The 1153433-nt window shown below is 36.4% G+C and overlaps 3 protein-coding genes, 1 non-coding gene and 3 pseudogenes across 55 annotated transcripts; 4 read left to right on the top strand and 3 right to left on the bottom strand.

The window, feature by feature from the left end:
• Positions 1–46654: 46654 nt before the first annotated feature.
• On the top strand, positions 46655–61607 carry OGFRL1 (opioid growth factor receptor like 1). Of its 2 annotated transcripts, none has more exons than XM_039467975.2 (7): positions 46655–47021; positions 51310–51396; positions 51545–51626; positions 54261–54339; positions 54430–54496; positions 54610–54755; positions 59444–61607. In XM_039467975.2, the coding sequence occupies exons 1-7, from the start codon at positions 46797–46799 to the stop codon at positions 60102–60104; spliced, it is 1347 nt and encodes a 448-aa protein (XP_039323909.1). In that variant the 5' UTR covers positions 46655–46796; the 3' UTR covers positions 60105–61607. The 2 variants fall into 2 exon arrangements, with proteins under 2 accessions (XP_039323909.1, XP_039323910.1); XM_039467976.2 differs by having other exon boundaries at positions 46656–47021; positions 51548–51626.
• Positions 61608–145176: 83569 nt separating this feature from the next.
• LOC120363252 (putative uncharacterized protein encoded by LINC00472) lies at positions 145177–180262 on the bottom strand. Of its 2 annotated transcripts, XM_074398105.1 has the most exons (3): positions 179493–180262; positions 178676–178738; positions 175937–176019 (listed from the first exon to the last, which is right to left on the bottom strand). In XM_074398105.1, exons 1-2 carry the CDS (start codon positions 179838–179840, stop codon positions 178676–178678), a joined length of 411 nt encoding a protein of 136 aa, XP_074254206.1. In that variant the 5' UTR covers positions 179841–180262; the 3' UTR covers positions 175937–176019. The 2 variants fall into 2 exon arrangements, with proteins under 2 accessions (XP_074254205.1, XP_074254206.1); XM_074398104.1 differs by lacking the exon at positions 178676–178738 and having other exon boundaries at positions 145177–176019.
• A 43518-nt stretch (positions 180263–223780) lies between these two features.
• LOC101045346 (keratin, type I cytoskeletal 19-like) lies at positions 223781–331678 on the top strand (annotated as a pseudogene).
• Positions 331679–409064: 77386 nt separating this feature from the next.
• LOC120363366 (U4 spliceosomal RNA) lies at positions 409065–409205 on the bottom strand. The gene has a single exon (XR_005578928.1). It is a non-coding gene; the product is annotated as a U4 spliceosomal RNA (small nuclear RNA).
• A 221272-nt stretch (positions 409206–630477) lies between these two features.
• On the top strand, positions 630478–1152133 carry RIMS1 (regulating synaptic membrane exocytosis 1). Of its 50 annotated transcripts, none has more exons than XM_074398057.1 (35): positions 631062–631621; positions 724591–724671; positions 848533–848746; positions 851591–851602; positions 912908–913248; positions 917132–917997; positions 972640–972707; positions 974406–974516; positions 976596–976695; positions 981186–981309; positions 984683–984729; positions 986769–986881; positions 989182–989312; positions 989738–989909; positions 990027–990180; positions 991558–991629; positions 996349–996505; positions 997214–997339; positions 998939–999001; positions 1002849–1002926; positions 1003260–1003373; positions 1003830–1003919; positions 1011536–1011619; positions 1020975–1021046; positions 1027568–1027750; positions 1028791–1028903; positions 1032782–1032811; positions 1044188–1044300; positions 1050399–1050565; positions 1075625–1075833; positions 1139662–1139800; positions 1142641–1142753; positions 1147658–1147759; positions 1148356–1148495; positions 1149817–1152133. In XM_074398057.1, exons 1-35 carry the CDS (start codon positions 631452–631454, stop codon positions 1150030–1150032), a joined length of 5085 nt encoding a protein of 1694 aa, XP_074254158.1. In that variant the 5' UTR covers positions 631062–631451; the 3' UTR covers positions 1150033–1152133. The 50 variants fall into 50 exon arrangements, with proteins under 50 accessions (XP_074254177.1, XP_074254175.1, XP_074254179.1 ...); XM_074398056.1 differs by having other exon boundaries at positions 631067–631621; positions 848536–848746; positions 1075598–1075833; XM_074398055.1 differs by having other exon boundaries at positions 631067–631621; positions 996352–996505; positions 1075598–1075833.
• On the top strand, positions 965309–968896 carry LOC141584326 (protein KRI1 homolog; annotated as a pseudogene).
• On the bottom strand, positions 1053671–1054494 carry LOC104651113 (forkhead box protein H1 pseudogene; annotated as a pseudogene).
• Positions 1152134–1153433: the final 1300 nt, after the last annotated feature.

Genomic DNA, 1153433 nt, shown 5'->3' with positions numbered 1-1153433 from the left:
GAAATATATTTATGTTGTTGGGAACCAATGTTTTCACTGCAAGAGACAGGAGTTACTAACATGAAATGGGAGAGGGTATTGGATTTGAATTGTAGCTATCAGTGTGAACTTCAGACATATCTGTATTTCTAAATATGTTCCCCACTAAAAAATTAAAAATAAAAAATCAGAGCTCCTTCAGAAATGGCCGATTCCAGGAAAGGATCAGGAAAATACAAGGTAAGGCTTGGACATCTTTTGCCAGAAGCATGGAGACATGTCAAAACATTCAAGAGCTGTCTGAATGGAATACCACTTGCCATGTTTGGGATAATTTTAACATCAAAAATAATACAGGTAATAGATTACAACTTAGTAAAAAGCACTGAGTCCAAAAATGATACTCATTTAAAAAGCAGATGGATATGAAAAGTAGTTCTTCACGAAAGAACGCCAGTTAATATAAAAATAGAATTAGAAATTCCCCTTTTTCAAACACCAATATAATCATTTATTCAGGCAAAATTCTCAATGGATTGTAAAACCATTGAGTGAGAAATTGTTGGAGTTTAAGATATTCATACAATCCCCTCAAAGTATTATCCCACAGATGACATTAATTTAAAAGTGTAAAGGATTCCTTTACAATGTTGACATCTTGCAGACACCACCATAACTGAGAGATCAGTGTTAGCATTATCAATAATGGGACAAACTGACATTCTGTAACTGTGAATGAGAAGCAGTGGGAAGTATACTTATGTAGTATTCTTGCCAAAAATGGTGAACATGAATGTAATCGTATGAAATAGTCCAATTGAAATTTGGGGCACCAAATAAGACAACTGGCCTGAATTGGTTAAAAAGAAAAGTTGATATCAAGAAAGGCAAAACAAATAGCTAGAGGGATATGTTTTAAGAGATGAAGGAAACATGAACCTTACTGCAAGGAGTGACTCTATTTGATCCCAGAAAAATAAAACAGGAATAGGAGACATTAAAATAACCAAAGACATTTGAATACAGATTTTCATTTGATGGCATTAGGGCAGTCAGGGTGAACTTCCTTTTGTGTAATAATCTCATGGTATTGTGGTTAAAAAGATGTCATGGTTAGGAAGAAAAATCTCTCGTTTTCAGGTGCCACACACTAAAATACCCAGTGCAGAGTACTATGATGTCTGCAGCTATTTTCAAATGGTTCTGTAGGGAAAACAAAAAAAACCCAGAAAGTACAAGGGAAACAAAAAGACAGGTAAAATGCGAACAACTGGTGAATCTATGTGGAGGGTATATATTTACTGCACATGCTTTAAACATTTTTGTTGGTTTGACTTCCTAAAAATAAGGAGTTGAGGAAAAGCAAACCATATGGCAAAAATAATTTTGAGGTTTCTACTCTATTGAGCATCTTAAGATGATTGTACATCATTTACATTCAAGTAGTTTATGGCAATTTTTCCTTAGATTACTATCAGATTGATCAAATTACAGGAGTATAACTGTTTATAACCACATCAATAACCTCTTCAAGTTTAAACATGTGATTCTAACTAAGGAGGGAAAACAGTGTGGCAGAATTTCCCTAAAATCACAGTGGCTTTGTGCCATGTTTCCTAAAAGGTTTAACATTGTCAAGAAGAATGTGGAAAAGAATTTTTAAAAAGAGACGACTTAGTTTGGAAAAATATTTTGAGTGGATTAAGCTTTTTTCAGTGTGCCTTAAAACAAAATACCTGTATTTCAAGACTTCTTTCTTGTAAAGCAGTCATCGATTTAAGTATCTATGTCTTGTTGACTCACGTTATTTTTTATCCATTAGGTGAATTAAAGATGACCAGGTTAGTAGTTTGCACTTCAGAAAATCATGAGCCGCTCCATGGCAATTTATGGTCTCTAGATTGCTTGGGCCCCCAGCCTTAGTTTTCTTTTCTTTTTTTAAACAGAATCTTGCTCTGTCACCCAGGCTGGAGTGCAGTGGTGTAACCTCGGCTCACTGAACCCTCCGCCTCCCGGGTTCAAGTGATTCTCCTGCCTCAGCCTCTGAATAGCTGGGACTGGAGGTGTGTGCTACCATACCTAGCTAATTTTTGTATTTTTAGTAAAGATGGTGCTTCACCATGTTGGCCAGGCTGGTCTCAAACTCCTGAACTCAAGTGATCCGCCAACCGCAGCCTCCCAAAGTGCTGGGATTACAGGTGTGAGCCACTGCGTCCGGCCACCTAGACTCATTTCTTTAGAAGTTTTCTAAATGTGCTCATTACTTCTCCAAATGGCAAATACGTGATCTGCAGTATCAAAACCTATCTAAATCTATGTAATTTCTGACCAGAGACAAACTTATGTGTGGGGAAGAGAAGTGAGTCATCTTTTTGTAATTAGTGACCACCAGCCTGGCCAGTAAAACCACCAGGACACATATTAACCCTTCAAAATGTTTCCCTATGTTGATCTTCCAAGAATCAATTTTGATTACCTTCCTTATGAGAAACTAGACAAAATGCAAAGCTTCATTACCTTGGAGCAATTATTTTTACTCTTAAAGCTCAGAGCTTCCATTTTGTGAATAATATATAGTCCCAAAGCATGGTGGGCGACGAGAAGGACGTTTTCAATTCTCTCATTTAATTTTGTCCAGTATTTTGCCTAACTCCAAATTAGAATGTCCATCCAGGCTAGCAGAGCTGTATGGTCACCAAGGGGACTCGGGTTTTCTGAAGTCTCAAGTTTGTTTTCATAACCAACTTCAAGAAAAATAATTCAAAAATTATAAAAAGAAAGTCAGGTACAAACATAAATGTTTATTTAGAATGAGAAATTACAACTAAGTATAACTTTTATAAGCTAACAAATACCACAAATAGAATCCTGAAAAACCATATATATTTATATATGTATATATACATATGTATATGTGTGCATATGTACTCTATAAATATATAATACATATAATATGTAATTAATATGTTTCTGTAATTACTCAACTCCCTAATTCTTCCTGTTTTGTCTGTAATCAACTTTTCATGAGACATCAATTTCTGTAATATTTTCTATAAAGACAGTAGTGAGGTAATTCAGTTTTTCCTCAAGCATGTCTGATTGAAATTTATAGAATGCAATTACTTAGAAACTTTCTGCTTTTATAACTTGTTCTGGGTAATGTCCTGAAATTTTATAAGTTATTGCCAAATTTGGAAAACTGTCTAACAGGTTTTTTTCATATACAAATTATAAGATTTCAGGCCATTATTAGCACATTTATTTTTGTGGGACAGAACTTTTGTTTTTACTGAGAATCAGTGAAAGCCAAACTCTCACAATTTTAGCTGTCTGATTATTGGAAGACTAAATTATGTTTCCAGATATTTCAAGCCTCATTTCTCATTTCTCTGACTGTTCACATGTTCTCAAAATAGGAATTGTAGGCACCTTCGTGTAATATGGAAGACGAACAGTCATAGGAGATGGTAGGAGTTTTTCTGGAAGCAAACTATTCAGTGTCTAGCAATCTAACTGTACATGAAGTTGGCTGTGAACCACGTAAGTGTATTACACTGGACCCAGCTCTTCTCCACAGCTGCTCTGGGACCTTCTGCCAAGAGGAGGAGTATGATGCAGGAGAAGTCCTGGTAGAAGATAACAGTTTTAGCCAATTGCAATAAGAGTATCTTACTTCAGCAAATTTTACAAAAACATATGAACATGTGAACACTTTACGAGGAATTAATCTTCATCAGTTTCAGAGTAAACCCATTTCTGGCCATGATTACAATAGGAGAGCTGTCCTTGTCCAAGTCTTTAGTATTCGCAGAGGTGCCAAAAATACAGGGATCATATTTTATGGCCCTCTCCATTCATCCATGCCATGAACATCTGTGTAAAAGGAAGCTATATTTTTACTCTTCTGTTGCTGCATCTTCATTTGTTTGCCCACATAGATAGGTAGGAATGAATAAAATTAGCAAGCTTTATGGGATGCAATGGTAGTCTATATATAGCCTAATCCAACATTGTGAAATTTTTAATTATATGATCACTGGGATGTCTCATAACTGTACAGAAAAATATTTCAAATAACATTTTCAAATGTAACAAGTTTAATATCCAACTAAATATTGTGTTAGGTGAAAGGAATGAATTAGGACCTGAAAGGAAAGTGGGAAGGCTATATGAACATCCACAAAGGCAAAAAGATATTAGCATAACATTACAAAATCCAACAGGAATATTTGGGAAAAAAAAAAAAAAAGGTAAATACCGCTTTGCATTTTCCCTTCTCCTGGGGAAGAAATTATTTATGTAGAGAAGAAAATATGATGGGATATTTCCTTTTTGAAGGTGGTGGCAGGTGGCTGCCTGTTGGAGTGTGAAAAACAAGTACAATCATTTGGATGCAATTCTAAAAATATTAATCAAATGACAAAATACAAGCAGGGAATAATTTTCCCTACCTCTTGGGATTTTTTTTTTTTTTTTGGTGGAGAAACTTAGGAACCTACTGGAATAATGGAAGGTGATAAACTATGTTTCTAAGAAATAATAATTACCAACATAAAAAGAGATGAATTATTTGATAACATAGACTGTAAAAAGATGAGTATCTTTCAAAACATTCAATACAGGTTTCTCCTTTAGCAGTTACTGTGTTTTTAAAATTTTTTACACATTTTCAGAAGCTCACTGCATGCAATATTACAATATATATTTATATTCTAGCCCAAAAGAAATTGACAAGGACTAATTTTTTAATTGATATTAGTTGAGCCTGCTGCCCCTTTTTGATTTTTTATGCAGAGGGTTGTGTGTGTGTGTAAATGTGTGTGTATCTGAGCTTTCATACCAATAGATTGAGAATCTAGAAGTTTATGTTTTATTTCTACCTTTGTCACCAACTAGTTATTTAAGAAAATCCCTTAAATTAAGACTTAGTTTTGTCATCTGTATAGTGGGGCATACAGCATCTAAGATTCCTTTACATTCGAACATTCTATGAGTCTATGTATGTCTGATTGAATACTAGTATTTCTGGGCCGGGCGCGGTGGCTCACGCCTGTAATCCCAGCACTTTGGGAGGCCTAGGTGGGTGGATCATGAGGTAAAGAGATCGAGACCATCCTGGTCAACATGGTGAAACCCCGTCTCTACTAAAAATACAAAAATTAGCTGGGCATGGTGGCGTGTGCCTGTAATCCCAGCTACTCGGGAGGCTGAGGCAGGAGAATTGCCTGAACCCAGAAGGCGGAGGTTGCGGTGAGCCGAGATCGCTCATTGCACTCCAGCCTGGGTAACAAGAGTGAAACTCCGTCTCAAAAAAAAAAAACAAAAAAAAAACCTAGTATTTCTTTTTTCAGGAAATTGATAAAACAGAATGTAGGTTGTTGAAAATATGATTAAGATTGCTGATCCCATAACTAAAGTAAGTAGGTAATGAGTATTAATGGCCCTAAGATTACTTGAGGCTTCCACCTAATGCTGTCATCTCTCTATCAGCCATAATTTTTTACCTTTTTTCTCTCCTTAGTCTCAGCAGATGATCTTCTCTCCTACTACATCCAGAAAATAGAAGCCAACAGACTCCATCATGTCTCACCACTGAGGCTACAAAAGATGTCTGCACCTGCAACCCTTTCCCCCTTTTCTTCTTCTCTTTTGCTATGATGTATAAAGTGTCCGTTATCTGATAAAGAGCCAAATCATTCTGCTTGGGGTTGTAGCCCCTTCCCTCTTTCCCCAAGGACTTTAATGCTTCTTGAAATAGCCTCCTCCTTCAGCCTCGCTGAAAACACACCCTGCTGCACTTTTACCTACCAAATTATCCCTGCTCTCTCTTCTTAGTTTCCAGGGATCCCTCTCTGTCTCAGATCTGTCATTGCTAGAGGCCATCTGTGCTTAGTCCACGGTCCTCGTCTGCCTTTTCTCATGCCTCATTTCTAGGTGCTCTCATATATTCTCACAGCTTTATATCCTTTCTATTTGCTGACAAATGCCAAACATATATGTTCAGCATGACTGCATAGACAACTGCATATATGCAAATGACTACATGACTATTGCGTGTATATGTCTCAAATACTCAAATTTAGGCTATATAAAACCAAATTCTCAATCCTGTTTTTTAGCTAATTTCAACTTGGAAATAAAACATTCAATTCTCTTTCTATGGCCTCCGTGCTCATGATAGCTCAGGGTAAGCAACTACGGTCTTGATTTCTCTTGTGCCTAACACCAACATTCAAGCCTAGAGTACTGATTTTTTCTCCATCCAATTATGTCATGAACCTGGCCACTTCTCTTCATTTCAAATGCAAGCTGCCAGGCCCAGACCACTATGCTTTCTCACATGGGCTTTTGTAATAGTTTTATGGCCTCCCTGCTTCACTTATATTTATTTATATCCCCTCGCCCTCCCAGCATTCAGAATATACAATAATGATGCTGTTATTAGAAAAGTGATACAAAGACAATAATTATTCAGGGAATACAGGAAATAAGAACAATGTAAAAATTCTCCTGAAACCCCACCACTTGGAAATGTGAGCTAAATATTGTTGTAAAAATCTCTTTATACATTTCTTAGATAGGTAGATAGATGGCAGACATTGTATATAAAAAGAGATACTATTTTACTCATAGCCATTCCTTTAAAATGTGTGTGTATATAGGTGTGTATACATTCAAATATAGTTCTAACATTTACAGTTTTGTCAAAATAAGGAGGAAAATTGTATAAAGAATAGCATAAAAGGGCTTGCTATAAAAAGCAACAGTCACCACATCTCATCCCTTCCTGAATCTGTCATTTTAAACCCTTGATAACTTTTATTTTACATTTTAAAAATTCTAAGTTGATTAGTCACGATCGTTTGGATTATCTACTTTAAACATTGTCTACCGACTTCCTGCCATGGTAAATGAGGTTTTAGCTGACTTATACTTCCTTGACTTCCCTTCTCTTCCTCTTACTACCTTTTTTTTTTTTTTCTTTTTTAGATGGAGTCTCACACTATTGCCCAGGTTGTAGTGCAGTGGCACGATCTCAGCTCACTGCAATCTCCGCCTCCTGGGTTCAAGCAATTCTCCTGCCTCAGTCTCCCAAGTAGCTGAGACTCCAGACATTCGCCACCACATAATTGGAAATTAACAAATTATGTTTAATTTGTTAACTTCCAATAAAAACATTTAAGTTTATAACATACAAAGCTGTGAATTATAAATTAATTATAACTATAATTTAGAAAATATCTGAAATTATCTAGTGCTTTTTTCCCCCCACTCAGAAACCCAAGAACCTAAATAGGATTAAATTATAGATTGATAATCTGTTTTCCAGGAACTTGTTTGTGTTGCTAAGTTATTTGGATATAATATTCTAAATTTCCAGTACCCCTCATTACAGTGAATTTATTTCTCTATTGTTTTATGGCATCTATTGTTGCTAATGAGAAACCCACTTGACTTATTGTTTAATTACTATTTCTTGTTGGTAATCTGTTTTTTCTCCTTGTAGCTGGTAAGAATATTTCCTAATTCTTGATGTATTCCAGTTTTCCTTTGCTAAGTCTGGGTATGAGTATATTTTTGTAGATCCTTCTTGGTTCTTATGTCCTCCAATAGAAAATGAACTATATTTTTATTCAATTTTGGAAAGCTCACAGCTCTTTGCTCTCCAAATATTACTTTCTTGTGATTCTCTCTACTCATTCCTTTCTTGAAGTAAAATAGACAGTCCTATTTGTCTTCAGACTATCCTATATATATTTTAGGTGACCATAAAAAAATTATCAAATTATATTTATATGATATTTATATAACCAGAGCTCCACCTAGTCTGTTTTCAAACCTGGCTCCAGTCTGCTAATATCCATGGAGCACCTTTAATTCTTCTTCTCCGATTTTCAGGGAAGATGCATTTAGGAGTTAAAAGAAGTGCCACTAATAATTACATCAGGATAACAGATGTAAATTGGAACTCTCCCAGGCATACTAGGGTGTATGATCTCTCTGCTTAGCAGTTTTTCATATTTTATTCTCTATGCTGTCTTCTGGGTGAATCCCTCAGTAATATTTTACAATTTATTTTTCTTTTGTTGTTTCTGTTCCAAAGTTTTCCTTATCTTTGAATTTTTTATTTCAATGAATAAATTTCCAAGATGTCTAATCATTCTGTTTTTTAATTTACTTGGCTTGTTTCCCATCTGCCTGCTTTCCACATTTGTTTTTTAAAAAAATTCCATAGTTGTTGCCATTTTTCCCCTTAAGCATTCAAAGCATATATATTCTTAAGTTTTGGCTAGATCAGTTTAATAAAATTTCACCTGGAATAAAATTATATTTCAGTTGTTACTTTTTGGCAGGATTACTTTCACAGCGTTAGAATTCTCCTACTTCAAAATGTTTTGCAGCATCATTTTGAATGAAATTGCCCCCCTTCTTTCTGTATGTTAATATTTCTCTTTCTAGTGGTTTTGCTTTTCCTTCTACCAAATTCCTGAACCCTACACCTCCAAACCCAGTGCTGTATGACACTGCAGAACACCTGACCTTGGTCGCAGCAAGCATATGACATCAGGCCCCAGGCCAAGTGCATTTAGCACTCTTCCTCAAGTGCAGTGTGTGTTAGGCTTCTTGTTTCTGAAGTTATCTGCAAAGCCATAGCTCCAGGGAATGGCTGGCTGCAGACTTTTAACCTCCTTTCCCCAGAAGGAGCCCAATCTAGCTCTGTTTTCCACCTGTCTCCAGTATGCTAATTTCCATGGCACACCTTCAATTCTCCTTCCCCGATTCTCAGCTGTCACTGGCTACTTTAGGGCGAGAGCCCAGGATGGCTGCAGCCTCAGCTATGCTCAGTTCTGCATTTCTTTTCTATTTCTGGTGCACAGGAATGCTTAATAGGCTTCAGACTCAGACATGTGTTTCTAGTGTTTTCTATTTTTACATGCCTTTTGCTGTGTTGTGTTAATATATTAAAGCACGAACTAACTGCTCTAACTTAACCAGAGTGCATCAAGAGTAAATTGTATTTATCATAAACAAAAACAAGTGATTGTAAAATACGGATTACGAAATTTGGAAGCCACCAACAGATTTTCCTTGTACATGTCTCTAAATTACTTTTGTAAATGTGTAATACTGGTAGCACTAATGGAAAGAACAGAACGCTTTGTCCATAGGATCATTTAAAATTTGTGTGAATCTGCAATTATTTCTATTGTCTAAATTACATTGTATGAAAATCTTCTATGAGCTGAAGCAGTTTTTGGTGCTAGGACATTTTGACTGGCTACTTTGGAATTAAACATTTTACCTAGTTAAAAGACAAAATATTAAAATTTCCAAGTACAAATAATTACGTAATATGAAAAGGAAATAATTGAAGAGAAAGAAAGAAAATGAAAGGAAGGAAGGAAATGAAGAAACAAAGGAAGGAAGGAAAAGAAAGAAGGTAAGACAGGCATATTCATTCCAGTGCTTTGAATAGTGCATGGCCCTTAGAAAATATCTGAGAAAAAAAATGAATGGATAAATACCTGAGCCTCACTCCATTTCTGGTTAGCACCTTTGTTGTGGAGGAAATGGGGCAGGAAGCATTGTTGTGAATGGATGGGGTGAGGAAAGCATCAGGGCTCACAGATAGTCTAATGGATCAGGTGTTAAGTGTGAAAATTGAAGTGAAGGATAGAGTTAGCATAACTGTCAGGGCGTTTGTTATTTTATAACCTGGTTGTAAAAACAGTGAGTTTTAAATTTTGACATTTATGTGGTCATAAGTTTTCTGAGCGCAGACATGACTAAATGTCACCCTTCCTATTTGGAACCTATTACTGAGCTATACTGACCACTCAGAGCTGGGAAGAGACAGGCCACTAGTATGAGGTTATACATGAACGTCCTGCAAATTGTGAAGTTGACACATTTTGAGTAAAGAAATACACAAGTTACCCTCCTTGTGCAGTCCTGGACTGTGGATCCTAAAGAGAAGGTCCATTCAAGGCTGTCTTGGAATAGGCGGTTAAGTGTTCCCAGAACACATAGCTTTAGCAATGCTTACTCCATCCACATTTCTAGAGAAACAATCTCTAAAGAAAGGGAGTAAGGTTAGGAATTAAGTCATCAGCCAAATGGAATGACTCTGGTTGCAAACGATATTGTGCAAAGAACCGAGGCCAAGAGCAAACCCATCAGAATTAAAGACTTTGTATGGGAAAGACAGAGAGGGAAGTTCCATTACAGCTCCTAATATCTGTTGGCTTTATTGCTTTCATATTAGTATTAAAATGATTCATATTTGCTTCTTTAATTTCTAGCCACTAAAAAAGATTTGCCAGTGAAATACTTTATTCTTCTTTGTGATTTATGTTTCTCAACAGAAAGCAAATTTACATTTGTTTAACCCTTTCTGCATGATATTTTTCCGACTTTGTCTCATTTTATCCTCATATTAATATTTTGATACATTTAATTTCCTTTTAAATATAAAGGAACTATAGAGCTGAGGTAAACAATTTGGCCAGGCTGTCAGTTTTAAGCGAGAGAGCTGGGACTCAAACTCAAGGAGGCCGTATAGCATAATGGGTAAGGACTGTTGACCCTAGCACCCACCCAGTTTATTCAGTTAATTCTGTGATTTTTGTCAAGTTGCTTAACCTACTTCAGTTCAGCAGTGCCTCAGTTAACTCAGTTTTAAATTGGGAATAATAATCATTCCTCCTCTGAAGATCATTGTAAGTAAAACATTTACCACGTTGTTTGACACACAGACATTTTCATTTGTTTTCAATGGAAATATAAATTTGTGTCCCCTCTTTAGAATGGGAAAACAAAACCTAAAAGGAGATGCAAAACCTAAAATGTGCATCTCCTTTGATTTAGCAATTCCAATTTAGAAGTTTTTCCTCCGGGGGATTAAGATGGCGGATATGAGGCAAGATTAGCTTGCAGCTCCCACGCAACACGGGAGACTCACATCGTCAACTTTTGCACCAAGAAGTACCACAGGAACATACCAGGAAAGCCAAGAGACTCCACAGGCCCTTCCAAGGAACTGGATCACCCCTGCAGGCTTCTTGAGATGCCGAAAAACTGTGCATCGGCTTCCTTTCCCAATGGGGAGGCCCATGATGTAGGGCAGGTTCTCAGCCCTGGTCACCAGCTGCATGGAAATAAGCTCGGCACTGTCGTAGGGGGCACAGTGGGAGTGAGATCAGCCGTTAGGACTGCGGGTTGTGAGGGAGCGGGGTGAGGCTTTTGGCTGCTGGTTTTCCCCCACTTCCCTGGTGGCCTATATATGCTCTTCCCTTATCTCCCTCGCAGGGTGTGCAACATGAGTGTGGCTCAGTGTCCCTCTGCCTAAAGCCCTAGGGGAAGCATGCAGACAGGCCGGTCATGGGGAGCGATGTTGGGCTCCCACCCCGGGGCAGCATCTAGGGTTGAGTGTTTCCAGCTCGGGAAGCCCAGGGGACGCGTGCTACAGTGCGCTCTTTCAGCTTTGCTGTCTGCGGCGGCTTGTGTTGGTCAGCTCAGTCATCGCAAGGACAGAGGGATTTCTGTATCCGCAGTTCTTGCCCTAGTGTCCCGGGAGAATCGGATCACATGTGGGCTTGGGGATGGGTGCAAAGTTTTACTCAGTGGTGGAGGCTGCCCCAGCCAGGTGGATGGGGAGCCAGGAGGAGGATGGATTGCGAAGGTGGTCTTCCCCCGGAGTTGGGCCACCCAGTGGGCAGACTCTCCTCCCACCACCCCTGACTGAATTCCGCATCGTCCCGCCATCGATGGCCTGCCTGTGTCTGCTGGTGTCTGTGGGTGTGCTCTTCTGCTCCTCTTGATGTCCTGCCATTTTTGTCTGTGCCTGCTACGGTCTCTCAGGTTTTTATGGGCACAGGATAGGGGAGGGCCGGTGGCAGGCCAAAAGGCAACTTTATGGGAACGGAAACAGAAATGCTTGTCCTCATTTAGGTCCATGGCACAGGCCCCGGGGAGCCCTCGTCAGGGACCTGGCCTTTCTCTGCTTAGCACCTCCCTGCCTCTTGCCTCCCTATCAATATGAATCAATGTCCTTGGATCAAGTCAGACTACAGGAAGACTACACATTTAGACAGTGACTTTTTTGTCACGCTTTTGTAGATGTTTCTTTTTTTCATTGTTATCCATGAATTTTTATCTTAGGTTGCTTTCAAAATTGGCCATGCAAATTTATCTATTTGCTGTGAATAGAGGTTATGATTTATTAAATTGTATTTCTTCAATGTCACACAGAAGCTGTTTCTTACTAGGAAAATTTATTCTGACAAATATTTAGTGGGTACCCTAATTTCAGGTAATGATATTTCATGAGTATTTTATGATTTATGAAGTTTCCCTCTTCATCAGGGCAAGGAGAAAGTTCTAGGGTATCTGCTCAAACAGTCACTCTGTTGATGCTTATGGTTGGCATATGCTGGCCCTGCCTCTTTTGACTGTTTTTTTAATCTTATAATAAAGCTCTTTTTCAATAATTCACCTCAAATAATTTTTGATAAGGTATGATACAAATACATTAAATTATGAAAATAAATTATATTTTTCCTATTTGTGTTATTTTTTCATTTCTTTAGGTCTCTGCAGCTAAGGTTTGAGTCCATGACATTTTTGGGTTTTGGCTCATTATGATTGCCATCTGGTCGCTCTCTGCCCTTAATCTTTTCCCTATTTTCTCCTATTCCCTCCCACCAAAATGCTGTCACCAAACACGTTTCTTTCCCACTAATCTATGTCGCTGCCACCTCCTGTATCATGCACTATTCCAGAAGACCTTGCGCTAAGCCATAAGCAGTTTCTTGTTGAGCTTGTGCCTCCTTTGCTGTCTCTTCCTTTCCTGCTTATACCATCTTCCTGGCTTCATCTTCTCTTTTTTTACTTTACAATACCTCTAATGCTCCTGTAACACTAACTACCACCAATATAAAAAAAAATCTCAGTAATTTGTTTACCCTTTAATAATCCTTGAAATGCTTTCACTTATAAAAATTCTTGCAAGGCTGGGAGCAGTGGCTCAGGCCTGTAATACCAGCACTTTGGGAGGCTGAGGTGGGTCGACCACGAGGTCAAGAGATAGAGACCATCCTGGCCAACATGGTGAAATGCTATCTCTACTAAAAGTACAAAAATTAGCTGGGTGTGGTGGTGCGTGCCTGTAGTCCCAGTTACTCGGGAGTCTGAGGCAGGAGAATTGCTTGAACCTGGGAGGTGGAGGTTACAGAAAGCCAAGATTGCGCCACTGAATTCCAGCCTGGCAACAGAGCGAGACTGTCTCAAATTAAAAAAAAAAAAAAAAAAAAAAAATTTAAGTCGTAGCAATTGTATTCATCTATCACTACCCAGAGCTTTTGAATATATAAATTTTAATTAGTGTATTTTATTAATTGTATTAGTGAGTAGTTCTACAGAACTGTAATTAGACGTAGTCCCTTAATCCCTTTTTCCTCAACCAAAAATATGATTTTATATATGTGTACTTTCTCCAAAGTCCTTTCAGAATGACAATGTAATAAATTCAACAGAAGACAAAAATCAGGATGGCAAGAGGCAGCTAGAAAACTGGAAAAACAGCATCAACTTGGCAACTGATCACCTATTTTTTTGTTGAATAGAGGATGATAAGTAAAGAATCCAGTCTGAGAAGAACTAAGTCTGGATCTTTGACATTACATTCCCTCAAATGTGCAGGTATCAAAATGAATTACAATTGGGACTAGCATTCCAAATTTATTACTCAGCACAGAACATAGCAGTTATTAAACTGAAGAATAAAACTAATGGAGATATCATAAGAAAATAAAGTGGCATATTATAAAATTAAAAGACCCTGTTTTTCATATAAATTGTTTAGCTGAAGCTGTTTAAGAGTGTGAAAGAAAACTGAAAAGTCTCTTTACCTTAGAAATGTTTGTATTCACTGACATGCTTCAACTGGGTAATAAATCAGCTTGGGAACCTTTTACATAAAGAGATGTCACTATAAATTAGCTTTTACATTTTATCTTAAGTAGTATCATCATAAAATATTCAATCAAGACACTAAAACTGTCAAAGTAGGTGGGTAATTTGAGACCCTGTGTTTAAAAACAAAAAACTAATTCTTTCATGTTGGTTTTTTTAACTTGTATATAAATTTTGATCTGCGAATTTACCAGAACTGTCATGGTAACTAATCAATTGATAATTTGTTCATAAATTATAACTATCACAAATGTTAGGAATCATGAATGCTAAGTAAGTACTTTGCTTAGAAACTAACAAGAATTTTAAAAAAACAGCACACCAAAACATTTTGCCCCATTTTGTTCTGCCACAAAAGGAAAATATACTTACTATGCAGTTTTTTTTTTGTTTTGTTTTTCTTAGGTTATCTTTCCTTCTATTTCTTAATTGTAAAACAAATTTTAACAATTACAATGATGATAACATATTAGATTTCACATCCAAGATTGAATGATCTTTTCCCATCTTAGGCAAGGAAACCAGGAAACACATGGAGAAGCTGATGTCTACACAGGTCACTGGGCATCACTTTTGTTATGGCTTCTCGCACTTCAGCAGACAGCAAGAGCTCATCTTCTTGGCCGTTTCCCAAGAACACCATCTTGCTCATTTCTTCCTTGCAGAGGTAGCATTTTCTCATTTTCAGTGGCTCTTTGACTCACAGGCTGTTCCACTTAACTGTTGCCCACGTCAGGATGTTTTCTGCCCTGGTGACTGGTTTAGCTATGCATGTCTGACTTTGACTTCTGACTTTACTGTTCTCTCTGCCTCCATCCAACCATTAAGGTCCTCAGAGCTACTTTCTGCCACCTCCCCCAACCCCTCGAGCCCATTTGAACAAGGCCAGCTCTGACTAGCCTCACACCAAGAGAGGGAGAGTACAGCCCAGGAGCAATAAAGCCCAGATGATAATTCAAATCAAAGCACTTTTAGAAAATGTCATTCCAATGTTTTTGAAAATGACAACTATCACAAATTCTTGACTATTATCAGCCATTACTAGGCTGGCGACCTTGATCAAAAAACCACAATTATGAAAGCATTATCTGTGAATTTCTCTTACTTTTTAAAACTGAAGTAATAAATTCCCCAGGTATAGACTTCAAACATCTGTTGACTTAATCAGAAAGGAAATGCTTCAAGGATGAATTCTTTTCCTACTCTGTTGTCTTTTCAACAGATGATACATCTGAAACAATAGGCTGGGAGCAGGTATATGATGGTCTGAGTCTTAGCTTGCATTTGGCAAAACTCTCACTACCAAGTGAAGCCATTAGAGATGTTGTCAGTGAGATTGATGATGTTATGCATTTTGAAATTGTCCTTGACAAATTATATAAAATGCACAATTCTTCTCCAAAGACATATCATGAATTCTAGCAAAATGTAGCACATAATACACCCTTTCTCAGGGTTGACTATTTTATTAGCTCAATGAGGCACACCCAGATTGAGTTAAAACAGGTCTCTGAAATAATTCTACTACAATTTGTCATTGTAAACAGTTCAGAGCCCAGTGAGAAGAGAAGCTTGAATGAGCCGAGACGGGGCTATTTCAACAACATCAAGAACTTCTCCTATTGTTAGATTCCTCCTTCCATATTGGATGGGGGCCTGGTGTGTTGGAGGGGGTGGGTCTTGCAGAGACAAACCCCAAAGATGTGAGAAGACCATGGATAATAAACCTGAATCCAGTGTGCCAAATGCGTTGCCCTGAGCTTCTTAAACTAAATGCATTTGCCCTGTGCAGAGGAAGAAACATCTGCTTAGCTGAACTGGGGCAAGTTCGTCACCCCTAATAATTGATGATTTAAAATATTATCTTACATTAGAACGGAGGTATTATGAGACACAACTTAAAATTCACATAGATTTTTTAAAAGAAGAATATGAATGTAAAGAAATCTACATTTGCATTGATTAGCCACCCCTCCAGCTATGGGTATACATTTACCTGCCTCAGACTCAAAGATACTCTTATGGACATGCTTATTTTGGATCAGAAAGTGGGTATCTAAGGATGGAGTCAGAATGGACAGGCACAAGTACCACTTTAGGAAGCTTGAAGCAACTCCAGAGACCAAGGCTGAAATCCACACAAGACTGAATAAACATGCTAGGTCCCTTTGTCATTCCCTCCCTACTTCTTTGCTTTTCATAGAACTAAAGCACAGAATCATTCAGTTTCAAGATTCAGAGAGACTTTTTTTTGGACATCAAGTCTAATCTTATTATATAAAAAATTCACGAGCATCTTAAGTGGTTTTCAAGTGTCTTTTGGCATACTTTAAATGACAGGAAACTTAACACTTTGTAAGTCAGCTCTTTCTACCTTTCAAGAATGTGAATTGTTTAGGAAATGAAAGCTTGGTATGAGCACTGGTTTCTGAAGTCAAATTGTAAGAAGGAAAGTTGGCCATAGGAATTCACTTATCCTGACTTCTTATTCAGTGCTCTTTTCATGAACCTGTAGTAGATATTCTAGATTCTGAAGTGGTCTAAAGAAAACTGGCTTGGCAGAACTCTGGAAGGGAAGTCCTAATTCAAGCCAGGGGGAAAATAGCAAATTACATCACAGGAAGTTATGAAATCTAATTCAGTGGAGAAATATGCAGAGCTATTGACCACCTCCTAAGACTGGGACAGGAAATTCTTACTCCACTTTTGGGTTGCAGGGCTTGTTTACTGAAGAGTATTTTCCTCCTTTGTTATTTCCCTTTGGACTAGTTTTTGCAGATGACCCAAACATACTCCATTGCCTTGGCCTGGGGGAAATAAAAAGCTATTGTCCTATTCAACAAAGGCACAAAAATACCCCATAATGATTCTAGAGAGTCAGCTACATGTCTCTTTCAACATAATCCTAGGGTATTATTTCAAAGTGATAAAGACATTTCACTTTTAATTAAGCAATTGTTCTCCCTTGTCAAGTGTGGAACTTATGTAAAGATTTCATTGGTACTTTATACATTTTTTTTTTCCACAGTATCTACCACTTTAGTATATCAGCACCACTCCCATTTAATGCCATATTAACTGAAAATCTTTAAAAAGGATATAGTGTATATGAAAGCCAACCTTATTTGGGATCCACAGCTTGACACTGCCATTCAGTTCCTGCTCATCAGCCCCTAAAGTGAAGGTTTATAGTGGATGTGCTCCATTTCAACAAAGAGCATTAAGTGCTCAGTCAAAACCCTTCTTATTAGGGAGAACTAGAAGGAAAACAATCCTGCTCATGCAATAGCAGAAGAAAGAAACACTAGTGATCTACACCTTATTTTTAAAACATGGCTGGACAACTGAGGATAAAGAGAACTGTGAGAAATGGCAGCAGCATTCTAAAGAATAAGCAAGGTCAAAATACAGAAAAACTGACCTGAGAAACTAGAAATAATCTGAATCATAAACTGTTCAAAGTTTACATATAGTAAGTTCAATTGTTACAACAGCCTTATGAGGTAGATACTGTATTACTTCATTTTACAGATGAAGAAACTAAGGCACAGCTCTCTCCTGCCCTCATGCTCAGCAACCCCAGGCTGAGCCTCATGGTGCAGGAAACCATTTGTAGGGTCTGGAGTTCCCCCACCTCCTCCTAGCAAACCCTGGGTCATCTTGGCTTGAGTGGTTCCGGAGGCTCCATCAAGAAAGATGGCTGCCCTCCCGACTGTCTTGACACAGAATGTTAGTTGTTTTTATCCTTCAGGTAGAATTTAACCTTTTCAGTTTTAAACTGGAACCAGAGAACTATTCAAATTAAAAAAGCAAAGTTCTTAAATGCAGCAGTAAAAATTAAAAATCAAGTTATTAACATAGAGTCATCTCTACAGCAACAAAACTTCAGAATTTGGCAGTGTGCTGAAAGAATTGGAAAATAAATTTATTATAAGCAGGAACATAGAGCAAAAACCCATTAACAGTTGCTCAAAATATATAACAATGTAAAGCAACGTTAGCATCAGTTAAAAGATGTGACACCTACACCTGATTTTGTTGCAACGCTCGGAGAAATAAATGTAAGCAATTAAAAATGAAGTCAACACTTTCAAGAGCAGAGGTTGATTATATGAAAAGCTTAATAAAGACAAGAAAACAGCTGATAATTAGTTGAATATTGTATCAAGAAAAATTGACATGGGTTTTGGGTCACTGGAAACACGGAGAACTTGCAGACGAGTATTAAGCAAAGTTCCTGTAGACAGACTACAACAAAGTAGTCTTCTAGGAGAAATGGTAGATTTTGAAAAATTTCTTCAATAAACGGGAGGATGTCAAGGGTGTTGGATTATTGTGATCACTAGAACTTTGTAAAAATGAGAAGCAAACAGAAAAAGAAAACACATATAGGGGAAGTTTTGCAACACCATCCTGGAAGAACACAGGATAAAGTGCAACTGCATAAAAAATACATTACAAAATTTCTGACTCTAGAAGAAAGGAAAAATTTCTAAAATTGGAAAACTAAAAAACAGCAAAAAAGAACACGTTCAAGTTAAAGGGAAATGTGAGAAATAAGCCAATGCTTCTTTATAACAAGAATGGAATCACAAGCAAAAAGAAAAGCAAAAAAACAAATTGGTGATTGAAACTTAGAAAAAAAACAGCAAAGTGTCAAAAATGCTCATATTTAAAGGAAGCTAAAAGACGAGAAAGAGAAAGTGGCAGAAAGACCATCAGTGTCAATGTAAACTAAAATTACTACCTCAAAGTAATACCCAGCAGGTAAAAACAGGAAGAATTTTTGAGGCTTGAAAAAAGGATAAAGGAAAAAGGAAAAGGCAGAAAAGGTGAAACATTAGAAAAATTAAATGAAAAAAAAAAGAAAGGTAATCTGCTGATGAAATTTTCAGTTTCAAGAAAGATTTATATAAAAACAATTGAAAATTAGATGGAAAGGCAAAGGCAAGTGAAAAGGCGGAATAACAAAAAGACTGTCACAATTAAAGGACTGAAAACAGTGTCAGTATGAAATCCCTGTAGGTTTTCTAAGTTTACCAAGGATCGGGAAGAATTAGACCAAAAATATTCCACCAAGTTCTGGGCTACTTCTCCATGCCCCACACAGGAAGGCCTATTTCCACCTGGAGACCAGTAAAGATATGAGATAATGAAATTGGTATTTATGTGATGAGAATGTTAATATATTCAATTATTCTGGCAGATACAGCGACTAATTATGTTCTTTAAATATCACTAACCTACTCAAATTGATTATTAATTGTGTTATAATGTGAATTGACAGTTCCATGCTGGCATTGTCATCAGTATTTCCTGTTTACGTTGAAGAGGTATTAAAGTATGTGTTGGTTTATTACTAATATCAACGTTATTTAAATAAGTTTATGTTAGATATATTAGTTCATTTAAATGCTCAGAACATTTTGAAAGTATTTGTTTTTTGTCATGGTATAGCAAAACAAATTGAGTGACAATGTTTAAACCATAGAGTGACAATTTTTCAACCAAAAATTTTACAAATTTTAGAAAGTAGAGGTAAGACAGCTTGAGAAATAAAAACGTAAAGGGTTTTTTTTTTTTTTTTTTTTTAGTTATAAATCAGTATCTAAGTTTAACAAATGGGTAGTTTTAAATTTTTGTGTAATAGGTATTTTATATCTGAGACAAAAACAAGAAGAAACTGTGGGAGAGAAAAATACCTTTTCCTTCTACTCATCTTAGGTTTATTGGTTGGACCTCTATAACAGAAGACAGGTTAACAAGAGAAGAGCATATACATTTATTTTATGTAAGTTTTATGTAACACAGGAGCCTTCATTAGGAAATGAAGATCTGAAGAAAGGGTTCAAATATGAAATGCGAGTGGCTTTTACAGTAGGTTTGAAGAGTGGACAGTCACGCAGAAATACCGTAAGGCAGAGGACGAGGTAAGTGTAGTAAACTGGTGGAAACTTGGCAAGGCCTGTTCGTTCAGATTCCACTGTGTCCGTTCATCTTTGAAGACAGGATGTTACTCTCCTCCACATATAGGGACGGCACCTCCCACATGAGGGTTTTAGGACCTGTTTCAGGAGAAGGTCAGAAAATTCCTTCCATGTCAGAGACCCCTTTCTGCTGCTCCTGCTGTTTTCTCAATCATTATGCCAAGATGTCATCTTTTGGAGTACTGTGTCCTGAACTCCATCAAAACTAACACACAAACAAGTTCCCCAAGGTCATAAAGCCACAGCAGAGCTGAGACTCAAATTCAGGCTGTCTGGCTTTAGAGTCTATCCTCTTAATCACCATGCAGGCTGCCTCCTAATAGAAGGAAACTTTTAAAATCTAACTAATGTTTTCATGGATATTTGAGAAAGTATCATGACCTAAAATCAAAAATAGGATGCTCAAGAAAGGAAAAAGCAGCGACCAAGAAAAAGCTCTTAGAGGTTAAAAATGGGAATGAGCAAAATAAAACAATTGAAGTACCCAAAGACGATTTTCCCAGATCTGCCAAAATAGTAGTTGCATGGGATTCATTATGAACCACCCCAGATCTGCAGTGACTGAATCTAGCAGTGACAGCTGCTGTTCCCATGGTGATGAAGTCAGGTCACTGCTTCTGCTGCTGCTGCTGCTGAAAGGGGCCTGCTGTGGCAGCTGCCTTTGGTCCCTCATGTCACCCAAGGACACGACCTGACAGCATCTTGCCTCCTGCCCCTGCAGGATCTTTTGCCTTCTACTGTGGGGATTCGTTGTCACTGAAGACTCTCTTGATACCAATAACTATGCAACCTGCAAGAATGTAGCAATTATTCCATGGTGCAATCTTTGCCCAGAAGGAGATGGGACTGGGCAAATCACACTTCTTGTCAGAAGAACTGTGGGGAAGCATATCTTTAAACTTCCTTTCTGAAACAGTCCTGTGGGACCCAGCAATCGGCTTTTCACGAAGCTGTGGCCTCAGTATTTTTCTCCCTCATTCATTCCCTCACTCTGATTTTCTCTCATTCCTTCTTGTCATTAAACTTCAATAATAAAATTTTATCTCAAGTGTGCTTGCTGGGACACCTAGCCTAAGACAATAGTCTTCAGATGAGAAAGGCCCACCAGGTACCTGGAAAATGAACTACAAGACCATTCCTAGACAAAGCAGTATGAAGTTTCAAAGCACTAAGAAAAGATAAGAGCTTCAACTTTGGAAAATAATATATCAATGACAAAGGAACAAGAATCAGTCTGGAATCAGCAACCATGAAGGCTAGAATACAGGGGAGCAGTACCTTCAAAGTTTATAATCAGTTAAACTCACAGCCAAGATGAAAGCAAAACAGAACAAAAATTCAGACATGTGAAGCATCAGATCATTTTTCCCACACATATTCTTTTTTAATAAATTAACTGAGTGTACTCCAGGAAAACAAGGACATATTCAAGAAAAAGAAAGATTTAGGAGATAGGGATTTAAACCTGAAAGGGAAAGAAAGGGAATTTCCTGGATGACCGATATACAGAGGACTAAAGACAAAGCCTGTCAGATTGGCCAGGAGAATGGAGGGTTGGGGAGAAAGGGAGTTCAGGAATATCATGATGCAGAGTCTGAAAACTATCAGGGCAAATGATGCAAGAACTAGAGAAAGGCAATTAGAGATTTTGGACAAAAACATCTAAGAAAGTCTCTACTTACAAATGATGAAATAATAATGGTGCATAACTTTAAATAATTGGGGAGTATAAGAAAAGGTAATCCATTTGATCTTGATGCATGGAATCATCCAGCAGTGGCTTAGGGGTTATGAAATTGGATAAGGAAGTGTATTATTTGACTCAACCATAGTGCTTACAGCATAATATAAATACTGCTTACATTTAATAGCAATAATGATGCTGTTTGTTGGTCTTTTAGCATGAATTTCTACACTAAGCAAAACAGATTTGATTATAGAAGGGTAAAAATAACTGCAAAGCCCAAGTTACAGTGTCAGGTTCAAATCAGCCTAGTTGTGCCAACTGGGGTGGGGCCTGGGAGCCTGTTCACAATGACTCAATGACCAATTAAATGCTTTTGAATTCACAGTTTATGGTAGGACTTTAACACATCAACAATCATGTAAATATGTTAGACACACACAGGCAGTCATGAGAGAGACAGGAATGAACCATGATGAGTAGGTGTGGAGACCAGCATGCTGATAGATGAACCAGGCAGTCCAGATTTCCCTGGACAGGCAACCAACAGGGATAGGGGTGGCATTGGGGGTGGGGTGACTTGCTTCTCTTGTGGCAGAACTTCCAGGGGCCACTGTGAATGGAAAGCAACCCTCAGAATTCTCATGGGCAGAGCTTCTGTAGGTGTGTCAGCCGTGGTCAGTTTCTTTGCTGTTTTTATGTCCACCCCTCCACTCCCGCAAGAGTGTCTGTGGTCATTACCTCAGCCACTTTTTGGCTTCACTTTCTTGTAGGGTCTCCAGGTACCTGGCCACAGCAGGTGCTATCTTATCACCTCAGTCCACCATACCTATGCTTATCACTTTGAGGGGTTAGCAATTTCACAAGTGAGCTGAGTCACCTGTCATAAGTGACTCCATTTTGAGACATTTAGGATCACAAAATACTATGTATTCCAAGTGTAGTTGACTTAAGAAAGGAGATGGAAGGGGAAGGAAGACAAGACTGTTCACTGTTTACTTTCTGCGAGTAAAGACACATGATGAAGGGTTAAATACTTTTGAAAGTTGATAGGAAAAAAACCCAGAGATTTAATTTTTATTTTTAAAATTTACAAGGATAACTGACAGAAAAATGATATGAATTATAAATGCTAGAAGGGGAAGTGAGAAAGAGGGGGATGAATACTGTTTCATGAGCTATTCTCCCACCTTTCGTATCAGGAAGTCAGCAGACATTGTCTAAATGTGAAACATCTGGAAATTGAAGCATAAACATACTACCTGGAGTTACAAAGATCAGAAATAAGGATAGCAATGGTCAAAAGAGGGCACTTCCCGTGTGTGGGGCTATGTACGAGTAAGGAAGAGGGCACAGAATTTTCATAAACTTTAATATTTTGCTTTGTTATGTGACCATGTTTCATTTTTATAGACATAAATACAAACATTTAAAAAGCTATCAGCATATATTGATAGATGGCAAATTAAGCCACAAGAATGGATTGAAATCTTTTGAGACAGAGTGTGGTGAAAAGTGAAGAGGGATACCTAGGATACCCTCTCTCAAGGCATTTCAAAATTGAAAGGAAGATGAGGCAGTAAAGACATGGCAAACGCACTAAAAGCAAGGTTAGGGAAAATCAGTAAACTGTGACAAGGAAACCAGAAGAGGATGTCCTCAGCTATCTTCAAGGCTGCAGTAGGGAGGAAGAGGTTGAAGACCAGAGGAATGAGAGGGCAGACTCCCGACACCAGAGGTGTTCCCCGCAGAGGACACAGCAGCATCTGCAGCAGACAGGAGTGGCAGTGCTGTAGTTACAGTTAGATGCGCGGCCCCCAGGAATTTAGAAGTTCCTGCCTGAAAGCTTCTAGTTTCTTTTAAGGAAGAAGCCTATGTCTGCAGAAAGAGAACAAATACATGAACTAGGACTTTGTTGTGTAATATTTTTGCAGTACTCAGCAGCGCAGAGGCAAGCAGGCAGAGAGCTGGATTCATCCAAGATTGGGTTTTTGCCAGTGGGTGCAAAAGGTGAATCGGTATTTCTAGGAGCACAAGAAGGGGAAGGCAGAGGTAGGCCAATTAGCAAAAGGCTAATTCTTCAAGAGCTAATTCCATATATAGTGAAAATAATTTCCATTATGTAATAAACTTTAAAAAAAAAATGCAAAGCAGCCAAGAGGATTGTGTAGTAGAGTTCAGACAACAAGCACAACATAGATAATGTTTATATTCAAGATTTATTAACCTAAGCAGACTAGAGGAGAACCCCAAATGCCCCCTGCTAAAGTTGAGGCAATGGAGAGTTCCATAATGTAGAGATGATTTCCTAACCAAACTCAGTCATAGCAGACAGTAGAGAAGCATCCTAGAGAGATCGGCCCAGACCCATTTCACACTGGCGAAAGCACCTCATGTTTAGATGCCACTGAGGACAAGAAACATGTGATCACAAACTGCTATGAAACGGTTTCATGGTGATGGGAAGGATGCATGAGCATGTGGATTATTCTGGAAAAGGGCTTAAGATCCCTGGAGTCAACCAGCTGGAATATGTGCCTCCCTGGCCTCAGCTCTGCTCGGTGGTTCAGGTTTCTCCTACAGGCATCAGTGGAACTTTGATGCTAGTGCTGGCCAGGGAGAGAACCCTGCCAGGCGATGGCCAAATGTGGTCCAAAGTCACTACCATTTTGCAATGATTCCAAGAGCTGCTTCTGACTTAGGTCCCTTAAGAAGGTCTGGCAGTCAGTAGTCTGTGGCATGAAAAGAAAGAGCTACCCATGCTGGGTGTATTGGGGGATACAGGGCCCTTCTGAAGGAGGTTGTGATGTGTAGTGGCCATATACCATACTACTCCGAACACCCCATAAAATAGACTTGATGGAAATCCATTTACTGTTGGAGACCAGGTCTGTCCTCTTGTCTGTTTGGTGCTGTTGCCTGCAAGCACAAGAACAGTATTTAATGACACACTGACACATGCTTTTTGTGCTAGAAGCTGAGAGAGAGAAAGTGGGGACTCTGAGTGACTTGGGCTGACAGAATCCCAGTGGACAGCGTGCGACAGCTTCAACTTTGCTTCTCAGCTACTACGATAATTGCTTCATTCTGTACTCTGTCCTTGCTCTTTTGCAATCCCAACAAATGGTTCATTTGCTTGTTTCTTTGTTGATTTGAACATTTGTTTAGGATTTGTATATGCCACACACTGTGCTAGATACCAGAGAGGATAATTTTAATAAAGACAAGGGCCTTAGTCATGAAGGCTCAGGGTCTACTCATTTTTCTAAACCTCTGAAGCATTTTATCTGCATCTCCCTTGAGATTTTTATCTCTTCACATTGACCTATAGTTATTTACTTACATATCATCTTTTGTCTTAGGCTTTTGGCCATAATTTGCAAAATGGCTGTGATGAAAGCATTTGATATGTAGATGTGTTTTTTTCTTCTCCCTCAGAACTTAAAAAAACTAGAATTAGTTACCACTTTTAACATTTAGAAGTCTTTAGATAAAAATGATTTCTGGCTTTTCTTAAAATATTAGAAGATCTGCAACATAGGATGCAGATTCCCATATTTGGAGCTAAGTAGAGGTTGACTCTTTCAAACTGAGCATGGACGGTCCAGCATACCCCAGTCCCCATCTAATGGCTTTACCCCATCGTGATGCTTTTTTTTTTTCCTTTGGAAATATCGAGACTGGTTAAATAAATGACTGTAGATTAAGTGTGAATTAATAAGGAATTAGACTACTCCAAGTGGTGACTGGGAATAAATGAGAAGGGAGGGACACAGAGACAGTATAAAGCAAGAATTTTCAAGATACAGTGATGAATCAGGCACAGCTCGACTGGAATAGTAGCTATGACCCTAAGAGGTCAGAGGAGTGATGGTGTTGATAGCAGGCATGGTTGGCAGTGAGTCAGATGTCCTTTACCAGATGGTGCATACATCCCCAGCTGCCTTTAGAGTTAATTGATAATGGCCCCCTTCATGGCACCCTCTGGGGAGATAGCCATCCGCAATCAATAATTAATGGATGTGGAAGTATCAGAGGCAATCCTTCTTGCCTCAAGGTGGGATCAATTCAGTGGTACGATTTAAGCTCCAGAGCTGTCCATGGGATCAGGCTGAAGCTGGACTCCAGCTGGGACCACAGCCTAATTTAGCTCCTTCCCCTGCCCTATCCTGCTTACCCTTCCTCCTTTCATCCGAGAGCACAATCTCAGTAAATCACACACACCAGAGTCTCAATAAATCAAGCACTTCTTGGGAATGCAGACTTAGTGTTTATAACAGAATGAGGTGGTTTAAAACTTGGGAAATATAGCTAAGGTTAGGAAGAGGCAATCTGGGAACTCATCCCTGTAGGATGACTTTTATAATCATGATTTTATCTCTTCCTTGACAGCACAGGGCCTGGCATACACAAAATGTGTGGCAAATTTTATTTCATTTGTCAAACAAATTTGATTTGGAGTCCACTGAGTTTGAGGAAACATGACATCCAGTATGAGACATGGAACAGGGGCATGGGAAAGTGGTTATGGCTGGAAATTTAGATCTTTTAAAGAGAAGGAAGCAATTGAAGAAAGAGGCAGTAATTAGTGTCAAGTGCAAATAAAATCTTTATTCTTTTCAATGTAAAGGCAGCCAACATTTGTCTTTACCTCAATTAGGTACATAACTCCAATTGCTCTAAATCAGTGAGTTACGATCCTTTAGTAATGTTTAGACAAAATTCCAATTAATGAGTTTTGCTCACTGCTAGTCAGTAGGTCTAGTGGAAAAGAAGATTAACATTAGATTGGTAAAGTATTTATGGATTCTGTTTGCATTCCGTATTTCTATTGCCAAATGATTGAGTAAGCCACTTGAAAATCTCTTAAAACAATGAAATGCGCAGAATATATAAAATAATCAAGTATTCACTGTACTTAGGAGATTTACATTTTTCACTGAATTACATTAAAAAATAGAAATTAAAAAGTCACAAGCATTCAGGTGTCCCAAATGTCAATAATTTATGTTTTCAAATACAAGGCTTCCATTATCCCCGGAAAGCTGGCTTTGAATGTTTCAAACCTCGGTTGTCTAATTTCATCCCATAAACTGTAATTATATCTCTTTATAACATGCTAAATAATTCCTCCTACTATTAGATGTTTATACCTTTCAAATATTTATAGACTGTCATCATTCCTTAGTCATCTCTTCACAAAGTTGTACATATTTTATTCATATATTTTTTCATAAATCAATTTCCTCAATACTAAACTGCTTTTCTTATTTCTCCATTCAATTTGTCTCCATCTTTTGATATAGTGCTAATCAAAGCAAATGATATTTCAGGCACAATTTATCCTAAGGTTGTTTGAGAGCATTAAAATTTTCTCATTGGGGATAAAATTCCTGATTTACATGTAGCTCAGAAGAGTGCTGACTTTATCAGTATTTTTTCATTTAACTTTGAAAATACATAACTAATTTCCCATGTAATGGTATTCAAAAATATCTATGCCATTACTGATTCCTCACTGATCATGGATTATGTAGGAATTAAATGAGTGCAGAATATATTTCTGTAATTTGTTTCTTATATGCAATATTGACACTCATTTCCAGCTTCTTTATATCTATAAACAATATTCTTATTTTTCCCAGTGTCCATCCAAATTAGTAATATCTGGAAACTTAAGTATTTTCACTCTAGATTGTTCAGAGATATTAGATTCCAAAATGGTTCAAGGTAAAAACTTCATTTTTACTTTTTCTACATAATTTCTTTCTCACAACTTTTCAGTTGACTAGGCTATGTTATTATGACAGTTTATTAGGGCAATTCCTTTTGCTTACGTCTTGAGCATCCCACTGATTTCATTCATTCATATATATATATATATATATATATACACACACACACACATGCACACACCTTAAGTGTAACATATCATATGTATATATACCTTAAGTGTAACAGTTATTGTATAAAATATAAAATGCTCAAGGTTTTCTTCAACCTTATTCCTCAACAGCTATATCCTGTATTTATATATTGCAAGTTTAACACTATCTTCACATCCCTTCTTAATGTAAAAGCCTCCTATGGGTCTCTAACACCATCAAGGATAGTAACAGGTCTGGGCTCTGAAGGTCCCACTTAATCTGACTCCACTACATCTTTCTGGTCCTCCACTATTTTCACTCCACCCCATGAGCTCTCTGCTCAACTACATGCACCATCTGGGAAGTTTTTGAAGAATCCCATAGAATTAATTGCTCCTTCCTCCCAGTTCTCATTGCCTTAATTTGTAACCTCTAGGATAGCTCTTGTTTTGCTGATTTACTCTTTGTACATATTGCCTGTCTCCCACATATCATTACATGAACTTTTTTCCTCTGCCCAGTGCCTTCCAAGAGTAATATTTAATAAATAACTGCTGAATAGTGGCAACTCAAGATTTTACTTAGGATTTGGGGTGACAGTCCAGTTGAAAGCTGGCAGACCTGTCCTGAACCTGCATGGGCAGAGAAAACGCACTGCCTTTACTCAGGGTGCTTATTGGAGGGTGGTTTTGGGTGGATTGAGAGAGATCTTAAGAGGAACTGCCCTTTTGTGCATGATTTGGCTGTTCTTAACCTGACTGTCCTCAACTTCTTTCCTCACTGGGTTGTTTCCAGCACCAGAGTCACCTCATGAATGATGGAAATTAGAATCTTGGGCTCTTGTTTTCTTCACGATATTGGTTCCCATTATTATTTCTTTTTGCTCTGGGTCTTTCTCTTGCTCTTACTCCTACTGACATCAGAAGAGAGGACATTTTTCTATTCTCATGCAATCAGTTTAAGAGACAGTGTCACCTTTTCCCATCTTGGTCCCATAATCAACCAATGTTCAGTCCGAAAATAACAGAAGCCACTCTAGGTATTTCAGACAGAAGGGATTTCATACAAGAAACTGGTTTCCAAAGTGCTGGAAGGCCTGAAGGAGCAAAAGGCCAAAGGTGTGCAACAGGACTACAGGACTGCAGGAAGTCGCTACCAGCCTTGGCTTAGCTGGAGAAGCACAGGGGCAGGGGAGACCTGGTTGGGGGCGGCTCCCAGCAGACAAGGCTGAAGGCCTGAAAGCACGTTGCTACCAACTCGATTGCCACTGTGCTGCAGCTGCCAAAAGCCACGGAGGGTGCAGCCTGCCGACTTTACTGGACTTTACTGCTGCTTTTCTGCTCCTGGAACTGTGGACAGTGCTGGAACCACAGAAGGCTACTATTGCTGTCAGAAGCAGTTATTACAAATAAACAAAAAATATTTTATTTTCTTTCATCTTTCCAATCTCCTGTGAGTGCCTGTATTTAGAAGAACCTATTCAAAAATTATTTGGCTGAGAAATTTGGGAAATTTAATTTTCTGTTAAAAAAGGGAAGGGAAGGGAAGGAAACAAATCTGGCAAATAAGCATCACACACCCTTACCCCACAAAATATTTGACATAATTCCAGTCCTCTACTTTCTTCTCCAATAACAAAATCATCATACCAAGTTAAGTTTCCATATCAGTACACCTTAACATTTATAACCTGGTAAAAGTTATTTAGCATGTTCAAACTTTCCAAGTGTTTCTTTAGATAAGCATGATCTACAATGCATTCTATAGAATATATCCTAACAAAATGGTTCAAGGTGAAATGAGTTTGGGAAACTCTGTACTTTATACCCAACTCTTGGAATTTCACACTTCATATCAGCACAGTAAAGGCTCTGAGAAATCCATTAGTTTCAAATCACATTTGACATTGTTTGACTTTGCAGTCTGTATTCCTTAGTGAAAAAAACGGACTGATACTGTATCAGTCACATTCAGTATTCAAACATTGGGCTACTCAGTAGAAAGCTGTTCCTGGACCCTAATGAGATGTGTACAGAAACTGAGTAGTAGTATTTGTAACATTTATAGCAATTTAATAAGACTAACTTTATGTCTGTCAAATCTAAAAAGAACACATTCTTTAATTTTTTTTTCCTGATAGTTGATTTTTTTTTAAACATATAATTCTGATAGATTAGGGGACAAAGTTTTGATCCTTCTCCAGAGTTTGAGAAACTCTGTTATAGTAGAAGTAAAATATGGTTGCAAAAGCCCTAAAGGAGGGAAGAGACCACCAAATTTCGGAACCGACTGTAGGCTCGTGACTGGGAGCATAGCTGTGTGCAGAGTTGAGGACAAAAACAAAGGGACTGGATTTTATTCTGCACAATGAGGAGTCAGTGAAGAATTTTCAAAAATTTAAACTGACACGTGATATAATATAGATGTTAAAAACAATCATTCTAATTGCTTTATGAAAAATGAGTTGAAATAAAGTATGTAAGACAATTGGTAGTTCAGAAGCCTTCAGAAGTTCGGTGAGAGGATTCTGGCTATGACAGTGGTGGGCTAACTGAAGGAGAATTGGAAGAGAGCTGGCACATGCCTCCCTTGTGGGTTGGAGGCAAATGAGGAGAGGGAAACGGCAAGGGGATCAGGAAGATGCCCAAGTTTCCCAGAGGAGAAGTGAAGGCTGGATATACACCTTCAGAGATGATCAGCATTTAGTTTTCATAGCCATGGGGATTAAGTAATATTGAAGATACAGTAAAAGGGAAAAAGTTGAGGGCTCAGGACTGAACCCTGAAGAGTACCTTTGGGCCTTCTACAGTCCTAAGGAGGAGGCTAGCTTGAAGGATAACCAATTACCACAACGACATTTTTTTTTTCTTTTTTTTTATTGCATTTTAGGTTTTGGGGTACATGTGATGAACATGCAAGATTGTTGCATAGGTACACACATGGCAGTGTGCTTTGCTGCCTTCCGTCCCCTCACCTGTATCTGTCATTTCTCCCCATGCTATCTCTTCCCACCTCCCCACCCCCCCGCCCCAACAGACCCCAGTGTGTAGTGCTCCCCTCCCTGTGTCCATGTGTTCTCATTGTTCAACACCCGCCTATGAGCGAGAATATACGGTGTTTGATTTTCTGCTCTTGTGTCAGTTTGCTGAGAATGATGGTTTCCAGGTTCATCCATGTCCCTATAAAGGACGTGAACTCATCGTTTTTGATGGCTGCATAATATTCCATGGTGTATATGTACCACATTTTCCCTATCCAGTCTATCATCGTTGGGCATTTGGGTTGGTTCCAGGTCTTTGCTATTGTAAACAGTGCTGCAATGAACATTCGTGTGCACGTGTCCTTGTAGAATGATTTATAATCCTTTGGATATATAACGACATGTTAAAGTTCCTGCATGTTCAGTTTTGTGTCTAGATATCTCTAACATCAAATCCCATTCAGTACATTTACTGAGTGTCTATACAGTTTAAGAGACTGAGGAAGATGTTGTAAAAGAAAATCCAAACAAGCAAACTTTAAGAGTTCGGTATCTGGATACGTACAAAAATCTAAGATATGTACAAAAGTGCAAGTCAAATCTGACAGATGCTATGAGAGAATTATAAAGCAAAATGGGAATCTACAGAAGTGAAAATGGAAGATTTCATGGAGAAGGTTAGCATTGAGCTGGTCTTGAAAGAGGTATCTGAATTTTAATAAGATCACATGTATATATACACGTATGTGTATGTGTGTATAAATACATATATTTTTCCCCATGCAGCATACATGTACATTTACATCTATTATCTACATTAGTCATTGTATATATGAGTTCATAGTTCCAATCCAATTCTAGTTCAACAGCAGTTAGTCTTTCTCTAACATACAACTGGCTTCCACAGTTTAAAAGAAATTTGTTTTTTTATATAATGTTAGTATATATAAGTTTCAGAACTGCTAACTCATACCCCGGTGGGAAACACATTAACTAGCATATAGCAACTAAGTACAATAGTTTTTTTTTTTTTAGTTTTAATAGAATTCAATCAAAATACTGACTTCCAAAAGTTACTTGTATTAGTTCTGTTCTCTACCTGTGTCAGTGTGGTAATGTCATTCATAGGTTAGACTAATAACATTTGATAGTTTGTATTCCATTTTGGCATTCCTCCACATCTTAGTATTTTTTATTTAGTTTATATCGAGTAAAATCCACTCATTGTGGTGTATAATTCCTCAGGTTTTGACAAATGCTTAGGGCCACATATCCACCTCTATAGTCATGACAAAGCCGTTCTCTCACCAAGACTTCCCTAGTGCTGCTCCTTTGTTGACAACCACTACCGCCACCTGCAATCTTTGGCAACCACTTATCTGTGCTCTGTCTCAATTCTGGTCTTTTCCAGGAAGGTATATACATGGAATAATACAGGTCTGTCTACTTTTATTTGGCAAAATATATTTGAGATTAATCAGTGTGGTTGCAAGCATCAATAGTTCATTTATTTTTACTGCAGAGTAGCATTTCATTGTGTGACTGTATCATGCTTTACTTATCTGTTCAGTGGTTGAAAGACATCTGGGCCAGAGTTTGGGGTTATTATGAACAAGGCTGTGATAAACACTCATGTACAGGGTTTTGTGTGAATAAGTTTTCAATTCTCTTGGGTGAACATGCAGGAGGCTTTGAATTTTCTTCCTCTTTGTGTTTCAGTTTGGGTAATTGCTGTGGACCGATGTTCAAAGTTCACCAATTCATCGTTACATCTTCTGATGTGCCCATCAAAGGCATTTTTCACTTCTGTTACTGTGATTTTCACTTTTCGCATTTCAGTTTGATTGATCCTTATAGTTTCCATCTCTCCTGACATCACCCATCTGATCTTGCATGCTGTACTCCTCTTTCCTTACAGCTTTATCATATTACTCAGTTATTTTCAATTTTCTGTGAGATAGTTCCAACATCCGTCATATCTGGGGTTTGGTTCTGTTGACTGCTTTGACAGTGTGGTGTTCTTTTTTATCATCTTTTTGTATGACTTGTAATTTTTTGCTGAAAGCCAGACACCTTGTTAAGGACAGCAGAGATGAGGAAAACGGATTTTATACCTGAAAATGCATACACCTGTCTGTCCTTCTGCTAGGATTCTAGAGTGAGAGTCTGAGTTAGGAGTAGGGCTCAGTTTGATTCTCTTCCTCCACTGCAGTGGTTACCCTTAGGGCACTAGGAGCATCAAATTCCTTTGGTGACACTTTGTGGTTCAGTTGGGGGCTGGTTTGCCTGTAGTTTTTTTCAACTCTGCTCCGCCCTAAGTTTTAGATCTTCCCTTTGCATTGTACCTCAGAAACGGTCTGTGCCCACACTCTTAGGCCTCTTCCAGCAAGATCCCACTGCGACTTGCTACTCCACTTGTGAGCATGTTGAGGGGGAGGAAGAACACTCTGTCCTATTAAGCCCTGTCTCAGGCAGCACTGTGTATGGGGGTGTGGTGTTCTCAGTACTCCTCTCCCTCCCTGTAGTTCAGGGCCTTGTAGATATTGTAGTGCAGGCATCCCCAGACTTTTTACACAGGGGGCAGTTCACTGTCCCTCAGACCGTTGGAGGGCCGCCACATACCGTGCTCCTCTCACTGACCACCAATGAAAGAGGTGCCCCTTCCTGAAGTGCGGCGGGGGGCTGGATAAATGGCCTCAGGGGGCCACATGCGGCCAGCGTGCCATAGTTTGGGGATGCCTGTTCTAGTGCCTCACCCCAGGGTGGGGTGACCAACTCCTCCCAGTTTCTCAGGGACTTTTCTAGTTTTAGCTTTCAAAGTCCCATGTTAGTCCTGGATAAACTGAAACTAGTAGTAGAGAGTTTTTTTTTTATTGTACTTTAGGTTTTGGGGTGCATGTGCAGATCATGCAGGATTGTTGCATAGGTACACACATGGCAGTGTGGTTTGCTGCCTCCATCCCCCTGTCATCTATATTTGTCATTTTTTACCACATTATCCCTCCCCGAACTCCCTGTTCCTCAGCTGCAATGGGTTTTCTCCAGCGTCCTAAGGGTGACAGTGCTGGCTGTCACCTCCTCCCCTTAGGTGAAAGCTTTTGTCCACAATAAAAGAGAAGGGCCTGGCAAGGGGGATATTGCTCCTTTCAGCAGAGGCTATTTTGCTTTCTCACTGTGCTTCTGGTAGGGATCCTAGAGAAGAGCTTGCAGGAAAGTGCAAACTCTCCTGTACCCAAAACTCCCAGGGGCTCCACATTCTCCTGCCAGCCCACATGCAGCCTCTACCAATTCATTAACTATGCTGGCTGGGTTCTTTCTACCCGTGTCTTGCTGTGTCTGCCCTAAATACCACTGTATACCTATGAAAATAGCAAAAAATAACCTGAAATAACAAAACCAACTGACAATATCAAGTGCTAACAATGATGAAGAGCAAGTACAATTGTCATATGTTGCTAGTGGGAATCCAAAGTGGTACAGAAATTCTGGAGTGGTTTGGTGGGTTCTTTATTTTTGATATTTATTTATTCATTTGTTTAAAGACAGGGTCTTGTTGTAGTGTCCAGACTGGAGTGCAATGATGCAATCATAGCTCACTACAGCCTCAAACTCCCGAGATCCTCCCGCCTTAGCCTCCTGAGTAGCTGAGATTATAGGAGTGAGCTGCTGTGCCTGGCAGATTCTTAAAGTTAAACATACACTTACCATATTACCCAGCAATCCCATTTAGCCTAGATAAATAGAAATGTATTTCACAGATGAAAACCTAGATACAAATAATTACAGCAACTTCATTCACGGTCACCAAGATTTGAAAACTATCTCAATGTCAATAGGTGAATAAATAAGCAAGATATAGTCCATACAGCAGACTACTGCTCAGAAATAAAAAGGAACTAATTATCCATACACTGATAACATGAACGAATCTGAAGGCAGTATACTGATTGAAAGAAGCCAGTCATAAAACTTTACATACCGAAAGACTCCATGTAAATGACACGCTAGAAAAGGTAAAGCTATTGGGAAAACAGATCAGTGACTTACAGGGGTTAGGAGTCAGAGAAGTGATGACTAAAAAGAAACAGTATTGGGGTAATTTTAGTGATGCTAGAACTGTTCTGTTTCCTGATTGTATCAGTGGTTCCATGAAATCTACACATGTGCTAAGATACACAGAATTGTATGGCAGTAACTTATTTTTACGGTATTTTAATTTCAAAAATTTTCGAACAGGGTTTAAAACAAAAAACTTGAGTGGCAAAAAATTCCTATTTAGATTACTTAGAATGTTTTGCTATTAAAAACAACCATTAAACTAATGTTAATGAATGTATTTAATAAAAATTATAGGGTTAAAAATATTAGTTATCTTTTTAACTGAGGTTTTCTTTGAAAATATATTGATATTAAGATAAGGGGTTCAAGGTCAATATAATTCAACATTTTTTGAGTATCTACAGAAATTTAACAAATGGTATTTGTAATATTTATGAGTTAAAGATAATTATGAGACAGAAATAACCATTAGATAGTACTAGGTAATAAAACAGATACTAATTACCATAGTGGTTATAATAGCTATTAACTAGTAGAGCAAGTTTAAGTATAATGACCATCAAATAGTTTAAAATTTTCTGTTAATCATTCAACGAAGACATGCAAAGAGAATCTGAATCTACCTGGTTACATGCCATTATGTAGAAATGACAGAGCTAGCAGAGGAATTCCTATGGACCCGCTTATCCAAGTTTTTCTAACACAGAAATCTACAGAGTTGAAAATAACATCAACTTACAAGACATGCTTGAGCCTGACACTGTTAAAATATTGGGACTTTCAGTAAGAATTCAACATGTACTTTGTATCTGTAATATACCTTACTCTCTGTAAGCATCCAATATTTATTAAATTAATATACAAGAAATCTAAGTAAACAACACAAATCCAATTTGTGAAGAAAAGACGGCCAAATGTGCAAAGAGATAAAATTTCAATATGGTGGCTCACATTCTAAATGCAAAAGGAACTTCCACAATATTCCTGGATTGCATGCAAAAGAGAAATGGCAATGATACTTTAGGGTAGTTCACTGAAATTACAACCAAACCTGACTGCTCCTATCTAAACATCTGACTAATACAGGCCACTTATGAGTATATTCATCAACCTATGGCAGCTATGAGTTGCATATACAGTAGTGTGTGTGTCTGCATGTGTATTGTGTGTGTGCAGTTGAATCTTTTTATTAAACACATTTAAAAAGTTTGACTCAGATGTACAGAGTTTGAAAGAACCTCACTTCATCGTTGTGTATGATAATCCACAGACTTCAAGTTTCACTTTCCTTGAACCCATCAGAAAACTGAGGTTGCAGGACAACCCACTGGCCCAAAATCTGAGGAACAAGAAGTATCTGTAGGGCGAGAACACAGCTTGCTGACCTGGGACAGACACAGTCACACACTGGTAGAAAGAACCTAGCCAGAATAGTTAATGAATTGGTAGAGGCTGCATGTGGGCTGGTAGGAGAATGTGGAGGCCCTGGCAATTTCCGTACAGGAGAGTTTACACCCTCCTTCAAGCTCTTCTCCAGGAGCTCCACTAGGACCACAATGAGAAAGCCTAACAGCAGTCTCTGCTGAAAGAAGCAAGAACCCCATCCCCCTCAACCAGGACCTTCTCCTTTATCTCTCCTGTGAAACAAAAGCTTTCACCTAAGAGAAGGAAGGTAGCCAACGCTGCCACCCTTAGGACACTGGGGAAAACCCATTGCAGCTGAGGAATAGAAAACACTCTCTATTCCTAGTCTGTCTGTCCAGGACTGACGTGAGACTTTCAGAGCTACAACTGGAAAAGTCTCTGACTGGGTGCAGCATTAGAATATCTACAGGGCCCAAAACCACAGCTGAGGAAGGGAGAGGAGTACTGACAAGACCACACCCTTGTTAAGATGGGAACTTGGGTTTGCCTGTCTGTCTTTATCCCTCATTCAAGTTTATGAAGGCCTGTTCTCAGTAGGCCGCTCTTCTCATGGGCATCTAGTGTTAGGCACAGAGTTCAAAGGGGTGAAAACATTCACACAATTTTTGAAAAGTCACACATTTAGTTTTTATCAAAATTTAAAACTTTGGCTCTGCTAATGATACCATTGTGAGAATGAAAAGACATGTTAGAGGTTGGGTGAAAATATGAGCAAATTATGTATTCCCCCCAAAAATGACTTGTATATAAAGAACTCTTAACATTGAATAAGGAAACAATGCGATTTTCAAAATGAGCAAAAGATTAGAAGCAACATTTTTAACCTAGGGAAACAAAGCTGGACAAATAGATAAGCATATGAAAAGATGTCCATATTATTAGCCATTTATGGAAATACCAATTGTAATTAGTCACACTCATAATTAGACAAATGAACAAACAATAAGAATTTAAGAAGTACCTAAAATACATCGCTTCTTATAAAAGGTTCTGAGAAAGCAAGTTGCAATTGTGCCGATTTTTTTTTTTTTTTTTTTTTTTTTTTTTTTGAGATGGAGTTTTGCTCTTACTACCCAGGTTGGAGTGGAATGGTGCGATCTTGGCTCACTGCAACATCCACCTCCCAAAGTCAAGTTATTCTCAGGCGTCAGCCTCCCAAGTAGCTGGGACGACAGGTGTGTGCCACTATGCTCAGTTAATTTTTGTTTTTTTTAGTAAAGATGGGGTTTCACCATGTTGGCCGGGCAGGTTTCAAACTCCTGACCACAAGTGATCCACCTGTCTCGGCCTCCCAAAATGCTGGGATACAGGTGTGAGCCACTGCACCTGGCCTGCAATTTGCTAATTTTTATTAAAGGTAATAGTTGAGGTAACAATGGGGTGTCTTTAAGAACTGGGAAATATGGTTTTCCTCTGATAACTAAGTTTTGATTCAGCATTAAATGGATTCAGGTTAAAAAGAGCAGTTACCACAGCAAGAGTGACTGCAAGGCTTCCAAGGCAGCCTGTGCCCTGATTACGATATTCACATACGAGAAGACTGAAAATCGGACTGCTAGTCATCAAAAATCAAAATACTTAGAGGTGGTTGATAAGCAATCATGATACCCAAGCCCCCAGTGCTCCTACTCTCCCAGACACCCTGGAACTCCCCACAATCCAGCAGTTGTCAGAGCAGGGAGCCTCCAAGCTGGCACTCTGCTTGACTGGAGCCCATGGCATACGGGTTGTTATACATTTAGAATATTCTCCCTGAATCATCCACTCAAGATTTAATCACTGATGGATCCTCAGAAAAGGCAGCATCCAAAAGACACAATGTGCCCAACAGAACATTTCCTGGGGTTGAGGATATGCTGTTATGCCCCCCATCATACACAAAAGGAGGCTGCAGACTTTGGGACCTTAACATCTTTTAACATTCAAATCCCATAGCATCCCCTGTTTTGATGTCCAGCTCACCAAGCTGGGTGGGCAGACACTGGCATGGACTAGGCTTACCAGTTACAGTTGTCATTGTGAATAAAGATTGACATTCTGATTTTACAGGCTAGTCTCTTGAGAGTTCACCCCAAGAGCAGGTTAGTATGAGTGAGCATCCTCAAGCCAGAAGGCTGCCTCTCCACTGTGCTCAATTCCCCATGGAGAATGCCACACAGTAAGAGGTGGGAGGAGCCACCCAGTCTCTCCAATATCCCCTTCTCTGCTTATACAGGCTTATCCCTGGCAACTTCTACCATCATCAGTGGTTACTGAACATTCGTTTTCTACATTAATACATCATGTCATTGTCTTTAAGCAGCGATGAAACTTTTAACAGTTGTTTTAACCTTCTCCGAAGTTCATTTTAACATAAAGAAGCAATCCCTAACCTGCAGGGCTGGGATTAGGGTGAAATGAGTAAGATGGTTAGGGTGCAAAATTTAAGGAGACATTCACTCTCAGGGTCCTGCCAGTGTCCCGAGCATATTTTAGGTCAGCTTTGTTGTGCCACCTGTATCTACAGCTCCAATGAAGAAGGGAAGTCACTGGTGATGACATCAGCTGAGCTTATGGAAGGTGAGAAGGAGAACCAAGTTCTTGACTTTTCTCTTTTTGTCACTAACATTCTTGAAAAAATATGTTCTACACCAGCAGCCTCTTCCTCCTTTCTATTCACATTTTTATCTATTTTCACCATTTTATAGAAATTACTCTAAGACCACAATATGCAAAATTTGTTGGTCTTATTTTAGCTTTTCTCTATATAGTATCTCCTCAGCTTTTGACACTGACAGTGGGAAAAGTTTTGTGTCTCATTCACCATGTTTTCATCAGCATCTATCACAGAACACAACAATTAGCTCCTGGAAAGCACTAAGTAAATTTTTATTGAAAAAATAACTTCTTATATTGACAAAAGAAAGAAAATCATTCCCCTTTTGTTGTGTTCTCACAGCATTTTGTTCATGGGATCTTGTCCGTCATTCATATTTACTCATCTGTGTTCCAGAGGGATTGAGAGCAACTGTGTCTCATAGTTCTTTGTATCCCAGCCTAGCAAAGGGCCTGACATATAATAGGTGTTCAGTGAAAGTTTGTGGAAAAAAATTGATGACTAATGACACAATGACGATGTTCTAGTTACTCCAGTGACTTGTGATGAATCATTTCAAAATATAGTGGCTGATATCGTTTGGCTGTGGCCCCACCCAAATTTCATCTTGAATTATAGCTCCCATAATTCCCATGTATTGTGAATCGTGGGGTGGTTTCCCCATACTGTTCTCATGGTAGTAAGTCTCACAAGATCTGATGATTTTATAAGGGGTTTTCCCTTTGGCTTGGCTCTCATTCTCTCTTGTCTGCTGCCATGTAAGATGTGCCTTTTATGACCGTGAGGCCTCCCCAGCCACATGGAACTGGGAGTCCATTAAACCTCTTATTAAATAACCAGTCTCTGGTATGTCTTTCTCAGCAGCATTAAAACCAACTAATATAGTGGGTTAAAACAATAATAGTTTGTTTCCTCTCACTTTTTCTGTTGGTCAGGAATCTAGGAAAAGCTAGGCTGGATAGCTCTCACTGCTTAAGTGACAGAGGGGAGGGGCCATTGATGTGGTTGCAGTCAGATATCAGAGCTGCAGGAATCTGAAGGCTTGACTGGTGCTGGATGATCCCCTTTCCAAAGTGGTTTACTCACACTGCTGGCAAGTTAGTGCTGTCTGTTGGTGAGAAAGCTCTGTTCCGCCCCTTGTGGGCCTCTCTACAGGCCTGCTCTCAAGTGTCCTCATGACATGGCAACCAGCTTCCCCCAGAGTAAGCAATCCCAAGGTGAAAGCTGTGATGCCTTTTATGACTTAGACTCAGAAGTCACATGCCTTTTTATATCCCCCACATTTTACTGGTCACACGGAACCCACATTCAGTGGGGGAGGTGATTGAGTATCAGAAAGTGAGGATAATTAGGGCTGACTTGGAAACTGGGTACAATAGATGATCGACTATGAAAGAAAAATTTCAAATTAAGGCAAAGCTATTCTCCAGGCACACTTCTAAAGGTAATTATAAGCTATGAAGACTGGAAGAAATAGTTGTTGCATGACTGGATGGCTCTTACCTTTGAAGATATGGGTATCCGGATTAATTGTATTTCTCTCTGCCACCTATAGCAATACCTCAGTTCTCTCCTGAAGTTGCTGACAGTCTATGGAATTAGTCTTTACCCATCCCCCAAATAGCACACCCATCTCATAGAACACCAGACCAGAGTCTGGGGTTGGTTTAGGCTTAAGCAGCCTGGACTTTTCTTTGGGTATGAACATGATTTTATTCCTCTGGTGCATTGAGGCTGCAGCTTGTTTTAGGACAAAGTGCCAAATGCGTTTATCTGTTTCCCCTGCAGCGTGTCCCAAGGCTCAGTGACAGCAGGACTTCTGGTTCTGATGTATCCTCATAGAATCATCTGCACTCAGAGAAGCCTGAAGGAAACCCATCCCTGCCAATTGCCCCTGGGGTCCTTTTACAAGATAAAGAGAAGGCAGAAACTCCAAGGAATGCTGGAGGAAACCCATGAGAATCACATATTCCTTGGCTACAGATTTAACGACAAGTGCCTTCTGAGCCGGGGAGCATCCAGTGTGTTTACTCATCCATTTATTCCATTCCTTGTAATGCTTCAGAAGAGAAATTTCAAGGATCAAGAATGAAAAATAAAATAGAAATACATACTCAATGTAATAATTGGGAAGAAAGATTGTGGAATACGTGTCTATTTTTATTCATGGAAAACAAGCAATTTTGGAGGGTAGGGGCAAATTTTTTGAAGTTAAATATTCCTATATCTGTGTTTATACTTTTTTAAAATCAAAATATGGTCTAAATTCTGAATTATCCAAATAAGAACTCTAAACATTTCTGAATGTGTCATTTTTTTAAATTCAAATATGGCTCTATTTTTAGTCTACAGACTGAATTTATGTAAATGATGATTTACCAAATTCTTATATTAATTTTAACTTAGCTCCACTGACACCTTATCATGCACAAATTCAACACTCAAATTCTATGGACCTTTGCTTTATTAACAACCTTAGTGCAATTAGTAAAAAGTCTTTAAGCTATGAAAACACTCAGAATCATTTATGAGTCTAGAGTTGGCCTTTGAATTGTAAACTATTTCTTAGGAATAAATTAGTTCTGTAAAAATGTTAAACACTTTTAGCAAACCATATTGCATGGATTCTAGAATGTACAATTTTTCAAATTTAAGTATCTTTGAAGTAAGATGCATCTGAGAATGATTCTTAGGTTCCATGAAATGCAGTATGTTATTGCTTTGGTGTATTAGCCAATGCTCCAGTGGCCTGGAAAAGGCTGTGAAGGCACCCGATATATATATCGCTAGGTCGGTCATCTACTTCCTGTTACTTTACCAAGAAATAAAAACAAAGAACTACAAGAGAAAATACAAACAGCGTTGCTTTTGATGAAAGAGGCTGAAGATTGGTTTTTGAAAAACGAACCAGTATCCAAAAACCTGAAAGTAAATGCTCTGACCTGGTATGTCCGTTACACACCTTGCATACCTGCTCCTGGCCACTCTGGCGTTAGGGGCCAATCTCGTTCTCGCCTGGGGCCTTTGTCCATGCCAATTCCTTGGCCAAGAATGTTCTTTTCTCTGCTCTTTGTCAGGCTAATTTCTTTCCTGTCCTTCATGTTTTTTCCCTTTTATGTCACCTCCCCAGAAAAACTCCCTGACTTCCAGAGTAAAGCCAAAACCCCATGATCTCACTTTGCCTTCATTGTACTTACAATTTCTAATTATGTTATTTTTGAATTTGCTAAATTGCTGTCTTCCTTAATATATTCTAAACCCCCTAGGTCAGGAGCTCTCCCTAGGGCAAGGTGACTTTCTATAATGGATGCTGATGAACTAAATTAAGTGATAATAAAAATGAATGAACAAATAAACACCCCCAGCAGTACACATACATCATATTCTGCTACTTTGATAAATTTGATGTAGAAGATTTGAAAGACCACACGGGTTCAGCAGAGTCCTGGCAGCAGTTTACATGCCAATGAGGGAATTTAATTCATTTGCTACCAATATTTGATAGTAAAATATTTGACATTTTATATCTACAATAAAAAAAATGCACCTCTACTTTAGGAGGCTGGAGGTGGGTGCATCACCTGAGGTCAGGAGTTCGAGACCAGCCTCACCATCACTACTAAAAGCACAAAAATTAGCTAGACATGGTGGTGCATGCCTGTAGTCCCAGCTACTCGGGAGGCTAAGGCAGGAGAATCGCTTGAACCCAGGAGGCAGAAGTTGCAGTGAGCTGAGATAGAGCCATTACACTCCATCGAGAGGCTAGTTTTAAGAAAAAAAAAAAAAAAAAAAAAAAAAAGGCAGAACTCTTTGCTACTACAAGCTTAGTTTAGTTCAAATTAGATGTGTATTTACTTCTGTATCTCATTTAAAACAACCTTGAAATCTTTGGTTATGGTACACAGGAATTGCTTTCGTTGGGTAATTTCTCTGAGAAGGAATTTTAAGGAAGAGGTAATGGAAAGCAGAGATATTTTTGCAATAAGCCTTATAAAGAAAAAATGCAGAAAAACATTGGATTGCACAATTGCATTGTCCAAAAAGGAAGAAAGGTTTTTTTTGTTTTTTTAAGAGGGATTTTGTTGATGTTAGTAATGGGCGGGGATACAGGAGAAGTTAACTCAGAATCATACAAAAAGTATAGAACATTTGCAGAAAGGAAGGAGGAAAAAAACAATATATAACATATTATAAACTCCGACCTTGAGAAAGGAAGATCCTGGGAAATTTCCAGCAGGTCTTGTCTGGTCAGAAACTACGTGAGTTTGCACATGCCGCATCCTGCATGAAGACGTTGAGTTAAGGTGGTAGGAGGAAACTCCAGTCCAGGCCCTGCTCACTGAGCCCTGGAGGAAGGGTATCTTATTCTCAAGAACACCAAGTTCCTGTGGGTTCTAGTAGAGGCCCTTGGCTACAGTCAACGGAAAAGAATATTACAGCATGTTATTACTAATTTCAGATGTTTCTTTAGAGAACCATCTTCATTGTTTTTAAGATAATACTATTTTTTTACTCCATAGATTTCAGGTTCTTGGGAGGTACTGAGGAGTTAACTTCCAAGGTTGGAGAAAGTGCCCCTTGATCTGCCCTTTCCGTTTATTTGAAAGACTCTCAAATTATGTAATAAAACTTTGTTCATGTTCCTAAAACAGAATGGTCTATAAAAGACAATCAAGATAAGCCAGATACATTTGGGTTTCATCCAAAAATGTTTAGTTTCTGAAACACCAGTTCCTTTGTAAGTGGCCTCACCCTTAAAGGATCTCATAACAAAGCAGAAAAAGTTACTTTGAAGTGTGGCTGTAGTATTTGCTTAATTTAGAGCAGATTCTACTTATAGGGAATCAGAAACTGTATTATATTCCATTGTGATAGTTTCTCCTTGTTTCATACATGTTTATATTACTGTTGAATTATATGTTCTTTAAAGATATATTGGATGAATAATCATTACAGCTAAAATATATTGATAAATTAATAGATGCCTGGCACTGAGCTAAGTGATGGGATTTTTTTTTATATGAAGCAAAGATATACTTTATTATTGATGCAGGAATGTTAAACACTGTGAAAGGTAGGGATAATAAAGTTTAGGTACTTGAGGAGGATAATTTCCGTGTATAGAACCTTGGGATGACAGGCCTTCAGAATTAACTTTTTCAAATAATACACAGATTAGGCACAATGTGGTTATGCTTAGTGCTTTAAACTTTTGAAATTCATTAATTATATAAGGTTGGTGTTATAATTCATGTAAAAGTATGTTCTTTAGAAAATATATTGCACGATCTGGCATATCATTTATGGTCCTGATAAATGATAAAAACTGATACCTTTTATACCACTTTTGAAAAAGTAAGGATTTAATTGCAGTAGTTACTTATATGTTTATATGCACAAACACAGATAGGGTTACACAAATACTTCTCACCATTTCATCATCTACTGATGTCTATCACAAACTACTGCAAAATTTAGTGCCCTACAGCAACAATCATTTTATTGCATTTCACTCTTCTGTGGGTCCGAAATCTGAGCAGGGCTTTGCTGGGTAGTCTCTTTATTCCATGTAGGGTCGATGGAGGTCACTGAAAGATAATCAGCTGGTAGATGGGTTTGTCTGGAGGATTCAGTAAAAAACCAGTGGAATCCAACAGGGGATACTAGAAGGCGGGGCGCAGCTGGCATCATGACCAGAGGATGACCAGAGGCCACATACAAGTGGCCTTTCTAGTATGGCAATTTCAAGCTAGCTGAACTTTTGACATGGGAGCACAGGGCTCCAGAGAAAACATTCCAAGAAGCCCCAGTGGAAAATACAAGTTTCCTTATGGCTTAACTTAGAAAATCCTAGAATATCACTTCTTTCATATTCTATAGTTAAGCAAGTCACTGAGGCCAGCTCCTTCAAGAGTAAGGAACAAGACTACTCAAAGGGAAGACAGCGAAGAACACATGGCCAACTTTAATCTACATACACCTAGACCAACTGATGAAGTATCTGGAACACAACAACTATCCATAGACTCTCTATATCAACAATCAAGGAACGCTTAAGTCTGGATAGACAATGTCTACTTCTGCAACATGTTCTGGTCTTCTGCCCATGGATAATCAATCAAATCTCCAGCTTTGAGCAGTGGATTCCTGTGGTACATGGCTGCCCCACATCTTCTACTAAGCCATTATGACCAAATTTTTTTTTTTTTTTTTTTTTAAAAAGAGTCTCACTCTATCACCCAGGCTGGAGTGCAGTGGCCCGATCTCACTCACCGCAACCTCTACCTCCCAGGTTCAAACCATTCTCACGCCTGAGCCTCTCGAGTAGCTGGGATTCCAGGCACCTGACACTAAACCAGGCTAATTTTTGTTTTTTGTGGAGATGGAGTTTCGCCATGTTGGCTAGGCTGGTCTTGAACTCCTGACCTTAGGTGATCTGCCTGCCTCAGCCTCCCGAAGTGTTGGGATTACAGGCATGAGCCACTGCACCCAGCCAAAAAAGTTTTTGTGCGTCCTGTGTCTATTTTAGTTTCGGAACTTTTCCCAGTCATAGGATCACAGAAGGTCAGAGCTAGAAGGGACCCCAGAAATAGTCCGATTTCATTTTACAGATGAGGAAGTTTAGGTTCATGTGACCTAAAGTCAGAAACTGATGAGTGACAGAGCCACAGCCTAGATCTCCTGTTGCAATGCGCGAAGAGTTTAGGTAATCCTGATTTATCCATGGAATAGGCAGCCTATTTACCCGATTCTTCTCTTAGAGACAGTCCATCTACCATGATTTGCCCTCCTGCTTCATCATGAAGCATTTAAAAAACTATTCATTCCAAGTTCAACAGCTTAATCAAGTATTTAACTCATTTTTTCTCAGTCCATATTTAACAAATGTTTACTGAGCATCCACGAAGTTGACACCACCGTCCCTAGCACCAGCCTCTGCAGCTGAACAAATATAGACACTTTCAGATGGGGGCTGCCTGCAAAGATGCTTTCCTTCTAGTTATAAAGTCAGAAGACACATTTCAGAATAGTCACTTTACTCTAGGTCACATATTTGATTAAGCTACTTTAAGAACCTCTCTAGGCTGGGCACAGTGTCTCACACCTATAATCCCAGCTACTCTGGAGGCTGAGGCAGAAGAATCCCTTGAAACCAGGAGGCGGAGGTTGCAGCAAGACGAGATCATCCGTCTCAGCACTCCAGCTTGGGCAACAGGGAAAGACTCCGTTTCCAAAAAAAAAAAAAAAAAAAAAAGTACTTCTGTAACACAGTTTCCTATCCTTCTTTGTTTGCAGAACAGACCAAAAGGCCAAGTCTTCTCCCCTTAGAAACAACCCATCTGTTCAAGGATTCTGAGATTTTTACCTACCAGAGCATCAGTTTGGAATGGGTGTAAGACTATCCACAAGTCAGTGTGATGGTACAGTTGTTACTGTTCCTTGTTTCACCAGACGTTTGCTCATTAGATGAGGTGACTGATAGCTCTGACTTTCTAGACCTCAAGGACTCTAGGTGGCTGCCCTAAGTACAGTCGTGGCAGCTGAGCTTTCCTGTTTACATGGTGCCCGGGCACCAATAGCTTTTGTCTTCTGCGGCAGCTAATGTGTCTTTCTCGTGGGGAAGGGGGAAGGGGGGAGGGGGAAGGGGGGAGGGGGGAGGGGGGAGGGGGGAGGGGGGAGGGGGGAGGGGGGAGGGGGGAGGGGGGAAGGGGGAGGGGGGAAGGGGGAGGGGGACAGGACCCACCTCTGACGGTGACACCTCCTCGACATCACGTCCACGCTGGTTCTCAGCTCCCGGAACTGGGCGGGATCCCTCTTCCCGCTCAGCTGGGAGATGCCCCAGGCGGGCATTCCCAGCTCTGGGCGGCCAGGGTAGCAGCCCACCCCCACCCACTCCGGGGAGCCACAGGGGCCGCAGGAAGGCAGGTGTTCCGGGGAGAAACGTGGAAGTGAGGGGGCACCCAGGGCCGGCGGCGCTTGGTTGGGCGCCGCAGTCGGCTCCCGCCCGTGGGGAGGAGAAGGAGGCGAATGGGCGGGTTCAAGCGCGCGCGGCGGCGGGTCCCGGGGCCGCCGGCTCCTCCCCGCGAGGGTGCCTGTCCGCCGCTCGCCGCGCTGAGGCAGTGCGGGGCGGGCGCGCCTAGGCTGCCGCCCAGCGCCCTCGCCGCGGCCATGCCCGGGCCCTAGCGCGCCTGCCGCAGCCCGCGCCCCGCAGCCCCGCAGCCCCGCGCCCGCCGCCGCCTCTTCAATGGGCAACCTGCTGGGTGGGGTCAGCTTCCGCGAGCCCACCACCGTGGAGGACTGCGACTCCACCTGGCAGACCGACTCGGAGCCCGAGCCTGAGGACCCGGGGCCGGGCGGCGGCAGCGAGGGGCCGGGGCAGGAGCCCGCGCAGCCCCCGGAGCCAGCCAGCAGGCGGCCCAGCGCCAGCCCCGCGCCGGACCAGGACGCCGAGGCGGCGAGCTCCGAGCAGGTACGCGGCCCAGCGGTGGCCTCGGGTCGGATCGGGTCGGGTCGGGTCGGGTCGGGTCAGGTCGCCCCACACAGGGCACCCTCGCACGCGGAGGACAGGGGCACCCGGCGGCTGCTCGCCTCTGAGACCCAGCCCCTCCGCGCCGCGCCTGACCCGCCTGGCGGAGGAGCGCGGGGGCCTGCCGGAGCCACCCACTGTCGGCCTGGGGCCTGGCCGGGGGCACGGCCGGGAAGTCCCTCAGGGCAGAACCCAACTTGAATGGGTGTTTTCTTTGCCTCTGCAGCGCAGCTGGGTTATGCGAAGGTGGGGTGGGAGGAACCTGTCTAAAAATAGAGGATTGTGACAACCCCTCTAGTGAATGTTATTGGGAGAAAAAAAAATTACTCAGAGTAAGATGGGGCTGCAAGAGCAGGCAGCCGGCGCTCTCCCTACAGTGGGGGCTAAGCCGTCGGAAGTGCAGAGGGCCCCAGTCTGAGGTTCGTACGTTGCTGTTCTGCCCAACTCAGGCCTTTCAGTCTAGGATTCAGAGCACTCTTCATGAATCTTATTTCACCAGAAGACTTGTTGATCCAACTGTGCTTTAAGCATTTGACTAATACAGCTTGGAGAGGTTAGTCAAACGATAAATAACCCCCGTAACCTCTGATGGACTGAAAATAATCAGCGACTTTTAAAAGGAGGAAATACATAGCCGACCCTCAGAGGAAGCGTGTACATCCTTGAGGTGGTTCAGGTTTGCCGCTCCGCGTTAGGCCCTTTTCTTTATCAGCTATGGGCAATCGAGATTGAGAAAACGGAATCCAAAGTCCAATGTGACCACAAGGTTTTGGGGGAATCATTACCTCAATATTACAGCTAATGCTGCATCAACCATCTTGATGAACAACTCTGTTTATGATTTGCTCCTTACCTAAATGAAGTTTTAGTGCAGGCTCTGTGCTAAACATGCTATTTAAATGAACTACAATTTGGGGGTGGGAGTTTGCTGTGTGATCCCCATTTTAGAGAAAACTGAGGCTTAGAGAGAAAAGAAAACTTGCCCATCATTGAGGGAGAGGATGATGCAAACCTAAGTCTATCACTAATATCAGAGCCTTGCACTTGTAGAATTGTGAGGTTCCATCTGCCCCTGTGTCTGGTTTGCTGCTGTTGTTTTGCATTGCTAATTCAATCTTATTAAATTATTAGATGCTGCATTCTCATGTTTTGCCTTCCATTTGTCTCCCAGTTAAGTAACCTCCTACAGAAATTTGGGATATCAAAAAACACTAAGATTCAATCCTACTAACCAGGTCCATCTACAGTATATAAAACTTTTTAATAATGTTTCAGTCAGTTAATTGCAACTCCAGTAACTAGTACACTACATCTGCCCTCCCTTTTCCCTTTTAATGATTAATTTGTTAGTATCAACATCTGACTTCCAAAAAAATCTGCTTTTCAATTTTGCCTTTTGACTTTCAACCCCATTTGTTGTCTTTTCCTTAGAGTCAATCTACTTGCAGGTAATACTGGAGCTACTTTTAGAGTGTATCCCAGACTGACTCCTTCACACTGCTTCCATTGCATCATCCTAGTCCCTCTGTGTATTGGACAAATGATGGTGACATTAACAAATACAGAGAAGTCTAGGGTGAATGTAGCTTTAGAGATTAAGTCGAAGATTCTCTTGAGTTTAGTATCCTATTAGACATCCAAGTGGAGTTGGATAGTTAATTATTTGTTGGGTAGTTACATTACATCTATGAAAGGAGACTTAGTCCAGGAACAGAGTCCTCAGTCTCTGAGATCAATGGTATTTAAAGTCATGGGAAGATAAGGGGTTATCAAGGAGTGATGAGGAATGAGGGCCCTGGGAACCCCTCCATTTAAAGGGTATGGAGAGGAGGAGGAGCCAATAAAAAGGAAGCTGACAAGGGGGCGGGGGTGGGGGGGGGCAATGAGACAGGAAATAAACTAAGAAAGTCTAGCATCCTGTAAGCCAAATACTAACAGTGTTTCAGGAAGGAAGGATGCTTTAATTGGCCCAGTGCTGTTGGGAGGTCACCCGAGGTGAACATTAAGAAATGCTTTGGCAAGATGGAGATTTATTGAAGTTCCCAAGAACTATTTTGTTGGAGTGCTGAGGACAAAACCCTGATTGAAGTGGGTCACGGGAAAATGGGGAAATAAGAGGAGACAAAGTCTGGGCAATTTTTTGGTGGTTATCTGTAAGAAGGAGCAGATATATGGATCTGTAATTGAGGACAGACTTGTGTCAAGGAAGGTTTTGTATGTTTAAGATTAGAAATACTACAGCATGTGTAAGATCCAGAAGAGAGGGAAATTTTGATGATCCAGGGAACAGGAACAATATGTTGTTGAACAACAGAATCCTTATTTGAGCAGGTGAAAGAGGTCCGGGTAGAGAGTCCAGAGGGAATAGGGGTTTTAAGAGCAGGAACAGATGCTGGCAAGACACAGTCATTCTTATGATAATCCTGAGAAATAGGTGGGGCATGAGTCATTGTCTTTATTTCACAGATGATAAAACTAAGATTCAGCTAAATGATTTGCTTAAGGCCTCACAAATAGTAAGTAGCAGAGTTAAGATTCCTCGTCTTCTGACTCCAAGTCTTGGGCTACTGCTGCTCCACCAAGGTTCCCATACATCCTTGGTTTTAAGTGTGACTGACATCGATTCAGACCTGTACTTGGAACCCAGAGCCTGGGATTCTTGTTCTTCCACTGTCGCTGGACTCTGGGTGGTGCTCAACTTCTCTAAGCCCCGGTACCTTGTTTCTAAGATGGAAACACTTAACTGTCAGTCAGGTGTGTTTGAATCAAATTAAATAACATACAAGTAAGTGCTTTGTAAATGGAGAGTGCTTTCTATACAAATGTAGGATGATGATTCATATGGTTGTAGCTGAGGCTAAATAGATTCAGAAACTTGCTAGGCAGAGCTATTTTGAAACGTGTGGCAAGGACCAGAAATCAAGCTTTTCCTTGCTTATGTAACATGGCAGTAACTAATGTTAAGCATCAGAAGATTTGGTGTTGAAGTAACTCCGTACTTGTAGTAATAGTGAGAATCACCCACTTCAAAACTGTGTGAAAATTACTTAGAGGATGGCAGTCTGTCAACACAGATAGAGGACAGGGGTTGAGGAGAAAAGAATTTGGGGCCAAGCTTTTAATGACTCTTAAAGGTCTAAAGTTTTTCTTTTTAGTCATTGTTGTCAGCACTTTCTCATACATCGTAATAGTACATATAGGGAATGCAAATCGATTCTATTAACCTGCATCTTACACTTTAAAAATCATTTCATGGTGATAGAAATTTTGCTAGGCTGGGTGTGGTGGCTCACGCCTGTAATCCCAGCACTTTGGGAGGCCAAGGCGGGTGGATCACGAGGTCGAGAGATCGAGACCATCCTGGTCAACATGGTGAAACCCCATCTCTACTAAAAACACTAAAAATTAGCTGGGCATGGTGCTTAGTGCCTGTAGTCCCAGGTACTCGGGAGGCTGAGGCAGGAGAATTGCTTCAATCCAGGAGGCGGAAGTTGCAGTGAGCCGAGATCACGCCATTGCACTCTAGCCTGGGTAACAAGAGCTAAACTCAGTCTCAAAAAAAAAAAAATTTAAATAGTACGAGTAAACTACCACGTAAGTTATTTCAACTGGACATCATTCCATTTGAGCATTTTATTGCTTGGTGTGTATATATTTTAAATGTTTATATCACATGATTATTCATGCCTTTGTGTATTTGTCATGGTGTTATAAAGGATGGGGTTTAGAAAGCTAGTTTTGAAATCCTTTCTTTTCATAAATATTACTTGACTTTCAAGTACAGCTAAATGTTGCAAATGTAATGACAATTTTCTTTGTAGTACTGATTTAGTATCTTAACACATTCTTAGTATTTTGTAAAATGTTCTAAAATTAAGTTTTATCATAGAATTGCTTGCACAATCATTTGGTAAATGTCTTGAATTCCTTTTAGAGTTCTCTTTCTGATGGATATTGATCCACAACATTGGCCTCTATAGGTTGTCGGTTAATAATAAAGTGGTTTATTCAGTAATATATCTTAGGACAAATGTTGGTTCAAATAAGCAAAATAGGATGCTATTACTAGTAAGCGTTATTAAAGGAACACTTATAATATTTTCATCAATTTGGACAGATTGACCATTTTCAGGCTTTCTTTATGGATCTTCATTATTTTGTTTGTTCTAGAAATTTCTTCCTCAAATTGTCTTGCATCAACATGTAAATGGAGTTTCACTTTTTATTTCAGGGTGATGATTCCACTGAAGCAACGGCCAAACCAAAGAGAAGTTTTTATGCTGCGAGGGATTTGTACAAGTACCGACACCAGTACCCAGTAAGAGTATAGAATATTATTTTCTAAAATGTAAACTATTTTCCTTCTGTTTTTAAGTGTATGGTGCCACTGAGTAAACATGCATGAAGGGTCCTTATACCTTTACTATATTTCTATGTTCTGGAGATTGATTTGTTTTTTTCTTTAGCAGAACTTCAAAGATATCCGATATCAGAATGATTTGAGCAATCTTCGTTTTTATAAGAATAAAATTCCATTCAAGCCAGATGGTGAGTAACATATACTTGATAAATTGCAATAATCACATACTTGGTTTATTTTGTGGTTTATTTCATTGATTGGATTTACTTTGCTCTGCAGTCTAATATGTCCCCCATGTACTAGGTCATAGGTCTGTGAGCATGCACTTGGTAAATTCTGGAAGAGCTACGGATTAATCATACCTTCCCACCACCTGTTTACATTGCCATTATCTGAAAGACAGTAGGGACAATCTTTGTCAAAGGAAAAGAGGAGATATATAGAACCATAGAATTTTAGGTTATTAAGGAACATTGGAGAAGATCAAATTTAGCTTTCTCATCTCAAAAATTAGGTCAGAAGGACTTAAATCTTAGGTGACTGACTTGCTTGTCACTCAATTGCAGGTTCCAAAGTCCACTGTTCTTTCCATTGTGCCATAGCTGAAAATTGAGACTGTGATTGTAAAGTGCTGTTTGTATTTAGAATTATCTTTCCTGTCGGTTTTCAGATTCAGGTTATCCGTCATCTGTAGCAATCCCTGTTTGAAGTTCCAATATTATGGGAAAGGAATGGCAGATACAGTAGATCTCCGTCCAACTCTGCCAAATACACTTGTTTCCTTCCCAAACTGTGATTGCCCTCATAAGATCTTTTCCAAACCCATAGCGAGAAGATGCAGCTGCTATGATAATAGACCACAACATCACATATTTCACTGAGGCATCATGCTGTGGTTCATGGTCGTCATCCTAATTTTATCCAGGTCACTCCCGCAAAGCTGGCTTCTCTCCCAAGAGCTTTCTTCTGTGAAGTGGTCAGACTACCCTGGCTTCTGCTATTTGCTCTCAGTGGAAACTGAGCCAGTTTCATAGCAATGTGAGTCATGAAATGAAGGTGATAGATTGCAAGGCCTTTAAGTGGCAGGACCTTGCATTCTTTGGTCAACCAACTCGAGGCAAGAGGTCTAAAGCCTGGATGGAGTTTGGGCAGAGGGAGTCCCAGTAATGTGTACTGACAGACCTACCAGTTGGGAGTTAATATTTGAGAACATTGCTGGTATGACCAGATCTATTTGTCTTCGACTTTCTGGTGTCTCAAAAGTCTGCTGTGATTTGGAGGGAAACCTCTGGATAATATTGTACAGTTGTATTTACTAATGATAGAAATGTGCCGCTTTATTTACCAATGGAAAAGTATCGATTAAATTACTCATTTTCTTAGGACTTGGGGTAGGAAAATCTCTGGAAGAAATGCAATGATTGTTGATTTGAGTCTGATGTAAACTGCATACAATTTACTGAAAAGAATACCTTTAATTATTAGAAAATGTTGAACATAAAACTAATATTTAACTATTTTTGTATCTACTAGGGAATTTATTTTTAAGCTAATATTTTTGGTAATCTTTATTACAGAGTTTGTTTTGAAATATTTTATGATTGGTGGGGGTCAGAAGTTTTAAAGTCACATAGAATGTTATTCTAGTTTATAAATTATATCGACTCACTTTCCTCCCTAGTACGTACACACACACACACACACTACTTGCAGTAATCATCTTGCAATGGTATATTTTACTTATCAGGCAAGAGAAGTGGTAGTTGGGAAGGAAAACAAATAGAAAATTAGAGGAAAATGGTTTCAACCTGCCAATAAAGCCAACAATATGATTCAAAACAACTTTTTACCAAATCTTTTCAGAGTGGGCCTCTACTGTAAACTGGTGATCTCTGGAGGAAACAAGAATGAGACGAGTTATGTTTGGAGAAATATTATATTGCTGTGTTTTTTCTATAAGATTGACTAAATGGCTAGTCAATTGTAAAGACCTTGACAGACTTAGGACCTAGGAGGATTTTGTTTTTGAGAGTTCTTGTAGGGGAAGAATGGATGGGGTGAAAGGGCTTACCTCTTAGAACCAGAAAAACCTATGTTCTACTCCAAGATTTACTTTAATAGTGTGTGACTTTGAACAAATTGCCCAGTTTCTTCGTTATTAACATTAGGATCATAACACTGGGAGCCTTCTGTGAAGACTAAGCTTGATAATGTACACGCTGTGTAATATGGGCACAGCACATAGTAAGCACTTACAACTTTTTCTATACTTTTCTCCCTTTCCTTCTCCTTTGTTTTCTCCTCATTTCCTTTCTTCCCCTTCTACTCCTGTCTTTCTTTTCCCCTAGGATACATTTCATTTGGATCCAAACTAGCCTTTAAAGAGCTATATAACTCCTAGGCAGGGATTGGCAGACTTTTTCTATATAGGGGCAAATAGTAAATATGTTAGGCTTTGGGGGACATTGGGTCTATATTGCAACTATGCATCTCTGCTATTGGCCACAGACAGGACTTAATTGTGAACGGCTATATTTCAATACAACTATTTACAAAACAGCTAGCAGGCCACAGTTTGCCGACTCCCGTTTTTGAGTACATTGCCCAACAGAGCCTTCTGCAATTTGAAGTGCCTTTTTAAAATTAGATTTATTATATAACTGAGTATATGGGTGTAGGGTATTCATCTTTTAAAAGCCTTTTTCTTGTTTAAATTTAATAGTAGCACACAAGTTTTAATATAAAACTCAAGTGATTCGAATTTTAAAATGTCTTCACAATGTTTTAAATGTCTGGTTTATTTTTAAATATTTACCATTTAGGTGTTTACATTGAAGAAGTTCTAAATAAATGGAAAGGAGATTATGAAAAACTGGAGCACAACCACACTTACATTCAATGGTCAGTTACATATTATCTATCTTGAACCATGTCCTATTGAATCATTTGTTTTCCAGACATTAATAGAAAAAAAATTTTTTTTTAAAATAGGCTTTTCCCCCTGAGAGAACAAGGATTGAACTTTTATGCTAAAGAACTAACTACATATGAAATTGAGGTAATGCAAGTTCATTTCATTTTATACAAGGTGGCCAAATACTGATGTTTTACTGTCCTTGTAGCTACTGCATCATTTCAGCTGACTTTTTTTTCCCCCATTTTTTACATTAGGAATTCAAAAAAACAAAAGAAGCAATTAGAAGATTCCTTCTGGCTTATAAAATGATGCTAGAATTTTTTGGAATAAAACTGACAGATAAAATTGGAAATGTTGCTCGGGCTGTTAACTGGCAGGAAAGATTTCAGCATCTGAATGAGTAAGTAAAGCCCCTGTGATAAATCAGGGGGCCAGCACAATTGTTTTCCCTTGGTCAGACTTTTCTATGAAACGTAGGAACATCTAGCACCTGAGATGGGCCCAGGAATTTGGATTCAAAAGCTAGTCTGAAATGCATTACATTCCTGTACGCTATTCTAGAAAACAAAACAAAACACAGCAAAAAGGAGCAAAATTCTAGGTAGAAACACAGCTATTCAGCTTCAGATCTGTTTCTCCCCGAAATCTTGCTACTGCCCACAGCCAAATATTGCCTCTCTCTCTTATGCCACATTTTTATAGTTTATTGTTATTGCTTGTGTACAATTTTGTGTATCCCTTCTTGTAGGCTATAAGCTTTTTGGGGCACAACCTGTTTCTAAGCATAATGCTTTCTTAAGTTCGTGAATTAAGCCCATGATGTGTGAAAATCATTTTACAAGAATGAGATGGGCCAGTACTTTTTCCTAAAACAAAGTTACACTTGTCTTTTCACCGTTAGATTAAAAACTCATTTTTGGTTAAACTTTTCTTAAGTTTTGCAATTTGTTACCAGTTTATTTGGAATTCTTTTGCTGTATACATTTGCTTGGATGTTTATAACTTTTATTATTACTCATAACCAAAGTTTATTTGTCTTAATATTTTCTTCATGTGCAAACTGTCCATTTTCATTTTAATTATATTTAAATTTTAACTAATTACAGTTACATTTAAACTAATTATAGTTTAATTATTTATCAGTGCTGCCCTATGTAGCCACCAGCTTTAACGTACTTTTAAGCGTATTATATAATTAGCTAAACTGAGAAAGTACTGAGAACAAAAAAATTATAACCTAAGCAATTTTTCTTTGGCCACAACAATCTGAGTTTTGTGCATCAGTTAACTAATTTTTCTGTGTTTTTATAGATTGCTTTGGTAAAATGGGTATGAATATTAATGTTAAGCTTTTTTATTACTTATAATCAATGCTATTAAAATGGTAGTTTGTACTAATACACTAAACATATGGGCATAAAGTTTATATTCCTGACTAGAAGACCCATTAACTCATAACTCAAGTTAAATTTGACTTATGCTTTAAGTGTCCTATTTATATGAAGTATATATACCTCTACCCAAGCAATGCAGGTAGCTCTAGGCAGTTTCTAAGCACTTATGTAACACTGTGAAAGAACTGTATGCGGGCAGCTTGTTGACATGAAAGACAGCAAAAGGAAAAGTAAATCTTTTGAAAGGATTTGATAGTTAAGTACATGAAAGATAAGGTACTATCATTTTAGAGACTCACCTCAAGCTTGTTATTTTTGATTGGAATAGGAATCTTGCATAGTAAATTTTTGTGGCATGAATAAGTGATCAACAAAATATGGTCTTCAGCTTGAATCTGAGTTTTTTTGTCATATCATCTGATTTATAGGTGGAAAGTTTTTTTTTGTTTTGAGACGGAATCTCTCTCTGTCTTCTAGGCTGGAGTGCAGTAGTGCAATCTTGGCTCACTGTAACCTCCGCCTCCCGGGTTTAAGCAATTCTCCTGCCTCAGCCCCCTCAGTAACCAGGATTACAGGTGCCCGCCACTACGCCTGGCTAATTTTTGTATTTTTAGTAGAGACGGGGCTTTACCATGTTAGTCAGTGTGGTCTCAAACTCTTGACCGCAGGCGATCCGCCTGCCTCAGCCTCCCAAAGTGCTGGGATTACAGGCATGAGCCACTGCACTGCCACAGTCTCTTTTTAAGACTGTAATTAAACAGTTTCCAGGCTTGAGGCAGGGGAGAGTGTCTGAACTAACAGTCACTTCTTACTCCTCTGCCCCATCCTTTCTCTCTACCACCTATGCCAGGCGTCCCCAAACTTTTTACATAGGGGGCCAGTTCACTGTCCCTCAGACCGTTGGAGGGCTGCCACATACTGTGCTCCTCTCACTGACCACCAATGAAAGAGGTGCCCCCTTCCTGAAGTACGGCAGGGGCCCGGATAAATGGCCTCAGGGTGCCGCATGCCACCCGCGGGCCGGGCCGTAGTTTGGGGACGCCCGACCTATACCCTTTTTCCTTTATGTATTGCATAGGCTTTTCCAGCTGTGAATTAACTGTCTTAGAATCTGCCAGAAAACCCATTTCTTCTCTAGTTTCATTGCAAAAAAAAAAAAAAAAAAGACTAGATTTGAACAAATGATAGAATAGACGTTTTCATAGAATCCTCTATTTTCTTCAGTTTAGTCCTTTTCTGACTTATTCTCAAATATCGTAACTTATTTGTATTTTAATGTGTATAGCATCTTGAGTAGTTTAGAGTAGTTAGGGAACTCAGTATATTATAGTAGCTAAGCAGAGGAAAAGTATTGAATTAAAGTGAAGTAACATTGACTGAAAAGTGACCTTGACTAAAGAAGGCAAAATAGTTTCAAACATGAGAATACAAATATATGGACCACCACTAAGATGTGTTTTCAATTTTGTTTGTAATCAACTTGCATTACTGAGCCATATTTAAACCCTGGGATGCCCTCTAACTTATTTTCTGTTTCCTGGTTCTCACCTTGTATGTCTTTCTTTACCTACCTACCTAGTCTTCCTGCAATTTCAACACTATTTGCTGCTCTTAACCTGTCTGGAAACCCAGCTTCTTTCTTTGGCCTATTATACAACCCTAAGATGGTTTATACACTGTAAGGGTTTCAGCCACTCTTCTCTGTACCCTTTAGTCTTCTTCTATACCATTTGTGACATTACAAATCACACTGCCACACCCAGTTGCTTGATTTTATAGTTTTGTTCCAGGATCCTCATCATTTTTTAACCCAAGTTTGTCCTTTTATACTGTTGTGTAAATATTTTTAATTGGAGAATACATAGATAGAGTAAATAGGTACAGAAACTAACTTGAGCATTCATCTAGGATTGGCTATATGAAACTGAGCTGGTTGCAGATATAGTAAATTTTGTTTAGTCATAGAGTTTTTAAAAAATTAAAAATCTAGCTTTCTATACATCTTTTTCTGATAGACATATGAAGCAGATATTGCCCAAGGGTTTTGTCACTAGGTTTTTAGAGTATGCAAACTCCATAGAAATGTTAACAAGTAAGTTGCTCCTGCTGTTAGTGACAGATTGTCTTAATTTTACCCAAATTTACATTGTCTCAAGTGTTACTTCCTATTTAAAAATACAGATGTATAAAACTGAGACATGTGCGCTATAATTTTACCCTCTGGGCTTCAGAGTTGAATGTTAAGACAATAATTTAGTAAACATCAGAAGATGGAAGATGATGAACTGTTGGGCTTAGCTTTTCCAGTGTTTGGTTAGGGTGAATCATTAAGGTTTTTGTTTTGTCCAAAGAAACTTTCTCATCGAAATGTAGGACCACAGAACCTTACCCTCTCGTCCCTTAATTCATCACCGTCTTCCTTCCTCCTTCAAGTAATTTGCTAATTATTACTAAGTAAAATCTTTAAGCATTTTTGGAAGCTAGGACAGATATCTAATGTTTGTAGAAAGTTCCGTGTCTGAGGTATGAAGTGGGCTTTAGGAAGTTAAGTGATGGTTATGGTTATGTGGCAATACTGGGTAAATACCTGGGCTGTTGAGAACACCTATGATTAATACATGTAGCTCATTATTCTTTTAGAATTTGTCCAGGCATGTGTAATAAAGATGGAGCTGAGTGAAGTTGGAAAGTTATATCATGAATTGTGACAAAATAGATTTGGAAAATATTCATCCAGTAATGGCATTAGTTTTGAAATAGAGAGGAAAGATGTTAGTGTAATCTGAAGAAAAATGTACCCTTGGAATCAAGGCCATTAGAAATAAGATTTAAAATTATCAGATAGGGAAAGAGGAGGAGAGAATGACCAGGGTTTGAAGAAAATTGGGTTAAGTTGGGATACGTACAAATACGGTGGTCCTTAATACCCTATCTTTAAGTAACACTAATAGTTTTAAAAAGTATCTAGTACTTACTAGGTTCTAGATACTCAGCATATGTATCATCTCATTTGATTCTTGTAACAGTCCAGTAAGTTGCGGGTCATTTTCCCCATCTTACCAATGAGGATACTGAGATTTAGAGAAACATAGTTTCACTTAGCTGCCAAGTTACAGAGCCAGGGTATGAATTCAGGTTAGACTCCGAAGCCCATGTTCTTAACTATGCTCTGCTAAATGTGTCAGTTTTGTATCCTTCATCAGAACCGTTTTAGCAAAGTAGAGCGTTTCCTGTTGCTGTCCTTGTCAGTGGCTTATGTGGTGGATTTTGCTGGTCAGCTGTTAGCTAATGTGTTTATGTTTAGCAATGGTTACCTGTGATGAGTACAGTACATTGATGTTGGTACAAATAAATGCTGTGTTAGATCATTCATCTTCAGTGTATTTTCAGTAATCAACAATTCAACAGTGGTAATAAGTTTAAACCTAAGTATTTTTCTAATATGAAGAACAATAGGCAAGGGAAGTTTATTTTACACATTTGACTTTCACATAGATTGACATTACATTGTGGCATAAGGCTTTAATATCTACTGGCTTGTTCTTAATGAGATCTAATATGGCTTTAAAAAGTCATTACATGGCGTATTTCCATAGCTTATATTTCCATAAAAAATATTTTCCCACTAGTTTTCGTTCTCCTGCTTTCCTACACTGGATATCCCCCACTCATTTTATTCCATCTTCTCTTCCAGGTCCCAGCACAACTACTTAAGAATCACTCGTATTCTTAAAAGCCTTGGTGAGCTTGGATATGAAAGTTTTAAATCTCCTCTTGTAAAATTTATTCTTCATGAAGCTCTTGTGGAAAATACTATTCCCAATATTAAGCAGAGTGCTCTAGAGTATTTTGTTTATACAATTAGAGACAGAAGAGAAAGGAGAAAGCTCCTGCGGTTTGCCCAGAAACACTACACGCCTTCAGAGAACTTTATCTGGGGACCTCCTAGAAAAGAACAGTTAGAGGGAAGCAAAGCCCAGAAAATGTCTTCCCCTCTTGCCTCCAGTCATAACAGTCAAACTTCTATGCACAAAAAAGCCAAGGACTCCAAAAGTTCCTCCTCAGCTGTTCATTTAAATAGCAAAACAGCTGAAGAAAAAAAAGTGGCACCAAAAGAGCCTGTGGAACAGACAGACAGGACCAGCCCGGAGCCCAGCAATGAAGCTGCCAAGCCAAGTAATACAGAGGACAGTAATGCAGGGAGTGTGAATTCTCAACCTGAAAAAACAGTTATGAATCCCACAGAAAAAAAGGAGAGTGCATCTCCTGAAAATAACGAAGAAGGTGAAAACCATAACCAAGACGGTGAAAGTCCTGGAAATACAAATTGCCATGAGGTGGTACTAGTACAGTGAATCAGAAAACCCATAAGCCAGTTTAGGTTAGAGAGGAAAATAACGACTGTATCGTTTATCCTAAAGAACAGACAAGGTCACATTTCAAATTTTAGCCATCTGTGATTTCTGTCATAAGCATTTTATTGTTGCGTTTTCATTTTGGATGACAGCGAATTGAATATCTAGTAAGGAGATAAAAGACAAGACCCAATATATTCTGTAATGCATTTAGGATGTAAATTTTCAAGTTCTGTGTATACTAGTTACTTTGAAAACTATTTTCAGAATATCTAGAAATTGCCATGTAGTATTTTGTATACAAAATATATTCTTTTGAGAGCCTACGTGAAAGAAAACCAGGAGGATAATTTCATTGGATTGCCACAGCTTTACCCAATTTATGGCTTTTTTTTTTTTTTTTTTTGGAGACAAAGTCTTGCTCTGTCACCTAGGCTGGAGTGCAGTGCTGCTATCTCAGGCCATTGTAACCTCCACCTCCCGGGTTCGAGCGATTTTCCTCCCTCAGCCTCCTGAGTAGCTGGGACTACAGACGCATACCACCATGCCTGGCTAATTTTTATATTTTTAGTAGAGACGGGGTTTCACAGTGTTGGTCAGTCTGGTCTCCAACTTATGACATGTGATCCACCTGACTTGGCCTCCCAAAGTGCTAGGATTACAGGTGTGAGCCACTGTGCCTGGCCAATTATTACTGTTATTACTTTTAACGAAGAGTTTGATCTTTGCAAATGTATTCAGAAACTAACTTGGATTCTTTGATTCCAGCACCTCAATGTGTTTATTTTTAGATTCTGATAAGTGAAACAGATGGCCTTGTGGAGCTCTGACCTCCCTAGCTCATCTGTCAGTCCCGCTGTCCTCACCTCCTTGCCTCTTACCATGCTTACCCTTGAGCTGCAATCTTTGTCAGCTAGCATTTGTGTTTCTAGTGTAATTGGCTGTACCCTATCAGAGGTCCAGCATCTGTGGATTCAACCAACTGCAGAATGAAGATATTTGGGGGAAAAATTGATGTTTACATCTCTACTGCATATGTAGAAATGTAACCCTTTTTTTTGGTCACTATTCCCTGAACAATGCAGTATATTGTCTTTTTTTGTCATTATTCCACAAACAATGCAGTATAACAACTATTGACATTATACTAGGTATTTTATAATTAATCTAGAAATGATTTAATTTAAGGGACTTGAGCATTCCTAGATTTTGGTAACTTCAGAGAGTCCTGGAACCAACCCCCACATAGATATGAAGGGACAACTGTATACATTAGGATGATCTATATGGAAATCTACATGGAACAGAGTATGACTTCTAATTGTATGACTTCAAGATTTTGCTTTAGTAAAATTGTTTTCAGTATAAACTGCTTAACAAATTTTGATTGAAAAGTTCCAGGAAAAAATCTTAACTCTTTGGCTGTTCCATATACATTTGTTGGTTGATTCTGAATGTAAATGACTGAAGAATTAAAAAACAAGAAATTATTCATTTCTAAAAGGCACGCTTCTTGCACTGTGAACAAGACAGTCCCTTAAACCATGAATATGTCAGTGTTCTATGGATTATGAAATTAGTAATGTTGCTTAGTCCTAATGTGCATTTTTTTTAAAAGAAGTATAGTTTTGTGCATCTCCAAGTTCTCAAACTTCAAATTGAGAACAAATTTCAAAGTCCATATATGCAGCTCTAGTAAGCACTTAATATGTTACATAGCACTGGCTAAGAAACATTTTGTTTTCTCTATTACTATTACAAATCAAAAAACACTGTGATAAGAACTTCAAAGCATACATACAAATATAGTTAAAGCAATGCATAGATGAAAGATTTCTACTTTATTTCATTTAGAAAGGAATTAACTGTTTTCAGCTTTTAAGAAAAGTTCTATTTAATTCCCTAGAGAATTTGTAACATGTCCAACTTTCATATCACTTATCATTTTCTGTTGCTTCTATTGAGCCACGTTTTCTGCAGTGGATTTCTTAATAATCACACTTATAGCATGTCTCTAGAAATATGGTTTGACTGTTTTGAAGTTTACATGGAACATACCAGTTGCTTAATTTTTATATAAAAAATATGATTTATATGAATCTCAGTAGCACTTTCGTTGTATATCATATTCCAATTACTATGGAACACTTTCTCATTTTTACTCCCATAATATGCCAGTTTTTGCTTTCTGGTGTTTTGTGAGTATTAGGGTTTGGCAAGCTGCATTTTCATTTCAGTTTGCATTTTACATGCAAGAAAAACATGGACCCTCTTATATGGTGCTTGTTATAGCAGTGCCTCCATAGAGCTCAGTAAATAGTTTTACAAGGTTTAGAGGATGAGAGAAGACTGTCAAATTAGCCAAATTGTAGAAACACAAATAATTTAATTCCAAGTTAACTTAGCAATTTTGTATCCAGGATAAAGTGTTCAAACCACTTTCTAAATTAATACTAAAAGATTGTGACCAGATATTACAATATTAATAAAGTTAGCAGATACTAAAACCAATGAATGTAATCCGAGTGACTTAGAAATTGTAGTATGTTAGAGCCCTTATGACAAGAAATGTTTCATTTAGCAATTTAACTTTTCGAATATTATTCCTACTTAGGATTTTGATTAGACCGTTAAATGAGAATATTTAAGTCTCAAGGGGAAAACTTCCTGGCATCCATCTTAAATAGTGGCGTTTTCCCACTATGGTGTTTTTAAATGCATATTCATAGGTAACAGTGTGTTCCTTATATTTCATCTGTAAATAATTTAATCATTCAATGGAGAACAAGGATATCATTCCTTTTGCAGATAAAAATTGAGTGTCTAGAAATATTTTCTATTAATGCTTTGTATATTAGTTTTAAAAATAAGATATACATGTATTTCTGTGTGTCTTATATATGAAACAGTTCTCTGGGTTTGACTATGTTTTGTATTTTTAAAAACTATCGTGCTTGCAGAAATTTAAAGAGGCTCTTACAAAAAATGCAGTGAAGCATGACCAAATAGCTAGAAGTATTACTGAATCTTTACAAATATATAGTCTTGATTGTCGTACTATGGAGTGCAAGGATACTAAATACTGGCTATTGATAAAATATGAACTTGTATTTCATGGCAAATAGATGTTATATCGCTTGATTAGTCTAGAACATTTCTAATATTTTGTGCTTTCGTATATCAAAGGAGATTATGTGAAACTATTTTGAGATACTGTAAAATGACACGTAGTTATAAGATATATTTCTGTAAAGAGTTTATAACATATAACATGAATATACCACTATACATTTTCATACTCAATCTCACAAATTCAAAATAATGATAAGCATATTTTCACATTAAATCAAGTCTAGTTGTCAGCTCAAAAATTATGTTGTATAGTTTTGAGTTTAGGTTTTGGGACTACTTTTTTCCAGCTTCAGTGAGTAAATAAGATCTACAACTCAGGAGTTACTAGGGAAGTTCAAGTATTTTTTTGCCAAGTATTAAAAATATAAACATGAAAATGCCATGATGCCTGTCAGTCATTGTTTCCTATTTTGTCAGATAAAATTACCCTGCTTCTAGCTTTTATACTTTAATCTGAGTGAAAGTATGATCTGGTGAAAAGGAAAAACAGCAGTGTTACATTCAAGTTACTCTTTGAAAAATCACAGTAGTAAATGAACCTCAACATTGAGTGGTCAAAAATTGTTTAACTAATGGGGGGGATAGTATTTTGTTAATTATTTTAATATTAAATTTTTAAGTTATGGAGTTATGGTTGAGTATTCATCCCTACTGGGTAATGAAACTTTTTAAACGATAATTGAGACTCTTCTAAAGCTTTATTTTCTAATGTAAGATACTAAGGATATTCTTGATCTTGCTTGATTGTAACTGGATCTACAGGTTTTTAATGTCTGTTTAGGGTGAGTGGTGATCCTCTGTTGTAGGAATGTTTTTGAAGAATTCTTATTTTGTTTTCCACTTAGGAAATTGCCCTCTCTCATTTGGGGTTTATGTGTTAAACATAAGGTAGGTTGTATTTAGACATGCTAGAATCATTAGAAGTAGGTGAAGTTGTAGAGAAAAATGGCCTGGGTCAATGTAGGATCTAGAAAATTAGGAGTGTACATTTGTTGTTTTTTTAAATTATGTACTGTTTATTACTGGAACAGATTTGTGTGGGTAATCTCTAGGGTAACAGTGAGTACTACCCTGCTCCTTCTGCATTCTAGTTATCCAACCCACCCAGCAGACTGTGTTCAGAGACAATGTTTTTAGAAATCCCTATTACTGAAATAATATAGCTATAAATATGAATGTCTGGAGGTATCCAGATGTGCCTTACCAAATAAATGATTTTCATTCAGCATTTTTCATTTTTACTCCATTATAAAATTTCATCATTGGGAACTTTCCAAACCATGAGTATCAGTTCTTTTGATGGAATTTGGAGACATTGCTATTTGGGACAATAGCATCAGTTCATAAAGAAGTGTATTCACCATGTTACATTTATTTATGCTTTTTGTAGTTTAGTTACATACTATAAATTTTCCTTTTAAACATTCCTTAGTTACTGCAAGTAATATTTGTTTTGCTGCTTCTCAGATGTAGATGAAGAAATTGAATTATAAAGAAATTATTAAAAGTTTAATTCCAGCAGACAGTTGGAGAAGTCAAGCTAATCTGAAGAACTTATGTTGTCATCACATTACAATCATTTTAAAAGCATTATTCTTGCATTTTTCCTAGGTTAGAGTGTTGTCTTTTTCCTATTCTGTTGTGAAGTTTGTTTCAATTATTTGAGGGAAATAACTTTAGTGTGTTTATTTTCCTGAATTAAAGTTTTCACATAGAAAATACAATTAGATGTTTTGTGTTGTGACACAAACTCTGGCTGGAAGTAGAGTTCAGAGAGGGAGAAGGGACAGGAATCACTGTGGGCGTCTCAGGAAAGTGGCACCAGTGCTGGGCTCCACCCTTCTCCCTTGGCATGATGGGTCCTCAGATCCTCCTCTGGATAATGAGGGTGAAAAGGTCTAACTTCTGGGGAGGAAGAACCATCTTGGACTCCATACACAATTTTGATGGGTATCAGTTCTCATAATATCTGCTGTAATTTCTTTTGTAGTTATTTAGAAACTTGTAAGCAATTGGGTACTAGTAAATTATAGTCATATCTTAATAATGATCTCAGGAAACATTGAAATATGAGTTTTCTCTTCACCCCTATTTCTTTACAAAAGAGAAGTTGTTCATTTGTAGCTGTGTATTAATATAAAAATTTATAAAATGATTAAGAGAAAAAGCAGTAATGATCACTTACTATGCTAAAATACCTTTTCTAAAAATAACCTCTAGGGTTTTTCATAGTTTTACTTTTTAAGTTATAGTTTGTGTAACAATTTACATTAACTAGAGAAGTTAGCTATATAATAAGCTTTAGTACTAAGACATTTGCGTTCTGCCCTCATTAGTCAAATGAACATTTTTTTCCAGTGCTAACCGATTTTGTTTCATGTGAAGAAAAAGAAAACACAAATGAAATAAGTCTAGAAAAAGCAACAGGAAACTCACCACAGAAATAAAGACGTAACCCTTGATAGTTTGTGTAAGTGCCAGAATTATTGGAAGCAGGTAACGAATGATTTTAAAAAGCTTTGTTGTGGAGCAGGCTTTAAGAATCAGCTCTGTCTTTGTGCCAAGGAGATCAGCTTTTGGTGTGCAAACAGATTCCATTAATACGCTCATGTGAGCCATGAATTCCACTTAATCTGCGTTGAAGCCTTCCTTCGAGTAGACTGATGGTAGTTGATTACTTGATTACATCTAAGTTTAATTTCTTTGCCTGTGTGTACCAACAGTTGGTAGTTTTACTAATACGTTAAATTGATGGACTGGCTGCAGATAAGAGAAAGACTCAGTGATAGGCAGTTTGTGAGAGAAGTAACTCTTCCAGTGTCAAGAGTTGACAGCATATTAATGGTGTGGCATTATAACTGTGAGAAACAAATGAGAGCAAAAGGTTACGTTCTTTGACAAGCATTTTCTTCCTGTTTTCATAAAGGGTTTCAAATTGTTTCCTAAGCAAGGTAATCTTTCTTTAGTATTATCTAAGAAGAGAGACAGCAGACTGTCACTTGGAAGCTATTGTGTCCCTTGTATTTTAAATATTTCAGGGAAATGGCTAAATTGTTAAAACCTGTGATTTACTCATAACCTAAGCCTATTCTCCAGTGGCCACTGGGCCGTCTCTGTGCTCTGTATTCAATTGCAGTATGAATTACAGAATGCTGTGCATGTTTGTTAGTACCAATACCATGTGTATGTGGTAGAAGTTGTAACCAGTTTCTGGATCTGTATGGTACTATAAAATACTTATTTTATAATTCTGTAACCGTATGGCAGTGTTATGCCAAAAATGTAATAAAGAACAGTTTGTTGCTTACTGCTGTATTTTAAAATATTATTTCTAAAATAGAGTTCCTTTTGAGTAATTATTTTTATTAACTATTGCCAAATATATCCTGTAAAACTAATAAAAGTCACTACATCTTAGGTAACATTTTAGCATTGTGCTAGAGTACATTATGGTGATTTTGCACGATTAAAATATTTTCAAAGAACCAGAAAAAAGTGACTTTTCCTGTCATTATACATGTATTTTTTATGATTAACATAAGACTAACATTTTATTTTATCCTCAAAAATAAATATTGTGAAGGGTAACTCATATGAAGTTGTTTTTATTGTGCAGTTTCACAGAACAGATCACGTATGTAAATACTTGGATATTTGTTATATCTTGTGTAATCCAATTTTAGAAGTATTTTTCTTACAGATAAATGAGTATGAATAGCTAATGAAGATGAAAGATGTTTTTCACTTAAGTGGGCTAATATTTTAGTAGTCAAGTTTAAGAAAAAATGCAATTCCAAGATGTAAGTGAGGAAGTTGCTTTAAGAATCACAGGACAATGTAGACAAAAGTGAGGAAAAGTAACGTTTGAGCTTGACTGCATTCTTTGTAAGCAAGAAAAGAGGTTGCAAGGACGAAGAATAAGTTGTAATAAGAGTGAAGTCAGATTGTGCGTAACTGAGAAACTGATAGCAAATAAGCCTCAGTGGTGTTTAAGCATGATTTTAACTTCAGTCTTTTGTATGAATGGTTTAGTTAAGAGGGAAGTGCAAACATGCAGTCATTTTCATAAAATAATAGATACATTCTGGTAACAAAAAATAGGATTTTCTTTTCCCGACAGATTGAATGTCTGAAGAAACCATAAATTCCGAAGAAAATGAAGAGTCTTAGGATAGTAATAAATGCAGGACTGAGCCTGCTCTTCTGCAAGAGTTTAATTTCAATATGGGAGAGATTTTGGGGAAAGATTCCTAACATTTCCTTATTTTAATCCTAAAGTGGATGCAAAACAGACAAGCTGGTATTTCAGGCATGTGGGAAATCCCAGCCTGGATTAAAATGACAGGCAGTTTAGGCTTTGGTAATGGTGATTGGATGAACTTTCAGACTAACATGGGGAACAAAGGATTATCCTGCCCTTGGGATTATCCCCATGAATATGTAGGATTATTTGAAAGATTATTTTAAAATAGGATACTAAAGAGACAGATTAGAGAGTCAGCATGGATTCGACTTGACTATTCAGGAAAACTGAATTTATTAATTTTGCTACAGTAGTTAGCATTCTATTTTTATAACTATTGCATATTCAACACTAGTATACAAATATTTTCTTCTCAAATGGTATACATTTGTTATTGAAATGGCTAGTTTTATCTACTCTCAGCTTTGAAAAGAAAGATGTTAGAAGAATGAATAAACAAAGGATAATGGTTGACAAGGTGAACCAAATGAGGTCTGACAACTCACTTTAGAACACTGAGGTGGTCTGACATCTTTAAAGGAATGATTTAACTGTTGTGAGGAAGAGAAGTTCAAGAAAAAGCCCTGAAGGGGAAAAAAAGATAAGGGCAGAGAGACATTTTGTTTAATGGGTAAAGAGCAGGCTTTGAAGCCAGATGGGCTTTGGTACAAGTAGCATCATCATCTATCATTGGCTGTGTGGTCTTGGGCAAGTAGTGTGAATTCTCCGGGTGTCTGGTCTCTTGTTGGCAATACCTGCTTTCTGGGTTTCTTGGAAGGATTGCAGAGTGTAGGTGAAATGCCAGGAACATATTCCAGACACTGGTTAATAGTAGCTGCTGGGGTTCTAGGAAACAGAAGTAAGATGCTTAGTTGTTACAACAGGACTTTGTAGCATTTATTTTAGTGAAAAATCAGCCTCATCTAATGGAAGTTAACCAGGTTTATAGGTTGAAACAAATACTGTTAAAACTATATTAAAATAAAAGTAAAACTTATTTTAAAAGCTAGCAGGTATGGAATTAATGATTGTATATTAGACACACTGATATTGACAGGACAGAACATTTTCCTCACTGAATGTAACGAATATACAAAACAGCCCTTTGTTACTTCCTTTTTTGAAATGCTTTCTTCTCTTCCAAGAAAAGAGCTGGAGTGCGAGACGACAGAGGTCAAGTCTGTCAGATGACCTTAGTTTATTTTAGTACACTATCAGTTTCTTACTGAAAGGTGGAAATTTTAATTTCTAATCTTCCAAATAGATACGTACTTTATATCTTAGTAGGAGGCCAACTAAAAGTTAACACTATTTAGAAATGGGTATGTAATTAATTCTATGAACATGGTGGCCTAATTGCTATTCTTTTCTTACAACTGGAGTTAGAAGAATGAACAATTTTGTACTAAAACATTCTTCTTTCAAAATTCAAAATTATAGATATTTTCATACTGTGACATTAAAATGGGGCCACTGAAAGTCTTGGGTCATTGTTTCGTACAGCTGTTGATCCCCTCAAAGTACCACCCCTATATTATATAGAAGATGAAATATAGTCTCACTAATAGAAATTGGACATTTTAATTTTTATTAAATAAAAATCTAGGCTGGGTGCAGTGGCTCACCCCTGTAATCCCAGCACTTTGGGAGGCTGAGGCAGGTAGATCACCTGAGATCAGGAATTTCAGACTAGCCTGGTCAACATGGGGAGACTAGGTCTCTACTTAAAATACAAAAGTTAGCTGGGTGTGGTGGCATGCACCTGTAATCCCAGCTACTCAAGAGGTTGAGGCAGGAGAATCGATTGAGCCTGGGAGGTGGAGGTTGCAGTGAGTCGAGACTGTGCCATTGCATGCCAGCCTGGGTGACAAGAGTGAGACTCCCTTGTCAAAAAAAAAAAAAAAAAAAAAATCTAGCATTCAACTAAATTTCTCCAGAAATGAGAAGGGAAGTTATAGACATGTATAGTTGGTAGTGTGAGTCCTAATTTTGCAGATAATGAAGGTGAGGGATGGACAGGTGTCAAGACTCTCCTCCTCTAAAAGCTGCAGATACAAGAATTTGAGGGAACCAAAGCTATGTGGCTCTTTTCAGTGGATTTGTAATATATGGTTCTTTTTAAGTCTTTTTAAGCCTCTTAATAGAAAGCATTCAAGAGCATCAGACCTGTGCTGCAGTACTAATCTAAGACCAGAGTCCTCTTCATGAAAGAGGCTTTCTCACCACTTAAATGTGTTGGCCACCTGGCCAGCACTTATGTTTGGTAGGTTCTGAAGTAGGTCCAAACACTTCCATTTGGGAAACAAACCACTGGGTCTCTGAATAATGGTCTTTGAATATAATCATCTGACAGCATGTTTGACTGTACATAGTAGCTCTTCCAGATTGCATCCCTGGGATAATGTGGAGTCTGCTGTACTGCTATAACCCTGACATTTCTAATCTCATTGAATGACACTGCCCGATCCCAAACTGGAAACCAGGGAACTATTCCTGGCTTTTCATTCATCAACACATGTAATTTGATAACAAATTCTGTTGATGCTATTCCTTGAATTTGTCTCCAATTCCCACTTGATCATTACCTCCAGTGCCTTCACTAATCTTTATTGCAAGAAACTCCCGATTCTTCCCTCTGCCACCAGAAAACATATAGCCTTCACAAAATGCCATGGTGTATCTTTGTATCTTGGGTGCCTAACAGGGCCCATAATAAGCACTTAACAGTCATTGAATTAAAGAAGGTTCAGTAGTAGTATCTTGAAACAGATGTACAGCTGCTAATAAATATACAAGCAGATGTATATATGGGCAGCTACTCATGACCTCTTTTCGTGGTAAGGTTTCTTCAAGACAAATGCCTTCCAAAGTGAATTATTTGTATGATAGAAAGGTTTCATAAGTAATGTTTTATTTTACAAACCCAGATCATAGTTCCTTCCTGGTTTCTCGAGTCACTTAGCAACAAGGCTGATTAGTTTTTAAACCAATTTAAAAGCAGGTTCAAATTCAAGGTTAAAAGAAAGGAAGGGAAGTACATAGTTCCACATTTCCTGCTTGGCTTGCAATTTTAAATAAGATGAATTAATTTTACAATCATATTTAGTAGATCAACGAAGTACCTGCTTCAGTTCCTGGCTGAGAGATGCCTAGAAATAAGTGTGAGCACCAAACGGAAGTCTCTGTGTAAGAAAACCATCTGGAGCATTTGACAAAATAAAGACAATTCCCTTGGCAGTTCACAGCACAGCCAATTTCCTCAGTTTTAACAATTTAGGCAGAAATTCTGATTGACAGCAAAGGCTACTCTTTCAAGGTATGCTTTTCCCTTTAATGTTTAATTTTCAGGTTGTATTCTTTGATTTCAGCTTTCCTTTTTCTCTGAATGTTGACAGCCAAATTGAAACTAAAAGCTCACTTATTTTAAGGCTTCCTTAAATAGAAACCCTAGGGATTTTCTAGTCCATGGAAGTAAATGATCACTTAAGTTCCTTTAACCTTCTTGAGCTTGAGTGTTTTGTAGGCTTCGAAAACACTCGAACCTAAAAGATTTTGTGAAAGGGGTGGTTCCTTATTTTTCCTTTTAGCTTATGGCGATGAATTCAAATTATAAAAACTGTAATGAGGTCACAAAATCATTCACATCAAACTCGGGTCAAGAAATGTAGTGCTTGTTCTTATTATCTGATCTTCATGAGCCCGGCCCTGCTGATGGTTAAGGGAATCTTCCATTTGCCAGTAGAAACTACTATCACTTCATGTTTCTATTTCTCCTTTTAAACATCCAGATTATTCAAAATTCAAATCAGGGCCAGTATAACAGCGTCTTTGGAATGACTATTTCTTTTGGTAAATTACTAGTCATTTGAATTTTCACACCTCTTTTTCCTGCCCAAGATGGCTTCTTGGGGGCATTGAGGTTTCATCTGTGGCAATAGAGACCAGGTAAAAAGATACGTAAGGTGTCCTCTGGATGCTCTCGAATTGCAGCCGTGGAGTGGCTGGACTAGGCTGCTCCTCGGGACTGGTAACTGCCAAGGTTCAAGTGGTCTCATCTGGCTGTCCGAGTTTAAACCTACTGGTGCCTGTGGTGGAGCCAATAGCCCAACAGCCTTCAGTCTTGAAGCTGTTACTAACAGTAGCCACACCATTTAGACTCCAAGCTTCTGTAAAGTCATGGCCAATGTGGGAGGCATCTGTATGATGTAGAGATTTGGCCCTGCAATTTGAATTTTATCTTTGAGATTTGGCCATGTGTCTTTAATAAAGTTAAGTGATCCTATGAGCATCAGTTTCTTTGTAAAGTAGAAATACCTGGCAGAGGCCTGGAGGTTATAATATTGCAATGTTTATTCCTGACATAGACTAGATAATATGACTATTGTTAATATTTATTGAATATTTGTGGTTTGAGTGTTCTTTTAAAGCCCAAAATCAAAAAGGAGAGTAAGGAGGGGAAAAAAGAAAAGAAAGAAAGAAAAGACGGAGCCAGATCTCTATTTAGTATTTTAGATTGCTCTTTGACTTATTTGGAGTTTATTTCTGATTAACACTGGATCCTTTATCTAATTTGATTCTTAAGACTACAAATAGAGGAAACATTGTATAAATTAATGTTATTGTATTCATAATTATGTAGGAATCTTGGGTAATCTACTTTTAAAATTAAGAATAATCTATAAAATACCCATCAGGGGATCTGATAAGTGATATCATATTTAATGGCTCAGAAATTTAGTTTCCTCTTTATCATCAGTATTTCTGGTGGAAAGCAAAAACATCAGTTAAGTAGATTTCCCAAAAGTGTTCAAGAGAATTTTGTACATATAGGAAAAACTTTGCTGATAAAACATTGTTCTCTACACTTAGATTTTAGGCCTCCCATAAGCACTCTGTAATTGCACAAATGCAAATTCAAATTAACATATGAAAATTATGCTAAAAAATCCAGCCCTAGAAAAAATTTTCATAGTGTCTTTTAGCGTGATAAATCTGATAATTTTTAAGTGGTAACTAAATGTAGATTTGTAGACTGGGTAATCCATGAAAGAGCTGCTTTCAACTTCAAAGATCTAAGTACCTTGATAAGTAGTTTCATAGTTGACACCAGGGAGACTTGATCATTTATAGTCTCCTTTGTATGTTTATCTACTGACGTGCTTCCAAGTTGGGGTTCAGTGAGGTTTCATCTAGAGATTTCTTCTAGTAGGTCAGGAATTATCTTCTAATTGGAGATACATGTATCCCTAATTATATATATTAGATATATCATTCCAATTGAGAAGTACCCCTCCTCCATTACAAACCTTCGTCCACTACCAATTTGAAAAAAATTGCTCTTCTGGTAATTAAACTAGTACAACTGAGAAATGAGGGAGATTACTTTATTCTATATTATTATATGTAGAGATTATTCTACAATAGTTAACTCCTAAGACAGGCTGTCTGAAATACTTTGGGATAAATTTAACAGAATACATACAAGATCTGTACATTGAGAACTACAAAGATTTTTAGGAGAAATTTCAGAAGTCAAATAAAAAGATATCATTCTTGAACTAGAAAACTCATGTTGTTAAGAAATCAGTTTCCCTCAAATTGATCTTTAGATTCAATGCAAGACCTCCCAGAGGACTTCTTTGTAGAAGCCCTGATTCTAATATATGGATATGTAAAAAACCTACAATTATCAAAATAGTCCTTTAAAAAAAAATTTGGAGGATTTCCATTTTTTGATTGCAAGCTTTACTTCAAAGCTACATAATCAAGACAGTGTGGTCTTGGTATAAAGACGGATCAGTGGAATTCAGTAAATAAAGAGTTCAGAAATGTACGAACATCTGACAAAGGTGCCAACGTAATTCAGTAAGGATAGTACTTTGAACAGTTAATGTTGGAATACCTGGATATTCAAATGGGAAAGAAATGAGCCTCGATCCTACTCACACTGTACACTCAAAGTAGATAATAGACCTAAAGTAAAAGCAGAACATATAAAGCTTCCAGGAGAAAACAATTTGTTCAAGATTTTGCAAATAGAACATAACTAGAACCATAAAAATTGATGAATTAGACTATCACAATTAAACCTTAATTTTTAATTAAGTTACAACCCTACTCATTACAACTACCGTTCTTCCAAACACATCACTAAGAAAATAAAGGACTGGAAAGAATCTGCTACACACACACACAGAGATGTGTGCACACATGTATATGGATTTACATCCAACATAACATATGTAAAGAACTCACAACTCAAAAATAAGACCAATGACAAGTTTTAAAAGGGAGTGATCACGAAAATACATGTACAGTGGCCAAGAAGGACATAAACATTACTACAAACCTGGTAGAATGGCTGTAATTTAAAAACTGACAAAAACAAATGTTGGAAAGGATTTGGAGCAACTGGAACTCTCATATGCTGCTCCTGGGAATGTAAACTACTATAACTACTTTGGAACAGTTTGTCAGTTTCTTATAAAAGACTACATACTTCCATATGACTCAGATTTAGATCATATGGAAGTATATATGAAAACTTATGTCCAAGAGGAATGAACCCTAGGTCCACAGCAAGACAGGTACACTAATGTTCAGAGCTTTATTCACAATTGCTTCAAACTGAAAACACCCCTAATATACATTTACAGGTGAACCATTTGTGGAATATTCATGCAATTTACCAGTAAAAAAACTACTTATGTAAGTAAGAGCATTGATAAACCTCAAAAACCTTCTAAGCAAAAGAAGCCAGATACAAAATACCTGTTGTGTGATTGCATTTATGTGAAGGTTACAGAACAAACAAAACAAATCTATAGTGACAGACATCATGTCAACAGTTGCCTAAGAAGGGGTGGAGTTTGACTGCAGTGTTAAAGAATGTGGTGGGCCCTAGGGAAATGAGGGAAGGCTGACAGCACCATTCTATAGCTTAATCATGGTGATTATTATATGGGTGTATGTCATTGAACTATACACTTAAAATAGTACATTTTATTCTATGCAAAATATAGTTCAATGAAATTAAAAAAAAAAGAAAACAGCAGCCTGTCTTCCTACTTAAAATTTTTGAAAGTAGTACTGGAATTGAGCCAGCGCTAAATCACCACCGAGACAAAGACTAGGCCAAATGACAGGGTCTTTATTGCCGCCAGCCACATAGGACTCAAATCTCTTTAACCCATATCCCCAGAAGGGGGCTGTTAAAACCTTTTATGCCTGTAAACCACTTCCTGTGTGGGGGTGAGGGTGAGGGGCTTTGGACATTCCAAGGGCCAGTGGACTTTGGACATTGTGATTGTTACTTAAGCGGTTTACAGAAGTCAAGATAAGCATTAGTTTATACATTGTCTGGGTAGGGTGGAAGTTATAGACCTTAGTTACTTATTACAAGTCATAGGGGCCAAAATTAAAAGTTTACGTGGGTTTGGACTGCTTGGCTGTCACATTAGGGTTACAGAGAGCAGTTTTAACAGAAAGCCGAGGTATGGTTGAGGTATGCAGTTTATGGGGCAACTACCATGTCACATTCCCCCCTTTGTTTTATTTAGGGGAATTAAATTGATTCCTTTAACAGGTTAGTATTAAGGGCCTATATTGAGACTTTAATATTATTTTATGGAATTTACTTTAATGAACCTGAGCAGTTGATTTAGGGGGCAGGGGACGAATATGAGTTCTAGTGGAAGTAGGGTCAGAGGTCCCACCAGGCCTGTAAGGAGGGAAGTGAGCCCAGGGACCAGGAAAACATTTTTTGATACTAACTTTCTGAAGCGTTTTGAAGTTGTTTTCTGGTTTTGAGATTTTTGTTAGGCCAGGAAGAGGCTTTCTCAGATGAGGCCCGATCTATTAGCATAGAAGCAACATTGTTTATTAAGGGCAGCACATAACCCTCCTTGTTTTAAGAACAAATTTAGTTCTTGCCCGTTTTGGAGGACCATTTTAGCCAAAGACTTAACCTGATCAGTGAGACGGGAAATGGAGTTTTTCAAGTGGCTTAACTAGGTATTTATGTGCTGAGAGTTTAATTGCCGTGGAGCCAGCAATACCTGATTTAACTAGTAGAGGGATGACAATAAGGACTTGCTTTCACCATGGAGTCATGATGGGGCCAGGAGGTTAAGTTCCTGTTGGCCATTATAAATGTCGACTCTGGAGAGGATGTGTACTGGGGTGCAGAGTACGGGAGCAGAGCTGAACTGGCATGTGGAAACGCAGTTGGTGAGGCCAAAAGTGCAGGCTAACCAAGTGGTATCTGGGGCCCGATAGTAAAGGTTTTTTACCATTAAAAGTTTACGTTCTGGGAGACATTACAATAGTGATTATAAGGGAGAACTTGCTAGAGTGTAATTTGGGGAGTGGTAACAGTGCCTGGACCCTTCTATGTTTCCCAGGGTTAAATGGAGTGTGGATTGGGAGCATGAAGAAATGGACAGGTTGGCAGGTAATTGGGAGGCTAACCTGGCATAAAACGGTGGTTGAGGGTTTGGACAGAGTTAACAGTCTTTCCCTAAATCTGGGTGAGATTTGTTGAGGTGAGCCGAGGACAACCAGGTTAGCAGGGTTGTGTCCTTTTTGAGCCGAGTTGGGGTTGTAGGGGAAGGTTGAGGCGGGTATTGGTTGTCTGGATGAAGGGGCTTTGTGTTTTTAGGGGGCTTCTTGTTTATGACCTCGGCAATCGGTTTTTTGTTTTGTTTTTGTTTTTTGAGACAGAGTGTTGCTCTTGTTACCCAGGCTGGAGTGCAATGGCGCAATCTCGGCTCACCGCAACCTCCGCCTCCTGGGTACAGGCAATTCTCCTGCCTCAGCCTCCTGAGTAGCTGGGATTACAGGCATGCACCACCATGCCCAGCTAATTTTTTGTATTTTTAGTAGAGATGGGGTTTCACCACATTGACCAGGATGGTCTCGATCTCTCGACCTCGTGATCCACCCGCCTCAGCCTCCCAAAGTGCTGGGATTACAGGCTTGAGCCACCGGGCCCGGCCTGGCAATCGGTCTTATAAGGCGGTTGGGTCTGGGCGGGGTATACGCTGGATGGTAAAGATGTTTTCCATGTCTCACCTATGCATATATGCCCTGAGATCCCAGCTTCGCCACGTTGTCCATTTACCATCTGGCGTAGTTAGAGTTATCTTGACGGGGTTACAAGACCCAGTGTAGCATGGGGATGGGGGAGAAGTCTCCGTTAAAAGATGGAGTTTGTTTTTGGTGTACCCCGATATAGTGGAGATAGTTTTTTTTTTGAGGCGGAGTTTCACTCTTGTTACCCAGGATGGAGTACAGTGACGCCGTCTTGGCTCACCGCAACTTCCGCCTCCTGGGTTCAGGCAATTCTCCTGCATAGCTGAGATTACAGGCACGTGCCACCATGCCCAGCTAATTTTTTGTATTTTTAGTAGAGACAGGGTTTCACCATGTTGACCAGAATGGTTTCGATCTCTTGACCTCACGATCCACCCCCGCCTCGGCCTCCCAAAGTGCTGGGATTACAGGCATGAGCCACCGTGCCCGGCTTAGTGGAGATAGTTTTACAACCCCAATGGGGGTAAAAGAACTTAACTTTTCAGTCTTTTTTTTTGTGGGGTGGATCCTGGGCACAGATATAAACCTAAGTTTGAAGTTGTTGCTCTGCCCTTGCACTGCTACACTCGACTATATTTTTTGTCCTAAGATTTATGTTTGGGGTCAGGAATGGGCCCAGGAGGACACAGAGTTCTAGGGGAAAGGTAATGGGGGTTTTCAGAATGTACTCCAGAGTCAGGTTAACTAGGGTGCATCTCTTCCTGGTTAAGGAACTAACATCCTCCAGTGGAGCCCTCATTGAGGACTCATTGATAGTAGGTAGGTTCTAAGGGGGGGTTGCTATAGGGATGTATAGCACAGATTAGGGTGGGAAGGGTGGTGACTGGGAGGAGCACACAAGTCTCAGCTTTAGTGAATCTGGAGATGAGTGTTTGACGCTCCTTTGTCTTTCTGGTGGGGCAGTCTTGATGCGGGTGTGATGAATCCAGGCTGTTAAGTCTGCCCACCTTGAGTGCGGGAAGTGTGGTCAGGATGACATGTAGGGTCCCTTCTAACAGGGGATGAGGTTGGAGGTGGCAAATCTTTTACAAGGACAGTCTTCAGGATGGGAGGGGCATGTCGGCTGGTCTGCAAGATTCAATGGGGTGGGATGGGTGTCAATGAGCTGATGTATCTGGGATTGAACAGACTGGAGGGCCTGTAAGGACTTAAGGAGTGTATAGTTATGGACTTTAGCATGCACAATATCCGGGGGTCTTGGGAATAAGGGAGGTGGCCCTCTGTACATGATTTTGAAAGAGAAGCCTTGCTGATAGGGTGTGCATTAGATGAGCAGGAGGACAAAAGGAAGCAGGCTGACCCAGTTTTCACCGGTCTCTAGGATAAACTTTGTCATGGTTTCTTTTAGGGTCCGGTTTATTCGTTTGACTTGTCCTGAAGTTTGGGAATGACAGGCACAGTGTAATTTCCAGGCTATACCCAGGGCATTGGCTAGGCCCTGAGAAATTTGTGCAGTTAAAGGCGGGCCCATTGTCCGACTTCAGCATTAGAGGGAGGCCGAACTGAGGAACAAGGCCCTGTAGTTTTGTGACCACCAAAGCGGTCTTGGACTTAGGTTCTCTGGATGGGTCAAGGCCTTCTCCACTATCTTTCAACACCAGGAGGTATTATAGCCATTTGCTGGGGTTTTATTTTAGTCAAGTTTACTTCCCAGTGCTTCCCAGGGCTAATCCGAGTCTCACTCCTACCTGGCTAACCTGTTCCCTCCCGGATTTACTCGGGCACATACCTTACACAGTAGTAATTTTCCTGATAAGTTCGTGTAAGTGGGGAATGTAGTATTTGGCTTTTAGCAGCTCCGTTTGGTCTGTCCTAAGTGAGTGGCCTGGTGTGTGTCTTTATCTAGGGCCCGTTCTAGAGCCTCGGGGACCACAAGCCTTTGGGTTTGTCAGTATTTACCATCCTGTGGAGTCCTGCATGGCACCCTGTTCTTTTGCAATGTTCTTCTCACTTGAGTACATGGGAGTAGGGGCAGAACTGGGGCGGGCACGGTTACAAGGAGGGTCAGTGTTTTTACTGGTCCCGTGGCTGCCTGCCCGGCCTGTAATTCAGCAGCCCCGTTTCCTCTTGCCTCTGGTGAATGCCCCTTTCAGTGTCCTTTGCAATGGACTAGTGCTACAGTCTTAGGCTTCCATATGACCTCCAGCAGGGCCAGAATTTTTATTAAATAGCTTTTTGAGCTAAGTAGTCCCCTTTCCTTACATATTGCTTTATGTACATGAGCTGTAGCGAAGGCATAACGGCTGTTAGTATGGTGACCCCAGTCTTTCCCTTTGCCCAGTTTAAGGCTTTTATTAGGGCTAGAACTTCAGCCTTTTGGGCTGAAGTCCCATAAGGAAGGGCCTGAGCCCACATGACCCGCTCTAGGGTGACTACAGTTGCCCCCCAATACCTCACCCGATTGACTATAGAACTGCTGCCATCTGTATACAGTACCTTTTCCAGGTTCCGTACGGGAACGTCAGTGAGGTCCGGTTGAGCAGTTTGGATGACATTTATTTTTTGTTGACAGTTATGTATGGGTTCTTCTGGCTTACTATTAGGTAGCAGTGTGGCTAGATTTAGGACTGTAGTTTTCAGGAACTTGATGCAGGGCTGGTCCAAGAGTAGAGCCTGGTACTGTACTGTGCAGGCATTAGACATCCACTTTCCTGGAGCCCCGCCGAGTAGTGATTTTACTGCATGGGGTGCTACTAGGTTTAATTCCTGACCCAAAGTTACTTTGTCTGCTTCCTTTACCAAAAGGGCTGTTGCTGCCACAGACTGAAGGCAGGCTGGCCACCCAGAGGCTACAGGATTAAGTTTTTTTTTGATAGGTGGGCAACTGGCCTGGACCATGGTCCTAATGTCTGGGTGAGCACCCCCTTCACGATACCTTGTTTTTTTTTTATGTACAAACAACTGGAAGGGTTTAGAAATGTCTGGCAAGGCCAGGGCTGGGGCCGAGATCAGAGCGGCTTTCAGTTTATTAAAAGCCTGTTGTCTTACTACTGTCTAAATTAGGGGTCGATTCCCTCCTGTGCAGGCATACAGAGGCTTGGCTATTTTGGTAAAACCTGATATCCATAGCCTACAGTACTTGACCGCCCCAAGGAACTCCCCAACTTGGCGTTTTGTGGTAGGGGTGGGTGTCTGTAGTACTGCTTGGACTTGGCTGGGCGCCAGCACCCAGTTGCTTTTTTCTATGATATAGCCCAGGTAAGTAACCTTTTGTTGAGAGATTTGGGCTTTTTTGGCCAAGACTTGATATTGCAGAGTTTGTAGGTTAACGTTAACAACTGGGTGGCTTCCTTGCAGGCCTCTTGGGTTTTTGAGACAATAAGTAAGTCATCTACATATTGGATTAGAGTACACTTAGGCAACTTTGCCTTGAAGGTGGCAAGATTCTGGCTAAGTGCTTTATTAAATAGGGTGGGAGAATTTTTGAATCGCTGAGGCAGCCAGGTCCATGTGAGTTGCTCCAAGACCCCAGTGTCCAGGTTAGTCCACTTGAGGGTGAATATGGGTTTGCCGATTGGGGCCAGTGGAATGTAAAAGAATGCATTCTTGAGGTCCCAGACGGTATAGTAATGGTGGTTTGGGTGCAGGAAGCTTAGGAAGGTATATAGATTTAGGACTGTGGGGTGGACAGTTTTTATTTACTTCCCTTAAGTCCTGTACTAGCTGGTAATCCTTTGCGCCAGGTTTTAGAACCGGGAGCAGAGGAGTGTTCTAGGGCAACTTATAGGTGGTGAAAATTCCTCCTTCCAGGAGTCTTGTTATATGGGGAGCGATTCCCCGTCTGGCTTCTTGACTTATTGGGGTATTGCTGTACCTGGACAGGAGCTACCATTGCCAACAGCTGGACCACAACCTGGATACGGTGTTCCGCTAGACCTGCGGGATTGGTTTCAGGCCACATTCCGGGTACACTCTCCTGGAATTCGTGGAGGTGGTCTGATGTTGATGACCAATTTGTTTCCGGTGATAAACCTTTCTGCAAGAGATACTTGTTTGACAGAGCACAAGTGAGGAGGATTAGCTGAGGTGCTTTTGATACGGAGGGCAAAGGAAGGATAGACAGGCAGGCCCAATTTTTGCAGAAAGATGGTCGCTAAAAGTTTGTGAAGGAGGTCCTGCCCTAATAGCGAGTAAGGGCATTCTGGCAGAACTAAGAAGGAATGGGTAACAGTGCTGTTTCCCAAGTTAACAACTTGATTCGTGGTTCATGAACTTGTTGTGGTCTTTCCTGTGGCCCCCTGGATGACTTTTTCTACTGGATAGTGGTTCCAGAGGCTGAGTAAGAACTGAGTAGGTTGCCCGGCTGTCCACTAAAAAACTGATAGGTTTGCCCCTAATTTTTAAAGTAACCCTGGGCTCCTGGGGGCTTAACAAATGAAAGCCCTGGCCCCATTAATCCAGCCCTTCTGTGGTTTTTCTTGAGGGATTATTCATCTGTCTCTGTCTGGGCACTTTTTTCCAATGTTCTATTTTTTTTGCAATATGCACATTGGTTTTTTTTCTAATGGAGGCTGGGGACCCCAGGGACCGTTTTGCAATGCCCTCTGCCCTCGTGGAATGACTCTTTCTTGAAGGGCTATTACTGCCTTAGTAACTTTTTTGTCTTGTATGTCTCCAGAAGTATCCCTGTTATTAAAAACCTTCTTGTATGGCTCCAGAAGTATCCCCGTTATTTTTTTATTTTTATTTTTTTTTTTGAGACGGAGTTTCGCTCTCGTTACCCAGGCTGGAGTGCAATGGCGCAATCTCGGCTCATCGCAACCTCCGCCTCCTGGGTTCAGGCAATTCTCCTGTCTCAGCCTCCTGAGTAGCTGGGATTACAGGCACGCACCACCATGCCCAGCTAGTTTTTTGTATTTTTAGTAGAGACGGGGTTTCACTAGGTTGACCAGGATGGTCTCGATCTCTCGACCTCGTGATCCACCCGCCTCGGCCTCCCAAAGTGCTGGGATTACAGGCTGAGCCACTGCGCCCGGCCGTATCCCCGTTATTAAAAACCTTCTGGCAATATCTAACAATTGGGTCAAATTCATTCATTTCCTTTTTTCCCCCCATCTAGTTTTTGTAAATTTTTCCCGATATCTGGGGCTGACTGGGAGACAAAGCCTAAGTTAATGGCGTGTTGATTTTCCAGGGCTTCAGGGTTTATATGAGTATAGGTACCGTATGCCTCTTGTAGGCATTCCAGGAAAGCAGCTGGCGACTCCTGCAGACTCCGAGTTACTGTTCCTACCTTGGAGAGGTTGATGGGCTTCCTTGCCACCCCCTTAACCCCTGCTAAAAAATACCAGTAACAAGAGCCTGGTGACCCTGTGAGGTGTTGGGGTCCCATTGGGGTCAGGTAAAGAGGAAAAACCTCTTCAATTTGGTTCTTGTTCTCTTCTACTGTTCCTCTCCCTGGACCTATGATGGCTTTCAGGGCTTCCTGTCTAATTCTACCTCTTTCCTCTGTGGTGAACAGAATCAGTAATAATTGTTGGCAGTTGTCGTAAGTGGGGCAATGAGTCTGGAGTACAGATTCCAAGAGCCCTGTTAAAGCCTGCAGCTTCTTAGAGAACGGGGGATGTTAAGCCTTCTAGTTATGTAAGTCACTTGACGAGAAGGGGATGTGAACAAAGAACGAGCGACCCCGATTGTCTTCCCCTGTAGGGGGTGCCTCTCGGAGAGGAAATACCACTGGTGGGTGTGGAGCCCTGCTGCAGGTGTGCAGGGGGGACAAGGGTTCCTTACTGGTACTGTCTGGGGGAGGATGCTGAGGCCCCGATTTGGGGGGCCTTGAGTATGGTGGAGGCAATTCTTGATTTTCTGCCGGGGAAGGGAGTACAGCTGGCGCCGAAGGTGCTTTCTTGGTGCTTGCCGGCATAACTTGTAACCCAGCCTGCTTTATGCAGCGTTTAAGCCAAGAGGGGGGCTACTGAACTAAACCTAGCCACTGGTCAATGTATGGAAACTGATTTGGGTACCCAGGGGAACCTGTCACCTCATTCCATACAGCCTGGGTTACCTTGGGATCATTATGTCCTGGTGTCTGGCCACCCCACCCCAAACGATGGCCACTCCAATGCACAGAGTGCAGAGTTTTCTCGGGGTTAGTTTTACCCGATTTTGGTCTGAAAATCTAGCCTTGAAATTGGTCGTTATGTACTGGAGGGGGGTGCAGGGCTGGGAACCACACGATTCCATCTGGTTTCTTTTTTTAACCTTCCAGTTGTTACCCGGATCTGTTTGCTTTTATAGTACTTCCAATTTTGGAAAGTGTTGTACTCGTGCCTTGCCTTTCCAGCACCGGTTTAAGTATGCCTCTGCAGCAAGGTCTCGTAAGGAGGGGGCAACAAGCTTGACAGGCTTATCCCTGGCGTGGGGCAAGGAGACGGGCGGAAGCAGCCAGGGGTGTGGGTCGACGTCACCCGCGTGAGACCACAGCGGTGAATGGTAGGAGATAAAAACCGCTTTGGTAGGACTTTCCCTTAGACGTGCCCTTCAGTCCAAGGGCTTAGGGAAAGTTGGAAAAGGACAAAACGAACAAACGGGCCAGCAAATTAACCACGTATGAATTTTGGATCCACCAGGGCTTAAAGAGAGCACAGAACATTTGCCAATCAGTTTGTATTGTACCGTGGCAACCCACCCCAACCGTCAGGATGGTGCCAGAATGCTGAATTGGGGTGTGTACCGGAACAACTTCCGTAGCAACACCGAATCTCTTTTTGGCAAAAGGGGCAATTACTTTTTCTCCATCCTAGGCAGGCAAAGAGGCTTGGCAATTCCTTTCCTAGCGCCTGGCTCCCAAGGATGAGGAAAAACTACATCCAAGCCACCCAGGGCAGAATTTCCTTTCAGACCTTAGAAGAGGGGCTGTGCAGGAAGAGAGGGGCTGGGCAACTGCTGAGTTTGATAGTTCCCAGGAAGGAGTCATGCTGGGGAACTGCTGAGATGGAAAACAACGGAAAACTGAATTGCCCAAGCCTCCAGTGATGTCACACGGTAGACTTGCCTAGCCACAGACTAACGACTGTGTTCCATCTCTTGACCTGGGCTCCTGACAGACCAGGCCCCCAATTTTCAGAGCTTACCCTGAGAAATTTCGAATGAATGTCGGCCGGGTAGTTGCCCGTCCTCCACAGGGCTGGAATTCTGGGGCCCTGGAACATCTCAGGGGGTGCCTCCCCTGGAGGTCCCTGAGGTGGGAATGGCTGCTCGGGTGAGACTTTAGGGATTTTCTGAGTGATGACGGAAAATCTCCCTGGGACCTCCAAATGTTGGAATAGATCAAGCATGAAATCACCACTGAGACAAAGACTAGGCTAAATTACAGGGTCTATTGCCGTCAGCCACGGAGGACTAGCCTCTAACCCGTGGCCCCAAAAGGAGGTTGTCAAGACCTTTTATGCCCGTTAACTACCTCCTGTGCAGGGGTGAGGGTGAGGGGCTTTAGACATTCCGAGGGCCAGTGGACTTTTTTTGGACATTGATTTGATTTGTTACTTAACTGGTTCACAGAAGTTAAGATAAACGTTAGTTTACACACTGGGTAGTAGTGTAAATTACAGACCTTAGTTACTTACTACAAGTCATAGGGCCAAGATGGCATGGGTTTGGACTGCTTGCCTGTCACATTAGGGTTACAGAGCAGTTTTAACAGAAAACCGAGGTGTGGTTGAGGTATGCAGTTTATAGGGCAACTACCATGTCATAGTAGCACCTAGAAGGTCCATCTAACTTGGCGTAAGTGGAAAAACGTGGAGAGAATAACTTCTTATCTATGACAATATCTTCTTAACAGGAGTTTGCTCCTACATCCTTCCCAGGGTTTCATTTTTACAGCCTTTCATAGCTTACAAAATAGTCAAAAATCCTCAAATTTCTACTTATTTTTATGTCATTAATTAAGTATTTTATCTGTCATCTTAAGTGTTATATTTTCTGCTTGATCATTTGATTATGGCATCTCTAAAATAAGCAATTGGATCATGTTCACAGGGAAATTCCTTCAGTTTCTCCCTTACTGATAATCTCCTCCACATCTTTGTTATCATTGCTTTCTAATAATGGAAAGTAGTTTTCCTACCCCTAAATTCATTCATCACATGATTGTCACCATGTGACTAATCCTTCTAAAGCTATTCTTTAATCAAATCATCCCCCCTTCTCAGAAACCTTTAGTCACTTGGCTTAGTAACAAACCTAAGATTCTTTAGTTTTCCAGGGCTGGTTCCATTCTATCTTTTCTAACTTCCCACTGTTCCCCTGTGAATGATACAAGTTGTAGCTGTATTTGGCCACTACTTTATTCCTCTCCTACCGCCACCTTTTCCTTCCTCTTTGCATTCCAGGTCTTACCCACATTCAGTTTGCATGCCCCTCCTCCACATCACTCACAACAGGTGTGATTCCAGCCATCCACTGAAGCATTTTTTCTTTCCCTTCCAGTGACTGCTGCATTCCATTATAAACTCTTAAAGGGCTGGGCTTAGTTTGTCATCTTTGTTTCTCCCCCAGAGAGGCCTCAACACAATTTGAGTGAATTCACAGGATGAATCATGCAAGCCCATGTGGTTGAGAAGCAGAAGAGTGAGGAACAGAATTTGACTCCTCAATTCTATTACTTTTTACATCACGGCTGTTGCAAAAAAATATCCCATAGGGCTTTGAATTGCCTCTAGGAGAAAGATGGCGAGGACATGGTGCTCCAGACATTTAAAACTGAATCAAAGGAGGAAGGAAGCAGTCAAACTTGCTGCAGGGAATCATCTTAGCAGAAAGATCAGCTTAGATGTCTTCGTACTTCTAATCTCATATGGTGGTAGAGCAAACGGACTGTAAAGTTCCCTATGGAAATTGTTACTATTCATTAGATCTTTTTACATACACTTTCTTTCTAGAAGGATCCCGACTGGAGACTTACAGTCTATTTTGTGCATGGTCAATTCTTTGTAAAAATATTCAAAGTTTGAACCCGCTTACAAAATAGAATTTTGTACAGCACTTTTTTTGAAGGCATTAGCTTCCAAATGCATTTAGCATGGCATTTTCACCAGGCCACCCTTTAGCACCACGATGTTTGAGAAGAGCTGGATAATGATCTTGACCAGCTTGCTTATGACGCTGCATGTTCCAATAAAACACAATCTGTCTTTGGGTTGGCTTGGCCATTTCTATAGCTCTTATACTTGTCTCCTCCTTGTGCCATATTATACCTCAATGTTGTGACAGGCAATACTAGAAAGTATCGTCTTGGTTGCAGCAAAAGTACATTTCTGGTGTGGACACAAAATGTGGCCACTTGACTATGACATGACACGCAGGTGGATATATGTACTTTTATTAATGTCAGTTGAAGCAGATGGACAAAACACACCATGTGGTGGAGGCTACTGACTGCCCTTCCTTTTGTTTCATTGTAAAGATGTAGCTGAACATACAGCTGTTCAGACAGACTCACTTCCCAGCCTTCTTACAATTACATGAACACTTCTAACTATGCTGTTGAGGTAGAGTGTGAGGGGATGTGGTATGTGCCGCTTCTGTGCTTGGGCCTTATAATACTGGCTGGGTGCTCTTTTCACAAGCTGGAATTTAAATCTGCTTCCAACTCTGCTCAGCATGTTTTAGAGCATGAGAGGGCAAATATTTCCTTCACATAAAAGGGCCTAGTATTTTCAGCTTTGTGACCATTCATTCTCTACCCTGTGATGTGAAAGCAGCCAAAGATGATATGTTAACAAGTGGGCATGGCTGTATTCCAGTAAAATGTTAACGTGCAAACCCAAGTGGCAGGCTGGATTTGGTCTATGACCTGTAGTGTTCTAGTCCCTGGCTTGTGAAGAAAATGGGTAACCTACGTGGCTGCAAGGAACAGAGCTGCCCCAGACCAGACCACTCTCCTCCAGATAGTTTATGAGAGGGGGAAACTTTCTTTTAAGCCACAGTACTTTGGGGCCTCTTTGTACAGCAGTTTGGCTTTTCCCCTACTCAGTACACAAGAGCGAGCACTGTGACCTTTTTAAGACTCAGCTTCACATTTGAGAGCAGGAAGCTTTAGTCCAGAGCTCCCGCCATATGAGATCGACTCTTCACTGGGTCTTCTATTTTCCCAGAAGGCTCGAAGTTATTCCATCCATTTTAGTTAAGGAAGGTAGATTAGTTTTGTCAGTAGTCATCTGTCTATCTGGATTGTCTTACCCTTTCTTGAAACTGATGGAGGTATTTCCGGGGTCTATTTGAAGACCCCCTGAGCTGCCTGGGGAAGCATAGTGTGCAGATATAACATGTGAAGGAGGTAAAGTTTTTCTTTGGGGATTTTTTTGTTCCTCCATCTGAATTCCTTTTATCCTTCCTCAGATATCTCTCCTATGGCTTAGTCTTAGAGTATTTTTTCTTAGCTATAAAGTTGTAACTCATAAAACTGTCATTTTTGTTTTGCTTTCTATTAAGTTATATGACCTTTACAGAAAATTTGGAAAATACAAAAAAACTGAAAAGTTACACATGGTACAACTCACAACCACAATCAAAGGAAACAATTTTAGTGCAATTTCTATACAGTTTTGGCTTATACTGGGACATCATTTTAGAAAAAAAAAAAAACTTTGAAATTCAAAGGGATAAGATTCCTTAAAGCTAATGGAATTGGTGAATGATTAGCCGTTTCTGCCCGAATGTTAGGGAGGGTTTGATGTAAGAGGTAATATTCCAGTTTGATCTCAGAGTAAAAAGTACTTTGAAGCAGAAAGTAAGGAAAAAATCATCCCACAGTTAAAGAAAAACATGGAGGCATTAAAGTGTACATTTATATGAAGTATTTAACAGCCGACTATGGTCTCGAGTATCAAAACCTGGTGCTCCAATTTTCTTGTTTAAGCATTGGGAACAGTCTTGTCTTTTATCATTCTAGAAAATGAACTATGTGAAGATAAGCCACATTCAAGTGCTTTGAACTTTTGAGAAAAGGAACCTAAAGATCTACTGTATAATATCATGTTTTTTTATTCTTATTTTATTCACTAACAAGATAAAATGCGTCTATTCCTTTCTGTGAAAAGTTTACAAGAAAAAGGCATCATGTGTTTTAATATTCGTTTTATCTGAACTTAGTCATAAGCGATTCAAGAATCATTCTTGAGGTTAAATGATATTCATTTAATTATTTTTGAATGTTTGACTGCTATTCATTCCTCAATACTTATACAATTTTCAATTTCAATCATTACTTTGGCTGCCTCAAAAGCTATAGTATTTAAGTACTCGTTTTCTAAGTGTCATTAAAACTAATCACTACTGTGTATTCAAAAAACAAACATTTCAGTTGCAGACACTTACAAATAGTTCAGAGTAAATATGATAGCAGTAATGTTTGGTATTTCTGCTTTTCGGGTAAAAGAAAATCTAAGCAGTGCCACAAGGAAAAAAAAAACACTCAAAAGTAATCTAAGTACCAAAATGAGTACTTGGAAATGTCAGACCCATGCCCATTATAATCTTAAATTCCTCCTGTTTTATATGAGCACCATAACCTCTTGTTAGGAACTATGTCAATAAAATTGTACAGGATCATATTCAAAATTAAGATTGTATTCTAATGTTTACATGGATGAAATAAGCTATGTACGTAGACCTAAACAGGAGTAATTGTCATTTTGCATGTTAAATTTTATAGTTTCACTAAACCAAAAATGGTTTAAAAGGAACTGCAATTCAGGTAGGACAGGTGTAGCAAATCAAGTCTACAAGAGCCATCCCAGTTCTTATTGCCTGCAAATCAAATTACAGACCCTTACTCCCACTCACCAGGCTGCCAAAATACCAAATTTCAGTTACTTTTAAGATCCCCGATTCTCCCAGAATTGTATCAATATCCAGAAAGTTGAATAGTATGGGATCAAGACCAAGGTCTCTATTTGCTTTATCATTGTGGTCCCAGCTGACACTTTGCAGTTTAACTTCAACATCAGTGGTTGCTTAGTTTCGTGGCTCTCTGCTACACAGTAAGGGAGGTAGGGGGTTTTGCTAAGGCTGAAATTGCCAACACTTGGGGTATCTCCTCCCTAGGTGCACCAGAGGCTTCCCTCTCATGTCTTACTGTATTTTTGTAGAGACACAGTGGTGCATTTTGTTCCCTGCACACAAGGCTAGATCGAGGGGAGGAGGCCTAGAGGCAGCCAGCACCCTGGTGACCAGGCCCTGTGCCTTGGCATGAGCCGATTCGTTTTCCTCTGGACGAAAGTACCATCTGCTGCTCATCAAGCTGTATGCCTGCTGGGCTGCATCTGCCTAGAGGGGGCGCCTTTACAGTTGGTGCAAAGTCTTTTGACGTGGCTAGCACCGCCTTCCAGGTCCTGCTACTTGCACAGTCCTCAGAGCTCATGTTTCCTCCCACCGCATGAGACAGAAATCGCTTCTCTAAGCCTTTCTGCTTTTCAAAGGCACTCTTCTCCCATCTTCCAGGACTCCCTCAAAATCCCATTTGAGGATTTACTGTTTTCGCCCAGAGTGAAAAAGTCCTTTGGGTCCGGGTTGTTTTGTTCTCTGCCTGGCCAGGATACCCACGGAAAGGATTTACCAGCGGAGACAAGTAAAGCTGAGTGCAAGCACACTGCAGTTTCCAAAACCCCTGCTGCACAAGCGCTAACGGGATGAAGAAACCGGCGGATTTCTGCAGTGTTGAGAATGTTTTGTTTTCTTATCTGGGTAATGGTTACATTGCTGTGTTGAGTTTGTGAAAATACAGCATAACAGTTTAGTTACTATGTGTGCACTTCTTGGTATATGATGTTTCAATAAAAAGTAAAACAAAATTTTTGCTACACTTCACATTTTAGTTTTCAGAAGGCCATAATTCTCTAAAAAATGAGACTAGAATTGATTAATCATTGCATACTCAAGTCCCGATACAAAAAAAAAATTAGCTAAGGAACTTGAGAAATGAAGTTACTTTTCCTTGAAGATAGTAACATCTCAGATTAACATTTGTTTCTCCCACAGTAGTGCAAATATTAAAAACAGACAATGAGATCTTGTTTTAAGTGACAAGTATATCCTGGCATACAGTGGCACATAAGTGGCACTATCTTTAATTTTACAAGCTCTAACTATGTTGTCTAAGCAGGGAGGCACATATTTATCAAGGCAACCTGTCTGGCAGAGCGATTGCCGTTTCCCCACCTGTACCAGAGGGCTGGACTGGATGGTATTCTTTTGTGTCTTGGGCCCCCAGGCGTGGTTTGTTGAAATGACTTTGCTTTTAAGGAAAACAGTTGAGCAGCTGATGTTGGCTAACAATATTGAGTGTTTGCCTTGTGCCAGGCACTGTACTAAGAGCTGACTTGAGGGAGAGAAGCCAGTTCAAATTACTAGAATCTAATGGTCTGGAAGGAGGCCTTGGACATGTCGATATTGTATATGAATGCAAATCTGGAGGATTTAAGGGGGATGATCCTGTTGAAGGGGTTTTTGAATTTTCTTTGGTTTCCAATCTTTGAAGTAGGAAGTATTGTATTTTAAAGATAATTCACAAAAGGTTAAGTGAATTGCTCAGTGTCACACAGCTAATAAGACGTAGCCAGGATGTGATCCCAGCTAGACTCCAGTCTAAGACATCAGCAGTTAAACTGTGCTGATTAATGGTTTTGTATGTCACCCGAGTCCAAACAGCACAGAGTAAGATAAGGATGGAGGAGCCACAGTGCAAATGCAGAAGTCTGAATGTTGGAGATTAAGCCAGATAGCAAATGACACCTAGATCAGGGAGTCTTGGCAATCTCTGGTAAGTGTTTTTACCGGAAAGTTTCAAAGTTCCAAATATAATTAAAGTTTATTTAAAAGTCTAAATCAGTATCTTACAAACCGAAAAGGATTCCATCCTAATCTTGATATATTTTAAATGATCATTTTAAATTATTCTATTTTACTTGAAGAGTTTTAAATCAGTATTCTGAGGTAATTTTCAGTTGCCATAGAATTCTTTTGTTTTTTAGTAATATGAAAGTATTCTTTCCTCCGTCAACCAACATTTAAAATACATTTCTTTCGTATTAGTGGAATTTTATGTGCCTGCTAAGTACCATGTGGAAATAATCAAGTCCCATTATGAACCCAAAGCCAATTCAGAACCAATTTCAAAGCAGTTTACCCACTTAGTATAAGCAGCTGTGCACTTGTAAATTTACAGTTTAATGTTTTAAATCCCTTTAATTTTGAGCTTACTTCTTTGATATAATTACTTTGGCAGGATCTAGACCATGCTGGGGTTTGTATCACAGGGACTCACTGCTCACTACACCAGGTGGCCAGTTATCTATGTCTGTAAGGAAGACTTAGTGTCTCCCGGAATTTAACTAGCTTGCTTTCTTTGCTTCTAGGACTTCCACAAATTCCTGCAGATCGCCTTTGCTCGATTTGAGGCATTTCAGTTACTTGGAGAGTGAACACAGGTTCTCCACTCGCGTTATTCTTTTTCAGGGCGTCGGCCAGAAGTATCTGGTTCCTTGGCTATGTGTGTTGAGCCTGGGCCTTATAGCCATCTCCAACTCCCTCTTTCTTCCCCAGTTCCCGACTCCAAGGATCAGGTCAAGGGAATGCAAATCCCTGGCAAAGACACTGATGAAGGCAAATCGGAAAGCCTCTCTAAGGTATTCAGGAGTGAACCCAGGAAAGGTCTGTAGTCTGAGAAGTGGACTATTTTCTCCAAGAACAGATGGTAAAGATTTAAATGCAAGGCCTCAGAGCAGATCAACTCTGACTCCCTCTTGAGAAAAGGGCTCAATCATTTTGCCTTTTTGGAGCAACTAACTTGCCCACCTGACAGCGAGGAAATGCTTGCCGCCCTTATTCTTAATTCTGTGTTTAGAATTAAGACGCATGACTTAGAAACATTTCCCGGTCGAAGAAAAAGTAGTTTGTTACTTTGTTTAGGTGGTTCAGTCTGCCCGTGAAAGCAGAATTTAAAAAAAGGACCTGAATGCTGACGAGAGTCATGTCAAGACCGGAAAGAGGAGCATTCTAAGCACAAGAAAAGGGAGGCATGAAGATCCTGAAGGAGGAATGACTCCATCTGTTTGGAGAATAAAGGGAAGGAAAGCATTTGTGCTAGAGGTCAGTACCATGAGCTGGGGATGAGGACTAGAGGGGTAGAGAAGAGAGGCAAGCAAGAACAAGGTCACGAGAGCTTGGGGAAAATGGTAATTCGCTCCACTTAGTCTCAGTGCAGTGGAAAGCCTTTGGAGGTTCCTTCGGAAGCTTTAAGCAGGGAGTGACGTGCTGCAATTCATGCTATAAGAGATCACTTTTCTGCGGTGTGGAAACGGATTACGTAAGAAGAGGGGAACAGTTAGAAGTTACTTGTTTATCTCAGGAAATGAAGGTAGCTTTGATGTTAGCATTGGAGGCACAAGAGGAGAATGGATGCAGGATGCATTTTGAAGGGAAAATTGATAGAAATTTGTGATGATTAGATGTAGGTGATAAGAGAAAGCTATGGAAAGAACAAAATCAAGGATGAGCGAGTAGTAGTCATGTTTACTGAGATGAGAAAGACTCCATTTCCCACAGCAGTCCTTTAAGTTGCGTTCTGTTATCCCACGTAGCCCATGCTATTCCTGTATCCGTTTTATCCTGTGTTTATATATCTGATGTATCTCTTGTTCCTGTATCTACTATAATGCAGAAAGGAAAACAAAATCTTAGAACTGTAGAAGAACTTGCCCAAAGAAAATTAGAATGCAGAGAGCAGAGATTTGAGCCTGTTTTGTACCGAGACCAGCTCGGCTGTAGAAGCCCCCACCCAGGCAACGCTGAAAGCATTAAGAAGCAGACCCCCAGATAGAACAGCAAAGTGGGGTTATCCATTTTGATAGACGGCCTTCTAAGCAAATAGCCTCACGGGGTGGAGAGCCTTCCGAGTTGAAGGCTGCAGGCAGCTTCTGACCCACGTATTTATTCTCTCTGAACAGGTGATTATTATTAACAAACAGGTGTTCAGTGTTTTCTCACAGAACAAAAATAAACTAGGTAGGCAGCTGGTGCCTGCTTACCACTGATCACAGACAAACTAAAAAGTGTTCTCCACGAGGGAGCCACGGGGGCAGGGTCACGTATCCCGTGCTTAAAGAATTGTTTTAACTGGTGTATGATACACATATACTATTTTGCTACTTTAGAATGCCCCAAGTAGTTTTCTACTTGTGGGGGAAGGGAGTGCGGCTAGGTTTTCCTTGCCACTGTTCTTAGCAAGTAATATTTTATCATACACTCAGCATTTGTCAACAGTTCTGCCTGAGTCCGAGGTCTGTCATAATCGCCACTTTAAGGTTATCTTTTGCTTACCAGCCAACAACTACCATTGTGAACCTTTCTATTTCATTTCAGCCATAAAATATATTTTATATTTTAAAACATCTGTGACATATAACTGCCCTAGCTTTCTCGTCAGCTATTATATGGGTATTATATTCACAGTATTATCTTCCATGCAAACTATCATCCTGCAAATGTTTCTTTTCAAGGGAACAAGACTATGAGCATCAACGTATGGGAAAGAAACTGGTAAATGGCCTAAGAATGTTTCTGTAAGGGAGTAAAAGAAAAAATATTTGTTTCTTTGATTCAGTATTTCTCTAAAGGTTTCATCTGAGAATCTATATATGAAATATCTATGCTTTTAACATAAAGCATCTTGTTGCATATTATTATATTTATTAGTAACTATTTTTAAGAGCGTCTAGTTTTATTCTTTAAAGTTACCTTCAAGCCTTTAATACTTTTAAAAAAAATATTTCCGGATCACAGTGTTGAGTAGCTAAGCTTACCTATTTCTCAGTATCGAGTTCAGTTCACCTGCTTCTCAGTATCAAGTTCGGTTCACCTGTTTCTCAGTATCGAGCTAGGCGTGACAGTGCATACTGTGCCTCATTGCTTTATCCTGACTCCCTTGGTTTCAAGTAAACGATGCCCAATTCAACTCGTTCAAATGATGATAATAACATTATTAATATTATCTGGGATTGGGTTACTGGAAAGTAGAAATTGAAGTGAACAGGGATTTTCAAATCTGAGTTTTATATGACCGGTGCAAAACTAGGGGAGCCAGAATGAGGGAGAAGGGAGATTACTCAAAGACGAATGGGAAATCAGTGGGATGGGAAGCATTCACCTTGGCTCCCTCTTCTTGGGAGTTGTGTCCAGAATGGCCAGTCATTCAGCTGGTCTACCAGGAATTTCTCCAGACAGGCCATAGGGAGAAACTATACCTTGCAGAAGTACAGGGATGCAAGAAGGAGAGTAACATATCTGCCTGAGTCCCTCTCATCCCTTTCCCATTCATCAGAGTTTGCTCCATGGGGGGTTCAACTTCCTGTCACTTCCAGCTTGCATCACAAGGCAACTTCAGTGGCTGCTCAGCGTGTTTTTCCCAGCTACCTAGGTTGGCCAAGGGTGAGGGCCCTGCATTCCCAGAAATGTGGACTGTCTAGGAGGTGAGAGGTAGAGATATTTGAAGAGATGCATGACATTTGATAGATTGGGATGGCATTGGGCTGAGCACTGTGCTTGGATTATCTTATTGAAACCTCATTAAAACCCTATGAGGTACCTATTACTAGCCTCAATTTACAGATAGGAAAATTTACATAAGTGGTAGAATGAGATTTTCACATAGGCTGTTGGACCCTAGAGCTCACAACTTCATCGCTATATGTTCCTTATGAAAAGCTATGGAAGAGTACAAAGGGGATTATTAAGTGAATGAAAATCCAGGAAAATACACAGTAGGCTCTCCTGAGAAAAAGGGTTTGGAATTAAACTGCCACTGGGAGCCAGGCCGTCTAGAAGTTGCAGGGTCTTATCCTTCTGCTTCTTTGTATGATTCTTGGCCTTTTCCTTACCCTACACTTCAGCCTCCTCTGGGCCTTCCTACCTTTGACTACTGCACAATGATAACCTTCCCGCACCTTCTTTGCCTTCTCTGACCCAGATTCTCCTCATCATCTCCTCTCAGACTCTACCTTTGTGTTACACTGTGTGTCCTGGTTTTCCATTTCCACATTTCTCAGGGAAGCATTGGCCCAACAGAGCAGTTAGGGTGTGTTGGTTGCAAACAATAGAAAATAAGTGTATTATATTCTATTACAAGTGAATTCATTAAAAACTCAGATTACCAGAACCTGTTTGGAATTTATGGGACTTAAGAATTTCCAGTAAGTCTTAGGAGCAAGATCTGATGGATGCCCAACTATGTTACCAGCCCTGGAATGGTCTTTTTCCTTTCTGCTTTGGCATAACGTGGCCTTTAGTTCAAGCCCTGAAAAAGTGGGTGTGATTCGCCAAGTATGAATGATGTACCTGCCCTTGGCTATGCCAGGTAATAACAGAGAAGTCAGTTAAAATTAGTTGAAGAAATTAGTTGAAATTAGTGAATCTAGTGATGCCTGGATTCACTTTCCCAACAGGATTGCACATAATAGGGGACTAACTACCTAGAAGGCTATAGGATACTAGAAGGAAGTGGGTGATAAATGTTGTGTAGACAAAATATGGAAACTGTGTTCCATGCCCTTTCATCTTTTAGCTTACCACAGCACATGACTCATCATTTGCTGACGAGACTATAAGTGGGATGTTCTATAAAGTTGTGGCCAGCCTTAATGCATTTCAAAGTAAAATAGAAATGATCTTCCAATTATATGCTATTCTGAATTATTTATGATACCACTTCCTTCTGTCTGCACATCCTCCATCTGATCATGGAAAATGATTATCAGATAAAACTTTGGCATCATGTTTCTTTATTTACAAATACTTCTTGAGCATTGGTCTTTTATTTACTACTGTGGCAGCTGTTATGGGAGATAGAGGAACACTGGATAAGATGTGATTATTGTATTCGGGTGCTTGGAACAGAATATAGGAAACATAACACAAAATAGTGTGGATAAAAGAATATAAAACTACATAATTAAAGACAAAAATTTCATCTATGTGTGTAGTGGAGGTTGAGAGTATAACTTATGTTAATGTATAAGGAGCTAGGAGAAATGTGTAATTTAAACCTTGAAAGAATACATTTAATCTGGGAAAAATAAATTTGTGGTGTGGTAGCTAGTAGATCTATGTCTCGACTATGTTAGCCTAAAGTACAATTTTTGCTATTCACTTGCTCCAAAAGGCAGGATAGAGGTTTATCTAGAGTCTATGTCTCTTCTTTAGTGTGCTGCTTATGAAGATTTTGTCCCAGGGTCATTCTCCTTGGCCATCATCCTTCTATGTAGCCTTGCAGGAAGGTGTTACAGTTCTGCTATTTCTAAATGTCACAGGCCCGGCCCACCTGTCTACTGTCATCTTTCTGCTATGAATGTCATGAAATGCCTCTGGGAGCATAAATAACTTTATTACTAAGCTGTAAAGTAGAGGAAGTTATTAATATTGTATGAATTGCATTCCATTCAATTTTTACTTCTAATGGGGTGAGATCTCACTGTATTCTGGAAAGTTTATCCTTAAAACTGCTGAGTACTATGCATTGAATAAACTAAATTAGGAAGCCCCATTGCTGCTGGAAATTTGGATTGCCAGCTTGTTGTTCTAAGTTCAGATTTACTTCTAAGATCATTTTCTTTAGGAATTCAATTGATTAAGGCAGCCTAACTCTCAACACTAACTATAAGAAATTAGATTTTATTGTGAAGTATAAACAGACCTGCAATTGATAAGACTGAGCATCATCAAGAGGCTTGTGGACTGCTTCGCTGTGGGAAGTAATTGACACTGAAAGCTTTTGGAAACTGAGGTATAGAGCATTGGGCCCAAATCACTGATGTTTTATTTTATTTGAGGGATTTGAATAGGATGTTAGTTGGCATGTTCTAATACCATGCGATGAAACCCAAGTTTGAGCAAAGTATTAACCTCCTCTACAACAAGCAAAAGTTAGACAAGATTTTAAAATTACCACCAGATCTTTGAGGAACAGAGGAAGAAAGGGTTCTAGAGATATCACAAACAGAGCTTCATTTGAGGTGGGTTTATTTTTCTTGAGCCACTAATAATCAAGCGTTAAGTTTTCTCCTTCTCCAAATTTAAAGATTGGGAGTCCATCCTACCCTTTATTATGAGTTGATTAAAAAACAAAGGTCCCTATAAAACTCAAGATACTAGGTTCTAGTTCTGGATTTTCTACTAGCTCCCATGATTCTCAGCCTTTATGTGTCCAGTGACAAGAAACATGACTCGTAATCTCAATTTGCATAATCTCTCAGGAACTTCCCAGGGAATGTGTAATTTCTGGCTCACAAGCAGGGAATAGGCTGATTCATTCTTCTGCTCGAGAATGAATCTCGGAATGCAAATGAGCATGTTACAGAAATAATCAATGTGATCTAATTTCTAGAAAAAAGTAATAATTTTCCAACATTACTTTTTTATTATTAGTAACAAACTACTTGTGACATAATTTCAAGCCATGGTGACCTACCACGTATCTGAACACTTGACTGCGATCAGCTGCATTTGCAGTCTGGCTGGTCATGAATGAACCAGTTAATTTCTCTGTGCCTCACACTCCTTATGTGTAGGCACATTCCAGTTCTGAATTTCTACAAGTACTGTCATACAGCAGGAACCAAGCCATGTGGGGCTATTCTCTGTGTGTTTATCTCATGAGGACTTAAGAAATTGCCTTGCTTGTTAAGTCTTACAGCTCCTTTAACACCAATTTCTGAATTTGACAATGGCACAGGAATATGATTTGGAGTATGTAGTTATTTTCACTGACATTTAACTAAAGGTTTATGGCTACTCCCTTGAAAATATTCACATGTTCTTCAAGGCCCATGTTGGCTCAGTCAACTATTAATGCATAATGAATGCAATAATATTATGTTATAAATATTAGTGTGATGTAAATACAAAATTTATATTTGAAATTCATTCCAGCCCTGGAGCACTAGCTTGTAAATTCTGGGAGAATCCAGACTGTCTGATTTGTTCACTGTTCTATCCTCAGAGCCTAGCAGAGAAGAGATATCCAGTAATATTACATCTAGTAATATTTTTGAGTCAATTAAAAGATTCCTTAGTAATAGCAATTCCTTAATATATAAGGTAGAAGTTTTAAAATTATTATTACTCAGACTTTTTTTGTTTACACAAGAAACAAATACAGCTTTAAAGAACTTAAATAAAAAGGAAAGGATACTGTTTGTGTGATCAATTCTAGAACGAACGGTATGTGCCTGGTCTAGGGAGCAACTCTTAGGGGCCAAAATCAGCAGGCTTTCTGTCTCCATCTCTCACACCTCATTTACCCCAGTGTCCTCCACAAGGTGACTCATAGCCACAGGCAGCATGTCAGTCACATTTCAGTTTTCCCACCAGATAGGGGTTACTTCCTTTTTCTAGTTTCAGTTTGATTCTGTTATTTTTACCCACTCCTAGCAGCAAAGGTTAGGGGTCAGGACAAAGTTCAGTAGAAGGTCTTTTATCAAGGATTTGTTAGTTCATGTTTAAACATGGGTTAACGAAGGTTAAAAAGGATAATTCTTAAACATTTTTATTATACCTTTAACTATTTTGCCAATCTTTTGATGTAAAGCCAGGGCCTTTTTTTTTTTAATTGTTAGTCTGACACTGTTGTTTGGAGCTCCAACTTGTTCTTCTTGATAAAAACTGACCCATTCATGCATCATATTTTTCAACTGTGAATTCTTTAAAATGGAGCAAAGATTTAATGATACTTGCAATATATCTGAGTGAAGAATACATCTGGATGTTTAAAAATTTCCCTTCAATTGTGTATAATGGTATTTCCCATAATTAATTTGTCAGGATATTTTTGTTTGTTTGTTTTGTGATTTCCTTTATCAAGTTTCCCCTAAGCTTTCAGAATACATTTCACAGAAATAAAACTTTCATTTCTGCTGTGCTCATTTTATGTTTGTTTAATATTTAATGAAATTACTTGCTTACAATAACTAGTAAAACTGCTATAAAGATGTAAGAACAAATGCAATGACTTGATTACTACGCAACTCAAAAGGGACAATTGAAGTATGCAGACATTCTGAGAGATGCTGCCTAGCCACAGTGCTCATTGTATACTGGATACCTGCTGGTCTTTTTAGCAGGTGAATGAAAAGTATCAGTTGCTCTCGTGATTCACGTTTAACAAAGGTAACACTGAGCCTTCACAGTGTATGGGAGGGACAGAGAGGCACACAAACAAACACATAATGCATAACGAGGTGTTTTGCAATAAAGATATGCACTATGAGAGCAAAGTAATTCTGTCCAAGGATAGAATGTAAGTTGGAGCTGCTTCTTTAAGAACAGCAAAGAACAGAAAGGAAACGGCACATACCAAAAACAAGAATGTGTAAAAGAATATTACAGAGATTGTCAGAGAGCCAAATCAAGAATGAACTCCCCTTCACAATTGCTACCAAAAGAACAAAATACATAGGAATACAGCTAACAAGGAAAGTGAAGGACCTCTTCAGGGAGAACTACAAACCACTGCTCAGGGAAATCATAGATGACACATACAAATGGAAAAACATTCCATGCTCATGGACAGAAAGACTCCATATCGTGAAAATGGTCATACTGCCCAAAGTAATGTATAGAGTCAATGCTATTCCCATTAAACTACCATTGACATTCTTGACAGAATTAGAAAAAAACTATTTTTAAATTCATATGGAACCATAAAATAGCCTGAATATTCAGGAGAATCCTAAGCAAAAAGAACACAGCTGTAGGCATCACAATACTCAACTCCAAACCATACTGCAAGACTACACAACCAAACCAGCATGGTACTGGTACAAAAACAGACATATAGACCAATAGAACAGAACAGAGAACTTAGAAATGAGACCAGACACCTACAGCCATCAGATCTTTGACAAAGTTGACAAAAACAAACAATGGGGAAAGGATTCCCTATTTAAAAAATGGTGTTGGGAAAACTGGCTAGCCATACGCAGAAAATTGAAACTGGACCCTTTCCTTTCATCTTAGACAAAAATTAAGTCAAGATGGATTAGAGACTTAAATGTAAAACCCCAAACTATAAAAACCCTAAAAGAAAATCTAGGCAATCCCATTCAGGACATAAGCACAGGCAAAGATTTCATGACAAAAATGCCGAAAGCAATTGCAACAAAAGCCAAAGTTAACAAATGGGATCTAATTAAACTAAAGAGCTTCTAATTAAACAAAATAAACTATCATCAGAGTGAACTGACAACCTATAGAATGGGAGAAAATGTTTGCAATCTATCTATCTGACAAAGGGCTAATATCCAAAATCTACAAGGAATTTAAACAAATTCAAAAGAAAAAAACAACCCCATTAAAAAATTCACAAAGCACATAAACAGACAATTCTCAAAAGAAAACATTCATGTGGCCAAAAAAGATATGAAAAAAAGCTCAACATCACTGATCATTAGAGAAATGTAAATCAGAACCACAATGAGATATCATCTAGTGCCAGTGAGAATGGCAATTATTAAAAAGTCAAGAAACAACAAATGCTGGTGAAGCTGCAGAGAAACAGGAATGCTTGACACTGCTGGTGGGAATGTAAATCAGTTCAACCATTGTGAAGATAGTGTGGTGATTCCTCAAAGATCTAGAGGCAGAAATATCATTTGACCCAGCAATCTCACTAGTGGGTGTATATCCAAGGAAATATAAATCATTCTATTATAAAGATACATGCATGTGTATGTTCACTGCAGTACTATTCACAATACCAAAGACATGGAATCAACCCAACTATTCATCACTGATAGACTGCATAAAGAATATGTGGTACATATACACCATGGAATACTAGGCAGCCATAAAAAGGAATGAGATCATGTCCTGTGCAGGGACACGGATGGAGCTGGAAGCTGTTATCCTTAGCAAACCCACACAGGAACAGAAAACCAAACACTGCATGTTCTCACTGATAAATGAGTGCTGAACAATGAGAACAATGGACCCAAGGTGGGGAACAACATGGTATCCAGGCAGTATGGGTCACCAATGGTGCATGTTTAAGACTGTGTGATGAATAGCTGAATGATGACATATCCCATCAATGTATTTATTTGGCTCTTTATATATCATTTGGAGATAATGCCAAAAGCATACCTTTGAAGTGGTAATAAATGCTAAACCATTTCAAAATGGCTGTTTGCCACACACACCTCCCTGCTCATGTACACATGAAGCAGATTACTGCAAACTGAATGTGGGAAGCAATAGATAGTAGGGTAGATTTTAAAGAGCTACCAGAACTAAGCAAAAATGGGAGATGAGACAAATCATGAAGATCCTTGCAGCTATGCTCAGAAATTTGAAATAAGAGCAACAGAGATCTCAAGAGTTCCCTTCTCTGAAAAAAAGATAGTGACAATGACAAGCCAATACTTGCATTTTCCCATTCTTTATGTCACTTTCTTATAAGACTGTGATCTCCTAAAAATATTGAGTGGACTCAGAACTAAATGCCAAATCATCGTGTACCCAACAAACAAGATGACAAAAACATTGAAAAATAGCCTTAGTTGAATAACTTGGGATGTGGAATGATCTGGCTTAAAGATGGAATTTTGGCTTATGTTGCATATGAAAAATGTTCAAGAAAATGCTCAGCACAGGAGGTTTGCACAAATTCTGATGTAGATAAAGAATCTTAGGATCCCACAGGTTCTGCTGTTCTTCTACAAGCTTCCACCATCATCATTCACTCTGACATAAGCTACAAGGGATTTGGCTGGCGATGTCTCTCCCTCTTCTGCTGCCATATCTTTACCCTAGCAGGTATGGCTCCTGGTGATAGATGTCATAAACATGCACAGACAGCAAGAACATAAAAAGGTTGTGATGTCTGAAAGAAAAAAATAGGGAGAGTGATGCTAGCTGTCAACGAATGTGATGATCAAGCCTATTTTCTTATACTTGTTAATAACTTCAGACTTTTTAAAGAAAAAGGGAGTATGCATTTGGAAACATTATCAGGAAGAATAACCTTTAATTGAAGATAGTGTATCTGACAGTAAGTCATGGATGAATTTTTAAGAGGAAGGAATACTACTATAATGAGCTCTATAAACTGGAAAAAATCATGAGGTAGTTGACAGGTTTTCAAGCATTAAAACTTTCCTTTTAGCCTTGAGTCATAGAGTTTGATTCTTTCGGGCTTGATCAGGCACTGACAGGGCTAACATGTTAATTCTCACCACAGTTGACTGAATAGATTAAGAAAGATTTAAAATATATCTGACATTTCTAGAAGTCATGCAAATATAAAATGGTTTGAAATTTTGATTTTTACTTATCTTGACTAATTTTATTTTTTGCATGGAATTGAAAGATCTTATTTAAATAAAATGATGGAATTTTACAATTCAATTGTTGATGAGTAATATAATAGAATTTTTTAAAGCCAATTCAAAATAGTAGATAGGGTAGAGGTAGTGAAATGCAAACATTGAACTCTGAGGTCTTTGCAATAATGATTAGACTCAGACACTTGCAAGGGCCCTGAAATGGTAATTTGCTGGGCTTTGTTTAAGAGACGCAGTTGTGAACTGCAGTTTGAGTGACCGTTCCCATTATGACTTCTGTTTTGACCTTAGAGTTTCTAGCTCTGCCCAGTTCTTAAAGAAAGAATGCATCTACTCTGTTTATTAGACTCATGAATGAATCCAAAGCAGCATAAATGGCAACTCCGTATCATGGTATAGAAGTTTCTCCATCACAGAAGGACTCAGTGGCTCACACCTGTAATCCCAGCAATTTTGAAGGCTGAGGCAGGTAGATTACTTGAGGCCAGGAATTCGAGACCAGCATGGGCAACATGGAGAAACCCTGTTTCTACCAAAAAATAAAAAGTGTCTTCTTCATTTCTGCCTTTTCTAAGTTATTGTTTTCATTAAGATAATTCAACTGTAATTGTATTATGAGTTGCTACTGCCATTCACCCACATTGGTTTTACATATATTAATCTATTTTTAGGTGAAAGTGGAAGTTCACCAAGGGCAGCATTTTTTATTATGACTCACAATAAGAAATGTATGTCAACTTAATATATTTAAATTTATAATATCAATACATATTAATAAAAATTATCTAAGACTTTTATATATAAAATATATAAATATCTATATAATATTTACATATAAATTACATAATTATGAAATGAAAGTCTCACAAAACAAGCCTTATTCTTGCCACTAGTGATGCCCACTGACAGGACCCCATAGGGTGTGCAGCACTCCCAAATCAGTGTGTCAACACTATTCTGGCAGCCCCATCTCATACAATTCCACAAAAGAAATATTGTGCCAGTAAGCAAGAGTAACTCCCTTACCAGGCCACCTCTTGGAACAGGGTTCAGCCCCAGAGCCCCAGGATGACCCCAAAGGCATGAGTTTCAACTCTTTGGGGGCATCTGGTTGACACTAGCTGAGAGTGAAGGGTTGCAGAATAGAGCAGTCCAAAAAGGAGGAGTAAGAAATGGGAACTGTGGGAGTCCCTGACCAGCACTGCTGGCCCCAGCTAGTCCTACACACTGTGAGGAAGCCACGGCACTCAGTGGTGGGAAGAGATGCTGAGAGTTCTGCCCTCTATTTTACTCTATGCTATTATATTTCACAATTTTAAAATGTCTTGTGACCCTCTAGATAGACAATTTCCAATCATTGCATGCCTTTCAGTCTTTCCATTCAGTGTCCTGGGAGAGAGAATTTGGTCAACCAAGTTTGAATAGTGTCTATGTCTGCACTAATCAGCAGTGGACAAGGGGAAAGGAGAGTGGGATATTGTGGCCATTTTCCATCCCAAAGCTTCTGGATGAAAGGGATGAATTTCAGCGGTGGGTATCCTGGAGGCCAAGCAGCCACCCTAGATGGCATTTACTAGAGAGACAAATAACCTGAGGATTTTGGACCCCAGGCCTAACTTGCTCAAGGGCTCTAGTTCAAAGGATGCTGACAAGTAAGTAGTATATGATTTATGGGAGGAGAACCCAAGAAATAAAAGGATGAGTAATTTACTCAGAGTCACATGGGGAAGAGACAAGGCTAGATCCAGGTCTCTCATTCCCAGTCCATGACACCTTGTTACTTATTCAATGCAATGGACCCAGAAATCTATTGGCATTAAAACTGCTTCAAAAACAAAACCCCCCACACATAATCCTAGTTAGTATGATGCTCTTCAAAAAGCTGTCACTGCTGCATATCTTACGTAGTATGATGTGTGTCACTGCTGCGTATCTTATGTAGTATGACGTGTGTCACTGCTGCATATCTTACGTAGTGTGATAAGTATGTCACTGCTGCATATCTTACGTAGTATGATGTATGTCACTGCTGCATCTCTTACGTAGTGTGGTAAGTGTGTCACTGCTGCATATCTTATGTAGTGTGATAAGTGTGTCACTGCTGCATATCTTACGTAGTGATAAGTGTGTCACTGCTGCATATCTTACGTAGTGTGATAAGTGTGTCACTGCTGCATATCTTACGTAGTATGACGTGTGTCACTGCTTTGTATGTTATGTAGCGCTACAAGGGCTTGTTTGATCATTTGCTCTGGTACTCATATAGGTCCAGCAGTCTGTAATTTCCTGTGACACTTCTTTTTCCTTTTTATTAGATTGGAAACGAATTTCCCTTCTTTCATCTTCAGAGGTTTTTTTAATGTCCTTTATAATTCCTCAAAATGATTGAATAGTGGATCTGTAGTGACAGCAGTAAAGCAATTTGTGATCCTTCAAAAAGATGCAGTGCAAGTAAAAATTATTACTCTGTGTTAACAAAGTAACATATGACACCTAATATATATTACTCTGATCCTCGTGTCCATAACTGACTTTTCCAGAATTATGACTATGAAAGTATATCTTTAAAATGTGAAACAGACATTGGTCAAACTGGAAAGAAATATTTGTATACTTTTTTTTTTAAGAGTCAATGGGGTTATAGCCATAGGCATTTGTGGAAGCATTAACTGCTTCTGGGTGAGAACATTTGTGGCCCCAAGTTAAGCTTTCTATTTTTCTTTCTGTCTCTTGCAGAGCCCTGGTAAAAAGACTTTTTTTGTTTTGTTTGTTTGTTTGTTTTGAGATGGAATCTCACTCTGTTGCCTAGGCTAGAGTGCAGTTGTGCTATGCTGTCTCACCACAACCTCTGCCTCCCAGGTTCAAGCGATTCTTCTGCCTCAGCCTCCTGAGTAGGTGGGACTACAGGTGTGTGCCACCATACATGGCTAATTTTTTTGTATTTTTAGTAGAGACGGGGTTGGCTAGGCTGGTCTTAAATTCCTGACCTCATGATCTGTCTGCCTTGGCCTACCAAAGTGTTGGGATTACAGGCATGAGCCATCATGCCCAGCAGAGATTTTTTAGTAAACAGATAAAAACCCAAGACAAGAGCCCTCACTTGATACGAATTTATTATGACCACCTTACACTTGCTGACTACCCCATGATATCTCCGCAATGAAGAGTAACGCTTTTAAAGTATCTGTGGTGCACGTGTTCTTACTCATAGGCGGGTGATGAAGAATGAGAACACATGGACACAGGAAGGGGAGCATCACATACTGGGGTCCGTTGCGGGGGGCAAAGGGAGGGACAATGAGGGGGTTGGGATGCCGGGGAGGGATAACATGGGGAGATATGCCAGATGTAGATGAAGGGGGGATGGAGGCAGCAAACCACCTTGCCATGTGTGTACCTATGCAACAATCCTGCATGATCTGCACATGTACCCCAGAATCTAAAGTACAATACAAATAAAAAAGTATCCATGGTGTGTGGTGTGTGTGTGTGTGCGTGTGTGTGTTTCAGAACAGATGTTTTAGTTCAGAACTTAGGTGACTGCTCCTTTTAGAAAATGAAGGTGCCAGTAGAAACTGAAATACAAGGAACTCAGCTAGTGGTCAGAAAGGAACTTAGCTGGACGTAGCGACTGTTTTGTCAGAAGTTAGTATCTGGTTGTCACTGTCATTCAGAAATCTCTGGTTTTTGCTTCAAAAGTCTGAACACAGTTTTATTTTAACTCTCCTCTCACATTTATTCCTATCACTTGTTTTCCATAGAAAGGGTTTCAAATGATTCCATATTTTCTAAACCTTAACTGGATTTAGTTCTCCCCTTGGTGACTGAAAAGACAGCAACCTATGCACAATGCAACTGTTACCCTTCTCCCACTCAACAAAAATCTCTTCCCTTAGTTTTTGAAGAATGAACTTGAGCTGCTTCCTAAAATTATCACTCGCTACTAGGAACTAAGTCATTGAGAGTACTGAGCAAGAATTTTTTATCAAGGTAAGGACCAAATAAACTCAAAAAAACTTCCCAGGATGAAAGGGAGCGAGTTCTCTATTTGTCCTTAAGTCATTCTCTGCTCATGAAGCTAAACTGCCTTCCAAGGAATTTGCTGTCCCTTTGAAGGCCTCACTTATTTTAACCTAACAGTGGACTATAGGGCCGTTCTATTGTTCTGCTAGTTCTCTCTGCAACTTTCCTTTTCACATTGAAATTGAGGACAGAACAAGATAACCTACACAGGCAGGAATTCGGAGTGCTTAGCTGACTGGTAGTAACAGAATACAGATGTCTGTGGGTGTCCAGACAAATTATTGGTCCCAACTCACCAAAAATATTCCACTACCTCCAGGAGTAAAGCTATTACTTTCTGAGAAGAGTTTCCTGTAGGGAACAAGCCATGAGGGGTTGGTTTTTCACTGAAAAATATCAGATGGTTCCCCAGGGTGGGGCACGAATGTCTCCCTTAGGAAGCTATTACCTCCAGGATGAGTTATCAACAAACCATTCTCTGTATTTGGTCTAATTAAACGATATACATTTTTGGGGGTTGGGTATAAAACAGAGATGCTGACATGCCAGTGTTTATGCTGCTGACACAAATGTTCTGAGTAGAGCTAATATAAGCGGTGCTGACACAAACCTTCTCCTTGAGAACAGCTGCTAGAGGTGTTTTGCTTTTCCACTATCTTCCAGTGGATTAACTTTAAGCATTGTCTGGGCTAAGAGTTGAAGCATCTTCTACTGAGATTTAATTCCCTAATATAAAAAATTAACCTACTGATTTCTCAATTATTTACTTCTTTCATGTTAATGACTATTTAAATTAAAGCATGTGTTATTTTAAAATTCAGTATTAGATGAAGAATGCAATACTAATTATTTTTATACTAGAGGCTTAGTTTGCAGAGCTCCAAAGATGACAAAAGTTCATTTAGTTTGGAGTGGAAAACGGAGGCATGACTATTATTGCATATAAGTTATGTAACAGATTTCATGTTAATGTGACTTGTGAAATACCTAGTTAACTGACAATTAACTGCCACTGCTGATAATTTTGCAGATTAATCGATGAAAGGTATAAGTGTTCCTCAAGGAGAATTGCACACATATTCAATACACATGTATTTAAAGGGTTTGGGACATTCTAAAGTCATCTCTGAACCAGATCAAGAACCTCCTTCATTGATTCTTTTATGTGATCAAAGATGCATTTGCCTCCTACATTTGGTGATACATTATCCCCAGGAAGTCTTTTAGAAAATGACATCTTCACCCACAGTGTCTTTCTTTAGTAATGATAATCAAAGATTTTGTGAATTAGTAGGATTTACTGGCTGTTGAGTGCATATCAGTTCAAATCCTCCAAGAAGCTGATGCCAAAACAGGATTAGATACACAGGAAATAGATGGGAGGAAACTCCCGTGAAGGATAAAGGAGGAAGTAGCAGGAAGTGGCAGGTGAGCCTTCAGACCTGAAAGCCTTAGAAGTCCCACATCAGTCAAGATGGCCTGATGGCCTGCCTGGGGCAACCGCACCTGCTCTGTCTCTACCTGGAGAAGCCTGGAAGAAACATGGCCTGGGCCTGAGTGCCATGGTGAACTCAAAGGAGCAGCAGTTGGAGCTGTCAGTCAACTGCGCTTCCCATGCAGGGTCTCTTAAAAGGAGGTGCAAGGAGTGGTTTCCATGGCTACCAGAGGGGAAAAGAGGGTCCTTGTAGGTGCAAAAGTACAAGTTACTCTCTTCTTTTCTATTCCCACTCACATTTTGACAGCTACTCCTCTTTGGCCGTTATGGCTTGGCCAGCCAAAGTGTCACACAGGGACAGGTAATATGGTATCTTATGCCTTCGTTTTTTTTCTCTCAGTACAATATACACAGGCATCGTAATTGCTCCATAAGGGGATGTGGTGGAGGTTGAATAAAGCAGCTTTATAACACAAACTTTACCTTTTGCCCTGGGCCAATGAACAACAACATCATCACCAACACAATAAGATATTAATATTTAAGGGTGAAGACCATGATACTCATCAAAATCATATAGAAGCCATGCTAATATCAAGAGTCTCTTCCAGCTTGTGGTCTCAGTAGGATTAAGTCCTAAGAACGATGTCCAGTTTTCATCTCACTCCTGTTCCACCCAAGACCAAGAGGGCTACGGGACCTTTCTCTCATGTCCACTCCATGGGGCAAGAACAAGCAAAAGACAATGGAGGACTCTTTTCCCTGAACAGTGGAACAGGAGGTGGGCTACTCTCCTCTGGGTTGTGTTCCCCGGGGAAGTGAGATGCAGGAGAAATGCGCTGGTGGGGGAGAACAAAGAGGTCTGAGAGAGTAAAGGGGCAGGGACAGGGCAGGGCCCTCAAGAGAGCTACCCTGTGGTAGTAAAGTGAAATGCTCCCAGGATTTGAGTGGTTTTAGATAATTTATTCACACATGTAACAAATAATTATGCGGCAGTTGGTACATACCAGATAGAGTTCCGGGTGCTTGGGACATGTATCATTGAACAAAACAACATTTTTGCCTTCTCATAGCTTATGTTCTAGCAGGGAGATGCTAACATGTAAATAAGTGATAAAATACATAAGCAAATTATGTCTAAATAAATACGTAAACTGCAGCTTAAAATTGATTTTCAGCAGGAGTCACCTCATGTGCAATTACTAGAAGCAGAAGTCTCTTTCTCAGATTTCTTGTCACTTTTAAACTGCTTTCACCTGGGATTCCTGTTTCTTCTCCTGGGAAAGAAACATTTCCTTTGGAGAAATCTATCTAGTATAGTTTTTAAAAAGTCACTGACAGAGTGAGATGTATTATTTAATATCTTTGATCTCGGAAAAGCCTGTTTTTTAACTGGATTTTAATAAACTTCCCAAAACTGGTTCAGAACATGTATTTCAAATATAATTGGCTAAAACCAAATTAAAACACACAGGTCTTCAATCTGAAATTCAGTAGACTATACCTACCTGGAGATGGGCATGGTGCTGGATAAAGAGTCACGAGCCTCACTGATTATGATCTAAAATCCAGACCTCCTCGGTAATAAATAGGGGATGAGGCAATAAAAAGTACTCAACTGCGAGAAAGGCAGACATTTCAATTCTCCTTTTGCTACATTAAACAATACAGCCTGCAATCTAGAGTGCCAGGAGGAGAAAGCCAAGTAAGAAATAATGACTTCGAGTGTGTAGGGCTCACAATTAAACCCTAACCCCAGCCCTACAGCAGCTGAGCATACGCAATTCCAACTGGATTTGATGGTAGTGCCTCCTCTGCCCACCCCACCCACTCTTCTCAGGAATTCTTTAAGGTCTTCTGGGTTTATCTTATTAGGATGAAACCCTCCAAATTAGTTGATTCATAATGAGATTTAAATGATATACTTTAAAAGAAAGGATAAATAAATCACTGAACTACTTCTCCACCCCCAACCTTAGGCTTACACAGAGATTGTATTTTTAATGTCTTAAATTAAAAAGCAAAAATTATCTTAGTAGCTGTGGACAGCTGAAACTTCAATGTAATTTGATTAAGCCAACATTCAATTAGAAGACAATGTAGGTCACAACTAGAAATGATTTACAGGATGTACAGCAAGATCCCTCTGCCCTGTTATGACTAATATTGTGAAGAGCAGGCTGCACTCACTCTCCTCACCCCCTCTCCCCACTGGCTTTATCTCCATTCTGCCGCCACTGTTCTAGTGAAGCTGCCCTCTCCGACCTTACAGTGGCAATGTAACCATCAATCCTTCTCTAGCTCAGACTCAACATTCTTCACTTTTGGTCTCATTTCTTGGTTCCCATGGCACTGCCTTTTCTTGGATTACTTAATCTGGTCTCTTGTCAGATTCCTTTCACTTCCTTCTCTTCTCTTCCTCATGTCTTAGAGACAAAACCCCAAATACAGTTATTTGCTGTAATCCCTGAACTTAAAGTTTCAGTTCTAAATACACAGCTATCTTCTAAAATCTACAAATTAATGTCCACCTTCATGTCAAGTTCAAAAGTCTGAAACAGAAATTAATTTCCTTTCCCTTTTCCTTCTCTTCCTATGTTTACAGTATCTTCTATGTTCTCTCAGAAAACTTGGTCAGAATCATCTTCAAGTTGCTCTTCTCTCTCAGTTCCTATATTTAATTACCCATCCAATCTGCTATTCTATTTTAATAATTGTGAATTTCTATTCCCAGTCCCACCTTCCATATCTAGGCCCATATGAGACTTTCTGTCTGGATCATTACAAGGGCCTTTTGACTGGAATTCCTCTCTTTTTTTTTAAGAAATCCTGTTCTATTTCATATTACGTGCCAGTGTTGTGCTAGGAGCTTGGGGTATGAAAGGAATTAGACTACCTTTCTTTGAAGAGCTCACAGTCAGTGGGAAAGACGGATGTGAATAATGTTCACCTCCGTATTCCGTGCTGAGCATTGTACACATAAATACAGTCCTAGGTGGTCCAGAGAGTGGGTAGTTAATTCTGCCTGCAGGAGGTGGACAGGGAGTCAACAAGAGCTTATGCAGAGAAAGTGACTTTGGGGTTGGGTTTAGGGATGGATAGTATTTAAGCAGAGGGAGAGTCGTGGGGAAGGAACTTCTGTTTCAAGAGGACATTACTTCCCACAGACATCAGGGAGTATGGTGTGTTTCATAGTCTGGTGACCACTGAACACAGACCGTGAGGTAGGTACTGGGTGGACGTGAGGCCAGAAAGCAGATTGAGCCAGATCATGAAGTGCTTCCAATAAGGGATGCGGGTTTTGTTCTACAGATATTTTAGAACCATGAGTTTCACTTCCCACATCTAACGAAACATTAAGTTCTGGGTGGACTCAACAAACTAATACTCTATACTATTTTCTATTCTCTCCAATTCCATTGATCTTGTCTTATTTCTGGCTCTATTTTTGGAGGATCCTAGTTAAATTTCCCTTCACAAGAATGAGGACATCTCTGTATCTCATCCTCACCATTTAATTAATGATATTTTCCCTCTCTTATAGAAAATAAATGTAACTTGGTAATGTAAGGCAGTATCAGGATCTGTCTACAAATTTTCTAGAAGGCAATGTATACATAAAGTTATACATCTTGCATTTAATTTTCACTAAATTCCTGTGATAGAACTCCGTATCTAGAAACTTTGCTTGCTCATTTTAATTTGGCTACTAGGGAATGGAAAGGTATTTCCATATGGGTCCATGGCACTGAATACAGGTGTTCAGCAACAGAACACCTGCCGCTGAACTTGGATGTAGATGGTGAGCAAAGCCCTCCATATCTTCCTATTCAGGAGGAGTTGCCACATGTCCTCAGGGGCTCCCTGGCTGCTTTAGCTATTGATGTACCCCATGTAGACAAAAGGGTACAAAAGTAAGTTTGCTAATATCTAACTGTTGCCTTGAGTAGAAAACAAAAAAAATTACAGAACAAACCTTTAGCTAATTTCAAAATATCCCTTAGTGTTTGAAAACTTTGTCTTATTATTTACTATACAGAATCAAAGTAGGTCTATCTCAGAAAAGGGAACATCCTTAATGTTGGAGAGCCTTTAAAATAGGCTCTTACTGTGTCTAACCGAGATTATTGTGCTTATCAACTGATGGTGTCCCCATCTCCTCTCTTTCTCCTCCAGTTACTTTACATTCTTTCTGATTTTGCTGTCCAAAATGCATACTGGCCACCTTTATGTTTAAACACTCTAGTTTACTTCCTCTTGTTTCATAAAGTCCAAAATTGCTAGATATGGCCTACCTCCCTCTCCACCCGCAAATCACCTATCTTTACCTAACAACGGCACATGAAATTTCTAGAAATATCCCCCCAAATATATGGGAACTGTATAATTTGTGCCTCTATCAAATATTCACTTTTCTCTCTCTTTATTTTTTTCATAAAACAGGGCCTCACCCTCTTGCCCAGGCTGGTCTGGAACTCCTCTTTATACAGTGTTTGTGGAGCCCATGGATTGATTTCTGAAGGTCCTCGAACATCCTGAAATGAATACTTATTTTGAGTAAGATATACATTATAGCATTTTTTAGGAGGATAAGCTCCATATCTTTTGTAAGATTTTCCAGTAAGTCTTTAAAAGGTTAAGAAACACCATAAATCTGTTGAGAGCTAAGACACAGATGACCAAATTTGACAGAACAATATACCAAGTAAGAATAAAGGACAGTGTTGCAGAGTCTGATTATCAAGCATGGAATCTCATTTATAAAATGTGAAAACTAAGGCCCAGGGAATTTTAATGATTTGCCTGAGTTCATTTACAAACTAAACTACACAACTTAGATTTAATTGTGCAATGTCTTTTCTGTTGTTTGCTTTTTCGTGTTTTTATTGTTTTATTCAATTAGAATAGAGTGGAAGATACTTAAAAGCAGCAACTATGCCTTGAAATAATAATTATGATGGTGATGACGATGAAAGAGATGATTTTAGAGGAAATTATTAATAAGAAACATGTCTAAGACCAAGAAATACACAATTCCGTAGTGCTTATTCTTACATATTTAGAGTACTCAATTTACCTGGTAAAAATCCTGGATAATGAGAATTTACTGATTTAAATAAAGTGCATCCAATAAGTCAGGCAATTTCCAGATAACAATGTGATTTTTTTAAAAAGTGAAATACTCTTGAAATGTTGGATCTACTAATTTGCAGATCTGAAAACGTTTTTCATATGGTACCCCATTGATTTATAAATTGCTTAAAGAAAGAAGATGAAATTTATCTAAAATATATTTTGTTAGGCTGTGGGAAGCAGAAGAATCTGCTTTACATTTTTGTTAAACCTTCACTAGGTAGTTCAGATCTCATTGTCGAGTTTACTGATTTTATAAAAGGTTTTAGAAATGGTATTATGTTGTCAGAGAACTAAAGTGCCCTCTACTGTTTCTTCTCTGTCGTTACAACCAGTTTTCTGTTAAGATACTTGATTTAATAGAAAAGTTGTCAGCATATATTCGTTTCTGATAAAGATTCTCAGTATATATATAAAAAAATCACTGAATAAGCATTTTGAAGCATTTACATGTTTTATAAATTGACCAGCAAATAAAATCCTACATATTTGCTTTAAAACCGTCAGATCTTTGAGACTTGTTTAAAAAAAGAAAAAAAAAATCTACATATTTGCCTTAATCATATTTTTGTCACTTTTACCTTAAAAATTCAAATTCCACTTTATAAAACACATTTCTACTTTTTGGCATTGGTTTCAATTCATTTTTCACAGCGTAAATTTTGTTTACTATTTTGACAGTAGCTTTTTTTAAGAAGATGGCCAAAACAGATGTATTTTCAATTTAAATATTCAGAAGCATAAGGAAATTAAGAAGGGTCAATTACTATTTTCTGAATGTAATTAATGAAATTTATAACTGAGAAAAAAATCCTCTTGTTAAGGTGTCATGTTATTAACTTAAAAACAGAATCATCTTATGAATTTATATATTTACTTGTTGTAAACTTCAATTTTGACTAATAATTATGCATGTCACTTCCCTTCACTAAAGTATTCCAAGTTAGCTCTGAGTTAGGTCATTTCAACCACCATTACTTACAGCATCATTAAAAAATAAATAAATGTTGTTTCCCAGTCTTAAAATTTCAGCTATCTACATGCTTAGAGGCCTAGGATCTGTAGAGAACACTCTTTTACAGGTTCATAAGTCTAATTAGTTCAGAAATGTTTCTCCCTTTCTCAATCTCTTTTTCATAGGACTTTTCCATCATTGCCAAGGTTTTAAAAATTTCCTAGCTTTTGGTAGCTACTCAGTTCTTGCACAAAGACACAAATCTTGGCTGCTGGCCTTTTGGCGTCTGCTAATTTTTTTTAGACCTCAATTGAACTTTCAGTCTGTTCATTGGAACTTCAGAGGATGACAATGGAAACAGCTCCTATTTGTCTTTTCACCCTTCACTTTTAATCCTTTCCATAAGCCACTTGAAAGTACAGTACTAGGTAGTTTAAGGATAGAGAGGGAGAAGAAAATTTATTTTCCATTCATAATCCTTTCAGTCTCCCATTTTCTTTTCATCCAAAGAAAAGCAAATTAAGCAACTAAACATTAAAACTGGTGATATTCTAGCTCACGTAACTAAGATTGACCTTGGGTGAGCTTCAATCTTATAATGCAGTCATTTGAGCCTCTTCTGTTATGCCAGAATTAATCTATAGAAGTAGCCATGAACGTTCATACAAAAAAGGGGGAAATGGCTTAACAGTGTGAAGCAAAAGCAAGAAGTGCATGCTAGAAAGTTGGGAGCTCACACTTAAAAAAACTACAGAACTCAAAATTTGCCATAACGTGCAGGTCCTTTGTGGGCCTGTAAATCAGGCAGTTAACACCTTATCTGAACCCTGGGAAGAATAATTTTCAGTTGCTTTTCCTTGCCCTCACTAACTCTTCTACAAGGGAAGAAGCATACCCTGCCTGCTTGGTGACTGCTCAGACACTGCTTCCCAAGTCGAACACGTCTGGATCAGAGCTCAGACCTGTCTCCGCATAGGTATAAAGGCCATCGGCCTTGGATGGCAGCAATTCTGGGTGATTGGGTAACTCTCCTTCAAATAGGTTGCCCCAGGGATTGGGACACATGATTGTGGCTGCTAATTTAAACTATAATCTTCACTCAAATCCTATTGGTAGTAAAAATGTTATGTTCATTTCTGGAAGATGTTAGAGGGCCAGTTTATTATAGTGCCATTTGTCTCTGGTGTATTTTTCCCTATGCTCTGAGGGCAGATGCATTGTCAGCTACTGAGTTTGTGGGGCCAATAAGCTTCAGCAAATTCACACTGTAAATCCTCTTGACCAATGAGTTTTTATCCATGCTATACTGAGTGTATTCTGCAACGTAAGCTATTTAATTTGCTGTTGCTTCTGTTTCTGACATTTATTTTGTGTTCTAGAAAAACTTCCAGATCTATAATGTCTGACAAGACCATACGGGAGTAGAAATGTGGATCCAATTACAAATAAGGGAAGCTTACTTACTATGATGGCTATTAAGATCCGAGTTTTACATTGCCTTTAAAGAAGTGTTTGCAGGAACACAGGATAAAGATAAATGACAATTTGGGATTGGTGGAAGTTCTTTAATATCCTGAGGATTACTATAAACTTCATGGAAGCCCAGGAAGACTGGCTGACAATTGTATCAATAGTAAGTGGAAGAAACTATGGCTGGCTTCCTAGGATTTGAAGGGAAGAGGGACATATATGTTGGATGCCACAGGTAGCCCGTTTCCTCAGGAGCAAGCTACCCTGTCTGAGCCTTGGAATCAGATATTTCTCCTAGAAGCCCTGGCTCCTTTTCGTTGAGAACCATGTTAGGGTGTTAGGTTTGCTCACGGCTACTCTGGTCTTTGCTACTTGGCTTTCTCAGTAAAGAGAGTTAGGAAGGCTATGTATATATAAACACACATACACACATGCATAGACATGCACACCAATAAACAGACATGGGTAAATATACATATGCATGTATCTGTGCACATAAATATACATATATTTTAGAAATCATGAGTTCAAGTCAAAACTTCAGTTCCAATACACTCCCAAAGTGTACTTTCTTGCCTTCCAGCATTCCATTTTTGTACATCCCTTCTTCCACAGCGAGAACTTCTAACCACATCAACCTATTTACACATTTGTACAACTCTGGTATACCTGAAGTAGGTTTGGAATTGCTTTGCCAATGCCATTACAATAACAAATCTTGCAGTTCCTCTTCCCCTCCTACCCCAAGAATAAAGGGATATAGTTAGATACTGTGTTTTTAAGTTACTTTAGTTGTTCTTTCCTTCTTCCTTTACTTTCCTTTAGTATGGCTGTGCTGTTCATTTGAAATGTAATTAGGTTAATGTATTTTAGTTTGCTTTCAGTTTTGGCACTTCCTTCTTACTCATATTGATTTTATTTTTGGAATATGTAGAATATTAACATGCTTTCAAAAGTCAAACTGTACAAAAAAGGTATAATCAGAGATGTGTCACTTCTTTCTGTATTCCTTCTATCCAGTTTCCCCAAACCCTTAAAGGCAACTAACTTGCTTTCTGATTTGTGCTTATTATATAAATAATAATCATTTATATGAATCTAAAAAATGTCCCTTCTTTTATACACAAAGTTAGCATAATATATATATGGACATTTTGCTTTTTTCCCCCTAATTAAGTCTCCCAGAAATCATTCCATAACAGTAAATAGTGTTCCTCCTTATTCTGTCTTATAGCTGCATAGTACTCCATTTTCTGTATGTACCATAGTTTATTCAACCAATATTCTATGCTTGACAATTAAAGACAGTACTCTATGAATAACTTAATACATATGTGTTTTCATACTATTTCAGATTATTAAAGATATGCATTTGAAATAAATTCATAGAGGGATTTCTGTGTTGAGATTTGGGTATATGTAGTTGCTTAGAGACAGCTAAATTCTCCTCCAGAGGAGTTCTACCTATCCGTCAGCAATGTATGGCATTACCTGTTTCTCCACTGTCTTTTCAACAGAATATGTTCTCAAGCTTTTGAATTTTTGCCAACTCTTTGGGTGAAAAAAGGGAATTTCAATGTAGTTTTAATTTGCATTTTTATGTGATGAAAATTAGACATATTTTCATGTGACCAAGGACTATTTTTAAATATTTTTGTTTCTTTTAATAGGATTTTTATGGGTCATTTTCTAAAGGATTTCTAAAGGTCTTTTTTCCTTTTTTTTTCTTTTTTTGTGAAAGTTCTCAAATGAAGTGTGTTAACCCTTTATCTGACATATGTTCTGACTATTTTCTCAGTTTGTCAACTGTCTTTGACTTAAGTGATATTTTTCAGGACATGCAAAATTTTTATTAGGTAGTCAAATTTATCAGTCTTTTATTGTGTATGGGACTTTAGTGATACTTAGAAAGCCTTTCCTTATACACTGGTTTCAGAGGAATTCACTTATGGGGTATTTTCTTCTTTTCAGTACTTGTATAGTTTTACTTTTTATATTTAGATCTCTGATCCATTTGGCATTTATTCTTGGATGTGATCAAAGAAAGGGATCTATTTTTATCTTTTTCCAAACAGCTATCCACTAGTCCCCACACTGTGAAGTAAACAGAGCATTTTTGTTCCAGTGATTTGAGATACCACTTTTGTCATAAATTAAATTTTTATATGTAGCTGGATCTACTTCTGGATGTTTTATTTTATTCCATGTATCTGACAGTGTTTTCTTGTGCCAGTACTTACCATTTAATGAAAGAGCTTTGTAACACATTTTTATACCTGGGAGTAGTTCTGCTTGCCCCCACTACCTCTTCCCAGAGGTCTTCTATTTAGTAGCTTCCTTGCTATTCTTTTGTTTATTTTTCCTATTTTCATATTTAATAAAACTTTTTAATCAGTATGAAGATGACTTTCATTATATCATCATTAATAAATCATACTAAGCCTAAATTGTGAGAACCACATTTATAAACATGGGTTGATAGCCATTTTATTCCTCACTCTGAAATGTAATTTATTTAATCTCTATACAAGTTGCATATAGAAGAAAATTATTTCAGTTTAGTGCAGCCTTGAAATAACGTTTATTTTATTATGTTATTCCTAATATTTCTCTATGCTTAATCTTCATCTTTCACCAACATCACCATTCCCTCACCTACCACCAAGGAAGAAACATGCCACTTGCATGTTCTGATAGCCTCTGCTTCACAGACATAATATCTGTAGTTGAAAACAAGGTTTCATCTAATCACTCTTTGTAAAAATGGAACCCTCAAACGTATCTTTTTATGGACCTAATAATAACTTAATATAATTGTAGTCTACTGCTTCTGCCTTGGTATTGTGTCTACACTAAAGTGTCCCTACAGAAGGCCAGAGAAGATTGACCCAACCCTGATTCCATCATGGTAATCATGCTAGTTTAAATTAGGGCAAGCAAAACTAAGGCCAATTTGACCTACATCAAATCAATGATTCAAAAAATCCTAACTGATAACTGCCAGTGGCCTAGGAAGGTCCATAAGGTTTTAACACTCCAGATCCTAAGTTATGTTTATCATAAGAAATTGTACATATTCATTTGTTTCTGGCCTAAAATTAGCATATCAAAATTTATCTTTTCTATAAGGTCTCACCAAACATTGACCCTTTTTTCCATTAATTCTGGGAAAAAGTTTTATAATCTCAACGATGGCCAGCTAGAATAGTGGATCAATAGAATTGTATACTTCACTGACATAGTCCAAAGCTTTAAAAAATGCAGCTCAAAAGGTGTATCACACCAATTTAGATTCTCAATTTTACATGGCTGTGAAGTAAATGGACTGTTTCATGAAGGCTTAACTTTTCAGTCAGCAAAGATTGCTCTCCATGTTAGAGAACTTTTATTTTAGAAACTTTTGTGATTATTCTTCATGCTGAAACTTTTTTATTAGACTTTAAGTTCTGGCATACATGTGCAGAACATGCAGGTTTGTTATATAGGTATACATATGCCATGGTGGTTAGCTGCACCCATCAAACTGTCATCTACATTAGGTATTTCTCCTAATGCTATCCCTCCCCTAGCCACCCACCCCACGACAGGCCCTGGTATGTGATGTTCCCCTCCCTATGTCCATGTGGTCTCATTATTCAACTCCCACTTACGAGTGAGAACATATGGTATTTGGTTTTTTTTGTTTCTATGTTAGTTTGCTGAGAATGATGGCTTCCAGCTTCATCCATGTCCCTGCAAAGGACATGAACTCATCCTTTTTTATAGCTGCATAGTATTCCATGGTGTGTATGTCCCACATTTTCTTTATCCAGTCTATCATTGATGGGCCTTTGAGTTAGTTCCAAGTCTTTGCTAGCATGAATAGTGTTGCAATAAACATACGTATACATGTGTCTTTATAGTAGAATCATTTATCACCCTTTGGGTGTGTACCCAGTAGTGATATGCTGGGTCAAACAGTATTTTTGGTTCTGGAGCCTTGAGGAATTACCACATTGTCTTCCACAATGGTTGAACTAATTTGCACTCCCACCAACAGTGTAAAAGCATTCCTATTTCTCCACATCCTCTCCAGCATCTGTTGTTTCCTGACTTTTTAAGGGTCACCATTCTAACTAAAGTGAGATGGTATCTCATTGTGGTTTTGATTTGCAATTTCTCTAATTACCAGTGATGATGAGCTTTTTTTCATAGGTTTGTTGGCCACATAAATGTCTTCTTTTAGAAGTATCTGTTCATAACCTTTGCCCACTTTTTGATGGGGCTGTTTTTTTCTTGTAAATTTAAGTTCCTTGTAGATTCTGGATATTAACCCTTTATCAGATGGATAGATTGCAAAAATTTTCTTCCATTCTGTAGGTTGCCTGTTCACTCTAATGATAGTTTCTTTTGCTGTGCAGAAGCTCTTTAGTTTAATTAGATCTCATTTGTCTAATTTGGCTTTTGTTGCTATTGCTGTTGGTGTTTTAGTCATGAAGTCTATATCCATCATGCCTGTGTCCTGAATGGTATTGCCTAGGTTTTCTTCTAGGGTTTTTATGGTTTTAGGTCTTATGTTTAAGTCTTTAATCCATCTTGAGTTAATTTTTGTATGGTATAAAGAAGGGGTCAAGTTTCAGTTTTCTGCATATGGCTTGCCAGTTTTCCCAACACCATTTATTAAATAGAGAGTCCTTTTCCCATTGTTTGTTTTTGTCAGGTTTGTCAAAGCCCAGATGGTTGTCAATGTGTTGGTGTTATTTCTGAGGCCTCTGTTCTGTTCCATTGTTCTGTATGTCTGTTTTGGTGCCAGTACCATGCTGTTTTGGTTACTGTAGCCTTGTAGTACAGTTTGAAGTGAGGTAGCATGATGCCTCTAGCTTTGTTCTTTTTGCTTAGGATTGTCTTGGCTATACAGCTCTTTTTTTGGTTCCATATGAAATTTAAAGTAGTTTTTTCTAATTCTGTGAAGAAAGTCAATAGTAGCTTGATGGGGATAGCATTGAATCTATATATTACTTTGGGCAGTATGGCCATTTTCATGATACTAATTCTGCATATCCATGAGGATGGAATGTTCTTCCATTTGTTTGTGTTCTCTCTTATTTCCCTGAGCAGTGGTTTGTAGTTCTCCTTGAAGAGGTCCTTCACATACTTTGTAAGTTGTATTCCTAGGTAATTTATTCTCTTTGTAGCAATTGCAAATGGGAGTTTACTCATGATTTGGCTCTCTGTTTGTCTATTATCGATGTATAAGAATGCTTCTGATTTTTACACATTGATTTTGTATCCTGAGACTTTGCTCAACATGCTTATCAGCTTAAGGAGATTTTGGGTAGAGACGGTAAGATTTTCTAAATATACAGTCATGTCATCTGCAAACAGAGACAATTTGACTTCCTCCCTTCCTATCTGAATACACTTTCTTTCTTTCTCTTGCCTGATTGCCCTGGCCAGAACTTCTAATACTATGTTGAATAGGAGTGATGAGAGAGGGCATCCTTGTCTAGTGTGAGTTTTCAAAGGGAATGCTTCCAGCTTTTGCCTATTAGATATGATATTGGCTGTGGGTTTGTTATAAATAGCTCTTAATAATTTAAGATATGTTCCATCAATACCTAGTTTATTGAGAGTTTTAGCATGAAGGGGTGTTGAATTTTATCAATGACCTTTTCTGCATCTATTGAGATAATCATGTTTTTGTCATTGGTTCTATTTATGTGATGGATTATGTTTGTTGATTTGTGTATGTTGAACCAGCCTTGCATCCCAGGGATGAAGCCAACTTGATCGTGGCAGATAAGCTTTTTGATGTGCTGTTGGATTCAGTTTGCCAGTATTTTATTGAGAATTTTGCATCAATGTTCATCAGGGATACTGGACTGAAATTTCCTTTTTTGGTTGTGTCTCTGCCAGGTTTTCATATTGGGATGATGCTGGTCTCATAAAATGAGTTAGGAAGGAGTCCATCTTTTTCTATTGCTTGGAATAGTTTCAAAAGGAATGGTACCAGCTCTTTTTGCACCTCTGGTAGAATGTGGCTGTGAATCTGTCTGATCCTGGGCTTTTTTTGGTTGGCAGGCTATTAATTACTGCCTCCATTTCAGAACTAGTTATTGGTGTATTCAGGGATTTGACTTCTTCCTAGTTTAGTCTTGGGAGGGTGTATGTGTCCAGGAATTTATCCATTTCTTCTAGATTTTCTAGTGTATCTGCATAGAGGTGTTTACCATTCTCTGATGGTAGTTTGCATTTCTGTGGGATCAATGGTGATATCCCCTTTAACATTTTTTTATTTTGTCTATTTGATTCTTCTCTCTTTTCTTCTTTATTCATCTGGCTAGTGGTCTATTTACTTTGCTAATCTTTTGAAAGAACTAGCTCCTGGATTTATTGATTTTCTGAAGGGATGTTTGTGTCTCTAACTCCTTCAGTTCTGCTCTGATCTTAGTTATTTCTTGTCTTTGGCTAGCTTTTGAATTTGTTTCTTCTTGGTTCTGTAGTTCTTTTAATTTTAATGTTAGGCTGTCAATTTTAGATATTTCCTGCTTTCTCTTGTGGGCATTTAGTGCTATGAATTTCCCTCTAAACACTGCTTTAGCTGTGTCCCAGAGTTCTGGTATGCTGGGTCTTTGTTCTCATTGGTTTCAAAGAACTTCTGCTTTAATTTTGGTTATTTACCCAGTACTCATTCGGGAGTAGGTTGTTCAGTTTCCATGCAGTTGTGCAGTTTTGAGTCAGTTTCTAAATCATAAGTTCTAATTTGATGGCACTTTGCTCTGAGAGACTGTTATGATTCCGATTCTTTTGCATTTGCTGAGTAGTGTTTTGCTTCCAATTATGTGGTCAATTTTAGAATAAGTACAATGTGGTGCTGAGAAGAATGTATATTCTGTGGACCTTGGGTGGAGAGTTCTGTAGATGTCTACTAGGTCTACTTGGTCCAGAGCTGAGTTCAAGTCTTAAATATCCTTGTTAATTTTCTGTGTTGTTGATCTGTCTAACATTGACAGTGGGGTGTTAAAATCTCCACTATTATTGTATGGGAGTCTAAGTCTCTTTGTAGTTCTCTAAGAACTTGTTTTATGAATGTGGGTGCTCCTGTATTGGGTGCACATATATTTTGGATAGTTAGCTCTTCTTGTTACATTGATCCCTTTACCATTATGTAATGTCCTTTCTTTTTTGATCTTTGTTGGTTTAAAGTCTGTTTTATCAGAGACTAGAATTGCAACACCCTTTTTTTTTTTTTTTTTTTTTTTTGCTTTTTGCATTCCGTTTGCTTGGTAAATAGTCCTCCATCCATTTATTTTGAGCCTATGTGTGTCTTTGCATGTGAGATGGGTCTCCTGAATATAGCAGATTGGTTTTAACTCTTTATCCAATTTACCAATTGGGGTACTTAGCCCATTTGCATTTAAGATTAATATTGTTATGTGTGAATTTGATCCTGTCATTATGACACTAGCTGGTTATTTTGCCCATTAGTTGATGCAGTTTCTTCATCATGTTGATGGTCTTTACAATTTGGTATGTTTTTGCAGTGGCTGGTGCCGGTTTTTCTTTTCCATATTCAGTGCTTCCTTCAGGAGCTCTTGTAAGGCAGTCCTGGTGCCGGTTTTTCCTTTCCATATTCAGTGCTTCCTTCAGGAGTTCTTGTAAGGCAGGCCTGGTGGTGACAAAATCTCTCAGCTTTTGCTTGTCCATAAAGGATTTTATTTCTCCTTCACTTATGAAGCTTAGTTTGGCTGGATATGAAATTCTGGATTGAATTTTCTTTCTTTCTTTTTTTTTTTTTTTTTTTTTTTAAGATGGGGTCTTGCTTTGTTGCCAGGCTGGAGTGCAGTGGTGTGATCTCAGCTCACTGCAACCTCTGCCTCCTGGGTTCAGGTGATTTTCCTGCCTCAGCCACCTGAGTAGCTGGGATTACAGGTGCACTCTACCATGTCCAGCTAATTTTTGTATTTTTAGTAGAGACGAGGTTTCACCATGTTGGTCAGGCTGGTCCCAAACTCCTGACCTTGTGTCTGCCTGCCTCAGCCTCCCAAAGTGCTGGGATTACAAGCATGAGCCAGTGTGCCTGGCCTGAAAATCATTTAAGAATGTTGAATATTGGCCCCCACTCTCTTCTGGTTTATGTGGTTTCTGCAGAGAGATCCACTGTTAGTCTGATGGGCTTCCCTTTGGGGACCTTTCTCTCTGTCTGTCCTTAACATTTTCTCCTTCATTTCAACCTTGGTGAAATCCGATGATTATGTGTCTTGGGGTTGCCCTTCTCAAGGAATATCTTTGTGGTGTTCTCTGTATTTCCTGAATTTGAATGTTGGCCTGTCTTGCTAGATTGGGGAAGTTCTCCTGGATAATATTTTAAAGTGTTTTCCAACTTGGTTCCATTCTCCCTGTCACTTCAGGTACACCAATCAAACCTAGGTTTGGCCTTTCCACATAGTCCCATATTTCCTGAATGCTTTGTTCATTCCTTTTTGTCTTCTTTTTCTGTAATCTTGTCTTCATGCTTTATTTCATTAATTTGATTTCTGATATTCTTTCCTCTGCTTGATCTACTCTGCTATTGATACTTGTGTGTGGTTCACAAAGTTTTTGTGCTGTGTTTTTCAGCTCCATCAGGTCATTTATGTTCTTTTCTAAACTGTTTTTCTAGTTAGCAATTCCTCTAACCATTTTTCAAGGTTCTCAGCTTCCTTGCATTAACTCAGAACATGCTCCTTTAGCTCAGAGGACTTTGTTATTACCCACCTTCTGAAGCCTACTTCTGTCAATTCATCAAACTCATTCTCCCTCCAGTTTTGTTCCCTTGCTGGTGAGGAGTTGTGATAATTTGGAGGAGAAGAGGCATTGTCGTTTTTGGAATTTTCAGCCTTTTTGTGCTGATTTTTCCTCATCTTCGTGGATTTATCTACCTTTGGTCTTTGATATTGGTAACCTTCAGAAAGGGTTTTTGTGTGGATGTTCTTTTTGTTGAAGTTGATGTTATTCTTTTCTGTTTGTTATTTTCCTTTTAACAGTCAGGCCCCTCTGCTGCAGGTCTGCTGGAGTTTTCCAGGGAGTCTACTTCAGACTCTGTTTGCCTGGGTATCACCAGCAGAGGCTGCAGAACAACAAAGATTGCTGCCTATTCCTTCCTCTGGAAGCTTCATCCCAGAGGGACACCCACCAGACACCAGCCAGAGCTCTCCTACCCCCACCAAGCTTCAGCATCCCCAGTCAACTTTGGACTGCTATGCTGGCAGCAAGAATTTCAAGCCAGTGGATCTTAGCTTGCTGGCTCCATGGGGGAGGGTGGGGGGAAATGCTGAGCTAGACTATTTGGCTCCCTGGCTTCAGCCCCCTTTCCAGAATAGTGAATGGTTCTGTTTCTCCGGCATTCCAGGCACCACTGGAATATTAAAAAAAATTAAAAAACTCCTGTAGCTAGCTTGGTGTCTGTCCAAACAGCTGCCTAGTTTCGTGCTTGAAACCCAGGGCCCTGGTGGTGTAGGCACTTGAGGGAATCTCCTGGTCTGTGGGTTGCAAAGATGGTGGGAAAAACGTAGTATCTGGGCCGGAATGCACCATTCCTCGTGGCAGCCCCTCATGGCTTACTATGGCTGGGGTAGTGAGTTCCCTGACCCCTTGCACTTCCTGGGTGAGGCAACACCCCACCCTGCTTCTGCTCACCCTCCATGGGCTGTACCCTCTGTCTAACCAGTCTCAATGAGATGAGCCAGGTACCTTAGTTGGAAATACAGAAATCGTCCGCCTTCTGCATTGATCTCACTGGGAGCTACAGACTGGAGCTGTTCCTATTCAGCCATCTTGCCCAGGTCCAGTGCTGAAACTTTTAAGCATCTTATTAGTTATTTCAATGTATTCTTTTATGAATTCGCATTTGATATATTTTTCCATTTTTCTACTAAAGTCTATCTTAATAATGTATGCCTCAGATATTATGACAATGAATCCTCCCTGTGTCTTACATGTTTACAGACATTTTCCCAAATTAAGTGCTTTCATATTTTGTTTGGCATATTTAGATAGATAAGGTTTTGATTGCCTTTATTTATATTAGTCCATTTTCTTGTGGATTTTAAAATATTGCTCTAATGCTTGGAATGTTCTCTTCCATCTTCAGATGATACAAACATTCAATTATTTGGCCTTTAGAAATTTTTTTTTTTATTGCATTTTACTCTTTAATCTAGCTACAATTTAATTTGCAAAAATATAAAGATCTAACATTTTCCCCCAGTAGTTAACTATCTTAGTACTATTTATCAAGTAATTTATTCTTTATTTATTGGAGTATAACTACCTTTATCATATACATGATTTTATTTGTAGGCTCTCTTTTCCATTTCACTAATGTGTTTGTCTATACCTGAGACAATACTGTTTCATTCTAATTATTGTAACTTTGAAGAACTGTTCAATATCTGGGTATGGCATGTCTCCTTCAATATAATTTTGTCAAAACCTTTTTGACGCTTTCATCTATTATTTTTCACCAATTTCTTTAAAAATAAATTAACTTTGGTGTGATATGGTTTGGCTGTGTCCCCACCCAAATCTCACCTTGAATTGTAGCTCCTATAATTCCTATGTGCTTTGGGAGGGATCTGTTAGGAAATAATTGAATCATGGAGGCAATTTCCCCTATACTGTTCTTGTGGTAGTGATTAAGTCTCATGAGATATGATGGCTTTATAAGAGGTTTTCCCTTTCACTTGGCTCTCATTCCCTCTTGCCTGCCACCATGTAAAATGTGACTTTCACCTTCTGCCATGATTGTGAGGCATTTCCAGCCACGTGGAACTGTGAGTTCATTAAACCTCTTTTCCCTTATAAATTATCAGTCTCAGATATGTCTTTATTATTAGTAGGAGAACAAACCAATACACAATGTGATTTAATCAATTATTTGTCCAGAGCATATCACATGTATTCATTTCACATTTGTGTTTGTGGTCTCAGCAGAGTTTGTAGTTTTCTTCATGTTGGTCTTTATGTAGCAGTTGTATGTTCCTGTAGGTCAGAGGTTCAGTTTTCTGCTCTGGTTTCACAAGGTTGAAATCAAGGTGTCATCAGGATTGCAGCATTTTCTGTCTCTTAACAATGCTTAATTCTCAGGACCTGTATAGTTTCATTTGTTCTCCTTGTGGATCTTAATATTTGGGGAATGTGAGGAGATTTGGAATCGGGCTACCGTTATTGTTCTTTAAGTTAATTTTTCTAACAGCTTTATAAGTTACTATCACTCCTCAGTCCATTAAATAAGAGAAAACTGGGGCCCAAAGAAGTTAAATATTACTCAAGAATGAGGTAAGTGGGACACCTGTGATTTGCTGGCACACATTTAATAAAGTTTCAGGGTTGAAGAAACTGTAACATTTCCATTGCTCAGTGGCCACTGAAATTCCTGCTTGAGTGTCTCCAGTAATAAGAGACTCATTGCCTCCAAATGAGCCTGCTTCATTTTTGGATTCTCTAAATATGGCTAAAAATTATGTTGTGTTGAATTCTGCTTCTACATATCTTCAACTGTGGTCCAAGTTATGCACTTCGGGGTTGCAGCAAACAAAGTTTAAATCTAAGCCTCTATCCTTGCTCTAGTCCATTACTGGAAGACAGTAATACACCATGGTTTTCAATAACACACTTTTTTTTTTTTTTTTTTTTTTAAGAAATAAAGTTTTTGCCATGTTGTCCAGGCTGAAATGCAGTGGTCATTCATATGCATGATCATAGCACACTGCAGCCTCAAATCCTTGCCTCAAGTTTCCTAAGTAGCTGCAATTGGCTCAATCACACATTTTTGAGGGCCCTTCATCAAATGGCCACATTGTTTTAGACATGCCGTGGTAACGAACACAGTACTTGGAAAATGACAACATAAAATAAAGTAGGCAATTTGTTGTCCTACTTTGGAAATTATATCCTGTGTATGCACATTTTGGGGTGTGTTTATCTATGATCGCATACGGGTTATTAATTTTTTGGAACATCATGTCACTCCGTGGGCCACTTAGGTAGTGGTTAGGAAAATTCCTAAGTCTTTTTCCACATATGATGATTTGCTACAGCTACTGTGCTGTAGCAAATGTTGTAAAATGTAACAACTGGGTGAAAGGCACATAGGATCTCTCCAAACAATTTTTGCAACTTCTCATAAATCTATAATTATTTCCAAATATTTCCCCATGAAGTCTTTGTGCAATTAGCCGTCTGACACCAAGAACTGGACTTTCATATTTATACCAATTCAATTTCATCGTATCCAACTCTGCCCATTCTTTCAGGCTGCTGAGATTTCACTTGGACCTTGATTCATCTACTGTAACACTGTTTCTTTTAAAAAAATAAATCATAACTCCAATAATGTTGTTAATAAAAATTAAAATGTGGACAGGATTGAAAGCAGAGTCCTGTTGCCTGGCACTCAAATCCTCCCCCTAAATTGATGATTCTTAAAGCAATACTTTTAAAGCTATATGACAAGCTATTGGTAGAATATAACCCATTTTTTTTAGCCATTTAACATTTATTAATGGACACCTACCTGAAATGTAGCCAATCATTTGAGGATCTTATAAAACTTAGGATTTTTATTTCAGATAAATGGGTCAAATAATCTTCTCTTTCAATATACTGTCTTCATTCATTCCCTGCCTTTCCACCGCCTACCCTAGTCCATTTCTCAAAGAATAAAATCCACATAGGTACCTTTTAATAGATTCCATTGCTTCATCCGAGTATCACCAGTGTACATAATGTCACATGCTTTCTATTAGCACTTTCTCAGCATGTGTTGGCATTTTAATTTTACCTTAGTGTTTTTTTCTCTTCTCCTCAGACAGGAAAACAATCCATTTGCCGGTTGGCTGCCTGTATGTTCCTAATAATAGACTGACCTAATCACAAGTATATTCACTAAACATGGGGAACTTATCATCTACAGTGGGGCATAAAAAGATTATTTCTAATTAAGATAGCAATGAGAATATTTCATAGGAATTTATCTCCTGTAAAATTCTTACATAGTAATATACATCCACATAAGCTCAATATAGTGAAAGACCACATTATTCTAAATGGAAAATCAAGATTTTTTTTAAATGAAAGCCTGTCATATTTAGAAATATATCAAATCCCTGCTCCCAAAAACAAACAGAAGAACAGCAAAAAACCTGAAGGCTTACTGTAATTAAGTAGACATTAGACCAAACACAGGCCCTACTGGAAGAGCTATACTTTACAAAGGAGTATAAGTTTCACCTGAGCTTTATTTGCTAGTTGTTATTACCAACAGAAAATGCTGATGCTCTTCAAGTCACCAAGAAAAGCTTCATCTTCTAAGATACAAAAATGTTTAATATGTCTTCAGATTATAGAAAAAATAATATAGGAAAACTAATCTGTATGCTCATTTGTATATTAATTGCTGTGATGGTTATAAGAATCTGTGCATGTAATAACATAGTGTAGAACTACACACACACACACACACACACACACACACACACACACACATACACACACGGTACCAATGTCAGTTTCTTGGTCTTGCTCAAAGAATAAAATCCACATACTGTGCTGTAACTGGGGGAAACTGGATGAAAGGTACATAGGATCTCTCCAAACAATTTTTGCAACTTCTTATAAATCTATAATTATTTCCAAATTAACATAAAAACATCCCAAACCTACAAAATCTATTCACTGTATAGTTCATCCCACAAAAGTTAGCTCTGTTATTTAACCAAATATTTGCCAAGATTAAACATAACTTTATTGCCTTTAGTCATTTCTAGAATGAGGCAGGACTATAAACAAACAAACCAGTTTAGAAGAATTACTGAATGTTAAGAATTTTGTATTTCTTACAAAGTTAAAGTAACCAGTCAATTTTCAGCAAGTAAAAGAAAGAACAGACCCCCAACTCTAAAAAACTAGGTCTGCTAGTTAAGGAGTTAAAGCTTTCTTTTTGCTTTTTTCCATATTACATGAACACGTACTGCACCACAGGTCATTCCATACTCAAATAATGCAAAAGGCAAGGTTCTCAGAGTCTTCTATTCATTTATTTTCAAGAAGATACTTCTCAGGGAAGAATTAGAGTTGCATGTGGTTCTCTGTTGTTCACTGTGATCATAGTCAATGCCATACAGCTAAACTGTTGAGCATACTCAGCTGGCAGATTGGGAAATCCTCACAATTCTAAATTTAAACATATGAACCTGGATAATTTGGTGTTGTGTACATAAAGGAATTATATATATGCATATATATATATATGAAACTCACCCAAAAATCTCATAGTTTTTTTTTTAAATAAACATAGAAATTGACCTATCTGGTTTTAAAACTTGAAACTTATATTTGGTTTATTAGAGTTCCTTCCTCAGGAAACCACCTTCAGACATCTCAAAAGAAAAAAAAAGTATTAAAAGAACCGAAACTCACCAGATCACCACATCCAGACAATGAGATGCCAGACCCTTCATTCATCATGATGGCTTCCTTACCCCTCCTGTCTAGTTTCTGTTTTCTTAAATATTGTTAAATTTCTTCCCTGCTGTGTAAACCCCTAGTTGGTCAGGGAGATGGATTTGGGATTGAGCTCCCATCTCCTTGCTGCAGGACCAGATTAAAGCCTTCTTCCTTGGCTTACTCATCGTCTCAGTCACTGGCTTTCTGTGTAGCAAGGAGCAGCAGGACCTAGACTGAACACCTGGTGTTTCGGTAGCATATACATATATACATACTTACATACACACATACATACATACATACATACATACATACATACATACAGATGGTGGAATTACTTTACAGAGCCAGAGTGTCTGAGTGACAACCTATAAATGGGTGAAGTCTTATAGCAGCTCTCACTGTGAATAAGCATAGTGAGGAATATTAGTAACACTTAGGACATTTTAGCATTTTTTAGCCAACATTATTGACAGTCTATTGCTAGAACTTGAGTCTTGTAATTAAGCAAGCCATGAAAATTTCTCATGATCCTGCAGATCATCATATTAAGCTCCAGACCAAACATGGAGGCCACAGAATGACAAAGATTTTTCTTCTACATTTTCTTAATCTTAATCTTAGACTAACCATAGACATCTGATTGAATTTTTAAGCACTTTCATTACTATCATAAAATTAAAAGGCAAGCAAAAGAACGAAATTTGGGTTCCTACAGGTCATGTGATACCAAGAGAGTGGAAATAAATGAAAAAAAAAAAAAAAACCATGGATTGTTGAGTCAGAGAGCCCTGAATTCCAGATAAATACCTGGCACCAATAAGCTTAAGAGTGTGTGAGAGTTATTTAGGCAAATTAAGTTACAGAAGATTATGTCGTGGTTACAAACACTCTTCTTCCTCCAACCCTGCCTTCAATCTCAGGAGTTTATCAATTAACCTGTGTGTCCAACACCAGTAAGCACAGTTGTGTTATCCAATCTAGTCATTCAAAGATCAAGGTGACAAAGACTCTGTCTTGAAAAATCTTTCAACAATGCAGGAGGAAGGGTACACAAACTCTTAATATTTCCCTGGCTCTTCTATTCACATTTCATTGATGAAAACAAGTCTCACAGCCACATCTAACTTCAGAAGATATAGAGAAGTACAATTGATAAAGGCAAGAGAGAGCCAAATGCCTAGGCAAATAGGGAAAGGTCCCCAGAGAGTCTCTGACCCATCCCACAAGTCTTTAGAGTAGATCCTTTGTGTAGATAGGGGAACCAGCACAGGGGTCTTGTATGAGCATGCCCCACAACCACTGGGGGAAATGGGGTGGAGCCACCAGGAATTCATGCCTCATGAGGGGAAGAAGCTGGGCCTCTTCATCTTGTATGTGGTAGCCTGGTATTCAATTTTTGTGAGGTGCTACATACAGGACCCCTCTCTTTGTTGACAGCTTTCTTTTCACTTAATAAATTCCATCCTTGGCTGAGTGAGGTGGCTCACGCCTGTAATCCCAGCACTCTGGAGGCCAAGGCAGGTGGATCACAAGGTCAGGCATTTGAGATCAGCCTGGCCAACATAGTGAAACCTCATCTCTACTAAAAGTACAAAAAATTAGCTGGGTGTGGTGGCAGATACTTGTAGTCCCAATTATTTGGGAGGATGAGGCAGGAGAATCACTTGAACCTGGGAGGTAAAGGTTGCCGTGAGCCAAGATCACGCACTGCACTCCAGCCTGGGCAACAGTGCAGGACTCTGTCTCAAAAAAAAAAAAAAATTCCATCCTCCTCAGTCTTCCATGTGTCCGTTTGCCTAATTTTTCCTGGTTGTGAGACAAAAACTGAATTTAGCTAAACTAAGGAGCAAAAAATCCTGCATTACAATCTTCTCATGTGCCAGAGGAGAACAGGAAGATTCATAAACAACTCCAGTTACTGCCACATTTTCTTAAATCTTTCAACTTTAGTTTCCTTCCCAGGAAAATTAGGAAGATGATACCTAAATTAGAGGATGCTTATACTTATCACTTCACAGTCATAATCAGACCCCCTGTGCCACACTGCCTAGGTTGAAATCCCTAGTTTTAAAGCTTGTTAGCATAACCTTGGGCAGTTTTCTTAATCTCTCTCATCTCAGATTTTTCTCATCTGAAAAATAATGTCCATGCTTATTACTGAACTGTGAGGATAAAGTCAGTTAATGTAAGCAAAATGTTTAGAATAGTGTCAAGCACATAGTAAGGACACTTAAGTATTTTCTCTTGGCCCCTGGCATGGCTTTGGAATGTACAGTATCCTCCATGATTATTGGTTATCATGATTATTAGCAGTATAATAGAAGCCTGGGGTGCTGCTGCCCAGCATTGACTTACTGAATACCTGTGAAAAGAAAGTCAGTAAAAAAAATCAGATTCCATCAAATGAGCTGGAGTAGATTATGTAGAATTTTCAAAGGTTCACTGAAGTATAAGTTTAGCAATAAGCTGTACAACAGCGGTAGTCCCCACAAAACTAGAAGCTTCCTGAGGTGGGAGGATCTACTTGCTTGCCACTGATGTCCAAGGCTAAGACTGAGCTGAGTATTTGTGGAGTGGGATGGGTTGGAATGGCCCAGCATAACTGCAGTGATTGCACTGTAAATAACAATGTCTAATCAGATAGGAAGTCAGGCAGAGACTGGCTTCTTCATCACACTCATATAACTGGGCTAGCTACAACACTAAAAGTATTTTTAAATTCAAAAGTGGTTTTTAAAAACATGGATTTTTATTTATTTTTTTACCTTGGAGTATTTGATAGTTTTTGGTGCTATTATAAAAGTAGTATCTTTAAAATTTTTTCATTTTCGTTAGTTGCTAATATATATACAACTGATTTTTATATATTAACAATCTAGTTTTCCAGTGGTAAAGTTAACGAAAATAACACCTAAAAAAACCCCTGCTAGGCCGGGCGCGGTGGCTCAAGCCTGTAATCCCAGCACTTTGGGAGGCTGAGGCGGGTGGATCACGAGGTCAAGAGATCAAGACCATCCTGGTCAACATGGTGAAACCCCGTCTCTACTAAAAATACAAAAAATTAGCTGGGCGTGGTGGCGTGTGCCTGTAATCCCAGCTACTCAGGAGGCTGAGGCAGGAGAATTGCCTGAACCCAGGAGGCGGAGGTTGCGGTGAGCCGAGATCGCACCATTGCACACTCCAGCCTGGGTAACAAGAGCGAAACTCTGCCTCAAAAAAAAAAAAAAAAAAAAAAACCCTGCTTTCTGCAACTTTAAAATGAAGAGAACAGAATTATATTTAAGTTTATAGAAATCTAAGCCAGAGTAGTTTACAGAAATATATCCTCACTAGATATGAAAATATAATTTAAATAAATAGAGACCAGGAGACTATAAATTCATAAATGAATAAAGCACATATGACACCTTGATTTCTACTGCATTTTTTTTTTTAAAGACAGGGTTTCACCATGTTGGTCAGGCTGGTCTTGAACTCCTGACCTCAGGTGATTCACCCGCCTTGGCTTCCAAAGTGCTTGGATTACAGGCATAAGCCACCACGCCTGACCATCTACTGCATTTTTAACGACACCATTAGGCTTACAATGCTTATCAATTAAAGCTTTAAAGCTTATGTATTTTTTAAAAACATAAATGGATATTTACATTTAAAAGTAGTCTGTTCTTTTAAAGTCTTTATAGTGTTTGTTTGCTTAGTAACAAATATACAAACATAACATAAAGATAAATCATCCTTACCAGCGTTTAGAGAGTTACAAACTGAATAGTTAGGTTCAAATTAATAAAGTTTACTTGTATCATATACAATAATTTTAATATACATAACATATGCTACATATATAAACATACAAACATGTAACTTTTTATATAACTCCTTAGCAATATTATCTCAGCAAATATGAAGAATTTCAGAAGTTCACGGAAAATACACATTGTAGAAAAATCATATATGGATTTCAATTTTTGTGTTTTGCATCAAACTAAACTTGTACTAACTTGTAACATGTCTGAACAGGATCTACTTTGAGGCACAAAAAAGGATAACAAATCAGTTTGTAAAAAGCCCTTATCAGAGCAATGTGAATTCTGTTAAAATTGAAGTAAGAACATCAAATTTATGGGGAAGCTTGGGTGGGAGAATGGGGAAATCACTGCTGCTTTACAAAATGTTTGTGGGGACAATGCCCTAAAGAAATCAGCGAAATCAGCAGTTTACAAATGAATAATTTATTTTAAGAAAAGATGAGATGATGCTGAAGATGAAGTTCACTACAGAAGACAAATCACATCAATTTGCAAGGAAAAAAATAATCTTGTTTATGCCCTAATTGAAGAGTACTGAAAAAAAAAATAATCTTGTTTGTGCCCTAACTGAAGAGTACTAATGATTAACAGCACAAACCATAGCCAACACCACAGACATTCCAACTGGTTCAGCTTAGACAGTTCTGACTGCAAAATTAAAGTTGAGCAAACTTTCCACTCGATAAGTGCCAAAATCATTGTGCTCAGATGAGCTGCAGACAAGAGCAGAGCTTTCAATGGAAATTTTAAACAAGTGAGATCAAGGTCTTAAAGTTTTTCTTTGAAGGATTGTGATAGGAGATGAAACATAGCTTTACTGGTATGATCCTGAAGACAAAGCACAGTCAAAGCAATGGCTACCAAGAAGGGGAAGTGGTCCAGTCAAAGCAAAAGCAAACCAGTCAAGAGCTAAGGTCATGGCAACAGTGTTTTTTTTGGGATGCTCAAGTCTTTTGGCTTGCTAACTTTCTGAAAGGCCAAATAATGATAACATCTACTTATATTGTGAGACTGTTTGGAGAAAGCCAGCCAAAGCTTTAGCAGAAAAATGTCCAGGGAAGCTAGAGAGTCCCTCTCCACTATGACAATGCTTCTGCTCATTCTTCTCATCAAACAAGGGCAATTTTGCAAGAGTTTCAATGGAACTTCACTAAGGCATCCACTTTACTGTCCTAATTTCGCTCATTTGGACTTTTGTTTCCTAATCTTAAAAAAATCTGTCAGAGAACCCATTTTTCTTCAGTTAATAATGTAAAAAAGATAGCACTGATGTGGTGAAATTCCCAAGACCCTGTCCTTTAGGGATAGAACAAATGTCTGGTATCATTGCTTACAAAAGTGTCTTGATCTTAATGGAGCTTATGCTGAGAAATAAGGTTTATAGTTTTTAATTTTATCTTTTAATTCAATTTTCCATGAATATTTTGAAGTCCCCTCACATTTATATAATAATGACCTCTCAAGTATGCTCAGTAATTAATCCTACTTACCCATGTCACAAAACAGGCTAGTTAACACGAACATATCTAGAAGAGTAATACTAAACAAAAAACAAAATTATATAGCTTTATATCAAAGTTTTTCATAGCCAATAAAATAAATGTTCTGAAATATTTAAATACATTTGGTTTTGAAAGACAAGGCAATAAAAAGATTGAATAAAATTAGATATTTTACATACATACATAAAGAAGATATTTATATTCTGACACATTATATATTTACTTGTAAGTTCCATGAAAGAAAGGACTTTGCTTCCATTCTCTGCTATATTGTGCCTAGAAGTTCACATAGTAGATGCTCAAAAAATAATTATTGAATAATGAAATGAATTTCAGCACATATTTCAGTAAGCTTTGAAACACCTGTATTCATGACTAAAAAAAGTTAACATAAATTTAGATCTGGAATATTTGAATGTCCCCTCTTTTAATTTAGGCAGAATAATGAAATGCTATGGCAAAGCATATGCTTCATTCTCTTCTGCTTAGAGTTGCCTTTCACCTTAATCATGTTATCTGCCTCTCCTAGCAGAAAGCAAAATTTCAAACGTCTACAACAATTATTTCTTTGAGGAGACTGTTGAGCATTGTCTCAAAGAGAGTTTTTTAAGCCTGTAGGCAAAATCTAAAAAGGTTAATGACTCAATCAAGCTGGAGTTGCTCAGCAAGCTCATCAACAGTATCTACCACTGCTTCAAGGGCAGCTTGTTCAAGTACTTCCCTGAAATCACATGCTAAAGTCATTGTATTTATATACGTTTTAAAAATAAACTCATATGAAACAATTGCTCCTATTGTATTAGACTCTACACTCAGTGAGGAGGTAAAATTAAAAGCTCCTCTAATACTTCTAAAGTAGTAGAGTCTCTAAATGACTGGTATGTGCTTATATGCCAAGACTATAGTAATTTTGTTCAGATTTGTTTAATATTTAAGGTAAGCATGAAGTTATTTAACTTCTTAAGGACTTGTTACATAATAATATGTAACAAGTTATTTGATATTAACTTTTAACTTTTTCATATTAACTTTTAATAAAACAGCTATGGACTCAAATTTTGGGTAAGTTAAATTCTAGATTAGATGTTTGATCTAGACCTTTGATTTAAACAATTTACATGAAAGAGTTTTTCTGGTTAAGGCTGAACTTATGAGTTAGTTCTGTAGATTTTTCTTAAAATTATCTTCTTATATTCCATTCCCTACCTCTATATTTTCCTACCTCTCCTGTCCCCTAACAATAATCCTATATTTTCCTGAAATGTGTAACTATATTCTAGCTTTAAAGAGCAGACCTTACTCACATGGTTTATCATTACCTCTCTTAAAGCATGGGGCTCCAAAGCGTCTTTGATCCCTGATAAAATACAAGTCCCAAGACACCAGAATTTTTTTTTGCTTTAAGAAAAGGATACTTGAGTGTAGAATCTATCAGGTTAAAGGAGAAATGTTTAACTTAACATATAGGTAATGTTGTGTTGATTTTACAGATCAGGCTACAGCAACCCACAAAATACAGCCTTATACAAGTTATCAGAACTTTCATCACTTGTGTATCTGGTAATCTTCTTTTTCTTTTAAACTGGGTGAAATGGTTCAAAGATAACTGATGTTATAGACTATCTTACATTCCTTCGAGTGACTTAGTCAATTCACCTTTTTTCCTTTTACAGCTGACCTCAGAAACAAACATGGGACAGAATCAATTCTAAGACATATAGAAATATTCAAAATCCATTTCTCTTAGTTGATTTCCAAGGCAGAGAGAGTAAACAGCCTTCTCCCAGCTTTCTTACTTTCCACAGCTGAGAGTGTAGGATGTTTACAGTATCTGTCGCTCAGTACTCTCTAGGGTTGGGTTGGCGGTCAGCAGCACAAGCCTCAGGAAACCCAGCACCATTTCAAGATACCATAATATGTCACAGGAAAAGATCAGAAAAGTATACCTGGGACTAAATTATGGCTCTTTTAGGAGTAGGGCTGGAAGGGTGGGTGGGGAGGCCATAGGACACTTACTTTGTGCTGCCTGCTCAGTTCTTGTTTTCTTCCTGTTTTGCACATCCTAGGATATTCCTAAGGTCTCTAGCTTTGGGCTTGCACACTCGTGGATTTGGTTAATTTTGAATTTTCAATATTCTGTGCTTTCCCAAAATGGTCTCAAAACATTTACCAACCCCCTTCCTTAAACAGTACATATTCCCTTTCTGACTATGAGGAGACATGAAATGTAGTTTCTCACTCTCTGAGCTATACAACTTTGTTTCAGCTCACTCCTGCACAGAACTGAGAATAATGGCTAAACTGTGCCCAGCTAAAGAGAATACCATCCAACAGTTTAATTACCAAAAGTTAGTTCCCTTAATGATGGGTTCTATAGTAATAAATTCAATCAAATGAGCAAAAAGTAAGTATGTTAGGATACAACTTATATGCATAAAGTGGTATATTGCAAATTGCTAATATAATGCTAAAATTAAAAAAAAAAAACATATTTGGAAGGAAGTAAACCTGCAATAGAGGCATACAGAAGAACGGAGTCAGCTCCTTCCTATTTTTCTAAGAATGACTTATTCAAATAGTTCTTGGACTTCATTTGCTAAACTAGTCTAAGTACACAAAATACTTGGGTGAAGAAGAAAGTCATCATTACTATATACTACAGAACAACCTGACATGATAAGAGACCACATTGTAAACCAAAGTGGCATATAATTCCAAACTTACGGGACATTATTCATTTCATTCATTCACTCATTCAACAAACATCTGGGAGTGCCTGACATATATCAGCAAATGTTTTAAATTCTGGGTGATGAGAAATGAAGACTATCATCCCTACCTTTGAGAAAGACACAGCCTAATTTGCAAGATAGGCACATACACCATTATTGTAAGTGTTATGATGGGTCAAAAGACACTTCTGAGTTGGCTGATAGCCTGGCTGAATCTTGAAGACTGACTACAATTAGCGAGGTGAAGATGGTGCTAATGGGGATTTGGAAGGGATGGGTGGTGAAGAAGACATTGTAGCTTAAAGTGTACCAGAAAGAACAGTTACCCGATGGAGAAAGAAAAGCAAAGGCAATGTATGCTGAGACCTTTAAGAATTCAGCAGAAGTGCAGCCAAAGATGCACAGGGGTGAAGGGTAAGGGGAGAGGCACAAAGGAAAGACGGGGGTCCCTATGTGCCAGGGTAAAGGGTTTGGGCATTATCTCCAAACGATGGGTACAATTGAAAGATAGTAAGCAGGCAAGTGGGATGATCGTGTCTTACAGAATTTACTCTAGTTTTAAGGTGGCAGTAAGGAAAATAGGAAAAGAATCACTGCAGTAGTGTAAGGGAGAACATACAAGAGCCTTAATTAGGGAAGAGCCAGTAAGAACACAGAGAAAATGAATACCAGAAATTATAAAGACAAGAAGGACAGCACAATTCAGTGTGAGTAGTTGAGGGCAGAGGCACTGTGGAGATGGAGAAGTCATGGGTAATTCATAAGCCTGGCTTGGGTGACAAAGTCTGTCATGCAGGAGGGAAAGAATAGGAAGAGAAGTCGTGAAGGAAAGAGTCCTGAGAATAATAACTTGAATAGGCTGGGCTGCAAAGTTTATGACCCCATGCTTAGTGAATACTGAATTCTGTCATCACTGAACAGATTAAAACATTTTGAAGAACTAAATCAAACCTCTTCTTTATTCTGTTTCCACACTTCCGCTTCCGCTTCTACCTAGTAAATGCCCATACAGTCTCCAAATCCCAACTCAAGTATTTATTCTCTCTTGTGAAACCTCTCTGGTCATCATCAACCCTAACACCCATACCCCTCCCCCAACCTGGGGAGAAATTATTCATTTTTCCTTTTACCACTATTATACTGTGCCTAGGTCACATAATTTCATATGCCTAGATCACAGAACTAATACTTTATTATAATTATTGACAATTATTTGTTTATCTATCTATCTGTCTACTAGGGAAGAAACATCATGTTTCATTTAACTTCATTTCATTAGAAGAAATTCACAACAGGTATCCAGGATTTGTTTGGTACTAAAGGAGGTTCTCAGTGAAGATCTGATGAATAAATGAATGAATGATGCCATCTATCAATGCCATCTACTACCTGACAATCTGATAACAATGTTAAGATGATTATTCAGGTTTTAAAAACCTCTAAATAAAAAATATTTACCAGTTTCTAAAACTTTGTTTTTATTCCCCAAAAATTCAAGGTGAGGTTGTTTCACTCTTCTAAGGAACTCACAGCTAAGAAGAGAAAGCAATGTCTCCTTAAATGACAGCATTAACTCCCAGAAAGTTAACCTTTTATGAAGGCGGACTGATCTTTAAATTTTATTTTCATGATGGATTCCAAGTGAAAAAAAAACCAGGATACACAGTAAATGCAGAGAAGAAATCCATGTAAACAGTTTAAAAATAGACAAGAATGAAAGAAAATGGCCATAAAAGTTAGGTACCAATACTGAAAAATCATGTAAGAATTTAAAATTTTCTACATGGAAAGAACCATACCTTATTAAATAGTCACTAAAATAATTTTAGCTACATAAAATGATGATTTTAACTACTTAAAGTCTAGTCTGAAAAGTTCCTTTTGTAACATGAAATCTACTCTTTGGCTTCAGTAGGGCTTCTGATGTAATAGGCATTTTAGTCACACAAAACCAATCTCCAATAAACTAGCATTTGGTCATTTTTAGTTCTGAATGGAAACACATTCATTTCATATGTAGATTATATTTTATCAAATTTGTCACATTCTACATCAAAAAAAAGTCATTTAACCATTGATTGAAAAAATGTTCGGCAGTAGTAAATATCACCTTTCAAGACTCCAATTCCCAATTTTCATTTTTTAAATTAAAATGTAGCAACTTTACAGTATGTAAAGTTTTTAATTTAAAACTTACATTTTAAAAAGTAAAATGTAGCAGCTTTACAGCCATAAATGATTCACTGTTCCCAGATTTGAAGTTTAATGTATTTTGTGTACAAGGATTTTTTGCAGCTCAGCCCTGCCCAGTCATGGGCTTTACTAATTCTTAACGTCAGACTTCAGTTCTCCTACAATGGTGGATTTTAGAGATGGAAGGAAAATTCCCCATGAGGGTGCTTCTTTGCATCTTATTCTATCGGCATTATCTCCACAAGCTACTTTTTCACCTGCTCCTTTCCTTTGCCCAGTCTAACATTTGCCATTTCATCTTCCATTTAGCTTTCATCTTGCCCAGTATATGGGATGAACATTTAACAGGAAATTATCATCCCCTCGTTGAAAGCAAGATCCTCCCATATGTAACAAACATGCCCTTAAGGACTATATGGAAATTTCCAAGGAAAAACTATAAAAGAATCATAACGAAAATTTAACAGTACATACTGTATTTTAAGTCTCCTTCACTTACAGTAACTAAAGGTTCTTACACTCATTTGTTTTTATTTACCCTGGATCCTAAAGGAAAATTACAGCATAGAATAACTCATCACAGTTAAAATATATGGAAAATCAACAGTAATGTGATGTTACTGTAGATAAAAGAACAAAATATGTTCATAAAATTTATGGAGATTTAGTCAACTCAAAAATTCCATGGTTTTATGAAAATATCCTTTGCTCTGAGAAAGTCTACTTCCTCTTTAATTAACCTTCTCATGTTCATCCCAGAGAAAGCTCTCTCCACTCTGATCCAAAAGTATGATACTTTGAATCTGTGCTTGATGAGGTTCTGTCTCAAGTTATCACTCTAGCTTACATTAACCTGTTTACATTTAAAATTTAGTAAATTCTATAGTGGAGGGAATAGCTGGAATTTCATGTTCTCTTTCTATAGAATGCTGTGGGCAGAATCAAAAAAAAAGTTAGGAGACCAGTCAGTCTGATATAACCTATTCCATCATGGTTTCCTTAAAAATTACTTGGGCTTTTGATTCCTGTATATTTTTTTTTCTTTTTTGCACTTCCTATTTCATTACATTGTTGTGGCCAGAAGAAAAAAAGACAACCTTGTTCTGATGAATTCATATATATGAAAAATATATATATATATATATATATATATACTGCTTATATTAGTTTTAAGTGTGCAAATTTCAAAAAAACATTATGAAATGTTAATTTTAACAATATGAGTATACATTTGGATTTCCAATTAAAGTCATTTTTTAAAAAATAAGATTTTCTTATAGACAATTTTTGGAGTCCTCTCCCAAATACATGAGCAAGACTACAAGCTACAGAATATTCTGATACTTTGGGTTACAATAAATAATTGTGGGTCTTATGTTTAAAAGTTAGCTAATATTAGTTTGCAGCGATGGTGATGGGATTTGTGACACTGTGACAAAAGAGAAGATACTCTATCCAGTGTCACTGAATTGAAATATTAATTTAAAAACTTAATCTGCATATGCTAATAATTGCTTTTTAATTTAATCTGGAAAATAGCAGTTCTGCCAATATTTTAGTTAAATCTTGAATATTTACTACAGGCATATTGGAATAACTTTGGAAACAACTGTCACTGCTACAGAATATCAGATTATTATAATAATACTTGGTATGAGTTCTAATTTCAATGAGGACTTATTGTTTCAATGAAGAAGTTTTACCAGTATAAAAGCTACTTTGACCAAATACTATCTATTATGTATCAAACACACAAGTAAGCAATCACCCATCTCTATATTTAACACAGTATATGTGCATGTGTGTGTGACAGGGAGGGGTATCTGGAAAGCTACCCAACAGAACGATAGTGTGAGTTATCACTGGAGAAAAGTGGAGTGGCTGGAACTGGAACCTGGGTATCAAAGAACATTTCAACCTTATTGGCAATTTTAATACTTTAAAAAGAGAATGTACTCATGCAACATGTATACCAATTTGAAGATTACATCTGGTTATTTAAATTTAAATTCTCTCTTGATCCAAATTAGAGATAGGGTTCACTTGAAATTCTGGCTTCCCTAGATATTTAATCGAGTTGATTAACTTTGTGACGTTGAATACTTTTAGAATCCTCTCTGAGCCTCAGCTTTTATAAAATGATAAAACATTATGGTATCTTACAGGGTATACAAGGTACATTCTCCGTAAGTATATATCCTCAGACGTACTTTATACCACCAGTCCCCAGGCTTTTTGGCAGCAGGGACCAGTTTCAAGGAAAACAATATCTTTCATGGATGGGAAGGGGATGGTTGGGGGCATGGTTTCAGGATGAAACTGCCACCTCAGATCATCAAGCATTAGTTAGATTCTCTTAAGGAGGGGGGGAACCTAGATTCCTCATATGCACAGTTTACAAAAGGGCTGGCACTCCTATGAGAATGTAATGCTGCCACTGATCTGACAGGAGGGAGAGTTCAGGTTGTAATGTTCACCTGCCACCACTCACCTTCTGCTGTACAGTCCAGTTTCTAACAGGCCCTGGCCATGGCCCGGGGGTTGGGGACTCCTGCTTTATCTCATACTGTTGGTATGAAAATTTCCAGTTTTACCATGTAACAATGTCTTTCTTCTTCCAGCCTAACTTAATTTTTTCCATATTTAGTGCATAGAACTTTTTCTCAAGCCAAAGGTGGAAATGTAAGGGACACTGGCTGCTTTCTCCATCAGGGCTTATGGCCCAAGTCTTTCTGTTACAGAAAGTGATGTGGAGCCAGGATGGGAGAGGCCTCTTATCACCCTAGTTGATAAAATGATTCCTTACAAAAAATGTTGTAGAAAAGACAGTAACAAATTTAAAAAGAATTTTTTTAAACCTCAAACAGTACCAGTAGGTGTCACTATACCCCAAAGCACTGCTGGTAATTTTTCTACACAATTGAAAAGAAATGCAAAAGTCCACATTGTAAATAAATGAGTACTGTTTTACAAGGCTTTCCATGCCAGTAACTTACTTCGGCATACAGTTACTAAACTGCATATTCCAAATAGATAAGAAAAGGCATAAGCCTTATTTTTTAAAAAAAATCGTATGAATAGTAATTAATGAATGCTAAAGGATATATAATGCAGTAAGTAGATATTTATGGGTCAGGGACTTCATATTTTCAGTTTGGCCTTTTGGTGGGAAAACCTGAAGGTCCATATGATTATGGTGATATGTCATTTGACTGAAACAGATTCACTCAGGGAGCAAGTGAGTGAGTCCAGCTGACTGCCTGACACTTTACTTGTTCTACACTCCATATTGGGCTCACCTCTTAAAGAAATAAAAAATAACAATTGAAAATTTTCAAAACTAATACAATTACAATAATGAATTATAATATTAATTTTAGAGGAAATTGATTTTAATAATTACCCAGATATTTTTAAATCCTTTTCCCACTATTCTTAATTTCTTGAAGACAAACTCATAGCACTGCATTTTGTGTTTTAAAAAGTATGAATGTAACGTATATGGCAAAAATAGCACCAAAGGATGGAGGAGAGGTAAGCAGAACTTTAGTGTTGCAAGATTTATATATGTAAAACCAAAGTTAATTCATAATTTTAATTGCAATAAATAAGCACATTATAGTCCCTATTGTAACCATTTTAAGAAGAACGCTAAGAAATGCAGCTTTAAAAAGACAACAGAATTAAAATGATAAAACAAACAATGTTTAACACAAAAGAAATCAGGAAAGGAAGGTATGAGGAACGAGCAATACAGGAGACAAACAGAAAACAAACAGTAAAGTGGCAGACCTAAATTCAACTGCATCACTAATTACAGTAAATTTAAGTGGACTAAACACTCTAATGAAAAAGCTTGTTGGGGCAAGCTATATATAAAACCTAAACACAACTATATGCTATCCATAAGAGGTACACCATTAAACCTCAATGGCTTAAGCTTTAATCTAATCAGCTTATTTTCCATTATGATAGTTTGCTTCTCATTAAGTGGAGTCTCCTACAATTATCCATTGTCAACTGGTGAAACAGCAAATGTCTCTATCTTGGTCATTGTTTTGCCTTACAGGTTTGTAGGGTCATAATCAGCAATAATCATGTTTACCACATTATATTACCAACTGCACACTCCTCCATGTGGGTAAGCATTACATGTACTTTGTGATAATGATGACATGCTTTTATCACTTAGATTTGCTTCAGGAAACACAACTGGTACAACATGTTTACATCTGTAATGCCATCAATCACTGTTAAAATTATAAATATTTTATATTCTTCAAATAGTTAGAAAATGTACTAATTCAAACATATAGAATATTATAAATTCTCCAAATAGTTAGAAAATGTACTAATTCAAATGCAAAGATAGTTCTTCCATTGGATTACCTGAATAAACATGTGCTAAAACAGTTCTGGATTAATGATTAATCAGGCTTTCATAATATTAATAGCTAACATTTTTCAGTGCTATCCATGTTCCAAGCACTGTGCAAAGTGCTAATTATCATAATGCTGTAAATAACCCCATGCAGAAGAAGAAGCTGACACTTAAACTTGCTAAGATTCACCCAAGAGTTAGATCTAAACACGGACTTACTTTTTCCAGCATCTATGTAAACATGCACAACCTAGACAGAGAAAGTATAAATGTAAGGAAGTACATTTTGGTTCTAAAAGCTTGATATTACTATTGATTTTTTAAAGTACATAAGGCTCAGATGTATCTGAAAATTTTATATCCTCTTACAACTTCATGGGCAACTACACAGACTTTCAAGTTAATTCTCTGGGGATAACGCAATATCTTTATCAATCCTTGCCTATCAACGTTTCAATATGCAAAAATGAATCAAGAATCTGCTTCCCTTCCAAAGCTATGAGATATGTCTCCAAAGAAAAAATTCAAATAAAATATAGAGACAACTACTTTTTGTAATGAAAAATTCAAGTCGATGAACTTTTTTTTTTTTTTTTTTTTTTTGAGACAGAGTTTCACTCTTGTTACCCAGGCTGGAGTGCAATGGCGCGATCTCGGCTCACCGCAACCTCCGCTTCCTGGGTTCAGGCAATTCTCCTGCCTCAGCCTCCTGAGTAGCTGGGATCACAGGCACGCACTACCATGCCCAGCTAATTTTTTTGTATTTTTAGTAGAGACGGGGTTTCACTATGTTGACCAGGATGGTCTCGATCTCTTGACCTCGTGATCCACCCGCCTCGGCCTCCCAAAATGCTGGGATTACGGGCTTGAGCCACTGCGCCCAGCCTGATGAACTTTTTGAGTTAGTATTTTGCAACTACTACATTAGCAACATTTAATATGTAATATATACAGTGTAGGCATGACTGCAGTAAATAGAATTTTATTAGCTTCACTGCTTTTGACTTGGTGATATTGTTTAAGGTAATTTATCATCAGGAAATAAAGTGATAACACCCCAAAACGCTATACGGGAATGCTGGTCATCAAAATGAAAACAATTTTAACAGTAATTTGATACAATGTGATATGTGAATGTAATACAGTCATTTAAGTGATTCATATGATGTCTATGTATAGTTTAAGTTTTTTTTTTTTTTTTTTTTAAAGCACATACTACTACTTTTAGCACACCCACATGATTACATCTGCACAAAAATGGACAGGTACTGGAAGGTAATAGGCAAAATCTAAAATATTTGGCTTTGAATAGTAAGACGATAAATAATTTTTGTGGGGGACTTTTTGTGATGGTTTGCTCAATGTCTCAATAATTTTTTAAGACAAAAAAGAGGAGAGCACCTAGACTCACAATGATGAGATTTAGATAAATGAGGTAATGCTCTTTTTAGGTAGGTCAAACAAAAGATGTTGGCTTGCCACACAATAACTGACTTTGCTTTTAAAATAGGAGCAAGAATGTCAAAGTTTCTCAGGTAGCTGATTATATTCAGGGAAACATGAATAAAGGACTCCTTATATTCTAATACAACTTCTGAAAATGATTTCTGTTCAGCAGCACTAAGGGTGGTTTCCTTGTGTAGTTTTTGTTGTTGTAGTTTTTGTTTTTGTTTTTGTTTTTGTTTTGGCTATTGTATACTAATATGACAGGATGTTTTGATGAAAACCAGGACCCAGTAGAATTAAGAAAGAAAAATGTGCTGATATTTTTACAAATTAATATTAAGATATTTTGGTAGTTTGTTTCAATACTTAATCTTTAAGTCTTTCTAATTATGTTTATCCACACAGATTAGATTTATCACAGACCTTTATTTCTTCCATTACATTAAAATTGAAATTTTGCTTCCATTGAATAAAATAAACTTATGATGAAAAGTCTTATGAAAGAACATGCCTTTTGTTACCTTTGCAAAATCAAGACTTCTAATCCAGTCTAGTCTATCTCCTCCCAAGCAAAAAAATATTTGAGAAAAAGCTGACACCCTATTACTTGAAAATTCACGGAAGAATTATACATTTACTTTTCAACCAGTCTGAAAGCTGAGGAGTTTGCAAGGAAAGCAAGAAAAAGTTTAAAATGTCTAAATAAAAGCCTGACTGGTTCCAAATGTAGTTGCTTAATCACCAGGGCCCAAGCGTGCAGTAAGAGACATCTGTGGGGCTGAAAGCAGCAGAACTTACAAACTTCAGAGGTGTTTCCCCACCATCTCTTCTGTCTCCCTAGAGGGATAACAATAAAGCAACACTAGCTAAATCTTGAGGAGTGAGTAGTCGCTTAAGAATTGGGTAAAAAAAATGAAAAGTAAAATCAAATTAGCTATTTCTTTATCTTACTCAGTGGATATTTGGAGTTTGAGGAGAGAAACTGGAGTGCCTGATTGATATGCAACTTTCGGTTAACTACAGGCTTAATTTATACTTGATATTCTGGCCTTATTCGTTCTGATAAGTTGACACATTCCAATAGGGTTGCTTGTGATAAAGTTTAACACATTCCCCTTTATGCTCATTAGGCTTTCTCTACAAAGACATATCAATAAATATTTATATTATTTTATCTTTCTGTTTTGAGACAGTTTATAAGGTCATATGGATGGGGTCAGGAGATCTGAGTTTGAATCTTGGCTCCACTTACTACTTGTGTAACCTTGAGCAGGCTATGAATTTTAGTATACTCAACTTTAAAACAGAGATGGTGGTGATAATAGCAACTCTGTCATTAAGATAAACTTCAAGTTTCTTAACTGACAAAATGTAATAGGTTCTTTTTTGTGTAAAAGATTTTCAGGGTTTACAACGTACCAGCACTGCTTTCAGCTACAGAGACTCAGCAGTGAGTCCCTGACACCCTGGCATTCAAGTAGTCAACTGCGGCAAGAGGAACAGCAGCAGGCAAAATGGTCAGTTTGAAGGAGAGCTATTTTAGATGGAGGTGGTGGTCAGGTAAGGCCTTTCTTACTAAAGTGGTTTTTGACCAGGAAGCTAGATGAAACCGGGGGGCGGAGTGAGTCATATGTGTATATCTGGCATCATATATCTGCCTAATTTTATTTAGGCAAGTTTCCACATATAAGTGTGACATACATTTGTACAGGAAGCTTCTATACAGAGAAACAGGAGTTTGAAAGAAGCCTGGGGATTAAAGAGACCAGCAGGAAATTATATAAAGAAAAAGAAAGAATGTGTCAGTGGAGAAAAGGAAACTTTTTTCCTCACATGTAGTGTCTGCGTTTGAGCACAAACACTGTGGTCTACAGGATCCCTAGAGAGTGGAAAGGAAGCTGAGTACCTAGAAGCAGGCTCCTGCAGGGAGCAAGTTCCAAGGGATGATTAAATATTCCTCTCTCCCAGTCTTTCCTAGTGGGGCAACTCAACTTTAGACACAGGGATAAACTGCACTGGAAAATGGGAAAAGGAACCCAGTTAGGGTTAAGTAGGGTCTTGGGCTGATGATCTTGTTTCTTCACCCACAGTCCTTTTAGATCTGTGCATAGGATATGATTAACTTAGAAATCAGAATAATAGTCAGCCCAGGTGTAGTACGCACCTAAATAAAGGACTTTCCGAAAATCATTAATTTCTCCCTCTGTATAATAAACAGTGGGAGATAGGTGTTGCATAAGCAATTCTTTGAAAACTCTCTAAAAGATTAAACTTAGGCAATGTAGAAAAAAGCAAAAAGAAAAAAACTGACTCATAGTTCACCTGGGCTTCCTCTTCCCTTGGTGGCAAAACAGTAAAAATTCTTATATGGCAGTTCTAAGTTCAAAGACATTTACTTCAGATGACAGTGCCATTTTTATAGCATGTTAACCAGTTATGTGAAAGACGCTCTTGCTAGTATGTGCTTGAATTACTGGCCTGAAAAGTCTATTAGTACTAAATGTTTTAGGAAACAAGATGCTCCAAACTTTAGTTTCTTAGGGATTATTTGTTACATAGTTCAACCAATTTCCCAATCCATCTAGACCTCAACATTGAATTTGATTTTACAATCTCAGAAACTTGAAAAGCTTCTACTTCTGCACATGCTATTTCCCAGCTCTGGTCTGTCTACTACCTACAATTAGCTGCTTTACATTCTTACCCCACCCTTCAGCCTCTTTGAGAGCCAGGCAATAATGGATATTTCTGGGGCAACATCTAACTAGTTCACAACTAACTATATCCTAATCTCTCAGCATAGGGTCTGGTTCAGAGTAACAATTTAATAAATATTTATTAAATGAATAAACAAATGTCTGAAATCCTCTGTCTTGGATCGGCAATTATCTTTTATCTTTTCTGAGAAGGACCTTGGAGAGAAGGTGGGCAGGTATTTATTCAACTGAGTGTTAATTTTTATTTCCTCCTCTTTTTATCTGATTACTAGATGGCAGACAGAGGAAACGTATTAGGCAAAGTCTATATGACTAAGTCTCTCAAGATGACTATGTGGGGAAATTTAGTCTGAATCTGAATACAGTTAGGGAGATATCACAACTGCTGAACAAATGTGCTCTAAAGGAACTGATGGGCCGGGCATGGTAGCTCATGCTTATCATCCCAGCACTTTGGGAGACCGAGGCAGGTGGATCACAAGGTCAGGAGTTTGAAACCAGTCTGGCCAGCATGGTGAAAGCTCATCTCTACTAAAAATTTACTAAAAATTAGCCAGGCTTGGTGGCACGTGTGTGTAATCCCAGCTACTTGGGAGGGTGAGGCAAGAGAATTGCCTGAACCCAGGAGATGGAGGTTGCAGTGAGCTGAGATCACGCCAGTGCACTCCAGCCTGGGTGACAGAGTGAGACTCCATCTCAACAACAACAACAACAACAACAACAACAACAACAACAACAACAACAAAAGGGAACTGCTGATCTACTGATGATCTACACATTCAACCTGGAGGAGAGTGTTGAGAATTAACCTTTACAGCTCTGTCCTTGTTTGGACATTTTCTATGCAACATTTTAATTTTTATTAACATCTTAAACTAGAGGAAAATAAGGTTTTCCAAATTTGACAATAAAGATGGTAGTAATTATTTTGTAAGAGTGAATCAAGAACCCCAAAAAACCTAAGACAGATTAGGACAATAAGCTAAAACTCACTTAATTAGGCAACATTTCTAAGAATTTTCCTACGGAGGGAAAGGTGACAGTGGCAGCTCTTGTGAAGCCTTAGGGATAAATGTGAATACTTACTTCAATTCAGGTAATAGGCCAAAAAAGCACCAATCGGGGCAAAACAGAAATTCATGTGAAAAAGAAAGTTCTGACACTAAGCCCAACCAGAGTAACACTGATGTCTGCCCAAAAAAAAAGGAAGAAAATTTAAAAAAAAAAAGCTAATGTGGTTTTAGCCAACATTAAGAGAATTGTACTGTCTTTAGAAATCAATCAAGTATTTATGGAACTTCCACTGGCACTGTTCTAGGCACCAATAGAAAAGTGAGAGGTAGAGAAATACCAGGCATAATCCTTGCTTTTAAGATACTATTTAGTCATAGGAAGATTAGCAAGTACAAAACAATGTAATAAAAGACAGGATTTGACAGCCTCAACTATCAAGGCAATGAGCCTTCAGAATTCCCAAAGCTCAAGCCTACCCCCACCCCCACCCCCAAAAAATGAAAACAAAAACCAGAGGGTTCATTGTACCTCACAGGTGTAGTCCATTAACTGATGTTTGGAACCATGGCCCTATGTCATCAAGAATCTGCTATAAATAAGGTCCATTACTCTCTTTAGAGAAGTAATAGCAATACAGTTTAGAAATCGTCTTTTTGGTTTGGTTAGTTGTTTTAGCTTTAAATGAAATATAATTCATGTATCTGGAAAATTTAATTGTGGGGATTAGCTCATTCCTGAATGGGGTCAAATAAATCAGGCACTACTGTACATAGTTAAGCACTGAGGTGTACAGGCCAATCTGTAACACCTAAGAAGGAAATGAGCATAATAGGCAAGAGAGATGAGATCCATAACAAACTACAGAGCCAAGCCAGATCTGTGGGCTTTGAGTACTCTGAAGTCATGGCACAACAAAGACTTTGGAGTGCTGATGGGAGGATGTAGTGGGGACAGCAGAGGAGGGAAGAGCTGCTGCTGCTGCTTCTAGATAAGGTGGATGAATAATTTGTATACTTTACCAATATACCAGCATCATGTTATTCTTTACAGCTATGGTATGCTACATAACCAACAATGGCACATTTCCATTTCAGACGGGGTCTCCAGTGCACAATATTTTCCCTTATATACACCTATGTTTGAACTTTTAATGCTAGAAAAAAATCATGCCACCAAGTCGAAGCATGCCACCCCAAATTTGTGGCCTTTAATCTCAGTTGGCCTTCAGTGAAGCACAGTCTCTTCCATAGCCAGCATATTTTTATTTTTATTAAATGCTTGCATCAGCTTTTCCAAACCTCCACTTCTTCCCTATTTTCATCCCCTTCAGGTGTGACCTAACCTCACTTCCTACTTCATGAAGTATGTTCTGACCTCTGTATTACTGCTTCCCAGATCAAATCTATTCCAACGTCCACCCATCCTTTCTTCTTTATAGGAAAGACACCTCTCCTTCTGTTGCAGGCTAATTTCTTGATCTTCACAACTGCTGATAGTGTGGTCTTCTCTTTACATTTCCAGCATCACTTTCCTCTTCCTCCTCCTCTAGAGGCTCCCTCGAGCAACCCTCCTTTATGCCTCTTTGCAGCATTTTTTTCTGCCCACCTTTAGATGTCCCATTCTCCCATGGTCACAGATTCTGTCCGTGGTTGTCTTCTCACACTGACTTGGGCAGCATGTTCCACCAGGAGCTCTTCTTGAGCAGGCTCCACTCTCCTCACTTCCACCCTCTGCACATGCTCTTTAGCTTTCTGGGTTGTCTGCTCCATTGATACATTTGCCCAGGATCTGCTATGTTCCAATATGTTCAGATCTTTCTTTTTGAACTGATTTTCACATTAAGCTCAAAAGGCCTTCTCTACCCACCACTTCTAAAACTCTCAACAGCACCTCTACCACAGGTTCTCTCATGCAATCACTGCCTCCATTTTTATCTTCTTTTCATTTGTCAACTCCTTGAAATAAGAGGCTGCATTGTTATTTGCCATATATTTATGCAGGTAAGGGTTCAAAAAACATCAAGTGAATGGATTTTCTATATGTAAAATATGATGTCAGTAATGTATGACTCAGAAGATATCCAAACATTGGCTGTGTGACCAATTGGTGGGACTGCTATCTGATAAGGATGTGGACCAAGTAATTTAATGGTTCTACCAAGAGAAAGAGGTTATGTTATGATGATCCTATATCAAGTAAATCTCCTTAAAGTTAGTTTTGAAAACTAGAAATTAATATAGTCTAAAGTATGTAAGTACACTGGTAGTATTGTTTTTTTCCTTCCTATGTTTCCTAGCACTCAAACACTTTAAACACAGAGAAGTAACTTTTGCTCTGTGTTATGGTGGCCTGGGTCACTGGCTAATGAAGACCTAGACCATTCTTTTATTCTAGACCTATAAACCTATTAGTTATTGGAGAAAAGGGATTTACCTATGTTCCTCAGATGCCCTCTAATTTTCTGCAGAAACTGCTAACCAACCATTTGACACTATCTGGGTGTACTAGACTTAGGGAAATTTGTGTTATCAGCAGCTTCACTGGAGACATCATGTGGCTGGAGGCAAGGGATGATGATAGGAACATCTTTTCCCCTACTTCGTATAATTTTTATTTTCAAGATAAAACTACTTACATTTAAAGCTTTTTAAAATACCAGGCCTTACAGTGCATGTATGAAAGAAAATAACTTGAACTTCACAGTTTCTGGCATGGCTGGAGACATTAAAAGAGCAATGCTTGTTGACTAAAATCACAGTTTTCAACATTCCTGAGACTTACTTCCTCACTAATTCCCTATAAGCAAAACATTTAAGCGTGGTATGACATTAAGAGACCACGTTTTTTTCTTCTGAGGACTACCTTTCATGGAAATGATAAAATGAAAACCAATTGTTTCACAAGGTCCAATAAAACGGTCAAATCCTCCCAACAAATTCACAGACACCATTACCCTTAAACATCCTCCACTTATCAGAGGAAGAAAAAGAAAACTTCCTTAGATCCATTCAAATAGAAAAAGTCTTTACTACATTGAATTTTATAAAATCCCATTGTTAAATACTTCCTCTCAAACTCCTGCCAAATGGGAGGATTACTGCTCAAACAGACAAGGAATATATAACTCCTCCCACTGCCCTGATGAACATCAGGGTTATACTTTGGCACACATACAGATCTATTTTCTACAAAGGATGCAGCTTTTCAGAGACGTGAAGGATCTGGAATGAGAACACCAGCCCTCATCAAGCCACTTCCTCTATTGGAAGGGAGTTTCCCAAATAAGTCCTCTGAAGGAAATACTGAAATGAAGTCACCCATGTTTTGTAAAGTAACAGTAGCTTGATGATGTGATTGTCTGAGAAGTGACACAAGGTACAGCAGTTAGAACAAAAGTTCACTAGGACTTTTAATAAAGCAATTTTTCGATAAATATTTACACAGATGTACACACAGTTATTTGTTCTGCTTCAATGGGACTCATCCAAGTGCTAGTTTTAAAATATAAACAGTGGGAAACTGCTGTAGTAATGACTAGGAAAATGCTGCAATTATTTGCAAGAGTTGAAAACTGTTTCTTTAATAAAAAGTAGGAGGCTGTGTAGGAGAAAAAGGAGTGAAATTCTCTAGCAAGTGAGGCCAGCTGGAATTTAATAATTCACTTTGGCAATCATATTTGTTTAGTCAGCAGGCCAATGTTCCTACTGTGCTGCACAATGCCAGGGACAGTCTTCATCTTAAATGCCCACTGTTAAGAGAGCAAATGTTTCTAGCCAAGCTACATAAATACTATTATTGCAGCAGTCCTTGAATACATACCATTTATTACATATCTCTGAGAAGATCTGTGCAGCACAGAAAAGACTCTTGTTAGTTCAGAGATTAATTTGTCTGCGATGGCATCAGGGTATTTGAAAATGTGTTATTAAGCAATATTTCAGCAGTGGTCTATGTGTCAGCAGATAGTTATGCTCTAGTTATAGAATATAAGATAGTCTCCAAATGATATTTTTAACCATCTCCTTAGTAATATAAACAGACACAAAGACATGGAAACTTCTCATTGTTTTCTCTTTTTATTGCAGTGTTTTAGTCTTCAAGGATATTTTTCTCATCACTGTTCATCGAAATTAATTTCTTCTTCAAAGGTCAGATATAAAAGCGAAGAGATTGTAAGAGCCTATATATATTGCTATAGTTTTAAAGGCAGATAGATGTAACTGATAATTAGAATAACATAATTAGATTAACGTAACATCTACTGTGCAAACAGCTCAAATTTATAAGTAAAAAACTAGCCATCTATGGAAGGTCCATATGGAAATCAGGGATGTAAAGAAATAGAAAGTATATGAAACTGAATTTGTATCTGTACACATCTACTCACACAGATACCTGTTTCCTGTACTTATTCCCTAAATTTAGATCTATACACATCTACTCATATAAATACCTATATCATACAGACACCGGTTTCCTGTGCTTATTCTCTGATTCCCTTGTTTAGACCCTTTAAATAATTTAATTGGTTAAATTAACATTTTTTTTATGTTTAGACCCTTTAATATAATTTAATTGGTTAAATTAACACTTCACCAGGATTTGCCTTTTAGTAATTATGTATGGTATCCCCAAAGCCACAGACCTCTTTTTTTAATTGGCACATATTCAAATAATGCCTAGCAACTATTTTTTTTTTTCCTTTCGTTAATACATGGCAGAAATGTCTGTGGAAAAATCTAAACCTTCTTTCAATGGAGGAGGAGAGAGAATTAGGTATTTGGAGAGAGGGGCATTCTGTGCATAACAAAGCACAGAGTTCCATAACTCCTAGGCAATGAGACTTGTGCAGTTAGTTCCAATCAGGAGTTACTTCCTTTCCACCAAAAAGTGCCTTGATACACTCCCACCCACCACCACTGAAAGGGGCAGATCCCACAGAGCACAGCCCAGGAGAGGTCAGCTTCTTGCACACCAGATACCCAGAGTGCAGCCTGGTGGCACCAGAATGAGGAGGGATTTCTTGGTGGCACATGGGGAGCTGACATTTTTTAGAGTGCACTAGAAGAAAACAATCAACTCAGGGAAATAGTTTTAAAAGATTAAATGTTCAAGTCTGAATTTAGAGCAATAGATTGAGATTTTAAAATCTTCAAACTTATATTACAAGAGCTGACCAGGAAGCTCCAAGAATGACAGATGTGGAACAAAGAAATATCATGAAGGAAGGCAAAAGCCAAATCTCACTCAATGCCCTCAGCCTCAACTGTCTATGAGTTTGGTGAAGTTCTCTACTTGGAAGACAAAAAAGTTATGCTGTTTATAACTTGATAAAAAATAATTTTGTTTTAAAAAAACCTTTTTAGAAAATTAGGAATAGTTCCTATCTAGCATTCCTCATAATACTTGCTGAAGAGGACAGCTGTGATATAGAAAAAGAACATCCCTTTATGGCTACCTTTGTCAAAATAGCTTCTCACTCTGCAGGCCCAGTCTGACCCAAACCTCAGAATCTCCTGGACTAAGAACAACTCAGGCCATTGTGATTTAGAAGTATCTCAGTACTAGTGAAGACACCAGGAAGGCCAGGAGACAATGGCAGCATTAGAAGGCCCTAGTTGAACAGAATATATAATTTCATTTAACAGCTGCTGAAGCTCATTACGCTGGCATGAATGATTCTTTACAACCACAAAAAGAAAGAAAAACAGACAGCAGCCTATTTACAGATGCAGTGAGAGCTGTCCCTTGCTTTCCAGCTTTCAAGGGAAGCAAAACATGTCTGCATAATAACTTTAACCTATAATTCAACGCTATTTAAAAGTGTAGCTTGCCATAAGCTTACAGAGATATTTTTATACAACATTTTCAAAATCTCCACAGTCTCCCAGCAGTTTCTGACTGAATTGCTTCCAGGCTTGCTGTTACCTGCTGAGGGGCCTATCAGGCAGCAATCTAGCCAGCACAGGCAATCTCTGTGGCACATAACCTCCCTACACTCAAACATTTCTCTCCAAACATACTTTGTACTTCTTCCTGTTTTCAACCTGAGGAAAGTACAGCTTAAATGCCTTCCACAACTTTGCTAGCTTAGCGTTCTTTCTTTTGTGATCTTCAGCACCTTTTTCTTTACTTTACCTTCTCTACCACTTACTGAGTAACCCTGAGCAAGTCACTTAGCTTTTCTATACCTTAGTTACCTCGCATGTAAGTTACAAAAGCACCTACCTCACAGAGCTATTGTGAGGATTAAATTATGACTAACACAAGTAAAGCACCTAGAATAGTTCCTGGCACGTAACACACACTCATAAAATGCCATTCAGAATTTCATTATTACTAGCACTACTTAGGATGTCATGCACCATTACTACTGATTTCACACATACATCCTTTATTCCACCTGAAGAAAAACTGCTTAAAGGTAAGTATTGGCATCCAGAGGGAGTAAGGTGCATATTAGTACCCTTCCTTGCCCTCCTCCCTCCTCCTACCCATTCCCAACTCTTCACCCACATCCCAAACACACACACTGAGGAGTACTGCTATGATGGGTCAGGTTTACAGACTTTTTTTTTGGCCAGTGAGCTGAGCTATAGGTTCAAGGACACGTAGATGTGGTCATTATGCCATATGCACAGACTTCACGGGGACGTTCCTCCTCCCAAAAGTAAGCAGGGAAGTATGTTCTGGAAGAGGTCCCAACTTTTACTTCTCTTCCATCTTCTCTTCTTCTTCAACATATGCCATAAAAAGAACTGCCCAATATAGGGCTTTAGTTTACGGGAGCATGAAATAAATAATTCCAGTGTGGCTCATTAGCATTCTATCATGGGATTGGAGCAGACATCCTATTTAGTAATAAGATGTTATTCTGTTTTCTTTTCCTCTCCTTAGCATGTATTTTCTGTGGAACCTTTTCAGAGAGGTGTAGCTGATTTTAGGTAATGCTGGGGCTGTGTTCCACATACCATCATATTTGCACTCTTATGTGCACCACAGGGATATTTGCACCACAGGAATCAACGTTTTTTCAACTTTGCATCTTTCAGCACCTAACATTTACCATTCTTTATACAAACAGGCATTCAATATTTATTGAAGTAAGCAGTTGTTTACCTTTTTATTTAATTAATTATTTATTTATTTTTGAGAGACAGTCTCACTCTCTTGCCCAGGCTGGAGACCTTTTTATTTTTTAAATGTTACTAACATTTTGGTAGGGTGAGTCACACTGATAGAGGTCCTATTATTTAATTAAACTAAATTAAAAATTTAAAGACTATTTCATAATACCAAATACTAGTCTAATGCCTACTAGTAAGTTTCAAACCTGTCACTACGACTGACAAGCCCTTACATACCTGGCCTTTGCTTACCTCTGACTCTGTTTCTCTGATTTTGCACCAGAATACTTCATAATTTTTACTTGATCTGATACTTCTTGTCATTTGCCCTTGCTGTTCCCTCTGCCTGGAATGTTTCTCCCCCAAAATTGCACTGGTGGGCTCCTCCTCATGACTTCTGCCTCAGGACAAAGAAGGAGCCGATAGCATGAAGACAAGGCAATGAGGGAATTCCTCCCCTAAGAAAATAACAAGTAGATTGAGACCTAAAGTATGAATGTACATATGTGTGTATGTGTATGCATGGGTGTATGTGTTTGGGGGCAGAGGTGCATATAGTAAGAGCATTCAATCTATGCAGAGGGAAGAGATGAGGCAAAGCTTTTGAGACATGAAGGAAGAGAACAAGGTCTGAACAACTGAAAGTCAGTGGTCAGTGTGGCTGGAACTTAGAAAGCTGAGAGACAACAGTACATGGGGCATTAATCAGATCACAAAGACCTCTTTAGAAGAAGCTCTACAAGAGGGTAGCACTTACACACTTTAGCCCTAAAGTAATATCTTAAACTAAGATACAGATGAATCATTATTCATAAGAAAAAAAATAGTCCTGCTTTCATTGGTATTCTCTTATTTTTGTCTAATAATTAACAGTGCTAGAAAATCAATAGTGCTAGAAAAGTGTTAGTCATCCTAGGACTTAAAATTTCCTTCAGCAAAAGTGAGCTACCACATCCTAAAATTCAGGGGACGGGACTGCTCTTACAAGCCACTTCAAGCTTGTTTTCTAACTCTAAACATAACCCTAACTTCTCTAGCACTAGTCTTACTGTTGTCTCAAGCGGTAAACTGAATGAAAGTAGTTTTAATTAGCTATTAGCATATCACACATATTCAATAAGAATTACATGTATACCAACAACCTGAATAGATTCTATTGCATACAAAAGAACAGAGAAATTACTTTTCAGTAAATTGCATTTTGATGAACTGAATTTTGCTGTTTAAGTAGTCTTAAAATTTTAGAATTTCTAATAACTCATGATGACTTATTTTTTATCACACAGAGATTTTAGGTCAAACTATAAGAAATCAATAAAATCAAACCAGAAACTAAAGTATAGAAAGGTTAGATAATTATTTCAACGAACATTATTGTTTTTATGTGGATTTTATTAACAGTAGGTGGATTTCCTAATTTCTTACTCAGTATCTGACTATCTAAATTTATTTTAAGCCAAATATAGATTCACTGGGGTACAAGAGTAGGATGAGAATTGGAGAAAGACAACAGAAAGACAACTATAGTTGTCATTTGCCACTGAAAGCACATAAAAAAGAACAAATGTTTGAAAATTAACTTTTCTAGATGGGGATTCCATAAAGATTGTAATTCTAAAGATAATTTCAATCTAACATGATTAAAGAGTAATGAATTTAGCAAAATCACTTATTTGATAGGCACTTAGATCTATTATGCACGAAACATGAACACTCAAAGTTGAATGTTTGAATTTGCAAATTTTACCAGTTCTCGGATTCATTTCTGCATGGCTATGCTCAGTGCAAATAAATCTTCACTTAACTAGGGCAACAATGTTTTTATTGCACTAACATCACACATCTTAAGAATAAATATATTTCTAGTGACTATAGGAATTATGACTGCAAAGGCTACTCTTTTATGGCATTGAGATATTTATTTATATATGTAACTACATGCATTTCTTTAGCTTTTACATAAATTTTCCTTCATTGACAGGTTATTGGTATAAGCATTTGATCTTTTCAACAGTTTACTAAAAAAATACCAAATTCCAAAATTCAGAAATGGTAGTCAGGTTTACAAGGAAACACACTAATAACAACCTGATGATATATTATCATATTGTATAATATTTTGTAATTTCTAATATACTTTCCAATAAATTATTTTGCATCCTGAAATCTCATGTTTTCATTTTTGAAATGAGAGCTGTGGAAAAATTCTCATATTACTAAGAGTTGTGAAGGCACCCGATGGAGCTCCTTCATTAATTTCTCTAACCATTCAGGGCACTGAAGTCTGTGGGGACAGTAAGTTCACATTTAGTGTTTGTGCTAAATGAATCCCCAACCTACTTTGTTTTAATTTGCATCAAAAGCTTCTACCCTGAAAGTACTGCATTATTAAGGTTATATAATAATGAAGTATACAAATTAGAAAAGGCAGATTTAGCATCACTTGCTTGGCAACATTAACTTGCCCACCACATTCACATTGAGATTTTAGAAGAGTACATTAGCAAGAAATACTTCTCTGTGCATTACAATAGAAGTCTATTAAAGACTATTTGATTCATTTACTATTATTTATAATAATAAACACATTCAGAGGATACTTTTTTGTATTTTATTTGTGGGTTTTTTGCCATTAGGAGGTGTAAAAATGAGGAGGAAAAAATAATAAAAACCCTCAATCTCAAATGATTTAACAGCTTAGTTCTGTATTACGTTTGCTGGTGCACACAAACAACTATAGTAAACATTAGCAAATATATCTTCCATATCTATACAGAATACTTTTTCTGATATAGAACCACATGAAGAAAGTCTTCTATATTATTTTAGTGAGACTGTTAAGATAGTTCATTAAGAACCACCTTTAAAATTTCAGTAAGGCATTTCCAAAATTAAACAATTAACTTCCTGTTACTCTTCTGATACAGAAAAAACTTTGGATTACTGTTATTAAGCTACCAAAAATTGATACCAGTCAGGAAAGACTGTTTTCCCCTTGAATGGTAATATTTAACTGAAAGTTTAGTGAAAGAAAACAGAGCAATTCTGACAGGAATCTGGATAGAAAGGGGTTTCTCAGCTCTAGGTACTAATTCTGATGCGGTACTGCATTCAAACGCATTTCCCTTGACCCCACAGTCCTCAGGTCTAGTTTTAGTTATTTTTTAGTAAAGGAAAGCCTTCATACATGTGTAATATTTATAGATAGCATCATTGTAAAATGGAGTACAAGTTCAAATCAGAGTTCAAGGTCAGGAAAAATAAGTATCACTTAAATGAATCACCACTGACACTTTTAGAAGCTTTTAACATCCTTCAGAAATCTCCCTTTCAAGCATGTGCCAATTTTAATTTTGGCAAATCATGAATAAAAACTAAATGTATAATAGTTTTGATGATTACTTAGTGTGGTGCTATTTTTTAAACATTACTAACTTTACAGCAACACTCACATTACATTTAACTAACACACATTTCGACAGTTTTATTTTCAGTAAATGACCTAATACAGTCCATTTTGAGAATTTTATGCTTTAGTTTACAGATATTTTATTATGCTGATGTATGAAATTTTAAAAATTGAGGAAAAAAAACCACGAGAGCAATTAGAAAGGGTTTCTAATTTATGTTAAATATGAGTTTATCTTACCTAAGCATATGCATGGTAACTTTGTCCATAGTGGTAGAAATAGAATACTGTAAACTCCAGAAGTTGTTTTTTTGTAAAATAAAAAACTGCATCCAGATCTTATTTCAATTATAAATAACACAAAGTTGATGTTATTTTATTTATCTTTTTATATTTATTTTGAGACAGTGGTCTCACTCTGTCGTCTAGGCTGGAGACCATCTCAGCTCATCAAAACCTCTGCCTCCCAAGTTCAAGCAATTCTCGAGCCTCAGCCATCCAAGTAGCTGGGATTACAGGCACCTACCACCACGCCCAGCTAATTTTTGTATTTTTAGTGGAGACAGGGTTTTACCATGTTGGCCAGGTTGGTCTCGAACTCCTGACTTCTAGTGATCCACCCGCCTCCCAAAATGCTGAGATTACAGTGGTGAGCCACTGCACCTGGACTCTTGACCTTATTTTAAAATAGTATTTTACATATTACTGTGGAAATGTGGGGCACAAAACATAACAAATACTAGGTATTAATTTCAAAACTACCCAGAATGGCTTATGGAGGTTTGTATTTGTTGATTTAAAAATATTTTTAAATGTTGTAATTTTTACAAATTAAAAAGTTCCCATAACTAATTATTTACATGAAGAAAATGACCAGATACAAGTGGAAAATGGAAAATTTAGAGGGCAGTAAGGTAACAGAGAGATATAAAAACAGGAAGAGAAACTAAAGAAAGTAAAGATCAAAGATTTAGGAAAAGTTTAACCATTTCTCCAAACCTATAGTCACATAGTCATTTACCCAGGAAATACAGTTGGGTGCTCCCAAAAAAACAGCTGAGTTATTTGCTCTAGGTGTTTTCAGTTTACCAATTAAAACAGGCCACATTCTCAGTTCCAGACCCAGGGCCTGGAAAAGGCCCCCCTTTCAGTGGCATTTGATGACCCTCCCATGGCCCAGCAGGACTAATTGAATTTTTCACTTGATAGCTTTATGTATGAGGGAAATTTAAAGACATTTCTAACACATACTTCTCTTCATCTCAGGTATTAGAATAAATGCCTAATATTTCAAATAGTGGTATGATCATACTGTTTTAGTATCACTTCTTTATTATCATCACCAATGGATATTAAACAGGGAAAAGAAAGTCTAACTTTTACATCAATGAAAACATTATACCTTACAAAATACTGTGTTGAGGACAAAAGATGTCACTTTCATACCTTTTTAAAGTGTCTAATTACTATTTAAATGTACACTTAATATTTCTATCTCTATTATAAATGTAAATAATTCTATTTACACAAATGTATACAAAATAAATGTATACAAATGTATACATCTATATAAATGTATCAAATTTATGTAGAAATGTATACATTTGTATAAATGTATCAAAGAGATAGCAAAGTATTCAGTTTTAGTAAACAAGATATTTCTATTTAAGTCCATAATATTAAACAAATCTGCCGTAAGAAAAATATGCATTTACAAAAAAGGCAAATTAGAAATTATGTCCTTGACAGAAATCCACTACAGGATTCTGAACCTTAAAAATGTCTTCATGTATTTAGGATAGAATTTGATGCATTTATTATTTTTAAAGGATATGAGTTATATAAAGCTAAAAGTCCAACCAAATGGAAATGGTATCCACAAATTCCTAAAATACTATTCTAATCATCTGAAACAATAAGTTTTTCAAATAAGAGTCAGTTGAATCAATAGTTGTTTATTTTAGATACTTTATTAAGTTGATATTAAGTTGAGAGCTGCTACTTTATTAAATACTAAGCCTATAAGGAAGTAAAAGGGGTTTAATCCAAGTAATATGAAAGTGAACTAACTCTTCCCCTTACTTTCTTTTTCCCCCAAATAATTTTGATTTCATTAATGGATTTTGTGTGTGTGTGTGTGTGTGTGTGTGTGTGTGTGTGTGTGTGTGAATGGCTCTAAAAACCACCTATTTTGAAACTGCGGAAAGGGAAGGACAAAACAAATCACTTCATAAATTTGTGAAATACTGCCCTACTACACTTTTAAAAAATAATGAAAATACTATAACATTTCCTCACTTCTCTCACGAATACCTTATTTTTGATATTGCAAATTCTATACATACACAGATGTATAGAACTCAATGCCCTGCTGAAGCCTCTAAAAATGTACAGAGACTGGTTTTAAAGTAATTTAATTTATACCATCTTAATTCAAGCTTTGTAAAAATATATCTAAGAGATAGCAAGGTATTTAGTTTTAATAAACAAGATAGTGCTCCTAAAGCAGTCCCCTGAAGTCCGAGGCAGTAGGCAGCTGCAAACATCCGACTGAAAGCCCATCTATGGCTTCACAGCTTCCAGTCGAGGATGTTTACAGTCGCTCACTGTCAACAGCAATATACCTTCTTTAGCTTTCTGTGCGGTTAACCTGAAGAAGTAATCCCAGCTACTGTTTATAAGATGTGCAGAAAACAATTCTCTAAATTACTGAAGGTTCATCCAAACAGCAATACTCTAGAAAATGTTTCAAATTCAAAACCAACAAGAAGGCTCATGGATGTCTATTATTCATCAACCAAGTTTCTAATTTCTATAAAAATGTTGTGATATTCCAAGACAACACACGTAAATGGTTTCGTCCCTTATTGTTAGCCACAAGAAGTAAATAGGCAAGTGGCCAGGTTACTTAATATGACTTCAACATGCAAAAGTGACCAAACACAGAAACTAAATTATCTTAACAGCATAAAGTGTACATTTAATATTAAACACTGCAGTTAAGTGAACTTAGACTACCAGTGAAAATATAAAAGGTCTACTTGGAAAGTTATAAACTCTGACAAAAAAAGAAAAAAAAGAAAAAAAAAAAAAAAAAGACTTACGTGCTGCTTTCATAGATCTCTTTTGCTCAAAAGTCTGCTCCCAGAGAGGACTTGTACAGTCAGCTGATTTTTGAAGGAGTAAGCAACAATCAGGAGAAAAACAGAAAAGAATAACGAGGTATAACACAGGCGTATATCAGTTTGTAGATCAAAGTTTCCCACTGGAAAAACACAGAACCTATCACTCACAACAGTGACGCACATTAACTCCAAATTTGAATGTTTTGAATTCCACTCCCATTCTCTTATGAAAATAAATGAGGAAAACTGAAGGTTAAGCTCTATCAGTCACTACTTTCCTGAAGTAATTCAAAACCATTCTGAGTCTAGTGAAAGATTAAGTTGATACAGAAAAGTGGGTGTGCCTTTCCCTGAGATTTGTTTTTAGATGAAGTTACCATAAGGTTCTTAAATTGCATAAGTCTTAGTAGTTGTGAACTAAACCTGAAACAAAAATAAAATCCACACAAAAAGCATCATGTTTACTGAAACTAACAAATATGAAGAACTCCATAAATTACTTTTTCAAAGCAAAGGTAACTCTATTCCATTAAGGTTAAAAAAGTTAATCTTTGAGTCAGCAGGTGAAAACAAGCTGAATTATGTTGTGGCCCTTTTCTTTATTAACTAAAGACTTTGAACTATTAAAACTTCCTAGGGAACCAGTTTTCTCAATGGGTCAAGTCACATAGGGGAACAAAGCAAACTTTATCAGTGCTGTGCAATTCCACATTCCAGAAATTCTTAGTACTTGGCATTCATATACCACTGCTGACTAGAGCTTGGGTCAATCCACCACTCAGCTGTGGCTACCAACCTTGTGAACTTCTCACCAAGATACCCACTTCTTTTAAGTTAGCCACAACTAGACAGGCAGAGTACTCTTTAATTAAAATAGATAAATACCAAGGCTTACACCCTGGGGAGACATTGTATATCAGTAACTTTTTACAAAAAGAAAATATTTTACTACCATAAATTTTTCTCAAAGTGACAGGTCCCCTACTTGCCTTGGAATCTTATCACTTTCAAATAACTGTAAAGTTAACAGGTAAAACAGTGACAAGTAAATACTAAGCAAACAACCTCAAATAACGAATAATTCCCTGAGGAGACAACAAACTTTAACCTAACTTTAAAACAGCCTTTGCTCAGAACTTCATGAATAAACACCAAAAGTTCTCCAAACAAAATAATTAAAGACCATAAGATCTTAGTTTTAAGAGTTCATAAATAAAAAGGCATTTTATTGTCTAAATGTATATGGGCTCCTCTTTTAGCAAGATAGGAGCTAAGTGAAATCTATGTGACAGCTAAAGCAGATTTGTTCCAATAGGATGCCAAACAATTTTGCCAGTTTAACTGAGACTCAGCATTACTTAAACTATCTGCTCATTTCTTTGGTTACTGAGCAACATAGGTCCCACTTGGATTGGCAATTCTCCTAGTGAGAAGGTGGCAATAGAATGACCAGGATAGCTTTCTCTAATGCCACATACCTGGACTGCCTCTGCCATAGCCATAGGGCAATTCTTATGCAGTTTATGGGGAGGCTGCTGGGTATGTGAATTTTGCAAAAGCTATCAAACGATTTTGCTACACCTTCAGGACAGAGAACCACTGATCTAGAAGTACTGAGCTAAATAAGTTCGTTTAAGACTAAAAATATCTCGCCATGACCTGAGAAATGTGACCAGTAAATCCATTTAAAAATTGTGAATTAAAAACAGATAACGGCAGAATAAGAACTAATTGTGTTCAATACATCAGACCCTGATTTGTCTTATACAACCGTAGGTATGCTTATAAAAAACAATGTACCTACTTTAAAACCATAAGGCCACTCTTTAGTCCTGTTAGACAAGGTCTCTAAAGCCTTCCCACCTTAAATCGCAAATCTGGATGTCTTGTACCCTGGACAGGCTTTATTATCTTCCTCACGTCCATTTTAAGTGCTTTAAGGATTAATTCTTTCTGGTGGAGCGTCTAGGAGCAGCCCAGATAAAGTGTAAAAAATTGCTTTAGCTACCCTGAACCATTCAATCTTGAACCCTTCTCAACTGATTTTATTATCATTTTTATATTTATAAACCTTTATAATATTTTCCCTAAGATATGCATAACTAAAAATAAAATATAGCCATCCAAGCTGTCCCCCTCTATTTATATAACCAATTATCTGGATTTTAGGATATTGGAATTCTTAAACTGAATAGCCCATACTTGAATGGTAAGATTTTTGGCACTTATCAGCAAGTGGCAGAGGTTACCACTTCTCACTCACTCTCAATCTAATCCTATTTAATCTACCTGATCTATCTAATCTATCCATCTATCCATCCATCCTGGGACTCTCCTTTGGCCATGGAAATGCAAAAGTTCATGTAAGTGACCCTGACACCTAGAGAAAAATGCTTCTCTCTCCTCTCCAACCCTTTTCCTCTCATGTCCATCTAACTTTCTCACCCTCTATCCTTGGAGTGTTTGCAGTGGAACTCTAAGAATGAATATGTTCCATGTCAGCACTGGACCCAGGGCCCAGGCTCTACATCCTTCCATCCTCCATCTCTTTGGGGGCTCTTAGTGTCCAGGGTAGCTGCAATAATCATTTTGGCATTCATCTTCTGTCCTCTTCCTTTGGAAAAACACACATAAGGACAAAAAAATCCAAGTGGTCTTTGATTTCTTTCCTAGAAAGCATACATAGAACTGATCTGAAATTGAAGTGACCTAAATGTACAAACAAAATTCTGCCCTTTAAAATTAATCTTTACCTTCTTTGATTCATACTTTTTAACATAGCCCACTCTTTTTAGTCTAATTCAAGGATTTCTAATTCATTATATTTCCTGCTAATGATAATGATAAACCTTCCCTTGAATTTCTTTATAATTAATACAAATACAGACTTACTTACTCCTTGCCTCATGAAAGTGGACGAAGGCTGTAGGAATTTACTGGGAGTGATTTCCTATGGATTGTGCAAATGTGAAAGATTGTTAAGGAATTCAAATTCTAGGAAGCAAAGTATTATCTTGGATAGTATAGAGCTTACAGTTATAAGGAATAAAATCTCTAGAAATGAAGATAGTTTAAATGTTTGCTGATAAAATGCTAATGAAAAATAAATTTAGAATTAAGCAAAAGTGTATGTACTCAAGTTTAAAGCCTTAATTTTAATACAACCTCAACTAGGTATTTGTTCTATGATAAACAATGTCTATACATGATCTCATTTCATCCCTGCCACAGCAAGATATGGCATGTATAATCGTTACCATCACAGATAAGGACAACAGGCTTCGAGAGCTGAAATAACATCCATTACTCACTTTTTTTTAATTGTAAGCTTTTCTAAATCATTTGTGGAGAACTGGAGGGTGTGGGTTTCAATAAATATGAAATAGTTAATCATAGTTCAATGAAAATTGTATTTTCTTTTTAAATTGGGCATAAAAAGTTAATAAATGAAAAATTTCTGAGAATAGAAACAAATATTGAGATCCTTTGGTGATGAAATAATTCATTCAGTGACTTATTCATTCATCCTACATATACTGACTTGCCAAACTCTCCTCTAAGGTAATATTGATTTACTATCTATGCCAGGGTTCCCCTGAAAGGAGTTATCAAAGCTTGTCAAATAGCTTTTATAGTTGTGGCTACCCTACTTTGTTCCTTCTGCACTGGAACGCCCATCTGGCTGGAGCCTCTCCTTCCTACTTTGGCTGGCATTCTTGCAAGGGAGGGGGATTCCAGAGGGTCAGGGCATCCCAGCCCCCAGGCTAATAGGGGACTTTCCACACCACTCCCATCCTGCTCCCTCCCTTCCTTCAGGCAAGTCACTGTCAGCAGTTCCCTGGCACCTCCCTCAGACCACCTGCTGGCTCAGTTCATTCCTCCCCAAGGGCGACTGCTCCAGGAGACTCCTCTCAGGAAGGGCAACCCTAGCCAAGAAACGCCCTTCTATTAAATAGGTCTTATTTCTAAAGGGACATTAGGTAGATTTAAGATGAATTTCACTGTAATAATTACATGGGTAAATTTAGAATTCAAATAGCTTTTTTAAAAAATCAAAGCTGTAAGATTAAATTATCTACACAATAAAAACTGAACACAATTCAGTGTAAAGAGAAATTATTTCAGAGGAACATAATTCTATAATAGAAACTGCATTCTAAAATATACATATTTTGTTTATAAATTTCACTATTAAAATTTCACCATTTCTAATTTAGGTCAACTGTATATAGTTGATATTTCCATCAATATTTTAAGAACTTAAGTGATTTTGGTGACCTTAAAGAAACAATAGGAAGTAATCTGGTACTCATTCATTATTTTATATTTTAGAAAGCATTTCTAAAGCCAAGGTTACTTTAGAGTCTTTTATTAATCATTTTGTGTAAAACAACAATAATCACCACAAAAAAGTTAGATTTCTGACATAGTTGGAAACTAACCCATTCTGAAACTATATAATCATTAGAACAAGTTTACAAAGCTATGCAATGACAAAAAACACGAGATATACCACCAAGGTAAAGAAAAGCCAAGAAAGAAACTGATATAATCACTACCATGTTAAAAATTCATGAATTTTTTCTCTCTACTGTTCTGTATTTTACAAATTTTGTTTAATGTGAACACTTTAATACAAATTGCTTTAGAAACAACTGACCCATTTCAGACATAAGAAATAATGTATTTCAGATCTCAAGAGTAATGTAGACAGTACCAAGATAGTTCTTATGAACAGTTCTCTATCTAGGTAATTGTTGGAAGGAGAGAAGACTCCATACACCTCTTCCCTGAAGGCTATGAGTCTGTCTCAATCACAGTTATATCTACTGGAACACCCCATAATGTGCCTTGTATACAGCAGATGTTCAGTATATACTGGCTAATTTTTAAGATGTTGATGAGAAGATTTTATTTATTTATTTATTTATTTTTTGAGACAGTCTCTGTTGCCAGGATGGAGTGCAGTGGTTCGGGTCACTGCAGTCTCCACCTCCTGGGTTCAAGTGATTCTCCTGCCTCAGCCTCCAGAGTAGCTGGGATTACAGGTGCACACCACCACACCCACCTATTTCGTGTGTGTGTGTGCGTGTGTGTGTGTATATGTGTGTATTTTTAGTAGAAATGGGGTTTCATCATCTTGGCCAGGATGGTCTCAATCTCTTGCCCTCATGATCCACCTGCCTCAGCCTCCCAAAGTGCTGGGATAACAGGCATGCCCACCGCACATGGCTGATGAAAAGATTCTTAAACACACTTTACTTATATATTTATCCAGTATCCTTCTTTTGAAAAACATAAAATCTCACAGCTCTTTAAAAAGTACTGTTTTCCCATTTAAAAAGTGATGGAATTAAGACAACAGTTAATAACTGGTACAGGTTAGAGCCCTAACATGAAGACGTGGTTCCTCACCCATCCTGTGGTCTATGAGAACTGTCCAGAGACCAGCCGATGTTTTTGCCAAGGCGGGAAGATGCATAGCCTCAGACCATTTTGATAGTGACCAGCACAGACAGGTCTCTTAGGCTTGCAGCCTGTTTTCTTTCTGAATGGAAACCAGGATACCCACACCTCACAGACCTCTTCTGAGAAGTGACTGAGGTAATGCACAAGAAAGTATCACACACATATTCGTGATTTTTCCTTATTATGACTCTGATTATGAACACGTTAGTGCTAATTAAACAGAACAGTGTTTACTAATGGAAACAAACTATTAAAATGTTATTTGGGCTTTTAAACTAGCTAAATGATCTCATTTCACCTCACTAGACATCTATTTCCTCAACTGTAATAAGACGCTTAATCAGATTCCCTCTATAATCCTTTCAGCTATAAAATTCTATGACTTAAATTCCTTCATTGGTTGAATTTATGATGTAGAGTGAAAACTGGAGAGAGGGAGGGATGAAGAATATTTTTTTAAGTTAAACATACATGAATCATGAAAACAGGCTTCCCTTACCTAGTGTGATTTTTCCTAATACAAAGAACCACCAATTACCCTGAATTCATTCAACATCACTTCCCACACCCACACATTTTTTAAAATAGCAGGACTACAAAATAGTTTCAGAGTACAGTTACAGACACAGTAGTCAGTAACTGGCTTATGAAGCTTTCCATAGAAGAGCTTTTCTCCAATATTGTTTGGCATGGGAATTGGTTTGCAAGCAGCAAAATAAAAGAGATTCATATACCTTTACCTATGGCAAACAGTGACACAGCATACAGAAAACAGGGTTATGAAATTCCTTACAGCGGGGTGCAGTGGCTCACACCTATAATTCCGGCACTTTAGGAGGCTGAGGAAAGACTGCTTGAGCTCAGAAGTCAGACCCCATCTCTACAGAAATAAAAATAACACTAGCCTGGCATGGTGGCACATGCCTGTAGCCCCAGTTACTCAGGAGGCTGAGGCAGGAGGATCACTTGAACCTGGAAGGTTGAGGCTGCAAAGAGCTCTGTTCATGCCACTGAACTGCGGCTTGAGCAACAGAGATACCCTGGCTCAAAAAAATCTTAAGAGTCCAAGCTTTAAATCAGGTTATCAGATCTTCATGTCACTGCACAAGAGAATGGGCAGCTGATACGGTTTGGCTATGTCCCTACTCAAATCACACCTTGAATTGTAATAATCAACACATGTCAACAGTGGGGCCAGGTAGAGATAACTGAATCACAGGGCAGTTTCCCCCATACTGTTCTCATGGTAGTGAGTAAGTCTCATGAGATCTGATGGTTTTATAAGTAGGAGTTCCCTTGCACAAACTTCTTGCCTGCCACCATGTAGGATGTCCCTTGCTCTTCCGCCATGCTTGTGAGGCCTCTTAAGCCATATGGTACTGTGACTCAATTAATCCTCTTTCCTTTATAAATTGCCCAATAGTGCATATGTCTTTATTAGCAGCATGAGAACAAATATAGCAACTTAACTTGAAACAGCTCTCTGTATCTCAAAAAAAATCAAAGACACTTTTAGTAGATTTTTACTGCAAGTTAATGTTTGATTTAAACTGTTGTAGGCTAATGGAACCTCAGTGGCTCACGTAAAGGTTTTCTAGACTTTCAACAAAATAACTGCAAACTTCTAAAATAAAAATCATACTTCTATTCAAAGAATAGTTATTAAAAAACTCATGTTATGATTGCATTCTACTGTATTCACCTAATTAATACATAGTCACAGCAGGTTTGTGCTAAATTTGAACCGCTAGGGATAACTGATGATGAAAATACAGTATGACTGGCCCTAATTTTATTTGTAGAGTTAAGTGTTAAGAGTAGAGTTTTTTAAAAAAGCTCAGGTCAACCAAACAGGGCAGCCACAGAAGCAACAGCAATGAGCCACCAACTCCTGTTTTGCTTCTCTTGTCTCTAGGGATAAAGAGTCTTGAGAAAGCTTGGGATAGTTTCCATTTGCTTCTAGGCCCAGGTTCCCTTTCTCCCTAACTCTAGAAAACCTTGGTGTGTCAGCAATCTAGGATAAACATATGGGGAGAATGGTGTAAAAAATTAAAATTTCCATGATTATAGGAAAGCAAGAACAAGTGGGGAAAATTGATAAATGAAAAAAAATAAGAAAAAAACTCCTCTTCCTGCTCTCTATCCCCACATGTTTTACTGGTCATTCCTCACATGTTTGAACAGCAGTTATTGCCATACATTGATCAAGAAAAACATCTTTAGTTTACTTTTTTCACAGATAGAAACCTAACCAAACCTGCTAAGATCATATTTTTCTATATGACAAATGCACAACTGTTTAAATAAATTTCTTCAAATCTAGATTTTTACCATCTAGATTAGCTCAATTTTTTTTTTTTTTTTTAGATAGACTCTCACTCTGGACCAGGCTAGAGTGCAGTGGCACAATCTTGGCTCACTGCAACCTCTGCCTCTTGGGTTCAAGCAATTCTCGTGCCTCAACCTCCTGAGTAGCTGTGACTATAGGTGTACGCCACTACAGCCAGTTGTTTAAACTTAGTGTTTTTCATAAAAGCTAATGAATAATCTACCTTTTCTACAGAAAGCAGGATAAAAAGAGAGCTGAAGGTTTACAAATAAGATTGACCATATTCTTTGAATTTTCTGGAAGAGATACAATTTCAATTATTTTGTCCCAATGTAATAACAGAACAGTAGGAAATAGTTTCAGACTGTGATCCAAGAAAACTCATTATAGATGATTTGAGAAGTATCAAAAAAATCCTAAATTCCCAAAAGAATTCTTATTCTGACTTTAGTTTTACATTCTACGGAACAATGCCACACTTCCACTTTACCTAAATTATCTATTAAGAAAAGAGAACTTACATGCAAATGTACTTTATATTAACTTCAAAAAAATGTAATTGATGAAACAAATTACTCTAGAGTTTCTGAAACATTAATTTTTAAAAATCACCACATTGGTTAGGATTCTAAGGTATGCAAGTCTTAGTTATATTCTTATTTTTTCCTTCTTTCTAATGCTACGGTTAAAATTGCCTCTGGTATTTTCTAAATGTGCTCAGAAGTCATAGGGCTCTGACAGTTTTTTAACTAATAAACATAGCAATAGAGTACCTGCAGTTCTGCTAACAATATTGTTTATATTATAAGTCCAATCCACAAAGGCTATAGAGAAAAATATCCAGTATAAACAAACATTACTTAGATACCAGTGGCATCTTAAAACAGCACACCCAAGTCTCAAAATGCAAAAGGGAGAAATTTTCCACTCCCACGATGCCAGGCACAACTCTCTGGTAAAGCACATGTCAGGTAAAAGACAGTGACATTGCCTCTGTTACTGTGAAGCTGGGGAGGAGGTGTGGGTGTGAAGCAAATCAGTAATTCTCTCTCTTCATTTTTCACTTTTTCCCCTCAATATGTCTCTTCTTTTCAACAATGTCTCTCCTTTTTCCATATTTCTTACTTTTAGCTGCTCTCCCATCTTCTTTCATCCCCGATTCCAACAACAAGATAGCTTTGTCTTTTAATTCTGTTGTTTAACATCAATCTCTAAATTTTATACAACATACATTCATAAACACTACTGGATAATATTTTCAAAAGAATATACAAAGGACAAAGTCGGGGATGAAGTGGGATGGGGTTAAAGCAAAGAAAAAAATTATCCACTGTTACTTGCAATGCCTAACCTTCTAGCTGAGAGAGAAGTTAAACACTCCAAAAAAGCAGCAGTCAGCAAAGAAATGCTAGGAAAATGTAAGACATAAAGGTTCATGTAGCCCTATGAGAATCACATGAGCTAGTATAGCCACCTCACCAGGCTGAACAGGCAGCTGAAACCTGAGGAGACCTCCTCTTTCTAAGTTTGCCCTTTACTTCTAGAGCCCAGAGGCTTAAAATTGAGGAATGAGGACATGTTGCTCTTTAAGACTAGGCCCAGCTGAGTCCCTGATCTTTTCCAAGAAGACACATCTTCCCAAACTCTTGCACATACGCACATACTTCTGTTGCTTCATAGCATTAATAAATTTTCCACTCTGCCTACACTTATCACTCTCCCCTTCTTAAGGCCTTACCATTAAATAAAATTTTGTATCTTTTCTCAATTGCAAAATGAAGATAATTATAATTATGGAGTTAAGAGGATTAAATGTTCTAGTATTTATAAACTGTTTAAGACATGAAACATGTATCAGTGTTTGGGACATTAAAGTATTTGTTCAAATAAAATAGAAATAAAGCAAACCATCTGTGAATACATATATCCAAATCCAAACAACAAGTTTTTCACAATGGCAAAACAGACTTCAAATAGAAAAGAACACCGAATGTATTGAATTTGTCACTGTATCATCAATGCTACAGAATTACTAAGGACTGAGAAAGATTTCCTAAGAAACCAGGCTTTATCTTAAACTTCCATGCTTAGTCAACCTTGGTCCTGAAACACTAATTATTAAGGAAGAAATACATTTATTTATTTTCTGAAACCACATTTTATAAAGTGCAAGTATGAGAGTCTACCCTTAGTATGGAACATCCTGTATCTGACTATTCAGCATTGCAGTCATTTGCATTCTTTAGGTATTATTTATATAATATTATTTAAGACATTTCACTGTATATTCTAAAAAAAGAGTTTGAAGTGAAATGTTTAAGAGAAACAAGCTTACTTTCATTTCAAGTCAGGACTACAATAAAATGAGAAGAACGGCTAAGATGAAAACAGAAAAATAAAAAAGGGACAATACTGAAAGAGATGATGATGATAAGAATATAATGCCAGCTTCGTGACAAAAATCTACCATGCTTATAATGTGTGACTAAGTAAATGATAAATGGCATCAAAATTTATCACAAACAGAGATCAGAGTGATCTTGAATATGGACCTACCTATCTGGGAAGTATAAAATTACCTCATGAAAGTGAAAACTCTTCTTTAAACTTCAATTTCCCTATTTTAAAACTGATTTTAAAGTACAAATGTTCTAAAAATATGTTTGGAGTCTCAAGATAAATTACCAAAAGTTAACAATTGTGTGTGTGTGTGTGTGTGTGTGTATGTGTGTGTGTTTCTTCTATTAGAATTTAGCAACAAGTTTAACTATTTTTTTCCTGGTCATTGAAATATAAACTGAAAAAATTTTCAATTGAAATGTCAACTTAAATAAACCTGTAAGACAGCTAACCATATTAAAAATTACTTCCCAAAGACTGATTTCACAAATTTAAGACCTAGAAAATTTTAAACATGTAAATACCTGTTCTCTCAGTTACAGTAATAAAATGTTAAGATTTTTAAAATATATTTGACTTTTTAAAAATATTGTATTTACAACAAAATTCTATTCATAGCAATTCAAGGAATATACTTAGAGTTTTTATGAAAAATAGATAATTAAATCCTTATTTAATAGGAAGTATCTGCACTGATATTTTTAATCCACACAAATGGAATTTAAAAATTTGCAAAAGTTTCTTTTAAAGATGTACAGTTTTGAAGTGTTAAGCTTTTCTAAATTTTAGCATTGTAATTTAAAAAGTTCTAACTTCTGCAGGAAGGAGAGTACACTTCATTTAGCCAAGAAATTTCCATTACTTCTAGATTAAGAAGCCACACCCCATACAACTACTGACAGGAAAACATTTTAATTCAAACCTCTAACACTACCCAGCCTGAAGCAAAGTTAAAAAAAAAAAAAAAGAACACAAAAATACAAGCACAGCTCACATTTTCAAAGAAAGGAAACTCTCACTAAATAAGTAGCAATTATGCTGAAGAATTTATATGCTAAAGCACGAATGAATATAAAAACACCAGAGCAGTCAACCATAGCTTTAGCACTTTGAGTATGATTAACAGAATGAACTTTCAAAGGTCAATTAAATGTCAACACACTTTAAAGAGATATTCTTAAGTCTGGTCAATGTGTAATAGCACCTCTTAATTCAGGGGTATCCTTCTGAGTTTAAGCATAATGTGCATAAGATAAATGTACATATATATGCAGAATTATAACACGTCTCCATCCAGATTACTACAGAAACTCATATAGCATCTACTCTAGAGTTTTGACTATGTTAATATTCCCCAAATTATGAAATGATTAAAAGAAAACATAAATATATTCTTATATAGCACTATCCATGAAGATGAAATGTTTATGACTAAGGTATATTAAGAAGTTGATCCTATTTATTCAACAATACAAAATCATTCCCAAGGATAATGTTATATTGTCCACAATACATATTACCCAGATACATAACTCATCCCCTACTAATGTTCTCTGAATTATTGTGGTTAAAGAGTTTGAAGAAAAGAAATATGGCATTTAAAAATTGCCAAGTTTAGCATCAGAAATTTCTGTGATAGTACAAAACAAGTCCTAAAGGCACTGAGTGCCCATCACTGACATTTCCATCCAAGAACTCAGTAAGATCTTCAATCCCATCCCACGTGAACTAGGCCAAATTGTCCAAGAACCTCACAATGAGTAGAAACCACCAAGATTATCTGGCCCAATCCTTTCCACTTAACTGATCAGTAAATATAGATCCAGAGAGGTAAAGCAACCTGGTTTGGCTCACACAGCTCCTTAACAGATGTCTTAAAGCTCAGTCCAGTGCTTTCTTCTCTACACAAAATCCATCATATACTTTTTTTTTTTTTTTCCATTAGGACTTTAAGACCAAGATATAATTGACCAAAAAAGGGTGGCTACCATCAGAATTCAGAGAAAGCTGGGAAGAAGCTAATGATCTGGGAAGGCTCCAAGGAGAAGCTAGAAATTGAGGAATGAGTAGAATCTAGGTGGTTTGAGAGGAGACATCATTAATGAGGGAAATATGGGCTAATGCATAGTGGTGAGCCTGCCATGTTCCTGGACTATGGAGACAATGTTTACAGGAAAATCAGGTTTTTAAGGCTACCTTATAAGGCAGGCAGAAAAGGTCAACCTGATGAGGGAACAAACAGAAAGTGATTAGGGGACTTTTATTTTAGAAACCTGATGTGATAAACTCAGAGAATAGTCTAGCAAAAGTTGTGAAAGAATAGAGATGGGAAGACAGAAAGACTTGAGTTGCTTCATAGGGGTCGGTTTAATAATATTAACACCTTATAGGGCTTTTGTGAGGAACAAGTGAACTGATAGGAGAGAAAGAACTCGACAAGAATAAATGCCCTAGAAAGTAAAGTTATATTAAAAGTCTGTGGGTAGGAGCCTCTCTGACCAGATCTCTGTGTTTTGATGACATACACTTCTCTATAAAAGCAAATTTGGAGATGAACTGTGGATCTATTCCTATAAGATCATACAATCTCTTTGCTTTAATATTTCTAAAAGCTAGTTCCCAAGGGGGAGAGACAGCTGCCATCCTTAAGCCCCTCCAAGGCAATAGATCAGTAATGCTAAAATTCAAAACTAGGATTCTGTCTTTGAGGCAGACCCATAATCAGTGTTTCTCAAAGTGAGTCAAGAAAGTATATAATTAAGTGCTAAAGGAGGAGAGTAGAAGAGACAGCACCTGGGCCAAGGAGGTACATGATGAAAGTTATTAGCTGGCACCGTAGCACTGCAGTCCACATCCTTTCCTACCTTTTCCCTCTGCTCAACAACTACTTAGCAATGTGACCTTCCATTGTGTCCACAGCTACTTATCTTCTCCTGTGTTGTCTTCCTCTCTTTTCCTTCTTCTACAGCAACTCTCCAGGGCTACAAAGAAAATTTGAAAAAGTTACTATAATAAATTAAAAGCTACATATATTGAATATATACTGTGTGATTTATTAGCTGATGAGTTTTAGTTTATAATCTTACATAATTTACAAAACAACTCCTACGCGGTAGTACTATTATCTTCATTTTTCAAGTAAGGAAACTGAAACTTAGAGAGTCAAGGATGTAGACTGAAGCCACCCAAGCAGTAAATGGCAAAAGTAGGATTGCAATCATGACTGGTTGACTCCTCAATCTATGTTTTGAACCTCTCTTCTAAACAATCGCGGTTCCCCCTGTCCCCTTTTAACTGATAAGCTTGAAAATCCTCACTTATATATATACTGGGCATTTATAGATAGAGATTAGGAGCTGTTATATGAATTTGTAGATTAAGTTTTGACAACCGAGAACAGAGGTGCCTGGGCTTAGCCACACTTGCTTTCCAAGTTATCTGCTTTAGGACTAAAATTTTTTAAATGTGAGGCTTAAAGGATGTTGAGGGGACGGCCCTCCATCCAGCATTCTTGTCTGTTCTCTCTCAGGTCATCTGTCCCTTAGGGTCCATTCCCAACCATTTGCTTGGAAACTTTATCTCCCTAGTTGAAGAGAAGGCTGGGACTGCCACACCCACAAATCACCAACAAGCTAGGGAGGATGGTGGAAGTATCCCACTAGTAGGCGAGATCTGTGAACCCGGGTCTCTTGAGCCTTGTGTCTCAAAGCAGCTTTAACTCTGCTCATAGGTGGTACATTCTATGTTGATTTATCTGCAAAGGTGGTTTCAAGAGGGGTTTCCTGGCCACAGGGCCCAACTAAGAGGTAAGGCCAACGTGTCTAGTGCTAGAGGGGAAATGATCAGAGCAGTGAGCATCTGGGGGCCTTTTTAACGTTGCTAGAAGAAAGCCACATGGGCATTACAACTGTGGCAAGAAAACTCTAACACTAATTCTTAAAATTTAGTGTGATTAACTGTCACTTTTGAAGGAGCTCATTAACTCATTTATGCTGGAGGTTGGTTGCAAAATTTTTTGTGAAAAATTGGACCTTGGTGATGACCTTGAGCAGCAGCATATAATTAACTCCCACAAGCTTAGCATTCCAATAATGGAACACTAGGTATAAATGGGTCTTACGAGTAGAAATTACAGGTTCTGTTTACAGACATTCCGATTATGTAAATGTGGGATGTGTCCAGGAGTTTGAAGTTTTCTAAGTACTACAGGTGATTCTGATACAGGTGATCTAAGGACTACACTCTCAGATACACTGCTGTGATCTCTTACAAGGCTGCCAAGCCAGCAAATCTGCACAGAGAAGAACCCATACTACAAAAGCAGTTTGTTCAAATATCAATGCTAGGTCTAGGTTGCGTGGTTACTTTGAAATAACTTTGGAAAGCCACTAGGCTTTCCAAAAGTTGCCAGGTTTACAAATGTTGAAGGGTGCATTAGTATTTTCCTGATGTCACCAAATAGACCCTCAGAAGAATAATGGCATTTCTCACTGCAGTCCACATTCCACGTTAGACCTCTTCTACACAAAGTGATTGTCTAGATTGAAGACCTTCTTGGCAAGATGCTACTTCCAGTGCTTAATTTACATTTGGTGAAAACAGTGACGATAATTTTCCTCACTGCGGATTTAGTTGATTTCAAAAGGTACACTTTCCTTCATGTAACTAAACTGAATGGTTTATTTCAAGCTATTCTAAAAATGAATTTAAAAACATCAGACAGAATTAAGCTGAGATATTATGGTTACGATTAGGCCATTTAATTAGACATCCAATCACAATGCAAACAGCTACTGATTAAGAAATATACCTTTTCAAAGGTTCGTATTCTTCAAACAAAACTAGGTCATAAAATGTATTACGTAAAATCAATACTGCTATCTTTCTATTAGGAATCCTATTACTTGTCTTTGTCTTTTTCCAAATATGTAGACCTGTTTAAAGTATAAACATTCAGGCTAGATACTGGAACTAAGCTCTTTTTCTGCCAGTTCTTTCTTTGATACCTGCTTTCTATTACAGCATGATCACCATTCTCTTTCATGATGGACAAGATGGACCTTAGTTATTCTTATCTGAGTTATTTTCTTCAGCAAATATTTGTTGAGTATCTGGATTTATGCACTTACTTTTGTAAAGAACTTTTATTGCTATAAGCTCCATGAAGAGAAAATGTCCAGTGGAGCACATGACATCTAGAATTCACTCTCATGAAATGGTGAGAACACTGAAGGACTTTGTCATTTACAGAACAAAATAATTTCTCCTGTATACACTACTAAGTATACATGCAGTATTTAAGAGAATTTTGTTATGAAAAATGTCTGATTTTCCCTACGTTTAGAGAAAAAATGCAGGTTATCATAACCAAAAGTTAACACACCATTTGTCTTGCAATACAACCTGTGATGACAGTGTTTCAGTACCACTGCCAGACTAAACCTTTAACATTAATTATTTATCAAAATTATACATGCCACTAACACATCTCAACAAAGAAGATTATGTAAGTAGCTGCCTTGGCGTAATACTGAACACAGTAGCTATTTTCAATCCTTCATTAAAATTAGATCAAGATGTACTTGCATTATGTGTTGCTGTTCCTGTAAGGAAGATTTACATTAGTTTAAGACTTACTTAGGATATAAGTGACATTTTCGTTTTCTTCTTTGTCAGAAGAGTCCCCTCCTCCAGTGCCCACTGTCCCAACCAAAAAAAGTTTTCAGTAGAAAGAATACAGAAAACAAAAACACAAACACCTGCCTTGTTCACTCTCTCTTATGCATAATAAATGCTTTGTTCTCCCCTGGGGGCACCTGCCACTTCGTCCTCAGGTTTGGCTCTCTGTCCCCTCCCTGGCCCCTACGATTCCAAATGGTGCAGCAAAATACAACAATCCTAAGGTTCGTAAAATAAGCAATGGGTAATTTATTTTTCAGTGAAAGAAAGCCTTTAAATGTTTTAAAATGTTTTAAAACATCGGACTTAAAAGTTACTTCTGAGTAGGCTGAAAGGTGACTCCGGACGCATATAAACATATCCTGGCCTTCTCTTAATAACTTGCGCACCGTGTTGAGGCCCTAGGAAAATCTCAAAAACGGAGATGCAGTCTACAAACTGGACGACACCATAGAGCATGTTGCTGCAGCCCCACAGATTACCCACGAGGAAATCTAAGTGGTTAAGTCACTTGTCCAAGGTCAAGCTGGGCCAGTCGCTTCTAACCTTTCCATCTCCCACCCAGCCTCGCACCGGCCCTCGACAGCGCAGGCCCCCGAACGGTTCCCACGGATACGGTTCGGAAGTCAGTGGCATGTCAGTGCCCTTCAAGCTACCGCACTCTTATTTGTTCTCCTGGCCAGCTCCAAAAAGTATTAAAGACACTCTCCACGCCTTCTTCCCAAGCCCAGGTGCCCTAAACCGCTTGAGCCCACCGCGCCGAAAGCCGACTCACCCGCAGCCCGAGGTGCGGGAGCCCTCGGACGGACTCCGGCCCTCCCCGCAGTCCCCGCCGGCCGCGCTGCGGCCTCGACTGACGACGAGTCGAGAAAGTCACCCGCGGTGACCGCGGACCCGAGGGGCGGGCCGCGTCGCGCCGCCCCGCGGAGGCGCCGCAAACTTTTCCCGGCTCGCAAGTTGCCGGGCTCCGCGGCCGCGGACCGACTTCCTTCGCTGGCCGCCGAAGCGAGGGGGCGCCCCTATCCCGGGAGGGGGCTGGGCAAGCCGGGAGACGGTCAAGTTGGGGTCGGGGAGGCGCGGGCGCCCTGCACTCTGGGGCGCGCGGGGCCGAGCCCGGCCGCATTGTCTGCGCCGCCTCGGACCAAGCCCGGGCGGCGGTGGCACAGGCAGCCGAGGCGAGGAGCTGCAGTCCCGAATTTGCCGCCCCCTTTTGCCGCCGCCGCCCACCGCGTTCTTTGTGTGTCTCTCGCCGCCCTCCGGCAGCTACGCCGCTCGCCTGACAGCTGATGGGCTCACCGCGCCGGGTCCCGCGTCCTCTCGGCCGCCGCCGGCGGAGCCCGGCCCGGCCGAAGGAGGAGGGGAAAAGAGGAGCGTTGACAGATACTGCCTCGGAGCCGCCACCGCCGGGGGAAAAGCGTGGACTGCCTCTGTGAGACGCGGCTGGTCGGCCACCGGCCCCAGCCTCGCGTTCGCCTTAAAGACCCCATTGGCTAGGACACCGTCCCTCCGCAGCAGCCCGCGCAGCTCCGATCCCGCGCCCGGCTCCTGGCTCCGCGGACTAGCGCGCCCGGTCAAGAATCCAGGGGAACCCACTCCGCCCCCTTCTCCAGCGCCCTCCAATAATGTCGGCGTACAGAGGGCAGTTCTGTCCAATCAGGCGTCGGAAAGGCCAACCAGTCCCCAGGAGTGTAGCCAATAGAAGGCGACTCCGGCAACACACCCGCCCTGATCCGCTGGGAACAAAACGCCCGGAGCCCTGTGGTGGGACCGATCCTGGCGCCCAGATCAAGTCAAGTCCGGCCGCAGCTGTGTCACAAAGTGAGTCTCTGAAGACAGGTCCGATGCTTAAATAACTGTTATTCTAAATCTAAAGAGTTGAAGATGGGAACTGTGGACGCACTACATCTTTGCCCTCAGGTTAAAACGCCTTTTCTGGCCAAAGTTTGTGTATGAAAGAAAGCCGGACAAAAACGTTGTAGCGCTGTTTAAGTGAAGGCCTTTCCTTTTAGAACACTGCTTTACAATGCCTAATCAGCTCAGGTTGATGCATTTAGATCCCGAGGGTTTGTGTTCCTAAGTTTGCCGGAATGTCAGGAATCTGAAACAGGCTAGTTTCTATCCTGCTTCAAAACACAGACTGTCACTGACACTACCATGTTGTTGTTGTTTTTTTCCCATGAATGAAAATATTAGAGTTCTATATGTAAATCATCTTTATTGTGAACTTTATTTCTGTCATAAAGTCAAACAGACTGTCTTCAGTGGAGGCGGGATGAAATACCGGAAAAGAATATAGATACAGATAACATATATGTAGGGTATCTCTATCCATCTGCCACCCATCTATCAGGAAAGAACTGAGTAAAGCACTGGCTATAAACGACTGTAGTTTTTGATCACAGGACCTTGCAAATAATAGGCCCACTAGTTATTTATTTGATTTGAATAGGATGGCTCATTTGTTATTGTTCATATGAAGTTTATAAACTTCACAGTTGTTTAGTGAAAGTGGACTACACCATGACAAGAACAGTATTTGGCAACACGTATTTGCATATCTTAAAATAAAATTACACTTAATTTGTACTACAAATAGTTATGTCAGTTTATTTCTTCAGGTAATAAACTGTGCACTTAAAAATTTTGTACACATGTGGCATGTTCCTTTTTTATAAATTATTTTGATGACCAAATTGATTTTTTAAAGGATGATCTCTGCAATGAAATGAAAGGAGGGAAAGAGAGAGATCTCAAACAAGAAAAAAATGGCTATATTACCTCCTTGCTTTTATGATTGAAACTCACCACGTCTTACCACATGAGAACATGACCCCTGAAATGAAGTTTTGTCAACAGATCCAGATTCTGGATTGACCTTGAGCAAATCTCTTAATGAATAACTCTGTTGTAAGATAACAATATGCCTGGCTCTACCTCCCTCCTTGGAGTGCTGTGAGATCCAACCAAGATAGTGTTTGTCAAGCACTTTACTTTCTGTAAGATACTGTGCCAAATGCCAAACAGTCTTAAATGTGTTATTCTCTGCTTATTAATAGAACATTAATATTTCCTCAACCGCACATTTTTTCGATCTGAAATATATTTTTGAGCACATCAGTTTTCTCTCAAAATAGATCTGAATGAAACTCCTGACTGCTCATTCTAGATCAAAGCAGTACTTTTAGGGTTTATTTCTTTCTCTTTTTTAATGGAGATGATGTTAGAACAGAATAATACTGAGGAAAGAATTCTGGATGGAAAATGTTCAAAAAATTGTATTCACTACTGATTACTCCTGGTATATTTCTCAAAAACAAGATAGATCATAATGTCCAATTTAATACTCTGTTCATAATGTTTAAAAATTTATGCAAGTTTCAATGTATATTGAAAGTAAAGTAAAGTAAATTAATTTATCCTATGTCTGCTAATACAGTTTTAGATGGAAGTAGTAAATGACTAGGTCAAAGTTATACCCATAAATCAAGTACTGAATTTAAAATTTTGGAGGTGAATTTATTAAACATTCACTTATGGCTTTTGTACTTAGTTGTGAAAGAGGAAAATAAATGGGTATTTTTAGATGCCATGTGTCATAATTTGTTTACTTTTCCCAAAATATACAGCTAGTACAGAAGTTTAATTATTACTTCAAACAAATGTACATATGGTGACACTAGCATGTAAGATTTGCTGAATTTAGTGGAACCAGCAGTTGTAATTTTCACCTAATTTACTACATATTTCATTTTGTGAGTGAAAATTGTGGAACAATTTATTAATATTAATTCAATATACATGACTTAGTAAGCATATTCAAGTCAAAACCAGTGTTTGTTAATTTCCTGATAATCAACAAGTCCACACCCATTTATTACATGGAAATGAATACAGTGATTGTCTGGGTAATATTTGTGATTCCACTGTGGTGACATTTCATTCACTAAGTGATGTTTTCAGTTTTTCATTAGTGATTTCCTCATCGGTTGTCTAAAATGGAATGAAAGAACTGAAGCTATTTTAGAGAGCTGTCAGTTTTAGCACATTTTTAAATGTTTACTAGGGAAACTGACTTTGGGGTTAGTTTTAGCATTTGTAAAGATAATTTTTAAAAATATATAGACATCTTTTATAAGTTCCTTCACATGATGTGTAGTAATACAACTAACAACAACATTATTTTCTCTGTATCTTTACATTTAATTTGCTATAATCTTTTTTTTTTTTTTGAGACAGAGTCTCGCTTTGTCGCCAGGTGCCAGGCTAGAGTGCAGTGGCGCGATCTCGGCTCACTGCAACCTCCGGCTTCCAGATTCAAGCGATTCTCCTGCCTCAGCCTCCTGGGTAGCTGGGACTACAGGTGTATCATCTTAAGATTGCTTCATCAGTGAGTATAACAAATAACTGGATTTATATCTTCTCTATTCTGAGAGTTGAAATGCTTCTGAATTTCTTGTCCTGGACAAATCAGAGTTCCACGTGACTTAACAAATAACAGTCTAATTCATTCATCTGAAAATTATGTTATTAGGAATAATGAAATAATATCTATATAGACAGAGTAGAAAAATTATTAACTCTATTTTTCTTCCTATTTCTTGGGAAGGAAATATTTTTAAATGTGCTAAATTTTCTTTCTATTTTATGGATGAGAAAAAAATGTCTTTGTGAACCACAACAGCAGATCCCTTTACTCTCCTTTTACAAACATATTTTGTTGATTTCTTGAACTCAACCATGTAGTTTCCTTATTGTGTGATGTATTTATGGCAGGAAACTTTTATATGCATATGGAATAACAGAAAATTTCGGAAAACATTGGTGAGAGGCACGCTAGACTCCCTTCTCCATTTTATCTTGGGTCACAGTCCCTCAGGAAAATTTTAGAATTAAGTGTTAGGAAAAATTTTATTTTTTCTGAAATGAAATCTTTGTAGCTTTTCTTTCTTAGTTCAAATACCAGGAAGCTTAATTTAGTCACATAGGACCTGCTTTACTGTAATTTTTTTTCTTTTTTAATTTTAATTTTTTGTAAGTACATAATAATTGTATGTATTTATGAGATACATGAGATCTTTTGATGAAGGGATACTTGTGTTATAATCACATCAGAGTAAATGGAGCGTCTATCACCTCAAGCGTTTATCCTTTCTTTTGTGTTACAATCCAGTTATACTCTTTAAATTATTTTAAAATGTACAATAAGTTATTGTTAACTATAGTCTCCCTATTGTGCTATCAAATACTAGATCCACTCTAATTTTTTAATAAACACAATCTTTAACTTGTCATGGTTTATTACTATTCATCTTCACATTATTGGCTTATATATTTGTATGTATGCATTTTATTTAAGGTCTGTAAAATACTTTCTGAAATGAGATGAAATATAAATAAATAAAATATTCCTTGCCTTACATAAATTTTTGAATATGAAGAGTTGAATGTAAACAGAACATGTAGTGAGGACGATATGAAGGATATTGATGATATTTCCTTCACAGATGAATAGTATTCTAATTCACCAGGTATAATATCTCTAAACCTGTTCCAGAGAGGCAAGAAGAAAAGTAGATGTCCTAGAATAGGAGGTTTTATTACATTTATTTTATTTTATTTTATTTATTTTTTTTTTTTTAGACAGGGTCTCATTGTGTTGCCCAGGTGAGAGTACAGTGACATGATCATATCTCACTGCAACCTCAAACTCCTGGGATCAAGTGAATCTTCTGCCTCAGCCTCCCTACAAGTTGGGACTACAAATGCACTCAACAATGTCCTTCTAATTTTAATTTCATTTGTAGAGATGGGAGTCTTCCTATGTTGTCCAGGCTGGTCTTGAACTCCTGGCCTCAAATGATCCTCCCACCTTGGTCTCCCAAAGTGCCAGGATTACAAGTGTGGGCCACCATGTTTGGCCTTAAGTTTATTTTTCAAAGTTAAACTTATTTTTAAAAGACATCTCCTCAGGGACATATCATCTTAGCACTGTTGCAGAAATTCATCTTATTCATTTTTTTTTTGTTTCATAAGCTAGATTTGAATTAACTAGAACCTGTAGGCTAAAAATATCATTTTAAAACAAAATGGTTTATGCAAAATAGATGGTAGTATCCCTCTTTCAAGTCAGAAGGTCAGCATGTAGGAGACCCTCAGTGGAGTTAGGAAGATTTCAGTCATAAGGGATAGAAAACTCAACCTGGCTTAAATATAAAAGCAAAAGTATATTAGTGTTTATAATTAAAACTCTACCACCTTGATAAAGTAAAAGTAAAGGTACAGCTAGCTGACAAACATGGGCGATGAAAGAAGGGGGCCAAAGAAGAAGGCCAAGTAGGGGCATCATGCCATGTAGAGAGATGCCAAAAAACTGTATTGGACAAAATATGGTTTTATCCAACTTTATTAGATAACATTTATTGGACAAGAAACAAAAATGTAAGCAGCACTTCTGCATTACAACCAACAAATCTGAAAATGGTAATATAAGTATCAAAATTGCAGAGGTGTTGAAAGAAGGACTAATATAAGACCTCATTTTACATAGGTCATTTTATATAGCTGAGGCCCAGGTAGATAAATAAATAATAAATAACAAATATAGAAGTATACTAGTTATTTCATTATTTAAAATTCATGTTTTATTCAAAGAAAAAGTTTATGGTATCGTTTTCTACAGGCAGAAACTAAAAGCAGAAACAGTTAAAAGGGTTTTCCTTTGGTGGAGGGGTTGTTGTAATTATGTATGAGGAGGGTTGATGTCTTGTGTTTTTGTTTTTGTTTTTTAACCAACTGTGAAGGTGGTTTTGATGAAAATTGTCAATATTACAGAAAAAAAAGTCTTCGCAGAATGTATTTAAAAATAAACATAGAGTATTCATATATATTGGGAAATCACAATTGTATTTAGTGTAGGATAAAATGAAATTTAGGACCCAAGCAAGAATATATATATGGTTTTTAAAAAGCAAATATAATGCATATATAGTGAAATTATTCTGTGCTCTTCACAAAAAATTCATAATACAGTACCGTGTCTTATTTTTGTGCTCGGGAACAACTGTGCCTCCTCTGGACCCCAGAAATTATGGGGCAGATTGAGTATGGGAGAGTGCTTATTAAATGCCTGTTTGTTTTTTGATGAAGTAATTGTATCATTTGAAACTGTTTGACTCAGCACACAGGAAAACTCAATAGAAAATGTGCTCAATTGTGAGCTTCATAGTTTGAGGAATGAATGAAAATTACGGAGAAGATTCCATGGAAAGTTACAAAAGGAATTAGAAATCTGGAACACAGCCGATTTGGAAGAATAAACATTTTTGAGCTTTTGCAGCTCCAAATTTTCAGATGTAATTCATTGTTAATTTTCTGTGCAAGTAAAGGAGGGTAGTGAGCCCACTGTGAAATGCTCCATGGGAGTCTATTAAAATGTTTCATCTTGGATAAGAGGCAAATCAACCCACAAGACTGGCATACTACATTGTGACAATTCATAGGCAAGGAAAAATATCATTACCAGAAGCCATGGAGGAAGAAAAGGGGTGCGTGTGTGTGTGTGTGTGTGTGTGTGTGTGTGTGTGTGTGAGAAAGAGAGAGAGAGAGAGAGAGAGCAAGAAAGAGAAAGAGACCAGCCTGAATAAATATTACAATCACTGACAGTTGTTAATAAACAAAATGGACCTAAAAGGCAAGTCCAGAATAATTTAAGAAGCATGATAAAACCGAAAATCTACTGTCAGAGTGTAATGCTTAATCCTAATTTGGAGATTATATTGTGGAAACTACCTGAACTCAAACCAAAGCATCTTCATGTAGATGGCATCTTTCCAAGGTTTTCTAAAAATAAATACAGCAATAATAAACATTTATTTTTCATTAATGCTTTTTCACTTGGAAAGCACCTTCATATACATAATGTCATTTGATCCTCATAACTTTTCCTCAAGAAAATGAGGCGGCAGCTTAGCATAGTATTTCAATTCAAAGACACATTTCTATTCTGCTACATAAATGGGACTCAACCAAGCCATTAGATGCTCTGGGCCTTTAAATAAGGATGATAACAATTATGGATGTTGAATCTATCTCTAACTGCATGTTCTCAGGGTGGACGCAGCTAATTTCTGTGAACATGCTGTGCAGACCCTTATGTGAGTCGCCAATGTTCTTATAAGCATGGGTTCTATTCCCATTTTATAGATAATGAAAAGGAGATGCAGAGATCAAGAGATAACTAACCCAGTTAGATAAGATGGGTCCATGGCCCCAGATCCCCTGGTCTAATTACTCCCAATGCTCATTCCACTACTTTGATCCGAACTTTAAACTGTGATCAGTAAATACAAAAGTAGAATTGTCTGGTAGTTTCCTCAATTTCTTTTTTGGATTGAAGAGTTAGAGTAGTTGATTACCAGGGTCCTTTTAGGTGTAAATCCTACAATAGTCAAAAACTTGCTTCCCCAACTTGCGCTGGAGTCTCTGTTGCCCTACAGGGGATGAAGATAACCAAATGGTGGTTAGAGTTCTATGTAGAAAACAGAGAAATTTTCCTGGCTCCTGAGGGAAAAGATGAGGTAGAGAACCAGGAAGATGATGTGAGATTGGGAACTAGAAAGAATGAAATATTTCATAAAGATTCCCTGAATGTGAGGATAGAAGAGACATAGAGAGAGAACTTCTAAGGTATAAGTGCAAATTTTCAAAAGTAAAATCTTCTAAACAGATAAATGGCCTTGTCTGTGGTTTTTGTAGTGGGGAGGTATAGGTGGCTGTTTGGTTTTGTTTCAAAGGATTCAAGTAGAGTAAAGGAAAATATGAGGTGAATATGAAAATGTAAGCCTCTCCCTTACTTCCTCTAGAATAAAGAAAAAAATATTCTTCTCAGAAAAATTATTAGGTGTTTGGATCTATATCTGGATGACATATAGAACAGAATGAAAGCAAAGAGCAAAAAAACCACACAACTTCATTATATTTAAGCCTGTGAGTTAGAGAAACAGAAAGACAAATTCCAATTTGTTGAGATTACTGCTGAAAAGCAGAATGATGTATAAAGAACCCAACATCATGTGCTTACTGCTATAAAAGCTAGTTGTTTGATAAAGTATATCTATCATTGCAGATTTTGCCCTTAATGCATTTTCCCACAAACATTATGTTTAATTCATATAGTGGTATAGTAATTAATTCATTTATAGGTGTAATAAATTATGATCTGTTAAGATTATATCCCATATATTTATATAAGTAGAATAAAATCTTGAAAGATCAAGACCTAAACATTAATCTATGTACTTTTCTGTATTTTTTGAAATATTTCCAATAATTTGTTATAATTAAAATCTTTTTAAAAGCTCTTGAAAACATATATAATTAATAAACTCTCACTCCTCCATTGCTACCTTAATTATTATATAGTTTATAAATAAGAAACAAGTGAATGCATTATATGAATTATATTATTTTATATTTAAAATCTCTCTAGTTGAACTTCTGAATGAAAAGTTTGACTATTCATTATGATAAAATAAATTATTTTCATGCCAAGTGAAAACAAGGACTTAATGTAAAGAGACAAAATGAAATTTTAGTGTAACATGTCTAACATCTAAATTATAGTTTTTTTTGGTCAGCTGTTTATCTTTCTTTGAAGGATATGTAAAATCTTAGTTATTAGTTTATTCTAGGCAGAATATTGAAGGACTAGTAAATAATATAATAGCAAGTAGTCCCAACTTTTGAAGACAGAAATTTTCCCTTTTGAGAACTTTAGAGTAAGTAAAGAAGATAAGTGATATACATATGGCACTCTCTGAGTGGTATAATTTAGAACAAAATTCTCAACCAGAAAGATTTTGCCCCAGAGAACATTCAGTAATGTCTGGAGGACATTTATGGTTGCCACCTTCCCCTGAAGGAAGGAGGATACTGCTGGCATCTGGTGGGTAGAGGCCAGAGATGTTGTTGTACATCCTGCAATGTTCAGGACAGCCCTGCAGTGCAAAGAATTATCTACTCTAAAATATCAATAGAACACAAGTGGAAAAACCTTGCTTTAAATGCTTATTTATTTATGGAGAAATGAAATAGTACCAGCAACTTCAAAACTTTTTTTAAAAAGCAACAAGTCTTATTTATATGATTTCTTGGAAAAGCAATGGAAAATATAAATTTTAGTTCTCTTTCCTCAAAGTAGAACTATTTCTAGTATATGTTTTGTAAATAAGATAATATTAGAAATTAAAAGTGGTTCACAGTGTTTGAGAAAACAAAATTGGAACAGTAAAACTCAGACAATGTATGTGCTTCTTCGAGTTAGCTAAGACTGGCTTTAAAAAAAAATTCCTCAAAAGAATATTTTAGCTAGTTATTTGAAACTGTTGGGAATGTGAATCCAATGATCTGCCAAGAGCATATATTAATAGTGACTGCTATTCTCCCAAGAAATAAATGAAAACACAAAATGCACTTATTACAATGTTTTCTGTGCCCTTCAGAATCTCGAGTTATTAGAAAGGCAGTTCTGGGACACGATGCACATACACAGGGCAAAGTCCTTCTTCCCACCATCCCAGTGTGAAACTTTTGATCTCCTAGGAAAATTCTGGGGTAGGAAAACAACTGAAAGGTAGGCAGTGGTTTGTATTGTTTTAACCCCAAAACCCTGAAACATTTTTCAGGGCATTTTAAAATACGTTTTCTGTTGGTTAGTGTATGAATTTCAATGAAGGTCATTACATCTTTTTTTTTCCTCCCTAGAAAGGGCATTAATGTGATTGCTTATAAATAAGAATGAAGACTGTTAACTAATGTACACCCATGTGTTTATGTTACTCCTTTATTATTCTTTCTCTCAAAAAATAGAGTAAGTTTTCATGAAGGTGAAAAATCATAACATGATTGTATTTTGTTTTAGTTTTTAATTAAACATGCTTAAGGAGCCACTAAATTGTCTTTGGCAGGTTAGATGAAGACATACTGGGGACCAAGTCACTTTTTACTGTCAGAGGCTTTTTTTTTTTTCTTTTTTAGTATATGGTAGAGTTGATTCTATGTGGTTAATCAGAAAGGCATAAATCTCCTTCTAATACTTAAATATGTTTTAGTTGGTACAGGGATCAGGAGGGAAAGAGGATTACAGGTTACTTTGTAAATGTTATATACTTGTTTATAATTGTATAGTTATTTTGTTAATAATAATTTCCATCTAGTCATAAAAGTGGTATCTGTTCACTACTTAAAATTTTGAAAATTCAGGAAAATATACAAAAAAAATCTACAGACACTGCTATTCACAGCCCAGGTCAACTTCATTCTAATCCTTCCATAAAACAGGGCTAACTATAAGGTTGATTCTACCTCCTGGCTCTACCATATTGTGATTTACACATTCCATCAAACTTCTTCCAAATCAAGGTTTATAATGGCTGCAGCATGTGTTTTAAATGGCTTCACCAAACTCAGTTCTATAAGTGGTTCTGGTTTTTTTTCTCTTCTGTAGCACCTAGAGATTTAGAATGCTCACAAGCCAATGAGTTCTGATGCAAACATTGATAATAAAGGCTATGGTTTATGCAAATTTTCCTCTTTGGGCATTTGCCATTGCTCTGTCCCTTTCCTTCATACTCACAAAATGCACTGTAATGTGAGTAAGAGTAACATTACAGAGATAACCTTGACTCTACCCCAATTTATTAAATAATGTTCAAAGTTTGGTACTTTTACTATCAGTGACAAATTTTTTGTGACACACCTCACAATTGACTTTATTATTATGTGACACCTCAGATGACTAATACTAAATTCAACTAAATGCGGTTGTCATGCAACAATGAATGTCCCTGCCATCAAATATTCTCTAACTATTTCCTTCTGATAACTGGCTAAAAGTAGAGCTATTAAATTAAAGGACATTAATTCTTGATATAGATTCCTAAACTTGCCTTCTAGAAAAATTGTTCCAATTTTTAACCTCACATTCAATAATAGTGAGCGTTGGAATTAAGTTTCATTAATTTGGTAATAAAAAATGTAGTCTTTAAAACAAAGTTATTTGAAATTGAGTAATTTAATCTTTCTCCTCATGTTTAGTTTTCTTTTTTCTTTACCTTTCCCTCCTTCCTCCCTTCTTATGTTTCTCCCTCATTCTCTCCCTCCATCGCTCCTTCCCCCTCTTTCTTCTTCTATGAAATAGCTATTCATATTCTTTGTCAATTTTTCTAATTAGGTTTTAAATTTTACATGAGCTCTTTATATATTAGTTATATTAAACTTTTTCTCATAAATCTGTGTCAATTATTTTCCTAAGTGGTATGCTTTTATTATTTTTTTTCCTCATGACAGAGATTTTATTTCCGTTTTCGATCATCTTTCTTGTTGTAGGGAAAATTCTAATTATAATCTCCATAGTAAAATGTATACTATTGGGAGGGCATTTATTTTAATGCCTTTATAATTACAAACCACTTTCCCATCCTGAGACTTGATAAGTACCCACATTTTTTTTCTAGGAGTGAATGTGTGTACTCTGCTGCAGTGGCATGATCATGGCTCACTGCAGCCTTGATCTCTCCTGTGTTCAAGGGATCCTCTCACCTCAGCCTCTAGAGTAGCTAGGACTACAGGCACATGCCGCCTAACCTGGCTAATGTTTTGTATTTTTTGTAGATACAGGTTCTCTATGTAGCCCAGTATGGTCTAGAACTCCAGGGCTCAACCATCTTCCTGCCTTGGTCTCCCAAAGTGCTGGGAATACAGACATGAGCCACCATGCCCAGCCTCAATTTTCAACACATACAGTATTTGCCTTTGAACACACTCCATAAAGTTTGTTAAATAATAGTCCTATTTTCATTAATTTTAAAGCAAGTTTGTCATTTTGCCTTGGATTTTTCTCTCCCATATAGCTATTTAGGAAGGTATTTGGTAATTTACGTGTTAGAATTTTTGATTGCTTAAACTTTAAAAAATATATAGTTTGATTGCATTATGGTCAGAGAATGCAGCTCCCTATAATTTCTAATTTGGGAACTTTTAAGCGTTTTCTTTGTGGCAGTATTTGCTAAATTTTTATTAAAAAAATTATATTATCCTGAAAATGATATACATATATATTTTTTAGTTCTTAGAATAGACATTAGTATATCTGTAGATTCATCCTTACAGGTTATAAATTTTAACCAAATATCTGTTTATCCATGGCTAAGAGAGATGTGTCCGTGTCACCCATAAGAAGGTACTTTCCTTTTACATTTCTAACATCCCTAATTTGTGTATGTTAATATTATACTAATTAGCTTATAAAGTTTAATAACTATTATATTTTCCTTGTGAAACATATTTGTATGAATATGTAATGACCCTCTTGGTTACCATTAATATCTTTTTGTCTCTGCGTCTTTTCTGAAATTAGTATTTCCTGTTTTCTTTTTTGAATGTCTGGTGTAAATTTGCCCATTCTTTTATTTTTAACTTGTGCATATCATTTTGTTTTAGAGTGTTTTTAAAAAGCCACTCTAAAACATTTTTTAACTATCATATATTTCATTGTTTTTAAACTGGAACTGAAGTATTTTAAATTATTCACAGTTATTATTATAATTAAAATATTTACTCATTTTTCTTTTCTCTGGGCTTGTGATTTTTCTCGTGTTTTGTTAGTTATATTGCATACGGCTTATAAGCATTATACTTTATAGTGTTTTAGAAGATAATCATTGGTTTCTAAGTTGTATTAAAAATTACCTTTGCGTTTTTCAAAATTGTGCTTTAAGTTGTATTTTCTAATGATTAGGATTGTGAAAAAAGAAAAAAAAAAGATTTTGGTTCCTTTCAGACAAAATGAGGAAGTTAGCTATTTCCTTCTCTGCTTTGTTTTTCTTCACTTCTGTGTTTCTCTTAATCTACAGTTTTAGACCCAGCTACTTGCCATTAAATTAATTTTAACTTTCTAGGTTTCCCTTCTGTTTCATAACTCTATTAGCAATAGTTATTGAGATTTACCTTTCTGTTTACTAGTTTTGATGACTTCCTCTGCTTGAGGTCTTCATTAGGATTCATCTCTTGGTTCACAGAAATACATCTTTAACATTGTCAAAAACTATACTTGGATAGTTTATTTTCCAAGCTCTCACAAATCCAGGAATATCATTTCTCTTTCCTTCGTAACTGAGGGTCAAATTCTCTAAAAACACAATTCTTCAAACTTTTACTCTCACAATTTTTCCCCTAAAACATGTTGCTGTGTTGTTTTCTATAATTTTGTTTGAGGAGAATAAAGTGTTATAAATAGCATGTGTTTCAATTTTATTAGAAATTATTAATTTTTTTCTTTCCTAAATGCATAAAATAAGTTTTTTTTTAAATAATTAACTTCAAGAGAAGAAGGAGGATCATGGCAGACATGAGGCAAGACTAGATTGCAGCTCTTACTCGGATGGAGAGAGCAGCATGTGGAGTCTCACATCATGAACTTTTGCTCCAGAACAACTGCAGGAATAAATCAAGAAAGCCTAAGAGAATCCACAGACCTTCTGAAGGAAGCAGATTGCTCCTGAGGAACCCAGGAGACATCCCAAATACTGTCCTGGTATCCACAGCTGAGAGACCCACAGATGGTTCACAACACAGGACTCTGTGCAGACAACCCCCAGTACCAGCCCGGAGCCTGGTAGACCTGCTGGGTGGCTAGATCCAGAAGAGAGATAACAATCACTACAGCTCAGCTCTCAGGAAGCCACATCTAAAGGAAAAAGGGGAAAGCACTACATCAAGGGAACAGCCCTTGGGACAAAAGAATCTGAAAAACAGCCTTGCGCCCTAGACCTTCCCTCTGACAGAGGTTACCCAAATGAGAAGAAACCAGAAAACCAACTCTGGTAATATGATAAACAAGGTTCCTTAACACCTCCCAAAATTACACTAGCTCACCAGCAATGGATCCAAACCAAGAAGAAATTCCTGATTTACCTGAAAAAGAATTCAGAAAGTCAGTTATTAAGCTAATCAAGGAGGCACTAAAGAAAGGCGAAGCCAGATTTAAGAAAAATTTAAAAATGATACAAGAAATGAGGAGAGAAATTTTCAATAAAATAGCATAAATAAAAAACAATCAAAACTTGGGGAACAATGGACACACTGAAGTGCAAAATGCTCTGGAAAGTCTCAGCAATAGAATAGAACAAGCAGAAGAAAGAACTTCAGAGCTCAAAGACAAGGTTTTCAAAATAACCCAATCCAACAAAGACAAAGAAAAAAGATTAAGAAAATATGAACAAACCCTCCAATAAGTCTGGGATATATTAAATAACCAAACCTAAGAATAATTGGCATTCCTAAGGAAGAAGAGAAATCTAAAAGTCTGGAAAATCTATTTGGGGGAATAATCGAAGAAAACTTCTCTGGCCTTGCTAGAGACCTAGACATCCAAATACAAGCTCAAACAACACCTGGGAAATTCATCGTGAGAAGATCATCACCTAGGCACATCGTTATCAGGTTATCTAAAGTTGAGATGAAGGAAAGAATCTTAAGAGCCGTAAGGCAAAAGCACCAAGTAACCTGTAAAGGAAAGTCTGTCAGATTAACAGCAGATTTCTCAGCAGAAACCTTACAAGCTAGCAGGGATTGGTGCTCTATCTTCAGCCTCCTTAAACAAAACAATTATCAGCTAAGAATTGTATATCCAGTGAAACTGAAGTCATTACACAAAGAAGATACTTTTACATGCATGTTTATAGCAGCACAATTCACGGTTGCAAAACTGTGGAACCAACCCAAATACCCATCAATCCATGAGTGAATAAACTGTGTTATATATACATGATGGAATACTAACTCAACCATGAAAAAGAATGATGGCATTCACAGCAACCTGGTTGAGACTGGAGAGTATTATTATTATTATTATTATTATTTGAGATGGAGTCTTGCTCTGTCACCCAGGCTGGAGTACAGGGGTGCAATCTCAACTCACTGCAACCTCCACTCCCTGGGTCAAGCAGTTCTCCTGCCTCAGCCTCCCGAGTAGCTGGGATTACAGGTGCACGCCACCACACTCAGCTATTTTTTTTTCTTTTTTGTATTTTTAGTAGAGATGGGGTTTCACCATGTTGGCCAGACTGGTCTAGAACTCCTGACCTCCGGTAATCCACCCACTTGGACTCTCAAAGTGCTGGGATTACAGGCATGAGGCACCACCCTCGGCCTGGAGAGTATTATTCTAAGTGAAGTGACTCAGAAATGGAAAACCAAACATCCTATGTTCTTACTCGTAAGTGGGAGCTAAGCTATGAGGATTCAAGGGCATAAGAATGACACAATAAACTTTGGAGAATCAGGGGGAAAGGGTGAGAAGGGAGCAAGGGATAAAAGACTACACATTGGGTACAGTGTGTACTGCTAGGGTGATGTGTGCACCAAAATTTCACAAATCACCAGTAAAGAACTTACTTATATAATGAAACATTATCTATTCCAATAACCTATGGAAATAAAAATTTTTTTAATTAACTTCATTTTTTTATCAGAACATAACTCAATGTAGTTGTATTTATTTCCCATTGATTTCTGCCCTTAATATGATGAACATTTTTTTTATCTTACTTCTCAAGTCCTTTAATGGTGTTATTCATGTAAAGTTTTGTGGACTTTTTTTCCATCTGTGACATTTTTCATTATCAAATCTATTCAAATTGCTTGTGTTTCTTTTTCTTGAGATTATCTGTAACTCTTAGATTAAGCTTTGGTTCTTCATCTTCCATGACTACCATCTTCTTTCTGAGGATTTCGATGTTTCATTTTACTCTGCTTTCTGGGGAAACTACTCAGGCGTGTCCTTAAAATTCCTGATTTGATTTTCCATAGTGCAAATTCTAGGACATATTGCTTTTGTTGTGAATTTAATTCAACTATTGAATATTTTAACTGTTCAAAAAAGTGCTTATTTATCTACTAGTTTACTGGTGAACACTGGGGTCATTATGAGACTTTTGCTATTATAAATTGCTATACTGTAAACACATATGTATAACTCCTGGTGCACTTAAACAAAAGTATCTTTAGGGGTTCTCGTCTATGAGTGGAATTTTTGAGTTTTACAAGTACGTTTTTAATGTATTCATAGATCTTTTTTTAAATCACTCATGTTGCTTTTACTCTTATCTCACTTTCATTTCTTTATTCTTTTTATAAATTTCTGCCCCTATTTCATAGAGAAAACACTTTCTTCCAGCCTATAAAAGATGATGAACATCTTCTAAAGTAGTTAAAGCAACTTTAACAGGTGTGTTTTTAATATAGGAGTTGAGAATTGTGTTCCTTTTTGCTTTTCTTTTCGGTTGTACCATTTCAGTTGATTGTGGGTTTTGATTCTTCTGTTTCTATTCATATTTACATAACCATATTTTTAATGTTGTATGTCAGCACATCTTTGCACCACCATTTTTCCATTGGGAGAACTGTTAGACTAATATGCCAGCTCTTAGCCCAATTAATACCATATGTTCTAATTGACAATTCTACTGCTTATGATGAAGTCTTCTTCCTAATCTTCAATTCCTGACTTTCTGTCCAGCTGGAAAGTACTAGTACACATAAAACTGAAATTCCCAGCATATTCCTCTTTCTGTCCAGTTGTTTGATATTCCTGGAGGTTGCTCTCAAATCCTGGCATAGGTTTGGCTGACAGTCTTCGTTTCCTTTCATTGTATTTTCATCTTTTTCTTTATCTTTAAACAAATTTAGGTGAGAAGTTGGGAAAAGCTTCACAGGCACTGCTATTTGGGTTTTTCTTTAAAACCAGACACTTTGTATATCTCAAAAGGATCTTTTCAAGCCAGAGAAACTTGCTTGTTGACTTGATACCATGAATTCTGGAGGGCCCTTTGGAATTTTGTATCCATATTACTCAATTATATAATCAATGATGAAAATGAATAATTCAAAGACTTGATAATCACTCATATACTAGTGGGTTTTTTTGTTGTTGTTGTTTTGTTTTTTCCAGCTTGGTGCTTCCTGCTGACCTACTTCCTTATAAAATAACACAACAATCAGCTGGTCATGCAGATCTTATTGAAACTAACAAAGACTGCCATCTGTCGTTGTGCATGATATGTTCTTCAGTATCAATCTTAGATTGCTTTGTGGTACACAATAATTTTCCAAAGCATTTCACAGTTTTATTTTAATCTCTTTCAATATCTTAGGGTCACTGTAAAGAAAACTTAAATCATTTCAATCTTAAAGATGATCAGCATAAGGCAGAAAGCAAGGGCATTGTGTTATAATCAAACAGAAAGCCACTCCAAAAATTAACAGTGTAATCCAAGTCACATGATTTCTAGCTGATGCTTTCCTCCCTTTCTTAGCATCTGAGCACCATTCCCTTTTAAAACCAGTATTTATGACCATTTGTAAAGTGCATCTCCAACCAGTGCAGCTGCCTCTTAGATGTCTGCTCTCTCTGCAAAGCATACCTTTGCAAGTGTTCCTTGAAGAGTAGTCAGGGCAAAGAGTTACATGTTCAGCCAACCATAACACCCTCACATTTATTATTTTAAGAATAATCAATATTCTTGATTAAACATTTTTATTTGATAAGCAACCAGGTATTTTAATGATATTTTAGATATCTTTTTTATGATTAGAGAAGTATTACTTGTTTTCATGTGGAGTAGGCTAGCCTGTCCAAAAAAATAGAAGGAGAGCTTAATGGAGACCTGTCATCTTAGAAAAAAAAATGTGCAAAAATATTTGACTTTCTAATAGGTTTCTAAAAGTTTTGGGTTTTTTTTTTTTTTTTGTAATTTATACTTGGGAGAGATACATGTATCTTTAGTAGTTTGTAGTATATAGATAGACTTTATAAACAGAAGAGTATTCCTTCCTATTAAGAAATAGAAAGAGATCTAGACAAATATGGGAATAACTTTAGCCAACTTATCCTTGGTAGATGAAACAGTTCTTAGTTCGTATGAGAGAAATTAACAGACACTTTCTCCAAAGAATAAATACAGTAATACTGAAACAACAAGCAACTCACATTTTTTTGTGTGCTTACTACATGTCAGGTTCTTTTCTACATCAATTGTAACTCATTTAATCCTCAGTACTTCAAATGAGGTAGTTAATATTAACTTCATTTTACAGAAGAGAAAAATGACGATAAGGAACCTTTCCAAGATCTCATAGCAAGTGTCTTGTGGAACCAGAAATCACACACAGGCAGTCTAACATCAGTGCCTACACAATACCCATCATGCCATCCTCCCTGCAAACAGTGATCCAAGAGATTTTTCAATCCTATGTTTGTAAGCAAGCTGATAACTTTAGCCAACTTATCTTTGGTAAATGAAACAGTGCTCAGTTCGTATGAGAGAAATTAACAGACATTTTCTCAAATGAAAAAATGCAATAAAAAGCAATAGTGCTAAAGAGGTCATGCTTATGGAGATTAATCCGAAAGATGTGTCTCTTTGACACATCTTTCCACATTCTTCCATTTGTTTCACTCCACTGGGATTTGCCCAGTACCCAGTGTAACCTTTGCTTCTTTGGCTTACTCAGCAGGCTTCAAAATGGGAAACATTATGAAAAGAAGCACAAGTGTCAGAGCAGCCAGCTGGCAGAGGGAAATTCCAGTCATATTGTGCGTCCCCTTGTGAGCTTTTTGTTTCAGTTGTGCCTTGGCACACACAAGTTGAAATCTCAGCTGGCTATCTGCTTCTTGGAGGATGACAACTATACAATATTTGAAATGTCTAAACACAGTTAACCAGATCTGATCTTTATCTAATCAAGCTCTAGTGATTAAAAAAATTATATGCCAATATGTGGGTCATAGGTTGCTGAGAAATAGTTACAAGAGAATAGAAAAGAGCAATCTCTTTATTCTGTGGCTTTGGGTTGCCAGTAGGTTAAAGGCTGAGAAACAAGCCCCAAACGTAGATCTATTGTATCATAACCATTCTCAGAACTGCTCTGTGGCTCTGCAGGGCCTAGAGTGTAAAGCCAAGGCATGTCACTTGGCATTTGAATGTTCGATGGTTTGCCGACAGCCTCTATCTAGTGTCATCCCCTGCACATGCTGGGCTGGTATGCAGAGGCTACTCACAGCTACAGCTCTGCTGTTGGCTGCACATACATGATGCCTTATTAGTCAATGCTTATGCCTTGATAGATGTTAAAACTTTTTAATCTCACTGCTTCTTTACATATGCTTCATATACCATACTTTTTAAGTGAAATCCTACTCATTTCTTCTCTTAGACGTTATGCTTTTTAAGATCATTTGTTATTGTTCATTCCGTTTTACATCTATCACAATGCTTAGTGCTTTCTAGGCCTTAGTAAGTTATAAACAAAGTTGCAATATGAATAAAAGCATCATAAATGCCACTCCTTTTTTTCTGAGACACTGTCTTGCTATGTTGTCCAGGCTGGTCGACTCCTAGGCTCAAGCAATCCTTTCCCCTCAGCTTCCTGTATAGTTGACACTACAGGTACACACCACCACACTGGCTCTGCTTCTTGTCTTTCCTTGAGAAGGGAAAACAGCTGTGGGTATCTGTAGGGGAAGAAGTGGCAGGGGAGAGCAAGGATGGGAATGTTAGCTTGAGAAGGAAGCATGTGTATGTCTCCCAGTCCTACTGGCACAATAATTTTCCAAAGCTGTGGAAGCGCAATGGAAACCGTGAAATGGTTCTGTTTCTTAGCGGGTAGGGAGAAGAGAGATCCTCCTCTGAAACTCAGATAGTTTTTGTGGAAGGAGAAAAAATTAGGCCAGTGTGCAGGATCCAAGAAAAGAAAATATGAGGAGCTCACCAATGAGAAACATGCAGGAGTTTCACAGATAAGGAGGATAACATGGGCACTAGAGCTCTAAACCCCATTGCAAGCTAACATCTTGTCTGCCCAAGGGTTGTAAAATGAAGATAACTGGCATTTATTAAATATTTACTAGTATCATCTGAAAATAATTTTAAACGTCAATCTCAGACTTTAATACCAGGCCACTTGGATTCAAATTCTGGTTCTGCTACTCACTGGCTGTGCTATCAACCTCATAGGACAGTAAAGAGAATTATGAAAGAAATACAGATTTATAGAATGCTGAGATTACAGGCTACTATGTGGCACATAACATGTATAGGCACGTGTTAAATTGAAAATGTGAATACATCATTTCCCAAGTATCCCTGTTTTATATAGTAGTTTTGTGTAGTTCATCATAATTTTATAGCAACTTCAAAACTGATGGTAATAAAAGCTGACCATCTGTATACCCTATAACCCAGCAACTCCTCTTTTAGGTATATACCCAACAGAAATGTGTATGTACAAACACCAAATGCAGGTACTAGAATGTTCATAGCAGTACTCACATAACAGCCCCAAACTGGGAATTATTCAAATGCCCCTAACAATAAAATGAGAGAACAAATTGTTGTATATTCACACTACAGCATACCCTATAGCAATTAAAACAAAAGATCTACCGCTACTTGTGACAATGTGGATGAATCTCACAAACATGGACAGTGTAAAAAAACGCTAGCTAGACACACAAAATAGTATATACTGTATGATTCCATTTGTATAAAATATAAACATGAGCAAAACTAATCTCTACTGTTAGAAATAATGGAGGCTATTGGGGGCTGGTAACCTTTTGCTTTTTGATCTGGGTGTTGGTTACACAGGGGCACTCATTCTGTGAAAATTCATTGAGCTATTATATGTTTTTAATATTTAATATGTGTACTTTTAGTATGAATGTTACACTTCCATAAAAAGTTTTAGAAAGTGATGTGACAGTGAAAGCAAAATAGAACCTATTATAATCAAGAATTACTAAATAATAATAAATATATCAATGAGGAAGGTGATCAGAAAGATAATCCATAAACCTTTGGAGTATGAATATGGAGACCTGTTAGAGCTGAGAACCAACCAAAGAAGGATTTGAACTGAAGAGCTTAGCAAAGAACATTCTTCCAGAGAGCCTATTTGAGAGGTACTCCCACATTGAGCTGCCTCACAGGAGCAAGACATCAACTGGGAAGACATCCCCAGGGACCACAAAGTTCTCCCTGATCAACAGAGAGGACATTCCTTGAGACCTGGTAGATGTAACAGAACATCAGTTTGAATAGATCATTAAAACTGTCCAACAAAGAAAGTATATTAGGCCATTCTTTCATTGATATAAAGAAATACCTGAGACTGAGTAATTTATATTTTTAAAAAAGAGGTTTAATTGGCTCACAGTTCTGGTGGCTCTACAGGAAGCATCTGCCTCCAGGGAGGCCTCAGGAAACTTACAGTCATAGTGGAAGGCAAAGCAGGAGCTTACACAACATGCGGTGAAAGTAGGAGGTTGGGTGGAGAGGTATCACACACTTTTAAGTGACCAGATCACATGTGAATTCAGAGTGAGAGCTCAGTTATCACCAAGGGGATGGCCCAAGCCATTTACGATGGGTCCACCCCCAAGATCCATACATCTCCCACAGAGCTCACTTCCAACACTGGGGATTACATTTCAACATGAGATTTGGATGGGCAAATATCCAAACTATATCAGAAAGCATCAAAGCAATACAGACAATCTAATCACAAGGAAAAATGTGTTGTACCATGGAGTTTTGTATCAGAAAACAAAAATCAGAACTCCCTTGAAGAACTTTGTGGAATTATGACCAAAAATGCTTCTGCTCCATAAGAGCTGGTGAACATGATTCTATTCACCAACTTAGACTGTGAATTGTGTGTGCATGTATATGTGTGTGGTGCATATCATAGGAATGAACAAACATATATAGATAAAACATTGCCCTGAAATGTCTTCCTAAGAGATGTCGTTACAAAAGACAATATTTGAGGTAGGCTCCATATACCATTGATATAGTCTGTTCCGTAGTTAGGGACATGACAGATTGAGTAGGATTGTCTGAGAGCCTAAACCACCTCCATATCTTTCCATCATTCAAACATATATGCATTTATCAAACTGAAATGTGAACATATTATTCTCCACCATTGTATTATTGGAACTAATGAACTATAAATTCTAAGTTAGAAATGATGAAATTCCAACAAATATTTTGGAACTGCTTTTATTACCAATAAAGACATTAGCAAGATGCTAGTTTAGCCATTTGGAGAGAGTTAGTGTCATGTTATTACTATGTTAGTATTCCACATATTCATCAGAATGTTTTAGCCCCATTATTTTAATCTTTATAGCTTTAAAGAATAAAAGGAATTTATGTCATAAGAAAGCCCACCAACTAAGACTTCAGTACTTCAATCCTGTCTGTATAGCAGCAACCACTGGTTAATAGGGAACTGACAGAAGCAAGGCTTTTGGCTGCTGCATTATATTAAAACTTACAGGTGAGTTTTATTTCTTTCTTTTGTGGCCATCTAAAATTTATATAACTTTTACTGCTTTTGAATATTTTAATTTTACTTAAGTTCGGGGGGGTTGATCATGACATTGGAGAAGGTGTTATACAACATTCTTCCACTTCATTCCATTATCCCCATTCAACTTTTTCTCACCAATCTCCCAGCGCTCATAGTTAAATCTCTTCTTTCTGTAACTGCCTTCTCTGACTGTTCCTGCTGCCTTAAAGGCCTTTTAGCATAGCAATTCCTATGTCCAGTCAATAGCAATGCTATCTTCTCAAACTTACTGTTGTCTTTAACAGATAAATACAGCTAAGGAGTTATTATTTATTGTCACAAAAGCAAGTAAACAAGTTTCATGTGAGAGCATTATTTGTCTTAAAATAAGTTAATATAGTTTCTTTTCTAAAAATATCATCGCTATTAATACAAATAACACAGATGCCCAGAAAATACTGAGTAGGTTGTGAGTTATGTCTGTAACTGTACAACTTATTAACATGTTCAAGATAGTATGTGCCCATGAAGAGTGACTTCAAGGATTCCAAAGTGTTATGTGATTAGATAAACAGGTGAAATGGGCAGTTTGCTGGTTTTGTATAGACGAAGCATACCATTCCTCATGGAGGAACTTGTAATTCAGAACAGGCTTCAGTGGAGGAAGGCAGGTGGGTGATGCAAGCCTGTGGCAATGGAAGAGCCCTGGCTTTTAAGCTAGTTGTCCAGTGATCAAATATAGTCAGTCAGTAATTAAAATCTGGATGGCTCTTTATTTTTTTTTTAACAGGGTCTTGCTCTGTCACCCAGGCTGGAGTGCAGTGATGTGATCTCCACTCACTGCAACCTCTGCCTCCTGGCCTCAAATGATTCTCACGCCTCAGCCTCCTGAGTAGCTAGGACTGCAGGTGTCCACCACCATGTCCAGCTAATTTTTTTGTTGTTGTTGTAGAAACAGGGTTTCATTATGTTGCCCAGGCTGGTGTTGAACTCCAGAGCTCAGGTGATCCGCCATTGGCCTCACCAAAATGCTGGGATTATAGGCAGGAGCCACTGTGCCAAGCCAAAATCTGGTTGGCTCTTGATAATTATTTCTTATTGAATGGATGGATACATTGAATAAATAAAAGAAGTGGGTTTATCTAATACAAAAGCTTTGATCTGTTGATGAAGACCTTACATTATGTGTGGATCTTAGGTTAAGTCTTCAGAAAGTTAAGTTCAGAACCTATATTTTGCCGTATTCTAGATTTTTTTAAAAATGGAGTTTCACTCTTTTCACCCAGGCTGGAGTGCAATGGCACAATCTTGGCTCACTGAAACCTCTGACTCCTGGGTTCAAGTGATTCTCCTGCCTCAGCCTCTCTAGTAGCTGGGATTACAGGCACCTGCTACCACGCCCAGCTAATTTTTGTATTTTTAGTAGAGATGGAGTTTTACCATGTTGTCCAAGCTGGTCTCAAACTCCTAACCTCAGGTGATATACCCACCTCAACCTCCCAATGTTCTGGGATTGCAGGAGTGAGCCACTGTGCCCAGCCAAGATTTTCAGTCAAGAATATGCTTAATATTTCAAGAGACTCAGAAGATCTTTGTGAAGTGCGTATATACAAATAATGTCCAAGTAAAAATTCATATGAACAGCATTTAAACCAATTGTATTGCTTCAATAAAGTTTAATTATGATGAACATAAACTTTAAGTATAATGTGAACAAAATAGTTAATCGGTTTTTAATAAATTTTCTTTCAAGAGGTTAGATATCTAATTGTAGACAAATTTCATTTCTTTCAGATACTAGCATTTCCAAAAAAACTTAAATGACCTGTAACAATATTGAAAATTTGACAGCTTATTATTAGCTTACCCCCCTCAGTAGAGAAGATGATTATTTATTATGTGCCATATACTTGACACACTTAAGCAATCCTTACTTCTTATAATTACTCTCTGATAAGTATTATAATTTCTGTTTTACAGATAAGAAATCAAATTCACTGAGTAACTTGTCAAGGATATAATACCTAAGTGGAAAAAACAGGATTAGACCTAGGTCCACCTGCCTCCAAAACCTACTTAGTTTCTATTGTACAAAGCTGTCTCTAGAGACAGTCAGATGAATGTCAGATGAATGAAGACACACACATAATGCACACACACACACACACACACACACACACACACACAAACAGAGCAAATTTCCTTACCTTTATCCTAATCCAAAACTTGTATTGGCAGCAAAAGCATACAGGTGCTATAATTAGGTAGGCAACAAAATAAAAGCTAGAGAAAGCATATTCTGAATATGGGAGAACATGGTTTATTCTTGTAATCGCTTAACTGAATGTAGTCATTACCTTTTTTTTTTTTTTTTGAGTCGGAGTTTCGTTCTTGTTGCCCAAGCTGGAGTGCAACGTTGCGATCTTGGCTCACTGCAACCTCCGCCTCCCAGGTTCCAGCAATTCTCCTGCCTCAGCCTGACTCAGATTCTAATCAAAGAACAGTGGAAGTTTAGAAACAGTGTTGATTTTTTTTTTCACTTACCTTTTCCTTTGTCAATGTCATGGGGTACTAGGAATCACTTCACTCTGAAGGATTCCCTTGTCTTCATGACCCAGTTTCTCTGGCACTATGTTTATTCTTATGATGACTGTTGTGGTAGGGAGGACTTGACTAGATCCCTTTTGCACTTTTATTGTCAATGGAATTTAATAGAACAACTTCTTTCAGGCTCTTCAAACACTAACTCTCCATTTCAAACTGCTTCCAAGTATGTCAGTACTAAATAGAAGTTTCTAGGGAAAGCAATAAGCCATATGTTGCTTTTCCCTTCAGCTTTTTTCAACCATATGGTACTAGAAATGGGAATGTAACAGTGCTATTAATTTAAACTCCCCATGTTTCCAGCACTACTGTTCCCAGTTAATTTAAAGAAATCCTTAATATTGGCCTGGGAAAACTGTCTTTGCCAAATAATTAAGGGGCAAAATGAGGAAAGAAAGTGTAGCAGAAAGGTGAACTCAAGCAGGCCTGAGACTAAGAACACCACTCTAAACCCAGAGTTCACAGAACACGTACTGAAGTATTTCAAGAGTTCTCTGTTTGCACTTAATTCTAGCTTGGAACAGTGCCCACAGGTTTCACTGATACCCTACTAACTGTTTTTAACAAAAGGGCTGAGTCTGAAGCATTATCCTTCATTTGAATTACACATACTGAATAATTCAGAAGCTACAGAAGTAATTTGAGGTAAGTATAAAAATGTTTTTACTTATAGTTTTATAAAAACCATAAACATGTTTTCAAAAGAATGACAATGTATAGTCAACATAAATTCCGTAGGGTACTAGGTTTTCTAAAAGTATTTATAAAATAAAAATTTGTTCCGTTTAGAAATTAGAAAAAACTTAAGAAATTAGTCACATAGAGATGCAATCTCCACTCTTCAAACATAACTGTTGATTTATATTTTTAAAAGATGTAAAATAATATAAATTAATTTCACATAAACTAAAAAGTATAATTCAGGGCCTTTGCAAATTTTATATTCATGTCTGTTCTTTGCTTTCCATTTGGTTCAGGGTATATTTGGACACCGAGATGGTTTGGTTTTATGTCCCCATCCAAATCTCACATGGAATTGTAATCCCCATGTGTTGAATATAGAGTCTGGTGGGAGGTGATTGGATCATGGGGTGGTTTCTGATGGTTTAGCATCACCCACCTAGTGCTGTCACATGATAGAGTTCTCACCAGAGATCTGGTGTTTAAACATGTGTAGCACTTCCCCCTTTCTCTCTCTCTCTCTCTCTCTCTCTCTCTCTCTCTCTCTCTCTCTCTCTCCCCTGCCATCTTGTGAGAAGGTGCTTGCTTCCCCTTTGCTTTCCCCAAGTGTAAATTTCCTGAGGCCTCCTGTTAAGCCAGAGGAACTGTGAGTCAATTAAACTTCTTTCCTTCATAGATTACCTAGTCTCAGGTAGTTCTTTGTAGCAGTCTGAGAATGGACTAATACAGACACAAATATGGTTTTCATTTTTAATTTTAATATAGTCATGTTTATCAATCTTTTTCTTTAGGAGTTTTGGCTTATTAAATCCCATTTAAGAAATTCTCCCCTACTTTAAACTCATAAACATGCTTAAACATTTTTTTCTTCTAAAAGTTTTAGTTTTCATTTGTAGATATTTTAACAGGCCCAAAATTAATTTTCCTATATAATAGGAGTTTATATCTGATTCCCCCTCACCTACACGAGAAAAACCAATTGTTGCTGCAACATTTATTGGATAATTCATAATTCCCAACTAATTTGTAATGACACTTGTGTTACACAACATTATTTGAGATATGTCAGTTTCTAGCAAAACTGTGTTAAACTCCTACACCATGATTGTGATTTGCACTTTCTCCTTATTATTCTTTATGGTCTAATTGTCTTTGATAATTCTTCCTATCAGTTATGGTGTGATCAGAAAATCAAGAAGACTTTGAGTAATGTTGAGGAAAGGATTTATTATAGGGGTTGGACCATAAGCAACTGTGGACTCTGGCTAAACCTTCTGTGCTGCTTCTTGTCTGGAGCTGCACCTGAAGGCAGCATGGCTGACAGGAAGGAAAATGGACATGAAATGGGGAGAGCAAGAATAAATTAGAAGCTGTGGGAAGACGATAAAAACTCAGAGGACACTCAGGTAACTGTGTCTGTCTCACTGCCTTCAGGCCTCCACATTTGATAATATAAATCACCTGCAGAGGAAACTGAAGCCCTTTGCCTCATTGCTGCACATGCTGGTACAGAAGTCACAGAAGCTTGGGAAGAGATCCAGCAAGAGTCAGAGTTGCTCTGGGACCAGCTGCTGCCCCAGGTGCTGTAACAGCTGAGCTGAAGAGCACAAATATGGTTATTACTTAACTCCTGCCTTCCAAATTTCATGCAAATTTCTATTGAGGCCAGCCCTAATCTGGAAGCATACAGGGATGGGAATTCTGGAAAGCCTAGTTTCAGCTTAGCTAACATGACAGTGCAAAGCCAACACAGGTTCCCTCACTATTGGGTTTCTTTCCTTATTCTTTTAAATGCTTTTAGCTTTTAACTATTTGGTTTGATATTAATATTCTTATACTACTTTCTTTTGTTTAGGTTTTGCTTGATAGAAGTTTCTCATCCCTTTATTTAATTTTCTATTTGTAGTAGACATGAATATCCGTGGCTCGTATCTCCTGCTCAGGGAGCATAATCAACTAGGTGTCCAAGTTGCTGTTCTTCTGGGTCTGCCTCAGTTCCTGCTGAGGTCACACTTCCCACAGGTTACTCAAGCAGCAACTGAACATAACAGGAGAACTAATGCAGGTCCATTTCTGGAACATATGGGACTCCACAACCAAGTGACTTTGACTTAAGGACTCCTGATTAGAGTGTCAAAAATGCCTTGGAACTGCACCATGGTCTAAAACTCTTCACTTTCAATCCTACCTTCTCTCTCCCTTTCACAGGGGTCAGACCTGCATGACAGGTTGCAGGCTTCTTTCCCCTCTTTCCCCCTTTTACTTTACAAACATTTCTCTAATACATTTCTTACATTTCTAATTTTGTCTCGGTGTCTGCTTCTGGGATCTAATGCACTGTGTATCTGTCACTTGTAAAGCATGTTTTAAGAGGTCTATGATTAATTTTATTTTAATCTGACAAATTTTTCTTTTAATGGATGAGTTTAATCCACTTACCTATTTGTGATTTATGGTATGTTTTGTTTTACCATTACATTGTTTTCTGTTTGCCAGCCTACTTCTTTACCTTTAGTTTTCTCCTTTCATGTTTCAATTTGACTGCTTAAATCCTAACAAGAAAAGTATGGGATACTAAAATAACAAAGCTTGAACTATCAATGGCTTCAATTCAAAGTTATTTCTCACCCATTTGCATGATCATTGTACATTGACTTATTTAGTCTTTCAGAAACCCAAACTGATGAAGGTTCCATCTCAACACACTTCCCTAAGAAAGGCAAATAAAAAAGAATGTACCAAATACCCACTGGCTCTTCAAGCTTCCATCTAGAAGTGACACAGGGCACTTCCATCCCCATTGACTAAAACTACTTACTGGGCCACTAAGTTAAAGTATTATAGTTATGTAAATATTTAAATTCAAATGGGCAAAGCTATCGTGTGTCCAAGTAAAAAAGGATATTTGTGTATAGTCCTAGTGACTACCTTTATTCCCCTCTGTTGGGTTCGAAGCAATACAATGTATCCTTATTCTTCTAATGGTTGTTCATAAATAGATTTTAAACCTATCTACTTAACGATACAGTTGGCCTCCATATCTGTGGGTTCTGCATCTGTGGATTCATCCAAGCATGAATTGAAAATATTTGAAAAAAATACATCTGTACTGAACATGTGCAGAGTTTTCCTTGTTATTCTCCAAAACAATACAGTATAACAACTATTTACATAGCACTTACATTGTACGGGATATTACAAGTTATCTAGAGATGATTTAAAGTATACAGTAGGATGCTCATAGGTTATATGTAAATACTACACCATTTTATATCAGAGACTTGAGCATCTATGGGTTTTGGTGTCCACAGGAAATACTGGCACTAATCCCTCACAAATACCATAGGACAATTGTATTTCTTTCTTTCTTTCTTTTTTAACAAAACCTAAATATGTAATATTTTAATCTTGTACCTACATTCAAGAAAACATTAATGGGCTTTAACTATCTCTCTCTCTTTCTTTCTTTGCTTAAAATAAATAATTTATCAGTTGTCTTCTTGACTGTGTTTTTATATTCATGAGCATATTTTAAATTTCAAGATTCTAATTTTTTATATCTCCAGTTCCTATTACATTTTTTCTGCCTAATTTTGTTTCATAATTTAATGATTCCTTACATTAGGGGTCTGCAAACTGTGGCCCATGGTCCATATCTGGCTCACTGCTAATTTCTATAAGTAAATGTTTACTGAAATACACACAGGCTTATTTATTTATGTTCACATAAATGAATGTTCACTTAAATGAATAAGCATGTGTGTATTTCAATAGTGTTCACAACTTACTACGGTTCAACTTACAATTTTTTTGCTTTATAATAGTGCTTTCAGCTATGTATAATTTATTAATAGTAAGTACCTGTGTAACTCTTCATTTTTCACTTTCAGTACAATGTTCAATAAACCACATGAGATATTTAACACTTTATTATAACATAGGCTTTGTGTCAGATAATTTTGCCCAACTGTAGGCTAATGTTTAAGTGTTCTGAGTATGGATAGAATATGTTTATGAATATAATTATGTTTATGATAGAATAAGCTAAGCTATCATGTTTAGCAGGGTAGGTGTATTAAATCCATTTTTGACTTAAGCTGTTTTCAACATATGATGTATTCATCAAGACATAACAACATTGTAGACTGAGGAGCATCTTTATTGTCTATGGCTGCTTTCTTGCTATAACAGCTCAGCTGAGTAGTAAAAAAATGACACTGTGGGCAGCAAGGACAAAAAGTATTTACCGCCTAGCACTTTACAAAAAAAAGTTTGCACTCCCCTGCTTTAAATGAGTTATGGACTTCCATTTTAAAGTTTTGATCACTTTAAACATACTTCAAAACAACTCTTTTTCAGACTGTTCTACAACATTAATTTCATCTGGAGAGCTGTCTTCCTAGAATTGCATTTCCTTGTGGGTTTTAGAACTTTGAAATACGGTCTCATTTTGAGAAGTGTTTTGTTTGTTAAGTATTATTTTCTTTTTCTCTCTCCTAGTGTCTTTCCTCCCTTCTGTCTGTTTTGTAGTTATCACCACTGGGTCTCAGCACTGGAGTATAGAGATTGGTCTTACAATGCGAAGGTTTGATGAGGTTTTCCTTCTTGATGACTATGGGATTCTTGTGAATCCAGTCATCAAACCAGGAGAGTTGTTTGTATGGGCAGGAGATTCTTTCCTCCTTCAGCCTCTCTATATTCACAGCTTGCTGTAACACTTAGCCACTGTTAATAATCAGTAGTATGTTTTGAGCTGTTTCAGAGAAGAGGGCAGACTCACCATAGCCACTAACTTCAATTGATACCTGGTTCAAATCTCTAGTACCATTCAGAAGCAAGTGCCTTCTTAGTGTTGCCTGCTTCTAAACTAGGACCCTACCAGATCTGTAACTTACCCCAGTTCATCCATTTTTATTTCTGCAGTTTCTAAGTCAAAGAATTGTTTTTCATATTTTTTAATATTGGATTTAGTGTTTGGCTTTCTTTTAAAAAAAATTTCAACATGTTATTGGCACACATTTGGAGCAGAGGGATGCATCAAAGCATGAACTGATTGCACTACCTTGACTGAAGATCTTCATTACATAGTTTATGTGATCATACAATGGTATCTGTTTATAATATCTATTTACTGGGTAATTAAAATCATAATATGAGTTTAAATGAAGTTACTTGAGTGACTGATGGCAAAGTAAATTCAGAGTTACTTTTCACAGGGATACATCACGTTTTGCAAACTGTAGAATTTAAGTAGAAGTATTAAAGAAAATCAAATCTTTAAGCAGATAGAACTATTTTTATAAAAGGTAATATAAAATTGATTTCAATAGAAAATCTTAGTTCCGCATCTGAGAAGACAAAAGAAAAACAAAATCAGTTAATAGAGTTGTAAGTTTTGTCAAGGCAAAGAGGCAAAAATAATTACACAGACAGAGGGTAAGGTATGATCTAAACAATTCGATATTCATGAATTGTTTTTCATTTCATCCAAAGTCATTCATTTTAGACCTCTAGTGGTTAATGTTCAGCTGTTAGTTTATTGCTTAATGGTTTAAAGGACAAAAGGAGTAAGACCTCATTTTTTGAGACTGAATTTTATTTTCTGATACAATCTTCTTTGTTCCTATTTTTGATTTCTGGATTAACCTGGAGAGTCATTGTTGAAGAACCACTGGTGGAAGGAGGCTGAGTCCCTCCATCAGTGCCTCACTAGAAACATCCATATTGGACAATTACATAAATGGGAAATAAACTGGTGTATTGCCACTAAGGTCTGGTGGTTTATTGTTACCGTAACTAGTGTTGCCTTAATTAATTCAATGCTAGAAGATACGTTTCCGTCCTGAACCTGTTCTCTTAGCAGATTTTTAAAAAATATTTTCAGCTTAAAGACATGGTTTTTCTATATAGCTGTAATTTTTGTATGTCAGAGGAAATCAGAAAAAATTTACCTTATATTTATAAGTTATTTCCACATAATCAACTAGTAAGTTTTTTAAACTGAAATTAAGCTTCATTTAAGTCATGAAATCCTAATTTTATTTTCCATTAAAGCAAAATAAAGATGTATTTTGTTAGATGACTCTTTGTCATCTGTTTCTATTCAATGGTTGCTTACTTAATTACTTGATCTTAGTTTCAAAACGGAAATGATATTTGAATGAAATCTATCCAAATTTGAAAGTTATCATTGGGATGAATATGTTGTGTAGTCAACCAAGAACAGGGTTTGCCTAGTGAAGCTTGAGAAAGATTATTTTAGAACTAATACAATAAAGGAGTTTCAATACATCTGAACAATTTGTACTACACTCTCTTGAAACTGCTTCTCTGTTTCTTCAAATAGATATTTATCGAGCAATTTCCATGTATAAACTACCATGCTGGGCCCCGTAGGCAAAGAAAAAGAAATATGATTCACTGTCTCATAGTCTCTGCTCACAGCCTCCAGGGTGTTAAATTGTGGAGAGAAGGGATACTCAAATATGTTACATGCGATAGTGAATGATAAATGTCAAGAGTGCTAGAGCAGTAAGTAATGCAGAAAAATAATCCAGAGACGGGATACAAAACCTGCAGCTGAGGTAATTAGAGGTTTATCTTGAAAAAAGGGATGACTTAGTGTATTTGTAACAGGTTAAAGAGCATACTCAAACTCTATGAAACAGGGTGAGATGGTTTGTGGCAAAGTGTCTTTAGACCCCTTGATTCCAATCATGAGGTTGAGGCATTCTTACGGAATTTTGCAGAGACATGATTCTGACATTGGATGACAAATCCATTATCCATAAAAAATAGAGATGTAGGGTTCCTACTACATATTGAACCTGAAATAAAATTATTTTGCACATTATAGTGAAGATAATAATACATTTAGATTCAGAATAAGAAATTTTATGGTAAGGTTTTGACTTCATAGGATAAACTGAGATAGTCACTTAATGTCTCTGAACCCCAGTTTTTTATGTAAACTGGGGATAAATATTTCTACCTTTTTTTTTTTTGAGATGGAGTCTCCCTCTGTTGCCAGACTGGAGTGCAGTGGCATGATCTTGGCTCACTGCAGCCTCCACCTCCCGGGTTCAAGTGATTCTCCTGCCTCAGCCTCCTGATATTTTTACCCCTTTTATGTGAATAGTAGTTATGAAAAGCAAATAAGAAATGTGTAAGAAAATGTTTTGTAGACTGTCAAATGCCATGAAAATGTAAAGGGGTAAAGGATGTGTGGTGAATTAAAGAGGAACACAAATTTCTGACACTTAACTCATTAAAAGGTAGAGTCTTTACCCTGTCCCTTGACTTGAGAAAGAGGGGCCTGTGACTGTTTGGAGTAATGGAACACAGTAGAAATGATGCTGTGGCAGCTTATTCAGTCATGCTTTAAGAGATTAGCAGGTTCTATGTGCTGTATTATAGGAATTTGTGCTCTTAAAACTGAGCAACTATGCTGTCAGGAAGCCCAAGAATTTCATATGAGAGAAACTGAAGAGGTCCCAAACCAATTATCTCAGCTAAGTCCCAGCCAACAGCTATCACCAACTTGCCACTTATGTGACTGAACAGTGAATTATTAAGCCCTAGTTAAGCTACTTCAGCTTACATTCTGTGGAAAACAAATGTACTTCTCCTGTCATGCCCTGTGTAAATTGCAGATGTATCAGTAAAATAAATAACTGTTGCTGTTTTAAACTGTTAAGTTTTGGGGTAGTTTGACACTCAGAAATGAGTTACTAGAACATGATGTTTAGTAAATGAATTCCTATATTATTTCAGAATGTACTATAACTCGCCATACATATTTTATTTGCTTCTACTATAATTTTTATGATATAGTTTGAGGTGTCTTCACAAGAAATATGTTCCAGAGGGAGGAAAAGACTCTAGCTAGTTCAGGCTTCCTATGAGCATCTCCCTCATTTAACTGTTACAATAGATCCAATAATACTTAAATTCTTTTATAGAAGAGTAGGATGAGATATAAAGCTTGTGATAAGGTCTAGTAGAAAAAAATAACAACAGAGAGGCTGGAGAAAAGTCATGACCTCTTCATCAGTATACTATTCTTCTTCTGAAAATAGCTCATTGTTTGCTACAGATACTTTGTAGAAATTGAGCATCTGAACATGAAACATCAGACAGCCATGTGACCTGAGATGTGTAATGTATTTTTCACTGGATATTGTCTGATGTATCAAAAAAAATTTTTTTCACCATTTCTTTAGGTGAATTTCTGCTAAAGCCAAATTCTCTCAAGTCGTATCTGTCTTAAAATATCTCTATTTTACCTTAATTTTGAAAGAATGATTTTATGGGGTACAGAATTCTAAATTGATAGTGTAATTCTTTTCAGCATCTTAAAGATGTCATGCCATTGTCAGTTAACTTCCATTGTTTCTGTTGAGAAGTCTGTCATATTCTTGTTTTTCTTTTTGTTCTAAATGTAGTTGTGTGTGTGTGTGTGTGTGTGTGTGGTGTGCATGTGCATATGCATATGTGTAGTGGCTACTTTTAAGATTTTCTTTTTATCTTTGGTTTCTTGAGGATTGACTTTGTATTTACACTGTTCAAGCTTCACTACATATTTGGTTTTGGGTCTGTGGGTTGATAACTTCAATCAATTTTGGACGCTTCTTGGCCAATGTCTCTTCAAATATTTTTTAGACTCCATTTTATATGTGTTCTACTTTTAGAAATCCAATACACATATGCTGGCCATTTGATACAGTGCTACAAACTGGGAGTTGGCTGCTTTTCTCAGTTTCTAAACTTTTTTTTCCTTTTAGTTTAGGTAATTCCAATTCATTTGTCTCAAAATTCACTTATCCTTTCTTTTGCTTTTTCTAGTCTGCTATATAACGAATCAAGTAAATTCTTCACTTATGCTATTGGGTTTTCAAATCCTAGAATTTTTCTTCATTTTTATGTTTCCAGTGCTCTACTAAAATGAAATTTGGCACCTGTTTCTACATGTGAACCATGTTTTCCATTAATTTTTCTTTAAAATATTTAACATATTTATATTTGATTTTTTATTTGCTAATTCTAATATTGTGGTCATATTTGGGTTTACAATTGATTATGTATTGGATTGATTATGGGTCATATTACTCTGCTTGTTTTTATATCACACATTTTTTTATGCCAGAAATTGTGTGTTAAAAGTACCATATATATTATTTACTCAAGGAAAAGAAATGTCTGTTCATGTGATTGGCTGTAAGTGATTAAGCTAAAGCAATCTGATGTATAATTGAGCTGGGTCTGAGGTTTATCATAGCTTTTGTTAGATCTGTTAATTCACCATATGTTTCAAATGTTTTATAGGCAGCATTGTAACTAGTTTATCTGGGCTCTGTACAGTTCTGGAAATGTCTTTATGTTTTACATCCCAGTGCCTATATTACCCAGTTTGGGGGTTCCTGTGGTGGTCTTTTGTCTCTTTAGCCCTGCTTCTGATTTTCTAAGCCTCACAAAATCTATTCACACTTTGGTGCTTTGCCCTTAGGTTTTGACATGCTACTGTCTTGCAATCAAGTAAGGCTCTGGATGACTTGTGGCTGACATTTCTCAGTTCAACTGTTGTGCCTCCAGCTTTTTGTTTCTGTGTAGTTGATCCACTTTACAGGAATTATCTTTCTACCTTCTTTCTCCATTACCAGGCATTGTAGAAGCACTGTTGTTCATTCATTAAGGGCCTGAGGTGCAGGAAGCTCTCTCTGCCCTCTTGCTCTGCTCCTACTCTTCTGCAAGCTACTGCATGTGTTCAGTGAAGGCCCTGTGAAATGAGATTGGCAAGTGGGTGTGGAAGTTCACTCTCACAGAACTCCTTGGAATCTCATACATCATGCCAGCCACACATAGCTATGAAACCTTTATTAAAATTTTGGCTAGATTCTCCTTACCTCTGTCTACAGTGGGTTTGCTATTTCTCCTTACATGCCCACAGATTTTGGGTTCTTCTCTCATAGAAAGGGCTTTTCTATTTCTGGAATTTAATTTATTAAGATTTGTTTTTATCTTTAGCAATCTAATGGAAAAGCAAAAGTAAAACCATAACTTTATAACTTCTCTGGTTTTTTTTCTTTGTTAGAGTGAGAACAATGGTCTCTTGACTTTATACATCCTAACCAGAAGCTCTCATATCTTTATAATACCTTTCCTTTGTCCATTAGTTTTTCAGAGTTATTTTTGACGTTTGCAAACAATGACTACTGATATTATTCATCACGTATTAATAAACAAAGATGTGTAACTTAATCACATAAATTGAATTATGAAAATTTTTAATTTCATGAAACATTCAAATAATTATTTTAGGCAATTACTGTAACTAAACAATATGAATATGACTGGATGCCTCTTCCAGATCTTAAATCTTTTGATTCAAGTAAAATCTATTACTTTTGCTCTGTTCTGAAGCAAATTTTTCAAAAATTACTACTGAAACACCCTTCTTCATAAATACATGCAAATAGTCTTTTTACATAGCTTCATACTTAGCAACTACTTAATTTATTATGTATTAGTATGTATTATATATAATATTTTATATACACATAAATATTTATGCCTTTAGTCTTTTTTTTTTTTTTTTTTTTTTTTGGCTCTCTTCTAGAACTTCTACCATTTCCTAAACTCTGACTATAAGAAGATCAAAATAAGGCATTATGTTTAAGGGAGGGAGTGCATGCAAGAGAGAGCAGGCATAATAAATTTAATCATTTTGTTTTCTTTTGTAAAATTGCTACTATTTCTTCCAAGGATCAATGAATATTCCACAGAAGAATGCCATTACTTTAAGTTACCATGTATTGCTCTTGTGTATAGATGCTTAATCCTCTATTGTGTTGATCATTCTTGTTGATAAGATTTGCTGCTCTTACATTAAAAGAAAACATGTAAGTGTTATCCAAATACTTATGATCTATAGAGTAATTTCACTGATTGAAAGTGGCTTATTTGCGGCTGTAACAGAAAAATTAACTGAACAAACATTTGTTCTGGTGCCTTTATGCAAGAAATACCAATTATTCTGGATTCGGAGTTAGTCATAAAATAGTACTACACAGTGTGTAGAAGAGTCACATACATGTGCATAAACAAACACATATGTTCTGTTGGATAGTACAAACATGGCTGGACATCTTAGTTGTAATAATGTGACTCCAAATTTTTCTAACACAAAAGTGGAATGGATTGGTTAGTGCTGGTCATGCTGAGATCAATAGATCTATCTTATTTTCTTCATATGTGAAATCTTATTCAATCATAGGTAAAATGGCTATACAAAATAACACAAGAGCTCTAATAAAGTCTATGCCATTCATTTCTTTTTGGTATGAGCTGCTTTATATTCTGATTATGTCGCTGCTATAAAATGAACAAAGAGCAACATGAAATTTGATAAAGACAAGAAAACTTTTATTAAACTTTTACAACAGTGAGATAAATTATTCATGCAATTGCATGAATAATGGTATCCATGCTGATTAAATCAGCTAAGAGGAAGCAAAATATTCACGTGCATGGCATGAGTTCCATTTTCAAACAGTTCTGAAATGAAAATGCAATATAAAACAACACAGTAGTTGGTCCCCAAAAATGGAAAGAAAAAAATGTGGAGTACAGTATTAATTCAAAAGAGGGGAAAAGTTTAAAGCACTTGCACTTCTGAAATCCACTAGCCAGAAGGAATGTTCAAAGGCAGAAAAAATAATCCACAACTTCAAAGGAATTTAATGAAAGAGAAATAGCAAAGATGATGGGGGTGCAAGAGGGACAGACCTAGGGCTTAGAGGAGAGAGAGAATGAGTATTTATCCAATGAACCATTCATAGCCTATTCTATCTGAGACTTGAATAAAATAGGATTCTCTCCAAATTAAGCTGTTGGGCACATGCCAGCATTTTGGGATGATCTGAGAAAGGAGCTGCTGTTGGTAACAAATGAGGTGTCTTCTACATCTCCCCTGCCACATGTTTTGAAATTTGTGACTATCACTTGTCCTTTCATCAAAATGTTAGCAAAAGGAAAGTGTCAGAGTTCATACTTCTCTTTCCACATCACTGAGCACATGAAATGGAGGAGAAAACCCTTGCCACCCACAGAATTCCAAAGAGCTGAGTGCATGCTGCAGAACACACTGGAAAAGTAGGAGGAGAGGAAAAATAGCTCACAAATGAACCCAGTGGAGAAGCAGGGAGGGAAAAGAGGCATGAGGGGAAAGAGACTGACCAAAATGGTAAAATTCCTTACCAGTGATGATGCACAAATCCACCCTCATAAGGCAGGGTGCTTTTCACTACTGAGTGATCTATCTGATTAGAGTGATTGGCATATACATGTAGGGATGACTGGAGACCCCTAGCGTCTACGGGACTCCCTGCCAACCTTCAGCCTTACTTCCTGCTCGCGGCCCTGTCCATTCTGATTGGCTGGTTCAGCTGTCCTGATTGGTCAGTGCCACTGCCCTGCTATCTGTTCCTTAGAATAACTATCACCTCTGTTTTTAGTCCAAGTTGCAGAGAGCCCTAAAGCATTCTCTCACCACTGAGGTACCTCTCCAGTTTCTCCCTGTGGTCCTCCTGTGTTGCCATGTCCTCCTCCCTCCTCATTTGCCTTCTCTTCTGACTAGATGTTCGATTTCCTGGAGGCATCTGCCAGTCTCTGGGGCCTCTTAGGCCTCAAGGGTAAAGACAGAAAGGTAACCCAAGAACATGCAGTTGAGCTCTGTTTCTCCTTAGGAGAGACATAGCGTAATGTATACTTATTTTAGTCTTACCTTAACTTTCTTTTGAAAAAAGCCATCTGTTGTCACCCAAGTGCTTCTCATTTCTCTGGTTTCCAAGGCTCCCCCTTTCTTTTGATAATAACAGCCGAGTTCCCAACCTGCCTGACTGTAGAAATTCTAAGGCTGTTCCCAACATTTCTGGGCATACCTAGTGAGTGTATAAATGCTGCATAAAGCTTCTCTGGCTTCCACTTGTTACCTGTTACCAGGGAATGCCACTCTAAGGCCACACCCCACCAATTATCTCATTAGTCTTTTTCAGGCTGCAGCCACTATGCCTTTATTTCCCAAACACAGAGATATCGTATTTGAAAAAGTAAATGAAGACTTGTAAGATATGATAGGAGATTTATAATACAGAAGGGAACACCATTTTTTAAAAGTTCATGTAAGTTTAAGGGGTGCAAGTGAGGTTTTGCTACCTTAATATATTGTGTGGTGGTGAAGTCAAGGACTTTAGTGTATCCACCACTAGAATAATGTACATTGTACCTATTAAGTAATTTCTCATCACCCACTCCCCTTTCACCCTCCCCACCCTTCCTAGTTTCCCAAGCCTATCATTCCACATTCTATGTCCAATGTACACAGTATTTAGCTCCACTTAGAAGTGAGAACATGTAGTATTTGGCTTTCTGTTTCTGAATTGGGAAAAAAAGTTTAACCTATCACTGTCAGAGTCTATATTATTTTTCAAAGGACCCCTTTGGTCTCTCCTTGTCCCTGACAGCTGCCACAGTGTGGTGCCCAACTGTGGTCCAAAGTTTCTTTCTTAGCTCCTCTCCTCCTAGAACATAGAGCCTCAACCCCCTATATTTGGGCTTATAAGAGGAAACATTATTGGATATTATAATGGTCCTAGAAGTGTTATTCTATTCTTCTAAAGGCAACCATTGCTTGAAAAACAAAACTGGAATACAGAATGTATAAATTCCATTCAAAAGTATGGCATTTGAATGTTTCACCAGTCAGAACTTTCTCAAGGACTAATGGCTAAGTAAATTCATTATCATACATACGCATGACTTTAAAAGGTCCAGCAGAATGGTTTCTCTCACACAAAGCAAGAGTCTGCACTAAAGACAAATTTTAGCTCAACCCTTAGAGCCTCAGAAAGTTGGGAAATCTTTAGATCTAGTTTTGAGGACACCACCTTTTATATGTAATGGATTTTTAAGTGATGGTACTGCTGAAGAGAAGATGAGAATACCTCAATTAAATAAAGAACTTATAACATAATGCTGAAACAGAATTATTTAGAGGCTAATGATCCCATTTCTTTTTTTTTTTTTTGAGATGGAGTCTCACTTTGTTACCCAGGCTGGAGTGCAGTTGCACGATCTCAGCTCACTGCAACCTCCTCCTCCCAGGTTCAAGTGATTTCCTGCCTCCGCCTCCTGAATAACTGGGATTAGAGGCACATGCCACCATACCTGGCTGATTTTTGTATTTTTAGTAGTTATGGGGTTTTGCCATGTTGGTTAGGCTAATCTTGAACTCCTGACCTCAAGTGATCTGCTCACCTCAGCCTCCCAAAGTGCTGGGCTTATAGACATGAACCACTGTGCCTGGCCCTATTTCTTCTTACACACCAAATTCTGCTGCCACTAGTGGTGACTCTTTTATGTAATGGTGCTCCCTCTAAGAAAGAAGAATGACACCTTCTCAAATTATGGAGCTGAACCAGACTTTCCTTCTGTCATGTTACCATGTTGGATATAGTGAGAGTGATGCATTAAACAATTAATATTTCTTCAATTCTACATATGCCAGGCATTGTTCTGGGAGTTCAGGATAAAAAGATAATGAAAGTGTGGTCACTATCTTTAAATTGCTTCCAGTCCAATAGGAAAAACAAACTTAGAGGTGCATAGTATCAGAAGTGAAAATGTATATGGGGTATAATGAGTACATTGTCAGTTCTGGGAGGGATGAGAAGAATAGAGGAAGACAGTTCTTTATCAAGTAGGTCATGTTTGAGTCCTGATAGTAGGTGGTGCTTTCTAGGCAGACAATGTTAAGGGTGCATTTTCAGATGTGTCTGCGGTGATGTGTGTGACAAAGCATGCATGTGAACTCTTGAATAATTTTATCAGACAACCTTCAGCTTTCTCCTTTTACTGGGACTCTCCCACTGTAACTTGCTGTTTCTAACATAATATAACATGATAGGATTTGGAGAAGATACCTTGTTAAAACCAAACAGAATCAGCTTTAGGGTTCAGAATCACACATTTCTGCAGCAGGTGAAGGGATTCCTACAATTTTCCCATCCCATATCCAACTCTTCATTGTATTATACATGCTACTTTCTCTAAATGCTAATGATAAGACCATCAAATCCATGACCAAGATGGGAGAAAATGAAGATTGGTTAATTATGTCAGTAATAGATCTATGTTTACTCAGGAAAGCCATGATTGAACTAAATTATGAGACCTGTCTCTCACACTGCACAATATAGAATCAAGTTACTGATTTCAGAATTTATAACATGTACTGTTTTTCCATGTAAACTTATTCATAGAAGGGAAAATTTTTGAGATGCTGTCCCAGTATAAATTTATAAATGCTCCACAGCTTGAAATATACTTCTACTATGTAAATCAAATTTATGAAAGATATGGTATAATTATTATGCATTGCATGCCTATATCAAAACATCTCATGTACCTCATAAGTGTATACAACTACTATGTACTTATAAAAATAAAAATTAAAAAATTATGAATAATAAAAGCTAGGTGAAATGTGTCTAATATATTAAAGTTCAAATGTCCCTTGTCCTATGGTAGAGGCCTGTAGAAAATTCTAGTATTTGGAGGGCTGTATCCTTCCCTGTGTGTAAGTGTGCTAGTTTCTATTATCCTTGTGATATTTTAATGAGAGACCCAGCTCTCATCAGTAAAGAAATGGGTTTTGACTCACACCTAATCTATGTATAAACTGAATTTTCTTAATGTCCATCTCTCAGCAGTAAGTACATTTTTAGGTAGAAATACATTTGCATCTAATTGTGATTAAGGTAAAAAGTTGTAGAAAGCAGTGAAGAAAAAGGCTTCTCACTTTACAATTAACCAGTAACAATATATTGAGTAGCCTTTATATGCTCAGTACTTTGCTAGGCTCTTTGAGAGATGAAAGAGAAAAATTGGTCAAATAATAGGCTACTTTTTTATCCACATCCCTGTTCTGAGTTCCCATATCTTTCAGTAAAAATCAAATGCTAGGGGACCCTGCGCAAGTTGTGCTCTAACCCCTGTGTCTCAGTGTGACCCCATTTCTTCTGCTTTTCCTCTAGCTTAGGGCATTTTAGCCATACTGAACCCCTTGCTTTCCTTGAACATGAGAACATTCTTCTGCTGCAGAGGGCCATGATGCTGGTCTCTCCATCTCCAAGCTCTTTCCCCTGATATCCTCATGGCTTACCTCTTTGGGTCCTATCTCAAATGTCATCTTAGTAAAGGCTCCCGCACACAGTATTTTAAAATTTCACCCCACCCCCATTATTCTGCACTTCTTTCTTCATCCCTTGCTTCAAATTTCTTCATTGCCCTTATTGCTATCTTTCATCCTAAGTATTTTTTCTCTTTTGTTTATTGACTCTCCCTAAAACAAAGGACAAAAATCTTTTAATATTTGTTCCTATTGCTGCATGCCCAGAGCCTAGAACAGTATCTGGTACATTGTAGGAGCTCAACAAATTGTTAATTCAATGGATAAACTTAGTTGCTGCTCTTAAGAAGTATGGTACAAGACCTAAAATTGAGGCTCAATATTATGTGCTGCCTTGACCTCTGGTAAAATTGAAAGGATCTCAAATAGTCTAAGCAGTTTCCCTCCCGACTCTTGCTCCTGTGGATATTGTCCCCCTCATCAAACAACTCACCTTATCAGTCTGGATGCATTTCCTGCTTATTCTTGACTACTGGGTTCCAGTTGTGGAATTCTTCAACAAAACCACTCACATACTCTCATGGGAGCCAGGGGCACCTCATCCTCTTGATACTACAAAGCCTGCCTCCCACAGTCCTTGTCATTCACTCTGTTCCTGAGCACAGGCTCCATGTGGCCCTGTGTGGCATGGTGTCCCTCTCCCCTAGTCTGTGAGTATATGTGACTAATACACTGCTGTTGATCTCACTTGTTCAGTGTGAAGTATTAGGTGTCTGGCCATTCCCACAACACTATAGAGAAATCCTTTCCTCACCAATGGAGTGAGTAGGGGGCAATTTTAAAATGAGGAATTGCAACATAGTGAATGAGGCAACATATATGCAAAAATCAATAATATAATTAGGAATGTCCAAGCAAGTGGTAAATTATGTGATACTAACTAAAAGTACCATGTAAGTTCAGAAATGTTTTTATACATAAATAATTTTAGTTTAATGAACCCAATATTTAATGAAAAAAGTTTAAAGACTTTGAAATGGGAATAAAAAAGATTAGCAAGTGTTCTATTTAGTGCGTTCTTCTGGGTTGGCTCTGCCTTCCACTGTCTTTGGACTACTTTACAACTCAGAAAGTTGTAGAAAACTGGTAAAAATGCGTATTACTCTTGTCCACAGAAATAAAAACTAATTGTATCTGCTAAAATGCAATCAACTATTGACCTATGAACAGACCCACTTTGCATCTGTTTGTTATTTCACTTCAAAGTTTCTTACTGCATATATATATGTGTGTATGTGTGTGTGTGTGTGTGTGTGTGTGTGTGTGTGTGTACATTATATATATATTTCCTTGGGATTCTTCATTGAACCAGTTGTAACATTTTCCTCATTAATTGATGAGTGAAATAAAGTCTGTGACGCATGTTCATTTTATATTTTTATGAGTCATTATTTTTCCTTTAAGCAATCATCCTTTACAATGCCATTTCTACTAAAACATGAAAAATAATGTATACTGTTCTATCCTTATTCTTGTGATTAGCCAGAGAACACTTAACATTTTGAACAATATGGTAAATTATAAGGAAATTAAACATGGGATATTATGATTATTTCTACCTGAAAGCAAACATCTGGATGAAACATGAAAATTTCAGGCAGCCAAAATTCAGATGGCTAGATCTGAGCAGATGAAACATCTGGATTTTGTGAATTGATAAATTTCCATCCAGCTTTTCTATTTTGGCTTCATTTAGACATAGCTTTTATCCTGACCCCAAACTTTTTCTTGTCATTATGCAAACAGCATTCTCTGTTGTGTAGAAAGAATTTGTATTTATTTTATTTTCTACCTTTCTTCATGCCTCCACGTGGCATACAAGATAATAGGCTCTATTTTTACTTATTACTTAAAACTATTGTTTGAAGCCATCAGTAAGGACAAAAGAAAAAAAAATAAAGACTAGTTTGTATTTCATTTATTTTATGTAATTGTGTGGGTTCCCCTTACATGAGAACTATTTCTGCTACATATTCCTCTATACATATACAAACAAAAAATGTATTTCGTATTTAGTGTCACATTCTTGCAAAAAGAAAAGTAAGGAAAAAACCTGAAAAACATTGAAGACATGACATGCTTTAAAAAAATACCTGGATACATCACACAAACTTAAGACCATGACTACGGAGGAAGGTAATGACCCAAAAGTGCACCTGGACCTGAAAGTACGATGGTGCATTCATTTTAGTTCCTTGAGTATTGATTCTAAGTAGTCAAAGCCAAACTGTAAAATCTATAACTTTCATTTTTATTTTCTATTACAGATTTACCACTTGGCAACACTTACAACAACAGGAAAAAACAAGAACAACCAGAGAGTGCAAGAAGAACTAGCGCAGTGAGTTGTCCCAGTTTATATTCAGTTCCAGTTTATATTCAGTTTTGTCAATTTGACCTTCACAGGTCTGTAATTACGGTAATCACAGACTACTGAACATGCTAACAATCAAAGCATCCCAATTTGAACAGTTCAACAATAGCCTTTTTAATAGGGGTGAAATCGTGCCAGAAAGACTGGAAGGCTGCTTCAGCCTTTTCTGAAGACGCTGGATAATGGGGAACAGGTATCAAACAACTCACCTCTTAAAAATATGCTGCACAGAGAGATTGACTCCAGCTCTTACTGTTAGAACCACTACATGGCTACAAAGAGGATTGCCTTCATCCCTTTGTAGCTCCAATTCTTCCTAATGTTGCCCAATGATGTGGACAAAGTATTATTTCCTTTTAAGACCTTCACTTTGAACACCCAACAGTGCCTATCACGTTTTTAAAGGTCAAAAAAAAAAAATTAGCAAAGTAGGTAAGAATGAGTTCGGCCAATACACATTTCTGATATTAGGAACTTTTTCTCCCTGAGTTAGAAGGAGAACCTCACTAATTTGCTAGCTTCTTAACCTCGTGCTTGCCCTCTCTCTCTCTCTCTCTTTTTAAATTTCTTCTAGTTGCTGCAGATTTACTCGGAATTATCTACAATATCTTTCTCAGTACTCTCTGGACAAAAATAGACATTTATAAATCTCTGGCTAAGATTAGGAGAATAATCTTTCGTTATGAAACAGTGTTGTGGTTCATGTTATTGTTGTTTTATATTTGTTAACTGGTTCTTATATGAATTACAATCTATATATCAGCACTTGTAACAATCTTAGAATGTCTGGGCTCAAAAGAAATTAGAAACCATCTAGCTTATACCTGTAATTATTTTTTTCCTTTTTTCCCAAGGACATTTTTAAACAAATTAAATTAGTGTATAAAAACAGGTAAAAGCAAAGCTTCTCTGAGCCCAGATGTCTAGATTCTCATCTGCTAAGATTCTGTTTTATCAATGGCCCCTACCTTGTGACAGGCATAACAGAACTCCAAACTCCATGGAACCTAGCTCTAAAGTCTATGATTTCATCAAGGTTTCAATGGTTGGAGAGATAAAGTGACTTAGTCAAGGTCACTCCTAACTTCTGGATTCACATTTCTCTGACCTGCTGAGTCAACCAGAAATGAGCACCAAAACTATTTTAGCTAGCACTTACTTATTTCTCTGTAACATTTTTCCACCAGCTTACCCTGGCTATTCTACTCCCAATCAAGTACTTTCTCAATGACTTTGACTATAGTGGCAGCAGAACTAATCAAATCAATACTGTGGGGTAGCGCCCACCTTCCAGAACCAGCTTTGGTTAGAAAAGGGAGCGGATGATCATAGGATTTATGGCACTAAAAATGAGAACCATTTTTCACTGAGGGTAAGCAGTGGACACACACCGTGGGATGCGTGTCTTGGTTCAGAAATAACCTCCTGAAAGCCCGACCTCTCTCACTGCCAGAGTGCAGTGTGTGGGGGACAAATGAGAATGTTGCAAAATTTATATCTCCACTGTCTTTGTCTGAAGATATGGAAAATTACGCTGCTTGCCTGGGCAGCTCAGATTGTCTTTGTTAAACAATCTCAAAAGCACCGTAGAATGTGGTTAGATAGTGAACTCACTGGAGATCCTTATACTATTATTAAGATTCACCTCTTACTCACTATCAAGGAAGATAACGATTGGGGCCACTTGAATATGAAGGCTCTATGTTGGAGTACTTCTGAGTCCAGAAGAGCCATTAAACTAGGAGCAGGTTAGTGTAAATTGTCACAACAAAGTCAATGTCACAACAAAGAGACGGGTAGTGGAAAGAAGAACTAATGTTCACTGAGCAGCTACTATGCAACATTCACCCTTCTAATATATTTCCTCTACTAGTTCTGCAATTCCCCAAGTACTTGTGATCCTGAGTTAAGGCTTTAAAAATCACAATTAAACTATCAAAGTACATTACTGCATCCAGCCCAGCTTAGTTAAATGGCACCAATCTTCACCCAGTTGCTGAAGCCAAAAATCTTAGAGTTATCCTTGATTCACTCATCCATTAATGTAATTTATCATTAAGATGTGTCAAATTCACCTTAAAACATTCTATATCTGCCTTCTTGTTTCTGTCATTGTGACCTCTCACCTGGGTTGCTATGGTACCCTTTCTACATAGTCCATTTGCTTTACATACTTTATGAATACTTATAATAACCCAATATGAGAGCCACAATTACAGCCCTGTGAAACACAAATGTCAGGAGCATAGAGGATCAGGATCACAGACATACAGCTAGCTGGGTGCTCAGTCTGTCTGGCAGCACTCACTGCAGAGTCACTTCATACACTTCATAGAATTTTGAAAGAAGTTAAGTAATGTTAGTTATTTTGAAATTCATGATTCGCAGACTATAAAGAGAAATAGAGTTCATAAGACAGCCTTGACTATGTTCCTCAAAACACTACAATTTAATCAAAGGCAAAAAAAAAAATTACCACTTTAAGGTCCCAGCTTGCTAATATATTGTTAAATAAATTACAACCTTTGAGGACTAAGCCAAATGTGCAATTTGTAAGCCAAATGTATCACTTTTTTTCTACGATGAGTGGGTCAAAATACATTGGTAGTTAGAACAAATGAAAACTTTAGTATTTCTAAAATACAACTGAGTGAATTTCCCCCAAATTAAGTTACATTATTTATTTTGAGCAAGTAAAAACTTTAGCTATCAAACAAACTTTTTCTATTAGTAGCTAATTCCATTAGTAGCTAATGTTTCCAAAGGAAGGAAAAAGTTATGAATATTGTATGAAATGTTTTGCTCTGACATTCTGACATTCTGAAGTCCTTATGCTAATATATTGTTAAACAAATTACCACCTTTGAGGACTAAGCCAAATGTGCAATTTGTAAGCCAAATGTAGTGCTTATTTTTCCAGGATGAGTGGCTCAAAATACGTTGGTAATTAGAACAAATGAAAACTTTAGTGTTTTTAAAATACAACTGAGTGAATTTCCCCCAAATTAAGTTATATTATTTATTTTGAGTACGTAAAAACTTTAGCTATCAAACGAACTTTTTCTATATGCATCTAGTAGCTAATGTTTCCAAAGGAAGGAAAAAGTTATGAATATTGTATGAAATGTTTTGCTCGGACACTCTGATATTCTGAAGTCCTTATACTAATCACTACTTGGTACTGCTCTATTTATATCTGTTGTCTCACAGTGGTAGAAAAGTGGCCTATAGGAATGAAGAAAACTGATGTACAAAGCGAGGAAAGAAATTTTAAATACAAAGCAATTTCACTAATAAAATGCTCAAGCAGTCTAGAGTAATTTGGGTACTTGGTGAATCATTGCTTAGCAATTCATGAACACTGTGGGTGCTTGGAATTCAATTCCATTGTCCTCTATCTGAATTGCTTTGAAAAAGGTCACATGAGAAGGAAAGGAAGTTTTGACTTTCACATGCCTGTTATTGCTAAGGAAACCACTTCCTCAGTATTCACATATTCAGCATGTCTCTAGTTTTGGCTTCCATACAAATTACATCTTGGTATTGCATTAAGAAACAAACAAGGGTGGAGAATATTTTAAAAACTCAACTCAACTATGACATGTTCACAGAACAAAAAGAGGAGCCCTTTCAGACGCCCTTTCTTTTCTGAAGTTCTCTAGGTATGCCTGGATGGAGCCTCTAAGACCTAACAGGATGTCTGAGATTAGAGGGAAGTGGCCTGTGATCTGTCAGTAAACAAATAAAAAGCTAATACAGCTTTGTTGTATTTTCTGATTGGCATGGCTCTGAACTATCTCCTACTTGTAGTTGCAGACGAAGAAACAGGAGACGAATTACCATGTTCTAGGACTTTGTGTTCCTTTCCAATTCCAACTGCAGTAAGAAATAAAAATGGTTAGGCTTCCAGTGTGTAGATTATATAACGTGTCTCCTCTCTTTTATGGTTTCATCTTGTTTTGTTTTTTGGCTTTTAAAGAGAAAAATGAATAAAATGAAGGGATATTTTAGAATGATTGAGTCCATCAATGGGTCTTATTGCAAGTACAGCTGAACTCTGAAGGGGCTCTTTTGGTTCAAGAATATCTTTACTATTTGATGGTTTTGTTGCTTTTATTTATAGTTCTATTTTTGACCCAAATAGAAAGATCTTGTGTAAGCTACCTCTTTATCCATTGTATAAATGCAACTATTTTCAATTCTTCCTGCTGCTAAGAATAATAATGAGAACCCAGAAGATCACAATTCTGACATATCTGGGATCTATCAGCCTGAATAGTCTGGTTCTCTCTCCCAGCATTAGGATTTATGGCTCATCTTCTGCCTTTTTGTTTTCAAACTTGTTCATGAATCATAGGTTCAGAACAAAACTGCACTGTTCTTAAGAGCAATCTGCAAGCAACTATTCTATAGTGAACGTGTAACAGAAGAGTGCTCATTTGATACTACATTGTGGCAACTATGAAAGAGGCAACTCTTAGTTATAATAAAGCTAGAAGGCATAGGACTAGCTGAATATATGGGAAATTTTATACTAACAGAGTTAATATCAAGTGAACACCTAAAACATTTAAAATGCATTGCCTTGAAAATCATTGTTACTTTTTATTTTTAGTATACAAGAAAGGAACATATTTATAGATTCATAGAGGCAACACAGAAATAAACTTAAGTTATTAACTCATTGATGATCATCGATGCATACTCCCCAGAAGTTGCCCCAAAATACTCTATTTCTGGGCTGAGTTTATGAAAAAATTGTGACCGCTATTGTGCATCTTGGTTTCAATAAGGATTGGGATGATGATGATTATGATGATGATGATATTTCTGTAATAATAATAGTAAAATGGCTAATGTATATTGAGAATTCACTAAGAACTAGTTATTGGGGTAAGCATTTTACATATATCATCTCATTTAATCCTCACCACAACCTTGTGAGATTAGTACTATTATCCCTAATCTTCATATGAAGAACTGAGGCTCAGAGACGTTAAGTAAATGTTTAAGTTCACTCATCTAGTAAGCAACAATTTGAAAACTGGTGGTCTCTCCCCAGAGTTTGACTTCTTAATCGTTGGGTGTCTGTAAAGGGAAGGCTTTTCACATAGACTAATTTGAGATGCCAAAAGGTTAAAGGAAGGAAAGGACCCAGGCAGCTCAGCTCCACAGGAAGGCTCAGAACCACCCCTTCCTGTTTCAGCAAGTGCATGTGTATTGCTTGTGTGTGATTCTTTTGAACTTAAAGAGGCATATACCACAGTCCTTTGGATAGGGAAGGGGTTATCCTCAGCATCATTCATCCAAGAAACGGGAGGCCTTGTGTAAGGGAAAGAGGGAGCATTTGAACACCAGACTAGATGAAAGGAGAGGTCTTGGCCTGAGTGTTTGGACAGTGAATGTGCTAAGATAACCCGGACTTCCAACACCCTGCTATCTCCACCTCCTGGGGAGTGATAAGGAATTTAAAAGATATCTGCAGTGGACAGAAAGTTAAGGGCAAGTTATGTCTTGGTAAACTAAAAAAATTGAGTTTCATGGTATGTCTTACATCTGTTTCATATTTAAATGTTTATGCTGTGTCAAAGACATGCTCAAAGATACCAAAGGAAGAGTCATGTTTGGATCAAGTATTAAAGGAAAATCAGGATTTCACCTTTCTTCTTGCTCCTTGGGCCAAAGAGAAGATTTTGCCAAGTAGAGGGGTGAATCTAGTAGGAAAAGGTCATGTCACCTCATGCCATTGAGGAGATCCAGCTTTCCTTGCCAAATTGAGAAAAATTAGTTTTTCTTTCTTTTTTTTTTTTTTTTTTAAGGAAGGAAGCCTTCTCGCCTTCTCGCCGCAGCATTTTAAAACTATTTCTGCAATCTCCTAAATATTCATGTTCCTGCATTAAGACATTAAAGGCCACAATTAAATGCAAATGTTATCAAAACACCTTAGTTGACATTTAGCCCAGCTTAGTTAAATGGCATCGATCTCCACCCAGTAGCTAAAGCCAAAGTCTTAGAGTTATTCTTGATTCTCTCATATTTTCTTGCAATTTGTCATTACGAGGTGTCAAATCCACCTTAAAACATCCCTAACCTGCCCTCTTTTCTCCATCATCCCAACTTCTTACCTGGGCTGCTGCAGTTTCTTTTTCCTGGGTCCATTTCCTTCCACACTTGCCCCATCTTAATTCATTGTCCACACTTCAGTTAGGGTGAACTTTTTACAACTTAATGAAATCATGTCCCTCTGGTGCTCAAAATCCTCTAGTGGCTTCCCATTTAGAATAAATCCCAAACTCCTTACCCTAACTTGTAAAGCCTTCTATGATCTGGACCTGACTGTTCTTTGAAAGGCTTCTATTACTTGCCCTTTCAACTACCATACTCTACTATGGACTATGGACTATTCTTGAAATGTGCCAAGCTCATTCCTGTGGTAGCACACTCTGCACAAGTTGTTTTTCCTACCTAGATTTTCTTTCTCCTTGCCTTCACATGGCTTTTCTCTTTTTGCTCAGATTTTACTTTTACTGTTAGGTCTTCAGAGAAGACCCCTTCAGCCTCCCCACTAAAGTGGCTGACTCACATCATCATCTGTTCCTCCTGCTAAAAGTGGCTTTATGAGAGTGGGGGCTACATCTGTCTTGTTCATGCTAGTATACTTGAGGCTGAGAAATGTGCTGCCACATTGGAGGATTTCTCTGAGTGCCAGTGAAAGGAGAAACACACACTTGTTATTAGCCATTATGATTCAGATCAATTCACATTACAGCCAATGAGGAATAGAACAGGGAAGTTTTTTATTGGTCATGAGGAGGATGGAGACGATAATCAAATTGCATTTGTTTCACAATTAACATAGGTAGACTTAAAAATGACAATAAAGATATTGATATTCAGGATTCTAAAGCTATTGTTTCCACTCCAGCAGTGGCTACTACATAGTCTAAGTTATAGGTGCTAATCTACTCTCTACATGTACCGCTCAGGATTGGCTAGAATAGCATGGTGGCAATAAGTAACCCCCAAACTTCTCAGGGACTTAAACCGTTGATTGAAGTTTATTTCTTGCTAATGACGTATATTCATTACTTCTTCGTATCGTGGACCCTCAGTGACTCAATCAGATGGAGGAGCTACTATCCTGAACTTGTATGTGGCTGTGCCAAAAGGAAGGGAAGAGAGTGTGCAGTAAATATCACCCATCTTGCCTCTGCTCACTTACTTTTTTTTTTTTTTTTTTTTTTTTTGAGAAGGAGTTTCGCCCTTGTTACCCAGGCTGGAGTGCAATGGCGCGATCTCGGCTCACCGCAACCTCCGCCTCCTGGGCTCAGGCAATTCTCCTGCCTCAGCCTCCCGAGTAGCTGGGACTACAGGCATGTGCCACCATGCCCAGCTAATTTTTATTTTTGTATTTTTAGTAGAGACAGGGTTTCACCATGTTGACCAGGGATGGTCTCGATCTCTTGACCTCGTGATCCACCCGCCTCGGCCTCCCAAAGTGCTGGGATTACAGGCTTGAGCCACAGAGCCCGGCCGCCTCTGCTCACATTTTATTTGACAGAGCAAGTCATGTCACCAGGTAAATTTGGTTGGGTGGGGAAATGCAGAACAGCACTAATGACTACCACTCGACATCTGTCTGACTAACAAAGTTTTCTTTTCTTCCTTCACAGTATGTACATTTACTGCCTCCCAGAGGCAGAACACACTAAAGTACTGCTCAGTCACAGCACCATGCAGGTCCAGTGTGGTTCCTTATGACCCAGAGAACTACAAACTATAACACAAGTTACCTATCTCTTATACACCTAATATGCAATGACAAAAGCAAGAGCATGATAACTTCACAGACACTCCCATTCAGAAAGGGAAGGAAAGGGAACTGCAAAGAAATCACTGATCCATAGAAACTAGAAGAACCTGCCGGGCAGAAGGGATGGTCCCCAGGTGATAGGAAATATTGCTTGATTAGGCTTCAAGTCTTCAACTCAGGAGAGATGAGCAGCTTTCCTACATTTGGCCTACAGAAGACTGGGGCCTCCAGGATCATTTTAAGTCTCACACAGTCACTTTGTCAGTCCAGGCTTCTTTCTTTTTTGCCAGTATGTCTTTTTAAAATATTGAATAAGTTTCTGTGTTGGTTATTCTGTTTGCCCCATTCAAAATATTCCCTTCTCTGTCTTATTCTGTGTCCCAGGAGCTGACCTCTATGGACTGCAGTATCCAGACTTCCTTCTACTCTGGATTTTTGTTAATTGGGCAAGTGGAAGGCAAAGGTAGGAAATTGGAGGGCAAGATTTAAGAGAGAGAGAGGTTCCAGTATTTATCCCTATCCTGACACTCCCTCAACCTTGTCCCAATCCTGGCAGTGGCTGCCTTGCTCAGCTGTTCTCAGCTCCCATCTAAGATCTTTCTTCCATGGCTCTAGACCTCACCATATTCCTGCCACACAGTACTGTCCCTTTATCCTTTAGGCCTAGGGGTGGCAAAGGTTTCCAGTGGTTGCTGCTTCCTGAGTACCTCCTCATTCCTAATTGGTAACTTACCTCTCGTATACTTCTGTAGACTGCCTCTTTATTACATTTCCTTCAGTTACATAATTTGTGTATGCCATCTACTTCCTGCCAAACTGACAAATGCAGCTTCATTTCTATTTGATTCAAACAGCTAGATGTGTCAATAGCCACCCAAAGGTCTTTTCTTGACATATTTCTTAGATGTACTATATTCCTATTCTTCTTTGCTCCTATGCTTCGCTCCCCCTCTTGACTTACTTTTGAAACCTTTGATGTCTGTGATAACTGGTCCAACTGAAAGCATTTATTGGTTTTGTGAAAGCATTTAATTTTTGCAGATGCTTGCCTTCTTACTGTGTCCTTACATGGTCTTTCCTCTGTGTATGTATTTCTAGTGTATCAGGGTTCTCCAGAGAAACAGAACCCATAGGAAATCTGTCTATCTATCTATCTATCTGTCTGTCTATCTATCTACCTATCTATCTATCTGTCTGTCTATCTATCTATCTATCTATCTATCTATCTATCTATCTATCTGCCTATCTAACTATGTATTTATCAATCATGCAGAACTGGCTCACATGATTATGAAGACTGAGAAGTCCACAATCTGCCATCTACAAGCTAAAGACCCAAATAAGTGGGTGATACAATTCAATCTGAGTCCAAAGGCCTGAGAACCTGGGGGGCCAATGATGCAAATCCCAGTCCTAGTGCAGAAGATAAGATAAGATATCTCAGCTCAAGCAGAGAGTCAGGAAAAATGGGGTGAATTTCCCTTTCTTCTGCTTTTTGTTGTATTCAGGTCCACAACACATAGAATGACATCCAGCCACATTGAGAGGGCAATCAACTTTGCTGACTTCACTGATTCCAGTGTTAACCTCATTGAGAAAATACTCTCCCAGACACACTCAGAAATAATGTTCAATACGGTCACCCAGTGGGCCACTCAAATTGGTACACAGAATAGCTCTCATACCCAGTGATTCTCTCTCCTTTGAGAACTAGATTGTATTAGGGCCCCACCCTAATGCCTTCTTTTAACTTAATCACTTTAAAAAAATTTTTTAAAGTACTTTTATTATTTTTATATTAAAACATAACATAGCTGGGTGCCTGTGCATCTCACTGGGGGCTAGCATTTTATTGCCATCTTCTTCCACAGGTTCCAAGTCCACTCACCTCAACTCCTGTCTTCAGTGGCAGTATTGCTACTATTACACTTCAGGTCACTTTCTGCAGCCACCACTGTAGCCCAAGGTAAAGATAAAAATGTACCTGAGATTCGCAGCCTCTGAATATGTAGGACCACAATTCCTATTCACATATGTACACTGAATGTAAAGAAAACAAAACAAAATAACAACGGCAACAAAAACTGTACCAACATAGCTTGTGGAAGGAGTTGTATCTACCCCACCGAAGCAGGCTGAACTCTACTCAGGATTTCGAAGGAAATTATCTTTTGTTAATGCTTTGAAAATGTCTTCTCTGTCATTTCCTCTGATTTTTCTTTATAAACTCTTATTTTCTTAGGATACCAAATCTCCTAGATTAAGCCTCTAATTATCTTAGCTTTCCTCCCTGATTATCCATTTCTTTTTTTTTTTTAATTTCTTTATTGTTACTTTTTCCTGGGCGCTTTGACTTCATCTTCCTGACTGATGAGTACTCTTAATTTCCACTATAATTTTTAATATCTAAGTGCTTTTTGATCTGACTAGACTGTTTTCATTAATTCACATTCTTATTTTATGTCACCAAAGATATTAAATAGCAATACTCTACAGCATTTTTTCCATTCCTTGCATTGCCTCTGTTAACTCTTAGTGTCTTTTTATTATTATCTTTTGGGGCAGGGGTTGGTTTATACCTGTACCTTTCATGTTGGAGGCTTTCCTTAAATATCTGGCCATTTTCTCCTATTTAAAAACAAAGAATTCCTGATTGGAAGCCCCACTATATTCGTGGCCCCACTATATTAGTTCATTTTGTGCTGTTACAACAAGATGCCACCAACTAATTTAGAGAGAACAGAAATGTATTCTCTCACAGTTTACGTGGCAGGGAAGTCCAAGATCAAGGTAGTGGCATCAGATGTGGGCCTTCGTACTGTGTCCTTACATGACAAAAGGCAGAAAGACAGGAGGGAACCAGCTCTCTCTGTCAAGGCCCTTTATCAGAGCACTAACCCAATTCAAGAGGCAGGAGCCCTTGCAGGCTAATCATCTCTTAAAGGTTCACCTCTTAACACTATCACATTGGTAACACCTGGATTTTGGAGGGGACACATACATTCAAACCATAGCAGTAGGGCTTGACAACTAGTGAATCTCATTGTAGAGCATTGAGCAGGCATCCAGCTCTTTTTTCTTTTTCTTTTTTTAATTCTTTAAGTTCTGGAATACAGGTGCAGAACATGCAGGTTTGTTACATAGGCATACATATGACATGGTGGTTTGCTGTACCTATCAATCTGTCATCTACATTAGGTATTTCTCCTAATGCTATCCCTCCCCTATCCCCCCAGCCCCTGCTACCCCTCTCCTACTCCCCTACCCCTGATAGGCCCAGGTATGTGATATTCCACTCCCTGTGTCTGTGTGTTCTCATTGTTCAAAACCCACTGATTAGTGAGAACATGTGGTGTTTTGTTTTCTGTTCCTGTGTTAGCTCACTGAGAATGATGGTTTCCAGCCTCATCCATGTCCCTGCAAAGGACATGAATTCATCAATTTTATGGCTGCATAGTATTCCATGGTGTAACGCCATATTTCAGATAGGGTTACATTCTGAGATGCTATAGATTGGAACTTCAGCATGTGAATCTTGAGGGATATAAGACTCATCCCATAACATTCTTGATATGACCCTTGTCCCAAGGCAGAATTCCAGCTGACCTTTGTCTCAAAGCCTCTAGTTTTATTTTTTAACTGTTGAAGAGATAAAATTGCCTTCTCCAATCCTGCAAGTTCCCAAATTCCTCGGCACTTCCTTTTTTTTTTTTTTTTTTTTTTTTTTCCTGAGACAGAATCTTGCTCTGTTGCCCAGGTTGTAGTGCAATGGTGTAACCTTGGCTCACCGCAACCTCCATCTCCCGGGTTTAAGCAGTTCTAGTGCCTCAGCCTCTGGAGTAGCTGGGACTACAGGCACGTGCCACCATGCTCGGCTTATTTTTCATATTTTAGTAGAGATGTGGGGGTTTCACTATGTTGCCCAGGATGGTCTCAAACTCCTGAGCTCAAGTGATCCACCCACCTCAGCCTCCCAAAGTGCTAGGATTACAGGTGTGAGTCGCCATGCCTGGTCCCTATTTTTTTTTTTTTAATTGATGTTTGCAACCTCGATGATTGTTTCTGAAATCATCTCTTTTTGAGGTGCCTGTCAAATACAGTCATGTATCATTTAATGACAGGGATATGTTCAGAGAAGTGCACTGTTTGATCATTTTGTTGTTGTGTGAACATTAAAGAATGTACTTACACAAACCCAGATGGTAGAGCCTAGTATACACCTAGGCTATAAGGTGTAGGCTATTACTCCTAGGCTATAAGCCTGGACAGCATGTTAGCGTACTGAACACTGTAGGCAATTGTAATACAGTGATAGGTATTTATGTATCTAAACATATCTTAATATAGAAAAGGCACAGTAAAGATACATTATAATTGTATAGGACAACTGTTGTATATGTGATCTATTGTTGACTGCAACATCATTGTGCACATTATGCAGTGCATGACTGTACAGCCAATTATAATCACTGCATATCACTAACACTGTTTACCTATCTTATTCTCTAGAGCTACACTTTCTATCTTATGTGTTATCATAGGCAACAGTTTTACCAACTGTTTTGCTACTGCATTACAACGTTCACTATCATTCTTGCCTCCAGTAGTAGTTTGCTTGCTGTCTACTGCCCGGCTGTTAGCTTCTACCATGTATTTTAGCTTATTTTCTGTGGTAGCACTCATGTGTAAGTACTTATTTCTGCATCATTCAAGATAGATATTTTGCTGCCATAAAAATACACATTCTTTTCTTGCTTTGTTACTTGTCTTTCAGGTCTAAAATGGGTCTCTGCTAGTCACTCAGGGACCCAGACTGATGGAGAAGCACATTCCTGAACATGCTCAGGTACCATGCCAGAGGGATAAGAGAGCCACTGCATCTTAAAACCTCGCCTCAGATATGACACATGTCACTTTTTAAAATAGTTTGATGAAAGTGGGTCACTTGGGTCACTTGGGTGCTTTTCATTTAAAAGGGACAGGAAACTACAGTCTTACCATATGCTTGAGGAGAAAACCCAAAATTTTTGGTGAACAGCACTAATGATTACTTCACAGCCTCAACAGTCAATACTTGGTATTTAGTTCTGGAAATTTAGAAAAAAATAAACATTTATCTGTGGCATAAATCACCGGTCCATGACAGTATTTTTGTTTTATAGACTGTGGACCACTGTTTCTCCCCTCACACACTAAAAAACAACATCCAGTTCCCTAAGGCCACAGAATTACATATTCAGCTCTATGGGTGTCAACTGCCTATGTCAGTTAGTAATTTCCATATATTTTCTTTTTTACCACTAAAGAAGTCCAAAAAGCGATTTGAAAGAGTCAGGTGAAACTCTCTTATGCTTTATTGTCCTTGTGATATATATTATATGTATCGTATTCCTTTCCAAATGCATTTTAAACTGAAGTCATATTTCAATTTGTCATATCCATAAAGCAAGAAAGATAGTATTTATTGTCATGCACTGCCAAGCAGACTGGTAGATGTCACTAACAAATGGTAAAAAAATTCTTCTGTGCCTCATTATTTATATAAAGACTCTATTTTTTTGGTTATCATTTTTGAAAAAGAACATAAACTTAACTAAAAATGACCAAAAAAATGCAGTGGCCATCAAACTCAATTGCAGTGTGTCTTTAGGGAGCTAGTGAATAAGTGGTTAATCACAATACCTCATATTCTGAAAAGGCCTCATCACCAGGGTACCAATTACAGTAGTTTCCAATCTAAAATAGATGTGTCTGTAACAGGAATCACTAACAATGGGTTAAAAATAGAACCAGGTACAAAACCTACAGTGGAAGAGTATGCATAAAATTAGATTGTTTTGATTAGGTACATCCTTTTCTCAGAACCTTCTCTAGGAATAAATTATTTTGCTAAAAGTCTTTTCTCTATTATTCCATACTTGTCTCTGACTCCAAGTGATTTTTCTAAAATATGAATCTGATCTTGTCATTTCTCTACTTAAAATTAGTGTGTACAGAACTAGGTTGCCCTCAGGAAAGAGTCCTGACTCCTTAACTCCTCAAAGTTTAACATCTTAACCTCTCTAGATGAACCTATTAATGTCTGCTCTGGACTGAATGTTTGTGTCCCCCTACAAATTTATATCCTAACTCCCAAGATGATACTAGTAGGAGGTTAGGCTTTTGGAAGGTGATAAGGTCATAAGGACAGGGCCTCATGAATGGGACTCGTGCCCTTATAAAGCAGGCCCCAGAGAGCTTGTTTGGTCCTCTACCATTTGAAGACACAGTGAGAAGGCGCCATCTGTGAACCAGAAAGTGGGCCTTCCCCAGACATTAACTCTGTCAGCTTCTTGTTCTTGGGCTTCCCAGCCTTCAGAACTGTGAGAAATATATTTCTGTTCCTTTATAGGTTAGCCAGTTTATGGTACTTTGTAACTCAGCAGTCTCAACAGACTATGACAATATTCTGTTCATACACTGGTGTCCCAGCCATTGGGCCAATTGCTATGTTTCAGCACTGTTAAATTAGGTTTAGCCTAAAGCTGCCTCCTTACATATTTGAAGTTGGGCTGAAAGCTTTCTCTGAGCATCATGAACTATACCTAAAAGGAGTTGTGTACAGACTGTAGTCTATGCCTGTACCAGTCACCGAGTTCACTGAAGGTGGCCAACTGTTATAATTGTGTTCGGATAAGGCAAAAGTCCAGCTGTAACCAATCCAGCTGTCTCTGTATCTCACTTAACTTTTCTGTATGTCACTTTCCTTTTTCCGTCCATAACTCTTCTTCCACCATGCGGCTGTGCTGGAGTCTCTGAGCCCACTCTGGCTTGACAGGCTGCCTGACTTGCGAATCGTTCTTTGCTCAGTTAAATTCTTTTAAATTTAATTCAGCTACAGCTTTTCTTTTAACAGCTGCATCCTTAATGCTTGCTAGTCTCTTGAAGCTCTACTTAAATGTTCCCTCTGCTCAAAAGTCCCCTTTGTTTTTGATTCTTCTAGGCCCCATCATCACCTCTAAGCATTTATTATTCATCATTGAGATGCGTAATTTACATGTTTCTTCAGTTTTCTAGATTTGGGGGAACTTGGGGACAGCAATTTTGTCTTATAAAATAAATCCGTGTGTATTTATAACCCATCCCATTTTTAAAAAGGCTTTAAGGAGAACAGTCTTACTTACTTCTCTTGTTTTTTTATATCCTAAGAGAAATACTCATTTTTTTCCTCATGTAACTTATTAGGCTATGGTATGAAATCAGATTACAGTAAAACAAACTTTTCACAGAGAGACTTTGGTTATTTTATTTTATTTTTATAGTTTATAAAGGTTTGCAAAGGTATTCTACTAAGGTGGCATGTTGTTACGGTCAAGTCCCTGGAGAAAGAAATGTTTGTGTCTCGGCGTATAGGTTAGCAGTATCTTTCCAAATGAATATTAGTGTTAACCATCCCGTGAAAATACTCTTTCTAAAAACATGACTTGTAGAGTTGTATTCTGTCAAAATGTGTCTTAATATATGCAATGCCCACGAGGCCCCTTGGTTGGGGCCATTGTATGATTCTCTCTCATATGCACAATGAAGATGAAGTTGGGGAGGTGTACCAGTATACTATACGTATTTTAAGTTGGGCCTAAAGCTTTCTCTGTACATTATGAACTATAACCTAAATGGAGTTGTATACAGACTATGGTTGACAATATCCCCATGTTAGCTATATATCTATACAGATATTTGTATACAGCTAACATGGGGATATTGTCACTGTATTTTATTCACAGTTAGTGGAACATGACTGATTGTCAGTGCCATTCTGAATCCCTTTCCTCATTCCCTCCCCCTGCTGCTTACATCCTTCCCTGATTTACAGGTTCCTATTTGCTTTTCTAATGTCTTTTTTATAGTTCTCAATCAATTTAATAAAAAAATTGATCTGACAAAAATTTTGAAAAGCAGCCTTACCAGGGCCTTCCCTTGCCTTGTTCTTCTGCATTTGCAACATGGTCAGTCATTCTCTGAGTGCTTTTTTTTTCTTTCCCATATTTTCCCTGAGCGCTGGTTAGGGCAAGCTCTGACTGCCCTCGCCTTCCTGACTGCTGACTTACAGGTTTACTCCATCCATGGAGTACAGAACTCTCTGGATTCAAGTGGCCCCCTGCCTTACTGGTACTTCTGATTTCAGCATGTTTCTGGTCCTACCACCACCAGACACCCCTAATCCCTTCTGCATCTTTTCGGAGATCCTTGTTTTGATGTACTGATTTATTGTGCAATCCTGGGTAATTTATTTAACCTATCTGTTTCTTAGTTTTCCTGTTTTACAAAGATGAACCTTGATAAGGTTGACTTCTGCCTTCACACAGCTTGTGAGGATCAAGTAAGATAAAGTTTGTGAAAACATTTTGTTGAATGCAAAGTGCTAAACTAATGTAAGATATTATTTTCACTGCAACACTGTTTTCATTGAAACATAATTCCTGGATACCATTGTCTTTATACAGAGCTATATGGTTTTAAAAATATTGATTTTTAGTTGGATAAACTAGGATATATGTAAGAAGGAAAATAATGGTAACTATTGTTATTGACCATACCATTTGCCAAGTACTCTGCTAGGTGTTTTCTGTCTTGTCTATTTTAATCTTTTCATCTACTCTGCAAGGTAGGTTTTACAGAGACTCAGAGACATAAAGTATCTTATCCAAGTATATATGTGTTTGTATGTCAAAGAATAAGGGAATATGTTCACTTGTGTTTTAGTGCAGAGCTGTGATGTTCAACACATGCCTTCCTTGAGATACTGATATATTCCAAATAGGTTTTGCATTTTTTTCTGGTCATATCATAAATATGTTTCCACCCTATGTACTCCCTGCTCCATGACAATCATGGTGTAGTGGGAAGCCTTCTAGGATGGTAACCAACAATCTCCACCTCCTGATAATAAGATTGTGTAGTCTCCTCCCCTTGAGTGTGGGCTGGACTTGGTACTTGCTTTTAACGAATAGAATATAACAAAGGTCATGGGATATCACTTCTGAAATTAGTTTACCGGAGACTGTGACTTCTGTCTTGCTGGCATTCTCTTGCTCTCTCTTGCTTCCTCAGTTTGAGGAAACTAACTGCCATATTCTGAATTGCCCTATGTAAAAGCTCATATGGCAGAGAACTGGTGGCTGCCAAGGACCTGAATCCCACCAGCAACAGGTGAATGATCTTGGAATCAGATCTGACTCCAGCTGAACCTTGAGATGACTGTAGATACAGCTGACACCTTGATTTTATCCTGTAAGAGACCATGAGCTAGATAGAGGACCCAGCTAAGCCATGCCTGTATTCCTGAACAACAAAATTGTGAGATAGTAAATGTTGTTTTATTCAGCTACTACATTTCAGGGTCATTTGATACACAATACACATAGTATGTACTGAGAAGCATTATTTATAAGACTCTGGTGTGCAAATTACTGATGAATGAAGAAATTATCTGTGACATGTCCAATTTTATCGTCTAATAAGCAATATCTAATAAAGCTGAAATTGGTACTCATGTCATTCTGAGTCTATGGCATTACTTACTATACCATGTTGCTGTGCAAGGGCCTTTAGTGGAGGATGAGGGTGGCAAGGCTGCTGTTTTTATGCTCAGGTGTAAACAAGTACAAATATTATATCTGAAGATAGATTGGTAGCAAAGACTTTATAGTCCGAGTGTCTTAGAGAACTTCTCAAATAATAACTTATTATGAATTAAGTTACTTAATTAAGCTAATTAAGTTAGCTGTTGCTCTGCTTGGATATATTGGTACTATGACTGAAAACAGAGATTAAATTTTTTTCTGAAAAAAGTCAGATAGTAAATATTTTAGGCATTGCAAGCTACCTATGACCTGTGTTGCATATTCTTATTTGTATTTTTAATAAGACTTAATTTTTTTTTTATTTTACTTTAGGTTCTGGGGTACATGTGCAAGTCATGCAGGATTGCTGCATAGGTGCATACTATATCTGGCATTTCTCCCCATGTTATCCCTCCCCACCCTTCCCACCAGCTGCTGTCCCTCCCCCAGCCCCGCACAACTGCCCCTAGTGTGTTCTGCTCCTCTTCCTGAGTCCACGTGTTCTCATTGTTCAGCACCTGCCTATGAGTGAGAATATGCGGTGTTTGGTTTTCTGTTCTTGTGTCAGTTTGCTTAGAATGATGGTTTCCAGATTCATCCAAGGCCCTACAAAGGACACAAACTCATCGTTTTTTATGGCTATGTAGTATTCCACGGTGTATATGTGCCACATTTTCTTTGTCCAGTCTATCATTGATGAGCATTTGGGTTGGTTCCAGGTCTTCGCTATTGTACACAGGGCTGCAATGAACATATGTGTGCATGTGTCTTTATAGTAGAACAATTTATAGTTCTTTGGGTATATACCCAGTAATGGGATTGCTGGGTCAAATGGAATTTCTATTTCTAGATCTTTGAGAAATCGCCACACTGTCTTCTTAGCTAAGAGGTCTTATAAAAACAGCCTATAAGTCATATTTGGCACAGGCTGTAGTTTACCACCCCTGCCTAAATGTAAGGTAACCCTCAAAGACCATGGATTAATTTAAGTATAGCTCTTTATAGGATTCCTGGAGGGAATTAAGCCCTATTGTCTTAAGGCATCTATTGCATGTAATAAATTAACTTACCTCCTGTGAATCTCAGATGGTATTTGCTATATAAATACTTGAAAGATGTGTAAATAATCACTCAAAATATTTTTGTGCTTTGTGGTTCAGATGACAAGCTCTGGTTAGGAAAAGCTAGTGGCACACATACTCATACAATTATTTATTCAACAATCATTAAATAAGCAGAAACTATATGCTCAGTGTCATATTATGTGCTGTGAAATTACCTCAGAAACATTACCATCACACTGAGTGAACTGCAGGAAATTACGAAAATAACTTAATTTCTGTAGTCATGCTCTAGCAGAAACAGTGTGATGATCCTAATAACTATTTCTCTTTCACTTATGTAATGTCCTTGCAACAGGATAAGAGCATTTTTTTTTTCTCAACAAGGCTGTGATCTGTGCAGACCTATGGATAGTTGTCTGAGAAATAATAAGATCCCCTAGCAATATATGTCTTTAAGTAGACCAAGATTAGACCCAGTCTTTACCCTGTCACTATGTGACTTCCAGCAATTGCTTAACTTCTCAAAGATACCATCTCATCACAAAATGGAGAAAAGAATAATACTTATTTCAATGGATTGTTGTATGAATTTAAATGAGACAAAACATGTAAAACCCTTTGGAGTAATGCTTCACAAGTAGAAGAAGCTCTACAGAAGTACAGGCATACTTTGTTTCCTTGTGCTTTCCTTTCTTGGGCTTCACAGATACTGTGTTTTTTACAAATTGGAGATTTGTGGCACCTTTTTGTTGTTCAAGTCTATTGACACCATTTTTCCAACAGCTTTTGCTCACTACATGTCTCTGTGTCACATTTTGTTACCTATTGCAATATTTTAATAATATTGAAAAATTTGAAATTATTTATATGAAATAATTTTAAATAAATTAATAATAATCAAACAATAATTTTGATTAAATTATTTGAGTAAAAATTATTTCATAAAAATGAAAAATATTTTTCATTATTATTATATCTGTTATAGTGATCTGTGATCGGTGATCTTTGATATTCCTATTGTAATAGTTTTAGGGCACCACGAACTGCCGTAATTGGTTAACATAATTTATCAATGTTGTATGTGTTCTGACTCCACTAACTGGCCATTTCCCCATGTCTCTCCCTTTCCTCAGGCCTCCCTGTTCCCTGAGACACAACAGTACTGGCCAATTAGTTACTAAACAATGGCTTGTAAGTGTTTAAGGGAAAGGAAAAGTTGTACATCTCTTACTTTGAATAAAAAGCTAGAAATGATTAAGCTCAGCGAGGAAGGCATGTCGAAAGCTAAGACAGGCCAAAAGCTAGGCACCTTGCTTATGTTCACAGTTAGCCAGGTTGTGAACAAAAAGGAAAAGTTTTTGAAGGAAATTAAACATGTTACTCCAGTGAAAACATGAATGCTAAGAAAGAAAACAATCTTATTGCTGAGATGGAGAAAGTTTGAGTGGTCTGGATAGAAGATTGAACCAGCCTGAACATTCTGTTAAGCCAAAGCTCCACCTAGATCAGTGTTCCAACTCTTCAGTTCTGTGACGGCTGAGGGAGATGAGGAAGCTGCAGAAGAAAACTTTAAAGCTAACAGACATTGGTTCATGAGGTTTGGGAAAAGAAACCATCTTTATAACATAAAAGGGTAGAGCAAAGCAACAAGTGCTGATGTAGAAACTATAGCAAGTTATTCAGAAGATCTAGCTAATTTATGAATTTGGCTACACTAAGTAACAGATTTTCAAAGAAGACAAAACAGCCCTCTATTGGAAGATGCCATCTAGGACTTTCATTAGTAGACAAAATAAGTCAATGCCTGGTTTCAAAGATTCACAAAGGATAGGCTGACTCCCTTGTTAGGGGCTAATGCAACTTGGTGACTTTAAGTTGATGCCAATGCTCATTTGTGATTTCAAAAATCTGAGAGCCCTTAAGAATTATGCTGGCCGGGCGCGGTGGCTCGAGCTTGTAATCCCAGCACTTTGGGAGGCCGAGGCGGGTGGATAACGAGGTCGAGAGATTGAGACCATCCTGGTCAACATGGTGAAACCCCGTCTCTACTAAAAATACAAAAAATCAGCTGGTCATGGTGGCGCGTGCCTGTAATCCCAGCTACTCAGGAGGCTGAGGCAGGAGAATTGCCTGAACCCAGGAGGCGGAGGTTGCGGTGAGCCGAGATCGCGCCATTGCACTCCAGCCTGGCTAACAAGAGCGAAACTCCTTCTCAAAAAAAAAAAAAAAAAAAAAAAAAAAAAAAAAAAAAAAAAAAAAAAGAATTATGCTAAATCGGCCGGGCACAGAGGCTCACGCCTGTAATCCCAGCACTTTGGGAGGCCAACGCGGGCAGATCATGAGGTTAAGAGATCCTGGCCAACATGTTGAAACCCCATGTCTACTAAAAATACAAAAATTAGCTGGGCATGGTGGCATGCACCTATAGTCCCAGCTACTCTGGAGGCTGAGGCAGGAGAATTGCTTGAACCCACGAGGTGGAGGTTGCAGCTAGCCGAGATCGTGCCACTGCACTCCAGCCTAGCAACAGAGTGAGACCCTGTCTCAAAAAAAATAAATAAATAAAAAGAAGAATTATGCTAAATCTATTCTGCCTGTGCTTTATAAGTAGAACAACAAAGAGTGGATGAAAGAAATGTTTTTACAGAATAATTTACTAAACATCTTAATCCACCGTTGAGACACATTGCTCAGAAACAAAGATTCCTTTAAAAACATTACTACTCATTGACAATGCACCTAGTCACCTAAGACCTCTGATGGAGACGTACAAGGAGTTGAATATTATTTTCATGCCTGCTAACACAACGTCCTTTCTGCAGCACATGGGTCAAGTAGTAATTTTGATTTTCAAGTCTTAATGTTTAAGAAATGCACTTCATAAGACTATAGCTGCCATAGATAGTGATTTCTCAATGGATCTGTGTAAAGTAAATTGAAAACCTCTGGAAAGGATTTGTCATTCTAGATGTCAGCAAGACCATTCGTAATTTAAGGGAGGAGGTCAAAATATCAACATTAACAGGAGGTTGGAAGAAATTGGTTTCAACCTTCTTGGATATTTTTTAGGGTTCAAGACTTCAATGCAGGAAGTAGCTGTAGATGTGGTGGAAATAGCAAGAGAACTGATTATAAGTACAGCTTGAAAATTGGACTTTTCCTTCAATCTCATGATAAAACTTGAATGGATAAGGAGTTGCTTCTTATAGATGAGCAAAGAAAGTGGTTTCTTTCTATTCTTGGTGAAGATGCCATGAACACTGTTGAAATGACAACAAGAAATTTAGAATATTACATAAACTTAGTTGATAAAAGCAGTGGCAGTATTTGAGAGGACTGACTCCAGTTTTGAAAGAAGTCCTACTGTGGGTAAAATGTTATCAAACAGCATCACACACTACAGATAAATCTTTCATGAAAGGGAAATTTAATCAGTGTGACCCATTTCAAAGTTGTCTTATTTTTAAAAATTGCTATAGCCATCCTAAGTTTTAGCAACCACCACACTGATCAGCAGTGATCAACGTGGAGGAGCAATTCTCCACCAGCAAAAGATTAGGCCCCATTCAATGCTCAGATGATCAGTAGACTTTTTTAGAAATAAAGAATAAATATTTATTTTTTAGAATAAATATTCTAAAATTAAGGTATGTACTTTTTTAGACATAATGCTATTGTACACTTAATAGCTTGCAGTATAGTATAGACATAACTTTTAAATGCACTGGGAAACCAAAAAAAAAAAAAAAAAAAACAAAAACGGTATGGCTCCTTTTATTGTGATGTTTACTTCATTGCAGTGGTCTGAGACTGAACCCAAAATATCTTCCAGTTATGCCTTGTAACTATTAACTATTATTATTTTCAGGCTCACTTCCATGATATGAGGGGCATCAGATACATGCTCTTATTTTTTCTAGAGTCAATTCAATACCACAGCCAATAATTCTGTATGAGATGTATTAATAGAAAGGAAAAATCTATAGTTTTCTCTAATTGATTGGTTTTCTCAGAAAACTGGGCCCAGATATGGGGGGGGTAAAAAATACCTAACAATCTCACATCTTGAAAACATTTTGATTTAAATGAGTAGTTGATTTTTTTCCTCAATATAATAAATTGGCTGCAAAAGAATGGGGAAAGAGGGTGGGGGAGGCATCAGACTTCTGATTTTACCTTTTTTTGGGGGCGGGGGTGGTCTTTTTAGAGCTTCTCTCTTCCAGAAAAAAAGTGTTTTCTTTTTTAGATTCTGAAATAAGAATAACAGGACCAAGTCTTAGTCAATTCTTATACTGTGCCAGACTCTGAACATTTCATACTCAAACAGTCCTATGAAATAGGAAAGATTTTATCCTTCACAATTTTATAAATATGAAACTTGATGCACAGATTCCCTATGTGACTTATGCAAGGTGACCTGGCCTGTGTATCAGTAGCCGAAGTTTGAATCCAGGTAGGTTTACTTCAGAGCCCAGCTCTTAATTCCAGTACTCTACCACTGTTATATAATAGAAAAATTTTCTGAGTTCAGACGCAATTTTAAATTTCCTTGTAGTCACACTTAAAAAAGGAAAAAGAAACAGGTGCAATTAATTTTAATAATATATTTTATATAACCAACTATGTCTAAAATATGACCATTTCAAAATGTAATCAATATAAACATTTTAACAAGGTATTTTGTATTTTTTCATACTTCATTTATAAATCCACTGCGTACTAAATGCTTCTGTAGATCTCAATTTGGACTTGCCACATTGAAATGCTTCATAGCCACGTGTGGCTGGTGGCTGCACCAAGGAAAGCACAGCTTCACCACCTGTGCAGCTAAAGTCACTTGACTTTCTATTTATATCGTCTATGTTTACATAATCTTTATTCTTTTTGTTTTGGTATCTTCAAGAATGTAGAGACCAAGAGTATTAAAATTGAAAGTATCTTTGGTGGTGTGGGGGGAAGGACGAAAACCAGAAGCAATATTGCTATTGTCTAGGGGTTTCTAATAATGCCTGCGGAAACTGATGTTCTTAAGTGCCTTTTCTCAGATTCCTGAAATCGTTTGAGTTCCACTGCACACCCATTTAAGAAGATAAGGTTCATTTACCATATTTCCCCGTTGGCCAAGCAGAAATCTAAAAATAAACTCTTAGTTCTTAGGTTTGGCCTGACTCTTTATATAAATATCCGTTTGCGGTTGTTTTAGAAAAAAAATTTTTTTATCCCCTAAGTCTTTTCGTTGTGACAACTTTAGGAAATTGATTTCTCTCCTGAACACTTCCTTCCTCTAAACTACACAGAGTTTGGGGTGTGGGGGAAGGAAGCAACAATCACATTTTATTTTGTTTTTTGTGTTTCCCACAAAAGAATGAAAGAGACAACCCCCACTTCACAAAATTTTTCTTCTGTTTCCCTTTCCACTACCAAATTTTAAATGATGATCAGTGTGTGAAAAATTGGTTCCTTAATATAAAGCTTAACTCTAAACTTTGTAGAGCTTTGATCTAAGAAAGAGCATCTTATCACCAAGTTTGGAAGTGCCCTGTGGGAAACTGCCATGCCACATTTTCTCCTATCTGTATGTCTGCCAATGTTTCCCCAACACTTGATGCACAGCAGACAATAGTGAGTGCTTGTTGAAGTAAATTTATTTTAATTAATTGGAGGAAATTCAATACAAATTTTGGATTCACTATTTTTAAAGAAGTTTGTTATTTCCAAATATATTGATGGAAACAGGAGAAATATTTGGATGAGAAAGGAGTGATTTGTGAGGAAGAAATGACCTAAAGATGAGTTAGAAACTACTGGAACTTACAAGGCTCATGAGCTTCTAAGGGTTCCTCCTTGAACCTATCTTTTATTTTTATTTTTATTTTTTTGAGACAGAGTTTCGCTCTTGTTACCCAGGCTGGAGTACAATGGCGCGATCTCGGCTCACCGCAACCTCCGCCTTCTGTGTTCAAGCAATTCTCCTGCCTCAGCTTCCCGAGTAGCTGGGACTACAGGCATGCACCACCATGCCCAGCTAATTTTTGTGTTTTTAGTAGAGACGGGGTTTTACCTTGTTGACCAGGATGGTCTCCATCTCTTGACCTCGTGATCTACCTGCCTCAGCCTCCCAAAGTGCTGGGATTACAGGTTTGAGCCACTGTGCCCGGCCTCTTGAACCTATCTTTATTTATTATTATTATTATTTTTGAGATGGAGAATCTTGCTCCATCACCAGGCTGAAGTGCAGTGGTGCAATCTCGGCTCCTTGCAACGTCTACCTCCTGCATCAAGCAATTCTCCTGCCTCAGTCTCCCGAGTAGCTGGGGCTACAGGCATGCACCACCGATGCCCAGCTAATTTATTTATTTATTTTTTATTTTTTAGTAGAGACAGGGTTTCACCATGTTGATCAGGATGGTCTGGATCACTTGACCTCCTAATCCACCCACCTCAGCCTTCCAAAGTGCTGGGATAACAGGCATGAGCCACCACGCCCAGCCCCTTGAACCTATCTTTTTCTTTCTTTCTTTCTTTCTTTCTTTGAGACAGAATTTTGCTCTTGTTGCCCAGGCTGGAGTACAGTGGCACTATCTCCACTCACTGCAACCTCCACTTCCCAGGTTCAAGCAATTCTCCTGCCTCAGCCTCCGGAGTAGCTGGGATTACAGGCACCTGCCACCACACCCGGCTAATTTTGTATTTTTAGTAGAGACGGGGTTTCTCCAAGTTGGTCAGGCTGGTCTTGAACCCCTGACCTCAGGTGATCCGTCCGCCTCGGCCTCCCAAAGTGCTGGGATTAGAGGCATGAGCCACCCCGCCTGGCCCTGAACCTATCTTTAAATGAAATTTTAATATAAACAAAATGTAAAAATTAAAAATAAAATATATTTTAAAATACTTGTACAATTTTGGTCAAGAGAGATGTTAAGGTAGGTAGGAAACTTAGCAAGAAAACATGGTTGTATTTAACTGGATTAGAGTGAAGGAAGATATATATGTATACATATATACATACATAATTGTGCATTGCTTAACAATGGGGATACATTTTGAGAAATGCATCATGAGATGATTTCACCACTGTGTGAACATCATAGAGTGCTTACACAAACTTAGATGGTATAGCCTACTACATGCCTATATGGCATAGACTATTGCTCCTAGGCTTTAAATCTTTACAGCTTGTGTCTTTACTGAATACTGTATGCAATTGAAACACAGTGGTAAGTTGTGTATAAGTAGATGTATCTCAATATAGAAAAGGTAGTGCAAAAATACAGTATTATAATCTTATAGGATCAATAATCTTATGGGAACACCATTGTATAAGAGGTCCATCATTAACTGAAATGTCATTATGCAGTAATGACTGTGTGTGTGTGTATATATATATATATATATACACAAAACAGTGGATTGGGAAAAATATATGCAATCAGAATGCCATCAGAAGACATAAAAGTGACATGCCTAATATACAAATGGTTACCAAAAGAAGTTGTAAATAAATAAAGAAAATAGGCTGTAAACAGTTTCTTTTTCACTAATGAATCAAGGAAATGCAAAATATATAAAAATTAGTTGGAATATTTCACACATCAGGTAAGCAAAAATTTAAAGAAGAAAAGGTAACACTGTTCAACATTAGTGAAGTAGACCCTTTAACTAGCTGCTGGGAGTGCACATTGCTCAAAACATTTTAGAAATTACACTGGCAATGGCTATTACAATTTAAAACATCATACACTTTTATTTAGCAATCCCAATTTGGGAATTACCAGTACATAAACACATGCCTATTAAAGGGCTTCTTACTTTTAAAGTAAAACTCTGTAATAAACAGGTGATTTTTCACGTGGCAAAAACCTGAAAACAAGTTGAATGTTCATTAAAAGGGGAATAGTAGAATAAATTATAATATGGTCATTATGTATCTATTAAAAATAATGAGATATTTATGCATTATCTAGGATAGTTAGTTCTGAGTGGCAGGACTCTGAGATTCTCCTGGCTTTCCCCAAATTACAATCTAGGGAAAAAAGAGTGGGGCTTCCTCTTCCTGTCTCAAAAGCCCTGCCCACCGAGCCTTATCCTTCCCATCCATACACAGACATTTTTTCTGTCAGTATCCAGTGGCCATGATTGGGACATTAAATCTGTGCTTCAGGCCCAGTGTGGTGGCCCACACTTGTATTCCCAGCAGGTGGAATGTGGAAAGCTGAGGCAGGAGGATCACTTGAGCCCAGGAGCTGGAGACTGCAGTGAGCTATGATCATACCACTGTACTCCAGACTCTGTCTCTAAAACAAAACAACCAGCAACCTGAGCTTCAGCAGCATCAGTTGTGGGAAATGAAGTCTTCCTATGGCATCTTCCCAGTGAGAGGTAACTTTTGCTGTGTGGTTTGAGGGACAAATCAACAGGGTAACAAGGAAGAGCCATCTCATACTGGTTTGAGAGGCCCCACTGTGCCCTTATCCAAAAGGAAGATCTAAGTACACACTTGGCTCAGCTTCTCCTCATTCCAATTATCTTCTTGTTTCAGTCAGGCTGAGTGCCTGACATTGATTAGGTTCCCCAAATCTATGGCTTTTTCCTTTCATCTCATGCTTTTTAAAAGTATTACAAAACTATATTTTTTAAAATAACTGTAATGTTAATTTAATGTAAGATTCTAATTTGGTAATATAGTTATTTTTTAAGGTAGTAGAAATACAAAATGACATCTTAATTTGAAAAACTGGTGGGAGGCTCTATAAGTCATATGGTCTTATTTGGTTAGAATGCTCAAAGAGAGAATTTGTACCTGAAAACTTAAAGTGTGATTTTTAAAAAAGCCAAAAAAGGATTTTAAATAAATATAGTAGACTTTATAGAGATTTCCATGGACTGATAGCTACCAATAACATTAGCACTAGCTATTTTTGCTCAAAACATTTTATTAAAGTATCTTTCATATCTGTGTATAAGTTATATAAAACCATAATTACTATTAAGGTAATATCTTCTTATATATCTCTTAGCATTTAAAGTGATATTAACCAGTTGGGTAATTTCCTTTAGGTAATAAACTTAACTTCAAAGAACATTTGTGGCTTCAAATAAGAGTCTTCCTTTTAAGACATTGATTTGTCACTGTTCCAAAGTAAGTGATGTTGACTTTGAAGGCAATTCCAAAAGAGGAGTTTCCAAAAATGTCTGAACAATGATAACATCAATCAAATTAACCCACAGTCTCTTAAGATGACTACTCAAACTGAAACAACATTCATTTAAATGCAAAATTCTGGCATGTTTATTGAAAATTAGTAACAATATATAATCATACTCGAGAAAGAGAGCAATAGAAAATAATTGAAAGTGACTGGGCCTGGTGGCTCGCACCTTTAATTCTAGTGTTTTGGGAGACTGAGGTGGGAGGACAAATTGAGCCTAAGAGTTCAAGGTTGCAGGGAGCTATGATGGCACCACTGCACTCTGCCTGAGTGAGAGAATGACACCCTGTCTCCAAAACAAATAAACAATGAGACAACAAACAAAAGAAAGAAAGAAGGCAGTTGAAGCAATTCAGGAGTGGAAAAGCTTCCTCCCTGTTGAGGCATCAAAAATTTTAATGGTTCTCTGCCTAAAATCTCAATTTTTCTGGACTTATTCTAAAATACTAGGGACTACGCTTCTTTTTTCATTTATTTCTATGCTTACATTTTCAGGCCAGCAGCTAAATTCTTTTATTCATTTATTTTTACATCATTTCAAATAGAGTGATTTAGGCAAAAATCCTCTACTCCTTAAGTTGCTCTTTTCTTGAGAGTCCATAATTATAGTTTCAAGGCAGATAATATTTTTCAATAAATATTAAAATGAGTATTTTTTTCAGGTTTCTACACAGGGCTGCTGTGTCCTACAACTCCAGGGGTAAACTTGCCATACTCTTTTCAGATGACCCGGCGCACATCACTCACTCCCAGTACACACAAACGGTATTCCCTGGGCCTGTGGGATGCAGTAGCTTTGCCATACCTAATGTTACTTGTTCTGCTATATGTTTAAATCTTTAAAGCCTGAGATCCAAAGGGGAGCTTGCATAACCATAATTATAGTTATTATATGGTTCTAAATACTTTGTCCACAATACTTCAAAAGTGATGTGTGTGCCCAATGAGATTATGTTAAATAAATTTTATTTTATTTTTACAGAAGAGCATGCTGTTTGTAAACTATTAAGCTAGAAGAAGATGTCACTTATTTTCAAAAAGATATATCAAGGAGGTCAAACATGGAGCACAGATGTCAATCATAGGGTCAGGCAACTTCTCATTTACTGTTTCATGAAAACACACATGGTGTTTAGAGGGTTTCTGTCCAAGTAAAGACATTTGATTAACTAATCCTATCCCAGAAACAGTGTTCAGAAGTCTTCATTCTGATTCTTGACCGTCCCCAGCTTCTCTTACAGTTCACTTGGCCTAGATGAATACTCATCCAACGGCCATGGGAAGAGGAACAAAGCGAATTTCAGGACAAGGCTGCTAATAGTCTCAATAGGTTCCCTCCATGTCTCTTGCCTGCTGGAGTAGCCCAGGAGACTCTATGCTCCAGACTGTGTTGCTCTGAGATGGAGGAAGGCTTGTGATGTGAGCTGATCTAGAATGTAACCTTTGTTTGGTTACTCTACTGAGATTTGAGGGTCGATTTAAGACCATTATAGGCCGACTAGTCTTAAAATAAAAAAAGATATGGTATTTGTAGATAAGGTATTAGATCAAATTATTACAAAAAGTTTGATCCTGCAAAACGTGATCTACGTCACCGGTTAATTATTTCTCTGTCTTTAGAGATTGTTTTGTACTGTGTTTCACTTCAGAGATTTATTAAATAATCTATGGACTGAGTATATAACTGCAAAATATACTGTACATTCTGCCATTTTCAAAGAATTGTGGTATAATAAAATATGCAGCATTTTAAATTATATGGAAAAGAATTCACTTTACCATATACCTTAGATTCTAAGTCACACCTGATTCCACATCTTAACCCTCTAACATTCAGATACATCATACACACAATAGCATCTTAGATTTGATGAAATATTTTATTTTGTAGCACTTGGAAGCATATTTAGATCCTCTATAACCTTCCATTTATCATTATTTAAATAGATGATCATTAATACTTATTAATAGAGTGTCAGGCCATGGTATTTTTAAAGTTGCAATAGCCACTGTAAAGCTGTTTCTTATACCTGTTCTGAATGTTCCATCCTAACTAATTCTCCATTTTTTAGAGTTCCAATCCTATTACAGGTTCTTCCATTTTTACCCTTGCTTTTCACATGAGGCTTTGCCCTCTGCATTGCTTTTCCAGTTACAACTTTTGTATCTTAACCACATTCGTCTTAAAATGTGGTCCCATAGAAGATTCAGTCTCCTCTTCTTGCTCACTTCGGGCCTTGGACCCAGGAAGCCATAGTCCTTTGTGCTCAGTGAGGCTTCGTATTGCTAAGTCTTCTGCTATGTTTATTCAGACCCCATAGTTCTTCAACATTAAAAACCTCAGTGCAGTTGGGGAGAAGGTACTAACAGCAATAGACTGCAAAAAAACATCATTGCCTTCTTTGCCAAAGTTAGGGTTAATGGTTAAACATCATAACACCCTGGAAGTTCCACAAATACTTGAATATTCAAGCAATTTGCACGATTATTGGCCTCTTCAGAGGACCCAGAATCCCCAAGTAAACAGAGTCTGAAGAATCTTGTTCATAGGTTTATCATTTAACAAATAAGCCCTTTAAACTTACCACAAGAGTTTTATACACTCAGCCCTGAAGCCACTAGTTGAAACTCTGAGATCCTATAGGAAATTATTACTTCACATGATATTTTTCCCCTAGAGAACCCGAATTAATTCAATAATTATTTTGAAAATACCATAGTAATAATTTTTTCCTTAGTGAAAATAAACTGAAATCGGACCCAAAAAATCCTAAATGTTTATTAACAAAAGAATAATTAAGTATGTTATTTTTAAACTTTGTAATCAAATGAAACTATTAAAACAAAAAGTAGAAAGCCAATGTTGATACATGAAAGATTACCATGAAATAATGGTAAAAGAAAGCAGAGCACAGAGTTTTCTCTACTTTAAGGTCAAAATCATAGTCACAGTTCCAGAGTAAGGACTTTAGCTGTGTAGCTGCTTTGAATTCAGCTGAATCAAAAATATTCTCTATTTTTTTTTAGATGGACTAACTGGGTAATGAGTGCTGTTGGGGATTCGATTTCCATGACAACTTAAGAGCTCTTCCAGAGGAGCAATAGTTGAACGTATTAGATTTTGTGGCTGGTCCCTATCATTGAGACTCAAAAGAAATATGGGCTAGGGAGGATGGAGAGGGCACAAGGGCCCCACGTGTTGCTATTGGGAAGTTCACCAGATAAACCAGAGAGAGCACCATGATTCATAAGCTTGGTGCAGAGACACTGATAGAGGTTTGGGTGAGGGGTGAAGACAGGCAGCAAGCGTGGGGCCATTTTGATTGCAATATTTAGCAAATGCCAGTTGGATTTTCTTCAAACTCAATCTCTTTCCATGGCCTTTTTTCCCCATTCCCAAGTGCTTGTGCCAAGTTTAAAGTGAAGCTGAAAACAGAAAAGAAGTCACATAAACAAGCTGAACAATGTGTGTGTGTGTGCGTGTGTGTGTATGTAATACAAAGAAGATAAGAACTTTCTGTCCTGTATTCTACAAAGAAGTTTAAATAATGTTAAGAGCAGAGCCATTTTTCTATTCAGAGCACCAATGGCTGGTATAGAAGTGAGGCCAGAGTCATCTCTATTACAAAGACTCAAGCTGTGGTCAGAACAGATGCAACTGGACAGAAGAGAGGAATGGCACTGCCATTTGAAAGCACATGGTTCCTGAATAATGGGAGAATACCTATTTGGCCACTGCGTTTTTAAAGTGCATATTTACTACATGTGGTCTAGGGAAACACAAATTATATAACTAAATAAAGATACACATAACAGAAGATGCTAATTAGGACTGTTCTTAACATCCTGGAACCTGTGAGAGTACTTTGAAGTTGTAGACTACATACTTTAGTTGTTAAAACTTGAGCTTTAGAACAAGACTGCCTGGGTTTGAGTTCTGGTTGCCCCACTTTCTGATATAACCTTTAGCACATTCCATAAACTTCTTTGTGCTTCAGTTTCTTCATCCTTAAAATGTGGTTGTTGTGAAAATTAGATAAGCTAATACATACAACATTTTAAGAATGATTTCTGGCATGCAAAGTTTAGCTGTGAGGTGGTAATAATAATTGTGATGATGACAATGACTAGGGCTCAAAGATGATGAAATAAAGTCCAGTTCATGAACTGTATTTCAAAGAAAATATTAATAATTGGCTCTAGGCATCTCTATAACTCATTTAGAAATCTGGTCCTGAAAGCTCCAGTGACTACCTCAAAACTCTTTGCCTTCTCTCACAGATGTATTATGTATATTATTTGAGGTACTTCTGGGTACTGTTAACAGAATGTAGAACAGGCTTAACACAATAGCAGTTTATTTTTTGCTCACATGAAATTCATGTGTGTGTTATTGGTCAGCCATGACTTTTCCCTATGGAGTCAATTAGAAGCCAGATTTTCTTGCATTCTGTATCTTGACCATGCCCCAGGAGTTAGAGTCCTCTTCATCCAACTGCAAAAGAGAGCAGCACAAAGTTACCAGCTTCTTAAAGGCTTGGGCCTGGGGCAGGTACGTCAACTTCATTTGTTTTTCACTGGTAAGATAGGTCACATGGTCCTACCTACATGCCACCGGGGGCTGGGAAACAGTCTCTGAATGGGCCATGGTCTCTTAGAGACATATATCTATATACAACATGAAAGAGGAGCATGCATTTTCATAGGCATCTAGCTCTCCCTTCAACAAAAGCAAACAGGGAGAGAGATTTGAAGAGAAATTATGAATTGCAAGAAGGAGACAACAGACATCTCATTCTTGACTAAGTGTTTTAATGAACTGCAGAACTGGTAGAGCCAACCAACACATCCCTTGAGGCAGAAGGTGAGGGAGATCTCAGGAGATCTTGATGCTTGTTCCCTGCAGTTAGGGGTCTGGATGTATACATGAAGACTGGTGCTTATTTCTCACCTGTTCGTTTCATAAGGCAGAAGTCTCACTGGAGTAGCTGAATCAGTGGAGTATGTGACAACCCTGGTATAAGATACATGGGAGGAACATGGAAGGAACATGGCTACCTCATGGACTAACTCCTAGTCCATCAAGGGGCCCACACAAGGACCCTAGGAGCTGCCATGACTCAAGACCCTGTCTCAAAGAAACAACAACAACAACAAAAGATGCATAACATTCAGAAAAAGAGGCAGCAGAAGACATGGATAATATGAGCTGTTCAGGTGAGGTCACACACCTGAACAGCTGACCACAAGGAGAGGTCACAGCCAAGCTAAAGAGTGCCCCTAAAAGATTGCACATAACAACAATTACACGGAGAATCTCACAATGGTAGAGACTTCGAGGAGAAGGTTAGAGGGTCATTTTCCCCTATCATTGGGCAGCTAGCTATGTATTACCCCTGCCATTTCTTCTATTTCTTCTTCCCATGCAACAGTTCACTGGAAGAGGAATGGGATGCGTAAAAGAATGGACCATGCCTCTTAAGAACTACACACCTCCCCGGATTGAAGATTAAGCCTGAGCTGTGGGAAAGAAGAAATAATGACAGTAGAATTTGAAATGTGAAGAGTTGAATGAGGCTGTTCTAATCTCTAAAAGGGACCAGAAAGCTACAACATTTTCCAGAGATACCGCTAGAGGATTTAAAAAGTCCCCAGATTATGGTTGAGTACAGTGATGGGAACAAAACAAAAATCAGATCCCCCCACTCCGCCCCAGCCAGCATATAAAGTATGTCCATATAAAGACAAAACTGTTGGATAAACAGTTTTCCTAAATGCATAAGTGTAAAAGCCAGCACGCAGACTAAAAGACACCGTTCTCCCTCTACTGTTTGTTTGAATTGATCAACTCCTATGGACTCCATTGACTTTTATCTGCCACCATGGTTTAACATAGAGAGGAAAGATCTGTGTATCTGTTAAGCTTTGTAACATATCAGAGACCACGTGATACTACTGTAGGGCATTTGTAACTGAGTACATCAAAGTGCAGGTGGTGGGAGGAAGAAACTATATTTCTTTCTCCATATGGCATTGAGAGCTTTGGTGTTGGTAGGATTGACAGAGACCTGTTCTTTGGAGCAGCAGAGACCAGGGAGAATCTTGGGAATTTTAATATTTAAGAGGGATGTTTTAGGAACCAGGAACTCCATGAGCAAGTGAGGCCTTAAAGCTAATGAAGTTCAGTTCAACGATTTAAATGTTTACATTTATATCTATAAACTGGTGAGACATGAGGATATATGGAGTTCAAGGACGAATAATTAAGAGGAATATTTATTCATCATTCATTTTTATCAAAATATGTATTGAATATCTACTATGTGCCATACACAATGTTAGATGTTGGACATACAATCAAGGGTAAAAAATTAATGCTCAACTGGATTAAATTTATGAAGACAAATGCAGAAAGCTTTGAACTGTCTGAGGGCGGAAGAGGATGGTTCAAGGAAGTGACACAAATGCTCAGTGTGTCAGGGTGATGGGAAACTGTGTTTTTATGTTTAGAAATTCCTTTAATGTTTTAATGCTCTTTCATAATAAATCATAATCATAAAAGAAATGAAAATCTTGGCACAGTGAACCAAATGGAAACTGCTTCAAAAGGACTTCACATTTCTCCTTATAGTTTAAGTAAATTAAAAATCATTTAACTCCCTGATGAAAGGTCTTCATCACCTAATTTCTACTTCTGCTTAATCCAAAGTATCTTCCATTTGTTCATTTCCCCTTTCTTTTATTTCATTTCATGTTGGGTCCTGCCATATCCGGTTTATTTTCCCCCTTGAAACAAATCACCTTAAATATTTCTTCTTAGTCTATGTTGTAATTTCAAAATCTTAAGTAGTTTCAGAGGAAGAATATTAAACAAAGTTGTGAAACTGTCACCCTTTCTTATTATATCCCGAAAAATTAAGAAAAAGATGACTGCTGCGGCTTTTAAGGAATAAATAAAATTAGTTGAGAAACTCAATAGGCAGGAGTGCTTTGAAAGCAAATAATGAGTCTCTCATGATTCTCAGGTAAAGCCTGAGAAAGTAGATTTAAATGCCCAGGTGTGCTATAGAAGAAGCTGAAAAGACACTGACACAAGCATTCAAAGTGAATTAGAGCATCCTCAATTCACACCTATTTTTTAAACCCATGTGCGCACACACACAGACACATGCACACGACTTCCACAGAACATTTCTTCCTACTAGCCTGTAGACTGAATATAGGCTAAAAAGGTAGAACTATTAATAAATTTAGAACTTAATATTAACTGAAACTATTAATAAATTTAGACCTTAGTATTAACTGAAACATGAGTGATACAAAATTTTCCTCCTGAAAATTATAGTTTTCTGTTCATTTCAATATAATAGCAATGAGCAGTACATCTCAATGCTGTATATGTGATTCTCCTAGCTTTTTACATAGATACCAATCATTGCAGGAATATTAAAAATATTAAAGTAAAATACTAATATTCTCATGGACTCACTTAGGTGCTTGAATTGAGACAGCCCTCAAAATTTTTCATAATCCCAGATGCTTCTATCTGACTCAGGTCAGAGTCCCTGAAAGTGGCTGTCAAGAAAGAAATGGGACTTTTGGCCAGTGTGGTGGCTCATGCCTGTAATCCCAGCACTTGGGCAGGTTGAGGTGGCCAGAACACTTGAGGCCAAGAGTTTGAGAACAGCCTGTCTCTACTAAACATGGATAAACCCTGTCTCTACTAAAAATACAAAAAGTAGCCAAGTGTGTTGGTGGGTGACTATAATCCCAGCTACTTGGGAGGCTGAGGCATAAGAATTGCTTGAACCCAGGATGTGGAGGTTGCGGTGATCCGATATCACCGCACTGCACTCCAGTCTGGGCGACATTTGAGATTGTCTCAAAAATAAAAATAAAGAAATAAGACTTCTGAATGTGATTTCAAAGCATAGGAAAAAGTGTGGTGTAAAAAATAAAAAGAAATCCAGATAAGGAAGAAACACTAGGAAGTTCATTTCTTCCATGTTGACTGGATAGAATAACAGTAATTGTAGATACTGCATTTGCTGGTTACAAAACAACTATTTTGCTGTCTACACAAAGTAGCTTTTTCTTCTGAATTGTATGCTAGGAAAGAGATCTCTGCTTAGGAAACCTATCTGAAAATATAAGATGTATTTCAGTAGGGAGAGAACCAAATAAAATATGAAAAAATCTTTCATGAAAGTCAATAAAATACTTAGGAATGTGCAAAAAAAAGGACTTACATGAATGCTTAATGCAGGGTTCAAAATATAGAAAAACAATTTTACCTCTCTTTTCACTTAATATGGTATCAAGAGCATTTTTCTTAAGTCTCAACCTTAACTATATACCTTCTTAAAATGTGTATTTCTTCAAACCCAGTATATAGCTGCAAGTGTGGGCCAGGTTTGGGGGATGTAAAGATGTATAGAAATTTTTCTGTTAACTGGTTTGTTGGACACTGTTGGATACTGTAAGATATTGTTACACAGTATAAGATAGATTGACAGATGAAAACTCAAAATATTAGGAAAGTTGAAGTTTGTTCTTTGTGAGAGAAAAACATTCTAAGTGACCCTCAGAGACTTATCCACTCTATTTATAATGCTGGAACCTAGTGAGCCTCCCCAGCTTGCAGTGTAGGGGAACACTGGTTTGCCAGATAGGATTTCAGGATGAAGGAGCAGAGGGTCTCTTTCTTCCAAAAATGATAGCGAGTAAAACTGAGCTCAGCATGCCCAATTTACCCTTAAATTCCCAGTGTGATAGATTACTCTGCTCCCCAAGGGAAAGGGAGTAACGGAACAGAAAGAGAGCAGAAATGTTTAGGGAAAATCCCTCCTCCTAGAAACAAGAACAGCTGAGAAAATGTGTTTCTCTCTAGTGGAAATGAGTCTATAATCCCTTTGGATTTTTTCATTCAACACTCTTGGTGGCTTCAGCACATGGTTCAAGGTGGCTTTGAAAGATTAAGCATCAAAAATTTAAGAAGCATAATGCAGCATAATTGGTAGCACTGTTTTGTATTGCTTTGAATCTTAATGTTTTCTTTTGGGTCCTATGCCCAGAGCTTTGTTAATATGCTTGAATGTTTTAAGCTTATTATAAGTAGCCACAACTGGTAAGAATCTGACAAATAAGCCGCTAAGATCCACATACTTGACTTCAGATGGTCTAGTTCCACAAACAAATCAATGACACTTTGTCTTGCTTTACAGATGTTTGTTCAATATATCAGTTACATCGTTGTTCAGAATTTATGCTAAACACAGATGAAAGATATATTTCTGAGTTCTTAGAAGTATGAGAAATGTGTTCTTCATATAAGATACAAACGATAACATTTCTGTAGACATTTACTTTTCTGTTACTATGTGTAATGTATACCATGTATATATTCTGCATATAAAATACAAGCTTCTAAATGTATTGTCCACTATGAGGACCAAGTGGGTTGTGATTGCCAAAGTTGAATTTGTTTTAGTAAGAAAAACGATTAGTGAAAGATCTCAAAGTTAAACTGTCACTATGCCAAATTTTTAAAAATGTTTTTGGCAAAACCTACAAATCTTAGTTTTCAAAATGATATTGAAGAAACAAACATGCCTGAAGTACAAATGGGATAGGTATTATTGCCTCAATTCTTCCTGACTTCTGATAAACAAGTTTTAAAACAAAAGCAGATAATTTTAAATGACATTTTATGGGCTAGGAGTCTTAACAAGAGTCTTTTGCATTTAGTGATTTGGTGGCATTTGAAGATTTCTTACAATTTTAGGGGGGAAATTGTTCTTGGCGGAGGTCCATGAGTACATGTGGGGACTGAGAGAGGCTGATCAGAATTCTAAAATAAGTCTGTGTTTATAATACTCACAAATCACAGCTGACTTGTAGTTGGGGCTGTTACCCTTCATTTCTAGAAAGGCGCAAGGGTGCCCTCTGGGGCCCTGGTGAAAGTTTTTCTCACACTTTCTTGAATTACGTAGGCCCTCAAATCAGAAACCTCAGAGGCATTGGCAATGTTTTAGCCAGCTGAAGTGGAGCCTGTGAAGTGATAGCAACAGGATGATCAAGTGAAGTCAGGATTGCCGGTAATTGCCAATCCCACATCCAGTTGTCCACTACCCGTTTCTAACAATGTGTGGCATTGTCATGGTGGTCTGCCCATTCCTCAGTCAGAATGCCAAACAGCTGCTTTAATGACAGGTTGACTACTGTTGTGACTCTTTTGGCAATAATAATAATGTTCTTTGCAAAACCACACAGTACCATTTCTGAAAGTCCCTTCAACTTATATCATTTGTTCCATTAGCCATGGAGACTATAGAATCTGAGGATTAGAAGGACATTACAGATGGTCTAATTTAACCTATTTGTTCTCTTAAAGAGGAAATGGAAGCTGAGGACTAAAGTGACACAATTTTATAACCACGAGATTTGAATCTGGGATTTGTTATTCTGAATCCAAGTTGAATGAAGTATCCATTATACAATGTTTATAACAAATGTGGGAACAGGACAGGATAGATATTATTCCCATTTTATAGATGAAGCTATTGAAGATCATGGAGCTTAAGTGACTTATACATGGGCACATGACCAAGTCAGGACAAAGCTAAGAAGGAATTCAGTTCCTTTGACTCCAAGTTAGTATTTTTTTAAAAAAGCAATATGGCAGCTGGATTCCCCAAGAACAAATGATCCAAGAGAAAGCAAGGCAGAAACCACAATGTGCTTTATTATCTAGCCTTGGAAGTAACACACAGTTGTTCCAGCACTGTCCTATCGATTATACAGGTCATCCCTATTCAGTGTGAGAAGGGACTAGACCAGGGTATGAATATATGAATATATGTAACATATATATATATATATATATATATATATATAAATAGAGAGAGAGAGAGAGAGAGAGAGAGAGAGAGAGAGAGGAAAAAAATTACTGGAGGGCACTTAGGATGCTGGCTTACACACCCATATGCATCAACACAAACTCAGATACTGAGACACATATCTTTCACTAACTAGTCAACTATTAATCATTTACTGAGCATCAGATACTTTCCTGGTCAGTAGGGATATTTTTAAACAGGACAGAGTCATGATTTCCATGGTGTGTAAGCCAGCATCCAAAGTGCCCCCCAATAATTTTTGCCTTTCTCTCTCTCTCTCTCTCTCTATATATATATATCACTATATGATATATATGTATACACACACACACACACACACACACACATATATATATATATATATATATATATATATATATATATATATATAGTCCCTTCTTACACTGAATAGGGATGACCTGTGTAATTGATAGGACAGTAGTACTGGAACAACCGTGTGTTACTTCCAAGGCTAGATAATAAAGCACATTGTGGCTTCTGCCGTGCTTTCTCTTAGATCACTTGCTCTGAGGGAATCCAGCTGCCATATCATAACACTCTAGCAGCCCTGTGGAGAAGTCCATGTGGCCGGGAATTGAGACCTCTGTGTGGTCAACAGCATAAACCTGCCTACCATGTGTGTCAACCATCTTAAAATCTGATTTTCTAGCCCCAGCAAGTCAGATGACTGCAGCCCTGGCTGACATCTATTGGGAACCTCATATGAAACTCTGAGGCAAAACAATCCAACTAAGCCAAATTCTTAAGTCACAAAATATATGTGAGGTAATAAATGTTTGTGGTTGTTTCAAGCTACGTGTGTTTTAGATAATCATGCAGTGATTGGTAACTAATATCAAGGAAGTAATAAACACATAAATTAATACATAAAAGAATTCCAAATGTCAATAAGTGTTATGAAGAAGATAAAGTAGGGTAATATGATAGAGGAATGGGAAAAGAGCTGCTTTGCTAGGGTGGGAACCTCTCTGAGGAAGTAATACTTCAGACCAGACTGAGCATAAAGAAGCAATCATGGCTGGGCACTGTGGCTCACACCTGTAATCCTTGCACCTTGGGAGACTGAGGAGGGAAAATTGCTTGAGGCCAGAAGTTCAAGACCTCAAGACCAAGTTGGCCAACATGGCAAGATCCTGTCTTTTAAAAGAAAAAATCAATCATGAAAAGATCTGAAGGAAAAGAAACCCAAAAAGAAGCAGGAGTAGGGACAAAGTCCCTGAGTTAGGAAAATTGGCATGTTTGAAGCACAGAAAGCAAACCAATTTGGCTGGAAGATGGTGAATTAGGAAGAAAGTTGAGCAAGGTAAAATCAGAGATATAGGCAGGGGCAACTCACAAAAAGCCATGCAGGTAATGGGAAGCCATTGGAGGACGTGTGGCTAGAGGAGACACATGATTTGATTTAAACTTTGGAAAGATCTTTCTGGCTGTGTGTAGGCACTGGATAGTCAGAGGGTGGGAATGCACACAGAAAGAGAAATTAGAGGCTGTTGTAGCTGTTCTGAATAGCAATCGTTGCCAATTGAACTAGCGTGGCAGCAATGAAGTGGTAAGAACTGGTTGGACTTGGGATATATTTTGAAGATAGGGCTGACAGGACTTGCTAATGGAATGGGTATGGGGTGTGAGGGAAAGGGAAATTAAGGACAACTCAGCTGTGAGCCCTGTGGTGGAGAAACTACTGTTGACTTTAGGTTTTTGATGTGAAAAGAAAGGTAATAACTGGACCTATCTTTGTCATATGACATACTTTATGGGCTATTTCTTTAAAAAGCATTCAGCATTCAGTAGCTTCAAGTGAGTTTACTGCTCATGACCTCACTTAAGTTTATTAGAATTGTTTTGCTTGGGAAAGGAAGCAAATAGTGGGAGATAACTGGCTGTGTGAGGTTTTAAGAGAAAAGGGGTGTGAAATGAACTCTTTCCTCTTAAAATTTTGTGTCTTATGGAGACTTTTAAGATTTTTTGAGTCCCAGTTATAATTACTGCTTCATGAAAATAACACTAAAAAGTAGCGTATTTCTCAATTGCTAATTCTTTCTGCATAGAAAATATGGTACTGATAAATATGAAAATCAAAAGGCAGTTTTCACTGTAATACAATCAAGCCTTGTGAAAAACCTTAGGAATTCAGTATCTAGTTTTAACGCCAGCATGTATTTTTAACAATAACACATCATGATTTGAAAATGATAAGGCACACAACTATGGGTACTGTTTATGTTTGGAAAACTAATAGCAAGTTCTCTTATATTTTATCCTATGAGGGAAAAGACCAGGATAGGTCACTGTGGCCATATTATATTACAGTCCCATGAGTATCAGCTGTTCTCTTACTCATTCACACACACAGATCCTAGCTACTTAATATACAGTTAAGCACATTCTCTAAAACAAAATTAAAATTCATTCAAATGCTGAACAGATGTGAATAAAAAGAAGAGGGTAGTCTAGAAATATTTCTGTTGCTATCAGCAATTATTTTGTTCCATGAATGGCACTGGCTATTGGTGTAGAATGTGAATAAACCTGGTTTGGTTACTGTGGGAGTTGGAACAATAGCAAGTTTCTCATTTTCAGTCCATGAGATTGTTTATTGAAAGTTCATTATGCTTTTCAAGCTATATTTTAAATGAAGCATCAAATTAAAATAAAAAATATTTTAGATAGATATGAAAACTATTTTGTTCTACATGTTCACATGGTTATGGTCATATACAAAAATGCTACAAAAGCTGATTTTTAGAATACATGCTTTGAAATATACCTAAACCTAAAAATGACTATAGCAATAAAAATTATTGCTATCTTTATTAATATAAAAACATCCCTTTGAACCACATTCAGTCAGACACAAATAATTAGAAATTGGGTTGTACTTGTAAGGTACTGTTTCATTTAAATACTATTATTAGTTTGCTGGAAAATTAGAAAACACAAATGTACTACAGCAAATCAATTATATATACCAGTGATTTTTAAAATTCAGGATAATATGAAGAAATCTGATAGGTGGAAATGAACTTCCTAAGTACAAAATTCTTATTCATAGGGACATTATTTTATAAAAAGTCCATCCAAATAAAATGTCAACCAACTCATGGTTAAGACCAACTTGATGATCAAAGAAGAAGGAAGTGAATACTACACTTGAAATTAAAACATGATTCTAATAGAAAAATTGGAATCAGAAAGGCTGACATCTCATATTAATTATAAATGACACTGGGCTATGTATACATCTAACTTACATGGAAATAAAACCTTGTGCAATATAGCTATGTTAGTCAGGGTCCCCAGGGAAACAGAACCAATAGAATGTGTATACATATATATAGAGAGAGTGATTTATTTTAAGGAATTGGCTCAATGTGATTGTGTAGGCTGATGAATTCAAAATCTACAGGATAGGCCAGCAGTCTAGACACCCAGGAAAAAAGTTGATGTTGCAGTTTGAGGCTGAAGGCAGCCTTTTTGTAGAATTTCCTCTTCCTTAGGAGAGTTCCTTTTTTTTCTTAAGACTTTTCATGATTGAATGAGGCTCACTCACATTATGGAGCGTAATCTGCTTTACTCAAAGCTTACTGATTTAAATGTTAATCTTGTGTAAAAAATGCTTCCACAGCAAAATCCAGATGTGTTTGACCAGGCGTCTGGGTACTATGGCCTAGCCAAGTTGACACATAAGATTAACCATTACAAGAGTATGGTAAATCAGTTCTCTCACACATTGTTGGTGAATGTACTAACTCTTCAATAATTCTGGAAAATAATTTGAACAATGTAACAGGTTTCAATATATTTACAGTTTTTTTAAACAAAAAAGTTACATTTCTATTCTATGGAAGTAAACCTAAATGCATACACAAAGATCATAAATCATAAAGAAAAAGATTAATCAGTGCAGTATATTAAAATTAAAAATCTGTATGACATTAGCTATCATACACAGGTTAAAAGTAAGTAATCAGGCTGGGCACGGTGGCTGACGCCTGTAATCCCAGCACTTTGGGAGGTTGAGGTGGGTGGATCACCTAAGGTCAGGAGTTCAAGACCAGGCTGACAAATATGGTGACACCCCATCTCTACTAAATACAAAAATTAACCAGGTGTGGTGGTGTGTGCCTATAGTCCCAGCTACTTGGGAGGCTGAGGCAGGAGAATTGCTTGAACCTGGGAAGCAAAGGTTGCAGTGAGCCAAGATCACGCCACTGCACTCCAGCCTGGGTAACAAGAGTGAAACTACGTCTCAAAAAAAAAAAAAAAGAAGTAATCAAACAGCAAAGATATGTGGGACACATACAGCAGACAAAAGATCAGTAACCAAAGAACATGGAGAGCTCTTACACTCCTACAAGCAATGAGAAAATGAAATCCAGGCCGGGCGCGGTGGCTCAAGGCTGTAATCCCAGCACTTTCGGAGGCCGAGGTGGGTGGATCACGAGGTCAAGAGATCGAGACCATCCTGGTCAACATGGTGAAACCCCGTCTCTACTAAAAATACAAAAATTAGCTGGGCACGGTGGCGCGTGCCTGTAATCCCAGCTACTCAGGAGGCTGAGGCAGGAGAATTGCCTGAACCCAGGAGGCAGAGGTTGCGGTGAGCCGAGATCGCTCCATTGCACTCCAGCCTGGGTAGCAAGAGTGAAACTCTGTCTCGAAAAAAAAAAAAAAAAAAGAGAGAAAATGAAATCCAATGGAAAACTAGCAAAGGTTAAAGGGCAATTCTTGAAAGAGAACACCTGAATGACTAAAAATCAGTCGAGAGACTGCTCAGCCTAAATTGTAATTAGAAAAATGCAAATTAAGACAACAGTCAATTTTCAAACTCTCAGAAAGACCAAAAGTAAAAGTTTAACAATGCCAGCTATTGGTAAAAATATAAATTGGTATAACCACATTGGAGAATAGTTTACCAATACCTAGGACAACTGAAAATGTGTATACCTTAAAATTCTCCTCCTAAATCTATACAATGTAGGGAAATTTTGGCACATAAACATAGGTATGCAGAAAGAATATTTATTATTCATAGTATTATTTATAAATGCAGAAAAGAGGAAATAATTTGTATATGCATCAGCAGAAAAATATATCTTGATGTAGTTAGCAAACAGACTATGGCAATTTAAATAAACTAGATTCATATTTATCAGCATGGTTTTATCATGAAAATATGTTAAGTGCAAAAAAGCAAGTTAAAAAATTACATATATCATATGATTTCCCTCATTACAGCTTTAAACACATTTAGTTCACAAAGTCAAATAACAGTTTAAGAAATTATAATGCTATATTATAGCATACTATGCTATACTATACATGAATAGGTAGTAAGATTTCTTAAAAGAGAGCAAAATATCCACTAACATTAAAATATTGTTTATCTCTACAAAGATTGTGAGTGCAATGGGAGCTAGAAGGTACAAAAGGGCTCTAACTGAATATGTAATGTTTTATTTTTTTGAACAAAAACAAGTTAAGCAAATACGGCCAAGTAATATGTTAAGAATGTACCACACCAACAGTGAACCCTAAGGCAAACTTTGGGTTCTAGGTGATAACAATGCATAATTCTAAGTTCATGGATGTTTAAATACGTACCGCTTGGTGCTGAATGTTGATAGTAAAGGAGGCATGTGCAGGGATAGAAGGCACATGTGAACTCTACTTTCTGTTCAGTTGTGCTATGAACCTTGAACTGCTCTAAAAGTAGTTTACTAATTTAAAATATGTTAGGTGACGTTTATACTTAAAAAATTATTTGGACATAAATATTTGAAAAATTTAATAATATTGTTAGTTTTAGGTCACTTTAAAATTTTATTTCTGGTGCATGCATAATTGCTATGTTAAATATAAATATAAATAAACTCGAACATTTACTTCACAAAAAGCTAAGGTTAATATTTCTTGAGGTGAGGTCATTTTAGATAATATACATATTAATTATATATATATGTAAATATATGTATATATATAAGTGTGTGTATACACAGTGATACAACACTTAATGGCGGGCAGTTCTGAGAAATACATCATTAGAAGATTTTGTCTTTGTGTGCATATCACAGAATGTACTTACACAAACTTAGATGGCATAGTCTACTATACACCTAGGCTCTGTGGAATAGCCTATTGCTCCTAAGCTCCAAACCTGGATAGCATGTTACTATACTGAATATTGTAGGCAATTGTAACACAATGGTAAGTCTTTGTGTATCTAAACATTTTTAAAAATAGAAAACATACAGTAAACTTACAGAGTAAAGATAAATAATGGTACCTCTATTTAAGGCATTTAATAGGAATGAAGCTCTCAGGATGGAAATTGCTCTGGGTGAGTTAGTGAGTGAGTGGTGAGTGAATGTGAAGGCTGAGGATGTTACTGTAGACTATATAAACACTATACACTTAGACTGCACTAAATTTATAAAAACATTTTTTTCTTCTTCAATAATAAATTAACTTTAGTTTACTGTAGCTTTTTACTTTATAAACTTTCTTTTAACTATTTCTTTTAACTATTAAGCTCTCTTGTAAAAACTTAGCTTAAAACACAAACACATTGTACTGCTATACAAAAATGTTTCCTTTCGTTATATCCGTTTTCTGTAAGTTTTTGTTATTTAAATTTTATTACTTTTTTAAAACTAAACTTTTTTATTAAAAACTAAGGCACGAACACACATTAGTGTAGTCCTACACAGAATCAAGACTGTGAATATCACTGTCTTTCACCTCCACATCTTGTCCCACTTGAAGGTCTTCAAGGCAATAACACACATGAAGCTGTCATCTCCTATGATAGCAATGTCTTTTTCTGGGATCCTTCCTGAAGGACCTGCCTGAGGTTGCTTTACAGTTAATCATCTTTTTTTGTTTGTTTTGTTTTAGACACAGTCTTGCTCTGTCACCCAAGCTGGAGTGCAGTGGCACGATCTCTGCTCACTGCAACCCCTGACTCTTGGGTTCAATCGATTCTCCTGCCTCTGCCTCCCGAGTAGCTGGGACTACAGATGCACGCCACCATGCCTGGCTAATTTTTGTATTTTTAATAGAGACGGGGTTTCACTATTTTAGTCAACCTGGTCTCGAACTCCTGACCTTAGGTGATCCACCCCACTCAGCCTCCCAAAGTGCTGGTATTACAGGCATGAACCACCATGCCCAGCCACAGTTAACCTTTATAAAAAAATAAATAGGAGTATTCTCTAAAACAAAGATTAAAAGCATAGCATAGTAAGTACATAAACCAGTAACATAGTCATTTATTATCAAATATGGTGTATTGCACATAATCGTATGTGCTATAATTTTATATGACCGGTGGTGCAATAGGTTTGTTCACTCCTTTATCACCAAACACACATGGGTAATGGGTTATGCCATGATGTTATGACATCTCTAGGTAATAGGAATTTTTCAGCTTCATTATAATTTCATGGGACTGCTGCTGTAGATGTGGTCCCTTGTTGACCAAACATTGTCACGAGGTATGCGATATATATACACACACACATACACACACACACAAACATATTTTGCCTTTCAGTAACATAATTTTCATTTTGCAACTTAAAATATGAATGTTTAAGCTTTTTAGGTCAAATATGAGTGGTATACATATCAAGTATTTGCTTTATCATCTTTGTAAGGAAAAGCATTATTCCTTCAACTCTTTTAGTTGACTTTTTCACTCTACAGCTTTCTTAGGATTCTGCAGTTTATTCCCAAAATTCAGTCACTGTTTCTTGTTGCCAGCTAAATAGGATCCTCAAGATAATGGCAAAATTACATGTAATTGCTAGAAAAAAATAGATATCCTTATTATTCATAACAGAAAAATTACTTAGCTTTTCAATAGAAAGATTTCAATATATTCCAGCTCCACAGTTCTATAGCTGCAGCGTTTTTAAAAATCCTAATGCCTAGGCACAACTCATATCAGTTAAATCAATCTCAAATTAGGTTCCAATGTTAGTATTTTCTAAACTTCCTAGGTATATAACCAAAATCTTTCAATAATATGTAATTCAGAACTGTAAGTTTTCTTCTTCTCTCTTGAAGATAGATATATACAATTAGATTCCTATAGCAGCTATGATAGTGCCTAAAATCAGTATGGTCTTCACAGTTTTGAACATTATGAACTGTATAAATCTTTGAATTGATAATGGGTCAGGAGCATGACCCATTACCTTGTTAGATTTATCTTATCAATACTGCTTTACTTTTGTATGCTTTTTGTTGCTAATGGCAACAGCATCTAAAATTTCAAGGTTTGGCCAAAAATAATATCACAAAAATAGCTTATAGGTTATTTTGAAAAAACTTACAAATACTTACCTAGAGGGGCTTTTAAGAATGATTAGTTCTTAGGTAAAACTGAAAATCTGCAATTAAGAAACCTCATTTATTTGAATATCTGGATGATATTTATAACATTCTTTTGAAATTTTTTATCATTTCCTGGAAGTTGGGCTTGTGTTTATCATTGATTTATGTTTTTGTTTCATGTATGAAACAATAAAACCAGAAATGGGTGATGATTAAGACACTTCAAAAGGCAAACTATCTCTGGTTCACAATGTATTTCATGAAAGCTTAGTTACTACTGCTGGACATTGCAATTCAGTTTCAAGAACTGCTTGAGAGACAGAATCTTATTCAGAATTTCTGACATATGGTTATAAAGTGTTATGTCCCTCAATACGTACACAGGTGTCATGATACGCACTGAAGTATAAAATCTCATTTATGGTATAATGATATACTTTATATACAGCCTCTCTTATCATTTGAGAAACTGATCTTATAACTAAATCACCACCAACTTAAAGGTCTTGCAAGGTGGATCAGACATACACTGTGGTGGAATATGCAATTACTGATAGAACATAATTTCAGCAATAAGAGAAAACTATTGTTTCTTCATTCATGTATTCACCTGTTTACTAAAATAAAATTGAGCACCTATTTCATACTCTATTTTGTATTACAAATTATTTATTTTGCAACATTATTGTCCCTTAGAAAAAAGGGATTGAATGAAATGGAATGGAATTCATTCTACTTCGTTTCAATGAAATAGAAATTTGACATTGACTAGTGCAAATCTTTGTAATATTTCCTTGCCTGTTGGCATGAATTTGCTTCACAGATTTATTAGCTACTACAGAGGGAAAGGAAGTTCAGGATTCTGTGAGGGGAAAGCGAAGGGTTCCTCCACAACTTTATTTCACTTATTTAAAGATTATTTTTTCTTTTGTGAAAACACTTTTCCTCTTTTAATATATCCCATAGTCATGTTATAATTTTTTTGCTTCTGTTTGCTGTCAACCTTATGAAAGAAGTGCTCTACTATGCTGTTTTCATATCCTCATTAACAATTCACTTTCAAAAATTAATTACTGATTTTGTAAAGATGATAAATGGCTATTATAGAAAGAAATATAAGCAATATTGAAAACTTAGAAAAATAATCTTACCCCTAATTGTCTACCTCCTCAAAATCACAACCATAAACATTTAAGGAATATTACTTACGAAATCTCTCTATGCATAAGTCAATAGAGAGATAAATTTTAAAATGAGAAAAATAGGATTATATTATTTATGCTCTTTTCAAATTCAAGATATTCAATATTTATTTTTCTTATCAACTCAATAAGTGAAACATTTCATATACAACAAACTCCATCCATGTAGGTGCACAGCTCCATGAGTTTTGACAGTTACACCCACCCATGAAACTACCATCACAATAAATATATAGCAACCTTGTATCAATCCCAAAAGATTTCTCACTCCCCATTCCATCTTCCTCTCTGCTCCCAGTCCTAGGCAACAACTTATGTGCTTTTTGTCAATATAGATCAATTTACATTTTATATAAATGGAATCATAGAGACTATACTGCTCTTTGTCTTTCATAGAGAGGTTTTCCAAATATAATGTTGCATAAATGTCAGTTAGATCAATGTGGTAGTGTTTTCTCGTTCTTCTATGTTTCCAATGAATTTTTAGTCTCAATTTTCTATCAATTGTTTAGACAAGAGTGTAAAATTCTCCTCTTAAAATTGTGGAAATATTTATTCCACTAATTCTATTAATTTTTGCTTCATGTGTTTTGAGACTCTGTCATTAGACACATAGCCATGTATTATTTTTATGTCCTACTGATTAATGGAATCTTTTTTATTATAAAATGTTTCTTTTTATATTTAGTAGCACTCTTCATCATGAAGTCTATTTTTCAATTTTTTTTTCTGGTATTATTTCTCTTTAGCCTGATGAATTTCCTTCAGTATTTCCCATATTGGAGATCTGGAGGCAATAAGTTCCCTTAGAGTTTTTATTCATTTTACAATCTGAAAATATCTTTAGTTCACCTTCATTCTTGCTGGATTTAGAGTTCATTTTATTTCAGCACATTAAGAACATTGTTTTATTGTTTTCTTGTCTTTATGGTTTCTGCTGAGAAACTTTATAAGAGTTTTAGCCATTTTTTCTGATCATTCAAGTTTGATTGTCTAGTCATTGCTGACTCTGTTTCTTTTAAAATCTATTACCACTTGTTTCACAAATACAAATTCTTGTTTCTTTTCTTTGTCAACTGACTCCTGATGATAATGATCCATTTTACTGTGTGAATTGTAACTTCTATCATAGATTGTATGAGAAACCTTAGAGAGTGATTAGTGTTTGCTTCTGCAGGGGACTAATGGATTTTCACTGGTTCCAGATTGTTTTTAGACTAATTTCTCAGAAAGGAGTTTCTGTACCATACAGGTTGCTTTAATTCTAACTACACACATGTGTGGCACAGGCCTGATTTTCTTATTTCTCACAGAATATTCGTATTTCTCTGCACATGGGTATTTTCTACCCATGGACCTGGTGTTATGACAAGGTTTCCAGAGTCTGATAGCTGCTGATTTTCTCATACCTGTTTTGCCTATAGGGTGACCCTTCCTGATTCTAAGCTGTATATCAGGAGCTCAGTGAGCTTCCTAGGGCAAGTGTTAGCATCCATCCTGGTTCTTCTGTTAAGCCTTCAGATTTAACTCCCTATTACCACTCTGACTTTTAGTTCAGCTCAGCTACGGATTTAATTTTGTGGTTATTGTATATTTCTTAGTGGTAAAAATGGAAGAGGAGTATTTCACTTGGCATCTTACTCTGCCTGTTGACTAGAAGCCCCTTGTCTATCTTTCTCTCACTTGTAGTCAATTAACGAAACCTGACTTTTATTCCTCTCTTGTAGCCTTTCCTGTATCTTGTGTTTCTTTTTATTTTTACTCTGGTTCTCCAGCCCCAGTCTAGACTCTTTTCCCATCACACTGAATTAGTGAATTCATTTTCTAATTTCGTTTTCTATTGCCATTGTATCTCTACTGAAATCTCTTTCAGATACTGCTATCATAACACTTGTCATAAAAATTGACTTATCATGTGACTTCTCTCTACACATGTCTTTAATGGCCTTTCAGTGCCAAGCTGAAACTCTGTTTCCAGCATAACATGACTGAAACCTCTCTTTCTCACCGTATCTTTTATTATTCTCAGCACACTCTGGGTTTCAGGTGAAGTTTCTCTATTCATTTAGTCCCTTGGACTGTTTGGTCATGCAACTTCCTCACTACCACTTTACTTCTTTTCATATTATATCCCAAATGTGGAAAAATGTAAAGTTCCTTTCCCCAATCAACATACTTTTCCAAATAATACTGACAAATTGAAGGCTCTATCCTTCCAGGAGTTCTTTTCTGAGATTCTCCCATGGGTTCATGTAAATTCTACTAGTTGCCTCTGAAAATCTTTCAGTACTTTCTCTCTATCTGGAAGCTCCTTGATAGTTGGAAGGGAGGTAAGAAACTTCATTGTACGAGGAAACATTGACTGGTAACTTTTATTTTCATAGTTACAAAGTGTCTTGCACATAAGTATTTTTAGATCTAGAAAGTGAGATGGTGAACTTTGATATAAGAAAAAGGGCATAAAAAGGAACAAGAAGTACAATAGTAATTGTCACTGAAATCCGGAAGAAACTTGAGACAATGTCTTAAGAATAAAAGTGGCTGAAAACCCCGGGCACTTTATTTTCACCTACTTGATTAGCCATTGTGCTTGGGGCAAGCCTCAGAAGCTGCATGAAGACATTGTCACCTAAAATGAAACACAACAACACAAGCACCAAACACATGGCTCAATTCTTATGGAACTTATTCACTGTCTCCTCAAGTAGCCCCTTGATCCCTGTATATCCAAAGAGACACCTCATACAGGAGAGCTCTGGCTGAAATCTGGCGGGCACCTTTCTGGGTCAAAGCTACCAGAGGAAGGAACAGGTAGCAATCCTTGCTGTTCTGCAGCCCCCAAGGGTGATCCCCAGGCAAGCAGGGTCTAGAGTGGACCTCCAGCAGTCCTGCAGCAGAGGGGCCTGACTGTTAGAAGGAAAACTAAAAAACAGAAAAAAATAGCTTCAATATCAACAGAAAGGATGTCCACTCAGAGACCCCATCCTAAAGTCACCAACTTCAAAGACCAAAGGTAGATAAATCCACAAAGATGGGAAGAAACCAGTGCAAAAAGGCTGAAATCACCAAAAACCAGAATGCCTCTTCTCCTTCAAGGGATCACAACGCCTCACCAGGACGGGAACAAAACTGGGTGGAGAAGGAGTTTGATGAACTGACAGAGGCAGGCTTCAGAAGATGGATAATAACAAACTTCACCAAGCTGAAGGAGCATGTTCTAACCCAATGCAAAGAAACTAAGAACCTTGAAAAAAGGTTAGACAAAATGCTAACTAAAATAACCAGCTTAGAGAGTATATAAACGACTTGGTGGAGCTGAAAAACACAGCATGAGAACTTTGCGAAGCATACACAAGTTTTAATAGCCAAATTGATCAAGCAGAAGAAAGGATATCAGAGATTGAAGATCAATTCAAGGAAGTAAAATGAGAAAGAAAGATTAGAGAAAAAAGAGGGAAAAGAAATGAACAAAGCCTCCAAGAAATACAGGAATATGTGAAAAGACCTAATCTACATTTGATCCATGTATCTGAATGTGACGGGGAGAATGAAACCAAGGTAGAAAACACTCTTCAGAATATTATCCAGAACTTTCCCAACCTACTAAGGCAGGTCAACATTCAAATCCAGGAAATACAGAGACCTCCACAAAGACATTCCTCAAGAAGAGCAACCCCAAGGCACATAATTGTCAGATTCACTAAGGCACATAATCGTCAGATTCACCAGGGTTGAAATGAAGGAAAAAATCCTAAGACCACCCAGAGAAAAAGGTCAGGTTACCCACAAAGGGAAGCCTATCAGACTCACAGCAGATCTCTTGCCAGAAACCCTAAAAGCCAGAAGAGAGTGGGGGCCAATATTAAACATCCATAAAGAAAAGAACTTTCAACCCAGAATTTCATATCCAGCCAAACTAAGCTTCATAAGTGAAGGAGAAATAAAATTCTTTACAGATAAGCAATTGCTGAGAGATTTCATCACCACCAGGCCTGCCTTACAAGAAGCTCCTGAAAGAAGCACTAAACATGCATGTGGAGGCCCTAGAACAGAATTTCTACAGGTTGACCCAGAAGAGCTTCGAAACCACTGAACTACAAGCTGTTTAATTCCTGATCTTTTCTGTGTATGACCTACCTATTAATTAGAGTCATTTACCTAAAAAAATATACTTGAGTGCTTCATAAACACTTTTTCACAAGAGAAAGATTGAACTACCAATCTTGGTTATCATGGGTAGTTAATAAATGAAAGCTGGTCCTGTGATAAACTTTGTGGTATTTTTGAAAAACTTCTATATATGAAATGTAACAATTAACGTCTTCTTTAAACTTTGAAACGATCAAATTTTAGGTATTGGATCTTAAAAATGTTTATCTCTTCTGTTAAATTATTATATTTCCTCATGTTGACCAATCATTATATATTGTAGGTTATTTTTTGCCTTGCCTGGAAAAATTTATATAAGATGTTCTTATCTTTTTTTCAGGTACAATTATCTTAATATCTTTTTAATTGGCTAATGTTGCTTTATCCTGATGATTTTCATGACATATATTTTATTGTGAAAACTTCAAATGTTTTAGCAATAGAAAACATGTAGATTAAAATTAACATGATCTAAATAATAATGTGTAACTAACTGTAGAACAACCATACCTCAATTTTGTTAGAAATTAATATTTTTAACTATTTACAATACATTTCAACTTTCAGCAGTTGAAAATACTGCTAACATTTTCCTTTTACAACTTTTTGGGAGAAAACAGTATTTATTCAGTAGCATGTCTTTAGGAATTCCAGGAATCTTAATGTCATTAGTGAAAGTGGCAATACCTAATCAGTCATTAAAGCGATCTTTAGATCACAGAAAAAAAAAAAATAGAAATAAGTTAGATTTATTCTGTTCATCTCTGAGTGATAAGCAGTTACTTTATTTTAGAATACTTGTAAAACAGGTTTTCATTTTGTAATGTTTAATATTTATGTTAAGAAAGAATGTCAGCTTTTTGGACTAAGTGCCAATTAACAACACCAAAAATATGTTGTTTTATTATTACATCATTAAAAACTGTAGTTCTTATAATTGACAACTCACTGTGAACTATAGCACATTGTAACACAGATAAGTAGTATTCCACAATAATTTTATAAGAATCTGTCTTTTGATAGATTTATTCAAAATGATGCATTTAAAAGTTTATATTATGTAACAAATAACATTAATCCAAGATTGTAATGTAAATACTACTGTAAGTGCATTTCCCTCTTGAAAAGCATCCATAGAGATAAAGAATTATAGAGTTTTAAAAAAGACTGGCATTGAATTCTGAATTTTAAGTACAAAAGAACAAATAAAGTTATGATAAATAGAAATAGGCACAGAGAAGATAATTTCAACACCTAAAAACAGATTAGACCATAAAAACTAACATTAGTTAATGGATTGTAACTAAGCAATATTTTGCTTTAAAGGGAAGGCAGGGGAGAAGAGTTAACCTTTGTGTTTGTTTAAATGTATATTTGGCACATTTCCAAAAAGATTTTGGATGGGAGAAAATAGCTACAAAGAAGCCTATGTTTAAATATCACAGTTGTGACATAAACTGACAAACACCAGGCCCTTTAGCCTGTCACTCTCCTAGCTGAAGAAAACAAAGCAGGGACCTGAGTGAAGAGTGGCATGTCCGTCAGAACGCACAATTTTCTGGCTCTTGTCATTATGTCATACATTGTGTTTCTCTTAAAATATGCTATTTATTTTATACAAACCTCTCACAGATCTGTGTCATGTGACAAGCAGCCTAGAAAATAAAAAAATAAAAACAAAGACAGCGGTGAAATTTAAAAATATAACCCTTAATCAATCATGTTAGGTTACACAAGACATGTCATTGTGGGCAGCATGCTAATGCCACTGTTAGGGAGACAAGGGGAGGAGAAAACGACTTAAATGACTACACTTTTACATTTTTGATCTGTCTGACATCAACGCTATATTTTTGTATACTTCTATCTCAATATCTCTACCAACATCAGTTGGTGAAGGTAATGAGAAACAATAGGTCACAGATTGCAAAAAAAAAAAAAAAACTGCAGCATAAAACAATATGTTTGGCCATTTTGCCCCGTGTTTATTCCATATATTTTAGGAATGATTGCCTGACCCAGTATAGTACAGCTTTGTTACTGAATACCAAGGGGTAGAACTGTCGGCTCTGGTAATGACATCAGTTCTTAGATTTGGCAATTTGAATGCTCATTCTCTAACATAGAGTACTGTATACAAAGTAAGCACATCACACATACCTGACCAAAATTCACTCCTGGACTTACACCTCGGAAACGATGAATTACTTAGGTTTATGATCTAATGGCCTTAGCTATTCAAATCACAATAATTGCAGCAAGGACTCTATTCACCACAACTGACAGAAGAAAACTCAAACTGACTTAGGGCATTTATTGTCTTATGTTTCTGAAAACTTTAGATATCTGCAGCCAGAGGCCACATCCAAGTCACCAAATGATGTCATCTCAAATCCCTTTTTAAATCTTTTGGTTCTATTTTTCTGTTTCCCTCTTTATCACACTGGTTCCTCCCATGCACTGGCAAAAATAGTGACTAGCAGATCCAGACTCACTTCCTAGCAACTTGGCAACCCCAGCCAAAAGAGACCTTTTCTATCCAAAAATTCCAGCAAAATGTATCAGATCACATTCATTAGACAGATTTGTTTTATTTGTCCATCTTGAACTAATCATCGTGGTCAAGGGATGAAAGAGCTGATTAGTTGGGCCTGTGTCACATTCCTACCATCTCAGTATCTTAGAGGCGTTGGAGGGGCTGGAGAAGGACGAATGTTTGGACTAGGTCAAACCCACACAGACAACAAGTTAGAGAGTGGGAGAGCCTGGTTTGCCAATGGAAAATGACTACCACGAGAATCTAACCTTACTATCCCTAGTGTGCCTCATCCTCTTTATTTTCAAGATGTCTTTGGAGAGTTTTCCTTAAAAGATCCATGTTTGATTAGTTAAATAAGAACTCCCAAAATGTTCCAGAGCTTCATTGTACAAATAACTGATTTACAAATTTCTGTAAATTGCACATACACAAATCAGTATTGTTTGCATGAAATCCCATCAATTAAGGATTAGTCTCTACTGCTCATATATTTTACATCCTTGTGAAGAAAACTTAGCAAGCCACACAGCTGCATGTAACCAGACCAAGTGTTCTAGTGAATGAATGCAATCTAGTTATTGTTCCTTTCACATACATAATAGATTCCTAGCCGGGCGCGGTGGCTCACGCCTGTAATCCCAGCACTTTGGGAGGCCGAGGCGGGTGGATCACAAGGTCAAGAGATCGAGACCATCCTGGTCAACATGGTGAAACCCCGTCTCTACTAAAAATACAGAAAATTAGCTGGGCATGGTGGCGCGTGCCTGTAATCCCAGCTACTCAGAAGGCTGAGGCAGGAGAATTGCCTGAACCCAGGAGGCGGAGGTTGCCGTGAGCCGAGATCGCGCCATTGCACTCCAGCCTGGGTAACAAGAGCGAAACTCCGTCTCAAAAAAAAAAAAAAAAAAAAAAAGATTCCTTTACTCATCTTAGCCAAGTGAAAAATAAGAGGCTGTGTTAGTCTGGATCCAATCAGGAGAGAGCAACCACGCAGTCGGTTGAATAGCAAAAGTTTAAAATAAAGAATTATTAACTAGAAAGGGGATTAGAATACAAGGGGCTGGGCAATAAGAATTGGAAAGAATTTGAAAGAATATATGAATAACAGTGTAAGGAGAGACACAGCCCTTGGGTTGAGAGAGCTCAGGTTGGAGCGTGGGCTAGATCCAGACTTAGTTGGGAAGGATCAGTTCCCTGGCTCGCTGGCTCACAGAGGAGTTGCTGTGGTGCCCTGTGTGCAGACCTTGTTGGCAGTTCAACCTGGAGAGAGCCAAGAAAGCTGTTCATGGAGAGCTAGTTCACAGGAGGAGCTCCATAACAGACCACATGAAGGGACAGTGGGCAAGGAAGCTGAGTGTGCTAAGATGCCCTTCAGGAACTGCACACAGGAGATGGCGCACATGCCACAGGAGTTGGAAGTGCTCTCTGCAAAATCACTGCGTGGGAGGGGAGGGTTGCTGGAAAGAGCTTCTGGCTGCTGAGTGCTGCTGACTACTGCAGACTGCAGAAACTGGACACTAGCAGTGCTGTGAGTACCAGAGGCACCCAGTGCTGGAACCTGCTGAGTGAAAAAAAATTATATACATATAAAATATGTATATTATATATATATATGTTTTATTATATGTATTATATATAGGCATCGAATTCCAGACAATTTTAATTTTATATAGTAGTTTTCTTAACAACCCATGGGAAGTTATTTATACTTTAAATTTAGAGAATTGAGTCTCAGAAGGTTTTAATAATCTTTACCAAATATTCACCTCACCTTATCGTAGGGCTAATTATTAGTATATATTAAATTTGGGGACATAAAAACAATGGTTCTTGAATTTCCAAAAATGTTATTTTCAAGTATAATATACAAGCATATTTTAAGTACACAACTTGATGAATTTTCAAAAATTGAGCCCGCTTGTGTGACTAGTACACAATTTCATAAATGATGAAGGTGTTAGAAAATCTTTTGAGAATCCAAAGAAAGTTGAAGCCTCTTGTTCTAGAATAGGCCCTAACACAAAAATTTAGCTTGAGGCCGGCTCAGTGGCTCACACCTGTAATCCAGCACTTTGGAAGGCTGACGCGGGTGGACCACGAAGTGAGGAGATAGAGACTAGCCTGGCCAACATGGTGAAACCCTGTCTCTACTAAAAATACAAAAATTAGCCGGGCGTGGTGATGCATGCCTGTAGTCCCAACTTCTCAGGAGGCTGAGGTAGGAAAATTGCTTAAACCCGAGAGGCAGAGGTTGCGGTGAGCCAAGATTGTGCCACTGCACACCAGCCTGGGCGACAGAGCCAGACTCCTCAAAAAAAAGGGGGAAAAAAAGTTTAGGTTGAAATTTCAAAGTTTTCACAGAAGAGCAGGAAAGAATGCCTCTGTGTATTTAGTGATAAACACAAAGCAGATTTTCCCTAAGCGGATACAACAGCCTAACTCATTTTTTTTGTTTTCTTAGTTCAAAGAGCAGGAACAAATGATAATACAGTACTAACCCCCATGGATTTTTGGAATCACTAAATAATTTATGTTGAGTTTTACATTTTAACTTGTAATACATATTAAATAATAAATTGGTAGTAATTATATTACCTTAATTAAAAAGTAATGGATTTTATTGCTGTTTTTCATAAAAATATATTAATATATTTTTAGATGAATACACATTTTTCTCAGAAGGTAGTTGAGAAATTATCTTCATTTTCCTAAACTGGATTTTTGCCTCTTTTTCAATTACAACTTTAAAAATTTATTAATCTTATACACTTTGGAAGAAATTAATTGCAGGTACAAACTAACAGTCTATTGATTAAATATATAAGAATTTAGAACTATATTTTCAATTCAAGAAAGCATAGTGTGTTAATCATAAACACACATTATTGACTGGGAATTATTATTTTGGCCACCAGATGGAGCCAGTATTGTTTCAGAAATGCAATGAATCCTGGTATTTTTCACATTTTCTCACTTTAACTTAATCTAAAAGTTTTAAATTTGCTTCTAAATTTAGTCAGGAATTCCAGAACTACTATTATTAATAAAATATATTATTATTAAAAGCTATGTAAATTATTTTCTATAAATAGACACCTAAATTTCCTATGTGTAAAATGAAGGGATTGTTTTTGGTACCTATTAGGTCTCTTCCTAATTTAGAATTCTCTACTACATGCTGAGAATATTTTCATAGTACCATTGAAATTCCTTTGCTACCTTGATGGCATTCTTTGATATTTTATTATTCACAATCATGAAAGTCATTACTGATATTATAAATGAGAACTTAAAGCATACATTAGTTAATAAGATGGTGAGAAACAGATGGAATAAAAAAGATTCTTAATGGTATTTATTATGAAAGTCCATTGAATGTCTAAACAAAGTTCAAAATGTAGAGCCACTCGGTTCAAGAGAATGTAAATTTTTGTCTGTGGCCCCAGCCTGAGGCCTCTGCAAGTTCTGAATAACCTAATGTCAAGTCTCATCAGAAAGATCTAGGGAGGTAACATTGAAATGTTAAAGTTATTTGCAAAAATTGGAATGTTTAAACATTATCCTGTGTTAAAATTGGATTACTAAAAATTTGGTACTCATGATAACTTATATATTGAATAAAACACATATTCATATATACATAAATGCATTTCTCGCTCTAATGTTGGTTTCTGCTATTCCTTTGTTTTCTTTCCCCACGTTTGGTGCATAATAAATACCTATCTTCCAAGAAGTTGATTTATATATGTATATTCTTAATATTCAACCTCACTCTTTTTGTCATGTACTCTAGTGAAACCATCGCTGATGACAAATTTAAACATAAAGTTATTGGTGAAAGGGAAAATTTGAGCTGAGAGAAGAAATACGCTCACAGTAACAGAAAAGAGTTAATACAAAATTAGGCCATGGCAGCAGTTTAGGAAGATTGTGTACATGTTGGTGGCCAGGTGGTGACAGAGCTCAGCAACCTTTCAAAGCCAGTAACTCAGGGGAGTGGAATTCACACAATTAGTCTAAGCATGTAGTGTGAGAAAGGATTTGACAATATGTAAAAGGCAAGAACAGGAGGCTGTAATTGATTTCACCGATAAGAGGCCAGAAGGGATGTTGTAGGTGAACAACAAGAGAAGTTGAGCATTTGATGTTACATAAACTTAATGGGCATAGTTCAGAAATGGCATTTTGTGTCTAGGTTACTGTCAATTACAATATAAAAATATGGAATGGTTGCTGTTGCTAGGATTGTAGCTAAGTAGAATTGTGCTATGATTAGGCTAATGGAATATAAAATCTGTTTTGGGCGCTCTTCTCTAAATGTGAAATTAGGGGGTGTGAGAAAGGATGAAAAGGAACAAGGAAGTCAAGCTAATGGCTAAGAATATAGACTCAGAGGTGATATTGTGAGTTCTAATACCTGTGCTGCCACTCTCAAGCTGGGTGAATTCAGCTTTCTGCATTTATGTTTTCTTATCTGGAAATAAAGAATAAAAGTGATATTATTGTAAGCAGTTGTTAAGATTAATTGAAACCATATGAAATGAAACAGTAGTCCTCAATGTGTGATACATGCTTAGTAACTTATGACAATAGTAGTGAATAGTATTACTATCTCCAGGCTATTTTTTCCGGGAGATACATGCATGGCACTGAACAACAAAGAACACCTCAGAGGAGGCAGTTTATTCTACTTACTTACTGGAGGAAATGGCAAATGGCCAAGATTTGCCAAAGGACTAAGTGCCTCTTATTATGGCAGGAAAAAGAATTCCATTCAGGTAATGAAGTCCCCTGGGGAAATACTAAGAGGAGAAGCGTTACTACCATCCAGGATATACATTTTCTTTTTTATTTTTATTTTTTTTTTGAGACGGAGTTTCGCTCTTGTTACCCAGGCTGGAGTGCAATGGCACGATCTCGGCTCACCGCAACCTCCGCCTCCTGGGTTCAGGCAATTCTCCTGCCTCAGCCTCCTGAGTAGCTGGGATTATAGGCACGCACCACCATGCCCAGCTAATTTTTTGAATTTTTAGTAGAGACGGGGTTTCACCATGTTGACCAGGATGGTCTTGATCTCTTGACCTCGTGATCCACCCGCCTCGGCCTCCCAAAGTGCTGGGATTACAGGCTTGAGCCACCGCGCCCGGCCTACATTTTCTAAGTGGCTTGTCTGTGGGTCCACTTTCCTGTTTAGTAGCGGAGATCCTTCAGAAATGCTGCTCAAGGACTGGGAAGAGTGGACAAGAGTCCCATCTACTGTGTCTCTCTAAATCTTTATGGCTTGGGAAAGTGTGTAATTCTTAACAGAGAATTTCACAGATAAGGAAATTTTACTTACAGAGGAAAAATAAAGATGCAAATATAATTATGTACCAAAAATATAGTTCTGCTAAAAGTAGAATTTCTGAAAATTCTTGATTTGACATGAGGACATTTGATTGCTCAGAAGGTAGAAGAAGCAATGAAAAGATTGGAAACTTCAGAGTTTGAACAGATAATATGTTATGGATAGCAAACAAGTGAATAGTAAAGAATGGGTTAGGGAGGAGTTCTGGCACTTGTGGTACCCCAATTATTCTAGTCATGAAGGAGAAAATGTGAGCCTGATTCGTATGGAAGCTCCATAACTGCAGTGAGATACAAGCTAATGGAAAATTACTTATCAAGGGTTTATAAATATGGGGTATGTCCATTGGTTTGAAGTCTTAGTCTTTAAAAAACCTAGAGAGCAACAATTTATTGTGTCATATTGGAAAAACCAAACTTATGAACTTTAAAAGGAATATCCTCTCCAGCTCCGTATGAAAAGTGGCCAAGAGGGGCAGTGGTATATTTGCCTACCACTGACATGAGAATCCACATAGCCATGTGCACAGATTTGGTCTCTTAAACTTGTCTTCACAGAGAAATGCCAGCGTTACTAGGGAAGTAGCTGATTCCGTATCTTAGGCAATGGAAAATTCTAAATAAGCAAAGACAATCTTACTGTTGCTGGAAAGCAAGAAATCTTTTCAAAGATATTTGGGATAGTGTTAAAAAATTAAAGGGCAGCTTAGTGAAGCTCCTTTTGACCAATTTGTGACAATCCAATTTAAATTAATGGAAATAAGTATTTTTAAATTCTTGAAAATTTAAGAAATGTTGGGTGGATGCAGTGGCTCACAACTGTAAGTCCAGCACTTTGGGATTCTGAGGCAGGCAGATTTCCTGAGCTCAGGAGTTCGTGACCAGCCTAGGCAACATAGTGAAACCCTGTCTCTACTAAAATACAAAAAAATTAACTCGGTGTGGCGGTGTGCACATGTACTCCACACCACTGCACTCTAGCCTAGGCAACAGAGCCAGACTCGTCTAAAAAAAAAAAAAGGAAAGAAAATTTAAGAACTATCAATATAAAGGGCACAATAATTACTAAAGATAAAAAAATTAATGTTTATTTTTATTTTAAGTTCTGGAGTACACGTGCAGTATGTGCATGTTTGTTACATAGGTAAACATATGCCATGGTGGTTTGCTGCACATATCAGCCTATCACCTAGGTATTAAGCCCAGTATGCATTAGGTATTTTTCCTAATGCTATCCTACCCTGTCCCCATGCCACCCCCGACAGGTCCCAGTGTGTGTGTTCCCCTTACTGTGACCATGTGATCTCATTGTTCAGTTCTCACTTATAAGTGAGAAGAAAGAAAACTCTAATGATATTTGTTGTATTGTCTTTAATTAGTAGGTAATATTTATATATGAATATCTTTATTATTAAATTTATATGTATAAAGTATAGATACGCATTTCTTTTATTCTGTGTAATTAGGAAGTGAGTGAGTCAAATAGACATAAGAAATGTAGTGACTGGACCAAGAACTTTCGGTATTAGTGGGTACATTGAACAACTGGATACAACAGGTTCCCACACATTTCAGAATGTTTGGTTCAAGCAATAGCCAAGTAGACAAAAATCAACACTACGGGTAGTAAGATTGTAAATTAACTAACAAAAGCTATAGGAATAAACAACTAAGCAAGCCCTATGCCTTATTTTCTATGAGAGGAAACCTCAATGGTGCCTCTAATATGCTATAACAAAACACATGCGAGTTTCTGATAATGTTAGTAGTCCAGGTCTATACAAAATGATGGGATCAGTTATAAAACACTGGCCATGCAAGATTGAAGAAGAAATACAGAAGAGAACGAGAGATGCTAGGTTGCAAAAATCCTAGGTGGAAAAATTAAGTTAAAAAGTCTTAGTGACTGGGTGCAGAGGCGCCTATAATCCCAGCACTTTGGGAGGCCAAAGCAGATGGATCATGAGGTCAAGAGTTTGAGAACATCCTGGCCAACATGGTGGAACCCTGTCTCTACTAAAAATACAAAAATTCGGTCGGCATGGTAGTGTGCACCTGTAGTTCCAGCTACTCAGGAGGCTGTGGCAGGAGAATCACTTGAAACCAGGAGGCAGAGGTTGCAGTGAGGCAAAATCATGCCATTGCACTCCAGCCTGGGCAACAGAGCAAGACTCTGTCTTTAAATAAAAAAAAAGTCTGATTGAGCTAAAATATAAAGTTTAACTATAAAAAGCAAAACAAACAACACAGAGAGATAACTAGGTAACTAGTAGCTTACGTGTGACTCATTTTGGGAGAGGTAGGTAGATTTTTTGCCCAGCCAAAAAGCAATTAGTTGGTTACCCAAATCCTGGAACCTCAACAAATCTGAGATGTTAACTGGAGAAGGAGGAAGCACGTTCAGTTTCAAAAACATGCTACAATAAAAGAAGGTATAAAAACAAAAATGAGAAAAATATAAAATAATGAAGAAATATTGAGAAAAAGTAAACTCAGTCTAAGTTTTTACAAAAATAGGTGTAGGTGTAGCAATAAATTTTTTACTCATTGGATTTATACACATTTTGTCTCTTGGTTTTGGAGTTTAAACATATTCAAAAGAATTAGTCATAGTAGATTTATAATTATTATTTAAATCATTGAAGAGATTTTAATTAAGTAAGGCTTTAATCAATGTTTAACTGTTTAAAGAAATTTAATTTTCATAGTTTTGGAAACGAGATATGAGTTCAATGAATTGGACATCAAATAAAATAAAAGTGATGGTAAGTGTTTCTTTCAAATAACAAAAAGCCCTTCCAGATATTAACTAACCTAGTCATTAAGTTAAATTAATAAAATCTTTAATTTAAATTGATAACTTGATTCCAACACTGCAGAAATAGGACTACCAGAAGCCAAGTAGTGGGCGCTATCAGTAGTAACTGACCTGGTATTCACAGTGGGGTGAAAGAGTGGGTCAGATTGGGGGTGGAACAAGGAGTGGGACCACAGGTAGAGGAGCCTTGCCCAGTGTTGTACTTTTTGCCATTATTGGCAGGAATTGGTGAGAAGTGGTTTGGGAGGGTGGCTTCCTTTTCATAAAAAAAATTATTTCAAGAATGATTTAGGGAGGATTTCTTCTTTCTCTATCTTTTGGAATAGTTTTAGTAGGATTTCTAAAAATAAAGATATAAAAGCCAACAATCATGAAAAAAAAATGCTCAAAGCCACTAATCATCAGGGAAATTCAAATTAAAACCATAATAAGATACTAGGTTGGTGCAAAAGTAATTGTCTTTTTTGCCATTACTTTTTTTTTTAAATTGCATTTTAGGTTTTGGGGTACATGTGAAGAACATGCAAGATTGCTGCATAAGTACACACATGGCAGTGTGGTTTGCTGCCTTCCTTCCCCTCACCTGTATCTGTCATTTCTTCCCGTGCTATCTCTTCATTGCTTTTAATGCAAAACCACAATTACTTTTGCACCTCTAATACCACCTTGCTTTTGCAAAAATGGCCGTAATTAAAAAGTCAAAAAACAGTAAATATTGGCATTGATGTGGTGATGTGGTGAAAAGGAAGCACTTCTACACTGCTGGTAGGAATGTAAATTAGTATAACCACTATAGAAAATAGTATGGAGATTCCTTAAAGAACTGAAAGTAGAACTACCATTTGATCCTGCAATCCCATTACTGGGTATCTATCAAAAAGAAAAGAAGTCATTATATTAATATAAAACAGATACATGTGCACACATATTTATAATAGCACAATTCACAATTGCAAAAATGCGGAACCAGCCTCAGTGCCAATGGACCACCAATGAGTGGATAAATAAAATGTGGCATATATACACCATGAAATGCTACTTAGCCATAAATAGGAACAAAACAATGTCTTTTGCAGCAACCTGGAAGGACCTGGAGGCCTTTGTTCTAGGTGAAGTAACTCAGGAATAGAAAATCAAATATTGTATGTACTCACTTAAAAGTGGGAGCTAAGCTTTAGGATGCCGAAGCATAAGAATGATGTAATGGACTTTGGGGACTCAGTGGGGAAGGTTGAAAGGGGGTGGGGGACAAAATACTAAATTTTGGGTACAGTGTACACTGCTTGAGTGAAGAAAGTGCACTAAAATCTCAGAAATCACCACTAAAGAAATTATCTATGTAACAAAAACCCACCTTTCCCAAAAACCACTGAAATAAATAAATCATTTTAAGCTCTTCCTGAAGATGGGTAACAATAAGGTGAGGCTTGCTGCCTTTTCATGTGTTGGTTCTCATTTATCTGAATGTGAAATGTGGTTCTTATGGGGCTAGAATATGTGTAGGTTGGACAGGGGTGAGAGGTAAAGAGGCAAATGCCAGTTCAGACACCATGCTATTATACAAGGACAGATATGAGTGACAGCATTTTAAGGCATATTCTCGAAGCTGCCCTGTATTCTGCATGAGCAGCTTTTCAATTCAGATTCTAAATTTAATGCTTGATCTGTCATCCCGACAAACAGCATCGTTACTCACTTTTCTGCCTTGGATTGCAAAGATCTTCAGCAGTTTGAATTGAGTAACAAGGAGTTTCTGTTTTTTTACTATTTGCTTCTCAGAACTAGTTTCAAGAATGTCAGTAGTTACTGGAAACTACTAGATGAAATTTTATTAAAACTATTTTCTTTACTGTGAGACTTTCTTTGGGTGAGGATTCACTTTTAATGTAGCCACTTGTAAGCCTGAGGGTCTGCAGAGCATATTTTGGAAATTGCAGCTACTTCTGGTTTTCTTCCCATTCCCAGTGCTCTGAAGTCTGACTGGGGGCAAAGAGTAGATCAGTAAACAAAGAGTAATAAACAAGCAAAAAAGAGCTAAAGGTAAACATGATCTATCACTTGCATGATAGTGAATAACAGACAAAGCAAAACAAAGCAACCTCCTCTCCTCTCTACTAGATAGGCAAACAAATGGAAACAACAAAAACATGGTCTAAGGTAGCAGAGAAACCTGACTTCACAAGTGCCTTTATTGCTTATGAACCATATGCAGGCACTGGGGACTAGACTCTGCCTGCCCAACTAAACTGATAGTCCCTTGAAGTGTTGTGTTGAGGGCTCAATGAGATTACACAATGTAAAATGTCGAATATAGTGCCTGTTACATGGTAGATGTTCAAGAAATGGTAGCTGTTCTTGTAAGTTTAATATAATCACATTACATTAAAATTTTTTTGATAAAATAAATGCCTTTGAAAAAATTTCTTCAAATTTTTACACTACAGACTACAACCAGTGTCTCTAAATCTAGTTGACTGAAATTAAAGTAAAGTAATGCTGTTGATAAATTTCCCAAAATTTCTAGGTAAGTCTCAATTTTAGATGTGTACTGTAATTTGATTAAAGAAAAACTCCTAATAGATTCTGGATATGTTTAAGAGAGACTGACTGTCTACTAAAAGGGTTCTTGAAGTGGTCAAATTTGGGGGAAAACTCTGCAGTACAGATATAGGCTCCACCAGCTCAGAATCTTCCAACTACTAGGAACTGACCGATCTCTCAGGGTTGTACTGAGAGTATGGGAGCTCAGAAAGACTCAACTACAGAACTGGACTAACTGCATTTACAATAAAAACAATAACTGCTGAGTGGACTAGGTTCCTAGATTCTTGTGTTTTCTGGCTGACATAGCCTTCCTCTGAAGTCAAGAGAGAGGCTAAATCATATTCTGAAGTTGGCTTGATGAGTGAGTCACAAAAGGGAAGTGGTTTATAATAACAACTGGTTTAGTGTCTACCATGTGCCAGATGCTCTGCAAACAGTATCTCATTTAATAGCTTCCTAAACATTCTGTGCATTTGGTACTGTTTGAGCCCCATTTTACCATGGAGAAAACTGAGAGATAAAGTAAACTACCAATGAAGACAGGGCTAGTAATGCCTGGAACCTTTCAGGCCAAAAGCCTTGGAGTTATTCTTGACAGCTGTCTCTTACACTCCACATCCAATCTTTCAATAAACAATATTTTCTCTCCTTCTGAAATGCATCCAGAATATGACTTCCTACTACTTTCAGTACTATCAGACTATGACTTCCACCACTTTCATTACTACCACCCCAGACCCTGCCACTGTCATCTCATACTCAAATTACTGCAGGCATTCTTACAATGGCCAACAGTAACCTCTTATTTTGATTGTATCTCTTGCTACCTTTCTATGTCTTCACTCAACTCCTGTCATCCTGGCCTTGAAATTTGTGCCAGCAATGTTCCTATGTTTGAGGCAGTTGCTGTAGCCATTCCCTGCATGGAGTATTCTCCCTCAGATAACCACTTGCAGACTCGCCATCTTCAGATCCTTTCTCAAATATCACTTTTCAGCAAAAACTCCTTGATCATTCAGATTAATTATATGTTGTTTCTTGTTTTCATTTTTGTAGTATTTTGTTTCTGAAATACTATAAAACTTACCTGTTATGATCAATGCTTATTGTCATCTGTTGCATAGAGTAGGGGCTCTCTGTTTTGTGCACTGATACACCCTAACTGTCTAGAAAAGGTATTTAGCACACAGTAGGTGCTAAGAAAATATTTGTATGGTGGATGAAAGACTTATCTGATTATGAAGCCCATAATCCTTCTGCTGTATGGCCTTCATCTCAATAATACAGGAATCAACCTGTCAGATACTCTGTTCAAAGACTCTCTTATCCAGAGACTTCTTAGATGAATAATAACAAAATTTTCATTTCTCATCTTGCTTCCGTAGCAGATCAGTACCTTTCTGACAAAATTTTTACTTATATAAAGAAAAACATTTTAATATATAATAGCCAATCCTGGCATACCTGAAGCTAGTATCTTTAAGGTAATTTTGTATATCTATGTTTCCTGTTGAGAATCATCTCAGGTTCTAGTTTCTGAGCAGGGGCGTATTATATAACACCCTGAAACTGCCAGTTACACTGCTGATGTCCTAGTACCCATAAGTCATTGAAATGTACCAAATTCACAATGTTGTATTCAAAGTAAAGTTTGCCAACACCTAGGAAGACCATTAATTTTTCCTTTTTTTTTTTTTTTTTTTAGGAAGACCATTAATTTTTCCTTTTTTTTTTTTTTTTTTTTGGTCAAAACCTTTTGTCCAGGTTTTATTTTGGTTTGTTACATTTAGTTATTATGCACATTGGGGAGAGCTTTTTTTTTCAGGGTCAGTTATTTTATTTGCATATTTTGAACAGATGAGAAAACAACTGGTGCTCAAAGCCTTCACGCAACAAGAAAGTGGTTGTCTACTTTGGTCAGCTGGTGGCTCATTTAAGTGAAGAAGCAGGAACAAGGGAAGAGGGAGCACCTCCTTTCCTTGTACCCCCATCTTAATAAACTAAAGGTCTCATTCTTCTTTGCTTTGGGATGCTACAAAGTAAAACCCATTCAGAACTTTACTAATCTCAACATAACTAGCACAAGTTGTTCAATTATCTTTTCATTTTTCCTTGTTGGCTTTGAGAAGAAAAGAGGAAAATGTCAAGGGGAGCAGTTGAGAAACTGAAAATATCTAGGCAGTTTCAGCAGACACCTGCTGCTTCTTTTTCTCTGCCATGCATACCGTTTTTTGGACATAGGCAGGAAAATGTCAATCATGTTCCTCTCCCACATAAGGGATAGAAAACATGAGCTGGCTAGTCAGAATTCTCTCTTCTGCTGGACATAGAGATTGGCACAGTCTTGAGTACACAATCCAAGTAAAGACAACATTCACTTGGCAGACTAATAGGGAGGGATATTGTGTAAAGAGGAGTGTGGCTTTCTCTCTGGAATACTAACTAGCATTATAGCTATAAGGAGAATCTAAAATTGAAAGTATAGGTGGACATCTTCTCTGACATGTGGAAGAGACCTGCCTAAGAATTAAGGTACCATTAAGAAAAGTAAAACTAAGAGGGCAGGGGGACAGAAAATGATATTTCAATTCCTAGCTCTGGCTGTGGTAAAACAAAACAACACAACAACAAATTAGCTTCTTTTTGTGGACTTCCCAATTAATTACATGAGCCAAATACATCCCCCTTAACCTCCCCCACCATCCCACTGTTTTACAAAACTGGTTTGATTTGGGATTTCTTTCTCTTGCAACTGAAAAGTCCTGAAATAAAACAAGGTTCCACAGTAGAATTACCTCAATGTCCTGCATCTCATTCAATCACATATAGAAATCATGTATAAAATAATGACCTGATGTTCTGAAATAATAATAAAAAAATCAATTACGTTTTAGTTTCTTCTTTTGCCCCTTCTCTTCTTCCCTCTTCTCTCTTTCCTTCCCATTTTTCCTACTCTGTCAGCCCGTCTTTATTCCGAAAGGTTTGAAATTGGCTGCATCTACTACACAAAAGAGAAGAAAAGTGGGTATTATGAGCAGATATTTAGTGTCAATTGTTATAACAGCATATTTTCTGATTATTCTTCAGTTATCAAGAAATTAAGTAAAGCAGTATTCCTATTCCTCAAATGCCATGTTACCTGGTTAACAAATTTTCCTAGCAAGTAAAGAGTAATTCCATCATTCCATAAGGTATTTTGTTTGTTTGTTTTATTTTGTGCTTTGCCACTTACTAGTTGTGTTTCCTGTTTAAATTATTTAACTTTCTGAAACTTGGTTTTCTTATTTGTAAATGAGATGAAATCTGCCTGGAATGCCCCCAAAGTGTAATAATGTAAGACAATAGATACTGGTCTGGAGTAGGTGCTCAATAAATGGCAGTCATTTTTATACTATCACTGTTACATTACTTTTGCCCACTATTTTTAGAATCAGGAAGGAGAATGACATAAGGTGTTCTTACTTAGTCTTTAAGAATAGCTAAGGAAAATAGGACATTGCTAAGTAAGCAAGAAAATTTGCATTCCTACTTCATGCTTACACTTGCAACAATGTAAAAAAGCTAAAAAATTAAGTTTCTTTTATGGTAACCTCCAAATTTTCTATCCCTGTACCAATGATTTCCTGTCTCTTGTTTTAAAGATTTGATTTGAAAGATAAAACCGGTGAGGTGTATCTGCAGCAGTGACAGAGTCCTAAGGGAAAGAATGTTCTTTACTCTCATGCAGATTCAGCATGCCTTTTCTATAACAGAGCAAACCAAGCTTTACTGGGTTAGCTGCACATTTGACTGTAGATATTGTCCCTTAAGCTAGATTTTTACCAACCACTATAATGGCATCTATTTCTGTTGCATCATTTCCATTCAGCAAATATACATATTTTCAATGGCCTAAAACTCTAAGTATGCAAAACATGCAGCTAGGAAGGGTGAAAAATGCTGAAAGAAGATTGAGAAGGAAACATGGCATGACTTTGTTTTATTGGTTTTTGTTAGGCAAAGCTCTTTTGGATTTTTTTTTTTTCTCTTCTTCCAGTGACTGATTAAATGTTCATGCCTATAGCAATGAGGACCCTTAAAATTAACTGAATATCTTAAGGGACAGAGTTTTTCATAACTATGCAATATGTCTTGAATTAATGTTTTATTTTTCTCATAATAGATATCAACGCAAAAATAATGTCTTACATTTGCACAGTGTTGCTCAGAGATTTATAAAGTACCTACATGCGCTTTCTCTTGTTTTATCCTTCTACTAAAATAGTAATTGAGGTAGTTTGCCTGCATCTCTCTCTCTGCTTTAAAACTGTAAAATTTGAGGTTTATCGTGTGTAAATACTTGGCCAAAGGTCACAAAGTGTGTAAGTGACATATTTGGTACAGATTGCTGGGCCTAAGTGCAGCACCTTTTTTGCTATAGTATCTTTCAAGGGTTTGTTTGTTTGTTTGTTGTTTTGTTCCTTTACCTATTTTATCTGTTTTAAAACACTAAACTTGAATATAGTCTTTGTGCTAGTAAAGTCTTATTTTTCAGAAGAATTCAGAATTCCTTTGTTTCCATTTGAGTGAAGAAGTCCGTTTACTTTCCTACCAAATCAGTATCCTGTAAGATACTGGTTTCCCTCATCATCTTTTAATAAGCAGAAAGTGGTTATTTGGGAAGTATCAATAGCGGGCTTACAGCACACTTACTCCACTCCCTTGCCTACTAAAATCCTCATTTAGTTGTACATAGTGATGGCATAAGACTATGCAGCAAATTCAGCACCTTCTTGGGGCATGTGTTTTAGAGTAGCTGTGCATGAACAGGAAAATCTCATGAAAGTTTTCCTCTTCTAAATTACTGAAGATTGATAAAGTGAGAGAGAGGGAGAGAAGTTCCATGTATGTATTATCTCTTTATCCATGTTTTCATTTTTTCTTCTTTAGTTGGGTAATGATAAAAACTGGATGATGATATAGTATGCTGAACTAGATAGAATGTCTGGGAATATTTGCCTGGACTAAGGATGCTGAATTGAGCATAAGAGAAGTGCTAACATTTCTCAAAACCCAGGTTCTATGCAATACTCCACTCTACGAACCTTGTTCCCTTCCTTATTCCCCCACTGTTTTTTTTCAATAATGGACCTTCCTTTTATTTAACATCCAAATGGTTTCTCTCTCTCTCGAGCAACAGCATACCATTAGCTGTTACTCAAGAGTAAATTCAGCCTTCTTTTCCCTCAGACCTAATGGTCCGAGGAGTCTACACACTCATCTGGAACAAGTACTTGATATTCTACTACATCTCAGCTCAACTGAGTGTTCTTGCTCTGGCTCTGTTATTGTTAACAAGGTTCCTGAGAAAGTCACAAGTATCAAAAAGCAAATGAAAATGCAAGAATAGCATGAGACTGAGTGAGATGATTAAAGTTTTGTACAATTGAAATTTCAGAAATGGAGAAGAGAGAGGATGCGGCAGAAGGAACATCTATGGACATAACTATGTTAAATTCTCCAAAGGTTGACAATTCCGGAAGCACTACCAAATTTAAGCAAATTCATGTTGTATTAAAATGGCCAAAAATCAAAGACAACACTAAGGAAAATAAAGCATTAAGGAACCACTGGTAAGAAACAGAGTTGACCTCTGTAATGAACATTCCCCGACCTCAGAGTTGTGGGCCTTGACATGTGCCTGGCAGGAGTGCATAATAGTTATAAATCGGTGACTGCTATGATGTCTCTTTTGCTCTCTCTTTGGAATGTGAGTGTCTGGTTGAAGTTATCTTTTCCCCATCTCACCAATATATTTTGGATTTGTGGCATGAAAATAACTACTTAGTTCACAGATCCATGGCTTAAGAAGAGCTTCAAAATGCTGTTCTTGAGAAATTTCACCCAAGAAGCCTCATTTGCATCAGGACCTCATGCTGATTTCCATAGCCTGGACTTTAAGCCTTATGCAGTGATGGGATGAGATTTTGGGGTTCTTCAGAGGTGATTAGTAAATATTGTATGTGGAAGAAATGTGAATCCATGGGGCCAATAGAAGGACTAAGATAGATTTTTACAATAATGCTCCCAGTGAATCAAACCTCCCAGTATCCAGGTGACATAAAAAGTAGCCTTAGTTCGCTATGGCTACCATAACAATATATTGTAATATAGATGACTTAAACAACATCAATTTATTTTCTTACAGTTCTGGAGGCTGGAAATCTGAGACCAGAAAGATATAGCTGGTCTTCATCTTCTGGTGAAGGCTTGCTTTCTGGCTTGCAGATAGCTACTTAACTCTCTCTGTCCTCACATGGTAGAGAGATAAACAGAGAGAGTACACTCTCTGGCATCTCTTCTTGTAAGGATGCCCATTCCATCATGAGGGCACTGCTCTCATGGCCTTATCTGACCCTAACTAACCCCCAAAGGCTTTATCTCCAAATACCATCATGTTAGGGATTAGGACTTCAACATATTAATTTGTGGGAAGCCGCACTCAGTCCAGAGCAGTGGGGAAAGGACAAAAAACAAGGAACCAATGTAACAAATAGAAAATAGTTATAAAGACAATAGACATTAATCATTTTATGTCAATAATCACTTTAAATGTTAGTGGTCTAAACCTATCAACTAAAAGACAAAGATTGTTAGAGTTGATTAAAAAAATAAAACAAGACCCAAGTAAATGTTGTTGGCAAGGAATCTCTGTTAAATATAAAACGCAGATAAGTTAAAAGTAATGGGATGGAGGAATAAATACAATGCTGTTACTCATCGAAAGAAACCTGAAAGAACCACATTAATATCACACAAAGTGTATTTTAGAACGAGAAAGGTTATTAGAGATATGGAGGAGCATTACGTAATGATACAAGAGTCTGTTCTCTAAGAAGATACTGAAATACCCTAGCTTCGCTGTGATGAATACATTTTAAACAGTCCTGCTGACTCCATTTTACCCACCCTGAGCTATGTAGGACATTCTGTTCCGAGAACTTTATAGTCTGAGAAACCTGGTATCTTTGTAACCAATTTTCTGAGAAACAGGGCCCACTGGCCCATACATCCTGTACCTGCAACTGTGTAACTGCCTACCCCAAATCCTGAGTGAAAAACAACTTCAAATAGAATTTTGTTGTTAGGCACCACCCTCTTCCCCTAACCTGCTCCTTCTGCTTCTGTATAATCTGCTTACCACCTCCTGACCCTAAACTGATATAAAAATGTTGACTGCCCTTTGTTCTGGGCCAAGAGGTTTGAGTTCTGGCTGACTCTTGGACACAAGCCATTAAAGTGAACTCAGCAAACTCAGAGCTTGGCACTTCTGTTTAAACTCAGTGGAGTATAACAATTTAACAACACTAAACTTTCATGAACCTGTGAACAGACTGACAAAAAACATGAGGCAAAACTAATAAAACTGAAACGAGAAAGAAAATGTTCCACCATTATAGTTAGCAATAGAGCTCTACAAGTACACATATACTAACAAAGTGATTTTCAGTTGGGAGAGGAACTATGTATCTGGAGATAAAGATAGGAGAGTGACTTACTTTTTATTTTATGTCCTTTTTTTACCTTTTCACTTCTGTATCCTTTACATCTACTGTGTATTAACAATGAATACATAAAAAAAAGGAAAAAAGTCTTTGGAATAAGACTTGAATCTAACAATTCTGCTACATAATTCTGCTCCAAAATTGCTGTGATGATTGAGGTATGTGTGTATATCAAGTGGTGGTGACAGTGCCAGACCCTTGATGAGCTCTTGATAATTACTACTTTTATCTTAGGTATGATTCACATAAAACTTAACTGGCTGTTCAGCAGCAAAGGTCTCTGTTATTTATTTTTTAGGGCCCCAGGTTCTCTAAATTGTATTGTGTATGTTAATTATGTAACTTCCTGCCACTCAAGTTGGATGATTCATATGCACAGTACTCAGGAATTTATTCTTGTGTCACCAACTGACATCACTACATTAGACAACCAGAGGACACATTATTTGTGTCATCTTAATTGTGTCATTTTAATTGACACATAATAATTACACATATTTATGGGGCACAATGTGATGTTTCAATACATGTATAAATTATGTAAATGATCAAATTAGGGTAATTAGCATATCCATCATTTCAAACATTTCCCATTTTTTTCATGGTGAGAACATTGAAAATCCTCTTTTCTGGCTATTTCAATATACTCAATATATTATTAAACTATAGTAACCCTACTGTGCAATACAACATCAGGACTTACTCTTCTTGTCTAATTGTAACTTTGCATTCGTTGGCCAATCTGTCTCGATCCTCTCCTCTCCAGTCTCTGATAACTGCTGTTTTACTCTCTATTTGTATGAGATCAACTTTTCAGGTTCCATAAATGAGTGAGATTATCTATTACTTGTCTTTCTGTGTGTGTGTCATTTCACTTAATGCAAAGTCCTCCAGGTTTATCAATGTTGTCACAAATGTCAACATTTCATTCTTTCTGAAGATTGAATGGTATTCCATATATATTTCATTTTCTTTATCTTCTCATCTCTTACTTGACATTTAGGTTGATTCTATGTCTTGGCTGTTGTGAATAGTGCCACAGTAACCATGAAAGTGCAGATATATTTTCAATCTACTGATTTTATATCTGTTGGTTAAATATCCAGCAGTGGGATTGCTGGATAATGTGGTAGTTCCATTTTTTGTTTTTTGAGGAACCATCATACTGTTTTCCATAATGGTTATACTAATTCAGTTTCTCACCAACAGTGTGCAAGAGTCCCCTGTTCTCCATATCCTTGCTAACACTTGTTTTCTTTTGTATTCTTGATAATATTCTAACTGGAGTGAGGTGATATATCATTGTGGCCTTGATTTACATTTCCCTTATAGTTAGTGATGTTGAACATATTTTCATATACCTATGGACCATTGATTTCTATGTCTTTTTTTGAGAAATGTCTACTAAGCTCTTTTGCCCATTTTAAAATCACGTTATTTGTTTTTTGGTTATTCAGCTGTTTGGGTTCTTTATATAGTCTGGAAGTTAATCCCTTTTCAGATTTGTAGTTTGCAAATATTTTCTCTGAAGAGGTTGTCTCTTCACTCTGTAAATTATTTTCTTTGAAGAGCAGAAACATTTTAGTTTGTCTATTTTTGTTTCTGTCAACCATGCTTTTTAGGTCTTATCCAAAAAACTCTTTCCTGGTCCAGTGTTATACAATGATTTCTCTAATTTTTTTTTTTTCTAGTAGTTTCATAGTTTCACAACTTACTTTTAGGTCTTCTCAAGTTGTAATACATTCATTTTGAGCTGATCATTGTATATGGTCAGAGATGGGCATCTACACTTATTCTTCTGCAAATGAATGTCCAGTTTTCTTACATTTATTTATTTATTTATTTATTTATTTATTTATTTATTTATTTTGAGATGGAGTCTTGCTCTGTGCCCCCAGGCTGAAGTGCAGTGGTGCAATCTCGACTCACTGCAACCTCCACCTCCCAGGTTCAAGTGATTCTCCTGCCTCATCCTCCCTAGTAGCTGGGATTACAGGTGTGCACAACCAGTCCTGGCTGATTTTTATATTTGTGTAGAGACAGGTTTTACCATACTGGCCAGGCTGGCCTTGACCTCCTGACCTCAAGTGATCTGCCCAACTCAGCTTCACATAGTGCTGGGATTATAGGCATGAGTCACTGCTCTTGGCCCCCTACCACCATTTATTAAACAGATTGTCTTTTCCCTAATGTGTGTTCTTGGAAACTTTGTCACAAATCATTTTGCTATAGATGCAGAAATTTATTTCTGAGCTCTCAATTCTGTTTCATAGGTCTATGTTTCTGCTTTTATGCAAGTAGTATGCATCTTTGGTTACTATAGCTTTGTAATATATATATACATGCATATAAATTGTGTGTGTATACATATATATACGTATACATATCTATATATGCACACACATATATATATATAATTCTTTTTTTTAATTGTACTTTAAGCTCTGGGGTACATGTGCACATCCCACAGGGTTATTGCATAGGCACACACCTGCCATGGTGGTTTGCAGTCTCCATTCCCCCATTGCTTACATCACGCATTTCTCTCAGTGTTTTCACTCCCCAATCTCTCCGCTCCCTGGTGTCCCTCCCCTAGCCCCCCACCCCTCAACTTACCCCAGTGTGTGATGTTCCCCTCCCTATGCCCATGCGTTTTCATTGTTCAACACCTGCCTATGAGTGAGAACATGTGGTGTTTGATTTTCTCTTCTTGTGTCAGTTTGCTGAGAATGATGGTTTCCAGATTCATCCATGTCCCTGCAAAGGACACAAACTTGTCATTTTTTATGGCTGCATAGTATTCCATGGTGTATATGTGCCATATTTTCTTTGTCTGGTCTATCATTCATGGGCATATGGGTTGGTTCCAGGTCTTTGTTATTGTGAACAGTGCCGCAATGAACATATGTGTGCATGTGTCTTTATAATAGAATGATTTGTAATCCTTTGGGTATATATGCAGTAATAGGATTGCTGGGTAAAATGGAATTTCTATTTCTTTTTTTAAAATTTTTTAATTTTTTTATTCCCCCCTACCCCGGAATTTCTATTTCTAAATCCTTGAGGAATCACCACACTGTCTTCCACAATGTTTGAACTAATTTACACTACCACCAACAGTGTAAAAGTGTTCCTTTTTCTCCGCATCCTCTCCACCATCTGTTGTCTCCAGATTTTTTAATGATTGCCATTCTAATTGGCATGAGATGATGTCTCAATGTGGTTTTGATTTGCATTTCTCTAGTGACCAGTGATGATGAGCATTTTTTCATGCTTCTTGGCAGCAGAAATGTCTTTTTTGAAAAGTGTCTGTTTATATCCTTCACCTACTTTTTAATGGGGTTGTGTGTTTTTTTCCTGTAAATTTGTTTACATTCTTTGTGGTTTCTGGATAGTAGCCCTTTATCAGATGGGTAGATTGCCAAAATTTTTTCCCATTCTGTTGGTTGCTGGTTCACTCTAATGATTGTTTCTTTTCCTGTGCAGAAACTCTTAAGTTTAATTAGACCCCATTTGTCTATTTTGGCTTTTGTTGCCATTGCTTTTGGTGTTTTAGTCATGAAGTCCTTTCATCTGCCTATGTCCTGAATGGTATTGCATAGGTTTTCTTCTAGGGTTTTTGTGGTGGTAGGTCTTACGTTTAAATCTTTAATTGATTTGGAGTTAATTTTTGTATAAAGTGTCCGGAAGGGATTCAGTTTCAGCTTTCTGAATATGGCTAGCCAGTTTTCTCAACACCATTTATTAAACAGGGAATTCTTTCCCCATTGCTTGTTTTTGTCAGGTTTGTCAAAGATTGGTTGGTTGTAGATATATTGTGTTGCCTCTGAGGCCTCTGTTCTGTTCCATTGGTCTATATCTCTGTTTTGGTACCAGTACCATACTGTTTTGATTACTGTAGCCTTGTAGTATAATTTGAAGTCTGGTAACGTGATGCCTCCAGCTTTGTTCTTTTTGCTTAGGATTGTCTTGGCTATGTGGGCTCCTTTTTGGTTCCATATAAAGAATAAAGTGGTTTTCTACAGTTCCGTGAAGAAGATCAATGGTAGGTTGATGGGAATAGCATTGAATCTGTAAATAACTTTGGTCAGTATGGCCATTTTCATGATATTGATTCTTCCTAACCATGAGCATGGAATGTTTTTCCATCTGTTTGTGTCCTTTTATTTCCTTGAGCAGTGGTTTGTAGTTCTCCTTGAAGAGGTCCTTCACATCCTTTGTTAGTTGTATTTCTAGGTATTTTATTCTCTTTGTAGCAATTGTGAATGGGAGTTCACTCATGATTTGGCTCTCCATTTTTCTGTTATTGGTGTATAGGAATGCTGGTGATTTCTGCACATTGATTTTGTATACTGAGACTTTGCTCAATTTACTTATCAGCCTAAGAAGGTTTTGGGCTGAGACAGTGGGGTCTTCTAAATGTACGATCATGTCATCTACAAATAGAGACAATTTGACTTCCATTTCCTAATTGAATACCCTTTATTTCTTTTTCTTGCCTAATTGCTCTGGCTAGAACTTGCAATACTATATTGAATAGGAGCGGTGAGAGAGGGCATCCTTATCTAGTGCCAGTTTTCAAAGGAAATGCTTCCAGTGTTTGCCCATTTGATATAATATTGGCTGTTGGTTTGTCATAAATAGCTTTTATTATTTTGAGATATGTTCCATCAGTACCTAGTATATTGAGGGTGTTTAGCGTAAAGAGCTGTTGAATTTTGTTGAAGGCCTTCTCTGCATCTTTTTTTTTTTTTTTTTTTTTTTTTGAGACGTAGTTTCACTCTTGTTACCCAGGCTGGAGTGCAATGGCGCAATCTCAGCTCACTGCAACCTCCATCTCCTGGGTAAAAGCAATTCTCCTGCCTCAGCCTCCCGAGTAGCTGGGACTACAGGCATGCGCCACCATGCCCAGCTAGTTTTTGTGTTTTTAGTAGAGACAGGATTTCACCATGTTGACCAGAATGGTCTTGATCTCTTGACCTCGTGATCCACCCATCTCGGCCTCCCAAAGTGCTAGGATTATAGGCATGAGCCACCGCACCCAGCCCTCTGCATCTATTGAGATAATCATGTGGTTTTTGTCTTTGGTTCTGTTTATATAATGGATTACATTTATAGATTTGCATATGTTGAACCAGCCTTGTATACCCGGGATGAAGCCTAGTTGATCGTGATGGATATGCTTTTTGATGTGCTGTTGGATTCAATTTGCCAGTATTTTATTGAAAATTTTTGCATCTATGTTCATCATGGATATTGGCCTGAAGTTTTCTTTTATAGTTGTGTCTCTGCCAAGTTTTGGTATCAGGGTGATGTTGGTCTCATAAAATGAGTTAGGGAGTATTCCCTCGTTTTGTATTGTTTGGAATAATTTCAGAAGAAATGATACCAGCTCCTCTTTGTACATCTGGTTGAATTCAGCTGTGAACCTGTCTGGACCTGGCATTTTTTTCGTTGGTAGGCTATTAATTGCTGCTTCAACTTCAGACCTTGTTATTGGTCTATCGAGGGTTTCAACTTCTTCCTGGTTTAGTCTTGGGAGGGTGCAAGTGTCCAGGAATTTATCAGTTTCTTCCAGATTTTCTGGTTCATGTGCATAGAGCTGTTTATAGTAATCTCTGGTAGTTTGTATTTCTGTGGAATTGGTGGTGATCTTCCCTTACCGGTTTCTATTGCATCTATTGAATTGTTCTCCCTTTTCTTTTTTATTAGCATGGCTAGCAGTCTTTTTATTTTGTTGATCATTTCAAAAAACCAGCTCCTGGATTTATTCAAGCATAACAATATTAACATCCTGGTTAGCCAGGATTTTGCAGGCAGTGGAATTAGCTGTTGTCTTCTCTTTCCTGTGATTGGAATTATTCTGTCATGAGTTGCTGTAACAACCTGAGTTGTTTGGTATCCAACCACGAAATGGCATTTTTAAGAGAGCACCAGCTGAGGTAAGGAATTCTTTGTTATTATAATGTTTCTGTAAGTAGATCCAAGATAAGGGGGCACACCAAGCTATGCAGGACCACATGCAGAAGCACCAGGTTGGTTAGGAAGCTGAGGGCACATTATAATTTTTATTTGGCCACATCACCCACATTTATTTGTCCATTTCTAGGCTTCTGTGGATCCTGGCATCTTAGCTATAGGTCTCCTAATACCTGCTGTTCACAGCACCTTAGAAATTAAGTGTCTAGGAGCAGAGAACACAGACCAGTGATAACAAGATGTCACTTTTTTTTCTTTCAGCACTTTGATTATATTGTCCTATTGTCTCCTGGCCTGCAAGGTTCTGCTAAGAAATGTGTTCATAGTCTAATGGGGGTTCCCTTATATTTGACTTGACACTATTCTTTTGCTAATGTTAAAATTCTGTCTTTGTCTTTGACTTTTGAAGTTTTATCATAATGTCCCTTGTGGGTGACCTGTTTGTGTTCAATTTGTTTGGGACTATTAAGCTTCCTAGGTTTGATATCTATATCTTTTTTATTTTTATTTTTGAGACAGAGTTTCACTCTTGTTACCCAGGCTGGAGTGCAATGGCACGATCTCGGCTCACTGCAACCTTCACCTCCTGGGTTCAGGCAATTCTCCTGCCTCAGCCTCCTGAGTAGCTGGGATTACAGGCACGCGCCACCATGACCAGCTAATTTTTTGTAATTTTAGTAGAGACGGGGTTTCACCAAGTTGACCAGGGTGGTCTCGATCTCTTGACCTCGTGATCCACCCGCCTTGGCCTCCCAAAGTGCTGGGATTACAGGCTTGAGCCACTGCGCCCAGCTGATATCTATATCTTTCAGAAGATTTGGGAAGTTTTAAGCTGTTATTTTGTTAAATAAGCTTCTTGTGACTTTCTCTATCTCCTCCTTCTGAAAATTACATAGTGAATATTTACTTAATGGTGTCTCATACATTCTGTAGGCATTCTTTGTTCTTTTTAATTTTTGTTTTCTCTGATCGGGTAATCTCAAAATAGCTGTCCTTAAATTCAAAAAGTCCTTTTTTTTTCCCTTGATCCAGTCTTCTGTTATAGCTTGAGTTGTATTGTTCATTTTATTTTATTTTATTTATTTATTTTTTTTAAAGAGAAAAAGAATAATAAGAAAAAGAATAAAGAAGAGGAAGAAAGAGAAAGAGGAAGAGGGAGAGAGAATAGGGGTATTACTTTGTTGCCCGGGCTAGAATGCAGTCTAAATATGGGTATGTCTATAATTACCCTTAATAATGGTGACATGAAAGAAAATGAGGGAAGAGAGTAACAAACAAGGAGCCAACCAACATTTCGTTTAAACTTCTAAGTTGATATGATGTGGTACTGATAAGAGTGTATATTTTGTGTAAAGTGGAGAGTTCTATAAATGTTAATTACGTTTACTTGTTCCAGATCTGAGTTCAAGTCCTGGATATCGTTGTTAATTTTCTGTCTCATTGATCTGTCTAATATTAATGTTGAAGTCTCCCACTATTATTGTGTGGGAGTCTAAGTCTGTTTATAAGTCTTATATGTCTGGGTATTCCTGTATTGGGTGCGTATATATTTAGGACCTTTAACTCTTCTTGTTGTTGCATTGATTCTTTTATCATTATATAATGTCCTTCTTTGCTTCTTTTGATCGTTGTTGCTTTAAATACTATTTTATCAGAGGCAAAAATTGTAACTTCTGCTTTTTATTTATTTATTTTTGCTCTCTGGTTAGTTGGTAAGTCTCTCTCCATCCTTTGTTTTGAGTCTTTGTGTATCCTTGAATGTGAGATGGGTCTGGATGCAGCATACAGTTTTAGTTTTTTGTCCAAATTGGCTGTCTGTCTTTGAATTGGGGAATTTAGTCAATTTAAATTTAGAATTAATAATAATATATGTGAGTTTAATACTGCCATTTGCCCATTAGTTGATATAAATTCTTCATTATATTAATGTTCTTTACTTTTTGGTATTTTTTTAGAAAGGCTGATACTGTTTGTTCCTTTCTATGTGTAGCGGTTCTTTCAGAAGCTCTTGTAAAGCAGGCCTGGTGGTGATGAATTCTCTGAGTGCTTGCTTGTTCACAAAAAACTTTATTTTTCCTTCACTTAAGAAGCTTAGTTTGGCTGGTTGTGAAATTCTTGGTTGAAAATTCTTTTCTTTAAGGATGTTGAATATTGGTCCCCACTCTCTTCTGGCTTGTAGGGTTTCTGCTGAGAGATCTGCTGTAAGTCTGATAGGCTTCCCTTTGTGGGTAACCTGACCTTTCTCTCTGGCTGCCCTTAGTATTTTCTCCTTCATTTCAACCCTGATGAATCTGACGATTATGTGCCTTGGAGTTGCTCTTCTTGAGGAATATCTTTGTGGTGTTCTCTGTATTACCTGGAGTTGAATATTATCCTGCCTTACTAAGTTGGGAAAATTTTCCTGAATAATATCCTGAAGCATATTTTCCAGCTTGGATTCATTCTCTTCGTCACATTCAGGTACACCTATCAAGCGTAGATTAGGTCTTTTCACATAGTCCCATATTTCTTGGAGACTTTGCTCGTTCCTTTTTATCCTTTTTTCTCTAATCTTGTCTTCTAGTTTTATTTCATTAAGTTGGTCTTCGACCTCTGATATCCTTTCTTCTGCTTGATCAATTCGGCTGTTAAAACTTGTGCATACTTCACGTAGTTCTCGTATTGTGTTTTTCGGCTCCATCAATTCACTTATTTTCCTCTCTAAATTTTGTATTCTTGTTGACATTTCGTCAAACCTTTTTTCAAAGTTCTTAGTTTCTTTAGATTGTGTCAGAACAAGTTCTTTTAATTCACAGAAGTTTCTTATTATCCACGTTTTGAAGCCTGCTTCTGTAATTGGAACACACTCGTTCTCCATCAAGCTTTGTTTCGTTGCTGATGAGGAACTGGGATCCCCTGCTGAGGAAGAGGCATTCTGATCTTGGGTATTCTCAGCCTTTTTTGACTGTTTTCTTCCCTTCGTTGTAGATTTATCCATCTGTGGTCTTTATAATTACTGTCTTTGTAATTGGGTTTCTGAGTGGACGTCCAACTCATCGACTCTCAGCGCCGAAATCTGAGCAACCCACTGCACTGACTAAATCAGCGGCGTTAAGATTGGAGGTGCTTTTCTGACTCTGCACCAAGAACCGATGCTCTGAGGCGCCGGCAAAACCGCCTCGCCGGTCACAAGAGTCGCGCTGGCGACCCGTGGGGCTCCTCCGCTGGGAATCTCCTGGTGCGTGAGCAAGAAGAATTCATGTGAAGGTGTGGCGTCCTCTCGTTCTTTGCGTTTTCACTGGGAGCTACATTCCCGAACTGCTAGTGATCAGCCATCTTGGATCTCTCTGTATTGTTCATTTTATTTATTGAATTTTTTTATTTATTGAATTTTTCAGATTTCTGTTTGGTTCCTTATAATAATATCTGTCTCATCTCTGTTGACCTTCTCATTCAGATTGTGAATTTTTTTCTTCATTTTATTTCCCATATTATCTTGTGTCTCATTGAGTTTCCTTTAAATTATGATTTTAAACTCTCTTTCAGCCATTTTGTAAATTTTCTTTTGCTTTTTGAGGTCAATTATTGGAGAATTGTGCTCTCTTCAGGGTATTATGGCTTCTTGCTTTTTTATGTTTCTTGTGTTCCTATCTTGATATCTGCACATCTGGTGGAATGATTGTTTCTTGCATTTTTGTGGAGTAACTTTTTTAGAGAAGGGTTTTTTGTTTGTTTGTTTGTTTGTTTGTTTGTTTCCTGTATATGTGTCCTAGGATGTCAGTTGAGTAGTGTGCATTGGCTTTGGTTCTAGGTAGGTGCCACAGTGCACTTCTATGAGGTTTATTCAGCTGTAATCAATACCAGTGATGCCTGTGAGTTTCTCAGTGGCCTAGGATGTAGAAATTTGTGGTGACAGTGGTATGGCTTTGCTGGGGCCAGTACAGTTGTCTGCCTCCCAAACCAAGGGTGTTCACTGGCTTTGGCTCAGCATCTCTGTTGTGCATAACCACCTGTACACTGGAGCTTGACACTACATGGGCTTAGGTACAAGGCTTTCAGCTGTTATATGGCCTAGCTTCCAATTAATTGATATTGTGGCACTGTAGCTAGATGGATGAGTATGGTGGAATGGCAGTGCAGCCTCAGGGGTGCAGTGGCTACTGTCACTCTGAGCAAAATGTACTGTAGCAGTGACTTCAATTTCAATTTGGCAGTGTGCCATAGCACCTTGCATCATAGTGGGCTTGCTGAGTCCTGGGGATTTGGGGTAGGTTCCTCCCCTGGAATAATGCAGCCATGTGAACTCCAGGCAGTTCCCTAAAGTGGGCTTAGGGCCTTGTATTACCTCAGAATTGTCCAGTAGTAGGGACTTCAGGTATCTACAGTGGTAATGGAGTATCAATGGAGTAGCAAACAGTGGTAACAAAGTGGTAAATGGAAGGGACCTCCTGTTTACCTTTTCCATGCAGGGAGAAGTCTTTCTTAGTTTGGAGTTGATCTCAACTGGGGAGACAGAATGGAAGACATATGGCATTTTCTCCCCTTGTCTATGCTGCCAATCTGAGTTTCTGTGCTCCATATCATTTTCTCTACTGTCCTCCTCCATCCCCGCCTATATTCCAGTGCTCTCTTTTAGAGTCTCTAGCTGGAATGTAGTTGTTTATTTATTGTTTTGGTCCTTTTTATGAGGTAACAAGCATTAGGCATGTTTAGTCAGTCATCTTGCTGACATTACTCCTCATCTTCATTTTTTATTGGGTTTAGTGCCCTGTTCACTAAAACCTTATTGCCTCTGCCATCTCTTGGGCACAGCTCTTAGTAGTGAATACCTGCAGACACTAACACAGGCTTATTTTGTTTGTTTGCTCAAGCTTCACAGGGGAAAGTGTACAGCAAAACTGAGTAGAAGCTGAGTGTAGGCAGGCAATAAGGGGTCAAATAATTGGACAGATTTTCTGGTTGGCTTAAATATTTTTTTTGAGATCAGTTCCAAAATTATTTGCTTAATGGTTTAGGTGTTATTGTTTAGATGTACATTGTAGTAAATTGAATCAATGCATAATCAGTCTTAAGTCACTTCAACTTACATTGTATATGAAATATAAGAAAGGTGGTATAAGTTAAAACAGGTATAATAATCATCGTCACTATTCAAAAGCACAATGCAGAATTTGACCATGAGAAAAAAAATTACATCACTTTGAGTAAACTTTTGAAGTTTTTTGACCTTTTGAAGCTAAGAGTTTATAAAATGTTAAAGGATCAAAAATTAATTCTAAATAAAGGTTGATTCATGCATTTTAAGGCAGGTCAGCCTTATATAAATGTACTGTGACCAGACGATACTGCTAGTGCTGTGGAATGAAATATTTAAAAAGGAAAAATCTTTGTGCTTTGTTGATTCAGAACTATTTATAATGTGCTATCTTTTCCTGTTATCCCCTACCACTTGTGTCTTTGTATTGTTCTTGAATTTTGTAAAATGTCACCTTTTTGAGCTTTATTTTTTTATCTGGCAATTTTTTTCTTACCCCTACATGTCTAAAGTAACCATATTTCTAACTGTAAAAAACCATTAGAAGGTTTTATTTTCAATAGAGATGTAATAACAGGAACTGGTTTACAGTCTGGCAAAAAAAATGTACAAATAGGAAATAATGGTTTTCAATATATTGGACATCAGGAAATGCATCACAGTGATTCCTGGGAGAGAGGAAATGAACAAGGTATACCACATTAGAGCCTTGAGAGTGTTTCCAGGTTGTGGTGTAGGGAGGGGAACCCAGTGATCTCCCTGGATTGAGGAGATAGAGCCAACAGTCCAAGAGAATATAGTTACTAGAGTTTGCTAGACAGAGTACTGGATAGGAGAGATCTGTACAGAGAAAATAACTCTGAAGATCTGAAAAAGGTATTGTTTGGCTATTCAGGAGAGTCCCGATCAGTGTATTTAAGTGAGCAAACTACTCAAGGTCCAGAAAAGAACTCATTGAAAGGATTAGAGGAAATAGCACCCAACAATTATACAGGGCTAAGAATGGTGCCAGTTCCGACCTCCTGGAATCAAAAATCTTTATTTAGTAGGGCACTGAGTAAAGTACACAGGGTCTTTCTTCAGTTGTAGGAAATAGCCTTAGACTGAGCACTGCTCCAGTCCTGCTGAACAAATCTTAAAAGCAGGACCTGACTAACCCCAACTATTTGCAAATAATGTAACTTCATCCCAGAACAAAACCTAAGAATATTTATAGTAATACAAAAAATTCATTACTCAACAAGGTAACACAATGTCTGGCATCCAGTAAAAATTACAATGCATGCAAGAAGCAGAAAATCCTGATCCATAATGAAAAGAATAAGCAATCAAAACTGACCAAGAATTGACACAGATAATAGAAGAGCAGAAGAGGACATTAAACAATTATTATTGTATATAATATGTTCCAAAAGTTAAGTGAATATATGTAAGATATTAAAAAGGCCCAACTGAAATTTCTAGAGATGAAAACTAAAATGTGTGAGTTGAAAAGTACACTGGGTAAGACTGATGAGAAATTAGCATTGCAGAAGGAAATGTAGTGAACTTGAAGTTAGAGCAATAAAAACAATTCAAAGTAAAATACACAGAGGAAAAAGAATCAAATAACAAAGAACAGGACATTGATAAGTTGTAGAAAAATATTAAGTGGTCGATATATGCCATTCAAATCCCTGAAGAGAGAGGAAATGGAAAAATATTTAAAGAAATAATAGTGAAGATTTTTCCAAATTGATAAAAACTATAAACCTACATATTCAAGAAATTCAATAAATCCCAAGCACAAAAATTATGAAGAAAAAATGCATAAAAGCACATTGTTTTCAGATTGCTAAAATTACTAAGAAGAGAAAAATCTTAAGATCAACAAGAACAAAAAGGACACATAAGAGCAACAAAGATAGGAATGACAGAATTTTATTTTCATCAACAATGCAAGTGAGAAGACAGTGAAGCAAGATTTTTATGTGTTACATAAGAAAAAACATTAACCCAAAATTCTATACTAAAAGCATATTTGAAAACTTAAATGAAATAAAAACTTCTTAGGATATTTTAAAAAGCTGAAAAAATTCATTGTTAGCCAGTCTGCAATATAGGAAACATCAAAGAAAGTCCTTTAGTGTGAGAGAGAAATATATCAGATGGAAATATGGATTTACAGAAAAAAACAGGAAGCACTGAAAGTTATAACTGCATGAATAAGTGTATGAAATTTTTTTCCTATTGTAAAAAATCTGTTAAAAAATAATTGGCTGTTAAAACAAAAATAATAGCAAAGTAGTGTGGAGTTTATAGCATTTGAACATGTAAAACATACTGCAATAATAACATGAAAACAAGGAAGAGAGATAGAGTAGTGTACCACTGTAACATTCTTATGCCATAACAAAGTAGTATAATATACCTTGAAAATATACTGTGATAAGTTAAAGATGTATAGTATAAATCCTACAGCCACCACTAAAATAGAAAATAAACAGCTAGATTTAATAAGCCAATTGAAGATGTAATTGAATCATTTAAAATGTTAAATTAATCCAGAAAGGGTAGGAAAAAAAAAACAGATGCAATAAATATAAAACAAATATCATAATGGTAGATTTAAATCTGACCATATCAATAATAATATTTAATGTGGATTATCTAAATACTTCAACTAAATCAGCAGTTATCAGATTGGATAACAAAGACCCCACTAGCTCTATGCTGCTTACAAATAAAAAAACCACACTTTAAAAATAAAGAAACAAACAGGTAAAATATAAATAAATGAAAGCATGGAAAACATATACCATATGAACACTAATTAAGAAAAACTAGACTGGATATATTAGTATCAGAAAAACTCTTGCTCTGAAATCTATTTATAAATATATTCATGGATAAGGAATATTTCTTAATGATAAAGGATCAATTCTTTAGGAGGACTTAGAAATAGGAAATGTTTTTATGCATCTAATAACAACTTCAAAATATATGAAGCAAAACTCATAGATGGAATCTTTAAAAAACTGCCAAGACTAATAAATGTTATTTGCAGGGTTACAGGACACAAGATCACTTTGAAAAATCAATTATATATACTAGCAATGAAAAATCTGATATTGTAATTTAAAATATCATTTAAAATAGCATCAAAATATTTCATACCAAGGATAAATCTGACAAAAGCTGCCCTAGATCCATGTGCTGAAAATTGCAAAATGTAGCTGAAATTCAAGAAGCCCTAACTAAATAGAGAAACGCAATGTGTCTATGAGTGCAAAGATTCAATATTGTTAAGGTGTTGAATCTCTCAAATTGATTTACAGAATCAATTCAATAAAAATGCCAGAGGGCTTTTTGTTTTTGTTTCACAGAAGTTCAGAAGCTGGCATTAAAATTCATGTGAAAATGCAGAGAGTAGAGAACAGACCAAACAACCTTGAAAAAGAAGGAAGTTGTAGAGTTAAAATTACCTGATTTCAAGAATGCTTATAAAGCTATAGTAATTAAGACAGTGTGGCATTGGCATAAAGAGAGGGAAAGAGAATAATGGAAAAGGATAGAGAACTCAAAGATAGATTCACACATGTATGAACAAAGGCTATTCAACAAGTGTGAAGAGAAAATTCAGTTGAGAAAGAATATTTTTTTTACACTGAATGATACAGAAAAAAGACTATATCCATATGCCAAAAATGAACTTCGATTCATAGCTCATAACATACATAAAAATCTACTCAAAATAGACTATAAAACTAAATGTAAAACTCAAACAAAGAAACTTATAGAAGTAAGCATATGAAAAAACCTTTGTTACCTTGGGTTAGGCAGAGATTGCTAAGATAACATACCAAAACTATAATTAATTAAACTTCATCTAAATTTAAAACTTCTGCTTCTTCAAATATACTATTAAGAGAATGAAAAAAAGCCACAGATTTAGAGAAAGTATTTGCAAATCTAATAAAAATCTTGTATCCAGCTTACACAAAGAACTGTTAAACTCAATAGGCTGAATGTTTGTGCACTGACTCATATCTTGAACTCTTAACCCCCATTATGATGGTTTTATGAGGTGGGACCTTCAATAGGTGATAAATGCTCTCACTTAGGAGGGCTCCCTCACTCCTTCTGCCATGTGAGGATACAGGGAGAAGACGACTGTCTGTGAACTGGGCAGCAGGCCCTCACCGGACACTAAATCTGCTGGTGCCTTGATCTTGGACTTCCTAGTCTCTAGAACTATAAGAAATAATTTTTGTTGTTTATCTGCCACCCAGTCTATAGTATTTTGTTATGGCATTCCTAATGTGTTAAGACAGAAAATAATTTAAAAATTGGAAAAATGCTTAAAGAGACATTTCAGTAATCAAGATAGAAGGATGGCAAGTAAGCACAAAAAAGAGATGTTGACCATAAGTGCTTATGAGAAAAATGCAAATAAGAATCACATGATATGACTATAAGCCTTTTAGAATGGTTAAAATAAAAAAGGCAAACTAAACTTATCAAGGGTTGGCATATATGTGGAAGAACTAGAACTCATGCATTGCTGGTGGCAGTGTAAAAAGTTGCAAAAACTTTGGAAAATAATTCAGCACTTTCTTTAAAGGTTAAATGAATATAGTACTTCTCTCTTATTTTTGAGTTTTATTTCCCACAGTTTCAGTTATCTTCAGTTAACTGTGGTCCAAAAATACTAAAGAGAAAAGTTTAGAAATAAACAATTCGTAAGTTTTAAATCGTAAATTGCACACCATTCTGAGTAGCATAATGAAATCTTGTACCATTCTGGCCTGTTCTACCTAAGACGTGATCACCCCTTTGTCAAGTATTTAGGTGCTGTATATACTACATTCTCATCAGTAACTTAGTAGTCATCTTGGTTATCAGATGTACTTTCTTGGTATTATTTTATTTTATTATTAATTATTATGGTTAATCTCTTACTGTGCCTAATTTATAAATTAAACTTTATCATAAACATGCATAGATAGAGTAAAACATAGTACTCTATATATAGGGTTTAATATTATACATGGTTTCAGGCATCCACTGGGGTTCTTGAAACACATCCTCCATGAATAAGGGGGGACTACTAAAATATATTTCCTACTATAAAATCCAGCCATTCTATTCCTAGGTGTTTACTCCAAAGAAATGTAAACATATATTCACACAAAGATTTTTGTACAAATGCTCATAGCAGCTTTATTTGTAATGTTCCCAAACTGGGAACAACAGAAATGTCCAACCAGATGTGATTAAATAAATATACTGATGTCTGTTTTTCCAGTGGGATACAACTCACTAATAATAATGAATAACCTATTATAGTTATACATAGTATAACTTTCAGCTGTGTCCAACCCTTTGAATGCGAGAACTTTTTTGCTTATCTGTGGTGGCAGGTATCATGAAAATTATGCACAGACCTTCTTTTTTTAAAGCTCATCAGCTATAGTCAGTGTTAGTGTATTTTATGTGTAGTCCAAGACAATTCTTCCAGTGTGGCCCAGGGAGGCAAAAGTTTGGACACCCATGAATGAATCTTGAAATAATTGTGCTGAGTGAAAGAAGCCATACAAATAGAGTATAAATCTTGTGATTTCATTTTTTAATATATAAAATTCTAGACAATGCAAATTAATCTACAGGGACCAAATTAAGATCATTGGTTGCCTGATAATGGGAGAAGGGTGGGTGATATGAGGAAGGGTGGGAAGGAGAGACATGAGGAAGCTTTTTGGGTTGATAGGTATGATCTTTATCTTAATTGTGCTGTGATTTCATAATACATCCATATATATATAATTACATACTTTATTGTATGTCAATTTTACCTCAAGAAAGTTTTTTGTTTTTAATACAGGAGAAAGCCAGGAAACATATTGAGATATACAACCTTAAAATATTTTTTTCCTGATTATTGAATTTATAAGATGAATTTATAAGATGAAATACCTTAGAATATATCTTTAATAATTAATTCAATGATCATGTTAAAAACTATCTGAAACCATATAATTCAAGGATATCCAAAATATATAGTCACGATGTGCATATCCCCATCTAACTTCTACAGACATTGATAGTTATCTGACAATTCAAACTTTCTAAAAGCAAATAACCTTTTTTCAGGAGATAAATTTTGTTGTTAGATAGCATTAGTAGGGTATTACAGAAAGAATCTGCTGTGGAAACTTGGCTCAGATTCCTGTTGTCTCTGTGAACTTTAGCAAGTTACTTTACTTTCCAATATGCAAAGTTGTGCTCCACCTAGATCTTCTGGTGTCCCTTTTACTCTCTTGGTGGGCCCTTACCCTGTCTTCTGTGGACCTGCTAGTTCATATCCATACCCAGTCCCCATCCTTACATTTCTGTGGTCTTTAGCTGATGATTGACAGATGTGGGAATTAGAAAGTCTTGCTGGCCATTTCAGAAGTCTCTTGCCATATGAGGTTTTATGAAGCAGAACTTCGAAATCCTGTGCATGCCTGGCTTCTTTCTGTCCTTTTCCCTGCTTCCGTCTCACTCTTTCCTATTTTGTGGGGGAGTGCTTTCTTCAAAAATCACTGACAGAAGAATCTTCATTTCAGAATCTGATTCTGGGGAGCCAGATCCAGGGTAGTCCTCATAAGTAAAGGAGATGGCAAAACGTACCTTGCAAATTTGTTGCTAGAACCATGATATAAGGTCCAAAGCTGCTGACACACAGGGCCTTCATTAAATAACAGACACACTCCACTTGTTACCTAGTGCAAGTTGATTAGCTTAAATACAGCATAATACTACAGAGAAAGAATATTGACAAGTAGAAAAAAATCATGCGCTTTCTAATCAGAGCTACTTGGGCTCAAATTTCAGTCATGTCATGTACAAGCTATGTTGCTTCATAAGTTGCTTCATTACTTTGTACCTATCTTTTCCTGTAAAATGGGGATAATAATGTTCAGGGTTGATAGAAGAAGTATGTTCTGTGTTATAACTGAGACTTAGGTCTGACATCAGTTAAGCAATACTTCCTCTTCCATAAGTATCTATTTAAATATCCTGCTTTACCTTTGAAGTGAGAAAATGTCTAAGAAATACAAATATGAAATGCAAAACAACAACAACAACAACAACAACTCAATAAAAACAAAACCAAAAACCCTTGACCTTTGTTCACAACCAAGATTCAGACACAATTTTTAGCTGGCTTGGGCAAAATGTGACAAGACAGTTTTGGTGATGTGTTTTTGGAAGCCCTGAGAATTCACGAAGGGAAGAAGTATTAATACAATGAATCCACTTTATTCAGCAATGGGAAGTGCTATGAGGGGATTAATCATTGTGGACAGAGCTCAGGAAATGATTAGAAAAAGTTCCGACCCAGCTACCCAAGAGTTTCCTGAGACTTGAAGGTGTTCTCAAACTTTGTAACACTCTAGGTTCCAACTAACTATGCTCACTCCCTTCATGCTACCAAATGGCAGGAACCATCTCGGGAGCAGAGGTGGATTGGGAGGATTCTTTTCTTTTTAATTGTGGTAAGAATACTTAGCATAAGAACTGCTCTCTTAACAAATGTTTAAGTGTGCAAGACATTGTAATTTATCAGAGGTACATGTTGAACAGAGATTCTTTAGAGCTTATTCATCTTGTTTAATGGAAACTTTAACCTTATTTATTAACCCTTCCCATTTCTTGCTTCATTTGGTCCCTGGTAACCCACATTCCATGCTTTATTCTATGAATTTGACTACTCTAGATACCAGATATAAATGGAATCATATGATATTTATCTTTCTGTGACTGGCTTATTTCACTTAGCATAATATCCTCAAGGCTAATCCATGTTGTCCATTTTGTAGATTTGTAGATACCCAGGTGGGAGTGCAATTACGCCATCTTAGCTCACCACAACCTCCGCCTCCCGGGTTCAAGTGATTCTCCTGCCTCAGCTTTCCAAGTAGCTGGGATTACAAGCATGTACCATCACGCCTGGCTAATTTTGTATTTTTAGTAGAGAAGGTTTTCTCCATGTTGGTCAGGGTGGTCTCAAACTCCCGACCTCAGGTGATCTGTCCACCTTAGCCTCCCAAAGTGTTGAGATTACAGGCATGAGCCACCACGCCCGGCCAGCATTTCACTTTTTTTTAAAGGTTGAATAGAACCCCATTATATGTATATGCCACATTTTCTTTATCCATTTATATTTCAATAAAAACAGGTTGTTTCTACATCTTGATTATTACGAATAGTACTGCAGTGAATGTGGGAGTGAGGATATCTCACTGGGATCCTGATTTCAGTTCTTTCATATGTATACCCAGTAGTGGAATTGCTGGATTGGGTGGTAGTTCTGTTTTTAATTTTTGAGGAACCTCCATACTGTTTTCCATAGTGGCTGCACCCTTTTACATTCCTCCCAACAGTGTGCGAGGGTTTCAGTTTCCCTACATTCTTACCAATATTTGTTGTCTTTTGTTTTTATGGTAATAGCCACCCTGACAGAGGTGAGAGGATATATCATTGTGGTTTTGATTTGCATTTCCCTGATGAATAGTGACTTTGAGCATCTTTTATATATCTGTCGTCCCTTTATATATTTTTGGAGAAATGTCTTTCAAGCTTTTAGCCTAATTTTAAATCAAGTTCAGTTATTTTTGTTATTGAGTTATAGGAGTTTCTTATATATTTTGGAGATTAACACCTATCAGATATATAGTCTGCAAATATTTTCTCCTACTCCATAGGCTGCTTTTTTTTTTTTTTTTTTTTTTTTGGAGACAGAGTCTTTTTCTGTTGTTCAGGCTGGGATGCAGTGGTGTACTCTTGGCTTACTGTAACCTTTGCTTCCCGGGTTCCAGCAATTCTTGTGCCTCAGCCTTCCAAGAAGCTGTGTTTACAGGCGTGTGCCACCACATTTGGTTAATTTTTGTATTTTTAGTAGAGACGGGGTTTAGATGTGTTGCTCAGGCTGGTCTCAAACTCCTGGCCTCAGGCCAATCTACCTGCCTTGGCCTCCTAAAGTGCTGAGATTACAGACATGAGCCACTGCACCCTGCCTAGGTTGCATTTTTGTTCTGGGAAGATGTTGCTCTTCTTGGAGGCAGAGGTAGGGGAGGCAGAGGCATCCCAGGGCAGTGCAGAGGACAGGCAACATCGGTGAAAGATGTGGGGAAGAAGCCAGTGATAGGTGATCACTTAGTGAGTTGATGAATACTTGTTGTATATACTATATATCCAGCAATACATGAATGGAGGTTGTCGAGAGATAAGGAATTCTGCACTGAGCAAGTGGGACACAGAGCAAACAAGACTGAATATTAACATTAATACAGCCTCATTCTTATCTATGGACAGTTGAGGGCTGGGTACATTCATGTTACATAAGAATCAAGTGAGAAAATAACTATAAAAGGCTTAGTACTAGCCCTAACTATACTGGGCACTTATTTTCTTTATTACTTTCTCTCTTATATCATATGTATATAAGAGCAAGCTATGTATATGTATACACACATATATGTACACTCAATATTTTAATTGACATTTTTAGGAGAAATAAAATAGCATGAAAGATATTAAAGAGGCAGAAAGTCAGGAAAAAGCGTGCTCACTTCTAAATTAGATGAACACATTTTGTCACATAAGCTTCATGAAGAAAAAGCCTTGTAATAAGATTTAATTCTTGAACCTAAATTTCTTCAATAATTCATGATAGAAAAGCCTTGAAAAATATGGTAAAACCTCCCAACAGACTTATTACTTTAAAATGTGAATACGAATATTCACTTTTTAAAACCTCTCTTCCCAAATGAGCCTTTTAGAAACAGTGCAGCAGTCTAGAATACAACAGTTTGCAGCCTGTATTTCACAGAGCCTTAGGGTTTCCCAAAAAAAGGTATGAAAGGTATGAAGTTGTAAAAAGGAAGCATTGGTGAAAGGTGAATGATCCCTTCACACTTTTTCTGTTTTAAATATTGTGACTCAAGGCAAGATTTCATTTGGAAAAATAATTCTGCTATTGAAAAATAAAGAGAACAAAAAGAGGAGGAGTAAAAGCCACCATTATAACCGAAAGATCATTGACTAGGAATCATGACATGTGGGATATAATCTAGCCATGTAATTTTGGGCAAATAATTTACATTTTTAGTTTTGAACTGCTAAGATTAAGAGCAATGTAGCCTCTTTAACACGTTTAAAGGACCCTAGAATGGATTAACAAGTGATGCTAGTTTCAGCTTAAGAAAATGATAACTTGAATTTCAATTACTTAGATATGTGCAAATGATGATAATTAAAACATCTATGTGAAATGTTTGTTTCTAAATTATGTTAGTATTAATACCTTGCCTATCAAGAAGTTACTATTTATTGAAGTATTATTTTATTTAATTGAATTCTTCCCACAGTCCTATGAGTTGCTATTATCTCTATTTTATTCACAAAGGATAATGAAGCTCTGAGGTATACAAAGACTTGCCAAAATTACATTATTTTCCAGGTCTTTATGAATGATGAGTCTCTCCTTTCTACCCCACAGGCAGCCTTCTTTTAGGATAGTTTTGGACCAGTGGTGGAATTTATTTGTGGAATCAATGCCTGAGTGTCAAGGATACTTTGGGTTTCTGTCATTTAATGAATCTGTGTCTATTGGAATCAGTCTTAGTAAGAACATATATGATGACCGTGGTCAAGATTTTTTTGAACAGACTCCATTGCAAGTGTTTTCCCCCTGCTTTATTAAAGTAAAATTGAGAAATAAAAATTGTAGGTATTTACAATGTACAATATGATGCTTTGCTATCTATACATTTTGAAATGATGAAATCAAGCTTATTAGCATGACCTTTTTCTCACATACCTATTTTTTTGATGAGAACTATGAAGATCTAACTTCTTATCAAATATACAGTACATTATTATGAACTATAGTAACTATAATATACAATAGATCTTCAGAACATATTCATCTTAACTGAGACTTTGTATCAGTTTAACTAGCAACTCCCCTCTTCCAGGCCCACAGCCTTTGGCAACCATCATTCTACTCTCTGTTTCTGTAAGTTTGACATTTTTAGATTCCACATATAAGTAAGACCATGAATTACAAGTGTTTCTTCCCTTTTGTTCACTAAAGGCAGAATTTCATTAAAGATAACTTGCTTGGCTAGGTAAGTGGGAGAGCAGAGCTAAGATTGAAACCTCCATCAGATTCAAATAGCTATGCTATTATTAATATTTGGCTTCCCAATATTTTCTTATCCAGTGAGTGCTGACACACCTACTATCAACACTTTAGTTCCAAAATAGTAATCCAGTTACAAAAATCAAACTAAAAGGATCTGAAGACATTGAGTTTCTTTCTCTCCTTTTTAGCACTCGACTTGTTTAAATGCTGCATCATTAATCCTAACAGAGATCTTATGTCTGTCTGGGCAACTTTTAAGCTATTCAGGAACTATATTAACTCATTCTCTAAATTGTGGTGTCTGGATTAATGAGTTATATTTACATGCATATAAAGTAATGTAAAATGCTGTGCATCAATACAATACATTTATACAATTGATTAGGCTTTCTTACTCTTGGGCTGTTTGTTACTAGATAAATTATATTAAATGATGACTTTACTCACTATTTGAGACAATGGGAAGATGAACATCTTTGAAACATAGCTCAAAATTATAACATTCAGTCAGTCACACTGTTTATTGTTACTTTAATTTTGTTCCCGAGATGGGAAGTTATTTTTCCTGATTGTTAATCCAATATTATAGCTGGGTCTCAACTCTCACAGACTCTCTAAGCCTAAATATTTAATATATTAGGCTGGTTAAAATACAAAATGGCTGAGCTACAGACTGCCAGCCTAAGGCCGCAGTTTGGATTTTTGTCTATTTTTTTTCCCTGTATATTAAACATCACAGTAGGGGCCTCTTAACAATTGGGGTTTATTGGTTATGGGATTTCTGTTCTATAGTGACAGAAAAACTCTGCACATCAATAGGTACACAGCAAAAGCCTTCTACAATGAAACCTTTTTAAATTGGGTTGCATTTTATAATATCCAAAACTGACATAGGAGGAATTAGAGTTCAGAAATTTACCCTCAAAATTTAGAATTGGATTAGTTACTAGTACTACTAAATTCTTTTACCTTATTCATTTCCAAAATGATTATAAACATATATTATTATGGCAGCTCTCCTCCAAAGAGCCTAAGGCACTTTGTAAAGAATAATTCTCTCCTTGCCTCTGGGTAAAGGGGAGGAAGCTTAACAGAAACCACTCTCACCCTAGCTCTATTCCATAGTCTCAATGACCTAAGTAATATAATGGAAAATCTGGATTTCCAACCCCATAAGCCAGGGGTCCCCAAACTACGGCCCGTGGGCCGCATGCAGCCCCCTAAGGCCATTTATCCGGCCCTCGCCACACTTCAGGAAAGGGCACCTTTTTCATTGGTGGTCAGTGAGAGGTGCACAGTATGTGGCGGCACCACATCGCTCACGTACAGTACTACTTCTGGTGACAGGGGACACACGCATCACGGCTCTGGAAGCGCGTCATATGACGCACATCCAGTCTGCAGCTGCGGCACCCCACATCACTGGAAGCAGTGTGAAATAACAGCAGAAGTAGGAAGAAAGGCAAAGCACTATAACCATTACTACTCAGTACAATGGTCCCCAACAACCCCTATAACCTCCCGTTGCCCAAAAGTCTCCCCCCACATTACTACACACCACGTTTCCCCTATTATAAGACCCTGTCTTATATTAATTTTACCCCCAAAAGACGGGGGCTGTCTTATTTTTAGGAGGTGTCTTATAATAGGAGAAACATGCAGCAGTGGGCTTCCCACAGAAGAGGCCCATCGCTGCTGCGGATGTCCAGGACGCTGTATACACGGTGTCACAGGCTGATCACCGCCATCCCTGTATACAGCACTGGAGGCGGTGCTGGGCCTGTGACACTCTATACCGCTGTCTGGGATAGTGGAGGAAGCAGCAGCGCTGGCTGTGAAGGGTGTCACACCTTGCATAGTCCGGCCCTCCAACGGTCTGAGGGACAGTGAACTGGCCCCCTGTGTAAAAAGTTTGGGGACCCCTGCCATACGCCAATGGTTATGCATTAAATCAAACATATTCCAGTACTATATAATTACATGAACCCGATACACTGAAAAAGTAAGATATAAATTATTTATTAATATTATTAAGTGTTTTAGGAAAGGTAGTTTTGCATGAGTGTTTAAAAGCTCAGGTTCTCTTTTCAGATTGCCTTGAATTTGAATTCAGGGACCATAAAAATAGTTTGGGTACATTAATTACAGTGAATATAGATGAGGTCATGTCTCTCTCTCACCCCTCGTTTTCCCTTCATTATTCCCAATTCTCCTTGTTTCTTTATAAGGAACAATATGAAGAAACACTCTACCATGCATCACAGTGGAGTTGGTGCAGCATTCCAGTGAACCCAACTTCTAATTACAGCTCTGCGTCCAAACCAACTGCATAATCCTGCTTCGGTTCAATAAGGGGGTTGGGCTAGGCCACTAAATATTTGTTTACTTTGAGACTAGATGGGAACAAATTTAACAAGGTTTTTCTTTGTTCGTTCTGAACCTGTGCTACCCATCTACTTAAACAGGCTCTGGAAATATTGCTCACCTGCATCCCACGGAATACTCATTCACATTTTGTCTGGGAATGAATGGCAAGAAAACACATTATTTTTGTAATTTGCGCGTAAACCAGACTCTTCCAGTAGTAGAAAATTTTGTAACTTAAATAAAATTAAATTTAATATGTGTTTTTACATTTAAGGAGTATGCTCCTTCCAGTGGTTAAAAAAAATTGTAACTTAATTAAATGCATTCATATTCCCATTCTAGGTCTGAACAAAATTTCTAATTCTGAAACTGTCTTTCCATATGTATGTATGTATTATTAATACCAAGAGTGATATCTTTACTGTTGTTTTTTTTTTCCAGCTTGTGATTGAGTTTTACTAAAATCTCTGTCATACCTACTCCTATTGTTTAGCTGTGGCTCTTTCAGCTTTATTTCCCCTATCTTTTATAAATAAAATGTGATCCTTAAGAATGAAATATTATTAATGCTGTTTTATTCGACTGAAGGCAGCACAATATTTCATAGGCATGTCTTATAATGAATGAAATACAGCCACACAGAGATGTCCACAAAGCAAACACATAACACAGAAACATGTATTCAAACTGAGGATGGAATGCTGAACAGGAATTCTAGTCATTATATTTTGTAATTTTGTTTTCCCTTTTGCCACTAACCTGGGACAAATGATTTAATGTTGTGTCTTAATCTTTCATTTGTAGAGTAAAACCAATATCAAACTTGTTTAAACTGCAAGATGGGAGTTGGTGCTGCACAACTTTGGCATTGGTAAATCATATTCTTAGTAAACCTGAAAACAGTCTCAATCTTGAAGCAGTTAAACCTGGGGATAATCGTTTACCTTATCCAAGAGATATTCATTCGTAAAACTAAACTATGAATATCAGTGGACACATATATGAAGAAATATATTGTGGACAAGTACAGGGGACAAAAGGGAGGCCTAAATATACCATACCACAAAGCAGAAGATGATGATGTGTGCTTCAACACTAGCATTAAGTTCTACAGGAATTGACAGGTAGAAGGCTCATGGAACAATTTTACTATCTCACTGGCAATGTAACCAGAATTACCTGAATTGGCAAATTAAAGGAGTAAATTATCAAATATCGAATACTGCAAAAAATTAGGTAATATTGTACTTTCCCAAAGATACTTCTTGATATATGGGTTACATGTTAGATGGCCATGTACTTTATTTTTCAAAACAGGGACACTTTTGAGAGTGAAAGGAGACATACTCATTACTCTGGATAACAGGTATAAACTAAGACTATCTCGGGCAATCTGGGATGCAGTGTTAAGTTTGAAACTGGACAGAGTTAGGAAACATTAACGTACTTGCAAGCTAACAAATTAGCCTGCCACAGTATGTCTGTATATGTGCATACTTGTATGTGTGTATGCACAAATTTATGTGTGTGTGCATGCATTTACACTCTTAACAGAAATACGAGACCTCTAGTCAGATCAGAAAATAGATTTCTTATCTCTCTTAATAGAGCATCTTGTGTCAATTCCCATACTCCTATTCCCCCTGTGGCAATTTTGCGAGAGCCAGATATACCTGCTCAGGTAGCACAAGAGAGAACACCACATTGTGAAACTCAGAACTTACATAGACCAGCTGGCATGCCTGCACATCCTCTTTGCTGGCGAGAGAAAGAAAGAGTTAGAGAGATAGAGATAGAGATACCTTTGCTCTGGAATGTGAACCAATTCTATTTGGGGAAAAAAGAGGAAGATGTCTACTTCATCACCTTCACCACTCTGGAATGTAAATGAGTGGCTCCGAGGAACTAAATCTCTATGGGTCTCTGGAGGTATATAGCTTTAGGATTGCTATTCAATTATCTGTTTGTTTGTTTGTTTGTTTTGTTTTTGTTTTTTGCTTTTTGTTTTTTTGTTGAAGTTTTACTTGTTGCCCAGGCTGGAGTGCAGTGGCGCAATCTTGGCTCACTGCAGGCTCTACCTCCCGGGTTCCAGCGATTCTCTTGCCACAGTCTCCCAGGTAGCTGGGATTACAGGCATGCACCACCACACCTGGCTAATTTTTGTATTTTTAGTAGAGACAGGGTTTTGCCATGTTGGCCAGGCTGGTCTTGAACTCCTGATCTCAAGTGATATGCTCTCCTCAGCCTCCAAAAGTGCTAGGATTACAGGCATGAGCCACTGAGCCCAGCTCCAATTATCTGTTAACCCAGGTGCCAGTGCTCTTTGCTCAGAAACATTACAGCATTTATGAAACACTGTCTACCAACAAGTCTCTCACCCTACTTTAATGCTGGGTGCATGACAGTCTTTTAAAAACCAAAGACAGTTACATTAAGTTCAGAATTTTTGGTGAAACCTAATCCTTCCCTAGATTTCTCAGATAGCCTATTTGGGGCTAATTTATGTATTTATATCTGAGTTGCACATCCAGAGTGAATCCAGTTGAATTCCCCACAGATTTCTGGGATGAGAAACATAGGCATTAGGTCTATTTTTGGTAGTAAACTACAGAAATCTAATTTGAGCTAGCTTAAGCCCCCAAAATAGAATTTGTTATAAGGCCATTGGGTGTCAGAAAACCTAAGGGAAAGATGAGCTGAAATGAAGGTTTCTGCTTCTCTGCATCTTTTTCCTGGTGCTTCTGCCTCATTCTTCTTTCTCACTGCAGATCACCTCCCTTTGTGTCTCTGTTTATATAGCTTAATATGTAAAATAAAGAATACTTTCATTTCAAAAAGTCCTCACATAGCTTTTAATGCATATTTTACATATCTCTCTGTCTTAGGCTTTGTGGCAAGAAACAAAGATTCAATCAAATTACCTCTCTTGTTATTACATTCGTGCAATAACAAGAGAGGCCATGTGGAGCTTAAAAAAAGCAAGAGTCATGAGTTTCTAAAAGTCAGACTCTAACACTGAGTCAGAAGCTGGAACTGGGTTAACTTTCAGCACCTAGGAGATTAGATTTTGTTCATCTTTTGTGTTTAACGTAATACAGAAGCTCACTCTGCTCCTCCTACAGCTAGTACTGGTGCTACCCAACAAAAGCCATGTTACCATGAGGCCATCTTTATGAACTTTCCCACCAGAGCACCCTGGCCTCCCTTGTATGTTTCCAGCTTCTGGTAAGAACTACTCAAGTCTCCTTTCAGTGGCACGTTTAGGATTTCTGTATGGGTGAGACTCAAGGGCAGGCATGAGGTTTGAAAATTGCCTGTTTTTTTTTTTTTTTTTTTGTTTGTTTGTTTGTTTGTTTTTTAAAGGAATTGAGGTGGAAAGTGATAAAGATTAAGGAGTAGGAATGAGCCTTTTTCCCAAGCCAATGTCAGGTCTAAAAATGTACACATTTTTGAAAGAGAAAATTTGATTGGAATGGAAAGTGGCTGTCATCTCTGTTTGGGCAGGGCTTTTGCACTGTCCTCAGGTCATGTGCTCCCTCCCTGACCTAATTAGGAATGTCCAGAGAGGCATGGTCACATGGCATAGCTCAGGATTACTCCCATAGAAGGAGTTGCCTGGACCATATTACCGAGGGTTCCTGTATCATCACCGTTGGTGTTCCTCTGATTAAAGCAGAGGGAAGCTTATTTGTAAGAGCACCAAGTCATAAACCTGAACCCCAGCTCTATGGTTTGAAGGGTTGGTGACTGTAGACAAGTTATTTCCTGTCTGTGAGGCTCCATTTTCTTGTCTTCAAGATGGAGACACTAACCCCAACTGAGACCGGTAGTGAAGACAAAACGAGACAGTGGATATAAAAGAATTTTGTGGTTGGTAAAGCCGTGTGAAAGTAAAGGGTTAACATTTGCAGCCGGTCGCGGTGGCTCAAGCCTGTAATCCCAGCACTTTGGGAGGCTGAGGTGGGTGGATCACGAGGTCGAGAGATCGAGACCATCCTGGTCAACATGGTGAAACCCCGTCTCTACTAAAAATACAAAAAATTACCTGGGCATGGTGGCGCGTGCCTGTAATCCCAGTTACTCAGGAGGCTGAGGCAGGAGAATTGCTTGAACCCAGGAGGCAGAGGTTGCGGTGAGCCGAGATCGCGCCATTGCAATCCAGCCTGGGTAACAAGAGCGAAACTCCGTCTCAAAAAAAAAAAAAAAACAAAAAAAAAACATTTGCAGTGCTGTAAAACTTTCAGAAGACTTGAGTAATATTAATAATTAAATAGCCAACACATCCTGAATGCTTCTGTTCAAAAAAGATTGTGCATATTATTGTAATTAGTCATCATAATTACTCTACGGGTTACATACTATTATTGTTTCTATTTTCAGATGACAAATCTAACGTACATGGAGGTTAAGTAACTTGCCTAAAGTCACACAGCCAGTAAGTAAAGTTAGGATTTAAACCCAGATGGTCTGGCTCCAAAACCAGTACTCTGTTCTACCTAGGTCTCTAAGACTCTAACAAAGTTTCATGATAACAAACTGCACAAAAATATAAATTAATCTATAAGGTAGAAAAATCAACTTCTTGCACTGTCCTAAGGAGGTAGTGATAACCTTAAGAAACTGATTTTTGTATGAGAAGAGAATCTACTTTATATACAATGAATCTGGCCAAAGTTGTGCCACTTGCTGGTTTAAAAGATTACTTTCATTGATTTTTTTGTTTTCACATTTATACTAGGAGGGCCTCCTCACTCTGTCAGAAATGCTCATAGGTGTTAGTGAACACTGGTGGGTGAGTTTCTGGATTAAAGAAGTGCTATGCCAACAAATTAAATCTTGATCTTTTGTAAAGAAAATAGCTCTATAATTGTTAACTCTTTTTGTTAAGAAATTCAGTTCCCTTCAACCATAAGCGATCATATGGTTGAAGTGATAATAACCCATACAAACATTGATTTTTCTGAATTCCACAGTTTTTTAATTTCCCTAGTTAATATCTTGATGTATACATACAAATTTTCTGAAAATAACACAGAAATATTCTACTCTTCCAAACTGGTTCCAGAATTATTATGCAGCTTTTTATAATTGAAAGGTTAGATGGACAATTATTTTGTTCGTTTTACATTTATTTATTCATTTAAAAATTAAAATATATTTCATATTAATACACAGTTATGTTTAAGTAAAGGGGTCTAAAAACTTCGCATGATTCTCACTGTCCATGAAGATCTAGTACAAAAGTGGTAAGAAAACACTGGTGAATAGTAATTCACTACTATTGTTATTGTTTTAATAGCTAACAATCATCACAGGTTTACTATGTTTTAGGCAGTGTTTTAAATCTTTTTGTGTGTAATTCTTTTAATCTGCACTGCTTTAAATCATTGGTGTAACAGAGATTACTAGTTTTCCCCCCAATTTCTGTTCTCCCATCTTGCTATAGTGATAAAGTTTTAGCAAGGCATGTGGCATCTCTTGAAACTAAATGTGGCCACTGACTAGGTTCTGGTCAATGGGATTGTGAGTGGGAGTGATGTGGGCACTTCTGGTTCATACTTCTAAAGGAAATTAGGACTTTCCCTTTTTTCTTATCCTCTTCTGCTGACTAGAATGCAGATATCCTGGTGGGAGCTGAAGTAGCCATCATGGTTCAGGAGATGGAAGCCACCTTTTGAGAGAGCAGAAGTAAAAAGACACAATAAATCAAACTCCACAGAATCATGGTGCCACCTTACCAGCCCTGGACTCCTATATTGAAGGGAAGCAAACTTCAATTCATTTAAGTGGCTATTATTTTTGTTCTTATTATTATAAAGCCAAACCACTACTGTAACTACTGAAGTTGATGTCATCATTAGTCTCATTTTAAAGATGGACAAACTGAGACACACAGAAATTAAGTGATGGAGTGGCAGAGCCAGGTTTGAACTAGAGAATCTGGCTCCAGAGTCTTCCCTGTTAACCACAGCCCTCTATTTTTCTGATAAGATGCCATGCACATTTGTGATTAATTAATTTTAACACGTGATTTTCTGCCATTTGTGACTTAGGGATGGGAAAGTCAGAAGGTATTTTTGTTTGTTTTTGTTTTTTATGCCTTTCCGCATTTTGTATCAGTGATCAGGTTGAAATCAATATGGATGTGTCTAGATTCATTCAGCTAAAGATGGTGAGGCTGATAATGGAACCAGAAACAGGGTGGCACAAGTGATGATGTGCAGAAGATAAGGATGGGGAGGTAATGAAATTAAGATGAGAATGTGACTAATGAAGGCCAATTTCTGCACAGCTGATATGGAAAGCAAATACCGTAGCAAGTGTGTGATAAAGCATAAGGAGATAAAGTATTTTCACATCAGTGACAGATATGACCCTATGTCAGGTGCAATCAAGATTGCTTGGCATCTTGCAGCTGGTCCTACTGGCCAGCAGGTTCCCTGGGAGAAAAATGATCCTGCAGCCTAAAGGAACACGTAATGTTCTGGAAACTTGAGTTTCAGTGTGATCCTCTCCACAGCAATCTTTTCAGCTTTAGGCCTTCCTGGGAAGCCTCAGAGCAGCATCTCCTACAGCTTCGTTAAAGATACTGTTTCACTCACCTGTCTATCCTGGCTTCTCCTTCTGTCAGCTTTTTGGCAGCAAAGACAGGATAACCCTTGGTATTACAAAGGTATGATGCTTAAAATTGGAAGACTCTGAAATCATCTCAAATTGACTCCTCACTTTTCATATAGGTTGACCTAAATTTCATGTGAGAACAGAGATTCTTCCTCTTACCACATAATTTTTGAGCAAGTGCTTCACTTTTCTCTATTTCATTTTCCTTAGGTGTGAACAAAAGACTTGAACTAAGTGAGTGCTGAGGGCATTTACAGAAATAGCCTTCCATGGTTTGCCCTTCTTCATAGCTTTGAATTTCCAAACCACTGAAAAAGAAGTCACAAACCATGCATTTTCTTTAATACATCCTTACTTTTCACTGCCTCAGTCACTTAAATAATGGGAAGTTTTGTGTGTTCATGCCTTTGTCTAAGAAATCATGAAAGAGGAAGTGTCTCATTAAGAAAGGTGACTTGTATTTACTTACACTATGATTAAGGCAAAAAGACAATTCCATCTTTAGGAAAGTGGAGTTGTTCCAGGGAGAACAATGAGAAGATGCATCTGGAATCCATATTTCTGCCCTCTAGGCTTGCTCTCTCATTGAAAGGAGAATTTCCTAACTTCTAGCTTCATAAACATTGCTCTAGGAGAGAAGTAGTAATGACCCTCACTGCAAAGAATGCAATGCAATTCAGAATATGCTTGATGCAAATCATCATCAAGTTGGTAGTGCTTTACCCTTGGCAAAATGTTCTCACAGTACAAGGCCCCCTGCCCAATGTGGGCAAAACACAGTGAATAAAATATGATCCCTGCTTAGAAGGGGCCTATAATCCAGGGTAGAAAATAGATAAGTGCCTAAATAATTCTAACTCAAGACAGACTCCCAATTTACGCTTTATTAGAGGTACAAAGAAAATAATAGCAGAACAGCAGAGGGAAAGGTTACTTCCCATAGAGTTATAAATGAAAGATTCTTGAAAAAAGTGAGAACTTGTCAAGGCTATTGCTAATAGCAAACATAATTGGTTACTTTACCTATTTCTTTAATTCCTTTCAATTTTTACAATAACCCAAATGAGGAAGTACAACATGAAGAAAAACTTTGAAAATGCAGGAAATTTGCTGTCTTATGTAGACAGGACATTCTCTGGCGTGAATAGCAGCATCAACCCCTTCTACCTAAGGTTGATGCTGCTATTCACCCCACAGAAATCCACAAAGTTGTCTGTGTGAGAAGCATCTAGATTATAGAGCACTTCCTATAATTGGAGAGTGTGCCCAGTGACTTTTGATTTGTGGGCACATTAAGTTTTATGCATGCTTCAATCTATATTTTAAGTTGATCTATATCATGACATGCCTATCAATAGTAGTCATTTTAGTATAAAGAGAATATGTGATTTTTTTCCTTTTATTTATTTTCCAAATACGATTTAAGGTATGCCTTTAATAGAGATAGAAAATAATAAAAAGAAATAAGAATAGTGACAGTAAAAGCAAGAGAGTGAGACATGAAGATGTTTTTCATATATAGTTTTCTTACATTTCATTTTTGTGGGTGACTGAATGTATTGCAGTTCTTATCTTGATCCTTGAGAGTGCATATTGTTATTAGCAGACACTGTCAGCTGGTGAAAAGGGCACAGATCCGGAGACTTACGGAGCTTAGGTTTTAAACCTGGCACTCTTGCAAAAAGAAAAAAGATATAAAAAAATCTTTTGGTAATATGCAGTTATGTGTATCCCTCCATCTTTCTTCTTCACTATAGTTCTGTGTTTTTTGAGATGGAGTCTCACTCTGTTGCCAGCCTGGAGTGCAGTGACGCGATCTCGGCTCACTGCAACCTCTGCCCCCCAGGTTCAAGCGGTTCTCCTGCCTCTCACCTCGAGTAGCTGGGACTACAGGCGCGTGCCACCATGTCCAGCTAATTTTCATATTTTTAGTAGAGATGGGGTTTCACCATGTTGGCCAGGATGGTCTGGATCCCTTGACTTCGCGATCCGCCCACCTTGGCCTCCCAAAATGCTGGGATTACAGGCGTGAGCCACCGCGCCTGGCCAGTTCTGTGATCTTAATAAGCCTTTTAAACTCAGCCTCAGGTAGCTCTTCTGTTGAGTGGTCATTTCCCTCATCAAGTGATTGAACAACATTGGTAAACATATAATCCGTTATTTATTTTAGCTATCTAAAAAATATTTTTAGGCTCCTCCCCCCAACTGCAGCCCCTGGGACCAGGGTTGCTCCATCTGTGCTCCGTCTCACAATGACTTCTACAGCTGTCTCCAGTCGTCCGCAACCTCGTCCTCCCGGGACCTGCGCGGCGGCTCCATACATTTTGGGCCGCGCGTCGCGTTTCGCGCGCTCAGCATGCACCGTGGGTTCCCGCGGCCGTGACGTATCTGCGTCCTCCGCCTGCTTCGTGTCCTGGTCCTCCTCGGGGGGCTACGGCGGCGTCCTGGCCGCGTCCGACGGGCTGCTGGAGGGCAAGGAGCTCACCAGGCAGAACGTCAAGGACCGCCTGGCCTCTTACCTGGACAAGGTGCGCGCCCTGGCGGCGGCCAACGGCGAACTGGAGGTGAAGATCCGCAACTTGAGACTACAGCCACTACTACAAGACCATCCAGGACTTGCGGGACAAGATTCTTGGTGCCACCATTGAGAACTCCAGGATTGTCCTGCAGACCGACAGCGTCCATCTAGCTGCAGATGACTTGCGAACCAAGTTGGAGACGGAGCAGGCTCTGTGCATGAGCGTGGAGGTCGACATCAATGGCATGCGCAGGGTGCTGGACGAACTGACCCTGGCCACGACCGACCTGGAGATGCAGATCGAAGGCCTGAAGGAATAGCTGGCCTACCTGTAGAAGAACCATGAGGAGGAAATCAGTGCGCTGAGGGTCAAAGGGGGAGGCCAGGTCAATGTGGAGATGGATTCGGCTCCGGACACCGATCTCACCAAAATCCTGAGTGACATGCGAAGCCAATATGAGGTCATGGCCGAGAAGAACTGGAAGGATGCTGAAGCCTGGTTCACCAGCCGGACCGAATAATTAAACCGGTAGGTCGCTGGCCACATGGAGCAGCTCCAGATGAGCAGGTCCGAGGTCGCTGACCTGTGGCTCACTCTCCAGGGTCTTGAGATGGAGCTGCAGTCACAGCTGACCATGAAAGCCGCCTTGGAAGGTACACTGGCAGAAACCGAGGCTCCCTCTGGAGCCCAGCTGGTGCAGATCCAGGCGCTGATCAGCGGTAATGAAGCCAGCTGGGCGATGTTCAAGCAGCAGAATCAGGAGTACCAGCGGCTCATGGACATCAAATGACGGCTGGAGCAGGAGATCACCACCTAACGCAGCTTGGTCAAGGGTCAGGAAGATCACACTACAACAGCCTGTCCACCTCCAAGGTCCTCTGAGGCTACAGGCCCTGGGGCTTCTGCTGTCCTTCGGAGGGTGTCTCCTGGGTAGGGGGGTGGGAAGGAAGGGACCCTTACTCCCAGCTCTTCCCCTGACCTGCCAATAAAATTTTATGGTCCAAGGAATCTCCACACACACACACACACACACACACACACACACACACACGTTTATATTATATAAAAATATACTATAAAAAATATATATCTACGAAACATAAATATATATAAAAACAACACATGATCATTGTAAAAATGTGGAAAACACAGCAAACTAATCAGAAATTCATAAATATCACCCCTGACTTTACCACCCAGTGAGATCCACATTACTTGCACTTTGTTGAATCTACTTCCCATTTGTTTCTCCATTACACACTAAGAAAGGTAAAAGCAAGGAATCCATCTTTATCCTACTCAATGATCCTGGTCATTCACTTAACACACATGTTGAATGGATAGGATATAAGCATGGTTTCCTTATTATCTTTTTTTTTTTTTTTGAGATGGAGTCTTGCTCTGTTACCTAGGCTGGAAAGCAGTGGCATGATGTCAACTCACTGCAACCTTCGCCTCCCAGCTTCAAGCAATTCTCCTGCCTCAGCCTCCCGAGTAGCTGAGATTACAGGCACACCACCATGCCTAGCTAGTTTTTGAATTTTTAGTAGAGTCCGGGTTTTGCCATGTTGGCCAGGCTGGTCTTGAACTCCTAACCTCAGGTGATCCACTCGCCTCAGCCTCCCAAACTGCTGGGATTACAGGTGTGACCCGTCGCACCTGGCTGTTTCCTTATTATCTTTTTCAAAACTCTCTTGTGACTCAGGCTGAATTTATTCCATGCCTTAAAAATAGGTCTTCTCAAAACTTGGTACCTCTTGTTTTTTTTCAGGGCCTGCTCCTGTTTACCTTTTAGTCTCCCAATTATCTTGTGAGGCTTCTAGGACAGACTTCCCCTGCTCTGGTGCATACTTGTAGAATGATAGACTGGTGGATGTAGACAGGCCCAGGGAATCTTCTGTTCTCTTCTTTAGTTTCCAAGAGGGAAATCCAAGGCATCCAGAAGGAACTAGATCAAAGTTATAGAGAAGGTTCTTAGTGGACACTGGACTCATCTTGAAAGTCCTATATCCCTCACCCCAGAACAGAACATTTAGAACCTGATGATATAGTCAGTCTTGAGATATTCCTGTCCTTGTGTAGAGAAGTCAACTAGAGTTTAATTTGTATCTCTACTTCAACTTATGAGGCATTTCTTTGCTAATACAAGGTCTGATTTAGATTTTGTAGGCTTTCCTCCCCACTAACACTACAAAGAAGACTCCTTACGAAGACTCGTAACTGTCACATTGGTCTCTGTTGACCTTAAGTTTACCTCTCAGAATACTCTGAGGTGCTTCATTTGCATTCCTTCATTCTTATTTTTCTGTTTTTAGTATTACATGTTCTGTCATCTATATGCATTTTTTTGAGCATAGCCTTTAATGTAGGAATACAGGAAAATCTGAAGAAGCCCAGTCAGCAGCCATGTTACATAGTAATTCATGTTAGTGCTTGAAATTATTGTGTCAATTTTAATGGAATTGATATAGTTCTGGTATAAATCTGTGTTGTTTTAGTGCTCAGCTCTACAAAAACTTCCCTTTTACAATAAGAAACATTCACGTTATGAGAGATAATCCTCTGAAGTATATTTTCAGTGTGGAAAGGCAGGGAGAGTCCATCTTTCATTCATCCTGAGTCTTCTGTCAATTGCCTCCTGTGAAGAGGCCAGTTGCTCAGTGATCAAGATTACAGGCTTGATTCTCAAGGCCCAGGAGCAGCTAAGCGCGTTTAAACGCACACTTTGGGTGCTAAACAAACCACACAGTAATTCTGGGAGAGTTTTAGAAACATTTCTGCTTTGCAAAGTGCTTTAATCACACGATCTCCCATTTTTGTTTCTTTGTTATGCATTTTTTGCTTCTGATTATTTTAATTTACAAATCAAAACTATATTTTTATGGTACACAACATGATGTTTTGAAATATGTATATATTGTGAAATGGCTAAATCAAGCTAATTAACATATGCATTACCCCACATATTTATTAACTTGTGGTGAGAATACTTGAAATTCACTCTCAGCAATTTTCAAATACACAATACATTGTTATTAATTATAGTCACCATGTTGTACACAAGCAGCCGCTTCAATAAATGATGTTGGAAAACTGAATAGTTTTAGACCTTTATCTCACACTATATACAAAAATTAACTCAATAATAAAGACTTAAATGTAAGATCCGAAACGGTAAAGCTACTAGGAAAGAAATTACGTTTCTAAGAATTTTTGTTCAATTTTTGTATTACTTTTCAATACGCTGCACTTCCATGTGATACGTGCATATCGTCAGTACTGCATTCAAGTGTCAGGAAATTATAAAGTAAGGGGATATATATTAAGGGCCACATATCTTCAAACACATTATGCCCTTCAAATTACTTCCTCTCAATCCTAGCAATGACCAAAATTAATTTTCATATGTAATGGGCGCTTTAAAAATAAAAGAGATACACAACAAAAGAAAACAAATGGGAAGAATGGGACGATGTCTCTCTTAGCAGCAGGAAGCAGTTGCAACACGACTGTGACCATACAACATCAACTCCAGCAGCTGCCGACTCGCTAGCCAGGCGCGCCGGTGGTCGCCAGGCGCCCCCATTGCGCTTGCGCGTAGCGGCGGCGTTCCAAGGAACCCAGGCCGGCCGGGCGCTCTTCCCGTCCCAGTTTATCTAGGATCCTGCGCTCGCGCTGGCGCCGCCCCACCGTAGCTTTCCAGCGTCGTTTTTTAGCCCGTGGTGTTCGCGCAGCGAAGAGACAATGGGGAAGGTAGTAAGTGGGGGTGGCGGCGGCAGCCTAAGAGGCAGAAGGGACGAAAGGGACTAGGCCTGCGAGAGATCCCCATGGAAGGACTTCCATTTTATGCCTGCAGACCTAGGGAAGCCGGTATTTCTCAGGGTGGAACTGCGGAGCGCCCTCCCCAAAGCGCGGAGGACAGGAAGCACCAGACACAGGAGGTACCGCGGGCCCATTTCCCGCTCGCCACCGGAGTTCAGTTCCACAGAATTCGAACCCCGCTTCCAAGAACCCACCACTGGCCCCTCTGGTTGGTTATTATGATTCACTAGTTTTCTGTTTAAAACCTGCAGAATTTTCGCATTGTCGGCACTTCTAGAATTTCCGGTAACGTTATGGAACCTCCATGACCAACCTACCTACCACTCAGCCCCTTATTTGTAGCGTCGTCAAATACAAGATGCTTTAAAATCCTCGAAAACATGGCTGGCTCTTTGAACGCATTTGGGGCATCCCCTTTCTAGTACTGGTGTGTTAGACTTACTGTCAAAAATACAATACAATGCAGTGTAAAAATATTGGTTATTATTTAGTCTTTTTCCCCCTCAGTAGTATACAGCATGAATCACAGGAGCATAGATCTGGAATTTTAACCTTGTTAATTAACAATTTCCTCATCACTTCTGTGAGTCACCATCATGTGAAAACTGCTGAGAGTTAGACATAAGGCACAATGTAACACACCTTTTCTTTTCTTTTTTTTTTTTTTTTTGAGACGGAGTTTCGCTCTTGTTACCCAGGCTGGAGTGCAATGGCGCGATCTCGGCTCACCGCAACCTCCGCCTCCTGGGTTCAGGCAATTCTCCTGCCTCAGCCTCCTGAGTAGCTGAGATTACAAGCAGGCACCACCATGCCCAGCTAATTTTTTGTGTTTTTAGTAGAGACGGGGTTTCATCATGTTGACCAGGATGGTCTCGATCTCTTGACCTCGTGATCCACCCGCCTCGGCCTCCCAAAGTGCTGGGATTACAGGCTTGAGCCACCGCGCCCGGCCAGTAACACACCTTTTCTAAATGGAGATGCCAATGTCCTCCTTCCCACCCATCCCAATTTCTCTGGTGATTAATGGGTAAGAATTTAAAACCTTGTAACTATTAGTGATGGGAACTCGTGAAAAAAGTTGCTAATTTGAATTGGTTTGGTGCTCTGTCAATTCAGCTAATTAGCAAAATAATAATACAGATAATGCTGAAATGTAACTTTTGATGCCATACAATAGAAGACTGTGGGCCAGGGTAAGATATTTAAAGAAAGGGCCTGGAGTTTCCAGCTCCCCTCCCTCTCCCTGAAGAGAAGTTCAGCTGAAGGTATCCCACTGTCTGCCCATCTTAGTAGGTGACATTTGGGGAGGCCCCCTTACAGGGGCTGTGAGATTCCAAGGGACCTCCTGCCCGGGGTTAGCTTCCACCTAACAGTCATTTCACTGTTCAGTGCCCCTTGTAACTTCTCTTGCTGACCATAGGGCTTGGCCCATCTTCTCAGGCTTCCTGGAGCAGAAAAGGCATGAATGTTCCAGCTTCTGTCCTGTGTCCAAACAACTGTCCTGATACTTTAAATATTTTGAAGACTTCCACCCTCATCATATAAATTATAGAAATTGGAACAATTCTACGTCCAACTACATCCTTGGGTTTGAATTCTGGCCCCATCACTTAACAGCTGTGAAAGTTTGGACAAGTTATGAAATCATTTCAAGCTTATTTTCTACATTTGTAAAATGGCAATAGTAACAGTGCCTGTTTCCTAATGTTGTGGTGAAAACTGAATAAGATGTTACATGTAAAGCCCTGATACATGGGCTATTAATAAGTATTATTTCCTTTATTTTGTTTTTTGCTTCTCTTCCTAAGACCTGTGTTATTTTGGACACAGTTCATTCATCAAATGGGAAGGGCAAGTAATAGTAGAATCTATTGTTGGTGTTGTTGTGAAGATTACATTAATGAGTGAAAAGCATTTAGAACAACAAGACTGGGCTTATACTAAATGGTAAAGAATGTTAACTAACTTTATTCCATTCATTGATGTTTAGATCTAGACCCTTAATTAACGGTGGACACAGAAGGAACACAGAGTCAGTTCTCTTTTCTGTTTTCTGTGTGTTTAGTGGTGAAGAAAGGAGCACACAGACTTCCTTCAAAAACTCCGACTGCTGCTTTCTCTTCAGTGTCTACTATCTACTTCCAGACTGCTTTCCAGGTTCTACCACAAGGTCTTGCTCTGACCTGAAGAGTGACTAAAGGAAGGTAGGATTAATGTTTGTTCTGGCCCTTAATTGAGGACTGGAAGACATGCAGGGGATACCTATTCTGAAGACACAGAACCATCCTAAATGTATGGTATATGGAGTGATCTTGGGCTTTTGGTGTTCTTCAGGGACACATACTTCTCCCTTCAGGCTGACTGGTCACGAAAATCTATTTTCTAGTCTTTATTACTTCAGTTTGAGGCTCTAGCACTTGCTAAATCACACAAGCTCTTGAGAGGATGTATACTGTTAAGTTTTCTGCAGTCAACATTCCTCAGTTCCTGCAGCCAGGATTGACTGAGCATCTGGTATGGAAGGTTGGGTATTAGAAGCCAGGTATATGGTGAAGAGAGCAGATCTGGTAAGTCCCCCTTTACAGACATCAAAGGCATACTTACAGCCATTTATTGGCGTTAGCTTTGCAGATTATGTAATGGTGCAGGTACAGTGAACCTAATGCTGGATTTTCATGAAGGAGATAAGGCAGATGAGAGGAGTGAAAGAATGGTACCAAAAAGGTCTTTCTTGACATTTTTTTTTCCAGCTGGATTTTTACAGCTGGCTGCCTAAATGCCAGGTAGGGAATGAAAAACATGTTTCTCTTCTGCCACTTATCTAAAGTTTCCTAATTGAACCAAAGCATATATCATATATATTTTCTACAGGAAGAACTCAGCATTTAGTCCAATGGCCTGCTGAAAGAGATAGCCCTTCACCTGGAAAATGCTGCTTCTTGCTCTTAAGGCTTAATGTCGTTCTCTATAGCTGTTTTGAAAATAGCATCACAATTGCTCACTTGGCATCAGGAATGGGGTGGTGATGGGGTTGATGAGAAAGAATGTGTTTCTACTATAAGTTAAAATATTTTTAAAATATTTGGATGTCAGATCTCCTTGGCTGCCAGATTCTTAGTTCAACTTTCTCTTTATTTTCACTAAAACTGAAGGCTTTTCTAAACACAGAAGGCAGAGTACCTCCTGACATCTAGTACTAGGTTTTTTACCCTATTGACTAATGCTTTAGGGTTAAAACAGAATATATTTTGGCCATGTGGTTATCTGAGAAAAACTTTTGGTCATGTTTAGTATGTGGAAAGAAATTTTTTATCCTTTTTTACGGATGGTGAAGAATGGAAATGAGAACCAGCTCCCTAGAAAAATCTGCAAGACGGCCTGTGGGATACAGATACTTGCCTCCTAAATGTAGGCAGACTGCTGAGTGTTTTAGATCCAGTGATTACACAATCTGTTATAACATAAATGGATATCAATTTTAAGCTAAAAATGGATTTTGCTAGTGGGTCATGTGTAACAGCTCTCTTCAAATGAAAAAAAAGTCTGATTGTAGTTAACTATGAGATATTTTAACAGACTAAAACTATAAAAAAGATTAAAGAATCTGTTTTCCGTACAGTATATCTTTCTAAACCACAACCAAAACCAAACAGCTATATGTGGATGAATTTCTTGAATAGTCCTGGGGAAGGTCCCAGTTATGCTGGTGATTATATCTGTATAGAAATAGTTGAGAACTAACACACTTATTCTCTTAAAACTGTGCTTTTACTTTCATGGAAAATAACCCATTGCACACTGAATTCGGTTGTTTGGTAGACAAGATTTTAATCAGCGCTGTTGTAGGAAAGAGTCAAATTCTTGTCAGGGCTTGGAAAAGAGGGTCTGGGGTCTGTGGATACTTCCATAAGTATACTTACCAGATTTAACATATAACACACAATATATATGGGAATTGTACAGTCTATTTGGAAATAGCAGTATTGCTAATATCCAAAGAAATGAGAGAAAGGCTTTGGCCTAAGTTCCTGGAACATTTGTGTGATTGCTGTTTTGAGTTTCAGGAATACTTCTGCAAAAGGTAAAGGGCTTTCAGAAAGACTACCTATCCCTGCTCTATAGTGGTTTAGTTAAATAATTTATAATTTTCAGTTATATTTAATTACTTTTTCATCTCACTACTCTTAAAAATGCCATCTCATATTGAATAATGACATTGTGTTTATTTGCTGGGTAGATGAGTAAAGTCAAAATAAAGGCTTTAAGTTTGCAAATGTAGAAAACTTATTTAAACAATCAAGAAAGAAAGAAAATAAGAGGACTTGATTTATTATATAGCATTTAATTATGCTATTTAAGAATGTTTTTACAAATTTGAAACAGAGTTTCCTAACCTGGGTCTGTGAACTATAGATGAATTGTTAGGCTGCACAAGGTCTGTGAATTTACTCATAAGGAGAATTTCAAATGTGTGTGCATATGTGCTCTTTGTTGGATATAGATTTTTCTCACTTACATGAGATTGCCAATGATGTTCAAGAATTTTAAGAAACCCATTTAAAAACCACCAGTTTATAGCAAACCATGCATGCCAAATTTTAAGTAAAAAAAAAAAAAAAGAATATGTAAAAGTTGTAAAAGTTGCGATAGAATTAATTTTCTCTTAAATGGCAATTTAAGGATATCTGAGAACATCTTTTCAAATAAATATTTTTCTTAAGTGATTATTACAAGCAAATAATGCATTATGCTTTCTTGGCATAATGTACTTGTTCCAATATTTAAGGCATGGAGTTTGTCACACTGAGTAGTGACATTCGTTTGTAAAATTGATAGCATGAAAAAATAGAACAAACTTGCTATCTCAGGGAACTGAATATTTGGATTATTTTATATATTGTGTAAGAAACAGAATATTTGGATTATTGTGTATATAGTATAATAAACATGGATAATATTTTAAGAAATTTAATACATATCTCTCACTTTTGATAAGTACTTCAGTTTCCAAATCACTTTCATATCCACTGTCTTGTTTGAGCTTCACAACTAACTCATGCATAGATTGTAAGAATTACAATTCTCTTGATTTTAGATTTAGCAAAGTGAGGTTGTTGCATGAGTTCACCACAGCTAATGAGTCAGATTTCGATTTAGATCTCTTGACTTCTAAAATTTTAGAGTTTTAAAATTGTAACTTATTCTTTCTCTATGTGTAACAATAGAAGCTACTATTCTTTTTTTTTTTTTTTTTTTGAGATGGAGTTTTGCACTGTGGCCCAGGCTGTAGTGTAGTGGCATGATCTCAGCTCACTGCAATCTCCACCTCCTGGGTTCAAGCAATTCTCCTGCCTCAGCCTCCTGAGTAACTGCGATTACAGGCCTGTGCTGCCATTCCCAGCTAATTTTTCTGTATTTTTAGTAGAGACAGGGTTTCATCATGTTGGCCCAGATGATCTTGATCTCCTGACCTTGTGATATGCCCGCCTCGGCCTCCCAAAGTGCTTGGGATTACAGGCGTGAGCCACCGTGCCTAGCTGAAGCTACTGTTCTTTAATAACCTAGGGGGTGCTCTCAGGATCACATGTTGATTGTTACTATGACTGTTGTTATCACTACATAGTTCAAAATAAACCTTCTCATAATTTAAGCCTTCTGATAATTTGGAGTCTAAGCATGGTGATAAACATTATCACAGGATTGTTTTCTAATAAAAGTGATTGTTAACAAAGTTCACTTTGCAAGTGGCAAGTTTCAGACTCTTTTATAGTCATATCAATAAAATCATTACTATTATCATATAGTTCCCATCTTAAGCACTCTAGCTCATATCCATATTTTGTTTATATGCCATGTATAACAAGAAAAGCTATTCATTTCTGCAAAAAGCAGTATAAAATAAATATATTTATGGAATAAGGACATTAGAAAAATGTTCAGGTGATTTACATATGGATATTCTGTATTATAAAATTTTAGGCTGTGTATGGTGGCTCACACCTGTAATCCCAGCACTTTGGGAGGCCAAGGCAGGTGGATCACAAGGTCAGGAGTTTGAGACCAGCCTGACCAGCATGGTGAAACCCCGTCTCTTCTACAAAATACAAAAATTAGCCTGATAATGGGGGCGAGTGCCTGTAATCCCAGCTACTTGGGAGGCTAAGGCAGGAGAATTGCTTGAACCTGGGAGGCAGAGGTTGCAGTGAACTGAGATCATGCCACTGTGCTCCAGCCTGGGCAATAGAGTGAGACCCTGTCTCAAAAAAAAAAAAAATTCAAAGTTTGGTTCAAAATTATTGATTGAGTGTTGAAATTATCAGGCTGTGTTGGGCTCTAGGCATACAATGGTAAATATGATGAACCCTAATACAAGTTCTCAAGGAACTTGTGTTTAATGGAGAATTGGGACTCTTTAAGATCTGGATTGTGTCAAGTGATTTTTTTTATACACAATATTTGTATAGTGAATCTATGTGAATTTATGGAAGCCAGGACATCAGGATATTGGTAGAGACCTCTTTCTACAAATTAGTTTCATGTTGTGGATAGAAGCTAGAGAGTTCATGTTTGGTCTTTCCAGATGCCTGTCCTTTGTAAAGAAGGAAACTTTTCATATTGGGGTTAATAAGTTTTCTGATATGAAGGATCTTTCAGCAGGATTTGATAAGCTCTTATGAGAGTCGTGGAGGAAAATTAAAACATAAGTGAGTAGTCATTATAAGGCAAATTACAGTTTTCTACGGATTAGAGATACCATGACTTTTGACAGACCCTTCGAACTTAATGCAGCCTTAGGTTTCTTCAACTTATTACATAAATTAAATATATTTTATCTATTTACATTACAGGATTGTGATAGCTCTCTGAGTAATTTAACAAATGTATACTAATGAATAATTTCTGAAGATTAACAATTTGCTTTCTCATTTTTGGCTTATAGTTTTATTTTCTAAAAAAAAGATAAAAAATTTATATTCCTCCCCAAACTAAAAAAAAAAGCCCAGATTTGTAATTTCTTGATAAAATCTCATTACTGTGGAAAAAAATTATTAAATATAGACTTGTTAAATTTCCCTTTGTTGTTGGCTTATTGACAATAATTGGAGGGAAAGTAACAGCCTTATTAAGTTACAATTTACATGCAGTCAAATTAATGCTTTGTAAGTGACAAATGATTTTTAGTAAATTTATAGAATTGTACACCCATCTAGTTTTAGAACCTCGTACCATCCCCAAAATATCCATTAAACACATTTATAACCACTCCTTGTTCCTCAGCCCCAGGAAACCACTGATTTGCTTACTGCTTTTATAGACTTCTTGTTACTGGAAATTTCAGACAAGTGAAATTATGCAATCTATAGTCTGTATAGTATGACTCCCTCTACTTAGCATAATGTTTTGGAGAATCATCCATGTTATAGCATTTATCAGTATTTCATTCCTTTTAATTCCTGAACAGTATTGTGTGGTATGAATATATATTTTGTTGATACATTCACTACTTTATGGGTACTGAATTGTTTTCAGTTTTTAGCTACTATGAATAATGATGTTGTGAGCATTCACATACAACTGTGTGGACATAAGTTTTCATTTCCCTTGAGGAGGTAGAAACTTTGGAGTAGAATTACTGAAATTTATAGTAAGTTCATGTTTAATTTTTTAAAAAGCTGCCATATTGTTTTTTCAAGTAGCTGTATCATTTTACATTTCTACCAGCAATGTATGATGGTCCCAGTTTTTTCACATCTTTGCCAACACTTAGCATTGTCAGTCTTTTTTATTATAACCCTTCTAGTTGATGCATAGTGGTATCTTATGTGGTTTTAATTTTCATTTTTCTAATGACTAATGATTTTGAACATCCTTTTACATGCTTATTAGCCCTTTGTATATATTATTTGGCAAAACGTTGATTCAAATTTTTTGCGTTTATTTTAATTTGGTTGCTTATCTTTTTGAGTTGTAGAACTTCTTTATGTATTCTTAATACAAGTTCTTTATCAGATATATAATTTGAAAATATTTTCTCCTGATCTGTGACTTGTCTTTCAATTTTCTTAACAGTGCTTTAGGAAGAGGAAACTTTAATTATGGTGAAGTACAATTTATTAATTTTGGTTTTAGAGATGTGGCTTTTGGAATTAAATGTAGTCACTCTTTTCCTAATCCCAGGTACCAAAGATTTTGCATGTTTTCTTTTTGAAGTTTTATACTTGTAGGTTTTACATTTATGTCTATGATTAATTTTGAATTAGTATTTGAAAATAATGTGAGGTGTTTAGAAAATTGGTCAGGAAGACACTTTTGGAGTTTAACTTGGAAAATAGTGCCGTTAGCAAGTAAATGTGTAAGAAACAAATTGCCCAAATGAGCTCTTATCTTTTCTATTATAAAATGAGGACATTCTTATTACAAAAGAAGGTTGGAAGGGATTTATGATTTGCAGCACTGGAGTAGTAGGGACCAGATGTACCCTCTAACCTGGAACAACAACAACAAAGGCAAAAATATACAAAATAATGTTTTTTAAGATACTGGACTTAAGGCAACCAAATATAGTGACCTCTGAGAGATAGGAAAATGAGGTGAACCTTATGATTTCCCCAGTTTACTGCCTTGACAGAAATTCCAGATCTTGTGCAGGGAGGGAGAAACCAAGTGGAGCCCAGCAGACACTAGGAAGACCAAAGCAATTAGAATGATTAGGAGAGACTCCTGGAAAACAGAAAGATACACAGGGAAAGAATTCTAGGTATTTGCAAACAGTCACGTACAGTTTTCAGCTAAGTACTGTTTAGTACATGAATGTGAAGAAAACTATGCTAGGCCAGAAAAAGAACTATCCAAAAGGTTTAGCTATAGCAGTTCACGTGGCTCACATCAGACCCTAAATTGTGTTTGTTCTTGCTGGACAGACTAGACATCTCATAATTCACAAAGCATTAGAGAATAATTAGCTCTAAACTAAATATGCCCTCATCCCACCTAACAAATGCAAAAAGCAAGGCCCAAAGGCCCAAGGGGATCAAACTGTTTCCAAGTAACTTAACTGTACCACAGGAAAACAAAACAAAACAAAACAAAGGCCGGGCGCGGTGGCTCAAGCCTGTAATCCCAGCACTTTGGGAGGCCGAGGCGGGTGGATAACGAGGTCGAGAGATCGAGACCATCCTGGTCAACGTGGTGAAACCCCGTCTCTACTAAAAATACAAAAAATTAGCTGGGCATGGTGGCGCGTGCCTGTAGTCCCAGCTACTCAGGAGGCTGAGGCAGGAGAATTGCTTGAACCCAGGAGGCGGAGGTTGTGGTGAGCCGAGATCGTGCCATTGCACTCCAGCCTGGGTAACAAGAGCGACACTCTGTCTCAAAAAAAAAAAACAAAAAACAAAACATTAAGTGCTATTTATAGGAAAACAAAAATATCCAGCAGCCAACAAGTGAAAATTCCTAATTCTTGAGGCCTAACAAATAATTACTGATCATGCAAAGAAGAAAGAAAATAGGACCTATGATGAGAAAAAAATTAATCTATCAAAATTGACCCAGAACTGATGTGAAAATTTTCATATGAGAACATTAAAACAGCTATTATAACTTTGTTTCATATATTTAAAAGTTAGGCAAAAATATAGACAATCTAAAGAAAAAGATCGAAGTCAAATGTCTAGAGAAGAAAACTACAATATGGGAGATAAAAAATATACAGTGGGATGGCATTATGGTAGATTACACATTGTAAAAAAAAAGATTGATGCTCTTAAAGATATAGCAATAGAAACTAACCAAAATAAAACACAGACCAAAAAAATAAAAAAAAATTATCAGTGAGTTGTGGTACAACTTCAAACAAAATCCCTGAATGTGAGGAAAGCAGAGATATCAAAAGTATTTGAAGAAAAATGGCCAAAATTTTTCCAAATTTGTTGAAGACCATGAACTGACATATCCAAGAAATTCAATCAACTTGAAACACAAGAAACAGACTACATCAAGGCATATCACAATCAAGTTGCTCAAAGCCAGAGATAAAGAGAAATATCTTAAAGGCAACCAAAGAATAAAGATACACACACACACACACGCACACACACACACACACACACACACACAACAGAGTAACAAATGTAAGTTTGACATCACTATGTCATCAGAAGCAATGGAAGCAAGAAGATAGTAACACACCGTCTTTTAAAAACTGGATGACAGCAAACAAAACAACATACAACTCTAGAATTCTATACCCATAATTCAAAATGGAGACAAAATAAAGTCCTCTTCAGACCTTCGAAAGCTAAAATAATTAATCACTGGCAGACCCTCACTACAAGAAATGTTACATAAATTCCTTCAGGAGTAAGGAAGATGGTACCGGGTAGAAATATGAATGTGTTATCTAAACAGAAGAGGAGCACCAGACACAGTAACTGTATTTATTTACATTAACTGTTAGCACCAGTCCTTTTTGATAGTTCTTTTCTTGGTCAAGTGTAGTTTCCCTGAATTCATGCAATGAACAGAAGGAGATAGCTGAATACTGGAGGGAACACTTTGCAAATATCCAGAATTTTTTCTCTGTGTATTTTTCTGCTCTCCAGTACTCTGTTCCAAGAATTCTGTGTTGTTTTCCCCAATTTAGAGAGTCTGCTGAACTCCACTTGGTTTCTTCCTCACTGCTCCATGAGCTGGAATTTCTGTCAAGGCAATGAACTAGGGCAATCATAAGGCTCACCCCATTCATTTCCTGGCTCTCACTGGTCACATATTTTGTTGCTGAAAGTCTAGTATCTTGACAACCACTGTTTTATACATTTTGCGTTTTGTTGTTATTGTTGCTCCAGGTTAGAGGGTAAATCTGGTTTCTACTATTCTGATGTTGCAAATCAGAAGTCCCTCCCAATCTTCTTTGGTAACAGGAATTTTCTCATTTTCCAATAGACAAGATAAGGGCTTATTTTAGCATACAACTTGTTCCTTACACATTTGCTTGCTAGAGATACAGTTTTTGAAGTTAGTCTCCTGAGTAGTTTTCTTGAACAGTTTTCCAAACAGTGGCAAACTATCTTTTCTTTGACCCCATTGATCCTTTTAAGAACACAATTTAATTGATAACATTCCTTTTATTATACAGTTTCAAATAGTCTTGGCAGTTTTCTTTTTATTGCTTTTCTCCTTTATGACTGGATTTTAGTCCCAGCAGAGGAGCCCCCCTCCTTTTGTCAAATATGCCTCTGGAAAAAAAGCTTTCTGGGGCTATTCTATAGATGGTTTCTTCCAGCTGCGATTTCAAATGTTGATCTGAAAGGAGAGCCTAATTTATTTGATTTCTGATTTCTATGATAGCATAAGTCTCCCTAAGCACAGTAAAGAGTTATCATAGCAGGATTTGAATTTCAAAAAAAAAAAAAAAAAAAGGAAATAGAAGATTTTTATTGAAAGCCCTTAGATCTTTTGCTTCCTTTCCAAGATTTAGAAGAGCATTTTTTTTTTTTTCATTCTCAGGGCAAAATGAAATCATTATTCCATCTTGTGATAGAGGAAGGAGTAAGAATTTAGCTAATACCTATTTAAAAATATTTCCTTTTCTTAGCATGTGTAGTCCTCAACAGATTTAGTGAGGATTACTGAGCTCTTGTTTTTATTTTTTTTTATTTTTATTTTTTTTCCTTTTGTAAAATAGGTCAGGCTCCTTAGAGGCAAGTAATTCAATAAAATAGTTGTCTAACATGTGAAGTTTAAAAGACATCTGTTTAAGAGGACTAGACAAGGGGAAAAGGGAGGAAATGACACACATACACACACACACACACACACACACACACACACACACACATACATATATCAATCACAGTTTCTGCATACAAATATGCCCACTTATTTTGTGGATGGAGACTTACTGGCAAATCCATTAGAGCTGCAGGGGTGGCCAGGGCTCTGAGCCAGGTTGCCTGGATTCAAGTCCTGGTTCTTGCCCTTATTAGCTGAGCAATCTTGGCCAAATTACATATTAAATAATTTCTGTATCTCTCCATTTCTCCAATAGTAGTTGGGGGTAGTGAAATGACCTCTTTCAATAGGTTTGATATGAGGATAATTCAAGTTAATGTTTATAAAGCACTTAGAATAATTCTTGGTATGCAAAACATACTGTGTAAGTGTCATATAAAATATGCATTTAAAAATATATTTACTGGGAAATGTAACCATTTCTTGACCCAAGAATCACCCCATATTTGGAACTGTCATTTATGCAAATGTTATGAAAGTTGAGCTCTCCTAGGAAATTTAGTTCAAATATCTGTAAAAGTACTTACATAGAAAAGACTATTGTTTCCTACACTATAGGAGCTTATAAGAAAACATTTTTAAACTCAGAAGTGTATTGAGGGCTCTCCAGGTATTAATCACAATGGAAGGCATCAAGAATTTAAAGATGAGTAAGGCTCAGGCTTCATTTAAAGAACACTGCAGTTAACAGACAAATAATTGGATCATTTAAAAATAATATACAGTTGCAGTACCAATAATGTTTCCATAGAGTACCAGGTAAGAGCACCTAATCCAGGAGTATGGGGGTAGAGGGGGCTGGGAAAATAGGTCAAAGAAAGCTACGTGGAGTTGTTGAATGTAAATCAGGCCATGAGGCAGGAAAGGGAATTCCTGGCAGAGGAAGAGAATTGCTATTGTGATCCAAAGAACAAGGTCAGTCATATGTTCAGCATTGCTGGAGCTCCTGATAGGTCACTAGGTTTTTGGGACTAGACTGAAGTTCTGAACTTTAAGATACAATTTTATTATTTTTTCCACGTAAGGTGAGTTTCAGTGTTGACTCATAATAACTAGATTCATAAGTAGCTGATTTTCAGCCATATTTCACATTATGACTATATTGGAACTTGAAATCTTGCACAATAGCCAACTGACCATATGTTCACAAAGCCTCCAATTTTTAGCCTGTTTGTTGAGCTCATTTAGGAAATCAAATTAGAGGTCAGAATACTGATCACTCAGCATCAAAATGGAACAAAGGTCATAGACGTTCCTGGGACACATTTCCGACAACCCATATTAGTGGATACTCTTCACTTTTTCAATTTGCAAATATCTCAACCTCAGTGATACCTATTGTTCCTTGAGGGTTAGAAGCAGCATCCTCTTCTGGAGACAACTGAATAAAATCTGATAATTTAGGCTTTATGGCTCTCTAGTTTTAGAATTTGTACAGGATTATGGATTTAATATACTATATTTAGGCTATTATATTATAATATGATTGATGTGTCAACAGCTTTCTCTAACACCAAATCAATAATTATGTATGTTGTTTCAAAGAAATTGTATATATTCTTGATGGCATATGATGGGTTCTTTTCTGTACAAAAAAATACAAAACCTTTCCTATCATAAGTCAGTTCTGCCATGTTGATATTCATCATCTGTTGATTTTTGTTCGATTTTAAAGGAAAATTTTCTTTATCTTCTCTCTCAATTCTGAGGCTTTTTAAATTTTGAATTTATTTTTACTTTTGTAGCTGATTGCTTACTGACTAAATACAATAGTCATTTTGACCTTTTTACTTCTAGGGCTAGGCGATGAAAGAACTGCTTAAATAAACATCTCCGGTATGCAGAGTATTAGAATTAAAGCTGGGAAATAAAAGCCAAAACACTATGAGAGAGAAAGTTATTATACTTCATTTTCAAATTTCAGAAATAGAAGAGAAACCCCAAATGTACTATATTTTCATTTATTGGATCTTTCTTCTTTAGTATGTCACCCAGGCCAAATTCATACGTTGTCCTCTTCAACACCTTTAAGTCAATACTTACCACATAAATTCATTAAAAATTGTTCATGTCTTTTGAAATTGTGTCTTGCCTTTAATAAATCAATAAATAATGATTTCTTGAGTTGAATATTGCAGTATCTATCAAAGGGGAAAGAATCATCTGTGAAAAACATCTTTGTCATTATGAATCTCATATTATTATTGGCGAGACAAGATACATACATGAGAAGATATCAGATATGTTTTTTATTAACAATCAGTAAGTACAAATTGCTTTACTAGAGAATATAATCAGTCGCATATCAAAAAAAGGTTATAACGGGTTTAGAGTACTTCAAAATCTTTAATAATTCAGGTGGGACTTGTGGTGAATCTTAAAGCATGGATAGATTAACCAAGAAGTGGCACAAAGGACATACTAGAAAATGACGAGCTTGAGAACAAGCAGAGATAGGAATGAATGTGTGTTTGTGTGTGTGTGTGTGTGTCTGTTTTCAAGAACAGGCTATAATAAATATCCCTATTGGGAGAAAGACTGTTCCTGTTCTGAAAGACAGGTGAATATATTTGAATATGTAAAAATAGCTACCATTTATAAAGTGCTTACAATGCTAAGTGACCTACATAAATTATCTCTCTTAATCCTTAACCAAAAACCAGTGAGGTACCAGTGAAGCACCATTTTCATCCCCATTTTATTTATGAGGAAGCTGGGGCTTAGTGCCTAAGGTCACACAGCCAAAGAACAGTGGAGCCAAAATTGGTGCTTAGAAAGTTGGACTGCTGAGCTGGGCGCTGTGGCGCGTGCCTGTAGTCCCAGCTACTCGGGAGACTGAGGTGGGAGGATCGCTTGAGCCCAGGAGCTCTGGGCTGCAGTGCGCTATGCTGATCGGGTGTCTGCACTAAATTTGGCATCAATATGGTGACCTCCTGGGAGCGGTGGACCACCAGGTTGCCTAAGGAGGGGTGAACGGGCCTAGGTCGAAAACGGAGCAGGTCAAAAATCCCGTGCTGATCAGTAGTGGGATCGCGCCTGCCACTGCACTCCAGCCTGGGCAACATAGCGAGACCCTGTCTCTTAAAAAAGAAAAAGTACTTTGGGAGGCCGAGGCGGGCGGATCACGAGGTCAAGAGATCGAGACTATCCTGGTCAACATGGTGAAACCCCGTCTCTACTAAAAATACAAAAAATTAGCTGGGCATGGTGGCGCGTGCCTGTGATCCCAGCTACTCAGGAGGCTGAGGCAGGAGAATTTCCTGAACCCAGGAGGCGGAGGTTGTGGTGAGCCAAGATCGCGCCATTGCACTCCAGCCTGGGTAACAAGAGTGAAACTCTGTCTCAAAAAAAAAAAAAAAAAAAAAAAAGAAAGTTTGACTGCGGAGTCTAGGGTACTTTTAAAGGAGAATCGGGCCACATATTTAATGATCTTAATTATAAGAGACATGAATTTTGACCTGATGTTTTAAGGTAACAAAAGACCATTATAGTTCTGAGTAGCACAATGAAACTGACATCTAAAGATGAGTTGCCTGTCAGAGGTACCTAGAGTGATTTGGGATGAGCTTATGAAATCAATAGGGAGAAGGGGTGAAAGTGAGGACAAGTCAATGATAAAAATTATCAACACTTCCTTATGTCTCTGTATTGTTTGACTGTACTACTGACAGATGTTTGGGGTATAGTAAAAAGTTGGGCATCATAGCCTGCACTCCTTCCGGTACTACTCATTCCCGCAGTGAGCTCTTTCTAATGTAGCTGAAGGAGCTAGACTGGGCCCCATGAGTGAGGTACTTTAAGGTTTGAGTAATTTGGCCAGTTGGGGAGAGATTATTTTGTGAGCCAGGAAATAAAATGAATAATACTCTAGATATCTGGAGTGGGTGTAATTAATTGATTGAGCATACAGGATACTCACCTCAAGGCTCATTAGACTTGGCTGTAATTCAGGATATTCCATCATTTTTATTGACAGACGCCATGACCATGAATTTGTTTCTGGTCTGCTAAGCATGGCAGTATGATAAGATCTTTGACTTTCTCTTTTCTTCTTCTTACTCCTTGGCCTTTAACTAAATCCTACTATACAATAGTCATTTTGACTGATTGGTGCTTTTAACGTTTTCAAAAATTCCAATGTGCTTTGACACTGGTAGTTCTGTAAAACAGTGATGTAAGTAGAGAATTAAGTCCAAGCAGCAACAAAATTTTTCTTTTGACTTCAGCAGACAGAAATATTTTAACTTCCTAGTCTACTCAATACAGAAAAATGTTCTTGTTAAAAAAAGGAAAAAATAACTGAAGTATATAGGTACTGTAGTCTCTGAGATTTTCTGTAACAAAAACAACAAAATAAAAATGCCTTCATGTTGTAGATAGCTGATTTTAAAACTTAGTGAGTAGTATTATTGCCAAGAGTAATTAAGTTATTCAGATTTTGACCATATGGTAGTTACAATAAAACTGTTTTAATGTCCTTTTTAACTAATTCTATCATCTAAGCTACTTTGTACTTTGGAGGCTGCTTATATTGATTATTTTTTCTTTCATTATGGGTTGTATTTCCCCACTTCTTTGTATAGCTGCAATTTTTGACTGAATGTCAGATATGAATTTCATGTTGCTCAGTGCTGATATTTTTGTTTTCTTTTAAATATTCTTAAGCTTTCTTCTGGGTTGCAGTTATTTGGAAACAGTTTGATACTTAAAGTTGCTCCTTTCAAGCTTTGTTAGGTGAGACTAGAGTACTAAATTTAGCACAAAATATTCCTCTCTCCTGGGGCAATACCCTTCCAAATACTCTACCAAATGCTGTTTTTTATTATGAATTTTTCCCCCGTATTCTGGCTGGTAGGAATATGAACATTTCCCACCTTGTGTGATCTCTGGAGACTCTCCTGCTTGCTCCTTGCTGCCAGTTCTCTCCCTGCTCCGGTACGTTCCTCACACGCAGGTGCTCATCAGTACCCAGCTGAAGCCCACTACCAATCACTGGATCTCTTTCTTTTTCTTTCTCTCTTTTTCTCTTTCTCTGTCACCCTCTCTGTGCAACTTTCTTGGCCATTCTCCTCTCTCTGTGCAACTCTTTCCTATCACATGAAGTCCGTGAAAGCCTGTGGCTGTAAAGAATGTTTAGCTGTAGATTCCATCAGAGATAGTAAAAGGGGCCTCTAAATATTCTGAAATTTGCAGGAGGGTGAAGTAAATACCTAAGGTAATTGTGATAGATAGTGCCTGAAAGTATTTGCTCTGCAAATTCCATCCACCTTTGCCTTTGAATTCTCAACTTCGTCTCAGTGCAGGAAGACCATCAGACTGCCAGCACAGTGGCCAGGAAACCCTCTGCAAGCAGTAAGTGGGGACATCCTGGGGCTCACTTAGTTTGTTTCCCATCTCTCAGAGATCTTTCTCTCACTGTCTATTTTTGATGTCTATAATATATTTAGACTGGTTTCTTAGTTGTCTAATGATAGTGAATGTATCTTATCCTCGATACTGGTCTTGATTGGAAATGAAAGTCCAGTTATTCAAATTTTTAAATATGTCAAGAAATAAAGTAAAAATCTGAAAAATTTGGTACTTACAGTAAATTGTGAGAGACTTACTTGTGCTTGAAATTGAATCTGGACTCAGTAGATGTCCTGCAAGCCTTGTGAGCAGAGGATCTCTTCCAGATTCTCGTTACGTCTCTCCACAGCAAAAATTGATGTTAAAATTATATTGTCCTACATATCAAATTTTTGTGAGGAGAAATGAGCCAAGAAAAAAAAAAAAGAATTTCCAGAACAGTTGTGGCAGTCTGTTAACTACATTTGGGATCAAAACAGTGGTGATATGTATGTTTATATATATATGAAACCTACATATTTTGTTTTGAGTACTGTTATAACTGATTACTGACAATAACATGTTTGAGTGCAATGAGTGTTATGATTAATTGGGTTTTTGGTTAAATTAATACTAATTTGATACCTCTTGTTTTATGCATTGCTTTGAAAATCTTTCTAATATTTTTTAATTTGTATACCTGGGAACTAGAGAAAATTTGATGTGATTAAACTTTTGCAAACTTAATTAAGTTTATATTTTTCATATACCTATGATTCAAGTAGTATATCTAGGTCAATGTTTTAAATATCAGTAATCAATTTTTAGCACTGTAGATGTGGCTAATGTGATTTCACTGGGCTCAATTGTCAGTACATTGATCAGATAAAAGATATTCAGCATCTGGAAAGCTAGACACATATATTCCCACATCGGGCCAGGATATAGTCCAGGGGAGATTCCAGGAGAGCAAGCAGGAACGGTCTCAGCAAGTGGATATTTGACAATTAAGAATCCAACAGGATGTAATATACATCTTACAGGTGAGAAGGAAGGTCTGGCAGTAAATAGAACACTCCAGATCCAGGAAGACTGTAACTTTGGGGAGACCTGGATGTAGGTAACCTGGGAAAACACATGGAAATTAGAACGTTAGTCTCTGAATAAGATGGAGTAGGGAGGGGCAGGCAAGGCACTATTCTCCAAGGAACTGAGAGAAAGAAAGAGGGGATCTAGAAAAATACAAGAGTAGAACTACCCAGTGGTATTATAAAGTGACTTGATGAAAGTCGTACTTGCTACAGGGACGAGAATGTGGTTTCCCTGGCACCTTGTCTATGGATCCGATCTGTTAGTTTAAGTAGGGTCACTCTTAAACATGTAAATGACTGTAGGCACCCATGTGAGAGACCTTAAAAAGAATGAGACAAGCAGTTTGTTATGGTGTTGGAGAATGTGCTGCTTGTACCATTTCTAACCCTTTAAATCAACTCCATATAACTCCACAAACATATGCTGAGAGGGTGTTAAAAGCTGTCAGGGCTTATCACACTGGGAATCAATCCAGATCTCCTCTCTTTCACCTACTTGCAATATTACCTCATAGCAGCTCTCCTTGTGTTTCAGGACTTCAAATCCTCCAATTCCATACTCTCAGTTTTTCTTTTGACACTTGACACCTTGCCCTTGATTAAGATTTTTTTGTTTGGCCTCCCTCCAGGACATTGCTTTGGAAATTCACTCTCTGATCTTTTGCATGCTGTAGATCTCGTATGCCATTCTATGACATTGATTGGTGTGTGTCCTTTAACCCCTTGATCAGTGGACAGTTTCAACCCTGAGTTATAGCCTAGAAATGATTTATTTGAATAAATGCCTTAGGTAAATTTGTTCTCTTTGGTTTGGTTCAACACATCTTATATTAAACATCTATTGTGAGTCAGGGCAGTGACCTAGGTCCTGGAACTGGAAAGATCTGTCTCCACAGCTAAGGAGGTTGCAGTTTAGGGTGAAGAACACATAGGTAGCAGATAGTACATTAGAGTGTGATGAATGATTTAAAGAAATCCATGAATACATTTGCTAAGAATAGGGGACCATTTAACAAAGTGGAGAGAGACATTTAACACAGTATGGAAATGAAGGGAAGGTTGAAAAATCTAGGGAATTGTTTTCCCATTTGCTTCTTGGTGTTAACAGAAAGGGTATGGGAAAATCTAATCAAATAGTTTCACCAGATGATCATAAGAAGTCTAATAATGGATTCAAAATATAGAACCATTCACAAAATACTTTGAGTGGACAGTTTTTATCATATAGTGGTCTTAGGGTGTGGTTAGAGCCTAGTTTTAAAAATTACCAATCATTTGTGGTGCTGAACATAATTTCTGGCTCTATCATTCCTGCTGTATTCATGTCTCCAAACCTTTGTGTGTCCCTGTGCCAGTATAGATAATGATTACTCTGCAAGTGTGTCAGTTATCAATTTATTGCCTCTCATTTCCAAATGCACTCTTCAGTATATGTTATGTGACAACAGAATTTTTAAAAGCATTTCTAACTTAAATTGAGCGCAGTGCTAGGTTTTCTTAATAGAGAATGCTGGAAGGACAATGGGAAGGAAGAGGTTTCCTTAAATTTCTGGTGTGGGCTGGGGAGATGAGCAGTGTGGGTGTGAGGACATCTGGTAGAGCCTGTCCCAGCTACAGGCTCAGAAAGCAGTTTTTCTGTGATCTTGCAGCCTTGGCCTCACAATGCCCGTTCTGCAGCTCACTTGACATGGAGCCTGGAGCACTGTGCATCTTGTATGCAGCTGCCAGTACCCAGAGTATCATAAAACAGGTAGTAATTCCTTCTGCATTCTCTGCCACATTCCTTGCCCTCTGAAGGCCTAGCCAGTGCCCAGATTCCCATGGCACATTCATACCACCAGTTACTGCTCACTGGCTCACTACTTCACTCTGGAAGATGGCCTGTCATTTGCCCAGCAACTGAAGACAAATTCTGGCCTGGCCAGATTATCAAACTTCTCTGCTGTGTAATGGTTCTTCTTCAACAAAGTCTTACCCTCTTCCATATTCCCTTTATTGGTTACTCTCTGTCAGTTCTGGAGCACTATATAAAATTTCCTCTTATAGTTTTTGCTTTATCATAGTTTAATTATTCTTTATATTCGCTTTCCCTGTTTAACCATTATATGGTTTCTATCTCCTGACTGGACCTGGACTGCAGCAGGATTTATCATGAGGAGTACATGAAGTAACATTTGGCATAATAAATGATAACAATTATAGCTAACCTTGTTATCTCTTCCTTCTCTCCAACAAAATCCTAAAATTTGCTTGTAAAAATATATGTGTGTGTATATAGAGACTTGTGTGTGAGTGAGACTAAGTTCATTCAATGCCAGTTGTGCTTCTTCTTCAGTGTGCTACACTGTCACTTATTAACAGAAATAATGATTTTAGTGCTGGAGGGAAGCGTTAAGATCATCTAGTTCAACTTCGTGGAAACAAATTGATGAACAGGAAAGCTAAGATTCTTGCTCAACAGCACAGTGAATTCTGGGTATACCTGTAAAAGAAGCCAAGTATCTTGATAACCAGGCAAGGGTTTTCTCTATGGCTGGAATTTATTCTATGTTTTAAAGACAGAATAATCTAGATGGCTGTGTTAGTTTCCTATGGCTGCCATAACAAATCACTGTAAACTAGGTGGTTTAAAAAAATGGAAATTTATTCTCTCACAGTTTTGGAGGCTAGAAGTTTAACACCTGGCAGGGCTGTGCTCCCCTGGGGCCTCTGGGAGAGAATTGTTCTTTGCCTCTCCCAGCTTCTGGTGGCTGCCTGTATTCCTGGGCTTATGGCTGCATCACTGCCTCCATCTTCACGTTAACTTGTCCTTTATAAACCTGTCTTCTCCGCTTTCTATTTTTTATAAGGATGCTTGTCAGTGGATTTAGTTTTCATTTGAATAACCCAAAGTAATCTCATTATCTCAAGATCCTTAACTTAATTACATCTGCAAAGACCCTTTTGCCAAATGTACGAGTTTCTGTGGACTAAGATACATACATACCTTTATTGGGGTCACCATTCAGGTCAGTACAATGGTTTGTGTTTTTAAAATAGATTTAGATCCCTAAGGTCTATGATACAGTACTCTACTAGCTTGGTTAATAAAATACAGAGTTTTTCCCAATAGTTATTTATTCTATAGCATATTATTTACCAAAGTGCTTTGCTTAGGTTTTGTAATGGTAGTCATGCTATGTGAACTTATTGTGGGGAAACAGCCATTTTACTGTTATATATCATAACCAGCTGTTTCACATAGTTGGCAGGCTGATCTTAATGCAAACTTATGCATGAGGAGAAGTTGGCCGTGACACACCCTTGTGTAGTATCTTCATCACACCATCAAGCAGGGGCTTTTACTAATATCTGAGGTTAAGCTTCTTGCATAAGGCATTAGAAAATCCAAGGCAAATTTTGGGCCAGTGATCACATGGACCAGCCTGTTGACTACATTTTATAGAGGTTTAACTATAAAAGTTTCCTTCAGGGGTTCAAATATAACCCATTATTTTTCTCTGTGTTAAGCTGACATGCTGTAGAAGAGTTCCTCCTATAGCCGATAGCTTTTGCCCCTTTTTCTTTCTCATAGATTGCTTTATGTTAAATCCCATTTATGTGGAAGTGTTTTTTTAAATATTTATTAAATTAAATGAGGCCAATTTTGAGCATAATAATAGACTCTGCTTAAGCAGAAGGAATATGTCCTGTGGTTGTGGAAGAGAGAAGAAGACATGTTCTCACATAGGAATGTTGGTTGAAAAATATGTGTTAGATTCAGGATAATTGCTACTAATTAATTCTAGAATGTAGACAGATGGAACTGCAGGGTCACTCACCCTTCCTATAACCCAAACTGGATAGGTCTTCATAAAATTATGCTTTCCGATAAGTCATTTCGTTCCGTTTCTTACTGGTACTGGTGGTAAAAGAAAAAAAAAGATACGATTTCTTTTTTTTTTTGAGACGGAGTCTTGCTCTGTAGCTAGGCCCAGGCTGGAGTACAGTAGCATGATCTTGGCTTACTGCAACCTCTGCCTCCCAGGGTCAAGAGAGTCTCCTGCCTCAGCCTCCCAAGTAGCTGGGATTACAGGTGCCCACCCACCCCTGCCCCTTGTAGCTAAGTTTTGTATTTTTAGTAGTAATGGGGTTTCACCATGTTAGCCAGGATGGGCTCAATCTCCTGATCTTGTGATCTGCCCATGTCATGTTGGCCTCCCAAAGTGCTGGGATTGCAGGCATGAGCCACTGTACCTGGCCAAGAGATATGATTTCTAAAAAATGTATTGGTGACTGTCTTTTCTCCCACATATGGTTGTCTTTATTATTTTGGGATATGCCAGGAGTAATGACTTTTTCTAAACCAAGTTTAGGATCTTAAGATACAAATTAAGTTGGATTGGCTGAAAACTAAATTCACATGATTATATTTGCCAAACTTAATGTCAAAACACAAGTTGTGTCTTCCTTTCTTGCAGCAGCTAAAAACAAAAACAAAAACAAAAGCTAAACTCTGCCTTCTAAAAAACGGAATTCCCTACAGAGAAGATTCCCTGCATTTTTTTTCTTTCTGATGTTTAAATGACATTGAGTATCACTGATTCTTCCTATACATGTTTTCTGTCAAGAAAAACTCAGAATTTCCTTCATAAAGGACAAAGCCATGAGTCTTCTTAGTACACAAATGCTTTGGAATCTGCTCATTTTCTCTTTAAAGTGCTTTCTATGTCAAGTTCTTATAATTATTATGACTTCAGGTGGAAAATCTCAATCAGAATGTTCTCTTTAACATCTGCAAATATCCTTTTCTGCAGAAAGACAATAGCAGTGGAAGTCAGAGATTGGGGGTGGGGTGAACCTTGCAGCATATCAGAGAGCAGCCACTTCTGTTTGGGAACCTGGAAAGCTTTGTCCTGCCACTTTTCACAGCACAACTGATGAATGGATTAGTGGAATGATGAAGTGAAGATATGACAATGGAAGAAAATAAAGAAATGGGTGTGAACATAGATATTCTTTGGTTTGACTGAAGGATACTGTTTATGTTTTCTTATACTTTACTGTCTGCTCTTTGCCTTCTCCTTTCCCTTGCCCAATCTCCTTCTCCTCTTCCATCCTGGTTGCATGCAGTCTTTCACAGCTCCTCTTCCACTGCATGCTGGAAAAGTCTAGACATTCATTCAGTCAGCAAATATTTGTTGGGTTTAATTATGTGTTCTGTACTATGTTAGATGGTGGCTATAGAGTACTGAATAAACAATATGCTGGCTCACGTGGAGCTTTTACTCTAGCAGGGAAGTTAGAACCTGAACTAGCAGTTCTGTGTGATACACAGTGGAAGAGTTCTTCACCAGAGTTCCAGAGAGCTGTTCCCTATAAGGGAAGAGCCTCAGGAAGGCAGACCAGATTCTATACACAGGGCTGAACATAGGATAGAGCTTCCCAAGCCCAGTGGCCAAGTGGAGGGCAGACTGGAAGATGGGCAGCAAAGGCTCTAGAAGAAAATGAAGAGACTTTTTGTAGCCACCTAGATTGAGAAGTTTTAAGAAAACAGACATCTATACTGTGTGTTTATTTTTGTTTGTTTGTTTGAAAAGCTCTCTGCATGAAGCACTATGTGAAATCCCTTGGCTTTTAAGGTAATACAAATGAAGATTTTTAAAAATATATTCTGGCTGGGCTTGGTGGCTCACACCTGTAAACCTAGCACTTTGGGAGGCTGAGGCAGGTGGATCACAAGGTCAGGGGTTTGAGAACAGCCTGGCCAATATGGTGAAACCTGTCCTTACTGAAAATACAAAAATTAGCCAGGTGTGGTGGCGGGTGCCTGTAGTCCCAGTTCTCAGACTCGGGAGGCTAAGGGAGGAGAATCACTTGAACCTGGGAGGTGGAAGTTGCAGTGAGCCCAGATTGTACCAGTACACTCCAGCCTGGGTGACAGAGCGAGATACACTGTCTCTCTTTCTCTCTGTCTCTCTCTCTCTCTATTTTTTTCTCTCTCTATATTCTCTCTCTCTCTCTCTCTGTCTTTATACACACACACACACACACACACACACTCACTCACTCACTCACTCACTCTAGGGAGGCCATTCAAAGTTTTCCATACCCTGTCTATGTGACTGTTTCTGGGATGGACCTGTGGAAGGGACAGCTGTGCTAATTGAAAGTTTTAGTAGAACTTTTGCAGGAATTATTGGAAAAGAGGTTTCTTTCTTTAGAATGAAACTCAGCTGACAAATACCAGCTAAGAACACTTGGTAGGGGAAGGAGAAAGAGAAGAAGAGTGAGACAAGGAGAGGGTGAGGGTGAGAGAATAATATATATTCTCTCTCTCTCTCTGAGAATATACATATATAATATATATATAAATCTCTTAAGGATATACATATAATATATATATTATGCATGTATATATATACAATATATATATTCTCTCTGATAAAAAATATATAATATATATATCTGAGAATATATATAATATATAGAGATATATGTAATATATATATTATATATATTTATATTCGCAGAGAGAGAGAGAGAATATATATTATTCTCTCACCCTCACCCTCTCCTTGTCTCACTCTTCTCTTTCTCCTTCCCCTACCAAGTGTTCTTAGCTGGTATTTATTTAATTGTCAGCTGAGTTTCATTCTGAAGAAAGAAACTTCTTTTCTAATAATTCCTGCAAAAGTTTTACTAAAACTTTTGATTAGCGCAGCTGTCCATTCCACAGGTCCATCCCAGAAACAGTCACATTGGCAGGGTATGGAAAACTTTGAAGGGCCTCTCTAGAGTTGGGTGTTTCAGTTAGTTTATTGAATTATGAAACATCTAAATAATAACTAAGTATGCATGAAATGTTTGAAAAATATTTAGGAAAGATGAATGTTTAACATAAATGGTTAACAATATTTACAACAGTACACACAATTATCTAGGCTGTGTGTCATTGTAATCTTATATTTATAAAAATTATTGCTACTCAAAACAGTAAAAAAAGAAAAGTAAAAGGAAATAAAAATGTTAATCTCTAGAGTAGATGAAATTAAGAGTGTTATTTTCTTTACATTTTGTTAAATTTTCACATTTAAAAATTGATGCAGATTTTTTTGTTTGTTTTTGTTTTTGTTTTTTGAGATGGAGGTTTGCTCTGGTTACCCAGGCTGGAGTGCAATGGCGCAATCTCGGCTCACCACAACCTCCGCCTCCTGGGTTCAGGCAATTCTCCTGCCTCAGCCTCCTGAGTAGCTGGGATTACAGGCACGCACCACCATGCCCAGCTGATTTTGTGTATTTTTAGTAGAGATGGGGTTTTACCATGTTGACCAGGACAGTCTCGATTTCTTGACCTCGTGATCCACCCACCTCGGCCTCCCAAAGTGCTGGGATTACAGGCTTGAGCCACTGCGCCCGGCGATGCAGATTGTTTTAATAACAAGGAGAAAGAAATAATACATGTTGCAAAGATTGTTCAGATTTATAATAGTAACAATGAAGAAAATCTTGTTTTGCCCTAATATAGCATATCCCATGCTAATAAACTACAGGATTTTTTTTTTTTTTTGCTGTTGTTAATAGCTAATTGTTCTTTTTTTTAAAATTTCTTGTAACATCCTTCTATTTATTGATTTAGTGGCCTTGCTCTTGACATTTTTTTTGATAATACATAAAGTATCATTTTTTTTTTCTCTTCTTACCTACATATCTTGATCTCGGTTGCTTTTACTTTAAACTTTCACTTTTGGACCTGTCATTTCTTTAGAACCTGTTTCTTTCTTTCTTTTTTTTTTTTGTTTGTTTGGGGAAAAGAACTCTGCCCTCACATAGTAACTCAGAAATCTAATACAGAATATAAACCTCAGTTATTTACTGTGTAGCTTTTTATGTTCTCAAGTAATTCCTTTAAGCTTTATGGCCGGAAGATCCTCTGGAGAGATCATGGTTCAACCCATTTATTCTTTCTTTGTATCTTGCATTCAGAAGTGAATAAACAGGTTTAGAGAGGTTAAGTAATGGCAGAAAGTCAGAGAGTTAGTTAACTGCTGAGCTGTCTAGGACCTCAGACAGCTAATCCAGTATTTTTTCTTTATATGCTCTCCTGACTTCTTTCCTCTGCAATTTTCTAACCCATAAAATGGCATTTTTAGCTCCCTCATAGAAAGCAGGTTATCATACCATGAAGGTCTCTCTGTAGATGAGAGTATTGCCATTCAGCATACCCTGTAAATGTTGATACAAAAGGCAAAATCTGAAGAGACATAGGTAATATCAGAACCAAATACTAGAATGTAGGTTATATTTAATAGTGTCAATAAATTTATTACTTCAAATTATTTTAATGCCAAATAAATTTTGTAAGTGTTCCTACTCTCTGATTGTGCCAATTTGAATATGACAGAAACTGAACTAAGCTGCCTCTACAATCCCCAAAGCTGTACCATCTGCCCTATTGAATGATATGAAATCCAGGTGATTTTACTTTCTCCTTTTTCTCTCTGATGCTTTCTATTCAATCTACTATAAAAACAATGAGCAAAGCAGTTTGTTATAATGTTGGAGAACATCTCTCTGATGTTTTTTATTTAATCCACTATAAGGCTGTATATCAGTTTTAACTTCAAACTGTCTCTTGCAACCATTTACTTTGTTGCCTCTATTACTCCTGCCCCATTTCCACCAATCTCAGACCTGTTATCTCTTGTAGAGGCTCCTGCAGAACTTCTTAGCATCTACCTTTTGCTCACAGTGGTTTTTGAGAAATGCAGACCTGCTCACTAGATTCTCCTGCTGACAAGTTCCATGTCTTCCTTTCCTCTAATGATAAAGGGAAATACTTAGCATGGCCATCAAGGCTCTCTCTGTTTATCTTTAGAATCTAACTCTGCTCTTCCTCTTGCTGGCTTTCAGTCCCTGGTACTGACTGTGCTCTCCCTTCCTTCCCACCAAAAGGTTTGTGTGTATGTTTTCTCTACCCAGGGTACAGTTCTCTCACTCTTTTCCTCTAAAGAACTCCTCAGTCTTCAGATAGTTGCTCAATCTCTTCTTCCTTCCTCTGGGTAACCTTCCTCTGGGAATCCTGCCATGGGAAAAAAAATCACTGTTAGATGGTGTTATGGCTCCTTCCTCTTTTCCTTTCCTTTTCTTTTCCACTACTGTGATTTTCCATTTATTTGTGAGCTAATTTAATTAATGTCTTTTTCTCATTAGACCATAGGTTCTAGTTTTTACCCTTAGCGTTTAGAGGACACTCAGTAACTAATGACTGAATCAGTGAGTGTGTGTTTAATATTCTGCAAGTGTTACATTTATATTAGAGAGCCAGCCTATATATTCTCCTGCTGTATCTTGTTTAGGAAGGGGGCTGGCTTCCATAAAAATAGGACTTTATCTTTTATCTTTCAAGGAAATGCTGGAGAAAATCATACAACCATGGTGGGCTGTTGACCCCCAAGATATTTACTACCTAAGCTTAGTGTGGATGCTCCATGACACTTAGCAATCCTTGGCGTATACTGGTTCAGCACATTCTTCCATTCCTTCTAGCAGTTCTTCCAAATTCCAGTTGTTCTCTTTAAGTTACCCATTCTGACCCCACAGTCTTTTTCTTTCTTAACTGGAGAAATGTCACCTGAGAATAATGAATCTATCAAGATGGAGATCCCTTTCTATACACACATCTGCAACTGTACCTGTCTTTATCCCCTTTCCTTCCATGCAAGACTAATCCATGCTCACATGTTCTAAATCTCATGTTCTCTTATTCCCTTTAGAGACTCGCTAGACCAATTCATCCATCTTTCTTGTATATTTCCAACTTTCTTTCGACTGGCTCTAACTCTCCATTTATACTTATAATCAAAAATTTTACAAACAAAACACAATATTTATATCATAAATAAAACCAGAAACCCCTCTTTGTAAAATGTAAGAAAATTAGTTGTACCTTATTCTGAAAAACTGAATGTTGGCAGGGCGTGGTGGCTCATGCCTGTAATCTCAGCACTTTGGGAGGACGAGGCAAGTGGATCACGAGGTCAGGAGATTGAGACCATCCTGGCCAACATGGTAAAACCCCACCTCTACTAAAAATACAAGAAATTAGCTTGGTGTGGGCACATGCCTGTAGTCCCAGCTACTCAGGAGGCCGAGGCAGGAGAATTGCTTGAACTCAGGAGGCGGAGATTGCAGTGAGCCGAGATCGTGCCCGACTATACTACAGTCTGGTGGACAGTGTGAGATACCGTCTCAAAAAAAAAAGAAAACTGAATGTTTGAATTTGTCTAACAGTATTTATACCAGTGATGGATAATACTTTCTCTTTCATTCCGTTCTGGTAACACTGGCCTCTTTGCTATTCCTTGGACACCAGAGCACATTCTCAATAGAGGACCATTCTCCCTTTCCCTGTAACGCCTTCCTCCAGATAACTTTATGGCCTCTTCCTTTATTCTGGTATCTTTTCTTTTTTATTTTTTGTTTTTTGTTTTTTGTTTTTTTTTTTGAGACGGAGTTTTGCTCTTGTTACCCAGGCTGGAGTGCAATGGCGCGATCTCGGCTCACCGCAACCTCCGCCTCCTGGGTTCAGGCAATTCTCCTGCCTCAGCCTCCTGAGTAGCTGGGATTACAGGCATGTGCCACCATGCCCAGCTAATTTTTTTGTATTTTTAGTAGAGACGGGGTTTCACCATGTTGACCAGGATGGTCTCGATCTCTTGACCTCGTGATCCACCCGCCTCCGCCTCCCAAAGTGCTGGGATTACAGGCTTGAGCCACCGCGCCCGGCTCTGGTATCTTTTCTAATGTCACTTCATTAGAAGTGATTTCTGGTTTTATTTATGATATACAAATTGTGTTTTGTTTGTAAAATTTTTGATTATAAATATAAATGTTGATTATAAGTATAAAAGTGAGGCTTTCTATGACCAATATATATAAACCAGCCCCTCCCCAAGCCCCCATCCTCCATTTCTACCCCCAGATTCCTGATCTTCCTTATACTGCTTTATTTTTGGCCACCATATAGTATTTGTCATAAGCTCTTCTCCTCTAAGAAGTCTTGCTTTTCTTTAAAAAAAAAAAGATTCACTTTTATTTATGAATTGATTAGTATCTCCTTATCCTTTAAAACTACTTTATGTCAGTCCTAGAATTTGGAAACTCCCCTTTCTGCCCACACTCTGCCATGTGTTGACTAAACATTGTATTTAGTAGTTCCTCATGGTAACACCTCCTGTCCCCACGCTGCATCTTCCCTCCTGACTGGACATAGCTGTTTGACTGGCTTCCTTATTTAACACTGCTCTTACATGCACCCCATCCACTCCATTGGTTTCCACAGTTCCATGCTGGTACACGTTGCTATAGAAAGGCCTAGGAACTGTATCTGCTAGCTTTTCTACTGCACATCAGTGCTTACCCTAAGATGGGTGTAAAACACTGCTCAGTGCTAGTTTATTCTTCTCCCTAACTCACTTTTCTTGCAGTATCTCTCTGAACATTTGCAATCCACTTAAAGATTCACTTCTGCTCTGCCTCTGAAAAGGCCAATTTTGCTTTTACCTCACCACCAGATAAATACTACCAATTCATTGGTTTGTTTCTTCTACACAAAAGATAACATGCACATGCACACAATGTTTTTTTAAAAAAAGATCATCTGCATTTGTTCTTCTCTTTGTTGACTCTTACCTTAGTGGAAGTAGTTCCCTACCTTGTGATTTGATACAATATCCTTTGATCATCTCTTGTTTGTTTTATTCCAGTCTCATTCACTCTCTTATTACAATGATTCCCTTTTGCAACCTCTGAAGAGACATTGTAAAAAAGAAATAACCCCTAAGCCCCAAATCAAAAATAGGACAACATTCCAATAATTCTCTCCATTATGGGCAGGGGGATTTTTCCAGACATAATCTGACCATGTGTCTACTTTCCTTTCCTGTGCCTCACATCAGCACATTTTAAGGCTTCGGATACATTTAAAATTCCCTCACATAATCTGTATGGTTACTCTGTCCTCAACTGTATTAGGCTGTTCACACATCGCTATAACTAAATACCTGAGACTGGGTAATTTATAAAGAAAAGAGGTTTAACTGGATCACAGTTCTGCAGGCTCTACAGGAAGCATGGTGCTGGCATCATTTGGCCCCTGGAGAGTTCTCAGGCAACTTATAATCATGGCAGAAGACGAGTGGGAGCAGGCATGACACATGATTAAGCAGGAGCAAGAAAGAGAAGGGAGGTGCCACACTTTTAACCAGATCTCACGAGAACTCATTCACTATTGGGAGAACAGTACAAAGTGGGATGGTGCGAAACCATTCATGAGAAATCTACCTCTATGATCCAGTGACCTCCCACCAGGCCCCACCTCCTGCATTGGGGAATTACATTTCAATATGAGCTTTGTATAGGGACACACATCCAAACTGTATCACCGACTCTCTTCCTTTGATGGGTTTCCATACTTTTCTCTTTTCTGTGACAGTCTAACTTCTCTAAAGAGTAAGCTACATATTCAAAATCACTTCTCAATTCCTCCATAATGCTTTTTTCAGTATTCCACTGAGACTTTTCTTGAAAAGGTCACTAGTGATCCAATTAACAAGTCACAGCAAAACTAGTGGTCTGCTCTCTATCCTCATTATCTGCTTAACTATTTGAAGATGCTGTCCAACATTTCTTTTTCTACGTCTTCTTTACTGTTGATTTTCAAACAATAAATTATTTTTTCATTACTTTCCTTCTGTCTCTGAGTTTACTTCTTTAATGTGTATTTTCTGGGTCATCTTTCTTTCTCCACCTCCCACAAATGGACATTCTTCCAAAGTTATCTTTTCTCTTTCTATGCACCTGCCTGGATAATGACTTTATTGCCTTTCTTGTGTTCCCAGAGGCCTTTGCATTTGAAAGATTGCTGTTGTCAAATCAAATCTGCCAAGGTCTGCATATAGAAGAACTTGGTGCTAGTTCTACAAATGCATAATTTGTCCCCCTGATATGGTTTGGCTCTGTGTCCCTACCCAAATCTCATCTTGAAGCTCCCATAATTCCCACATGTTGTGGGAGGGACCTGGTGGGAGATAATTGGATCATGGGCATGGGTCTTTCCCATGCTGTTCTTGGAATAGTGAATAAGTCTCACAAGATCTGATGGTTTTGAAAATGGGAGTTTCCTCAGGCACAATGGCTCATGCCTGTAATTCCAGCACTTTGGGAAGCTGAGGTGGGTGGATAACAAGGTGAGGAGTTCGAGATCAGCCTGGCCAATATGGTGAAACCCCGTCTCTACTAAAAATACAAAAATTAGCTGAGCACAGTGGCAGGCACCTGTAGTCCTACCTACTCAGGAGGCTGAGGCAGGAGAATCACTTGAACCTGGGAGGTGGAGATTGCAGTGAGCTGAGATCACTCCACTACACTCCAGCCTGGGTGACAGAATGAGTTTCTGTCTCAAAAAAGTAAAATGAAATGGGAGTTTCCCTGCAAAAGCTCTCTCTCTTTGCCTGCTGCCATCTACTTTATATATGATTTACTCCTCCTTGCCTTCCACCATGATTGTGAGGCCTCCCCAGCCATATGGAACTGTAAGTCCATTAAACATGTTTCTTTTGTAAATTGCCCAGTCTCAGGTATGTTTCTATCAGCAACGTGAAAATGGACTAATACACTCCCTTAATTCATTCTAGGGACTCTTTATAGAAGTAACCGAGTTTTAATAACACATCTAGCTTCTTACATGCCCATCAGTGCACATGCATATTCTACATGCTCAGTATTGTTTTTTTTGTTTGTTTGTTTTGAGATGGAGTCTTGCTGTGTCGCACAGGCTGGAGTGCAGTGGCATGATCTTTGCTCACTGCAACCTCCGCCTCCTGGATTTTTGTAATTCTCCTGTCTCAGCCTCCCGAGTAGCTGGGACTATAGGTGTATGCCACCACACCCAGCTAATTTTTGTATTTTTAGTAAAGACAGGATTTCACCATGCTAGCAGGATGGTCTTGATCTCCTGACCTTGTGATCTGCCCACCTTGGCCTCCCAAAGTGCTGGGATTACAGATGTGAGCCACTGTGTCCGGCCACTTAGTATTGTTTTAATTAAATTAATGGAGTTGGGCAAGCCAAGATCATGCACTAGATAGCATCATCCTATTCTAAGACCATAACTTAAGTCAGGGATTTCAAGGTTTTGCATTTTCTGCATCAAAGGGTGTAATAAAAAATATGTACTAATAAATGAAACTTAATCACAGATCTTGGCAAAGTAAAATTATGTACAGCCTTTAGTCAACATCAAGTTTCACCAGAAATTGAGTTGAAAAAATGTTTATTATTTTTCTAATACACAGAGTAGAATCCAACTATTGTTTGACCAACCAACCAGTCAAGGATATCACAGGGTTTTTTTTTGTATTTTTTGCTTTTCTTTTTTATTTAGTATTATGCCAGACTCTTGACTGTCTTTTAGTTCTGCTCATCAATCAAGGGGCTAGAGATATAAAATAATACTATTTTTCTTAGCTACAATGACTATGTACCAGGTATGGGCAGAACAACTCCATATAATCCTCACAATGCAGTGTGTAAAGTATTATAATCTTAAAATGAGGCTTATGAAGGTAGAATAACTTGCCCGAGGTAAAACAGCTAGGAAGAGACAAAACTAGAAAATAATCAGTTGGTATGTGACTATAATGCCCATGGTATTAAAGAGTATGATTTCTAAGGTGAGGGTCAGAAAGTAAGGGCTGAATCCTTCCCTGCAGAGGGGTTGTGTTTAGGTATTAGAATGTTTACGTATAATTCTATTTAATTTGAATATTTTAGGTATGGTGTGCCCCAGTCCTAGAATTCCTTCACCTAGATCACCTGGCTCATTTGTACATCTGCCTAACACCTTTAGTCATGTGAACTCTTTACCTCCATGATGAGGCATCCTCTCTGCCTTTACTGAGTTTGTATTACAACTGAAGGGTTAAGGATATAAATGAAGAAAGTATATCAATATAACAGTTCTAGTAGAAGTTAGGAAATATTTTAAGATACCCCATAGGTGAAGGAAATGCATATATAGCTGAAGCTCACATTTATCTAGTCGAGTTGTGTACTAGAAACTGTGCTTTTATAATCTTCATTTATACTTCCCAATAATTCTCTCAGGTGAAGCTTTTATAATTGCCTTTTATCAGTGAGGTGCCTGGATTCTGGAGCATTTACGTCATTTCCCAAAACCACATGGCTGGTAATAGAGGCAGAACTCCAACATAGGTACCAGACTCCAAATCCAAGATGATGAAGTCTTCCATGCTGCTTCTGATTTGATCCATTATAGTAAAAAATGGGCATATAGAGGCACTTCTGTTGGGATTTTGAAAAGTGACATTTTATCAAAGCATAATATATCTATAGAAGGGTACACATATCAAAAGTACATACTGCATTGATTTTTTTCAAACTGACTATACTCAGACATTGAGGACCAGCTGAAGAAATGGAACATTACCCCCAATTATTCCCACTCTCACGCTGAAGCCCCCAGTTGTTCCCACTCTCAAGACTAAACATTGTCCTAATGTTTAATAGCAGAAACAGTTTTACCTATTTCTATGATAAATAGACTCACACAGTATGTCTTCTTTTGGCTTTTGTTTATCTAATATATTGTTTGTTAGGTTAATCCATATTGTTGAACATATTTGTAGATCAGTTCTTTTAATTGTGATGAAGTTGATTGGGATTTTATTATTATGTTTTACTTTTGAATCACATAAAGATACCATTGATTGTTTTATCTTTTGATGCAGAAGAAAACTGATGTTTAACCAGAGATTCCCAAAATAGTATTACTTAAGTACATGCAAAAACTATTAAACGGCGAGAGCGGCTTATGTCAGGATATTACTTGTGTGTTTTTGTAAATTTATAGTTGTTTTGATGGAGACTATCACAGTCTATTTTGGAAGATTATGTATTATTGCTTAATTTTAATAACCTCCTATGCATACTTACTTTGTTTAATGGGAATTTTTATTTACTTTTTTGAAAGAGTCTTCATATACAATAAGATGGAAAATACCATAAGCAAAATTAATTGTAAATATTTACATAGTGAAACAAATCTCACATCTATGTTTTTAAATAGATTCTGTAAAAAATAGGGATGATATACATAAGAGTGAATAATAGTTTTCACTTACATTGTTTGAATTTTATAATCATTTAAATTATTTTGCATTTAATCAGTTTATTTTTAATTCAAAAGTTTCTTCAAATGGTCCTTCAACTACTCATATATAAACCTGGGGGAAACTAAATATTTATATTTCATTAACAACAAAATTTTCCTTTCATTAAGATGCTCTTTCCTTTGTGCTTTTCATCCTATATAGCCCTCTACTCCTCCACCCAGAAGTATATGTTAAACAAAAATAACTAAAACAATAAAAATAACTGGATCTTCTGGTTATAGACTTGTTTTTTCAGCAAGACCTAGTAAAGACCCAGAAAATGCATGGCATACAATGATTATTATTTTATAGTAATGTCTCCACTGATTGCCTTGTTTTAATCTCTGGTGCATGTACACAATCCTACTTTGGATTACTCTCCTGGTTCTGATCCAAACTGTGCTTTGGTTGCTGGTTTCCAGAAAGACCCCAGGCCAGGCTTGCTTCTTCTCTGCTTCTAGTCTTGCTTTGATTCCTCTGGGTTTGATCTCTTACTATCACAACTTCATCATTTCACCATGATGTTGAACCTCCTGGCTATGTCAGTCCTCTTCTGGTCCATGGCATGAAAGCAGCTAATTAGTTATCAGCCTGGGAGTTAGGTTTCCTTCAGAGATGGCTTGAGAAGATTATTCTGCTTGCCTGTCACACTAGAGCAGTGGTCCTCAACTCTGGCTGGCCATTATCATTAAGTAGGGTGCTTTAATAAAGTTCTGAAACCCACATCCCAACTCCAGAGATTCTGAATTAATTGTTATGGGATGTGACTTGGATATTGGGATTTAAAAAATGTATGCAGCCAAGTTTGAGAAGCATTTGTGTTCCTCTTTGCTTTGAAGTATAGGGTACTCTAAATATGAGACAGATTTCTGCTTCGACAAGACTTTTGTGGAAGTATTTAGCTATTTTATTTTTGCTATCACCTTCCTCCTGCTTTCTAATTTTTTTGCCCAACTCTTATTAAGAATACACTTGTATTCTCATCTGAGTTTTTAATCCTTGAACCTGTCAATTTGGACTTTCCTCCAAATGCCTGATTTCTATTTTAGAATCCCACTTCATTTTACATGTGGCCCTTCGAGGGGCCCCCATTCCCTGCTCTCACTGTAGACCAAGCCCTGATCCTTTCCTTGTGGTTCCTCTGTGAACCCTTGCACCCAGTGGCCTTCCTGGATCTCCTCTATACCTTGTATTGTTAAGCTCTATTTGGTTCACTTCACCTCTGTGTTTGCCTCTGTCACTAAACTTTCTTTCTGCTGTACCATAGTTTTGAGGTGGAAGGCTGGAGAGTGTATACAGTGCATTGTAGGATAGTGAGTACAGAACTTCTCACTAGGGTTTCTCCAGGTCTATTAGTATTCATCTTCTCATCATCTGTTTTTTCTGAGATAGCCCCTAACATGGATGAAGTTCATTTTCTTTTTTTTTGAGATGGAGTCTCACTGTGTCACCCAAGCTGGAGTGCAGTGGTGCAATCTCAGTTCACTGTAACCTTCTCCTCCCAGGTTCAAGCAACTCTCTGCCTCAACCTCCTGAATAGGTGGCATTACAGGTGACTGCCACCACATCCAGCTATTTTTTTGTATTTTTAGTAGAGATAGGATTTCACCATTTTGGTCAGGCTGGTCTTGAACTCCTGACCTCATGATTTACCCACCTCAGCCTCCCAAAGTGCTGGTATTACAGATGTGAGCCCCTGCACCTGGGCCGAAGTTCTTAACAACATTAATTTATGAACCTATTCACAAATATTCATTGGCTATCTTGTGAGTCTGTTTTTAGTTTTATAAAGTAATCAAAGGCTAACATACTGAGTCTGTTAGTTATTACTGTATTTTCATCTAGCAGTAAAGATTTCCGTAGTGGATAAGGATACTTTTAGAGAGTCAATTAGCTGATGACTACCAATTTAAAGATACAACAAAGTAGTCATCAATATCTTTGATAATATCAAAACACATTCTAGAATCTAGATTGCTTGAGTAATGTGTACTAGTACTACAAAAGAAAAATGACTTAAAATTAGTCTCGTGATTCATAAAACAAACATTAATTGAACATTATTATATGACATATTGCTTCTGCCTTTAAAAATATACATAATGTGATATACAGACATCTAAAAAAGTAGTAACAAAACATGTGCCACACCTACACACATGTATGAGGAAGGAAGATAATAGATAATGTGGTAAAAGCACAAAGTCCCCAAAAAGTAACTCTAGTTGGGAAGAGAGAGAGTTGGAAAAATTTTAACAGGGAGGCACCATTTAAACTGTGTCTTGTAGAATTTTAGCAGGTGTGAAGAAGGGGATAGTTATTCCACACACAGGGCACCAAGTGTGAGGGCACAGGGCAGTGGGATGGCTGCTGGGAGAATTTCAATGAGCTAAAATATTAGCATGAGTGGCTCAAGAGGAGTATGTATTCAGTACATAGCTCTGAGAAATACCCATAGAAGGGTATCAAATGAATGACTGATAGGAAAGATTCCTGAAGGAATTCACTAGGTGGCACTCTTTCTTCTTTCGCAGTGTCTTCATAATAAGTGGCAGAATATTTGGAATTATTGATGAATTTTTGAGTTTCCTTCAGATGCGTGGTGTAGATAGATACAACTTGAGACAGTATAGCCTTTCTGTCTCTGTAGATGCTTCAGGGAATGCCAAGAATGAGGATTCCCAAGTGACATGAAAAACACTAACAGAATAATTGATTGAGATGCTTGCATGTGTGATAATCTGGAATTGTTTTTACCTTGGTAGGTTTTTGTCTGTATTTGCAATTCTTCCATTTCAGTCCTTCGTTTAATGTTTTCCACTCCTGGGGAATGCTTGTAAACAATTTTTTTTTTGGTGTATCATCTACTAATTCTGTTAGAATCAAAACTTATTTCACTTTTCATTTTAGAAACAAGAATATTAAAATCTAATTAATCTTAGTTTCTATAATTCGAGACTCAGAAGATTTTATAGAAAAGAATTTTATTAATTTGTAGCTAATAATTTTTAATTACAATGAACTCAATGTCTTCTGGAAATAGTTAAAATATACAAAATTCATAAATAAAATTCATACTGGGTCACATGTTAATTTTAAAACATACAGCTTCACAAATCAATTAATTAGATATTTTTGCCATTGATTTTGACATCTTTGGAGAGAGGTTGGCAGGTATTTGAATAACATGTTCAGTAAAATGACAAAGAGATCTAAAAATCTCTGGAATAATTACACTTCCAATTATCCTTAATAGTGCTGCAGATCACATTTTGTTGTTGCCTCTTAATGAAACAAAAAATATTGTTCTGATGTACCCTTTTTAGATCCATCTTCTTAAAATGTTTTTAATCTTTTAAGAAAAACTATAAAAAATAGTTGCAACAGAAATTCACATTATAGCAAGATCAGTTTTTAATGAAATTCTGATAAGAAAGTGGCAACAATGTTTTTTAATATTACCAGTTAAACTTGCCAACATTCTCATTGAGGATTACGTAATAAAGCTGGAGAGGACAAATAAGTAAAACAAAATTTAAAAATCAAGTAAACCTTAAAGAGAAAATCTGTGTGTAATATTTCTATGTATCAGTTACATGATTATGGAGAGTTTATTACATGTAGCAGAATATAATAAGCATTGTGAAAGGAGTAGAAACAAAAGAAAATATACAAAGTTTGTTGTTTTTTCATTTTCTTATTGTTTGCAACTAAAGCAGATCTTAGAGATTAATCTCAAACTTGTCTGGAAATATCCTTGGGATCAAATACTGACAACTATTTTGAAAGGTATCTTTCTTTCACATGTAGGGTTACATGTCTGACTCCTTCACTTCCAATTGCACTTCTCACTGCATCTGTGTTATGATCCTTGGTGTATGTATGATAAGCTATGCCCTTGACGTATTCTGTTCTCGATTCCCAGAATGCCATCCCTAATTTCCCAGTGAACTGTCCTTCAAGGCTTGGGTTGAGCATCACCTTCTTTTAAAATGTTCTAGGCCAGGCGCGGTGGCTCACGCCTGTAATCCCAGCATGTTGGGAGGCTGAGGCGGGTGGATCACAAGGTCAAGAGATCAAGACTATCCTGGTCAACATGGTGAAACCCCATCTCTACTAAAAATACACAAAATCAGCTGGGCATGGTGACATGTGCCTGTAATCCCAGCTACTCAGGAGGCTGAGGCAGGAGAATTGCCTGAACCCGGGAGGCGGAGGTTGCGGTGAGCCGAGATCGCACCATTGCACTCCAGCCTGGGTAACAAGAGCGAAACTCCATCTCAAAACAAAACAACAACAAAAAAAACCAAAAAAACAAAAAACTAGAACTCTCCTTTCTGTTCTCCCAGTCTGCTTTCATGCTGCCAAAGATGGTTGCTTGTTGTGCAGGTGAATGCTACTGCTCTTTAACTTTTGGGCTTCTTGCCTTATTAGGTGTCCTCTAAATGATTTCCCAGTTTCTTGCAGTTGAGAGGTCCCATTTTGATTGTAACCAATTGAATATGGATAGAAGAGATAAATGCTGCTCTAATGTTTACTTCATAAAAGGCTCTTACATGCAAGACTTCACTTTCTCTTGCCCTTCTGACACAGAAGACTATTTATTGAGGATAGTGGCACCACAAAATGGGAAGAACCGGTGTCCCTGTGTTACTGCTTGGACTTGTTCCACTGTGAAGAGAGAATGAAAGTTCAATGTATTACACAATATTCTCGGGTTGATCTATTACACAAACTGTTATGACTGAGACTCTTTGACCTCACTCCATTCCTTATTCCCAGTTCTCCCCTCCTCTCAAACTACTTTCATTAAGGTCTTCAATGTCCTATTTATTACTAAATCCAATGGTCACCTTCAGTTGCTGGACTCTTCATCTTTTGATTACTCCTATAGCAACGTCTAACCCTTACTCCTGAACTTCACGCAGTGCATTAGGTACTTGATATGGTTTTGCTTTGTGTCCCCACTGAAATCTCATCTTGAATTGTAATCCCACAATTCCCATATGTTGTGTGGGAGAAACCTGGTGGGAGGTAACGGAACCATGGGGCAGTTTCCCCCATGGTGTTCTCATGATAGTGAGTGAGTTCTTATGAGATCTCATGGCTTTTCCCTCTTTGCTCAGCACTTCTTCTTCCTACTGCCATTTGAAGAAGGATGTTTTTGCTTCCCCTTCCATTACAATTGTAAGTTTTCTGAAGCCTCCCAGCCATGCTGAACGTTGAATCAATAAAAACTCTTTTCTTTATAAATTACCCACTCTCATGTATGTCTTTATTCGCAGCATAAGGAAGGACTAATATCACAGAGAGTGGGGCACTGCTATAAGGACACCCAAAATTGTGGAATTGACTTTGGAATGGGGTAACAGGCAGAGATTAGAACAATTTAGACGGTTCAGAAGAAGACAGGAAAATGTGGGAATGTTTGGAACTTCCTAGAGACTTGGAGGGCTCAGAAGACAGCAAGATGTGGGAAAGTTTGGAACTTCTTAGAGACTTGTTGAATGGTTTTGACTAAAATCTGGTAGTGATATGGACAATGAAGTCCAGGCAGAGATGATCTCAGATGGAGATGAGGGACTTCTTGGGAACTGAAGCAAAGGTGACTCTTGCTATGCTTTAGCAAAGAGACTAGCGGTAGTTTGCCCCTGCCCTAGAGATCTGCGGAACTTTGAACTTGAGAGAGCTTATTTAGGGGTACCAGGCAGAAGAAATTCCTAAACAGCAAAGCATTCAAGAGGAAGCAGAACATAGAAGTTTGGAAAATTTGCAACCTGACAATGCAATAGGAAAGAAAAATCTCTCTTCTGGGGAGAAATTCATGCTGGCTGCAGAAATTTCCTTAAGTAATGGGGAGGTGAATGTTAATCACCAAGAGAATGGGGAAAATGTCTCCAGGGCATGTCAGAGACCTTCCCAGCAGCCTCTTTCATCACAGGCCTGGAGGCCTAGGAGGGAAAAATGGGCCAGGCCCAGGGCCTTTCTGCTCTGTGCAGCCTCAGGACATGGTGGTCTGTGTCCCAGCTGCCTCAGCTCCAGCAGTGGCTTAAAGGGGTCAAGGCACAAGTTGTGCCATTGTTTCAGAGGGTGCATGTCCCAAGCCTTGGCAGCTTACATGTGGTGTTGAGCCTATGGATACACAGAGGTAGAGAATTGAGGTTTGGGAACCTCCAGCTACATTTCAGAGGATGGATGGAAATGCCTGGATGTCCAGGCATAAGTTTGTTGCAGAGGTGGTACCCTCATGGAGAACCTCTGCTAGGGCAGTGCAGAAGCTAAATTGGGGGTTTAATCCCCCACATAACTGTCCTCACTGTGGCACTGCATAGTGGAGCTGTGAGAAGAGAGCCACCATCTTACAGACCCCAAAGTGATAGATCCACTGACAGCTTGCACTGTGCACCTGGAAATGCCACAGACAGTCAGTGCCAGCCCATGAAAGCAGCTAGGTGGGGGGGCTGTACCCTGCAAAGCCACAGGAGCAGAGCTGCCCAAGGACATGGGAGCCCACTTCTTGTATAAGAGTGATATGTGGATGTGAGACATGGAGTCAAAAAAGATGATTTTGCAACTTTAAGATTTAATGACTGCCTTAGTGGATTGCAACTTGCATGGGGCCTGTAGCCTCTTTGTTTTGGCCAATTTCTCCCACTTGAAATGGGTGTATTTACCCAATACCTCTATCCCCATCGTATCTAGGAAGTAACTAGCTTGATTTTGATTTTACAGGCACATAGGTGGAAGGGACTTGCCCTTGTCTCTGATGAGATTTTAGATTTTGACTTTTGGGTTAATGCCAGAATGAGTTAAGACCTTGGGGGACTGTTTGGAAAGCGTGGTTGTGTTTTGAAATGTGAGGACATAAGATTTGGAAGGGATCAGGGCAGAATGATACAATTTGGTTTTGTGTCCCCACCCAAATTTCATCTTGAATTGTAATCCTGTAATTCCCATGTGTTGTAGCATGGACCTGCTGGTAGGTAATTGAATCATGGGATGGTTCCCCCATACTGTTCTTGTGATAGTGAGTGAATTACTGTGAGATCTGATGGTTTTGTAAGGGCCTTTGTCCTCTTTGCTTGGCCCTTCTCCTTCCTGCTGCCATGTGAAGAAGGACATGTTTCCCTTTCTGTCATCATTGTACATTTCCTGAGGCCTCCCCAGCCCTGCAAACTGTGAGTCAATTAAACCTCATTCTTTTATAAATTACCCAGTCTTGGGTATATCTTTATTAGCAGTGTGAGAATGGACTAATATAGTACTTATTTGAAGTATTTTCCTAAATGTCTCTAAAATTGCTTGAATTGAATTTTCCATCTCCCTTTCCCAATTTGGTTCTCCCCCAGTGTCCTTATCTCAATCACTGTTTCCCTCTAATCAAGCCAGAGACCCCACCTTCTCTCTATATTGTCCATCCAATGAATTTCAAGTACTTTTAATTCCATCTCCTGAGCATCTGTATATACATCAGTTTTCTCTCATTTGATGACCATCACCCTAATCTACAATACCAGCTTATGTATTTAGACCAGTTAAGTCACCTAAGCACTGGTGCCCCAGAGTTTAGTCTATAGTCTGCCCTGAATCAGGATGATGAAATTCCAACAATTAAAATCTGTCTTATTTAAAACTCTTCAGTAATTTCTTTTTGCCTTTATGATAAATCCCTTATTTATTTTATTTTTTTTTTTAAGGCCTTCCATGTCCTGTGCCTGCATGCCTTTCCAGTATATTCCTGTTTCCACTTTCAGTATATATTTAAATTTTCTCAGCTTTTACTATGTTCAATTCTATCCAGCAAATAGGCCTCCACACATGCCAATTCTTTTGCCTCAGGTTTGGTAAAATCCTAGTTGTTGTTCAGGTAAAAGCTTAAAGTTACTTTCTTCAGGGATGCCTGCTGGGTCTCCTAGACTGTATTTCTTCCCAGAATGTTCCCTGTATTACATGTGTATATTTAGTACTTACACTTTTCACCACTCTATTATAGGATCTTTCCACAGTGACTAGCACAAAGGAGAAAAATTAAGGTTCACTAATTGAATTATTTTACTTACGAGATGGTAACATAAATGGCATTTTCATATGTCTTTCTTCCACATTTTTGAAATTCCTGAAGTCAGAGGCCAGAATTTTCATTGCTAGCATAGTATCTGGCACAGAGGTGATACCTAAAAGCATTGAATGAATAAATGATTGAATTAGCAAAAGGGATGCTTGTGTTTGTCCCCCATACTAAGAGGTACGCTGTGGCAGTTAAGTATGATCAAGGTTATGAACGTGGAAGTGTAGAGTGCCAAGAGACTATAATCTCTCTGTCAGGGGCAGACTGGGGAGGAAATGTACATGTTCTTTAGAGCTCTACTTGTCATATATATAAAACTGGAATATAAACTACAAATGTATGAGTCTTTGTGGGCACTTTTTTTTTTTTTTCTCAACCCCTTAATAGAAGATATTGATGGAGCAAATGAGGAGTAAAAGAAAACCCTTCACTGTTTGGGTAAGAGCTTTTAGTGCAGAGTTGAAAATGAGGTGTGAAGAATGAAGTTTCAGGCCATGAGAGAAAAGAAAAGTGAAGTGCAAGAAGAATGGGGGTGTACAAGGGAATTTTAAGAACTTGTGGTTTACAAATTTATGTTCATTGAGGAAAATAAATAATGATTTTAATGAATATTTAAGTGCTTCAGATATTGGGCTGTTTGAATTAATATAACTCCATACTAAGGTGGGGGGGTTCATATAAAACCAAGGGGTTTATTTAGAAAAGAAAAAAAAAGCACCTCTTAATTGAAAAATTTTTTAAATTTTAATTTAAAATCAATTGTACATATTATAGGGTGCAGTGTGATGTTTTGAGACATGTTTACAATATGTAATGATCAAATTAGGGCAGTTGGCATACTTATCAAACATTTATCATTTTTTAATGGTGAGAACATTCAAAATCTTCTCTCCTAGCTGTTTTGAAATATACAGTATATTATTGTTAATTATGGCCACCCTATGTATAATGGAGCACTAGAACTATTTTCTTTTATCTAACTATAACATTGTACCCATTGACCAACCTCTCCCCATTCTGCCTCCTTTCTTTCCTTGCCAGCCTCTGGAAACCACCATACTAATCTCTACTTCTACTAGATGCCCTCCTTTATATTCTACATATGAATAAAATCATGCAGTGTTTGTCTTTCTGTTTCTGACTTATCCTGTCTAACATAAGGTCCCCCAGGCTCATCCATGTTGCTCTAAACTACAGAATTTCATTCTTTTTAAATGGCTGAATAGTATTACATTGTGCAAATATGCTACATTTTCTTTATCCATTCATCTGTGAATGGACACTTAGGTTGATTCCATATCTTTCCTATTGTGAATAGTGCTGCAATAGACATGAAAGTTTAGATATCTTTTCAACATATTGATTTTATTTCCTTTGAATATATGCTAAGTGGGATTGCCAGATGATATGGCATTTAATTTTTTGAGGAAACTTCCATACTGTTTTCCATAATGGCTGTACAAGTTTACATTCCAGTTTCTGAGTTCTCTTTTCTCCACATCCTCACTAGCATTTGTTCTTTTTTTGTCTTTTTTTCCCCCACACTGTGAATATACTTAGTTTATTTGGCTTTTTATTTCCTGAACAAAGAGAGTAGAGACAAAAATGTGTAAGTGAAGAAAGTATTCAGTATTCAGTCCAACTCCGGCTTTATGATACTTAGTTTTTCTTTCTCCTTTAAAAAGTCATTTAAAGGAGAAAAGAAAAGCCTGATAAATATGACAGAAAATTATGCAAAAACCAAAGAAATTCCCTCCACACTATTTAATAAAGTTTGGATCAAAATAACCAACCAAGCACACACACCTACATCTTACCAACCACTAAAAATCCTACAAAATGATATAGGAGATACTTCTAAATAGTAAAAAATATCCTAGGAAAACAAGAAAAATTATCATCAACAAACGAGAAATGTTAAGAAAAGATGGAATGGAGAAAAACTACATCACAGAAAAATAAAATGAAAAGAAAATTCAACTTAAATTGTGTGTAGAAGACATCTAAGGCAAAGACTGGAGTAGTTGGTGAGAGGATGTATAAGCTCACAGTTAAGAGATAAAGAAGTGGGGAGAAGAAACTGAGGAATTGGTTAGGGAAAGTAATTGACAAAAGATATTTAGAGTAGCTAGGCTAGTCAACTCCTTCCTCCTCCCTACCTGGTTCTGAATTGGTATACAGGAAGCTACAGACTGCCAGGAAGAACAAGCTTCTTCTTTATGAAGATGAGCTATTAATACACTCTTGTTTTGATTTTGGAGTTTTTAAAATTAACACATAATTCTATGTATTTATGGGATACAGGGTGCTATTTTCATACTTTATATAATGTATAATGATAAATAATTAGTATATCCTTCACCTCAAACATTTATCATTTCTTTGCGTTAGGAACATTCAAAATCCTCTTTTTGTTATTCAAAAGTATATAATAAAGTATCCTTAGCTATAGTAACCCTACAGTACTATAGAACACTAGAACTTACTCCCCTTCTCTAGCTGCAATTTTGTATCTTAACCAACCTTTCCTTACCCTACCATTATCCCAGCCTCTAATAAGCAAAATTGTACTCTCCACTTTTATGAGCTCAGCTTTTCAGCTCCCATATATGAGTGAGAAAATGTGGTATTTATCTTTCTGTGCCTGGTTTATTTCATTTAACATAATGTCCTTCAGGCTCATCCATGTTGCCATGAGTGACAGAATTTTATTCTTTTTAATGACCAAATAGTATTCCAGAGTATATGTACATACCACATTTTCTTTACTCATTCATCTGTTGATAGACACTTAGGTGGCTTCCAAATCTTTGCTATTGTGAAAGTGATGCAGTAAACAAGGAGTGTATATATCTCTTTGACATACTGATTTCTTTCCTTTGGATAAATACTCAGTAGTGAGATTGCTGAGTAATACCTTAGTTCTATTTTTGTTTTTTAAGGAAACTCCACACTATTTATCATTATAGCTGAACTAATATACATTTCCACCCACAGTGTATAAGAGTTCCTTTTTCTTCACACCCTTGCCAGCATCTGTTATTTTTGTCCTATTTTTAATTAAAATGTTTTAATTTGTACTGGCACATAGTAAGTGTATATGTTTATGAGATATTTTGATACAGGCATACAATGTAATAGTCACATCAAGGTAAATGGAGTCCATCACTTCAAGCATTTATCATTTCTATGTGTTACAAACATTCTAGTTATACTCTTTTAGTTATTTTTAAATGTGTAATAAATTTTTGTTGACTGTAATCATCCTGTTGTGCTATCAAATACTAGGACTTATTCATTCTATCTCACTATAGTTTTGTACCCTTTAACCATCCCTACACAGTCCCCCCCACCACTCACTAGTACCCTTCATAGTCTCTCATAACCATAATTTTATTCCCTAACTCCATGAGTTCAATCGTTTTGATTTTTAGCCCTCACAAATGTGTGGGGACATGTCAAGTTTGTCTTTCTGTGCCTCGCATTTTTAATTTAATTACCATCAGTTCCACCCATGATGTTGCGAATCACAGGATCTCATTCTTTTTAATGGCTGAATAGTATGCCATTGTTTATATATACCACATTTTCTTTATCCGTTCATCTGTTGATGGTCACTTAAGTTGCTTTCAAATCTTGGCTGTTGTGAATAGTGCTTCAATAAACATGAGAGTGCAGATATCTCTTCCATATACTGATTTCCCTTTTGTAGGGGGAGGCTATATACCTAGCAGTTGCTGGATGATATGGTAGTTCTATTTTTAGTTTTTTGAGGAACCTCCATAATGTTCTCCATAGTGACTGTACTAATTTTCATTCCTGCCAATAGTGCACAAGTGTTTCCTTTTCTCCACATCCTTACTAGCCTTTGTTATTGTCTGTCTTTTGGATAAAAGCCATTTTAATTTGGGTGAGATGATATCTCATTGTAGTTTAGATTTGCATTTTTCTGGTGATCAATGATGTTGAGCACCTTTTCATATACCATTTGCCATTTATAGATCTTCTTTGAGAGATGACTATTCACATCTTTTGGCCATTTCAAAATCAGATCATTACATTTACTTCATATTGAGTTGTTTGAGCTACCTAACTGTTCTGGTAATCCCTTGTCAGATGAATAGTTTTAAAATATTTTTTCCAATTTCAAGGGTTGTTTCTTCACTTTGTTGACTGTTTCCTTTGCTGTGCAGAAGCTTTTTAACTTGATGTGATCCCGTTTGTCCATATTTGCTTTGCTTGCCTATGCTTGTGGGGTATCACTCAAGAAATCTTTGCACAGACAATGCCCTAGAGAGTTTCCCCAGTGTTTTCTTGTGGAAGATGTATAGCTTGAGGTCTTGGATTTATGTCTTTAATACACTTTAATTTGATTTTTGTATATGATGAGAGATAGGGATGTAGTCTCATTCTTCTGCATATGGATATCTAGTTTCCCAGCACAATTTATGGAGGAGTCTGTCCCTTTTCCAGTGTACGCTCTTAGCACTTTTGTCAAAAAAATGAGTTTACTGTAGAAGTATGGGTTTGTTTCCGTGTTCTCTATTCTGTTGCATTGGTCTATTCTATGTGTCTGTTTTTATGCCAGTCCCATGCTGTTTTAGTTACTATAGTCCTGTAGTATAACTGAAAATCAGGTATTATGCTTCCTCCAGTTCTGTTCTTTTTGCTCAGGATAGCTTTGGCTATTCTTAGTCTTTTGTCATTTCATATAAATATTAGAATTATTTTTTCTATTTCTGTGGATAATGTCATTGGTATTTTGATAGAAATTACACTGAATATGTAGATTGCTTTGGGTAGATTTTAACAATATTGATTCTTTCAGTCCATGAACATGAAATAGCTTTCTTGATTTCATTTTCAGATAGTTTGATGTTGGCATATAGAGATGCTACTGATTTTTGTATGTTTATTTTGTATCCTGCAACTTTACTGAATTTATCATCTTGAAATGTTTTCTGGTAGAGTCTTTAGTTTTTTTCTAAATATAAGATTATATCATCTTCAAACAAGGATAATTTGACTTCTTCCTCTTCAATTTAGATGCCTTTTATGTCTTCTTCTTGTGTGACTACTCTAGCTAGGACCTGCAGTACTCTTTTGAATAATGGTAGTGAAAATGCGTATCTGTTATGTTCCAGATCTTAGAGGAAAGGCTTTCTATTAGTCCCCATTTAATTTGATATTAGCTGTGAGTCTGTCATATATGGCTTTTATTATGTTGAGGTATGTTCCTTCTGTAACCAGTTTTTTGAGGCTTTGTTTTTTTAATCATGAAGGATGTTGAATTTTATCAAATGCTTTTTCAGCATCAATTGAAATGATTATACGATTTTTGTCTTTCATTCTGTTGATGTGATATATCACATTGATTGATTTGTATATGTTGAACTATCCTTGCATCCCTGGAATAAATGTCACTTGGTAATGATGTATGATCTTTTACATGTCTTGTTGAATTTAGTTTGCTGATGTTTTGTTGCAGTTTTTGCACCAATATTTATCAGAGATATTGGCCTGCAATTTCATTTTTTTGATGTGTCTTAGTCTGGTTTTGGTATCAGGGTGATACAGGCCTCATAGAATGAGTTTGCAAGCATTCCCTCTGCCTCTATTTTTCAGAACAGTTTGAATGGGATTGGTATTAGTTCTTCTTTAAATGTTTGGTAAAATTCAGCAGTGAAGTCATCATGTCCCATACTTTTCTCTGCTGGGAGAATTTTTATTGTGGCGGTGATGTCATTAATTGTTAATGTCCTATTCAGGATTTGTGTTTCTTCATGATTCAGTCTTGGTAGGTTGTATGTGTGTAGGAATTTATCCATTTTTTCTTGGTTTTCCAGTTTATTGACAGATACTCGCTCATTGTAGCCACTAATGATCCTTTGATTTTCTGTAGTATCCACTGTAAGGTTTTCTTCATCATCTCTGAGTTTATTTGGCTATTCTCTTTCTTTTTCTTAGTCTTGCTAAAGTTTTATTGATTTCGTTTATCTTTTAAAAAAACCAACTTTTCATTTTGTTGATATTTTGTATTTTTTTGTTTCAATTTCATGTATTTCTGATCTGATTTCTATTATTTCTTTTCTTCTACTAATTTTGGGTTTGGCTTGCTCTTGCTTTTCTGATTATTTAAGATGTACTGTTAGATTGTTTATTTTATGTTTTTCCACTGTTTTGTTTTAGGCACTTATAGTTATAAACTTTTCTCTTAATACTACTTTCACTGTATCCCACAGGTTTTGGTATATTGTGTTTTCATTATCATTTGTTTCAAGGAATTTTTAAATTTCTTTCTCAGTGTCTTGATTGACCCACTGGTCATTCAGGAGCATGTTATTTTATTTTTTGTATTGGTATAGTTTCCAAAGTTCCTCTTATTATTAATTACTGGTGTCTTCCATTGTGATCAGTAAAAATATTTGATATTATTTCAATTTTTTGAATTATTTAAGACTTGTTTTGTGACCTAACATATGGTTTATCCTTGAAAATGATCCATGTGCTGAGGAGAAGAATGTGTATTCTGCAGCCATTGGATAAGATGTTCTGTAAATATCTATTATGTACATTTGATGTATAGTGCTGATGAAGTCTGGTATTTCTTTCTTGATTTTCTATCTGAATGACCTATTAATTTCTGAAAATGAGGGTGTTGAAGTCTCCAGCTATTATATTGAGGTCAGTCTCTCTCTACCTTTAACAATATTTGCTTTATATATCTGGATACTCCATTGTTGGGTGCATATATATTTATAATTGTTATGCCCTCTTGCCAAATTGACCTTTTTATTGTTATATAATGACTATCTTTCTCTCTTTTTATAGTTTTTGCCTTAAAATCTACTTTTTTTCTCCGATAAAAGTATAGCTCTTGCTCTTTTTTGATTTCTGTTGGCATAGAATATCTTTTTCCATCCCTTTAGTTTTAGTCTGTATGTGTGTTTATAGGCGAAGTGTGTTTCTTACAGGCAACAGATCAATGGGGCTTGTTTTTTAATCCATTCAGCCATTCTATGTCATTTAATTGGAGAAGTTAGTCCACTTACATTCAATGTTATTGATAAGTAAGATCTTATTACTGCCATTTTGTTATTTTGTTATTTGTTTTCTGGTTGTTTTGCAGTCTTCTCTTCATTCTGTCTTTACTTCCTGTCTTTCTTTTTGTGAAGGTGATTTTTCTTTGGTAGTGTGTTTTAATTTCCTGCTTTTTATTTTGTGTGTGTGTGTTGTATGTATGTTTTTTGAGTTGAGGTTACCATATGGCTTGCAAATTACGTCTTGTAACCTATTGTTTTAAATCGATAATAACTTAATGGTGATTTCAAAAAGAAACTAACAAGCAAAGAGAAAACTAATGAAAATTCTACCCTTTAATCTCAGCACGTCTGCTCTTTTACTTTTTGTTATTTCTATTTCTATTTTGTTATATTTTCTATGGCTTGAAAATTTGTAGTTAATTTTAGTAGGTTTGTCTTTAATCTTTTTACCCAGGTTATCAGTAATTTACATACCACAATTATGGTGTATAATATTTTGTGTTTACATACTTATAATAACCAATGAGTTTTGTACCTTCAGATGCTTTCGTATTGCTAGTTAGCATCCTTCTCTTTCAGATTGAAGAAATCTCTTTAGCATTTCTTATCAGACAGACGTGGTGTTAATGAAGTTCCTCAGCTTTTGTTTTTCTGAGAAAGTCTTTATTTCTCCTTCATGTTTGCAGAGCATTTTCACTAGATATACTATCCTAGGATAAAAGTATTTTTTTTTTCCTTTAGCACTTCAAATATGTTATGCCACTCTCCCCGTCCTGTAAGGTTTCCACTGAGAAGTTTGCTGCCAGACGTGTTGGAACTCCTATGTGTATTATTTGTTTCTTTTCCCTTACTGCTTTTAGGATCCTTTCTTTATCCTTGTTCTTTGGGAGTGTGATTATTAAATGTCTTCAGGCAGTCTTCCTTGGGTTACATCTGCTTGGTATTCTGTAACTTTCTTCTGCTTAAACACTGATATATTTCTCTAGATTTCAGAAGTTCTCTGTCACCATTCCTTTGAATAAGCTTTCTTACCCTATCTAGCTCTCTACCTCCTTTTTAAGGCCATTAACTTACATTTGCCCTGTTGAGGCTACTTGCTGGATCTCGTAGCCATGCTTAACTCTTTTTTATTATTTCTCTCTTTTGTCTCCTCTGACTGTATATTTTCAAATAGGCTGTATTCACGTTCAGTAATTTTTTCTTCTGTTTGATCAGTTCTGCTGTTCAGAGACTCCAATACATTTGATAATATGTTAATTGAATTTTTCAGCTCCAGAATTTCTGCTTAATTCTTTTAAATTATTTTAATTTCTTTGTTAAATTTATTTGATAGGATTCTGAATTCCTTCTCTGTGTTGTCTTGAATTTCATTGAGCTTCCGTAACACAACTATTTTGAATTCTCTGTATGAAAGATCACATATCTCTTTCACTTTGTGATTGGTTGCTGGTGTTTTATTTAGTTGGTTTGGTGAGATTATGTTTTTTCTATATGGTCTTGGTACTTGTGGATGTTGGCTGGTATCTGGACTTCAATGTGTTTGGTGTTTATTACTGTCTTTGTGGTGTGGGCTTCTGTATGCCTGTCCTTCTTGGGAAGGCTTTCCAGGTATTTGAAGGGACTTGGATTTTGTGATCTACATCTTTTCTTACTACAGCTATATCAGCCTTAAGGGGGACCTAAAGTTTACAATGCTGTGGCTCTTGCAGACTGATAGAGCTACCACCTTGGTGGTCTTGAGTAGAATCGAGAACTTACCCTGGATTACTAGACAGAGAGTCTTGTTCTCATCCCTGACTTTCTCCCAAGCAAATGAAGTTTTGCTCTCCATGTGGAGCTACCTGCAGCCTGGTGGGGGAGGAGATACCTAAGACTCCTATTGCTGCCACCACTGGGGCTGCACTGGGTCAGACCTGAAGCCTACATGTCACTGGGTGTCACCCAAGGCCTACCAGGATCACTTCCTGGTTACCACCAATGTTACCTCAAGACTCTAGGACTACAATTAGCAAGTGGTGAATCTAGCCAGACTTGTGGCCCTCCATTCAGGGCAGCAAACTCCCCTTTTGTCCAAGGAAGGTCCAGAAATGCTGTCCTGGAGCCAGTGCCTAGAATCAGTAACCTTAGGAATCTACTTGTTTCTCTATTCTACTGCAGCTGAGCTGGCACCCAAACCACATGACAAAGTCCTTCTTACTCATCCCTCTCCTTTCCTTGAACAAAAGGACCCTCTTCCTGTGGCCTCTCCTTGAGCAAAAGGAGCCACTGCCCCACGGCCATAGCGAGTATTACCTGGCTTCTGCCAGTGTTGACTCACAGACAAAGGGTCATTCAGCCAACTTGTGGTGAATGCTGCTAGGCATGAGTTTCTTAATTCAGGGCAATGGGCAGCCCTCTGGCTCAAGATATTCAGAAGTCAAGGCCTGGAATTGAGTACCCCAGGAGCCTACTTGGTGCTCTTCCTCACTGTGGCTTAACTAATACCCACGTTGAAGTCTGTAAGGCTAAGTTCCCCTTATTCTTCTCTTTTTCTCAAGCCAGAGGAGTCTCTCCTCATGGCCATCACATCTGTGAATGTGCTGGGTCACAGGAAAAGTCAGCATAGCGCAGAGTCTCAGGCAAGGCCTGCAGTGGGTGCCCTACTGGTCTAGGGTGTGTCTAGAAGTGTCCTTCAAGACAGTGGGTACCTTCAAGACAGTGGTTACCCTTCTGACCTTGGGTACCCTTCTGGCCTAAGATGTGTCTAGAAATGTCCAGGAGCTAGGTTGTAGAATGGGGGCCTCAAAAATCTACCAGGTGCCCTATTCTACTGTGGCTGTGCTGGTGTCCAAGTTGCAGTCCTCTTTACTATTCCCTTCCACTCTTCAAGCAGAAGGAAGGAGTCTTTCCTAGAGCTGTGAGCTGTGCTGCTTGAGGTTGAGAAAGGGGCAACGCAAGCACTCGCTTGGTTACCCTGGCCGGTAACTCACTAGCTTGCATGTATCCCAATTCACTGGCTTTGATCTCAGCACAGTACCAGGACATATCTAGGAATTGCAGTTGTGTTCTACACAGCCTTTCAAGTTTATTTAGAATCTCAGAGCACTTTAGCCCATAGTGGCAGGGCTTTCTGGAACTCACATTCTAACCACTGGGATGGATGATTTCCCTCTGGGTAGGGCTGGTCTAAATGGTCAGGAGTCCTGTGGCCTCTGTACTCCCTGGTGATTTCTGCCCTATGTTGCTTTTCACTCTGACAGGCAAAACTGATTTCCGATGTAAAGTCCCACAATCATTGTGCTGTCTCTCCCCCAAGTGCACAGATTCTCTCTCTGTACCACACAGCTGCTGCTGCTCCAGGGGAGTTGGGGAGAGGTGATGTTGGCAATTCAAGACTGTCTTTGCTTCCCTTTTCAGTGCTTCTTTTCTTGATATAATGTTAAAACCAGGTACTGTGGTCATTCACTTGATTTTTGGTTCTTATAAAGGTGCTTTCTTGTGTAGATGATTGTTCAATTTGGTGTTCCTGTGTGGGGAGGGGCAGCATTTGCTGGAGGCTTGTATTCAGTCATCTTGCTCTGCTTCCCCGCCTTTTAAAATTGTTTTAATAATAGTTAACCTTGATTGGGCTGAGATGAATCTCATTGTGCTTTTAATTTCCATTTCCCTAATGATTAGTGATAGTGAACATTTTTTTTTTTTTTGGTATGCTTCTTGACCATCTGTATGTCATGTTTTGAGAAATGTCTATTCAGGTCCTTTGTCCATTTTTAATTTGTTTATTTGTGGGGTTTTCCTCTTTTTCTGTTGAGTTGTTTGAATTCCTTGTATGTTCTTAAAAGCAATTCTTGTCAGATACATAGTTTACACATATTTTCTCCCATTCTGTAGCTTTTCTCTTCATTCTGCTAATTATTTCCTTTTCTGTGCAGAAGCTTTTTAATTTGATGTAATCTCACTTGTCTATTTTTGCTTTTGTTTCTTGTGCTTTTGAAGTGCAGTCTAATCTTAAAAATCCCTGCTCAGACAAATATCATAAAGCATTTCTTCTATGTTTTCTTCTAGTAGTTTCATAGTGTTAGGTCTTAACATTTAAATCTTATTCCATGTTGAGTTTATTTTTATAAGTGATGAGAAATAGAGGCCTAGTTTCATTCTTTTGCATATGGATATTCAGTTTTCCACAAATTCTTAACAAAATACTACAAACTGAATCCAACAGCACATCAAGAATATTTTTCACCATGATCAAGAGGGATTATTCCAGAGATTCAAGGATGATTCAACATATGTAAATCACTAAGTATGATACATAATGTTAACAGAATAAAGGACAAAAGCCCTATCTCAATAGATGCAGATAAAACATTTGATATAATTCAACATTCTTTTACGATAAAAACTCTGCACAAATTAAAAATAGAAGGAACATACCTCAGCATAGTAAAGGTGGTACATGACAAACCCACAGCTAACGTATTGAATGGGAAAAGTTGAAAGCTTTTCCTCTAAAATTTGAAATAAGACAAGGATGTCCATTCTCATCACTCTTATTCAATGTAGTACTGGAAGTCTTAGCCAGAAGCAATTAAGCAAGAATAAGAAATAAAGTTCATCAAAATTGGAAAGGAAGACGTCAAATTGTCCTGTTTGCAGATTACATAACCTTATATATTGAAAATCTGACAGACTCCATAAAAAGCAGTTAGAAATAATAAGAAAGATCAGTAAAGTTGCAGGACACAAAATCAACACCCCCCAAATTAGTAGCTTTTCTAAATGCCAATAGCAAACTACTTGAAAAGGAAATCAAGAAATAAATCTATGCATTTGTAGTCAACTGATTTCTGACAAAGACCCCAAGTGCACATGTTGGGGGAAAGGCCAGTATCTTTAATAAAAAAAACCAACAACATTGATATTGATATTCTCACATAGCTTTCTCATTTGATCTGCACTGAAATCTCATGAGTAGTGTGGGTTAGTATTATTATACCACTTTATGCACATAAATTAAGACATTGAGGAGTTGAGTGGCCTAACCAAATTCACAGATAGTACATGAAAAATGGGAAGTCAGCCATGTCTTCCCACATTAATCCCACATACCACATGTTCTCTAATACCGTCGATGCTACCACTGAAAAAAAGAAGACAGAATATTTTATTTATTATTTTATGATTAAGCTTTTAAAAATGAAAATGGTCAGAACCAAGGAATTTTTACTGAAGAAAAGAATCTTTAAAAAGGTACATAGAGCTGGGTGTGGTGGCTTATGCCTGTAATCCCAGCATTTTGGGAGGCTGAGGTGGGCAGATCACAAAGTCAGGAGATTGAGATCATTCTGGCCAACATGATGAAATCCCGTCTCTACTGAAAATACAAAAATCAGCTGGGCATGGTAGCATGTGCCTGTAATCCCAGCTACTAGGGAGGCTGAGACTGAAGAATTGCTTGAACTTGGGAAGCGGAGGTTGTAGTGGGCCAAGATCCCACCATTGCACTCCAGCCTGGTGACAGAGCGAGACTATGTCCCAAAAAAAAAAAAAAAAAAAAGAAAGAAAAGAATAGTACATAGAGTTTTATGAAACAAATCTTGCCTTTAAATACTTTGAATACCAAACTTTTGTGTCTATTTGCCAACAGAGGAACCTATTTCTATTTAAACATGTTTCTTTCTCTAGGCTACAACATTAACTGAGTTTATTTATTTATACATTAATTCTTTCATCTATTCTACAAACATTTATGAGCATCCGTTGATACCAACCAGAAGACTAAGAGATAAATAAGATGGAATCCCTGTTCTCAGGGAGTTCACTAATAGCAGGCAAGAAGGTGTATTAATAGATAATGAAGCGCAATAACATCAAATGCATTGATAGAAAATAGACACAGTGCTATGGGGCACCAAGATGAGTTATACAATTCATTCTGGGGTTGCGATTATGAAAGATTTTCTTAGAGGTTTGTTTACCTGAGCTCAGTTATAGGTTGAGGAAGCATTTCAGACAGTAAGACTAACATAAGTGTGGAGTGTAGTTAGAGATGCAAGACATATGTGTGTGAGTATTGTTTGTGTGTGATTCAACTTTAATCAAGGATATGTCTTGCAGAAGCACAATTACAAAATAAGGGGTGAAGAAAATATGACCAAAATATAAAAGGTCTTGTATGTCATCATGCCAAGGAGTTCCAACTTTATGCTGGAGATTCACAGTGGGGAGGAATCATTAAAGAACGTGTCATGAATATATTTGCATTCAGATAGGTGTCTCTTGTTATTGGGTGAAAAAAAAATGAACTTGAATAGCTGGACTGGAAGTATTCTAATTATCTCTAGGACAGGTTATCCTATTAAGCAAATACTAATCTAATTCATATATTCTTGTGAATGAAACAATGGCAAAACAAATGAATAACAGCAAAACTTACATGAATAGAACACAAGTCAATTTTCTCATATTTTATAGATTTTTTATGCAAACAGTGTCTAAAGATTCTGAGACTTTAGATTCTGTGACTTTCAAGTTCGTAGGGTAAGACTAAGTCATTAAATGATGAAAAACAGGTATTCAACAATAACATTATTAAAAAGAGACATTAACTACTCAGTAAACAAAGGTAATTTTTAGTGACAAGTATTTCTGAAAATAATCTGTAAAGAAGAATTTAAAAGAAGGATGCTGGGAGCCTATGATATGAAACAGTGAGTGATTAAGGTTGACAGATGAGGGCACACCAAGTTGGTATAGCACCTGGACATTTGGATCACATGATTGGAGGTTTTTATCTAAATGAATTTCTGCTCATGAAAGAGAGCTGTTGTATCTTCAAACAACAGAGAATTAAGAATCCAGCCAATGCTTCAAAATGAGAGGACAGAAATGAGTTAATATAATGGATAAAGTTTTATTTCTCTTATATTTTTTCACACATAAATGATAAATACAGATATACCTTGGATTTAAAATCTCACAAGGAAATTTTACTACTATATTTGGGATGACAGATTGTTTTCTATGGATCAGTGTTTCTGGGACCAGAGAAGTAGGCATGAAGAAAGATCAATCTCAAGCTTTAAGGGCTCAGAGTGAGTTCCCACAGATGGTATTAAGTGTCTTTCTGAATGATAGTAGTTGCTCTATTATAAAAAATGATATTGTTGAAAATACTCAAAAGAAAAAAAACAGTGAATATTTTATCCAAGTTTTACCCCAAAGATATTTGTAGCTCTGCATTGCTTGACATGCTGTTACAAGCAAAAATAAAATATTAGGACATAAGAGAGTTTTGATGGAGTTCCCTTTTGTTCTTTCTATGGATCAAGTGAGAGGTCTCAAGTAGTAACTTTCATTTAAAGTTACTGCTAAAAGGAAAAACTATGTAGAAGATTCCTATTAAGGAAAAATACCATATTCGTCCAAAATTGATGTTTTAAAAATTCCTATTTCTTCGAGCAGTGGTTTGTAGTTCTCCTTGAAGAGGTCTTTCACATCCCTTGTTATTTGTATTCCTAGGTATTTTATTCTCTTTGTAACAATTGTGAATGGCAGTTTGCTCTAGATTTGGCTCTTTGTTAGTCTGTTATTGGTGGATAGGAATGCTTATGATTTCTGCACAGTGATTTTGTATCCTGAAACTTTGCTGAAGTTGCTTATCAGCTTAAGAGGATTTTGGGCTGAGATGATGGGGTCTTCTAAACATACAATCATGTCATCTGCAAATAGAGACTATTTGACTTCCTCTTTCCCTAATTGAATACCCTTTATTTCTTTTTCTTGCCTGATTGCTGTGGCCAGAATTTCCAATACTATGTTGAATAGGAGTGGTGAGAGAGGGCATCCTTGTCTTGTGTCAGTTTTCAAAGGGTAATGCTTCCAGCTTTTGCCCATTCAGAATGATACTGGCTGTGGGTTTGTCATAAATAGCTTTTATTATTTTGAGATACATTCCATCGATACTTAGTTTATTGAGAGTTTTTAGCATAAAGGGCTGTTGAATTTTGTTGAAGGCCTTTTCTGCGTCTATTGAGATAATAATGTGATTTTGTCTTTGGTTCTGTTTATGTGATGGATTATGTTTATAGATTTATGTTTGTTGAACCAGCCTTGCATCCCAAGGATGAAGCCAATTCTGTGCTCATGGTTAGGAAGAAACAATACTGTGAAAATGGCCATACTGCCCAAAGTAAGTTATAGATTCAGTGCAATCCCCGTCAAGTTACCACTGACATTATTCACCAAATTGGAAAAAAACCACCTTAAACTTTGTATGAAACCAAAAGAGAGCCTGCACAGCCAAGACAATCTTAGCAAAAAGAATAAAGCTAGAGGCATCACACTACCTGACTTTGAACTACACTACAAAGCTACAGTAATCAAAACAGCATGATACTGGTACCAAAACAGAGATATAGACCAATGGAACAGAACAGAGGCCTTGGAGGCATTGCTACACATCTTCAACCATCAGATCTTTGATAAACCTGGCAAAAACAAGCAATGGGGAAAGGATTCTCTATTTAATAAATGATGTGGGAAAAACTGGCTAGCCTTATGCAGAAAGCTGAAACTGGATCCCTTCCTTAAACCTTATACAAAAATTAACTCCAGATGGATTAAAGATTTAAACATAAGATATAAAACTGTAAAAACACTAGAAGAAAACTTAGGCAATATCATTCAGGACATAGGCATAGGCAAAGACTTCATGACTAAAACACCAAAAGCAATGGAAACAAAAGGCAAAATAGACAAATGGAATCTAATTAAGAGTTTCTGCACAGCCAAAAAACTATCATTAGAGTGAACCAGCAACCAACAGAATGAGAAAAAATTTTTGCAATCTACCCTTCTGACAAAGGGCTAATAACCAGAATCTACAAAGAACTTAAACAAATTTACAAGAAAAAAAACAACTTCATCAAAAAGTGGGTGAAGGATAGGAAAAGATATTTTGCAAAAGAAGACATTTACGCAGCCAACAAAGATATGAAGAAAAGCTTATTATCACTGGTCATTGGAGAAATGCAGTTCAAAACCACATTGAAATACCATCTCACACCAGTTAGAGTGGTGATCATTAAAAAATCTGGAGACAACAGATGCTGGAGAGGATGTGGAGAAACAGGAACACTTTTACACCTTTGGTGGGAGTGTAAATTAGTTCAACCATTGTGGAAGAGAGTGTGGTGATTCCTTAAGGATCTAGAACTAGAAATATCATTTGACCCAGCAATCACATTACTGGGAATATACCCAAAGGATTATAATACATTCATTTATAAAGTCACATGCACATGTATATTTATTGCAGCACTATTTACAATAGTGAAGACTTGGAATCAACACGAATGCCCATCAGTGTTATCCTGGATAAAGAAAATGTGGCACATATGCACCATGGAATACTATGCAGCCATAAAAAAGGATGAGTTCATGTCCTTTGTGGGGACATGGATGAAGCTAGAAACTGTCGTTCTCAGCAAACTGACATATGAACAGAAAACCAAACACCACATATTCTCACTCATAAGTGGGTGTTGAACAATGAGAATACATGGACACAGGGAGGGGAACATCATAAACTGGGGCCTGTCAGGGGTTTAGGGGGCTAGGTGAGGGATAGTAGGGGGTGGGGGGGATTGGGGAGGGCTAACGTTAGGATAAATACCTAATGTAGATGATGAGGGGATGGATGCAGCAAACGATCATGGCATGTGTACACATATGTAACAAACCTGCATGTTCTGTACATGTACTCCAGAACTTAAAGTATAATAGTAAAAAAAAGAAATTAGGAAATTAAAAAGAAAAAAGAAAAGAATACCGAAAATACCATAGACAGGCAATTTCTGTATCCTAAAACTACTGCTGTGATCTGGTAGTTTCAAAGTTTGGATTCACAAACACACACAACCATATGTTGCTTCTCTTCATGAAGTTGCATATTTCAAAACAGCTCAAATTTCTATTGGAGACTACAAATTGTTGGAGAGTGAAAGGGGGATGAGTGTTAAAAAATTATCTGTTGGATACAATGTTCACTATGCTGGTGATAGGTGCACTAAATGCCTAGACTTCACCACTATGCAATATGTGCATATTTAAAAATCTGTACTTGTCCCCACAAATTAACAAATTTATAATAAAAAGCTAAAAAAAAAAACCACAAAAATTGTACATGTAGCCATTCTGACTACTTTAATTGTTCTTAAACTTTGTTAGATATCAGAATCACTTGAAAAACTTGTTGAATAAATATCCCTCGGCTCCACCCAAAAACTACTGTGTCAGATATTAAGGAATGTCTCAGCGATAATACATGCTTTGTGAAATATAAAAAAGAGCTATAGGATAGTTCAATAAAGTAAATTTTAAAAACTAATGGCTACTGTTCCTTGCTTTTGGTCTAGTAACACATACATACTTTTTCAATTTTGTTGAAAAGGGAATGTAAAGGAAAGATGAGTACTAGTTAGTGTAGTCAAAGATTATTAATCATGGCAGTTCAAGTTAATTAAATTGTAGGATTCAGTTGTTCAAGAAAAAAATCATAGTTATGATACATTTGAATTTTTGCAATCGTTGTTATCTGAGACTTGCTCTTTCCAGGAATATAGGTCTGAAGTGGGTGAAGTGGTCTTAAGTCTGTATCTTTGGATAGAAAGTACAACTAAGAACAGCAAAAATTTAAACAATAAATACAATTTGAAATCATTGACATAGATGTTTGGGAGTTAGGAGAGGGAAATGTCAAAGATTACTAAGGCTTTTGGTCATCATTGCCCTCTGGTGAAGGGAGCCTACCAGCATCTCCAGTATATAGCAAACTTTGGGAGTATAGAAATGATCAGTTTCCTAATACAGTCAAATTTCTGTATTTAATGTAAATTTATTTGTCTTGGGGATTGTTCTAAAGTTACTTTAGTTCTTTGTATTTTGTATTCTACAATTGTTACATGCAAATTGACTCAAGTATTAGTTTCCTTTTTTTAAAAAAATTATTTATTTCTACTTAACACTGAAAGGGAGATTAAATATTGCATTAAAGATTGTTGATGATGTAGTTATTACTTGTTAGGATTAATTGTCTTTGGGCATTTGAGCTTCTTTTTCAAATAATGACTAAATTAAAAATAAAAACTTTAAAAATTCACAAAATTAGGTGTTCTGGGCTGCCTTTATTTGCTTTTAGGAGGTGCATACATTGGAACATGGAAATGAATTTTATGCAGATATCTGTTCTTTCTCTGTGTATGTTCTTTGGCCAATATTATATTTATGTGATATATAAGATAGAGGAAATTGATTAACGATCCAAAAAAAGGCTTAAAAAGGAAATGACACTTTCTAGAACACTCTGTGATGGCCTGTGAGTTGCAGAACATCAAGCTTGTTTTCACAATGAAAACTTTCATTTCCTGTATTAAACAATAGACCATGGTACAATTACTTCTAAGAAAAGCTTAAAAAAATAGAAATGCCTTTCTAAGTGACTTTTAGTGATCTTGTAAGAAAATACATTACAAAATAAGAAATAAAACTTTTCATAATCACGCATTTTTTATTTTCATATTTTTTACCAGTAAATTGCTCCAATATGTAGCAGTTTTAACAGTAATATTTTTGTGTTTCTCCATGTAGGCTACACAGAGGATAAATAAAGAAACAGGTTGATTATAGAAGTAGGTGACACCAACCTACACAAAAGAGTGTGGTATGTCTCACAGTCTCACTGAGTGATTCTGCTTTTCTTTATTCCTTAGGTAAAGAACCTGTTTCGCCTTTGTGTATTCTGGAATACATTGGTTTGCCCAACTTACTCCCCTTAGTTTGTCATCTACTTGACTGGCCTAATTGTGTGATCAAAGATGACTACGTGCTTGTCTCTTTGGTTGTATTGTGAGGGGCACAAAATTTGCTGTAGTTCAAGCCTTCTGAAAACACAAACAACAACATAACAGCATTAACAGTGTGGCAAAATATTGTGGAAGATGTGGAGAGTCAGAGAAAGGGAAGAAGCATCTAGAGTAAAAGAGTAGGTGAGTTCAGAAGTCTTTATCAAAGGGACAACAAATGAAGGCGTAAAAACACACATGGAATGATCAGTGCTGGAAAAAGGTGAAAGCTTGGAGACTTCCCTTTCTTCCTCATGAGTCCCAGATAATATTCTGATATAATAGTATTAACCTGTGCCCAGTAGCATCCTCACTTTTGGTACTTGGTGTTCTTTATTGTATTTAGAGATTGTTTGCAAGCACATCACTTTTCTGGAGAAAGTATTCAGGTAAAGGATTCCTCAACTTGACTATTAGCATCAGACTTTTAGCAAACACTGTTATTTTTTTGCCTTACACATTTCCCAACTAGCTTTCATTTTGGAGGAAAGTAGAAGGTTAGGTTCTGCAAACTGAGGTACATACCTTCTGAGCTTTTGAGGTTTCAGAGGAAATATAGTACAACATCAACTTAACTTTGAGGTGGGAGTGTCAAACTGATTAAATTCCAAATTTATTTGTTTATAGAATAAATATGGAAGTTTATTATAAAATACAAATATATTGTTGTGGGATAAAATGTGTCCATACATTTTAAGATGAAATAGAAAACTTTAAAAGTTTAAACTGAGAGATTAAAAGAAAAAAATAGTTAAATGCAGAATCGGAATAACCGCTATAAAGTAAAATAAAGTAGAAGAAAACAAGAAGACAATAGAGGATAAAAGAATATAAAAATATATCCTTAGCAGAATTAAACTGTTTTTCTATCATTTGCTTTTTCTTTGTTTCACTAATATATTAATTCTATTAAAGATACAGTTCAGTATTTTCATTTTTTTCTTTGTATACAGCTTTTGTTGTCAGATCATATTTTACCAATTTTACTCAGTATCTTTAAGATTTTAGTTTTATCTCTTTTTTCTCTTATCAATTTTGTATGTTCACATTATTTCATTTAATTTTATTTTCTAAATTTTGCTCATACATAGAGATACAAATGATTTTTGTATCTAGTCACGTTGCTAAATTCACTTATTTATTTTAATGATTTGTAGATTCTTTTGAATTTTTCTATATATACAAAATTAAGAATAATAAAGACTTTTTCTCAATTTTTAGAATTTAAACTTTTTTTCTAACTTTATTACACTGATCAATACTTCAAATATAATGTTGAATAAAAATGGCAATAGCAGGCATACTGTATACGATGTCAATTCTTTGACAATTTTGGAAACTTGTTCTGTGGTTCAAACAATCAGTTTTGGTAAATATACCAAGTGTGCTTGAGAAAAATGCAAGTATCAAGGCAGTATTCTAAATATCTCAAGACAAGTTTGTCACATTTGATATTCAAGTCATCTGTCTCTTTATCACTTTTGTATTTACCTCTTCTATTAGTTACCAAGAATGATGTGTTAAATCTTCCAGCTGTAATTTTGGATTTCCCTATTTTCTCTCCTTTCATTTATGATTTTTAAATTTATATTTTTAAATTTTACTTTATTTTTAATTAACAAATAATTGTATATATTTATGGGATAAATTATATATATACATAAAATATGTATGTAGTCATGCATCATATGGAATGTGAAGTTTTGATATATTTACATTGTAGAATGATTACATAAACTAAAGTATTTATTACCTCACTTATGTTTTTTGGTTTGGTCAGAACGTTTATAATCTACTCTTTTAGCAGTTTTGAAACATTATTATCAACTATATTTATTCTGTACAAAAGATCACTAAAATTTATTCCTTCTGTGTAACTGAAACTTTGTAACCTTTGACCAACATCTCTGTTCTCTTCATCTAACTTTCTCCCCAGGACCTGGTAACCACTATTCTATTCTCTACTTCTATGAATTCAGCTTATTTAGGTTCCAAATATAAGTGAGATCATGTGATATTTGTCTTTCTGTGCCTTGCTTATGTCACTTAACATAATATTTTCCAGTTTCATCCATGTTGTCCCAAATGGCAGTATTAATAATCCATTATGTATATATGCCAGTTTTTATTTATTTATTTATTGATGGACACTTAGGTTGTGTCTCTGTTTTGGCTACTGTGAATAATGGTGCAATGAGCATTAATATACTGATTTTTAATTCCTTTAGGTACTGTCGTAGTCTTTTTAGTGCTGCTATAACAGAATACTACAGACTGAGTAATTTATAACAAATAGAAATTTATTTCTTACAGTTCTGGAGGCTGGAAAGTCTAAGACCAAGGTGCCAGCATCTGATGAGGGCCTTCTTGCTGTGTAATCCCGTGGTAGAAGAGCAAAGAGAGAGGAAAAGAGGAAGCGGGAAAGGGAGAAGAGGAGAGAGGAAATGAGAAAGGGAGAGGGGAAGAGAGAGAGGGAGTGAGAAAGGGGGGGAGTGAGAGAATGAGAGAGAAAGAGAGAGACTGAACTTATTATCCTCCCTCCCAGGGTGACAAACCCATTCCTGAAAAAAACAGCATTAAGCTATCCATCCGGGTTCTATCTTCCAACGTCTTCACATTGGGGATCAAGTTTTCAACAGAAAAACTTCGGAGAACATATTCATATCATATCATCTTCCTCTGGTCCCCCAATTCATGTCCTTCTCATGTGCAAACTACATTCATTCTATTTCAATAGCCCCCAAAGTCTTAAGTCATTCTAGCATGAACTCAAAAGTACAAAGTCTCATCTAAAATCAGATATAAATGAGACTCAAAATGTGATTTATTCTGAGCCAAGTTCTCCTCTATTTGTGAGACTGAAAACAAAATGGATCCACTTCTAAAATACAATGGTGGGACAGGCTAGACATTCCCATTTCAAAAGTGATAAATAAATGAACAGAAAGGAATAACTGGTTCCAAGTAAGTCCTAAAACCAACAGGACAAATGACATTAAATCTTAAGACTCCAGAATAATCTTTAACTCTTTGTGTTAACTCTGGACACATTGGAGCAAGGGTCTGGTCCCCAAGGATTTGGATAGCCCTGCCCCCATGGCTTTTCTGGGCTCAGTCCATGGAGCAGCTCTTATGGGTTTGAGTCTCATGCCTGCAGCTCTCTCATACTGGAATTTCAAGCTGGTAGCTTTACAGTTCTGTGGTCTCAGGAGTGGTCCCATCCCCACCACTTCACTAAGCCTAATGGAAACTCTCTAAAGTGGCTTCAACCTTACAGCTCTGCTGGGAATTGCCCTAGTGGGAACTCTGTGGTGCCACCACTCCTGCAGCATGATTTTGCCTAAGCCCCCAGGCTGCTTGATACAGTCATTAAAATCCAGGTGGCTGCCATGGCCCAATAGCCCACGCACTTTGCAGGCCTGTAGAATTAGCACTATGTGGATGCTGCCAAGGTTTACTGCTAACACCCTCCAGAGTAGCAGCCCAAGCTACACCTAGGCCCACTTAAGTCATGGCTGGGGTTACTGAGGGGTGCTGGGCCAGAATGTCTGGAGCAGAGAAGGAACATGAGGTGACACAAGGCAACAAATACTGAGGTCTCAAGGTTGCCTCTCTAAAAACCTTGCCCCCAAGGCCTTACTCTGGCCCGATATTGGAGGTACAGCCTCAAACATCTCTGAAATGCTTGCTGGCTTATTTTCCCATTGTCTTGATGAATAGCAACAGCCTTTCTTCTATACCAATTGTTTTCTTAGTCCATTTTGTGTTACTCTAACAGAATATCACAGGTTAGGTAATTTGTAATAAATAGAAATTTATTTCTCATAGTTCTGGAGGCTGGAAAATCCAAGATCAAGATGCCAGTATCTTGAGAGAGAGACACACACACAGAGAAATAGCAAACTATGCACCCAACAGGGGGCTAATATCCAGAATTTATGAAGGATTCAAACAACTAAAAAAAAAAAACCCATAAAAATAGGGAAAGGACATAAAAAAAAATTTTCAAAAGAAGACATACAAATGGCCAATGAGCATATGAAGAATGCTCAACATCACTAATCAGAGAAATACAAATTAAAACCACAATGAAATATTTTACATCTGTCAGATTGGCTATTAGTATAAAGTCAAAAAATAACAGATGTTGGAGAGGATGTGGAGAAAAGAAAGGCTAATACACTATGAATGGGAATATAAATCAGTATAACCTCTATGGAAAACAGTATGGAGATTTCTCAAAGAACTAAACATAGAACTAAAATTTGATCTAGCAATACCACTACTGGGTATCTGTCCCAAAGGGAAATAAATTATTATATCACAAGGACACCTGCATTTATATGTTTATCATGGTGCTATTCACCATAGAAAAGATATGGAATCAAAGTAAGTATCCATCAGTGGATGACTAGATAAGAGGAATGTGGTATATATGTGTAATGGGATACAATGCAACCACAAGACATGAATTAATTCCTTTTGCAGCACCATGGTTGGAACTGGAGGTCATTATCTTAAATGAAACAACTCAGACACAGAAAGATAAATACTGCATATTCTAACTTATAAGTGGGAGCTAAACAATGTGTACACATGGATGCAGAGTGTGGAATGATAAGATAATGGATACTTTGAAGGTTGCAAGATGTGGGAGGGTGCATGATGAGAAACTACTTAATGGGTATTAACGGGTACAATGCACATTATTCAAGTGATGGATACCCTAAAAGCCCTGACTTCACCACTAACTATACAATCTATCCATGTAACAAAATGATATTTGTAGCCTACAAAATTATACAAATTAAAAAAAAACTTTTTAGTGATACAGAATTTTAAAGTTATTGTCTTTAATCTCTTTAGCATAATTTTCTTTTCTTCTGTTTTATATAATTTCTTCTGAGAAGTTGATTTTTAGCAGTATCATTGTTCATTTGAAGGTAATATTCCATTTTTCTTTGCCTGCTATAAATGGTGTTGTTTTTGTTTTTGTTTTGACTTTCAGAAGTTCAACTATGAGGCACCTCTGTGTGATTTTCTTTTTTTAGAAATTTATTCTTCTACAGATTTGTAGATTTTGGAATCTGTAGCATAATATCTTTCATCATTTTGGAAAATGTTTGGTCATTTTCTCATTATACATTGCTTCTGACAATTCTCTATTGTCTGTAATTCTGGGACTATAATTATAGTACATATACTAGAACTTTTCACTATGTCTCACATTTTTCTCAAACTGGTTTTTAAACATTTTTAAATATTTTTTACTTCGGTTTAATCTGGACACATTCTATTGACTGGTCTTGCAGTTTGCTATTATTTTATTCTGCTGCATCTAATCTATAATTTTGTTTGTATAAATTAGTTGTTGCCCTTTGCATTTGATTACATTTTAATAATTTTTATAGATTTTATTTCACTTTTTAGTAGAGTCCAATGTTGTGGTGAAATTTTCCATCTTTTCATTTATTTTCCTGAGCATTGAATTAGTTATTTTAAAGTCCTTGTCTGAAAACTTCAATATTTTAATCACCTAACATTGATGAAAAATAGATCACCACATAGATTTTTTTCTTTTGGCTTTGATAATCTTATTTCTTGACATTCCTAAAAGTGCATTATAGAAGATTGAACAATAAAAAATAGTAGAGATATTTTGAAGCATTGGCTGCTGTTTTACTCTTCCAGAGATAATTTATTTTGCTACTCTGAAGAGTGCAAGCAGGCAGTTAAAAGTACAGGAAGCTGGACTGGAATTAATTCAGTTTTGTGAGATCCACTCTATTTCTAACTTACTTTCACTCCTATGATGCTGTTCTCTCTGACTTTTTCCTGGAAATCTTAGATGTTTATCAGGCCTCTTCCTTAGAGAACTCCATTTTTTTTTCTGTCTTTATGATTTTTCAAAGACCTCTGCTCATCTTTCCAGACAACTGGACACTGCTTTGTCCCTGACATCTTTTCCTTGAGCTTCTGTGCTGCTTAGGAGATAGCACATTCTTTAATGGGAAACATGAGGCAGGGTATTGGGCTTCCCCGTGTTTTGTTTCTCTCTGGATTAGTTTTCTGCAAGTCCAACCTGCATGAATATCCCTGAACTCCAATTTTTGCCTCCCCAACCTCACCAAAATCTTATCTCAGGTTTCTTTTGGCTAGCTCTTTCTGCTTTTCTTTCCTTTCCTTTTCTTTCTTTTTTTTTTTTCCAGCTTAAAAAACAGCAAATGTCTCAAGTGAAAAAATGCTACAGAGTATGATGTTCACTTAAATGAATTTCTCTTCTCTCTGAAATTATGTGTCTCAATGTCCTATCTCCTCTGGTCTCTCATTCATTCCTTAAAACAGATGTTTTTGTGCTTTAGTCTAACTTTTCTAATGGTTCATTATGGGAATATTGGTCAACATCAGCTATTCCACCAATATTGAAAGTGAAAAATTTTGTTGTTGCTGTTGTTGTATTTTCTGTTCTTAAATTTCCATTTGGCTCTTTTTTATATGCTCTATTTTTAGTTTTTTAATTTTTGGTGAGAATGTTTATGTTTTTGTTCATTTCAAGAGGATTCATAGTTGCTCTTTGAGGCATTAAAAAATTATAGATGCTTTAAAATCTGGTCAGATCCTTCCAATATCTGTGTCATGTTGATGTTGTGTCTGTTGATTGGTTTTTCTCATTAAATTTGACAGTTTTCTGGTTCGTGGCATGACAAGTTATACTTTTTATTGTATTAGATTATGTTACTAATTAATACCAGACTGGGATGGCAGTCAGGCCCCTTTCACACACAAAGCCTCCACAGACACCTACCATCCAGGAGGGAGCACCATTTAGTTGCTACCGGGTTGTGGTGGTAACATCTGCTGACATACTCTGGTGTCAGCTGATGCAAATGACAGGGTGGGGAAAGGCAGTTTTTTTTTTTTTTTCTGAATTGTTTCTAGTGTTGCCCAAAAGGTTATGCCCTGCATAGGCACTCCCTTCTAGCTCATTTGGCTAAAGCAAATAGACTTATTTTGTTTTGTTTTGTTGGTTGGTTGGTTTTGTTAGTTTGTTTTTTGGGGTTTGCACTTACCCTTCTTTCCAGATTGTGGTGAAATTTTCTAATGTCCAGGCTAGGATAGTTCAGAGGCAGAAAACATCTTACCAGGCTATTCCTTGAGTATAACATCTCTAAGAAGGATGCCTTTATTTCTTCACATTTCAGAATCTTCTTATGTTTGTTTTATGTATTTTGTCCTTGGTTTCTAGGTGTTATTAGGTGAGAGGTACAGGATGAAATGTGTCTACTACCTTTAGTTAGGATGACCTTGATGTCTTCATTATAATTTTTAAGATTTTTTTCCATTTAAACATTATTTTATAAACTTTTAGCTCTCTAGCATCAAGTAGAATGAAATACTTTTTTTTTTAAATTGTACTTTAGGTTCTGGGGTGCATGTACAGATCATGCAGTGTTGTTGCATAGGTGCATACATGGCAATGTGGTTTGCTGCCTCCATCCCCCCGTCACCTATATCTGGCATTTCTCCCCATGTTATCCCTCCCCAACCTCTTCACCCGGCACTGTCCCTCTCCTTTTCCCCACCAACAGACTCAAGTGTGTGATACTCCCCTCCCTATGTCCATGTGTTCTCATTGTTCAACACCCGCCTATGAGTGAAAACATGTGGTGTTTGATTTTCTGTTTTTGTGTCAGTTTGCTGAGAATGATGGTTTACAGATTCATCCATGTCCCTACAAAGGATATAAACTCATCATTTTTTATGGCTGCATAGTATTCCACAGACTCAAGTGTGTGATACTCCCCTCCCTATGTCCATGTGTTCTCAGTGTTCAACACCCGCCTATGAGTGAAAACATGTGGTGTTTGATTTTCTGTTCTTGTGTCAGTTTGCTGAGAACGATGGTTTACAGATTCATCCATGTCCCTACAAAAGATATGAACTCATCATTTTTTTATGGCTGCATAGTATTCCATGGTGTATATGTGCCACATTTTCCTTGTTCAGTCTGTCATTAATGGGCATTTGAGTTGGTTTCAGGTCATTGCTGTTGTAAACAGTGCCACAATGAACATACATGTCCATGTATCTTTATAATAGAATGATGTATAATCTTTTGGGTATATACCCAGTAAAGAGATTGCTCTGTCAATTGGTATTTCTATTTCTAGATCCTTGAGGAATCGCCACACTTTCTTCCACAATGGTTGAACTAATTTATATTCCCACCAACAGTGTAAAAGTCTTCCTATTTCTCCACATCCTCTCTAGCATCCGTTGTCTCTGTATGATTTATTAATGATCGCCATTCTAACTGGCATGAGATGCTATCTCAATGTGGTTTTGATTTGCATTAATCTAATGATCAGTCATGATGAGCATTTTTTTATATGTTTATTGACCTCATATATGTCTTCTTTTGAAAAGTGTCTGTTTGTATCCTTTGTCCACTTTTGAATAGGTTTGTTTGTTTTTTTCTTGTAAATTTGTTTTAGTTCTTTGTAGGTTCTGGATATTAACCCTTTGTCAGATGGGTAGATTGCAAAAAATTTTTCCCATTCTTTTGGTTGTTGGTTTACTCTAATGATTGTTTCTTTTGCTGTACATAAGCTCTGGAATTTAATTAGATCCCATTTGTCTATTTTGGCTTTTGTTGCCAATGGTTTTGGTATTTTAGTCATGAAGTCCTTGCCTATGCCTATGTCCTGAATGGTTTGCCTAGGTTTTCTTCTAGGGTTTTTATGGTGTTAGGTCTTATGTTTAAATCTTTAATACAACTGGAGTTAATTTTAGTGAAAGATGTCAGGAAGGGGTCTAGTTTCTGCTTTCTGCACATGGCTAGTCACTTATCCCAACACCATTTATTAAACAGGAATCCTTTCCCCATTGCTTGTTTTTGTCAGGTTTGTCAAAGATCACATGGTTACAGATGTGTGACATTGTCTCTGAGGTCTCTGTTCTGTTTCATTGGTTTATATCTCTGTTTTGATACCAGTACCATGCTGTTTTGATTACCATAGCCTTGTAGTATAGTTTGAAGTCAGGTAACGTGATACCTCCAGCTTTGTTCTTTGTGCTTAGGATTGCCTTTGCTATGTGGGCTCTCTTGGTTTTATATGAAGTTTAACGTCTTTTTTTCCAGTTTTGTGAAGAATGTCAATGATAGCTTGATGGAAATAGCATTGAATCTATAAGTTACTGTTCATCCTGGGATACAAGGCTGGTTCAACATACGCAAGTCTGTAAACATAATACACCACATAAACAGAACCAAAGAAAAAAACCATGTGATTGTCTTAATAGATCTGGAGAAGGCCTTTGACAAAATTCTACAGCCCTTTATGCTAAAAACTCTCAATAAACTAAGTATCAATGGAACATATCTCAATGTAATAAAAACTATTTATGACAAACCCACAGCCAATATACTGAATGAGCAAAAACTGTGAGTATTCCCTTTGAAATCTGACACTAGGCAAGGATGCCCTCTCTCACCACTCCTATTCAATATAATATTGGAAGTTCTAGCCAGAGCAATCAGGCAAGAAAAAGAAATAAAGAATATTCAATTAGGAAAAGAGGAAGTCAAATTATCTATTTGCAGATGACATGATTGTTTATTTAGAAGACCCCATCATCTCAGCGGAATATCTTAAACTGATAAGCAACCTCAGCAAAGATTCAGGATACAAAATCAATGTGCAGAAATCACAAGCATTCCTATACACCAATAACAGACTAACAGACAGTCAAATCAATAGTGAACTCTCATTCACAATTGCTACAAAGAGAATAAAATACCTAGGAATACAACTAACAAAGGATGCAAAAGACCTCTTCAATGAGAACTACAAACCACTGCTCAAGGAGGACACAAACAGATGGAAAACATTCCGTGCTCATGGTTAAGAGGAATCAATGTCATGAAAATGGCCATACTGCCCAAAGTAGAATGACATTCTTACAGCTATCTTGCTTCTGGGTGGAAAAGAGCAGTCAGGACAGAGAGTTGTACAAATTACTTAGATTCTGGCCACTCCACTCATATGCAGGGGATAGAATCCTGGAGACCAGCATTCTTATTTTTTGAGACGGAGTTTCACTCTTGTTACCCAGGCTGGAGTGCAATGGCGCGATCTCGGCTCACTGCAACCTCCGCCTCCTGGGTTCAGGCAATTCTCCTGCCTCAGCCTCCTGAGTAGCTGGGATTACAGGCACACGCCACCATGTCCAGCTAATTTTTTGTTATTTTTTTTTGTAGAGATGGGGTTTCACCATGTTGACCAGGATGGTCTCGATCTTTTGACCTCGTGATCCACCCGCCTCGGCCTCCCAAAGTGCTGGGATTACAGGCTTGAGCCACCGCACCCGGCCTTCTTTTTTTTTTTTCTTTTGTAAAATGAAGCTGACTATCCTTATTTTTCTCACTATCAAATATTTTTTACTAGAGTAAATTTTAAAAATTCCTATAGTACTAATAAAAGTTTTAAAACTGTTCTAGAATCTCAAATCCAAGCATAAAAAATACATTTTATCTTGATACATTTCATAACATTATTTTTAAATTAATATTTTAAAAATTTTAATTTTTTAATCTCTCAAAACTTCATTAGCAATTAAACATGCATATGTCTTTTGTTAAAATTAAACAGTAACAGCATATTTCTAGATTTTGTTTTCTTTTTTGGCTACCACCTAGCTCCTATTTCACTTGCTAGCCAATTTGTCAAAATATTTGAGTCTCCACTTCATCTTGTGACACTTCACAAGCTCTTGCTGTCTAGGTGCTGTTCAGAGCCCTGAATCCTACCTCCACGGGGTCACTGATTACGTTCCTTCTCCTAAATGTGGTAGATACTTTGTAACTTTCTAGCCTGTACCTGGCTTGACCTCTGCATTTGATTACTGTTGGACATTTCCTACTTCTTTCAATTTTCTACTTCAAGTAAAAACAATACAAAACAAAACACAAACTTTATTTTTTCCAAGATGAGTTTTAATTTTTTAAAATCAGAAATACAAATTCATGTAAAACATTCACATGATACTTAAATCAGCTTTCCTTAACAACTCCCAGTGTACTTCTCCAGAGGATGGCACAGTTAGGTTTCTGCTTATAATTTCATTAAATAAAAACTTTATATTTGACATGATACCATTTTGGTACACTTAAAAATGTTCTTCTATCTCATGGTAATTTTTTATTGCCCTTTGGCTTCTCTTCAGATGATATGAACCCATGTCTTCAGAGAATAAAAGAATTTAAAAAATCATTCCTCAGTTTTCTGAGTTTCAAAATAGTTATTTTTTAAAACAATTTTATTTTTTTTTTACTTTAGGTGCATACTATATCTGGCATTTTTCCCCATGTTATCCCTCCCCTCCCTCCCTACCCCCTGCTGTCTCTCCCCTACCTCCCCCAACTGGCCCCAGTGTGTGATGCTCCTCTCCCTAAGTCCACCTGTTCTCATTGTTCAACACCCACCTATGAGTGAGAACACATGGTGTTTGGCTTTCTGTTCTCGTATCAGTTTGCTGAGAATGATGTTTTCCAGATTCATCCAAGTCCCTACAAAGGACACAAACTCATCATTTTTTATGGCTACATAGTATTCCATGGTATATATGTGCCACATTTTCTTTGTCCACTCTATCATTGATGAGCATTTGGGTTGGTTCCAGGTCTTTGCTATTGTAAACAGGGCTTCAGTGAGCATATGTGTGCATGTGTCTTTATAGTAGAATGATGTACAGTTCTTCGGGTATATACCCAGTAATGGGATTGCTTGGTCAAATGGAATTTCTATATCTAGATCCTTGAGAAATTGCCACACTATCTTCCACAACGGTTGCACTAATTTACACTCTCACCAACAGTGTAAAAGTGTTCCTTTTTCTCCACATCCTCTCCAGCATGTGTTGTCTCCAGGTTTTTTAATGATTGCCATTCTAACTGGTGTGAGATGGTATCTGAATGTAGTTTTGATTTGCATTTCTCTAATGACTAGTGATGATGAGTATTTTTTCATATGTTTTTTGGCCTCATGTACGTCTTCTTTTGAAGTGTCTTTTTATATCCTTTGCCCACTTTTGAATGGGCTTGTTTTTTTTTCTTGTAAATCTGTTTTAGTTCTTTGTAGATTCTGGATATTAGCCCTTTGTCAGATGGGTAGATTGCAAAAATTTTTTCCCTTTCTGTTGGTGGCTGGTTCACTCTAATGATAGTTTCTTAAAATAGCTATTGAAGCTCATGTTAAAATAATAGTTTTGAGAAAAAAAGGTTTCAAGTTATTAATTTAGGCTATTTGAGTTATGTCCTCATTTTTTTTTTGCCTCACAAAAATGATGCTTTCATCTGTACAGTTGTGCAATCCAGAAACCTGGAAGTCACTGAAGCTCCTCACTCATTCTCATCCTCTCATACTGTTAATTAGAGAGTGCTACCAGTTGTATTTCCTAAATATTACTAGATTATTCTAGTTTCCTTTCATCTTTGCTACCATCACCCTAAACTATTCAAATCTACTCTCTGGATTTCACTTTATTATAGACATTGTTCTTATAAATCTCTACCTAAAACTTAAGTATCTGGCTCACCTCAAAACTATTTCCATATTTGCAGCTAGAATGATGCTTTCAGAATGCAAATGTTATTGTATTTTAAAACTTTTTAAACTCTTCAGAAATTGTTTATTGATTTAAGAGTGGAATTATAAAAATCCCAATCATGACTTACAAAGCCCTGCATGTTATGCCCTGAATTTAACTCCCCAACCTCATTTTTTATTCTCTATTCCCTTACCTCAGCTATAGTAATACTGGTTTCTCACTTCTTCCTGATATGGTCTAAACCTATTAACACACACTGAGTATACTTCCTTCACTTTCCTCAAAGTGCATTCTTAAATCATTTATCTTTTCTGATTTTTATTACGTATTCTGATTTTTCTGGTATGTTTTTAAACTTCCCAAATTGTTTTATTATTTTGATACTTTCTAGGACTGATTTTCTTCTTTTAAAAAAACTGAGTCTCCTTAGAGACTGTCAGAAATTACCAGTGCCAATTATATTGCAAGTCGTCATTATAGGGTTTTGGGAAAGGTTTTTAATGAGCAATAATTGCGCTTCAGATAGACCTTAGTGGCTATGATACTACTACTGTGCAGAGCTACAGCTGACTTTCTATAATTTTCAAATATAAAATTGTGAAATTCTTAAGTAACATTACCTACTTCACAATATATATTCTGTCTGATTTCTTCCTTTTTTAATTATATTGCTTAATATTTGCAGAACAATATTCAGTGTAATGGAAGGAGCAGGCATCTCTCCTGATTTACTGATGTGTATCTAAACATACACATGCATACACACACACACAAACACACACACACACACAGACACACACACACAAACACAGAGAAGAGTTAACATGGCAAACTTGAGACTGCCATCTTTAGAAAGACCTGCTTTTGCAAGGTTGGTCCTTGGGTGGCATCTGGATCATGTTAGGATTCCCTGTTAAGAATAGCTTACTATGTCTACACTGTGCAAACAATATGGTTTATGCTGAATGTCTTTCCATTTGAGGTTTTAGAAAGTGCTCGGCAGACAGGGTTTGTGTGACCAGCTCCCAGTAAAAAGCTGGTGCACTGAGCTTTTAGTAAACATCCCTGGTAAACATTTCACTTGTGTTGTTATAACTCATTGCTGGCGGAATTAAGCTCATCTTTTGTGACTCCACTGGGATAGTAACCTGGATTTCATCTCGTGCACTTTTTTCCTTTGCTAGTCTCATTTTATATCCTTCACCATAATAAATCATAGCTGTGAGCATATACAACTATATGCTGAGTCCTGTGAGTTCTCCTAGTAAACACTCAAAACTAGAGTGGTCTTGGAGACTCCAAACACACACAATACTTGCATATATACACATATATACATTCACATGCATATGTACAGATGTATTATTATGTTAAAGGAGTACTTGCCATTAAAATATTCATTAGATTCTATCAGTGATTTTTTTCTCATCTGTTGATATGATTGTGTCATTTTTCTCCTTTAACTTATTAATATATATTTTATAAATTGATATCATCAAGTTATTCTTGTTTCCTGATGCTCTCTTTTCTTGACTTCTGTGACACTGCTGTGTACTAGATTATATCCCTCCCTCTTTGAAGGCTATTTCCATCTCCTTCCTGCATGAGTTTCTCTTTTTTTCTTTTTCTGTCCTTTAGTTATGTTTGTGCCTTGCCCTCAGCTCTTTTTTTCTCATTTTTTAATTATAAAGATTATAATTAAAAATTATAATTTAATTCTCAGATGCTCTTATGCATATTTATTATTTGAAGTATGGCCCGTATGCATATGACATATCAAACTCTGTCTCCAGCAGCCCTGATCCCTTGCTGCATTTCAGATGCCTAGATTGAATTTCCTCCTGGGCATCACCCCTAGATGTGTCATTCACACTACAAACTCAATGTATTTAAAATTGAACTCATTATCTTTCCCTCACTTACTTCTTTGTTTTCAATCTCAGTTAATTACAATAAGCTATAAAATTGGGCTTTATCCTTGACTCCTTTCCCTCACTCATCCCACACAAATTATCATTCACCAAGTTTAGTTGATTCTGAACATCTTTCAAGTTCTTGGAGTTTGCTCCCCCTCCACTTGTACTAGCCCTAGTATGGGCTCATTCAACTTCACTGCTATTATTAACAAAGTCTCCCACTGGGCTCCGACTCCAGGCTGCCCATCATCCAGTACATTATCTACATTGCATTTATGGATTTTTATAACTTGCAGATTTGATTACCTCCTTCTCCTGCCCAAACTTTTCATAGTTCTCCTTTGCCACTCAGAAGACTAACAGTTTTTACTCTGGCTTGCCGAATTCTTCATATCCCCTACCATATTAAATTAAAACCCCTTAAAAACACACAACTTCAAATAGCCACACTAAACTATTTTCTGGAGAAAAATTACCTGGACGTGCTTTTCTAATGTTTCTCCAGGTTTGAGTTGGGATCTCTTCCAGGGTGCTCTCCTATCATGCACACATATGCACCACGAAAATGGATTTGAGTTGCCTTTATTCTCTAAGCTATAAGAGCTGTGTGAGCAAGAACCATGCATGCCACTGTTGCCACCTTATGTTGAGTGTTCAATGTGTATGTGTTGAGTGAGTCAGTGAATGGTGATACCATAAATTGTTGTTTTGATTCCTGCTTTATTTAACATCACCATCAATGTGCCTAGCTCCCCACAGGCCTTTCAGAGAGAAACTACTCTTTACTTAACCCAAGCTGAAAGGCAATGGTAAACAGCCATCTCTGGAAACCTGTGGGCATGTGTGTTAGCCTTCCTATTGGCAGAAAGAGGATTAATGGGATGGCTTTTGGAGAGAAAGAGATGTAGAGTGGACAGATTAGCAGTTTCCAAAAGTCTCCCAATTCTTGGTGGCTTTTTTATTCCTAGTTTTACTTCATGTGTATCCTTATGGAAAAATTCCTGCTTACTTGAGATAACTTGAGTGGAACTAATTAAAAAAAGAGAAGTTCAAACAATAAGTGTTTTTCTCATGCCATTTAAAGTTCTATAAAACCCCTTTAATAGCTGAATTATTCAATATGAATTAATGACTAACACTTTATTGCTATGTATTCAAATTTTTTCTTTATTATAAATATATCATATACATTTTTGTACTTAAAAGTCCTTATGCACATTTAAAACTATTTCTTTAGTGTATAGTCTTAAAATGGTGTTCTAGATGAAATATGACATTTTTGAAAAGGCTATTGGTAAATATGGTCAAATTCTGTAAATTCCTTTCTGGAAATTTTCTCCTAATTAATCTTCCAGTAAAATGGGTTTACTTTTTAAGTTTTTTTCTGCACTTAAAAGACATAACCCCTTTGGGAATATAGATAGTTATGGGCTGCAAAGTCAAGCTGGCTAGTCAAACTCAGTGACCTTTTTTTTTAACCTCTCAACCCACCTTCTGCTTCTTTTCCATCTCACAAACACAGTGTGAGATGAAGGTCAGGCAAGATAAGGGTTTAGGCACAGCTTAACAAAAGGTCAGGCAAAACACGAGTATTAGGCATGACTTATGAAAGCTATGGGCACAGGATAGCTAGCTGACTTCTGGTATGGTAATAACAATATTGGTGTTACTATTTCTATTCCTACTTGCTTTTGGCACCAATGACAGCCAGTTCTGCAAATGCTAAAGCTGTTTTCCACTGCCAACATGTTTTACTAATGATCACTGCAAAAATGCCAGCTGCAGCTATGGAGGGAAGTATTTTTCTGATTTTCGTGACTTTAGGAACAGAGAAAAGAAACAGTACTAAATGAATGTGAATTGGAAGCCAGTTAGGTAGAAGTCCTTCCTTCTCTGGTTCCACATCTTCTGCCCAGAGCTGTCACACTGCATTGCTAGGGATAAAATTCCCCATTTGCCCTCTACCCAGGTTTTTCTGCTTAGACTGAGGATTACATCCTCATTACAATCAGAAATGGGTGGATCTGATCATTATATTCATATGAAAATAGGAGAAAAGTGCCAATTCTCCTTCTACACTACTCAGCTCGCTAACATCTTTTGAAATTTTTGAAAGGTTTGCAAGGGGAATTGGTGCTTCAGATAATCGTCATTTAGTTTCCTCTGATCTCTGGAAGTGGCACTGATCAGGACCACACTGAGGAGGCACAAATGTGGTTTGGAAATAATAGCCAAAACCAGACTCAACCAGTGACAAGGAAACTACCTCTCTAAGAAGAGTTCTGGGAATGGGAGTGGGCAGGTTAATTGCACTCCACAATTCCCAAGGCCACCTAGGCCACCTGGCCATGGCATTCACATTTATTTCAGCCGTGGCCCTGTCAGGTTGATTACATAGTTAAAACCAAAACTGTTTTGCATAGGTTTTCTGGAGCAGTTCAGCTGCTTAGCTACTAGCAAGCACTAATGACCTGGAATCATAGTGACAGGAGAGTCTCAGGTCCTAGTCCTCTCCTGTGAGCTCCTGCCAATGTCTGTTTTTCTTCAAAAGAGCAACTAGAAAATAAGAAATTTGTCTTAATTTTGTCTTTTCTATACATTTTGTCTTTAATAATAAAATGTGTATAGTGCTACAGGGCTTACTCTGTGCTAGAAACCCTGTGTGCATGCTCTTCAGTTCTTACAACCCTGCTAGATATTTTGGTTTCCATTTTGAAGGTGAGAAAACCAAAGTTCAGAGAGTTTAGGGAATTTCCCAAGGCTACACAGCTAAAGCAGCTAAAGCCAAGATTTGATTCCAGTCTGCCTGATGACATGATTTGAGCTTGTCTTCCCAGAAGACACTTCCCACAGTCTTCATTAGTAGCTTTGGTGAGAGCAGTGGGTATATCTTGTCCAGTATTAGTGACCAACGTGATAGAAAGAAGCACAGATAACAGTGGTTTAGGCTATGAATGGCAGCTAAATACATTAGTGTTGGGAAAAAGTTATGGTATTTACGTTTAGCTAGAGATTTTAGCATAAAGGAAGTTAACTATACATAAAGCTGACTATTAAAACTTCATAGTAAAAATCTAAACTGTTCCACTTTCCTAATAGCCCAGTGGCTCTAATTTCTCTCTTGTTCTTCTAGTCCACACTAGCAAGGATCAAGGGTGCGCCTCAGGCTATGTAACTCAGATTTTGTCACTCCTTCACTTACAAGCCTTCAGTGATTTCTTGTTGCCTTAAAGATTAATTCCAAACTCCATGAAAGAGCAAATTAAGTGCTTAACTTTTACTACTCCTCCATTTTCTTCTCCAACCCCTCTTATTCTACCCATACTGAATTATCTGAAGTTCCTTGACGAAACTCTCTTTGTCTGTCTCTGAGTCACTGTATATGCCATTGTTGCTGGCAATAGTGTCTTCACTCACTAAATTCACTCCTCATCCTACTTCTCTCCTCCAAAACTCAGTCATGTCAGAGTGAAATACTGTCAGAAGCACTCCCTGACTACTTATTCTCAGGACCTAGATCGAACCCCTGGTGTTTCAGCAACACAATAAGGATAAGTGTGGAAATTATCTTTACAAATGTATGATGTCTTAAGGTGGCAAATTTGTTTTTCTAATATTTGTGTAAAATGTATGTATACATTTATATAATACGTATTTGTATGACAGAGTGCAATCTTAGAGGATGTTAGATGAATAAGATTTGGATAGCATACAGAAGGGAGAAGGAATTCCTGATAGAGAAAAAAAGAAAAGGAATAGTGGAAGGAATTAAATAATGTTTCTAACCATAGGGAGGAGACCAGTGAAGATTTCAAAAGTTGACTAAAAAGTGATTTTTAAATAGTTCATAAAGAGGGTAAAAAAGAAGGGAGAAAATAAGATCAAAGATTTCTAGCTTTGGTTATTAGTGCCCATTATAGAATGACAGGTGTTGACTCTAAGTAAAGATGGTGATTTTGTATTTAGAAACATGTAATAACCAGCCGGGCATGGTGGCTCACGCCTGTAATCCAAGCACTTTGGGAGGCCAAGGCAGGTGAATCACAAGGTCAAAAGACCATCCTGGCCCACATGGTAAAATCCTGTCTCTACTAAAAACACAAAAATTAGCTGTGTATGGTGACGTGCACCTGCAGTTCGAGCTACTCCAGAGGCTGAGGCAGAAGAATCTCTTAAACCCTGGAGGCCAAGGTTGTAGTGAGCTGAGATTGCGCCACTGCACTCTAGCTGTTGATAGAGCAAGACTCTTGTCTCCAAAAAAAAAAAAAAGAAAAAAAGAAAAAAGGAAACATGGAATACCATTAAATTTTATAATTTAATGAGATGAATTTCAGTATGTGTAAATTAGATCTCAATAAAGGTTTCATTTAAAAAATGAGCTTAGTCATGTAGTGCTTTAAAAACTTTAAAATATTTACCTGAAATTATATATTAATATGAATGCTAACTCTACCTGAGTATACCTAACTTGAACTCCTTTTAGTATAGTCCGTTTTCCACACCTAATCTCTCCACATTAGAAAAAAGGTGTGGGCTTTTGAAAACCTTAAATTATACAAGGAAACATTAATACAAAAATATGTTTATATTTATGAAACAATTACTACTGAACTTTCCAATATTTTATAGTAACGTGAAAGCATTATGAATTTGAAATACTACCTCTTCTTTATCTAATATCTTCAGATTTTCAAAATAACAGGAAACTAGTCATAAAAATCCTGAACTATATATATATATATATATATATATATATATTTATATATATATATAAAATCTATTTTTAAAACTATTAGGAATCTGGTAAGTCAATATACACTTTCATTATTTCAAATTTTCATTTAAGAACTTTAAATCTCCCTCTTCGGCAAGGATAGAGTATTATAAGTTTACCAATATATGAACAATGAACAGATGTTATAAAAAATCTTTCCCAAATTAGTAGGTAAATAATTCTTGCATCATGAAAAAGTCTTGTTCTGAAGTGATTCTGTTTGTCATGATCATAATCACATTGATAGTTTATAACAACCGAAACAAGCCTATTGTGTTGTTCTTGATATGTTTATTACAGAAGACCTGTAGGTTTTTATTTTTGCTATTGTTAATTTGTTTCATTATCTATGATATGAAAATAAGGAGGAGCTATGAGACTGCAATAAGTTGGTTTAGTCTGTAGTTTGCTTTGTTGCCATAGACTTTATCTTTGAGATGTCAGGAGAGACCATTCTTTGTTTCCTAATCTTTACTGCCTCCATCTTTACTGGCCTAGTCAGTAACTAGTCTGATATTTTGTTTATTCATCTTAGTGTTGAAGTCCTCTTTGGACTGAAGACCTGCTCTAAACTGAAGCCAATTTGATAGAGAATCCACACACTTTGTTTAACTCTTAAAAAGCTGTTCTGAGAGGATGGATCTTTTTGAGACATGGTTTCTTGTTCCATCACTTCCAATGGCAGATTCTACCTTCCAGTGGATTAGTTTACCTGTTAAGAAACTGACTTCTGATACAACAATGATGAAACTCATAAACATTATCCTATGTTTTATTAACTAGGGATCCCAGAAAAACAGAAAAAAAAAATAGAATATATACAGACAGATAGTTGAGAGAGAGTTTATTAGGTGAAAGGGCTCACATAATTTTGGAGGCCAAGAAGTCCCATGACGTGCCATTTGCAAGCCGAAGAACAAAAGAAGATGGTGGGGTGGCTGGGTCCACATTTCAAGCTGTAAGAACCAGAGGAGCTGATGGTGTAATTCTCAGCTTGAGACTGAAAGCCTGAAAAAGTGCTGATGGGGAAGAGTAGTGGCTGGTGCAAGTCCCAGAGTCCAAAGGCCGGAGAACCTGAAGTTCTGATGTCCATATGATATAGTTTGGCTGTGTCCCCACCTAAATCTCATCTTGAATTATAACTTCCACAATTCCCACATGTCATGGGAGGAACCCAGTGGGAGGTAATTGAATCATGAAGGTGGGTAAATCTTTCCCTGACTGTTCTTATGATAGTGAATAAGTCTCAGGAGACCTGTTGGTTTTAAAAATGGGAGTTTCCCTGCATAAGCTTCCTCTCTTTGCTTGCTGCCATCCACGTAAGATGTGACTTGCTCTTCCTGGCCTTCTACCATGATTGTGAGCCCTCCCCAGCCATGTGGAACTGTAAATCTGTTACACCTCTTTCTTTTGTAAATTGCTCAGTCTTGGGTATATCTTTATCAGCAGTGTGAAAATGGACTAATACACCATGGTCAGGAGAGGATGCATGACTCAACCCTCAGCCTATTCAGTGAGGGTGAGTCATTTTACTCAATCCCTTTGTTTATTCTTCTGGAAACACTCTCACAGACATATTCAGAAATGATGTTTACCAGCCATCTGGGTAACCCTTAACTTACTCAAGATGACACCTAAAACTAACCATCACATAAATAAAAAAATCTAGTCACACAGACCATATATGTGAATTTGATGCTTAATAGTCAGTCACATCTCCAGACACAGAAAGTAGATTGTTGCTTGCTGTGACAATGGGATGTAGGAAAGGTTGATGTTGATGGCTAACAGATAAGGGATTTCTTTGTGAAGTGACAAAAATGTTTTAAAATTGTGATAATAGTTTTATATATCTGTGAATATACTAAAAACCATAAAATTGCATGTTTTAAGTGGGTGAATTGTGTGGTATGTGAGTTGTATCTCAATAAAGATACTTACAATTAAACCAAATGAGAACAAGGAAACATGAAACAAAAGATTGATCTCTGTAGGAACCAAGCCTGAATTTGCCACATCACTGCATGGGATTTCTAGTTACCCCTTGAACCCCTGTCTTCCCTTCTCCATACTCCTAAACTCAAACACACACACCTTGAGCTAGCTGCCTGCATTGGTTTCTCTGTTTTTCCTTATTTTGCTTGATTCTAGTTTCCTTCCTTTCCTTCAGGTTCACTGCTTCTAGGGCCCCAGTACCTCCAGTGGTTGAGTCCTCTGTATTTCTTTGCAATGTCTGCCCTCTTTCCAGTGCCCCTATGATTTAGCTAAGATGTAATATAATGTCTGGTCAAGTTTAAGGCTATAGTAACTGTTTTACTTCATGAGAGAAGTAATAGTTTAGTTGGGCCTTGATGGGCTTACTTTGCCCATAGATATGGAGAAGGGTCTACACTCCAGGCAGCAAAAGTCAAGATAAGGAAAGGCCTGTTGTATTTTTTTTTTAAAGCGGGATTCTTGTTAAAGCAAAGTGTAGATGAGAAGGATACTAGAAAAGGCAGCACAGCCGCAATTGTGAGAGGCCTGGTATCTTACACTGAGAAGAGTGGGGAGGTGGTTAACCTTAGACAGTGGAGAATTCCGAGTATCTGATAACTGAGTCAAATACAAGATAAATGTTTGCCCATGTATTATCACAGTGCCTCTTCATGGAATCAAATTCTATTCCATATTTGCAACATACGGTCACACAAAACTAATCTTTCCTTGAAATGATCATTTTATGTTTTAAAACCATCATTAATTTAATTTTTATTCAATTCTAATGGTTATCATGAGTCACATTATCATCATTATTATGTAAGTTTTTGTGTTAAATATATTAACTAGGCTTTTGAATTTCTAGCTAACTTTTATCCCAGAACCTTAGATTTCATGCTAGTTGTTTTGTAACCATGACTGAGCAACCTCAGTGTTTCAAAAGTTTTGGCATACAGCTGAATAAATTGTAGATAAGTAGCTTCTTTAAAAATTAAAAAATAATGACAATCTATAACATAAAATTGCTAAGTAAAACCAATATAAAACTCTTAGGGATTATATTGATCAGATTGTCAGATTGATTAATTTGCATATCATAACCACATCAACGAGTTGCTTTTATTTATGGGCTCCCTGTCACGTTTTATCTGACAGCTTTTTAATAAGATTCTGACAGGATCCAGAGAATCAGTTTTGTTCACTGCCACTCTATTTTCATTCAGCCTATTGAGGTAATTATTCATTTAGCTATGCTAATTATTATTGTTCTGTTTACAAGCAGTGTCTAGAACATTCTCAAGTAGAAATGATCGCTCTCTCCCCTTAAGTCCCAGATGTTTCTTTTGTCACTCATTATAACTTTCACATCCTACTTTGTATCTAGTTATTGTGGACCTTATCTCTTCCACTACTGACATGCTGCTTGAGGTCCAGAACCATGTTGTTTTTTCATTCTCCACTGTGCCTTTCAGAGGACCAGCAAAGAGTTAAGCATGAATGACAAAACAGTATCATTTTATTTTCCCCATGGTTCACTTTTAAGCTCCTATCAGCCAAGCATTGAGAGTCCTTTAGAAGTTGTTACTCTCCTCCATATTTTAATGTGAATTATTAAATATTATTTGGAAAAAAACACTATCTTAACAGGATGAGCAGTGGACACATATATATTCTCTGTATAAACATACCATATATATGTATATATTTATATATAGTATATATATTATATATATTTGAATTTTTATATATATCCTTAAGAATATATATATATGTATATATATGTTTAAATATTTCTAGGAAGTACTATATAGATATGTTTTATACAATTTAGTTACTAATTCTCAAAAGTGAGTAAAAGAAAATTTTCAGAGAAAGACTGGAAAGTTATATATTTCAAGCAAACAATTTGGGTTTGTCTGTTGTGATAAGAAGAAAGTGTCTGTCTGTGCTGCTTTAAATTTATATTGATAATAGATGAGTTCCTTTAAGTTAAGGTCATGGCTCAAATTGATTTATTTGCTCTTTTCCTAATCAAAATGATATGTACATTTTGGTTAACAATTTATGAACTATTTATTTTAACTTATTCAATGATCGGTTAATCCAACTATTTAAGCTTTTAAAACCCTTGGTTTCTATATAAAACTATGGCTCTTAATCTTGGGATATATCCATGCGTTGTAATTGTTCTTAGTGCCTCATTGTCAAGTAACACAAAGAAGAATTTGATGGCAGGCTTTGGAATTCTTTTTCTGTAAGTTGATATGTAGCACATTCCAAAATAGAATATCTGATATGTCCATAATTGGTAATGAATTTAGGTTACAAAATATTATTGCTACATTTATATGTTAGCCAACAGAAGGAAGCAAATTCTATATCTGTCCAATCTTCATCAAGATTTAATAGGTAATTTGGTTGGCCCTAGGGTTTCTTGGCTGGTGAACAACCTTGGCTGATGGAAAAAGATTCCTTTGAAATACTGTAGATTTTTTTTCATAAATTAAATTAGTCAAGGACAATGAAGAGTTGAGGATAGAGGATATACATCAGTGAAGAGATGGACCATTGCAAAGGAGGGAGAATCTTGTAGTATAATGACTTTGGGAAATAAACTATAAACCTATGTATTTGAGGCTTTGAGGGCTGAAATAAAAATCGAAAGGAAAGGATAGAGCTCTATGAATGATTAATCCAAAAACATAAAACTTAGCCAGAAGTGTTAAAGTTCAAAGTCATTATTGAAAGTAAGACTGTATAATTTTTTGACTTAAAATCTATGGCAAAATATCGTAGAACTTGGAAAAGACAGTATCATTTTGGTGCTGCTAAGATAAAAGGAGAATATTGAACTAGAGACAAAAATTTTCAGAATTTAATTTTAATGAGTATGTTTCTGTCATTGTAACTTTACAGATTATTGTGGTTTGATATTTTTATGCAAAAAGTAGGGAAATCAGAGAAATTAGAACTTAGTGTAATCCCAATAAAATGTTTAAAAATAATTTCTAAAATGGCTTCTCAATTTGAATGAAAGTAAAATTCACAGTTTAACCATGGGTGAAAAACCTCACATGATCTGGCTTTTGCTTCTTTACCAGGTTTTCTGCCTCGATCTCCCACACCCATCCCATACTTCAGCTAGACTGGCCATCTCTGCTATTCGTAGGACATGCCAAGCACACTCCCACCTCAGGGCCTGTCTCTGCTTTCCTCTTTTTCTGGAACACTTTCCTCCATAATTTTGGAATGGCCAGCTCCTTTACTGCCTTCATAACTCTGCTCAAATGTCACTTTATTGATGCATCTTTCCTGACATCACTATATAAAATAATACTCACCTTGTCCCTTTCAATCCCCTTTACCTTGTTTAAATTTTTTGTGGCATTTAATGCCCCCTGACACATTGTTTGCTCATGTATATATTTATCTCCTATGTGTAATGTAACCTTCATGAGGGCATGAACTTTGATTCATCACCGTGTCTCCAGTACATGAAACAGCACTTGGCATATAGTAGAGTCTCAAGAAATATTTGTCAAATAAATGAATGTTAAGTAGTAATATATATGACCTATTGTTTTAGATCTCCCTTAAAATAACATTCATAAAGGAATAAATGCTCCTGGTTAGTTATGAGAACTTATCAAAGGCAGGAGTAGAGCCATATGAGTCTGCTGATCTTTAGCATCCCACACTTCTGGAAAAGAAACAGAATGAACCAGCACAGGCAGACAGTTTAAAATGAATGATCAGTGAATAGATGGAAGAAACAATGACATAATCTCAAAGAGCAAGCAATCCTAGAATCTTTGGAGATTGTTGTACGTAATCATATGCATACACACACACAACTGGTGCGAATCTTCTCTTCTTAAGAACGAATTCTTCATACGGAGAGAGCACCTTCTTTCTCTGATCGTTGTTGCACATCCAGTCTGGACATTGCGATAGGGACTTACAGAGTGGGTAGTGAGATGCAGTACTTCTTAATTTACTGGGAATTATCTGTAGAGTAAAATATGCATGTTCGTTGATTTACAAACATGACCTGTCCAATTTTTTAAATAACTTTTAATCTCGGGTTTTACAGACACTAATAACTATGAGATAACCACAAAAAATGGATTCTTTGTTCAAATAATGATAAAAAAAAAAAGGCTGTGTTAAGCAAAGTTAAACAGGTTTTCCTTGACAAGAATTCTCAGGATCCTTAAAATATACCTTGTGAATCAGAAAGAATCAGGCATCTAAATTAGCTCTATGCAGCTATTTCTGACTGAATACCATGTGTTATCTTTCAGTCTTTTTTCCCAGTGTTTATAACATTTGTAATTTAAGTAGAATGCTCTCCTTCTATAACCAGCACACAAAGTAGTTGAGCCAGCTCTGGGCAACCTTATCCTTTATTTCATTTGTTGTTATCTGTCTTAGGTAGAACTGGTTTAAAACTTAAAAATTTGTTTGAGAAGAATAGTACTATAATGCAGACTTTTTTTTAATTCAGGAAAATGTTGTGCTTATTGATTGGTTCTGAGGAGACAAAAGGAGAGTAAAGTTCAGGGAACTTTGGATTGATTCTTCCAGGCCTGTCAATTAAGTATTAGTAGTTTTCCTGCTTCCTCCCCAGTTGCTTGAAAATAGGCAATGTGGAGAAGAGACCTGATGCCAGCGACCTGGTATGTATGCTCTTTTTGTATATACCATGTAGGCAACATTCAACAGATTGACTTGCCTGGTCTCCAGACTCACCCTTTATACACTCTTCTCTGTTAAGAAGGCATGTGATATCTCCTTGGAAAATCACAAAGGGGTGATAATCCATTGAAACACATTTCTCTTCTAACAGACTAGCGTGAGGTAAACATTTAGGCAATTGTATCTGCTCTGGAGACCCCTGTATTTCTTTGAGTGACCCATCCCAACATCTTTATAGAAAGTACCAAATTCCTGGTAATAAATGGTAGATATATTATTCTGCCCAGTACCAAATTCCTGGTAATAAATGGTAGATATGTTATTCTGCCCAGTGTAAGGTGTTTAATTTTTAACAGATTTAGAGGTACAGAAAAATTACAATAGTTCAGATAGTTACCCCATACCCCACATTCAGTTTCCCTATTACTAACTTCTTCTTATCAGTATCGTACATTTATTCCAATTAATGAACCAATATTGATACATTATTTTTGAGTAAAGTCCTTATTTAATTCAGATATTCTTACTTTTTGCCTAAGATCCTTTTTATGTTCCAGGATTCTATCCAGGATATCACATTGCCTGAAGTCATCATATCTTCTTAGCCTCCTTTTGGCTGTGACAGTTTCTCAGATGATCCTTGTTCTCTAATATCTTGAGAGCTCTGAGGAGTACTAGTCAGATATATTGTAAGATGCCCTTCTGTTGGGATAAGCTGAGGTTTTTCTCATGAATAGACTGTGGTGATGTGTTTTGGACGGGAAGACCATAAAAGTACCATTTTTATCACATCATATTCAAAATACTTATTGTCAAAATGACCTTTCACTGTTGATGCTGACCTTGATCACCTGGCAGAAGTAATGTCTGTCAAGTTTTTCCACTGAAATGTTACTCTTTTTCTCCCCCTTTTTATATATACTCTTTCCCCCTCTTTTTTAAATCACTGACAGCCTCATTGATTGTGCTTCATTTCATTGCAGTCTATAGATGTTGCATTTATAATAACGTAAAGGCTACCAAGCAAGTCTGTCAGCTCCACTTTTCTAACAGTATGTGCTCACTTCATGTCTCTCAGTTTCATTTTGGTCCTTCTCGCAATATTTCACATTTCTATTATTACTTTATCTGTTATGGTGATCTGTGATAAGTGATTGTTAATTTACCAGTCTTTGATACTATTGTCATAATTGTTTTAGGGTACCATGACCCATGCACATATAAGATAATGAATTTAGTTGCTAAATGTTGAGAGTGTTCTGACTGCTTCAGTGACTGGCCATTTCCCCATGTCTTTCTTTCTCTCTCTTCATGCCTCCTTATTCCCTGAGACACAGTAATATTGAAATTAGTCCTATTAACAATATTACAGTGGCCTCAGAGTGAAAGGAAGAGTCACACATCTTTCACTTTATTAAAAGCTACAAATGGTCAAGCTTAGTGAGAAGGTCATGTAGAAAGCCAAGACAGGCTGAAAAATAGACCTCATGAGCCAAGAGTTAGCCAAATGATGAATGTAAAGAAAATGTTTTTTGAAGGAAATTAAAAGTGCTACTCTAGTAAGCACACAAATGATAAGAAAGCAAAACAGCCTTATTGCTGATATGGAGAAAGTTTGACTGGTCTGGATAGAAGATCGAATCAGCCACAATACTCCCTTAAGCCAAAACATAAACCAGAGCAAGACATTTCAAGTCTCTGAAGGCTGAGAAAGGTGAGGAAGCTGCAGAAGAAAAGTTTGAAGCTAGCAGAGGTTGGTTCATGAGTTTTAAGGAAAGAAGCAGTCTCCATAGAAGTATAAGGTGAAAGAGCAAGTGCTGATGAAGAAGCTGCAATAAGTTATCCAGAATCTAAGTTACCTAGCTTAGGTAATTGATGAAGAAGGTGGCTACTGTAAACAACATTTTTCTAAATTGTACTTTAAGTTCTGGGGTACATGTGCAGATTTTGCAGGATTGTTGTATAGGGAGACACATGCCATGGTGGTTTGCTATCTCCATCCCCCTGTGACCTACATCAGGCATTTCTCCCAATGTTATTTCTCCCCAACCTCCCCACACCCTGCTGTCTGTCCCCTACTCTCCCACCCCCCAACAGACCCCAGAGAATGACCTTCCCCTCCCTGTGCCCATGTGTTCTCATTGTTCAACACCTGCCTATAAGTGAGAACATGTGGTGTTTGGTTTTCTGTTCTTATGTCAGTTTGCTGAGGATGATGGCTTCCAGATTTATCCATGTCCCTACAAAGGATACAAACTCATCATTTTTTATGGCTGCATAGTATTCCATGGTGTATATGTGCCACATTTTCCTTGTCCAGTCTGTCATTGATGGGCATTTGGGATGGTTCCAGGTCTTTGCTATTGTAAACAGTGCTGCAATGAATGTATGTTTGCATGTGTCTTTATAATAGAACAATTTATAATCCTTTGGGTATATACCCAGTAATGGGATTGCTGGGTCAAATGGAATTTCTATTTCTAGATCTTTGAGGAATCGTGACACTATCTTCCACAATGGTTGAACTAATTTACACTCCCAACAGTGTAAAAGTGTTCCTGTTTCTCCACATTCTCTCCAGCATCTGTTGTCTCCAGATTTTTTAATGATCATCATTCTAACTGGCATGAGATGCTTTGTGGTTTTGATTTGCATTTCTCTAATGACCTGTGATGACGAACGTTTTTTCATGTTTGTTGGCTGCATAAATGTCTTCTTTTGAAAAGTGTCTGTTCGTATCTTTTACCTACTTTCTAATGGATTTGTTTGTTTGTTTCTTGTAAATCTGCTTTAGTTCTTTATAGATTCTGGATATTAGGCCTTTGTCTGATGGGTAGATTGCAAAAATTTCTTCACATTCTGTTGGTTGCCAGTTAACTCTGATGATTGTTTCTTTTGCTGCCCAGAAGCTCTGGAGTTTAATTAGATCCCGTTTGTCTATTTTGGCTTTTGTTGTCATTGCTTTTCGTGTTTTAGTCATGAAGTCCTTACCTATCTCTATGTCCTGAATAGTTTTGCCTAGATTTTATTCTAGGGTTTTTATGTTGTTAGGTTATATGTTTAAATCTTTAATCCATCTGGAGTTAATTTTAGTGTAAGGTGTCAGGAAGGGGTTCAGTTTCAGCTTTCTGCACACTGCGAGCCAGTTTTCCCAACACCATTTATTAAACAGGGAATCCTTTCCCCATTGCTTGTTTTTGTCAGGTTTGTCAAAGATCAGATGATTGTAGATGTGTGGTGTTGCTTCTGGGACCTCTGTTCTGTTCCATTGGTCTATATCTCTGTTTTGGTACCAGTACCTTGCTGTTTTGATTACTGTAGCCTTGTAGTATAGTTTGAAGTCAGGTAGCGTGATGCCTCTAGCTTTGTTCTTTTTGCTTATGATTGTCTTGGCTATGCGGGCTCTTTTTTGGTTCCATATGAAGTTTAAAGTGCTTTCTTTCCAGTTCTATGAAGGTCAATGGTAGCTTGAAGGGGACAGCATTGAATCTATAAAGTACTTTGGGCAGTATGGCCATTTTCACGATATTGATTCTTCCTAACCATGAGCATGGAATGTTTTCCATCTGTTTGTGTCCTCTCTTATTTCCTTGAGCAGTGGTTTGTAGTTCTCCTTAAAGTGGTCATATTTTTAATGTAAACAAAATAGACTTCTGTTGGAAAAATACATCCTTTAGTACTTTCATAGCTAGAGAGGAGAAGTTAGTGTCTGGTCTCAAATCTTCACAGGACAGTCTGACTCTCTTGTTTGGAGCTAATGCAGCTGGTGAATTTTAAGTTGAAGTCAGTCCTCCTTTATCGTTCTGAAAATCCTAGGGCCATTAAGAATTACAGTATTCTACCTGTGCTCTATAAATAGAATAAAAAAGCTTGGATGACAGCACATCTGTTTACACCATAGTTTCCTAAATATTTTAAACCACATTGTTTGGAAGAACTTGGTGACCAGGGGGAGAGTGGCTCAAAACTTCAGTGGAGGAAGTCACTACCTATGTGGGAGAAGTAGTAAGAGAATTCGAATTGGACGTTGGGCTTGAAGATGTGACTGAATTGCTGCAATCTTATCATCAAACTTGAATGGATAAAGAATTGCTTCTTAGGCCGGGCGCGGTGGCTCAAGCCTGTAATCCCAGCACTTTGGGAGGCCGAGGCGGGTGGATCACGAGGTCGAGAGATCGAGACCATCCTGGTCAACATGGTGAAACCCCGTCTCTACTAAAAATACAAAAAAATTAGCTGGGCATGGTGGCACGTGCCTGTAATCCCAGCTACGCAGGAGGCTGAGGCAGGAGAATTGCCTGAACCCAGGAGGCGGAGGTTGCGGTGAGCCGAGATCGCGCCATTGCACTCCAGCCTGGGTAACAAGAGCGAAACTCCGTCTCAAAAAAAAAAAAAAAAAAAAAAAGAATTGCTTCTTATGGAGGAGCAAAGAAAATGGACTCTTGAGATGGAATCTACCCATGGTGAAGATTCTGTGAACATTGTTGAAATGACAGCAAAGTATTTACAATATTAGCTGGTAAAGCAGTGGCAGGATTTGAGAGGTCTGACTAAAATGTTTACAGTTCTTCCAGGAGTAAGATGCTAGCAAACAGCACTGTATGCTATAGAGAAAGGAAGAATCATTTGCTCTAGTAAACTTTATTGTTGTTTCATTTTAAGAAATTGCTATAGCCATTCAACCTTCATCATCCACTACTATGATTAGTCAGCAGTGATCAACGTCAGGTAAGACCCTTGAACAGCAAAAACGTTGTGACTCACCAAAGAGTCAGATGATCATTAGCAATTTTTGACAATAAAGTATTTTAAAATTAAGATATACACATTTTTTAGACATAAGGTTGTTACACATTTAAGAGACTGTAGTATAGTATAAATATAACTCTTATATACACTGCTAACCAAAAAATTTGTATGACTCCCTTTATTATGACATTACTTTATTGCAGTGATCTGGAACTGAACCTGCAATATCTCCAAGGTAGGCCTCTGGAGGGAAGTCACTGTGTACAACCCACATTTAAGGAGTGGTGCCACCTCCTTCAGGACTGAATATATTCTGTTCAATTTTACCATCAGGCCTTTTATACATGTTTGTTTTTATGCAACATTTTACAAGGGTTATGCTAAGTCATTGATGATATTTATGTGCTCATAAGACAAGTGACACACTATTGTGACTTGAGTAAAAGTGCAAGACTGGGTAAAGAAAGAAAATATACTTTTCATTTACTGGACACTTTGTGGGCAGTATGACCCTGGCTGCAGACATAATGCTGTGGGTATCAAAGATCTGCACTCAAGAGGGTTATAGTTAAGCACATTAAACTAATACAGTTTTTAAGATAGAAAATCTGTATGAAGATATAGACAAGAACTTTAAGATACAAATAATTTATTTTTTGCTGCCTGGTGGCAAATTTTCACAGGATATCTCAGTGTCTCCCAGTCTACTAGGAATTTAGTGTAAATAGACATATGAAGGTGGGTATTTCAATTGGCCAGATGTGACCCCATTGATGTCCTAGAGAAGAGGCATAGTATATAATCTTTAGCCTTTGTTGGTGGATTCCCAAAGGGCCTGAGGACAGTATGATCCCTGAGGCCCTTGTGATATAAGCCAAAAAATGACGGGGCCAGTGCTCTCATTTTTACCCAAATGACTCTTTCACAACCTGCCTACGTTTGTTTATATCTTCCATTTGGCCTAAAATAGTAATTTTGCTTCGTTTCTTTAATCCTTAGCTGAGGATTTAGAGCCTCAATTATACTTCTTTGACAAGAAGTTCCCAAAGAGTATTTCAGATCACCCGGTCACAGGATTTTAATATATGGTATACAAAACAATTTATTTCCACAGGTAATAATTTTAAAGTTTCGTTAGGCTTAGTGAACTTAGTTTATTTTCACTCTTTTCTTTTTCTTAATCAGACCTAAAGTAAACACAGCTAGAACCGAAAGTATACTAACTGAATTTCAAATTATTTATTTTTCTCTTCTCCCATACTGAAAGAAGCTTAATTCTGTATGGTGTCCAGGTTTGCGCATAATGGCTACTGAGTAACTTTTGGTTGTTATAAACTGACTATGTAGTGATCCAGCCCCTCCAGCCCAGAGTTTGTTTAAGGTAGATTCTACTGCATTTCTGCCTGAGACTTAGATGGAGTATGCTGAGAAGGCTTTGGGAAAGCCTTAAATTAGATGAAGAAGGGAGAGATTTTAGATATTATCCTCTGTAGATTGACTCCTGGTTTGCTGTGGCTATTTGTAAGCACAAAGGGCACTTACTTGGGGGCAGTCAGACATACTGAAGATGGCAGAACAGAAAGATGAAAAGAACTTTGCTGCTCATAATGTCACTGAATGACCGGACTGACAAATCCTGGAGCCATTTGTGAGATGACAAGTTTTCTTTCTTGATGTTTTAGCCAGTTGGGTCAATGTTATTTTCTATTTGTAGCAAAAGTATCCTACAAGATTCTAGGATTGTATTAATAAAAACCACATGTATGAAGGGATTTAGAGCTATTTAAGAGAGTTCAAAGGTAATTTGTCTCTACTGAGCTTTGCAATGTGTGCTGACTTTAGAACCTAGTCTCTGTAAGAGAAAATGCCACAGAATAGTTTTATTAAAGAGAGTTCATTATTTCTTCTTGGTAGTATCTACCTTTTTGTCTTAGACATATTTTGGGTTAATGTCCTAATGTATGTTTCTTTTCACTGGGAATTTTTCTCCTGATTATAATGGTGGGCCTCATTGTATCTTAGTAGCCTTAACCTCTAGTTATGGTTTTCTTAGAGATAGAAAGGAAAAAAGTGTTTTTTCTACTCTCAAATTCACCACTTAATGTAACACTTTTGACACTAGATGTATGAGGGTTTTTCACCACACACCAAACAATTCTCCAGTGGATACTGATGGGATGTTGTACAATTTAACTTAATTCTGACACTATTCACCTGGAGTTAGATTAAGATCATACAAGTTAAGGGTTCGTTCCCACAAGACTTCCCCCACTTCACATGCCAATTGCAAGTAGTAGTAAGTTGTCCTTCTTACTTCTGACTGACCTGCTATAAGAAGGGAGTAATGAACAGATAAAGAGCTGCATAGGACTAGTTATGTGGGAAGGGGCATGGAAGCCCTCTCTACATATCACATCCTTAAGGCATCTTCATGTATTTAGCTATAGGGAACTTCTCTTTTTGTGTTTTTATGGAGACTTCATTGTATAAACATGATTGATTATATCACTGACCATTGGTGATCAACTCAACCTTTGGTACCTCTTCCTTTCCTGGAGGTTTGAGAGTGGGGCGGAGAGTTCCAGCCTTTAATCACATAGTTGGTTCTTCTGGCAACCAGCTCCTCCCATCCTATCTGGCAGCCTACCAAGTGTTACTTCATTAAAATAAAAGACACTCATATCATTAAGGAAATTCCAAGGGATTTAGGAGCCCTAGGCCAGATATTCCTATCACTCAGGAAATTGCAGAGATGTTATGAGCTTTATGTGAGGAACTAGGTCAAAAACCAAATATTAGAACAAAAGATTCTCCTAACACCCCTATCTGCAACAAAGGGCAAAGACCAAATATATATTTCTTATTGTATCACAATGTCACAAGTTTGGACTGAGATGCATACCTGGCCTAAGCTGGGCCACTTAGGCCCAAATGCTTCCAAGTACTATCTTCAGGGTATTTGGATTTGGGTCTCTGAGGCTTGGGTCAGTTTTTATTAGCTCTTGAACTGCGAAGTGATGCAAATTAAGGCCTGGGTCAATCATGCTTGGCCTTGTGTGTTTCAAAGTAGAGAAAGCAATTTTTTTAGAAAAACAGAAATTTAAAGGGAGAGAAGCAGAAGTAAGAGACCATGACACTTCAGAAAGACAGAATAATTTTGGGTTCTTTATTATCCAGTTTCTGGATCGATTTGCTTCTGAAGGCTAGCCTTGGATTCCATGAGATAAATATATGCTTGCTAATGTTTCACTCTTTTTGTTGAAATATCGGAGGCCTATGTTACTTGCAACCTTTTAATACTTGACCAAAATGCTTGCGAACTGAAAGAGGCATAACAGGATTTATTTTTTCCTATTTTGGTAATGCCTCAGCAATTCAAATTCATTTATGACACTAATTTCAAACTACCTGGTATTAGGGCTACATGGTGACCTTTGTAATCTGTTTTGATAGTGTGTGAGTTTAAGAGCAAAGATTTGCCTTATTCATGTTTTTGCTCATTAAATCTGGAGGTATTATTCTTTGCCTATAGTAAGAATTTAAAATATTTGTTGAAAGATAATGATAGCCTAAAGAAAGAGAAAATATTTTCACCCATCCAAATTGAGTGTTTATTTCAGGTATTTTAGGAATAGCTCAACCACTGAATAAAGACACATCTTAATAGAGATTATTTGCTTATCCAAAGTTATGTAATACCGTTAAATCCGTTTTCAGGATTAATCAACAATGTTACCCAAGGAGTGTTTCAAAATAACGGAACGCATTGTAAGGTTTTTGCATATTGTTGGAGATTAAATAGTTCTTTTTAAAGCAAACATGTTTCTTTTTAATTAACTTTTGAAAACAACAAATTCCAAATAAGATTTTATTGACAATGATCTCTTAGAGCTTTTTACTAAGAAGAGACATTGCTTTAGGGGTAGTATTGCTCTCATTACCCTTCTTTTAAGTCTTGCATGAATTAATCTCTTTGAATAGTGAGAATCAAAGAAACCCTGCAAATACAGTGACCAAGATGGGCTTAGAGTTCCCCTCACCTTGATTAAACATTAGTAATTTTCTTCCCAACTATAGGCCACTGATATCCTTTTGCTTACAGTGTTTATTGTAGAAAACTTGTTACAAATTAATTCTCTGCCCCTCTGAAAGGTATATAAATGTCCCAGTCTCTTGCCAGTTTTGCAACTCAGGAATGTCTTTCTTTCTTTCTTTCTTTTTTTCCTGCTACTGTGAGGTTTTATATTTTATTTTTATTTTTATTTTTTTAATTGCATTTTAGGTTTTGGGGTACATGTGAAGAACATGCAAGATTGGTGCATAGGTACACACATGGCAGTGTGATTTGCTGCCTTTCTCCCCTTCACCTGTATCTGGCATTTCTCCCCATTCTCTCTCTCCTCAACTCTTTCTTAAGAACCTGCAAGCTATCCCTTTAAAGTGTAAATAAGGAAGATAGCTCAAGTGGCTGTGGCTGGGTTATCAGATATCTCCCAGTATTGATGCGAGGGTAGGAGCCTAGCTTTTTTGGGAATTTTATCTTGGAAGCTAAAAGAAAGTTTACTTCTCTTTTGGGTAAGACTAGTTAGCAAACACGGATATTCTACGATGTCTTTCCTTCCTCTACAGTTCTTAAAAACTCTCCAGCTTCCCACCCCACCCCACTTTTTTTTTTTTGGCATAGTTGTATTCAGACTGGATTCTGTTTAACTTAGTCCAGCGAAGTTTTTGCTTTTACAGTTTGGACAAAAGCAAAGGGTAATTTCTCTCAGCAGTATTTATAAAATGCTTTGGGGAAATTATCATTATTAAACATTTTCAATTTTGAAATAGTTAATTGCCCTGTATAATTTATTTGTGAGGTAGTAATAAATTCCCCTTAAATAAGGATGTGCTAAGAGGCTTTACATTATTTGCTGTCAGAGAACACCCTTCACAGAATTATTTCTGCCCAGTTGGGTTGGGGGAATGGCTCAAATTCCCTGGTGGTGTTGGGGTGTCTGGAGTTTCTGATGTCATTTGCTTCCAAGACTCAGGGTGCACTCAAAGAGATCACTTTGTTAATAAGCAAGGATTGTACTATTGAAATCTACCATTGTATACTTTCTGATTTTTACTGATTGCAGTACTTACCTTATAAATGCTACAGACTTTAATAACTCTTGATAACAGACATTCCCATCTGTGTCAAGTATTTTCCCCCACTTTGATAAGAGCATCTTTTCAGGTAAGCACAGATTTTTTAGGGAACCAGCCATAAGCAAATGAATAAGCTCTTCTCAGGACTCTTACCTTCTAACTTCATTTACCTACTCAAGTAATTGGCTTTTATGGGTGGCCCTCTTTTCTTGGGATTTCCTATCAGAAATACTGTCTGAGGGCTGAATTGGAGAACTGCCCACAGATGAGAGGCAGTAGAAGGTGGGAGAAGATTTGCAAAGGAGTGTCAAGGAAAGAACGGTTGGAGGATAAATGAAAAGAAAGTTACTGCATGACATGGAAGAAAAGTAGGGGAGCTGGAAGGGATCTTTGACCACAAAATGGTTGAGAAAATAAGAAATTTTTAAAAGAAAATTTTACAGTAAGGAAAAACACAAAAGATAGTAAGACAGACACACGTTCTTACCACTCAAGATTGTTATCTATGAACATTGGATCACATTGGTTTGCACCTATCACTGCATTCAAGAGCATAGTTGAATCAAATGAGTTAACTAAATGACAATTCACCTTGATTCCTGTGATACAACCTATTCTAAAGTGTATTAAGAAAGAATTAAAGAATGATATACATTTGGGCCATAATAATAGGAATATTAGAAAAAAGTTTCTATATAATAGGTATTCATCACTTTTTGAATCTTTGAAATTTTTAAAAGGTTTGTTCTACATTTTAAGAAGTATTATTAATTTAGAATATCCAAATACCTGGATTGAAATATTTTCTATATATCTTCAACTTTATTTTCATGAATTGCTACTTAATGAGAGGTTTTAAACATAATGAGATGATAGCATTTTTATTTACTTAAAAGGTGGCCTGGGTTGGATATAATTCCATATCTGTAATCCCAGCACTTTAGGAGGCTGAGGCAGGCAGATTGCCTAAGCTTAGGAGTTCGAGACCAGCCTTGGCAACACAGTGAAACCTCGTCTCTAATAAAATGTAAAAAATTAGCTGGGCATGGTAGCATGTGCCTGTGGTGCCAGCTACTTGGGAGGCTGAAGCAGGAGAAGTGCTTGAATCCGGAAGGCAGAGGTTGCAGTGACCCAAGATGGCACCACCCCAGCCTGGGCAACAGAGGGCAAGACTCCATCTTCCCCGACTACATCGCCCCCAAAAGAGTGGCCTGTCTGCTGGATCTGGTTCAAGAGAATCCTGGCTAAGTAAAGACTTGCCCTGGGACTGTGCTTATGAGGGAAGATACATGGCAAAACCTGTGGAAGATAAGGCTGAAGCTATTGAGCATGGAAAGTTAGAGAGAATGATAGGAATCTTGGATGACAGTGTGGCAAAAGAGGGATTTGGAGAAGAACAGATATGGAATATAATAATATTAACTAAGCTGATTGCTATGGGGTGTGCATTTAAATCATCCACCTTAAAATCATCAGTGGAATCTACTGAAAAAAAAATAAGAAAAAAAATCTATATTTCTTGCTGCTGCTTCTGACAAGAAAGTATTTTTTTTTAATGTGAACAAAGACAAGCTGTCTACAACAGAAGTTACACCTGAGCCAGCTGCATGAGAGTTACCCCAAAAGACTTTGTGCAGAACACCTTCACCATGTACAAATGGAAGAGCAAACAAATTAGTCTTTTTTTTTTTTTAATGGAGTTTCCTCATTTGTCACCCAGGCTGGGTTACAGAGGCCCACTGCAGCCTCTGCCTCCAGGTTCAAGTGATTCTTTGGCCTCAGCTTCCCAAGTAGCTGGGATTACAGGTGCCTACCACGGCACCCAGCTAATTTTGTATTTTTAGTAGAGAAAGGGTTTCACTATGTTGTCCAGGCTGGTCTTGAACTCCTGACCTTGTAATCCACCTGCCTTGGCCTCCCAAAGCACTTGGATTACAGGTGTGAGCCACTGTGCTGGGCCCAGCTGCTCATATTTAATGAGTACCTATACTGTGTGGATCTTGCACGAAATTTTTAATTGAATTTTGTATCTGATAAGAACTGACATATGCTATTGACACTACTAATCTTACACATTGAATAAGATGGTTTGTTCCATCATTTGTATACAGTCTGGCTAGACATAAATGTATAAGCATGACTTTCTTATTCCTTGATTATGGAATTACCCATTTGCTCAGATAAATTTATTAAGCATTTACTATACTAGATGTAATAGTGCTAGAGATGGTTTCCTCAAATTGCTCATGATTGAGGAGCTGAGGAAGACATCGAAACAGGTGATTGTGGTACAACACAACCTGCGCAATCATAGGTAAATTTTTTAAAGTGTTATATAAGCATGGGAAAAGGGAGTAGTATTTGATTGCAGAGCAGTTTAGGAAAGGTACTAAATATTATATCTACATATTCTATTACATTCTAAGCCAGAACTTTCTGCAACTTTTATAAAGCCTTTCCAATTAATATTTAGGGACAAGAACTGTTCTAATAACACAGATATTGTTTGTTAGAATGTGACTGTTATTTTGTTTTCTGGTCAGTTGACAAACATTGGCATTCATGTACTAGTTATAGAGCTTGGCACCCAGATTTTGGAATGGAGAGGAGATCAAAGCAATCTGCTCCAAAATGAAGCCAACAAAATATTTCTGCCAAGAGATGATGGCAGTGTTCTAAATGGAATCTTCTTGTGATAGTAGTACGATTTCTCATTTTCCTTTCCTTTATAGCATATCTTGTTTACATTTGGTTAATAAATGCAAATGTAATTACCACCACGGAGCGGGCTGCTTTAAACAAGTCTATTTCTAGAGAATTTCTTTTGGGCTATGTTTGACCCACATTTATCTATGGAATGCCATCATTGTATAATCCACAATTCATGCATCTAAATGTCACCTAGTAACAAGACTACTGAAAACATGTTTGCTTTTCATGTGAGGCGTATGTTCATTTAGGCAAGTATTATAATTTCTTTGTTAACAGTTGAATTCTGTAAATCAATCAAGGCGTTGTGTACAAGTTCAAAATCTGAAAGCCAATAACTGATCATCTCTGCTTTCCAAGTTGAGGCAAAAGAAATATTTTTAGATAAGGAGAATATACAAATATATAAAGATTTAAAATGAAATAGTAGCAGAAAATTTTATTTAAAAAAAGATTAAGGAAAAATTATATTATAAGGAGGTTAGAGGACATAAAATACGGGAGAATACATTGGCATCTTGGATACAAGATCATGGGAAAGGGAAGGAAATGTCCTCTGAGTAGAATACCATCTCCGGATGTGACTGGTTAGTTGTTGCTGCTGTTGATGATAGTGGTAATGTTTTCTTTCTGTCACTATTTTGATTCCTACTTTAGATAATTAAAAGTTTAGCTTCCTGGTTAGGATCATTTGTCATCTCAATTTAGTTAGCCTCTAATATCCCTAAACAAGTATAATTTCCTCAGTACCAGTGGGACTCACATTTTAGTAGGTTCTAGAAATATTTGTGGGTGCTAAACTGAAAATGCAGATTTCCAAGTTTCTTCCTGGAAATTCTGCATCAATATACCGAGAGTGGGGCCTCTGAAGCTATATCCCTATGAATATCCCTAGGAGGAGATTTTATCTTTATTTACTGTTAATATATTTGGTATACATTTATAGATGGATTCTGTAATGCTTTCCCCTCCCCCCTCACCTTCCCCTCCCCCTTCTTCTTCTCTTTTCTTCTTTCTTCTTCCTCCTCTTTCCTTCTTTTTCTTTCTTTTTTTCTTTTCTTTCTTTTTCCTTTTCCCTCCCTTCCTTTCTTCCTTCCTTCCTTCCTTCTATTCTTTCCTTCCCTCCCTTTCCCTCTCTTCCCCTCCCCTCCCCTTCCCTCTCTTCCCCTTCTTTCCCCTCTCCTCCGCTCCCCTTCTTTTCTCTCCCCTCCTTTCCCCTCCCCTCCCTTCCCCTTTCCCTTCCCTTCCTTCCCCTCCTTTCCTTCCTTCTCTTCCTTCCTTCCTTCTAGTTTTGCTATTGTTGCCCAGGCTGGAGTGCAATGGCGCCACCTGGGCTCACTACAACTTCTGCCTCCTGGGTTCAAGTGATTCTCCTGCCTCAGCCTCCCACGTAGCTGGAATCATAGGCACCTATCATTACACCTGGCTAATTTTTTTGTATTTTTAATAGAGATGGGGTTTCACCACATTGGCCAGGCTGATCTCTCCTGACCTCAGGTGGTATACCCACCTCGGCCTCCCACAGTGCTGGGATTATAGGTGTGAGCCACTGTGCCCAGCCTGCTTCTTTTGTATATGACTATTTTGTGTCCTTTGCCAAGTTTTTTCTTTTTACTAATTTATAAAAAATCTTGAAATACATATATCATGTTGATATGTATCTATATGTTGATAAGTAGATGACTTTCATCTCTTACGTATGTAACAAAAATGTTTCCTGCATGCTGCTGGCATTTTAATTGTATGTATATTTGTGTGTGGAGGGGTTGTGTGTGTTTGTGACAAGTAGACAGTAAAAGCAATTCTTGGCCTCATGATCTATGGCATATTCCATTACTTAGAAGTAGAGCAATTGTTTTCAGTGGAATTATGTTTTGAAATATTAGCAAAATTTTAAGTTTCCCCTGGCATTTTTGTTCCCGTTTGTTCCTCTATCGTCAGTTCAAGGTGAGAGGTTATTCTGGATTCATTGCTTTAGATTGCTAAAGAATGCGTTGGCAAAAAGCAGCAGAGGAGGAGCTCTTTCTGGCTTTTAAATTTCAAGGGTTCAGGCCCTGCCAGTAATAGAAAGGACCAAAGGTAGCAAACATTAAATTTGAGACAAAAATATGATGTAGTCTTTCTGCCTTCAATTTTAGGCGGAAAAAACTAGAGAGAGAGAGAAGAAACTCTTAAGTTTGTTTCTCACTTGAAAGGGAAACCTAAGGGTTCTTGGTGACCAGGAGGCAGCCTGTGAGGAATGGGCCTTGTTCCCTCCCCAGGAGTGAGAGCAGGAACAGAACTCCAGAGAGGTCTGAGAGACGAGAGAACTTGTGTCCTCCTTTCTTGGTTGATTTTGTTAGTAGATCCCTGGGGATGAGGCAAGTCCCAAGAAACAATTTCTGTGATGTCCCAGGAACACAAGACCCCAGCTAAGCTCATAAAGTTTCCAGTTCTTCAGTATGGTGGGAGGACAGAACTAGTCCTTTCTTGTTGAGAGCTAAGAAGTAGCAGAGGTTGGCACTGGATCTGTGAAGAACTTTCAGATAGGAATAAAGGATGACCTGATAGCTAATTGTATGAAACAATAGTTGAGGGTCTAAACCTCTTGCACTCCCTTCATCCCATATCAATGTGCAGACTTGATCCTCTGGGTGAATGCAAGAGCCAACTTCAGGAAGAAGGCAGAGGGAGGTGTCAAAATATAAATTAAATCAATTTATGAAAACTAGAGAAAGGTATACTCTGTGTATACCTGTTCTGTGTACAGTGCTTAGCCTGGTAAGATGTTATCTTAGAATTGCAGTGGAAGACCAGGCATGGGGGCTCATGGCTGTAATCCCAGCACTTCATGAGGCCAAGGTGGGTGGATCACTTGAGGCCAGGAGTTCCAGACCAGCCTGGCCAACATGGCAAAACCCCATCTCTACTAAAAATACAAAACAAAATAAAAATTAGCCAGGCTTGGTGGCACATACCTGTAATCCCAGCTCCTCAGGAGGCTGAGGCACGAGAATTGCATGAACCTGGGAGGTAGAAGTTCCATTGAGAAGTTGGATATTTACAAGGTGAGCTGCTGAATCTCCTATATGACCTTTTTTTTATCTTGTTCTCTTTCTTGATTCTCTTTTATTGGGCCTGTAATTCTCTGGTGCAGGTTAGTTGCCTGGGCTTATTCAACAGTAGGCTAGCTTCTGGCTCCTAATCTAAGGCTGTATTCCTAGTTTAAGATCAGAGGCTGGCAAACATTTTCTTCAAAGAGGCATATAGCAAATATTTTAGGCTTTACAGGTTATGCAGTCTCTTTTGCCACTATTCATCTCTGCCATTGCAGCACAAAAGCAGCCATGGACAATATTTAAATGATAGCCATGGTTGTGTCCCAATAAAACTCTATTTACAAAGCAAGCAGCTGGCTAGATCTGGCCGTTGAGCTTAGTTTGCCAACTCCTCTCTTAGATAGTTTCTCCCTCCACATTTTGTCTAAGAAGCTGCTTGTTGGAAATCAGGACTTGAACTATGGTAGGAGGAATATCCAAACGTAACGTGTTCACCTTTCCAAATGAGGTACTGGAATGAGCTTGCATGGTACCACACTGACTAGAGTATTGGTGTTATTTAAGATTGACTAACACAAACTTTGAGAAGTGGGTTGAGCTCTGATCCTAACTATAGGAGTCAGATGGCCCGCATTAATGGGGATAAGAGCCTGGTGTGCTAGCCCACATCCATAGTCACAGCTACTTGGGAGGCTGAGGTGGGAGGATCAAGAGTTTGAGGCTGCTATGATTGTGCTACTGTACTCCAACTCAGTTGACAGAGTGACACCCCCATCTCCCCAATCAGCCTAAGGCATGGACAGCATCTTCTCTCTTGAGGTATGAGCACATGGGTGGTGGGCTTGGGTTATACCTCATTTCTGATAATGGAGAGTCTTGTTGGGAAGGGCTGAGGGCCCCTTACTGTGTATGATCCTCTCGGGTCCTGGTAGGTCCTTAGGTCCTTAAGGTGGGGTTTGGGATCCTTTCTGGGCTGCCCTTCCCTTAGGCCTGAGTTCTAGAGAGACATAATAAATGTCATAGTTGTTCTCAGTTGTGCTGGGGAAACAAGAGGAAGTGCCTCCTCCGTAGGTCGGTGGGGCACTTCAGTCATGGTCACTAGTTTTTCTGGTGGACAACCATCTGTAGCCAAGAAAGTGAGTGGCTGTGGGAGCCAGGGGAGATGGAAAGTGCCTGAAAGGCTCTCCTGGAGCATGTGTGGGCTAGTGACCCTGGAAACTTCCAGAGCAGCTGCTAGAAACTATGTGAGCAGAGCAAACATTTGACAAACATGTCAGTGGGGTTTGAGTTAGAATCAGAACACAAAAAGAAATATAAGCTCATTTCATATTCAGCAGCTGAGGAGGGCACTGAAATAGGTTAAAACTGCTTTCTAACCCCCCTACCCCCCAGATATACTTACCAATATACATATATTGTATTATGAGTTTGGTTTGTTGTGTACACTATGGTCAGTTTTATATGGGGATTTTCTCCAAGTAGGATGATTCAAACTTTTCACTGTTATAACCTTTATAACTATCATTGTGAATACAGTGTAGTCTTTTTTAAAAATGATTTCCTTGAGATAAGATTCTTAGAAAGAGATTTGCTGAGTTAAATTACATGAACCTTTTTAAGATTCCTGGTATGTAATACCATCTTGTTTCTGACAGAGTGTGAAAGTGCCTGTCTCATTTAGCCTTCACCAACACTGAATATATGAAGAGATTATTGGTAACTCAATAGATATTTTAATTTTGTATATTTTATTACTTACTAAGTCGAATACTTTATGTGTTTGTAACCATGTGTATGTTATTTACTTTTTGAATTGGCAAGCATTATTAGCTTTATTCTCCAGGAGTGGAAGCTGTGGCTTAGAAAACTTAAATGACTTGCTTGGGGTCAAACACAGAATGTTGCAGCCCTGGGATGCTAGCCTAAATTCTGGTTTTTATTCAGTGCTCATTTCATTGTTCAATAATATCCTGAAAGAAGAATAAATAGGGCTTTCTCAATTTTCTGTTTCTGATACTCACAAAGCAGTCTTTTTTATTTTTATTAATTCCTGGAAATTGCAACTGACACCAAAAATCTCAGGAGAAATTTATTATAAGAGCGTACAAAGCTTCATTCAAAGATGAAGGTCAACAGAGACAAAGTAGATACAATTTCAATCTGTTTTAATGAATCAAGACTGATGGAATGAATTCTCTTTTGTGAAAGAAAAAAAAAAGACTGTTACTGTGGTTTCCTTTCAAAAGAAGATTTTATTCAGTCTTTGATTAGACTAAAGAGAACATAATATTTCAAGGACAAAATTCACCTTTCTCCAGATGTAGAAACGTTTTTTTCATTTGGAATCCATACTTATTTTCTATCAAAAATTAAATTTGTGGGAAAGTGGAATTGGGGTTATGTCAAGGCAGATAGAAGAAAAGACTAAGAAAGTCCTTCAGCAAAAGCCAAAAGAAGTCTTCAGTCAAATTGATCCTTTCTGTTGAGTCCTTTTTCTTCTCAACTATATAAAGAGCTGTTTGAAGTCTTAGTCCTGAGACTCTTGTTTCTCCTTCTGCCTCATCCCTGACGCCCCTCCAGTCTGTAACCCTTGCTTCCAACTTTTAATTTCCCCCTTTTTTTTAAACTAAAATATATCGTGTGTGTATATTTAAGGTATACAGTGTGCTGTTTGTGGATACATATAGATAGTAAAAATAGTTACCATGGTGAAGCAAATTAACATATCCATAATCTCACATAGTAAGCCTTTTTTCCCCCATTGTATTTTCTCCCTTGAGGAATCCTTCTCAAAAGATTTCTGAACTGGGCAGCTGCTATGGATGCTTTTCCAGCCTTCTCACTTGGGATCCCAGACAAACACTCACTTATAGCAGATGCTGTTGCTGAAAATTCCTACTGTCCGGAGCCTCTGAATTTCCTGGGCACCTTTCCCTCTTCTAGTGGCGATGCATATTTCTTTTCCATCATCATCTTATTCTGCTGTGAATCTTTTCAGGAGACCTCTCCTTTCCATTCAGGTATGAAGGCTCAGGGTGCATGAGTGGAACTTCTCCGTAGAAATGACTTGGGTGTGCAGGACTTTAGGATTCTGGTAAGGGGGAAAAGTGGCATCCAGGAGGAAGGTCGAGGACTTTTCCCAGGTCCATGTATAGTTTGAGCCTGTTTTAAAGAGCCAAAGATTTCGGAGACTCATATGAGGGCTAAGCCTTTTTCAAAAGTTTGAAACCAGCAGGAAATTTGGGGTCAGGCTTTAACTAGTAAAAAGCAATGACTTGAGAACCTAATGAGTGGTGTTCTGGATATAATAGGAAACTGCTGAAGATCGGGATACTTGGAAAGATATCTTTCAAGTATCTTTTAAAGGTGAAAAACATTTGCTATAAGCAACTTTACTTTGTTGGCCCACTGGTGTTAGGAACACTTTGAAGTGGGTTTAAGGGTATGGCAAGGATGCGTGTGTTAAGACCAATTTATATTTTGTGGAACAAATTATTTTCTATTTACTATTGAAGGTTATCCTTAAGTACCAAAGCAATAGAAGTTCTTCAAAAGCAATTGTGCATAAAAATTAATTTAAACAAATAATTAACTGGTACCTGTGATCAAGATTTTCATTATTTAATACTTTCTTGATTTTTTTTTAATTGCATTTTAGGTTTTGGGGTACATGTGAAGAACATGCAAGATTGTTGCATAGGTACACACATGGCAGCGAGATGTGCTGCCTTCCTCCCCTTCACCTATATCTGGCATTTCTCCCCATGCTATCTCTCCCCACCTCCCCACCCCACCGTCCCTTGCCCATTTCCCCCCAACAGACCCCAGTGTGTAGTGCTCCCCTCCCTGCGTTATTGTGTTCTCATTGTTCAACACCCGCCTATGAGTGAGAACATATGGTGTTTGATTTTCTGCTCTTGTGTCGGCTTGCTGAGAATGATGGTTTCCAGGTTCATCCATGTCCCTACAAAGGACACAAACTCATTGTTTTTGATGGCTGTATAATATTCCATGGTGTATATGTACCACATTTTCCCTGTCCAGTCTATCATCGATGGGCATTTTGGTTGGTTCCAGGTCTTTGGTATTGTAAATAGTGCTGCAATGAAAATTCGTGTGCATGTGTCCTTATAGTAGAATGATTTATAATCTTTTGGATATATACCCAGTAATGGGATTGCTGGGTCAAATGGAATTTCTATTTCTAGGTCCTTAAGGAATTGTCACACTGTCTTCCACAATGGTTGAACTAATTTACACTCCCACCAACAGTGTAAAAGTGTTCCTATTTCTCCACATCCTCTCCAGCATCTGTTGTCTCCAGATTTTTTAATGATCGCCATTTGAACTGGCGTGAGATGGTATCTCAATGTAGTTTTGATTTGCATTTCTCTAATGACTAATGATGATGAGCATTTTTTCATATGTTTGTTGGCCTCATGTATGTCTTCTTTTGTAAAGTATCTGTTCATATCCTTTGCCCACTTTTGAATGGGCTTGTTTGTTTTTTTTTTTTTTTGCAGATCTGTTTTAGTTCTTTGTAAATTCTGGATATCAGCCCCTTGTCAGATGGGTAGACTGCAAAAATTTTTTCCCATTCTGTTGGTTGCTGATTCACTCTACTGACTGTTTCTTTTGCCGGGCAGAAGCTGTGGAGTTTGATTAGGTCCCATTTGTCTATTTTGGCTTTTGTTGCCAATGCTTTTGGTGTTTTGGTCATGAAGCCCTTGCCTACGCCTATGTCCTGAATGGTTTTGCCTAGATTTTCTTCTAGGGTTTTTATGGTGTTAGGTCTTATATTTAAGTCTTTAATCCATCTGGAGTTAATTTTAGTGTAAGGTGTCAGGAAGGGGTCCAGTTTCTGCTTTCTGCACATGGCTAGCCAGATTTCCCAACACCATTTATTAAACAGGGAATCCTTTCCCCATTGCTTGTTTTTTTCAGGTTTGTCAAAGATTGGATGGTTGTAAATAAGTTGTGCTGCCTCCAAGGCCTCTGTTCTTTCCATTGGTCTAGATCTCTGTTTTGGTACCAGTACCATGCTGTTTTGATTACTGTAGACTTGTAGTATAGTTTGAAGTCCAGTAGTGTGATGCCTCCTGCTTTGTTCTTTTTGCTTAGAATTGACTTGGCTGTGCAGGCTCTCTTTTGGTTCCATAAGAAGTTTAAGGTGTTTTTTTCTAGTTCTGTGAAGAAGGTCATTGGTAGCTTGATGGGAATAGCATTGAATCTGTAAATTACTTTGGGCAGTATGGCCGTTTTCACGATATTGATTCTTCCTAACCATGAACATGGAATGTTTCTCCATCTGTTTGTGTCCTCTCTTATTTTGTTGAGCAGTGGTTTGTAGTTCTCCTTGAAGAGGTCCTTTACATTCCTTGTTAGTTGTATTCCTAGGTATTTTATTCTCTTTGTAGCAATTGTGAATGTCAGTTCATTCTTGATTTGGCTCTCTTTAAGTCTGTTATTGGTGTATAGGAATGCTTGTGATTTTTGCACATTGATTTTTTATCCCGAGACTTTGCTGAAGTTGCTTATCAATTTCAGATTTTGGGCTGAGATGATGGGGTCTTCTAAATATACAATCATGTTGTCTGCAAATAGAGACAATTTGACTTCCTCCTTTCCTATTTGAATACCCTTTATTTCTTTTTCTTGCCTGATTGCTCTGGCTAGAACTTCCAGTACTATATTGAATAGGAGTGGTGAGAGAGGGCATCCTTGTCTAGTGCCGGATTTCAAAGTGAATGCTTCCATTTTTTGCCCATTCAGTATGATATTGGCTGTTGGTTTGTCGTAAATAGCTTTTATTATTTTGAGATACGTTCCGTCAATACCTAGTTTATTGAGGGTTTTTAGCATAAAGCGCTGTTGAATTTTGTCAAAGGCCTTCTCTGCATCAATTGAGATAATCATGTGGTTTTTGTCTTTGGTTCTCTTTATGTGGTGAATTGCGTTTATAGACTTGCATATGTTGAACCAGCCTTGCATCCCTGGGATGAATCCTACTTGATCATGGTGGATGAGCTTTTTGATGTGCTGTTACAATCGGCTTGCCAGTATTTTATTGAAGATTTTTGCATCTATGTTCATCATGGATATTGGCCTGAAATTTTCTTTTCTTGTTGAGCCTCTGCCGGGTTTTGGTATCAGGATAATATTTGTCTCATAAAATGATTTTTGAAGGGTTCCCTCTTTTTGGATTATTTGGAATAGTTTCAGAAGGAATGGTACCAGCTCCTCTTTGTATGTCTGGTAGAATTCGGCTGTGAACCCATCTGGACCTGGGCTTTTTTTGGGTGGCAGGATCTTAATTGCTGCCTCAACTTCAGCCCTTGTTATTGGTCTATTCAGGGTTTCAACTTCCTGGTTTAGGCTTGGGAGGAGGCGGGTGTCCAGGAATTTATCCGTTTCTTCCAGGTTTACTAGTTTATGTGCATAGAGTTGTTTGTAATAATCTCTGATGATGGTTTGAATTTCTGTGGAATCTGTGGTGATATCCCCTTTATTGTTTTTTATTGTATCCATTTGTTTATTCTCTCTTTTCTTTTTTATTAATCTGGCTAGTGGTCTGTCTATTTTGTTGATCTTTTCAAAAAACCAGCTCCTGGATTTATTGATTTTTTGAAGGGTTTTTCATGTCTCTATCTCCTTCAGTTCTGCTCTGATCTTAGTTATTTCTTGTCCTCTGCTAGGCTTTGAGTTTTTTTTGATGTTGCTCCTCTAGCTCTTTCAATTTTGATGCTAGAGTTTCAATTTTAGATCTCTCCTTGCTTCTCATGTGGGCACTTATTGCTGTATATTTTCCTCTAGAGGCTGCTTTAAATGTGTCCCAGAGATTCTGGTATGTTGTGTCTTCGTTCTCATTGGTTTTGAAGAACATCTTTATTTCTGCCTTCATGTCGTTCTTTATCCAGTCAACATTCAAGAGCCAATTGTTCAGTTTCCATGAAGCTGTGCGGTTCTGAGTTAGTTTCTGCATTCTGAGTTCTAACTCGATTGTACTGTGTTCTGTGAGACTGTTTGTTATGATTTCCATTCTTTTGCATTTGCTGAGGAGTGATTTATTGCCAATTATGTGGTCAATTTTAGAGTAGGTGTGATGTGGTGCTGAGAAGAATGTATATTCTGTGGATTTGGGGTGGAGAGTTCTGTAAATGTCTATTAGGTTTGCTTGTTCCAGGTCTGAGTTCAGGTCCTGGATATCCTTGTTGATTTTCTGTCTGGTTGATCTGTCTAATATTGACAATGGGGTGTTAAAGTCTCCAACTATTATTGTATGGGAGTCTAAGTCTCTTTGTAAGTCACTAAGAACTTGCCTTATGTATCTGGGTGCTCCTGTATTGGGTGCGTATATATTTAGGATCGTTAGCTCTTCTTGTTGCAGTGATCCTTTTACCATTATGTAATGTCCTTCTTTGTCTCTTTTGATCTTTGTTGCTTTAAAGTCTATTTTATCAGAGATGAGAATTGCAACTCCTGCTTTTTTTTTGCTCTCCATTTGCTTGGTAGATCTTCCTCCATCCCTTTATTTTGAGCCTTTGTTTATTCTTGCATGTAAGATGGGTTTCCTGGATACAGCACACTGATGGGTTTTGGCCTTTTATCCAATTCACCAGTCTGTGTCTTTTGATTGGGGCATTTAGTCCATTTACATTTAGGGACAGTATTGTTATGTGTGAATTTGATACTGCCATTTTGATGCTAGCTGGCTGTTCTGTTTGTTAGTTGATGCAGATTCTTGATTGTGTTGATGCTCTTTACCATTTGGTATGTTTTTGGAGTGGCTGGTACTGGTGTTCCTTTATATGTGTCGAGCCTCTGTCAGGAGCTCTTGTAAAGCCGGGCTAGTGGTGATGAAATCTCTGAGTAGTTGCTTGTTCACAAAGGATTTTATTTTTCCTTCACTTATGAAGCTTAGTTTGGCTGGATAGGAGATTCTGGGTTGAAAGTTCTTTTCTTTAAGGATGTTGACTATTGACCCCCACTCTCTTCTGGCTTGTAGGGTTTCTGCTGAGAGATCTGCTATGAGTCTGATGGGCTTCCCTTTGTGGGTAAACCAACCTTTCTTTCTGGCTGCCGTTAGTATTTTGTCCTTCATTTCAACGCTGGTGAATCTGACAATTATGTGCCTTGGGCTTGCTCTTCTTGAGGAATATCTTTGTGGTGTTCTCTATTTCCTGGACCTGAATATTGGCCTGCCTTGCTAGGTTCGGGAAGTTTTGTTGGATAATATCCTGAAGAGTATTTTCCAGCTTGGATTCATTCTCTTCATCACATTCAGGTACACCTATCAAACGTAGATTAGGCCTTTTCACATCGTCCCACATTTCTTCGAGACTTTGTTCATTCCCTTTTACCCTTTCTTTCTCTATTCTTGCCTTCTTGTTTTATTTCATTGAGTTGATCTTTGACCTCTGATATCCTTTCTTCTGCTTGGTCAGTTAAGCTGTTGAAACTTGTGCATGCTTTGCAAAGTTCTCGTGTTGTGTTTTTCAGCTCCATCAATTCACTTATATTCCTCTCTATGTTGTCCATTCTCATTAGACTTTCGTCAAATCTTTTTTCAATGTTCTTAGTTTCTTTGCGTTGGGTTAGAACATGTTCTTTTAGCTCGCTGTAGTTTCTTACTACCCACCTTCTGAAGTCTTATTCTGTCATTTCATCACACTCCTTCTCTATCTGGTCTTGTTCCCTTGCTGGTGAGGAGTTGTGATCCCTTTTAGGAGGAGAGGTTTTCTGGTTTCAGGAGTTTTCATCCTTTTTGCACTGGTTTCTTCCCATCTTTGTGGGTTTCTCCACCTGTTGTCTTTGTAGTTACTGATTTTCAGATTGGGTCTCTGAGTGAGCTTCCAGTTTGTGGATGCTGAAGTTACTTCTTTTTTTTAAGCTTTCCTTCTAACAGTCTGACCCCTCTTCTGTTGGGCTGCTGAGGTCCACTCCAGGCCCTGCTTGCCTGGGGATAACCTGCAGCAGCTGCAGAGCAGTAAGGGTTGCTACCAGTTTCCTCTTCTGCTATCTTTTTTCCAGAAGGATGCCCACCAGTTGTCAGTCTGTTCTCTCCTTTATGAGGTGACTCTGTGGATATACAGGGGTCAGGTAGCTGCTTAAGGAGACAGACTGGCCTTTATTGGAGCTCAAGTCCTGAGCTGTGAGCTCCGTTGTTCATTCAGAGTTGCTGGGCAGGTACGTTTAAATCTGCTGCAGCAGAATTCATAAACTACCCCCCACCTTTTTTTTTAACCCAGGTGCTCTGTCCCAGGGAGTTGGGGCTTTATTTATGAGTTTCTGTTGTGCTGCTGCCCTTTTTTTTTTCTTTTAAAGAAAAAAAAAAAAACATTTCAACTATAGATGTTGGTAATACATGTAATTAAAAGTGCCAGATTTAGCCCCCTGCCCAGCTAGGAGGCCGCCTGGTCACCGTCTGCCTGCAGAGGCTTTGCTGAGCTGCTGTGTGCTCTACCAAGCTGCCGTGTGATCTTCCCTGCAATCCTGTTTATATGGGTGTAGTTAGAACTGCCTCAGCAGTGGTGGCCCACCTCTGTTATGGCGGACTCTCTCTGTAGTGGCACGTTGCCTCGGCAACCGCGGGTTGCCTCAGCAATGGCAGGCTGCCTCAGCAACGGCAGGCTGCCTCAGCAATGACAGGCTGCTGCTGTAGTGGTGAAGAGTCTCAGTAATGGTGGACGCCCCTTTCCCACAGAGCTGGACTGTCACGGGTTCAGCTGTGCTTGCTGTGAAACACTCAACCTAGAGTGTTTTCAATTACTGTTTTTGTTGTTGTTGTTGTTGTTGGGGTGGGGGGTGGGACCAGCTGAGCCTGATCACCTGACTCCCTGACTCAGAGTCTTTTTCTTTTTTTTTTTTAGTTGAATGAACCAGTGTTCTAGTCGCCTGTTGAAAAGGCACCGGGATCTCCCATGCCGCAACTCACTGAGTTGCACTGAGATTTCTGGAGGTTTTTTTGCCTAGAAATCTCCTGGCCTGGCTTGCTGTTTCAGATGAATGGGTGACTTTGCTGTCTCAGGGCTCCAATCGCCAGCTAATAGGGCACCCAGACCAGCGTCTTTTGTATGTAGAACCGCCACGCCAGGGCGCGGTCAAAGCAGCCACGGGGGCAAAAACAGCCGCGCGGGCTGAAACAGCTGCACTGGCGACCCGTGGGGTTCCTCCACCTGGGAATCTCCTGGTCTGTGGGCAATAAAAATCCGTCTGGAAATGCAGCGTCCACTCACCCTCTGCACTTTCACTGGGAGCTGAAATCCTGAGCTGTTCCTAGTTGGCCATCTTTCCAACCTCTTGATTTTTAGGAAATTCAAAAGTACTTGTTTCGCTTGCCTGATTATGCTTTAAAATGTTAAACTCTAAATTCTGATATATATCAATTTAGCTTTTTTTTTTTGTTTGTCCTTTAACTGTTTTTCTTATCTCACAGAAGTAAATTGGTAAATTTACCAATGCATACAGGTAAATTTACCATGCACATATGTAAATTTTATTTTAAAGCAAAAATTTTAGATGATCTACCTAGACCAAATTATTTCCTAAATGTATTTCTCTTAATAGTAGAATTTTAATAGTGCATAAATCAAATTGTATGAAAATAAAGATTACATTAGTATATGAAATAACTGGAGAATTTAGACTTTGGAGTTAAAGTTAAATATTGGTCTTCTGAACCTCATTTTAGTTCTTTAGAAACAAACAACTAATGAGATATTAATTCTGGTTATTATTATCCTTGTGTCAGTTCCAGCAGGAAAAATAACAATCCCAAAAACTTTTAAATTTTCTTTTAATTTAAGCATCATATTGAAAAAAAGATTTTATATGGCATATTGATTTGTGACATCCTTAAGATTAAAATGTTTAACCTAACAATATATTTAACTAAAAATAATAGATATGTAAATTTTAAACATTCATGGAGCTAAATCTGGCACTTTCAATTGCATGTATTACAAACATCTATAGTTGAAATGTTATTCAAATGTAAATATTCTAAATGAGGACATATTGGGAGTATAATTCTGTCATTGTAGTTAAGAAAACTATGTGATTTTGCTTTAATTGAAAATTTATTAACAAAGTTCTCCGTAAATGATGAGCTTTTCTAATTTAGCCACATCCGATATCAATTTAAGAACTTCCAATGACTTGCCACTTATTGGTTGCTTGCCTAGTTCTTTAACTTAAACAACAAAGATTGATTTAATAATTAAGAAAAAAGTCCTGAACATTTTAATGGGTAATGAGAAAACAAAATAATTTCAAGTTTGTTTGATAGAAAAAAATAATGAGGTATCCTTGCTGCAGAGGACCTTAGAAATAATGGCGGGGTAGAGCAATGAGGGGGATCACAGCTTGAAACTTATAATTAAACTTTTGTATAGAACAGACAAAGGTCTATATCCTAATCTGGCACTCATTAGCTGTGTCACCTTAGGTGACACTCAGTTTCACTATCTAAGATACTAATTAGTATCTGTAACAGAGATACTAATAGTCTCCTTCTTGAGGGATTTTTGCAAATGTCAAATGTGATGATAAATGTAAAGATTTTGCATTTTGCCTGGCCTAAAGTAAGTACTCAATTCATTATGGGTTTTATTATTATCATCAATGAGATTTTCTCCATTTTATTAAATGAGGAAGTTGAGGTCCAGGAAGATAAATAACAAACTCAAGATATTTCAGCTTATATTTTTTATTCTGTCTTAGATTTACAGAATCTAACCTGGTTAGCTAATTGAAATAAGAATTATAATCTGAACACTGGGGTCTCCAAACATTCCCTAATGTATCTCTCTCTATCTCTCCACAAATGTAAATATAAGCTATTAAACACTTGAGGAGGGCAAATTCAAATCACACTCCCACAAAGCAAAATGGAGCTATACAAATACAGACTCACACACATATACTGAGAAACAAAATGCATTACGTACATTTGCTATGTCATTATAGATCATTTATTCCCTGATGATGGAGAGAATGTTCTGTATATATTTTTATGAATGTTCTACTCTAGAGACATCTGTAAGATAGCCAAATCTAGCAATTGTCCAAGATTTGGCTATCTTACAGATGTCTCTAGAGCAAGAGACACCTATATTCTAGCCTTGGTACCTTTTCTAAGCTGTGTGACGTAAACAAGAAAATTAACCTTCCTTAGTCCTCATGTTCGCATCTATTTGTGGGGAATGATTATGTTTACCTCCTAGTGCTGTTATAAAGTTCAACACTTTTAAAGGTTTAAATATGGATTTCAAACTCTAAACACTATAAAATTGAGAAGGATTAGTGAACAAGCTTTTTAAACCTCAGTGGGTAGCAGGTAATTACAAAAGTTTATATAAAAACATGTTTCAGTTAACAAGATGAAAGGAAGCATAGATTTTTGAGCTAAGGAAAAAATATGTCAATAGATTTGAAAATTTTACTTTAGCCTGATTTGCCTTGATAGTGTTATAATTTAAGACTGATTTTTTCCTTATAATTCTATGCTGTTTTATTTGCTGTACGACCTTCCAAATAATTTTATGTTTTGATTTCAACCCAATGTAAAATTTATAGCTAAAAACCAACCCATTTGAAATAAATTTAATTATAAGGAGTTGTTTATAACTCTTATTTATAAGCTGATAATTTTAGGAAAATTAAAACTTTTATTTTGATTCAGAGGAAACGTGCAGATTTGTTACATGAATATATTGCATGATGTTGAGGCCTGAGATAAAAATGATCCTATTACCCAGGTAGTGAGTATAGCACTGACTAGTAAGTTTTTCTACGAAAAAACATACCCCTTCTCACTCTCCCCTCTCTAGTAGTCCCCAGTGTCTCTGATTGTCATCTTTGTGTCCGTTTGTACCCAATGTTTAGCTCCCACTTAGAAGCGATAATAGGCAGTATTTGGTTTTCTGCAAAAGATATGATTTAGTTCATTTTTTTGTGTGGCTATCTTCCATCGTATCTGTATTCCACATTTGCTTTATTGAATCCACCATTGACAGGCACCTAGGTTGATTCCATGCCTTTGCTGTTGTGAATAGTATTGCGATAAACATGTAAGTTCATGTGTCTTTCTGGTAGAAATATTTTCTTTTGGATATATATTCAGTAATGGGATTGCTGGGTCAAGTAGTAGTTCTAAGTTCTTTGAGAAATCTCCAAACTGCTTGCCACAATGGCTGAACTAATATATATTCCCACAAGCAGTGTTCCCTTTTCTCCGTAGCATCATAAGCATCTGTTGTTTTGGGGCTTTTTCTTTTTTTTATTTAGTATTATTGAAGGCTTTATTCATGCCTTAAAAAACACATAAGTTCTTAAACATATATTTATTATCTGGAGGAGTAAATATACTCCAAATGGTTATCATCAGAACTCTGGAAAAAGACATGTAAGTTCTGGACTTTTTGGTAATAGGCATTTTGACTGGTGTGAGATGCTATCTCATTGTGATTTTGATTTGCATGTTTTTGATGATTAGTGATGCTGAGCATTTTCTTCTTGCATGTCTTTTTTTGAGAAGCGTCTGCTAATGCTTTTGCTCACTTTTTAACGGGGTTATTTTTGATTGTTGAATTGTTTAAGTCTCTTACAGATTCTGGATATCAGATCTTTTTTGAGGCATAGTTTGTGAATATTTTCTCCCATTTTATATAGGTTGTCTGTTTACTCTGTTGGTAGTTTCTTTTGCTGTGCTTAAGCTCTTTAGTTTAATTCCCACTTAACAATTTTTGTTTTTATTTAATTGCTTTTCCTCAAAAAGCATTTAGGGTTTAGTCATAAATTCCTTGCCAAAGCTGATGTTCAAGTTGGCATTTCCTACGTTTTCTTCTAGGATTCTTATACTTTGAGGTCTTACATCTACATCTTTAATCCATCTTGAGTTAAATTTTGCATGTAGTGAAAGGTAGGAATCTAGTTTGATTCTTCTGCATATGGCTTGCCAGCTATCTCAGCACTATTTATTGAATAGAGAGTCCTTCCTCCATTGTTTATTTTTGTCAACATTGTTGAAGATGTGATGACTGTAGGTGTGTGATTTTATTTCTAGGTTTTCTGGACTGTTCCACTGGTCTGTGTGTCTTTGTATCGGTACTATGCTGTTTTGGTGACTACAGCCTTTTATAATACCTTTTATACTAGTATAGTTTGAAGTCAGGTAATGTGAGGTTTCTACCTTTTTTTGTTTGTTTTTTGTATAAGCAGACAATTTTGAAGACAAAGAGAAATAAAATCATCTTTTAAGTTGGAGAATTATTTAAGTTGTGTAGATCAGAAAAAGGAGAGTGGAAAAGATTTAAGAGGACAAATGGTGTCCCTAGTCTTTTCAGTGATGTTGAATTTGACTTTGTCGTTAGTCATTATGATGAAATCAGTTAGATGTTGAGATCCAAAATGTTGTGATAATTTACTATGTCGATGGCAATTTAACTGTTATGAAATGTAATCACCTTAGAACAAAGTAAGGAACATAACAAAGGCCAGAGACAGAGAAAGGAAACTTGATTATTATGTTATTTCTAAGCAATAATAAAAGATGTGAAAAGACAACCAGCAGAGGATATAATCACTAAATCCAGGGCAATAGCAAGAATGGGGAAGCTTAAAGGAATGAATAAATAAAAATGAAGCAGAGTAGGAAGGAGAGAGAAAGATGCACAATATATGGAGAATATGTTCCACGAATAGAAATGTAGACATTTTGTAGAGCTACTTGAATTCATCCAGTTGTAATCAATGAGAAGGCTGTCATTGGAACACAGATACAAGATAAAAAGTAGATACTGAAGGAGTTGGAGTGGAGAGGATACCAAATACTTTATAAGCCATATTTTAATCCTTTTCCATTTAATTAACATAGGCATTTTTTATTATAATGTATAAGATGTTACTAATAGCCAGAAAAGAAAAACTTTGTAATTTTTTTCTATCATTTTCTAAAGACACTTCTTAGTGAATATATTTAAACATAACAATGTGTGTTTAAACATTCACTAAGAAGTGTAATACATGTTTTTTAAAAATATCAACATTTGTATAAGAGCTAAAATCTTAATGAGAATGTGCCAAAACAAGTTCATTGGAATATTTTACACATCACAGGAACAAATTTCACAATAGTGTCAGGTCTAACAGAAATAAGAGTGCCTTATGTTTTCGAAGTGTTAATTGGTGTAATCAGAAAAATCACACCATTGTATCATGGGATGATGTCCAATTAGATTATTAAAATATTGGGCTACAGGAAAATGGCCTCCTAATAGGAAAGATGATCTAACTCAAAGTACTGTGATTTCATTATGATTCTTTAAAACAAGTAAAACATGTCACCAGTTCTGTTTATAGAAGACATTAATATTTGAAACATAATGTAGGTAAAAATACAACACAAAAAGCTAACAGAATTGAAAAGATAAGTTGTTTATTTTAAGACAGGCATCCCCAAACTTCTTACACAGGGGGCCAGTTCGCTGTCCCTCGGACCGTTGGAGGGCTGCCACATACTGTACTTCTCTCACTGACCACCAATGAAAGAGGTGCCCATTCCTGAAGTGCGGCGGGGGGCCGGATAAATGGCCTCAGGGGTCTGCATGCGGCCCGCAGGCCGTAGTTTGGGGACACCTGCTTTAAGGTATATATATCCAAATACATTAAATGTTTACCTCATTACCTGCTTGAAAGAAAGAAACGTATTGAAAAATGTTAATTTACAATAGTGAAAACAGTGTAAAAAACTGTATGAGATTTATAAAGAATTTTTTAAAAGTAGTTACTCAGCAAATATTCTTTGATTCATTCACTCTCAATACATACAGAATAAACACCTACTAGTAAGCCAGCCACAATTTTATATCCTGAGTACCGTAGTGAATGAAACCAACACAAGGTCCTGATGTTATGTTGCAAGCCTTTTCTTGGGAACACGCAGCCAATCAACAAGCAAATATGTATGTCAGTTAGTGCTGTGAAGAAGAGTTAAGTAGGATGAAGAGGATTGGAATATAATGTTTAGACAGGTGGTTAGGGAAGACCATTCTAGTGGAAGGCATTTGAAGAGAAACATGGAGGAGAAGAAAAATAACCATGTGGTTATCTAGGAGAAGAACATGCTAGCTAGAAAGAGAAGGAGCATGCTTGGAATGTTTGGAATTGTGAAGGTGGAGAAAGAGATGATAGAGTATGTGGAGGTCTTTGGAGGTTACTGTAGGACTTACTTGGAAGAAGATCAAAAGCTACTGGAGAGTTTTGAACAGAGGAGTGAAATAATCTGATTTATATTTTTAAAAGATTGTTTTGGCTCTTATGTGAAGAACAGATTGTAGGAAGAAAGGCAGAAGTAGGAAGACCAGTTGTAGTGATAAACAAATGCTAGACAAGAGTGGTTTGGAGCAGAAGGATAGGATAAAGGTGATAAGAAGTCATAATCTAGATAGGTTTTGAGCATAGATCCCACAGGATTTGTCAGTTGACTGGCTAAGGAGCAAAATCCAGGAAAATAGCAGAATGTAGATGCTGTTAGATTAAAGGAATAAAACAAGAGGAATGAAGCAAAGTAAGAGCAAGAGAGAGAAAGATGCACAATATATGGAGGATATGTTCCATAAATAGAAACCTAGACATTTTGTAGAGCTATTTTAATTCATCCAGTTATGATCAAGAAGAAGGTTCAGAAGGAAATCAGATTATTTCACTCTTCTGTTCAAAAGTCTTCAATAGCTTCTGATCTTTTTCCAAGTAAGACCTACAGCAAAGAGAAGGAGGAGAATGAGTCAAGGATGCTTTTGAAGTTCAGGGCCTGAGCAACTGAGTGAAGTGTAGAATCAAATACTAATCTAAGCAACACCCCATGTAAGGGTCAAGTTTTGATGGTGGGTTTGAGAATGATCAGGAGAATAGCTTTGGGTGTGCTAAGTTTGAGATGCCTGTTACGTATATAGGACTCCAGATTTCAGGTGAAAAGGATTGAGTGGAAATTTAATTTTAGAAGTGTTTGGCATTGCAGATGATATTTAAGGCAATTGGACTGGATGCACCATCTAGAGCATGTGTGTAGCTGAAGAAGAGAAGAAGCCCAAAGGTCTGATTCTTACAGGATTCTAAGGAGGCTCTCCAGCATTTGAAAGTTGAGAAAGTAAGGAGGATTCAGTAAAGGAGGACTAGCAGGAAACCCCAGTGCTTTAGGAATTGAAGAAACTGTTTGGGTGGGTGTGATTATCTGTGTCAGATACAGTATTGAGTGACCATTGCATTTACCAGAACGGATGTGAATGATGATCTTGACAAGAGGAGATTAGGTGGAACAATGGTGATGAGTCTCACTGGAGAGTATTCAAGAGAGAACAGCATTAATGGAAGTACAGACAGAAGAGTCAACATTTTCGAGTTTTGCTGTATAAGGAGGCAGAAAAAGGATTTTTTAGAGGAGGACTAGGAAAAGTTGAGTTTAAGTATCATTTCAAAACATTTTTGATAACTGAGATAATACATATGATTGGGAGTGATAATATAAAAAACTTAGTTATGTTATTTTCAGGTATTCCAGGTGCTTCATTTGCATTTCTGAAAATAAATTTATCTTTTCATGCACACATTATGCTTAAAATTCACTGTGAAAAGTTGCCCAAGGCACTGACAATTCTTCTGTTTTTTTTTTCATCCAAATCTCTTATGATCTTTGTATCTAAATATTACATATACTTTAACTTGCTACAGGTAATTTCATTTGTCTTTGAAAATACAACCCAGCACATTTTTAAATCATGAATATTGTGTTAGACGTTGTTAACTGCCTGCCAGCAGCCATATCTTCTTCTTTTTTAATAGAATTCCAATTTTGTATAGAATGGCAACCTGTTTAGCTCTCAGTAATGAAAATTCCATTTCTCTTTGTCAGATATATGTTTGTATTAATAGCTTTAGCAGCCATCTTGTGATCATGAGGGGAAAAGCCAATAAACTGAGGATGGCAGAGGAGAAGGATAGTAAGAGACTTGGTTTTGCGTGATACTGTTGCAGTTCTGTACCAAATCAGTAAACCCTCACCGCTAGTCTTCTTACATATATGAGATACTTAAATGTCTTTATTGATTAAGTCATTCTTCCTAGGGAAGTAAAAGCTGTCACTTATAGCTGAGAAAATTAATAACTGGTACAATTTTCAATTTAATTGGTGGCTAAAAATCAAAGGTAGAAGTAGCTTAGATTTCTCACTGAAAAACATCCTTTATTTTAATTGTGGTGCTTTCATCTAAAGGAATCCATACATGCTTTATTATTCATAATAATAATAACAATAATAGTAGCTAAAGCTTATATAGTACCTACTTATATGTTCCAAGCACTGTGCTAAGTACCTTAGTTATATCATTTTATTTAACCCAATAAGGTAAGTAATATGTTTTATATTTTATAGATGAGAAAACTGAGGCACAGAGAAATTAACAATTAACCTTCCTAAGGTTATACAACTACTTATTAGCAAAGTTGAGATTAAAACCTGTGGTGTCTGCCCCTGAAGTGTGTACTCACATGGAAAAAGCTCCCAAGGGTTATGAAGAGAATCTCTGCTTGCCCCTGTTTTCAACTTATATATTATTGTGCTTTAGGTTCTGGGATACATGTGTAGAACATGCAGGATTGTTGCATAGGTACATACATGGCAATGTGGTTTACTTCCTCCATCCCCATCACCTACATCTGGCATTTCTCCTGATATTATCCCTCCCCAACTCCCTACCTGCCACTGTCCCTCACTTAGTCTCCCTCAACAGACCCGATATGTGGTGCTTCACTCTTTGTATCCATGTATTCTCATTGTTCAATTCCTGCCTGTGAGTGAGAACACGTGGTATTTGATTTTCTGGTCTTGTGTCAGTTTGCTGAGTATTATGGTTTCCAAATTCATCCAAGTCCCTACAAAGGATACAAACTCATCATTTTTTATGGCTGTATAGTATTCCATGATGTATATGTGCCACATTTTCCTTGTCCATTCTATCATCGATGGGCATTTGGGTTGGTTCCAAGTCTTTGCTATTGTAAACAGTGCCACAATACGTGTGCATGTGTCTTTATAATAGAATGATTTATAATCCTTTGGGTATATACTCAGTAATGGGATTGCTAGGTCAAATGGAATTTCTATTTCTAGGCCCTTGAGGAATCACCACCCTGTCTTCCACAATGGTTGAACTAATTTACACTCCCACCAACAGTGTAAAAGTGTTCCTACTTCTCCACATCCTCTCCAGCATCTGTTGTCTCCAGATTTTTTAATGATTGCCATTCTAACTGGTGTGTGATGGTATCTCACTGTAGTTTTGATTTGCATTTCACTAATGACTAGTGATGATGAGCATTTTTTAGTATGTTTGTTGGCCTCAAGTATGTCTTCTTTTGTAAAGTGTCTGTTCATATCCTTTGCCCACTTTTGAATAGATTTATTTATTTTTTTTCTTGTAAGTCTGTTTTAGTTCTTTGTAGATTCTGTATATTAGCCCTTTGTCAGATGGGTAGACTGCAAAACTTATTTCCCATTTTGTTGGGTGCTGGTTCACTCTAATGATTGTTTCTTTTGCGGTGCAGAAGCGGATAAGTTTAATTAGATCTCATTTGTCAACTTTGGCTTTCGTTGCCAGTACTTTTGGTGTTTTAGTCATGAAGTCTTTGCCTATGCCTATGTCCTGAATGGTTTTGCCTAGGTTTTCTTCTAGAGTTTTTATAGCATTATGCTATATGTTTAAGTCTTTAATCCATCTAGAGTTAATTTTAGTGTAAGGTGTCAGAAAGGGGTTGAGTTTTAGCTTTCTGCACATGGGTAGCCAGTTTTCCCAACACCATTTATTAAACAGGGAATCCTTTCCCCTTTGCTTGTTTTTGTCAGGTTTGTCAAAGATCAGATGGTTGTAGATGTGTGGCATTGCCTTTGAGGCCTCTGTTCTGTTTCATTGGTCTATATCTCTGTTTTGGTACCAGCACCATGCTGTTTTGATTACTGTAGCCTTGTAGTATAGTTTGAAGGCAGGTAGGGTGATGCCTCCAGCTTTTTTTTTTTTTTTTTTTTTTGCTTAGTATTGACTTGGCTATGCAGCCTTTTTTTTGGTTGCATATGAAGTTTAAGGTGTTTTTTTTTCCAGTTCTTTGAAGAAGGTCATAGGTAGCTTGATGGGGGATAGAGTTGAATCTATAAATTACTTTGGACAGTATGGCCATTTTCACAATATTAATTCTTCCTAACTATGAGCATGGAATATTTTTCCATCTGTTTATGTCCTCTCTTATTTCCTTGAGCTGTGGTTGGTAGTTCTCCTTGAAGAAGTCCTTTGCATTCTTTGTTAGTTGCATTCAAAGCTATTTTATTCCCTTTGTAGCAATTGTGAATGGCAGTTTGTTCTTGATTTGGCTCTCTTTAAGTCTGTTATTGGTGTATAGCAATGTTTGTGATTTCTACACATTGATTTTGTATCCTGAGACTTTGCTGAAGTTTCTTATCAGATTAAGGAGATTTGGGGCTGAGAAAATGGGGTCTTCTAAATATGCAATCATGTCATCTGCAAACAGAGAGAAGTTGACTTCCTCCTTTCCTAATTGAATACCCTTTATTTCTTTTTCTTGCCTGATTGCTCTGGCTAGAACTTCCAATATTATATTGAATAGGAGTGGTGAGAGAGAGCATCCTTGTCTAGTGCCAGATTTCAAAGGGAATGCTTCCAGTTTTTGCCTATTCAATATGATATTGACTATGGGTTTGTTGTAAATAGCTTTTATTATTTTGAGATACATTCTGTCAATACCTAGTTTATTGAAATTTTTAGCATAAAGGGCTTTTGAATTTTGTCAATGGCCTCCTATGCATCTATTGAGATATTCATGTGGTTTTTGTCTTTGGTTCTGTATGTGGTGAATTATGTTTATAGACTTGTATATATTAAACCAGTCTTGCATCTCCAGGATGAAGCCTACTTGATTGTGATGGACAAGCTTTTTGATGTACTGTTGCAATCGGTTTGCCAGTATTTTATTGAAGATTTTTGCATATATGTCCATCATGGATATTAGCCTCAAGTTTTCTTTTCTTGTTGAGTCTCTGTTGGATTTTTGTATCAGGATAATGTTGGTCTCATATAATGATTTGGGAAGGATTCCCTCTTTTTGGATTGTTTGGAAGAGTTTTAGAAGGAGTGGTACTAGCTCCTCTTTGTATGCCTGTAGAATTCAGCTGTGAACCCATCTGGACCTGGGCTTTTTTTGGTTGGTAGGGTATTGATTGCTGCCTCAACTTCAGCCCTTTTTATTGGTTTATTCAGTGTTTCTACTTCTTCCTGGTTTAGGCTTGGGAGGAGGCAAGTGTCCAGGAATTTATCCATTTCTTTCAGGTTTACTTGTTTATGCGCATAGAGTTGTTTGTAGCAATCTCTGATGGTAGTTTGTATTTCTGTGGAATTGGTGATGATAGCCCCCTTATTGTTTTTTGTTGCATATATTTGATTGTTCTCTCTTTCTTTTTTATTAATCTGGCTAGCTATCTGTCTGTTTTGTTGATCTTTTCAAAAAATCAGCTCCTGCATTTATTAATTTTTTGAAGGATTTTTTTGTGTCTCTATCTCCTTCAGTTGCACTCTGATCTTAGTTATTTCTTGTCTTCTGCTAGCTTTTGAGGTTTTTTAAATCTTGCTTCTCTAGCTATTTCAATTTTTATGAGAGATTGTCGATTTTACATCTTTCCTTGCTTCTCATATGGGCATTTATTGCTATAAATTTTCCTCTAGACACTGCTTTAAATGTGTCCCAGAGATTCTGGTATGTTGTGTCTTCGTTCTCACTGGTTTCAAAGAACATCTTTATTTCTTCCTTCATTTCATTGTTTATCCAGTCAGCATTCAAGAGCCAGTTGTTCAGTTATGTGAAGTTGTGCAATTCTGAGTTAGTTTCTTAATCCTGAGTTCTAATTTGATTACACTGTGGTCTCAGAGACTGTTTGTTTTGATTTCCATTTTTTCATTTGCTGAGGAATGAATTACTTCCAATTATGTGGTCAATTTTAGAGTACATGTGTTGTGCTGCTAAGAAGACTGTATATTCGGTGGATTTGGGGTGGAGAGTTCTGTAAAAGTCTATTAGGTTTGCTTGGTCCAGATCTGAGTTAAAGTCCTGGATATCCTTGTTAATTTTCTGTCTTGTTGATCTGTCTAATATTGGTGGAGTGTTAAAGTCTCCCACTATTATTGTGTGGGGGTCTAAGTCTCTTTGTAGGTCATTAAGAACTTGCTTTATGTATCTGAGTGCTCCTGTATTGGGTGCATATTTATTTAGGATAGTTAGCTCTTCTTGTTGCATTGATGCTTTTACCATTAAGTAATTCTGTTCTTAGTCTCTTTTCATCTATGTTGGTTTAAAGTCTATTTTATCAGAGACGAGTATTGCAACTCCTGCTTTTTTTTTTTTTTTTTTTTTTTTTTTTTTTTTGCTCTCCATTTACTTGATAAATCTTCCTCCATCCCTTTATTTTGAGCCTATGTGTATCCTTGCATGTGAGATGAGTTTCCTGGATAGAGCACACTGATGGATTTTGCCTTTTTAATCAATTTGCCAGTCACTGTCTTTTGGTTGTGGCATTTAGCCTATTTACATTTAAGGTCAATATTGTTATGTGTGAAATTGATCCTGCCATTTTGATACTAGCTCACTGTTTTGCCCATTAGCTGACACAGTTCCTTCATCGTGTCAGTGCTTTTTACCATTTGGTATGTTTTTGGAGTGACTGGTACTGGTTGTTCCTTTCTTTGTATAGTGCTTCTTTCAGGAGCTCTTGTAGGCAGGCCTAGTCCTGTTAGTGATGAAATCTCTGAGCAATTGCTTCTTCATAAAGGACTTTATTTCTCTTTCACTTATAAAGCTTAGTTTGGCTGGATATGAAATTCTGGGTTGAAAGTTCTTTTCTTTAAGGATGTTGACTCTTGGCCCCCACTCTCTTCTGGATTGCAGGGTTTCTGCCGAGAGGTCCACTGTGAATCTGGGTTTCCCTTTGTGGGTAACCCGACCTTTGTCTCTGGCTTACCTGAGCATTTTTTCCTTCATTTCAACCCTGGTGAATCTGACTATTATGTGCCTTGGGTTTGCTCTTCTTGAGGAATATCTTTGTGGTATTCTCTGTATTTCCTGGACTTGAACATTTGCCTGCCTTGCTAGGTTGGGGAAGTTTTGCTGGATAATATCCTGAAGAGTATTTTCCAGCTTGGATTCTTTCTGTCCGTCACATTCAGGTACACCTATCAAACGTAGCTCAGGCCTCTTCACACAATCCCATATTTCTTGGAGGTTTTGTTCATTTCTTTTTACTCTTTTTCCTCTAATCTTGCCTTCTCATTTTATTTCATTGAGTTGATCTTCAATCTCTGATATCCTTTCTTCTGGTTGGTCAATTTGGCTATCAAAACTTGTGTATTCTTCACGAAGATCTCGTGTTGTGTTTCTCAGCTCCATCAATTCACTGACCTTCTTCTCTAAGCTGTTTATTCTCGTTAGCATTTCATCAAACCTTTTTTCAAGGTTCTTAGTTTCTTTGCATTGGGTTAGAACATGTTCGTTTAGCTCGGAGAAGTTTGTTATTACCCACTTTCTGAAGCCTGTTTCTGTCAATTCATCAGACTCATTCTCCATCCAGCCTTGTTCCCTTGCTGGTGAGGAGTTGTGATCCCTTGCAGGAGGAGAGGTGTTCTGGTTTTTTGTGTTTTCATTCTTTTTCCACTGGTTTCTTCCCATTATTGTGGATTTATCTACCTGTTGCCTTTGTAGTTGGTGACTTTCAGATGGGGTCTCTGAGTAAATGTTCTTTTTGTTGATGATGAAGTTATTTCTTTCTGTTTTTTAGTTTTCCTTCTAACAATCAGGCCCCTCTGCTATAAGACTGCTGGAGGTCCACTCCCGACCCTGCTTGTGGATTTATTATTATTATTGTTGTGGATTTATCTACCTGTGTTCTTTGTAGTTGGTGGCTTTCAGATGGGGTCTCTGAGTAGATGTCCTTTTTGTTGATGATGAAGTTATTTCTTTCTGTTTTTTAGTTTTTCTTCTAACAGTCAAACCCCTCTGCTGTAGGACTGCTGAAGGTCCACTCCGGACCCTGCTTACCTGAGGATCACCTGTGGCAGCTACAGAATATTAAGCGTTGCTGCCAGTTTCTTCTTCTGTTATCTTTGTCCCAGAAGGATACCCACCAGACATCAATCTGAGCTCTCCTTTATTAGGTATCTCTTTGGATATATGGGTGCTGGGGAGCTTTGTGAGGAGACAATCTGTCCCTTATAGGAGCTCAAGTGCTGAGCTGTGAGCTCTATTGTTCCTTTCAGAGCTGCTGGGCAGGTATATTTAAGTCTGCTGCAGTGGAACTCATAACCACCTTTTTTCCCTAGGTGCTCTGTCCTGGGAAGCTGGGGCATTTTTTATAAGTTCCTGATGTGCTGCTGCCTTTTTTCAGAGATGCCCTGTCCAGTGAGGAGGGAGCCTAGTCACAGTCTGCCATCAGAGGCATTGCTGAGCTGCCATGGGCTCTGCCTAGCTACTGTGTGAACTTCCTTGTGGTTTTGTTTATAGAGGTATAGTTAGAACTGCCTCAGTAATGGCAGTCTGCCTCAGTAATGCTGGACTGTGTCTGTAATGGCAGACTGCCTCAGTAATGGTGGACGTTCTTCCCCCCACAGAGCTGGACCATCCCTGGTCCAGCTATGCTTGCTGTGAAACTCTCAATCCAGAGCGCTTCAGATTGCTGGTCTTTGTTGGGGTTGGGACCCACTGAGCCAGATCACCTGGCTCCCTGTTTCAGCCCCCTTTTCTTCAGTCGAGTGGGCGACTCTGTCTCCCAGGTGTTTCAGTCACTAGTTGAAACAGCACCCGGATTTGTGTGAGTTTTTGTGCAGAGACCCACTGCTCTGGCTGAAGTGGCCATGCTGGAGACTCATGGTGCTTTTCCACCCAGGAATCTTCTGGTCTGTAGGCAGTAAAAACTTGTTTGGAAATGTGGTGATCACTCACCCTCTGCGTTCTTGCTGGAACTGCACTCCAGAGCTGTTCCTATTCAGCCATCTTGGATCGTCTCCCTGTCTTCAACTTTTTATCCTTATTTTCCCATTGTGTTCCTATGATCAACAAGTTCTAATTGCTAGATGCCCCATCTAATTTTTTTCTTTTCCTTATTAATGTATCTTAATCATCTTATTCTTATTGTAGGGTAGAACAGAGTCTTTATTTTCTAGGAAGAAGGGGCTTGAATGCAAGTATCCTCTCCTCTTGATACTTTGGGCTAGTCCATAATCTTGCAACACATTCTTGGACCTTCTTTCCACTTAGCAATTTTGTGTGATTATCAGTGCTAATTATTCTTCCTATTTCTTGGTGAAAGTAATATGTTTCCTGTTATTATATCAATTTTCTCTCTCCAGCAGCACTGACAACATAGATTTTGAGGAATACGTAGAATATATATGAATAGCCAAAAAACAGAATGTCTACATATATCCATAGCAACTAATATACATCATGTACAACCAATAAGTAGGATATTTCAGTGGACATATGTATATCTATAATTGTGTGTTTTAAGGTATAATAACATAATTTAGCTATCTATACACATTATACATGTTGGATATATTGTCAGTTAATTTTTACAAATCCCTATTATGCATTTTTATAGAGGCTCAGAGAGGTTAAGTAACTTGTCCAAGGTCACAGTGTTACTAAGTAGCTCTATCATCTCACCATACACTTTTGTGATACCTGGTACATCTTCCTAATGGTTATCCTCAATTGTAATTTATACTTATTTTTAATGAGTGTTTGATTATTGTTTTACTCATCTATATGGCAGAGTTTGCATCTTTTTTGCTTAGCGTTTTATTACCGTAACCAAAAAAATGACTGATGCATAGTAGCTGCTCTTGAGATATTGAAAAAAATTAAATTGTAAAATTATATTATTGGATTAAAGTAAAATATTTTAACACTTAAAAAAATAAAATATAACATAAATAAAAGTTGCAGAGCCTATATCAGACAAAATCTGACTCCAAATCCAGTCTTCTCTGGCCAGCTTACTCCTCTTCCTTTCAAAGTATCTAAGAAATCATTTTAGTTACTACAACAGGGGTGTCATCTAAGTTCGAGGCATCAAGTCAAGCATATACGCTGCCACTCTCTCCTTTTGTTCCCATGACATACATTGCTGAACAGTCATCACTCCCTTTTCCATAGAGCCTAGATTAGGATTCAGAATTCTTCTCCACTCAGGACTTTAGACAATCATTACCTATCAGTTGCTGTTGACTAAGATATAAATCTAGACTGGGTAACTGAAAGAAAAGTTTGTCCTATTAAATTTATAGTAGCTGTTTCTTCTGCTAGCGATTCCAACCCTGTTGGGGAGTGAGGGTGGTCAGAACATTAATATTAGGAACAGTTGTATTATATCTTCACATGTATTAACAAATTTTGAAAGTGAAAAACATCTGTTTATTTACCTATCTATACATCTGTGGAGGGTGAGAGAAAAAAAGGACATGTTACCCTTCTGACAAAATTCCCTAGAAATCCCTCCTCTCAACACATAGGTTCGAAATGATATGGGTCAGAATAATAGGTGCTCCTTTATCTCAAGTGAGTTATGTTTATTCACAAAGATGTCTGTACAGGGAAACTGTTGTCTCAGTTGGTCTTTGCCTCACATAACAATTTGTCCTTTCAGAAAGACTGCCTTTTGATTTGGTCACACACCTACAGTAGGCAAAACCAGCCTCAAACTGGTTGCCATGCTCACAGTTCCCTTCTGAGGAAATCTGAACATTTTCCGATGAGGGAAGTATCCCTAGGCAGTCCATTAATAAACTGCCTGACTGGTGCTGCATGACCTTAGCCTTGATCACAAGTTTTAGAATTGGATGTGGATATTGATGTAAGGAGAGTACAGTAATAGGCTTGGAAAAGGTCTTTGAGGCCAAGTGGCCCCAGGATTATCTCAAAAACTTTAAATGAGAAATACTGAGAAAGTTGAGGATGTTAGTAGTAGAAGCAGATGCTGAAAACACACAGAGAGACATAACAGTAGGCAGAAGTCGTGAGACAATTGGGCTTAGCAAGAAGAATATTTAAAAAAAATTTTTTGTGTTCACAAAAAATAAAAAAGTATAATTGATCTAATGTCCTGAGAAGTAATATTCTCTATTAATGTGTTAAGACATGTTTTACATAAACCAGGAGTATTTGGGCAATGTCTTTAATGAGAAATTACTTTCAATAATGTTTCTCTAGCAATTTCCAAAATATAAAAATTTATATGTTTTACAATTTCCAGATTTGGCTGTCTTTACTTTTCTAACAGTTAGTTCTTATTTGATTTGTACTCCTCAGAAAACACATCAGCTGTTTATTCTAAGAACTTTATGTGTGCAGTTCCCAGGGTGTTCTGCAGGTTATAATGCCAAATGTTTAACTTGGTCAGTAATGACAAAGGATGTTGAGTACTTTAGGAAATGGAATTCTAACTTAAGAGGCACAGTATCTCACAGAGGAAGAGAGAAGGAGATGGTCATTGATTAGGTGTTGAATGAGTGTGTGGTAATGATTTGGGTAAATGGGATTTGCTAATTTTCTGTCTGAGTAAATACACTAATAAGAAGACTCACTTAGGTGGGCTGTTAATCAGCATTTCTGTTAGCAACGTGGCTGAGAAATATTGATTTGGCTGTAATTATAGATGTCTAATAAATGTAGTGTGGTCCCATGACTGGTCTGTTGCCGCAGGATATATTTGGCATAAATCAGGGTAATCAGGAAGCAATAGAGACACGTTAGACAATTCAACATGCTCTGATGTCTAATATCATCATTACTTTTATTTTCTTTGCTAAAGAAAGTATCAAGATATTTTGAATTTTGAATTTAATGTATTTTTATTTGAGGCGAATCAGTTTTCTAGTAATTATCAGTTTAATTCTGTTTTCTCTAATATATACTTCAATTTTATTTGTTTTTCTTACTCATTTTTTCATTGTTTGGTTTTGTTTTATATGGAGTAGTAGTTATAACTTTTGTTAATACTTTATAGACAATTTTTATTATGTTCGTTATCTCTGGTTAAATTTTTTTCTTGATTAAAATGCAACAGATTTTTATTGAAGCAAAGTTAGAGAATACGGAAAAGTAGTAAAATGAAAATAAAAATTCTTGAAATTATAATGATGGCCAGTCTTTGTTCCGGAACATAATAAATTATTATAATAGTTGGAAGAAAATAAGGTGAATTTAGGTGTTAGAGAGCTAATACTTATTCCATTTTCATATTTAATACAGATAAGTTACAAAAGTAATCATATGTTTTTAAACTATAAGATGCAAAAAACAACTTGTACCAATCTCTTAATCTCCTATTCTGAATATTAATTATTTTTACAGGTAAAAATGTGAGCAACAAGATTAACTTCAAGTTTTGAAGAAGGAAAAATCATAAAAATAAGAGCAGAATTAGAAAATTTATATGTAATAGTAAAGATCAATTACAAGGAGTAATTATAAGGAGCAATAATTTTTCCTTAATATCTATTCTATTTTTTATTATTAATACAACGGCCAATATTTAGATAGGCATAAGGTGGCTTAGAATAATAAATGCAATTGCAGCTAGGTATAGCTATGGAAATAGACTTTAGTAATAAATGCAGTTGCAACTAGGTATAGTTATGGGACTAGATTCTGGCCAATGATGAGTTAGTGGACATGTTCTGCAGAAGCTTTGGCAAATATGCCTCCAGAGAGAGCTACTGAGTGTCCTTTGCTCTTTTCTTACTTTGTTTTTCCTTTTTTTTGGACCATGAGAACAATGGTAAAATGATGTATGAAATACACCTAATAATTAATGTCTCCATGAATAAAGCCACTAGGCTGACTTAAAGATCCCTCTCTAAACTTTTATGGGAGACAGGGATAAAGTTCTGCATTTATTAAGCAGCTATTAATTGGAATTTCCTTGTTACTGTCATCTAAACCAATTCTGCCACATAAAATCAACAAAGCTAAAGAATGGCTCTTTAAAAAGTAATATATTTACAAATCTCTAGGTACATTTACCCCTGTCTTCCAAAAAAGGGGGAAAAAAGGAGAGAAAGAAAGAAGGCTCAAATCTGCAATATGAGGGAATACAAACTGGTACTTAAGTTCTATTGGCATTAGGAAGATAAAAAGAAGATGTAGAAAAAGTTGTATCAGTAAGCTTGAAAATATAAATTAAATTCTAAGAATTTTATTACTTACCAAATTGACTTAAGAAAAGATAGAAAACTTCGGTAGCTCAAGCCTGTAATCCCAGCACTTTGGGAGGCCGAGGCAGGAGGATCACAAGGTCAAGAGATCGAGACCATCCTGGTCAACATGGTGAAACCCCGTCTCTACTAAAAATGCAAAAAATTAGCTGGGCATGGTGGCACGTGCCTGTAATCCCAGCTACTCAGGAGGCTGAGGCAGGAGAATTGCCTGAACCCAGGAGGTGGAGGTTGCGGTGAGCTGAGATTGCGCCATTGCACTCCAGCCTGAGTAACATGAGTGAAACTCCGTCTCAAAAAAAAAAAAAAGAAAAGATAGAAAATTTGAATATCTTATAACGATTAAGAAAATTTAATAAGTATTTTAAAACTTTCCTGTAAACAAAACACTGAAATTATAAGTAAGTCCTACAAAATATTTAAGGCATCGGCTATCAGTCAGTTTTTACCAGTTTATACTGCATGCAAGAAATCTTAGGCTGGGCACGGTGGCTCACGCTTGTAATCCCACCACTTTGGGAGGCTGAGGCGAGTAGATCACCTGAAGTCAGTAGTTCGAGATCAGCCTGATAAACATGGAGAAACCCTCTTTCTACTAAAAATACAAAATTTGCCGGTTGTGGTGGTGCCTGTAATCCTAGCTATTCAGGAGGATGAGGCAGGAGAAACGCTTGAACCCAGGAGGTAGAGGTTGTGGTGAGCCGAGATCGCGCAATTGCACTCTAGCTTGGGCAAAGTTGTCTCAAAAAAAAAAGAAAGAGCAAAACTCCGTCTCAAAAAAAAAAAAAAAATCTTAACGTAACAGTGTCTTATACAGCATGTCATCTTTCTTGCTCACATTATAGAATTACTGTTTTGCTGTAGCTCTTCTCTAGGTGTGCTTTAGAATCATGTCTTCTAAATGTGTCTCCTAATTGTGGGACTCAAACCGAGGGAATGTTCTCTATTCTGGATATGCCTTTCTCATCACAAGGGACATAGGAGGAAGAAAGACTGCATATGCATCCAGTTATAGTATGCCTTCTGCTTGGATGTGGCACATATTACAGCCACTCACATTTTGTTAGCCTGAGCAAGTCACATGGCCAAGCCCACATCAGTGGGGTCAGAAAGCAAATGGTTTTCAGAAAGTATAGGACTAAGGAAGAGAGATATTTCTGAAAATGGAACAATGGACTATACTATAGTAAAACCTAATATTTAGATGACCTCGGAGTACAAACAAGAGTTAAAAACCCTGCAACTTGCTTTGAGAAGATATTACAATAAGAAACTGAAAACAAGCAGGAGCAGTACGAATGAGAACTATGACAACCAATCTTACTCATTAATTCATATACAAAAATTCCAAACAAGACCACAAGCCAATACAGTAATATTTGGAAAGAAAATATTTGATGACAAAATTGTTTTATTCCAGCAGTGCAAGTTTTGATTAACACTAGAAAAGTAAAATAATGTAGTTTACCATACTAATTGATGAAAGAAAAAAAAATACTACCATCATGATAGATGCAGGAAAATCATTAGATACAATTCTTTCTTAAATATTCATTTAACAATTTTTACAATTATGGGTACATGTGTAGGTTTGTTACACAGGTAAACTTGTGTCATGGGGGTTTGCTGTATAGATTATTTCATCACCCAAGTAGTAAGTGTAGTACCTATTAGTTATTTTTCCTGATTCTCTCCTTCCTTCCATCTTCCACCCTCCTATAGATAGGCCCCAGCATGTGTTGTTCCCCTCTATTTGTCCATGTGTTTTCATCATTTAGCTCATACTTATAAATGAGAATATGTGGTATTTGGTTTTCTGTTCCTTTGTTAGTTTGCTAAGATAATGGCCTCCAGTCCCATTCATGTTCCTGCAAAGACATGATCTCGTTCTTGTGAATAATATTCAATTGAATCTTTCAATTAAAAATATTAGAAAGTGAAGAATAAATGAGAACTTATAAAGTTTTAATTAAGAAATTTTCCTTCTGAAACAAGTTTAAACTTACCAAAAACTTGCAAAAGGATTTATGTGTACACTTTCTCAGCTTATCCAAATGTTAAGATCTTACATAACCAAAGGCAAGTATCAAAATCCAGAAATTAGCATCAATACAATACTTATTGAGTAACCTACAGTCCATATTCAAATATAATCAATTATCCCATAAATTTACTTTCTCTGAACCAGAATTTAATCCAGAACCAAACACGGATTTGTCCTTCATATCTCTTTTGTCACTTTTAGTTTCTCACTTTTTTCTTTAACTTTTATAATCTTGATACTTTCAAAGAATAATGGCCATTTACATGCATACCTTGTTTTACTGTGTATTGTTGTATTGTGCTTCACATATAACTGTTTTTTTACAAATTGAAGATTTGTGACAACCCTGCATTGAGAAAGTCTATTCTCTTTGAAAGTCTGTCATGTTTCTAATAGCATGTGCTCACTTCATGTTTCTGTGTCACATTTTGGTGATTCTTGCAATATTTTGATTTTTTTCACTTCACATGTTTTGGTGATCGGTGATCAGTGATCTTTGATATCACTATTATAATTATTTTGAGGTTCTATTATTAAATATTGTATGTGTTCTGACTACTCCACTGACATGTTTTCTCTGTCTCTCTCCCTTTTCTTGGGCTTCCTATTGCCTGAGACACAACAACATGGAAATTAGGCCAGTTACCAACCTATAATGGCCTCTAAGTGTTCAAGTGAAAGGAAGAGTTGCAGGTGTCTCACTTTAAATCAGAAGCTAAAAATAATTAAACTTAGTGAGGAAGGCATGTAGAGAGTTGAAATGGGCTGAAAGCTAGACATCTTGCAGCAGATAGCCAAGTTGTGAATGTAAAATAAAGTTCATGAAAAAAATTCAAAGTGCTACTTCAGTGAACATTAATGATAAGAAGACAAGGAGCCTTATTGCTGATAGGGAGAAAGTTTCAGTGGTTTGGATGGAAGACCAAACCAGCCACAACATTATCTTAAGACAAAGCCTAACCCAGAGAAAGCCCTTAAATGTCTTCAATTCCGTGAAGGATGAGAAAGATGAGGAAGCTGCAGAAGAAAAGTTTGAAGCTAGCAGATACTGGTTCAGGAGATTTAAAGAAAACTCTCTCCAGAACACAAAAGTGTAAGGTGAAACAGCAAGTACTGGTAGAGAAGCTGCAGCAAGTTATCTGAAGATCTAACTAAGATAACTGATAAAGATGGCTACACTAAAGAACAGATTTTTAAAATGTAGTTAAAATTTACTTTTATTGGAAGGAATTGCCATCTAGGACTTTCATAGCTAGAAAGGAGAAGTCAATGCCTAGCTTCAAGTGACAGGTTAACTTTCTTGGTATGGGCTAACGCAGCTGTTGACTTTAAGTTGAAATCAATTCTCATTTATCATTCTGAGAATCCTAGGGCTCCTTTAAGAATTATTCTAAATCTACTCTGCCTGTGTTCTATAAATGAAACAACTTGGCCCAGCATATGTTTACCGCATAGTTACCAGTTATTTTAAGCCCACTGTTGAGATCTGCTACTAGAGGAGAAAAGATTCCTTTCAAAATATTACTGTTCATTAACAATACACCTGGTCATCCAAAAGCTGAGATGGAGTGTAGAAGTAATGTACCTGGTCATCCAAAAGCTGTGATGGGGAAGTAGTAGGAAAATAATGTTGCTTCAATGTAACATCTGTTCTGTAGCCCATGGACCAAGGAATAATTTTGACTGTCAAGTCTTATTATTTAAGCAATATTTTTTGTAAGGCTATAGCTGCCTTAGATAATGATTCCTCTGATGGATCTGGGCAAAGTAAATTGAAAACCTCTAAAAATGTTTCACCCTTCTGGGCACTAGTAAGAACGTTCATGATTCATGGGAAGAGATCAAGTATCAGCCTTAACAGGAACTTGTAAGAAGTTGCTTCCAATTCTCATGGATGACTTTGAGGACTTCAAGACTTTGGTGGAGGAAATCACTGCAGATGTGAATGATTGTTACCAGAGACTCAGAAGAGTAATGGGGCAGGAGGGATACAGTGGAGATGGTTAATGGGTACAAATGTGCAGTTAGATAGAATAAATAAGATCTAGTATTTGCTAGCACAATAGAGTGACTATAGTTAACAATAATGTATCATATATTTTAAAATAATTAAAAGGATGAAATCAAAATATTTCTAACACAAAGAAATGATAAATGCTTGAAGTGATGAATCCTTCAATTACCCTTATTTCTTCATAACACATTGTATACCTGTATCAAAATGTCATATATATCTAATAAAAATATACACCTATTATATACTAATAATAATTTAAAATAATTAAAAAGAAATAATATTAAAAGTGAAGCCTGAAGATGTGACTGAATTGCTACAATCTCATGATTCAATGTGACAGATGAGGAGTTGTTCCTTAAGGATGAGCAAAGAAAATGGTTTTTTGAGATAAAATCAACTCTCAGTAAAGATGTTGTGAACACTGTTGAAAGGACAACAAAAGTTTAAAATATCACATCAATGTAGTTGATAAAGCAGTGCAGGATTTGAGAGGATTAACTCAAGTTTTGAAAAAAGTTCTACTCTGAGTAAAATTGTATCAAACAGCATGGGATGCTGCAGAGAAATCTTTTGTAAAAGGAAGAATCTATGCAGCAAACGTCATTGTTGTTTTATTTTAAGAAATTGCCACAATCACTCAGCCTTCAACAGCCACCAGCCTGATCAGTCAGCAGCCAAACCCCTCTACCAGCAAAACGATTATGACTCTGCAGGGTTGGATGATTGTTACTTTTGTTGTTGTTGTTTTTTGTTTTTTAACAATGAAGTAGGTTTTAATTAAAGTATGTATATTGGTCTTGCAAACATAATGCTATGGCATGTTTAATAGATTACAGTATAGTATACACATAACTTTTATATGCACTAGGAAGCCAAAATATTCTTGTGACTCCCTTTATCATGGTATTTATTGCATTGATCTGGAACCCAACCAACAATATCCTGAGAGGTTTGTCTATATTTTATAGCTTGTTCCTTAATTTGGGTTTGTGGTATGACTCCCAATTGTTAAACTCAGATTTCACATTTCTAGCAAGAACAACACAGAGGTGATGTACCATCTCTGTACATCATGCTAGGAAACTTACAACATTGATATGTCTCATTAATGGGAATGCTATCTTTATTCAACTGGTTAAGGTGGGGTTTGCTGGGATTTTTTTCATCGTAAAGATACTATTTTCCTCTTTCTAAATAGAAAAATATCTTGTGGAAATACTTCTTGATTGTGTAAGTGTTCTGTTTCCCCCCATACTTTTGCCCACGAATTTGAATATCCATTGATGATGCTTGACTGCAAAAAATTATGGCTGTGGGATTTGCTAAAATGGTCATCTTTGATTTTCAAGATTATGTCTGTGTCTGATAGTTGAAATTCAACTGTGAGGAAGTGCTTCTGTTTCTCCCCTTTTATTTGTTTATTCATGTATTTATACTTGATACAGACGTGAATATTTGTGTACTCTCTGGGTTATAATTCATTACTTCCATTATATCTTTTATTCATTAAATTGTCCTAGTTTTTATAATTGGATGCCACTTCCAGTTCACTCCTATGGCCTTTTAAAATGTCCCCATCATGTTTTGAAGCACTTCCTTCTTTTCGACGCTGAAAAGTTGTTCTAGGTTCATCTTGTATTTTCTGCATCTGGCCCAAGAATCAATCATTTTTCAAGGAGCTCTAGTTCTTTGTATTGGAGAATGATAATTAGAAATGAAGATCTGGGTTCTGGATGTAGTCAGTGCTACCAGTATTTATTATTTGTAGGCCTCCATCAGCAAAACTGAACTAGAGAGTGTAACTATTAATATGTGTTAATATTTATACACATCTGCTTATAAATGTATATTTAAATGTATATTAAAATGATGAGTTTCTGCTGATCATTCCAATCCCATCTCTGAATATATTTTAGCCTCTGCCCTGCCTCCTGAGGATCTGGGTAAGAATCAGATCCTGGTTTCCTCCCATTTCAGGTGGCTGCCCAGCATTGCTAGAGTTCCTTGGCTGTAGCCACATTACTCCCGTCTCTTTTTCTGCTTTCTCGTCGCCTTGTTCTCTGTGTGTCTGAGAGAAACTTCCAGTTATCTTTTTCTTAGAAGGACCCTTGTAAATACATTTAAGGCCTAATCAGATAAATCCAGAATAATCTTCCCACCTTAACATTCTAAATCATATTTATAAACCCTTTCTCAAAGTAATAATCACAGGTTCTGGGGATTAGGGCATGAACAGATCTGTGGGAGCCATTATTAGCCTGCCACAGTAACCAGTCTCACTAATTTCTGGTTTTTGCTTTCTGTTTTATTTTTATTTTTTTCCACACATGAAAATGTATATAACTTTTCTTATTTCTCTTTCTTTTAATAGTAAATGTAGCATACAATAGGCAATCTTCTGCATTTTGCTTTTCTTGTTAAACAATATATCTGAGAAATAAATCTATCTATTCATAGAGATAATTCATTTTTTTACAACTTCATAGAACTCCACGTTGTGGATCTACTATGGTTTATTAATCCATGATTCTATATAAGTATTTTAGATTGTTACTAATAATTTACAATTTCAAATAGTGCTGCACATGTATTTTGGTATTGCTGGAGGTGTAGCTTCTCAGGGCAAATTCCTACGAGTAGAATAGCTGGGTAAAAAGATAAGAGTATATATAATATTGCCGGCATTTCCAAATTCCCCTTTAGAAGCATCACACAGTTTTGCATTCTTACCACCAATATGTATCAGTTCCTGTTTCCAAGTAGCTTCCCCACAGATTATATTGTCACACTTTTTAATATTCACAAGCCTGATAAGAAATGTTTTAATTTTCATTTCTCTAGTCGTGAGTGAGGCTGAGCATATTTCCATATTTTTAAGGGCCATTTTAATATCTTTTTATTTTTAATTGTCTTTTATGCCTAAAAGAACTTGTGTGGCTGGGTGAATTGTGTCTCTAAGTAAATCTGGATTCATATCAAATTAATAAAGAATTGCTTAAGGTATTCATTTTATATTAGAAACAATAAAAGAATGATATTATCACTTTCATTCAACATTGAGTTAGTTGTCCTGGCTAATGAAGTAAAGCATGAATAAAAAAGTAAAAGGATTAGGAAGGAAGAAAATAAAACCATCATTATTCATAGCTAACACAGTTGTCTGTATAGACAAATAAAAAACACTCACAGGTAATTTATTAGAACTATTGAGATGACTTAACAATGTTTCTGGTTATAGAATCTAAGATAATTGCATTTCTAAATATGAAAAAGTATAATTCATAAAAACATACAATTAAAACTGAATAAAATGTTAAAAACCTAGAAATAATTCAACTTAAACTTTTAAGGCATTTATTGATAAATATAAATTTTACATTTTATTCAAAGTTATTAAGGAAGATCTGATGAATAGAGACATGTTTATGGATAAAAGACACATTGTAATAAAATTTAACTGTTCTCGTCAGGTTGAGATTCTGTTCAAAATCTCAAGCCCTTGCAGTGTATCATGTCCAGCTGAGCCTTACATTACATGGAAGAACAAAGACATTCCTGAAGAATTCAGAACCAGGTGGAACACTGGTCTATGAGACATCAAAACTTCACAGAAAAAGAAACCCAAGTGGTTAATAAGCATAGGAAAATATGCCCAATCTCACCCGTATTCAGGAAAGTGTATACCAAAAATTTCAAGATATCATACCACGTTTATCCAGTTAGTACAAATGATAAAGATGAACAAGCACAAACAGAAAGCAAGTGGATACTTTAACCTTGCTGGTGACAATGAAAAATTTAAAGAGATATTCTAAAGCATTTGCTTGTATCAAAAGAAGGTAAAAATGGGCATGTATTTTCACTGGAGAAATTCCATTTTGAGAGACATACCTAAAATAAATTATTTTGATATATATACTCAGAGATAAGTACAGATATGCTCCGAATAGCAATATTTTTAAGAATAAAACATTAAGAACCCAAATTTTATTCTGCCAAGGAATAAACTGTTGTGTCATCAGATAACAGCAAATCTATACAGTGGTGAAAATAAATGACCTTCAGCTGTAATTGTCAATGTGGATAAATCTCAGGAACAATATTGAGCAAAAGTGAAGGTGCAGCAGAACGTGTTTTCTATAGAGTTCATAAATAGATAAAGCTAAACAATGTATTGTTTAGGGATACATAGCTAGGGATATGTGGTAAAACTATTTTTAAAAAGTAAGGACATGATAAACACAAACTTCTTGATAGTGATTACATTCAGATGTTGGGGGAGAGACTGGGCTGATATAAGGAAAGATCACACAAGGTTTTAAGGTTCTAGAGTGTTTTATTGCTTAAAATAGGCATATTCATCACACCTTACATACATGCCACACATACTTTTATGAATGTATAAAAGCTGAAAAAATATGGATTGGACAAATATACAAAACCTGGGGAAAATATAGATATTAATTGAAAGCATCAGTGTGACTCATTATCCTTTCAGAAATGGTTATTTATATGTTTTGTTATGAGAGGGCTGACAGCTCCTCTGTTCCCACTCCACTTACCATTGGCTCATATACTTGTTCACTGCTGGCTGATTATGTTGGCCTGGAATATCATTCTCCACTAAAAAAAAAAAATCAAGACTCAGAATCCAATTTTATGTCTTGAGACTACTAAAGCCCAGACGAACTGTGACATCTTAACAGAAAGCAAGAAGCTTTCATAGAGACAGAGGAAGAGCCTTCAGCAGTGTCAGAAAAGGCAAAACAGGAAGTGAATGTGGCTGGTTTCCTAATACTGATAATTTGAATGTCTAAAGGAAAGCAATCAACACCATTAATTTGAATCAATCGAATTTGGAAATGGTCATGAGTCCATAACAATGTTTGAAAAGAGTAAAGTGATATAAGCTGTTGGAGTAGATCATGTTCGCCAATAGGAGTCAATTTAGTAGAAGCCCAGTTTCTCACAGATGAGAAAATGGGTTAAGTCAAATGATTTAAGGGTAAGTGGACATTTGTTTAATTAGAACAATACTACCCTTTCATTGAATAGTTCAAGTAGTGATTGAAGTATGAGTAAGGAGCATTTGCTCTACTCTGGCTGAAGTATAAGATGTGTCTTACAATGACAAAGAAAGATGAGCCTGCTGAGTTAATACTGTGAGATATTGATCTGAGACCAGAGGCTGGATTGCAAGAGCAGGCCTCAGGCATGTCAGAAGAGATAATAAATTTGAGTGCTGAACTTTTGGGAATAAGCGGCAATGTACTTCATTTGGTGAGCAGGCAGGTGTGAAGCCAGTATGCAGAAGAGTTGAGGAGCTCGCAGGAGCTTCATGGAATTCTCGATCCCATCAGGTGGAATTTTTGCCCTTTGTGTAGCTGTGAAGGTAGCATTGTTGTGTTCCTCTTTTGCAGATATATCTATTATATACTTTACTTGCATTAAAGTGTATACATTCTTGGCTTGGGTCTGCCTTTTCATCAATCACTGACATGATTGTGTCAGCTCTGCATGTTCCGAAAACACTAGATCTAACGCACTTTGAGAAGTGTTATTAACAATAAAAAGTATTGTGAGATCAAATAAAACTGGAGAATTCTGTGTCAGTCAGCATTTAATAGGAGTCATTGAGACTTCCTAGAGCCTTTAATAGTTACTGTGAATCTCCATAAAAGGAGTTACATGTAGTCAAAGTTTTCTACCCTGATTTTACAATGAATTTCTTACGTCAAGCAAACTTTCTGCTGATTCATGTTCAGAGAAATGTATTATGAAAACTCTTAAGACTATTCACTGTATGGGTCATTCCTGCCCCTTCACTGTAAAAACCATATTTCCCTGCCTGAAGACACACAGAATTCTAACCAGTTGCATAAACAAAGTGGAAAATTTGTATTTCTGGGAGCTTCTCCCTGCGTTACACCGGATTCCAAATCATCTCCTTCCTGGGCCACAAGAAAACAATTTTCCATTCCATTAGAGATTAGGATTTTGGATTTGTTGATAAAATTACTTGCAACATTGATTGGGTATATATGAAAGGATAGAAACCATTACTAATAACTTATTGGGGACATTGAAACACCCTCATTATTTCAGAGAAGACACTTTTCTAATAGAGAATGGAATTCTTAGATTTAGAAATGATAAGCTAAGCACAAAGCACCAATACATTCGTTTATTTGGAGGGCGTGATTTTGGGCTGTTACATTAGGCTAGGCAGTGAGTCTTACCTAGAGATGCAAAAATGTCCCTAAAAAGCTCACTCACAGACCAGTAGTGCCTGAGGAGCCAGCTCCATCATCAGGTCAGGGAGATGCAACCATGAAAACTATGTCAAGGAAGCTGCTGGCACATAAGAAGGAAGGCACACAGATGGGGGAGAGGGGGACTGATTGTCATCCCGACTTAGAAATCACGTATGACTGACCTCTGACCATGTTGTCATTAGGTCTAATAGCTCATAAATGTGTCCAAAAGGGAACTCTGCATCTCTGTTTTCCAATAACCTGATCCTATTCCTCTTATATTCTTTCTAACCTAATAAAGTAAATGCCACTGGCCTCCACCCATAATTTGACCCCAAACCCAATGAAGCATCCTTGAAAATTCGTTTTTGAGGATAAATTTTACTTCTCCTTTCCAATATAATGCAAGTCTTACTGTTCTGTGTTGAGTATGTATCTTTAATCTGTCAGCCACTCCTGACAGATTAAACACGGGTCATCCTATGTTTAAACTCTGTAATCTTTCCTCAGGAATGCTGAAATAACCTCCTAGTCTCTCTTATTCCACTTTTGTCAACCTGTGTCTTCATTATCTTCTACATTCAAATCTATTCCCTCTATCATTTGGTAAAATTGCACATGAAGGCTTGTTATCCTTAATAAATATTAATAGTTTGATATTTCTTCATTACTTTTAGAATAAAATCTTCAGTGTTTACTCAAGGCCCTAACACCTTAAATAATCTGGCCTCTGCCTCCTTCTTCAGCATCATTTCCTACCACTTCCCCCATTGCCTATAAGACTCCTGTTTCTCCAACATACGATCCTCTGTCCTGTCTCGGTTTGTTTATATTTGCCATTCACTTTCCTGGCTCAGATCGGTCTTTTGGGTGGCAGCTGAAATGTCGTATCCTAAGCTGTGTTCTTCCTGATCATCCCATATCTCCTCTCCACCCTACCCAATTACTCCCTCTTTCTATCCTTCGCTGCACTTGTCACAATCTGAAATAATATTGTTTGTGTCTGTTTCCCCTTCATTAGAATGCAAGCTCCACTAAGTAAGGCACTTTATCGATTTGGCTGTCTTCTGTATCCCCAGCACCTTGCACAAAAGATGCCCAATGAATACTTGGTGATTGAATGTGGAAGAATAGAGATACCTGAGTGTGTCAGTCCATTGGGAAGGCTGGTCAATATAGTACAGCATGAGCAACAAAAATATCTACAATAGTCATTATTTATTAAATGTACTTTTATGCCAGGTATGATTCCAGCCACTTCATATACATTATCTCACTTAACCTTTATAACAACCCTGTGAATTAGATATTATTATAGATAATGCAATTGAGGCCCAGAGAGGTTAAGGAATGTGTCTGAAGTATTTGTAAGTAGAAGAGAAGGGTATTAAATGTAAGTCTGACTTTAACATTTGTACTCCTGACCCCTCTTGTAGCCAAGTTTCTGCAGAGTAACTGATGGGAGAGATTTGAGGAGTCCATCAGTGATGTGATGGCCATTCTATTGGAATTCCATTCTATTGGAATACCATCCAGGTTCCTCTTGGGGGTGCTCTATTTGTATAATTAAGGCACAACAAACAAACTTGTTAAACTATTAGCTAAATTAGTTTGTTTGTCTAATTTATCACTATTTCCTTTTATCTGATACAGAATATTGCCCCAAGTGAAATGAACATGATAAGATTGAATTTCATATGTAAGGTTGCTGGTAGGGGGAAATTTAGAGGCTTAATCAAGTAGAAGAAGGAGACACTGGAAAACTTAGGGAAATAGATAAATGAATAAATGTTATTTATTCATATTTGTTAAATTATTCTTCTACTTGATTAAGCTTCTGTGCTCTCCCAAATATAGATTTGAGTTTCCATATTAATATAATTATAGATTTTATAACAAGAAGGAACCCATATAAAATCATGCTTTCCACTTTTCTACCTTCAGCTAGCTAAAGAATTATTACCTATGGTTTGTCTGACAAAGCCCAGAAAAGTTAAATATTTGCCCACCTTTGGCCTGAAATAATGGGCATGTCTATAGAGAGGTCTCTTGAGTTCTAGGTGAAGTGCTTCTTCTAGAAATCGGGTTTTTTATAAAATGTAGATGGCAGAATGTCCTCTTACCCCTTGGATATCCAAGTTATAATTCCTAGAACATGTGAATATGTTACCCTACATGACAAAAAGAACTTTGTAGATGTGATTAAAGTTAAAGACTTTGAAATGGGAACATTATTTGGAAGTATGCAGGTGGACCTAATCTAACCCATAAATTCTTAAAAGCAGAGGACCTCTTTCCTCTGTAGTCAGAGGGAGCCACGAATACATAAGAAGAGTTGGACAGATACAAACCTGTTGGCTCTGAAAATGGAGAGAGGAGATCATGGGCTGAGAAATATGAGTAGCTTCTATAAGCTAGAAAAGGCAAATAATTGTCCACTAGAGCCTCCAAAAAGGAATGAGTCCTGCGGATACCTAAAATTTAGTCCAATGGCAGACTTCCAACCTATAAAACTATAAGATAGTAATTTTTTTTTTTTTTTTTTTTTTGGTTTTTGAGATGGGAATCTCACTCTGTCACCAGGCTGGAGTGCAGTGGCACAATCTTGGCTCAATCCAACCTCCGTATCATGGGTTCAAGTGATTTTCGTGCCTCATCCTCCTGGATAGCTGGTATTACAGGCACACTCTACCACACCCAGCTAATTTTTATTTATTTATTTAATTTTAGTAAAGACACATTTTTACCTTGTTGGCCAGGATGGTCTTGATCTCCTGACCTTGTGATCTGCCCGCCTCAGCCTCCCAAAGTGCTGGGATTACTTTGGCATGCTAAGACGGGATTACAGGCATGACCCACCATGCCTGGCCATAAATTTGTGTTTTTAAGCTACAAAGATTGTGGTAATTGTTATGAGAGCAAATAAAAACTAATATATAAAAAATTAGGATTTTAAACTATTACTAACATTTTACACAAAAGGACTCAAAATACAGCACATTTTAGTAACTTAGGTTGAAAGTCTGCATGACTTCATTACCCTCAGGATACTCTTATGAGTAAAAACATTCATTCAGTGAACATCAGTTATCTTCCTGCTTGTTGAAGAGACTCATTCAGCTAGAGTTCAAAGCCCAAATAACACAAATTCCTCTTTCACAAAAGAACACAAAAATGATTTTTCCTTTGTCAGATGTTGAGAGACAAAATTTTATGAGGGAAGCTGTGGCTCTGATACTAGCCAGCAGGTTTTACTTATTGTTTGTTTTGTTTTGTTCCTAATATGGTTAACTAATATCTCATCATGAACTTGAGTCTGTTAATGAGAATTTAGAATCCTTACATTATTAAAAGATCAAGTGAGAGTTTTAAATTCAATCTGTGTTTTTATAAAACTACCTGATTTTGGTTAATTTTTTGTTTATTTTTAAGTGGTGGTGATTATTGCTTCACCTTATTCATTGTAGAAAGTACAATCTCCTGATTTTTAATTCATCTTCTTTACCTCCTTCTCCCAGAAGAAAATAGAAAACAGCTATACAGAGAATTAGAACTGTTACTGGCTCAAATCATTTAATTAATGCATTTTATTATTTCTAATCATGTTGAATTAGTCAGGAAAGGCTGGGCTATGTTATAGTAATAAATAAATGATCAGTGGCTAAATACAACAAAAGTTATTTCTCATTCAAAGTCTGTAGTATTCCTAAATCAGGCTCCTGTGTGTAGTAACTTAAAAAATCCAGATTTTTTTCCCCAAACTGTGGCTTACCATCTCATTTTGAGACCTCCATGTCTGTCTAGGTGGGAGAAAAGAGAGTGAGATTATTCTAGTATACCAGATTTCAAATGCATTGATCTTGAAGTGGCAAATGTCTTGTCTGCCTCATATATTAATAACAACCCTAACTTCATAGTGGCTGGGAAATTAAGAGGAGTATATGGAAATTCAATGAGAAATATATGCCTGCCACAGCCTTTCAAGTCCTAATACCCAATTTCCCAGAAATGTTCCTATTACATGTAAAATTACTTTTGGGAATTTAAGAACAAGAAAAACTATAAGTTGCATTTTGTCATAAGGCACCAATTTGTCTGTCTTTATCATAAGCACTTGAACACAAGGAATAAAGTTAAAGAGAGATAATAAATACAAAAGTTAAGGCCCCTGAGATATAAAAGATAGCAGAGCATATGCAATATGTATTAATAGAAAGAACATTGGGTGAGGAGTTGGTTTCTGTTTCTAGCTCTGCACATAATCGTGCTTGGTAAATACTTGAATGAATGAATAAACTGCCATTGTAATCAGGATAAAGCCTCTTGATTCCTGTATTTTTATCTATAAAATGAGAATTCTGCATGGCCAATTTAAACTTTTTCCATGTCTAAAACTCTATTAATTGCAGAATTAGAACAACCCAAACTTCAAAGTGAATAATCCTAATGATTTATTTAAAGCAATCATTTTCAAAGTCTGTGGACCCCTGTGGGTTTCTGAGACCTTTTCAGGATTTTTTGAAGTCAAAATCACACATGAGTAAAAGATCCATTCAGAGTGAAAGACAGACTGCTCAATTTTAATGTAATAGAATGTGAAAGTTGATTGTAATGATTTTAGATTCCACATTACAAGCAATCTTTAAGAAATTATTACCTAATAAGTTTTGATGTAGTATTAATGAAGGATATCCATCCATGATTATTTGAAAAGGCTCTTAAAATTATTTTCCCTTTTTTGACTGTATATCCCTGTGAAGTCAGATTTTCTTCATGTACTTTAACCAAAACAACATACCACATTAGATTTAATTAAGAATCAGTTATGAGAATCCAACTGTCTTCTGTTAAACCAGGCATGAAAGAGATTAGCAAAAATGTAAAACAGTGCCACTCTTCTCACTAGCTTATTTTTGAAAATATTGTTAATTTTCATAAAAATATATTTATGTTAATATGTAATAAGTTTATTTTAAATGAATTAAGAAATCTGTATGTGAAACCACTCACTTTTAATCTCTACTATGGTACATATTCATGTTTAATCTAATAATCTAATCTCTAAAATGGTATATATATCAAGAAATAATAACGTATATAAACAAAAACCCTTTGTGTTCTTTAATAGTGTTAAAAGTGTAAAAGTGTCCTGAGAAGAAAAAATTTGAGAATGACTTTAGAGGGTAAGTATAGCATTTGACATTGTAAACAACATGTCCTCAAATGAGAATTTTTTTCCCATTATAATTAGAGGATTTTCGTTTGCTTGTTTTTGAGACAGAGTATTACTCTGTCACCCAGGCTGAAATGCAGAGGTGCAGTCATGACTGCAGTCATGACTCATGGCAGCCTCTGGACCCACTGAGTAGATTCTCACTTGGCCACTTCTGGGCTCAAGCGATTTTCTCACCTCAGCCTCCTGAGGGTGGGACTATAGGCATGCACTACTATGCCTAGCCTACAGGTATGTTTTTAAAGGCTCATACTGAAAGAAATAATAATACTGTATTCCAATTGAGGAATGTGAAGTAATTTACAGAATGCTTTTATGTACTTTTCTCTTCTGATATGCATTCACTCTTTCTTTACTAAGAAAACTAAAACTTAGGAATGGGAGAGGTTTCAATCTTATCAGCTATAGCAAATTACCCAGAATCCCTTGAAGATAAGTCAGTACCAGCCAATAAAACAGAACTGATGTAATTGGAAGTTACTGAGTGGGACTTTGGAAGTTTTTTGAAGGACAGAGATGTTACTTGTTTTCTTTTTTTACTCTTATTCCTTTTGCTATTTGCCCTTCTCTTTTTACAAGGGACTATAATGATGTATTTGCTGGAATTTAGCATCCATATTGCCAGTATGACGACAAGGTTCATAAGCTAAGGATGAAAGAATAAAAAACTAGAAGCAGCTTTAGTTCTTGATAATACCAAACCACCACACAAATCTGGGCCTACCTACTCAGTGTATTTTTGTTCTGGCAGAGGGAAACAGGTCTTATATTGCTTCCATCACTGGTATTTGTTATTTCTCAACTCAATTCTTAACTAGTGCACAGGTATTATCTCACTTAATTTTTGCAATTCCTGAGATCGATAAGAAAGTTTTTATTTTCATTTTTTAAATGAGACTGAAGGTCAGAGAGTTTAAGTGAAGTGCTTTGTGTCCTGGGGCTGCCATATTAAAGTATTGCAGACTGGTTGGTTTAAACTTACTGTCTCACAGTTCTGGAGTCTAGAAGTCTGAAATTAAGAGCTCTGAGGGTTGGTTCTTTTTGTGAGCAGAGAGACAGAATTTGTTCTATGCTTCTTCCCCAGCTTCTGGCAGTTCACTAGCAATCTGTGGCATTCTTTGGCTTGTAGATGCTTCAACCCAGTATCAGACGCAATGTTCACGTGTTCTTCCTGTGTGCATGTCTCTGTGTCCAAATTGTGTTTTTTTTTTTTTTTTTTTTTTTTAAGAACACCGGTTATACTTGATGAAGGCCCAACCTAATGACATTATTTTAACTTGATTACCTCTGTAAAGACCCAACCTCCAAATAAGGTCACATTCTAAGTTACTGGGGTTGAGGACATATTTGGGAAGGGGTCACAATTCAAGTGATAACAGTACCCGAAGTCACACAGCTATTAATTGGCAGCATTTTGTACTTTAATCTTCTAACTTTCAGTCAAACTCATTTTCTTCTAAAATGCTGTTTCTTAAAGTATGAATCACCTTTGCTATTAACCACTTGAATATGCACCTGTGATTATGGTGTTAAAATTCAGATTCCTAAGCTCTTCTTCAGGCCTACTGAGTCAAATACTTTGAGTGTCACAGCCTTGCATTTTATTTGTTAATATGTAGTAACATTGATTTGGGGAGGTATGAAGTTCTAAGAGTTTTAACAAATGTCAGATTCATGGAACCACCACCAGGATCAGGATGCAAAGCAGTTTCTTCACTCCCCCAAAGATTCTTCATGTTATCCCTTTTTGATCACATCCCCAAAACTAACTCCTATAGCTACTGCTCTGTTCTCCATTACTATAGTTTTTGTGAAGAATATAAATAAACAGAAACATATGACATCTTACGTTTCAGAACTGGCTTCATCTCCTTGTGATGCTTTTGAGATTTATCCAAGCTGTTGCATGCATCCATGGTGCCTCTCCCTTGTTTACTGAGGAGGACTCCACTGTGCGGATGGAGCAGGGTTGTTTGATCCATTCATCCATTATAGCACATTTGCTTTGTTCTCGGGTTTGGACAATTATGAATAAACCTGCTATATACATTTCCATACGGGTTTTTTTGAGACTATTAATTTTCATTTCTCCATGTAAATACCCAGGAGTGGTTTTGCTGGGTCATATAAAAAGTTTATATCTAACTTTATGAGAAGCTGTCAAATTGTTTTTCAAAGTGGCTATACCATTTTACTCTTGAATCAGATTTTTTTTACCTAGCATTTTAGGTAATTCCTAGGCAGAGGTCAGTTTAAAAATTCCTCATAAATGCCTCTAGTGGCTCATCCACAGAGCAAATCTGTCAGTTAATAATGATTACAGTAAAATAGGATTTGTTTTTGCCTGAAAGAGTGTCAACTTTCTATATCAAGAAACCTACAATCTATATACAGAATTCTGTACTTTTCACTAATTTAAAGGATGTTCCTCCAAAGACAAGAATACAAATATTCACAGACGATATACCTTCACATCTAATAATAACTTGTTCTTTATTACCAAAATGCTTATTAGAGCAGTTTCAAAATACTGTATCTTTTTTTTCCTTTTTTTTTTTTTTTTTTCATAGTGATGGAGTCTCACTCTGTCATCCAGGCTGGGGTGTAGTAGTGCAATTTTCCTGCCTCAGCCTCTGGAGTAGCTGGAACTACAGGTGCATGCGACCACACCAGCTAATTTCTTTTGTATTTTAGTAGAGATGGGTTTTTCACCATGTTGTCCAGGCTAGTCTTGAACTCCTGAGCTCAGGCAGTCCACCTGCCTTGGCCTCCCAAAGTGCTAGGATTACAGGCATAAGCCACCACACCCAACCAAAATGTACTATCTTAAATACACATAGAGAGTGGAGGTTATGTATAAATATTGTGCTGAATAATTAACCCAGAATTTTTTCTAAAAGTATATATTATTTATAAAAACTGTCTCAGGTGTGTTTTTAATTTTAGGATTTCATTAAATAAATGGAATAAAAACTGAATTGAGACCTACATCAATAAAGATGTAAGCTCTTTTAATTCTTGGTTTTTAAAATCTCCTACAGACTGAAATTTCTCTCTTTATTCTATAGGATGCTGTCAGTCACTACTGCATATGCACCATAGAATTTGCCTGTTATAAACGTGATGGACATCTTTGGACCTTATACATAGTAGTAGAGTAACATTGATCTAAATCAGTATCACATACAAAATGCAACTGGGCCAGCAAAAATCATTAAGGGCCAGCTAAGATTGTCAGAAGAAAGTAACCTAGAATCCTGGGTACACTCCTGGGTAACATTGATTTCTGCTTACATTATTGGAATCAATTTGGTATTATACATATCCTGTATGATAATTAATTTTTTGAGGACATGGAGTTGACTGAAATTTGCATATATTTTATGGTAACTGAGAAACGTAGCATGCAAAATGACTTCTGGTAGAAATATCTTCTACCATGTGCCATATGGGAGACTCTAACATGGAAGAAAAATTGATGATAATAAGAGACTATTGTCCTGTCAGGTGTGTATTTTATGGCTCTCATTATTCCTTGCATTAGCCAAATTACCTTCATCTGTGCTTCTTATCCCTGTATTTGTAGCCAACTAACATTATTGGAAATTACCCAAACCATCTCTCTTGTTGGGATTTTGGAGGAATAATTAATGAATATAAAGTGCTTTGAAAATTGAATTTGCTATTTAAGTACTAAAAATGTATTTTGTTGCTCAGTGAAAAGATATAATCATTACAGAAGATTGAAATTTTGTTTTCCTTTATCAGTTCATATTTTCACAAAAGCATCATATGATTAACTGTTGATGGTGTCTTTTTTCTTAAAGATTTCAATTTTTGTATACTTATGAATGCTTGAAGAATAACTCTTTAGTAGCTACTAGGTTTCATCAGAAGAGTTTCTAAACATGTTTGATGACCAAACACTGCATGTTCTCATTTATAAGTGGGTGTTGATCAATGAGAACACATGGACACAGGGAGGGGAACATCACACACCTGGGCCTGTTGGGGGATGGGGGGACTAGGGGAGGGATAGCAGTGGTTGGGGGTTTGGGGAGGGCTAACATTAGGAGAAATACCTAATGTAGATGACGGGGGATGCATGCAGCAAACCACCATGACATGTGTATATCTATGCAACAAACCTGCAAGATATGCACATGTACTCCAGAACTTAAAAGTATAATAATAATTTACAAAAACATGTTTAATGGCAAACATTAACACTGTGTAAAAGAATACATCTTCTTTGCCATTATAAAAGCATCAGACCTACTGTGTGATTTATTTGCTTATATGCTAAGTTAACTTAACATTTTTGGTAACTAAATAGCATACTGGCATATGTCCTATGGCCTGGTTTGTGAGTGTTTGTTTTGTTTTGTTTTGTTTTTTTTAGGTAGTCTTGGTGTGTTCCCCAGGTCAGAGTGCAGTGGCACACTCACATCACACTGCAACCTCTACCTCCCAGGTTTAAGGGATTTTCCTGCCTTAGCATCCTTCATAGCTGGGACTACAGGCACGTGCTACCATGCCTGGCTAATATGTGTAGTTTTGTAGAGAAGGGGTTTCACCATGTTGGCCAGGCTGGTCTTGAACTCCTGACCCCAAGTGATCGGCTTGCTCAGCCTCCCAAAGTGAGGGTTTTATTAGTGTATCACTGATGGACATATTGATTGCTGGTTTGTCACTAAGTCATACTTAATCTCTTGGAACCTCAATTTCCTATACATAATGTGAAGATTGATATTTTACTTCATAGAGTTACTGATAAGACTAACTGCTTTGCAGAATTCAGTTTACTTGATCTTGGAAAACATTCTGCTTGGAAGCTATTTAAGAAAGACTTAAATTGGCTATTCAAAAATTTACCCATTGATATTTTCTACAATTTTCAGAGGGAACATATTAAAAATATTTTGTGTTTGTTATGAAGTGTCATTAAATAAATGTTCCTCAGACAATCTCTAAATATTAGTAAAGTTTACATTTGCTGCTTAAAGACCAAACACAGAGACCTAGGAGCCTAGGACTGGACACATAATGGTACTCTGTAACTATATTCATAAATGAAAAGAAGGATTTAAAATAATTGACCTCAGCTATTAAGCCAGGTATAATAATACATCTTCTCATTTGTAAGTGATATGAAATAAAATTCTGTAATAAGAAAATTGAAACCCCTCTATCCACACAGAAATTATTACTAAAATGGGAGAGATTAGAATTATAAAATATGTCCTATTTATTACTGTTTCAATCATATACAATTTGCCTGTCAATGGATGGCCTAAAATGGATGACCGTACGAATGTAAGAGCACCTAAATCACTGAATTAGCCAACAGAGTAAGGCAGTGACCATTGATGATATTCTTACGCCTGAACATATATTGTTTCAGTAGATCAATGTATGTGTGTTCAAATGATCAACAGAGAGAAAAAGCAACATGTCTACTGTAATCCAAAAGATCAACAATGGCAATCTCTGAAGGAAATTTTCTCTATAAAATGTCAAAGTTTGACAGGGCAAGAGTGCTAAGAATTGAATACATTATCCTAGAAAGCTATTTCTTATTGTTTAGCAATTTCTGACATTCATTGAATCTAAGATGCCATTTATTGAAAGGCACACACTATTATTTTAAATGTGACTAAGGAACAAGAAAGTCACTACTAATTTTAATTATAGTATGTTATTATGTAAATTTCAGACATAAAAAAGGAGAATTATAGAATGAACAAAATATAGTATGTAAAGGACTAATAGACAATAAAGAAATATTGGTCAGGAAACAAAATAACAACAATGGTCAAAGCCAGAACAATTTAAGCAACAAAATAACGTATTATGTTGGTGCAAAAGTTATTGTGGTTTTTGCCATTGATATTGCAGTTTTTGCCATTATTTTCAATGGCAAAAACCATATAACTTTTGCACCGACTTAATGATACTGTATCGTGGCCCAAAGTATAAAATAAATACCCTTAAGTCTATCTTTACATAAATGATTGAATAAATAAATGGAAGAGAATAGGGAAATCTGTCTTGCAGGAAAATTCCAGTTTATGTAGGTACTCTGCCATCAAGGAGGTAGCACATAACTCTCAACTGTTTTATTTGTTTGTTTCGTTTTCTGGTTTTTGGTTTTTGGTTTCTTCTGAGACCGAGTCTTACTTTGTTACCCGGGTTACTGGAGTGCAGTGGCACAATCTTGGCTTACTGTAGACTCTGCCTCCCAAGTTCAAACGATTCTCCTACTTTGGCCTCCTGAGTAGCTGGGATCACAAAACAATACCATGCCCAGCTAATTTTTGTAGTTTTAGGGAAGATGGAGTTTCACCATTTTGGCCAGGCTGGTCTTGAACTCCTGACCATAAGTGATCCACCCACCTCAGCCTCTCTCAACTTCTTAAGTGTGGACTGTGCATGTAGACTTCCTTCTAAGAAGTACTGCATGGAAAGGAGTAAAAAACTTTGTAGTAGAGAAACTTGACAAACACTACCTCAGCCAGATAATGAAAGTCAGTATCAACAGTGATACATCATATTGATAGTACATACACGTAATATGTTGTGATGAAAATGACACTTTACCTCTGTGGTTTTCCTTCCCTAAAGTCATAACTTCAGTCTCATTAAGAAAACAGCAATAAATCCCAATAGAAGAGCCTCTTACAATATACCTGACTAGTACTCAAAAGTCTCAAGGTCATCAAAGACAAGGAAAGCCTGAGAAACTAACAGTCAAGAAAAGCCTAAGGATACAGGATCACTAAATGTAATATGGTATGCTGCATGGGATTCTGGAGGAGAAAGATGACATTAGGTAAATAGGAAATCTGAATAAAGTATGAACTTTAGTTAATAATGTATCATTGTTAATTATTAATTGTAACCAATGTACCACACTAATGTAAGCTGTTAATAATAGGCAAAATGCGGCTTGGGGAATATGGGAACTCTGCACTATCTTTGCAATTTTTCTGCAAATCTAAAACTGTTCTAAAATAAAAAGGGTGCTCTAAAATATACACTGCAGAATCAACAAAATACAGTGTATAAAGCACTCATTGGGGGTAATAAATACTACCCTCCTATCTTCCATCAGAAGAAAAACACTAGGAATGTGATATTGATTTGTGTATTTGCACATAACAGATCCTTAATGAATTTGCCAAGGATAATTAATAAATATGCTAGTTCATGTTGTGAACTTAAGTGAAAAAATAGTCCTTATATTCCTTGAGCAACTTCATTTTTCAAAGCATCATACTAGGCACTTAATTGTTTAATGATCACATCAAACCCATGGGGATTATGCCCTTTACAAACCTAGGCAATACCATTTAGGACACAGACATGGGCAAAGACTTTATGACTAAAATGCCAAAAGCAATGGCAACAAAAGCCAAAATTGACAAATGGGATCTAATTAAACAAAAGAGCTTTTGCGGAGAAAAAGAAACTATTATCAGAATGAACAGGCAACCTATAGAATGGGAGAAAATTTTTACAATCTATCAATCTTACAAAGGGCTAATATCCAGAATCTATAAAGAACTTAAACAAATTTACAGGAAACAAACAATTCCATCAAAAAGTGGGCAAAGGCTATGAACAAACACTTCTCAAAAGAAGGCATTTTTGTGGCCAAAAAACATATGAAAAAAAGCTCATCACCACTGATCAGTAAAGAAATGCAAATTAAAACACACTGAGATACTATCTCATGCCAGTTAGAATGGCAGTCATTAAAAAATCAGAATACAACAGATGCTGGAGAGGATGTGGAGAAATAGGAAAACTTTTACACTGTTGGTAGGAGTGTAAATTAGTTCAACCATTGTGGAAGACAGTGGGGCAATTCCTCAAGGATCTAGAACCAGAAATATCATTTGACCCAGCAATCCCATTACTGGGTATATAACCAAAGGATTATGAATAATTCTACTATAAAGACACATGCACATGTATATTTATTGCAGCACTTTTCACAATAGCAAAGACTTGGAACCAGCCCAAATGCCCATCAATGATAGACTGGATAAATAAAATATGGCACATATATACCATGGAATACTATGGAGCCATAAAAAAGGTGAGTTCATGTCCTTTGCAGGGACATGAATGAAGCTGGAAACCATTATTCTCAGCAAACGGACACAGGAACAGAAAAGCAAACACTGCATGTTCTCACTTATAAGTGGCAGTTGAACAGTGAGAACACATGAACACAGGGAGGGGAACATCATACACTGGGACATGTTGGAGGGTAGGGAAATAGGGGAGGGATAACATTAGGAGAAATACCTAATTTAAATGATGAGATGTTGGGTAGAGCAAATTACCATGGCATGTGTGTACCTATGTAACAAACCTGCACGTTCTGCACTGTATCCCAGAACTTTAAAAAAGAGTAAAATAAAATAAACCCAGGATCTAAGCTGTTAAGGAAGATGTTTGCTAGGTCTGCCATAAAAAAGTACCACAGTTTGGGTGGGTTTAACAACAGACATTTATTTTCTTACCGCTCTAAAGTTCAGAAGTCTGAGATCCAGGTGTTGGCAGGGTTTATTTCTTCTGAGGCCTTCCTTGGGATTTCAGTTGGTTGTCCTAATTTCCCCTTCTTGAAAGGACACCAGTTATATTACATTAGAACCCATATGAATAATTTCATCCTAACTTAATTACCTTTTTAAAGACTCTATCTCCAAATACAGTCACATTCTGTGCTGCTAAGAGTTGGGATGTCAAATTATGCTTTTTATTCAGGGACACAATTTAGCCAATAACAATTTCCAGATTGATCTCTTTGGCCTCTCCCCTTACCCCAGTGATGGAGGTATGATACTAGGCCAGATCTTTAGAACTCCAAAGCTGGTACTCATTTCTTTATACTATCATAGTGGTCACCAGCCATGGTTTATTTGTATCTCCTAGAATAGTTCAGCCACAGGAGAAGCTGAATTCATCTAGCTTTGTTTTATCTTTGTTTTTTTTTTTTTTTCTTTTACATGATAATCCATAGTAAACATTTTACTTAAAAGCGGGAACTTTAGTAATATAGTAGATTGCAAGACAGACCTATACTTAGACACTGTTCTGCTACTCTATAACTGTGCTCTTTTTAGTGAGCATTAAATGAGATACAGATAAACACTTGGCATGAAACAAAAGATTATCAGCATTTCCCTTATTTAGAGAAAACAGTATTATAGCAAATCTACCTTTTTAGTCAGTATAGTAAATACATGAGGAGTACAGTGAAATATTCTTTAAGAATGTGGAAGTGAAAGAAATATGATTGCCTTTTGAGAGTTAAACTTTAAAATCATCACATAATGGATAAAAAAAGTCTCTTCTTCTAGCAGCAGAGTTGACGTAATATGACTGGAGCTATTAATACAGCTAACGGAAGGATGTGTCATTCCAAGGTAGGGGGTTGGACAGCCCATGGGAGCTTAGGAAAAAGAGTCACAGAGACAAATATTAACAGAACCCATCTGGGTTCTTTTGGGAAACAGGAACTTTGAGCCAGTAGATTTTTAAAAAATATTAAGTTCCCATTGCCAAGTTCTCAACTGTGGGCTTAATACTTTAACCTGTTTTAGTCTTAAATCATAGAACATTCACACATTCCAATGAGCTTCTTGTGCTGGAAAACCAATTTTACTTGACCTCAGTGTGATGTAGATGTGCTTACATAGATTGTGTAGGCCTATCATGCTAACCTGGGTGTTTAGCAACCTGTTGTTTTTTTACTGTAAGTGAATAGACTTTTGTGTACTTGGTTAATGTGACTGATCACTCAATCCATTATCTGTGTACTTAGAAAGTCTGGTTTCTGTTGCTGAATGACTGTGAACCCAATCTTCCATATTTTGAGTTTAACACATAAGAGCTAAGATTTAGGGTTGTTAGATTTAGCAATTAAGAATATGGAATACTCAGTTAAATTTGAATTTCAGATAAACAATGGTTTTTTTTCTTAGTATAAATGTGTCCCAGACAAAACTTTGGATATACTTATATAAAAAGTGTTGAATATTCATTTGAAATTCAAATCTAACACTTTACCTGGCAACTCTAGAGAGACCCTTTTTAATACAGCTCCTAGTTTTAACTTAAAGCCCTTAGTACAGATTATCACACATAAACACTATAAATGATGACACATTTCTTGTCTTATGTAAACAAAGTTATAGTACGTGAAAAGTAATCACCTTTGTTGATACCTGTTAACTAAATAGAAGGCCCGTAAACCTGTGCCCTTTTGCTCTTCACAATGAAGACCTTAAAGGTTGGTTATTGAGCCTTCTGTTCAAGCAAGATCATGTTGCTTATATTTTGCCCATGAAGTTTCCAACTAATAAAATATTTATGAAATGGCCAAAAATGTTTGCTTCTTCTCTAAACCTGAATTATTACAAAATAGTCTAAACTATTCCCTTCAACATTTGTTCCTGCTGGCTGAGATGGACGTATGATGTGCCTTAACCCAACATTCCCAAGGTTTAAAAAGTCCTTCTTTTCAAACCAGCCATACTACTTCTAATCACTTTCTATTAGCTCAGTGGCTGTGGCATGAACATGTAACTGATGAACTGCTTTAAAACTTTTGTAGGCAATTTTCCTTCAAGGTAGATGAATGCCACTGTAGAAGAGAATAAAAATCTTTCCCTCACCTATCCTAGGTACATAGCTGAGGCCCCTATAACAGACAGATTGGCAAGAGAATAGGGTACAGATTTATTTAATATAATTAGTATGTGATACAGGAGCCTTCATAAGGAAATAAAGACTCAAAGCAACAGCTAAGCATGACTGTATTTTATTGATGGTTTTAAGAGTAGACTACCATGAAGAAATTTGACAGGATAAAGGGGATATAATCTAATGGAAGCTAGGGGAAATTTAGAAAGGTCTGGTATGTTCAGATTCCTTTCTGTGTCCCTTCATCTTCAGAGATAAGGATGTTTCTTTCCTCTGGATATAGAGAAAGCATCTCTCACAAGATGGTCTCATGACTTGCTTTAGGGGAAGGTCAGAAAAACCTTCCTAGGTGTTGTGACCTGTTTCACAAGAAGAATGTAGATTAAGATGAGAATGAACTTCTTACCTTGTGGTTTTCTCAAATTCCTTCAGCTTAAATTATTTTAGGGTAGCATATCCAAAACCTCATCATTGGAAGAGTGAGTGAGGCTTGGCACAAAGAAGCAGCTATAATCTAGGATATACAAAGCCCCAAGAGACTTCTATAATAAAAGAAGAAAATCTTGGTGGGTAATTTAAAATCCCTTTCTTTCCACATTTGTCTGCTACACCAAAAGTTTTCATAAGATTAAAAGCTGTTAACTGGTCTTTTCAATTATGCAGTTTATTAAGCTATCCAGGCAGCGACTTTCTCTAGATAATTTGGGTCAAGCCAATCAATACATTCTTCTGTTTGTTTTCTCTTCTCTTTCTTGCATTGTTCTTTAAGGAAATCTCTAATGTCATGAAATATACCAGCTGGTCTACTCTCTGCTAGATGGAATCTACTTAAAATGGGCCATGTGGAGCAAATCTGCCATTTTAAAGAAACATTCTGTGTAGTTCCTGGCTTAGACACATATGACCATGTGGAAATGACCAGCAAAAATGTTGTTAGAGTTGGGGAAGCATTGTTATATCCTAAGTATATTGTTTAATATTTTTTTCTCTTTTATGAAAAGACAATGACATTATCAAAAAGTAAATGCACAAAATATTGGGAGAGGAACAGAAAAGGTATTTATTAGGTATTGAACTTAATACCTGGGTGATGAAATAATATGTACAACAAACCCCTATGATGTGCGTTTACCTATGTAACAAACCTTCATGTGTACCCCAAAACCTAAAAGTTTAAAAAAGTATATGTGCTTTATATTATCACCCAGCATTCTACATTCATGTGTGCATCTATTTTAATGTAACAACAATAATTTGAAAGGAAAAATAATGTTAAGCAAATTTTTATTAATAGGAATTACAGTAGAAGCTCTGGCTTTTCTTTTCTAGACTGCTTTAAAGGCTAGCTTTTCTCCTGTTACTTAATTTAACAAATAAGATAAAATGGTGGTTTAAATTATGTGCCTTGTAGAGTGATTTCATTGGCAAAGTCAGAGTGTATGCATTCCTTAGAAAATAATTACCCTGACAACAACAAGCACTTACTCGGCTTCCTTTATAAAGACTCAAAAGATGCTTTACAATTAAAACACAGCAACTGACCTACTTTCTTAAGGGTGTTCAGGAATAGGAATGAACAGATATGTCTTTAGTTTTAAGTCCAGACAGAAGAGTACTATGAATAGAATCTGCAAAGAAATTCTGGGACTCCAAGAACCTGGAGCTCATGAGTGGGATAAAGCAAATATCCTGCTGACTCTGATCTTAATGATCAACCAGGGGCATATGGTCATCACAAAAGATCTAACAAATTTCCTGGGACTCATCCATTAGCCAAGTCATCAGTCACTGATACACCAGTTAAATTGATACTAGGTTTTATGGGGATTTAATTCTGAAATGTGTAACTGAGCCACCTGAGCCAGGCAGCCAACACTACCACCAACTGAGGACTACCCCATCTTAAGCTTCAGGTCACAATAGGTTCTTATATCACTGATGACAGAGGCCAGCTTGTACTGTGAAGTAGAGTGTGTAGGGGGTAGGAGAGAGATGTCTACAAGACAGCAGCAGGAGCTGAGGTCAGAGCGCTTATGGAATAGAACACCCTGGAGCCAGCAGTAATATTAAATAATATCCTGGGGAGGCTTTTGTCCCCAACAGTTCCAAAGGCTTTATCTATCTGACATTTTAAGCCAAAGCAGCTTTAGCCAAGTTGATCAGGCATCCACTCTCAATGTAAGGGCATTTATCATCTCTGGCTGGTCTTTCTTGCCATCAGGATTCTTACTGGGAGAAGGAAGAACCCGAATTTTTCTTGGAGATTTGGACTCAGGCTTCTCGTGTCCGTTGCAAAAGCTCCAGGTCGCTAAAGGCTGTGGTTATCCTCAGATACATGCAGATGGTCAGCCTGTAGTATTTTAGTATGGAAATTATGGTTGATAAAAATGAGGTGTAAACCTAAATTTATGTTTTAATAACAAACATAGAAAATATTTTAACATCAGGCTAAATCAGCAGTTTTCAACCAAGGACAATTTTGTCCCTTAGGGGATATTCAGCAATGTCCAGAGACATTTTTTATTGTCACTACTAGGGGTGCTACTGGCATCTAGTGAGTATAGGCCAAGAATGCTCCTAAATATCCTACAGTGCACAGGATAGGCCCCTGCAACAAAGAATTGTCTGGCCCCAAATGCTGATTGTGTTCCTGTAGCGAGAAGCTAGATTAGATTATGTTATATTCAAATTATTTTGGTCAAGTTAGAGTTATATATAAATTGAGAAAGTTTCAAGATAGTGAAATAATGACCTAAATTATGAAATGGGGACATATGCTGCAGGATTCGAAAGAAGAGCCCAATCAGGATTTTACAGAATGTGTAGAGAAGAGTTCAGGGAGGAGGTAAGACTTCAGCTGGGTTTTAACAATTGTAGTATTACAATTGTTAAGTAAGCAGAGAGGAGCCAAGAAGAAACTGTGTATCACTCTTAGAAAGAAGTGCTCAAAAGTGCAGCATAAAGATACTATTTCTCCAATTAAATGTGAATCCACAGAGTATTAGGGAGTCTGCAGGACTTTTCCTGTGACTGAGTGCCTCTTTCTCCTTTTCTGTTCCTTCCATATCCCTGATGGAAAGAGATGGCAGAGTGCAGGTACTGCGTGGGGATTGTTGAATAACTTGCCAATAGTATGGTAGTACCCAGAGTCCTCCCAGTAAGGTGACCATGCTAACAGCCATACAGGATTTTTAATCTGTAGGAGGACTTAACTGCCAGTACATTTGTGCTTTAGTCAGTATGGGCTATTATAACAGAAACTATGTGGCTTGTAAACAACAAAAATTTATTTTACACGGTTCTGGAGGCTAGGAAGTTCAAGATCAAGGCATTGGCTTTATTTGGTGTGTGGTGAGGGCCTGCTTCCAGGTTCATAAATATCATTTTCTTCATGTGTCTTCACATGGTAGTCAAGGTATGGTAGGTAGCTATCTGGGTATTTTTTTTTTTTTAATCGGGGCACTAATCCTATTCATGAAGTCTCCACCCTTATGATCTAACCATCTCTTTAAGGGATCACATACAAACACCATAACATTGGGGATTAGTTGTCAATATGTGAATTTGGGTAGGACATAAATATTCAGTCTATAGCAATTTGGTAGTTTACTAATTAATGTGCATCTCAAATTTCTGTTTTTTTTGAGACAGAGTTTCACTCTTGTTGCCTAGGCTGGAGTGCAATGGTGCCATCTTGGCTTACGGCAACCTCCGTCTTTCAGGTTCAAGTGATTGTCCTGCCTCAGGCTCCCAAGTAGCTGGGATTACAGGTGCATGCCACCACACCTAGCTAATTTTGTGTTTTTAGTAGAGACAGGGTTTCTCCATGTTGGTCATGCTGGTCTCAAACTTCTGACCTTAGGTGATCCACCTGCCTCAGCCTCCCAAAGTGTTGGAATTACAGGCATGAGCCATCATGGCCAGCTGCATCTCAATTTTCTTTGGCTCTTTACATTTCCTATAGTTGAGAATAGGGGGCTCTGCCTCACTCACATAGGTTTATTAACAGCACCTGTCATGTATTTCTTTGTCCTGTGCAATACAAAGTTGTATGAGTCTCAATCATTCTGATATTTCAGTTGGTCTGAAGAAAGAAGACTTTATTTCATCCTTCATAATCAACACTTGTAGACACAGCCAGGTGGGACAAAGTCAGGAAAAGTTGACTCTGAAACGAGATAATAATGAATGAAGTTATCCTTTTGCAGATGGAATTCATAGTACTAGGTAGTGTAGGTGGTAACATTTTTCAAGTCTCTAATACATCAGAATATGTTTTCAGGTAGAAGGATTTCACTTCAACAAATACATCAAAACTATTTTCTACAATATAGTGTATTGGGCTACATGACTATTGTTAAGTATGTAATAAGTAGTACTAGTAGTAACTGGTAAGTATGTAATAAGTAGTACTAGTCGTAACTGGTAGTAAGTGGATCTTAGGTAATAAAAATCAGTGGATCTGATTGGCAATTTGCTACCAGGAGGTTAGTGATCTATATGAAGTGCACGGAAGAGAAAGCCAAAGGGCAAGTATTTGGTAATTCTTATTCACCAGTGTTCAGAGACAGAATACTTTAATTCTGGAAACTCATTACCCACTCTTGAATTAATTAGAAACATTCCTCCTAAGTAAGATGGGTCATTTCTCAGGTACTTTGTGCCCATTTTTCCCCACTTTGTTTTGATGCTATTTTGCTTAGTGATCTTCTGACCTTGAATTTGTTTCTTTTAACAGCTTTTCGTAGTAGAGGGAAATGCCCTGAAGAGTAATGGGCTTCAGCTCTCAACTTAAGAACCTCTACCAAGACTTCCCACTTACAAAATACTTGAACTTTAGCATAAGCTTATTGTACATGGTTGTAAATCCAGTGAGGTCGAGTGAACCGTGATTTTTATTAATGCACTCTATGGAAAAGGAAAGCAAGAAAGGCAAATTGGTTTCTTGAAGTTAGTCAATTAATCTGTGCCAGAGTTGAAACTGGACAGCAAGCCTACCTACGCTTTCCATGATACTCATATCCTAAGAGAGTTGATAAAACAAAGAACAAAAGGTGAAAGAATCATCCCTAGAGACAAAAAATGTGATGGCTTCCCTCTGACACTTCTCCCAACCTATACTCCTTCCAGTTTTGCTGCCTTATCTTCTTGTGGTTTCTATGACTTTGGTCTCCATTCAGGAGCATTTTGGGTAATTCACATTTCTCTCTTGTACCCTGGAGGCAGTGGGGATGGAAATCAGAGATGTGGGGAAGAGAAACCGTGGCATCTCCAGAGACATGCTTAGAAGAAGAGGTGAGATTCTTCCACACTCCCTGTAAGAGGAAGTGAGAGTCACAGAAGTGAAAGCCAGAGATGCCTGGGGAGGCAAATATTTTGAATCCTAAGCTTATTATGTCTTTCTTGATTTTTAGGTTTGGACGGATTGCTGCATCTGTCTGCCTTGGTATTGTTGTTTATAATTGTAGAATGAGAATGCAAGACTGCTAAAGGAATACTAGATCCCTTACACTTAAAAATCCTCAGCTAACAAGTAAATGTGCTGGAAGGAACTGAATTTCTCAAATCACTTTGAGATTTGGCCAATCATTCATTTCATATACTCACCACATTTAATTAACCAGTTATATTAATCATTGTAAGCCCTAGAAAAACATTTTCTGCAGTTAATTGATCCAGTTCCTTTGGGAGGGTGACATACGTGAGACTCTTTTGGGGACTTAGATTTCTTTCCAAATTTTAAATATCACATATTTACTTATTGCTAAATATGCTATATTAAGAAATCCTGAAAAATAAAATCTTGAAAGAATATTCTACATGAGAAGGATTGTGGATCAATTCAATCATATTTAAGACCATACTTAATTATCAAAGCAATTCAATAACATGTTTTAGGGGTATTTAACATTAACTTTTGTATTAATATTTACAAAGTAGAGTAGGAATTTGAAAAGTAGAATTATTATTTTTATTATTACTTTTGAGATCAAATTTTGCTCTTGTCACCCAGGCTGGAGTGCAATGGCATGATCTCAGCTTGCTGAAACCTCCGCCTCTCAGGTTCAAGTGATTCTCCTGCCTCAGTCCCCCAAGTAGCTCACACTACAGGCACATACCACCACAACTGGATAATTTTGTGTTTTTAGTAGAGACCAGGTTTCACTGTGTTGGCCAGGCTGGTCTCAAACTCTTGAGCTCAGGTGATTCACCCGCCTCGGCCTCTCAAAGTGTTGGGATTACAGGCATGAACCACCCCACACGGAGTGAGAAATGGAGTTATTACAGTGCCACAGAGTCTTAGGCGAAGAAAAAAAAAAAAAAAAACTCAGAAAAATGAATCCCTGCCGGTAACAAGTTAATTATTCTTTTTTGCTTTAAACTATCAGTTGTTAGATTCCAAATTTACGTAATAGCTTTAGGGAAAACCATATTTGTCTGCACTTATGTATCTTCAGATGCAATGGTTTGTCACCTGGTTTCAGCTTGAAGCGATTCCTTTGAGCTTTCGGCTTTTCTCCTCAGAGCAGCAACAGTGTGGAATGTTGAAAGTATTACGTTTTTTCGTCAAGTGCCACATGCCTCTGGAGCTGCCTAGGTTCCATGATTATGTACTTTGTGTTCTGCCAATTTAGATTCATTTTTATTCCTTCTGAAATCTCTGTACCAGAAGATTTAGGAACAAAAGGACTTGCAGCAATCACTTGCTACTACACAAGAAGCAGGAAACTGCTGCTGCCTCACTGTTTTTTTCTTCCCTAATTCAAGAAAGAAAAATGTTCTGAAATCTTATACCGTAAAGCCCCCAAAGAACTTTCATCTGCATTAAGACCCAAATTCAAAAGCCACAAACTGGAAAATTAAAACTTTAAAATACCCTTGGCTGGTGTTTGTCATCTAAATTTAACTGCAGTACATGGACAGGTTTTTAATTAGGAAAGTGTGAAAACAAATAGAATACCAGGCAAATTTCTTATTTTGGAATATTCTTGTGACTCTGAGGATGAAAGTTTGTAAGAATGTGCCTTAGTTTTGTAAAACTTTTTCTAGAGAAAAGGATTGGGGAGTAATCCATTTCTATTAATTTCAATAATGTATGTATGTTTTTAATACCATGAGGTAGGCTCATCAGTTGCTTGCTGGACAGCAGATTCTTCATGCTGTGAATCTGATTCCTGAGACTCTTTTGATTCATTTAATGATATATGCTAGGTAAATAATTCTTGAAATCCCCCTTTTCTTTGAGTGTAGTCAGCAGCAGGGAAGCAACAATATAGCACTACAGTCTAAAAATTCCAGACAGATAGATGTGACCATATTCAAGAACCATATACTTTTGGAAAATAATTTATTTGGATGTTTTAGAATAAGGGATGTTTCATTAATATGATACAATAAAGAAGAAAGATGAAATGTTGTTCATATGTTGGTGGTAGCTAGAACTTTAAAATCTTGGAAATGGTAAGAGATGATCCTAGTAATCTACTGTTCAATTCTGAGAAATGTTTCTTGGCACAGTCGCATTTGGGAGCACTCAAATGAATTCAACGGAATTGAATTTAAAGCATTTTAGTAAGTATAGTGGAAGATAGTAAAGTTAAGACAATGCACTTACTGTGTTCCATAGTGTGCTTTGCATGACACTGACTTAAGAATTCTACAGAAGTGCTTATATTTATTATTTTTGGACTGCATTTTCCTTCCTAACAGACTGCAAGTGCTCTGCACAGGAAAGCAAGATCTCGCATATTGGTCACCAACAGGTAGTACAGTGGCAGAATCATAGTAGGCACTCGAGAGTGTTTGTAGAGTAAATGCTACATTTTATTTCATAGTAGGAAAAGAAATGATATCCTCTGTTAATACATTTCTGTGTAGCTTCTTCTATTAACCAACCTTACTAGGCCTGCGAAATTAAAATAATAATAAAGAAAAAGAATTTTAGCTCTCCTCTCATTAAACCAAGATCTGCTATGTTTACTAGTGGGTAATGTCTAAAAGCAATTATTAATATTTATCTTTTACTGTGCTTTTATGACTATTAATGTTACCTTAATTGCCAGAGCTATCTTTTAGAAGAAAAACTTAAGATAGGGAAATTAAGACTATTACAAGATAAATGTAAAGAGAAAAATACAGGTAGTGTGCAGCTTTGGATGATTAGTTTAGAAACATATCCTTTCAAGTCATGTTATTTTTCTGGAAAAGGATTTTCAAAATTCCTTTAGCTGTCATTTAACATACCAAGGATTTAAATTGGCTTTATAGTCAGATAGAAGGATTTGATATAGGGAAAGTAAAAGAAAACTCAGGCTTTTTCCAGTGCCTGTGGATTATGGAACAAGTAACAGGAACAAGGAGAAAGAGTTAATCAGATGTGTACGTACAGATTTTCCTTTCTATGGGATTAGCTTGCTAAAAGCTGATAAGGGTCTCATGCTAGCACACAGGGCCCTGGGTGTTAAGCAAGGGCATCTGCTAACAGGTATGGACTTGGGGTACTCTTGCTGCACTCCTAATTTTTAGCTCTGGAAAGAGATACTTTCTTTAGCTTCCCCTAAACAACTAGGGCATGGAAACATCAACTGGAAGGTGCAGTGAGCAATTAAAAGCTTGAGGGATTTTCATCCTCCCATACTACCCAGAGTTACCATAGGACATGGATGCTAAATTGAGGTGTAGAGGGCCAGCCATCAGGTCCTTTGTGGCAACATAGGCTGAGGGTACATGAGCAGGCCAAGGCACTGAATGGAGAAAGTGGGCAGATTTAGAGGTCTTTAGGACATAGGAGTTGAGAAGGGACACAATAAGCCAGGGAGCTTCACCCAGTTCTGACCAAGCCAAGATCACACTGCACATTTCACAAGTCATGCATTCCACCAGTCATGAATTTCACTAGCCATGAATGAGGGCAAGCAGAAAGCAGATGAATAATCCCCAGAGACTACGTGGCTGAACTTGACAACTCATAGGTAAGAACTTCTGAAGACTATGTAACCATATATGGGTAAAAACCTTGACTTTTTTTCTGTACGTCCAAATTGTAATTAAATTCTGCAAACCTAATTATGAGATAGTAGTTGTTTGCCAAAGTCTGGGAATAGAATGGTCTGGTTTCAACCTGTCAGTGATTAGGCAGTATTAGCACAGGGTAAGGTCTCTCTTAGCCATTTGGAGCAATGCACTTGCAATTATTTAATCAAAAACTGTTACTGATAAGAGAAACTCAACCTGATAACGTTCTCTGAAATTTGTGATTTCAGATCGATTATAAACAAATTTGAGGACATTTATATTGATGGTCAGGATGGGGACATAATGACTGCTTTCAATGCATTTTTGATATCCGCAATAATAATTACACCTTTAATGAAAGGTGTAAGTTCCTAATTAGAAATTCTTGTTCCATTGTTTCTTGTGCAAGAACAGAAATAACAATTTACTGTATATTAAATTTAATTTACACATATAATCTTTTAAAATCTCCCAATCACTCTGAGGATAGAAATTATTATCCCAATGTTTGCAGCAAACTGACTTTCCAAGATTTCAGGTAAACTGGCAAATATTATAACTAATAAGAGTAAAGAGCAGGTATTTATTGGCCAGGTGTGGTGGCTCATGCCTGTAATACCAGCACTTTGGGAGGCCGAAGTGGGCAGATCACTTGAGGCCAAGAGTTCCAGACTAGCTTGGCCAACATAGTGAAACCCCTTTTCTACTAAAAGTACAAAAATTAGCTGGGCATGGTGGTGGGCACCTATAATCCCAGATACTTGGGAGGCTGAGGCAGGAGAATTGCTTGAACCTGGGAGGTGGAGATTGCAGTGAGCCAAGATCATGCCACTGCACTCAGCCTGGGTGACAAGAGCAAGACTCCTTCTAAAAAAAAAAGAAAAGAAAAAAGTAAAAAGAAAGAGTAAGGAGCAGGTACTTATTAAATAAGTCATAGTTCAAGAACTTTCCATAAGTAATTTGAATTAATCTTCAAGACAACCCTATCAAGTGAATATTCATATGTCTATGGAGAAGAAAGATTAAGTAACTTGCTTAAGAATGCACAGCAAGATTAAAACCCAGGTTTGATTTGATTTAAAAGCTGCTGTTCACTGTTTACAATAGCAAAGACCTGGAACCAACCCAAATGCCCATCGATGATAGACTGGACAGGGAAAATGTGGTACATATACACCATGGAATATTACTCAGCCATCAAAAATGATGAGTTTGTGTCCTTTGTAGGGACATGGATGAACCTGGAAACCATCATTCTCAGCAAACTGACACAAGAGCAGAAAATCAAAAACTGCCATGTTCTCACTCATAGGCGGGTGTTGAACAATGAGAACACATGGACACATGGCGGGGAGCACTACACACTGGGGTCCATTGGGGGGAAATAGGGGAGGGACGGGGGGGTGGGGAGGTGGGGAGAGATAGCATGGGGAGAAATGACAGATACAGGTGAGGGGAAGGAAGGCAGCAAATCACACTGCCATGTGTGTACCTATGCAGCAATCTTGCATGTTCTTCACATGTACCCCAAAACCTAAAATGCAATAAAAAAAAGCTGCTGTTCTTTTCACTTTCTATTTTGCCTCATAATTGTGTCTGTTTGAAGATCAATTTTATCACTATAAAATGTATAATGTATTATACAGCCTCATACATTATTGGATGGATGAAACAGCAAATTAAAACAACAAATTGCAATGCAGTCTAAACTTTCTGAGTTCTTATTATTCTGTGTTTAATTCTCCTATCTTGTAGGAATTAAATGAGCTAATATATTAAAAGTGAAAAAATAGGCCTGACTATTCACTTCTCTCTTCCTGTATAAACTTAGAATATAGAGAGATAGATGGACAGACAGGTATGCACATATAAACACATACACCTCTATATGTCTCTATATGATATATACCTTTATATAGTGTATAATACATATAATTTAAAAACCATGAAACTATAGTATTATAAAACTATAAAGGCTAAAAATAAAATATTTGAGCTGTTTGCATTTTGACTTTTTAATATAAATGCAAAATACTTTGTATATAAGTACAAAATATTTGAAAGTGAAACTCTTACAAAGAATACTTAATGATCACTTAAAAAGAACATCACAGTTTGATCAAGTCTAAAAATATTCAATTAAATTATTAAAATTACAAAGCTTTATTTTAGTGTTAGTTGACTATATATTGTTATTGTTGATGTCAAATAACCAATATCAGCTATAGTCAGAAGAAAGTCCTTAAATGTTATTTGAAAATCAAAGTGTTTGTTCTCACTCATAAGTGGGAGTTGAACAATGAGAACACATGGACACAGGGAAGGGAACATCACACACCGGGACCTGTCAGGGGGTGGGGGCCGAGGGGAGGCAGAGCATTAGGACAAATACCTAATGCATGCAGTGCTTAAAACCTATATGATGGGTTGATGGGTGCAGCAAACCACCATGGCACAAACCTAGATGTTCTGTACATGTATCCCAGAACTTAAAGTAAAATTTAAAAAAGAAAAAAAAATCAAAATGTTTTAAAACATACCAAATTATAAGCTTGAAACAACCTATAATTGGAGAAAATATACCCTGGAAAATACACAAAGCAAAAACACCCTGAATTGCTGGACAATGGGATGTCTGCATGGCCCTCTTGCTCCCTGGGACTTCAGCCAGTCCATATGGTCATCTAATAGGGAGCCTGAAGACTGTGGGTGATCTTGCAGACCATATGTGCTGCAATACCTAGGAACAACTGCGGCTTGGCTAACGGCGTGGCAAAAACCTAAATTTAAATTTAACTTGTTTTTATTGGGCAGAACCCAAACCTCACTGTTATTTTTGCACATTGCTTGGTTTGTTTATCAATAACTTTGAAATGAGGCTGCAGAAATATACCCCTTTCCACTACAGACATGCTTCAAGTGACCTATTTTAGAATGAAATGCCTTTCATTCGATATATTTGAAAAGCCAAAAGAAATAATGTTGCAATTCTCCTTGTGCTGAGAATTATTAAGTATTGAGCCCACCAGTGGGTTGATGTTAGAATTGCATCTGTAAATGATCCAGGCTACCTGATCTAAACCAAGATTGTCCTCTAATCTCGGAGCTGACATTAAAAAAATAAGAAAACAAAAATCATGAATATGTAGTTGGTAGGATTCTAGAAGCCCCCTGGGAGTGCTTAAACTCAGGAAGAGGCTAGAAGAAGGTCAAAATAGATGGAAAATAGGCCGGGCACTGTGGCTTACACTTGTAATCTGAAAACTTTGGGAGGCCAAGGCAGGTGGATCATGAGGTCAGGAGATCGAGACCATCCTGGCTAACACGATGAAACCCCATCTCTACTAAAAACACAAAAAATTAGCTGGGCGTGGTAGTGTGTGCCTGTAACCCCAACTACCCAGGAGGCTGAGGCAGGAGAATTGCTTGAGCCTGGGAGGCGGAGGTTGCAGTGAGCCGAGATTGCACCATTGCACTCCAGCCTGGGTGGCCAAGCGAGACTCCATCTCAGAAAAAAACCCAAAAAGATGGAAAATAAAGATCTGATGAGATGATAATCAAAATCATAAGATATAGCATTCTCCCTAAATCTTCACTCTGTTTTCTATCCTTAGGTGAGCATCCTGTTTTGTGAGAGGCAATTTCATTTGAATACTTCACCTTCTTTATGTCACTTTAGCACCACTTACAAATACAGCAAAATTTATCACCAGGAAATATAGTAAGGGAGACAGGGACAAGTAAGATAGAATTGAGCGGTGTGATATTATTCTGAGCTGTGTTCTCTGTTTAAATTAACCGATTAATTTTTTTGCTTAATCTTAAATTTTATATTGATTAATACACATCGATGAAGTACCAATAATATAAAGAAGCTTACTTTTAACTCAAGATTAGTGCAAAGTACATTATAAAATGGGGGAAAATTCCTTTACACAAAAGATAAGCAAGGAGATACTTTAAGATGACAGATCCACTTAGTTTGAAGAAATTCTACACCTCCAACAAGAGAGATGGGTGTTTTCTGTCAACAAAACTACTTTTCTAGCTCAGCATCTTTGTGAACAATTTGCACTGGATTAAGAGGCATTAACTGTGATCCTCCTTCTTAGGTTTCACATGTCAAAGATATCTTGTTGAAGAGCAAATTGAAATTTCAATTAAGCTTATGTAAATGTCAACATCTATTTAATTTCTTTTTACAGGTTAGAAATCAAAAGGGTGTGGGGCTCTCTTTTAGTTTGTATTGTGTTGCTTTAAATTTCTGTTTGTTCCAGATTATGATTTTAAAACTGATAAATATGCAAGGAGATGCCACATTTAATTCAGCAATGTGTTGTCAGATTGTTAGGAAGCAATTTTTATTTTCTTGAACAGAAGTGAGATCACTTGAGTAATATTAACTTTAATGTTCAAAATTGGCTTGGGTTACCCTCAATATCACACTTGATGCAAGATTACAAAATAGGAGAATTGATGCTTAGGTGTTTAGAAGGTTCTGAACATGTTAAGCACTAAATTTTCTGTTAATTTACCAGCAGGCTTTTTAATGATCACCAAGTAACACATTTTTTTTCTATATTTGTGAAAATTAATATAGAGAGTGATATGGTAACCACAAATTGCTCCTCCATATAGTAATGGTTTCATAAAGATGAGAAATATATTTCTGTTACTGGTTTTAAACCTTGAAGGCTGAATTTCATACTGGACAGAAACTCCTATATGGTTTAGGTGAGCAACTATACTTAAGAGGACAAAATAATGCTTTCATTCAATATAGAGACAATGAAAAAAGAACAGTGAGCAAGTAGAACTATTAAATCCTGGTCATTGAGCTACACATAAAAATGAAATTAATATTCCAGAAGATAGGGAATTCTATAACAAGAGTCCTATGGGTATTCTCCCTGAAAATGTTGTGGAAGGGTCCCAACAGGAATAGATTTACAGATCCATTAGCAAATATTTATTGTATGTATCCACCAGAGACCATTCAAGAGACAAAAACTTATCAATTATGTAAACAGAGATAATTTAATATAAAGAATGAGTAATAAGTATCTAGTTATTAACTAGATATTTAGTTAATGTCACAATTATTGTAATGAGCATCAAGGACAAAGTGGCACTCAAGGGAGCCTGATTTACAGAAAGCTATGAGGATGCTTAATAAAGCAGAATAATCCCAGAGGCAAGATAGATAGGAACCGAATGAGGGTTTTGTTTAATCTATACAACCCAAAGAAATTAAGGGTGGATATTTAAGGGACTGAGGCAGTACCCAATAAACTACTGCAATTCATTTGATCAGTTGTTTACTTGGGCTAGTTTTCAGACCCAGAAGCCACAACTGAAGGGAAGGCTAAGTTGTTTCCAGGAGGAAGAACTCTACAACACCATGGCAATTGCATGTGGAGTAATTATCCCTGCTTTTCTCTCCCAAAAGGACTTTCTACCATTTACTCAGGTTATCATACATTGATTAAAAGATAGTGTTAACAATTCTGAGAGCTATTCAGCACTATATTTGGGTTGACACTTATTCCTGAAAACCTACCAAAATTTTGTCATCCTGTTCCTTCTCTTAGAGTAGAAGGTGCATGGGCAACAGGTAATGAATGCAGTCTTGGCTCAGGTCCATCCAGCTCACAGTGGGCTGCCCATATCCACCCACCCATTCAGGAATCGTTTTCCTGGTTTGTCAGTGTATTTTACAGTGGCCATATTTTGTAGTTACAGAAACTCACACTGGTTCTTTGACCTGTGGAGTAGGAACTATCAAGGGGCCAATTAGAAAATTTTTTTTTTTTTTCTGAGATAGAGTTTCACACTCTTCACCCAGGTTGGAGTGCAATGGTGCAATTTCGGTTTACTTCAACCTCTGTTCCCTGGGTTCCAGTGATTCTCCTGTCTCAGCCTCCTGAGTAGCTGGGATCAGAGGTGCCCACCACCATGCCCAGCTAATTTTTGTGTTTTTAGTAGAGACGGGGTTTCATCATGTTGGCCAGGCTGATCTCAAACTCCTGACCTCAGGTGATCTGCCCACCTTGGCCTTCCAAAGTGCTGCCCTATCTTCACTCCTCAAATCAAGATAGTAAATAAAAATCAACATTGCATCCTGAGGAGACATCAGGCATTAGTGCCTCCCATGAGGACCTTAATATTCAAGGAAGGGATTTGCCATCACAGCTTCACTAATTCACCACCTGGACCCTGCGTAAGACATGGATACTAGAGGTTAGCAGTGGACTACTACAAATTTAGCCAAACAAATAGTAGTATCATTTCTAGCTGCTGTGCAATATATGATAGCTTTGCTAAAACAGATTAGTATAGCTTTAGGTTTAAATATGGCTATTGAGTGAATGCAGTAGTTCTCAACTGGTGATGATTTGTTTTTAATGTCATGACTGATATGGCACTCTATGGATCCAGTAGGTAGAAGCCAGAAATGCTGCTAAACATCATATAATGCACAGGACAAACACCCACAAAAAATAATGTCCAGTCCAAATACCAATTGTGCTGATATTAAGAAACCTTGATCTAGTGAATACATTTTTCCATCTCTATTAAGAGGAAAGACCAGAAGCAGTTTACATTTACATGAGATGGAAAAGAGTAAACATCTAGATTCTTGGCTCTAGGGCTATGTTACGTCTTCCATGCTATGCCATTTTATAGTCCAAAGGCATCTGGACCATCTGGACGTTCCACTGAATGTCATGCTAGTCCAATATTAATGACTTCATATTAATGAGAATAGAAGACTATATGCTCCAGAGCATTGAAGATAAAGTCTTCAAAGTGTCATAGATTTGTGAAAAGTCAGTGAAATTTGTGGTCTCTAGTAGTGTAGGACATGCTATTATATTCTCTTATAAATTCAGGCACATACTACATCTCTCATTTCTCACAGTTAAGAGGTAGGTCGCACAATGCCCCAGAGGTTTCCTTGAATTCTCAAATTCTGGAGAGGGCATATTACTCACATAGGAGTAGTGCTTAGACCCATTTACTGAGTGACATGGAGGGCTAGCTTTGAGGAGGGCCCAGAGAAGAAAAGGGATCTAGGAGTTAATGGTTGTAGTCCAGATGTTCTTGTTACATAGACCTTGTGATCTAGTAGATCTCAAACTATTAGAGGGAACAATGGTGGGAAAAGATGCCACACTGGAGTTCATGGCAAGCCCAGATGTTAGAATCACAAGATAGAACCCAAGAGTTTTGGAGCAAAACCATGTCATCTGCAGCAGAAAATTTAAAACTATTCAAAAATCAGCTACCAGCATGCTATTGCATCCTGATAGAAACAGGGTGCCCGGCCATGGAATAAGTAATCATGTGTTCTCAACTGTTCATTATGAGCTAGATTCTATAGGGTTCAATGGGCCTTGTAGCAATCTTTAATAACACAGAAGTATTGTATCTATTGGCACAAACAAGGCAGAGGCACAAAATGTGAAGATCTTTGTATTATATATTAACAAATACCACAGACACATTATCTCCAAAAAGGTGTAATGACTCAGCTAGTTGTCATACAATCTCTGTTACAACTACCCCAGTGTTGACCCCCTAGGAGAATAAAGAGAATATTGTGGTGCAGGGATAAAGGTTATCCAATTCTACTACACTGCTGTGGTATAGATGATAATGTGTCCTCCAAAATTCACGTTGCAACTTAATCCCCAATGCAAAAGTCTTAAGGGGTATGGCCTTTTGGAGGTGCTTAAGTCACCTTCTTCATAAATGGAACCTATCATCATAAACAGGATTAGCATCTTTATGAAAGGGCTTAATGTAAAGTATTTTCTTGCCCTTCTGCTGTCTGCCATGTGAGGACACACCAACTAGGTACCATTTGCAAGCAGTGAGCAGCCCTAACCAGGCACTGAACTTGCTGGAATTTTGATCTTGGACTTCTCAGCCTTCAGAACTATAAGAAATAAATTTCTGATTTTTTATTTTTTATTTCTATAAATTATCCAGTCTAAGGTATTTTGTTACAGCAGCAAAAATAGACTAAGACAAACTCTTATGCACTTAAGCTGACAATTGCTGCTGCTATCAAGTGTTCAGTTTGCCAAGCAATGCTGTCCATCCTGATATGGCACCATCCTTTGAGAACACCAGCCAGCCACTTAGTAGAAAGTTATTATTGAACCCCTTCTTTTCTGCTACAGCCAGCAATTCATCTTGACTAAAATTGATGGATATATCAGCAATCTGTTTGGCTTTTCTGCCTTTGGGGATCAAACATTACTACTATTCAAGCTTACAGAGTGTTGAATTAAAAAATATAGGAAACTGCCTAACATTGAATAATACCATGGGTCTTATTCATAGGTCCCCCACAGGACCATGGGATCCACTGTTGGTATCACATACTGGACCATGTAGAAGCTGCTATCCTGATAGAGTGATGGCCTCTAGAGGCATGGCTGAAGTTCCAGTTTGGTAACTGTAACCTGAAATAAATGGGGCTCCATCTTTCAAGGTGGAGTATATACTCTAAATTGTTGATGATTTTTATGTTTCTGTGTTCCAGTGAATGGAATGCATGGATGTGGGTGGAATACATGAATATGGGATCCAAGGGGTGGAATTTTGATGGGCCACAATTGTCATCTCAGTGATGAAGTTGGAAAATGTGTGCTTCCTAATTCGTTAATTCTTTGCACTTAAGGTCTAGACGTCTGTGCTTCTTAACTCTTTAGTTCATTGTACTTAAGGTCTAGAAGTCCTTGTACTTAGAGAAGGAATACTTTTACCACAGGATACAATAAGAATCTATTTAAACTTTTAAGTTATGTCTGCCTTCACCTATCTTTAGTTCCTTTGTGCCAATAAATGAACAGTGAAGGACAGAAGCTAGCATCATATTGGGCGTGATAGAACTTGAGAATGAAATAGGGCTGCAGTGTCACAATGAAAAGAAGAAATGATGTGTTTAACACTGAATTATTTCACCTGGAAAGCTCGTGGTAGACCTCTGCCCACTTTTTGTGGTAAGTGGAAAAACTCAGCCAAGGCTGAAGAAGTAGATGTCGGTTGGGAGTCCAGACCCTCAGGGATGAGGTCTGTGTAACCCCATCAGATAAGCTATGTAGATCAGCAGAAGTACTCATGAATGCTAAATAAAGAGGGTAGATGATGAACATCAGTTGTAGCCCAGAGGCCAGCTTTAGTGGCATAAATTGTAGCTTTTCTTACTAACATACCATTCATGAATACCTTAAGAAGAGACCAGTCAAAATTCTGGAAGACCTAAAGTTGGATGAAGTTGAAACATTGAATTTGAGCACTGTAAGGGGCTGGATGGTAGTGGATGCTGGAATGCATTATCCAGATTTTCTTTGAGATGCAGAAATTCATTCTCCCTGCTTCTTGGACTGTTGGTTGCTTAGGCTTCAAACATGTATCCCTTTCTGAGAATTTCGTTGGCCTCATTCAAGATTATACCCCCTCCTCAGGGAAGCCTATATCTAAGCACTTATGAGCACAGAGACATGAAGATCTGGTTTACTTGCTTTTATTCTCTAAATGGCCAACTTGACTTCACAGCTATCCACAGGATCAGCTGAGTTTGTTTGAACTGAGAATCTGCATCACAGTTTAAAATCTCCCTATGCCAAATCTTGCTTCCCTCATTTCTGACAGGTATTACAAAGAATACTCCCCAGCATACCCTCTGGATACAAATCTTAGTGTTTCAGACTGTTTTCTGGGAAACCTGACCTGTGGACACTGATTTCATAGAACTTATAACTGGTTTTAATAATAAGTGGGTATGGATAGGAAAAATGTAAACAAACAAAAAAAAACCAAAATAATTTCAGAAAGTGATAGATCGTGCTATGAAACAGAACAGTTGATAATAGATGGAGAAAGTCATCGAATCTGAAGAGCTGAAATTTGGTACTAAAACATGAACAATGAGATGGAAGTAGGGGAAGTAGTTTGAATCCTAGGAGCAGGTTAATTTGGCTAGAGCACAGAGAATGTGGGAGAGCACGAAAGGATGTTAGAGCAGTAGATAAAGGGTATAGATAATTAGGAACCCTGTAAACCATGGTTGAGGTGTTTGGAAGAGAATATTTTAAGCAGGGGAGTGCTATGATATGAATGATTCCTCAAAAATATAATGCTGATCACTTTAGTAAAAGAGAATTTCCTAATAGCTATCTAAAATTTCATTCTTTTATCTTTTCCAACATTCCATGTCTCTTTTTTTTGCATTATTTTTTCTTATGCTTTTCACTAGTATATAGTCTATGCTGCTCCCTTACTAGAATATAAACTTTCTTAGGGCAGGATTTTTTTCTCCATTTAATCATTCCTCTATCCCAATAACCTAAAAGAGTGCCTATTACTATCGCATACTACATGCAAAATAAATACGTATTAAATGAAAGAACAAAAAAATATAAATAACTATAGATAATGGACTGGGGAGGAGGGAAGAGCTTAGAGGCAAAGTGAGTATTATGAGAGTAGAGCAATGGTCCAAATGAGAGAAGATAGTGACATGTATTCAAGCTTTGGTTTTGGAGACAAGGAGAATTTGGCTCATTTCTGTTAGGTTTGTGAGTAGAGCACTTGGTGATAGATTGAAGATCTGTTAAATAGAATAAATCTATTAAATAGAAAGAAGAAAATGAAGGATAATTGGCCTGAGCAACTCAGTAGATGTTGGTACCATTAACAGAGATTGGGAAGATAGGTGGAAAAGAAGAGCTGGAGTGTGTATATGTGACTGGAGAAGGTGTTTTCTGGAACACAAAGAACAGGGGGTTGGCACCTCTGTTTTTATGCTCACAATGCGCTAGGAATCACAAGACTCAAGGGAATAAACTTGATCACAAAGGGCTTCTTTTTTTTTTTTTTGAGACAGAGTTTCGCTCTTGTTACCCAGGCTGGAGTGCAATGGCGCGATCTCGGCTCACCGCAACCTCCGCCTCCTGGGTTCAGGCAATGCTCCTGCCTCAGCCTCCTGAGTAGCTGGGATTATAGGCACGCGCCACCATGCCCAGCTAATTTTCTGTATTTTTAGTAGAGACGGGGTTTCACCATGTTGACCAGGTTGGTCTCGATCTCTCGACCTTGTGATCCACCCGCCTCGGCCTCCCAAAGTGCTGGGATTACAGGCTTGAGCCACCGTGCCCGGCTCACAAAGGGCTTCTTAAGCAGAATGTATTAGTACTCATTCTTTAATGGTCTGATTATTAAAAGCACTGGAACATTAGATGAGAGAGTGGAGGTAGCAGGGATCACTAAGTTCAGTGACCAAAGAGGGGTTAGTCATGGAATGATCACTTGTTACAATTTCAGGGTCAGGGGAAACCTGTTATCAATCTAATCTCAATGTAGTAGTAATGTAATGGGTTAATGCTCAAGTGTGTTTATGACTTAAGCAATTAAAATATTTAACCATCTTCAGATTTTGTATATTAGAGTGTTTTAAATATGCACCTATATCAGGGATTATAATCAAACTGTCAAAAGCACATTATCAACAACATTGAGTGCATCTGATAGATCCAAATGTGACAAAAGTGGCAGCCAGTGGGGTTAATTAGAGAATATGTCATCAACTGTTGAAATGGCAGTATTCTCCTTTCCAAAAGTGACCTTTTTCTAACCATTATGCAAAATAATGATATTCCAAAAGCTGCAGGTAAGTGATTGGTAAAGAAGATTGGTAAAGTAGCCAACAACAAAAACTCCAAAACCTGTATGATTAACTAATTTTGGAAAACTCAGCATCCTCTTTCTCTTTTACTTACAGAATGTAGAAAGCCTGAAAAAATCCTGATGCTCGTGCTATATATCATACCAATTAAGTCAGACCTTCTGGGGGTCAGACCAAGGCATCAGAATTTTTTTTAAAAAAACCCCAGGTGATTTTAAATGTGTAGCTAACACTGATAACTGCTGCATGAGAGATTCTTGAGGCATATTTGTGATTAAAGAGGCTTAGGGATAGTGCAGTAAAATATCTGTTTTCTTTGTTGTCAGTTTGCAAAATAAAGTTGTTCATTCTTTGTGTATCAATTACAGTATCTCAAGTAATACTAGTCTTGCATTGATATATTCTGAGAATACGTCTTTAAATAATTTAAACATAACCTGAACTTTCCAAGTATACAAATCTGAAGGGTTAAACATCACATCTCATTGTTTTATTCCGTTTTCATTTTCTTGTTTATTAATGAGGTGAACATCTGTTCAAATGCTTCTTTAAAGGTCAGAAAGCTTTCAGTGTTGCTGCTTGTGGTTGTGGGTAATTCAAACAAGGGATTAGGAGAATAAGGTTCAATACATGGAAGAGAGGGAAGCTGGTGATCTGGGGAAATTAGTCATTTGGACACGTAGTCCTGGGTTTTTTACTGATATTAATGTGGCATTGTGCTTCTCCCATGAACATTTAGAAAGGCAGTGATGTTAAAGAGCTTGGTCTCATATTCATCTGTGTAGCCTGAAATATTAGCACAGTGCATGTCAGATTGTCCAAAAACATTTGGTGAATGAACTTGTAAATGCCATGGCATTCCTGGACCTCAGTATGGGTTCATGGATACTGCATTAGTTTGCCAGGGCTGCCATAACATAGTGCTACTGCCTGGGTGGCTTAAACAACACAATTCATTTTCCCACCGTTTTGGAGGCTAGAAGCTCAATATCAAGGTGTTGGTACAGTTGTTTTTTTTCTAATACTTTTCTTCTTGACTTATAGATGGCCATCTTCTTCCTGTGTCTTCCCATGTTCTTTTCTCTCAGTGTATCTGTGTTTTCATTTCCTCTACTTACAAGAATAACAGTCATATTGAATGGGCCCACCCCAGTGACCTCCTTTTAGTTTAACTAGCTCTTTAAATACTCTTTAAAGGTCCCAAATATAATCACATGCCGAGATGCTGGGGGTTAGGGCTTCTACATTCTACTTAGGAATTTTGAATGAAACACAGTTCAGCCTGTGACACTCTCTAGGCAATCATATTTCCAAGTGGTCTAAAGAGGTGGCTTTGGAGTTGCATACAAATTACCTTGAGTTGTGTATCTAGCCCGAACTAAAACCTTTTTCTTCCTCCCTATCAGTTTGTGTGTGTGTGTGTGTGTGTGTGTGTGCGCGCGCGCGCTGGATATGTGTGTCAGAGAGAGAGAGACACTGTTAGAAAGGAGTCTTCTAAATAAGTTAGATTATTGGAATATTCTAACAGGACCCTGGTCTGCACAGGCATTAATAAAGGTGAGAGACTGGTCATATTTCTCCTCTCCCATTTAGTTCTCTTGGAGAATTACATTTTCATCTGACAGTTTAGAACCTCTGAAAAGGTTCTGGGAGATAACCTGGCAAATGTAGGACTGATGATTGTCTTGCCTTAAGACTGACTACAGATATAGTTTGTTCTTAATGTTGCTTCCTCTATGCCATTTTAAAGAGGTAGAATTTAAGGCAAAAGGGCTTCAAAATACTGTGATAAATTCCTTACAAAGTAGAGATTATTATTATTTTTTTATTTTACTTTGGGCTCGGTTACATGTGCGCTTCCTGTATCCTGCAGGATTGTTGCATAAGTACATACATGCCATGGTGGTTTGCTGTCTGTATCCCCCAACTCCCCTTGCCTACATCAGGCATTTCTCCCAGTGTTATCCCTCCCCATCCTCCCCGCCCCCACCTCACCTAGCCCTGTGAGTGTTGTTCCTTTCCCTGTGCCCAAGTGTTCTCATTGTTCATCACCAGCCTATGAGTAAAAACATGTGGTGTTTGGTTTTCCATTCTTGTGTCAGTTTGCTGAGAATCATGGTTTCTCCATTCATCCATGTCTCTACAAAGGACAGGAACTCATCATTTTTTATGGCTACATGGTATTCCATGGTGTAGATGTGCCACATTTTCTTTGTCCAGTCTATCATAGATGGGCATTTGGGTTGGTTCCAGGTCTTTGCTATTGTAAACAGTGCCACAGTGAACATACGTGTGCATGTCTCTTTATAATAGAAAAAATTATAATCCTTTGGGTGTATACCCAGTAATGGGATTGCTGGGTTAAATAGAATTTCTGTTTCTAGGTCCTTGAGGAATTGTCACACTGTCTTCCACAGTGTTTGCACTAATTTACACTCCCACTGTAAGATTTATTGCTGAGGTAAAATGAGGAAACTGAGGCAAGTATAAGAAAATGAGAAGCTTATTTAGCTTCTGGGTGAGGTTCTGTGGTTTAGAGGGGGCTAAAGAAATCACGCTTGGCTGTTTAGGTTATGGGGTTTTATGGGGAGGGAAGGCGATTGATTGGCTATTGGGGAAACAAAGCAAAGGCAATTTTATTGGCTGTTAGGAAGTAGGAAGTACCTGAAACTAGTTGCTATTGGTAGGTGGGCGGGACTTTGGGTAAGTGGGCCTTGATTGGCTGTTGGGGAAACAAAGTGAAGGCAATTTTATTGGTTATTAAGAAGCAGGAAATGCCTGGAGCTAGTGGTTATGGGTAGGTGGGTGCGACCTTGGGTAGGTGGGCCTTGATTGACTGTTGGGGAAACAAAGTGAAGGCAATTTTACTGGCTACTAAGAAGCAGGAAATGCTTGGAGCTAGTGGTTATGGGTAGGCGGGCTTTCTGGGGGCATACAGAGCAGACTGCTACTGGGCAGGGTTTGATGGGGCTTTTTAAAAAAAAAAATTTCCCACAGGGTTTATCAACAGCAGGTTGGGGGTTGGATGCATAATTTAGTGCTGAATGTGGGCTTGGGTCTGGTATGCGGAGGCGGGTGCGGGGAAGCTGTGCGGTAAGGCCAGATAATGAGCTTGGCTGATGATGCAGTTATCAGGCGCGGAGAAAGATAGATGTGTCCCTTTAACCCTCTGCGAGGCAGCCGGCCTTACACCCAGCGACAGTGTAAAAGTGTTCCTTTTTCTCCACATCCTGTCCAGCATCTGTTGTCTCCAGATTTTTTAATGATCGCCATTCTAACTGGCATGAAATGTTATCTCAATGTGGTTTTGATTTGTATTTCTCTAATGACCAATGATGATGGGCATTTTTTCATATGTTTTGGGTGAAGGATATGAACAGACACTTTTCAAAAGAGATTATTTTCAGAACTCCACTTATTTCTCGAGCTATTGTTTGCTCACTGAGAATTCCAGAAGTGTTTTCTCCCATCTTAGTGTTTCTGGTCATTTCCATTTCCTTTGTATTACTGGGTTATTTTTACCTTAGTTTAAATGAAATAATTAAAAACAAAATACAAGAAAAGTCTGATAGAATAATATGTGGAACCACTCTTTTTCTTACTTATTGAGTTTTCTGTCCATTGGGAAGACATGTTGAATTGCTAATGTTTTCTTCTCATTTAGATTAAGAGATTTAGGACCTGTCAGTAGTTTCAGGTATTTTGTATCTTTCTTTGCAATTCTCAGTCACTTGAAGAGTGACTTACATTTTCATTTTCATTAAAGAGGAACAGAAGAGGTGGCAAATAATCCAGACCCCCCAACCCCATCTTGTGGGACTAAATTTCATAGTACAATAAAGAGATAACAATTGCAGTGTTTCATTAAATTTCATATATCGTAATTACCAGATTTATTTACTAGAAATTTAAACCTGTCATACTTACTGAAACTTAGTTGCCAATATGTATTTCATGCATTTTTTGTGACAAAAGAAACAAAAATACCTATAAGCTAAAGATTGCATAAAACATCATACTTAGGAAAATTGGAGAAGAAATCTATTCTATGTGTGATCTTGTTTTTCTCGCTACTAAGGCATGTAAGTGCAGTTAACATGTCTCTATAGTAAGGACAATTTCACTTCTTCTGTAGTAATATTTTTCTAACAATGAATATAGGTACTCTGAAGACAAACAATATCCCAGTTATATGTATCATTTATCTATTTATACTTTTATCTATTTACACTAGTTTAGTGAATTATACCTCAGCTGCCTATTTTAATGATTAGAAGCTACAGTGCATATTTTTGGGTATTTGGGGTGGGCTCTTTAGAAAAGTTTTACTTCTGGATCAACTTCTCAAGGTGATGATGCTTGATGAAATAATTCAAGTTAAAAATGTGTATATAATTGCATATTGAAGTTGTGATGACAAATAATTGTATTAATATATTAATAAAATAGATAGGTACAACACACCAAGGGCTTGGCAATTGATGTAACCAAGGTTGTAGGGAAAGATTGTTTCAAGGACTCTTGTATGATAGCTGGAACAAGGAAGTAGCACATAACTGGTATAATGAGGAGCTTTGACTTACTGAAGTATGAAAAAGAAACAGTTTGATCATCCCAGTAACTATACTATCTGTGTGCTGCAGAATTCCTGTTTTACTCTGGAGGATGGCTCTCTTAACAACAACCCCAATCAATCCTATAATTATCAGTCACTTTAGATTTTGTTATAATACTGAAGACTCAGTTACATTTATTCATACTAGTGGTTAGTCATAATCTCTGTGCTGGCTCATTGTTGATAGCCCTACAGTAGCACATTTGACACCCAGGGAAGGTAGTTTTGTTTGTTTGCTTGCTTTATCATTTCTTTCTTCCATACACAAAAACCATATTCAGTAATAATCATAAAATAAAATAAATAATATTATTGGTCAGGAAATAAGTAAGATTTACTATTTGGCTTCATATATATAATCATGCTGGTAAAATTTTTAACTAAAAATAACTATAAAAGTACAAAAAGGAAAAAAACTAATGGTTTAATACTGTTAAATTATACTGATAAATCTTTTGAAAAAGGAGAAAAAACTTGTATCTTAATATTGGGTTGTCACAGCAATGAATAATAAAATTACAGTTTCTGTTTTAAGACAGTTTTATAAATTTTTCAATGATTTTGTGGTAATTGTTCTCTTTTTTGGACATATATGTTCAACAGACAGCATATATAGATTCAATCCATCTTTACTTGCACTTCATTAACACTTTTAATTAATTTTAATTTTTTAAAAAGTTTCATTTTCATTAAGCAACAGATATTTCAATTATTAGAAAAAGTTTTAAACATAAGGATACACCTGACGGATTTGTAAAAATGTTATTCATCATAAATTCTTGAAATTTCAACATGTATTTAATTCCAGGATTAATTGTATTAGCTTTCAAATGTCTGTGCAATGAAAAAAAAATAAACACAGTCAAAATCCTCCAAACAGTCACAGAGCATGGCAGAATTGAATTAACTCAGGTTGTATCTCTTTGCCTTTATGATCCTTGTGCTTTTAACTGTTTTAACTTGGAAATGCATTGTCCTTCGTGGATTGGACTTACAAACTACACCCAAAGTAAGCTTGAATTATATTGAATTATTTACATCCTTTTGCAAACTTACTCTATAAAGAAACATATGTGACATTCTTGTGTGTTGGAACATTTACTGTATGACTGAACGTTTCCCCAAATTAACTGATGTACGTGTTATTTTTAGTTAAGGAAAAATAATAACGTTCTAATTTGAATATTACACATATATTATTCAAACTCACCTATAATTGAAACAAATGTAAAATCAGAGCAAAACATTTTGTTTCATTGTATTTTGTTTTCAGAAAAGAGCATTGATCACTGATATTATTGCTGATATATGCTGAATATCTATCTTGCATGCACCCAGGGCAGTCCTCTTCCATGTGCTCTACTTTTGGCCCTACTGTCAGCAAACAATATTTTATGGGTCTTTCATATTTCTGATTGCTTATAAGTGGCGGCACTGACTGTCTTTGTCCTAGACCGTCTTTCCACAAATGTTTCTATTGAGAACAGTCTTAGAAGATAGAGATAGTGTCTTCCTCCAGATTAAAGGGCAGATGTGCTTACTGTCCAGTATATTAAATATAGTGTCTTCCTCCACAGCAAAGATAAGCGTAATGTCAATCAAAAAAAATGGAAGTTCGCTAACTCCAGGGTTCTCTTCTGTAACACAACCCCCTTCATGGGCAAACATCGCTTAGTCTTCTCATCATACTGTGGAAATTGGGGCCCAGGAAACTGACATAGATGCTGATATTTTGGCTACTGCAATTGCTATGAGTAATAAAGTTCTGTATTTCTGACCTAGGAGTCTCATGTCTTCCTCCAGCATCCATGAAATTCTATCAGGCTAACTTGCTACCTTACAAATAGGGTAAAATCTCACTTAGCATATAATATGATTCTATTATAAATATTTTGAAGATAAATTAACCTGTTAAATGTACAAAGGAATGTAGATGACTTTAAAAAAATGAGTGAAAGGCTTTCTTGATTTCTTAGATGGATTATATATAAAATGCTTTGGTCCTTAAATGTTACCTGCATGATAATCGGGGCCATCCGTTTGTTGACATGGTGACAAGAAGCATGTCAGGACAAAAACAAGGGACATTGAAGAGTCATGCAAGAAACAAAGAGTAAGCAAGTGTTAGATATGTTCCACAAGAAAGTAGTGGCTTATTGGAAGGGATGCAGCTGCAGTTTAATGTGACTAGCTAAACAGGAAATGTCATAAGGAAGCTGAGTGAGAGGCAGAGGGCAGAAGTTAAAAAAGAATGATGGCAAAAGAAGATAAAGTAGCTGAAGGCTGGCTTAGAGGAGGTAGTTCTGGCACAACCTGATGACCTTTGTCAGGTCCCCAGTCTTTTAAACCTGCTAAGAGGACACATGGGCAATTCTACATCTTAACCTGCCATCTCAGATCTGAAATCTGCAGGCATAGTATACTATTTAGAACTATTTAGTATAGAACTTGCTTTCTATTTCCTTTCTTCACATATATATATTTTTCGGATTACTCCCTTTCAAATTTGAACATTTAAAGAGGGAAATCAATTAAAATCGGTTTCTTTCACTTTTCCACCTTGAGAGATTGTTGTAGATGGGTTTTGTTTGTTTGCTTTCTTTTATTTTAATTTGCTGTTCATGATCTCCATTAAACTCATTTAGAGACTCCTTTTCCCTGGTTACTAATCCCTTTAGAACTGATGGCTATTTTACAAGTACTAATATAATCATTATTATGCACTGGCATGTTCTTAGGGAGACAGAGTATGAAACAGAAAATATCTACATCTTTTCCCTGGAGGAAACTCTAAAAGGACCATGATAGGTCCTTTTCACTCTAAAAAGACCATATTAATGTTGCAGACTATAGGGAATATATTATCTGCAGACTTTTAAAAATCATATAGATATTACTAGATTGACGGCATATTACATTAAAGTTTAAAAATTGTAATTTAGACTAGAATTCTATAATTATTAAAAATGTAAAAATTTACGTGAGACCAGTCGAAAATGATTTCTTATTCTTGGTTTTTAGAGTTAACTTAAAACTGTTAGGGAAAACACTAGATTGAGAGACTAAGACTATCTGGGCATGCAATTCCATGTTTATTCAGTACCTACTAGGTTCTAAGTTGGGAGTTTATGCTATGGATCAGAGACCTATTAAGCAGCAGGACCTGCCCTATAGCCGTAAAAAAGGATGATTTCATGTCCTTTGCAGGGACATGGATGAAGCTGGAAACCATCACTCAACAAGCTGACACAAGAACAGAAAACCAAACACCGCATGTTCTCACTCATAAGTGGATGCTGAACAATGAGAACACAGACACAAGGAGGGGAATATCACATATGGGTGCCTGTCAGTGGGGGTGGAGGGGCTAGAGGAGGGATAGTAGGGTGTGAGGGTATGGGGGAGGGATAACATTAGGAAAAATGCCTAATGTAGATGACGAGGGGAATGGATGCAGCAAACCACTGTGGCATGTGTATGCCTACATAACAAACCTGCAAGAGCTACACATGTACCCCAGAACATAAAGTATAATAATAATAATTATAATATTAATAAGAAACTTGGCATGAGTATGAATTTCTTGAAAGATATTTCCCACATTTTAGGAAGGAAACAAATTTTAAATAATAATTCTAAATAAAAAAATATAATACTGTCTCCTTTTAAAATGTGGGTATACTTTTGTTCATTATTGGCAACATAAATGCTGGTTTTAACCAGATAAGCCTCTTGAATAAAACAATTAGCTTTAGCTATTTTGTGCAATAAGCTACATTTTGGAGACAACTTATGGAAATGACCAATGTTTATCAGTACATGCTCTGAAAAACAGCTCAGGATGAGGAATCTCATTAAAGAGGCAACTTCATGTCTTGAGACTGTACCTAATCACATCCTATCAGTCACGGTTTCAGATATGAAACTAGAGCATGTGAGTGGGAATGAAATGAAACTTTTCTCCTTTGTGAGCAAGTGTCAGCACAAATGAGCAAGGCCAAATGCTTTTCAGGAGGCTCAAGCTGGGCCCATGCAGTGAGAGGCTCTGCATACTACTGCTTTTATTTCCACCCCACCCCTGCCCCCAACCTTTATTTAAACTACCTTTTATTTCCACCCCGCCCCTGCCCCCAACCTTTATTTAAATTACCTTTTATTTTCAGATATTTGCTTGCATTTTCTCTACCAGAGTTTATCAAGTTTATCAAAAAGAGGAAATCAACGCTTGCTTGTTATGAGAAAGTGAGAAATGATTGGATAAGATGAAAATCTAAAAATTCAATTTTTAAAATCATCAGATAAAAAATTATTGAAAAAATCATGGAGGCCAAAACCAAAACATTTTGAAGAGTATATCTGAAGGGTATTTACCACCCCTAACTTCTCTCTTTATTGAAAGCGCTCGACTTTACCAGGTGATATTTATGATGGATAGATTTGTAACTATCAAATGTTGAGCTATTTGCGCCATTTCCAAAGGAGTTAACATTGCTGTAGATACTTTGATTGTGTTTATTTGCTGGTTATGTGCCAACCAAGGACAGAGGCTATGTTCTACTTCTAGTGACCATCAAAGAAAAAATGTAATAGAGTCTCCCGTAGTCACTCCAAAGTGCTTGCTGAATGAACTCGTTTGCGTGTAAAGAAGTGGGAAGGGAAGTTTATAAAGAATTCTACAAAATGGTTTCTAAATGCATCTTTTTGTTAGATGACCTTATATGTGTTATATAATTATAATGTACTTATGTTTTTTCTTTAACTACTGGACCTGGAAATCTTTTCAGGACAGTAACTGCACTTTTTTCATTTTTGGTAATCCCCCAAACCAGCACAGTGCTAGAAACATCACAGATGCGCAACAAATGTTTATTGTTTTATGTAATTACCTGTGGCTATTAATTCTTGCTATGAGCAACAGGAGACCCTCCTCTCATACAAAGTTAAAGAAAAAACATCAAGTCTTTACCAAGGGACATTTAAAAAGAAAAACTAAAAATTTGAATAAATGAAGAACATTATGTTCCTGAATTGAAGAGATTGAATATCTTTTTTTTCTTTTTTGAGACAGAGTCTCGCTCTGTCACCAGGCGCCAGGCTGGAGTGCAGTGGTGTGATTTTGGCTCACTGCAACCTCCGCCTCCCGGGTTCAAGCCATTCTCCTGCCTCAGCCTCCCAAGTAGCTGGGACTACAGGCTCACGCCACCACACCCAGCTAATTTTTATATTTTTTGGTAGAGATGGGGTTTCACCATGTTGGCCAGGATGGTCTGAATCTCCTGAGCTCATGATCCGCCTGTCTTGGCCTCCCAAAATGTTGGGATTACAGGCATGAGGCACTGCACCCAGCCGAGATTGAATATCTTAATATTCAAACCAATTTTAATGTTGAATGTAATTCAGTAAGAATCTCAATGAGAAGACAGATAGATAGGTAGATAGGTAGTTACATGATAGAGATGTCAATACATTTTGGAAACTTATAACATAATTTCAAGTTTATTCTGACAAAAATAGTCATTTTGGGGAAAACATCATTGTAAGTGGGAAATGTGCTACCAAATATAAAAATTAAAAATCTTCATTAATTAGAAACGTGGTTCTGAGATAAGATGTACCAGCTCAAAGAGATAAGAATAGATAGCTTAGAAATAGACAAGGCATATGTAGAAAATTAGTGTATGACAAACATGATATCATAAAACATTTGGGAGAAGAATTACTCATTACTATGCTAAAATATATGTATATAGTTAAATGATTGCTCATCAGTGATGCTGCTTTATAAAAATGTATTAGAGAGATATTAAAATGTTAAATGGAAGATATAAATCTATTAGGAAAAAGAAAGACAATATGAAAGGTTCTTTTATTGATGTTGAGATGGGAAATTAAATTCTACATATAAAAGGAATGTAAGAACACTCGAAGGAAAAGAATTCTGTGTTATTCCAATTCAAAGAAAAAGCAGGGTAAATCAGAAAACATATTTGTAACATATACTTCAATTTTTTTGTCTTTTATATATAAAGATTTACTAGAGAAAACTCACTGAATCTACCCATTAAGGTGAGCAAAGGGCATCATGGCAGAGAGTGCCAGCTGGCCAACAAAATTGCCCTCTTTTTCTTCAGTAGTGACTGAAATGTAGTCTGGCTCATGGGTAGACTCATTACCAGCCTACTTCATGGCCACATATCTAAGTCATTTCCAGTAGAATAGAAACAGAAATGATATGCCACTTCAAGGTCAGGGCTTTTCAGAGTGTCCACATACTGCACATTCCCCTGTTTCCTTCTCTCCTATTCTGCCTGTGTGGTATGACTCAATCTTAATATTAAAGCTTTAGGGGGTTGCCGGGTCTGAGTCTCTCAAACATCTTGTGTCACCTGCCAACTTAACCCCTGTTGGACAGGATGATAAATTAACCTCTATTTATTTTAGACTTTACTCAATATTAGCTCACCCTAATATACAATACTTAAAATAAGAAATCCAAATGACTAAAATACATTTGTTTTCATTAAAAACCAAGAAAAATTAAAACAGTGAGACACAATTTTTGTCTACCAAGCAATTATTGCAAATATAGGAAACAACAAATGCAAAAAAGTTTATTTTTAGTAAAGGTTCAGGGAAACTACAATTCTCATATAATTACTGAGAATACATGCTGGTCTCAATTCTTCCAAAGTAATTTTGTGATATATATATATTTTAAAGAGTCTTGAACAAATCACATATTTTAACTTAATGACTTGTCTTCAATAAATTTATTCTAAGTAAACAGTACTAATAAAGATGTATGTGCAAAGATGTTCTCTGCAATGTTTCTTATAATAAAACATTTGGAAGCAAAATTAATACTCACAAATAATAAGATGAATAACAATTTAGTGTATTTATATCGTAGATTATTTAGACCCATTCAAATTGTGTTTAGGAAAATTTTAAAATTACGTTTAAATAATCATATCATAATGGTTAGTATAAAAAATCAGCACAATAAAATATAGAATATGTTATCTAATATATGGAGGGAACACCAGAACTGTATATATTTATAAATATAGAAAATTTAATTACACAAATTCATATATTTGAAAGGATATGTGCCAAAATATTGTGTTTAATACAAGTGATTTCTATAATCTTCCCTTTACCTTTCCATAATTCTTTCTTGAATTCTCACAGTAAGTATGTATTGGTTTATAATTAGAAAAGAAGCAATTTTGAAAAGAGAAAACAGGCTGTCAAAAAAACAAATAGATGTGTGAATTTATATTTGTCAAGGTAGCAATCATTATAGCAATTGATTTAAAATTGCTGCTTTTTAGAGGACTCTGTTAGCTTTATTTATTTTTGTTCTCTGGTTATAAAACATTTTATAGTTTTAGAGTTTCCCAGATGTAGCATTCTCTACAGAGTCGTACAAAGTTGACATTTTGAATATCACATGTTTTTAAAAAACTTCTTATTAGCATATAACATACATACAGAAAAATGCACATATTTCAAATGTGTAGTTTTATGAATATTCACAATTGAGAGAACCCAGGTTAACCCATACAAAGAAACATCACATCATTAGCACCCAGAATACTTATGTTCCATTCTAGTCACTTACACCCAAGGTAACTGCCTAGACTAATTTTGTATATATGCTGAAGGGAATGAAATGACATAGTATGTTTTCTGTTGTGTCTTGCTTCTATCACTTAACCTTATTTGTATAAAATTTATCCATTTTGTAGCATATATTTTTAGATTATACATTCTCACTGCTGTGTGGGATTCCACTGTGAGAGTACATTCCAATTTACTTGTATATTCTATTCTTGATAGGCATATGAATAGTTCTGAGTTTTAGCTGTGATGAATAGAGACTGTAACATTCCGGTACATGTCTGCTAGTGAGCACATGTATGCAATTTAGTTAAATCTGTATCTAGGAGTGTAATTGCTAGATAATAGGGAATGTATATGATGAGCTTTAGTAGATATTGCCAAACGTTTTTCCAAAGTTGTTTAATCATTTATATTTTCATCAGCAGGGCATGAGTTTTAATTACTCTACACTCTCACAAACACTTAGAATGATCTATTTTTTCCCTCTTTTTTTAGTCCTTCTGGTAGTGGTGATATGTATGGTATTGATATCTTAACAATAGTAAGTCTCCCATTCAATTAATGTGGAGTATTTCTCAATTTATTCATATCTTCTTTAAATTTTTCTCAATAATACATATTAGTTTAGAGTGAATACATACTAGTTTACAGAAGTACACTAGATTTTTCTTTAGATGTATTCCTAACCCCTTGTGTTATTTGACACCACTGTAGGTGGCATATATTGTTTTTTAAATTTTCTTTTCTATTTGTTTAAAGTGTTCTTGGGTGCTCTATCCTAAGAATTCTAGCTGCCTTGCTATCCCCAGACTTTCTTCCCAACCCAGAGAGTTCTCTCTACTTATCCTGTTTCTTCCTCCTTGCGTGATGGCCTGGACACTTTCTCAAAACACTATGCTGGAACAAGCTTATGTCTTGCCTCCTTCAGTGCCTGTTCCTCACAGATCATAACCTTTCATTTCCTGACATCCAGTTCCTTGAAAACCATTTTTTCATGTATTTTATTGTGTGTGGGGAGCTGGGAGTGGGTGCTTATTTTAGGCAGAAGTACAAATCTTGTTCTTTTCCTCCATCTTGGCCAAAAAAACCCCATAAGAAATAAAGTCTATAAGTGTTTATTATTGGTTTTAAAATAATATGGGTATATTTTAGTACTTTTTATATGAATGTCAAGTTTTACATACATGTAATTTTTAATAACATTCTTAGCTATGGCGTCCCTATTTTGAAAAGTTAACACAGTTTGAAAATAGGTTAGCATATTATAAGATTTTTTTCAATGCTCTCTTTTGAAACATTAGCAGAGGAAGCAATAGGGTAGCCATATAGAGACTGTAGAATAACAACTGGGGTTTCTGTCACTGGTAAACAGAGGTAGTAAATAGACTGCCATTTGTTGCTTCAGTGAAGATTATAGGTTATATGGGAAGCCTATAGAAGCAGAAAGGTGGCGGAGTTGTAGAGTTAGAAATGTAAGAGCTAAAAGAGCCCTGGTCAATTAAAAAATATACAACAGAACAAGACCATTTTTTCTAAGTTTAAGGGAAGAAGCCTCACCTATTTAATTGAGCAAAACTTGACCCTTTGGACGTTCCAGTGGCACTAATTCCCACTTAAGCTGTCATACTCTTTTAGGATTCTTCCCAAATTATGTCATTTTTCAAAACACATCTACTTTGCTCTCTTCTTGGGCTTACGTCAGTCACAGAAGACTCCAGCTTCAATCTGTTCTGCAGAGAAGTTAATTTGGAAGCCACAATTATAAACTCTTCAGTCCACCCTGTACCCAGCACTTACTGTTACCTGACATTATGTCAGTTTCATTCTGTTAGTCTCTTGAAGCATCTGAATTTATGGCTCCTCTTACCTGTACCCAGCTGTATATAAAGGGCTTTCACATGTGATGTTAAGACAACAATCCTAAAAGGCAGGAAACTGAAGTTTAAAATTTTACGTTATACAGTCAAATGAAGATGTGAAAATCAATCTCTCTTTATTTTCACATATAATCCCTTTTCACACAGTCATTTTATTCTCTCCTGTTCTTGTGGTGATGGTGGGGACAGGGCACACAAGGAATGTCAAGCATCCAAAATATGAGGTGGCAACTGCCTTTTGCCTGAAGTTGAACACCTGCAGTCTGGAAGAGAGAGGCAATGCAATTCTAACCGGCTTTGCAGATCCAAATCTAAAAGTGAAGGCAAAGTCACATAACAAATTTAGGTATCAACTCTAAGTCAAAACAGTGAATAAAAGTGTATGTGCTACATTCAGGCAATCCTGAGTTCTAGTCAGTCATATCTCTTGCACTTACTAGTGGTTCAACCTTGGGCAGGTAACTACAATTTCTGAGCCCCAGTATTCTACTCTGTCAGATGCAGATAATAATACTCATACCAGTGATGTGCTGGTAAATAATTAAGAGTTGACTCTTTCAGGAAAATGTTTGCATATTTATACCTATTTAACATTATTATAAAATTTTCGATAGACACTTTACAAATAACATATGCAATACTATATTTTGCAAAATGTATCCAACCATAGTAATTTCCATGTGATTTGCCATTTCTGTATAAATCCACTATCATTTTATAGTCCAACACATCATCACAATATGTACTATAAAGAAATGCTTGATTACTATCCAATTCAGCAAAGAAATTATTCGTGTCATTGACAAGTGAATGTAGTTCTGATGTGAATATTGGTTGATGGTTTTATTTATGTTAATAAGACAAAAATGAAACAGTGAAGACATGCTGGAATTTCACTTATTCATCAATGATGTGAATAAATTCTTTATTGAATCTAATAATAGTTATCAAATACTGAAAGAATGTTTTCTAAATTTTTTGTCCTATTCATGGTATAATAGCTACTGAAACTTAGAAGCAAGAAATGGTCAGCTGTTTCCTGTTTTAATGAAAAGTAGGCTAATGTGTTTCAAGCTATTTTTAGTATGGCTGGTCTCTATGATATAAAGACTTTCATCATGGTCAATTTGATGCTCCCTATATGATGTCACTAAACACAGAGTTGGGAAGAGAAGTGCAGTAGCACACCATTGCATGTTTCCACTACATAGATACAAAAAGTATAAAGAGACTCAAGAGCATAATTTATGTAAAATGTCCTAAAATAATTAGGAAGTATTGGTTTTAGAAATTTATTACCTGTGTTCTTAATGCAATTTATTTTTAATGTGAGTTGATACAACTTAATTTTTAATAAGGATGTTTACTAACAAGCTCAAAAAGTTCTGAAAATATAACAATCAACTCTCACAAGCTGGTGTGAGCTGGCTCTGTCACAGTCTTGCTTCACTACAGGACAGTTAAGATGCTCAGAAATTGCATAGGTAAAGTTCCTGATGTATAGAACTTGCTAAATAAAGGGTATAAGCTGCACAGTCTCCCCCATATCCCACTAAGGAAGATAGGCTCACCAGAAATATTTTTACTTTGTTGTTTTAAAAAAGGTATCATATTGTGGAAAGATATCTAGGGTCAGGATTCAGTATTTACTATTACTAAGGTTTACTATTCTAAGCCTGCTTCTTCATCAGTAACTGAGGGTAATTATTTTGTATGTATCATAAGGCTGTTGTGCATATTAAATAAAATAATGTCCACAAAGTTCCTAGAACAGCACCTCTTAAGTATAAAGTGCTAAGTTTAAAAAGTTATAAGGCAGAAAGTTTATATCTAATTTTGAAAGATTTTTCATGGTTTGACAAAGGTCTTATTGATCCTTTCTGGGTCTATGTGTACTCACTCTGTTATAATTCATCTTCAAAGCACTAAAAGCATCATCCATCCCCCTTCCTGCAACATTTGAATGTACTTATCACACATTGTGAGGTTTTTGGTAAAGCAGAGGAAACAACAATATGAACAAGTCAGTATCCACTCTTGGATCATTCCCCCAAACTGTGTGAACAGTATATTACCCCCATTACAATGCTGTGAAGCATAGGTTTATTATTTAAAGTGATTTAAAGTTCGATTTGGCTTAGAGAATTTTTGAGAATTACATGATACTCCTTGAGAATATTGAAAAACAGTCCAGGTGTCGCAATATAGGAAAGGAAATTACTAACAGGAGCTTAAGCAAAGTGCTAATAAGAGAAAGTGGGCTGAGTGCTTAGTGGCAGTAGCCTGATAGAGCAAGGCTGGCAATGAACCTAAGCCCCTAAAGGGCTTGTACTGAAGAAAACAGATAGCAGAGGGAACCTGGAGTGACTTTCTTCCCCACATGGGGCTATGTGTGGCGTGAATTGGGAAAGGAAGACCCTGTAGAAAGAGTAAGGGGAGAGAAAGAAATGCAGTGTTCTTTCCCTTCCCCAGAGGTCATTTTGCATGGGTTCTGGAGCTTTCAGAATAATTAAGGAGGTGAGCATAGAGCTAGAAGCCTGTAGAGTTGTAGATTTTCCAAATCTGATTGTAAGAGAGCTGGAACTTCTTCATTAAAATTTAAAAAATTAGAGGTTTTGTTGGTGGAGCAGAGATCAAGGAACTTGAAGTAGGAAGATCTTTCATGTCTGCAAGCATTATAAATAAAGTCAAAGTTGTATAATGGTCTTAAGGGATCAGACAAGGTTTGTCAGCCTCCTACATCATTCATTGAGAGCCTAGTTTAGTTTATGGGTGGGATTATACTATAATCAGTTTTGTTGATGGGCTGAGCTCAGCAGTCCACACTTTATTTTTCTCTTTCCTTGCTTTGAAATAGGTTCCATAAGATCTGTCAGCACTTGGCTAATGTTATAACTTTAGGTATAAAAAAACAGATTCATTTTTAGTAAAATCTCAGGCTACTTTAAATATATTCTAAGATTATTCCCTTTTTAGAGCCCAGGTTTGATTCATAGATTGGAGAACAGCAGTAAAGATGAAGGTGGGTTTTATTTGACTTTCATCTTTCTCCTCTTTCTCTTCCATGTACTATACTATTCCTCTAGCTTCTCCAAGTTTGAGAGAGGAGAGGCAGGAAAGAGGAGAAAGAAGAAGGAAAGGAGTAATGTCTTCTTATTTAGCCAGTGTGGCTTGTGACTCCTTCTTGGGGACTGGCATATCGTGGTAGGTAAAAAAATACCCAGTCTTCCACAGAGCATCTCTCTAGATATCTCCTTCTGAGAACCTCCATACTGCATTCTTCCCCAATATGGGTGTTATTTTCTCTGGCTGATTTCCTGATCTCTTGCCTCCTGTAGCACTTCTTCACCTTTTCTCCTGGTGTCCTCTCCCTGACAAAATGCTTTCCCAGATGGAGTCTTTCCAAATGACTTGGGTCAAGCTAAGTGCTGTGGCATCTACTTGACTCCCCAGATGAAAAGCAGTTGACAGTCTTGATATGTACAGGTAGTCTTAATATTCTTGGATGCATATCTCAAGTTCTCTCAATATCCCTTGTGCTCTATTCTGAATAATTCAGAAGAATATAAAAATTTCTAAAGCTCAGTAGCCATTTAGCTAGGGCAGTTGCAATAGGGGCTGTCTCCCTGGGTGCAGATAATAAGGAGAAACATTTGGTGTAAAAATTTTAAAACAGTAATAAAACTGACCAAAAGTCAGTTTTTAAAATTATTATTAGGCACTTGACAATTCTAAAGAGTATCAGTGATAAAATATTCCTTGTGAAAAAATATTTTGTTAGTCTAAGTTCTTTTTGAGTATTAATAATACATAATAGGCTTCAAATTAGCATATTGTTATTACTTATCCTTCAGCAAAGGATTCCATAAGGACATTAATTTGGAAAATTCTTACTTACACAGTTGCCACCTGACAGTCTCAGCTTCAGGGATTCATACTTGTGAGTAACTTCCTAATAGTATGTAATGGTTCACACTCACTTCAAGTGTAGTTTGTGTCTCCAGCTCCTGTGGTACTACAAATTCCTACATTTAAATGATAGATTATAGCACAGTGATCATAGTAGCAAAGAAACAGAACACAAGTTACTTCATTCCTGTCATTCATTGTGACCTCTTGGATTTGTATTTGTGTTTAAAATTTAAAACAGTGAAACAGGTACAAACTGCAAGGGCAATATTTTTGTTTGGTAAATATAAATTTTGGTTTACTCATGAAACACTTCATTAATTTTATTAACTTTAAGGCTTGGCACAGTGGCTCATGCCTGTAATCGTAGCGCTTTGGGAGGCTAGAAGGGTGGATCACTTGAGGTAGGGAGGTCAAGACCATTCTGACCTATATGCTGAAATCCCATCTCTACTGAAAATACAAAAATTAGCTGGATGTGATGGCACACACCTACAGTCCCAGATGCTCAGAAAGCTGAGAAACGAGAATTGCTTGAACCCAGGATGCAGAGGTTGAAGCGAGCTGAGATTGCACCACTGCACTGCAGTCTGAGCAACAGAGAGAGATTTCACCTTAAAAACAAAACAAAACAAAAAACATTTTATTAATTTTGAATAATATTTTTAAAATAGAAACATTCTTTTAAAAAGTATTTGTGCTCTTGTTATTTAATTGTGCTAAATTGTAATTGTAATGTTATTCATTACTGTGACAAATCAATCTAAAGATAGAATTTTATCCCCCCCCCAACAAATGTAATTAAAATGTTCGTTTGCTGTATCTTTCTTTTTTGTACTATAATATTAATTTTGGCCACGTGGTGGCTCACGCCTGTAATCCCAACACTTTGGGAGGCCAGGGTGGGCAGATGACTTGAGGTCAGGAGCTTAAGACCAGCCTGGCCAACATGCTGAAATCCCATCTCTACTAAAAATACAAAAATTAGCCAGGTGAGGTGTCACTTGCCTGCAGTCCCAGCTACTCAAGAGGCTAAGGCACAAGAATCACTTGAACCTAGGAGACAGAGGTTGCAGTTAGCAGAGATCACACCACTGCACTCCAGCCTGAGCAACAGAGAGAGACTTTGTCACAAAAATAAAACAAAACAAAAACTACCTTGTTAACTTGGAATATTTTTAAAATAGAAACATTCTTTTGAAAAATTACTCGTGCTCCTGTTCACAATAGCAAAGGCTTGGAACCAACCAAAATGCCCATCAGTGATAGACCGAATAAAGAAAATATGGCACATATACACCATGGAATACTATGCAGTCATAAAAAAGGATGAGTTCATGTCCTTTGCAGGGACATAGATAAAGCTGGAAACCATCATTCTCAGCAAACTAACACAAGAACAGAAACCAAATACTGCATGTTCCCACTCGTAAGCAGGAGGTGAACAATGAAGGCACGTGGACACAGGAAGGGGAATATCACATACCACAATTTGTCAGGGGGTTGGGGGCTAAGGGAGGGATAGCATTAGGAGAAATACCTAATGTAGATGATGGGTTGATGGGTACAGCAAACCACCATGGCACGTCTATACCTCTGTAACAAACCTGCACATTCTGCACATGTATGTCAGAACTTAAAAGTATAATTTAAAAAAAAACTTGTGCTCTTAGTTGTTATTTAATTGTGCTGAATTGTAATGTTAGTCATTACTGTGACAAATCAGTATATAGATAGAATTTTACTGTATACATTAATTAAAATATTCATTTGTTGTATCTTTCTTTTTTGTACTATAATATTAATTTTGGCCGTGTGTGGCTGGGCAAATATAGGTGGCTCATGCCTATAATCCCAGCACTTTGAGAGGCCCAGGTGGGCAGATCACCTGAGGTCAGGAGTTTGAGACCAGCCTGGCCAACATGGTGAAACCCCATCTCTATTAAAAATACAAAAATGTAGCCAGGTGTGGTGGTGTGTACCTGTTGTCCTATCAACTTGGGAAGCTGAGGTGAGAGAATTGCTTGAACCTGGGAGGCAGAGGTTGCAGTGAGCTGAGATCAGGCCACTGTATGTCAGCCTGAATGACAGAACAAGACTCCTTCTCAAATAATAATAATAATAAAAATTTCATTGTTGCTGGGTGTGTAATACCGGCACTTTGGGAGGCTGAGGGGGGCGGATCACAAGGTCAATAGATTGAGACCATTCTGGCCAACGTGGTGAAACCCCATCTCTACTAAAAATGCAAAAATTAGCTGGGCGTGGTTGCATGCGCCTTTAGTCTCAGCTACTTGGGAGGCTGAGGCAGGATAATTGCTTGAACCTGGGAGGTGGAGGTTGCAGTGAGCCGAGATCGCGCCACTGCACTCCAGCCTGGCACCTGGTGACAGAGCAAGACTCTGTCTCCAAAAAAAAAAAAAATTTATTGTTACTTTTTTAGTTACTTTTTCAACTGACATAAATATATATATGAAGCTCAATAAATATTTTTTTTACACTCCACTTATTTTCTGGCTAATGTTATTGTTTCATTTTAGTGCTATTATTGATGTTTAAATACTATCCGTAATTAACTATAGAGGTTTGCCATTAAGCTGGGGCTAAGATACCAGTCTCCCTACTTAGTAAACACCTTTCCCAGTCTAAAAAGTTCTCTTGAGGCCTCTCCCTTGGCTCACCATTATTCCAAACTGTTTAGTATTTGAGATTTAAAAGAAAGATTACAGTAACTAGAATGTTTACCTCATACTTATTTATATTATTTATAAATTCCTTTCTAAAATTCCTTTACGCTTTCAGTAAATATATTTGTATGTGCTTGTGCAGGCTGGAGTATTAATCTAATGGAGATCAAGGGAATGTGGTGGCAAGAAGGGGGTCATTTCTGATCCATTCCTTTCTGAGCTTCTGTTCATAGAGGGGAAGATGGGGTAGTTGCGTAACAGGGCACTATGGCTTTGCATAAGGGTTGATAGGCCATGCTAGAGAGCACCTGCAGGGGAGCAAGCACAGCAGGATGACCTACCAGTTGGACAAAGATGTTCCAGAAAATTTCTAGGCTGAAGACTGAGACCAAACTTCCAATTTCTTTGTCAGTTAGGAATGCCTGCACATTTGAAAAGGTAGCAAGAAACCCCAAAGGAGTTCCTGGATTACAATTCTATTCTATAAGTGTTTGCAATTTGTGGTATGCCAGAAAAGGACAGGACTGGGTTCAATGTAATAGATACTCCCTGGTGTGCTATATATCCCCAAGGCAGGCCATTCATTCTCATTGTTTTGTGTCCGCAAGAGTTAGCACAGAGGTGAAATTCAATTCTGACGTATTTCTTACTATAGCCCCAAAGCTCTCCGCCCAGTTCCAATTAGCCTCTCACTGAATGTGTGATGTATTTCAACATCTTCACACTGTTATTAAATGATTTTCATTCTCTAAATTTGAACTCAAATGCCACTTCCTTGATTAAATATATCATAACCTCCTAAATTAACTATGTTTTCATCTGTCTACCTATGATATTCTGGTTTCACTTCTTTTATCATTTTATTTAATTTTGAATTGTACTTGATTTGTTTTCACAGCTATTATCTTGACAGACTTTAAACGCTTTGAAGTTTAGAGTTCATGTTCTATGTACTTTCAAACCTGTATCTATCTACCTTTCCCTTCAGGGTTTAATGAAACACATGAAAAAAAAAAAAAAAAAAAAAAAAAAAAAACCTCCTCTAGTAGTTACACAATAAACATATTTCGAGAATAATTTAGTTAAATGCTAAAATAATGACCATGTTGATAGAGTGGTAATCAAATACCATTACATAGTAATCAAATACCAAGTTTCTAAAAAAACTAACCAGTTTCTGGTTTTTAATTGAATACCTGTTATGCTCTATATCATTTTAGTAACAGTAAATATTTCAACAGTAAGCATAATATAGTAAATATTTCACAGAAGATGTGAAAGCTTTGCCTAACTGCTTTGAGAGTTAGAAATATAATTGCCAGCTGTATTGGAACAATTAGGGAAAGAGAGTGACTTAGTTCATTTTGGGCTGCTATAAGAGGACACCTGAGACCAGGTAACTTATAAAGAAGAGAAACTTTTCTCTTATAGTTCTGGAGGCTCAGAAGTCCAAAATCAAGGTACAGGCATCTGGGGAGGACCTTCTTGTTGTATTATATTATGGTAAAGGTATCACATGGGAGAAAGAGAACACCTACTTCCAAAAATATGAACCCATAGTTGCAGTAATGGCATGAATCCATTCAAGTATATGGTCCCTCCACGACCCAAGCACATTCCATTTGGCCCCACCTCCCAACAACATTGCATTGGGGATCAAGTTTCCAACAAATAAATTGTTTGGGGGGACACATCATAGCAGAGAGGTACTGTTCTTTGCTATGAGATTTCTGTGATCAGTCTCACTAGGATTGATCTAATGAATCTAGGCACAAGCCAGGGTCAAGATTCCTAAAATGAAATTGTCATACAAAGGATGCAACTAGGAGTTAGAAACCCACCCAGGTTTAGAGACATCAAGGGAAGGAGATCCGAGAGTGAAGAAACAAACAATCAAAAACCATGAACTAGCATAAGCCTGAGATCAGAGTGAGGTGGTTGGTGGAGGTAATTTTGTTCAGCCCTTACTGAAACAAAATGAGCCAAAGAGTCAGATCATCATCAGGAACGAAACTTTTAGGGGCTTTAAAGTTAGTAGAATCTATCAATGTCTTCTTTATTTACTTTTTGCCTCCTTTTATTTCTCTTTTGAAGGCTCTATTTTATGTGCCTGGACTAGCTTCCATTAAGGATTCTGATTAGTTTATGATTTTAAAACAAAATAAACATCTAAATAGATAAATAAATCCTCAACTAATTACATGGAAGCCACTTCCAACTTGGTGTATAATTTTGATACAAAAAAAAAAAAAAAAAAAAAAAAACCAAACCACAACCGTCTGCTTCAGTGTCTTATTCCTCATCTGAATGTTCTGTTTATATTCAAAGTCTCAAATAATACAGATGTGCCCCCCCCACCGCCTTTCTTAAGAAGAATCAGCACACAAAGATTCGTATTTTTCTTGTCTTTTTTTTATTGTACTTTAGGTTCTGGGGTACATGTGCAGAACATGCAGGATTGTTGCATAGGTACATATATGGCAATGTGGTTTGCTGCCTCCATCCCCCTATCACCTATATCTGGCCATGTGATCCCTCCCCACCCCACCGCTGTCCCTCCTTTAGTCTGCCCCAACAGACCCCAGTGTGTGATGCTCCCCTTCCTGTGTCCATGTGTTCTCATTGTTCAACACCCACCTATAAGTGAAAACATGCAGTGTTTGATTTTCTGCTCTTGAGTCAGTTTGCTGAGAATTACGGTTTCCAGATTCATCCATGTTCTTCAAAGGACATGAACTCATTGTTTTTTAATGGCTTCATAGTATTCCATGATGTATATGTGTCACATTTTCCTTGTCCATTCTATCATCGATGGACATTTGGGTTGGTTCCAGGTCTTTGCTGTTGTAAACAGTGCCTCAGTGAACATACGTAGCTCCAGGAATAAGTATGGCTGGTGGATATATTATTTGTTCACTGGGTGGTGGGGCAACTGGTTGAAGAAGAGTGGCCACACATAGGTACAATGTTCATGTTGGTGTTGCTTTAATTTGAATTCAGTTTCCTAAATTGAGCACTCCTTCTAATTTTTATATATGCCCCTTGTAATACACAGTGTGGAAATAGCTGTACCTTAATCCTTATAGCACATGAATTTAGTCTCCTCCATTCCTGGGTTTACAGTTAAATCTCTGAGAAAGGTAACTGACTGATCCAAGGAAATGGAATTCTTCATGGACAGAAACACCAAATTGAGTGGGAGGGTGCTAGCTCCATCTTCCCCACTTTAATCTCTCAGAATTTTTGTTTCTATTTTTTGTAAAATGTGGGATGTGGCTAGCACCAGATGGTCTCTGAGATTTCCCTCAGTTCTAAGACTCTGAATTCAAGTCTTATCAAGCTGAATCTAATGCTGTTTTCTCTACAGTCACAATTTCTCCACTCTCTCCTTTAAGTGCATGGAACTCATGTACTTAGGAGCCAATATAAATCTGACTTCAAAACAAGTTTCTATGTATGTATTTCATAGATTCAATTTTGCATAACAGAACTAATGTGCTTCCAACCTATTAACTGCTAAAATTGTTGATATGTAAAAGGAAGGCAAAAGACCAAATAATCTGATTTTTTCTGATGCAGCAAGGAATAAAAGTAGTTTTGCCTCTAATATTACGGCTATTGCTGACAATTTGTTATATCAGAAAAAAACTAGGTCAGGCTTAAATAATCTGCTGCTTATAAAAATATCTGAAACTATAAAACAGTCTTTGAATGTCTTTTCTTTGAAAGGGTGGATATTTTAAATGACCTGGCTGGCTTTGTGGATCAAGTCTTTGTTTCCATGACACTGCAACTAGCAGAGGGCAAATAGCTGGTTGACTCACTGACTTTTTCTAAGAAGCAAAGTTGACTGCAGCAAGTTTTCTAACACCTACAGGTTCTAGGAGCTAGTTGTGTTAACTTTCAAAAGTATAATACAAATGATAATTTCTTTTAATTAAATTTTACCCAATTCTTAACTTTGGTTCAAGAGGCGATTAGAGATATTCCCAGGGACAAGGTTGTGTATCACACATTATACTTCATGGTGATTTGTGGTCTTCATTTTATAATCCTCGTCATCAAATCCCATATCACATGTAATAAAGAAGATTTTGTCTCAATGCCACTTGGTAGGATGATCAAATCACTTGTTTTTATTGCATTTTCATCCATGTACAATGACAAGATCTATTTTGTTTTTATCTTATGCTGAAGAATAGAATTTCTGGAGTCTGTCATGTGTTCTTTTGTTTTGGGGAAATTGCCGTAATCTATTTGCAAGATTGTAAATCTATTTAAATAGCATAAAGCTATCAACCTGACACTTAACTAAAAATGTACTTAATTTTGTTGTTTTTTAAATTCATCTCTCTGATTTTGATTTCCACCCCTAAGAAGGTCATAGGGCCTCTTACCTAGGGTGTAGAGGGGGCTGAGGAATGACTTATTGCTGCCTGTAAATTGAATGAGTGAGGCAGAGAGTGACGAGAGAAGGAGATCTGAAGTAACATAGACCTTGAAGAGGCCACTTGGGGCCACTTTTGCTGCCAAATCATCTATATTTATGACATCTTCTTTGAGGCTGTAAAATGCTGGCCCTGGGTATTATATGACAGTTATATTACAAGGGTCACCTATCCTGCTTCTGATTTTTGTTCAAAATATTCTCTATGTCTAGATTTGTCCCTCTGTGCTCCTCATTAAGTGTGACTCTTGTGCCTAAACTTGAATCTAAACTCTAAACTTGATTCTTCAAGAAAACTTGTCTAGTTGATGCAAAAAAGACATACCATCCTACTCCCCTAAGCATTCTTTTTAACTTTCTAAAATAGTTATTTCTGTTAAGTTTATATTTTAAAAGTATTCTAAATACCTACCATGAGACAAGCACCATAGTAGTTAATTTTGTAGCCACCTTTGTGTGCACTGTCAGAATTTGCAAATATAAAATACAAATATAAAATCTCAGATGTGTTGAGAACTGGGGTAGGACCTTCTGACCCAAGACAACCTCCCATAACTCAGGTTAGGAAATCCAATATGCCTTGGCCTTCTCTCTCGTTCTAAATTAAACACTCAACCCATGAGTAAGGTGACAACAAAATTTGTCATTAACACTTAGATGTGATAGGTTTACTCAACCCTTCAATATGATGGGTCTAGAGAACTCTTATGAGAAAGAGAATGTGCTGTAACACAATGGGCAATGGTGACAATTCTGAATCAAGCCCACGTCTTCAACATGCATCTTGAGCCATGCAAATTAGCTTTCTAGTGACCTTCTAGGAATTACTAGGAGCTCTCTCTGGTACAGTCTTCTCTCTAAGGCATTCTCTTCAGACAGGCAACTTTAAAAGAGAGAGATGTGTATTGCATGTTCAAAAGTATTCTCCTTTTTTCATAGAAAATCAAAGAGCTCAAAATAGTTCATTCCCATCTCTAAAGGAACACTGTTACAATGTGAGTTTTCCTGAAGCAGAAGCTCCTGACTGTGTCCTTGCTCTCATGACCTGTTTTGCTATTACTTCTTGTAATGATAAAAAGGATCTTTCTGATATTCTTCTATCTCCATTAAGGTTGCTTATAAAGCAAAATCATGTGTGGCAAACCCAGTCTCTCCATTTACACACATTTAGAAGTATGACATGGGTTTCAGTGAGGTGTCAATGAATCGCAGTCTCTGGAAGCCCTTATCCCGACCTTATTGCTCAGGTTGCTTGTAAGATTTCATTGTGTGCAGCAGAAAAATCACTACACACAGCTCTGTTCTTATTTACTTAGGCAAAAATCGTCAGGACTTGTTCGGGATAAGTCTTTGTGGAGGGTATAGCTTATTGGGCTCTTTGACTTATGAATTGTAATACGTTAAAATTCTGTATCAAATATCACTGTGTACCCATGAAGGAAACTCTCACTTTCCCTGAGGGCCATGTAGTAAATACTTGAAGTGAAAAAAAGAAGTAATTAAGTACAGTTAAAAGAGGTGGCTTATCTAAGAATAGAAATTGGACCTAGAGAAATTGGCTTTTCCTTTCTTCCCTTTCTTTTCCCTTCCTCTCTCATACACACAACTCACACTCACAGGGCTGATCTCACTTAGTGTGATCTTTTTCCAGCAGGTGACAATGAAGCATGATGGCTGGGAGGTTTAACCCGTTCAATGAAGAATTTTTAATTCAATTTATCATTTCTTTGAGCTACTGGCCTTCCTTTATCTCTGGTTTCTTCTGAGAGGTCCCTAATTCCCTTTTTCCTCTTAGAATCTGGCCTGCCTTTGCCACATACACCTCTGACGTTGGTAAGGTGTTCAACATGTCACAGAGCTCAGGAAAGACTCCATCCAGAACAAAACAGTAAGGTTGTCAAAGCAAATAAAAAATCCCAGCAGGGTTACAAAGGGTTTGAGTAGTTCAGTTGTGGATGTAAGTGCTGCTGTAATAAAGAATTCATTATTATTTCTACTGTTACTTCTGAGGACCACATTTCCACTCTTATTTTTTTTAAGTAACTTCCAAAATATTTTTAAATGATTAATAAATTGTTTGCCAAACTAATACTTGCACACAACTTAAAAAGTCATTGTGTTCTAAATGGCAGGCTTTTACTGTGCCCTTGCCCTATTTGATCTTCTGTATGGAGCTTCCTGATACCAGAACCCCATGCATTCCCCTTTCTTTGTTAAACGTCTGTGTTTTGTAGCTAATACACTTGTTTTGCTTTCTAAGAAATGATGCTTAGGAGATAAAATTTTGAGATCTCTTAAATCTGCAGATTTTTAAATTCTACTTTCTCATTATTTAACCAATAGTCTAGTTGTGTATAGAAATCTAGTATGAAAATTATTTCACTCAGAATTTTGCAATTCTGCTTCTCAAAGTGAATGTTGAAAAACTGATGTCATTCTAATTCGTGTTCCATTTTTTGTAATCTATGTTGTTTCACTTTGGAAAATTTTAAAGATTGTCTCTTTATCTTAGGTATTGTGAAATTCATAATGCTGTGTTTTAGTGTGTCTTTTTCTCTTTTTCATGTATTCTGCTTGGCTTCCGTAAACCATTTAATTCATTGATGCATAGCTTTCCATTTTGGGAAATGTTTTGCATTATTACTATTATTTTTAAACATATCTGTTTCTGTTGCTTGGGTGTTGTTTTAGTTGGACACTGAAACCTTTATAATTATCCGGACATAGTCTTATATTTTCTCTTCTACTCTTCGTCTCTTTGCCCTTTTGTTCTACTTTCTGGGAGTTGTCTCACTTAGATTTCTGGGGTAGATATTACTGGTACTCATCAACATATATGGCTCTCCTCCCTTTTCTGAACATGTGAAATGATTACAATTTCTTGTGTCCTTATACTAATAAGAAGCTATGTGACTTGCTTTAGCAGATGAAATATAGGGACCTAGGGTAAAACCATTTAAGGGCTGCTATGTGATTGTCTGTGTTCTCTTTTCCTTCCATGGTGAATCCAGAGGCATCATATTTAAATAGGGGATTCACAAGTTTGGAGCACCTGGTACAGAAGCCAAGACTCCATAGAGAAAATAATGATGTTGGAGAATTACCCAGGTCAACAACAAACGGTACAAACAAGAAATAAATTTTCATTTTGTTAAATTCCTGATTTATTTTAATGTTCTTACCACAGCAAAATTTTGTAGATCCTAAATAATTACATTTCCAAGAGGCTTTATTGTGATCTTATTGGTCTTTTTTTTTTTTTTTTTTTTACAGCATCTCATTCTTGTTTCATGGATGTAATAATGTTTCAAAGGCTAAAAGTGATAAGAATATCATTTTACCTTTCTTACTTCTGTATAACCTGGGTACCTTTGTGCTTTCCTAGTCTGCATGTTTTGATTTCTGGCCTTCCTCAACTTTCAGGCAATTCTCAGCTCTCAGTTCCTTTTAGAGGGAGGCACTAAGAAGCTGATTGGAAGCACTATGTGTGTGCCATGGCTTGTTGGTTGTTGGACTTCACTGTAGCATAGTGAGCATAGTCAAATGGAAGACTGAGACATGCTCTTCTCCCATGTCACCATTTCGCATTTAATAATATAAGTCTAGCTGCAAGTATTGGGGAAGATAAGTAGATGAAGGGAAGTAGGAGAAGATTTTACCTCCAGGTATGACTATTTTAAATTAACTTCTCTATTTGTTAATCCATACCCACTTCTGTGTTCTTCTACTGTCCCTGAGTCCCCTTCTCTGGTTCCAACTTTCCAGACACAAAAATAATAAATATCCATTCTCATGTAGAGCTGGGGCAGAAATTGGACTGTTTGGGGGCAGGGCTGAGGACCTGAAGACCTAATTGTTCCTTGAGCAAAACAGGACTATAACCAATCCTTTTTTTTTTTTTTCATTTTTCTGGCTTTATGGTCATCTTTGTCTTTCACAGTAAGCACACCTGTGGAAATTCTGAGGCAAGCTGGAGTTCTGTGAGCAATTCTGCTTTCTTCTTATTGTATCTTTTCTGTTTGCATTTGAGTTCAAGTTTCTCTATGCTTCCATGTTGCTTGTCTCTCCTCTGCCTGCTGTTTACATTCTAACAATGGGTTGAAGTATTTCATCTGTTGATGCCTTATTTTCTGTTCCTTGTAGTGTATACCTCATTTATTTCGCTACTGACATTTTGGAAGAGATTTATTTTTGAATGGAGATAAAGAGCTATGTGAAATCTGCCTGGTTTATCTAGAATTGTCTCTGAAAAAGAAATTCGTATGATGAGTTAAGATGGTAAATATTCAGACACTGATTCATTCTATTAAATGCAATGTATGCCCTAGCATGTACCATGTCCTATATGAAAGGCCATAAAGAGTAAGTTGGAAACAAGGTTTCACACCTAATTCTCTAAGAGAATTAGGTGTGAAAAGACACAAGATGAAAGAGTCAGTAATTGAAAGAAGGTCAGTTAGTTGGAGCACAGCATGGAGAAAGGTGATATTGGAGAGAATTGCAGGAGTAGTCATGAATAGCCATGCTAAGAATTTGGAATTTAAATCTAAGGGCAACAAAGAGCCACCATTGACTTTTTAGGAAGACAAAAAGTGACAAGATCAAATTTGTATGATGGAAAAATAATTCTGGCTGCAGTATGGAAAGACTAGAAGCAAGAAGACCAATTAAAAAGTTACCAGAAATGGTAATAAAATGATGGATGTTAACAAAGAATTGGGTTTGGAGAACATGATATGATATTTAGGAATACTGACTTTGTCAATGATAGTCAAATATGACCAGTAGATAGTGAGAATCTGAAGCTCAGAAAGTCAGTATGACTTTTAAATGTACACCTGGGAACATAAATTGTAGTAGAGGACATGAAGTGATGAATAGCCAGAGTATGTGTAAAAGTGAGAAGAGCAGCTGGATTAGGAATCAACATTTGAGAAATGGATAGGAAAATTATTATCAAAAAGAGTCTGAGGAGTAATCAGTTGGAAAAAAAGTAAAACTAATAAAGTATTAGGCTTTAGAGACCAAGGAAATAAATGCTTTTGAAGAGAAAGATGCCTAGTAACCACCGCTGAAGAGATACCAATCAATTTGAAAACTGAGCAGGACAGGATTGAAGGCTATTTAGGAGGTATAACTGACAGGAATTATAGATTGGTTGACTTTAGTGTGAAGGAAAAAATATCTCCCATTTTTCAGGTGTGGTCCCCAGAAAAACAGTGGTACTATTTCCTGAGATTAAAGCTCCAGGGGACTGGTGCAGTTTTAGGCTTGGACAGGCAAAGTTCTGAGAGTCTGAAGTAACCTCTCAAACATCCATGGCTTTAGCCTCCTGAGTAACTGGGATTACAGGTGCTCACCACCACGCCTGGCTAATTTTTGTATTTTTATTAGAGACAGTGTTTCACCATTTTGGCCAGGCTGGTCTCAAACTCCAGACCTCAGGTGATCTGCCCGCCGCAGCCTCCCACAAAGTGTTGGGTTACAGGCATGAGCCATCACACCTGGCCCAAGGCAAAATATACTAAAGAAATTTTATGTGTTTGTCTCAGGCTTGGGAGAGGGATCTGGTTTTTCTGATATCAGGGAAGATAAGGACTACAAAGATCAGGGTTTATTCAATAGTGAGGGCATCATTTACCTTGGTGAAGCAGATGCAATAGCTTGGTGCAAGAGAGAAGTCATGTTACAGTGACTCTGAGAGAAAACTAGAAGGGATGAAGTAGATTCAGCTAGTGTGTGGGTTTACTGCATGAAACTTTTCCCTAAAACTTAGTTTGATAGTCATATCCACTCTCTATCTTACTCCCTTTCCCCTTCTGCGTCTCCAAACTTTCCATAAGTTTCTGGTATCATCCCCATATTCATAAAAAATTGGCAATTCTACTTTACCCTGCCAATCCTTAAGGCAAAATCAGTACAATCTCTAGCTTTTTCGGCTCTTTACCCAAGCTGTTAAATAATTTAATTAAATGCACACAACTGTATGGTTTATTTCCAAAAAAATATGGTCACCAACCCTATTGCAACATGGAAATCTTAAATAACTATTAGCTTTCCCATAATTCTTCAGAATTATTTCAAACCTCCAAAATTGTTATTGAAACTTAGTGCTCACAACTGGCTTCCACTGGAAAAGTTCTGAACCCGCTGAGCAAGGGTAGGTCCTTCACATTTGTGCCTGTAAGAATATGCAGCTGAAACCTAAACGTTCTTTCCTTCTTTTAAAGGGCGATTTAGCATAATTATCACTTACTTCCCACCATGAAGGAGACCATAGGCAATCTATAAAGTATCCTTATAGATGGGCCTAGAATACATAGTTCCACTTGTCCAAACAACCCATCTCAAGCCAGGATTCATCTTTTTAAAAAGCAAATGTACTATGTCACTGCCCAGATTGACTTGCTTCAAAAATTTTTATTGCCTTTAGATTGAATCCAAATTACTTAGCATCCCTAAAGTGCTGTATGCAAATGCATAGAAGTATGAACAAGCATGGTTCTTTAGGAGAACTGATGTAGTTTGGAGGTTGATAAAATATGGCTTGGTATGAGACTGAAGAAGTAGGCAAGGATCGAACATGAAAGACATTGTATCACAAGATTGGTGTTAGTGCCCAGAAAGAATGAAAAGAACAAAACCACAGCTGATATGTCAAGGTGCAAAGGTTGGTGTCTGTTATGACGAAACAGGGGCTGTATGGAAAGACAATTTAATATTTTATGTGATAATCTTTTGGTCTTAGAGTGAGTTTCTTCCTATCTCATTATCACTTGGAAGAATGTGGCCATTGCTAAAGTAGGCTCGTGGGTAGGGTGGCAAGTCTGTGTTCACAGTTTCAAGTAAGAGTATTCATTTTTAATTTATATAATTATTTTCCTCCTATTGGAATCCCTGGTCAGGTTTGCCAGGCTGCCCGTTTCTGCATGTACCTTGTATGCAACCAATTGTAAATCTCAACTTGAGTTAACCTTATAAATTGGCAATAAAAAAGTACATGTCTAGTCATTATTAATATTCTCTACCTGTCCCCACACAACTACTGATTTGCTTTGTGTCAGGCTAGTTTATATTTCCTAGAGTTTTATATAAAGGAAATTATGTAATATGTACTTTTTGGCCTGGCTTCTTTCCCTGAACATAATTATAATGAGATTTATTCATGTTATTGCATGTATCAGTAGTTGATTGTTTTCCATTAATGAATAGTAGTTCATTGTATGGACACAAAATTTTATTTAGCCATTCACTTGCTGATGGATAATTAAGTTGTTTTCAATTGCTAACTATTACAAATAAATCTGCTATAAACATTGGAGTACAGCTCCAAGTTCTTAAATAAAACGTATGCTTCTATTTCTCTTGAATAAATACCTAGAATTGGAATGGCCTGATAAACAAGTATGGGCATATTTAATTTTTTAAAAACTGCCAAACTATTTTCTAAAGTAGTTTGCCGTTTTCATCATTCTACTTGTGGTGTCGCCTGGTGCCCCACATGGTCGTCAATACTTAGTATGGTTCATTATTTTTTTACAATTTTAGATGTTCTAATAGGTATGTAGTAGTATCTCATTGTGGATCTAATTTGTATTTTCCTAATCATTATGATGTTGAATATTTTTTCATGTGCTTGTTTATCCTATGTATATCTTCTTTGGGACAGTGTTCAAGTTATTTGCCCATTTATATGGGTTTCTTATTAGTGAGTTTTGAGAATTCATTATAGATTTTGGATATAAGTTCAGTGTTATACATATTTGTTGTAATTATTTTTTCTTAGTCTGTGGCTTGTCTTTTTAAATTCTTTTAAAAATGTTTTCAAAGGGCAATATTTTAAAATTTTGATCAAGTTTAATTTATCAATATTTTCTTTTTTTTTTCTTTTCTTTTTTTTTTTTTTGAGATGGAGTTTCGCTCTTGTTACCCAGGCTGGAGTGCAATGGCGTGATCTTGGCTCACCGCAACCTCCGCCTCCTTGGTTCAGGCAATTCTCCTGCCTCAGCCTCCTGAGTAGCTGGGATTACAGGCACGCACCACCATGCCCAGCTAATTTTTTGTATTTTTAGTAGAGAGGGGGTTTCACCATGTTGACCAGGTTGGTCTCAATCTCTCAACCTTGTGATCCACCCGCCTCAGCCTCCCAAAGTGCTGGGATTACAGGCTTGAGCCACCGCGTCCGGCTCAATATTTTCTTTAATAGATCAGGAGTTTAGTATTACATCCAAGATAATTTTGCCAAACTTAAAGTCATAGTGATTTCTTTTCTGTTTTCTCATAGAAAGGTTAATAATTTTAGAATTTACATTTGTTCTATGGCCAACATGAATAGTTTTTATATTTGGAATGAGTGTGGACTAAGTTAAGATTTTTTGGTGTATAGACGTCCAGTTGTTTCAGTTCCATTCATTGAAAAGCCTGTTGTTTGTCTACTGAGTCACCTTTGGTCCTTTGGAAAAAATAAATGTATATGTCTGTCTCTGAGCTCTTTATTCTGTTCCAGTAATATCTTTGTCTAAGTTTAATACCACCCTGTCTTTGTTACTATAGCTTTATAATAACTTTTGCAGACAATGTTTTTCTTCCTACTTTGTTTTACTTTTTCAAAATTGTTTGGATATTGTATGTCTTTGCAGATCCATATGAATTTTAGATCTCCCTCTCAGTTTCTAAAAAGAAACAAAACCCTGAGATTTTGATTGAGATCATGGTTAGTTTATAAATCCTTTTGCTGAAAACTGTCTTCTTCACAATACTGAGTCTTCCAACCTAGGAGAAGGCATATCTTTCTATTTATTTAGATCTTCTTTAATTTCTCTCTGCAATGTTATACAGATTTCACTGCACAAGTCTAGTCTATGTTTTGTCATATGCAAATGTATTCCTATTTTTGATGCTGTTGCAAACTATATTGTTTTTGAACCTCAATTTCTGAGAGTTTCTTGCTAGTATATAGAAATATGATTGCTTTCATATATTCATCTTGTATCCCGAAACATCATAAAACTCATTAGTTTTGGTAGCTTATTTGTAGATTCTATTGGTTTTTCTACATGAACAAGCATACTAACTGCACACAAATCAGTTTTACTTCTTCCTTTATTAGGCTGTTCACCATTATTTTCTTTCTTTCTTGATTCCACTCTCTAGAACTGCTAGTGCAACGTTAAATAGAGTTAAAATAGACATTCTTCTTTTGATTCTGAACAGAGGGTAAAAGCATCTGGTCTTCCATGAAAAAATATGATCTTAACCATGATTTTCCTAACAATAATCTTTGTCAGGTTAAGAAAGTTCTCTTTCATTCAAATTTCTCTGAGAGTTTTCATCTGGAGTGGATGTTTGACTTTGTAAAATCTTTTTCTTTATCTATTAATACCATCATCTGTTTGCTTTTAAAACATGTTTTAATATAATGAATTATACTGATCTATTTTGAATGTTAAGCCAAGCGTGCACTGGTTTTGAATTGATTTCATTTTGTTAAAAAATAGCACATCTCCTTTTGTGAGGTGTATTGGGTTGTAGTTTTATTTTCTTTTAATATCTTTATGTGTTTTTTGTCATCAGGGAGGTACTGGCCTTAGAGAAGGAGAGATACCCTCTTTACATTTTTCTGAATAAATTGGGGTAGAATTCATATGACTTCATTTTTAAATGCTTGGTAGAATTTTCTAATGAAATCATCTGAGCCTAGAATTCTCTTTCTTCTTCTTCTCCTTCTTCTTCTTCTCCTCCTTCTTCTTCTCCTTCTCCTTCTCCTTCTCCTTCTCCTTCTCCTTCTTCTTCTTCCTCCTCCTCCTTCTCCCCCCTCCCCTCCCCCTCCCCCTCCCCCTCCTCCTCCCCCTCCCACCCTCCTCCTCCCTTTTCTTCTTTTTCTTCTTTTTCTTCTTTTTCTTTTTTTTTTGAGGTGGAGTCTCACTCTGATGCCAGGCTAGAGTGCAGTGACATGATCTCAGCTCACTGCAACCTCCACCTCCTGGGTTCAAGCAGTTCTCCTACCTCAGCCTCCTGAGTAGCTGGGATTACAGACCTGCACCACCATGCCCAGCCAAACTTAGAGTTTTTTTTTGTGAAAAGTTTTAACTTATAAATTCAGTTTATGTTGCCCATTTCTTCTTGAGTTGGGCTTTGGTACTTTGTGTTATTTGCTGCATAAACTTTTAGGATTGTTATGCCCTTTTGAAACATTGATGCCTTTATCATTATGAAATTATATTTTGTATCCCTGGTAATATCCTTTGTTCAGAAACCTGCTTTGTCTAATACTAATACAGTCACTGAAGCTTTGTTTTTATGTTATTAGCAAGGTATATATTTTTAAATTTTCTACTTTTTGACTTATATTTGTCTTTGTATTTAAAATTTACGTATTCTATGCAGTATATTGTTGGGTCTTTTAATAAAAAATCAATACAATAATCTGGCCATTTATATTTAAAGAGATTATTGATTTGATTTGTTGTTCATCTATTATCCTGCTATTTGTTTTCTACTTTCTCCCTTGGTTATTTATTTTTCTTTTTCTATCTTCCTTTGTATTTTAAAAATTGTTTTATTTTATTTCTTTTACTGGCATATTAGTTAATAACTAGTTTTGTCATTTTAGTTGTTACTTTAGGGCAGGCGTCCCCAAACTACGGCCTGTGGGCTGCATGCGGCCCCCTGAGGCCACTTATCCGGACCCCCGCTGCACTTCAGGAAGGGGCACCTCTTTCATTGGTGGTCAGTGAGAGGAGCACAGTATGTGGCGGCCCTCCAACGGTCTGAGGGACAGTGAACTGGCCCCCTCTGTAAAAAGTTTGGGGACGCCTGCTTTAGGGTTTAAAACATACTTCTTTAACTTATCACAGTGTACCTTTAAACAATATTTTAGCACTTAATATGTAGTCTAAGGGCTTTACTTTCATGTCTCCCCTCCCATAAATAGCCTTTATGGTATTGTTTTTATATATTTCAAGTATACAGATGTTATAATCACCACAATATATTGTTATTTTTGCTAAAGTGTCAGGTATTTTTAACAGAGGTTTAAATAATAAGAAAAATATCATTTCTATTTACTCACATAGTTGTCATTTCTAGTGGAGCTTGTTCTTTGCATAGGTCTAGTTTTCATATAACATCATTTTCCTTCTGACTGAAGTACTTCCTGTAATAGTTCTTTTAGTGATAGTTTTATGGTGATGAATTCTTTAAGATTTTATGTATCTTCACCTTTGATTTTAAATATATTTCTGATGTCTAAGGAATTTTATGCTGAGTTTTCTTTCAGTATTTTGTGTGTTGTTCCACTATCTTACCAACTTGAATTTTTTATAATAAGAAATTGCCTGTCATACTTATCATTATTTCTTTTTACACAGTGTGTCTTTTTTATCTCACTACTTTTAAGATTTTTCTCTTTATCGATGATTTTGAACAATTTGATTAGATGTGTTTTGGTGAAATCTTTATTTTTCTTGCACTTAGGATTTGTTCGGTTTCTTGTATTTGTGTATTTATAAGTTTATAAATTTTGGACAGGTTTTGGTCATTATTTTTTCAAACATTTTTTCTGTTCTTTCTCCTTTATATTCTTTGGAGACACCACTTACACATATATGAATATGTGTAATATTTGTAATATTTGACATTTTCCTAGCTCACTGATGCTCGTTTTATTTTGAGTCTTTTTTCTCTTTCAAAGTTTTTTTTTTGAGTAGTTTCTATTGGTTATATCTTTAAGTTTAGTAATTATTTCTTCTGCAATGGCTGATGTTAATCTGACATTGATTCAATTCCATGTATTTTTCATCTCAGACATTGCAATTTTCATCACTAGGAGCTTGATTCATATTTTTATACTATTCATGACTCTACTTGTCTTGTTGAATATATGGAAGATGTTTTAATGTCTTTTAATGATCTTCTCTTCTAATTCTAATAATGATATCACTTCTGAGTTAGTTTCAATTAGTTGAATTTTCCCATTATGGGTTATATTTTCCTGTTTCTTTGTATGCCTTTTGATTGGATGTAAAATATTGTGAATTCTGACTTGATGAGTGCTGGAAATTTTTGTAAACATATAAATACTCCTAAGTTGTGTTCTTGTGTTCTGGGATACAGTTAAGCTATTGCAAACAGCTGGATTCCTTCATGTTGTTTTTATAGTATTTTTAGGAATGATCATTTCAGTGGTTATTCTAGGGCTAATTGTTCTTCATTACTATTCAAGACCAGTCTGAATATTTTACTCAATGGCCTGAGAATTAAGAGTTTTTTTTTTTTTTCTTTTTTTCCCAGTCTGCAGGGGAGAATGAGTACTATTTTAAACCCTGCATGACCACCAGGTACTGTTCAAATTCTGTTTCAAACGTTACGTTGTTTTCTTACACACATGTGTTAGTCAGTACTCAGCTAAGTATTTGACGGGATCCTCTGCAGATCTCCAGAGTTGTCTCTGTGTGCAGTTCTCTCCTTTCCATTAAGTGTATACACTCTGGCTGTGTTGCTCTTGCTGGATGCTCAGCTCCATCTCATCAACTCTGAGATTCTGCTAGGTTCCACTTGGGTTAACCCTTCCTTCTTTGCATCCAAGAAATTCACTCAAGGAAGTGACCTAAGGGAATCATAGGGATCCCCTCACTTGCATCCCATTTCTCAGAGATTATTGTTTTTTGTTACCTGATGGTTGGTATCCTAAAAACTGTTCTGCAGATATTTTGTCTGGTTTTGTGACCATTTCAGATGGCAGAGTAAATCCAGTCCTTTTTGGTCTACCTTGACTAGAAGTGAAAGTCCTGACTCATTTATTTTTAAAGTTTGCTTTTAAATGATAGGAAGACTTGGTCTTTCTATACGCTTAGTCTCTATATATCATTTTAGCTTGCAGTATATTTTTATGGCAGATAATAGTAGCTTCTATTTATGCCTTGTAAATCATTGATGTAATTTTTCTGTCTGGTTACTTTCCTTATCCTTATATTTAGAGATTCCCATCAGATAGCTTTTGATTCACAGAAAAGTGTTTGTTTAGATCATAATTTTTGCATAAAAATCTCCTTAAAAGTTTCCGTATTAACTAATTCTTTTACACAATCATTTTCTCAATTTTATGGCATCCTATTATTACTTTTCACCTTTCTTAAGACCTATATAACTAAAATTAAAAAGATGCTGAGCACTAGTCAAAAACGGTGAAGGCCATTATTTCAACATGTGATGTAAGTTTTTTACAGGTTACAATTTTTTAAATGAGTTGTAATAAAATCAATTTTCTCATAATATACTCATTTTAGAGCAGTTGCATAGATTTTTAAAATGTTACTTAATATTTATTTACTCCAATCCAATGTACATTTTGCCCTATATTATATATTTATGAAAATAATTATTTAAATAAAATGTTTTGCTTTGGTGGGGCAAGTATGACTCAGGAAAAATCTTCCCTGAAGCAATCTGACTATTAATATCCTTCTTGGCAACAGTCAAGATCATATTTATAAGGGGGCATGTGATAGGTCAGTTCAATTTTTATCACATATATATCTTCTCTTTTCACTGAAGTTTATTGCTGAGAAGCTTCAGTAATACTTTTTAACTTTTATTCTGACTTTTTTGTCACAGACCCATTGTTTAAGATCCAAACTCTTAATTGAACACTCAATATGAAAAACATAAACGCAGATTGTGCACTGTTGGGTTACCGACATCTTGGAAGCACTGAACCAGGAGGTATTTATCCATTTTGTATTTTTTCATTGGTGTTTTTGCTGTTACCAAATTGTAGGCAGAGCACCCAGTATTTTCCTAGAAAACCGGTAGTCAACATCTGATCCCAATCCAGAGTTGGCATGGACAAGCTGTTAGAATTATAAAGGTTGAAGTGTTGTTTCCTGTCTCTTCCAAATTGAATGATAGAATATGAAAGTTCTGACCCACTGTGTTTGCTCGTGCCTGTAACCCTAGCACTTTGGTAGGCCAAGGCAGGAGGATTACTTGAACTCAGGAGTTTGAGATCAACCTGGGTAACAAGGTAAAAGCCCATCTCTATAAAAAATACAAAAAATTAGCTGGGCGTTATGGCATGCACCTGTGGTCTCAGGTACTCAGAGGCTGATGGCTGATGTGGGAAGATGGTTTGAGTCTGGGAGGTGGAAGTTGCAGTGAGCCAAGATTGTGCCACTGCACTCCAGCCTGGGCCAGACCCTGTCTCAAAAATAATAATAATAAATGAAATTAAAATATGAAAGTTCTGATGGATGGGGGTAGCTTCAACAACCATATTTATGGCTTTTACATTGCTATCTATGTTTGTTCAATCAACTATTTTTGAGCATTATGAGTTGGATATTATAAAGAATATTATAGGAAGGGAGTTAGGCAAGTGGCTCACACCTGTAATTCTAGCACTTTGGGAGGCTGAGGAAAGTGGATAGCTTGAGCTTAGGAGCTTGAGACTAGCCTAAGTAACATGGCAAAAACCCCCATCTCTACAGAAAATACAAAAATTAGCCAGGCAGAGTAGCATGTGCCTGTGGTTCCATCTACTCAGGAGGCTGAAGTAGGAGGATCACTTGAGTCCAGGAGGTCAAGGATGCAGTGAACTGAGATCATGTTACTGCACTCTAGCCTGGGTGACAAAGTAAGACTCTGTCTTAAAACAAGCCGGGCATGGTGGCTCATGCCTGTAATGCCAGCACTTTCGGAGGCTGAGGTGGGTGGATCACCTGACGTCAGGAATTGGAGACCAGCCTGGCCAATGTGGTGAAACCCCATCTCTACTAAAAATTAGCCAGGCATGGTGGTGGGTACCTGTAAACCCAACTACTTGGGAGGCTGAAACAGGAGAATCACATGAAACTGGGAGGCAGAGGTTGCAATGAGCTCAGGTCACGCCAGCCTGGGCAACAAGAGCGAGACTCTGTCTCACAAAAAAGAAAATATACTAACAAACAAACAAAATAATATTATGGGAGACTAAGAAAAATAGAATTTATAGCTCTTGGCTAGAACTTTGAGTTCATCTTAACTTCTGATGTCCTCATTCTTTATGAAACTGTATGTCAGCATTCAGTATGACGGAGGCATTGGAGCAGATTTGAAAAGGTAAGTTTCAATGTTTATAACTGCTAGGGCACAAAACTGCCAAAATAGGTAGGTCATCTAGTGATGCCTGTATGGTATAATCTGTGAACCAAAGATACCCTAATTCCTCTGGGATAAAACATATTTTCTCCCTGCTGATCATACAGAGATTTAAAAATCACTATTGGATAAAATTAATTCCAGATTTTCTAAATTGGATCCACTGTCAATCAAAAACTAGACTACTATTTTCAGTGAAAATCTTTTATTTGTAATTCAGTATATATATATAAAATTTATCATCTTTACTATTTTTAAGTATACAGTTTAGTGGTAATATGTATATTCATTTTTTCCCACTTTGTCTGTCTCTTCTTTCTACCCTTTCTGTCCTCTGGTAACCACCATTCTAATGTCCATCTTCATGAGATTCTCTTTTTAACCTCCCACATGTGGTATTTGTTTCTCTGAGTTTGAGTTATTTTACTTATCGTAGTGGCCTCCAGTTCCATGTACATTGCCGCAAATGATAGGATTTCATTCTGCTTATGGCTAACATTCCCTTGTAAATATGTGCCACATTTTCTTTATCTATTCACATGTTGATGGACACTTACATTGATTCATACTTTGGTTGTTGTGAATATTGCTACAATAAACATGGGAGTGCAGATGATACTTTGATATATTGATTTCCTTTCCTTTGGATACACACCCAGTAATATAATTGTTGGATCATACGGTAGTTCTAGTTTTAGGTTTTTGAGAAACTTCTAGATCATTATCCATAAAGCCTGTACTAATTTACATTCCCACCAACAGTGTACTAGGGTTTCCCCTTCTCCATATCTTCACAGCATCTGTTATTGTCTGTCTTTGATACAAGCCATTTTAACTAAGGTTAAATGATATTTCATTCTGACATGACTTGCATTTCTCAAGTTAGAGATGGTTAGCGATGTTGAGCGTTTTGTCACATACCTGTTGGCCATTCATATGTCTTCTTTTGAGAAGTTTTTTTTTTTTCAGATATTTTTCCCATTTTTATTGGATTATAAGTTTTTCTTAATAATTTCAACTTTTGTGTTAGATTCATAGAGTACATGTGCAGTTTAGTTACATGGGTATACTGTATGACACTGAGGTTTTGGGTATGAATGATACCAACACCCAGGTAGTGAGCAGCATATCCAATCGGTGGTTTTTCAGCCCTTACCCTCTTCCTTATCCTCTCTAGTAGTCCTCATTCCCTATTGTTTATTTTATGTCTTGGTCTGTTCTCACACTGCTATAAAGAAATACCTGAGACTGGGTAAAATTGGCTCACGTTTCTGTGGGTTGTATAGGCTTGTGCCTCTGGAGAGGCCTTAAGAAACTTAGATTTATAGTAGAAGGCAAAGGGGAAGCAGGCAAGTCTTACAAGGCAAGAGGAGGAAGAGAGAGAAGGGGGAGGTGTTACACATTTTTAAACAACCACATCTCAAGAGAATTCACTCATGATCACAAGGACAGCATGGGGAAAATCTTCCCCCATGATTAAGCTACCTCCCATCAGGTACCTCCTCCAACATTGAGGATTATAATCTAACATGTGATTTGAGTGGGGACACAAATTTAAACCATGTTTTTCTACCCTGATACCTCCCAAATCTCATGTCCTTCTCATTTTGCAAAATACAATCATCCCTTTTTAACAGTCCTCCAAGTTCTTAATTCAAAAGTTCACAGTCCAGATTCTCATCTGAGACAAAACAGTTCCCTACCGATGAACCTGTAAAATAAAAAACAAGTTAGTTACTTCCAAGATACAATGGGGATACAAGGATTGGATAAATATTCCCATTCCAAAAGGCAGAAATCAGCCAAAAGACAGGGGCTACCAGCCTCAGGCAAGTCCAAAACCAAGGAGGACAGTCATTAAATCTTAAAGTTCCAAAATGATCTCTTTTGACTACATGTCTCACATCCAGGGCACATTTTGCAAGGGTGGGCTCCCAAGACCTTGGGCAGCTTTGCCTGTGAGACTGCAGTGTAAAGCCACCTGGTTGATTTCACAGGCATCTGTTGAGTGCCTGTGGCTTTTCCAGTTGTATGGTGCAGGCTGTCAGTAGATCTACCATTCTTAGGTCTGGAGGACGGTGGTCTTCTTCTCACAGCTTCAGTAGGCTGTGTGGTCTCTGTGTGTGGGCTCCAATCCCCATTTCCCCTTCACATTGCCCTAGCAGAGTTTCTTCTTAAGCCCTCTGTCCCTGCAGCAGGCATCTGCCTGGACATCCAGGCTTTTTTATACATCTGAAATCCAGGTGAAGACTCCCAAGCCTCAACTCTTAACACTCTTTGCATACACAGTATTAATACTGTATGGAAGACATCAAGGCTGTGGTTTGCACCCTCTGAAGCAATGGCCCAAGCTGTACCTTGGCCCCTTTTAGCCAAGGTTGAAGATGGAGTGGCCATGATGTAGGATGCAATGTCTTGAGGCTGCATACCGCAGCACGTCCGGGGACCTGGCTTAAGAAATTATTTTTTCTTCCTTGGTTTCCAGGACTGTGACTGGAGGGGCTGCTGTGGAGATATCTGAAGTATCTTCAGGGCCTTTTTCCCATTGTCTTGGCTATTGCTCCTTGCCGTCTTTTTAGTTATGCAGATTTCTGCAGCCTGCTTCAATTTCTTTCCTGAAAATGGGGTTTTCTTTTCTAACACAAGAAATTCATGACCAAGCTATGAATTTTCCAAACTTTTACACTCTACTTCCCTTTTAAATATAAGTCATTTCTCTGTTTCCATAAAGTATAGTGTTCAAGATGTGGTCTGGTTGCATCTTGAACCAGACCACAGCTTTTAGAAGCAACCAGACCACATCTTGAACACTATATTGCTTAGAAATTTCTTCCACCAGATACCCTAAATCATCACTCTCAAATTCAAATTGCACAGATCCCTAGAGCAGGGGTACAATGCCACTGGGTTCTTTGCAATGTGTAATAAAAGTAACCTTTGTTCCAGTTCCCAATAACTTCCTCATCTCCAACTGAAACCTCATCAGTCTGGCCATCTCTGTACAGATCACTATCAGCATTTTGGTCATTCAACAAGACTTTAGGAAGTTATGAACTTTTCCTCATTTTCCTACTTTCTTCTGACCCCTCCAGACTGTCCCAGCCTCTGTCCATTACCCAGTTCCAAAGCTACTTCCACATTTTCAAGTATATTTATAGCAATACCCCACTGCTGGTATAAATTTTCTGTATCAGTTGTTCCTGCACTGCTATAAAGTACTGCCTGAGATTGAGTAATTTATAAAGAAGAGAGGTTTAATTGGCTCAAGTTTCCATCAGCTGTACAAGAAACATGGCTGGGAAGGCCTCAGGAAACTTTCAATCATGGCAAGGATCACAAATTGCTATTTCTAAAATGGCAGCATAGAAACAAACTGGCTTTGCTCCCCCACATTCCCCACACAGAGAAAAACAAAAACAAACACATAATAGTGAGATTTTTACTAGCAATATATCATAACTCAAATATAAGGATGAAATAGTTTCCATAGCCACAGACAAGTGAAAAAATTTCAAGCAGATGGTAGGAGAATCGGACTTTTACATCCACAATGCCCCATCTCTCATTCTGCTTGGTACCAAACACTTGGAAAATCTCCCAAACTTACAGTTTCTAAACTGGAAAAAGTGAGATTGAGGCTGTTAGCCGTCTTCCCCATTATCTTGAGTACCTTTTCAAGAGACTCAGCTTTGCTTTAAGCCAAGACTTATGGAAGCATTATAAATATCTGAAGAGAGAAGTATCCCTGAGGACAGCCAGAGACAAAGGGTAAAACTACCATCCCCATCCCTGGAAACTCTGCTCTGCTACTCAGCCAATGGAGATGATAAATCAGAGTGGCTCTTCAGCAGCATCACGATGTAGATGATACATTCCATAGGTTCCCTGGGCATAAAACTCTAGCAAGCCTTGACACATTCCTGGGGTAAATCCTTTGGAACCTCCCTATTTCAGGACAGGCAGCACTCCAATCATTTACCTGAATGAAACCAAACTTGATCTTAAGATGCCAAGAGCTGGAAAGGAGGCAGCGATCTAGTGGTAAATATTAAGCAAATGTATTCAATAAAAACCGAAACAGGCCATACATAGAAAACCGGAGTAAATGACTAATCTTCAATAAAATACGTAAGTATATACTCTTAAGAAACTATAGCAAACAGTGACTTATGACCTCCCAAAAGGATGAAACTAACATACATTGACCGACCCTAATGAGATGGCAATGTGAGATCTTTCTGACCGAGAATTGAGTATAAATCTTGAACAAAATTTCATAAATAATAAGATGTTCTTGGTGAGTTCTAGAATACCAATTTTGAAATTTTTCCCTTAAACTATATTCTCCAATTGTGATCTCCATGTTTTCATGTTGACCTATGTCAGCCTTAAAAAAATTCCAAGACTGTTACTTGGAAGATATGCATGCTAACCTTGTTTCTTCCACTAAGTAGCAGTTTCCTCATCTGCAAAATGTGGAATTATATAAGCATAATCTCTAAAGTTATTTAAAGTTCCCAAATTCTAAAATATTTAAGCTTTCCACCAAGGGGGAAAGGACTTAACATGTCCACCTAAAATGATGGTAACATGTGTCACAAATGGAAAAAAAAAAAAATTGCATCCAAAAGAGAGAGACACTTAAAATGGATGTGCCAAGAGTTGAAAACTTTGGAATTAGAGCTTCATTATTTCTGTGAGCACTATCATTCTGGGCCACTCAGATAAATACACTTTGCCGTTCCATTTGGATATGTTTTTATTCACTTATGTACTTCACAAATATTAACCTAATAAATAGTTACTGAGTATATTTTATGTAGTTCTAGGTGCTGTTGCAAATACTTCCAATTTCAGATTATTTTTCCTACATGCTAATATAAAATGTAGAAAATAATAGGGTCTAAAGTAAGTACTGTATACAATTATGACACTGAAATGTATGTAAGAGGATGATCTGTTCACCAGCTGCCTCTCTCCCGATTCCTACCACCACCCACATCATGGCCAGTCCTTTGAAGTTTCTTCCTAAATATTTTGGATCAAATGGAGGAGATTATTTTGATGTATGAGGCAGAAATTATAGAAAGTATTATTTGGGTAAAATATTAAGGTGGACACTTTATTTATCCAAAGGATGGAGGAAAATATAGTCAGATGAGATGGAGGAATCTAAGAGTTAAAGTGCATTTTTTTTTAACCAGTAATGTACCATAGACTTGTCTTTATGCATCACAGAAATAGCTTTTTGTTGTTGTTGTTGTTGGTAAAGGTACAATCTGAATATGTGTGTGTGCATGCATGCATTTGTGCTAACCCCCAACATAGAATATATGTTGTAAATGGCTAAAGTCCATTTTCACAATATCGATTCTTCTAACCATGAGCGTGGAATGTTTTTCCATCTGTTTGTGTCCTCTCTGATTTCTGTGAGCAGTGGTTTGTAGTTCTCCTTGAAGAGGTTCTTTACATCCGTTGTTAGTTGTATTCCTAGGTATATTATTCTCTTTGTAGCAATTGTGAATGGCAGTTCACTCTTGATTTGGCTCTCTGTTAGTCTGTTATTGGTGTATAGAAATGCTTGTCATTTCTGCACATTGATTTTGTATCCTGAGTCTTTGCTGAAGTTGATTATCAGTTTAAGGAGATTTTGGGCTGAGATGATGGGATCTTCTGAATATACAATCATGCTGTCTGCAAATAGAGACAATTTGACTTCCTCCTTTACTAATTGAATACCCTTTATTTCCTTTTCTTTCCTGATTGCTCTGGCTAGAACTTCCAATACTATACTGAATAGGAGTAGTGAGAGAGGGCATCCTTGTCTAGTGCCAGTTTTCAAAGGGAATGGTTCCAGTTTTTGCCCATTCAGTATGATATTGGCTATGGGTTTGTTGTAAATAGCTTTTATTATTTTGAGATATGTTCTATCAATACCTATTTTATTGAGAGTTTTTAGCATAAAGAGCTGTTGAATTTTGTCGGTGGGCTTCTCTGCATCTATTAAGATAATCATGTGGTTTTTGTCTTTGGTTCTGTTTATGTGGTGAATTACATTTATAGACTTGCATATGTTGAACCAGCCTTGCATCCTGGGGATGAAGCCTACTTGATTGTGACGGATAAGCTTTTTAATGTGCTGTTGCAATTAGTTTGCCAGTATTTTATTGAAGATTTTCACATTTATGTTCATCCTGGAGATTGGCCTAAGTTTTCTTTTTTTGTTGAGTCTCTGCTGGATTTTGGTATCAGGATGATGTTGGTCTCATAAAATGATTTGGGAAGGATTCCCTCTTTTTGGATTGTTTGGAATAGTTTCAGAAGGAGTGGTACCAGCTCCTCTTTGTATGTCTGGTTGAATTTAGCTGTGAACCTGTCTGGACTTGGGCTTTTTTTGGTTGGCAGGCTATTAATTGCTGCCTCAACTTCAGTCCTTGTTATTGGTCTATTCAGGGTTTTGACGTTTCCCTGGTTTGGGCTTGGGAGGGTAAAAGTGTCTAGGAATTTATCAATTTTTTCCAGCTTTACTGGTTTATGTGTTTAGAATTGTTCATAGTAATCTCTGATGGTAGTCTGTATTTCTGTGGAATTGGTGGAGATGTCCCATTTATCATTTTTTGTTGCACTATTTGATTCTTCTCTCCTTTCTTTTTTATTAATCTGGCTAGCCATCTGTCTATTTTATTGTTCTTTTCAAAAAACCAGCTCCTGGATTTATTGATTTTTTTGAAGGTTTTTTTTGTGTCTCTATCTCCTTCATTTCTGCTCTGATCTTAGTTATTTCTTGTCTTTTGTAAACTTTTGAGTTTTTTTGCTCCTCTAGCTCCTTCAATTTTGATGATAGGGTGTCAATTTTAGGTATTTTCTTGAATCAATATTGTCAAAATGGATATACCACAAAATTAATTTATAGATTCAATGCTATCCTTGTCAAGCTACCTGTGACCTTCTTTTCAGAACTGGAAAAAAACCACCTTAAACTTCATATGGAACCAAAAGAGAGCCCGCATAACCAAGACAGTCCTAAGCAAAAAAAAAAACCTAAAGCTGGAGGATTCATGCTGCCTGACTTCAAACTATACTTCAAGGCTATAGTAACCAAAATAGCATGGTACTGGTACCAAAACAGAAATATAGACCAATGAACAGAGGCCTCAGAGGCAACGCCACACATCTACAACCATCTGATCTTTGATAAACCTGACAAAAACAAGCAGTGGGGAAAGGATTCCTTGTTTAATAAATGATGTTAGGAAATCTGGCTAGCCATGTGCAGAAAGCAGAAACTCGAACCCTTCCTGACACTTTACACTAAAATTAACTCCAGATGAATTAAAGACTTAAACATGAGACCTGACACCATTAAAACCCTAGAAGAAAAGCTAGGCAAAACCATTCAGGACATAGGGATAGGCAAGGACTTCATGGCTAAAACATGAAAAGCAATGGCAACAACAGCCAAAATAGATAAATGGGATCTAATTAAACTCTAGAGCTTCTGTACAGCAAAAGAAACAATCATTAGAATGAACTGGCAACCAAAAGAATGGGAAAACATTTTTGCAATCTACCCATCAGACAAAGGGCTAATATCTAGAACCTACAAAGAACTAAAGCAGATTTATAAGAAAAAAACAAACAACCCCTTTCAAAAGTGGGTGAAGGATATGAACAGACACTTTTCAAAAGAAGACATATGTATGAAAAAATGCTCATCATCACTGGTCATTAGAGAAATGCAAATCAAAACCACATTGAGATACCATCTCACACCAGTTAGAATGGCGATCATTAAAAAATCTGGAGACAACAGATGCTGGAGAGGATGTGAAGAAATAGGAGCACTTTTACACTGTTGGTGGGAGTGTAAATTAGTTCAACCATGTGGAAGACAGTGTGGCAATTCCTCTAGGACCTAGAGATAGAAATTATATTTCACCCAGCAATCCTATTACTGAATATATATCCAAAGGATTATAAATTGTTCTATTATAAAGATACATGCACATATATGTTCATTGTGGCCCTGTTTACAATAGCAAAGACCTGGAGCCAACCCAAATGCACATCAATGATAGAATGGACAAGGAAAATGTGGCACATATACACCATGGAATACTATGCAGCCATAAAAAACGATGAGTTTGTATCCTTTGTAGGGACATGGATGAATCTGGAAACCATCAATCTCAGCAAACTGACACAAGAACAGAAAATCAAAGACCATATGTTCTCACTCATAGGTGGGTGTTGAACAATGAGAACACATGGACACAGGGAGGGAAGCATCACATACTGGGGTCTGTTGGGGGAAACTAGGGGAGTGACAGCAGTGGCAAGGAGATTGGGGAGGGATAACATGGGGAGAAATGCCAGATATAGTTGACAGGGGGATGGAGGCTGCAAACCACATTGCCATGTATGTACCTATACAACAATCCTGTATGATCTGTACATGTACCCCAGAACCTAAAGTACAAAAAAAAAAAAGGAAAGAAATGCTCTAAAGTAACACATGCTTCTGTGAATATAAGACTGAATCCTTCATGTCTAAACTATAGCATCCATTTTTTTACATTTTCTGCAGCTCTCAGACTACATTTGTCATCATCATTTCATTGTTTACATGTTTATTTTGGGAATGCAACATTTAGAAAACTGGAATCTACTTCAAAAATTTGAAGTGATAAGTCCATCACAAATTAATACTGAAATCAAGTGGCATTTATTTTCACACATCTTTTATTGAATTTTATATTTTTGGATCTCACCTTTTAGCAAGCATGCAATCAACAGGATATAAAATACACACCAACTGTCAACTGAAATTCATATGTTAAATTGCGTTAAAAGTTTGAAAATTGGAATTGGTTATAAGGCAGTCTTTTTTCCTTTTGACTTCAGAAAGCTGAAAAAGTAATTGAGAAACTGAACAATTTTTAAGTCAAACTGCAAACTAAATATCCGAAAATATCATTACTGAAAGGCTTCAGAATCTTTTCTGAAGCCATGATTTATTTAACAGATGCATATTGAAAACCTGAGATGTGTAAAACATGGTGATAGTCATCAAACAGGAAAATAAACAATTACAGAAATGTATAATGCATGGGACTAACCCAAAAATGTTTACAATAGAAAAAAAAAAAAAGAATTAGCTCTGCAACTGTAGTAATTGAATTGTTGATAAAATATATTTCAGACAGTTATATATATTTTTATCTTGGAACAAACTAGGAATCATTTGCTTCATGGCTTTTAATTTTATAATATTAAGCAAAACTGATCTAAAGGGAAGCTCTTAAAATTCAATAAGAAAAGTTAACCACAAAAGAAAATCTCCATCTTAGAAAGAAATCACTATTCTTGTCATTCGTTCAACACTCAGACAGATCACAAAATAATAAGGTTCACTCAGTATCCAGAGAAAATCAAGATGGCTCCTCCATACCACTAGCTTGACATACCTGACATTTCATGTTCTCTGGAGGTAAATTAGTATGTTGCAAGCTGCCCTTGGGTGGCCATCAACATCATAACCTTCAGTTCCACTGACCATCTATGTCCACAATTTATGATGTAAGGGTTTTCCAGAAGCAAAACAAAAAAATGTGCAGGTATTGAAAGAAACACAATCCATTCTGTAGATGACCTCTCTCTGCTCAGCCACAACAAAGTATGCTAACTCTGCACCAAATATCCAAGTGACCTATTCCACAAATTTAAACATGGATCCAACTCAATTTATCTTAAAGAATATCTTACCTATATCTGTATTACATAACTTAAAGTGTGACACAAATAATTTATCACTATCCTAGACATTAAGACTTATTTAGAACCTCTAAATCAAAACAACATAGGCTTGGATTGCAGTTTTAGGGTATCTGAATGTAGTCTCTGGAATATTCTAGATGGATAACTGAAAATATTAAAAAGAACACTTAAAGATAAACTTAGGGCTGAGAACCAGATATATGGAAAATTATTTTCTAACATTTGAAAATACACATTTCAAAACAGTAATGGTAGTCTTGGAAAATAAAAAAATTTACAGAAAGTTAATTTAAGCTAAGTGGTAAATACAGAAAACTGCCAAAAGAGGCAGAATCCTCAAACTTTGAAAAGTAGACTTGGGATGTTAGAAGCTTCAAGGGTGTAAGGCCAGGAGTAAAGGGAGGTCGCTGGTTATCAGGGAAGATAGACAGGAAGTTTTTTGACCTCTACTCACATGACTCTGTAGGGAGAGTTACATAAGTTTGTTGATTTTATTATTTGTCTGTTTTCAAAGTACTGTTTTATTTTATAGCTCTAAGATCTAATTGATTCAAACTAAATTAATGCCTTAATTTTGTGAGCCAAGAGATAAAATTAGATGTATTCTAAAATATCTCACAATTTTTAAAGTTTTATTTTACTTTTAATTTACAATAATAATAATTACACATTTTGGGGGGTACAGCATGATGTTTCAGTATGTGTATAACTTGTATAATGATCGTCAGGATAATTAACATATCCATAATCTCAAAAACGTATTCTTTTTTGTGGACAATTAATATCTTCTCTTATAGCTATTTTGTAATATACAATATATTTTTATTAACTGCATTCACCCTCCCGCACAAACAGAACACCAGAATTTATTCTATCTTTGTGTACTACTTTTAAGTCCGGTTACATGAGATGCTAACAGGTTCAGTTATTAAAATATGAAATATGTCTGGGAAGGAAAGAGGAGAGGCAGAGAACTCCTGTGTTAGTAAAATGTAGCACAGAGTGGGAATCTGGCCCTGTGTTATATATATATATGTGATCCAATTGAGAAATCTTCACCTCCTGGACTAGGCATTACTGAAAAACACTAGATGGTACAGACATATTTTCAAATCTACCAATGTTCTTATCTCTGCTAACTGCTTGCTAGAATCTTAGCTCAAGAAAAGCAGGGACTTGGTCTATTTGATTCATTACTATAGCCCTATAGAACTCAGCAATCATTAAGTAAATATTTGTTGAAAGAATTTACAAATGGATGAATTTGTCTACTAGATACACTTTGTCTATTATTGTTAATTAAGTATCAAGCAAATTGTTTAAGAGTTTCTATGTAAATAAATTTTTAAATAAATATAACAATATTTTAAATGCAATGGGGAAAAATTTTATTGAGTTCTCTGATAATTTTGAGATGTGAAATACCTTCAGTATTAAAAATTTTAGCTTTGCGTATTGGTATATACATATATTTTCAACATATTCAACTGCATTTTATAAATTGTCTATTGGAAAGATTTCATATATAGTATCATATAATATTATGTAATAATATTTATAAATTATTATGATATGTAATAATATTTATTGGAAGCATTGTATGTAGCACTTTTATTATTTTTTAAAATTTTCCATAGGTTATTAGAGTACAGGTGGTGTGCGGTTGTATCAGTAAGTTCTTTAGTGTTGATTTGTGAGATTTTGGTGCACTATCATCCGAGCAGTATACACTGCACCCTATTTGTAGTCTTTTATGCCTCACCCCCTCCCACCCTTCTCCCCAAGTCCCTGAAGTTTATTGTATCATTTTTATGCCTTTGCATCCTCATAGTTTAGCTCCCACATTTCGGTGAGAACATACAATGTTTGATTTTCCATCCTTGAGTTACTTCACTTAGAATGATAGTCTTCAATGATATCCAGGTAACTATGAATGCCATTAATTTATTCCTTTTTAAAACTGAGTACTATTTCATCATGTATATCACAGTTTCTTTACCCACTAATTGATTGATGGCCATTTGGGTTGGTTCTACAGTTTTGCAGTTGTGAAATTGCACTGCTATAAATATGTGTGTGCAAGTATCTTTTTGGGATAATAACTTCTTTAAATCTTGATAGATACCCAGCAGTAGGATTGCTGGATCAAATCATAGTTCTACTATTAGTTCTTTAAGGAATCTCACACTGGTTTTCATATGGTTGTACTACTTTACATTCTCACCAGCAGTGTAGAACTGTTCCCTGATCACCACATACATGCCAACCTCTACTGTTTTTGATTTTTTGATAATGGCTATTCTTGCAGGAGTAAGGTGGTATCACATTGTGGTTTTGATTGGCATTTCTCTGATCATTAGTGATGTTGAGCATTTTTTCATGTTTGTTGGCGATTTGTATATCTTCTTTTGATTATTGTCTATTCATGTCCTTAGCCTACTTTTTGATGGAATTGTGTGTTTTGATTTTTTTTTTTTTTTTTTTTTTTTGCTGATTTGTTTGAATTCATTGTAGATTCTGGATATTAGTTCTTTGTGAGATGTATAGATTGTGAAGATTTTCTCCAACTCTGCGGGTTATCTGTTTGCTCTCCTGATGGTTCCTTTTGCTGTGCATATGTCCCAAATGAGTATGCCTCTTCAACTTTTAGGCCTTTATAGTTGGGGGTTGAGTCAATCTGGTCAGTAATTTTACGCCAGGATTGAGTTTTCTTGTTGCCATAATTACATTTAGTGTTTTACAGGTTTCAAATTCCCCCAGTGGTAAATTGCTGGTATCTTATGCTTTGACTGAGATCAGGACTACCAGAGAATGTTTTTCGGTGTTCCTCCTCCATCTTCTCTGAAACTGAAGCACGTCTCTCCCAAGCTATCTCTATGTTTCTGCAGTAGATTGCTATTGCTTGTTATTCAGGACAATACTTTGTGTATGAGCAGAGGGTAGAGTTCATGATTCTCCTGCTCCAGTGTCAGCATTTGGCAGAACCTGTGCATCTAAATGTCATGGGCATGGCAGTCTCAGTGTGCCAGGCTGCTTTTTTTTTTTTTTTTGAGACTGGAACTCTCTGTCTTCTATCACCCAGGCTGTTGTGATCACGGCTTGCTACAGCCTCAACTTCTCAGCCTCAACAGATCCTCCCACCTCAACCTCTTGAGTAGTTGGGACTACAGTCATGTGCCACCATGTACAACTAATTTTTTTCTTTTCCTTCCTTTGTTTTCTTTTCCTTTTTGTAGAGATGGGGTCTTGCCATGTTGCCCAGGCTGGTCTCAAACTCCTGGGCTCCAGCGATCTGCCAAAGTGCTGGGCCTACAGGTGTAAGCTACAGCGCCCAGCCCCTCTTTCTTAATCAAGGGTTTAGGTGCATTTGGTGTCCTGCTTTCACATTTTCCCATGGCAACCAAATTCTGCCTTATATCATTTGGGGTCTTTAGTGTGAGCAAATGATTGAGAAGCTGATCTGATATGGTATATTTATAATACCAAGTGTAAATGTGTAGAGTGACATATTTATAATACCTACAGTAAGTAGAAAAAAAATGTGAGATCCTGTCTCAAAGGGTGTAGATTTCAAACCTCACATCTTGGACTTAATATTATACATCTTTGAAACTATGCTGATTAAGGTTAATCTAATGTCTTAAGTTTTCCTGTTTCTATTTTGGACACTTGCTTGAACCACAGTCTGTTAGGAGACAGATCAGGAACTTCAGATGCTCATGGTTACTCAGAAGCACAGAGGCTGTTGTTTAGGGAGGTAATGCATGTTGACATTTTGAGCTTAAAATTTACCAGGAGTTTTCACATTGTGAGCTTCAAAGAGATTACTAGAGTCTTTAGAGATGAAGCAGAGATTTTTCTACTCTATTTTCCCTATGAGAAAGTCCAGCTTTTAATAAAATTAGATTCCAATTCTACTAAAATGATTTTTTCTCTATAGATTCTATATCATACTTGATGTGGCATGTGGAAGGAAAAATGTTAAACTTTGAAAACTTTAAAGGTTCTGACCTTTCAAATTTTGAGATTAATAAATGGAGGAGTCAGTTTTCCAGAGATTTGAAAGGGAAAAGGCAGGCTGATGAGAGACCAAGAAAAAACATTGAGAATTACAGGTAGATTTAGAAGAATTTGGGGCTGTATCAGCTGATTTTTATTGAAAGCAAACACATACCTAGCTGCTTTAAATTAGTTCCAGTTTGCAGGCACTGATGAATTTCATTTCAAAGTACAAAAAATACTTGCAGATCTGATTATATGTCAAATGCTAGTCATTATGTGGAATTGTGGATCAAGAAAGACGATTAAGAATATGAGAGATGAATGATCTTTTAATTTTCGAAGTTCAAGAAAGCAGTAGATTCTGACTAGAAATAACATGGGTTTAACAAATTCTCAGTAAACTTCTTTATTTATTAGGCATATGACTAGTGACAACTGATAAAGGGAGTTCACTAAAAACATTATGATTTTCTAGGAACAAGTATTATCAGCGAATTTAATTTTATTTCCTTTTAAACGTAATGCAAATGCAGTGTTTTTTGAGGCATTAGACAAAGTATCTCATGAATATATTGTAGGAATGTGGAAATAAATTGTGAAGTTGATTTATGGTCTTGATTAGAGGGTTCAGGTAACTCTGTCTTCAGCTCTGCCCTATTTAATATTTCATCAGCAACTTAATTGAAGATAAGCATGTCATGCTTAGCACATCTGAATGCAGCAGAATTAGAAGAGTGGTTAACATGTTAAGTGGCAAAATCAGATATCTAGAAGAACACAATAGATAGAAATAACAAACTCAAATGGTATCTAAAGAAAATAACATAAAGTCCTTCATTAAAATTTTAAAAAGTAAATCATATAGCATAGACAAATTAACTTTGGGCATAAAAAGTATTTATTCACTTCTTTTTGTTAAGCATAAGCTTATACTGACAGGTAGGCTGAGACCATTACTTTTTTTTCTTTTCATTTTGCTTATTCCTCTAAGTCTGCCTATATTAAGGCATTGCTCTTTAGAAGGGAACAATGCTTATGACAATGCACATTGGTCCTGGGTTGGCAAGAATCAGCGAGCCTGGTTTAGTCCAATTCAATGACCCAGACTGTGGTTGGAAAACGATTTTGGTAATGGATATACAAAATAAGCACATTTGTCCAAGTTCTGAGGTTCAGTATTTGGAGTAAGGGTAGGCATAATCAGGCCCTCAGACCAAATCCAGTCTACCTGTTTTTATATGACTGGTAAGCCAAGAATGGCTCTTATATGTTTAAATAGCTGAAAAGGAAGATTAAAAGAATAATAATATTTTCTGACACTTGAAAATTATTTGAAATTAAAATTTAAGTGACTATAAATAAAGTTGTATTCAACCACATTTTGCCATTAATACATTAGGTTTTCTACCTCATTCCTAATGACCTTAGAGCATCCTTTTTTTGTGTCAAAAACATATGATGAATCTCTTAGATTACATTTATGCTTTTTGAAAATATTTTTGGAAATGCTTTTATAACCAATGCAACAAACTTTACATGTTCATCAAAGTAACCAGGTAAAGAGAGAAATTTCCTGAGCCTTATTTCTTAAAAACTTTAAAGCCTTATTAGATATAATTAAACTAATTTGATATTCCAGAATTTAGGTTTTAATCATAAAATTTTACTTTATTTTAGAGAATACTGTAAGTGAAAATCTTTACTTTTAATATACAATTTAAAATGTTGTCTTATAAATTAGTTTTCTCCATATAATTATAATCATAAACACTAAAAAGAAAAAACAGAATGCAAATTGTATTTTAAATAGTTAATCAACATGTAACTAAACCGTCTAAAGAATATAAGATCAGAAAAAATATGAATTTCCATCCATTTTTGATATTTTAACAACTAAAATAATAATCCTGAGTCAGAGAACTTTACCTCTTTCTCAGAGATTAAGTAAGTTGGACTTGATTTGAACTCTACATCAACCACAAATATTTCGTGATTAAAATATTATTCTGAAAAAATTTGTTAAGAACTGGAAAATTTGGCCATCTCTGGCCATTTTTCTCCAAGGAAATTTGCCAAAGTTGTGCACTAGCAAAATAGACAACTTTAGCTTTCAGCATCATGTAAAAGCTATATCCAAATCACAGGATCAATAGCCGAGGTACACAGGAAAAGGTGGAGGAATAATAAAAAAGGGTTGAGTGACCTGCAAAAGTTTTGTAGGGAGTGGTTATTTGCACTGTGTTTCCTTCAAAGGCCTAAAACTTGGTCCCTAAGCCTTTATTAATTTTGAAGATAGAGTTCTTTAGACCCCACAGTTGAAAAATCAGGGCTTTTTGATACAGTATATGTGAGTTTCCTCTTGTAATTTCACCTCTGATGTCTAGCAAGCTGAGTAATGGACACCAAATTGACTAAGCAGATTCTTTTCAAGGGTAAAATAAAGGAAGCACTCATCATAATAATTTCTTATGTAGGGTGCTAGAAATTCATTAACTCATGAATTGATACAACTCCAAAAAATCCAATCCTTGGTCTTCTCTTCTATCTATTACCAACCCCTTGGTGATTTCATCTGCTGTCTTTAATCTGAATCTATAATTTTATAATTCTGCATTTATATATCCATAATAAACCTTTCTCTGGAACTCTAAATACGTGTATTCAACTGCCAACTCAGTATTGCCACCTAAATAGCTAATAAATATCTAAAACTCAACTTGTCCAAAATTGAAGTTCTAATTACCCAAAACTTCTCCGATTGAAACTTTCTTTGTTGCAGAAAATGATATCTCTATTGCTCAGACTAAACACCTGAGAGTCATCCTTGACTTTTCTCTTTCTCTTCCAACCTACATCCAATTGGTCAAGAAATGCTGTGAGTTTCACCTTCTGAGTAAAGCCAGAAGCCAAATGCTTCCCATGACCTGCAATGTTTCCCTTCTGGTATGAGTCACCTTCATCCCTTCCCAGGATTATTTCAATAGCCCCAGCAGGTCTCTCTTCTTCTACCTGGCCTGCCTACACCTAGTCTCAACACAGCAGCCAACTTATGTCAGATCACATCAGTCCTCTGCTCAACACCTGCAATGGCTTATCCCTTCACTCAGAGTAGAAGCCTAGTCCTTATGATGCTTTTCAAGGCCCTTAAAGATCTCACCTTCCTTACCTTCTTCCCATTATTTTTTATTTGTATTAACTTTTACTTTGCTTCTGTAGCAAAGTACCACAGACTTAATGGCCTAAAATAACACAAATTAATTTTCCTATAGTTCTTTAGGCCCAAAGTCTGATGTGGGTCTCACTCACTGAACTAAAATCAAGGCATTGGCAAGGCTATCTGTCTTCCTTCTGGAAGACATCAGTTTCCTTGCTTTCTCCAGTTTTTAGAGCCTGCCTTCATTCGTTGACTCATGGCCCCATTCTTCATCCCTCAAATCAACATCACATAATTCCAGCCTCACTTTTTGCCTTCCTCTTCCAACTTGAGAACCTGGTAATTACATGGGACCCACCGGCATGAGCCAGTGCACTCTCTCTGTCTTAAGGTCAGTTGATTAGCAACCTTAATTCCATCAGCATCCTTAATTACCCTGTGCCATGTATGTAACATATTCATAGGTCCCAGAGATCAGGAGAGAGACACATCTTGGGAGGAGGGACATTCTCTGATTACATTATCTTTACCTTCATTCTGCTCTAGGCACACACACTGTTCCATGAATTTTCCAGACACACTCCAGTTAGTACTGTTCTTCCAGTTTATTCCTTTGCCAAGGATGTTCTACCCCATGTTCATACTTGGATAACTCCTTCACCTTCTTAAGAAGTCCTCATTTGCCATCCTATTAAAATTAAAATCTACCCAGACATCCATTCTTGAATTCTATAGTGCTTATTATGTTCCAATGTACTCTGTTTTTTTGTTATTTATTACACTTATTGTTTATTATGTTTCCCCTTCCACTTTGGTGAGATATTTGTCTTTTTTATTTATCAGGTATCCCCAGACCTGAAACAATGCTTGTTACACAGCAGTACTGAATAAATATCTGCTGAGTGAATAAAGAGAACAAAATACTTTATTGCTGGAAATCCTCTGTTTTCCTGAAGTAAAATATAATTATGACATCATAATCATGAAGTCTATTGCCACCTTGAAACCAGGCCAAAAATTTCTTATTATTCCTGCTACATGCTGTATATTTCCTTAGAAAAAGTTATTGTGTGCATTCCTAGCATTTAATTTATTGGAGTCACCACCAAAGCAATTATGCAGCTTTGTAATTAAGTAGGACATGAATATGCTTGCTTTTGTGGTGGGCATAAATCACAGTCTACCAGCTTAGCTGTGCAAGTCCTTTTTCGTTTTTTATAACTCAAATTAATATCTAACCCCAAGCTAGCATTGTACTGATCTAGTAGAAAACTGAACCTCTGTCTTTTTAGAGACAGAACCAAGATATTGGTAGAGAGTGAGTGGATGGACATTAGTTCTCAATCACAGATCTAGCAAATGCTAGACCTACATCACCCATATCCACCTTTCCTCTTCAGGTTTAGTGGTTGTGCATTGGGACCTATGGCTTTCTTGCAAGAATGTCAGTGACCAAAAGTACAGGTTAGGAAGGAAGCTATAGCTTCTCTTTAATCTTCAGAACCATAGTCCTGTCTCTTGCTTCTACCCATAAAGCTGCAAAAATCTGTTTTTAATCTTTGGTCATTCGTTTTTCTAGACATTCTGTTTATGTCTTCAAATTCCTTTCTCTGTTTCTAATCATCTTTAAATGTTCTAAGTTCTCCTAAGAGCTTAGGCTTTCAGAAAGCAAAAACCAGAGAGACTAACATGTTATTTCTATTTTGACTCTGATATACAGCTTCTTACGGGCCTGAACAGCTAGTGGCTTCTTTAAAGAAAAAGAGGAAAATGGGGGGAATTAAAAACAATGATATCTCAAATTACACAAAACTTATTTTTAAAACTACCTTTTCTCAGGTCAAGATCAATGCCTCAGGGAGGTTATTAAATTCTCCTCTTCCTTGCTTTGCTAAGTGATTTTTGTGTCAAACAGATGACCTCTCAGATAAATTGGGTAGGCATTTAAAACACTTTTAAACATTTCATTATTTTTTCAATCAAACAGTTTTTTAAGATAGCTTCATGCATGCTATTGATTATAAAGCCTTAATGTTATGCACAATCAGAGCCATATTAAGAACAAACAAAGCTTTATGTAATTTAAGAGTACCTTTAGTCTTAGTTGTTCTACGAAGAGGGGAAGGTAATTTAGAGTAAAAATTACTTCAGCCTTTTGGAAATTTATCTGTGCTGGAAATTTACTCCTTTGCCTAATTGTTACTGAAAACATCTTTTAGGCATATATTTTCTTTGAGCCATTTCTTGCTAAGGACTCACTTCCTTCAAATAAAGTTACATAATCTTTTCAGCAAAGGGAAAAAACCCACTTTCCCCCCCTTTTCTAATAGTTATATCTAACAATTCCTTTTTAAAAATATTTTTATTGTGGTTATATATATATATATATATAACATAAAATTTGTTATTTTAACCATTTTAAGTATACAATTCAGTGGTTCTAAGTACATTCACAGTGTTGTACAACTATCATTATTATCTGTTTCCAAAACTTTTTCTATCACCCCAAACAGAAACATGTACAACTCCTAACAGCCCCTGGTAACTTCTTCTTTGTTTTCTGTATCTATGAATTTGCCTATTTTGGATATTTCATATATGGAGCTATACAATATTTTGTCCTATTGGGATTGGCCTATTTCACTTAGCATAATGTTTTCAAAGTTCATCTACATTGGGCATTTTTCAGAACTTCATTTCTTTTTATGGCTGAATGATATTCCATCATACATATATAACACCTTTTATTTATTCATGTGTTAATGGACTCTTGGGTTATTTATATCTTTTGGCTATTTTGAATAGTGCTAAAATGAACATTGACATTCAAATATCTGTTTGAGTTCTTGCTTTTAATTATTTGAGGTATATACCTAACAGTGGAATTGTTTGATCATACGTGATTCTTTTTAACATTTTGAATTGCCAAACTGTTTTCCACAGTGGCAGCACTATTTTACATTTTCACTAGTAATGTATGAGAGTACAGTTTCTTCACATTCCTCTCAAAATTTGTTATTTTCTTTTTCATTATTTTTATTACAGCCATCCTAGTAGGTGGTTTTAATTATTATTTTTATTACAGCCATTCTTATTGTGGTTTTAATTTGCATTTCTTCAGTGACTAATGATGCTAAGTATCTTTCCATGTGCTTATTGGCTATTTGCATATCTTCTTCGGATAATTTCCTATTCAAGTACATTGCCCATTTTTCAAAAAAACAGACAATTCTTTTTGCTTAGGATGATCTTGGATGTGGGCTCTCCTTTGGTTCCATATGAAGTTTAAAGTGGATTTTTCCAATTTTGTGAAGAAGATCAATGGTATCTTGATGGGGATAGCATTGAATCTATAAATACCTTTGGGCAGTATGGCCATTTTCATGATATTGATTCTTCCTAACCATGAGCATGGGATGTTTTTTTCATCTGTTTGTGTCCTCTCTTATTTCCTTCAGCAATGGTTTGTAGTTCTCCTTGAAGAGGTTCTTCACATCCTTTGTTAGTTGTATTCCTAGGTATTTTATTCTCCTTGTAGCAATTGTGAATGGAAGTTTGCTCATGATTTGGCTCCCTGTTTGTTTGTTAGTGTATAGAAATGCTTGTGATTTCTGCACATTGATTTTGTATCTGAAACTTTGCTGAAGTTGCCTAGCAGCTTAATGAAATTTTGGGCTGAGATGTTGGGGTCTTCTAAATATACCAATCACATCATCTGCAAATAGAGACAATTTGACTTCCTCTTTTCCTAATCGAATACCCTTTATGTCTTTTTCTTTCCTGATTGCTCTGGCAAGAACTTCCAATACTATATTGAATAGGAATGGTGAGAGAGGGCACCCTTGTCTAGTGCCAGTTTTCAAAGGGAATGGTTCCAGTTGTTGCCCATTCAGTATGATATTTACTGTGAGTTTGTTATAAATATCTTTTGTTAATTTAAGATATGTTCCATCAATTTCTAGTTTATTGAGAGTTTTTGCATAAAGGGCTGTAGAATTTTGTCAAAGGTCTTCTCTGCATCAATTGAGATGATCATGTGGTTTTTGTCTTTGGTTCTGTTTATGTGATGGATTATGTTAATAGATTTGCATATGTTGAACCAGTCTTGAATTCCTGGGAAGAAGCTAACTTGATTGTGATGGATAAGCTTTTTGATGTGCTATTGCTTTCAGTTTCCCAGTATTTTATTAAAGAGTTTTCCATCAATGTTCATCAAGGATATCGACCTATAATTTTCATTTTTAGTTTTGTCTCTGCTGGATTTTGGAATCAGGATAATGTTGGTCTCATAAAATGAATTAGGGAGGATTTCCTCTTTTTGTATTGTTTGGAATAGTTTCAGAAGGAATGGTACCAGCTCCTCTTTGTGCTTCTGTTAGAGTTCGGCTGTGAACTCATCTGGTCCTGGACTTTTTTTGGTTGGTAGGCTATTAATTGCTGCCTCAACTTCAGACCTTGTTATTGGTCTATTCAGGGAGGAGGCATCATGCTATGTGACTTCAAACTATACTAAAAGGCTACAGTAACCAAAACAGCAGGGTACTGTACCAAAACAGAGATATGTTTTCCTTGTGTTTATTGGCTATTTGCGTATCTTTTTTGGATAATTATCTATTCACAGAACTGGAAAAGACCAATGGAACGGAATGGAGGCCTCAGAAGTAAGACCACACATCTACAACCATCTGATCTTTGACAAACCTGACAAAAACAAGCAATGGGGAAAGGATTCCCTGTTTAATAAATGGTATTGGGAAAACTGGCTAGCCATGTGCAGAAAGCTGAAACTGGACCCCTTCTTTACACTAAAATTAATAAGTGGTGCTGGGAAAACTGGCTAGCCATTTGCAGAAAGCTGAAACTGGACCCCTTCCTGACACCTTATACTAAAATTAACTCCAGATAGCGTAAAGATTTAAACATAAGACCTAACACTGTAAAAATCCTAGAAGAAAAAAGCAAAACTATTCAGGACATAGGCATAGGCAAGGACTTCGTGACTAAAGCACCAAAAGCATTGGCAACAAAAGCCAAAATAGACAAATAGGATCGATTAAACTTAAGAGTTTCTGCACAGCAAAGGAAACTATCATTAAAGTGAACTGGCATCCAACAGAATGGGAAAAAATTTTACAATCTACCCATCTGACAAAGGGCTAATATTCAGAATCTACAAAGAACTAAAACAGATTTACAAGAAAAAAAAAACCCATTCAAAAGTGGGCAAAGGATATGAACAGATACTTTTCAAAAGAAGGCATTTATGAGGCCAACAAACATATGAAAAAATGCTCAACATCACTGGTCATCAGAGAAATGCAAATCAAAACCACACTGAGATACTATCTCATGCCAGTTAGAATGACGATCATTAAAAAATCTGGAGACAGATGCTGGAGAGGATGTGGAGAAACAGGAACAGTTTTACACTGTTGCTGAGAGTATAAATTAGTTCAACCATTGTGCAAGACAGTGTGGCGATTCCTCAAGGACCTAGAAATAGAAATTCCATTTGACCCAACAATCCTATTACCGGGTATATACCCAGAGGATTTTAAATCATTTTATTATAAAGACACATGCTCGCATATGTTCGCTGCAGCACTGTTTATAGTAGGAAAGACCTGGAACCAACCCAAATGCCCATCAGTAATAGACTAGATAAAGAAAATGTGGCACATATACAGCATGGAATACTATGCAGCCACAAAAAGGATAAGTTGATGTCCTTTGTAGGGACATGGATGAATCTGGAAACCATAATTCTCAGCAAACTGATACAAGAACAGAAAATCAAACACTGTGTGTTCTCAATCACAGGCGGGTATTGAACAATGAGAACACATGGGCACAGGAAGGGGAACATCACACACTGGGGTCTGTTGGGACATGGGGGGCTAGGAGAAGGACGGCACATGGTGGGGAGGTTGGAGAGGAATAACATTGGGAGAAATGCCCGACGTAGGTGATGGGGGAATGGAGGCAGCAGACTCTCATGGCATGTGTGTACTTATGCAACAATCCTGCAAGATCTGCACATATACCCCAGAACTTCAAGTACAATAAAAATAAAAGAAAAGAAATTAAACTTTATTATTTAGAGCAGCTTTAGGTTCCCAGAAAAACTGAAGGATGGTACAGGGATTTCACACATACTCCTTCCCCTACATATACATAGCATCCCCAAATATCAAAATTCTGTACCAGAATGGAGAATTGATTATAATTTATGAATCTACATTGTTACAAAATTATCATCCAAATTCCATAGTTTACATTAGGATTCTCTCTTGATATTATATGGGCTGTAACAAATGCATAATGACACATATGCACCAATATAGTATCATGCAGAATAACTTAATAGCACTAAAAATAAATCCACCCCTCCACCCAACAACCACTCATACTTTGACTCTCTCCATTGATTTACCTTTTCCAAAATGTCATATAGTTGAAATCATGCAGTATGTAGCCTTTTTAGATTGGCTTATTTGACTTAGTAATATGAATTTTGGTTTTCTACATGTTGTTTCATTATTTGATAACTCACTTCTTTTTTTAATGCTGAAGATTCCATTGTCTTAATGTCACAAAATTTATTCATTCACCTTCTCAGGTACATCTTGTTTGCTTCCAACTTTTGGCAATTATAAATAAATCTCCTATAAACATTCATGTGATGGTTTTTATGTGGATATAAGTTTTAAAATTCATTTGGATAAATACCAAGGAATGCAATTTATGGATCATATGGAAGGAGTGTGTTTAGTTTCTTTAAAACAAAATTGCCAAACTGTCTTCCAACATGGATGTACTATTTTGCATTCCTACTAGCAATGAAATAGAGTTCCTGTTGCCCCACATTCTTGCCAGTATTTGGTGGTATTAGTGTTTTAGATTTTGGCCATTCTAATAGATGTGTAGTGATATCTCATTGCAATTCCCTAGTAACGTGTTGCTGAGTATCTTTTTTTATGCTTATTTGTCATCAATATAACTTCTTTGATCAAGTGCTTGTTCAGGTCTTTTGCCATTTTTAAAGATGTGTTGTTTGAAGAATTGTTTATATATTTTGGATATGACTTTACATATGTGGTGTGCAAATGTTTTCGTCCAGTCTGCAGCTTGTATTCTCATCCTCTTGACAGTCTTTCATGGAATAGAAGTTTGTTAATTTTAATGAAGTCCAGGTAATTAATTATTTATGTGATCGTTTATGCCTTTGGTGTCATTGCCACAGCCAAGTTGATTGAAGTTTTCTCCTGTTATCTTCTAGGAATTTTACAGTTTTGCATTTTACATTTTGGTCTGTGACCCATGTGAATTAATTTTTGGGAAAGGTGTAAGGTATCTAGATTAATTTTTCTTGCATGTGATATTCAGTTGTTCTAGGATCATTTTTTGAAAAGACTATCTTTGCTCAATTATATTGCCTTTGCTTCTTTGCTGAACATCAGACATTTATGTAGGTCTATTTCTTGTCTCTCCATTCCGTTCTATTGATCTATTTGTTCTTCCACCAGTACCATTCTACTGTGATTACTGTCGCTTTATACTGAGTATTGAAGTCATGTAGTGTTAGTCCTTCAACTTCTCCTTCAAATGTTGGCTGCTCTAGGTCTTTTACCTCTCCATATACTTTAGAAGAAGTTTATCAATACACACAAAGTAACTTGCTGGGATTTTTACCGGGATTGCATTGTACCTATAGATCAGGTTGAGAAGAACTGACATCTTGATAATATTGAGTCTCCTTATCTATAAACATGGGCTACCTCTTCATTTTTTAGTTATTCTTTTATCTGTTTTAAAAGAGTTTTGTAGTTTTCCTCATATAGATCTTTTGCATATTAGATTTATACCTAAGTATTTCACTTTGTAGGGTATTAATATAAATAGTATTTTGTTTTCAATTTCAAATTCCACTTGTTCATTGCTGGTATATAGGAAAGTGATTAACTTTTATATATTCATTTTGTATCTTGTAATCTCACTATAATTGCTTATAAGTTTCAAGCATTGTTTGTGTGTGTGTCAATTCTTTTCAGATTTGTACACAATCATGTTTTCTGTGAATAAAGACAGTTTTATTTCTTCCTTTCCAATCAGTGTATCTTGTATTTCCTTTTTTTGATTTATTGCATCAGTTAAGATTTTCAATGTGTTGTTGAAAGGTGGTTGTGAGAGAGGACATTTTTTACCTTGTTCCTGGTCTTAGAAGGAAAGCCTCTAGTTTCTCAGCATGAAGTGTGACATTATCTGTAGGTTTTTTGCAGAGTTCTTTATAGAATTTAGGAAATTCCCCTCTATTCCTGGCTTGCTGGGAGTTTTTTTTTTTGTTTTTTTTTTTTTTTTATTGTGAATAGATGTTAGATTTTGTCAAATGCTTTTTCTACATCCATTGATATGATAATGTGATTTTCTTCTTTAGCTTGCTGATGTGATGAATTACATTTTTGAATTTAGAACCAGCCTTGCATACCTAGGATAATTCCCAGTTGGTCTTGGTGTTGAATTATTTTTATACATTATTATACTTGATTTACTAAAACTTTGTTGAAGATTTTGACCCTGGTATTTATGAGAGATATTAGTCTGTAGTGGAATTTTTTGTTGTTTGTTTGGTTGGTTTTGTTTTTGTCTTTTGATGCTGCCTCTGTCTGATTTTCATCTGTTTTAAATGCCTTAGTCTAATCAGCCTCACAGAATGAATTAGAAATAATTTCTTCTGCATTTTGAAGGGAAAATATTACAGATAATTTATATAATTTTTTCCTTAACAATTTGGTAAAATTTTTCAGTAAGCGTATTGGGGTTTGGTTCTTTCTGCTTTGGAGGGTTATTAACCGTATATTCAATTGTAAAAATAGATACAGAACTAATAAAATTGTCTGTTTCTTCTTGTGTGCATTGTGGCCAATCATGTTTTTCAAGAAATTGGTACATTTCATCTGGATTATCAAATTTGTGGGCATAGAGTTGCTCATAATATTTATTATGCATTTAATGTTCATAAGATCTATAGTGATGTCCTTTTTCACTTCTAATTTTAATAACTTGTATGTTCTTTCTTTTTTTCTTGGTTATCCTGGGTAGAGGTTTATGCATTTTTTTAATTTTTTCACAAAGCTGGTTTTTGATTTTGCTGATTTTCTCTATTGATTTCCTATTTTCAGTTTCATTGATTTTTGCTATAGCCATTATTATTTATTTTATTCTGCTTAATTTGGATCATATTTTCTCTTCTTTTCTGTTCTTCTGAAGTAGAACTTAAGTGATTGATTTTAGATATTTATTCTATTGTAATATACATGTTGGATGCTATAAATTTCCCTCTAAATACTGCTTTCACTGCAACCCACACATTTCGATAAGTTTGATTTTCATTTTTGTTTAATTCAAAATACTTTTATATTTTTCTTGATATTTCTTCTTTGTCCCAAGTGTTATTTGAAAGTGTGCTATTTGATCTCCAAACATTTGGGAATTTCTCAAATATCTTTCTATTGTTGACTTGTAGTTTAATTCCATTGTTCTTTGAGAGCAGACATTGAATTATCCCTCTTCTTTTTAATGTGTTAAGGTGTGCTTATGCACCATAATGTGGTCTCTCTTGGTAAATACTTGGTGTTTTAGAATAATGTATAATCAGTTTTTGTTGAAGAATAAGTTTATTGGTGTTGCTGTTTAGTTCAACTATGTCATTACGGATTTTTTGCCTGCTTGATCTGTCCATTTCTAAAAGAAGGGTGTTGAAGTCTTCAACAATAATTGTGGATTCATCTATTTCTCCTTGAAACCCTATTAGTTTTTGCCTCAGATATTTTAATGCTCTGTTGTTAGGTGCATACACATTATAAATTTTTATGTCTTCTTAGAGAATTGACCACTTTATCATTACATAATACCCTTCTTTATCTCTGATAAATGCTCTTGCTCTATACCTTTGCTTCTGGACTACGAATGTCACAAGTGCTTCTCGGCTCTTCCCTCTTTAAGGTGGCATGGAATGACTAGAATTGGCTGGAGTTGGCTATTTCCATTCTCCTACATGAGAAGCTGGAGAGGGCTCCAGTTGGGTATTTTTCTTGCCCCAGGTTGGTTAGGTGCTGAGAAAAACCTGTTAGTTTATGCCTTGGTAAATAGTTTCTCTTGAGGACAGGCCTTTAAAAGAACAAAATGCTCTTGTTTATTTCAAAATGGTTAATTTACCCACCCTGTACTGTGAGGAAATTTTTCTTCTATCTTTCCTGTGAAAACTGGTTGAGTTCCTAGAGGTAAAAGTCACAAATGTGTGTGAGACCCCTTATAATTAGATCTCCCTGGAGTTTTTAACTCTCTGACTTGTCCACATTGACCCGGAAGCAATTCATTAATTGCAGTTTTGGTTTTCCTACTACCGTGGCAGTGGGTCCCTAAGAGGTTTCTATCTGTGCTTTGGTAACTTGGTGATCCTTTGTATTCACATGTCAATTCATCCAATTTGTGGGGCAGTGGTTTGCCCTGTGGCTTCACTATTCTGACAGATCTATGAAGCATTGTTGATATTTCATTTTGTTTAGCTTTACTTTTTGTTGAGATGAAAGGAAGAATTCCAAGCTTCTTTCATGCTGAACCAAAAATCAAAGCCTCTCCTTTGTTTATCTTTAAACTGGGTTTTCTACAAGACTTTCTGTTTCATCTAGGGTCACTTTAGGTAATTTGTTTCGAGGAATAACAATTTCTTTTTAAAAGGAGTTGTGTTTCTTGTGTAAAGCAGAGGGCTGAAGTTTACATCACTATATTCCAGCTCATAAACTTTCATCCTGTACCTTAGCTCCTCTTAAAACTGAAATGTTCAGCTTTTACATTACTTATCTGAAATTATTTATCAGTCTTTAAAATAAATTCAGTAAGCCTCTTACACAAACATCTATATCCTATGACTAATTTTGTCTCATCAGTAGTGTTACAAAGGACTGTGATATGTGGTTTGCTGTTAAATAACCAAATTTCTACCATCCTACCACATCTGTCTCCTCTCTCCTCACTGATCAATGGAAGCATATCAAGGTTTCCCTTGCAGTAAGTCTGTTCTAACTGTGTAGGTGCTTATAATTGACTCACCCCTCAACTACCTGAGAATGGTTACACTAATATGTTTTGAAAGGATATTTCACTTCTTAAAGGTGATAAGCTTGCAATATGTTAAAACAATGATCCTTTGGAAATATCACTGTATGTGTATAGAAGTGTTCTACCAATGTTAGCAGTGATACAGTAATAGGAAAATAGGCAGAATTTAGATGTTAGATCAATAGGTCCAGCTCAGAATTTCAAGAGGTGCTTTATAATACTTGCTCATGTTCTTGTATGCTGATCTCACGATGGAAGTGGTTTTTCCAACAAGAATGATTATATTGTGTACATCACTATATAAAATAGACAAATGGCTAATACACAAAAGAGAGAAAACATAGCTGTCATGTAAAAAATGGTTTTTGTTCTCTTTATCTTTTTTCTCTTTTTAAATAATGACACTGCTCATTCTGTTTCTCAGATACAATTTGTGAGGAAAAAATTATAATTGAGATTAAAAGTTCAGCAAATGAAAGAAATATGAGAATTATGTTAGCACATTAAATTCTGTGATAACACAATTTATGGTAAAAAAAAAATTGGCATCAGGGCAATTATGAGCAGGTGTCTTACAACACCTCTCAACTAGCCTTTGGACATGTGTTTAGGCATTTGACTATTGGTACTGGTTCTTCTGAAAATATTGTCTCTGGAAGACTTCCCCAAGGAGTTTCTTTCCTCCATCTTTTCCTAAGCTGGTGATGGCGATAGTCCCAGGGGGCTTCTGTTTTGCTTCCAGGGCTCTGTGACTATCACTGCCTCTAGTAGGAGACTCCCCAAGGATCTCACAACTACCTCCATAACCAGGCTCTCCAAATATGAGGCTGTGCCATCTTCACTAAAGAATAAGCTCATCTCTTGCCTTGAAATTTGGTTACTCGCACCCTGACTATAAAATATCATAGAATAAATAAAGATAAATCATGCTAATAAACATGAAGTATTAAAAAAACTATATTACTGAACTTCTATTTAAATTATTCCCACATCAAATACAAAAGCTATTGCAATTAGCCCTAAGGCATAATAATTTCTGCTTTCTTCTGAAAAGGAGCATGTTCAAGCTGTCATCATAAGCTAAGGACCATTTCCCTAAAAATTGGAGGAATGTTGTGCTGTCTCTCAGTAATTATGCTGCTTTCACAAAACATTTCTCCAAAGATCCAAGAAGTAGTATTCCATCTGGAAAACTAGCAATTTCAAATTCAGTATTTTTGCTAATTATTATGGTATAGACCTTCCAGATATAATTTTAGGGATTCCTAAAAGCATTTTGCTAATGATAAATTGACTATACACATTTTGGTTCAATATATGTTACAGAATCATGCCATCTTTATCTTTTACTCTTAAAATTACTTAGAGAAAAATACATTGCTTAAAATACAGGCCTTAATTTAAGAAAGCAACATAAAAGTAAATATTTATACAATAGATTAGAGCATGACTATTTATTTTACAGAAAAGAAACAAAACCTTAGTTTATATCCAGGGCTGGTAAACTATCATCTGCAGACTACCTGTTTTTGCAAATAAAACTTGATTGGAACGCAGTCATGTCCACTCATTTACATTTTCTTATGGCTACTTTCCTGATACAAGGGCAGATTGAGTAGTTACAACTAAGATTATATGGCATGCGAGGCTTAATGTATTTACTATGTGGAACTTTACCAGAATAGATTTGCTAATACCTGGCTTAGATTTTCACACAGGAGTGTTTTCAATGATAGGCATCTCTGATGAATTTTGGGGTTTTCTTGATAAAACTTAAGCTTACTCATGACTTTTGGGGAGTGCATCTGCCATTATTTGTAGGAGAATCACCCATACTTATAATGACTCTGAAAAGCCTTATAGTTTCCTTTTAATGCAGAAAGTCATTGGTTAATTTTCTATTAAAGGATGAGAGGTGGTGCAGCGTTCTATCCTTTTTATATCGAGGACAGTATTGTTTGTCTATCAGCAACAACCTATGTTTATATTAAGTAACCAACCATGCTCATATTTCTTTTTTTGATAAACCTTCCTTATTATTATACTTTAATAATAAAAGTTATGGGGTACATGTGCAGAATGTGCAGGTTTGTTACATAGGTATGCACATGCCATGGTGGTTTGCTGCATTCATCTCCCCGTCATCTACTGGATAAAGAAAATGTGACACATACACACCATGGAATACTATGTACCATGTTCATATTTCATACCAATGGTTGGGGTATGGCAGGGAGTGGGAGCAAAGACTAAATTGGCTTTTGGTTTTTAATACTTCTTCATCAATATCTGCAACTTTTTTGCTGCTTACACTACACTCACATAGTGCAATCCTCTTATCTTTTCTGCACTTGTACCCAGGCTGATTGCACTGTTGAAGAAAATGGTCACATCAGTTCAAATTGGAAACACCAGATATTCATGATCTAACTTCAGTCAAGCTTTCCTAAATTTTTTTCTGTATCTCTAGTCATCTCCATTTCTCTTATCATATATTTATTATATAACTTCATCATGATTCTTTCCTCATGATGTACTCTCAAAACATTATGTTTACCTCTTCTTTTATCAAACAACAACTTCCTCTATGTCTATCTCTTTCCCTCCAGCATGTATTAAACATCTGTATCCAGACTAATTACTATCTTCGTTTTTTTTTTAAATAAATTATTAGATTTCCTTTGTTTTTTACTGTATTTTAAGTTCTGGGGTACATGAGCAGAATGTGCAGGATTGCTACATAGGTATACATGTACTTTCTTTCATTTCAGGATAACATGGAGGATCACACTATAAAATCAAGCTCATGTGAATGAGAGCTCTTATCCCTAGAAAGATTGCTAATAATTTCAAAGATACAAGTAATCAGGTGGAAGTGATGAAGCCGAGAGAGGTCCAAGATCTCCAGTGCAGCCTTTGCATCCAGTGCTTCATTCCTAAAACACCCATTCTAGCCTTTGTTCCTGATCCCACCCCAACTTTTCTTTTTTTAATATAATTTATTGCATTTTAGGTTTTGGAGTACATGTGAAGAACATGCAAGATTGTTGCATAGGTACACACATGGCAGTGTGATATGCTACCTTCCTCCCCATCACCTATATCTGGCATTTCTCCCCATGCTATCTCTCCCCAACTCTCCACCCCGCTGCTGTCCCTCCTCTATTTCCCCCTGACAGACCCCAGTGTGTGATGCTTCCCTCCCTGTGTCCATGTGTTCTCATTGTTCAACACCCGCCTATGAGTGAGAACATGCAGCGTTTGATTTTCTGTTCTTGTGTCAGTTTGCTGAGAATGATGGTTTCGAGGTTCACCATGTCCCTACAAAGGACACAAACTCATCGTTTTTGATGGCTGCATAATATTCCATAGTGCATCTATGCCACATTTTTCCTGTCCAGTCTATCATCGATGGGCATTTGGGTTGGTTCCAAGTCTTTGCTATTGTAAACAGTGCTGCAATGAACATTCGTGTGCATGTGTCCTTATAGTAGAACGATTTATAATCCTTTGGATATATACCCAGTAATGGGATTGCTGGATCCAATGGAGTTTCTATTTCTAGGTCCTTGAGGAATCGCCCCACTGTCTTCCACAATGGTTGAACTAATTTACACACCCACCAACAGTGTAAAAGTGTTCCTATTTCTCCACATCCTCTCCAGCATCTGTTGTCTCCAGATTTTTTAATGATCACCATTCTAACTGGCATGAGATGGTATTTCAATGTTGTTTTGATTTGCATTTCTCTAATGAAGAGTGATGATGAGCATTTTTTCATGTTTGTTGGCCTCATGTATGTCTTCTTTTGTAAAGTGTCTGTTCATATCCTTCACCCACTTTGAATAGGCTTGTTTGTTTTTTTCTTGTAAATCTGTTTTAATTCTTTGTAGATTCTGGATATCAGCCCTTTGTCAGACGGGTAGATTGCAAAAATTTTTCCCATTCTGTTGGTTGCTGATTCACTCTAACGACTGTTTCTTTTGCTGTGCAGAAGCTTTGGAGTTTGATTAGGTCCCATTTGTCTATTTTGACTTTTGTTGCCAATGCTTTTGGTGTTTTGATCATGAAGTCCTTGCCTATGCCTATGTCCTGAATGGTTTTGCCTAGATTTTCTTCTCGGATTTTTATGGTGTTTGTTCTTATGTTTAAGTCTTTAATCCATCTGGAGTTAATTTTAGTGTAAGGTGTCAGGAAGGGGTCCAGTTTCTGCTTTCTGCACATGGCTAGCCAGTTTTCCCACCACCATTTATTAAACAGGGAATCCTTTCTCCATTGCTTGTTTTTGTCATGTTTGTCAAAGATCAGATGGTTATAGGTGTATGGCATTGCTTCCAGGACCTCTGTTCTGTTGCATTAGTCTGTATCTCTGTTTTGGTACCAGTACCATGCTGTTTTGATTACTGTAGCCTTGTAATATAGTTTGAAGTCCAGTAGTGTGATGCCTTCAGCTTTGTTCTTTTTCCTTAGAATTGACTTGGCTATGCAGGCTGTCTTTTGATTCCATATGAATTTTAAGGTGGTTTTTTTCCAGTTCTGTGAAGAAGGTCATTGGTAGATTGATGGGGATAGCATTGACTGTGTAAATTACTTTGGGCAGTATGGCCATTTGCACAATATTGTTTCTTCCTAACCAGAAACGTGGAATGTTTTTCCAACTGTTTGTGCCCTCTCTTATTTCATTGGGCAGTGGTTTGTAGTTCTCCTTGAAGAGGTCTTTTACATAGCCACTCTCTGCCAGTGCAGATGATGCCTCTTCATTTGTTGCAACTCAATTTAGATGCTGCTTCTTTCAGTAATCCTTCTCTGAATTTCTGTCTGGGCAGAGATGCTTAACCCATATGATTCCAGATACCCTTTGCTTCACTGCATCATGTACTCTCCTGGCTATACTGTATTTGTTTTTCTATCTCCTCCCTGGATAGTAAGCAACTTATAAGTAGAATTTTTTTTCTGTATCTCTAGCTATTAGCCTGGTGCCTACACCAAATTAAGTGTTCAATAAATGCTTGTTAACGGATAAAACATATTAAGGATCTCTGCCCTCTGGTACACTATAGGTGAGAATGGGAAAAGCCACATTGGGATAATTGATATAAATACAGTGTAACAAGAGTTTTAATAGATCAGAAAGCTCTAAGAAGATCAGGGGGAACCACTAGCTTTGCCCAAGGTAGTCAAGGAGTATTTCACAAAGGTAAAGAAAAAATATAGCTGCATTTGGAAGAGAGAATAGATTTTTCCAGGCAGAGACAAGGAGGAAGGATGTGTGGGGTAGAGAGAATGCTACATTTGAAGTCATGATTATCATCCTGCAAAACTCAAATATAATGGTGAAAATTAGGTACCTCATGTGATAAATTATTCAAGTGTTATGCTTTTGTTTAGTTATAGAAAGCATCTGGTATTTAACTATTTATAAAGGAAGTGAATTTAGCCTAACATTTGTATTACTGGATGATGGAAGAATTTTTAAAGTTAGTGCATAACTTGAAGACATACTTTTTGGTGGCTCATTATGCAATGATTATTGCAGATGTACTGTGAATTATTGATTTAGAAAGCAATTGAGTTTTAAAACTGCTGAAACTAAACTAATAAGCATTTCATTTTTTATGATTCATGCATCTGAGTACACAAACCAGTTATTTGTTATTTAAACAACTATTGTTATTAATTGAATGTTCAAATAACAAGTGGAAGTTCTCCATCATTTGCCCTGACATTCAAGATGAACTTTAAGGTAATATTGAAATCTTAAGGTAATATTTTCACTGTGAAAATGGATAGGAAAGATAGTTTTGTAAAAGAAAGTAATGACACATACATAAGCTGGTTTTAATGGTAAGTACAGTGTTTAGCAGCTGATAAACATATCAAAATCTATAAATATTACATGTAGTGAATTGTAATTTGCAATAAGAACATTTCTCACTGATTGTTGCTATTGTCATTGTGATTTAGTACTCATTACTGAGCAAGTTTGGAGAATGAATGGGCTGGGAGAAGGTATAGGAGATATGTAGAGATTATGAAGGTTTCCCATGCTTTATGTACCCAGAGAACTTACCCAAACAATTGTTTGTGGGTTTCTAAGTCTCCAGAGAAAAAAGGATGTGGTCCACAAGGACATTTACATATCAGGGAAACCAGGCCCTGCCCACAGAGGATTGCACATTCTACATCCCTGGAGAAACTAAAGAGAAAAGATATACAATGGAAATAGTGCAGAAGGGACAGAGAAGCTCTAGAAGAGTGATTCTTAACCTTCACTGATTATGTCTTTCTCCTACCCTCAGGAGGGGATATTTGGCAATGTCTGGAGACATTTTAATTTTCACAAGTGGGGGTTGCTACTGGCATTTAGTGGGTAGTGGCCAGGAAAGCTACAAAACATCTTATAATGCACAGGATCGTCTTCACAACAAAGAATTATTCAGCCCAAAATGTCGAAATAGTGCCAAGGTTAAGAAACTGCACCATTACTGGCTACAATTGTTTTTTTATGTGAATAAAGAAAAGAAATATGGTTAAGAAATGAATTGGCATTACCTTTTAGGTTATAAATGCAAAACACAGTTTTAGATGGGATGCAAAATGAAAAATATATGTGGCATATACAAAACAATATAAAGAAAAAATGAAAATGTCTTGTCATCCCAGCATCCAGAGGGAACCATTATTAAATTTTAAAATTAATTTCTAGAAATTATTGTGCAAATTTAGAAGGACACTATTAATCAGATGAGAAATCTGCTGCACTGGAAAAGGGTATGCCATCAAGGTAAATTGTTAGAAATAACACAAGAGAAGTTTGTAAAGTTAAAGAAGAAACAGGTTAATGCGAAGTTGTGAAGGAACAAACAAGGAGAGAGGAGCCCAGGAATGTATTTTGAATGAATTGAGTAGAGTTAAGTGTTTGTAGTGACATGCATACCCCACTTTCTATGGTTCTAGCAATGGGGTTAATATCTTCTAATAATGTTGAATTAGAAAATAAAAACAATACACTTGTAAATGAAATAAATAGTAGAAGCAGTCACATTGGTTGGCAGGAATGAGTATGTGTACGTCAGAAAGTGATATGTCAGAATGTGTACATCAGAATGTGATATCTTGGGGGAAGATTTTGTATAAATTGGTTTAACTAGACCTATATGAAAGACAATTTTGTATATGACGTGCATTTGTTTCTTCCAGTGGTTTGACTCAACCAGTGCCAATCACCCTAGCAACTAAAAATGAATATATCTTGATCTGTTCTATTTATTGACATTGTTGTACAGAAAACTTTGTATTACGCAATGGTAGGACATTTTTGCTTGATGGCCTATGTCAGTTGGTTTAGAATTAGAACAATTGTTACAGTCACTAAAACGGATCCCTCCCATTTCCCAAATTAATGAGAGGAACAACAGGAATAGTACAAGGGGTTAACAACATGCCCCATGTGAACACACGTGTGTTACAATTCTGTCATGTAAAAACTTGGGGTCATAAAGCATAGAGATTTAGTAGTCTGTTTTTTCACTTGGTATGTGACATGAGAATTTCTCATTTCATTAGTCTTCTAGACTTAATTTTATCTTCTGCACACAGATAATTCATCACATGACTCTACCATAATTTACTAAACTAATCCCATTGTTGAACATATAAGCTGCTTAGAACTCTTCTCTTTTATAAAATACCTCACATCAAGCATCATTATACATTGATTTTTAAAATGAAATATATTTAGAAATAAACATTGGGTGTACAATCAATCCATTGGACTGTTTGCTTTATTGAAGTTAACAGTTTATTGAAGTATAATTTACATATCATATGATTTACCCATTTTACACATATAATTCAATGATTCTTAGTGTGTTTACAGAGCTTTGCAACCACCACTACAATCTAATTTTAGAATATTTTTGTTACTCTGAAAAAAGTCAAAAAAAGTCTTGTGCCCATTTACAATCACAATGTTTCCTTAAGCATAATACTGATTTACTTTCAGTGTCTATAGATTTTCCTTTTTCAGACTTTTCATATAAATGGAATAATTGAATATGTGTTCTTTAGTGTCTGGCTTCTTTTACCAAGCATAGTGAATCCGAGGTTCATCCATGTTGTCATGTGCATCAGTACTTCATTCCACATTTGGCTTTTGAAGCTATTAGTCATCTATCATGAGCATGTGTGCTTTAGATGATTTAATTTAGGATCTTCTTTTTTTTTCTTACAACTTTTATTTGAGGTTCAGCGGGGACATGTGCAGGTTTATTACATGGGTGAATTGTGTGTCTCAGGAGCTGGATGCGCAGATAATTTTGTTACCCAGGTAATTGACATAATACTCAATAGGTAGCTTTTCAATCTTCACCTTCTTCCCACCGTTCAGACTCAAATAGGCCCTGGTGTCTATTGCTCCCTCCTTTGTGTCTATGTATTCTCAATATTTAGCTTCTACATGTAACTTCTGATGTGTCTATCTGGTGAGCAGGGTTGATGGCAGATCTTGGCTGAGTATCCACATGCCTCTTACACACCAGGCTGTGAAGTTAGCAACCTTTATTTCAATATTTGGATGCAGTTTAGGACCTAAGAATTTCCCTGTTCTTCTCAGTTGGAAAATACATGATACCTTGTTGCATTTCTTTTCTCTAGATGAGTATTTCAGTCATAAGATTATCCTGTTAGCTCTAATAGTGATTGATCAAAAGATAAAATATATATGTTTGACTTGAAATTTTAACCTAACTAATGATACTTTGCTGGTGATCAGCCATGGATTTGATTTGTCATGGTAAGATATCAAGAAACACAGAAATATTTTTAAAAAGGAAGTCATCTTTTAAAAATCCATCAATCCAGAGTACTTAAATATAAATTTAGTAGAGGACAGCTTACTAAAACCTCATAAGCAAGAGCAGAGAAACAGTAGAATGGCCCAGGATATATTCTAAAATATCTGAGGGGAAGGGATGTTTTTTGTAAAAATTATTAAAGGTCGAATTGTTTCAAAAATAAAAGCTAAGGATATAGCTAAAGCAGTGTGGTAGGCAGAATGATGACCCCCCAAATGTGTGCAAATCCTGATCCAAACTGAACTTGGCAGATGTGATTCAGGATCTTGAGATAGATTATCTTGGACTATCTGGGTAAACTCATATAATCACAAAGGTCCTTACAAGGAAAAGAGTGAGATAGAAGAGTTAGAAGAGGAGATGTGACAATGGAAGCAGACATCAGAGTCATTCACAACCATGGACCAAGGAGAGCAGGAGGACTCTTGGACTCCTGTAGCTGGAAAAGACAAGAAATGGATTATTCCCTGGAGCCTCTAGAAAAAGCACAGTCCGGATTAATCCCTAATTCTGGCCAAGTTCAACCACTTTGGATTTCTAACCTTCAGAACTATAAAAGCATATATTTATTTTATTTTAAGCTACTAAAATAAAATGAGTAGTTTTATTTTACCTAATGAGGCTACCTAATGAGGAGTTGCTTTCTTCCTTACCACCACTGCATACGTTTTGATAATTTGTTACAACAGCAATAGGAAACTAATATATAGAGACTTATGATAAGGGGAGAGGGAGAAGACTCTGACCAGCCTTCAAGGGGAAATATGAGGGAGAGGAATGCCAGGAAATCCTGAGCAAATCCAGCTTCTGAAAGAGATGCTGGAAGCAGGCCTCCAGTAGCTGTATCCGGGCTGGGGCCTGGTTTGTCCTCAAAAAGCTGTGAAACTCAAGTATCACACATCTTTCTACTCTCCCTTTCCCCAACACACAAATGACTCCAAAATGACTAATTCCAGTTTACCTTCACGACGGGGTTTACCTAAAATGTAATAAGTGCCCCTTTGTCTTAAAGTATGTTTTTACTTTGCTTTTTGGTATATGAGATTAAAATTCATATTACTAGGCAGATCTAGTTTTGCACATTGCTTTTCCTACTTTCTAGCCATGTCATAAGTAAGTAACATGTTTAAAATTTAATGCCCTCATCTAAAATATGAGGAAATATTAGTATCTACCTCAGGGAGTTGCTAAAGAGATCAAATGAAACAAAATGTTGATGTTTGTACAGACATTGAAAACAGTAGCCATTATTTTTATCACCGCAACCCCCATCATTATCCTTTAAAATCACTTCGTACCTGTCACATAGTAAATGTTATATGTGTTGCTAATATAAATAGAAACAAACTAGAGTCTGATAAGGCCTGGAAATTAATGATCCTGAAAACAAACTCTGTGGATGTCACAGAATTGCTGATAGTTGGCTCCACTTATTTGCAGATTTGCTGTGAAAATAAAGCTATACACAGTGGTATTTCATCCTGCTCAGCAAGGCAGCCTTTTACTTTACCAGCTTTAAATAAAGTGGGATTACTTCAGATATACTTCTAGAGCTTACTTAATGGAATTAACAATAATTTGCTATTTTTTCCTTTCTATATGATCATATAGTTGTAATTACAGGAAATTTTAAGAAATAAACTTGATTCGCTTCATAAACAAAAATTATATATCTGTGAGTAGCCTTGTATTCCCACTAAAATATCCCTGCATTTTCCCATGTTACTTAATGTTTTATTTTTTACTACATATAGTTTTATAATATATCATGTGTTTGAACTTTATCTAGCTCCTTTGCCACAGTGGGATGTATCTTCAGTATCAAGTGAGCAATTGCAAATACTTTTTCACAATGACTGTGTACAAAAAAGATGGACAGTGTCAGTACGTTTTCCATCGTAAATGTTTTTCTCTAATCACTTGAATTGATGAAAAAAGCCAGTGTCTGCTTCCTCAGGAAAGTTCATGATGCATTCCTTATGTTCGATTATTCGCATAACTCCCTCTCATTCCTTCTTCAGATTGCTTTCAAATATTATCTTCTCAGGAGGCCTTATTATCCAACAACCACTTTATTTAACTATCGACTCTTCCTTTTTTAGCATTCATTCTGTCTGCTCTTCATGGTATCTTTCTCAGAAACACAATTTCTGACACAATATATATTTTACTTATTTATTTCCTGCCTCATCTGTCTCTATATATTTCATGAGGGCATGATTTTTGCAGATTTTGTTTACTTCTGTGTCACTAGCTCTTATAACAGTGCCAGGCAAATTGCAGTCATTCAACAAATATTTATCACAAACAGTCTCTCAGACCACAGTGCAATCGAGTTAGAACTCAGAATGCAGAAACTAACTCAGAACCGCACAGCTTCATGGAAACTGAACAACTTGCTCTTGAATGTTGACTGGATAAACAATGAAATGAAGGCAGAAATAAAGATGTTCTTCGAAACCAATGAGAACGAAGACACAACATACCAGAATCTCTGGGACACATTTAAAGCAGTCTCTAGAGGAAAATATATAGCAATGAGTGCCCACATGAGAAGAAAGGAGAGATCTAAAATTGACACCCTATCAGCAAAATTGAAAGAGCTAGAGGAGCAAGATCAAAAAAACTCAAAACCTAGCAGAAGACAGGAAATAACTAAGATCAGAGCAGAACTGAAGGAAATAGAGACACAAAAAACTCTTCAAAAAATCAATAAATCCAGGAGCTGGTTTTTTGAAAAGATCAACAAAATAGACAGACCACTAGCCAGATTAATAAAAAAGAAAAGAGAGAATAACCAAATTGATGCAATAAAAAACGATAAAGGGGATATCACCACAGATTCCACAGAAATCCAAACCATCATCAGAGATTATTACAAACAACTCTATGCACATACACTAGTAAACCTGGAAGAAATGGATAAATTCCTGGACACCTGCAACCTCCCAAGCCTAAACCTGGAAGAAGCCGAACCCCTGAATAGACCAATAACATGGTCTGAAGTTGAGGCAGCAATAAAGAGCCTACCACCCAAAAAAAGCCCAGGTCCAGATGGGTTCACAGCTGAATTCTACCAGACATACAAGGAGGAGCTGATACCATTCCTTCTGAAACTATTCCAGACAATCCAAAAAGAGGGAATCCTTCCCAAATCATTTTACGAGACAAACATCATCCTGATACCAAAACCCGGCAGAGACTCAACAAGAAAAGAAAATTCCAGGCCAATATCCATGATGAACATAGATGCAAAAATCTTCAATAAAATACTGGCAAACCGATTGCAACAGCATATCAAAAAGCTCATCCACCATGATCAAGTAGGATTCATCCCGGGGATGCAAGGCTGGTTCAACATACGCAAGTCCATAAACGTAATTCACCACATAAACAGAACCAAAGACAAAAACCACATGATTATCTCGATTGATGCAGAGAAGGCTTTTGACAAAATTCAACAACCCTTTATGCTAAAAACCCTCAATAAACTAGGTATTGACGGAACGTATCTCAAAACAATAAAAGCTATTTACGACAAACCAACAGCCAATATCATACTGAATGGGCAAAAACTGGAAGCATTCCCTTTGAAATCTGGCACTAGACAAGGATGCCCTCTCTCACCACTCCTATTCAATATAGTACTGGAAGTTCTAGCCAGAGCAATCAGGCAAGAAAAAGAAATAAAGGGTATCCAAATTGGAAAGGAGGAAATCAAATTGTCTCTATTTGCAGATGACATGATTGTATATCTGGAAGACCCCATCATCTCAGCCCAAAATCTCCTGAAACTGATAAACAACTTCAGCAAAGTCTCAGGATACAAAATCAACATGCAAAAATCACAAGCATTCCTATACACCAGTAATAGACTTCAAGAGAGCCAAATCAAGAACGAACTGCCATTCACAATTGCTACAAAGAGAATAAAGTACCTAGGAATACGACTAACAAGGAAGATAAAGGACCTCTTCAAGGAGAACTACAAGCCATTGCTCAACGAAATAAGAGAGGATACAAACAGATGGAGAAACATTCCATGTTCATGGTTAGGAAGAATCAACATCGTGAAAATGGCCATACTGCCCAAAGTAATTTACAGATTCAATGCTATTCCCATCAAGCTACCAATGACCTTCTTCACAGAACTGGAAAAAAACACCTTAAACTTCATATGGAACCAAAAGAGAGCCCGCATAGCCAAGTCAATTCTAAGCAAAAAGAACAAAGCGGGAGGCATCACACTACCGGACTTCAAACTATACTACAAGGCTACAGTAATCAAAACAGCATGGTACTGGTACCAAAACAGAGATATAGACCAATGGAACAGAACAGAGGCCTCACAGGAAATACAACATACCCACAACCATCTGATCTTCGACAAACCTGACAAAAACAAGCAATGGGGAAAGGACTCCCTGTTTAATAAATGGTGTTGGGAAAACTGGCTAGCCATGTGCAGAAAGCAGAAACAGGACCCCTTCCTGACACCTTACACCAAAATTAACTCCAGATGGATTAAAGACTTAAACATCAGACCTAATACCATAAAAACCTTAGAAGAAAATCTAGGCAAAACCATTCAGGACATAGGTGTAGGCAAGGACTTCATGACCAAAACGCCAAAAGCAATGGCAACAAAAGCCAAAATAGACAAATGGGACCTAATCAAACTCCACAGCTTCTGCACGGCAAAAGAAACAGTCAGTAGAGTGAATCGGAAACCAACAGAATGGGAAAAAATTTTTGCAGTCTACCCATCTGACAAGGGGCTGATATCCAGAATTTACAAAGAACTAAAGCAGATCTACAAGAAAAAAACAAACAAGCCCATTCAAAAATGGGCAAAGGATATGAACAGACACTTTACAAAAGAAGACATACAGGAGGCCAACAAACATATGAAAAAATGCTCATCATCACTGGTCATCAGAGAAATGCAAATCAAAACCACATTGAGATACCATCTCACACCAGTTAGAATGGCGATCATTAAAAAATCGGGAAACAACAGATGCTGGAGAGGATGTGGAGAAATAGGAACACTTTTACACTGTTGGTGGGAATGTAAATTAATTCAACCATTGTGGAAGACAGTGTGGCGATTCCTCAAGGACTTAAAAATAGAAATCCCATTTGACCCAGCAATTTCATTACTGGGTATATATCCAAAGGATTATAAATCATTCTACTACAAGGACACGTGCACACGAATGTTCATTGCAGCACTGTTTACAATAGCAAAGACCTGGAACCAACCCAAATGCCCAACGATGATAGACTGGATAGGGAAAATGTGGTACATATACACCATGGAATATTATGCAGCCATCAAAAACGATGAGTTCACGTCCTTTATAGGGACATGGATGAACCTGGAAACCATCATTCTCAGCAAACTGACACAAGAGCAGAAAATCAAACACCGTATATTCTCGCTCATAGGCGGGTGTTGAACAATGAGAACACATGGACACAGGGAGGGGAGCACTACACACTGGGGTCTGTTGGGGGGAAATGGGGGAGGGGCGGGGGGTGGGGAGGTGGGAAGAGATAGCATGGGGAGAAATGACAGATACAGGTGAGGGGATGGAAGGCAGCAAAGCACACTGCCATGTGTGTACCTATGCAACAATCTTGCATGTTCATCACATGTACCCCAAAACCTAAAATGCAATAAAAAAAAAACAAAAACAAAAAAAAACAAATATTTATCGAGTTAATTAATTAGTTGTGCTTTGTGTCCTGCTTCTTCAGTTCTCTATTCCCAATGGGTTAAAGTAGAACTGCAAAATAGTCAAAACCTCATTTAATGTATTTACTGCAATTTGTGGGAGGGTATAAGAGATAGCTTGGTGGCTGTTGTTGGGATATACCCTTTGTGCTCACAGAAATGTTGACAGATTACTAGGGAATTGAGGGATGATGATTATTTCTGGACTCAGAAGCTCAGGTGTAAGAGAATTTGAAATGAATTAGATCTGTATAAACCATCATGTATCCCCTTAGACTGTTAGGCCTCATAGATCATTAAATAGACCATTATCCCCATAGACCATTCTGTCTGATCTATATGGCAGGCAGAGGAGGAGCCCAGGTGATACAGCAGCCAGGCATAGAGACTCATGCCTTTCTCATGGTCACACAGAGGATTCGGCTACCTAATGAGGAGTTGCTTTCTTCCTTAACACCACTGCATAGAAATGGACTAGTGACAACTTAACTTAATTTTCAAGTGGATTGAGAAATGGTAGCTACTATAGTAGGGAGAGTTATAGACCTGACCTGTCAAAATGCAAAGCACATTTAGGCTTTTATACCTTAATGAAAACATATCTACTGACTCATGGTGCCCTGGCTCCAACTCCAAGCGGCAATGTCCCTATTTTAGGAAGATTTCGCTCACTGAAGTAGAGCCCTCTTCTCATTCTTATCCGATTACCCTGGATTGAGAATTAACCAGGCATTATTTCCTAATTTTTTAGGGCTTAAACTCTTAGAGTGACCTTTCACTCTGTTTCAATTAGGATTGCAGAAGAAATCCAACCACACTGGTTTAACTGAATATTTTTTCCTGTCATGTAAAATGTAGTTCAGAGATAGCTAAACACTGTTATCAAGATTCTGTCTCTTTCTGCCTCCCCCTGTATGTGGCATTCATCTCCTTGTTTTAAAAGATGGTTGTAATCTCAACACTTTGGGAAGCCGAGGCAGGTGGATCACAAGGTCAGGAGATAGAGCCCATCCTGGCTATGGTAAAACCCCTGTCTCTACTAAAAATACAAAAATTACCTGGATGTGGTGGCACATGCCTGTAATCCCAGCTACTCGGGAGGCTGAGGCAGGAGAAGTGCTTTAACACAGGAGACGAAGGTTGCAGTGAGCTGAGATCACGACACAGCACTCCAGCCTGGGCAACAGAGTGAGACTCCATTTCAAAACACACACAAACACACACACACACACACACACACACACACACACACACCCACCCACCCCTTAACCCTTAGTCTTCTATTCATGGTTCTCAAATTCAGTCCTACTTGACTTAACCTCAGCTGCTCTAGATGATGCAAGCTTACCATCCAAGCCAGTCTGCAATGCTTGTTTTCTCAAATACTCCTCGTATTTTCCACACTTATAGAGAGTGGAGAATTATGCTCCCTTCTTGAGGGTGAAGTACCCACATAAATTATTTGGAATTCTTCTGCATAAGATATTTGTTTTATGCTACCATTTATATATTTATTTATTAAATTATTTATTTTATGAACTCATGGCTATTTTATTTTATACTTTGGGTTATAGTTCTGTACTGCACTATATGTTTTTATCTCTCCAGAGTTCTTTTGTTGAAGCCCTAACTCCAATGTAGTGGTATTTAGAGGTGAGGCCTCTGGGAATAATTGGGTTTGGATGAGGTCTTGAGGTGGGGTTCCAGGATGGGCTTTAGTGTCCTTATAAGAAGGAGAAGACACAGCAGAGCTTCTTCTGTCTCCACCAAGTGAGGACACAGTGACAAGCTAGGGTAAGCTGGTAAGAGGGCCCTTCCCACAGGGATTATTGAAGCCTCCTTCTCTTGTTTATCTATAAGCTCTTGCTCTGTCAGGGAGAGACATGGTTCCCATGTTCTGCCATCTCATGACTTAATTTTTCAATTTTAGTGTCAGAATTGTTAACCTGTACTCTCACAGGTAGTAACTTTATCAACTAAGAATAGTGTTTCATCTTATGTGTTGAAAGTAACATATTGAAAGTTATTTACACCAGTACCTTTTACACTACTGTCTTCAGTGAAGTTGTTTCATACATGGGTAATATGCTTAGATTTTCTTATCACAATCTGCATTTTTTCCTGTGACCTTCTGTCAACCTTATAAATTTATTTTAATTAGCATGTATTAAGGTTCACTCTGTATTGTGAGGCTCTGTGGGTTGTGACAAAAACGTTATGCCATATCTTCACCATTACAGAACAATCCAGAATAGTTTCACTACATTTAAAATGTTCCTGTGTTTCATCTATTCAGTCCTCCTTCCTGCTGGCAATTCCTGGTCTTTTACTCTATAGCTTTGCCTTTTACAGAATGTCATGATTACAATCGTATAACATGTAGCCTTTTTAGACGTGCTTTTCGCCTTAGTAATATGTGTTTAAAGTTCATCTATGTGTTTTTGTGGCTTGATAGCTCACTCCATTTTATTGCTGAATAGTATTTCATTGCATAAATTCATTGCATGAATTTCATTGCATGGAAAGGATATTTTGATGGTTTCTAGCCTTTGGTGATTATGTGTAAAGCCGTATGTTTGCATGGAGACTTTTATGTAGTTACATTTTCAACTGAATTGGTTAAATACCTAGAAGAGGAATTGCTGGATTATATGTTTAGCTTTGTAGGAAACTGTCAAAACTGTCTTCTGTCTTTTTCTTATGTGTTATTCTATAAATTGTATAGTTTTGCACTGTACATGTGGATCTACAATTTACCTTTAGTTAAAATCTGTAAAAAGTGTAAGATTGATGTCTAGAATCCTCATTTTTGCATATGAATGTCCAATTGTTCAGCACTATCTGTTTACAGAACTACTTTTGTCTCCATTGAATTGTCTTTGCTCCTTTGTCAAAGATCAGTTGACTGTAGTTGTATGGATCTGTTCTTTCGAATTATGTTTCTATGATTTTGCCAATACCACACACTGTCTTGATTACTGGAGCTTTGTTGTAAGTCTTGAAGTCTGGTTGTGGGGTCCTACAACTGTGCTCCTCTTGGCTTTTTTTTTTTGTAAATTATTTTTGGCTTTTGCCTTTCTATATAAACTTTAGAATCAGTGTGTAGGTATTTACAGAATAGCTTGTGGGTTATTGATTAAAACTGAGTTAAACCTATAGATAAATTTTGGAAGAATCAACATCTTAACAGAACTGAGGCTTTCTTCCAATAAATATGAACTATGTATCTGTTTATTAATATTTAGATCTTATTTGTTTTATCTATTGGTGATTTGTAGTTTTCTGTATACAGATCGTGTATATATTTTGTTCCATTTATACCTAAGCACTTCTGTTTTGGGGGTACTATATTAATTTTTAAAATCTCAAATTCCAATCTTTATTGCTAATATATAAGAAAGCAATTCAATTCTGCAAATTAATTTTACTATAATCTCCAGTTTTGCTAATGTATAAGAAAGCAATTCAACTCTGCAAATTTTATTTACTGTAATCTCTAGTTAATTCCAGGAGTTTGTTGTCCTCTTCTTTGAGGTTCTCTACTTAGATAATCATCTGCAAACAAGGACAATTTTATTTCTTACATTTTACATTTTATTTTCTAACCTATATTTCACTGGCTAGGACTTCTAGTATGATCTGGAGTAGAAATATTAAGAGGGGATATCCTTGCCTAGTTTCTGATTGTAGAGAGAAGGAAAATTCCCTGCTTGCCACAATGAAGTATCATGTTAACTGTAGATTTTTTTAGGTTTTTTAAATCAAGTTAAGGAAGTTTTCCTATATTCCTAGTTTTCTGAGAGTTTTTAATCATGGCAATTTTAAAAGCCTGACTTACCAATACTTGTTTCATGTATCATGCTTTGATATTATCAAACATGTAAAATATTTTTTACATCAATTGATATGTTTATGTCATTTTTCTTTTTTACCCTATTGATACGGCAGATTCTATTATCTAATATTTAAATATTGATTCAGCTTACATACCATTGGTATAATTATTTTGTACATTATTGGATTTGATTTACTATGATTTTCCTGAGGATATTTGCATCTGTGTGCAAAAGAGACAATGGTGTGTAGTTTCTTTTCTTTTCTTTTTTTTTAAAAAAATAATATCTTTATCTGGTTTTGGTATTAGGATAATGAGAGCTTAGTTTAGTTTAGAACTATTCCTTTGGCTTCTGTTTTCTAGACTAGATTGTGAAGAATTGATGTCATATCTTCTTTAAGTGAAGTAGAATTAACCAGTGATACTATTTAGGCCTCGTGCCTTCTCTTTTAGACTATTATATATTAATTTTATTTAATAGATATAGGTCCATTCATAGGATCTACTTTACCTTATGTAAGTTTTGGCAGTTTATGACTTTCAAGTAATTGGTCCATTTCCTTTAAATCATCAAATGTGTGAGCATAGGGTTGTTTATGTTTATTCATTATCCATTTAAGGTTCATGGGCTCAGTAGTGATGACTGCTTTTTCATTTCTGATATTAGCAATTTCTTTCTCTCTCACTTATTTTTGAATAGCCTGCATAGCAGTTTATCCATTTTATTGATCTTTAAAAAAAATACCAGTTTTTGAGCTCATTAATTTTCTCTGTTTTCCATATCATTGATTTTTGCTCTATTTTTTGTTTCTTTTGTTCTGCTTGCTTTAAGCTTAAATTATGCTTCTTTATCTGTTTTAATAAAATGGAAGCTTAGATTATTGATTTTAGCTGTTTATTTTTTCCTAATATATGCACTTAATGATAAAAATTTTCCTCTAAGCACTTCTTTGTTGTATCCCTCAATTTCTAATATGCTGTATTTTCATTTGGCTTAAATGCATCTCAAGATAAATTAAAATACTTCTTAATTTATCTTGAGAGTTCTTAGACCCATGTGTTATTTAGAAATGCATTATTCAATCTCCAAATATCTATTTTCTAGCTGTCTGTTACTGTTTTTCATTTACTTTCATCGTCTTCTGAGAACATTTTTCATATAATTTCTATTCACTTAAAATTTTTAAGGTGTGTTTTATGCCCCAGAATATGATTCATCTTAGTCTGTCTTCTACACAAGCTTGAGGAGAATTTGTATTCTGCTGTTGTTGAGAGGAGTAGTCTATAAATGCCAATCTGATCAAGTTGATTGATAGTAATCTTAAGGTCAACTGTATTCTTACTGACATTCTGACTCTTTGATCTATCAATCACTGAAAGAAGGACATTGAAGCCTCCAACTACAGTAGTGGATTGGTCTATTTCTCCTTGAAATTCTGTCTCATTTTTTTCTCTTTTTTTTTATATTCTGATGTTAGGTTCATTCAGGCTAAGAAATGTTATGTCTTCTTGGACCCTTGACCTCTTTATCATTATGTTATGCTGTCTTTTTCCCTGACATTGTTTCTTGTTCTGAAGTATATTTTGAAATTGACATAGCTACTCCCACTTTCTTTTGATTAGTAATAACATGGTATATCTTTCTCAGTGAAGAATATCATTGGTAGTATTTTAATTGATAGATAAAATTGCACGTATATTTATTGTGTGCAGCATGAGATTTTGAAGTATAATTATATTGTGGAATAGTTAAACCTAGCTAACAAACAAATGCATTACCTTACACGGTTATCTATTTTTTTGGGGGGGAGGTGGGAACATGTAATATCTATTCTATTTGTGTTTTTCAAGAATACAATATATCATCATTTCCTAAAGTCACCATACTGTGTAATAGAACTCTTGAACTTATTCCTCACATCCAAATGTAATTATATATTCTTTGAACAACATCTTCCCATCTTCCCCTCTTTTCTAACCATCCCAGCCTCTAGTATTCCCACCCCAATCTCATGTCGAATGAGATCTCCAATTGTAATCCTCACATGTGAAGGGAGGGAACTGGTAGGAAGTGATTGAATCATGGGAGTGGTTTCCCAATGCTGTTCTTGTGACACTGAGGGAGTTCTTATGGAACGTGATAGTTTAAAAAGTGGCAGTTTCCCCTGCTCTCTCTCTCTCTCCTGCCACCATATGAGTACCTTGCTTCCCCTTCACCTTCCACCCTGATTGTAAATTTCCTGAGGCCTCTTTAGCCATGCAGAACTGTGAGTCAATTAAACCTCATTTCTTTATAAATTACTCAGTCTCAGGTAGTATCTTTATAGCAGTGTGAAAATGTACTAATGCACCACCATCCTACGGTTTACTTTTATGAGATGAACTTTTTTAGACTCCACATGAGTAAGACCATGCATTATTTGTCTTTTTGTCCCTGGCCTATTTCACTTAACATACTATCCTCTGGGTTCATCCATGTTGTCACAAATGACAAGATTTTGTTCTTTTTTATGGCTGAATTATATACACAAATATTCAACGAAATTTTTATCCATTCATTTGTTCATTGATGGACACCAGTTTATCTCCTGTCTTTTGTAAATAGTATTGGAATAAACATGAGAGTGTATAAACCTTTTTGACATACTGATTTTATATCCTATGGCTATATACTCAGTAGTGGGATTGCTGGATCATGTGGAATATTATTTTAAATATTTTGAGAAAACTCATACTGTTTTCTTTAATGGCAGTAGTCATATACATTCCCACCAACAGTGTGCAAGGGTTCTCATTTCTCCATATCCTTGCCAACACTTGTTATCTTTTGTCGTTTTGATAATAGCCATTATATCAGAAGTGGAGTGATATTTCACTGTGGTTTTGATTTGTTTCCCTGATGATTACTGATAAGCAGTTTTTCATATACCTGTTGACCATTGGTATATCTCTTTTGAAAAATGTTTATTCAGCTTTTATCCATTTTTAAATTGGGTTATTTATTTTCCTGCTTTTGATTTGAGTTCCATATATAGCAATACATAACTAAAATATGATGATATATTTTGAAAAAAACTTTATGTGATTTCATCATGTGAATGTCATCGAGTGTACTTACACAAACATAGATGGTATAACCTATTGCTCCTAGGTTACAAATCTGTACAGCATGTTATTGTACTGAATCTATAGGCAATTGTAGCACAATGGCAAGTATTTGTGTATCAAACATAAAAAAAGTACACTAAAAATATGGTATTATAATCTTAGGGGACAATGGTTTGTTTTTGACAGAAACATTGTTATGTAGTGCATGACTGATATTTTGTAAATTCCTCGTCAGAGGTATGGTTTGCAGATATTTTCTGCTATTCTGTATGTTGTCTTTTCAGTCTGTTGATTGTTTCCTTTGTTTTGCAGAAGAGTTTCAGTTTTTCTTCTTCTTTTTTTTTTTTTTTTTTTTTTTTTGAGATGGAGTCTCACTCTGTCACCCAGGCTGGAATGCAGTGGTGCTATCTCGGCTCACTGCAACCTCCACTTCCTGGGTTCAGGTGATTCTTCTGCGTCATCCTCCCAAGTAGCTGGGACTACAGGTGCATGCCACTATACCCAGCTAATTTATTTGTATTTTTAGTAGAGATGGTCTCAAACTCCTGACCTTGTGATCCTCCTGCCTCGACCTCCCGAAGTGCTGCAATTACAGGCATCAGCCACTGCACCCGGCCTTGTTTTAGTTTGATGTACCGTAGTCCCATTTGTCTGTTTTTACTTTTGTTGTCTGTGTTTGTAAGGTCACGTCTAAAAAAAACCACTGTCCATACAACTGTCATAGAACTTTTCACCTACAATGTATTCCAGTAGTTTCATAGTTTTGAATTTTACATTTAAGTTTTTAATCTACTTGAGTCGATTTTTATATGGGGTGGGATATAAGGATCTGATTTCATTCTTTTGCAAAAGGATACCCAGTTGTCTCAAAACCATTTATTGAAGAGATTTTTATTTGATCATTATGTATTTTTAGCATATTTTTCAAAAATCAGTTGGCTGTTTTTTGGGTCTTTGTTTTATTTTTATTGTACTTTAAGTTCTGGGATACATGTGCAGAACATGCAGGTTCGTTACATAGGTATACATATGCCATGATAGTTGGCTGCATCCACTACCCTGTCATCTACATTAGATATTTCTCCTAATGCCATCCCTCTCCTAGCCCTCCCGACCCCCAACAGTCCTCAGTGTGTGATGTTCCCCTCCCTGTGTCCATGTGTTCTCCTTGTTCAACTCCCACTTATTAGTGAGAACATATGATGCTTGGTTTTTTTCTTGTGTTAGTTTGGTGAGAATGATGGTTTCCAGCTTCAACTATGTCCGTACAAAGAACATGAACTCATCCTTTTTTATGGCTGCATAGTATTCCATGGTGTATATGTGCCACATTTTCTTTATCCAGTCTATCATTGATGGGCATTTTGCTTAGTTCCAAGTCTTTGCTATTGTGAACAGTACTGCAATAAACATATGTGTGCATGTATCTTTATAATAGAACGATAAATAATTCTTTGGGTATATACCCAGTAATGGGATTGCTGGGTCAAATGGTATTTCTATTTCTATATCCTTGAGGAATCACCACACTGTTTTCCACAGTGGTTGAACTAATTTACACTCCCACCAACATCGTAAAAGCATTCTTTTTGTCAAAAATCAGTTGGCTGTTAATGCGTGGATATATTTCTGGGCCACTCTGTTGTGTTCCATTGGGTGATATGCCTGTTTTTATGCTAGTACCGTGCTATTTTGTTTAATATAGTTTTATAGTATATTTTGAAATCATGTAGTGTGATGCTTCCAGCAGTGCGTTTTTTTTTGCTCAAGATTACTTTGGCTATTCATGGTCTGTTGTGGACCTATACACATGTTAAGAGTTTTTTTTCTATTTCTATGAAGAATGTCACTGGTATTTTGATAGGAATTGCACTGAATCCGTATGTTGTTTTGGATAATACGAGTATTTTTACAACATTTATACTTTCAATCCATAAAGACAGGATAATTTTTCATTTGTGTTTTCTTCAATTTTTTGATAAATGTTTTATATTTTTCAGGGTAAATATTTTTCACCTCCTTGGTTAAATTTATTCCTGTTTTTTTGTATCTCTTACAAATGGGTCATTTATTTGGTTTTACCCCCACGTGACTGTATTTAAAGTGAGATTTTATATATAGTGTATAGTTGGGTGTTTTTTAAAAAATCTACTCTGATAAAATAAAAAATCTAAAATCTACTCCTAAAAATAAAAAATCTACTCCTTTAATTGGTGTATTTAGACCATTCATATTTAAAATGATTATTGATACAGTTAGATTCATATCTACCATGTTTGTAACTGTTTGCTATTTCTTTCTCTTGTTTTTGTTGCTTTCTTCTACTCTCTTTCTGCCTTCTGTGGTTCTATAATAATTAAGCATTTTATATGATTCAATTTTTCCTTCTTTTTAGAATACTAGACTTAATTTTTTTCCCATTTTAAATATACATTCACCATTAATCCAAGTACATATTTAAATAACATTTTACTACTTCATATGCATTGCAGGTACCTTTTAATAGGGTATTTCCAATTTCTTTTTCCCATCCCTAACAGCATTTTTATCATTTATTTCACTTATCTATAAGCTATAATAACACAAACCATGGCTACTATTGTTTCTTTAAACTTATTATTTAGGTCAGCTAAAAATAATGAAAATGGAAGATTTTATTTTACCTTTGTTTATTCCTTCTCTTTAAATGCAGATCCAAGTTTCTGATTTAGATGGTTTTCCTTCTTCTTGAAGAATATTTTTCTAACATATCTTACAGAACATGCCTATGGAAATGAATTCCCTCAATGTTTGTTTGAGAGAGTTTTGATTTCTCCTCCACTTTTGCAGGATAGTTTTGCTTGACATAGAATCCTAGAATGGTGGCATTTTTTCTTTTATCACTTTAAGAGTTTCATTACACTCTTTTCTTTTTTTTAATTTTTATTTTATTATTTTTTTATTGCATTTTAGGTTTGGGGGTACATGTGAAGAACATGCAAGATTGTTGCATAGGTACACACATGGCAGTGTGGTTTGCTGCCTTCCTTCCCCTCACCTGTATCTGTCATTTCTCCCCATGCTACCTTTTCCCACCTCCCCACCTCCCCGTCCCTCCCCCATTTCCCCCCAACGGACCCCAGCGTGCAGTGCTCCCCTCCCTGTGTCCATGTGTTCTCATTGTTCAACACCTGCCTATGAGTGAGAACCTGCGGTGTTTGATTTTCTGCTCTTGTGTCAGTTTGCTGAGAATGATGGTTTCCAGGTTCTTCCATGTCCCTACAAAGGACGCAAACTCATCGTTTTTGATGGCTGCATAATATTCCATGGTGTATATGTACCACATTTTCCCAATCCAGTCTATCGTCGATGGGCATTTGGGTTGGTTCCAGGTCTTTGCTATTGTAAACAGTGCTGCAGTGGACATTCGTATGCATGTGTCCTTATAGTAGAATGATTTATAATCCTTTGGATATATACCCAGTAATGGGATTGCTGGGTCAAATGGGATTTCTATTTTTAGGTCATTGAGGAATCGCCACACTGTCTTCCACAATGGTTCAATTAATTTACACTCCCACCAACAGTGTAAAAGTGTTCCTATTTGTCCACATCCTCTCCAGCATCTGTTGTCTCCAGATTTTTTAATGATCACCATTCTAACTGGTTTGATATGGTATCTCAATGTGGTTTTGATTTGCATTTCTCTAATGACCAGTGATGATGAGCATTTTTTCATATGTTTGTTGGCCTCCTGTATGTCTTCTTTTGTAAAGTGTCTGTTCATATCCTTCTCCCATTTTTGAATGGGCTTGTTTGTTTTTTTCTTGTAGATCTGTTTTAGTTCTTTGTAAATTCTGGGTATCAGCCCCTTGTCAGATGGGTAGACTGCAAAAATTTTTTCCCATTCTGTTGGTTGCCGATTCACTCTACTGACTGTTTCTTTGGCGTGCAGAAGCTTTGGAGTTTGATTAGGTCCCATTTGTCTATTTTGGCTTTTGTTGCCATTGCTTTTGGCGTTTTGGTCATGAAGTCCTTGCCTACGCCTATGTCCTGAATGGTTTTGCTTAGATTTTCTTCTAGGGTTTTTATGGTGTTAGGTCTGATGTTTAAGTCTTTAATCCATCTGGAGTTAATTTTGGTGTAAGATTTCAGGAAGGGGTCTTGCTTCTGCTTTCTGCACATGGCTAGCCAGTTTTCCCAACACCATTTATTAAACAGGGAATCCTTTCCCCATTGCTTGTTTTTGTCAGGTTTGTCGAAGATCGGATGGTTGTAGATATGTTGTATTTCCTCTGGGGCCTCTGTTCTGTTCCATTGGTCTATATCTCTGTTTTGGTACCAGTACCATGCTGTTTTGATTACTGTAGCCTTGCAGTATAGTTTGAAGTCCAGTAGTGTGATGCCTCCTGCTTTGTTCTTTTTGCTTCTAATTGACTTGTCTATGCGGGCTCTCTTTTCGTTCCATATGAAGTTCAAGGTGGTTTTTTCCAGTTGTGTGAAGAAGGTGTCTTCAAAAAAATCAATAAATCCAGGAGCTGGTTTTTCGAAAAGATCAACAAAATAGACAGACCACTAGCCAGATTAATAAAAAAGAAAAGTGAGAATAACCAAATTGATGCAATAAAAAATGATAAAGTGGATATCACCACAGATTCCACAGAAATCCAAACCATCATTAGAGATTATTACAAACAACTCTATGCACATAAACTAGTAAACCTGGAAGAAATGGATAAATTCCTGGACACCTGCATCCTCCCAAGCCTAAACCCGGAAGAAGCCGAAACCCTGAATAGACCAATAACAAGGTCTGAAGTCGAGGCAGCAATTAAGAACCTACCACCCAAAAAAAGCCCAGGTCCAGATGGGTTCACAGCCAAATTCTACCAGACATACAAAGAGGAGCTGCTACCATTCCTTCTGAAACTATTCCAGACACTCCAAAAAGAGGGAATTCTTCCCAAATCATTTTATGAGACAAACATCATCCTGATACCAAAACCTGGCAGAGACTCAACAAGAAAAGAAAACTTCAGGCCAATATCCATGATGAACATAGATGCAAAAATCTTCAATAAAATATTGGCAAGCCGATTGCAGCAGCATATCAAAAAGCTCATCCACCATGATCAAGTAGGATTCATCCCAGGGATGCAAGGCTGGTTCAACATACACAAGTCCATAAACGTAATTCACCACATAAACAGAACCAAAGACAAAAACCACATGATTATCTCAATTGATGCAGAGAAGGCCTTTGACAAAATTCAACAGCCCTTTTATGCTAAAAACCCTCAATAAACTAGGTATTGATGGAACATATCTCAAAATAATAAAAGCTATTTATGACAAACCAACAGCCAATATCACACTGAACGGGCAAAAACTGGAAGCATTCCCTTTAAAATCTGGCACTAGACAATGATGCCCTCTCTCACCACTCCTATTCAGTATAGTACTGGAAGTTCTAGCCAGAGCAATCAGGCAAGAAAAGGAAATAAAGGGTATTTAAATCGGAAAGGAGGAAATCAAATTGTCTCTATTTGCAGATGACATGATTGTATATCTAGAAGACCCCATTGTCTCAGCCCAAAATCTCCTGAAACTGATAAACAACTTCAGCAAAGTCTCAGGATACAAAATCAACGTGCAAAAATCACAAGCATTCCTATACACCAATAACAGACTTAAAGAGAGCCAAATCAAGAACAAACTGCCATTCGCAATTGCCACAAAGAGAATAAAATACCTAGGAATACAACTAACAGGGAACGTAAAGGACCTCTTCAAGGAGAACTACAAGCCACTGCTCGACGAAATAAGAGAGGACACAAACAGATGGAAAAACATTCCATGTTCATGGTTAGGAAGGATCAACATCATGAAAATGGCCATACTGCCCAAAGTAATTTACAAATTCAACGCTATTCCCATCAAGCTACAGTCTTTTCTTGCTTTCATGTTTTCTGATGAGAAGTTGGCTATAATTCTCATTACTGTATGTTTTTGGTTTTCTGTAGTTTGAATATGATAAACCAAAGAATAGGGGTTTTTTTTCATCATTATTTATGCTTCTTGGTGTTCTCTGATCTTCCTGGATATGTGCTTTGATGTTTGTCATTAATTTTTGTAAAGTTCTTGCCATTTTTCCTTAAATATTTTTTCTGTTAGGCTCTCTCTTTTTTCTCCAATATTTACACACATATTACAACTTTTGAAATGTTCCACAGTACATATTCTGATCACCATTACTGTTACAGTGTCTTTGATATCTATCGTTTTTTACTCTGTCTTAGAGTTTTCATCTCTGTGCTTATGTTACCCAATTGTTCTTGCATGTTGTCTAGTTTTTCCATTAGAGCCCTTAACATGTTAATCATAGGTATTTTCAATTTCCTATTGATTCCAAAGTCTGTGTTTATATATGGGTCTGGTTCTACTGCTGGCTTAGTCTCTTCTGATTATGCTCTTTCTTGCCTTTTGGCACACGTTGTAACTTTTTCTTAAAAGCCAGATGTGACATAATAGGAATTGAATAGAAAGGCCTGTAGTGTGAGGTTTGTTGATCTGGCTAGGTGTTGGTCTGTGTTTATCGTTTGCTGTGGCTATAGTTGCCAAAGGCTTTAAATTCCTCTAGGATTTTCATTTTTATTTTTCTGTGAGTTTCCCAGGAATACCTTCCTTGAATAGTATTTGTGCTTCGCAGCATTTTCAGCTGTAATCCAGTGTTATTACATTGGAAATCTGTTTTTTTGGTAATAAATTATGGAGGAAGGGGTGTACTTTGTAGTATTTTTATTAAATCGCAGCTTTTTCTAAGGCCTTTCTCCCTAGAATGTGACCTTCACTGTGCTTCCTAACTTTTCTCCTCCCTATAGAAGAGTGTTTTCAAGACTAAAGGTTTCTAAAGTTGAATAAATACCCTTCTCCCTAGGTGTAATAAAGCTATGGTAAAGTCTTTTCCCTAGAGAATCGCTCTTTGCAATGAAGAAAACTCTGAGTATATTGCAAAATGATTACTTTCCCTCTTCACCTTATTAGAGCCACGAGAGTATTTGGTTTTTGGCTGTGAGAACTTGGTGGGGTTCCTTGAGGTAAAAAATAAATGAAATGTGGGGCTCCTGCTAAGATTGCAGTCTCCAGGAATTTCCCATTCTCACAGTAGTGTACAGTCGGCCTCCAGCAATTAGTCAAAATTACCATTAAAGTTTTCCTACCAGTTACTGGCTCCAGTGATTGTGCTCCCAATAGGCTGATCTCAGCTGTGACTTTCTGTATTCACTTGTATCTTGAGATTTCAGGATAGTGGTTTGCCCTGCAACCTCAGTTCTCTAATGTATCTAAGAAAAGTCATTAATTTTCTGTTTGTTCTCTTTGGTTATTACTGTGAGGATGGCAGTGACAGCTTCCAAGTTCTTTACATATCAAACTGAATCTAGAAATCTCCATGTAGTTTTTCATCTTTCCATTGATTGCCACCATGCATTATCTGCCTAGTGACATCATAGGGTCTCAATATAAATTGATCAAATCTTATCAGGCACTATTGATTACTGTAGCATGTAAAGCGTAAGCAGCACCATTATGTTATACCTTAGTTTCTCCTCTTCAATAAGGGGGGGTCAGAATAGGGCATTGTTTTCATTTTCATTAGATCAGATCAGCTTGGCCTTTGTCAAAATTATCACACTTATTAACATTTGGTATTCAACATATGATTCTGCTTGATTGAGTTCTATGTGAGAATGATCAAAGAGAAAAGGGAAAACTGATCTCTACTTGGTATTAAAATAAGAATTTCCTTATACTTCCTAGGAAATGATCACAACAGGGAAGATTTATCTCCTTATCTGGGAAAAAGAAGATTATTCTGTTATTACAAATTTAAGAAAGAAAAGAACTGTAAGGCAGTTTCTTTGTTGGAAACATTGATATGTGAATAAATTCTACTATACTTTTCACTTTCTGAGTCCAAAAACATTACCAGGAAAATGATATTTAGGCTTTTGTAGTCTGGGCACATAGTTAAAAACCTCTTTTTTTACACAAGTAAATATTCCACAAAATGTATTTTTATAATTTAAATATGATACAGGTTGAGAGGATACATTTATCCTAAAAATATCAATGATAGATTCTAATATTCCAGTAGTTAAGTCTTAGGAAATAGTGATATTATTTGTGATTAAAGTTAATAAGTAGAAAAACATTCAGATGTGAGGTATAGAGTAAGAATTAACAGAAGAGAGAGGAAGGAAAGAAAACAGAGAGAGAGATCATACGTGGAAGTAAAAAGAAGAGAAGCTCTAATAATTTGGCTTTTGTAAAATTGTGGATCATAAAGGTTCAAAAATATAAGCTTTCAAAAATAGGAGCTTTAGTCTGGAACATATGAGTATGCTGATAAAGGTCACCTAGACATAGAATTCACCTGGAGGCTGGAGGCCAATACTAGATTATTTCTCATGACTCAGGGAGTAAGTAGAAGTCAGAGGCTTAGGAGGGGCTCTAAGCTAAGCTAGACAAATGGGACTGCTGTTGCAAATACAGGGAGGCCAGAGTGTGGTGGGGTGACTCATACCTGTAATCCTAGTACTTTAGGAGGCCAAAGTAGAAGGATCACTTGAGGCCAAGAATTCAACCTGAGAAATATAGTGAGACCTTATCTCTATAAAAACACAAAGAATTAGCCCCCTCCATGGTAGTACATGCCTGTAGTTCCAGTTGAGAAGGCTGGGGAAAGAGGATGGCCTGAGCCCAGGAGTTCAAGGCTACAGTGAGCCACACATATGCTGCTGCACTGAAGACTGGGCAATAGTGCAAGACCCCATCCCAAGCAGGGGAAAAGTACAGGAAGTCCTGGAACAGATGAAATCATAACCAAACTCAAGTTTGCCTCTGAAATAGTTTTCCTTCCTTTTCCTGAGTGTGACCAGCCAGCTTGGGAAGGTTGGCCAACTTTATCTGCAAAAACTCAAGAGATTGGTGCTAAGCCTCATCAACAAAAAAGGGGAATGAATGACTATGAAAATAACGTAAGGGTCATAGTAAAATCTGATGAGTCTCAATCCTAGGAATTGTGAATTAAAGAGAAGTACAGTAATCTCTAACTTCAGAAGTGGTCAATTCAGACAAAGGCAATAGCAACTGTGAATGAAAAACTGATACATAATCCATATATAGTCCATTCTTTGATAAATTTATGAGCCCATGTTACTGCTTGCTGCTTCAATCTACTTCACTAAATATATGACATGATTTGTGTGCACGTGTCCTTGTAGTAGAATGATTTATAATCCTTTGGATATATACCCAGTAATGGGATTGCTGGGTCAAATGGGATTTCTATTTTTAGGGCCTTGAGGAATCGCCACACTGTCTTCCACAATGGTTGAATTAATTTACATTCCCACCAACAGTGTAAAAGTGTTCCTATTTCTCCACATCCTCTCCAGCATCTGTTGTTTCCCGATTTTTTAATGATCGCCATTCTAACTGGTGTGAGATGGTATCTCAATGTGGTTTTGATTTGCATTTCTCTGATGACCAGTGATGATGAGCATTTTTTCATATGTTTGTTGGCCTCCTGTATGTCTTCTTTTGTAAAGTATCTGTTCATATCATTGCGGCACTGTTTACAATAGCAAAGACCTGGAACCAACCCAAATGCCCAACGATGATAGACTGGATAGGGAAAATGTGGTACATATACACCATGGAATATTATGCAGCCATCAAAAACGATGAGTTCACGTCCTTTGTAGGGACATGGATCAACCTGGAAACCATCATTCTCAGCAAACTGACACAAGAGCAGAAAATCAAACACCGTATATTCTCACTCATAGGCGGGTGTTGAACAATGAGAACACATGGACACAGAGAGGGGAGCACTACACACTGGGGTCCGTTGGGGGGAAATGGGGGAGGGGTGGGGGGGTGGGGAGGTGGGAAGAGATAGCATGGGGAGAAATGACAGATACAGGTGAGGGGACGGAAGGTAGCAAAGCACACTGCCATGTATGTACCTATGCAACAATCTTGCATGTTCATCACATGTACCCCAAAACCTAAAATGCAATAAAAAAAAATAATAAAAAAAAGAAAAAAAAAAAGAAAAAAAATATATGACATGATTTATGAATCTATATATTGGTTCACACACTTCTGCTGCTCAAACTACTACTGATTATAGAGGATAGAGCAATCTGTACAATGCAATCAGAACATGTCAGCCCTTGCATGACTCTTCTGTGACTTCCCTTCCCCTTATTATCCGGGCCAAAATTTGTTGTTACCTACAAGCTTTTACATGATCTGGCATTAACTACCTCATAGTCTGATCACACACTCATGATTTGTTATGGAAGCAATGTTCCATAGAACTCTCTGCAATGATAATAGTGTTCAATACCTTTAATGTCCAGTACAGTAACCAAATGTTACGTGACTAAGTTTAGTTAAAATTAAAACTTTAGTTTCTCAGTTGCAATAACAAGATTTCAAACACTCAATAACCATATGTACTAGTGGCTATTGTATTAAACATTGCATAAATAGAGTATTTGCATCAGTACAGAATGTTCTATTTGATAGTGATCCTTTAGATAGACTAACCTTGCTTCAGTTATTCAAATGCCCTAAAATTCTTCTCACATAAAAGCTTTTCCAGATGCCTTCTCTCTCTGCCTACCTCTTTGCCTAACTATTTCCTCTTCATTTGGGAAGAGGCTTTAGAACACAAAGGTTAGACTCCTTTGGATTATCTCCCCTTCACAGTACTTTTAATAATTTAAATTATTTATTGATTCTTTCTCACTGTATTGTAATCTTTATTATGGCAAAGACTATGTCTGTATACCCATTTCTAGCACATGTGACAACTGGTGAATTGTCATTAAGGGTTTATTTAGTAAAAGAATAAATAAATGAGTATAAAAGAGATGACTATATGAGATTGGGGATATTTTTCTTAAGAAAATGTTTAAGAGAGTTGAGAAAAAATTAGTTTTGGTAAGAAGCTTAGTACTATTTTATTGTTAGACATTTTATCTTTGAGGTGATGGTGGGCCTGCCTATTTAGCCATTGGAAATGTGGAATTGAATGCCAGGAGAGAAAATTGGGCTGGAAATGTAAAAGACAGTTGCCTAAATACAAGAGTTGAAGGCCTGAGAGTGAGTGAGATCTATGAAATAGTATAGTCAGTGACCAGGTGACAAAATGTGTGCCACCCACCAGATGGGGAGAGAGAAGAGAAAAATCATTGAATAAACCAAGGAAGGTCAGTCAGTGAGACTAAAGCCCTCTAAAACTATCTAACGTTGTGGAAGCCAAGGAAGGGGAGTGTCGCCAACAGGATCATGTGATAGGCCCAGTCCAATCAGAAAAGTTTGTCTTTTAATATCCTGCTAGAGAAAGAAATGGTTAACCAGGGTTGGACATATGTACAATAAACATTGTAGAAGAAAAAAAAGAGTGCTATGGGTTGAATGTGGTTTCTTCTCCAAAATTAATGTTGAAACCTAATTACCAAGGTGATGGTGTTAGAAGGTGGCTGAGCTATGAGGGCACCTCCCTCATGAATAGACTAAGGCCTTATAAAAAGGACTTGCAGGAGTGGGTTCACTCTCTTCCATTCTTCTTCTATGTGAGAACAGAGTTCACCCCGTATTTCCCTTCCACCTTCTCCCATGTGAGTATACAGCAAGAAGGCCCTCACCAGACACCTTGACCTTCTACTTCCCAGCCTCCAGACCGTGAGAAATAAATTTATAATGTTTATAAATTACTCAGCTCAAACAGACTAAGACAGGGAGCAAAGTATCCTATGCATGAAGGCTTAATCTAAGCAGGAGATCCTGGAGCCCAGGTTGGTTAGCTGTCATTCTGTTCACACAGGCAGGAGTAGATAGGCTTCCTGGGGTGGACGATTTAGTAACCAGGGAGGGTGATTTTAATAAATGTGCATGAGGCATTGGGAAGAGTGATGTATGTTTTACAGATCAGACTCTCCAAGAAACAGACTGTAAGACTGATATTTGTGCATAGGAAGGATTATTATAAAGTGTTCTTGGGATCAGCACCTGAGATGGAACAAGGAGAGCAGGGCTGACCAAAGAAAAAGGCTGGACTGTGATGAAGGGAATTATAACAGTGGCTTTCGGCAATCCTGTAAGAAGCTCTGAAACTGAAAGAACCCTTCAGAAATGTCACTATTCTTCCTTTTTTTTAAATTGCATTTTAGGTTTTGGATACAGGTGATGAACATGTAAGATTGTTGCATAGGTACACACATGGCAGTGTGGTTTACTGCCTTCCTCCCCATCACCTATATCTGGCATTTCTCCTCCTGTTATCCCTCCCCAGCTCCCCTCCACTGCTGTCCCTCCCCTATTTCCTCCACCAACAGACCCCAGTGTGTGATGTTCCCCTCCTTTTAAAAAATTATATAGATAGGGCAACTCCTTATTTTATAGATTTGTATAGATAGAGCAATTAGCCATTTCCACAACTGCCACCCCTTCAACCTTCTTGTTCCTGATAACTGTATCTTCCTGACCTCTATAATTTTGGCATCCCATCATCCTCACTTCTGTCAAGGAACCTAGTCCTATAAGAGCATCTCTTAACATCAGTTCAGGCATAAAGAGGACAGCCGCCACTGATGTTTTAAAGGTGCTGGCGCCTGTTTCATAAGCTTGTTCCTTATTGCTTTGGTAAATGGAGTATACTCCAGGCTCTTGTTCAGAAGATATTTGACTGCTGTTTTTTTATGGCCTTCTATTCTATATCTACCCTAGCATGCTCCTTTCTCTCAGTTTTTTGATCCCTTCTCCCACTGTCTGCCCCAGAAGTTCTGGCATTTCTAATTCACTTATTGTGTTCTGACACTTTTCTCCATGTTTCCAGGAGCAATCCCAGGAATGTGTCATCACTGTCTCCCAGAATCCCTGTCAGGATGTGCATCTTGTATCATAAGGAAGTGCTTCTATATCCACATTGATAAACATTCCACTATCTAACTTTATTTCCAGTGTCTCTTGATCTAGCTCATTCAGGACACAGTACCATAAGTACTTCTCAACTCCTACTGATACGTGTTGGCAAGGTCCTATCATTCCTTCAGAATATAGTCCCTGTTCTCTGTAAACAGGCCCAGCACTACTCTGCCTGGGTTATATTATGACTTAACCATAGTTATTATTGATCAGGTGGTCAGAAAGAAAGGTGTGGTTATATCTTATGAGAATATTGCATCTGTCTTCAGATGAGAAGCCATAGCTTTTAACACAGAGGAGTGAACCACTTTGGCTCAGAGAGTTCAGGTTAATCTGGAGATTTAATCTTTCTGAATGCACAGACTTACATGTTCTTATTTCATATCTCAAGGTTCTAAGCCTTCTCAAATCAAGGCCTGATCTTGGGGTAGCATGGTTGCTGAAGTTGAGAATTAAACCAACTAAAATTTTTACTACTGTTAGAAATAAGACCTGGGTCTGAATCTCATCTCTTCTGTCTTCCAGCTGCAGGAGATGAGGCTCTTTTTTACATGCTGCTATCTTAGTCTGTTTTGTTCTGCTGTAACAAAATGACTGAGGTTAGATAATTTATAAAAAAACAGAAACGTATTTTCTCATAGTTCTGGAGAGTTATCCAAGATCAAGGTGCTTATAGGTTTGGCTGTCTGGTGAGGGCTTCTTTCTGCTTTTAAAATGGTGCCTTATTGCTGCATTGTACAGAGGAGAGGAGTGTTGTGTCTTTACAGGGAAAAGGTAGAGGGAAAGGACAAGCTAACTGAATGTTGGGTGAAACTTCTTTTCTTTGGACTTGGATCCCATTAAGGAGGACAAAATCCTCATGGCTAATCACCTCTTAAAGGCCCATCTCTTAATACTATCACACTGTCAACACCTGAATGTTGGAAAGAACACATTCAAACTAAACCAGCTGCCAAGGAGACCCTTTGACTTTTACACTTAGACATGAATTGGTGATTAATCACCCTAAGTCATAAGTGAAGTCCTGTGTTGGTGTCCTATCCCAGCTCACGACCAATACAAATTCTAACAATTGTATTATTGCTAAATGGCAGGGGCTATACATATTCTACCTACAATTAGTAGTAGGTTCTTCATTGTCAGCTGGCCAGTGGGTGATTCAACTCCACAATTCCATTTTTGAGTCATTTTATTGGACCATTTATGGTAGAAATTGTTGAAGTTCAGGTTTCCAGGGAAACATATTCTGAAACTCTATGATTAGCATGCAGGAGGTTTACTGTGGTATACTTTAGAGAACACCTGTGAGGGAGAAAGAAAGTATGAATTGGGCAGGAAGAAAATGTATCTGCCACACAGCTGCAACTGTAAACCACCAATTGCACAGGGACCACTAAGGTTAAGATACCCTCTTCTTTATACCAAATAAAAAGGCTGATTCTTTGTACTTTCTCAATATTAGCCAGTCATTGAACAAGAAGCCTTCTTCTCAGAAGGGAATATAAGGAAAGAGTACTTTCTTAGTCTCAGGACACAGCTGTGATTTGGGATCAGCCAAAATCTTGGCCTCAGTGGTGACATGTACTTCAGTTCTGAAGAGGGATCTTGGTGAAATATGACAACATCCACTACAGTGTAGTTTCCATTGGAAAAATCAGAAGGTACTGCATGCAAGATTTCTGATGTAGAGCTGACTGAAAAATGTAAGGTTAAGTTTGGGATTGAGGAAAACATGCAGAAAATTAAGTCTTGAAGGAAATGGAGATAATATGTTGCCATGGATGTCAGAATTCCCAAGGACTTTATGAGACGAGTGATTTCATGACTCTATGAGTTTGTAATTCTATTATGCTCATCTATATCTTGCAGTAGGATTATTATTTTCATACTATACTCACTGCATATGTTGTAGTACTATAACAGAGAAGGGATAAAATATATAACTTACACATTACATGAATGAAATGTATTTTCATGTAGAATAAAATGTGCTATTTTCAATGTCAACTGCATAGAATTTGCCTACCTATCAACAACCACATGCCAACTTTTGCATCAGTATCTGTGGCCAAGGCAATGCTATACACTATGGTGAGAAAAAAGAAAATTCACAGCATGGCTTAAGCAACTAAGTCCCAATCCTGAAACTGGGATCAACCCCATATTTATAGAGGTCAAATAGACGTAGATGCAAGCACCATTTGATGTAAATAAGAAGTAAGATAAATGGCAACTTTTTAAGCTTTTATTTTGAAATATTTATAGACCCACAGACAACTGCAAAAATGGTAGAGTCCAATGTACCATCCCTCAAATCCTCTCAATGATGACATTTTATATAACTGGAGTGGAATATTAAAACATGGAGGGAATTAACTTTGGTACAATTCTGTTAACTAGATCCATTCCATTTGATTTATTTATTTATTTATTTATTTTGAGATGGAGTCTCACTCTGTCTCCCAGGCTGGAGTGCAGTGATGTGATCTTGACTCACTGCAGCCTTTGTCTCCTGGGTTCAGGTGACCTCCTACCTTAGCCTCCCGAGTAGCTGGGATTATAGTGCCTGCCACTCTCATATATTGCTGGTGGAAATGTAAAATGTTACAGCCACTTCAGAAAATTGCTTGGTAGTTTCTTATAGAAACATCTATTTGTTGGATTTTAGTAAAGATGGGGTTTCACCATGTTGGTGTGGCTCATCTTGAGCTCCTGACCTCAGGTGATCCATCTGCCTTGGCCTCCCAAAGTGCTGCGATTACAGGTGTGAGCCATGGCACCCAGCCCCATTTGCATTATTTTTTAAACATAGATTTGTATATATGTGAGGGTGCAGTGAAAGGCTGTAGTTCTAGCAATTATATCTCATGTTTAGATTCAGGTAATCACTACCTGCTGTTTTATCAGTATAAAGAAACCACTTCATGCTCATGCTTTATAGTCACACCTTTATATTCACACTCATTATATTACCTCATCCCTATCCCATAGCAACCACTAATCTGTTCTCCACCTCTATAATTGTATCATTTAGAGAATGTTATATAAGTGAAAATATATAGCATGTGACATTTTGCTGTCATCTTTTTTAACTCCACATGATTCTTTTAAGATTCATTTGAGTTGTTGTATGTATTAACAGTTCATTATTTTTTATTGCTTAGAAACATTTCATAGGTATGCCAATTCCAGGATTTCTTTAACCATTTACCCACAGATGGACATTTGGTTTGTTTCCATTTATTTGCTATTACTAATACATCTGCTGCAACACATATGTGTATAGTTTTTTGTGTCAACATCTGTTTCATTTCTCTTTGAGACGTGCTCAATAATGTGACTGCTGGGTCATATAGTAAGTTCAAGTTCAATTCTATAAGAAACTACCAAACAATTTTCTAAAGTGGCTATAACCATTTACATTTCCACCAGCAATGTATGATGGACTTATTTTCTCTGTATTCTTGCCAATATTTGCTATTATCACTATTTAAATTTTAGTTCTAATAGGTATGTAGAGATCTCTCATTGTGGCTTTGATTTGCATTTCTCTAATGACTAATGAAGTCAATAAATAATCAGGTGTTTTTCTTCTTTTTCTTTTTCTTTCTCAAGCCTATAGTCACCAGGAGATAAATGATTAGCTTAGATTCAAATAAATTGGCTAGGTTAATATTTCTGATTTTCCTGAACATATCTTTTCAATATATGATACTCTTATTTCATAAAGGAATTCTTAAACTCTGTAAAATACTGACTGCCATATATTGTTTACTACCTTTTTGTACTTTAGAATGTTGGAGATTGCTAGTTTCTTAAAGACTACTTAGTGGTGAAAGCTGTAATTTTACATAGTAGGAAACTGAGGTCTAGGAATATTAAATAATTTGTTCAAGATTACATCATCAGAGCTGGAACCAGAATCCAGACAAGGAGTCTCTTGGTTCAGCACCCTTTTTGATACTACTGTGTCTTGTGAAACTGTGTACTCACACATGTATGTGTGGTTGATGAATGGTTTTAGGTTTAGTACTTTTTTAGCACCCTGGCCTTCCAGTACCATTAATTGGAGTAATAATAAAATATCACATATCATTATTTAAACTTACACAGCATTGTAAGTTCTATCTAGCTGGATCCTGGGGGACATATAAAGTTAAGGGAGTAGGGACATATAAAGTTAAGGATGACCAGGAATAAATAAGGATAGATGCAAAATTAAGTCAGTAGAAAGGTGAGTGGAGCTTTGAACTGCTCAGTTTTGAAGACAGAGAGTAGTATAGAGAAGTAAACCCAGGGAAAAGAGAATACCTTTAGGAATGGATACTCCTATGACGTAATAAACTGGAAAGAATTTAACTTCTTGATAGCTTTTCCTTGAACTAAAATAAGGTCAATTTAACAGCTTGACAGCTTTTCCTAGAACTAAAATAAGGTTACATGTACCATTTCATTTAAATTCCTTCCCTTATATTTTGTAATTTGCTTTGGTTCCTACTATATTTTTGAAAAAGTCTGATATATTCACTGCTATCATGCAGATGTTTGTGTGCCCCTGAAATGTATGTGTTGACACCCAATCCCCGATGTGATAATGTGAAGATGTGAAATCTTTAGGAGGTATGTCATGAAGACAGAGCCCTCATGAATGGGCTTGGTGCCCTTATAAAAGAGGACTGAGGGAGTTTGTTTGCGCCTTCTGTTATGTGAGGTTGCAACAAGATGACACCTTCAATGAACCAAACATTATTCTCACCAGACACCAATTTCCTGTCACCTTGATCTTGGAGTTCTCAGTCTTCAGAACTGTCAGAAATGAATTTCTGTTGTTTATAAGCTACCTAGTCTATGATATTTTGTTATGGCAGCCCAAATTGACTAAGACACTCACCTTGTTAAAGTCTGAGATATCCTCCTAACTCTTTGTGAAGAAGGTAGAGAGAAATAATAGTCAAGACCAGGTGAAAATGGCCTTATCTTTCTTACCCCTTCACTATAATTGTTCTGAAGCACCATCAACCAGGATACTGAGGGTCTGTAATCTATCTCTAAGTTCCAGGTGACCTTGAGGAAACTGTACAGTTGGACATGGCAGAGCAAAGATAAAGATGCCCACAGAAGTAGCAGGAAGCAGGTAGTCCAACTGACAGAATACATGAGACAGCACACTCTGCTTGCTTTTTATTTTCTATTCAAAAATACTAGAGGGAGAAAACCACATGAATGGGGAGAAATTGGATTTTATATCACTAAAAAGGAATTATGTAATATCAGATGAATATGAAGATAAGTAAAACTACAATCAGACTAAAACAGAAAAAATAAGGTATCAGTGAATTGTAGGTATCCAGTTTATTGAAGAGTTGTAGAGAGTAATGGTACTTGTATTCAGTAAAGGGATATTTGAATTGGTGAGTTTTGGAAATGCTACAGTTTATACCAGAGTCTATGGAGCAGCCATGAAAATGGATGCTGAATAGAGTAGATTTGAGAAAATTGAGATATGCAGAGATTAAGATATTAGATGGATCATCTATGGGGATGTTGAAATATTTCCCATGAGAGTATATATTTGGGTGCAAAGAAAGACTGTGAACCAAAGTCTTTGGTAAATGAGAATAGAGGGTGGTAGAACAATTCTGAAAAGGAGAAAGGGGTGTATACAACAAAGTAGAAGACATTGTACAAATTGGAAGAGGAATAATAATCTGAAAGCTGGGACCAGGGAAAATACTGGCTCTATCTCCTGATGCTGTGGAACAGAAAATGAGAAAGGACAATGATCTATACCAGTCATGCTAATATAATAGAACCCCAAAGAATTTTAATAATGTATGACCATTGTTAGAAGAAGAAAATATGATAATGCATCTCAAACATTTAACACCAGCCCGGAACATTTAATAGGCTCAGTGCATGTTACTACTTTTACACAAAAGCTGGGAATATTTAAAGGAAATATAACTGTTTCCATTTTACAGCTAAGAAAATTCAAACTCAGGAAGATTAAGTGACTTGCTCAACTATGTAGGCCTGATTAGTGCCTGAATAAGGAGCCAAATCCCTGTATTCTTCTATCTGGTTTCCTAATTGCCTGCAGAGGCTGTGCCACTATGGATAGAAAAGTTTTGTCTAGGGCCTCTTGGTGTGGGATTGGATTGCCCATCTCAAAGTAGAGAGTGGAAAAGAGGAAAATAGTCAAAAAATCTTCCCAAGGAACAGTCTCATGGTTTCAAATTAGAGCATTCTAGGAAGGAGTGTTTATTTAAATCTGATTTTTAAGTATCTCTGTTTAAATAAAATATTTTAATAAAAATATAAGTAATAAATATCAAATCTAGACAATGTGCTTTCCAACTTATTAAAAACCTGTGCTTATGAAATAATCTAGCCTTAGAAATTCTTATCCAAATCCATTTCCTATGTGGAAAATGGATGTTTTAACTTTTTAGGTGGTAAAGGTAACATTTCTTTTAAAAGTCAGTTTAATATGTCATACTTTCAGGCAGAGATCCATCATAACTGGAGGAGAATCTTACTCAAAAGCTGGACTAGGGAGAATGAACTCAAGACTTTGGCACTCAGCTGGGCTGAGTGGCTCACCCTTGTTATCCCAGTACTTTGTGAGGCCAAGGTGGAAGGATCCCTTGAGGCCAGGAGTTACAGACCAGCCTTGGCAACATAGCAAGACCCCATATCAATACATACATACATAAGTACATAAAAAGACTTTGGCACTTCAGTACATCCAGTATTAACTTGCAGAACATACTTGCAGAAGAATAAAGCCAATAAATTCTTAATGTATCTACAATGGAGACTCTTCATATCAGATAAAATCAAAATAAGTAACTCAGAAGAAATTACTGAATGCAAAAAAGGAAATTGGAATAGACTGTAGAGAAATTATTCTAAAACACTGCCAATTAAGAATGTTAAGTTTGACTAATATAGAAGGTGATCAGCTTCATAAGAATGCAAAGAGGACATAAACTCTGATTTTGAATCAGGAGACAAGTATTGAAAAAAAATACCTCAAAGTAAAAATAGCTAAGTATTTTAATTCCTTGGAGGAAGTATATCCATGGTTGGTATGACCCACCAGAAAAGAACAGAATTATGTCCCTTCTTCTAGGTCCAAGGACAAAAACAGTCCCACACATTGAATTCCTCATGAAATAAATGACAGTGGTGGAACCTTACCAAAAATCAGATTAAAATAGGTATGTGGCTGAATTTGAGCCAAAATATGATATCTACTTTGAGCCAAATACTTTCAGTAAAATCTCTCGAGAGCCAAATGTTCTTTGATGCCAAAAGACTATATTTTTGCAAATTACTATAACTGTATGTAAATAGGGTGGCCATATAATCTATCATACAAACTGGACACTTTTAAGTGAAAGGTGGTGCTGCTGATAATTAATGCCAGTACAACAGGGGCAAACTCAGATGGTCCTGGACAAATCAGGACATATGGTCACCTTCTATATGAACCATTATTGTGTAATAGATTATAGTAGTACTCACAAAAGAGTGAAGAAAAACCATAGGTAGATGTGAAAATAACTTAAGTCAAAACTCTAGGAGTTGAGTTCATTTGTTAGCCATGATTGCGTCTCATTAGGTGTTGAAGATATTCCAAAATAATTTCTTTCAAAACTTTCTAGAAATTAAAAACAATTATAGCTTGTGTGTACAAAATCTTGAAACCACAAATGTGTTACTGGCTTATTTTTTGGAGTAGAAGTTAATTAGTACCGTGTTCTTAGCTCTTATGTGAACATGCACATGTGCATAGAATTCTGCTGATACTACATTAATGGAATCCTTACTTTTCCCTTCATCAAGAGAGCTACAAAGGCCCTTTCGGTCTTCTATCAAAGGTAAATCTTTGATAGAAGCAATTTTCAAAAAAAGAAAAAAAAAGCGACTGCTTTTTTTAAACTTTAGGGAAAAAATATTTTTGGCCAGAGAAATCAATTAACAAATTAAATTCAAACATATTTCTCCTTTTGAAAGTTTTGCTGCTGATGATGATAGTGATGATGATGATGATGACAAAATGATGATGAAATGCTCTTGGTATCTCTACTTCACCACCTGTTCCTTCTCACAACAAACACCCAAATTCCACGTCTCACTATATGGAACCACCACCCACTGATTTACTGCTCAGACCGAACAAGGATTCATAACTCATCTTCTCTTCAGACACCCCATGACTCATCAGTCAACAGATCCCCAGGTTCTATTTGCAAAGCACGTCTTGCATGTGTCCACTTTTCTCCATTCATATCACACTACACTAGCCCAAGCCACCTTAATTTCTCCTAACCAGAGTTCCTGTTCCTGCATTCCTGTTTCCACAGTTTTCCTGCCACCCACAGAAGGAATAATCTTTTCAAAAATGCAAAGCATATTGTTTTGTTTAACTTCTTAAGCTCTTCAGTGGCTTCCCATTGCACAAGAATAAAATATCACTCCTTGACCTGGCTGACCAGGCCTTCTGTGAACTCATCTCATGCCATTTACTCTTTCCTTCACAGTGGTCCTGCATCACTGGCCTACTTTCTGTTCCTCCAGAACACTTCTCTTTCCTAACTCAGGGCATTGTCTTTAGCACATTCCTCTGCTTGTTACACTCAGTGTTGAGCTCTTCTTAGGCTAGTTCCTTTTTATCCTTCAAATCTCTGCTCTACAGGACCCTTTGTTAAGATTTCCATGACTACCTATTTTCCCAACAGTTAGGCTCTATTATATCTGGCAAATTATTTTCTAGAGTAGTTATTATACACTAACTGTTCTTGTGTGTTTATTTATTTATGCTTATTTTCTCCAATTGCATCTAGAGCAAAGGTCAACAAACTTTTTTCTATAAAGAGGCAGATTGTAAATACTTTAGGTTTTGTGAGACATATGGTCTCTGTTGCATCTGCTCAACTCTACTAGTCCTACAGCATGAGAGCAGCTATCCACAATACATAAAACAATGGGTGCGGCTGTGCTACAATAGAACATTATTTACAAAAAACAAAACAGTCATTTGGCTGCATTTGGCTCGTAGGTCATGGTTTGTAAATCCTCCGTAGGGCCCTTATATGCTTTTTTCCCTACCATATCTCCAGCACCTCACACAAAACAGGTACTTGGGAAATACTAGAAGGATGAATGAAAGGAGTTCCTTCTATTTTCCAGGCACTACCCACATATTCACAACCTTTCATCCCTATTAAATTCCTGGAAGCTAATCATTTTTATTTTCATGTTATAGAAAGTGTAAAATAAGGCTCAGAAAAGTTTACGAATTCATCCAAACTTACACAGCTATTGCCGTAACAAAGTACCCCACATTATGTGGCTTAAAACAACAGAAATGTATCCCCTTACAGTTGTGGAGGATAGGAGTCCAAAATCAAGATGTCAGAAGGGTCGTGCTCTCTCCAAAGTCTCTAGGAGAGAATCATTCCTTGCCTCTTCTAGCTTCTGGTGGCTCCCACCATTCCTAAGCTTGTGACAGTCTCTGCTGGGGTCTCCACATGGCCTTCTTTCCTCAGTGTCTCTCTGGTCCTTCATATGTGGCCTTCCCTGTGTTTCTGTGTGTTCTTTTCTTTTATAAGAATGCCAGTCATTGGATTCAGTACCCATCCTAATCCAATATGACTACATTTTAACTATTTTTAATCTGTAGTGTCACATTCTGAGTTTCTAGATGAACATGATTTTGTAGGAGGGATAGTTTTCACTCTGCTACAACTATAAAATGGTAGTGTGATGATTTGAATATGACACCATTTCAATAATTTTTCATTCTGAAGTTATAACCTCAGCTATTAAGTTAAATTAAAGTTAAAAGTGATGTCAAATTTTAGAGTTATTTTGAGAAAAGATGATGTGAGAGTATCAGTGGAAAGGAGAGTTAAAAACCTACCTTTTAGGAGCTTTGTGTATGTCATAATTTCTAACAAATATCCTAAATATAATGTTACTGTTGATTTTAAGGACATTTGATCCATATTTTATGACTAGAGATTTAAGAGGTGTTTCTATAGATATTGTAGATATTGTTGGTTGAACAAGGAGTCTCACATCCAAAATTTCCTGGTGTTTTATTTTTTGATTAACATCTCGGCATAGCAGGCCTGTAACTCAGGGTTTCCCCCAAAGCTTGTTTAAATCATGTGTCTTCTATCAGGGAAGAACACAGTTCCATGGTCTAATTCATTTAGAAAATGCCAAGCCAAACCAGGTAAGACAGATTGTTTTATTGCAGTATATAATTTTTTGTTAGCATTGTTTTCATTTATTAGGGAGTTTTGTGAATTTCTAAGAGATAGGTATTGTGAACATTTTTCCACATTGAGCATTTTCAGAAACTAATCTGTGCTACACACTTTGGCATACCTACTTTGGATCTTTTCTCACTTAACTAAGTGCAGGTAAGTTCTCTTTTTCTGGAGGTAAATTTGTGAAGACACTTCTCTTGGGATTTAGAAATTGGTTTTGAACCCCTCTGTAATGGATGAGATTCCTGATAGAAGAGGAAACACTGATGGGCTGCACTAAGGCACTACTAATTTGTTGGTCAACTCATTTACTCATTCATTTATGTGCTCATTATTTCACAGAGACACATGGAGCTCAGGGAAGTAACTATAAACATAAAGATGATTGAGAAATAGATTTCTCCTCATTAAATTATCCAAATAATACACATCGATCACTATTTCCCACAGTATTTTAATAAATGGAAACCACATGTTATGGACTAAATTGTATTCCTTTCAAAGTCATATGTCTGAGTCCTATCTACTAGTATCTTATCATGTGACTGCATTTGGAAATAGGGTCCACCTTAAAGAGGTAATTAAGGTTAAATGAGGTTATAAAGGAGGGTCCCTAATCCAATACAATTAGTGCTCTTATAAGTAGAGGGAGTGACACCAGGGATGCCTGGGCATAGATAAAAGGCCATCTGAGGACACAGCAAGAAGGTGGCCACAACAAGCCTAACTAAGTAAGAGAGAGGCCTCAGGAGAAATTACACCTGTTGACACCTTGATCTTGGATTTCTAGCCCCTAGAACTTGGAGAGAATAAAAATTTCTGGTATTTAAGCCACCCGGTCTGTGGTATTTTGTAATGACAACTGGAGCAAATCAAAGCACCACTGTTAATTGTTCAGTAGGTCCTTGCCTTCAAAAGCTTTCCTCAGCTAGTTGTAATATCTACCAAGCCTTTATAATTCCTTTATTTGTATTTTAGAAGAATTTTATCAGAACCAACTAGATTGTAAACCTCTTGAGAATAGGCCTTTGTCCATTGTATAATTGCATTTTCACACTGACTCACAGAGAGCAAACAGTAGTAGAAAAAATATATCATCTACATTTCTACTTTCATCTGTACATTAGTAATTGAGAGATGACCAAATGCATCTCTTGGAGAGAGTAAGAAATAAGAAAAAGAGAACTACAAAGTGTTAAACCCATAGTTAGAAGCTTCAAATGTCTTCTTATTTAATACTTTCCTTCTATTTTGAGATAAATATCTTTATCCCATTTTGCAGATGAAGAAACAGAGTTCAGAGAGGGATCATAAAATCATAAAATGTCATCAAGTGCTTAATTTTAAGAAAAAGAAAATCTGGCTATGCAGAACTAATAAAAAATGACTGAAAATTTTAGTGGACTACATGTTTATTTCAGTGAGATACTTATAAGTGATACAGCCATCAAAAAGTTAGAGTAGTGTTAAGTTGTGCAAATAAAAATAATGACTAAATAGCGTTATTGGTCACTTACTGTCAGGCACTGATCTTGGTTACACATATTTGAATAGTTATGTACACATAGAAGCAACTCCTGCATTTTATGGGAAAATAAAGTCTTCAGTTCCTTAAACTTAAAGATTTTAAGATTAATAATATCATCATCATAGTCATTTTCTTCTTCATTAATAAAATTAGGCTTGGAGGAAAAAAAATGAGTGCTGACTTCCTTCTGGAGCTATTCTGAACAGCAAAATAAACTATCATCAGGTAAACAGGCAACCTACAGAATGAGATGAAATTTTTGCAATTTGTCCATCTGAAAAAGTTTAAAATCCATAATCTACAAGGAACTTAAATAAATTTACAAGAAAAACAACAACCCCATTAAAAAGTGGGCAAAGGGTATGAATAGACACTTCTCAGAAGAAGACATTTATAGAGCCAACAAACATATGAAAAAGAGTTCAACATTACTTATCATTAGAGAAATGCAAATCAAAATCACAATGAGATACTATCTCACACCAGTCAGAATGGCTATTACTAAAAGGCAAGAATCAACAAATGCTGGTGAGGCTGTGGAGGAATAGGAACGCTTTTGCACTAGGGTGGAAATGTAAATTAATTCAACCATTGTGGAAGATAGTGTGGCGAGTCCTCAAAGACCTAGAAGAAGAAATACCATTTGACCCAGCAATCTCATCACTCGGTATATACCCAAAAGAATATAAATCGTTCTGTTATAAAGATACATGCATATGTATGTTCATTGCAGCACTATTCACAATAGCAAAGACATAGAATCAACCCAAATGCCCATCAACGATAGACTGGATAAAGAAAATGTGGTACATATACACCATGGAATACCATGCAGCCATAAAAAATAATGAGATCATGTCCTTTTCAGGGACATGGATGGAGCTGGTAGCCATTATCTTCAGCAAACTAACACCAAACACTACATATTCTTGTATATAAATGGGAGCTGAACAATGAGAACACATGGACACAGGGAGAGGAACAACACATACTGGGGCCTGTGGGGTGGGATCTGGAGCAAGGAGAGCATCAGGACAAATAGCTAATGCATGTGGGGCTTAATACCTAGGCAATGTGTTGATAGGTGCAGCAAACCACCATGGCACATGTTTACCTGTGTAACAAACCTGCATATCCTGCACATATATCCCAGAACTTAAAATTAAATTAAGTAAAAAAAAAGAAAAAAAGAATAGTCAAAGAAACATGTCAATTCTCTCATCATCATTACAAAGGAGTCTTCACTAGGAAATTGTTGTTGTTCAATTTGAACCCTTTTCTATATTGATTCTTTTATAATTATGTTAAGAAAATTCAGTCTCCACATTTCAAAGCTAATAACATTACCTATTTTGAAAGGATTGCCTATTTATTTTGCCTTTATCAGCAAGAGAAGCTCATCCTTAATGCCTATCATTGGGCTAGGCATTAGCAGAAGCTTCTTAAATACAATAGGATATGCCTGAGTGTTTTTCTTATCTGGGATCAGTGTTTCTTGAGAAGTACCTACAGAGATACTCTGAACTACATGTGAGTTAGTATGACGATAGCAAGCATCATTAGAGGAATTAGAGTAGATAACCCGTGTGCATGCACCGGAGAGGTGCAGTTACGTGATTTGATGGAGCTACCCAGAACCAAAAATGACAAATTAGAGTTACCGTGTTGTGGGGCATTTTGAAACACTACAGAACAGTCCTAGTGAGGACGGGTCACGAAAGACTCTGCATTGATGAGTACAATGTACCCAGAAAAAAACCTAGTTGGAAGATGTGTGTGTGTGTGTGTGTGTGTGTGTGTGTGTGTGTGAGAGAGAGAGAGAGAGAGAGAGAGAGAGAGAGAGAGAGAGAGAGAAACGCATCCAAAAAATCACATTGTTGTGGCTATGAACACTTAACTAGTAAATAAGAAAGACATGGTGCAGGAAGGAAAAAAAAAATTATCCAGAGGGTGTTACATTCTGCCGTTCAGATCATTGTAGTTGCTCAAATAATATTAATGCTCTATGATGAAGATGGTAGCGAGGATGATGATGATTAATGCAACCCATGGAAAACAGCGCTGGGGAGGATGACATGGGCGAGGGACCAGGATAGGGAGGATGACTCACGGGTGAGGGGTACCTGGGGATAGAGCGAGGTGCTGTGCACGTTGGCGCGTGTTGGGGGAGCGGCCGGGGCACGCGTGGCCTGGACCCCGGGAGTGGGCGGGTGGGTACCCGTGGGCGGAGCGGCTCCGGGACTGAGTGGCTGGCAGCTATGTCTGCGAGAGCAGCGGCATTACCCTGGATGGAAGCCTCCGAGACTCCGCCTAACTGACACCCAAACTCTCCCTCTCCCTCCCGCAGCCCCAAACTGGAGGCAGCCGAGCCTGGGAGCAGCCTACGCGGCGGCAGCGGCAGCGGCAGCGGCAGCCCCAGCCCTCGCCCCAGCCCCGCCCCCGCCCCGCGCACCGCCGGAGACGCCCGGATCGGCGGAGCCTGGCGCGAGCCCTCGCCCCCTCGCTGCGCCTGCCGCGCCTCCGCCTTCCCGCCCCCGCCGGCCGAGGCTGGGCTGCGGGAGGCGGCCGGGCGGCCCCGAGCCTCGCTAGGGCGACCAAAACAAAGGCAGCATCCGGGGCTGGGTGGATGCAAACAACCATGAAAGACTGGGTTCTCGCTCTCCCGGGCTCTGCTGCTGCTGCTGCCGCCGCCGTCGCCGCCGCCGCCGCTGCTCCTCCTCCTGCCGCCACCGAGAGGGCTCCGCTGTGAGGGGAAGCAGGGGCGCAGCTGCTGGGCGTGCATCCGAAAGGTGAGAGCCGGAGAGCGAGCGGAGGGGGCGGGCAGGCCATGAAAATGTCCTCGGCCGTGGGGCCCCGTGGTCCTCGCCCACCCACGGTGCCTCCCCCCATGCAAGAGCTTCCCGACCTGAGCCACCTTACCGAGGAGGAGAGGAACATTATCATGGCAGTGATGGACCGGCAGAAGGAAGAGGAGGAAAAAGAAGAAGCCATGCTCAAGTAAGCCAGCCCCAGCCGTGCCATCCGTGCCTCCGTGCCTCCATCCGTCCATTCACCACTCACTCCCCCAGTCCTGGCGGCTGAGTGTGGGGAAGGGGCGGCCAGGATGCTGGGTGTGGGCAGAGGTGCCCGCCTTGGGCCAGGGGCGCTGGGCTTGAGCAGGGAAGAGGTCAGGGGACCAGAGGAGGGAGGGGATATGCCACAGAGCCAGGAACCCAGGGACCTGGGTGCAGAGGAGGGTTGGGTGGACAGGAGTCACTCTGGTGGTGGGAAGTGCAGAAGCTAAGAGGCGCTGATCCCACCCAAGTGGAAGGTCCCTGGGCTGGGAGCAGGTTAGGGGGCAGGGGAAGAGTAGAAACCAGGGGAGGCTGGATGAAGAGGTGCTGAGGACAGCTCCTCTTCTCTTCTTGGAGTTGTTTAGCTGTTCGGGGTTACCCCAGTGAAGGGTGCCTATATTTATATCATAAAAATGCTTATTTTTAGCGTTCATTTTAGTAATCATTCATCTCACAGATCAAGGTTGGGTCTTTTTTTGGGCAGTTGCCATCTTTGGCAACCTGCCTCCCCAGCTTCTCTTTAACCTTTTATTCAGAGTCTTCTACACAGCATACCTGTGTGAAGACAGATTTTCTTACCCATATGTAATGCTATTGGCAATACAAAGTTTTTAATCATGGGAGAAGCTGGCAGGGACTCTGGCCTAAATAACATAGAGGTTTCTCTTTACTGGTTTCCAAGAGACCTCTGGGGCCTGTTTAATTCCTGGAGGAAACAGTCTAATAACGAATTGGATATTTGCACTCCTCCTCACTTCATTAGAGCCCATCAGCCATTCAAGGGATCTCTGTCTGGTGCCCCATTTTTATGGGGACAGGGAGAAGATGGGGCTCCTTGCTGGTGGTGCAGGAGTGTGTGACTCTGTGCTGCTGCTTGCCTCAGACAAAACTGCTTACAAGGGACTGGCAGAGAGATGGGGCTTTCCTTGCTTAGTATCACCCATAGAGTAGTGCCAAAGAAGTCTTCAACCCTGCCTTCTCTTGGGAACTTTCCTTCAGGTATTCAGGAAAGTTTTCACTCTGGGGCAGGGGAATTTAGGGGCCTTCACTGTGATTGAATCCTTGGTGTCTCCTGCTTAGGCTGGAAGGTATATCTGGGGCCAGGGGATTGGCATGAAGAGCCAATGGGAACCTGTTGCATCTGGAGTTAGCTGATAGCAAAAGAGGGGTACGGAAGGAGCAGGGGTGACACCCAGACACAGAACACACTCAGCACGGCCTCTACCCCACACTCTAGAAGAGCTTCCTGGAGAGAAGATGCTGCCGAGGAAGATTTCTTCCGCTTCCCCTCAGTGCAGCAGTGCCTCATAGGAGAGGAATGGAGGGAGGTGGCATTCACAGAATGATGGATCTCCAACCAGGACAACTGACACACAGATAAAGGAGGGAGATCTTGAGGGAGACGTGTGGATGTTAGGTTACAGCAAAATAGTATAAATCCAGTTATTCCTGTCCTTTCATTGTAGATTCAGAAAAGGGCCATTAACTCCGAAGGCTAGAGCTGGCCTGATTCTATAAAGAGCAGCAGGTTTCTGAATTCCCTGCTCCTTCTCATCCAAAAATCAAGTACTTTAAGCCTGCCGGCTTGAGGGAGGCAGAATCCTCGTTAATCTGCTGCCTGTCCCTAGTGGAAGAATGACGTCCCTGGTGCTGCAGGCTTCCCCTCTTCTGATACTGGTAGTAATGGATGGTGTCTGATGGTGCTGCTGTCTGTTTGTCTGTTGTCAGTCCGTCTGTCTTCACTGGTTGCAGCCCCTGCTACCTGTCCTGAACACCTTTTCTGGTTGTCAGGATTTACAGGTTTGCTGCTGTTCCTTTCGGTGTTTGCTGCAGACAGCAGGTGGATCGAGGCCTCCAGCAGCTAGTGGAAAATATGGGCGGCTGCTTGCCGGAGTCCGGATAGGAAGGGGAAGGCACAGTGCAAGTAGTGGCCATCACGCTTCTTCATTGGCTGTCTCAAGCGTGGTGTAGAGTGAGGGATTTTAAGTGGGAGTGGGTGAGTTTTAGGACAGAATTCCAAATCTTCTAATTGCCAAAGGACAGCAATTATAAGATTGTATGGGCTTATGTGGACAAATAAATTTAGGAGCACTGTCCAACTGCTCAGGTCTAACATATCTTTTCCACTGCTTCCCCTGTGACTGCTTTCTACTGGTTTGCATATATTGTTCTTTTATTGCATGGATTCACAAAATATCACAGTATGTGATGCTGTTATACAACAGCCCTCTGTAGTCCTGGACCTCTGCATTAACTTTATCAATCAGCCTCCTCTGCTAATGTCTTGGCCTTTTGTTCAATGACAGATTGGTGAGTGTTTTGAAATCCCTGTGTGCTGCCATGTAAGCATGTCATATTGTCTGCAATTAGTGTAAAAGTGCTCTACTTTTTTTTTTTATAAGGGATACTTTGTGTCTTAAAAACTGGGGATAATGGGAACTATTCAGATGACACATATATATGGGACTTAATGACACATAGTCATAGATGGTGACCTTTTAAAAACTTTGTGTTAAAATAGATGGGAAAGCAGGATTCTTTCACAGGGCTTTAAAATATTGTTACATCAGAGAAAAGTTTTTGTGGTAATTATAAGTGATTATAATCACATATCTGAGAAATCACTTTCACAAAAGACCCTACAAAGCTTAAGTTCTGGCAATAGAACAATTAGACTTAAAATTCCCTTTTGTTATCAGTGCAGAACTATCTCCTTAAGCTACCTACTGTGCATGCTATCTCTCATCACAACGTGTAAATAGACACAGAGAAAAAATAGAAAATGATGGGTGAATATGAGAAACCAACATTATAAAATATCAATTAAAATGTATTTGTAAGTTTCATTGGCCTTGATTGTAAATTAGTACTTGCATTTGGTTTTGAGAATGTCTTTAAATATGTATAAATGGGAAAAAGTCAAGCTATTTTCATATCAAGATTTTAGAAAAATTTTATTTGAAATTGAAAGTACTTTATTATAAAAAAATTTATTTTGTTAGCAAAGTACACTGATTTTAAATTCCATTGCCATATAACTAGACATAGTTGGCTCTCACAAATTATGTTTGATGATTGACTTAATTATCTGCATGTTAGAGATCTTTTCTTAATAATGTTTGGATGTGGGTGTGCATGTGTGTGCATATGTATGTACACACACGTGTGTGTTCTGAAGGCTTTCTAAAACCTAACTTCCTCAATGAATATTCCTTCAAGTAACTTTTACTAGACATCACGAGCTAATGTATTACATAGGCTGAAAACTGCATTATCTGGGACCTAAGTCAGGGAAGATCTCATTAGATCTAGAATCTTACTCCTTTTTGAGGAAAAAAAAAAAACAACTTCATAGAGAAAGCAGCTACCAAATAGTAAGAGAAGAGAAAAAATGTGGAGAATTAGTTAAAGTGATGGTTTGAGGATGAGAATTGATTACCATACTGGAATATTTAATGTAAATAGTTAACATTTATTGAACATTAACCTCATACTAGCTGTTATTCTAAGTTATTTAATCTAATGCCAAATAGTTAAACTGTGTTCAAGTTTAATATAAGTATAAATGTTTGGATTCTCACAATAGCCTGTGCAGAAGGTAAGCCAGATAATATAATTCTCACATCCTCACAGTACACTCAGAGAATCTTAGTAATGGTCTAAATTGACTCACATAACATGGGTCCAATCAGGATTCAAAATCAGATTTTTTAGCCAAAATCCAAGTATTTTCCCATACACTACACTGTCTTCCTACCAAGAAGAAGCTTCTGTTTCATTTATCTTTCCTTCAAATTAATTTCTAGTCTTTCCTTAGTTCAGAGAAGTGGCTTGGCAAAAGATTAGGCTGATTCAGATCAGCTGCTGATCACAGCAGAGCCTGGGGCTTCACCTATACCCTTTCACAGAATGTAGAGATAATAAAAAGCATCACAGTATAGTGGAAAGACCATTCACTTTGTATCCAAGTGTTTTTACATTCTAGTTCTGCCACTTACTGTGCAAACGTGGGCAAGAATATTAAATCAATATTATATAAAGTTTCATTTTTTCCTACCAATCCTTCAACCCATGGTATGAATTGATTTATAAAGAGTATTGACTTTGGTCTTCTCCTTCTCTTCTTAAAAGGTAACCTACAATTTTTCTTTCTGATCATCCATAATTGCTACCGTTTTTTTTTTTTTTTTTTTTTTCCTGGAAAGGAGACAGAAAGTAGAAGGAGAAGAATTCCTGTAACTTCAACTTTCCTCCTTCTTTTTCTTACTTTACGCAAATATAATATTGTGGTCTGAAATATATCCATAAGGCTCATTATGAGAGATGCCAGTTACCAACTGGGAAAAGAAGAAAAGTGAAAGGAAAAACTGGGGAGACTTGAAAGGGATGAGGATAGAGTTCCCAAGTATGCAGGAATCACATTTTCATTGGGGTTTGCAAATATTTTAATATCTTATGCCCCAAAATATGAGAAAAGCATTATTTAAGTAAATAGAGTACTTAATTTGAAGGAGAACATGGAAACCAGTGTGGGCTGGATGTGCTACTGCTGACTTAACTAATAGAAGGATAATGTCTTGGGAACATTACTTGCTTAACTTTTTAAATGAGGAGAACAATTTGTGTAAACTTGTACAGTGAACTTCCTGGAAATATATCAAATATTAATTCCTAAAATCATATTTTTATTCTCCCATACCTATAATAAGCAGATGAATGAAGTTGCACTACCATGGATTATATTGTCCATTATATTGCGTTTCATTTGTCCTCATGGACTGTTTTCTACTTTATACATTTGGTCCTGTGATAATCTATTGGGTATTTTAGAGCTGGCCCTGAGAGTCGAAGTAAATTTGCCTGAGGCACGTGGCAGCTGTTGTAATGACTCCATGTACACTGACCTCAAACCATTAGTGTTCTTTTAAATCTTTAAAAGGGTACATTGAGTGGTGGGCATTATGATTTGTTTACCTCATGATTGGGAAGGAGACTAGCATTTATTGTGTACCTTCTATGTGTTATGCATGTGGCTGGATGCTTTCTGAATTTTACTCACCAGGTTTACCTGTTGATGAGAAGTCTAGCCTGTATTTATTAGTTTTCCAATATTAGTAATTTCCCAGAACTAGCTCTATACCTTCCTTTGCTCATGACATTTGATTCTAGAGTCCAGAGAACAAAACTTAAACAAGTGAGAGAGGAGCTTCATATGACTAGTAACATGTTCTGCCCTTTTCTGAGGGTGAGCTCTTCAGAACTGTCTGGCTTCCCCAGTTCTGGCCCCAGGTGACTCTCTAACCCCATTTTTATCTGAAGCTTTCCTTATGTGCTTGATATTTTGCCCACAGGATTCCCTAATACAGTAACATTTTCCTACCATTCCACCTAACGATGAGTTATCTCTGCTTGCCACGGTTGTTCTGAATTTTATTTATTAAGTAGGCTATTTCTAACAAAGTGTCATATGATATTTAATTCAACAAGACCATTGTTTCAGATATTAGAACTGGGTCAGGCATTAGGCTGTTGGGATAGAATAAAGGCGAATCCTCTGCTTACAGCCCAATGTTGGCTGAGTTCCTATCATTGTAAAACTGCCATGGTCAGAAAAGGAAGTGAGTGTCAGATACTTGGATAGAACACTGGGTTAGATTCTGGTCTTAACATTATGACTTTTTATAGGAATGAACATTGTGAAGCTAATCCATCCAAGCATCAGATTTTATATGTAAAGTGGAATTTATAATGGCAGCCTGTCTAATTTGTGAAGCTTTAACATGATCGTAGAAGCAGCTTATCCTCCAAATTGCTGTTTCCAAGAAAGGTGCCATTATTATGCTTGTTCTTTAAAACTGTAGAGGAATACCAAGATTATGTTTTCAGGTAGTCTCTGAAGGTGCTAGGGGGCTTAGGAAGATGAGCTCTTGGAGAAGAGCCCATCTATCCTTTCATGCTAGCGATGCAGTGTTGCCAGGGTTGCAGCTCCCAGTGTGAAAATTTGACAAGGAGCTAAAAGGTAAAATGAGTTCAGGGCTTGGTCTGAGACTATATTTACCTTCTTTCTTTTCTTTTATTTTCCTTCACATTAAATAGCTTGTGCATGCTTTTTTTTTTTTTTTTTTTTTTTTTTTTTTTTTTTTTTTTTTTTTTGGCACAAAAAACAATGTGAGCACAATGATAAAGTTTGAAAGATCTAAAGGGCAATCTTAATTCTAAAACAAGAAGATAAATTAGTTTGTGGTCATTTCCTCATCTTTTACTAGAAAAAAGATTTGGAGAAACACAATGATAATTTTAGTGTCAGTGGGTTTAATAAATTATTCATTTTCAGAATTAGCTGAGTAAGGGGTCGTATATTTGTCAGGTCGTATATTCTTTCATGTCAGTTTACCATTGAGTGATGTGCTAAATTGCATGTGTTTAAGAACTTTTTGAGATTCTTCATTGGATGCCTTAGGTTTCTGTATTTATATTCTTACATTCTTATATTGAGTTTATATAAACTTATTTTGACTAGGTCACTTTTCTGTGGACAGCAAGAGGGGGATATTCTGAAGAATTGATTTTAGATGTTTCTGCTTCTGTTGCAATATTGTGAAAACTTGCTATTCATGTGAATCCTTACTTAAAGACAAAATAGAGCTGTTTAAAAGGAAGGTGACCGTATATGTTCATTTTCCTTTATCTGTTTATCCCAATTTCCTGCTATAATTATGTATGGGAACCTCTTCTCTAAATTTTGAGTTTCAGCCTGGATGATAAATTATATTGTCTTCCTCTTTATAAATCTTGCTTTCTCTGCCCAAAATACAGAAGATCAAGCAAGTAACAGTCTTAATATATATTTTATCAATAACTAGTGCAAGCAAGTGGTAGATATAAAATCTTGATCATTGTTTGGTAAATGGGGAACACTTTTCTGAGAATGAGGTATTATTGGCTGGACATGGTGGTTCATGCCCGTAATCCCAGAACTTTGGGAGGCCAAAGCAGGTGGATCACTTGAGCTCAGAAGTTCGAGACAAGTCTGGCCAATATGGTGAAACCCTGTCTCTACTGAAAACACAAAAAATTAGCTGGGCATGGTGGAGTGTACCTGTAATCCCAGGTGCTCACGAGGCTGAGGCAGGAGAATCGCTTGAAACCAGGAGGCAGAGGCTGCAGTGAGCTGAGATTTTGCCACTGCAGTCCAGCTTGGGGAACAGAGTAAGACTCTGTCTCAAAAAACGAACAAACAAACAGACAAACCTTACTAAAAAAGGTATTATCTTTTATGGAATCTCGGTGGAATGCTACTTTTTATGGAAAAGCTGAATTTAAAATTTTAAAACATTTTTCAAATAATAGTAGTCATGAATTGCAACTTCATGTAGGACTCTCTTTGTCTCTTTATGAGAATTCTCCTTTGAGCCTTGCAAAGAGCAGCCTGCTGCAGTTTAGTGATGACATCTTTAATGTGTGAGAATTTATTTAAATCAATTTTAGGATGTAATATTTTTAGATTCCTCTGAGTCCAGATGGCAAAATAAGGTAATGTTACAAAGAGTAATTTCATGTAATTTGTAATATTTTGATAATTCCTCTGATGTTTAGATAGTAAAATAATGTAATGTTATAGAAAGCAATTTGATATAATTAGTAAGTAATCAATGCATTTAATTAGAATATTAGCTGTTTTAAAGAAGCATAATGAATGGAAGACATTTTATGTAATATAGAAAATAGTCCCATGCTAATGATTTATACATTATTTAGTATTTGTTTGTATTACCCATCATTATGCCAGGTAATTTAATTTTTGTCTGGAAGATGCTAGTATATTTACATAGAGAAAATATGTGAATTGAAAACCAATTAAGATATATGTACTGTCATATAAATGTCTTACACTACTTAGCTTCTTTTAATGGACTCTCATGCATAATATACATACTCACAAGTAGAAACTAATGTAGTAATACTGATGGAGTTTTCTTGCTGTATTTGCTAGACTTAATACTCTGTTTGGTTAGTTCACAACTAACTTACATACGTATTACTTTCTGTACTTAAAGCAGTATTGCTTAATATTTGAAGACCATTCTTAATCTCAAGAATATATTTTAAAGTTGTAAGTTACTGGGGCACAAGCATCGTATGCCACATTATTATTTTTGTTGTTTAAACACAACTTTTAAGAAAATGTAACAAGGAACTCTTTGAGGCCAGGTGCAGTGGCTCACACCTGTAATCCCAGCACTTTGGGAGGCTGAGGAGGGCAGATCACCTGAGGTTAGGAGTTTGAGACCACACTGGCCAACATGGTGAAACCCTGTCTCTACTAAAAATACAAAAATTACCCGGCATGGTGGTGCATGCCTATAGTCCCAGCTACTCGGGAGGCTGAGGCAGGAGAATGCTTGAACCCGGCAGGCAGAGGTTTCAGTAAGCCGAGATCATGCCTCTACACTCCAGCCTGGGTGACAGAGCAAGACTCCCTCTAAAACAGCCAAGACAACAAAAACAAATAAACAAAACTCTTTCATGGGATGTCTAGCTGTTTTATTTTCAATTTATATGGTTTATATTTTGGAAAAATCAGGCAGATTGTATATGAAGTATCTAGGGTATGTAAAAATCAGTGTATTGGGTTTCTTTAACTATATAGCAGGGTATATCCACTTGGTGGTTCTATCGAGGTTAGAAAGATTATTTAGTATATCGGTAGAAGGAGATGAAAACAAAAGTAAAGTAACCAAATGGCTTTTCCTTTTATATTTCACCTAGCTTAGAAAATTCATCTTCCTTGGCTATCTCTGTATTGCAATATATTGGAGCTTAAGTATTCTTTCCTTACCCCTTTTTTTCTGGGAAATAATGAAGACATTTTTCATCCTAATATCTGAAAAAAAAAGGGATATTGAAATGAACAGTCTCATTTATTTTAGATATTAGAATTTTGGTAAGAGCCAAAATCCTAAAGAGATTCTACTTTTATATTATTCATGATCATGACAATTTTCATAAAAATGTAATTTTGAAAAATGAATACAGCAAAATCTTCTTATAACCAGAATGGATATTTCAATTTACAGCTATCTATGTACCCTAGGTCAAATTTAGCCACCTAATATATAGCAACTTGGAGTAAAAACTTGATGCTATTGTGACAAAGATATTATGGTCTAAGTATCATGCCAGACACAGGAATTAGAAAGGGATGTTATGGTATTTACAGCTCCAAAAGCCTAAGCTCTAATAGTCACTTTAGGATACAGCTATGATTGATAGTCAGTCAAGGGGCTATCTAGCCTATGACTTCCATAAATGTAGCATAGTTAAAAGCTCTAGGAGGTCCACATGCAATAGAAGAGAAATAAACATGGTACCAGGCCACAAGAAGCAGATACTTTTGTCCCTGGTGAGGTTGTGTCCCTGTTGATTTTAAAAAGTTTACATATGCACTTTGGAAAAAGACTAAGTAGTCAAGAACACAAAATAGGAGAACACAAATTCAGTGCTGATTATTATAAGAGTTGAAGAACATTTTGAAGCTCCCTCTTGCCCTTGCTTCTGTAATTCTGCATACTTTTGGTTTGCCTTCAATGTTTCTAAATGCTTCTATTTTTCCTTCTCTCAAATCTCAAATGTTGGCATTCCCATTGGGTCCCACTCTCAATATTCTCCCATTTTATATGCAGTTCTTTGTGAATCTCCAACAATGCCTTCAACCATATATATCTCAATACTCCCCAAATCTATATTACTGCATTAAGATTTTCTACTAAATTCTGAATTCATGTCCTGTCTACCTGTTAAATTTCTCTGCTAAGTGTCCTATAGGCCCTTCAACTTCATTGTGTCCTGTTATAAATTTCTTGACTTTCTGCCTAAACACAGTGTCTCTGTATTTCTTGTCTGTGTGGGTAGCATCACCAGTGTAACTCCTCATTTTTCCTGTCATCAAATCCTGCAAATTTAATCTTTTGGAATCTTTAAATTTCTCTCTTATTTTTCAATCCCATTCTTACTACCTTAACGTAGGCTCTCTTCAATGCTTACCTGGATGCCTGCAGGAACTGTACTTACCTGGATACTTGCAGGAATCTCCTGATTTATTTTTCTGCCACTAATCAGAATTCCTCCCATCTGATCTATCTCAACATTGCTGTCAGAGGACTCTTTCTAAAATTCGTCTGATTGTGTCTCTCCCCTAAAACCTGCTTACTTTCGGAGTAAAGTTTAAATTCATAATCGGGATCCTACTTGCTATTTCTGTTCTCTGGTCCATGAATACATTCCTGCCATAGTCTTGCTGAACTAGTTCTCAAGGGTAATTGCTACTTCACAACTTGGTGACCCAACTCATACTTTTCTCTCCACCAGAAATAACCTTTTTAATCTGACTAAGTTTTACCTAGACGTTTTAATTTGCTCAAGTAACACCTTATCTGGTACATCTTCCTAGACTTCCCAGACAGATTTTGGTATTTGTCTTCTGTGCAGGTTTTTGTCATAACTTCTTTCTTTTTAACAGTCTTCTCTCAGAACAATATAAATTCTGGAGAGAAGGATCATTCTTATTTGAATCCCTCATATAAGCATATTGCCTGGCATAGAAAAAGTGCCCATTTTTTTAAACTGTGTATATGGATGAATGAATGAATGAATGAATGAATGAATGAATGGATTCAAGGGATGTGGACTGGAGGAGACACCCAGGGCTGCTAAGTGTCTAAGTATAAGGATAGAGTGGGATACTTACTCTAACCGTGGGAATTCAGTCAGCGAATTTTGAAAACAAGCAGTGAATTGAGTGCTTTTGATTATTGAGAGAACCAGGTTGACCAGAACTCATGAGGAAAATATACTGGACACTAGACATTATAAGGTAAAATTAATATGTAATTTTTGCTGGCCTATTATCTCTTGATTTATCATTCTTGGGTTTTTGAAAGACAGCATTCTTAAAGTATTTGAATGTAAGTGAGGATGTAAATAATATATTTTAAAAAGTAATCCTCTGGACAGCCATTCTTAATGGAAACATTTTCTTTGAAATAAAACTCACTAACTTCCGTGACAGTTTAAAGCATAGTACTATATGTTTTCTGATTTGATATTTAGAATTAGATCAGAAGTGTATTGCCAGAAAGCATTCTACTGATTATATTTTTAATAAAAAAGTACACCTCAGTTAAGTCATCTTCTAGACTTAAAATCCTTGAAGGCAGATATCTTAAATTAATCATCTTTTCATTTTCCTTGCCTAATTCTGTACCCATACATAATAGGCCTCCAGCAAGTGCTGTTGAACTAAATTGTACAGCCTATGTGCCTAAGACACAAAAACACTGACTTTTGCATTTCAGAATTGGGCCAAGTTGAGATGTGAGTGGGCACTTAATGACAGTGCAGTCTAATATTGGTTAATTCTCAGCTTACCTGCAAATGCCTGTATCTGGAGGAGCCTCACTAATACATGTGAGATGCCTCAGAACCTTTCGGAATATAGTACTTCAGGTCCAAGCCATCAACTGATAAGAGTTGGCAGAAAAATGACAATAAACATTTTAGCCACTGAGAATTTATTTCTACTCATCTTTAAGAAGAGAAAACTGAGGCCAGAGACTCAGGATTTCATTTTTAATTAATATGAGAGCTGGGGATAAGGCTCCATGTTCTGCATCCTTGTCTCGTGGTGGTTTTTTTCCCCACCATCACTCTCTTTCCACTTGGTTGCATTTTAAGATTCAAACAGTTAATTTTTTAAAATTCTGTTTTCATTTGCTTGCTTTTTAAGATTCTATTTGTTATAGAAAACTCCATGAGAACTTATTATTACTTTATTCATTTTGAATTAGGTTATATTAAGTAAATAATATATAAATAAATTATTGCCAGGTTATATAAGTAAATTATTGCCAAGGACTAAGAAATATTTTATTAAAAATATTTTTTGCAATCACATTTGTTGAAATTTTATTTAAACTGTATTAACATTTCTTAATTGTGATAATTTTATTTTTAATTTTAAATTCTTCCCTGAAAGGTACATTTTTACTACCTGTAATTTATGATTCCAAATAACTTTTCCTACTATGCTTTTGAATTATGTATATATTAAAATAATGTTTTGTTTTTTCCTTTAAAAACTGGTTGATTTTTGCTCACAAAGAAAAAGAGCTTTCTTTGGTTCTTCTTCACTTGGAAATTTGACTTCAATTAGACTATTGGCCAGTGATTTAAGGAAAGTTAGTAGGGTGAGACAATAATGACTACTCACATATATATCTAAGAACTTACATTTGTATACACATATGTATATTCTCATCTCATGTGTGCCTCCATACATATAATCTCTCACAACCAAATTCCTGAAGACTTGAAACATTCTTTCTATAAAGTTTTAAGGAAGTTAATTTTATCTTATTTACCAGAATTTGTATGATCTAGTCATTCCTCGTATTACCGTTTGTACACACAGACCTTTCTATGGATTTTATGCCAGTGGCTATTCTGGAAGAAGCAGGTCTACATCCATATGATCCCACCATGGCTGGACTAATGGTGGACCGTTGGCCCAAGGCTAGGTAATTTATTAACTGGCCAAATACTAATAAGAGTGTCTTTCAAATTTTTAAACAAAAAATAATCAGAGGGCCAAAGAAAATAAATGATCCACATTCATTTGTTCTTGAAGCAAAAATGGACTGAGCACTACTCATATTATGCTAGCTGTGATGCTAGAATAGCCTTTTATAAAAGGAAGTAAATTTTCTTGAATAACCATCCATGTTAAATTAAAATCTATGATAAAGGCAACACAGAACATTATATAATATTTTGATAAAATAATAACCTATCCAGAATTTTGACTAAGATCAGGCTATCCAGGAATGCTTTCCATGAAAATGACAGTAAGGACTGAGTGAAGATCTGAGAATGAATGGGAGTTAAGTAGGCAAATAGGGGTGAAGCACCTCTAGAAGGAAAGAATGAGAGCCACTGATGGAAGTGGTAGTGGTGAGTCTGAAGGACTGGAAGGTAGCCAGTCTTTTGGAAGAGGAAAATGTCTGCAAAAGGCAGGAGGAGTGTGGCTTGAGAAAAATTTGGAGAGGTAGGCAGAAACTAGACATGGTAGGGCCCACTAGATCATGTTTTAGAGTTTTTTTCTTTATTTTAAGAGCCAAAGAGTTTTGAAGAGAGAGATGATATAATCTTATTAGTATTTTTAAAAGATCATTCTGGCTGAAGTATCAAGAACAGATTAGATGAAGTCCCAGGGCATGTAGTGTAGAGACCAGCTGGTAGGCTATTGTAGAAGTCCAGGTGGCAGATGTTAGAAGCAGAAACTTTGGTAGTGATGGCAAAATGTTAATATTTGAGAAGCAAAAGCCACAACTGTTGTTATTGTTGTTTTAATTGATTGAATATGGATTGATGTCAGACTTGTGCCAGTAAGTTTTGGGAGTATCTGGAGTGATGGAAGAGAGAGCCCATATTTAGGTCTGGTTATTTGGCTTTGTGGTAACTTTGAGAAATCCAAGAGAGATATTAAGTAGGTTAAAGGTCAGGAACTCAGAAGAGAGTATGGGTTAGGAATGTAAGTTTATGAGTCATCTGTACACAGATGGCCATGACGCTATGGGTGAGGCTGAATGATTAAATTCAGACAACAAGAAAGCCTAGGAATAACCTTTAATGAAGTTTCACTTTTAAAAATTGATAGAGGGCAATAGCCCTGCAAAAGCATTAGAAAAGAAATGGCCAGAGAGATAGGCTAAAAACCAGGGAGCCTTATTTCACTAAATCAAAGGGAAGAGAATATTTTGAGGAGGCTGAGGCGCACTTACTATGATAGCTAAAATTAAACAAACAGAAAGATTGGAAATACCTAATGTTGATAAAGATACTGAACAACTAAAAGTCTTATATATTGTTTGTGGGCATAATAGAACCACTTTACAAAACTCTAATTGTTTCTTAAAGAGTTTAGCATGCATCTACAGTATGACATAGGAATTTCATTCCTAGATATTAATATATGAAAAATGAAAACACACTCATAAAAGACTTATACAAGAATGTTCATAGCAACCTTATTGTTAATGGCCCTAAAATGGAAATAGCTCAGATGTCCATCAGCAGAAAGAATTTAAAAGATGTGAAATTTTCACACAATGAAATATTTGCTATTCCATGATAAACAGGAATAAAACATTGATACATAAACAACATGGATGAATCTCAAAAACATCATGTTAGATAGGAAAAGCCAGCCACAAATGGTGCAGACTTCATGACTGATAAAAACTCATGTGAAGCTCCAGAACAGGTAAAGCTAATCTATGGTGATAGATATCAGATTGGTAGACTCCTCTATGGTGGCAAGCACAAAGGATTGGCTGGAAAAGGGCAAGAGGTGACTTTCTGAAGGAATGTAAATATCTTATGTATTGATAGAGGTATGTATCATATATACATATGCATTTGCCAAAACTGACCAAACTGTGTACTTACTATGTGTGCATTTCACTGTATTTAAATTACACCTGAATCAGTTTTTTTAAAAAGGGAATTCTGCAGAGACATCAAATACGATGAAAACTAAGAAAGAGCTATTGTATTCAGTAATAGGGAGATCACTGGTAACTTCAGGAAAAGCTTTTTCTGTAAATTTGTGGGGCCAGAGCTAGATTGGAATGGGTAGAATGGGAGAAAGATGGATAAATACATATAGTTATTATATGTAAATCTTTCAAGGAGCTCGGCTAAGAAGGGGAAAGAATCATGAGAAGATAGCTAGAGGAGAATGAGGAGTTCAATTTGGGTTTATTTTAGATAGAATTTAAATGGATAAAGTGAAGAATGTTTAGAAATCAATAGGGAGAATACAGCGGAGAAGGTGATTTGAATAAAAGAGAGTGTATTTTGTGACTGGAAAGAAAAGATGAGGGACCTTATGTCTGTTTCAGTTTTTTTTCTATAAGTAGGAGTTGGTTCATCTTCTGAGAGTGAGGGCATTTTGAGATTTGAGGATGAAGAAGAGTCTGAAATAGCCAAGTTGGGGAGCAAGAGTGTAGGTTTATCAGCAAGACAGTTGATTACTGGTCTACAGATGAATCCATGCTGGGTATTGTACAAGATGAGTCAGTAGAAAGGGAGAGACTGGCAAAGATATGCAGATAAGAGAGGTTTTTTGGCCCACATGACACTAAAAGAAGAGTCTTTGATCTTGACCTCCCAGGCTGAATTCTTGTGAAGCCTGGATCAACAATTCCCCACGTATGTGATCTTTCTTTTTTTCTTCAACTGTTATTATTTTAAGTTCTGGGGTACATGTGCAGCGTGTGCAGATTTGTTTTAGGTAATTTGTGGTTTGCTGCACAGATCAATCCATCACCTATGTATTAAGCCCAGCATACTTTAGCTATTCTTCCTGATACTCTTCCTCTACCACCCAACTGACAGGCCCCAGTGTGTTGTTCCCCTCCATCTGTCTATGTGTTCTCATTGTTGAGCTCCTACTTATAAGTGAGAACATGCGGTATTTGGTTTTCTGTTCCTGTGTTAGTTTGCTGAGGATAATGGCTTCCAGCTCCATCCATGTCCCTGCAAGGGACAGGATTTCATTCCATTTTATGGCTGCATAGTATTCTATGGTATATCTGTATCACATTTTCTTTGTCCAGTCTATCACTGTTGGGCATTTGGATTGACTCCATGTTTTTGCTATTGTGAATAGTGCTGCAATAAACATATTTATGCATGTATCTTTATATTGGAATGATTTATATTCCTTTGGGCATATACCCAGTAATGGGATTGCTGGGTCAAATGCTATTTCTGAGTCTAGATCTTTGAGGAATTACCACACTGTCTTCCACAATGGTTGGACTAATTTACATTCCTACCAGCAGTGTAAAAGTGTTACTTTTTCTCCACAACCCCACCAGCATCTGTTGTTTCTTGACTTTTAATAATCACCATTCTGACTGGCTTAAGGTGATATCTCATTGTGGTTTTGATTCACATTTCTCTAATGATTGGTGATGTTGAGCTTTCTTTTCACATGTTGGTTGACCGCATGAAAGTCTTCTTTATAAAGTGTCTGTTCATGTCTTTTGCTCACTTTCTAATAGGATTCTCTAAAACCCAAAACCATAGAAACCCTAGAAGAAAATCTAGGCTGTGTCATTCAGGACATGGGCACCAAACAATGTCATTGTTTGGTCATGAAATCTTTGCAACGTCAAAAGTAATTGCAACAGAAGCAAAAATTGACAAGTGGGATCTAATTACACTAAAGAGCTTCTGTATAGCAAAAGAAACTATGGTTAGAGTGAATAGACAGCCTATAGAATGGTAGGAATTTTTTGCAATCTATCTCTCTGACAAAGGTCTAATATCCAGTCTTCAAGGAATGTAAACAAATATTACAGGAAAAAAAAACCCTATGATATAATCTTAAACTGACTTAGTTTGAGAAGGTTTCTGTTTCTCCCAAACCAAAGAGCTCTGATAAGGACTTTGTAGTGTGTGTGTGTGTGTGTGTGTGTGTGTGTGTGTGTGTGTGTATTTGCTACATAGAATTAGACTAAGTCTGCATTCCTATTAAATCTGCACTAGAAATAGACTAAGTTTTGAGTTTCCACGTTCAGACAAAAAGGATATTTCCATTTTAATAATACATCTGGCTGGGGGCAGTGGCTCACACTTGTAATCTCAGCACTTTGGGAGGCCAAGGCAGGTGGATCACGAGGTCAGGAGATTGAGACCATCCTGGCCAACATGGTGAAACCTCATCTCTACTAAAATATATAAAAGTAGCTGGATGTGGTGGTGCGCACCTGTAGTCTTGGCTACTAGGGAGGCTGAGGTAGAGGAATCTCTTGAACTCGGCAGGTGGAGGTTGCCATGAGCTGAGATTGCACCACCACACTCCAGCCTGGGCAACAGAGTGAGACTCTTGTCTCAAAACAATAATAATAATAATAATAATAAATACATTTGTTTTTATACATGTATCTATACATGCATGTACATATACACAAATGCATATGCAATCTCCATAAATTGGCACTCTGCCAACAAGGTAAATTATCCTTCTTCTTTTTCAGATGCATCTTTCGTCTAGTCAGTTTATGTCTTTGTCCTTTCACCTAGGATGCCCTTGTTTATTTAACTTGAAAGCTTTGGAGGGTACAGAATGAAGAATGGCATAATTTCCTTTAGATCCTTTACCATAAGGGACAGTCTGATAGCCACAATGTCATAGGGAAAGCTCTAACCACACTAGTTTGACTTGTTTCCCATTTCATGGTTGCAGAATAATTTGGATTTGTTTTAGGCCAGGCCCCTCAGAAGCAGACTCTGAGATGGAGATTATTGTGCAGGAAGCTTATTAGGGAGTACTTTCAGGGTCAACACCTGTGTGAGAAGGGAAATCAACAGTTGGAAAATAGGAGAAAGTGGGCTATAATAGGCATACAGTAAGGCCTTAATGAGTCCCTTGGGTGTTCTGACACTATCTGGAATATCTTGCTTTGGCCAGTCACTGGATTCAGGATGCCTGGGGAAGAGGATCTAGCCTTAGGGGAGGTGGCTGGCTTCAGCAAAGGGCTATTTCAAAGGAAAGTCTGACAGCTAAGAGCATCCTGACATCTGGAGGAGTAAGACCCCAGTCTTGCAGCAGACATCTGGGCAGCTTAGTGCAGCATCCACTCACTGATTTTAACTGAAAAGTAAAATACCAAGTTTGGGAAAGCTAATATTTCTTAACTACCTAAACATTAAAGGAATTCACAGATTAAATATAGAGTCAACTAATAGGATGATGAGAAACCTAAGACTTATTGACAAAATGGAATATATAAGTCAACTGATAAGACTGTCCAGATTGTGGGCCTCTTTTGGGGATTTACAACATCCCCAAACATCATCCAAATCTTAAATTACAAGTCTATCTATAGAACACTTGCAAATGTCTGTGAGGCAATGAATAAGAGTTGTGGAGGGTAGTGACTTCACTGAGGACATTTAATTTGAAAGGTTTGCTTTCACGAAATATTTAGTTCTATAAGATTTCATTCCACTAATTTTTTGTAAATAAGACAATATAGCAGGAATCTTATACAGTATTGAAGATATGTAATAATGAGATTTTACTTCTGTGACCTAAGTTATAGGGCAACTATGGCATATGGTCTTTGGAAAATTCCCTCCTCCCATTTAAGCCATTGTTCCAAAAACAGTCCTTACCTCTTCCTTTGGTGTAGGCACCTTCTGTTAGCACTAAACTCTGAGGACTCTTTTTATATGGGAAAATAGAGCAGTACATTTTAGAAGATCTATTGAGCAATTTAGTCCAAATATCTCTGCTAAATTAGAAGTATGTTTTTGTTAGAAAAATTAACACAAACAACTTTAACATTTAGTAACCTAACATGATAAAACTTTCTGACTAGCATAGTTCAGTGTGGATCAGGTGGCCCTCTTCTATCTTGAAGCAGTGGTCCCTGAAACACATGGCCACAGCCAGTGAATAGAGGGATAGAGAAGGTTGAATTAACGTACATTATTATTGCTCATGGGTCATTCATTGGCCGGGACCAGGCAACTGCAGGAGATAACGGGAAATATAGGAGGGCACATGGATATTTGGTGAGAACCAATTTCAGAAATTTAAGTTAGAATGATTTTTTTTTTTTTTAGGACGGAGTTTCGCTCTTGTTACCCAGGCTGGAGTGCAATGGTGCGACCTCGGCTCACCGCAACCTCCGCCTCCTGGGTTCAGGCAATTCTCCTGCCTCAGCCTCCTGAGTAGCTGGGATTACAGGCATGCGCCACCATGTCCATCTAATTTTTTATATTTGTAGTAGAGGCGGGGTTTCACCATGTTGACCAGGATGGTCTCAATCTCTTGACCTCGTGATCCACCTGCCTCGGCCTCCCAAAGTGCTGGGATTACGGGCGTGAGCCACCGCGCCCGGCTAGAATGATTTAAAAGTAAATATTTTATTAATTAAGCTACCTGTTTTCAAAAATGGAACTATTTTACTTTCCTTGATTTAAAAATAAATTAATTTGTTGATGATAGAAACAAAGTGGGATGCATGGGATTTGAGTGAGAAGAGCATTAGCATCCTGATCAGTGGTTTTCACACTCTGTCTGGTGCAGTTATCCGAGTGTTGGGAAATAATGTTGACTGGACAAAAAGGCAACAGGGCAGGCTCTAGGTGTCTTGGTTCTAAACACTTCTGCTTGATTGCCAGCTCTCTTATCTGTTTTGTGAGTTAGGGGGAAAATAAGTTAAGCTGCAAAAAGAAATATCTGATAATGATTCATCTACTGTACCACCCTCCTTTTAAAGCTATAAAGTTTTACCACATCCATCTAACCAATATTTTGGGGCTGTAGGAATAAAGTCCCTGTCCTCCTTATACCTGTACTCCAGTGTGTCTCAGAAAGCTACAGTGATTTCCCAACATTAGAATACTAACTTTAATTCTGCCTGAAGCAACAGTGAGATTGTCAACAGAGACTATTCCGAAAATTTTGGCATGGGAATGACTATCTAGGGAGTGTCTAGAAGAATGGCTTCTATCTTGGACAGGCATTCCCAAACTTTTTACACAGGGGGCCAGTTCACTGTCCCTCAGACAGTTGGAGGGCCCCACATACTGTGCTCCTCTCACTGACCACCAATGAAAGAGGTGCCCCTTCCTGAAGTGCGGCAGGGGGCCGGACAAATGGCCTCAGGGGGCTGCAGTTTGGGGACGCCTGATCTTGTAGAAGAGACACAAACCTCCTAACAGTTATTTTAAGTCTAATATGTAGACCTTGTTTGGACTTCCCTTCTTTCTCACTTATAACATTTAGTGATGAGCAAATTCTCTTCTCAGAATACAGTATGTTTGCTTTACAGCAAAGTGTCATCATCAACAAATAACATTGCATCAACAGCAAAAAGTGCTCACATGTGCACTCCTTGTTATTCTTACTCTGATGCAGTTGATGTGACAGTTACTACTTCTATCACTACTTTACAGAAAAGAAAACAGAGAAAAAATAATTTAAGCCAAGGTTACGCAGCACAAGTAGTAAATGTTCCATGGAACTGAGAAACAGACTTCACAGTTATTACAACTGGATACTAAAATGCAGGTAATAAATGAGAGTTTCTCTAATGTAAACTCTTACCACTAGTAGTAGTAATAATTATTATGGGATGCATAGAGGGGAGTGCCTGAGTGTGTGGATTTCTTTTCTTTTTCTTTCTTTCTTTTTTTTTTTTTTTTTTTTTTTTTTTGAGACAAAGTTTGTTTCACTCTTATTACCTAGGCTGGAGTGCAATGGCACAATCTTGGCTCACTGCAACCTCACCCTTGTGTGTTCAAGCAATTCTCCTGCCTCAGCCTCCCAAGTAGTTGAGATGACAGGTGCCCACCACCATGGCCAGCTAATTTTTGTATACTTAGTAGAGATGAGGGTTCACCATGTTGACCAGGCTGGTCTTGAACTCCTGACCTCAGGTAATCCACATGCCTCAGCTTCCCAAAATGCTGAGATTACAGGTGTGAGCCACTGTGCCTGGCCTGAGTGTGTGGATTTCTAAATCAATGAGGCCTGGACTTGAATCCAGAGCTCCACCACTTACTATATGATCCTGATAGGTCATTTAAACCCCTCCAAGTTGTCTTATCTGTGAAACAGGGATGGGTGGGAGGAGCAGTTAAGATAACAATGGTAATACAGCTAGTGCTTGACTTAGGACCATGATTGGTTCCGACAGACTGGTCGTAACACGATTTGGTCGTAAGTTGAGTAGGCTATATGTACAGTACTGTGAAATTATGTTATAAAAATCTTTAAGTCATATTTTATCAAAATTTTCTTTCATTATTGTTATATATCATAATTTTCTTTGTTTATTTTATGCCATTTGTATCATCTCTACACCATTTTGTTTCTTATTTTTGCATTCATCAGGTTTAAGTAAAACACTGCATTACCAGTATAACTGGTTTAATATTTGTAAAACATACAAAATTACAAAATACAAGTGCGTACAAAAATACAAAATACAGGTGTAAAATATGCCATAGGAAACATTTTCCCAATTGCAAAACATATCAAAATATATAAACATGTACAAAACATTTTATTGGCCACTGGTGCTTGGCTGCGTATTGTTGATGTCGTCATCTGAAGCAGCAGTTGGGGTTACCGGAATTGGTTTTTTCATAGACATGGTGAGCTTTGTCTGAATTGTATGTTTCTTTTTTCTTCATAAATTTCATGATACAGACGAAACACATCATGCGCCATCCGTTCAATCCTTGCAAATCGTTCGATGTTTGGGTCCATTGCTTCGAAATGTTTAAGAAGTTTATTCAGTAAAGATAAACCATCTGATAATTTGGTGAACTTTCTTTCTGGCTCCTCCTCTTCTTTCTCTGCTTCTCTTCTTTCTTCTTCCACCACTCTTTCTTCTTCTGGTTCGATTAGCTCTTCATTTGTAAGTTCACCAACATTTAAAATCTGTTCCGCTAGATAACCCTCATCTGTAATTAATTCATCCAGACTATCAGCAAACTTACGTGCTCCTTCCTCATCCACACTCACTGCTTCTCCAGTCACTCAAACACTGCTGTATGCATTTGGAATCTTTTCTTGAATCTCTGGAACCAGCCAGTGCTTGCTACAAATTCTTGACTGTAATCTTCTCCAGCACGCTCCTTCAGAGTCTGAAATAGACTTCTCGCCTTCATCTGCACAGTAAAAAGACTTAATGGTGTCCGTTTTTGAATTTGATCTTCCATCCAAATATATAGCAATTTCTCCATTTCGTGGATGGGCCTGCTTCATTGCTTTGTTATAACTGTTGATCGCATGGGTGCAGAACCTTTCACAGCTTTGCAAATTCTTTCTTTATCTTTCAAAATCGTTGACACAATCGAGTGTGATAACTTCGTATCACGTGCGATCACATTCACTTTCTTTCCTCCTTTGTACTGCTTAATTACCTTCATTTTTGTGTTGAGATCGATGGCCTTTATTTCCTTCTTGGCAGGCTGAGGCATAGACAAAGACAATTTCCTCTTGGTAGACATCTTGGAAGGGGTTTGATGAAAAATATCCAAGACACAAAACACAAATTGCTGTACCGAGTCTGGGATAACAGTTGAAATGGTGCACGCGGAGATGGTAGTGCTCCTGGAAGCTGGTCCACACTGTCGTACCCCCAGCTGGGCAACGTTTGCGTTGCCAGACGCGGAGCAGTCGTGGCTAGCAATTGTGGTCGTAAAGTCAAATGATCCTAAGTTGCATAGGTCGTAAGTTGATCAATACCTGTATATTAAGAATACACTTGGCACAGCTTCTCACACATGGGCAACATTAACAACTTTTGGTTATAATAATGATTATTTAAAAACAGTATGAATTCAAATAGTACTACATACTCAGTATTCGTATCTCTTTGAGTTTAAGGACAGGTGCCTCTATACTGTGTGAGCACTGTTGCAGCTCGAAAGTACAGTACTGGCTGTGTTGATGCTATATAAAGGAATTTTGAATCACAATTGGAGCTTTGGTTCTTGCATTGTGCTAAGCCAGAAGACTCTTATTCATTGTAGTGATTTTAGCACAATGCAGTTACCTGAGCTTTGGAAACACACAGAAGTTGGGTGCTTTCTTTCGAACTAGGGTAATAAACCTTCTTTTAGCAGCACTTTGGAATATGTTTACCCTGCATTATGCTTACAGATTTAATTCTTCACATTTGTTGTTTTACTAAGGAAACATTTTGGCTCACCCCTTCAGCTTATAATCTCATAGGAATGCATGGTGATTTACATACATTATTCATATGGTCTGTCTTCAATGGAAAAAAAAAACCCTATGTTGAATTTTTAGCATGTAGGAATACCTCCAACTAGGAAAACTCACCGTTTGTATAACAATAGCTTACTTAAACAGTTAACAGATTTTTTGCCCTTAATCAATGGCATTCCTGAGTAAACATTCAAAATAAATGTTGTAAAAATATTTAAAATGCTCTTTAAAAATGTTGCTTGTATATAAGTCTAATGTGAACTTTCAGCAGGTAACAGTTGACATAACACTGATATTTTCATACAAAATTAGAAGTGATAGAAAGTTTAAAAATTGTTCAGTATTTTAAACATACAGTATTTTAAAAGCTCTATACCTTTGCTGAGATCAAAGGTGAAGTAAAATTACTCAAAAAATAATCGTGTGTAATAAATACATCTGTCACTATCAAGTTCTAGCTGACAGCTTGTATACATACTTTCATAATACCACTTACATGTCAAATTGTCTACATTTAAATTATCAAGTGCACGTAACAAAGACCTGTGTTGTGTTGGTGAAACTCTAGTAGTTTGGATATATTGGCATTTAATGAAAATTTTCTAAAAGATAAAATCCTTCCATAATTTTCTTTATACTTAAGCTGGGAATGACTTAAAAAGGATTTGTGTAACCCTGAGAATTAGTCCTTAATTGTTTTTCCTTCAAATTTGAAAATAAGAGGCTTTTGCCTTTAGTATAGCAGGCATTGCTGAACCTTTTACATCATATGGTATGAAAAGTGGGCAGTGTGTTTCTATTTACTGTTTTGGACTCTTAGTTCAAGACTGGTGTTCCTGGGCCCCTGCTTCTGTATTGACCCCAAGAGGAGACCCCTTGGCTTTTAGTTTCTGTTTTTATTTCTTTAGGGAAGAATTAATGGCTAACCTGGGAGAAATTTAGTTACTTTATCTTCTTTTTTCCCTTCTTTGCTCTCTCCTCCTCCTTCTCATTACAGGAGATAGAAATATGAGAGCCTCAGTGGGGAATTTTCCCAGAAGAGAGAAGTGAAGCATCCTTTGCTCTATAATGCCAGTCATTCCAGAGAGGAGTGATTTTTCTTGTCTGGCCCTTAGGGCTGTCTCCTGCTGGGTGAATGCAGCCCTTTCTGCCATCTCCCTTAGGGATGCTGGAAGGGAAACCTGGAGAGGAGCAGTACAGATAGGAGGTGGACACTACTTCTACTTCATATGAGCCTCCTCTACATGACCTCTCCTTCTTAGAGAGGTTCCCTCTCAGGGTGCAGTCAACTTCTCTAACTTTAAATGAGTGGCTGCATATATGTATTTAATTTGCTCATAGACTCGGGTTTTACAGACAAAACAGTAACTCTGGGTGAGGCAGAAAGCACATTGAGAAAGGAAGAGGATGCTGTGTTGGCTGCACAGTCATTGGTAAAGTTTGAGCACCCCCTGTTATTTTCCCTTCAGCACCATGTTACAATATGTTTTGTTCAAGCCTAAATGAACCTTTTCATCTGGTAATTAACATTTTTATAGTGTTTCTCCTACCACCATATATTTTTGTTTAGTAAATTAAGACCCAGAACCAAAGTCAATGAGTAAAATGTTTGTTTTGCAAAGAGTATATATTTAAACCTGTAAGAGATGATTAGAGGGAAAAATGAGAAAATTAACAATAATTTAATCTCAACTTTCTTGATTTCCTCATGGATCAATATTTAGATTCTACTGTCTTTGCTGTTTATCTCTTTTTTTCTTTTCTTCTTCTTCTTCTTCTTTTTTTTTTTTTAAGCAGAGTCTCACTTTGTCACTTAGGCTGGCGTGCAGTGATGCAATCTCGGCTCATTACAAACTCCACTTCCTGGGGTTAAAGCAATCCTCCTATCTCAGCCTCTGGAGGCGCAGGGAGACTACAGGTGCCCACCACTGTGTCCAGCTAATTCTCTGTTTTGTGTTTTTAGTAGAGTTGAGGTTTCACCATGTTGGCCAGGCAGGTCTCCAAATTCCTGACCTCAATAATCCACCTGGCTTGGCCTCCAAAGCGCTGGGATTACAGTCATGAGCCACTGTGCCCAGCCTGCTGTTTATTTCATACTTGCATTTTAAAATATTTCAATGTTACAGTCATTTTCTAATATTAAGTGATACATACCACTGAGTGTTTTTAGTGGCATAAGTTTTATGATATGCATTTTGACATATATGAAGAGTTGACTCTGAGTTTGTGAATTCTGTGGGGCAAATTGGCATCCAAATCACAAGTTAGCTGAGGAATTCCTGGGTTCTAATCTTGATTTCACTGTCTCTAATCTAACCCTCTAAGGTCTCTTGAGTTTTCAAGAATGTTTCATTCATTTTAATTAATTAATTGCTTAATTAAAATAATGTTTTAGCTCTGGCTTGCATTAGAAAATACAGAGGTACACTAAAATTAACAATAATTATGTGACTCTGTAACTTACTGCCGAGCCTATTAAACTCTCAGGAAGCTCTATTTTTTATGTATGTGTCAGAGCTAGTTTTTAATTTATCTGAAGTGGTTTGTAATTATTGATAATGCTGATAATAAAATTTATACTGTTTAGATCATAAAAAAATTAAATGTAGACTCTGCCTTTTATTAAGTACAGTTTGGACTCTAAAATGTGCTTCCTGGCACAACAATCTGCATACTGTTGGTGTGATCCTGTCTGCCCTCCTCTCATAGAGCACAAAGAAAGCAGCCCAGATGAGGAGTCAACTCACCTCTTTCTAAACACTAATGATTTGCTGTAAGATAAATGGTCAGAGGATGTCAGCATGACTGTCTAGGTCTTTGTTTAAAGATCTAAAAGGCATCAGGGAAAAGTTAACTTAGGTATGGCTTAGGTATGAAATAACTTTTCAGTAGTAAGGCCCTCTGGAAAGCTGTGAAAGAGAGAGAGAGAGAGAGAGAGAGAGAGAGAGAGAGAGACAGAGAGAGACAGAGAGAAACAGAGAGAGAGACAGAGAGAGAAACAGACTTATAGGCTTACATTTTTTTCTCCTGGTCAGGAGAAAATTAAAAATGACTACCCATTTAACATAATGTGTATTAGATAAGCTTACAACCTTAGGTTTAAGTAGAAATACAAAAACTCTGCATTTAAAAAATATATTATTTTGGGAGGACGGAACACAAAGTAAAACAAAGGTTTCAGTGCATTGTCTGACTCTGGGAGCTTTAGAACACAGCAAAATATCATGCCTTCTTGGTCTGGACATGTATTAGTCAATATGCTGACTGTGGGATCCCTGGGCTGAAAACAGGACGTATTACAGGCAGTGGTAGCCAGTTGGTGTATGATGTCCAGTCCATGCATACACACTGGGCCACATTATGAGTACTGCCCAACTTTTATGACTTGAACATATTCTTTCCTGCTCACTCTCTAGGTCTTATCAAAACACTCCCTTCCCTCTGTTCTGTATCCCTTGTTATCCAGGATTATGTATATGGTTAAATTCTTATATGTTAAATGCTTGTACGATTCAGATACATTGTCCTCGTGGTCACTTGGTAATAGTAAAGGAAAGAAGCTTCCCTTAGATCCCCATACTCTGGCCCTTGGTGGATTCAGCACTAGAAATATAAACATTCATTTAAGTATTTCTCTTTTTTTAATGGATCAACTCTATGGAAATAGGCTACAATTGTTCTAACAAAATCTCATTCACCAGGGCTTTGAACATGCACAAGTTTTGAGATCTTTGCTTCTTTAACACGTATCAATCTAAAAGTGAAGTACTGAAGGGTGCCCATTTGTTCAAAATCTGTTGGTTATTTCAAAGTATGAGACATTGGCCCTGATGAGTCAGTATATAGCAAGAAACACATATTTCGAGTCTTGAGGGATGTCCGTTTTTGGCCTTGCTATTTTTTAGGTTTGATATTTCTTTAATTCGACCTCCCTGTACCTTGGTTTAGGACCACTGGGAGTGAACTATCAATAGTACTTTTGCTGAAAGGAGGAAATTCTCTCCCCTCACCAGTGTCAAAACTTTTGTATTCAATTTCAAAAACAATGTTCTGAAATTTTTGCTGCTCTTCCATGGATATAAGGTTTTTATTAAATCTTCAAGTTCATATCTTGAAACTAGTCAGTTGAGTCAAGAGAATTTAGAATTAGGTGTAGAAGAAAACTGAAGATGAAGTGAGCTTAAAACCTGGGACTTAATCCTGCCTCTTCTGTGGCTGCAAACCTACAACAGAATGAAGTATACATTTCAAACAGGCAGAGCCAATTCTCTTGTTTTAGGTAACACATTTTTCAGTCCTAATTTGTTTTTTTATTGAAACATTTGAAAACAAATCTTTGATACCCAAATTAATTATTTCTCACTATTCCTCCCTTCCCCAGGCTATTTATCCCTTGCTTTGTTGTGTCTCCAATAAAGCAAACATAGAATACTGTTATGTAAAATGTTACAGTAGAATTTATATACTCTACCTTGTTATTACTGTTAGAACTGCTATTAAGTTATAATAGTTTATTTATAAAGCCTCAGTGCCTTTAATTACTTTTTTGATATGATCACATATTTATTTAAAATGTCATAGCATTGTTCTTAAGGATAGTTTCATAATCTCAAAGCAGTGACTTGTTCCAATGACCAGGAACATTTTAAATGGTGAAGAAGGTGTCCAAGAGGTCCTGATGAAACGTTTGGCAAATACTAGACCTTAGAAATGAACACAAGCTTAAACAGTTAATTTAATTGAACAAATATTTATTGAGTAAGGTATTATGTGTCAGGTACTGAATCATATTGCCCAATAGAAAAATCTATTAGTAAAATAAATGGAATTTAAAGGAGAAAACTATTTGCTGTCTACTGTGAACCCAGTGGCTTGGGAAAGAAGGATTTGATGTTTCAATATTATTTTGCAAACAAAAGACAAATACCTTTATTTCAAAATTCTAAGTAAAAACAAATGTGAAAAATGAGCTTCATGCCAGCTTCTTAAATTTCACACACCATCCTTTTCTGAAAACAATTGAATGTAATCGGGTATGGTTTGAACTTTTTGAGGGAAATGGACTCAGATTCACTTTTTCTTTATTTAACCAAAAGCTCCTTGGATCAGATTACTAAATCTACTGTGTACTTGCTAATGCTATAATATAGCCCAGTGTTTCTGAACTCTTTATTATCTGTTTTTTATTAAAAGATGTAAATTTGTTAGAAATATATGAAATATTTTGTCATTAAAATATTCTTAATGTAATTTTATATTGTAAAATATTTTTAAATGTAGGTCTTATTAAAATGTTCCAGGGAGATAATTAGGCTTGGCACATTAATCCATAGACAAATAGATGAATTGACATGATGCAAAAGAAAGGGACTTGAAGGGATGGTTAGTTGATAGAGCACCAAATGTATTTTGACAGAAACTAAATGCTTTTTATAGATAATAATGTTGTTTTGTGGAAATCAGTTTATCTTTTTGTAAGTTTGCAATCTACTTGAATGTGCTTGAAGAATATATTTTATAGTTCTCCTGCCCCCACCCGATCTCTTTGTCTATACTGGGAATTCTATAATGTAACACCCTTAAATAGAAAACAGTTCCAGCTAATCCTATTTAAAATGGTTGCTAAGGGACTATTCATAGGAGCTTAGAAATGACTCAAGATCTCCCTTTAAGGAGTAAAGCAGGAAAAGTAAAGAAAAGAACACTTCTAGGAAGAATTTTAACATATGGATTTGTGTCATGTGGTTTCTGGTATGTAGGATGGAGGAATCATTTTCCAATCTGTGATTTCCAGGCCTTCCACTGAGCCCTGAACCTAATGCCAGCACACTGCTTTCTCCTTACCTTCTGAGGACATCCCTGAGCAAATGAGTTTACACAGTTGGGGGTTAGGATAAGAGGGACACTTCCTTTCTCTACATCTCGGGTAGGGTAGAAAGTTACTTTATGATAACTAAAATAGTATCTATAGCACTATAACCAGCTCCTTCAGAAAAAGAGCCAAAGTAGTCGGTGGGGTGTGGTGGGGAATAAGGATAGCTAACTAGCTGTACTCAGCTTTTTGCTGCCCATTTTAGGAAATGCAGAGTCCTATTTCATCGTGCTTTGAATGTATGACTTCTGCTTTTCCTGTTTCAGGATGAATGTGCAATATATAGTTTTCCCTTCATCTGTGAGAGTAGCTTGCATATTACTTTGTGAATAGGAAAATTTGATCCCAGGGTTTGCCATATACCAGATGGATTATGCTTCTACCATAAACAATGTTTTCTCTCTTTTTTTGGCCAGTTGCAAGTATTCATAAGCTTATAAGAGAAAATTTAGAATGGCAAACCAGACATTGCTTCTGACAAACGGAAAGTTAGAGATTTCTTTGTCCACAAAATTTTAAGAGTGAATACAAGGGCTTCTTTAAAAATTAAAATAGGACCACAGACTTTAGAGAAAATAACACAGTCAGAAATTCCTAACTCTAACTAAAACAAAGGGTTAGGGTGAATTTGTTCTCAAAACTAAAAGTAGAATTAGGGTGTGACTAAATATCTAACTTTAATGATAAATGCCTCAAATTATTCTTAGATATTTATGTTTAGAGTAATTTAGATATTTTAGAATTTATGTTTAGAGTAATTCAGATATGTTTATATACCAATGCTAGCTAATACTTATTGATTAGAAAACACAGACTTCTTGTTCTACAAAACCACTGAAATCGAGAAATCAATGTAGTCTCCATCTCATTTTGCCATAAAGCTTTGAGATCTATCTGAGGCACCATAATTTGTATTTGTTCTTTACGGGGAAAAGTTAACTCTTTAGGAATAAATGGCCTCTGATTACTAGCTTCTCAAATCCAAATGAATCAAATGTTAAGAAAAAAACATGCTGCAAATATAGGACCTCTTTTGCTGGCTCTAGGTTTCATGCGGGTCAGAGTCATCCTAAGTTAATAACCTTTGTGTTTCCTGCATCACTATCAAAGTACCTTAAGTACAGTGGGCACTCAGCAAATACTTGAGTGAGTTTACTTATATAAGCAAATGAACTACTTTGATTTAATCCCAGAAACTTGCTTTTTTTAAATAATGATGACGTCAATTTCTATATGGCAAAAGTATCCCTAAGCTATGCATACAGACCCAAGACCTCCTATTCTTATTTGTGAGCATGATTTAGTGTTTTCCTATCTGTCTAAATGGCTGTCCAACTGTATGTTGACAGCTTTTCTATTAACACGTTATGCTGACTAATGATGTATATGTATATATTTTCTTTCTTTTCCAGATATTATTCTTTATCCTTCCCCAGTTCTGTCACATACGCTTTTCACTTTTACCTCCACTTTCCAAGTATGGTCAGGCTGATCCAGAAGAAATCAGTCTAGTAACATATGAGATAACCTACCTTTCTTTAAATAATAGTTCTGAATGTAAAAGGCCAGCATCGTGGAATGTGTTTTCTCTGGGTAGGTGGCCCAACCTATTTTCTGATTGTTGACATGTCTTCTTTTCAAACACCTGTGAGTCTTTTTCACTCAAGAACACCTAGTATTCCTGGCTTCACAAACTGTTTCTTCTCCCTCTTGTATAAGAACTGTATGGCTACCAAGAATGTCAGGGAGATAGCAGAGCTTAGGCAAGTTACTTAGCTTCTCTGTGCCTCAGTTTCTTCTTCTCACAGGATTGTGTGGAGGATTACATGAGTTAATATTTATAAAGCGTTTAAAACAGTGACAGACACATACTGAGCACTTGTGTTAGTCTTTTCTCATGCTGCCAATAAAGACATACCCAATACTGGGTAATTTATTAAAGGAAAGAAGTTTAATGGACTCACAGTTCCACATGGTTGTAAAGGCCTCACAATCATGATGGAAGGCAAAGGAGGGGCAAAGTCATGTCTTATATGGCAGCAGTCAAGAGTGTGTGCACAGGGTAACTTCCCTGTGTAAAACCGTCAGATCTCATGAGACTTACTCACTATCATGGGACAAGTCTGGGAAAGACCCACTACCATGATTCAAATACCTCCTACCAGGTACCTTCCACGACACATGGGAATTGTGGGAACTACAATTCAAGATGAGATTTGGGTGGGAAGACAGCCAGACCATATCAGCACTGTCAAATTCTTTGATAAATAAAATGAGTATGGAGGAAAATTCGTGGTTAAAAAAATGGCAGTATCTAGAAAGCAGAATATGAATTTCTCATTTCCAATGTGAAGAGTTTAAAGAGTTCTCTGGGTTAATGCTTAGAAAAGCTGGAATAAGTTTCCTGGTTAGGTTTTCAACTGAATAGTCAAGTTGTTTCTAGCAAAAGCCAACTAGAATAACTAGCAGTCAAAAAGATCATTTCATTGATTAGAGTATTTGTAGGCTGTTTCCAAGGTTACATAGCATTTTCTGACAGACTCCATAGCTGAACTAATTGTCCTACTAAGCAGTAATAAAATTTTACTTTATGTTTTCTAAAAATGTACTGCCTGCTCTCCTTCCAGTGGTTAATGAGTCACCTAAGCCAACTGATATTTGTATTCTAAGAATTCACCCTAGCTTTGAGTAATTCTAAGCTGATTTTAAAATTACCCTTATAAAGTTATTATTGCTGTGGATTTCTGAGTATATAATTAATTTTCTAGTCTGGAGATCATACCTTTCTAGAATTATAGGGAATCAGGAATACTTTTGTTTGAAAGATGCCTTGAGAATTCAAAAGGGATTTTGCTCAGTTAGCAAATTTTATCTTAAAGACTTTATTCATAGGCAAACTTGTCTCATAGTAAGCCTGTTTATTCTAACTTGTCTAGGTTCTGATGTAATTAAGTTAGTTAATTAATTAGCTATTGCCAGTTAGGAAGGGAAATGGGACAACCAGAGGCTTTATTTACACATTTAATATTTATTAACTGAGTGCCTTTGTTTCAGGGGATGTTACAGTAATGACAGCCAAAGTTCCTACCCTCCTGGAGCTTGCATTCTAGGAAGTAAGTGTAGTATTGTGGAATTGGAGGTGTTTATATTCTAGTGTTTGAGGAAAGACTTACATTATCATTCTGCTGCCTACTGTGTGACCATGACAGATTTTTTTTTTTTTTTTTTTTTGAGACGGAGTTTCACTCTTGTTACCCAGGCAGGAGTGCAATGGCGTGATCTCGGCTCACCGCAACCTCCGCCTCCTGGGTTCAGGCAGTTCTCCTGCCTCAGCCTCCTGAGTAGCTGGGATTACAGGCACGCACCACCATGCCCAGCTAATGTTTTGTATTTTTAGTAGAGACGGTGTTTCACCATGTTGACTGGGATGGTCTTGATCTCTTGACCTTGTGATTCACCCGCCCCAGCCTCCCAAAGTGCTGGGATTACAGGCTTCAGCCACCGCACCCGGCCCATGACAGATTTTTAACCTCTCTATGCTCGTTTCTCTATATGTAAAGTGGTAATAATACAATGACTTACTTTGTAGGGTGGTTTTAAGATTAAGTGAGTTAAATACACATAAGGGGCTTAAAACAGTGCCTGTCACATAAGAACTGTGTAAACATATGCTATTATCTTTAATTAGTTATATAACATTATATGAATTAAATGTATAAAGTGAGGCAGAATGATGGGATAGAGAAAAATAGGAGCTGCTGTTTCCAATAGGATTGTCAGGAAATCCCTCCCTGAGAATGGAATAATTTGAGCCCAAACCTGAATGAAACAGAGAAATGAACAGTGCTAACATCTAGTGGAGAAGAATTCCAGGCATAGGGAACAAGTAGTGAAAATGGCATGAGGTAGCAGAGTGCTTACATGTTGAGAGTAACATGTAAGTCTGTGTGATGGAAGTTCAGTGAGCTAGGGAGAAAGGATTAAGTTAAAAGACTAAAGAAAAGGGGAGAAGGTCACATAGGGCTTGAAAATTTTTAGCAACGGACTATATTCTAAATAATGAAAAGCCAGCAGAGGCTGAATCAGGAGAGTGACCCAATTCTTTTTGAAGAATATACTGCAAGGATACCAGTGTGGGCCTTAGCAGACCATTCAGTAGTTTCTTGCAGATATTCAGGTAGGAGATAGTTATAGTTTGAACCAACCAAAGTAGTAGTGAGGTGGGGTTGGTGAGTAGTGATTGGCTATAAAATTTATTTCAAAAGTGAAGTGACAAGATTTTCTTATAGGTTTGATTGAGTGTTAGTAGAACAAAGGCGTCTATAATGTTTCCACTTTGGGGCCTGGGCGTCTAGATGATTGAGGTTCCATTTGCTGTGATGTTGTTTACTTGGAGAGTAGATCTAGTTTGATGAGTGGCATTTTGGGACGTGAAAACTTTGAGATAATGATTAGATATGCAGTTGGAGATACTAAGTAGGTAGTCATATTCAAGGTGGGAGTTGAGGGAAGTATTTGAGGCTGGGGATATAAATTTGGAGTCAGATTATAGAAGTTTTAGGAAACCATGGAACTTGAATTAGATCACCAGGACTAAAGGAGATGAAGAAGAGAGAAGAGCTGAAGACTTTGAGCTGTGGGAGTGCTAAATATCAGATGGAGAGAAGAGGATGTAGAGCCAGTAGTAGAGACTGAGAGAGGTGATCAATGAGATAGAAGAAGACCAGGAAAGTGTAGAGTTCTGGTAGCCAAATGAAGAATTCTTTTTAAGAAGGGTAGAATGAAATAATCCTTCCAGATGCTTCTGAGGAAGGGAATAAAGATGAAGATTGACTGTTGCCTGCTGAATTAGACACCGTGGAGGTCACTAGTACCCTTGTCAAGAGCAGGGGTGAACACAAAAACATAATTGGAGTGGATTCAAGAAAGAATGTGAAATTGCAAAGATGGATAACTCTTTTAAAGAGTTTTGTTATAGAGGGGACAGAAATATGGAGTATAGTTTGATGGGGTTATGAGGTTAAGTTTTTTTTCTAAAGGAGAAATATCACAGTGTATGTGATATGAAAACATTCCAATTAAGAGTTTAAAAGAAAAATCTTGATGGTGTATAGGAGAAAGAGGATAATTATAGGGTCAAAGATGTTGCATAAGCAACAGGAGATAAGCTTAAGCAGAAAGGAGGAAGAATAGGATGCTAATGCCAAGCATACTTAAAGTTTTTGAACAAAAGAGCATACCTCAAGTTTTTCAGCAAAAGAACATTGTTAGATGTGGGTTTCAGGAAGATAAATTATGCATCCTAGTGTCCAATTATTGGAGGAGGAAGAGTTTAGGGAAAAGAGTCAAGTTAGGAGGTATTAAAATAGCACAGGCAAAGGACACTTTATGTTTGTTTTATAACTTAATAAATGCCCACTATGGTTGGTGCTACTAGTGATAGTGTCATTGGGAAGAGATAGGTGGGAAAAATTAAGAAACTAATAGAGATTCAGTCAGCAAATGGGGACAACTGATTGGATATAGTATTTAAGAAAGGAGAAATGAGGATCAGGAAAATGACAAATATAAACAGAGGACACAGGAATGAAAAAAAAACAAATATGGGTGGGAAGATTACCAGTTAGGTTTTGGCATATTGAGTTTGAAATGCCAGCCAGCTTCTAGGTAAAGTTGTCTAGAAGGAAATTTAAAATTTAAGACTGACACTTGGGAGTCATCAGGATACTGCTGATGGTGAAAGTCATGAGGCTAGGTAAGAAAGCCATGGAAAAGGTAAGTAGAAGAGTGGAGTAAATAATGTCAATGATACACCTTTGTAGCCTATTTCCATTATGGAGGGAGAATGAGGAGGAGTAGCCAGAGATTGTGGTAGATAAGGGGTGGTGAGAGTCAGCTGAAGAGTAAGCCCAGACAACTGTAATGTTACCAAATCCAAGAGAAGAATAAGAATGTTTTAAGAATCAAAGGGCTGTTCAACAGTATCAGAAAATCCAAGGAGGTTAAGAACAAGAACTGAAAATATGCTGTTGGATTTTGATCCTTCTCAATTGATGGATGATAGCTAAACAACGTAAGCGGCAACAAACACCACAACTCTTACTTCAACTTCAGGCTTTAACTCTGACTATGACCAACACAACAACAATATTTTGCCCCCAGGGGAAGAAACACACAATAAAAACACCATAAACATGAGAATGTACTCAAATTTACAGCTGTCTGGGGCCAGTTAGTATAAGATTCAACGAGTACAACTCATTTCAACAAACCCTAAAGGAATCGGTAAATTATGGTTTAGTATAATTGATGCTTATAATGTTGAAACATGAGTCTTTAAGAAAAGATTAATTCACATTAGAAATTCCTGGTTTAAAAATCAGTTGTGCTAAAATGCAATGTAGCATCCTGAATTGGATTCTGGAACTGCAAAAGGACATTAATAGAAAAAGTGGTAAAATCCAACAGTCTGTAGTTTAGTTAATAGTCATATACCATAGTTGATTTCATAGTATAATATGTCTGGTAATATATAACATTAAGAGGCACAGAGTGTAGGGTTATGTAAACTCTCTTTACTATTTTTATAACTTTTTCATAAACCTAAAATTATTACAAAAAAAAAAGTTTAAATTTTAAAAATGACCGAAAAAATCCAGTGACACATGTGGAAACATCTTCTACCCAAATAATTAAATGAATAAATTCTTGGTGCTTAAGTAGGTAAAATTTAATTAATGGGCATTCTGTTTATGAGAATTAACTCATTCCATCAATGTTTTTATAGAAATGAGGTATTATGTTCTTAGACAAAATAATAATATGAATAAAATTTCCTATAAGTCACCTGCTTTCTCCAGTTGATTTTCAGATTTGTAGCTTAACTATCCAGCATTAAACGAGCCTGTTTACACAATGAAATCAACTGCAGCTCTGCTTTTGTATTTGGTCTTTCTTCACAAAAAAAAATAGTTAATTATATTCCTTGCTAAGAACAAGCAAGAGAAAGGTACCTGTTGTTTATTAAACAAACCAATAAATAAGGTGGTGTAATGTTTTTTAAAAGTACTTATTACTTATTTGTTCTTCCTGAGAGGTATATCTGACACCCTAGTTGGTAATGATTTGCACATGTAATTCATATTAACAATAAGCAAAGCCATTCTTCTAGAAGTCCTGGGTAGAGGGACATTTGTGGAGCTGAGGCAGAAATGCCTCTCCATGGTCTCAATGAAGTCAGTGAGGTTGATAACTAAAACTCTGGTCTTCAATACAAACCACTCTTTAGCTACTTTCTTGTCAAAGGGAAGCTAAAGTTCCAGACTCCCATTTTCCGTTGCAAGTATTAAACTTGTCAGACAATTGTTCTGAGCATAATGATTCACAAACACAGACTTACTTGATTTGGCCTCTGGTACAATGATATTTATTGAATTGCATTTTGGCCATACAGGAAGTTTGCCTACTGAATTAGCAAGTATTAAACAAATTTGCTTATGAAAAGGAGATGACAAGTTTTTCATAAGTATTGAATCATTCAAAATCTAAAATTTGTATACATATTATACTTCCTCTGGTGGGAACCACAAGTATAAAAAAAGTCATTTTATACGGATAGCAACCTCAAAGAAATAGGTCTTTATTATGTAAATGCTGTTGAGGAAACGGGCCACCACATCTTGAGATATTTCCTTTATGGGAATTTCTGATGACATTTCTCTCTGGTTTCTTTACCAGCACTTATCCCAAGCAGTTGTTCTTGTTGTCATTTTGTGGATACCGTAAATTTTTATTTTGGTTACCAAGAAAACCAGAACTAAATTTGCATCTTACCTTTAACCACTCTATAGGATCCAGTGGCATACATTTTGTGTACTCACCCAATTTTGTTCTATTTTCCCATAGTTCCATTTCTCACATATACATAATGCTGTTTCACAGTTCTTCCTTAAGTCATTTTTTATTGTGCTAAAATATGTATAACATAATATTTATCATATTAGGCATTTGTAAAGTGTACAATTCAATGGCATTAAATATACTCACAATGTTATATGATCATCATCACTACCTATACTCAACTATATCTTGCTCCTCATGAAAAACCCAGTATCCATTAAACAATAAATTGATTTTACCCCCTCCTCTTATCTCCTGGTAACTCTAGTCTACTTCATGTCTCTATGAATTTGCCTATTTTAGGTACCTCATATAAATGCACTTATGCAATATTTGTCTTTCTGTGTGTGCTTATTTTTGAGGTAGGTGGATCAGTTGAGCCCTTGAGGCTTAGGCTGCAGTGAGACATGATCACGTCACTGCACTCCAGCCTGGATGATAGAGCGAGATCCTGTTTCAGAAACAAAACAATACAAAACAAAAACCAGAATAATGTTTTCAAGGTTTATCTATTTTCTTTTCTTTTTTTTTTTTAATTGCATTTTAGGTTTTGGGGTACATGTGATGAACATGCAAGACTGTTGCATAGGTACACACATGGCAGTGTGGTTTGCTGCCTTCCATCCCCTCACCTGTATCTGTCATTTCTCCCCATGCTATCTCTTCCCACCTCCCCGCCCCCCTGCCCCTCCCCCATTCCCCCCCAACGGACCCCAGTGTGTAGTGCTCTCCTCCCTGTGTCCATGTGTTCTCATTGTTCAACACCCGCCTATGAGTGAGAATATATGGTGTTTGATTTTCTGCTCTTGTGTCAGTTTGCTGAGAATGATGGTTTCCAGGTTTATCCATGTCCCTACAAAGGTCGTGAACTCATCATTTTTGATGGCTGCGTAATATTCCATGGTGTATATGTACCACATTTTCCCTATCCAGTCTATCATCGTTGGGCATTTGGGTTGGTTCCAGGTCTTTGCTATTTCAAACAGTGCTGCAATGAACATTCGTGTGCACGTGTCCTTGTAGTAGAATGATTTATAATCCTTTGGATATATACCCAGTAATGGGATTGCTGGGTCAAATGGGATTTCTATTTTTAGGTCCTTGAGGAATCACCACACTGTCTTCCACAATGGTTGAATTAATTTACATTCCCACCAACAGTGTAAAAGTGTTCCTATTTCTCCACATCCTCTCCAGCATCTGTTGTTTCCCGATTTTTTAATGATCGCCATTCTAACTGGTGTGAGATGGTATCTCAATGTGGTTTTGATTTGCATTTCTCTGATGACCAGTGATGATGAGCATTTTTTCATATGTTTGTTGGCCTCCTGTATGTCTTCTTTTGTAAAGTATCGTTCATATCCTTCGCCCATTTTTGAATGGGCTTGTTTGTTTTTTTCTTGTAGATCTGCTTTAGTTCTTTGTAAATTCTGGGTATCAGCCCCTTGTCAGATGGGTAGGCTGCAAAAATTTTTTCCCATTCTGTTGGTTGCCGATTCACTCTACTGACTGTTTCTTTGGCGTGCAGAAGCTTTGGAGTTTGATTAGGTCCCATTTGTCTATTTTGGCTTTTGTTGCCATTGCTTTTGGCGTTTTGGTCATGAAGTCCTTGCCTACACCTATGTCCTGAATGGTTTTGCCTAGATGTTCTTCTAAGGTTTTTATGGTGTTAGGTCTGATGTTTAAGTCTTTAATCCATCTGGAGTTAATTTTGGTGTAAGGTGTCAGGAAGGGGTCCTGTTTCTGCTTTCTGCACATGGCTAGCCAGTTTTCCCAACACCATTTATTAAACAGGGAGTCCTTTCCCCATTGCTTGTTTTTGTCAGGTTTGTCGAAGATCAGATGGTTGTGGGTATGTTGTATTTCCTCTGAGGCCTCTGTTCTGTTCCATTGGTCTATATCTCTGTTTTGGTACCAGTACCATGCTGTTTTGATTACTGTAGCCTTGTACTATGGTTTGAAGTCCGGTAGTGTGATGCCTCCTGCTTTGTTCTTTTTGCTTAGAATTGACTTGGCTATGCGGGCTCTCTTTTGGTTCCATATGAAGTTTAAGGTGTTTTTTTCCAGTTCTGTGAAGAAGGTCATTGGTAGCTTGATGGGAATAGCATTGAATCTGTAAATTACTTTGGGCAGTATGGCCATTTTCACGATGTTGATTCTTCCTAACCATGAACATGGAATGTTTCTCCATCTGTTTGTATCCTCTCTTATTTCGTTGAGCAATGGCTTGTAGTTCTCCTTGAAGAGGTCCTTTACGTTCCTTGTTAGTTGTATTCCTAGGTACTTTATTCTCTTTGTAGCAATTGTGAATGGCAGTTCGTTCTTGATTTGGCTCTCTTGAAGTCTATTACTGGTGTATAGGAATGCTTGTGATTTTTGCACCTTGATTTTGTATCCTGAGACTTTGCTGAAGTTGTTTATCAGTTTCAGGAGATTTTGGGCTGAGATGATGGGGTCTTCCAGATATACAATCATGTCATCTGCAAATAGAGACAATTTGATTTCCTCCTTTCCAATTTGGATACCCTTTATTTCTTTTTCTTGCCTGATTGCTCTGGCTAGAACTTCCAGTACTATACTGAATAGGAGTGGTGAGAGAGGGCATCCTTGTCTAGTGCCAGATTTCAAAGGGAATGCTTCCAGTTTTTGCCCATTCAGTATGATAATGGCTGTTGGTTTGTCGTAAAGAGCTTTTATTGTTTTGAGATATGTTCCGTCAATACCTAGTTTATTGAGGGTTTTTAGCATAAAGAGTTGTTGAATTTTGTCAAAAGCCTTCTCTGCATCATTTGAGATAATCATGTGGTTTTTGTCTTTGGTTCTGTTTATGTGGTGAATTACGTTTATGGACTTGTGTATGTTGAACCAGCCTTGCATCCCCGGGATGAATCCTACTTGATCATGGTGGATGAGCTTTTTGATATGCTGTTGCAATCGGTTTGCCAATATTTTATTGAAGATTTTTCCATCTATGTTCATCATGGATATTGGCCTGAAATTTTCTTTTCTTGTTGAGTCTCTGCCGGGTTTTGGTATCAGGATGATGTTTGTCTCGTAAAATGATTTGGGAAGGATTCCCTCTTTTTGAATTGTCTGGAATAGTTTCAGAAGGAATGGTATCAGCTCCTCTTTGTATGTCTGGTAGAATTCAGCTGTGAACCCATCTGGACCTGGGCTTTTTTTGGGTGGTAGGCTCTTTATTGCTGCCTCGACTTCAGACCATGTTATTGGTCTATTCAGGGTTTCGGCTTCTTCCAGGTTTAGGCTTGGGAGGATGCAGATGTCCAGAAATTTATCCATTTCTTCCAGGTTTACTAGTTTATGTGCATAGAGTTGTTTGTAATAATCTCTGATGATGGTTTGGATTTCTGTGGAATCTGTGGTGATATCCCCTTTATCGTTTTTTATTGCATCAATTTGGTTATTCTCTCTTTTCTTTTTTATTAATCTGGCTAGTGGTCTGTCTATTTTCTTGATCTTTTAAAAAAACCAGCTCCTGGATTTATTGATTTTTTGAAGAGTTTTTTGTATCTCTATTTCTTTCAGTTCTGCTCTGATCTTAGTTATTTCCTGTCTTCTGCTAGGTTTTGAGTTTTTTTGATCTTGCTCCTCTAGCTCTTTCAATTTTGATGATAGGGTGTCAATTTTAGATCTCTCCTTTCTTCTCATGTGGGCACTCATTGCTATATATTTTCCTCTAGAGACTGCTTTAAATGTGTCCCAGAGATTCTGGTATGTTGTGTCTTCGTTCTCATTGGTTTCGAAGAACATCTTTATTTCTGCCTTCATTTCATTGTTTATCCAGTCAACATTCAAGAGCAAGTTGTTCAGTTTCCATGAAGCTGTGCGGTTCTGAGTTAGTTTCTGCATTCTGAGTTCTAACTCGATTGCACTGTGGTCTGAGAGACTGTTTGTTACGATTTCTGTTCTTTTGCATTTGCTGAGGAGTGATTTATTGCCAATTATGTTGTCAATTTTAGAGTAGGTGTGATGTGGTGCTGAGAAGAATGTATATTCTGTGGATTTGGGGTGGAGAGTTCTGTAAATGTCTATTAGGTTTGCTTGTTCCAGGTATGTATTCAGGTCCTGGATATCCTTGTTGATTTTCTGTCTGGTTGATCTGTCTAATATTGACAATGGGGTGTTAAAGTCTCCCACTGTTATTGTGTGGGAGTCTAAGTCTCTTTGTAAGTCACTAAGAACTTGCCTTATGTATCTGGTGCTCCTGTATTGGGTGCGTATATATTTAGGATCGTTAGCTCTTCTTGTTGCAGTGATCCTTTTACCATTATGTAATGTCCTTCTTTGTCTCTTTTAATCTTTGTTGCTTTAAAGTCTATTTTATCAGAGATGAGAATTGCAACTCCTGCCTTTTTTTGCTCTCCATTTGCTTGGTAGATCTTCCTCCATCCCTTTATTTTGAGCCTTTGTGTATCCTTGCATGTAAGATGGGTTTCCTGGATACAGCACACTAATAGGTTTTGTCTTTTTATCCAATTTGCCAGTTTGTGTCTTTTGATTGGGGCATTTAGTCCATTGACATTTAGGGATAGTATTGTTATGTGTGAATTTGATACTGTCATTTTGATGCTACCTGGCTGTTTTGTTGGTTAGTTGATGCAGCTTCTTGATTGTGTTGATGCTCTTTTACCATTTGGTGTGTTTTTGGAGTGGCTGGTACTGGTTGTTCCTTTATATGTGTAGAGCCTCTTTCAGGAGGTCTTGTAGAGCAGGTTTGGTGGTGATGAAATCTTTGAGTGCTTGCTTGTTCACAAAGGATTTTATTTTTCCTTCACTTATGAAGCTTAGTTTGGCTGGATAGGAGATTCTGGGTTGAAAGTTCTTTTCTTTAAGGATGTTGAATATTGGCCCCCAATCTCTTCTGGCTTGTAGGGTTTCTGCTGAGAGATCTGCTGTGAGTCTAATGGGCTTCCCTTTGTGGGTAACCCGACCTTTCTCTCTGGCTGCCCTTAGCATTTTCTCTTTCATTTCAACCCTGGTGAATCTGACGATTATGTGCCTTGGGGTTGCTCTTCTTGAGGAATATCTTTGTGGTGTTCTCTGTATTTCCTGGATTTGAATATTGGTCTGCCTTGCTAGGTTGGGGAAGTTTTCCTGGATAATATCCTGAAGAGTATTTTCCAGCTTGGATTCATTCTCTTCATCACATTCAGGTACATCTATCAGATGTAGATTAGGTCTTTTCACATAGTCCCACATTTCTTGAAGATTTTGTTCATTCCTTTTTGTGCTTTTTTCTCTGTTCTTGCCTTCTCTTTTTATTTCATTGAGTTGATCTTCGACCTCTGATATCCTTTCTTCTGCTTGGTCAATTCGGCTGTTGAAGCTTGTGCATGCTTCACGAAGTTCTCGTGCTGCGTTTTTCAGCTCCATCAATTCACTTATACTCCTCTCTATGCTGTCCATTCTCGTCAGCAGTTCGTCCAATCTTTTTTCAAGGTTCCTATTTTCTTTGCGTTGGGTTAGAACATGTTCTTTCAGCTCATTGTATTTTCTTACTACCCACCTTCTGAAGTCTGATTCTGTCATTTCATCACCCTCCTTCTCCATCCGGTCTGGTTCCCTTGCTGGTGAGGAGTTGTGATCCCTTTTAGGAGGAGAGGTGTTCTGGTTTCGGGAGTTTTCATCCTTTTTGCGCTGGTTTCTTCCCATTTTTGTGGGTTTATCCACCTGTTGTCTGTCTCTGTCCCAGGGAGTTGGAGCTTTATGAGTTTCCGTTGCACTACTGCCTTTTTTGATTTTTCTTTCAGGTCTGACCCGCCCAGCTAGCAGCATGCCTAGCCACTGCCTGCCCGCAGGGGCTTTGCTGAGCTGCTGTGGGCTCCGCCCAGCTGCCCTGAGCTCTTCCCTGTAGTCCTTTTTATATGGGCATAGTTAGAACTGTCTCAGCAACAGTGGCCCCGCCTCTGTTATGGGGGACTCTCTCTGTTGTGGCAGGTTGCCTCGGCAACGGCGAGTTGCCTCGGCAACGGCAGCCTGCCTCCGTAGCAGTGGAGAGTCTCAGTAATGGCGGAAGCCCCTCCACCACGGAGCCGGACCCTCCGGGTTCAGCTGTGCTTGGTTTGAAGGGCTCAACCCAGAGGGTTTCCAATTACTGTTTTTGTTTTCGTTGTTGTTGGGGGTGGAGGGGTGGGACCAACCGAGCCTGATCACCTGGCTCCCTGACTCAGAGTCTTTTCTTTTAAGTTGAACGACCCCGCGTTCTGGTCGCTTGTTGAAAAGGCGCCGGGATCTCCCGTGCTGCGACTCACTGAGTGGGCTGGAACTGCTGCGCTGGCTCCTGGCGGATTTTTTGCCTAGGAATCTCCTGGCCTGGCTCGCTATTTCAGATGAATGGTCAACTCTGCCGTCTCAGGGCTCTGCTTGTCAGCTAAGAGGGCTCCCAGACCAGTGGCTTTTGTAGGGAGAACCGCAGCAACAGGGAGTGGTCACAGCAGCCGCGCGGGCGGAATCAGCCCCGCGGGGGCCAAAACAGCCGCACCGGCTGGGACTGCGACGCTGGCGACCCCTCTGCCTGGGTATCTCCTGGTCTGTGGGCAATAAGAGTTCGTCTGGAAATGCGGCGTCCACTCACCCTCTGCACTTTCACTGGGAGCTGAAGTCCTGAGCTGTTCTTAGGCGGCCATCTTCCCAGCATTCCGGTTTATCTATTTTCTAGCATACATCAAAGTTTCATTCCTTTTTATGGCTGAATAATATTCTTCCAAAATCCTTTTAGAATGAAGTAAGGTTAAAAAAAAAAAAAAAAAGGAGGAGGAAGAAGAGGAAGAGAAGAAAGAGCAGGGGGAGAAGGAAAGCGGGTCTAGGTTATTCCTATGAGAGGAGTATTTAGGTTATGTGTTAGCAGAAATGGAGTAGGATGTTAGTAGATATTAGCAGAAATTGGTGTTTCTGCCAGCTAATATGGTCTTGGAAAAGTCATCTTAATTTTCTCAGCAGTAACTTCTTGTGTTCAATAGGAGCAGTAACCAGACCCCATGGAGGAATAAATAAAATAAAATATGGGAATTTGCCTAAGATGTACATGCTTCATAAAAAGAATAGCTTGAAAAAATATTGGTGTTTAGTTTGCTGGCACCCAAGAGCTGCCTGTGAGCTAACCTGTGAAATAAGTGAAATTGACATTTAGGACTTTTTTCCTGTCTACTGTCAGGGCCTCTCTCTCCTACATCAACTTCCATCTTACTCTTCCAGATCTCAAGGCACTCCTGTTCCGTTTGTAATGTTCTACAGTTTCCACAGATAAACAGTTTCTAAACAGTTTACAACTTTAGAGTTCAACTACTAATTATCCTTAATAGGCTAGCATGTGATAATTCATGAGTGGCATTAATATTTAATAACAGACAAAAAATAATGCAATACTCTTTGATTGAAAGATGTTGGACTTCTAGTGTTAGAATTTCTGATTCTACAACTGTCTTACATGGTGAGGGTTTTCCTCAGGATACAGGTCATTATATGGGGGCACTGTCTTTCTCAGTCTCCTCAAGCCATATTAAATGGAAAGGGGCATGCGTCACTGTGTGGTCTTTACTGTGGTAAGGACACCCTGTCCATAATGGTTACAGGGCAAGTTTCACACCTCAGCGTATTGCCACATACTATACCTCTTTTTGTGATTTCTTAAAATGACATTTGAGGAATCACACTACCTAGATATATTTTGATGCCTTTTCTGCCTAGAAAAGGGGGACTGATTCTACTCTTATTTTGGTAATTAGCCAGTCATCTGTATATATTTTCCCTGAAAGATCTTCTTAAACTATCTTTCATTGCCATTGTATTCTTCTTTCCCTCTATTAAGTACTTGCATGGTTCGTACTTGAAGTAGTTTTATTTTGCTGTTGGATAAATTCTACCATCTAAGTATCTGGTAACTGGGACCTAGGTGAAACCTTACAATATGAAGAAGAACACAAAACACATGTAATGTCCTCAGCTCTCTACAAAGCATTTGGTAGACAGGCTGAAAGAAGACTCATTAAAAAACAACAACAGCAACAATAAAAACCCAAGTTTCTATTTTTGCCTCTAGGGGAAATGAACTTTGGTCACCCAGAAACCAGTTTGGTATTATCATCTGCAGGGATTTATCCTCAGGTTAGTTTCAGTAAAGGAATTTAAGGACTTAAAGCTTGTGAACTAATCATTTATCACAAGTCAGTGAAAATTTATTCCTGTCTCTTCATTTTTCTCTTTCTTTATTTGTTTTAAACATAGGAAAATAGACTGGGCGTGGTGGCTCATGCCGGTAATTGGGAGGCAGAGGCGGGAAGATGGCTTGAGTCCAGGAGTTTGAGACTAGCCTGGCCAACACGGTGAAACCCCATCTCTACAAAAAACAAACAAACAAACATACAAAAAAAAAAAAAATTAGCCGGTTATGGTGGTGTGTGCCTGTAGTCCCAGCTACTCAGGAGGCTGAGGTGGGAGGATGGTTTTAGCCCAGGAGGGGGAGGTTGCAGTGAGCTGAGATTGTGCCACTACACTGCAGCCTGAGCAACAGAGAAAAATCCTGTCTCAAAAAAAAAAAAAAAAAGTTATAAGCATAAAAAAAATTGCTAAAAATCTCTTTGAGGGTGTTAGCTTCACCAATAGCACACTACTTCTAATATTAAGATGTTACATTTCTTCCTTTTCAAGAATGTACTGTAGCAGTCTGGATTCCTCAGTGTTAGGGACCATGCATTGCTGTCTTGGCATGTGAATTGCCTAGTACCTAGTCAGTGGTTAATAAGCACTCAAGTGCATGCATCAGTATATAAATAACTACTTATTGGAAATTGGTATATGTAATATTTCCCTTCAATGATAATGGGTTAATAAGGAATAATTTGGAAAGAATACTAATTTTACTCTTGAGGTCTTCTGTCCTCTTTGACTTTGGAATTATAACACCTTTCAACAATTGGATTTGTCAATTTGGACAATGAAATGTGACTCTGCCTGAACTTATCCATCCCTTGCCTCCCTCCCTACCTGCAATATAGTGAAATCAGTGTGATAAAGGCCATGACAGAGCTCCATTTATTATTTATAAAATGATGGAGTTAATGAGACTTCATAGAGGTCTCATGAAAAAAGAAATCAGGAGATGGTCAGGCATATGGTAAGTTAAATATTATTTTTCTTTTTTGTTTGAATCAGGAATTATGAGGGAAGGTTGATAGGAAAAATAATTGCTAAAGGGCAGGTAATTAGGTATAAATGAAATTGAGAACAATAATTTAATAGACAATTGGCTACTAAGTTGGAATATCTGATGTGGTATGTAAAATTTGACTAGTTACATGAAATTTTTAACAACAATGTTGGTTGGTAGATGTTATAAATTATAATATCATAAAGCAGAATTTGTGAGTAATGCAAAGGTGCAAAATGGTCCAGCTGTTTAAGTTAATGATTGGATTACTGCATAATCTAATTTGAATAAAGAAATATTTAGACATTAAAATAAAATTAGGACTTTCTAAAAACTTTCAAAACCAAGGATTGGCTTTAGTCTGAGTGATTATGTCTTTGGACAACCAGCTCTTACCAACTACATTATTTTATAGATATTGTACCTGTGGAATTTTTTACAAGAAATATTTTTTTACTGAAATACACATGAAGAAAATTTAACATATCATAAATAAACAACTTGATAAATTTTCATAAGGTGAACCCATCCTTGTAACCACTAAGCATATCAAAAAACAGATTATTTCTGTTCTCTCCCTATTTCGACCATTACTGTCAAAAGTCAATACACTCTTAAATCTTAGTGGTTTTAAAGCTGATGTTTCTGGTGCTTTTTTTATTTTGGAGACCAACGCTCACTGTTGCCCAGGCTGGAGTGCAGTAGTGCAATCTCGGCTCACTGCAACCTCTGCCTCCTGTGTCCAAGCGATTCTCCTGCTTCAGCCTCCCAAGTAGCTGGGACTACAGGTGTGTGCCACCACGCCCAACTAATTTTTGTATTTTTAGTAGTGATGGGTTTCTACCATATTGGTCAGGATGGTCTCTATCACTTGACCTCGTGATCCTCCCACCTTGGCCTCCCAAAGGGCTGGGATTACAGGCATGAGCCACTGTGCCCTGACCTTCTGGTGCTTTTAAAAATATTAACCAAAGATTCTATTATATGTTTAATCTGTTAGATAGAGAATTGATGAAGTGCCCAATTAACTCAGTAAATTTAGATATGAACTTTTAATTGTTAAAATCAAAATATTCTTCTCTTCTAGGTAACTTTCCCATGTTTATCTATACAAATGTCTTCCATCTCAGGTCACATTAAAAATGATACAGACTTAAAGATCCAATATTTTCAAATATGAAAGAATATAACACACTTTAAAATCTTGCTATAAAATCATCTATATAAAGCTGATTTAATCTTTAAGTGTCCACATCAATCTGTGCTCAGTATTGTACAAACAAATCCAAACCTGTCTCTAATTTCTTCAATATACTCAAAGACCAAATATTGCTATTACTTACTTCAGGGATATAGTTGATACCCCTCAATTAAGTTAATGAGTAAACCAATTATAGAATTCAAGATAAAACAGCAGCCCAAACACTTCTACTTAACACCAGCCTAATAAATTTTGTATTAGTCATGATATGAATTTTAACTACATAGGTTTTTTTTTTATGATATCATTTTCCAAAAGCAGGATATAGTATTTATTAAATACCACCTAGACCAGCAGAGATAATAAGCATTGTGCTGAGTATAGAAGGATGAATAGGTGTTATTAACTTCATTTCAAATAATAGAAAACAGAGTGAAGCTCCTGCACCCAATAAATGGCAAACCAAGCTATATCCTGAGTCTGTTTGGATCCAGTTGTCAGTGTTCTTTTCATTTTGCCGTATTGCCATTCCAAGGTAATGCCATTCCAAAGTTAACTTTATCTGAATTGATTAGAGGTACAGAAAGAAGGCAGAAGAAATCTTAAAAGAAATGAATGGCAATTAATAATTTATCCATATATGTTTTCACTGTAAGATAGGAATATGGGGAGAAGACAAGAATCTTTCTCAATACCCATGTACCGCTCTACTTTTACCTTCAGCAACCTTCTGTTTTAAATTGACAGAACATGGCTACTTAAATATAAACTTAACAGAGTTGCTCTGAAGGATAAAGACATTTGGAGTATTTAGACCTGACTGATTCACAATTTTCTTGCTTATTACTGCAGTTTTGTGCAATGGTTTGTAAAATTATTACAGTTAACTGCATAACATAATAAACTCAAACAATGTTGAATATGTATAAGTGTATCATGTGATGAATTTAAAAAGTCACAGTGAGTTGGAATTGAAAGACTAGTCTTGGCTGAATAAAGGCAGATGTTATTAATTGACTGATTAGACAAAATTCATTGAAATTCTCAAGGGCATACAGTATGAAATATATGACTTTGAACTTAACTGTATGTAAATATGTTAGGATTATTTTTATTACATAGCAGGGATATATTTTATTGAATGGTACTGAAAGATATTGTTTAATTTCTAGGGAAATCTATACTTCTTAATATTCTGGCCACATACCAAGTAATGGTTAGCTTTTGTTTTTTGAACTTTATCATTACTTTAAAAAAGGCTGAAGGTATTAGCATCACCATCCTAAAACTAATAAAATAATAAAAATTATTATATTAAAATAAAATAATTAAAGACCAGTTTATAATATTTGAAAAATAACATTACATTGCCTGGTATTCAGAAAGCATTTGTAAATTGCCACTTGCTAATTTTATTTTTGAAACTACACAAACTTTTACAGAATTCTACAGTGAGTTAATGGTTGAAAAAACATGGAGGAATCTTCATATTTTTCACAAGCTAGAAAGTTCATATTTTCCACAAGCTAGAACGCTCTGCAGGAATTGCAGAAATCTGAATGTTACATTTTTCAAATAAAAGAATACATGCTCATTCTTTGAAACAGCTGAGCAATATGTTAGTGTATGAATGAAAAGACAAACTCTTTGTCCTGCCTCAGTCACATTCTGCAGAAAAGTATGTGATGATTCCAGACATTCTTTGCATATATAAATAAATTTATAAGTATTTATATGTACATCTTTATATACACATATAGATACAACAGATAAATAATTTCATTAAATTCTTCTGAAATCTGACTTTTAAAGGATTTAACAGTATACTCTGATCATCCTTGTATTCAGAGTATGTAGAATGATATTATTATTTTTGATGTTACTTTCTTCATGTAACAATGTTTATTTAACCAATTATTTATTGATAGTTTTCCCTTTTCATTATTTGAAATAATGCTCAAAGTCCATCTTTCTACGTATATCCTCTAAATTGATTAAATTTGAATTGATTTTTGCCAAATTTTATCTGATTATCCTATGGAGGGTGTATTATAATCAATATTATTTACTGAGTTATAGGAAATTTTGGTTTATACATGTTCTTTTCTATAAGAACATAATGAAAAGAACATGTATAAACTAAAATTTCACTCAAATAACATATCTACATATTCTTTACTAATTTATCATTTTGACTGAAAATTAGCTAATGCTTTTTTTTCTTCAAGTCCTTGAATTTCTAGAGAGCACTGCATATAGCTGTGTTTCTCAATCTTAACTACACATTAGATTTTAAAGGTCTTGATTCCCAGGTTGCATCAATTGAATTTGAATCTCCAAGAGGTGGAACCTGGGCTTAGTAAAGTCGTCTAGATGATTGTAATGTGCAGCCAATGTTGAAAATCACTGACTCAGATAGTTTATTTTGAATGAGATGTTTCCTTGAGAGAAATACAGAGGAAGCAGGAAAAAATTTAATAAATCTCATAAGGAAAATTTCAACAAGTTAATGTGTCATCGAGAATTTACTATATGTGAAAAACATGCTCACATAGCGCTATTTGTTGGTAAGAGACTGAAAGGCTCCATTGTCAGGCTTAATTTGGTTAGTGGAAGTAAAGAGAGAAATTGCAGCATCTTGCTGCTGGTCTTGTTGCCTGCTGTGATAGCTTGTGGGCACCTCTCCTTTTTAGCACTTGTCTGGGTTGCATTGTCTATTTTCTGTTGCTGTTTTTTTTCATAATTATTTAATTCATGTTTCTCTTCCCTGGTAGAGGTACTCTCCATGAGAGCAGACCTTCAGCCTGTTTCACTTCATGCTGTGTTCCTAGGGTCAGGTATAGAGCCAACACAGTTGATTATTGGTCAGTATTGGGTCCTTGAGTTAATGACTAACACTTTGGTAATTCAAAGGAAGGTAGAAGGTAATCAGAGAATAGAGGCTATGACATAGGAGCAGATAGTTTTTATTTTGCATTTTTTAAAACTCTTATATGCCAGATTTAGAACAAAGCACATTTTATTTGGAGAAGTCAAATGGGGGAAAGTGTGAGAAAATGATAATAATAAATAAAATTATTGGAGAGAAAAAAGACTATTTAACAAGTTAGTGAGCACATTTTTTAGTAAGGGAGAAAACCAGTATATACTATTCTGAAAAGTCTGTCTTGTGTTTAGGCAGGAAATTATTCAAAGGAGACTTGGTTCTCATGAAGTCCATTTTAATCAGAAGGGAGAAGATTGGGATGGAATGAAGATAGAATATAAAAGATCTGGGTCAGTTCAGCACTGGAGGGAGGTTTTGAAAACCATAAATTATAAGAAAACTGTCTGTAAGTTCAATGGAGACAATGAAAGAGATGAAAGTTATCATGTTTAACATCTAATATTAAAATTAATGGGACTGGCATGGTGTGAGAAAGAATAAGAATGATTCTAATGTGCTCCAGGACTCTGTAAAACTTGGCATGAAATCTCATTTCAATTGTCTGAGAAAGAAAAACGGAATATTTCAGTCTAGTTTTGAAAACTCTTATTTGTATATTTGAGAAATAGTGAGTAATTTTTTAATGGTCAATGACATTATGCAGATGATGGACAAATATTATCAGATTAAGATACACTTGATTTTATTGTGTAAATCCTCAAAGTCCCAAGTGAATGGGAATAAAGGTGTGAAAGCATGAAAATATGCATCTGTAAAAAAGAAAATAAACTAGGTGGCCTATTGAAATGTTTATAGTTCATTGTTTTGTTGTATTCTCATTTCTACCAATACTTTTTCTCACTCTGCGCCTACTGAGAAAAGGACAGAAGAGTAATGTAATAATGCTAACTGGTGGCATTAAGAAAAGTTCTAATACTTAGAGACATATTTCAAGACTATTTAAATATAATATCTTCCATCTTATTTTAGAATATTTTTTAAATTAACATAACAAACATGATTAACAATAAGGTTTTTATAATAAAACCTGAAATTCAGTAAAACTTGGTATCATTTTTGTTATGATAGTCTTTCAGATTTTAGAAGGTCTGGAAATTTTGTAGAATCCGAATTCTATTGCTGATGGAAAGACCCTATACATTGGTCAGTCCATTACCTTGTTTTATAGATGAAAACTGAAGCCCAACAGGTAGTTACTTTGATGGCTATAAGCTATGATCAGAATCCAGGCTCCATTAATTTCTTTTCTGCTGCTCTTATGTATAACATTTTACTGGTTTTTGAGTGAATTAGGTCCAAGTATGTGTCCTCTCCGCTTTCCCTCTTCTTTGGCAAACTCAATGAAAATCAAAACTATCTTCTTCCTACACTCTGAAGCTAGCCTAAAGATTTACAAATGAAAATGATGTTAGCACAGCCCAAATCTGAAGATATCTGGTATAAGTGTTTAGATTTTATTAAGGTAAAGGTCAGAACTGGAAAAGTCGGAATGGATTAAAAGCAGAACCAGTGTAAGCACAAAGACCAGCATCCACTCAATATGCAAAGCAGAGATTGGCCTCATATTGACCCTTTTATATTATGAAGCCACTAAAAATAGAAATAAATCCTGATATAACTAAATACATATTATTGACACTAGTGTTTTTGACACTTGGAATAGATTTTTGTATTCATAGTTTCATGTATTCATGTATAATTGCTTTTTAAAACCCCAAACTCAAATACATTGACCCTTAAGGAACTTAATGCTTTCCAGTTCAAAAATAAGAAGCCCTAAATAATTTCATCAAATTATTTTGCATTTAAAGCCGTCATGTAAGACCTCAGGAGAAATACTTGCTTAATATCATATATTTAAATACAGGACATTTACATCAAAACTCTAATTTACATATGCTTATGAAATATAAAAAAGAACAGCAAGAAAATCTCAAAGGAATATAAGATTTGACCCAAAGAAACGCAACCTTATTTTCAATTAGTAGGCTCTACCATGTATAGAGGAATTGAAAAATAGCTATTTGCAGACATATTAAATTATCTGTCATCTAATAACAATAATAACAAATTCATCATTAGTGATGACTACTGAGTGTCATTCAAGGAAACACTTTGACATTCAAATGTTCTACAACATGCCATGGATTTTTTTCTTTTAAGAGGCAAGGTCTTTTGAAAAGTGTCTGTTTGTGTCTTTTGCTCACTTTTTTATGGGGCTGTGTTTTTTTCTTGTAAATTTGTGTAAGTTTCTTACAGATAGATGCTGGGCATTAGACCTTTGTTGAATGCATAGTTTGCAGAAATTGTCTCCTATCTTGTAGTTTGTTTATTGATAGTTTCTTTTGCTATGCAGTAGCTCTTTAGTTTAATTAGATCCCATTTGTCAATTTTTGCTTTTGTTGCAATTGTTTTTGGCTTCTTTGTCATGAAATCTTTTCCCATGCCTATGTCCTGGAATGGTATACATGTAGTCAACAATCATATAAAAAAAAGTGTAACATTACTGATTATTAGAGAAACACAAATCAAAACCACAGTGAGATACCATCTTACACCAGTCAGAATGGCTATTATTAAAAAGTCCAAAAATAACAGATGCAGGCAAGGTAGTAGAGAAAAATGAAAGCTTATACACTGTTGGTGGAAGTGTAAATTAGTTCAACCACTGGGGATGACAGTGTGGCAATTTCTCAAAAACCTAAAGACAAATACCATTTGACCCAGCAACCCCATTAATGAGTATATACCCAAAGGTATATAAATCATACTATTATAAACACATATGCACATGTATGTTCATTGCAGCACTATTCACAATAGCAAAGACATAGAATCAATCCAAATGCCCATTAATGATAGACTGGATAAAAACATGTGGTGCATATAACCACAAAATACTATGCAGCCATAAAAAGAATGAGTTTGTGTTATTGCAGGGACATGGATGGAGCTGGAGGCCATTATTCTTAGCAAACCAAGGCATGAACAGAAAACTAAATACTGCACATTCTCACTTACAAGTAAGAGCTACATGCTGAGAATACATGAACACATAGTGGTAAACAAAACACACTGGGGCCTTTTAGAGGGAAGAGGGTAGGAGGATGGAGAAGATCAGGGAAAATAACTAAAGCATACTAGACGTAAAATCTGGGTGATGAAATATTCTGTAAAACAACCCCCATGACACAAGTTTACCTGTGTAACAAACGTACACTTGTACTCCTGAACTTAAAATAAAAATAAAAATAAAAAAAGAGATGGGGTTTTACTGTGCACTGTGTTGCTCGGGCTGGTCTCTAACTCCTGGGCTTAAGCAATCCTCCGCCCTTAGCCTCCAGAGCAGCTGGAACTACAGGCATGTGACACCATGCCTGGCTATATTTTTTAAAAATCACTTGTAAGTTAGAAGATGCCATAATAAAATTTTGTGGAGTGAGATTGGGAGGAATGTTAATTTGAGGGAAGAAACTTTCTAAAAGTGACATGTTTGGAAAAAAGTATAAAAAATGATAGAGGAGCAAAAAGAACATAAATTTAAAATTCTTCACTGGGCTTCTAATATTCCTTTTTGAAATAAATTTTACTGAGCATATACTTATGTGCAAGGTGCTGTTCTAGGCAGTAAAGGGTATAATAGTGACCCAAATGGACAATAATCTATCCCCTCAAGGAATTTGCATTCTAGTGATTTGTACTTCTTCTTATCAAAGGCATGTCATCAGTGCTTCAGATATACATAAAGAATGGGAGAGTAGGGAGTAAGATAGAAGATAAAGAGAAAGAGGATAGAACAGGAAGCAGTGAAGGGCAGAAAAATTGGGAAAGAGAAGTAGACTAATTTCTGGGGCTATGTCTATTGTGAAGCCTCCTCTGCCTCTACTTCTACCTGAGGTATCTTCTCATGTACCCTAGTAGATTTGCCTGTTTTCATCTCAGCATTAATCATCCCACTCTTTTCTCCATATGTTTTCTTGTTTTTCTCCCCAGTTGACTCTGATTTGCTGAGTCATTAGTCTGTATATCACAGAGTCACCCATGGTGCCTGGCACATAGTAGATGTTCTCATCTATATTATTTGTTCAACAAATAGTACTTGTAATTATCTGGTAAACTATTTTGTTATTGTGGAGAAGCATGCATCTCTGTATTGACCATCTGCATTATACTGGAAATGGAAATCAATTTTTTCAGGGGGTGGCGAACGGAGTCTCACTCTGTTGCCCAGGCTGGAGTGCAGTGGTGTGATCTTGGCTCACTGCAACCTCTGCCTCCTGGTTTCAAGCGATTCTTCTGCCTCAGCCTCCCAAGTAGTTGGGACTACATGTGCATGCCACCACATCTGGCTAATTTTTTATTTTTAGTAGAGATGGGCTTTCACCATGTTAACCAGGCTGGTCTCGAATTTCTGACCTCAAGGTGATCTGCCTGCCTTGACCTCCCAGAGTGCTGGAATTACAGGCATGAGCCAATGCTTCTGACCGGAAATCGACTTTTTAAAAAATTGGTATGTAATTTTCCTTTGAATTTTTAAAGACAAAAAATAGCAGTGGCAGAGAGAAGAGATGTTGTGGGGAAGAAGATTTTAGCTGCCCCACTTCCCTCAAATAAATGTCTGTCAGCTCTTCCTTAGACATACACACACACACATACACACACACACACACACACACACACACACACACACACACAATTTTATTAAAATAAAATGTGAAATTAGCTTCAAAACAGTTTCATAGGACTCTCTTCCAATTAGATTTCCATTCTAACACAGTCATTCCAGAGCTGATGCCATCCAATTACTAGCTATTGGAAATAATTTCAAATCTTAGGAACAATTTATCTTTTAATTATTTAATTATAATATATCTTTTTAAATTGTAATAGATTTTAATTGTTTAATTAAAATATATATTAAATTATATAATATACACTATATATTTATTTTAAAAATATATGTATTTTGAGATGGAGTCTCACTCTGTCACCTAGGTTGGAATGCAGTGGCATGATCTGGGCTCACTGCAACCTCCTCCACCTCCTAGGTTCAAGCAATTCTCCTGCTTCAGCCTCCCAAGTAGCTGGGACTACAGGTGCATGCCACCACACCCAGCTGTATTTTTTTCTCTTTTTTTTGTATTTTTAGTAGAGACGAGGTTTCACTGTGTTAGCCAGGATGGTCTTGATGTCTTGAGCTCCTGATCTGCCTACCTCAGCCTCCCAAAGTGCTGGAATTACAGGTGTGAGCCACCACCTCCACCAATTATTTAATAATTTTATAAAAATACCATATGCAAAACTTACTTTGTGAGTCTTACTGGAGTAAGGAAAATATATAACTTTGATGATTGCAGGTAGAAGTATATTTGAATTAGTGCTTGGAGAGCTCTCCCACCTCCTCAAGTTTCCATGGCAAGTACAGTTTTAAGTTCTCTCTGAACCCTGTGCAGAAGATCTGGGATGTGGGAGTAAAAGGATGAGCATCACTGTGTGCTTAGTTCAGTTAAAATTAAATTCCAAGAGTTCCCCAGAGCACTTTTGTATCAACTTGACCCAACATTACCTCTGGTATTTGCTTCAGCAAATCATTTAAAACACATAACTGTTGTCTTTGTTTTCGAGTTTATAGTCAGAGTGGTTTGAAAACTCTTGGCGCCTAACATAAAAGCCAGAAATAAATATGGAACATATTAACACTGAATATAGGTTGTGATGAATCACAGTTTGTCAGCTTTCAAGTATTACAATTATCTACCTAAAAATACCCTACTGTATTCAGTCACCTTCCCTAGCTGTTTACCCCTGCTTGTCACTGTAACTTCTAATGCTGTTATACGTTTGTTTTTAGGTTGTAATGTTAGCGCTCTTCAGTATTTTTTACTTAACAGTTATCTTTTAGTTACCATATGTTTATCTTTTGAGATAAATACAGTATTTCACTAATCACACTAATTGAAAGTGGGCATTGCTAGCATTACCGAGATTTATAGATTAGTCATTGTGGGAAGGAAGGAAAATTTATGGTAGCTGGATTATATTAGTGCTGACTAATTGAAGAGGAAAAAAAGTTAATGCAGACTTTGATCCTGGACTAAGACTCGTAGGAGTAACTATCAAATGACACCAAATTCCTGCTGTTTAGTGTTAAATATTTGAAGCACACCTGTGTGTTTTGTTAGCATATCTATGCAGTTATCTGAGAGCTCTGCCATTATTATGTTTATTCATAAATGCCCTGAATTGTATTTGTAGAAAAGCCACCACTTTTTCTTCCAGAATTAACCTGTATTTGTGTTCATGTGTGCGTGTACGTTCGCCTGTAAAAATAGGGGCGAGATTAAATAGAATTAAAACTATTCTAAAAATAGAATTAGATAGAATTAAAACTCTAAAATTGAACTGTTTTCAGCATTGAGACTAGTGATAAAGTAAGCAAGTTGAATAAAAAGACAAATAAGTGCAGTTCGAGTGAAAAAAAAAGTATATACAGAGAGAAAGCAGCAGCCTAAGTTACACAGATGGATTGGTTTACTTGGAGCTTTTCTTGCAATTCTGAGTAAAACAGAAATTAACCTAAAGAATTATCCCTTTTCTTTCTCTTCTCAAATACTAAGTTAGGTATTATATCAAAAACTCTTAAATTCAAACAGAGATGAAGAGTGAATATTTTATCAAGTCATATGGATTGATGAGGCAAACGTATTTCCTTTCCACCAACCCCATATCTATTCTGTAAGCAAGACAAGATAATGTATGTATCAATTAATAGTATGTCAGACACAGTCTTACCTGATTTAAGTGTTAATGAGTAATTTTTCTGTCATAAATTTTCACATATGTTTTGTCTTCATTTTGATAAGAAAAAAATCATGAAAAATTTATAATCACATAGTCTCTGTTTAAAAATGTTTTAAAAAGCATAGGGTTTTCTTAGACAAATATGGTTTGGTGTAGATGTGGTAGCTGGCCAAATTAAAGGAACAAAACAGCTTGTTCTTGCTTGTATAAATATTTTCCCTCTGGCCCATTTGCTTTTTGTCGCTCTTCCTATTTATTGCTCTATCTATTCTGTCTGGACTAGACCTATCCTGATATGACCTTGAAAATGTGAACAGATAAGAGTTGTAACCAAGGGCTTCAGGAACTGTCTGACTTACTCCTGTCAAAGCCATGACTAAAAGTTTAAAGTAGATTGTGTGAACACAATTTCAAAATCTCCCTCTCATGATTTTGGCTTTTTTTTTTTCAAAAATATTATTGACATAGAAATTTTCTTAAAGTAATCTTTCATTGGGAACACTAAAAAATCAAAACTGAAAATATGAACTATTAGAAAAATTAATCATGGCTGTTTATGCTGGAAGCTGACCAGGTAACTTCTCCAGTTCACATCTCAGAAAGAAAATACTGAGAAGTCCCAGTGACTGTATCCTTTGGGTGCTAATAGAAGAATTTTAAATGTGAAGAAAAGGAAATTGTGAGGGATGGTTATAAGGCACTGATGACTGTAAAGTGTGAGTAAAAGGGTTCTGTACCTGTGGATTAGTTAACCAGCTGCCTCCCTATGCCACCTAAAGCAAAAATAATCAACAGAAAGGCAATAAAATGCCCACCCAAACGCAGAATGTTTAGTTCAATTCTTTCTTTTGGAACTAGTAAGTTAGAACAATTAACAGTATTATGTTGAGAAAGAAAATAGAGCTTCCTCTATGGAACCTGCCCTAGATTTTTGTGTTGAAATTAGCACACAAACAGCTGAGTTTAGAGAATGGTCTGGTAGATGAGAGAAGTTTTGGAAGATTGTTTGTGGCTTTGGGGAATAAAGTACCTTCTGCTGACTACTCTTCTATTCAGTGCTACATCCATTTTGTAAAACTGATTGCGAATAGGAAGCCCTGTAAAGCCCACTTTTGCTAAAGAGGGTTGTGTGTACAGTAGAATTAGAAGTCACTCCCCAAGTCCTTTTTACAGTTGTCTTAATCATCAGCTGAACAGTGGTATGGTCCAATGTTTCACAGTCAGGGAAGACTAAAGTATTAACTTTCTGTCACTGTCCAGCTCTGCTGCTGAAATCTGGGAATCTGGAAGAGCTTAAGAAGAGGTATCACTCCCTGGCTTACCTCTTTGGTCTCACCAGCTTGTGGTCAGTGCTTTCTTGTTAGCCAGTGTAATGGTTGGCTTTTCTGTCTCAATTTAGACTGTGTAGACTTACCAGAGGCAAGCACTTTTCAAAGACAAGCTAATGGAGACCAGTGTCTTAGTCCATTTTCTGCTGTTATGCCAGAATGCCACAGAATAGGTGATTTATAAAGAATAGAAATGTATTTGGCTCACTGTTCTGTAGATGGAAATTTTATTTTTAATTTTTAAAATTTAATTTTTTTGAAGTAGAGTCTTACTCTGTCACCCAGGCTGGAGTGCACTGGTACAATCACAGCTCACTGTGGCCTCAACCTCCCAGGCTCAAGCAATTCTCCCACCTTAGAATCCTGAGTAACTGAAACCACAGGTGCACGCCACCATGCCCAGCTAATTTTTGTATTTTTTTTTTTGTAGAGACAGGGTTTTGCCACATTTCCCAGGCTGGTTTGAAACTCCTGGGCTCAAGCAGTTTGCCTTCCTTGGCCTCCCAAAGTGCTGGGATTATAGTCGTGAGCCACCACACCTGACCAGAGGTGGAAATTTTAAGATTAAGCGGCCACACCTAGTGAGGGCCTTTTTGCTGCGTCATAGCATGGCAGAAGGCATCACATGGTGAGAGAAGGTGAGAGTACATAAGACAGAGAGGGAAAATAGGGGCCAAACTCCTGTGATAATGGCATTAATCCATTCATGGGGACAGAGGCTCATGATCTAATCATATCTTTAAGATTCCACCTCTTAATACTGTTTCAATGTCAGTTATATTTCAACATAAGTTATGAAGAGGACCATATAATTCCACCCCGACCCCCAAAACTCATGTCCTTCTCACATACAAAATACATTCATTCCATCCCGTTAGTCCCTAGAATCTTAACTCATTCCAGCTTCAACTCAAAAGTCCAAAGTCTAGAGTTTCATCTGAATAAGATACTGGTGAGACTTAACGCATGATTCGTCCTGAGGCAAATTCCCTCTAGCTGTGAAATCAAACCTGTTTTCTACTTCCAAAATACAATGGTGAGACAGGCACAGGATAAACATTCTCAATCCAAAGGGAGATTTAGGTAAGAATAAAGGGGTAACTAGTGCCAAGTAAGTTCAAAACCCAAAAGGGTAAATAAAATTTAGTCTGAAAACTGATGAATGATCTCCTTTGACTCCATGTCCCACTACCAGGTCACACTGTAGGTGTAGGTTGGAGTCATGTGTGTAGCCTTCCTATGCTAGAGTTGCATGCTGGTGGTGAATATACTGTTCTAAGGTCTCTGAGGTGGCTTTGCTCTATGGCTCCACTAAACATTACCATTGTGGGGAGTCTGTATCAGCTCTGACTTCACATAACCACTTGGCATTGCCCTGGTAGTAGCTCTCTGTGATGGAACCACCCCGCAATAGTTTTTATCCATGACATTCTTTGAAATCTAGGTAGAGGACACTATGCCTGCACAACTGTTGCATTCCGCATGCCTGAAAAATTAGCACCACATGGATACCATTCATATTTATGGCTTGTACTTCTCAGAGTGGCAGGTCAAGCCATAGCTGGACATGCATGAGCTGTGGCTAGAGTGGCCACAGAGCACTGTGCCAGAATTCAGGGAGCAGAAACCTGAGGTGGCTCTGGGGAGTGAACATGGTGGGTATGCTAAGCCCAACCACTAAAACTTTTCTGCCTTCCTACAGCTCTGGACTTGTGATGGGAGGGGCAACCTTGAATGTCTCTGAAAAGCTTTCAGGGGCTTTCTCCTATTGTTTTTATGAAGACATAGTACCTGTCTTCCTTTTCTCTATACTTACCTTTATATCAAACAGTCCTTTGATCACACCCTTGGTTTGCTCTACTAAAAACATCTTTTCACTCTTTACATGATCAGGCTGTGGATTTTCCAAATCTTTTCATTCTACTTCCTTTTAAGTTATAAATTCTGTCTTTAAGCCATTTCTTTCCTCTCACATGTCACTGTATGCAGTTAAAAGAAGTCACCCAGCAGCCTAAATGGTGAATATTTTGCTGTTTAGGTATTTCTTCTACCAGATATCCTAATTTATCTCTCTTAAATTGTGCAATCCATAAACTCCTAGGATTTGGACACAATGATGCCAAGTTCTTTGCAATTATATTACAAACATAGCCTTTACTCCAGTTTCCAATATCTTGTTCATTAGTACCATCTGAAATGTCACAGGAATGTCCTTTACTTTCCATATTTCTATCAACATTCTAATCACATAAGCAATCTTTAAGAAGTTCTAGACTTTTCGTACAGCTCTCCTCTTCCGACCTCTAATTGGGATCAGTCTTTTTGGTCTACTTCTGGCAATACAGCCTTTTTATATCCTAATTCTCCAATTTCTTCCAATCTCTATGCATTACCCAGTTCCAAAGCTGCTTCCACATTTTGAGGTATTTGTTGTATCAACAAGCCCACTTCTAGTACCAATTTTCTTTCTTACTCTTGCTTTCTGCAGCTATAGCAGAATACCACAGACTAGATAATTTATTTTAAAAATAGAGATATATTTGCCTCACAATTCTGGAGGCTCAGAATTTCAAGATGGAGGGGTTGTATCTGGTCAAGGGCCTTCTTTCTATATCATAAGACTGTGGAAGGCATCAAATGGGGAGAATGCAAGAGACAGAGAGGGATAAAGGGGACCAAACTCCATTACAATGGATCTGATTTATTCATGATGGCAGAGCTTTCATGACCTACTAACCACTTAAAGGTTCTACCTCTTAATACTGTTACAATGGCAATTAAGTTACAATATGAGTTTTGGAGGAGACATTCAAACAGTGGTTAATAATACTAACTCTAATTTGGCCTCCTGAGATAAATAACTCAATTTAAAATAACCACATAGTGGCAAATGGAGCTACTAGGCCTGGAATTAAATACCCGCTCTGCTACTAAGTATCTGTGTGAACTTAGGCACATTAATAAAGTTCTATGATTTTTAAGTTTTTATCTGAATGATGAGTCACCATATTGACCTCACTGTGTTGCTATGAACAGTAGAGTCCATTGTCATGACAGATGGTGCCTGTTCCTTAATAATTACTCAAGTAATAATGGTCATTCTTACCAGGAATTACAGTGGTGTTTGGGGCTATAGGATGGCATTGTAACTGAGATTCTGGAATGATTTCTTTCAATCACATCCATATTTGTGTTCTTGCTCCTTTCACAAGCATTTCTATAGTAGCACATATCCAAAGATGAAACAAAATGTTACCGTACTATCAGCTGGAAGAATTTTCAATACCTCATTGGAAATTCTAGTAAACACAGAACTGACCCATGGCATCCAACAAAAATCTAAACTCCCTGCAAAAATTTAAACCTTAGGATATGACTATATCAATATGGTTACATGGATGGAAGAGTAAAGAAGAATGCTGAACTACCCAGTCTCATAGAATGAGTCAGAGAGTGCTTCTAAAAGCACAATAAATTTGCCCACAAGTAAAGTGTTGTCTGTCAAAGAAAAATGTACTGTGCAGAGTTAAATGGGCAAGGAAAACTTTATTCAAGACTATTGCAATAAGGGTTAAAGCTGTTGCAATAGGGGAGAGAGATTGAACTGAATTCTGCTCAAACAAAATGCAGAAGTATTTTCAAGTGCTAGGGTAAGCTCATGGAAAAGTGATGAAAGATTTGGGGAGGCAGGTTGGCCAATGGTATTAGGTCATCTGTGTCTGCTAATTGGCACTTAATGGAAGTTAGGTTTCCCCATACCCACAGAGAAGGGAGATGGGACACTATCTTCTATGAATATTATATTTCAAAGGGATGGCTCCCAGGTCCTTGTAAAAGATATTTTAGGGTTGTGAAACTGGCAAGAGGCTCAGAAGATTTATGTCTCAAAAGGACTGAGAAATAGTTTATAATTGCAAGTTTTTAAAAGTAAATGCTTTGAGAATGGGAAGTCAGGGTCCCATAGTCAGCAAGAAACTTGTTGAAAATTTAGTCAAGTTGAGGAGAACTTTTTAAGTTTTAAGGCTGGCTTGTTCAGGTCTGATTTTGACAAATCCAGTTCCTCTTTACTTATATCATGATGTATCAATGTAGTTTTTTTTTCCCCCCACCATGGCATATTTAGTTCAGTAATTTACTCACCAAATAAACCTCTGTAATTGTCCATTTATTCTTTTTATGAATAAATGTCTTTCTAATTTAAAAATAATTTTTATTGTATAAAAGTATTATACCTAAACTAAGAGAGAGAAAATAAAATTTACCCACTACTCAAAGATAATTACTGTTTGCATTTTGTTGAATTTGCCTACCCCATCTTTTGCTAGTTATACACATTTGTTTTTCAAAAGTGGCAATCATAATTGCAATATCCATTATCACCTGCTTCTTTACATAGAAGTGTGTTATAAATATTGTTCTGTTATTATTTTACATTCCATATTTTTTTCCATTTCTTTACTGGTTCCTCATTTTTGATGAGCAGCTTGATTTTATTTTTTTGCTGTGGTCTATTATGCCGGGTGTTCTTCTCCCTCTTATGCCATCTTCTGAGTTCCCTCATCCTTTCTTCTGTTTCTTGCTGCACAGAGGTCAGCCCTTTCCCCCACAGTGTCTCCAGCTCTTGGATCCAGTCTTTTGCTACATATTGTTATGTCTGTTTTGAATCTACTTGTCACACTCCTACTTACTGCTTCTCTGCCCAGATTATTCTGAGTAAAACTTGGGTTGAACTGTCTGCTTGGTTTTCATAGGACATTATCTTTCAGAACTTACACATTATAGCTTTTGACCAAGTGCTACACCAATCCAAGGCAAGCCTAGGCTTCCTGTTATAGAATAGGGAGTCCAGGTCCATACAGGAAATTAACAATCACTTCCCATCACTACTCTTCCAATTTGATGCCAGTTCTACAACACTCTTTTCGGCCAGTTGACACCTTGCCTTTGAAAGAACAAATTCTTGGTAGATGTGTGGTGTAGGCACTGAGTGGTCAAGTTGTCTTCTTTCCCTTTCCTTCTGGGTTTTCTGGTACTATGCTTTAGAATGTTGAGGAGGGACAGTATGCACCACCATGGTGTCAGAGTCGAGACTGAGAGTACTTTCTTGTATTATGCAGATCTTCGTGAAATCCTTGCCATGGCCTTAATCATAGCATGTGGTGATCATTGACTCTGTGTGTAAGGCCAATAGAGGTAACTCCATAACTGCTAAAACTGAGTCAGGCAACTAATTCTATTATCATTTCTGTGTTATTAATGTAAGAATTAAAAATTAACTGCTTAAATCCTCCCTTGACTAGACTTCATTGACAGGAGTCATTTAGGTTGTAAATGACACCTCAAATTAATCGCTCTAAATTTAGTTAAATATTTTTAGTAGAAGTCATTTTCCTTGGTATATATATATTACATATACTCAGGCAATTGGAAGTTTTTATTTGGATGTCAGAATATTCAAACATGTATATAAAATATTTTCTTATTTTTCTGCATCATATTTTATGTATGTGATATATTATGTTTATAGTTTTATGCTACATTTATTTGTAACATTTGTTAAGCAACACAGATACAGGTAGCTTTTATAGATTCCTGGAGGGTTTTTGCTTGTTTTTTTTAAATATGTAATCTATTACCATAATATCAGAAAAGTTACCTGGCATTTTTTAAAGAGATATCAAAAGTGACCAAAAACATAGCTTTGAATCAAGAATAAAAAAAGAAGACTACATATAAAAATTAGATGCTTGTAAATTATAATTTTCTTCTGAACCTCTGAATATTTATGTTTATCCATGGACAATTTACCTAAACATACATGCACCAGTTTTGAGCACTACCTTTTAGGTGAGCAATGTGTACAAATATTAAATATAAATCTATATAAATATTAAAATTAACCATAGGTATTTAAATACTTGTGCTTTAAAAATGAGTACTAAAAGGGAAAGACGTGTTAAGATGTAAGTCAAAATATATAACTGGTATTTTAAAAAGTCATGATACTATCTAGTTTATTTGTATATGTTCTCACATATCATGATTACTCCTAAATTGTACTGGCATGTCTTTATGAAAAGAAAGAAAAAAAGTTTTTACCTGCAACTGAGTTGTAAATAATTAATTTTCATTTGTAGCTTGAGCTATTTTTAGGTGATGTTGTACCCTCAAATTTTGACTATAAATTTCTAATTTGGTTATCCTATTTTCTCACTATACTTAGCTATTTGAAACCCATGACATTGGTGAGCAATCACAACAAGATTCCTTTGGTAACCGTTTGTTGATTTCTGTTAATTTTAAGGTTGTCTAGGAGGGACGACTTTATATATTTCCCACTGGATTTCCCCAAACACATTTTTGCCCAAAGACTCAGCATTCTGAGAGGGGTTAGAGTTTGCAATTTCTGTGAAAAAATATTTCACATGGATGAGGAACAAGCCACTTTTTGAAAGGACAAACTTTGCTCTTTAATTCGTTGAATTTTACTTGTGCTCAAATTTAGCAATGCTTTAATAATCGGTAATTCTAATCATGCAGTAATTCTGTACACATCAAAGGTCTGGCTGTTAGTGTGAATGCAGCATAATGCAAGCTGGTTACTTAAGGGCAGTTAAACTTTCTTCAGCATGTACCATATAATATAGGCAGTAAGCATTTGTTTTCCTTTCAAAAGCAGCAGTTAATTATTATAAATGTCAAATTTGTAACTTTCATAGTTATTTTGCTCCCAAATCATTTCAGCATATCAGCTTTCCGATGGCATATTTGAACACTAAAGTTATGATACATTCTTTGAGTGGAAGCCCTCACATATAAAATTGCCAATCCAGAGTCTTACGGCTTCAGTCTATTAAGTGATAAGAAGTTACAAACTGATAAACTTATTTTAATATTATTCAACAGATAAAAATTGTTTACTTAGAAATTTTAACATAGAATGTAAGTAATAAAATTTCTTTAAAACAGTTTTAATTAAGCATTTTTACTTAATTTTCTTGGAATACATCATGCCTACATAAAATATAATGTCTAAAATAGATGATGCCTGTCAAACACTTTAAACATTACATTTATTACATGGTAAAAGTCTTATGATTAATATAAAATCTAAGAGGCATTAGATGTTATTTAAATCTTTACAACGTGTCTTACTACAAAAATTAACTAATGAGATGCTTAATATTTAAAATTAGGCTATATATGTGTATGTGATTCCATATTGCTTAAGACTTGTATTGAATGCTGTGTGCATATTTTTGAAAACAAAAGATTGTTAGAAAATAGATGTATAAGCATAGAACCATGTAGAGAAGAAGAGGCACCCCTTCCTCTTGTGGTCATAGCCTCCTACCTGGGGCACAGTGTTGGGAGTAGAGGACAAGCCAGCACTTGTCAGGCCATAATGTGCAACCATTCTGGGAAGCTTTGCTTAACTCTGATGTGAAAGAGGGACTGAAGACTATGTTAAGGAAGATGACGTAATAATAGAAAATGTGGAGTTGGTGTCAAGTGGGTGTTAGAGCGAAGAGAAAGGTAAGTTGCCATCCTGGTGTAAGGCAGAAGAGTAGTGAGACCATTAAGAAGTGAGAGAAAGTGATGGAAAATAAGCTGGAAAATTTTTATGAAAAACAGGCTAAAGGTTTAGTAACAGTATCAATAAAAACCGTTCATAACATTGGTATTTGGACTTTATCTCATTTGATCTACATAGAAATTATGTGAGATGTCAGCCTAAGAATACTCAGCTAAAATATTACGACGTATGAACTGCCATTCAGATCATACATTGATCTTTATCTAGATTATAGATACAGCTCTTTTTTGACAATGTGCCACTGACTTTCAGTGAATTCTCTAGAAATGGAGTTGTTACCTTAAAGGTAGAAAAAGGGTCTAGATAGTAACAGAATTGATAAAGGGAAGGATCCTGGAGATTTGGCCCCATGCAGGAAATTATAACACTTATGTTTTCCTGATCTATGAGCAAACTTTCAAGACCTCTGTCTAAATTATCTCCTGGAAAATGGAAACAGATGGCATGGAAAAAAGTGGTAATTTGGACAGAGTTTAATAAAAAGACCAACTACAAAAATGTGGACAGCATTTAGGACAAGCAGCAAAGGATGTTGAAGTAATTCAGAGCCAGTAACAGCAGAGGACTATGCCTCACCAGTCCTGAAAGAATAAGGAGAAAGAATAATGAAAATCAGACAGATAGCTGTGGGGAAAGAAAGAGATATTGAAGGGTGCAGCTCTCAGTAAAGGGACACGGCACTGGAAGGACATACACATGTACATGATCTGACATGGAGCTGTGGAGATAAATACTTCATCCAGCCCACTCTCCAATTTCTATTTCCCCTGTGGGTCTCTCACTGGCAAGACCAATCTAGAGCCAGAGGGAAGGGAATTCTATTGACACAGTTCAAATAAGTAAGTCTCCCAGGCTTCAGAGCAGTGAATATATGAACACAATAAAGATCATGTATGACAAGCCCATAGCTAACATCATACTCACCAGTGAAAAGTTAAAAGCTTTTTTCCCTAAGATCAGAAACAAGAGAAGGACACCCACTCACAACACTTCTATTCAACATAATACTGGATGCCCTAGCCAGAGCAATTAGGCAAAAGAAAGAAATAAAAGGTATCCAAATTGGAAAGGAAGAAGTTAAGTTGTCTTTTTTTGCAGATGATATAATTTTTCTTTTTTCTTTTTTTTTTTTTTTTTTTGAGATGGCAGTTCTCTCTTGAAGTGTGGTGGTACAATCTTGGCTCACTACAACCTCTGCCTCCCAGGTTCAAGTGACTCTCTCTTGCCTCAGCCTCCCAAATAACTGAGATTACAGGCACCTGCCACTATACCCAGCTAATTTTTGTATTTTTAGTAAAGATGGAGTTTCAGAAAATCTTAAATATTCCTCAAAAAAACTGTTGAAACTCATAAATGAATTTAGTAAAGTTACATGATACAAAAGCAATATCCAAAAGAGAAATCAGGAAAATAATCCAATTTATACTTGCTACAAAAAACAAAATAAAATACTAATTTAACCAAGAAGGTGAAAGATACTTGCACTTAAAACTTTAAACATTAATCTAAGAAATTGAAGAAGACACAAGTAAATGGAAAGATACCTGTGTTTATGGATTAGAAGAATTAATATTTTTTAATGTTCATACTACCTTACTTACAGATTCAATGCAATCCATTCCAATGATGTTTTTCAAAGAAATAGAAAAATACAATTCTAAAATCCATATGAAACCACAAAAGACCCCGACTAGCCAAAGCAATCTTGAGCAAAAAGAACAATGCCAGGGCCATCACACTATCTAATCTGAAAATTTACCACAAAACTGTAGTAATCAAAACAGCATACTGCTGGCATAAAAATATACATGTAGGCCAATGGAACAGAATAAAGAGTGTAAAATAAATTCATGCATTTATGATCAATTTGTCTTTGACAAAGATGCCAAGAATACACAATGGGGAAAGGACAGTTTCTTCAATAAATGGTACTGGGAAACCTAGACACCCACAGGAAGAAGAAATAAATTAGACCCTCATTTCACACCATGTACAAAAATCAACTCAAAATGAATTAAGGACTTAAATGTCAGACTCTGAAACTCTATTACCAGAAAACTTAGAGAAAAAGCTTTGTGACATTGATCTGGGAAAATAATTTTGGAGTATGATCCCAAAAGGGTAGGCAATGAAAGCAAAAAAAAAAAAAAAAAAAAAAAAAAAAAAAAAAATAGACCAGTGGGATTACAGCAAGCTAATCAAACTAAAAAGCTTCTGCACAGGCAAGAGAACAATCAGCAGAGTGAAGAGACAACCTAGGGTTTGAGAGAAAATATTTGCAAACTGTACATCTGATAAAAGGTTAGTATCCAAAATATAAAAGGAGCTCAACTCAATAGCAAGAATACAAATAACCTGATTAATAACGGACAAAAGATTTAAATAAACATTCCTCAAAAGAAGACATACACCTGGCCATCAGGTATGTGAAAAATGTTCAACATCACTAATCTTCAGGAAAATGCAAATTAAAACCACAATTAGATATCACTTTACACAGTTAAAATGACTGATATAAAAAAAGAATGGTAGCAAGTGTTGACAAGAATGTAGAGAAAAGAGAACCCTTTTTAATGTTGATAGGAATGTAAATTAATATAGTCCTTATGAACAATAGTATGAAGATTTCTCAAAAGATTAAAAACAGACCTGTAACATGATCCAGCAAGGCCACCATTGGATATATATCCAAAAATATAGAATCAGTTTGGTGAAATATATCTGTACTCCCATGTTCACTGAAGCATTATTTACAATAGCCAAGATATGGAATCAACTTGTGTCAATAAACAGGTTAATGGTTAAAAAAATGTGAGATATATATATAATGGAATACTGTTCACCCTTTAAAAAGAAAATTCTGTCACTTTTGACAACAGAGATCAACCTGGAGAACATTATGTTAATTGAAATAAACCAGGCACAAAAAGACAAATACCACATGATTTAACTTACATGTGAAGTATAAAAGTCAAACTCAGAAACAAAGAATAAAATGGTGGTTATCAGAGGATAGGGGTGGGTGAGAGGATTGGAGAGATGTTGGTCAAATCACATAAAATTTCATTTAGGTAGGAGCAATTAGTTTAAGAGATTTATATTACATCATGGTGACTACAGTTAATAACAATACATTCTATAATTGAATATTGCTAAAAGAGTAGATTTTAAATGTTCTTGCCACAAGAAGTCAGTAAGTGTTTAAGGAAAGGCATGTGATTTAGCCATTCCTAGTGTAGATATATATCCAATATTTTTTAAACCATAAACATGTACAGTTTATACTTGTCAATTAAAAAAACAAAATTAACAAAATACGAACACATTTATTCATACAGATCACATATGAATATATTATATATATCGTAGTAGATATGTTTGTACAGGCATTTAAATTTCTTAGTAGACAGGCATTATATTTTGTAACTAGTTTTAGCTGAACAAGTTCCTAGCACACTAACCTCTCATTAAATACTTATTAAATAATTATAAGTGAATATATTCAAGGTGGATAAATTAATGTATTCAAGATACTAGAGTAAGTAATGGAATTAATTTTCTAAAATATCAACTGAAATCAATATTATTAGCAAATAGTCACAATTTGTGTATTTTATATACCATAGAGTGAAAATATTCATTTAGTTCATTTCTCTAGCATACATACAGTAGGACTCAACTAAATGTCAAGGATATCAAGTGAGCTAATCATTAGTTATTTTTGTAATAGTAATCATCAGATATTTTTGGTTTCCTTCTTCTGTGTGCTTGCTATTGCGCTTCTCTACTCCCTTAAATTAGGCATGGTCATGCAACTTACTTTGACCAACAAAATATGAAAATAAGCAACACTGAATTTTTCTTAGTAGAAGCACTTAGGAGGCAGTGGTCAATTTGCCTCCTTTCTCTGCCTTTTGCCCTGGCAATTTATGATGATGCTAATTGTAAAGCCTTCTTGAAGGTGAGCAGTGTAGAACAGAGCCCCTGCCTACCTGACATGGCACGTGCTACATGACTTTCTGATGATACACAATTTCTTCTTTGTAAATTAGAGACAATAAGACCAACCACATAAAGATGTGAAGATTTAATGCTCTTAACAAAGTGATTGGCACATAATGAGTGTGCAAAACGTGATTTTTATAATTTTATTAGTAATATTACATAGGTTGTAATAATTTTATTGACAGAGATGATAATAGGTTGGGCGGTGGGGTTGGGCACAGCTAACCTAGAGAAGGCAGGAAAGAACTATAGGCTGAAGTGACCTGTAAACTCCCCTGGGCTGTCAGAACAGGGATGCCCTGGGGATGTGTAAAGATTCTGTACTGCTGACCTTTCCAATTCATATTCCATTATGTTTTCAGTCTTTAAACATTAAGGAGAATCTAAGTTTACTCATCAAACCTATAAATAGAGTGAGGGCATAAGATAATTCAGGCCTGCAAAGCAGAGGCAAGGGACAATTAGCAGGGCTCTAAGTATAACCATCTTGTGTAAAGGCTGCCTTGTCCCTGGTGATTAAAGTACATTTCTAACTCTGCTGAATACATTTTTGTAGTATGAGAATTTGTCTATCTAAGTGCTTATGGGTGTATTTTTATGCCTTTCAATGCAATATCCTAATGCAGATTCAGGATATATTGGAATAGGAATAAAAGAATGAACATGACTTGCAACTCATCTCATTACTTTATATGAGGATGTATGCTTTTTTGGGGATACCACCTCCTAAATTCCTGGTTCTGGACATAGCAAGTTAACAAGAAAGGTCCTATAAATTATCTGATCATCTTTTTTAATTCTTTCTCCAAAGAAGGGGGGAAAAAAAGAGTGACAGAGAACAACTGAATGCTCTATTTGCCATGCATCATTAAATATATTTTTTGTAGGCAACCACCAGTTGTCTTCTACACACTGAAGTAGGCTATGGAATCAGACTGCCTCAGATAATGTTTCAAATTTGTCACTTGTGTTATGGGCAAGTTCACCCCTTCAAACTTCAGTTTTCTCATCCAAAAATGAAGAATAGTAAGTATACCCTCCTCACAGAAATACAGGAAAAATGAAATGAACTAGCCATGCTCATAATCTCCATAAATGTTAAACTTACTTAACTCAAATGGCTATGAGTTGTCAAGTCATCATGTGGTATTACATGTAGTGTTTAATTATAAGATTTCCATTTAACAGTTAAGGACATAGTAACTGGAATTCTCTTACACTGCTGGCAAAAATCTAAAATGATATAGCCACTTTGGAGAACAGTTTGACAGTTTCTTATAAATTAACATACACTTGCCATATGACCAAGCAGTTCCACTCCTAGGTATTTACTAGGGAGAAATGAAAATATACACCTTCACAAAGATCTTGCTTCATTATTCATGACAGGTTTATTCATAATAGACAAAAATTAGAACAATAAATGGCCATCACCTGGTAAATGAATAAATAGTCATGGTAAATCCATGTAGTGCAGCATTACTCGGAAATAAAAAGGAGCCAACTACTGGTATATGCAACATCACAAATAAATCTTAAAAAAATATGTTAAGTGAAATAAGTCAGACTAAAAAACTACGTATTAGAATATTTCATTTACTCAACATTCTAGAAAGGGCAATATTATAGAGATAAAACCAGACATCTAATGAAGAAAGGGCACGGGGGTTGACTACACGATACTAGAAAACTTTTTTGGGTGATACAAGTGTTCTTAGTTTTACTATGGTGGTGGCTATAGGACCATGTATATTTGCTGAAGCACCTTTAACTGCACACTTAACATGGGTGAATTTTATTGTATGTAGATTGTACCTTAATCTGAAAAAAAAATCAGTTATAATGGAAACTTCTAGGTAATAAGAACACCAGAAATCAGTCAAGAATTGCACCCAGAAAATAATTCTAGAAGGAGAAAATCAGAAGGTGGATATTGAATGTTTAGCCTCCCTGTTAACAGTAGTAGACACTGGACGTTTGAGCCTGTCATTAGGATTTGGTGATAGCAAACTAAGTCAAGATGTGAATTAAAAGAACAACCTTTTTTCAGGCCAATATCCATGAGGAATATAGATGCAAAAATCTTCAATAAAATACTGGCAAACCGATTGCAATAGCACATCAAAAACTTATGCACCATGATCAAGTAGGCTTCATCCTGGGGATGCAAGGCTGGTTCAACATACGCAAGTCTGTAAATGTAATTAACCACGTAAACAGAACCAAAGACAAAAACCACATGATTATCTCAGTAGATGCAGAGAAGGCCTTTGACAAAATTCAGCAGCCCTTTATGCTAAAAACCCTCAATAAACTAGATATTGATGGAACATATCTCAAAATAATAAAAGCTATTTACAACAAACCCATAGCCAATATCATACTGAATGGGCAAAAACTGGAAGCATTCCCTTTGAAATCTGGCACTAGACAAGGATGCCTTCTCTCATCACTCGTATTCAATATAGTATTGGAAGTTCTAGCCAGAACAATCAGGAAAGAAAAAGAAATAAAGGGTATTCAATTAGGAAAGGAGGAAGTCAAATTGTCTTTATTTGCAGACAACATGATTGTATATTTAGAAGACCCCATCATGTGAGCCAAAAATATCCTGAAACTGAAAAGCAACTTGAGCAAAGTCTCAAAATACAAAATCAATGTGCAAAAATCACAAGCATTCCTATACACCAATAACAGACTTAAAGAAAGCCAAATCAAGAGCAAACTGCCATTCACAATTGCTACAAAGAGAATAAAATACCTAGGAATACAACTAACAAAGAATGTAAAGGACCTCTTCAAGGAGAACTACAAACCACTGGTCAACAAAATAAGAGAGGACAAAACAGATCCAGAAACATTCCATGTTCATGATTAGGAAGAATCAATATCGTGAAAATGGCCATACTACCCAAGTAACTTACAGATTAAATGCTATTCCCATCAAGCTACCAATGACCTTCTTCACAGAACTGGAAAAAAAACACCTTAAACTTTATATGGAACCAAAAGAGAGCCTTCATAGCCAAGTCAATTCTAAGCAAAAAGAACAAAGCAGGAGGCATCACACTACCGGACTTCAAACCATAGTACAAGGCTACAGTAATCAAAACAGCATGGTACTGGTACCAAAGCAGAAATACAGACCAATGGAATAGAACAGAGGCCTTGGAGGCAATGCCACATGCCTACAACCATGTTTGACAAACCTGACAAAAACAAGCAATGGGAAAAGGATTCCCTGTTTAATAAATGCTGTTGGAAAAATTGGCTAGCCATGTGCAGAAAGCTGAAACTGGACCCTTTCCTGACACCTTACAGTAAATATAACTTCAGGGGAATTAAAGACTTAAACATAAGAACTAGCACCACAAAAACCCTAGAAGAAAATCTAGGTAAAACCATTCAGGACATAGGCATAGGCAAGGACTTCATCACTAAAACACCAAAAGCATTGGCAACAAAAGCCAAAATAGATAAATGAGATCTAATTAAACTTAACAGCTTCACACAGCAAAAGAAACAGTCAGTAGAGTGAATCGGCAACCAACAGAATGGGAAAAATATTTTTGCAATCTACACATCTGACAAAGGGCTAATATCCAGACTCTACAAAGAACTAAAACAGATTTACAAAAAAAAAAAAAAAAAAAAAAAGCCCATTCAAATTGGGTGAAGGATGTGGACAGAAACTTTACAAAAGAAGACATATATGAGGCCAACAAACATATGAAAAAATGTTCGTCATCACTGGTCATTAGAGAAATGCAAATCAAAACCACATTGAGATACCATCTCACGCCAGGTAGAATGTCAATCATTAAAAAATCTGGCCGGGCGCGGTGGCTCACGTCTGTAATCCCAGCACTTTGGGAGGCTGAGGCAGGTGGAACACGAGGTCAAGAGATTGAGACCATCCTGGTCAACATGGTGAAACCCTGTCTCTACTAAAAATACAAAAAATTAGCTGGGTGTGGCGGTGCCTTCCTGTAATCCCAGCTACTCAGGAGGCTGAAGTAGGAGAATTGCCTGAACCCAGGAGGCAGAGGTTGTGGTGAGCCGAGATCGCGCCATTGCACTCCAGCCTTGGTAACAAGAGTGAAACTTTGTCTCAAAAAAAAAAAAATAATAATAATAATAATAATAATCTGTAGACAACAGATGCTGGAAAGGATGTTGAGAAATAGGAACACTTTTATGCTGTTGGTGGGAGTGTAAATTAGTTCAACCATTGTGGAAGACAGTGCGGTGATTTCTCAAGGACCTAGAAATAGAAATTCCATTTGATCCAGCAATCCCATTACTGGGTATATATCCAAAGGATTATAAATCATTCTATTATAAGGACACATGCACACGAATGTTGATTGCAGCACTGTTTACAATAGCAAAGACTTGGAACCAACCCAAATGCCCATTGATGATAGACTGGACAGGGAAAATGTGGCACATAGACACCATGGAATACTACGCAGCCATAAAAAACGATGAGTTTGTGTCCTTTGTAGGGACATGGATGAACCTGGAAACCATCATTCTCAGTAAACTGACACAAGAACAGAAAATCAAATACCGCATGTTCTCACTCATAGGCGGGTGTTGAACAGTGAGAATACATGGACACAGGGAGGGGAGCATCACACACTGGGGTCTGTTGGGGGGAATAGGGAGGGGCAATGGGGGGTGGGAATTTGGGGAGGGATAACATGGGGAGAAATGCCAGACATAGGTAATGAGGAGGAAGGCAGCAAACCACATTGCCGTGTATGTACCTATGCAACAATCTTGCATGTTCTTCACATGTATCCCAAAACCTAAAATACAATTAAAAAATAGCAAGTTTTAGGAAACCTTTAGTTGCAAGATTATTAGAATAATTTGTAAGTTCCTTCTCTAATTTCTATATGTATGTCTGAGAACTAAGATTTGTCCAAACATTTCAATATCTATTTTAAGATAGCTTGTTTCCCTCCAGAAACATTTTTTTTCAACTGAGACAGCTTCTACCTTGCAATTAGTTTTTAAGTATTATAATCTGATGCATTTTTGTCCAAAGTGATGAAATAACATGACTTTCTCTTTAAATACAAAAGGAAAACTCAAAAGGAAGAATGCCTGAAGCATGCCTTTTGTGCATGCTTTTTTTTCTTATTTACATATTTTATTGGACTGCCTTGACAAAGAAAGCCAACGTGCTATTATAACATTTTAAATTAGAAGGCATATACTGTTAAGTAGCTATAAATCTGGGCATTTCAATTCTTCCTTAAAATAAGCATGCAAAAATCAAATTCACTATGGTCAGTCCACAGTGGTAAGATTAGAAGACATAGATAAATCATTAGAAGATTAGATAAATAAAAATAAGCATCTATTAAAGTTAAGATGCTGTTTTATACTTCCTTCCCTTTTCTCATCTGTGAGGGAGTATTTTTCCTTTGGTGGATAGATAACATGGTAAATTAAGCCTTGTTTTCTCTAATTTTTTTTCTACCTAAGGCTTGTATCAACTTCAACTTGGTTGGCTCTTTATTGCAGGAGGTTTTGTTTTGTTTTGCTTTTTCTTGTTTTCAGAATCACCTGATGCTGACATTGCCATCACTGTATAAAGAATGTTGATGATATTCACTCAACTACATTCCTACATTCAACAGAAAATTTTGGAGTGCGTTTTTATGTTGCCCCGGCTGGTCTTGAACTGTTGGGTTCAAGCCATCCTCCCACCTCAGTCTCCCGGAGTGCTGGGATTATAGGTGTGAGCCACTGTTCTTGGCCTGTTTACCTAAAATTTTTACTCAGTCATGTGGCAAACCAAGCCTCAAACTCAAGTCTTCTGACTCTTTGTCCTGTTGCTCTACCACACTTATCTTTCTTTAGAAGACAATATCTCTGCTCCCTAGTAAGATTAAAATCGGGCAATTGAATGTGGATGTGAGGTTATCATGCTTTTTCTACCCAGGTCTCATGGAATGAAATCAGACAAAGTTTTAAAAGACAGTCCAGATTGGTGGCCCTATGACAGTTACATCATGGGCAGGCCTGACCCTGACAAACATTGTGTAATGTAATGTACAGTGTTATGTACTCTTACGTGGAGTTGGTGGGAAACCTACATGGGATTATTTATGAAACCCTAGGAAAAGCCTTGTGAATCTACAGTTTACCTCCCACTGTCGCCACTCCCTACCATCACTCTATGTCAAATTTTTCTGGTAATGCTGTCATTTGGGTGAGTGTATCAAAGTGACCCACTAATTATAATCATTATCTATATTGAAAAAAGTTCCAGTACGTTTATTTGTTCAACAAATACATATTGAGCACCCATTATGTGCCAGACAATTTTCTATAAACTAGAGATACAGTAATGAATTTTTAAAAATCCTGTCTATCATAGAGATTCTAATTATTCACAATGATATCACTACAACTTCACTTCTCCTGAAATCAGGAAATTTGTGAGGTCTTTGGGGAATCTGTATTGAATGAGGTAAGTAGTTGATGGAGGAAGGTGGTGTCCTACCCTCAGAGAATAGGCGTACAGCAGGTTTCTACTAGGAAATACTAGGAAAACTGAAATTTGGACATCATGAAAATATGCTAGGAAGTTTGGACCTGCCGCAATGGAAGGAAATGTATGTTTTGAAATCACATAGCTGGCTACCCCCACAGGGGTAAGTAGTGATTCTGGAGTAGAGAGGAGAAATATGAATCTGTGGGCACAGCATTTATTTCTTGGGTGGTCTGTGGGACAGCTGGAGGGTCCTCAGCTGGGCTTACTCATGCTTCCTCAGGTTGGCTGGGTGGAAGTGCCCTGTGCTGGGCTTGGCAAGGCTTTGTGTTCAAGCTGCAGACTGGGTTCAGATTTGTTCCATGTGTTTTAGGTTTATCTCACAGTAATGGCAGTTCAAGAAGGCAAGTGCAGAATTATCTTTTTTGTTGTTTTTTTCATTTTATTTTTTGAGACAGAGTCTCACATTTTCATCCAGGCTGAACTGCAGTGGTGTGATCTCAGTTCACTTCAATCTCCACCTCCTGGGTTCAAGAGATTCTCCTGCCTCAGCCTACCAAGGAGCTGGAATTAACAGGTGCACACCACCACACCCAGCTAATGTTTTGTATTTTTAGTAAGGACTGGTTTTCCCTATGTTAGCCAGGCTGGTCTTGAACTCCTGACCTCAAGTTATCCACCCACGTCAGCCTCCCGAAGTTCTGGGATTACAGGTGTGAGCCTCCACACTGGCCAAGGAGCACATCTTAAGCCCTTTCTTGTGTTAAACATTTGCTAACATCCTATTATCCAAGGCAAGTCATGTGGCAAGCCTCAGGTCACAGGGTGAAAAATAAATACACCCCTGCTACTGTGAGTTTAAAGAAAATGTCATAGCTAAACTTGGTAACAAGGAAGTGGGACAGGGGGTTGGAGGTGAAAATGAGTGAATATTTTTTAACAATACCTTAAGCGGGGTGGGAGTAGGGGAGGATTAAGGATAGAGAAGTAGATCCATTGATGTAAATTGTTTTAAAAGCATGTTAACATTCTGACTTATTTCTCATTATTTTCCCATTATTTCATATCCTCCCATTACCACTGTAGTTTTCCCTTTCAGAATGAGTTTCTTTCCTAAATGTAAAAACATACTTACTTCTTAGAATAATAGTGCATTGAAATAGCTTAATTTAGTGACTTCCAGCTGACTCTCCGGGATTCTCAAACCACTTAGGGCTGAGTTTTCAATGAGGAAGAAAGCCAAAGCAAATGTACCTGCTCTTCTGTTAAGACCACTGAGTTACAGCAGCTCTAAGGACGCAAGAATTACAGCTCTGAGACTATTTTCGTGCTTCTCCCCAACCAAACTGAATTAAAGGATGCTGCTTTTTACCTTTAGAGTCGTAAACTATCTATGCCTATAGAAGAGTGAAAGAGGATTAGAATATAGTGATAGACAACTTCCACTTACCTAATTTTTAAGTAGGAGTAGATGAGCCTTTCATAATTTTTTTGTCTTTTTAGTTATGTTTCTAATTAAAATAATTTTTTAAAGCCTTTGGTATGAGATGTTGCTGTTAGAAACTGCAGCTAATGCCCAGGATTTGTTAGAAAATAAATATTTTTTTTCCTTACCAGAAGATATCTAAGACATATTTTTAGTTCTACGTAGAATGTAAAGTCTTTGAAAATATCAATTTTAGGATTTTCCCAGCGATAAATGTTAGTATAATCTTAAGTAATACTTTCTGAGAAATACTGAATGCAAATTTACCTTTCAAATAATCTACATAACAAGTAGTGCTTTTTAACACATAGTACCATGGTTTGGATGCAAAATTTTCCTACATAGACCCATTTCTTATTTTATTTTTTTTTTGAGACAGAATCTCACTCTGTCGCTAGGCTCCAGGCTGGAGTGCAGTGGCGCGATCTTGGCTCACTGCAACCTCTGCCTCCCAGGTTCAAGCAATTCTGCCTCAGCCTTCCGAGAAGCTGGGACTACAGGTGTAGTCCACCACGCCCAGCGTATTTTTAGTAGAGAAGGGTTTCACCATGTTGGCCACGATAGTCTTGATCTCTTGACCTCGTGATCTGCCCGCCTCAGTCTCCCAAAGTGCTGGGATTACAGGCATGAGCCACCGCGCCCGGCCATAAACCCATTTCTTAGCTTTAACTATATTTACATTTATCCTTCTGAGTCCAACGTGGCATAAAGAAGTAAATTGTTTTCTTTGAAAAGTGTATTAATTATTTGACTTCCATTGTTGTTTGTTGGAGTGATTGCTTTCCAAAGCACATGGAATTATATTCTACTGGCATGAAGGATGACATATTGTTAAATTAGTAGAATTTTGACTTTTTTCTTTGAGTCTGTTAGGAATTTTTCTTTTTTACTTTTTAATTGAGATAAAACTTATATAAAATAAAATGTACAGATCTGAAGTGCTTAGTCTGATAAGTGTTCACAGTTGCATGAATACCACAACTCAAAACAAGCTATAAAACATCACAATACCACCCCTTAGCATGTGCGTGCATGCGCGCGCACAAACACACACACACACACACACACACACACACACACGGAGATGACTACTTTCTGATTCTTGTCATCACTGATTACTTTTTGCCTATTCTTAGGCTTTATAAAAATTGAATTATATAGTAATAACTCTTGTGTTTGGCTTCTTTGCTTTAAAAATATTTGAGATACATCCATATCATTGCATGTGTTCAAAATATATTTTATTGTATGAATATGTCATGTTTTTTTTCAATTAGTTATTCTATTGATAAACACCTGTGTTGTCACTAATTTTAAGCTTAATGGTCTTATTATCAATAAGACTACTATGAAAATTCTTTTTTTGTTGTTTAGACAGGGTCCCACTCTGTCACCCAGGTTGGAGTGCAGTGGTGTGATCTCAGCTCACTGCAACCTTCGTCTCCCAGGTTCAAGCGATTCTCCTGCCTCAGCCTCCCGAGTAACTGGGATTACAGGCACCCGCTACCATGCCTGTCTAACTTTTGTATTTTTATTAGAGACAGGATTTCACCACATTGGCAAGGCTGGTCTTGAACTCCTGACCTCAGGTGATCCGCCCACCTTGGCCTCCCAAAGTTTTGGGATTACAAGGGTGATCCAGCATGCCCGGCCTGTGAACATTCTTGTACAAATCATTTTGTAGACCTATGTTTTTATTTCTCTTGGGTAAATACAAAGGAATCAATTTCTAAGTCATAGGATAGGTTGCTTTGTTATTGATTTATAGTAATTCTTTATGTATTCTGGATTCAAGTTCTATCTATGTACATATATGTAATATATATGTATACGTACATATGTACCTAATTATATGTAATGTATATTTAAGATACGTAATGCAAATATTTCCTTTGAGTCTAGGAGTGCATATTTATATTTTAATAGTGTCTATTCAGGAAAATTGTTAAGATTTTGATAAAGTTTAGTATTTAAATTTTTATTTAGTGAAGGATCTGTAATTCTTAACTACTTAGTGTCAAAACTAAAATATTACTTCTAAAGTAAGGAGGTCATTTTGAGTTATATAGCAAAACTATGGGTGATTTGAACTGATAAAGACAATGTCACATGTATTGTTTCTTGTTAATGTTATAATTGGTTAATTTACTACTTAATGTTATATAAAAGGAAAAAGTAGAAAAGTTTTTCAATAAGGTAATTATGTAGTTTTAGAGACAATGTCTCACAAAATTTATCCATAGGTAAAACAAGATATAGTTATTTGCCTCAAATATATGAAATTTATGTATGAACAGTAGTAATGTTTAATTCGTAATATTTCTACTCTACTGTCAGCATGACATACTGCAGGCTTTAAATTTTCTCACATAGCCAATTTAGGAAATACAAAAGGACTTCAGGATTTTAAGATCGTTGTATCGTTAGGTTTTAATCTTTCTCTTTCTTTCTCTCTTTCCACAATTCTATTTTGCTTCTCTTTGATGGGATTTCACATAAGACATTAGTATAATATAAATGGAAACTTACAACCAATAAAAAATTGATATTATAAACATTCCTACTATGTAAACAGAGTTATTATAGTAAACTTTAAGTTTTGCTTTGAGCTTCCTTTGATCCCTGACCAAAAAAAAATCATGATAAACATTTGTAATATAAGAGGAATATCATTTTTCTTGGTGTTAGATTTTGAAAAAAATTAATGTGGAGTTTATTAGAATGGAATCAAACTGATGTAATCCTCAGAAACTTCACCACTATTTTACAGTAAAGGCAGAATGTGACTTCACACAGCTATTTCTTGTATCGACCTCTCATAAAAGCTGAGCACCTAACATTAAAATGCAGTTCAGGGAAAGCTATTTTATAACAGACTCTGATAATGTGGTCCAAGTTATGGCGTCTTCTTGTGGTTTAGCTTCCTCTGAGGAAAGGACTCATTATATCTACTTGAGTGAATGAATGGCTTATTCTTCAACAGCAGTTTCCAAACGTTTGCCTGCACACATTAGCATCACCCAGGGGAGCTAATAATATGAAAATTTCTGAGCCCAAACCCCAGCTCTGTAGGTCTGAGCTGGGACCCAAGGACGTCTTACCTTTAAAAACCTCTTTAGATGATTCTGATGTATAGCCAGGTGTGGAAGCCATTCATAGGTAATTTGCCCTGAATTTCATTTCTGTCAGTTGGCCTTTTTATATGACATGGTTATTAGAGAGAGTTGTAAAATCTGCATTTGTGTTGGACCTAGAGTGAAAATATTGCACAACAGAAGGAGTCAACTTTTAAGAAAGTTATTAACCAAAAATTTCTCTAGAGTAGTTAGGTTTCTGAAATATATGCCTAGTAAGAGATAGTTGATGGACTGTTGAAAAATAGAAGTGAAGAAAGGATAAAGGGGACACAGGAACACTGAATTTAAATATATGCAGAGATGATCTTTTAGAAAAGCAGCAAACTTACTTTATACAGGTTTTCAAGAGCAAAGTTATTGGAGTGACTTATGAAAGTTACATAAAGGCAGATTTCAGTAAACATTTAAAAAATAATATTCCAATAGTAAGGAGTTTTTAACAATAGAGTTAACTATCTCAAAGCTGATGAATTCTCTGTAGTTTTAGGTTTGCCTATAGCAGAAGCATGAATGCTAATGAACAAGTTAACGGCTTTGACTAAAGTGGTGACACATTTCAGTCTTAGAGTTTGAAACCCTCTGATGTTTTTTTATATACATGAATCTATAAATAAGTACATGCAAAATAAATGCCAGGGTTAACTAGAACTCTGGAAGTGATGTTTAACAGCAAGGTGAATATTAGTTATACAGCATAATATAACTAAAATTATTAAAAACCCTCAAGAACATTAAATGACATGACAGTGTATATACATACTAAAAGTATAATAAGCTAGAATTTTATTCTATAAAATAGATATATTTTATATTTAACATTTTAGGGAAAAAAGAGTCAGCCTTTATTATATTATTAATTCTAGATTCCTATGCTTGATCTTGCTGTTTTTATCTGTATTTGAATATAATTAAATTTCAATCAAAAATTAATTTAAGCAATTTCATGGAAATAAAATGGTTTCATAGTAAAGTAAGAGTTCAACTTGTGAGTCTAATGCTGTGACAACTTATATAGGACAGGGCTGTGTAAAGCCTTTATCGAGCTATTATTTAACCTGCTTACCACATAGAGTTGTTGTGAGCATTAAATGAGTTAATGCATATAAAGAGCTTAAATGAGTCCCTATCATATCATAAATGCTCAATAAATGTTGTTATTATTGCTACTATTATTGATGAATAGAGTGACTTGTTTTCATGATCATTACATTTGTCATGGTATGTGGCACAGAGACAGTTTCCTGTATTTGCTCATTGATTATACCCAATCACTATGTAATGATTTGATGTCATAATCATCAGGGCTTCCCAGTGAAGCAATGGAACACACTACCATTTCATGTATTTCCAATGCAGACATTTCTTGAACTTTTTCCCAGTAGTTGGGCTGTTGCTATTAAACAAATTCTCGTATCCCTGTATAAGAACATGTGTTTCCTGAAGAAGTTGATGGTGGCTAAATGAGAGTACTTCGCCTGAAATTATTTCTGGAGTTCATTACTTTTGAGTTTTGAAAGGACTAAAAATTAAAGGAATGAGAGAAGAGATCGGGTAATTTGAAGTAAGAAAAGTGGGATATGGAATAAAGATCAAAGTGAAAAAATGATATTCTAAAAATGTGAAGTAGATTTGCCAGACTTAGGAAATGAGCTATATTAGAAATTATGAATTTTCAGTAGATACAGATTTAATACCTGACGGGTAATGGGAGGTGAATTCTGGAAATGACAATTCAGGAATAATTAGCTCAGGTAAAGCCACAAAATTGACAGCCCTATCAGGTCAAGAGAGAGAGCAAATGTCTTAGAGCATGTTCACCTATGTCAGTGAGGATTAAGAAATCCTATTTGCTAGATTATCTTTCCAAATGCCATGCTATTCATCCATATTTTCCTAAATGTTTCTTCATATTTCTATCAGTTTTGATGAAGGGGATGAAAAAGTTATTTACAAGATTTATTTGCTTTTCTCACTCTACATGCAAAAGATAGACTAAGAAGCATCATATTCTAGTATTAAAATTGCCATGTAAGTAACAAATTGATTTAGTTTCCTTTTTTTGGTCATATTTTAGGAAAAAGAGGCCTGTGACCTCTGGACAAAATAAAGAAATACTCATTAAAAATAAAAAATGGGCCAGACGCGGTGGCTCAAGCCTGTAATCCCAGCACTTTGGGAGGCTGAGGTGGGTGGATCATGAGGTCAAGAGATCGAGACCATCCTGGTCAACATGGTGAAACCCCATCTCTACTAAAAATACAAAACATTAGCTGGGCATGGTGGCACGTGCCTGTAATCCCGGCTACTCAGGAGGCTGAGGCAGGAGAATTGCCTGAACCTGGGAGGTGGAGGTTGCAGTGAGCCGAGATCGTGCCATTGCACTCCAGCCTGGATAACAAGAGCGAAACTCCATCTCAAAAAAAAAAAAAAAAAGAAAGAAAGAAAGAAAACGAAAAGTGTATATTTCTCATATGGCACTTTAATATTTTTACAAAAGTAACAGCCCATGTAATAACACATTTTCATATCTGATTAGCTCCAGTTTTTCTCTAATGTTCTCGGCAGGCGAATCAGTTGAAAAAATAGTTACAATTAATTGAAAGTAATGTCTGAAATTGTTAATTAATGCTTTTCCATGTTTCATTTTCCCATTTTGTTTTATCAATTTAAAATCCACTTAAATCCCACCAAGGAACCATTGTTGGTCCTCTCAGTAGATATTTATTTAGCTGTTGGGCTCCCAGATGATGGAGGAAAATGAATACTTTGTGGGGAAAAGACATACTTAGATACATAGAAAGTACCCTAAAATCATTATTCAAAGAGCTGTGGTTTTGTGATAAAAATAGAAAATAGAAAACTCTTAGTTGTAAAATAGCTCTAGAAATTATCCTTACAAATAGCATCAATTTCCCCCTCTGCTACCAAATTTCATTTCTTTTATCCTGAACATTTAGAGTGTGGACAACTATTGTCTGACAACTATCTCTTACTCTTGTACAATGTTGCAATATGGCAAGGGGATGTGAGTTAAACACTAATGCTTACAACTCAAAATATTCTAGTGTAATTTTGTGGCTCCTGCTACAACTGACAATGAAATTATTTATTTGCTAAATACAAAATACTTCACAGATATCAGGTAATTTTGAAATGATGAACTGTGCTTCTAAGAGGAAACTCTGATATTTCACAAATAAATTTTGTAATTTGGGTGACATTATCCTTTTCTTAGCAACAGTCGTAATATATGACATGTGACTATATGACATGACCTAAAGTATGTGGGATTCGGAGCATAGTTTCAGTCCCACTGTAGGCACCAGAAATCTAAGCTGGTATTATTAACTGTTGTTTTCCTGTTTTGTTGATGTTTGCTTTTCATATCTAAATAGGTTTACATTTCTTGACATTCATCTTGTTTTACTGAATTGCTTTCTTAAGTTAAGACCATTTTTAGTTATTTGTCTCTCTTCGAGCTAATATACCTGTTTAAGTTGATGTTATTGCCTACAAAATATACTCAACAGTCCCTCACCTCTCTCTCAATCAACTCAGTGATTGCTTCTTATGATGGAGAGACCACAGGCAGCCTCACTTGGGAAAAACCCAGCAGGTGAGACTAGTGGTTTTCAGCTGGTTTATAAAGCACATAAGCTAGCTGTGAGGGGTGTTGGAATTCTTTACTAGTAGAAATGGTAATATTAAAAGCTATAGACAATTTTGTCTTTAATATAACCTGTTAGTTCCAAGGTTATTCCTGTAACACTGTCATTCTCACTTTTTGATCAATATGGTTTCTTTAATGGAAAATAAAATGACTGGGACTTTTGTTTATGCAACTGGAGCCTATGATGATGTTTAAAACGGAAGAACCTTCTGTCATTATGGTTCAGGGAGCAAAAGAGACTGAATCTGTGGATTGAGACCATGTTTTTTACCTTACTGGAAATATTAGACATCCTTGTGGTCTTTCTCATGTTCTCTCTAATTACTGTAGTTTGTCCTTCCCAAATTAGTTTAAAACAAGAACGGCAATAACAAAAACACCTTGCTCTAAATCTAAAAGAATAAGCCTTCTAAGCAGGCTTCATATGTGTTTACCTAAATATTCGAGTAGACATGGGTTGGTGAGAAAGAAAGACAGTTAGCTAGAGTTAGAAGCCTGGAAGAGTCTGCCACCCAGGCCTGCCCAAGGGTACTTCCTGTAGAGAAGCTGGGTACTCAAGAAGAAGTGAAAAAAAAATTTTTTTTGTACCCAACAAGCCAAAGAGGAAACTGCCAATTTCTTCTTGCTTTTAGGACATGGTGACCCTACTAACTAGTGAAAACATAACTAGTAGTGAATGATAGGTGGGAACAGAGAGCTCTCTCACATATCTCCCCTCTTCCCCACCTCTGGCACAGGTATGGATGGGAAAGAAGTATTGAGTCAAAGTTTCTGCCTCTAGGAACTTAGTTAGAAATACAAGAAGGGGTCGAGCAATAATTTTAATTATCTAAACCTTTTGAAAATGAATCTCATACAGCATTGTCCTGCATGGATCTTCCTGGGAGAAAATGGAGATGGCCATTATGGTCAAATGAAAGGTGACATTTTGAGAAATAATCTCCTGCGTGTTTAATTCATGTAATCCCTGTTTACCTCAACAACTTTGTTTCCTCAAACTCTTTTCCTCTTCTCTCCCTCTTCCCTTTCCTTGCCCTACCTCTTGCTTCCACTTCCCCTTCTTTCCTCTCTTTCTGTATCTTTAACTTCTCCCTTTCCCATGGGTAATTCCTCATCTAGCATTGTACCCATAAGTAAAAAAGACCATCTACCCTTCATTACACCCTCTTTTCTCAGTTCAGCTTTCATCTGTGTTTGCAGCAATTCTCTTCATTCTCTCTTTATTTTCACATCACGTTATTTCTCTTCAGCCCACTGCAGTTCCACTTGAACTTCATCTCCTATTCCTTCTGCATAATTCAAAGCAAGACTTTAGACCTCATCTTATTTGATACCTCCCTCTGATACACTGGCCATTGCTTCCTCTTCTGGCAGTTTCTTACTTCTTAGTGGATGGGCTTTGTTTTGCTTTATTTTTGTATGGAATGAACAAGTCTTCCCTTGCAGTTTTAGTGGCAGGAAATTTCTGGTATTCTAAGATTTTCTAAAGTTGCGTTGAATTTGCAGGCAGCACATGGTTTTTGGAGAATGAATGCAGGTTAGTAAGCAGATAAAAAAGCAAATGAGAGAATGAATATGTAGGGAATGATAGCAGATGTAAATCCGTAAGTAAGTAAAGTAAGTATAACATTAATATTGCTGAATGGAGAAGTAAACTATGTTAACAGAAAATAATAGCTTGAGTAAAAAGAAGTTAATTGAACATGTTGCCAAAATCTTGGAAACAATATGAGAAACTTAAAGAATCAAGTCTGTTCATATTCTGGAGATACAAAGTATGATAATTTGTATCATCAAAGGTAGATTGCAATGATTAAGAAGATCAGAGACTTGACTTCTTACCTATTATTTTGTTTTCTTATTAGTCTTTGAAAAATTTGTTTTTCCAAAATTTAAAATCTCTCATTAATCTCTGTAGCGAATCTTTATTTTGTTATCGCCTTTATTTTAGAATCCTAGCCTTTTCATATTGTTTCGTGAATAATTTCCTGGCCTCTTCAGGGGAAGGTCAACATTCCTCATTGCTCACTGTGAAAAATGGCCAGCTGGTTTCCTTTGTCCTATAATTAGGAATCTACTTCACCTATCTTCCAAACCTTTTGAAAGTAAAAATTACTCTGATGAAGCTCCTGAAGCTTCCCTGCATGCACACTGGTAGTGTAACAGGACCTGATGGTTTGTGATTAGTACATCTGGCTTTTCAAAATATCAACGTTCTTTCCCTTCTGGTGTAGAATTTTCACCATTCCATCTTCACCCTATGGGTAACAGTCATCATGTTCATTTGTTCACTGATAAATTGGCATGAATATACAAACTTACATATAAAGTGAGTTTTAAAATAATATTCTTCACCTTTTCCTCTTTTAGAATTTGTGAATGGAAATGAGATCACTTCCAAAGACCTCCTTTGAAATATATATTTGAAGATATTTTTATCAATTGTGTTTTATTTGTCTTGCAAATGAATCATTTGTCTTTTCACCTTTCTTTATTCTTTAATTTATAGAAACCCTTTCTCTATGTACCAGGATCATATGTCTTGCATTTCACATTTTGTAGTGTTCCAGTATTGTCATTGGTCTTAAGGTCACTCTACACTTCTAGTTTAGCCAGCTCAATATTCCAATGTCACCATTGTTCTGTTATGTAATATTTGGTGAAGATGGTCTGGTAGTACTAGAATAATGCTTAAAGAACACTGAATTATGTAGGATTATTTGAATACTTTCAGCAATATACCTGTATCAGGAAATCAATGGTATTGAAACATGTCTGAGGATGCTAGACTCTGTAACTTCACAGCTGATATTTATCAGTTTCCATTCATCTTTTAAATATTAAAGATAGCTGCCTGGCATGGTGGAAAGGACATTAGTTTTAATACCAAACCAACCTTGATTAAAATCCTGATTTCTTAAGGTATCAACATTTGCCCTTTATCATTGTAAAAATAATTTAACCTCTTAGATCCATAGTTTCTTCACTGACCAAGTAGGACAATGATATTCTCTGGTAGGGTGGTATGAAGAATACATGACATATGCTGGAAATATTTTGGTACATAATAGGTATTAAATAAATAGAAGTTCTCCTTATTTTTCTACCCTTTTTATAAAAATCAGAAAAAAGGATATTTTTTTCTCTTTACCATATATAATTACTTTAATGTCTTATTTGATAAAATATTGGTACATCAGATGTTAAATAATATTTCACTGGTTTGAAGCAGTAAGTGAATATTTAAGAGTTCTTTCCACTAAATGAATCATATTCTATGACATACCCTTCAGAAAGAGTGAACCTTACTCAAACCATATGAATACAAATTTAGTGAAGTTACTGAAATCATAAAACTTCTTGGTCATTTATTTATATTTTATAAATACTTCATAGAAACTTGCTATAATGTGACAAAGTATTACCTAGAATCTGTTTTAAATCATTGTATTTTACCATATTAAATTAGTTACTCAAGCTTGAAGTCTATAGATTTTCATTCTTTTTATCTTCCTTATTCATTTAACAAATATGTAGTAAGTTGCTATGACATGTAAGACACTGTTCTAGGCTCTTGGAATATGTCAGTGATCCAAAGAGACAAAGATCTCTGATCTTGAGAAGTTCATATTTCAGCAATGGGAGACAGTAGATCTCAGAAAATAGTAGAGCAAGGTGAAGGGTGCATGGAAATATTTGGATGTGGTAAGGGGAGAAGATTGTAGAAATAAGTAGGATAATTAGGGTAGGAACCATCAAAAACTGACAATTGAGCAAAGACTTGAAAGAAATAGAGGTGTAGTAATACCTGTATTGAGAAGAGCATTCCGGACAGAAGGAAAGCTTGGTGCAGAGACTCAAGGAAGGAAGGTAGATGGAGGGAGTAGTGATGCTATCCTAAGGACTCTGACAATTCCTTATCTGTAAAGTAGGGAACGATTGGGTAGACGTTGCAGGACCTGATTTATCTTTCAAAAGAGTCACTCTGGCTGTTGTGTTGAGAATAGACTCCAGGTGGAGGACAATAGTAAATGTTGGGTAACCAGTTAAAAGTCTATGGTGAGAATTCAGATGAGAGACAATATTGGCTCAGGATGGGATGGCAATAGTGGAGGGGTTGATAAGTGGTCAAATTCTGCACAAATTTAGAAAATGCATAGAGTCTGGTAGATAAGACACAAGATGTAAGAGAAAACTAGGAGTCAAGTCTAAGGTTTTTGGCCTGAACAGTTAGAGAAATGTAGTTATGAACAGCCAAGATTGAGATGGCTGCTAGTAGAATCAGGTTTGAGGGAGAAAGATGAAAAGTTCCATGTTAGAAATGCTGATTTTGAGAGGTCTATTAAATATCCAAGTAGAAATATTGAGGAGGCAGTTAGATGTCTGTCTGGAATTAAGAAGAGAGAATCAGGCAGGAAATAAGAATGTTGCATGTATTTAGGGTACTTTATGGCTAGTGTCATGTTGAAGAATGGCATGAAGGACTGAATGGGGGTTGTAGAAGGGAAGGTGGCCAGGTGCAGAGCTCCAGAAGTCTTTTCTTGTCTGTTTCTAGGTACTTTTATTCAGTAATCAACAAATCTGAAAATTGTATATTTGAAAAATGTTTCATTTTGTCCACCTTATATTATCTTAACTGCTCCTAAGGTCTCTTAGGACCAGTGTGAACTATTACAATAATACTTGGGAAGTAGACACAAACACTTGTCTTTTCCCTAATACTGTTTGGAGATAATTGTCTCCATTTATGATAGGAAAATTAAAACATCATAAGATTGAGAACAGAAATGTAAACGTGCCATAGTCTACTATTTGACTGCTTCCTGCACAGTAACTAGTTTCCTGACATTAGTCATGAAAGATAAAACCATTTAAAGTTCACATTCAGATAAAGTTTTACATAAAACAGTGGTGTTTTTTGGGGGAGGGAGGGTAGAGGGTAGTGATTGCAGGCACCAAAATGGAAAGTCAAAAGAGAGAAGGTAATTATGTAAATTGTGTTTCTTGAAGGCATTTAGAATTTTTAATTCACATACTCTAAGGATCTGAAAGCACATTTAGTTCCTGTTTGGAGAGATGAAAGCCTTGCCATAGCTTCATCTGCAGGCTTGTGGCAATGTTAGTTTCTCCCGTGTGTATGTGCACTGAAGAGTGGAAGTGGCTGAGTGGGCAGTTGGCAACCATTCATCGCATTGATTGCAGTCATTCATAAAACCCAGCGGCACTGAGGGTGGAGTCAGGAGGAGCATTCCCCTGAGCCAGTTACAGAATGTCTTATTTGCATAAATCTTCAGTGATGCTTCAGTGATGAGGGAATGCTCACATGCAGTTAGAAGACTGTCTAAGAGCTCCAATCTGATAAATCTGAGTAAAGACTTTGCAAAAGGTAAGAAGTCAAACGCTTTGAATTCCTAGTCCCTCAATCCGTGGTAATTCTGGGAAGTCAGCCTTGTGGCGGCGTTTGTGGCTAAAGGAGTGAATTATACCTGGAGACCGACCCCTTAAAAGCTGCAACATACTGAAATATCATTGTTGTGTTTCTTAAAGTATGCGGGATTTATATTATTATAGCAAGTCTAATGCATAGGAAATAGCAGAAATTGCTGAGGTTACACAGTTTCCATACATTAAAACTGTCAAAACTATTAAAGGTTTATCTCTCCAAACTATAATACAGTTCAATTATAATTTTAAAGAAATGATAATCCACACAAGCTAACAAAAAATCTTGTGAGTATATTATACTCTGATTTGTCTTACTCTGAGTGTGGAGTACTTTGTTCTTTTTCTTTCTTACATCTAGAAAAGATTTTAGCTAAAACAGAAATCAAATTAGAAAACACAGGCGTATCTATTGCCAGGATTTAAAATCCCCCCAAATTGGGTAAATAATTATCAACCTGAAACAGTTAGTTTTCTCCCTTCAAAATACAGATTCAATAGCTAGCTACATTGCTCTCGTCTTGAATATTTATCCTGTGGCCAGAATATATCTTATGGAAAATGAGTTATTTTCCTGTATTATTCATTCAAGTCAGATTAATTCTAAATATATTGCTTTTGAATATTGATGTGTTTATTTTTATTATTCAATAACACTTTAAAGTTAAAACTTTGAATGAAGTTTTTGTCAGAAAGATTCTATAACACACATAGACCAAAACAGTATGTCAACTTGTAATTTTAAACCAAAACCACTGGGCACTTGAGATTAGACAAGAATTTTCTTAGAAAGATAGGGCTTTTTAAATTTTTATTTTATTTTTGTTTTATCTTTTATTTGAGACAAAGTCTTGCTCTGTTGCCGATGCTGGAGTGCAGTGGCACGATCTCAGCTCATTGCAACCTCCGCCTCCCAGGTTGAAGCAGTTATCCTGCCTCAGTTTCCCGAGTAGGTGGGACTATAGGCATGCACCACACACCCAGGTAAAACTTGTATTTTTTTTTAGTAGAAATGGGGTTTCACCATGTTTGTCAGGCTGGTCTTGAACTCCTGACCTCAACTGCTCTGCTGACTTCAGCCTCCCAAAGTGCTGGATTACATGTGTGAGCCACCACACCTAGCCAATAGGGCCTTTTAGTGAGAAAAAAAAAAAAAAAAAAACAAGTTTGCTTAGAAACCTACCTTTTGTGCTGCCTAACACAATATTTGTTAGAAAATGATTATTTCAGCACATATTTTTAAAAACTCTTAAGTGGTACATTTGTTTTATTTGAAAGCACTGTATGAATACCTGAGACTTAAAGGGGGGAAAAAAAGAGATCAATTAAGATTTCTCATAAATTTAATTCTTTAGAATTTTTCCAAGTTGGTATATTTCAGATATTTTCATGAATAAGTCCACGTAGGTTAAAAATGCTGCGTATGCTATTTTTAGTTAAGTGAGAATTGCTAAAGATTTTTGAATGCTATGAAATTTAACTTGCTGGACATTTTACCTGTGTAAGTTAGATTAAAATTTCAGCGCTCAGAATCCTAGGACATTACACTTCCTTAATAATTGCCTTCCTGAATGTTCTGAATGCTGATGCATGATTGGCCTTCTCTCACAACACTGGGAAAATAACACAAGGCTTTGTGGTTCCTGTGGATGTCGTTGACTCACATCTTTTGACCAGCTCATTGAAAGTTTAGCATCAAATCTTGGTGAACACCACTTTTTGAAACTTATCCCAAAGGGAGGTTGTGTTGAGGCTTTGAAATGGCACCGTTTTCCTTTCTTGTCATGTTACATTTTGGTTTTGAAGTCTTACTGACCTTGTTTGGAATGAGCAGTATGTGTGTGCACGTTTCTGTGCATTGTGTCCGTGTTTCCCTGTATAATTTCTTTCAGAAGTGGAGAAATTTGCCATGCAGTTTAAGCTCTGGGAAAATAGTTTATCTACCACTGCTTCACCAGTGATCCACTTCTGGAATAACATGACTGGCCTCAAATATGAGCAGGGTAGTCAAATCTCCAAAAAGCCTTCATGAAAGCTGTTAAGAACCAGATTCATATTTGAAGCATTCTGGATCCTAAGGGGCATTCCATGTAGCAAAGACTAAGACGTGGGCTCTAAGTTTTGTAACCAAACCTTCTCTATTCAAAGCCATGTTTATTTTAAAGCTTTAGAGGAAAAGAAATATCTGAGCAATCCAAATTCATCCTCAGATGAAGGTGTTTTCTGATTTCTGCCAATAAATGTCACCAATGCTCTGTAAGCCCTGTTTACGTGAAAGTAGGAATATCTCTTCCTGCTGCCCTTTGAAGCTGTTATATTGTCTCCCATCTGTATTTATTTTGTGATGGATGGCTTAAGGCACAAAGACATTGATTACATTTTTTGACATTTTGGAGGTATCTTTCTTATTTTACACACACACACACACACACACACACACACACACAGACACACACACACACACAAACACACTTTATATATGAATATTATCTTTGCTCTCTTCCTCCCCTCTTAGTATGAGGAAATTTTGAACAAGGGGGATGCCTTGAGGCCTCTCAGATATTTTTGTACAAACAGAAAGACCTGTGTGGTAATTGACGGTGTGAAAGAAAAGTCCATATTTTTTAGTAAAATAGCAAAAGCTACAGAATATTGGGCTCAAAATTTAACATATCAACATAACAGCTGTTCCTATTTTTAAGCTTTCAGACATCTTCATGGGTCCCGCCAAAGCCTTCAGTAGCTTTTCTGCTATGAGAAAAGCTGCTGACAATCATGTTATTGATGCTAAAAGGAAAGTCAAATACAGAGGCTAGCGCAGATTTTATTTGGGTATAATTGAGCTTTTGGAAGCCTGAGTCGAAGATTTCCAACTCCAGGGGCTTTGCTGGGGCCCAAAGGTTAATATTAAACGGACTTGCAAAGACTTTCCCTTAGTTTGTTTTCCAGTACCGTGTTTAATTTCTAGATGTGTTCTACCCTTTTTATAATTAATAGTGCATTGTGCTGTCTATCATGCGCCCCAGGTGTGTTGTCAGGGACATGGCGAAGCCTGCTGCCTGCAAAACACCAAGAAATGCTGAAAACCAGCCCCACCAACCTACACCGTAAGTATGGCATTGGTTTTATTGACTGAAAATGTCGTCTCTTACGCAGATCATTGGTTGCAGATTTATTCATGTTGCATGTAAGAGTAGATACTCTGGCTACTCTTGTGTATGTATAATAAAAAGGCTACTGTTGAATTAGATAAAATTAGCTGAGTTCTGGATTTATTATTTTTGTTAAGTGATATTTCTAATACCATATTGAAAGGATTAAGCTAGTTGGAGGAAAAGAACAGTTTTCTTAGGGCTGTAAAGTGACAGCAGTTTTTTTGTTTGTTTTGTTTGATTGTTTTAGATTTGGAATGTGTATGAGCTGAAACATAATACCTCAGGGAAGTAGGGAGGCAAGGTAGAGACAGTGTGCCGAGTGGGGCCTTTGTTTATAAGGAAAAGGCATAGGTAGTCCATTATCCAACCTTCACATGATATTCTTTAAAGGTAATAGAAAATTTTTACAAGTGGATTGTCGGCCGGGCATGGTGGCTCACACCGGTAATCCCAGCACTTTGGGAGGCCAAGGCGTGTGGATCACCTGAGATATGGAGTTTGAGACCAGCCTGGCCAACATGATAAAATCCCATCTCTACTAAAAATACAAAAATTAGATGAGAATGGTGGTGGGCATCTGTAATCCCAGCTACTTGAGAAGCTGAGGCAGGAGAATCACCTGAACCCAGGAGGTGGAAGTTGCAGTGAGCCAAGATCATGCCACTGCCCTCCAATCTGGGTGACAGAGTAAGACCCTATTTCAAAACAAAAACAAAAACAAAAGTGGATTGTTCATCTAGTTTTGTTTGCATTACTGCATTCTTAACTCAAGATTCTAGTGATTAGTTAAATGACCAACTGAAGGCATCTCATTCACATCTGAAACTCAAGAGTTGACTGATTTGATTTCTTCTCTACTCCCTGCTTTACTCTTCATTTGGTCATTGAAATGCTTATATTTTATATATTACATACAGTAACATATCATTTAGAATTATTTATATTTTAGGATATGAAATTTGGTAAATTTCAGGAGGTTTGATAGGGGTTAGAGATCTTACCTTAATAAGAATACGTGAATATCATCTTCTACATTTAATTGGTATTTTCCAAGGAATAAAAATAGTTGTGAATTGGCAATAGTAAAAATGATAGATAATTACATTTTAAAAAGTAAAAACTTGGAAGAAGTGCTTTAAATGATATTGCCATTTTTATCCTATAGATATTTTCTATAGATATTCTGACTTTATGTAAAGCCATTTTTGTATAATGGAACTTTTTGGATAATTCATAGAAACCTTACATCCCCACTTGTCATCTTATATTCTAGGAATTAGAAAACATTTTACTTATTTTAGGATTCAAGTTCTGTGAGGAATTAAAATTGATATTAAAATCTGTTTATATTCTACATACTGAGGTTTCATTTTAATTGGTCTTACCTATTCCAAAGTTCATTTTAAATTGGACATTATTAGATATAACTAGCATTTACCATCCTCCACAACAAGACATTGGATAATATTTCCCGTATTTTGTTTCTACTTTCAACAGACTTAACAGTTGTCGAAATCTGTGGTCACTTTCATTGTACCTAATGGAAACTGCTCTGTGGCTCTTCTGAGTGTAGTGGCTGAGAAGAAGCAACTGTAGATTCTTTGGGGATCCTGTTTTTTGACAATCTCTTTGCTCACTCAGTTCTTTTCTGTTTAAAATAATGAGCTTCTCTGTTAGTGACTTGAAAATTTAAAGTTTGCTTTCATTCCCTAGGATAGCTGATTCTCTGTAGAGAGTAATGTTTGTGAATGAAACTCTCCATAGCCACATAAATCCCTTTTTAGGTTAACATAGAAAGGACAAAAATAAATTGGAGGGGGTGACTGAGGACAGGCTTTAACCTGTAGATCAGTGTTTTTAAATTTGTAGTTTGTGATTTTCAGTGTGTCTAAAAATCAGTAGAGGCTAGTGACCAGATCTCTTTTAATATTAAAAGAAAATAAAAGATAATAAAAAATATAAAAGTGCCTCCCAGGTTAGTATTTTGGGTCAGAACTTAGATTTCTCTATATGGTAACTGTGTTAAAATATAAAATTTAATAAGCATTGCAGTTAGTTATGAGGATTGCATTAGTGGGTTTTAATTAGGAGAATTTCCATAACCAGTTTTGCTTTATTTGTAGATGTATGTACATAGATAACATGTATTACTTGCTTTGGCAGAAGTAGGGAAAATGGACTATGAATGTCAAGTGGGCAAAACTAGAGACAAATCAATTAACAAACTATTGCAATAGCCCAAAGAGAGATAACAAGATCTTAACTTAGAGGAAGGGGTAATAGAGGTTATGGGAGGGAGACATTTCAAGAGCTGAGAAATAAAATGGGCAATGCTTGATTGTCAGTTGAATATGGGTTGTAAGGAAAGAGTTTAGGGGGATTACCATATTAATAGCCTGGGTAACTAAGAGCCACTACCAAGAAGTTGAATTAAAGCTGTAAACCAAATCTAGGCACAGATGGTGTATTAGTCTGCTTTCACGCTGCTGATAAAGACTTACCTGAGACTGGACAGCTTACAAAATTAAAAGGTTTATTGGATTTACAGTTCCCCGTGGCTGAGGAGGTCTCACAGTCAAAGTGGAAGACAGTGGCAGACAAGAGGTAGAAGGTGAAAGGCACATCTTACATGGCAGCAGACAAGAAAAGAGGTTGTGCAGGGAAACTCCCCCTTATATTACTGTCAGATCTCGTGAAACTTATTCACTGTCACAAGAACAATATGGGAAAGACCTGCCCCTGTGATTCAGTTACCTCCTACTGGGTCCCTCCCACAACACATGGAAATTCCAGATTAGATTTGGGGGGAACACAACCAAAACATATCAGATGAACAGTAGTGAATTCAGATTTTCATATAGTGATTTTTGTAATACCTATAAGTTATCCAAGCATATATATTTAACAACAGGTTGCCTCTGTTAACCTTTAGCACTCAGTTAACTAGGGAAATAGATGACATCACCAAATGATACATAGCATAAAATAAGAGTGAGTTCTAGGTAAAAGCAATACCTGAGGAATGGGTAAAGTATGAAGGTCCCCCAACTCAGCCAAGAAGAAATAGTGAAAGAATCATAAGAATCAGAAGCTAAAGTAGTAGAGGGATTCAAGGGGAATGACCAACAGTGTTAAATGCAGCAGAAAATCAAGAAATACAGGATGAAAGGTGTGCTTTGGTTTTGGTCATACAGAGGCCATTGGTGGCATTTACCATAGCAGTTTCAACATGAAACTGAATGGAAATGCTGTATTTCTGTAGTCTTGAGGGGGAAATGAGAAGTCAGGAAAAGGAGACGGTAAATGTACATGACTTTTTCTAAAAACTGAGTAGAGAAAAAGAGAGTGGTTGGTAGAGAGACAGAAAGAGGGTGATAGTACTCATATCACTTGGTATATATTATTATGTAAGTCTAGACTGATGGATACACATTTCAGTATACTTTATATTTTTGATAACTATGTATATAAACTATCCAAGTGTTCCCTTTAAGTTATTATTAAAATGTCACTCAGTCGTATTTCAACCATGCCACCTGAGTCATCATCACTTAAAGTAATAAATATATCAAAATATAACTGGAGTTCAACAAATTGAGTCATATGCCTGCTATTTCTTGGGTATGAGAGAAAAATGAGATGTATAAATGAGTTAGAATCTTTTCCTTAAGAGTTTCTTCTCAAGTTGGGAGAGGAGAGGATAGTTAGATAATCAAATTATAATACTGAATAATAAGTGCAGTAATAAAAGTGTGTTTAAAAGAGAAAATAATTTATTCTGTTTGGGCTTGATGTGGTCAGGGAAGGATTTACAGAACCTGCAACAGCAATATGGATTTTAAAGACTGAATAGTTTAGTAGGTATGCAAGTTTGAGGTACAGTCTTCCAGAAGCCGAAAACAATTACCCTGAGACCCAGAACATCAGTTTGTGCTGAGATAATTTAAACCAGATACTCATTGTTGGAATCTGTATGCATTACATTTTTCTCTAATTTGGTCCTGAGGTCTCTCTTGAGAGTGGCTATAAACTCTAGCCCTGTGTCACTGGGGCTTAAGGGGAGGTGGTCATGCATGTTTACAATGTGCCTTTCATGGAATAGTTCTTCATCTGTGCTGCTGGCCTAATGTTGAAGTGACTAGCCTGTGACCAAATGCCCCTCTCAAAGGAAACTTGTTCATAATGGCAGACACCCCTGTGGCTCTTAACTAGTTAACCTGTGTCCAATTTATTCGTATCAAGATGCCAGGAGAGTTGGCTAGGAGAGCCCTGGCTAGGAGGAGAGATAGGTTCAGGTGTGTCAGTCAAGTGACACACAAAGGAGGCAACACAATAAAACACATGAAATAACAGAAGCAGTCTGTCACTGACAGATTCTAGTGAGAAGGGGCCAGCATGCCTCCAAGGGCCAACGGGAAGCTGGGAGCTGTCTGAGATGGAAGCTGTCTGAGAAATATACATTCAACTAGCTCGTGGGAAGGGCGAGAGAGAGAGAGAGAGAGAGAGAGAGAGAGAGAGAGAGAGAGAGAGAGAGAGATTGAGAGAGAGAGAGAGAGAGAGAGAGTGTGTGTGTGTGAGAGAGAGAGAGAGAGAGAGTGAGAGTGAGGGACCTATAGGCCAGAGCCTTTACTGGTGTCCAGGCTGTTACCCATTCGGGTTTCCTTTATGGAGTTCTGATTGGTGAGTGTAGAGCAAGGGGGCACTAGCTCAGTGGAGTCATGCTGTACTGAGAGGTGCTCCCTGTGACATATCTGGGCAGTCCATGGGGGAACGTGAGGGTCAGTGAGCAAGTCACATAGCTTGTGACAAGCTGTCCCATGGGAAGCTGTCACCAGGAGGCAGTTGTATGAGGTTGCTATCTGGATTGATCACTGTAAGGAACAGGGAGGAGGCAGAGAACTGGCAGCTGGTGCCAAAGGTGGCTAAGCTCTGCTTGTGGCATGAGAATGTTCAATTTATATTTAAAATAGATGCCAAGGTAACATAAAATTACAGGGATTCACTGCAGTGTGTGTGTATTGTGTATGTCGTTTCCTGGGTGGGTGGGAATTTGTGCGTGTGGGTGTGTATGGGTGTAAGTGTGTTAAAGAGAAACGAGGCAAGAAGTGCTGCATCAGAAGAATAGGACTGTTATCTAATTTGGAGAAAATAAGCAACTCATGCCTTGGCTTTGGTTTTACTTTTAATACTACATTTTATTTTGAAATTTGACATAAAATAATGTTTTTTGTGTGTTTTTCAGAGTTATCATGGATTTTTAAAGTCTGAGAAACACTTGGCTACTCTTTAGTCTCAGGCACATATGTCAGTAGGACTAGGTAGGAGAGGCAGGAGGTAGAGAAGATTTGAGAAAATTTCACATGTGGTGTAATTAGAGTACAGTGATTCATTAGATGTGATAAGAAAGCAACGGAGGCAAGATAACCTCATTTTAGCTCAAGAGATTAAATGGATATGATAAAATCAAGAATAGAGCTAACTTAGGCACTAGGCAGGTTTACACACAGCATTAGATTCGAGTATTAGTAGCCAAGGAAATCTCTAATAGGTACACCTCAGAAAACAGTTGACTGTTCTATTTCGAACTCAGAAGAGACTTAGAAAAGATACACTTATTTGTAAGCAATTACCATTAAATAACATAAATCAATAAAACGAGTGAAATAGCACTGGGAGAAGGTGTAGAGATGGAAGGAATATAAACAGGTGATGGTTGCACCAGGTCCCCACAAATCTCCACTAAAGAACTTACTCATGTAACCAAATATCACTTGTACCACAGTAGCTTATGGAAAAATAAAAAAAAATACAGAAACCAGTGATATTGAGACATAAGTACTATGACATCATTTAGCATAGAGTAGGTGATAAATATCATATGTTATTAAAAATTATGTCAATATATAAATAACATTTCATATATGCCAAAAAAAAAAAACACTCTCTAGAGAGTATAAACCATATATTCATTGCTGGAATCTGTATGCATTACATTTTTCTCTAATTTGGTCCTGAGATCTCTCTTGAGAGTGGCTATAAACTCTAGCCCTGTGTCACTGGGGCTTCAGAGGAGGTGGTCATGGATGTTTACAATGTGCCTTTTATGGAATAGTTCTTCATCTGTGCTTCATTTCATATATGCCAAAAAAAAAAAAAAAACCAACAACAACAACAAAAAAAATGCTTTCTAGAGTTAATACTCTCTAGAGAGTAACCAGTACTTAAATGAGGATTCGAGGACTTAAGAAAATTATGCAACATCATGCAAAAACGAATTTGTCCCGGTTTTTCTTTCCATTTTTTAGCACTAAAAATCTCATGTCCTGAGAACTTCTGTTAGACCTCGGCTGACTGAATGGTTGGTCACCCTATTAGGATTTGAAGGTAAAAATCTAGAAAGACAATATGATAGCTAAAGGAAAACTATGCTTAGCCAGATTATGTTTATGTTTCTGTGAAAAGTGACATTATCAGAAGTAAATTGAATCATGGTACATGGATCAGAGTAAATTCTGCTTTTTCATTTTGTTTTTAGTTTTTGCTGGCAATTACCTGTTTCTAAAAAATTGAGATACAATGCACATACAATTCGCCTTTTTAAAGTGTACAATTTAGTGGTTTTCAAAAAGTTGTGTAGCTATCATCATTATGTAATTCGTGAATGCTTTCATCACCGTGAAAAAGAAATTTCATCCCTTTTAGCTGTCATTACCCCATTCTCCTCAAAATACAGCCTCTGAAACCACGACTTTCTGTATTTATGAGTATGCCTACTCTGGACATTTCCTATAAATGGAATAATGTTGTATGAGTCTATTTATATCTGGGTTTTTTCATTTAACATGTTTTCTAGACTCATAGAGCATGTGTCTGTAGTTTATTCCTTTTATTGTCCAGTGATTGTGTCAATATATCAGGTTATGTTTATTCATCCATCAGTTAATGGACATTTGGATTGTTTCTACTTTTTGGCTATTAATAATATTGCTATTAGCATTTGGGTACACATTTTTGAGTGTATGCATGTTCTCAATTCTCTTGGGTATTAACTGAGGAATAAAATTGCTGGGTCACATGGTAACTGTACATTTAACTTTTTAAGGACCTGACAAGCTGTATTTCAAAGTAGCTGCATTATTTTACATTCCTGTCAGTAATATAAGAGAATTTCAATTTCCCTAAATTCTTGTTAATACTTGTTATTGTCTTTTATATTATGGACATCCCAGTGGGTGTAAAGCAGTGTCTTACTGTGGTTTTGATTTGTGCTTCTCTAATGAATAATGACATTGATGAACTTTGCATGAGCTTATTGGCTATTTCCATATCTTTTTTGGAGAAATATCTATCAAAATATTTTCTTCAGTTTTGAGAAGAAAATTGGGTTTTCTCCAAAAAAGATGTAGCTATCAAAATATGGGTTATTTGGGTTTTTTTTGTTGTTGTTGTTGAGCTATAAGAGTTCTTTACATGTAATGGATAGATCTTTGTCACATAAATTATTTGCAGTATTTTCTCCCATTTAGTGAATAGTCTTTCCCTTTCCTAGATTGTACTTTTGAAGCACAAGGTTTTAATTTAGATGAAGTCTAATTGATCTATTTTTTCCTTGGTTATTTGTGGTTTTGGTCTTGTATCCAGGAAATCATTCTCATATCCAGTGTCATTAAGATTTACTCCCATGTTTTCTTTTGAGTTTTATACTTTTTGATCTTACATTTAGATCTTTGATTCATTTTGAGTTAATTTTTATATATGATGTTTATGTTTTTATATGTGCTTGTGTATGTATACTTTTCCCATAGCAGACTAGGAAATATTTTTATGCTTGAAAATGTGATTCCTCATTTATAATCACCTATCTAATACTACGGTTATTCCTTGGATCAGTTAATAATCAAAAGTATGAATAGGTCTCTGATACTGTGAATGGTTGGACAAAAGCTCTTGCCATTATTTCTCTATGCCTTTAAGTTCTACATGCTATATATGACTTCAGGCTGTGTGGTCTAATGTTCACAACTCTATATCTTCCTATAGTAGTGAATGGCAGAAACATCAGGGACAACACAGAGGTATGGATAATTCACCTGTAGACTGTGACCACCTCAGACACCCTCCCATCATGAATATAATTTTTCCCAATGATTGAAAAAGGCCCTATGAACATTGGAAACTTGCCCACCTTTCTCTGTTTTGGGGGCTCTTGCCCCTTTGTTACTGCTGAGCCATGTGGTCTTTCTTTCATTGTTAAAACATCTTGGATCAGAAGGTAGCATTAAAAGGAAGAGAAGTTAATTTCTTCAACTGATGGAAGAGTGTACAGTAAGGGAAACAGTTGTCTGCTTTTATGTAGTGAATTGGCCTATTTATTCTCTTCAACAAATATTTGGTCTGTACTTTGTGTGTAACATTGCCATGATGAACAAAGCAATGTCCTTGTTCTTGTAAAGCTTGGAATATGGGAGGAGAAAGTCTAAACAACAAACAAAAATAGATGATAAAACCCTTCATTTTTAACAAAGGCCCAACCTGAATGCAGTAAAAGAGAACTAAACTGGGGAAGCTATTTAGAAAATATGTTCAAGGAAGGCTCTAAGAGGAGGTGGCATTTAAAAAGAGACCTAAAAAATGAGAAATCAGCCTTTCAAAGAGCCAGGGAAAGGGAATTCCAGGCAGAGAGGATGATGGTATGTGAAGTGGTCCTTATGTGGAAAACAGAGTATCATATTTTTGGGAACTAAAGAAGGCCAGAGAAAGCAAATGAGGAGAAAGGGCAATGGATGAGACAAGCAAGGATTCCATTCTAGAGATTTTGCGGGTCTTTGGATTTTATCTAAGACTTACACTGAGAAACCCTTAAAGCACTGCAAAGAAGGGAGACTCATGATCCAGTGTGTGTAGCAAATGGGTTGTAGGGAAATAAAATAACTTTTAGGAGATGGTTGTGGCAGTTGGGAGAAAATATAATGGTGTTCTGGACTCTACTGGTGGCAGCTGATATGAAACAGGTGGAGTTTGGTTACATGCCAAAAGTCATGAAGTTTTGAAAGCAATGAGGGAGAAGAGAGAAGAGGAACTTCTGTGCACTAAAGGGAGGAAGCTCCAATCGTATGTGTAATCTCTAATATGCTTAAGAGGGTTACTGTTCTTTGAATGCAGAATGCATATGTACATATTTTCTCATGAAATCTTAAGCATCCTACTATGCATGCAATTATATCTTAAGTGGCATCTATTATTGAATACTGTAGAAATCTTATTTGTATTACTTTAGGTACACTTATATAGTACATCAAACATTGAAGGCAAAAATTATGAAAAGTGAAATTGAGTAAAAGTTGAAACATTGCTAGATTTTTCCACTTATCTAAACTTATTTAAAGTTTGTTTATTATAATTTTTTTACTCTGATATTCTGTTGGGACAGAAGATTAATAATTTTGCAGGTGTTTCGATACCCTTGAAGAAATAGTTTTTAAAAATATATGCTAGATAAAAGTATTGCACCTTTTGATGAGTTCATGTCCTTTGCAGGGACATAGATAAAGCTGAAACTGTCATTCTCAGCAAACTGACACAAGAACAGAAAACCAAACACTGCATGTTCTTATTCATCAGTGGGTGTTACAAAAAGAACACATGGACACAGGGAGGGGAACATCCTGTGTCCCCAAATACAGAATGTTCGCCTCCCTGTGTCCGTGTTATCCCTCCCCAATCCCCCCACCCCCTACTCTCCCTCCCCTAGATCCCCAGAAGACACACTGGGCCTTTTAAGGAGCTAGGGAAGGGATAGTAGGGGGTCGAGGAATTGGAGAGGGATAACATTAGGAGAAATGCCTAATATAGATGATTGGGGATAGATGCAGCAAACCACCATGGCATGCATACGCCTGTGTAACAATCTTGCACAACCTGCACGTGTACCTGAGAACTTAAAGTAAAATTAAAAAAATTGCACCTTTTAAAAAGATATCTCATTTAGTGAGTCAAGAAGAAATTCAGTTAAGAAGAAAAAGAATATATTTTGATTCGGAAAAGGATCTTTTAGCCATATATTTTACCATGAATGAAGTTATTTTTCAGAGATAGGCCTTCTCTGTACTATTTTTATCCATGTTTATAACAAAATTGCATTGGGTTTTAATTTCTTGCTTTGTTAAAAGTTGTTTTCATATACAATAAGAGATGTTTAATGTCACAGGCTATAGTTGTATTACCACCTGCATTAGGAATCAGTATCAGTTTTCTATTGATGTTAGAAAAAATGTCCAACTAGAAAAAACTGTTTTCGCCTTTTAGAATAAAGTCAGTAGAGCCAGTAACTTGAAAATAGAGAATTCTAGGAACACGGACATTTCCAATTCATGGTTATAATTAGGAAGTGACAGAATTTTAAAAAATTGTGTGGCTTTTATAGTCTTCATTCTTTTTCTATGATTTGCTGGCTTATGCAAATCATTCTATGCCAATTCTCAAAGTCTTACAAAGCCTCTCTTTTTGCTATAGCTATTTTAATGACAATATTGTCTTTTTCTTTCTGAATGCTCAGAGAAGATGGTTACCTCTTCAATTTCTTGGCTATTAAAAGCATTTAGTTCTGGAAGAGTAGAACTTTAGTATTTCTACTGTATGTGCGTGTGTGGGTGTGTGTGCATGTGTGTGCATATGCACGACTAAGGTCATGCAAGCCCACGCAGACTTTTGATGGAGTTTATTTAATGGCAGCTTTACATTAAGCCACATAATGTGGCAACAACCAAGACTTGATGATGTGTGTGCTTGGCCTGCATGTGGTAGACAAAACATAAACTATATCAGTGGCTTGCCCCAGTGTCACCAAGCAGTACAGGGGAAGATAACTGGATTCTAGACCTGAAAATCCATGAAATTTTAGACATACACTTGAGAGCATTGTGTATTCCATAAAGTACTGTGTAAATATCATTCATATATTCTACTCTAGTAACAGTGAAAAATCTCTACATTATTCATTTATTTCATTAATCGAACAAATATTTACCAAGATCTTATAAGTATACTTGACACAATTTGAGAATACATGTGTTTGTAAATCCTGTCAAAACATAGGCTGTATCTTTACCTCTGTATGCTTCTTATTGAGAGGAATGATGTAAAAAGGCATAGAATTGCTTTTTAGAAGGTTAAGTTCCATGACACACTATCCTTTTATGTATCAAATGCTTCCTACCATGCATGAATAGGGAAGCCAGGAAATGTGTATTTGGAAACTTTTCCTAAGTGATCCTGGCGTACTCTCTTGATTTAGAACAGTTGTCCCCAGACTACGGCCCCCTGAGGCCATTTATCCGGCCCCCGCTGCACTTCAGGAAGGGGCACCTCTTTCATTGGTGGTCAGTGAGAGGAGCACAGTATGTGGCGGCCCTCCAACGGTCTGAGGGACAGTGAACTGGCCCCCTGTGTAAAAAGTTTGGGGACGCCTGATTTAGAATCACTGATACTCATCACTAATATGCTCAGTAAAAATGAAGGTTAGATGAGACGGGTGATAATTTTATAAGTCAAAATTAACATGAATATTACTGAATTGGACTTCCCTTTCAAAACTCATGTGCAGATGTTGCAAGGAGAAATAAATATTGGTAATATTATTATTAGAAAGTTGCTGTGCCTTCGGGCTCAGACTGGTTACTCTGTGAATCACTGCTATTTCCTCTGCTCTTCTACAGAGTCATTTGTCCAGGATGAGAACAGTCTGCCTGTGCCAAGAAAATAGTTGGTTGTTGCACAAAAACAGGAGGCTTATAGCCAAAGGAGTCAAAATATAATGGTGGTTTGGACTCTACTGGTGGCAGCTGAGATCGGTACCCACTGGCTACTGCACTAGTATTGGAAGGAAGATATTAAATAAAAGAAAAAGATAATGCCTAGGACCTTGGGCAAAGAATACAGTGAATTAATATGTATTGAGTGAAAAAATGATAATGGTGAATAGATGAATTCATTTATCTATTATACATATAACAAATCTTAAGCATTATGAATGTGGGTAAAAGTTTAGGAGTCAGAATGAAGCAGTCAGGCAAAGGGTACATTGAATATATTGTCTGATTTGAGAAGCGTATTTAGCCAATGAGTTGGAGGAATACAAACCTGTGAAAGGCAGTTGAGGCCAGTTTATGAATGTCCTTGAAGTCCAGCTTTGATAAACGAATTTTGCTCTGAAGGGAGACAAGAAAGTGTCTGAACATGGAGCTGTCCAGTTGAAAGGAAAGTTTCAAGATAATGGATTGTTAGGGATATGCATGATGAATGAGCGTATGGCATTCCTGGAGAAAAGCGGATCAATTAGCAGATGATTAAAATAGACCAGGCATGGCTAATAATAGTAAGAGTAATGGCAATGACTCCAGAAAAAAATGGATCAGACAGACGTCTGAAAGAAGAAACTGGTATACCTTAACAACAAGTGAATGTAGTTATGAAAGGGACAAGGAAGAGATAAGACAAAAGTTTTTGGAGAATCTGGGACTGAGAATTACCAAAGGAAAGTTAATAAAGAATAAGGTTAGAAAAGGCAAGTAATTCTAGGGAATTACATTCTTTGAATTATGCATTTCTTTTCTGATTCTTTAGAGAAATCACAGAAAAGAAGATTCTGTGGCACAATGGAGAGAATCATTCCATATGGGCACATCAAAAGAAAAAGAGCACACATCTAAATTTTCAAAACTTCTCACCAGTCTAAGTTCTGTATAAGATTAAATCATAAGAATATCTAATTTTAGCCCTTTGCTGATTTTCTATCAACTCTGGTAACAATAACTGCAATTATATGCTATTCTGTTTTAGGCACTTTATGTGCATGTAACCTTCATAAAACTTTATAAAGTATTGTTACTATATCCATTTTACATATAAGGAAACTGAGACACGTAAAAGAAAATTATTTGCATATATGCAAATACGAATAATTACATTCATTTACGCACTAACTGCTGGTAATTCATTTTAACTATTCATCGGTGGCATTCTTCTTGCTCAATCTTGGGCTAGACTCTAGTGGGGCTAGAAGACAAGAATAACATAGGATTCTTAATTCAAATAATTTATTCTAGTATGTTAGGCATAATATATAAACAGTGAGTAGGTCACATTCTTTGTGGTATTCATCCCATGTTAGAAAAAGTTCATAGAAAAGGTGAAATTTGACAGAGGATGTACAAAATTATCATTGATAATGTTTTTCATCTAAGTTTCCTTATTTATAAACCAAGATGGCTCTTCCTTATTTTGCTTACAGAAAAGGAGTTTAATATTTAAACCTGCAATAATTTAAAGAGCACTAGTCATTTGACAGTAAATTGTGTGCTGTCTTGGGATATGTTTTCTCTATTTGCCTTAATTAATTTATTTTTTTTAATATTCACTTTTTCATTTCTTTTCTCTCATCTCCCCACCTGCAGTATTTACCTCTTGAAGAAAGAGACTGTATTGAGGGGAAGTCATTGGTGTACTATAATACATACTACTAAGCTATGCCATTTGAGGGGAAGTCATTGGTGTACTATAATGCATACTACTAAGCTGTGCCATTGGAACTTGATAGAAATTGCTTTTTTGTTATTTGAACTATGATTTGATTTGATTTAAATACTGAATGTCTATTGGCAAATGATTCCAAGATGGATTATGTTATGACTCTTATTGATAATGGCAATCTGAGCTGTTAAACATTATGGAGTAGAGAATATAGAGGATCAGAGAGGAGAGTAAAGGCTTCTTTCATTTTGTCCCTTTTATTTTTCTAACTCTGCATTTCCATGAAATTTCAGGGAACCATCTCCACCTTTGATTATCGTTTGAAGCATTAACAGTGTTAAAATACCTGGGCTGGTCCTTTGTAGTGTTATTTTACTATGAGACCTTGTTATTTAGTATAATACCTCAGATGATGATATTGGGATGCATTTATGAGAAATGTTCAGGCTTGGAAAAAGTGTGACTTTGAGTTCTATTTCAGCGTGTGACTGTAGGTCTTGACACAAAACTTAAAGTTTTTGTCTCTCTGCAATGCATGCTACTTTACACATAAGGATGCTCAAATATTATATTGCTTGTTTCAAGTTAAAACGGAACTGAGCTCAGGATTTTCTTCCACATCACACCCCAACAAACCAAGCACAATCACACTCATGCATTTTTCTTCACCTTCTCTCATCTATTTATGATACTTCCATTCTCACAGTCACGCAGATGGGAAACCCCTGAGTCATCGTCAGTTCCCCACTTCCTTGTGCTCCCTAAGTGTAATCAGTCACTATGTCCTGTCAGGTCTAATTCTGAATCTCTGAATCGTCTCACATCTGTTCCTTCTGTCAGTTCTCACTCCCATCCTCATATTTCAGGCTCTCCTTTTTGCATGGAGTTGCATACCCCTTGGCCTTTTAGTTTTCTATTCCTTTGCCAGTATAACTCATCCCACCCAGCTTTGGTCAGAACAGCTGCCCTCTCTGAAGGCCTTTAGGCTCAATAGCCCATGCTTAAATTAAGCCCTGACAGCACAGCCCCTGATTGTCTTCTCTTTGACAGTGCTTGTCTAGTCTAATGTTTTACAAAACCACATTATTCCCTACTCATTGAAGATGGTTTTCCCTTCTTTTTCCACCCTGAGCTTTTGCCACTGTTTGTCTTAGTATCTAATTTTCTCACCCACTCCTCTTCCACCAATGATAATCCTACCTGTGGCTCAAGTCTCTGCTCCAAAACAATTTTCCCCAAAACTTACTTGACCACCCACCTCACCAAAATTTTTTCCTCCCTGAGCTTTGGTTATACCTGTCTTACCTAAAGCACACATCATGTTCTACCTCTTATTTATGTGTTTTTTAGATCTGCTGCAAGTTTATGAGTTCTATTTTAGTTGTCTATTATTTTCCTAATTCTTGTAAAAAAGAGTCAGTAGTTCTTAAGTGGGATTGGAGACCGGAATGAAACTACCTAGAGCGTGCTGGTGCTCTCACTCTCATGCTTGGTCTCTTTTTCTATTTCTCATTTAAATATTAAGTTTAGAGATTAAATTATACAGGGAAAGGCCCAGTGTTGTATAATCAGAACAAAAGAGGTTTTATTATTATTGACATGAACTTGATTTTTTCCTTTTCTTTCGACATTGGCATAGGGACTGTGACTATTTTCTTTTGAGAAAATTTCAGGTTGTACACCCAGCCTAGTAAATTATCAGTTAAAAGTAAATAAAGTAATCGGATGTGGTTACCAGAAGAGTGATGTTGCAGAATATACAACAAGAAAAATTACTACTTTCCATGTACTTTGTATTTTCTTCCAGACTGTCCTCAATGCTCACATATGGAGCACAGGGACTGATTTATGTTTTTCTTGCACATATTTTATGTCTACTCATTACACAAAACTTTGGGGAAATAAATTGTGTATAAATTTTAAGTATAAATATGAAGTTACTTACATAGTAAGCCATCTTGTGTACACTTTAAAAGATACTCTTTCTTAAATCTCATTTTTACCATATTACTGTCTGATTCAGAAATGTATTTTGGTTTGCTGTTGCAGGTCAAGCCTAAAATCCATTGTCTGGATTTCATGGCATTTCTGTATCTTTGTTAATTTCTATTATGTGTTTATCATACATGTCCACATGCTTTCAGTAACATATAATTTATAAAATATGTTAATTTTTATGTGTTGATTGATTATAAACTGGATTATGATCAATTATAAGTCTAGTTGATGATTTCAACAGCTGTAACCAGAATGTATTAAAGACAAGGAAACTGTTTTTTTAATTGAACACTGGATTTCTCTAATGTGTTTATATCAACCTGAGAAGAATGCAAAGAGGCTTAAAAAACATCTCACTATTCTGAAATGCAAAGTAATTCTTAGATGAAATGGAAGGAGATGCAGAAAAGGAAATAAGAAGTAAAAGTTGTGGATATGCCTGCAGGGACTCAAAGCTAATGTTAAGAGGTTGATCTTTGAAGGAATAGAAAACAAAAAAAACTGTACTGCTGGCGCTACCCTGTAATACATAAGGCTGTGTCTTTACCTTTTACAGAAGCAGCAAATGCACAGTCTTCTGAAAAAAATGTAGAAACCACAGTGATACTGATTTTTATCTGAAAATTTGTAACTTACAAGCCCTCACAATATTAAACCTTAATTTTTTTCCCCAGAGAAGAAGGCATTATTATATTATACTTTGTGTTTTGAGAAAACTGATGGTCAAACTGGTTACCAGTAAGTGATGGAGTTATTACTTAGACCTCTGATCCCAGGTGCTCTTTTTTATTTCATTGCATAGAAAGAAGCAGAACACTGTAAGTTGAGTCACATAAGTTGAGGTGGTAAACCTTCATGTCTATGTATCTATGTATGTGTGTATCTATCTATCTATCTATCTATCTATCTATCTATCATCTATCAATCATCATTATTGCCTATCTATCTATCTATAAGCTGATGAGAGTTGTATAAAAGAGAGGTCCAATATCCTCCCCTTCCCTATTCATTCACACTCCCACCCTCTTCCTCCTTTACGCAAACACTTTATACTCTACTAATGTAGATTATAGTTCACCAGCACTCAGTGATGTACATGAGTCAGACCATACTAGCTTAGGAGAATCAACTGGTAGATATTCAAAAAGTTTGCAATCTAGTTTAAATAGAGCTATTATTAAAAATTGAATTATGGCAGGGCATGATGGCTCATGCTTGTAATCCCAACTCTGGGAGGCCATGGCAAGAGAATTGCTTGAGCCCAGAAATTTGAGACTAGCCTGGGCAACATAGTGAGACCTCTGTCTCCGGAAAAATTAAAAATAAAACATTAGCCAGGCATAGTGGTGTGTGTCTATAGTCCCAGCTACTCAGAGGCTGTGGTGGATGGGTCACTTGAGCCCAGGAATTCAAGATTACAGTGGGCTATGATTGTACCACTGCACTGTAGCCTGGGTAACAGGCTGACACCCTGTCTAAAATAAAATAAAATAAAATAAAATAAGATAAAGTAAAGTAAAATAAAATAGATAAATTATATAAAATAAAGGTAAATGCTCAACTAACCACTTCCTAATTATTTTGATACATGTCACTGTCTGTGCTCTTGAGTTATGCACATCTATTATATATTATATCTTCATGGTGGAAATACTACACTACACATCTTTTACCAATGTGATGTTAAAGTGACATCATATTTAAGGTTTGAAATGTGTCTTAGGTGGGAGTATTTACACCATGGAAATTGGCAAGCCCTATAAAGCAGTAATTGTTACTTTTTCTGTTTTTATTTTTTGTTAAACAATTGTTAAACATTTATGAGCACACCACTGCAAACACACTCTGTTGATTCACTCCTTCCTGCCTTTGTAAATGTTCTCTCCCCTGCCTGGAATGCCTCTCACTCTGTCTGAGACACACATGTATATGTATGGACACACACACACACACACAAACACACACACACACACACACACACACCAGTAAACTCCTTTTAATCACTTTAACTGGTGTCATTCCTTTCCCAAAGGCTGTTTATGCCTTCCAGGCAGGGTTAGTCTGTGTACTTTATAGTAGTTCTATAGTTTGAATATGTTTACTTTAACATATGTCATTATTTATTACACTTAGAATTGCTAGATTTAGCAAATAAAAATACCAAGCCCCCAGTTAAGTTTAAATTTCAGATATAGTTAATATATTTTTCATAAAAATGTGTCTTATTCAATACTAGGGCGTAAGTATACTGAAAAATTATTTGTTCTACATCAGAAATTCAAACTTGACTGGATGTTGAGAAACAATAATTACTTTGGGTTTTGTTTTGTTTATTTAATGTTTCATCTTCTTATTAAGGAGATACTAGGTCTTTTCTCACAGTGTCCATATTGTCTAGCACAAAGAATGGCTCATAATGGGAAGCTTCTTTGTTTGTTTTAATAACATCTATACTGTGATTTCATCTTATTCCTCATTGTATCATTTCTAAATGTTTCTATTGGATGAAATCAGGAAAATGGAGATAGTGGAATTAGGACAACCAGATAGAAGGCTAAGGCAATAGGCCAATGAGTGACAGCAATGGGTGATCAAGAAACTGATGATGCCTAGTGGTGTGGAAAAGACCATGGCTTTTGAATAAGAATCTAATGTAGAAACAACTAGATGTCATCACTGGATGTAGATGTTAAATGAGGAGAAAATAGAAATAATTCTGAAATTTCTTATTTGGGCAGGAGAGTTGATGGCACCTTTAACTGAGAGAGAAACAAAACGTGTAGTTGATAAGAAGCAGTAAAAATAATTGAGGGATTTCATTTGGGATATCTTAAGTTGGATGTACTGTGATATGAAAAGTATTTATCCACCAGTGCAGCATCAGCACTGCCAATCAGAATGAATATCAATCAACTGGAATGGACAATAGCCTAAGGGTCCTGCTGTGTGAGAGTGCTTTCAACTCAGTAAAAATGTCCAATAGGGAATTATAACTAAGGGTCTGATACTCAGGGCAGAATTTGTGTCTGAAAATTTTGGAGTTCCTAACTTAAGGTGACACTGATGCTCAGGAAGTAGATGGCAGCATTTGCAGAGAATTTGGGGAAGAGGATAAATGATGGCGCCATAGAGAATACTAATATTTACAGGAAATACAGAAGTAAAAACAGTCAAAGAGAAAAATGCAGAGTGGTTAGATTTTTGTATATGGTAGAGGTGATGGATTATCTTGCTTTCATATCAAGCTCCTCCACGTTTTTTTGCTACATCAATTGTTATGTTAGAACTGATATTGTATAAACCTAGGGGCTTCTGTAAAATGTCATGTTAGTTCAGGCTGCTATTAAAAAATGCTTTTGACTAGGCAGCTTTAAAAGCAGACATTTATTTCTCATAGTTCTGGAGGCTGAAAGTCTGAGATCAGAGTGCTAGAATTGATTAAGTTCTGTCGAGGATCCTCATCTTGGTTTACAGATGGCTATCTTCTTACGGTGTCCTCACAGGCAGAGAGCAGAGATAGAAGAGGCAAACTCTCTTGGGTCTCCTCCTATAAGGGCATTAATCCCATTTGTGAGAGCTCTGCCTCATGACTTAACTCTCAAAAGTCCCACCTCCCAATACCATCCTACTGGGGATTAGACAACATACGAATTTTAGGAAGGTACAAACACTCAGTCCACAACTAATACCAAGCACCACAGATATCTAAAGTCTTGACCTTTTGTGCTATAATAAGACTACACTTGGTTGGACCTAGTAGTTGATGAGAAATACATAATATTATTATCACTCCAGGAGGGTCTTCTAGGATAGGAAACAAAGATATGTAGACTGGGAGGAAGGTGAACTTATTAGTCAAGCGGTTAAAGTTGACTGGCTGAGCAGACTTTCTGGTTTCATTTTGTGAGGAGAGAAGAAAGGGCTGGGAATAGAGAGTTGCTTGTGGTGTGTCATTGATTGTGTCCTTAGAGGGCTTTTGCTGTTGTCATATTTCTCAAACTTGATAATAGGAGCAATTTTGAGTTGATGAGAAAGCATTTGCATTTCAACAGTGAGTGTTGTTCTAGTTCTGTTACTCAAGGAGTTTCTAAGGAAAGTAAGACTGCCAAAGTCCATATGGTCTGGAAAAGAACACCATGCTCAAATATCTGTGGGTCAGCAGACTGCTAGAGTTTTGGGTTTTTTTTTTCCTTCCAATTCTGAAAGGATGCTTAATCATTTGTCCCATTATTGCAAATGTCACAATAATAATTATAAATGATTCTTTGCTTCCTATAGCAGCAAATCTAAATTCTTTCAGTTGACATCGAGATTCATGCTAGCCTGCTTGCAGTAACCAAGTTCTCATATCTAATTGCCCTCAAATTATACCACCAGCTTTACTGAGTCTGAATCCTGATTGCCACATGGGCTCATCATATTGTTTTCTATTGCCATTTCCTAATCTATCTTATTATTTTCCTTCAAAATTCCATCTAGTTTCTGCTTTGCCTATCCAAGTTCTTTGGGGTCCATGAGAACTAAAATCAAAATTCTAAATTCTTTACTCAGGAATTTTTTTAAAAAAGCATATACTCATTGAACTAGTAATCCAATTTCTGGAAATATTTCAAACAGAAATCAGATACCAGTATGTAATAATATATATATGAAACATATTTACTGTGATAAATTGGAAAAACATGAATGTCTACCAATAGGAAAATGGCCAAATAAATTATGGTATTGCCCTGCTGTAAAATTCTTTTTATTCTTTACAGCTGCTGAAAATAATTGAACATCATCAACTATCCAATGAGTGAACCTAGAGGGTTGTTAGAAGCAATGAATTAAACTATACAATTGTGACTGGCCCATAGCAAACTGTAATACAGACGAACCATTATTACAACTACTGGTAACATTATTTTTGTTATTAGAAAGCATAGGAACAATATATTTTTAAGTGAAGTAATTTCTGTGTTACCATCTATACATGGGGTCTAGTTAATACGACAATATCACATAAACAATTATTAAACAACTTGTTTAAAAAAAAGACATGGCTTTATAAAAGGTACACTAGCTCTCTGAGCAGCTGGATCGCCAACACCAGTTTGTAGCTAGCTCTTTAAAAATCCAATACCAAAGACTATTGCATAAAAAAATGACAGAAGTATGGAAGTATATGCACACCATTGGCAATAGTGGTGCATTGTACAAATGGGAAGCGAGAGGAGGGGATCATTCTATTAGAATGCTCTGCATTTCCTGGCCTGAGCCTGCTCTTTTAGCCCCACCTCAGGTCACACTAACCCTTGCTCAAAGTGTGCCAGGGACACATGGCTTTCGATCTCGGAGCTTGCTGCCCATCCTGTTAGGGACACCCACATCCCAGCTTTTCCCAGACTGCTTCTTCCCACTTCTCAGCCCCCAGGTCTCTCATGGAAGCCATCTCTGATTTTTGTATTAAAGTAGGCCCCTCTGGTATTCTCTACCATTGCTTCTATTCATTTAATTCCTACCTCCTCTTACAACCCCTATTTATGTTATGTGTTTATTTATATATTTACACATATAAATAATTACACATATAAACACATATAAAATTACACATATAAATAATTACACATATAAACACATATAAATATGTGTTTACACAGGTTCATTTGAATGTCACCCAGAATGACATAAATTCTACAAACTCCAGAAATGCTCCATAAGCTCCAGAAATCTTCACTAACAAAATCTCCCCTGTCCTTTGGAATGAAACACTGATATGTGCAGCTTATTTATAATGCATTTAATTGCATGGGTGAGGCTTCACTCACTATAGCGTTACCTGCATTGAAGTTTCGTTTTGCTCCAAAGGCATAATTTTATTTAAGATAAAGTCACATTTTATACTTAATATGTTTCATTAAATAATGAAAGATAATTAAATACATTTAATGAAGCCTTATAAGACAGTGGTCAGCTATTATTCATACAATATTATTTGAGAATAACACTATCAAAATGAAATAAAACCTGCAGTCTCTACAGTACCCTGCATGACCTGGCCTAAGCCTGCTCCACCAAGCCTCAGTAGGCCCAGAAGGGCCTAATTTAATACAGAAATCAGAGATGGCTTCCATGAGAGACCTGGGGGCTGAAAACTGAGGAGAAGCAGTCTGAGAAAAGCTGGAACAGGGGTATCCCTGACAGGATGCGCGGTAAGCTCCGGGATCACAAAGAACGTGTCCCTAGAATACTTTGAGTGAGGGTTAGTGTGACCTGGGGTGAGGCTGGAGGAGCAGGGTTAGGCCAAAGGTCATGCAGGACATGGTAGAGACTGGTGGGTTTCATTTCGAGTTTGACAGTGGTATTCTCAAATACTATCACCTATTGGTAATAGAAGACCGTAGTCTTATAAGGCTTCATGAAATATATTTTGAAACAAGAATACAGAATGCTGTCACATCTAAGAAGTCATATCTAACAATGCTTTAAAATATATTTATGCACATTATATTTTGGTCTCAAACTATATTTAAGGAAACAAAATGAATACAGGAAGATCAATGGTTTTTTTTATAAGGTCAAAATTACCAGCCTCAACTATATTCTGTTTATTTTATCTAGGACTCGCTTCACTAAGCCATACTGAAAAGAATATAGTAACCACTTTATTTTTATATATGCCTTCCTCTAAATTGCAGACTTTATTTTTGAAATTGCCTCTGTACTATATAAGTCACTGGTCTTTTTAATTAAAAACAAAACAGCAAAAAAAAAACTTTAGTTAAACAGCATTTTGTGTCAATTTCCCCAGAACATCTGAACATGTCTTTTAAAAATGCTGAATTCTATACTGTTTACTTTATCATTTCCTTGGCCATATTCTTTTTTAGTAGCACATACTAAAACCCAGATTTTTTCAGTATTTTTAGGTCCTACAAATGACTATATCTTCAACAGATATTCCCCAAATTGAGTGTAGTCTATTTAGTATTTATTTACTCATTGAACACAAGCACATGCTGTGTACAAATCACTAGGTTAAATATTAGGAAAGATATCAGACTGAATTCCTGCCTTCAAGGATATTCAGTCTCATAGCAGAATTTCAATGTAGCGCTCAAATGAAATGCAGAGTCAACTGCATGTTACCTTAACAGGGGAGAAATAAAGTACTCTAGCATAGAGACATCATAGATCTAGTGAGAGGTATAAATGCATTGTCATGGGAACTTACAGATTTAAAAAATTACTTGTATGTTAGCTCTTAAAATTATATAAAATAGGCCGAGCGTAAAGGTCAGGAGTTGGAAACCAGCCTGTCCAACATGGTCTCTACTAAAAATACAAAAAATTAGCCAGGTGTGATGGCAGGTGCCTCTAATCCTAGCTACTCAGGAGGCTGAGGCAGGAGAATTGCTTTAACCCGGGAGGCTAAGGTTGCAGTGAGCCAAGATCTCACCACTGCACTCCAGCCTGGGCAACAAGAGTGAAACTCTGTCTCGAAAAAAAAAAAAAAGTTATTATATAAAATAGAAATGTCAGGATTGTAGGGCTAAAAGAGGTTTAAAAGATTATCTAATCCAGTTCCCTTGCTTGAGACTAATGTCACTGAGGTTCAGAGAGGTCAGATATCCTGCCTAGTAGTACACAGGAAGTTCGGTTGGGGGTTTTTCAGACTGTCAGAGGTACTTGCTTCCACTGTAGTGGAGTCATTGGTGCCAATTTGCACTGCACCAGGAATGTTACTGTTCTGCATGACAGCCAAGGCTTATCCAGAGAATATAGTTTAATATTTTTTCTTCCTTCCTTCCTTCCTTCCTTCCTTCCTTTCTTTCTTTCTTTCTTTCTTTCTTTCTTTCTTTCTTTCTTTCTTTCTTTCTTTCTTTCTTTCTTTCCTTCTCTCCTTCTCTCTTTCTCTCTTTCATTCTTTCTTCTCTTTCTCCTTCCTTCCTTCTTCCTGTCTCTCTCTCTCTTTCTTTCTTTCTTTCTCTCTCTCTCTTTCTTTCTCTTCTCCTCTTCCTCCCCTCTTCCTCCTTCCCTTCATCCTCCTCCTTCTCCTCTTTCTCTTCTTCTTCTTCTTTTTTTTAAAACATGGTTTTACTCTGTTGCCCAGTCGGGAGTGCAATGGAGAGATCACAGCTCATTGCTCACTGCAGCCTGAACCTCCTGGGCTCAGGTGATCCTCCCATCTCAGCTTCCTGGGTAGCTGGGACTACAGGCATGCACCACCACACCGGGCTAAGTTTTTGTATCTTTTGTAGGGATGGGGTTTCACTGTGTTTCCTAGGCTGGCCTGGAATTCCTAGGCTTCAGCGGTCCACCTTCTTGGCCTCCCAAAGTTACAGGCGTGAGCCACCATGCCTGGCCTTTGCCTTTGTTTATTCTCAAATAATCACATTTCATTTTCAGAGAACTGCTAATTGGAATTTAAATGAGCAAATGCATTTTAATCAGGTTCTTTTTATCTAAACACATAGAAGACTGTTAAGGAGAAATTGGATTTAATAAAATCAGTTGAGATGTTGATTAGTTATAGGTAAAGCTGTTTCTTGATGTTCAGGTAGTTACAACACCAGAATGCTCTGTTAAGAGAGGTTTTTAAGACTCAGTCCCCATCATTTTAAAAAAGAGGAAGACAGACTGTTTTGCCTACAGTTCTCAGGCAGTAACAGGCCACAAGGTCTCTCAAGGCCCTTCTGTTCTGTGACTTTATTTAAATTTTGTTTTGTTTTCAGCACTATGAAGAGAGGGAAAGCTTCAGGTGAAATTTGTGCTGATTTCTGTTTGTTCTCATGCCCAAAGTTCATGACATGCAAAGCAGAAACATAAACAGAAACATTGCTATTTTGGTGTGATTGGCATCTTGACTTGGCATATTTTTGGTGTGATTGGCATCTTAAATTGTCCTTTTTTTTTTAATGGTAAGACTTCCTTGGTAGAAATTCATCCCAGAGTGAAAGGTCTCTGTTTCTTCTTCCTGTCTTTGGTACATAAGGACAAAACAACCGCAAACCTGAGAAGAAAGCAACAACAAACCAGCTGAGCATGTCCACTTGGAGCTTCCAAGTGGTGACAGCTCTGTGTGAGTTTGAACCTACATAAACCATTTTTATTCTTTTCTAGTTTTATAATTATTTTCAAATTATGAAGTTTATATAGTTTGATATATAGGGGATTCTATCTAGAATTCATATACGTAGTGGTAGGGGGATATTTCCTTATGATTTTTAAAACCGGAGTTCTTTCAGACATTATGGCTCAGATATGTGCACAATATATTTTCATTTCTATTAAATAGTCACAAACTGAAGATTTGTATATTATCATTGGTTAAATGAACAATATTTAAGCAATATTGATAGTCAGCATTCTCACTGTGATTTTTTTGAAGTGCTTTATTTTCTAAAAATAGATCTTTGAGTGACTACAATTCAAGAACATTATATTCTAAGTCAGTGAGAGTGGAAAATGATCAGTGACGGTTATAGTTTGTTTTATCAAGACAGCTTGTGGGAGATGGTAATGGGAATTCCCCTAGCTACTTTTGTTTATTTTTATCTCCCTTGTCATTTTCAATATGGAGGATTTATGTGGGGAATTTAGTGTTATTACTTTAAAATTGATCTTCAGAAAGATAAAGCAAAAATCATTTGTGGTTTGGCAAAACATTTTATTAGAGAAAGAGAGAAAATATTTCCAGCAAATACATGTAGTAGAAATCCTCTTTGCTTCTTTACCTTACCATATGTTGACAGGCCAGCTGTTGTTCAAATAATGGCAATGAAACTACTGGATAATTGTCATTGGAATGATAAGTGTGCCAATAGAAAGTACCTGCCCTCAAGAAGCATAAAACATAAGACACAGCATGGTATTGATATGAGCCATTTTAAGAACACTCTTTAGGCAAGTCATTTTGATAATATAATGGAGGCATTTTGTCATGCCCTAAATATAGTTTATTTATTGCTCACGGAGTCTCAATCTATTCCTGAGCCTTATCCAAATGGTATTTTTCTACTTAGCTGCCTCAGAATGCTTCACCTTGTCATAACTACCCAAAAGGATGTGTTAATATCACCAGCTATTCTTTTGAATAAAGGAAAATAAAGTGGCAGTCCAGTTTTGCCCGTGGAATGAAGATTTATTTTAAACATATTAAAATGGTGTTATAATTTCTCCTTTAAATTGTTTGTTGCCTTACAAACTTCTTTCTCTAAAGCTGAACCATGATACTAAATACCTGGGGAAGGAAAGGGCAGATATTCTGCTTAGAACACAAAGGCCATTGTTCTGGTTTTGCATCTCAAAGCCAACTCTTTTGTTCTAGTCTTCAGCAAAGAAACTATTTTGAAATATAGCCTTTGTTAGAAAGAAATAGATATTCTGAGTTATGTGAGATCTATTAACATATCAAGAAATAGGCCAGGATCACAGAATATTCTTCGTAGTATAGATCTAACACTATTTCTATCATAAAGGCTGAGCCATGTTTCTCTGGGAAAAAAAGACATGTGCTGTAGGGGAAGTCCACTGAGCCGCTTTTCAGGAATTATTTATAAAAAAGAGAAGATGAAGCAGAACTTTGAAAGCTGAGCTTATGTCTAAAATGCACAGTTCAAAACTAAAAGAAAATTCATTTAGAAATGACTTTCCAAATTCAAGTGTCAAATGTTAAGCTCATTCCTCAATCATTTCTGCCTCAGGCTATATTTTCTCTGTACTCTTGAGGACAAGTAAATTGTAAATCACTATCCCCTTTTACAGTGATACAGTATGAACCGAGGCAAGCTGTTCTGTCTCGGTTTTTGATTATTTTAATCTGTAATATGGTGTGTGTGTGTGTGTATGTGTGTGTGTGTGTGTGTCTGGGTGTGTCTGTCTGTTTGTATTTGGTGTGTGTGTGGGTGTGTGTATGTGTCCTAGATGATCCCTACTGTATTAATTTTCTTGGGCAGTCATAACAAAAGATCATAGAGTCAGTGGCTTAAACAACGTAAATCTATTTTCTCACAGTTCTGGATGCTAGAAGTCGAACATCAGTTTCTGGTGGGTTTTCTGGTAAGACCTCAGTTACTGGCTTGTAAATGGTGGACATCTTATTATGTCCTCACCTGGCCTTCCCTTGGTGCCTTGCTGCATGTAAAAGAAGAGAGCTTGAGCTCTCTGGTGTCTATCTATTCATGTTTTTTTGTAAGACAGAGTCTCACTTTGTCGCCAGGCTGGAGTGCAGTGACGTAATATCTGTGCACTGCAACCTTGGCCTCCCTGGTTCAAACAATTCTCCTGCCTCAGCATCTGGAGTAGCCGGGACTACAGGTGAGTGCCACCATGCCTGGATAATTTTTGTTATTTTAACAGAGATGAGATTTCATCATGTTGGCCTGGCTGGTCTCAAATTCCTGACTTCAGTGATCTGCCTGCCTCCCAAAGTGCTGGGATTACAGGCATAAGCCACCATGCCTGGCCATTTATTCTTACAAGGACACTAATCCTATCACACCAAGGTCTCATTTAACCTTAATTTACCCATCACTTTCTCAGAGGTCCCATCTCCAAGTATAGCCACACAAGAGGTTAGGACTTCATCATACAAAATTTGGAGAGCCTCAAACATTTAATGTATAACACCTTCAAACCTACATTTTTTAATTCAATGTATACCATGATGTTAAGTCAATTCTATTTTTATATAATCGAATTGGCTATAAATAGCATCTATGTTTAAGTTCAAAGCCTTATTAAAACCTTGCCTCCCTACTAATGCTAAGTGCTTGTGTTTTATACTTTACTTTTGCTCTTAGGTTTTTCAGCTTTATAACTAGCAGAATCAAACTTAGAATGGCTAAAGAGAATTTAATGGAGGGATTTGGGGGGATACCATCAGTACCTAAAGCTCTCTTTCCTCATCTGTATTTTATTCCTTTATCTTTCAACGGATGTTTTCTCTGCACTATTTATAAAGATTGTGGAAAATGACAAGCTCGTCCATGAGCCTACATTACCTCTCAGCCATACTACCGGTGATCACTTCACTGGTATCTATTGTCTTTCTACTGAGGGACTGTGAAAGTATAGATCAGGGGTTCTGCCTGGCACAGCCTCTGAATGGACAGAGGTGACAAAAACAAGGCAACACAACCTTGGAGACCCGTCATGCTGCTGGAGGGGCAATTCTTAGGGAAATAAAGGGAGTCTCACTGCAAAGCAACTTTATAATCTGCCCATTAAAATTGCACTGGATTTGATTAATGATACAAGTTTCAAATTAATAATGAAATTAATTTGTAGATTTTATAATTGATAGGTAATAACTAGTCAGATATAGTAGCTCCTCTATAATTATAAAGTTAAAGTCTGCATATGGAATGACAGATCAATTTTCATCAGTATGGTCTTAGTGAAATTTTGAATTTGTTTTGATAAATCACTTTTACCTTAAAGCAGTAACAGCATTTTTGTTTGAAACATTTCTTTGTGACTAGTCTGCACAGAATGTATAATATGAAGTAAATGAATTACTTTTGAAGGAAAGCAAAGTTCAGTTACATATAATTTTAGAATAGAGATAAAATAAACTTTTTTTTATTAATGAAGAACCCCATTACCTGCCCCTAAAATGATTAAACCTTAATATAAGTTTTCAAATTTACCTTCATTTTAGAATAAGAAGAAATAAAAATTAAGATAATATATTTATAAACTAGATGATACCTGTGTGCAGCAAGGTTTCTTTGAATACAGTATCAAAATTCCTGGTTATAGAAATTAAGCCAGCTAAAATTTAAAAGGAATGCAAAAGCCATAAAATAAAATGACCATTTAAAATATTTAATGAAGTGTGAACAAAGCTCATGTGCTTTAAATGGTTGTCCCTTTCATTAATTTCTTCTCTAAAGCCTAAACAATTAGGCTGAAATGTTAGAAATCATCACAAAATTTGAATAGCACTTTGGAGAATGAAGTGTTTTGAAGGAGGTGTTATTAAATAAGAACTGCAAACATGAAAATAATTTTATCTCATCACAGCAAGTTAGATGTGTGTTCTATATAGGATGTTAAAAAGAGAAAAGGGAAATTTTAATACAGTTACAGGCAACAGGAACCATTACAAATATGGATGTTCTTATAAGTGAAGCTGGCTAATACAAGCTCCTATTTTAGAAACTCAGAGTTTTTAAATGCTAAATGAAGTCGATAGGAAAATAAAATAGATAAAACATATCCAGGTGACTTTTTAAACCTATCTGTGTGTTTACAACTGTGCCACTCTATCCTATAGAAAAGCAAGTAAATTAGCTTGCTCTTTTTACAAACTTTGAATGGTGGAATAATATAAAAATGTATAAGAATTGATTTGTTCAAGTCCAGCATTACCAGTAAAAAAAAAATTGGCATCTAAAATGTTTAATGATTACTTGCAAAGATTAGAGCAGCTGCTCTCAGGGTAGGATCTGTGTCTCCTGCCACTGCTTCCGTTCTTTCAATTTGGTGTTATGCTTAGAATGTTTCTTAGCACTTGATTATTCAGGAACATTTACCTACTTTATGTGGATTTTCAATATTTTTGTTTCTAAAATTTAGAATATGAATTGTAATAGTCCTCAGTGGTCGAATCACTTATTTACTGCTCTCCCGGACGTGTGCATGGGTGGCTGACCCCTCCACTCTTCAGTTTCCTGTTTCCCTTGTTCAGAAGGAGCTTTCCTGGTGCCTTCATCTAGAGCAGTGCTAGAGCAGTGCTCCTTCTTGCTCTTCTTCCCCGTGCTGTACTGTTATTCCTTATGTTGCTCTTTGCTACTTTCACTGAATTGTGAATCCATTTGTTTATGGCACATCTCCTCCATTCCTCCAATGGCCCGGCGCGGTGGCTCACTCCTGTAATCCCAGCACTTAGGGAGGCCGAGGCGGGTGGATCACAAGGTCAAGAGATCGAAACCATCCTAGTCAACATGGTGAAACCCCGCCTCTACTAAAAATACAAAAATTAGCTGGGCATGGTGGTGTGTGCCTGTAATCCCAGCTACTCAGTAGGCTGAGGCAGGAGAATCGCCTGAACCCAGGAGGCGGAGGTTGCGGTGAGCCGAGATCGCGCCATTGCACTCCAGCCTGGGTAACAAGAGCGAAACTCCATCTCAAAAAAAAAAAAAAAAAAAAAAAAAAGAATATAAACTCCAACTCCAAGAGAGCAGGGAACTTTAATCTGTTTCCCACTCCCTCTTCAATCTTTAGAATAGTGCCTAGTAAATGGTCATTGCTCAATAAATCTTCGCTGAATAAAAGGCTAAATGAGTAAATCCATATCATCATTTATTTGAAATTACACACTTATCACGTCTATCTCTATGTTGATAGTTTTTAGAGTCTCTTTTTCTTTCGTATCTATTTTTGAATACTATATTGTGTTCATTAGTATTGCTTTAAAATATACTTTCATACGTAAAAAAAGTAAAGAGCAAAGAGCTCCTCATTTCATTGCTGTTTCGAATACATTTTGACTATTCTATATTTTTTCAGGATGAGCTTTAGAATAAGTCTGTCCGATTCCAATGAACCTGTTACTCATTAGACTAATGCTAAATTTCTAAATGAATATCCCTCTTTTAATATTGTCTGCCTTCTAATTCCAGATCAAGAATAGCATTATCCTTTTTCTCTTTTATCTTTATCTCTATTGAATGAGTTCTGTAGTTTTTTTATGTATCTTTTGCAATTCAAGTTAGGATACTTTTGTGATCTTTTTTCTACTTTTTAATAGGATTCTTTTTACAATATTTTTCCCTGACTATAGAAATATCTTTATTTTTAAATAAATCATAATTGATCACCAAATCAAAATCTAGTTTAAATACATAATTTTATTTCTGTTTTTTATTCTTTCAAGATAGACAATCATACACAATGTTGGTAACCTTACTTTCTCTTTTCTGAATTTTTAGATTTTTAATTTTATGTCCATATTGAAATACCTTGGAAAGGACTCACAGAACAATACTAAATACTAATGATGATGACGATGATCCTTGTTGATCCTTGTTTTGCTCCTGACTTGAATGAGAATGCTGCTGGCGTTACTAATACATGTAGCATACATAGTCCTGGCTGTTAGTTCATGAGATGGACAAAACATACACAGAGATTCATGAAAGATAAGGATATAAAATATTTATCTTTTGTTCTGCAGATTATGTATTCTGTGCTATCTTTGTAAGTTTTCCTTTCAGAATTATGTTGATTCTGCAAAATAAATTGGCAAGAATTCTAACCCCCTTGGATAGTTTTAACAGTATTTAAACACTGGCAGTTTGAAAATGGTCTGAATTTGGCATTTTGAGGTAAGGAGGTGTAATTCTTTGGTGACTAAAATTTTCCACCTTTAATGATGGTTAATGCACACTTCTTTTAAATTAAATGTTGATGTTTACTAGTGTGACATTAAGCAGGTAGGACATTACATGAATTTGCTACTTTTCATTAGTGGTGGGTTAATATGTCTTCAGTGAAGTATGTCCATCTTTTGTAGTCAGCGCGTATTTCCAGCCTATCTCTCTCATAATTGGATGTTGTTGTTGGTTTTTTTTTTTTTCATAATTTCTTCCAGTTCCTGTGTCATTTTACTGTTCTGAAAAAGGATAGTTCAATGCCAAATTCCATCATCTTATTATACTTTATATTTAAATACTCTCTAACAGGTAGTTCTCAAAATTTAAGGTATTAATCTGTTCATTATTTTTAGCATTGATAAACTTTTCATCTCTAATTTGTTCTTTTTATTCATTTTAATCACTTTCTGAGAATCTTTCTTGGATATCAGTATATGTGATATGATATATTAACATAAATATGATATCAATGAATCTTATATAATATCAATAAATCTTATAAATCAAGAGGAAAAAAAGTCCTGATTCACAAGTGATGCGAAAAGTTCTTGGGATATAATATAAAATAACAACCCAAATTTTCTCCTGTCGATTTATTTTTCATCAACTGAGTTCAAGATATAACAAATTTTCAAGTTACATAAATATATTCTTCAAGCATATGTAGTAGATTTATACTATCTTTGGAAAACAAATGACTAATAAGTTTATCACTTCTGATACTTAATATAAAGGTTGTTACTACATTTTTTCATTTTCAGTTTCTCTTCTCTACAGTCTTTTCTACAACCCACAATCACACTTCAAATTTACTCATCTTCAATAATCTTACCCTTTGCAAATAAACAAGTAAACAAGCCTTCCCCTAATGCATCTACCCCACTTTGACTGCTGCTCTATCTTCCTTCTCTTTTCTACCACACCTCATCAAAATGAGAGCCGCTTCTAAAGCCCTAAAGTTTGACTGCTTCTCTTGCCACTGCTTTCAAAGCTGCTCCCCTAGCCACAAATACGTTTCCAGTTACCAAATCTAATTGTTTCATGTTTATTGTCATGAGATTTCTTCAGCTTTGGACATTTGCTATTGTTGATAGTTCCATCTTTATGAAATTCTCTCTTTTCATTACTTTTATAGCTATTAACCTTCCCACATCCTCCTCAATAATCCTTCCCTCAAAGTCTTTTTCTGTGAAACTTCCTCTGCCCACTTCCCAAATGTTTTCTTTTACTACTATTATGTTGCACATACAGAGATATATTATGTTGTACATTCTGTCAACTAAATATTTCTGTTTTTGTAGTCTGTGGTCATCCTAAATTTAAAACACCTGTGCAAAATTCATACTCTCTGCTTCTAGTCACTGTTTCTCAATTCAATTAAGTTCATCTGTTTTACTCATTATCTGAAGCTGGATACAGCAGAGTTACCTGAAGGAAGAAAATTGATCTTCTTAGACTGCTGTACATGACCCTCCAGAGCCTGACCACACACTATATTTCTAGGCTTTCTGTCACCCCAGCCTCACTGCACATTCTTATCATGCTCATGCATGTCTTCATCCTCATGCATTCTTACACATCTCTATGTTTTACTTTGTTCTTCACCTGTCTTGAAATGTATTTCCCTTCTTCCACATATGAAAAAGTGTTACTTGCCGGGCGCGGTGGCTCAAGCCCGTAATCCCAGCACTTTGGGAGGCCGAGACGGGTGGATCACGAGGTCGAGAGATCGAGACCATCCTGGTCAACATGGTGAAACCCCGTCTCTACTAAAAATACAAAAAACTAGCTGGGCATGGTGGCGCGTGCCTGTAATCCCAGCTACTCAGGAGGCTGAGGCAGGAGAATTGCCTGAGCCCAGAAGGCGGAGGTTGCGGTGAGCCGAGATCGCGCCATTGCACTCCAGCCTGGGTAACAAGAGCAAAACTCCATCTCAAAAAAAAAAAAAAAAAAAAAGAAAAAGTGTTACTTAAACATTACATTGCTGTTCACATATAATCTCATCACCACAGTTGGCAATTTGTTCTCTGTGATCCACCATTCTTGGGCGTGTTGCCATTTTAAAATTAATTATATTCATATTTATTGTTAATGATACATTTTTCTCTCTTCTCCCTACACATCCTTGCACCATATACATCTGAATATGCTCTTCTTTAGGGAAGGAATCATATCTAAAGTGATTGTATTATATAAACAACAAAGTTTTGCTTAAAATAAGCAGAAAGAAGGATGGGGGAGGTACCCTTCTTTTATAAATAAAGCATTTATTCCTGTAGGTTAGTATAGTCTAAAACATTGACTAATCTAACACTGATTTTGATTGTATATTGTGTCAAACCCCACATATTATGGTTGTCTACAGCAGTAAAAATAGTTTTCTAGGGTGAAATTTTAGTGAATTTGTATTCCATGAGGTCTCTTGACTTTCAGTAATAAAGGGCATCCCTCTGATATTTGGGGTAGTGGAAGACTCTTACTCTGCTCAAATTGTGGTACAGAAGATTCCATAAAATACATAAGTAAATTAATTAATGAGGAGGATGAAGATATGAAAATCCTCAAAAGAACTTAAAAATGTTCATTTTATGTTCCTATCTCTAATATAAACTGTTCAAATGACTTAAAAAAGTCATTAAGTTAAAACTAAAAACATGGTAAGGGAGAAGTTTGTTAAAGTTTGCCACTGTGTTGGTAAGAAAGCCAAAGATGATATTTTCTGGCTCTCACCAGTCCATCTTGCTGCTAAATGCATGCTGAGTTATTACTTATAAAAAAGTTATAAATGATAGTAGGTTAAGAACATAAAGGAAAAAAAATGTCAAAAAATAGGAAGTTTCAGAATGTTTTAAAAAGTTTATTGAACTATCCTGAGAGCAGCTTTCACTAAGACTTCAAGAGGAGAAAAAGATGTTATTAGCAAAAAATTTACCAAGTTCTAAAATGTATAGAACATGAAAGGTGATGTAGCAGCCATGGCACCATTATTGTCAGACTTGGCAACAATACCCCAGAAGTCTGGGAAAGGGAAAAAAAAGATTCAAAATAGCATGCTAAAAATAAAATGTTTAAAAATACCTCAGTGGGACTGGAGGGAACAAAAGACCAAAGTTGCATGGGGTGGGAGTGCGCAGAAGCTGCCGTAGCGCTCCCATAAGCACATCATCCCAGGCAGGGAAGCATGCGTGGCAGCCTGAGAAGGTGGCAGTGACAAAGTCGGATTTCACTGAGCAAAGGCGAAAAGCCTGTGCATTCAGAAACAAGATCACTAGTGATGCCTGTGGAACCTGTGGAGCTGTGTGAACTGGGAAGTCAGGGCAGGATCAGGCAGGATGCATCAAAAATAGGATGGGGTGGGATGAGTAATGAGTAGATAAAGTTGAAAGTCAGAAGTACAGGAAAAAAATAGAACTCACCTGGAGTGCTGTTTACCCTTTCATCCAGTGAAATAAAATGGCTAAATCCCATATCAGAAATCCTATAAAGGAATAAAGACTCAGTGGAGTAATTGTCTTTTTACATAGCAGAACCTGTGTGTCTGAAGCTGCTAGTCTCCTTACTTCTGTTTCCATCTCCTGCACCAGCGGGGTCACAGGTGTGCTTTCTATCCTGAAATGAAACATCCATTTTTGTCTTTTCTCCACAGTGGTCAGCTTACACCGTGGCCAGATTATAAGAGAATTAACACAACTCAGCGGCTGAAGTAGGGTCAGACATGAGGGAGGACTCAAAATAACTCTTAAGGTGATTATGGGGGTGACTGTAATAGGTTGGGTGTAGAGGGAATGATCTCATCGACACCCTGATGTGCTTAGTGATCTCTTCATTTTCAGATCTTATGACCCTTTTCTTGCCTTAATTCTTCTTGAGGTTTCTGTAACACTTGACACCCCTTACCTAAACTTTCCCTTCCTGAAATGCTCTCCTTTGCTGTATTTCTTAGTATCAGATTTTAAGTTCCACAGGGCAGTGACCATGGCTGTCTTACTCCCTGCAGCACTGTTTGGCTGAGTGAATGAATACATGAATGAATGAGTGAGATTTCAGCCATCTTCCTATTCCTTTCTAATTTCACTGACACCTAGTTTTTAGTTTACTAAAGTTATCAGATTTAGCAAGCTATGGGTTTCTGAAAAAGAAAAAAATAAGAAAGTTATCAGACATACAGTTTTGCTTGCAGGTGTAAATGTGTGTGTGTGTGTGTGTGTGAGATAAGAATTTACCTGGACTCTCTGCCTGAATTATCCCAGCTCTATGACTATATCCAAAACGTATGTCTCCAACAAAAGTGGTCAAGTAATTAGCTCTATTTACTTACTGAATATAGCTGTGTACTTTTAATTAACTGTTCACAATGGTGGTTCTTTTTCTTCAATTCAATTTTAAGCAATTTGAGGAATGAGGCTACAGATCATCTTTCTTTTCTGATCAGTGAGTGTTTGCTGATTAATTAATTGCTGAGAAACAGGTTATTTATTTTAGCTTAAAACGTATTTAGTGGTTGAGAAATTGTATTTGTGTTCCCTTAAATTCAGGCAAGTAAATAGACTAGAACCATCATCAGGTACAGGGAAAGGCACTGACTTGCCTCTGTTATCATACTTCTGTAATTCAAGGGCCTCTTGTGCTGGTGCAGAAGACTGTTTTGAACAATATTTACTTACTTATTATTCAACTAAAAAAACATGTTGAATGGGTATTCTGAGCTTCAAACTAGAGATCAAGTAATGAATTCAATAGATTTGATTTCTGCTGACATAGGAAATGTAGATCAGTAGGAGGCAAAATATAATTCAGAAAACAAGTAAATTAGATATTTAAAAAATTTTAGTTTTCTCAATGTAACACAAGATATAGTAAATGGAAAGATTTATGTCTTAGTGAATTCAGGTTGCTATGGCAAATTATGTAGACTGATTGGCTACTAAACTACAGAAATTTATTTTTCACAGTTCTGGGGGCTGAAAGTCCAAGATAACGGTGCCAGCATGGTTGGGTTCTGGTGAGGGTTTACTTTCTGGTTTACAGATGGCCTTCTTGCTTTGCTCTCAAGTGGTGGAGAGCAGAGAGAGGAAGCAAGCTTTCTTGTTTACATTCTTACCATGGCATCAATTCCATTTATAAGGGCTGCACCCTCATGACCCAATTACCTCCCAGGGGCTCCACCTCATAATGCCATCATATTGGGGATTAATATTTCAACATATGAATGTTGCAGGGAACAGAAACATTCATTCCATTGCAACTTAGGGTTTTCAAGAAGCACCTGCTTAAGAAGATAACATTGAAGCTGAGACTTGAAGGATTAATAACTAGTCATTAAAAACAAATAACAGAAATGGAACTTGTGGGGGGAAAAAAAGCAACCTAGGTGTATGTTTTGAGTCATAGAAGATAAATTAATGCATGCTGGGACCTGATAGGACCTGAGAGGGCTCATGAAGAATGGTGCCACAAGTGAGGGTAGAGAGATGTACACAGCAAAGTTATAATAAAGCTGTTTGGCACTGGTAAAAAATCTAGATTGGATCCAAATGTGAGGTGACGCCTTTGAGACCTTTTAGCAAGAGATTCACATGACCTGAATTATGTCTTAGAAAAGACCACTCTGTTATATTTCTGGTATTATCAGCTCAGGCGGTAAATTAGAGTTGTTTGGGTTAAATTGTATGTTGAGAGCATTCATTTTGTGAAAGCATGTATTCCAAGGTTATTTGGTCTTAGGGAATGATTTACAAAGACATCAATGCATTTGGAATCAAGACACCTGTGTTTAAATGATGCCTCTCTCTATGTCTACGTAGGTGATGCTGTGCAAACCACTACTTTAGTTTTTGGTTTGTTAAACATTGCTAGGGTGGATTTTATCCCACTGAATCCTAAAATTCCTTCAAGCACTATAGTTATATAAATCTATTCACATATTAATGTGCCAATTACACATATATTGTGCCAAGTAGACCTATTTAGAGAATGCTCAGAAAATAGCCCCAATACTGCCTATGCCTATTTGGACACAACTAACAAATCCCTGAACACCAGTCTTTGCCCATAAATAAAAACAGCAATATAATTTATAAATGTTTTGTCATATAAGTATAGGATTTATAATTAAGAATATTTTTACTCTAATACTGACCAAATCCTTTTATTCACCAACCATCTTTTGAATGTCCAATGTGTATGTTAGCTGTGATAAAATGCCATGGTTGTGTAGAATAAGACAAAATATGTAACCCTTATAAGTACCTAGAGAAATGAAAAAGACTGACCTGTGAACACAGTATGATAATATACTGTGATTGTTTTGTGAAAGTATGGACTGAGTATTCTGAAAATCCACAAGAGAGGCAAGCAGTTCGCCTAAGGAGACAGCAATGACATTTATAAGGCTAGGTCTGTCATTTTACTTCTTGGCTCAATATCTCCTTCATTTCAAATGCTAGATTTAGGAAAGTTTAAACCCAGTAGTCTTCTTTTTAAATAACTTTCCTGATAAATAATCTACATAGTATAAAATTCACTATATTAAAGTGTGTAATTCACTGATTTTTAGTTTATTTACAGAGTTGTGCAATCTTCACCACTAGTAATTGCAGAATATTTTCATCACCCCCAAAAGAAAATCCATCCTTATTAGCAGTTGTTTACCATATATTCTACACCTAATCCCTGATAACCACTAATCTGCTTTCTGTCTCTATAGATTTGCTGAACCTAGCCATGATTCCATAAATGGAATCACACAATATATGGTATTTTATGCCTGACTTCTTCTTATCATGCTGTTAATACACTTAGTGTATTATCACACTGTAATTTATAAATTACCCTGTCTTGGGTATGTCTTAATTGACTTACAGTTCAGCATAGCTCAAGTGGACCCCAGGAAAATTATAATCATGGTGGAAGGGGAAGCAAACATGTCCTTCTTCACATAGCAGGAAGAAAAGTGAGTGCCAAGCTAAGGGGGAAGCCCCTTATAAAACCATCAGATCTTTTGAGAACTCACTATTAGAACAGCATGGCAGAAACCACCTTCATGATTCAGTTATTTCCATCTGGTCTCTCCCATGACATGTGGGAATTATGGGAACTACAATTCAAGATGAGATTTGGGTGGGGACACAGCCAGACCATATTATTTAGCATCATCTGTCAAGGTCCATCCTTGTTGTTGCATGGAGCATATATAAGTATTTCATTCTTTGTTATTGCTGGATAATATTTCATTACATGGATATAACACTTTTATTTATCGAGTCATCAGTTGTTGGACATTTGGTTTATTTTCATTTCTTGGCTATCATAAATAATGTTGCTATGAACATTCATGTATAGATTTTTGTGTAGGCATGTGTTTTCAATTTTTTTGGGACATATAAATAGTCACATGGTAACTCTATGTTTAACATTTTGTGGAACTGACAAACTGTTTTCCAAAGTGGCTGCATCATTTTATAGTCCCACAGGCTATGAATGAGGTTTCTAATTTCTTCACATCCTTGCCTTGTCATTATCCATCATCTTGATTTTAGCTGTGCTTGTGAGTATGAAGTGGTATCTCATTGTGGTTTTAATGTGTAGATCCCTAATGAATAATAAGGTCAAGCATTTTTTCATGTGTTTATTGGCCATGATATATTTCTTTGAAGAGATATCTAATCAAATTTTCTGCCTTTTTCTTTTCCTTCTCAGATTTTTATTAGGTTATTTTTCTTTTTATTATTGAATTAGATTGTTAATTGCTAGGGTATAGAAATCCAAGTTGAGTATCCCTTTTCCAAAATGTTTTGGACCAGAAGTGTTTTGCATTTTGCATTTTTTAAAATTTTAGAATATTTGCATATAAACAATGAGATACCTTGGGGATGGGATGAAAGTCTAAACATGAAATTCATTTATGTTTCATATACACATTATACACATAGCCTGAAGGTAATTTTACACAATATTTTAAATGCTTTTTGACATTAAATAAAGGTTTGTCTGCATTTCGACTGCAGCACATCACAAGAGATCATGTGTGTAATTTTCCACTGTGGCATTATGTTGGTGCTCATAACACTTTTGATTTTTGAGCATTTTGAATCTTGAATTGTTTGGATTAGGGATGTTTAACCTGTATAATTGATTCTTATATATTGATCTTGTATTCATCACTCTTGCTGAGCCTTTTTTATTATTAATCCTAACAAGTCATTTGTGGCCTGCTTAGAATTTTCTATATAGAATATCATGTCATCTGCAAATAGGAATAGTATTCTTTGCTGCTTTCCATCTTTTCTGGATACCTTTTATTTCTTTTTCTTGCCCAACTTCCCAGCCTACATTCTTTAGTACAGTTTTTTTTTAACAGAAGTGGTAAGAGCAGGGAACTTGGTCTTGTTAATGTCATAGGGGAAATAACTTAGTATTTCTCCACTAAGTACATTATTAGCTGCTTTTCATAGATGACATTTATCAAATTGAGAAAGTTATCTTCCATTTTAGTTTACTGATTATTTTTTCATGGAAGATTTGGGGTTGTTTCAAATGCTTAATCTGCATCTTTGGAATGACCATGTGGCTTTATCTTTTATTCTATGAATATGATGTATTATATTAATAACCTTTTGGATATTAAACCAACCTTGCATTACTATGATAAGTTATACTTGGTCCTGGTTTATATAATCTTTTTTATGTATTGCTGGATTTAGTTTGCGGGTAATTTGCTGATGATTTTTAATAAGGGATACTGGTCTGCAGTTTCTTTCTTGGATCATATCTTTGTCTTTTGATGTCAGGATAATATTCTTTTCCTACTGTTCAGTTCATTTATTTCTGTCCATGTCTTTATTATTGTCTTCCTTCTCTTTGCTTTCAGTTTAGTTTGCTCTTTTTTTTAATTCTTTCTACAAGCTATATCCTAGGCTTTTAGTTTTTACGGAAAGTTTGGTTCTGGGGCAGCTGGTTTTGAAGGCTATTTTAGACATAAGAAGAGAAGAATGGAATAGGGCAAGTGAAAATGGCATAAAGCATTCTTTTTTTTTTTTTTTTATCTGATTCAGTATATTTTCTTGAATAATTGCTCCTTGGATTGTTGGAAGCTTGTGGTTAATTTTAAAAGTTCTCAAAAAATTGATTTTGACCAATTTTGCCAGTGTTCTTATTGCTTTTATGGAAGATATAATTTTTGAAGGCGCTTATTTTTTATGCTGGAAGTGCTTTTTTTCTGTAGTGTTCTTTTAACTGTATTGGACAGAAAAAGAATTATCTACAATATTTTGAGGACACAGTTGTACATTTATGTGAACACAAAGTAGATGATGATATGATGTAGATGAGAATTTAAATTCCTTTCAGTGTCTATAATGAGGACAATAAAACATTTTGGATAGTCAGTTCATGAGCATGTGCCATTGACAGGGGACCCTGGCAATTTTTATACAGTGGGAATCCTGATTATCTTTACTCTAGTGAGGAAATGCTAATGTGTTAATGGATATAACTAAAATATTTGATATCATTGGCTGAGTTGAGTCCATTAAATCTTTAAAAGATTGCCTCTTGAGAAAAGTGCATATGCCAACACCCCGGGTAGGGTATACGCATGATGGCCCCTGCTATAGACATAGGCAAAGACAACATGTGTTCACTATAATTGATGTAACAGAACGTGCTGTCATCTCTTTCTGTTAATTTTTATTCTCCATTTTTATCCCTGCTCTTCTTAAATATTTATATATTTTGGTTTAGTTATTAATATTTAAATTTATTTTAATGGGAGCATGTTAAGGCTGAAATATATTGCCAGTGAAGACGGTGGTAATAATAATTTTTTTTTGTAAATAATACAAGTGATATTATGGTAGTTTGATAAAAACTACCCTTTGCTTCTTGAGATGGTATACAGTGCCTCTGTAGATGTGATTCTTTCCATTTTTCCAATTTGGATGTGAAAGAGCCGAAGTCTTTTATTTTAAATAAGAAATAATACACACAATGGAAAATTGACATTAAAAATACAGTAAGGTAAAAACATTAGCATGGTGGATGTACACAATGCATCATAATGGTGGCATTTGTTTATTTAAAAATATTTTAGAACATTAATTATGTATCAGAAACTGTCCTCAATTCTTGAGATACAGTAGTAAATAAGAAAGATACATTCTTTAAGGAAGAGTCATGAAAAATAGATGCAGTTTAATTTTAACACTTAAGGAGAAAATTTTCAAAATAAAATAGAATAGGGGCAGGGAGTATTGCTGTGACATATTGCAATAATATATAGGTGTCCAAAAAAGGACTTATTTAAAGTAACATTTCAGTAACAACTTGAAAGAATTGTATGTGATCCATTCTGGGCAGAAGAACATGCAAGTACAATATCCACAGAATGGAACTGTTCCTGGATCACTGGGGAGGCATGTGTGTGCCGGCAGCAGAATCAAGGCCCAAGAGGTTTCAAAATGGCAGATCATTATCAGCCAATGGAGGCACTTTGGATTCTGCTCTGTGTGAAGTAGGAAGACACCTTAAGAGTTTCGCCTGAGAAGTGACATGATCTGAGGTACATTTGAACTATATCACTGTAGCTGCTGGGATAAACATAACCTGTAAGAGTGCAGGCTAGAAACAATGATATCACTTGAGGGCTATTGAAGTAATATAGATGAGAGGCAATTACTTTGGTAAGGGTCGTAGCAGCCTAGGTTTTAAGTATTACTTGAATTCTAGATATATTTTGGAAGCAGAGTTGAAAGGATTTCCTGGCATATAAAATACGGGGTGTAAGAAAAAAATAGCCAAAAATAATTAGTTCTTTTGGTCTCAACAAACATAAAAATGGAATTTCCATTTACTGAGATGGGGAAGACTTTTAAAGGGACAGATTTACGTGTGTGTGTGTGTGTGTGTGTGTGTGTGTGTGTGTTTGTGTGTGTGCGTGTGTTGGTAGGGATGGTGTTGAGATATCAAGAGCTTGATTTTAGACAAGATAAATCTGAGGTGCCCATTCAACATCATAGATGGAGCTATAGAATAGGCATTTATATACACAAATCTAGAGTTTTAGGAAAATGTCTGAGCTGGATATATATACTGAGAGTTATCAGTAGACGATGTGATTTAAAGTCATGGGCTGGGAACATTACCAAGAGTAAGAGTATTGGGAGAAAATAGCAATGATCCCAGGTGTGAGCTGTGGAACATTTCTCCATTTAGATGCTGTAGAGAAGAGCAGGACATCCAGAGAGTGTAGTAACCTGGAATCCAAGTGAAGAGTGTCTCATGTAAGAGAATGTGCAAATTAGGATTGAGACTTGGCCATTTGGTTCAGCAATATAGAAATCATTGTTTGATTGAGCAGATATTCTCCCCCAAGAATGAAAAATTTTTAATTTCAATGAATTATGTGCCATATTTTAGACCATAGTACTCAACATTTTAATAGATGATAGGAAATATGCTGAGTTGAAATGCACAACCATAGCCATTAGGGAAGAAGGCCTCCACTGGCTCTTTAGATGACCTGCTTGATTAGATAAGAAAGTGGCTTGGAGGTGGCAGTGTGATTCCTGCCCTGTGTTGATGTACCATGAAGTTCTGCTAGAAGAAGTATAAACCTTATGGCTCTTACTGTATTTTTGTACTGAAAAATCCTTATGCAGTATTAATTCATGTTTGAGGTATGATAACTCCAAACCCATAGGATAAAAATATTTATGTGAATTTTAAATGGATCAGATTTGTAGGTGTTTGTGCAGGTATACACGTGCTCTCAGTATGGTATCGTTGGCCTTTAATTTAGAAGCTTATTTAGGCATTAAACTGTTGTTATATCTGAGATCCCTTTATAGATTGCAATCGATACAAACCTTGGTCAGCAAATGAGGTCACTAATATTTACTGTGTTCACTTGCCAGTATTCAAGTGAAGATCAGACAAGAAAATTAAAAGGAGAAAATTAGGTGACATTGTCATGTTATGAATAATATGTGACAATCTTTTCTTATATATAAAAACCTTTGCAGGTGTTATAGTGATCTCTGTAGTAAAACCTGTTTACATTTTTAGTTGAGGGAATTTGTGATAGAGATAATGCAAAACATAGACTAATCGAAATGTGAATTTATATTTTAGATTTTTATAATGTAATTTGAATGGCTGTAGACAATATTCTGGAAAATTATTTTATAATTTGACAAATTAATTATTTAATTAATCTGATTAAAGAACTAGGAAATTATTTAAATATATATTTCCCTTTCTTTGTTCTTCTTGGTTTCTGTGTTGAATCTTGACTCTGTGGGAGTGTGGGTGCTATGTCTTTGGTCGAAGATGAGAGTGATGGCATCTTATCAGTTTAGTTTTTGAAGTCTGGTAAATTGTAGTTTTTTCCCCACATAGGTATGTGAATTTACATGTATTTCCCACATTCTTGATTCTAATGTGGTGTTCACCATTGTCTTGTAAGATTCTTGGGGATTGGTGGTGTGTCATGTTTTACCAAGCTATACCAGATATTCATAACTCTGAGAACTGATGTAACATCACAAAGAGCTTACGCTTCAGAGGCAGAAAACTGGGGTTCAAATACTGCTGTCACTTCCATCACAAGTCACTCAACCTCTCGGAGCCTATTTTCTTATTTGAAAACAATTGTAATTATACTTATTTGGAAATAACGTATCAAAGTTAGTTCTATATATAGTCAATTCTTACTCTTCTTAATATAGCAGTCAATTAGTATTAATTAATAATTGCTACTAATATTACAATGATGCAAGTTAGTCCTACCTTCTTTGGAGTTACTGGAAATAATAAAGTGTCTGCATTCCAAATCGTTTTCAAATAGTCTGCACAATAGCCAGAGTAAACCTTTAAAATCACAGTTTTTCCTGCTTAAAATCCATTGGTGCTATCTTTCTGAAAACATCTTCAGTTGTTTGGATAGCCATGCTCTAAACCCAAGCCTTTGGCCCACTCAACCTCTTTGCACCATGTACCAGCAGTCCTTGACTTCCTTCTGCTGCCTCTTGTGCCAGAGTCTTCATGCCTCGAGGTCTTTACTACCTGCTAGGGGTCTTCTCACTCTCCTTCCTTGGCTACATCTATTGGTCAATTCCTGCTCTCCTTTTATTTCTCCTTGTACAGTGCACTTGATATTTCAGTGGTGTTTAATCGTTTGTAGCTGGAGAAGTCAGAAATGTTGGCCTACTCTTCCCATGAAATTCACAAAGAACAATAACACATGGCAAAGAACTACTGTCTCTTTAGTGGGCTAGTTCTGGGAACTCCCAAAGAATACTTTGGTGAAGCAAGTTGGAGAACATGGCTTAGATGGGATGAGAGTGTGAGTAGGATGCCCAGACTCCAACAAGGAATCTACTCAATTTACCCATATTTTTAAATGTAAGCATTCTTTTCTGAAACTAAAACCTGTTAGAGTACTAGCCACCCTTTTAATATGCTATTGCTCAGTACCTGCTCTATGTGATACTGTACTGATTACTGTATCTGTTTTCCTTTAATTCTGAGATATTCCATATCCATTTTCTAATTGAAGTTGTAGTGAATGTGATAGAATAGATGATTCAGTCTATTCTAATTTGGCTACATTCATTAAAACATGCCCACAGATAAATAAAAGTTTATTATCTTGCCCCATATTATGTCATAAAGAATTGGCTCACTTTAGATTGAAATTGTCTCTTAATTTTCCCTCCAAGAAGACATTATATGTGAGACCATAATTTTTAAAATAATAATCTTAATAAATATGTTTTCTTCTGTTGAAATTAAAGAGTTCACATGTTTATATTGAAGAAATTGTTGTTTAATGCAAATATACTAGAAGCTTTCAGAATGCTGTTATAGGGGCTTGGGTATTGACACTGACAGATGCTGATAAACAATACTTGCCAGTGATATACTTAATTTGGTATACAACAACTCTTTTTAAATGTTTATCAAATCTATACTATTTTCCATATGCTTGGAGGATATAAAGGTAAATATGATGTAGTCCCTTCCCTTTAGGTCCTTATCTAGATGAATAGATAAATCTCAGCGGCATGCGTGTTATATGTAAAACTTAAGCTCAGTATACCTGAAGCACGAAGAAAGAACACAGTGTCAGTTGGGGTTATATTTGTCTGAGAGTACTAATAACAACAGAATACCCCAGATAACAAGATCAAAATTTATTTTTCTCTCAGGTCCAACAAGGGTATAGTAGGAAGTGTATGGTGCCTCACCATGTTCAGAGCTCAGGCTTCTCTCCTGTCCTGTTACTCCTCTGTGTGTGGCTTTCATTCCCAAGCTCTCTCATGGTCCAGAGTGGCTGCTGGTATACAATTATGTCTGCATGGATCCATCAGAAAGCAGGAAGGGAAGAATGCAGAACTCAGCCTCACCTTTGAGGAATAAGTCCCAGAAATTGTACGTAGTACATTGGCATGTATCTCATTGACTAAAAAGTGGACCCATGGCCATACCTGTATATACTAAGAGTTTGGAAATACAAATTTTCTTCCAAGCAGTATTATCCTTAAGTAGAATGATAGGTTATCTTGCTAGGAAAGAGAGAAAGAATGCATATTGGGGACAACTAAGTATAATAAAATCTGACCCAGGTAAGAGTGAAACTGAAAAGAACTATCGAGTGTTAACAATAAATTAATAATATTAGTGTGTGATGTTTTGACTTGTAAGCTATATTGTTTTTCAAAAATATTTACAGAAAATTTATAGTTTAATTGAAAACTCGCTGTAACAAACTTGCAGCCATTGACAGCAAAACGTTTAAGTTGTTTGCACATAAAGGTGGAGAGTGCTGCAGGGGTATCTTAGCAGTTGTCCCAACAGGGTGGAGTCCCATGTTCCCCTTGTTCAAACTTGGACATTATCATTATTATCTTCCCCAAATTATTACATGTAAATTCTTACATGAAACTAAAAAAGCTTATAAGGAGAGTAGGTGATCCACCTTTCTAACATATTCTAATATATTAGGTACATTTACATTACATATTTGCTGTAGTATAGAAGAAAAAATATTCAGTACCCTAGTGTATTGTTGTTAACTTCAGGCAAAATACATACTGATGAGCTCATTAAACATTAAATAATTTGGTAATTAGTATCCTAAATGCTTTACATTGTGCAGAAAACCTTGGTGAATTGTTACCTACGTTTAAGAAGATTTTAGTCATGTTCAAAGAAATTGGTTTGAGATTTTTGGATAGTCTCTAAGTTCTTTATTGTTTTTTCCCATTTAAAATATTGGAACAGAGGCTGTCACTATCTGAAAATTTACTGTCAATCCCATTTTCTGGAACATATTAGGTGCAAATAAAGAGGAATACCTCTAATGAATGAATTCGAAAGCAGGAGGACACAATGGGGAGGAGACTGACTAGAAAGGCAGAGGCTTTTTTATAATCTATTCTTAATGTAATATGAATATTGAGAGATGGTTTTTGTATGTGACATTAAACACACACAAACAGATACACATAAATGTATAGATTTTAGTCCTTTCATTCCCTTACCTTTAACTGCTTACTCTTGCATCTATGGAAACAGTTGAGAATTGCAGGATATATATTTTTTTTTAAGGCGTAGCTCTACTTGGAGTGATTTTTGAATTATTTTGCTTTCTACAGAGAAATTCAACAAAGGAAAAAAAATGGTCATTTAATGTTAACTGGGAAGCTTTTCAATGTGATTTAAATTATTCAAATCATGCAAAAGACTCATTTATATTCTGAAAATGCAAGAAAAATATTGCTAAACGTTTGATTTGATAGCTAACATTTTAGGCCTAATTTATGATATAGAACAGTGTCATACTTATGTGTTTTAAATAAATAGCACAGTAGCTTTCCTATGTAATCAAAGTTTTTAACACACTTGGTAGCTTTAAACAATTCATAAGAAATTCCAATAAGTTAAATTATTATAATATTTTGTAGTTTTAGGGGTTTTTGTTGTTATTTTAAAGTGTCTAAAATTACTGTAAAGAAATCTAGATTTACACTATGTTTTCTACATGAAAATACGACCTTATTTGATAAAACTTTTTTTTCTAGTAAATGTTTTAGAAAATAAAGAAAAAAACTTTCAATAATTATTATGTTATTTGAGATATGGGAGAGATAGCCTTGTGATTTTTTTTATTTAAGACTTTTTCATTTTTATGCTGTTTGTAGCTAAGTCAAGAATTTCTTTGATTTGAATTAGACAGAATTGTTACATAGTATAGTTATACTATGCAGGTGTCCTGTTTGTATAAAATACTGAAACTAAATTTATTTCATGATGAATTTATATATATATGTGTATGTATGCATTTACTTCATAGAGATATTTAAATACATATACTTTAAATGGCCTAATAGCATTTAAGAAGAATCAATTCTTAAGCACATGATATGTTTCAGACACTATACTGAAAATTTTATGTAAGCTAACATGTTAGGTTGACTCCTTCAAAGATCATCTCCATTTTATAGATGAGAAGACTGTGCTTAATGAGGTGAAATTACTTGTCCCTTAACAAGGGTTTAGTGTCTCAAAAACTTATAACAAAAATCAGCCTATAAAACATGATTTTAATTTACTAATTAGCTTTAAAGGAAATCTATAGCTGAACGTGTAAAATTCCTTTTCTTGCTTCTCAAGCATTTCTCTTACTACGTCTCTCTTTCTGCCTACAACTTTTTTATTTTGTTTTTTAAATCTTTATTCCTTCTTGGCTTCTTCTTTCCTCATTGCAATGTATGCCTATCTTCTTCTGATTCCTAGGCTATCTCTGCAAATTCTCTTTTTTTCTCTTATTCTTGGAGTTTTCTCTAGCAAGATGCACACCTACTTCTTAATCTAATAGACTTGGACTTTATCAAAATTTACACATCATCTCTTAGTCTTAGTTTCTTCACATGTGAAATGGAGATGCTAATTCTGACCTCATAAGGTTATTATGAAGATTAAGTGAAATAATGAATATAAAGTTACTGACATATACAAGGCACTCAAATAATATTTGTTATTTTTATTGCTATTTGGCTCCCAGGATTTCACCTAATATCATTGTCAATATCTGTAGTCAGCAATGGGTTCTTTAAATTTTCTCACTTTTCAGAGGTTTGCAGATCCTCTCCACTTGATGATCACTAGGCTACACATAATATCTCCACCAGCTTTCAACTTAATAAAAATAAAATAACTTAAAGTCAAATGAAATACTTAGAAAGCCTACTCTATATCAAGCAACATATTGGGCACTGTTGCATATATTATCAATTTAAGTCTCATAGTACTTTTGTATTTTTCTGAATAGAGTAGTAATAAATTGAAATTTAAAAAGAGTGACGTGTCCAATGTCACATAAATCATGTATATTAGAGCAGAGATGTGAACTCAGGTTTCTTAAAAATCTGTGTTCTTCTTTTCTTTTCTTTTTCTTTTTTTTTTTTTTTTTTTCAGATGGCATCTCTCTTCTGCCCAACTTGGAGTGCAGTGGCACGATCTCATCTCACTGTAGCCTCTGCCTCCCAGGTTCAAGCCATTCTCCAGCCTCAGCCTCCTGAGTAGCTGGGATTACAGGTGCCTGTCACCATGCCCAACTAATTTTTGTAATTTTAGTAGAGACGGGGGTTTCACCATGTTGGCCAGTCTGGTCTTGAACTCCTGACCTCAAGTGATCTGCCTGTGTGGGCCTCCCAAAGTGCTGGGATACAGACAAAAACCACAGTGCCTGACCAAAATCTGTGGGTTTTTTTTTTTTTGCCACGTGCTCCTTACATTTGATTTAGACTTTTACAGACATTTGCTTCTTTGAGTTTGGTTCTTCCCAAGGATTCATCTTTATGATGGTGAGTAAGGCAGCTTCACACTCACATGTAGTGTGAAGAAGTAAAGAGACAAATTCACATTGGTGGTAGAGCTGAAATTTAAAAACAAGTTAATCCACTTCAGTGTCCTACCTCTGCTACTTCTCTAAAGTGAAGATAGTAGTTTGCAAAATATTTATGTATCTCTAGATAATACGCTATAATGTGATATAAGTAATATACCACACATCATTATTCTACCTATAATGGAATGTGTGTCAGTACTGCACAGAAGAGTAGTTACACTAATTTTCCAAAATAATATTTTGTCTAGTAGAACTCCCAGTTGAATTGATAGCTAGGACCTTTTTGTATTAGTTATCTATTGCTTCACTTGCATACATTACCCCTAAATGTAGTGTCTTCAAACAACTATACTCATTTCTTATATCTCATGACTTTTATAGGTCAGGAATTAGAGAAAAGTTTCTGTGAATGATTCAGGCTTAGATTCCTTCATGAGGTTGCAGATAGATGTCAGCTGGTTGTACAGTCAACTAAAGATTTGACTAGTGATGGGAGATTCACTTCCAAAGTGATTCACTGATATGACTGGCAACTTGATGCTAGAAAAGGTCATCATTCTGCAAATGGATCTCTACATGGAGCCACTTGTGTATCCTCACAAGATGGCAGCTAGCCTCCTCCAGAGCAAGAAATCCAAGAAATCAAGGCAGAAGCTGCAATGCCTTTATGATCCAGACTTAGAAATCGCATACTGTCACTTCATATGTTGTTAGCCTTATAGGACAGCCCTGTTTCAATGTAGAGAAGGCCTAGATAGAGCTTGAATATCACAGATATGAATTATCGATGGCTGTCTTGGAGGGTGGCTACCACATTTCAAGAAAAACAGCAACTTGTTATTATTTATTCAGCACAGAGAGGCAGTTCATTGTGTCTGAAAGAACACAGATATTGAGTCTGATAGCTCTACTTTCCACCTCAGATTTATCACATAGCAGCTAGTGGCCTATAGTGTATTATATCTGAATTCCCTTTTACAAAACTTTGGTGATTCTTTATTGTCAATTGAACAAAGTATATCCTTCGCCCATTTTTGAATGGGCTTGTTTTTTTCTTGCAGATCTGTTTTAGTTCTTTGTAGATTCTGGATATCAGCCCCTTGTCAGATGGGTAGACTGCAAAAATTTTTTCCCATTCTGTTGGTTGCCGATTCACTCTACTGACTGTTTCTTTGGCTGTGCAGAAGCTGTGGACTTTGATTAGGTCCCATTTGTCTATTTTGGCTTTTGTTGCCATTGCTTTTGGCATTTTGGTCATGAAGTCCTTGCCTACGCCTATGTCCTGAATGGTTTTGCCTAGATTTTCTTCTAGGGTTTTTATGGTGTTAGATCTGATGTTTAAGTCTTTAATCCATCTGGAGTTAATTTTGGTGTAAGGTGTCAGAAAGGGGTCCTGTTTCTGCTTTCTGCACATGGCTAGCCAGTTTTCCCAACACCATTTATTAAACAGGGAGTCCTTTCCCCATTGCTTGTTTTTGTCAGGTTTGTGAAGATTGGGTGGTTGTAGATATATTGTATTTCCTCTGAGGCCTCTGTTCTGTTCCATTGATCTATATCTCTGTTTTGGTACCAGTACTATGCTGTTTTGATTACTGTAGCCTTGTAATATAGTTTGAAGTCCGGTAGTGTGATGCCTCCTGCTTTGTTCTTTTTTGCTTAGAATTGACTTGGCTATGCGGGCTCTCTTTTGGTTCCATATGAAGTTTAAGGTGGTTTTTTCCAGTTCTGTGAAGAAGGTCATTGGTAGCTTGATGGGAATAACGTTGAATTTGTAAATTACTGTGGGCAGTAAGACATACAGAAGGCCAACAAAAATGAAAAAATGCTCATCATCACTGGTCATCAGAGAAATGCAAATCAAAACCACATTGAGATACCATCTCACACCAGTTAGAATGACAATCATTAAAAAAATTGGAGACAACAGATGCTGGAGAGGATGTGGAGAAATAGGAACACTTTTACACTGTTGGTGGGAGTGTAAATTAGTTCAGCCATTGTGGAAGACAGTGTGGCGATTCCTCAATGACCTAAAAATAGAAATCCCATTTGACCCAGCAATCCCATTACTGGGTATATATCCAAAGGATTATAAATCATTCTACTATAAGGACACATGCACACGAATGTTCATTGCAGCACTGTTTACAATAGCCAAGACCTGGAACCAACCCAAATGCCCATCAATGATAGACTGGATAGGGAAAATGTGGTACATATACACTATGGAATATTATGCAGCCATCAAAAACGATGAGTTCGTGTCCTTTGTAGGGACATGGAAGAACCTGGAAACCATCATTCTCAGCAAACTGACACAAGAGCAGAAAATCAAACACCACATGTTCTCACTCATAGGCGGGTGTTGAACAATGAGAACACATGGACACAGGAAGGGGAGCACTACACACTGGGGTCCATTGGGGGGAAATGGGGGAGAGATGGGGGGGTGGGGAGGTGGGAAGAGATAGCATGGGGAGAAATGACAGATACAGGTGAGGGGAAGGAAGGCAGCAAACCACACTGTCATGTGGGTACCTATGCAACAATCTTGCATGTCCTTCACATGTACCCCAAAACCTAAAATGCAATACAAAAAAAAGAAAAAAAAAGTATAAACACCATAGCCTGAAATTGTAGACTCAAAAATTTTGTCCCTAATATACTCTTCTCCCGACTTTTTTTTTTTCCAACTGTTCTTTTTGACTAGGGAAGAATCTACCAATTTGGAGTCCATGTGGGTTTTTGGAACTCTTAAAACCTCAGGAATTATTTAAAATAACATATATAGGAATGTATGTCCTTTGTTTCTAAAGAAATTTGCCCAGATATTCTATCATTTCTTTCTTCTAGGAACAACTCAAATGAAAAATTATACGTAAAACCTTATCTGATCAACAGCTAGAAAGATCATTTCCACCATCGCCTCACCCAACCCTTTAAAAAATTAAATACTATTTTGTGTTTACTATGTAGTGGCCCTTTTTGTATACTGCCTTCTATCACCATTTTATAAGTTCATTCTTTTAAAGCCCTTGAGGGCAAAAGTCATTTTTAAATTACTTTTGATTCTCCCAAGACTTTTGACTTTCTAATTCAAGTAAAATGTGTTAATATTAGAAAATTTAGAATTTACATAGAAATTTGGAATTTAGTATAGAAATCAGGTGGGAAAATCATATTCATCCATCATCTGCAGTTTAATCTCTAAATTCAATGAAAAATATGACGAACAATACATTAATGAATTTTAATCACATGTGTCTACAAATATGAATGATTTAAAATGTATTAATATATTTATTGGCCAATATATTTGGACAGGCAAGATTTTTTTATTATATACTGTGACTCTTGAATTTTCTATGCATTCTAAGACCAAATTGACATTCTTCTGGTTTATTGGCTGCTACACAAACTCTGTCTTACATCAGAAATATATGAACCCAGAGTCTGAGCCCAAGAGACCTGTGGTTCATTAGCCTGGAAGACTTGAATTGCCAAATAGGTCATGTGCCCCTGTGGCTGGGACATGCAAATTTTGCTTTTCTGAAGGGGCAACCACAAGAATGAGCTAACAAAATGATCAAGTTGACCACATCTCTACCACAAGAACTCTGAAAAATTAATATGACATATATAACAGGGACTTATTGGGAATACCCTTAGAGAATGTAAATAATATATATCAAAGCAGGTTTATTATTTGCTGATAACAATCTAATCTTTTTACATGACCTGAAAAATTTTGGAAATGAACTAACAACACTGCACTTAGGAAGGTACACTTGCCTCTCTCTTCATTAAAAACAGCCATAAGAAATTTCCTTGGTCTCAGCCTCTTTCATAGATAGCTTCTTACTGCCGTAAAGTTATCACATGAGACTATATCCCATGTCCTAATGAATCCAATAACAACAGTTTCAATTTTTGTGGATTTTTTCTGGACATATAGGAGAAATTAGAAACTCAAGGATTATCAGATTTACTTTGCATCATTTAGATTTTGGATACTTATCTAACAGATGTTCATGATAGCATCAACAATAATAGCCTCGATTTTTGTCTCTTGCTATGCTTTTGAGGATTAAGTACATTGGAGGCATCCATTTTCATTTCCATGTATATTTATTTTTGCTCAGTAAGAACAGTATGCAAAATCACTTATCTTTAGAATTCAGATTAAAGAAAAGCTGAATCAAATCGGTATGTACCAGGTTGTATAGGCTATCAAATTATTATTAAATGGAGGAAAACATATTATGAATTCTGACTGGTTGCGTCAAGTACAATGATTATTTGATTTAACCAAGCAGTCAACAATAACTGATCTTACGTAGTCATGCAATATTAATTTAGTAAAAAGAGTCATGTGGCCTAGTGCAATTCTTAATCTTTTGGTCATAATATTTCTAATGACATAACATTTCTAAAAGAATATCTCATAAGAAATAAATATTTAGATATGTTTGTTAAACTATTAAATGTATTGACCTAAGAAGACTATGTAAATATTTGGTTACTATAACTTAACTATGTGGATATTTCTTGTAAATGTTTTATTTTAATATCTGTACCAACCTAAAAATTTGAAAATCTATTTTGTGGTGTGAAATTTCATATGAATTTGGAAATCTACAATCAGCCAGATAAGCCAACAATGGAAGCTGAGTAATGTTTGATAGTCTTGTCCTAAATCAATACCATTTTCAACATGATGGAAACTGAAATGCTTCCTTTTTCAGCTTCTGCAATATCACATTGGTGATGAGTCAACACACCTTTGTACCAAATTCCCTGCTAAAAAGGCAAGCGAAAGCATAGGTCTCTTTCAGTTATTTTAGCTGAATTTCTTTAGATTAAAATAGGATATTCCTTAAAATATTTTAGAGACTAAAAGTACTCAGAAGTATTTAGAATACATATTTCTTTTACCAGACATACAGACTCTTAAAATCATCTGGATGCTGAAAGAAAAGTTTGTGTAAAAAATGGAGATTCAATAAACATACATGTATTGTGCACCTTCTGTGTGCTCATCTTTCCTTTACATTCTGCAGAAGCAGTTAAACACTGTCTTTATTTATAGTCAGAAATGTGCCATGGTGGTATTGAAAAAGATGAATAATGAAGTTTTTAGACTACTATCTTCTCATATCTGACATTAAAGTTTTTATTGAAGCTTAAAGAGTTTTCTTGGAAACCACAGTTCATGTAAAGAGGGAATATGGAAAAGAGTTTCTCTTGGAAACACTTTTTAAGCTTCAATAAACAAAATCCAAGAGGAATTTTTGCTTTATTTGATGTGGCTTGATCCTGTCACCTCTGTTTCTGCATTTTACATACAAAAGTCTCAAAAAACTATTGAGGTTTCTGGTCCAATGCAGCAAAAATTTGGATCAAATACAGAAAAAATACTTTTATGATTTTTCATAAGTTAGATAAATAGCTCTCCATATAATTTTCATGTTAAGTTATAAACAACAGTTTCTACATACTGTAGTCTAAATGTGTCTCCTGCCTAATTTATATGTTGAGACTTCATTGCCACTGAAAGAGGTTGGATCTTTAGGAGGTATTTAAGTCATGAGGAATTAGGGCCATTATAAAAAAGGTTGAATGGAGGTGCCTTGCCCCTCTCCCATGTGAGGACACAGTAAGAAGGTGCCATCCAGAAGGAACAGGGCCCTCACCAGACACTCAATCTGTTGCCATCATGGTATTGGACTTCCTAGCCTCTAGAACTGTGAGAAATAAATGTCTGTTGTTTATAAATTATCAAGTCTAGAATATTTTGTTATAGAACCCTGAACAGGCTAAGACTTTCTGCAAGATAGCATGAAAAATCTTTGAAGTGGTGAGATGAAGGTGAGAGGTGGAGGGATACCAAAACATCTGTCCCATATGCTCAGACACTCTAGTTCCTGGCTTTTATTGTCTCCAAAATTAAGATATTAAGCAATTCCAAGCATGTAACTAATCTAAGTTACTGCTGTTATATCTGTTGACTGATGTCATACTTAGGCAAAGCAGGTAGATACATCAATTAACATTGTCACATAAAAAGAGAACATGTGACTGAATGGGAACTAGAAGTGATATATTTCAAAGAAGGGATAAGATGCATGTAGAGAACAATCTAGATATGATTTGGCCTCAAGAAGTTACATGCAAGTAAGGACCTCAGATGCCAAAGGGAGACTAAAGGAAATCAAGGTCAAAAATTTATTCAAGGCCAGACCATGTCATAGATATGAATGTTTTTTAATTTCAAGATAAGGACCAGTGCTTTTCTATCTTTAATGAACATACAAATCACCTTAGGGTTCTAGCTAAAATGGAGGTTTTAATTCATTAGCATGTGGTGGTGCCTAAGATTCTGTATGTCTAACAAGCCTCAGGTAATGCGATGCTGTGGGCCTTTGGACTACATTTTGATGTGGCTATTGGTTGCTAAAATTATTTTACTTGATTCAGATAGACTTTCCCCTCTATTAGTTATGATAGAGACTTTATAATTTTAGCAGAATATACTTTTGACCTTTCATTTTTACTTAAGCTGTTATCCTGTTAGTGCTATCATAATAGATGTTTGAAACTAATATATTAAAACATAATGAAAGCTAGCTATGTTATGTTAATATTTATAATTGCAATGACATTTTTCACAGTTTTTTGCATTAATTTGCCGTGTCATAGACCACTATTTATTTCTATGATTATAAAATATTGTGAATTTTAAAAGATATACCACAAAATTACATTTTAATTATTACAAATTTGAGATTTAGTTTTTAAATTTAATTTTTAATGTTATATTCACTTTTCTAAAATCTTAAATGATGTAAAGAAATCTTTGAATTCAAAATCCATGTGATCTTTTTAAACAACACAATTATGCCATATAAATAGAAAAGCAAAATTTAAGAAACATTACTTTCAATTGCTAACTTTTATTTCCATTCTTATTTTCACCAAAATAGGTCACAGGTAAAAGCAATATTTAGTTCAAACTCTTCTTTGTTTTACTGTTCTATTGTTAGTAAAGGAGGCGCACAAAGTGAAGAGCACAGAAGCAGTTGAAATATTGTTTGGATTTTTAACTTTGATTCTATTATTTGTCTACTGTCCCTTTCTAAAGAATCTCGCGTGAAGGCTTTGAGGTCTTCTTGTTGGAATAAAAGCAAATAAGTAAAATAAATACAACACATGACATGACAATTTTTAACATTATATATTTTGATTATGAAACTCTTTTTCAAACCTTTAGTTTATCTGTGACCACTCCCATGTGACCAAAGATTACACAGATGCTCATAAATAGCAATAAGAACAAACTATAAGATGACAGCTTGAAGCTACATTAAAAGAAGTGCTAAAAGAAGAGATATCACCTCTGATTTTCTGTCTGAAGGAAGTGTGGGGATTTTAGTTCCACCACTTCCTGTATATATTTAGCAGTGTATAAATGATTAAACAATACTTCTGTCAGAGCCCCTACCCCATTCTTTATTATCTCAACTCATCCACCCAAGAAAGCATTTCATTTATAGCTTAGAATAGCAGTTTATAGTTGAATATAATTTTCCAGTGATTCCAAATAAGGAAGTGTTATTCTTGCAACTGGGATTAAAAATATAGAAAATGTTTCTCAATATAGGAAAGTAATTATAGAACTCAGATTCTCTTGAATTGATGTAAACTAAAATCTGGGGGAAATAGTTGGATAGGAAAAAATTTCATATGGGTAAACACTCAGGAAGCAATAAAAACAAACCTACAGCATTATGGTCCAGCTTCTGAAGTATGTGGTGGTTAATGCCAGGCAGAGGTAAAAGCTTTTCTGAATGTCAGCATGATTCATTTGTGGTGAAATCCTGAAATCTTTACATTTCAACATATATTTATTTCTATTTAGCTATTTATTTATTACTCAAATACCTATTACTTGAATATTTATTAAATGCACAGCAATATGCTCTGTGTTATTAAGGGTGAGAAAAAGCAGAGTAGAAGTGAAAGGTTTTGCCTTTGAACCTGTAATAATAGAGATGGAAAGAATTAATAGATATACATAAAATAATTAGAATGCATATGTAAATGTTTGATAATATAATGATAAGTATTGGCTTTAAGAGGAAATAGTGAGGAATATATTCAAGGAAATCTTCTTGCAGAAGGTCATACTGAAGACCAATGATGCGTGTGTATTGGAGGAAAGGAAGGAATGCAGGGTCTAGAGAACATAAGCAAAGTTCTATAGGAGAGAGTGAGAGGTATGTGTGTGTAGGGGTATGTGTTTGTGGGGAGGTATATATGCATGGTGTGTGCATTGTGAGGGTATTTCCATATGGCCTTAGAAACAACAGATCACCCAGAATTAAACAGAAAGAATGGAATGTATGAGAGGACTAAAAATACAGCATAGAACTGATTCGTTGTCAGTTAGAAGTACTGTCTTCCTCAGTTGTTTCATGTGTGAATTTCCAGACTCCTCAAATAGACATTAGCTTCCTGGAGCTCTCTCTGCAGTACTCACATTATACTGATATATATGGGTTTAGAGTTTGGCTTGTCCTAAGGAACTGGGCTCTTTGATTTTAGCTGGAAATGAATGGTATCTGGGAGAGAAGACAGGATACCCCTGGCACATCATGGATTTACATTTATTCATGAGGGTTTGTTTAAGAGGAGTTCTGTTTGTATACGTCCTCTGTAAATAAAAATGCTGTATTGAGTTTCAATCAGATTTCACTGTGACTCCTTAAGAAGAAATACAGAATTTTAAAAAATAAAATGAATAAATTCACAATAGGAAGCAGCAGACCATGGGAGAATGGCATCTGAATAAAAGATCTTGTGTCTCAAATTCTATGATCTATATGTCTGATTATTTCTATCCTCTATCTCACATGACCACTTATATTATCATGCATTCATTCAGAAGGATCTATGTGCCCTATGAGTGTCACAACTCCTATTCTCAAATAGCATTTGCTTTGTAGGGGAAACAGACATATTGACACAAAACTCAATCTAATAAGACACTAGCTATGTGGGAGCACTGACGGGTATATAAAAAGTACCAGGGAGTTCTAAAGAAGAAATAACTAGCCAGGCCTGCAGGGATTTGTGCAGATGGGATGACAAAAGACTGAGAAAAATTTGCAGAGGAGGGACACTGGAATTGGGCCCTAAAAGATAAGTAGACATTTTTCAGGAAGTGCCAAAGAAAATGAACATAGCAGACTTGCCTGACCCTCCCTTTTCTTTGTAACTTGCTGTTGCTTTTTCCAGAATTCATCTCTGTATTTCTTTTTTCACCTTAGATCTACAGCTTAAAAATTAAAAAAATCACAGCTGCCTCATTACCTTCTATTCACTAACCATCCAAATTAAAACCCTCTTGACAAGTTGTATGTTACAGTGTGCTGACCTCAGTGGCAGCCTAGGGCTATGCATGGGCATCTTGCTCTTATTCCACCAAATAAGCTCCTGCCTATTTCTTGTCCTACCCTGGGCATGTAAGTGTTTTATGTTAATTATCTAATTAACTATCATTTACATTTATATTTACCACATCATGTACCTCTCAAAAACAAATTTTACTGGTCATGTCTTACCTCCAAAATTGCCAAATGTTCTTTTTTGTTGTTTGGCATGAGCATTCCTTTCTACTAGTGTAATAGTGATTAAAAGAAAAAAAAAAACCATTAGGAAATTAAAGAACAACAATTCTCAGAGAGTTGGTTTTTAGAAAAATATTTTAAAAAAAATATTTTACTGCCCATAGCATGTTCAAATAGTAACCAGAAATACAATTTAGTCTTTCTCTATATAACTGATAATTTGCTGTTGGGTAGGCATGGATGTCTATAAAATGAGGAAAAGTAAATGATACCTTAGACTGGCATTTCTCAGCTGCGTGCTCAGTGGTTCATAAGTTCCAATTATTTTATTTTGGTTTTGTGTTACCTTAAATAAGTGATTCATTTACTAGAAAAATTGCCAGAAAAACATTACAAGTGCCCAGTAAAATTTAAATTTCAGATAAACAATGAATGATTTTTATTACATCCCTAAAACTTTTAGTATGGGAGATACTTGTCTCTTATTTAGCAATGTCCCTTAATAGGACATACTAAGAAGTTATTCTTTGTTTATTCAAAAGTCAAATTTAACTGGTGTCCTCTATATTTTTTTGCTAAATCTGTCAATTTCACTTAATAATAAAAAGCAATTTTCTCCTTTGTAAGGATGATTCACAAATACAAGGTATTTCCATGGTACAAGACCAGAGTTTTTTGAATCAGTGTTTCTCAGACTGGGCAACTATGGAAATGTGTTTTGCGGCTCTCAGGAATTATGTTTTACTGGAACAGGAGTGGTGCTCCATACGCTGGCTTTTAAAACTCCCTTTTTAAAGTGGCAAACTGTAAAATTATGGAATTGCTTCTTCATTATCTGAGTCATTATCAAGGAGGCAGAACAAATATCAAGAGACAACAGAATCCCAGGAATTTGGAGCTGCAAGAAATATTAAAGGTCACTTTGTCTAAGTAATTTTTATTATCACTAAGAAAGCCACAGCTTCTGATGTTAAGTGACTTATTAACGATTTAATAAGCTGAGACTGATCCCAAGTCTCCCAGCTCTCTGTCTGATGCTATACAGGTATGTAAATAGTATGTAAATATTTTAAAAAGTATGCTCATATTTACATATGAGCTTAATTGCATAATTAAGATGCCTAAATTTTTGGTAATTTAAATGAGCAAATTAATTGAATACAAGAACTTTGAAATGCTTCTGTTTGGACATTATAAACCATAATAACAATCTCCAATAGCACTAATTGTTTACTATACACAACTAGTTATCCATTCTCTGTTGTTAAGAGCTGGGAGCCATACTGCTTAGTTTAAATCCTTGCCGTACCACCAACTGACTATGTTACTTTGGGCAAGTGACTTCTCTGTAGCTTCTCCTAAATGTCTTTATCTGTAGAAAGGGATTATGGTAATGATAGCTACATCAAAGACTGTAGTAAGAATTTATGAGGATCTCTGTAAAGAATTTCTAAGAATGCCTCAAACTGGTAAGGGTCTAATAAGAGTTACCTATTATTATCTTGTTATTCTTCTTGGTGTTATCAGTATATCAGATACCTACAAATAGTGAGGTCTGATTATTTCCCAACCTTTATCAGAGTAAATGTGATTAAGAACGTGATAAAAAGCTGTAATTTAGATACAGATTTTTAGTAATTTTATGGAAGACTCAAGGGCATAACATTCAATGTTTTGTAAGATTGGTGCTTTAATGTTTGAAAAGGGCAGTAGACCTTCTCCTTTAGTTTAGCAACCAAAGACAAATATCCCAGTTTCTGTCCTCCTGCCTTCAGTGATACCATGTCTGAGATTCAGCCCCAATTTCTCCTTTCTTCTTTTTAAGATTAATTAGAAAAATGTGCCCACAGTAGAAAAGTATTTGAATTTGTGAATTTATGCAATTCTTTCAGTGACTCAGGAAAATCTGTTATGTTAAGCTTCAGGTTCCCTTAGTGACTTCCCAAGAGGCTCAATTATTCACTCATGGGAAGAAGAGGAAGAGTAGTTTCCCACTTCAGTTCTGTTAATTCCAATTAGAGGTTCATAACAAGCAAAGTTTGGGATATGTTCCCAAATTTAGTGGCTGTAGTGTGTTAAATGCTGGAAGAGTCACAGGGGAAAATGATGTATTTATCTCAGTAATACTTAGGGGCAGACAAGACCAAGTAATATTTTTGAATAGAAAGGTCTTTTTTAAAAAAGTAATAATTTACATGCTTTAAATTTAACTAAATAAGTAGGTAGCTGTTGTATTGTTATTTGGTGGATTCAAATCCATTATAATACTCTGTAAGGCAAAGAAGAGCTGCATTTTTTTTCCTGAAATACTCAAATTCGTAAAATTCTGCCAACAGTTTATGGCAACATGATCCAGATCGATTTCCTTTATGTTGGTGTTAGCATGGCTGTGGCCAAGAGTGAATCATTGTGTATTCCTGGTCCTTTGTGAGATCTAGAAAGACCTATTACTTATTGTTCTTTTAAGAGCTAGAATTTAGTTAAGGAGTTTCTTAGTTTTCCAAAGCTGTAGATAAGAAGAAGTCAAATGTAATACAGAAAGACAAGAAACTCCTGGTTTGCAGTAATGTCAGGAATATCTGCTATGGAAAATCGTACCCATTCGTTTGTTCACAGATCTGTTTGTTTGTGTATTCATGCATTCCCTGCACTTATCTATTCAATCATTTGTGCCCAAAAACTCTTCAAGGCATAGGAGATACAAAGACAAGTAAGTATAGTTTCTGTACTCAAAGCAGCTGTTTGAAACTTATACTAAAGCCTACAAAGTAAACAGATCTCCTTTTAGCCTGTGTTCTATAAGTCTGGCTCTAAAACAAATCCAATAAACTCTTAGAAAATATTTTCACTTAATAACTGAGCCTGTAAGAAAATGATAATCTCCATATTAGCAGCAACTACATATTTAACACTATATCCTCACTGTGCATGAGATATAGTAGGTAAATAGTTGTTTAAAGAATGGAGCAATAACTGGATATATTCTTCAAAAAGCTTTGTGCTTTTTAGGTTTAAACTGAAGCCATCTATAGAGCTGTTATAAGTTTTCACTCATATGAAGAGTTGTTCTCCAGTTAGAAATGAAAGTGGGCAACTTGGGAATTTTTAATGCTATAGTGGAAGGTATAACCTCCACTTTGCTTTTAGATCAATCAGTAAATCTTAACCTGAACTTTCTCCTAGCAACCAGAGTCTCTGAGTAAGTATCACATTCATACTGGAAATAACAACTGTGCTTTATATATATATTAAAATGATGAAATTCTTTTAGCTATCAGGCTCAGAACCCTTTGCCATGATAAACTCCTTAGTAATCTGAGTTACGTATATATACTTCCTTATACCAAAGGCGGTTCGGAGGTTGGGGGTGGGGATGGCATGCAGCATTCTATTTTGACGTGTGGCTGAGGTGACAGGAGGATTTTAGCAGCTCCGTGGGTGGGTGTTCAGGGAGCAGGTGGCATTGGGAGAAGGAAGTGACTGTCAGGATCTGGTGGCATTTGGGGGCGTGTATGAGCAGGCATTAAAAAAAAGAGTTGGGTATTCTAAAAACACTTTGGTATTCTTATAATAAGAAATGTAATCCAGGGCTTTTGCTGTTCTAAGGCACAGCATTTTACTTTGTCACCCTGTGCAGTTTTAGGAAAAGAGCCCAAAGGGTTAAAGCTAAATAACAGTGGTAACCAGTACACAGAGTATATTAACAAAATATGAATGATCTCTTGAGGTTTGGTTTTTTTAAACAGCTTTATTGATGTGTAATAGATGTAATATGTAAAAACTGCATATATTTAATATATACAATTTGATGAGTTTGGACATATGCGTAGACCATTAAACCATCATTACAGTCAAGGTAGTAAACATATCTATCACCTCCAAAAGTTTTCTGGTGCCCCTTTAGGTATTTTGTTCTTTCCTTTGGTATTTGTTTGTTTTAAGGCAGTGCTTTTGTTGGTCAATAGTAGGCTTCTTTATGTTTTTACTTTATCAGAGAGCAAAGAGTTTTCACCTTGCTGTTCATACTGGTTGATTTGAGAGACATCAATTGCCTCAAATGAAATGAGTTGTTTCTGTGTGTCAATTAGAACCACATCAACAACTGATTACTTTTAACATTTGGTATTATGTGGCATATATGTCCTGAACTGAACCTGGAGTTGTTCATCTCTTAAGAAATCTGGGCACTCTGACATGCACAATGAAAGCGTTTCTTCATTCATTGATCTAACCGTCACGATCCCAGCCTTTCTGGAGATACGGGGAGAGTAAGTTTTGATTCAGTTCTTCCTTGAACAATCAAGCAAAACATATATATGTGTATATATATATTATATATATATAATCTATATATAACTTACCTACCCCCAATTTTCCAAGGACACGATTGAAATCTTTAGTAAAAAAGGTTAAGCAACAGAAATATGAAAAACCCAGATATATTAACCACAATGGCATTACGAAGATATTTCTAGAAATGAATAGCAAGTCTCTTTTTTAAGTAGGCTTTTGATAATCTGTGGTAATTTGTAAACACTGTCACATCAGAACCATAAAAAAGACAGTATTCAAAATCTTTGGGAAAACAGTTTTTCATAATTCAGTGTAATGTTTAAAGATAAGAATACCCTTCAAATGCTCATGTCACTTTAAAGACATGTTAGGGCTTAAACACCTTAAATGTAGAAATTTAAATAGAAATTGTTGTATTAGGCCTTAACTCCTGAACATTTATAAGCTCATATTGAAATGGGAATAGGGAGTTTTCAAAACAAGTGTTTACTTAACCATTTATTAAGGGTTATGAGGGGGAAGGAATCAAGGTCAGTTATGTGACAAATCAATGGTTATGTGGTGAAAGCAGCATCAGTTACAGATATTCCCGACTGCATATTTTGTTCCTCAAAGGAAGAGTGTTCAGACTACAGGTACATTAGAAATAACATGGTATCGCTTGCTGTTCTGGGCTTTCCAAGAACCTGCTGGGAATGAAGTTTCTGGGGCTCTTATGTGGTTTGTGTTGGGATTTCTTCAAGTTACCATAATGAGATGTTTCCCTATTGCCCTAAACTGGGTGGGCTTTAAGAGTCTTCTTACACAATTATTGTTTTAAAGTATCTCCCTCTTAGGTGTCTCCTAATATATTTACAGTTTATAACTTAAAGAGTTTATTTTAATTAACAGTGATAATCTGAAAACAATTTAAGATAGCATTTTACTGACAATTCAACATGAAAATGACCTTGATTTGACTTTTCCTAACAGTTTTCAAGCGGTTTTTGAATGCTCTTTTGTTTGTACTCATTTCTTCTCAAGAAACCACCATTCCTTAAGTGCTTTCCAAAAGAAAAAATACCGGTATTTTTCATAACTACAGGTGTAAATTAGAAACATAGTTGTTTCAAATAATGTTGATTGCCAAACATTATACCATATTGTCATCATTGGTGTCAATTATAGAAACCAATTTAATGATTCTTACATATTTTTGGTGACGAAAAGCAAAAAAAAAAAAAAAAAAAAAAAAAGAGGCACGTTTCTCTTAATCTCACAAATACAGAGAGAAAACGTTAATTTTTTTCCAAAACAGATCTTCCTTTGTACATGACATTCATTTTGACAGTACGAAGAAACTGTAAATGGATTGATTAAAGTGTGTTGACATTTTAGTGGGTTTTAAATGATTCTTGGTATTCAGGCAGGGCTATGGCTTCATCTGCAGGTGAGCCATGTTGTTAAAATATTGAAACATGTTCTTACTGCTCAAAAAATGGTGCCCCTCATTAAATTTCTCCAAACTACCTCTGCCTCCCAAGAACCAAGACCCTCTCTGATCCAACATATAAGGGAGTCTTGGGACAATACATTTTTTTGTATTGGACATTCTATCTGGTTCTATGATTTGGGTAGTTACTTGTTTGCGTTTAAAAATGTATATTCAGAAATGTTAATGGGTTAATATTAGTTTTAATAGCCCAAATGAAGTTTTAACCCAATGTGTATTGTATCAAAGAGACTTACGTAATACAAGTACAATGATTCAAAGCATTCACTATACTTAAAATAACTGATATAACAAATATGGCATGTTTTGGTGGGCAGGCTTAATAAGGAAGCAGAAAGAAATACTGGATAATACAAATTATTACAATATTTGTCTTAACACCTTTTTTCATATTTTTGCACAACTGAAGGATATAAGCCAGAACTGTTAACTTAAACTCGCAGAGACTGCAAATTGGCATTGTTCACAGCACATAGTTTCAGCTGCTAACACGAAAAGTATTTTAAAATAATTATTTTTGGATTTGCTACTGTTAGATTCTATGATATGGGATAGAAGATACTTAGTACCTAGGGACCTTAACTTTCTCATCTGCAAAATGAAGAGTAGAACTGGGTTCTATCTTGAGTTCTATAATTTGTATTTTTATGTCCCATTTTCCCTTATGCACGATAATTCCACTGGAAGACTCGTGAAGACAGACCCTAGTGTCCAGTTACAGTTTCCAGCCATCTGTTGTTTGGAGCTAAGTGAGAGCAATAACAGGACTTAATGAATAGTAGTCACAGACTTTCCTAGGCAGCATGACGAGAATGTGAAATTTGGAAATGCCTGTCTAGATTTTGAATTCTAGCATATAGGACAATATTTTTATTTTACAGATGATAAACACTATGCCCTGAAAGGAAAGCCTGAAGTCAAGTTAGACAATTTTTTGAACTAGAAGTTAGAATTTGGGCTAGTATATTTGGGGTACATAGGTAACGTTTTGAAACTTAGACCTGTACTCTTTCATATATTATGATTACTATTATATCAAATATGTAAGTACTTTTAGGATGAGATGTCTCAGCAAGCTACAGAATCTATGATTAACAGAATATTAGTGTCATACACTAGCACCTAATCACTAAACAAACTCTGGAAAGCTAAAGTAAATTTAATAAATAGTAGATTGTTAGGTAAAATACCATTTTATTGTTTCACTTTACTTTTGTTTACTTATAATTTTTCTAATATTTAAATTTTAACTTTAATTTTATAAATTCTTTGCAGATGTTCAAAAGATATTAATAATAATATCATTTAAAAATATTTCATCTCTCCCTACAATGCGACATTCCCTCAAACAGACTATTTGTTATCTGGTGATGATTTCAGATGTTTTCATTTTAAATTGTCCTGCTTAGAATTAAAGCACTCAGACATTCCCAGTAAAGTCACAAACCACTTTCTTACCTTGCTGCATCTGTGGATGTGTTGTGTAACTTGAAGGATGAAAATATGGCATGTATCCTGTAGGGCTTTGTGGGGCAAATTGACCTTTAATATTTGTTTTTAGAATATAATGGCTGAATTTATGCTTACATATGTTTGTGTGGTTATATGTGTATGTATGTGTGCACAAGGGAATACACATTAAGTAGCTCCAGATGGGCTTTATGAACATAATTTTGAAAAATAAACAGAAGTTTCTTCTTTCCCTCTGCCCATGTGATTGAAATCACACTTATTGAGAAGACAGAGCATTGTATTCTGGCCACAGAGAAAAACCTGAATACCTGGCTGCATGTGCTAAAGTCAACTGATGCCAACAGATTTTGTAGATTTATATTCATTTTTGGATAATAAAGAGAGGTTTTGAGAAGGCTTATGAGAAAGCTATACAAAGTGAAATCCTAAAAAGCTGTTCAGATATGGTATTAAAAGTAATAGATTTTATCTTGATCACTTAAGATGAAGGGAGGATGCTTATCTACTAAAAACCAGAGAAAGATCAAATTCTTTTCTTAGATTGTATCTCTAGGGCTTGATGAAACTTTATATGTGTATGAAATCTATTTTAAATTATATTGATGCTATTACTCTCTTGTCTAATAAGACATGGCCTCACTGCCCCTTACCTGCAAGCAAGTTCTCCTTCCACACATCTAAGCCTTCACTGAACAAAAAATAACTATAGCATATGCATGAGTTATCAGGGAGTATGGACCCCTAGCATTGATGTCTATTTATTACTGAGCACATGCTCAATGCTGTGAAGGCACAAAACACATATCTTCCTCATATTTCATCAATGAATCTTCAAAATAATCCTATAGGATAGATACTTTTCTTATTTAATAGTTAAGGAAACTGAGACTTAATAAGTTTAAGTAATTCACCTATGTAAACAAAACTGATAAATGGCAGATCAAGGATTCACATGAAGAATGACCTAACCCCAGACTTCAGCTCTAAACCATTATGTTATCCTACTCCTCTCCATGTTAGGAAAATTTTACTTAAAACATTTGTATCTGGGAAGCCGAAGTCTTGCTTTATACTATATTTGTGCCTTCTTGTTGTTAAATAATTCTTGGTATCAGAAAAGTATCTTTTCTAAATGAGCATATTTTAAGAGAACATATAATATTGCTACTAGTTTCACCACAAATTTACTGAATTTTCAACCCAAATCAGATACTATAGAAAGCTAAAGTGTCTTGTGTTGATAGTAGGAAGAGGTCTCTGCTCCACACTCTCTACAGTTGAGAGAAAAAACCTTGCTGATCAAGAGCTGCCCTCTTATGGAGAAAGACTATGGCAACATCTTTTTTATATTTCCTTGTATTTTTTATTTGAGTTTTGGGTTTTAGCTGGTTTGTGCCACCACAGACAAGCTCTGGGAACAGATTTATGCCACAGCAAAATAGCCCAGTGCCTAGACCATATGCTCCACAAAGCCCTACAGGATACATGCCATATTTTCATTCTTCAAGTTACACAACACATCCACAGATGCAGCAAGGTAAGAAAGTGGTTTGTAACTTTACTGGGAATGTCTGAGTGCTTTAATTCTAAGCAAATTTGTTTTTAAAAATATAGTTATTAAACACAAACTAAAATACTACACTGTATACTTATTTGTCAGTAACCTTTTTTAAATCTATGGCTTAAATCGTATTTTTACTGTAGTAGTATTTCAATAGCTGTGCCTTAATTAAGATCTTACAAGTTTCTACTAATTTTACTTACAAACATTTTTTAAGATACTAGATAAGCAAAAGACAGTAATGAAAATTATTCCCAATTTTTAATCAGGTCTTAAATTATATATAACATATTTTATATCAATGAGTGTTCTTGAACCACATTATATTCTTAATATTTGGAGAATATTTCCCTGTATACATATGCCATAATTTATTTTAAAATTAGTTACCCACAGACCACATAGGGTGTCTCCAATTTTTTTTCCCAAATTACTAACAATGCTGTATAACACTTGTTCTTTCCCTGCATGCTGCATTTGTTTTCTAACTTTTTCCTCTGCTGAGGTTAACACACTGTGCTTAGGATTTACAAATAAATTAACAATATATTCTATCTCTAGGAGTATTTTGAATCTAGTTGCCTTTCTCTTTTACATTATAAATGCTCTTAACATTCAGACCATGATAAAAAAAAAAAAAAAAAAACTTAAAAATGGGTTCCCAGAACTTTTCCAGATGATGTTTGAATAAGGTATAAAATGACCACCCACAATACTTGGCCAAATAAGTATTCTGTGAAGTTAGTCAGTGGAGAAAGCAATATCTTTTTACTACTCAAAATGCTCAAAAGAAATATAATTTTAACAATCAGAAATCATCCGAGAGCTAGCTTCAGACACTTGAATTGGATATGAAAATGAATTCCGACTTCTACTTTGCTTTTTTAGCTCTTACACTACACCCACTTGGTACTAATTATAATTTTTGCCATGTTTCAATTTATCTTAGGATCTGTGCTGTATAATGCCATAGTCATAGAACCTGCACACACACACACACACACACACACACACACACACACGCCTGCAAGATCACTTACATCACTGACACTGTGAATACAAATAAGAAATTCCTGAAAAGGCAAGTTCCGCCCTGCCAAAACTATCATTCTTATGAAATAAGAAAGAGAAATCTTAATAGTTTTCATTTTTATTTTTTCTACCTTAAAATCTAGGAAGAAAAGAAAATCAAATTATTCTTTATGTTTTGTATGTACTGTATGATACTAGCGGAAAGTTCCTGATGACCTGTGAGTGTGAGGAAGGAGGTCAAAACTATAACATGAAATTTTATGGCTAAATCATTCATTGACTTTTTATCTTCTTAAGGATATGTTCTGTTGAGAACATTTGGTTTAACTTTAAAATACTGAGTCTTTTCCTTTGAAAGTATTAATTTCACAGTAAAATTGTCAAATATAATCTGACATGCTTTTAGCAAATGCTAATGTACTGTTAACTAGACTTTTTCCCCCTTTTCTGCCTGACTTAGTACATCCTTATTTGATTTACTGATGTAATTATTAACTACTCGTAGCTTAAATAAAAAGGTAACTCTGAAGAAGCATCGAATCACATATTTTAATAAATACAATCTAAAAATATTTATTATGGTTTATATATACACTAGTAAAGAAAAAATTAATGAAATACATAAAAGTAAAATTACCCATGATTAACCCAATAACCCCTGTGTGAACATTTGGTACATATAGTCCAGGTATGTACACAGTGTTTTGCTTTGCCGGTTTTTTCTTCCTACTTAATGTTGTAATTAACATTTTAATAATATTATTAATATTTTATAAAAGCATTTATGTGAATTTTGTGAGAACTTAGTAAATGTTTTAAAATAAATGGTTTCTTTTTAGGCCTGGCACAGTGACTCACACCTGTAGTCCCAGCACTTTTAGAGGCCTAGGCAGGTGGATCACGAGGTCAGGTGTTCAAGACTAGCCTGGTCAAGATGGTGAAACCCTGTCTCTACTAAAAATACAAACAAAAATAAGCCGGGCATGGTGGCGAGTGCCTGTAATCCAGCCCTTCAGGAGGCTGAGGCAGAGAATTGCTTGAACTCGGAGGTGGAGATTGCAGTGAGCTGAGATCAAGCCACTGCACTCCAGCCTGGGTGACAGAGTGATTCCATCTCAAAAATAATAAATGAATAAGTTTTTACATTAAGAGGAAAGAACTTTTCAAAGATGCTAAAGTGATTCAATAAATATTGCTGAAACAACTGGACATCCATCTACAAAAGAAAGCAAAAGGAATTTATGAAACACCTTATATAAAAATTAACTCAAAATGGATTATAAACCTAAATATCAGTGCTAAAACTAGAAAACTATTAAAACGTAAGAGAAAATATTTTTTACTTTTAAATGGGTAAACATTTCTTGGAATGACCACAAAAGCATAAAACATAAAAGGAAAAAATTGATAAATCGTATTTTATCAAAATCAAAACTTCCGTTCCTTGAAAAACACTGTTCAGAAAATCACTGAAAATCAGACTTAAAGAAAAATTTATAAAGCTCATTTTTAATAAAAGACATATAACAAAAATAACTGAATAATGAGACAGCAAATGATCCCCCAATAATGGACAAAATATTTGAACAAACCCTTCACCAGAGATGATTGTGGCAAATTAGCATATGAAAAGATGTGCAACATCTTTAGTTACCAGAGATATACAAATCAAAACCACAGCAGTAGATCCTTCACACCCACCAGAGTGGCTAAAATTAAAAACACAAACAGTAACAAGTATGGACAAAAACTTGGTGTAGTTGAGATTATCATAGGTTGATGTTGAGAACATAAAATGGAAAGCCACTTTGGAAAGCAGTTTGGTAATTTCTTGTTAAATATATGTTTAATATATTACCCAGCAATCAAGCTCTTAGATATTTAGCCAAGAGAAAGAAAATCTCATATCCACACACAGACATACATGCCAATGTTCATAGCAGTTTTATTCATAATAGCTACAATCTGTAAACAACTCAAATGTCTTGGTCAGTGAATGAGTAAACAAATTATGGTATATCTATACCACTGCTACTGAGCAATAAAAAGGAACAAACCATTGATGAAACAACACTGATAAATCTTAAAAACATCATGCTAAATAAAAGAAGTCAAACTCAAAAGGCTACATTCTATAGGATTCTATTAATATGAAATGCTATGAAAAGCAAAAATGACCAGGTGAGAAAACAGTGACTGGGAGAGAGTGCGAATTGACTGCAAAGAGATATAAGGGTACTTGTAAAGATGATGATAATGTTTTATACCTTTATTGTCAAAATGCATCAAACTATACACTAAAATATGATGAGTTGTATTATATTACATTATGTTTTATTTAATTAACCTGACTTATAAAAAATAAAAGACAGAAGAACACGAGATCCCTCTTATTCACCAAATATATTTATTTATTATCTTAAAAACTCTAAGACCTGAAGAAAGCAATTTTTGTTTCCCTTTAATAACCTGGGAAATCTGTAATATTTAATCTCATGGATAAAATTTGTTTTAAATAAAAGCATTTATTTAAAATGCTTTCAGCATTGTGTAATTATTAAATAAGTTACAGTGCTATTTTATTAAAATAAATTAGAACAAATTATAAAAGTGTAATGCTTTTGTTATATATCAAAAAATATCTTACTGAAAGGCTGTGCCAATTTTCCTGACAGTGACTATTTCCACAGATGCACAGGATATTGTATGTTTTAAAATCTTTTCCAGCTTTATAGGTGACAACTGGTTCTTTTTGTTATTTTCATTTGTGTTTTTTTCACTACTACTAGTAAATATAAGTATTTTCTAGATGTTTACTGGCCATTTATAATGTTTTCATTATGAATTTTTTATATACCTTCTTTATTCTTCCCCCTCCCTCAGTTTGGGTCTTTAAGGTTTTTGTTTGTTTGTTTGTTTGTTTTTTTTATTGAAACCCTTTAATTTAACATATTATGTTGAGTTTCACTATTGAAAATTTTTATAAATAAAAATACATTTATTTTTAATGTTTCAATAATAGAAAATTTCCCTTATAGTGTATGTCTTTGGAATAATTTTAAAGACATAATTTTCTTTTAAAAAATTACCACTGCTGATATAAAAGCAAAGTATAATATTTAGCTTCACAGATAACTGGTTTAATAGTTGGACTGATAGTGACTGATTCAGCATTCACATGCCTCTTTTGAACTCTCAGGAAGTTACTGAACTCCTGGGACCAGGCTGTGTGGGTATTAAACTTAGTATCAGGTTGTCTATTTACGTAACCCTCTGGTAGGTTCAGAAGAGCTGCTTGGTGTTGTTCTCGTATCCATCATTGTGTGTGTGTTAAACAGGTTGGGAGGGGAGTGAGATAAGAGTAGAGATTTTATTTTGGGGGAAGGGTGTTGACATGGAAGAACTTTGACCATGTATAGATACTGGAGTCAGTAATTCCAGAAAAGTTTGAAAACAGTATTCCTGAGAATGTTGCAGGGATCCATATCCAAACACATTTAGGGGGAATAGCCTTGATTAGAAGAAAACTATTGCCTACTAGGCCACACAGAAGGATGGGAACAGGGAAGGTATATTTGTAAACAAGATGTGGGAAGACTTTGAGGTAAATCCTACCCAATGACCCATACCGTTTCTATGGAACAGGGCAAGATTGTTTGCTATAAATTGGGAGTTCAGGGCAAGTGTCAGTTATTCATTTGAAAATTCATACTGAAAACTGGAATTTTGAACTTCATTTTTGAAAACAAGGAATTCCAGAAGATGTTTCTTACTTTTATAAGAAATATTTGTCTTAAATATTTGTTTCAGGCCTACAGATCATATAAAATAGAAGTCTGAGAGTATTTTAACAACTTCTGCTTCCATGTTTATACTTTTCTGTTCTTTAACTATAAGCTATAGTGATATATAAAAAACTATACTAATACAAATATTACCCCAAAGAATACTTTTTGTTTTGTATTTAGGAAATAAAAGTTGAAGTCATAAGACTCAAGAAAGTAAATAATATTTATTAAATAAATTATTCAAATACCCTTTTCACTGTAGGAAGATTATGATGTATGTTTGACCAAAAAGGTCTGCTTTACTGTTATATAGCTTAAAGTGAAATATTTTGTAATTTACAGTGGTCCGTGTAGAGAAACAATAGATTTTTTTAAAGAAAATTCAGGTTTCTATTTTAGCTCCTCATTACTTCTTTGTGTGACCCTCCAACTTGCAGATTGATTTTCTATTTGTGCTCCCTATTACAATTTTGAGATTCCTTGAATAAGCTCATTAGACATAACTACTTACTGGAGCTTTATTTCCAAGAAGCACCATTGTGACACTCAACAATTCCAAATTAATTCACAGTACAAACCATGGAATTTCAGTTTCTCCATTTCATTAAAGGCCTGATAAATACTGCAGAGGAAGGATTCTGGGCTGAAGTAATTCTAGAAATGATCACATTAGACATTACAGAGCTTCCTTATTTTAATTTTCACCAGCCTTAAGCAGTTTATTAATCTGCCTATACTAAACACCTTGTAATCCCCAAACTAAAGATGTGAGCATAATATATGAAAGAAAGAAGTCTAATGGAACAGAAAAACAGCTTTTAAAACATGTACCTACTAGATCTATAAACTGTGGGGGCTAGTTTGCAGCTATTGTGGCCTCACTGGCAATCTGGAATGGAATAAATTAGAGGACATACAAATAATCTAAAGTCCCTGTTTTGATAAAATTTACACTAAGCCACTAAAACAAGCAAGAAGTTAGTATCAATTACATGATTGAATTAGGTTACTTTTAACATCGTTTTCCCAATCAGGAAGTCTGTTAATTCTATGCTCTTTATGTGGTTTGTGAGTGAATAAATCAGTTAGATACTGCTTGGGACTATTCAACAAAATCTTTGGGTTTCTTAGGCAGTTTGCTTTTACTTGCTTTGTATTTCCATTATTCCGATTAGTAAGCAAGTAGTGATGGATTCAAAACCATCACTACTACTAGCAAAACAACTTTTGCATTCAACAATTATTTGCTAAGTGCTTGGCACTTTTCTGTGTATTTGGAACACAAACTGAAGAAAGCAAACAAAAATTCTACTCTCATGAAGCTATGTTTTATTGGAGAGAGACAGAAAATAAACAAAATAAATTACCAAACTATACATTATTATTACAAGGTGACAAATGGCTAGAAAGGAGACAGAGAATAAGATCAGAAGTCCCACAAGGGAGAATGAGTTTGTATATTCAAATAGGATAGCTTGGGCAAGCCTCAATGAAAAGGTGACATTTTACCAAGGATTTGAAAGGTATAAGAGAATGAGCCAAATAGATATTGTATGTGATGATTTTAGGCAGCTGGGACAAGTGCAAATCCCTGGGGCCAGGGTATTCCAAGTGATTACTAGGAATAACAAAGGGGCTATCGTGGTTAGAGAAGAGAAAGAGAAGTAGCAAGTGATGAGGCTAGAAAGTTAATGGGCTTTGTAGCCATACCTCTAACAGTGAGTATGAAAGACTATTCCTAACAATGCAGACTTCATAAATGGTTACTTTTTCATGCATAAGCACACTAAATGTCATTTGTAAAATTAGAGTTCCCCTTGCTTTGATGGGAAGAATGACTTGCTTTTCAAGTAATATTAGAATGTTAGAGAGGTATAAGTGTATATTTTTTAAAATAAAAAGAAAGGAAGTAAACCATAAAAATGTGAAATTGCTTAGAAACTGTAATGTCTTGATCTGAATTTTTGCCATTTATATTTAATACAGTAGTTTTAACTTACTGTAGACTTATACTGATCTTGGTCAGCTTGAGTTCTTTTAATCACTTGCCCCAGACCTCAGAGTCAAATTCAGTTCTTGAATGCAGAAGTGACCTATATGTTTTAATAGAAATTAACCAATAGGTGCACTGTAGAAACTCAAAAGCCATAGTTGCCTAAAAGAGAGAACAATTTTGACATGCTTTAATTCTTGGTTGCAGTTATGAAACAGCTTACAGAAAGAGGGTCAACATCAATATATTTGCCTGAAAGAGAACTATTTGAACCATTTCTGTTCTGCCTTCTTTTACAAAAAAAGAATGGTGTTATTGATTGTTAGTGAGATCTTTATCACTTCAAAGACAATGGGCCTCCTATTACATTATTCATTATTCACAGCCTCTATGATGGCCTCTATGGCTTTATTCAAAGTACTGTGGGTAGGCAACACCATCTTCTTCTGACTTATAAGTTGCTAATTATCTCAGCCTCTGCTTGGTTGAAAGTGTCTGGAGAAAACAGATGCAGCCACCTCAGATCTTAAAATAGAAACTTCATTAAGTTTTCTGATTCAGAATTTTTTTTCAATACTAGTTTTAAGAGTCAGTTTTGAGGCCATAGGAAATCAGAAGTAAAATGTAAGAAGACAGGCTAAGAAAAAAAAATGGATTTGTGTTATGGTGGTTGTGGTACTAATTATAATTTCAAAACCAAGAAGGTGGGGAGGAGAAATAAAGTCTTTCAGGTAATGGGTTATATTTCTTAATTTAAAACATTCTTTTTAAAAATAATCTTGCTCTACTCCTGAAATACTTTCATATTCTTTTGCAATAGGGAAAAATTTAGACTTAGACTTAAAAATAATTCCTAGCTTGAAGGAAAAAGTTGCATAAAGTCCGTATTTCACTATACTACATTACTTAAATGAAATTATACTCCGTTTTTGGATATTATGGATATTGTTTGTGTCAAAGATGTTCCCAGGAAATAATAAATTATATCTCTTTATGTTGGCCTTGAATGCAACCTGAATTTTTCTCTCAGGATCTGTCTTATTATAGTCTTGAGGTTAGGGAAGATGGTCTGTTGAGCTTTTTCGTTTGCCATCCTTTGGTTTAAATAGCATATTTGTCAGGACTCCTAAACTCTGAGATGATCCATCCACAGTGGTGAAAATATATGCATGATCTTAGGTATGGTAACATTTTTAAGTAGGCATGGTGGACAATGGAGCACAAAATAAGTATTTACAAAATCTTCATGTGGTAAATATTATAACAAGAGCTATTATAACTAGTACAAAAATCTAAGCAAAAGATCCAAAGCAAAAGCATTTCACTAAAACATTTAAAAATCATCAGCTTCATGGGTGTCTGAGTGCTTGCTTTCTTCCAGCAAAGTTCCTTGGCTGGGACTTAGCCAAGACGGCATGTGTCCTTTTTGCCTAACGCTGTAGCCTTCTCCTGAGTCCTGAGCCCACAACACAATATTCTGTAAAGCTGACAATAATGTGTTTTAATTCATCAGTGACTTTCAGAAAAATGTGGGCTAAAAGTTGCCTTCTTAAGAGTTGTGTATAATGTTTATAGGATGTAAAAACAAAATAAAATAGAAAAAAAAAGCCTGAGAAAGGACAAACCTGAATTTGTAGCAGTGGGTAATACTACCATAATAAAGGAGCTGGGCCTAGTGGATGAGGTGTTTCATCAAGAACCTGCTAGGAAATAGGTTAAATGTAAAAATGTTAATGAAAAATGGTATTCTTTTATCTAAATTATTTTCTTATCTCTAAAACTTTAATCATAAAAATAGATTGAGACCAGAGAGTAAATTCATTTTTTTATGTATGAGATTAAGCTTCTTGAATTCCCACTGAAGTTAAAATGTTTGAGGAAGGGCCTGACTGCAGTCTGTATAAGCCCTACCATGTATTGGCTTTTAGCCCTTGACCTGATGTCCCTATCCAGCCCTCCTGGTGGGTGTGATCCAGGGCGTTGGCTGATGAGACAGGGAAGAAAAGGTGAGGATGCAGGCAAAGACTGAACAAAGCTGGGAGGCTGGGCATAGGGGAGAAGGTGGAGTGCTGCTGAAGCAGAAGACTCAGTGTGTCTGAAAAGCAGGACCACCAGGGGCTGAGCTCTAAGCAGACCAAGCCTACCCTGATTCAGGAGGACACAAAGCTAGAGACCAAGATCAGAAGCCAAGTACAGAGGATCCAGAATTAAAATAAGGGTTGAGGAAACAAAAGTGTCTGAATCCTGGCAGAATGGGCTCCATAAAGGACACAAGAACTGGGAAAATTCTGCCTTGCCCTGTTGTGGGGAAACATTTTTTTTCCTTATGTGGTTCACTGACTGGGTTGGAATTAGCTTCCAGAGTTCAGAGCCTGTATTGGGAACTCACCGATTGTGACAGTCTGGCATGAAGGCAGAGATGACTGAGATCTTCTTATTTACAGAAACATCCATCACAAGTTGCAACATCTGATTATAGTTTATTTCAGATACAGTCAAGTTCAATATTGGACAGATAGTGGGCATTCTAATAACGTTAAGTGTAGTATCAGGAAATGACAAAGTGGGAGGATTTAGTGTCACTGCTTAACTTAAGCAACAAAGAAAGAAGTTTCCCAAATTGCTTAGGCTTGCATAATACTGAGGTACAAGGTAAGGTCAGCAAACAACATAAAAGAAAATAAGTTCTTACTTCACTCCCAACCCTTAAAAAGATTTTGGATACATTTTTGCTTTGTAGACATATGGCTTTTGTTTGGGGAAAAATATTAAGGATAATGTTGAAGGAAATATTAAAGGATAATTAAGGAAGAAGTATAGTAATATTTCTTAGTGCTTCCATTATTGATCATCGCTATCTACTTTTAGCATTTTATTCTTATATTTTCAGTTTTTTTCAGAAAAAATAACTTATTTTGTATAATAAACTCCATATTGAGTAAGTATATATTACTCTCATGAAAATTATCTTTTTAAGTTTAAAACTGAAGAAGCCATGATGAAGGAATGGTCAGAGAAATTAAAGAGAATAGGATGACTCTGCTTCCCCAAACTTAGAGAATTGCTTAGGGAAAACAAAAAAATTATTTTAAGAGGCTAAAATGTTAATTGAGATAAAGAGTTGGTACCTTCCCCCACCCACCACTACTGGTTTTGCTAAGGGATAGATCCTGGCTGAGTGGAGGATGATCCTGAGCACAGATTTGTGCAGTGTGCATGACCATGGCAGAGATTGTAATATCTATTTTTGTAAGAATATGTTTTGATTCAGAACTCTCAACTCATAAGGATTAGACATCAAATTATTTCTCTCTCTCTCTTTTTTTTTTTTTTTTTTTTTTTTTTTTTTTGTGAAAACGGCCTCCTAAGGATTCTCGTGCTATAATTGTCCTGCTATGAATTCATCTGTCTTAAAGCCTTCTCAGTCCAATTCTGTCACTTTTCAGTCACTTTACTTTGGTAAGAATAAACTGATGTCAGGAGTGAGTTATCCATCTTCTTTAATATTTCAGTCTCACATTTGACTCCCAGTTCCTTCCTTCTACACCTTACTCTCTCCCCTCTCTCCTCAGTATATGTCACTGTGGCCCAAACCCGTGGTGGAATGTGTGGGCTTTGGGATGTGAGCATGTCTTCTCCCCTCAGACACTTGCCTCCCTCCTCCCTGTCCTGTTCTCCTAGTGCTGGGGCTTGGAGCTGAGAGGGGAGAAGACAGGTCCTCCTGTGGCAGCCAGGGTGTGTCTGGCCTCCCTTGGGGAGTCATCACTGTTTCTCTGACTCACACTGAACCAGTCCTCAGTTCTCTCTATGGGGTGAACATCCAAATGCCTATCTTTCCATAAGGTTTATGTGGTGAACTTTTAGAAGGCTTTGTGGGAACATGTATAGTGCTCCAGTATGGGACATCCAGGAATGACTCTATTTTATTATCTTCCTTTCTACCTTTCCTTGCCAAATGATAGGATTGCAGTCTGCCAGTATTCTTTGTATTGCCCCTTTCTCTAGTTCCAATGGCATCAGATACACCTTTGAGACAAGAAGCAATCACCAGTTCTCAAGTCAGTGGACAGAATTTTCAGGCTCCTTCATCTTGAAAAAAGAAAGTGTGAAATTGAAGGGAGGGTAAAGAGAGAGTCGCTGCTGTGTCAATTTAGTACATCTTCCAAAAGATGGTTTCTTTTTTCTGCCTACCCTTTTTGTTCTATCACTCTGACAAAGGACAGCGACTGCTTTGTCTTCTTTTGCCTTTGAGGGTATGAAGAATAGAACCCACTTTGAACTTGGCCCTGGAAATTTTAAGGTTTTCTTCCTCAACTTTTCTTTTTTCAAGGCACCATCTTTGCAATAATCTCATTCTGTTTTGTGAAGGGTAGGGAGAGAAAGAAGGACTTTATATTATCCTTCTAGTAACACTGAAAGTTTACTATGTGTTTTGAGGTATTACCTAACTCATTTGAAACTGAGGCCCAGAAAAGTTTTTCTTTTCTGTCCAAAGTCATGCAGCTAGTAAGTGGCAGGGCCAGAATTTAAATCTGGGTAGTCTAGCGAGACCGAGTTCCAAACATTTCCTCTTTTTTTTTTAAATTTTTTTTATTGCATTTTAGGTTTTGGGGTACATGTGAAAAACATGGAAGATTGTTGCATAGGTACACATGTGGCGGTGTGATTTGCTGCCTTCCTTCCCCTCAGCTATATCTGTCATTTCTCCCCATGCTATCTCTCCCCACCCCCATCCCTCCCCCATTTCCCCCCAACGGACCCCAGTGTGTAGTGCTCCCCTCCCCGTGTCCATGTGTTCTCATTGTTCAACATCCGCCTATGAGTGAGAACATGCGGTGTTTGATTTTCTGTTCTCGTGTCCGTTTGCTGAGAATGATGGTTTCCAGGTTCATCCTTGTCCCTGCAAAGGACACAAACTCATCATTTTTGATGGCTGCGTAATATTCCATGGTGTATATGTGCCACATTTTCCCCTTCCAGTCTATCATCGATGGGCATCTGGGTTGGTTCCAGGTCTTTGCTATTGTAAACAGTGCTGCAATGAACATTCGTGTGCATGCAAACACTTCCTCTTGAGGCGTGTAAGATGTAATGCCTAGTCCTGCGTAGCTTATGAACACCTAATCCTAAAACAGTAGGGTTGTGTCTCTCAGAGGACACACATGAGAATATTCATCTTATGAGTGAGAATTCTAAGTCATAATACTGTGAAGCCTCATTAAAGCTTGGTGTCAGCTAGAAAACAGTAAATCACTGACCCCAGAAATGGTAAGATCCCGGCAAATTTACTTTCTATCTAAATAAAAAGCTTATTAAAAACAAATGATAATTATTTTAGTGTACTCTCCTGTTGTCTAATTAGCCACAAAAGTGGTTAATCTTGCAAAGGATTATATAATTTAGTGCTTATTTAGCTGTTGCTTTTCAATTTGGTACACTCAAACATAATCAGTAGTAGATGTGTTAAATAACCAAAGAAAGTTTAAGAAAAATGATGCTCACAGATTAGTGGTGGATACAAGCAAGGTAGAAACAAATGAATAATTTTATGTACTCTTCATATTATGCTTTGCAAAAATTTCGCAATCAATGGTAAATCTCAGAATTCTAAAGCTATTTATTGTTAAGATAGTGGTATACATAGTCTAGTTTCAAGTGGTTAAAACTGTGTTTAATCCTCTGCAATACAGCTATACTTTCCCAAATGAAATGTTTATTCTGTCTCCTTCAAGATGAGAGTGTAGTCCTCACAACATTAGAAAGATCTGAAGCTTCTCCAACTTTCTTGGTTACCAGTTAAGTACCTGCTGCCTCTGTAGCACATGAATGTAGTAGGATGAGTTCCATTGTAAGTTAGAGAACTCCATCTAGGTTGCTTAAGGGATGCTGCAGTATCTTGTGAAATTCCAGGAGGAACAGAGTAATAGTAAGAAACAGGGACAAGAGTACTCACTGGAATCCTGGAAATGTTCCACTTTTTTTTTTTTTTTAAATCTCCGCAGGTGTGTACTTCCTTGGTAGACTACTCATTGATCTGCTTTCATTCTTTTTCATCTATTAAAATTAGAAAATATTCACCACCTACATTTTTTTGTAGTGTAAGCATGATTGACTATAAATATCATGATCTTTGAAATTGGACTTACCTAGATTTTGTATTTCAGTTTTGCCACTTGCATATATTGGGCAAATCATTTAATCTCAATTTCTTTATGTGTAAAAATAATATGAGATTTATTGAGGTTTAATGAGAACTAAATGAGATGTTATAGGTAAAGCATCTGTATTTTTTGCCTATGTGTTATTCTCTTCCTTGTTTATTTAGCGATGCCTTGACTAATCGTATAGCACAAACATAATCATATCATACAAGACACTTCATTTGATGGGATGTTTGTCAATTTACACTCTTAGTATGAAAAGGGAAAGCACAAAGATTGTGTTCACAAGCTGGTGGGGAATTTGCTTCTGAGTCAGATGGTCCCTGCAGTTATACTAGGTCTACTGTGTTGGACCACAGGGTTAATCTTATTTAACCCATTTGCTAGCTGGAGAGACAGGAGGAGCTGAACGACAGTCTCATACTTCCTGAAAACAATGTTCCTTGTTTAATTAAGTCCAGGAACCTGGGCTGTTTCTATAAGCATTTCTCTCAGGATCTATCCCGAAGCCTAATGAGCACTGGCATAGATCTGACTCCTCTCTCTCAAGTGTCCCCACCATGACCAGACTCTTTGAACCACATTCCTCTCCATGGTTCGTACATACATTCTGGTAATTGTAGCTCCTGTAGAAATATTTGCACCATAGTCTCCTTCAATCTGATTTTTTAGATGGCATATTTATGTTGCCTATTTAATTTCTTTCTGTGTTTCTCAGATTTCTGAGAAAGATAGCAAGAAGATCAGTAGACCCTGGCTTTGGTGAAGAAATATCTGTTGGTTTTACTCTTTATGAGTGCCCCAACCAGCCCCATTCCAGTAGTGGTTTATTACTTTGTAGACCCAGATTTGGATTGCTTTTGAAATGAGACAAGATAGGAGTAAAGATTACACAGAATACTTGCCATCTACCTATAGTGTTTTTGGCATCTCCCTGAAAATTTATGGATTATACTCATAAAGATATATGCAGTTATTCTTCCCAAATGAGGTGCATTTTATTCTTTTGTGAAGAATAGTCCTGGAAATTAAGCCTGTTTTAATGGCTGGTGTTGGAATAGAAAAGAACACAAAGAGGTCTAAGGAAACAACGCTTTTGAATCTGGAAATAAATTCAGTTTTACAAAACTTAAGAGTAGAATATCATATTTGGCAGTAATTAATACATGTGACATGAATAAGTTTATAATACTACGTAAATACAATCAAGCGATAATGATTCATGAAACAATTTCACAGAGTATTAAAACCAGTCTCCAAGTTTTATTATTTTTATTTTTTTATTTACTTTAAGTTCTAGGATACAAATGCAGAATGTGTAGGTTTGTTACATAAGTATACATGTGCCATGGTGGTTTGCTGCATCTGTCAATCATCATCTAGGTTTTAAGCTCCGCATGCATTAGCTATTTGTCCTAATGCTCTTCCTTCCATTGCTTCCCATCCCCCAGCTGGCCCTGGTATGTGTTGTTCCCCTTCCTGTGTCCATTTGTTCTCACTATTCAGCTTCCACTTATGAGTGAGAACAAGTGGTGTTTGAGTTCTGTTCCTGTGTTAGTTTGTTGAGGTTGATGACTTCTAGCTATATCCATGTACCTGCAAATGACATGATCTCATTCTTTATTATGGCTGAATAGTATTCCATGGTGTATATGTATCACATTTCCTTTATCCAGTCTATCATTGATGGGCATTTGGGTTGGTTCCGTGTCTTTGGTGTTGTAAATAGTGCTGTAATAAACATACATTTACATGTATCTTTATAGTAGAATGATATATATTCCTTTGGGTATATACTCAGTAATGGGATTGCTGGTTCAAATGGTATTTCTGGTTCTTGATCTTTGAGGAATTGCCAAACTGTCTTCCACAATGGTTGAACTAATTTATATTCCCACCAAGAGTGTAAAAGCATTCCTATTTCTCCACAGCCTTGCCAACATCTATTGTTTCTTGACTTTAATAATAATTAGTGATGTAAAAATAATAAGAACCATCTATGAAAAACCCATGACCAACACCATACTGCACGGACAAAAGCTGGAGACAATCCCATTGAACACCAGAATAAGACAAGGATGTCCGCTCTCACCACTCCTATTCAACATAGTATTGGACATCCTAGTCAGAGCAATAAAGCAAGATAAAAAAAATAAAAGGCATTCAAATAGAAAGAGAAATCAAACTATACATGTTTACAGTATTTTTGAAAATGTCTTTGGGTTACTCATGGAAATACAATCTGTGTGACTTTCAATAAGAAAATTTACCTCTTTGAATCAGTTTCTTTATCTTTAAAGGAAGATTAAGATCAAGATCTCCCTCATGTTCTCGTGAGAACTAAATGTAATAATATATGAGGAACACCCAGGAGAGTGCCCTGAATGTAGCAGGTACTCACAAAATGCCACTATTATTCTTAGTTTAAAAAGAAACAAAAAGCAGTTTCTTGACAGTCACACAGTTTACATCCCAAGATCTCTGTGAACTCCCCAGTTCTCAAATGTCCCTCTATTACTTCATGATGAAAATAATAGACAGACATTACACTTTATATGAAAATTAACTCAAGATGGATTAAAGGCTTAAATGTAAAACTCAAAACCATAAAAATCTTAGAATCTTAGAAGAAAACCTAGGCAATACCATTCAGGACATAGGCATGGGCAAAGACTTGTAGAGGCTTTCCTACTTAATATAGGTGTAGTTGCATAGGTGCTTAGAAATCAGTATTTCTTTACAAAATATTTCCAACAGTCTCATGTATTTATAAGGTACTTGCTTGATTCCCCTAAAGTTGGATACAAAGTTGTTAGGGAAACCAACTGATCCTCTTAAAGGAAAAGAAATCAAACCCTGATCTTGTAAAATGTATAGAGAGAAAAGACTTCACAGCATGACTTTCTGACCTTGAACTTTATTCCCAGAACTTACCTTACTTTTTCGAATTTCTCACTCATCACTATTGAAACCCTCAGACTAGCCTCGGAGAGGTTCTGTAAAGACAAATTTTCTGTGTGATTCTTCTTTTCAGAGATGACACCCATCTTTATCATTTAAACACAATTTTACAAAAGGCTCCAAAATTATAGATAGGTAATACCCAGAAACCAACAAGCATGTTGATTATGTGGTTTGGTTACAAAATGGTTTACCCATTTTCATTTTGGAAGCCCCTCTGGGGTTGCACTGCCTGCCAGGTTCTCAGCATATCTCCACCTGACTCAATCTGTCTTTCCTCAGTACTTTCAGATCTGTTTGTGATCCTAGAGATTCATGCAGAGGAAAGAGAAGCTCAGAACTTGGTGTTTTCTCTCTTCCTGCTTTGGGTTCTCTCCTAGGTTCTGGTTCCTCCTCAAAGACTTTTTTTTTTTTTGAATTATCAACAGCAGGACTGTGGACCCATTCAGAGGAGGCCTCCTTCATCTTATTTCTTGCCAAAGGCATCCCTAATTCTATGAGCACACCGTATAAAAAAAGCTTAACATGAACAAGAGAAACACCAAGTTTCAGGAAGAACATTTTGTTTCACGTAATTTACAGAAGCAATGCACTTGGTATGAAAATATTTATTAAAGTAGTACCAGATGAGTGCTTTATCTTTATAATAAGTATTGAAAATATTTACATTATTAAAACTAGCTGTGGAAGAAAAGAGCCTCCTGACTGGGTGTATAAAGTACTAAAACAGAGCTATTAATTTAATTATTTTACCATATTAATAGTGATAGTAAAAGGAAATCTCCATTCAGAACTATGTATCTACTACTACTATCTTCTTATTTCTAACTTTAAATTCATGATTATCATTAGGAACAAGTATATAGTATATACATAGAATATAACAATGACATGATTCCATTAGATTTTTCATGCAAAATATATATGTTTCATGATTTCATATGACTATGACCTGTTTCTACTAGGCATTTTATTTTATTTTTTATTTTTTTGAGACAGATATTTTGTTTTTAATTTGAGACAGATTCTTGCTCTTTTGCCCAAGCTGCAATATAGTGGTACAATGACAGCTCACTGCAGCCTTGACCTCTTGGGCTCAAGCAGTCCTCCCTCCTCTGCTTCCTGAGTTGCTTGAAGCCACAGAATTCTGCTACCACACCCTGCTAATTTTTTAGACTTTTTGTTGAGACGGGGTTTTGCCATGTTGCCTAGGCTGGTCTTGAACTCCTGGACTCAAGCCATCTGCCCCCCTCAGCCTCCCAAAATGCTGGAATTACAGGTGTGAGCCACCATGTCTAGCCCTCTACTAGGTGTTTTAAATACTTCTAAATCATATTGGTTTAGACTTGTTAACTACTATGTCTTAAAACCTAATTTATTGATTGAGCTATAAGAAGGAATGGTTAAACATAATAATGCCACTACACAATTTGATGCCTTATTAATTTATGCTAAAATCATTCTAAGGTACTTATTAGTGATGATTCTGTAGAAAACTGACAGCCCATAATCTGAATTCAGTTTTCAGTCATCAATCAATGAATCAATCAATTAAATGTTAATTATTTGATATTTATGAATTAGAAAATTTCACATCAAAATCTGGATTTGCAGTTTTTCTGGAATAACTGAAATATTTGGCAAAATTGGATGTGCTGAATTTCGTATGAGGTAGAACTGAGTAAGTACTCAATGAAGCTGATTTTTTTTTTTTTTTTTGGAGATGGAATCTTGCCCTGTCACCAGGCTGGAGTGCAGTGGTGCAAACGCAGCACACTGCAAACTCTGTATCCCAGTTCAAGTGATTCTCCTGTCTCAGCTTCCCGAGTAGCTGGGACTACAGGTGCGCACCACCATTCCCTGCTAATTTTTGCTTCTTTTGTAGAGATGGGGTTTCACCATTTTTGCCAGGATGGTCTTGATCTACTGACCTCGTGATCTGCCTGCCTCGGCCTCCCAAAGTGGTGGGATTATATGCATGAGCCAACACACCCAGCATGAAGCTGCTTTTTACAGAATCTTTCTGGCCCTGATAAGCACTTGAATTTGCAGCCCCTGATGTAAACACTTACTGTTTCAGTGCATCCTACATTCTGCATCCAGATTAAACTTCCATCTGTATTGCAGTAAGTGTGCCACTCTCACACTTCCAATAACCTTCCTCAACTCCTCATTGACTCTGTGACCTGACCTCCAAGGCCTTCCCGTTCTGGCCTCTACCTGTTTTTGTTCTGCCTTATTTTCTGCTTTCTACCACTAGGTACTATTGTTCTGATCAAGTATGGCCACTTGGCCGAGTGCGGTGGCTCAAGCCTGTAATCCCAGCACTTTGGGAGGCCGAGGCGGGTGGATCACGAGTTCGAGAGATCGAGACCATGCTGGTCAACATGCTGAAACCCCGTCTCTACTAAAAATACAAAAAATTAGCTGGGCATGGTGGCACGTGCCTATAATCCCAGCTACTCAGGAGGCTGAGGCAGGAGAATTGCCTGAACCCAGGAGGTGGAGGTTGCGGTGAGCCGAGATCGCGCCATTGCACTCCAGCCTGGGTAACAAGAGTGAAACTCCGTCTCAAAAAAAAAAAAAAAAAAAAAAAAAAAAAAAAGTATGGCCACTTGTTATCAGATCACAGCTTGTGCATTTGTAGCTCTTCTCTTTCTTATGCTTTTTCTTCTCCCTCAAATTCCTTCCCATCTGTAGTTGTGTACGAACACCAAAGCCATTGTTTTAGGTCCTCTAAGCCTGGTTCAGCATCTCAATTATATCTTTCCTGAACAGCCGGTAGTAGTTCTTTCCTCTTTTAGGCACAAACACTGATTTTTCTGACTTTCAGATTACTGAATGTATAATCTTTTATATTGAAATTATAACAATTTCAATATAAAATTGTGTGACCAAGGCTTTTTTCAACTACTGGATAGGGTCTAAATCTTGTTCACTTTGAATCCTACATGTACTTAACACATTTCCTTATATTTATTTGCCACTCAATAATTATTTGTTGAATGAGAAAATTTTCTTCTTTTTTCCAGTATTCTGTATGTAAGTAACACCTTCTGAGGCACAGATATTGATATTGATATTTGCATTTCATTTAGGTAAATGATAGATGTGTGTATTTAAAATATTGATTTTTGTTAGGTATGTGATTATTTGGAGCCTTTTATATAATCAAATATTTGACCTTCTTATTTAATTTTTTTCCCATAATTACCATGATATTGCTTGGTTCTTAATAGCTCAGATCCACTACAATAATTCAGAAGGAATTATGAAATACTTGCACTGTGTCTTTCTTGACATTATAATACTATCATATACAAACTATAAGAAAAACTGTTAATTCAAAACTGTAATGTGGTATTAAATATTAGGCTAACAGTATTAAGTGTGAAGCTTAACTGGAAACATTGCAGCTGATAGAAGTCTTTTAAAATATGACACCAAAACAATTTAATATCCTTTTAGTTGCACAGTTAGGCTGGTCATTGCTCAGTGTTACTAACTCAAAAGGATGTGCTTGCATTTAGATTATGTTGAATAGTAACTATGGGTTGACGGTTTGTTTCCACAGATGGACTGGTTTGCTTTGCACTCACTCAGCTGCCATGCATCACCAGCTTTCTGACTTCTGATCTTCTGGCGGCTTTTCTTCTATTTCTTGTCAAAGTCTGGGTGTATATTAAGGTGGTGGTGGTAGAGGGAGAGGCCTGGAGTTCACCCTTTGTTCCCAGACCCTCCTCTTGTTTTCCTCTAAGGTTGTTTCAATATCTCCAAGAAAATAGTTGACTGTAGAATGAAAAGAGCTGCCAAAGTTGGTCGATGTGTACATGCATAAAGTTCAAGTAAAAGTATTTTTTCTTTTTGTATTTGAAATGTGTTAGCAGTAATTATAGAAAAGATTTATAACACAATAACATTTTTATTTTTCCCCTAGGGGGAATCTTTAATTGTTTTTAAAGACAGAAACAATTGCATTCTCATAAATATATTCATGGCAGTGTTCATAAATATAATTATTCAGCACAGCTTTGTCAGCAAGAACTACGGGAATAACTTGTGCTTGACCTTTATTCACAGTAGCAAAGAAACCATTTTATGTTGGCACTTTAAATCACTCAGGGGACCATTGTGACAGAAGAATATAGCCTGCAATGAATAGCATTTAAACTTATGTAGTGTCTGTCTAACAGGGAACTTTGAAAATGTTTTCAAATTTTTTATAAGATTTAGGGTTTTTGAGGCCGGGCACGGTGGCTCAAGCCTGTAATCCCAGCATTTTGGGAGGCCGAGGTGGGTGGATCACGAGGTCAAGAGATCGAGACCATCCTGGTCAACATGGTGAAACCCCGTCTCTACTAAAAATACAAAAAAGTAGCTGGGCATGGTGGCGCGTGCCTGTAATCCGATGCCTGTAATCCGAGCTACTCAGGAGGCTGAGGCAGGAGAATTGCCTGAACCCAGGAGGCGGAGGTTGCGGTGAGCCGAGATCGTGCCATTGCACTCCAGCCTGGGTAACAAGAGCGAAACTCCGTCTCAAAAAAAAAAAAAAAAAAAAGATTTAGGGTTTTTTTCTATTTATTTCTTAATATTTTATATTTTATTTAAAAGAAACAGGAGTAATGAGGCAACTGAGTATGAAAATTCTTTTCTTGTGACACAACCATAAACTGGCCTTTCCAAATAGTGGTTCAACTGATTTGTTCTGTATTATCTTTTTCATTTATCTGTGTTTATGTGCACAAACTACTTGGATCCTATTGGTTATGTGCACAAACTACTTGTGCCTTTTGTATACTGCTTTCTCCCTTCTTCCATCCTTCTTTCCCTCCCTGTCTGTCTTTCTTTCTAACCTTTGTTAAGTACTGACTATCTGGAAAATAGTTTGCTAGTTATCAGAAGGGTTAAAAACAACAGAAAGCTCAATGTTTTTTCTAAAAATCTCAAAACTTAATTGGAAAAACACATTTCAGTTAAGCAGACTCTGAGATAATATTTGAAGTTCAAGTAGTTTATTTGGGAGGTAAAGGAGATTCCTGTAGGAGAATGGTAAAGTGAGAAGACAAGTATCATGGTTTCCTAGGGCTTCCTTAACAAAGTACCAAAAACTGGGTGGCTTATAGCAACAGAAATGGATTGCTGCACAGTACTGAAGCCAGACGTCAGAATTCAGGGGTCAGCAGGGCTGTGCTCCCTTTGGAGGCACTAGGGACAGGATGTTTCCATGCCACTTTTGTACCTACTGCTAGTGCCAGGTGTCCCTTGGCTTGTAGAGGCATCACTACAACTGCCATCTTAACAAGACACATTATATTCCCTCTGTACTTGTCTGTCTCTGTGGCCAAATGTCCCCTTTTGATAAGCCCTAATGGATTATGGCTCTCTCTAATAATCTCATTTTAACTTGATTACTTTATGAGAACTCTGTTTTCCAAGTAGTCACATTCAGCGGTTCTTGGGATTAGAACTTTAGGACTCCAACATATCTTTTTTGGGGATTGGGGGTGGTGCATAATTCAAACCATAACCACAGGTAAGAGAAGAAAGACAATGAACTTAATTCCAGGAAAACAACATCTAGGAACAGGTTGAAAATGCATACCTCAGAGTTATCCCACTAAAAGGGGCAAAGGAGCAGGCGTATATATTTACAAACCCCCATCAGTCATGGGAGAGGAAGTATTAATTCCCCCTTGTCCTTATTTCTACTCTGTACTTTAGGCAAAGCAGGCTCCAGCAGTCAAGAGAAAGCCCTCAGGGAAAGAAATGCAAGTGATGGGAGCTGGGGGAATATGATTCCCTAGTGAAGTAGAGGAAGGGAACGTGAGAGGGACACCACCAACATCCGACAATACCTGAAACAATAAGTGTAAAAGCACACAACCCAAACTGTACTGGAGAAATACAAAGCAAGTTAAAATCTGGAGTAGCAGATGTTAACCAGAGGAGGACTTTGGGCATACCTTCAAACCCTGAAGGAACTGATGAATGTTGTCCGCTAGTGACAGGCCAACCAAGGAAGCCATAACACTGAAAGACTAGATAAAGTAGGAAGCGAATTCATGTGGCATAGATCACAGGAGGGACCCTCCAACGACAGTGGCGTCTTATTCTAGGCAGGTGATTCACATTTACTTCGAAATGAAAATTCACATTTCTTAATGTGGTTCTTAAGGATGTGGCCACTGCATGTTTCTTAAATTATCTCTGTATTAGTTTGCATTTTAGTTGTAAAAACTGAAATCACTATCAGTTTGCTAGGGCTCTGTAACAAAGTACCACAGACTGGGCGGCTTACACAATAGAAATTTATTTTCTCACCGTTCTGAAAGCAAGAAGTCTGGGATTGAGGTGTGGCTGTGTTGGTTCCTTCTGAGGCCTTGTTGGCTTGTAGATCACTATCTTTTCCCACATTATCCTCCCTCTTTACCTCTTTACTTCTCTTCCTAATCTCCTCTTACAGGGATCCAGTCATATTAAATTAGTCTTATGAAAGTACTTGGCCAGGCATGGTAGCTCACACCTGTAATTCCGGTACTTTGGGAGGCTGACTTAGGTGGATTACATAAGATCTGGAGTTCAAGACCAGCCTGAGCAACATGTTGAAACCCCATCTCTACTGAAAACACAGAAATTAGCCAGGCTTAGTGGCGGGTGCCTGTAATCCCAGCTGCTCGGGAAGCTGAGGCAGGATAATAGCTTGAACCTGGAGGCGAAGGTTGCAGTGAGCTGAGATCCTGCCATTGCACTCCAGCCTGGGCAACAAGAGTGAAACTCCATCTCCAAAAAAAAAAAAAAAAAAAATACATTTTGAGGTACTGGGCGTTAGGACTTCAGCATATGAATTGTTGAGCGAACATGACTTATCCTATAACACTCTGCACTCTGGGAGGGAAGGAAGGGAAAATGCATAAAGGGAAGGAGATCAGACCACTTGATAGGAAGCTGTGAATGCAAGGCTGTGACAATGTGGTTTCAGCACAGCTGGGTGCATCATCTTGATCAAGATGGACTTCATCTGGCAAATGAAAGAGCTAGACTTTGTTTTTCATCTCTATGATGAAGCTTTTTTAAAAAAATTTGTTTTTCAGCAGCTGTGAGTGCATTTAAGATGTGCTCTGGGCAGGCTGGGCTCTGAAGGACCACCCTAGGAGTCTCTTGTATAAATACAGGTGTGAGGTTCTGTTTGAAAGAAAGTTAAAATGATGAATTTTGTTTGGGCTTATGGTTTAGACATTCACCGCCTGCATTATGTTCCTGTTTTTTTTCTAGTTTATGCTTTATGCAGGCATATGTCTGCTGTAACATAGGCATGATACAGTCACCTCTTTAAAATAGTTATTCATTTTCAGTATATAACAGAGAGCGATAGTATGAAGGTTATTTGAAGTCCTGTTTAAAATATCTGTTTATATAGTTAATCTAAATTATGGTGATATGATTGGTTATTAATTATCTGTGATTAGATAACATATCCTGGCAAAAGGTGCAGAGAAGTCTTCTATGGATTAACATGGAGCAAAAAGAGAGCCATTGGGAGCTGAGCAGGTCTTAGACCAAACCCAAGCTTGAGAGTGATTTTGTGGTGCTTAATGGATATCAAAATTCTTGTCACGGCTCCTCTCTCATCTGCACTTGTATTACTGGTAACTTGACAGAAGAAAGAATTATTTTTATGGGAAGTTGAATCACAATATCCCTTTGAGATCTAATGAAGATGTGTATGAAATAATAACTAACACCACCTAATTTTACCAATAGAAATTGCAAAAGGTTTGTCAAAAAATCATTTTAAATGTTAAAAAATTTTCAATTATTAATGTTGGTAATTTTACTTTTTATAATTTTTATCTTTTTGTTGTTTATTCCTCTCCTAGGAAAAAAGGAATGGGGGACACTTGGAATTCAAAGTCCATGTAAAAATAATAGAAATAATAGAATAATAACAACAATAATGGCAAACTTTTATTGGTCTCTTAGTGTATGTCAGGTTCTTTATCAAAGGTTTTGCCTTTATTTATCTCAGTTAGTACTCATATGAGGAAGATTCGATTATCATGTCCATTTTACAGGTGAAGTTTCCATAAGGCACAGAAAGGTTCTACGACTTGCCCTTGACCACATAATGGTAAATGATAGAGCTGAGATTCATATTCAGGTTAGATGAGTCAAGAAGTCATGCTTTTAACCAGATATGCTTTACTTTTATAAGCTGGTAAATAATCACTTGCAGAAGAGAAATCAGAAACAATGTTGACAGAGAAACAATAGAATGAGAAGCTTAAAAAAAAGAATGTTGGATATGGGTATTCCAACTGAATTTATTTTGTGTTGGGAATTCTTCAAGATTATGTACAGGAACACATGACTTTTCTATTCCATTGAACCTTTTCTCAAGGATAGTTAGATATATGCAGGTAAAGACCACGGAGGAGCTCAGATTAAACAATGTATGTGGACAACCTCCTTTCTAGAGATATTTAAGCACGTTTGAGATACACACAAGTGTGGTAAATGATTCATAATCTTTTTACATATTTACAGATTTCAATATTCCCTTAAATATATAGTTAGCCAACATAAAAATATTTAGAGTTTTCTGTTATCTTCATTGCTTTCCAGGTACATCCTTGGCAGATTGGACCTATTATGTATACCCTGTGACTTTTCAAATATTTCCTTGCCTTTTACTGACTGTAAAATTGGAATCTTCTTTTTGAGGTCATTCTGTATTATAATTAATGTTATTCTTGAATCTCAGTCAATATCCAAGTTTGTTTTGTCATCATACATTTTCAGATTTTTGTTATTGACTGCTGTTGGATTTATCTCCTCAGCCAACCCAAATATTAGTCCAGCTATTTATTTAAAAAGTGGATTATTTTTCCTCTTTTGTTTTCTTTATAACCCTTCTTTGTGCTCAAAAGCAAATTATTTTGTAGTTTCAAGCCTGCTTTCTCTTCTGTAAAATGGAGATAATAATAGTTCCTACATCTTAGAACAATGTGAGCATTAAACAAGACTTACACATGTATCTCTACCCCAAACCACTTTCCCAAGGGCCCGATACTTGTAAATAACTGCTTATTCAACATCTTCATTCACATATTGGGTAGACATCTCAAATCTAACATAATCTGGATGCTACTCTTGAATTTTCTACCTCAAATAAACTCCGTCCCTGGCTTTCTAATTTTCATAATTTACCTAATTTGCTGGAATCAAAAACTTGGGAGTCATCCTTAAAACTTCTCTTTCATTCATACATTCCAGCTGATACATTAGTAAATTCTGTGAGCTCTGCTTTCAAAATAAGTCCTGAATCTGGCCATTTTCAATACCTGCCTTGCTATCATCCTAGACCATCCTTCAGTTCATACTGCAGATATGAATTGCTTTGGTGAAGCCCATCCTCTTCACCAGGACAATTTCGTATCTGCTCTTACTACCCACTACTCTTGACTATGGATTCCTCCTGCCCCAGCAGCAGCCAGAGTGATCCTGTACATCTTTCAATGAGATCATGTCTCTCCCCTGCTTAAAATACTACAGTCAAGTCTCATCCCACTAAGCATAAAATCTATGCAATTTGTCACTGATGATATGATCCTACAGCGTCTGTCCCTGGCCATGTATTCAGTTTATCCTACATTGCTCATGCTGGGGCTGCCCCACTCACCTTCCTGCTGTTACTCAGTTACATCAAGCTCATTCCTGCCTCAGTGCCTTTGTACTTGCTATTCCTTCTACCTGGAATATTCTTCTTAGATATGTGCATGACCTGTTACCTCACCTTATTTGCATACCTATTCAAATTCACTTGCTCTTAGAGGGGCTGGGTCATGCCTTTTTAGGATAATTTATCTAAAACTGCCCTCTTACATGCCTAGTTACTCTCCAGCCTCTTACTCAGTGATCATAGCATCTATTATTTGTTGTGTGATGTCTTTGTTTGTTTATGTGTTCTCTCTCCATCGAGAACGTACACCCCTTGAGTTCAGGATCTTCGTCTTACTCAACATGATATCCCCAGTGGCTACAATATCACCTGGCACATGGCAAATTTGCAATAGAGATTTGTCAAAAAAAGAATTAATGAATAAAAAGCACTTAACTTGCATTGCCTGGAGCATACTGAATACTATACTCTTTTCCAGTGATACACATTAGAAAATCAGCGTCTTATATTCTCCATTAATGTGGGTAAAGTACTTTAAAAAATCTATTTACATATTCCTCATAAATTATGTTAAGGCAATGTTTCCATTTCACAAATGGAGTAACTGAGAGCTTAGAGAGATGGATAACTCGCCCGGAATCACATTATCATTAGAAGCTCATGGTTGACCCAAACTATTGTTTCTATGTTCAGAAATTATACAGTAGAAGGTGATTTAAATGAAAGAATGTCACTCTTTTGATCACAAGATTTGGCTAGTGTCACTGCTGGACTGGTGCCTCTTCTTTTACTGTGCCATCTTCATGCCTGGAAGAAGACAAAAACATCCCAGAGGGCAGGGGACCAAGTTTTTTGGTCCATGGGAATGAGTATACTAGAAAATGTCCGAGTATCCAGTGATACTCTACCATGTTCCATCTGCCTCACAAATCCCTGCCATAAAACCAACCTCAATTCTTTTTTCTTTCAACCTTTGTGGCTTTTTTATTTATTTTCAGTTTACATGGTATGGGTAATTATTATGCAAAACAATTTGAAACCATTTTTTTGTCCACAAAAAGTCATTATGCTTAAGCACTAATAAATAAAATATTTTCTTTACACTTAGAAACTCACTGCAGGTCTGCTCAGTTGTCCTCAAAGGCAGAAAACAGGTGACGAAGAGAAAACAGATAGCAATGAAGCTGGGAGAGGTGGAGGGGTGGGGGAAGGAAATGAGAAACAGTTCAAAGTTATGAGAAGATTGAAGGGAGATGGCCAGAACTGCCACAGTATCATCAGTGATGAATAAGAAGTGGCAATTTCTGATATGAATTTATGAGGTGTCGCAAGCTGATGGGAGTGCTGCAAGAAAGTGAACTGAAGCAAGTAAAGGAAGAGGAAAGCTCCAGAAATATCAAACAGAGAGAGTTGCCTGTAGTAGATGGTGAGGTTTTTGGGAGTCATATGATAAAAGTACAGTGGAGGCTAAGAATGGTTGAAACAGCTAAGGAAGTGAATGTAATATTCTCAATTAGTGGAAGCATCACTTTTAATGCTCTACTGAGTTGAGGGGAAAATGGAAAGCTGACTTAATTTTTACTGCTCTCGATGCCAGAGGCACCTAGGTGCTTTGCTGCTGTTAACGCTGCTATAGTATTAGAATAGCAGCAGCTTCTGTTGTGGCAGTGCAAAGAGAAAAGGCAGCTGAAGGCCCTGAACAGTCAGGGAGCTAACAAACTGTAGCTCACTGGCCAGCTTCTCTAATAGAAGTCTCTGGTGGTTTGTTGAGGCTGAAAGGGCAAATTCAACAATGTTTGTGATAAATATCAGTTTGAAATTACTTGAGGAAGCTTTAGCTCTGCAAGTTAGTGCTGCGGCAAAAATAAATGAAAAATTTATGCCTCAGGATTTTAAAAAATGATGCAATTGTTTATATTTCTTTTGAATATGAAATCAATGCTTTGTTTCCTGAGCATATGCCTTAATATTATCCACCCTATAATCTACATGTTGCTGTTCAAATCCTTCTTTATTCTTGATTCTCCTGAGAGATGAGGCTGTCTCTTTTGTTCTTACAGTATCTTTGAGCAAGAGGCCAATTATATGATTTTCATTTTTAACTAGTAAATTGAGGCTTGAGATCGAAAAGTTCATCTTAGATCATCACTATAGCAGTAAAGACCTCTTCTATCCTTACAAGCACTCTTGTTTTTCTTTTCTGATCCATGCTTGACTTAATTTGATTTACTAGTACATGTTGGGATGAGTTAGAGGTGCAGATATAGTGCTCAGAATAACTATATGAATTGTTGCTCCCATGAAAACATATATTACACTTAAATTATGTTATAAAAATTTCAGCATACATTTTAATTTGATGTGCTTGCTTTGCTTATCATACCTTCCCAAGTTTTCCTTTAATACCTTGCATATTATTCTCTTATATTAATTTATTTAGCTTATATACTGGAATAACAAATATTCTGTATGCTAGGCAAGATTCTAGGAACTAATAATACAATGATGAGCAAGATAGTGTGTAAAAATTAGCACACAGACAATTCTTGGATCATTTTATAAAAGAAGTAATTTGAATTCTGTCATTTAAAAATAGGTAAAATGGAAAATCATATGAATTATTTTTAATATTATTACATTGATGAACATGTATTGATTTCTGATTATGAATAATACAATGGTGCTTATGGTCAACTGGAGGAAAGGAATTATAATAAATGATTTCAACAAAATAGCATTATATGATGAAGTCTATTAGGGCAAGTACTGTTGCCTGTGTTGCTCTTAATTATATTCTCAGTACGTAGTTATAAAAACAATAAAGATATTCTTCAAAAGGAATTCAAAATTTTGAATTTCTTATTTTTAACAACAACAAAAAAAAATCAAGTTTTGAAACCTATGCTGTATGTAAGAGACGTCCAGGGAGTGTTTTCAAAATACGCATTCCCAAGCCACTCTCCTGAACCACTGAACAAGATTTTTGGGGAGTAGAGCCTCAACTTTACACTTTTAAATGTCTTTGGTCAATTTTATTGCTAAGCCCTCATTATGAAGGAATACCTGGAGGGAGGTTTTTGTGCATGTCAAGGAGTTTTGACAAAGGTCCTCACATTCAGATCACTTTTAGATTAGGGGTCAGCAAACTATGGCCTGTGGGCCAATCCCTCCTCCTACCTGTTTTTGTGTAGCCTGTGAGGCATGAATGACTCCTACATTTTTAAATGGTTAAAGAAAATCAAAAGAATAATAGTTTGTAACATGAAAATTACATGAAATTTAAATTTCAGTGTGTACAAATAAATTTTATTGGAACACAGATGTCCTCAGGAAAAAGTTTGCCTATGGTGATGAGAACAGAATATACATTACATTTCACAAGATATAAATCTGCGAGAAATAGGCTCAGCACAGTGGTTCATGCTTGTAATTACAGCACTTTGGGAGGTGAGTCAGAAGAATCGTTTGAGGCCAGAAGTTCAAGGTCAGCCTGGGCAACATAGTGAGACCCCAGATCTCTACATAAAGTTTTAAAAATTAACTGAGTATAGTGATTTGTGCCTGTAGTCCCAGCTACTTGGAAGGCTAAGGTGGGAGGATAACTTGAGCCCAGGAGCTCAGGCAGCAGTGAGCCCTGATCGCAGGCACCACTGCACTCTGGCCTGGTAACAGAATGAGACCTTATCTCCAAAAAGCAAATGAAGGGCTGGGCACAGTGGCTCACGCCTGTAATCCCGGCACTTTGGGAGGCTGAGGCAGGCGGATCACGAGGTCAAGAGATTGACACCATCCTGGCCAACATGGTGAAACCCCGTCTCTACTAAAAAATACAAAAATCAGCTGGGTAAGGTGGTGCGCACCTGTAGTCCCAGCTAGCCGGGAGGCTAAGGCAGGAGAATGGCTTGAACCCAGGAGGCAGAGATTGCAGTGAGCTGAGATTGCACCACTGCACTCCAGACTGGCGCCTGGCAATAGAACAAAACTCTGTCTCAAATAAAAGTAAATGAAGAAAACTTGGAGAAACAGTAAGTTAGATAAGACAGTCACAATGTAAAAGTATTTTTTTCTTATGGAGGTATGGGCTAGATGTAGCAAGATAAAATTCAACAGGTAAGTTAGTAAGGTCCTATATGTTGGCCTAAATAAAACAACCACACAATTAGAGCAATTTCGCTTTTGGAAGTGTAAAAATGACATTGGAGTTTTAGTTGACATTAAGTTCAAATAGGTGTCAGTTGTGTGATTATGACTAACCAAAATCTAGTGTGATATGGACCTATAAATAGAAGTATAGAATATAAAATAAGGAATTGAAAGACTGCACCTAAATAATTGATTCCAGTTTGAGATGTCCTACTTTCATAATGGAATAGATATCTGAAGCATTTTCACAGGGAAGCTATTAGGATGGTAAAGGTCTAAAAAATTATGCCAAATAATAAATGACTTAGCCTGAGGAAAAGAAGACTCAGAAAGGGCATAACAGATAGCAGTCTTCAAATATTTGGATTAATGTCATGTGAAAAAATGGTTAGGTTTATTCTGAATAAGCCGAAAGTGTAATGCCAGTTATGGAGATAGTGCAGACATGTTAAGCTCAATATAAAAAGTACACTAATTATTATAAATATGGAATTATATGCCTCACAAGGTGATGCCTTTATCTCCCTCCAAGGTGTGGGCAGAGATGGGATTTGAGGATCAGAAGGAAATTTAGGTTAAATTACACCTAAAATCTCTACATGAAATGTCTCAGAAAATATTTCTGTTATTATGCACATATTTGAATATTCATTGAGCATTTACTATTTGCAGAGTATTTTTTAAATAATTGTGAAGGATACAATGGGAATCTGTGATATGGCTTCCTGGAGACAAAGGAATTTTACAAACAAGACAGAGCCACATAAAACATCAGGAGGAATAATACATAAACTGAAATTTTATAGTCATTCAAAGAGGGTGGGATCAGTGAAGACCTCCAGAAGGAAGTGAGCTCTGAAAAGAGCTATGAAGATGTGTTTGAATTTGGATAAGCAGTGGTAAGGCATAGGGGTTCTAGGTAATGAAACAAGCAGGGCCGGGTGCGGTTGCTCACGCCTGTAATCCTAGCACTTTGGGAGGCCGAGGCGGGTGGATCATGAGGTCAAGAGATCGAGACCATCCTGGTCAACATGGTGAAACCCCGTCACTACTAAAAATACAAAAAACTAGCTGGGCATGGTGGTGCATGCCTGTAATCCCAGCTACTCAGGAGGCTGAGGCAGGAGAATTGCCTGAACTCAGGAGGCGGAGGTTGCGGTGAGCCGAGATCGCGCCATTGCACTCCAGCCTGGGTAATAAGAGCGAAACTCGGTCTCAAAAAAACAAAACAAAACAAAACAAAAACAAACAAAAAAGAAACAAGCAGGAACAAATATCAGTTAGGGAAGTAGATATATTTGATGGGGGAAAAAATGCGTGCTAGAACAACATTCATTTGTTATTAATTCAACACTTAAGGAGCACCTTGGGAAACCACAATGCAAAGCAAGGTGTGAAGGGAGTTACAAAGGGAGCCAAAAAGATTCCTGCCCTCAAGCAGCTCCCAGCCCAGTAAAGTGAAAATCAATGTCAGCACCACCCCTCTGTAGTAACTTAACTCTTGGGTGATTCAGCCATAAGTTATTGGAAATTTCTTGGATTGTATTCCTCCAGTTTAAAAAGGTCATCAACATTTAATTCAACAAATATTGACTGAACTTCTGAATTGTTCTAGCTTCCTGGGATATATCACTGAGCAAAACAGAGCCCCCATGCCAACCAGAATGTATGCCAAACATTTTTTGTTATTCCCTGGTTCTCCAAGAAAGATAAAACAACATTTATTGTTTTACAAATTTAGAGAGAGCAAAATCAATAGAGAAATATCTTTTGGGGCTCTCAGAAGGGTATTTAGAACCCTGACTGTGTTACAAATGGCGTGAGACACTCAGCAGTATCTCTTTAAACCTGTACTCCTTTCTTGAGCAGCATTTGTATTTTTGTCATCCATGCCATTTTTTAGGGGGTTTTGTTTTTGTTTTTTAGCACCTGCAAAATTTAAACTGGAAATTTCATCCTTTGTGTCTTAGTTCTTGTCACTCTAAACATCTCTTGTGTGAATCAGTACTGGCTCTTCATACAAATAAAATGCAAATCATATCCTTGTCAGAGCTAAACACTTAATCTCAATGAAATCAGAACAAATACTTGAAGGTTAAAACTGAGACTCACTGCTAGCAGAATAAAGAGAAAAACACTGAATGCAACATGAATTTTCCACTGAGATGAATTCAAAATGTAAGCCAAAAATTCAGTAAAGATAAAAATACTTCTCATGCCAAATGATGGGTTTCGCTCTTGATAGATATCAGACTTCTTTCTCCACCATTTTTCTTTCACATGAAACTTAATACTGAGCATCTGATTGCTTCTCACTATTAAAAAATGCCATATTAAATTTCACAAAGGGAAGCATGTTAATTTTGGTGTCCAGGTCAAATAACTCTTCAAAAGGAGTGGCTTTTCTGGTCAATCAAACACAACCTCACTTACTGATGAATTCTACTCACTGATGAAATTCTACTTACTGATGAGTGAGTGGCCTGGATTTTGTTCAGTTCTGCCTTTATCTATTTTATTACTTCTCTGGTCCACTGTCTCCTCATTTGTTAACTCTATGAGGCTATGAATATCACTATAACTAGGTCATTGCTTTGCCCCCTAAAATAAACATCAGTATATTATATTTCATTTTTTAAACTATTCTCCTTAGTGTGTCCAATAACTTAAAATTACTGTATGTATGCCTACATTAAAATTGTATTTATTTAATATTTTGATAACATTTTAAACATAATTGGTTGCCTTTATTATTCTATGTATTTTATGATATATGCTTAAAAATATTAATCTGAAAAGGGATCCATAAATTGTCAAAGGAGTCCATAACACAAAAATGTTTTTTTTTTTTTCTTAAGTCTCATATATTTCTGGTAAGGGAGTAGGGCACATTCTCTGACCCACTCTCCATTTCCTCCTTAGGTTACTCCCTTAAGAGACAGGCAGCAATCTAACTGAATATGCTGAGAGTCGTGAAGTAAGACACCCACAAAGCAACATTCATTTACATAATGAATTGTGTTACATAGCTGGTATTCATGGTTATTTTTTGTGTTCTTGGTATATTTTTTATTTTGTTTGAGATTCAGGCATAAAACAGAAATACTCAAATTTAGATTTGACTTGTTGAAAAACATATTAGAGGCCAGGCACAGTGGCTCATGCCTGTAATCCCAGCACTTAGGGAGTCTGAGGTGGGCGAATTGCTTGAGTACAGCAGTTAGAGACCAGTCTGGACAATATGGTAAAACCCCATCTCTATAAAATATACAAAAAAAAATTAGCCAGTCATGGTGGCCCACACCTGTAGTCCCACCTACTCGGAAGGCTGAAGTGGGAGAATTACCTGAGCCTGGGAAGTCGAGACTGCAGTGAGCTGTGATTGTGCCACTGCAGTCCAGCCTGGGCATGGGAGTGAGATCCTGTCTCCAAAGGGGGGAAAAAATCATATTACAGTGAAACGTTGTGTACCTTAGCAGGCCAGTATCTTGAAGATGATTGAGATAAGGTAATTAAAGTATGTGTATTGTTTCTGCAGTTTACATAGCTGCTGCATTAAACAGTAAGTACTTTCTTTCCAAGGGTGTAAGCTGATTTCTGGATGTAATTAACATAAGCAAATTGTCATCACTGAATTCATAGACATGAAGTCTATGGATTAATTAATGGAAGCTGTCCAGTTGTAGTTATCCTTTTAAGTTTTTTCTTTTTTATTTCTTTTTAATGTAAAACAAAACTTTAAGAAATCAAGTCTCAAAGTATTACCCAGGCTGATCTCAAATTGAGCTCAAGGGATAGTCTTGCTCATCCCTCAAGTAGCTGGGAAGACAAATGGGAGGCACTGTGCCTGGCTTTACTCTTGTGTTTTGAGACAGGGTCTTTCTCCATCATCCAGCATATAGTGCAGTGGTGCAATCACAGCTCACTGCAGCCTGGACCTTCTGGACTAAAGCAGTCTTCCCACCTCATACTCCTAAGTAGCTAGGACCACAGGTGTATACCACCACAACTTAGCTAATTAAAAAAAAAAAAATTGTAGAGACAGGGTCTTACTAGTTTTTCCAGGCTGATCTTGAACTCATGGGCTCAAGCGATCCTCCTCCCTCAACCTCCCAAAGTGCTGAGATCACAATCATGAGCCACCGTACCTGGTCTCTTTCAGTATTTCAAGGAAAAAGGGGAGATATCCTTTTAATGTTAAAAAGGATAAAGTCCATTATTCAGAAATCATCTTAAGAAGAAACCTATAACAATCATTTGGAACAGGTATTACTTTATGTCATTTTCTGGTTGTGGTAAACTTCGTTTTTCACTTCTATATGGACTATGATGTAAAGACCTTTCATCCTGACATCCCATGCTTAATAAAATTTAAAAAATTATTATTCTGCTTAACTAAGATTAGAAAGATGAATGCTCACCAACACATCCATAATTCTCATCGGTTCACTAGAAATCCTTTCTGTGGGTTCACAAAAGTTCAAACATTACAAGTCTATATCTGTCTTATAGCTCTGAATAAATTTTTCAATTAAATAGTAAGAATTATTTTTATAGAATTTTTCCATGAAGGCTGTTCTTTTAGACTAGACCTTTAACATATTCAACCAGCTAGGGGAAAAAAGAAATTTAAAAATTCTCCGTGATTAAATATGTGAGTATGTGATCTGTTTGTTCATGTGTAATTATATGTGAACTACATTTATTGAAAATATTTACTGGCAAGCTTTAGGACTTTTACAGTTATTATTCCTAGGAATTTACCCTTATATTAATCGTTATGACTTGAGAAGATTTCAAATTACATTAATTGTGGCTGTCATTTAGCCAGGCACTGTGCTAAGTCCTTTACTTATCTTGTTTCATCGAGGTCTCACAACATTACTATGGAATAAGCGGTATTACTATTCCCGTTTTACAGATGAGGAAACTCAGTATATTATCTTGGACTTCCATAACAAAATACCATTGGCTGGTGGCTTAAAGTCCATGATGAAGGTCTCCTCAGTTCTGTTCCCTGCTGAGGGTCATCTTCCTGGCTTGCAGATGACCCCCTTCTCACTGTGCTCTCACATTGTAGAGAGAGGCAGAGAGTTCTGGTTTCTCTTCCAAGTATTCATATGGACACTTATCCCACTTTGAGAGCCCCACCCATATGGCCTCATATCCACTACTTACCTTCCAAAGGCCCCACCTCCAAATATGACCCCTACATTGAGGGGTAGGGTTTTAACATGTAAATTCTGGGGGAACGCAGATACTCAGTCTGTAACACTCAGGTTTAAGGGAGATAGAGGAATTTGCTTAATTTACAGATCTAGTAAGTAGTTAAAAATGAAGTGTGCTCCAGAGACTTCCAGGGATGATCCTATCCTGGGATATAATTTCCTGTGCTAAAATAATATTTTGCATTGGAGTGAGGGCTTAAAAAATCCTCAGTTTGACTTTTCCTTACCATCTTCAGCATAAACAGCCTTTCAAAGAACCATGTGACTTGTCTCTCTCCTGGACTGCCTTGCTTATGGTCTGGTTTCCCCAGGAAAAACAAAGGGATTCTTTCAGTTCTCTGTCTCATCATGTAAATTTGTCAATCCGAATCCTTCAGAGACCTCTCATTCCACTTAGAAGAAAATAAAAAATCCCCTCCATGGTTCTCAAGTCCTTCCTGACATCATGTAACTGACCTTACCTCCAATCCCAATCCATACTGTCTTGTCTGCCCTGACCCAAGCTCTTTCCTGTCTAGCCTTTGCACTCACTGCTCCATCTGCCTGGAATCTTCTTCCCCACACAGGCCATAGGCATGTTTCTCCTCATCCTTCAGGATCCTACTTCTCACTCAGGGTTCCCTGACAATCCTATCTACGTAGCTTTGCCTTGTATGCTTCCCTCTTTTATTTGTCTTCTTAGCTATTAAATCTACCTGATATTTATCTGTTCTTTTGTTAACGTGATTTAACACCTACCTCTCTTAGTTACATATATTTTCTGTGAATAAGGACTTAGTTTTATTCATGTTTGTATCACCAGTGCCTCAAAAGCAACTGGTATGCAGTAGATGCTCAATCATTGTGTGTTGAATTTATGAATGTATCACTCTAACAGAGAGAGAGAAGCCCAGTTCAGAAGTGCTGATGGGCTATGTCCAAAGTTCTTCAGAATGTAAGAGACAAAACCACAACTCACACTTAGGTATTCTTACTTTATTGTCTTACCATTTCTCTCTCATACCCGTTTCTGTAGAAACACAGAATAAGGAGCAAACCACACTCCTCTGAAAGTTGAAAGTGGTGAAAGAGAACTGACATCTACTGAGCATTAAATCTGTGTCAGGTATTACACCAACATTCTCTAAAGTCTTAAGACCTACAGTTACTATCCTCAATTTACAGATGAGGGAAATAAAGCTTAGATGGACTAATTCACTTGTCCATGATCACTCAGCAAATCACTGGCAGAGCCTTTATTCACAACCTGGCTTATATCTGGTGGTAATGCCTTTGCTCTGGGGATGCTTACCATGGACCTTAGATGAAATATTTTTCTGGGCTTTCATTAACTCAAAAGTGAAAGACAAGGGATAGCTTCACCTTAAATGATAGTAAAGTTTTCTAAAATTTATAACACAATCCCCCCGTTTCCTCGTGTCTCTACGCTTCTGTTTACTATGATGGTATTTCAAGCTAAAACAAAACTCAGAAATCTTTGGGTTTTGAAAGCAATCTGTTAAAAACTATAATAATCCATGTATCCTCAGACTTGAGAGCATTTCTAAATGAAGCTTGCAATCTGATCATTTGGTGATGTTTGGATTATGTGGTTATAGTAGGCTTTAAAATGCCTTTTCACACAGATACTATAGAAAGGTGAGCAGCAGGATGCGCACAGTGACAAATTAGTGGTGCTCTTAGCCAGGCTGTTTAAATTATTTTTAGGCAGGAGACATACTGTACACACCAGGTTTTAGATGAAAGTAATTAATATGAAATGTTACCTCACTCTTTGCCTGTAGTTAATCTGCACTCTCCTGATTTCTCTTTCCTTCCAGTCCTATTCCCTAGTACTTCATGTATTATCTTCCTATCAAGTGCCCTTTTTCTGTGAAATTTTTTCTTGTTATATTGTCAAGGATACCTATCTTTACAAAACTAGTGGTGGCTGCAGCAGCCACACCCAGAGCTCACTATGCAGAGACTTTGTTGCTTCCCTGGTGCTACCTTCTGAGACCTGGGCTTCCCTAATAGAATAGGCCGAAGTCATTTTTTCAGATTCACTACTGCCTATATTGGGAGTTGAGGCAGGCTGCTATACCAAACCCATCTTTAGTTCACTACCTGTTTACTTTATTAGGTAGAAACATTCTCCTAAACTTAGGAGAAGCAAAAGCAAACACAAACAAACAAGAACAATGCTCTTTATTTAAAGGAGCATTTCCTCAGCATCTGAACCAATTACACATACCCATTTTCCATATCTAAATTTATAGCATTGCACAATGAGAACTCATATTAAAGAACTTGAGGTTCTGCAATATCTTGGATCATCTAACAGAGTTTTTAACTTATTACATCACAGTTCACGTTTGTATAACTCCCGAAGAAAAGGTGGAATCTATTACAAAACAAACAGAAAAAGATGATTTAAAAAGCCTTTAAGAGTTGGAGCTGTTTTTGTTCCTTAATAGAACCTGCATTCTAATAACCATTTAATATAACTTCTACCTTGATTTGTACGTGGACTCAAAAGGTATGACTGGGGCTTGGCACTGAAGCAAGAAGAAACGAAAAGGAGTTGAAGGAACACTACTTACATAAGATTTCCAGACATGGGATTACTGTGTATTCAGATTCCCTATACAATATTAATGGCACATATAAAATAACTAAAATTTCTGGGAACTTCAAAGCTGTTTGATGTATCAAGTGGGGTCTACTTTCATACTACAGTGATTGCCAGGTTTTAGATGTGGGGTAGGTGTCTGGCGGGTGCTTCATTCGTAATACCAGTAGAACATCAAATAAACATGGATATTTTTAACTATGAGATAATATATCGTCGTACTTCTGCATCCTATTCCAATTATGAGACACAGTTTTCTTTTGTGTCACTCAGCCTCAGCAAGTTGAACACCCTTCACTTGGTGCGATTTGGCAATAATTGTCTTTGATGCTGAGAAGACATGCACATTTTGAAATAAAAAATGTGGCTGGGTGAGGTAGCTCATGCCTGTAATCGCAGTATTTTGGGAGGCCAAGGCAGGAGGATCATTTGAACCCAGGAGTTGGAGACCAGCCTGGGTAGCATCATGTGAGACCCTGTCTATACAAAAAAATTTAAAAATTAGCCAGGCATGGTGGGGCATGCCTGTGGTCCCAGCTACTTGGGAGGTTGACATGGGAGGATTGCCTGAACCAAGAGGTCAAGGCTGCAGTGAGCTGTGATTGTGTCATTGCACTCCAGCCTGGGTGACAGAGAGAGACTCTGTCTCAAAAATCAATCCATCAATCAATATAATAAAATAAAATAAAATAGAAAAATGCAACCTGATAATTGTTTTTTAAAAAATAAAACAACAGCTGGGCATGTTGGCTCACTCCTATAATCCCAACACTTTGGGAGGATGAGGTAGGCGAGTATCACTTAAGGTCAGGAGTTCCAGACAAGGATGGCCAACATGGTAAAACCCCATCTCTACTAAAAAACAGTATAAAAATTAGCCAGGCCTGCAATCCCAGCTAGTTGGGAGATTGAGGCCAGAGAATCACTGGAACCCAGGAGGCAGAGGTTGCAGTGAGCTGAGATCACGCCATTGTACTATAGCCTGGGCGACACAGTGAGACTCTGTCTCAAAAATAAAATAAAATAACCCAAAATACATAACAGTTGTGAACATAAAATATGCCTGCCTACACAGACTCTGGGAAAGTTGGAGCAAGATAGAAGGAAGAAGCACCCGAACACTTCCCCCACCTCCACCGTCAGAGCTATGACCCAGACTTACATTGTCTGTAAACTGGATTATTGCCAGGCCTTCTGACTGGCATCTCAACTTTCCTCCTTGCTGTCTTTTATTACAAATGTAAGAGCCAGAAAGAGCCTATGAAAATGTAAGTCCAGTTATCTAATTCCTCCGTTCAGATTCTTCCAGGGTCTTCCCATTCACCCAGACAGAGTAAAAGCCAAATCCCTATGACAATGAAAAAAGCTCACATAACCTGTGTACCCTGTTCCTCCTCTGCCCTTTCTCAGTCCTTCCCGACAACAGGAGCCCACCCACTTTGCCTCAGCCTCACCAAATGGGTTCCCACTTCAGGCCTTTCACACTTGCTGCATTCTCTGCCAAGCCCCACTCTCCGTAACATGCTCCCTCACCTCCTTCAGGGCTTTGCTCAAATTTCATCATTTTGGTGAAGCCTTCCCTAACCACCTTAATTATAGTTTAAGAAGCAGGAAAATCAGTAGTAACAAAACATTACTTAGCATTCCAACTTCTCAGATGATTATGTCATATATATAAAATAGGAATTTCACTCTGAGTAACTACAATGTTTTCAATATACAAAATTTAACCCTAAGAAGGGCAAAGGGTAATATAAGTTAAAAGAGTCAGGGAACAAGTAGATTTCTCCTTAGAATGACAGGGTTTCTTTCCTGGGCTACTCCACTGAATAGCTTTCAGTTCAGTTGAACTCTAAATGTTTACCAATTGCCTGTTCTAAGGGACTTGATCCAGGGGTTACTGAATTGGATAAGAAAGGATGACACACAGATTTTAAGGTTAAGATGATTTATCAGAGGGGGTTACTCAAATACTCAAAAGAAATGACCAAAATATGTATAAAATAGGGTGTTGCTCATAAGTATAGCAAAATGATTTTATTTTGGCCGATTGCTACAAAATCGATAGAACTGTTGAGGTGGAATTAGATCGTGCTTAATTTGATTGGATCATTACAGTGACAAAAACTGCGAGATTATCTGTCCAGGGTTCTGACAGTCTATTGAATTAAGTGCAGTTCAAATTCAAAGTACCTTATTATTCAGAGTTTTTCATAGATAGTGCAGTATTATGAAAGGTAAAATGACTGTTCCTTTGTGTGCACTGTGATTAGTGAAAACGTTATGACACATTTTAAAGTATCTAAATACACCATAAAATGGTAAGTTTTAAAAATAGACTTTATTATCAAGCAGTGGCTGGTGAGGTTAGAAGAGGTTGTCTGGAGTTGATTAAACAGTGTTAGGAGTTCTGAGTTACATGGGACAGATATAGAATATATCTGCATTTGTATAAGTTAAAAGTTCTGATATTCTCTGGAATTTTATATTCTACATTAGCCATAATATTTGAATTATTTGTTTTGTGATCTGTCTTTCATGGATATAAAAGAACTTAAGTTATTTACAACACCTGTTATATTATTTAGATGATAGTTAGGTCTTATATACATATTAACAATGTATTTTAATTAAATGATGAAAACAGATGTCATCATTAGCAAAAGTAATGGGAAGGAAATTACATCTTGTCACTTGCCTTGAAATGCACTCCAGAATGCCTTAGAAAATACTGTACCTAATGATGGGTGCTATGATATACTGTGCAAGTAAAATTCAGAAAGCTTGTATTCCTCTGCTTTTAAAACTGAAAAAGAGGAAACCTTTTTGGAATAAATTTTTTATGACTCAGCTGTTTAAGCTTTTCAGATAGACTATTTGATGACACTGCTTTAAAAAAAATCTAGACTCAATCTATATATTTTATTTTATAGTTCCAGATCCTATTTATATATTTTAATTCATTAAATAATACTACATTTTGCAGGACCATAATAGATGTTTTATCTGATTTTTGTTCAGTGAGTCCTCTATACATGATAAAATAGCTAATATTTTACTAAGTACTTACTATTGTTTCACACCTCCCTAAGTGCTTTGCACATAGCAGCCATTTTATTTTTATTTTATTTTTCTTGTATGTGTAGATCATGCAAGATTGTTGCATAGGCACATTCATGGCAAGGTGATTTGCTGCCACCATTACCCCATCACCTATACCTGACATTTCTCCCTGCGGTATCCCTACCCACCCTCCCTTCCACTATCCCTCTCCTAATCCCTCACAACAGTCCCCAGTGTGTGATATCCCCCTCTCTGTGTCCACATCTTCTCATTGTTAAACACCTGCCTATGAGTGAGAACATGCGTTGTTTGATTTTCTGTTCTTGTGTCAGTTTGCTGTGAATGATGGTTTCCAGGTTCATCCATGTCCCTACAAAGGACATGAACTCATTGTTTTTTATAGCTGCATAGTATTCCATGGTGCCATATTTTGTTTGTCCAGTCTATCATTGATGAGCATTTGGGTTGCTTCCAGATCTTTGCTATTGTAAACAGTGCCGAGATGAACGTGCGTGTGCTTGTGTCTTTATTAACAGAATGATTTATAGTCCTTTGGGTATATACCCAGTAATTGGATTGCTGGGTCAAATGGAATTTCTATTTCTAGATCCTTGAGGAATCTCCACACTGTCTTCTACAATTGTTGAAGTAATTTACACTCCCACCAACAGTGTAAAAATGTTCCTATTTCCCAATCCTCACAACAACCCCACAGTAGGTAGGCATTATTATTCTCATTTTACAGAGGAAAATGTGGAGTCTTTACATGTTAAGTATCTTGCCAGGTCACAAGCTAAATAAGAAGAAGAGCCCAAGTAAGTTCTGAACCTAGGAAATTTGGCCCTAGAACCACTGGGCTCTGCTCTTTTCTCAAGTGTTGGCACACGTGGAGATTAAACCTAAAACCAAGAAATATGCTTGTACACTCACTTCTTAAGGTCAAGAAGCAAGTAATATACTTTCCTTCTACACTCAGAGTAAAATCAACATATCTTCATTATTCCTTCACTAGGGATAAGTAGGTGTTCAGAACCTCTGAACAGACAAGGCAGGAATGTTACAGGTGGCCACATAGAGACCCTGGTAACCAGAATGGATGAGCACAAACTTTACCAACAGAAGAATTTGTCCAGGTAGATGAAGTCATTAGACGTTCTGGAAATTAGGAAACACTGCACTTCTCATTTATCCCCTAATGGCTCTGTGATGTCTGAGAAACAAAGCAGCTTAAAGAGCTTTATAGGACCATTGACATTTTAAAGGAATTATTCTGATCAAATATTAAAAATGTAAGGTAGTGATACTTTGTCAAAGTAACATTGAAAGCCCCTGTCCCTTAGCTAACACATACCTGAACATAGTTTATCATCCGAAAGAAGAAAAGGCAATAAAATTTGGTTAACTCACTAATAAGAAGGATACATTTGATGTATGTAAATTTATCAGGCATTAAAAATGAAAAGGAAAACAAGTCTTTTACGTTAAAATTTTTTTGTATATAATTTATTCACCAAGTATTTTAGAGCATTGGAAATACTTGCGATTCAGGCAATTTACATTTATCAGTGCATTGATAATACTAATGATAATACTCTCTTTATAAATATCAGATTTTTAGAATCTCTTTGTTTGCTGTGAATCAACAATGACCATAAAAATGCTGAAAAATTTTTCAGACAAAATTACATGTATTCCACCAGTGGTTATATCTTCTGGACTTCCCACCAAAGAAATTTTGCTTATGGGTTCATCTTTCACTCTGACTTCCATCTTACAAGATGACCTTTTGCCCCTCACTAGTGATCTATTGATCATCTAAACCACTCATACTGATTCCCATCTGCCAGGAAATCCTGCCAGTCATCACTGCCTTCCAAAGTTATCAGCTAAGCGTACCCAGAAACTTAAAAGCAAAGTACTCTGTTTCCCTCATGTATTATCTATGTCTGTGTATAATAAAAATAGCTAATATTTATTGAGCTTTTACCATAGGCTTGACATGGTGCTAAGCACTTTACATTGATTATCTCAATTAACCCTCCCAATAATCTTACAAAGTTGCTATTACTATCACCAGTTCATAAATGACAAAAACTGAGGAACAGAGTTTAAATAATTTCTTCATGGTCATGAACTAAGAAATAGAACTGGGTTTGATCCTGACTAGACCAGACTCACCCTTATACCTGAACTATTATATTTAATTCCTTCCTAAAAGTGTCCAGTTGTATAATGAAATTGACTTGGTTTTTTCCCTCTTTATAATAACATAACATAGCAATTCTAGTGAAAATAGTCACGAATACAGCAAAGGCAGTGTTTACAGTGTGTTTTGCATTCCAGAAGATGCAGGCATAAACTGGTTACTTAACACTTTGGTTTGATCATATATGTAGACACCACTGTCTTCTAAATTGCCAGCACATGGAGTTTGTTCTTTATGTATTAGGTAGGTTGGCATGATCATATGACATATTATGGAAAAGTTTGCATGGAGTCTGATTAGACCTATTTAATATCAGTTGATTATATATCTGTCATGTAGATGATCCCAATATTACCTGTTAAGATTATTTTCTTAAAACTTACCTTCATTCCTTTAAAAAATTGTATTCCTAATTCATATCCTACTTTATGGTTTCTCCTAATTTTACTTGATGTTATTCCTTGGAATTGCACTGTGAATGAGATAATTTGTTTGTCAAAATATTAAAATGACCCTTTCTTGAACCACGTTTTCAGTTTCACAGCTCTGATATATCTCCAATGTTAGAAAGCAGTAATATTATTCCATAATCTAGAAACAATATTTCTAAGGCCCAATACATGAGCCTTCTACACATGCAACACCTCACAGCATTCAGGAACACAGTGAAGCTATTTCTTGGGAGATAGAGTGCAGCAGGAAATTTAAACCTATGCTAGTGGGCCTCCATGTCCTCAGATGTCTTCATTTAATGCTTACTCAGGAGTGGCCTCCTATGGTAAATTGAAAATGGAATTAAAAATAAATGCTTGACTGAAGTAATAGACTATAAAACACTAATAGCTAATCATCGGTTATACTCTTATTTTTGTAAGTGTCATCTCTCAGTGCTTTCAGAACACTGTGGGATGCTGATTGGATGAACTACATTTTTAACAATGCTAAATGGAGGACCATAAAGACTACCAACAATAGAAAAATGTACAAAACCCTTAATATATAATTTTATAAAAGGGTATGTAGAATGACAGTCCTCCACAAAAGAGCAGAAATTGCAACATTTTATAAATTTCTCTTTTGTTCTTTTTTAGCTACCTCTGAAAACACATTTTCCTAATAAGTCAAATCTCCTGCTGATTGCATTAATTTTTTCTTAACAAATAAGATGTTTTAAAGAAAAGTAATTTAAATAACTAAGAATTGAATGCAAAAATAAAAAGCTTTAGTGCCATCTGCTGGACATTTGCAATAAGAAAAACAGTATACTCATTTTAAACTGAAGACCAAACATGTTTTTGGATACAAACTGATAAATAATTTGTTGAACTGTAGTAATTTTCAAAAATTACTCAAATACATCTGGGGCACATTTCCGAATTACTGAGATATTTAGAATATTACCCCTGAAGCAATGTATGTTTAAGCTTGTGTACAAAACACTAGGATGCTTTTTAAAGCTCACATGTACAAATGTGCACATTTCTGTGATTCATAAAATTGTAAGTTTTAAACAATGGTGCTTATCAGGTTAAATATGTATATATAACGTAATATTAAATTATTCAGCATATTTTCAGAGGGCTAGTGCCCCAGATTTTGATTTATGCTTAAAACTTCATTGGGATGATTATTTTTATGAAGTGAGATGACAGATCTGTGAAAAAAGCTGCCTTCATTTTCAAGTTTATTCTTACTGTTTGCAGTCTCTGCCACATGGTGGTCTCTGGATAATTCGCACCAGAACTACTAAAAAAGCTTATTCCTGGAATTTATACCAAACCTACGAATCAGAAGCTCTGTAAGTTTGTCCAAAAATTTGCATTTTAACAAGCCTTTTAGTTAATTCTGATGCTTATTAAGTTTGAGGATACCAAGGAAACACCTCTTACAAAGCAATAACTTTCCGTTCCTTTAGCCATAATTAAAATTAGCATTCCGAAAACAGAATGGTATAGTGGAAAGTTTGAAATAGAGGACCTAATTAACACTAACCATTTTACCAGGCTTATGTAAGTCACATAAGACATGTCCCTAAATTTTCCCATTTATAAAATGAGGAAATTGTACCCATTAATCTTTGGAGTTTCTCCTATGCCTGTATTTTCCTAAATATTTCCATTTCACACTGGGTTTTGGAATCCTTTCTTTATCTTGTCTCAGTCTATGCAAAGTTTTTAAATGATGTTATAGTGATGAACCCCAAGTTCTACGAAAACAGAAAACCCTGGCTTTAAGCTGTACAACTAGATTTCTTAAATTTCAGAAGTGCTTCACAAAAAAGGTTGAAGCATACAACAAAGACAAATGGTAGAATAATTCCTACTTCTTCCAAAAAAGAACCTGTATGCTCATATCTAGAATAGCATATTATATTCCTACAGCTGGTGTTAAGTGAAAAATTCACATAAGTAAATTTAGATTAGTAAGGTATTGATAAGTGAAAGTTTTAATGACACTTGGTAAGGGTTCAAGCTATGAAAGGAAGTTCAAGGCTGAAGGAAAAATACACTGCAATAAAAGTGATTTCATCTGAGTTACATACGTTTGCAATTGCAATCAGTTCCTTTTGCAGGATACTATATGCTGACACCTGTAAACAACTTGTATTTATAATAAGAATAACAGATAATAAAATAACTGAAACTCAAGACCTTCTTATGCTACTTTCTTTGTACTCCCAGAGCCTTAAGGAGTGTGGATTGTAAAATGGACCTCAATATATGTTTGCTGAATTGGTGTTTGGAAGATTCTACTGTGTTTGACAAATGCTAGAAAGTTTAATATGATTATATTAATATATTATAGTGTAAGATGTATGAGATTATATTATAGTGTAAGATGTATGAGATTATAGTGTAAGATGTATGAGATTATATTAATATATAATAGTGTAAGATGTATGAGAAAATGTATGTGATACATGCTAATAGATAAGTAAGGGGGGACCTTGTACAATAGGATGAGAAATTAAATTACCTCAGAGATGATATTTAATCAGTAGATCGACATGATTGGTTTGGTTTATTAGGAAGATCATTCAGGTGGTATGAAAGATGCACTAGAATGAGGGAACCTATTGGCAGGAAACCTAGTTAGAAAGCTAGTGAAATAATCTGAACTAAGAATAATGAGGGTCCTTATTCACAGGTGATAGATTTGTGCTGTACATTAAATCACTACAGAAAAGAGTATTTTTTGTTTGTTTGCTTGATTGATTGTATATGTACCTTGTATCTGAGTCCAAGTTTTATCTTGATTTGCTGTCTCTGCAGCTTTTTAACCAGATAAAATGAACTGGACAGACACAAGTACATATATTCACAAAGTTTTCAGAAAAAAAATGGGATTGAATTTTTTTTTTTTAATTACAAATGTTACTTCTTGACTTAAGATCCATCAAGTTCAAGACACTTTTGTAACCCATCCACATCTGGGATTTCACCATGCCAATGCGGTATTTTTTACAACATTAACTGAAGAAAAATGAGTACTCTTCACAGATATTTTAAGATTAGGAAACAAAAGGAAGTTAGAAGAATTAAATTTAGGACTGTAAAGTGGATGCCTAATGATTGCCTATCAAAACTCTGGCAAAATTCCCCTTGTTTGATGAAAAGAATGAGCAGGAATGTTGTAGTGGAGAAGGACTCTCAGATGGTGTTTTCTGGGGATTTTTTCTATGAAAGATTGGCTAACTTGGCTGAGGTGCAGTGGTGCACACCTGTAATCACAGCCCTTTGTGAGGCTGAGGCAGGTGCATCACGAGGCCAGGAGATTCAGACTATCCTGCCAGCTTGGTGAAACCCCGTCTCTACTAAAAATACAAAAATTAGTTGGGCATGGTGGCACATGTCTGTAATCCCAGCTACTCGGGAGGCTGAGGCAGGAGAACTGCTTGAACTCGGGAGACAGAGATTGCAGTGAACCAAGATCGTGCCACTGCACTCTAGCCTGGCGACAGAGGGAGACTCCATCTCAAAAAAAAAAAGAAAGAAAGAAAGAAAGATTGGCTAACTTTATCAAAACACTCTCATAATAAGCAGATGTCATCATTCTTTGGTCCCCCCAGAAGTTGGCAAGCAAAATGGCTTGAGCATACCAAGAAACTGTTGCCATGACCTTTGCTTTTGACTGGACCACTTCTACCTCTTGAAGGTCGTTCTTTTGATTGTGCTTTGTCTTCAGGATTATACTGGTAAAGCCACATTTCATCTCCAATTCTTCAAATAAATGCTTTACCATCTTTAGCCCATTTTAAAATTTCCATCGAAAGCTCTGCTCTTCTCTGCAGCTGATCTGGGTGCAATGGTTTTGGCACCCATCAAATGGAAAGTTAGGTCAACTTTAATTTTCCAGTCAGAATTGTGTAAGCTGAACCCATTGAGATGTCTTTGGTGCTGGCTACTCTTTCTGCTGTTAATCAGCAGTGCCCTTCAATTAGGGTATGAACAAAATGATTTTTTTTTCCTCACAAATTGATGTGTGTGGTCTGCTGCTATAGGCTTCATCTTCAAAATCATCTCTTTCCTTCTAAAAATGAGCTATCAATTTGTAAACTGCTGCTTTATTTGGAACATTATCCACATAAACTTTTCATAAAGCATCAGTGATTTCACTATTCTTCTGCCCAAGCTTCACTTGAAATTTGATGTTTGTTCTTGCTTCAGTTTTAGAGAATTCATGTTGCTCTCATAGGAGCTCTTTTCAAACTTATGTTTTATCCTTCTTAGTGCTTCAAACTATTAATAGATCCTGTTCAGAGTTGTTATAACAAGTTAGTACAAATTCATTTCGGTGCAGGAAAATTTTGCAATCTATGCCTACTTTTTAAATAATACTCATTTTCTATGAACTTTGAAGACCCCTTATATAAGTAATTTGTTAGGGGAACCTAAACTATTTTTTAAATTTCCTGGTGGAGACAAAATGCTTTCCATATTAATGTGTGCTTAGTCTATGATGAAGAAAAAGAGAGGGAGGGAGAGGAGAGAAGAGACGAGAGGGGAGGAGAGGTGAGGGGACAGGAGGGGAAAAGACGGGAGGAGAGGGAGGAGAGAGAGATAAAATGTAAAATGAATAGGAAAGGGAGATCCTAGACACAGATATTGTTCACCCATGGTACAGTGGAAGGAGTTAAGCAATTTGACATAGATTAGAGGGTTATAGCTGAAGTGGAAGACTGACCCTCACAATATCTATTTCAAAATCATTTTAGGAAGTCTTATGAAAAAGCTAGAAATCCAAAAACTGAATTTCATAGACTCTCCTGCAGCTAGAATCCCTGGTGTAATTTAGGTTCCATCAGTCAAATGTGCTTGCATGATATTTGAATGGAATCTGAATTAGATGCAGGGCCACAACATACTGGCCATCATTTTCCTGGGATCTCCTGATGTGGCTCTGGTGGTGTCTTCTAGAGCAGAATACCTTAGCTGAGGTGGTAGGACACTAGCACCAGCCATTTGAACAGTGGCTTTCTTATTTTGGCACCTTCCTAATTGAAGAACTTTGGTATTTTTCTTTTATTTTGTTTTTGTATTATACAGGGTCTCACTCTGTCACCTAGGTTGGAGTGCAGTGGCCTGATCATGGCTCACTGTAGCCTCAGCCTCCAAGGCTCAAACAATCCTCCCATGTCAGCCTCCTGAGTAGCTGCATATACAGGCATGCACCATCATGCCTGGCTAATATAGTTTTAATTTTTTTAAATAGAGGTTGAGTCTAGCTTTGTTGTCCAGACATGTCTAAAATTCCTGATCTCAAGTGATCCTCCCACCTTGGCCTCCCAAAGCGCTGGAATTACAGGCATGCACCACTGTGCCTGGCCTCATGGTGGAACTTTAAGTAGTTAGTTTGTGATTTTGGTTTCAGGGGCATTCCAAGAGATCAATCCAAGACCTCACAACCATCCCCTTTCCAACTATTTTGTAGCACAAAACATTATTATTTAATCTTTCTGCCCAAAAGACTGTGCTGTTTGTTATTTTCAACTCAACTCTGACACAAGACACCACTATTTGCAACCACCATTAAAAAAATAATAGTCCTCAGGGCGCATGGCTCACACCTGTAATCCTGGCACTTTGGGAGCCAGAGGCAGTTGGATCACCTGAGGTCAGGAGTTTGAGACCAGCCTGGCCAATATGGTGAAACCCCATCTTTACTAAAAAAAAAAAAAAAAAAAATTAGCCAGGTGTGGTGGTGCACACTTGTAATCCCAGCTATTCAGGAGGCTGGGGAAGAAGAATCCCTTGAATCTGGGAGGTGGAGGTTGCAGTGAGCCAAGATCGTGCCACTGCACTCCAGCCTGTGCAACAGAAGTGAGACCCCATCTCAATAGTAATAATAATAATAATAGTAGTCACCCTTGAAATTTTGTGAAATTTTACCACTCCTCTATTATAGAGCAGAATCAAAAAGGCAATTTAACTAAAAGGGGGACAATTGTGGAGACAAGAAAGAGTTTTTTTACTGTACAACTATATGACTTACTGTCCTTCCTTGACACGGTACACGCTGCCAAAAACTGCTAATTTATATGTATGTATAACTTACTTTCTAAATTGATTATACATTCATTAAAGTCAGGAACTGTGAATTTATGTTCAAAGGTAAAGTGTGATGTCAACATGTGTATAAAGCAACCTACCAGACTAGCAAAACATTGAATATCAGTCATTATCAGGGGTCCCTCTTGGACAACCCTATGGTTTTGGAGGCTCTTAATCGGCCCATCCTTCGCAGAACAACTCTCCTGTCTCTAATATCCATGTCACTAACTTCATAAGGCCTTGGTGGTGCCCATGGGCTAAGCCTAATGGGGGGAACACATGATGGTACTGATCTGTTTTCTATGCCAAGGGTGAGAAGGGAAACAGGCTATGCTTCTTGTTTTCAGCATCCATGTCCTTCTGCCGTTGTATACATATATCAAAGCAATCCTCCATTTGGGAGTACTACATGCAAACTATCCTGGCTTTCGACCTTCTTTTATCTCAGAGAAAGCCCTCACCTGCTTTCAGAACCTGCCACTTGGAGTTTTGAAACTTTAAAACAATAGCTTCCATTCTGTTCTCCTCTGGAAAAATCCAGTTCTATTTGCCTGGACTTCATGAAGGAAAGCCAGGAAGAAAGGTAGAATTTTCTGCTAGATTCTCACTACTTTGGGAACAGGAGAAGAAAAAATACAAAACAGAAAAATGTGAAGTACTGTGGTAATTAGAAAGATTTCTCTACATTCCACTATTATTGTTTACTCATTCAACAAATACTTATTAATTTGTAAAAACATCATCAATAATTGCTTGTTTAAATTATTTATTTTTTATTCATAGCATGATATTTAGCTTTTCAGACAGTTACAGAATGATATTTAGTTTTTTAGACATTCATCTCTGTTTCTTTAAAAATACATACCATTAAGTACCCAAACATCTTGTTACAAATTGAATTTTAGAGTTTCCTGAGTAGAATGTACAATTATTAAAATAATGCAACTACTATTATATGGTGAAACAATGGAAAAAATAATATCCCAAGATAAAACCCATTTCAACATCAATGCTTTTATTTTGATAGTATTGTGCATTTTATAACAGTCTCCATTTTCCATGTAGATAATTTAAATCTGTGATTTGTGATCATATATTTTGTCAACCTGACTAATCAATAAGAATATGTAGTTAATTCTAAAATTGAAGTGTACAAATAAATTTCACAAAAAGATTTCACATTTGCAGTCCCACATTTACTGTAAGACCATATAATAAAATATGTATTTCCATTTATTATTCATACTAGAACACTGTCACAAATTTGATAGAGATTAAAGCATTAAAACATCAAATACAAAAAACAAATATGCTGTTTATGGTTTCACTACCCATATCTTCGTTCCAAAGGCATATTTTATTATGAGGACAGCCTCTTGACAGCATGAGATATCAGAGTAATGTAAGAGGAATATGAATTGAGAAGAGGGCATTAAGGTTGTATTTGAACAGAACAATTTAATAGAGTAGTGCAGGTTATGGAGTAGATAGATTTTATGGATGTGGGAGTAAGGAAGACTGTCCTTTCTCCCTCCCTCCTTTCTTCCTTTTCTCCCTTCCTCTCTTCCTTCCCTCCTTCCCTCATTCCATAATATCTACTTGTAAAATGGGGAGCACACCAGGAAATCAGTTGGAGAAGTTGACAGAGACCTGAGTTGGACCTTTTCTTCCAGAGCAGAACAAGGGAATTCTATCTGTAAATAAAGGAAGAAACCAAGAAAGAAAAATATGTGAAGATGTAAGACAGTTCTAGGCTGAGGAAAAGCAAGCTCTTTCTTCTCTCATTATACTCCCTGCTGGGATGTATATACAAGTAGTTTAAATGTGGCCTGCTGCTGAAACGAAAAAGGAATTTCTAAAACACATGAGGGGAAGCTATAGATGGGTACAGGTCACCAAGGGCCAGCATTCAGAAGGATGTGATTACTGCTAGAGTTTGGAATGATGCCCGTGTGAATGGCCTCATAAGCTTTGGGATGAAGCACTTGGTGAAAAGCTGCCCCAGGCCACTTAGGTATGTCCCTTTGGGAGAAGAGCACTGTCCACTCTTGGCTGTCTTCCTTAGGACTTACTCCAAGATCCTCTATGGAGAAAGTGAGAAGCTAGAGATCTTACTATTATACCTCAGTGGAGAAGTCTCATCTAACCAACTCACTTGCCATGGCCAACTAGAGAAGGAACAATTGCTGCTTGTCCACATGTCACCACCAAGATACCTCACAGGCTAAAATGCATGAGTGCTTAGGACACCAATAAAAGGTTCACAGATCATCAAAAGAGTATTTTGAGTCTTTTAAGAGGACATAGTAGCTTGAAGTGAATTTGAGAAAACAAATTTTGGGAATAAATAATATGAAGGAGTTGAAAAATGAATGGAAATATTATTAAGTAAGGGTAAGGGCTTTGTAGACGTTCATGGCATGAGCTCCTCAGAATAGTTTTTGCTTTTTCAGAGCTTTTTGTGTCATCAACTAGCCACAATCAGAAGATGACATTGCTTGATAGTTGACATATTAGTGATTCCAGAAACATTTTAATTTTCAAGTTTAATCCATAATTATTATCAGTTTTATAAGCTAAACATAAGACGTAAAGAATGTGAATTTACAATTTATATTCAGGTAGAAAGTAAAAGCAATGCCCTAGAGAATAATCAGTTTCCTTATCAATAAAATGGATGATATCATAATAATATCTGCTTCACATTGTTACCATATGTGGTTAAATATATGTATTTCTTTTTAAAATAAATTACATGACATGGTTGGTCAATTATTTCATAGGTTTCAATGCCGTCAAACACATTAATCTTTTCAATGCTATGTAGCACTCATTTGTTATTTAATGCTATTTGATGAGATAGAACTTTTTTCTTTCTAATAGTAAATCATTTATACATACAAAATAGTATTATATAACATATATGTAATGCGTAAAGAAAAAATAAAATGTACATCCTGTAACCCCTCACCCGCCAGCTTAAGAAATAAAACAAATTTAGTACCTTTGAGGCCTGGAAGTTTGGAAAAGTTTAGATCTGTATTAAGCACACACACACACACACACACACACACACACACACACACACACACATATATAGATAGATAGATAGATAGATAGATAGATAGATAGATGTATATATATATGTATATAGATACAGATATAGATACATTTTTATACACACACACAGAAGTCAACAGCAAGATTAACAAGTGAGTTTAATCTACTGGATAGATATGTGTATATTATACACAATTAAGTTGATAATTGTCATGTACAAACTAAAATGAATGCTTTTTAATAGTAGCTTACAATCTGTAGTAACGCTTTTTAATTTAAGTTCTATATCAGCTTTTGTTTGTTTGCTTGTCTGTTTCTGTTAATAATTCCCTAGGTTATCTTTTTTCTATCCTTTTATTTCAAACATTCTGTGCCTTTTTATTTTGGGTATATCGCTTCAAAACTACATTTAGCTAGATTTGTAAAATCTAATGTGATGATCTTTGTATTTGATGATGCTGCTCATAGCGTGTAACACTTGTAATTCCTCATATGTTAGTTTTTTTACCATCTCCTATTGTAATATTTAATTGTTCAGCTTTGTCTATGTTTATATATTTATTTATTTTAATTCTTATCTTCTTTTGTATTAACTTTTTTCTCATTCCATATTTTTTCTGCTACTGGTTTGGATATCACGCACTCTTTTTTAATTCTTATCTTCTTTTGTATTAACTTTTTTCTCATTCCATATTTTTTCTGCTACTGGTTTGGATATCACGCACTCTATTTCAGTTATTTTTGGTGAATACCTAACTCAAATTTTATTTTCAATCACTCGTACAAGAGTTAAAACTGAAGTTCTTAGTCAGTTTTAACAATTTTTAGTATGCACTCTCTTGATGATTAGAGTTTCTTTGTTTAGAGGTATTTCCTTGCTCCTATTCCTTGATTACTGAGCCTCAGTACACGTTCCTAGGCTTCTGCTTTAGAGATATGTTATTTTTCTGAATTACTGCTTCTCTTTCATTTTTATCCTTTGAGAATTTTGCATACTTTCTCTCCAGCTCAAACATACATTATAAGCTATTATTTTAAATATTACACCCAGAATTTTTAGTGTTTTGTGAAGTAGGTGTGTTAGGATATTTTGTCCTTAATATTAACTTGTTTGTAAATTTTATGTGTTTTTTCCTCAAAATGGGCTAAGAAAAATAATATGTATATGCATAAATTTTCCATTCAGCAAATATGTGTGTGTATTGGCTGCTACTAAGGAAGCATATGTCTGAACAATTTGCTAAACTGTTCATATCTAATCCTGTTTACTGTTTGGTAGAAGAGAGGTGTTATGTACAGAAATAGTAAAAATACATAATAAAAATATTAACTCATCTATGAGTGACCCAAATGAAATGTTATGAGACTGCAATAGAGTAAGGTTTTCTCTCAGTGGTCAGTGCCCTGCATCTATATATCATACAAAGATTTCCTGAAATAGATTCCCTTTTGATTGAGTCCTGTAAAATTCCTTTATGTTTGAATTTAAAAACACAAAGAAGCTTTGGTTTTCAAACCATTATATCTTAGCATAAAACATATACTAATCAGGAGTTGACAAACTGCTTTATGGGCAAAATCTGGACTATCATCTGTTTTTGTAAATAAAGTTTCATTGGAGCATATTTACATTAATTCATTTACATACTATCTGTGGCTACTTTCCCACTACAGCAGAATTGAGCAGTTCCAAAAGTAACTACATGACCCTCAAAGTATAAAATATTTACAATCTGATCTTTTTCTGAAAAGTTTGCCAACACCAAACTGCATTATGTTCTATATTTTAGAATAAGTTTATAGGGAAACTTTTTCCTTAGCCTAGCTTTCTCCTTCTCATTTATATTTACTTAAATATATTTTATGTGGTGGTTCTCACAATAAATATTTATTATGCACTCTCTTTATGCTTAGAGTTTCTTTGGTTAGAGATATTTCCCTGCTCCTATTCCTTAATAATTATTTTCTTTAGTGGAAGAAGATTGCCAGTGCCATTTTGCATGATAACTTTTGAAATAACAAATGTCCACACTTGTTTTCTACCAACTTGACCCTAAATTAATTATATTTAAAGTATAAAAAATTGAATGTATTAAATAACTCTTCAATAAATTCACCAGATAATCTTGCATTCATTAAATGAAATATCACATGTAATCCTTTATGAAGTGAAATTAACTCACCTTTACATTGGGAAATATTTCAGATCCTAAACTATACTCTTATGTGCTGGTGCTTGGATTTTTGCTTTAACTATTGGAATTAAACAGAAAAGTTGTCAAGTGGCAAAGCAGGAAAGGAATTTGAGAATTTTTAAAGTAATCAAAGAAGTCCTGCTTAAGAACTATTAAGATTAAAAGAAAACTACATTAGCTGGGCATGGTGGCACGTGCCTGTAATCCCAGCTACTCAGGAGGCTGAGGCAGGAGAATTGCCTGAACCCAGGAGGCGGAGGTTGCGGTGAGCCGAGATCGCGCCATTGCACTCCAGCCTGGGTAACAAGAGCGAAACTCCGTCTCAAAAAAAAAAAAATTAAAAGAAAATATAGTGAAATCGCAGTACCTCTACCTAACTTATTTGATTCTATTTCCAGGGAGTATCAGTTCCCCACAGTTATCTTAGATAGAGAACATCGAACTAATTGCTGAATTAACAATAGCATACGTGTACTCTGTGTCCTAAGGAATACTCAAATCCAGAAAACTGGCCCAGATACCCAGATATATTTGAGCAAGAGTTTCTCTTTTGGCGAAATAGCCAATGACTATTGGCTAGGCTTAAGACAACCCTCAGTTCTCATTTTCAAAATCAAGACATCCTTTCACTGGGGTATTCACTGGATGTCCTTGTGTTCTATTCAGAACAGCAAACAGTTCTATTTATAGCGATTTAAGATTGGAATTTGAACTGATGGCAATGGGAGGAGACTTTAATCACATTAAATGTGAACATTCAAATGGGAAGTTACCCTAGATAGCTTTAGTTGTCCCCACAGTCAATAGTTAATCAGGAGTAGTTGCTAGCAAGCTTCATGCATATTACCTGTTTAAGATAATGAAAAACTGGACTATGTAAAAATCTACATATCTACAAAGTAGGATTGAGAATTTTTAATGTAAACTGGAAGAACTGGGAGCTCAAATTTAATGGATAAGCTAACATTCTGTGTACTGTACTAAATTAGATACTTGATGCCAAATAGATAAGTAGCCTTCAGGAATGGGGGCAATGGAAGCAATTTTGTAGAAGACAGATTATGCAGCAACATAGTCTAAATCAATTTTTTTATATTAGCTATATTTATTATTTTGTTCTCCTGAAAGGATTTTAGTATATTATCCAGATTTACCAGCATAACAATTACAAATGTTATTTCAGGGTGTTACTTTTCCAGATCCCTAATACTGATTTAGAAAAGGCATAATTGATTCAATTTCAGAGACAACATTATCTAAACTTTTCTTATAATTCCAACAGGACAGCCTATTCTATCATATTCTAAATTTAATACTGAATATAATTCAAAAATAAGTTTGTCACAGTAAATTGATTCCGTGAACCAGTATTTGAGCATGATTTTTAAAGTATGCATCGTGCTCAAATACTGGCTCACGGAATCAATTAACTGTGACAAACTTATTTTTGAATTATATTCAGTATTAAATTTAGAATACAATAGAAAATATTAGAGTACATCATATGTATTTGGTGTAATTTTTGTTTCAGTTATATGCACACGTGACGGTAGTTGTAAAGTGTTGAGCTCTCAGTTAAAATATCTTTAAAAATACAAAAGAAACAGAGGCATGGAGTAGATACTCGAATTTCACCTCTGGGGACAAACAGTGCTTATATAGATTCTGCATCCACATAGTTCAGTGCTAAAAAGCAAAACTGGGATTATGGAATCATGCTAATACATATCCTACCGTTGACAGTACGGTTAGTGGGGTAAATAACTTTGTATGTTTTGCTTTAGTTCAAATAGCTATTCTTCCTTTTTGTTAGGAAAAATTCCTTGTTTTGTATGTTCTTGTTTTTATCTTCCGTCATTTACTTAGTTTGCTACCATTTTCTCTTTTGCCTAGGAGATTGCATCAACAGTTTGAAAGCTATAAGGAACAAGTGAGAAAAATAGGGGAAGAAGCACGACGTTACCAGGGCGAGCACAAAGACGATGCTCCGACCTGTGGAATCTGTCATAAAACAAAGTTTGCTGATGGGTGCGGCCATCTTTGCTCCTACTGTCGCACCAAGTTCTGTGCACGCTGCGGAGGCCGTGTGTCTCTACGGTCAAGCAACGTGAGTATTCCATGAACATAAGGGGAGCTGTGAATGTGGGTAAAAATCATATGCCTTTCAAGAATGAGAACACATGCATCTTAAAAAGCAGGCATGTGTATAAATATACACATTAATATGAACGTCCCCCATTTTGTTCCTGTTCTTAATAAGGTAGTGGAATATTGGTGAAAATAATTCCCAAAAACATACTTTGTGTGTGTTTCTTAATAGATGATTTCAACTCAAAACCAACAGATTACCTATGAGAATACATTTATTTTTTGAAAAATATAGTTAGTGTAGATTTAATATTATCATGAATTATAAAACTTGAAAGTTATAACCAGTTCTTTTCAAAAAGTGAACTACTTTTAATTTCTGTAATGTTAGTGTTCAGATTGAATGCACGTAAAATTCCAAATAACTGAATGTCTTATATTAAGCAAGGATTAGCCTCTATGAGAGTAAATTCAGATTTACTGACATGTTAAAGAAATAACTAGTGTCGCACTTATCTCATGGAAATTGTTTAGATATTTGAAGACTATGTCAAACTAGACTTTCTCTAAATTTTGAGATTTGCACTTCTCATTTTCTTCTCTATCAGATATATTCTGACCTGATGATGTTTTCTTATTTATCTTAAATAAGAGCTACTCCTGTTATGCCAGTACTTAAAATAAATGCAATTTTTGAAGATTTAAGATGCTAATATGGTAGGAACCAATGTTATTATTTATAAAACACTAGAGTAATTCTAATAAATATTTAGTTATATTTTAATGTTGTACTTTATCATATTCTCTGAAATAGTGCAGTATAATTATTTATAGGGAAATCTGGGTGAATTTTCTTTGTTATAGATCTGCAGCTTAATGTAGAACAGCTACAATTATGTAGCTAAGGAATTCCCATTGTTCCTAAAGAATTTGTCATATTATCTAATCATCAATAGATTATAATATAATACTAAGTGATGTTTAAAAATAACATGAAATTTTAAGCCATCTTGATATTTTTCTAAGTTGCACGTTATAGTTAAAATTAAAACAAATCTCTAAATCAACATTGTATTCTTTGGTAGTCTAGTTGAGATATAAGTCAGATATTCTAAAATTTATTCCAGTGACCTTAAGGCACTGAGTATGATGAATCATCTTTATTTTATTTCATTTTATTAGACAGAGTCTCACTCTGTCACCCAGGCTGGAGTGCAGTGGCACTTGGCTTACTGCAACCTCCACCTCCAGGGTTCAAGTGATTCTCCCACCTCAGCCTCCCCAGTAGCTGGGATTACAGTTGCCCATTACCTGTAATAACTTCTGTATTTTTAGTAGAGTCAGAGTTTCTCCATATTGACCAGGCTGATCTTGAACTCCTGACCTCAGGTGATCTGCCTGCCTCGGCCTCCCAAAGTGTTGGGATTACAGGTGCAAGCCACTGCACCTGGCTGACCAATATATTTTATACTTTAAGGTGAAACTGTTACTATCTCTGTGGCTTAGGAAGATAATGAACTTCTCTGAACAGTTTCTTTACCTATGAAAACTGGACGGTAATATTTGCCTTGCATGATTGTGATGAAAATTAAGTAAAAATAATTAAAATATAGGTCTTTATGATATCTATATTTAATCTTTCTTTAGGGTCCCATTCTTATGACTGCATAAGTTTTCTTTTTCTCTCCTCGTAGTCATTTGTTGCAGGAAATCCTCACATGCCACTTTATAGGCTTTCTAAAACAAGCTTGGATGTTAAGGTGGTATCTGGCCCATAGAAAGTACACAAGATCTATTTGTTAACTTCTCCTTCTATGGTGATCTTTAATACACTATACTGAAATAAATTCTTACAAGTAAAACTTGGAGGCAACATCAAAATATTTAACAACCCACGTGGTAAGGACGCTGTTCAGTCTGAAAATATACTAGCAGTGAACAATGAGGTGCAGATCAGGGGACTGCTAGTGCTAGCTAAGCACCCATAACTGTTAAATGCTTTTAACTTCCTGTTATAGGTTTGAGAGAAGCCAATAGCAATAAAGTTAATGATTGATATACTAACGATATCAGGTCTTAAAAAGGAAAGGGTGTTTAAAGAAAATTGAGCTAGGAGGTACTTAGGCTTTGGAGAGGCCTAAGTGTATTCATCTTTACTAAAGTGTACTGTATACACTCAGGCCTAGTGTATTCATCTTTACTAAACTCAACCAATCTTGGAAAAAATATTTAAAGGAACAAAATAAAAGAAAGCACACATCTTAAGATATTTCAGTTGGAGCACAAGACAAAAACATTGTATAAAGTTGTTTTTTTCCTATGACATAAAGTTAAATTGTGTATCACAATTATTGCCTGTGGAATAATTTATAGCTGAAATAGTCAAGATACTTGTCTAACCATATTTATTTGTTACAAATATTTATCATTCTTAGATTTTCCCAAATTGTAACTATAAATATTTTAACAATAATTTGACAAAATTATTTAAACAATTTCATGCATTTTAATAAACTATTTTTCAATTATAGGTAGGCTATGTGTGGTAGTGAATTAACCTTCTTTATGAAGGATATTTTAAATCTAGATTTACTAATCCAAGTTGTCAAAATTTGGGAAATTATTGTGCCTAACTCTTGTATCTAATATATAGCAGGACCCATAATTTGTGCATTTTCAATGAAGGATTAACAATAACTGTTTTTTTAGGAAGAGTAAACATTTACTTTTCAAAATAGCTGTGCTTTAATACTTTGAAGAAACACCTAATTGTTTTCTTAAAACCAATCTATTAATACGTGGCTCATTTTTTTTTCTCTTTTTCTTCTTTCTCTATTCTGCTTCCTTGGATGCTTTCCCAAAGGAGGACAAAGTGGTTAGAATACATACTTTCTTTTCTATCATTTGTTATTGTATTGTTGTCAACTTTATTAAGTGAATATTGCACCTAGTGTTGTAGATAACTATATTTTACAAAGAAATTATATACCAAGAAGAGCTCATATCCAGTTATCATGAAAAAAAATGAACATTTAGGAGAATTACAGAATTTGATATTAATAGTTAAAGTCTGGATAGTTTGAGTTCATGATGGCAGTGAAACTTTAATATAATTTATATCACTGAAAGCTCATTTATCTGCTTAACTCTGAGTTTTGATGATTATTACATCTGCTTTCGGAAACAATAAATTCGAATGGGCTCTACCTTTTTCAGCATGCAAAGGCAGGTAATTTGAAACTTTATTGCAGAAGGAATGGAATACACTTAGTAGAGAGAATGGATCAATTCAAGTAAAGAGGCCAAAGTATAATTATTTTTCTATAGAACACAAGTAGCAGAGTTGTCATATTGAACCACATTTTGCCTTTGTCTTCTCCCATGCATATGAATAACTTCTTAGAAGAGTAAACGGTCACTTTTAACTCTTATCAACTGTAGAAACCACAGAGGCTTTTTGTGCCTGGGAAGATAGGCTCCAAGTAGAATCTTTAGTCAGCCTTTCCTTTGTATACATACTGTACACCTTCATTTGGTGTAAATTACAGCTTCCTCACAGCTCATTAACCTACCAACATGAGACTGAAACAATGAGTCTTTCAGGTTCAATATATCAACTGAGCTGCCTTTGTTCAAAAATTTTAAAGCTTATATGTTACACTGCAGTGCATAATTAGCAAGCATGACATTAAATTGAACATTAATCTGTGTTTTTAAACTTGCTAGTATATTTTCATTGATTTTTTCCTATGGCAAAGAAATAGAGTTGAAAAATTATATAGGATAATCTATTTTTGCTATTTATTTTTGCCTGTACCATTGATTGTATGTGGGATAATTTTAGGGGCTATTACTATAATGCCAGTTTCATCAATATTATTACTTTGAGTCTACAGTCAAAACATGAATAATTTTAAGTTTCTTTAAAGAGCAAAGTATAAGTAAATAATGCTGATGTTTAGGCAGATTTGATGATAAGATTTAAACTACTCTCCTGTAGGGCTAGCCAAACTCACTGTCCCTTTGACAGCACTTCCAATAATGGTAGATTATTTGTGATTATTATGATTATACTGTAATGAAAATACAGGTAGATTTTGTGGACTCAAACCAAAAGTAGAGTGGAAAGACCTGTAAAATATAATCACTCAATTATTTTCTTCACTTTGGTTAGAATACATATATCTATCACATTATTTGTAAGTACTCTATCATAATTTCTTTAAAACCCATTTTAGCCTATTGAAGCAGTTCAATGAATGGCCTTTCTAGTAAGGGAAACTGAAGCCACATTTTGTCTTAGCCATGTCAAAGAGAATAACTATTAAATGAAATACTTCATTGCCAGTTCGTTTCCTATTCCTCTGAGCTCTTTTATTTTTAGCAGAGAAATAATAATTTACATGTGTGTGGTATTGGTATGGGTAGAAAGGGAAGGGAGATAAGAGTGAATAAAACTTTTCTAAAAGTAATCTTCGTCTTGATCAATATAGTAATAATGAATTCTACTTGATACGTTAAATTGGTCAAGAAATGTGATTAAAATACTGGAATATATGACATGAAGTCCTAAGAATAGCTAACGTATAAATATTCCCTTTGTGAAATTCAGCAAAAAGTATTATCATATTTTCCATACCAGCAATATTTTATTTTAAAACTTCATCCTCAGCCTAAATCATATCTAGATTTTGTATTTACTTATGAAGAAAATGGCTATCACAAAGAATGACTTTGTAATGGGCATATGTAATGGTTGATAAAAGAAAACTATGTTGTCAAGTGCAAACTCTCATTGGTAAAATTATGATTGTATTTTTTATTCATTAAAAGCCCTCCTTGAAGCCTAAATATATAGGAATTCTGTAAAATTTCCCATAGCCTGTTTAAATTGTTTTTATCTTTGTTTTGCTATTTGGTGGTAGAGAATTGAATTTAGATAGCTCTCTTGATAATATTGAACACTTTGCTGCTGCTAAGCCAACTGAATTGAATCCTGCAAATTTAATTCCTTTGGGAGTTCCCATAAATTTTCATCACTATTTGTTTAGTAGGCAGGATTGGTTGATGAATATAGCAACTAAAATGAACTTGCAACATTTCTAGTTCATTTTTATTTTCACAAAGTGTTATGTTTTATAAGTTAAATGAATAAAACTTTTCTAAAAGTAGTTTTATAAATTTTTTTGTATTAAGGTAAAAATAATGTTTTTATATTAAGGTAATAAGGCACTAAATTGACAAAGTTACAATTTTTAAACTAGTTTTTGTATAACTGTCCATTTGTGTTTGTTTTAAGACATCATACTAAATAATATGTTAGTAAATAAATATGCTTTAATAGAAAAGACATGAAAGGTGGGAATTGACTTGGATGGGACAATATGTTGGTTTGAGTGGTACAGTGCCAACTGAGTTTGAATCCAGCTGTTGTAAGGTGTTGTCTGTGGGATGGTTGATTCTTTTTTTAAAAATATTTTGTTTTACTTTAGATTCAGGGGTACATGTGTAGATCATACAGGGTTGTTGCATAGGTGCATACACAACCAGGTGGTTTGCTGCCTCTATACCCCCTTTGTCTATATCTGGCATTTGTCCCCATGTTATCCCTCCCCACCCTCCCCACCCCCCTGCTTTTCCTCCTCATCCCCCCACAACTGCCCCCAGTGTGTGATGCTCCTCTCCTTGAGTCCAGATGTTCTCACTGTTCAACACCCACCTATGACTGAGAGCAAGAGGTGTTTGGTTTTCTGTTCTTGTGTCAGTTTGCTGAGAATGATGGTTTCCAGATTCATCCAAAACCCACAAAGGACACCAACTCATCATTTTTTATGGCTGTGTAGTATTCCATAGTGTATATGTGCCACATTTTCTTTGTCCAGTCTATCATCGATGGGCATTTGGGTTGGTTCCAGGTCTTTGCTATTGTACACAGGGCTGCAATGAACATACGTGTGTATGTGTCTTTATAGTAGAACAATTCATAGTTCTTAGGGTATATACCCAGTAATGGGATTGTTGGGTCAAATGGAATTTCTATTTCTAGGTCCTTGAGAAATCGCCACACTGTCTTCCACAGTGGTTGAACTAATTTACACTCCCACCAACAGTGTAAGAGTGTTCCTATTTCTCCACATCCTCTCTTATACCTGTCTCAAGATTTTTTAATGATCACCATTCTAACTGGCATGAGATGATACTTCAATGTGGTTTTAATTTGCATTTCTTTAGTGACCAGTGATGACAAGCATTTTTTCATATGTGTGTTGGCCTCATATATGTCTTCTTTTGAAAAGTGTCTGTTCATATCCTTAGCCCACTTTTGAATGGGGTTGTTTTTTCTTGTTGTATATCTGTTTTAGTTTTTTGTGGATTCTGGATATTAGCTCTTTGTCAGATGGGTAGATTGCAAAAATTTTTTCCCATTGTGTTGGTTGCTGGTTCGCTGTTGTGTATCTGTTTTAGTTTTTTGTAGATTCTGGATATTAGCACTTTGTTAGATGGGTAGATTGCAAAATTTTTTTCCCATTCCGTTGGTTTCCGGTTCGCTCTAATGATTGTTTCTTTTGCTGTACAGAAGCTCTGAATTGTAATTAGATCCCATTTGTCTATCTTGGCTTTTGTTGCCATTGCTTTTGGTGTTTTAGTCATGAATACCATAAAAACACTAGAAGAAAATGTAGGCAAAACAGTCCAGGACATAGGCATAGGGATGGTTGATTCTTAACAGCTTAAAAACATTACTTTCAAAGACTCAGTTCTTAAATACCAAAGTGATGATTTGTTTTTTCTCTGGCTAACATTAGATAAAGGCAGCCAAGAATAATAACCATTTTAAAAAATGATTTGCATGATTGCATTAAATATTTATTCTTATTATGAAAAATCTTCTCAGAGTTATCTGTATTTAGCTCATGGCATGATGAAGCATATGATCCTAATTTACAACCTTCAGTCTTTTGAAAAAGTGATTGTAAGAGTTTGCCTGCACCCACTTTTATATTTTCCATTTTTTGTCTGGATGCTTTGGCAGATATCTTTAACAAAAATTATCTTTAAGATTCTTCCCAGAAAAATAACATAGGTCTATCTAGTTTATAAATATAGACAAATATATCATAAAGAAATTTTAGAATTTATCAAGAGGAGAACTTTTATTTGGCAATTTAGCTGATTAGATTTTACAAGTTATCTGGTTTTGCTGAACTTATACTAGAAAGGAATAAAACATCAAATTGCAGAAACTTTTATGTAAAATAATTCAGAAAGCTGTGAATTTTTTATTACATGTCTGTTTTTGAAATTTGCTAGCCTGTTTTAACCTCTTTCATTCAGTATTACTATTCTTTAAACTTCATAAACTTATTGCATATTATCAAAATCCTGGTTAGTCTTGGTTTGTATCTTCCCCTATCATCTTTCAGTACAGTTATAAAATCTGTTTCAATAAATTATAATTTTTCAAATCAATATTAAATAAAGATTAATAGTAGAACTATGGGAGCTGCCCAAGGGTATAGAAAATTAGCCTCTTATAGTATAAGGAGAGGCTGTAGTAGAAATAGCTTCCAAAAAGCTAAAGACCATGGAGAAAATTCCTTGCTGGGCGTGGAGCAGAGAAGAAAGGGAGTTGGTTGTGGCTTAAGAGCGACAATCTGTTGCTGTTCTTATAAAAATTTAGTAGAGTTTCTTGAATAAATGTTTCTCCGTTTGCTGGCTGTTTTTTAAAAAATTATTATTAGTTATAATTGTTTTTCTGGGAAGAAGGGTCTGTAGAGCTCCTCACATTAGCAGTCTGGAGCTACTCAAATACACTCTTCATAGTTTTGTTTTAATTCATCCATTCACATATTGATTGATTGATTTTTGAGACAGAATCTTACTCTATCACCCAGGCTGGAGTGCAGTGGCACAATCACAGCTTATAGTAACCTAAACTTTCCAGTCTCAAATCATCTTCCCACCTCAGCCTCCTGAGCAGCTAGGACCACAGGTGTGCACCACCATGCCTGGCTAATTTTTTAAAAACAAATTGTAGTTACAGGGCCTTCCTGTGTTGCCCATGCTGGTCTCAAACTCCTGGGCGCAAGCAATCTTCCTGCTTTGGCCTCCCAAAGTACTGGAATTATAGGTGTGAGTCACCATACCCAGGATTTAATTCATTTTTAAAATTTATTTGTTGACTGTCACTGGTAGTCTTATATATAATTATTTTTATTTCAAAATTACTATCTCATTCTTTTCAATAAATGCATTTTACATGGTAATACATGCCAAGATGCTCTCTTTTTGTTCATTTTAATATAAAACTTGTTTGTATTCAAGAAAATTCAATTGCATTTCATCCTTGAGCTTACTTTTGTTTAACCAAGCAGCCACTAAAATTAATTATTATAATTAAGAGTAAAGTCTATTCCTTGGCTAACATGAACTCATTCACTTATTCATTTATTCAGGGACTTTTAATTTAATTTTGTTATGACTACATTAGGTTAAATGGTTAATATACAAGGTAGATAATAAATACTTTTTTGCTAGCTTATTATTTAATAAATTCAGTTTAAATGTGTATCTATATGCATCTGTATTCTTGTAGTATAACTATAATGCTATATTTATGCATAATAATTTTAAGGAATGTTAAATTAAAGAGTAAATAGAATTGCCTCGGATTTCCCCTTACTGTTCAGGATGACAACTGTTTAGTACTTCAGTCAACATCCCACCAAATCTTTTAGTACCAAAAGCATCTTGTGCCCATTTGCTTATAAGCCACATGTCTACCAAACCATGACTAGTCCTTGTATTCTATGTATTAAAGCAGTTTGGAAGATATTTTTAAAATTTCGGAAAATATGTTCTAAACTTATTAGTTTTTTTAGTTACTTTTAAAACTTTAAAAGTGTGTTCTAAATCTTGTGACCATAACTTGAAATTAGATATGTAAATCTTTAAAAGAACTTGTTTTTATATATGGCTTTACTGAGGCATTTAACAAATACATTTACTCATTTACCAATTTATTTTGTTGTTGTATGTGTATATGCAATAGTTTTTTCATATATAAACTTCAACAGCAAATATTTTATTTTCAGAAAGTTTGAATCACTTTCTGAATCACTTGAATCACTTTATAATGTTGGCAAAATAATTTTGTTCGTTTATGAACATCTTTGTTATAAAAGACTTAATTTGTATAAAAATCAATCAAGTGTTTTTATTCACCAATAAAATGCTGTTATAGCAAATTATATGGGAAAAAGTAGAAAACTAAATCTTTCATGGAAAAAATAATATGCCTGTGACTCTTCAACTACTTCTATGGAATTTGAAAACGTCTGTGTCTTTTAAACTTCATGGAAACACAGAAGAGTCACAATGTCAATCATTGGGCCAATATGCAATTATAATGTTTTTCAGTACAAGCTAAACCAGGAATGACAATCACATGGAGAAGAGACACTTGATGGACAGTATTACAGAAGCTTCTAGGTAGGGCAGTAAGTCAAGCCTCAGATCGTTAGTTGGGATTTTTCTTGTTTTGTTTGTTGCTGTTTTTTGTTTGTCGTTTTTTGTTTTACTTTTAAACATGATTGAAACTTGTATTACTTTTTACAATTACTTTGTTAAATTATGTGTCACACTAGTAAATGATAGTTCCCCATAAAATATATCTTCTGAAATCTATGTATTTCACTTCTCTTTAAAATTTACTGTTGCTAGAGATGCTTAAATTATTATTAGATATCAAAAGACCATTTGGGAGGACTCCTGTATAGAAAGTTTATACATCAAATGTGGATTGGATTCAGTTACCAGCTATCAATAACTGCCAACTTCCCTTAGTATATCTTTCTCTTATACACTTTCATACCTATTTTTAGTTTCTCTCAATGTCGAAGTACTTTTTGTCAAACCTTTTCCAATTTATGAAGAGCTGTTTATCAAAGGGCCAGAGCAACGCAAATGCCATCCTCCATGCAGAGTGCTCCCTGAGTGTCCCAGCCAGAGTTAGCTCTTTCTGCACCTTTTACACTTCTTCATTATAACAGATTTCATTTTGATTTGTGAGTTTCTGGCAGATAAGGAAAGAATATATATACCCTTATATACTGAGCACCTGGCTTGAAGAACAAATAACAGAACATAAATCCTGTTGGGTAATAGAAATGAAATACGGCTGGGTGCAGTGGCTCACACCTTTAATCCCAGCACTTTGGGAGGCTGAGGTGGGTGGATCACCTGAGGTCTGGAGTTCGAGACCAGCCTGGCCAACATGGCAAAACCCTGTCTCTACTAAAAATACAAAAATTAGCCAGGCATGGTGGCAGGTGCCTGTACTCCCAGCTATTTGGGAGGCTGAGGCAGGAGGATTGCTTGAACCTGGGAGGTGGATGTTTCAGTGAGCCAAGATTGCATCACTGCACTCCAGCCTGGGCAACAGAGTAAGACTCCATCTCAAAAAAAAGAAAAAAAAAATGAAATGCAAAGTTAGGTGACAGTATTGTTTTGTTGCTTAAAATAATTCAGTGGTGATGATGTGGTCAAAGAACAATTAAAAACAATGGAACTGGGCAGAGCCCAGTTAAGGGGTTGTGAGAAGACATTTATACAAAATATACCCAATTTCTTTCATATTTGTTGGGAAAATGCTAATTAAATGAGAGAAGATACAAGTTTGTTTCAATTCTGACATATTGTATGTGTTAATAGTGGTAGATGCAGTAAATCATTCTTAGAAACTGATGTTTATTAGGCATGTCTTTCTTTTTTTTTTATTGCATTTTAGGTTTTGGGGTACATGTGATGAACATGCAAGATTGTTGCATAGGTACACACTTGGCAGTGTGGTTTGCTGCCTTCCGTCCCCTCACCTGTATCTGTCATTTCTCCCCATGCTATCTCTTCCCACCTCCCCACCCTCCACCCCTCCCTCATTTCCCCCCAACAGACCCCAGTGTGTAGTGCTCCCCTCCCTGTGTCCATGTGTTCTCATTGTTCAACACCCACCTATGAGTGAGAATATATGGTGTTTGATTTTCTGCTCTTGTGTCAGTTTGCTGAGAATGATGGTTTCCAGGTTCATCCATGTCCCTACAAAGGACGTGAACTCATCGTTTTTGATGGCTGCATAATATTCCATGGTGTATATGTACCACATTTTCCCTATCCAGTCTATCATCGTTGGGCATTTGGGTTGGTTCCAGGTCTTTGCTATTGTAAACAGTGCTGCAATGAACATTCGTGTGCACGTGTCCTTGTAGTAGAATGATTTATAATCCTTTGGATATATACCCAGTAATGGGATTGCTGGGTCAAATGGGATTTCTATTTTTAGGTCCTTGAGGAATCGCCACACTGTCTTCCACAATGGTTGAATTAATTTACATTCCCACCAACAGTGTAAAAGTGTTCCTATTTCTCCACATTCTCTCCAGCATCTGTTGTTTCCCGATTTTTTAATGATCGCCATTCTAATTGGTGTGAGATGGTATCTCAATGTGGTTTTGATTTGCATTTCTCTGATGACCAGTGATGATGAGCATTTTTTCATATGTTTCTTGGCCTCCTGTATGTCTTCTTTTGTAAAGTATCTGTTCATATCCTTCTCCCATTTTTGAATAGGCTTGTTTGTTTTTTTCTTGTAGATCTGCTTTAGTTCTTTGTAAATTCTGGATATCAGCCCCTTGTCAGATGGGTAGGCTGCAAAAATTTTTTCCCATTCTGTTGGTTGCCGATTCACTCTACTGACTGTTTCTTTTGCCGTGCAGAAGCTGTGGAGTTTGATTAGGTCCCATTTGTCTATTTTGGCTTTTGTTGCCATTGCTTTTGGCGTTTTGGTCATGAACTCCTTGCCTACACCTATGTCCTGAATGGTTTTGCCTAGATTTTCTTCTAGGGTTTTTATGGTGTTAGGTCTGATGTTTAAGTCTTTAATCCATCTGGAGTTAATTTTGGTGTAAGGTGTCAGGAAGGGGTCCTGTTTCTGCTTTCTGCACATGGCTAGCCAGTTTTCCCAACACCATTTATTAAACAGGGAGTCCTTTTCCCATTGCTTGTTTTTGTCAGGTTTGTCGAAGATCAGATGGTTGTGGGTATGTTGTATTCCCTCTGAGACCTCTGTTTTGTTCCATTGGTCTATATCTCTGTTTTGGTACCAGTACCATGCTGTTTTGATTACTGTAGCCTTGTAGTATAGTTTGAAGTCCGGTAGTGTAATGCCTCCTGCTTTGTTCTTTTTGCTTAGAATTGACTTGGCTATGCGGGTTCTCTTTTGGTTCCATATGAAGTTTAAGGTGTTTTTTTCCAGTTCTGTGAAGAAGGTCATTGGTAGCTTGATGGGAATAGCGTTGAATCTGTAAATTACTTTGGGCAGTATGGCCATTTTCACGATGTTGATTCTTCCTAACCATGAACATGGAACGTTTCTCCATCTGTTTGTATCCTCTCTTATTTCGTTGAGCAATGGCTTGTAGTTCTCCTTGAAGAGGTCCTTTACGTTCCTTGTTAGTTGTATTCCTAGGTACTTTATTCTCTTTGTAGCAATTGTGAATGGCAGTTCGTTCTTGATTTGGCTTTCTTGAAGTCTATTCGTGGTGTATAGGAATGCTTGTGATTTTTGCACGTTGATTTTGTATCCTGAGACTTTGCTGAAGTTGTTGATCAGTTTCAGGAGATTTTGGGCTGAGATGATGGGGTCTTCCAGATATACAATCATGTCATCTGCAAATAGAGACAATTTGATTTCCTCCTTTCCAATTTGGATACCCTTTATTTCTTTTTCTTGCCTGATTGCTCTGGCTAGAACTTCCAGTACTATATTGAATAGGAGTGGTGAGAGAGGGCACCCTTGTCTAGTGCCAGATTTCAAAGGGAATGCTTCCAGTTTTTGCCCATTCAGTATGATATTGGCTGTTGGTTTGTCGTAAATAGCTTTTATTGTTCTGAGATACATTCCGTCAATACCTAGTTTATTGAGGGTTTTTAGCATAAAGGGTTGTTGAATTTTGTCAAAAGCCTTCTCTGCATCAATTGAGATAATCATGTGGTTTTTGTCTTTGGTTCTGTTTATGTGGTGAATTACGTTTATGGACTTGCGTATGTTGAACCAGCCTTGCATCCCTGGGATGAATCCTACTTGATCATGGTGGATGAGCTTTTTGATATGCTGTTGCAATCGGTTTGCCAGTATTTTATTGAAGATTTTTGCATCTATGTTCATCATGGATATTGGCCTGAAATTTTCTTTTCTTGTTGAGTCTCTGCCGGGTTTTGGTATCAGGATGATGTTTGTCTCGTAAAATGATTTGGGAAGAATTCCCTCCTTTTGGATGGTCTGGAATAGTTTCAGAAGGAATGGTATCAGCTCCTCTTTGTATGTCTGGTAGAATTCAGCTGTGAACCCATCTGGACCTGGGCTTTTTTTGGGTGGTAGGCTCTTTATTGCTGCCTCGACTTCAGACCATGTTATTGGTCTATTCAGGGTTTTGGATTCTTCCAGGTTTAGGCTTGGGAGGATGCAGGTGTCCAGGAATTTATCCATTTCTTCCAGGTTTACTAGTTTATGTGCATAGAGTTGTTTGTAATAATCTCTGATGATGGTTTGGATTTCTGTGGAATCTGTGGTGATATCCCCTTTATCGTTTTTTATTGCATCAATTTGGTTATTCTCTCTTTTCTTTTTTATTAATCTGGCTAGTGGTCTGTCTATTTTGTTGATGTTTTCAAAGAACCAGCTCCTGGATTTATTGATTTTTTGAAGAGTTTTTTGTGTCTCTATTTCCTTCAGTTCTGCTCTGATCTTAGTTATTTCCTGTCTTCTGCTAGGTTTTGAGTTTTTTTGATCTTGCTCCTCTAGCTCTTTCAATTTTGATGATAGGGTGTCAATATTAGATCTCTCCCTTCTTCTCATGTGGGCACTCATTGCTATATATTTTCCTCTAGAGACTGCTTTAAATGTGTCCCAGAGATTCTGGTATGTTGTGTCTTCATTGTCATTGGTTCCGAAGAACATCTTTATTTCTGCCTTCATTTCATTGTTTATCCAGTCAACATTCAAGAGCAAGTTGCTCAGTTTCCATGAAGCTGTGCGGTTCTGAGTTAGTTTCTGCATTCTGAGTTCTAACTCGATTGCACTGTGGTCTGAGAGACTGTTTGTTATGATTTCTGTTCTTTTGCATTTGCTGAGGAGTGATTTATTGCCAATTATGTTGTCAATTTTAGAGTAGGTGTGATGTGGTGCTGAGAAGAATGTATATTCTGTGGATTTGGGGTGGAGAGTTCTGTAAATGTCTATTAGGTTTGCTTGTTCCAGGTATGTATTCAGGTCCTGGATATCCTTGTTGATTTTCTGTCTGGTTGATCTGTCTAATATTGACAATGGGGTGTTAAAGTCTCCCACTATTATTGTGTGGGAGTCTAAGTCTCTTTGTAAGTCACTACGAACTTGCCTTATGTATCTGGGTGCTCCTGTATTGGGTGCGTATATATTTAGGATCGTTAGCTCTTCTTGTTGCAGTGATCCTTTTACCGTTATGTAATGTCCTTCTTTGTCTCTTTTGATCTTTGTTGCTTTAATGTCTATTTTATCAGAGATGAGAATTGCAACTCCTGCCTTTTTTTGCTCTCCATTTGCTTGGTAGATCTTCCTCCATCCCTTTACTTTGAGCCTTTGTGTATCCTTGCATGTAAGATGGGTTTCCTGGATACAGCACACTGATGGGTTTTGGCTTTTTATCCAATTTGCCAGTCTGTGTCTTTTGATTGGGGCATTTAGTCCATTGACATTTAGGGATAGTATTGTTATGTGTGAATTTGATACTGTCATTTTGATGCTACCTGGCTGTTTTGTTGGTTAGTTGATGCAGATTCTTGATTGTGTTGATGCTCTTTTACCATTTGGTGTGTTTTTGGAGTGGCTGGTACTGGTTGTTCCTTTATATGTGTAGAGCCTCTTTCAGGAGTTCTTGTAGAGCAGGTTTGGTGGTGATGAAATCTCTGAGTGCTTGCTTGTTCACAAAGGATTTTATTTTTCCTTCACTTATGAAGCTTAGTTTGGCTGGATAGGAGATTCTGGGTTGAAAGTTCTTTTCTTTAAGGATGTTGAATATTGGCCCCCAATCTCTTCTGGCTTGTAGGGTTTCTGCTGAGAGATCTGCTGTGAGTCTAATGGGCTTCCCTTTGTGGGTAACCCGACCTTTCTCTCTGGCTGCCCTTAGCATTTTCTCTTTCATTTCAACCCTGGTGAATCTGACGATTATGTGCCTTGGGGTTGCTCTTCTTGAGGAATATCTTTGTGGTGTTCTCTGTATTTCCTGGATTTGAATATTGGTCTGCCTTGCTAGGTTGGGGAAGTTTTCCTGGATAATATCCTGAAGAGTATTTTCCAGCTTGGATTCATTCTCTTCATCACATTCAGGTACACCTATCAGACGTAGATTAGGTCTTTTCACATAGTCCCACATTTCTTGAAGATTTTGTTCATTCCTTTTTGTGCTTTTTTCTCTGTTCTTGCCTTCTCTTTTTATTTCATTGAGTTGATCTTCGACCTCTGATATCCTTTCTTCTGCTTGGTCAATTCGGCTGTTGAAGCTTGTGCATGCTTCACGAAGTTCTCGTGTTGCGTTTTTCAGCTCCATCAATTCACTTATACTCCTCTCTATGCTGTCCATTCTCGTCAGCAGTTCATCCAATCTTTTTTCAAGGTTCCTATTTTCTTTGCGTTGGGTTAGAACATGTTCTTTCAGCTCATTGTATTTTCTTACTACCCACCTTCTGAAGTCTGATTCTGTCATTTCATCACCCTCCTTCTCCATCCGGTCTGGTTCCCTTGCTGCTGAGGAGTTGTGATCCCTTTTAGGAGGAGAGGTGTTCTGGTTTCGGGAGTTTTCATCCTTTTTGCGCTGGTTTCTTCCCATTTTTGTGGGTTTATCCACCTGTTGTCTGTCTCTGTCCCAGGGAGTTGGAGCTTTATGAGTTTCCGTTGCACTACTGCCTTTTTTGATTTTTCTTTCAGGTCTGACCCGCCCAGCTTGCAGCACGCCTAGCCACTGCCTGCCCGCAGGGGCTTTGCTGAGCTGCTGTGGGCTCCGCCCAGCTGCCCTGAGCTCTTCCCTGTAGTCCTTTTTATATGTGCGTAGGTAGAACTGTCTCGGCAATGGTGGCCCCGCCTCTGTATGGCGGATTCTCTCAGTTGTGGCAGGTTGCCTCGGCAATGGCGGGTTGCCTCGGCAACGGCAGCCTGCCTCCGTAGGGGTGGAGAGTCTCAGTAATGGCGGAAGCCCCTCCCCCACGGAGCGGGACCGTCCAGGTTCAGCTGTGCTTGGTTTGGAGGGCTCAACCCAGAGGGTTTCCAATTACTGTTTTGTTTTCGTTGTTGTTGGGGGTGGAGGGGTGGGACCAACTGAGCCTGATCACCTGGCTCCCTGACTCAGAGTCTTTTCTTTTAAGTTGAACGACCCCGCGCTCCGGTCGCTTGTTGAAAAGGCGCTGGGATCTCCCGTGCTGTGACTCACTGAGTCGGCTCGAACTGTGGCGCCGACTCCTGGCGTATTTTTTGCCTAGGAATCTCCTGGCCTGACTCGCTATTTCAGATGAATGGGCAACTCTGCCGTCTCAGGGCTCTGCTCGCCAGCTAAGAGGGCTCCCAGACCAGTGGCTTTTGTACGGAGAACCGCAGCAACAGGGCGTGGTCACAGCAGCCGTGTGGGCGGAATCAGCCCCACAGGTGCCAAAACAGCCGCACCGGCTGGGACTGCGACGCTGGCGACCCCCTCTGCCTGGGTATCTCCTGGTCTGTGGGCAATAAGAGTTCATCTGGAAATGCGGCGTCCACTCACCCTCTGCACTTTCACTGGGAGCTGAAGTCCTGAGCTGTTCTTAGGCGGCCATCTTTCCAGCATTCCTCTAGGCATGTCTTTCTTAAACACTAGACTGATCACAAGGCCTAATTCCTGTGCTGTTTATATCAGAGATTCCACAATGGCCTTATCATTTGCTGGTGTCAGCCCAGTTGCATTCTATTTTTTTTGCTGTTTTTGGTTCTCTTTTGGTTTTTTGAGACAGGGTCTCGCTCTGTCACCCGGGCTGTAGTACAGTAGCACGATCAGGGCTTCCTGCAGCCTTGACTTCCCTGGGCTCAGGTCATCATCCTACCTCACCCTTCTGTTACTGGGACTGAAGTGGAATCTCCTGTAGCTGGGACTTAGGTGGTTGAGGTCACCTTAGCTTCCTGTAGCTGGGACTACAGGTGCCCACCACCACACTTGGCTAATTTTGTGTGCATATGTGTATGGAGTTTGAGGTTTCACCATGTTGCTGAGCCTAGTATGGAACTTGTGGGCTCAAGTGGGTTCTCCTGCCCCTGCCTCCCAAAAGCTAGGAGTACAAGTATGAGCCACTGGGCCCTGCCCAGTTCCATTGTTTGTAATAGTTATTCTTTGACCACATCATCACCACTGAACTATTTTAAGAAACGACATTGTCACCTAACTTAGTATTTCATTTCTACTGTCTACCAGCATCATATGTTTTCTTATTTTTTATTTAAAGTTCTCTCTTTTAATGGAGATTGAGGAAACAAAAGACTATCCTCCTGCCCTTACTGTGGGTTAACTACAAGTCAATGTATCTCATTTTTCCCTAACAATATTTGATTCTGTCTTCCCTCTATCTTTGAAATTTTACTGGCAGCACCCAGGGTGTTTGCAACCTCAGAACCAGGCTTTCCACAAGCCCACCTGACCCCAGAGCCACAGCTGCAGCTCCTGCCCTGCTTTCATTACAGCGATGGGCAGGCTGGCATTGGGACACCCGCTGCCACTGCCTGGGTACTGCTATGTGTTCCAGCCAGCCAGGGCAGCTGCTGGGACCACCCCTCCATTTTAGTATCCAAATTCTTCTAAGTTCTGCCATGGTGGTATTCTGGTGGAAAAAAAGAACCGTTTGGCTGTTTTTTAACTGCCTGGAACCTAAGCTCCTGAATTTTTTTTTTTTTTTTTTTTTTTTTTTTACTGTAGTTGAGTTATCTCGTTTTTGTTTTTCTTCCCCAAGGGGGAAAATCTATATGTGAAGAGTAAAAGTTGTGATGCTAAGATGAATTAGTGGATATGGTGCATAAAAGGTAATAAGAAATGTGTAAAATAAAGTAAGAAATTGTATAATTAGCACTTCTTGTGTTTCCACCTCAAAACTATTATTTAAAAGGCAAAGTAATTTTGATGAGTCTGTTTTGGATGTCTTTAATGTTTCTTTGTATTCAAGATAAAAGAAAAAATGTATAAAGATATGGATAATTGTCAGTTTCTTATCAAAGTTGCCTAGTTCTTTGTGTGTTCTTTTGATCTGAAGGCATGTCTTTCTTTAGCCTTGATCATTGTTTCTCACCTACCTACTTTGACTTCTCCTTTCTATTACCCAATGTATGTTGAATTTTCTGTACCTACCTTCTCATACTTTTTCTCGTCTTCTTCACCACCTTCAATTAGTAATACTTTTCAAAATCTCAAAGCTAGTCTTACATGATTATTCATCCAGGTAAATTTGAATAATCTGAAAACAAAATTTTGTGATATAAGGTTGTCCTGTTTCCATGGAAGAAATGTCTTCTCATAACCTCTTAAGGATATGAATTACAGTTTTCTTTTTAATGTATTTTTTCCAAATTCTTATAACACTGTATAATATGGCTGTTTTTTAGAGAAACATTTGCTCTGATTCCTCAGAAAAGTTCCACTTTTTCAAGTTTTCATCCATTGGTTTATTTCTGGAATTTTATGTTGATCTTTTCCTAAATTTTAGTTTTAGGCAAAGAGGAGAGTTTTACTTTTTTATGTCTCATCTGACCATTTCTTGAAAAGTCCATAAATGATGCTATGAATAGGATGCCAAGCAGCAGGGAGTTCAGGGCAGGGTTTCTGGGAGAGTTCTCCCTCTGGGCCACTCCCACTCTAACATTCCTATTCTGTATTTCTTTGTCAGTGTCCTCAGTACTGTTCAGGGGATTCAGATTTCTTTCCCTCCAATTGTCCCATGGATCATACTTGTCTTCAGCCTCTGGAGGTGCCTCTGAACTTCCAAGTATCTGTATTAGAGTTCTAATTGTCCTAGTAAACAGTGATGATACCACCACCAGAGAGGCTTCAGCGTGGTAGTCAAATATATTAGCAGATGTTTAATAAGCATCTCAAATTTAACATGGGAAACCCAATTCCTGTTTTAACTCTCCAAACCAGCTTATTCCAACCTTTTTCACTGCAGTGAATGACTAATACATTATGAAAGTTAACAAAACTAAAAACCTTGGAATCTTCCTGACCTCTGCTCCCCCTACATCTAATTCATAAAGAATTTGGCTCAGTCTTCAAAATATATTCACAATGCAGCCTTCCTTACCACCTTCACTTTTGCCAAACTGGTCCAAGACACCATCTAGTCTGGTTTATGGCATTGAATCCCTAATTGGCCTTTCTTCCTCAACACCTCATCCCCCACCCCACTCCCAAAGACAAATCTGAGCAAGAATAATGGTTTTAATGTGTAAACCAGATCATGCCATGCACATCTCTCCTCAGAACCCTCCAATGGCTTTCCATCTCATCCAAAATGAAAGCAAAGAAACTCCTTCAATTGTACCCAACACCTGCATCATCTGTACTCCACACATACACACGTCATCTCCTGTCACTTTCCTACCTACCTGCTACCTTCTGCTCACTATATTGTTCCTGGCCCTAGTGCATACTAAACAAAACCATGTCTCAGGTTCCTAGCATAGCTCTTTATTTTCCTGGAACATTCTTCTCACTCCTCACTCCTCACTCTTCAGGTCTCTGCTCAAACATTACCTTATCAAAGAGGGCCATTATAATTACTCCATATAAAATTGCAGCCACAGGCCAACCATAGAGCATCCAACATGTTCTCTAATACATCTTGAAATTATTTTAAAGAGAAAAAACGTTTCAATTGTAGAAACTCATTGTTGAAATGTATCACTTTTTCATTGGTGAGTAAGATATTGTGATGATTACAGAAAATGAGGAAATTAGTATTTGACTTGACACAATGTGGTAGATATAAGTAACTCAAAAATACACTTTTATAATTTGTTATTTAATTTGTGTATTATTTTAAATGTGTGCAGAGGAGTTTTCAATATGCATCATTTCATGGAATTTTATTCACACTAGAGTCATATTAGTTATTACAGGCAAAGTTCTTTATAGGTATATAAGAAAAGTGAGGCCAGAGAAGTTTAGTGATTTTCTATACATCATAATGTTAACAACATGTGGTTGAAAATCCAGGGCACTTGCGTCAGAGCTCCTGACTTTTAAAATTAAAAAAAAAAAAAAATTAAAAAAAAAAAGATCATTTGATTAATTTATGTCAAGACAAATTCTTGTTATAAAAATTCTGTGCTGCTTATAACAAATTTTAAAGGAAATATCAAATATTTTTTGTGTTAATTCCCTCACTTTGCTGTGTTCTTGGGTGACATGAGCCATGCTTAATTTTCATGGTGCTTTTGCTCACCCTGTATAGTGCTGCAGATATAGTAATCATTCAGTGAACTTTGAATGAATGAGTGAATAAATGAATGGCACTTCTCTGTATCTTTTTTTTCCCTCAGTGAAGTTTTGTTAAAACTCCAGTGTTTGAAACTATAAACGTAATTTAGGATTTGGATTCTGAGTAGAAAGGAAAGATCTAGGTGAGCTTTAATTAGTACTGCTCATTTAATGCAGATGGACTTCTATGTGATTTGCTTCTTTTAAAATGTATTAAACTGTTTTTCTTTTGCTCATTGCAAACTACAAAAAAAAAAAAAGTGACTGTTCAGCTTTGTTGGCTTGTAGTATTTGTAGTAAAATGGTAACTGCATCCAACCATTACTTTAGGATTGCCTTACCAAATAGTCTCAAGAAACATACATGAATATTAAAAAAAAAAAAAAAAAAAAAAAAAAAAAGGTGGCCTGGAAGGTCACAGCGCAAAACCAGATCATTTGTTACTTCTGATTCTTTTCAGCTGTTGTGATGTATTACTTTTCTATGATTCCTCCTTTACGTGTTTTCTTTTTGACCTACATTATTGTAGGATAATATTATTTTTAGTCTTGTAAAATAAGTAGAATTAAAACCAGTTTAATAAGTTGATTTTATTTAGAAATTTCAAAAGATTTTGTTTCACATATTCTGGGAAAAATATTTATTTGTTTACCTTATCTTGCTGGCTGTTTTGAAGTTGAAACTACTGTTTTCTCTAAATGCACCAGTTGTATATGTGGGCCCAAATTCTCTGACTGGGTGATTATATCAGAAACCTTATTATTTAATATGTTGAATGACATTTACTTTTATGTGGTGTAAGCCATTCCCAGCTACTTTTTTTCTGAATGTATTATTTTATATACCCGCCTTATTTTTCAGAGAAAAATATTTTTCACCTTATTCATATATCCATTACTTTGCTGTGAGGTTTGAATATTTTAGGTCAAAATTTTATCAGTGCTACTGCTTTGCCATTAAGTATAAATTGTGTATATTCTGCTTCTGTTTTTAAAGTATAATATTAAGGTAGGAACCGATTATGAAAGTAGGTCATAATGCTGGATAATCTCCTTAGAGACATGTGTTTTGGGGATATTGTGCTGCTTGATCCGCTAAATTCTATTATGGTAGCAGCAACATGACAATGTTATTGTAATTTTTTTAGTTTAGTCCTTTTATTGTTTTAGTTATTATCTTTTCTTCTACCAACAACACATATTTGTTTTTAAACATATTTTAGAATACATATATGATAGACATTTATCTTGCAGGAAAAAAAATTAAGTCCCACAGCTATTTGGGGAGTTTATGAAAGATAAAAGTATTCACATTTTTATATGCCTTAGGAAAATACACTAAGGCACTAAAATAGTAATATTTACAAACCCATAGTAATAGATACAAAGGCCAGGCATTTTTTTGGAAAAATGAAGAAATTGGCAAAATGTTTTTCAAAAAGACTTGCAAGAGTCCCAAAAATAGGAAATATTCTATGTTGTTATTTCAAAGAAATTCAGCAGTTCAGAAAGCGCAAAGTTAAAAATGAGAGGGAAAGAAGGAAATGGAAATTGATCAATTTGCTTTCCCAGGCATTGATTAATTACCTTTGGTGTCCTTAATATGTCTTTTTGACTTGCTTCCTTCCTTTTTAATGGAGAAAGTACTCTCTCCTACATTGGTTGATATTACAAATTGTTATTGGAAAGGAGAAATTTATTAGTCTTTATACTGCAACATTAAGGGAGTTAGAATTCTCTTATACTGAGCATAGTGGAAAGTGAACCTGTTTCTCTCTAAAGATAAAGTAGGAGTCTGATGACTTAACAACTATGAGTAAATTCGCATTATTGACAACTCGTGTCAATAATATCATAAGTAGAGGTAATTCATAAAATATGTCACTTGAAAATATCACCAATTGTTAAGTCAGACATTTTTGAACTAATATTTATTGAATACATAATATTATTGCAGTGTTCTTAGCTACATATGTGTATGTCACATATCCATATATCTTTATTTAATTGTTAAGACAGCCTTATTACTATCTTCGTGTGACACATGAGAAAACTTAAGTCACAGCACAATTGCCCCAGCTCATGCTTTGCTTGCTACATGCTTCAGTTGGAGAATTGTATTACTCACATATGGTCACTTTAAACACTAGGCCAGTGCAGACAAATCTCTTAAGAGACTCATTTAAAAGAGATTTATTGGGCCCACCCCAAACATCTTATACTCTCATATTATATCCTAAACATAGAATGTGGTTTAGTAATGAAGTAACATCTCATTTATCCAAAACTCAGCTATCAACTTGAACTTTCTTGTCTGAAAAACAGACATTTTTGGACTAATATTTATTAAGTCCAAAATATTATTGCATAGTATTACTGCATAATATTATTACAGTGTTATTTGTTGTACGTGGGTGGAATATATTCATATGTTTTTTTCTTAATTGTCAAGACAACCCTATTACTATCTCCTTGTAGCAGATGAGAAAATTTAAGTCACAGCACAATTGCTCCATGCCATGCTTGACTTGCTCCATGGGTCACTTTAAGAATGCTTTCTGAAAAACAGACAGGCAACAGGAAATAAGCAAAAAGATAATGTGGATTTCACTAACAATTTGATCATGTCAAATCCATGCCATTAGTTCATAAGAGAGTTTAGTGTACTCATAGTTTGTTCATAGCTCCTTTTTATTTTTTATTTTTTGATGGAGTTTCACTCTGTTTCCCAGGCTAGAATGCAGTGGCTCAATCATTCATAGTTTTTAAAATCTTGGTTTTATTGTTTGTCTTCAAGTTTATAAAATTATGTTAGAACAAAAGAAAGGCTGCTCCAATTTAGCAGATATGCTAGGTGAGAAGAATTTTACAACTTCAGAGGATAGTCAAAACTAGAAAAGCAGACACAGGAATTCAAAAATTTGGCAATGTGGGTCTATGACATGCACAGTCCAGCTGTCTTGCACATGTCAGTTGGACCTTGACTATTTACAGTTCTCCCTCACTGCAGCATGAGCAAATAAATCTGCCTCTTCCAGTGATGGCTAGAGAGAGAAAGAGAGAAGAATATGTAATTTAGAATCAAATTTATTCCATTTGGAGTAGTTTCAAATCTCAGCTCCTCTACTCACTGTGGATGACACTAAGTTTCCTGGAAGTAAGTGGTATTTTTTTTTTTTTTTTTTTTTTTTTTTTTTTTTTTTTTTTTTTTTTGTCTGTGAGGTGGTCATAGCAACAGCCTCCTTAGATACAGTAAATAATGCAGGTGGGAAAATTCCCTATCAGGATACCCAGCACATCATAAAAATCCAATTCTTTCCTTTGTCATCTTCCAAAAGCATGAAAGATAGTTACAGAGGGTGGGATATGGTGTCAGGCAGCTGTCAACTCAAATCCTGGCTGCATACTTATTAGCTGGATAACTTTAGTAAAATGATTTCAACTCTTAGTGCCTCAGTTTTTTTCATTTGTGAAGTGGAGTTAGTAATGCCTATTTTTCTGGGTTAATGTAAGAATGATTAATAATATACATACAGTGCCTTTAATATATTAAGCCTTCAATAAATGAATGATAGTAATGGTTATATTTCTAATTTTCAATGTCTTCTTTTAAAGACAATGTTGCAGATGTGTTACATATTTTGGGGAGATTTGTATCCTAAATTATCAACCATAAGTAATTCACTATAATTTATTCTTCATGGTCCTGGTTGTTTATGGATTAATGTTTAAGCCTTATTTTCATATGGAAAAATATATACTTTATTATTATGAATTTTATTGTGGCACATATTTATACATATAAACATACGTATATATCTGGATTTTCGTTTTTCCTACATTCTCAGCATTACACACATCTTTATTTCTTTACTCTTAACAACATTAGCTTATGTAAATTTATTCTGGGATGAGAGTTTCAGATTTTAATGCACTTTAATATGATATTATTATTGTTCAGGAAAATTAACATAGGATTCTGAACTTAGAAGTGTAAAAGAATTAAAACTCGGCTTCTCTACTCGTGAGTTTGGTAACTTAGGATGATCTATGTAACCACATTGAACCTCAGTTTCTCATTCCTAGAGGCAATAATATTCCCTGCTTAGTATTTGGGGATCATTACTAGCATTTATAATGTGCTTAACATGATGCACATTATAAATTACTAAGATAAGGTAGTCTAGTCTGTTCATTTTGCATCTGACTGTCACATTTGATAGTGATATAATAAAATTTGATTACTTAGTCTTCAATATTTAGGTTCTAAAAAAGAAATAAAAATACTCACATTCTCCCTAGTCTCAAGGACAACACACTTAATGGATAGACAAACATAAACAAATGAATACCAATAAGGGTCACAGAACTTTTCATTGTTTTGAGTAAGTTAAATGGGAGAAAGAAAGAGAGTGATTAATTCAACCTGGAAAGATCAAGGCTTTCCAAAATGTGACATTTAGTTTGAGTACATTTAGTTCAGGCACAAAATTATTGTTAAATGATAATGATAAATATGTTATGCAGAAGACTGGATCAAGATACTGAATAGAATGCACATATAAACACTTCACCGCCCACCCAAAATTCCTTTAAGTAACAAGGAAACATTTTAAATACAGACAAATTCAGAACAAAGTTGAATGTAAGAAAGGGTGTGATTAGCAGACCATAACTTTTAGATACTCTTCAAAGATAGCCCAAAAGAGTTAATTAATAAAAGCAAACTATGTACCAGCTCAAAACACAAACAATAGAAACTTATTCCAAAGATAAAAGCTGGAGAGTTTACTGTGTTTAATGATAGTCAGTATAAATACTAAAAGACGAGGAAACTGTTAGTGCAATTAGTCAAAAAAAAATCATGCATCCTGTCAAGGACTTTTGAGTTCACCTCACCTCCTGGCACTACTCCTTGCATGTCCACTTAAAAAAAAAATGCATCTGCATATTTGACTTAAGTTTCAAAGTAACATTCTAACACTTGAGAACTTGTAGACGGTACTCTAAGGAAATTTAGCTACTTATTTGAGGAAGGTGCTTAGTATGGGCATCAGTGTCTGAGATGAATTCTTAGGGAGCATGTCAGGGTATCAAAAGGAATCAAAGGACTGAAGTACCTTGATATCCAAAACTGACATTGAAAGGAGAAGAAAAGAAGTTAAAGCAGCTACCTAACAGGGAAATTCACTAGGATATTCTGCAATCAGAGAACAGCCAGCTTTTTTTTAATAAGTAAAAAAATTTGAGAAATGGTTTTGTGGGTTTGGGTAGCAGTGGGTGATCAATGCCATTCTGCACATGTGTAATATGCTCAAGTGATAAAACAAAACCAGTCAGTCAAGGTACCTACCCATTTACACCAAACCCATGGTGACCCCATCTGTTTAGAAGATGGGGACCTTTAGAAAATAACCCTATCACCTGCATAATGGCAAAAGAAATTCACTGGAGAATGAACAGAGAAGATTCCATGAAATTTGAAGTAAGAGATTTGCATTTACCAAATAAAAACAGTTCATTGAGGAAAGAAGCAATGAGAGGGTAAGCATAAGTTAAGAATTAAAATAAGTTTACAAAAATTGTTTTTAAAAGTCAGTAGAACTGGTAAATAGAGCAGAAAGAGCTAAGGATGAAATCAGTAACCTATAAGATAAATGTATGATATTTTCACTGGTTTAAGAAAAACAAATAATTAGAATGTTAGAAGACTTAGTCATAGCTACTTAATCAAGGAAGTCTAACTTCAACTAATAGGAGTTCCAGAAGATGAAAAAAGAAAAAAATCGAGAATATAAATACAAAAATAGAGAAAAATATTCCCAAATTTAGCACAATTGTTGAAAAAAGACACAAATATGCATCATGGTGGAATTTTATTGCTCTATGAAGAGAAGAATCCTAGAATAATTCAGGAAAAAAAAGAAAAGGTTTTCTTACAAAGCACTGAGAAACATTGCATTCAAATTTATCTTTAACAGAATGTCAGAAATTAATTAAGCAATATATTCACTTATCTGAAACAAAGAAACACGAATTTTCGAAATCTAGAATTCTGTATCTAGCTAGTTGTGACGGAAAAGGTAACACATTTTGGACAAAAAAAAAAAAAAAACATTGAAAAAATGTGCCTTTTACATACCCTTTCTAAAATAATCACTTCAAGATTTAGTGCAACAAAATGATAAGTAGCATTTACTATAGGAAGATAAGGATGGCTTAACACCAAGAAATCTAACAACATAACTCAGTGTATCAAACAATTAAAGAAGAAAATTATATGATTAAATCAATAAATGCTTGAAAAACATTTAATAAAATGACAGCCATTTCTAATGAAACATTAAGGTATAAATACAATAAAGCTTCCTAAATATGAATAAACAAGTTGATATATACAAATGAAACTTATTCTTTTCAAATGTACAATTAAATATTTCTTAGTAACTTTCAGTGTTTCTTGGTAACTTTACAGAGTAATACAATCATCACTACAAATTAGTTTTGGAACATTTTAATCCCCCCACTAAAATCCCTTAAGCCCATTTACAATTAATCCTCATTCCTGTCCCCAGCTTCAGGCAAAAACTAATCTACTTTTTATATCTATAAATCTGCTTTTTCTGGACTTTTCAAATAAATGAAAATCAAATAATTTTATATATGTGTAAATATTCTTGTATATGTTTGCATGAACAGGAGAAAGCTGAGAAGGCATACACATCTGGCTGTTGACATTGGTTGAAATCAGAGGAGTGAGATGAGAACAAGGGAGGCAAAACAAAAACAACCAAATAGACACTCCTAAATAAATAATAATTCAACAGAAATATATAAATAGCAAATTTGCATAAAGCACATTACAAAAGGCAAAGAAATATATTAAGAAAAATCAACTATATTGAGCAACGAAAAATCATTTTCACTATCAGATTGCCAAAAATTCAGAAGACTAATAGCACCCATTGTTGTTGGGGGTTCTGAGAAGTAGTTATTGTCATATGTTGTGGTGGAAGTGTAAGTTACTACTGCTTGTGGTGAAGGGTAATTTGTTAGCTTCCATGAACATTTACAATGAGTTTACCATGAACAATTCGACTTTCATATTTTTAAATCCTAGGGAAATTACAGATGAGCAGTGCTATATTTTATAATAACTAAATTAAAATTTCTACAAACACAAACATAAATGAATATATGTGTGTATATATATGTAGATATACACACGTACGTATATACAGAGAAAGATACCTACCTATCTCTGTGTGTGTGTGTGCGTGTGTGTGTGTGTGCGTTAGTGTTGGAAGGATACTTAAGAAAAAAATCTGGCCTTCTCCAGGACCTAAAAGCCCTATTAGAGCTGTAGGGCTCCTCCTCTTCATCACACCTCTCCCAACATGATCTCATCCTCTCATTTAATCCCCTCCACACACAATGGTCTCTTTGCTGTTCATGAGCCCACCAAGTAAAGCCTTGACATTTCAGATTCCTATTCCTAGAGTTACTTCCTTTATCAGTCTAGTGCAAGGTTGTGCCTCTGCTCACTTGGCATCTCATCAGAGAGGTCCTTTCTAAAATCTCCTTCTTAAAAAGCACTCCCCATCCACCTCTCCTGCCCTGCACTAGCCCTTTGTGCTAATTTACATTTTATAAAGCACTACCTAATATAGTATGTATTGTCAGTGTAACTGCTTCTTCCCACTAGGATATAAGCTTAGTGATAATGGAGACTTGTTTCCCTAGAGTCTGATTAGTACCTGGCACATAATAGACACTAAATAATATGTATTAAATGTTAAATGGGTGAACTAAATTATAATAGATTTTGTATGAAGGGAAAGTCTCAGATTTCAGTTTTTAATCTGTATAGTTCTTTAGGGAAAAGAATACATTTCCCGAAAGTGTACATTGCTGTTTTATTAAGTTATTTAAAAATCACAGACCAAATGCAAATCAGTCTCCCATCTTTTCAAATTAATCCAGGAAGCGTGTTTTTAGTTATTCTTCCAAGTTACCTAAAGAAATTCTAGGTTAAAATTAATTAAAGGCCTTAATTTTACATAAGAGGCCTGAAGGTTGATTTAAGATATTACATGAACAGTCATGAAGGAAATAGCAAGTTAATTTCTTTGTATTTAACTTTGTTGGATGACTGTAGCATTGGTCCAAACAGGCAGGGAACAGCTTACCTTATTTCTACTACTCTAAAATAAAAATGTTCCTCACTTTTGTGGATATCTGAGCTCTAAGTTGAGCTATTTTGGTTTAGAAAATTTTTCTAATCAGTAATCTATAAAAGGCTGATTTATTTTATTATGACCTTTTTTATTTAAAAACAATCACCTGAACGGCCAACCTTTCTAAAGAATTTTTTTCTTCACTTTAAGGCTTTTAAATGTTTAATTATCAGCAAGAAACAATATTATTTTAGTTTCTATGTAACCCTGTCTGCCAAGTAGTAACTGAATTAAAAATCAGAAATTATGTGGGTGTCATAGTTAAACAGAGGCAATAGTCTATAAGAAGGCTATCTAGATATCAAGTCATTCCAAGGTATTTCAGTACATTTAGAATTTTAAAAATTCTTTAGTATTTTCCCTGGCAGAATTTACAAGGCATTGGGAAGAGAAAATATCCCTATCATGCAGTATGATACATAATGGTTGAATATTTCCATTTGGCATGTAAAAGTTAATGCCTTGCACTCTTTATGATGATTATTTTAATTTTGTCTGTGCTTATGAGAGAAAGCATCTTTATTTCTCCAACAAGAAAGCAGAATCCTGTTATGTGTTTCAGTGCTGTAAGACCTCTAACTTCCCAGAGTTTTTGAGATCAGAAGACATTTTGATTCCATTTGACATCTTCAGATTAACAAGGATTAGAGACCATTTTAGTTCATATTTGTATTTCTGTCCTTAAGAGACATCAACATTTATATAATATATACTCAAGTATACCTGTTTTCCTACTGTCATATTGATGTAAAGATCCTTTTAGCAAAACTATACAGTTTTTGTAAGGGTTTGGGGTTGACACTTAGAACAAGTCTCCAAGGAGGGAGGAATTTATTTCTTAAGATGGTGATGTTCTCCATCCTTCCTCAGGATGACAGGAAAAACTTGGTCATTTATCCAATTGATGAGCAGTAGTATATACTTCCCTGTATTTTAAGGAAGGTATGAATTCCAATATGTCCAACGATATTTTGATAGATATGCATATCTTCTAGGAGTAGATAGTGTTTTCACTAATAGTTTAACAAACTATTTGAAACAAATCTATAAAGTTAGCCACCTAATAACACAGTTGTGGAGGTTAGATAAAGGTTCATAGACCATAAAGCTATATGGTCTATGAAAATATGGGGGGATAATAAAAGCATCAGTGACATAGTGGCAACCAGTTCAGCATGAAGGCCATCAGTATGCTGTTACTAGAAAGTAACTCCATGGAACTTTTAATGCTATTAATTTTCCAAATTCCTTCCTCCCCCTCAAAAAAGGTGTAAATGTATGTCCAGGTTTTGAGTATTTAAGTCAAATGATTAGTAAATCTGATAACACATTATGGTGACACCTGATAAATTAGAGGTTGCAATTTGAGGCAAAGCTTTCATTAAAAAGTTACATTTTCCCTAAGAATAATAGTATTGAGTGGTGTCTATCATGCTTAGTACTCAAAAGAATAAACTTGCCTTCAAATGAAAGAGAATGAGGAGGGTCCTAATTAATTTTCCTCACATTTTGACATTTTATAAAGTTATTTAACTTTTACCACACAATTTAATTCATGGTAGAGTAAGTGCTAAAATTTTAAAGTTCTGAATAAGTGTTTAAGCATAGTGAAAAAAAAAAAAACTTTGGCATTATATTTTTAAAATGTGTTTTTCAGAATTGCATGCGTTTACAGTAGTGTTGGCAAAGAAAAGGCTGGTAATAAAAATAATAAGTCACTAGACTTGGATTAAAGTTGTTGGTTCTCACCTTAGCTGAGCTGTTAGTAAAATGTATCACTGTGGACAAGTTATTTAAATGTTCCTTTCCTAGAAAGTGATGAGTATTGAATTAGGTGGCCTATTATCTTCATTTAAGTTCTAACATTTTTGTAATAAAAAATTTATACATAATTTGTGTTCTTTTGATAAAATATATTATACTTTTAAAACATCTATTAAAAGTGACATTCTGTATTTGTCTTAGTTGCTAGTGGGTCTTTTAAATTTTGCGTGATGTCTTATAAGAAATCACTGTTTAAAACTTGTACACTGAATATGTGACTGGAAATTACTTTAATCTGGCCTCCCTCTAAATACCAAACCATTTAATATTTTATCTCTTCTGGCAGAAAAAATGAAATCATTGGGTTAAGCATTATTATCTTCCCTTTATAGGATAAAACTTAACCCTAAAATGATAAATTGACTTACTATATTTACAAAGCAGGTATGCCTAACTCCAAAGACTGTGTTTTTCCCCACTACAGTGCCATTTTAAATGAAAACACATTATTTATTCCTTGGAACAAAATATGTGGTATTTTGTTATTATTTTAAAGTGATATTCTGACAGAAAGTAGTAGAACATTGTTTTATGTATTTCAAGAAGTCAGTTCCTTGTCTATTATATGACCTCTTTCTATTTACTGATAAAAATAGACAATTATTCATTTATTGTTTTTAAAAATCTATCGGAGCCTACCCCAGATCATCAATGAAAGACAGCTCTTTTATCAGTGGTCACAGAGTGATCTCAGTGTGAAATCACTGTCAAGCAATATTTTCCATTATGTATATAGAAATGAGATTACTACCAGCTTAAAATTAAGCAGGAATCATCTTGCAATGACAGTTGTTTCTGCTTTGTTATGATATCTTTTCCATGGTAACTAAACAGAGCTCCATAAAGGAAGGATTATGTTAGCAGGTGTGAAATAAACAGCATGAGGATACTTACAAAAACTTTATTAAAACTTGAAGATAGATGACATTTGTAATAAACATTGCAACCAGCAATAATACATATGGACTTAGGAAAGGAATAACATTTTTACCTGGTACACGAAGTACATGGTGAAAACTCCTCTAATATAAATTTATTAGAAGTAGAGGAATTTATACAAACAGCTTTCGCCATAGGACAGTTTTATTAAGCAGGCTATTTTTGCAAACTATTTGATCACCATGGTAATGTTATTTGTGATGTATTGATATGTAGTGGATAAAATTATGTCCAGAATACAGTGTTCATGGTGGTTGGTGTGCCTATGTTTTTCTTTTTTTTTTTTTCCTATTGAAAGTGGTTTCCATTTGTTTCTAACATGTAGCCTAGTCATAAAAGTCTCTTAAATGTGATATTTGTCTCAAGACTATGAGCAGAAAGATATATAACTTCTTTTTAAATATATACCGAGTTGTGGTTTCTGAGAGAAGAAAGACATTTTAGAAAACTGGAATATGGAGTTAGCCTTGTTTCTATTTCAATTTAATGCATATCAAAATAGGATATTGTTTAAGTGCATAGTTTGGGGGAAAAGAAAATCAGTTTAAATTACTTAATGGGAGCTGGGCATAGAGGCTAAAGCAAAATACTGGGTGCACAGTGTCTCAATCTATGACCTTGGTACTTGAGAAATATGGTCAATTTCAGAAAGTAGATCTTGGTAGAGGTGTGGATGGAATGAAGAGGCTGTTGGCAATGGAATGTGGTAACGTACAGTATTTCACAGCTTCTGTAACTATGACACTGAAGGCAGAGGGTGGAAGGTTCTAAGTTGAAAACTTGGTGGTGAATCAGCCTTCCTTATATCACTTTGTGTTGATGTTTAGTTGATGTTTAATGCTGCCTATGAAGATTAAACACCAGTTTGAGCAGAGGATCACTCCAGACAATGCCGAAGGGGACACAATTAATTTTCAAGCACAGTTAATACTTTCTACATTATCATATTTTTACATTTTTCTGCTATAAGCATTGCACTTCAACAAATGACACATTACTGGATAAAACCCTATTTCTTGAATGAAAACTCTGAGACATCTATAGATTTGGAAATTAAAGAATAGCATATATATTCTAGAATTGGTGGATAAAAGGACAGGGAAAAGTAAACAAAGATAAGATTGGATATAATCAAAAGTAAACATGTCCTGGACCCAGTATTTGGGGTGGATAAAATTATAGCATGAAATTCATGGCTTCCAGTTCTTCCACTATAGCAGCAGATGCAGACCAATATCATTAAAGCAGCATGTCATTATTTAAACCAATTTAAGATACAGCCACAACAAAAATGACAGCTGTTCATTATACATCTATTAAGTGTTATTCAAGCAGTTAGCCATTAACAAAATAATGTACTTTAAGGCCATATTTATTTTTATGAATGTTTATAGCTAAAGATTACTTCTTGCCAATGGATCAATGGTTCTGAATTTCAGAAAAGCAGCTAATATGCACTCTGTCAGAGAATAAACAAGCAGGAGTAACATCTATTTAACTTCCTAAGTAGAGTAAGAGTTTGAGATGGCAGCTCTAAAGAATGTGTTTCTTGTCTTCATGAAATGTCAGTGATGCAGTATTTTTCTTGGTCACTTTGCCAGCTGGGTATCTCCATGAAGACAGATGTATCAAAACATAGACATATATCAAAACAGAATTATAGGATAAAGACAGCTCAAAAATCCTGAGGCTGCCAACATGCCCAGATAATTGGTGGCTAAGTTATGCCTGCTAAGATTTGGGTGCATGGGACTTGGCTTTGATTAGCTCCTATGGTATTATTAGAAAAAAAAAAAAAAAAGATACCTCCAGGTTACAGGCACTCCATTTACCTCCAGCACCTGAAACGGTTTACAGAATAATTGCCCAGAATTAGAATATCGATCCAGATGTTTAAATTACCCATCGCTTTTATTTCTTTATTTATTTTTTTCTATTAATGATTGAAACTAAACCTGGACATCCCTTTTATTTCTTTTGAGCTGCGGCCAGAGATCACTGGTTGGGTCACAGGAATGAAGGTTAGTCTAAAATACAGACAAAAACTTAAGAAACTCTAATGACACCAGGTTGTAAGGACAAGCATATGATAAGGTTTTTTTTAGTGCAGTGGCATGATCTCCACTCACTACAACCTCCACCTCCAGGGTTCAAGTGATTCTCCTGCCTCAGCCTCCCAAGTAGCATAATTTTTCTCTTATCAGTTCTTATTTTTGTTAAAAAGAAATCATGATAAAACTGAGTTGTTTGCAAAATAAACTTTAGTGTTTTACTTGGCCTGATTATTTGCATAAAGTCCAGCAAAAATAATTATGTTTCACATAGGCTTTTTAAAATTGACTTTGATGGAACTCTGTTCCATAAGGAATCTCAGATAAGACCTTTTAAAGCCCATCCCAGCCATGAGTTTGCACCTTCAAATATTTATGAATTGGGTAAATTCCTCTCTTATTGATGTCCCCAAGATAACTTGGGCTCCTGGGCCTGTTAGAAAGTGACATTCTTGGCCAGATGCAGTGGCTAACATCTATAATCCCAGCACTTTGGGAAGCTGAGGCAAGCAGATCACGAGATCAGGAGATAGAGACCATCCTGGCCAACATAGTGAAGCCCTGTCTCTACTAAAAATATAAAAATTAGCTGGGCATGATGGCACATACTTGTAGTCCTAGCTACTCGAGAGGATGAGGCATGAGAATCCCTTGAACCCAGGAGGTGAAGGTTGCAACGAGCTGAGATTGTGCCACTGCATTCCAGCCTGGTGACAGAGCAAGACTCCATCTCAGAAAAAAAAAAAAAAGTTATATTCTTTAGTCACACAGGTTAGGATCCCTGTACGAAGACTGTATAGACAAGTTATGAGACCAGTTTCCCAAGGGACTTTTATTGGCTCTGCAAGTCAAGGTTGATTCCTTAAAGGGAAGCACACCCTTCCAGTCAAAGTCTTGGCAAAAACAAATAAATAAATAAAAAGTGTCTCAAATTGTGTCCTGTTGTAAGAGAAAATTGATTCTTATTGCACTTATGCAAGTAGCTATATTGTTATAAGTTAAGAATACTCACAAATGGTTTCCAAATTCTGGAGAAAACAGGCAGAGAGAAACAAATATGCTCGAAATTTTGTTCACAGAAGTACACCCTACTCAATTGTTAAAAGCTGTAAATAGCTCAAAATAAAAACTGTCTTGATTCTGAAAAACAAAGGATCATCCACATGATAAGCAAAATGTTAAAAAATGATTACTTCAGTCCTTTATTAGTTTAGTCCATTCAGTTAATTCTTGTTCTGCTTGAAATTCATGAGTCCTGTGCATTTTCCTCTATTCTAATATCACAATCTCTATAGTTATCAGAAACCTGCATTTTATGACCTGTCAAAGTCCTATAGCTAATTATAAACCATCTTTAGAAGAGGGTTAAAACAAGATGACAATTGTCTATGAATGTCAAAATGTCTTAGGGTAGTCACAGTCAAAACATGATTGACAAGATATTTGGTTATTTCTGTGGTTTACCATAACTTAACATAATAACCCTAATTGTGATTGATAGCATATACTCAGACATTAGAATTTTAGAATCTCATACAATTTTGTAACATATGTAATATAGCTCACTAAAATATAACCTGAAGAAGAAAAAACATTGTTTTTATTTTTGTAATCCCATGTAACTAAACAGGTCAAATCTTGTTTACCTCTCTTTTGGATGCTTCAAGGGCCTTCTGTAGTGTCCAGAAGTTAGGGGTTAGAAAAGACAATATTGAAGCTGAAATTTGATCTTGGGAAGCCTATCAAATATGTTAAAGTTTAAAACACTTGATATTATTGAATTCCAGGTTACCATAAGTCATTTGTTTAGCCAATATGATGACTCAGACATTTTAAAAAAGGAAAAATGTTTATTCATCAAGAAGGAAGACTTAACTTTCCAAACTGTTGCTTGTCTTTGTCTTCTTTCTTCTGAAGAAGGAAGAAAGGCAAGGCAAATGAAAGTCTTTAATTATTCTTTTATGCTGCATGAAAACCTTGTTCAAGAGGTAGAAAGCTCAGTTTCACCCTTGCATTTGTCTACCATTAAGGTCAAGCCCAGTTTTTAAATAAAATCTTATGGATAGCTCTTAAGCAGTTTGACCATGAGGTGAAATTCTTATAAACCTTTTATAGCCCTTTACAAATTTTTGCTAAAGAGCAGATTAGTGCTTTAAGAAAACCTTGTTATGCTTTTATTTCAATGTTCAATTTACCAAATTGAAAAACCAAATAATGCCATTTTTATTTAGTCAATATGTTCACACACAAAATTTCTTTTACAAGATTAATTTTTACAAACCTTGCACAACTTGTTCAAACCTTTAGCTTTATCTTGTTTAATATAAAGCAGTCATTTAACCCTCTAACCCAGGCAAAAATATACATTTCCATGCCTTCTTATCTTTTACTAAACACATTTTACTTTTATTACATACCTATAGTGTAAATCTATTTTCAGTAGTCTCAGTTACATGTTATAATGGTAAATCTTAGCAGTTTTAATTTTGTTGTAAAACCTGCTAAGTTACTTTAATTATGTACTAGTTGTAGAAAAAGTCTGACTATTTCCAGCATATCAGGGGCATGGTTAACTCCTTATGTACCCAGACCTTACCAAACTGTAAAGCAGGCAAGTCGAACAATTTTCAAAAGCCAAAGAAGCAGTTTATGACCTTAAAGCATTTAGCAAACCTAGTATCTGACCTGCATAATTTAGACCACGTGTCTAAATTTTGAAGACGTTTTATTTTGCCAATAATCTTTAAAGCTGTCTTTATTTTTCAAAGATTAAAGTCATGTGATATAAAAGGCATTACAGCTTAATTTTTTCCTTTAAAAATACTTGCTCTATGCACTTATTTTATTTAGCCAATTAATTAGAGCTCTTTTAATAAGCATCACACACATAACACATATATAACTATACAGAGAAAAAGAATAAGATCCAGTAGTTATAAGATATTTCATTGGCCAGTTCCTTAATTGGATTACTGGCATCAGGGTGGAGCCCTTGAAGAAACGGAGCTAGGAAAGCATGCAGTTTCTAGGGCCAAATAAGTAGGCATAGCTGGAAGATATAAACAGATTTTGAGAGGGATCTATTTGCTTTTAATTCCTAGGGGTTCCATGAAAAAAACAGGTTTTGTTTTGTTTTGTTTTTGTTTTTGTTTTTGTTTTTCCAACACAGGGTCAGTGACACCTCCTCTGATTCCCAGGGAGTCCCAGGCTATCAAAAGCTATCCTAGGTCCTCTCGAGTGTGTGCATTAAGAGTGGAGAAAAATACTTCTATTGACTGAGAAGAAAGAAAATCTGTTTTTCAACAAAACAAGATCCACAAAGAGAAAAGACATAAAGGCCTTTTAAATATAGCTGTAGTTTGGATATCTACTTTTAATTAAGCTGACTTTTAACCATAGTGCTCCGTTTTTTTTAAAAGTCCTTTTAAATCTCTTATTACCTGACCTTAGCCACAGTATATAGCTGGTAATTCTGGCTTTTGAACTCATAGAGGGACAGTAAATACAGTGATTTTTACCATTCCCACAACCATTTTGCACAGAGAGTGTCCAGAAGTCCAACTGGTAAGAACTTTTATCTTTTTTCCAGCATCCTAGGCTTCTGGGTTCCATTCCCCCAGGCTAAGGAGCCCTATTGATCCTGGAGTCCTGCAACAGGGAAACAGACAAAGAATTTATGTTCATACTGTAAAAGTTAGTCCCTCCTCAAGAGATTGCTCAGTTAAGTTTGTAATTTCTTCCCAGTTCATTTTTAAGCCAAACAGTTTAAGGTTTTGGGAAATTAAACTTTCTCCAGTTTTAAGGGTGCATCTGAGGGGAGGGTCCTGTGGTACAGGGCCACAATTAACCATCTGGGAAAAGATGACAGAGGAGAAAAAGGAAAAAGAAAGTGTTTCTATTTCAAAGAGTCCTAGTGATTCAGGATGCACTCTAGAGAAATACAGACTAAAGATGTTTGGTTAGCCATCTGGAAAAAGGTGAAAAAGCCATCCTTTTGTTCCTTTCTCTTTCTAGCAAAATCCTGGGGTATAAGAGGGAGAGAAAGAAGGGTGTCCCCATTTTTTCTTCCATCCTTACATCCCCTCATCCCAGTGATCTTGGCAGGTGCTGCCCAGTGTGACCTTCACCATGAAGCAGGAAGGCCTAGAGGGTAGGATTATTTGTACTCACCTATGCACTTTTCTATACTCCCTGCTGTCAGTAGACCTCATCTATGCCATGGATACGAGCATGACCTCCTTCCATGAACTGAAGGGCCTAATGAACAGGAATTAGTCATGTTCACCTACGCTGTGCCCCTAGACTTGTGCCATCACTAACCTTTGGGTTTTTTGAGACTTCAGTTTGTTATTGTTGTTGTTTCCCTAGGGCTTCAACCCAAAGCTCAGGATTGAGTTTGGAACAAAAAGTTGCCTCAGGATGGTGCATAGACTCATTAAATTAAGTCCAAGGTGACCCTCACATTTGCAGTCAGTGAATGGTGGGGGCAGTTGGAGCCACTTCTCTGTTGCTTCCCTATCATAAGCAGAATGCTAAAATGAAGCTGTGGAACCAGGGCCTCCTGAAATAAGGGAGAGAAAAGGAGTCCCAAGAATCAGGGACATGGACTAGTAAAATGCCTCCTAAAAGAAAAAAAAATTCTCCCACATAGAAAAGCTCCCTTTATTCACAGGGCTTTGTGAACTCCTGATATGGTGAAAGAAAGAAAAAAACAACTTAAGTGCAGGGGAGGGGTAGGTGCCTGTGAGTAAAAGGCTCTTGTTCTATTCAAATGGATTCCTTCAACACGGGGGGTGGGGGTGGGGGTGGGGGAGGTGACACCTCTTTAATTGCTACATCCTCTCTCCTTCTAAAAATAGACAGAAACTGCATTGTTCTGAATTACATTTCTCATGACTGGGCCAAGTGCCCATTCTACTCCATAATATCTCTGTAGTTTGCAATGACACCTTTAACATTATAAAAGAAGAGATAGCAGCCATCAGAATCCATGAAAGAAAGAAGGAAAGTGCCATAGAAAAGTCTGGGCATCTTGGCTGACACCTAGCAGCCCCTTCAGTTGGGGATTGGAGCTGGTCTAGGGGATTTAGGACAACAATGAGATGTGGCCTTGGCCAGATGCCTTCAGTTGCCTCAGGACCTTATTCTGATCCTACATGACAGCTAGACCTCCGTGAAGGGAAACAAAGCCCAGATTCCTGATACCTGAGAGTGATGGGATTTGCAGGGCAGTTGTGGCAGCACCCTCTCCAGCATCCTGGCCTCTGTAGCCATTTCATCCACTCTTAACTGGGAAATTGGAGGTTCAGTGCTTCATCAGCCTTCAGAAAAAATATCTGAGGACAAAAAGCCTTGGAAAATGAGTGAAGAATCATAGTTCCACATTCACTCACCCTTCTGACAATCCTAGATGAGACCCTAGAAATGACACAGGATTTGTCTTGGTCAGTTTGCCAGCTGGGGACTTCTGTGGCTAGGGACATCCCTGACTGAGCCATGCTTGGCCCTAGGCCTGCTGCAGAAGGTGTCTTATTCACTTGGCCCACTAGGCCTCACCTGGCTTGTGCACCAGCCTGGATTGTGCGCTCAATGGGGGATCCATGCTCAGCCCGTGCCTGGGTGTACCCTAGCCTGCTTGTTTTATAGCTCATACTCATGTTCAGTGGTTCCCCAGTTCTTTTCTTGTGTTTTAAGAAGAATGAGGTTACATTGACAATCAAAGGGTGAGGAGGATGAAGAAGAATTTTATTTCATGACAGAACAACTCTCAGCAGAGAGGGGATGGGAGCGTGGCCCCCCATCTGAAGTCAGGTAGTTTCTCTCAGTGTGGCTGGGCCCAGGACTTTTATGGGCTCAGAATCTAGAGTGCATGCTGATTTGTTTGTGAGTATGCAAGAAAAAGCAAAAAAAAGGGCTGTCAAAGGTGGGCATTACAGTGTAAAAAACCCACTTATGGAAGGGTATGTATATATAAAATAGGTGAAGGGTGAGGATCAATCGGGGGAAGCAACAAATGGAAAGATGGGTTCTCAATTCGGTCCATGGATTAGACTTGTATTTTGGCTTTCAGGCTTTAAACTGTCTTTTGGCTTGAAAGTGGAGTTTCACCAGGGACCCACCCCTATCTGTTTAGGACAGGCATCCCCAAACTATGGCCCGCAGGCTGCATGCAGCCCCCTGAGGCCATTTATCCGGCCCCCCACCGCACTTCAGGAAGGGGCACCTCTTTCATTGGTGGTCAGTGAGAGGAGCACAGTATGTGGCAGCCCTCCAACGGTCTGAGGGACAGTGAACTGACCCCCTGTGTAAAAAGTTTGGGGACGCCTGGTTTAGGATTTGTTTGCCTCCTGCCACTATCATCAGGACATGAGATAATGAAGACATTGAAATATGGGTTGTGAAGATTTTTTTCTCGTGTTTGTGAGGAAAAATATTCAAAAATATTTGACTCTGTTGTCCTTATTAATCATAAATACAGGTTATTCTGCAGAGATCTCTGAAGCTAGCATAGCCAGAAATGTGTCATCTTACATGTGATCTAATGTCACAAACCATTTTGTAGGAATTAAAGTAAATGAATATGCAATAGTAATTGCCTGTTCTTTTGTTTGCTCATTACTATTCACATGTCTCTTTTCCCTAAGTCTGACTTTTTGTTTCCTTTCCATTATACTTTACAGGCTTCCCCTCATGCTCTGGTGAATTCTACCAAATCTCATGTTCTCACATTTCAAAACCAATTATGTCTTCCCAACAGTCCCCAGAGTCTCAGTTGATTTCAGCATTAACTCAAAGGACCGCAGTCCAAAGTCTCATCTGAGACAAGGCAAGTCCCTTTTGCCTATGAGCCTATATGATCAAAAGCAAGTTAGTTATTTCCTAGGTACAATGTGAGTACAGGCATTGGGTAAATACAACCATTCCAAATGGAGCAACTGGCCAAAACAAAGGGCTATAGGCCCCATGCAAGTGCCAAATCCAGTGGGGCAGTCCAATCTAAAGCTCCAAAATGATCTCCTTTAACTCCATGTCTCATATCTAGATCATGGGGCTGCAAAGGGTGGGCTCCCATGGCCTGGGGCAGCTCTGCCTCTGTGGCTTTGCAGGGTACAGCCTCCCTCCCACCTTCTTTCATGGGCTAGCATTGAGTATCTGTAGCTTTTCCAGACACATGGTGCAAGCTGTCAGTGGATCTACCATTCTGAGGTGTGGAGGACAATGGCCCTCTTCTCACAGCTCTACTACTAGGTGGGGTAGGGACTCTGTGGTAGCTCCAACCCCACATCTCCTGTCTGCACTGCTCTAGCAGAGGTTCTTCTTGAGTGCCCCACTCCTACTGCAAATGTCTGTTTGGACATCCAAGCCTTTCCATACATGCTCTGAAATCTAGGTGGAGGTTCCCAAACCCCAGTTCTTGACTTCTCTACACTCACAGGCTCAGCACCATGTGAAGCTGCCAAGGCTCCACATTGGCCCCTTTCAGCCATGGCTGGAGTGACGGGGATGCAGAGCACCAAGTCCTTAGGCTGCACACAGCAGAGGGACTCTGGGTCTGGCCTGGAAACCGTTTTCTCCTAGGCCTCCAGGCCTGTGATAGGAGGGGCTGCAATGAAGGATTATGACATGACCTGGAGATATTTTCCCCATTGTCTTGGGAATTAACATTAGGCTCCTTGTTACTTATACAAATTTCTGCAGCCAGCTTTAATTTCTCCTCAGAAAATGGTCTTTCCTATTACATTATCAATCTGCAAATTCTTCAAACTTCTATGCTCCACTTCCCTTATAATATTGAATGTTTTTAACTGCACCCAAGTCACATCTTAAATGCTTTCCTGCCTAGAAATTTCTTCTACCAGATACCCTAAATAATCTCTCTCAAGTTCAAAATTCCACAAATCTCTAGGACAGGGACAAAATGTTGCAAGTCTCTTCACTAAAATATAACAAGAATCACATTTGCTCCACTTCTCAATAAGTTCCAAATCTCCATCTTAGACCATCTCAGCTTATTCAGATCGCTATCAGACATTTAGTTAAAGTCACTGAACAAGTCTCGAGGAAGCTCCAAACTTTCCCACATTTTTTTTCTTCTTCTGAGGCCTCCAAACTGTTCTAGCCTCTGCCTGTTACCCAATTCCAAAGGTGCTTCCATATTTTCAGGTATCTTTTCAGCAACACCCCATTCTCGGTACCAATTTACTGTATTAGTTTGTTTTCACACTGCTGATAAAAACATACCCAAGACTGGATAATTTACAAAAGAAGGGGGTTTAATTGGATTTATAGTTCCACGTTGCTGGAGAAGCCCCACAATCATGGCAGAATACAAGGAGGAGCAAATCACATCTTACATGGATGTCAGCAGGCAAAGGAGAGTTTATGCAGGCAAATTCCTGATTTTTAAAACCATCAGATCTTGTGGGATGCATTCGATACCATGAGAAAAGCTCAGGAATGATCTGCTCCATAATTCAATTGCATCCCACCAGGTTCTTCCCATGACGTGGGAAATGTGGGATTTACAATTCAAGATGACATTTGGGTGGGGACACAGAGCCAAATCATATCACTGGACCGTAGGTATATCAATAGGTGCTCAACATGAGTAATCATCAAGGAAATGCAAACCACGACCACCATGAGATATCACCTCACACCTATGAGGATGGCCACTATCAAAATGTCAGAAGATAACAAGTGTTGGTGAGGATATGGAGAAAAAATAACCCTATACCCTGTTGATGGGGATGTAAATTGACATAGCCACTATGAAAAAAGTGTGGAGTTCCCTCAGAAAATTATACATAGAACTACTTTGCGATCCAGCAATCCCACTTCTGGGTATATATCAAGAACAAATGAAATCAATATTGTAAGTGACATCTTCACTTCCACGTTCATTGTGGTGTTATTCACAATATCCAAGATGTGGCAACAACCTAAATGTCCATTAACAAATGAATGAAGAAAATGTGACAAAAACATACAATCTAATATTATTCAGCCTTAAAAAAGAAGGAATTCCTATTATTTGTGACAACCTAGATGAACCTGGAGGATATCATGTTAAGTGAAATAAGCCAGGCACAGAAAGAAAAATACCACTTTTCACTTGTATATGCAATCTGAAAAAGTTGAACTCATAGAGACCAGAAGAATGATTAGTAGGCAGGGCCTGTGGGGTGAAGGAAATGGGGAGAAGTAGGTAAAAGGGTAATATTTTTGAGCAATGATCAATAGGTCTGGATGCCTAAAATACGGCATGTTGACTGTACTGAATAATAGTGTACTGTGTACTTGAAATCTGGTAAGAGAATAGATGTTAAGTGTTCTACCTTCCCATACATAGGGAGAAAAGATTACTACTACTTGAGGTAATGAATATGTTGATTACCTTGATTGTGGTAGTCATTTTACAGTGTATATGGATAACAAAACATCACTTTGTACACCTTAAATATATATAACATTATTTGTCAATTACAATTCAATAGAACTGAGAAAAAAATGCAAATGGATTAATATGAAAATTCTTACAAATGCAAAAGCATTTATCCACATGTAATACTTTATTGATTGACTTTACTGAAATAATTAAATTATATGAATACAAGACTACCAGATAATCCAAGATGTAATCATATGCAGGTATCTTATACTAATTTCTCTTAGAGCAGATAATAACCATCTGCCTAAATAATATAGAAATAACTATGCGATTGGTATAGTAGCACTGATGCTTAAAAAAGCAATCTGTTTGTACTTAAGAATGTTGGAATTAAAAACAGTATAAGTCTGTGAAATTTTCCTCTTTCAAGATTGTTTTGGTTCTTCTTTGTCTTCAGAATGTCCATGATAATTTTAGACTCTCTTTATGCAATTTTTGAAAAACTTTTTTGGGATTTATGTGTCAGGCATATAAGGGCAGACTGTATCAAATATACAGAGCATTTGTAGAACAACATATATACAGTTGTTATTCTGTAGTTAACAAACATGGCTCTTTTAATACGTGTCAGTGAGATCAAATTTTGTTCAACTCTTTTATATCCTTGCTGTTTTTATTCTCTATGTTCTGTCAATTACAGATGTGTTTCTTTCTCCCACTCTACTTGTGATTCACTTATTTTGTTATTTGTTATGTTTTATATAGATTGAGATAATCTTGTTACTGTGTATGAAATTAGAGTTGTGTGTCTTTTGAATTAATTTTTCATCATAATTAAATGCTCCTTTTCCTCACTAGTAAAGTTTATTGCATAAAGTCTACTTTGTGTGATGACTATACTATTGTTATTATAACCATACTAGCTTTCTTTTGTTCACTGTTTGCATATATTTCTTTTACTCTATCTTTCTGTATCCTTGTGTTTTAGTAGTCTTTCTTCTAATTAGCAAATCATTGGCTTAGGTTGTTTATAAAGTCCATTGTGATGATTGTTTAAATGGGAAGATTTAATTTGTTTATATACTGTAGGTGTCACTGTATTTGTGTTGAAATTTACCACCTTATTTTATATTTTCTATCTCCCATTTTATCACCTTCTTTTGGATTAGTTATATTTAGTGTTCTATCTTTTCATTATCTTTCCAGCAATACACTCTTATACTATTATTTTGTTATTCATAAAATCTTACATTATTAATGCTTAGTGTATATTTATAATATTTACTACAATATAAGAACCTCATTCCACATTAACATAGTTTATCCCCACAAATATTTTATGTTATTATTGTGTAATTTATTCTAATGATAAATATTTTAAATTATGCTTTTTTATCAGCAATATTCAACTGTTGCTCTTTATTATTTCCTGTATTTTTATTTCTATGTGGCCTCATTTTCCTTCTGCTAAAAACACTCTTTTGTATTTCTTTTACTGTGATTCTTCTGGTAACACATTCACTTTTTGTTTGAATCAAAATGCCTTGATTTTTAAAAACATGTTTCACTATCACAGAATTCCATTTCCCATTTATTTTCCTTCATCATCAAAGTATAATTGTATTGTCTTTTCTTCTGATTGTTATGCTGAGCAATTAGTTATCAGTATTATGATTACTCCTTTGAAAATAACATGTCTTTTATCTCTGGTTGTTTTAAAAAGTTCATCTTTTTTTTTTCTGTAGTTTTATTATGATGTGCTTACATGTTGTTTTCTTTGTATTTATTCTACTAAGGTTTGTACCAAATCTTAAATCTGTGGCATAACTCAATGATTTATTAGACAGTTCCAGCTGCTATATCAATATACCATAGACTGAGTAGCTTGAAAAACAAACATGTATCTCTCACAGGTCTAGAGACTAGAAGTTCAACATCAACATGACAGCAGATTTGTTGTCTCAGATCCTGGTTTGCAAACAACAACCTTCTTACTCTATCTATACGTAGCTGGGAGGGAACAATGTGGTCTCTTTTTCTTCTAATAAAGGGACTGATCCCATCATGGAGGTTTCACATTCATGACCTTAAGTAAACCTAATTACCTCCCAAAGGTCCCAACCTCAGATATATTCAGATAAGGGCTTCAACAAATGATTTTGGGGTGACAAGAGCTTCAAAATCATAGCAATTGATTTGGGGAAACCATGGCCAGAAGTATTGCTTCTGCTATATACTCTGTATTATTTCTAAAACTCCAATTATACATATGTTAAATATTTTTTCCATATTCTGTATATTTGTTATAATCATCTCTGTTTTGTATTTTACATTTTCTTCTCCCTACTTAAGACTATGTATTTTAATTTGAGTTCACTAATCTTATATTTTGTTTTGTCAAATTTGAAAATACACAAGTCTACTTAGTTCTTAATTATATGTTCATTTAAATTTTAGTTCTAGAATTTTCATTTGATTCTTTTATGTAATTCTTGGTTCTCTGTTTAAATTCTCTGCCTTGTCATGTAACTTACTGAACATGTCAAACAACATATTGAAATATGTGTCTTACATCCAGTCCATTATCTCCAGATCTCCTGTGGGTCTGTTGGTCTACTTCCATCATGTGTGTTTCTCTCTCTCTTTTTCTCTCTCTCTCTCTCTCTCTCTCCGTCTCTTTCTGCCTTTATGTCTTTCTATCTGTCTCTCTCTTTTCATGTGGCATTGCCTTCTATTATGCACAGCAATTTATGTAGGGATGCCTTATATTTACTTGAAAATTATAGATATAATTTGAGGCTTATGTCTTCTAATCATCCACTGAAACAATGTACTTTTGCTTCTTGCAGCCAGTAAGAGAAGAGGCAGATTACTTTAATTGAATAAGGTATCGAACAGATTTGAAGCTGGAACCCATGAATACACCTAGATCTAGATGAGTAAGGAGAAGAAATAATGATACTAGGGACATAAGAGAATAATGAATGAGAAGTCCACCTAAAAGGAACCATGATGGGATAAAGTAATGGTCAAAACTGCCAGTAATATGAAGGGAATAAATATTTAAACTTTTCTCCCCTGACCTTTTGTATCCTACTTGTACCTATTATTTGGGAGAATTGGCATCTTAACCATACTGAGTTTTTCAGTCATTAAATATGATATATGTCTTCATTTCTTTTGGTCTTTGTATCAGTACGTTTGGGTTTCTGTAACAAAATACCACAAGCTGGGTACTTTAAATAACAGAAATTATTTCTTACAGTTCTGGAGGCTGAGAAGTCCAATAGCAAGGTGCCAGAGGGATAGTTTCTGTTGAGAGCTCTCTTTCTGGCTTGTAGTTGACCACCTTCTCACTGTGTCCTCAAAGGATGTTCCTCTGGGCTTGTGTGAAAAGAGAGGTAGAGAGAGAAAAATACACACACACACACACACACACACACACAGTGACAGAGAGAGAGACAGACAAACTCCTTGGTTTCTTTTTCTTTCTTTCTTTTTAAGATGACACTAATCCTATTGGGTTAGATTACCTCTTCATAGTCCCTGCCTCACAATACAGCCACATACAGAAGTAGAGCTTCAACCTATAAATTTTGCTGGGCTATAGTCCATTTTATAGTAGTGTCTGTGAACTTTTCTTAGCAATATTTTGTAAATTTTAGCGTACAGTTCTTGCACATATTTTGTTAAATTTATTCTTATGAATTGTAGTTTTTTGGGTATATATAAATAGTATTTTTAAAATTAACTTGCTAGGTAGAGCACAGTCACTCACACCTGTAATCCCAGAACTTTGGGGAGTCCAAGGTGGGAGGATCAGTTGAGCCAAGAGTTTGAGAATAGCCTAAGCAACATAGTGAGACCCTGTTTCTAATCTAAAAAAAAAAAAGTTACTCTCTAATTGTTTGCTTCTGGTGTCTGGAAAAAAAATTGCTTATGTATATTGACTTGGTATTTTGCTAATTGATACACTCATTTATTAGTCTCAATAGTGTTTTGTCGATGTTATTTAGGATTTCCTATATATACTATCATAACTTCTGCTAAGATAGATTTAATTTTCCCTCTATTTCTTTTTACTGCTTGATTGTACTTATTATGATTTCTATTTTAATGATGAACAGAGGTTTTAAAAGGATATGTATTTGCTTTGTTCCTTATCTTAGGTAGAAAACATTTGCCTTCTATCCTTAAATTTACTGTTAGTGGTAGGTTTTTTTTGGCGATTACTTTATCATATTGAGGAATTATTCTGAAATCTTTTCTATGTCTAGTTTGCTGAGAATTTTTCTCATTAAAATGTGTTGGATTTTGTCAAATAATTTTTCTTAAATATATATTTATACACATATATAAAATATATGTTTTATTTTGTATATATACGTGTATATATATTGCATTGCTAGGATAAATCTCACTTTGTAATGTTTTTATATGGTTATATAGTACTGTATTAAGTCTGCTAGTTTTTTCTGAACTGTTTCTGCTTCCCTTTTTGAGAGACATTGTTTTTAAATTTTATTTTTAATCATTTTTAAAAATGTGTTGTGTCAGGACTTTAGTATCAGGGCTAAGCTGATCTGATAAAGTGAGTTCAGAAGTGAAAGTGGTTCTGCTCCCTCTTTTTAAATAAAAAGCTTCATGTAAGATTGATATAATTTGCTCTTCAAATATGTTTTAAGGAATTTGCCAATGAAGTTATCCAGTTCTAGCATTTTCATTATCAATTCGCTTTCCAATTATTAATTTAATTTTTTAATAGCTAAAGGACTATTCAGGTTTTCTGTTTCTTCTTGTGTCAGTTTTAGTAATTCAAATTTTTGAGGAATTTCTTCATACATGTTACTGACATACATTTGTTCATAATAGTCTCTTATTTGTATTTTTAATGATTTTTAATGATTCTAAGCTCTGTAGTGTTGTCCTTTCTTTGGGTAATTATATTTTCTGTTATTGTTCTTGGCCAGTGCTGTGAGATATTTATCAATGTTATTAATCCCTTTGATAAGGAAATTTCTGGGTTTATTGATTTTCTCTAGGTTTTATTGATTTTTTTTAGCTTATATTTCATTTATTTTCACTCTAATATTTATTATTTTCTTCTTTATGTGATTTTTGGCAATTTAAAATTTTGAAAAATCTGCAAACAGTATGGATAATTGATTGCAGGAACAATAAAATAGATAAGAACATCAATTAGAATATTAGTTATGGTAATGCTTGCTGTTAGAGATGATGGCCCAAATAAGGGAGTACAATGGAGATTAGACATGAATAAATACATTTGAGTTATTATGTTCCAGAATCAGAATTAAGATTTGATGAAGAACTGGGGAGAGAGTGTTAGCAGTGGTGAATCCTTAGGGTGTACAGCAACCTCAATTCTTGCCCTCTTAGAAGAAAGAATTTGACTGAGGAGCATAAGGCATAAGAAGAGACTAAGGCAAGTTTTATAGCAGGAGTGAAAGTTTATTTAAAACTTTGGAGCAGAAATGAAAGGAAGTAAAGTATACTTGGAAGAGGACCAAGCAGATGACTTGAAAGATCAACTGCACGGTTTGACCTTTGAAATGGGGTTTTATAGGTTGTCACAATTCTAAGATCTTGCATCCTTTCTCTCCTGATTATTCATTTGGGGTGGGCTGTCCGCATGTGCAGTGGCCTGCTAGCACTTGGGAGGAGAACATGCACAGTGTGTTTACTGGAGTTATATGCAATGCTCACTTGAGTTGTTCTTCCTTTACCAGTCTAGCATTCCTAGAAGAGGGTCATATACCAATTAAACTCAGTCATTTTGTCTCGTAGTGCACATGCTTGAGCCCACTCACCCAACTCCTGAGACAAAACAAAATAAAACAAAACACTATAAAATAAAACATTATGAGACAAAACAAAATAAAGCAAAACACCCCAAGATATATGAGATGATTTCTCTGCTCAGAATCTTCCAATAGCTTCTCATTACTTATCATAAAAGTCAAAGTCATTGCTATGGTCTGCAAAGACCTACTGGATCTGATTCATTGCTTATACCACCTGAACCTTCACTTACTCGGCTCCACCTGTGCCTTGAAACCGCTAGGTATAAGTTGCACAAAGTCCTTTTTATTTGCTGTTTTTACAGCCTGAGATGCTTTCCTCCAGATATCTATAGCTTAGTCTTACTCAAATATCACTTTCTCAATGAAGTTTTCCTTGACCAGCCAATTTTACATTAAACTCTACCACCACTCTGAGTGCCCAATGCCTTTTTCTTTTTCATTTATTCCTTAGTATTTACCACCATCTATAATACCACATATATTTACCCTTTTTTCTTTTGAGTCAGTCTTGCACTGTCACCTGGGCTGGAGTACAGTGGCACTGTCTCAGCTCACTGCAACCTCCATCTCCCGAGTTCAAGCAATTTTCCTGCCTCAGCCTCCCGAGTAGCTGGGATTACAGGACACTTGGCTAATTTTTCTGTATTTTTAGTAGAGATGGAGTTTCACTATGTTGGCCAGGCTGGTCTCAAACTCCTGACCTTGTGATCTGCTGGCCTCAACCTCCCAAAGTTCTGGGATTACAGGCATGAGCCACTGTGCCCAGCCTACCATTATGTTTTGTTTTCTTTTCTGTCTTCTTTCACTAGAACATAAACTCCGTGGGGATAGTTTTTGTCTATTTGGTTCACTGCTGCATCACAGCACCTAGAACAATGTCTAACACATAACAAGCCCTGAAAATATTTGTTGAAATCAAGAATATGTACTGAGTGTTTACTATATGTCAAACACAGTTATGTATAACTCAGTCCTAACACAGTCTATGAAATCATTATTATTATTTTCCCTATTTTATAAATGAAGATATTGAAGTACAGAGAGATGATACAAGCTGTCTTAGGTGGGATATTGAGAACGTTAGCAAATAAGGATTCAGGCCCATATATTCTACCTCCAAGGGCTGCTCCATTAACCATAACGCAGTATTCATTGCTGCTTCTTAACTGCCATTACGTACACAGAATCAAGGTAATAAAATTTTAGTCATTTACAGAAACAAGAAAAGTGGGTGACAGACCATTAAATAGTATGTAAAATCAACTTTAAAAGGTAGAGACTTTAAATAATGTAATATAATTATTATTGAATATATATATTGTATATGTATATATACACACATAAACACACTGTATGGGAATAAATAATTTTCTTACTAATATTGTGTGACGCTGATAGTCCCCCAAACGTTTTAGATAATGATAAAATAACCATTATGATGCTGATAATGTTTACTTACTATGTTTCAAGCACTATGATAAGCAATTTAGATGTCTTATCTTATTTAATTCTCAAAACAATTCAGTGAGATAGGAACTATTATTACCCCCTATCTATAGATGATGGCACTGAGTCTTCAGGAGGCTGTGCAAGGTGGCCTGGGCAAATTGCAAGTAAGTGATGGATCTGAGATGAGAACCTAGGCAGTTTAACTCTAGAGATCACATTAACCTTCTTTGCAGGTTAATGGTCAAATGAAGTACCCTTCAGTAAACATGATGAGACAGTTATCTATGAAAAGAAATCAGTGTAAATTCCTAACTCTTGTTATACCTCAAAATAGATTCTGAGAGACCAACGAAGACAGTGGAAAATGTTCAACAATATACATAGTCAAAGAAAATAAAACTGAATATTTATAAAGGCATTTTCTTAGCTAACATGCAATAGAAGAATTGCAAAGGAAGAGAAAAGAGATTAGACAATATAAAATGAAAACCATCTTTATGACAACAGAAAAAAATCAATATGGCAAGTAACAAAATTTTAAAAAACTATTTCAAAGTATTAATAAATAAAATGGTAAGAAATACTATGAATTTAATTGATAAATACACAAAAACATGAGTAGTTTACGTGCTAACAAACATGAAAAACATTTGAAACAAAATGGTTACCTTACTGGTACAACAAAAATGAATTAAAAATGATAAAATCATCAATAAATGGTAAATTTTCCAAAAAAATTATTTTAACCGTTATGAATATGTTGAAAAATGAATATATAACTATGTAATATTACACATAACTATTTAACTGTGTATATGTGGATAAAAGATGAAATAGAGGACTTAAAAAGTCTTTTGACTATTCTCCAATTTTGTCTATTCATGAGAAACAAAGCACTATTAAGTATTTATATTTAGGCTAATAAACTCTTCACAGCTTATATAGTACTGCAATGACTTATAAAAAAAAAAGAAGAAGAAGAAGAAGAAACTGAAGCACAAAGAGATGTCATTTGGCCACTCCTCTGTTCTTCCACCCTGAATCTCTGTTTTATTTTTTCTATGGTTCACTTCTGCAACTTAACAGTTATTGCTCGCCATGGAGCCAAGCAGTGAGTTTAGATTATGCTTCATATTCTATGGATCGGGTATCATGACCACTGTACTACTTAATGGGAAATGTTCTTAGCTTCAAACACAAATGGGTCTTTTATCCTATGAAACTTTCGTTTCATTTGTCTTGTGCTCAAAATTGCACTATGCATTTGATCAATTTACCTTTTGTGTTGCTGCTGATTAATTTTTGTTCCCAGAATCCTCATTCTAGAGCCTCCATTCTCCTGCTTGAAATTTCTCTCTAGGCTTCCAAAGAGGGCTCCTCCTGAGTAGCTGGGACTACAGGCGCTTGTCACCACTCCCCACAAAGTTTTTTGTAATTAGTAGAGATGGGGTTTCACCATGTTGGCCAGGATGGTCTCAATTTCCCGACTTCATGATCCTCCCATCTCAGCCTCCCAAAGTGCTGGGATTACAGGCCTGAGCCACCTTGCCCGGACTTTTTCTAGAACTCTTATCTCATGGTTTTTAATTTCATGTGTTTTAGCTAACATTTTACTTCATGTGTTTTCTTATCACTTTTTTCATATATTTTTTCTTTTAAATTCTTTCTTTATTGAGATAATTTTACTATAATTTTAAAAGCTCTTTGAATTTTGACATTTGAACACTAATGAGAGGTTACTTTAAGGTTTCTCTGAGATATTTCCTGGAATTATCCTTTAATCTTCTAAGATTAATTCTTCTCTATGTTGATTTTAGCATTTCTCTTTAATGTTATAGTATTTATTTTAATAATTTAGTGTTCCTTGATTAGCCATATATAGGGGAATAAACAAAAACTAGGCATGAGAATGGATAATTGGGGTGTGTGTTTGTGTGTGCATATATGGGAGGTGTTTTTGAGTGGACAATTGGAGAACCAGCCATTAGGAAGGAGAAGATTTACCTGCTGTAATGAGGAGGGCAGGTCAACAACACCTGTCTGTTTCAGATTTGTTGGAAAGTGGTCATTCTATATATGGAAAATAAACTTCAGAAAAAATACAAATAGTCATCTGTTGGAATTATATTTCTCACTTCTCTCCTGCCATAGTATCTGCCATCTAACCTAGGTCTTCCTGTGGGTTCTGCAGAGAAGATCAGGTTAGTTCTTGGTTATGCCCCTCCTCCAACTGCGTTTTAGCTACAGCTTCCACGATTTTGTTTCACTTACCACCCTTTTCCATGCACTTAGCAGCTTCTAGAAATTCGTTAGCATCTCCTTTCCTTGAGGTTCCTCTTTTGCTATGACATTTATGGTTTTGTTATCTAAATGAATCTCACTGTCTTATTTCAAATTTGAAACATTTGTGAGAGTATAGTACTTGAGGGCATTATTAAGTCAATAGATTGTAAAGTGCAGAATTGATATTGTCATGTTTGGACTACAATTTAGCACCCTTTTTGGGAAGCTACTTTGCAAATTCTAAGGAGAGCCCCAACTGCTATCACACAGTGATTGTAGGAGAGGAACTTTAAATATATTCTAAAATTTTACCAGATAATTTGATTTTTTCCAATGTGTCCTAAAAAAAGATCTTAAATATGAAAAAAAGTTTGATCAACAGAGCTTTTCACTGCAGAGTTCTGTGTTAATGTGAAAGATAGTTTTATATATATATATATATATATATATATATAAACTGTACTTTATGTTCTGGGGTACATGTGCAGATCATGCAGGATTGTTGCATAGGTGTACACATGGCAATGTGGTTTGCTGCCTCTATCCCCCCATCACCTACATCTTGCATTTCTCCTATGTTATCCTTCCTCAACCTCCCCGCCACTCCTGCTGTCCCTCCATTGGCCCCCACAAACAGACCCCAGTGTGTGATGCTCCCCTGCCTGTGTCCATGTGTTCTCATTGTTCTTCACCTGCCTAGGAGTGAGAACATGTGGTGTTTGATTTTCTGTTCTTGTGTCAGTTTGCTGAGAATGATGTTTCCAGATTCATCCATGCCCCTGAAAAGGACACAAACTCATAATTTTTTATGGCTGCATAGTATTCCATGGTGTATATGTGCAACATTTTCCTTGTACATTCTATCATTGATGGGCATTTGGGTTGGTTCTAGGTCTTTGCTATTGTAAACAGTGCCGCTATGAACATACATGTACATGTCTTTATAATGGAACGATTTATAATCCATTGGGTATATACCCAGTAATGAGATTGCTGGGTCAAATGGAATTTCTATTTCTAAGTCCTTGAGGAAGGACCACGATGGTTGAACTAGTTTACACTGCCACCAACAGTGTAAAAGTGTTTCTATTTCTCCACATCCTCTCCAGCATCTGTTGTCTCCAGATTTCTTAATGATCTCCATTTTAACTGGTGTGAGGTGATATCTCAATGTAGTTTTGATTAGAATTTCTCTAATGACCACTGATGATGAGCATTTTTTCATATGTTTGTTGGCCTAGTATACGTCTTCTTTTGAAAAGTGTCTTTCATATCCTTGGCCCATTTTTGGATGGCGTTGTTTGCTTTTTTCAAAAGAAAAAAAAAAGATTTAAAAAAATCTGTTTTAGTTCTTTCTAGATTCTGGTTATTAGCCCTTTGTCAGATGGGTAGATTGCAAAACTCTTTCTCATTCTGTTGGTGGCTGGTTCACTCTAATCATTGTTTCTTTTGCTGTACAGAAGCTGTGGAGTTTAATTAGGTCCCACTTGTCTATTTTGGCTTTTGTTGTCAATGCTTTTGGTGTTTTAGTCATGAAGTTCTTGCCGATGCCTATGTCCTGAATGGTTTTGCCTAGGTTTTCTTCTAAGGTTTTTATAGCGTTAGGTCTTATGTTTAAGTCTTTAATCCATCTGGAGTTAACTTTAGTATAAGGTGTCAGGAAGCGGTCCAGTTTCTGTTTTCTGCACATGGCTAGCCAGTTTTCCCAACACCATTTATTAAACAGGGAATCCTTTCCCCATTCCTTGTTTTTGTCAGGTTTGTCAAAGATCAGATGGTTGAAGATGTGTAGTGTTGCCTCCAAGGTCTCCGTTCTGTTCCACCGGTCTATATGTCTGTTTTGGTACCAGTACCATGCTGTTTTGATTACTGTAGCCTTGTAGTATAGTTTGAAATCAGGTAGCATGATGCCTCCAGTTTTGTTCTTTTTGCTTAGGATTGTCTTGGCTATGCAGGCTCTCTTTTGGTTCCATATGAAGTTTAAGGTGGTTTTTTCCAGTTCTGTGAAGAAGGCCACTGGTAACTTGATGGGGATAGTGTTAAATCTATAAATTACTTTGGGCAGTATGGCCATTTTCATGATATTGATTTTTCTAACCATGAGCATGGAATGTTTCTCCATCTGTTTATGTCCTCTCATATTTCCTTGAGCAGTGGTTTGTAGTACTCCTTGAAGAGGTCCTTTACATCCTTTGTTAGTTGTATTCCTAGGTATTTTATTCTCTTTTTAGTAATTGTGAATGGGAGTTTGCTCATGATTTGGCTCTCTGGTACTCTGTTATTGGGGTATAGAAATGCTTGTGATTTCTGCACATTGATTTTGTATCCTGAGACTTTGCTGAAGTTGCTTATCGGTTTAAGGAGATTTTGGGTTGAGATGATAGGGTCTTCTAAATATACAGTCAGGTCCTCTGCAAATAGAGACAATTTGACTTCCTCTTTTCCTAATTGAATACCCTTTATTTTTTTTCTTCCCTAATTGCTCTGGCTAGAATTTCCAATACTTTATTGAATAGGAACGGAGAGAGAGGGCATCCTTGTCTGGTGCTGGATTTCAAATGTAATGCTTCCACTTTTTGCCTATTCAGTATGATATTGGCTGTAAGTTTGTCATAAATAGCTTTTATTATTTTGAGATACGTTCCTTTGACTAGTTTCTTGAGAGTTTTTAGCATAAAGGGCTGTGGAATTCTGTTGAAGAACTTCTCTGCATCTATTGAGATAATCATGTGGTTTTTGTCTTTGGTTCTCTTTATGTGGTGGAGTACGTTTATAGACTTGTGTATGTTGAACTAGCCTTGCATCCCTGGAATGAAGCCTACTTGATTGTGATGGATAAGCTTTTTGATGTGCTGTTGCAATTGGTTTGCCAGTATTTTACTGAATATTTTTGTACCTATGTTCATCATGGATATTGGCCTGAAGTTTTCTTTGTTTGTTGAATCTCTGCTGGGTTTTTGTATCAGGATGATGTTGGTCTCATAAAATGATTTGGGGAGGATTCCTTGTTTTTGTATTGTTTGGAATAGTTTCAGAAGGAATGGTACCAACTCCTCTTTGTACATCTGTTAGAATTCACCTGTGAACCCATCTGGACCTGGACTTCTTTTGGTTGGTAGGCTATTAATTGCTGCCTCAACTTCAGCCCTTGTATTGCTCTATTCAAGGTTTCAACTTCTTCCTGGTTTAGGCTTGGGAGGGTGCAAGTGTCCAGGAATTTATCCATTTCTTCCAGGTTTACTCTGATTATAGTTTGTATTTTTGTGGAATTGGTGGTGATATCCCCTTTATTGTTTTTTATTGCATCTATTTGATTCTTCTTTAATCTGGCTAGTGGTCTGTCTATTTTGTTGATCTTTTCAAAAACCCATCTCCTGGACTTACTGATTTTTTGAAGGGTTTTTTATGTCTCTATCTCCTTCAGTTCTGCTCTGATCTTAGTTATTTCTTGTCTTCTGCTAGGTTTTGAGTTCTCTTGATCTTGCTCCTCTAGCTCTTTCAATTTTGACAATAGAGTGTTGATTTTAGATCTTTCCTCACTTCTCATGTGGGCGTTTATTGCTATATATTTTCCTCTAGACACTGCTTTAAATGTGTCCCAGAGATTCTGGTATGTTGTGTCTTCATTCTCCCTGGTTTCAAAGAACATCTTTATTTCTGCTTCATTTCATTGTTTATCCAGTCGACATTCAGGAGCCAGTAGTTCAGTTTCCATGAAATTGTACAGTTCTGAGTTAGTTTATTAATTCTGAGTTCTAATTTGATTGCACTGTGGTCTGGAGACTGTTTGTTATGATTTCCATTCTTTTGCATTGGCAGAGGAGTGATTTACTTCCAATTATGTGTTCTATTTTAGAGTAGGTGCAATGCAGTGCTGAGAAGAATGTCTATTCTGTGGATTTGGGGTGAAGCATTCTGTAGATGTCTATTAGGTAGGTCCACTTTGTCCAGATCTGAGTTCAAGTCCTGGATATCTTTGTTAATTTTCTGTCTCATTGATCAGTCTTATATCGACAATGGAGTGTTAAAGTCTCCCACTATTTTTGTGTGGGAGTCTTAAGTCTCTTTGTAGGTTAAGAACTTGCTTTATCTACCTGGGTACTCCTATGTTGAGTGGGTATATATTTAGAATCCTTAGCTCTTTTTGATGCATTGATCCTTTTACCATTATGTAATGCCCTTCTGTGTCTATTTTGATCTTTTTTAGTTTAAAGTCCATTTTATCAGAGCCTAGGATTGCAACTCCTGCTTTTTTTTTGCTCTTCATTTGCTTGATAAATCTTCCTCCATTTCTTTATTTTGAGCCTATGTGTGTCCTCGCATGTGAGATGGGTTTCCTGGATACAGCACACCAATGGGTCTTGACTTTTTATCCAATTTGCCAGTCTTTTGTCTTTTGATTGGGGCATTTAGCCCATTTACATTTAAGTTTAATATTGTTATGTGTGAATTTGATCCTGCCATTTTGATGGTAGCTGGATGTTTTGCCCATTAGTTGATGCATTTTTTTCATTGTGCTGATGGTCTTTACAATTTGGTACATGTTTGGTGTGGCTGGTACTGGTTGTTCCTTTCCTTGTTTAGTGCTTCTTTCAGGAGCTCTTGTAAGGCAGTCCTAGTGGTGATGAAATCTCTCAGCAATTGCTTGTCCATAAAGGATTTTCTTTCTCCTTCATTTGTGAAACTAAGTTTGGCTGAATATGAAATTCTAGGTTGAAAGGTCTTTTCTTTAAGGATGTTGAATATTAGCCCCCACTCTCTTCTGGCTTGTAGGGTTTCTGCCGAGAGATCCACTGTGAATCTGATGGGCTTGCCTTTGTGGGTAACCTGACCTTTCTCTCTAGGTGCACTTAGCAAATTTTCCTTCATTTCAACCCTGGTGAATCTTACAATTATATGCTTTGGGGTTGCTATTTTTGAGGAGGCTCCTTGTGGTGTTCTCTGTATTTCCTGGACTTGAATTCTCTCCATCACATTTAGGTACACCTATCAAATGTAGATTAGGTCTTTTCGCATAATCCCATATTTCTTGGAGGTTTTGTTCATTTCTTTTCACTCTTTTTTCTCTATTCTTGCCTTCTTGTTTTATTTCATTGAGTTGATCTTCAATCTCTGATACCCTTTCTTCTGCTTGATCGATTCGGCTCTTGAAACTTGTGTGTGCTTTGCAAAGTTCTCGTGCTGTGTTTTTCAGCTCCATCAATCATTATATTCTTCTCTAAGCTATTTATTCTCTAAGCTATTTAGCATTTCATCTAACCTTTTTTCTGGGTTCTTAGTTTCTTTGCATTGGGTTAGCACATGTGCTTTTAGCTCTTAGAAGTTTGTTATTACCCACCTTCTGAAGCCTGTTTCTGTCAATTCATCAGATTCATTCTCCATCCATCTTTGATACCTAGCTGGTGAGGAGTTGTGATCCTTTGGAGAAGGAGAGACATTCTGGTTTTTTGTGTTTTCATTCTTTTTGCATTGGTTTCTTCCCATCTTAATGGCTTTATCTACCTGTGGTCTTTGTAGTTGGTGACTTTTGGATGGGGTCTTCAAGTGGACATCCTTTTTGTTGATGATGAAGTTATTTCTTTCTGTTTCTTAGTTTTCCTTCTAACAGTCAGGCCCCTCTGCTGCAGGACTGCTGGAGGTCCATTCCAGACCCTGCTTGCCTGGGGATCAACCATGGGGGCTGAAGAACACTAAGAGTTGCTGCCAGTTTCTTCTTCTGTTATCTTTGTCACAGAAGGGTACCTGCCAGATGTCAGCCTGATCTCTCCTTTATAAGGTATCTCTTTGGACATACAGGGATCTGGGAGCTTCTTGAGGAAACAGTCTGCCCCTTCTAGGAGCTTAAGTGCTGTGCTGGGAGCTCTGTTGCTCCATGCACAGATTCTGGGAAGGTACTTTTAAGTCTACTGCAATGGAACTCATAACTGCCTTTTCTCCCAGGTGCTCTGTTCTAGGAAGGTCAGCTTTATTTATAAGTTCCTATTGTGCTGCTGTCTTTTTTCATAGATGCCCTGCCCCACAGGGAATAGTCTAGTCACAATCTGCCAGCAGAGGCGTTGCTGAGCTGCCTCTGCCCAGCTGCTGTGTGAACAACCTCTGTAGTGGTGGTTGCCCTTGTGCACACTGAGCTGGACCATCCTGGGTCCAGCTGTGCTTACTAGGAAACTCTCAATCCAGAATGTTTCAGATTGCTTGTTTTGTGGGGATGGTACCCGCTGAGCCAGATCGCCTGGCTCCCTATCTCTGCCCCTTCCCTTTCAGTTGAATGAGTGGCTCTGTCTCCCAGGCATTCCAGGCACCAGTTGAAATGGCCACCAAGATTTGTGTGAGTTTCTGTGCACCAACCTGGCACCAGCTGAAACTGCTGTGCTGAAAACTTGTGGTGCTTTTCGGCCTGGGAATCTCTTGGTCTGTGGGCAGTGAAAATTTGTTTGGAAATGCAGTGTGCACTCACCCTCTGCATTGTTTTTGCTGGGAACTGCACTCCAGAGCTGTTCCTATTCGGCCAACATGGATCCTCCTCCGATTATAAGCAGTTTAAAGGCTAGGTTATATTCCATCTCTATAGAATATTTTGTAGATATTAAAATGCTTTAGAAACATTTGTAATCACATAGAAATACTTGTGCTATAATATTAAATATATAAATAGGATACAGACTCACAGTGAATATCAGTTATTTTAAATTTTTATAGAAAATTGTATTAAGAGGCTAATAGTAAGACAGTGGAATTAGGAGTGATTTAATCATTAAAAAGAAACATTCTATATCATTTTTGTCTTTCACAAAACCACATAACTTATTTTATAAAATTCCAAAGAGAAATAAATTTATGAAAGAGCAATAACAATAAAAGACTAAGAGAGACATGCCCATATACATGCACCCATTCTTACCCAAATACACACTCACACTACAAGAACCAAAGAGGACTCATTCTCATTTATTCTAACATCTACTGTTTTCTACCCTCTCATCTACTTTTGTCAACAAACTTAATATATTACCTTGATAATTTTGTCTCCAGTTTCTGCTGGAGTGAGTGCTTACTGAATAAAGAAAATGAGTAAAAGTATTCAGAAAATGCAGTAACTATAACTAACATTGACTATCTTCTTTTTCATGCTTTTCAAAATGGTAGTATAATAATTTTTGAAACATCCTATATTTAATGAAAATCGATCTTAAAATTTATCTGTAAATATATCAAATGAAAATTGAATCAAAATCTTCTGTCTTTTTTAAAACCATGTTTATATTTATTCTTTCTAATACTAAATACCTCAGATGGATTCTTACAAGCAAGAAATTTGTGTTAATATAAGAATTCTAGGCCAGACGCAGTGGCTAATGCCTGTAATCCCAACACTTTGGGAGACCAAAGTGGGTGGATCAGCTGAGGTCAGGAGTTTGAGACCAGCCTGGCCAACGTGGTGAAACCCTGTCTCTACTAAAAATATAAAAATTAGCTGGGCGTGGTAGTGGGCACCTGTAATCAGCTACTGGGGAGGCAGCAGAATTGCTTGAACCTGGGAGGCGGAGGTTGCAGTGAGCGGAGATCATGTCATTGCACTCCAGCCTGGGCAAAAAGAGTGAAACTCCATCTCAAAAAAAAAAAAAAAAAAAAAAAAAAAGAATTCTGCACCTCATCATGCATCACCTTAGTAATATCAAGAATAAATCTAGGGCATATTTCTTTTGTTCTGTGTGTCTGGCTCTGCAAATTTTCATGTGAAGGCAAGTGTAAAATATTTCTTCCATTTGAATACCTTTTTAGCTTTTCTGCCAAACATGCAGTTTTATCTCTGGAATTTTTTGTATATGTATAGTAGAAAGTGTTGCAATTTTTATTTCTCTGGGTAAAAAATTCCTGTGGGTTTTATAAAATAGTTTATTGTACTGCTTACGGATTAAGAGGAAAAGACAATTAAAAATGCAGTTACAGCAAAAGGTCAGAATACAATTTTCAATCCTTCATATTTTTCTGATATGTGGCATGGTGTTTCAAAAGTCATGTAACATCACAATATTTGAATCGAGTTTGTATGTGATTGGTTAACATCTGTGAATTGTTAAAAGATAAATTATTGCACAGGCCTACTTTAGTTTAGATTAATTTGGAACACATCCCAGGGTATGTAATCAGGGTATAATTCTGCATAGTGCAATTTCTAAAAGGTGTGTTTGTGTGCTTTAAATAAATAGCATTTTTTAATAGGCGAAGTTACATTTTTAAAAAATTACTTGTTTAACAAAATTTACTTTTTAAAAATTAAAGATTACTTTTAAAAAATCTGTTACAAAGTTACTTTTAAAAAAAAAATTGGTTAAAAATGTCTCCCCACTGCACTCTTGTATTATCTGTAGCTTCAGACAAATATAATACTGAATACTGACTTCAAAAAATGTGTTGTCGATGTCTGCAGTATTTGGCATGAACTGTGGAAATGTTAGACAATATTGTATTGTAATCTTATATATTTCTTTATAACTCATGAGCAATTCATTTTTCATTTGTAAAATTTGTGGTACAATTAATTTATAGAACTGAAAATAGAGACTGGGAGGTGATAGTTTAATAAAAATAAATATTTTAACATTTTATGATTAATTTTACTTTCAGTTTGGAGGATGGATTGTCTACACTGATAGTTAATTTAAAAATATAAATTTAAAAATGTGGTGTACAAGGAAATAAGTCAGGAAAAGTTTGGAATTATACAATATTTTACTAAATGTTAAAAATAGAAAAAATTAATGAAGCATCACAGACTTAAATGAATATACAGTATTTTAAGAATATTATTTAAAATGCCTATGCTCTTTTTACATAGTCATTAATTTTAACTTTTCAAATAAGTTGGAAATGAAATTAAATTGTACAATTCAACTTATTTAATAATAAGCTGTGTTTCTTTTAATTGATCTGATAGCAATTCTGCACCTATTCAAAATTTGGAACATGCTCAAATCTGGCAGTTATCATTGACCCATTTTTGTAACATTTAAAAATGTGAAGCAATCAAAATAAAATTGTGATAACCATTTCTAGAAAATATTCAGATGTAAAATGAAGAGTGTCCTTTACCCTTCTATCAGTATTATTTTGCTCCTTCATGCTTCTTTATTTAGCTTTATTCAATTTTAGAAACTGTAAATTTGTGTATTTTCTGAATGATTTTATAAAAGCTGGCTATTTATCCTAAGTATACCTTGATATTTCTGTAGAACCTATTTTATTTTATATTATTTATTATTTATTTTGAGATGGAGTCTCACTCTTATCGCCTAGGTTGGAGTGCAGTGGTGGGATCTTGACTCACTGTAACCTCCACTGCCTGGGTTCAAGTGATTCTTTTGCCTCGGCCTCCAAAGTAGCTGGGATTACAGGTGTTTGCCACCACACCCAGCTGATTTTTGTATTTTTAGTAGAGACAGAATTTCACCATGTTGGGCCTGCTGGTCTCGAACTCCTGACCTCAGGTAATCTTGCCTCAGCCTCCCAGAGTGCTGGAATTACAGGTGTCAGCCACCGAACGTGGCTGAAAAGAACCTACTTTAAATGATGAGCAGTAAGTTGTTTATTAGTCTAAGAAAAACAAGCTGAATGTCAGGTACTGCACCTGAAAAAACCTGCTTTAAATGATGAGTAGTAAGTTGCTTATTATTAGTCTAAATACAAATTTAATGTCTTCTTAGTTGATGTAAAATAGTCAAAATTTCATACCAATCTTCTTGAATTACATGATTTCAGACTCGATTATCATTGTCTTGTCAGCTAAAGAGACAACAAAAAACAAAAACAACCTCCTTGACACACATATGTCCCCTGTTCCCACTCAGGATTCTCGGAAGAAGAGACTCAGTGTCACTGACTCTTAAAGTGAAGGTCCTGGCCCTGGAGTATCACGCCTTTTAATGTTATCCTTGATATGTCCATGTTCAAATAATCTGGACTTCTGAGGGACCATCTTAGTAATACATTTGGTAAAATATAGCCTAATTTGGCTAGCACTTAAATTGAAGTCACTTTGCATAAACTCCTTATTTTGATATAGGCTTATGCAATAAATTGTTCATCTTGTTTGACATCTTAGTAAATGAAAATTCCATAATATTGATTATAATTGTGTAGATGTTATACCTAACTGCTTTTTTGAACCTAGTCCACTTCATTTTATGACCAGGAAAGTCTAAATAAATCAATTAACCTTCATGAATTTAAAATTTTTTTACAGCAAGAATTCTCTTCAGTCGTAGTTTTTCCTGTATTACAATTTGAGTTTTCTTGCCTGGAAAGCAGTTCTTAATTCATCTGCAGTATTTTCCTGTTAAAAAATGTATTACTTTTTTTTCTGTCTTATTCTTATTTTAGCTTCATTTTATTCTATGGCTATAGTTACAGTTTTTCCCCATTTATCTGAATATTTTCAGTAGTTCATTTTCTTCATTTGACCTACTAAACAATACTTCTTTTACTATTTCCTAGTGCTTCTCAATTAATGTATCTAAGATTTATTCATCCTGATGCAATATTTTTGAGTACTTATTGATTGGTCAGAGCCAGTATTTGTGAAAAGGAAGCCTAGAGTTTGGTAACTAGCTTTTCCTTTGGAGGCTGTTTCTAAAGTACAAACCAACAAACACAAAACACCGGAAATGCCTTTGGAGGAAAGCAACTGAAGCAGCGATGTAAAGTCACAGCACAAAAAAACAGAGGTACTGAGGATATTTGAAAAGAAGGCTCATGGAGCTGTTTGCACCTATCTTTGCCCTCTGACAGCTAGTCATTGCTGCTGTTATTATTTTTTATTATGATAATCCTCATTACTACATTCGTTTTAAAGGTCATTAAATGGAGAACAGATATATAGGTTTAAGTGGTGCTACATCTTATAATTAATCATCAGTGGATATGTTGCTAAATGATGGTTCCCAAATAGCTCTCCTTGGGGAACATTACATTGGAGTGGTCACATATGAATAAACTCAGACTCAGACTCAGACTCAGATTTATTACTTTAGTAAATATATGCATGGAAAATTATATTTTATAGCATAAAATAAGCTTAAGGTTTATTACTGAGAAACTAGAGAAAATATAAAGAGTGACATTTTTTGTGTGCTTACCTTTTTATTTTTCTTTCATATGAATATTTTTAATATTAATATTGCCTTTAATTGTGGATGAGACAGCCTTCTTTTAAATACTTTCAAGTACTGAGGTTTATGTATATATATATATGTTGATTCTGTAGTTCCTGGTAACATTTTTCTAATAACTAGCCTGCTTAGAACATTTCTACTAACACTCCAGAGTCAATCATACAAAATATGACAGATATATGGTAAAAGGAAACTCACAATCAACACATTAGAAATGCTGAGAAACTCGTACTCTGGCTTCCCAGAGGCACTCTAGTTTCAGACAAGTTCCTGTCTAGGCATTCATATATTTGTGACTTGTAGGAATACCATTTTCACAAGAAATTTGCAAGGATAAATATGAAGATAAATACTGTTCTTTTTTTCTTAAAGACATTTTAATATACTGAAAAGTTACTTCCAAGAGGGCATAAAAATTTATATTGTTCTTTCCTCTTCAAATAGGTTATGTGGGTATGCAATTTGTGTCGAAAGCAACAAGAAATCTTAACCAAATCTGGGGCATGGTTCTTTGGAAGTGGCCCTCAGCAGACAAGCCAGGATGGAACCCTGAGTGATACAGCTACAGGTACTGGCACTGAGGTACCAAGAGAAAAGAAAGCACGACTCCAAGAGCGATCACGATCTCAGACACCCCTGAGCACAGCAGCTGCCTCCTCCCAGGACAGTGCTCCTCCCAGCGCACCACCAGACAGGAGCAAAGGGGCTGAGCCCTCGCAGCAAGCCTTGGGGCCTGAACAGAAGCAGGCTTCATCCAGGTCTAGAAGTGAACCTCCTAGAGAGAGGTAATAGTTCTTTCACCCTGTAAGCAAAAGGCAAGGTTTTGCTAGGAGAACAAACCCATTTTCAAAACTTTAACTTCTACTAAAAGGAATATGTGGAAGTAGTACTTCTCAGGCCACACATGGAAAAACATCAGGCCTGAGTGGTGTTGTCTATCTCTAGAATGTATTCCTTAGGAGATCATTGTTGAAAAGCTTTTCTTTCTTGTCATGCACAGATATAAACATGAACTAAGTCACCCAGCTTAGGTACCGACTTCCAAGGGTGAACTCAGAAAAGCTCTTAGATCATGTTTCACTTAAAACTAGCCCTTTAATTAAAAGTGTGCTCTGAGAGGATATAATGGGGGAATCTGACCTATTAGAAGGTATATGTGGACACATCAGAGAAGCCTTCTTTAAGGAAATTTCTTTTATGCTGAGCTCCAAAGAGTGACTTTGGGATTAACCAGAAGGTTAGGATGGGTGCTCCAGGATCTGCACAGGCATATTGCCTGAGGGAACAAGCCCAATGTGAGGACCTCCTAAAGGATAGCTACTGGCTACAGTGCAAGAAGTAGAGGGAATGCTGAGGAGAAAAGGCTGGTGAGGTAGTGAAGGGACAGGTTACTTTTTTTTTTTTTTTTCTGACGGAGTCTCACTGTCTCCAGGCTGGAGTGCAGTTGCACAATCTCGGCTAACTGCAACCTCTGCCTCCTGGGTCCAAGTGATTCTCCTGCCTCAGCCTCCCAAGTAGCTGGGACTACAGGCATGCACCACCACGTCTAGCTAATTTTTGTATTTTTAGTAGAAATGGGTTTTACCATGTTGGCCAGGATGGTCTCAATCTCTTGACCTCGTGATCTGCCTGCCTCGGCCTCCCAAAGTGCTGGGATTATAGGTGTGAGCCACCACACCTGACCCAGGTTACATTTTATCACTTTCATTGTAGGCAGAAAGGGAAGCCACTGAATATTTAAACAGGGGCTAATATGATCAGATTATTTACTTTGATTGGTTGATTCATTCAAAAATGTATTCATGGGTAAACATGAAGCTATGCACTGGGAAAAAGTGTTGACAAGGAAGACAGACCCCTTATCTTCATGAAGCTCATGGTTTGGGGGCCAGGACTTTTGTTAGGACCTGGATTGGGCTTGTTGTTTTTGAATGTGTAACCATCACATGGAGAAAGGAGGCTCCAAGGAAAGCTTTTGAACCCCTTTTCCAACAAAGCCCATACAGTAAAAGAGTAAGGACTTCAAAGTTAAACAGGTCTGGATTCCAGTCCTGGCTTTGTCACAATACGCGGTTAAAAACTCACTTGCAGGGTTGTGGTAGGTATTAGAAAAGAACATGTGTTCCCAAGCTGGAACATGGTAGGCTTTCAGTAAATGTAGCTATTATTCAAGCCAGTAGTCATTGCATATTTACTGTAGATAAACACTGTGCCAGGAACCAGAGGGTATCAAGATGATTAGAACATTACATAGTCTGTTTTCTGACGTATCCTAGGGAAGAGACCACACACTATCCTAGGGAAGACAGACACCTAAGCAATTAACCGGGATGCTAATTAGATCAAAGCTAGGCAATATGGATAGTACTTTGAGAGCTCTAGGAAAGAGGAAGTGACTTCTGAATTAAGCTTTATAAGATACTCAGGAGTTATAAGGGAGCTAGAGACAGTATAAGAGGGCAGTATAAGAAGAGAGAATGAGTGTAACTAAACTATTTGGAGAAGGATAGAAAGGACAACAGAGATATCTTAGGGAAGGTAGAATTAATAGCATTTGGTGACAAATTGTTGTGGAAGAAGAAGAGACAAAAATACTGAAGGTGCAGCTTGGAACTGGTTGGAAGATGATACTTTTAAGTAAGACAATTTGGAGCTGTGAAGTTTCTCAAGAGGAAAGAGTTCTGTTTTACATGTAGTGAAAAACTACAAAAATTCAGTAACAAGGGCTGAATAGAGACTTTTTGTTCTGACTTCTAGTTAAAATTAGAAGATTGATAGGGACAAATACCTTTACTAATGATATAAATTCATAGGAAAGCAGTGAGGAATTGGGAGGTACAAGAGCAGGAAGAGAAGTGGCCAGTGGTAAAGAGCTGGGCAACTTCAGAGAGAAGCAAGATTGAAAGAAAAGACATTCTTTATTTGTTTTAAATTACTGAAGAAATAAGAATTCTTGACCATATTTTGTACACTGACAAGGAATTAGTGGAAACAGAACAATTAAAGGTAGAGATGAGAAAAAGTATAATTAGAATCAGTATAAAAGAATAAAAAGAATAAAAGTATAAAAGAATCAGAGACACTGGAGAACTCCTTCCATTTGCATAACACTCTACCCTTTCATAAAACGTCTTCACAAGTGGTGTGTCTAATCCTCACATGACCCTGCAAGGTAAGTATTATTTATCAGCATTTCAAGAAAAGTAAATTGATTCGATGTAAACTTCTAACAAGAGCAACTATGCTTCAATGAGCTGCTAAATGTAGTGCAACCATCACACTCTTATGAAAACTATATTTGATAATAATTAATATGTGTTCCCATTAGATCCCTTACATTGTAAAATTCCAACACCCTTACGGTTCCACCTTCAGATCCAAATCCCTTTCACTTCAAAGGGCCAGCATAATCTAAATACCTCAAGGAGAACTCACCATGCTTCTGCTTTGTTTTCCTGTGCCACTTGACACCCTTTACCCTTTCTCTCTACCATTACTAGCCTTTCCTCAAACTCACCCCAAAACATATCTTAGCAACTGATACTTTGGAAACCCACGATAGAAATTGCCCCACTTTTTCCTATCTAGTATTTTTTTTCTCAATTTTCGTTCATGACATCTGCCTTTGCATTTCCAATCAAATGATGTTACCTCTCGAGAGCCCTCTCTGTGGACCTTAGCATTCCCAGCACAACCTTAGGTCCATTTTAAGTGCATGTTAGATCATCCAGTGTCAGGACACCTTGTTGTCACCTACTTTTTGTAACTTCTGGTATAACTGCTGGGACTTTCCAAAATCAGGTGCACTTCAGTGTACAGAGAAGGACTTGAAAGGAACAACTGAATGATACCTATACAAGATTCAAAGATAGCCAAACCCTTTTCCTTTATTTTTATATTTGGCAGTGCCTTTGACAGCATGAAAAGAAAAATAGGACTCAAACTGTTTTCCTCTTTAGGACCATATCCTGAAAGGAAGAAGAGGGAGAGAGAATGAGAATGAATAACAATTTCAAAAATTTTAGTATTTCTATTTATTTTTATCTGAGGAAGGAAAAATGAAAACTATGTGTTAGCCATATTTTTCCTAACCAACTTCCTTTAAAAGTGAGTGCACATGATCAAGTTAAAATTACTTTTCTTCCACTATTCAAGAAGTGCTATTAGATTTGATTTCTGAAATGGACATGCTTGTATTAACATTGCTTTAAAAGTTTCAGCTATAATAAAAGATTGCCAATATGTATTATCCAAATATATATTGAGTATATATTTAGTTTGAAGTGATATGTATATATTTTGCTCCTATATTATCTGTTATTTTCATCTAAAACATATTTCTTTGTCACAAGCAGAAATTAGCACAAAACTTGTTCATTTATTGAAATTAATTTTTAATTGATCTGGTTAATTTGTTTTAAAAATTCTAAATGTGAAACCAAATTTTTAAGTCCCTGAATATACTGTCCCACAAAGGAGCCATATTTAAAAGGCTCATCAGATACAGCCTTTTAATGTGGTTATCATCCACATTTTTAATTACACATCAAATTATAACTAATTATTGTAACAAATGATTTAAGACTGGAATGAGAAGAAAACATGATTTTTATGTCTAGTCTCTAAGTTTATAAATTGCTCTCCTTGACGTTCCTTTATATATCATAGAAAGAAGACTCCAGGGCTTTCTGAGCAGAATGGCAAAGGAGCCCCGAGGAGCGAGCGGAAACGCGTGCCAAAGACCTCAGCGCAGCCCGGGGAGGGGGCCGTCGAAGAACGGGAGCGCAAAGAAAGGCGGGAAAGCCGAAGGCTTGAGAAAGGGCGATCACAGGATTATGCAGACGTGCCAGAAAAACGGTATGAGGGCAAAGCGGCGGATGAGGAAAAGCAAAGGAAAGAGGAGGAGTATCAGACCAGGTACCGCAGCGACCCGAACCTGGCTAGGTATCCGGTGAAACCGCCGCCTGAGGAGCAGCAGATGCGCATGCACGCCCGGGTGTCCCGCGCGAGGCACGAGCGGCGCCACAGCGACGTGGCGCTCCCGCGCACCGAGGAGGGCGCCGCGCTGCCGGAGGGCAAGGTCGGCAAACGTGCGCCGGTGGCGGCCAGGGCCTCGCCTCCGGACTCGCCGCGGGCCTACTCGGCTGAGAGGACTGCGGAGACCAGGGCGCCGGGCGCCAAGCAGCTAACGAACCACAGCCCGCCAGCGCCCAGGCATGGGCCGGTTTCCGCAGAAACCCCGGAGCTCAAAGCCCAGGAGCCCCTCAGGAAGCAGAGCCGCCTGGACCCTAGTTCGGCAGTCCTCATCCGGAAGGCGAAGCGTGAGAAGGTGGAGACCATGCTGCGGAACGACTCGCTGAGCTCAGACCAGTCTGAGTCGGTGCGGCCGTCCCCGCCCAAGCCGCACAGGTCCAAGAGGGGCGGCAAGAAGCGGCAGATGTCGGTGAGCAGCTCTGAGGAGGAGGGCGTGTCGACTCCCGAGTACACCAGCTGCGAGGACGTGGAGCTGGAGAGCGAGAGCGTCAGCGAGAAAGGTAAGGGGGCGGCGCCGGCCGCAGCCAGGCGCAGAGGCGTGTGTGCCGGGCGAGGTGCTGGATTCAGCGGCGAGGCTGGGAATTCTCACAGGTAGATGGCGTTACCTCCAGTGGAAGGTCTTTTTTTAAAAATTAATTTAATTTGATTGATTGATTGATTTGTGAGATTTTAAAACACAACAAGCTCCAAAGTTAGGCTACAAGGGTTCTTGGTGATTTTGCCTCCTGTCATTCTGGTAAATTTGGTATGCAGGCTAATATTTTTAAGGTATTTTAGGGTGGATTTATTGTTCAGTGAAAAACTATTTGCTAGAAAATGAAAATGAAAAGTACGCCTTATAAAGGAAAATGACATTTTAAAATGTCAGTTATGTAATATTCCAACTGTAAAGGTAGTTTTTTTTTTTCAAACTTCAAATTAATCTTTCTCACAATTTGTGAACAAATTACAGTTTATTTTTGAATAACACGGATTTGAACTGCACTGGATGGGTCCATTTATACGTGAATTTTTTTTTTCAATAAATAGACGAATTTTTTTTTTTTTGAGATTTGCAGCAATTTCAAAAAACTTGTGGATGAACAGTGTAGCCCAGAAATATTTTAAGAAAATAAGAAAAAGTTTGGTATGTCATGAATGCATACAATATATATACTTACTAGTCTGTTTTATCATTTACTACCATAAAATGTACATGAATATATTATAAAAAGTTAAAATTAATAAAATGTATACACATAGATTGTATATGGCACCATTTGCAGTGGGAAGAAATGTAAACACATGTAAAGGTGCGGTATTAAATCTTAACTATAAAATGAACTACAGTGCATACTGTATTACTGTATTAATTTCTGAGCCTCTTGAAGTGCACTTTAGTATTGCATGCATCACTTTAAAATGCCCTGTGATGCTTATCATCTCCCTTTGAGCAGTTTCTTTCTCCAGTAAATGGCATGGTATCTTGTTCTCACATATATTTGTGATGTTCAGTGCAATACTATGAATAATACCGTGAATAATGCTATGAGACACATACAGAGTGTCATTAGTGACACTAGAAGTGCTCCCAAGAAGCAAAGTCATGACATTAGAATTGCTTGATGTGTATTGCAGTTTGAGGTCTGCAGCTGCAGTTGCCTGCCATTTCAAGATAAATTAATCCAATGTAAGGACCACTGTTGAAAAAGAAATTTGTGATGCTGTTGCTGCAGCTATGCCAGCAGAAGCAAAACCCTTGCACTTTTTGTGAAAAACTTTTATCTTGCATTACAAGTGCAGCTTTTATGTGGGTGCAGGGTTGCTATAAGAAATCATATCTATAGACGCTATAGAAAAAAGAAAAGCAAAGTCAGTATATGACAAAGCAGAAGAATAGTGAAGGACCTAAAGCTAGAGAATTTAATGCCAGAAAAGGATGGCTTGATCATTTCAGAAAGAGGTTTGGCTTTTTTAAAATGTCAAAATAAAAGTAGAAGCAGCTTCTGTGGACCAACAGAGGTGAGTTCTAGTTGCCATTAAGAATTAACTATTGAGGAGAAAGGGTGTGTGCCTGCAGAGGTTTTTAATGCAAAGTGCTTTATTTAGCAAAAAATAAGTGCCATAAAGGACATTTAGTAGTAAGGAAGAGAAGCAAGCACTAGGATCTAAGGCAGGAAGGGATAGCCTAGCTCTACTGTTTTGTGCAAATGCAGTAAGGGCTGCCGCTAGGTGTAAAGCTGCTAACCCCCGGAGCAGTGAAGGAAAAACATAAACACTAACTGCCAGCCTTTTGGTTGTACAAGAAGGCCTAGACAAGAGTCCGTCAAGTTAGGAAGTACATTGCTAGTAAGGGACTGTCTTTTAAAGTTCTTTTTATATTGAACAATGCCCCTAACTACCCAGAACCTCGTGAGTTCAACACGAAGGTGTTGAAGTGGTTTACTTGCCTCCAGACACAAAGATTCCAATTCAGCTTCTGGACTTTAAAGGTTCATTTCACATAGTACTGTATGGACAAGATTGTAACACTATGAAAGAGAACCCCAATAAATAGAACATCATGAAAATCTGGTAAGATTACACCATTGAAGATGCCATCGTTGTTATAGAAAAAAAAAGAAAAACATGAAAGCCATCAGACCCCAAACAATTCATTACTTCTAGAGAAAAGTATATCAGATGTTGTACTTGACTTCACAGGATTTATGAGAAGGCAAATCAAGGAAATCATGAAAGAGATTATGGATATGATGGAAAAAAGGTGTGGAGTGAAGGGTTTCTAAATATAGATTCCAGACTTAATAGATACCACAGTAGAGGGATTAACAGAAGATGGCTTGATGGATGAGTGCTTCTTAACCAATGACAGACAGTGAAGAAGAAGATATAAAAGAAGCAGTGCCAGAAAACAGACTGACATTAGACAGTATGGTAGAGGGTTCCTGTTAAATTAAAGACTCCTTTTGACTTCTTTTACCACATGGATCCTTCTGTGATAGAGACAATGACACTAAATCAAATGGTGGAGAAAAGATTGGTACCATACAGAAATATTTTTAGAGAAACAGAAAAGCAAAAATGTCAGACAGAAATTACCATGCATTGCCATAAAGTTACACCAGGTGTGCCTGCCTTTCCTGCCTCCCCTTTCATCTCCTCCACTTTTGCCTCTTACATCCCAAGACAGCAAGCATCTTTCTCCTCCTCCTCAATGTGAAGACAATGAGGATGAAGACCTTTTTGATGATCCACTCTTACTTAATGACTAGTAAATACATTTTCTCTTCCTTATGATTTCCTTAATAACATTTTCTTTTACTTTGTTATAAGCTTACTTTATTGTAAGAATAGGGTATATGATACATATAACATACAGAATTTATGTTAATTTTAATTGACTGTTTATACTATCAGTAAGTAGTAGGTTCTGGTCAACAGTAGACTATTAGTAGTTAAGGTCTTCTGGATCAAAAGTTATGCTCAAATTCCTGACTATTCGGGGGTAACAACACTCCTAACCCCTGGGTTCAAGCATCAACTGTACTTCACAAGTATTGTATCAAGCAAGGTGTTACGTGTTGTGTTTTAGGTAGTAATTTTGAGGTAAAAAGTTTATATTCCAAAAGTTGTGGGAATATTGTGTGGCAGTCTAAATTTTCACTGTATGTTACTGTAGGCCCCATGTAGCTATTTCAATTTATTAAAATAAAATGAACTTAAAAGTTTCCTTCTTCTGAAGAACTAGCCAAAAAGCCTGGTGCTCAGGAATGATTATCACAAAACGTTCCATTGGATCAGGCGTCCCCAAACTACGGCCTGCAGGCTGCATGCGGCCCTCTGAGGCCATTTATCCGGCCCCCCGCCGCACTTCAGGAAGGGGCACGTCTTTCATTGGTGGTCAGTGAGAGGAGCACAGTATGTGGCGGCCGACCAACGATCTGAGGGACCGTGAACTGGCCCCCTGTGTAAAAAGTCTGGGGACACCTGCATTAGATGGTGCTTTTATAGAAAATGCTTCAATATAATATAAAAAGTATGTGCTTATTTTGAAGATTCTCCTCAAGTTGCTTCTGTTCACTGAGATTTAAACTGGCCACAATCCTAAATTTAATGGTGCTGGTCATTATCCTTGTAGAAGTGTTGGGGTTCTTGAGTGTTTCTTGCTGTTTTTGTATTTAGGGGGACTGTTTGCAGCTTTTTGGCTTTCTTTATAATTGCGGAATTACATAATACATTATATATAAAATATTATAATTTTATTTAAACATTACTTTGCTTCCTCATTCTATGTCCAAATTGCATGTATATGTGTCCCCCCCATATATATGTGCCCACACAATCTCATACTATATATAGGAACAATTAAGAAAGCTCATTCTGACCAGGCGCAGTGGCTCATGCCTGTAATCCCAGCAATTTGGGAGGCCAAGGAGGGCAGATTGCCTGAGCTCAGGAGTTGGACATGAGCCTGGACAACATGGCAAACCATCTCTACTAAAATACAAAAAATTACAGGGGGTGTGGCAGCTTGTGTCTACAAGTCCCAGCGACTCAGGAGGCTGAGTCAGGAGAAATACCTGAACCCAGGAAGTGGAGGTTGCAGTGAGTGGAGATCATACCATTGTACTCCAGCCTGGTCAAGAGAAAGAGACTTTGTCTCAAAAAAAAAAAAAAAAAAAAAGAAAAGAAAAGGAAAGCTAATTCTGTTATTATTGCTGCAGCCTAACTTAAAATAGATATCTTTGGAATGTAATATATGTTTATGGGATCAGTCAGCTCACCTGCCAATGACTACTCTTCGTAAGTTACGTATTATTTTATGGGCTTGTGAAGTCAGACAGCGGGTAAACTCTCTTGACTGCCTTTTGTGTCTTAATACTATTTTAACACATTTTTTTTCCTGAAGTAATGAAGGTGTTAAATAAAAATGTATATACTTTGTGTCCAGTTAGCTCTTTTTTTTTTTTTTTTTTTTTTTTTGGTGAGACAGTGTCTCACTCTGTCACCAGGCTGGAGTGTAGTGGTGCAATCTTGGCTCACTACAACCTCCATCTCCCACGTTCAAGCAGTTCTCTTGCTTTAGGCTTCCAAGTAGCTGGGACTACAGGCACGTGCCACCAGGCCCAGCTATTTTTTTGTATTTTTAATAGAGATGTGGTTTCACCATGTTGGCCAGGATGGTCTCGATCTCTTGATCTCGTGATCCACCTAACTCGGCCTCCCAAAGTGCTGGAATTACAGGTGTGAGCCACTATGCCTGGCCCAGATATCTGTTGATGGAGATTGATATGTGTATTAATGTTCTCTAGAGGGACAGAACTATAGGATAGATGCATATATAAAGGGGAGTTTATTAAGCAGTCTTGAGTCACACCTTCATAAGGTGAGGTCCCACGATAGGCTGTCTGCATGCTGAAGAGCAAGGAAGCCAGTTGAAGTCCCAAAGCTGTAGAACTTGGAGTCTGATTATTGAGGACAGGAAGCATCCCACACAGATGGAAGGCTGGAAGGCTAAACTAGTCTAGTCTTTTCATGTTCTGTCTGCTTTTATTCTGGCCGAGCTAGCAGCTGATGAGATTGTGCCTGCCCAGATTGAGGGTAGGTCTGCCTTTCCCAGTCCACTGACTCAGATGTTAATCTCCTTTGGCAACACCCTCACAGACACACCCAGGAATAATACTTTGCATCCTTCATTCCAATCAAGTTGACACTCAATATTAATCATCACAAGTCTACCCCATGTCAACTTGAACCCATATACATATCCTGAAATCATACATAATCTTCAAATAAAGACAATAATAAAGTCATAATTATGCTCAATGTAATATAACTATCCTTCATACAACCAGAGACATACCACTCCCCAAATAAAATGCTATTAAATAAAGTTAACACTTAAATGCTGATACGAAGTCAATAAATCTTATGTCACATGATAAAGGGAAAAGGAAATAAGATGAAGATTTCTTTTTTGTGCAAGTGTATACATGCACAAATTTGTTATTAACAAAATAAGGAAGAAATACTCATGACAATTTCATTTCTCATTTCTGCAACTGGTTACGTGATCATAGCTGGAATTGATGACTACCTTATTTCACTACCCATTCCGTATTTCCTTTGCCTTCAGCAAGCACCTCAGCAAGTTGTAGTTTTTTACCTGGTAGAGAGACCCAAACTTTCATTCTTAAAGGGTCTGGGCCATTTGTTGTCTTGCCTGGATTGGGCTGTTGTAGTTTCCCATTAAGGTAAATGGGAAACTACAGGCATGATAATAGGGATCTCCTGTATTCCAGGAATACTTTTCCATACCTCCATTATGGAGTAGTAGACTGATTTCATCTTGATAGTCCAGATCAGTCACCCAAGCCTACACTGTAACTCCCTTCCTAGCCTATTAACCAAAAGGTAGGAGGAACCCAAGTGGCCAGGTGGCAATATTAACTTCCAGTTTAATGGAATCATTGTTGTGTCTTCTGGTAACAGGTTCCTTCTTCTGGAATTAAGACCTTTAGACCAGCAGAACATAATGTTGTGGGAACAGAAGCAAAAATTTTCCTAGCTAGTCTCTAGGGATGATGGTGAGTGGTGCCACTTCTACTTCTACCTCTTCATTCCTGGACCCGTGAATCCTGGCTATGGGAGAACATCATCCATATACTGGACGGTGATTCAGAGCATACACAGCCCTTTGGAGAACTTTGCCCCAGCCCTGCAAAGTACTGTCACCTAGTTGGTGTTTTAATTGTGACTTCAAAGGGCCATTCTACTGTTCTGTCAATCCAGCTGCTTCAGGACAGTGGGGAACATGGTAAGACCAGTGAATTTTATGAGCATGAGACCAGTTGCACTTTGTAACCACAGTAAGAAGTAGCCGTAAAGTGAGTGCCTTCATCAGAGGCAATGCTGTCTGGAATACCATGATGGTGGATAAGGCATTCCGTGAGTCCATGGATGGTAGTCTTGGCAGAAGCATTGCATACAGGATAGGCAAACCTGTATTCGGAGTAAGTGTCTGTTCCAGTGAGGACAAACCGCTGCCCCTTCCATGATGGAAGAGGTCCAATATAATCAACCTGCCACCAAGTAGCTGGCTGATCACTCTGAGGAATGGTGCCATATCAAGGGCTCACTGTTGGTCACTGCTGCTGGCAAATTGGGCACTCAGCAGTGGCTACAGCCAGGTCAGCCTTGGTGAGTGGAAGTCCATGTTGCTGAGCCCATGTATAACCTCCATCCCTGCCACCATGGCCACTTTGTTGATGGGCCCATTGGATGATGACAGGGGTGGCTGAGAAAAGAGGCTGAGTGATATCCACAGAACAAGTCATCCTATCCACTTGATTATTAAAATTCTCCTCTATGGAGGTCATACATGGTGAACACTCACATGGAATACAAATATCTTTAGTTTCAGTTTTTGACCACTCAGACAGGTCTATGGGCATACCTCTTCCCCAAATTTTTTTGTCACCAATTTTCCAGTCATGCTACTTCCAAGTCCCTCACCATCCAGCCAAACTATTGGCCACAGCCCATGAATCAGTGTATAATCACACATCTGGCCATTTCTCCTTCCACACAGAGTGCCCAACCAGGTACACTGCTCGAAGTTCTGCCCCCTGGGAAGATTTGCCTTCACTGCTATCATTCAGGGATGTCCTAGAAAGGGGCTGTAATGGGCCAGGCGCAGTGGCTCACACCTGTAATCCCAGCACTTTTTGAGGTCGAGGCAGGCAGATCACCTGAGGTTGGAAGTTCGAGACCAGCCTGACCAACATGAAGAAACCTTGTCTCTACTAAAAATACAAAATTAGCCAGGGGTGTTGGTACATGCCTGTAATCCTAGCTACTTGGGAGCTGAGGCAAGAGAATCACTTGAACCCAGGAAACGGAGGTTGGTGAGCCGAGATCATGCCATCGCACTCCAGCCTGGCAACAAGACAACTCTGGCTCAAAAAAACAAAAATAAGAAAAAAAAAAATAGAAAGGGGCTATAGTGCTGCAGCTGTCCGCTTTCAGGTGGTGCCTGCATATGGTAGAGAACCATCTGTGAACCAGGTCCTAGTCTTCTCTTCCTCTGTCAACTGATCACAGGTAACTCCTGATGAGACCATCAGTGCAGGCTGAGGGAGAGAAGGTAGGGTAGCAGGGGTGGAGACCATGGGCATTTGAACCACTTCCTCATGTAACTTACTTGTGCCTTCAGGAACTGCTTGAGCCCAATCATGTGTATATTTGATGATGGAACGCTGCTGTCCACTCCCCACTTTACGGCTAGGTGGGTCAGAAAGCACTCAGTTCAGGTCACATGGTGACGTGACCCATGGTCAAATGTTTAGTTTTCATTAAAGCCCAGTAAGAGGCCAAGTGCGCTCTCTCAGAAGGAGAGTAGTTATCTGCAGAAGATGGCAGGTCTTGCTCAAAATCTTAAAAACTTCCATTATGATTCTCCTATCGGGGCCTGCCAAAGGCTTCAAACAGCATCTCTATCTGCCACTGACACCTCAAGCACCATTGGATCTGTTGGATCATGTGGACCAAGTGGCAGAGCAGCTTGCACAGCAGCCTGGACCTGTTGTAGGGTCTTTTCCTATTCTGGACCCCATCCAAAACTAGCAGCCTTTCACGTCACTTGATAAATGGACCGGAGTAACACACCCAAATGAGGAATATGTTGCCTCTAAAATTCAAAAAGGCCCACTAGGTGTTGTGCTTCTTTCTTGGTTATGGAAGGGGCCATTAGAAATGTAGAAGGGGCCAATAGGAATAGGGGCCACTCCTGTCCTTTACCTTAGAAGGAATATCTTGACAAGCACCACACCAAGGACCCCTAGAAATTTTACTGAGGCAGAAGTTCCCTGAATTTTAGTCCCATTTATTTCCCATCCTCTAGCATGCAAATGTCTCCTCAGTAAGTTCAGTGTGTTTGCTACTTCCTGCTCACAGTGTCCAATCAGCATAATGTCTTGAATGTAATGGACCAGTGTGATATGTTTTGGAAGGGAAAAGCAATCAAGGTCTCTCCGAATAAGATTAATGCAAAGCCAAAGAGTTGATATACCCCTGAGGTAGGACAGTAAAGTTATATTGCTGGCTTGCCAGCTGAAGGCAAGTTGCTTTTGGTGGGCCTTAGGGACAGGAATAGAGAAAAAAGGCATTTAGCAAATCATTGGCTGCATACCAAGTACCAGGATATGTGTTAATTTGCTCAAACAATGAAACCACATCTGGTATAGCAGCTGCAGCTGGAGTCACCACCACTTGGTTAAGCTTATGATAATTCACTGTCATTCTCCAAGATACATCTAACTTCTGTACAGGGCAAATAGGAGCATTGAATGGGGATGTGGTAGGAATCACCTCCGCTGCATCTTTCAAGTCCTTGATGCAGTATTGTTTTTGAATCACTATCCTAGGTAGAGGCAGCTCTAGTGGCTTCCATTTAGCCTTTCCCACCATAATAGCCCTCACTCTACCAGTCAGTGAGCCAATATGGAGGTTCTGCCAGCTGCAAAGTGTGTCTGTGCCAATTATGCATTCTGGTACTGGGGAAATGGCCACAGGATGTGGGACCTACTGGGTCCCACTGTAAGTTTGACCTGAGCTAAAACTTCATTCATTACCTGACCTCCATAGCCCTAACTTCAATTGGAGGACTACAGTGATGTCTCGTGTCCCCTGGAATCAATGTCAGCTCAGCCAGTGTCCAGTAGTCCTTGAAATGTCTGATCATTTTCCTTTCTCCGCGGCACAGTTACCCTAGTAAAAGGATGGTCTCCTTGGGGAAGGATGGGGGAAAGGATTAGCAGCATAAATTATCTATAGTGTAGTGGGGTCCTTTCTTAAGAGGAACCAGCCTCCCCTTCATTCGATGGGTTCTAGTTCTGAAACTGGTTCAAATCTGGAAATTGATTGAGGGGCCGTGATTCTCTATTTTAATAATTCAAATTAGTCTTTTGTCCACTCAACCTGGAAGTTTTCTGCTTACATAAATTAAATAAGAATGCAGTAGGCTTCCTATCAATTTCACTTCTAGAAACACTGTGATTAATTAGCTAGTGCCAGATCTCTGTGTGAGTCAGACTATTCTGATTGCTGCTTTGCCTCTGCTGTCCATTATGCCCACCTTGCCTTTGATGGTTGAGTGCTGCCTCTTGGTTCCTACCACCTCGGGATCTAATTCTTTCATACATTTAAATTTTGTAGCTGAGTGACCGCAGTTCCCATTGTCAGATCTGGCATGCAGAGAAGAACAATCACAGGGCTTTTCAAAGATGCAGGTGCTGCCCTCAATTCTATTTCTCCAAGCATTGGTCAAGGGTATATCTTCTGGACCTCCCAGCTGGGACGAGTGGGTCTAATGTGACTAATCCACTCTAGCATTCCAGTCTCCTAAGCCTTTGGATTCCTTCCTCTACGTTAAACCAAGGAAGATGAGGCATTTCCAGTGCGCTCACAGTGGGCCATCTTTTAATTCATATTTCAGCTAACCAAGCAAATAAACTATTAGAACCCTTGTTTAACTCCCAGAGCTGTAACATTAAATGCAGAATCCCTATTTAGTCGGCCCAAATCAATAACTTCAGCCTCATCCAACTCTGTGTTCCTCCATTATTTCACACTCTTAATATACATTCTCGTGCCTGTTCTCCAGATTTCTGCTTATATAAATTAGAAAACTCAAGCAGTTCTTTTTGAGTGTAGCTTATCTCCTCGTGGGTCACACTGTGAACCTCACCTCTAGGGGCCCGCTGGGACTTTAGTTTAGTTATAGGTCTAGAAGCAAACAGAGGTGTTAGAGGGGATCAGTCCTGAGGAGAATCAACATTGTCTTGCTTGGCAGTTGCCTGAGGGAAGGCAGGCCATCACTGTTGCCTCAGGCAGCACAGGGTTTATTTCCTCAAAGGTGGAAAGGCTGATGTAGTCGTGAATCAGGGAGAGGATGTGCCACTACTGGGGATGCGGAAGCTATTTCCTCTGGCAATAAGGGCTCATCAGAGTTTACAACCTCAGTGTCCCCAGCTTTATCAGGGTCCTCCTACGTGTCCCCATTCCATGTTGCCCAGTTCCATTTTTTTCCAATCAATGCCATCACTTTAACAATAGATACCTGGCAAGGCTGCCTGTATGCCTTTTGTTGCAAGTTAGCCACTCACAGGATAAGAACTTGTGTCTGATTTTCCACAATTTCAGCTCTTTCTCTACAGGAGATAAGACTCAGGGCAATCTTAGAAGATTTGAGACTCAGTATCTGCTTCTGAAGCTGAGAGTTCGAATTCCCGAGTTTATCATTTTATCACCTTGTCCAGTGAACTTAAGAGCAACTATCCAACTTCATCATATTCCTTGGTTCTCCACATATGGTCAAAGGTATTAGGTATAGAGTCAGTAAGCGCCTTGCCTCTCAGAATCAGGAGTGTCAAAGGCATGTATTTTCCATGACCCTCTAAACAGTTCACACCAAGGACTATCAGTGTTGTCCATACTATTAGAAGTAGAGTCCTTAGTATTTTCGGGTCTAGTTATAATAAGCAGCCAACTCCTGAAACCCCAAAACCAACAGTCCATTCTTATTATTCTGTTGCTGTGGAACCATTCCTGGTACCAAAATCTGTATTAGTTAGGGTCCTCTAGAGGGAGAGAACTATAGGGTAGATGTATGTATAAAGAGGAGTTTATTAAGGAGTATTAACTCATACCATTACAAGGTGAGGTCCCACAGTAGGCTGACTGCAAACTGAAGAGCAAGGAAGCCCTTCAGAGCCCCAGAGTTGAAAAACTTAAAGTCTGATGTTTGAGGGCAGGAAGCATCCCACACAGATAGAAGACTGGAAGGCTAAGCCAGTCTGGTCTTTTCATGTTCCTCCACCTGCTTTTATTCTGGTTGTGCGGGCAGCTGAGGACATTGTGCCCACCTAGATTGAGGGTGGGTCTGCCTCTCCCAGTCCACTGACTCAAATATAAATCTCCTTTGACAACCCCCTCACAAACACACCCAGAATAATGCTTTGCATCTTCCAATCCAGTAAAGTTAACACTCAGTATTAACCATCACAATATGTATATTTTCCCATTCCTTAAGGGGCTCTTTACCAGTTTTCATTGAGTATGTGTTATAAATCACAGTGGGCATGGAATCAGACATAATTAAATTCTAAAATTATTTACAGTAACAACAGATGATGAAAGAAAACCCGACTAATGGTATGCATAGTTGGAGGGATGGAGCTTGTCTGATGTGAGGAACTTATTGCCTCACTACACCATTTCTCCTCCTTGGGAATTTATCACTCTGGAGACTTTGGTTACCATTTGGGATATACACACCTCTGAAGTTAGTGTTCAACCTGTGCCTCTGGGAACACAAGGATACCAGATATTCATTTATCTGATAAAGACAACCTGGTTCCTCTTAACATAATCTCATTTTCAAATAAATTGTTTGAATATACCTCGATTAAAGTGGTCATCCTACTCTAATATTTTAACCAATCTCAACCTCTGCAAAGTGAAACATTATATAGAGCAATACCTTTTATTACTGTAACATAGGGATTTTCTTATTTCAAACTTAATTAGAAATGCTGCCACCAGTACTAGCTATTAATAACTTTGTTAGCAAACCCTACCATTGCCTACTAAGGGTGATTTGGGGAACCAGCCATGATAATCTCCAGCACCCTGTGACACTGTACAAATTACTTGACTTCCATAAATCTCCATTTTCTTATTGGCATAATTGAAATAAAAATAACTGCCTCATAAGGTTATTGAGTGGTGTGGATGAGATTATGCATATATAATAGGATCTAAATTTTTAAACATTCTTCCTCTCTTGCTTTTCCTTCTTGTACTAATGCCATGTATGTTTAATATCACAATGATTGTGAGATAATTATCAGTATGTATAATGTACAAAGAAAAGGGAAAAAAACAGTTTTATATCTTATGGGCCCCAATAGACTGAAAAGCCAAAGGATGATCTGGGAAGAAATTTTTTTTTAGAGTAATTAATTTAGAGTTTAAATGACAATTGACGATCTAACACTTCGCAGAAGATGTGTTCTATAGGAATACATTTAACCAAGGAGGTGAAACATCACTGCAAGGAGAACTACAAAACACTGATGAAACAAATAGATGACACAAACTAATGAAAAATTATTCCATGCTCATGGAGTGGAAGAATCAGTATGGTTAAAATGACCATAACTGTCCAAAGCAATCTATAAATTCATTGCAATTCCTATCAAATTGCCAATCTCATTCTTTACAAAATTAGATTTCTTAAAAGAGAATAGTATGTCATGGTGTAAATTTCAGGGCAAGGGAAGATTTTTCTCATGAAATAAAATTTAAAAGGACAATTTATCAATTACACATATAAGTTAAACATTTAACACAGTACCTGGCATATGTTAACCACTTAATATATCTGTACTATTATTGTCATAGATAGTATTTATATTTTGATAGTATGCTGAGTTGGTTCTTATATTTTTTAAAAATACATATTTTATATCTTCTATTTATTTACTGAGGTTAAAACAAAGATAAATATGCTCCCTACCCTCATGGAGCTTATGTTCTATTGGGAAAAATAAACAATAAGGAATAATTACACAATAAAATACAACTTGATAAATGCCTCAAAGGGACATTTCTCCTTGATGTGTCAATATAATTTTGCCATCTGCTATCTCACAAAACCAAAAGATAACCTGGTAATGACATCTGAGAGATAACACAGCTTTTATAGTCAATGTAATCTTTTTAATATAGTTTAATTCCTTCGAACACGTTACCACACATGCACACAAACACAGATTAACAATGAGCTCTATCTGGTGGGGTTATTTAAAAATTGAGGTTAACAACCACATTTTAAAAATGATTACTGTTCATACTGTTATTGCCAAGTGAGAATAATTGGGCATCTCTTGTCTTTTAGTTTATAAATATTAACTAACATAAATCTCTCTAAATGGAAGAAAAAGAAAGGGAACTATATCCTGCTTATAAAATAACAGTTAAATTTAAATGAATTATGTAATGTAATTTATTGAAAGAAGGTCTACTGAAGATTTGTGCCTGTGAGGAACTGAGTAAAGAGGCCTAAGAGTAAACAAAGAAACTAAGATGCTGTCCTGATCCATGGGAAGACCACTTATGCTTAAGGAATTTAATGTATAAATCCTGAGGCAAGGAGTTAGAAGAAGAGCCTAGCATAAGATAACAGGACTTCCTTTCCTTCTTTATCTTCTCCTTGCTGACTTTCAGTAAACTGAGAAAGTACAACACAAATTAATTATGCCTTTGAACTTCTACAGTGCTCTGCGAATCGCTTTAGATGTCAACCTGTATTACAAGGAGTAATTGGTTTATAACTGTTACTGCTAGGTAGTCTTTTGAGGAGCATGTGGTATCTGGATTAGTCTAAGACATTATATCTGTAAGAATATCAAACAGTGAGTAGCTAAATAAGACTGAGGACCCTTAATAACAGATGTGACTTTTCCCCAAAAAGATAGAGATAGCGTTGGGGACCAAGTGTAGATTGTGAGCAATATGAATAATTACCTGTTAAGTTTGGGTACCTGACAATCATTGGGGACTCAGGAACTCTTATAAAAATAAGATAATATATTCTTTAAATGTAACTTATGCAGTGCTTTATGTGGTTATTTAGTTTTTAAACTAAACATACTGTGAGCGTCCTCTTTGGGCTTCAGCAGTGCAATCAATGGTCACTGTTCACGGTGTGCTTATAATTTTGACTAGAAGTTGATTAGTTCATTCTCATACTGCTGTAAGGAACTACCTAAGCCTGGGTATTTATAAAGAGGTTTCATTGACTTAAGTTTTGCATGGCTGGGGAGACCTCAAGAAACTTAGAATCGTGGCAGAAGAGGAAGAGGCACATCTTACATGATAGCAGGTGAGAGAGAGCAAGACTGTGAAGGAGCGACTGTCAGACGCTTATAAAACCGTTAGATCTTGTGAGAACTCACTATCATGAGAACAGCATGGGGGACACTGCCCCCATGATCTATCACCTCCCATCAGGTTTCTCTGTTGATACATGGGGATTATGGGGGTTACAATTCAAGATGAGATTTGGGTGGGGACACAAAGCCTAATCATATCAAGAAGTTATTGGTTTAGGTATCTTTCCTGGGAGCAAAGAATTCATTTTGTGTTCTTCTTATATTCCTAGTATTTTTTCTTGTAACATTAAGAAGGTTTGCAATTCAAAAATTTGACCATTATTTATTCGTGTATTAATTTGTTTAATATCTAAAATAATCTGCATTACAGGTGCACTATTCTAGCTAGTCAATTGAAAATGCCGTGAATGCAAGGACCATGGCTATTTCTGTATCTATACATCTGTCTGTCTGTCTGTCTGTCTGTCTAATTGGGGACTTTGTAGAGAGACAGGATGCTTCAAAACAAAATCAAGCTGTTAAGAATTTAGCTACAAATATTTTAAAAATTGTAACCTTAAAACAATTACAACTTAACCCATTTCCTGTTTTCCGTAAAGTACTGTGCTGGGAGCCAGCAGCACTTTTTTTTTTTTTTTCCTAAGTAGAAAATGGGTTAAAAGGTGCTTTCTCTTCAAATGGCTGTCCAATCTCAGCATTTGTTTCTCTTATTCCATGAGACTCCTATAAAGTATTCATAAAAGTGAAGAGAAAAGGTGAAGTATGAATAGATGAGATGTTTATAGACGATGGAAAGAGGAATATAGCCTGCTTTTCCGTATAAGAGCTTGCCAAGTAGGCATGAGGGCGTGGTGGTGGAATAGAGAGCTATTTGCCCTAAAGCATCTTGTAAAGACTTCAGTCTCAGAGATATCAGATTCAATGGAGCTGAAGTGAGAAGGGAAACTTCAGGTTGGCACATTCATTCAGTATTTGTTAACACTCTTTTACGTTACTCTTCTTACCATTCACCCTTCTTATTAATATTACCTTGCACACCATAAAGGCCCAACATTTAAATCCCAGGTAAATATCAGGAAGCAATTCAGTGAACTGCTTCAGCAAAAACCAGATACTGGGAGTAGGTACCTCCCTACTGTGGAATCCCCATCCATACCATCCTAAAATTGAGCTTGACACCTCATTTTTCCTAAAGTGAAAGGCATGCATTCACATACTATATTCACAAATATCAGAGTTACATTTAATATCTACTAGAGCAGCCTAGATAAAATGGTGTACATGGAAACACTCACCAGCTGCATGGAAAATTAACCAGTTGATTGCCCATTTTAAAAATGAATGAACAACAAAATCCAAAAGATAGGAAGAACCAAGATAAACTGACAACCAAGATAAAGACCAAGATAAACCAAGACACACTGACCCTGGAAATAAGAGATAATTCAAGAGCAGAAGAATGCTTAAAAAACAACCAGAACAAACTCCCACACATCTTGGTCACGTTTAGTATAATACATCCTGAAATGCCTAACTTCCACCCACAGGGCAGTTTGTTCACTCAACCACACAAATATGCTGTTGAAAATCCTTTTTTTAAGTATTGAAGTTATTAACAGAGCTCAAGATAAAGAGAAAGCTCTGGGTACCAAAGTTCATAATATTGAAGTGGTTGGACAAAGTGATTGGACAAAATACAAGATTATGTGACTAAAGCGGGTATCACAAACTTGCCTACAGGTATGCTATCTGGGAAGTTCTCCAAGTCAGAAAGTAAAATAACCTGATCTGAGACATTAAAACACAAACTGAAGTAAAAATGATGAATTTTGAATCCAGGAAGAGGCAACCATAAAACTTACCTATGAGGAAGCCATGGGGATGCCCAAAGATGAGTACAAGAGTATAACTGTGAAACATTAGAGGAACTCCAACATCATTAAAGATGCCAAGGAAAGGGGGAAATGTATAATCTTTTGGAGATTAAAAAATAAACTGGGTCATATACAAAACAGAGTTAACTGCCTTTATAGTTCTCATCAGCGATAATGAACTACAGACTAAACATAGACTACAGTTAATGAATGCCCTCAAAATTTTGAGATTTGTTAAAAATAGAACAACCATATGATCCAGTAGTCCCACTGCTGGGTGTTTACCCAAAAGAAAGGAAATAAGAATATCAAAGGGATACCTGCACTCCCATGTTTATTAAAGTACTATCCACAATAGCAAAGATGCTGAGTCAATTTAGTGTCCATCATTGCATGAATGGATAAAGAAAATGTGCATATACACAATGAAATACCATTTGCCCATATGAGAGAATGGAATCCCCTTATTTGCAGTAACATGGATATAACTGGAGGTTATTATGAAATAATAATAATAATAATAATCATCATCATCATCATCTGCAGTAATGTCGATGAAACTGGAGGTTAAGTGAAATAAGCCAGGCAAAGAAAGCAAACGTCACATATTCTCATATGTGGGAGCTAATAGAATTGATTTCGTGGAGATAGAGAGTAGAGTCATAGTTACCAGTCATGGGGCAGATTGTGTTATGGGGAGAGGGATGGATGAGAGAGGTTGGTCAATGGATACAAACAGTTAGAAGGAATAAGAGCTAAGTAGGTAAGATCTTATACTTAATCTAATGATAGTAGAGTAAGTATACTGTAGTTAACAATAATAGATTTCATATTTCAAAATAGCTAGAAGAGAGGACTTAAAATGTTCCCAACATACAGAAACAATAAATTCATGAGATAATGGATATCTTAAATACCCTGATTTGGTCATTACATATGCTATACATGTAACAAAATATTACATGTGTCCTGTATATATGTACAAATATGTATTAATTAAAATATACAGAAAAAATTATTTGCAAAGTAATTTTGAAACCACAATTCTGTATACATCTAAACTATCAACTTCAAAGTTCTCTGAAAACCTACTTTTTATTCTCCTTCTGAGAATATTATTTAAAGATATATGCACTCAAGAAAACTTAATAATAATCATGTAGTCAAGGCAAATAATAAACAAGAAATAGTAGAACTAACCTAGAAATTCAGTGCAAGGAAGTCCCTGAATGACGTGTGCAGAGAGTAGTTTGTTCAAATTAAAATTGGAGATGATTTCTAGAAGGCTGTAAAAGAATATCTGTATTAATAAGAATGTCATAGATTCCAAGAAATATCCAATGGCTAATGAATGAGTTGAATGACGTCGTGGACTTGGTAAAGAAAGGGTGCGCCTTCTTTCAACAATAAAAAGGGGCAATTAAAAATTGATAAAAAATAAACTGTTAAAAAATCCTGTCCAAATATGAAGCAAGAAAAAATATTATGTGATTTAAGTAACTGATAGAGCCAGTTGGTCTATAAACCTAGCTACATTTTTCTCAAAGTGCCTGACAGTACATCTATAGAAAAGGAAATTTAAGCCTTGCACATTATTGCCTTTTTCTTGGTTCTGGAGTATTTAGATGTAATGATATTGTAAAAGCTGCTTATTGGTTTTCAGTTGTTAGAATAAACCCTTTTCTACATGGAATACTTACAGATGTCTACACAAGTGAATATGAATGTTGTGTCTGCATCAAAATAAAGGTAAAACGGACAGATATGGGAGCTGAAAGGCTCTGGAGAGGGGAGAGGTGGAGGGATAAACAACAATATGAACAGTCATATAAACGTTCAGGAGTTAAAAGACTCTGTTCAGATTTTAGGATAAAAATAGAGGATTAAGTATGTTTAAATACAGAATTGTAGAAAGATAAGTAAAAACTATTGGCTTGTGAAAGCAAAATGATGTAAATAAAATGAGCATTTCCTCTTTAATATATTGCCTATAAAATAGAGACAATGTTACCTATATTTTATAGGCAATATTTTAAATTTAGAAACTAGTAGATAAATTACCAATAACGCAGTCAACATATAGAGACAAATTATTTTAAAATTAGGATGTTTTCCATTAGAACAACTAAGAAATATCTAAAAATAAGGTTGGGAAGTAGAAGTGATAGTGTGGGAAGAAGGGATGTGGAGAAATCAATTGCTGTAGCTATGCATGGGAAGCCCTTATTTATTTTAATTTTCATTATAGGCATGCATTAATTTGATATACTTTAAAAAGAAAATAAAAAATTCTATTTCGTGTTCCTTTTATTAAATTGCAAGTAACCAATTTTGACGTCTTCTAGGTCCTTACATACTTGTTATTTTAACAATCAGAACCTCAAAAAGAAGTGGGTTCACATGGAACTGTGTAAAAGCCTTGACTTCTCTTTTTATACTAGTTTATCTTTCCTTTCTCTTTATGTATTAATTTTTCATTTAGCTTCCACTTTGTGACAAGCACTTGCTAGATTTAGGAAGTATATTGGTTAGAACATAGTCCCTGAACTGAATGGCCCTCTCGAAAGAGTCCACTTGATTTCTTTTGTGCTCTTCCCTTTTATCTACTTCTACCATGGCTACTTTCCCGCACAAGGTGAGGAACACACTTTCAAAGACCTCTACCTCCACTTGTTAGACTTCAGGGAAATACTTTATGTAGTTTCTTCTTTAATTACTCTAACAGAGGAAAGAAATTGCCATAGAGAAGCAGTTGGACAGTTGCACAGTTGGACAGTTGGACAGATTGACATTTAGCACTAAATACTCAACAGTTTTACGTGGCCTGCCTTTTTTTTTGGTCTTATGAAGGATAAGGATGAGAATAGGCATAAAAGAGAAGAGAGACTATTGTCTGCCACTGATTAGGTAAGGATAAACCATTTTCCTTCTTAGTTACTGAAAGGGAGACATATGACTTGGGGTGTTAGATGCTTCATTTTAATGCCTTAGCGAGAGAAAGCCTGAGAACTAATTTCTTCTTACTGTGGATATGGAATGGACGTTGGCTGTTTTAATCATCTGTGCAATTTAAATCTTAAGAAGGAATTGAAAGAAAAATAATTGTGTACGCACGTGTGCGTGTATGTGTGGCGGGGGGGGTCTGAGATAACATGCTAATTTCTAAGAATATACATTAAGAAAAATTTAGAAATCATGGTGAGAGCTGGATTTTCAGTTTCAATTTCTGCTTAATATATAAATGACCGAAAAAAAATCTCGTTGATTCTAAAACAGGAGTTATGACTAAACATAAGTTCTATAAAAAGAAAAGAAATTAAGTCAGTAAATCTAACATGATTATACCCAATAATATTTCTTCCAAATTAGTCCATAGCTAGAAATATTAGTCATTTAGTTGCATTTGAAAGAAATTTCTATTCTTGAATCAGGAGAAACTAAATTAACATCAGGGCTACATTTTCAAAAATAATCATACAGATTGTACATTTAATATATGCTTATAACTTTAATATAGAACTTTAAAAAATATGTGTTACTAATGGTCATTTTAAGGGGAAACATTTATGCTTCAAAGTTCATTTAGAAAAAGATTTGATATTGAAGATTTCAGCGTCACCTATTTTATCTCTGTAGGTTGTTCTTTAGTATCCTTTTAAAATGCAGAATCATACTGCAGTGTTTTTGACCCATTTTATCCAGTGAATGAAAAGATTGTCCTTACTTTCGGTTCAGTTTAATAAAATAACAGAGTCTCAGACCTTGAAGAGGGTTCAGAAGCAAACAGAAATCTCTCCTTTCACACACTGTTGATCAGAGAAGGAAACATGGGGGTTGAGATCTGCCGGATTTCCTGCCCTTGAAGCCCTTTATTCTTTGCAGCTGTCAGAGCTTGGCATTCATCTTGTTTTCAGCTTCAGCCAAACCCTGTGAAGACTAGCATTTATTCAGTCCTGCTACTTGTTCTGTCTACAGTCTGGGCTCAGTCCTAGCAATCTAACTTTTAATGTATTCCCGAGACCAGGCCCCAGCCAGAGTTGTGCCTAATTTTGGTTATTAGATCCATTTCCCTAGATCTTGTGGCTAAATCTGATTCTGTTGCCCAAGTCTCTTTAAAACTAAAGCTTTTGCTTGCCCTCACTAGTCCCTGTCCAGGAATTAAAAGCTGGATCCTTAGATACTGACTGGATCCTTAGATACCCTAGATAATGACTAATGTCAACTACTGTATTGGAAATCCAGATATTTTCTTTCATATCATTCTCATCCAAAGCTTGTGGGGCATCTCTGATTCTTACTGCTATTTTATATTTGTGGTATGTAGCCATCTTCTTTGTATGTCTTGTTTTAACTACAGAGCTGAACTTGTGCAATTGAGTCTTTTTTAAAAACATATGTTCATCTCAAAGGGCAGATATAATTTTAATTCTAGTAAACCCTTCTGAGGCTGCTGTGTACCACATGAGATAATAATTGTGTTAGTTTCCACGGGTTACCATAACAGAATACTGCAGACTGGGTGTCCTAAACAACAGGAATTTATTTTCTCGTAGTATTGGGGGCTGGAAGTCTAAGATCAGGGTGTTGGCAGGATTGTTTCCTTTGGAAGAACATCGGAAGGATCTGTTCCAGGCGTTTCTCCCTGGTTTATAGATGACTGTCTTTTTTCCCTGTGTCTTCACTTGCTCTTCCTCTATGCATGTCTGTGTCCAAATTTCCTCTTCTTATAAGGACCCCAGTCATACTGGATTAGGAACCTCCCTAATGGCCTCATTTTGATTTAATTGCATCTCTGAGACTCTATCTCCAAACATAGTTAGTCTGAGGTACTAGGGGTTAGGACTTCAACATGAGTTTGGAGGGGCACATAATTCAACTCAACAATAATATTCGTAGGAGGAAAAAGACCAAGGCCTGTACATGTTTGTGTACATACATGATAAATACTGATTTTGGCATTTGTATCCATTGTTGTTTAGGAAAAATGTAAGGTCATGAAGAATCTTACTTTATAATGAGGGTTTAATATCCCAGATCATGAGTACACAAATAAGTTGTAAGCATAGCCAGAGACTAATAATCCAGATGTGTTACCTAACTCCCTCTTGAAGCCTCAAATTCAATAGTTTTAGAACCTGGAAATAATAATTGCACTTACCGCATGGAGTAGTTGTAAAGATTAAATGAGATTATGCATGGCTCTGTGTGCCTTGTACCTGATACACAGCAAGTACTACTTAAATATTATTTCTATGACACCAAATAAGATACATAGACAATAGATGTTACAGGAGCTAGGAGGGAAGCTGGAATGCCAATGTTTAATATTAGAGCTGGGGCAGATTTGGGGCAGGAAGAACCAATTCTAGTGAAGGAGACTGGCATGAACAAAGAAAGACAAGCATACACACTGTTGTAGGAAGAATAAACTTACAGACCTTTAGAGAGAAAAGAGCTCAGGGGTTACAGGTTGAGGGACTAGGTTATCCTAGGTCTGTCAAGAACTGGGTTATTATCTTGGGCAACAGAAGGAGAGGGTAGGATTAGATCAGTTATACTAAAATTTTTATGTGCTTATAAAATTATCTGACGAGCATTTAAAAATTAGTTGCTGGGGCAGCACCAAAAACTAATCTAACTTAGTCAATGTGGAGAAGTGCCCCAAATTTATTTTAATGTGTAGTTGAATTGAGAACTGTAAGACTAATTCAGTGCACGTTGTAATCACTTGAGGAGCTTTTTGAAAAACATGCCAGTATTCAGGTCCTAAGACAAGAGATTTTGATTTTAGTGTTCTGGGTTGGGGCCTGAGTATTGTTATTGGCAAATCTCAAACCTGACCCTTCCTAAGTTACGAAGTGCTAGTCCTTCCATGAGAATTTTTATTTTGTGTCATAAGATTCCCATAAAAAGTTGCATATTAATTTTGAAAGACACATTTGACTGAAAAAGTATCCAGAATGTATTTAACTTATGTTTGGGGGATAAAATACAGAGTTGTATGAATCCAGGTATATTTTGAAACTCTAACCCAGGAATTCACTTTCTGACAGACTAGCGGGTGTGAATTCTGCCTGGGTTAGCTCTGTAGTGCTTGGGAGCACACAAATGAGGGAGGGATTGAAGAACAGAAGAGTGACCTTGCATGTATTTGGAACAGAAACGGAAAGTTGTGTCTACTTTGAAAAAATAAACGGGAAAGTACTTCTCAGTTTTGAGGATCATACAAAGATAGTAATTGTAACTGCCCTAACACTTTGTTATTCCAGTTGGTGTGGTGATGGAACTCCTATGGATTAGGTTATCATTACACACAGAATGAAATCCAAAAGCGTCCTCCAAGCCCTATGGTATTCACAGTGTAGCTCTAACTTATCTTGACATAATCACCTCTAGCACTCCATTCTTCCTGACTGATGTGCATTTATTTCCTGTATTTCACACTTACCATATACTTTTCCATCTTCGTTATTTGGCAGTATTCTGCCTTTTTAAAATGCCCTCTATCTGTAGCCATGATTTAAAACTGTAATCAAATTTCACCTTCTCCTCAATTGTTCTCTTGGAATATCCAATTTTATTTGTAATGTTTGCATGTCCTTTCTCAAGGGAAATTACTGTAAATGGAGAAATCAGATTTCTACATTTATATACTACTGTTTTATGGTTACTAAAGTGATAGTTGACATACATGGAATTATAGTAGCTGAATTAAGTTGTATGTTGTTGAATGTTTATTTTTTAATTTGTAGAAGTAATTAGAAAGTAAAACTAATACATTTTATAATTGCATAGGGAGAAAAGATGTATACAAAAATATGACTGAGGATGATTGGATTTGAAAAAGGATAATTTTTCTTGTCTTCTAATTCCTGGTATATCTGTTAAGTTTATTCATTTAATGGCCATTCATTTGGGAAAAATTTCTTAGATCAATAAGTGTTTTTTGATTAGACGACAAGACATTATTTACTTTGTTTCTTGTGTAATTATAGAAATCTAATTACAGAGAAGTAATTACTTCTGTGTTCTCAGAATTCTGTTTCTTTAATGATTTTAGTAATTTGGGCATTAATTTTTGAACTACAAAGAGGTAACTGTAATATTCCTACCATTAGACATTAACTTAGTGTGTGTTTTAATGAAAGAAAAAAATATGCACAGGAAAAACTACAACATGAGTTATTAGGAGAGAATTGCTGTTAGATTTCAGAAAAATAAAGCAACATCAATAGCATCAATAATAATAGTGTAAAACAAAACCAGGTTAGGAAGCTCAGACTGACAAGTAAGTGATCAGAAGGAAAGAAGCTAAGATTTTAATTGGCATAACCCCCAAAAGAATAAGAACTCTAAATTAGATGTAGGGCTGCAAAGACAGCCTTTTCTTTGGGAAACCATGAGTTAGTTTTGAAATTAAGGACTTTTGGGAAACTGAGTTTAATTACGATTCAGATTGTGTGTTTCACAGTGAATGGGGGAGCTAGAATAGTGATGGTAGAAGTTCAAACTCAACCAAGCCTGATGTTTGGAATTGAAATCAAGTAAGAATTTGTCTGTAACCCAAATAATGAATCAACTTGTCAAATTTATTTAATAGCTGGAATCATTCCCTCTAACTGACTTATTTGTATTTAGTTTATAAAATGTGATTACATCACAAAGAGTATCTTGGCACAATAAGTACTTTATCATAGATATGGGCAAATATTTTTTATGATAACAATCTCTGTAATATAAAAATTGGAAGTCAGCTTAGTTACCAATAATAAGATACTGGTTAAAAGGTACTGATTATAGGAATATTGTGTAACCATGAAAATGTTGTTATGTATTTTTGTATTTATTGACAGAAAAATGTATTTGTGATAGTTCAGGGAAAGGCATCGCTAATTACATGTATACTATATGATATGTTTTTGAAAAATGATTACATATATGCACAGAGAACTAACAGGATATACATCAAAATGAGTATACTTAGATTTCATTTTTTCTTTTTTTCTTTTTATTTTTAACCACCTCCCATAGATATATTTCCTTGTATTTGTATTTGCTTAGATTTTCTATTTATCATTCATTCCTTGGCTTTGCTTTTTCACCTTTCATGCATTCTAAAAGATCAATCAAGTCATTTTCCTTGTTTCTCCATTTCTTTTAGAGCTTAAAGCATTATTCATTTTATTTCTATCCTTTAATGCAAATCTTAACTTTTCAATGAAGTACTTCATTTTAGAACTTTTTAGTAAAATCTAAAATTAAATTATATGTCTATGAAAGAAGACTTTAACATGCTTTCACTTTTCTCAAAAATTTACTGTCTTCTGTCTTTTATGATGTTATTTGGAATTAAGGTTCAACTTGTGTTTCAATATTCACATAAGTAAATGTCAGAATTATTATTATAGTTAACACTTAATTACCAGTGTGTTTAAATAATTTCATTGTTCTTGGTTACTTCTTATTTTCTATTTCTGCTTTATTTTTCTTGTTGTCAGTGCATGTCCTTTGTTAATTCTTTCAGTGAGACTCTGGGGGTAGTAAGATGCTGTTAGCTTGTTATCATTTCTTGAATGCTATTCTAGTTGGGTACATAGCATAGACTTTTTTTCTTCCATAGTTTCCAATACCTGGACCCCAAGTCACAGGGTATATAGTATATTACAAGGGGCCACCCTGAGAGAGATTGACTGGAGTTACTTTTAGCCTAATTAATGGGAGGAGCTTTAGGCATGGACTGACTTCATCCCTCCTAGCAGGACAGGACACTGCAGCTCTAGTAACCTCTACCCACCTGCTCTACCTTTCAGTGGGTTGGGTGGCTTGAGCCACTCTCATCACTTTGCTTTTTAAAGATTCCAGCTCTACATTTGTCTTATTTGTGTTTTGTAGTATGACTATTTATTTTTTAAAATAAATACTGTTTTAGAGGTAGAATACTATATGTATATTTATATATTGCCACAAAGCTCATAAATATTTTTAAGAAAAATTTTTGAAAATTATTTCAGAGAGGAATAAATAAGCAAGAGGTAGTCTGGTCTTGTCGGCATGGTATAACCCAGATTAAGTACTGGCCTTTGTGTGATTTGTTTGGAAATTCAGCTGAGGTAGAATTTAGGGAGACTTCTATTCTGGAAAACCACTGGTTTTTATTTGTTTTGCTTAATTCCTAATAGATTTTCAAAGTACTTCTAACATAGAGTGGACAACAAATAGATAAATATAAATAGAAAAATAGAATGATATTTAGAAATAATGGGATGAAATGTAAGTTTCTGTGTAGCCTTTAATTACTTAGCTTGTATATCACGTAAATGATCTTGACTCTACTTGACTGTGTGCTTATTTAGGAATTTGGTATTTTAAGTCTTGTCATATTTTCCCTAACCTTTTTTACTTGGCTTCTTAAATTTGTTCGGTTTTTTAGTGGAGAAATAGCTGATGCCCATGACGGTACCTAGGAAGCAACTAGGTACATGGACAGCAGGATAATAAAGAAGGCACTATTACTTCAGATAGCATTGCTTGAAGTGTAGTTCTGTGAGGACAAATAAATATATCCATTTAATGGCATTCGAATGGACAAATTAGATTAAAACTGTCATCATATCAAAGGGAAAAAGCTAACTGGGACACCACTTGAAATTACTTCCAGTTTACAGTAATGTGGCTGTCTAGGCTAAAGAAATTAAAAGTAAGTGAAACAAAAAAACAAAATCTCTCCTTAATGCCCCCCCACTGAGAAAACCTATAAATGATGCATAAAGATAACATTTTATTATTTATTTATTTATTTTATTTTATTTTATTTTATTTTTTTGAGACGGAGTTTCACTCTTGTTACCCAGGCTGGAGTGCAATGGCACGATCTCAGCTCACCGCAACCTCCGCCTCCTGGGTTCAGGCAATTCTCCTGCCTCAGCCTCCTGAGTAGCTGGGATTACAGGCACAAGGCACCATGCCTAGCTAATTTTTTGTATTTTTAGTAGAGACGGGGTTTCACCTTGTTGACCAAGATGGTCTCAATCTCTTGACCTTGTGATCCACCCGCCTCAGCCTCCCAAAGTGCTGGGATTACAGGCTTGAGCCACCACGCCCGGCCCTATTTATTTATTTTTGAGATGGAGTTTCGCTCTTGTTACCCAGGCTGGAGTGCAGTGGCGCGATCTCTGCTCACCGCAACCTCCACCTCCTGGGTTCAGGCAATTTTCCTGCCTCAGCCTCCTGAGTAGCTGGGACTACAGGCATGCCCCACCATGCCCAGCTAATTTTTTGTATTTTTAGTAGAGATGGGGTTTCACCATGTTGACCAGGATGGTCTCGATCTCTTGACCTCGTGATCCACCCGCCTTGGCCTCCCAAAGTGCTGGGATTACAGGTGTGAGCCACTGTGCCCGGCCAAGATAACACTTTTTAAAGGCATAGATGAGTTTGTATGAAAGAAGAATCTCCAAGTGCCAGAAACGAAATGAGAAAATTAGATCTCTAAGTATATGGGGTGATACACTTCAGCAATATGCCTGGATGAATCAAGACTTATAATGAATGGTTAGGGGTTTGCATTTTTAAACCACACAGGACCATGAGAATGTTTCCCTCCTAAAAAGCAGGAAATTGTAATTTTTTAACCTCTTTTTAAACATTGCATCTTTACACAAGGCCAGGACACTCAACAGTGCTTTCTCCACAATGAAGGAAGGATGAATATAAAACTTCACACAGCTTAGATAAATGAGTAATCTTATTTCTGTCTGAACCCTGGGTGAAAACAAAAACAAACAGTAAGTCTGTTGTAATCAATTGAAATCTCATTCTGCTCATCTGTTCATTATGTGGGTTTTATAGACTGAATTTATATTGCCTGCATTGTAATATATTCCCACATCAAGAACATAACATTAAATTTGGTCCTTGGTCAGTGATACATCATTCCATAATACCTTTCTCATCTAGTTTTAAGCTCAAAACTTTTCCATTCCCGTAGGATCAGTTATTAAAGTTACAAAGAACAGACAGATGCTAAGAAATGGTGCTCAGAAAGCTAAAATGTTGGCTTTGCAAATTGGAATCGTTTTTCTTCTGACATTTTTTTAAATCTTTTACAGAGAAATACAGCAATGGCTAAAATATTTGTTCCCAGCTTAAGGCTGAAATGGTCAACTTCTGATTATCCTTTAAATATCTCATCACCATGAAAAGCACTCAAAAGGTTTCCTGTAGGTAATTTGTAGAACCCGTCAGAGGGTAAAAATTGGAGGAAACATATTCCATGGGAGGTGAATCAGGTTTATTAATTAGACATAGTACAAAGTTGCCTTTTATTTCTCTCTTGATCTTCCTTTCCTACCCAAACATCTCTCCAAATCTCCTAAAAATATTATCTCTGAAAAATTCCCTACTCAATCCTGGGTCACATCCTGCCACTGTCTGACATTTTGACATGTTTGCTGTTCAGACTTCCTATATTCCATATCCAGTAATTGCCTCAATTTCTCCATAATGTTGGGTCAGGGTCTGGAAATTTTAGGGCTACTTAACTTAGAAGACATCACAAATCAAAGGAAAGGATCCCAACCAATTCTTGTTGAAGATCTCTTTTAAACATGTTTGTCCTTTAATGCACTGTAAAACAAAGAATAGAATTCAGTGGGTGCTCATACTCATTTATATTATAAATTACAACATTACACCATTTTGAAAACAATAATTTCTATACTTGTAACTTAATGTAAATTTGAATTCCAGGGTGATTTGGGTTCCAGAGCCCCCTTGATCGCATCAAATACTTTGAGTCTTTTTTAACCTTTTACATTTTTCCAGCTAGATATTTTTAATCAGAGTTGCTTCTAATGTCCAAATCACTCTGGTGGGAAGCCTGTAAATAATGATGCAAGAGGAATTGAAGCCTAATAACTCAGGAAATTACAATTATGAAAGAGGTTCTCAGTCCTGAAAAAAAAATTGAACTAAATATGTTAATTTTCCAAGTCCTAATATTTTAAGAATCCTTATGTCTTCTAATTTTGCCTTCTTTCTTGATATTGTTACTCTACAAATTGTATTTTGAATATTGATTTATTCTGTGTTTAGCTATATGCAATCAGAATTTACTGGGCTATGTCAGTTGGACTTTTTCTTGAAATATTTTTAAGTTTCAATAAAAGAAATAAACAAAACAAAAACATTTGCCTCCATTTGATTATGTAGACTTGAATAAAAGGAACTTCAGTACAGAAGCTGTCCATCTGAGTCAGGAAAGGGATAAATGAGCTAATAATTTGTGGTAGCAGAACCACAGATATCCCAGTGACAGAACAAACCGTGAGTCCCTTTTATTATAGAAACTACCCAAAGGAACAACACGGTCTTAAACATCAACTCTTAGTCTATAAAATGGGATTCGATACTCTCTCTTTCTTGTTCCTTGGGATAGCTTAACAAATCAGAGTACATAGTATTAATAATGCAAGCCTTTTTCCAACTATTATTTCTGCAAAGCAATAACAGGCTTAGTAAATGTTGCCAAAAATTTTGTTTATGCTCAACTAAGTTTAGCCAATGCTAACTTTAGCTAAAAGTGTCCTCAATGCAGGACTTCTCATCACCTTTACTGGTAATGTGCCTTGTTATTTTTCTAGGAAAGAATACAATATGCAGTGTGTCCTGCATACATGTGGTTGGGGGCCCTTTTATTCTAAACCATCTGCTAACATCTCTGTAAACTGGTGTTCTGAGGTCAAGGCATGGCAGAGCTATACTAGATTCTCATGAAGGATCTTAGCCAATAGTATAATGTATGTTTCACTTAGTGCAGATTTATTTGCCTCAGTCACAAACTGCCAAGAATACAGCCTTGAACTAGATATTAGGTAAGAGTCTCCAGATTTAAGGAAGTGGTAATCTAAAGTGATATTAGCTTTGATGAATGTTGCTTTTGTTGAATTCAAATTCTAGTGTTGTCACTAACTTTTTGTGTCATTTATCATACCTAAGCCTTGGTTTCCTCATCTGTAACATGAATAATAATAGCATTTAAACCTTGAAGGCACAGACCTGTTCTTGATATTTTTTTCTCTTTACTCCAGTGCTTAGTATGATTGATATTCAGAATTTTTGTAGATGAAAGAAGTTTTGAATGCATGCATGCAGGGATCAGTGAAAATTGAAAGAAATAATAGAATGAAAAATTATGTAGGACTGACTCTCCCTTGAAGATCTAAAGAGAAGTACTAAACAATAAAAAGATCAATGTACATTGGGTTTAGTCAGTGAAAACCTCTCAGAGGAGATATTATGAACCTGAATATATTTTTATGCCATACCTTTTATAAATACTGTTTTCTAGTACTGGTTATAAAGATTAAGAATCTTGGTATCACTAAAAGGATCTGGGTTTTACACATGTACAGATTAAAGACAAGATATTTACCCCTTTCTGTCCAGAGTTTATCTTGCTATTGATTCTTAAGTGTCAATACATTAATACATCAGAACTCACACAGCAGATTTAGCCAGTCAACTCAGTAGTAATGTTTTAGTTCTATCTGGGCAGTCTTTATTCCCTGTAAAGAATGAGATGCTAGATTTACATCTCATCAACAGTAAATTATGTAGGCATCCTCATTATTTAAAATAATTGGTATATTTGTTTATATGGAGGTATACTTTTTTTTACAAAATATAATTGTGAGCAACAGATGATATTATGTAAGTCAGTCAGCTATAGATGAGTAGAGATGTTTTCAGCTTATGAAAGTACTTTAGAATCGTTTGGAAATAATATGTATATTTTTTGCATAGTACTTCAGTACTGTCCTTAATATGTTGATGGTGTATGGAACTCAGAAAATTAGTACATTATTGATTATTATATTATTCAAAGAATACTTGGAGATTTGTGATTTGAAAATCAGATTTATTTTGCACATGGAATTAATAGGACTTTGGAGGAATAAAAAGGAATTTTTAAGGTATTATAGGTAATTAATATTTCAACATTAAAAATATTGGTATTTGATTATAATAGGTTTTTACCTGTACTTTCTGGCTGTCATATTAGTACCAAAGTTTAACTTGAAAATGAAAGTTTGGTGAAGTAGAAACCTTAGGTTAGTGGCTTAGGAATTTCATTTCCAGGATAAACCAGTCTTGGTATATACTCCATGTCTGTTTCTCTACATGGTTGATTCTCTTGTTAATGCTATCCATCTTTGTTACCTCTCATATTCATTTTGAAGCACATGAATATTAGGAAGTATGAAATATATGCAAATGCAAGGTGATTGTGTTATTTTTGCTATTTACAACATTCCCTGTATTGAAATTCAAAAAGTTAATAATTACCTGCTGGAAAATATGCTTAAATTAAAATTACATGTGCTAGTTTGTTTTAGTGAAAAGACTACAGTTAAGGTAGATAGAAATATATAAATTTTTTCATAAAGTAGGAATATACATCTAATTTATCAGAAGATATAGTTCTTCATATTTTATAAATGTGTATTAATGTTGTACCATGTCACATATAGTAGGAATATATATATGTATATATAATATATAATACATTCATATATACATGTATTTGCATCTGATAGAAAATAATAGGAAGAGGGAATCTACCTTAAAAAGTTTATGTAATAAGAGGTAAGTACTATATAAAGAGTATATAACAGTTAAAAATACAGCCTAATTTCAAATATTTCATCAGGAAGAAACAAAACTGTGTTTTTCTTCATAAATCAAAGTTACAATAATAACATGTGCTCCCATTTAATTAATTTTAACAGTATTGAACAAAAGCAGAAGAGTTATGTTTTAAGAAATCATTCCATGGGCCAATGGCCATTTAGTTGTCATAAAAATCCTTTATTTAGCCTTCTCCACAAATAAGCTCACAGCGGGACAAAGGACACTAGTTAGAGTAATTTGGGCGATAAGTAAACAGAAGGAATGGCTAGGAGCGTAGTGTCATCTGGCAGAGAGCTTATTTCCTGAATCCTGTGGATCTGGTTAAAACCCAACAGAGATGCCAATATGCTTCGCCTCAGCAAATGCTACCAATCCCCACACCACCAGGCCCACCGAAGCTTGTCTACAGTATTTTATCCAAGCAGTCCTTTGGGTAACTGCACAGTGCCTGCAATGACCTGAGTCAGTCATGCAAGAAGACTTTCTTGTTCTCACACCAATGTTTTATTTCAGTTTCCATTTTCTGCTGGTCCTGTTGTTCAGTGATATAAGCAGAGTGATGAAGGAGGCACTTCACACTCTTCTTAGATAAGATCTTGAGCAGCAGAGAGTGGTTTAAACAGCAAGGCTTAAATCTCCCAAGCTGGATTTATTTGCACGGTTGCTGTCATGTGTGCACCTGGGATTCATGTCTCTTCAGAAGGGTGGGAAGAAGTAAGGTCCCTTGAGTCTGAAGAGGGAGCAATTGAGGCTCGACGAGCAGTTGCTGGTAAGCAATAAATAACGGTAATCCCACTTCATATTTTTCCCAGATGTACACAAATCTATATTTAATACTCCCTCTGTATTTTTCAGTCAAAATATTTCTTTTCTGCATGTATCAGGTGCACAGTGTTCTTAATTGAATAAAGTTTCCAGTTGTCAACTTTATCTTTAATATATTTCTCTGAAATGAGATTATAGGGTTTATAATATAGCCTTAAAGATTTTAAGATGATTAATTGTATTATGATTTATTCCTGTGTAATAGCCAAGTCAAGAAAGATTTGAAGATTAGAAAGTCAATGTTCTGTGAAAATAATAAAAAAAAAACAATAGCATGTTGCTTAATTATGCATGGATTTTCTTTTCTATCAGTGTGTTCTATTCTTTACTATCTCATACTAATAAAAAGAATAAGAAATACATGACAAATTGCAGTCATCATTAATGGAATGTCAATTCAAAAATAAGAAGTTTGCATCACTTTTTCAAAATAATGGTTCCTGGGTTCTTGTGAAAGAACCAAAACCTTTCACAAATGCAGGCCTTGACCTAAACTACAGTAGCACAAGGTTAAATGGAATATGTGAAGCAAGCTCAAAATTGCAATTGATGTTCAGTTTTATGTGTTCTCTCCCAAGGGAAATCAGTTTTCTGGTCTTTGATATAGCTGTGGAATCACAACTAAGTATGAGGATGTGAAATATATAATCCAGAAGAAGGACATATATGACTCAAGATAAAGGTGTTGTAGAAATGTTTTAAATGAGTAAATATTGTTAACATAAATTTTTGAATTTATAAAATGAAAATAGAAGGATTTTTTTCTACTTTTACATAGACAGTGGCTCCAGTGAATAACACTTGTTACTATGCATGAAAGCTCATAGTATGTGGTACCCAGAAATGAGTTAGAATATTTTAGAATAAGATCAACATTAATCTCTTCTAATATTGATTCTGTACTTTGATTCTGTAATTTTGAAAGCCATGAACACTACTTTACTTAATAAACCCCGTTTGGTTAAGTATTTTCTGTTAGAAATGCAATTTGTTACCGTTTGATAAATTTTCTTATATCAAGACACTTTAGGGAACTCAAGGTAATTACACTAAATTAATATAAATTCAAGAGATGGAATGAGGGACAAATATTAGATTAATGACATTCAAAATGATTTTGTAATTTCAAATAAGCCCATACTGGATAATAAACAAGAGAAAAGAATTAGAAATGGAGAAATATATATTTTTTAAAATCTAAAAACTCAAGCACAATAATAGACACATGCAGTATATTAAAATGTTTTATTTCAGTTGATTTGAGCCTACATAGGCTTATATGATTCATGCTTTTTTTGGAGACAGAATCTCACTCTGTCCCCAGGCTGGAGTTCAGTGGCTGGCGCGATCTTGGCTCACTGCAACCTCTGCCTCCTGGGTTCAAGCGATTCTCCAGCCTCAGCCTGTCAAGTAGCTGGGACTACAGGCATGTGCCACCACACCCAGCTAATTTTTTGTATTTTTAGAAGAGATGGGGTTTCACCATGTTGGCCAGGCTGGTCTCAAACTTCTGACCTCAGGTGATCCACCCACCTCAGCCTCCCAAAGTGCTAGTATTACAGGCATGAGCCACTGTGCCTGGCCTGATTCATGCATCTTAAATTCTAGTCAAAGAAAATTATATGGTTGTGATTTCAACCAGACAAAATGAATATATTGGTTGTTGAAAGTTTTTATCCCCTTTCTACTGGTTCTCTTCTGTATACTTGCTGGGCCAGCAAGTCTATCTCTAGACCATGCCATCTGTATGTCTTCTTAATGACCATATCATAATGGAAGAAACTTTAAGTTCAGCAAGTATAAGACTTCAGCTCCATTAGCTCTTCCAAAAAAATCCTCACCAGCTCCAAACATGGGAAATAGCGGTGTATCATTATAGGTGCCCCTGCACCACCAATAAGTCACGAGTACTTTCACAAAAACTGGCATAACTTTGAGGTAATTCACCAGAGTAATTGCAGTAATTCCTAACTACCATGGCGTAGTGAAAAGCTCATGCATGGCTTTCAAAACAGACAAAGCCAAGTTCAAATCTCAACTCTGCTACTTATAAATCATGTGACTTCAGGCAAGTTAATTAGCTTTTCTAAACCCCATCTCTAATATGGGATAAGTATTATTGATTTTCCATGAGAAATAAATTTTTCATGAGAAATAAATGAACTAAATAAAATTAATAGGGTAATATTTGGCACTTAATAAGCATTCAGTTTATTTCCCTTTTGCCTTTTTTAGCAATAACTTGGTCTAGCTTTGAGTACAGCCAGTTTTAAGCACAGGTGGAAGTTTGAGAAAAGAAAATACTACAGATTCTGAATGAGGCTGTAAATATGTTCTTTTAAGAGAGAAAAATTGTTCAAATTAGTCATTTCATTTGAGGCTGACATTTTGCAGTTATTTTAATAATGAGATGATCCATGGCTCAGTATTAATTTTTTTTCTCATGAGATAATTATTTTTGACAAGTACATGTAATTTAAGTAAACACAGCACGTTTGTTTTAAGTAAATGAAAGAGGTTCCTGATTCTCTGTTATCACCTGACAATTTCATTTTCTAAAACAAACTAGAAGCAGTCCACCTCTGTTTTTCAGCAAATAATCCCTAGTGGATTAGAGAAGTGTGTCATTGTTGATTGCTCTTTCTGAAATCTGAATGTTGTACTACAATAAAAATGTAATTGAGAGGGTAACATAATTTCAAATCAACTGATTTTGTTGTTATTGTTGCTGTTGTTCTGTAACATAAAATATGGGTGGTTGAAGTAAATGTAGGTGACTGAATGAGATGATAACTACTCTGTCTCAGTGAGAAAAAAATCTATTGTTTTATGAATTACACATCTAAAGTCATCAAAAACATGCATCTTTAAAAATATCAGAAATATGACCCGCCTTCTCCTGTCCCCTGGCAAAACCTATTTGGGGTTGTCCTTTTGCCCTCTGGAGATGAGCCACCATTAGCACTAGGCTGGCTATCCCAGAGCAGGCTGAAGAAGCACTTTTGCCTGTGTTCTCAAAAATCAATTGTATACTTTTGGTTTCTGCTTTCTGGTGCCAGTTGTCATTGGGCTAAGATTCCTCAGTTAGGGAAACTGCAGAGGAAATGATCTGTTATGCAGGGCTTGGCAGGATCATTGCCAGTGATTGATAATGGGACCAAATCATTTCAGGTGAGTTTTCTGTGGTCTGACAGTCAGGCATCTGCTCAACCTTGTCATCTTGGCCCATGGATATCATATTGAATGTCAGTGGGTACAAGATGAGCTCCTGAATATTTGCCTGAGTGTTTTCTTCTTGTTAGCTTTAAGGACCACAATGTTTCATCTCTCTGGCTGCAGAAAAGTAGCAGCTTTTGTGCATTGTTTTAGGAAATGGTTAACTGCAGAGCTAGAAGAGCTTTGGTGTTTGCTACACTGGGAACCACTTTAGTACGGTACGGAGCACTACAGATTAATGCTGTAATCAATGAGAATCTGTACGCTGCAGAGATCTATTTTGATGACAGCAGCACTTATGGCCTTGTTTAGTGTCCCTGTTGTATAATGTTGGACACTGCAGGCTTTTTTGGCTTTGATTTAGAATGCAAGGACCACAAGGAGTTTTATTTAAAATTTTGTATTTTGGTGGCTTTTTAAATTGTGTTGTGCATTTGCTGCTGTTGCTAGCAGAGATTTGGTGATTTGATGCCAGTGGCATGTATTTAACCATTCCGATGCTGCTGTTATGTTTGCTGGGTTTCTGCAGTTTCTACTACTTCATACGTTGCATTCAGGAACAGGTAAATGAAATTATATTAATCTATGAATAAATATAAAGTTAGTGGATTTTATTCTTTAATTATCCAAAAGAGTAAGATATTAAAATGTTTCATTTAGATTATATCATTAGAGAATAAGGATATTTGCTTTATATAGCAAGTTATTTTAGGATGCAGTAATGACTACTTGTATTACATGAAGTTACTTTTATGTTTTAAATATATATCTGAAGTGCACATTAAATTATATACATTGTAGTATTACATTTAAGTCTCAACTTGAGATATATGTATATAAAATATACAGTTAATTCAGAAAGTACACGTTTTTTCTTCTCTAATGGATCAGAGTTTGCTTTTCCTATTTAGTGACTTTCACTAAAATTAGAAAACTTCAGATTTTAATATTCTTGAAAATACAAAAGTATAAATATATATAGATTGTTCAAGTGTTTAGAAAAAAAAAAGGCTGACAAGGCTTGGTTTCTCCTAATTGACAGTCCTGATTATAGAACAGATTCATGGAAATGCATGTGTTTTCGGTGATGTTAAGCTGTGGACTAAAGGGAAAACTATTCGATGAGGGGAACGGAGAGCCCAAGACACAGGGAAGGAAAGAGAAGTGTGTAGTCTTTTGAATCAGAGATTTAGGTCTGTGACCTTGGGATAAAGAGTAACTAGTGACCAACCTCTTCTGGCCCTGGTTTCCCTTCTGCCAGTTTGGAAAAAGACTCTCCTGTTATTCTCTATAGGAATGGCACAACATTTTTCAGGTGCTCAGTATCATCTATTGATGATTTTTATGTGGAAGAAGACACAATTGTTAATTTTTTTAAAGGTATGCAGTTTTCCTAATGCGGGGGGTAAATACAGCTGTTTTTTTTTGTTTTGTTTTGTTTTTTTTTTCCCTGCTTTTATTTGTAGTGTTTTAGCTACCAAGGCTTTTTTCTTTTCTTTTCCTTTTTAAGAGATACGCTTCTTTTAAATTAAGCTGGTAAATTTCTTGGCTTCTTGTAACTATTTTGCTAAACAGGCATTAAGTTTGAGGTGTCCTAGGGGCACCTGCTGTTAAGACTGCACTCCTTGGGAGAGGAAAGAGGCATTGGCTGTGCTGCAGCCTGATGAGGACCTGGATGCAGAAAGGCACTGGGACTCTCTGAAAGTCTGCCAGAGACAAGGGCTCTCCTCACTGCTCCCTTGCTCCCCTTCAGGTTCCCTGTGTATTGCTGAGGGCAGCTGAAGAGAGCTCCTGCCTTCTTTTCTCAGCAAATGTTTTTCAAGAGGTCCACTTTTTGCTGAGGGCAAGCTCAAAATCCAAAGGATCAGAGGCAACTGGAAAAGAAGTAGCCACCTTCCACTTGCTAAAGTATGAATCAGATTGCTGCCTACCAGATACTAGTTAATGTTTTTGAGTCTAGACTAATTAAATATATTCTTTAATGAGAATGGAAGGATTTTATTGTAAATTGAACAGTGTGCTTTAAGAGTGGCTAATAATTGCCAGTTTATAATGATCATGAATCTTGTATTCATATTGATACTTTCTGGTTCTTCTTAATAATAGACACCCACCATTATGAGAGGAAGGCTGAGGCAGTGATGGTTCATGCTCCCACACATATGCACATGAGAGATGAAAGAAAAAGAAAAACAATGTGATTGATTTTTCTGTCTACTTCCAAGGAACCAGTCTGAATTATAGTCTCTACACATATATTTATGAGGGTAATAACTTTATTAGTAAAGTGATTATGCATTCCATAGAAGGTTATCTGCTCAAGTCTCTTCCAACTTTCTGATTTTATGGGGTGCTGTTATTTATTAGTGCATAGTCAGGAAGATCTTCAAGGAGAATAAAATATTTTCATTTTGAAGTATTACCTGTGAATGTTCCTGGGAAGAGCTCTGTTAGAGAAATGAAGTCATTTGGAAAACAAAAACAAAAATTAATCTTAGTAAACAGCAAATATATATTCTCTCCCACCCTTCTCCAGGTAATCCATATAAACACTTTTAAAAAGTAAAACAAATGGTTGCCATTCTCAATTTTCTAAGACTAGGGACATTGGGAAGAAGCATACCAACTTATAAAAGAAGATAAATTAATGAAAGAATTAATACTTATTTTATACTATGATAATAATTGTCAGGAAAACTTATAAATGCTTAACATCCTGCCTGTAAGTTGTAGGCTAATGAAATGGGTTTACATTTTATATAACCTGCTTCATGTAGGCCAATCTTTTGTCTTAAGATAATTATCCTAATCGTATAATGAGTTGGTCAATTACTTGCAAAAATGTAACCAAAAATCTTGATTGCATAGTTAATTTAAATAAGTTGTTTTAGAGAAGGTTTTATATGACTCCTTTGAGTCTTGAATGTCTGGAAAATAAATTCTTACTGTGATGAACTGTAAACATTGAACAAATTTCAAAACTGACTTCAGAAAGGGGGCCATATTGATATAAAGACTGATGAGTTTTAACAAACGTATTTTAATACTACAACATCTGTCATATATTTCAGACTTACAAATAGCTTTGAGGGTTTTTGGTTATTGTCGTTACAAAAGGCTGTTAGCCCTGCAGTGTTTGTTGTTTTTCTCTTTAGAGAATGTTTAGCCCTTGAAACTTCTTCTCCTGAGTAGATTTAAATTGGAACAACTTTTTTATCCACTTATTTTTTCTTACTTTTATTTCAGGGTTATGTTTTGTAGTCACTTAGATTATATAAAGTTTGTTATATTTTCTATATTTTCCTATTTAGCATATATCTCTAAAATTATCTAAGGTATTCACCAGAGAAGAGATGTTAGTACGTTTGTGTGTAGTATTTCTCTTGCCTATACTATATTAAAGGCTTTTTAAAATATAATTCATTAGAGTCTTGATAGGTCATGAAAGTGCTTTTTGAGGTGAATTCCTTTGCTCTCTATATGTATTCACAAAGCTCATTTTCTCTGAGTATGGTTTCTTGATTTCCTAAGTGCCTGCCTTAAATAGGGATCTTAATGAAAGCATATTGCTAAGGCTGAGGACCTGCAAGAGAGGATAATTCTGGGACCTAAAGGTAAAGCAACAAGTCCATATCATAATACCCTACTCTGAGTCACTCATTCATTTAGTCCCTTTAAGCATTTGTTCTTAATTTGGAGAGAGATCAGAGGTCTTTCAGAGAAATAAAGGAAGCAGTGGACTCTTGGGAAAAATACTTTTGCACACAAAATTTTACTTACGATTTTAAAGAGTGCATATAACCCCTAAATATAATTATGGACCATGTAAAAGGGCTTGGATACCTCAGGTTTATAATCCTTTCCTTAAAAGTCATGTCAAAAAAAAGTGCTTGACATTCAGTGGTAGAAAAAGTTCTGTCTACACAAAGGTATACCACTTCTCATCTATGGTTAGTGAAACCCAAGACCAGCTTCAAATTGTTCTTGCTAAACAAACAAACAAACACAAACCCCTTAATTACTATTTGCTGTTTCATGGGCTCTGGCATTTTATATGATAAAAAATGCACCCAAAATTTAAATCTTCTAAAGATAAATATGTAAGGATTAGGCAGACCATTAGCATAAGCAAACATTGGGAATGACTGACTGCAAATTCATTGAGCTTGTTTCTGTTTAGAATGTCTTGACAGAGATCAGGTTTCTTTTGTCAGTAGGCTTCTTTGACAAATATGTTGTGATTTCCTGATTTTCTGGGCCAGTCTTGTTTAGGCAGACATTTAGTTACAGAGATCTCTATGTAAGGTTTGTTATAGTCTATGAGATTTTACTGTAAGCAGAGCTATGCAATTAAGGCATAAAATTGATGGAAAAATTAAGCACAGGATAAGGGCCTCTAAAACATCTATTTAACCTGAAAGCCCCTCTGAGTATTGGTAAGAAACGTGTGATTTGTAATGAAAACAATCTTATCTTAAGTTTTTGCTTGAAGTTGTCCTTCTTGAGTTTGCTGTATAGCATCTTTAAACGTAGTATCTTTATTCTCCACAGTTTTCCTGGCTGGTTTAACAAAGCTAAATTGCAGTAGATACAGTTTGCATACTTGTGAGCTTAAGTACATATCCATATGTGTGATTTAAAATGTGATACAATGATAATTATGTCAGATTTTTGGTAGGCCCAAAGATGTATGTGTGTGTGTGTGTGTGTGTGTGTGTGTGTGTGTGTGTATGCCTATGTGATTTTTTTTTTTCCTCATTAAAACTATTAGTACGCCACTTTGAAAAACAAATACAACCAAAGAGCTTCTTGGTAATAATGGAAATTATAAAGGCCAATAAGTTGTTGTTTTTCAGTGTTTTTAGTCCCTTTCAACTGTAAATGATGCACAATAGCTAGCCTAGAGTTTCAAAAGAGTTTCTCATTTGAAAACTGAGCCATTAGAATACAGTTGCAACAATTTCCTTAATATAAATTATTTACAAATATATTTCAAACATGAATAATAAATATTTTATTTCCAAAGGTAAATGCTACTTATTGTCTTGCCAGTTAAAAAACTGAGGTTGAGTTTAGGAGGTGCTATTGACTGGCTATTTTAAAATGGAGATTAGTCTTTAATTTTATTTATATTATACCTGTATACAACATAATGTCTTGTTTTATAAAAGATAAAATTAGGCTATGATTATTTTTCCTAATATTGGGATTATTATAATTACTATAATTTGCTATTTCTAATGAATTCTGTATTTCTCCAACTTAATCCTGCTGTAATCAGTAAGACATTTTAGTTAACATTTGAGTTGGTTTGTATAGAAATTAGGTGAAATAGAACGATTTTATATTGTTAAGATTGGTGACATTATTAAATGTACTCATTTCTATTGAGAAAACTGAGTTAAAGATACTTACTGTCCTTGTGAGTGACATTACCTTATATATCAATTGGGAATGTTTTATTATGAATTTATAAGAAATTATAAAATATGAAAAATTGGCTTTTTAACATTACTGAAATAATATTCAATTTAACTTTTTATAAATGTAATCTTTCAGGTGGTAATTTTAATTTTCAGATTTAATGTTTTAAAGTTTATCAGTGCTAATGGTATGCAATTTAAATTTTTCAACAAATATCTCTTAATTTCACAATTTAATTCAATTGCATAATTCTCTAAAAAGATAGTTTTGTTCACTTGCATTGCTCTTACTTAAGAGACATTGATTTTAATTAAGAATCTTTTTTTGTTTTTGAAACAGAGTCTTACTCTGTTGCCCAGGCTGGAGTACAATGGTGCGATCTTGGCTCACTGCAACCTCCATCCACCTCCTGAGTTCAAGCAATTCTCTGCCTCAGCCTCCTGGGTAGCTGGGATTGCAGGCGCCTGCCACCATGCCTAGCTAATTTTCGTATTTTTAGTAGAGACACGGTTTCACTGTCTTGGCCAGGCTGGTCTTGAACTCCTGATCTCTTGATCCACCCGTCTCGTCCTGGGCCTCCAAAAGTTCTGGGATTACAGGGTGAGCCACTGTGCCTGGCCAGTTAAGAATCTTTAACAGGCAATTCAGCTACTCTGTGTGGGGAACATTATGCAAAGAGCACTTGATCTTTTACATTTTTTTTTGTACTGCTTTCAAAAAATATCAGGAAATAGAACATGCAAAGGGATAAGAGTTATTTACAGTACATTTAATCTTTAAATTAAATTCATGATTAATCTGAAGCAATATTTAATAAACAGTTGCTATATGTTTCTGCTTTTATTTTTTGCATTGATGAATAATGACTTAATTGTAACTAACAGCTTAGCTTCAGATTCCTCATTTTGAGAGCTGAGTTTTTCGATGTGCTAAATATTTGTCAGTCAGCTTATTGTTAGGGTTATTGCTATTTGTTTACATTGTTTTAATTAAAATTTTTTTCATCAGAATTATAATTTACCAACTTTTTTCCCCCTTAAATTAGGAAGGCTATAAAGGGATTTTATCCTTGTTTTTATAAAAATTTACAGGCTATGATTTTTCCAGTTATTGCCTAACAGATATTGTTTTAACATCAGTGTGTTGCCCTTTAATCCAGTTATGTTTATACATATCTGTTCATCCAGTTATGCTACTCTTGGCACAGTTATGTTCATAAAGCTGTACACAGTATCACAATGTTGAGGACACATAGACTCTTGGCTGATTCATTTGTTTTTGTGTATTTGTTTTTTTGTTTGGGTTTCTCTATCCCCTTTATTGTGAATAATTATTGCTCTCAATGTTCTTGTTTGAACAAACTATTTTCCATTTTACAGTGTGCATCTTTAATGGTTTTGAAGGATTAAATACCAAAGAAACTCTTGTATTATTGTGATTGTAAAGTTATGAGTGAGGGCCAGGTGGATTTTTCTAGGAATAAAGTCTAGGAGCTCAGATTTTTTGTTGTTATTGCTTTTTGCTAGGTGAGAAGCCCTTTTGACTTACTTCCCATCCTTTGGCAAGACTCTCAAATAACTTAAGATAATTTTTTATTTATTGTAAACTAATACCTGAACATCAGTTCCATTTGGTTGTTTTCCATTGAATCAAAATTATTTTGAGTTCGATGGAGGGAAACCTGCATTTTAATGAAAATAGAGTTAGAATAAATATACTAAATTATATTGTATAGATATTCATTTAACCTGATTTTAATTCCTACGTTAATACCATTTTGAAACCTATTTTAATACCCAAAGTGATTTACGATAGCTACAAAAAAGTAAAAATGTAGCCATGTGAAATAAATTTAAAACACATGGAAAAGATCAGTAAGGGAAAATAAGTTTAGAAAATTAGGCTACATATTTAATCACAAATACTACAACACAAAAAAGTGTCATTCATTACAAATGAACAACATCTGTAACATAAAAATAAGCTGGTTGCGTGAGTGCACACTAATTATTCCTGATACCAACACCAAAGGGAAGTTGCTTTTCTGTTATTTGATAGAGAAGATCAGCAGCAGCAGCAGAAGCAGAGTGATCCATATAATATGAGAATCATCATCACCATGCTCCATGTAGGAAACACCCTAATGTGGTAATGTTAAAGGACAATACAATAAGAGGAATTGTAAGGACAGTGAGGGGAGGGGTACTGTCTAGAAATATAGTGTGTTCCTGGTGCATGGTTGTTTGATGGTGTGAATTAATTCGTAGTTTTGCTTTAGAAAATATAATTTGATTTAACACATAGCCCTCACAAAGACTCTGTATATACTGTTGCTTTGTGTTAAACATTTCAAAAATATTGTACGGCACTATCTTCAAGGATATACTCTCTAAAGTATACTTGTGAGTAGTCCATTAAACTAGTGATTGTGAAGTCAGGTATTTAAACAGCTAGGCAAGCTGGGAATTGGATTCTCATGCACCTGTGACAAAGCCAAGAAACCAATGTTGAAAAATTTTGGTCTAGGTCAGTGAGGCTTCCTTATTTTTTAAAGTAACAGTTCTAACATGAAGATATTTTTAAATAATTATATTGGAAATATAGATTTAGAACTATTTATTCACTCAAATATTTAGGGACTCTGGAAGATAATTCCTTTCTTGAGTCAGTAAGTTAATTTTTGACCAACATTAACTTAGTTTGCCTTTTAATAAAAAAATGTGTACAAAATCTATATGTATTTGTTGATATTGCTTCCTTATCCTCATTTCTTTTTGTGGTTTATCTTATTAAATTGTTTACTTCTGTCAAATGGAGTTGGAGTACAGTTGAAAGAACGTGATTCATGACTTTATAAAGCTTGACCACTTTTGCATGGAGTCAGAGAGTTAGAACAGTGACTATAGTGTTTTGCAACCTCATTTCCTATGGCTATAATTTTGGAGGTTTATTAATATGGCTACCTAGAAGTTTTCTCAAAAACAGTGCTGAGGCATAAAGTAAAATGTTCTCCAAACTTCTGTGCCTGGTGATTTTCTATTGCCAGTTAAAGAATTTCCAACTTAAAAATAAAGTCCTATATCTGTAAATTATTGGTTTGTATAGCTGAAATAAAAACAAAGACAAACAAACCAAAAAAATGAATAGAATAAATAGAAAAGAAAGGCAAAAACAAACTATTTATAGTCACTTGAGGGATCTCTGGTGTCAAAACATGTTTATATTACCTACTATTTGCTAGAGTATAAACTTTTCTGCTTTTTTGTGGATTGATTATCTATTTTTAAGTAAGAAATATCAGTGCTATATAAGCACTTCTGTTTTGTTCTGTATAGCCTTAAAATCCATCTATATTTTTATTTTACTATTCTCATTTATATCACTAAAAGCGTGTATCCATCTTTACTTTTTTTTTTCTCTTTAGGATATAGAGACAGGTAAAAATTGAGTTACCATTCAGAATATTATTTCAACTTAATGCTTTTTGCTAGTGTTTCCTGTGTCTGGATAAGGACTAACCTTTTCCTTTATCAAAGATATTTGTTTGTAGAGTTTGTTCTTGTAATGTCTCTGCTGTGAACTTGCCCAGCACAACAATTTCTTAAACCTATGGTTAACATCCAGTCCCCAAACAATGAAAACAAATAAACCCCAATTTTTTCCACAGGGTTTCCTGGCTGGTTATTCCGAGACTTTGCACATGACAACCTGTTCTCCCACGTGAATGGAATACTCAGTGTCAATGTGGAAGCCTGGTCAGTTGGAAAGTTGCAGTGAAATATTTCCCTCTGCTGTACAGCACTTCCCAAATTACTATTTATGAAGAGTCATTGTATTGAAAAAACAAGTATCCCTAAGATTGACAATTTTATGATTTGTTATCCAGGTTACCTTACTATTCTATATTTAGACTCTGGGGAGAAATTTCTCAGTTATTAGGCCTCAGGTCATATTTGCACATGAAATTTATTATTTTCCAAACTATTATATGTGGAAAGCATTTTGCCTATTATCAATGACCTTGGGGACTTTTCTTCCGATACATTTTCATTGTCATTTAATACAGATAACACAGTATGGTCTAGATTTCTTGAAGACCATGATCACATCTTTATTGTATAATTCTAAGCACAAAGTTGTGTGTGCATGCATGTGTGTGTATGTGTTTGTGTGTTTGTTGTTCAAGCTTTCTGGAATTTTAATTTATAAAATTTCTCTAAGGCCTTATAGCACCAGGCCAATGTAAATGTAAGAAAAAAAATGGCATTGAGTATCATGGCATTTTCGGAATGTTTCTGGACTCCAAAGCTTCATGTGGTCTCAAAAATCTAAATGTATATAAATGTACGTAATTTTTAAAACTAGGAAGAATTAATCAGATGACTGATATTTACTATCTCAAATTTATTTTAATTTCTCAATATCTATTACCCTTTTCCAAGCCCAAGCCGACAAAGGTTTCTTTGTTTTCTCAAAGCCACGTTAACTATGGTGACCCTATTTCGGGTTTTAACTTATAATAGTTATTTTCTTAATACCATCAATGCTGTTATTGTTTAGATAGTTTTTTTAAGGAATATAAACTAAAGAATCACACAAAGTTAGGAAGCTTATAACCTATTAGAAAATAAATATTATTTACAACTAATGTCTACTAAATAATTTTTAAGGTATAGTACAAGCTGACTTCAAGGAAACATTTTTAGGGATTTCTTAAATAATCTGGCCATTTAATAATTTTTATAAACAACAGGACTTAAGCATTTCTCTAAGCCTGTTTCAAGAATATTTTGCAAAGATTAGAGATATTAAGTATATTTTGGTTACAATCACTAATCAGCTGTAAATTTGATCTCTAACACCATTATTTCATATTCCTCATCTTAAGTATGTAAGGAGACATTAAGTTCTATTTCTAAACTCCTTTACAATTCACCATACTGACATATCTCAGTTAATCCTCATGAAATGTTTGTGAGGAAAGGCACTATTCTCATTTTGCAGAAGAAAAAAAGCTAAATAGAGATGAGAAGATTACACCTAATATGGCAGATTTAGGATTAGTCACAAGTCTCCAACTCTGAGTACAAGGTTCTTTTTACTGCATAATCGCTGATTTTATAAGTGTTATGTGAATATGATTATTAGCATATAATAATTTTGATGCAGAAATTCAAATACAATGAAGTTTTGTGATTACTCAAGATTTCAAATAAACTGCTGGGTAGAAAAGTATCTTTTTCTTAATTTGTGCATGTTATTAGAATTGTCAGAAATGCTTATAATTAAAAATACAAAAATTTTTAGCATATGTTTTTATACTCTGACAATGTGCATTTCTGTGGTGTTCTGTAGTTATAAAGTAGTTCATCCACATGATCTCATTGTACCCTCAGAAGAAAGAGGGAATTTTATGAGAGTTATCTGCTGAGTTGAATGACTGAGCTCATGTTTCAGCCAGAAATTTTGATTCTGGGTTCCATATAACTGCTTCGTAGAGTTGTGTCATTGTGGTGTTTGCATCCCAAAGATTTGTTCCCAAATTGAACAACAATGCATACAACCAGAAGAAGCATTGCCTCTATCAAATGTTAATGAAGTTTCCCTTTCTTGGACCAGTTACTGAGTTTCCTTGCCTGTGTCCTAAAATTTTAAAACATAAAGATGGCACCACAGGGCTTCAAGTAAATATTTAATCACTCTGGGGTAGTTCAACTCTGGAGATTTTATTGAGTATTAATAATTTCTGAATAAAAACATCTATGTCACACCAATCACTTAATAAATAATTGATACATTTATATGAATCAACTTAATAATACTTCAGTTTACTTGAAATTTGAAAGTTACATATCAGGGAGAAAGACACAGGGATGTTCTTGGTTTTAGAATGGAAGCATAGTGCACTTATGAACAAAGGGGAACTTAAAAAGGGAAATGTTTTTCTTTTTTAAAAAACCGCTTTATTGGCTGGGTGCAATGGCTCACACCCGTAATCCCAGCGCTTTGGGAGACCAACGCAGGCTGATCACGAGGTCAGGAGTTTGAGACCAGCCTGGCCAGCATGGTGAATCCCTGTCTCTACTAATAATACGAAGATTAGCCAGGCATGGTGGTACATACACGCCTGTAGTTCCAGCTGCTTGGGATGCTGAGGCAAGAGACTCAATTGAGCCCGCAAGGCAGAGTTGCAGTGAGCCAAGATTGTGCCACTGCACTCCAGTTAGGGCAACAGAGTGAGACTGAGTCTCAAAAACAAAACAAAACAAAATACTTTATTCAGATATATTTGACATATAAAAAGCTGTGCATATTTATTGTATACAACTTAATGTGTTTGCAGAAAAGTATACACTCCTTGTTTCCCCATTCCCCATCTGCTAGCAACCACCACTCTATTCTCTGTTTCCATGAGTTTGACTATTTTAGATTCCTCATGTAAGTAGTAATATGTAGTATCTGTCCTTATCTGGCTTATCTCATTTAGCATAATGTTCTCAAGTTTCATCCATATTGTCAAAAACGGCAGGATTTTCTTTTTCAAGGTTGAGAAATACTGTGGTGTGTGTGTGTGTGTATATATATATATATATACCACATATTCTTTATGGACTTTGTTTCCACCTCTTGGCTATAGTGAATAGTGCTTCTGGATGACTCCTCAGACGAAGGGGAGCTGTTTAAGAAGCAGGAAGACTTCGAACACAAGTACAATTTCCGTTTTGAGGAGCCGGACTCGGCATGGGTCAAGACCTACCCACGCAGCATTGCGTCCTCCGTGCGCCGTAAGGATGAGCGCAGGAAGGAGAAGAGGGAAGAGACTCGGGAGCGCAAGAAGAGGGAGAAAGCAAAGAAGCAGGAAGAGCTCAAGCAGCTGAAGAACCAGGAGAGAAAGGAGATTCCGGCCAAGCTGGAGAAGCTGAGGAAAGTCACGGGCAATGAGATGCTGGGGCTCGAGGAGAGGGACCTTGAGGACGACTTCGACCCAGCCCAGCATGACCAGCTCATGGAGAAGTGCTTCGGGGACGAGTACTACAGGGCGGTGGAGGAAGAGAAGCCGCAATTTGAGGAAGAGGAAGGGCTTGAAGATGACTGGAACTGGGACATGTGGGATGGGTCTGAGCAGGATGGAGACTGGAGCCAGCGGGAGCTGCATTGTGAGGACCCCAACTTCAACATGGATGCCGACTACGACCCCAGCCAGCCGAGGAAGAAAAAGCACAAGGCCCCCTTGGCTTGGGCAAGAAGAAGCGCAAGTCACCCTTCACTGCAGCCGTGGGGCAGGAGAAGCCCGTGTTCGAACCTGGGGACAAGACATTTGAGGAGTACTTGGATGAGTATTACCGGCTGGACTACGAGGACATCATCAACGACCTGCCCTGTCGCTTCAAGTACCGCACGTGGTGCCCTGCAACTTTGGCCTCAGCACTGAGGAGATCCTCGCTGCTGACGATAAGGAGCTCAACCGGTGGTGCTCTCTGAAGAAGACCTGCATGTACAGGTCGGAGCAGGAGGAGCTTCGGGACAAGCGGGCATACAGCCAGAAGGCCCAGAACTCATGGAAAAAGCAGCAGATCTTCAAGTCACTCTGCCGGAAAGAGACAGAGACGCCCAGGGAAGCCACAGAGAAGCCACAGAGAGATGAAGCCAGCCCACAGAAGCAGCTGCCAGCGCTTGATGGGGCTGGTGTGAAGCAGCCCCAGCCAGAGAGTCTCCCAGCACAGGAAGAGGAGGCCCCTGTGTGACCCCCAGAGAAGCTAGCCCTGCAGAGGCGGAGGAGGGCCAAGAAGGCACGGCTGCTGGGCCCCACTGTGATGCTTGGTGGACGCGAGTTCAGCCGCCAGAGACTGCAGGCCCTTGGCCTCAGGCCCTTGGCCTCAATCCCAGACGGCTGCACTTCCACCAGCTGCGCCTGAAGCGGAGGAAACAGCAGGGGCCCAAGAGCAGCTCCTGAGCCCAGGGAGCAGGCAGGGGTCTTTGGCTCCTCCCCTCCAGTCAAGCCCTGCACAGGTTTCGCACCCACAAGTACTATCTGCTATAGAGAACCTCACATCTATGGCCAGGCACGCAGCTAACGCCTATAATCCCGGCACTTTAGGAGACCAAGGTGAAAGGATCACTTGAGCCCAGGAATTCGAGACAAGCCTGGGCAACATATGGAGACTCCATCTCTACAAAATGGGGGCACGTACCTGTAGTCCTAGCTACTCAAGAGGCTGGGCAAGGAGGATCACTTGAGGCCAGCAGTTTGAGGCTGCAGTGAGCTGTATGATTGCACCACTGCATTCCAGCCTGGGCAACAAAGCAAGACCCTGTCTCTTAAAGAAGCACGTGTAGCTGCGGGTAAGGAAGTTATCTCTCTCCTCAAGATACTTCCCAGACCTTACATCCCCTCGGAATGCTGCGCCCAGCCATAGCCATGATCTAGTCACACAGCTTTATTGGCCCACAGCAGCCAGTTTCCCTATGGTGGCTTTGGGATAGGGAGGGCCTGGGCGTCCAGTGCAAACTAAAGAAAAAAAAAATGGGAATGCAGACATATATTTGAGATTGTGATCTTTCCTTTGGATGAGAAGTGGTATTGCTAGATCATATGGTAGTTCTATTTTAAAATTTTTGAGGAACATCTATACTGTTTTCCATAATGACTGTACTGATTACATCCCCATCAGCCATGTAGAAAGGTTCCAAAATTTCTCCACATTCTCATCAACACTGATTTCTTTTAAAATTATTATAATAGGCCATCCTAACAGGTATGAGGTGCTATCTCATTGTGGTTTTGATTTTTGTTTCTCTTATGTTGAATATCTTTAGTGGTAAACATGGCTGCCATCCAAAATAAAATTTCTAATATGCATTTAGAAAACAACAGGACTAATGAACTCCTAATGACTAGAGGTGATATGCAACTCTCCCAAGGAGTTATACCTTTTTTTTTTTTTTTGTCCTAGAACCAAAGCCAGAAATTGAATTTTAAATTACTTAAAATTGTTAAAGAAGTTCTTGCTCAACACCGATGATCTGGAGAGGCCTCTAGCCTACCTTAGGCCTTGAGCTCAAGGGACACAAATCTGTATTACCTAATTTTATGCAATGTTTGCCTTCAGATATGTTTAGGGAGTAAATATTGGCCTGGATTTAGAATAAAATTAAAAAGTATTTGAGTACCAATTTTTCACTATATTAATAATTGCAAAAGATAATTTACAAGTTTTGTAACAGTACACATAAATTTATTTCTAAAATACACTTTAATATTTCATAGATTGTATGATTAATGATTAAATTTGACAGGTGTATCTTCCTATTTTATTGTAATGCCTAGATAATAAGCCCTGTTAAATAATGTGTGTCTCTTATCTCTGACTGCTAGTTAGGTGAAATTAGACTCACTAGGCCTTTGCTATATAGAAAATTATTGCTGATTTATTCCAAAGTGAGATCCTCTAGTATACATAATTTAGGGGAAGTGGAAGCACATTTTCCCTTTGTGGGCATGGGACCATCTTAAAAAGACTTCTAAAATATGAAGAAACATTTCAAAGTGGTGTTTTCAGTATATTAATCCAGAGTTAAGAGTTTATCTAAGCTCTTAGACTTTGGATTTTAACTCTTATCTATGAGAAGACTCTTTCCCAAATGAATATCCCTGTAAAATCTTACAATGTTTATATTTTTAATCACAATGTAACTAAAACAATATTTAACTCATGTATGGTAACTATGGTACATGTCTATGTGTCAATATTTTGTCTCAACTTAAAAACCTATTCTTATAACTCAGTTGGCTTTTTGTGTATGCAATCCATAAAAACATTCAATAAACATATTTTGTTCAGTGTTTCATTTAGTTCCCACTCACATCCTGGTATAGAGGACTCAAAAAACTAAAAGAAAAAAATACTTTAAGAGGTTCAGGAAATACCTGGGAAGGCTAATTCTTCTTATTTTTGGTCTGTGATATTTACATTTTTTTGAATGAAAATCTAGTAATATATAGGAAGAACAATCTCTTTTTTAAGGTGACAATGCATGTATGTATTTAGAATTGTTATTACATTGCTGTGAGTTGCTGTGAGCCAATCTTAGAATTGATTTGAATTCCGTCTTTTTTCATTATTCATATAATGGTATTAGAAATATGCTGCATATTACTTCTAGAGATAGTCAAGAAGTTCAAATTTTGTAACACTTCAAGGCTTTGGGGAGATAAGCTTTCCTTTTACTACCTAAACATTAGGTACACATTCCACCTGGGCAAGTAGAGATGTCAGGTAAATTGTGAAATAGATATTTAACATATGAAATTAGAGGAATGGTTTTCTTATATATATATATATATATATATATATATATATATTTTTTTTTTTTGAGACGGAGTTTCGCTCTTGTTACCCAGGCTGGAGTGCAATGGCGCGATCTCGGCTCACCGCAACCTCCGCCTCCTGGGTTCAGGCAATTCTCCTGCCTCAGCCTCCTGAGTAGCTGGGATTACAGGCACGTGCCACCATGCCCAGCTAATTTTTAGTATTTTTAGTAGAGACGGGGTTTCACCATGTTGACCAGGATGGTCTCGATCTCTCGACCTCGTGATCCACCCGCCTCGGCCTCCCAAAGTGCTGGGATTACAAGCTTGAGCCACCGCGCCCGGCCGGTTTTCTTATATTTTTAACATACACATGCTCAATCATGCATCTGTATTATTTAGAAGGGATTTTTGTTTAATTGTCATTGGCTGATCATATTGAAATCCATTGTGCTTTAACACTAGACATCATAAGATACACAAGTTTAAATTATAGATATAGGGATACACGTTTATGCTTTGTAACATACTGTAATTATAATGACTTGGGTTTGGAAAGTACTAGTATTCTTTACAGAAAACTCGTGTAATTTAGCTGACTTTTATTTCTGCATTGTTGATTGCATGTTTATTAAGTTTAAAAACCTTTTTCACAAGAGATAGTATAAAAGTTAATTTTAAAATTCTTCACAAAAAATAATGCCCAAAATTATAACACCTGATTGAACTTGGCTAGTTATGAACTTGAGATATTTCTGTAGACACAGGCAGCTAACATATTTCCTGATTCTAAATTAATGGTAGGAGTGACTTAGTTCCTTGGAAGTTTTATTGACTATTAGAACCAATGTGGTTTGTATTGATTTCACAAGCAAATACCATGAATTTATCATTTTGCAGCTATGCCATCTGGCAGCCAATATCTTTAATCAACTATTACAAAAATAATCAAGGAAAATGTTTTTTATTAATGAAATACTGCATTCTGGATATTTTAGGAGGATGTTTTGTTGAGTGTTGCTTATTCCGTTAATAATAGTGAAATATGAGTTATAAAGACAACTTAAGACTGCTTAGAAGTTCAGTAATATCTTTCAAACTTAGTAATTACAGGGATAGAAGAAAAAAATACAGTTTACAACTACATATTTAGATTTTAGATTTTATTTTTTCTGAGTCTTTAAGTAAAACTTATATTTTAATGGGTGATGATGAAATTAGTGGTAAGAAAACTATTAGAAACCATTCAGAATATGAAGGAAGTATAATTGTATACAAAAATAAACAAATACTGTATGTTAAAATAGTGAATGTGTTTTTTACATTTACATTTGTTAGCAATACTTAGTAGATAGCTACAAAACTATGTATGACCAAAGTTGGAAAAAAACAGTATTTGTTTAACCTGCAATATCTGTGGCCTCTATTTTATTACAGGATAATATTAGAGTGCTGGCTGCACACTGGAATCATCTAGCAAACTATGTTCATCCAGTACCAAACCAATTAAATTAGATTCTCCATTCAACATCATTATTCTACAAAGCTTATATATCAAAGAATAGCACTGCTTGATAGCACTGTTTTCATAATAAAGTGTGTTGACTATCACCATTGAATCGTACTTCAAAACAGCAGCTTTTGGTTCTTTGCCTATAAGGAACAGTTTTGCAGATTGAATATTCACCATATGACATATATATATATATATATTTATATATATATATATTCACCGTATGACATATATATTTATATATATATTCACCGTATGACATATATATTTATATATTCACCGTATGACATATATATTTATATATATATATTCACCATATGACATATATATATTTATATATATATTCACCATATGACATATATATATATTTATATATATATATATTCACCATATGACATATATATATGTCATATGCTAGTTCAACTCCATGTTTCACTCAGATTTATAATATTAATAGATATACTTTATAATATTAATAGATATGATAATATTAGTGAAACATGGGGTTGAACCACCTTATGAGAAATTGGGGTATGAGCCTGAGAAGAATACCAAGAAGTAGTTTTTAGGACCTAAGTCAAGTTATTGAGGGATACAATGAACTTTTGTTTTCTTTAAGTGTTTAAAGTGGGGTGAATTTTTGTCTTTTTTTTTTTTTTAACTTTAAAGACTTCTTAAAGTAGCTATCAATGTAATGATAGGTTTTTCTTTTTGGGGGAAATAAAATTCTCTTTCTCTGCAAATATATCTGTGGTTCTATTGATTTATTACAAAATTTCAAAATGAATGAGCTTTCAGGAAATCATTAGGCCTCTTTACTAAGTATATGAAATTTGAGGATATTGTTTTACAAATTGCAACATTTGTATTAGTAGTAATTTCACCTTTATTAACATAAATAGTTTTTCTTTCAGAACAAACAGTGTTATAATACTAAAGAGAGAACTACTTTGAGAATGGTCATACGAACTTTTAGAAACAATAAATATAAAGGAGAAAAAAATGTTCTTTTCTCACTACCTAATATTCTATTAACTGAGGTAGCCCAGTAGAAGTTTAGAGATCTTTCTTTTTTGGCATCAAACCATGTACACATTTTTAAAGTATATGATTTGGAGAGAAATATGGAATCTACATGAAGTAAGTTTTAACAGAATATAGTTTTTGCTAATGCAATTTCTAATATTAACCCCTGCATAGAATATGCTACTGTAATCTGCATGAATATTTGAAGAATATTTATTGTAGTACCTGTATAAATAACATTTGCCTTCAACCCTTCTAAGGTATATACAAGGAAAAGGGAAGCAGTTCATAAGAAATTGAAGTGTATGGATTTTTTATGCCTGAATATTTTAAACATTATTAAAATTTATTTAACGTGGAATTTGTTTATAGTGCCTATATCTGCAATGTCTATCATCTATATACAATTCTTTATGTACGATCTTTACGGGCATCAAGCATATTTTGCCAACAGTCAGATAGCTCATTATTAGCTAGCAAGCTTACTCACTTTATGTTTTACTCTTTCAAGATCTATGTAGAGAAAAATTTAATTGAGTTAATCTGATGTTTAAAATATAAAAGGGAATTATTCCCCTGCTTTTCCTAATATCTCTTCTCATGTAGGTTACCCACTTTTTCTCCAGCTTTTCATCCTATACAAATACTGAAAGCACTGATACTTTCCCTTAAAGTTTTTCAGTTTTTCTCAGATGCTTTCTTTGGCATTATATTGAGCCAAGAGATCAAAAATAAAGGTTCATAAATACATATTTACAAAGTTAGAACTTTTGAGTTCTCTGTCATTTGTAGCCAGTCTTTTGGAAGAAGTTATCTTTGATATTTATTTACTCATCACTATGTTCTAAAAAATGTATGTTATATGTTTTGGTTGATGAGGGAAGATAAATATCAGATAATAATTTTGAAAGATATGATACAGTTCAGAAAGTATAAAGGGAGACACTATATTAGTGTCTACCTGATTTCATTGAATAAAATTTTAGCCAGCATCAGTAGGTAGCAAGCTGTGGCTGAATACAGACAATCCTTTAAGGATAAGAGGAGCAGAATAACCTGGGTTTTTTTCTGTACATTTATATGTGTTTTCTGAGTGATTTATGAGAGAAAAAGGTAGTCTTTCATTGTAGGAAGTGTAGGAATGTAGCATACATTCATTCCAGTGATTCAAGTCACAATCTTTGCAACATAGGTGTACATCATTCTGCAATATACACATTCAAGTTTGTAATATTTATAACCCTTTATAAATTGAAGAAGTAAAGCTTAAAGTGATACACTCTTCTCTTCAATACCATTATACTTTTTATTATTTTTCTATTGCACAGGTGATTTGGATTATTACTGGTTGGATCCTGCCACGTGGCACAGCCGGGAGACATCACCTATTAGTTCGGTAAGTTTTCTGGGAAGAGTATTTGGAGTTTAGGGAATATGTGTGCTGTTCATTGTCCTTTGTCTGATACATGATAGATAGTAGTCTTGTTCTGTTCTATTATTCATTTGGTAAGGGCAAATATTGATTTCATTTAAGATAATATAATTTTGAAGAAAAAAGCAGTTATTACTGAATAATTATAACAAATTTTTAATTGATTAAAAACAATTATTAGATAATGACTAAGGTTGAGATGTTTGGTTATGGATATTGACATTAACAATTTAACATTCAGAATCAGTTTTCTTTATATAAGCAGGTATATTTTTAAATTTCAGTCAATTCCATTTAGAACCATTTAAAAATGTATATTTATTTGCTAACTATTTTTAGCAAATTTCTGCTACAAATGAAATATACTTTTAAATGAAAATTCATATATGCCAAAGATGAAGTTTACTGAAATGATTTCCCCTACAGTGTCTTTTAACTGAAGAAATTGCATCATGCCATAGTCAATAATTTGTGGCTGTTAGAAAGAAAGCAAGTTGTTTACTTTTGAAAAATTTAATAGGCCTTTTTTTGAACAGTTTTAAGTTTACAGAAAAATTGAGTGGAAAGTACAGAATTCCCACATACTTCCTCACTCCACCCCTTCCTCTGCCTGTTTCCCTTGTTATTAACATCTTGCATTAGTGTGGTCCATTTATTACAACTGATGAGCCAATATTGATGTATTATTATTGACTAAAGTTTATAGTGTACATTAGGGTTCATTCTTTGTGTTATGTGTCCAATTATACAGAATAGTTTCACTGCTCTAAAAATCCTGGCACCATTTATTCACCCCTCCCTCCTTTCTTCCCTGCTGAGTCCCTGACAGCCACTGATATTTTTACTGTCTCTATAAGTTTTCCTTTTCCAGAATGTCATGTGGCTAGAATTATAGCCTGTTCAGATTTGCTTCTTTCACTTAGAAGTATGCATTTAAAGTTCTTCCCTGTCTTTTTGTGGCTTGATAATGCATTGGGTTTTTTTCAACCATTGAATATTATTATTATCTGGATATGCCCAGTTTATTTTTCAATTTCTTAGGATTTTAAAGTATTTTTAGGTTGACATTATAAATATTTTTCAATAATGATTTCTAAGTTACTCTGCCAGTTTGTTCCTATTTTCTTTTTTATATTATTTTTAATTGATACATAATAATTGTGCATATTTATGCAGTACATAGTGATGTTTCAGTACATGTATAGTGATCAGATCAGCATAATTTGCATGTCCATCATCTCAAATATTTATCATTTTTTGTATTGGGAGCATTCAGTATTCTTGTTCTAGCTTTTGGAAACTATATATTATTAACTGTAGTCATCCTGTAGTGCTATAGAACACCAGAAATTATTCCTCCTATATAGCTGTAATTGTATATTCTTTAACAAATCTCTCCCTATCCTTCCCTTTGCCCTACCTTCCCAGCCTCTGTTACCTTCTGTTTCACTTTGTGCTACTATGAGATCAACATTTTTTTAGCTTCCACATGTGAGTGAGAAAATGCAGTGTTTAACTTTCTGTTCCTGGCATGTTTTACTTAACATAATGTTCTGCAGTTCCATCCATGTTGCCTCTAATGGCAGGACTTCATTCTTTTTATAACTGAATGCATCTCATTCTGTATATATTACTTTTTAAACTTCATTCCTATTTTAACAGCATCCTGTAACGTGGCAACCATCTAAAGAGGGGGACCGATTAATTGGACGTGTTATTCTTAACAAGAGAACAACCATGCCCAAAGAATCAGGTGCATTGCTGGGTCTGAAAGTAAGTATGCTGGTTTAAAATGTTTCTTGAAGGGTGAATTACAGTATGGCCTGCATTCATCAAAGTTTCTGGCAATGATTTTTAAATGTCATTTTAATATTTTATATAATTTTATTAACATAGCATATAGAAGTGTTAGGAAAATTAAATAAAATTGGGGGAAACTAATGTATTTTTTTCTGAATATAAAGTTCAGGATGATTTTTTGCATTAAAAAGATTTAAGTGGAAAGTAGCATAGATAATGTGGACTTTTATTGTATCTTGAGCAGAGCATAAACATCATTAAAGGGATCACTTTCTTATTACAATAGTTTTATAAGAAATTTTTTAGTTAATGTACTTAGTAGTGCTTACTGATTATTACCATTAATTACTCCTGCTATGAAATAATTCTGATCACCTCCACTAATCAGTATGCCGCTAAGAATTGTGGTGAATCTCAACTTTTTGATGATATTCTCTTCATTTTAAATTACGTATATTTGAGTCTCTGCATTGGAAGAAATTAAACATAGATTTTTACATATTCTGTAATAATACTCAGACTTTGATAGTCTTATGGGCAGAGATACATATTTCAGACGAGATGGTCAGTTGCAGAGATGCATTTAGGCTATTGAGCTTTGGACAACAGTAAATTGCTTCCCAAAAGTGCCATTTTCTTGGCTCATATCTATAGTCTTTATGGTCATAGACCTACATTTTACTACAGATACACAATGGAATATTATCTTTATGTAGAAATAGTTCAAATTGTACACATGAATTTGGATGATAAAGAAAAATGAACCTTAATGTACACAGTATCAAACATTTGCTGTTTGAGACTAAGTAGGAAAGACCTGGCACCTGTCTTCTAAGTATATGCATTATTTATGGTGCCCTTTTATTGTTAAGTCACTTCAAGACAGGGCTGTTTAATCTTTTGGTTTCCCTGAGCAACACTGGAAGAAGAAAAATTGTCTTGGGCGACACATAAAGTACATCAACACTAACAATAGCTAATAAGCTAATCAAAAAAACAAAAACAAAAAACCTCATAATGTTTTGAGGAAGTTTACAAATTTGCAATGGACCGAATTCAAAACCATCCTGGGCCACTTGTGGCCCACTGACTGCACGTTGTTCAAGCTTGCTTTTAAGAAGTCAGTACAGCCTGGTGCACTGGCTCATGCCTTTAATCTCAACACTTTGGGAGGCAAAGGTGAGAGGATCACTTGAGTCCAGGAGTTTGGGACCAGCCTGATCAACATAGCAAGACTTCTCTACAAAATTAAAATTTAAAAATTAGCTGACTGTAGTGTCTGCACACGTCTGTAGTCGCAGCTGTGGGAGTTCAGTCAGGATGGTGGGAGAGATTGTAAAATTATAATAGTCCAAACCTTCTCCCAGCTACTTGGGAGCCTGAGGCAGAAGCATCACAGGAGCCTGGGAGTTCAAGACTGTAGTCATCCATTATCGTGTCTCAAAAAAATTTGAGACAAGTGAGGCCTTGTCTCAAAAAAATTTTTTTTAAATAGAAACTCAGCACCTAAAATGAAAGAAAGAAATCAGTACATAAACTTCCTTAGGACACATAGTCATCTCAAATATGAGATGTTTTATTGTCAAAATTGTTCTTCCATCAACTTTAATAAAAAATGTAGGCCAAGCACTTGTGGCTGACACCTGTAATCCCAACACTTTGGGAGGCCAAGGCAGGAGGACTGCTTGAGCCCAGGAGTTCGAGATCAGCCTGGTCAACAATAGCAAGACCTTGTCTCTACAAATAATTTTAAAAATTAAATGGGCATGGTCATGTATGCCTGTGGTCTAGGCTACTTGGTAGGCTGAAGTTGAAGGATCACTAGAACCTGGAAGGTCAAGGCTGCAGTGAGCCATGATCACACCACTGCACTACAGCCTGGGTGACAGAGTAAGATCCTATCTCAAAAAAAAAAAATGTGTTTCACTTCATTAATGTTTCTATATGCAATTTCAAGTATATCAAAAAAGAATGTAGAATTAATTCCTCAAACTAATAATGTTTTATGTTTTAGTATGAATCTTGAAAATTTATAAATTTGTAATTATCCAGGTTGTTGGAGGAAAAATGACTGACTTAGGACGACTTGGTGCTTTCATCACCAAAGTAAAGAAGGGTAGCCTAGCAGATGTAGTTGGACACCTAAGAGCAGGTAAAGTTTCTTTTTTTAACATTAAAAGTGTGTTCTCCATGCATGAACGTGAATTGGTGGTTTTCAATTTGGGGCTAGTTTTATACATACATGCACATGTATTTATAAGTGTGTATGTATGTATATATAGATATATATCAGATAAGTCACTAAATTTTGATGCATGAATAGAGATTTTTTTTCTGATATCCATTTTTACCAATTGCAGTAATAAGTAACTATACATCAGCAGCAATCTGGAGAGTAAGGGTAGGAATCTTCTTTATTTATATAAAAATAAATAGATGTAAAATATAGACGAGTTACTCATTTCTGTAGATGGCTTCATAATATTGTTACATGACTTGAAATCTAAAACAATTATTTTTGTGAAAAATTTTTCATATCACACTTAATTATTTAGTTTATATTTTAAGCTATAATAATTACCAAAATTTTTTTGAGTGGTCCTCAAACACTTATTCAGGACCAGTGTATTTTATAAATCATAATCACATTTCTTATATGGATTATAATAAAATATTAGTTAATTTTAAAGTGACATATATTGTACTCATGCAGATATGCTACCTGTTGGTATTTAGAAATTTATTTTTGTTGCCTATGACCTGAACATGACACAATGAAATTACTTAACATATGTAAATGTACCCTATATTAAATAGTAACAAATTTTAAAAGCTATTTTTGGTAAATTGTTTAATTTTTATTTTTGTTAAAATCCCATTAAAATATTTGATTTTACTGCACAGTTTAGTAGAAATCTTTTGATTAGATGATTGTTTATGCATTTGCCAAACAACTATGAAGAAAACAGAGTTGTCTAAGCTATAGAATTAAAGATTAATAACCCATTACACAAAGAAAGAATACATTATCAGGTGATACTCTTAACTTTTAAATCTTAAGATTGTAATTCTTGTAAACTTTGGAAAAATATTCTAGAACTCTTAAAGACTTTTCAGTGTATTTATTTACCAGGATATCAGTTCAAAATCCTTTTGGGTTTTTTTTTTTTTTTTTTTTTTTTGACAAGTACTTGCTATGAAGGTGTTATATAGGAAGAAAACTCTAATCAGAGGTTTTTCTCCACCTGCTATACAACTTTGAATATGTGTAGAGATATATTACCCTATTAATTCTTATGAAGGGCCAGTTATGATTCAGTAGGAAAATAACTCAATCAGGGGTGACTATGTCAATAAACTGAGAGTGTGTTTGTCTAATAACTAAAAAATAAGCCTGAGAAAATCTGAGAATCCCTTGTTGGCTAATGTAAGATAACTTTACAGAAGCCTGAGTTTGCAGACCACATTATAAGCATTATATACACATTATAAACACATTATTATGTTTTAATATAAAGTTACTAAGGAAGGAAAAGAAGGAGGGTGTTCTGTATAAAATATCTGTTAGTGATTCATTTATTTAACACGCTTATGAACCAAGAGCCTGAGAAACTTAAATCTGAAATGTTAAAATCTCAACTTAAATACTATAAAACAGACAGATGTACTTTTCACTTTGAGCGATTTATGTATTTGAAGAAAGTAAAGTTATTTTGCAGATTCAATTGTATATCCTATTTGATTTACATATAATTTAGGAACTGACTAAGTATGTGCATATGTTTGTTTATATGGTGCATATAAATGTCCTTACTCTATAAAACTACAGTGGAATTTAAAAAAATCCAAATGTCTTTCATTCAACATTTGCAATCTTGCTTTAATCTTGTAATATCTTTATCCAGTCCTGCCCCCCCTTCAAGTCTATGCACTGTACTGCTACTTGATGTAACCATCTAAAACACAAAAATGACACTGACACTCCTTAATATTAAGATCCTTCAGTGTTTCCTAGTTATCATTTGTTCAAGTAAATGCTCTGTGTCCTTGTCCTCTGCTAACACTTTCAGCTGTCCAGGATATTGGGCCACTTGTAGGTTCCTGTCAGGGTGTTTCCCACCTAGAAGACGTGATCAATGCCTCTTGTCTACTTAGTTTTCTACTCCTCCTGTTGAAGGCCTTTCCATCCTTCACAATTCATCTGATGTTGCCTTAATTCTAAAGTGGTTCCTAATACCTGACCTGGAGCAATAATTAATTATTACATCCCCTGGTACCACTTGACTCTATTTCTGGTCCTCAAATGAACTTCTATCACTGCATATAAAATATATTATTAAAGTTATTTGTTTCTGTGTCATTTCTTCATGACCAAATTTAAAGCCAGAGAAAATGTCATTTTCATCTTTGTACTCTCATTGTCTACATCCCTGCTAGAAGAGATTATCCATACATAAATAAATAATTTTTTAAAATCCATCCTGGTTTAGGAATTATTAATCTGTAAATGAATAAACATATATATTAAGTTAATTTGATACTAAAAGTTATGCTTCCAGGTTGCTGCTTATAAAGAGGAGAGTTTTATAATGCAGTGCTTTTGCAAACTTCTGGTTGCAAATCACTACTAAGTAGTAAAATCAATTTAATGGTTTGCATCTACCATTTAAAAAAATTGAGGTAGAACATAATAGAAAACTCAGGGTAAGTATTGTTTTATAAAATAGTTTTAGTATATATGTATATCTGTGTGTGTGTATATATATATACACATACACACACACACACACACATAAACACACACACACACATATACATATTCATATTATATGTATACAGAACCATGATGTAAAGTTTGTTTTTTTCTTGGTCAAAAAATTTTGAAAACAATATATCACAAATTGGTAAATATTATTTTTCTTTTTTTTACAGTGAAGTATATTCATTGCCTATTTGAAAAGCTTTTCTAGGTAACTGCTTAGGACAGTGTATTAGAAGTCATTTAAGAATTGGTGGCCAGGCATGGTGTCTCACGCCTTGTAATCTCAACACTTTGAGAGACTCTGGCAGGTAGATCACCTGAGTTCAGGAGTTCAAGACCAGCCTGGCCAACATGCTGAAACCCCGTCTCTACTAAAAATGCAAAAGATTGGCCAGGCATGGTGGCAGTGCGTGTAATTCCAGCTACTCAGGAAGTGGTGGCAGGAGAATTGCTTGAACCCAAGAGGTGGAGGTTGCAGTGAGCCAAGGTTGCGCTACTGCACTCCAGCCTGGGCAACAAGAGCGAAACTCCATCTCCAAAAAAAAAAAACAAAACAAAACGAACAAAAAAAAACAATTGGTCATTACCAGATTACCATAGTATTTTACCAAACCTAGGCAGCATAATGTACTTTTTGCATATTTACTTTTTACTCTTTGGTGAGCAAACAACTAGAGAAAATCATTTCTTTAAAGTAATACTAGCGAAGTGATTTTTCCTACTTTTATTTTTTAAAAAATTACAGCTAAACATTGAAAATATTTTATGCTTATACCTGGCTTTAAAATGTATACTGATGATACTGATCCAGTATTTTAACACAAACTTACTTTCCTCCTAAAATGTTCTAGACACTGAGAACAACAAAGAAACAAAATAAGCATGAGCGTCAACAAATAAAGACACCTCAGTGCATCATTGAGGGATATTTCAGCTGAGACTACCATTTTGAATTGAAGGGTCTAAGGCAGAGAACCATTTGGTACCTACAACTTCTTAAATATTTATGAAAATAATTTTTTCACTTGACCTATGGTGCAAAAACCCTAATTAAAATAACAACTATAAGTTATTAGACTTGTTTTTTTTAATGCAACATCTTATAACTTCCCTTGATTAATCTTAGAATATTTAACAAACTACTACATACTGTATTAATGTTTTGTTATTTTAAAATGTTTTCTACTTGTACTTTAATGTTCACAATATAGATTATATATAGTACATATGTGTTTTGAACATCTGGAAGTGGGTTAACTGTCATGCAACAGTTTTACATCTGCTTGCTTTGTAATTTTGCCATAGCTACCTGCGTTAACTAATGGGTGTGAATTCAAATCCTTTCATGCATTTTTATTCTGTTATGCATCTGGTGAAGACAATGAAGCATGACTTATAATTGGGAAATTCATGCTAACAAATATTAATTGTTCTTTCTTCCAAAAATAAAACAGGATTTATGTACAGTTTAATAAGAATCTGTCACAAAGAGAACCGCCTACATTTATTATATGGAGGGCATGCTGCTAATTATTATTTTTTAATGTTTTCAAATAGGCTGTGCTAATTCCATCCCATAGCATGAGATTATTTTTATATTATTTCTGGTATATCTCAAAAGATAAAGATAGTTTTGTATTGTACTGTTTCCAGTCACCAGTAATATTCTGGGGGAAAAAAAGAAAAACAAAAGGAAAGAAAAAGTGTTTAGCAGAACCAATTAGCAGACATTATATGGCAATCAATTTGCTTTTGAAAGCAGAGCCTAGACAATTAAACTATTTGTATATGTTTTGCATTTCTTTGTTAAAAAAGAGAAAAGATAAGAAAAATAAACAGAATATATAAGGTAAAAAAATACCCTTTTTTTTAAATTCAAGGGGATGAAGTTCTAGAATGGAATGGTAAACCCCTGCCGGGAGCTACAAATGAAGAAGTTTACAACATTATTTTAGAATCAAAATCAGAACCTCAAGTTGAAATTATTGTTTCAAGGCCTATTGGGTAAGGCTAAAAAAACTTACTTCTTAAGTTTAGTAAATTACATGTATTGGTAGGGTTTTAAAAAGAATTTTATACATTCATACAGTACATGTTAACATGGATAGTTTTTTCATCAATTATGGGCATACATTTTAAATTTTTAAAAATTTCTTAGTTTTTTAACAGAATACTGAACTTACTTCACTACATTTTAGAAGCTTCACACATTAACAATTGTAATATCAAAAAAATCAGTATGTACTTTTTGCAAGTGAAATATAAAGTAAAATATATTATTTTAATGACAGATATATTTAAGTAATTCAAATTTAATAAGTAGTATTTCCTTTAAGGAGGCTCTGACAAACTTTTTCTGATATTTAAAATATTAGTGATTTCATGTGCCTACATTATTTTTATTATTCTACTAAGAATATTTTTTCTGTATCTTTACCCATGAGTAGTTTCAACTTTTATTTAAAATCAAGCAAGAAATATTAAATATTTTAATATTTTAATTGGTCATAATTATATTTTTAAAACCTCAATTTTGAGCACAATTTAATTATCTACAGCCAGTGGGATGTATTCTATATACGTATGTAGACTTACCCATATTGTTAGCTTTTTCTGGCAAACCCACATGATCCAAAATACTCATTTTGCCAGTGTATAATTTTTTAAAGGCATTTTGAACTTTTTCACTATACTTGGCTTAATGTTTGAATGTATTCTTGGAAATGATTCTTTTTTTCCCTATTCTCCAAGATATAATACAGCCATTACTTTCAGGCTTTTTGTGTTGAAAAAGTGCTAAGCTTTAATTTGTATTGGCCTCATGAATATATGTCAATGCAAAACATACAAGAAGATGTAATTATCATAATTCTCAAAGAACGATAATGTATGATCATCTATCTGTATGATCATCATCAAATAATATTAATATATAAAACTCTAAAATAAAGGCAAGCTTTTAACCAATTTTAAGTGGTGATTATTAGGAGTGAACATTGAAGACATTTGTAAAAGTGTTGTACATTTCCATATAGATTTTTAAAATAACAATATTACAATTTGTGCTAGTTTTACATGACATATGTTCTAGTGCTGAGGTAAATATGAGACTGGAAAAGAGGTAAGTAAATTGGAAAATGAATCAAAAGTATGAAAGATAAAGTTTAGAATCAAGTATTGTGCACTTGCCAAATACTTTCAAATATACAGTGGTTTAAAAGTAGTCAGCTAAAACAGAATTGATACATGGTTAAAAAAGTAACAGACAATTAAAGTAGACTGGAATAACATTATTTTTACTTTTGTATGAAAATTACTGAAGAAGTAATCGTCTGCACAGCCAAACCCTTAACTATTATAGATTATAAAATTAAAAAGAACATGGAATACAAAAATTATAATTTATAGATTATAGAATTCAAAGGACATGGAATACAAAGATTATAATTGAATCAAAATCAAAGCTGATATCAACTTTCTAGTGACTATGTTATTAGAATCCTAGAAAAATAATTTTAGCTACATTTTTTTAAGACAGGGTCTTCCTTTGTCACCCAGGCTGGAGAGTTACGTTTTAATAATAATATTTAATGTAGTTCTGTTTAGCAACTACAATTAAAGGAAAAAGAAAATATTCGTAACTTAGTGACACAATTATTTCAGGAATCATTCTGAATAGAACTTAAAAGCACGTTGATCGATTCACACTAAGAGAGATCAGCCATCTTGAGATATTGACTGTTTTTGTGAATCCACCAAATACAATATCCTTGACCTTTATGCTTATAATTGTTATTAAAACTACTCTACTACCTAACTGGTAAGTAGAACTAACTAAGAAGGCTTGTATAAACATCCAGTGGAAATTTATGCCTGAAAATATTAGTGAAGCAATTAACATAAATAAATTTTAATTATACGTCACTTAAACATCTTTTCAACAACTTTCCCACCATTCTTTTTTTACAGGCACGTAAATTCCAAAGTTTGTACCTGGCTTTAGAGTTTCAAATTCTGATTTCATAATGGACGATGAGGCTGATTTTTAAAGAAGTCATACTATCTAAAAATTGATTGTTCTGGATTTTTTATAATTTACTTTTATTTCCTTGGATTAATTTAAAAGAAAGGAGCAGAATATGTAGTATTTTGTGTGTTTTAGGTATTGTAAATTAGTTTCTTAATTATAAATTCATCCAAATAATTTATTTTATGTAAATGTATAGACATACAAAAATATGTAATAAAATGCATTTTATAAAATACACCGCATAGGCCAGATTGTCATTTATAAGAAGTATAAATTATGTGTTTATGAGAATTATTTTTCACAAAATAGTCAAAATAAGAGCTCTGAAGAACAGTCAAACAGGGAAAACTTTTTGTTTTCATTCCCCCCAAAGTGAAAAGAAACTTAAAGTTAGGTCATAAGGTAAGTGGTTAGAAATTCTTAAAACTTTTGCTGATAATTTTGTTGGGACTAGCTAACTCCAGTCTGCTTTAATATGTCATGTTAATGCTGGCACATTGTTAATCTCCTTAAATTGGTATTAAAACATCTTTGGAAAATGAGAAGTAAAGTAGTCCTATGCAGTATACTATCTAAACCAAGGTAATCTAGGGTTTTTAAGGTCATAGTGGGTAATGGATTAAGTTGAGATTATAGTACATATATTTCTTCAGAGTAATTTGTCAGTGTGTCAGAAATGGGTGGTCTCACAAGTCACTTTCTAACCATGTAGTGAGTAGCCATATATTTAGCTAACTTCGGTATAGAGATACAAATCTCTATAAAGAGTATATATGTGTATATGTATTATATATTCACATATATAAAATAATTTGGCTTTTTTGTTGCAAGCTTGAACCATTTTTACTTTCCAAAGCAACTCATCCTTTTCATTTAACTTTGCCCATGATATTCACCATATCATTTTATTATTGAAATATTCCCATCCCTTTCACTCAGTAAACTCTTTCAGATGTGTTTGTAAAGCATATTACTGATTTGTAAAATTTGTGTCATTTTGATTTCTTAGAATTGAAGGAAAATATTACCTTTAACATTTTTTTATTTCCAAAACCTGCTGTTTTGGTAGTAAAAATATTGTGGTGATTTTAACCACAATATTAGTCTGATTGTCATGTTAAAGTGTTTTGCTCTTAAATATATAAAAACTTATTTTTATTACAGTTTTTTTGTGTATGTGGTGTTTGACATTCATGCACATTAGTAGTTGCCTTAATAGTAACTTCTATTCATTTCCACACCTTTAAAGACCCAAGAGGATTTTTCACATCATATAAAATGGGCTGTGGTTGCCTCAGGCAGGGTCATTTAGCTAATGGGATTTTCACCATACCCTGTTTCTTTTAGTGACATTCCCCGGATTCCTGAGAGCTCCCATCCTCCGCTGGAGTCCAGTGAGTATAAGATTTCTCTGATATTGTCAAAGTATTGAACGAATTGAAAGTAAAAATTTATCCCTTTCTTTAGTTTTTGATATAATGAATTGGGGTTACTATACTAAAAACACCTCTATTGGTACTAGATGTTAGCAATGATGGCAATAACTGGAACTCCAAAGAAATTCTACTTTAAGATTTTTCTTCCTCTACTTTTTTAGGTGGTTATAAATAATCTTTACTGGCAATACTCTTTAGCATCGTAACAGTCAGGACTCTTACAGAGCTTAATTAATACACCAGGAATAGTTATATTAACATAAACATTTACTGTGATACTGGATTATTCAGTTTGATTGATAAGCAGCTCAGTCTTAAGAGCAGCCTCTTGAATGAACTAGGCACTTTAACAAATAATTGTGATACCGAATGACAAAGTGTGTGGATTGATTTTAGAAGTGAATGGGTGGAGCAAGCTTCACTAGACATAATTCATAATGGATTGTGAAACCAGAGGGTTGAAAGAATTATATATATGGGAATTAAAGTCATTTCTGTATAAGAGAAGATGATACTGTATGAAATAAAATATAGACAAATATGTTTTCAATGACAATGCAGAAGTGACCCAAGTATTTACTTTGCAATGGATGGGAGTTAAGTTAATATTTGGGCTTGATTCCCCAGGTGTTCTTACAGAACCCAGGTTATAGAAATAGAAAATAAAAGGTGATTTGGGGGAAACCAGTGATAGTGATTTGAAGGAAGAAGAAAATATGAAAGTAAGATAAACAAAGAAACAGATACTAGGTTATCGTATAAAATGCATACCCTCATGTTCCGTTAGAGGTGGACCCAGATTTGGCTTTGAGTTTTCTGGTGACCACTACAAAAAGGGAAGTGGGACTAACTCTGGGAAAAGACACATAGCAACAATTTTTATAGAGCTGATTTTTTTTCTTTCTATAGAAAGTGATTTATTTAGAGAGAGAAAAAGGAGAAGGAGAAACAGCTAAGTCTCACACTGAGTGAGAGAATCCAGAAAGATGGAATCCGGGAGAGAAGAGCACCTTCCACACTGAGTAGAAGGGAATAGAGAGAAAGGTGGAGTTTCAGAGGGGAAGACAGGCTTCCATGAGAGATTGTGGAAGGCGACCCCAGAGGGGAAATCCAGGAGAGAGAAAGATGGCTTCCACGAAGGGAGTGTTCCTGGAAGCGGACCTAAACATGGAGTCCCTAAAGCTGATTTTTATCACTAAAAGTTTTTGGAGGGCACAAAATGGTGAACATGAGAATTAATTTGTAGGTACAGAAAAAAAATGTGTGGATTGCACATACTCAGGCAATGCTTTGTAAATAGTATTTATCAGTGAAGCCTTTGGTAAGTTTAAATGGGGTTGAGTTCAAGGTTATACTTGTTGGATCAATAGCATTCTATAAACACTCTATATTGCTCTATGTGTCAGGGTATATTTGAACAGTGAAGAACTCCACCAAGTGCCCGAGAGGAGAGCCAGCCTCCTCTATGTGAAGTTGAAGCAAATCACTAGTTGTGAATTACTTGAAGCAGCGTTTTCAGAGGTTTAAGATACTCATTTGTAAGAACAAAACTAAGATGGTGTATCTGGTTTTAAAACAATGAGGAAATCTAGGTTTAAATGTGACTCATAAATTATATTATGTATACATTTATTTTAATTTCCAGTAAGGACAGTTTATAATGGATGATCCATTAGCCAAGATAATTAGTGTTAACAGACACTATCTTCCTTATCTCTGAAGCAGACCTTTACCCATACGTGAAGTTATACAAGAACCTGTGCAATACATGCGCTCCAGAAATGTAGATCATTTCTTTCCAGTTGAAATAAGCACACTGCTTTGTTATATCATTTTAAATATTTTTTAATTAAAGACAAAATTTATCCCATTAAAAGTAGGTTCTGTTATCAGTGGTAGTAATTATGGTTTTATGCGAATAAGAGATGCATTTAGCATTTTATTCAGAATATTTCCTACACTTACAAATATAATTTACATTTTTTTTCTTATTTTAGGTTCAAGTTCCTTTGAATCTCAGAAGATGGAAAGGCCTTCCATTTCTGTTATTTCTCCTACAAGTCCTGGAGCTCTAAAAGATGCCCCACAAGTCTTACCAGGGCAACTTTCTGTATGTATTTTTTGTACATGTTGGAGACTGTTAGTATTTCCACACACTGTCTGTCTTTAAATATGTCCGCCTTTCCTTGAAGCCTGCAATAAATACATGGTCATTTAAGACCACAAATCTACTTCATTAGTTTTTCATGCATTTTTTATTATTTCTTTATTCACATATTTATTCGGAAATACTTACTGAGTGGTTGCAGTATGCCAGATACTCTAAACATTAATTGATGAATGGTAATATAAGTAAATATAAAGAATCCATATTTTTGGTATGCTATGTAAAAGTAAAAGTTTCTAAGGTAAATGATTGTTTACACATACTATTAGGAGTTCATGCCCCATTTATAGAACAATGTTATAAGCCTAGAGCCTGAGGAGCCTAAATTTGGAATATTCTTTTTAACGTCTTAAGGCGTTTGGCAAAACTCTTTATTGCCACTGAAAGCTCTCTGAAAAAGCTACCATTTTCTCACTATTGCCTTATTATGTGGTCTGGGGAAACCTGGAGTGGAGAAACTATGGTTAAGTATATAATGAAGAGCCATATCTGTGTAGATTATGATAGAAAATGAGATGTTGATATTATAATTTAAGGACTTCAGACTATTTGTTTCAGATTGTTCTACAAATAATGACCTTTTGCTCCTCTAATAATGTATGGTTTTCTGTGGTCTGCCTTTGTGCTTTTCTCTTGGTTTTAATGAGACAGCTTCTATATATGTGTGTGTATGTATATATATATATATATATATATATATATATATATATATATATGCTTATTGCTATTTCAAGAGCTTTTATGGCTTTAACTTTTATTTTTAATGTATTGAATATCTTTGTAATACCCTTTGGATTTATTTTATCTGCCCTGCCGTCTTTTTCTTCTGTGTATGTATAAATCTCACATATTCTCCACATATTTTAAAAAAGGATAGGAAACGCATTTTGATTCTGTGAAAACCACATCTTAGGTATTAATTGGGAGTCAGAGAGATGGATTTACACAGATCCAGGTTTGAATTCTTAATCTGTTCCCTACCATGAAAAACTAATCATGTTAAATTAGTTTATTTTGCTGTAATGACTCTCAAATATGTTCTAACCTATGCCCATTAACAGAATATGCTTACTCAAACATAAAATGAAAAGTACCTTCTAAATTAAAGGAAAAAACTAAATTAAGGGAAGTTAACATTGTTAAAATGTCATCACCACTGCCAGTGCAGATACTGTACTGACTACTAAAATTCTGATTCTTGTGAGTTTGACCACAGGTTAGTATGTTACTTCCCCATTATTCTTTGGTCTACTATCCTGAAATCTTGGTTAATAGAAATATCATTTGGCTTTCTCATAGTTTGAAGATATCACTTGTATATTGTATCCTTTGTTTTTTCTTCCTTCTTTCATGAAAATTAACCTGTAATAGGTTAATTATAAAAATTAAATGAGGCTGGGTACAGTGGTTCACTCCTGTAATCCCGCACTTTAAGAGGCTGAGGAGTTCAAGACCAGCCTCGGCAACATAACAAGTCCCTCGTCTCTACAAAAAAACAAAATTAAAACAAAAATTGCCAGACATGATGGTGCACACCTGTAGTTCCAGCTCCTTGGACCCAGGAGTTTGAGCCCGCAGTAAACTATGATCATGCCACTTCATTCCAGTCTGTGACAGAGTGAGACCATGTCTCTGAAAAACAAAAAATAAATTAAAAAATGAGTGAGAAAAAATACCAGGAAATACTTAGCAGTGCCTGTATAAAATAGGCCCATAGTAAATATATATTATGATTTCTTCCATTTCTTTGTATGTCTTATTTCTAATATCCAAACTCATTTTTTTTAATTTTAACTATCTAAGATACCAGAAAAAGCATTTAGCTACATTATAGTCATTTTGACACATATAATCCTCAAACTCTTATCTTTAACATCAAGAACAAGAATAATGATTTTATATCTCTGTCTTCCCTTATTTTTTGGAAAAATTATTATTGGTTTATATGTATACTCTTATGTATAAAATGATACACGTATAAAATGATACATCAGCATATACATCAACTTCAGTATACGGAAGGCCTGCTAGTTGTAAGTTATATTTCAAGTACTCAAAGAGAAAAGTAAATTCTGTGTGTTTATGCTTTCAAATTGGTGTGCTTTTTAGAAATAGTATCTGTAATTGCCTTATATTGTAATTCAAAATTTCCTTCTTTAAATATAACTTTAATTATGTATTATGTAAAGTTGTAATGCCTCATGATTTTTACAAATAATGATTCTTTTTTCCATTGATCTTAGGTGAAGCTGTGGTATGATAAAGTGGGACACCAGCTGATTGTAAATGTTCTGCAAGCAACGGATCTACCTGCTAGAGTAGATGGGCGTCCTCGAAATCCCTATGTAAAAATGTATTTTCTTCCAGATAGAAGGTAAGGAATAATTTTAGAAAAAAAAATCTTAAAATCTATACTAATAGAAAAGGTAGTTAATTCTTTCTGAGAAGATAAAAGTATATTACCTCTGAAAAAAGAAATTCCTCAAGCCTTGTATTGGAAATAGTTGAAAATAATCTGCCAATTAAAAAAAACCGATTACCTTGTTTATAGATAATAGTTTTTGATAGTGACACATTATTTAGAGTGTACCTTTGTATATGTCCCTATAATCACAACTACTGCTTTTATTGTAATCGAAGTTAGAATATTATTAAATTCTATTATCATTTTATAGACTTTCAGTGAGTTATAAATTTAAAATAATATAAATACCAATGACAGTTTTACATATGACTACAGTAGATGGCAGCATATACTTCCTTTTGCTTTTTCATTTACAAAACATACTTATTTTTCAGTGATAAAAGTAAAAGGAGGACCAAAACAGTAAAGAAAATACTAGAACCAAAATGGAATCAAACTTTTGTCTATTCACATGTACATCGTAGAGATTTTAGAGAACGAATGTTAGAAATAACTGTGTGGGATCAACCAAGAGTACAAGAAGAAGAAAGTGAATTTCTTGGAGAGGTATATTTTAAAAACTAAAGTTAAATAGTTAATAAAGTTTTGTGTTATTTATTATGATAGCTATTACATTACGTTTTGATAATGGTACTTGATTTAATTTGAGAATTACCCTCTCAGATCCTCATAGAATTGGAGACAGCGCTTTTAGATGATGAACCACATTGGTATAAACTTCAGACACATGATGAGTCTTCACTACCTCTGCCTCAGCCATCACCTTTCATGCCAAGGCGACATGTTCATGGAGAAAGCTCTAGCAAAAAGCTGCAAAGTAGGTTAAGGTCTTTTTAGTTACCACATAGTAATTATGCTATAATGATCTGATTAGTGATTAATAATTAAAGATTTTTTCAAATGTTTTATTAAAGATCAAAATATTGGAAAATTGTTCATCTTTATGAAGAAACTTGGCAAAACTATTTCTACATTTTCGCAATGAAAATAATATAGGCAGCAAAGCAGGCTAATTCCAGAGCTGAAAGCTGAAGACCTCTGAATTAAAATTATTGCACAGAGCCAATTGAGCTGCTGATTATTGAATGATGGAAAAATTTCTATCATCATTGGTGGTTTGCTACATGCGATGTCTTAATAACTTTATAGTTTGTGGATTTTTTTTTTCAGAGACACAGTCTTGCTCTGTTGTCCAAGCTGAAATGCAGTGGCAAAATCTTGGCTCACTGCATCCTCCAACTCCTGGGTTTAAGCAGTTCTACTGCCTCAGCCCAGAGTAGCTAGGGATTACAGGTGCATGCCACCAGGCTCGGCTAATATATTTTTGTATTTTTAGTAGAGATGAGGTTTCACCATGTTGGCCAGCCTGGTCTTGAACTCCTGACCTCGTGATCTATCCACCTCAACCTCCCAAAGTGCTGGGATTACAGGTGTGAGCCACCATGCCCAGCCAATTTATATTTTAATAGTTCTTGTAAGAATATTGTTTAAAATGTTAGAAGGTACGTTTATTGTTGTTCATCTAATGATTGGGAAAAGCTTTTTTTGTGCTTATTCAGTAATTTTTGAGTCATAACTACATTTCTCAGTTAAAAACTGAAAGAAGCCTCATTTTGGTAATCTGAAACTAAATTATTTTTCTCACATAATTAAATATTTCATGTTCATGCTTTCCTGATCAGAAATTTATTTCCTCAAAGGTAATGTTTAATGCAGTATAATGACTAATTTGGGAAGCTAAACATAAATATTTTATAAAGGGCTTTGATTTTTTTCAATAACGTAGGCTGAATATAGCTCCAGCCAAGAAACGTCTCTGAAACTTTCCACTCAGCCCTATCCTTTCTGAACTGTAGAGGAAGACACTTAATTGTGTAGAAAACAATGTACTATATATACTGTGCTACAGGCTTTTAGTATAATATTTTAGTTAAGAAATTAATCTGAATATTTTGTTCTATAAAGTCCGCTTGTTTTTGTATGTCCTCAGTGTAGTAAGGGGAAAATACTGATAAAATATTATCCTTCAAAAACAAACATTTTTTAAAAAAATTAGCTCAGTGTTTACTTTGTATTATTTTTCACAAGTTTTCAGTAGTAAAGCAATTCACTTTTTTAAAAAAATTGACGATGTCCTTTACGTTTCATAAACCAACCAGACACAGAGGTATCTGTTTGTCTTACTGTTGTGCAGGATCTCAGCGAATCAGTGATAGTGACATCTCAGATTTTGAGGTTGATGATGGTATTGGAGTAGTTCCTCCAGGTGCGTAGCTGAAGAGCATGGCCCTGCTTCACTGTGCTGCTTTGCTTGTTTTCTTTGTCAGTTTCTAGACTTCTTTAGGATACTAAACTGAAAATTTATAGTACGGAGAAATCAATATTACATTATTCCATGGTGACTTACATTTCAAATTCTTAAGAAAGTTTTAAATGTACTAATCTCTACTAATTAGCATTCCCACTTATTTTATTCAGGTTCTTCAATAAAAACATGGCTAACTAGGTAAAACAAATTATTATTTCACAATGCTCTGAGCATAAGTGAAAATACGAATTTTATTTTGAAAAGATGGGTTATTAAATAAAAATTCCATTATTATGTGTTTTATGTTATATTTCTGTGATTTTCCTTCCACCATTTCTGAAAATAATGTAGCCTTCCATGGAATGTACTGAGAAAGGTGCATGGCGGAGTGTAAAATTGCATGTGGCATAGCTGTAAGCTTTTGTGATGTGTTCCTCACTGATTATACCTAGAATGTGTGTATATGTTTTAAAATAATAATATATGAGAAAGATTAAGTATTCATTTGAAGTCAACATCTTTTTGTCATTGTGTAAGTTAGTAAAATTTTTGTGTTGTTTTTTGATTTAAATGTTTCTCATCTGACTTTTGTCAGAAAAGTGTGTAAAATCAAGTAGTAAAGATTTACTTTCTTGGCACTAATTCTACACTTTAAAAAAATTTACTAATGAGAGGAGAAGTAAATATCCAAATAAGAAATTAAGGAGAGTCTTAAAATGTATAAATGTGAATTTTAAAGACAGTTTTTAAAGACAGTACTCACATATGTGCCCTTCATATACGTAATTCCTCAGATGAAAGCCCTTAGTTTGAGGGCAATGGTTTTGCTCAAATGGATAGATTCCACAGTACTAACTTCTCAGTTTGGAGAGTTGCATACAATTTTAGTCAAACTGGGAGAAAATTATGGAGAGTTTTTGAAAATCAGGTTTCTTTTGTTCCCTATAATTCAGAGAAAATACAGTATTTAATCACTGTGTGAAAGTAGAAAATCTGTTAAGACAATAAATAAAGTGCTGTGAAAATCTATATACTTATGTATTAACCTTTAATGTCAATGTATTGATGAGAGATTTAGATAATACTGGAGAAAATTTTATTTTTGCTGTCTGTTTTTATTTCTTAGAAGGCCATAATAACATACATTTTCAACAAAAAGGTTCACACCAAGTATAGTTAACTTTGTAGTTACAGCCTTATTGTTATTTAAAGCATATTAGTTTGTCATGAAATGGAAAGAGTAAAGTGATTATATATTTAAATTCATTAGGCATATTCAAATAGGAATTAGATTATTCCTGGTAGAAAAATTATCACCTCTAACAAGAATCTTGACTAATAATCAGTCTCAATTGTTGTTATTACCAATTTATCTAAACAGAATTTACTTCTGTGAGTGGTTCCCAAATTTTATTCACCTGGAATTTCATATTTTTTGTTATGAGACAGGACAGTGAATGATGAATAATACATAGCCAATTAAATAAATGCTTACTCAAATGATGAGTTTCTTCCTCTTTCTCTGAGAGAGCAACATGGATAATGACTTGTGAGAAGTCAAAGTGAGTTATGGAATCCTCTAGAGATGGGATTAGTGCTTGAGTACCACCGAGGAGCACTGAATTCTAAATACCCTCCATACTGAAATATACCACGTCCTTCGAAGTGTTTGCAAACATGCATAATCTCTATTATCTTACAGAAGCAGTCTTTAAATTGTCATTTCAAATAATATTATTTTTATTTAACATTTAAAATATAATGAGTCAAACTTTTAATAGAATATGACTAGTAGCTTATAAAACCTGGAAGTAATATATTGTTTCAAAGATCTCTTCATAAATTAAAGATCATGTTAGTCATTAATTTTTCAGATAATCTCTTCATTGATATCTTGTGATTATGTGGTAGTATCTGTATGGCAAATATAGCTAGTAACAGAGTAATATACAATACATTTTAAATGAGGAGGAGAGATGAGTCAGTATGATAAGGGCAAGAAGCTAAAATAAAGTGAGGTGATAAGTTAACACAGTGCATTACATGTACTTTTAGATATTGGTTACAATTTTGCTTCTACATTTTCTAGCATCCAATATGAAGAGAAAATTTGTTTTGATATGGAAGTCATCTTCTATATATGTTTAATATACTCAGGGAAGTTCCTGGTTGTATATTCTCTAAAGAAGCTCAAAAGCTCTATACAAAATGTTCTGCCACAGCCAAAACCTAAATTTCCTAATATCTTGGCTTTTCCGGAACATGGAATTATCTGTTTTTGTTTGATGTGTTTACTATATTTTTCCAGTTAGGGAAATATAGCAAGTTTTCACCTGTTGAGACCACCAGGGCTACATTTTTTTAACTTTGTAGTTACAGCCTTATTGTTATTTAAAGTAAATAACCTTAGCTGGTTAAGAAGAATAAAAATAACCATAGACAGAATGCCCTCATCTGAGGTGAGGAATCTAGCAACTTCAATCAGAAAACAGGAAAAAAGAATCTCTAACTCTCAGCCAATTAAACATTGGGATTGCCATAAAATAGTTTGATCCCAGCCCAGCAGGGTGGTTCAGACCTCTAATCTCAGCCACTCAGGAGGCTGAGGCAGGAGAACCCATCACACCATTGCACTCCAGCCTGGGTAACAGAGCGAGAATCCATCTCAAACAAACAAACAAAAAAACATAGTTTTATCCCACTCATGGTTCTGAAGATAGAAGGCATGTTGTCAACAATAAATTAAACATAATGTGAAGAAAATCAAATTATGGTAAAACGCAAAGAACTTTAAATGCACATTTATTTGAGAACATTCACTGTAGAGTCAACTGTTAAAACTTTGAATATTATGGTATGTGGTTATATTCAAAATGACTTTGAGTCACCAAAATAGTATGCATTGCCTTGAGTATATTTTCTCTTTATAAATTCAGAGCTTTGTAAGTTACATTAAAAGTTTCAAGATGGCACTTGTTTCCTTAAAGTTCCTTCTTAATAGAGTAAAAGAGACATTAATTTTTATATAAAGACAAAGAATCTAAGAAACAAATTAATTATACACCTTTAACAGTAAGATGCCAAAATTCTCTAAGATTTATTCTGTAATAATTAATTATAGGAAATCTATTTATGTACCTTGAGTACACGTTGAAATCTTGAAATAGAGCTCATAAGTCAATACTGGCCTTCCATAAATATTGTGTAATTGATACCAAATAATGTTTAAGTAATTCAGACTATGGGTTAACTGTCTTTAAAAACAGTCACCATTTTTTTTAAATGAGTGATATTAATAGTATATTCACTACATATTAACTTAGTTTGTCTCTTTCTTGCCTATTATAATTTCTAGTCTTAAACTTACAATATAATATTGCAACTGAACAACAGACTTTTTTACGCTAAACTTAATAGATGATATTTTGATGTTAAAAATTAAAGTATTTGAAATTATAAATTACACCATTTATGGTTATTAAACTTATATTCTTACAGAGTGACAAAATGGTTGTATTTCCTTGGTCTGAATATTGTCAAAGTACACTTAATGAAGTGTTTAAAGACCTTTAAACTTAGGCATAAGATCATGAATTCACAGTAAATAAACTACTAGGGAATATTAGTCTGCCTTTAGTAATGATGTTTTATAACATATTTTTAAGATAATGTAAGAGTTATCAAGTAAAAAATGAACAACAGTTTTAGCTTCCTAGTTAAATTTAATGTATTTATGGTTTATGTATGTTTTATGTAGTTGTAAATATAATTTTTTTCTTTGGCCACATAATTTTTTATTTTCCTTATGATAATAAAAAACAGTAACCCTTGTGAAAAAATTTTAAACTCTAAACTGTTATTTTGGTTTTGAAATTACTGTTTTATCTGAACCAAATCAGAGACAACATAAACCTTTTATTTGAAGGAAGAGTGGCTATTATCATTTATTTTAAAATGCAATATTTTAACTATATTAATTATGATAATTAAAATAATTACAGAGTAGTTTCAGATGTGTAAGACAGAGTTGATATTTGGTTCTTTGGAAGGGTTCATTTTCTCTGCACTATTGTGATAGTCATCTTCAGTCATATACTACATTTGAAAATTGTGGTATTATTTGTGGTTTGCAAAATTCACAATCAGTATAATGGTGAAGATTTGCTACTCTTCTTTGTTAATTAAAACTGGAATATTTGTTTTCTTATTAAGAGGACATCTGCAATCCAGCTAAAATAATGTATCTTCTAGAATAAAAATTGAAAGGAAGAATTTATTTAAATTTAAAGAGACACCAAATTTCCAAGCATTGACTTGTATATCAACTATAGTTTTCTGTCAGGTGCTTCATTTGTGTTACTAAGTCAGGAACTCATTCAGCATTTAAATTAAAACAGTATCCCAGCTCATCATAATGTCTGAGGCATCAACTGTCATCTTCATATTGGTATCTTTATGGTACCTTTGAGTCAAACTGTAACCTGTTTCAATGCATGTGTATGTTATACTCTGTGTAGGTATACTTAATATTTTTGAAGATAACACTGTTAATATTGATTGCATGACATTTATTATTCATAGGTCAGTGGCTGCTTTAATATAATTTTATATTTCTATGTTAATGTTTGCATTATAGAAGAATGCTGACTAAATTTTTTCTGTCTGTACTCTTGACAGTAGGCTATAGGTCTAGTGCTAGAGAAAGTAAATCTACAACATTAACAGTGCCAGAACAGCAAAGAACAACTCATCACCGCTCACGTTCAGTATCTCCTCATCGCGGCAATGATCAGGGAAGGCCGCGTTCACGTTTACCAAATGTGCCATTACAGAGGTAGGCTTTGAAATGGGCTCAGTGTCCCCGACAGTACATTTTTATTATAGTGCAGTGTAAATTGCTGCAAGACTAACTGAAATGAAAAAATAGTTTGGTCAAATTATTTTTTTTTTTGAAATTGTTTCTAGGCAAAATGCTTTTTTAAATTATTTATCTAACCTATGCGACAGTCTATTGTTTAATCTGAAGAAATTCCCCAAGAAGTAGAAGTTGTTTATGTCCCAGTAATAGTTTTTGAATAATTGTCTTGTATTCTGTTTGCTAGTTTTCTTCCTTGTTAGAAAAAAATTGTAACAAATCAGAATTGTGGAGAGAAGCGTCTTAAGAGGATAAGGTCAAGAGACAGAATGGACTTTTAAGAGATTTAGGATTGTCCTTGGAAATATTTTAAATGCTTGGAAACATAAATAAAACTTATAATGTAGTGCTCTACTTCATTTTACTCTGATATTCATTCCTGAAATTGTAATTAATTACACAGATGAAAATTGCTTTTTGATAGAAGTGTGAAAGAAGTTTGGAGAAATGCAGCCACAGGCAAAAAGCTCATAAAAAATTAATACTCTTAACTCATTGGTAAAATAGGTTTAGTTATGATGCAAACACTTTTCAGTGTTTATTTGCATATTACTGTCAGTTCCTTCGCTTTAGTCTGTCTGCCTGTTTGGGAAGATGATACACATAAGGATTTTGTAATTATTTTAGGAGTTTAGATGAAATTCATCCAATAAGAAGGTCGCGTTCTCCAACCAGACACCATGATGCCTCCCGAAGTCCAGTTGATCATAGAGCCAGAGATGTGGATAGTCAGTATTTATCAGAACAAGACAGGTATTTGTCAAATTATGATCTCAATGTTATGGATTTTTTGTTATGTTTTAATATATACAGATATTGTGGCATAGCACATTACAGAATAAAAGTATCATTCAAAAATGAACTTCTCTCAAGCAACAACTGTTAAGATATTCTAATGAAGTGCAATTCTAGGAAATATTTGGCTAATATTGTTATAATTATGCAATTTCTTTTACAAAATCAGAATTTATGCTTAGCTTTAAAGGTACAGCTTGTTGATTTAGATATTGGCCTAAATTATAGAAGGGAGACTGCATAAGCAATTTTCAAATATTTTATTTTTTGTGGGTCACAATATTTGAGGTATTAAGTAATCATAAAAATTATGTTATTTATATAAATAAAAACGTTGTGGATACATGTCATTTGGAAGACAGTTAATTGCAGAGTTTCCATGATAACTTCAATAATAATGTTTCTGTTATATGCCTCTTTTCATAAAGTCTCTTTCTAGAAAATATCTATAGAATACAAAATATTGAGATCGGTTCTTATGGGGATATGTACTTAGATTAATTCTGCATTTATTTGTGAGCTAATATTTCATGGAAGCAATTACTGTAAGTTTACATTATGAATCTGTTGCTCTACATGCCCACAAACTTTCTTCTCAAAGTAACCATATACCTGTACAATTAGCTTGATTATAATCTCAGGATCTGAGTTAAGGTGTTATAATACTCACCTTGTTGAATATCCTCTTCTGGCGTTTTAAACTGGAAAAACTTTCAGTGAGGAGTAGGGTCATGATAGTGGTGCTGAATAATTTTTTGCCATGGAGTCAAGGACATAGAACCCAAGTAGGGCTTCTTAATCTACCTAACTGCCATCCTACTGTGGAAAGTAGTGCTGTGACCTTCAAGAATGGAATCACAATAGGTACCAGGATGAAGAGCTGCTCTGAAGAATAGGATTCCAGACATCTCAGCTTGACTTGAATGAGGGCTATTTTCTCAGCATTCATTTGGGCCACCATGAATTTAGGTGAGGAGAGAAAACACAGGGCTACTTGACCAGGGCAGTCAATATAGTGAAATTAATTTGGATATAGAAAAAGTGCTAATTTTAAAATTTAAAAAGTCCTAATCAATTATATTGTTAGTTGGCTAATAAGAAACATAATATCATATTGCATTTTCAGTGGCTATCACAGACAAGAAAACTATCATGCTTTAATTTGCTATAAAGAAATAAAAATGTTCAGGGATCCCATTAGTATCAGGCCAAATTTATAGTATTTTTTTAAAAAATACTCAGTTTTCTGTAATTGGAAACAGATTTCTATATCTTATTTGAGGATGATTTAATTTTGTTTTGTTTTAATATTCTATAAAATCGTTTTGAAATACAATGGCAAATCAGCAACCACTAGGATTTCAACCATAATATTTGTACTTTATTGTTTAAATTTTTTAAATGCTTTCATGTTTATTTTTGTTTAAATTCTCAAGCAAATATGCTAGTGCAGACAATCTGGTTTCTTTCCTTTTCATGTTTTCATTGGCATACCATTGGCATAACCCATGTCTCATAACTTACCTGTTTCACTCACCACCCATCCTGTCTGTGCAGTGAGCTTCTTATGCTGCCCAGAGCAAAACGAGGACGAAGTGCAGAATGCCTACATACTACCAGGTAAATACAGGGATTTGGTAATGGTGACTGTGTGTGATGACTCTCTTTTCATTCTACTATTCTTCCGTCTCTCCCTTAGTGGTATTATTACAAGCAGGTAAAATAAATTTCCCAAGTATTCAAAATTTGTTTTGTTTCATATTGAGGTTATGGAAAAGGTTCCAAATATATTTCATTTATGATTCAGGCAGATTACTTTGCCATCTGTGCATTCAAAAATCCAGAGACCAATGGGCCTCTCTGGGACTGTTTACATTCCTAAAACTGAGGAACCAGTTTCTGCATTAAAATTCTAAATGCTCACTGTGAATGTACCCAACCTTCCCACACACATTCCTGTCTAGTCACAAAAGGTCTAATCTGTGTATGGCAGTGTCATTGTTTCATAATTGTAAGTTTGCTCTGTTTTAGCCTTTTTTATTTCATTTTAGAATTTATTGTTCTTTATATTCTGTTTGCTTTTGATAACATTTTTACTAGTTCATTTTTAATGGCTGAGCTTCAGCTTCTTTCTTAATGAAAAGTGAGGATGTCCAACCTAATCTTAACTGTCCAGCCCACCAGTTTTCAGAAATGGCTGAAGTACAACCTTTCCCATAAAGGCATGTAACAATATGAAAAACTCTTTAGAAGCCAGAAAAGATATAATTTTTGCTTCTAAATTGGAGATTAGAGCCTGATGCTTTATATTAATCTCATTACATCTTTAATTTCATATCCAAAGTAAAACTTCTTACAGATTACTCATGGAACATATTCTATAAATACTTACTGTATACTTGAAATTAATATGGAAGTTAAGGAAGTAGTAAGTCAGTAAAACAAACCAACACATTATTATAAAACTCAAATATTTTAGCCAATGAAAAGCAAGAGGAAAGAAAAGGAAAGAAGTATAACCGCAGTACTTGGGATACAAAGGCAAAAGCATGATTTAGTATGTCTCTGTGTAATACGTAGTTCTGCCCAATAATGCAAACAAAATTGGGCTAATAAAAATTGTTTGAATTTTTTACACTCTAAAATTATGCTACTGAGTACTGCCAAGTTTGCTTAGAGTGCCACAGGAAAAAAATGAGGAAATATTAATTAGTTCTCCCTCCTGAGGAAAAAAAATGTAAAATCATGCAAATTGTAAAAACCTACTGAAAGTCAAAGCATGAACTATCCAGGTTTTTTATTAGTTGTTCTTTTTGACAGACAATTTCTTAATAAGAATGGTTTCTTTACTAATTCTGAAAGTTTTCTCACAGTCCTATTGATGTGACTAAAACTGCAAAAGAAAACAATGCACACGAAACAAACACACACAAAAAGATCCTTGTATTTTAACCTAACTAGTGTGTGCCTGGCACTCAATGTGTGAGTATTTCTGGGACACTTACACCAGTATACTAATTATAATAGCTAAAAATATTTTTTCTTTCCCTTATTTTGTACTTGTAAAATATTATATACTAGTATATAGTTGCATAGTGGCATCATTTTATACAATCTTATCCTTAAGATTGGTGCTTTGCTAATTCTGAACTCCATATGTCCTGTTTAATGGACTGTGTTGACTTTGCATTTCCTGATTTAAACAGATACCATATTTTTATGTATACAATTTAAAAATAGATGAGTATTCAGCGAGGCAGATCAAGTCCTGTGGACAGTACTATGACAATAAGGAAGTAGAAGCTGAGCTAGCCAAATGTGTCAGTGCAAAATGTATGTCAACAGTGTCTTTCCTCCTTCCTGTCTTTCTTTTTTTGTTGTTGTTGTTGTGTCTTTCATTCTCTAATGTGTAATGCAAAAAGTTTGAAGATAGAAAAAACATGAGTTAAAATATATGTATGTGTATGTATCTGTAATTTCTTCTGTTTATATTTCTGTACTTATAAAAGCATTTAATATTTATCTGAATAAAAATGAATATCAAATGAGTACATATAAATAACCACAGCTTTGTATAAATATATCAATAATATAGTTTGCTTTCATATAAATTATTGAAATTTATTATTTATATAACTATCAGTGACTAAAATCTAAAGCTTTCAAAATATGATACTATTTTCACTTAGGATTTTCAAAAATAAAATCTGAGGATTTATAGTCTCCAGTAAACATAAGGAAAATAAAATTTATTTAATACCAAGCATAGTGTTACGTATTTAATGTACTTTATGTCAATTTCCTGACAGGAATTACATGTTATGAATATCATTATCCTGATTTTAGCAATGAGGAAAAAAGCTAAGATAGTTTGTTTGACAATGAATACAGCAAGGATTCAAAATCATGTCTATTTCATATCTTCTGCTAAACTAGTTTTTCCAAAAATGTGAAAACTCATTATTATGAAATGTTCCTCCAATAAAGTATTTTATGAGTTGAATATATTTTGGAAACTTTGCAAATAAAAATATCTACCTTGAAATTTAGTATATGCTGCATATTGAAGTCATGTTCTAAAGAAATCTGTGTAATGTTTAGTTCATTTTCTTCCAAATTATTTAATTGCCCAACCCTTTTTTAGTAAAATGTGTCCTGAGGAAGTGGTACTACAGAGAAAATGCTGTAGTTGCCTTATTATATCCTGCTGTGTCCTAGATATTATATACATTTTATTTCATTGAATTATCACCATACCCTCTGAAGTGGATGTTATTTCCCACATTTCGTGAATGTAGAAACAGGCTTGGAGACTTAATGGAATTATCCAGGTCACAGCATTAAGTGGCAAAGTCAAGGTAGGAACTTGAACATTCAGACTATAAATTTTGTTCTGTTTTCTAGCTGTTTCCCATTCTATGTTGATCCCATTGTTGAAAAAAAAATAATTTTTGAAGCAATGCTTAGAAAAGTTTTATAACAACCTATTACTAAAGGTAGATTTGCCTGAGGTTAAGAGTTGAAAAGAAAACTCTATATCAAGAAAGGAGGCTAAATCCTTAGTTTCAGTAAAAATATGATTAAATATGATTAAATATGAGGTGTTTGATGTTTAGGAAGTCTTTGATAAATGTTTATTCCCTTTCTTCTTGATTGTGCTTTACTGCTAACTGAAGTAGATGGTGGATTTTCACAATTAATAGTTAAATTTATGAAACATTATTAAATGACAAAAAAATAAGTAATTGGCTGGACCTAGTTTGTCCTTCATGGCATAGACAGTCCAGAATCCTTCATAGATTTTTAAAGGAATCAGGTGCCATTGGGTCAATTTTCTGCCCATTCAATATCCATGTTTTGGTTTACATCTTATGCTCATCTCACCCTTCTTCCAGTGGTAAATTTCCTGTGTTTGGGCCTGGATCCAGACAGAAGCCAATAAGTAGAAATTAACTTGCTCCTTTGGAATCACTTCTTGGCCTTTTGCTCTTTTGTTTCTTTGCTGCAGTCTGGTACTATGACCAGCCTTGTCCCTGGAATGCTGGTCAACCCTTTGTTTTGTTTTAGAACTTAACTCTTTTAGTCATATTTTACTGCCAAATTATATAAAGTTGTTGATTTTTACTTTTAGCTATGAGTTGTTTACTTCCATAGAAATAGGTATAATATTAAATCAGGGATTAAATAGTGCATTTAAATATTGACCAATAATAATTCACAGAGTTTGGTTAGCAGATATTTTTCTAATTCAGATAATTAAATAATAATTTTGAGTATCTTATGAAGTCAAGTGTGTATGATTTCATATTTTAATAATTGTAGTCTTCCCTTCAAATAGTTATTGTGGTTCTTTTGAGAAAAAAGACAAAAGATTTATCTGTATAGTTTTATAGGCCTCTAGTTTCTGAGTATCTTAATAAAATTGGCTTTATATCTATTTTTGCGTGTTTGTGTTGCTGTGTTCCAGACATCTTGTTAGGCATTATAAAACATTACCTCCCAAGATGCCTTTATTACAGAGCAGTTCTCACTGGAATATCTACAGGTAAGAGCCCTAACAGTGAGTCCCACCCAGTTATAAAGTAATTCCTAATCCCTTGCCTACTAAAAATAGAAAATCCACATTGTAATAAAACATTAAATAGAAAATTTATATTCTAATAAAATATTTTTTTCTGAAATAATTATACAATGAGAAACATCAAATTAATGATATCTAAAATCATTTTAACTATAAAACTTAGTACTAGAATAATTATCTAAATGAAATCTAGCTCAAATATCAAAATTCTAGGTGCTTTGTTATTTGTATATTGTTGCACTTATTGATTTTAATTATTTATTTTATTTTATTTTTGTGTAATTTTAACTTGTGAAGCTCAATTCTGCCTGCACATACTAAGACCAGATCAGTGACTAGACAGGACATTCCCCTTCATCATGAATGCTTTAACTCAAGAGTATTGAGATTTACTGATGAGTTACTGGTTAGGTAAGAACATATGGAAGTGGTATCTTCCATTTCCCTTGTCTATTGTTGTGAACCAAAAAAGTTGAGTTGTACAATTATTTCTCCTCTGATGTCCTTCATTTTGTTTTGGTGTGGCATCTGTTCTTGGTAATGAAATTTTAGGCATTTTGTTTTAGTGCTTTCTGTATCCAGTTTTTTTCATAAGTAGGTGTGATTTAGTCTCATTTTTCAGTCTGAGACACTTCTAAAAATTATGCAAAGCAATTTAAGCATAATCTTTGTTTAGTTTCATTTTCTAAACAAAATTTTACGCTGTCATTCTGTCAACTCTCTCACACCCTTATGAACTGAATCCCAGTGATTCTACATTTTGTGTAAAGGGGACATTATTTTATGCTTTACTCTCTAACATGGTCTTCCTTTCTTTGTTTTCTCTGTCTTTCTCTTCTACCACTGGATGCAATGCACTGGCACTAGTGAACTGCAGCCCTTTCTTGACAGGGCTAGGAGTGCTAGTACCAACTGCTTGAGACCAGATACTAGTTTGCATTCACCAGAACGAGAAAGGTATAAAATAAAGACTTTCTTAATTTCTTATCATTTGTACTGGTGATTTTTTTCAATCACTTTGTTTTGTTTCATGAGAGCCTCACAGGTTTATTCATTCATGTTCACTCTGCTAATTGTCTACATTTCCCCCTTCCTTATTATACATGTCTATGTAGAGATATGCATATGTGGATAAGCCCAAGGGTACACATACACATATTTCTATGAATGTTGTTGCAAATAGTGTGATGTAATTTGTAACTGCTTCTGGCTGCTGCTTTTCCCCTTTTGTTGCGGTTTAGTTGTTTTATTGACATACTTTTCAGGAAGCCTTCAGTATGCTGATAATGTTATAAGGTCCAGTGAATTATCCCAAGGGGAGGATCACTTTACTCTTAGTACCACTGATAAATAGTATTTATAGATGAAGCAACAATCTTCTGTAAACTCATAATAGGATTTTTAATAGAATACTTCCTTTGTGTATCTACATTCATTTTTAATCAATCTACTCTTTGATATAGTGTTTTACATTAAATTGTACTTTGACAACCAAAAATGGTATGTTAATCATAGATTTCCTGGTGCCTAACAAAAATGAGTTCATATATATGTACACAGATAATGTTGCTTAAAACTTTAATTAATAAATTCTTATTTTAATTAAAAGATATTCATTGATGATTTGTTACACTGTCTCCTAGCTGTAAGCATCTAATTTTTCCATTGTGATGGAACTATTATAATTGCTATCTCTTTTTAATTAGAAGTCATTCAGAAGAAATTTGCATACTACATATTTACAAATCCTGAAGAATAAGTATTTAGTTGTACTAATGTAATCTACTTCTCCTTCTCAGGGGCTACTTAAAGCTTTTCTTTAGATATATTTCTAATCTGAGTCTATTCAGTTATTTGAGATATTTATTTCTGGAATTGAACAATAGGTGCAGGTGTACAGATCTTTTTTTAGTGTCTTAAAAATTTACTTTTAAATTGTGTATTCTTTTATATTTGTAAAATTTGTAATAGAAAAAACTGAAATTTAATTTCTATTTTGTATCCCTTTACTATTGTAGTATAAATTTCAGTTGATATGATTATATGCTCTTCTAAAATCACAATTGGAATTGTTTTATCATTCTCTTTTGTTGCATATAACCCCCCTAAATAATTACAAGAGTAGCAGAAAAATTTTTAAATATGTTTAGTTATTATTTTCTTACATGTTTCTGGTTAGTATTAAAACAAAGATAGAAGTTCTCAGGTCAGTGGAATCTTCTGACCATAGCGCCCTGACATTTTTAATATTATCCATATCAGTGCTATTTGATAGAGATATAATGCAAGCTGTTATTTTAATATTTTCTAGTAGCCACACTAAAATTATGAACTTAATTTTAATTTATTTAACCTAGTATATTCAAAATATAATTTTCACATGTAATTATCATTTAAAACTATTAGTGAGATATTTTACACTCCCTTTCTTACAGTATAAGTTATAGCTACTAAGGATATTTTGTACTTGCAGCATATCCCACTCCGAACTAACCACATTACAGGGCTCAATGGCTTCACGTGGCTTGTGGCTCTTGTATTGGACAGTGCAGGCCTATTCTTATGGGGAAGCCTGTCTAGCATATGTTCCCTTATGACACTGAAGCTACAGAGTTTAGAAATCTCTATGTTGGTAAATTTAATCTCTCAGATAATATCCTTAAAACAGGTCAACCATACACAATCTAGGGGCAGTTATTGCACAGGTTGTTGTAAAGTCCAAGTAAGTGTACTTACCTTGAATAGAAGAAGAAAGAATATCATTGAAATATATTCACCCTACAGATTGAATAAAAAGGAATATTTCATTTAAAAACTCAATGAAACAAGTCTTGGTATTATCAGTGATCCTTAGTTTATTGGGATCACTTTGTTGCCAAGAAAACAACAATTATTTTATGTAATGTAAAATAAAACTTAGATAAGTTTTCATCAAGTAATTACAGAAACTGTAGATGCTTTGTGAACATGCCTATGAAGCAGTTTTGAAATGGAACATAACATACCAAGAGTGGTGACTTTGATATTCTTGGAGAATGTGTCTAAAACCCTCAGTCAGTATGAGTAGGACAAGAAGGCTTAGAGCATTTTCCAGGTACTTAATTTCTCTTATTAACCACAGGGCTTCTTGTATTAACATCTAACATACATAGTAGATATAATGTTAGAGCAAATGTTTTAAAAACTTAATTTTATATTCTTAAGAGAAGAACATTATTTCTACAAATTTTTGAACTATGTGTGGTCAAATGATTTGATTATTCTAACCCATTTTGATTAACATTTACATGCTGTTATACCAACTTAACTCCTAATTTTTGAAACAAGTTTTCTGTTAAGATAATGGGTGAAATTGTTAAAGCACACTTAGTACTCAATATCATATTTTACTAATGATTCAGAAGATAAAAGAGCAGCATTCTTTTCCTGAAGGATCGAAAACCATCAGATACACCTATCTTTTCTCCCTTGTTGTATGGTTTATCCTACTTTAACAGATGAGTTTTGAATAATGCATGTAAAAGGTGGTTTGGAAAGGAAACCATTATAGTTTAGGTGGCACCTCCATTTCATGTTCTGTTGATTACACAAATAGAAAAAAATGCTTATAGGTTACCATGATTCATTTAATTATTCCAATTCAGTTATGCTTCATAAATTAAGAAACTTGAGAATTATTATTTTTAAGAATAGATAATTTCTCATTTATATCTTCCCATTCCCCTTGCTTCCCTGATTTATAAAGAGTGAGTTACAGGCCTGCTATTAACTTTGCTTTTCTAGGTTTTCAAACAAATTATTGCTTACATGTTCATAAGCAGTGATTTTTAGGGCCATTTTTCTGAATGGCTATATTCTTTCTTGGTCTTTCAGAGCAATCATATTCTTGATGAAGACTTATGAGAGAGTAGTGTATGCCTTACTACTCTGCATTTTTTGCCTTCCAGTAATTCCTGCAGTCTGATATCTGCTCATTCCTAGTGCTCTATAGCTGTGCTGAAATTCTTCTGTGGTTTACATTGGCTCCCAAGTTGTTCAGCAGCATCTTGCAGCATTTTACATTAGCCACCCTGCCACTTGAATCTCTCCTCCATTAAGTACCTGTACAGATTTCCTTAAGCCTCATTATTATGTCTCCTTTGAAGGCTTGTCTTACTCCCCTGTCCCATAAAGATAATGTTTCCCTAGTTCCACCCCCAATTTTCCTCTTTTGCCCCACCCATGGTGTCCTGTTCCTTAAATTTTATTTCTATAAAAGGTTCCCACTCTAATACATATGAAGATAACCCTCCACTGTGATTGACCAGGCACTACCAAGCCTAAATTTCTAAATGGTGATGTCTAAATCAACTTCATTATCTTCCCTTTTGTCCCTTTCTGGCAAAAATGCTTCCTCTTTGTAAATTTTCCTCTCATTTTGTGGTTTTGACATGAAACCAGCCACATAATCTGGAACTACTTCTCTTCCTGCTCCTTTACAAATTCAGTCACAATAAATTCAGTCAATTCCTTCAGAACAGGTCCCTCACCTTGATTATATTAATAGATGGCCCTTCTCCAGTTCTGTAACTCTCCTGCTCCTGTTAATTTTCTTAAGTTCTAATAGTTGTTATTACCTAATATCTCATTTTTTATTAAAATTCAAATATTATTCTTCCTTTTTTGTCTGATTAAAAATTCTGCTCATTGTTCAAAAATGCAGGTTAAATACCATATCTTTGTAAAGCCCTTCTTAACCTCCTCCCCCATCCTTGGTCTCCCCACCAACACACATACAAACTTCCCTTTCTTTTGCCAGTCAGAATTATTTACTGTCTTTTATGGGCCCACATAATTTTATATACTTCTATAAAATACATTTGTATTTTGCTTAATACTGTAGTATGTTTGTGCCTTCTATATTGTGATATTCTTCCACTATATTAGCATATAGTGGAAGAAAAACACTAGGCCTAAAGGAAAGGAAGTTCTTGGCTAAAAATCAATGGCTATATTGAATTGAAATAGATATCATAGATCTTGTTTCAGAGTATAACTATCTGTAATAATTAAAATAAGTTAAATTTTGTGTAAAACAGTATTGGGAAAAAAATTTTAATGACTAAAATGAATAGTAGAGAACAGACAATAAAAATAACATATGTGTATAATCAGTTATCTCATTTGGTTTGGTTTTTAACATTAAAATTTCTAATTGAGGGCAGGAATAATATCCTATTTCTCATTTCTATCTTTAGTGACATTATGTATTTTTTACCTGTAAATGTTTCACTTGGGGATTTTAGGGGCTTAAAAAACACCAACTACTTTTCACTCTCAAATTTGAATTGAGCTGTGAGTTAGACCTAGGTACTAGAAAGATGGGAGATGTAATTTTCACTGTAAATACTTTGAACAGAATTTAAAGCTGTGGCTTTGAGTCTGTAAGATGGCTAACAACTAGTCCCAGAATCAGCGAGATTCACTCTGGGTTTATGAGCCACATAAACTTCTGCTACAGGGTCAAGCCTCAAATCTCATCACTGCTTTATAAGTTTGTTTGTTGTGCTGTTTGCAGGCAACAAAATTTGGAAAGAGGAATACAGAAAGGGCTAAGTTTTCTGTGCCCGATTCTTTATCATAGTCACCTGTCATACAAGCTACTCTTTCTTCTTGGGGTACAATGAGGAAAGGCTTACTTGAATGAATTTTCCTCAAAATGAAAACATGAGACTTAAGGAAAAAGAAGTTTCTACCTAAAAATTAGTAGTAATGTATTGAATTGAAATACATATCATAGATCTTGTTTCAAAGTATAAATATCTGTGTTAATTAAAATAAGTGAAATTTAGTTTAAAATAATATTAAGGAAAAAATTTAAGGACTAAAATGAGTAATGAAAACAGACAATAAAAATGTATGTGTTTAAAATCAGTTTTCTCATTTGTTTTGGTTTCTAATGCTATAATACCTCATACATATTTTTAATTTGTGCTATTTATGGATTGAAAGATTTATACTTCCATATAATGTCTATAGCCTTATAGCATTATTTACTTAAACATTCACAAATATTTATTTATTCTGTGCTATGCATAATGGATGTAATTGTCAAAAAAACAAAAAGCCCCACTGTTTTTCCTTCTTTACGGAGTTCACAGCCTGTTCATTCAATCCTATAACTTTCAGAGTGATCTTTCTTCTTTTCTTCTGACCACAGTGAAAGGAGTCGGCTCCCAAGAAATAGATGTTCCTCAGTTAATGAATTTAGAGTACCTGATACTAAAATACTAATAATTTACTGAAGTAACTAAACAATGAACTTTTAGGTAGGCTGGTTTGGAAATACAAATCAAGAAAGGTCTAGTTTAGTTAAACTTTATTATTAAAATCTCCAGCGTAGCCTGCCATATTAGCTTGTAAAATGAAAATAGAAATGAAAGTTGAAGCTATATATATTTCTCAGTAACCAGAGTTGGAAAGAGATAAAGATTCTAATTTTGGTTATTATTTGTAATAGGAAAAATAATACAAGTAGCACCTATTATAGAAAGCATATAAAATATGCTAGTATAGTTAAAACTTACAAAGTGTTATTAAAGCCTAAGTAACATCTACTCTTAGGACAAAAACTTGGATATAAATTGATCCTGCTCTCCTTGTATGCACTTTATGTGGAAAAAAAAACAGATTTCTTATATTGGTACTACATATCAGCATATTCAGAAGGACATTGAGTATACAAATATACATGTATTAAGCTAAATATTTGTCCAAAATTACCTTTTAATGGCTTGCATTCACAACTGCTTGTTTCCAAATGTACACGTTTCTCCTTCATAGCTTTTACTGCATGTTTCATAATTATGCCATTTTTGCTTGCTTTTTCTTTACTTTTATGTTTAAATAAACACAAGGACTGGAATTTTGCCCTAGGAAGCAAGGTTATTTATAACTCTTATCAAGTTAATATTATTACTTCACACAAAAATACTAAGTCTATATTTGTGTTTTCAAATAACACCAAAAATTTTAACACAAACTGAGTATACCTTAATGTAGGAAATGCTGTAGTTGTAATTGTTTTCCAATTATTTTAGAATTTTTTTTAATTTTATCTATAGAACAAAAGCCAGTAAACTGAAAAGAAATTTTTTAAAACATTCAGATTGGATGGCAACCCTTTAAATAATTTGAAAGAATTAAATAATTTAAAATGAATGCAAAGTGTTATTTTATAAACATTTATCACAGTTAAGAGTATGTTCTACACATTTTTATCTTCTGCTCAAAATCCATTGTTCAGTATCTTCACTTGCTTCATGACTTCCTCAAAGCCTGACTTGAATCATGCCAAGTTTGTCTATTTAAGATTGATTAAACAAAGGCTTCCAGAGGACTTCAGAATTAAGTATCTGATGACCTCACATATCCTAAGTGACAAAAGCCCTTTGCTGTGTTTAGAATAGTCTAAAATATTCAGCAAACCAAGTTATATCTGGCAAGTTTTCAAAAAGAAAACTCTTATTTTTGGAATTTTAGGACTAGACTCCTTTGGATAATTATAAAATCTTATACCTAAATGAGTCCTTTAAGACTATTCAGTTATTCCTTCTTACATATAAGAAAGCCAATATCTAGAGAAAATTATCCTGTTAGAATTCATATACAATAAATAAAAATGTTTAAGTGTGGCCCATTCGGTGTCTTATCTCTTCAGTTTTAACTAGATGTTTGAAATTTGTGGCTGTACACAGACAGAATCTAAGGGTAGTTTAACAAAGGAATGAACCAGTTTTGTAAGGTTTGTTTACTGTTTATCACAAGAAAAGTATTATTGTAAATGCTGAACTAAAAAGCAAGCGTTTAACCAATTAAGACGTACTTTTGCAAATAGAAACTTGTGGAACTAAAAAAATAGTTAAGGCTAATTTATCATTTCATATGTCTGTGCTCTTTACTTTTATTTATCAGTACTGTTTACTTACAGCTTTTAATGTACAGTAATTAGTCCTGTGGTTTTTCAAGAAAACTTAAGAATTCACTGGTAGCTTTTCCATTAATTATTTCTTCATGTCATTATTTCAATACTAAAGAAGATTTTTATTTATTCCACCTAATTGTATTCTTACTTGTATTAAATTCACACACCCCCACCTTTGCCACACTACCCAGTAATTTCAAGGCCTGGTATCACATAATCATTGGTAACTGATTACACCTATTTATTCAAACATAAGCCAGATTCTTAAAAATGCATCTTTAACAACTTAAAGTTACATTAATATTTATATGTTTATAGATAAACATGCACATAGAAGCACATTCTGGAAGAATGAAACTGCACTTATTAGGTGGATTCCAAACGTCTTTCCTGATAAATTTTTTCACTTGTAAGATAACAGGTTTTATATTCTTAAAGTATTATAACTTATCTTTCCAAGGCTTATAATAGCAAAGATTAAATTATGGAGCAAAGAATCTATACTTTGCCTTTATGGGGTGCTTTTCCAGTCCTGTTGTTCCATGTATTCTTTTATTTTAGGAGTTACTAAATGTCCTGTTTTTTCCTGTCTTGTTCACTGGGCAAACAGGGGTAGATGGTCCCCCTCCCTAGATAGGAGACGACCTCCTAGTCCCAGGATTCAAATCCAGCATGCGTCTCCGGAGAATGACAGGTACTAGACAACTCCTCCTCACAGACAAGTGGCTTCTAGAAGCTTATAGGCCACCAAGTGAAGGAAAGCCAAGAGAAATGTTGAATATAATGTGCTTTTTTCCAGGAGCCAGAGCCAGATATGTTGGATGTAGCCAACTCTAATAAAGCACCTCAGAATATTTACTGAAGAGCATTTGATTGTGTTTTAAATTTCTGGAAACAAATTTAAATACCGTTTTTGTTTATAAGTGAATAAATAAAAATTCTCAGGTGCTTTAAAGTGTATTAAAATCTGTCACAGAGCCTGTTGTTTGTTATATTGGTTGATAGTTTTATCTCAGTTGTCTTGTTCTGCTGCTGTGTAACCTTGTTAAAAATGAAGTTTAGGCTTTGTTATGTTAGGAAATGTCTGTCTTATAAAGTAAAATACCTGGTTTTATATATTTTATAAATATTCTATTGTTAAACATAATATTGTCCAGGGCCAACGGGTTAGTCCACAAGGTAGGTTTTTAAAAATCGCATCAGTGCTTTGAATCCACTTTATGCTGATATGTCAGAAGTGCCACAACATATATTTTCCATTACTTTGTTATTATCAATTTGAAGTTGTCCCGGTTTTCCTATTTTATGGTGTTTATACATATAGGCCTTATCTTTAATATGTTTTCCTGACTGGTCACAAAGGTTTTTGGGTGTTTGAGATGCTTCTCTTCTGGTGTAAGCAGAAATTCAGCAAAAAACGCTGGTAATATTTATTCAGCAGATAAGTAGATGTGATATCTCAGAAGCAGAACAACTAGTCATATAAACATATAGTTTTTTTTAGTATGTGTGTGTATGGCAGAGTAATTTGAGCCCTAATTAAGCATGATACAGTTTATTTTCTGTATTTGTAAACAATCAAGATGTCCTCAGGATTTTAGCTTGAAAGAAAAAGGAAACACTGTCACCAAGAAAAAATTAAGGTTATTTTACAAATATTGGAAAAGACTACAAACTGATATTTTACAAAGGTTTCAGGAACATTTTAACATCTTTTAATCTTTGAGATACTTGCCTCAATATGAGTTATACTTACATATTTGGAAATTAAATGTAATTATTTCTGCTACTGTCTGATTTCTAGGATGGAATTTCTGGGACTAGAAAAGCTAGTCACTGATCTAAAAAATATTGCAAGTATAAATAAAGTCTTTTCAAATAAGAACATAAAATAGTTATGTAAATTAAATAAAAATTTATATCTATATTTGCTGCTCATTTATTCAATAAATGTTTATTCTCAATACTTATTTATTGAATAAATGAGTAACAAATTCTATTGGCTAGGTCACAACGGTGACTAAGATAGACAAAGTCCTGGCCATCAAGGTACTTAGAATTTTCTTTTAGAAAAGATAATTCTGTGCCAGGCATGGTAGCTCACACCTGTAATCTCAGCACTTTGGGATGCCGAGGCCAAGTGGGGAGGATTACTTGAGTGCAGGAGTTTGAGACCAGCGTGGGCACCATAGTGAGACTGCATCACTGCAAACAATTTGAAAATTAACTGGGTGTTGTAGCACATGCCTTTAGTCCCAGCTACTCAGGAGGATGGGGCAGGAGGATTGTGTAAAGCCAAGAGGTCAAGGTTGTAAGCCATGGTCACACCACTGCGTTCCAGCCTGGGCAACAGAGTGAGACCCTGCCTTCCCTCCCACCCACAAAAGAAGAAAAAAAAAAGAAAAGATAATTTAGAAAACATTTCTATGTATTCCAAAACAAATAGTATATTTCATCTTCTGTAGTGACTGAGTATAGGAAAATTAAACACGATGGTCTTTGTAATGAATATAAATGTAAGTTTATCTGGGCATTTATTAAGCATACTGGAAATTCAAATAATCCTTTCAGTTCTTACATACATGAGATGTTATTAGCTTCATTTCGTGGCATATGAATTATTCTATTTGATTGTCTAGATTGTATATATAAAGATAGATTTGGGGAACAGAAATGATTCTTTTAGATAAGATAATTAAAAATAAGTTCTTATTAAATACATAATTTCAAATATGTATTTTGCTTTTTTATGATGACTTATTTATAGATAAGTCCTATGTTTGACCAAAAGAAATGTATTTTACATCTCTTGATACTATTATTTATTAGTGTAGAGAATAGAAAATTATTCACAATACAATTTCATTAAAATACAAGACTAATTTTTACTTGTAAAATGAAAGATAAATTATGTCACCTAATGCTAAATTCATAGGTTACCATGTCAACCACTTGGCAAATCATAGTGAACACTGGCATTTCATCTCTCATCAGCTTCATTTACTCAGTCAGAAGTTTCTACCAATTTCTAAATGAAGTAAATATGGCATCAGATTTGGATATAGTGAATGTTCATAAGAATTTGGGCATTACGTGACTTTTGTCATAGAACACTGGGGTATAAATGACAATTTATACAGTTCACCTTTGGACATCTTGTATCAGGGCTGTAGTTAATTATTTTGAAAATAACATTGTAATACAGAACATACGTTATTGCTTAAGAGAGTTCTCCAGTACATTCAAATAAATGGAAAAGCATTTAGTTGCCCTCTTGTTTCTCACAGCATGTATGTTTACACAGACACATAATATTTAGTCAACTATTTCTCAATAATTTAATTTTAATAGTAAGCAATCTGAGTTTTATCTCAAGTGATACCATAGATTTTTTTGGAATTAATATAAAAATAGGTTTATCTAGGAATATTTTCTAGATGTTGAGGAAATTTAAAACATTGATCAAGAAAAAATATATAAATTTGTAATTTCAGGGGATGTTTCTGATTTTAAATTTGCAGTGAAAATTTTCTTATAGTTTTATTTCTAAAAATGTTGACATTTAAAAAGTCATCATCCCAATAACAAAGTATCTCTTTCTAAATAAAATTATTTTAATACATGAAAATTCTAGTGAACCTATATATACATCATTCTATTAGTTTTAATTAGATTGAGTTGTACTTTGAAAATATTCAAAATTTGTAAATAGCCAGTTAGATAAGATATATTTTAATATGGCCCTGAAGCATCAGGTTCTGAGTTTAGTACTTACACTTTAATCAGTTGTCCATATGGATGAAAGGCTAGTTTAAGTTATTAGTGAATTCAACTTTAACTCTTTTGATAAATGTTTTATTCAATAAAATGTAATATTCTCACTGGGTACATTTTGAGATATATTTTAAAATGTACACCTGGCTTTAACAAATCATTGGAGTTACTAACTTCAACAGTTTGAGAATGGTTTTTAATCAATATATATGATTTTAAGGGTACAATTTAGTAGTGCATAACTCAAATACTAAAAATATTTGGTAAAATAATCCTATTTCCAGACCTTTAAATTATTCAAATAAGTAAAGCTTTCAATTGTGTTTAAAATTATTCCTGAGTTCTGCTAAAGCAGCTCTAATTTCTTTTGCAGGTAACAAATTTGTGTAGTTTTCTATACCTATCAGTTGGTGGCAGCCATTTGTCTATTAGAATCCTCAACCAAGAGTATTAAGTGGTTTCTTTTGGTTAAAATGAATTAATCTGATTCCTTTTTTGAAAATATTTTGAAACAAATCACACACTTTTTGCTTCCAGGATTCGTGGTAGTTGCCACATATTTTCAGAGCTATTGTAGAACTACTTATAAATTTAGTACATTACTTATTTCTTTTTGCTCTATAGTATCCTTTATTATCTGTGATTTTCAAAAATATTCTTTCTTTGTAAACCAAGTGTACCCATTAACTAAAATATAGTGAGTCTGTTTAATAGCTACAGTCAAATATATAAATATTAATAATACACAGAAAGGTAAATGTATTTTTTCTTTTGAGGCGGAGTTTCGCTCGTTACCCAGGCTGGAGTGCAATGGTGCAATCTCGGCTCACCGCAACCTCCGCCTCCCGGGTGCAGGCAATTCTCCTGCCTCTGCCTCCTGAGTAGCTGGGATCACAGGCACACGCCACCATGCCAAGCTAATTTTTTTTTTGTATTTTTAGTAGAGACGGGGTTTCACCTCGTTGACCAGGATGGTCTCTATCTCTTGACCTCGTGATCCACCCGCCTCGGCCTCCCAAAGTGCTGGGATTACAGGCTGAGCCACCGTACCCGGCCGGTAAATGTATCTTATTGTATGCATCCATCTTCATTGCATAGGAACATCTCTTATTTAGGTTGAATCTATTCAAATTTAATTTTTCCTTCCCAAACTTAATGAGTAAATAGAGTGATAGAGATTTGCGTTGCACATTAAGACAGTATAAGCCATCTAAGTCACCAGCCAAAATATAGACAGATATATTCTTAGGTGTTAGCTCTAATTAATGAAAAGATTTATGTAGTAGACTTTTGTTACAGTATTTCCAAAGCAGAACAGACTATGTTTTCATTGGTATAAAATAGTCTTAAATAAAATTATTTTATTAATTTTATTCTTTAATAAAATTTTAGTATTAATTTTATTTAATAAAAGTTTAATATCGTCAGAAAAGCTTTATTTACCAACATCTTTAGGTAGTTGCTCTAACTGAAATTAGTTACTGAAATGGAAAAGAAAGCACATAGATTTTAATAAATATGTCTGTTTTTCATCAGTTCATTTTATAAATCATCACAGTAAATTAATAGAAAGGGAATAATGCCTAGAAATGGAACTTCAAAATAATTGAGGTTTAAGTAGAAACATTCCATTTTCTGATTATTACTCTTGCTTTGATTTAATGAAATAATTGCTTTTATACCTTACATTTGAATGTACTTTTATAGCTTTAAAAGAATTTCATTAGTACCCTGTGAACTAGAAAGCAAAAGGCCCAAATCACACAACTCTTAAGTTATGAATAGAAAGAAAGTCAAGATTTCTGATTTCTCCATGTTTAAATCACGTAAATATTCTTTATTGTAAAGATAAAAAATTTGTACCAAAACAAAAAAGCATGTTTAAACTAAAAATAAGACATAATGAAATCACTGAAACAGTCTTGTCTTGTTCACTCCTACCCAGAGATCTCTGAAAACAACATCTAATCATTGAAAATAAATGTATGGCAGTCAAAAGAGAACTTAAGCACATAGGGGTGTGATGGTGTTATTCTTATCAACTTATTAAGGTCTATCATAGCTTGGATAAGACACTTAAACTTTTGTGGACTAAGTTTCCTCATCTTTAAACTTAGCTAGTTATAGATGGGCTAGCTGAATTCTAATGTCCTATAGACTCTAAAATTGAGTCTATATACTCTTGCTGCATCATAGTAAAACATACATTAAACCTTCAATAATGACCGACAGTTCATTATGTATTAGGCAGTAAACCAAAGGTCATGTTTTATTTAAGTATTTTATATTTTGTTGAAGCCTAGAAAATTATGCAGAGTTTTATTTTTAAATTTATTTCATTTTGGGCAAACCAGATTTTATAACCCTAATTCTTTTTTATTGTAATTTTTGGGCTTTCAAATTTTGTGATAATACTCAAAATACTACTTTGTAAACTGTCCATTTGACAAGTAATTATTGAGCAACTACCGTGTGTGAGGTGTTGATGTTACACTGATAATACAAGCAGACATAATTCCTGACCACCAGGAACTTAAAGTAGTATAAGGTAGGAAGAAATTCATTTCACTGTGATCCATTTCGTGATTAAACAGTTAATAGTTTCAGTAGTATGGTACATGAATATAGATGGATTGTTCTAACCTTTCCTGTTTTACATATCTCAATCCAATTTATTCTAAGAAATTGCTGTGTTAAAATATGTGCTATTTTAGCTATAATTTAGTGTTGAAAGTAGAAAATAACATTAGAATTTTTTTTATCCTCTGCTCTTTCTTTATGGAAAATTATTGCAATTAATTTCATGTCTTTTTAACTCAATTTGCATATTCTTTTAAGGGGTTAGAAGAATTATAAAGACATCTTTTGTAGTTATCTTTAGGAGAATCTTCAATGAAGGTCAATTTCAATGATACTAGAAGACAAAAAAGAGCATCCTCAATAAGAGGGTTAAAAATGAAAACAAAAATTAGAAGGTTAGATTATGAACCTTTGCCTGAATGTTTGTTATCTAGTTACTGAGCACTAGCTCTGAGCTTTATATTTGTATTGATGAGTAAGAAGTGTCTTTGCCTTCAAGAAACAAATATTATTCAAAGCAGTGTTTTAATATCATCGCTTGCTAATTCCAAGTAATGCAAAAAACATACTCAATCTTGGTTTTATGTAATACTGCAAAAACTACAAATACTACAATACTGAGTACTATTGAAATATTTAAAATTAGCAAAACCTGTGCAGTGGTAGTAGTATTGCCACTTTTTAGGTAAAAGAAAACTGAAGTGCGGAGACATTAAGTAACTTCACCAGAGTCACCTGGCTAGCCAGAAACAGAGCTGAGATTACACCCAATCTGACTCTAGAATTCATTATTTTAGCCATTTATGCCAGAGATGCAACATGATTACTGCTGTTCAGATTATGACCTCTCAGTTTACCTCCTGACTAGATGTTGAATGACCATGTAAACTAGAACAAATTAATCTCTAACTCTCAATGTTCTTGCTCTTAAAAAGGATAAAAGAGTAATACTTACCTCTGGATTGGCAAGAAGATTATATGAGATAATGCAGACAAAGTGAACATGCTAGCACAGAGAAAGCCCTCAGTAAATGTTATATATTATTAATATCATCATCACTGTTATGATCATTGATTACTGTGATAATCTAATATATGAATCTATTACATTTTAGGAGATGAAAAGAGGAGGAAGAGTTTAAAAGTTTCACAGAGGAAATGAAATCTCAATTGGGTCTAGAAATTAATAGAAGTTGCCAGGGATCAGAAGAAAAGCAGGCCATTTCAAAAAGATGCCTATAACCTTTTGATTTTGCAAAAGTTTTATACAAGGGTTCACCAGATTTGACCCAATTTCTCTGCCTTTTCTTACAAAGTTTTTCATCTGACTCGCTTCTCTTGACCCCTGCCTCCTTATTAATTCCTTCCATTTCCTGAGATGCTTTTCTCTAACAATATACTTGGCCATCTTTCTCACTTTATGTCTTTGCTAAAATGTCACCATTTCAGTAAGTCCTTTCCAACCACCCTACTTAAAATTGCAATCTGCCCCGCCCCTAAACTCTCACCTTCTTACCCTGGTTTACTCTTGTTAGCATGTATCACCTTTTCTCATACTATGTAATGTACTTGTTTGAGATTCTTTTTATTGTTTATTTTTTGTCTTGTATCAACAAAATGTACATTTTTTTGAAGGTAGAGATAATTGTGTTTTTTCCACAGACATGTTCCAAGTGCCTAGAACAGTGCCTAGTACATATACATGCACAAGTATTTGTTGGATAAATGAATAAATGAGTGGAAATCTTAACGACAGTGAGTTTTGTCGGTCTTCCTGAATCTCTCTGCTCACATCTGCTCTACTTGTGCTGAAGATGAGAAAAGGAGCATTTGATCTTCCAGTCAGTTGCCCTGAGCACTGTGGGGACCAAGCATTAGTTTCCCATACTATATTTTATTTTAAGCTCCAATACCTCCTGAACCTGAAGATCTAATTACCAATCCCCTCTTCTCCCCTTCTTTCTCATACTCCCACTATGCTTATGACTTCTTCCCTGTACTTCAGGAGCAAGAATTCCATTCCCAACAACCATCTCCCACTGATTTCAGCCATAAAATCAATCATGAAATATCTGCTCCCCTACCACCCATGATCCTCTCTCCTGACCATAGAAGCAATAAGGTAAATAAGAACCTTAATGTCAGAAATAGTTATCTGTTAGTGATTTCCCAGTGCCTGATTTCATAGTTTCTTCCTTCGAGAACAAAGATACTCCCGTAGGGCATGTGTCGGAACCTATCTTCTTCAGTCTCTTTGTTGTATCGTATGTAGCAGAAACAGCTTAGGATCCTGATTGACTTGTATTTTAATCCTAGCTTTGCCACTTTCTGACTGAGTAGCTTTGCCCTGAACCTGTTTCTTCATCTATGAAATGGAAATCACACATTCTTAAAGGATTTTTGTGAAGTTTAAATAAACTCGTACCTCCCTCAGTGCCTGACAAAGTTATCCCTCAATATATTGAGTAACCTCTTTTCCACCTGTTGAGGGAATATAACATCTCCCTCCTCTATTTCGTCCTTTTTTACTCTAGAAGCGGGATGTCAGATTAACGTGAGTCTAAAAACACAGCCGAAAGCCTGAATTGAAGGGACAAGATAGTGTGAACACAATTTATGGCAAAAGCTGAAGAGGTTGGGAGAGATGAGCAGTCCCAGAACTCTCTAATACTCTGTGAAGGCTTATACTTTGATATGTATTCCTGGTGCCTAGCAGAACTTGGTATATACTGGACACTTAATTAGGATGTCACACAGTAGTAAAGACAGATATTTGTCTCAACATTGTTCGGGGGAAGGGATATCAGTAAAGAAAAATAAGCGTAAATTGTAGATAATAATATTAAATACACATTCTTAGGGTTTCTGTTTTTTTAAATTAGTGTGAATTTCTTGACCACAATATTTTACTTTATTTCAAATATATGGTACTTCAGACATTTTAAGCTAATTAGACATATGTAGGCTGCCTTGGGGAAGCAAGTTTTTTTATAGAACATTATTTCTGTGGGGAAAAATATGCATTTCAAGTGTTCAGTGTACATATATACTTTTAAAAAGTAGAATAAACTGGGAAGTATGATTTGTGATGTTTTTAAAATGCTATATTCTTTTACAAATGCCACGTAATTTATAAAAGCATCTTGATGAATTTTTTTAAAGTGACTTGAATAGTTTATATAAATACTTTCATTTATGTAAAAACATCTTTTACTATAGCATTTTTCTTCTTTTTTGTTCATAATTTGTAGGGGGTAAAGCAAAAAAATCTTTGTAGCACCAAGTTTCGGCTTGTAAAAGTAGAGGACATTTCATCCCTTTGAAGCTTTTCAGCACCTAAACTATTACCATCATCACATTTATCATTATTACATCTCAGCATTGTATTTGTTTACTCATCAGCAGAGGCAGAGTTGCTCAGTAGGGGTCCGTATTAGATCATTGTTGTAGACATACTTGTCTAGATTAATGAAGTGTCAGCTTCTTGGCGTCTCCTGTTGGGCAACTTTTGTCTTCCACCTGGCACCAATTCTAGTTTTTATTTTATTTATGTAATTTATTTTTGAAAAGTACTGACCGACAAATTCATTTAGGTAGTATAGTTGCCATTTTTCATGTCTATTGCGTTTATCATTGTGTGATATTAATGTAGCTTTATTCATCATATATTTTGTGTTTAACATTTCATTCCACAGGCACTCCAGAAAGTCTGAAAGATCTAGCATCCAAAAACAGACTAGGAAAGGCACTGCCTCTGATGCAGAAAGGTAGGCTTGGTGTTGTGGTGTGCTGACATTTTCCATTTTATGAATATATTTAGGGATGCCATCACTCTCATTTTACATAATCAGTTCTTAAATACAAATTGTGATGTATAAAGGAATTCATGTAACTAAATCTACCCCAAAATAGGAATGGTCTCATTGAAGAACTAAGAGAAGGATAATTTCAAGGCAGTTCTTAAATCTCAGGGTTTAAAAATAATATTAATGTGTTTCCCGTATTGATCATTCTGATTTCTAATAAGGATTAAATACATATTCATTCCTATATACATAATAGGATGTTAAAATTTTGTTTCTGGGATAATTTTAAATGTTACCAATGAATATAGTGCCTGGAATATGCAAATAATTGACTGTCGTATTTATCTGAATAATGCCATCTTTTTTAAGAGATCACTTTTCTACAAATGTGTATTTTAATATTCTACTGGTATATTATAACCAAGGATACACGTTGAGTTAATGTAAAAATTATAAGGGGTTACTAACTTTGATTGCAATTTTTCCAGTTCCAGAAAGGTTTTAAGTATTTTTAGGTACAACATATTGACACACTTTTTAACATAATGTAAAAATACCTAAGAATTGCAACTAACGTATTTTCATTCTCCCATTCATTTATCGAATAATGATTGGGAGCATATACAGGGGCACAGATGTAAATCAATGAGTGTATTCAAGTATCATAGCTTTCGTTATAGAGGTATGCACAGGTACAGTATAAACACAAGGAAAGATATGGGGTAATGATGAAAATAGGAAATGCTTCGTAAACTGATGTTCCTTGAGCTAAATCCAGATACATAAAAGTATGAGTAAAGAGTAGAGTATTCTAAGAGGGGACAACATGAGAAAACACTGAGACTGGAAATACTTTCTTGAGTTTGGGGAAATGGTACCAGTTTTGGGATGGAGAACAGGATTCAGGGGATAGAAAAAAGGGTTGAAAATAAAATTGGAGAAATCCTGAGAGGTTAAATGAGTGACATAACTATGCCATATTAATACCATGCTAAAGAATTTCAACTTCTTTATTGATCTGTGAGACACAGATGTGCTTTAGACATGGTGGCAGAGGATCAGTTTTGAGTTCCAAAATTATAGATCACTTTGACTAATTTTTGGGAGGTGGATCAAAGGATCTCGGGGTAGGTGCAAGGTATCAGCCAGGCTGTCCCAATATGCCTGGTAAAGATAGGATTTGTAAAATTTAGTGATTCACTCAGTTAACAGATATGTACCACCTATGTGCTAAGTTCAGGTAATAAAATAGCAAATAGCAAAAAAGGAAAGCTTTCCAGAGGATATTAACACTGAATTGAGATATGAAAAATGAGTAGTTGTGAGACATACCAAGGGATGTGGTAGGTAAAAGGGCAATGAAATTTACTTCTGGACAGTGGCCCACAGATATTGACTATTTAGGGAACTTAATTCACATGGAATAAGGATACAGGGAACAAACAAAGAGTGCTGAGTAGAAAAGGGAGTTGGACTTTGAGTAAGGAAATTGATCGACTGATAGATGGATAGCCTTTGATGAAACAGTACATTTCCACTTTCTCATTCTTTAATTCCAGCTCAGCTAACTGCAATTTCTTTACTGTCATTGTAAATAACTATAATTTCTTAGACATATTTTCAATCTTCAACCATCATTCCCAGCTGCCTCTTCAAAATTTCAATTATTTTGACATGATTAAACCTTTTCCTTGAAGTCATATTCTTTTAATTCCATTCAGGATTCTTTCATTCATTTTTTAAAAATAATAGTTGAGGCCAGGCACGGTGGCTCACACCTGTAATCCCAACACTTTGGGAGGCCGAGGCAGGTGGATCACCTGAGGGCTGGAGTTTGAGACCAGCCTGACCAACATGGAGAAATCCCATCTCTACTAAAAATACATAATTAGCTGGGCGTGGTGGTACATGTCTGTAATCCCAGCTACTTGGGAGGCCAAGGCAGGAGAATCACTTGAACCCAGGAGGTAGAGGTTGCTGTGAGCTGAGATTGTGCCATTGCACTCCAGCCTGGACAACAAGAGCAAAACTCCATCTCAAAAAAAAAAAAAAAAACTAGTTGAGTGACTACTGTGTGTAGTTATACATTAAGGATATTTTAGTGAACAAGTTTTTTTGGCAATAGGATAATATTTTAGAGAATGACAGATGATGATGCCAGAGTCACTGAAGGTGCGTAACTCCATATTAATGATATAGTGAACTGCTTCTGCAACTATGAATGTAATCTGTGAATAAACACAAATTTTCCAATCAGAATAGCAAGGATTTGGTTGACTTTCATTTTCAAATGTTTGGTACTTAAGATTCATATTCATAGTACTCTTGCTCTTCCTTTGCTTGTAGTTTAAAATAGAAAGCCCTAACCTTTTAGATGGGTTTGATTATAATTAAAGCTTTTCATTGATTTTTATTAGAGTATAAACTACATGCTTAGTTTCTGTGTGAATTGTCGAATAGCAAGTTACAAAAGAACTGGCCTGAATATTCTAATTTACGTTAGCTCTTATTTCTTCAGAAGATACCTTGAACTTACATCTAGCTGTACGTGAACTGAAGACACAGTATAAATGCTTTGGACATTGATTCCTGGCCTTTGAGAGTTGGTAACTTCCTAAAAGGAATCATAGTACACAGTTTTGCATCGGTTTCTGGCAATGTTGCTGTTTAATAATCTTAATTTTAAAGGCCTTTTATTACCCTCAACAAATGTAACCTCTTGACAGATAACCTTTTAAGAATATGTTTTGAAAAAAATAATGATCAATTGTAGTGAAGAGACAAGTAGAACTGATTTATGTCATTTGTGCCAACTCACTTAAAGAAATGCATCATATTTTCTTGGGCAGCTTCTTGATAAGATAAAAGTCTAGCTTTTCATCTTCATGTGAATTCACCCATGAGAACTGCTGCCCATCATTTCTGCATTCCATTCTAGTGACTTTTCTTGTGGAAACTATACTCTATATTTTAACTGGAAGATGTTTTATTTCTTTATTTGGACTACTATTTAGAATTGCTTACATATACATTTTATGGTGTGTTCTTGCAAAAGAGCCTCTGCAGGCCTGTAAGGGACCAACACAATAGGAACCAGTTTGAAAATTTGACCTTAAATACCACATGCATGTTCATCCATTAACAAGTTGTTTAAAAAAAAAAAAAAAACTACATTTTTTTTTAGGCTTTAGTAGAAGTTTACTGCAAGTCCATTTGTAGCAACAAAAATGTCTGACTGAAGACTCAAATTTTTATTGAGAAGTGTGTTTTACCGAAGTATAAATCAAAACACTAGTCTTTGATGAAGGAGAGTAGGCATGGATTGAACGCAGTGGTAAATTATTAGATACATATTTGGAGATGGTGAATAGAGACAGTCATAAGTTTGAATTGAAATTTTGCTCTGCAAACCTCATTTCTTTTCTTTTTTTCTTTTTCTTTTTTTCTCTTTTTTTTTTTTTTTTTTTTTTTTTTTGAGATGGAGTCTCAGTCTGACACCCAGACTAGAGTGCAGTGGCCCAATCTTGGCTCACTGCAATCTCCTCCTCCCAGATTCAAGTGATTCTTCTGCTTCAGCCTCCTGAGTAGCTGGGATTACAGGCATGCGCCACCATGCCCAGCTAATTTTTGAATTTTTGTAGAGACAGGGTTTCACCATGTTGATCAGGCTGCTCTCAAGCTCCTTACCTCATAATCCGCCCACCTCGGCCTCACAAAATACTGGGTTTACAGGTGTGAGACACTGCACCTGCCCTCAAACCTCATTTCTTAAAAATGAGGAAGTACAGATATACATATTAGAATATATAGTTGTAAAATGCCATTGTCCATATATTTTGATTCTACAAACTCTCAAACACAGTTCTGTTACGTCCTGCCAAATAATTTGATACTTGGATACATGATTTGTGTTATGAGATTCCTGGTACATCCTGACATGTGAAATTACCATTTTTTTTTCTCATGATACACAAACAAATCCTATCTCATTAGACAGAAAAGAGAGCAAGCAGTGGAGCTGGGTAGACCTGTGTGGATCCTACCTCTACCACATTTTCGCTGTTTATCTTTCTCCAAGTCACTCGATGACCCTCAGTCATAAAATAAAATAAAATACTAATAACAACACTTCTCAGTGTGTGGGAACAGAAGAAGGCACATATGTATCTACATGTGTGTATACACATGTAGATACATATATGCATATATACATGCATGCCTGCATATGAGCACAAACACATTCAGTTCCTAGCATGTGCAAATTACCCTATATTAATGCTCAGTAAGGAGTATCTGTATTTATCTATCCTTCATTACTTGTTTTAGTCTCTAACACATTTTTCTGTCATTCTTACTTACTTACATTCTTAGCACATCCCATTTCATTGAAAAGATCAGGCACAACAGCCTGGATTCTTTCAACTTTACACTCTGTACCTCAGAATTTCTTGATTAAGTGTCCTTTCCTCTTGCCTAAAAACAAGCTCTACTTGGTTCTTTTATTTTGCCTCTGCAAAATCTTGCTCTTCTCTCTCCAAGCTCTGCATTTTTCCTCTCCCCAGCTTCCTCTTCATAGTTCAGCTTTGCTACCATATTCTTTTTTCCTTCTGGCAAAGTGGCTTTCTGTGCTTCTCCTTTGGTCTGTGCTCTCATGCTTGTTACAGAGTGGCTGGGGGCAGGAACTGTTTCGTTATTGAGAGACTTTTCATGTCAAAGAAGAAAACAGATCTTGTGCTAAATGATTAACCTCAAACATTACAGGCTATTTTCAGGCACTGCAAGCCTCGTGGCTTAGGAGATAGAACACTAAGTTTTATGTGGTTGAGCTGTGAATATGCACCCAGGAATTATTTGCTCTTGAAATTGCTTTTTATACTTTTGCCTTTTAGTTTGATGTTACAGAAAGTTCACCTCAATTATTTACATTTCAAGTCATATTCGAGTTTTACTTTTAGTGGTTGCAAATTGCATTAAGGAATGGAGCAAGATTTTAGTAAAATTGTAATATCCATGAAATTTTCAGTGCTAAGGTGCAAAACTATATAATTCCATTTGCAAGCTCCATTTAGAAAGTGTATCTTGAACAAGGATTCTTTGAAGTTTATTGTCATGATAATGGCTTTAAAGGATAATAGATAAAGCTCATCTTAGAAAGGACTTGATCGTGTACTCTATCTCATAGAAATTAATTCTGTATAGTTGATGTGAAAAACCAATTTAGAATGAACAGTTATGTAGAACACTGTCAGTTACGTTTTATTTTAATTTAGAAATTGAGGTAACAGTCCAGGTTTCAGGATTTAAATTACGGTGTGATAATGCATTAATTTATAGCTCAAGAAAGTAAAATACACCTTTATTAAAGACCTGAGTTGAACGCTTTTTTGTTTTCTTCAAGCTGACATTTTCCCATTTTGTTGTTCTTAAATGAATAAGATTCTTAGAATCAAAGTCATTATAGCTGTAAAAATCATTTTACTTAAAAGAAAAATTGCCAATCTGAATAGAAGTTGAATGACATTCCTTAATGTGCTTTTGGTGATAAGTATGTATTCTTTATTCTCACACATTTTTAGTCACTACGTGAATTTTACAGTATTGCTTTAAAAGGATTGAGGCATCATTTTATTCTTTCTGCCAAAATAATACATGCTAGGCATTTTAATCATGCATTTTATTTAAAATATATACCAAAATCAATGAAAAAGGCAAAAGCATGCATTTTAAAAAGTACATTTATATAAACATCAGTTTTTAAATTCTTAATTCATTAATTGGCTTCATAATAATTTTAAACACTATATTAATATAATTGTCAAAATATGGACAGATACCTTTTCAGATATTGTTATATCTGAGAGAACATGTTTTTATTCATATTTAAGCCATTTATATTTAATTAGATGTATAATTAATGAAGCATTCTCCATCATATATTGTTTTAATTTTTTTGTCTACTTAGATTAACCTCAAAAGTCAGCCTTCTTTTGCTGTTTTTGGCATAGTCTTGCTTATTACATAGTAAAATTATGAACATTATAAAAATATACAGGCCTACAATATTTCTTCTTGAAAGCAAGCACTTGAACCTTCCCTGTGTTCATCATTCTAATTATGGTCACTCATTCTAGCAACATACCTTTATTGAGCTCTTGCTATCTGTGCAGCTGTGTTGTAGGCACTGGAGATAGCGCTCCCCCCACCCTCAAAAAAGGAGACAGAAGTCTCTGTCCTGGTGGAACATACAAGAAGTTTATTACATAAGAGCAACACCAATTAGCCTTTAAAAACCACATGGCATTCACATTTGCAATAATAACTTGTCAGTTTTATTTGAATTCCATTTTAATAATCGTGATGGGTTCTCTTCTTTGAAATTACTGTCATGTACGAGTAACCAGGTTTTCCTTGGACAAATGTGTTGGTATCAAAGTTAATGTGAACCTGCTGACTGAAGATCTTTTTTGGCCCTAATGTTTTAGGGTTCTCCCACCATGTCTTTCTAGACGGGGACACGCAGCCCCAAGAACAACTGATCAGCCAGTCATTAGGGGAAAACATCCTGCTCGCTCAAGGTCTAGTGAGCACTCTAGTGTCAGAACACTGTGTTCTATGCACCACCTTGTCCCTGGAGGGTCGGCGCCACCTTCTCCGCTTCTGACAAGGTCGCTCTTCAGTGTCCCCCTGAGCATTCATGTCTTGCCTCCAGGTGTTGGTGTGGTGTTGTACCTTCCTGAGCACTCGAAGCTTTCACTCATTATGACACCATAACTTTTAATCCTTTCTTTGTGACACTTAAATCTCTCCCGCATCCTCTATTACTTGCATCTATCTTCACTGTGCTGGTGGTATTCTATAGTTCCTGCCAATTAGCTCTCATTGAAAATTAAATTTGGCTGTGTTATGTCCTTTCATCTGTTTGTGGCATATTCATATATAATTTTTTTAGTTATGTGAAATTTCTATAAGTTACCTGGAGTTAAATGTGTGCTTACTTTAAAAAGCGTAAGAGGAAATTTTTTAAATCTTCTATATCAGTAAAGTGTTAGAATGTTTTAAAGTTCTTTAGTTTGAAAAGTATTTAAATACCAACAGATGGAAGTCAGCTTAACCCTGGGCAGTAGTTTTCAAATTTTATTTGTAATTTTTAATGTTTGCACCAGTGCATTTCATAACGTGTCCAGGATTATTTTAAATATCTTTCAGATTTGTTCCTATTTAGAAATAAAGTACAAGTGAGTGGTAATTTATAAAGTCTGCAGCTAGAATTCTTATTAGTTATAAATAATTCTACAGTATATATCAATTTAATAGTAGCAATTTAGGCAATAGCATTTCTTATCTTGTTTATCCATATTGTTAAGATCTGGATGCTGTAATTAGATATATTTGGTTCACTACTGCCAAAAATGAATAACTTGCCCAGATAGAACAACTTAATAGAAAGTTAATGAAAAGAAGGGAATTGGATTCTGCTCAGTTTAAGAATTCGTTATGTAGAACTGTGTGTGGTGCACATTGCCCTATCTCATTTAACCCCTTTTTGTAATACTCCATTTACACATATCATAAAAAGTGTTTGATTCTGCTCCCATTGGCCCAGTGAGGGGCTTTATGTCTATTTTAATAGTAACAGGAAGGAGGAAAAGATTTTTGTCAGACCACAATGGAATTTGATTATTTCCATTTTGCTCTTTGCCTGCAGAATGCACCGACAGAGAAGTCCAACACAATCTCCTCCAGCAGACACATCGTTCAGCAGTCGCAGGGGAAGACAGCTCCCACAAGTGCCAGTGAGAAGCAGCAGTTTAGAACAAGGTATCCGATAAAGAGAGATCATTGTCGAAAATCTTGGATTTGAGAACCTCTTCTATTTACATACCTTTTATTGAATGAATAGTATTTTGATTATATGTAGTTTGCTGAATCCTAAAAATTTAATTTTCTTACAATTTTATCCCCAACACCTAGTGACAGTGGTTCATGGCATGCACTCAGTTTTTGCTGAGTGAGTTTTGCTGGGTGAATGAATTTTAAATGGTTGTTTAACAGCAGGGATGGAAGGCTAGATATTTTTCCAAAGGGACAAAGGAAGAAAATAAAATTTTAAAATCTCAGTGCAACATGGCATTTTATGTGTTAAAAGAATACTTTACCTTTTAAAAGATTTTTTTTAATTAAACAATCATACTGAATCCTTTGCTTATGTTTTTAATTTAACTTGATTAGCAGTAGCCTATATTCAGTACAAGTTTGATGATGAAAAAAATGACAGAACACGTTTTAGTATCTTCAACAGTTTATATTGCTTAAAGATTTCCTTACTTTATGCATATATTATTATGTCATTTTCTGAGCGACAAAATTGAGAGAGAGAGAGAGAGAGAGAAAGAGAGAGAGAGAGAATGTATATGGTCTGCTTTTAGTAGAAACTAAATTCTCTAAACTACCTGAGCTAGATGATTTAGACATTGGGTTAAAATAGTCAGTATTCTCATGCAACCCAAAGTGCTATCACATGTCTTAGTAGATGAAATGACTTCTTATCATTTTTATCACATATTTTTAATGGGGGATTGGTAAGCAATTTACTAAAATAATTTCTACTTTGGGATTGTAATACAAATGTAGATTTATATTTGAGATATTTATTAAAAATCTTCATCTCTATGAAACAACTGAAAGGTTAACACTTTGAGTATTTTTTTTCAGCAGTGTTGACTGTTGCTAATGGAAAACTTGCATTTCATTTTATATTGAGGGTACTTGGATATGTATTTTTCTCACTTAATTGAAGTGCTTTACCAAATGTGTCACAAAAATGTTAAAGATCTCAGAAGGTAAATGCATTGTTTCAAAGACTGATGTGGCATAGTTTGCCATGCAGAATACTTGATTTTAGAAAAACTAGTGTAGATTTTTAATGATATCAACTTATTAATAGAGTAATACTGGTGTGATAAACTCTGGATTTGTATTTTTAAAAATACATTCTGTTGATAAACCATGCTTTAGTTATCAGGGTTGCTGAAAGGGTATTCATTTAGTGAATCATAAAAATATGATGCGTTGTGAAACTTTCTTTTATAAAATAGCAGTTAATTCATTGGAATTATCAATTGACATTTTAACATTTTTCTCCTCGGGGAACATTTTAAGATTATTCATAATTAATCTGTCAATAACCCAGATGAAATTGTTTTAAAATTTATTTTTTAAAACAAAAGTTGGTGTTTATTTCAATTATTTATTCATGAGCTCCTGTTGCACAACTGAAAGAACTAAAATTTGGGTGTTTACAAACTCAGTTTTACCAATGATATTTTGCTAAAGATTGATACTCTAAAGTCACGTGATCCTAAAATTCTTTGCATTTCCTCCGGTTGCAAATAAAACATTTTATGGGTTCAAAAGTATGTAATGTTACTGCGTATAACTCTCCTATAGTGAGATTATGGTTACATTATTTCTGTAGAAATAAGAATTGCTTTCACAAAGTCAGTTGGATTGTTTGTTGCATTTTGGTTTCTTTAAAAAGCTCATGTTCTATTGTTAATATCAATGTTACTGTTTATGATATTCGTATTCACAGTTGTCTTTCAGAGAAATCATCAGTTTGTAAGAATTGAATTGAGGTGGGAAGAAGGGAATGACTACATTGGTGGAGTTATTTTGATATTTAATATGACAAATACACTAATAAGCACTTTTAGTCATTTGAATTTCCTGAAATATATGATCTTTAGAGTTATATACATACAGCTTTTAAAAAATATGACAAAAAGCATGTATTTTATATATCTATATGTTGAAATGTTCTATAAATAAAATAGACCTGGTGTTTTTTATTATGTAAATATGTGCTTTGGAACTTTTGGTAAATGATCTGTCTGCCATCATCTTATTATGGTTCTATTTCAAAATGGACAGTCCACATGACAGCTTTGCGTATCCTAAAATATGTTTTCAAAAGTAAATTTTTAATTTGATTTATGAGTTAGATAGGATTTAGCATGTTCTATTTAAGATTGATTTCATTGTTGTTCTTAAAGCTATAGAATAATTTCATTTTATTCTTTTTATATTATTTGTTAAACTTTAGCTCCGTCTCCCATGAAGATTAATGCTGACCACAGTCTTTTACAATCGATTAAGCCCCTACTGCACTTGACTTCCTTCCCATCTTTTCTGTCTTTTTAACAAAGGGGGTTTTCTGTTTAAAAAATAGTAATTGAGTCAATAAACAGATGATTGGTAAGAACAAATAGTTCAAATGGTTTAGATTACCAGGTAGTGATACAGCTTCTTGAGGCACTTATACAATAATTTTATTCATACACAGTTTCTGGGTACAGTTATCTACATTACTGATTTTAGAATGTATGCCAAGACAATTTAACTGTTTCCCTGGAAGTATGTTTTTTTCTTGTAAATCAAATATGCTTATCTCTATTTATACCATAAAGTCAGTATTTCTTATTTTTAAGGGTAACATATCACTTGGAAAGACCTGTTTACTCTATTTTTAGAAAGATGTTTTAAAGTTTCTTTTAAAAATTGAGAATGCTAGCCTACTTGCTACATAGAGTCTAATTATTATAAAGTAGATTTAGGGGGAAAGCAAAGAGGTGGTCACAATACAGATTTTTGAGATAAAGTAGTTGAAAATGTAGCCTTGTAATTTAAGTAACTCTAATGGTATGTGGTATTTGAAAGGAAAGACTTGCACAAAAATTTTTCTGGTTATATTTCAACATGATATCTCAGCATATGCCTTATGTAGAGTCAGGTTGAAAGCAACCTAATTGGTTGTGTAAAAATGGATTTCTGAAGCCAACCAGTGACTTTTTTGTGTGTGTGCTCAACTGGATCTTTTAAAGAAATATCTAGAGATCATTCACAAACTAACAGTAAATGTGTTAGTTATGTTTTACATCTTCCATTATTATATCACCTACCTAAAACCCCAATGATATTCCTCTTCAGAAATATAGAAACAGGCCATTAGTCCTCTGTAAGTAGTACACCAATAAAGAGTTGGATAAAATGTCTAAGAAGTATAGTCTCTACAAAACAACTAATTTTACTTTGGTGTATTTTAATATAATTAATTTGAGAAGAAAGAAAGGTTACTTAAATTAGAATTTTTTCATGTGGAAAATGATACAGAATAGTTCCCATAGTGCAAACAAAGTGTAAAAATGGAATTTATTTTTTATCAGATAAAAAAATAAATTTCATTTTATCATATGAGCCTTTATCATATGAACTTTCATTTTTGAAATAATAAAAATTTTTGTTATAAAAATTAAGTATGCTTTTAAATGCTTTTACAAAAAAAATCACAATGGAATTAAGATGTTTTAATAAAATTGGTACTGAAATACTATACAGCTCTTAACAGAAAGGAAAAAAAATACAGAATATATTTTTAAAATGCCAAACATACTAATTTCCCAATGTTTTTGTTTCATTTTTAATCTTTAAATTGCTGTATTCATTCTTTCTTTGATTAATTTTAGTACCATATATGGGAACTCATGGTTTTTCATTGTAATTTATCATGTCACATTATATGTTATGCATTTTAATTAATTATTCATGCCTTTGTGTTAATTCACATTTCCATGTCTAACTATAAATTTGCTGATTTCTTTCTTTTGTTTCCATCATTATGTGCATTTAATTCATTGAAGAACAAGAAAAATATAACTCTTCCACAAAAGGTAAATATTAACATAACTTTTTAACCATTTAATATTGTTACTTTTAAAAATAGTAATATGCAAGAGTTATATAACTGTATTTATTGAATAATGAGCAATATTAGCAGGTAGTTATTTTCCTGAAATGATTTTGTAGTGTATTTGATATTAATTCTTTCATATTCTGTGTTCACATCAAAGAGATTACTTTAAAATTAATGTTTTTTTAAAAAATTTTATTTATCCACACTGACAACTAGAAAACAATTCTCCTTGGAAAATGACATTTTCTTTGTTTTTTTTTGTTTGTTTGTTTGCATTCCTCTGCTCTCATAGATGAAAGATTTAATTTTTACCTTCTATTCAGGGTAATATCTGGTAAAATAGAAAATCCCTGTATTTTACCTTCCAGATAGTGGTAATCTTAGTAAATGTACTGGCCCTTGCTGGAGTCATACATCTGGGGAGCTGCTGCCTAAATGTTACTTCTGTTTTCCTCAGTACTCTTAAAATATCCATTAATTTTACTTTGCTGAGAGACAGGAGAGGAAAACCATTCAGCATGTTTGATCTTTGCACTTGAATTTCAAGTAGGTTATAGGCTTCACTCCAAAGTCATATGCTGCCCACACCATTTTCTTTTCAGAGCTACTGTTGGCCTGATAATTAACTATTTGAACAGGAGTTTTCAGCTTAATGTGATCAGGGTAATCATACTTAATAATTATATAATTCTGTATAATTTAACAAAAGCACATTTTCTCAGTATTTGAAAGTGGACTAACAATTGAACTAATTTGTTGCCCATAGTAACAACAAATTAACTCAAAGCTGGTTCTGAAAATAACATCATTCCTATTTTACGAATAAGGAAACAGGTTCAGAGAGATTATGACATCTGCCCAAACTGCTAGTCTACTACAAACCAAAATCTTTTTACTTTCGACATTTTCCACTACATGATGGTATATTCCAGTTTAAGAAGCACAAATCCCAAATATATTTTCTTGTTCCTAGTATATTTATTATGTTATGTATCTCAGTGTTACAGAGAGAAAATTTTAAATTACATATTTAATCTGAATTTATAAAATATATTGTAACTATATTCAGGTATTATATATATGTAATTCTGGCATAGTGTCTGACTTATTAGGCAATACATATATTAATAAAAAATAAAAAATTAAATGAAATCAAGATGTTTTGGCCATAGATTTTGCATAGATTCTAGCCACCCTGCATTTTTAGGTCAGATATTGGAAACACAATATTAGATTCAGTAGTACAAAAATGACCATTGTATTTTTACTTAGGTACAGAAGAAATGTAGTTGGATTTACAAGATAAATTTTAGTGTAATAAAAGTATTAGATTCATATTAGAAATGGGCCATGATCTAATTCTTTTATCAAAAAAGAATGAAAAATATAGCAATTCTTCATTTAGTGCCCTTCCCTTATATATTACTGGGCAAAAGCTATACCTAGTTAAATAAAACAAAACAAAATCCTTAAGTATAACCTAAAGTCTGCATGAAATATGCACATTTAGGGCGTCTCTTCAGAGCATGTCAATTTATGGTTTTGTACACTCAGTGTGTCCTGGCTGAGATGTGTCATCAGCCCTCCAAGTGTTCCTCAGAAACAGGATGTAGAAGTGCCTCACAGAATAGACCACATTATTAGAAATAAAAAGAAGCACATCCCAAAATATATCCAGCATGGTATAGGTCAGAAAAAGGATGCTGTACTTCTCCTTAGGGATTTAAGATAAAGCAGTTTAGCCACTAAACGTGGCTCTCAAAGCCTCGAAAGGATAGAAGCAAGCTCAAGAAACTTCACTGAAGTCATATTTTAAGCTCACATAAACCAAAAGAAAGGAAAATTTTACGGCATGGAAGTCCCACTGATGTGAGCTGAAGTTTATCTTTGCTGGGATCCATCTTATTGGAGAATTTAGGTGATTGTGAGTGCATCCTGGTTAAATGAAGACCAGTACACAAGCCAAGGGGCTCATTAGTCTGGGTTTATTTTTGATTAATTGTAGATAAACTTGTAGGACAACCAGTGGTTCGTTTGCCAAGGACTTAGTGTTTTCCCAAAATGCAGGGCTTTCAGTGCTAAAACTGGGACAGTTCTGAGCAAACAAGGATGATTGGTTACCCTATAGGGAACCAGTCTATTAATTTTCCAGCATATTTGTAAAGTCACATAAACAGAAGTGTAAAATACTCAATACATTACTAATGGTAGGTAGGATATATTGAGCACTTTCTACATGTCAGCGACTCTACTAAAAGTGTTACATATTTATCTCATATTGTCACAGCAACCTGAGATGCAACTATTTGTATCCTTATTTTCCTGCTGAAAAGCTAAAGGTTAGATTAAAAACTTGGCCCCTTAGCAAACAGTAGTTCATTTTGTAAATGATAGAATAGGTAGTGAGACACGGGTCTCTCTCCAGAGAACTTGTTCTTAACTACTTTGCTCTGTAGGCTCCTCAACATTCAAACAGTATTTACTGAGTACCTGCTTTGCATGCATCACTATGTAATTATATTAACACATATACAACTGCAAGGAATGTTTTTTCACCCGTTTTATTGAATAAAGTGAAAGAGGTTGAGTTGAATGCCAAAGGTAAGAAAGCTACTATGAAGCAGGACCAGATTTTGATTCCACAGCCCATGTTCTGTGCCTTATATCATGTTTCTGTAACAATCACCACTCACACCAGAATTTTGGAGAAGCCCATTCGGTTTTTTCTTCCTTTCTCTATTGACTTAGTTTTGCACCACTCAGTTAAACCTTCTACATCCGGACTGCTCCTCAAATTGCAATAAAACTTGAGAAAATGACACTCTTGTATTTGAATAAAGATAACACATCCTTTGGCTTGAAAAGTTAACCAAGGAACTATAAATGTTCATACTACTTTGTTTATGTTTTCACTCCCTCCTTTATGTTGAAAGCTGAAAGACCATATCATTTTAGTTTTCACAAACTGCTTTATAGGCCTATTTTAAATTATTCATTCTAAAAGTAAGCCAATTTTTCCCTCTCTGCTACATTTCTTGGACAGTTTTAAAGAGCCCATGAATGTAGTTTGGGGGCATCGAAATAATGATATAAGAAGATCAAAACTGAACCAGAAATTAAATGACTTCAAGGTGAGAAAAAATGTTATTGTCATAATAAATTTATGATTTATATGCCTTTAGGTAGTATTTTAAGTGCATTAAGTTTTTGGCTCTTGGAAGCAATTTTGAATCATAACAAAACATCATACTATCTTTTCTACAAATACGAATTTCCTTTATCGTCATAGTGTATAATTTATACACATGAAGAATGAAAAGCAACTAGAGTTAAGTAAGTAAATTATTTGAATAGGAACAAAGGAAATACCATTTTGGTGCTTTTGGTTTTTCTGTTTCACTAATAAAATATGTAATAATTATTATAACTAGATCATAGAAATAGTAACTAAATCTTTAGGACTGTCTCTAGTCAAGTATATTTTTAAGTACCAGGTTTCTTTAATAAATTCTCAAATAAGTTAACTGTGCTTTCCTTCTTTATGTGTCCGCAAGAACTGTTTGAATGCTAAGCTATGCAAACTATATTCTCCATGAAACTTATGGGCATTAACTTTAATTTGGTGAAATTCAAGTAAAGCAAAAAACATTAATTTTAGTAATTTTTTGTACAGTTGTATAAATAAAATTTAAGCACATTTCAATAGCATACTGTGGTTGTGGAGCACATAAGAACAAATTATGTACCCTTGCTAAAATAAGTAAACCAATTTTTGCATTTTTCAGAATCAGCATTCTTTTAACTCATTAAGTTGCAGTTTACATTTTATTAGTAGTATTAGGTGCATATTAGGCTAGGTGAATTATGTTTGGTTATTGTGTGTTAAGATTTTGAAAATACAAGTTTCTTAATATTCCTGGGCATAGCTTGTCCTGAAAACCTATGAATGTTTATGAATATTTACTCATAAATATTTAGTGCTCCATTAAGAAAAGTAACTTATTCATTTCTTTTTTTGGCACAATCTCATAAATATATTGTTATTCTAGCCTTCTCTTTAAACTTCAGGAACCCAGAGGGTTAAGCAGATTGATTAGAAAAATTCAGAAGTTATGCTTTTGACCCTATTTTCCCATTTGGTGATTCAGATGTATTTATTCATAATAGTATCATAGGCTTTTAAGGCTTCAAAGGATTTAACACATATTAACCAAGACACAACTTGCAACAGAGATCTAACTGAGGGAAAAGAGATGTCTAACTGTGGACAGCCTCATTGATGTATTTTCTCTAAAGTTGTGTATGGTTCCTCAAATATTGTAAAACACAGGAAAAGACTTTCAGAAATCAAAGTTGAATTTAGCAAAATAGTGCCAATCAAGTATTTCAAGATAGATTCTGTATCCATTAGTATTATTGGAATAATGAAAAATTTTGACTAAACATTTTAGAGATCTCTCGATATAAATAACATGACTTCCTCAGTGATTGCTTAAGTTATCCCCCAAAGAAAGCATAATTACACAGGTTGTTTTTTATAAAAATTGCATTTGAAGTGCATCTTACAGGAGACAGTGCTGCCCCTTAAAACCTAAACAGGTTTTTAAAAGCTGTTTAACTTTGTGTAACCCAAAAGGACAAGGTAAATGACAGATTCTTTCATAAGAGCCTGACTTTCTTACTTGTCAATAACTAGTATTTTCAGTGACACTCTGGGAATTGGCAGTTTTGACATTGAGAAATTATGTCTGGAGTTGGACATCATTTTATTGAACTATTTTAGATACTTCAATGGGAATAAGCACACTAAAACACGAGATGATCCTGTGGTTTTGACTTCAGTGAGACTTGAGTGAATATATATACAAACTGCCTCTTTCACCGATGTCAGTGTTCAGTTCCGCTTATCTAGACTAAACATAGGTAGTTTGCTTTGAAAGTCCTTAAGGCAATGTGGTGTTTTCACTTATGTGTTATTTACTTATTGCATTTTCTGTTTCTCATGCTGGTAGATGTTCATTTTATTGGTAGTTTATGGATAGATGATTATTTTATTGGTAGATGCTAGATAGATGTTCTTTCATTGTTTTCATTATTATAGTATAATCCTTAACAGCCAAGAGAATTATACAAGGTCAAAAGGGAAACTACTTGGAACCTTTTTACACTTACAAGTTGAAATCCATTTTATTCCAAGAAAATATCCCAGAACTAGGGAATTTCTACATAGTCAAAATATTTTAAACATTTAATCATTATGTATAGTATATATGTGTGTGGAGAAGTGGAAGTTGGATATGTACTATGCCAAAGTTTCTCACTATGTTTTCATGACTCCCAAACTAAGGATGAACATGAAAATGATACATTACAGTTGACCCACAGCATCCATGGGTTCCACAACGATGGCTCCAACCGACCATGAAACAAAAATGTTAGGGGAAAAAATGATTGGTTGCATCTATACTGAACATGTACAGACTTTTTTTTCCTTGTCATTATTCACTAAACAATACAGTAAAACAGATTTTTGAGTTTTTTTTAAGTCATAAGCCATTTAATAATATAAAAGGGATAGATTTAGGAAAAGGCATATAAGCACTATTTACAAGTAATATAAAAGGGATAGATTTAGAAAAATGCATACAGGCACTATTTACATGACATTTATCTTGTACTTGTTCTTATAAGTAATCTAGAGATGAAAGTATATGGGATGAGGTGCTTAGGTTATATACAAATACTATGCCATTGTATATAAGGAACTTGAACATCTGTGAATTTTGGTACATGTTGAGGGGGTGGTCTTGGAATCAATCCCGAACAGGTATGTTTTAAATTGGGAAAACAACATGATAGAAAATAGTGATGTAAAATAAAACTGGTGAATTTCTTTCCTCATAACACCTATAGTAAATTGGAAGATCTTAAAATGCTGGAAAGTAGGCAATAAAGCAAGAGACAAAGTCATTGAGGTTCCTATTTTTGCAAATATGAAAAAAGTAAGTGTTTTAACAACACCCTATTGAAATACTATAGAATCATAGACTACAACAGATGGAAGATTCTCTGAGCAGTCTCTTCTTTTTACAGATAAAAACTCTGTAGTGGAGGGATATATCAGGAATTGATCAAAGGAACATTGATGAACTGATGAATGGTGAAGGATCTAGTAGTGTAATCTATGCCTAGTTATTCCCATTTCTTGGTTCTTACTATTTTGCCACATGGATTCCAGGTATATGCAGAATGCTTATCCATATAAACAATCCCTATTTCTCTAAAGTCAAAAAAACTGAACAGCCACAAGGATTGTATTTTTGAATTTTCAAATATCAGACTATCTTTTTTGATATATTTTAAGATCTAGTTTATATACTAAACATTTAAGATCTTGTCTTCTTTTTCAGTCTCGGTATAGCTAAATCTTTTTCATCTTGTTAATCTGAGCTTTTTTTTTTTTTTCCACTGTAGTCAATAACTGAGACATAGAAAGTGTTTCATTTATATTCTTCATTCTACCTGACAACTTCCAAATATGTGGTCATTATCATTGCTCTTCCTGAGAGGTGTTCTGGAACAAGAATGGGACTGCACTATCATGGAACTCTGATCATGTTGCTATACAGCAAGGAAGCAGAGATACTAATTTTTTTTATTCGTAAAATACAATAGCACATCATAGTTAACTAGGCAGGTTTAAATATCCTGTCCAGATGATAATCATGTGTCAACTTTGATACATGTATTAGCTAAACTTGTTAAAAAATAATTTTTATATCAATGTATTTAATAATATAAATGTTCTACTTCTTTCTGTCCTTTTACAGTCATATTTTATCTAATGCTTGAAAATATTAGGTTTAACAATGTATTAATATAAATTAATTCTGCCTACAAACACAAACATTTAAAATTTCATGTTCATGTTAATTTCAAGTTGCATAGAGAGAAATGTGAAAGATTTAAGGGATTTTGAAATCCAAGCAAATTTATTTTTCTATAAATTAAATTTATAAATAATATTTTAAATATATGAATGCAAGTTTAAATTATAATGGTCCTAAATTATATGTAACTATAGTGTTTACAGTATTTTAGAGCAAATTACAAATATGTGATAAGTCAAAGAAGTTTCCTAGAAAGTTACATTATCTCTTTGAAGGAAGTTATTTTATAGAAATTTTTAAATGATTGATTAGGGAAGATTTATTAAGGATTTTTTAGGGTATTTTAAAAGTCATAGGCCTTTTAATAATAGGAAAGGGATAGATCTGGAAAAATGCATATAGGACAAACAAGATTATCAAATGATTTTAGTTTCTTCAGAGATTTGTTAAATGTTGACAACACTAAATTAGGAATTCTTAGCAAGGCATGTGAAAAGAGAAGTAGTTATTTTAATTTCTTTATTTTTATTACTAATATTTTACATTTGAAAATTGTAATAATTACAGTAATTTGTAAATGATATTTACTTCTCTTATCTTACATACTCCAATCCGGTTTTTTTCTTGTTGAGATTTAGAAGACAAGAAAAGATTTCACAAGTATGGTTTTCATTATACTCTTAAAAATAAGTTCCAGTTTTATACTTTCATAATTTTAACATTGAATTGATTTGTGACATACATAGATTAATATGAAAAAAGCCATAGTTTGGAAAGAACAATGTATATAAAGTTGGAATAAAGAAAATGGGTCTTGTTCAATAAATACCTTTTTGTAAACTAATATATGCTTTTTAGAAAGTACCGTTTTTTAAAACATAAGACACGTAATTTAGTTTGTACCTTATACTGAAAGATTTCAATCCGTCAACCCCTGGGGGAAAAAACATTTTTATAAAATTGCAATATTACATCTGAGGAACTAGTAGACAGATATTTTTAATATATAATCACAAAATCTATAATTAATACTGAAATATAGCATTTTACATAAGCTAAATTTTCATTAAAAGACTAAATGAAATTGCATGATAATTATATTTCTTGTAGAAAATGAGAGGTAATTTTTAGCTCTTTATTATGTGGCAGTTATGACATTTTTAAAAATAAAAATTCCAGAGCCTCCCAGTTTTACATTTTCTATAAAGAAATAGCAACTGGCCTTTTAATGGTTTTGTTAGTTTACAATACTATTAACATTCAGAATGTTCCTAAAATGTGAATTTAATACTAAGATTTGTGGGATAATTGGAAAATATTTAATATTTTAATTTTGCTATTGGGTTTTAAATTGTTAAAATAATATAAAAATTTTAAATGATAGTAATCTTTTTTAAAAGGAAGATATTTGAGCTCTCTGGGTTACAGTTAATTTTATTTATGTTAAAATACTAGAGGGAAAGTCACATTTCAAGGATTCAATTAGTTTTTAATCATTACTACTGTTTGCCATCTAAATCATATAACGCAGGCGTCCCCAAACTTTTTACACGGGGCCAGTTCACTGTCCCTCAGACCATTGGAGGGCCGCCACATACTGTGCTCCTCTCACTGACCACCAATGAAAGAGGTGCCCCGTCCTGAAGTGCGGCGGGGGGCCGGATAAATGGCCTCAAGGGGCCACATGCAGCCCACGGGCCGTAGTTTGAGTGCCTGATATAACATTGGAATCATGCCTTCTGGTTCAAATTTATGATAATTATTCTATCTTTTTATATTTGTCTTAATATTTGACTTGACTTATCTGTAATCCAGAAATAATGTCATTTTATTATAGATAAATAGTTGAAAAATAAAAATGGGAAACACGTAAAATCTTTAGCAAAGTTAAAGAATTTCTGCATTTACCCTGTAGGTTTTTCAGTGATTATGAAAAAACTTTTACTGAAACACAATAACTTGTATAAACAGTTATTTCAGAATATGCACTAACTCACATGTCTTAGGAAATAATGAAAAGTACTACAAAAATATGATATTATGTAATTATCTGGCTTTTTGATAAGAGTAAGAAATGATAAGCTATTGGCATTTTGATTCTGTTGCTGGAATCCTAGAGCAAGCAGTGAGGATAGCATAGCAACTGCGTCTTTGATGGAGAGTCAAGGGAGTCTACTCATTATTTTGAATCATAATGTTAATTTGGAGTTTTTTTTTTTTTACTTTCACAGATTAAATAAGGTCAGTTTTAATTTCATTGGGAGTAAATACAGTAATGATTTGAGGAGGTAAAATGAAATCATTTGGAACCATTTTTACATTCATTTTAGTTATGTTACCAGTGTCGTCTTATGATTTAGTTTACATTTGCAAATAAAGATTTAAATGCAACTATAGCATAAGCTAAGTAATCCTATTAATGTTTAGAGAAATGAAATGTTGTCCTAGTAAGGTTCAGTTCCTAGATCTGTGTTGTATTGCTTCAGGCCAATAGCTATTGGGATATAGTTATCAGTGTTTAAGTAACCATCTACCCTGAAAATTACTTGACACTAAAAGGTTGCAAAGCTGTGGACTAATCAGTGTCAACATATTTTAGAAGAAAGTTAATAGCATTTTGAGAATAGTTAAGCTAACACCATTTAAGTATGTTTTTATTATAAATTGAGATTGTTTTGAGTTGCTTTAAGCTTTAATCATAGAAAAGAACTAAATTTGCAGTCCATTTGACTTATTCAAAACTCAAAGCAAATGATTGAGCATGTACCCTGAAGTACTCACACCATAGGCAAAAGACAGCAGATATTTTCACATTTTCTATATTGCATATGTCTTTCTATATATATAACTCACATATTTCTGAGTAATTACTCTTACATAGCATTTTACTGTATAATACTCTTTTTATGTTGTCAAGTAATAAATTTCTGAACCCCATTTCTCAAGCTCTCCATTGAGCTCTCCTGTAATGGTATTAGTCACCATTTATTATCTCTGAAGTCAACATTTTTAAAGCAGGAGTGAATCATTGCTTAGCTGGCATAACTAAGGGTTGTTGGGGATTTGAGATTAGTTATCTAATTTACTGAATTTAAACAAAGGAACACATTTTATAATTTAGTGCTAAAAGTATGATTAAAACACTTAGCCACAAATTCCAAATTTTATTATCTCTTGTGCTGTTAGTCTGTACTTGAACACACAATAAAAGTTACAGATTGACTTCTTCTTAAAGTGTGTGTTGGTGTTTTATAATAAAGGATGATAAGTCACATTTAGTAATTGCAATTAAAAATTTGTTAGCAAGTGCCTTTATGAACTCTTTATAAGAGATAAAATCATCAGTCAAGTCAATCAGACATATTGACATTGCCATTAATTTCTAAACCCTTAGTTTCTTGGCAGAAGCTCTCAGTATATCAGTCACCAATAAACAATTTGCCACACACACAAATGCACACACGCACACACAGCCCTACAACTTAAAAATCTGAACACTTGTTGCACAGGTTGAGTTGTCTGGGAAGTTGGCAAAAGTTGTATAAAGTAAACATAGTTCTCATACAACATAGGTACAAGCTTTTGAATCGTTTACCCTACACATGACTGTATCTTAGCTGTTTCTTTCTCCTTCATTTGTAAAAATGCAAAATTTAAAGGCAGGGTTTCGAAGTGATGTTGCTGATGATGGATTCTAACTTAGAAAAATTAATACTTTGTCAAAGGCTGCAATTCTTGCCCTCCTCTGATATGAAGGAGATTAATAAAAGCTTAAGGAAAATATATTTCTTTACATATTATAAATTAAAGCGCTTAAAGTCATGTATTCGTTTTCAAAAATGATGAATTTCATTTATGTGGTTCAGATATAGCCATCAGGAATAGAAAGTTAATCTTTTAGTAAGTTCGTTTTAAGGACTGGCAAATACTCATGAGAAGCCACTGACAGAAATTAATGATTTATAAGAATGCCTCAATAAAGTAGATACTTAATAATTAAAACAATTTGTAGGTGACTACTGTTAGCCAAGGGTGTTAACTGGGTGTGTGCATGCATGTAAGCATGTGCATATATGTGTGATGCGTTGAGTATGCATATTTTTCTCTATATATGTACATGCAACAAACAGTTGTTTAAATTGAAAACATGTTTTCACAATTAAATTTGATTTCACATAATCATTTATGAAGGGAATTGAAAATATTTCATATAAAATCAAGAAATAGAGTATCTGTTGTTACTAACATTTATGTTCCCCATTCTGTGTAACTTGAATCATGTTCATCTTTAGATTAACAATTGCTAGTACTGTATATTTTGCATTTTGTTTAATTTACTGCTCATGTGTTATTTCTAAATTTTATTTAATTGAAGTCATTTCAAAAGCATTGAAATCTAAACCATTCAGTTTTTAAAAGGTGCTTCACGTATTTTAATAGGCTTCCATTATGTGTTTTTGCAGCAAGCTTAGTAGTGGAGGAGCGAACAAGACAGATGAAAATGAAAGTGCATCGATTTAAGCAGACAACAGGGTCTGGTTCTAGTCAAGAACTTGATCGCGAGCAATATTCCAAGGTAAAATTAGTAGTATCCAACCAATACTTACCCTTTTAAAAATGTATAGTGTGTGTACCAGGCAGGATTAGCAAGCACCAAATTATAAAAGAAAAGGTATATCATTTTCTTTTCTTATACAGTTGGGCTGGGTGTGGTGGCTCACACCTGTAATCCCAGCACTTTGGGAGGCCAAGGCGGGCAGATCATGTAAAGTCAGAAGTTCAAGACTAGCCTGGCCAACGTGGTTAAACCCTGCCTCTACTAAAAAATGCAAAAATTAGCCAGGCATGGTTGTGTGCGCCTACAATCCCAGCTACTTAGGAGGCAAGAGAATCCCTTGAACCTGGGAGGCGGAGGTTGCAGTGAGCTGAAATCATGCCACTACAATCCAACCTGGGTGACAGAGTGAAACTCCATCTAAAAAAAAAAAAGTGTCATTAAAAGATAGTCTTGCATCATAATTTCTACCAAAGCCTGAAAAATTTCTTTCCCCTTGATATTTTCATATAACTTTATTGAAATATTAACTTGGATTTGATTTTTTCTAAAAATATGTAAATATTTGATCTTAAAATCACTTAATGATTGATTAGCATTTGTCAAATTCACATAAATAAGCAAGATATATGAAGCCATTTTGTTGCTTGAACAGCATTCAAATATTGCAATTAAGATATTAAGATGAATATTTATAGTCTTAAATACTACTTTGGATTGATATTTGACTTGATATTTGTGAATGATAAAAATTATGTGACATGAGATTTCTTATTGCTCTGTCTTTAGTAAGAAAAGTAACTGATTTCAAACTTCTAGAAGCTGAAATTTACACAACGTTAAGTGCTGATATGCATTTAAATTTTATTTCAATAATATGTTCTAAGGAAACACTAAGGAGTTTATCAACTGCTAATATCTGATAATTTTAATTAAAATAGCATAGATTTTTGTTCTTCATGAAGTAATTTTACATATATTATCTAACTTATTTAAAAGCCTTTTTTCTTTTTAGAATACTACAAAAGTAACAGCGGCCATTATAGATTGACCTTTGTTATAATTTGATATCTACAAACTCTTTTGGAGGTAATAACCTATTAGAAATCAAAAGTAAATAAAACTACACTAAGTTAGTATTATTAGCTTGAAATATTGACCTAGAAAAGCCTACTTATTTTTAAACAGCAGAAGTGGTTTATTATCTATCCAGATTTCTATGACTAATAAAAAAAAAAGAGGTGGCTACAAAATATGATTTATCACCAAGACTACTATAGAGTCATGTATGTTTGATACATTCTATCACTTTACATGTTAGGTTAGATGCAGAAGGGTTTCCAAATGAGACAATGCAGAGGGTCACTGTGATTCAGGGATACCCAACTCCGTAAGGGTCGTCTTACCAAAAAAAATGGTAAGCAAAATAACTTGATGTCCCATAGTGTTGCCTATATCAGCTCTGTACAGGTTTATCTTCTCTGCAACTTGTTATTTATGGTATTATCAGCCTACTTGTCTGTCTTCTTCATAGATATCATCATTTTTGTTTTCTTACTACAAATGCAGTGAGAATTAGAACGCAGGGTAATTCGTGGTTTTGTTTTCCCTTTATAGTTGGATGCAGTTATCGGAATGTTTCTTTAAACTGGAAATGCTCTTTTAGGCTGGAAATTTTTGTCAGTTTCTTAGCTTTATGTCGAAAGATTAGGTCAAATAGAACAGCAAGGAGGGTTAGAGCCAGTATAGGAAACAAGAAAGAAGCGAGTAAAGAATCAGGGTAAAATACTGAAAGCCTTTCTGTATCATCCTGATCTGGGACTCTAATCATTAAGTAGTCAATCCAAAAACTCTACAAGGTGAAGTACTCAGAAGTCTAAACCACCACTAATAGTCATAGTAAACCAAAGTAGGTGTATCTTGTTGACAGTAGGTGTACCTTGTTGGACAGATTCTAAATTCTCTGGCTCATAACATTTAAAACTTGAAAATACCTCAAAATCTTCTACTCCAGCTCAATTATTTACAAAATTTATGAAAACTGAGGCTCAGAAGCAAAGAGGTAGTAATTTATTAAAATTTGTGTTAAAATTAGTAGAGCCTCTGTATAGCAAAGAGGCCTAAAACAATGGATTTGGGACTTAGGGTATGACTTGTTCTACTTATATCATTGAAATGAACACATTACTCTAGATTGATTCAAAGGTTCCAATCTGGCTTTCGATTTACATATAATTAAATTAACATATTCTGTCTTTCCTCCCTCCTTTGCACAGGCACCCTTTTTCTTTTCCCCTCTCTCATTGCATTTGAATATTTTAAAGCCTATTACTTTCAGGTATAATACTGTGGCTCCTAACTTGTAAGAATATAGGATAGGAAATTATATAAGATAAAATAAATGATTAGCCTTTTCTTATATGCCAAGTAGAAGATAAAATATTCTCCACATCTCTAATATTTATATTACATACTAACACAATGTAATTTTTTGTTTTCAGTAGCCATTTTTATTAATTCAGACCTTTCACATATACTTGAGAAATTATCATTTTCATTTTTATTATTTTACTTCACATATTTTATAACTATTTTACAAAGATATATTTTATGGCTATAATTAAGAGCCAATGTTGGCACAAATATTACAAAGATTAAATTTTGAACTTTATTCTTTTATTCACTCTTTTTTAGTATCTTAATCCATTTGACATTTTGGATAAAGCAACAAACCTTAGGTGAAATTTATGCCAAGAAGAAGTTAGTTAACTCTTTTCAAAATACTTTTAACCAACCACTAGTAGAGCTGGATTTTTTTCAGGGCAAAACATTTTCAGCCAACTGTAATTCCTGAGATGCTTCTTAAAAACCTAGTATCTCTTTTAGAAGATTAAATGACCCTAACATCCATCCTGAGTAAGGAATTAGCACTAACTTTGCTTTTGAAAAAGCACAATGCTGTTTATGTATCCTTGAAATGTGTCACCATTCTGATTTTTTATTGGTGTTATACAGAGCTGCATGCCTTAATGATGAAGTCAAATTCATAATTAGAGGCGAATTCACATTTAGGCACTCACAATTTAAAGAGTGTTTATGTTTCTTTAACACAGGAACAGCAACCAAAAGTGATGTGATGGGTTTTGTAGGTAGCTGAAGAGTGTTTGTTATTACTTACTTCTAAAAATAGTAGTATTTTATTATTCCTCTCACATCAGTGATTTATTTCCCCTCTGTAGGATTGGTAGAAATTCTTCCTGAGGAATTGTGTTCCTCAAAATATAATTTATGTGTTTCCATTAAAATATTAAATTGTTACATTAGAAATTTAACAGATCATGCCTGATGAAATTCAGAGTGACTAAAATGTTAACATATTTTTGGAAAAAGTAAATTTAACAGTTAAAAGTGAATATAAAAGTATTTCACTTTCTTCAAATAACCAATGTGATTAAAACTGTGGTGTCATGTCAGAATGATAGATTGTTCTTTATCGTAATATAGAAAAATTTATTATGACATAAGAATTTTGAAATCCATTTTTGTCTATTTTCTGTAATAACAAAGGTCTGTATAGAAAAAGGTTGAAGAAAAGATGGCTTAAGTGAAGGAAGATTTCTTCAGTTGAAAAAATATTTTCATATATACTCACATAACTTTATGCTTTAGTATATACTGCTTAATATTGTCAAATATCAAATAAGGGGAGCATTTGTTGTGGGTGTCAGCACAATGGTAACAACCAGAACAAAGAATATTGCATATTCTCTCATGGGCAAGGTATCATTCCAATACATTTGGAAACAATAATTACATAGCATCTCTCTTTTAGCACAGTGTTTATAAAAAACAATAATATAGGAGTTGTGTTTGTAACCCAGCAACAGTGTTAAGTTCAGGTTCTACTCTGTGAACATATTGAGTTTTTAGCACATATACTCTAAATCAAAAGCAGAACTTATTAAAATGAATTGTGTCAGTCAGTCAGAATCATAGTATTAAATGTGACTGAATTTGCTGGTAAACATACTGTCACATTGCTTTCAATATGTTATCTTAAATCACATTACTTTTAGATCAAACATAAAGTAATATAAGTAGTAATAGCTCAGTTTGGATACATTAACATATATGAATTTCCTTTGGATTCTAATTTGGTGTATGACTTTTCACACAATTATGAAAAATCCTTGGGAAAAATGATTATATAGCTATCCTATGCATTAGGAATTGTTTTCATGCCTGATATGAAATTCTTTTACCAACACATATACATGAGAGATGATGAAATGAAACTCACATTTGGGGAACCCAAGGAGGGCAGATTGCCTGAGCTCGGGAGTTCAAGACCAGCCTGGGTAACATGGTGAAACCCCATCTCTACTAAAATACAAAAAATTAGCCAAGCATAATGGCATGTACCTGTAGTCCCAGCTACTCAGGAAACTGAGGCAAGAGAATTGCTTGAATCCAGAAAGCGGAGGTTGCAGTGAGCTGAGAACGTGCCACGGCACTCCAGCCTAGGCAAAAGAACAAGTATCTGTCTCCAGAAAAGAAAAAAAAAAAAAAAAAAAAAACCACTAAAAACAAAAAAACTCACATTTAAATGTCTTGGTCCTAAATTACTCTCTTATAAGAAATTATTAAATAAACATTAGATCTTTCTCTAGGATAATTTTTAAAATGTTACTATCTAATCCTCTTTTTAGTACATATAGATCCAGGTTATAGCATCAGTTAATTTAGTGTTTTAGCAAGACAGTTCAAATTCATTGCAATTCCTGACATGAAACATCACAAACGATATATCACTTTTTCTGCAGGTTTAATAAACATTTGATATTTTCATACCTGATTTCTCATAAATCTAAAATTAAATTGCTTTCTAAGAAACAAATACCCATATGTTACTTTGTTTTACAGAAGAAATTACAGTATCTTACTTACCAGTGTCTAAGACCACTACTTACATTTTAGGTATCTTTAAGTTATTTATAGTTATGTAACCTAAATATTTATTACAACTGTAACACATATATAAAAATACCATGTAATACATAAGCTATTCACTGTGTGATTCATCACAATAAAACAGTGAAGTAGAAATAAGAGTAGATTAACTGCTTTGGCAACTTTGCACATTTTAATCTCTTACTTAATGATTCCTAAAATTGTAGGAAATAAATATCAGAGACAAATTTAAAGGTATTTTTGAATATCAGATATAATGTACAATGAAATTTTAACAGGGATCCAGTGTTCTACTTTTGATACTAATATGTTAAATCTGAAACTGTCTAATGAAGCCATAGTAGAAAGGTAAAGACTAGTCACTGCCTTTTTACTCAATTTATATCAGCCCTTGTTTTTGAAAAGTTAATATATTTTAAAGAAATTTTAGAGAGACTATAATGTCTTAGAAAGTATTTAAGTAAACTGAATAATTTTAGAATTGAAAAGTCTATACAGGTGGGATCAGTCTATACAGGTCAAGTGTCCTTTATCCAAAATGCTGGGGACCAGAGGTGTTTCATATTTTGAATATTTTTTGTATTTTGGTATATTTGTACTATATACATTATGTATTTTCCAGCTGAGCATACTAATCTGAAAATCCAAAATGTTCCAGTGATCATTTATTCTGTGCATCATGTCAGTGCTCAAAAAGTTTTGGATTTGGGTGCACTTCAGATTTTGAATTTTTTGATTCTGAATGTTAAGCCTGTACTTTGACTAGAGTAGAAGGTGAAAAAAATGAACAAGAATGAAAATGAAAATGAAAACAAAAAAGAGAAACATATGTACTAGAAAAAACATGAATAATACACTTTTGAGGTTCTAAGTATGTACAAATAATTTAATGAATTTTCCATTCAAGCATTTCATTATTGTGTTTAATTTATATTTCAGTCTTCATAAGCCATCTCTTACCACTCTAAAGGGTGTTATTGTTTTTATATTGGAAATCATGTTAGCATTTGGATTATTTTAGATTCTACACCTACTTTTACAAAGGTACACCTTTATTTGGTGTGGGCTAAGTAGTCGTTCATCTCACCATCTATGTCTTTTCCATGATCTAATGATAGAGCTCACACTTTCTTGTTTTTAATCTTTAGTATAACATACATAAAGATCAGTACAGAAGCTGTGATAACGTCTCTGCCAAATCATCAGATAGTGATGTCAGTGATGTTTCCGCCATTTCCCGAACCAGCAGTGCCTCACGCCTCAGCAGCACAAGCTTTATGTCAGAGCAATCTGAGCGCCCCAGGGGTAGAATCAGGTGAGTTGGCAGTACTGTTTATATAAACTGGATCTTCATCTATGCTATAAAAATGCAACTAGCTTCCTGAATATTTTTTCTGTTATACAGTTTAGGTGACAGTGGGTTAAGTATTTATCAACTACTAAGTCGTATTGCCAACAGAATGTTTAGTATTGACTACTATCAGATACAGCTTATAACCCTAGTCACAATTTTACAGATCGCTCTGAGTCACATTTGTAGTAGTTTCCTCTAATATGATTAAGTTCCCTTCCTTTAGTCCAACATCAGAAAGTGTATTCTGTAAAGGGCCACATAGTGAATATTTTAGGCTTTGCAGGACAGTCTTTGTTGCAACTACTCAACAATGTCATTGTAGTGTGACAGCTGTATAAATAAATCAACATGGTTGGGTGTGGGGGGTGTAGTAGGGTGGTAGTGGATGTGGTAACAAAATAAAAATCACTAATTACATTATGTGAGTGAGTTGTAAGGCATTTATCTCATTTTGTTGAAGTCACCGGTAGTGTTTTTGTGTTCTTAAAAGACAAATACCCTGCTGAAAGGGAAGAAACCCCAGGCATCCAAGTGCTGTCTAAACTAAAGCAGATTGATTATAGACAAAGCGTATTTTGTATTAGTTCTTTACTAGTTTTCAGAAGTGAAAGTTTCATATAGTTATAGTCATGTAACCTAAATCTTTATTACAATTGAAGGAATTGTGGGGTTGATGAGAGGTCCAGTAAATATAAGTGTTAAAAATAGGAACAAACAGTTTCCTAATACTCTAAAAGTCTGATGTTAGTGCACATTTTGGTGATGTACAATGAGTTATATTTGAGGATTCTTCCTTGTTTCTTGAAGCAAATTAAAAGTAATCATGCTGCTGTTATTTAATAATTTCATACTCTGATAATCTAACATGAGCAATTTCAACTGATAAAGATATTGGTAGAAAATGTTTTATCTTTACTTTTGGTGTTCTCAGCATCTGATTCTAACAGAATATAACGTTCTTTAAAATTTAGGGAAGAATTATAAACGTAGCTCAAAAGAATTATAAACATAGCTCAAAAGAATTATAAACATAGCTCAAAAACATAGCCTTATTGAGCTGCTTAAGATCAAGAGCTAAGAAGTATTCTTAAAAATTCCTTTTTATTGAATTCTTAGTAAGATAAAGTGTTTTAGAAACTATTTAATTGAGTGAAGAATGTGATAAATAAGACTTAACTAAGGACTTTTTCACCTTATTCACTGAAAACAATTTGAAGTAATTTTTATTTATATTCACTACAGAGCCAATTACCTTGAGCTTTGTGCTTTAAAGTATTACTAGTTAATGTAATTTTTTATTACTAACCAATTGCATATAATAACTTGTGGGTTCATTTTCATTCTTCTAAAATTTTAGAAGTAAGAGTCTTCAAAAATTTATCTTCCTATAAAATTTGGTTACTTGATTTCTTTTCAAAAGAATAGGAAAACGACGACAACAAAGAACTATGATTTTATACAAGGAGAATGAGGGGGAACCACAATATGTGAGTAGTGTATTGGAACCAGTGTTACTTTGTGGGGAAAATGGCAACTCAACAAATTAGCATTGACTATATCATGACAGGAAGCAAAAGATAGAAGATTCTTTCCTTCCTTGATTCACATGAATTTTCCTATTTAGTCAAGGTGGTAGGAAGAGGGGTGGACCTAAAATGAGTATAAATAAACTTCTTGGTGATAAGTCTATTTTCTCTAAGCACTTTTCTGTTTTCATCTTTCTTTACTTTCTTTGTAGTTTAAAACCCATATAAACTGAGACTTTATTTTATATAAGTGAATTATGTAAATTTAGGCACTGGATCTAATAGTTAAACAAGTTTTCCATGAAGAGCTAGTTTTCTTGTAATCTCATACTGTATGTCAGTGATTTGACACATGTACATATTTGATCCTCTTAGAATAATTAGGAAGAATAGAGAGAAATAATAAGACGTGAGAAGGGACACATGTTCTCTTCTGTCCTTTGTAGACTATCACTTCATATGCATTCTTCTGTCTACATATCCTCATAAACACATAGACAAACATATAGCATACACACACACACACACACACACACACACACAGTTATTTTGCTTCCATCGTCAATCCTGTGGTAAAATCCTGAGACAGGACAGTTTGAAATGATAAAGACATTCAGAGAGAGGACAGTTTGGAATGATATCATTCCAAATATAATTCATTGTACATCACTCCAAATCCTGAGAGAGGACAGTTTGGAATGATAAAGACATAAATGATAAAATGACATCAGCATAAAAACATCAGAATTCTGTGAACAAGGGTTGCAGGCTCTTCAGCTGTGAATATCCCCTGCCTTTATAGCTAACACTATGAGGAATGATGGTTCTTAATATATTACTGTTTCTTATTTCTTTATTTTTTAGCAACTAACATCTGCATAATTTTTATAATTCTGTTTACTCAGGTTCATGGTTAAAATATGAACACAGCTAATTAATTATAATGATAGAATATATTTACATATACGTTGTAATAATAAGCAGCAAACTTTTTAGTTCCTATCATGTGTAAGTACCTTATTATTTTCTACTTTTTTTTAAGTTCTAAATTCCTTTACTGTTATCTTCCTCACCACCAAGACCATGAAGCGTCCAGTCTACTCCCTAACCCCTTTACCGAAAAACGTGCTGCCTCCTTCCCAGACAGATGAGAGAGAGCAGGTCTTCAGGCTGGATCCACCATTAGGCTTTCCCTCCCCCAGCCTGGAGCACCGGACAAGAGGTGACTCCTGGTGACAGATGAATGGGTGATGGACTGAGAAGAGGGGACAAGGAAGGGCTATTACAGGCTCAGCTCTGTTCTTCCAGCCTTGCCTCTTGGTGTAGGGGAAACAGAGGCACGACTGACCAGGACCAGGGTCATGCCCAGCGTGGCCATAGTCATGCATGGGGTAGTCCAGTAAATACCATGCACTCCCAGAAATGCTGCTGCCTGGTGTTTTGAGGCTGCTGTGGTCACAGACACTCCCCTGGCCTTGGCTTCCTATGAACAAGCTGTGGGTGGGAGAAGGAGGGAGGAGCAACCCCTTCCTTAGGAGCCTCACAGACTGCACCAAGAAAGCAGCCAGCCTGGGGCCAGGTCCCAAAGATGGCTGACCCAAAAGTCATAGATACTTTTGTTCAGTGGCACCTCCTGGAAGAGGGCATCTAGATCCCAGAGCAGCCCTGTGGGCCCTCAGGTTTCAGAGGCCACCCCCTAGTAGGCAGAGCCGGGTGACAGTGGACACTGGGGACAGGAGATGGGTTGTGGTGCCAATGGCATTACCACATTGGGAGTGTAGATAGGCAAGTAGGAGGTGGGCAGCATTCCCCAGAGGAAGGTCCTGTGTCCCCCACTGGACAGCACCCTAGGAACTGAGGTACCCCTCAGTAAGTGGAAAGACCAGACCCTATCCTCTGGGAAGAGGATTGAGGGCCTCATGACTCCCCACTGGGAAGCCTCCCCCTCAACTCTTATGGGGCTGAGAAGGGGGCAGAGAGGCCACAGAGGCCTCTCAGAGGAGGGTGGGTAGGGTGGGCACCATCTCCTCCCCACTGCTCCCCATGCCTGCAGGAGCTAGGCTTCTCTGTGGCCCCAGCCCCGACCAGGGTACCACCTCCCCAGAGTCCCCTAGCAGAGACTTGATGCTGAAGACCTTGCTAGGTGGCAGCGGTGGGCTGGGCGGACTATGCAGTAAGTAGGGGCCCAGGTCCTTGGCGAAGGCCCCGCGCGCACTCCAGTTCTGCCAGCGCCTGCACAGGCAGCGCTGTGTTTTGCGGCCATAGCGCCTCTGCCTGAATTGGGTTCATGTCCGCCGCCCAGAAGTTGCCTTTGGCCTGGGGCTTTGCAGGGTCCACAACTATACATTTATAAAAATTAGGCATTTGATGTCAGTAGGCATAATCAATAAGCATATACTGAAAGGAATGTTCTATTTATTTGAGGATTTTAAAACAATATAGGTTAAATTATTTGATATTTTAAGTTGTGATAGCAAAGATAGAAGTCAGTATCTTCTGGAAAATAAATCTTGATACTACAGTTATGTTTGCAAAGTGTTAAAGTAATTTCAAATGCAATAGTTCTTCAATTCAGTAAAGAAATACAGGATCAAATTCAAAAGTAATTCTTGAGTTTTTGTTTTAGCATATGAAAAGTACTTAACTGCAAAATTATTTGCTGTTTTAATAGCTAAAATAAACAAATGAAACTGTTATATGCTCACTAATTATTATGCCTACTGACATCAGATGTAATCAAGAGTGAGCCAGAAGAATTATTATTTTATTTATTTTATTTTAGCTATTCACACTTAGTTTGGCATGCCTGTCTGTTATACTATAGAAAAATAAGGTTTATTGCGATCTACAAAAGTACTAAAAAGAGAGGAAAATGTTGTGGAAATTAGATAACAAGGAAAGATGAATCTTAACACAGTGAAAAATATTAAATATATGAGAAAAAAATCTATTTTAGTGTTTCCTTTCTAGTGTTTTGCTTTATAACATTTTGATAGTTCAAGGCTCATGAGCCATTCCCACTACTATTTCTTGTTAATAGATTAAAGCTGGCCAGAAAGAATATGACATGTACCCTTTACAAAGACTCTAGATGTATGACAAATATATTAATAAATTACTGTATTACACTTATGAACATATATAACTGAATCAATCCCTATTCTGTATGTATAAATTATAGTGGCATTGTTATATTCAGACCATAATCAAAACATTACCTCAACTATGAATCTAAGTAACACAAAAGTTTTGATAATAGCCAAATACATAACTTTTGGAACAGGTGAATAACTTTTCCCAGTTAGATTCTTCCTTGCAAACCATTTAAGGCTGCAGTTTGAAGTGAAGCATCACTGGTACAGTTTGAGACAGCTGCAGCATGCTTTATTTTTACCTTTACAATCTTGTCAGTTTATTATAGATTTACTAACATAAGTTTAACCAAATTCCGGGAAGCTCAGTGGCATGTAAGGTAAATGCTTACTATATAGTAGACAAGGAAAATGGTCAGTTAAAATAAAGTTTTCAAAACTTAATAAAAACCTGTAATATCTTATCAAGATGGGGTTATATTTGTAGATATGACTATGCATAATTAGATCTTAGATACTGTTACCTTTGGGAGAAAATAACTAAACATTGTTTATGGAGCTTTAAAAGTACATTGTGTAACATCCCCATTATATGTAGAAATCTAATTTCCTGTAGCTTTATTTTCTTTGTTAGAATAAATTAGATTATTTTTGTAACATATTGAAGTCCTCTTAAGCCAGTTATTTTGCCATTGGATAGCTAATATGGCATTGAACATCCTTAATATAACTGGTCTTTGTGGTAATTACAGCACATCAAAGAAAAAAGGATCAAATAAGTTGCCCTTGAGGAAGACCTCGTGTGCTATAAAAGTGTGTTTATATGTTTATGTTTGCATATTGGAGAACCAAATGCTGATTATGAGCCTAGCAATGTTATGTCAGTAGGTAACTAATTGTTTTAATGGTCCCCAGGCATGAACTCTGGTTATCAACATTAAATACCCTCTCTTTGGGCAAGTATTCATATTTCTGCAACAATCAACATATTACTTGGAATAGATACAATATCCTTTAATACTGAAAATTAGTGCTTCCCAAACATCACCTATTTGATGTGTCACTTTGATAAGTGTTTCCATACCATCTATATTACTACATTTTTAATGTATTAAAATATTGTGATTTATTAAGTATCCTTTATAAGTAGACCAGGTATTCTGATAGGTGACTTGTATGCAACATTGTTACTGCTAAAGAGTCCTGTCATGTAATTGTTAGTAACCTCATTTCACAGATAAAGGTAAAGCAGCCTGTTGAGTTCACATGACCAGTAAGCCCTAGAGCCAGAATTTAGAGGCTGCCCAAATTAAAAACACTTTCCTCCATTTAACCTAAACTTATTTTGTAATTCGTAATGTAGTATTTAAGATACACAGAATGTATGAATAATAATAAAGGCTTATGTATCTACCACCAAGCTTAAAAAGTCAAATATTAGCCGGGTGTGGCAGATCACAAAGTCAGGAGATCGAGACCATCCTGGCCAACATGATGAAACCCCTTCTCTACTAAAATACAAAAAAAAATTACCTGGACGTCGTGGCGGGTGCTTGTAATCCTAGCTACTCAGGAGGCTGAGGCAGAGGAATTGCTTAAACCCAGGCAGTAGAGGATGCTGTGAGCCAAGATCTTGCCACTGCACTGCAGCCTGGGTGACAGAGCAAGACTCTGTCTCAAAAAAAAAAAAAAAAAAAAGGCAAATATTACTATTATATCTGAATCTCATTTTACCTTTCCAATCCAGTCACTTGTACGTTAGACCCAGACTTTCACTGATCTGAATGCAGCTCTGTCCTTTGTCAAGACTTTACAAACACTAAGTCTATTTCTAGCCTACATTTCATTGGTCTATGTCTATTTTTTTACTAAAACCGCTCTGTCATAATTCATACAGCTTATTGATATAACTCATAATACATACCATAATAGTGCAACTCTGCCTGTTTTATTATTTATTTATTTATTTTTTGATAAGGGGGTCTTGTTCTGTCACCTAAGCTATAGTACAGTGACACAATTACAGCTCACTCTAGTCTCCACCTCCTGGGGTCAATTGATCCTCCCACCTCAGCCTCCCAAGTAGCTGGGACTATAGGTGCGTGCCACCACACCTGGCTAATTTTTTTTTTTTTTTAAGAGATAGGGTTTTACCATGTTACCTAGGCTGGTCTTGAACTCCTGGGCTCAAGGAATCCACATGCCTCAGCTTCTGAAAGTAATAGAATTACAGATGTGAGCTACCATACTCAGCCTTATTCTTATTTGTTATCAGGAGTGTCAGAGCTGTTTTTGTGCTTTGTTCTTATACATTGATTTTAGAATAAGTACATAAAGTTCTATAAAAATAAATCCTTGGTTTGAAACTGCCTTGAGTGTATAAATTGATTTATGGGTAATCAGAATCTTTAGAAGATTGAACCTTCCAACATTCTATACCTCAATTGATTTTTTTAATATCTTTTAATGAAGCTTTGAATTTTTCTCAGTAAAGTTTATGCATAGCTGTCATAGATCTATATATACCATGTATTTTTGATGTCATGAATGGCATCTTTTTTTTATATTTTCTCTGTGTTGCTGTTTTATAAAAATGAAATTCATTTTTCAATTTTTTCTAATACTATATTATTCTAAATAAGTCTAACTCTCCTTCCCTTGAAATGTGGCTTTATCTTTATCTCACCAATTTTGGTTTGTAACATATTCATTTTTGTGTAATTTTGAGTATATTTAAATTTCATCACATTTTTGTTTCCTTTTTATCCATTAATTATTTAGAAGTAAGCCTTTAAATTTCCAAAGATTTGGAATATTTTTGTTTATTTTTAACTTAATTTCCTTAATGGCATTGTGGTCAAAGTGTATTTTGTTGGATATTATTTGAAGTTTTTGAAGTTTGATCTGTCACCTACTTTTTTGGTCATTTTTGTCATTTTGCATATATTACACATGTGGTTGAGAAGAAACACTAACTTAAACCTTAAGTTACAGTTATCTGTATATCCAATACATTAGACTTATTATTCATTCACACTGTTCAGAACTTCAATTGGTTTACTACTCTTTTGCCTCCATTATGCTGGAAATTATGCAGTTTCTGTGATTTTTGCTGACTAGTGTCTCAAGCATATAAATTTTGTAAAATAGTAAATCTAAAGTTAATAATTACCTCTACTTCCTCCTAGGGAAAAAAAAGTGACTGTCATATGCTTTATCTGTACTGCTGTCCTCCTATTTGCATATTCTTGTCCAGTATTTTAATTATAGATTGATTCATTTTTCCTCTTATTGCATATTATATTTTTAATGTCTATATTAAACCACATATATTCTAGTTTGTTAACCATTTTTAGTGCATCTTAGACCTTCATTCTGGATCATTTTCCTTTCTGAAAAAAGTACATTAGAAAGCCACCAGTGAGAGTCTATTAGAATTTAGACTGAGACACACATTTTTTTCTTGTTGTTCTTTAAGGGTCTTGGCTCATTAGGATTTCAGTTCTTACTTCTCACTAGACCTGCAAGATTTCCAGACATCCATCATTCACTTACCAATCTGTTTTAGTTCTCTTTGGGTCTTTGGCTAAGGAGATATGCCTTTCTTTCTTGTGACCTCAAGTTTGTATTTTAACAGGTATTTGTGGTAATTTTCCCATCATAATGACTAGGCATTTGAAAGTGAAAGGATTTTTCAGAATCAGAATGTATCATCTACCATACTGCCAGAAATATTTCATATTTGATGTGTTAACCATTTTTCTTACTTTTTAAAAAATTTGCTTACTTAAGATAATATTTAAAAATAATTAATAAATAAGAAAAACACATAGGTGTGAAAAGTAAGAAGGATCATGGCTCTAAAGACTTTATCACAAGTTAGAGGGCAAATGCCAAGGCAAAGCAAACAGAGTTGGAGCTTGAACTGGAAGTAATGTCTAAGGGGCTTGAGAAAATAATCAGGAACATAGAAGGAGATGGTAAAGGGAGCCAAGAACTGTGAAACTTCCAGGAAAGAAGAGAGCACCAGCAGAGAAAGGATCATTTCAGTTATGAGGTGGAATGGAAGCAGGGGAATGAAGAACTCATGTAGGAGATAAAGTTAGATACAGCTCAAACCGAGAAAGAGATTCTGAATTCTCAGAGGATACTGGAATATAAGAGAGAAGAATTAGGTGAGCCTGAAGTTAAGGAAGTGTTTAGTGATCATTAAATAAAGAGCATCTTGTGATCAGAGTTCCCATGCCAGGACAATGCAAAGACCCCCGGCTCGCCCTTAAAGACTGCTTTTGACTCAGATGGCAGTCTTCAGTTCCGTCAGCTGTGGCTCAGTAGTTTTACTTAACAATATTGAGAGCTTCATTCAACAAGTGTACAACTTCTTTAGACCTTGATTTATTTTTCCATATAGTCATATGTGTATTCATTTACTTATTCACCAGTTATTTATTGGGTGCCTCTTATATGCTGGTACTGTACTTGATACTACCTGTTACAAAACAGAACACACGATTCCTAGATCTATGTTTTTTAGTGGATTTTCATACACATGTAATAGTAATATGAAATGTATATTCATCTGAAAAATATGAATTATACCTGCCACTCCTACTTTACAAGACTGTGTGAGAATAAAATGAAATAGTGTCTATCAGAATGCTTTGAAAATACAGCATTGCACTTTATAACCTCAGTTACTGCATACATGATATGAAGTATTAGATGAGTTACTTTATACTTTTAAAAGTCATCCTTAAATGTCTTATGAGAGAGATGGCTGCCATAAAATATAGTGTAACAGCATTTAAAATTTGAATTTTGATTGCTGATATTTAGCTTTTCCACCTAACTTTGTTTCCTGGTGAGTTGGATGAATTTAACTGTTGGTTTTGATACTTTAAGAGTTCAGTTTTATTTGAGTGGTTTTCAAAGTTATGCCCAGGGACTGTTGGTGTTCTCATGAACCTTATTGTCTCCAAGAATTGCCCGATAGACAGGAGAAAACTGTCCACGGAGCAGGAGAAAAACTAAATGGGAAGGAGAATTCTTAGATTGCAGGACTTCAGCAACTTCAGCTAAAGCAGCTCTACTAGTATGTGTTTAATACAATGGAAGTCTGTGAAATTATTTTTAAAAAGGAAGGTAGGTACTGCTGCTTTAAAAACTTATTGTATACCAAAATATATGGCACAGTAAATTCTAGTGCTGTTACCTCCTAAGAGAAAATTAAAATATGAGATGTGGTTCTACTTCTCTAGTTGTTACCTATTTTTAAAATTCAAATAGTACCATAATTGGGCTGAAGGATTATGCAATGTATAGTGAGATTTCAGTATAATACAGTAAGAAGAAACAAATTTCAAAGAAAACGGAAACTAGCAGACTGTTCTATATTGGCCTTAGTTGGTCTGTTATTCTACTGTATATGATGTTTATTAATTATACACTTGGTATATGAGGTAGATTAAATATTTGTTATTGCTTTTTAGCATTTTAGCTTTAAATAGCATGACACAGATTGTCCAGAGAAATATATATTATTTCTAAGCTCACTGCCTCAGCTTGTACAGTTAATAGACTTTATAGTATTTTATTATACTATTCTTAATATCTGTTCAATTTAAAGCAATATGATATAAAGTTTAAAGTACATTTTTACTCTGTTTATTTAGAAAATCATCATTTAAATCTTTGTTTCTTTTATCATTTTAACATATGATTACCTTGATTTCAGCTAGACTATCTTAAAGCATAGACATAATAACCAAGTGTGGATTGATTGATATTTGCTAATTGAATACATACTACTTATGCAGCATAAAGAAAGCATAGACCTTGAAGTATCCTCAAGAGGGAATACATGCTATTTTCTTATAATTAGTGGAAATATTTTCAAAGTCTTCTGAATCATCCAGAATAATTAGTTGTATCGTTTGTTAATTTGTAAACTACAACAGATATATCAAGGAAGCATTTGTGTGCATTTATCTTTAATTTTATAACTTTATCATTTGTGATTCATTTACACTGTTTTATGGTTCATACACAGTATAATCAGTCGTTTTCTCATGTTTTGGTATTCACTGAATATGTATATCAGCTTTTGTTGAAGTATGTATTTGTGTTTGTATGTGTTGCATTTACAATAGATTAGAAATACACGAGCATATATATTTTTAACTGGCTACTTGCAGTCATTAGGACATCTAAAACAACATTTCTTAGAACAAGAGTAAGAACATTATTGGCTTGTTTAGTATTTGAACAGAATAATTATATGGTTTTTACACCATTATCTACCCAGTTCCCAAATCAAAAAACTGGAAGCCACCCAAATTTTTACCTCTCCCCAGTCATCCTCCTAATTCAATGTTTCTAAATATTTTTTTTATTATCACTCCCCTAAGGAATCTTTTAGATGTTCCTTTCCAAATTGCCCTTCCCACATGAAATTTTAATACTACAGACATACTGTTTATATACTGCAAGCCTTTGGAAGACCACTAGTCATTTTATTATCTAAGACTTTTTATTCCCTCTACCTTCACCAAGAATCAATTTTCCCCTTCTGAGAACAATATCACTCCCAATGGGAATGCATGTTCAAAGGAGTCATCAAGGCCTACTAATTTTACTTCTCAAAGAGACCTCATGGTCACAGATTTAAAATTACAGAGAACAGATGTGTTTACTCACCTCAGTTTACAATAAAAAGACAAAAAACTTCATCTAACATGAAACTAGGATTTAACCACATCTGTAAATTATAAGCTTTAGAAAGCAATTTTCAAATTCAGTGAAATCTGGACCAAAGTGAGGGAAATGGCAAAAGTAGATGCTTACTTATTCAGCTATTGAACGGAATGTAAAGCTCTCTAAAATAAATGCCACAGCCTTAAAAAAATCCAACAAAATATTTCCTTCTAGAACATGTAGCAGCTAGAGAAAGTTTTAGCCCTAGAGCACCCTGAAACAGTATTTTATACCTCAGAGTAGCAGAGTACATGGACTCAGAAGAGGACCATCTCAGGTCTGCCATTCTGTGGCAGGGTATTAGGGCACTGTATATGGGAATCAGTGTGGCAAAAGCTGTTTGGTGTAATATACAAATAAATTGCTATAGCATGATTTTAACGTATGTCTTCGTTATGAAACCCTGTGAAGATTTTGATAGCAACATAACTGGTCTGACTAATTCTATCATTTTTCAAAAATAATAATATGACATGGTCACAGTTCCCCAGACGTGATAGTATAGTTGTTTTTTTTAAAGAAAAATAAATAAATAAATAAATAAATAAATAAAAGAATTAAGGAGAGGAAGAAAGAGGAAGAGAAAGAGAGAATGGAAGTGTTGCTTTATTGCCCAGGCTAAAATGCAGTCTAAAAATGGGTATGGAAAGCCTCTTTTATACCAATAATTGTGCTTAATAATGGAGACAGGAAAAAAAAATGTGGGAAGAAAATAAACAAGCATCCAACCAATATTTCATTTAAACCTGTAAGTTGGTGTGAGGTAGTACTGATAAGAGTGTACATTTTGTGTATTTAAAGTGGAGAGTTCTATAAATGTTTGTTAAGTTTACTTGTTCCCAATCTGAGTTCAGGTCCTGGATATCCTTGTTAATTTTTTGTCTTATTGATCTGTCTAATATTGATGTTGAAGTCTCCCACTATTATTATGTGGGAGTCTAAGTCTCTTTATAAGTCTTATGTATCTGGGTGTTCCTGTATTGGGTGTGTATATATTTAGGATCGTTAGCTCTTCTTGTTGCATTGATCCTTTTACCGTTATGTAATGTCCTTCTTTGCCTCTTTTGATCTTTGTTGCTTTAAAATCTATTTTATCAGAGGCGAAAATTGCAAGTCCTGCTTTTTATTTATTTATTTTTGCTCTCCATTTGGTTGGTAAATCTTTCTCCATCCCTTTGTTTTGAGTCTTTGTGTATAGATGGGTCTGGATGCAGCATACCGATGGGTTTTGGCTGTGTCTTTTGATTGGGGGATTTAGTCGCGTTTAATACTGCCATTTGATGTTAGCTGGCTGTTTTGCCCATTAGTTGATGTAAATTCTTCATTATGTTGATGCTCTTTACTTTTTGATATATTTTTGGAAAGGCTGATACTGGTTGTTCCTTTCTATGTATAATGGTTCTTTCAGAAGCTCTTGTAAAGCAGGCCTGGTGGTGATGAAATATCTGAGTACTTGCTTGTTCACAAAAGATTTTATTTTTCCTTCGCTTATGAAGCTTAGTTTGGCTGGATATGTGATTCTGGGTGGAAAGTTCTTTTCTTTAAGGATGTTGAATATTGGCCACCACTCTCTTCTGGCTTGTAGGGTTTCTGCTGAGAGATCTGCTGTGAGTCTGATAGGCTTCCCTTTGTGGGTAACCTGACCTTTCTCTCTGGCTGCCCTTAGTATTTTCTCCTTCATTTCAGCTCTGGTGAATCGATGATTATGTGCCTTGAGGTTGGTCTCCTTGAGGAATACCTTTGTGGTGTTCTCTGTATTACTTGGAGTTGAGTATTGTCCTGCTTTGCTAGGTTGGGAAAGTTTTCCTGAATAATATCCTGAAGGATATTTCATTCTCTTCATCACATTCAGGTACAACTATCAAACGTAGATTAGGTATTTTCACATAGTTCCATATTTCTTGGAGATTTTGCTCATTCCTTTTTATCCTTTTTTCTCTAATCTTTTCTTCTCATTTTATTTCATTAAGTTGGTCTTCAACTTCTGATATCCTTTCTTCTGCTTGATCAATTTGGCTGTTAAAACTTGTGCATACTTCGTGAAGTTCTCGTGTTGTGTTTTTCAGCTCCATCAATTCACGTATATTCCTCTCTAAATTATCTATTCTCGTTAGCATTTCATCAAACCTTTTTTCAAAGTTCTTTGTTTCTTTGCACTGGGTTAGAACAAGTTCTTTTAACTCACAGAAGTTTCTTATCATCCACCTTTTGAAGCCTATTTCTGTTAATGGAACACACTCGTTCTCCATCAGGCCTTGTTCCGTTGCTGATGAGGAACTGTGATCCCCTGTAGAGGGAGAGGCATTCTGATTTTAGGTATTCTCAGCCTTTTTAGGCTGGTTTCCTTCCTTCGTTATAAATTTATCCATCAGTCATCTTTGTAATTACTGACTCTCTAATTAGGTTTCTGAGTGGACGTCTAACTTGTTGATTCCCAGCGCCAGAATCTGAGCAACCCACTGCACTGGGTAAAAAAGCGGCGTTAAGATTGATGGTGCTTTTCTGACTCTGCACCAAGAACTGCCGCACCGAGGCCCCAGCAAAACTGCCACACTGGCCACGGGAGTCGCACTGGCGACCTGTCGGGCTCCTCCGCTGGGAATCTCCTGGTCCGTGAGCAACAAAAATTCGTCTGAAAGTATGGCGTCCTCTCATTATCTGCGCTTTCACTGGGAGCTACAATCCCGAGCTGCTAGTGATCAGCCATCTTGGCTCTCTCCCGACAGTATAGTTTAGATCAGACTATATTCTTCACATATAAAACTACAAAAGCTAAATAAGAACAATGAACAAAAACAGCAAAAACTGTTGGAAGGCATTTGGGAGCAACAAAGCAGGCAGAAATTTGAGTAGTTTCAGTTTTTGAAAGGAGGGAAAAACACAAGGTAAGTGGTGAATTTATCCCAGTTTCCTCTGAAGTTACTTTCCAATTTGGTGACATGGGATAATAGCGCCTTAAGCAGAGAGCAGTGGTCTTACTAGGCTGAGAAAATAAATTAACAATTCAGGAACTGACAGAGAAACTGGAAATTGTGGGTGGTGGAAGACTTAAAATTTTGCTACAGATTTCCCTTATATGTTGACTGGTAAGCTGTCTGCGCACAGGGAGGGTTCCAGGAAAGCAAACAAAAAGCAGCAGATGGAAGGCCAAAGAGTCAAGCACAAATTCCAGCATCTGTAGGTGATGGGGAGGTGGATTGGACTTCAAGTTTCCAAAGCTAGAGGGGTATGATAAACACCTTTGTTTTCTTTTACATATCTCAGAAGGGCCAAACTCTAGAGATAAGCATTACACTCTAAGTAATGGCAAGTCTTTAGACCCAAACTCTGCAGGAACAAGAAATCCTTCTGTTGATTAAATGAAAATTTTACCTATTTTGGAGGAAAATAATGTCATCCAGAGCCTCCACAGGGTTTCATCCACAGTTTTACATCTAATTGAAATTTATGAGTCATGCTTGACAAAGGATAAAAGGACTGCCTGACTAAAAACTAACAAGAGTTATCAAATAGAGATTTGAAAATATTTGTGATTAATATGTTCAAGAAATAGAAGGGGCCAGGCACGGTGGCTCAAGCCTGTAATCCCACCCCTTTGGATCACAAGGTCAAGAGATCGAGACCATCCTGGTCAACATGGTGAAACCCCGTCTCTACTAAAAATACTAAAAATTAGCTGGGCATGGTGGTGCGTGCCTGTAATCCCAGCTACTCAGGAGGCTGAGGCAGGAGAATTGCTTGAACCCAGGAGGCGGAGGTTGCGGTGAGCTGAGATCGAGCCATTGCACTCCAGCCTGGGTAACAAGAGTGAAACTCCATCTCAAAAAAAAAAAAAAAAAAATAGAAGGAAGATGGATTGTTTAGCAGAGACCTGGAATCCATTTTTAAAAATTAAATTATAATTTAAAAGTTTGTTAAAAATGTAATAGGTAGGTTTAATGACGTATGAGAAGCAGCCAAACCAAGAATTAGTGAACTAGTCAGTAGAAAGTATGTGAGTTGATGAACAAAGAGAAAAGATAGAAACAAGTAAAACATGATGAAAAATTCCAATGTATATAGAGTCCCAGAAGGAGAGGAAATGACAGAAGCAATGTTTGAATACTGAAATACAAACTAAGAATTTTCCAAGACTGATAAAAGATATCAAATTACAAATCTAAAATCTTTGCATACCCCACTGTATATTAAGAGAGAAAAAACTCAGCATTATTGTACTCAAAGTACACAAAACTAAAGAAAAAACATTTCTTAAAAGAATCTAAGGAGAAAAAAGAGAGAGTATATTTGGAGAAGCAAAGATAAGACTAGCTGAAATTTCAGCAGATGTTATGAAACCCCAAGTTCAGTGGACTGGCCAAAAGAAAGAATACTGAAAGGAAAAAAAAGTCCAACCTACATTTTATACTTAGTAAATATTACCCAGAAATGTCTTTCAGAAAATAAATGAATGAGTGCATAGATAGATAGATAGATAGATAGATAGATAGATAGATAGATGGATGACAAAGAGAATTTGTCAAGAAGAAACCTGCACTACAAAAAAATACTAATAGGAGTTTATGTTGAAGAAAAGTATCTCCGGTTGGAAGCACTAGTCTTCAGGAAAGAATGAAGAACTTCAGAAAGAGTTAATAATGATAAAAATATCTTGTGGTAGTTAAAACATATGTAAAAGTGAAAAATATTTTATACTTTATATTTTTATATATACCTGAGTGAAAGGTGAGAGGGGAGTAAATGGAAGTAAGGTGTTGTACAGATCTTGCATTATTTTGAAAGTGGTAAAAATGTCTAACTTAAGAAGGATTTAAGTAAGTAAGTCAAAGTGCATATTTTAATCTTTAGGATAGTCACTAATAGCATAATAGAAGAATGAACAACTCAGATGCTAATAGTTGAAAAACTATGGAAAAATACAAATAGCTAATTAGGCAAAAAGGAGAAGTAAACAAACAGATATGACTACAAATAAACAGCAAGTGGACTTAACTACATTTATATTAATAATTGCATCAAAAGTAAATGGACTAAATATGACCAATATTGTAGAACGAAAAGGGACAATAATACATATTATACAGACAAATAAGCAATATTGTAAACAACTTATGCTGGTAAATTTTTCAACTCAGATCACAGTGAGCCATTGTGACTAAATCTGGCCCACTGCCTATTATTGTGAGTAAAGGTTTGTTGGAACACATCTATGCCCATTTCCTTATATACTGTCTTTAGCTGTTTTCCCACCACAACAATTGAGTGGTTGCCGCAGAGTCAAGTAGTTGCAACAGAATCAGTATGACCCTCAAAGTCTAAAATATTTGCTATCTGGCCCTTTACAACCCTGGCTTACGTGAAATATACAAATTTTCTGAAAAGTAGAACTTACTAGAAATGTCGTAAGAATGAACTAAAAATCTGAGGAATTCTACGTTGTTTCTTAAGTGATTCTGTAATTGTTTTCAGCCTTTTCCTAAAGAAATGTCCTAACTCAGGTAGATCCTGATAAATAATTACAAATATTTAAAGAATAAATACTCTGCTTACACAATTTTTTCCTAAGGAACACTTTGAAACTAGGTGAAGCCAGTCTTTCCCTGATACATTTGGTAAAGACATTACAAGATATAAAAATTAGGGCAAAATCTCTCATTAAAATAGACAAAGAGACCCCAAACAAAATTTAAGCAAATTGATTCCATATAGAAAGGGGGATGATAAATGGTGGTTGAATTTATGGATCACTGTTTACAGTTTATATGATTATGCATATAGAAGATTCAAAATATATATATAATATATATAAAATAATTATTAGAATTAATGAATTTAGCAAAGTAACTGGATATAAGGTCAATATATGAAAAGGAATTTTATTTTTATGTACCAGCAACAAACCTTAGGAAATGAAATTTACAAAATGCCTTCAATGTAATTTACTCAGAAATATAAAATACCTAGAAATAAATCCCAGACCTAGGAATAAACTAATGAAATGTGCATGAGCCTGCAACACTGAAGACTACTTATAGCTTCACATAAAACTCAATACATGTATGTATGTGGGAATGAGATTTAATAAAAATCTCAGAGGTCATTACTTTTTAAGGTCCAGCTTACTTAAAGAGATTGAATATAAATAGTGATCTAACTTGAGTGTATTTTTCAGATCTAACTGGTTCTTATTATCAAAATAAGTGCACCAGATACCTTTAGGAGGTATTTAATGCCTCCTTGGTTATTAATCAACAGTCCCTGTGTTATGACCACTGAAAATTAGGATAGATGCCTAGAGATGGGCTTCTTCATATTGATCAACAAGTTTCTGTCCATATTTACTGTTTGTGGTTAGTAACTTTTGTACTGATCCATATGTAAGTGTAGGGCTCAAATCATTTTTGTTAGTTAACTTTTAATATTTTTGTAAACAGCATTGTGAACTTATGTGCATTGTTATTATTTATACTACTTGTTCCTTCTTAAGGCTTAGAGTAGAATCATGGTAGATTTCTAGGTTCTTTTAGTGGATTGAATATATGTAAATTGATTGTAATTGTTTTTAAGCTAAGTTTGTCATAAAGAGTTGGAACTGCCCTTACATAGCCCCTTATGTCTTCTGAAAACATCCTTGGTTTCTGAAAGGAAAAGGTATTTTAGGACTTGTATCTTTTATCCTCTTTTAAAATGTCATGTCAGCCACCTTACATCGTAATAATTAGCCAAAGTGTGGCAACTGAAGGTGCAGATTTGATTGTCTTACATCATCCATCACTTGTATATCTATAAGTAACACCAAGTCTTTTTAGTCTATATTTGGGAATGTAAGCTTCTGATATTTTAATTTTATTTTATTATTTTAAAAAATTATTGTTTAAATTCATTTATTGGTTGTCTGTCACCATAATTTAATTGATTTTATCCACATTCCTTGTTTGTATTTTACCATCTATGCAATCAGTACATATTCTACAATTGATGACATGTTATTGTTTAATTAGCAGCATTTTTCATTCTTAAGAGAGAGACTCCTTACCGCCATTCCTGAGTTACTTGGTCTGATAGGCAGGACAATGTGCCCCCGACAAAGGGGTCCATATCTTAATCCTCAGAAAAAAAATGGGAATTGGGATGTCAGATGGAATGAAGATTGCTGTTATCTGACTTTAATGTAGGGAGCTTATATAAAGTTATCCAGTGGGCTCAATGTAGTCATAAGAGTGCGTATAAGTGAAAGAAGGAGGCAGCGGAGTCAGTCAAAGACAGAGATGTGACAGTGGCAGCAGAGGTCATAGTGATTCCACATGAGAAAGACTCAACCAGTCATTGTTCCCTTTACAACAGAAGAAAGGGCCGTAAGACAAGGAATTTGGGCAGCCTACGTTAACTAGAAAAGGCAAGGAAACAGATTCTCACCTAGAGCCCCCAGACAGAATGTAGCCCTGCTGACACCTTGATTTTAGGACTTCTGACTTCCAGCACTGAAAGATAATAAATTTGTGTTGTTTTAAGCCACCAAAAAAAATTACGTAAAGTAATGATGTATCCTAATACTGATGGCATCTTTGATTTGGCTGAATGTGTATAGATACTTGATTACCTTTTCCATTTAATGCTTAATTGTTTCATACCAAATCATATGTGTAATTTATAATGTGGACCAAAGTGGTATAACACCAGATTTTATTTTCTCCATCAGCATGAGGTACCCAAAATTCATTTCTTTTTATGGTTGATAATATTTCATTATATGGATTTAATACATTTTGTTGATCTATTCATCAGTTGATGGGCATTTGGTTTGTTTCTACTTTCTGACTTTTGTAAATAATGTTGATATGAATAGTTCATATATGTTTGTGTGGATATATATTTTTAATTCTCTTGAGTGTATACCTGGGAATGGAATTACTGGATCATGTGGTAACTCTAGTTTACCTGTATTTAACTAAAGTGCCAACATATTTACTGAAGCAGCTCCATCATTTTACATCCCCATCAGCAATATTGAGGATTTCAGTTTCTCCTAATTCTAGTCAATATTGTTATTGTCTATTTTTTATTATATTATCCTAGTACATTTAAAGTAGAATATCATTGTGGTTTTCATAAAGCTGCTCTTAAGCAAAAATTATCAGACTACTTTGTTGTCTTCAAGAATTCACTTTGATTGTGAATTTAGATTCATTTATTAAAGTTCTTCTGAGTTAGAAATTTTTTGAGAAGCAGTTTTCCTTAAAAGGATAGCATTTTTAAAGTATTATAAGTTCAGTTTCTTTCTTCTCTGGGGATTCTTTAATTCTCTATGCTAGAATTATCTAAGTACTTACTTATACAGATCAATCAGATCAGGAGCTCTATTAAATTTAAAATATTCTACTGTAAACACACATGGATATGTGTATTTATTGCAGCACTACTCACAATAATAAAGTCTTGGAACCTACCCAAGTGCCCATCAATAATAGACTAGATAAAGAAACTATGGCACATATACACCATGGAATACTATGTAACCATAAAAAAGGTGAGTTCATGTCCTTTGCAGGGACATGGATGAAGCTGGGAACCATCATTCTCAGTAGACTAACACAGGAACAAAAAACCAAGCACCACATGTTCTCACTGGTAAGTGGGAGTTGGACAATGAGAACACATAGACACAAGGAGGGGAACATCACACACTGGGGCCTGTTGCGGGGTGGGGATAGGGGAGGGATAGCATTAGGAGAAATACCTAATGTAGATGATCGGTTGATGGGTACAGCAAACCACCATGGTGCATGTATACCTGTGTAACAAACCTGTGCATTCTGTACATGTATCCAGAACCTAAAGTAAAATAAAAAGAACCCCCCCAAAAAATCTCACTTACCCCATAAATATATACACCTACTATATACCCATAAAATTGAAAATTAAAACATTTTTTAAAACAAAATTAAAATTAAATACCTTGGGATCTAGTATTTGTCTATTTGGACAGCTATCCTTGTATACACAATGTAAGAGGTTTTTTTGTCACTAATTGGAAAGATTATTCTTTAGCAAAGAGAATTAACATGTTCAGTGTTACCAGTCAGCTATAGAGTTAAAATTAACATAGTAACCTAAGCCTAGACTTTAAAGGGTTTTTCTTCTTTCATTGTCAACAATATATTTCTTGAGTGATGTGAGTTTTTAGTAGCATGCAGAAAAGTGTATATATGCCGAAAGTTTAACAAACTACATTTTCTGTCATCTACCATCCAGCTTTCAATGTATTCCTGATACATTGAAATCTGTTGGCCAGCCATCTGACAGATTTCACTCATAAATAGATTCCTTATTGTCACCTCCACTAGTTGGTAATGTGTTATTAGTCATAAGCAATGCAGAATCAGAGCCAGTCTTGCCAAGACCCAGAACCAGAAAGAAACAAAACAAAAATAAAACACGCATAGAAAACCAGAATCAGAAAAAAGAAAACAGAAAGAAGACTGTGTTGTTGCCTCTTGATATTAAATTTAGAAGCCAGGAAAAGGCAGGGGCTTACAGAGCCCACGAAATGCCTGCTTGGACAACACAGCTAATTGGCTTAAGTAGGGAATTCATTACTTAGGTGTCTTTGGTGGGACTTCCAGTACTATCAGAACGTAATTCTCAAAGTCAAAACATAATCACCAGAAAAATAGCAAATGTTGGAGCTTTAATTAACTAATTTGTGAGAAAACCAAAAGTATAGCAAGCTGTTTCCAAAGACGATACAAGAAACCCTTGTAATTTTGTACACACACAAATAGTTATTGGGGAAAAATAGAATACTGAAATTAGATTACTAAGTTAGATTCAAAACTGGATAATGTGTTGTAAGTCAATAAAACTGATGTATTGGTTATCCTCTCTAGAGCCAGATATAATCATTTGCCCTTTATCAGTTTTTTTTTTTTGTTTTTCAAATTAACATCTAACTTTGCAAATAATTATAATGCTTGGACTATAATTAGTAAATACCAAGTCAAAAAATTTACATTTTTGTAGAGAGTCAAATGACCCTTAGGTGGGTTCGTTAGGGAATGCTCAAGAAAAGTGTCCAGGAAACTAATTTGTTTGGTTGACTGGGTTTGTCTTATTTCCAAGATTGGATATTTTTTTCTTACTCTGAGCAGTTGGATAGATGGGTATCTATAATGTGATACCAAAGATTGGAGAGGGAACAGGTTTCTTGAAGGGTTGAACACTTTGAGAGCCTTATTAGATGTATCCAAGCAGATACGTCAGTTGACCACTAGATATATAAATCTGGAGTCCAGGTCTGAGTTCAAGGTGGAGAAAAACAAATGGGATCTGCATTACATAGATAGTTTATAAAGCTTGGGACCAGACGAGACATCTGTGGAGTTCATTTCTTGTGGAAGAATATAGGCTAAAGGGTTGTGCATTGAGGAACTCCCATATTTAGTGATAAAAGAGGACCAAGGTCCTGCCAGTGAGACACAGGTTTGGAAAATCCATGAGAATAAAATATTTCAAGACAAGGGAATCAAATGTTTTGAAAAATGCACGGCATATTGAGAGGTTAAAGGACAAGGATGGGTAAGTAACAAGATTTTGTTGTGTGAAGTTGTTAGCAACTGATAAAAGACAGTTTAAGTGAAGTGTTAGGAACAAAGCCATATTCAAATTAGTTCCCCCCCAAAATAGGAGGAGAGGATATATAAATAACTACTTAAGATTTTTCAGTAAAATGTCTAGAGGAAGAGATGGGATCAAAAAGAAAGGGATTTCGTTTGATTTTTAAAGATGTGTTATACTGATCATTTTTTCACTTTCTACTCATAAATCAATTCATTCAGCAATGGGAAGAGGGCTGTAGCAGTTTTAGTGATGCATAAGGTGCATGCTGTTATGTAATATCAGAATTTTAATATAACCAGTACAAAATATAAAACAAAGGGCCAGGAGACAACAGTCATGAAGCTAGAGAGACTGAAAAGCTTTATTAAGCGGAAAGCCTTAAGGTGCATCTTAAAGGATTCAGATATGTATAAGTGATAGGAATAATTTTTTAAGAAACAGAAGCAGAACAAATAAAAGTTAAGAAATGGGGCAATAGAAGACATATTTGTGCTGCAATATTCATATTGATTGGATTAATCTGACTTATTAGATTCTCTGAACTGCCTCCTCAAATAGAAGAAATGAAAATACCTTAAATGTTTTCTCATTGAATAATTATAGTATTATAGATTATTTAAGAAGCTATACATGTCCTCACATAAGAATTTTTTTAAGCAGCTAGACAAATATTTTATCTTTTGAGACAAAAAGCACCTCATAATTTATTCACCCAATCATTTTTAATAAACTTGACCCCCTCCCAATGATAATACTTGTTACACATTTTTTCCAGAACTTTTGTTTGTCAAAATTGTACAATATTTCACTGCCAAGATTGGATATCCATAAAATAAAGTTTTGAATCTTCCCAGCTCATCTTAAATTTTAATAATAAAATATGATAGAAGACATTTTCCTATACTTTTAAACTTCTTTATAAACTAAAGAACAATGCCCAGAATTTCACAGTGGTATTTTTTATAGACTGATATTAAAAATGCAAATTGCAAGCTATAATAGAATTCTATCTTTATGGAAATAATGGGGAGAAAAAAGGGTACATGTTAATTAATTTATACTTTCCTTTAAAGGTTAGAAACATAATCAAAAGAGAGGTTTTCAGTAACCACTGTGGAGAGTGTCCTAAAAAGATTGATGAGTGATGACAAACCACTGCTTTCTCTGTCGTAGGCATTTGACTGAGCATGGACATTTTAACTATGAAATTGACAAAATTCTGACATTTCTGTAGATTCCCCAGAAGAATTCTGCAAGTAAAATAGTAAAAAAAAAAAAAAACAGCAGAGTAGCCTTAAGGATGGGTGGCATATTTAGATAATGCATTCAAATATGTTGGCAAAGACACAGAAGAAATTGACTGTAATATTTGTCAGGAAAATCTGCTGGAGTTGGGAATATAAATGCCACAGGAATCAGTTTGAAACTAATCATATACAATAATACTCACATTTATGTCTCAAAAAATGTATATAAAATGTGTAGCAAAATTACCAGATTTGCAAGTGACTTTTAAAACTTTGAATTAATTAAAATCTGGAATAAATTGAAAGACTAAGAATTATATATTATTATCAGAATTTTGATGTGGACCAGTTCAGGTAATGCAGTTAAGTATTAAAAATTACAAAATGTCCTCATCAAGTAGAGGTCTCAATTTTCAATTCACAGTTCATGAAGGATCCTAAGGACCAGTCTTGTCTCTTTTCCATAGCTTGTAAACTCTCGTTTCTGATCTTGCCCTCCCACCTTTCTGAACTGACCTCATACTAATTTCTCTCTCATGTATATGACAGCAAACTTGTTACATAATCCCAAGACTTTCTGTTTTATAATTTATAATCATATTACGATTTGTTCTGACTCACATATTAAATATCCTCACTGTTAAAGTTGCTGTATCAGCTTGTGTGTATTTTGTAGTTCAAAACAAGAAGTAGAAAATGAAGAAGATCAAAATGGTGATAAGGGTCATATAAGTTAGGTTTTGCAAATATTTGGAGGAAACATAAAATTAAGAAGGTCATTTTAGATGTATCAAGACTGATTTTTATTAGACAGAAAGGACTGTATGGATAATAAAGCTGCATATGGATTGTAATTTAAAAGATTTTAAGAATACTAACATCCATGCTCCCTCTCATCAACTCTCAGACATAATTTACTTTAGCTAGTAGAAAGGCGTATTTCCCTGCTAACTTTCCATGCTGCGTAAAATAATTAACAATAATATATTCTTCAGGGAGAGAAGGAATCTATTCAGATAAACTTGTACAAGATGATAACATAGACAAGTAAGTTTTGATAGGGAAAAAAAACGAAAAATCAAAAAAGAAATCAGCCTACATCATACAAATGTGAGGCACTGAAAGAAGAAAATGAGGTGAAGAAGTTTGTATGGAGGAAATGGAGCATGAGGGGACAAGGAAGAATGAGGGAAAACTTAATCCAAAAGCAAGTCTTTTTTTGTTTCTTTTTGTTTGTTTGTTTTTGCTTTCTTAGCAGTCTTAGACTCATTGTTATGTGTTAGTTAGAATCCCAAAGGGAAATTAGAACAGATACTCTTTTCATTTCTTAAACCTTGTTATATGGCAAATTTAAAGAGTATACATTTCTAAAAAAACATTTTTCTGTCTGGAATGTATATGAACTTTTCTTAATAATTGAAATATTTTAGTTTTTCTCTGGTAACATAGTAACTGTACTGTTTACAAAGTTGGTCAGTAACATTCATCTCCCCAGGCATGGCATTGGTTCCATTTATTTTTATAATCTTTAAAAAGTTTATAAATTATTCCATGTTGAAAAGGCATTGTCTTAAGCCATGTCTAGTAATAAATATTTTGTGGGTGGTGATGTGATACTAAAGTATTTGTATCTGTGGAACCACTTATTTTCCCCCTAAAAATGTGTCTGGATTATTTCAAAATAAATTAGATTTAGAATTTCAGTTATGCTGACCTGTAATTTATGGATGCATGTATGTTTTTACTTTGTAAATATAGTTCATTTACCCCCAAAATGCAAGGCAGACGGATGGGGACTTCAGGAAGAGCCATGATGAAGAGCACCAGTGTGAGTGGAGAGATGTATACACTGGAGCATAATGACGGCAGCCAGTCAGACACAGCTGTGGGTACAGTTGGAGCAGGTGGAAAGAAAAGGAGATCCAGCCTGAGTGCCAAAGTGGTTGCCATAGTGTCTCGAAGGAGTAGAAGCACATCTCAACTTAGTCAAACAGGTGAGTGTTATGATTTCAGCCTAAACAACTCAATTCCTTGATGGAGAGATGAAAGTTGATCTTCATGCTCTGGCTTATAATGAGATTGTGGCATGTATTTCATTCTTCTTTGAAAATAAAATTTATTTTTCTGTCTCTGAAAATCTGATAAATAGATGGGTTTATTTTTTTCTGTGCAGCTCTCTTCACAAGGTATCACTCTTTAATCTGTAAAGTGGACAGATTTTTTAATTAAAAAAATTAAGGTTGTATTTGCAAATATGCAAGGAAATGCAAAGAAGTATTAAACATCCAAATTTATTTACGTGCAAGAAAAGCAACAGGATTCTCTTTTTCAAAATGTTCCATAATTCAATCACTTATTTTTGGCTATGTCTATACTTTTTATAGAAAAGAAGGTCAGTTGTGCAACTTGACATATGCTCTTCAAGGTACTGTGTAAATAAAATAATTGAACTGTACTTGTTTTAGTTTCAATGTAAGTAAAAACCCTGCAGCAATTTTTACTTTAGAAAAATGGGTCAGTGGTTTTATGCAAAGAATAATGTTTTAATATAAATATGTGTTTCAGATACTTTCTGCTACTTATAAACTTAAAAGCTTAATGTCCTAAAGGTATATATTTAAAAAGCAAGTACAAAAGCGAGAGTGGCTTTTTTTATATTGTAAAATATAATAAAGCACTGCTTAAAATTATATAAAATTGGTCAGACAGATTAGATTATTCATTCAATACTATGTGAAACTAAAGGTAAGTAAAATATTGAAGTTATTTAAAGTGTCAGCAACTGTTTTTCCTGTTATAACCAACATTCATTCCATTTTCTGTTCCATAATAGCAAGAGCCTTATCACAAAATTTAATTGTACCAAAAAGCTTTTGCAAAATACTTTTTATGTCTCACTCAGCATTCTGGAAACTACCTATTTTAAATTATTCATTCTACTGGATATATTGGCAAATAAATTTGAAATAGTAAATTTGAGTCATGTCTTAAAATTATAGGATTAGAATGAATCTAGAATAGCTAGCATCACTGTGATAGATCTGCATCTTTGCCATTCCAATTAGATGAGCTGTTCTATTTGTTATGAAGGAGAATTATTTTTCTTTAGAGTCAGGTTCCTTTACAGTAAAAGAGGCATTTTTCGTTTGTGTTGTTTGTTTAATTTTTTATGGTGGTACTTCCTAATTATTGGTTTTGAAGTAATTCTTTATAGCATGAGGTGGTGGAGAAGGTTTTGACCACCAGACTTCAAAATACTTAGATGAGATGGAAACGTTCTTTGATGTCTTTGAAGGAAACCAGTGTTTTCTGTGTGTGAGACTGTAAGTTTAACTGTTGGTTTTCCTTCTTCCTTCAACTTTCCAGTGTCTCTCTTTCTCTCTTTTCTCCCTCTTTATCCTGTTTTCTCCTCTAGCTAGTTAGTTCCCTGTCATTCATTACTTGAGTAGAATACAGTTTTCTTATAAAACACAACAGTAATTTTGCATGAAAACTATACTTGTGGCTCATTTTTTTAATAATGGGTAATGGGTTCAAATTATTGTCATCAAAACACTTAGCCTCTTTGCATTTTTCATTTAAGTTTTATCCTAGTTATGGTCAGATCTTGTCTTCAAATAATGTCTTCCTTCCCAGAAGTTGTATTGTTAATAACTTCATGGAATACCCTATTTTCAGAGATTAGATTACAATGTACATGTGCAAAAGGGAAATTGGATTATGAAGCCAAGATACCAAAACATGTAGTTCTATTCCAAAGTGACTCAGTGAATGAACTTTGACTTCTGTCTAGGACTCAGTTTTCTGATATAATGGTGGGTTGAATGGGATGTCCTCCTGTAAACTTTCTGTGTGTAAAATTTTATGCTTCTCTTTGTACATAATTTAACCTTTCATTTGATAGCCTCTCCTTAGGTTTCAACCTACTTGATCTTTCTAAATCAATTAACAAATGTTGATAACCCTCAATTATCACCCCTCTTTGTTTTAGCATATTTCTCTTTCTTATGACTTCCACTAGTGATTTTCCCCATTAATGTAATTATATTTCATCTCTCATACAGAGAGATAACAAAATTCAGAATTAATTATTATAAGAAATTTTAGTTTTTATTGCTTCAGCTTCTGCATTGACCATGAGATCTGGATTTCTTTTCTTCTATGAAATATTCCTTAATTTTAATCTCTTATAAGAAAGCCCCTCTTAGATGTCTCTCTTTAAACAAGTTCAGATTCTCTCAATTTTCAGCCCTTACTTTCAATATAGATAGAAAGGGTATAAAGTAGCTAGAAAGGTACATTTTAAGAAAGTGTCCCTGATCCAGAAATATTTTGGAATAGAATGAATCTCTAGATGCTAAACTACAAGTTGGGTTTTAAAATGTGAAGATTTTAATCTGTGTTGGTTTTAGTGGCCTAGTCTATGTAATATAAGGAATTGTCCCCTCACACATATGCTAACTGTATAATACTCCCTATAATATCCTACATCTTCTATTCACTTAAAAATGAAGGCATTCCTTCCACACTCTCTCGTGGAAGCCTTTCTTCCCCTCCTAAACTCCATCTCTTTCTCTATTCCCTTCCACTCAGTGTGGAAGCTGCTTTCCTCTCCTGGATTCCATCTTTCTGGATTCGCTCACTCAGTGTGAGAGTTAACTGTTTCTTTCTCTTTCCTTCTCCTGTTTCTCTCTTTAAATAAATCACTTTCTACAAACAAAAAAAAAATGAAGGCATTATTGGGAAATTTCTACAAGTCTGTGCAAAGTCATTTCTAAATACAGTTTTGAAATTATTATAAGTATCATAAGAATAATAAGTATTCATATATCTAAGTGGATAAAAGTAATATATCTACATTTCTAGAGCTTTTTCCATGCTCTCTTAAGTTATGTTTGTGTGAGGGTATACAATTTCGCTCCTTCATTGGTCACAAGACACTGATGAAATGTTATTTTTCCCATTTTAAAGCTGAAGACCCTAAGAGAGATTAGATAATTTGCCCAAGGTCTCATAACTAATTGGGCCTAAATTTAAACCCAGGGTACCTGGCACCAAAGCCCATGCTTTTAACCCTTCTGCAAAAAAAGAGAGAGAGAGAGAGAGAAAAGTGAGCACGAGCATATTTGAGAGTTTGAAATAAGTTCAAGCATTTATTGAACATCTATGTGGTTAGTACATGCTAAGCATCATACCAAACCCTGAGTTAAGAGCTGGGATAAAGGAATAATGGCGAATTGTTCCTGCTATCAGGGATATCACAGTATCATAGAGCAAATCATATATAAATGTTTCATCTCAGAAAAGGCATTTACAGTTTAGAAAAGGCAATTATATTAAATAAAAGTATCAGAGTGGTAGAATGGAGACACAGGAAAGGACGACTCATTCTGAGAGGCTTTCTTGAAGAGGTAAAGCCTGAGCATAAAAGCATAAATAAATCAAGATGAGTACACAAGGAAGGTCTTTCCACAACAGATGAAACAGTACATTGATTAAATGTTGAAAATGGTGCTTAGTTTCCTGGGATATGGAATAGAAATCTGTGTGGCGCCTAAAACTGTATGAAACATTTCTCTTATTCCCATGGATATCACTCCTCAGTATAAGAGTAAGGTCATCTCAGGACAGATCTCAAATCAAGTAAGTCCCATATAACTGCGACTACGATTTCTAATAGAACTTTTAGTTTTTATGAAGAAAACATTTATAAATGTAAAATATCAGCCTTATAAACTAGAAATTACTCAATTTACTTTAACTTGTACTCTTGGGTAACTTTATCTGCAGTGCTATACCAGGCACAGTGGGTATTTTAAAAATAGAAGTATCATTTATACTGAAAGGATATCATTCATGCCTGAAATACATGAACCAAAGAACAAATGAAAAAACATAAAGTAAAATGCCAGAAATAATAAAATCTAGTTCCATTCATGTATGTTATCAAAGGTAGTGGGGAGACAAATTAGTCAAGGATCTAAGTCCCCAGGATGAGGACACATGAAGCATTGGTAGATGATTTGTTCTAACCATTTAGTAAAATTATTTATTACATCATTAACAGCTGAGACTACTTTGTTAGAGTAATATCTTTTCTATAATTATTGAAAATGTTGATGTTATAGTCTAATTATGGAAAATATTGCAGGATTCTTACAATTTTCAAACAGTTGTCAATTATGACGTATTATGAATGTGTTAAAAATCACTTCTATGTTTCTTTAGTAACAGGTATTCTGTACCTTTCCAATATTTTTCTACTATCAGAGTTTATTTCTCCCCTGCGCAGATCCTTTCCTTCAAGACCCTGTTCAAGACCCTCTAACTCTATATGTTGTCCCCCATTATTTTTACAGTTTGACTGAATTCCTAAATAGAGCTCTCTGACTTCATTGTCAACTTGCTGCCCATCACTCTCCATTTTGTCATTCATTTCAGCTCTCTCGCTCTAAGCATCATCTTACTCATCTCCATTTTAATTCCCCTCCACAATTAGATTTGAGACACAGTTATTGTCATAGGTGGGAAAGGCTAGAACAGAAGATATTCTGGGTGGGACCCCAAGGGAATAAGGCTAGAAGGTCTACGGTGTCTTAGAGAGAGGCTGCCTCCACCATCCCTAAAGTCTGTTCACAGGAATGGTGCTGGGGCTGGCAAGATGCATAAACAGAGGCAAGTCTTATCTTCAGGAAGCTTCGCATTAGGAAGGAAAGAGATCAAATGTAGCAGTCCTTTTTTCTTGATTCTAAGAAAATATTTATTAAGTACTTTTTATGTACCAGATTCTGTAATTGAGGGAGTAGTAGGAAAAAGAGGGGTGTGAGTATATATGTGTGTGTGTGTGTCTGTCTGTCTGTCTGTCTGTGTGTGTGTGTGTGTGCGTGCACACATGCATGTCTCAGAACAAAGGAATCTGATCATTTTCAGATGTGAAATGTGGACATACACTTGCAGATGGAGAGATTGAAAGGTACTGTACAAAGAATTTTAATTGTGCAAAGTTCCAGAGGACAGAGGCTAATTCAAGGACACAAGTTTATTTTTGGAGACAGAGAAGGTTGATTCTTTCTCTTAGTATAACAGAAAAGAGGAAATGATTGAAATACAAAGGAATATTGCAGTGGGAATATTGAAAGCTGAAGGAGCTTGAGTCAGAGACTTCTTGATCTTCTCAGTGCAAATGAGGCATCAGCAAATGAGGAGAGTGAGGATACAGGGTGAGCAATGTTGTAAGAAATTAATTGATATGAATATAATACTACTGATCCAGCTAAATTTGGATGATGCAAGTCATCTGGAAAGTAACTTTAAAATATATTTATTAGAGGTCAAGGCCACCCTTGCAAGTATCTGGTTCACATTAGCTGTTCTTTTGTCTTTCAAGACTGTCATCCCCTTCCTTTATGCACCTCCAGTGTCCTTGCCAAGGTGTCTGAAATCACCATAAGATTCTTTGAGAATATATTGCCACTTTCTTTAAATATATAGTTAAGTCTAGATTACTGCACTCATTTTAGAGATTTGCCTGTCTTGGGCTGCCATTACTGTTTAGTTTGACCCTTTCTAGCATGCATATTATTATTCTTATTGGAGAAAATTGAAGCTTTGCTCTCTCATTCGTATGTATTAATATTGTGTCGTTACAAGGAAATGAGAAAATCTTATTCCTTTTCTTTTCTTTTTTTTCATGGTCTTGAACTCCTGTCCTCAAGTGATCTTCCTGCCTCAGCCTCCCAAAGTCCTGGAATTACTGGCATGAGCCACCACATCTGGCTCATTCTTTTTCTTAATATGGTTCTGAACGGCTTTTTTTTTTTTTGCTTTGGCAATTTATTTCTATAAAATTAAATAATTACTTCATTGTAATCAAGGGAATGAAGCACTCAGGAGGTCCATAGTGGAGTACAAAACTATATAGAGTTCATTATTCTACAAGATTATACAGGCAATAAGTATTCTAAGACGTTTTAGGTAGACTTATAGATATTAGATTTCAAAACAGGTTAATAAATGTTTATGAATTTCCAAGGCATATTGCTAACTTCTCAAGATGAAATCAGCTATGTAAACTAACAAAACTTCCGTTGTTCTACTGTCAAGAAATGAATAATATACACTGATATAACTAACTCACACTAAAGGGATAGTGCTTGAATATGCTAATTTCCAGTGAGTTCAAGGGATTATTTTTAAATTCCTATCGTCCTTAGACAATACTTATGCCAATAAATGTGTAAAATATTAAATCTCCTCCTGTTAATTTTTTCCAGTTTTATTACCCAAAAGTCACACCGGTAAAGCAAGTCCTGAAGTAAATCAAATGAGCACCTTCCTGGAGAGCATACTTTATTTACCTTGGGAAAATGGATGACATTTGCCCTAGGACTTATTTTTCTCCTTTTAACCAGTACTGTTTATCAAAATATTCTCTGTATTTCAAGTGTGGTGTGGCTTTGTGAAAACTCTGTGCTTTTTCTCTTAGAAAAATAACATTATAGCTGCAGGGAGGAAGGCTAAGGTAGTGTCTTTGAACATTCTAAAAAATGTTTTCTTGGCTCTGCTGATTATTAACAATATAAGCCAAAAATTCTTACAAACAATATAGGCCCTTTGAAAGTTTCAGAAACTGAAAGCTACTGTGGATCAAAATCTTGCTGAAATCTAAATTCCTTATTCATGCCTTATTGCCTCTTTTACTTGATTCATTTAATGGCACAGGAAAAACATTCTGAAGAACATAACGTTTCATGTTCTTTGTTTCCTGAACACAAAATCATGGTGCCAGAAATGATTCTCAAGTCTGCAAAACTATCAAATGAATGTAAGCATGGGTTCTTTTATTTACTGTTGCTGTCTGGCTTAGGAATTCACTACTGTTAATACAGATTCAATTCAACTATAGTAACTCATATTCTGAAGAGATGACCTAATAAGGATTAGTATTTTCAAACATACTCCAACTGGTCTATGTTTGTTCTTTTCCTTGCTCTGAACTATAAATTTTGAGTTAGGCTAAGAAGTAGATATACTTTTAGGTTGGCTTGGCAGAAAAAAAATTATTGATTTCAGTGGAATTAATTTTTATAATTAATTCGTATTTCAGAATTTGGAGGAGGAAAGGAAACTAAATTTATTAAGTGCCTTCAAAGCACAACACTTAGCACTAAAATAATTACACATGGTGATAATTATTTTTAACTATACTAATTGTTAAGCCTGAGATCAGTTTCAGAATAGGTATCATAAAACATTTTAGGTAGCTAAAGATGTACAGAAAGTTTATAGATATGAACTTATTTTGTTAATTTAACTCATGGTGTAGGCCACAGGTACCATGCAGATGTGAAACCAATGTCATGTATGGTAACATAAAAATATTAGTAAAAGATGTCCACTCTTATTTGATGTGAGTAAATGGTTCTTATTTATGTTTCATCTCTCAAATGTGCAACTTTATTTTTTGTTACGCTTCAGGCCTGTCTTCCTGGACTTCACAGAACACCTTAAAGCTTCTTTCTGTGTACTTCTGCAGGTGCTCTACCCAGAAAATTCTTAGTCTATCAGCTTGTCTGTCAAAATCTTTCTCTTCTTTCAAGCTCTATCAAACTTTCAACTTCCTACCAGAACCAAAAATAATTTTCTTAAGTTTTGTAAGACTTTTGGGGAGTTCTCATGTGGTGCTATATAAATATCTTTTTGCCCAAAAGCATCTGTAGAATTCATGTCACAAGGTGAACTCCGAAATAACTCAAGGGTAATGACTATGCAACAGGTATTTTCTGGTCTTTCAGAACAGTGCATTTAATGCAGAAGAATCTTGATAACTGTCTATTAGGTAGATGAATATGATGTTTGCTCAGTCGAAAATAATGCGCAGATGGTAATTAATTGATCATATCATGATATAATATTTTATTTAACATTGTGACAGTCAGACTCTTCCTGGTGGGTAAATTTTTCTTCTGTGTTTGGTTATTTCTAGGAAATAAATAAGTCTTTTTTAAGTTTTAACAAGTACAGTTGACTCAATGCGGTTTGAAATGCACAGGCCCACTCATACACAGATTTTTGGCAACCAAATGCAAATCCAAAATAAAGTATTCATGGGAATTATTATAGAAACCTGCATATGCGAAGGGAGAGCTTTGATTTTGCTATACATGGGGGTCCTGGAGTCAGTCCCCAAAGTTTACTAATGGATAACTCTAGAAGTGATTTGTCCATTACTATGCTACCTCTTTTTTCCTTTTTTTCTCTTGGTTGCTTATATACCACTTCAAAAGCACCTGAACATTGCTCTGGATACATTTAACCAGTTAATCTACCTTATTGCTTTTAAATATTAACTCTTCTATAAGCAAGAATAATTAATTATCATTTTAATATTTTGATTTTTTAATAGATTAAGAGGATACATTTACAAGTTTGTTACATGGATAAATTGCATAATGGTGAAGTTTGGGCTTCTAGTGTACCCATCACTCATATAGTGAACACCGTATCCAATAGGTACTTTTTTTCAGCACTCACTCTCTATACTGCCCTCTCCTCCTTTTGGAATACCCAGAATTGGTGTCATTTTAACTACTTTACCATTACAGTAAATGTCAAATAAAGTAATATTTTATTAGAACATTTTTGGAACATAAAAATGTACATTTATGAGGAATAATAATTGATAAAGATACCAATTTACAACATCCTTTTACATCATTTACAAAAAGCTTATTAATCTTATGAAAATACTTAAGTATTAATGCAAAAATATCCAGATTTTTTGGAAATCTTTCTTTTGTTAGGCATAGGGCCAGAGGTGGCTTGTGGATAAAGGATCTACTGTAACTGCTTTTCAAGTAAGCTAGTAAATTCTTACTTGGGAAACAAATCTCTGATATTGAGCCAGTACATTGTGATACTCTTTACAAAATCATTTACACTGTAAAGATTCTTTTCTTACAACCAAAGAATGTGGTACACACAATGATTAGTCATAGTTTTAGTAAAGCTTAACAGACTTTATGTTCTAAGCCTGCAAGGAGCTCAAAAACATTCTATATTCCAGATTCAAAGTCAGTTCCATAGGATGTTTTTGTACATGGGAATACCACACTTATTTTTCTATTAATTTGAAACTGTGAAGATTCTGACAAGTAATCAAATAGTAAATAATGATGCTACACTTAGAAACGTTTAAACTGAAAAAGATTAAAACTTACATGTAATAATTAAAGTTACATTTATAAATAGGCATATAGTTGCATTGAACACTGCTATGTCTACTGATTTAACGATGTAAAACTATATTAATTGGGAAATATAAAGCATTAGTTAACATCTATATTAATATTCTTATCACTCTGAATTTGAAATTGTAAGAATGAATCTTTGGCCTGTCTACTTGCATTATGGAAACTGAAAATGGATGTAAATCCTCTAATGAGGAAGGAATCTTTCAAGGAAAGGATATGATTAGAAACTTGCCAGAAGGGGTTGATTAGCAACCCACAGGAAAAATAAAGCCAAAACAGTTAGTCAGCTCTAGGTAATTTAACCTGCTGCTGAAAATGCTGGTTCCTATTTATACTTTCTACCTTGGGAAATTCACCCAAGCTATCATTTGATTGTTTTTAAAAAGGAAAAAAATAACCAGAAGAGTCATCTTAATAAACGATTACATAAAATTTCATAGAGATTTATAACTAGTGTAGGATTCTGTGATCAGCTAATCAAAGAAGAAAACAGACTAATTGTCATAGGTATTAGAGACTTATTGAGAAGGTTGTTATGAATAGCAAGGTCAGAGTAGGAAAAATTTACCTTTGAAGTAAAAATTTAATCTCAATTCAGTTATTTGGCTTTCTATAATGCTTAATAATTCTGTTTTCTCATGGATCATTCTTTATTGTCTCTGTCAAAGTACAGTTTGAAAAGTATTTTGTGGGAAAAATATTCACTTTAATAAATACATCATTTAAAAAATCTAATTTTTGTACACAGAAAAGAAGGGAAAAAGGCTAAATTCAGATATTTTGATGTTGCAGTAAATGCACTGACCATTATAATAAAGCATATTTTTTCCAGAGCTGCTTTAATTTGGTCTAAGTACAATTTCAAGTATTGACTTTAATTTCTAAGAGATTTGTGGCTTCAATGATGAGTCCCTTGGTGCCTAAATCAAAGTGGCTCTGTAATAAGTGAGTTCTGTTGGCTCCTTTCTGCTGATAGAACCGGAAGCAACAGCATGTCTTCTGGAGGCCTCTGCCTGTGCTTTTCTCTTCATATTCAGCGCGTCCTAGATTCACTGGCCCAGAAAGCACAATACAGCAGGCAGCTTTTTACTGTAAATGGCTTAGTGACATTATTTAAAGTAATGCCAGTTGTCTATTCTTTTGTTCTGCTTTTATATTTTCATAGTTGTCACTCACTGCACACCCTTTGGCTGAAGTAGAAGAGCCTATGCCCTTTAGAATTTGGCACTGAGCACTCTTAATGGTACATAAGAAGTAAAAGTATTTTTCTTGCCCTGGAGTTATTTACAAGCTCATTTACTAAGTAGTGTATCAACAGGCAAAGAATGATTCTTTCTTTGTAGAACTTTAGCTTTTACAAAGCCCTTCCATGCTCACCATCTCATGAGTGCAAAATTATTGGAAGCTTTTAAAATAAAAGGCTGATCAGATTGGGAAAGATCAGGAATGCATAACTAAGGCAGGCTTCCTGAAGAAAATGACTTTTAAAGTAAAATGTAAATATCTGCTTTTTATTCCTCAAAGTCTCCGTAAACTTTAATATATTCTTAATAATTCACTTTCTTCTCATCTAAAATATAATTGTGAGAATTAAATGCAATTTTGAAGGAGCATAAATATTTCATATTTTAAATCCTTGGCACATGAAATTTAATTTTTTAGAGAATCTTTTTTAGTAGTATATTAGATATCATTTATGTTATTTATTCTTAGTTGTATCCTACTCACCTCCCCAGGGTATTAAAAAAATGCCATTAGTTCCATTATAAGCTTTACCTTTGTTCTCACCATTAAATTTTTAGGTCGGTATTGCCTAAAATTAGCACTCATTTTCCACTGGACTAAACAGCTGCTGTTTTTATTTTCACTCATCATTAACAGTCATATTTAGGTGATGCCAAGCATTTACTTCATTCATTCCACAGCTATTGATCAAGTGGCTAATAATAAGAATGGCTAATAGTTGTTCAGCCCATATTTAACTGGTTCTTTGTATGGCTTATATTGTGTATTGTCATATTTAACGCTGTCAGCAACCCCATGACATTGACACAAGAGACTATGACACAGGATTCTGACTATTGGCTGGATTCTTCAAGGAAAAAACAGAAGCTGAGAGAAATTAAGTCACTTAACCACTGTCATAGAGCTAGTAAGTGGCAAAGAAAGAATTAGAATTTTTGTCTGTGTCTACAGCCTCAGTCCTTAATCACTATACCACATGGCTTCAGTATGTTTAAAGTGCTATTACATACTAATTAAATGTATAATTACCTATAAATATCCAGAATATCCAGTGTCAGTGGTGAGCATTTTGTCATTTCTACAGAAGTTTATATAACCAGAAAAGTATTTAATTTGGACTTCATTTTTTTTACAAGTAGAAAATTATAACATGTATATCTGTATAATTTTATACCCTGAGACTAAGCTGAAGCACACCACTATTTTTTCATCTTCAATGATATGCCTCACCTTATTAGTCCCATTTACTCATCAGGAAACTGAACTAGAGAGAGGCTATGTAACTTGCCTGAGTTCACGTAGTAAGGGCAGAGCTGGAATTTGAATCCAGCAGTTGGGCTACAGAGTCTGTGCTCTAAATGGGACATGTCAGTGAAGTTGGCCGAGGAGGTGTCACTGTCGGTGAGCCTTGTGACTGCAACCATTTTACTACAACCATTTTACTGCACCCCAGCTCTTTGATGGATTAGTTCAGCTGATGTTACCTTAAACTGTTCAGAATGCCTCTATATACTTACAAGAAAACTGGATTCATTTGTTCTGCTTATTTAGCCAATTTGCTCATTCATAGGGATAAGCCTAATTGTAGATATTAATAAAAGCTAGGTTTATTGGGTACCTACTCTGAGCCATACTGGCACAATTATAGCACTTTAAAACAGGTACCATTATCATCATTATTTTATTTAGATAAGGAAACTAAAGCTCAGAAAGATTAATTGGCCCAGGATTACATAGCTAATAACTGGTAGGCACACTATTTGTATGGTAGAATGTATTCTTAGCCATAATGTTATTATATCATCCTCAAGTAATTGGATATATTAGTTAACATAATTCTAGTTTCTTTTTTCTTTTTTCTTTCTTTTTTTTTTTTTAAGACAGAGTCTTATTCTTTCACTAGGCTGGAGTGCAGTGGCACGATCTCAGCTCACTGCAACCTCCGTCACCCATATTCAAGTGATTCCCCTGCCTCAGCCTCCTGAGTAGCTGGGACTACAGGCACCTGCTACCACACTCGGCCAATTTTTTGTATTTTAGTAGAGACGGGGTTTCACCATGGCCAGGATGGTCTCAATCTCCTGACCTCATGATCCACCCACCTCAGCCTCCCAAAGTGCTAGGATTACAGGCATGAGCCACCATGCCCAGCCATAATTCTAGTTTCTATAAAAAATTACCCTAAATGTATAAGGCTCACATTTAGTAAAATTCTATTTATTGTTAATTTAACGATTTGAGGAAGATGCTTGTGGCTGGCAATCAACTCTCCTCTGTGCAGTGGTTCAGATGCCTAGGCTCTTTACATGTTATGCATTTTATCATTCAAATCCATATGGCAAAAGGATAAAAGGAGAATGCAGAACATATATCTGACTCCTAAAAGCCCTATTCTAGAAGATTCACACCTCATTCCTAATAATGGTCTATTAATGACCAACCCTAGATGCTAGGGAAGGGAGCTGAGAAGTATAATCCCTGACTTAGCAACCATTTACTATGAATTCTGTACCTGGAAAGGGCAGAAACCACTATCTGACTCTCACACATACAACTTTTAAAAAGACTTTCATTATAATTAATTAAATTGAGAGTTTAAATTCTTTTCTGAAGTAGAGTCTGAAAATATTGGTGCTTTCTTTTGTTACTGTAAAATCTGTGCACTGTCAGTGTAATTTGAGAGCCCCCTTTATCCCATTTTCAAAGCCTGTCAGATTCCAAAACTGACCCCACAATTTCTTTCTTTCTTTTTTTTTTTTTTTTTAAGATGGGGTTTCACCATGATGGCCAGGCTGGTCTTGAACTCCTGACCTCAAATGATCCACCCACCTTGGCCTCCCAAAGGGCTAGGATTACAGGTGTGAGCCACCGCGCCCAGCCTTGACCCACAATTGCTATTCATTCCTCAGTTTTAGATTTTCTTGGCCTCTTTTGACTCTTGGAATCCAGCTTCCCCTGTTCGATGCAGTGTATAAAGCTCAGCCATTTCCTTGCTTTGTAAAACAAAACAAAGCAAAAAACGTTTGTTCATGTCCAGGCTTTATGAGTTTAATAGATTTTGATGAAGATTCTTTTGGTCATAGAGGGATTGAAGGAAAGGTGATTAGGAAGTGTTCATGTCACAAAGCACACGTTATTTTTCTTTTTTTTCTCTCTCTGTCACCTCTGCTGCTTGGTTACTACCCCTGGCTTGTCTATGTCTACAAATAACAGACATGTACATTTATGTATCATTTACTCTTCCAAGTTATTTAATCAACACTATTTAATCTTTAAAACAAGCCGATGGTTCTGTTTTGATAGGTTCTGTTAAAATTTTTCTGGTGTACAGTAAGGAAACTCAGGTACAAAGATTAAGTAACTGGGGTTTGGCAGAGCTAGTATTAAAACCCAGGCTGGCCAGGTGCAGTGGCTCATGCCTGTAATCCCAGCACTTTGGGAGACCAAGGTGGGTGGATCATGAGGTCAGGAGACCAAGACTGGCCAACATGGTGAAACCCCGAATCTACTAAAAATATATAAAAATTAGCTGGGCGTGGTCCCAGCTGCTTGGGAAGCTGAGGCAAGAGAATGGCTTGAACCCAAGAGGTAGTGGTTTAAGTGAGCCGAGATCACGCCACTGCACTCACTCCATCCTGGCAACAGAGCAAGACTCCTTACCCGCCAAAAAAAAAAAAACAGGCTTTGGCCAGGTTTGGTGGCTAATGCCTGTAATCCCAGCACTTTGGGAGGCCATGGTGGGTGAATCACCTGAGATCAGGGGTTTGAGACCAGCCTGGCCAACATGGCAAAACCCCATCTCTACTAAAAATATAAAAATTAGCCAGGCATGTTGGTACATGCCTGTAATCCCAGCTACTAGTGGAGCTGAGGCAGGAGGATCACTTGAACCTGGGAGGCAGAGGTTGCTGTGAGCTGAGATCATGCCACTGCACTCCAGCCTGAGCAACAGAGACTGCATCTCTAAATACATACATACATACATACATACATATATATGTAAATAAAACTCGGGCTTGTGGCTACATATTCTGTCCTCTTACCTACTCCATGAGGACAGTTTTCTCACTATGGAAAATTCTGGTGCCAGCTCTTAAGCTAGAACTCTATTTTATTAAATTTACTTCAGACACTAAGCCAATATTTTTTAATTTTTAATTTTTGTATGTATATAATAGGTGTAAATATGGGGTATATAACCTACTCAAGTATTTACTGTAGTTAAAATAATTGTAATGATTACATAGCACAACTTTAACAAAAAAGGAAAACATGTAATACAATCTAAAATTGGAAATTGCTTACATTTTGTTTCTTAGATGCTCTATAAGCTATGCCCAGTGTTAGCTTTTAAAAGTGAGAGAATTGCTGTTGATTCATTTAACTACAGGGGACTTGATTTATTTGTAATTTTTCCTAGGACTCTTTTGCTGTGTAGAATATAAAGATTTTGACGGATATGTTCAGTTTTATTCACCTTGTATTTGTAAATCCACAGAACATTACCCATACCACAGTGTACATGGCAAACTCTTTAGTGCTTTAGACCTTTTGGGGGCTTGTTAACATAAGTCTAGGCCAAGAAATCAGTCTAAACATCACCTGAGGTCTATCCTGTTGCTACTTTCTACATAAAATCCAATTGCCAATTTTAGGTTTTACTTTTTTAATTCTTTTTTTTTTTTGCTCAGTGTCATGTTCAAATATTAAACACATGAGGAAAGTTTATAGACCTATTTAGCCAAATTGGTGTGAGAACTTTTATGTGTTGTAATACTGCACCGAAAATGCCACCAACCAATAAGGTAGACAGTAGATTAGGAGAATAAATACTTTCCCTTTGTATACTTAGCTAAAGTTTTATTTTCTGTTTTTAAACACCAACTGTGTCACCTAATAACTTTTGACAAAATGAAAATATGGGTTAAAGGGACATACAATTATTTTTTAGTCAATCCATGGTGGATTTTATATTGTCTCTAAACTCTATAGTTCAGTACTTATATAAAAATCTCTGTAAATACTATAATTTATCATACCCTTTTTAAAAAAATATTTTATTGTAGAGATTTTACTTGTATTACAACTAAATCTTAACTTCTCAAAACAAGAAAATATATGTATTCATATACTGTTGCTAGAGCAAAAATAACCTGGAAAATAATGTTACAGTGTATTTGGGATTGGAAAGATTTTTAAATTTTTAAAATTATTGTTCCTTGATAGTTTCTTTTTTCTTTATAACCAAAGGCTAATTGTGTTATTCTTCTTTTGTATGCTTAAAGATGGGTGAAATACCTTTATAACAAGTAGCTTATTTTTTACACTGAAAAGTTGTGGAGTAGTTAGGTTCTCAGGTTACAGACTGATACTTCAAGGTGCTGGCTATTTCCACCTCCTATTCTGCATGGTATTTTAATAAACATTCCCATCTAGCTTCCCAGTGGTTTATTGCTTGGTTAAATGAGTCATTGAGCTATGAAGTCTTCTGACATGTCTAATTCTATACCCATCATGTATAGCCATCTTTCCTTCCTCCCCCAACAATAACAAAAAATCATAATAAGGATAATATCAGATTTGCTCATAAAACATACTTTTGACATTTCTGTGGTTACATAGTGACTCCTACTTTTGATTATCAAACTATTGGTGTGTTCTAGATACTTATTTGGCTTAGACACCTCAAAAACTACAAAGAATATTGAATATCACCATTGATGTAATTATTTCACATAATCTGGAAGGTGATTCCAGCCCAATATATTAAGCTTTCCTGTGATACCCCAAACACAGGTTAGCATTATATATCCAGTCAGTTGACACAACAGTCTCTAAATTATGTCCATTTTATGCTGATCACTGACCTTAAGGCTATCTTTAGAACATAACTATTTCCTCTCTGTGGAATGTATGAACTAAAAACTATTTAAACTCCAAATCACTAAGTTTCAAGAAGACTTGAAATTCTATGGCTTGCTTTCTAGAACTTGGAAATGTACTACAAAGGTAAGTTAAAAAAAAAAAAAATGATGTTCTGTGTTTCTTAAACTCTTCCACTGAAAGACCTCTAATGGCAAAGCAGTGCATATCTGCAGAAAGACAGGGCAAAGACTCAAACAGCAGCTAAAAGATGAGGATTCTTTTAAGCCTTCAATTTTATCTTAAAAACCATGAGACTTGGTCGGGCACGGTGTCTCACCCCTATAATATCTGCACTTTGGGAGGCCGAGGCAAGTGAATCCCTGAGATCAGGAATTCGAGATCAGTCTGGCCAACATGATGAAACCCCATCTCTACTACAAATACAAAAAAAATCAGCTGGGTATGGTGGCTGGCACCTGTAATCCCAGCTACTCAGGAGGCTGAGGCAGGAGAATCACTTGAACCCAGGAGGCAGAGGTTGCAGTGGGCCAAGACTGTGCTACTGTACTCCAGCCTGGGCAACAAGAGCAAAACTCTGTCCCCCGCCAAAAAAATATATCATGAGACCTTAGCCTTCCGCTTATCATACACTAATGTTTAATATAAAATTTTACAAAACATTTCAGTACAAAAGAGCATTCTTCCTAAATTATATATTTATCTTTGAGCTTCAAATATCCTCTAAAACACTGCTTAATTCCTTCCATGAACATAATTCAGAATTTTAAAGCCAGGGACATGCGTATCTGTGGGTGAATAGCAAAGATCTTTCATTGCAGCTGGAGGATCTGTAACTTTGGTTAAAGTACCGCTGAATAGCACAGATATTAAACATTTTTTTACCTGTCACCAAAATTTGTCTCTGCTATTCAGTAATTCATATTGAGTTCAGTTTAGCCTGTGAGACAAAGTATAAAGATTCTTTTCCATGGAGCCTCCAGAGAAAAGGTTTCCCTTTAACATTCCAGATTTTGGGTTGCTTTGATGTTTAATCCTCAACAAGGTTCAGTTGGAGGGTGAGTGGGGCCAGTACTTGGGCTGAAATGTTCTCATAGCAGCCCAAGGACATCCTACAATCACCACTAGGATGAAGGATCAGTTCTGCTGCTGAGTGGTTTACATGCTTGAGCTACACCAGCCTCCTGTGCTGGGATAGGAGTACTTTATGGGTAGAATATTCTAAGGTGTAACCAGTAGACTTAGGGGATTGTTCTGTATGTATATTTACATGTATTAGAATATATACTGTACTGACAGTCAACAAACCTGGATTTCAGGTGCCTTTCTGCTCGAGGCTAGCTTTATAACTTTAGCAATTTTCTTTTCACCTTTTCAGGCAGTTTTCTTTGCAGCAGGATCATAGGATTGGATTCTACAGGGTCTCTAATACTTCCAAGATCTATAGTCTATGGTTCTGTAACTTGTTTTGCATAACAGTGACGTTAATCAAATCCTTCTTTACTTGATTTTTACATATATGTAATATATGATATTTAGCACTTCTGTAAGCTTGGAACCAAGCTTGATAATAACTATATCTTAGTCATAATCCCACTTTTCTGAAATTTGCATCATTTGTAATTGACAATGCTAAAAGTGTCACCTAACTTTTAATTTTTTTTCTAAATATAAAAATACATTGTGTCTGGTTATTTGTAGAGATTGAGACATAAAAAAAAACCAATAGCAGTTTCTGAGTGATGCTTAACTTCTTCATATTTCAGATTTACGCAGTTCAAACTTTCACACATTATACATTGATTTCAAAAACAGCTGGTACCTATTAGGAAACAGTTCATTTTCAACAGTATCACCACCTTGTCTGTACAGCACAGTAGCATCCCAGAACAACTGCTGGACTTACACAATTATATGAAATTATTTTTTCCTTTTGCTGTTGATAGAAGTGAGTAAAGAACAGAAAAGAAAACAATAGGTACTGATATTGAGATTAGAAACATAGGTTTGGAAAATATAATCCAACAAAATACAATTAAAGACTATGGCCAAGAGTCAAGGTAGATAATGAAAGTGATAGAGAAATCTTTACAATTGTGTTTTGAGGGTCATTATCCCTGAAACATTTCAGTGGGTATTTTTCTTAGTGAATACTTTTCTCTTTTTTTCAGTGAGTATTTTTCTAATGCAAAGTAAACTTCTCATTTGTATGAGAACAGGAATAAATATTTAGAAGTTGCTGCTGAGATTCCAGAATTACTGATTAGCAAAGACTGCTTTGATAAATTCAAGAGAATTTGTGTGTGCAAAATATTACACTTACCAGAGATTGCGTGGGGACAGAGAAAGAAGACATTGTTTAAACATTGTTCTCTGAGATATGAACAAAGAAGGGGAGGCACTTAAGTCTGTCAAGGAAGAGCATGGATTTTGAAATACTTATATTCTATTGCAAGGAAGATTTTAAGATAAAAAGATGAAAGAATGTAATTAACAGAGCCTGGTCCTTGAGAAGGCAGGAGGGATCACATACAACAAGAGGAGAGAGACCTTTTGCATTGTTACAGGAGAGAAACAGCGAAAGAATAGATGTCAGCAGTTTAGTGGTGCAGTGACCTGACACATCAGGCTCCAGCTAACTACCTAAGGTGCTACCTAAGTCCATAGGTAGGTCTTCAGATAATACACTGACTTCCCTCAGGGGGCATAACAGAGCCTTAGCCATGAATATCAGGGACATCTTAAACTTCAAAGAGGCCACCTAAGGGTCTTTCTTTAATCTCTCATTCAATGTGGTCATTAAGCTTCATCTTCACTTTTAAGGTACATCATTACATCATCACAAGCAATGTTCTGTGGTAAGTTAGTATATGCAAACCCACCCACAAAGGCCAACAGAGCTGAGAGGCCAAAGACAGGCTAACAAATACAGTTTATCAGAAAGAACTGTCAATTAGGGACTTAGAAACAGAAGCGATGTCTTAGGTGGCTGCAAGATGATGGATCCTTGCACCAACTTCCAGAAAGAATTCTTTATGTAGCAAGCTTTTAATGTGCTGGTCACTTCCTCAGACTTTCTTGCCAAGACTTATAACCACTGGGGAGATTAGATAAACATCTTCATGATTATCTATGCTGTAGACATTGTTTAGAGACATTACTGAAAACACCTTTACATGTTGTGGTCAAACATTGGTTATTATGGTGGTTTCACTTCAATAGAGAATCGTTCTTGCCATGCAACAGGCTGTTTCCCTATAAGCAATTTGCTTTTTTTTAAAATCCAGATAGTGACCTTTCAAATATCAGAGCCAGTTAGGTACATCTTCAGTGACCCACCTTAATACTGACCATTTCACACTATAGTATAAATAGCAAAGCTCATTAAATTAACATATAGCACTAGAGTTACCAAAACCTCCCTAGTACAAGGAAATTAATTGACCACTATATTTTGATGTGTATTTCTTTTAACTAACATGTAAAATAGTAAGGGTTCCTTTTCAGTTGACTATTTCCCTTCAAGGGTCATGTGAGAGAAATAACACAATACATAAATCACAAAGTGCATCCCAAGGTTGAGTTTCAAAATAAAGTGATTTCTTCCCATGAGCAGATACCTGAAGAATTATTGTCTAAAATCATGAAAACGGCCCAACATATAAAATATTTGTTTTACTCAACTTTCTGAAAACATCTTGTTCTTTTTAACTATATAGGCCTTAAGATGGAGACTTAATATGCAATAGTTTTCATAGATTTCTAACACAAGTTGTATAAAAATTATCAGGTAAGTTTGTTTGCTATGATTGGAGTGATTGGGCTAAAACAGAAAAATTTACAAATCAGAGTTTTGTTCACCCTCCGAATTCAAATTTTGTAGCCATCTCAAATTGCCAAGCAGAGACTAGTTTCTGCTTACTCACTGAATGACTCCTACATTTTATCCCTTCCCCACCATACCTTGAAAAGCAGGAAGTAGCATCTAACTTTAGTAGTATTTTGATTTGTGTCAAACAGTAGACTATAAACACCCTCTGAATAGTTAGTGCTAATTTCAAGTTTCTATTTGCGTAAGATTAATCTGTTCTATTTATCACATACCTTCTGACCAGAGCACTGTGTCTTTATGTAAAATAGTCTTCCTGTTAGCATCTGCTTTCAAACCTATATGGAAATGTTATTACTAAGAATCCTTATTTGTGAGAAAATACAGAGGGGCTACAGTACACTGTTATTCAGTGGATAAATCTGTCATTTTCATTGCTCCCAGAAAACTGAACAATTTCCACTTTACATAAAAAATAACTTAAACAACTTACCAAAAGTAGTATCAATCCCAGGATTTGGATTTAAATGTAGATTTGCATAGAGTCTTAATAAAAGGGAATACATATCTTCATGTATGTGTGTGTATATACATACTATATTTATATATTTTTATATATTCTATACTTATATTCTCTTCCATATGTATACTATATATTTTTACTATATATATATATATATATATAAACGGATACAGTACAAATACCTAAACAAGATAGGAATAAAGACAGCATTTTATTTTTTGTGCATGGTTCTTTAATACTTAATAATTATTTGACTAAATGTATTTTAATTACAAATAACTCTGTTTTCCCTAGGTAGAAACATAATAATGTGTATAGTGGATATGTTTCCAAGCCTTAGAAATCCTCTGTTTAAGTAGTAGGTTTTTTTTTTAATGTTATTTGGAAACCTTCATATTATTCTCAGAATTTGGATCATGAGATCGTCTTATATATAAAAGAGAACTTTAGGGAGGTTCCTTTTGTAAAGTGATAACTTTTTGATTAGTCTTTTTTTTTGTTTGTTTTTTTTTTTTTTTTTTTTTTTTTGAGATGCAGTCTTACTCTGTTGCTCAGCCTGGAGTGCAGGGGTGCAATCTCAGTTCACTGCAACCTCTGCCTCCCAGGTTCAAGCAGTAGTCCTGCCTCAGCCTCCCGAGTAGCTGGAATTACAGGTGCATGCCTCCATGCCCGGCTATTTTTTATATTTTTAGTAGAAATGGGGTTTCACCATGTTGGCTGGGCTGGCCTCGAACTCCTGACCTCAAGTGATCCACCCACCTCGGCCTCCCAAAGTGCCAGGATTACAGACGTGAGCCACCACGCTGGCTGATATTACTTTCTTATTGCTGTTATAATATATTAACACAAATCACAAATTTTATATCTTGTTCCAGAGGTTAGAAGTCTAAAATGGGCTAAAGTATTTTAAAGCATTTCAAGTATTTTCAAAGTATATCAATAACACAGTCAAGGCTGTGTTATGAGCTTGGTGCAAAAGTAATTGTTTGCCATGAAGAGTAGTGATAAATACTATAATCGTTTTTGCACTAATCTAATACTTCTGGAGGCTCTAAGAGAGAACTTATTTTCTTGCCTTCCTAGCCTGTAATGGCTGTCCACATTCCTTGGCTTCTTTCTTTTGTCATCAAAGCAAGCAATGGCTGATGAAGTGTTTCTCACATCACTTCTGCCTCTCTCTTCCTCTTATAAAGACTCTTGTAATTACACTGCCTTCACTCAGATAATCCAGGATAACTTTAACTGTTTGGCAAGCTTAATTCCATCTGCCAGCACAATTCCTCACTGCCATATAACATATCATAACATATTCACAGGTTGTAAACATTAGGACATGAATGTCTTTGAAGGGCCAGTATTGTATTGTATTGTATTGTATTGTATTGTATTGTATTGTATTGTATTGTATTTTTGGCCCAAATTAATGGTTTTTTTCCCATCTTTAATGCTAGCGAGCATTCCAAAGCAGACTGATACCCATAGATATAGTTTAAATGTAACAAAGAGTTGAACTATAATATTGAGAAAAGAAAAGGGATTCTTTTTCATACCAACCTTTTCCTACTTTGCAGTTTCTGAATAGTAGAAACTAAACACATTTATTTTTTACCAATTTAATTCAGGATGAAGTAGTACAATTTTTACAATAAATCACTTAATTTTTCTTTAAGGATAAAACATAAAGAAATTTTAAAATGAGCATTACCATATTTATTAGTGAACTGCCTCCATGGTTCCCTTACTCCAAGTCTGGACATCATGACATGGAGGAGCATTATTTTACTTACCAGGGACAGATTTAGGTTTTATAGGGTCTGAATTTTGTGGAAAGCCCTCTTTAAGAAAATGGAGAAACAAAATTATGAATACAAATGTAGACACTAAAATGTATACTTATGTATAATGAGGGGGGAAAGACAACAAAATACAGACTTCTAAAAAAGCAAACTGCATCCCACTTAATCCCAACTAATTTTATCCCCAATTGTTTAATATACCTCTGTAACACATAAAACAACTGTATGATGGAATGCTTCACTCAGCACTCCTGTATCTTTTGACTAAATAAAAAATAAATAGGTAGAACTCTTGCTAAAATTTTGTCTTCAAAGTTTGATTTCTAACCAACTCTATTCATCTTTATTTATTTCATTTTCCCTATCAGTTCATTCATTCAGTTCCATGTGTTCTGGGAGATGTAGCACAAAGGATATGGAATTTGGGGCCAGAAGACCTTAGATCAAGTCCTGGCTCATTCGTTCATTCAAAATATATTTATTAAAAGTCTGGTACATGCCAGGCACTATGCTGAGCTTAGATAATACAGTAATAAGCAGGACATGGTGGATCTTATAATGTAACAGAAAGACAGAAACAACATGTTCATCTCAAGTGCATTAAATGTTATGAAAAGTTGTAGGGCCTGGTGAGTGTCCTACATGGGGGCTTAACCTAGACTGGTGGCGATGAAGTCTACTACTCCAGGACCTGAGGGATGAGGAAGGGTGAGCAAGGCAAAAGGGAGTAGTGCAGGAGAAAGAAGAGGACCTCAGACAAAAGAAATATTATAGATAATGGCCTATGATGGGAAAGGTGAACCTAAGGTCAAAACAGTAGAGTAGAGGAAGAAAGGGAGAAAGTGATGCAAAAACATTCTTAAGAGCAACTTAGGGCCAGGTCCAGTAAGGCCTTGTGACCATGTTTACAATTTTGGTTTCATCTAAAGTGCAGTAGAATGCCATTGAAGGATTTTGAGCAAAGATAGTGCATAGTTTGATTTGCAGAGTTGAAGCTTTTCCTGTATGCTTTGGAGAATGGGGCTGGGACAAGAGGAAATGGCAAGAGTGGATGCCAGAAAATGAGTTAGGATGAAGAGAAATATTTGGAGTTGAAATATAAAGACAATTCACTTCTAAAAAGGATTTTCATATGAATGCCTTCTCATTGGCAGTGACTCCTTTAAAAAAAAAAATACTGTTAAGCACTACTAAAGACGTACAAAAAGGATCGAAAACATACCTCACTGACTGCTTTTGTGCTGAGATTCATTTGGCCTGTTTCTTTAACCAGGGTTTGCATTTTATTTCAAATTGTGTAATGATACAGTTTCCCTAACTACAGGTATTTCCGGCATCAACCAACTGGTTAAGGGGATAATTGGGGTATTAGAAAACTCCTTCTCTAATCACACCAGACCTTCTTTAACAGATTTTAAAGGTTATTGGATTTAATACTTGATGGTAGAATGAGGGAGGAAAGGCAACCTCACCCCACACAGCTTCACGTTTCTGTGGGCTTAAACACTCCAAGACTGCTGGTCCTAGAGGCACTGTGCCTTCTTCACTAGATTGTGTGGAACATGAGTTATTGAGATGAGTCGGCTAGCGTCAACTCCTCTACTCTGGGCCTTTTCCTTTGCCTTTTCAAGCCTGGCAATAGGCCAAGCCCTCTCCCCTACTTCTATTAAAATAACTCTATTCTGTCTTGCCTGTTTTTCTGCCCTAATATGGCCAGTGACATCATTTGTTTTCATTGTGGTTTTTGCATATCTTTACCCAGCTTTTTACACTCTTTTATAAAAGCTTACTGCCCCTTCTGATACATTATAATAAGGAAATGTATCATTGGGATACATTTCTCTGTTGATCAAGGTCTAATTACACCTTTAAAAATAGTCAAGATGGATAGCCTTAAAATAATTTTTAAAAAATTATTTTATAGAGCATGAGTACCCGAAGGAGGCTGTCCTCTGTGTGCAGTCCTCACATGCTACCTGTGAAATGTGAGGCATTTATGGTTATGGCAAATAAAAGTTATGTCATTCTAATCTTTATAAAATACTAATCAATAATGAAAAATTCACTACCTTTCTCAAATGTTGGCTAAACCACATAGCCCTCCAGCCTTACAAAGTAGAGTAAGCTTACTTTTGGCAACTGTGTTGGTCAGGCTCCCCTAAAAACAGACCTGAAACAAAGATTTGAGTGAAAGTAGTTTATTTGAGAGGTAATCCCAGGGAAGCACCAGTATTGATTGTGGGGAAAATAGACAGCAAAAGGAAGTCAATATACGGTGTTTAATTACTAGATTTCTGCTGTAGGCAATTGGGGTTATGTGAGAGACTGTGAGAAGTGTTTCCTCTGAGCGTGAGGAAACTGTAACATTTATCCAACATCTCTCTTTTGTCCTTGGCTATGGGACTGCTTGCAGAGTCATTGACATTCTTCATGCCTGCTTTCCAGATGCTCACAGCTAACTACATAATTGGAAGGAACCCTCAACAGAGTGTTGGAGGTGCTTCCAGTCAGATAGCATTCATGCATACAGGAACAGTGAATGTCAGAGGGACCCAGCCAGGATACCAACAGCATCTGCTCCCGTAGCTTTCTACCCAGGGTCTCCACCTAATGGTGTGGTTTGGTCTTTGCACGGAGGTGCCCAGCCAGTGGGGGACTCTGAGGCGTAAAAGTGCTCTTTGCCCAACCACAAGTTCTGTGAGTTTATTTCTACTTCTAATATATTCAAATTTGCAGTATGTGCTTGTGAAGGCCATTTTTTTTTTACCTTCTCTCTCTGTGGCTTCCTGTCCCTGCTGGGGTTCCTCTGGCAGGATTTTAACATTGTTGATCTTCTGCCTTTATTCAGGTCACCCTACCATGGCATTTCACATGGCTATGGCTGCCTTCTATAAACCCAGATAGGTACTCCAAGTTCTGAGAAGCAGATACGTTGTTTACCAAGATACCACAAGGCTAAACTTTGGAGTTACATAGACTTCATCCCTTGCCATTTCAATTTTAATAACAGTCCTGTCGAAATTCCAAAATATCACTTGCAGTTTTGAAGCAGGTTTAGTTTACCTTGTATCATTCTACCACTTACATATCTATTGGCTATATAATTTAGCATCCAAACTGGAATGTTTGTGAGTAAAAGAGGGACACCATTAGTAATATGCTAGAATAGGCATAAACCAGGATTATCCTGGTTAACCATGAAAAATGGTCATCCAGCTGACTTTTACTCCTTCATACCGTTGACACAGACCTGGAGGGAAAAAGAGGAAAAAGCAGAACACTCTAGACTCTGATGTTTTTAATTCCTCAGTGCCATTATGAAGGTGAAGAGGAGCCACACACAGAAATATGTTCTTATGGTCAAATGATCCTGTTGCTTCCATATACCCCCCTGAAAATAATGTTATAAAAAGAGCTTAAAGAGCTTACACATGTTTGAGAAGACAAGCCTTAGAATTTGCTTGTGTTGGCGGGAGTAGGGGTTTGTTTTTGCTTGTGGTAGTAGTTTTGCTATTTACTACTGCTTAACTCTCTGGACCTCAGTTCTCATGCATGTATAATATAGCAATACCAATACCAGAGAATTATGATGAGGGTTAATGGAAATGTGTGTAAAGCTTTAAGCATAATGCATGGTATGTAAAAAAGTGCTCAAGAAAAGTTGGAACCTTTTTTTTTCTAAGCTTTTGCATTTCCAGTGTTCTAATGCTTTTCTTCAGGAAGGAGGGTAGTACTTGAAATGACACAGGGAAAGCAGCTGAAATCTATCAGTATTTAATAAGTACATATTGAAAGTGATAATTTTGACAGTTTAAGTGTATTAAATGTGTTGCAAGTGCCAAGTGAGTAAAACACAAGAGGTCTATATGGAACCTTCTTAATAGTGTAAAAACCTTTTAAACAAGCTTATCCTGGAAATCAGATATTAGCCCTGAGCTTTACTTCTCTGAGATTTCTTACCTAATTGGAGAAGCTATATTGTGTTTAATAAAGTAAGCAACATATTTTCATTTCATTTGATTTAAATGTCTTTGTTACACAGTTTGTTTAAAATTTTGTGACTGTGGCAGTTTTCAAATTGTGGCCCTTTAGCAGTTTTCAAATTTATCAGATGACACATGGCATATTTGCTTAGTGATGTTATACTTTATGGTCTCACAATAAGCTGTAGGAAAAAAAACGCTCTTGACAGAAGCAATTTAATTATATTGTGTGTATGCATGAGAAGGAGAGAGAGTCAGGAGGGTGAGGGAGGAGGAGAGAGGGAGAGAGACAGAGAAGACAGTTCACAGATAGCTCAGATAGATATTCCAGCCAGAGAAGGCACAAGTTATTTAAACCAGATCAAACTTCTTTGATGTTCAGCTTTCCCCGGAGAACAATCGAATGCTGATACTTAATTTTTTCAAGATAAACAAGGTAAGTCTGTTTACTAAGTATGTACTTACTAAGTTATAAGGGGAGTTTGTTTATAGCTTTTTACAAAAACTAGCCAAAAGCCAAATTTCTGTATTTGTCTGAAGCTTTCAGTGATGTGTAACAGTTTCAAAGGTAGTGTTATCCTTCAGATTGCAAATCATTAAATGAAAATGAAAAAACATAAAAATTACTATGCAGTAGATGAAATAATGAGAAAATGATGTTGCAACTATGCATTTATTTATAGCATTGTAATATGCACATATGATTAACTTTAATGCTAGACTTACAGGATTTTTAAGCTGGATTTGAAGTTGAACAGTCCTTAAGCTCATTAGTACCGAAAGATACATCTTAATGATATTATAAAGTTATATTTTTCTTTAAAGCAACTTTATTCTTATTTAAAATTTGTCAACTATGTTATATACAGTATAGCCTTTTTATGTACAATTCAGTACAAATATATGATCATTTATTTTGAAAATTCAGAAGTATGTTTACTTTGCATTTTGAAATTATCAGTCACATTTTCTATTTAGGCTTCCAAAATTTGCCTTTTATTTTGTTATGTTCAGGCAAGGACCAGGGAAATGTCAGCTTTTAGGTCTGAAGAAAACGTATGTGTTAATAATTTAATGAAATTTCAAGAAATAGATTTATTTTGTGCTTTCAGAAAATGTATGGATAGAAGTATAACCTAATAATTTATTTCTTGAATTATTTTCTTATTCACCAATAGTCTGATGTCACACACATTCTGGCTGAAATTGAAAGTGTACTGTTGTCACCACTAGAATTTATGCCAAAGCCATGCCTAAAACCCTTTTGAAAAGGACACTCTACATACATATATATTCAAAACCAGTACTGTTCTCCAAAGACTAAACATATAATGTCTGCAGTAATGTCAATATTTATTGTAACTTCCTTTCTTGATTCTTTCTAAAAGAACTGTCAACTACAATCTGATGGAGAATACTTTTACAAATGAAGGGTTTTATAGATTATCCAAGAAGAGTCTTCTACATGCTGCTTGTGTTTTGTTTATATGTGTTTTTATTTTATATTTTGAGTAATATTTGTATTAATTTCTACATGTTGCTTGTGTTTTGTTTATATGTGTTTTTATTTTATATTTTGAGTAATATTTGTATTAATTTCTAATTTCAGTTTTATTTAATAATTATCTTCAGAAACAGGGTTTATCCATGGAATCAATGTATAAATATACTTAGGATGACTTTAATACATTTGTAATTTATATTTTTCCCTCCCATAATTCCCAATTTCGTTTCAGTCATTTGTCTTCAAAGAAATCTTAACATCTATTTGGTTTTATGCCATCATCGTGCTTAACTTACTGCATAAAATGTCTTCTTATTTCTTATCTGTGCTTATTATAATACTTATAGACAGCAAGATATTATGTTTTTACCTAAGTAAAAAAGTTTCTTTTTTCTCTCTTACATTGTAAACTTGGTGTCAGGCCTGCACTACAGAATCAGTGTTTTTTTTACCTGACTGACCAATTCACAAGAACCACTTGGGCTTCTGTGAAGATACATGCACAGTTAATGTTCTAAGTTTTAGTTACTAAAAATCTGTCACCAGCTCACTCAGTGAAGATGTGGTGAGCACCAGTCTTCACAAAGCACTCTGGCAGGAGTCTGCTGAGGGGAGATTTAGAAGTATATACATTCAGATGATAAGTTAGATATAAGAGAAAGATTTTATTTAAAGTTTATTGCATTAATCTGTTTTCATAGAGTAGTTCATAGTCAATTTCTTCTTTGTACGAAAATAATATAGGAGTTTAAAGAGCATTATCACTACAGCTTAGGGTGGTCAGAATTGGTTATAGGGAGAGATGCTTTGAGGCAGTCTTAAAGGATTGGTAGGGGAAAGACAAGAAAGGACATCCCAAGTAAATGGGATAGCATAAGAAAAAGCTTGGAGGCAGAACATGTCAGCTCATGGAGAGGAAATGGGATGTAACCAGCTTGGTTGGAGCAGAGGGTTGCTTTCAGGGAGTAGGAAGAGGTAAATATGGCAAAGGTGGTGTGAATTTAATATGGGAGCACAGTAAATGTTATGCTGGACTAGGGGAGAACCATTAAAATTTGAAGAAGAGATCAATATGCCATCTCTGTGAAAATTATTGTTGTACCAAGACAATTGAAATGATAAGAATCTCAATATGGGAAGACCAATTGAAGTAAGAAGGGAGGAATAGGTAGAGGAGATAAGGCAGTAAGAGTAACAGTCGTGTTTTGCTAATGAGAGGACAGCAGTGCTCTTACCAGAAATGGGAAACTTGCAGGAGGCCAGTTTGGGACTGTACATCTCAGTCAGATTCTAACCAGGGAAGCAGAATCTGTAGGAGATGTATATTAAAAGATGTTTTACAAGAAACTGCCTTATGTAACTGTGAGAAGTGGCCAGGCAAGTCTGAAATCCCTAGGGCAGGTCATGAGAGAAGGGTGCACTAGGGCTCTCAGGCACCCACTGAAGCTGCAGTCTGCACGTGAATTTTCTTCTCTGTCAGGGAAGCCTGAACTTTGCTCTTAAGGGCTTTCCACTGATTGAATCAGGGCCACTTAAATTATCTGAAATAATCCCCTTACTTAAAGTCATGTGATTCTAGACTGTAGTCACATCTACAGAACACCTTCACAGCAACACCTAGATTTATGTCTCACTAAAACCCCGGATTAACTGGCAACTGTAGCCTAACCAAGTCGACACATCGGAAAACCCCGAAGTATTGTAAACACTAAGATGCTGGTAGGATTTCTAGGTGAAAGCGGCCAGATATCTATTGGAAATTAAGATTTGCAACTCAGGAATGTTACTGGAATTAGAGATATCACCATGGGAATTAATCCACATAAAGAGTTAAAGAAATACTCAGTTAAGGAGATCCTTGGAGAAGGCTGTAGAACTTCTGCATCAAAGATTAATTCTTGGAAGAAACCATTTTTTAAGGGGCAGAAGAAAGAATAGTTAAAGACAAAGGGAAAAAAGATTTAAAAGCTAAGAAAAGAACTATAATAGCATATAGTTGTAGCTGTTCCTCTGTTTGCTATGCTTTCTCCCTGGTTTTCCAAGATTTCCAGTGGGGCGGGGAACACAGCATTGGTTCCCCTGCTTTCCTCCTGTATTTGGGGACCTTGTTACCAAAGTTTTAAAAACAGAATTTTCCCTGAGAAGAGACTAGTGGTTTTATTGTGAACTTTGAAATTACAACTTAAGTAAGATTGTTGAAAAAGATTCCAGATTACAGATATTTCAAGACACAGCAGATAATAATGAATTACAGGTACAACTGTTATGATTACTTAGTGAAAAGACCACCGAGACCCTTGCCCCACAGTCATGAATGTCCTTTACCTTTCTCATCTGTCTAGCAAGTTATATTTAACTTTCAAATTATAGTTCAAGTATCTCCTCCTCAGTGGGTAGTTCTTTAACTTACCCCAGCAGAGATGCTAACTTGACCCCCTGTCTCATCTCTCAGTTAGGAATATTTTGTATTTCTGATCCTACTGAAATAGAATTGCTTATGTGGTTTCTTTTCTCCCCCACCAGATTGTAAATGTCTTTTAATTTTTAATCTACAATGCTTATAACAATACCATTTAAGTGCTGCATCTATATTTGGGGAGTGAAGGTATGAATATTTATACATGTATGGAGAGCAGGTAGAAAGCAGACAGATAAATATTTATAAGCAGCTTATGAAAAAAGAAATTTGGGGAGTACTGGGGCTTAAAGAATACAAATAAAGAGAATAAAGTAGAGAAGAAAAGGAAGGGAACTATATAATAAAAATGTTGCAGAGGAGGAGGAACACCATGCTCCCAGTACAGAAAAGGAGGAGAGGTTTGATGTAGATAAGGATGTAGCTGGGAGGAAGTATGGGAGAAATGTCTTCCCGTGAAAGTCAAAGACCAATGGAAATGATAAAATGTGCCTTCCCCTAAAAAGATGAGATTTTTTATATGAATGAAAAAACTTGAAATTTTAAAATTGTATTTGTAAACTCTGATCAAAAGCATTTAAAGTACTTATAACAATGAAAGCTATTATTCTTTTTCTCTCATATCTCTATGTGTTTGTTTCTGTATGTTTATATATGTACGTGTGTGTGTGCTGTGTGTGCACGTGTGGTCTGGAGGGTCAATTTTCAGTGGTTCTTATGCAAATTAATTGACATTTCACCTATGTATGCCATCTCCCCAGCCATAATGCTATTATAGGATTAATGACAAGTGCTAGGAAGTCAAAATGTGTGTCCTTGTAAAAGACTCACAGATTATTACTCTGGTAAAATAACAATACTCTTCTGGAGAAACATGGTTTCTGCAGATGCTAAGATGTGTAATGCAAACTCTCGTCCTGTTTTTCTTTCTAGAGCACTATTATGACAACTTTAATTAAGTCTTGAAACTTTGTCCATATTTGAATTTTACAGTTTGGTGTTTATTTGCATATGTAGTTTAAGTGTGATAAGTATACCCTGAGAAGTTGACTAAATTCTCTCCTAAGGACACCAGAAAGGTAGAAAGAATCAGGGATCATTTGAAGGCCAGAGTTAGGAAGAGAGAAATGTAATTTGTTGAGGTCATGTCCTGAAGTGCTGGCCAGCATTCAAGAGGAAGTTGAGAGGCAATGGGCAGTACCCAAACAGTCACTGTGTAGATAGACAATCCCCTTAGCTATAGTTCACCTGGTACCTTTTAAAGTGCAAGGCATTTAGTAACTTGGATCTAGAACCCCTGAATTTGAGTTCTAATTCTGCCGTTTACTGGCTATGATCTCAGCAAAATCATTTAACCTCTCTCATCCTTAGTTTTGTCATCAAAAAAAACTGAACATATTTATCAAATAGTGGAATTGTTTATGAATATAATTATTCTACTCTGGGTTGCAGTCTAACCAGGAGACAGTCTAGATCATCTTGGGCTCACAGCAAGTCAGAATGTGGAGTATTAGAATAAGGGCAGAAATCTTAATGGCTGTTTCAAAACAAGGAGCTAAAATACCTGGGCCAAGGATTCTGGGCCTCTGGTTCTGGAAGCCTGTTTTGAAATTTCTGGATCAGAATCAGACTTCATAGTCTGTGTTGGACGTGCCATAAATGTGTGTTGGTGAGAATCATGACTTTCCACATCAATATTATATTGTGGTTCCTTGAGAGGAAAATAAAAGGTAAAAGTATCTCATTCAGCAATTGAGATTGATGATATATGTTTCCATGGTATTTAACCTCTACAAAATTACCTACCATTTTTCATCAAAATTGTTAATGTACTCCTGAGATAATTATGTTTGCCATGCTTTCTAGGGTTCCATCATTTTTATTTTTTTTTAAGTTTTTTGTGCTTAACTTAGCAAATGGTAGGTAAAACTTTAAAATCCACCGAACTATTTTTTTCCTCAGATTGATTTAGAACATGACTGCTTAATTTTCTTTCCAAAAAACATGAACTTATTGTATAGAGAAATACAACCAAAATCAATTTACCAAGAGTTTAAACAGGGACATGCATTACTTTTCTTCCTTTCGTGCCTTTGAAGGGGCAATTTGAAGGAGCATACTTAGGAATTAGGTTTGCAGACAAAATCTCCCTGTCTCCAAGAACATCAGTAAGAACTAAAAGTGGTTTCTCTGGACTGTGTCTAATCTTCAGTGGTTGATTTCTATTCACTGGGAAACTATGGCAGCCGCCAGGTTGCACCACCTGTTATATAACAATTTATTGAAGCAGGGAGATGCTAAAGTCACTGGACCTTGGACTTGGCCTGTTTAAGAGTGTGAACAAATTGAATGTGGCAGTGTGTGTTATTTCTGAAACAAACAATCCTGGGAATAAAGGGCACAGTCCACTGCTTTCGTAATAAGACTATTTTTTTAAAACAAAATTAAAATTAAACCTGTATCTACAGTAAAGGTCAAAGACTTAGAAGTGGAAAGATTAAGGCTCTAATTTTCATTGTGTTGGTAAGGAGCTAAGTAACCACAGGCTAAGGGTTTGACCTTACTGCACCTTGGATTATTTGAGCAGACTTTGGATTCCATCACTTATTTTTAAGGTTTCAGCACTAAGTTTCTGATCTGTTCTATTCTAAAATGTATCAATTTAACCCACCTAAGTATTTGAATTTCAGGGTTTTCAGCTCAGTGCTTATTTTTAGTACTGCTTTAATATTGCATAAACCAGTATTTAATATTCTTATAAAGGTACACCTGCTATAATGAAAAAGTGTCAGGTTTGTTTTACCTTATGAATTACAGTGTTTTCCTTCTCGGAAACAATTATCAGTTCCACAATCTTGGCCATGTTCATTCATTCCGACTTGTTGAAGTGTAGCTAAACAAGAATCAAACATTTTCTTGTGTGTTGAACACTGAACACACCTCCTACACCTCAAACTATCAGAATTGTCATTGTTTATAGTCAAGTTAGGACAGTGCCTTGAGAGTAATAAGCAAACTCTGAAAAGAAGAAAGGCAGAAAGTAATTGACTTTGCTAAGGATGTCAAATTAGAATCAGTAATATTTTATTATTTTCTCTCTCATTTTGTTAACATTTTCATTCATTAAAGCTTAGACATCCACTTAGGCACATTTGTTTTTCTCACACAGAATCATTTAATACTGTACTTGAAGTAATTTAGTCAATTCCTTAAGATACAGTAATGTGGTTCTGAAGATTGGTGAACCTTAATCCACCAGATTTTTTCTTCAGTATATTTTTAATTGTATTGCATATTTGAAGTACATCTTCATCTAATTTTTAAAAGATGAATAGTGAGATGAAAACTAAAGACTTAATGGTTTTAATACTCGTTGTAACAGTTCTTACCACCAAATTGTTTCTTTTTATTTCCTAAGGATTTTCGTTAGCTCTTTGGATACACAACTATGTTTTGTTATTTAGTACTTGTTCTAACCACAGTCAGTGAAAAAGCAATCAGCCAGCAGTTTCACAAAACAATTAAGTACGCAGGCTCAAATTAATTTTTTTCATCTTTTCAAAAAGCATTTTAATACATCTACCAGAAAATCTAATATTACATATGAGGTTAACATTTTGTTTTTTATTGTACTTTAGGTTCTGGGGTACATGTGCAGATCATGCAGGATTGTTGCATAGGTACATACGTGGCAAGATGGTTTGCTGCCTCCATCCCCCCATCATCTATATCTGGCATTTCTCCCCACGTTATCCCTTCCCACCCTCCCCACCTCCCACTGTCCCTTCCCTAGCCCCTGCCAACTGACCCCAGTGTGTGATGCTCCGCTCCCTGTGTCCATGTGTTCTCATTCTTCAACACCCGCCTGTGAGTGAGAACATGTAGTGTTTGATTTTCTGTTCTTGTGTCAGTTTGCTAAGAAGGATGGTTTCCAGATTTATCCATGTCCCTGCAAAGGACACGATTTCATCGTTTTTTTATGGCTGCATTGTATTCCATAGTGTCTGTGTGCCACATTTTCCTTGTCCAGTCTATCATTGATGGGCATTTGGATTGGTTCCAGGTCTTTGCTATTGTAAACAGTGCCATGGTGAACATATGTGTGCATGTGTCTTTATAATAGAACAATTTATTATCTTTGGGGTATATACCCAGTGATGGGATTGCTGGGTCAAGTGGAATTTCTATTTCTACATCCTTGAGGAATCGCCACACTGTCTTCCACAATGGTTGAACTAATTTGCACTCCCACCAACAGTGTAAAAGTGTTCCTATTTCTCCACATCCACTCCAGCATCTGTTGTCTCCAGATTTTTTAATGATTGCCATTCTCACTGGCATGAGATGGTATCCCAATGTGGTTTTGATTTGCATTTCTTGTATGACCAGTGATGACTGGCATTTTTTCATGTGTTTATTGGCCTCATATATGTCTTCTTTTGAAAAGTGTCTGTTCATATCCTTTGTCCACTTTTGAATGGGCTTGTTTGTTTTTCTCCTGTAAATCTGTTTTAGTTCTTTGTAGATTCTGGATATTAGCCCTTTGTCAGATGGGTAGATTGCAAAAATTATTTTTCATTCTGTTGGTTGCCAGTTCGCTCAAATGATTGTTTCTTTTGCTGTACAGAAGCTCTGGAGTTTAATTAGATCCCATTTGTCTATTTTGGCTTTTGTTGCCATTGCTTTTGAAGTCCTTGCCTATGCCTGTGTCCTGATTGGTTTTGCCTAGGTTTTCTTCTAGGGTTTTTATGATGCTCAGCCTTATGTTTAAATGTTTAATCCATCTGGAGTTAGTTTTAGTGTAAGATGTCCGGAAGGATTCTAATTTCTGCTTTGTGCACATTACTAGCCAGTTTTCCCAACACCATTTATTATACAGGTAATCCTTTCCCCACTGCTTGTTTTTGCTGGATTTGTCAAAGATCAGATGTTTATAGATGTGTGTTGTTGCTTCCAAAGCCTCTGTTCTGTTCCATTGGTCTATGTCTCTGTTTTGGTACCAGTACTATGCTGTTTTGATGACTGTAGCCTTGTACTATAGTTTGAAGTCAGACAGCATGATGCCTCCAGCTTTGTTCTTTTTGCTTAGAATTGTCTTGCCTATGTGGGCTCTTTTTTGGTTCCATACAAAATTTAAAGTGTTTTTTTTCCAGTTCTGTGAAGAAGGTCATTGGTAGCTTAATGGGGATAGTATTGAATCTATAAATTACTTTGGGCAGTGTGGCCATTTTCTTGATACTGATTCTTCCTATCCGTGAGTATGGAATGTTTTTCCATGTTTGTATTCTCTCTTATTTCCTTGAGAAGTGGTTTATAGTTCTCCTTGAAAAGGTCCTTTATATCCTTTGTTAGTTGTATTCCTAGGTACTTTATTCTCTTTGTAGCAATTGTGAGTAGGAGTTTGCTCATGATTTGGCTCTCTGTTAGTCTGTTATTGGTGTATAGAAATGCTTGTGATTTCTGCACATTGATTTTGTATCCTGAGACTTTGCTGAAGTTGCCTATCAGCTTAAGGAGATTTGGGGCTGAGATGATGGGGTCTTCTAAATATACAATCATGTCATCCGCAAACAGGGACAGTTTGACATCCTCTCTTCCTATTCAAATGCCCTGTATTTCTTTCTCTTGCCTGATGGCCCTGGCCAGAACTTCCAATACTATGTTGAATAGGAGTGGTGAGAGAGGGCATCCTTGTCTTGTGCCAGATTTCAAAGAGGGTGCTTCCAGTTTTTGCCCATTGAGTATGCTATTGGCTGTGGGTTTGTCATAAATAGCTCTTATCATTTTGAGATACGATCCATCAATACCTAGTTTATTGAACGTTTTTAGAATAAAGGGTTATTGAATTTTGTTGAAGGCCTTCTCTACATCTATTGAGATAATCATGTGGTTTTTTTCATTGGTTCTGTTTATGTGATGGATTACATTTATAGACTTTCATGTGTTGAACCAGCCTTGCATCCCCTGGATGAAGCCTATTTGATCGTGATGAGTAAGCTTTTTGATGTGCTGTTGCATTTGGTTTACCAGTATTTTCTTAAAGATTTTTGTGTCGATGTTCATCATCAGTATTGGCCTGAAGTTTTCTCTTTTAGTTTTGCCTCTGCCAGGTTTTGGTATCAGGATGATGTTGGTCTCATTATGAGTTAGGGAGGATTCCTATTGTTTTGGAATAGTTTCAGAAAGAATGGTACCAGCTCCTCTTTACACATCTGGTAGAATTCAGCTGTAAACACATCTGGACCTGGACTTCTTTTGGTTGGTAGGCTATTAACTGCTGCCTTAACTTCAGCCCTTGTTACTGGTCTATTCAGGGTTTCAGCTTCTTCCTGGTTTTGTCTTGGGAGTGTGCAAATGTCCAGGAATTTATCTGTATCTTCCAGATTTACTGGTTTGTGTGCATAGAGTTGTTTGTAGTAATCTCTGATGGTAGTTAGTATTTCTGTGAAATCGGTGGTGATATCCCTTTTGTTATTTTTATTGCATCTATTTGATTTATCTCTCTTTTCTTTTTTTATTGGGCTGTGTAGCAGTCTGTCTATTTTGTTGACCTTTTCAAAAAACCAGCTCCTAGATTTATTGATTTTTTCAAGGGATTTTTGTGTCTCTATCTCCTTCAGTTCTGCTCTGATCTTAGTTATTTCTTGTCTTCTGCTAGCTATTGACTTTGTTTGATCTTGCTCCTCTAGGTCTTTCAATTTTGATGTCAGGGTGTCGATCTTTCCTTGTTTCTCATGAGGGTATTTGTTGCTGTAAATTTCCCTCTAGACACTGCTTTAATGTGTCCCAGGGATTCTGGTACATTTTGTCTTCGTTCTCGTTGGTTTTGAAGAACATCTTTATTTCTCCATTAATTTCATTGTTTATCCAGTCGACATTCAGGAGCCAGTTGTTCAGTTTCCATGAAGTTGTGCGGTTTTGAATTATTTTCTTAACCCTGAGTTCTAGTTTGATTGTGCTGTGGTCTGAGAGACTGTTATGATTTCCATTCTTTTGCATTTGCTGAGGAGTGATATACTTCCAATTACATAGTTGATTTTAGAATAAGTGCAATTGGTGCTGAGAAGAATGTATATTCTGTGGATTTGGGGTGGAGAGTTTTGTAGATGTCTGTTAGGTCTGCTTAGTCCAGCTCATCATTCAAGTCATGGATATCCTTGTTGATATTCTGTCTCATTGATCTAATATTGACAGCAGAGTGTTAGTCTCCCACTATTATTGTGTGGAGTCTTAAGTCTCTTCGTAGGTTGTTAAGAACTTGCTTTACGTATCTGGGTGCTCCTGTGTTGGGGGCATATATATTTAGGATACTTAGCTCTTCTTGTTGTATTGATCCTTTTACCATTATGTAATGCCCTTCTTTGTCTCTTTTGCTCTTTGTTGGTTTAAAGTCCATTTTATCAGAGACTAGGATGGCAATCCCTACTTCTTTTTTTTCCTCTTCATTTGTTTGGTAAATCTTCTTCCATACCTTTGTTTTGGGTCTTTGCACGTGAGATGGGTCTCCTGAATACAGCACACTGATGGGTCTTGACTTTTATCCAGTTGGCCAGTCTGTGTCTTTTGATTTGGGGATTTAGTTCATTTACATTTAACATTAATATTGTTATGTGTAAATTTGATCCTGCCATTTTGTTACTGGTTGGATGTTTTGCCCTTTGGTTGGCACTGTTTTTTCATTATGTCATTGGTCTTTACCATTTGGTTCTTTTTTACAGTGGCTGGTACTGGTTATTCCTTTCTGTGTTTAGTGCTTCCTTCAGCAGCTCTTGTAAGGCAGGTCTGATGGCAACAAAATCTCTCAGCAATTGCTTGTCTGTAAAGGATTTTCTTTCTCCTTCACTTATGAAGCTTAGTTTGGCTGTATTTGAAATTCTGGATTGAAAGTTCTTTCCTTTAAGGATGTTGAGTATCAGCCCCCACTCTCTTCTGGCTTGTAGGGTTTCTGCCGAGAGATCTTCTGTGAGTCAGATGGGCTTCCCTTTGTGACCTGACCTTTCTCTCTGGCTACCCTTAACGTAGTTTCTTTTGTTTCAACTCCGATGAATCTCACGATTATGTGCCTTGGGGTTGCTCTTCTTGAAGAGAATGTTTGTGGTGTTCTCTGTATTTACTGTATTTGAATGTTGGCCTGCCTTGCTAGGTTGGGGAAGTTCTCCTGGATAACCTGAAGAGTGTTTTCCAGCTTGGATTTATTCTCCCCTTCATCTTCCAGTACACCAATCAAGTGTAGATTAGGTCTTTTCACATAATCCCATATTTCTTGGTGGCTTTGTTCATTTCTTTATGCTCTTTTTTCTCTTTTCTTGCCCTCTCATTTTATTTAATTGAGTTGATCTTCAATCTCTGATATCCTTTCTTCTGCCTGAGCGATTTGGCTGTAGAAACTTGTGTATGCTTCACAAAGTTGTTTTTTTCTGTTTTTCAGGTCCATCAAATTGTTTATGTTCTTCTCTAAGCTTGTCATTCTAGTTAGCATTTGGTCTAACCTTTTTTCAAGGTCTTTAGTTTCTTTGCATTGAGTTAGAACATGTTCCTTCAGCTCAGAGAAGTTTGTTATTACCCACCTTCTGAAGCCTGCTTCTGTCAGTTTGTCAAGTTTGTACTTCATTCTGTTTTGTTCCCTTGCTGGTGAGGAGTTGTGATCCCTTGGTGAGGGTGAGGCATTCTGGTCTTTGATGCTTTCATCCTTTTTGCACTGGTTTCTTCCCATCTTCTTGGATTTATCTAGCTTTGATTTCAGGTAGCTGCTTGGAAAAATTGCCTCTCCTTTGTCTGCCTGCAGAAGCGCTGCTGGGCTGCCACAGATTCAGTGGAGCTGCTGCCTAGATTTCCTGCATCTTTTGTTTACTCAGGAAGATTAGGCCCATCTCGGCAATGGCAGCTGCCCTTCCCCTCGCCGAGCTGATCGTTCCTGATTGTGCTCTAACTGATATGCTGGCTGTGATACTCTCAAGTGAGAGGGCTTCAGCCTGCTGGGCTTTGTCAGGGAGGGATCGTCCTAGCCATATGCCCTGATTCCCTGCTTTCAATTCCCTTTCTTTCTAGGGGTCAGGTAACTCTGTCCCATGGACTTCCTCGGAGTGGGCCAGTGCCTCCACCCAGATCTGTGCTGAGAACCCCAGCACCGCTGGAGTTGCTGCTCAGCCCTATTCAGGCAGCTCACGGGGGCTTTTCATCCCAGCAAAGATTTCCTGTTCTGTGGGTTGTGGAGAGCTTGGATGAAGCACAATATTCGAACCAAAGTCCCAGAGGAGGAGAGCCCCTGATCCTCCAGTCAGTTGCATATACCTCCCGGGTGGGACAGTGCCCCGCCCTGCCTCAACTTGCCCTCTTTGGTTTATACCCACTGTCTAACCAGACCCACAAAACGAACTTGGTACCTTGTTTGGAACTGTGGAGATCACTTGGTTTCTGCATCTCTCTCACTGAGAACTGCATTCCAGAGCTGCCTCTATTCAGCCATCTTGGAACCTTCCCCCTACCCAGATTAATTTTTATGCGTAAGTTATATTCTTCCCAGTCGTGGAATGATTCTTTATCAATGTCATGCAGCCTGCTCTCAAATTACTACCAAGGCCTGTGTGGCCAGGCTTCAGATTAGCACAATTTACTTTATTTGCCTATTTTTCCTCTTGTCATATCCATACTTTGAGCTAGGGCAGATCTCAGTGCCAGTCTGAAATGAAGTAGTCAGAGTATTTTGCCTTAAAACAATTGTCGATAACTTTTTGGCACCAGGGACCAGTGTTATGGAAGATAGTTTTTCCATGAATCAGGACAGAGGGGAAGGATGGTTTCAGGATGATTCAAGTGCATTGTATTTATTGTGCCCTTTATTTATATTATTATTGCATTGCAATATATAATGAAAAAATTATACAACTCGCCGTAATTTAGAATCATTGGGGGCCCTGAACTTGTTTTCCTACAACTAGACAGTCCCATCAGGAGGTGATGGGAGACGGTGACAGATCACCAGGTGTTAGATTCTCATACAGAATGCACAACTTAGATCCCTCACATACACAGTTCATGATAGGGTTTGTCCTCTTATGAGAATCTCATGCTGTCTCTTGAGCTGCCAGGAGGCAGAGCTCAGGCAGTAATGCAAACAGTAGGGAGCAGCTGTAAATACAGATGAAGCTTTGCCCACCACTCACCTCCTGCTGTGAAGCCTGGTTCCTGACAGGCTACAGACTGGTACCAGTCATAACCCAGAGATTGAGAACGTCTGCTTTAAAAGAACTAGCTAGTCAGAATCACATTGTGCTGATAGCCACCCTCACTCTCCTGACTGCTTTGCCTCATAAAGTTTAGCATTTCTGATTTTCTCTTGGCCTTTCTCTAATTAATTGATTTTTATATCTCTTCTTATATTTTACAAAATTTCTCCTGAATTTACTAGTAACTCTTTCTATACCTACTAAATAATCTTGATACTTTTTTCTCCTCTAAAAGCATAAATTACTTTCTGATCACTCAGTAAATATATACCCCCCCCCTTTTTTTAGTTTTCATTCCATTCCTCTAGAATAGGTATGTCAGTTGGATATTAGAAGTTACACTGATGAACTAATTTGTACTAGCAACATGTAGTTGGTAACCACAAATCCAAATAAGCCTCCAATTAGGATATAACTAAACAGAGTAAAACATTTCTAGATGATAATATTTTGGGAGAGTGCAGCTACCTTGAGTAGTTATTGTTTTTCACAGTTGAATTTTTTCCTTCTGCAATGACAGAATCTCCTGGAGTTGTATGCAGGTACCTCTGGAGGGAGTTGGGCAAGGTTTGGGTAGGTGAGGGATAGTAAGTTTGGATTGTTTTATAACTAAGATGTGGCCTGTAGGGGATCTCCGCATTATATGCTGGCTTGCTCCTTGGAAGCTTACTAGTAAAAATGTAATCTTTGCCTACTGATTTATCTGCCAATAAAATTCCAAATTTCCCTTTTAATAAAATGGAAATGGAATCTTTTTAAGTTAGTAATGGTAAATATCTGTAAACCACCTTCTTGCCTCTTTGTTTTATAAAGGCAAGAGAAAATAGATGGTTTCCGGTGCATCTGAATTTACTTTGTCCTGAAAATTCTGAAATTAGAAAAAAGATTATATGATTTCCATTAAGTTTTGGAGTGACTGACTGTAGTACCCCAGTTTTCTTTGGAATCTCTTCTTAAATTGAATCTTTGTAAATAATGCTTTCACTTTCTATTAAAACTATGTGGAGAAATATTCACCCAATTATGTGAGGATCATAAACCAGTCCTTAGAATACATGCGAGCATATCCTTGTTTTATTCTGTGAAGTGTAAGTTTTGCTACCCTAAACCTCTGTCTACCCTGCTGTCATCCCACCTTACTTCCATGAGGAATATTTTGTCTGGGTCTATAGATTTCCCAGTCCCCAGTGTATTAATGTAAGGATTATTCCCTGGAGAGACAGAAGTGAGGATTGAGTCTCCAGTAGAGCTGTTACTCTTCCACATCTGCCCTTTCCTTGTAGGCCCTCAAATCTCCTGAACTAAGGAGAGAAAAAACTCCATAAAAGAGAAGAAAGGCTGGGCTCCGTGATTCAGGCTATAATCCCAACACTTTGTGAGGCCGTCTCAGGAGTTCAAGGCCAGCCTCCGCAACATGGTGAAGCCCCTTCTCTACAAAAACACACAAAAATTAGCTGGGCATAGTGGTGCATGCCTTTAATCCCAGCTACTTGAAAGACTGAGGTGGAAGGATGACTAGAGCACAGGAAGCAGAAGTTGCAGTGAGCCAAAATCACACCATTGCACTCCAGCCTGGGTGACAGAGAGAGACTCTGTCTGAGAGAGAGAGAGAGAGAGTAAGCTTTTGCTACTTATATAAGACTTCCTTGGGTTTTTAAAAACAAAAATTTATCTCAGTTTTTTCAGAATCTGACCAAAACTCCAAACAAAACTACCTAATAGACTTGTTCTAATGATAGTTCCTTCAAATGGATCAAAATAAAGGATTCATTATTTATGAAGCATGGGACAGTTTTATACTCAAGAGATTCTAGGCTTGCTGGAGGCCCTGAGCAATAAATGGAAGTAAACATACATATATACCATTTAAAAGTTATAAACCAAACTAACAAAATGCTAAATAAAAGGTCTTTTAGTCTCCTTCCTTGACAAAAATATCTTTTTAATGACCAAGGAGGTCACATTTCAATTTAGAATTCTCAGGCTCCCCAGAGTTCTGTGCTTCTGCTTGGCTTACCCCACCTCCTGCTAAAACCTGTCACCCACCTTCTTCTATCCCCAAACCTTGGCTCTGTCCTGTATTTTGAGGGCCCTGCACACGTGTTCAAGGGTGCAAGGACCCTCTGTCCATTGCCCTTGGACTTCAGGGTGTGCCCACTGCTGATACTATCTACCCTCAGGAGAGTAAACCCTAGAAAGACATCTGGGCTAGCCCTGGAATTGAATTCAGGGCCATGTAGGCAGGAAATTCTAGGATCCCATGGATCTGAAAGTTAATTCAGAAGGGAACATGGGCTCTCAGTGGGCATGGACTCCGGGTGGGCACATTTTCTTGGCCCCCTCTTGATCTATGGGACAGGGAAGGCTATATGCTATGTGAAGAGGTAAGTTCCAAAGAAGGCAGAGCAGGACCCTTTAAAGCAAGAACAGAGTAGGGCCACAAGCAAGGGTTTGAAGGCCAAGCTGAGACTATCTTTTCATAGTGTCTTGAATATAATATGTTCTTATGAACTACCTGTACTGATTAACTAACTCACTTATTGATTTCATCTTTGTGAATTTTTGTTTTATATACAGACCTATAGCTCTCTCGTTTCTTAGGAAATCATGGCTAATCCTCATATGATAAATGTATACAACTAAAAGATGTAAAGAAATCACAAATGCCTCTTTACACAAACCTTGCCTTTAGGGATAATCAAACATATTTTATTTTTTCCTTGTAACACTTAACTAGTTCATATGAACAATAATAATTCCAACTTCTCAGTAATGGTCATGTAAGTTGTTCAAAGCATTTTACTCCCCCTTCCTTAGAAACGTATGCTTACACATGCTGTCTGCCTCTCCACTGTGGATTGGGAAAATCATAAACACTCAAAAATAAATAAATACTTTCTCTGCTGTTCTTTCAAGCTATGTTGAGACCCTCAACAAGAAACTGCCCAATTAACCCTTATCACCCTACCATTGAGAGTACCTGATGCTGTGATTTTGAGTTTCAGTGTGGGGACTTCATTACTGATGATTAATTATATATGCTACATCTCTTTTAGATCAGTTGTACTTCTGTTTCAAGTTCTTTCAAGAATTGCTGCCTATGTCTTTAAGTTGCCCTCCTGGGTCTCCCAAAAAGAATTTCACATATATGACATAGCTTGTATTCTAAATCAGACTAACCCAATTTTGATGAAAATCCATCTAGTTTGTTTTATGGAATGTGGTAAGAAGTATAGAGAATCTATTTCATTTTACAGAATATAGAAAACACTTCTTTCTTAATTTTCTTTGTGACCTAAAACTCTCTCTTTTATCTCTAACTTGTGCAGTACAGTCATTGCCACACAATAATTAAGAACTTCATACATGTATGTCTTTTTCAGAATTTTAAAAAGGCCACCTCTGGGTAGGCATGGTGGTTCACACCTGTAATCTCAGCACTTTGGGAGGCCGAGGCAGGTGGATCATCTGAAGTCAGGAGTTTGCAACCAACCTGGCCAATATGAAGAAATTCTGTCTCTTAAAAAAAAAAAAAAAATTAGCTGGGCATGGTGGCAGGCACCTGTAATCCCAGCTACTTGGGAGGCTGAGGCAGGAGAATCACTTGAACACTGGGGACAGGGGTTGCAGTGAGCCTAGATCACACCTCTTCACTCCAGCCTCGGCAATACAGTAAGACTTGGCCTCAAAAAAAAAGAAAAAAAAAAAGAAAAGGACAACTCTGTTTATTGTACCCTGTGGGGTGCCATGCGGGTATTTAATAAATGGTATTTATTGCTAGAATCTTCCCGACCTCTAACCCAACATTCTCTGAGACTTTGTAGGGAAGAAAAATTTCCATTAACTCTCTTATTTGAAGGGGAGGCTTATCCTTCCAAACATGAGAGTGTAGAAGACAAAAATGTTTTATCTTAAGATAAAGAACTGAGAGTATTCTTCCTAAAACTACTTTTAATATTTTAAAAATCCACACTGTTTCTTATTTAGAATATTATCTTCTCTGGTACACGGTAGGCTCCTGTAGCCAGGTACCCACAGATAGTGTTTAATCACAGCTGTTGCATAATAGTCCCAAAGGGCATCCCAGTCTGGACTGTTAGGGTGACTTCATCATGTCAGAGGCCTAGGCTTCCACAGCTTCATTAAATTCTCCTATCCTAGACCCAAAGTAGTTGCTCTAGCTCCCACCATCTTGTCACCATGCTTTCAAGAGCAGAGGAGGGAAGAGAAATATGGTCAGTCCTTAACTTAGAGGATGGAGAGTTTACCAGTAAAAGAAGTGGGGAGAATAGATATTAGAGGCACATGTAATTATCTGTGACATGTTGCAGCTTAATAGTACTGCATTCTAAATAGCATTTGGAGTTAAATGTGAGGCCCAGAATGTGTGCTTTGAATAGAGCAAGGAGAATTGGCATCATTCTACTTGAAGATGCAATCTGTGCAGAGTATTTTGAAACCTTATTCTGTAACAGTAGATAACTTTAAATAGGTACCAGATACTTTCCTGTGTGCTTTACATGAATTATTTCATTTAATACTTAACCCTAGGAGCTAGGTATTTTGATTCCCCCATTTCACAGATGAGGAAACTAAGGTGTAAAAAGGCTCACTAGGATGCCTGCAGGCACAGAACTAATGAGTGGTAAAGCTGGTACTTGAATCCAGGCATTCTGATTCCAGAGTTGCCCCTCAAACCACTTGGAATATTAGGCTGCCTGTTGAGATTGGATAGGAGGAAAGATTCCCCAAAACCTTGAGTTTAAATAAAAGTTTTTAAAAATATATGAAACAGTGCAATAAAGCATTTGCCTCTTTCTGGGCTACAGCCTGAGGGTGGTAGATATGAGATATTCTAGGTTTATGCTTAGTAACTGAAATCCAGCTTCATCTGAGGTATTAACTTAGACCAAAGGAGAGTAAAGAAAACAAATGTGAAGTAAATGTGGTGTTTTTACTACTCCTGAGCAAATAAAATCTGAGCCTTTATCTTCCTGTTGTCAAGAGTTGTTAATAAATGATTTCAGTATACCCATGTAATACTTCAGATCACTTTTTTAAAAACTGAGATGGGGTCCAGCTGTGTTTTCCAGACTGGCCTTGAACTCCTGGACTCAAGCAATCTTCCCACCTCGGCCTTCCAAAGTGCTGGGATTACAGGTATAAGCCACCATGCCTGGCCTTCAGACCACTACTTATTTAAGGCAATCTGAAAAACAAGTCCATCCCAGCATTTGGGGCTTAATCTCATCCTCAGACAATTTAGGTGATTATTTATCTCCACATGCCTTAAGTATTTAAATCATCACAGTTATTAAACAGCATGATAAAATAATAAAATCCACTACCTAGATGTATTTGTTTACTAGGGCTGCCATAACAAAATACCATGGACTGGTTGGCTTAAACAGCAGGTATTTATTTTCTTAACATTCTAGAGGTTAAAAGTTCATGATCAAGGTGTCAGCTGGTTTGGTTTCTTCTGAGGCTCTCTCTACTTGGCTTGCTTTTGACTACTGTTTTGTTGCCTCTTCTTAAGGTGTTCCCTCTTGTGCAGGTGGCCCCCGGTGTCTCTCTGTGATGCCTGATCTGCTCTACACCACCAGTCAAATTGGATTAGGGCCCACCTTAATCACCTTATTCTAACTTAATCACTTATAGTCACATTCTGAGGTACAGTGGTTAGGGCTTCAACATGTGATTTAGAGGGACATAATTTAACTCCTAACACTAGAAATACTTTGGAAACAATGAAGCTGTAAAAGCAAACAATTTACAACAGTGGGAAGTTCAGCATTTGGATGTTTCCCCCTCTCTCATCTGGCTTTAGCCAAAACAAGATGTAGTACAGAGGTTATATTTCAGTGAATACAAATCTCTTAAACAATTTTGGGCAGCCTTATTAAGTTTAATATGAACATTATTTAAAACATGTGAAAGGCCATGTCGAACTTCCTGTTTTTTATACTTTGAACAGCTGGGCAAAGGGAAAAATCAAAGTTATATTAGCTAACATTTTGCTGAAAATATAAGTGTGATTGAGTAATCTAAGGAGATCTGACAGGCAAGACTTCATAGTCAATCATAACAACACCAGGTTTTTAATGAAAGAATGGCAGTTAGCCACGGAAGAGCTGAAAATAAAAACAAAGGTTAGTTTTCGAACAGATGAATCCTTTTCTGAAGTAGTATCTGTAAATAACAAGTACATAGTAACAAAAGAAAACATTTTATATCTTTTGGGTTAGAGAAATGGAATAAAAAAGGATAAGTACGTCACTAGGAAAGATTTGAAGTATTCTCTTGAAGGAAAATATCATCAGAAGAATGATTCCATCTGTCTTACAAAAACATTCAGAATGATACTGTTTATAGTTTCTTGAGCACTATATTCTTTCATTAGAGGAAAATGGGAAAATGGAAGGAATGTAATGGAGTTTATGATTGATAGGATTAACCTGGAGAATAAGTGAGAGAAAATGAAGAAAACAATAAAAGTCAAAGAACTCTTGTGCCATTTTCTAAAAATAATCCTCTAACCTATGAAATTTTTATAGTTGTACGTATCTGACTTAGGATAAAATATATTCAAAAACTTTGGTATAACACAAAAGGAATATTTGTGTTTATTTGCTTAAATACTAAAGAAAATGATGGCACTATTAGGTAAGACTAATAAAAATTTCCAACTTCATGGTTACCACAATATTGGAAGCATCTAACATCAACAAGGAACACTACATATTTTCTTTTAAGAAATAATTGTAGATATATGACAATTTTACTCCATTAGATTGCATATAATACAAAGTATACACTATTTTTTATAGGTAATATTGGTATAAGGAAGACCAGGACCTTGAGATCATTAAGAACAGCCTTAACAATACAACATCAGCTCAAATGATATGTAACTGTGCACCCTGAGAGCCTTAGATAAAAGGCCCTCCACCTCCAATGTTTACTTCTCTGGTGCACACCTCACTATCTTCACTCACCATTAAATTAACTCTGGTCATTCATGAAATGTAGTTATCTTGAGGGGCCATACTTTTTCTCTTCAGGACCTTTAAATATGCTGCTCTCCTGGCTTTAAATACAACTATACAATTCCCCTCCACCCCTGCCTACACTCTACCTCTACGCAGAGTGAAAATTTCCTGTGAAAATCTCTTTTTTATAAATTTATTTATTATACTTTAAGTTCTTGGGTACATGTGCAGATCATGCACGTTTGTTACATAGGTATACACTTGCCATGGGGGTGGTTTGTTGCATCCATCACCCCATCATCTACATTAGGTATTTCTCCTAATGCTATCCCTCTGCAATCCCCCACCCCCTACTATTCCTCCCCTCTCCCCCACCGACCCCTGGTCTGTGATGTGCCCCTTTCTGTGTCCATGTGTTCTCATTGTTCAACTCCCACTTATGAGTGACAACATGCAGTGTTTAGTTTTCTGTTCTTGTGTCAGTTTGCTGAGAATGATGGTTTCCAGATTCATCCATGTCCCTGCAAAGGATATTAACTCATCCTTTTTTATGGCTGCATAGTATTCCTTGGTGTCTATGTGCCACATTTTCTTTATCTAGTCTATTATTGATGGACATTTGAGTTGGTTCCAGGTCTTTGCTATTGTGAACAGTGCCACCATAAACATACGTGTGTATGATCTTTATAATGGAATGATTTATAATCCTTTGGGTATATACTCAGTAATAGGATGCTGGGTCAAATGGTATTTTTATTTCTAGATCCTTAAGGAATCACCACACTGTCTTCCACAATGGTTGAATTAATTTACACTCCCACTAAGAGTGTAAAAGCATTCCTATTTCTCTACATCCTCTCTAGCCTCTGTTGTTTCCTGCTTTTTTAATGATTGTCATTCTAACTGGTGTGAGGTGGTATCTCAGTGTGGTTTTGATTTGCATTTCTCTAATGACCAGTGATGGTGAGCATTTTTTCATATGTTTCTTGACAGCATAAATGTCTTCTTTTGAAAAGTGTCTTGCCCACTTTTTGATGCGGTTGTTTGTTTTTTTCTTGTAAATTTGTTTAAGTTCTCCATAGATTCTGGATATCCACCCTTTGTCAGATGGGTAGATTGCAAAATTTTTTTCCCATTCTGTTGGTTGCCAGTTCACGCTATTGATAGTTTCTTTTGCTATGCAGAAGCTCTTAAGTTTAATTAGATTTCATTTGTCTATTGTGGCTTTTGTTGCCATTGCTTTTGGTATTTTAGTCATAAAGTCCTTGCCCATGCCTATGTCCTGAATGGTATTGCCTAGGTTTTCTTCTAGAGTTTTTATAGTGTTAGGCCCCATGTTTCAATCTTTAATCCATCTAGAGTTAATTTTTGTAACAGATGTAAGGAAGAGATCCAGTTTCAGCTTTCTGCATATGGCTAGCCAGTTTTCCCACACCATTTTTAAACAGGGAATCCTTTTCCCATTGATGGCTTTTTTCTGGATTGTCAAAGGTAAGATGATTGTAGTTGTGTGGTGTTCTTTCTGAGGCCTCTGTTCTGTTCCATTGGTATATGTCAGGCGTCCCCAAACTACGGCCTGTGGGCCGCATGCGGCCCCCCAAGGCCATTTATCTGGCCCCCCACTGCACTTCAGGAAGGGGCACCTCTTTCATTGGTGGTCAGTGAGAGGAGCACAGTCTGTGGCGGCCCTCCAATGGTCTGAGGGACAGTGAACTGGCCCGCTGTGTAAAAGGTTTGGGGACGCCTGGTCTATATCTCTGTTTTGGTACCAGTACCATGCTATTTTGATTACTGTAGCCTTGTAATATAGTTTGAAGTCAGGTAGCATGATGCTTTCAACTTCGTTGCTTTGTTTTGTTTTGTTTTTTGATTAGCATTCTCTTGGCTATGTGGGCTCTTTTTGGTTCCATATGAAATTTAAGGAGTTTTATTCCAATTCTGTGAAGAAAGTCATTGGTAGTTTGATGGGGATAGCATTGAATCTATAAGTTACTTTGTGCAATATGGCCATTTTCATGATATTGATTCTTCCTATACATGAACATGGGATGTTTTTCCATCCGTTTGTGTCCTCTCTTATTTTCTTGAGCAGTGGTTTATAGTTCTCCTTGAAAAGGTCCTTTATATCCTTTGTTAGTTGTATTCCTAGGTATTTTATTCTCCTTGTAGCAATTGTGAATGGGAGTTTGCTCATGATTTGGCTGTTAGTCTGTTATTGGTGTATAGAAATGCTTGTGATTTCTGCACATTGATTTTGCATCCTGAGACTTTGCTGAAGTTGCTTATTAGCTTAAGGAGATTTGGGGCTGAGACAATGGGGTCTTCTAAGTATACAATCATGTCATCTGCAAACAGGGACAATTTGACATCCTCTCTTTCTATTCAAATATGCTTTATTTTTTTCTTTTGACTAATGGCCCTAGCCAGAACTTCCAATACTGTGTTGAGTAGGAGTGGTGAGAGAGGGCATCCTTGTCTTGTGCCAGTTTTCAAAGGGAATGCTTCCAGTTTTTGCCCATTGAGTATGCTATTGGCTGTGGGTTTTTCATAAATAGCTCTTATTATTTTGAGATATGATCCATCAATACCTAGTTATTGAGCATTTTTAGCATAAAGGACTGTTGAATTTTATCAAAGGCCTTTTTCTGCATCTATTAAGATAATCATGTGGTTTTTGTCATTGGTCCTGTTTATGTGATGGATTACATTTATAGACTTTCATATGTTGAACCAGCCTTGCATCCCTGAATTAAGCTGACTTTATCATGGTGGATAAGCTTTTTGATGTGCTGTTGGATTTGATTTGCCAGTATTTTATTGAATATTTTTGCATCAATGTTCATCGTGGATATTGGCCTGAAATTTTCTTTTTTAGTTGCATCTCTGCCAGGTTTTGGTATCAGGATGATGTTGGTCTCATAAAATGAGCTAGGGAGAATTCCTTGTTTTTGTATTGTTTGGAATAGTTTCAGAAGGAATGGTACCAGCTCCTCTTTGTACTTCTGGTAGAATTTGGCTGTGAACCTGTCTGGTCCTGGACTATTTTTGGTTGGTAGGCTATTAATTGCTGCCTCATCTTCAGACCTTGTTATTGGTCTATTCAGGAATTCAACTTCTTCCTGGTTTAGTCTTGGGAGGGTGTAAGTATCAAGGAATTTATCCATTTCTTCTAGATTTACTGTTTTATTTGCATATAGGTGTTTATAATATTAATCTCTTAAATAGCAATCTATAGTCTCTTAGTAAGTCCAATACTATCTGCTTTTAGACAGTTTGACTATATTGGTGCTGTTTTGTTTAAATACCAGATAAAGCTATTGACTTGCATTTAGGCGGCCTTTTTTTAGAAATCTTAATAAACACCAGAATTATCCTGAGGAACTGAAACAAAGGAGAAGATTTGTATTTCCCAACTCATGATCTCTTCAAGTTATTTGCTTATTAAGTGGCATTGTAAGCTGTCACTCACACTCACTGCTTGAATTATTTTCTCTCCTCTTCCTCTCTTTATATCATGGAATTTACATAGGTTAAATAAATGAAGTTAAATACATATAAAACAAGCCTACTGCATAGCACTTATACCACATCACAATGAGACTTTTACTTATCTATGTCTCCTCCTAGACCATGAGATGGTTGATGTCAGGGCTTCTTTCCTTTTCACACTTACACATACAGTATTGGGGCACAAAGCACTAAGGAGATATTTTGTTGAATAACTAAAGGACAAAATGAACAAAGCATATTATACTAACCACAACTTTAAAAAGAAAAAAACACTGAATTTTCAAGTTCTCGCTGCAGTTCCACAAAAAAAAAAAAGAAAAAAAAAAAAACCTAAATTTTGACCAGGCACAGTGGCTCATGCCTATAATCCCAGCACTTTGGGAGGCTGAGATGGGAGGATTACTTGAGACTAGGAGTTTAAAACTAGCCTGGGCAATATAGCAAGACCCCATCTCTAAAAAAAAAAAAAAATTTAGTCAAGTGTGGTAGCATGTGCCTGTTGTCCTGGCTACTCAGGAGGCTGAGAGGAGAGGATCGCTTGAGCCCAGGAGATTAAGGTTACAGTAAGCTGTGATCACCCCACTGCACTTCAGCCTAGTCATGGCATAATCGTAGCTTACTGTGATCTTGTTACTGAGACCTAGCAAGACCCTGTCTCATAAAAAAAAAAAAAAAAAAAAAATTTACAAAATAACTGAATTTGTCACCACAAATATAAAAAAATATACTTTCAGAAAAACCAAAAAGATTATACTTACTTGATACTTTGTTTTGTTTTTATAAGTTAACAAACCATTATTGCATTTATTTTTGACCTACAGTGCTTAATCAATCAGGTGATATTCTTTTATTGATTTTTTTTCAGTTAATTGATAGATTAATTTTTTTGCATCAGAGATTGCTTTAATTGGAAGATGATTTATCTGATGTCATCTATCTTTATACATCTCTCTAACCCATACTATTAGGCCTAATAATGTGTTTTTCCCTGTTCATCTAATTATTCCAATCTACATAGAAATAAGCTCTGCTACCATGCATCTTAAAGAAAAAGGCAGTCTCTCCTAATACTATGTGACTTTCAAAATATTACCTCTCAATTACAGCAAACCTTTTCAAAATAGTCATAGGAGCTGTCTCTATTTACTGGCTTCTCATTCCCTCTTCTGATGGCTACTCCTTTCCGGGACATAACCCTACTGCTTCACTGAATCTGCTCCTCTAAGAGTCAGTTATCTCCATGAATCCAAGTACTGTGGTCACGTCTATATTTTTTTCTTGCTAAAACTCTTAAGTAGTAATCAACAACATATTTTTTACTTCTTGACACACTTTCTTCTGATTTCTGTACCATTGCACTTACTGTTCCCCCCCCACCCCCCCCACCCCCACCCATCTTAAGAGCTCCTCCTTTTCAGCCTGCTTGACAGTCTTGATTTTCTTCTGGACCTCTAACTGTGGGAATATTCCAAGCTCCATTCTCTTTACGCTGTTTGTCTACATTTCTTCCCTAAGTTGTTTCATTTAGCACCATAGATTTTAATTGTATCTGCTTGTCAATATATTCGATCTGTCTGTCTGTCTGTCTTTCTAGCCTTGACCTGTTTCTCATGGTCCTAACTTATAAATACATGTTTATTGTATTCCCTATTGTATCTTATTACTCATGTATCTGAAGCACCTAGAACAATGCCTATACCATAGGTTCTTGGTGTGTAATGAGTATTTATAGAATGAATTAATAAATCAGTGGGTGTTTCTAAATATAACACATATCTCTATGCACAGAGAGAAAGAGTTCACAAGTAAATATGACACCTTTTGGAATACTCTTTGAGAAAAAGTTTGCTCTTCCAGAACACGGGTGAAATGTTGCCCCCAAACATTTTGGATTTTAGTAATTTTTCATGTTACTATGACTAGAGAATATTAAATGCACTAATTTTCTGATCTTTTTATTCTTGATAGAATACTTGGGATGGTGTTCATGTGATAATAAGGCGTCATCTCTTTATAAGGTTAATGATTCTTCAGTGGATATGAATAATTAATAATTATGGCATTCTTAGAAAGCATAACAGTATTTTTAATATGTATATGTTTTAGTGAACTATATTTATATTAAACATTACATAGATGTAACCCATATTTGTTATAATTATAGCATATATATATATAGATGCAGATAATTATACATTTGTGCTTGTATAGAATATTTATGCTTTTTAACAAACTTTTACAAACGAACTTGTAAAGCCATATGTGAATATATACATGAAAATACCTGTGTAGATAAACCATTGTTTTATATGCAAAATAAATAAGACCAGACTTTACGTTTTCCTAAAATGTTGTACAATGGAAGGATTGCAGGACTAAGATTTAGAAAGACAGGTTTCTAATTCAGCTTGCTGGTAACTAGTGTGATGTTAAGCAAATCATTATATCCACTAGAATGTAAGCTCCATTGGGGCAGGGATTTTGTCTGTTGTGGTCATTGCTGTATAACTAGCACTGGAAAAGACTGGACCCAGAGCAAGTGCTGAACCAAGTTGTTGCATATATAGTTTCCACATCTATAAAATGTTTCTTCTAATCCTCACATTCCAAATTAATATTAGGGCCCTTATGAATTTGAATAAGGCAAATTCAAAACTAGAACTGTTTATTGAGCTTCTGTTTGGACTTTTATATTGCTTAGTCAATCAAAGCTCTTTTCATGAATACTTATTAATATGAATAAGGTGATAGATGTCAGTTCATCTGCCATCTTCAATAAGCAGGAATAAAACAAAAACTTTAATGTTAAAAATGTATTATTCAAATTCCCAAAATCAAGTAAATATAAAAGAAAGTTCAATAACTAGCCCCTCAAACGCTGTTTTTCTGGCATTTGTATCCTTTACACTGTGGAAGCTATTAAAGTTTAAAACTGCTCTTAAGAATTTTGAGACACCCTGTAGACACACCCTTCTTTAAGAAAACTCGATATCCCAACTAAAACATACAAATTAATAAAGATTTTCCACTTATAAAGTTTTTCATTTCATTCATTTTCATTCATTACCAAATATATAACTAACAACAATCATGTGAAACATGTGTTAGAAAATGCAAGAGAAATCAGTTATTGACAGTCTACACTCCACCGTCGCTGGACTGCCAGCAACACACAGAGCCCAAGATCACTGGTGATGCCTCTGGGCTGGAGTCAACATCGACATTACAAAGACTGGAGAGGAAGCGTGGGGATCTGTGCACTACTTGCAAGAACTACAGCCCTCTTCTTCCCCTCTGCCACAGCCACCATTACTTACAACCTCCCTGTCACCAGGACCGATCCTGACAGTGTACTGCTTTCTCTTTCCTCGTGGCTTGTGTCCTCACTTTCCCCTGGCCTGCCTTCAGACCCTGGCTCCTTTTCAAATAAAATCTTTCCTGCTTTACCTTGTCACTCACTACCCCTCTCATCCTGCCTGATTTTTTTCCCATGGCACTTATTATCAGTGATACCATGTCTTTGTTTGCTGTCTTTCTTGAATACACACACAAACTAGAATGTAAGCTCCTTTAAGCAGGAAATTTGTCATCCATCCATATATCCCCAGAACCTAGAGCAGTGTATGATACATAATAGATGCTCCACAAATACTTATTGGATGGATAGATGGATGAGTGAACAAAAAACAGAATGAACTGACACTCTAACCTGAACCTGCCATACTGCTGATCCTCTTAACTGTTTCTCCTTCAATTGCCAGCAGCACCTCACCATTTAGATTTAAAGCTCCTGTAATTTATCTAGCCATGATCCTCATTATTTTCAATAACTGGTGTTTTAACCTAATTTTATTGTCTCATGCTGCCTTGGATAAACACTTGTAATTCACTTTGGCTCAATACTTTGGTAATATACCCCTAGGGCTTGCCCCTGTCCCTCAAGTGAGAGTGGCCAGTATGTGGCCATGAATCGCCGCTGCTCTACCACAGTGACTTCATAAATGAATTACGTCTAGAAAGGAATCATAGTATATAAATAAATAAATAAATGCCAAAACTAAACAGCATTTACAATGGCCATAAATGAAGTCCCTGCCTTTGGTAAGTGTACATCTTCTACAATAACAAGTCGAATGGACAAGATAGAGTCCAAAAAGGGGAAAGGTAGAGAATTATTGAGCCATAGGTAGGTAAGTGGGAACATCCATATGACTGTTGGTAGGAGTATAAATCACTACCGTGTTACTAAAGGGGAATTTAGAAATCGCTATTTAAATTTCTTTCTTTTTTGAGATGGAGTTTTGCTTGTCACCCAGGCTGGAGTGCAATGATGCGGCCTCGGCTCACTGCAACTTCCATCTCCCGGGTTCAAGTGATTCTCCTGCCTCAGCCTCCTGAATAGCTGGAATTACTGGTGCCCACCACCACGCCTTGCTAATTTTTGTATTTTTAGTAGAGATGGGGTTTCAGCATGTTGGTTGGCCAGGCTGTTCTCGAACTCCTGACCTACCCTTTCAGTAGCATTTCAACTTCTAGCAATTCATTCTGTAGAAACTTTCCTATAACAACTGGAAACATCCAAAAACCCATTAATAAAGAGATGGTTTAATGATGAAACCACAGTCATAAAATGGAGTAGTACAGTCCTTAAAAAGAATAAATATATACCTGTTTGTGTTAAATGGAATGGGAAAATTGCACATTAGTATATGTGGTGTGATTTCCCTATCAACAGTTTATACCCTTGTTCTAGATATGAGAAATAACAATGAATAATACCTACAATGATCCTGCTCTCATAGATGATGGGGTGATGGATGCAGCAAACCCCCATGACACATGTGTACCTCTGTAACAAACCTGCATGATCTGCACATGTACCCCAGAACTTAAAGTATAATTTTAAAAAGAAATAAATTATAACTGGAAAACAGATCATGAATAAAGAAAGGTTTAATATCAGATGAAGCAGTGCTATGAAGAAAAAGAAAGCACAGTGAAAGGGATAAAGAGTGATAAAAGCAGAAAAAGCCTCTCTGAGGAGACAGCCTCTCTTAAATCAGAAATCTGAATAAGGAACAAGGCAAGAAAGTCAGAAGGGACAGATAGAAGTAAAAAAAGGCCCAGAAGAAGCATCCTTGCAGGCTTGAGGAAATACAGGGAAGACAGTGTGACTAGAGAACATTCATCATATGGAATGAGGGACAGAAGATGAGATGTGAAGTGTCCAAGGACCAGATCATATGGCATTTCTGGGGTCACAATAACAATTTTGGATTTTCATTTTATTTTGGTGATTAATCATTAGAAGATCTTGAGCAGGGGAATGATATATTCAGATTTACATTTTTAAAGAATCACTGTGGCTGCTATGTCAAGAATATTCTGAGGAGGAAAGGAATAGAAGCAGTGAGACCAGCTGTATGGATATGACAGTGCTCTTTTGAGTGGTGGTAGTATCTGCACCTAAGATTGGAGCTGTGGAGAGGAAGAAGAATGACCAGATTTGTGATGCATTTTGAAGGTAAAGCCAAGAGGATTCGCTGATGGATTGGGTGTGGGGTATGTAAGAGGAATCAAAGATGTTTACAAAATTTAGGCCTGATCAGCCGAGTGAATGGCGGTACCGTTTACTGAGGGAGGAGGATTTAGTAGTAGGAGGTGGCAGTGTGGTGGAGGTGGGGAAGAGTTCTGTCTTGGATATGTTCATGTTGAAGTGCCTATTATATCTGTAAGTGGAGCCACTAGGTAATTGGGTTAATGACTTCAGCATTTAGCAGAAAGGTTAAGTCCTTGATGTATACTCGGGGACATAAGGGCATGAATGGCTTTGTTAGCTGTGTTAAAGCTATGTTAGAGATCACCTAGGAAGTAATTGTAGAAGAAAGCAAGAAGGTCCGAGGCCTGAGGTCTAGGGATCTTCTATATCTAAAAATCTCAAAGAGGAAAAATCCAGCAGAAGAGACTGGGAAGTAACAACCAATGACAGAAGGAAAAATGGAGAGGGTGGATTGCAGTAGCCAAGTGAAGAAGTGTGTATAGGTATAAAGAAGAAATAATTCCCAAATTATTAACTATTGACTTCCTTGAGTGGTGAAATTATAGGGGCCATTCAATGTTTGTAATTTCTTTTAATATTTAAATATTTTGTAACATATGCATATTGTCTTTGTAAGCAAAAATAGCAATACAAAGAAGAACAATAAAAAATAAAAATTTAATAACATATTAAAACAATGTGTAGAAAGCATCAGCATTAGTCCATATAACATAACCTATTATGTCCTTGATTAGACAATTTACAAAAGGAATCCAGTGACCAAAAATGAGACAGGAAAAAAATGCAGTGTTTCATATGGCTTATCTAAGAGTGTATGTAGGTACCTGCTTCGCAGAGATTTTATGAGGATTGAAAAGTTAAAGTGTTTATATAGTATTTATTATGTATGTAATTATATAGGGAGCATTTTTTTATTGCATTTTAGGTTTGGGGGTACATGTGATGAACATGCAAGATTGTTGCATAGGTACACACATGGCAATGTAGTTTGCTGCCTTCCGTTCCCTCACCTGTATCTGTCATTTCTCCCCATGCTATCTCTTCCCACCTCCCCACCCCCCCGCCCCTCCCCCATTTCCCCCCAACGGACCCCAGTGTGTAGTGCTCGCCTCCCTGTGTCCATGTGTTCTCATTGTTCAACACCCGCCTATGAGTGAGAATATACGGTGTTTGATTTCCTGCTCTTGTGTCAGTTTGCTGAGAATGATGGTTTCCAGGTTCATCCATGTCCCTACAAAGGACGTGAACTCATCGTTTTTGATGGCTGCGTAATATTCCATGGTGTATATGTACCACATTTTCCCTATCCAGTCTATCATCGTTGGGCATTTGGGTTGGTTCCAGGTTTTTGCTATTGTAAACAGTGCTGCAATGAACATTCGTGTGCACGTGTCCTTGTAGTAGAATGATTTATAATCCTTTGGATATATACCCAGTAATGGGATTGCTGGGTCAAATGGGATTTCTATTTTTAGGTCCTTGAGGAATTGCCACACTGTCTTCCACAATGGTTGAATTAATTTACATTCCCACCAACAGTGTAAAAGTGTTCCTATTTCTCCACATCCTCTCCAGCATTTGTTGTTTCCTGATTTTTTAATAATCGCCATTCAAACTGGTGTGAGATGGTATCTCAATGTGGTTTTGATTTGCATTTCTCTGATGACCAGTGATGATGAGCATTTTTTCATATGTTTGTTGGCCTCCTGTATGTCTTCTTTTATAAAGTATCTGTTCATATCCTTCGCCCATTTTTGAATGGGCTTGTTTGTTTTTTTCTTTTAGATCTGCTTTAGTTCTTTGTAAATTCTGGATATCAGCCCCTTGTCAGATGGGTAGGCTGCAAAAATTTTTTCCCATTCTGTTGGTTGCCGATTCACTCTACTGTTTCTTTTGCTGTGCAGAAGCTGTGGAGTTTGATTAGGTCCCATTTGTCTATTTTGGCTTTTGTTGCCATTGCTTTTGGCGTTTTGGTCATGAAGTCCTTGCCTACACCTATGTCCTGAATGGTTTTGCCTAGATTTTCTTCTAGGATTTTTATGGTGTTAGGTCTGATGTTTAAGTCTTTAATCCATCTGGAGTTAATTTTGGTGTAAGGTGTCAGGAAGGGGTCCTGTTTCTGCTTTCTGCACATGGCTAGCCAGTTTTCCCAACATCATTTATTAAACAGGGAGTCCTTTCCCCATTGCTTGTTTTTGTCAGGTTTGTCAAAGATCAGATGGTTGTGGGTATGTTGTATTTCCTCTGAGGCCTCTGTTCTGTTCCATTGGTCTATTTCTCTGTTTTGATACCAGTACCATGCTGTTTTGATTACTGTAGCCTTGTAGTATAGTTTGAAGTCCGGTAGTGTGATGCCTCCTGCTTTGTTCTTTTTGCTTAGAATTGACTTGGTTATGCGGGCTCTCTTTTGGTTCCATATGAAGTTTAAGGTGTTTTTTTTCCAGTTCTGTGAAGAAGGTCATTGGTATCTTGATGGGAATAGCGTTGAATCTGTAAATTACTTTGGGCAGTATGGCCATTTTCACAATGTTGATTCTTCCTAACCATGAACATGGAATGTTTCTCCATCTGTTTGTAGCCTCTCTTATTTCATTGAGCAATGGCTTGTAGTTCTCCTTGAAGAGGTTCTTTACGTTCCTTGTTAGTTGTATTCCTAGGTACTTTATTCTCTTTGTAGCAATTGTGAATGGCAGTTCGTTCTTGATTTGGCTCTCTTGAAGTCTATTACTGGTGTATAGGAATGCTTGTGGTTTTTGCACGTTGATTTTGTATCCTGAGACTTTGCTGAAGTTGTTTATCAGTTTCAGGAGATTTTGGGCTGAGATGATGGGGTCTTCCAGATATACAATCATGTCATCTGCAAATAGAGACAATTTGATTTCCTCCTTTCCAATTTGGATACCCTTTATTTCTTTTTCTTGCCTGATTGCTCTGGCTAGAACTTCCAGTACTATATTGAATAGGAGTGGTGAGAGAGGGCATCCTTGTCTAGTGCCAGATTTCAAAGGGAATGCTTCCAGTTTTTGCCCATTCAGTATGATATTGGCTGTTGGTTTGTCGTAAATGGCTTTTATTGTTTTGAGATACGTTCTGTCAATACCTAGTTTATTGAGGGTTTTTAGCATAAAGAGTTGTTGAATTTTGTCAAAAGCCTTCTCTGCATCAATTGAGAGAATCATGTGGTTTTTGTCTTTGGTTCTGTTTATGTGGTGAATTACGTTTATGGACTTGCGTATGTTGAACCAGCCTTGCATCCCCGGGATGAATCCTACTTGATCATGGTGGATGAGCTTTTTGATATGCTGTTGCAATCAGTTTGCCAGTATTTTATTGAAGATTTTTGCATCTATGTTCATCATGGATATTGGCCTGAAATTTTCTTTTCTTGTTGAGTCTCTGCCGGGTTTTGGTATCAGGATGATGTTTGTCTCGTAAAATGATTTGGGAAGAATTCCCTCCTTTTGGATTGTCTGGAATAGTTTCAGAAGGAATGGTATCAGCTCCTCTTTGTATGTCTGGTAGAATTCAGCTGTGAACCCATCTGGACCTGGGCTTTTTTTGGGTGGTAGGCTCTTTATTGCTGCCTCGACTTCAGACCATGTTATTGGTCTATTCAGGGTTTTGGATTCTTCCAGGTTTAGGCTTGGGAGGATGCAGGTGTCCAGGAATTTATCCATTTCTTCCAGGTTTACTAGTTTATGTGCATAGAGTTGTTTGTAATAATCTCTGATGATGGTTTGGATTTCTGTGGAATCTGTGGTGATATCCCCTTTATCGTTTTTTATTGCATCAATTTGGTTATTCTCTCTTTTCTTTTTTATTAATCTGGCTAGTGGTCTGTCTATTTTGTTGATCTTTTCAAAAAACCAGCTCCTGGATTTATTGATTTTTTGAAGAGTTTTTTGTGTCTCTATTTCCTTCAGTTCTGCTCTGATCTTAGTTATTTCCTGTCTTCTGCTAGGTTTTGAGTTTTTTTGATCTTGCTCCTCTAGCTCTTTCAATTTTGATGATAGGGTGTCATTTTTAGATCTCTCCTTTCTTCTCATGTGGGCACTCATTGCTATATATTTTCCTCTAGAGACTGCTTTAAATGTGTCCCAGAGATTCTGGTATGTTGTGTCTTCATTGTCATTGGTTCCGAAGAACATCTTTATTTCTGCCTTCATTTCATTGTTTATCCAGTCAACATTCAAGAGCAAGTTGTTCAGTTTCCATGAAGCTGTGCGGTTCTGAGTTAGTTTCTGCATTCTGAGTTCTAACTCGATTGCAGTGTGGTCTGAGAGACTGTTTGTTATGATTTCTGTTCTTTTGCATTTGCTGAGGAGTGATTTATTGCCAATTATGTGGTCAATTTTAGAGTAGGTGTGATGTGGTGCTGAGAAGAATGTATATTCTGTGGATTTGGGGTGGAGAGTTCTGTAAATGTCTATTAGGTTTGCTTGTTCCAGGTCTGTATTCAGGTCCTAGATATCCTTGTTGATTTTCTGTCTGGTTGATCTAATATTGACAATGGGGTGTTAAAGTCTCCCACTATTATTGTGTGGGAGTCTAAGTCTCTTTGTAAGTCATTAAGAACTTGCCTTATGTATCTGGGTGCTCCTGTATTGGGTGCGTATATATTTAGGATCATTAGCTCTTCTTGTTGCAGTGATCCTTTTACCATTATGTAATGTCCTTCTTTGTCTCTTTTAATCTTTGTTGCTTTAAAGTCTATTTTATCAGAGATGAGAATTGCAACTCCTGCCTTTTTTTGCTCTCCATTTGCTTGGTAGATCTTCCTCCATCCCTTTATTTTGAGCCTTTGTGTATCCTTGCATGTAAGATGGGTTTCCTGGATACAGCACACTGATGGGTTTTGGCTTTTTATCCAATTTGCCAGTCTGTGTCTTTTGATTGGGGCATTTAGTCCATTGACATTTAGGGATAGTATTGTTATGTGTGAATTTGATACTGTCATTTTGATGCTACCTGGCTGTTTTGTTGGTTAGTTGATGCAGCTTCTTGATTGTGTTGATGCTCTTTTACCATTTGGTGTGTTTTTGGAGTGGCTGGTACTGGTTGTTCCCTTATATGTGTAGAGCCTCTTTCAGGAGTTCTTGTAGAGCAGGTTTGGTGGTGATGAAATCTCTGAGTGCTTGCTTGTTCACAAAGGATTTTATTTATTTTTTTTTTTCACTTATGAAGCTTAGTTTGGCTGGATAGGAGATTCGGGGTTGAAAGTTCTTTTCTTTAAGGATGTTGAATATTGGCCCCCTATCTCTTCTGGCTTGTAGGGTTTCTGCTGAGAGATCTGCTGTCAGTCTAATGGGCTTCCCTTTGTGGGTAACCCGACCTTTCTCTCTGGCTGCCCTTAGCATTTTCTCTTTCATTTCAACCCTGGTGAATCTGACGATTATGTGCCTTGGGGTTGCTCTTCTTGAGGAATATCTTTGTGGTGTTCTCTGTATTTCCTGGATTTGAATATTGGTCTGCCTTGCTAGGTTGGGGAAGTTTTCCTGGATAATATCCTGAAGAGTATTTTCCAGCTTGGATTCATTCCCTTCATCACATTCAGGTACACCTATCAGACGTAGATTAGGTCTTTTCACATAGTCCCACATTTCTTGAAGATTTTGTTCATTCCTTTTTGCGCTTTTTTCTCTGTTCTTGCCTTCTCTTTTTATTTCATTGAGTTGATCTTCGACCTCTGATATCCTTTCTTCTACTTTGTCAATTCGGCTGTTGAAGCTTGTGCATGCTTCACGAAGTTCTCGTGTTGCGTTTTTCAGCTCCATCAATTCACTTATACTCCTCTCTATGCTGTCCATTCTTGTCAGCAGTTCGTCCAATCTTTTTTCAAGGTTCCTATTTTCTTTGCATTCGGTTAGAACATGTTCTTTTAGCTCACTGTAGTTTCTTACTACCCACCTTCTGAAGTCTGATTCTGTCATTTCATCACCCTCCTTCTCCATCAGGTCTGGTTCCCTTGCTGGTGAGGAGTTGTGATCCCTTTTAGGAGGAGAGGTGTTCTGGTTTCGGGAGTTTTCATCCTTTTTGCGCTGGTTTCTTCCCATTTTTGTGGGTTTATCCACCTGTTGTCTGTCTCCTCTGCACTTTCACTGGGAGCTGAAGTCCTGAGCTGTTCTTAGGCGGCCATCTTCCCAGCATTCCTAGGGAGCATTTTTCATATATTATTAATGGGTATTACGTGATACTATATGAAAACTAAAGAGAAAACCAGAAATGTGTATAGAATGTATAGATGGAATAAAGTCTAACAGTTTTCCTAACCTATTGATAGTGCTCATACATGTAAGCAAATAAATATTTTAGGATTTATTTCCATGTTTTGAATAGAATGCTGATTAGTACATTTCAAAGTGGCTCAAGAAAATTCCTCTGAACTTAACAAGAATTGAAATGAAAATGTATGTAACTCCCAGTGCAAATGGAGGTGTACACCCCAAAACTGCCAGTCAGAAGTCACACACGGCTTGAGATAGCTGTGTAGCCTTGGAATTAGGATAAAATCTATTATACCTAACTCCATAACCTATATGCCATCCCAAATGAGTGTAAATATTATATAGTGTATGTTAAAATGTTGCAAAAATCATCAAGTAAAATACTTGTTTCTCTTTATGAGGATTGTTGATATGTGATAGTACAAAAACTGTGGTATTTTTCATACTGGGTTCCAAGTGCACCTTTTCCTTAAAAGGACATGACCTATCTTTTGGGACTATTCATACACATTTAGAGAATTCCGTATTAGGAGAAACCTATTAGATTGTTTGCCATTATCTTTCCACCTAACAGTTGGGTGCCACATTCAGATTTTCAATGAAGTTGTCACTATCGATAATACAATGAGTTTATTTTGGCTGATTGAGGTGCAGGAAGTCACTGAAACTATGGCCATGGCATACCATCCAGTGCTACTCTTAGCCAAGTACACTTTGGCAAGGAGCCTGAATCAAGCAAAGTATGCTCTTAGGTTGCTATTTTTCTGATTAAATTTGTAATTATGTGTAAAATTAACTATTGTATTGCAGGATGAATTGATATTCAGGGAAAAACTGTCTAAATAAAACTTAAGAGTTTCTTTTACTCTCTCCTGTCAGAGTCGGGCCACAAAAAGTTAAAAAGTACCATCCAGAGAAGCACAGAAACAGGCATGGCAGCTGAAATGAGGAAGATGGTAAGACAGCCAAGCCGAGAGTCCACTGATGGCAGCATCAACAGTTACAGCTCTGAGGGCAAGTAAGTGCTGTCAACTTGTCCGCATGGCTGTGGAACCACAAATTGTGTAGTAATCAGTAAAATAACAAAGCCACTGAGTGTTACTGTGCAGCTATCTATTTAACCAGAAGTTCAGCCATCCATTTTAAACTACCCTGATGGCTTCTAAGTAAGAGCACATGGACACACCTCTACACCTGGTCTTTCATATCTTTCAAGGATGAAGAAATTCTGAGTCCACATGAACAAACTGATTTCCTCCATCTATGAAAGCCCAGAATAGTCCTTTACTGGATGTTTAGTGTAGAAATGCCACATGTAATGGACTCACATTTGGGAAACAGTCTGTCCCTGTTACCAAAGTCTACATTAAAATTTAGAAGTAAGGAACTGATTTCATATGTTCTTAGTTTTCTCCAAGCTATTTTGAACCCTAAGCTTTTCTAACACTCTCATACATATAAGGAACTTATATTTTCTTGTTTTTAAACATTGCTGACTCATTTTTACCTTATGTAATAATCCAGGATCTATCAGCTTCAATAGTTTTCTGACTAAAATGTTTTAGTTAATTCTCAAAAAATTGAATAAGTTTTTTCTTTTTACTCATTTTTATTTTTTACCATTTCATTTGGATCCTGCACAAAACCTGCTTCTTCGAGTGCTTGAGAATATTTCTGGTAAAACTGAATTCTTACTGAGGTAGTGGATCTTACAAATAAGTAATTAATGTGTTGTGTTGGATTACATGGAGATTCACCACACATAAATTTTCCATAATTATTTATTATCACTCACATTATTCACACACCAATCTAATATTCCTAATTTCTTGTCTTTACTGGAATTTTTCTATTTTGTTTAGAAAATTTAACAAAATTATGCCAAGCTACTGGTTTTAATACTCTTTCCCATTCCTGAAACTAATTGGTCTCTGTTTAGTTGGTCAAATGACTGGTGTGCATGTTTCCAGTAAGGAATAGCTAAGAACAAAAATCAGCAAGTATGAAATTTAGAGAGAGAAACTTACTGACAAAATACCAATATTTGATGAAGTAGCATAAAGTAATGTACAAATGAGACTTGAAGACATTATTTTCTATTACAAAAAAGTAACAAATTTGCCTCCATCATAAATCACTTAATCTCTTGGATTTATGGTCATTGTTTCTGGATGGGATTATAATATGTGTCCCATTTAATTTCCTTGGTTAAGAGAAATAATAGATTTCAAATCACAGTGGAAACAGTAAGTCTCTATAGAAGTATTTTCAAATAAGTAATCCTCCCCACCTTCTTTAGGACTTTAAAACTAGGCATCAATGAACCTGTTTTTCCTATTATGCCTGAAATTTAGACATGATACCGTGACTCATTCCATCATATATCAAGAGGATTCAGAATGCTAGAAATTATTTTGGCAGCCTATAACACATGGCAACACTGGTCCTTGGGCCAGTGACCCACAGATGACTTAGTATAGAGATCATTGCTAATTATCAATTACTAGTTAATCTTTTTGATATTTTAAGCTCTAGTGGGAAAAATCTGGCCACTTCCCATGTTTTTATGAAGGCCATGGAATAAAAGGATCCAAAGATTTACATATTTTTATCTATTTTGATATTTTTGGTTAACTTTCTCCTTAAAACATTCAGTGGTGATAAAGATGTGGAAACTGTACTGTAGGAGAATTGTAATATTTAAAGCTGTTTGATATTTTTTATTTTAATTTTATATCTTTCAAATACCTCTACAAGGCAGTGTTTTATAATTTGGCTTCATTACTAAGATCCAGTACTTGGCAGCCATAGTTTAGATAATATTGTTTGGTGCTGTTTGCTTGCTAGTTAACAACGAAACCTTTTAGAGGACCTACTAATCATGATACTGAACACATTTCTGAGGCATTCAGACCGTCAAAGCAAGTACTATGCCAATACCTGTGTAGAGTGTTTGATATGTCCCAAGCCAATTTCAAGAAAGAAAACTGTAAATATAGTTCTACTTGCTCCAAAAGTATGAGTCCACTTATTTTCCCAGCTCTCTAAGTCACTGACTAAGGCGTTTTATGCCCCAGCAATAACTGGCAGCATGGCATACCTGCAGTACACCTTATAATACTAAAGCAAGATTTTTATTCTAAATAACCGAATGAAACTACTCAATAAAAAAATATGCTCATTCAAAAAAGTGCTTACTGAATACACATTATGTAATGAGCATAGTTCTCATTACTCAGTGATAACTACATCAGTCAAGAAGAAGAGCACAGGCACTGCCCTTGTGTAGCTTACATCCTGGGGCTGTCAGTAAGTTATATTATAGGAAGAAATGCAGCTTTTTTTTAACCAATTAATTTCCATTAGAACCAAATAAAAGACTCAAATAATCTAAACTTTTAATTACTTCAAAAATGAATACATTATGTTTTATTTGTAAATAAGAACTTGTACTATGCTATAAAATTTATTCAAAAAAATCATTGGCCACTTTTAAAAATTTAGTGTTAATGTTACCTAATGTTCATGAGCAAGTATCTGTGTAAGGTTTATGATATAAAAGTTTGCATCTTATTTTTTTTTTATCAACACGTTTGTATAGGGATTTGGAACTTAGTATATTGGAAACCGTAACCGAATCCTCTTGAAAAGAGCATTAAGAGTTTAACCTTTTCTCAATCAATGTTGGACCTCATATGCTTGGCCCAAAGGCAGTGCAAAGAATCAGTTTTAAAAAAACAGACCGTCTAAGTAATATTTATGTTTCATGATCATAATTAGTCAAATGAAAACTAGTGAAAATAATTCTGGATTATTTCATGGGTTATTTTCCTTTGGTTTTCATCTTTTGGCTCATAGCTTAATATTTCCTGGAGTGCGTCTGGGAGCTGACAGTCAATTCAGTGATTTTCTTGATGGATTGGGACCAGCCCAGCTTGTTGGCCGTCAAACCCTTGCCACCCCTGCAATGGGTAAGAATCATTTTTTATACATAAAATTGATGTTTTGTGTTTGACAAAGTCATTTAAAACTTTTAAAATTGTGTAATTGCAATACAAGTGAGAAGCAACATTTTAGCTAGGGTGTTACTGTTTGCAAACAACTATTATAATTTCAAGTGCATTTTTGTAATTTGAGATACGAAAAAGGAAATAAAATTACTCATAAATATTTGAATTACCGGAACCCTGTTAAGACAGAGTGTCTACAGTGGATCTAAATGTAGGACAAGGGTGGCATTTCACAGCATGGGGGTGGGGGGGGAGACTGTTGAGTAAAGGATAGTGACATCACTGTTCACTTCTGTGAAAAAAATTAATGGAATTCCTCCACTCTACACAACTTGCCAAAAAAGTTAATATTTTAGACTTAACTATAAAAAAAGGGTAAGGTGGAGAAAGGCACTAAAAAGTACTGAAAAACACTTAAGTTGATCTTTCTATAGTATTGCAGTGGGAAAGAATATCAGTAAAATGTATGAAAACTGATTAGCTGATTAGCTTGAGGATACAACATAATAGAATTTCACAGTACTGAGGCTTGATAGAAAATCATACAAGCTTCCTAAGAGGAAAAACAATTTTACAAAAAACTATCAAAAATCAGATTCTCATTGGGCTCCTCACATTTTTACTGGACTCTTCAATAATACGGAAGCCAAAAGAATGTTAACATTACCTTCAGAATTCTGAGTAACAACTGATTTCCAATCTAGAATACAAAAGCCAGCCAAACTATGAACTAAATTTGAGGCTAAAGTAGATACATACTCAGTCCCAAGCAAAGCTTCAAATCATTTTCCTCATTTCCAACATTTCTCAGAAAGCTACTAGAGGATTTACTTCAACCAAATGAACTAAGTGAATTTTCAAAATTATGGATTAAAAAAAAAAAAACAGGCGGGGCGCGGTGGCTCAAGCCTGTAATCCCAGCACTTTGGGAGGCCGAGGTGGGTGGATCACGAGGTCAAGAGATCGAGACCATCCTGGTCAACATGGTGAAACCGCGTCTCTACTAAAAATACAAAAAATTAGCTGGGCATGGTGGCACGTGCCTATAATCCCAGCTACTCAGGAGGCTGAGGCAGGAGAATTGCCTGAACCCGGGAGGCGGAGGTTGCGGTGAGCCGAGATCGCGCCATTGCACTCCAGCCTGGGTAACAAGAGTGAAACTCCGCCTCAAAAAAAAAAAAAAAAAAAAAAAGATGGAACCAATAAATAAATACTTGCTTCCTCACAAAATAAAGATGATTGGGATACCCAGAATGATAGCAAAGGAGGAACTAAAGATAGCTGCAGCAAGGTTTCAAAGCAACGTTCAAATTGTTTCATGTCAGATTTCATGAGATAAAATTTATAGAATACCTAATGTGTTTGATTTTATGGAAGAGATAAACAATCAGGAGAGACTAAGATTTGAATTAGTGAGATCTACATAAAAATGTAAGCAAATGCTTTCTTAAAAGACACTAATTAAGTGCAGGAAAAAGGAAGATTTAAGAAATGAGAAGTAGTTATAATATTCCAGTTCACACCATTATGTATAAGGTTACTAGTCAAAATAATATAAATAGTAATATTGGGGAAAATGAGATGACAGAAATTGTCAAGTATCTAGTAGGTGTGGGAAGGCACTGAAAGAGATCAAAATTGGAAGTTAATAATAATATCTAAAACTGCAAAAAGGAAAATATAAGTATAGTGCTTAGAAATAATAAGGCAAATACCAGATAGTAAATCAGATAAAAATGTTGAAAATTTTGAAAGCAATAATTTTTGGAAGACAAGAAGTTGAGAGAGGGGATAGAAGTAAGTTAGGTATAAACATAACAGGTTTTATAGAACAGTTGGGGATATTTATATGATTTTAAAAGAAATCTTTAAAAAAACATGAAAAGGACAAAAAGAGAACAAGGACTTCTGGGCTCTGAGGTCTAAAACAGAGTCATAAAACTGATGGGAATACCTAGAACCACAAAGTTCATCAACTGACCAGACAAATAAAGAGAATTCATGCCTGACAAAGTAGAAGTGATTCCACTAAGTTGAATTAGAAATTGTCAGAGGTAGAGTCATCACAAAATCCACAGGAAAAAAAGACCAAGTGTTATTAAACAAAAAAACAAGTATATATTTTTAAGAAAAAAAGAGAATGGAAAATATAATGAATTAAAATTTAAAATTCAGTTGATGAGGTAAATAGTATACTGAACAAAGTTTAAGACAGAATTAAATACAAGGAGAACTATAGAATATCACTGTAAACATGGCCTATTTAAATTTAAAAAATTCTTTCATAATAGAGAATATGGGATGTAAGAAGAATAAACTGAAAAGCTCAAAATTACTCTAAAAGGAGCCTAAAAAGATAATAGGGGAACAGTTTTGGAGGAAAAACTAATGATGACTGAACTATTTAAGGAAAGCAGAAAACCTGAAGAGCACGCTGAGTGATGAACTGAACAATCTGTACAAAACAAACAAGGAAAAGCTTCTTAATGTAATTTCAGAACATCATCTCAAATCATGAGGAAGATAAAAATTACCTAGCAAAGAAAGGCAATAAATGAAAGGCTTTTGTTTCTTAGCAATGCCAAATATATGTATATATAAAGATATTACTCTCAAACTGCTGAAGAAAAGGACTATCAACCCAAATTTGTATATTAAGACAAACGTTCATTCAAGAGTAAAGATGGAATAGAGACATACGTACTCACACAATGACTCATGAAGTTTACCATCTCCTGCTCTTCACTCAGAGGTGTGCTGTAGCAAGAATAAGCCTAAAAGAAAAGAATGGGATTTAGGAAGCAATGATGAGCAAAGAAATGAGTGAAACTTGGTAAATTTATTAAAATAATAATAATTTAACAAAAACAGCAATAAAAATAGGGTTTAAGTGTGTATTTGACAACAAGCAGGAAAAAAGCAAAATAAGTTGAAACAAAAATGCCATTCAGCATCTATGTGAAAGTTGAGAAGTTGAAGAATTCTTAAATAATTAAACATACCTGTCTTATATGGGAGAAAACAGGAAAATACTAACTTCAGGTTTGGGGGCAGTCACCTATTGGAATAATATGACAGTATCTAGTAAAATTTGAAATGTCGATATGCTATGACCCAGCAATACAGTTTCTAGTTACATATCCTCCAGAAACTTCTTGCAGCATTCTTTGTTGTAGCACCAAATAGGAAGACCAAGACCCCTAACTGTAGATAAGATAAATAAATATAGCATTCAAGTAATAGAATATTATAGAGAAATTAAAGGGAATGTTCTAGATCTCAACACATCAACTTGGATGGATACCTAAGAAAATGTTGTTAAGTGAAGAAAGAAAATTGCTGAATGATACCACTTATACAAATGCTTAGGCTGGACACGGTGGCTCACATTTGTAATCCCAGCACTTTGGGAGGCCAAGGCGGGCAGATCACCTGAAGTCAGGAGTTCGAGACCAGCCTGACCAACATGGTGAAACCCTGTATCCACTAAAAATGCAAAAGTTAGCCAGTCATGATGCTGCATGTCTGTAGACTCAGCTACTTAGGAAACTGAGGCAGAAGAATTGCTTAAACCTATGAGATGGAAGTTGCAGTGAGCCAAGATCATGCCACTGCACTCCAACCTGGAAGACAGAGCAAGACTCTGTCAAAAAAAAAAAAAAAAAGCTTAAAATTTGGAAATGTAATTGAGATGGACAGTTATTAAAAACTATAACGTACCACAAAGAATTTAAGAGTAAATAGAAAGCTGAAAAAACCTGAGTAGAGCTATAACTATCGGTATTTAACATTCTACTCACCAACAAATGGGGAGAATAATCCCAGATGTTTTCACAGATGAGTTCTAATAAATATGAACTCAAGAGACATGAAAATTATGAAACAAGTATTTTCATGAAATAAAAAGGGACTCATTGTAGTTGCTAATCTAATTTTGTATCAAACTATACATGGGCTATGTAATCCTCCTTAATAATCAAAGAAATGCAAATTTAAGTATCTTTTTAACCAGATTGGCAAAAATTAAACATATTTTTGATACTAGTATTAGACATTTTGCTAATAACAGTATTATTGAGTGTGGGAAGCAGGAGAGATATTTCTAGTGATAGTGCAAACTGGTACAACCTTTCTGGAGGAGTTGGCAGTATGCATGGAATTTCTGAATGTCCATCCTATTAGATATGAAAATTTAAAATCTTGGAATTTTATGTTCAAAAAATAACTGATGCAAGAATGTGTGCAAGAATTCTTATAAGACTGTTCATTCTAGCCCCATTTACATACACTGAAGTATAAATAGTTTATGTAAATAACCTTTATTTCCATCAACAGAAGCCTGATTTAATAGGTAATGACATGTCCATACAGTAGTCCATATAGTCAGTAAAATGACTGTGTATGATATGATTGATGATAGATAGCTAGATAGGCAGGCAGAGAGACAGATAAAAGAATGCTAGGATATTCACTAAATATTAATGGTGGCTTTCTCTGGATAATGAAAATACAGATAGTTACAATTTTTTATTAATAAGTAAATATACTGAATGAAATAAGAGTAAGAAATCTTATTAAGTACAAGAATCACAGAAATACTTCAGCGTTGTTATAGTCCTTTATTAACTAATTTGCAAATCGCATCAGAGGGATTAATAGCAGAAAAAAATAAGAGAATTATTTCCAAATTTGATTTAGAGGCTGGGAAAGAAAAGTGAGATTGTGCAGTGAGGGGTCTAAATATTAGTTTCTTATCAAAATCATGAAGATAAAAATCTGTAGTCTGTTATGGGCTGTCCTTTTCGTTTTAACTGCACATAACTGCAAAGAAGTTGAAACACACCTTGCTTCCCCTCCATTTGCAGGTGATATACAAATTGGAATGGAGGACAAAAAGGGCCAATTAGAAGTTGAAGTTATTAGAGCACGAAGCCTCACACAAAAGCCTGGTTCTAAATCTACACCTGGTAAGGAGTATTCCTGAGTTTGGTGAAGAGATTATTAAATAGGCAAACAAGTAAAAACATTTGCTGCATTTGAATTCCATATGCTCTGTTTTGCATCATCTGACTGATTTAAAAAGCAGTATTTTGTGTTCTTTGATGTTATTAAAATGGATCTCAGTTTTCCTTGCACAGTTATTATTTCAGAAGGTTAGGAAGTGTTTTATAATATTTTTTAAAATTTAGTTATGGTTGTCTCTTGGCTTTTGTCAGTTATTTTCTTCCTTCACATTTAGAAAGGCAAAAGAAAAAAAGAATATAGTTCTAATCATAAAAAGGGAACAATGAACTTTAAGATCTAAACCTGCATTGTAATCCAAGTAAGTCAAAGTCTTCAAATAACTTTGCATACATTGACTCAAAATGAGGAAAATGGCAGTAATGGTAACATATAGATTTAAGGAATAGAATTTATGGAACAATGGAAGTTTTAAGTAATTTAAATAGTCAGTGGGAAACTTTCAGTAAGCATCTCTAATTCTGTAATAGGGCATTCTCTAGTTTAAAAAATAATTGAATTTAAGGAATAACTTCTTATATGTTAACATATCTTTCTTCAGCTCCATATGTCAAAGTATATCTTTTGGAAAACGGGGCCTGTATAGCCAAGAAGAAGACAAGAATTGCAAGAAAAACCCTTGATCCTTTGTATCAGCAATCCCTGGTTTTTGATGAAAGTCCACAGGGTAAAGTTCTTCAGGTCAGTAATAGTTTGTTTGACTTTTTACATTGAAATATTTATATTATCCCTACATCGAAGAGATGGTCAAACACAAAGAGAATAAAATTTGGTAAAGATAAATGTAGAATAGTATTCTTGAGTAGAAAAAATTCAAATGGTTAATTTATGATATAAATAATGTATAGTATTAAAATATTTGGTGGATCTAATAGAGAACAGTTTTATTCTCTCTCTTCTTTTCTTTCTCCATCCTCTTCTAGGTTTGCCCTGTTCCCTCCCCTCCTCACTCCTCACTAGATAGACAGATGATAAGTAGAGATATATCAAACAAAACAATGCTAATAATAATTGATCGAGCATTGCTGTGTACCAAACATGAGATACAAAGAAGGAGAAAGAGAGGAAAAGAGAAATGTGCAGAGACCAGCAAATATTTAGTCCTGGTTGACTGCCATATGCATTTTTAGGTGCATATAAAACTTAAACTTTGTAGCTAACATGTACAGTAAGTATCATTATCCCCATTTTAAAGATTATGTCTGAGATTCAAGAGGTTAAGTAATTTCACAAAGTTACTCAGTAAATTGTAAATGTGGGATTCACTACCAACTCTACTTGTATAAAGCAGGTGAATGAGTTCAGCTGAGAACCTTTACAGATGACTGAAGGATTAGAAAATAGAACATGGAAGTATGTGTAATAGAAGGCTTGTCTGAGACCAATAGGAGTTGATCTAGATTGTGGTAATTTTCAATGATTTAATTGAAATGTTAATCATCTAAGTCAAAATTGGCGTGCAAGTCCTCAAAATGCACCAGCTCATAATTATTTTTTTTTGGCCTGCCCCTTTACTAAAAAGAACATAACACGAAAGAAATCAAATGAATACTCTTATTCTTTGTATATATTTTCTTGTACATACACTCAATGGTATACTGAGTTGGATTGCAAGTCACCCTCCTAAATTGCACAAATTTTAATTTTTATGTTTCTATGGCCCTGCACATCACTAATTAGATAGTAGTTATACAAGAAAGGTGTTGCATTCATATAATAATAATCTTATATATTTCTTTCTTTGACATGGCTTCTGTAAATAATACTCATTGACTAGGAGCAGAGTCCTTAATTCCATCATACTAAAAATTTTTGTGAAGTGTCTATGAGCACCTTAAGGTTATTGTATCTTCTTTTCTGTGCCTTCTCCTTCATGACAGTTGTATTCATTATTCATGTCCTCTCCTCTGACTGGCCCACTTTTACAACATAGTTGTTTTGAGCCCTTCGAATGTGAAGCAGACAGAAGTCCAGGTAATGTTGCATTTCTCTATTTCTGCAGGTGATTGTCTGGGGAGATTATGGCAGAATGGACCACAAATGCTTTATGGGTGTGGCTCAGATCTTGTTGGAAGAACTCGACCTGTCCAGCATGGTGATTGGATGGTACAAATTGTTCCCACCGTCCTCACTGGTGGATCCCACACTCACTCCCCTCACCCGCCGGGCTTCCCAGTCATCTCTGGAAAGTTCAACTGGGCCTCCCTGTATTCGATAATAGTGAACTCATACCAGAGTCATTCCAATAAAACTCTACATTTCAGGATAATAATCTGAACCAGATATTTCATGATCAAAAGCATTGTTGGAGACAGACAATCAACTTATGTTTTGCCTGTAGTAGTTTTTCAATAATATGTCCCAATCATTATTTAAAACATGGCTTCATATGACAGAACAAGGCAATCTATCAAATTACAGGAAGAATCAACATGCTGGTGAGAGTCACTGATGCTTCTAACAAATAGAAAAAGAGGAAAATTTAAATCCACGCATACAAAAATACACACACACGTGCACACACACACACACACACCAAATTGAACAAACTGGAAACTCTCACTCTGAAAAGTTGTATTCTACACATATCTGCACAGACCACAAGCAGTGTTATTTCCCTGATGTTTGAATTGTTTTGTTCTTTCGTGTGTTTTGTTTATTTGTGTGGTGGTTGTTGGTTTTCATTTCTTGAGTTTTTGTTTTGTTTTCACCACATCTGTTAATCTCCACTAGTTTTTTTTTTTTTTTTTCTTTTTTTGGCTGTGTCATAACAGGCCTCGTGATGCCAACAGAGACTCTTCCCTTCTTTTTTCCAAAAGCACCCAAAAAAGGGCTGAAGTGATCTCTGTGGCATCTTCCCAAAGTGTTAAACAGCTACATAAGGTGAAGCCAAGGAAGGGTTTCACTGGCTCTCATTTTATAATTCTTTAAAGTCTTGTGTGTGGAAACCCAAAAGACAAAAAGTTATCTTCCAAAATAAATAATCACAGAAGTACTTTTTAAATTAAGAGCCTGTCTGTTTGCATTCTAGAAAATTAATTTATGGTTTCCATTGTTTTGCATGGAAGACTTTTAAAGAAGTCGATCTGCAACTAATGCTGGGGACTAAAACTAACTGCATAATTGTACTTTGAAAACACTCCTTGTAATGCCTTTTTCTTCCTGATGTCAAAAAAAAAATATGCTCATGTGTATAAACCATACTTTGACTTTCCAAAATGGTGACTAGGAATGGATTTGAGCCTAAGACACTTTGAGCTATGCCCAGGCTTCTCAGCCATACCCATCTGCCCTGGAAAGAGCATGGTATGAGCTGTTCAATATTCCACTGGAAATTCCAGTTGAAATATTCTGCACTAAACTAATGTTTTTATCGAATTTTAGTTTACATTTCTTTGAGATTGATGCAAGCACAAAGCTTGATTTTTTAATGCAAAGTATCTTACTTTTTGGGGGGGAAATAAACAAAGTCAACTTTCAATTTGCATTTTCTTCATTTAGTTTTTCTTGGCCTTGAATTTCCCTGTGACATTCTGTACATGTGCTACAAACTGCAGTCTCTGCAGGTGCATTGATATGTTCTCCCTCCTTTTATGAGTCACTCCACTTTTGTGATTACACAAATAGAGCAGCATGACTTGGAACTGTTCAAAGCTGCATGCACATTTTGTAAAAAAAAAAAAAAAAAAGAAAAGAAACAAAAGGTTATTTAATAATGTATGTTAGTTCCACATAGGCCAGCTTGTATGTTGCATGTAATTGTACAGTTTGCTTGTTAATTACTATACCGAAATAACCAAGAAATCTAAGCCATCCATTTTTGTTATAGACATTTTGCGGGTTTTAGCCAGACTCAGTCTCTGGGTCTGTGGTGAAATGTCTATAGATGGACTTTATTTTTTACCCTCCGGAAAACGTGATGTAGTACGGACCAAATTCCTTCCAATAAATATTTTGGTGTAGATTCCTACTGTGGGGCTATAACACATGTAGACACTGTGTACACACTAGGTTTTAATTCATAGACATACTGCCTGCACCAAGTGAATTATTTATTATTATTTACACATGCCAGAATTATCTGCCCGTCTTTCCCCAGGGCACAGATCGACTGCTGCTCACCATGGTGAGCGGGAGGAACTGGAGCATTGGTGCACTTCTGCTAGATTCCGTTCTGTCTTAGTGGCCAGCAATCAACTGATTATAATTGGGTAGTATCTTCCTATTCTGACCATTTGTCTTAACACTCCCCTGTGCTTTTAAATGAAATTCCAACTCATGTATGTAAACATGTTTAATAAAATTTACTTTTCATGTCAGTCAGTAGCCATCTGTGTTCTATGTCTTGCCAGATTTCCATTGTGGGTTCTATGGTGCGAAATGGGAGCCAGACCATGGGAAGGGGAGGCTGGGGTTCATTGTCTGCTGTGGGCATTTGACTTGCACTATATTATGTCTTAATCGATGGCCCAAAGGGTACTTTGCATCACCTACAAGTTTTCACTTTGTCAGCCTGTCTAAGTGAGCACATGACTATACTTCTGAAAAGTGGCATTATTAAAAATAATAAATCTCAGTAAGAATCAAATGGAAGGTTGTTTTCTGCTGCTGTTTGAATGTCCTAATAAAAGAGACAACTCTGTTGTCCAGTTGCCAAATTATTTCAAGTTATGTGACATCAAAAAATTGATTCCTGCGTCTCTCGTCAGTGTATTTCCTCTTTCCATCTTTTTATTCTGAATCCATGACTAATTTAACCTTAGTTTAGAGGAGACCAATTTAACAAAAAATAAGCAATACATTGACTCTAAATTTTCTTTAATAGAATCTTAGGTAATAAAATTATCTCCAAATATAGATAGATAAGTATCCAGAATAATATATTCAAAGAGATGTTATTAACTTTTAGGTTATTTTTATGATTTTTTTCTTATCTAAAAGTGTGTTCATATATTTCATAATCATCACCTCTCCTAAAACACTTGGTAAGCACTACTTTCATCTTGCATTATAGTGAAATAACTTTTGTGATCTAGTCTTGTCTAAGAGCTCCTAACTTTTTATAGACCACACTGGCTTTAACTTGTAAAGCAGAGTAAACACAACTACATCAACATCAAATTTGAGGCAATAAAGTGATTGGAGAAATGAAATGTGTCAGTCATTTATAGTTTTTAAACAGTTGACTAAATTTTACCCTATTACATTATGCATTTGTCTACATGACACAAGATTATCTGTTAGGCTGGGTTAGTAGGAGGCAAAAACAACTGATGAGTTCAGTTTAAAACAAACTGTCAGAGTAAATCTGTTTAAGGTGCATGCATTAAGAGAGCTGGGTGAGGCCAGGAGATGAGTCTGCCACTGAAACAAGCAATGAGAGTTGTCTTCAAAATTATTGTCTAGACAGAAGAAGAAGACAAACCATATAAAGCTCATGGCATCGGGATTTCAGGGTCTACAATGTTGGGAGGAAGGAACTTGAGAAAAAGTAGTTTGGCTTAATCTCCATGGTTTCTTGCTGACTCTAGCAACTTAATTGTTGAAATCCCAGCCTCATAAGAATCCCAGATAATATATTATCTGACTATACTTAACCAACATTAAGGGCTTTGTTAA

This window comes from Saimiri boliviensis, chromosome 4 (genome assembly GCF_048565385.1).
Source record: "Saimiri boliviensis isolate mSaiBol1 chromosome 4, mSaiBol1.pri, whole genome shotgun sequence".
Lineage (NCBI taxonomy): Eukaryota > Metazoa > Chordata > Mammalia > Primates > Cebidae > Saimiri > Saimiri boliviensis.
This window is presented reverse-complemented; position numbering and strand designations above follow the sequence as displayed.

What these genes read in the sequence shown, in the direction of transcription:
- OGFRL1 (XM_039467975.2), top strand. Translation starts at nt 46,797, where the DNA reads ATGGGCAACCTGCTGGGTGGGGTCAGCTTCCGCGAGCCCACCACCGTG. An exon ending in AGGCGGCGAGCTCCGAGCAG is followed by an intron (nt 47,022 to 51,309) that starts GTACGCGGCCCA and finishes TTTTTATTTCAG; the next exon opens with GGTGATGATTCCACTGAAGC. An exon ending in AATTCCATTCAAGCCAGATG is followed by an intron (nt 51,627 to 54,260) that starts GTGAGTAACATA and finishes TTTACCATTTAG; the next exon opens with GTGTTTACATTGAAGAAGTT.
- LOC120363252 (XM_074398104.1), bottom strand. Translation starts at nt 179,840, where the DNA reads ATGCGGCCGGGCTCGGCCCCGCGCGCCCCAGAGTGCAGGGCGCCCGCG. An exon ending in TCCCGCACCTCGGGCTGCGG is followed by an intron (nt 176,020 to 179,492) that starts GTGAGTCGGCTT and finishes TTTTCTTTGTAG; the next exon opens with CCCTGGAGAGTTGCTGTAGA.
- RIMS1 (XM_074398054.1), top strand. Translation starts at nt 631,452, where the DNA reads ATGAAAATGTCCTCGGCCGTGGGGCCCCGTGGTCCTCGCCCACCCACG. An exon ending in CGAGAGCGTCAGCGAGAAAG is followed by an intron (nt 917,998 to 972,639) that starts GTAAGGGGGCGG and finishes TCTATTGCACAG; the next exon opens with GTGATTTGGATTATTACTGG. An exon ending in CTCTAGCAAAAAGCTGCAAA is followed by an intron (nt 990,181 to 991,557) that starts GTAGGTTAAGGT and finishes ACTGTTGTGCAG; the next exon opens with GATCTCAGCGAATCAGTGAT.